The sequence below is a fragment of the Myotis nattereri genome (genome assembly GCF_964212035.1).
Source record: "Myotis nattereri genome assembly, chromosome: 7".
Taxonomy (NCBI): domain Eukaryota; kingdom Metazoa; phylum Chordata; class Mammalia; order Chiroptera; family Vespertilionidae; genus Myotis; species Myotis nattereri.
The window spans coordinates 39,920,581-40,998,899 of record NC_138082.1 but is presented as its reverse complement, the minus strand read 5'-3'; the positions used below and the strand labels follow the sequence as shown (position 1 = coordinate 40,998,899).

Below are 1,078,319 nucleotides of genomic sequence, written 5' to 3'. Positions count from 1 at the left end.
TTTCATCATCTCAGCTTTCCTCATACTATCTCCTTTCAACTCCTAGATCAGAAGTCTTAAAACTCCAAAATAAGGCTTTCTTGCTCCTCCCTGCAATGGTCAAAGCCACCAAGTCCATCTATTTGTCAGGGTTGTATAAATCTGAACTGTAACTATGAATATAAGTTAAATTTAAGTTCCTTCTCACAGAGGTCTATCTCAATTAAATTAGAATATAAGGTATGTCACCTAATTCTACCTCCTTGCAAACCCTACTCAGCTCTGAGACTGGCAACACCTCTAATACATTCTTGAAGTCCTTACAGCTACCTCTGCCCTCATCAAAGAATTTCTCCAGGGAGAGAAGAAAAAGCTCAGCTTTGACTGAACTTTCCTTGCCCCCCCCCCCCACCACCACTCCTCCCCCCCCACACACACACACACACATACACACACCAAGGCACACACTCCTATTCATTACTGATGTCACCAGGCTCCATGAGTAGTATATTCTCTCCTACTTGCCAGGAGCCCTAAAATTGAGCTTGGCTCTTAAATGATTTAATAGAAACCTTCTGGAAGCCATAGCTTTTTCAACCATGTTCCCCTCACTTCGGGAACTTTCTCTTAGGATATCTTCTCAGTAGTGGCACCCACTAATAAGTTAACTAGCAACATATGATCTCTATGATATGATGAACAGTCACCAGGAGTTACAGTAGATACAAGTTGGTTTGGGCACATGATTTCTCTAAGTGTCAATGTAGACAATAAAATCCTCCTTACATGGGTGTTGATTGTAAAATGGAGATGAAGTAATGGAGGCCCCATCCTCACTTATAACCCCTGTCTTTACTAAGGAAAAAGCTTCTCCTTCTTGCATTGGCCCTAATCTCTTGGGTGACAGGGTACTTGCCGGAAGAGTGCATGGACACTGCAAGGGCTGCTTCAGATCACACAGGCCCAGGTGTGGACTTGCTCCACCAGGCCTCACTCCCAATTACTGTGAGGTGGGAGGTCTTTCCATGCTAATGGTTGAGAGGTTGTCTCCTCTCTCCAGGTCTCTGCTATCCCTCCCTGCAGTCCGGCTTTACATTACTCGGGATCACAAAGGTATAAAAAGATGAATGCACAAAGATTGTTATGTGATATAAATATTAACAGGAAACATACTTTCTCCTTTTCTCTAGGTTTTATTTTCTGTCAACCATGGTCAATAATTTGCTCTGTTTTTTTCCAGTAATATTCCTAAGGTGAGATCAAATATTTGACTTTCTTTTCCCTACATTTTTAACTATCATTTATTATAAAAGGCAAACACAGCATAATAAAAATTAAAGCTTATGTCTGCTATATTTATTCAAATTACAGAGAAATGAGTATGCTATCTCCATCATCAACAGCAGTTGCTAGGCTTGTAAAGTATTTTGCACATGTAGGGACTACTGACGCACAGTAGATTTCAGTTTCCTTCCCTTTCCTCCTCTATCCTGGCCTTATTTACATCCTTAGTGAGCAGACAAAAGTAAATTCAGATTCTGAAGGGTATTTGATCAGATTACACACAACAAAAAATATCAAACTTTATTTTAAAATGTAAACTTACTACAGGTTGATCAAGAAAGAGCAAATGTGACTTCTTTAAACATGCACTGTTTGAAATTGGAAAATTTAGCTTATAACTAATATAGTTTTTATGTTATAAGAATATTTCATGAAGATGTTGCCTGTTTCAAATATTGAATAAGATCTTCTCTCTCACTTTTCTTTTTAAAAACAGCAAAGACCATTTTAGTTTCGGGGTTATATTTCTTTGGGTTTTCCAAATATTCCATCAGAGTTTCCTCTTCCCAGATAACATCTATGAAGGTGAAAATAAGTTTTAAGTTTGTGTTGCTACATTTGTAAAGCTTACTTTCTGATGTGACCCACATATGTGAACAAAAAAGTACTCTTGGATTCAATAGGAAGGCTATTTCTTATAAATAAGAATATTTACAGTTTCTGATCTACAAGAAAATTCCAAAATTAGGCTTTTTGCCGCTCTATTCATTGGCTTCCCTGTAGAAATCCAACAGTCACATGCTGTTTAGGATTATCCAAGGTACACCAATAAACGATCAACCCAAACATGTTGTGCCTAAGCAGTACTCCATCCTCCTATAATCACAGACAGTTCCTTCTAGAAAAGATCTTACAGATCAACCCCTCATTTTGCAGGTGAGTAAATGAGGACCCAAAGAGAGAGGAATAACTTGCCCTAAGATGACAAGTCTACACTGAGTCAAGAATCTGTGACTACAAGGGCGGGGGGAAAAAAGGAGACATATGTAATACTCTTTGTAATACTTTAAGCAATAAAAAAAAAATTAAAAAAAATAAAATAAATTTTAAAAAAAAGAATCTGTGACTACCAACTCATAGTTTCATGTTTTTTTCTGACAATCACACCAAGCTGTCTCTGTCCAGGTCTGCAAAAACCTATGATATCAGGAATCAAGCTTCATGATGAGAGAGAAAGGTTGCCTCTACCATTTTTCTTTTTTAAAATCAGTCAAAAAGAACATGGACAAAGAGAAACAGAAATGTTAACTCCACTGTTGATAAAATTTTTGAGGAAGAACCTATAACCCCAAAAGTAATATAATTAGAACACTACCAAGGACATAAAACTTGAACCAGAGTGAGAGGATACCAATCATTAATAATCTTGAAAAAGAAAAGTCTTCCAAAGTAAATGACAAATCCTGAGGGGCAAAGTCATAATTCTCTGGCCCAGAAAGCCAAGTGTACATCGACTAGCTGGAAAGTCTCCCTAAATTTTAGACACCAGGAGGGCCAGAAGGGCCAGGATTAAAGAATAAAACACAGACTTGCCATCTTTAAAGGAAGAATTCTACCTTACTATAGAAGAGAAAATGAAGATGCTGAATAACCCTAGAACTATCAGTCTTTGTCAGCTGAAGTTAAAAGCCAAATAACAACCCACCAAACTTACACACATACACACCCAGATGCATACACATCTCTAATACATAACTGTGGATAAGGAAAACCTCATAACTAATGGAACACTCAGATCCTCACTTTCACTGTCCTGCAAATAACCAGTCCAAGAAGAATGAATAATAATCAAAAAGAAATCATCATAATAGATCACTAAACACACACACAGAGACACATAACATACATACACATGTAGCACAAGGTAATATAAAATAATTAAATGAAAATACACATAAAAAATATATTTATGACACCTTCCCTCAGCCCAGCCTGCAGCCTGGGAGCCCTGGGTGGGGGAAGGTGTCCCAGAGCCCTCGGGGGAGGTCGTTCCACTGTTCAGTCGATTTGCATATTAGCCTTTTATTATATAGGATAATTCAAGAAGAGTTTCAAAATTAAAGTCCCACATCTACCAATTGTAAAAGCACATGTCCCACAAGAATCTGAAACAGATCAATCAAGACTTACACACAGCCTATTAAAGTTACTAAATTTCAATAAGAATTTCACTGAAACTTAAAAGGGAAAAAAAAACCCAAACTAACAATAAAACCAAGTAAATTATAATTGCAAACAATCAGGCTAGCTTCAGCTTTCTCCAAAGAATAATTCAACACGAAGCATACAAAATCCTGAAGAATTAAAGTGTCACCCAATAATTTTATGTCTAGCTAGATTATCATTCAAGTGTAATGGGAATTCCCTGATGGTTTTAAACACCCAAGAGCTAGGGTAATATAGTTCTAGTAATCCTTTCTTGGCATAACTACTGATAAATAACCTTCTATCAACCAAAAGAGAAATGCAGACACTATGGTAACAGTAGGGAATAAGCACAAATACCATTTAAATGTAGGACAGATGTTAAAACAATTGTGGTAAATATGGTTAAATAGGATTGTAAATGACATATATCATGCCAGAGTCAAAATAACCTAAGTAGCAAGAGTTAGGAGACGGTGAAAAAAAAAAGGAAGGGGGGGGGGTGCATAACCACTTTTGACTTTCTCATCCTTCACAGTATAAGATAAACAGATATTACTTAAAGTACCTAAATCAAATAACAGGTGTATATGGATATCATTTAAAGTATAAATATGGCCCTAGCCAGTTTTCTAATGGTTAGAGCATCAGCCTGTGAACCAAAGGGTCCCAGGTTCAATTCCGGTCAAGAGCACATACCTTGGTTGCAGGCTCCTCCCTGACTGGGCCCTGGTCAGGGCTCATGCAGGAGGCAACCAATTGATGTGTTTCTCTCACATTGATGTTTCTCTCTGTCTTTCCCTCTCTCTTCCACTCTCCCTAAAAAAATCAATGAAAAAATATCCTTGGATGAGAATTAACAAAAAAAACTTTAAAAATTTAAATATGGCCACTAAAATTAAAAAGAATTACCAAATAAAATTAGCTGGTAAAGAGAAAGAAATAGAGGAAGATGGGAAGAAATGAACATACATAATTTCCTTATTGCTCATATTGACAAGTATCCTTTGGAACTATATGAATTTTCATATATTGTACATGGATTTCAAAATATTTTTTAAATTATTAACACATTTATGATTTGGTGTGTTCCATTGCCTCTTTTTTACAGCAGTTTTTTTATTATTTGGGAGAGAGAAAGAAAGGGAGGGAGAGAGAGAGGAAAAAAGAGAAAGAGGGAGACATCGATTTGTTGTTCCACTTATTTATGCATTCATTTGTTGATTCTTGTATATGCTTTGACCAGTGATTGAACCCACAACCTTGGTATATCATGATGACACTCTAACTAACTAAACTACTGGCCAAATAAGTTAGTGTAGCTAATATGCTAACCCCATGATATGATTTCTTTAAAGGCTCAAGAAGGCCTGAGTCTGAATCCCAGTTCTATTACTTCTTAACACAGAATCCTGGGCAACTTGCCGGAAGCCGGTCCATCCTTGCTGCTTGACACAGTCGCTGCAGGAAAGAAACATCTGCACAGCATATGTTTCAAGGGACCTGGCGTATATAGCATACTGTTCTTAATATGTTTGCTCCCCTTAGCGCTGTGTGTTTTAACCAAGGTCACTTCTCCGAGAAAGGTTGTTTCCCCAGGTAGGGATTTTTCCCTGAAGTTAGGGAGGGGATGAAACTCCTTAACTAAGTGCCAGGCGGGTAGTTAATCACTTTAACTACAAACAATCATGCTTAAGCTACATAATCTTTACTCCCTGGAATGGAGATAAGAAACGCCCTAACCTTTGTAATAGAAATTGACAGGATTAAAATCAACTGGTATAAATACGGATATAACAAGACAATAAACAGCAGAACCTCTCTGGAGATCCAGACCAGAACTTGGCTGGAGATCCTGGCTAGAGATCCTGGCTAGGCTGCTGATCAACTGAATGCTGTCTCCGTGTCATTCCTTCTTCGCCGACTCCGTCTACACCTTTGGGGACCCCTGGAACTGCTGGGGTTGGACCCCGGCAGCAACTCATGAATTAAATCAAACAATTAGTCAATAAAACCTGCTTCAATTATCATTGTCCCAAAAATGCAAATGGCATATAGGTATTCAATAATACCTATAAATGTATTATTCACAAAAGAAAAATTTGGGTCCACTTATCAATATTTTTAATAACACAGCATAGATATTCAAAATTACTAATCATTAAGAAAATGCGAATCAAAACCATGATGAGATATCACTCCACACCAAATAAGATGGCTACTATAAAAACAAAAACAGAAAATAACAAGCGTTGTCAAGGAGGCAGAGAAATTGGGACCCTTGTATATTGCAGTGGGAACATAAAATGGTGCAGCTACTGTGGAAAATGATACAGCTGTTTATCAAAAAAATTAAACACAGAATAATCATATGCAGCAATTCCACTTCTGGGTACATACCAAAAGGAAGTGGAAGCAAGGACATGCATAGATATTTATAAACCCATGTTCATAGATATTCACAGTAGCCAAAAGGTGTCCACTGGCATGTGACTATATAAACAAAATGTGATATATACATACAATGGAATATTATTCAGCCTTAAAATGGATGAAAATTATGACACATGGTACAACATGAATGCTAAGTGAAATAATTCAGTCACAAAAAGACAAACACTGTATGAATCCACTTATATGAGGCACCTAGAATAGTCAAATTCATTAGAGACATAAAGTAGAATGGTGGTTGCTAGGGCTTGTGTAATAGGTATAGAATTTCATTTTGGGAAGATAAAAAAGTTCTAGAGATAAATGGGGATACGGTTGCAGAACAATGTGAATGTGCTTACCACTACAGAACTGTACACTTAAAAATAGTTAAAAGGATAAATTTTATGTTATATATATTTTGCCACAATTTTTTTAAAATCACACAATATAAGATTATTATTACAATCATGAATTTTTTAAAATTATACTCTAAGCAAGTCATATAGTCTTCTTTAAAATGAGAATTTCCTTATTATTTTGAAAACTAAAATAGTGTAATTATTTTCAATTACTTTCATACATAGAAAATTAAAAAATGATTGACAGTTTTTCACAATTTGTATTAAAATTGAACTATTTAATCCTGGTTCTTCTTAATTATTCAAGTCTGATTTTGGACAAGCTGTACTAAAGTATTTTTTAAATACTTATTTAATTTCTAAGTAACCTAATTTAAAACCCTATCTCTATTAGCATATCAAGCTGCTTACACTATTCTTTTTTATCTAGTTTTGAGATATAATTGATATTAACACTGTATAAGTTTAAGGTGTACATGTTGATTTAATACACTTATGTACTGAAAAATGATTACCAACTTAGAATTAGCCAAAACCTACTGTTATGCCCAGAGCTCGGGGTCCCCAATAATCCACCACCAGGGAGCCTCCTCCGATGCAAAAGCAACGAGTCTTTATTGATCAATTCTAGAATTGGCTCCCAGCCTCTATCCGGCACAGCGGTGAGGCGAGAGAACATGTCCCAGGAGAACAAAGGTTATATAGGGCTAGCTATTTGGGGTGGGCTTTAGGGGTGGCGTGAGTTACAGAGATTGGTCAGGGTTTTACAGCATAAGGGTCAGGAAGTGACCATCACATTCTGAAGGTTGGAGCTGTCCTCCACTATAGCCTTATTAGGACCTTAGCTACATTTCTGGAGCTTCATTGGTCTACTCAGGTGGGTGGTTCGAAGAGTTAGGACAATACCAGCATTCTTGTGGTCACTCTCGGGGGGGGGCGGCTTGGGCTGAGGGCCCAGCCTTGCAAGGCAAGATAGAGGAGAGGGAGAAGAGTATGTCCCTGCTGCGTCCTTGAAGAGGGAGGAGGGTGTATTTCTGCTTAGTTCTGCTTAGTTCTTTCAAGTTCCGTTCTGTCCCTTCACCTACACCTAATCACATAATTACTATTTCTTTTTTTTTGTATTGAGAACATTTACGATGTACTCTTAGAAACTTTTAAGTATATAATATAGTATTATCCTATATAATAAAAGCCCAGAGACTGAACAGTGGGACGACCAGAATGACCGGGCAACCAGTCACTATGACGTGCACTGACTACCAGGGGACAGACGCTCAGTGCAGGAGCTGCACTCTGGTGGTCAGTGCACTCCCACAATGGGAGTGCAACTCAGCTGACCGGAATGAGTGGCATTCCCACAGCAGGAGCAGCTGCTCAGAGGGCAGGTCCACAGCCGCCAGGATAAGCCACGCTCCCAAGCAGGCCAATCCCTGCCAGCCACACACCCCCCACCAGTGCACGAATCCGTGCACCAGGCCTCTAGTTACCTATAATCACCATGCTGTACATTAAATCCCTAGAACTTGTTAATCTGGTAACTGAAAGTTTGTCTCCTTTGACCAATATCTCTCCATTACACCACCCTCAGGCCCTGGTATCTCTACTCTGTTTTTTAGTTTGGCTTTTTTATATTTCACATATAAGTATTATACAGTATTTGTCTTTCTCTGTTAGACTTATTTCACTCAGCATATTACCCTCAAGATTTATCCAATGTGTTGCAAATGGTAAGATTTCCTTCTTCTTCATGGCTGAATATTTATATCTACATGTATACAGATATATGTATATACACACACAGGTATGAGGTAATATCTCATTGTGGTTTTGATTTGCATTTCCTTGATGATTAATTATGTGAAAACCTTTTCATCTACTGTTGGCCATTTGTGTGTCTTTGGGGAAATGTCTATTAAATTCCTCTGCCCATTTTTATTTATTTTATTTAATTTTTTATCCTTGAATATGCTTCATTTTATTAAAAAATGAATTCTCAAACATATACTTATTGTGGTAAGATATATATAAAATGTATCATCCTATTTTTTTCTTTTTATTAAAAATTTTTAATGTTGACATAATTGCAGGTGTTCCCCTTTTCCCCACCCTTTGCCCACCTCCACCCACCCCCACCTACCCCTTCCTTGGCCTTCACCAAACTATTATTTGTGTCCATGGAGCATGTATATATGTTCTTTAGCTAATCCCTTCACCTTCTTTATCCAGTCACCCCACTTCCCTCCCCTCAGGCACCAGCCAGTCTGTTCCATGTGTCCATGCTTCCAGTTCCATTTTGTTTGTCAGTTTATTTGTTCACTAGATTCCACATATTAGTGAGATCATATGGCACTTGTCTTTTTCTGACTGACTTATTTCACTTAGCATAATACTGTCCAGGTCCATCCATAAAAGTTCCTTGTTTTTTATAGCCACATAGTATTCCATTGTATAAATGTTCCAAGCTTTTTTATCCATTTATCTGCTGATGGGCACTTGGGCTGTTTCCGTATCTTGGCTATCCTATATAATAAAAGCCTAGGTGGTGTCAAGTGCGACATCATCACAAGATGGCCACCCTCATGTCATCAAAAGATGGCCACCACAAGATGGCTGGCAGGGGAGGGCAGTTGTGGGAAATCAGGCCGACAGGGGAGGGCAGTTGGGGGCGAACAGGTCAGCAGAGAGGGCAGTTGTGGGTGATCAGGCCAGCAAGGGAAGGCAGTTGGGGGTGACCAGGCCAGCAGGGAAGGGCAGTTGGGGGGAACCAGGCTTGCAGGGAAAGGCAGTTGGGGGTGACCGGTCCTGCAGGAGAGGGCAGCTGGGGGTGATCGGGCTGATAGGGGAGCAGTTAGGCATCCATCAGGCCGGCAGGGGAGTGGTTAGGGGGCAATCAGGCTGCCAGGCAGAAGCGATTAGATGCAATCAGGCAGGCAGGCAGGCAGGCGAGCGGTTAGGAGCCAGCAGTCCCAGATTGTGACTGCAGGCCGGGCTGAGGGACACCCCCCTCCCATGCATGAATTTCATGCACTGGGCCTCTAGTTGTAAATAATGCTGCTATAAACATAGGAGTGCATTTATTCTTCCTGACTGGTGTTTTGGGATTCTTAGGACATATTTCCAGAAGTGGGATCACTGGATCAAAAGATAGCTCCCATACAGTAGGTTCTCTTTTCATTTTATTGATGGTTTCTTTTGCTGTGCAGAAGCTTTTTAGCTTGATGTAGTCCCATTTGTTTATCTTTTCTTGAGTTTCCCTTGTTCTCAGAGACATATTGGCAAAAATATTGCTGTGAGAGATGTCTAAGATTTTACTGCCTATGTTTTCTTCTAGTAGTTTTATGGTTTTGTGTTTTACATTTAAGTTTTTTACCCATTTTGAGTTCATTCTTGTGTATGGTGTAAGCCGGTGGTCTAGTTTCATATTTTTTGCATGTGCCTGTCCAATTTTCCCAACCCCATTTATTAAAGAACCTCTGCCCATTTTTAATCAGGTTGTTTGTTTTTTCACTAATCCATTGTAGGTCTTTATATACTTTGGATATTACCCTCTTACAGATATAGGACTTGCAAATATTTCCCTCCCATTCTTTAGGCTACCTTTTCATTTTGTTGACTGTTTCTTTTGCTGTACAGAAGCTTTTTAGTCTGATGTAGTCCCACTGCATCAGTTTTGCTCTTATGGCTTATATTTTTGGTGTCATGTCCAGAAATCATTGCTGAGACCAATGTCAAAGAGTTTTTCCCCTGTGCTTTCTTCTAAGAGCTTTAGTTTCGGGTCTTAGATTTAAGTGTCGAATTCATTTCAATTACTGTGAGTGGTATAAGATAGGGGCCCAATTTCATTCTGCTACATATCATTCTTCTTTCATCAGTGGAACTAACAAATAATAACATCATCTTCCCAAATAAGTCACAAATGTTACTTAAATTATCTGACTTAGGGAAGTTTTATTTCTAATTCTTAAATAATATTAAAAGCCAAGCCTTCTACGCCGCTTTTAATCTTGACAACCACCTATAATGGAATATATAGCTGAAATAAGTTTTAATATGATTTCAAATCAATGCTAATAAAGCAATAAAATTCCTTAAAATATTGGCTGCTAGAGAAACAAATACTAGGTTTTACCTAGTCTACAAATTAGGACTTCAAAAGTTGACTGCTCTCGTAATAAGACAATAAAATAACAAAATGACACTACAGAGAAAATATTACTTTAAAGATTAAAGAGCCATATAAATGCAAACAATAAATGCATTTATTCAACTGAAAATCCTATCGCAATAAATGCAATTCAATTCTGACACTAACTGCCTGCCTGAAACTAGCACAGACTTCATTGTTCCCAATAATATTGGCCTCATTTCAGACACCAGCTGCATGTTCAGGGTCCCCAAGTCACCAAAACATCTGGCTATAAATTTGAAGTATCCCAGGATCCCTTCAAATTTGATAATATGCTAAAAAAAAAAAAAAAAATTCATAGAACGCAGAAAAGCACTATAATACCATTACAATTTTATTATAAAGACCAGTCAGATGAAGATCTCTTCATAGATGTGATTGATTGAATCATTAGCCATGTGACTAAACTCACTCCTATCCCCTATCCCTGGATATCTGACAGATATACCCAGCCCGAAGTCCCCATTCTCTAATCACATGGTTAGTCTTTCCATCTTGACCAGGCCCAATCTTGAAACTATCTAAGAGCCTAACATAAATCACCTCAGTAGCACAATCACAGGCCCTGATCCCAGGGCCCAACCTCGAATAACAAAGACAGTCTTATGACTCAGGAAGTCCCAAGGTTTTGTAGATTCCTTCCCAGGAACCTGGAAAAAGACCAGATGAATTCAGTATTATAGAATGCCTATTAACCAGCATTTTGCCCATACAAAATACAATGATTTTATGTTAATAACAACTATGTTGATGTTTAAAAGATGCTAAATCACCTTTGACTGGACAAAGATTAGAAGATTAGATTTCATTCTATTTTGTTTTAATATAAGTATTTTCTAATTTATCTATGTATTCATTTTATATGTAAATATGGTCCTTCATTAGGGGTTCCCCTGAATAAAGATATGCTAAGGACCTAACCCCTAATAACTCAGAACGTGGACTTGTTTGGAAAGAAAATCACTGCAGATATGATTAAGTAAGTTGAAATGAGATCGTGTTGGGAGTTGGATGGGCCCCCAATCCGATATGACTAGTATCCTTATGAGACAGCTCTGTGAGGACAGAAACACACAGGGACCATGTGATGACAAAGACTGGAAAAATGCAAGGACAACTGGAAAACCACATGCAAGAGAATAAAGTTGGACCACTACTAAGAGTCAAAATGATAAAACTATTGGAAGAAAACACAGGGGTAAATCTTCATGGCCTCAGATTTGGATACGGATTCTTAAATTTGATGCAAAAGCACAGTGACATCAACAACAACAACAAATAAGTAGACTTCATAGAAATTTAAATTTTCTGTGCATTAAAGGGCATTATAAATAAAATGAAGTAATCTACAGAATAAGATAAAATATTTGCAAGTCATAATTTGATAAAGGTTTAATGTCCAGAATATATAAAGAAGTCTAATAGCCTTAACCAGTTTGGCTCAGTGGATAGAGCGTCAGCCTGCGAACTCAAGGGCCCCAGGTTCAATTCCAGTCACGGGCATGTACCTTGGTTGTGGGCACATACCCAGTAGGGAGTGTGGAGGAGGCAGCTGATCAATGTTTCTCTCTCAATGTTTCTAACTATCCCTCTCCCTTCCTCTCTGTAAAAAATCAATAAAATATATTTTTTTAAAAAGAAGTCTTATAACTCAATAACAAAAAGACTAACAATCCAAACAAAAAAAAAAAGGGCAGTGGACATTAATAGTCAGTTTTCCAAAGAAAATATATAAATGGCTAACAACCACAAGAAAAGATGTTCAAACCTGGCCAGAATGCCCCAGTGGTCAAGCGCTGACCTATGAACCAGGTCACAGTCCTGGTCAGGGCACATGTCCAGGTTGAGGGCTCAATCCCAGTAGGGAGTGTGCAGGAGGCAACTGATCAATGATTTTCTCTCATCATTGAAGTTTCTATCTCTCCCTCTCCCTTCCTCTCTGAAATCAATAAAAATATATTTTTTTAACAGAAAAGAATGAGGCCACAGAAAACTATACATAACAATAATTTCTCATTTATCTACATTCTCAGCTATAAACAAATCTGCCAGATTAGATCAAGCATTATCTAAAACAATCAAATAACATTGCTGAGTTCAGTCAACATCAGTACCCATTTAATACTATTACAGTGGACAATATATGGTTCTAAATAGAGAAGATTTTATTATATGGTGATAGTTATACACAATAAATTTTGTACAAAGATATTTTGGTTAAGACTGCCAAAAATTCTGTTACATAACTAAGTAAATGCCTCCTCCATTTAAATTCATGTAAAAATTAAAATAATCTCAATTTATTGAAAAAATGTAGTTTGAAATGCTAATGAATGCAGTACTTGGGTTTTGTTTTCTGCTCTTTGTATTCTTTGAAGAATGGGTGCATGGGAGGGGTGGGGATGGATTTCCAACACAAGCTATTATTATAGAAATTATGAAAATACTGAAAGAACAAAGCAAAACTGACTATCCCCATACTTGTAGAGCTGGGTCTTCAGCCTGACCCCCCTCCCCTCCCCACCAGGGAGTGACCACAGGAATGCCAGAAATGTCCTAACTCCCCCAACCACCGCCTGAGTGGACCAATGAAGCTCAAGGAACGCAGATAAGGTCCTAACAAAGCTATACCATAAATTGTTCCCTATGCGTTGCTGTTGACCAATCAGGACGTAGTGAGGGATGGCTCAAACCTTAGAACGTGTTGGTCACTTCCTGACCACTGTGCTGTAAGACCCTGCTGAAAGACCCTGACCAAAGTGACCAGTCTCTGTCGGAGGAGGTACAGTTCTGAGCATATTTTTACCTTCATTATTTCCAGGAACAGAAAATGTTTATGTTATTCTGACAATATTGAAAAATACGATACTGGTTAACTCAAGTTAGCTATTAGTCAGAGAGAGGCTAGTACTTCATGTACAGTAACCTGCAAAATTAATATCTTACCAATTTCTTTAAATCTATGTAGAAACCCAAAACGGTGTTGATAACACACCTAAAGGGAAGATAGGAATTTTCTCTGGGCAGTATACAAAATAACTAAAATGTTAATCAATATTTTAGATCTGATAAAAAAAAAAAGCACTGTACGAAAACTCACTTTATCAGAGAAGCTTACTTAAAAATTCCAAACTTCACCCAAAACACTGCATTCAATTTCTACTTATATGAGTTCTATCAATTCTCTATCTAGATACAGAATTCATTGAGTCTTTGAACAAGAGCCAGAAGGAGAAAGACTAGTCACAAAAACAAATTTCTGTCTTTTAGCAAAATACATTAATTATAACCAAGAAGCTTGTATCATATAAAATCTAAATGTTATCTCAATACTACCTAAAGAATCTTTATTTCAAATTTTTATATAAAGCAGGAATATTAAATTAAACATTATTGGTACCAATTCCAGAAACTAGACATTTTTTAAAATATTTTTTTATTGATTTCAGAGAGGACGGGATAGGGAGACAGAAAAATCAATGATGAGAGAGAACCATTGATCCCCTGACTCTTGCATGTCCCATACTGAGGATCGAGCCCACAACCTGGGCATGTGCCCTGACAGAGAATTGAACCATGACCTCCTTGTTCATAGGTTCATGCTCAACCACTGACTTGTGCTGGCTGGGTGCTAGACATTTTTTAAAAAGAAAAAAAAATAAAGTTTTCTTTACTCATATAGATGTCACATGCAGGTCACTTATGAGAAAATTTCCACTATTAACTGTTCAAATTACCAGTGTTGATAATAATTAAAACATTCACTACTGCCATCTTTAACCACTACTGTGCAAGTACCAATGGCCCTTGCATCAAAATGCATTAAAACCAATAGATTCAGCAATGGCAGAAAGGAAGGAAGGAAGACTAGGAATGATACTAAGGGAATTAATTTTGTCCTATAATTATTTGGCACTCCACTAGTATTTAGAAATTAAGAAGAAATATCTCACTGAAATATGTGACATGTGGAATGAGAATGTTAACTCATCCAGGAATGAAGTAATTCTAATGCTAAATAGGATAAGATAGCAAACACAGAAGAGGTGGTGAGGGTAATCAACCAAAGAACTTGTATGCATATATTCCCAACCCAAGGACACAAACAATAGGGCGGTGAAGGCCTGGGGCAGAGGGGTGGGGTGGGCTAGAGGGGATCAATGGGGGTGGGGAGAGGGAAGGGAGTATATGTAATACTTTCAACAATAAAGATTTTTTAAAAGAATAGCAAACACTTATATATGCTTATAGTGTGTTAGGCATAGTCTAAGCTCCCTACTGGGAATTCAGTCCCCAATACCTCCCTCCCCTCCCATGGCAACCTCTTGGTGCATGGGTCCACACTAAACCACTTAACCACACCAGCGGGGCAGTGAAATACTTTTTAACATTGGTGCATACCATGTCATTTCTCACTTTCCCTGTAAACAGAGGAATGTAGCAAGAACAACCAAGGCACCAATAAAGCTTTCCAAATTTACAAAACCCACAAAACTGAAGTGATGAAAGAGGGAGGGGAAGCTCACTGGAATATTTTAAGTGGGATTCTGCATACTGTAGTGCAAAAAAGTACTGAAGTGGGGTGCATCACAACGATGTGATTCTGCGTGAATCACTTCACGCCTATGAACACACCCTAACCCCACACTCCACAGGAGTCTACCGCCTTGCCCAGTTCCTATGGGCAGGAACTGTACCAAGCAACATCAAACCACAGCCCCAATTCTCCATGAGTTACAATTAAGCTGGGGTAGGACTTAAATGCTACATTAAAAGTTAAACCATTATAAATGAGCTACACAAAAACATGGTAATACAAGGATTGACAGCAAGTTGGCAACCTGACGGCTAATTGCCTAAAGAATGGAATGGAGTATGAATGGAACAGGGAGTGAATCCCGAAGGAACAGGGGAAAAGGATATGGAAGGAAGGACTGAGAAAGCTACAAGAAGACGAGTGTATTGAAAGCAGACAGGTGAGAAAGTCAATTTGAGTTTAGGAAAACATGAGAGAGGAAAGTAGCTTACCTGTGGTTACATCATTACTCAGTGAGACGTGTGTGGTAAACGTGTGACAGAGAAATAAGAATATTAAAATATTTGTAACTGTTCAGCAATCAAGGAATTTGAGAAAGTGACTGAAAATTTGGTGAATTAGGTAAGTGGAAGGTTTACCCAATATTCTTTTTTTCTAGAGCTCAATCCAAAATACTTTCCTGCCATGAAGAAAATGTTCTTTTTGTGCACTATCTACTAGCCACAAGTAGCTTTTGAGCACTTAAAATGTGGTTAATGTGACTAACGGAATTTTTAATTATTTTAATTATAGTTAACCTTAATTACTTTAAATGTAATTGAAATAACCACAATAGCCAAAGATTTAATGAAACTATTCTAAAGTGTGAGTTTTGTCCTGTGATCTACATATTTAAAAGATGTCTTCAAATTGATTCTAAAGGACCAGGTCTACTGGAGGGAAAAAAATCAAAAGTTAAATATTCGCAAACTCAAGTGAAGACATGCAAACTCAAGAAAACAGAAACTACCATTTTCTAAGTGCTGACCATAGGCCAGGGTAGGTGCTTGCATATATTACCAGTAGGCTTTAGCCTTACAGATGGAAAATGAAAACTTTGGACTATATGAAAGTTTCTAATTCACCACCAATAAATATCAGTGGCAAAATCTACTAAATACTGGCAAATAAGGCAAAAACAGTTTTACTTAATTAAATATATGAAGACTAATATTGATAACCAGTAAGCTTCATTGCAATTACATCATAATTCAAGAAAATCTGAAAAAACAATGACAAGAATTTACTATAATAAGTCACCTCTCATTTCAATATTACCTCTTATTTTTTTTAAAAAAATCAATAAAGTTTTGCAAGAAAATTTTCAAGGGAAATCTGAATTTCATGTGAAATAAATATGTGTTTATCATTCTAATAATTGTGAATTATATGCTACATGTTTTAAAGACTTGAAACAATTTAACCTGCAATTATCCAGCAGATTTTTTCTCTAATATTAGACGAATTAATAATCATTCTTTCAAACCTCAGAATTTCATCTGTTTTAATTACATGTAAATCATGTTCAAATATGATTTCATATTCTTTGAAACATAACTGTCATTACTGAGTGATGGAAACATTCTAAAATTGATTGTGGTAATGGTTGTGAACACATTAAAAACTATTTAAGTGGGTGAATTGTATGACATATGAATTACAGCCAATAGACCTGTATTTAAAATAAATTGATGCCAATGAAGAAAGTATTTACTGTATTTTAGTAATTTATAAGTACAAATCTTATTTTCGTTGACTATGCGGTATTTCACATGATTGAGTGGCAAAGAAATTTTGCGTTCTTAGCATTTCCAAATATATCTGTTCCTGGTTTTGCTTTATGCAATCTTTAATCATTTCTTTAAGAAAGAAAAAAGTAACTTCTCTGAATATCAGCCCTATATTTTCAGGATACCAACAAATGTTTTACAGAGCAGAAATTGTCCAGTAAGTGGTTGAAGAAAATTATATAGTTTCCACCAGATGGCACTGGTGTGCAAATAGTATTGCTAGACTCTTTACACTTCTCACATTAGTAAAACTGTTACATTACCACATTGTTTTTATTCGCTTTGGTTGGTCTGGATAAGATAAAAAGAAGTGGAAGGTTAAGATAAAATATGTCCTTGACTTGGGGGGGAAAGGATACATATGTAATACTTTAATCAATAAAGAATAAATAAATTTTTAAAAAATACCTCCTTGACTTGCTAAGCTCCAGTGTAAATGGAGCGCCCCTTTTAAAAATGTGGAATGGAAAAAAACCAAGATGGCGGCATAGGTAAACACCGGAGTTTGCTGCCCCGAACAACAACTTCAAAAATACAACTAAAAGACGGAACGGATATCATCCAGAACCACAGAAAGGCTGGCTGAGGAGAGATTCTTCAACTAGAAGGAAAGAGAACAGCATACCGAGGCTCAGAGGAGGCGCAGTGTGGAAAATACAAAGGTACCGAGGTGCGCGTGAGCGGGCTGGTGGCTGAGGGTGCGGTTGTCAATCGGGAGGGAGTCCCAGGCTCTGAGCTCCAGATCCGGGCGAGTCTCTAGGGACCCAGACTCAAACGGGAGAAGCGGGACTGTCTGGCATCAGTCGGAACGTGAGGGCAGCTTTCTCTCCGAGGTTTACAGTGGTTGCTGGGACTCTGAGAAGCAGAGCCTCTGGGGACGGGACTGAGAGCAGCCATAACTGCTCCCTCTGCCCGCCCTGTTGATCTCATGCAACCCGCCCCACCCAAGCCCTGCGCAGAGCCATTTGCCGGATAGCCTCAGGCAAAGGCTAGATTAGCACCTCTCCAGAGGACAGAAGTTTTCCCACTGCAGACACAGCTGATTCTCACAGCCAGTCGGCCTGGAGGTCAAATCCCTCTAGTATTAACTACAACAATCAAGACTTAACTACAACAAGACTGCGCACAAAGACCTCTAGGGGGTGCACCAAGAAAGCAAAAAAAAAATGCGGAGACAAAGAAACAGGACAAAACTATCAAGGGAGGATATTGAGTTCAGAACCAACTTTTAAGGTCTCTCAAGAACTGTCTAGAAGCCACCGATAAAGTTATTGAGATTTACAAGAAATCTAATGAGACCCTCAATGTTGTGATAAAGAACCAACTAGAAATTAAGCATACACGGACTGAAATAAAGAATATTATACAGACTCCCAACAGCAGACCAGAGGAGCGCAAGAATCAAGTCAAAGATTTGAAATGCGAAGAAGCAGAAAACACCCAACTGGAAAAGCAAAATGAAAAAAGAATCCGAAAATACGAAGATAGTGTAAGGAGCCTATGGGACAGCTTCAAGCGTACCAACATCAGAATTATAGAGGTGCCAGAAGATGAGAGAGAGCAAGATATTGAAAACCTATTTGAAGAAATAATGACAGAAAACTTCCCCTTCCTGGGGAAAGAAATAGACTTACAACTCCAGGAAGCACAGAGAACCCCAAACAAAAGGAATCCAAAGAAGACCACACCAAGACACATCATAATTAAAATGCCAAGAGCAAAAGACAAAGAGAGAATCTTAAAAGCAGCAAGAGAAAGAAACTCAGTTACCTACAAGGGAGTACCCATACGACTGTCAGCTGATTTCTCAACAGAAACTTTGCAGGCCAGAAGGGAGTGGCAAGAAATATTCAAAGTGATGAATGCCAAGAACCTACAACCAAGATTACTTTATCCAGCAAAGCTATCATTCAGAATTGAAGGTCAGGTAAAGAGCTTCACAGATAAGGAAAAGCTAAAGGAGTTCATCACCACCAAACCAGGATTATATGAAATGCTGAAAGGTATCCTTTAAGAAGAGGAAGAAGAAGAAAAAGGTAAAGATACAAATTATGAACAACAAATATGCATCTATCAACAAGTGAATCTAAGAATCAAGTGAATAAATCATCTGATGAACAGAATGAACTGGTGATTATAATAGAATCAGGGACATAGAAAGGGAATGGACTGACTATTCTTGGGGGGGAAAGGGGTGTGGGGGATGCGGGAAGAGACTGGACAAAAATCGTGCACCTATGGATGAGGACAGTGGGTGGGGAGTGAGGGCGGAGGGTGGGGTGGGAACTGGAAGGAGGGGAGTTATGGGGGAAGAAAGAGGAACAAATGTAATAATCTGAACAATAAAGATTTAATTTAAAAAAATAAAATAAAAAATAAAAATGTGGAATGAAATGCAAGGAGAAACTGTCAGAATCTTGTGCTAAATTCAGGGGAAGAACCCAGAATGCCTGACTGTTAGTTGTTATCACACAATTATACAATATCCAGAGTTGGGGAGCGAACGCCATAGTCAAAGAGAGCAAGAAAATAAATCCCCATTGTGCCATTGTACATATATTATCTCATTTGATCTCTAAGCTATTAGTTTCATATATATTTTCTCATATACTCCTAACCATGTAAGCTTAAACTATTAACTTCATGAGCTCCTAACTTTTATTTAATACTGTTCATATACTGTCCTTTCTTCAAGAGCATAACTTCATGAGGGAAGCAGAGTCACCATTTTGTTTTATACTATATCACTTCGGTATAGCTCAGTACCTAACACATCAAAAACATTTGCAAACAATCAAAAACATTTGTTTTAGATGAATGGATGGATGAATTAATTAAGCCGGAAAACTACCCCAGGGCTCTGTTACCTGTATCTCTGTTGCCATGCGCTATTCCACGAGCCTCAGTTTCCTATTACCATTTAATAGGTAATATTATTTCTACTTTACAATTTAAAAAACTGAAGTTGGAAATGTGAGGTAACTTGTCCAAGCTCACACAGTTCAGGCAAAACCGTTGAACACAATCTGACATTACTTTGTATTATATATTTTCATGTAAGATTTCCATAATACAATAAAAGTTCTCTGAGGGCAGGAATCATGTCCTTGCTATTCCAGATTGTATGTCTAGCTCCTTGACCAGAGCCTGGAACATACTTGGCACACAATATTTCCCTAAGATCATAGCAACCCAGATCTTAGCAGTCAAGGACCAATCAAAGAGCTCGGCTCCAGGACCACTTTCCGGTTTATTTCTTTCCCTTCATTCCACTGCCAATGCTATATCCAGGCCTGGTTTCTAGGTTTTTGCTAGTTTTCTGAAAACCTCTCCTCGAGGCCCATTAACACGAATCCTTAGAAGTTATTATGCACGTTGCCTACACCTTACCATTTCTCCTAGATTCACAGTTGAATAGTCTACCCTTTCTGCTCTCAAACGCCCAGCGGTGCTTGTGGGAGTTGAGCAGATTAGCAGAGGCATCGGTTCCGGTTTGGGCTCTGTTACCTGGATCTCTGTTACCATGGGCTATTCCACGAGCCTCAGTTTCCTCATCCCAATTTTCTCAATAAATGAGGCTGGAATTGGATGAGCTCAAAGGTTCCTTTCAGCATTAAGGTTTTTCCATGTTAATTCTATGGTTCTCTTTTGAGCTGATGACCAAGATGGCAAGTTTGGGGAAAGAATCCTCTGAGGGTGGTGTAAAGCCAGAGTTGGAAAAGCCCGTGCGACAGACGACGCTGTTCTGGCCGCAAGGATACAGGTTTGCACACCTGATGTTTGGACTTCAGCTCCACAGGATTCAAGCCCAGGACTGAGTTAGGCTCCTCCGGGTCGCCAGGGGGCGCTGCAGGCCACTCGCCAGAAGCCGGCGGGACAGCGCCAGACTCTTACGACTTCCGGAAGCGGAGCGCCGGATCCGCAACGGCCAGGTGTGCGACGGCGGCGGTGGCGGGCCCGGCGGAAGCCAGGAGCGGCGAAGGCGACCGGGCCTGGCTCCCGCGTCCGGTGGGGCACCATGGACGAAGCAGGCAGCTGTGCGAGCGGGGGAGGCTTCCGCCCGGGCGTGGACAGCCTGGACGAGCCGCCCAACAGCCGCATCTTCCTGGTGATCAGCAAGTACACGCCCGAGTCGGTCCTGCGGGAGCGCTTCTCCCCCTTCGGCGAGATCCAGGATATCTGGGTGGTGCGGGACAAGCACACGAAGGAGTCAAAGGGCATCGCCTTCATCAAGTTCGCACGCAGCTCGCAGGCCTGTAGGGCCATGGAGGAGATGCATGGCCGGTGCCTCGGCCCCTATGATACCAAGCCCATCAAGGTGCGGGTGCCGGGTCCGAATACCCGCGGGGACGGTGTTCGGGGGTGGGGATGGGTCTCGGGCCTCCCTAACCCCCCGCAGCTGGGTCGGGGTCGGGCAGTGGGAGCCTGTCTGCTCCCGGGAGCGGACTAGGGGCACCTGGCACTCTGGGGACGAGGAGCGGGGAGGACGGCCTTGGGAAGAGGGTTTTTCAGGACCGCTCGCGCGCCTGCGTCGGGGTGCAGGGATACGGGGATGGGGGGGAGGTGCGGGTCCGGCCACGCCCCCCTCACCCCCCACGCCCACGGTCCCCAGCTCTGGCCCTGGCCTACTTCGAGGGCTCCTCTGACTCTCCTCTCTCAGAACGAACCCCCCCCCCCCCCCAGTTGACCATTGTAAACACAGATGACTCTGCTTTTCCACAGTTAGGTAGGGGGGTTAACAACTTGATAAGAGTGCATTCAACTGTGGCTCTCTGGTGTTGGGCATTTTCCCACTGCCTGACAAATGTATATAATGTTTAAGTGCAGGTGATTAAAATGGCTCATATTACATATTTATCCCTTTTGTGATTTTCAAAACCATTTTAAATAAGCCCTATCGGTGAAGGTATGAATAGCCTGTGTTCTGTTACTGCCGCTTTTCTTGGAAAGCAAACCCAAGTGAACTGCCTTAAGAAGAGCCGAATCACTGTGATGGATGGTAGTGTAGTTGTATTACGTGATGCTTTGTGTACTTAGTTCACCCTGGGGGTATTTATATTAAGTTTCTTCACTTGTCTGTAAAATTAAGGTAAATGACACATGGCAGGAAAGGTAGTTTTGAGGGTTATATGACAGGCTCTGCTTTTAGCACGGTGCCTGGTACAAGGTAAGCCCTCCTATATCCTTGTTGCCGAGATGTCATTCCTTACTTGCTGTGAATGGAGAATCGAGCAGTTGCTTTACAGTGTACCCTTCACCTGTCCTGCAGAACTAGGTAGCTTTCCACAGAATTCTGCTTTCTCAAAGTTTTTTCCATTTACTACAGAAAATGAGAAGAATATTACAAGTATGGACTTACATAAATGAAACAGAGATATTTCCATTTCTGGAGGTCTTTTCTTTACCCCCTTGTGCAAAAGAGGAGGTGCCTGGGACTGCACCAACAACAGTAGACACTCCCACGTCTCCAACCCTTTGACATGGGTGACAACAGATCATCAACAAAACTAATTGTAAGGCCACAGCATATTCTAGATCGGGGGTTTGCAAACTTGTTTTCTAAAGGTTCAGATAGTAAATATTTAGGCCTTGTGAGCCACATACAGTCTGTCAAATACTCTATTTTCAACGGCCCTTTAAAAATATAAAAACAACGCTTAGGTTCTAGGCTGTAGAAAAACAAGGCTGTAGTTTGTTGACTCCTGCATTAGATTGATCATTTTTTTTTAATTGATTTTTTACAGAGAGGAAGGGAGAGAGACAGAGAGTTAGAAACATCGATGAGAGAGAAACATCGATCAGCCGCCTCCTGCACATCCCCCACTGGGGATATGCCCACAACCCAGGCACACGCCCCCGACCGGAATCGAACCTGGGACCCTTCAGTCCGCAGGCCGACGCTCCATCCACTGAGCCAAACCAGTTTCGGCTAGATTGATCATTTTTATCTCCTTCCAATTATGATCTTGGGGAAGAGGGTTTTTATACTTTTGAGTAACATAACCACAGAGATTATAACTGAAAACATGCTCCAAATTTGAAACCCATAGATCTCCTTTCCGTCATTAAATTACTATAAGAGAAGTAAAATTCCCAACACTGAAATGCGCCTTCCCTTTTAGCCACAGAGAAATTAAATTACTCCCAAAGTTTAAATTCTGTTTTTCACATTTTTGTTCACTCATTTTCAGCCAGAGGGTTGTTTCACTGCTGTGCCCAGCTAAACAGTCTTAAGTTCATCCTTCAGCAGCTGCAGTTGGAGCTATCTTCCACGAGAATGTAATTTTTTTTTTTCAGTATTCCCAGTTAAATTAATTCAGCTTTAATTTTTTTCATGTACTTTGCTTTTGCAAAATTCCAAAGGATCTACCTACAAGACAAATTACAAAATTACAGCACCAGGCCTACAGCCAGTAGATGTCCAAGTAAAAGTCATTTTGTTACCAGCTACATTATCTAAAGGAAAACAGTAAACCTAGGAAATACAAGAGAAAAATAATTGGTTTTTAGCTTTGCAAGAATGTCTCTTAGAGCCCATAGTCTGTGAACATAAAATCTCAGGAGTCATCCATTAGGAGATTAATGATATATGTTGTCTACTTACATACTGTCTCCTTTATCAGATATATGAAACATTCCAGTCTGCTAATATTTAGAAATTTGTGATCTGATGGCACTTCCATCTCAAATCTTACTACCTGAGACTCCTTTTCCCTCCATGGTATCCTCCCATATACTTAAAGGTTCCCTATTGTCCACTAGACTAACTTTATAGAGGGCCATTTCCCCATTAGTCAGTGTTAATAATATTTCATAATATAGTGGACATACAGTGGAGATAAACTGGAAGTAGACTCTACCTGGGGATATATAGATATATAGATATCTGTGTCTTGTAAGCAAGTTCCACATCTCTGTGACAGCTGTTTTCCAAGCAAACATAACAACCTTTTTTTTTTTTTTTTTTTTTTAAAATATATTCTATTGATCTTTTACAGAGAGGAAGGGAGAGAGATAGAGAGCCAGAAACATCGATGAGAGAGAAACATCGATCAGCTGCCTCCTGCACACTTCCCACCGGGGATGTGCCCGCAACCCAGGTACATGCCCTTGACCGGAATCGAACCTGGGACCCCTCAGTCCGCAGGCCGACGCTCCATCCACTGAGCCAAACCGGTTTCGGCCATAACAACCTTTTTAAAAAAATAATCCTTTATTGTTGAAAGTATTACCTATGTCCCCCTTTTCCCCCCCTTTGACCCCCTCCAGCCCACCCCCATCCCTCACTCCCCACCCCAGGCCCTCACTTACCCATTATCTGTCCATGGGCCATGCACAACCTTCTTTTTCAATATTCCTAAAATCTCATGGCTTTATAAGCTCTGAGTTTTTTACTTGCTGCCTCTTACTCTATAATACCATAGGTCCAGATTTTGTCATTCTTAAATGACATAGAGCCCCCCCCCTTTAAAAGAAGAAAAAAGCGTTTGTGTAGCAATTTATATTAATTTTATTACTTTTCCTCAAGTTATAAAAATAAAACTAGCCATTAAAATTTTTGTATATAGCTCTATATACAAATCCACAATCCTATTTAGAGATTTTAATATTACTCTGGAATAATATAAAACGGGTGGGGAGCTTTTTTTTTTGGATATTTATAACATCATTCCCGAGCCATACAAAATTATCAACTTAAAAATTAGCCTGCCCTATTTGGTCAAACATTTAATTAACTTATCCCTAATGCCTTGGCAGGGCCAGACCAAATGATTTCGCACGCCTTATACGACCTGTGGGCTGCATGTTCCCCACCCCTGATATAAAACCAAGACAATTTTACAAATTAGAGCAATATAAAATTAAATTCCAAGTAATAATCTAATGCCATAGATGATGTTTCAATAAAACTAAATTATCAATAGTAGAGAAATGGAGCCTCAAATCATTCTGTATATTTTCTTACTCAGTGCATCATTTGCATTGTCACTGAGATGATCCAGAGTATGGTAATATTTTTTTTTTTTTTAAATCCTCACCCAAGGATTAAAAAACCTAGATATGTGCCCTGACCAGGAATCGAACCCACAACCTTTTGGTGTACTGGATGTTGCTCCAGCTAATTGAGCCACCTGGCCAGAGCTATCTTTTTTTTTAAAGAAGATTGATGATAGAAAAAAATTAAGAATATGACCATCTAGAATTAAAGCCAACTATGTCAAATATTACATTAAACAGATATACTAAACATTCCAATGAAAAGGCAGTGATTGTCACTTTGGCTGGTGTGGCTCAATTGGTTGGGTGTCTTCCCATGCACTAGGTCTTACCATGAAAAGGTTGCCAGTTCAGTTTCCCATTAGGGCACATGCCCTGGTTGTGGGCTGGATTCCCAGTAGTGGGGTGCAGAAGGCAGTCGATCAGTGTTTTTCTTGCTTAAATATCAAGAAAAAAATCCTTTAAAAAAAAGTAAATTGTCAGGATTTAAAAAAAAGAATGAACTAAATGCTATTTACAAGAGACACTTTGGGTATAAAAAAATACAAAGTGGTTGAAAGTAAAAGAATAGAAACAGCTGGTGTGGTATCAGACAAAATTGTCTTGAACAGGAGAGGAGTATTAACAGATACAAAAAAATATCAGTCAAAAAGTACATAACAATCCATATTGTTTATGTAGCCATTAATAGAGTTTCAAAATACATTATACATTATTGATGGAACTAAGGAGACATTCACAATCAGATTTTTATACATTCCTCTCAGTATCTGATGGAACTAGTAGACAAAATCAATAGATATGTAACATTTTAATAACACTAACCTATATAATAAAAGCCTAATACACTAAGTGTCTGGTCGGCCATTCAACCAATCAAAGCGTAATATACTAATGATATGCTAAGGCCACTCAGCCACTCGCTATGACATGCACTGACCCACCAGGGAGCAGATGCTCTGACAGTAGGTTAGCTTGCTGCTGGGGTTCGGCTGATCGGGACTGAGCGAGATGGGCTGGACACTCCCTGGAGCCCTCCCACGGTCCCTCCCCGGCTGGCCAATCTCCTGCATCCCTCCCTGGCCCCAATCATGCACTGGTGGGGTCCCTCGGCCTGGCCTGCATCTGCTCGCAATCTGGGATGAGAGACTCCCCACCTCCCCCGAATGCACAAATTTAGTTCACCGGGCCTCTAGTTAACTATAAATTGGCATTTAGTGAACACTACCCAATAACTGCAGAGTACACATTCTTTTTCAGTGCATTCACTATTTTTGGTAAACCAGAATCCAGACATAAAAATACGTTTGGAAAAAATAGTGCAGAGATTGGTAATCCTATATAATAAAAGGCTAATAAGCAAATAGACTGAATGGTGGAATGACCAATCGCTATGACACGCACTGGCCACCAGGGGGCAGACGCTCAACACAGGAGCTGTCCCCTGGGGGTCAGTGCACTCCCACAGGAGGAGCACCACATAGCCAGAAGCGGGGCTCATGGCTGGCAAGCACAGCGGCAGTGGCAGGAGCCTCTCTTGCCTCTGTGGTAGCACTAAGGATGTCCAACTGACGGCTTAGGCCGGCTCCCCAAGGGCTCTTGGACTGCAAGAGGGTGCAGGCCAGGCTGAGGAATCCCCCCAGGAGGGCAGGCGAATTTCGTGCCACAGGCCTTTAGTAGCTCATATAGGAAGTCACTGCAGCCCAGCCAGGTGCCTCAGTTGGTTAGAGCATCTTCCCATACACCAAAAAGGTTTCCGGTTCGATCTCCAGTCTGGGTGCATATGGGAACAACCAATAGATGTTTCTCCCTTTCTCTCTCTAAAATCAAACATATCCTTGGGTGAGGATTTTTTTTAAGTCATTGCAATAAAGATTGCTTAAAATTTTTTCATTTGACCTTATTACATTAACCTACCATGAACTTCATACTAATAATGAATTAAGTATATTTAAGGAATAAGGCCCTAGCTGATTTGGCTCAGTGAACAGTGTCGGCCTCCAGAGGTCCCAGGTTCGATTCCAGAAAGGGCACATGCCTGGGTTGTGGTCTCAATCCCCAGTAGGGGGTGTGCAGGAGGCAGCCAATCAATGATTCTCATCATTGATGTTTCTTTCCCTTCCTCTCTGAAATCAATAAAAATATTTTTTAAAATGAGAATAGGAAAACAACTGATTATTTTCACATTGTTTTGTGGAATTTATTTGTTTCTTAGGTTTTAATTGCTCAGTCCAGATCATCTGGAAATCACCGAGATGTAGAAGATGAAGAACTTACAAGAATATTTGTTATGATACCAAAGTCCTACACAGAAGAAGATCTACGGGAAAAATTTAAGGTACTTAGATTTTCTAATCGTCTAGCATTTGATAATTCATAATCCTAAATTGGTTGCACGGTTACTAAATCTAAAGTGTGATGTGAGTTAGATCATTAGATTGGTGGTGGGGAATTAAATAACTATTTTTAAGCTATCTTTTTCAATCTGTTTTTTAACTATTAAACCTAGAATAAAGTAACTTTAAAAATTATAGACTATATGAAAACTGGAAAATACATATGAGCATCTTGGTGTATTAGTTCACATAACCTTTAAATTAACTCTGTGAGGTAGGTAGAGCTATTAGCACCAATTAACAGGTACGGAGACAGCCACAGAGAAGATAACTAAACCACTTAGTTAATAAGTGGCTGGGCCAACATTTGAACCAGAAGGTTCAATTCCAGAGCCTCTGCTCTTAACCACTAATGAGCAAGACTTTGCAGCTCTCAGACTGTTCAAATTCTTACTCTCCCTTTATAACTTGGGCAAGTTATTTGATTTCTCTAAGGCCCAGCTTCCTTTTCTGTGAAATAAGCAGTAAAATAAATATATAGGGTGACCCCCCAAAATATATACACATTTTAACAGCTGATGGCTCAGTTTGAAAATCAAATGTATTTTAATAGATACTGCTTTTATAATTATTCAAAGTGTGTGTATACATTTAGGGGACATCCTATATATATCTTTGAAGGACTGTTGTAACAATAAGATATTATATATAAAGCAAATGCTCACTAAATAAACATTTTTATTATTTTGGTTATTATTTGGTTATATCATTATTATGGTTATTTTTCTAGTGCTTCATTAGTTTGTGGCATTGTAAGTCCATTATTAAAAATGACTTTAAATTCTAACTCTAATTTCTTTTTTGGCAAATAAGAGGTATAAATAAATTTTAAAATAGTTCTGAGATAATCCCTGTTCAGTTATTAATTTTGACTCTTCTAAGATCTCTTTTTTTTTTTTTTAACTCTCATAGGTGTATGGAGATATCGAGTATTGCAGCATTATTAAGAATAAAATGACTGGAGAAAGTAAAGGTTTGGGCTATGTTCGATACTTAAAACCATCACAAGCTGCCCAAGCAATAGAAAACTGTGATCGAAGTAAGTATGTGTTTATTTAACATTGTTAAAAACTTTTTTAAAATTACAATTATTCTCAATAACTGAATCTAATACTGGTTTTTTTAATAATCATATCTACTAATTTAATCTTAGCATTGGGAGTTTAAATATATATAGCCCTCAGATGAAAATTATTTTGGGCTCTATGATTAAGCTTTCATTGAGGCACCATCTTGAAAAGAAATAGCAACTATATTAGTGAAAATGTTGTTGCCATATTTTGGTTATTATTTCTATAGGTTTGGATTGGTTTTTTTGTTGTTTTTTCATTTTTAATATATTTCTTTATTGATTTCAGAGAGGAAGGAAGAGGGAAAGAGAGATAGAAACATCAATGATGAGAGAGAATGATTGGCTGCCTCCTGCACGCCCCCGACTGTGGATCAAACCCGCAACCCAGGCATGTGCCATTGGCCAGAATCAAACCTGGGACCCTTCAGTCCGCAGGCCGATGCTCTATCCACTGAGCCAAACTGGCTAGGGCTGGATTGTTTTTCTGTGGTTTTTTTAAAGTGCATATTTTACAATATTAAGTATTTAAGAAATTGATCTACCCTTTCAGGTGTTTTTTAAAAATATTCATATTAAAATAAACTCAATAAGTTTTAATATTTATTCATATTTGACCTAAACTCTAAATAGAATTTAGTATACTAACAAACCTAGGGTAAGGATAGCATTTATAAGTTTGCTAATATAGGTAAGTAAATATACATTGAGTTAATTTCAAGCTAGAGTGACATTGATTAGATCTGCTGTTGCCTGGTACACATCATGGAGAATAAGAATTATAAAGAAGAGCCTTGACTGGTGTTGCTCAGTTAGAGCATCAGCCGGGGCACTGAAAGGTCACAGGTTCGATTTCAGGTTAAGGGCACGTACCTGGGTTGCAGGTTCATTCCCCACCCAGGTCCTGGCGCTTGTGGGAGGTAACCAATCAATATGTCTCTCTAACATTGATGTTTCTCTCTCTCTCTCCCTCCCTCCCATCCACTCTGAGAACAATAGAAAAAATCCTCAGGTGAGGATTAATTAAAAAAAAAAAAAGCAGCAGCAGCCAAGGAGAATTTTCCTTATTGTGATACTTCTAGATATATTGACCTTTAGAAATGCAATATGCAGTAATTAAATTAGTGTGTTTCAGGATATAAAAATTTATACATACTGCAAATAATTATTGTTAATTAGGTAACCCTAAGGTACACACCAAAATTTGCTCTCAGACCTTTCTAAATTTCTCACTCAGCGTTAATTGAATACCTATGGTATACTCATCAATAGGTTAAGAAGAGGCTTACAAATTAAATATAAAATAATCTTGTCATTTAAGGAATTTATAGCTATATTGCATAGCCAAGATCTAAAGGGCAAAATATAAAGAATAAAAGAATTTTTAAAAGCTCTTTGAAAGCAAAGTGTATGTCTTATTTGTCTATTTCTGTCATCCCAAGTATCTAGTATAGTAATAAACCCTTAATAAACATTTATTGAGAACTTAAAGATACTGAAAATAATCTAACAGGTGAAAAACAGGTACACTGAATGAACATGGGAATACATTGGAAGTTGGATTTGCATGTGGTGGAGAGTAGGCGGGACAGAAGGTGAGAGCTACTTTGGATTGCCTTGTAGATTGTTTTAAAAGGAGAAAAATAAAAACTATTTCAGTACAGTTGATCTAACCACAATATCAAGGATGGATTTCCAGGGAAAGAATTCAAACCGGCTACTTTCATCCTTTTTGAAGCCATTGAATAATACAGTGGGAACTATGAACCTTCTTCTTTGAAACATGTCCATATGCATAAGCATTTTGTTTCAAGTTTCAGAAGGTTCATGAAGGAACCTTCCCGCCTTTTGAAGCTCATTCTTGCATCCTTATTTAAAATCCTGGATCCATAGGCAAAGAGACCAGTTGAAGGGTTGTTGTAATTAATTGAAGAGAATCTAAATTAAAAACAGGCAGGGAAGTTAGAGTGAAATATAACACCATCTTAGTGTATTTCAAAGGAATAATCTTGGTGACAGGTTGAATGTTAAGAAGCCTATAGGATTTGATGTTGAGGAGCCTGGGACAGTGAATGATGATGTCATCTGTAGTTAGGGGAAATGAGAAAGAATAGCATAGAATTGCTGATCCTTCATGTCTTACATTGACCCATAATTTGGAATTCTTGCTGTTTTTTATTTGACCTTTTTTATATTCCTAAAAGCAAAGAAGTAGGGTCTGGGAGATGGCAATTATATATATTTTGTTTTATACAATTATACAGGGTATCCCCCAGAAATGTATACACATACATTTTTTTTGATAACTCAATTGATGTTTCTTTTCAGATTTAACCCATTAGAATGAATAATTATTCAAAGTGTGTATACATTTTTGGGGGGACACCCTGTATTTATAAAGCTGAGTCAATCACTAGCAATCAAGTATATTTACAGGTATGTTAAATTGCTATGAAGCTTGAAATTCATGGATTCTCTTTTCAGGTTTTAGGGCAATCTTGGCTGAACCCAAAAATAAAGCATCCGAATCCTCAGAACAAGATTATTATAGTAATATGAGGCAGGAGACTTTGGGACATGAACCTAGAATAAATATGTTTCCATTTGGTAAGTGGGCTACCTTTACCTTATAGTGGAAGTAGTACATACAATCTCAACTGACTTTTTAAAAGTATTATTAGCAGTCTGTAATATATCACTTAGTGAATAAAAGTCATACTGTAGTGGTGCTTTTGTTTTGTTTTGTTTTTAGTTTGTCATGACTTCTCATGTCCTTAATATTTAACACTTATTTTAACTTTCTATTATAGTTTTCTATGGTTAGTTATGCATTTTCTCAACATTAAATTGTCACTTTTTGGGTGAGCTGCTATCTCTACGCAGCTGGCCAAAAAAGTATGAAAGACATAGACAGATATTTCCTCAGTATTGAATCCTAAAATTGTGTCCCTAAGCCACTGTTGCTTTAAAATTAAAGCTAGAGAAAGGAGAGGAATAACAAAAATAGGAAGCTAGGAAAAGGGGGAAATGAGTGGTGAAAGTAAAGACTGTGAATGTCATTTGGCACAAATGTTCTTTTAGAAGAAACACATCATATTTTGCAGTTTCGCATACTAAACATAATCCTGTGAAATTAGACTACACATTCTGCTTATGTTTCTGTGTGGAAGGCGGGGCAGTGGGCAGAAGTTTTCAGTTTTCTTGTCATTGGTTCCTTTTGTTGGTACTGATTACCAAGAGCATTCTACAAAATACAGTGCCTTTGTTCAGTGGAATGGACACAGCGAAAGTTCATTTTCTTTTCTAGTACCTAAAGTGTTAAATGCATTCTTGAATGTATAGAAATTTAAAGATTTACTTTTTTCTGTATTATTGGAGAGCAACAACCTGAATTTTCAAATTTTGACAAGAATGACAACAGAGGCCAAGAAGCTATCTCCAAACGCCTGTCGGTTGTATCAAGAGTTCCTTTCACTGAAGAGCAGCTTTTCAGCATTTTTGATATAGTACCAGGATTGGAATATTGTGAAGTTCAACGAGATCCTTATTCAAGCTATGGTAAAATAATGTCTACATTATTTTTTAGTGTGTATTTTGTTAAAATGGCTTTTCTCCAATGAGACTTCATATGTTAGATACTGTTTGTGTGACAGTTTTTCTTTTTATCTGCTTTAAACTTTAAATACAGTGATTCCTTAATAAATAAACCCCTGGGAATATGCCTTCTTTCTACTAAGTATTTTTTTTTTAATATTTTAACTCCCACAAAATAGAGCATTTTGTATTTCTGGTTGTAAAACAAAAACACCTCAAGATAGGGTCTCTCTCTGTACTCTTTTTTTTTTCTTCTTCTTCTTGCCACCCGCCCTCCCTCGCCTTCCCTCTGAGCTTCCTCACTCCATACTCTTGTTTAATGCTAGGCAAATTTATAAACCCTTAAATATCCTCCTCAGCCCTACATCTCTTTTTCTTAAACTTTATACCTTGAATTGAAACTTCTTTCCTTCACTTCAAGTACCTACTTTATACTTCCCACTCTTAATAGAAGCAAGGCTGTAATATCAGCCATTTGAACTTTTAACTAATTAATTGATTAAGCCTATTATCTAGTGTTAGCTTAATCCATCTTGTATTTTTAAAGCCTTTTGACTTGGAAAGGCTTTTTTCAAGGGAGGCATTTAAAGGGAGGTATTATCCTTAAAATATCATGTTCATATTTTTACCAAAATCTGGCTTATACTTTGCTTTGTAGGAACACAACTATTACACAGGTTTGTAAGCGAACTTTGTTTTCTGACACACTTGATTCTGTATTTACTATCTGTATGATATTAGGGTATTTCTACATTGTTTCATTTTTGTGGCAGTACCACAAATGTATTCAATCTTTTTTCTCTTTAACTCCTCTATATTATCTATCTTTGTTTTAGGTCATGGAGTGGTTCAGTATTTCAATGTAGCATCAGCTATTTATGCAAAATACAAGTTACATGGATTTCAGTACCCTCCTGGAAATCGGATAGGTGTTTCTTTCATTGATGATGGGAATAATGCCACAGAGTAAGTACCATTCCAGGAATGTCTAAAGCCAAGCTTTGGGTATATGTGATTATGATTTGAAAAATAAAAATATAAAACAATATCTCAGGTGAGGAGGTCATACAAAACAAGTTACAATTAAGAGACAGTATTTCTAGTTTTCTATAAATTATCAGTTGTTATCTTCAGTCTCCTTAGAAAAATGGCAACACAGATGGTAGCTGCACAGCTTGCATCAATGGTGTGGAATAACCCAAGTCAGCAGCAATTTCTGGTAAGTAGGTAAGAATTTAACCTTCCATAGGGTATAAAATAACTGTGGCCTTGATTTATTAGCTATGTAAGAACATTTTCAGAGCTATATAAAAGACCACATAGGTGCCATGATACTCATCTCTTTAGCACTTGACTTAAGATCCCTAAAGTGTAGTTTTTCTTTTTCTCGTTTTGTACCCACCTCTTCAGCAGCAATTTGGAGGAAGTTCTGGATCACAGTTGCCTCAAATCCAGACAGATGTTGTACTTCCGTCATGCAAAAAAAAAGCCCCTCCTGAAACTTCTGTGAAAGAAAGACTGTTTATCGTATTTAACCCTCATCCTTTACCTTTAGATGTATTAGAGGATATATTCTGGTAAGATATCAGTTCTACAAAGTTACATTTTATAATATAATTTGTTTAAACCAGTCCTTTAAGCACTCACAATCTTGAAACTTAAATCCAGTACCTATTAGATAGAGATGATTTGTTCTGTGCTTTAAAAAACTATTGATATCACCTTTTAAAATATATGATCATTTCCTTATCTATCATTCACACATCCTATGTTTCCACACAGAATTAATTTCCTGTTTTTTTTTTTTTAAGGCATAAACCCATAGGATTGTTTTGAAAAGCATACGTAGAATGGACAAGTCATCTGTTCATATAAGATACATCTGCATACACCTGTCCTCTAGAATTCTTTCCACATAGCCTTCTCATTGTAGTTGTAATTTAAATGAACAAAGTTTATTAAGTATCTTCTGTTTTGTTCATACTCTGTTGTATCCTTAAGGATTTTATAAAAACTTCATTGAGTAAACAATTACTTGATTGTATGGAAGAACATATAGTTAGTGTAAAAAGGGGGAAGGCTCTTGTTTATTTCTGTTTTTAATATAACTCCTACCTTAACTTTTTCTTTTTCCCATGTGCCTTACAACAATGTTAGTGAATTAAAAAGATAGATAGGAAACTTACCAAAGAGCTGCACAAAATGTCAGGTATGTGGTTCAAACTCAAGTATTTTGACTCTCCTTTAGCTGACTCATTTAGTTTATTTCTTGAACCTGTCCTCTGGTCCAGGCAGGCACTATGTTAAATGCTAGAGACATTATATAAACAAAACATTATAATAGGTAAACAAGATAAAATAGTTATTGTCTTAGAGATTACCTTATTTAGGAGACATATAAGTAAATAGGGAATTTCAACCTGGTAAGATTAGTGCTATGAAAAGAGTGGATGGGCTATGAACTTAGAAGACTCCCTGAAAGAAGTAAGGTATAGTGGAAACCTGAAGGATAAAAATAATTTAACCCAGAAAGAAAGCTGGGACTGTGGGTGGTTATTGCTGCCAGAGAGAATGTGAAAGAGGTTATTAGAATATGGAATTTGAGACTGAGGGGAGATAAAGCTGGAGAGGACAAGAAACTGTCAAGAAAGGCTCACAAAGTATCTTAAGGAGTTTGTCTTACTCTGGAGGCAATGAGGAGCTGCTGAAGGGACTTTTAGGGAGGAAATGATATTTATGTTTCAGAAAGATCACTCAGAAGACAGGGTGGGAATGGATTGGAGAGGGACAGGGAAACTAGTAAAGAAGATATTAGAGTAACCTAAGGAAAAGGTAATGATGGTCTTCATGAAAAATAAAACCTGAGTGAGAATGAAGAGAAACTGACAGAGAAATATTTAAGAAGTGAGATTGAATAGGAGATACGATATGGGGAAAGAGGTGAAAAGGGAGTCCAGAATGGACCCAAACTTTCAGACCCGAGCAGCAGTATTTAGTAATGTCAGTTGATTTTTTTTTTATTTATTTTTTTATTTTATTTTATTTTTTTTACTTTCAGTCGTTTTGGTAACCTGATCGAAGTTTACCTTGTGTCAGGAAAAAATGTGGGGTATGCGAAGTATGCAGATAGAATAAGTGCTAATGATGCGATTAGTACTTTACATGGAAAGATCCTGAATGGAGTCAGACTTAAAGTTATGCTGGCAGATTCCCCACGTGAAGAATCTAATAAACGACAAAGAACTTACTGATTCTTGAGGTAAGCCTTTTTAAATCTGAATTTTAAAACACACTGGCTAAATAGTGTAGTAAGAGGAATATGTATAATATGTACTTTAGGAATTTCTTTTTAGAAGTTGTCAGTTGAAAGCACTGTGGCTTACAACTTTGCTGATAAAACCAGTTCAGGTTAATTTTATAAAATTTTTTTTTTAACTTGAACTTTTTAAAACTTAAATGGTTTCAGTGTTTGCTGGAAGAATGTTTTTGCCCTTCTATAAAATAAAATCATTTCAAATTGGAAAATTAATTACTTTTTGGTTTGTGAATGTCATAGATATTAAGAGTTGAACTTTTTTACTATATGCTTTCATAAACATTAAAGTTGAAGTACTTATAAAGATTTTTAACTTGAAGACTTAATGACTTGCATTATGAAATGAAGTAATTTATAAGTCTTTATAAAGAATGTTTTCAGTTCTCATTAATAAAATGCCTAAGCACAATATCAAATAATAGAACTTTGAACCTAAAGTTGGTGTTTTCCTGGACTTCCTGGACTTATATATATAAGCTTGTGCTTTAAAACTACACATTCAGAAAAATATTCTTTTGTGCATATATACGTTAAAAAACAATCCTGACAATTTACCAAAAACCCTTTTGTTTATCATAAATATTGATACATGCAGCCATATAAATTCCTTTTATTAGTTTCCAGAAATCGAACTTAAATTTTTGTTTTCTGTAACAGTCAATTTATATCTTCATGGATTGGGGAAACATTCTTGTAAATTTAGAAATGTTCAACTATTTCACATTTTTATTCTATAAATGAATTCTGAGTTTCAGGAGGAGGAATGAGCGTTTTCTCTTCTCACACATACTAGCTTCCCAAGTCCACTGCTAGTCAAATGGTAGCAGTTGGCAAGCCCTTTGGAAGCACATTTTTCACTTGAGGTTTTCTTTCTGATCAAGAGAATTATCAATATCAGGATGAATTGCCCCAAGCCTTCCTGCTGATGGCCCTTCCCTAATAGAGCAAGTAAAGTGGTTAGTTCCTCCTTCCTAGAAGGCGGTGGACAATAAGAAGTGTTCATTGAGCCCATTGTGAGTAATCCTAATTTAGAAATGTTTTCAAATGTTTTATTTGATTACAAAACCACACCCATTACTCCATACAATGTAGAAATTCTAAATTGCCAGTGAAAAAGAATTAGCAATTCTTTTTTAAAACAAAGCAGTTATTTGTGTTTACAAATAAAATGTTAAGAACTGACTTGTTTAGACAAGCTATCTTCTAAAATAGCATGAAAGTGTATTTATTCATGTCTGTGAATATTTCAACATATAAGTAACAGTTTTTTTATTCAAAGAATGTTTTTCTTTAAAAACTTCTTAGTATCAGAAAAATATTTAAATTAATCTTGTAGTTGAATCTTTCCTAATGGTTATGATATAATATGGAGAATATTAGACTTAAAATGAGAAGAGCGGAGTTTGAATTCCAACTGACACTTAACTGACTATGATTGAGCAGATCTCTTCACCTTTCTGAAGCTTTTTTTCATGGTGTTATTGAAAGAACAATATTAATTATATAAAATGTTTTTAAAAATTTTGTAAAACTCTTATATTGGTGACTTAAGTGAAACCTTTGAGATATCGTCTCCAAATGATCATAAACTAAAAGTTTAATGGTACAAAACTACCTTGAGGTTCTCTGGTACAGAACTTTATAATACCCTGTAATAGTGATGTACATTCATCCAATTCCCTACATTTGAGGAAGTGCCTATTTTTCAGCATGACTAGTCATGAAATATACATCTACCATTTTCCCTTATTGAACTATTTATTATACATATTTAGAGCAAAGATGAGGAGGGTCAGATTAGTGAAATTCACGAGGACATGACACCACTCAAGAAGGCTCGTTCCTTTCATCTCTGAGGAATAAGCCCAAGTTTCAGTGAGCCACACCTAGGAAATAAGAGAAGAAACTGGTCTAAGAATATAACTTTGAGAGTAGTTGACTGATGTTTTGAGATGAAGCTGATATACAAAATATGCCTCTATTTGAGGAAAAGAGAAATTCTAGTATTTCATAGCATTCTGATTTTGTATTAATTTACAGCATTTTCCCTCCAGAAATTCAGTATGTGCTTGCATCATCCTTCCAGGTAACTTTGGTTTTGCTTATTTGGGGGCATCTATGAATAAGTAAGCAGATAACATTGGTTATACTGAAATAAAGGAACAATTCCTAACATTTTAGGAATACTATATACAACAGCTGTTTCCTTCCAGGTTATGATTTTCATACTTGTGTTGTGTTCTTTCTACAGAACAAAGACTAAATAATGACATAATCCTCAGCTGACTGACTGAAAATGTGACTGGACGCACTCCCTGTGGACAGTTGACAGCTTTTTTTTCATGTTTGATAGTCTGTGCACAACATTGTTTTGTCTGGGGAGCAGGGATTGTTGACATGTGTTTCTTAATCCACACGTTAATGCTAAAACTAATATAGTAGTTGTTTCTTAGAGCAATATGTTGTTATGTGTAGTAGAAATAAAGTTTTCTTTGCTTAACTAAATCATGCCTTATTTATGTGAAAGTTGAGAATGAAAGACTTAATAGATAGTGTTTAGAATATGACTAAATGACATATTTCATTGATTTTGAGATGCACGTTTTTCCACTTCTGCAATTGGAAATGTCTCAATTATTGATTGTGTATCATAGTGTAATTGACAGCCTTTTTTTCTTTCGTAGTGGAACTTAAAGATGCTTCTTTCAGTCAGTTGCATCTTAGATTCAATAAAATATGGTAATTGTTACTCAGTCTACACATGAAGATTGACTACTTACATTTACTCTAAGGCAAAAGCCAAACACACATCATTAGAAATATTTTTATACAGTATTTCTATAGTTAACCCAAAATTTGTTGGTAATTTTGTGAATATCTTTTAAGATCATAGAGAAATTGTGATAAAGAAAAAAAATTAAATTGTTGATAATTTTTTTTTATAGTAAGTTGAAATAAATGTCACTGGTGTTGGAGGGTGGACACTTTCCCTTTACAAATACAGAAATGTAATGGCCACCCCAAAAATATGACATGTAAGCAATTTTCAGAACAGACTGTGATAGGAAGAATAGTCATTTCAGAAAATTAAAAATTAGGAACCTACTCTGCTTATATTTTGAAAATCCAAGAAAAATTTTTATCAGCTGTTGCCATGAATACTATATATCAGAAAGGATATATCTAAGTCAAGAACTTGACACCTTAAAAAAAGACATTATAATTGGTACACAGTTGTTAAAGCATCACTTAATTACGTCTTCATTATGCCTCTAATATCCTCAAACTAAAACTAGTAAAAGATTAAATTCACTGAGCATAATAGAGTGTTTCATGCTTGGACATCCATTGAAAAATCAAAATTCTTTTTTGAATCAGTAATTTTAGTAAATATAGATAAAATTTTCAGTCTTATCTTCCCAGGCAAGACTTATTGTATGAGAACTGAACCAAGTATCTGAGTCAAAGGACATATTTTAAAATGTTCTCTTTATAAATGAAAAATCTAAGTGAGGAGAGTTGAGGATTAATTACCAGCACATCAATTTAGTCATCCCAAACTCATTCACTACATACATAGTTCCATTCTTACATATTAAAATTAAATTGTGCCCTACAGGTTATCTGGCCTTACCACTAAGTGTTGCTTGAATTCCACCCATCCCCACCCTCAAACATGTCTGTCAGGTGGTTAACCTAAATGGTGTTTAGGGAGTTTAATACTTCCTATCTGAGACCACTTTTAACATAAAATTTGACTATCATTTTTGCTTCTTAATATTTTAAGTTTTTCACTAAGCCAACGTTGAGAATCTTTTTCATGGTTAACTATCATATACCCTTTACCCTCCATATTTTCTATTCAGATTAAATAATCCCAATTTCTCCATCCTGCATTTAAATTCAGGTAGCCAGTTCCAGAAAATAGTTTTGTTTTCCATGAGGTTTATTTCCTTGCGTCTTTTGTATAAATTCTAAAAAGACTTGTATAATAGCTCTCTGCCCACAAAATACTTCTTTGCTCTCATGATGTAATTTTCTGTTGAGTTTTCTCTCCCAGTAGTTGCATGTCTCAGTAATCAGTGGGGTCTTTGGCTTTGGTGTGCATTTAATTTGAATCCTCTCAATCATTTAGCCTTCCTCCTGCTTTCCTTGCAGTTGATCCCTAAAACTTCGTTTTTAAAATCCAGAATAGTCATTTTTCTTAAAATGAGGAAATTCTAGAATCTAAAATAGCATTTAATAATCTAGTGTTTATGTCATTAGCTAAATATTTACTTCTCAAATGCACTTTGGATATCTATCTATATATATAAAAGCCACGTGACTGAAATGACCAGAACGATTGGAATGACCAGTTGCTATGATACACACTGTGGCCGGTCAACCAGCCCAATCGGCTGGGCAGGCCAGCCAACCTCCCGCGATCCCCCACCCCCATCTGCCTGGCCTCAATCGGGGGCAGGGGTGGGGCCGGCGGCCAACCTCCCATGGCTCCTCACTCCTGCTGGCCCGGCCCTGATTGGCCCCGATAGGGATGGGCCAGTCAGACCCCACTCGTGCACGAATTCATGCACCAGACCTCTAGTAAGGATATAATATTTAGATGCTCTGTATATGTCAGTTACTAAATTGTTAACATAGGGTTTTTATTAGGTAAGTCTTTAATATAGAAAAAAAAGCTAAACAAAACGGTAATTTTTCTTTTTTAAATACAGTTTTTACTGATTTCAGAGAGGGAGGGAGGGAGGGAGAGAGAGAGAGAGAACAGTGTTGCGAGAGAATCATTGATTAGCTACCTCCCATATGCCCCCCTATTAGGGATCGAGCCTACAATGTGCCCTGACCAGGAATTCAACCTGAAACTCTTGTCCATGCTCAACCACTGAGCCACACCAGTCAGGCAATTTTTCTTTTAAATATGTGGTTCAAATAATAAATCTGATCAAACTCTCCTGCAAGTTCATTAAGTTGAGTATTTTATGGTAGTTTACAGAAGCCGAAAGCAGCTATCAAATTTGCTGCTTTTAGAACATCATGTCCCAAACTATGTTTCTTGAAGTAAATACTAGTGTCTTGAGAGAAGTCAGTGTGTTGTTTAGGAAATAAATTTTCATAGTCAAACATATTGAGAAAATGTTCCACCAGTATTTTACCATAAAACTTCTCAGAGCCTTTCGTATGTGCTTGAACACCATCATTGTTATCTTCAAAAGAGAACCATAGTTTGCACTTTCATAGTTTGCTTTATGCACTGTGAAATGTGTTTTTAGAGGCACACTATTCCAAGGCACTGGTATTCCAAGAAATATATATTTTAGGAAAGATTCTTCTAGAATATATAGTTTTTATTCATATGGTATGGTGCGATCTTGTTTACAAGTTCATTTTTTAAACTTTTTCCCACTCCAGAAAAAAGGTTAGTGCAAAATACTAAGGAAATTATTACTCTAAATTTTTAGCTTTCTCTGATCTTCGCTCTTTTTTCATTGGGAACCTACTAACCATTAATTAACCAAAAGAAAATAGAGATTTATACCAGTTGTGATAAACATTGCCACTCCAAAACTGAAGTGCAGTGGTTCTTAAACTTTGATGTCCACAAGGGTCATCTCAGGTGTTTGTTTAAAACACAGGTACACTGATTCTGCAGGTTTGAGGTGCATTTTTCATCAAGCTCCCTAGGTAATTCTGGTGGCGTCAATGGCATGACTTTGCAGTATGCTGGCCTAAAGGGATTCCATATATTGGAACTTAGGTTAGACTCATTGTAACGGTAAGACATTGAGACGCTTCCAAGTCTTTTTACCTTTGGCATTTTTTGGAATTAAGTATCTGTTTCCCCTAAATTTAATATCAGTAAATATGAATTGCAATGAGAAATTCAAAAACACAGTCAGTCTCACAAATAGCAAAATATCAGGCCAGCTTTTTCTTGTTAGCAATGTCATTTGGTATTTGTAAAGGATGGTTACTATTTGCTTTATACCATTCAAAACTTCTACCTAATTTCATTTTTTATTTACACTTATTCTGAATTGCATTGTGTTAATAAATTACCAAAGATTTTGGCTCTAAAGAAGTACATAAGCATATGTCATTCTTTTTAAATGACAAAGGAGCATGACGTGATATAATTATTATCAGTGTCTAAAAAACTGAAATAGAATAATCACAAGGGTACAGAAATACATGTATATGTATGTGGGTATTCTTGCAATTAAAGTGAATCCTCTTATAAAATTAATGTTTTTTTGGTACACCCAAAAACCTGTTGGTTATAGATGCACTTTAACTTTTAGTAACTTCTTTATAAGTGTATAAAACTAAAAATTAATGAAAGCAAGAATAAATAAAATGCATATATATCCTTTTTACACAGCTATAACTGATTGCTAGTTTTATTTCTATCCATATATGGATGATAAGCTGTATTAAAGAATCATAGCAATTATTTTTATGTATGATTTTAGTAAAGAGAAAATATATAGGTCTAAAGAGAAAACAAAGTTCATCCTTATTAGATAAGTTCCATTTTAATATCTGAATTTTAATTAATGGATTGCATTATTTCCTTTTCTAGAAACAGTAACTCAAGAACACATGGATCCTGGGAACTGAAGGTATGGTACTGCTAGGTGATCAGATAGAAATATTTAGTTAAAATATGAAGTTGGCAGTTCATTCATTACAATGACCATGCTTTGACTTTAAGATAAAAATGACTTGTCCTCAGGGGAATATGCAGGTTTCACTATACTTTGAGAAAGTTACCAGGCACTTTGAAAGTCCATTTGTGTGATTATTACAGGAACAGGAAGTCCTGTGACTGTTATACAAGAACTGCAGCCAATATCTGGACATCAAGGTCCATGAGAGTAGCTAACGTGCCAAGTGACCAAGGCCGCGACTACTGTGGCAGCCTAGAGACTGCCTTTCTGACCATAATGCTGCAGAAGTGGTGGAAGGAAGCTGCTATTTTAGAGACTATCTTAGGAAAATTATTTGTATTTGAGATACAAAAATCAGAAACTGAAAAGGCAAGTACTGTTTTCCACAGAAACTGGGAAAAATATTGAGCACAGTAGGATAACCAAAGTTTTTACTCCGAGATACTCTTATGAATCTACACTCTGAATTTTCCTGCCTCTATTTCCATTTCTGATTTTGGAGGTAAATGATGAAAGGATGTTGCTACTGATTTTCTTACTCATACACTATTATCATTTTCTAGAGTTAATAATACATAGGTCACAGCCTTCTTTAGCACAGAGTTCTTATGGATTTTGTTTGTTCTGATATTTTTTTGTTTGTTTTTTAATGCTAAAAGAAGAATTAAAGTCATCTACTTTAAAGTCATCTAATTTACTGGAAGGTCTATGAAAATACATAATTTAATTTTTATTGGGTTCTGAAGATACTTTTTGCATCCTTATGTTATTGCTCCATTGGCACAGAAGACTTTCTCTCTCTCACTAGTATATCCGTAACTTAGGAAATGTGTCGTCGGGACATGGCAGAAGGGAGAGGAGGAGACCACAGTAGGATTGGCTTAGGAAGACTCTGCAGTAGTTGCCGAGAGCACCAGGACCGGCTGGCCTGCTTTGGCAATGTCAATATTGGACAAACAGTGTCAAAAAAAAATTATTTTTAAGAGTATACTTGGAAGGATAGCATCCATCTTTGCTTTATCATCACAAATTCTTACCAAGGGACCATCTCGTCTCAATCCTTTCACTAGAAACTCTTAACAGGGTTTATTTCCTACCACTTTAACTCTAAGTCTGTGATTTGTAGGCACTGTAGTGTTGTCCCATCTTCAACCCAGCCCAGTCTTATTTCCTTGCAGTAACTAAAAGTAATTTGACAACAGCAACAACAAAGAAGATGAAGTACATCTCCTTTATATCATCCCAAAAGATTAGCAATGTCCCTGGAACACCCAGTTTCTACTTAATGACTTCAGTTACTTATAATATAGGAAAGTGTCATGCCTTCTATATCTTGTTGATAAGATTAGCCTTCAGTTTCTCCAAGAGCAGGTTTTATATATAATACCAACATTACCTTTTTGGAAAGTAAAAGAGATAATAAAGGCAGTGTAAATACAACATCTGCAATCCTCCTTTCCCAATTTTCTGTAAAAATACTCGTGAAAACATTCAAATAAGAAAAAAAATCATTCATAGGAACTTAGGTAAGAATACTGGAAACTAGAAGGAATTTTTACTAAATAAAGCAGTAAAGGGTAGATTTTTTTCTTTTTAATGGCTGAGTCAAATTTCACATTGAAAGAACTTGTCAGTAAAACTTGCTTTTCATCTGACTCCTGAGACAGTCATTGAGAGTCCCATCAGAAGAGGCTTCATTCTGCATTTCTTAACTGTGGTGCTGAAGCTGCCCTGTCTTGGAGATTTTCCTTAACCAAGAGAACCACAGTTGGCGTTAACCTGGGCAGAGGGGTCATAAAAGAGATCCCACCTCTGACCAGAATAATAATGCTGAACGGCAAAGACAGAACAAGTGACCTGAACAGATCTTAGTTCTGCCCCTTGGCAGATTTAGGATACTAAAAACAGAAATTTTTTTGAAAAATGTTAAGTGTTTTTTTTTTTCAGCCACTGTTCTAAGAACTTTGTTCTTATTATCAGGAAATTCCTTACACTCCTAGCCTAAGCCTAGATCTGAAGGACTTCTTTGGGTTTCCTGGAGGAATAAAATGAGTCTTAACATTTCTGACCATCTGCTAAGTAATACATCAGTACTTGAGTGGACTGCTAAAGAGCTAAAAGGATTCCTCAGAGTCTGCCAATTCTGTAGTTGGCCCAGCTAAATCAATTTTCATTGAGAAATGAGTAACTAAACGGACAAGAGATTTGATCAGCACTTCTCAAAGAAAGCCAAGAAGGAATCACAGGGGAGGGGCTCGAAGGGAGGATTGGGTAAATTCTTTATTTTTTTATAAAGAAATTAAAATCTGTTTGTTACTTTAGCAGTTAATGTAAGTTTTAGAGTCTTTTTTAAATCTTTAATCATATTGGTCATCAAGAAAATGCACATTACAACTACAGTAAGATACCCTTACACTGGTAAGAACAACAAACATTAAAGTGTTGACAATACCAAGAGTTGGTGAAATTGTGGAACTACAGGAACTCATTAACTACTGGTGGAAGTCTCAACCACTTTGGGAATGTTTGACAAATATCTGCTAACATTGAAACATATGTACTCTCAACTTAGTGATTTCACTTCTAAGCATATATCAACAGAGATAAGAACATATGTGTACCCAAAAAATACATACAAGAATGTTCTTAGCATTACTCATAATAGCCTCAGAGTGAAAACAGCCTTGGTGTCCATCAACAGAATACATACGAGATATTGCAAATATCTATATAACAAGGAAATGAGTTAACTCATGCTACATATAACAATTTGGATGAATCTCATAAATGTGATGTTGACCGAAAAGAAAGAAAGAAAAACAGCCAACAGAAGAAAATATACCTTTAGGCCCAATGGAGTAGGGGGAGATCACAAAAGGGGCATGTGGTGTGTTAGTAATCTCTCTGACCAGCATGGTGATAATAACTGAGCTGTACTTTTTGTGGTTTATGCGTTTTTGTTGTAGTTATCTTATAGTACTTCAGTTAATGTTTTTATTTCCTAGTGAGTTAAGCAAAATCAGCACAAGGTGGGACAGACTTCTGCAGTGAGAAAAGAGCAGTGTCCTGAGGCATTTAAGGAAGAAGGGCTTTCAGGAACCAGATCCGAGCTACCTTTGTCAGTGTTGTATATTGTCCTTAACAATCTTCCCTTTAAGGGATTCTGCGGCTTAAATTACAATAAACCAAAAATGCCACAGTAAAAGTTAAGCAGCACCCGCAGATGAATAGAGTTTAAGAGGAAAGGTACAGGTTTAAAAGGCTGATTATAAAGATTTTCCTTTGAATAATAGATGTTTCCAAACAAGACAGCAAAAAATTAAACAGTAAATAGTTTTAACAGAAGAAACCTCAGTCTATGAAAAGGCTCATGTCAGAAGATCCTCTTCACATTGGATGTGGGCTGGAATGGAGCAGTGTCCACAGCATTGTTTAGTCAGGATTTCTCTACTCATCCAAACGTGAAAGTAACAAACATTCTGTGATATGCAATGCACTGCTCATTTGCTCTATAGAAAGGAGTTACTTGAATATAATCACTACACTACCAAAATGAATCAAAATTAAGAATAAAAGGAAAGAAAGGCCAGTCGGTGAGTATTGAAATCTGTGAAGTTCCAAGAAGGAATGGCAGTTTCTTTATGGAGGGGGATGCAATGTGTTTTTGTGAAGAAAAACTAAAACTTATTTTTTTACTTTGCAAATTAAATGTAAGTTTAAGAATCTTGAAATCTGTTAATATGATTAATAATAAAAATTAATAACACTGTCTCCTGTCCAAATCTTTGGAAAAGCAAATGAAGTACTTTGACAAAAGAAAACACTTAGATCAAAACTGTTTAAATTCTAAAAACAAAATATAATGATTTGCTTCTTCCAAGAGATCTTTAATCAAATTATATCATGCCATAAAAGGTATCTCAGAATATGATTTGAGAAAGTATATGCACAATCTCTAATAAAATTACAATCAGGGCCCTGGCTGGGTAGCTCAGTTGGCTGGAGTATCTGCCAAGGTTGTGGGTTTGATCCTCGGTCAGGGCACATACAGTATCAACCAATGAACGCATAAGTGGAACAACAAAACAACAAATTGATGTTTCTCCCCCCGCCCTTCTAAAATCAAAAATATAAAATTGTAAACAGTAGTGACAACAACAAGCCCTAACAATATATATCTAGGATAATATAGGATTAAAATGCAGAAATACAATGGCTTTTAAAATCATGTAGAGATGATGGTGGGACCTTAACAGATGTTCTGTGGACTATCAAACACAAAGCAGCCGAAACCGGTTTGGCTCAGTGGATAGAGCGTCGGCCTGCGGACTGAAGGTGCCCAGGTTCGATTCCGGTCAAGGGCATGTACCTGGGTTGCGGGCACATCCCCAGTAGGAGATGTGCAGGAGGCAGCTGATTGATGTTTCTCTCTCATCGATGTTTCTAACTATCTCCCTTCCTCTCTGTAAAAAATCAATAAAATATATTTTAAAAAAACAAACTCAAAGCAAATAGAAAGGAGAGATTACCCTAAAAATGGGAAAAATAAGGCAAAAAGAAAATATAGCTTTTTCTCAAGTGGAATAGTTTACAAATCTATCAGATGGCAATATTGAATGACAAAGGCAGCATAGAGGACCCAGCTGATTTAGAATATTTGCAGCAGTCTACAGCCATATCACCCTGAATATGCCCAATCTCATCTGATCTGGGAAGCTAAGAGAGTCAGACCTGGTTAGTATTTGGATGGGAGAATATTTGCAGTAGTATTCAAAACAAAACCTCTCAACTTGTTCTTTCCAAACTCTGTTCTAAAAACAAATTGTAAGGAAATCACTTATCTTCTATCCCAAGCCTAAATCCTTTGACCTTGTTGGGTTTATTCCCCAGAGGAATGAAGTGGGTCTGCATTTGGTACCCACATGCTGAACATCCATCAGCATCTGAGGAGTATAAAAGCTGAAGGCAATTCTTGGAACCGGGTAAGCCCCTGTAGTGCATTTTAAAGGGCAGAGGTTGCACAGTTTCTATTCTTTGACCACAAGGTACTAAAACTAGAAAATAAAAGCACAATCACCTGAAAAATAATTTAAAAGCTCTCTTCTGAACAGCTGTTTCATCAACAAAAATATAGAAGATGATATGTTTATGCTGAAAGGAAATTGATAGCCATTATTACATAGAGGAAAAAGTGAGTTAAATATGCAGCAATACTAGAAACAAAAGTAACAGATAAGATTAATCCTATATAATAAAAGTCTAATATGCTATGTGTCTGACCATTCGTTCAACTAGTCGCTATGATATGCATTGACCACCAGAGGGCAGATTCTCTGACCAGTAGATTAGCTTGCTGCTGGTGTTGGGCCAATGGGTACTGGGCGAAATGGGCCCCAAATGGGCTGATCAGGACTGAACAAGATAGGCCCAGACATGCCCTGGTCAAATCCATGCACCAGGCCAGTTTTGGCCTGGTCCCCGCAGGCCAGGCAAGGGACCCCACTGGTGCATGAATCTGTGCACTGGGTCTCTAGTAGTCAATAATCCCATATAATAAAAGCCTAATATGCTAAGTGTCTGGTCGTCCGTTCAACCAATCAAAGCATAATATGCTAATGATATGCTAAGGCAGCTCAACTGCTTGCTATGACATGCACTGACCACCATGGGGAAGACAGTCTGACGGGTAGGTTAGTTTGCTGCTGGGGTCCAGCTGGTTGGGACTGAGCCAGACCGGCCGAACATGCCCTGGAGCCCTCCCATGGTCACCGTCCCCACCCCCCACCCCCACCCCCCTTCAGCCTGGCCTGCGCCCTCTTATAATCCAAGAGCCTGTTTTGGCCCAATCCTATTCAACGCAGGAACCGCACTCTGGTGGTCAGTGCACTCCCACAGGGGGAGCGCTGCTTAGCCAGAAGCCGGCTCACAGCTGGCGAGTGCTAAGGATACCCAGGGAGCAGCCCTAAGCCATCAGTTGGACATACCCTAAGGGCTCCCGGCCTGTCCCCTGCAGGCCGGACTGAGGGACCACCCCCCCTCGGGTGCACGAAATTTTGAACACTTAGAAATAAGTTAGAAAAAGGTAAAAAGGCAACCTCTTGGAAAATGCATTTTCTAAAAAATCAAAGTTAGAAATAATGAAGGTCATGAGAAAACAGGAGTCTTTTAAAAGTAAATATTTTCCATTATATTCTAAACATTTGGTAAATGGCCAAACAAGTTAAGAAAATCCACTAAACAAGAATTAGAAAACCTGAGCAGGTTAACAACCAAAGAAAATATTCAGGTAGTTATCAGTGAATTATATCTCCTCAGAAGATCCCTGGTTGACTTTATGCATTATAGCAGACTTTTGAGAAGTACATTATTCCTGTGGTATATAATTTTTTCCTATAGGCAGGAAAAGGTGAATGTACACATTCATTTTGGATAATTAACATTACCCTGACACCAAAACTGAAAGGCAAAAATGAAGGCTATAGATTTTTAGTTCTCCCATGAATGTGGTTGCAAACAAATCTGAATAAAATATTAGAAAGTACAAAGAATATGTCCAAAGAACATCATTGCCAAGTAGGGTTTACCCTTTTATGTAAGAGCAGTTAAGAAAAAATCCCACTCTAGCCAGTTTGGCTCAGTAGATAGAGCCTTGGACTGAAGGGTCCCAAGGTTCGATTCTGGTCAAGGGCATATGCTTTGGTTACAGGCTTGATCCTCAGCCCTGGTTAGGGCATGTATAGGAGGCAACCAATCAATATGTCTCTCACATCAATATTTCTCTCTGTCTCTCCCCTCCCTTTCACTCTCTAAAAATCATTGGAAAAATATCCTCAGGTGAGGATTTAAAAAAAAAAAGAAAAACCGTATCCCCTAATACATATCTTGTTTTTTTTAAGTGTAGTTTTATTGATTTCAGAAAGGAAAAGGGAGAGAAACATCAATGATGAGAGAGAATCATTGGTTGGCTGCCTCCTGCATGCCCCACAGTGGGGATCGAGCCTGCAACCTAGGCATTGTGGCCTGACCAGGAATCAACTGTGACCTGGTTCATAGATCGACACCCACCCACTGAACCACACCGGCTGCCCCGCCCCCTTCCCCCCCACCCCCCCATACATATGTTAATAGGATTGTAATGAGATCTCCTTGTCCAATTGGTACTAGTCCATTCTTGTAATCATGCGAATGTTGTGGACTATTCAGGTTATGCATGGTTTAATTGAAACATTAGCTGGAGGGGTGGGATTAGCTTGATTTATTTATGAATATACATGACTGCTATATAATGGGAGAAGCATGGAATAGATTGGTGAGGCAACTAAAATGCCTAAAACTGTCTCTTAGAAAATAATTAAATTTGTTGAGTCCTTGTTATTTGCCAGGAACTGGCTTAAATGCTTTACATACATCTCAAAACCTATGTACTATTATTCCTGTTTTATAGAAAGGAAACTAAAGTACATTCAGAGAGAGGAAGTAACTTTCATTACATCTATTAACATCCCACTGGTCAAAACAAGTCCCATGGCTGAACCCAAAGTCAAAGGTTCAAAAGTTGACTGTCTTTTGTGGAAAGAACTTCAAAGTTACAATGGTATAGGATAGTACAGAGAGGGGAGAAGAATTTAGGCCAGTAATTTATTACATCCTCACATGATTTTTTTTACTTTTTATTATATAAAGTTTATTATGGACATTTGCAATATATAATATATACAGAATAGAGTAATGACCTCCTCCATGGCAGTATGTGGGATACTGGTTGCCAGGCTGAGCTTCTGTCCTGCTTCAGGAAGCATGAAGCTTCCCATAAAGCTGTAGTGCCAGAGTCAGCAGCAGCTTTTTAAATCTTCCTTGTGAGGTGGGGGGTAAGCAAGGATCACCAGCCAGCTCTTGGTTTTAGTGAACCTGTCTCTGATCTCCAACTCATCTAGGGCACTTTTATTCCCCAAAGGGATATGGACTCTCCATTGCTTCTACCTGCTTGACCCAGTGTCCAGCAGGGCCTTGGCTCCAGCTCCTACTTTCTTCATTGTATTTGTTTTCTGTCCTTGACTCAGAAAAATGTATCTTATTGAACAAAGTTCTTTTTTTAAAAACCTGTCTCTCTCTCTCTCTCTCTCTCTCTCTCTCTCTCTCTCTCTCTCTCTCTCTCTCTCTCCCTCTCTCTCCCTCCCTCGTTTCTTTCTTTTTTTTCATATATTACTAGAGTCTCAGTACACAAAATTTGTACACAAGGGGGGGGTGTGTGTGTCCCTCAGCCTGGCCTGACCTTCTTCAATCCAGGACCCCTTGGGGGATGTCTAACTGCCGGTTTCAGCCCAATCCTGCAGGGACATCCCTCTCACAACCCGGGACTGCTGGCTCCTAACCGCTTGCCTGCCTGCCTGCCTGCCTGATTGCCCCTAACCACCTCTGCCTGCTGACCCAATTGCCCCTAACTGCCTTTGCCTGCTGGCCCGATCGCCCCCTAACTGCCCTCCCCGCCAGCCCAATCGCCCCCTAACTGCACCCCCCTGCAAGCCTGATTGCCCCCTAGCTGTTCCCCCCTGCTGGCCTGATCTTCCCCTAACTGCTCCCCCCTGCTGGCCTGATCTCCCCCTAACTGCTCCCCACTGCTGGCCTGATCGCCTATTCTAAAAGATAAGGACTCTAAAAAATAATACTACACTTACATACACACACACAAAAAGCACAGATTTATTTGTTTTGTCTCTCCTACTGAATAGCAAGTGGGAATTCTTTAATTCATCTTTTTCTTTCTAACTCGTTGTTCAGGTCCACCCATAGTCTAGCAAACCATTTTCTTACCTTTGAAAGAGCTGCAGACCTTTCTTTCTTTTCATTGGTATTTCCTTCTCAGTAATTTTAACAGCTTAGCACTTTACCTGTGAATGACCCCAAATAATAAATAGTCTGAACTTAACAAAGTATGTGAGAGCGTTAATAAGCAATAATAGCACAATCAAAGATTTTAGCAAAATTGCAATTTAAGTATATTAAAGGTCCTATGGAAAAATATGGCATATATAACCAATCTTGCATTTCTAAAAGGCTACTAGTGTTAAACATTTTTTGCCACACTGGTTTTATTCTTTTCTTGAGAAAACCAAGTTTAGCCCTAGCCGATTTGGCTCCGGTGGATAGAGCGTCGGCCTTTGGACCAAAGGGTCCGTGTTCAATTCCAGTCAAGGGCACATACATAGTTTGCAGGCTCCTCCCTGGCCCAGGCCCTGGTTGGGGCTTGTGCAGGAGGCAACCAATCAATGTGTTTCTCTCACATCCATATTTTCCTGTCCTTCCCTCTCTCTTACAGTCTCCCTAAACAAAAGCAAAAAAATCAATGGAAAAAATATCCTCAGGTGAGGATTCAAAACAAAACCAAAAAACAACAGAAAAAACCAAGGAGTTCATTGTTAGAGGTTTTAACAGTTAAGTGATTCTTAAGGTTTCTAAATAACACTTGATATTAAAATGTCTCTTTATAGTTTACATAACGATTTTATGGGAGCTATCTCATTCAACATTTACAGCAATCTAATGAGATAGAGATTAGTTCATACTAATGGTATGATCTATAAATGGTTCCACTGATACAGAAGCCCATGTTATCTGCTTAAAGTCCACCAATCATGCTGCTGAACTGGCAGTTACAAACAACCACAGGGCAGTTTTATCACCTTGGACAGGCCTTGGTTACATAAATGTAAACTATGTTATGCAAAGTATTATTAACTACATTACTTCCACGATAGCCTAAGGATCCACATCTATGCAGTGGAGATATTGGAATAAACTTAGGACATCTGTACCTTTGGAGGTAGGATTTCACGCACAGTTGTACCTTTAGAATTCAAAGAGCAAGAAACAATCCATTATATAACGTTCATGAACTCTTTGGCCTTAAACAGAGGTTCAGAGAAACGCTGATTCCAGCGTTCGGGCAGAGGAAGTACAAACTAAACCTGGAACCTCTTCCTGTGTGATGAAGTAATAACAGAAGTTCTTTGTACCCTTTTGGCAAGCTTTCTGTGCATTTGACACTGATTCAAAATGAAAAGGCTTTTTACAAAATGCTGCACATCAAGTTACAGCAGAGTCTCACAGATATCTGTCACATAATGCCATTTTTCTAGGCCGCAGGTATAGCTTCATTACACAGATTTCTTGCCAGTCTTTCTGCCAGTCTTTTTATGAAAAAAAGAAAAAGATAGTTTAAAAAGACAATTGTCTGTAAATGCTTTAATAATAATCACATTTATTTTTCTGTTGGGAAGGGTGAGCCGTTTAAAAGATAAAACAAGAATATTCATCTATTCAACAAATGTTTGTTGAATGACTACACATATCAAGCTCTGTGGTAGGTGTTACCTTTCCATGATACGCTCTCCAAGTTCCCCTTCAGGACCGAAGACCTTATTCCCCCAGCTGCTAGCAGTGCTATGGGCGAGATAGTCCTCAGCTGTCAGTCTCTTTCAGGGATTGCCTCAGTTGAAGAGTTCCTTGCCTAAGGAGACACTCCCTTCTCAGGTAGCTCTGCATCCAATCCCAGGTCAATGTGGACGTATAAAAGCTTGGCCCTCTTGCCCCAATTTAAGGCCTTCCAAAGGGTCATCCCATCTTCAGAGCATTCCAAGGGGAAAGGCTTTCACTGAGAATCCATCACATCTCAACTTTTTCCTCTGCCAGTTCCCTCCCTTTCTTTCCCTTTCATAGATGATCATGAGGACATTCTTCATGAACCTCCTGCCAGCTAACCCCTGACTCTGACTCAGAGTCTACTTCTCAGGGAAGCCAAACTGTGCCATCCTCTTTCATTGATTTCTCTCTGAATTTTTTGACTATTGAACATGGTTATAATTTGTAACATGAAGATTGCATGACCTTCCCTCTTGCCTACTCCACTTTCTGTTTGTTTTTTTTTTACCAGCTAGCATGAAATATAGAGACTAAGAGACTAGAAACAGAACATAGGCAGAACCCAGCATCTGTCTTGGGAAGGCAAGATTGAGGCATATAGGTTTGTCTTTGCCTCCACCTCCCTTTTCTTTGCTGTCTCTCTTTCAAATGCTCTCCCAGTGATCCCCTGTGTCCACTGTAGTCATATTGTATGCCTCCTCCTTTCTCAAAAGACTAACGTATTTTCATTGAGGTGTGAGGACTTAATGTGTCATTCTCCTTAAAGAGTTTGCAGTAGAAAGAATCTGTTGTTGTTGTTGTTGTTAGGGTTTTTTTTGTTTTGTTTTGTTTTTGTTTTTCAGGCTTGGCTATAGCTCAGAGCACTCCCACAGAATGGTAGAAGGAAAGTAATGAATCTGTTGTCATTAGTAAGGTGGATGTTTTTGGTACCCCACTGAACCATCCATGTGGGCAACTCTCTTCCCATTTACACATCAATTGAAGTTCCCTTATAATAAGCCTTGGGAAATATCTTAGGAAAAACTAGTTTTGGGAACCACTTCTACTTGAAAAATTGCTATAAATCGTTTACTCTAAGTATTAACAGATTAAATCACTTTTTGAAGGAACAGTGAGATTTGATTCTCAGTGACATAAATTAGCTCTATTTCATTTGTTAACATCTATTTTTAGCACACCTGGGTAATACAAATCAATGTTTAGGTTAAGGACTGTGAAATTTAAAATTCTGACAAATTAGGTAGTCTTGGATATCACTAAATGTATACACACTTTGAATGATTATAAAGTCAGTGTTTATTAACATACAGTTCATGGGCTGCTTTCAGATCTTGGCTATTGTAAATAACAGTGCATATATTTTTCACCTCAGTCCTGTCAGAATGGCTATCACCAACAAATCCACAAACAACAGGTGTTGGCCAGGATATAAAGAAACCCTTGTGCACTGTTCCTAGAAATGCAGCCACTATGGAAAACAGTATGGAGGGTCCTCAAAAAAAATAAGAACTGCCTTAAGACCCAGTGATTCCGTGTCTGGGTATAAATCCAAAGAAACCCAAAACACTAATTCAAAAGAATATGTGCACCCCTTTGTTCATTGCAGTGTTATTTACAATAGCCGAGATATGGAAACAACCCAAGTACCTATCAATATACAAGTGGATAAAAAAGTGGCGGTACATATATACAATGGAATATTACCTGTCATAAAAAAAGAATAAAATCTTACCATTTGCAACAGCATGTATGGACGTAAAGGATATTATGCTTATTTAAGTAAAATAAGTCAGTCAAAGAAAGACAAAAACCATATGATTTCACTTATATGTGTAATCTAAAAAACAAAATAAGTGGCCAAAACCGGTTTGGCTCAGTGGATAGAGCATCGGCCTACGGACTGAAAGGTCCCAGGTTCGATTCCGGTCAAGGGTTGCGGGCACATCCCCAGTAGGAGATGTGCAGGAGGCAGCTGATCGATGTTTCTCTCTCATCGATGTTTCTAACTCTCTCTCTCCCTTCCTCTCTGTAAAAAATCAATAAAATATATTAAAAAAAGAATAAGTGAACAAACAAAAAAATTGATATAGACTCATAGACACAGAGAACAGACATGGTTTCCAGAGAAGAGGGAGGTTAGGGGACTGGGTGAAAAAGGTGACAGGATTAAGAAGTACAAATTGGTAGTTACAAAATAGTCACAGGGATGTAAAGTACAGCATTGGAAATATAGTCAACAATCTATATATATAAAAGGCTAATATGCAAAGTGTCCCTTCGAGAGTTCGACTGGGACAACGGGAGTTCAATTGCTTGCTATGACATGCACTGACCACTGGGGGCAGCGTAGAACATGGCAGGCAACCAGTGGTGGCAGGACACTGAGGGAGCGAGGGAAGGTGGTGTTGGGAAGGTGGGAAGGGAGGGAGGGAACCACCTGGGTGGCAAGGGAAGGAGGAGGCGGGGAGGCAGGGAACCTGATCAGCCTTGATCACCAGCCAGGCCTAGGGACCCTACCTGTGCACAAATTTTGTGAACCAGGCCTCTAGTCTATATATATAAAACCCAAATATGCAAATAGACTAAATGGCGGAACATCTGAACAACCAGTCGCTATGACGTGCACTGACCACCAGGGGGCGCATGTGGAACATGGCGGGCATTGGAAGTAGGCGGCAGAGCACGGAACATGGTGGGCATAGGCCACAGCAGGATGGTGAAGCAGGTGAGTGGGGGCACCAGACAAAGGCGGGGCACTGGTTGCTGTCATCAGGACAAGCCTCTGGTGGTTACTCAAAATTCTTTGCTCCCCCACGCCGCAGTCCCACCTGGTGCTCACACCTGCTGCCGGCGCTGTCCCCGCTTGCACCCACTGCCAGCGCCCAGCACCTGAGGGCTTCTCCACCTTCCCTACTCCTGTGGGATGATCAAAGCAGCAGCTGCCACTTGCACCCACTGCTGGCGCGGGCCCTAATCACTACATGCCATCAGTGGGTGCAAGTGGGGCTGGCGCCGTCGGCACATGAGAGCTGAGGTGTCGGGAGCTGGGCTGCCAGCAGACAGGGGACTGGGGGCTGTGGCGGGAGGGGTTGGGCGGGGGTATGGAGGATGGGCCAAGACCTGCCCCTGAGCCCACTGCAGCCTCACGGCCTTCAGTTCCTTTCAAGGTGCATGAATTTGTGCACTGGGCCCCTAGTAGTATAATAACTATGGTGCTAGATAGTTACTGGAAATACTGGGGGAACACTTTGTAAAGTATATGATTGTCTAACCACTATGCTGTACACCTGAAACAAATACGAAATAATATTGAATTTAAACTGTAATTGAGAAATAAAAATTTAAAGAGTGCCTATTTCCATCTTTCACCAACATTGAATTTCAAATTTTTTTACAACCTTTGGTGAATGACAGAATGAAGGGGAAAAACAAGTACTTATCTCATTTTCCTAATTAAAAACTACTTATTAGATTTTCTAATTATGCAAATCAATAATGTTCATTACAGGAAAATAGTTTCTTAAAGATGATGAAAGTAGCCATAACACCAAGAGCAACAGGTAATCAGCATCAACGCATTCTTTTTATATGTAAACATTTTCTGTTATGGCTTTTATTTTGTGTGTGTGTGTGTGTGTGTGTGTGTGTGTGTGTGTGGCAGTGGTGAGATTACTCTTACTTTTTTTTTTTTAACATATTTTATTGATTTCTTACAGAGAGGAAGGGAGAGGGATAGAGAGCCAGAAACATCCATGAGAGAGAAACATGGATCAGCTGCCTCCTGCACGCCCCCCACTGGGGATGTGCCCGCAACCAAGGTACATGCCCCTGACCGGAATCGAACCCGGGACCCTTGAGTCCGCAGGCCGAAGCCCCATCCACTGAGCCAAACCGGTACTGGCAGTCTTACTTTTGATGTTCTGCATATATTAGATTTTTATGTATATTTTCTTCCAATTATTTTAAGAATGTGCTTAATTCTTAAATTTATAATTGTGATAAAATATACTTAGATAAAATTTACATCTTACCCATTTTTAAGTTTACAGTTCAGCATGTGTAAGTATATTCACATCACCGTGCATACAATCTCCAGAACTTTTCTGTTTTATCAAACTGAAACTATAGCCATTAAACAATTCCCCATTTCCCCTTCCCCCAGCCCCTTGCAACCACCATTCTACTTTGTGTTTCTACAAATTTGACTACTCTACACACTTCATATATGTGGAATAATATAGTATTTGTTTTTTGTGCCTAGCTTATTTAACTTAACCTAATGTCCTCTAGTTCAGCCATGTTTTACTATGTGTCAGAATTTTCATTCATTTTAAGGCTGTATAATATTCCATTGCATATACAGGGTATCCCCCCAAAAATGTATATACACTTTAACAGCTGATGGTTCAATTTTGAAAATGAAATGTATTTTAATAAATACTGCTTTTATAATTATTCAAAGTATGTGTATACATTTTAACACTATATAAGTATATATAGACAGATAGATATATAGATATTTATCACGTTTTGTCTATTAATTCATCTGTCAGTGGATGCTCCAGAAGTGGAATTGCTGAATCACATAGTAATTCTATTTTTTATTTATTCAGGATCTTTGTATATCACATTTTGTTAATTTATGCATCTGTCAGTGGATACTTGGGTTGCCTCCACCTTTTAGCTATTGTGAATAATGCTGCTGTGAACATGGATATATAAGTATCTGTTCATGTCCCACATTTTACTTCCTTGCATTATATACCCATAAGTGGGATTGCTGAATCATATGGTAGTTCTATTTTTAAATTTTTTTGAGAAACTGCCATGCTTTTTTCATAGTGGCCACACCATTTTACATTCCCACCAACAATGTATAAGTGTTCCAATTTATCCACATCCTCACATACACTTTTTGTGTGTGTGTGTGTGTGTGTGTGTTTTATATATAGTAGCATTCTCATGGGTGTGAGGTAATAATTTAAATTTTTTCTCCCTTTCTCTTGCTCTTTCTCTCTTCATATTTTTATATCTTGCACCTGGTTCTTTCTGGTTGTTAGCTTAAAATTTTGAACTAGAAACATGGCCTCTGATGGATCCAAGCTCATCCTCATAGCTTAGAACCAAATAGAAATAGAAATAGAAATACTTCCCTCTTAGCTTCAATTTGAAAAATCTCAGGGAAGGATGCTGATTGGAATAGATCAAACCATATACACATTCCTTGGACCAATCATAATAGCCAAAAGGGTGTAATATAATTAACTCTTCTTGAGTCATATGCATATCTTTTGGAGAGGTGGTGGTTACTCTGTAATAGAATGGCACCTCCCAGTTAGACCACAGAGAAAATGAACAATTCCCCCAAATTAATTATGGGCTGAATAGGACAAGTATGGCCATTTGGAGAATCATTGTGAGTTGGGTAGCCAACCCAATGTGTGTCTACTACACAAAGAAGTCTTAATATTTGTGTCTACTACACAGATGAAACCTTGATAGCTAGAGTTTGAGTTCTTCATTTCCTGCTATCTTATTTTTTTCCTGTTTTCCACAAGAGATGTAAAAGAGAAGCAGACTACTCTGATGAGGAATTTCCTTCATGCCAACCTGCCTATCTTTTTTTCAGACCCATTGTCTAAAGACAAGGCCTAGTATTTGATGAGAGGTGTACTCTATTTTAAAAGAGTTTTTAACTAGAAATTGTGTATTCACCTGTAACATTTTGAAATTCATATGTTTATACTCTTGTTCATGTACTTTTCAGTTATATCTTCTCTGAGAAGGTCAAATATTACATACCATCTGTTTCTGTGAACAGAAAGTACATGTTCTAATAAATAGAGCTTTTTGTAACTAAGAAAATAAAACTCTGTGTGTTTCAAGTATCATGATTTAAAAACCCCATAGTAGGAAACCAAATTATATAGTTTATTGTTAAGTGAAATGGTGGTTCATCTATTGCTATTGCCATATAAAACTTCATTTAAATGTAACATATTAATATAATATGTTTTACTTCCTTAAAAAAAGAATGAGCCCAAATTTAATTTTATGACAAGGAAATTTCCATTATCTTCTACACCACTAAAATAATTTTTAAAATAGTGTTAATATTCTTAATATTATTCTATGTATCAGAAATAAACTTCTTTAACATCCTTTCTTTTAAAATATATTAAAATATTTAACCCCTGATTCTGAGACCCTAGACCTTCAAAGCCATGAAACAGTGATAATGCTTAATCTAAATTAACTGATAGAAGAAGAGCTGCAGAAAAAAAATCTACTCCAGTGTTTCACAAAGTGCCCCTAATGGAACAGGAGAGTAAGCTCGGACTGTCTTGATGTCCCCATCTGTTCCAGATCACTTTGGTTACGGTATTATTAAGAATTGTATCATCCCTAAATATTAGGCAAAATTAGCATGAGATTTTTAGGTGAACAATGTATTAAAATACAGGATAATATAACAATATAGTAATGCTTTCCCAAATAAAGGATAACTAACCAATTTGGGGAGGGAGGGAAACAGTACAGTAGTCAACATTATTTATTTAATTATTAATACATTATACATGATCATTGAAATCATCAATTTTATAACTGTGTATGCTTTGCTTAAGATGTCATGTTAACCACTGATGAGACCTCTTTCTAGTGAAACTGGGTTGAAATATCTAAAATAATCTGTAATAAGAGTTTTTGAGTGATAGGGTAGGCAGCTTTGAGCACTTGTTGAAAATGTATTCATTGTGTAATGATTTATACATCTATATTTCAAATTATAAGCTTCTAAAACAAAATATTTCAGCAGCTGCAACAAAGCTAGAAATGAAAATAAATGGAGTTGAGAAATGATCGATTTGCACTTTTCCTTTTGCAACTGTCAGTTCCTCAGAGAACTATGACTTTGCATCTTATTCATCTCAGTAATTTCCTGGCTCAGGAAATGTGTGTTGAATAAAAGGAAGAATAAAATAAGGAAAAAGATAATGGGAGAGGAAAGGAAGAAAAGTGGGGAGAGAAGGAAGAAAGGAAGATCTTAACTTTTTTGTGTTTACTTTCATTGTGGGTCAAATATCACCTGAAAAGGCCCAGTGGGAGGAAAGGGGATTCTAGAGAATCAGAATGCCAGAAGACACCACATTTCTGTAACTACTAACAGGATAATATGAAGAATCTATATCTGTCTGCAACTTGGTCTTTCTTAGAATTGACCCCCTCATTGGTTTGATCTTTACCAGTCTTCAAAGCCAGAAAGGTGAGAGAATGGAGGGCATTCAATCACTATTTCTTCCCCCATCATCTCCAAATCTAATTATTTACTTTCCAAATGCCTATCAAACCTGTCCCCTCCTTCAATTTTAATCTTGGATCTTTGATGTTAAAACAGGGCAGCCCTGCTGGTTTGCTCAGTGGTTAGAGCTTTGGCCCAAGCACCTAAGGATCTCGGGTTCAATTCTAGTAAAGGGCACCTACCTGGGTTGCAGGTTCCCCAGCTCCAGTAGGGATGCATGCGGGAGGCAACCAATCTATGTGTCTTTCATATCAATGTTTCTCTCTCTCTCTCTCTTTCCCCCTCCTCCTTCCCTTCTACTCCCTAGAATCAATGGAAAAAATATCCTCCAGTGAGGATTAAAAAACAAACAAAACAAAACAAACCACAACAACAACAACAAAAAAAACAGGGCATAAATCCTGAGAACTTTGTTAAATATCCAGATTTATAAATACTCCTCAAGTAAGTATAACTGAAAAATTTAAGTGCCCCTATCAGACTCTTAGTAATAAATATAAGATGAAGGTTATTTCTAGCTTCTTAGCATTAATGCTAATACTAAAATAAATTGCATTCTGCATTCCATTCCATCATTATTGTGATGATATTGCCATGAGCACCCTGAATCTGTGTACCTGATGGGGAATACCATCCTTATGAAGATGCATAGAATGCCTTCTCACTAGTTACCCGACTAATATTACAACTAGCCAAATAGCAAAGATAAAAGAGTTCCTAGAACACTATGTTGGAAACAATTGGGGAAATTGACACTATCAACTTCTATGAGTATAAATTAGTACAGATACTTTAGAAGACAATTTGATAATATTTATCAAAATTTTAAAAGCATGCACCCACAGACCTAGCAATTTCACTTATGGGAATTTACTTTATAGATATACTTGCATGTCTGTGAAATGATTTATGTGTTAGGATACACATTATGTTAGCCAAATACTATAAACAAACTAAATAGCTATTGTTATGGAACTGCGGTAATTAATTTTATATGTCAACTTGGCTGGGCCACAGTGCCCAGATATTTGGTCAAACGTTATTCTGAATGTTTCCCTGAGGGTGTTTTTGGTTGAGGTTAACATTAAATCAGTGGACTTTGAGTAATTGAAGAACTGTATAGAACAAAGACTAACCTCTGGTGGCTTTTGGAGTCAATGCAAACATTGGCTCTTCCCTGGTCTCCAGCCTGAGAGCCTTTGAACTTGAACTACAGCATCAGTTCTTCCCTGGGTCTCTAGCCTTCCAGCCCACCCAGCAGATGTTGAATTTGCCAGCCTCTGTAACTCCATAATCATGGGAGCCTCCTTAAAATAAATCTATTTCTGAATATATATGCCCACCCTATTGGTTCTGTTTCTGTGGAGAACCCTAACACAGAAACTGATTAAATAAAATATGGTAAAAACATTCAATGGAATATTATGCAAATGTTAACAAGGAATACAGTACTTCTATAGGCATTAATATGGAATATTGTCCAAGAGGTGTTCTTCAATTAAAAAAACTTCAGTATAGAACATGTATGTAGTTATGTGTAGTTTCTACTCATATGTTAGCTTCTTTGCATATTGGAAAACTCTTGAAAGACACAAGAAACTGATACCAGTGGTTCCTCTGGGGAGGTGAGCTAGAATCTTGGCAGCAGGAAAAAGAAAGAAATTTCTTTTTTACTCTATATTCTTTTTTTACATTTTGGATACTATAAAGTGCATCAACTATTAAAAAAATAATTATTTAAAACTAGGGGCCTGGTGCACGAAATTCGTGCACTGGGTGTATGTGTGGGGGGGGAGTGTCCCTCAGCCCAGCCTGCCCCCTTTCACATACTAGGAGCCCTCAGGCGTTGACCCCCATCACCCTCCGATCGCCTGATCAGCCCCTTGCCCAGGCCTGACGCCTCCGCCAGAGGTGTCAGGCTTGGACAGGGGACCCTCATCTCCCCCCGATCACTGGCTCTGGCCCCTGCCCAGGCCTGAGGCCTCTGGCCCAGGAATCATGCCTGGGCAGGGGACCCCCATCTCCCTCTGATCGCTTGCTCCACCCCCCGCCCAAGCCTGACGCCTCTGACCCAGGCTTCAGGCCTGGGCAAGGGACCATCATATCCCCCCAATCCCCGGCTCCGCCCCCCACCCAGGCCTGATGCCTCATCCAGAGGAGTTGACCCTCATCACCCTCCGATCACCAATCACCGGATCGGCCGCTTGACCAGGCCTGAGGCCTCCGGCAGAGGTGTCAGGCCTGGGCAGGGGACCCCCAGCTCCCCGCGGTTGCAGGCTCCGCCCCTGCCCAGGCCTAACGCCTCTGGCCTAGGCGTCCGGTCCAGGCAGCGGGGACCTGCAGTGGCAGCGGGGGGCACCGTGATGTGGGCTTTGCTTTAGGCCCAGGCAAGGGACCCCTAGCTCCTGGGACTGCCAGCTTCAACCGTGCCCAGCGCCCATCGCTGGCTCCACCCCTACTTCCTACTATCACTGGCCAGGGCGGCAAAGGCGCCTGATTCTCCGATCATGGCTGGGGGGCAGGGTTTCCAATCAAGGTTGCCCCCCAGCTCTTAGCTCCCCCCTGGGTTTCCAATCACTGTCAGTGGCAGGGGGCTTCTTCCTGCTTTCCCTTTCGCCTCCCTGCATTGTGCCTACATATGCAAATTAGCTGCCATCTTGTTGGCAGTTAACTGCCAATCTTAGTTGGCAGTTAACTGCCAATCTTAGTTGGCAGTTAATTTGCATATAGCCCTGATTAGCCAATGAAAACGGTATCGCCATACGCCAATTACCATTTTTCTCTTTTATTAGTGTAGATATCCTTACTTTATTTTAAGCCAAATGTATTTTTATTATAAGTCTATCTTTGTTCTTTACTGTTTGAGAGAGTTAAGTGAGAAGAAACAGTATTCTAGATCACTTGAAAATAAAAATTTTAGCCCAGCTGACCTATGAATCAGGAGGTCACAGTTTGATTCCCAATCAGGGCACATGCCAGTTTTGCGGGCTTGATCTTCAGTGTGGGTCGTGCAGGAGGCAGTGATCAATAATTCTCTCTCATCATTGACATTTCTATCTCTCCCTTCCTATCTGAAATTAATTAAAATATTTAAATAAATAAATAAAATTTTTATTTAATCTGAGTCTAAGTCATTATGTGTTTTGGTGTACAATAATTTTTATATTTTGAACTTAAAACATAATAATTTTAATTTCAATTTATTACATTGGTCTATGCATTAGCTACATTATAAATATACAAAAGCATGTTTTCATGAAGCTTATATATCTGTAATTTAAAATTTGAGTCATTAAAGTTTAAGCAGCAATTACAGTGAATTTCAGAACTCAATGTTTACCTCATTCCTCAATTACTATAAATGCAAGATTTCTTTTAGTCCTTAAATCTTTAAAAATGCGTAATAGAACTTTTAAATGGTAGCTATAGTTAACAGACTGTATCATATATTTAGAAATTACTAAGAGAATAAATCTTAAAAGTTCTCTCTGTCTTATAAACACACACATGCAAACTAGGTAAAGTGATGGCTGTATTAACTAATCTTATTGTGATCATCATTTCACAACAGAAACATATCAAATAATCACATTGTACTTTGGCAATGTTATATGTCAATTATATTTCAATAAAGCTGGGGGATGGCAGAAGAACTTTTAATGTTCATCCCAACTCCAGTAATACTTCCTAGAGAGAGATGTCACAATGAAACCCATCAAAACATGCTTCCAAGTTCTTCCCACACACAAATGATACACCTGTCATCTCTCCCCGTTGTATTACTGTAATTCAGTCAAGTTGGTTTTGGATCATAGAAGTTCTATTTTTTTTTTAATCTAACTTAAACAGTTATTGAATTTTAACCTAGTGAAGAATAATCCATTCTAAAGAAGCAATTCCCAATATATCTCAGATGGTACTAAAAGTAACTTGTTTTTTTAAAAAAAATGCTTCTCCAAAGTATACTTCCATAGGCAGTTGTGAAAATTTTGCATTTAAAAGTCATGGATACGTAGGCAATACAACTATTGCTATTGTAAAAGCCATCTGGGGTAAAAGAGATAAGAGATAGCTTAGTTAGGCTTTTAAAAAATATTTTAAACCATTTGAGAAGAATGAGAGTAATGGAAATATATGCCTATCCGGTTAATGAGTAAGGCCTTTGGGATCCAATAATCTACAATAACCAAATAATGCACATAACAAAGTTACTGACCTCATGAAAAGACTTGAGCATACACATATTTAGCATTCCTTATGTAACAATATATACTAGAAGCCCTAAATACCTTCTCAGACAACTCATCTGGATAAATTTATGTGAAAAAAAAAAAATAGGAGAGGGAAGGCACAGCATTTTATGATTTATCAGGATTTGAGACACTATTACTTTATTACTAGAAAAAAAAATACCCAACACTATTCTACCTTTGTTAGCTTCTCTTTGAAAACCTTTGTTTAGTAGCCGCTTTCTATTTGTTATTGAATCATTTTGGGAGAGAAAATTAACAGCAGATACTAATACTAGGAACTAAAATATCTAATCCTGCTTTGGTTGGGTGGACATTTAGTTACTACCTACCCAAAACCCATTCCGTCTCTCTCTTTAAACAGCACCGAAATTTCTTTTGTGGAAACTACCCCATGCTGTTGAGTGGGATTTATCACACTCCTAACTGCAGGTGTGGGCCCCATTGGCCCATGACAATCATATAACTCCATTTCTTTGCTACTCTGAGTGGCTTAAGGACAGTGATATATATGTTCAATGCTATCTATTAATTTTGTAACAAGCAATTTTATTGTATTACTAGAGGCCTGGTGCACGAAATTCATGCATAGGGCAGGTGTGGGGGGGCATCCCTCAGCTTGGCCTGCACCCTCTCCAATCCGGGACCCCTCAGGGGATGTCTGAATGTTCCTTGCAATCGGGGAATCACTGGCTCCTAACCGCTCGCCTGCCTGCCTGCCTGATTGCCCCTAACACCTCTGCCTGCCTGCCTGATCGCCCCTAACACCTCTGCCTGCCTGCCTGATCGCCCCTAACACCTCTGCCTGCCTGCCTGCCTGATTGCCCCTAACACCTCTGCCTGCCTGCCTGATCGCCCCTAACACCTCTGCCTCCCTGCCTGATCGCCCCTAACACCTCTGCCTGCCTGCCTGATCACCCTTAACCACCTCTGCCTACCTGACCGCCCCTAACACCTCTGCCTGCCTGCCTGATCACCCCTAACCACCTCTGCCTGCCTGCCTGATCTCCCATAACTGCTCCCCTGCTGGCTTCATCACCCCTAACCACTCCCATGCTGGCCTGATCGCCCCTAACCACCTCTGCCTCGCCCCTCACCCAGAACCCAGGATGCTCTCCTCCGGCCGGTCGCAGGGACCCAGGACCCAGGATCCGGGCTTCTCTCCCTCTGGCCGGCTGCAGGCACTCAGGACTCGGGCCGGCTTCGCCTGGGCCGGCCACAGCCGCAGGGAACCGTGGGTGGGTGGCTTCACCTGGGCCGCAGCCACAGGTGCCCAGGACCGTGGGATGGGCAGCTTGTCCCTCTCCCGGGCCACAGCCACAGGCGCTGGCTCCAGGGACTGCAGGGCAGGCAGCTTGTCCCTCTCCCGGGCCGTAGAAGCAAGCGCAGCCACTGGCGTCTGGGACCACGGAGCAGGCAGCTTGTCCTTCTCCCGGGCCACAGCCTGGCTGGTCCCTATTCCTCTCTCACAAGCTCATTTGTGCCTGGCTGGTCCCCATTCCTCTCTCCCAGTGTTGAGTGTCTGAGCCATTACGGTGTGAGGGCATGATGACCATTTGCATATTAGTTCTTTATTATGTAGGATTTTATTGCTTGTAAAATTTTTTTTTTTGGATTTTCCAAATATACAATCATGTTATCTGCAAATTATGATCATTGTACCCCATCTTTTCTCTTTCTTTCTTTTTTTTTGATGGGGTCTGGTTGCAGGAGCATTTATTCCAATAATGCCGGCAGTATGGGAGAGCATTCGTGTTGGGGTCCAGCCCCAGAAGGTCCAGGGGTTCCCAAAGGTGTGGACGGAGTCAGCGAAGAAGGAATGACACGGAGGCAGCGTTCAGTTGATCAGCAGCCTAGCCAGGTTCTCTAGCCAGGTTCTAGCCAGGATCTCCAGCCAGGTTCTGTCTTTTCTCTTTATTTCTAATTGCATTAGCTGGTACCTCTAAAACAGTGTTTAAAAAGTGATCAGCATTAACCTCTAGGATATCCTTGACTTGTTCCTGACTTTAATGAGATGCTTCTAGTTTTTATCCATTTAGCATAATGCTAGCTTTAGGGTTTAGGTAACTATATCTTATGTCAAGAAAATTTTATTCTATTTCTACTTTGTTAAAAGGTTTATTCTTGAAATCAATAATTGATATTGAACATTACCAAATTCATATATTGGAATTATTTTACTATTTTCTTCTTAGATATATTAATGTAATGAATTACTCTATTTTGGATTTCATACTATTGAATTATCTTTGCATTTTTAAAATAAACCTTACTTGATCTGGTATACTATAATCTTCTGTGCTATTAAAATCTACTTGTAATTATTTTACAGGAATTTTGCACCCATAGTAATAACTGAGATTAGTTTGTGTGACTTTTTAAATGTAGTCATTGGGTTTCATTAAAATAATTTAGGGGGTTTTCCACTTTTAATATTCTCGGAGACACTTTAAATGCCCCTGGAATTATCTGTTCCCCTATGAATTCCCTGTGAAAACTCTAGGCTTAATGCATTTTGTGAAGAGGAGTTAGGTTTTTCATGACTTTATTTCTTCTATTTATACCAGAAGGTAATTGGTCCTTTTGGAGTTTCTGTTTGGCAAATTATATTTACCTGGTTATAGCACACTTACCACCTAAAAGTTCAGAGAGCTCCTGCTTTTCAAATTTCTGGGTAGTAGTGGTAGAAGCTTTGTGTAATCTGGTTATTCTATTAAATTACAGCACAGTATTTTTCAGGTGTGCTGTAATTTTACTTTTTGTTTTCCTGATCTGTTGTGGACTGAAGTGATTAATTTCCCACCACTGATGTGTTTCCATTTCTTTTTGCATCACCTTCTATTTTTGCTTTATCAATTCTATTTTATTTGATAATAGATATAAATTATTCATATTTTCCTAATGAATGGAACCCTTGAACATTATAAAGGGTCCATGTTATTTTACTGGATAGTTTTGGGCTAAATCTAATCTTGACTGGCATAAGACCACAATCTCTGCTTTTTTTTTTTAAATTAGCATTTGGTTAATTTACTTTGGCCCATTCTTTTATTTTTACTCTTATTGAATAAAATAAAACTTTTGTTTTAGGTATATCTCTTGAATTCAGTGCTGAATTTACTTTGTGATACAACTGAAATTAGTGAGTTTAGTCCATTTATATTCATTGGCTTACTGACATATTTGGTCTCAGTGTTTTCATGTTTTTGTAATTGTTTTATATTTTTTAAGGTATGTGACCATTTGCTGGAAGGACAGGGAAGGCCCTGGCTGATTTTGCTCAATGTATAAAGCCTTGGCCTGTGGACTGAAGGGTCCCGGTTCAATTCCGGTCAAGGGCACATACCAGGGTTGTGGGCTCAATCCCCAGTAGGGAGTGTACAGGAGGCAGCCAATTGATGATTCTCTCTCATCATTGATGTTTCTCTCTCTCTCCCTCTCCCTTCCTCTCTGAAATCAATAAAATATATTTTTAAAAATATGTGACTTTTATTTTTTTTCCTTGTGTATTTCTCCTACTAAATAGGAAGGCTTATATTGTTCTAGTTGTTATCTTTACAACCCCAACTTTATATAATGCCCCAATCCTCTACTACTTTCCTACCATATGCATTTACTTTCTTCTTCCCCAACTCCTACCCCTCACAACTCCTGTTAGCTTTTCACTTTTGCATTATCAGGCATACAAGGCACTTCAGTTATGTGATTGGCTTTCCTTTGCTTGCCTTTTATACCTATAATTGCTTTCTAAGTCTTTAAAATTTTTGTTATTTTCATTTCATTTTGCTCACTTCCTCATTTCCACCCAGCTTGTCCCTTCCTGTATTTTTGGCAGGACCTACTTGTCCATGTATTACTTCTCATTTTGCTTTCATTTCTATGATGATTACATTTTTTTCTTCCATGTGCACTCTCAGCTTATACCCTCATTCTTTCTATTGTGTTAGCATATGTTCTCTGCTTTATGGTTTTTTTCTCTCATAGAGCAGATTCGTTCATTCTGATTTTAAAATTTATGATGGAATGTTTGATCATGATTTTCAGCTGCTCTGTGGAAATATTTTTCTGGTCAATTTGTTTTGACGACCCTTTGTTTTGTTTCTTCTTCCTTTTCTCTGTGTATCAGCTTTATATGGATACTAGAGGCCCGATGCATGAAATATGTGCAAGGGGCTTGGCCCTTGTAGCCCCAGTTTTGTCCAGAAGGTTGTCTGGAAAGATGTCCAGAAGGTCGTTTGGCTGTCTGGTCTAATTAGCATATTATGCTTTTATTATTATAGATTGTGCACATTCCTTTTTGATTACTTATCTCTGAAGCAGCTGAGTTTTTCCTATACCTATACTTGCAAGGGGTTCATTGGCTGAAAGGACAAGGCCAGTTACTAATTTTTTTCTTATTTTTCTCAATTGTAGTTTGCATTCAACAGTGTTTTGTATTAGTTTTAGGTGTTGAATTTTTTATAACCTTGATTTTGTGTAATTTTGTTTAACCTTTACTTTTCTTCAGCCAATGGAGATAGACAGGGACTTTTCACAATGCATCTTTTCCTGCTCTGCCATAGAGATAGACTGTTCCTGTAAATAATGCTTGTCTATGTCCTCGTTTAGACCCTCCTCCATAGCTTCTCAGAACCAAATCAGATCCAGGGATGCTCTCATGGCCAGCATATGTACCTTGTTCCTCCTGTTATAAATAAGGGATTTTTATTTTGGAAATAAAGATGTACCTTTCCTCTTTAAGAAACATTCTTTGCTGTCTTCAATTTGGCTTATGTCCTACAGTCCACCAAATTTGCTCTTATTAAGTACCAAAGGTTGTTCTTAGTGACCTCCATGTGGTCAAATCCAATGCACACCTTCCTGTCTACAGGTAGCATTAAGATTTATATCCATAGACCCTCTCGCCACGTTCACTGGGTGCACTCCTGCATGATCTTCATTCTTTGAAGGAACCATTCCACTTGTTTTGTGGTTTGGGATTTTAGCTGTGTCCTTAGTTGAATAAAATATGTAACTTGTGAGTTTCCTTCTTTCCTTTTCTTTTCTCTCTTTTTTTCTTTCTTCCTATATTTCTTTCATACCTCTTATTGTTTTTGAATGACTTCCAGTGAGAGAAGAGAGAAATGGCAACTTCACACTTCATCTTAGAAATATTTTGAAGTTTAAAACAACAATCACATGTGAGAAGTGAGATTTATGACAAGCAGTTGAGTGGAATATTGTATCATTCATCAAGATAGGAAACCCTAGAGGTTTAATAAGATAAAAATCATTGAATTCAGTCTTATACATGTTAAGCTTGAAATGCCTGTGAAATATTTAAATGGAAATGTTAGGTAGGAAGTTGGGAAACAATACCTATAGCTCAAAGATGCGGTTTGGACTAGAGAGATTACCTAGGAAAGAGAAGCATCTGGCCCTGGATGAAAGCTTAGAGAACCCCAACATTTAGAAGTTGGTAGATGTGGGACCGTGAGAAGGTGAGTCAGAGAGATAGAAGGAAAATCATGAGAGTGTGATCTCCTAGAAATCAAGAAAAAGAATTGGCTGTTTCAAGGAAGAAGTAGTAAACTTGTCCAATGCAGCTAAAAGGTAAAGTAAGATGTAGATAGAAAGGTGTGCACTGGATTTGGCCACGTGGAAGTCACTAAGAACAACCTTTGGCACTTAATAAGAGCAGTTTTGGTGGACTGTAGGACAGAAGCCAGATTGAAGAGTCCTGTGGAGGGAAGAGAGGAGATAGAGATGTTTTGCTGTGAAAGCAAACTGAGAAATGTACAGTAGCTAGAGAGATGATGATAAGATCAAGGAAGGCTTGTTAGAATGGACAACACCAGAGCATGTTTGAATGTTATTGGAAATAATCCCAGAGAAAGGGCGTGGTTGATAACTCGGGAGAGAGTGGATAACTCAGGGAGCAAAGTCCTTGAGGTGGCTAGCGTCACTGGGATCCAGAGCACACATTGGGCACTGGCTTCTGAAAGGAGAATTCAGGTTTGTAGATGTGTACAGGTGCAATGCAAGAAGTTCCTGTTTCTATTTTCTCAACAAAGAATGAGGCAAGATCGTCAGCTGAGAGTTTTGAAGTGGTATGAAGTAACAGATTGAGGATGGAGAAGAAAGCATGAAACAGTGTTTTGAAAACCAGAAACAAAGCTACAGGAAAAGTAGCTTGGCTCAAGTAAACTCATAAAAATTCAAAAATAAAAAAGGAAAAGAAAAAATATGCCACCCTGCTGCTTACACTGAATCAAGTGCTGAGTCCTTCATCAAGAGCAATCTACATCTGGAGCAGACTTGTGCTTGATCATAATTCTGCAGCAACAGGCTTATAAAGTACACAGGAAAGAAATGGTTAACAGCAGCCAAAATATGACTAGTGATAGCCAGTCCTCAAAATTTCCCAGACAGAAGCCTTTGGAAGGATGAATTAATTCATGAAATCTTATATATATCTGAACTATACTAGTATAACTTAGAGGCTATATATTTAAAGGTAATGAAAGTTAAAATAAATAAAAGTTAGGGCCAAGTAGCATTAAAGTCTATCTGCTTTCTAAGATTTTTAAATTTTTTATTTGCTTTATTCATACCTTCAGTTTTCATAAATACTTTTCATGTTTTTGTTTTTGCCATCCTAGAACACTCTCTTATATCATATATAGTTATCTTCTATCAGGGTTAGGGGTGCCCACCCCTAAGCAAAAATCTGTGTACAGTTTTTGACTCCCCAAAAGCTTAGTTGTCCCTTGGTATTCATGGGGGATTGGTTTCAGGATCCCATACAGATATGGAAATCCATAGATGTTCAAGTCCCCTATGCAAAATGGCATAGATCAATGCTTACAGTCGGCCCTCCACATCCGAGGATTTCCAGCTGTGGTTGGAGCCTAGCTGTGTGGCTCAGTGGTTGACCATTGACCTATGAACCAGGAGGTCACGGTTCGATTCTGGTCAGGGCACATGCCTGGGTTGCAGGCTCAATCCCCAGAAGGGGGTGTGCAGGAGGCAGCCGATGGATGTTTCTTTCTTATCGATGTTTCTATCTCTCTATCTCTCTCCTTTCCTCTCTCTCTCCAAAATCAATAAAAACATATTTTTAAAAAGAAATGAAAGCAAGGCTACATTTAAATTAGTTGTATTTTTCTCTAATTCTGTCCACTTACTTTGACTTTACTGTTTAGTGAAGATACTTTGGAAATGTCAGAGTGTCAGTTCTGCTATATGGAACCAAAGAAAACCACTTTGTTTGGGCCTGGGGTCAGGTGTGGATAGGTTAGAGGAATCAAAATGAGAAAACCTAAGGAATTTGAAAAATAGGACGCTTTCCTATCTTGATGCTTACTTCTGGGTCTCTTCTATAATAAAAGCTTGGGAGGTAGGGCATATGGTTTTACTCATCTGCATTCATTTATTCTTCAGATGTCAAAGGCTCACCTCCTTAGACGGATATTATTAGTCTTTATCTGTTTAGCCTGTGAGTTAGATTTTGAAAAAATAAAATATTTATTTATGGATTACTTTTGGCAATTTCCTCTCTGTATCCCATGTTGAAGAATTTGACTATCACTGTTTATGGATATCTACAAATCAATTTAAAGCAATGGTTCTTTTGTTGTTTTAGAAGTTGAGATATATAGAGTGACTTCAATATTTTTGCAGTTCCATAATGATAGAAGGGAGTTTAATAGCAAAGCAGGAAGATTGTGAGGTTTTATACTTATGGAGCAACTGGTTTATGATTTTTCTTCCCAGGAAATGCTGATGTTAAAACATAAATGTAAGTACAGACCAGCACAGTTCTTGTGTCAGATGAGGGAGCCATTGCTTTAGAGGCCCTTTCTGCATTCCCCTCCGTTCCCCCAGACATACACCTAAATTCGGGCAAGATACGCATAGGACTCACCAGAACCTTTGCCCTCTACTGTACTTCATTCTGGATTATCAGGACCCTGGTGCCAAGGGACAACTGTTTCAGGGAGATGTAGATAGAGTTTAGATGTGGGGGCTGGATTGTCTCTCTGTGTGAGCACAAGACCCTCCTCAGATGGGTTAGAGCTGGAAGTGGGAAGAGAAGAGGTGCAGGACACAGGCAGGAACCAGTGCCCTAACTTCCTGCACTGCAAAGGCATCTGCTTAGAACTGTAAGGAGTTTGGAAATTCTGAATACTTGCCAGGGCATTACAAAGATACAGTTGTCAAGGTAGGAGAATAGGACATATTTTATTAAACTGTTTGACTTAGAACTTTTGAATATATATGCCTATGGTATGTGGGCCTTCATTCATATTTCTGCCCCGGTCTTTAGGGCAGGACCTTGTCCAGAGAACAGGGAAGTGTAGGTCGTGTTATATGTGAAACAGAGACTCTGTTTAGGGACAGTACTTTATATGTGTGTATATTCTCAGGCCATTCCACCAGGAGCCCAAGGCTGTGGTTGTCCGTGGACAGGTTGACTTAAGGTACATGTGCTGGGCACGAACTTATCACTGAATAAATGGTTAATTGAATCAAGCTAATACTAAATATGTATTAATCACCCACAGTATTTATGACTTTAGACAAAGAGTTGCTTTCATGGAGCTTATAATTAAGTAGAAGGAAGAAGGCAAGTCTAAAACTAGTGGAAAGAACAGAAAACTGTAGGAAGAATGTGGGAAGTAGTTCTGTGGTACAAGCAAACTTTTCGTAAAGATCATAAGATTTGTGCTTCATCTCCAAGGAAGGGTAGACTTTTGGAAGGCAGATATAACCCAACTAACATTTGCTCAGAGTACTACACAGGAGGTACTTCACATCCTATATAATAAAAGCCTAATATGCTAAGTGTCTGGTTGTCTAGTCGTCTATTCAACTAATCAAAGTGTAATATGCTAATGATATGCTAAGGCCACTCAACCGCTCGCTATGACAAGCACTGACCACCAGGGGGCAGACACTCCGACCAGTAGGTTAGCTTGCTGTTGGGATCCAACTGATCAGGACTGAGTGAGACAGGCTGGACATGCCCTGAAGCCCTCCCGCAGTCCCTCCCTGACTGGCCAAACTCCTGTGTCCCAAACTGAGGCTTCTTAAGGTCAACCAAAAAAAAAAGAGAGTGAGAGAGAGTTGAAAGGACTTTCTCACTCTGTAAGTCAATGTCTTTAAAATGCATGTCTGGGAACCACCTAAGTCATCTCAACAGACCTATGCTATATGCCTCATTCCTTATACTGTAGAAGTTGAGAGTCTAGAGACAAACACAGGTAAATGACCCTTCCATAAACTGGGAGGAAAATATAGAGTGCCTCAGGTTAGCAGCATCCACTCCTATGCTAGTTAGTCTTAGAAAACTTTCAATGCCCTTAGAATCCTTGTCCATCAAGAAGGTTGGGTTGTTGCTCCCTTAGCTCCTCTGGAAAGGAAGGAGAACTCAACTAATAGCAAGTACACTTTAAGAATCTAGTTCTGCAAGAGATTGGGCTAAATATGTTCTGGTTCTGAGTTTGCTTACATTGAAGTTTTGGTTTTCAAATTAGGCCCTGGGATATGAAGCAAAGCTAATTTTATTCAACAATATTGGGGGGAAACTTCATTTTGAATTTTTGTGCATGTAAGGTGTCTGTCATGTATATGCCCAAACATTCCACTTTTCCATGTGGCCTGATCTTGTGTTTGAGTATATGTGTTTCTGTGTGTTTTATAAATGCCCAAAGGCCCTGGCCGGTGTGGCTCAATTGGTTAGAGTGTCATCCCATGCACTGAGTAATCGTAGGTTTGATTCTTGGTCAGGTCACATACCCAGGTTGTGGGTTTGATCCTTGGTCAGGGCGCATACGGGAGGCAACCAATTGATGTTTCTCTCTCACATAGATGTTTCTCTTTCTCTTCCTCTTCCTTCCTCTCTCTTTAAAATCTATGAAAAAGATATCCTCCAGTGAGGATTAAAAAAAAAAATGCCCAAAGAATGGATCACTGTTCTGTTGCTGGGCTGATAATGGTATTAACCCTGGTAACAGTCTCTCTCAGGCATTAGGATCTTTACCAGTGACCAGCATTCCCCAATATCTGGAGGCAGCAGGGCCCTATGTTTCCTCCCTAAAATCTTACCACCAAGTGAATAGTACAATGAAAATAAGTCTTATTCATAACTCTTACCACTCTACCACCTGGCCAAAACCACCTTTATCACTCGTCAGAATGATGGCACAGCTTCCTCCCTGCTTCTACCCCTTTTCCCTGGAGCCTACTCTTGAGACACACACAAACACACACCAAGGAGCTTTTTTAAAACCTAAGTCAAATCATTTCACTCCACTGCATGGACCTGTGATAGCTGCCCATTTTATGCAGAACAAATTTCAGTTCTTCAAGGCTTCTGGGCCCTACATGATCAGGCTCCCCACTACTTTTTTCTCCTCACACTCTTTTCTATGCCCATTGTGTTACAGGCACTCTGGACTCTTGTCCTGCTTGGAACATACCAGGCATGTCTTTCTATGGGCTTTATAGTGCCTGGTCTCTGTGACAGGATGGGAACCTCACATTTCCATATGTCTGCTTGACTAATTTCCTCATCTCTTTCAAGTCATTGCTCAAGTCTTCTCAGTAAAGCCCAGATTGCCCACTTTATTTAATACTAGAGATCCGGTGCACGGGATTCATGCACTGGTGGGGAGCATGGCCTGTGGGGATCGGCCCACTGTGAGAGCGCTGCTCATCCCGGTCAGCGGGTCAGCGGAGTGGCTGTGGACCTGCCCTCTGAACAACTGCTCCCGCTGTGGGAGTGCCACTCCCACTGTGGGAGCGCACTGACCACCAGGGGGCAGCCCCTGTGTTGAGCATCAGTGCACGTCATAGCAACTGGTCTACCGGTAATTCTGGTGGTTCTGCCATTTGGTCACTGGGCTTTTATTATATAGGATTTCAACTTGGCAGCCCACCTCCATTTCTTCATGTGCTTAGCTTTTATTTGTTTATTTTTAAAAATATGTTTTTATTGATTTCAGAGAGGAAAGAGAGATAGAAACATCAATAATGAGAGAGAATCATCAATTGGCTGACTTCTGCATGCCTCCCCTCCCCCGCCCTCAACACTGGAGATTGAGCCCACAACCATGACTTCCTGGTTCATAGTTTGATGCTCAACCACTGAGCCACACTGGCTGGGCTAATGTGCTCAACTTTATATGATTTTTGTACCACTTATGACTTTCTAAAACATGATGTAATTTACTTACCTGTTAGGACTATTTGTTTATTGTCTGTCTCCCGTGCTGGAATGTCAACTCTACGAGGGCAGGCTCTATATTTTGCTCATTTATATTTCAAGCACCCAGAATAATGTCTAACACATAGCAGAAACTCAATAAATGTTTATTGAATTAAATTAATGAAATGGATCAAAATCCAACCCTCTACCCTAACAACCTATAAACTCAACAAAATCCCAGTTCTAGATCCTTTTAGGTAGTATGATGGGCACTCTGAATGAAAGGTGCATTCTGAAGTGGATATAACAATATCCTCTGAGATCCATTATCTGGGCAGATCATGAGAGTGTGGGAATGAAGGATTTTGGACTAAATGGAGTTTGGGACCTGAAGATAGGCTTCTGAGCTTGCCAGATGCCTACCAGGTGTTCTTGATGGCAATATTCTTGGTAAGAAAAATTTTGGTAGTACATGTGGTGATCAAGGCCCTTCACCTTAGCCCTAGCTAATATTATACCCCTCCTGCAGGACTTGCTATTTCAAAGAGTTTGTCTTTTGAGTTTCTATTTGGAATGTAAAAATGGTAAATTTGAAAAAACAATAAAAAAACCCAACCACCACAAAGCAAAACCACACTCCCAAAAAACACACACCCAACAAACAAAACACAAAAATAACCAACTATTTTACAAAGAGTACATTACAAAAGGAATGTCCATCTTTATGTTCAAGTTCAAATTTGTAGCAAAATGAGAAACGCAGGATGCTTTCATAGATAGAGGAGGATACTAGTCAGAATGGCCAACTGAGATTTGATTTGTTTTCTATTCAAGGAGCCAAAAAGATGTCTTAACAAAGATAAAATACTCCATTGTGATGATATAGGAGTGATTGAGCAAAGTAGGTTAGTTTAGTAATAATACTAGTAAATTAGTTTCAAGGCTGAACACTCCCAATGAACAAGTACAAAGCAAAGCATGGATATTGGTGTTGCATGTTCATGACACAGCTAGAGAACTTCCTCAGATGCTCTCGGCCTCTCCAGGTCTCTGAGCTACTTGCCCTGCCTTAACTGTTCCCAGGTGACGGAACCAGCACAGGCCTCCAGAACAGATCAGCCACAAGCTTAAGCCCTGGCAGAAAACTCAATCAGGGAAGCAGAACCACGATGGGTATGTTGAAAAAGGAATTTATTACAGAAATTAGACCTCTACATGTGTGGGAAGTAAGAATCTGAAAAGAGGTTGTTGAAGGATCAGAGATCAGCCCTGACACAAAGGAGTCCAAGCTGGTGGGGAAATCTGGAAGCTAAGCCCATCCAGCTGGTGGAGAATCCAACTGGTGGAGAAGGCCTGGTGTCAAAGTCTACGCAAGTTTGAGGACTCTTTATGACTACCACCCCTGTGAGGCTGTGAAGTCTGTTAGCCCAAATGTGGTTGCAGTTATTCAGCAGACAGAACAGAAGAAATAAGAGCCCTCCTGGGTCTGGACATTTTTCTCTTGCCACATCTAACCCATGATGACTTTTAGAGTTTAATGGCTTCTACTTTTGTTAAAATGAAACTCAAATCTCAGGTAATTTCAGTTTTGTCTATCTGAACAAATATAGACCTATAAGTCTATAGGGAAGGGGATTCTGGGAAACAGTTTTCAGCATAACCAAGTTTCCTATAGAACAAACCAGCACAATTACCATACAATGGCTGCAGAGCATGGGGTTTGTCTCTCTAGTTGCCAAAGGGATCAGATCACTCAACCTGGTTTTGAGTGTACAATTCTGTAACACATCATCTGTATATTATATTGTGTGTTCACCACTCCATGTCAAGTCTCCTTCCATCACCATTTATCCCCCCTCTTCCCTCTTCTACCTCCTCCCATCCCCTTTCCCTCTGATTTATACTGTGCTACTGTCTGTGTCTTTTTGTTTGCTTAATCTCTTCACCTTTTTCACCCAACTCCCCTCTCCTCCGACAGCTGTCAGTCTGTTCTTTTATCTATGAGTCTGTTTTTATTTTGTTAGTTTTGTTCATTAGATTCCACATATAAATGAAATCATATGGTATGGCACATTTACACAATGGAATATTACTCGGCTGTAAAAAGATAGGAAATCTTTTTTTTTAAAGTATATTTTATTGATTTTTTACAGAGAGGAAGGGAGAGAGATAGAGAGTTAGAAACATCGATCAGCTGCCTCCTGCACATCTCCTACTGGGGATGTGCCAGCAACCCAGGTACATGCCCTTGACCGGAATCAAACCTGGGACCTTTCAGTCCGCAGGCTGACACTCTATCCACTGAGCCAAACTGGTTTCGGTAAGATAGGAAATCTTAACTTTTGTGACTGCATGGATGAACTAGGAGAGCATTATGCTAAATGAAATAAGCCAGTCAAAGATAGACAAGTACCATGGCATCTTTCGATGAAGCACTAGCATTTCAGCCTTCCTGAGAAACCTCAGCTAAAATTGTACCCATAGAAAAACTGCAAATAAAAAGAAGTGTGAGCCTTAGCTGGTTTGGCTCAGTGGATAGAGCGTCAGCCCACGGACTGAAGGGTCCCAGGTTCAATTCTGGTCAAGGGCATGTACCTTGGCTGCAAGCTTGATATCTGGCTTTGGTCAGGGCTCATGCGGGAGGCAACCAATGGATGTATCTCTCTCACATTGATGTTTCTCTCTCTCTGTCTCTCCCCCTCCCTTTCCACTCTCTCTAATAAAAAAACCAAAAAAAAAAAAAAAAAAAAAGTAAGTGTGAGAGTTGTACAAAAAGCATTGATGGTGGGGACTATGATTTGTGTGAGGCTCAGTTCATTTGCTTGTTATGAAATTATAGCATTAATAGTATTTTAAGAATATCATTATCTTCCTTCACTGGAAAAGTCCATGGACAAGTATTTCTCTGAGACAAATAAAAGGAATGGATTGGGGAGCAGAGATCCTTTTAGTCAGCGTATGACTTGTGACCCAAACTCTCAGCAAGAATATATACTTAATGAAAACATTGCTCTCTGGCAACTTCTGAGCAATAACACTGCCATAGCTCAAAAAGCAGTGAAAAGCTTGTTATTTGTATTTATGTATCCATGCCAGTCTGGGTTTTCAAAAGATTGTGATGGACAGAGTGCAGAAGCTGCCTTGATACGCAGTGTCAGCTCTCTTTAATCCATTCCCCCAAATGCCATCACATCTTATTGGATTGTTAACCAATGAGTCAGGTAGTAGACTTTTTCCCTTGATAATTAAACCTATTTTTAAAAATAATAAAACACACATCTAATATGGAATAGAGTAAACGTGTGGAGGCATTCTTGTGATAACATATGAGATTTAGGTCTTTTTAAAAAATGTGTTTTTGGAGCTCCCGTGGCGCAATCGGTTAGCGCGCGGTACTTATAAAAAATGTGTTTTTATTTATCTCAGAGAGGGAGAGAGATAGAAACATCAATGATAGGAGAATCATTGATCGGGTGCTTCCTGCATACCCGCTACTGGGGATAGAGTCTGCAACCCCAAGCATGTGCCCTTGACCAAAATCAAACCGAGGACCCTTCAGTCCACAGGTGGACGCTCTATCCACTGAGCTAAACCAGCTAGGGCAAGATTTAGGTCTTGATGGTTACTCTCCCTTCCTCAATAGTTTATGGTTGATTGCCATGAGAGGGTCAGTGAAAAAAATGTGAAAATTTCTGAAGTTCTTTAGGTTAAAGACTCTGTACATCTCTTTTCACACTTTTGTATTTTCTTCTATATGGGTTTTGGCTTTTCTTTTTAGAGAGAGAGCAGTTTCAGTAGTTTCTATCCATGGAACCCAGATGGAAGGAATAAAAAGGTGGGGATGATCAAATGAAGGTCAGCGGAGGTGGGGGAGGGGGTTAGCTTGAGAACACTGTCTTCACTGGGAGGGAGTTAAGGTGAAACTGTGATGGGTCACAGGCCCCAGCATCTATTATTTTATGACAAGACAATATGACAACATTGCTAGTTAAAGTGGGAGAAGCTAATTCAAAAGGTGGGATTGGAGATTCAAAAGAGATTGTATGTGAGAAAAAGTGCATACAATTAATTGACTATGTTTCATAGCAAATCAGGATTTTATCAGCACAGAAAACAGTGAAATGCTATCACAGCTGCCTCGGTGGGTAGCATTATCTTCAATTTCTGAAGCCTCCCCCCACCTCATCTCATCCAGTCGGACCCCTAGACGGCCCACGAAGCACTCCCAGCGCAGTGTCAGTAACAATTCCTGTTACAATCAGTGTTCTCTGGATTTTTATCCCCCTGAAGATGGTGATGGCAGAAAAGCCTTGAGATTCTTCTGAGATTTCATCATCCTTTTAACAGAAAAAACCGTCTGTGCAAATATTTAAATTACCCCATTCTTTCCCAGAAACTTTGCCTTCCAAGTAACCTGCCCTCCGGCATAGGCTGGGAACGGTTTAAGGGTGGGAGAGTTAAAGGGGGTGGGAAGGTTTGTCAAGCGAGAACGATCCTTTCAAGGAGCCCAAGTGTATCTCGGCCTGAGAAGTTTTTGCTTCAGAGTGTCAGGGATGGCGGGGAGCAGACACACAGTCTTGTAGGTTCACAGACCAGTTTGAGACAGGGGGTCGGCCGCCAGGCTGCTGTTCCTTTCTGAATCTGCTCTCTTTCGGTGCTCAGCGACCCCGCTCCAGCCGCGAGTGCTCCGGCCATCCGAGCCACCCCTTGCGAACCCGGGCCGGCCCACCAGCGCTGGCCTGGGAGGGTGGGGACGCTTCCAGGGCGCTTAGGCCCCGGGATGCCCGGTCAGGGTCTCCACGGCGGTGATCTCTGGAACCAGAGGTTCCCACGGGTACCGGGCCGGGGATGAGCCCAGGAAGAGCAACCCAGCGCGTCGGAGGTTTGGAGCGCCGGGCCCGCGGCTCTCCGGGGGTGCGCAGGGAGGGGTGCCCAGCGGGGCGGGAGCGCAGCCGGAGTGCCGGCCGCCGGCGGATCCACTCCCGCCAGGATGGCCAGCCAGGGGCGGGGAGCCCAGAGCGCCGCCCCGCCAGTGCGCCCCGCCCGTGGGAGAGGAGGGGCTGCGGCGCGGCGGACCACTGGAGGCGCAGCTCCTCCGCCGTCACCGCTGTCGGAGCTGGAGACCGCGGCTCCGCTCCCCAGCCAGCCGCGCGCCTGTCTGCCCGCCGGGGCCGCCTCCCGCCTCCCGCCTCCCGCCGCTGCCGCCGCAGAATCGGCGGCGCGGCCCCTTGCCTTCCAGGTAGGTGTCCTAGCTGCACCGGGTACCCCTGGAGCGGATATGACGGTGCCCGTACCGGTGCCCGGGGGCATTGTGCGCGTCCGGAGGGCCGAGGACCCTTAGGGGCGCGCGGATGGGCAGCTTCGCTTTGGGCCCCTGAAGCATCATAGTCCTTGGGGGTCTCCCCTGACCGCATAACCTCTGCGACCGCGAGTCGGGGTTGGCGGTGCTAGTCCAGCCTGGCGGCCGAGGTGGGAGGGGGCGTCTGGGTCATGGTCCCCACGCGCCGTCCTCCCCTCCCGTCCTCCTCGTGCCGGGGAATTCCGGCCGCCTGGCTCTCGTGCCCGCAGCCCCCGCGCGGGCTCCCCCAGGCTGCTGGGGAATGAAGCTCGGGCCGGCGGAGGGACTGATGTAATTGTCAGCAGAGAACGGAACCCGCGCGGGTGAGAGCGCCCGCGCCCGCGCCCGTTCCAGCTGACGCCTACGCCGCACCTTCCACGGAATCCGGGGAGTCGGGAGGAGCGGCCGGGGAAGTTGTGCATTTGGTTTGATTGTGCGCGTGCACTGCGGACTGCCCTCGCGGGGCACCCCTGCCCACTCGGCTGCTGGCGCCCCTGCAGCCTTCCCTGCAGCCTTCGTCCACACCCCGGCCAGGGCCGAATCTGCCCCCCCTGGTTCAGACCGGGACAGCTTTAGCATTGCAGTCAAGACGTGCTTCCCCTGCACCCAGCCGGCTACTGCCCGCAGCTCGCGTCGCCCGGGCATTTGGGGGAGGAGGGGATGGGAGACCTGGGGAGGAAGCCGGGAAGAAGTAATGACAGCAGCAGATTTTGAAAAAAGCCTCGACTGAATGAATATGAGACACATCTGCATGACCTATACTGATTTGGTGGCAATCTGTGATATACCTGAACGGTAGCTTCAACAGACCTAAAGCTGGGGAAAGCATTACATAATGGATATGAAGCAATTGACATGAAACTAAGTGAACTCTCAGGAGTGCTAGATTATTTCTTCCCTCCACCCCTAGGATCCAAAAGTCCTATAGGCTCTTTCTCTATTAGAATTTCCATTTTTCAATTGCTGGACTAGTTTTAGCAAATTGTATGTCGTATTCAGTTGTGATATTTTCCCAAATAAAATAATTTCTCTTGAATGTCTTTTCTTAAATTTAAAAACTGCATGCAAATGGATGGTAATGTATTACACAGCTAATTAAATGTGTTATTTCTTCAAAAGTAAAATGAGAAAATATCCCATCTTAATATCCTTAACTTTGTTTTCCTCTTGGCTATAATCCACCCACACCCCACTTTGCTTTTGGAAGCATTTCTACAGTTTTAGGTACGGCAAGCTCACAATGTTGATATTCCTTTCGAATGCTACAGCATTGCAGATACAAAGACTATTAATAAATGAAACAGAAGACCTCGCAGTAACTCAGAGTGAGCGGAGTTCCCAAGGTCGAAGGGAAGCTGCAGTGTAATTCCGCTCTAATCGCCTACAGAGAATATGCACAGCTCTCATTGGGTTATAAGGAAGGCCCTGATTGGTGGAATATTATTCATATTATTCTTTTAACCCAAATCTCATGTTTTCCCCTAAAAATATTTTTTTTCTCAAAGTAGGAACAAAATATTTTGAAATTAAATCTTAGCTTTTAGAAAGTCTAAAAACCCTGTTTTTGATCATGTTTTCAGTTTTGATGAGATAACTCAATTATACATTCAGTGGATGTATTCCTTTTGGGATATCTCAGTTTCAGATTATGACGGGTTATCAGTTGTGATTTGGTTGGACTTTTACAGGATATGTTTTCTTGTCCCTAGATTGCTTTGACTGTATGTTAGCTTTACTTGAAGAAGAAAGGTAAAGTACTTCCAGGATGAAGTGTTTGTGGTTGGATATCTGGACTACCATTGCAGAAATAGATCTAGGTTAATGTATAAGTAAATAAAAGTTTTATGCAACTTTATTCATGACACGGATGAGGGAAAAGATTTAAATTTTAAATCATTCAGTAATCATTAAGTGGATAATTACTTATTGAGCACCATCTGTTCAAGACACTGGTCTAGGCATGTAGGAGATACAAATAAGAATAAAAAAGTCCCTGCCCTCAAGAGTTTGTCATCTCGTTTGGGAGGACAATGCATGAATTCACAAAATAAGGATTTTTTTCTTTTACTGCAATGTTTAAGTAATAATAATACCCCCCCCCCTTTTTTTAGTCTGTTTTTAATCTCGGGAAAAAGGTCTTATACTCTCTGTTGACGTCTGTGACATTCCCCCCCCCCCCCCGCAACATTGTGTCATTAAGATTAATACATTATGTGTCTTTAACAAATATTTCCCTGTTCTGCCAATTGCCTTTTTTTTTGCATTAAAAAATATTGCAGAGTGCTGCTCGGATCATTCATGTTTCTGGGGCACTTGTGCAAGTGTTTTTCTTGGCCATATAACTAGGTATAGAATTTTTGATTTGTAGGGTGTGTGAATATTTAACTTACTAAATATTAACAAATTACTAGTATTTCCCACAATTGTATTAATTTACATGAGCCAGGGAAACAAGCAAACACAAATCATCCAATACAATCAAGCATTTATATGTGTGTTGAAATATACTTCTTTTTAAAGGAAGAGAATGATGAGCTTTAAACTTAGGGTAACAGTTATCTTTTGGGGGAAACCAAAAGGATATGATGGAGAAGAACACAGGTGCGTGGAAGTTATTGGTAATGATGTAGTTCTCAGGTGTGGTGGTAAGTTCATAGGTAATCATATTTTTTAAAAAGAGGGTCAGTCCAGCCAGTGTAGCTCGGTGATTCAGCATTGACCGATGAACCAGGAGATCATGGTTAGATTCCCAGTCAGGGCACATGCCCAGGTTGTGGGCTCGGTCCTTGGTGGGGGGCATGCAGAAGGAAGCTGATCAATGATGCTCATCATTGATGTTTCTATCTCTCTCTTCCTTCTTCTCTGAAATCAATAAAAATAAAGACATTAATGCTTTTTTTTTTTTTAAAGGGGGCCATGCATGGATCAATGATAATTTTAAAGTTCTAAGGAAAAAGAAAATAAGGATAATACAGAGTTTTCATAAGGCAGAATAGGCTACTGCACCAAAAGACCCACACGGTGACAGTTGAGGGCTGAGGAAGCAGTCCCTGTGTACAGGATGAGTTGCCAAGAGCTCATGGTGGAGACCTGCAGGAAGGATGAGCAGGCCTTGCTGAAAAGAGGAAGGCCATCTCAGAGGAAATGATATGAACAGAAGTGGAGGAAGCCATATGAAATTGTCCAACAGTGAACCACTCAGAGGGTTCATAAAAACATCTAGGAAGCCCTAGCTGGTTTGGCTCAGTGGATAGAGCGTCGGCCTGTGGACTGAGGGGTTCCAGGTTCGATTACGGCCAAGGGTACATGCCCAGGTTACGGGCTCGATCTCCAGTAAGGGGGTGTGCAGGAGGCAGCCGACCAATGATTCTCATCATTGGTGTTTCTATCTCTTCCTCTCTGAGATCAGTCCTATATAATAAAGAGGTAATATGCGAATTGATCATCACACCCTCATACAAGGTGGCTGCCCCCATGTGGACACAAGATAGTCACCACAAGATGGCAGGGGAGAGCAGTTGGGGGCGACCAGGCCTGCAGGGGAGGGCAGTTGGGGGGAACCAGGCCTGCAGGGGAGGGCAGTTGGGGGCAACCAGGTCGGCAGGGAGGGCAGTTGGGGGTGACCAGGCCTGCAGGGGAGCAGTTAGGCATTGATCAGGCTGGCAGGGGAGTGGTTAGGGGCAATCAGGCAGGCAGGTGGGTGAGAGGTTGGGAGCCAGCAGTCCCGGATTGTGAGAGGGATCCCAGATTGGAGAGGGTGCAGGCTGGGCTGAGGGACAACCCCGCTCCAGCGCATGAATTTCATGTACCGGGCCTCTAGTAATAATAATAATAAAAAACATCTAGGAAACAGGTGGATATGGGGGGTCAGGAGTGAGGAGAGAGATCAGGGGAGGGCCCCTAGTTAGGTTGATGATGGAGATGAGAGTCTCCATTTGAAGACAACTAAGAAGGGAATTCCTTCTGATAGGGCCAGTATCACAAAACCTATATAGTAAACTGACAAAAGGCAGAGCTAGGGAGGATAACCCAAATAGCTTAATATCCAGGACTATCTAACATTTTTTGGTGTTTGCTATTTTGATACCCATAGCTTTGACTTTAACTCACTGGAAAGAAAAGGAAAGAATAGATAAAAATTAAATGACCTTATGCTCTATATTTTTCTATCTTTTTCTTTGTTATTCTTTTTCCATATACTAATATGAGAGAAAATCAGTGTAGAAGGAATTGAGTCAGAAATAGAACATCAACTCTTATTTTTTTTATCTTGCATCTTATCAAGGCAATTCTCACTGTAGCTCTTAAGACAGACCTATGTATCTACCTTTTGAAAAGAGTGTGGAAAGAGAATGGAGAACAACAGCACTATATTTTTAGAATCTTTTTTTTTTCTTTCAAAAATCAAACCTAAAATAAACCTGGCCTCAATTTCTAGCTGTGGCTTTACTTCATATCTTTTAAACCAGTGCTTAAGTTTTATCATAAATTTGAAGAAGTTACCTTGATATTTTTTATACATAATACAGTGTTGCTACAAGTAACAAACTGTTATCAACTACGAAAGTCTGAAGAATAAAGTATCTAAAAGAACATTAAAATAAAAGGTTTTGTTAAAACACCATTTCTGGAGATAAAGTCTAAAGTCTGATTTCATTTTAAATTAAGATACCATTTTTGTTTTTTGTTTATCTGGAGCAGCTAGACAAGTTTTCGTATATTCTCGCACCATAGGCGACAATCTGCACAATTTCTGTTGTATGATTTCCTTGGAATAGAAAAAATAGCACAGTTTGAATGGCATGTTATGAAAAGACATTAATGAAATTCTTTTTGACTTCAGTAAACTTCAAATTGAAGAACCACAAAAAGAGTGTCATCTCCAAGGTAGGCCAACCAAACGAGGGTTCACGTGAAACTCCAGGAGGAAAGCAAGGGAGAAGGAGAGAGCAAAATCCACAAGAAACCAGGATAAAGGAATAGGAAGGTCAGGACAGGAAGTTGGTGGATATTATATCCCAGCTTGTCTTCCAGCCTCATTTCAAAAAGTGCCAACAGCCCTGGCTGGTGTGGCTCCATGGTTAGAGCATTGGCTCTGACACTGAAGGGTCAAGGGCACATACCTGGGTTCCAGGTTCAGTCCCCAGCCCCAGTTGGGGCATGTGCAGGAGGCAGCCAGTCAATCTGTCTTTCCCAAAAAAGTGCCAATGGAGGAAATAAATCTGAAGGCTTATGGAGATCAGATATTAGAGAAGAGGTATCTCTCTACATTTTAAATAAAAAGCTTTGAAAAATCTTAAAGAATACAGAACGCATAAGATAAGAGTGATAAATTAAACTCCATTAAAGAAAAGATAGTATGTATAACAGTCAGAAGATAAAATATCTCCACACCAGCAAAAAAACATAACATGTGTCAGAGACAAGGAATAACTCTTTAATATCCAAAGAGTTCCTGTGTATCAATAAGAAAAATGACTGGCCATCTAATAGAAAAAGGGGCAAAGGCAATGAATAAACAGTTCACAGAAAAGGAACTACAAATGCTCAACTCAGGATAAATTAATTTTAAATTCTTTAGTCCAGTGATTTTCATACCTATTTTTTGTCGTATCGGCAAAAAATGTATTTTTTTGGTGTGCCACAGAAATTTAGTAATTAGCTTATGTGTGCCATGAAACAAAAAGGTTGAAAATATCTGATGTCGTCTATTAAATTGGCAAAGATCTTGATGTTCATTACTACTTTATGGTGAAAAGGTTTTGGGGGAAACTGACAAGCTCAAACATTGTTGGTAGGGATGTGAAATGGTCCAGCATCTGTGTAGCAATTTGGAAATATTGCCAAAATTAAAAATTTACCTACCTTCTCATCTCAGGAAACCTAAGAAGTTGTTCTACAGATATACTTGTACATCACAAAATGAATTTGCACAAAGACATCCATTGCAGCATTGTCTGTAAACAAAAGATTTAGAGAGAGCTAAATATCCATCAATATGAGATCACTTAAATAAATTATGAGCAGAAACAAAGCTAGGTAGCTGTTGAAAGGAATGAGGTCATTCTGTATTTGCTGATATGGAATGATCTCTAAGATACAAGGAAACAAGTCAAGTTGCAGGGTGGTGTATAGCCCTTGGGGTTTAATAGGAGTTTGTAGATATGTGCTTATGCTTGTAACTGTTAAGACTGTCTCTGGAAAGTGATCCAAGAAACTGGTAATAGTGATTGCCTCTGGGGAAGAGGACTGGGTGGTTGGGGTGGGGATGGGAAGGACACTCATTTCGTACACCCTTTATCATTGTTTGAATTTTTAAATATGTCAACTTATCTATTCAAATCAAGGTAGCTTTTAAACTTCTTGAGGCTCACTTGTGCTGTTCAAGAATGTTGAGTCGTTGTAGCCCACAGCATCCCTTTGCAACGTCAGATCCATGGTAGTTGCCATAAAGACTCACCCTCCCTGTCCAGTGGTGTGGCTTAGTGCTTGAGCATTGACCCTTGAACCAGGCGGTCACAGTTTGATTCTGGGTTGCAGGCTTGATCCCTGGTAGGGGGCAAGCAGGAGGCAGCGGATTGATGATTCTCTCACATCTCTGATGTTTCTAACTCTCTCTCCCTCTCCCTTCCTCTCTGAAATCAATTTAAAAAAAAAGAAAAACACTCACCCTCACTACCACCCTGACAGGCTGAAGTTCCAGGCGGAGGGAAAGTGGAAGCGGTTGCCCTTTGGGACAGGTTGGCAGACCTTGGTTCCCTGTAATTGCCCTGCCCTTGCCACTGTGACCCCACCTAGCTGATTTTACTGGGAGGGAGACCCAAGGGACATTGATTAGGACCTACCTGGGTGGTGATGAGCGTTCATGGAGAACAGACTTCGAAGAAGGTGGTGGCAGAAGCCTAGGCTGGGAGAACACAGAAATGGAGATGGTATTGATTGCTACTCCAACTCCATCAGATGCAGCTTACAGTGATAAAATAAAGAAAACTTATTTTATGGGCCACGGCCTTGAGATTCTCTGCTACCCCTGGGTTTTGGTACGATGTCTAGGAATCTGCATTTTTAAAAGGTGGCCTTGGACCCTCGCTGGTTTGGCTCAGTGGATAGAGGGCCAGCCTGTGGACTGAAGGGTCCTGGTTCGATTCTGGTCAAGGGCATGTACCTTGCTTGTGGTTAGAGCATGTGGAGAGGCAACAATCTCACATGGAAAAATATCCTCGGGTGAGGATTAACAACAACAAAAAATGTGGCCTTGGTTTTGGGAGCCCATTCTGGGAATCATTGATCTCTTCTGCCTTTCTTCGTTTATTGATGAGAGTATCCCCATTCATCCCTTAAAGTAATCATTTCCTGGAATAACTTTTTTTTAAAAAAAAATATATTTTATTGATTTTTTACAGAGAAGAAGGGAGAGAGATAGAGAGTTAGAAACATCGATGAGAGAGAAACATCGATCAGCTGCCTCCTGCACATCTCCTACTGGGGATGTGCCCGCAACCCAGGCACATGCCCCTGACTGGAATCGAACCTGGGACTTTTCAGTCCGCAGGCCGACGCTCTATCCACTGAGCCAAACCGGTTTCGGCCCTGGAATAACTTTTTATGGTATTATACTCTTAAACACATGCTTTCATAAGAGTGATTGTTTCATTGTGCCTTTGTCCTCCTAGAGCCCACAAAATGGTACCGAATATTAAGGTATAGAATAGTGAGACAACTCTGGCCAGGTAACTCAGTTGGTTAGGTTAGATATGCCAAGGTTATTGGTTCAATCTCTGAGTCAGGGCACATACACGAAGCAACCCATGAATGCATAAAGAAGTGAAAAAACAAATCAGTGTTTCTCTTCCTCTTTCTTTATAAAATAAATTTCTAAAAAAAAAGGAATAGTAAAACAGAGAAAGCCAAGGTAGCAGCTTAATGGTTGGTAGGTGATATCTTTGGGAAAAAGAAGTATTTGCTGATATAAATTTATATATAAATTTAATAAGCCTGAGTTACATGAATTATACTGAAGAAAAGGAAAAACTTGGTGACAGTCGGAGGTATCATGCTGCAAAATAATTTTCCTAAAAGGAAATAAAAATAGTTTATCAGTAATACACATTTATGCAAAGTTAACAGACATAGCCCTTTATTAGGAATTGGCAATTTTAAATAAAAAACAGCAAAGTATACAGGAGCAAATGTTAGATCAGTCTCTTTTTATTAACTTCTAGGCATGAAGTCAGGGTTAACTGTGTATCCTAATAAATGAATCACGTAAATACTATGCATTCCTGTCCTTTGTGGAAGTTCTGATAATTTAGTGGCTGTTGTCTTTTTCAAACCATTTCATTTGGAAATTAGGAGGGATAGGCAGCAGCCTGGTAGTGGCATTCCACCGGAGCGTCAGGTGCCAGAGCAGGGTGATGTGGAGAGCGAAGGTTGATAGATGGGGAAAGGTCAGAGAGGCTCACTGTCACAGGGGAGGAAGCACTGGATGACCTTTGGGAGCTTGGCATTGTGCAGGACCTGTGGAAGTGTCTAGAAAACCCTTCCCATAACTTTCCGGGGCTATTAAAATTTCAGGCTGCATTTGATCCTTAACTAGTATATCTAGTGTGTCTGATTTCTATGGAATTTAGGAGGAATTTAACTGCATTTCTTTAAGAGATTTAGTAGCACATGTTAAATACATTGGGGTAACAGTATTGTGCCCAACTGCTTCTTCTTGCCACACATTTAACGTCTTTCCCCCCATACATCCCTCTGTGACAATAGCTACTATCTCATGGCACTTTGTATCGCAGTACACGGTGTTCCAGAGAAGCAGTATATATTTGACAGGAAGAGCCCTGGATAGGGACCATGGCTGCGCAAATTCTGTCCCAGCTTCACTTATTGAGCAGCCACCCTGTACACTCGGGAAGCCTCATCTGCTAAATGAGGGTAAAATGGTGGTTGTTGAAGTGAGTTTTCTAACTTAGTACTTAGAGACAAAGTGCAATTATCAATCATTAATGAAACTTCTATTTACCTAGAAAACAAATGACCAGTAAACCAAAATGACTACATTTAGCTTTCGACTTGTTCAGCCCTAGCTGATTTCTTGCTCACCTGCCTTGTGGTGCTATCAAATTTGGAAGTGCCTTGGACATGAAAAGCAAATGTACAATTTTGTTACAGTTAGTTGTTTTTAATAGTCAATGGTTGAGCATCCACCTATGAAGCAGGAGGTCACGGTTCCATTCCCCGTCAGGGCACATGCCTGGGTGTTGGGCTCTATCCCCTGTGTGGGGCATGCGGGAGGCAACTGATCAATGATTCTCAGCATTGATGTTTCTATCTCTCTCTCCCTCTCCCTTCCTCTCTGAAATCAATAAAGATATATTTTTTTAAAAAACGGAAATCTCTCTAGAATGTTTTATGTATTTCACTTTAAAAATTGCTCATAGAGACCCCAACACCAGAAAGCCCCCTAATGTGTTGCCAGTGACTCCGGCTAAGAGTGCTCATGCCTTCCATAAAGATGGCTTTGGCGGTGGGGCAACACTAACTGCTCCTTTACCAAATAACCTCAGAATTCTTTTCTTTTCACTTGTTTTCCTTGAAGATCTTTTGCTTTCTCCTTTCATTAGTCATCAGGCTTCTACTGCATTTCCATGAGATGAGCCCTCTCCCGACACATAGAAAATATTAGTTCAAAAAGTAATGTTATTTCAGCCACATCTTGGAAGTAGTGAGTAAGGAATGCATTTTGCTGAAGCTGTTTTTCTTTATCTCCGAGGTTTGTTTTCCAGACAGTTAAGATGGTGCGAAGTCTCGCTCAGTGTTAGATAAATCTGGTACTAGACTTTGTTATTAGATTATAGGAGGGTTTATAGCTGTTCCAGTTATTGGAAATGAATTATCATTCTGATATTCTTTTATCTGATTATCATTCTCAGGATCATTCATTTATTGCACAGAATATTTCTTGAGCATGTACTACATATTGCAGGCTCTGCTTTGAAGTCGGAAAAGGACCTGCTCTCTGAGAACTGACATTCTAATGAATGGAGACAACCAGTAAAAAGCACATTGCTGTTTCAGGTACTAGTAAAAACGATGGCAGCAGGAAAGGTGACCGATGGGGCAAGGGCAGTTATTGTTGTTGGTGGGTATGTTGGTGTCCTGGGGCTGCTGTAACAAAGTACCATGAACGGTGTGGCGCAAAATGGTAGAAATGTATTCTCACACAGTGCTGGAGGCTAGAAATCCAAAATCAAGATGGATCTTTCCTTGCCTCTTCTACCTTCTGCAGTCGCAGGAATTCCTTGGCGTGTGGTAGCATAAATCCAATCTCTGCCTCCTTCACCTGTTCATCCTTCGAGCCGCTGTCTCTGTGTATTCTCTTCATGTAAAGACACCAGTCACAATGGATTAAGGGCTGACCTCTTAACTAATTACCTTGCAACAACATTCTGAGATTTGGGGGGTTAAGACTTCACATCTTTTTGAGGGACACAATTCAACCCCTAACAGTGGGTTTCTTTGGGCGGGCTGGCCAGGCAACGCCTTGCTAGGTGGAGACATCGAGTTGAGCCTGAATGATGGAAAGGGGCAGGTTGTGGAAAAAAATCTGGGTGTAGATTCTTTTCTAGCTACGCGAACAGCAAGTGCAAGAACCTGGGGAATGAGCCTGTTGGCATCTAAGATATGTACATGAACTTTATACTCTTAAAGAGGGCAAACAAATGTCTCATTTGAGAAGTTTACTTTTATAGTTCAAGTTGATAGGATTTTAGTTTTGAACATTCTTGGATTTTTTTAAAAAAATAAATTTTATTGATTTTTCTACAGAGAGGAAGGGAGAAGGATAGAGAGTTAGAAACATCGATGAGAGAGAAACATCGATCAGCTGCCTCCTGCACACCTCCTACTGGGGATGTGCCCGCAACCAAGGTACATGCCCTTGACCAGAATCCAACCTGGGACCTTTCAGTCTGCAGGCCGACGCTCTATCCACTGAGCCAAACCGGTTAGGGCTCTTGGATGTTTTTTACTTCTGGTCAGGCAAAGACTGAAATAATTTTTCTTCAAAAATTAATTATTGCCCTAGATGGTTTAGCTCAATGGATAGAGCGTTGGCCTGCAGACTGAAGGGTCCCTGGTTCCATTCCAGTCAAGGGAACATGTCCAGGTTGCACGCTCGATCCCCAGTAGGGAGTGTGCAGGAAGCAGCCAGTCAATGATTCTCTCTCATCATTGATGTTTCTGTTTCTCTCTCCCTCTCTCTTCCTCTCTGAAATCCATAAAATAATAACAATAATTTAAAAAATTAATTACTGAGGAGCCAGGTCTTTAAGTATTAGCTATCTGTGACTCTGGGCATGGGACCATCTGCTTAATAAATCCTTACTTTCTTGGCTGCAAGAAAACAACACAACAAAAAACAAAAATACTCCAAGACAAAACAAAACAAAAACTGCTTAGAAATCAGGCCTACTGACAGTGGCTAATCACATTTTAAGAATTTTGTTGATTAAAATTTCACTTTGCATTTTTTTAAAAATGTATTTTATTGATTTTTTACAGAGAGGAAGGGAGAGGGATAGAGAGTTAGAAACATCAATGAGAGAGAAACATTGATCAGCTGCCTCCTGCATACTCCCTACTGGGGATGTGCCCGCAACCCAGGTACATGCCCTTAACCGGAATCGAACCTGGGACCCTAGAGTCTGCAGGCTGACGCTCTATCCGCTGAGCCAAACCGGTTAGGGCTCACTTTGCATTTTAATAGTAGAATTTTCCATCACCATGTTTGGGTTATTAAACTAAAAGCTTAAAGTATAACAACATCTGAAAATTGCGTAGACTTTGTAATAGTAGAGATTATTCTCTAGTGATAAGAAATTAAGGTTAAATATAGTCCTTAAAAACCTATCATCATATATTAAATTGTCATTTTCAACAGGATTATAACATTATTGTGGTTGTTCTCTGTGCCACCTAGAGCTAAGTAGCCTTAGTATGATTTATCTTACATACTTATGAATATTTTTAGTTTCTCTCTCTTTCCCTCTCCCTTCCTCTCTCTCTAAAAATCCTTGAAAAGTCTTTAAAAAATCAATACAGAATACAAAAAATCTATATGGAAATGCAAATTGCACAAGATAGTCAAGAAGATTTCATGTAAGATGGTAACACCTTTTAAGTATCCAGAAGTAGGATAAAATAGCCTAAAATATTGTAATATTTAATGCAAAAGTGACATTATGAAATATGCATTAGTAAATTATATATGTGTACTTTAGTCATACCTTTGATGTAGTTAATACAGGTATATTTGTTTATATTACTTATAAATAACAAGTTTCCATAAAAAGTTCTAAATAAGTTCAAAAATACTTATGTAGATTTAGATTTTTATAGTGAATGGCTATTTAAGTAAGATTTGGAATTACAAACACAGACTGAGACTAAAGCTGCCTGGGTTCAAATCTTAGCTTTGCCTTGTCCAGCTCTGTGACCTTGACTAAGTCCTTTAACTGTTTGCCTTATTGCCTCATTCATGAAATGAAAAATATAAAGATAGTACCTAAAACAAAGGGTTGATGGGAGGATAGAGTGAATTAGTGCATATACACTTCTTAGAATGGGCACATAGTAAGTGCTGTTATAATTTTTAGCATGTCAATTGAAAATTGATATATTAATATTCATAATAGGAAAACTTAAGTAAAATGTACATATAGTATCTCTTGTTCCTTGTTACAAATCATAAGCTAATTTGAGAGAGAGAGGAAAATTTCCCACAGTGTTTGTACGGGTCTGTTTTAATGTTAAAAATCTGTTAAAAGTATTTTATATGCTATCCACTTAGTTACTTATAGCAGTGACTGTGTTCAAGAGATTTTGTTAGGTCTTAAGGGAGAAAGAAAGATGATTAAGCTGTCAATCCTGCTCTCAAGAATTTACCCATCCAATAGGGGAGATAAGACATAATTTACTATAATACATAGTATAATGAGGTAAGTGTCACATCAAGAATCTGATTTAGCGCTGTGAGTACCTCTGGAAGCAGGGAAGCATCCGAGGAGGTACTGTGGGTAAGAGGGGCATGGCTAAACATTTAGGAACTGCTGACATTTTTAGAAGATCGGAAGAATAGGAGGTATCCGAGGTAGAGAAGGAACAGTTAGATAAATGGGAAAAGGACAGAGAATCGTGTCCTCAAGTCAAGAGAGGAAAGAATTTCTAGGAGGAGATTTGGACTGTCATCCCAAATATTATAGAAAAGTCAAGGAGAGAACATGAAAAGCAATTCCCTCATCTTTTCTGGGGGCCAGAAAGATTGAGCTGGGGATTCATTGGCTTTTCTTGACAAAGTAACACTGTAATAGAATTTCTGTACTTATATATCTGAAAAAGCATCAGATCAGCTGGGATATAGTTTATTTATATTGATGTGATTCAAACAAAGTGGAGGTTATTTATTTATTTATTTATTTTTAGTCTCTTAAAGATCACTTTCAAGACCACCTACCATTCATTTAGCATTTTTTTTGTCTGCCATACATCCTCCTAACCATTTGAGATGATCATCCTCTCCTTTAAAGCCTTGTGGCTGCTCTTGCAGTAGATACTGTCACTTCCATTTTACAGATGAGGAGGCCACGTCCACAGAAGAGATAGCCAACTCACAATCCATCTTTCGGAAGTGACCAAGCTGAATTCCAGCTCAGCCTCTCAGGTCCCAAAGCCTGGATTCTTAACCAGTTATTTCAGGGATAAAGTTGTTTAATAACCTCAAGGCATTTTAGATGCAGAGGTGAATACCCAGCTTCCGAGGCCAGCCTCACTGGCCTGCTTGCTGTTCTTTAAATAAACCCGGTTGTTCCCGTTGCAGGGCTGTGGCGCTTGTTCTTTTTCTTTCTTTAGAATACTCTTCCTGCTGCTTTGCCTTATGGGCGCCTCCTCACCTTTCCTGTGTCATCTGGAATGTCAGTGAGGCCTTTTCCAGCCCTCCACTAAAGTGCGTCCACCCCCACCCCCACCCCAGGGCATCCCATCTGAGAGCATCTCCTTCCTGATGTGTTCCTTTGTTGTGATTGGTCTAATTCTCAGTGTGTGCCTTAGGTACTGATGATTCCCAGGATCTAGGATAGGTGATCTAAACTGTTTGTGGAATAAATGCATGTGAAAACATAGACACAACGATAGCTCATGCATGTGCAGTTTATTGTGTATCAGCCATTGTTTTAAGCACTTTATTTGAACTAACTCATTTAGTTCTCACAATAATGGTGTTGGTTAGTACTATTATTAGCTCCATTTTAGAGATGAGAAACTGAGGCACACAGAGGTTAAATAACTTGCCAAAGTGATTTCTTTAGCGATAACATGGGGATGTATTAGGACCTAACTTTCAAATTGTGTCTAGTTCTGTACTCTTCTGGCTCATAATAAAAACTAACCGGTCCGCAGTGGTATTGGGAATCATCACTGCTGTAGAGGTAGCAGCATCAAACACATGGCAACTATAATAGCCATAGAGAATGGAATTGGCTCTTAGTTTTTAAGTTAATGGGTAAATATTTAAATAAAATACTTTTTTCAAATTTAACTTTGACTCACCCGGCATTTAGTACATCGCTGGTATTTAGTGACTATTACTTAATGATAATTTATGATTTTTCTTTATTTTCTGAGAGAAAATTGGATGTAGCATGTGTCCTTTAGATTCTGGATTGGATGCTATGGCTTTTCTATCTTCAGTGTATAAATACTGTCTGACAGATAGTAAATAAGACCAAATTGTTAATCCTGGTTGGTGACGAAAAGAAATAAATGTAAAACCCAGCTTCCTAAAATCAAATGACAGCTTCCATGGGTCATTTTGTAAAGGCAGCCTTTTGATTTTTGGTTTTATGCAGAAGTTCTGCTTTAAATAAATAAAAATAAACATCCTTTTCCCTCCTCTCTGCTCTTCTTCCCCAAGCCCCAACCATTACCCCTTCCACGCACTTGTTATTTCTGTTGATTTGCTCCTGAGGATGCTTGTGTGTTTGCTGCTCAGTGTTTTTCTTGGTCTTTTTAGAAGAAGACACACTGGTTTTCCTGCCTGGGTGGGGTTTGGGGCTATAGTCTATGGTTCTCGGCTCGCTGAGATATTGAGTTTTCAGCCTTTAGCTGCCCTTGGGTGACTGCTCAGACGTCATGGGGAGACTCAGTGGGACTGATAACCATTAAGGGTTGTTTTTTATTTTCACTTGTTAAATCCCCAAAACTAATGCTATTAAAGGGCTTTTCATAGCAGTGAAAGCTCTATCTATTCATCTTTTTAACTCCCACGGCACATAGCCTTGTACATAGTGGCCTTTCAGTAAATGTTGAATGTATAATTTTTGTTAATTGACTCATATTAAATCGCACTGTACATTGTTTGCTATTATAAATGCTAATTATAGCTTTCTTTAGTTTGTATTTACACTCTAATCTTTGGGAGCACAGAAGAAAAAAAACTTGTTGAGTTTTTCCCTTAAGCTACAAAGGAAAACATTTGGGAAAGCAGTGCTATACTTCTCCTAGTCTCAAATGCCCATTATAAGGTAGCTAATGGACAATTATTTGTTTCTCTGTGTAAGAAATATTTTTAAAAACTCTGAGAAGAATGACTAATTATTCTTTTCGAGAAGGCTATGCAATGTAAGATGACCAGGTTTTAAGAATTAGATTTTTCAAAGCCAGGAACAAAGTAAACAAAGATTAAAATTCATTTCTTTATGTTGGAGATGCTGGAGCTTTATAGTTGCTCTTTTTAAAAATTTAAAACAGGCCGTTTGACATTTCTTTGCAAAGCAATAACTTATGAGTTAAATGCAAGCAATGATCTGTCTTTTCAGATACTTTCAAAACTATCCACATATCATGAAAACTGTCTTCCTTTCTCCTCGGCCGGCATAGGCATGATGACTGTATGTAAAACAGGAAATTAGTAATCTCTTTTTGAAGGTGGTGCTGGATTGTTGTTCCTGATGAATTAGCTCATACATCTTCCCCCGAGTTTTGGCTTAAATATGCAACTCAGATGATAATACTGAATCTAAAGGTGCTTTGTGCCAGAATGTATTACTATGTGGAAGGAGGGTGTTACTTGGCAATTTTATGCTATTTTTGATAATTTCTTGGAATTACTTTTTTAAAATAGATAGATTTTCTTTAGGAATTCCAGAAAGCCTTTAGAGAAATAGTCTTAAAATTGTATGTTCTTTTATTTTTTAAGTTATTTTATATATATATATATATATATATATATATATATATATATATATACATACACACTAGAGGCCCGGTGCACAAAAATTTGTGCACTCGGCGGGGAGGGGGGCCCTCAGCTCGGCCTGTGCCCTCTCGCAGTCTGGGACCCCTCGGGAGATAACGACCTGCTGGCTTAGGCCTGCTCATGGGTGGCAGAGGGCAGGCCCAATCCCTAGGTGCAGCCCCTGGTCGGGCTCAGAGCAGGGCCGATTGGGGCGTTGGGGCACCACCCCCTGTCATGCACAGAGCAGGGCGGATTGGGAGGTTGCGATGCCACCCTCAGTCACACTCAGGGTAGGGCTGATTTGGGGGGTTGGGGCACCGTCCCCTGTCACACTCAAGGCAGGGTCGATGGGGAGGTTGCGGCGCCACCCCCTGTCACGCACAGAGCAGGGCAATCAGGGGGTTGGGGCGCTGCTCCCTGTCATGCACAGAGCAGGGTCAATCAGGGGGTTGGGGAGCTCCCCCCTGTCACGCACAGAGCAGGGCCCATCAGGGGTTTGGGGAGCTCCCCCCTGTCACGCACAGAGCAGGGCCCATCAGGGGGGTTGGGGCTCCGTACCCTGTCACGCACAGAGCAGGGCCCATCAGGGGGTTGAGGAGCTCCCCCCATCACTCACAGAGTAGGGCTGTTAGGGGAGTTGGCGCACCGCCCCCTGTCACACACAGAGCAGGGAAGATCAGGGGGTTGGGGCACCATCCTCTATCACCTACAGAGCAGGGCCAATCAGGGGGTTGGGGCGCTGCCACTCTCACACTCAGGGCAGGGCCGATGGGGAGGTTATGGCTCTACCCCGTCACACACAGAGCAGGGCCTGTGGGGTGGGGGGGTTGGGGCGCCGCACCCTGTCACACACAGAGCAGGGCTGATCAGGTGGTTGGGGAGCTCCCCCCTATCAGGCACAGAGCAGGGCTGATCAGGGGGTTGGGGCGCCTTCCCCTGTCACGAACAGAGCAGGGTGGATAGGGAGGTTGTGGCCCCGCCCCCTGTCACACACAGAGCCGCAGGGTGATCAGGGGGTTTGGGCGCTGCCCCCTGTCACACTGATCCTGGTGCCGGGAGGCCTCTCAGCTCCGCTGAACCCGGTGCTGGGAGGCATATTACCCTTTTACTATATAGAATAGAGACCTGGTGCATGGGTGGGGGCTGGCTGGTTTGCCCTGAAGGGTGTCCTGGATCAGGGTGGGGGTCCCCAGTGGGGTGCCTGGCCAGCCTGGATGAGGGGATGATGGCTGTTTGCAGCTGGTCACACACCCTTCAGGATGGGGGTCCCCACTGGGGTGCCTGGCCAGCCTGGATGAGGGGATGATGGCTGTTTGTAGCTGGTCACACACCCTTCAGGGTGGGGGTCCCCACTGGGGTGCCTGGCCAGTATGGGTGAGGAGCTGAGGGCTGTTTTCAGGTTGGGACTGAAGCTCCCAACTGCTCCTTTTTTTCTTTTTTCTTTTTTTATTCTGGGCCAGCTTTAGCTCTGAGGCTTGACTCTAGCTCTGAGGGCTCAGCTGCTGAAAGCAGGTATCTGGTTTGTTTAGGTTCTATAATCGAAACTCTGTATCAACTCCAGCTCTGAGATCCCAGCCGGCTGAAATCTGGTTTCTGGGGTTTTGTTTAGATTCTGTATTTGTTACAATGTTTCTTAAATTGCAAGCTCAGAGGCCGGCAAGGCAGGCAGGGAACGTTGCAGTCCTCTGTCACTGAAGCAAGCAAGCCTCATGTTCAGTTTAAGCTGCCTGGCTGCCAGCCGCCATCTTGGCTGGCAGTTAATTTGCATATCTTGCTGATTAGCCAATGGGAAGGGTAGCGGTCGTACTCTAATTACCATGTTTCTCTTTTATTAGATAGGATATATATATATTTCAGAGAGGAAGGGAAGAGGGAGAGAGAGAAAAACGTCAATGATGAGAGTGATTGGCTGCCTCCTGCATGTCCCCTACTGGGGATCAAGCCCACAACTCGAACATGTGCCCTTGACCAGAATCAAACCCGGACCCTTCAGTCTGCAGGCTGATGCTCTAGCCACTGAGCCAAACCAGCTAGGACTGTATGTTATTATTTTATTGAGAATTAAGATTAAAATCATCTTTCTGATTTTAAGGTAGTTAATTATGATTAGTACTCTGTTTAAAGAAAATAATGGGGATGGGGGAAGGGTGAAATGGGTAGTGTGGGGTCAATTGTATGGTGACAGATGACTTTTGTTGGTGAGCATGCTGTAATGTGTACAGATATTGAATATGTTGTACCCCTGAAACTTACATAATATTATAAACCAGTGTTACCTCAATTAAAAAATATATATTGGTAGGCAATGTTAAGAGTTCAAAGTTGATAGTCAGCTGATTTTCATAAAATCAGAATGATAATGAGAGGGAAAGAATGGCCACTCTTCACAATAATGATTCAGATTACTTTGAGAATATTTTGTGACAAACAGATGCCTGAGTATCTGCCATTATATATTCTTAGTGTCTCAATACCCGAAGGCTTAACTAGCACCTTAGCCTTTTCAACATTGCTGAGTCACAATAAAGATCTTAAAAAATCATCTAGTCACCTCTCATTTTGTAGATGAGGAAACTGAGGTGCTGAGAGGTTGAGTGAGGTGTCCAAGCCAAGCCAGACTTTACTGACCATCCCATTCCTGACTACTAAGCTATCCTGGCCTGGTACATAGTACACATTAGGGTTGATTTGCAAACATTTGTACAGATATAGGGAAAAAGGTGATGGGACCAGTGGTATTCCTATTCCTTTTTTAAAAAACAATTTTATGAGTTTACTTGAGACAAATTAACAATTACCCTGAAGCAAAATCTCAATGGAGCAGTTTTGCAGCTTATTTGATACATTAGAATCAAAGGAGGAGATGTAAGGAGGGTTACATGAATCGCATTGGTGGTAGATTAAGTGGGTAGGAGAAAGCAAAGCAGGGAAATCTTTAGGATTGGATAAAAGATGAAATGGAGAAACACCACTTTTACATTGGTGGATACAGAATAGTGAATAATTAACATTTATAGCACATAGCGTTGGTATTCGGGGAACACAATAACAATGAGGGGTCCTGTGGTTTGTGTTCTGGTTCCTGAGGTTGTGCCTTTGAGGGTGGGAAAAGGAAATTACTCTGACACTCCAAAGGTATGTTATCCTAGATGTATAAGAACAATAGACAGAGCTCACTTAAGGTAAAGACTGACCTTTGCTAAGGAAGCTATCTATAGTCCTGGGACCTGATTATCCTCCATGACCTGCCCAGTTGTGAGTTTGTGATCAGACCATCCTGGTTGGTTACTTTTGGTCACTGAGCTTCTCAGGCCTGTCTTGCACAGTTCCTTTTTCATTCATAGCCCCTAGCTGTTCTCTGGGCTAGCGAGCCCAGGTATGTGTGAGGCACCCAGATGCACTGTGCCCAGTTCAGAACTGCTGTGCTATGGGCTCTTTTGACACGAGGGCCAACATTTCTTGTGTCTAATGATGATGGATTCTTTCAGCATTTGTGTGCCTGAAAATATCTTTGCTTTGCCTCAGTTGTTGTGTTTTTTTTTAAATTTTTATTTATTTCAGAGAGAGGAAGGGAGAGACAGAGAGAGATAGAAACATCAATAATGAGAGAGAATCACTGATCGGTTGCCTCCTGCATGCCCCCCTCCTGGGGATCGAGCCCACAACCGAGTATGTGCCCTGACCGGGAATCAAACTGTGACCTCCTGGCTCATTGGTAAACACTCAGTCACCTTCCCCCTCCTCCCCAGACTACCGCCTAACCTCTAAGGAACACCAAGAGACTTGCAGCCAGGGGAGCAGTGGGCAGTGGCACCTCGTCCTGGGTTAACCTCCTGAACCTGTCTCCAAGGCCCCCTATTCTCTGACTTTCTAGTGAACCATAGCAGCCCAGCCTAGGCTCTCCTGTTCATCTTCTATGCGCTTCCTTGTGTATTTTTGCTGCAGTCAATAAATCTTGCTTGCTTTAAAAAAAAAAAAAGTTTTACATAGTCTATGTGGTGAATGTGAAAGCCTGGCTATGGTGTAAGAGTTTCTCCAGTGATGTTCAGAGCAACTCAATGAGTTGACTAGAGCGTAACTGATTCGTTGTTGTTTTTTAGCTATTCCTTGTTTGTTTAGTGCCTGCTCTGTGCTGGGTTTTGTCATAATCACTTCTTATCCTCACAATAAGTTCAAAAGGTGTTGTTATTGATAATCCTTCTCAAACTCCACCCCACTTCCCCCTCACCCTCAGCCCCAGCCCTTCTCAATAGCACAGATGAGAAAATAGAAATGTCAAGTGACTGCCAGAATCCTATAGCTTGTAAATTGTATAATCAGATTATCAACCTAGTTCCCAGTAGCTTCAAAACCAACTGGTCCATACTACTTTCTTGCCACTATTGACATTTGTGTTGAGCAAGTGACTGGGGAATTGAATGCTAAAAAGGAAGAGGTTGCCATGACAGCTCATGGTTAACTAGATCAGGAAAGGACAGCTGATGAATGGGAAGAAAACACGTTTCAGAGGCCTCAAGGTCTCTGTGGTGCTGACAATGGTGGTAATGGCCTTAAAAGAAACAAGGGAGCATGGAGTTAGCCCTGGGTGATGACGATGAAAGATGTGGGAGACAGAGGTCCCCAGATTTTACCTGGTCTTCAAATTAGTCCCAGGTCTCTCATGACAGTCCCAGATTGATTGTAGATCTGAAAAAAGTAAAACAAAATAAGCAAAGATTTTTATTTATTTTTTGTTTTTTTTTTATTGCTTAAAGTATTACAAAAAGTATTACATATGTCTCCTTTTTTTCCCCCCGCCCATGACAATCCCCTGGCCTCCCCTACCCCCCAGTGTCTTATGTCCATTGGTTAATAAGCAAAGATTTTTAAACAAGACATAGAATACTCATCTGAAAGGAAAACATTGATACAATAGACACTAAGTTTTCAACAGAAACACTGGCAGAGAACAACAAAGCAAGCAGCAGAGCAAGGAGAAGTTACTTCCAATACATAGATCCAAGTCATTTTTAACTCACTCACTGAACAAACAAGAAATTACATGTAGTCACTTATTTAAACACCAAAGTGTTGTATTCTTTCTATCTGAAATTCATTAACAAGCACGATGGCTCTGTGTATGTCTAGAATTGTTTGTCTAATCCTCTTAAGGGCATTATACCACTAAGCAGCACAGCGAAGTGATCAGTTTTAATTAGAACAGTCATTTACCACACTTGAGAAGCATTTGACTCTTGGCTATAGAACTATCAAAAGTTGGGCAAAGAAGTATTAATTCTCCCATCTTTTAAAGTTATATTTCAAACTGTTAATAACAGTCACAACTGAGTCAGTATGTAACCTTCAACTACTCAAGCCTGTTCAAAATCCTTGTTGATCAGATTATGCATCTAATTTTTCCACAGTTCTTTAATATGCTATCAGGGTTTACCTTATTTTGAGAAATTGTCACATATGAAGGATTACAGTGTTTTCTAATAGGTAGAAAGAGACAGGAAAGGACACTCCTTGGATTATTGTATGGGTGAAAAGCTTTCGTGTATTACGTGAACACAAAGGAAAGCGAAGATCTCAAATTATGTATTCCCGTGTGGTCAGGGGTCATGAAGTAAAAAATAGCAATGAGACTGAGGCCACAGCAGCGTGTGAAAATCAGGGTCACCACTCGGTAGGTTTCCTCTCTATCTAGTAGACCAATGGGACAAGAAGTCAGAGCACAAGACTATGAAGTCACAGTAGTGTAACCTACATACTTGGTGATGTTGTTATTCTCCCTTTGGTTTTCAGGGTGAGGAGAGAGTTAGAAAATTCATTCATGTTGAACCACTTATAAGAGGATTTAATTCAGTTATCAAAGGTTTTAGTAACCTCTGTACTGACTCTGTCGTATAAGAGTTGGGTTTTTCTTTAAATGAGAAAGTGATATAACTGGCGCACTATAGGTGGGCCTGTGCTTGTGCTCTGCGTGTGTGCTGACATGGCGGAGTGGTATTTCCTATGGCTGCTCGAACAAATTACCACAAGCTTAGTGGCTTAAAACAGCACATTTAGCACTGGCTGATGTGGCTCATTTGGTTGGGCATCATCCCATGCACCAAAAGATTGCTGGTTCGATTACCAGTCAGGGCACATGGCTGGGTTGTGTTCGATGCCTGGTAGAAGGCGTGCAGGAGGCAGCCTACGGATGTTCTGCTCTCACAGATTGTTTACTTCTGTTAAGAGCCCCATGGAGCTGATTTGAAAGCTTACACCACTCAAGTGGGGCTCTTACACGGAGGGCTTGACAGACAGAGCCAGTTCCATGAGGAAGCCTGCCCTCACACCTCCCTGTTATCGTCAGGGTTTTCCTGTTGCTCAGGGCAGATCTTACAGAGAATCATCTCCCAAGCTTCCGCCTGAAGGCTGTAGGCCCAGCTGCCATTTTTCTTACCTTCTAAATAACTTAAAGGCTTTTTAACACATAAAAAGCCTTTTTCCTCTTTTGTCCCTTTTCATATTATTATTGTATGTATTCTGAAAAATAAAACTGTATTAAAAATAAAAGCTATAATTTAAAAATAAAAAAGTTGACAAGAACTTGTAAACTTTGAATTTAGTGCAAACCAGTCAGTGTTTTACTGTTAGGTGATTCAACCTAAGGGCATTGTTTGACGGCCATGTTTTAAATCTTGTGACCTGATGTCTTGTCAAGTTTGAATATCAATTTTGGAAAACTGATGTAGACACAATACACCTCATGTACACTGGATGTATAAACAACAGCTCTTTCTCTCCTGGGATGGAGCAGAGGGTAGAGCCAGAACTGGGGTCAAGATGGTCATCTGCAGCCATATGGCCAAGTCCATACGGTGTGTGACTTCATGGATAGACCGAGATGCACAGTCAGGGAGGTGACCCTCCTAGTCAATCCTGAGAAGGTTGGACCTGCCTGTGTACAAATAGAGTAGCTGTATAGCTTTTGATACAGTTTCAGAGACTTTGGATAACAGTGTGTCCTGAAGGCACTAGGACCTTAGTCATCCGTTAATATTTTGCCTTGCCTAGGACTCACCTTTCAGGCTGTCTCTGGTCCCAGAACCACCTTTCCCTTCAGGGCTCCCAGCAGAACATGGGTGATTTCAGCTCTTGCTTCTTACTTCCTGACTCCAGCCTGATGTCATTTTGGTAGGGAATCCCTAACCCTCCTCTATCTCAATAGTCCTGCCAGGCCTGAGTCTTGGCCTTACCCCACTCTGAAATACTCCCCACATCCTCATCTTTGGATTTGGGTCTGTCATGTGGCAGCCTGTGGCCCCGCCTCCCAACTGCTGCCTCTCTGTTACCCCTTTGCCCAGATTCCTGGCTTGGAGCAAGATGAGTCGAAGGAGTGGCATCTTTGTCCATTCTAGGACTGCTGCTGAGGAGCGATATCCTTAGGATACTTAGCTGTGTCCAGTGTATTTTTTTCACAAAAGTATTGTTATAGGTGGTTAGGAACTTTAGTTTAACTCTGTGATGGCTTAGCACATAGCTCCATCATTTCCAACACAATTTTTAAGGAAAAAGTATGTTCTTATTTTCAAGTAGTAGACTTGAAAAACCACCTTTTGGACACAAATCCCATTGGTAAGTTGGGGGCTGCCTCGTAACAACATGCAAAGGAGGAAAAATGTCATCATCAAATATTCATTAGGCTCCTACTTGTGCAACATGCTGAGGTGACTGCCCGATCCGTGGGCCTCCCCTCCGCTGGGCCTGTTTTTATAAGCTGTAATAAGGCCACCTTACAAATTGCCCTCTACACCTCAGCACACTGTAGAGCTTTCTCTGAATATCTTGTGTTGTACTAATGGGGAGGATTAAGGCAAGAAGCATTCCTAGTCTGAGAAAGTGCAATTTTAATTTAAATATGTCCTTTCCTGGACCTAAACTCTTTTAGTCACTGAGCCTGCACTAATTTCTGTGATTCTTTGGGGGCTGGGGCACTCTTCTTACAGCTTTTTAAATTAGTGCTTCCTATCGGTTCAGTGTTTTCTTTCAAGTGAGGCACTCTTAGAATAATGTGACACACGGCGATTTTCAAAAGATTAAAGCAGTGTGTTCAATTGTGAGCCTTACAACTAATTGCCTGAACTAATTATACATGAAGGGCCAAGCCATTAGTGTTAATAAGAAGTGACTTTAGTAAGTACAGTTTGACCCAGAGATTGAATAACTATTGCAAACAATAACCAGTGAGGCGGGTAGCCATTGTATAAAACACCCTAGCTGGAAATTATTCATGTCTATTCAGATTGGGTTTTCCCTAAATTGTTACCCTTACACTTAGCTATTTCCTTTTCAGTGAAAATGTGCACCCTTTTGAGCTTGGAGGCTGGATCAGCTCATGGAAAAGTATTTTGAATAAATGAATGTGCACTCTATGAACATAGTCCTCTTCAGGTTCAGTTGCACCCACATAAAATGGCAGTGCTCACAGGACTCCCACCTAGGTCTTCTTCCTCTACAATATGTCTCTGTTTCACCTCATCAAGTTCTGAGTCAGCTAGCAAATCCCACATTGATTTATCTGGGCCAGGTGTCTTCTGAATTCCAGATGCCCATTTCCACGTGGCTATCTTACAGGAATTGCAAACATGTGCTTCTCCCAACAGAACCTTGATCTCTCCCGAATCTGCCCTCTCTCACCTGCCCTAGCTCCTGACCTTGGCAAATAGTCCAAAGCAACTCCATGTACTGTTGACTCCTTTCCAACCATTTATCTCCATCCCCATCACACTGCTCTTGTCCCTGCCCCCATTGTCTCCTTTCTGTATGATAGCTTCATAACTGTGCTCCTAAATCCGGTTTGCTTTCTTTCAAGTTATACACAGCTGCTAGAAAAGACTGAAAGCATTAATCCAATCACCCCACTATCTGCTGCAAAGTATGTAATGATAACCCACTGCTGAGGGTCAATGTCTTTCATTAGTGTGGCCATTTGATCGTGTATGCTCTTCATCTCTAATTCACAACAGCCCAGACTCACTGGCCATCTTTCAGGTGCTTGAATTCATCTAGATCCTTCCCTCCATAAAGCCATTGTATAGTTGGTTTCCTGGGCCTGAAATGCTCTTCCTCTTGTGCTCTGCCTGGCTACTGCCTCCTTACCCTTCTAGTCTTTGCTTTAGTATCATTCCACAGTGACATTTCCAAAAGCCCTCCCCAGTTGGTTAGATTCCCCTACTAAATATGCCAACAGCATCCTGTACTTTGAAGCCATCATCATAATTGTAATTAAATCAGTATTTGTATAATTACTGTTTTGATGCCCGAGTCTCCTCCTAGCCTGTATAGTTCCTGAGAGCAGGGACCATGCCTATCTGGTTCACTGTTCTTTCCCCAGTGCGTTTCATAACAAATATTTGCCAAATGAATGTATAATGAATGCAGGTGGACAGAAGCTGTGCCATATGTTATGTGTATTTGTACTTATGCTTGAATGTGGGGTTGATGTTCTAGGATTGAATGCTTCCCACTCCACAATGAAGCAATACTGTGAAAGCCTTATATAGATCTTGTTGACTGTTCAACAAGATCTGGAAGTAGATTGTACTAGTCAGGGTTCTACCGGAGAAACAGAACCAGTAGGAGAGAAAAGATTTATTGCAGGAATCAGTTTACATGATTGAAAGGGTTGTCTAGACAAGTAGGACAGGAGGTCAGGAAGGACAGGCAGGTTGGAATTCTTGGGCAGGGGGCAAAGCTGCTATACAAAGGTGGGATTTCTTCAAGGGAAGCTCCAGCCTCACTCTTCAGGCATTTCAACTGATTGAATCATGCCTGTCCAGATTAGGGTCATCTCAACTGATTATGGACTTTAATCACATCTATAAAATACCTTTATAGCAACACCTAGATTAGTGTTTGAATTATTGGAGAATGTAGCCTGTAGCTAAGTCAACACATAAAGTTGACCATCAAATAAACAGTTAACAAGCAAAATTAACCATTAACCCCCCCCCCCCCCAAACTTGGCATATCTTGGATTGAGAATGATTAAATATTTTATTCAGTGGGTTTCTTGTTAACTATAGAAAGAATGTCTAGTTTAAAGAGATTTTTACCTATTCTACTTTGTAAAAAGGCTAAGTAACCTAATTTCTCTACTATCCAAAACAAATGTGTGACTGACTATAAATCAGTAATAAAATTTTAGGAAAATTGGTTCTTTTTACTGTACATGCGCTGCTTCTAACAAGTGGATAACCGTGTTGTCCAGTTTTATTTATGAGAACAGCAAACATTTGCTGAGCACAGGGCTGGGCAATGGAGATACAAGATATACCCCTATGTTTTAAGGCCTTGCAGTAGATTAAGTAGACAAATAAGTAAACAGATAATTGCAGGCCTGGAGTTCAGTGAAGTTGCAGTATGAAATACGAGGGAGGCATTCTTTGATGCCAGAATGTGAAGTGTCCTGCGCGCTAGGCTTGGGGACACAGCTTTACTCTTCAGAGAGAGAAGAGGTCCTCCTCTCTGTTGGGGAGTGCCATGTTCCTATCATTTAGAAAGAGGAATCTGGTGTGGAGGGTGACACAAGAGAAGGAGAGAGAGTCAATGGCAGGAGTCTGAACTAGAGGCTGGATTCTAGCACTAGCAGAGTGTATCAGTTGAATGAGGGAGAGGGAAAATTTGAAGATGACTTGAGGTTTGTTGTTTGAAAGATGGAACTATGACAAGATTAGTAATGGAAGAGGGATGGATGTTTAGTGCAGGGGCAGGTGAAAGGACAAAAGCTAACAGTTGTCGCTTACTGAGCATCTATACTGGGTCTGGTGTTTTACACACATTATCTCATGTTGGTCGAGATGCAGGTGTGACATCTAGCCTGAATGAGATTTAAGGAGTGTCTTGAGCCAAAGAAGTTTGAGCAATAGGCTTAGTGTTAAAGACCTTTTTTAGGTCTTCCATCTTTTGTAAAGGTTAATATAGGTATTCCATTTTGGTTCTGAGAGGAAGTCTACTTATAATTAAAGATGAATGTCAGCTAGAAGATATTTGTAAAGAGAAAAAAGCAAACATTCATGCTGATTTCTGTGTGTTATCTCACAACTCACAAACCAAATTGAAAAAACAGTTTTTTGGCCTTGAACATTCTTCTTGGTACATGAAATTGTATCCATTAAATCTACTTTGTAAAAAGGAAAGTACTAGGGCTCTCACCAATCAAATCTGGGGAAAGTGGAGGATCAAAATCAATAATATAGAGCCCAGGCCTGAGGATTTAGCGTGATGGCGATTGAATCCCCATCACCTGGCAAAACATGAAGGCTTTCATCCCAGCTTTCATCTGCTGGCACCCCTCCCCATTTTGAGTAAGATTTTGATTTTATTCAAACAAAACAAAACACACTGATTTCCTTTATTAGTACACTGACTACTTAAACGGTATTAATAAAATATGTGAAACAGGTTAAATGAAGGATTAATCTCCCCATTTTTAATCCAAAATAAATAAATCCAAGTCAAAAACCAACAAATAACTTAATTGAAAAGAGTACGTCTTGAAAAAAATGATAGTAATCTATTTATAAGCCGTGAAGTGAAATAAGATTCAATCAATCTACATTGCTAAATAAATAATTGGGAATGGGCAGGGAAAGCTCTTTCTTGCAAGAGAGTGCCAACTAATAAATGTGGAAGGATGTGGGAAACAGAAAAATCACCATTTGGCAAATAGCACATTGATGGTTGATGAAGGCAGGAGCTGTCAGTGGGTGGGTGGAGGTTTGATGAAAACAGGATATTGCCATAGTCTCATAGTATTTTTCCACAAAATACTAATTACAAAGAAGGAAATGGTGACTTTACGGTGAAGATCGGCTGTTACAACTTTGTACAGATGATTGAGGTTAACACCTAGGCGATCCAATATCCTGTGCCTCCTGCCGTGACACCCTGAGAGAAGCACACCACCATTTTTGGGGTCTTCTTCTTTAAAAAAAAATGTTTTCATTGATTTTTAGAGAGGAAGAGAGATGGGGAGAGAGAGAAACTTCGATCAGCTGCCTTCCACATGCACGCGGACTTGGGATGGAGCCCGCAACCTGGGCAAGTGTCTGACTGGGAATTGAACTGGCACCCTTTCAGTTCATGGGATGCTCAACCACCTGAGCCACACTGGCCAGGGCTTGGGGTCTTCTTGTCGGGAACACATGGACTGAGTCTGGTCATGAGGAAACTTCAGATGGACCTAAATTGAGGGTAACCCAGGTTATCCTGGAGAATCAAAAGTTTTGACTCTTTAAAACTGTCAAGGATGAGAGAGACAGGGAAAGACAGAAGAACTGTTCTGGATTGAAGGAGAATTATGGTTGTTATGTAAGGGAGTGGCCTTGCTTTGGGAAATACACTCTGGAATATACAGGAGTGAAGGGGTCTCATGTCCACAATTTACTCTCAAAGGTTCAGAAAAATACCGAAGACTAAACAATAAGGCAAAGTGGAAATAGGAAGTTCTTTGTGCTGTTCCTGCAGTGTCTTTGTGAGCTTGTAATTATTTAAAAATTGACTATTTTTAAAAGTTCTGAAACTCAAGGAAGGACCTAGGGACTGTTTTGGACTGAAGGAGACTGAGAGACATGGCAAATGCAATGAATGATCTGGATTGGACCTTTTTGCTCTAAAAGAAATCATTGCGATATTTGGCAAAATTTAGGAAGGTTTTTGGGTGAACGAGATATATATATCTTTGTACTGTTCTGGCAGTTTATAAGTTTGAAATTGTTTCAAAATAAAGTGTTCTTTTTTAAGAGCAAGTGCTTTTCTGAAATCCAGACTAACTTTAATTTCCTTTTGGTTTGGATACAATAGGATAGACTTTGTTCCTGCTGGGAGAGGCCAGCCAGTCTTTGCCTTTAAAGAAGAGGCCTGCATCATATTAAAGCTTTAGGACATAGCTAAGTGATGCTTCTATAGATAAGTCGATCTCTTGATTCTTTGCCCTCAAATGTAAATTCAGGGTAACTACATCTGCCTGGTCTGCCTTATAGGGTCCTTCTTAGGGCAAAATGAGAAATATGGAAACATTAATTTTTAAAAAGAGAGAATGCTAATGAAATGCAAGCTGTTACTGACCAAGTGGTGCCTAGGGATGTGTGATTTTATTTCCAGTATGTTAATGGAAGTATTCTGGTTTGGTAATGGAATGCCTTTTCCCTTCTCTTTTTCCCTCTTGTTTCCTGAGTATGTCCACACCTACCTGGTATCTCCTTTTGCTGACTCTTGTTTTCTCTGTTATTTCCCGCTTCTTTTATCAGACCTTATTTTTTCCCTCTTGTACAGTCCTTGCTTGTGTCTTTCTATCTCCTCTGCCTCTGACTCTGCTCTCCCCCTTCTGCAGGCTGGTTCCCGGCCCACTTCCTTGACTTCCTTCCCTTTTTGTTGTAGCTTCAAGGATTCTAGATATCATATTACTTTCCCAATTCACCTTTATTCAAGAGAGAGGTCAATCTGAATTAGAGTCTTAGCAAGTAGACAAGACTGTTGGTAAAAATGAAGTTTTATTAATAGCTACTGGTTATTGAATGCTTACTATGGGTTGAGAATTGTATTGGGTGCCTTATCTATATTCACATTTAATCCTCACAGCAGCATATTAGAGTAGGTGTTTTTACCCCCGGTTTATAGAATTGGAAAGTGAAGTACAGATGTTGAACAATATACCCAAAATCAAAATTGATAGGTGGGGAAGCCAAGTGTCAAAATCCAAGGTGAATTTCAAAACTTGAGGTGTTTCAAACCTACTATATAGCACAAGAGCATTAGTCCCATAACAATTGTGCCTTAGGGGCCAAGGGTGACGTTTAGATGAATATTAGTAAGAAGCCAGGCACAGTAAGTCTTTTATTGTTTATTACACTGGTGGTGGAGAGGGGGCACCTGAATCATATGTCAGCATTTGAATGGCTGGTTCTTGGCAAGTAATTATTTATGATCAGCCCACATTGCCGCTGAAAGCCATCCCATCGGACTCCTTTCTGGAAAGATTCTCCTTTTGGAGTGTAACAGGAACTAATTACGTGCTATTAAATCTGAGACCCAGTTCCTATTCAGAGGTTCCAGTGGTAAACCTCTTGTGTCAGGAGCAATTAGTGACACTGACATGTCACCGTCAGTATGCTCAACTGTGGACAGTAAGTCCTAGGAGGATGGGTAGTTTTAAATAGCCACCTTCACCATCACCCCAATGCTACCTGAGCAATCAATGCCATTTCAAGGCAACAGATTCAGGACATTTTCCTACTAGTATTCTGGAGGTTTCAGAAATATGAGAACAAAGTTAATTTTGTAATTTTTCAGATTTTGAGTGCTTAGGAAAAGGGCTAGTGATATTGGGCAAATCCTGCAAAACGGTCTACAAGCTGATCATGGGGCCTCTGCTCCCACACAGCCCCCATGGAGTGACTGGCATGTGCCAAGGGCACCTGGGCATACGCTTAACCAAAAGCAGGGATTTGAAAACATGTTTGGCTGAGGCTTGAGAAACCCAGTTCTAGTGCATTAATGGGCTACCTTGGATTAGTGGGGAGTGGATCTTCCACCATTTTTTTAAAGTTGAAAAATGAGCGAACTTCTCATTGGAATTTGAAACCTTTGTTAATAAACCATACCCTATAGCTACATGTCCTTTCTCTATTTTACAGAGAAAAAGTACAGGAGGAAAATGTAGTTTTCTTTTGGAAGTAGAATGTGTTACAGAAGCATCATTGGCTGAGATGTGTGCACAGCCTACTCTATCGCTGGTGGTTGTGTTGCTGACATTAGGATTGCCTCCTGAAGTGGGATTTTCCTTTCAGGAAGTTCTTCTGATTTTTAGCATGTTACGGAGACACTGCATGGGAAAATACAGTCACAGGATGTTTCTAGAGTGTGGCTGAGCAGTGAAAGCATGTCAAAAAAACTGCCCTCATGGGATAACTGGACTGTGTCCATTAAGCCAGGCTCTGCCTGGGATGCCGGCTCTGAGGTAGGCATAACTTGGAGGTAATTGACTCTTCAGTCCACTGAGGCCACTCAAGGATTCTCTCTGTGGCAAAGAACCTCTTTGTTTTCCCTTCCATTCTGAGGCATAGCTATTTCAACTAGACTATTTATGTCGACAGTGAATTCCAACCACCACTAACAGTCTCTGGAAGTCTCGAATGTGTACAACTTAGAGATGGCCACTTAGAATATGCCTTAAAAAGAGAGAGTGAAATGTAAGAAAAGAAAGAAGAAATATATACTTGATTAAAAACAATTTGGGGGCATTGGTGAAATTTGGGTGGGCAAGGGTTGTCAGTTATTTTAGTACAGGGTGGAAACATCCCCAGGAAACACCTGAGAAGCATGCAATCCCAGTTGGGAGAATACATCTTAAACACACAACCTTTAATAAATGAGTGTGTCAGTAGTGAGTGAAACTGAAGGGAAGCTCCCTGCAAGTGTAAATGAAGCTATGAGTGTGATTTTGGGGGAAGTATAAATTAAATTACAGATTATTTGGCCCTAAATCTGTGTGTTGGGTGTGTGTGTGTGTGTTATAAAATTTTCACTCATCTTTCCCAAGTAATGCACTTCTAAATATCCTTGCATTGATATTAGCTGATCCTCAGTTTTAAGATAAAAGTCAGCACTGTCCATCAGTCAATGCAGTCTATTTTTAGAGAGATGTGGATTGAATTAGCAGAGGTGTGGCTTTGCTTAGTGAGTGATAGTCACAGGATGATTAAGTTAGTCACGTTTTTGGTGTCGGAAGGCGTAGGGGCTGGTCTCACAATCTATGATACACAAAGTAGTGAGCTATGGGTACTTTTACTTGCCAGGAAAGGTGTAAGTGCATGGTTTTGCTGTTCTGAGCCCAGATCAGAGCTGTTAGGTGACCCACCACTTAAATCGTCCCTCCGGAGTAACCACTGTGGAGCTCTGTGTACCCTCTCAGACACCATGTTCTCTGTGGCACTGTGGCTTTTCTCTCTTTTTCTATGGTACATGATGGGAATGGAGGGAAGAGAGGGAAGGCATCTGCTAAACCCTTATGGAGACCATAATGGCTTGTAGCATGTTCTGTCCAACTCCAGGAAGTTCTTCTGACTCTGTGTTATGCCAGGGAGCAACCCTAGGCTGCAGTTTCCCAGGTAACGGGCTTGCTTCCAGGAACTGATGCTGGTGATGTCATTTTAATCTCTCATCTATTTATGTACCTAAAATCCATAGATGTTCAAGGACTTGTTATACTCTAATTCATAGAGATTCAGATTTTTGCAAAGAGATTTAATAATCTTGGCCTAAAGCAAAAGTTTGCTGAAAAAAATTAAAACAATCTTGGAATGTATGAAAGCTAATTACAATTTTTATTAACATTTCAAAACTAAATGTTATGGGAAGTAGTATTTGTTCATGGCACACACACAAAAATAAGGTAAAATCTCCCCTCATCCCCCAAATAAAAATAACCCATAATTTCACTATCCAAAAAAAAATAACATTTGGTGTTCCTCTACCCAGATTTTCTTCCATAGGATTTATATTTTTAAGTTGAAAAATGAGAAAACTTCTAATTGGAATTTGAAACCTTTCTTAATAAACTGTATCTATTTTTCACATAAATGGACACATGCTACTTTATAAACCTGAATCTCTCCTTACCCCTTGATCCAACCAGAGAAAATATTTGAACCACTTTTCCATATTGGTGACTATATATTTAGTATATTATCCTTTAGAATGGCTGCAGAGATTTGCTGGACAATATTGTGATGAACATGTTTGGGCACTTGCTTGATTATATACTAAGATAAACTCTTAAATGTAGAATTTATTAGATCAAAGCAGAACATATGTTGATGGCATGGGAGACTTGTTCTGAGATTACTTTCCCAGAAGTTCATTCTGATTCTTTATCAATCTGTTATGTGAAAAATGGTTTCTCATTGTCTTAAGTTGTATCTTTGTATTCCAGGCTGAGCATCTCTCTGTATTGTGTTGCCCATTTGAATTTTGTGGTAAATTGGCTAGTTTTGTATTCTTTTCCCATTTCTCTGTAGACTTATTCATCTCTGGGCTTATTGTTTTGTGAGAGCACTTCATGCCTGAAGGACATGGGTTTCTTCTCTGCATTAAAGGTGTTTTTCCCCCTAGATTGGAATTTCTATTGAGATTTAGTCAAAGGTAACATTAATTTAGTAGGTATGGGTGAGCATGTTTTTCAATATTGGGTCTTGCTATTTGAGAATAATGTTTTCAACCCCTCTGATCTAAGAAAATTATGGAAAGCAAAGGGGCATGGAGTGACTTTTTCCAGACCCTTCTGTTTATTGCCTTGCCTTAGGGTAGAGCTGTTTCTAAATCATCTGAGAAAATTGAGTAGCTAAAGTGTGTTCGTCAACCAGCTAAGTGATTGGGTTCCGTTAAGTGTTCTTTTTAATGAATTTAGTACACTTGCCTATTGATATTCTTTTTCAAAGCTAGTATCTTTGGCTCTCTGAAATAATCTGTTCACATGGGTCCTTATGGCTTTGGGAGTCTGACAATTTTATGGTTATGCAAATGTTATTGAGCTCAACTTGATGGATGTTCTCCGAGCCCTTGGTTGTGCAGAGACTGCGCCTTTAACTGTCACGGGGTTGGCTAGTGTGACCTTCACATCAGGCTGCGTAGAAACGCTTGCCAGGCATCCTAGGACAATTTGAAACGGTTGCCTGGGCAACCTCACTTGCTTCTAATCAAATGCCCCAAGGATAACCCAAGTCCCTGTGGGAATACCACAGCTGAAGGGAGGATCTCTGTTAGAGGTGCACTGGAAATATATTTGTCGGTTTAGGACACTATTAATGTTGAGGGAAGTGGAGATTACGCCTGATTTGAACTCATAGAAGGGAGAGAATGAAGGAAAAGGGAATCAAGAGAATGGGGATAGGCGAGGTGGGAAGGAAAAAGGTTGCTCTGAAGTTAATGATAGGTATCAGAATAATAAATATGAGCATTAGAAAACAAAACACTGTAGCACAGCCCTAGCCAGTGTGGCTCAGTTGGTTGAGCATTATCCTGTGTATTGAAAGGTCACAGATTTGATTTCTGGCCAGGGCACATGCCCAGGTTGTGGGTTCAGTCCTCAGTTAGGTGCATACAGGAGACAACCGATTGATGTTTCTCTCACATCAATGTCTCTCTCTCTCTCTCTCCTTCCTTGCTCTCTAAAGTCAATAAAAACGTATTTAAAAAACACACATAAACACATACAACAACACATAGTATAGAATAAGCAGAAATGCATCATGAATGAAAACTGAAAAGTCATGTTTAGGAAAAAGTCCATAGCCAATAAATGAATATCTGCAAAAAGAATGGTGGAGATTTCTGAGAAGAATACAATAAAAAAAATTTTTTTTCACTGAAACAGACTTGTCCATGGGATTTGTTTCATCAACTCTGCTTTAAGGAACTAATACTGCTTTTTCCTTGAACTCTCCATTGTAATCTGAGTAAATTATGAGTGATTTTCCCAGAATCAGAATGATGCTACTCAGAATTGTAGGACATGCTTTCACTTATTATTTCCATGAATTAGAACTGTTACAGGTTTGAAACTAATGTAGTTAAAGTCATTTGTTGTTGTTTGAAAACAAAATGCTCCATAGCAGGATGGTTATTGTGACAGGTGGTGGTGTTTTAGCTGCTCAAATAAGCAGATTGCAGACTGGGGCAAAAGGCATCATGTAGCCCTGGGGATTTCGGTGAGCTGACCATTCTCTGCCCTCAGAGCCCTCAGTGCCCTCAGTCAGGTACTTACCTTGTTCTTTTAAATGAAAAAAAAAAAAAGTATATGACTTACTCCTGAAATAAGACCCCTCTTTGCAGATCTCAAACCAGGTACCGGAGAGAGGCAGATTTTACTGCAGTTGGAACTGGCACCTCCAGCAATGATAAAGTGGGCTGTCCAAGGTAGTCGCATAATAAAGGCTGGGCAATGATGATGCTGTCCATACATCAGGGCCATTGAAAATATTAGCTTTGCTCAGATATTTTCTAGAGATTGGATTTTGTAGTTCCAGAAAACCATGGTTTCAATCAATCCTGGCAAGTAAGGAATGGCACATCCTAAAGGTGTAGCTGAGGAGCGTTTAATGAGAGAATGATTTAAAGAGGAAAGAGCAGAGTTCAGGGAACCCCCAGTTAATAGCAAAGCACCTCATAACTAGCAACATTGGGAACCATGATCTCTGGGTCAGAAGGAACATAGGCGGAGGCAGTGTTCCTGGGACCCAGGGAATGCGCTGGCCATGGTGCTGTAAGTGTAGATACAGCTGGAGCCTGGACAGGGGCAGGCAGGGAGATGGGGGTGATTATAGATACCTTGACTCTCCTCTCTCCTCTGCTCTCCAGTCTCCTGCTGGTGTCCTCTGTTAGCCAAATACATCTGGAAGCTAGAGTAAAGGATCCTGAGTGATAGTCTGTGGAGGTCAGCTTCCTGGAGCCCAGGCAAGGTCAGAGAAGGTTGTATAATGGGTCTGGGGTGGGGAGGGCCATGTAGAAAATAACCAGCACAATGTGCACATGTTCCCCTGTTCTTTAAGGCTCTCCTTGCCCTCTGGAAGCATTTGGAAGAGAAGGTATTTATAAAAGAATGCCTATTACAGGAGCTGAGCAGGGACACCAAGCAGTCCTATGGTTTTCCCAGTTGATTACTCCCATGTGTGTCCTCCACTGAGTCTAGTGCATATTCTGTAATTACTGTTATTTCTTTACACGTGTGTCTCCCCCTTTAGACTTCAGGTCCTTCCAGGGATGAACTTCCTTTTATTTGTCTTGATTTCTCCAGCATCTAGCCTGGTGCCTGGCATGTAGTAAAACTTCTGTCTTGAGTAAATGATGGAATGACTGTTTCCTAGCTCTTTCAGGGTAAATGTTTTACCTCCATAGTGCATTTTCATAATGAAACAGTTAATCCTCTTTCTCCAGTGCTGGGTACTCTGCCCTGTTATTTTAAAGTGGAAGGAAAGGAGGAGTCACGAATCTCAGCTCCCTACTTGCTATAGCTCAGGCACTGGGAGTGGCCACTTCTGCCCTCATTAGAAGCCACAAAGTAACAGTTTCATTATTTCCTCTGCGACCAACATGTTTACTGGTCCTTATACTAAGTATGAAACCAATGCCCATGGAACGTGTATGGGGAATAATCTAAAACTGGATAGCATGGTAGTGCCAATAAAATGCAACAGTAATACAGAGAACAGGTGAGAGATGTTCTATTATAGAATAAATTAAATCTGAGTACTACCTTAAGAATATTTATAGGGTCAGAGTAAGGAGGAGGGACTTGCCCTACTATATATCAAGGCCTGTTATGAAGTTAGAGAAATTTAGTGTGGTACTGGCATTGGGACAGATAAATTGACCAATGGAATATAAATAAAAGCCCAGAAACATGCCATGTTAGTTTGCCCAGGGCTGTCATAGTAGAATACCACAGACTGGGTGGCTTCAAAAAATGTATTTTCTCATAACTCTGGAGGTTGGAAGTCTAAGATGAAAGCAATGTCAGGGTTAGTTTCCGGGGAGGACTCTCCCCTTGGCTAGCAGATGTGAGCACAGTGCTCACCTTCTCTCTGAGTCCTCCTGTGGCCTTTTCTGTTATCTCCAGTGTTTCCTCTAATCCAGTCCCGTGGGATTAGGGCCATACCTTTATGGCCTCATTTAACTTTAGTTACCTCCTTAAAGGCCCTATATCTAAGTAAAGCTACTTGGGGGTTAGGGCTTCAATATATGAAATTAGGGAGAACATTCCTAACATTCCTATACACACAGAACTGTGATATGTCAGATCAGTAGGAAAAGAAAGGGCTATTCAGTGAATGGAGCTGAGAATAAATGGTTATCAGTAGGGGAAAAGATGAAAACATCCTTACTTCATACCACATTTTTAAAAATCAGAAGGATGAAAGTCTTAAATGTCAGAAAGAAAACTTTAATACTTTCAGGATAAAAGTCTTAGGTTTTTCTAAGGTGTTTTTTTTTTTTTTTTGTCTTCAGAGGAGATTTCTTAAGATACAAAAAGATAATATAAAAAAAGATGAACTAACTGGACTATATTAAAATTAAGAATTTTGTTTATCTAAAGAAGCTGTATTGAAATTATATGACACCTGAGATTTTCTTCAATATAATTTGTGGGAATAGAGGGGAAAGAGGGATATAGATGAAACAAGATTGGTCATGAATTGATCATTTTTCAAGCTTGGTGTTGGGTACTTGAGGTTCATTATATGAGGCACACAAAATATGAAAGGATTAATGGTTTATACAAAAAAGTATGACCAATCAAGAAGAAAAGCATGAACAACCAACCCACTAGAAAGATGGGTGTTTTATAGATACAGACAAGGAACCACACATGGCCTAGAAATGTATCAGAAACATTCAACATCATTTGTGATGGGGAGGGAAATACAGCTCGGGGCCACAATGAGATGCTATTTTATATCCGTTCAGTTGGAAAAACTAACAAGTCTAATAATATCAAGTGCGAAGGCAGATGGAGGTCCAGAGGGTCTCATACCTCCTATTAAATTGGCATAGCTACCTTGGGAAATAGTTCCCACAGTACCTCATGGTTAACCAGTCACATTTCCCTCTTTTTACTCCTAAGTATACATGTAAAAGAAATTCTTGCACATATGTGCCAGAATTTTTGTTGCTTTCTTCTCTAAGGAGATCAAGGCCATCAGATATGCGTTCTTTCAGCTTTCTTCTTTTTGATCTCCAATTCTCTGCATTTTTTATTGTCTCCACTTTCATTTCTCCAGTTTTAAAAAACTTGAAAATGTCTTTTCTTTTCCAGCACTCACTCATCTACTTCTGCCCCTAATCATATGTCTTCCCATTCCTGTGAGACCCTGATTTGTCATTATATCCCTCCCTTTTGTAATTTAATTTGGTAATTCTCACTGTATGAAAATGCTCAGATCTCTCTGATCCTTTAGAATAGGATTTCTCAACTATTGACTATTGATGGTTGGGGCATTGTCATCAAGGGGCACTAGATAATTCTTTGTTGTAGGGACTGTGCTGTATATTGCAAGATGTTTAGCAGCAACTGTAGCCTTTACTCACTAGACGACAGTGGCACTCTGGAGTCATGACGACCATTTATCGTTCCCAGAATTGCCTTTCACGGGGCAGAATTGCCCCCAGTTGAGAACAAACTACCTCAGAAATTCTTCTTTCAACCAAGCCATTCCATCCATCACCTTCCTACTTCTCTTTTCATTCCCATCATAACTAGGTTTCCCTGTGGACCACTCACTCCTTATCTCCACTTCCTCTCTGTTCCATCAGTGCTGAGTTAGGCCTCTGACACTACCCATGACCAGACAACGATCAGGGGACCAAGATGACTTACTGGCAGCCAAATCCAACAAGTGGTCTTTTCTCAGTTCCTTAATTTTCTGCAGCTTTTTGACACCATGGCCTCATTTTATGTTATCCATTTTCTGTATTCTTTTGGGTTTCTTCCTATCTCTCTGTCTGGCTCCTTTAGGTCTTCTTTCTCCTGTCCTCAGATGTAGGGACTCCCCTCTGTGTGGGCCTCTGCTGTGTGCTTTTTTATGGTTTCATCCTTTCTCATGTCTCTTCTGGTCACCTTTCTGTACACGACTTCTAAATATAGATTCCGAGTCTCAGCTGAACTCCAGGATTAAACGTCCTTTCGCCTTTGGGATATCTCCACTTGATCTTCTGTACTGCACTCGATCTATTTTAACATATTTAGAAACAAACTCCTCATTTTCCTTCCTTCACTGATGCCCATTCATGTATTTTCCTAACCTTTTTATACCATTTCAGTAAAAAGCTTTGGGGCATGTTATATCCAAAATAGGATATTTATTAATACATTTTATACTCATACAATAGTATTATAGTACATAGTTGTGCAAAGTTAACATGATTGCATTGGACGGAGTGGCTTTAAGATGATTTTAAAGTATATCTGTGAAAGTGTGATTGAGAAGCTATGTTTTTAAGGGGTTAGATGTGGAAAATATACACTCAGAGAAAGAAAAGGGAACATGTGGTCTCAATCTTTCAAACCTAAAATTGCCTTTTACTTGCTGGCTTAACCAATATTATGTGACTCTTCTGATCACGTTCACAAAGTAACTACCGTTTATGTCTTTACTGGCTACAGCAACCTTTTGAGCAGTTAGTTGTCTAGCTCAGCAGCCACTTTCCAGTAAAATGTAGTCACAATTCCCACATCTCTCTTGGCTTCGCTGTCTCCTCCTCCTATTTGCCCCCTTTCCTTGTGAATCAGCAGACGTGGGTGACGTCATCTCTTTATTTGGCAGTCTTGCTGGTGTTAAATGTCGCCCTGCCAGAAATCAAGCCTGGTGAGTCTGCTTCTGCAGTTTTTGCTCTTATTCATACCAGTGGAAGTTTTGAATGAACTAAGAATTTTGAATCATGGCAATTTGGTTAGAAAAAACAAAATTTAACCCAGATATAGATTAGGAATCCCTTTCAACCTGAAACCATGAATCAGTAGTTGATTTGGTCAGTGATTTCTTACCATCTTATGGTGCTTCTCAAAAATACTACCAGTTGGCCCTAATGTGATAGCATTGATGCCTTAAGTTTTTATCAAAGAAATGGTAGATGAACCTGCTTAATAATCATCTAAGCCCTGTTTTAAACATTAGAAAGTTATAATTTTAAGACTTTTTACAAGACAGCTATGAAGCAATATACACAATATATGTATGCATAAAACCTTCAAAAATGTACTTGTATTTTTATATAAAAGTTATTTATAAAACCATTGCAATTATATTCATATATAATATATTTTACTAATATATTTTATATAAGTATATCATTTGTAAAGATACCTAAAATTGATAACATAAAAACGTATAAACTCTATAAGCCTGTGTAGTTGGTTTATTACAAAGACTTCTCTGCTTTCTCAGAATGGAATCGCCGTACTCGAGGGTGAGCACTATTCACAGTTCTAGGCCCTGAATCCCCATCTCATTGGCCTGCTCCTTAGCGTGGGAATAGGCTGTGGAGGTGAGTGAGAGGGTGGGAACAATTCCTTCAAGGAACACTGAACAACCTTTACTGGGTTGAGCTACTACTCTAGACCCTAAGAGTGCAATGGCACATGTGCTACATTTGTTTTATTTGATCTTACCACTTATTTGACACCTCCATCTGAAGGTCTCAGAGGCCCTCTTTTGATCCGCTATTTCAGTGAGGTCTTGTGCCTCCTTTTGTGTTTTGTCTTTGCATGAGACATCGCCCTCCATTTAGTGGCTCCAGCTAGAAACCCAGATTACCTTTGATTCCTTTCTCCCTCTCTCACACACCCTCATACTGAACAGTGCTATCCATTCATCTCCAAAATATATCCCAAACTCATCCCCTTCTCCCATTTCCATTGCCATAGCTTTTCTATTTCTTCTGCTCCTCCATCAGTTCTTTCAAAATACAAATCTGATCCTGTCACTGCTCTACTTAAAGTCTCTCACCCTCCCATTGTACTTGGGAAATGAAAACAAAACCCAAATCCTTTATTTGGCTCTGGATTATCTGGCTCCTGCCTACAACTACCACCTCATTCCATGCCTTCCTTTCCCTTGTACACTCCACTCAAAAGCTGCCAGTCTTTTTTCAGGTCCTTGGAATGCCCAGCTCTTTCTAGTCTCAGGCCCTTTGCACATGCTTTTCCCTCTTTCTAGAGTGTCCCTTCCCCCTTGGGCCGCAGTCTTGGCTTAACCTAGTTCCTCTGAGGAGCTTTCTCTTCCTCTCAAGTTAAGTTAGGTCTCTGTCTTGTTTGTTTGTTTTTATACCATGTTCCTTTCCTTCTAGCATTTAATATTTGTAGTCATATGCTTAACTGTTGATTTAATTTTTTGTCTCTCATTAGACCGTAAGGCCATGAAAGCAAGGACAAGTCTGCTTGGTTTAACACCATACCCCCAATTCCTAGCACTGTATCTGACACATAATAGGAGCTCAATATATTGCACGGATGAGTAAATGAATGTCTTTTTATAAAATGAGAATATTAATAATATCACATTTCTGCCATTTTCCCCTTGAGTGTTAAAGGTAGTGAATAGCTTTCTTGAAGACGTTCAGTAGTTGGTGCTACTACTGTATACTTTGGGAGGCCCATGTGATTCTGCATATCCTGGTGTTTGTGTTCAGAGAGAGATTACCACTTATGCTTATTTCATGGTTCCTGACACTTGCTTAACAATTTAATTTTAAATCACTACTGAGACTTGCCTCAGATGGAAAAAAGAACTTATCTAGGTTCTTTAAAATGTATGAGCTTTGCAATACTGTGTAGAAGAGCAAAAATAATTTGTTGCTTTGGGAGCGAAGAAAAATGTATTTTCTCCACATGTGTTATTTTTCCCCACAAAGTGCTAAGATACAGATGCCATATTATCGCTGTAATAAAAAGGTTTTGATTGAGTGGTGAGTAGGGTGGTGGCAGCCACATTAAAGTGTATTTTGCAGAGAGTGTGCTCCCTTTCAGGGGTAACAGGGGTGCATCTGTGAAGTGACAGGATGGATTTGACTGTAGCAACTTCTTGCGTGTCTTCCACTGCTAGTGGGTGTTGACCTGAGGGAGCTCTATGGGGAGTGCGTGCCTCCTTGCTCAGTCAGGATGTGGTGGTCGATTTTTTCTAGATGCCATTTCTAGATCCAATGGCTCAGTGCACTTGCAACATAATTTTTTACTGTTTTCTTCTTAATTTTAAAAAAAAATCATTGACTCAAACATATGGCAGCCTTTTCATAATTGCACTTCTGCTCATTTGAAAATGCTGTTACAAAGTGTTGGACTCTGTTGTTTGCTAGGAGTCTTACTAAAATCAGGCTGGGAACCCAGTGCAGGTTTAAGTATGATGGTTTCACTGTGTCCTGGCATGGGACATATAAACAATTCAGACACATGCCTTTCATGAAGAGGAGGCTGGTGCTTAGTCCAAGTCCATATGTGGTAGCACCTGTGCAAAATACTATGTTAGACCGCGTGTGGGATGCATGGAACAGATACTACCACTAGTGGAAACAAGGCCCAGTGGGATAGTTGAATCCAGCAATGTATGCATAGGGCTGTTTGGTCTTCAAGGTGCATCCATATACATACTATGTTTTGGGGCCTCACAACAACCCTATGAGGTAAGTAGATGGAGATTGAAAGGGTTAAAGAAAATAAAACGAGGCAGAGAAAAACTTATTGTGCTAGGCAAATATCTTTCAGAAAGCTTGCAGCCTTGAGCACTGCATAGCCCAAATAACCACTAGCCATCTGACGCTGGGAGGAACCAGGGACAGACTGGACTCTTACATCAGCAGAGCGGCTTACAGCCCACAAAAATTAATAAAAACCTATCTCTCCCTGCTCTCTTTGCTGATGGCTTTCTCGGTTTCAGCCCACCTGCACCCAGATGCCTGGAATAACATCTCTTTTGATAATACATTATGGCCTCATGTCATAGGTGCGCAATCCCAGCTCACTCCGAACCTTTCAGAGATGTGTGTGACCAATTTACTGATGACAAAACTGAACTTCATGTGAGTTATGATGTGTTCAAAGAGATATAGGTGATAAGTGGCAGGCCTGGCACACGAAGCCTGGTCTTAGACTCTAAGCCCCCAGCCTAAGAGTACACCCTATAGGAATTCAGAGGAAGGAGAGACGTTCAGATGCCACTGGGATGCTGATCTGTGGCGCCCTGCAGAGAGCCTGCACATTCCTCAGTCACAGTTTTAGAAGAGACCCTGAAAGCTGACTTTGTAGCCTCCGTCCAGACCCTGGCCCTTTCCTCTCCCATTCCATCAGTAATACCCTCTTTGCCACGTTTCTGTGGTTCTGATTCTCACCTGTCTCTCCACTCCCAGTTTGTCCCATGATCCAGCTTCCCTTCTGTGTCACATGTCACCTATTGTCTTTCTCTACCTCCTTTCTTCTTTTCCCCGTGGGAGTGTTTCCAAATCTCCTATATGAATGCCATTCAATCCTCAACCTGAAACTGTGTGTCAGTGAGATCGTCAGAGGCTCAGTTCCTGTTTTCAGTCCTTTCTCTCCGGGGTCCCCAGGCAGTCCGCCTCTGTGGACCAGCCACATTTCCAGAACGTCCCTCTGCAGCTTCTGGGTGCCTTCTCTTTTGGCTGAATTCCTACTGCTGCTCTTCCTCCTCTCTGCCCCTTAAATGTGGAAACCCCGAGTTGTTCATGGCACTCGGAGGCACAAGAACTGAATCATCCGGGGGCTGTTTCTCATGTCCAGCAGCTGCTCCTACCCCCAGAAAGACGACCACCTCCAAGATCTCCAGGGCCCACACTCCTGAGGCTCCAATCTCTATATATCACATCACACCGCCCCACACGGAGCAGAAATTCTTTCCGTCTGTGATGGAGTCATTCTCCAGTTTCCCAAAATAGAAGCCTTGGTGTCGTCTTCATATGGGGCCATCAGGAAACCTTGATGCTTTTATCTCAGAATGATTTATTATGACCTCCTAATTAGCCTCCCTTTCAGTCTTGACTCACTCCAGAAAGTCTTTAATTTCGCCTCTAGAGTTACCTTCCTCTCAATTTAATCTGATTGTATCACTCTCCTGGTTAAAGGTCCCGACTCCCATTTGTCTTCCCTGCAGGGCAAGAGCCAGTTCTGCTCACAGTCACTGGCACCAGTGCCCTGCATGCAGGAGACACTCAGAAACATTTGTGGGATGAATAAATCTGGTTCCGTTCTTGCTTGTCAACGTTATCTCCCTGTGACCTGCCCCCATGCTATCTTGTACTCAACTCTCACCATTTCCCAAACACCTCCAGCTCTTTCCTGTTTCCTGCTTTTTGTATTTCCTCTATGCCCCATATTAAGTTTCAACTTAAATCTTTCTTTTCTTGGGCATCTCATAACTTATTCTTCAGTTTGCAAGAAGAAATACTTGTGTATTCTTAATTTTCTTTGTTGAATTCAGTCAGCTCTCACTGCATTTCTTCCTCTTCTGTTCTTGTCCATTTCTTATGTTACTTTTTTCTAGTCCTGATTCTAGATGTGTTTTAATTTCCCAGTTGCTTGTGTGAGGATGTTTAATTAGCTTGGGGTGCTGTGTTATAGTTTTCTTTTGCTTCGTGGTGTTTTGGTGGAAGAATTTTCAGCAGTTGTTCAGTTTTGTTCTGATTTTTTAATTTCTAGGCATTTCGTGGGCATTCTTCTTAGTTCAGGGGCTGTCATTTCTGTCGAAACAGTGAGGCGTGGTTTCCTTAGTGGATGATGGTGGTGGGGATATTTGGTAAGGATCTGGTGTGTCTTGTTTCTCTTTCTTATCCTTAGTTTGTGCCTTATCCTTAGTTTGTCCCTCTTCCTTCAATGCCATGCACCTTTCCTTCTCTTTATAGTTTTCTCTTCCAGAAGCAGCTCTGAGGCCTCTGGTCTCTCACCGTCAAGCCCTTCCCTTTACACGTAGCTTGTGCCGAGAACTACCAGCGTGGTCTCCGACGTGCGGGCGATATGCGGGCATTAGTGCAGGACGTTCCCTCCTTGGGTGGTTTTGTCTGTGCCTCATGGAAGTCCTCTCCGAGCCCCTGTCCTCCTGCTCATTGGAGTTCCCCCTCTTCACACCCACTAATGGTTTGCAGCAGCAGGAGCACTTTTGGAAATCGGTGTTTATTTCTCCACTCAGAGGGAGCTTGAAATTTAGGGTATTCTCTGTCCCTAAGGATGCTAAATGGCTCAGGGCTTGTGATATTTGCCTTCCTGTTGATTTTTGTGGTCTTTTGGGGGAGGATGAATAGAGAGACTTGGACCCATGCAGCCACCATTGTCCTCCTGAAAGCTTCTGCAAGGAGAGTTATATTCTCCCCACTTTTATTTATTTATTTTTTAAAATTATATTTTTATTGATTTCAGAGAGGAAGGAAGAGGGAGAGAGAGATAGAAACATTAATGATGAGAGAGAATCGTTGATTGGCTGCCTCCTGCAAGCCCCACACTGGGGATCAAGCCCGTCATCTGGGCATGTGCCCTGACTGGGAATTGAACCCTAACGTCCTGGTTCACAGATCAATGCTCAACCACTGAGCTACACCGGCCGGTCTGTTCTCCCCACTGTTAGGTGAGAAAACCAAGACTCAGAAAGGACTTGGTAGGGATGGCAGATGCTACGTACCAGAATATAAGGAGACCCTGTTTTTTTGCTTATCTCAGAGAAAGTTTAATCCCTTATCATGGAGCTTGTTTATGGTTTAGCACAGGGGTGATGTAAATTTTCATGATAATATTTAAAAGTCTGTGTCGGGAAATGAAGGTCCTCTGAAAATGCTGAATGTTTCTTTGAAAGTTTCAGGGCCAGTTGTGGTGTGACAGTATATAAATATTTCCAAACTGAAAGATTGCATGGCTTTATCTTTTTACAATGAAATGAATTTTTTTTTTTTTGTGATACTCTGTTGATGCATATTGTTGAAGATCAACAAAGAATATAATCTGATTTGTAACCCTGATGTTAGTCGTTTTAAGGTTAGTAAAGGACAGTCACTGGTAGGGAACAGGATTGTGCTTCATTGAAGAAGGACCAGGACATGTCACTCTGTCTACAGCAGTGTCAGGTTCCTCCTACTGTGATGGAGACCTTTGCATCAAGTCTTCAGTCTCTGTCTTTCTCTTGAGTTTTGTGTTTGGAAATTTGAGTCTCCAACGTATGAAAAACAAAAAAGTACAAGAAAGAAAAAAAAAATCACCTGAAATGATATTATCCAGAATTAACTATTGTCAATTTTCTGGTATTGTTTGCCATGATGGTTTTTTCCTATTCTCTCTCTCTCTCTGTTTAAATTTATTGTTGAAAGTATTACAGATGTTCTGTTTTTATCCCCTATTGACCCCCTCTGCTCCCCACCACGCCTACTGCACTGTTGTCTGTGTCCATGTGAAGTGGGGAGGGCGGGTGGGAAGAGACTAATCAACTCTAAACAGAATATCATATTGTGTGCTAGTTTGTAGCCTAGGTTTTGGACATACCAAGAAAATGTGAACATTTTTCTACTAAATCTTTTGTGACATGATATTTAACAGCTATAAATTCATTTCTTTAAATAAATGTGCCATACTTAGGTAATCAGTCTTTTATTGTTGATTTAGGTTGATTTAGGTCATTTTTACTAGTATAGCATTATAGTGAATATTCTTGCAAATATATCTTTTATACACTTCTGATATAAAAGGAGTTACTAACTCTTCTTTTAAGATTGATTGCCACATTTTTCTGTTTGTAGAAATATAATAAACTATACAAAACCTTTCTCTGTCTATTTAGTTTTTCTTTGACTTTTCATCTTTGTTTTGTGTTTGAATTTAAGGACCTCTCTTTAGGCTCATTCGTTGACCTCTCCATTTTTCTTCTTCAGGGCTCAGTTTGCATCAAATTGTTTTATTTTCCACAATTTCAGGTGCCTTTTATATGCTGTTGACACATAATTATAAGTAAATCTTCAGTTGCTATTATAAAACCTCTAACTAGATGTTTGATTCATAATCTCATAGCAGCATACTCAGACCCTGAACATTTCTCCTCCTCCCTCTCTCTCCAGCAGGAGAGAGCCAAGGAGCCCAGTTACTTAACTGCCTACTGGACATCTTTACCACAGTCGCCAGTAGACATTTCAAACTTCAACTACAAAATAGTAACCATAGCTGCTGGCATTTTATTGAGATTCTTACGTGTAGTAATCATGCCAAGTGTTTTACATGCTTCAGCTTATTTGATCACAACAGCACATAGGTTCTTCCATAATTCCCAAGTTACTGATGATGAAAACAGGGGCACAGAAGCTTACATAGCAGCAGTAACCTCACTCTACCCATTACAGATACGCTGTGTGTTTATAAAATGGAACGTTTGGTACTTTACCCTACAGCAGCGGTTCTCAACCTGTGGGTCGCGACCCCTTTGGCGGTCAAACAACCCTTTCACAGGGGTTGCCTAAGACCATCCTGCATATCAGATATTTACATTACGATTCATAACAGTAGCAACATTACAGTTAAGAAGTAGCAACGAAAATAATTTTATGGTTGGGTCACAACATGAGGAACTGTATTTAAAGGGCCAGAAGGTTGAGAACCACTGCCCTACAGCGTCTTCCCAAAGTATTTTTTTTTTAATATTTTTTATTGATTAAGATATTACATATGTGTACCCTCTACCCCCCCTCTCCCCGCTCACCCCCTCACCCCCCCCCCCCCCCCCGTTGTCCGTGTCCATTGGTTAGGCCTATATGCTTGCATATAAGTCCTTTGGTTGATCTTTCCCCCTTGCCCCCACCCTCCCCTACCTTCCCTCCAAGGCCCGACAGTCCAATCAATGCCTCTCCGTCTCTGGATCAGTCCTTGTTCATCAGTTTATGTTGTTCATTATATTCCACAAATAAGTGAGATCTTGTGGTATTTATCCGCTCTCCAGTTCCATCCATGCTGTGGCAAATGGTAAGAGTTCCTTTTTCTTCTTCCTCTTCTTAAAGAATACCTTTCAGCATTTCATATAATGCTGGTTTGGTGGTGATGAACTCCTTTAGCTTTTTCTTATCCGTGAAGCTCTTTATCTGACCTTCCATTCTGAATGATAGCTTTGCTGGATAAAGTAATCTTGGTTGCAGGTTCTTGCTATTCATCTCTTTGAATATTTCTTGCCACTCTCTTCTGGCCTGCATGGTTTCTGTTGAGAAATCAGCTGACAGTCGGATGGGTACTCCCTTGTAGGTAACTGACTGTCTTTCTCTTGCTGCTTTTAAGATTCTCTCTTTATCTTTTGCTCTTGGCATTTTAATTATGATGTGTCTTGGTGTGGTCCTCTTTGGATTCCTTTTGTTTGGGGTTCTCTGCGCTTCCTGGACTTGTAAGTCCATTTCTTTCACCAGGTGGGGGAAGTTTTCTGTCATTATTTCTTCAAAAAGGTTTTCAATATCTTGCCCTCTCTCTCCTTCTGGTACCCCTATAATTCTGATGTTGGTACGCTTGAAGTTGTCCCAGAGGTTCCTTACACTATCTTCATATTTTTTGAATCTCTTTTCTTTTTCGGTTGGGTATTTTTTGTTTCTTTGCATTTCAAATCTTTGACTTGATTCTTGGGATCCTCTTGTCTGCTGTTGGATCTCTGTAAAGTATTCTTTATTTCAGTCAGTGTATGCATAATTTCTAATTGGTCCTTTTTCATGACCTCCATGGTCTCACCATACTCCTTGAGGGATTCATTAAATTTATCGGCGGTTTCCATAAAATTCTTGACAAACCTTATAAACGTGGCCTTGAACTCTAAATCCAGTCGTCTGGCCTCCTCCGTTTCTGCCAATTGTGACCTGTTTCTTTGTCTCCGCATTTTGGCTGCTTCCCTGTGTTGATAGAGTGGCCTGCGCGCCAGGTGTCCTGTAGGGCCCAGTGGCTCAGCCTCCCCAGTTACCTGGGGTGGACACTCTTGGTGCACTCTTGGTGCCTCGCTAGTTGTAGGATCACTGGGAGGAATTGACCTCCAGGCCAATTGGCTGTGGGAAGCAGCTGTGTCTGAAGTGGGAGAATGGACCCCCTCTGACCACTGGGTACAGTGGCTCCTGGATCTAAGGAGGTGCTAATTCAGCCCCTGCCTGAAGCCACACAGCAGGAACTACGAAGAGGCTCAGCTGTGAAGCAATGCAAGCCGCTGAGGGGCCTTGGGCCTTCTCTTGGAAGTTCCGGGTCTGGCTGGCCCGGCTGCAGTTAGGTAATTATCAGGTTGCAAAGTTCTGGGGCATTCACATGCAAAAGCCTCTGCTGCAGCCCGGGTGGGGCGTGGTCTCAGGTAGTCAAAGGGCATAGAAAGAAGCAATGGCTGATTCTCCGCGCCCGGAGTCGCGCGTCTCAGTGTCCCGGTAACGGCTGCAAGCACCTCTGAGGGAAAGCGGCCCTCAAGTTCGCCCACTGCCGCCTGAGAGAGCCGCCTCTCCCCGTATGAGACCTGGGTCCCCAGAGACTTCCCGGAACCGGAGTTCAGAGCAGTCGGGAGCTTGTGATTCAAAAAGACAGCCGCGTCCTCAGGTGCCACCCCCTTAACGCGCGCGCGCGCGCGCGCGCGCGAGCCGCAGCCGTACCTCTGCACTCAGCCTCCGCAGCTCCTCTGGCTCTCAGCGTGCTTTTCTTTTCTTCTAGTTGTAGAAATTACACTCAGCCAGCCTTCCTGTTGTTTTGGACGATGTTTGCTCCGTCCTTTAGGCTAATTTTCAATTGTTGTGGGAGGCGACTATTTCCCGGTGTTTATCTATGCCGCCATCTTAGTTTCTCCCCCAAAGTATTTCTTACCTTGGTAAACCGTGCGCCATCTACCAACAACTCAGACCAGAAAATTGAGAGACATCCTTGGTACCTCCTTCTCCCTCATTTGTCATATCTCCTGGGGATGCTGCCTTCCAAATACATCTTGAATAATGCCAGTGTTCTGTACTCCTACTGCACCCTTTTCCCCCAAAACCTTCGTTTCCTGCCTCAACAACTCCTAACCCATGCATGCTTCTGTTCTTGACCCTCACATGGAGTCCTCCCAATAGTCTTTTAGAAATGCCGATATAACCCTTCACGCCTGTTGTTCACAGCCTCCCATTGTAGTCAGAGGGAATAAAAATCCCTGCTCTGATTTAGAAGGCTCTGCTTCCCCTCCCAGCCTCACCTCACCTCCCTGGACTAGGCCACCCTTTCTCTTCCTCAGAGCTTCTGCACCTGCTATTCCTTCTGCCTGAAATACGCCTCAGCTCTGGCCTGCACCTGAATAACTCCTGCTCCTCTTTACGGTTTCATTCTATTTTATTTTAAATTACAGCTTATATTCAATGTTATGCTGTATTAGTTTCAGATATACACAGAGTGGTTAGACAATCATATCCCCCTGATATTTCATAACCACCTGGCCCCATACATAGTTACTATGATATTATTAATTATATTCCCTATGCTGTAATTTACATTTCTGTTCTGTAATAGTTACTTCTTACCTCCTTCACCTTTTCCACCTAACCCCACCTCCCCTCTGGCAACCACCAGACTATTCTCTGTTCTATGTTTCAATTTTGTTTGTTTTGTTCGTGAAATTCCACATACAAGTGGTTTTGCCTTTCTCTGTCTGACTTACTTCACTTAGTACAATTCCCTCTAGGTCTGTCCTGTCACTTTCGCAGAGCAGAAGCCCTCTCAGATCCTGATAGAAATGAGGATTCCTCCTTACATCTCCAACTCCTGCTCTTCACCTTCACAGCACTGAACACAATCTATAGACGTATAGCCTTAGACTTGGACTCTCTCTCTTTTTTTAAAAATATATTTTATTGATTTTTTACAGAGAGGAAGGGAGAGGGATAGAGAGTTAGGAACATGGATGAGAGAGAAACATCGATCAGCTGCCTCCTGAACACCCCCTACTGGGGATGTGCCTGCAACCAAGGTACATGCCCTTGACTGGAATTGAACCTGGCACCCTTCAGTCCACAGGCCAACGCTCTATCCACTGAGCCAAACCAGTTAGGGCTAGACTTGGACTCTCTTATAATATAACCTTAGACTGGGATTATCTATCTGATATCTACCCCCATCCCAGCCTCAGTGCCCTGAGAAAACTGTGGCTGTAGCAGTTTTGTTCACCTTGAACCTCTGACTTAAGCATAATTCCTGGCACATAGTAAACATTCATCAAATAGTTAAATTAAAAAAAATGAAAACACAGCCCAGCCGGTGTGGTTCAGTGGTTGAGCACTGACCTATGAACCAGGAGGTTGCCATTCGATTCCCAGTCAGTGCACTTGCCTGAGTTGCAGGCTTGATCCCCAGTGTGGGATGTGCAGAGGTGGCCAATCAGTGACACTCTCTCATCATTGATGTTTCTGTTTCTCCCTCTCCCTTCCTCTCTGAAATCAATAAAAATATAATAGTAAAAAATAAAAGAAAACACAAACATACTGAGCTCTGGCTGCACCGGGATGTGAGATGAGCTGAAATGATTTTTCTCCTATCCAGGGGTATGGATGTGTATTTGATTCTCCGTTTGTCCAGTGGGAGCTAAGGACTTCAGGCAAGGGCCCCACCTTCAAACAAACAGGGAGTGGAGGGCACAGGGCGTGGAAGACGATACATAATGGAGGAGTAAGAATCAGTGGAGGGTAGAAAGAGCCACAGCTCTCCTTCTGTCTTAGTGGGAGACCCCACTGGTCCCTAATAGGGGTTGAAGTGTTGAATTAGACCCAGTTCTTACAGTTTTGGTAAGCCATCTACACAGTCAATATTATAAAGTTAAACTTAGCAACAGTTACTATGGGTTTTCTTCCTCCTCCTTTCAACTAGAGTAATACCTGCGTTTAATTTCCTAGGGCATACAATTTCATTAACGGCTAGTTTGCCATTTCTGCTTACAAGGGCTTTCCATGGGAGCAGGAAGGCCCTTCATGCTTGATCACTGCGGAGGAGGCAGTACAGTATTCAGCAAGCGCCTCTTAGAAACCGCAATATGTCATTCTGGCAAGCCAATCTGTCCTCCAAGGCACCTATGTTGGGATCTTTTAAGGCTCACATTAGTTTCGGTTTTGAAGATGGTTGTTCTTTCTGATCACGCACTCTTCCTGCCTAAAGCAGTGGGGCGACAGAAGAACTGTGTTTTAAATTCAGAATTCACATACCAGCGACAGTGCCCTCAGAGGCACTGGTGCCAAATGGAGACAGTTTCTGTATTCTTGCTCTACTGCATTTTCCTGGTCAGACCACAAATAATGGTGGTGGCAACCGTCCTGTGAGTGTGCTTGTTATTGTGTAATTTCCCCTTTTGAAATGCAGGACTCTGAGCAGAAAAATATGGGATTTCTCATGTGTTCATGCTCGTGTGTTTGTCCTTTGGATTCTTAAGAATATCTGAGGCTGAAGAGCAGTGTTCTGTTGAAACTGCACTTGTCCATATGAGCCCCTGCACCACAAATTCTCCTGGGCTCTTGGAGGTCAGAGGGCTGAGTGGTTGGTTGCTAGTTACTGGATTGGAAAGCCACCATCCATTTTTAAAATTGTTGCCAAAAAGATGTAGAGTCTTGAAAGTTATCAGTTCATTTCTTCTTTTTAAATATAGTGTTAATGTTATTAATTTCTAGTAGGGATTGACAAACTTTCTCTCTAAAGGACCAGATAATAAATATTTAGGGGCTCATGAGCCATACGGTCTGTCACCAACTACTTACCTCTGCTGTGGTGGTGTGAAAGCAGCCACAGGCAGTACATAAATAAGTAGGCACAGCTGTAGTCCCATAAAACTTCTATTATAAAGTAAGCAGAGGGCAAGATTTGAACCATAGCCTTAGTGTGCTGATGGAATTAGCATAATTGCTGAAATAAACACATTTAAAGCAGGGAAGATGATTTGGATGAAACAAACCAAAAAAGGGAGACATTTGTTCTCATGTGGTCAATGCCTAATCTCAGATTTTAGAGGGGAACTCAGTGGTCTTTGTTCAACACATGGATCTGAGTTAGATGCCATCTATATCACAGATAGTTGCATCATGAAGCCATTTGAATTGAACCACATTTAGCTATGCAGAGAGACATAAATCCTACCCCCTTTCTTATAATTAATGCTAATACTTCCGGACTGTCTTTGGTCAGCATGGATTAGATGTCTGCTGTTCCCTCATTCTTGGCTTGATGAGGTTATGGCACAACTCTGTCTTAGAATAATTTGGGGTCTTCCACTAAAATAATATGAGTGTTAGCTAGACAGTACATTAGGGGTCACCTCATGTGATCATGGCCCCTGATGTGATCAGTATGAAGCCACTAGTTTCTCCACAATCCTTGAATGTCTTTGAGAGAATGGACTGTGTTCAGAATCCAGGTGGCAAGTATTGGAGAACGTTCAAACCACTGCAAGTACAAGTTGTCACTGTTGATGAATTGTGAGACCATAGGTTTCAGGAATTGCTTCTGAAGTAGAAATGGATGGCAAATTGAGTTGGTTGATCATTTTCTTTTGTGAGGAAACTTCTTCCAGGAAACATGAAAATTTCAGACATTCAGGATTACATTTGATGTGGGTATAGGCTTGTTAACAATTCAGTGATTTATTGGAATTTTAGATCCTGTGCAACATTTTTCATTTCATAGTTGGGAAAATCGAGGTTTTCCCAGTAATATCATCATACTCATTTTCCTATTTTGCTGCGTTATCTATATCTTATGCACCCCAAAGTGTGTTCAATTTGGAACTAGTGAATCAAAAGTGGATATGATGGTATGTTCTTTTCGTTGTTGTTTTTTTGTTAACCCCCATCTGAGGATATTTTCCCATTGACTTTTTTTTAGGGCGAGTGTAATAGAGAGGGAAAGACAGAGAGAAACAAATCTATTGGTTACCTCTTGCGTGAGCCCTGACCAGAGCCGGGGCCAGGAGGAGTCTGCAACCAAGGTACGTGCCCTTGACCAGAGTTGAACCTGGGACCCTTTGGTCTGCAGGCCATTGCTCTATCCACTGAGTCAAACCGGCTAGGGCATAAAGGCCCAGCTGCACTATGAGTTTTCATATTTAGTAAATAAAATACAAGATGCCAAGTTAAATTTGGATTTCAGATTTTAACAAATCATTACATACTTATACTGAAAGATTCCTCGTGTATTTGACATTCAGATTTAACTAGATGTCCTGTATTTTATTTGACAACCCAATGTGAGCACACTAGTTGAAAATTGAGAAAGACAAGCTATGGTGCCAACAAGAATATGCTTGTTTACAAATCCTAGCACCCACCTGGGAAGCTTATTAAAAATTGTAATTTCCAGGCCCCTGCCAGAGTGTCTGGACCAGTAGTCCTGGGATGGGCTTCAGGTTATCAGTATTTCTAAACACTGCCCTCAGGTGACTGTGAAACGCTCTTGGGCCTGCTCTGGTATTCTGCACTCTCGGGGGCTCTCTGGAACAGATGTTCAGGGAGGTAGCTGACACCATTGCCCTCCACTGGCTGACACTCTATAAAGGCTTCGCTCCATTGAGTGGGTGGTGGGATAGTGCAGAGGTTGTCTTGAGGCTTACTTACCAATTACCCAGCCCCTTACTTCCATCTCCTTCATATCACAGTGTGATATCAGGGCCTGGGTTTAGAGGAAACGGGGAACAGGCTTGATGAGGTGAACTGATTTGGGGGAGGGGGTGACAGAGAAATGGTTCAATCTAAAATCCTGTAGAGCTTCCTTTCAAGCGCCGGGTTCTCATCAAACTCCTCTGTTCTCCCACTTCTTAGTATTTCCTTCTGAATGATGGGACTTTAGAGTTAAAAACGACCTTGGCAGATCATCTGGTCCAAAATCCTTGGAATCCATTCAAGCCTGGGTGTTTCTGTGGTTTGACCTTGATGCCTGTCTCTGCCACGAGAAGGGGCAACCAGAGTCTGGGATAAGCAGTTGAAATGCACAGCTCCCTGACTCAGTGGGCCACATGGGCAGTGATGTGGCTCCATGGGAATAGGGGAGCTTTCCTCTTTGATGGCAAAAAGGCTATACAGCTCTGTGATGTATTAGAGGGAAAAAGCAAAGAGTTGGTGTTTAGAGAAAGCAGCACAGCCTCTCAGAGAAAAGACCTATTTTATTGATAGGAAATGTCAGACTATACGGGCAAATGTAAACTTAGACTATAACTTAACTAAATTGTGAAGGTTTTACTACCAGAGTGATAGCTGGAAGGGGGGTTTTAGCTTGAAGCCTTGTGATTTTTCTTGAAGTCACCAGCCCTTTTGCTGCAGTGTTGTGTAATGGGCTCTACCATAACAAAGGAATAAGAAATGAGCAGTTTCAATCTTGTTTTTGTTTAGTAATTTCATAAATGGCAGTTCAGATCGTCTTCTCGGGCCATCCTGAGACCCAGCAGTGGGCAGGGTTGGCTGGTACTCTTTAGGGAAGGCATGCGGAACAAAACGGACTGGCATTTGAAGTTCCCCAGGGAGGAGTGTACCAGGAGTTCACCCGTCATTCCATGCAGAGCTAATGGGCCGGGATGGAGCTGAATGGAACGAATGTGTTCCCCTAAACTGGGTTTTACAAGAAGCTGGAATGTTGCAAGTAGGCACTTAGATACACCTATTATTTGAAGATAAGTATGATTAATGCCAAAGAATATCCAAGTGATTTTTTTCCTGTTCCCCCTTTTGATGTTTATTTTAAAAAATGTTAATTTTCAGTTACAGTTGACATTCAATATTATTTTACATTAGTTTCAGGTGTACAGCATAGTGGTTAGGCAATTATATAATTTACAAAGTGATCCCCCTGATAATGGAGGTACTCACTTGGTACCATACATAGTTATACCGTATTATTGACTATGTTCCCTGTGACTGTTTTGTAACTACCAATTTATAGTTTTTTTGTTTGTTTTTTTAATATATTTTATTGATTTTTTACAGAGAGGAAGGGAGAGAGATAGAGAGTTAGAAACATCGATGAGAGAGAAACATCGACCAGCTGCCTCCTGCACATCCCCCACCGGGGATATGCCCGCAACCCAGGTACATGCCCTTGACCGGAATCGAACCCGGGACCCCTCAGTCCGCAGGTCGACGCTCTTATCCACTGAGCCAAACCGGTCTCGGCCAATTTATAGTTTTTAATCCCTTCACTTTTTTCACAGCCTCCCAATCCCCCTCCCCTCTGGCAACCATCAGTTTGTTCTCTGTAACAAATGATTGTCTTACAATGTATTTTTGAACTAGAAATGTGCTCATTTAAAACATCCCTCTGGCATGCTTATTTACTTTGACACTTGGGCCAGCAACAGCACACCAGGCCACCTCATTTGTCTTTTTAGGGTACACCCTGATTGTGGGGGTTTAGACTTGGACATTAGAGTAGAATTACACCTGAATCTCTCTCTCTGTGTCTCTCTGTCTCGTTCTCTCCATCCTTCTTTTCCTCCCTCCCTCTTCTTCTGTCTCTCAGTATGAGTTGTACTTTGTGATAGTTGTAACTGATTAGAGTTAGTCTAACAGACAAGTTTAAAAAAATAAAATAAAGATTCATATGTCCACTAGGCTTCCTTGAGTTGAATATATATGAGCCATAACATTAGAGAGTCAAATGCTTAGAAATCTAGCTTTCTAATTTCTAAGGATAATCAATTTTCATTAAGAATTTAAATGGTTCTTATCTGTAATACTGTGATTATATGTGAACTCGTGAACATTATTTTGGATGGTCAGACTTCCAAAAGTGGATTTTTATAGTAGTTGATTCTTAATTTTGAACATGTGATATGTCTACATTATTTAAACTCTTAAGCCAGTTTCCTTTCGGAGTGTGCTCTCAGGCATCTTTTCTCAGCCATCAAGTTGGTGTATACACAAGGCACTCAAATTTTCTCTAAAGGCTTATGTTTTTGCATTATTAGGAAATTATGCAAAATAATCATATAGTATACTTTGTAACCAAATATAAATAATATTTGTATTATCCATACTTTTGACTTATCAGTTCTATTGCTATTTTTTCAGGTAGGAATGATTGAAAAATGAATAGGTACCCTTCTTATTTTTGTTGAAAGAACTATATGAATGATGTCTTCAAACATTCATAGTATGGAATGTGGTCTAATAGTAATTACAAATCTTTATTATTATTATTATTATTAACATGCTATATTTATATACTAGAGGCTCGGTGCACGAATTCATGCACAGGTGGGGTCTGGCCGGCCCACCCCAATCAAGGTGGGAAGGCCAATTTGGGGGAGGGGGCGCAGGTGGTTGGCTGGGTGGCCCTGCCCCCTGGTCAAACTCCCAGTCAAACTCCAGGTTGAGGGGGAAATTTGCATATTAGTCTTTTATTATATAGGATTACTTCACAGCTCAGAAGTTACTTTTGTATTCATTGCTTCACTTGATATTTACTAACAAACCATGGCTGTTTTGGGTGACAGATTTAGGGATGATTATTTCCTATTTACAAATGAATAAAATAAGATTAGGAGAGGTTGAGATTGCCCAGAGGCCTAATAGCTATTAAGTAGTGGAGAGAGGATTAAAGGTCTAGGCTTTTATAAAGACCTTTAGCATGGAAAATTACGAACATATACAAAGTAAACAGGGTAGTGTGGTGACCCCCACCCCATACACCCACCACTGAACCTGAACAATTACCAATATTCTGCCATCTTACATCATCCATACCTTTACCAGCTCTTAACCCCCACATAATGATGATGATGGTTTTTATTGTGTGTTTTTTTTTAATTCTATATACACTTAAAAGCATGAGTCTTACTATAAAGTTTTGACAAGTGGATATACCTATGTAACACCCCATTATGATAATTCCGTCTCCCAGAAAATCTCGTCATTCATCCTCCCTAGGTAACTTTTCTGATTTTTTTCACCTGAGATTAGTACTAGAATAGACTAGATTAGTACTCTTCATAGGAATGGAATCTCTCAGTGTGGCTTCCTTTGTTCAGTGTTATGGCCATGAAGCTAGAGTCTTGTGACCCAAAGTTCAGTGCTGTTTGTTGAAACCAGAGCTGTATCACCATTTCATAGTTTCAGAAAGATGATTCCCTGAATGATACCAGGAAAACCCAGACTCAGGCCTCATCTCATCATTGCTAGAGCTCACGTGGAGAGGTGAGCAGTTTTTCTTTATGTAAGCAGGCTCCATCTCCTCAGTGACAGAGCTGTTTCTCTTTGGACAGTTGGTGGTTGGAAGAGGTGCAGCACCATGAAATAATTTTCCTGTAGCTGGCTGAGCATTTACTTGTTAGGGATGCATCCTCACCCCTCAGGTCCTCTACTGATTTCTGCTATATGTTTTTGGAGTCCTCTTGATCAAACTCCATTTGAGGTTGTGCTAATTTTTTAAAGTCAAGTATCGATAATTTTAAGATTCAGAAAGCCATTTGCCCGTCTCGTCATTGTTAATGATATTACTTAATGGCTCAGTTTTGCTAATTAAGTAGAAGAGAAATGATCAAAATGGTGATTAAATTACTGTACCCAGCGCTTGCATTTAATTTCATTTCATTTAATTTCAAAGAAATCAGTGAGGACTCAACAGAATTAGATCCAAATGTGTTTTTCTTCTGTAGGAAATTTTCTTGGAATCCTTTAACTCAATAATCTCTATTTTAGGTTAGGGAAGGACAACACAGACCCAAAAAAGGGAAGAATTATCCTTACTTTTAATTTTAGGGAAGAAATGTGAAAGAATGTCATTAGGAAAGGCTCATCAGTAGAGCAGTGAACCCAAGGATGGACTAATTTGTAGGTGCCTCTGGCTCCTTTGACAAGCAGCAATTTCTTTCCTAAAGAAGTTTAGACACTGATGTTGCTGAATTACTTATTTAACTTACTGGAAAGCAGGGAGCCCCAAAGGCAAAATTAGCTTTGACTTTATTCCCTTTGATGTTAATGGTAAGTTTGAGTAAATATTGGGTTATTCATTTTCTCATATGGAACTTTTGAAGGATGTGACTGGCTTCTGGTAATCTACCCATTGATGATCATTGGCAGATTCCATTCATTCATTAGGAGATACAGAATGGTAGTCTTCTATTTCTAACATTCTTTAATTATTAGCTGGAATGCTTCTACAAAGGGAAATGGCTGAATCAAGGCCTCAGTCACCCTGAGGTATAGCATGACATAGAAAAGTGGGATAAAGGCTGAATCTGTCTTTTTTTTTTTTTTTTTTTTTTTTTACCAGTTTAAGAATGAGATGGTTAGCTAGCCTTCTCCAAAGATTGACAATTTTTTTTTCAAAGGTAGTCATGAACTTAAGGATTTAAACATATTTGATGTGTTTTAATTCATCTGCATTCATTATGCTATTTCGGCAATTTTCAACTTTTTCCATCTCATGACACACATAAACTAATGACTAAAATTTTGCAGCTCATCAAAAAACATATTACATTTTTTGCCAATTTGACAAAAAATAGGTAGAATTTTGATTCATTCACATCAGACGGTTATTGTGTTGGCCGTTGTCATTTTTTTAATTTGACAATCTAAGGGAAAAGAGATCAGTGCCCCTGACTAAATAGACAGGTATTTCATGCTTTAAAAATTCTTGCAGCATACCGGTTGAAAATTACTATTCTAGTTAATGATCAAATTATATGATTTTTGGCTGGGGAAGCCTCTTCTCATTGGCTTCTGAACAGTACGTAAAGTGTGCATGTATGTATCATGTGTGCATGCATGTGTCAATCAGTCATCTATTTATCTATCTTTCCATTTATTTATAACATGGTCCTACTAGTCTTTGTTCCCTGCTCATCATATTTTTTGTTTTTGGACCTGGAATCAGCCATTTCTTCAAGGAGCTGTGATTCCTTTAAATGCAAATAGTATTTCAAGACCCACTATGAACGCTGAAGGTGGTGACTCCAGTGTGACTAGTCGTTATTTCTAGGCCTTTTCAGAGGCTAACGTTAGGAAATTTTACCTTTAAGTAAAATACTTCATGAGTTCATACTGAATCTTCCATTCAAATAGAAGATTACTAAAAAATTATAGTTGAAGAAATATGGGGTGAATAACCAAGGATTGGAAGATATTGTAGGAGGAGCTAAGGGAATAACTATACAATCATAGAAAATAGAACTGTAAAGGGATCTTGAGATATATGGTGTGTTTTTTTGCCTACTGCTTTCTCCTTCACAAAAGCTACTTTTGAATGTGTCTGAGAAGATATTCAAGAAGGTGCAGCTTAAGTATTAGTCACTGGTCTCAGCAGCAAGGCAGTGGCTGGGGGCCTTGATGAGAAGTGACTTATGTAAAGTGAGGAGATCAAATAGATAACAGCAGTTCAAACGGAGAATGTTGTATTTTGCAAATTGCAACTTTGGTTGACACATCTTCAGCTCTTATCTCACGTGGGAGTTGTTCTTGGAAAAAAACAACTTTTATATCTAGAGGAGAGAAATGTGGCGTGTGAAAAGGACAAAACTGACTACCTCCAACGGTAGCTCTGGTATCCCTTTTTGGTCAAGCAAGCTCTTTGTCATCATATTGTCACATTTCTACTACTGATGTTAACTTTAATGTTGTTGTTGTTATTATTTAATGAGAGGCAGCGTGTAAGACACTTTGGAGTTTAGTATTATACAGGGTGGTAGCAAAAGGCCCTGGTTTCCATGTCCCCTGGTTAGTCTGGAAGGCATATGTGTTCCCACATGCAGTTTATACCTAAGGCAAAACATACATGCATGCATATTATCGTAATTAGAGATGCAGACTCGAATTATTTTACTTACTCCACAGGGAGACCCTGTTTTAAATGATAATTTCTTTTGCTTTTGCTTTGCAGGAACTGTTCCCATACAGAGTTAAAATGCTAGTCTCAGAAGTATGTCCCTTTTCAAATCAAATATTTGTAATAAATGAAGTAAATATCTTAAATGTTCTCAAATGTTTGAATATTAAATTTTCTTTAATGCATATTGCAAAAGAGAACGTTTTTTTTGATGGAGAAAATGCAAATTTCCCAGCATTTAAGATTAGTATTAATATGTTAGCAAAATTCTATTTCATTATTATTTAGAATCTGTCTTCAAGGGGAGCATTTTATGATATATAAATGAAGTATCATTGTGTTTGTTTAGCTCAATGTTCATTTTCAAAGACGAAATGTTAATATTTTGAAGTAGTGAAATGCAGTATTAGGACAGGCTTTGTTTTGAAATATCAAAAGGAAACAGAAAATAGTTTAATAGACCCTCTCTCCAGGACTGTGGCTCCACTACATTAGAGGCAGAAGAGACGGCCTTCATTAAGATTAAAAACTTCTGCTCTGTGAAAGACAATGCCAAGAGAATGAGAGGACAAGCCACAGACTGGGAAAATATTTGAAAAAGACACACCTGATTAAGAACTGTTATTCAAAATACACAAAGAATTCTTAAAATTCAACAATAGAAAACAACCCAATTAAAAAAATGGGCCAAAGACCTTAACAGACACCTCACTAAAGAAGAGGTGCAGATGGCAAGTATGCCCATGAAAAGAGGCTCACCTCATGTGGCATCAGGGAAATGCAAAGTAAGACAGCAGGGAGACAGCCCTGTACTCTTAGAATGCCGCAGGCCCAGAACACTCACAGGTGCTGTGAGGATGTGGCACTACAGGAGCTCTCTCGTGTGTGGGGATGTAAAATGGTGCAGCACTTTGGAAGTTTCTTTCTGCACTATCCAGCAGTCATACTCCTTAGTATTCACACAAAGGAATCAAAATCTTATGCCCACACAAACACCTGCTATAAAGCAGCTTCACTTTTAATTGCCCAAACATGAAAACAATCAAAATCTCCGACACTGTAGGCTTTTGGCGGGTTCTTTTGCTCCTTTCGCTGGCCAGAGCCACATTAAGCCCACATTTAGGGTAGAGAAGAGGACTGTGGCATGTTCAGCTGATGCTCGGGGAGCTGTCCAAGGGGCCCCCTTTCATGATGACCCATGAATGTGCTGTGCTAACCCTGTTCTAATGGTTCCCCCTGGTGAATGCCAGTTGTTTTGTTCAATAATATCTTTTAGTTATTCTTGAATTCTGGAAATTATTTAAGCAGGAACAACTAAAATCCATAGATGTGCAGAAAAGAATATGAACTCCCTTGAAATTACTTGATCTGAAGCATCATTTTATCATATCCTATCTAATAATAGACAAACATGGTAATTAACCATACCTCCGCTACGCTTCCCATTGGCTAATCAGGGTGATATGCAAATTAACTGCCAACCAAGATGGCGGCCGGCAGCCAGGCAGCTGAAGCGAACATGAGGCTTGGTTGCCCTGGTGATGGAGGAAGCCAAGGTTCCCCGCCTGCCGCAGCCCAGCTCTGAGCTCCAGTCTAAGCAACAATGTTGCAATTATAGAAGCTAAATAAACCCAGATACCTGCTTTCAGCCAGCCGGCCTTGGAGCTAGAGCCACAACAAAGTTTCAATTACAGAAAGTAAATAAATTCCAGAATAAAAAAAGAAAAAGAAAAAAAGGAGCGACTGGGAGCTTCAGTTGCAGGCTTGGCTCGCCTGAAAACAGCCCTCATCCAGACTGGCCAGGCACCCCAGTGGGGGCCCACACCCTGAAGGGGGTGCGGGCAGCCTGAAAACAGCCCTCAGCCCCTCATCCAGGCTGGCCAGGCACCCCAGTGGGGATCCCCACCCTAAAGGGGGTGCAGGCAGCCTGAAAACGGCCATCAGCCCCTCACCCAGGCTGGCCAGGCACCCAAGTGGGACCCCCACCCTGATCCGGGGCACCATTCAGGGCAAACCAGCCGGCCCCCACCCGTGCACCAGACCTCTATCCTATATAGTAAAAGGGTACTATGCAAACTGACCCTAACAACAGAAAGACTGGGAATGACTGGTCACTATGACACACACTGACCACCAGGGGGCAGACGCTCAATGAAGGAGCTGCCCTCTGGTGGTCAGTGTGCTCCCACAGGGGGGAGCTCTGCTCAGCCACAAGCCAGGCTGATGGCTGCCAGTACAGCAATGGTGGTGGGAGCTTCTCCTGCCTCCTCAGCAGCGCCAAGGATGTCCGACTGCAGCTTAGGCCTGCTCCCCGCTGGCAAGTGGACATCCTCCGAGGGCTGCCGGGCTGCCAGAGGGATGTCTGATTGCCAGCTTAGGCCCAATCCTCTGGGGAGCAGGCCTAAGCCAGCAAGTGGTCATCCCCCGAGGGGTCCCAGACTGCAAGAGGGCACAGGCCGGGCTGAGGGACCTCCTCCCTCCCCCTCCCCAGTGCACAAATTTTTGTGCACCGGGCCTCTAGTATATATATAAGTGTCCAAATTGATCAACACACCAACACTGGGTTTATATGGTACCACTTCCTTTAAAGATGAGAGCAGTTCACAAATGCTGGTTAAAGAACAGGGACCACATTCCTCCAAGCGCCAGATCCATCCCTGTAGCACCTCCATGTCCTGTGAGTTCCCTAAGGAGCTTGGAAACAGCTTTGGCTCAGACAGAGGAGTTGGGGCCCATTTCACAGGCGAATCTTTTCTGTCAGATCCATGGAAAACAGGACCGATTATAACTAATTTCTAAACTGTGTGACTAAGCAGGAGGAAACCAGAAATATATAGCACGCAATATGAACAAAATGCTGCCTCCCAGCTTTGCTTGCCTCCACTCATTGCCATGATCTACCATCTTGGACGATGAGAGGTTGAGTTAAGTCATCAGGGAGAGAGGACCAGCTTGTTCTCCTCACCCTGTGCCTTTTTGGGCCGTCTCTTGCCTCCCTTGCCTTTTATGCCCTCCTGGAATTTCCACCCTGTGCTTCAGCTGGAAGAGCCCCCTTGGAGCCACTAGGGTCACAGCCAGCAGCTGAATAAAGGCCGGGAGCTGGGCCTGCAGTAGGATAAGACACTGAGTCAGCAGCTTCCCTCCAGTATTATTCCCTTTGAGCATTTTTATGTGAGGAAAAGAACCCTGTGCTAGGTTAAGCCATTAGAAATATGAGGACCCCTTTCAACACAACATTTCATTGTTTCGTGGTGATAATTGGGCTTTAATGCATTCAGTCTGTAGACAATACTTGCTCTGTAGGTGCACTTGTGAGCCCCTTGCAGTAACTGCACAATCTCCCAGGGGTCCTTGGGCCATAGGTTGAGATCACTGCTAAGGACTTCCAGGAGAGTGTGAAAACTCAAAGAAGAATATTATCAGTGGGCACAGTGGGAGTTTTAAAATATTTTATTTTTTAGATTTTCGTACTGATTATTTGTTTCCATTAAAAAAGTGTTTGTGTATGTGTATAAATTGACTAGATACAGCCCCCAAAGTTTGCATAGGACACCAGTTTAATTCATGCTGTTTTCAAGCTCCAGGGTTGAATAATTGTCCCCTAGCTGTGTTAGAGGTCACTGAGTCTTTGACTTAGACCAGCTCTTGGAAGCGTGGTATTTTGGTGGTGAATATGAGCTGTATCAGCATGCTTCCCCTACCACTGGCCTAAGTCTGACAAGACTGAAGCATGTATGTTATAGGCTGAATGTTTGCATCCTTCCTAAATTCATATGTTGTAATCCTGACCCCCAAGGTGATGGTATTAGGAGGCGGGGCCTTTGGGAGGTGATTAGGAGCCTTCATGAATGGAATTTGTGTTCCTCCAAAAGAGGCCCCAGAGAGCTCACTTGTCTTTCCATCTTGGGAGGGCATAGCTAGAAGACAGTCATCTGTGAACCAGGAAGTGAGTTCTCACCAGATACCCAATTTGCTTGCACCTTGATCTTGGACTTGAGAGGCTCCAGACTGTGATAGACAAATGTTTGTTGTTTAAGCCAACCAATCTGTGGTATTTTGTTATAGTAGTCCAAATGAGATAAGACAATGTATTAGATTCTTTAATATATATTTTAATCCTCACCTGAGGATATTTTTCCCCCATTGATTTTTAAATTGTGGAACGGTGGGAGGAGGAAAAAAATGGAGAAGGAGAGAGAAATATTGATGTGAGAGAAACACATTGATTGATTGCCTCCTGCATATGGCCCTACTGGGGCTCTGGGGCTGGGGATCGAACCTGCAACCAGCTATGGCTGTACTGGATTCTTAAACCTTTCTCTTTAGTTTTCATTATCTCTGATCCCCTTCTCTCCTCTCTCCCCTACTCTCCCTTTCTTCCTTCCTTCCTTCCTTCCCTGCTTTGTTCTACAGATATCTGAGCACCATGTAGCTTAGGGAAGTTTATAGACTAATAATAAAACATGTGACTAAAAAGAAATCACAGAAATCTCTTAATTGCAAACTGTGATAAACGCTGAAGCAAAAATGCTGGTGCTGTGAGATTGTGTGACAGAGAGACACAAGCCCCTTGCAGGATCAGAGAACCTTCCCGGGGAACTGACAGTTGGACTGAATTGGGATTAACTAGATGATAAAGAGAGGAGTGTTTTCCAGGCAGAGGAAACAGGATGTGCTTAAAGGAAGAGCAACTATGCTGTGAGATGAAGCAAGAGCAAATCACACTGAGATTTGTAGGGCCTTTCTGTTTGGGATTCTGGCCTCAGTCTTATAAGTGGGCCTTCATACGTGAAATGCTTTCTTATGTCCAGATGAACACTGAGCCTAATGAACTATTGTATATGTGTTCTCTGATTTTCATGGGTTAATACTAACCACACAGCTCTTTACTGACTGTACTTGTCAAGTTGGGCTTCCATAACAGAATGCCACAGACTGGGTGGCTTAAACAACAAAAGCTTGGAAGACTACAAGTTCAAGATCAAGGCACCATCCAGGTTAATTTGTGATGAGGCCTCTTTTCATGGTTTGCAGACAGCCACCTTCTCACTGTGTCTTCATATGGCCTTTTCCATGTTTGCAGAGAGAGAGAGAGAGGTGAGGGAGAGGGAGAGAGAAGGACACAAGTTCTATCAGATTAGGGTTCACCCTTGTGACTTCTTTTAAACTTAATTACCTCCTTGAAGGTAATAGCTCCAAATACAGTGACATGGTTGGGGGAGTCTGGTTGGGGGGGGTAGGTCTTCAGCATATGAAATCAGCACTTAACACTGACCTATATAACCTGGAGCATGACTTTGGATGATTGTCCCCAAGGCAATACCTCATGTGGGCAGGTATCCTGGGAATGGACCGGAAGTGAAGCCCTGCAGTGTTTGGGTTTGCTCATCTCTAAAGTGGTCATGGCTCTTGTGAGGGGGCAGGTGGCACCTCACTGGGGTGCTGCAGGTCAGCAGGACAGTGAACTTGAAGCCTTAACACATGGAGGGAGGCTAGAGACTTCAAGATACAATTTCCTGTCTTCAGGTGGTAACTGGTAGCTTCAAGAATCACTTGAGACCTGCTATCTATAAGAAGACCACAGAGCAGAAAATTATGAAGCTAAAGCAATTCAGAGTTCTTGCCCTTTTTGTGAGAACAATGATAACTGGTGTTAACTACATTTGATTGTGGAGCTCATGCTTCTTTCTGGCACTTTTAAATTAGTGATGCTTAGAAAAGTCACATTTGAAAAAAGGATACTGGGGAGATGAACATGCAAGGCATCCTATGTGTCATTCTTAAGGTTATTTCCTGGGCATGTTGATACGTATGGCATTAGCAGGGTCTTGAGCTCTATTGGAAGGGGAAGCCAGGGAGGTGTGGCTATTTTTGTTTTTGTCAATGCATCACAAGCTGTCAAAGAAAAGTTTATTTTCCCCTCAATGACATGCATCTCTCGATTATCTCTTTTCTTTCCCAAATTTAACTCTTCCATATTCTTAAGCTCTATTATTGGATGGAAAGGTTAATGAAAGAGAACTTAGAATAACATAAGGTATCTCCTGTACTCCTTTGCCAAATACATTATATGTAAGTATAGCTGTGTACTGTCTTGTAATTTATAGATTTGCAGACTTCATAGGTGGCAGAGAAAAGTGAAAACCTGGAGAAAAGAACATTGGACAAGAAACATGAGGCCAAGAGAAGTACTGTGGAATGATAGACTAATAAACAGGAAGTTATCAAGGATATTGGTACTGATAATCGTACTTGCTGTGTATAAGACAGTGCTAAGCATTTAAGTACACAGGAAGACTTGGAACAAGCAAATGTTAAAATTTACATTTTAACTTAGACCAGCTGTAAATTTAAGCAAAATATAAAAGTAATTGAAGAAAAGTACCTATGAGTTGTCGAGGGTGGTATGGGATTGATTCATTGCCAAATGAATAGTGCTACCAATGAAGTGACTGTCCCCAAAGCAATACATCATGTGGGCGCGTATCCTGGGAGAGGACCGGATTTTCTCCACTAGCATCCAATCTCCTTAACAATGAAGACCTTGTATGCCCTGTTTGCAATGATTAACATAGCATAGTGTTAGGCATTCATTGGAATGAATGAATGAATGGTTCAAGGCTAGGAAACTAATTGTTTTAAAGTAATGGGTTTTTTGCTTGTTTATTAAGAAGGTAAAACACAGAGAGGTACACAATTCTTGAATGTAGGCTCAGTTAATTTTTTGTATTTCTTTTTTTTTAAAAAAAAATATATTTTATTGATTTTTTACAGAGAGGAAGGGAGAGAGATAGAGTTAGAAACATCGATGAGAGAGAAACATCGATCAGCTGCCTCCTGCACATCCCCCACTGGGGAAGTGCCTGCAACCCAGGTACATGCCCTTGACTGGAATCGAACCCAGGACCCTTCAGTCCGCAGGCCGACGCTCTATCCGCTGAGCCAAACCGGCTTTGGCAATTTTTTGTATTTCTATGTACCAAACCACGTTCATATGAAGTCATGGTGCATTTCCAGCACACTGGAAGGTTCTCCAGGCCTTCCAGTTTGTACCACCCAGCAGTAACCACCCTTCTGACTGCTGCTGCCGGACTCTACTTCGTCCTGTTTTTTAACTTTTGTATAATTACAGTTACACAATGGTCCCTCTGTTGAGATTCAGCCATGTCGCTGTTGCTCTTACAGGCATCAGCCGTTAATTCTTCTTCATTTCTGTGTATTGTTCTTTATGGACATTTGTGTTATTTCAAGTTTGAGGCTATTTTCTTTGTGTGGGGCTATTATGAATAAAGCTGCTATGAACATTCTAAGATTTGTCTTTTGATGGACATAAGCACTCACTGCTCTTGGGCATATCCAGGAGTGGAGTTAGTGGATCACAGAGTATTATTACCTTTAGCAGATATTACTTGGTTTAGCAGACATTTTTTCAAAGTAGTTATACCAATTGATTTTCCCACTGGCAATGTATGAGAATTTAAATATGGATCCTAAATTGTTTTATAGGTTTCAGTAAAGTTTATTCAAAATGTATAAAGACCCATTAAAACCAAGGGAAGGAGGGAAGAGTGTTTTTCAAGTTAGTATTGCTCATTCTTCTAGACTCTGAACCCTCAGGGCCAGACACAACATAGGCATTCAGGTGGTATTTGAGTGGATCCTGAGATAGGCCTATAGTTTAGGAAGGAAGTCAACTATGAGAGCAGAGCATAGTGGCAGCTGATTATGGAATTCTGACCTTCACAGATATCAAGGCTCCCATCGTTATCCCTTGCCAGTGTCATGATGTCATTAATTTAATAATCCAGAGAGACTGCTCTGTGCTGAGAACTCGTGTCCTACTATAGCTGCTAAATAAAATTGAGGGTGTTAGGCAAGACCGTAATAACACAGTGGCTGTTCCAGGGATGGGTTAGTGACCAGAGCTTAGCTCCGCTCCCTGAGCAGGGCAGGTTTGTGGACTGCCCGTAAGGGAAACTGTGATAGGGCCCTGCAGCAGGGCTGGGGGTAGGCTTAGGTCAGGTCTACACTAAGTAGGACAGAAAGCAGGCAGTGAATACTTTCAAAGAAATTCTTCATTTTGGCTCTCTTATCAAGGAAAATCTTCTATTTTCTTTGTGTGGGGAAGAGGATGAACAGGGAGAATCACAAGCATGACTGTGAATAATTTGAACTGGAAATATAAGCAGTGTGACTGTTGGGTAAAGCTACTTTAACAATAATAAAAGCGAACTTTGGGGACCTCCTGAGTACCAGCTATTCTTGTTCAGTTCTTATAACCCTGTGAAATGGGTCCTCTTAGTAGTCCCATTTCTCAGATATGGAAACTGAGAGACACAGAGAGAAAACGTAACTCTCCCGAGGTTGGTCACACAGCTAGAGCATGACAGAGTAGGAATTTCCAGACACCAGGCTCTTAGCCACTCACGGCACAACAGCTGCCTATTAGTTTTGGTGCTTTCAAAAAGAAGTATTTTTCAATGACAATTTACATTTAGTATTATTTTGTACTAGTTTTGGGTGTATAGTTTTGATGCTCTGAAATTTTAAATTTATGGTCTTTATACGGGCCTCAAAAATTTGACTATGTGACTTGAACACTTCAACAACTTTTGTATGTAATTTCTCCCTGTGACAGTAGATTTGTAGTTTGAAGAAAGCATGATGTGTAGAGGTATTAGACTAACCCATAAATCTCAGTTTTTAAAAAGAAAAATTTTAACCTAATATTAATTGATCTGTATCAGAAAACCTGTGCGTTGGCAGCCAAACATTACAGTAATGTCTGTAAATTTACATATACTATGTGTGTATGCTCGAGAACTAAAGAATACTTCTCAAAAGCTGTGAGTTACAAAACCTTTTCACATAATTACCATCTGGGCACCTGTCTTGTGGTATGTGCTGTACAAGATAATCTTCAAAGCATCTTGAACTAGGTTTTTTAGCCAAATCCCCATTTTTCAGATGAGGGAATTGAGGATTAGATAGGCTGAGTAAACTGTCCAGCATTTCATAGCTAGGAAACCTCAGTGCTGGGATTTGAACTAAGCCTGTTTAATTTTAAGGGCCAAGCTCTTTCTATGATACCGCAGGCTTCCATTTGTGCAAAGGAAACACTCAATTTCAAAGAAATTGCCCTTGTGTGATAATATCTCCTGCCCGTCTCCTCCATCCATTTTTTAATCAGTGTATGACATCAAATTAAGTTTCCAGGAGAACAATTTTGAATTGTAATGGATGGCATTGTTCACTGTGTCAACATTTTAAAATTTATTCCGATTTTACTGCCAATACCATCTAAATACCGGAAGCTTTAGTCAGAAGAATGCTAATAAGCCTGATTTAGTTGTCAAAATTTCTGGGGAGGGGAGGGGGGAATCTAATGAGCAAACAAGTAAGTCACTGTGAGCACCAAGTAGAAATCTAGCTGAATTGATACAGCAGAGGCCTAAGAAATGGGGCCGTTTGGAATAATTTCATCCAAGTAGCATAGGAGGTAAAAGAGACTGACCAAGAGAAATTAGGTCAGTTATTCAGTTAATCCATATATGAAAAAATACATATTATACCAATCTTATACTTGCTTTGGGTTGATTTTTACCATTTCAAAACACTGTAATTTATGACAGTGCCACTAACAATATTTCCCCAATTTAAGAAGTTGTTAACATTATTTTGACCTCCATTTGCATTTGGGAGGTATATTTGCACTTTACAAGAACATAAGTGGTTACTTTAAATATGGGTAAGTTAAAACATTTAGCGTCTCCTGCTCCCCGCCCCAAGGATTCATACCAGTAATCCAAGAGACACCAGCAATGTGATATTGGAGACTGGATGTTCCAGTTGTCATCGATATAAAAGGTAGAGCACTCACCGGAAAATTTCCTGTTAGCAGGGCACTGAGTTAAGACATCCTTATAAGAGTGTTCTTTCATCTGGGTTTGGGATTTTGGTCATCTATTCTTTCAAGATTTAGGGCTTAAGAAAATCACTTGTGTTTAGGAGTGCATATTAAAACACATTTATCAACAGTTAGTGAACTGAGTAGGCAGAGAAATGCTATCTGTGAACATAGGACTACAAACTGTGGGCAGCTGCACAGAGGTCTGGGCAGAACATGCTGATCAGCACAGCCCTGGAGCTTCACCCTGAGTGAAGTCAGCCTCTCCATTGTGATCTAGTAAACACTTCCATTCGTGCCATCCAAGTGACCCATTAGGAGGAGCAAACTTCTGCAAAGCAGGATCAGGATGCAAGGGTTTAGGAGGGGTTTTTTTGTTCATCTTTCCCTTTCCTGGCTTTTGTGGGCTCTGGTATAAACCAGATTCTCTGATTTTTACTTTTTTGTGTTTTTTTGTTTTATTAATCCCCACTGGAGGATGTTTCTTCCATTGATTTTAGAGAGACTGGAAGGTAGTGGGGAGGAGGAGAGAGGAGAGAGAGAAACATTGATGTGAGAGAGCCACATCAATCAGTTGCCGCCTGCATACGCCAAAACGGGGGGAGGGAGGATACTTCAACCCAGGTACATGCCCTTGACCAGACTCGAACCTGAGACCCTTTGGTTTGAGGGCCGGTGCTCTAACCACTGAGCAGCACTGGTCAGTGCTAATTTTTGCATTTTGGTCCTTGGATATTTAGAGTTTAAGGCATAGTAGACATTGTGATGGAAATTATTATACACACAGGTCTTGGGAATTCTTTATCAAATCCCAGAGGTAAGCAGTGTTTTGAGACTGTAATAGGGGAAGCACAGGACCAATTATCTTATGATTTCTCTAACTTGGAAGTGTATTATCAGTTCTGTAAGTGGGAGGGAAGCTTTTAATACGCCGCTGTCAGGGGTTGTTGGCAAATCAATGGATGGTAAATGTAAGCAGTGGTTGCCTTGCCCTGAGAGTAGCATGAAAATTCTCATTTCTCAACTTGCTTTACAAGAAAACAAGTCTTGTTGCGTGTCGTTTTTACTGAAGCCTTTCATCAGCAAAGCTTGTCTGAGTGCATACTCCTGTCCATTTGGTTTCAGTGATCAGTCACAATGAGCTTTAGCACACTTCAGCATACGTCTTGCATACGTCAGTGAAGTGTGAGGCCTGCCAAGTGCAGATATGCCTGTGGTGCAGCCGGGCTTGCAAAGGTGGAGCTGGTGGAGCCCTCAAAGAGTCAGGTCTTAGGAAGAAAAGACACACATGTCAAAATCTCTGATCAAAATGGACTAAGGAAAGTCCAAGAGGTGCTTAGTGAAGACTATGGAAGTTAACCTGGAGAATTACTTCTCACTGAGCCATAGATAGGAAAGGACTCCATGTCATCCACATGGGGTCTTAAAGGAAGACGGGATTCCGGCTTTGGAGATGTAACGGCAAAAGTTTTGTAGCTGCAGGAAACCCACAGAGTAGGCAGAGTGGGTTTGTTAGGGATAATTGCAAGAAGTTCTCTTTGGTTGAAGATTTCAAACAGTCTTGCGTGAAAGATAAAGTTGGAAAGTTAATTGGGGTTAGATTATGGAGGCCCTTTAATACTAGGATAAGGAATTCTGGCTTTATTCTCTTTCCTTCCTTTTAAATATGAACTCAAGTGTTTTAACTTAAGATCTGATTATTATGTATGTTTATTAATAAAGACTAAAGTGACCCTTTTGGCAGTTTGTTGCAAAACAAAGAATAATACTGTTACACCACTGCAGTGTTTGTGGTATGGGTCAAAATGGCTGTTTTTTGGTTCCAAACCTTCCACAGAGCCACTGCCAAAAATATCACATAACCCTAACACTCAGATGAAAGTCAGCCGCATCACTACATCATGTACTTCTTAGGTTCAGTGATGTTAGGATCTACGTTTCACAGCTTCTTTTTTTGACTGGGTGGGTGGTGCTAAATGCCCAATATCCCATTTCCCTGGCAAACAAGCTGGTTTGAAAGCTGAGTCATTAAGCATCTTTATCTGTCTTCCCAGATTTAGCATTTTCCCTCCATATTGGGCACTTGGTAGGCAGTGAGGTGGCTCATTGATTTTCCTCCCAAGCATTTCCAATTTCTTTCTATTCAAAGGAACTTTTTGAATGTACCCTGTGGTGTGCCTTGGAAATATTCTGAGCTGATATTTTTAGCTATTGGAGGCTAATAGGAGAATTTTATCAGATAGGCTTGAACCACTTTTAAATGGATAAAAACATTAGTGAAAAGGGCCACCTTTGTTAGTATTCTCTGGCTAATGAACTCAGTTAACTAAAACTTGAAGTTTATGTGGCAGGGTCTGATGGTTTTGCTTTGTGATTATCTCTTGGAGCCTCTAGTCCTGGCCATTGATTTCAATAAATAATTATAATAGCAAGCACTTACATAGTTTTATGTGTTTTAAACTCATTTAATCCTCAGAATAATCCTAAAAGGCAGTACTGTAACTATCTCCATCTAAATAGATCATGAAGCAGGTAGAAGCTATGTAACTTGTTCAGAGTCCCATTATTGGTACTTGGCTGAGCCAGGATTCAAACGTAGGTATTTAGGCTCCAGGGCCTTTATTCTTGACTTCATGAAAAATTCAGGGACAGCAATAAGGATGCCCCCAGAACTTAAGTAAACACTATATGTGTCTAAATACTTAAGGCTATTTATTTTGTGCAGTGTGAAGTTTTTAATCTAAGAAATTTCAGGCCAGTGTTATGATATACAGACAACAGAAATCTATTTAGCATCTTTTGTTGTCCACACACACTTGGGTACGGCTTCCCAAAGGTGGCGTGTGAGACCTGATCCAGGATTTAAAGGACTCCCCAGGCAGAAAAGAGCATTCCAGCTAGAAGGAACCGCACAAGCATAGGCTCAGAGAGATGAAATAGCATTCAGTGTGCTCGTTTGGAGGAAAATACCACGTTCACTGTATCTGAAATGGTGGAAGACAAGAGTGATTGAGATGCAATTCAAGAGTGCAGATCGTACCCTTCTGTGCAGTTTTAAGATTGTCCTCTCGGTGTTCCTTCACTGAATCTTAAGGACATACGCAATTTTTTATATAAAAGTTCAGAGGGTTCCTGGGGCTCTGAAGCTCACCAATAGGCCTATAGTCCCCTTTCCTTCAGGCAGTAGAGAATAATTGAGAATAGAGAATAACACAATCAAATATATGTTTTAAGAAAGACGATTCTTGCCCTAACCGCTTTGGCTCAGTGGATAGAGTGTCAGCCTGTAGACTCAGGGGTCCCAGCTTCGATTCCGGCTAAGGGCATGTACCTTGGTTGCGGGCACATCCCCAGAAGGGGGTGTGCAAGAGGCAGCTGATCGATGTTTCTAACTCTCTATCCCTCTCCCTTCCTCTCTGTAAAAAATCAATAAAATGTATTTTAAAAAAAGAAAGAAAGAAAGACAATTCTGATGATAAGGAAAGATGGCCTGGACAAGAGAATGATCAGAAGCAGAGAAGCCGGGGCCTGTTGTCAGTAATCTAAGCCAGGGATAGCTGAGATGCAAAAAGTAAGCCATATCTAAGAAATATATTTGGGAGAAACAAGTGGAGAGGACTTGGGGTGAGTGGAATGGGATGGTTACAAATAGAATGCTTAAAAATAATAGTTGTTTCTAGCTTGGTTTAAGGATAAATAGGGTGTCATGAACTCAAACAGGAGACAAGGAGAGGAAAGAGGCAAGGGTAAAGGTAATGGGCTTGATTTGTAGACTGACTGAGTTTCAGGTGTCCGTGCGATATTCCAATAGAAATGTCCAGTAAACAAAAATATAGTCTGAAAAAGAAGTCAGGATTGGAGAGAGAGATTTAGCAATCTTTAGCAAATGGTAGGTTAAACATTGAGAGTGAGACAGGGCCACCCTGGGGAAACCTAGAAGGAGAAAAGCTTAAAAGGGCAAAGGAGGAGTATTCAATAAAGCTGGCTGGGAGGAAAGACTCGGGGGAACAGCAGCAATATGGCACATTTGAGAACTTCCTGTGTGCTGGGACCATTCTGCACACTTTACATGTATTAATTTGTTTAATCGTCAGACACCTCGTGAAAGAGTTGCATTTTACTCATGTGGAACCCAAGGCACAGAGAGGTAAAGTAACTCGCACAGGGCCACTGAACCCGTGAATCGCTTTCAGCGGTGACTTAGTGGTAGCGTTATTAAGCTGATGTCACTGAATATAGTTTTTGTCATAACTCTTTTACAGATTTAAATATAGATTGGTCAGCTTTGATGATTATAGTACTTACTTTCCCCCCTGCTCTATCAAGTATATAAGGTGTGATCATCAGAATTCATGAAGAAAGTATGATTTGAGACTTCCACAAATTTCCAAATTCCCTGGCTTTCTCTCACATGAATATTCTGTCAAGATGCCTGCATTTCTTAAATATATTTTTATTTAATAAGTTCAGCTTTCCTTGAAGTTTTCCCCCAACTATTGAGCCTTTTGGGCATTAGTCAGAGTACTTCCTGAAATGGTTTTTTGAGTCACATTTCCATATTTCCACTGAGAATATATGTTGGATTCTCTTAGCAGTGATGTAAGACATCACAACCTCTACATTCTCATTTTAATTTACCCCGAACTTCTCTTGTCTCCTTGAATTCATCACTTCCTTCAGACGTCTTCATTTGGTTTCCCCTTTTATCACTCCACTAGCAGTGGAGATTTCCATTGTCACCCATTTTCTCAGAGTAATTTTCCCCCCTCACTTCATCAGAGTTTTGCACATTAAGGAGTGAAGAGCAACGAAACCACACCAAGTTGCCACAGCTGGGCTATCTGCTAGGACAGGGTCAAGAAAGTAAAGTCCAAGGGCCAATTGTGGCCACCACTCTTTTGTAAATAAAGTTTTATTGGAGAACAGCCATACTCATTCATTTACTTATTGACTATGGCTACTTTCCTGCACAGTAGCAGAACTGAGCAGTTGTATCACTTGGTAGACTGCATGGCCCACAAAACCTAAAATATTTACCCAACTGGACCTTCACAAGAAAAGGTTGCTGACTCTTGCTCTATAGCATCCTACTTAGAGAAGATTAAGGTATGTCCTAGGCGTGTTTCTAGTGCTCTATCTAGAGCTAATGGTGTTTTTCTTTTAATAAAATTTTGTTCAACTGAATAATAAATGGAGGGGTTCCTGTAATATTTGTTCTTTGGATATAAAACAAAGTTGTCAAGGGAATAATAAAATTGTAGACTCCTTTAAGAAATCTGTAATCAGAATTCTTACCTGTATAATCAGTCATCTGAATTTTTGTCAGTATCAACAAAACTGTTTATTTGGAAAAAAATTTTCTTTGGATTCTTAATAGGTGTCATGTCCTTTTTTTGTGCTCAGCTTTTGGGATTTAGAGAAATAAAATATTTTCCCTACCTGCAGAGAAAAACAGGTCAAGTTGAACCAAGTCAAATATAAACAAACAAACAAACAAAATCAGGAAAAATTGGCCTGGATCATAGAAATATAACAGATTGAGAAAACTATGTTTTGTATTGAGTAAATTATTTTAGTTTATTAGCATGTTGACCATACTTTATATTACTTCAGCTATGTTTCTGAATAATGGATGTGCTTTATTTCCCATTATTTTGGTAAGATAAGAAATATTCGAGACCAGATAGGATCACAGTCTGCCCTGTCAAATGGAAGATCCTCACTTGCCCCTCTTGGGTGCCCACTCTCCCAGGCAGCTGCTCTGCCCTCCGTTTGGAGCTGCTTCTGTCTTCTGAGGTCTTCTCTCGCCTCCAGGTTCTTTTCCTTCCAATTTGTTCTAGATCTGCCTTCCTGAAACATAACCACATGACTTTACAGCCCAACCAATGAAATCTGGTCTCTCACCAGCACGTAAGATCTTCTACACTGTTCCAAACCTCATCTCTGTCTTTCTTTCCCCCGCTCTCCTTTTTTGTATCCTGAACTCTGGATACTGGCACTACAGTCTACACACCAAGCATGTTGGACTCATGGCCGGCGGGCCACGTGCCTCGTTTATTTAACTTTCCTATCTCTTGATTTTCATATATTTTTCCTCACTGTTTGAAATCTCCTCGATCCATTTCTGCCTTTCTAGTTCTTACTTGAATCTACTCATTTCTCAAATGCCTATTCTTTTGAGCAACTTCCTCTGATCTGCTTCCTACCCACTTCACAGATTTTAAGCTAGAATTATTTTCATGTCATGAACATCCATAGCACATTTTCTGCTTTTGTAGCTTAAACTGGTTATTCGTGTATTTTTACTAGTATCTGTGGCTAAATTCTAAATGTAACAATCAACAAAAACAAAAGGAAGAGCATTGTTTTTGTTGATTGTTACATCTCTGTGTCTTTCTAGTGTCTGGCTTTAATGTTTGTATATAATAACTGACTTATTGTGGAGTGGACAAATCAATACTTAATGGCAGATATATGAAAACTCTATGTTACTTTACCTAGTGAATTTTAACTTGTTTGATGTATGGTAGCACTAATGAGATTAGATAAATTTCCAAGTTAAAGTCTGCTCTTCAGTTATTGACAAGAAAAGCACAGTAGTTGCCAGGTGAAAGTGCCTGGAGTTTGTGTTTTTCATCTTCAGTACGTTACCCCAGCATAACCTGTTTCCGTAACTGTTGGGTTATAGCACTAAAACTATTCTCCAACAACTTAGACACTGTAGAAACTCTCAGAGTACTTGGCAATATCACAGGTAGAAAGAGAAAAAGCAATTGTTTGTCTAAACATTGCTGCCAGTAAAAAAAAAAAAAAAAAAAAAAGCAAAATAATGATCTTTTCACCAAGGTATTTGGTGGATATAGTGGGCAAAGTAAACAAGATGATGAAGAAAGGTCTTATAGCATGTCTTGTGTTATGGTTTTCTGGGAAAGCAATTTAGGATGTTTAACCCTAAATTAAGACCAGTCCTTCATGGAAATGAAATAAGCATTGAGTCCAAGTCATCGGCCACATAATGAATAGAAAAGAGCCAAAAGTGTCTGGTCTCTTGTTTGTATTGTGAAATGGACTTTGCTATGTGCACTGCCAACTTTGTAAAACTGCTCTCTGGTTATCCTGGCTGTCTTTACTGACTTCACCATTTTAAGAATCTTTCTTTAGTGTTTTACAGAATGAGGAAGTTTGTTTTATCTTGTCTCCTTTTTATATTCTATGCACTAACTTAGTAGCTACGCAGGACACATACATCTTGTGTTCTGAGGGGCTTGAATAAGAAATGAGTGGAATGTGTGGGGAGTATGCTGGACAAGAATCTGGTGTTTAATGGGCAAAATTCAGGCTGTGGGAGGGTGAGTCACAGGACTTACAGGAAAAATTCTATTGCAAAGATAATGGATTATTTGCTTCCTGAATGAGCCATTCAGAAGGAGCCCTTGCCAGATCTCTAAACTTTCTAGTGAGATTTTACAGATATTCCTATCGGAGTACTTGTTGGCATAGAAGACTTTGTTCGAATCAACCTTTCCAACTTTCAGTCTATTAATAGCTTAGAAGGAGGATGCCGGGGGCCTTTTTGATCTGTAAAAGATATTGTTAAATTAGAACATGATTCTTTTTGTGTGTGTTGATAAAAACCAGGTATAATTTTTGTTTGAATATCAATTTTGGCTATAGTTTAAAAAGGAAACAACCTCTTCCCTTCTCTGAGTTTATTTCCTAGTGAGAGCTTTAAGAATTTATCTTCAGTGTGTGTTGTCACAATGTGTAATCAAACTTGAACTTTATAAGCTTAGTACCTTTGGACTTCTGCCCACACGCAGTTTATGTGCACGGTAAAACAAGACCCTGTATAGTTTCTTAATTGAAATAAAGGTTATTTGCCATTTGGTTAATGTCCTGTTTTTTAAATAAAACAATATATTAGTCACCTGGAAATTTGGAATTCAAATGTGATAATATAAATGTTTCTGCCCTATTCAAGTGTTTCAAGCTGAATTAAAACAAATACTCCTAGTATTTCTGCCTTCAGTAACTATCAGGGATGATTGATTATATCTGAACTGTATATTGATGGACTGGTAATTTTTTATACAGAGTAGTCAGCCTCCCTGAAGGCTATCGAAGGCACTCCACTTTATCGTGGTTGTCTTTCTGAAAGTTGCACAGAAGGTCCATATGAATGTTAATTATAGTTTCAGAACAAGCCAAAGCCCTTATTCCTTGGCATTGCATACACAGTGTGAAAATGCACACTTTTGGCAAAATGGACAATAATAGATTCATTTCTTGCAAAGTGGGCATAAGTCAAAGCCTTGTAAATTTCACATTTTAACTCTCACACTTACTCTGTGCAGGGAAGTTAAGGTCTGGTTCCCAGAGTCCACACAGCCCGGTAGGGGAGACAAGAAGTATAGGCAACATGTACAACCAGGATCACCTTACACCAGTAGAATTGGCCAAAGTGCCAGATGCCATGAGAAGATGTCCCTTTCTAGCTGGGAAGATGAAGGGAGGAGCTGAGAGTTGTGGATTTGATCTGGATTTTGAGGGATGTGTAGGCAAAGACTACGGGAAAGGATGACTGAAGTGGGGAACTGCTTCTTGGGCCAATGTCTGGTTTACAGAGGCTGGAGACAGGACTCGCAGAGTGTGTGATGGGGAGAAGGGGGAATTCCTTAGGTATGGCTGGCTATATTCATCCTGCCTTCTCCCTCAGCTCTGCTCCTGGACTGGGGGAAATACAGGTGGAAAGGTAGCCTTCATCTTACCCTGTAGTTTTCTATTCTCTTTACCTTCTCACTTGTCAATGTACGATGGTAAGAAGTCATGGAGAATAAGACTAGGAAAGAGGAATGGGGTGGAGGTAGGAAAACTGAAATGCAGTTTAGCACAGGGGGCTCTTTACCTCATTTTTCTTTTATTTTCCTGTTTTAGTATTCTCTCCTTTTCCAAAACCTGGCAGAATGCATTATAGGAAAGAGCAAGGAAAAAGATGGATAGGGGAGTTTTAGTAGTTGACCACTCATATTTGTTCTGCCTATAATTACATGGGATTAAAGAGCATAGATTGAATAGCGTTTGCAGAAAATAAACAGATCTAATGCTGAGCATACAAAAATAATCTTGATGGACCCTAACCTTAGTTCTTCTATGTCATCATCATAGTCATCAGTTAAATTTTATTTAGGACCCACAAGACACATGGACTTGTCTTACAACATAGTAGAGATTAAAAATTTATTTATTTTTTGTAGAGGTGGAGGGGGTTTAGATCAAACATTTTCTTTCTTTTTTGGCAGAAAAATGGTGCTTAAAGGAACATTCACAGCAGAGGATGTTGGGTGGACATGAATCTTGCACTTTTATTGAGTCATAATCTTTCAGGATATGTGTGTATAGTTACTTTTTCCTTCTCCATAAGTAAAAAGAGAAAAAATCAGACAGTTAGAGTAAGCTAGAAAAATAATCAGACTGAGGTTGTTATTTTTAAAGCTGCCTTGTGAAGAAATGCACCTGCTAGAGAGGCTCGAAGGAAAAACTGCGGTCACATTTCAGGACCAGAGAGTAACCGAGTTAGCTTCCACTCTGGATTGCTTGTCAGGTTTTTCTTCTCCTTTTTAAAAATCTTTATTGTTGAAAGTATTACATATGTATCCTTCCCTCCCCCTCCCACATTGTCCCTTTCTAGCCCCACCCCAGCCACCGCCCCAGGCCTTCATCACCCTATTGTCTGTGTCCATGGGTCATGCATGTAAGCATACAAGGTCTTTGGTTATCTCTTCCCACCCATTTCCTTTTTTTCCTTGAAGTGAGCCTATTTGATCTTTTCATAAAATATTGTTTCCTTGCCTTCTGAGAAACTATGTGAAGTTGAAAGCTGTTCTTTGATAGTATAATTAGCTTTCTGCTACAGGACTGTTCTAGGAGTTTGGTGACAGTTCTACTCTGTTAGGACTCATTGGCTATTCGTGGGTCTTTGTCAAGGCACTGGTATTGAACATGGATGTGCATGTGTGATGAAACCACTTCATACTTCTTGTTTTAAAAAACAGGTTTATATTGAATTGGAGGGTTAAGTATATTTCTGGAAGAGATACTTGGCCCTGCTTAGAATGCATTGGTATATAAATCGAGCATTTTCTTACTCCAAACTCTGAGTAAGATGTAAATGATGTATGTTGCTTATTGCTGAGGAATGCAATGGGTAGCAGTGGGTATGTCTTTGAAATTACATAAGATTGAGCAAAGGAGGCAAAAAGCTGAGATACCCTCCTTCCTCAGGAGATAAATTGTAAGGAAGTTTCTGATTGGCCATAGGCAAGTCCCCCTGAGAGACCCATGAAAGTTCTGTGGAGATGCACTACGTGACTGTATTCTCTCTTTTTCAGCTCTTGCCCCTCACTGCAGTACAACAGAGAAGGAAATGAAGGAGCCACTCCTGCAATTTACCAGATAAGCCCAACAGGGTCAATAGAGTTCCCAGGAGAAGGCTGCAGGCATCTGAGGATAAGCCACTTGGAGCAGCTTTGACCTGGAAGCCAACCTAGAAGACGGATCCCATTTACAAGGTGAGTTAGGAGGGTGCCAGCTTAAAATCAAAAGCGGGTTTAGACTAGGCATTGTTTAATAACAGCAAGAGATTAGCAAAACATTACCTAATCACAGGTAGATCAGAACTAAAAAACATAGTAATCCTGGTTAGGCTTAGCCATCTTATTAAAAAATTCTGCTGTAATTTTTTCAAGGCTAGGAAGTAGAAAAACACACCCAAGGATTTGTCAACCATTTTCTACCTGCATTGTGACAGCATGTGGAAATAAGACACTCTCCTCCCCTTCTTGAAGAATGAACCTACACACCTAAGAATGCTTTAGTTATACACGTAGATGCACACAAGCCCACGGCATGCATACACGGATGCTTAAAATGCGTCTATTTTTATAATCTTCCACAGTGAACAGGTAGGCAGTTGCTTGTTTTCTTTTTGCCCGTGAGGCTGAAAGAACGAATTTGATACCAGCAGCACTGACTATGGGTACTCTAGGCTCCTTTGATATTAGCAGTTACTATTTTCAGAGCCACGTCCCGTATGCTGTTTAACATCTTAGGCTCAGTGACTTCAGTCGCTACAGTTGGGATGCATCCCTCCCAGTTGTACAAAGCTTTCTGGGAGCGTGCGCCCCCACAGCTCCTGAGGAGCTTTTGGAAGCTGTGTATCCGCTACTCAGACTCTTGTTTTTTCTGGGCTGCAGGGCTGATGGTGGTGGTGGAGACAGTTTAGACGTCTGTACTTTGGGAAATGCTCCCCAGGTATTCCCCCACTCCTACCCTCCCCTTGCATGGACTGGTCCCTCGTCATAGGGCAGAAACCAAGGCTCGGTGATTTAGTGTGATTATTATTATGTGAGAAGCTTTCTGTTTATTACTGCGTTATTTAAAATTACATTTAGAGCAGAGCTTGCAAATTAGTGGCCCATAGGATACATTTTAGACTATAATTTTTTTAACCTGTAAACATTTTCTTTTCGAAAATTGAATTAATCGCCAACATTGCTGAACAGTCTGGAAACTTCACAGAGAATCAGATACCTGGCTTCTTTTGGAAAATTAAACATCTTGTCTTGTTACAATTGAAGTTTGCTAATCTTTATCATTCCTTAAGTATCTAACCCAACCAACCTTATAGATTTATGTTACCTTCCTGGCATCTGCATTCCTTTGTGGTCAAGATTCCTGCTTTAGGGTGGAGGGAGGCAAAGGAAGAGAAAAGGAGGGACATCTGTAATACTGTCAACAACAACAACAAAATGATTCCTGCTTTAAGCATCAATTTCTTCTCTCTTAATGTGAAGTCACTCCCATGTACTTCACACATAATGCTGTTAGTCTTTATTCTCTTTTGGTATTTTATTATTTTATGTGAAATGGATATACTTTAAGAATGCTGGCTTTCTGAAGGTAAGCTGACACCTGCCAGATTTGCCTGTGAAGAAGGAAGACTCTTCCAAAAGCAGATGGTCCATTGTTCTTAGTTGGGAAATCTGATTTGATAATAACAGTATGGATCATTCTTTCCAGACCTTGAGATTGTCATCTCAGAGTCTGAAATGTCATGACTAAGGCTTCCATTGCCTGACATGATTATTTTAGTCCTAGGAAGGTGAGGAAGATTCATTGAGTTGGCTTCTTTGTGAATGACACTTGTAGGGATTTAGAGTTCATTTCCTAACCCTTTACTCATTCTGACACCAGAGTGAGTCAGCAAGCAATCCACTGTGTCATTTACATATGCAGACTTTTGACATTGAGAAGTCTCTCCATCAGAATCAGATGTATCTTCTCCTTCCCATTTTGATCACAGTATATTATTGGGAACTGAACTACTTACAGTGATGTTTCTGTCAATTTAGTACTGAATCAAACTTTTATATAGTAATAAAGAGCATTAGAGATGAGAGCATTTCAAATTACAGGGTCCTTATGAGGCAAAGCATTTCTGTCTGCATTAGCTAAACTCAAACATTAACTATTTGATCATTGTTCACAAATGGGGGGAAACGGACTCCATCTCAGAACAGCAGTTCTTCTTCTTCTTTTTTTTTTATTGCTTAAAGTATTACAAAGAGTATTACATATGCCTCCTTTTTTTTTCCCCCTGCCCTTGACAATCCCCTGGCCTCCCCTACCCCTCAGTGTCTTGTGTCCATTGGTTATGTTTATATGCATGCATACAAGTCCTTCGGTTGATCTCTTACCCCCGCCCTGTCCCCCCACCCTCCCCGGCCTTCCTGCTGTAGTTTGACAGTCTGTTCGAGGCAGCTCTGCCTCTGTATCTATTTTTGTTCATAAGTTTATAATGGTCTTTATTATCCAGAAATGAGTGAGATCATGTGGTATTTTTCCTTCATTGACTGGCTTATTTCACTTAGCATAATGCTCTCCAGTTCCATCCATGCTGTTGCAAATGGTAAGAGTTCCTTCTTTTTTACAGCAGTTTAGTATTCCATCGTGTAGATGTACCACAGTTTTCTAATCCATTCATCTACAGATGGGCACTTAGGCTGTTTCCAGATCATAGCTATGGTGAATTGTGCTGCTATGAACATAGGGGTGCATATATCCTTTCTAAATTGGTGTTTCTGGTTTCTTTGGATATATTCCTAGAAGTGGGATCACAGGGTCAAATGGTAGTTCCATTTGTAGTTTTTTGAGGAAACTCCATACTGTCTTCCATAGTGGCTGCACCAGTCTGCATTCCCACCAGCAGTGCACAAGTGTTCCTTTTTCTCCACATCCTCTCCAGCACTTGTCGTTTGTTGATTTGTTGATGACACCATTCTGACAGGTGTGAGATGGTACCTCATTGTTGTTTTGATTTGCATCTCTCGGATGATTAGCGACTTTGAGCATGTTTTCATATGTCTCTTGGCTTTCTGAATGTCCTCTTTTAAAAGGTGTCTATTTAGGTCCTTTGCCCATTTTTTGATTGGATTGTTTATCTTCCTTTTGTTGAGTTGTATGAGTTCCCTATAAATTTTGGAGGTTAAACCCTTATCAGTGATAGCATTGGCAAATATTTTCTCCCATGTAGTGGGCTTTCTTGTTGTTTTGTTGATGGTTTCTTTTGCTGTGCAGAAACTTTTTATTTTTATGTAGTCCCATTTGTTTATTTTCTTTTTAGTTTCCAATGCCCTAGGATCTGTATCGGTGAAGAAATTGCTTCGGCATATGTCTGAGATTTTGTTGCCTTTGGATTCTTCTAGTATTTTTATGGTTTTTCCGTCGTATATTTAAGTCCTTTATCCATTTTGAGTTTATTTTTGTGTATGGTGTAAGTTGGTGGTCTAGTTTCATTTTCTTGCATGTATCTGTCCAATTTTCCCAACACCATTTATTGAAGAGACTATCTTGACTCCATTGTATGTTCTTGCCTCCTTTGTCAAATATTAATTGAGTGTATTGGTTGGGGCTGATTTCTGGGCTCTCTATTCTATTCCATTGATCTATATGTCTGTTCTTGTGCCAATACCAGGCAGTTTTGAGAACAGTGGCTTTGTAATACAGCTTGATATCTGGTATTGAGATCCCACCTACTTTGTTCTTTCTCAGGATCGCTGCAGCTATTCGGGGTCGTCTTTTATTCCAGATGAATTTTTGGAGAGTTCGTTCTAGGTCTGTGAAATATGCCATTGGTATTTTAATGGGAAGTGCGTTGAATTTATAGATTGCTTTGGGCAGTATGGACATTTTAATGATGTTGATTCTACCAATCCAAGAACATGGTATGTTCTTCCATCTGTTTATGTCTTCCTCTATCTCTTTTTTTCAACGTCCTGTAGTTTTCTGAGTAGAGGTCTTTTACCTCTTTAGTTAAGTTTATTCCTAGGTAGCTTAATTTTTTTGGTGCGATGGTAAATGGGATTGCTTTTTTAGTCTCTCTTTCTGCACATTCACTATTGATGTATAGAAATGCCATAGGTTTCTTGGCATTAATTTTGTATCCTGCTACATTGCCGAATTCTTTTATTAAGTCTAATAGTTTTTTGATGGAGTCTTTAGGGTTTTTTAAGTATAATATCATGTCATCTGCAAATAAGGACAGTTTTACTTCTTCTTTTCCAATTTGGATGCCTTTTATTTCTTCTTCTTGTCTAATTGCAATGGCTAACACTTCCAGTACTATGTCGAACAGGAGTGGTGAGAGTGGGCATCCCTGTCTTGTTCCTGTTCTTAGGGGAAATAGTGTAGTTGTTGTCCATTAAGTATGATGTTGGCTGTGGATTTGTCATATATGGCTTTTATTATGTTGAGGTATGATCCTTCAATTCCCACCTTGCTGAGAGTTTTTATCAAAAATGGGTGTTGAATTTTGTCAAACGCTTTTTCTGCATCAATTGATATGACTATGTGATTTTTTTCTTTCGATTTTTTTATGTGATGTATCACGTTTATTGATTTGCGGATATTGTACCATCCTTGCATCCCTGGGATAAATCCTACTTGGTCGTGGTGTATGATCTTTCTGATGTACTGCTGGAACCTATTTGCTAAGATTGTGCAAAGAGAGAGGACCGAAATAAACAAAATCAGAAATGATAGAGGTGAAATAACAACAGATCCCACAGAAATACAAATGATTGTTAAAAAATACTATGGACAACTCTACTCCAACAAACTAGACAACCTGGAGGAAATGGACATATTCCTAGAAAAATACAACATTCTAAAACTCAATCAGGAAGAATCTAAAAATCTCAACAGGCCAATAAGTATGGAAGAAATTGAAGCAGTCATCAAAAACCTTCCGGCAAACAAAAGCCCAGGGCCAGACGGCTTCACAGGGGAATTTTACCAAACATTCAAGGAAGAACTAAAACCTATCCTCCTCAGACTACTACAAAAAATCTAAGAGGAAGGAACACTTCCAAGCTCATTCTATGAAGCCAGCATCACCCTAATACCAAAACCAGGTAAAGACAACACAATGAAAGAGAATTACAAGCCAATATCCCTCATGAACATAGATGCCAAAATCCTCAGAACAGCAGTTCTTATCCCAACAACCCATCAACTTCAAACAGGTAGTGGCTGTTACGTAAGCAGATTTCAGGCCTCAGGATATCCGTTTTTAATGTTGAAGCAAACAAGAAAACAGGCCGACAGGGTTGGATGCTTATTTCAGTTTACTGTCCTTCTGGCTGCATTCCTTTGCCCTATCTCATGGAATCTCTTAGGTCAGTATTGCCTAGGATCCCTTGATACTTGACCACAAGCAAAGATGAAATGTACGTGAGTCCTTTGACTATCAGGTTTAAGTTCATGGAAATAAAGTAACTGGAAATTTGTTTCCACACATTTGCTGGGTTGTGACTTGACTGAGAAATGAAACTCTTCTTTAAAAGGAAAAAGCAGGTGATTGGTATCTCATTTCCTTGACGAAATGTGTTTATTTTTATTATTCTTTCGTCGTAGGAATTAGTTTGTTGTATGTATACTCAGAGATGCTTTCAGAAAGCCTCTTTATCTTTTTTCCTCGGAGTGCCTGTTATCAGCATCACATTCCATTTCGCTTAACTGCCTGAGAAAGGTTAGACAGGACTGCAAAAATGGAACCAAAGTAGGGAGCCTGTTGACACATTAAGACAGAAATGTGGTGAGAAAGGAAAATTCAGAAAAATCATCTCACTAGTCTGCAAGGGTAACATGGTTCCACAAAAACTGAAGAGGAGAAAGAATATTGGACCCCAGCATGGCAAAGAGGCGGATCATGAGACATCTCCCCCAGGTGGTGGAGATGGGGAGAATATCCAAGGAGAACTAGCAATGCAGAAGCCATTTTACTTGCCCCTGCCTTCCTCCCTGGCCGCCCCTCCTGCTCTGTCTCTCAGGTGTCGCTCTTCTGTTTAAGAGACACCCAGTTCTCACAGCTGAAGGGCTGAGAGGGAGGTAGCAGGCCCAAAGCCGGCTCTTCTCTCCAGGAAAGAAGAGTGAGGAGGCACTGAAGTTTCCTTCTCGCTCAGTTGAAAAGAATGGGAATAAGGGACCAGGAAAGAGTGTCCAGAGGTAAAGACTGAGCACTGGATTGTCTTTCTCAATCTGGTGAGTAGGATTTTAGAAAAATGAGTCACCTAAACCTCAGAAAATTTAGATTTGAAAAATAAATTTAGACTAGATTTGAGAAATAAGTACATATATAGTAAAAGTAGAAATGAAGAAGTAATTAAGTGAAAAAAGGAGAATATTGTTAATATCAAGGGTTTCATATATAAGTAGTAGGGGAAAGGGAAATGTTTTTTCTTTTTTGCTTACAAACAATTTTATTTTTATATTGAATTTATTGGAAGGATTTGGTTAATAAAATTATATAGGTTTTAGGTGTATAATACTTCATCACCACACCAAGTTATGCCTCCTTCCATCACCATTTATCCCCCCTTTACTCTCTTCTACCTCCCACTTACCCCCCTTTCTCTCTGGTAATCACCATACTGTTGTCTGTGTCTATGAGTTATTGTTTTTTAATCCCTTCGCCTTTTTCACCTAGCCCTCCAACCCCCCTCCCCTCTGACAGCTATTAGTCTGTTCTCTGTATATATGAGTCTGTTTCTATTTTGTTAGTTACTTTATTTAGTTCATAATATTCCACATATAAGTGAAATCATATGGTACCTGTCTTTCTCTGACTAGCTTTATTCACTTAGCATAATACTCTCCAGGTCCATCCTACTTTTTTATGGTTGAATAATATTCCATTGTGTAAATGTACCACAATTTTTTTTATCCACTCATCTAATGATGGGCACTTAGGTTGCTTCCAAATCTTGGCTATCATAAATAACACTGCAAGAGTTTTGTTTTTAATTTTTTTTTCATTTTTCAATGTTTTTGCTTTTCTTCCTATTTAAAAATTTAGAAAAATTTCAAATTTAGAAAAATTTCAAATTTATACACGAGTAAAGAGAATAGTATGGTGAGCTCCCATATGCACACACCCAGATTCATTTATCCCTTTCCTCTTTTATTCTGAAGTCCCTAGACATAGACATGTTATATCCAACATACATGCTTCAGTATGCATTGTTAATATGAACATTTTTCTACAAAACTATAATGGCCATTGTCACACCAAACAATTGAATGCTAATTCTTTGATATCACTTACTACCTATTACATATTTCTCAAAATTGTCTTTTTATAGTTGGTTTAGTTTCATCAGATCCAAAGTACATACATTTCACTTGGCTATTGAGCCTCTTAAGCCTCTTAAGTCTCTTTTATCTGGTATGTTCCACCCTTTCCCAAGTCATTTACTTAAAGAAATCAAGCCAATGTGCAATAGAACGATCCACGTGCTGCATTTGTCTGATTGTTACTTAACCTTTTTCTCTGTCACCCAGATTATTAGAAACTGGAAGTTAGATTTAAAAGCTTGATTAGATTCAGATTCTACTTTCTGACAAGAATTCTGCTTCCATGGTGGAGTGTACTTCATTTAATATCACCCCAGGAGGCCTATATGGTCTGGTTGCCCCACTTTTAGTGATTCTAAGATTCAACAACAGAATAGCTTCAGGGAATAATATCCTGATCTATTGTGAAGTTTCCCCCATCAATTTTTTTCAACTAATGATTTTGTTCTTTAATAATCATTGTCTGAATACATTATTTCATTAGGGATTATAAAACTGGTGATTTCTCCAGCCCCCACCTCACCCCATCCTATCAGTCTTTCTACATTTATTAGCTGGAATTCTTTTGTAAGGCACATTGCCTTATCAACTAGCATTTGGTGACCTGAAATACAGTTCGTGTAGGAAAGGCAGGGCAAGTGTTTACTACTTTGCTTTGAGTAGACAGTTTCAGAGATGGTTCTTCAGTTTCGTCAAAAGGTGATCAAAGATTTTTTTTTTTTGGCTGTTTTAGGGGGACAGTTCCTCTTTTTCTTGAGTATTATTGTAAATTCATAAATTTTAAAAATATTTATTATGTTTTAATCAGTTGAAGTGATTTTGTTTTTCTGAATGCTATAAATAAAACCTTCTTTGTTCATTGGGAGCCCTTTCAAATTGGCTCCTGTATATACATGCAGAAAAGAGAAACTATCATAAGTGAATCACAGTGAATTTTCACAGACTGAACATTCCTATGTAATCAGCACCCAGATCAAGATACAAAACATTCCAAAGCACTCCTGTCCCCTTCGTTTCTCTAACCTGCTTCTTGGTACGACAGGCTGCCCCAAGCTCCTCTTGCTCATTTAATGTGAAGTCTAAGAGTCAACCATTCTAGGAGCTCCGATGCCTTTTAGTAGAAAATGGAATTTAGATACTACAATCTGGGCATTAGTGGTGCACAGTCTTATCGGTTGTTTTTCAAGGGACATGGTAGTAAGTGTATATACTGTATATATATATATATACACTTTTAGAAATGAGGAGTTTATATTGATTTTTCCAAGTTAACTTTATGGAGTGTTAATATTACTGGATTTGATATTTGTGTCTCTTCTCTTATACACTGAAAATCTTGGCTTAAAATAACATTACAGAACTTATTTGCTTATCTTTTAAGTACATCAAATGGTTTCAAATGAATAGCTTAGCATTAATCCTACTTATGGTTTTATTTTTATGTAGAGAAGAAATATAGAGTTTTATATACCGTTTATTATCATTATTTTTGGTTTTTCAAAATTTATGCATATGGTCAGAAGATGAATTTTTCCCTCAGTCCATTTTTTTTTATTAATGTGGATATGTTTATTGGCAGTGAGATTCAGTCCATTAAGTCTTTAGTTCACTAGATAATTTGAGTTATTGGCAACTCATTACAGCATAAGCAGGAGATGTTCCAGAAGTGACAATGCGATTATTGTGCTCTTTAGATGGTGGATCAATATGTGCTGAATTGAATGCATGTATTAGTGTTTACTCCTCATCACAGTGCAGGCCCAGACACAGAAGAAAGGTAGACACTCTGAATGAAGCAGAGAGTGTCCCAGCACTTTTGTTTTCTTGCTTTCTTCTATTTTGACAACTGGATATTTTAGGATTGCTTATTTTGGACTGATTGCCCCCAAACCCTACCAATCCTTACCTGAGGATATGTTTTTATTGATTTTAGAGAATATGGGGGAGAGATAAACACCGATGTGAAAAAAAAACACAAAAACAAACATTGATCAGTTGCCTCCTGTACATGCCCCAGTGGGGGATTGAACCACAGCCCAGGTATGTGCCTAGGAATTGAACCAGCAACCTTTTGGTGTATGGGATGATGCTCCAACCAACTGAGCCACCCTGCCAGGGCTGGTCAAGTACTTTGATTTTGGGATATATTTTATAACATTTTATCTTAGGAGAAATGTAAGAGTTCACTGAGAATATGGAAATAGGTAGTCTCCCTTTCTTCCCTCCCTCTTTGCCATCTAACTATCCTTCCTTTCTTTTTCCTAGGATCAGGCAGTTCTTTGAATGTGAAGCTGAGTGCTGGCAATGGGTAGGAAAAAAAAGGGCTGCTTCATTCCTCCTTTAGTCTTTTAAATTTTTTTACCTATCTTCCTAACATGTCCCATTCCCAAACTACAATAAGATTGGAATCTAATATTTGTGAATTTTTTAAAAATGTTTTTTCATATGCAAGGATGCTTAATACTTGAATTAGTCTAACTTTGAGGGTGATTTAAAATGTTACTGACTTTTTTTATTGACTTTTTATGTTATTCACTTTTCACACTAAGTGAATAATGCTGGGAAATCCTGTATGCAGTGACTCAATAGTCACTTTGAAAGGCATGGACACAGACAATAGTGTGGCAAAGGATTGGGAGGGGCTGGTGAAAAAACAAACAACAACAAAAAACAAAGCAGATATCTGTAATACTTTCAACAATAAAGATACATTTTTTTAAAAAAGAAAGGTTTGGCTTTTGAAGAACAAGAGTATATCAGGAGTAATAATTCTAATCTTTGCCCCAATAAGAAGTGATTTCAGAGATGTTGGACTAGCAGATAGGCTTCCAAAATGCCAACTGTATAAGGCTGGTGGTAGACTTTAAAGGTTTGAAATTTCAGAAACAATAATAATATAAATAGGTGTGTTTTTTTTTATCATGTATTTTATATCACAGTTGCTATATTTAAAGTGTTCCTCATTCATTCATCTGTTCATTTATCCAGCAAAGTCTTTTGAGTACCTATTCAGTATGTACCAGGCACTGATCTGGGCCCTGGGGTTAAAACAAGGACAGCATGAAACATAATGGGTAAAGTCTCTAGGGATAGACAATAAGCCAATAAATAAATCATGTAACTACTGAGTAAGGTAAGTGCTGTGAGGAAAATGAAAAGAATATTGTGCTAGAAAATGACAGCATATGCCGAGGTGACACAAGCTGAGGGGTGATTGCTGACTAAACTTTCGTGTTTAGAATACTAAATTTGAAAGTACTGCACAGTTTATTTAAATAATAACTGCAAATTTGGCACTTGAATTTATTTCCAAATGTGTAATTTTTTTTCAACTGGCACTATACATAGTTAAACACTGAGATTAAAATTTCTTTTGTCAGCTTCTGAAAACTAGAGGAAGTCTTGGGTGAAGAGTATACAGAAACTCCCTATAGTATATTTGTAACTTTTCTGTAAACCTAAAATTATTTCAAAATAAAACATTTAAAGAAAAAAAATAAAACATGGGTGAAAAAATACCAAAAAACCCCCCAAAATTAACATATAGAGTTAATTTACATTTTTCCTTTTTATTCTTAAATTCATTCATTTTCTTTTTTAAAAATATATTTTATTGATTTTTTTACCGAGCGGAAGGGAGGGGGATAGAGAGTTAGAAACTTGAGAGAAACATCGATCAGCTGCCTCCTGCACACCCCGTACTGGGGATGTGCCCGAAATCGAGGTACATGCCCTTGACCGGAATCGAACCCGGGACACTTCGGTCCGCAGGCCGACGCTCTATCCACTGAGCCAAACCGGTCAGGGCAAATTCATTCATTTTCTTAAAATTTTCTTGGACTATTTAGAATGTCATCCTTCAGGTGGGAATTAGAAAATCTTTTTCACCTGGGGCTTTTAGTGAAACGGGCACCATAGAGAAAAGAACAGGGCCCATTTGGCCATCCTTTACACCTACTAATGCCCAGTGTCAGGCTTGTTTTAACCGAGAGCAGGGCCCCACCCTCCGGGTTGTTGGTTCATTAGTGTGGATGATGAGCTCAATAGTTTCCATTTGGGATAAGTTCCCAGCTCTCATGTTGATCCAGGGACCACCTTTCAGAACTTCTGTAGCAAACAATTAACACTATTTTTTCCCCCAAGCTTGGGATTTGGGGAAAAGAAGCTTTTTTCATCCCAATTCAGTATCAAGTGACATTTTAAACCATCCTTTGAATTTCTTAAACTTCCAATTAATTGTCTTTTGACAGGAGTGGATTCACTTATGACCCAAATGTCTTTTTACTGCTGGTTTTCAGTCCAATTTCTGTTGCTGTTGTCCCTTGTTCTCACCGCTCTTGGGGAGTTTTACTTAAAAAAAAAAAAAAAATCCCTTTTCTGTTGAATTTAGTGGTGTTTCAGAGTGAAATAGATCCTGTATTCTCTCTTCAAGCTTTATTCCTTTTTGTGTGTCTTTTAAAGTAAGGTTTTCTTTCTTGATTTCCACAAAATCCCATGAGGTGAGTTGGGCACAGAAGTATCTTCCCTGCATTGAGGAAGTGAAGACCTGACACACAAAATCATGTGATCTGCTGAAAAAGAAGGCTGGAGCTCCAGCTTTCTGACACTCATTTCTTTGTTAATTCTAATGTACCATGAATATGACACTCTTTCTGGACCTCAAATATGGTTTGTTAAGCCAGCAGGACTCCTATTCCTCCACTTTGTATCATATCTGAAAGATATTTGAGAGTAAAATAATCTCAATAATTGTGTTATTTGATGACGCTCCTATATTTATTTGTAGGCTATATTTTTAATAAGGCTAGGCCATCCAATCTATTTAAAGACATAAATTAGGCCCTAGTCAGTTTGGCTCAGTGGATAGAGTGTCAGCCTGTGGGCTGAAGGGTCCCCAGTTTGATTCTGGTCAAGGGTACATGCCCAGGTTGTTGGCTCAATCCCCAGGAGGGGGTGTGCAGGAGGCAGCTGATCAATGATTCTCTCTCATCATTGATGTTTCTCTCTCCCTTCTTCTCTGAAATCAATAACAATATATTAAAAACAAACAAACAAACAAAAACACCACAGGGTATATGTAGTGGTGTACTGTTAAGTGTTTAAAAATAGGGTCTCAAAAATAAAGTGCTAATTTACATAGCTAATTTCAGGTTCCCAAGGGGACGTCTCTGAAGGCTGAGCTAGGGAGAGATGCCCATGGTGGTCTCCTGAGCTGCACTCACCCTGAGAGTGCGCAGATGACCACATTTAATCAAATGCTGAAGAACCGGGGGCCTGCCGAGGCCGGTTTGGCTCAGTGGATGGAGCGTCGGCCTGCGGACTGAAGGGTCCCAGGTTCGGTTCCGGTCAAGGGCATGTACCTGGGTTGCGGGCATATCCCCAGTGGGGGATGTGCAGGAGGCGGCTGATCGATGTTTCTCTCTCATCGATGTTTCTGGCTCTCTCTCTCTCTCCCTTCCTCTCTGTAAAAAATCAATAAAATATATTTTAAAAAAAAAGAACCTGGGGCCTGGCAGTAGATCCTCAGTTACTGTCAGCTGTTCCTTCCTCCTGTGACAATGAATGAGCATAATTGAAACCAATACTTATTGTGGATGCCCAAAGCAAGTTGAATTCTGGGCACCCTGATATGTAAAGGTCTGCATAAACATTGCCATTCTGGAGGGATGACATTTTTAAAAAATTCTGCTTAAGGTTCCTGACCATGAAATATCTGTGATTAAGTAGATAATGGCTAGTAAATTAGGTAGGTGGCAGGTGCAGTAATTCTGTGCAACCAGGCTAGCCCATTAGTGGTGTTTTGAAAGAATTATGCTGCTGCCTGCTGCCTCTATTCCTAATCCTAATGTACGACTTGGCACCAGGAGAACAGAACCTAATAATGGCCCAGGCCTCTAGAGTACCATTAGCAGCCTGGGGATGGGTGTGTGTGTGTCTTTATTTGAGGACAAGTAAGAGGTTTTCTTTTGGGAATGTTGAACTTTGTACAGTCTTTCTCTTCAGCTGGCTACTGAACAGATAGGGAACTCCAGTCTGCAAATCATTTGGGTTATTTTGGGTTGTCTTTGAGAAAATATAGTAAAACCAAAGAACTGACATGAGGGTGGTTATGTACAGGCAGCTTGTGAGCACAATCATCTGTTCCTGATGGATATGACAGAAAACTCAAGTCTTAACTAAAATGATAAGCCCAGTAAACAATATGAGTGGTTTTTGTGGCCCATGTCATTAGACTACAGTAATGAAAGTGATAGAGTCCCCACCTTCAAAAATTATACAGAATCAATACAAAAAAGCATAGTATAATGCTTATTCAATAATATATGTATGCATAAGTATAGAAGTAATACATATTAAAGTGACAATTCTGTCTAATAGAATAGGGAAGATTTTATAAAGAAGATGAAACCTAAGCACAAAGTAGCATAGTATTAATGCCTGCATGTTATAATAGCTGATAATACAGGAACTTTCTTGTTGTAAAATATACATAAAATTTACCATTTTTTAAAACATTTATTCATTTATAGAGAAAGATAGGAAGAGAGAGGGAAACATTGATTTGTAGTTCCACTTATTTATGCATTCACTAGAGGCCTGGTGCACAACATTCATGCACTGGGTGAGGCGGGTGAGTTATCCCTCAGCCCAGCCTGCACCCTCTCACAGTCCAGGACCCCTCAGGGGATGTCCAACTGCCAGCTTAGGGAGAGGCTCCTGCCACCACCACTGCACTCGCCAGCTGTAAGCCTGGCTTCTGGTTGATCAGTAATCCCCCTGTGAGAGGGCAAGACCACCAGAGGGCAGCTCCTGCATTGAGGGTCTGCCCTCTGGTGGTCAGTGCGCATCATAGCGACTAGTCGTTCAGCCGTTTGGTCGATTTGCATATTAGGGTTTTATTATATACTAGAGGCCCGGTGCACAAAAATTGTGCACTCGGCAGGGAGGGAGGGTCCCTCAACCCGGCCTGTGCCCTCTCGCAGTCTGGGGCCCCTCGGGAGATAACGACCTGCTGGCTTAGGCCTGCTCCCGGGTGGCAGAGGGCAGGCCCAATCCCTAGGTGCATTCCCTGGTCAGGCTCAGAGAAGGGCGGATCGGGAGGTTGTGATGCCACCCTCAGTCACGCTCAGGGTAGGGCCGATTGGGGGGTTGGGGCACCGCCCCCTGTCACACTCAAGGCAGGGTCGATGGGGAGGTTGCGGCGCCACCCACTGTCACGCACAGAGGAGGGCCAATCAGGGGGTTGGGGCACTGCCCCCTGTCATGCACAGAGCAGGGCCCATCAGGGAAGTTGGGGCTCCATACCCTGTCACACACAGAGCAGGGCCGATAAGGGGGTTGGGGAGCTCCCCCCTGTCATGCACAGAGCAGGGCCCATCAGGGGGTTGGGGCGCCGACCTCTATCACCCACAGAGCAGGGCCGATCAGTGGGTTGGGGCGCCGCCACTGTCACACTCAGGGCAGGGCCGATGGGGAGGTTATGGCTCTACCCCATCACACACAGAGCAGGGCCCGTGGAGGGGGTGTTGGGGCACCACCCTCTATCACCCACAGAGCAGGGCCGATCAGAGGGTTGGGGCGCCGCCACTGTCACACTCCGGGCAGGGCCGATGGGGAGGTTATGGCTCTACCCCGTCACACACAGAGCGGGGCCCGTGGGGTGAGGGGGTTGGGGCGCCGCACCCTGTCACACACAGAGCAGGGCCGATCAGGGGGTTGGGGCGCCGCACCCTGTCACACACAGAGCCACGGGGTGATCAGGTGGTTGGGGAGTTCCCCCCTATCAAGCACAGAGCAGGGCTGATCAGGGGGTTGGGGTGCCTTCCCCTGTCACGAACAGAGCAGGGTGGATAGGGAGGTTGTGGCCCCGCCCCCTGTCACACACAGAGCCGCAGGGCGATCAGGGGGTTTGGGCGCTGCCCCCTGTCACACTGATCTTGGTGCCGGGAGGCCTCTCAGCTCCGCTAATCCCAGTGCTGGGAGGCCTCACGGCTCCGCTGATCCTGGTGCTGGGAGGCATATTACCCTTTTACTATATAGGATAGAGGCCTGGTGCACGGGTGGGGGCCAGCTGGTTTTCCCTGAAGGGTGTCCTGGATCAGGGTGGGGGTCCCCACTGGGGTGCCTGGCCAGCCTGGGTGAGGGGCTGATGGCTGTTTTCAGTCTGGTGGGTGACTGAAGCTCCCAACTGCTCCTTTTTTTCTTTTCTTTTTTATTCTGGGCCAGCTTTAGCTCTGGCTCCAGCTCTGAGGCCTCGGCTGCTGAAAGCAGGTATCTGGTTTGTTTGGGTTCTATAATCGAAACACTGTATCAACTCCAGCTCTGAGATCCCGGCTCGCTGAAAGCAGGTTTCTGGGGTTTTGTTTAGCTTCTATATTTGTTACAATGTTTCAAACTGCAAGCTCAGAGGCCGGCAGCGGAAGGCGGGGAACATTGGTTTCCTCTGTCACTGAAGCAAGCAAGCCTCATGTTAGTTTCAAGCTGCCTGGCTGCCGGCCGCCATCTTGGCTGGCAGTTAATTTGCATATCGCCCTGATTAGCCAGTGGGAAGGGTAGCGGACGTATGCTAATTACCATGTTTCTCTTTTATTAGATAGGATGATGATTTTTTTTTCTTGTTCTCTATGCATTCATTGATTGATTCTTATATGTGCTTGCTCTGGGGGAATCGAACCTGCAACCTTAGCATATTGGGACGACTCTCTAACCAGCTGAGCTCATTTTAACCATTTTGAAGTGTATAGTTTAACAGCATTAAATATATTCACTTTGTTCTGTAGCCATCACCACTATGGTCTGAATGTCTGTTTCCTTCCAAAATTCATATGTTGAAATCCTAACTCCCAAGGAGATTCTATTAAGAGGTGGGGGCCTTTGGGAAGGGATTAGGTCATGAAGGTGGAGCTCTCATGAATGGAATTAGTGCCCTTATAAAAGATACTTCAAAGATATCCCTGTTGCCTTCCACCATGTGAGGACACAGCAACCAGATGGCCATTTATGAGCCAGGAAGCAGGTTCTTACCAGACACTGAATCTGCTGGTGCCATGGTCCTGGACTTGCCAGCCCCTAGAACTGTGAGAAATAAATATTTGTTTATAAAGCCCCAGTCTGTGGTAATTAGTTACGGCAGCTGAATGGACTGAGAAAGCCGCCTTCCACCTCCAAAACTTTTTCATCTTCCAAACTGAAACTCTGTATGCATTAAACATGAACTCTCCATGCCCTCCTCCTCACGGACCCTGGCAACCACCCTTCTACTTCTGTCTCTATGAATTTGACTACTCTAGGTACTTCAGATAAATCGAAGCATACAGTATTTGTCCTTTTGTGCCTGGCTTATTTCATCTAGCATAATGTCTTCATGATTCATCCATGTTGTACTACGTGTCAGAATTTTCATACTTTTTAAGGCTGAGTAATATTCCATTGCATGAATATCCCACATTTTGTTTATCCATTTATCTGGGTTGCTTTCACCTTTTGGATATTATAAACAATGTGTATACAGATATCTGTTCAAATCCATGCAATAAATTCCCTTGGATAAATACCCAGAATTGGAATTACGGGATCACATGGTAATTCTATTTTTAATTTCTTGAGAAACTTCCATACCATTTTCAATAGCAGTGACACCATTTTACATTCCCACCAGCAATCTAATAGGGTAGTTCAGGAACATTTTTAGCCTAAGCCAGTCTGCCTCCTTTGGCCAATTCTTCAGCATAACTCAAATCAGCACAGAAGCTATTATTTTGATAGGAAATTGCTGTTGAGGACATGTGCTGTTATTTAAGTCACTGGTACCCCAGTAAGAGTTTACACACTCAACATGGATTTATGAATTGTTACTTAATGTCACAAAGCAGAGACATTTTTTTTTTTGATATTTCTTATTGTTGTTAAAAACTCTTTGCTCTCTGCTGACAACCAGTACCTATTATCAGTCATGGGAACCGTATTTCCAAATATTATTTTTTCCTGTTAAAATATGAATTATGATAGTACCAAAGCTTCCTTTCAAAACATGTTAGCAAGGGTCAGAAACAAAGTGATGAATAAAACAGTGGCTGGAAAATCTTAGAAAATTAGCACTGGTAAAATTACTGAGTGATGGTATCCAAATGGCCTTGTCAAGAATCCATGGCACATGCTCCCATCAAAATCAAATGTCATGTGATCTCTTTATATTAAATATGTTGTACAGCTTTTATACCCATGGATATTTTTTAACCTGTGCTGGTAACAATCATTTTAGAAATATAAACTCACAAGGATACCTTTTGATAATGTGATGAAAGCTATTGAATATTTCCCTAGGAAAATATAATGCATGTATATCCACCACTTTTCATATTTCTGGGGTTTTAAAGAATATGCTAAAGCTGTTCATGAATTCCAGATTAAGAACCTGTATAAGTTAGTGCCATAAGTTATGTACCAAACCCTAAAAAACTTGATATGTTGCTTAGTTTATTCATTGGTTTATTAGTAAATCAAGGGTAAAGTGCAGTGAAAAAATGTGTCAAATAGATTTAATAAGCCATCTAAGCCCTATTTTCCCTGCCTGTATACTGAATAGCAGGAGAGTTACTGAGAGTGGATGAAAAGTACTCGGCATCCAGGACTGGCACATAGAAAGAGCCTGTTATTTTTATTGGTACTTTTTCTCTGGCATGACAGAGATAGCTGGGAAGGAGGTGGCACTTTCTTCTTAGGACTTTGACCTCAAATGACGTTTTTACTGTGCTGTCTGATTACTCTGTAATTCTTTGTAAGGCCACTTATGCTTTGTTCAGTATAAAATGAGAGGCCCAGAGAAGAAGGATTACTTGGGGAAACAGTACAAGTGGTAGTTTGATTGTTCAGGACAAGAAGTATTCCCTGATATCTTCTAACAATAATTTTCTGAAGATTCAGTTCTGAGAACAATTCAATGCATAATGCCCAAGCGCCAGCAAACCCTAAAACAGGAGGTAAGAGTTGGACCATATTCCTGGAATCTAAAGTGCAAAATCATACTAAGTACAAAGTTAAAACTAGATTGGGAAGAGTATATAATTATTAAATCTAGGGACCAATGTCCTAATTAGAAAATATATCAGCTCAAATTATAGTTTTCTAATAAAGACATTATCACATTCTAACTTAACAGAGATTAGTGTGGTATTTGAAAATGGCCGATTTAAGCTGACTTTCAGGGAAACTTCCATATGAAAAGTTATAACTAAATAAGTAGAACAGTGAATTCTTAAATTACTGGAGGAAACTAGAAGCAATGTGACCTAAGGGAAGGGAAAACCTTTGCTGTACAAGGCTTTTACTTATATCTGAAATGGCAATGCCCCAGGTATAGTGAGGAACCATTTTCCCTCTTAAGTCAAGTCACATTTTGGCATAGTTTTATGTAATTTGTATAGCAAGTGCTTTCCCTGTGTATCATTTGAATTGTAGGCATACATAATTAACATTGTCTCTTTATAGTAATTTTAAAAACTTGGTTGTTACTTAATGGTTTATGAAACCGATATCTTTTTTATGTTTTCTTTTTAAAAATATGTACATTAGCACCCCCCCCCCCCCATGGTTTTGCTTTCCATGGTTTCAGTTACCCAGGGTTAACAGCAGTCCGAAAATATTAAATATTAAATATTAAATAGAAACTCCAAAAATAAATAATTGCATGCCATTTTATGAGTAGATGATGACCCTTGAACTTAAAGTATGAAGGTTTACTTTTTCCTGCCTTTTTTCTGTTTGCAAGATAATTTCCTCAGTTTCATCTTTCTAATCTATGTATGACTAGATTTTTCTGCAGAATCATTCTGTGCTTCATTAATATCATTTTAATTACTGCATTTAAATGTGGTGTCATTATTTGTTTCCTCAGTTTCTTACCTATGCCAGTTTCAATTGCATCTGAGTCTGTCTTATCATATTCAAAGACTCCATTTTTTTAAAAATATATTTTATTGATTTTTTTACAGAGAGGAAAGGAGAGAGATAGAGAGTTAGAAACATCGATGAGAGAGAAACATCGATCAGCTACCTCCTGCACATCCCCTACTGGGGATGTGCCCGCAACCCAGGCACATGCCCTTGACTGGAACCAAACCTGGGACCCCCCAGTCCGCAACCCGACGCTCTATCCACTGAGCCAAACCGGTTTCGGCAAAGACTCCATTTTTTATAAAAATTTTGTGAATGTGTAAAGCATTTGTACTCTAAGGCTCTCTGTCTTTTGCTAGAATTAATATTCCAAATAAGCCCTCATCAATAAAAGTACCATCTTTTGGACATAAAAATTTTCTCTCCTTTTAGGGGAATAATTTTCCATAGAGCTTTATTCACACACATTTTTTTAAAACATTTTTTTTTTGAGATCTGCTCTTTGTCAAAAGATTATTTGTGCCAGTTATCCTTGGCTCCCTTCATGTTACTTGGTTAACATTCAAATCCTCCTTTTACAATTCATCCTGGAGGTAGAATGTAGGTTTGTGGAATGTACGTTTGCCTATTTCATTATTTAGTAAAGCGCCTTAAGAGAGTGGGGAAGAATCTTGGTCATTCACAATCAGAAAACTTGTCTCTTTGTATACTTTTTCCTTTTTAGTTTTATAAATGACTGCACCAGAAGGCAGCCTGGAAAAGGGAGACTGTACTTTGGGGGTGCGTTGAGACATGTCCACGGTGCTCTTCCGAAGCCAAGACTGAAGAAGGCAGCAAAGGGCAAGAGAGGGCCATTTACTTGCTCTGCCTCCATGGTCTCAGAAAACACTTAAGATGTGGGGAGCCTTTTCCTTATGCCTCTCCTCTTTGGGGGAAATTGGTGGAGTTGCCAGATTTTCTCCCTATCACATCACTTCACTGTCTTGAAATGGGGAGTCCTATGTGGTTTCATATATCCTCACTTGATCCCTGAATGAAGTGAGTCCTTAGATTTTATGACATGTGGTGGCCACCATTCCCTAGTGTAAGTATTAATGCTCTTTTTAATTTGTTTAATCCTTTTAGTCATTTTGTTGTAGGAAAATGTTTATCAGATTTTACACTTCCATCTCATGCTTATCTTCTTGAAATTAGTCCTTGATTTCCTTTTTCTTACCCATGAGTTAATTAATGACCTGAAAAATACAAAAGATTGCCCACCCTCTCTTAGAAAAAAGAACTTTAATATATAATTACAATAGACATTCTTTGTTCTAATGATGATCTTGATGGAAAACTAATTTATTTTGCCCAGCAGTGCAGTGACATTTGCATTGATAAAATCAATTGATAGGAATGCCCTGCCCCAGGTGACTTGAAAAAGACAAACCATTCATAACCCAAACACTACTTAAAACAGAATCTAATATTAAAGATTAATATTAGAATTAATCTATGGAGAATTATACCCTAATTTTATGAAGCTGATATTCCAAATTGAGGAAAATCTTGATTGAGCCAGGTCTTATGACAAACCTCAGCTGTACTTGCAGAAAAGGAGGCCTTTGAGAAAGGGACGGAAAAGACTTTGCTTTTCTTACAGTTTATTCTCACTTTGAGATCCTAGTGCCCCAACCAAAAAAGTGGGATCTTTTGCTGTAGAATCCCAAGAGTAATTCTGTAGAACTCCAGATTAAGTCATTAAGGCTGCGATGAAGATGGAAGGAGAATATTTTGATTTTGGGAAGGTGGCGATGGGGCGGGTTAGTAGGTGGGGGAAGACTCATAAGATACCATTTTACTCTTGACTTAGACACTTACCGACTGATGGTTCCATTATGACTTAGAAAAGCTTAAAGGAAAACAAATAGAACTTTAAAAGAGAAATTGTATCTTTCAAACTAATGGCAAATATAAAGGTTGATTAGAACCATATTAAATTAATATTATAAGGAAAGGCAGATTATTTAAAAAGATATCCAGCTTTAAAGGAAACAGAGAAGAACCCAAAAGTAAGAAGTATAAAATGATATCCAGGGGTCAACTATTAGTTATGACATTAAATGGAAATGGGAAAAACTTCACTAAAATTAGATTTTTAAAAAAGTAATCCCAACATGATCATTACTAGAAGAACAGAATGATATAGAAAGTTTAAATATAAAAGGATGGACACATTTCATTTATCACTTGAAAACAGAGCAGATAATACCAAATAAAGCAAAAAAGTATTGAAATCAACAAAGAAGGTCATTTTTACAATAATCAAAAAGTGAATATGGAATTAGTACAAACTCTTTCATGATAAATCTCATTGTTTCAAAATATACTGAATACAACCTAAATGTCCCAGTACAAGAAAGGTTAAATGTATTGTGGTATATCTGAGTGGTGGCCTAATATGTAGTGATTAAGAGTGGTGATATTGAAGTTTCTTTGTTCATAAGGAAGACTGTTACCGATATATTGTTGATAAAAAAAAGCATATTATAGGTAATATGCACATTATTCTCCTACTTTGGTTAAAGCAGAATCAAAATGTTAACCATTGTTAATTACTATGTGATAAAACGAGTCAATTTAAATATTTTCATCCATACTTTTAATCTTTCTATGGTAAATATAGTAGATTATATTTTTGTTCACTACTATTCACTGCCTCTCCCTTTGGGGGAATTATACTTTTATGCATCATTGACCTCAGTTTGGCCACATGACTTGCTTTGGCCAATAAAATGTGAGTGAGAGTAATATGTGCCACTGCAAGCAAAGGCATTCAGAACTATCTCATGGTTCTGCCATGGCTCCTTCCCCCTTCACGTGGGGCAGGGGTCCTCAAACTTTTAAACAGGAAGCCAGTTCACTGTCCCTCAGACCGTTGGAGGGCCAGACTATACTTTTTAAAAAAAACTATGAACAAATTCCTATGCACACTGCACATATCTTATTTTGAAGTAAAAAAACAAAACGGGAACAAATACAATATTTGTATTTGCATGTGGCCTGTGGGCCGTAGTTTGAGGACCCCTGACATGGGGGTTGCTCCTTCAGCCTGGATGAAGAGGATACAGAGCATGGCTACAGCTGACCTATAAAGGATTGTAAATGAGTAAGAAATAACCTTTCTTGTAAAGACTTGAGATTTTGCAGTTGTGCTACCACATCACAACTTAGCTCAGGCTAACTAGTCCCCAGTCTCAAATGTGTTTCTGAACACATACAAGTTATGGTGCCTATGAAGAGCAAGTTCTAGAAGTCTTTTCTGCCACCCTTTGGTTTAGTTAGGTCCCTGGGTCATAAATCTGATTTTTTTTAATCCTCATCTGAGGATATACTTATTGATTTTTAAGAAAAGAGAGAGAGAGAGAGAGAGAGAGAGAGAGAGAGAGGGAGAGAGAGAGAGAGAAACATCATTGTGAGAGGGAACATTAACTTGTTGCCTTCCATATGTGCCCCGACCTGGGACTGAAACTGCAACCTAAGTATGTGCCTAAGTGGTAATCGAGCCCACAACCCTTCAATATATGGGACAATGTTCCAACCAACTGAGCCACACTGGCCAGGGCCCTAAATCAGAACTTTATGTTACTCAGTGTAAATGTAAATGGTACACTACCTAGAAACCATTATAACGATCCCATTGATAAGAAGGAGTGATAAGACAGAAAAATTAGATATTCATCTTTCATAATGATGTTATTTCCAGCTACAATACTTTTCTCATTGAGTATAAAAATTATGTTGGTGTTGACTTTAAATCCATGGGCTCTTTTTGGTGTAGAATAGGCAATTCCTGAAAATGTGCTTTGGTAGAGATGAAATAAGTATTTTTTTAAATGTCACAGCCATTCTTACACTCTAAGAATAAAGAATAAGTAGATGCAACCTGATAACAGAGTTCATACTTCCTCTTGTAATGCATTTTGATCCCATTCAACCTTTTATTAGGTACTTGGAATCTTTTTAAAAAAATAAAAATTAATAGAAAAAACAACAATCTCAAAAACGATTCTTGGAATGGATTAAATTCTTTCACCTTTTCTTCATTCTTGATATTATTATAGATATTCATACCTATGATTCAACCGAAATGTTGCTCTTTCATCATAGACAACTTACCCTGAAAATGTCATTTTTAGTTAAAACAGAAACCAAGATGTTAGCATTATTGTTCATCAGAAAGTGAAGTCGGATGTGGTTAAGAAAAAACAACAGTGCCACAGAGGAAATGTTGGCCCTTGATGTAGCTTAGATTGAATTTACTTCCAAATGGATAACAATTTAATGAGTTTGGTTGTCTCAACCTCATCCCTTGGGGGCACTTGAGCACATCACAGAACCTCCATACTTTCAGCTCAAGTGTCAGCGTTTACTTGTAAAACATCTTGGACCAGAAAGTGAAGTGCTTAAAATTAAGGATCTGAGCAGTGTTCTTGCTTTCTGGTTGCTGGCAGCAGAGCTTGGCTTGAGAAATTTTAGTCACACTTATTAGACTGCTTTCATTCAAAAAAGGATTAGATGATTATTTAAGTGTCAGTTTATGACTGCCTTTTGCCAATACCAAATGAAACTTATCCTGAGCCAAGAGTAAGCTCTTTGCATTTCTGTTAGCTCCAAAACTAGGGAAGCGCTCTGCAGCTCTTTGCATTTCTGTTGGCTCCAAAAGACTTGGCTGAGTACTTTCAAGGAGTATAAGCATTAAGATGGGGGCTAGAACTTGGCCTTTCATCTTCTTAGAAGAGGATGAAGTTCATTTTAGTGGCCAATGTTTTGAGTCACAGATGGGTGTGTTAGTGTTTCATCTCACACTGTCATGATTACCTTTAAAATGACTTCTTTTAGCAACCTCTGTTGCCAATTGAACCGTTTTTAGCCCTAGTCCTACAATGCAGATTTTCCTTATATGAATCTAAATGAGAAATGAAGTGGTCCTTGGCTGTGGATAAGTGAAGCAACTCCTAGCACTACCCCAGTTCTGGGACCTGCCTGTCAACCTGTGGATGCTTTCAATCCTGTTGATTGTTGTGTTGAGAAAGTCATATATAGGTGTGCTGTAGACTTGAGGCACAAATAACCATGGATATATGTATTACTTCATCCTTTCTAATGGCTGGATCACATGATACACAAAAAACAGGAGCCCTTTTGCCTTTTGTGACAGACTGTTTTATGTTGGATTTAATCATCACATACATGAAATAACTGAACTGGACACAAGCATGGAATGAGCTCTTATTATAATCCATTGGGCAGGGGAAATTAAATTTCAGAGGGAAAAAAACTGATGTACTTGGACATGAGGGCCCAGAGCATAGCTCTGCTTTAAAACAAAGAGATTACAGCCCGGCTTTCATGGCCCAGTGATTGAGCATTGACCTATGAATCAGGAAGTCATGGTTCAATTCCCTGTCAGGGCATATGTCCAGGTTGTGGGCTAGATTCCCATGTGCAGGAGGTGGCTAATCGATAATTCTCTCTCACCATTGATGTTTCTCTCTCTCCTTCCCTGTTCCTGTCTGAAATCAATAAAAATATATTTTAAATAAATAAATAAAGCAAAGACTACAAGAGAAAAGTGTGACTTTAGCATATAGTTTCTTCCCCTTTCCTTTTGGACAGACTTTTGTTACATATTAACACTTTTAGTCTCCACCTTAAAAATCTAGAGGAAGAAATATTTCCTAATGTGTCAGAATTCTTCCTCTCACTGACATTTTAGTATTTTTCCTAAATATAAATTTACATGAGTTATAATTTGTTTGTTTTGCTTTCAGATGTTTTGGACACCCTCAATATTTACCTTCTCTTTCCTAGTCCAACCTGATTCGTAAAATGGACTGAAGCTAGAAATTCACCTACTTCTTTGTCTGAATTTGAGACACAATTGGGATGACCTTAAGTGCACGCAACTAGACTCCAACCGCAGCTATGAGTTCAGATGAGAAGGGCATATCTCCAGCTCATAAAACATCTACTCCAACCCATAGAAGTGCCTCCTCTTCAACGTCCTCCCAAAGAGAGAGTAGACAGGTAAGAGAAGAATATAAAGTGCATTTTGTTATTTTATGCAAACACAGTACCATTAGGATATGATGGGGTTGCTAATTCATTCTGAAATTTTGTTGTGAAGATTTTTATTCCACAGGAAAACTCACTGATTTCTGTAGATCTATCTGGAATAGAGGATCCTGCTCTTGCTTTTCTGTTATTTAGGATCCTTTCCTAGAGTGCAGAGCACAGGCAGGGTAGCTAAAAGCCCTGGAGAATTTTCCCACTCTGTACCTGGAGGCAGGAAGGAGCCAGCTATTGGACCTTAAATGTTGTGCTCTCCCTCTCTTCATCTGTGGAGATAGAAAAACAAGGGTCTCCTTCCAATAACTCTCACTGGTCGCAAAGCACTAACTTCTGTTTGGTGTTTCATGGAATCTGATAAAAAATTCAAGAATTAGATTATAAATAAAATTGTAGTATCATGATATTAAGGGCAGTAAAAACTCAGAAAATGTTTAAAGTCAATAGAGAAAGTGAATTATTGTTGCTTAATTATCCCAGTGAGCCAACTCTGTAAGTTATTTTTGTTTGCGGAGTTAATTCGTTGCTACCTCAGTGGCTATTCCACAGTCAGAGTGTGGGGATTAGTCATATGAATTGTCTTCATTGTCAAACAGGTGATTGTTTTGTCCAGTCCGTCTCTGTATTACGAGTTACCATTATAATATTATCTGTGATGGAATTTTTGTTGTGTAACTGGAAGTTCCCAGTAAGCCACTGTTGTTAAGTTTTTATAGAATCTTTTCTTTAGGAGGACATTCAGTTAGTAAACATTCTTACAAGGGTTTTTCCCTCCTATTTTATGTGTTCAAAATATATTGCCTGACACTAGTCAGGAAGGATACATGCACCCTTATGCTCATAGCAGCACAATTTACGATAGCTGAGATTTGGAAACAGCCTAAGTGCCCATCAGCAGATGAGTGGATTAAGAAATGGTGGTACATCTACACAATGGAATCCTACGCTGCTATTAAAAAAAAAAAAAGACTCTTAACCTTTGCAACAGCATGGATGAACCTGGAGAGCGTTATGCTGAGTGAAATAAGCCAGTCAGAGAAAGATGAATATCACACGATCTCACTCATTTGTGGAATATAATGAACAACATAAACTGATGAACAAAAATAGATCCAGAAACAGAGAAGCATCGAAGAGACCGTCCAACCTTAGAGGGAAGTCAGGGGAGGGTTGGTTGGGGGGTGGTTAAGAGATCAACCAAAGGACTTGTATGCATGCATATAAGCATAACCAATGGACACAGACAGTAGGGGTGTGAGGGCATGTGCTGTGGGGTGGGAGCAGCTGGGGAGAGGTCCATAGGGGAAAAAAGAGGCATATGTAATACTTTAAGCAATGAATAATTTAAATTAAAATATATATATATATATATATATATATATATATATATATATATACTGGTTTCTGGAAGTATAAACATCACTTATTCAGTTGCCCATATATAGACCTGAGCCTGAGCCAGTTCCAGATGTGATTTCATTCTTTTATTTATTTAAAATATATTTTTATTGATTTCTGAGAGGAAGGGAGAGGGAGAGAGAGAGAGAAACATCAATGATGGGAGAGAATTATTGGTCAGCTGCCTCCTGCATGTCCCCTACTGGGGATCGAGCCCACAACCCGAGCATGTGCCCTTGATCAGAATGGAACCTGGGACCCTTCAGTCCACAGGCCTACGCTCTATCCACTGAGCCAAACTGGCTAGTGCTGAATTCACTTCTGGGCTTGTTCCTTGGAGAACATTCAGTCTACAAACCCTCCCAGCTCTCCCTCTCCCACTTCAGCAAGAGATTCCAGGAAAATCTATAAGAATCAGGGATTCCTTATGTTTATATCTTTTGCAGATTCTAAACAGATACTTCTACTATGGGTTTTAGGGAATTTTGACATTGCTGTCCTTTGTTATAGAGTTCAAAGAGGAGATCTACATTCTATTTATTAGAAGCAGTTATACTATTAAGTAAATCTGTGATTACACACAGTTATACTGTTTATTGCATTGCATTTGTAAAGCAAAGTAAGAGTACCATGAATGAAAACATATTTATATTAAATAACCACTGCATGCTGAGAAGATGTTTTCTATGTTTATCCATTTTAGTCTACCTGTCACCTGCTCCTCCATCCTTTCTTGTTATGGCTTCTCCATTTTCCTCATGCCTTGGGCATTTAAATGGAGGACATTTTTAGCAGCATGGCCTTTCTGGCAGCTGGAGGAAAGAAGGGATAGACCCAGCTCACCCTGGAGCATTGTGGTAAATGGAAAACTGATGACTGCCATAGAAACATCTGTCATCATTGTTGATCTGCCTGTTGCACCTGAGCTCCAGGACTAGCTTGCAAAACAAAGAAAAACTGAGACTGGTCTGCCAGAGCGAGTTTGAAGGTGGAATGTATGATTCCAGCTGGCCTGTGCATGAAAAGGTGTATGATGGGAATAAAATAATCCTATCTAATAAAGAGGGAATATACTAATTGACCCTCACACTGTCACAAAAGATGGCAGCGCCCACAGCCAATAAGGAGGGAATATGCTAATTGACTGCCCTGCCCTCAAAGATGGCAGCACTCACAGCCAATAAAGAGGGAATATGTTATTTGACTTCCATGCCCTTAAAGATTGTGGTGCCCACAGCCAATAAGGAGGGAATATGCTAATTGACTGCCATGCCCTCAAAGATGGCAGCTCCCAGTCCCCTCAGCCCCACCAGGGCGCCTACCTCCAGAGTCCCTCAGGCCCCTCAGCTGCGCAGGGCTGGTCTGAGGCGCAGGCAAGCCTCAGATGGAGGATGCCCTGCCGTCCAGGGCCACCCGAGGCTCAGGTAACCAGGGCCAGCCGGGGCTTGCGCTGCCGGCAGTGGCAGCAGCAAAGGTGTGATGAGGGCATCACCTTCCCCTGATTGCCAGGTCGCCTCCCGCCCTTGAGGGCTCCCGGACTGTGAGAAGGGGGCAGGCCGGACTGAGGGTCGCTCCCTACAGTGCATGAATTTTCATGCACCAGGCCTCTAGGCTATTCATAAATGGATAATGAATTCTAGGAAACTAGGAGACAGTGCTCAGATGTTTATTATTGTATAAGGAAAGAGTTTGCTTTCATTCCTGTTTACCTCAGCAAGTGGGAACTCTCCCAGATACTTTCTCCTCTGGTTCCTTCCTGCCTCCTGTTTTGTGTCTTTTCATCTTTCTCAAGGGAAAGAAGGAAAGAAAGAACAATTACAGTTCTGTTTTTTCCCTCCTATCTCAATTACTTCCTAGAATGCAGTATTGACTTGTGGAAATCAGGATTTTCAGTGATCTTGTGATATGATATGATATGATATGATAGTGTTTTTATAGGCATTTGTTTTTGTGTGATGACTGTTTTCATAGTGAAGGGACATAGGGAAATTGTGATGAATTAGTCTTCTTTGAATGTTACCATTCTCCTGATTTGACTGGCAATTTGGCAGATGGTGCCAAATTGCAAAGTACATCCCTATTTCTCTCCTAAATTGAACATACAGGTAAAGGATCTAGCACGTAGCTGAGAATACAGCGATGCCTTAGTGTACTTTATTTGTCTTTCCTTCCCATGTTCTAGCCCTAAATTACTAATTAATCAGTTGGGCATTTCTACTTAAATGTACCACTGCCACCTTAAATCAATATGTGTGAACAGTTTGCTATTGGGATAATCATTCTGTTATTGACCTAAGGTCAAAGCCAGTCCTTTCCACTTTACCTCTCTCTCATTCAAAAGGTTAAAAAGTTCTATTGATTATTTTCTCCAAATATCATAATTTCTTTCTATTCTTACTGTTCACCCCTTAGCCTGGACTCTCATCACCTCAACCCAGGGTCCTGCAGAGTACTCTTGTCTCACCTTCTCCCCAGGGCCTCAGAAGATCAAATTCCCTGAATATGGCAGATTCATGCTCAGAATCCTTCAAAGACTCTTAGCTACCTACACAATTAAGGCCATATTTTCTTACTTGGTATTCAGTAACCACCATGAACGAATCCAGCCTCATGTCCCATTTTCCTCCCTACCTGTACAGTCTTATCTGCTCACGGTTCCTAAAAGTGCCGTAGCTCTTTCTCTGGCCTTGTCTTTCCTGCATGGAATTCCTACCATCCACTCTCAACCTGATACCTACCTATGCTTCAAGGACCGGCTCATGGGACACTTCCACTGGCCCCTCAAACCCACATTGCCCTTTCCCTCCTTTAAACTTTTATGGAACTTTTTGACAATATGTGAGATATATAGATATAGATAGATATAGATATAGATATAGATATAGATATAGATATATAGATATAGATAAATGTACTGTACTATGAGCTCTTTTATAGACTACACACTCTAATTCTTCAGAGATGAGCCTTGCACCTCAAATGTTTTAGTATATCCTAGAGAATATTTTTAAAGACCTGCAACAATATTAGTCTTGTCTTTTTATTACAAAACTTCCATTCCAGATTTATTTGTCTTCTCCCAGCTTCCTTCCTCATAGATAAGGAAAACAAAGAACGTTTGCCAAATATGTAGTAGGAACTGGCTGTCCTTCCTGTCTCTAAATTCTGTAGCCCAACAGGTGAAGAAGGGAGAGGAGTTGGGAAATAACGTTATTAAGTGTTCCTGTGATTTCACTCAATGTTTCTTCATCAACGAGAAGGTCAAGACTCCAGTCAGTATTTAACCAGTTGGAAGACTAATAAATGCTACATTTATGTTTTGGCCATTAGATGTTAGACATTAGATGTTAGAACATCTAACAAAATTAGCTCTGTGTGTGTGTGTGTGTGTGTGTGTGTGTGTGTGATCAACTATGATTCATAAGCTGCAAGTAATATACGTACTAAAATTTTCAAAAAGGAAATAAAGGAGTTGATTAGACATGTATGACTTATGCATAAATAAGCATTTCCCATGTATGCACCAAGGAAAACTTGTCCCTTGAGCTATTGCATGAAGAAAGGATTCAGTTGTCAAGTAAGTTAGAGAAATGCTAATCACAATCTTTCTTTGCAATGTATATTAATAAATTAAGGACACCAATAAAGTCTGTGGTTAGAACTTTATTTAACTGAGTACTTCTAGAATTTTGTACATTGTGAAATTTATTCTATTTCCCCAAGTCATGGATGTAAAAAATTCAGATTCTTTCTTCTATCAAGAAATTGGAAGGTCTAGGAACACTAGGCCCAGGTTCCAAATGGCAACACTGGAAATGGTAATGTTCCTCCTTAGATGGGACATTACTCTCTGATCAGCTCTTGTCTCTACCTCTCCTTATTATTTTCTTTTTGTAAATATCCATATTTTATTTTTAATTATAATTGACATGCAATATTCTATTAGTTTCAGGTGTACTACATAGTGATTCAACATTTATATACTTTGTCAACTGATTACCCCAGTAAGTCTAGTAACCATCTGTCACTGTACATAGTTATTACAATATCATTGATTATATACGATATTATTGTCTATAGCAACAGCCCCACCTCTCCTTATTGTACTTCAGTACTTATTTGTGTTTCCTGCCTGGCCCCTGAAAACACTTGAATTTGCCAACAGTGATCTTGGATATCAAGTCAACCACAGTAATATTTAAGCGACTAAGGGTGATTTCCACTTGGATGTTAAAAAGGCATTTCAAATTTAGCATGTTCCAAACTGAACTTCTAATTTTTCTCTCAAAGCTACTTCCTCAAATTCTTCATTTCAGTAAACAGAACTCTGTTCTTTCATTTGGTCAGGCCAAAAACCTTGCCAGGAGTCACCCTTGACTCCTCTCTTCTTCTCACATGCCACTTCCACACCCTCAGTGAATCCTGTTGGTTCTACCTTCAGGATGTACCTATAATTTGACCACTGCTGACCACCTCCTCCCCCTTCACCTGGTCTGCTCTTACCAAATACATTTTTAGGTGTTTCATTAGGACTATATAAACATCATCTGGAATGACTATACGTCTACAAAACTGCTTTGTATAAGCTTTAAAAGTTAATGAATATAAAGAATATCTCACATGGGAAACTTAGAACAAATTTTTAAAACTATCTTTGAGGCTCTGAGGCGGATGTCTGTGGCAATAAGACCACTGTTTGTCCTCTAAAGTATCTATATTTATCTCATGATAATTTAAGCATGTTCGTGGGAAAGTGGGAACTTAGACACTGAATATATTACAACACATACTTATTCACTTTTTCATTCAGCAAATATTTGTGAGAGCATATGGGCAAATCATAAATATATCTGCTCTGAGTTTATAAGGGTGATCAAAACTAACCAACTCTACCTCAAATATACATACGTAAATGTTAAGTAGACGTGTATAGGATTATTAGGGGAGGTATTTTGCTAGTGTTGTTTGTTGTTATCAAAGTTATGTTATTGGTTATCATATTGAAAATGTTTGTTTTGGGTCATTTTAATAGCCTTGTACAAAATCACAAATTAACTTGACTTCAGTGATCATTTTAAGTCCTCTGGAATTGTTCTCTTGCCTTTTAAATTAACCCTACATGTTCTGGAGCCTTGGCTCTTAAAGTGGCTTGATATTTGTCCCCATTATTGGTCATGCATTTATAATTGCTATAAAGAAGTGTGATGGTAGTTGCTGGGGTTTCCTGTGATCTCCTTATATGTCTGTGAGTGTTGACAGTACAGGTGAGGAGCACATTCCCAGTAAGATCTGGTTCTAGTTCTTAAAGGCAACCATGCACTTTAAAAGCTGTTTATCCACATGCCTTTTACCACTTCATAGTCACACAAGTACTTTTGGCCTCTAAATGGACCATTTGATGGGTCTGCATGGCATTTCTTACAGTGCAAAGTTTCCAACAACAGGCCAGTCCAATGTGGGGCCATTGCTGTTGGTTCTTAATGAGTTTCATGTTTCTGTGCAGGAAAAGTCAAGACTGTGATGACTTCCCCCCCCCCCACCCCCCTTCAGGGATTTCCAGGTGCACTGTATGGAATTTTTTCCAGCAACTATTTCTAAAACTCTCTACTTCCATTCATTTTAGTAGTGCTTTATGTGGAGATCTATTATTAATGCAATTCTGCCATCTTTGCATTAAGGCAAGATAATTGTTACTGTAGAGAAAGTAGAATTTCTGCTTCTTCAGTCGTGGCCTTCTGGCTTTGGTAATATAAATATTTGATACTATTAAAAATATATTAATTCCTTGAAGGAAATTATTAAGAAGACAGCAGGCAAGTCTGTGCATGTGGTTTGCTACAGGAATGCAGAAGGATGCAGAGTCTGCATTGCCACCCGCTGCTGATGCTGTTCCCCTGGCGAGGATCTAGGGCATCTGTCTCCACTCCCTGCGTCAGCTTTCTCAGCACATCCTGATGTGCTGGTCACAGGGTGCTGACTGCGGTTAGTGGTTTGACCAGGTAACACGATGGCCATGTTGTTATGCATTCCAAAAAGGACACCCAGGTGTCATATACCTGCAGGATGTCTGGACATATTTTTCTGTGGCAATAAGGATGCACAAGATCCCTACACATTTATTCTTAGAGCAGTTATAACCGAGATGTTAACTACCATTTATTGAGTGCCTGCTGTGTGCCAGCACCTGGGCAGCACTATGCATACACTGGATGCCAACTTCGTGACTTGCCGTGTCTTCTGAGGTAGATACTGCCATCCCCAAATTACAGCTGGAGAACACTGATGCTGAGAGAGTTGCATGGTTTGCCAAGTCATGTGGTAAATGGCAGCATGAGGGTTGGTGTGCTTGTTTGTATGATGTAAAACGTAACCTCCTTTTCACTGTATCCCTGAAGTAAGAGCTAACTGGCTTACTCTTAATTCTTTCTTAAAATATTCTTTATTGTTTAAAGTATTACATATGTCTCCTTTTTCCCTCATTGATCTCTCCCCAGCCGCTCCCACCCCCCAGCACATGCCCTCACCCCCCTACTGTCTGTGTCCATGGGTTATGCTCATATGCATGCATACAAGTCCTTTGGTTGCTTCTCCCCCTCCCCCACCACCACCCACCTTCCCTCTGAGGGTGGATGTTCTGGGCATTTATTCGAAGTAATTAAAAAAGATAAAGCACCCCTATGTTCATTGCAGCATTATTTACAATAGCCAAGACGTGGATGCAGCTTAGGTGTCCATCAACAGATGAATGATGAAGAAGGTGTGGTACATATAGGAGGGGAGGGGGAAGAAGTAGGTTTACAGTTGTTTGTATGGAAAATAATACAATAATTGATAATAATACAAAAATAAACTCTGTGCTTCGCATACTCACAGCTGTAAACCCACTTTTACCCCACTCTGTATATATAATGCAATATAATTCAGCAATAAGAAAAGAATGAAATCTTGCCAATTGTGATAGCATGTATAGATCTAGAAAGTATTATGCTAATGAAGTAAGTCTGACAGAGAAAGACAAATACTATATGATTTCACTTATATGTAGAATTTAGACATAAAACAAGTGAATAAGCAACACTAAACAGAAACAGAGTCATGTATGCAGAGAATAAACTGATGGTTGCCAGAGGAGAGAAAGATGGGGGGATGTGTGCAAACAGTAAAGGGGAATAAGAGGTACAAACTTTCATATAATAAAGCATAATATGCAAATTGACCGAACAGCAGAACTACCGGCAAGCAGGTGTTGCCAGGCCAACCAAGGCGCATGCCAGTGGGCAGAGGGAGGGGACGGTGATGAGGGGGCATGGTGGTGACCAGCAGTGGCAGAGGGGCGAAGGGGGGGCGGTGGGGCCATCAATCATACATCCCTTGAGGGCTCCTGGACTGCAAGAGGGTGCAGGCCAGGCTGAGGGACCCCTCTGAGTGCACAAATTTTCATGCACCAGGCCTCTAGTTATAAAATAAGTCATGGGGATGTAATATACAACATAAGTAATATAGTCAATAATAGAATAACTTCACAGTTCCAGATGGTTACTAGACGTATTGTGGTGATCACAACGTTAGGTATATAAATGTAATTAACTATTCTGCACACCTGCAATCAATATAATATTGTATGTCAGCTATATATACTCTAATTTTAAAAAGTACTTTAGAAGTTTCTAAATTATTTTGGATATTCTAAAAAACATTTTATATAATTCATAAATATAGAAATAGATTAGATAAAATAATCAGATGAATTGTTTTAATGGAGTTAACTTTCAGAGAGCAATGGTCCAATTCCCCATATTACTATCCTAAATTTGTATGAAAAGTGAGTCTAAACAGAAATTTGTTACCACAGCCTAAAATATTTCCAGCAGTTCCTTTATGTCTTTGAATTAAAGTAAAATTAAATTAAATGACAAGCTCAGCAAACCAAGAGACTTGTTCGGCAGATCATGTGGACTCCCAATTTGAGACTCATGTTCCTGTCTGCGGGAGTTCCAATAAGCCATTCAGCTATTATTAAACGTCTCATTGTCTGTATGTTTACCCACATCTTTGATACAGAGTAAACCAGACTGTAGTCATGTTGGCAGCTTTCCACTTGCTGCCCAGGAGATATTCAGATTAGATAATACTAACTGGGAACAAACTTTTACCGAATTGATGAGCTGCAGTGAAATTATGTGTTCTAGACTCCTGGTTCGATGCTAAATATGCATCAAGTCTATCTGAGCAGGGGGCACAAAGGGCGGGTAAGTACTTCCACCTTCTCTGTGTGTTCCAGGTTCCTTAAAAAACCGAACTGGAACGAACCTACATTCATCACTTGTCACAAATGTACCGCTCTGGTGAGGGATACTGATGCTGGGGAGGCTTTGCATGTGTGAGGGCAGAAGGTATATGGAATCGCTGTACCTCCCCATTAATTTTGCTGTGATATTAAAACTACTCTAAAAATAAGTCATTAAAAAAAAGCAAAAGGTTGACCTGGAAATTAAGTTGTAATTTTAGTATTTGAAGAAAAACTTGGTTTTAAAAGATGAATTAACACTTTTATGTAACCATTTATTTAACCTGCTTACATAATACATATAGCACCTTGAAGGTATGTGGCATCTGTTTCCAAGTCATTAGGAAAGAATCTGAAAATAGCAGCTGGTGGAGAAAAAGTACAAAAAATTATAGCACAAATTATTATCTTAAAGGTAACCTTATGAAAAATTTCTGTTACTGAAGATGTTGCCAAATTAAATTTGACGTGTTTGCCACTGACCAGTCATAGCTTTAAAACTAGTAACCAAGAGCTCCAGGATTAATCCACTCGATGTTTCTGTTTTAAAATTTGTGTCCTTTATTTTCATTTTATTCTTTTTACTTTAATGCAAAAAAAGTTGACTCCTTTAAATATTTTCGAAAGTTTTATCCTGTTGGCGTTGTGGTTTTTATAATTCAGAGATGAAGCTAAAGAAGTTTAATGCCTAATCATGTGTTAATGATTACTGAAGGACTGTGCCCTAAAATTAATCAGAGAGCACTGAAAAATTCCAGAACATTTTGACTGGCTGCACTGTTCAGTGTCTTGTGCTAGGATGGGGTGGGCTGGGGGGGTAAAAGGGGTGGGATACCAAGATGAAGATGAGCTAGTCCCTACCTCCAAGGAGCACCCTAAATTACTAGAGTCCAAGATTGGGTATGGTAACTTTGACAACTGTCTTCTTAATATCTGTCGATATTAAAAATTTAGCATTTAAGTACTTAGATATTTCATTAAAGTAGTGAATGGTTTTCTGTGTGGTTCTGTAACTTCAGACATTTGCTTTTGGATTTAAAACCATGAGTTTGAAGACAGTCATTAAAGTAGTAGATTAATTTTCTGTTATTAAATAGGCAATGATACTTAGGTTCTAGCGATATACAAATAGAGGGTGGACCAAAAGTAAATTTACAGTTGTTTGTATGGAAAATAATACAATAAATAATAAACAAGAATAAACACTGTTTTGTGTACTCACAGCTGTAAACCTACATTTGCCTACCTTGTATAAGACTGCTCAAGTTTGTATAAGATCATTTGGCTTCTTTGTTATCATTCTGGAGGTTAAATGAAATAGCTTATTTTTTTTAAGCTAGTTACATTAATAATGGGTAGTTTTATAAATTATGCTTTAATTTTTCAGTAAAATATGTAGTCATTTGTGGTAATAAAAATATTCATTTACTTGCTATTTTTTAGTAACTTTTTATTATTTTCTGTATCTTGGCAAATCAGCAAAATTTAGGGTATTTTTCACTCAGCTTGAATGTGTACTGTATTGTACTATGTTTGAAATGAATGAGCCTCTTTGCTCCCATAATAGAAACTATTTTGTAGAATCAGGTGGAGAAGAACCTAGTATGTTCTTTGTGTCAGGTATTGGGATAATTTATAGATTCTGTCTTGGTTTGTTTGGTCTCTAACACTTCTTATCCACAAAATCCTAGCAACATTTTAAGTATCCCTGGGCAACTACTATAGAAGCAAAACTCTTTTGATCACACTTTAAATATCCTAAATTGATTCCTATGTCTGTGGCTTTGTTCGGAAATTGGGGGATTTAGTTTGCTTCCAAAGTCTAAATTCCTGAATTAATCCTTTATTTGCTGCTTACATAGTTGCTAAGGTCGAGTTTCTTTCCAAGTTCTGCTTTTCTTACCATGTTTATTTGTTGGGGGTTGGGGGTGGGGAGGGTGAGGAGGCAATGTATGTGTATTTTATTGCCCAGCAACCTACAAGTATAAGGATAGGGTAGGGTCTTTAAAGAGAAATTCAAACCAAAAATATTTCACTGGAAAAAATAAAGTAAGTTAAAGCCGTAGCCACATGGAACAAGATTAATGCTTGTGTTTACAACAATTTTTTGTTCAGCCTTATTTGGTCATTTGTATAATAAGGCCTCTCTCTAGAATATAAGCATCATAGGAGGAATTCTCTTGTCTCTTTTGTTCTCTGACATGCTCTAATCTGCACTTGACACGGTACAGATGTCTAACAATGATTTGTTGATTAATTCAACCAACACACAGTGAATGGATGTATGAATGACACGTATCACTGGCATTCTCTGCTTTTCTACTTTATTATATTTACTTTACTGAACCTTTTGGTTGATTCTATTAAATAGTGAGGGAAGAACTGTGTAGTTTCTAAAAGATTCTATTTCTTGATTTTTAAAATGCAATATTGAAAACTTTTTCCTCCCTGTAGGAATTTATCTCAAATTATGAAGTTCTTTATATTTCTGTAGTAGAGTGACACCTATATATCTTTACTGCTTGTGGTTCTTTTTTAGAAAAATCAACTTAATACATTTGAAAAATAAGGTCATGTTTTTTTAGTTTTGTAGAATATACATTTAGAGAAGTTTTGCTCAGATGTATTTGAAGAGTATATGACACAAAGTTTCTTTCCCTCTACTAGTTTGTGTAATGTCTCAGGATAGTTTGGGGTTATTAATGAAAAGATGTATATAATTTAGCTTACCTAGTGTTAAAGAAATTTTAAAATGCATTAGTTTTTAAACAGTGCTTTTCCTCAAAAGAAGCATTATGAGAAACAGAATAACTTACATGCAAATCAGAATTCTCCATTTTAATAATAAACACAACATTTTTAAAAGTAGTTCTTCTAGAACAGTGGTCCTCAAATTTTTGGTTTCAGGAACCCTTTACACTCTTAAAAATTATTGAAGGCTTCAAAGAGCTTTTGCTTATGTAGGTTATATCTATCTATATTTATTGTGTTAGGAATTAAAATGGATAGAATTTTAAAATATTCCTAAATTTATTTAAAAATAGCAATTGACCATCACATGTTAGCCTAGGTTCCTATCCAAAATATCAGTATGGACAAACAAATAATGCCATTCCCGGGTGGTTTGTTCCCATTTTTTCTGTTGAAGATCTGAACACACACCTCCAGTCTTTCACTCCATCGTATATCTTGGCTTTTGACTCTCCATCAAAAGGCGCTGGCACAGGTATGGGTACTCAGCCACATTTATCATTTTTCTCTGCTAATTCAAGTAGGTCTGGGAATGGAAAAAGCAGTCCCAGTTAATGCTTAAATTGTCCTTCGACACTGTAGCTGTCAGATTAGGAATTCTTGCTAACCCCTGCCCCATTATATTTGGCACCAAAGTATCTGTTCTTATCTCTTCTGTTTTCTCGCAAATTGAAAGAATGAGAACAATTCATAAATCCTTTCCTTCAGTTGTTTTCTTTCTAATAAATGGCTCAAAATGCATTCAGGTAGGATTTTTAAAATTTGTAATCAGACTCCTTGTGTTCAAGGTGATAGAAATAACCAAAAGCTTTAAACTTACAAAGAAATTAGAATAATTGGCTCAGATCAAAGTGTAATTTTCTTTATGAAAGAGCAAATATTAATCTAATAGTTTTCCAGTGATGTATCAAAAATAGAGGGCTCAATAAGTAAATAAAATACCAACCTGTCTATTGAAAAAGTGAAATAACTAGAGTAAAAACATTATATTTCATTTTCAGCCTATATCTGAAAATTAACTACACTGAGTTCTTTGATGTCTTTCAAAATTGTTCTCCCATAGAAAGTTCTTCATTTTTTTTCATATGTACAAGTAATATCCACTTATTGCATTAAAAAATTAGAAAAAGATTAAGAAGCAATTAAAAATTATCTATAATCCTTCCACCTTTGGATAGCTATAGTTCAATTCAAACATTCTGAAATATATTTTGATTATATTATAACATCATTATATTCTATATATTTTTTATAGCCTGATTTTTTCAGTTGACAGAACATTATGTGTATTTTTACATATCAGTTGACATGGATCCATATTGTCATCTTTAATCACTCCATGCTATTTTCTCATGTTTGTATTATTCTCATATATATATATATATATATAGATAGATAGATAGATATATAGATATATAGATATATGATATTTTCTACTACAACAAATAATGCTTTAGTAAACATATCTGTTCTTACATATTTGCATAAGTATCTGATTATTTCCTAATGGTGAAAATTTATCTGTGGGATTGCTGGGTAAATGAGGCATCTACTTTTTTCCCAAAAAAAGTTTTTAATAAAATTGCAAAATTCCCCTTTAGATAGATCATACGCAATTTATGTTCCCTTTCCTCCAACCCTAATCCATTCTCTAATCTAATGGTTTAAAAAATCATTTTTATTTTGGTTTTCATTTCTTTGAATACTTCTGAGGCTGAGGTGAACATCTTTTCAAATGTTCTGTGTGAGTTCCCTGTTCATGTGCTTTGCCTATTTTTCTGTTGGAATGTTATCCAACTGATCAATGAATATTCAGATCAATGAAGACTCTTTTTAATCTTTGTAAAGGACATCTACTGTTTATTATATTTAATGAGTTGTTTTCTGTGCACTTAAGGATTATTATAAGACTAGAGGCCCAGTGCACAAAATTCATGCACGGGGGAGGAGGGGTCCACTCAACCTAGCCTGCACCCTCTCCATTCCGGGATCCCTCTCATAATCCGGGAGCACTGGCTCCTAACTGCTCACCTGCCTGCCTGCCTGATCACCCCTAACTGTCTCCCTCTGCGGGCTTGGTCGCCCCACACAGCCTGCTGCTCAGTCGTTTGGTCGCCCCTCACCAACCCCCCTGCCGGCCTAGTCACCCCACGCAGCCTGTTCGGTCATTCGTTCAGTTGCAATGGACACTTAGGTTTTTATAAATATATAGATACTATAATATAATAATTATAATATTATAATATAATTATCTCATAGGGATTATAAGAAACTCTAAAGACTAAATGGCATTAAAGCTCTGGACTTTTTGACTTAAAATTTTCTCTTTGTATAGTGCCATTGGAGAGGTAAGCAGATATTCTTATGTAAGGCTAATTGTGTATGTAGTAAATGTACCGATCTTTTAAAAAAATTGTGTGGCCCCTTGACTCCTTCTTTAAGATTGAATCCAACATTGCAGGACCAACCAGTTCAGCAGATAAGAAGGGACAACAGGCCCTAACCGGTTTGGCTCAGTGGATAGAGCGTCGGCCTGCAGACTGAAGGGTCCCAGGTTCGAGTCCAGTCAAGGGCATGTACCTTGGTTGCAGGCACATCCCCAGTAGGGGGTGTGCAGGAGGCAGCTGATCAATGTTTCTGTCTCATCGATGTTTCTACCTCTCTATCCCTTTCCCTTCCTCTCTGTAAAAAATCAATAAAATATATATTTTTAAAAAGGGACAACAGAATCCTGGCTGAGATTTTTCTGACTGTTGCTACTGCCCTTGTTCTCCTCAGAACCCCACAGTTTCTAACACAGCTCACTGTCTTTACTGTGATCTGTGAACTCACCCCCATGCCCGTCCACACGAGAAATGGCTTATCTAACCCTGGGTTGTATTTCCCTTTATTCAGAGTCCCCACGTACTGGAGAGGACTGCATCCTCCAGCACCGAGCCCTCCATCAGTCGGCAGTTGCTGGAACCGGAGCCAGTCCCCGTCTCCAAGGTCAGTGGTGGACTGTGGTGCTCTCTCAGATGGCCTGCTGCCTGCCCTGGGCCAGCTGCACTGTACATAACTCACACCCGACTCCCCTGGGGCAGCTGAGGCGCCCCCTGCAGGGCTGCTCTTGCACTTCTTTCTGCATGCAGTGTGTAGGGTTTCTTTGCCTGCGTGAGGAGGGAAGACATGAAAGTATATTTTGCTGGGATTTTCAGGATTACATATAGAAGTCCAGCATTCTCTATGTTTTGGGAAAAGGACAAGAGAAACTATTGTTATTCTCCATTGGAGAGATGAGAAAAGATTTCTGGACCAAACTAATAGAAAAAAAAATAACTGGGTCCAGTAATAATCTACCATATTGCCCATGTACTGCACACCAGGAAATGTACTAAATGCTGAAATATATTATCCCACTTAATAGAACCCTATGAACAGCCTTATACAGTGTAGGTGTTTATTACATTTTTTAAATATGGAAACTGAGAATTTGTCACTTGCTCAAAGACGAAAAAAAAAAAAACTGCTAAGGGCAGAGCAGGGATTCAGACTGAGCCTTCGTTAAGGCTACTAGTGGTAAACTCGTGGCCGCCCAGCAGGGCTGTTACACTCCGAGTCCCCGGCTCCTCCTTACATCTGGCCTTCCCAGCAGTGAGCTGAGGAGAACCTGCAGATTATTAAGACCTTTTCCGTCTCATGGAAGCCAGTGTTCCCACCCCTTCAGCCTTCTCTTCCTATGACTAGCTAAATATCTGAATTCATTTTTGTCTAAAATGCAAAAATCATAAAGTCGAGGAGACGTCATCCTACTCATCCGCAGCCCACCCGGCTCCCTGAGATTTTCAGTGGGCTGGCTCCCCTGTCAAGAAACCCAGAAAACAGGATGCCTGGGGCTTTTGAAATCAAATATAAAAATAGCACTTGACTTCCAAAGCATTTCAACTTCCAAATATATAGAACTGATCCATCCACTTCCCTTGTCCTTTATTAAATAGAATCCTTGAAGAAAGAACACTCTACTACCCTAGTGTTGTGGACTGTGTACACTGTATCTCGTTACATTTTGAAGCTATTACAAGCTGAGACGTTTATTCAATCAGACAGAAGTAGATTGCTAAACTAAGGAAAGGGGGAGTTATTAAACCACAAAAAAATTAAAATGATATGATTTCTATTGGAATAGCAAATAGAGAATATTTACTTGGTAAATACAAGTAGTAATCTCTCTGAAACATCAGTGTTTTCTTATAGGCAGCTAAAGGAGAGAGAACAGATAAATAAGTAAATGCAGAGGCAACGGGAAGGGCAGCTCACATTTATTAAGCACCCACCTTGAGCCAGGCCCTGGATTAGTACATATATTTCCTCCCTTGGTCAGCCCTCAACTCCACAAAGTGAGTACTGGTAACATTCTCATTTATGGAGACAGAGAGTAGTTGTCCAGCGTCAGATAGCTGGGAAGTATGTGGCAGAGCAGAGAGGAACAGAGACATGGTAATGAGAGATCCTCAGAGAAAGGAAGACTTGGAGACATACAGAAACAGGAAGGAGCGGTGCTGGTGTTAAAGCAACTAGGGAGCAGCAGGCACACAAGACGTTCTCCGGCCCTGCCCCTCCCACCAGCTGCATCTGTAGCCTCTTTGGCATCTCACTTTATAGTCCAGCTACCTCCACCTGCACACAGTTCCCCACAGTAGCCATGCTCTCTCCTCCCCAGCTGGGGGGTCTACCCCTTGTACCCAGCCTGCCTGGGGTGCTCCCTGCTCCCCTCCCCTTCCTTGACCTGGTTAAAGAAACTCTGAAAACAGAATGCTTTTTTCAAATGCTGATCACCTTTCTACCCAATCCACCCTCAGCCCCAGACCACTTGGTGTAGCCAGTCCCATCACTACCACATTCATTTCATTATTTCACATTCTTTCTTAAGTCAGGTTCCCTAGAGGGACATCCTGACACTGGGTGCTTGTAATTTGCTGGGGAGAGCCCTCTGGGGAGAGGGGTGAGGGAGGGGTCAGGGCAGGTGTGGAGCTAAGCAAGAAGGGCTTTGAGCTGGAGTCCAGAGCTCCAGGCCATGAATTGGAGCACAGTGTTGGTTTCACCCTGAGGCAAGGAGGACTTTTTGTTTCCTCAGCCCTTTGTACCTTGGTTCCTTCAGTCCTTGAGAGCCAAGGAGGGAGAGATGCTGCAGCATAATTTCCGAGGCCCCAGTTTGATGAAAACAGCTCTTCCCCCTTAGCCTTAGCAGTTCGCAGTGCTCACAGCAGCTGGGGCCTGGGCCCACCGGCCTGAATCAGGATCTGGGCTGGGCACCAGCAGCATCCACTTCCCATTACTCCACCATGCTATTGTCCGCTTGGCTCTTGCTGTCGGATTAATACTTGTGTTTTTGTGTTAATAGATACCATATCTTTGGGGGCCCCATGAAATCAGAGGGTCCAGATAGAATCTCTCAGCCCCTTTGAGAGAAGATGGGCTTCCTGGGCTCTGGTGGTGGTAGAAGAACATTGTTTGAAGTACACATTGTCCTGTCTCAGGATGTGTTCAAATTCTTTGGTACTTTCGCCTCCTAAAGCATTCTCTCACCCACCCACCCACACATGCATGCACAAAGAGTATGCCCTTAAGAAAAGAAATGTCTCTGATTGTTTTTTGGGGGGTTTTTTTCCCCCCCAAATGAACAGACTAGGGCTGTTATTAGGTTACTTCCTGTGTTTAGTTATTATTATTAGATAAAAAATATTACTAAAACCTCTATAATAGCAAAAATGTTTATGTATCTAACTAGAGTCCAGTACTGACATGATCACATTAGGGCTTTGGGCTCTGTTCCTATTATAAGTAAACCTATGAAAATTGAAGACTTTTAATATCAATTGAAATTATGAAAAAAAAATGTCTTCAATTTTCAAAGAGTAATTTTAGCTTTCTTAAGATCGACCTAGTCTACTAAGCAGAGATGGGTGGCACTAAATACTGAGCTGGGATGTTTCATATATTACACACCTTGTTTATATCATTATCATCAGCATTTCTAGTTAAATAGGGAGAATGTTGTTCACTCTGGCTTTATCTTTGCCTCTCTGTCAGATTGACAGTTTATTTAACTGTAGAACTACACTAGGATTCTTCTCAATTACTTTTGCTGGGTTTAGTTATCCTGCATCAGAGTGAATGGAATTATTTGTTCAGAGCTGCCTCATTTATAATGAAGAAATGCATTTTAACTTTTCATCTGTTCTTTCTTACCCCTTTTTGTTTCCTCTCCAGTTAAACTCCCAAAGAAGAAAAAAATGAGTGTGTTAGAAATCAATAGCCATAGCCCCATAGGGACAAGTTGTTATTACATTCTGGGTTTCATTAGGACAAAAATTAAAAACATCTATACTTATTAAATGTTTCCATTTTCACGAGTAATTTGGAGTGTTCATCATACACACCCACACACACTCACGGAATAAATCAAAGATGAACACTAGCCTTAAAATAAGGTAAGATCTAGCCAATAATAGCAGTGCTATTCTTTTAGAGATTCTATCCATGGATGGCGCTACCAAAAATAAAAATGTCATTAAGCACAGTTGATATCGCTCTAAGAACAGAAAGAGTGCTAATGGATATATTCGTTTCGTGAGTATACCAAACTTTAAAAAAGAAATCAGTAGAAATCCATCATTTTTATGAAATCAAAATCCATCATTTTTATCTACTTTTTTAGTAAGAATAGAAAGCCAAAAATACTGTACTTTGTATAAGAACCTACTTTCTTCTTCTGTTATTCTAACACTAGAGGCCCGATGCATGAAATTCGTGCAAGGGGCTCGGCCCTCGCAGCCCTGGCTTCGTCCTGAAAGTTGTCCAGAAGGATGTCCAGTCTAATTAGCATATTATGCTTTTATTATTATAGATTACTCATAAACTGTATTCTCCTGTTGAATTGCAGTTCACTATTAAAAAATGAGAATGCAAAGGACCCCCTTTGTTTTCTGGATGACAAGAAACATCGTATACAGCCTGAAATTCTCATTTGGAACCTTTTTAAAATTACTTTGTCTAATTAACAACTTTGACCAGATCTATCCCAGTTTCTGACAGTATTATCTTCAAGTAGAAAATCACTTTTGGGGGTTTCTTACAGGTCTTTTTTCTTAAAAAACAAACACATTTTAGTGATGCATAATTTTACAGATCCTTTAAAGGGTCCTTAATGTTGCCAAATAAAAACTGGTGGGTGTGCTTCTGTAAGGTCTGTAGTTCATTCACTAGACACCCCTCAGATGACAAAGAAGATGAAAACTGACATTAGTTTTCCTGGGGTTTTGTTGGAGTGTGTGTGTTGTAGGGTTGGGCTTGGAGAGAATAGAAGCATGATGCTGGTTTTAGAGGGCTTTTCAGAAGTCAGGAATATCTCCTAGCCTTCATGATGTTAGAATGAAGCAATGTTCAGTGACATGTCCTAGAAACATCACTTTCTGTGAAAAGTCCACCCTATTCACATATATTTGGATTTGAACATAAATTTGATGTGGCCATAGAGCAAGCAGTTTCTGGGATGAAAGGAGAACAAAGGAAAAAGAGACATGGATAGTAAACAGGCAGCCCTTTCCCTTCTTGTCCCCATGGCCGATATTAGTAACTGATTGTGGCACCGTAGCCTCTGGGCCTTGTCAGTGCCTCACAGTCCTTTAGCGGGTCTGGGCAGCCACCAAGCAGACATTTGTGCCAGTAAGTTTATGTGCCCTGGATGGGGGCCATTGGCTGTTCCTGTTGAAGCCTTTGTTCTGGGATCTGCGGAAGACTCCTGATGAAATGTATCTTTTCGGAAGGCACCGTCCTGAGTCATTCTGGGATGGGGCGCTCTGAGAGGGGTTGCCCTGATACCTGGAGCTGCATCCAGCTTTGTGACGCTGGGGGTTTTTGCTTCCCTGCACTGTGGGCAGGACTGTAGCAGTTGTGCATGGGATGTGACCTTGTAGTTCCTGCCCCTAAATTATACCACATTTGAATTTATTGATAGCCATTCTGACAGGTGTGAGATAATATCTCATTGTGAGGATGTGGAGAAAGGGGAGCCCTCATGCACTGTTGGTGGAATTTCAGACTGGTGCAACCACTATGGAAAACAGTATGGGGGGCCCTCAAAAAATTAAAACTGGAACTACCTTATGACCTGGTGATTCCATTTCTGGTATATATCTGAAGAAACCCAAAACACTAATTCAAAAGAATATACCCACCCCTATGTTCATTGCAGTGTTATTGACAATAGCCAAGATATGGAAGCAACCCAGGTCAATAGACAAGTGGATAGCACTGGTGGTACATATATACTTAGCCATAAAAAGGGATAAAATCTTACCATTTGTGACATCATGGATGAACCTAGAAGATATTATACTAAATAAACAAGTCAGACAGAAAAAGACATATACCATATGATTTCACTTATATGTGGAATCTAAAGAACAAAATAAATGACCAGACAAAATTGAAACAGAATCATGGACAAAGAGAACAGACTGATGGTTGCCAGAGGGGCTGGGGGTTGGGCGGCTGAGTGAAATAGGTAAAAGGATTAAGAGGTACAAATTGGCAGTTACAAAATAGTCGCTTGGATGTAAAGTACAGCAGAGAGAATATAGTCAATAAGTTGTAATAACTGTAATGGTGCTAGGTGGGTATGGGAAATATTTGGGGAACATTTTGTAAAGTATATGATTGTCTAACCACTATGCTGTGCACCTGAAACTGATCCAAAATAATATTGAATGTCAAAAAAAGGAAAAATATCTTTTTGGAAATGTGCTACACATGATTACTTTGATGCTATAATTTTATCAAGATTATCAAATAAACAAGAACTATTTTTTATTTACAAAATATAAGTAAAATTGCAGAATGTTGGCTGGAAAAAAAATCATGCCACCTGCATGAGATCTTGAATATGCGCGTTTGCCAGGCCAGCAGGTACTTTAGTGCTGGGCCCTCACAAATCCCTTGGTCCGACCCGTCCGGTGTGGTTCAGTGGTTAAGTGTCAACCTATGAACCAGGAGGTCATGGTTCGATTCCCGATCAGGTCATAAGCCCGGGCTCGATCCCCAGTAGGGAAGGTGCAGGAGGCAGCTGTTCAATGATTCTCTCTCATTATTGATGTTTCTATCTCTCCCTCTCCTTTCCTCTCTGAAATCAATTTTAAAAAAATTTGTTTTTAAGAAATCACCTGTTCCAGAGATTTTAAAACCCAGGATGTTGCTAAGGGCCAGTCGGCGGCCATGGAAGCAGGCCCCCAGGGGGGTGTGGGGGGAACTGGGACAGCCTAAGAATGGGCATTCTTCTCTCAGGCCATGCGCACTGTTGCCAGATCTTACAGGCTTTCACAAAACACCAGAAATTTGGACTTTTGAAATCTGAAATCTTCTGATTTTTAAGTGTTGACAACTCATTAAAAATTATAAAAACCATAGATGAACAAAATATGTCTTATGGCAGAGGAAACTGTGATTTAGTTCCTTTTCACCAGAGGAGGACGCTTGTGTCGACTTGAGCATCCCAGATACCTGGGCTCGCAGTGTGGTGCTTTTTCCAAGAACGCTCAAGGGTGTGTGTGTCTCAGGTTGCGTGCCTTCGAAAAGCATGGACCTCTTGGTGTGTTTGGCGAGCAGGAGGTTTTATGTGCACACGGCTTCACTGAGGAGAAACAGGTCCCCACAGCGCTGCTCTTCAGCTTAAGGTCATGAGCCACTTAGACCCGTGCCGCCTTTCCATTTCTGCACAAAGAGCTAGGTCCACGCACTAATTGAACATTTGCCATCAAAACAGTCTTATTTCAAAAGGTTAAAGTGCCTCTGTGCCCACAGATGCACTGTCTGGAAAAATGCATTTTAAACCTTCTGAGTACATGCCCTAGCCCCGTGGTTGGCAAACTGCGGCTCGCGAGCCACATGCGGCTCTTTGGCCCCTTGAGTGTGGCTCTTCCTAAGCCTTAGGAGTACCCTAATTAAGTTAATAACAGTGTACCTACCTATATAGTTTAAGTTTAAAAAATTTGGCTCTCAAAAGGAATTTCAATCATTGTACTGTTGATATTTGGCTCTGTTGACTAATGAGTTTGCAGACCACTGCCTTAGCCGATTTGGCTCAGTGGAAAGAGCGTGAGCCTGCAGCCGGGGTCAATTATGGTCAAGGGCATGTACCTTGGTTGCAGGCTCAATCCTAGGCCCTGGTCTGGGCACGTGCAAAGGTAACCAATTGATGTTTCTCTCTCTCTCTATCTCTCTACCTCTCTCTCTCCCCCCCCCCCCGCCCCCCACTTCCACTCTCTCCAAAAATCAATGGAAAAATATCATCAGGTGAGGATTAACAAAAAACAAAACAAAAAAAAACCCTTCTGTACAAGCCATTGAAATTTCATGCTACCCCAACCTCCAACTCCATCTGTGTCTGATGGACCCAGACTTGCAAGTCTACCTAGAAGCTCATTTTAACTTCAGCTCTAAATGCTTAGCTGGATCTGATGTTGGAATTTGCTCCAGAATGTTGCTCATACTTCCAGTGGGTCCGACACTGCTTCAAAAGCAACTTCTACTTAGAATCTGTTGTAAGTGTGTCATCAAGCACCAAGAAACCTGTGATTTGCCTTTCTCCTTTTCTCTCAGGAAGCTGACAGCTGGGAAATTATAGAAGGGCTGAAAATAGGCCAAACCAATGTCCAGAGACCAGACAAACATGAAGGCTTTATGCTGAAGAAAAGAAAATGGCCTTTAAAAGGCTGGCACAAGGTAACATTTTCATCATATTCATCTTCAGCTCATCTTTCTAAATAGAGGATCTGATTTGGTGTTATTAGGTGGGAAGCCAAGAGTATGGCTGTATGTGCAAACTAATTCTCTAGGCCTTGTTTCAGCCATTTGGGCTGCATGCAACCTGTTGTACCTGTTTAAGTCTGAGATCTGTAATATCTGTCTGCAGGGGGAAAATTATTTTAAAAATATTTTAAAATAACTTATTTTTGTATTTTAAATTCAGTTTGTACATATTATTATCTACTCTGGGGGTTTTTTCCACTTAAATTAATATGTTCTTATTAAATATTCTTCTAAATGGAAGGTTTTAAAAAAAAAAACATGCATATATTCCACTGGATGAACTTATTGAACCAATTTTCCACGATTATGGAACCAATTCCCTTTTGCTGGATATGTACGCTATTTGTGTCTAATTTTTTACTGTCATGATGTTGTGATGACCATCCAATGAATTTCTATTTACTTCATTGGGGTAACTACCTAGAATTATTGTTACCAGTGCAAATTAAAGGTGGAAATTCACTGACCTGGGAAGTTTGCTTATTACTCTTTAAACTCTATGGTTTATTCTTCTCTTCCCGACCCCACATGCTTTTTCCATCCTCCAGTTTTAATTACAGAGAAAATATTTCGCACTTCATCGTTGCAGTGACCTAGTAGCAAGACTTGTGTGATGCTGAGGAGGAATTTGTCCTCCATTTTCAGTGTCAGCCCTTTGGCAGACCACCAGCATCTCAAATCACTGGAAGAACAGGCTCATCTACTTGCCACATCTGCCCATGGATTTCACCTCAGGGCAGACAGATTTATTGGCTGGTGGTAGCTGCCCATCGGCCCCTAGCAGGGAGGTTATGGATTAGAAAATCCTTGAAGAAATATACTTTTTCCACTTTAAGGGAAAGACTTGGCCTGGCTGGTGTGGCTCAGTGGTTGAGCATCGACCAGGAGGTCACGGTTCAATTCCCAATCAGGGCACATATCTGGGCTCAATCCCCAGCAGGAGGCAGCTGATCAAAGATTCTTTCTCATCATTGATGTTTCTATCCCTCTCTCCCTCTCCCCTCCTCTCTCTGAAATCAAAAGCATATTTTTTAAAAAAGGAAGACTTAAAAAATTAACCAATGGGAATGTTGCTCAATCCTCTATCTCTGAGGGTGAAGTAAAAGCAGGCCAAAGAGGCTCCCACAACTATTCCTTCTCACTTGACAGTCTCCCCTGAAACCCTAGTATTCTCCCAATGCCAGGATTTCTCTCCACCCTGTTCTTCCTTGGATTTTGATCAGCTTTTTGCCTTTTGTTCTGACCTTACCACTTCACAGTTCCTCAAATCAGTGGCCCTGCTACTCTCTTTTTCGGTGACCATCATATAGGTTATCCCTGCTAAAATTCTTTAATAGATAGAAATGAAAAAATGGGTGGTGGGGAGGGGGAGGTCAAATAAACCAATTTGATTTGAATTGCAAACTTATTTAGCACTCTCAGTTCCTGTTTCAGCAAAACTGGCTGTGGTTCAACTGCAGCTCTTCTGGACCATGCCTTTGAACATTTTGTTACATAAATAGTGGGAGGTTCTCCCTCGCATAACCTTTTCTCCTGGTCTCTCGTGCCATCAGATATTTATTCAAGTATCAGCCCATTTGACTGCCCACGTTATGGGAATCGAGTAATCAAGTGGTTTTCAGCTGTAGAGATTCTTTCTTCCGGTGCTTACTTGTTGCCACCCCTAACCTATAACAAAGGGGTCCCATGTGAGTTCCATGCAGGGTGTCCCTAGCCTGACTTCCTGCTACCTCAGCAGCTAAGAGTTCCTGAATCACATAAAAACTTCCCAGCAGAGTAATTTTCCAGCAACAGAAAGACTCCCTGCATCTGTAGAGACTTGAAGAGGGCACTGGACTCATTGTTTGATTGGGTCCTGGGAGCTGTTTGTTCTTTTGTCAAGTGCCCTTGGAAAGGAAATCAACAACAGAGAGTTCCTGAGTGTTTGTGGAGCAAAAATGGCTGCATGCATTTGAATTGGATCAGGAGTACCTTAAAGGTGATGAAAATTGCCCAAAAGATTCCTTTCCCCCCACCCCCCTCAGATTTTAAACCCTTAATGTAGTTAAGAAATACTTATCTCTTTTAATAATAGTACACTGCAGGAATTTTGCAAATTAGAGATGCAAACATATTGCTAAGGCAACTTTCCAGATCACTCATTAATCATAGACCCAGTCCACTGGCTTCTGTGACAGACATGAGCATTTTCAGGAATTACCCATGATACCCAGGGAAATACAGGACTGAGAAATTCCCAAGCTCCTTACAAAATCTCTGTGACCTAACTCAGGTTATTCTTCTTTCTCACTTTCAAAAAAAAAAAAAAAATCCCAATATGATTCATTCAGAAAGTCTTAGCTACAGGTCCTGAGATTCACATCCTCCACCCAGCATAGCCACTCCTGTTAAAGAAAAACCATGGTGAAAAGATTCAGCTCCATTGCATTGTGTGTAAAAGAAACCAAGTAGGTTAACAGTACACAACTTATATATTAAAATGATAAACACATTGTTTACTAAATGCCAGGCAGCATTAACCCACACTTGTGAATGTCTTATATAATCTAAAGTACAATAACTGGGGGTTGTTTGGTTCTTGCAGCGTTTTTTTGTCCTGGATAATGGAATGTTAAAGTATTCAAAGGCACCACTTGATGTAAGTAGCACACAAGGCATGTGTCAGAGATTGATGTAGAATTTGCTTGAAGTGTGTACACACCACAGCTGTGCCAGCCTTGTGCCATAGTTACCAGCTTTGTTCCTTTTTGTGCCTGTAATATTTAACAAGCTACCAGACTTCCATGCTGCATGGAAGGTGTGTTTTAGGCTTCAGCTCAAGCTAACATAAAATCTCAAACTGGTGCATGAAGATTTAATTTCACTATTGTGCTGTCTGTTGTTCCAAGCAAGCTTAAACCTAAAAGTAACACACTAACAAAAATCAACTTTTCTGTCTTGGAGAGAAAAACCCAAATAGGCTTTTTTTTTTGGCATTTTAATAAACTATGCTTTATGTGCTGTTTGAGATTTAAAGCAACCTTTGTTCTTGTCGATGTCCTTTTAATACCTATCTTACGAACTTCATTTCTATTTCACATCATACATTCTCTTATCTTGGGAATCCCAAGTTACTAAAATTAATCCTATTTATTTTTCTTTACTGTAGAAAGTAGTTGTTTGCATGCAAAACTGGAAAATGCCCTCCTTATCGTTGTGGTGTGGGGAAATCAGAGAGTTCTGTTTTGTTCTCATCTCTTCCGTTGAATCGCTGTGTGTCCTTGGTCAGACGAGGGCAGCCGGAAGGAAGAGCGGCTGCTCTGTGCTCTCTGGTCCCAGCTGCCCAGTTCTGTCCCAGCAGCTGTCTGCTAGCAGATTACTTGGGGATGGTTCTGGGCTGTAGGTCAAAGATGGACCACAGTTATTTTAAGAACCATTCACGATACATTTTTGGGGATATAAGTTATACAACTTAGAATTATAAAAAAGGGACATTATATGTTATGCCAGAAACAGGAGTAAGAGCTGGATAGTCTTACTTACTGAAATTGGTGTGGAGTCATGGCAACTTCAACTGTCCTCAGGTTAAGGACCTTCACCTCAGAACCCAAACCTTTTTCCCTTTCTAAAGAGAAGTTAAAGATGTCATTAAGCTCACTTCCGTGCAGAAACACATCGTCTATCCTTCCAGACTCTTTACTAGTGTTTTAAATATTTCAGATTCAAAAAGGGAAGGTCCATGGAAGCATCGATGTCGGACTCTCGGTCATGTCTATTAAAAAGAAAGCTCGGAGGATAGACCTGGACACAGAAGAGCACATCTATCATTTGAAGGTGAAGTTGCTTTTCAACGGTTTCTCTGCCATTACCTGAGGAAATAAATCACTTGCCTATATCAGTGGTAAACAGAGTATCGGTTTCACCATTACCTTCTCCTCTTGTTCATTGTTTTAGGTGAAATCCCAGGACTGGTTTGATGCGTGGGTCTCCAAACTGCGCCACCATCGCCTGTACCGGCAGAATGAGATTGTGAGGTCGCCAAGAGATGCTAGCTTTCACATATTTCCTTCAACCTCCACAGCTGAATCCTCACCAGCTGCTAATGTTTCCGTCATAGATGGAAAGGTGTGTCTTAGAAATGTAAAAGTCAGCCCAGAAATTGCTCGGAAAGTTATGTAGGCCCATAACAGAGTCTCATTTGACCAATCCAAAAGAGATGATTTTCTTTGTAAAGTAGCTCTCAGAAGACAGTAGTGACATTTGGCATCAAAGTTAATAACAAGTACGGATCAGGTGGATATGTAGATCACTGAGAGAATTAACAGTTGCTTTTCCTTTTTACGAATGGACTACAACCTAATTTTCTATAGCTTTTTAAGAATATTTGGAAGTGGGGTGAACATTTGATTAATTAGCACCTAGAAATTGATGTCTTCCAGGGTGGTAATAGGAAGACTACAAAGTTTTGAAAATGAAACTTGCTTTTTTGCCTTGCGATGTAATACATACATGACCCAGGGAGAGACGAGTAAATTTCCCCCTGAGGTTAATGCAAGTGGGCTAGAGAATTTGCCGACAATCTGAGCAGTAGCCCACTAAGTCAGGCAGTGTTAGGCATTTGACATATATTCATCTCTAATCTTTAATATAGCGAAAGCTCAGAGACAGAACAGAATTTTTCCAGGTGTTACATGGCCATTGAACAGCCGATCCAGGATCTGAATCCTCATCTCTCAGTTTCCTTTCCGTTATTCTGGGTCCCAGATTGCGGAAGACTGAAGTTGTTCTTTGGACTGTAGTAAGAGTTCATTTTCTGTGTTGCTGAAAAACTAGAGGTGTTGCCTATTAAAAATCAAGGTTAAGACCACAGGCAGGGAGACAGCTGTTTGTGCCTTTGACTCGATAATTAAGTTTTCTGAACCAGAGCCACATGGCCCTGCCCAGGGGTGTTCCAGCTTCCCACTTGGCACCTGATATTGAGAACAGGGACATCTGCCACAAGGAGCTGGATTTGAGAATGTTTCCGTGAAAATCCCCCTTTCTCTATTTTCTCATATAAGGGTGTATAGAGTACATATATCTAAGTTTTCTTTGCAAAACATTGAAAAACATCATGGAGTAACTGTAAGACTAATCAAATCAGAGTAAATAAAACACTTCTGTGTTCAGTTTTTATTATCTCAGTGGAAATTACTCAAGTATTTCGTAGGCTCTGAAACCTTTCGGGTTGTAGCCTTGGCAAGGCTATTTAATCAGTCCTAGGAAGGAGGTGTTGGGCGAACCAGGAGATCAGAGGGTTAGAAAACAGGGCACTTACTGAATGACCCAACACAAGATGCTCAACGTAACCCCCAAGTTTCTCTGAGCCTCCTGCCTTCCTCCTGCCTTCTCCCCACAGGATAGAATGAATCCCAGAGTTATTCCAAATTAAACAAGAAATGTATCCCTGCTGGATATTTTTAAAATATAAATGTTTAATCCTTTGATGGTTCCAGCTTCTGCCTGCATCTTTGGCACAGAGTGTTGATAAAAGATACATTATTTTCATCCCTTTTGTTATTTATTAAATCACTTGGGTTATATCCAAGAACAGAGAGCTGAAACTAAATCCTCCCCACTGTTTGCCTTGAAATAAGAAAGCTCTTTAGCTCTGGTTTTCATAGGAGATCTATTGCCCTAGTTATGAATGACATTCTCTTAGATCTAACTCAGTGAAAAATTCCCAATACATTTATCAAAATGCAATAAAGTCTGAGTGAGGAGAGCTCTTAACACTGCTTGCATTCTGAGTATCAAGTTGTGAGACTTCTGAATGTTAATTGCTTTGTGGCCCAGTGTGGGTAACAAATAAGTCTGTGTTGGCTATGTATGTGCAGCCTTCACTTCAGAATAAATTAGAAGAGACACAGCCACTTGTAATCGAAAATTAAAAAGCAAAATTAAATATGGAGTTTTAAAGTTGTTTCAGCTTTTGGGAAAATAACTTTCTGCTTCCCCCCCCCCCCCACTGAACATTTACTGTACTCACTTTAGTATCTACATAGTTCATACAATTTTATTTCCCATAAAATACCTTCCATGGGAAGTATATCAGCTTTAAGTAATAAACTTGGCAAGACTGCCTTTTTATATACTAGACTTTTCAGTATGCATTCAAAGCATTTGCAAGGTTACTTGCTGATGGATAATGTACAGTATTTAGGAATCACAGGTGACTACCTCGACCTTGAGCTGATCATGAGCAGCACACAGAGCTTTTGTAAGGGGAAAGGCCTTCCATCATGAGTTGAGCCTGCAGTAAGGACACTGGATCCAATACGACTGATGGAGTAATTTAACATTATTGGGAATTTGAGTTGGCAGGTCCCTGAGAGTATGAGATATAACCTACTTGAGTGTTGTCCCATTCAGTGTCCTGGTATAACAGAGAAAGCAACTGATGAAAGTGTTATTAGTGTTTGTGAATTTTGGCTTCACTGAGCATGTACCACATGTAACCAAGTGGCTTTCTCCATATTTTGATTGTGCCCTTTCTTCCTTTCTTTATAAATGGTCTTTTGAGAGTACTTGTATTTTTTAAAATCACTTCAATGTACTGTTTCTGCTTAACTTCATTTTTTGTTGTTGTTTATTTTAGGTGCAACCAAACAGCTGTTCATGGCAGTCCCCCTTGCCATGCAGCAACAGCCTCCCTGTCACCTGCACCACTGGCCAGAGTAAAGTGGCAGCCTGGTTACAGGACTCGGAAGAAATGGACAGGTGTGCAGAAGGTTAGTTCTTACCCAGTGTGGGCTGTGAGCATAAGCCAAGCAACAGAAACAAAGGAGGCGAATCGTGGGTGCTGCGCCTTTCACTTCCTCCACCTCCCTGAGGCCTCGACTTTTTTTTTTCTTCTTATTTTTATACACCAGGTCCTTCTTCCCATGACTTGGGCTTCTTACCTGTTAGTTCTGCACCCTCACAAGTACTGAACCTGGTTTCATCCTTACCCTGACCTCCACCCTCTTCAGCCTTCTCACCTCATCTCATTACCCTTTCCCTTCTGCCTTCCTTAGCCTCCCAGTCCCTGACCCCTGGGGCCACCATGGGAGAAGTGCTGCCCAGGACTGCCCTCCACCCTCACTCCTTGACTCTCTGCCCCATCACTCCATCACACCTGTGCATTGCCTTGCTTGCAATAAATAGCTAAATTATATTGTGTCTTGTATCTACAGTTACCTGTTAGAGGTGTTCCACTGTGGATCAGTTATGAAATACTCTGAACTAACACGTGATTCCCTCACTCTGCCTTCTCTGAGCCTCTTAGTCTCCAGAAACCTTCTCCATCTGTAGGGTAATCACAATTATTAAGAAATATGAATCTATTATTAACTGGATAGAAGACTCCATAGATAGGCAATGTTAGATAATCACCTCACCAGCACCTTGCTTGTGATATAATTTTGTTTTTAAAAGGCAAGTTGAAGTGTAGGTTCCTTTTAGCGATTTTTTTTTTCTCTCCTTCCCTCTCACCCCTTCCTTCTTTGCACCGCGTTTCTCCCTCATTTCCCCCTTTTATCTTCTGTTTCCTGCCCTTCAGAGCCACTTTCCCTTGTTTTCTATAAAGGGAAGGAGATGGGGCATACACAGGTGCTGCCTCCCCTGAAAGTGGGGAAGGGGCTGGAGCAGTGGAAGGCCACTGGCCTTTCCATTATTCGCTTCCTCCCACCTTCATTGGGTGCTTCCCTCTCTGAAGAAATGTAAGGCCATTGATAGCCAAGAGCTCCCTGGAGGGATAATAGCAGCACTTGAGCAGCCAACCTGGGCTCCATCCTGAGGCAGATGCTGCTAAAAGGAGGGACTAAGGTGTGGCCTGGCCTGCAGATGAATTGCTCTCCACAAACTGTGCAGAGATTCTCAGTCCTCTATAGAGAGTCTTAGTATTTACCTCTATTTTATTTTATAGTGACAAAAAAAAACACAACCTTTTTTAAAAATCCACCAAAATGTCAAAAACCTCCCAAACACAACTATCTTTGTCATTTGACCCAGCTAATCTTTAGCCATATTTCACAGTAATATTTTGTTGCCTATACCAAATTTGTAACAATTCAGATCGTTGAGATTTAATGAGAAACAAAGATAATATAAGTGAAATTTTCACCAACTGCCACAAAAATAAGAGCGATCACTTTATAATTTTACAGATTTATACACATGCCTCTTCATAAACAGTACACATGCAGAAGTTATCGCATAACTGGGAGCCATGTTCTTAATATCACTAATTGAGTAAATAATACTAATAACTCAATATCCTTGACGGTATTGAATTTCACATACTAAAGGTCCTTTTTTGTGTGATATTTCAATGTGCAGATCTTTAAACATTCATTTTTAAAATATACAAAAAAAATTAAAAATAAAGTTAAAAGTTATTTCTTCATTCTAAGCCATTCAAACAGAATGGGCTTCATGCCCCGATGATGCTGCTCCTGCTGGGCCCGGCAACACACTCTGAGAATCTTTCGTTTTGTTGGGTGTAACATCTCCACTAGATGTTAAGGAAATCATGCATGGCCACACTGTTGTGAGCTAAATTAAAGATAAATACATTCACCTCACTCTGTGTTCCATCTTATTTTCCTGAACTTGACTTTGCCTCCACCCATATTCCAAGTAGTCACCTTGTAAGCTATTTGAGGAACAGGTAGACAGGTCCTTTTTAAAAAAATTTATCTTTATTGTGGAAAGTATTACAGATGTCCCCCTCTTTTTCCCCGCATTGGCCCTCCAGGTAGACAGGTTTTTAACAGTAAAACCATACAACTGCTGAAGTTCCCTGGAGTGTGTTTTTGTGAGACAAGGGCACCTGAGCAGGAAAGGGAGCATACACAATTGGTCTGGCTCTCTACAATTTAATGGCTCTCTACACTAATAGCTGCTAATTTGCAGGAGTGCACTTTGAAGTCATCTCTTGATAATCAGTGGTTTTATGGTTCTAAGCCAGAGAAGGGTCTGTGTGGGTTTTTTTCTCTTTCATTTGCCAGTATCACCATTATATATAAACACGGGTCTGCCTAATCATATTTGCCACTGTTTGGATAGATTTATTACCACCACCACCACTCCCTGCCCAGGGCTAACATACTTTTATTTCTGGTTTTTGTTAGACCTTGCACACTGCCAGTCAAACCTTGTGGAGCTTAGCAAACTCCTGCAAAATTTGGAAATACTTCAGAGAACTCAGTCAGCACCCAACTTTACTGACATGCAGGTAAACATATTACTGCTGGTAAAAGGACCTTAAGATATTAGCTCGGAATTTTTACTAGATTGTTCCATGAATGTTTAAGGTAACATTAAAGGGAAATAACTGCAATGTAGATTAGTTTCTATTCTGGAATCATTCTTAGTATTTTGGAATCTTGGTGCCATTGTGGTTAGATGTCTAATTTGAAATGTCTTACATTTCAATACAAACTAGAAAAAATAAAAATCTGAATCATTCTTCTATATTTGTGTTACATTAAAAATGATAGCTTTGAAGGTATAACTTAGATGCTCTGCTCGCAGCATTATTACCATCTTTTCACGTAGGAAAAAAAAAAATGCTACAGATCTCTAATCCTGCTTTCATTTTGGATAGCAAAAAAATATATTTAAGTTCTCGTCTTTGCTTTTGAATGCCCACTGTGCATCAGATAATGCCTTCTCTTGGCTGGTTGCTTTAGGTGTCTAACAGTGAGTCTTGACTAACTTGCTCTGCTCTCTTTGTCTAGGCCTGTTTTGTATATGTGTGAACTTAACAATACTTTGTTGCTTTTAACTGTTTGTATAATGTAGGCTAACTGTGTAGATATTTCAAAGAAAGACAAGCGGGTCACAAGAAGATGGAGAACAAAAAGTGTCAGCAAAGATACAAAAATACAACTGCAGGTACAGACTTTACTTTTCCTCCATTCATATTTTTGCTTACTTTTATAGTCTTTACAGTTCATGGAAATTAAAAGGTTTACAGCAGCTTAACTGCTTTAAATCTAGTGCTTTTCAGACTGTTATATTATCCAAAATAGAGGTAAATCTATTCTTTGTACTCTGATCTAAGTAAAAAGAATTTAAAATAAAGATAAAAATTATTTAATATGGATGTAAAGTGGCATTTTTATTCTGTTATGGCCTTAGAACCATTACAATATATCTTTAAAAAAGTCGTTTTAAAAATCTCAACTGACTCTTCAGTGGGTTGTAATGAACACTCATTTTTATATAATCTTAAAAGAGCCAAATTTGTACCTATCAATAAAAGAGTGAGAGCTGCAATAGATTGGAAATCAATAAACCTGAGATCTAGCCTGATTACTGTGATTTCCTAGCAATATAATTTTATGCATTTCTCTGAAATTTTCTGGGCTTCTATTTGTTCCTGGGTAAAGTAAAAGAGTTAATGTAATGATTTCTGAATTCCCTTTCAACTCTAAAGTTTCATAATTCTATAAAATAGATATTATTTGGCCATCATCAATCACATTTAAAATCTGAACTGGAGTCTTAATTGTTCATAATAAACTTAATTTAAATTTATTTTCAATGTTATTTATTTAATATGAATAATTTTAAAATAAGATCCTATTTTGTTATTTTATTGCAATGATACTGAATATGGTAAATGCCTAAAACCTCTTATGCCATAAATCATATTATTTTTAGATCTATAAACTAGAATCTCTAATACTCTGATCCTAGCTGTATATTATAAAGGACTCTTGCCTGGCACAATCAAAATTCAACTTATGACTTTGCTTTGCTTTCTATTGCACTATAAATCAATTTATATTCTAATACAAAGGTAAAGGGAACTGCTTTGCGGAATTCGTCAATGTCTTCTGAATAAATAACTAATTCTTCTTTAATTCTGACTTTATTGATAACATTTTTGTGTCATAATTCTGAATGTGTAAATAACAAACTCTTTGTTGCTTTGCTTGCTAATCTGATGTTTTTGAAAATAAGTTTTCATAAGCACTAAAAATTTATGGTTTATTTAGAATGTCCACATTCTCTGAACACAATTTCTTGTGTTCCTTTGTTCAGTATGTTTTCCCCTCTATTCAGAAAATTAGTACTGTAGAGACAAATGTGCCAAATGACTTCACAAGAAAATTACCTAAAATTGCTTTTGGCAGTTCCATTTGTTTTGAGCACATGATTGTCTAGTTTTGTGGCTGGTTGGTTTTTTTTGTTTGTTTGTTTGTTTTTTTTAAATCCTGGTGTCTATGGTTATTATAACCAGGTAAAGGAACCATTATAAAAATTGTTGATTATAATTAGCAATTATTTTAATCTTGTTTTTATTAAGGTTTGCCATTGAACAGATCTCCATTCACAGCTGTTGTCTTGATTGGTTCTCAGTGAGTCTGAGTGCAGTGCCCCTAGCCACCCTGTGTGGCCACGAGGCCACCGTAGTCCCCATATTGCTCAGTTGTCCTGAAGGAAATGGGATGAACTCTGAATACCCACCGTTACAGGCTGTGCAATGTGCAGGAAGTTTATGAAGATTTTTTTAAAGTCATTAGAAGAAGTTATTCAAAAAAGCAGGCAAATATGCTTTATTCATACCCCTGCAACATTTTGGGGGGCTTTTTTGTTTTTAAGTTTTTATTTATGCTGTTTTGCTTTGCTTTTGTTTTGCCAAAAGTATAACAAAATGGCCCTCTGATTCTGGATTAATTATTTTTGAGGGAAATTGGAATCAGCTCATCCCCCCACTCAAAGAAAACTTTAAACTTACAAAAGTAGATTTAATTGTATCTCCAACTGGAAATAAACAGACTTGGGGCTAGCAGTAAGCTATTAATCATTCCCAGAGAGAACCTATTTCCACATGGGCTGACTGGTGAAACGAAAGGCGTGGTAGGGGAAGGCTGCAGAATTTGGTACCATCTCTGGACCTTTTCTGCTCACTCAAACCAACAGGCCGTCCAGGATCCCTTAGGCTGGGGAAACCATAAAATCAACCAGGAGTGACTATGATCAATATAAATGCCATTACTCATCAGCGTTTTACCTATACGAAGACATAACATTTATTTTTTACTGTCGTGGGTTACCACCTACTCCCACTCTAAGATACAGGATTTCCCTCCTGTTTTAAGTGTTTCTTGACCATGGGAATTCCATCTGATGGTGCCACGTTCTTGTTTGCGCCCATGGTCATCTCACTCCTTGAACCCCTCGCTCTGACAGTCACTGTTGCAGCCAACTTGAGCGGCTTTGTGAGTGGCTCATTTTCCATCCCGTTTGTAACGTTTAGAACACCAGCCATTTGTGAATGAACCTAGACTGTTGGTGGTAGCGGTTATTGTTATTGCTATTGTTGTTATTGGTGCTTTCAGCATTCTGTAGCAGTTTTCATTTTGAAATAATTATAAAACAGATCATTTGAAAAATGGACCCCAGGAGAGTAAAAATGAACATGTTATACTGGTTGTTTAATTGATCATTCTTACATAGGTTGTTAGATTGTGCTATTGATTTGAATGTGAAGGTTATGACCGTATTTCCACGAGAAGCCATTGGGAAACTAGCCTCAGAAGTCCATTGTGTAACTCACTGAAGGCAGCATTTGTCCTAGAAGGCTCTGTGGAGATTACCTTTTAGAAAAAGGACTTCCTGTCTCCCCAACTTCAAGTTTTCTGGTTCTAATAAAAATTCCAATATCATCCTTGTACAGTAACAGTTGGACTGTGTTTTAACTGAAAGAACAGAATGATTTTTAAAGGGTTGCTGTACAAAAGAGAGCTGCCAGTTTCCTGTGTTGCTAATAGCATGAATTACATGCTAGATCCCTAGTTGTTGGAGAGGAGGAGTAATAGGAGGTATGAGTAGGAGATAAATGACTGGATGTCGTTCATGTGTAGCCATCTTAGATCTCACAGATGCTCAGATTACACTGTAGGCTCAAAATAAGTTCTTTTTTACTACAGTAAACATACAGGGATTTTGTACAGAAAATTTTTTGGTGGAAAACAAATGACATATGTACATATCATATACGTACGCAGATTTAAGAACTTGGAAGAGAAATGTGATTGTAATTTGGCAATATAAAGAGAATTGGAGATAAAGGGATTTAAAATATTTTTCTATTGTTAACGACTAAAGCAGTCCTGCTCTTTTTCTCTATCTGGGCTGTTTGGTGACTCTTAAGTGCCTTTCAGTTAACTGGCATCAAAAATATCGCTCACAGCCCTGAAGAGCCAGGATCTGGCCAATGGAGGCAGAGTTGAGTGGTTAGAAGGAAATGTCACTATTCCTTAATCCCACCCAAGAAGAGAAAGAGAGAAAGAAAGAAAGCTCAGGGATTCTTCCACCAGTTTATGCACAGGTGCACATCACTGAATGAAACCTACGCTTTCAGGTTTTCATGGCTGATTTTTGTAGGCACTGTCCCCACACACTGAGAAAACTGAAGATTTTTTTTTCTTATGCTATGGGGATCCGCTTGAAAATTCTTCAACCTGAAAATCCCAACGCCATCCCTAATGTGGAATTTCAGAGAGCTTCAAAGGAAGGGTTTACATGGGGAGTTGAAGATTTCTGCTATCCCCGCCCCTTAATTTTTCCTCCCATCAGGAAACAAAAACATTCTGCCTGGCCAACAGAGAGCTCCCATGAGAACCTGTTCATTTTAATTTTTGCACATTATTTTTTTAATTACTTTTTCCTGAACTTTTTTTTTTTTTGCTTCCATTTAGTGAATGCCTTTGACTTCATATAACATGACATTGCATGAATAAAACAGTGTGCAAATGTATTTTTACCTTGAAAGCACAAGCTATTTGTCAGTGTATGCCTTTCCATCTCTTTCTGGGGTGGGGCGATATTAGCTAATAGACTTATGTGTTTGTTTATTCTGTGGTGAGAAGGATGAACTTTTCTCACAGCCTGAATGCCCCTTAGAGCTCTTTTTAATGCTAAGATTTAGGAAAAGTTGACTTCAGTTAAAAACTCTCCCTCGCCCGTGTCTGATGATCTCCCGTCCTCCCATACCCTGCCCTCTCTCTGCCTCACCCCGTGTTTTTTCCTCCCTCCTCTTCTCTCATTCACTGTCAGGAAGGGCCATCTGTGAAGAGCCAGTTCGGCTCAACCTGGCGCCGGCAGAGGCTAGCAGCAGCCGTGGCTACAACAGTGAGTGGATCTCAATCTCAAGTGGACATTTAATAACATTGAGAAGCTGTGTGCGTGTGCCACCTCCCCTGTCCTGATGTTGCCACTTGCGTGTGGCAGCATCAAACGTGGCTCATTCCTGCGTTGGTATAGCTTTCGCATGCTCTCTGGGTGCCTTTGCATGGCAGGAGTGGACACGGACATTGGTGTGTGAGTTGGTAAACTGTTCCACAATCCAGTTCTCTATTTCTGCTGTCCATGTAAGAAATAATTTCAGTGCAAGGTTGCAAAACTTGTGGTGTGGGATTTCCTTAAACAATATTGTTTGTTTGTTTGTTTGCCATACTGACATTGGAGCCTTCGCTGAGTTCTGTTTTTCTCAGAAAAGTCATGTTACTACAGACATAAATTGTGCTTTTTTTGGTAGCAGTGTGACTATTTGAACAGGATGTGAGAATATAGACATGAGAGGGCAAGAAAAGGTGAATTTTTATGTCATCTCCAAATGGCTACATGAGTTACGCTTAGCAAGGGAAAATTGTTTATAAGCTGAAAATCAGAAAATATAATAAAAGCAGAACAACCACAAAGTTAGATGATGTTTAATTCATATGTAGAGGTTGGTTTGGCTTTTCTTTTTTAAATGGAAGGATATTAGGAGGACAGAGGAAGTACTGAAGCAGATAAGGCAAATAACAAATTTAAAAAGGAAAAGTGTGCAGAATAGTCAACTGTCCATATGGAGCATAAAGTAGAACTTGCAAATACAAGAACCTTTTGCTGGATAAAAGTAAATCATAATATTTGCTTAAAGCATGACATCCTATCCACTTTTTAAAATAGAGTACAAGCTCATAACAATATGTATGTTAGTTTTTTTGGGTATTAGATAGTGTCTTAAGTTAATAACAGTTTTACTCTTGCTAGTGGTGGAGTATAATTTAAGATTAGAATTTCTGATAAATATGGAAAGGTTTTTGTTGTATTAATAGGAGAATGGGTACTGGTGCAAAGATTGGTTTTCTACTCTATGATTGGCAACTGACTTGCATTTTATTGAGGTACGTAGCTGGATTGTTCAAGAAAACAGAATTGCTTTGATTATGAAATGAACCAGTGACTTGGAATTTATTAGGGGACTGGCTCTTAAACTCACATTTTTTGAATTTTAGAACAAACAAATTATTGAAATCAGTTTCATGTTAATGTATATCTTATGCATATACTCAAATGCAGATGAATAAAGTACATGCCACCTACATGGTAAAGAGATGTATAATCTGTTAAATAATTCTTAAATGTAATATTTCATTTATAAATAAAGAAATCAGGTGATTATTAGGGAACAGAATCTCAGCATAGAATGGAAAATACTAATGTTTCCTTAAATAATGTACTTCTAAGATGGCATGTAGGGAAGTGAATGTTTCCACTGTGTTCATTTTTTAATGGCAGATACATACAGTGAATATAATAAAGCTGGAAATAGAACCTATTTGAATAGAATGGGTTTATATTTTTTTAAAGTTGAGAATAGAAGAGAAAAAGCTTTTAAAAGATAAAAGTATTCATGCATACCTCTCAGGGTAGCCGTGACCATAGAAGTTAAGAATAACCTAGATGCATCTAATGAGAAAAGTTACTGGCAATATTTAGCAATGAATTCAGGAATAGCTTGGGGAGTTATTCTAGACCCTCTGAAATTTATAACTTCATGCACACCCGAGCATAGCAACATCTAGCAGGACCCTCAGCGGGCCCCCTTGGCCCCTCACCCATAACTCAGTGACCTGACACTGGTGACTCACCCTATTTCTTTTATTCCAGTGGCTCTCTTTCCTCTTCCCAACACTAAAGTTATCCCACCTATTTTGAGCCCATCCTAACCTGCCAGTACTTTTCCTTATAATTCTTCCAAATGACTACTGGTCACTCGTTTTTCTTGCCCACTTGGATGTCTGGGGCAGCTAAGATTGGCTGCCAATGAAAAGTGCACCCAAGAAGATGTTTCAGAGATTTATTCTTGTTCCCTAGCACTAATGCCCAAATGGTCCACTTGCAACATCAGCCAGACCCAACAGAATAGGGGTGGAAAAGGAGAAACACTGGCCCCTCTGCATGGATGGACTCTGAGCGTCCCAGGCAGTCAGCACTCCCCATGGGGTCCCTGTACACACAACGCAGAATGACAGCAGCAGACCTTTCTACTGGCTCTGAGTCATCTGCACTTAGACCTGCTGTTGTGTTTTCTCTTACTCATACATATTCGTCATTGCTAAATTTCAGTGCCAGTAGCTCCCTGTCAACCCATTTGTCTTTTAATTTCTTCACGGACATGTGTTAAAAGCATCTCCTAACATCTCCATTCCAAGCTGTGGTCATTGGTACCAGAACATTCCAGGATCAGGCTTCCTCCCTGTCTCAGGATTTCAAGGAAAGCCCTATATTTCTTTCCTGAGCAGGCTGCAGAGGCCACATTCAGTGCTGAGGGTTCTGGGTACAAACATTGAGAGCTGCAGACAGCTCCCATTCCAGCCATCACTGACGGAGAACCTAGTTGCCACTTGAACTTTGTAATCCCATAATAACTAGATGGATGAGTAAAATACTAAGTCCCCAGACGGAAGAGATACTCAGTTAGAGTTAGATTAATACATTCCACTTTGTATTCTCAACTTCGTTTCATGAATTCTATCAGATGGCTCATTCCATGTACTTCTTTTAACAACAACAAAGAAATATCAATATAAACATTTTCAGTAGGAAACATATAAAAATTAGTTTTCATTACCCCAGGGGCCTGAATGCAGTTGGAATGCAGCATTCCAGATGTCTTTCCCTGGGAGTTATATACAAACCCACTTTGACTGGTTTAATTGCCATTTTAAACTTCCACTATGTTCAAAATATAAATTTGTAGTTTATGTTTTTCTTCTGAGAATCTGATTCCAAATTTTAGTAGAGAGGCTGTGATCTCAGGGACAAGCTGGGTCCTTACTGTGCTCCCTGGGCCTCCACTGTACCCTGTCTCCCACTGAAGCCTCTCACCAGCTCTCACAGCCACCCCCCTACCCACCTCTCTCCAATGCCAGGGATGACACCCCTCTTCAATGCCAGGCCAGTCCTTGGAGTATTGAGGACACCGAGTGTAGCTAAAACCCCTTTCCTTGATCATCAACGCATTACATTCCCCATCACCAAACGCCCACATTCCTGTTTCTCAGTGCTCTTCTAGTTCTTTGTATTGGGAAACCATATCCTTAAATCTGGAACTTTGTGACTTACCCATTTCCTCAAGATACAGCCTCTCCCTAGGACCTCCTGATCTCCACTACCCTTCCCATGGTTTTTCTTTGTCCCTCCTAGAGGGCTATGGACTGACTGCTCTTTCTAGATTTAGCATCACTACAGTGAAGGTCAAAAATTTCCTTTATCTTTAAATACTCATCCATATAAACCCCATTCCTTTATAAGCATCCCCAAAGACTTCAGTTATTGTTCTCACAAGTGACCTGGACAGGATTCCAGCAAAGTATGAAGCCTAAGGACTCCATTTTTTCAAATAGCTTCTCTGCCATGGTGTGTATGCCCGTGCGTGTGTGCGTCTCTTCTGTGGCCAGTCAGAAACTGAGCTTGTTGAGATGAAGGAACTTTGCACATCTCCCAGCCCAGTGCAGCCAAGGTCCCCATGGAGGACGAGATAGTTACTTTGATAAACCCAGATACCAAATGATTCAGATAATGCGTTCACATGGTTAGGGTAGCTGAATTTAGGGGGAAAGCTTCATGCTCACTTCCTTCCCCAGGAAGCCTTGGTATCTTTTGAGATATATAACTTCCTACCAAGGCAAAGTTACATCCAGAGGACCCTCTGTCCAGTCTCAACTGCCCTTACCCTAGGTCCACAAACTACAGCTTGATCAGATTTTTTGGTTCTCTCCAACTCCTTTGTCTGGCCTCTGTATCCGCCATGCACGTGCACTCGTTTATGTTCATTCTCTCTTTTTTTCTGTCAGGAAGTTTAAAGCAAATATTAAAAAATGGGGGGAAAGGACAAGGTTCTGAGATACATAAACACCAGACAAGATATTGGTTTCTTCCTCCCACAGCATATTTTCCGTTAGATAGAGGATATGAGTAATGCTATCATTTATATAAAATTCAGCTTGCAAAGGAGTCTAAGAGTCTGGTTCTTAAAGATAATTGAATGAACATCTGTGCAATAAGAGCTAGGGGAGGTTACTAGTCTTATTTACAAGAGGAATTGGTATTTTTCCAAGAATGTTTGGCTGACAGCATTTGTAATGGTCAGGTAGAATGTTCTAGAAGGAGAGGGCAAGGTGCTTTGCCTTCACCCATCACAAATCTAGTCCAGATCCAGCCTGGACAGGGAGGTATCTCTAGCCATTTGGAAAAATCTATAGTAATATGACTTTTTTTACTTAATGCTTTTCCATATTGGCCAGTTAATAAGCCATGCTCATACATGTAACAGCATTGTGTTAAGATACAAAGGTAAACTACAGTAAATTATGCAATATATATGTCATTTGCAAACATTTTGATAAATCAATTTCAAACTTAATTGTGAGTCTCTCTAAGCCATTATATTTACTACTAAACTTATTTATGTTTTATCTAATGGCTGTGGGACAAGTAAATTTTCCTGTATATGCACCTCTTGAATTTTTACCTGGTGGGTGAGCTCAGAAAGCAGTGAGCATAAAAAGTCCTCTGCCACGAGTACCCAGACCTTGTAAGACAAGGACAGCCACGTCACAGTTTGGCGTTTTCTGCCATTGGTTTTTTAGATACAGCTGTGGGTTCAGAGCTGAAACTTATCTGGAATTGTGCCTTTTCTTGCTGTCATTCTGAAGTCACCTCACCCTGTACCAGTGAAAAGCCAGTGAGTCAGTCGCAGTCCTAAATCCACTATGGGAAATGAGACTTCCTCCCACCCCCACCACCTGCAAAGTAAATGAGTACCGGGTGTCTCCGTGTGTGTCACCAGAGAGGAATCTGTTATTCGGAAGACGGGAAGAGATCTTTTCTGTGTGTGAGAATGCACAGTGCACTGTTGCTCATTAATGATTCGTATCTTCCCCTTTCAGGTTCCTTTCAGTGCCACCATGTCACCGGTTCGCTTGCACTCCTCCAACCCCAACCTTTGTGCAGACATTGAATTTCAGACTCCCCCTAGCCACCTCACTGACCCTCTGGAAAGTTCAACAGATTATACAAAACTTCAAGAAGAATTCTGTCTAATTGCACAGAAAGGTAACACCAACTCTAACGTGCCCTTTCAAGAAGTACTCTTCTTTGACGAGAGATTGCCATTTACTCCTTTATCCTTGTCTAGGTGGTCATGGGGAAAGATGAAATGGTTTATGTACTGGTTGGAATTCTATATACAGAATGCAGTAGGATACGACGCCTACATCTTGGGACAACACAAATCATAGGTTTACTGTTTTGACTGAGTAAAGAAAGTGTCATTGGTGGTGGGGCAGCGAGGAAGGAAGAAAGACAAAAAGAGTTATCCTGGACAGGCCAGGTTATAAATTATTCTTGAAAGTGTGTGTTAAATGGAGCATCTCAGCCAATACTCAAGAGTCAGGTGGTGCAGGAAACCAGAGGGAGCACATGGAGGGCACCTCTCGGAATGCTTTTGTTTTAACTATATTTTTATTGATTTCAGAGAGGAAGGGAGAGGGAGATAGGAGAGATAGAAACATTGATGAAAGAGAGACATGAATCGGCTGCTTCCTGCTTGCCCCACGATGGGGATGGAGCCCGCAGCCCAGGCATGTGCCCTGACTGGGAATTGCTTGGTTCATAGGTTGATGCTCAACCACTGAGCCAGGCCAGCCCAGCTGGGAATGTTGAAGTCAACAAAAATTTGTATTCTCGAACCATCAGCACAGATATACCATCAGATATTTCTTTAATTCTATTATCCTACAACAACAAAGCTAAAACATCTTCCCCCCTTTTCCTCTATAGGTTTCTCTGTTGGAATGCCAACCCTCTTTCACCTGCTCTTTTACTCCTAGTACATCTTTATTACATTTTTTAGCTGGATGCTAATTATGTCACTAGTCTAGAGTAATATTATTTTGCTTATAAAATAGCATTGATTACAGTCAGTAGAGCCAGTAACTTTTACTCGTATTGGGAGAGGGAGTGTAGGAGTAGGTAGAACGAGACAATGTGAGTAGCTGCTTAAGGGAGATGAGTACATTTGAAGGTAGTCCCAGGAAAGCTTTGTGAATATAGTTGCAATCCTGAGGCTTTCAGGAAATCCAAGTTTCAACAGAATTTTAAAGCCTTTTGAAACAACGTATTTTCTTTTCAACTGTGCTAGGAAAAAGAAAGGGCTTCTCTATGACTGTTGAGTGAACCCTTTAGAAAGAATTATGGATTTTGAAATGACTGAGTCTGCTTTTACAGCTGCCAGTGGGATTGATGTGTTCCAGCTATCAAGTTATTACCTTTAAATTGATGATGGAGAGAATGTAGCAATAAATCATTAGGTTGTGAGTCCCTTGTTATCCCACCATTTTTCCTCTTTAATATGGGCCAGTCTTTATGCTAAAATTTTCCACTTCTAAAAAATAACCTTTCTCAAATAAGGAAATTCCTCTTTTTAGTAGATCTTGAATATTATAGCAATTCTGTTATGGTAACGATGAGAGTTGTAAATTCAACCTTTTGTAATTTAAAATTAAAGACTGCTGCAGATTACACCAATGTATGTTGTTAGGTATGCAGGAGTTGGGAAGGGAACTAGAGTTTTTATTGTTACTTTTAAATCAAAATACTTCTAACATCAAGATATTCCTGGCTAAGAAAGGATTGCAGGTACTGTTCTTAAGACCAAATCAGTTCCTAACTCAAAGAGAACTAGTAAGCACTTTCTAGATCAGCTGCCTGTTTTTTTGTTGGCAGTGATAAGGTATGGCTGGTGATTCGGGGTGTGAAGGAATTCACAATGAAAAGAAGAGATGTAGAGAGGAAGTTTATTTTACTTTCCCTCAAGGGAAAAGACCAAGTATTGCTAATCAATACAGGGCAAGAAGTAAATGGCAGCCTGCTCTTCTAAGCAGAGGCTGTAGCTAAGCAACAAGGAAGGGAGGGGAATTTTGGGCTGAAGTTGAGTAGATATCAGGGAGGTTGTCTTGAAAAAATTATTGTTGGTTTGTTTTTCAGGAGACAGTCCAGGCAGGTGTCCTAGGGAGGTGTCTTATCAGTATTTTTCCTAAGCCTGTAAAACATGTTTAGAATAAAAGTTATTAAAACTTCAAAAGAGGCGTGTTTGAAGAGGATGGGGGAAGGGAACTTTTTACTAACTAGAGACCCCTTGGTGCGAATTATCCCTGAGTTGTAAAAACAGCAGGGAGGAGGGGTATGCAAGAATGTAGCCTTGAGAGTAGCTTATCTTGTCTCACAGTTTGAGTAGAGGAGCTCTTTGAATCAGAGGAGCTAACACTCTTAGGGTTTAATTGCCAGGTGCTTCTCATAAACTGTAGAAGGCTACAGCAAAGAAAAAGAAAGCCTTTTTTTCTGTCCTTACAGGCAGGACTTATAAAATGCTCTCTTTGGGATGTACACTTTTGGGAAATAATTTTTGGATAGTTCTAAATAATGTGCATGTGTCTTCATGGTACACAGAACTGCTCAGATGCTCTCATCAATTATGGCACAGTAAAACTTGTTCCCTTTTCCTTCTAGGAATTGTGAATTAATGTATAAATATTGATATTAGAATTGGTATGCTGCTCCCAAGTCTTTGTTGGCTTATCTGGTATGAAATGCTATTCATCCTGAATAATTACCATTACCATATTTGTTTTTTGTATAAGTATTATGATAGATTCAGTATTAAAGCTGACTTTTAATTAGGCTGTAATATAACCTTTCCAGAAAACATCTATGCACGAGTTAAAATGCAAAAAAAGTTTATAATTTTGGACATTCTTTCTGGACCGATTTGATCTCTGTTTTTCGCTTTTCTCCCCACCCAGTTCATTCCCTTTTGAAGTCTGCATTTAATAGCATAGCTATAGAGAAGGAGAAGCTTAAGCAGATGGTTTCTGAGCAGGATCACAATAAAGGCCACAGCACACAGATGGCACGACTCCGACAGTCACTGTCTCAGGTAAACGAGAATGTGTGTTTCAAGCTCATAACATATTCCAATCCCTGTATGGCACAAATGGGGGTGGAGGCAGTCATGAGACTGTAAGTCTCCTCAGACATTGAGTATCAGTATTAAATATTATTACTTTTTTTCCATAAAATGTCAAGGTAAGAGTGAAATCAACCAAACTTACTTGCAAATATATAATGATTTTGGCTGATTGAATACTTTTAATGCCTCTTCATGGTTATGTATAAGGCAGTCTCTGGTTTAAAGAAAAAGAATCATGCATTTATATACATGGTTTACACGCCTAAAATATGGTCAGGAATATATTCAATCCAATGTTAGAACAAAATCTACTAGGGCCCTAGCCAGTTTGTCTCAATGTACAGAGCTTTGGCCTGGGGACTGAACAGTCCTGGGTTTGATTCACATGCCTGGGTTGTGGACTTGATCCCTAATAGGGGGCATGCAGGAGGCAGCTGATCAATGATTCTCTCATCATTGATGTTTCTGTCTTTCTCTCCCTTTCCTTTCTGAAATCAATAAAAATATACATATTTTTTAAATCTACTAGGTATTCCATACTTAATATTTTTTCCACTTAAAATACATTTCAATCTGTTGAAAATTACTGATTACTGTTATACCTCTTTTTTCCTGATTTGTACTCTTAGGGTTTTCTTCCTATTTAAGTTATGTTCTCTGAAGTTATACTTTCATATTTCAATATATATATTATATAGTAGATATTACTCAATACCTATTTATTATGTAGTATTCAATATATATTAAATTTATCTTATGAATATTAATTCAATCCCATGTATTTCAAAGTTGAAATTTCTGATTAAAAGCCTTTAATGCTATACTTCTGCTTTTTTTACACTGAGTACTTGCTCTGAAATTAATATTTTCTTTAGTTTATAAATGCACTTTTAAAAATTACGAGAATTCAATGCTGTTATGTGATTTTGCGTGAGAACTCAGTGTTTATATAAAATATTGTTCACTTCCTGGTGCCTTGGATCAGAGTGAAGGAGCAAGCAAATCCTGGGTAAGTGGTTTTCCATGTGGGTCAGCTCCTGCTTGAACACTTTCCCTCAGGCCCTAAGAATTAGACTGAAACCATCTCGCTATGTTTTATGTACCTGAACTGTCAGTTTCTTTTCAATGTGAAGTTTCATGTTATTGAGTGCTGTTATCTGGACCATGTTTTCTGTGTTCAGTTAAGGTGAAACACTGCCAGTTAAGGTGCATATCCTGCTTCCAGTGCAAAACTAGGGACTTGGGAGCATGAGCATCAAAAGCAGCAACTATGTGCCAGTCTGCAGAGGGTTTTGCTCATAAGCACATTAATGGTTTTCCCTGGACAACTCTCATGGCATGTATTTGTTACAAATACATGCTATGAGTCCATGTTAATTGACCTTCTAAATAATGATTCTAAAAGTATCATGAATCAGAAGATCAAAATAATGGTGAAGTAAACATGTAAATGTCGTCTTATAAACGTAAAATGCACTCTTGCCCCTACATGCTGCAATGTTTCCTTAAGATGTATCTGTTTGTGGAGGCTTAGTAATAAGAAAACAAGAAAATGTGTTTGATTTTTGCTTGCTTGCTTGCTTTTATTTACTTGTTGGTAAGACAGAGAATGGCAAATAGAGGTCTGGGTTGGGGTATCCAGTGAGATTAGAAATGATGAGAAAGAGAAATTTTTAAAGTTACTCAGTTGTTTATTCTTTTATTCATTTCACTCAACTGACCATATATGAAACACGATGCAAGGTGTGGAATAGCAACATCGAAGTAGCCCTGGCCATGTTCCCAGGAAGCTCATGATCTGACTCATGAGATGAACAGTGTTTATCAGGAAACAGTTAAGCAGACCATGCTGTAGTCCATTCACATTGGAACGTGGATGGTGCAGATTCCCAGGGCTTTGGTTATTCAGAGGAATGGAGGAGCTCTGAGCTGTGAGCAGAGTCACAGCTCAGAAGGAACTGAGCCTTGAATTAGGCCTGAATATATAGCAGAAGCTCACAGGGAAGGACCTGATGTTAACATGTCAAAAGTAAAATACAGCAAAATTATATCAACTTTGCATCCTTTGGGTTAAATATTTCCTTCCCTCATCAAAACATATTTACTTACATCTAGACCTAGAGCCTCAATAGATTTTTGTTGTTCTTATATTTTTTTAACCAAAATGCTCAATTTTATCCTCAAAAGATGTAAAAAATAATTTGGTACTATAAAGATGGTTAGTTATACCCTATTCACAACAATTCAGTTCTTCTAATTATGTATTATCACAGCATTTTGGCTATGTTCACACTCTAGTGTCAATCTCTACCTTCCCATTGAACCAATCCTATTCCCATCACCTCTGAGGCTGGTCTTTCTTTTGAAACTCACTGTAGCCTTGGCTTAAACATTTAAGTTTACTGTCAGTTCACTCTTTGAAGAATCATTCTCCATGGTTAGACCACTGGAGAGCTATCTGGAGGATGGCAAAAACATGAGTGAACAGGAAGCATTAGTCTAGGAAGAGGAGTTAAGCAGGTAGGGATCAGTTCATTAAGGACCACACAAAGGAATTGAGATTTATCTTGTCAGTGTTAGGGAGGCCTTAATTTTAACTAATGAGTGAAATAAGAATTTCAGAAATTGGAAATATTGCTACATGTTTTTGCATATTAGAAAGATTATTGGTACAGTACGGAAGATAGATAAAATTAAGGCAAAATCAGTTGGGCAGACTCTAAGATGTTTAAGATAGTGCAGGCCTGAACTAGGGAGGTGACAGGGTGTGTAGAAGGAAGGGATTAATTTCAAAAACACTGAGAGGGAAGAATCAGCATGGATCAGAGATCAACTGAATATTATTAGAAAGGGACAAGGAGATAGAGTCAAAACTAATTTTTAGGTTGTTTACTTGCATAGATGATAGTTCTTTCCCCAAGAGAGGGACTACAAGAGGAACTGATTTGGCAAGGGTAAATAATGAGTGGTTTTTGTGGAGACTGATGTGACTGTGGGAAATCTAACAAGTAATTAGGTATGTAGATCTTGAGCTCAGGGGAGAGGTCTGGGCTGGAGAGAAAAATAGATACTCCAGTATGTCACTGAAGTTATAGATGTTGATAAATTGTGTTTTCAGTGCTGCAGCAATGGTGCTGCAGCAGAGAACATAAATAGAGGACAGGCTGGAAAGAAAAAAAAAAAAAAAAAAGAGGATCCTTAGATGGAAACCCAGGGAGGCAGCTGAAGAATCTAGATAGCGATGACCATTGATATCAAGGTTAAAGAGTTTTGATAAAGTCAATAAGGAAATGGTTAGCAGAATCTGATTTAGCAGCAAATAACATATAGACTGAAAGCAAATAAGGAGACATTGAAGGTGGGAAACAATTAACTGATAGAGCCATCATTTGGTTGGCCAACTCTAATTTTATTGTCCCTCTTTTAATATAGCACTTAAAATTGAAGCAGATGTTAAATAACTTTAGAACATTGAGGCAGTTGTTCTGAATGTTTCTATATTAATATAACTTCACATTGCAGTGTGAATTTAGATAGCCTAAAGACATCTTTGATCCACATTCAAATGTCATCAGTTAAATCCCCAGATATTTATTTTATGACCCGTTAGCAAGTCAAATCTCCCCACAGGGAAGAAGTAGATAGACTGTATTTAAATAACTTCTTAAACTAGTCTAACATCTTTAAAGCATATTTTTTATTTGACATAAGTCCTATTTGATATGCATCTTCTGATTAAAATGCTGTTTTTCAATAAAGTTTTAAAATATACCAACTTGGCAAATTCCATCCTTTTAGAAGGCACAAAGTATATAATATACATGAAATTAGCATTCTTCACTACAGGCTCAGCCTAAATTGTTGCCTGCCTTGGGCATGTAATAATTTGCAAGACTCAATAGTATAATGAATCCCTCTTCTAAAGTGATGTTTCTCCCCTGATCTGTGTGTACACAAAGGCATACATAATTCTGTTGTTTTACCGCCATGAAACTTTAAAAGTAACTTTCACACCTGAGAGACAGTACAGATGCTGGATTCAAACCTGTAGGACAGACCATTATATGTGACATCTAGCCCTTTATAAATGACTTTATTTCACAACAGCTGTAGTTTTGTGTTTCAATGAATGTAAAATCCTGGAAACCAAATTGAAGTCGTATCAATAAGACTAAGGTAACCTCAGCACTCCAGATTACTATAATAATAAAAGATTCAACTTAACTTGAGTCTGTCTTTAATACATTATACTTTATTACTGTTATTAATGTGATTTCTGGACCCAGAATTTGTGCACAGCTTATGCTAAATGCAATGGGTGTTGTGCCTATACAAATGTGAGCATCAGAATATGATCCTTCTATTCCATCTAGAATTACTGTACTTCATTAAACCAAAATGCCACCAACTGTTAGATGGACCATCATTTTGTGCACTACTAAGAAACAAAAACTGCTGTCAGTTAAAGTGACTCGGTGCTTCAGAGGTGTTAAATGTGGGGGGAAATGTGCATCTTAGAATTAATGAACTGTGGTGTGTATGGAAATGTAAGCAAAAATTTGGCTTAAGCATTGCCCGGCCTCGGTGGCTCAGTAGTTGAACGTTGACCTATGAACCAGGAGGTCAACGGTTCAATTCCTGGTCAGGGCACATGCCCAGGTTGTGGGCTGGATCCCTCGTGGGGCATGTGCAGAAGGCAGCCGGTCAATGATTCTCTCTCATCATTGATGTTTCTATCTCTCCCTCTCTCCCTTACTCTCCGAAATCAATTAAAAAAATTTAAAAAAAATTTGGCTTAAGGCACTGAGTAGCATAATTAAAATTCCAATCATAGAATTTACCATCCTTTCTATCTATAGCATTCACATATCCCAAATAAATATTAAATGTTGAGATAAAAGTTCCATATATATTTGTTTGTTTCTGAATTCAAGAGTTTCCTGAGACTTGGCTAAATTTTTTCTGTTCAACGATATTCTTCATGGAATCTTTTAAATCTTTTTGTTTGTTTAGCTATACAGTAGCTTCAAATTAATATAATTATCAACATAGTTGGCAATATTAACTAAGGCCTTAACCCTTTGGTCCATGGCTGATATCTGTAGTCTAAGAGGTAAAACTGAATGCAGAAATCATTATGCTCTTGACCATTCATGGCAGCTTTATTTAGTCTAGTAAAATTCAGTAACAGCCTAAGTGCCAATAATAGGAAATAATCACTTATTATGCAACTATTAAAATCATGTTTATGAATATTTTGCACCATAAAATAAATGTTTATATGCAGAGAATAAGTGGCATGTATAACGTGAAGTATGCACCATTGCATAAACTAAAAAATACATAGGAAAAAATATACCAAGCTGTCAATGGTTGGTTGATTGAGTATTAAGGTATGAGTTTTTAAAAATAGATTGCTACTTTTTGCATTTTCAAAATATAGCATAGTATAAACTATACTATAAATATACTACATTTTCCAAGTATATGTATTTTTTCATTGAAAAAACAAGGTTATTTTAAAGAGATATCCAGAATTTGATTCTTGGTAGCTCTAACTGGGACAGTTTCCACTCTCATTTTCTCATTCGTTTTGAACCAGTTTTGCTTTGACCCAAAGAGTTTAAGTCTCTGATTATTCCATCTTGCCCTCTGTTTTATATCCTTCTCCAGCCATCAGGCCTTCCCAGAACCCACAATTCCACTCAGTAAAGAGTATGTATGCCAAATTCTCACCCAGCCTATGGCAAATTCTCACCCATTACTTGGTTGGGTGGATGAATGGTAGTTCATAGCCAGAGAGATGGAGATTGGGGCAGTTGACTCTGGCTCACATCTTCAAGGTGATAACTTCTTTTATAGCTTGGGAAGGAGTTGTGTATTTCTTGGATATACTAGACTTGAGTGTGTATGAGATGTTGGGGAAATGCACATACCATGTGGAGAGTTTTAGTGAAGTCCAAGTTCATTAACAAAGGCAAAGTAGTGAGAATAAGTACAGAACCTGCCCAGTGAAGAATCTAGGCAGAGTTCCTGAGCCTCCCTGTTAGGCCTACATGCCGCTAGTAGACCAATGTTACTACTGACGAGTCCCCATAGCTTTTCTTGCTCGTTGGCTGATGGGAGTGGCTGGGGATCTGCCTCCTTTTTCCTTGCTTCGTCCAGGCTCCTTGGGTGCATTCCATACATTGTTTCTGCCATAACCTGGCATCTTCCATAACCTGGCATCTTCCATATTAATTATCACTAACAGCATCATTTCACTGAACATACCTGTATTCCTCAATGTTCCCAAGGCCTCCAAGATATAATTGCAGAGAAAATAGTTGAGTTTTAGGGAAGGAAATAATAAATATGGTCCTGAGCACTGCCTGACAGCTCTACACCACAAAGCTCATTAGTTGTAGCAAACATCAGAAACAGTCCTTAGGGGAGGCCGGGGGAATGTCAAGTGGGGGGGGGGGGGGGGGAGGAGACATATGTAATACTCTTTGTAATACTTTAAGCAATAAAAACATAATAATAATAATTAAAAAAAAAAACAGTCCATACAATCGAGGCAAAAGGAGGAGCTTCCGGGGAAGATGCACAGAAGTGGGCTGTTGCATGCTCAGTTGTATGCTCGCACTTTCTGCCACTGGGGTTGTCAGAGTTGGGACAGTATATTTATTTGGAACAGTACATGCATTTTTGTGCTGTGTAAAACTTTTTTCTACCACTGCATATATATTATTAATAAAATATTCCTTTAAAAATATTAGCTCATTCCTTATGGGTATTAATGGCTAGAGGTTATCTTGTGTGCCTTCATGCGTATCTGTAGGCAGAATCACATTCAGTGAATATTGGACAAGATGAGAGCTTAAATGAGAATTTCACTTTTTTAAATATCCAGAGCAAACAATTCTACAAAATGTTTCTTATAAATGGCAGACCTGTGTTTAAAACTCCCACCCTAAGGAAAACCATTACTTAACCTTGCCCTTGAGTTTTTGTGGGGTTGTTTCATGAACTCTGTTCCACTGGTAACAGAAAGTACAGTCACTTTGGAGGAACTATTAGTTGAGGTTTGTATGAAACCCTGAAATCAAGACTGTGATTCTGCAAATAAAACCATCAAACAACCTACCACAAGGCCTTCAACGTCCAAAACAGCAAAATACATCTGGTTCCAATTATTTCAGTAATTAAGACAACTTTCAATATATACTTTGAACAGAGTACTAATGAAAGAACAAATAAGCATGTGTGTAGTAGTGGCAGTGGATAGGAATAATGCAGTATTTTCTCTTTAAATGCTAAGTGAGATTTTGTTCCAAGAAAAATGACCCTGCCCTAGCTGGTTTGGCTCAGTGGATAGAACGTGGGCCTGTGGACTGAAAGGTCCCAGATTCGATTCCAGTCAAGGGCACATGTCTGGGTTGCGGGTTCAATCCCCAGTTGGGGGCATGCAGGAGGCAGCCAATCAATGATTCTCTCTCATCATTGATGTTTTTATCTCTCTCTTCTCCCTTCCTCTCTGAAATTAATAAAAACATTTTTTTAAAAGAAAAATGATCCTGAGCACCTTTGCAGAATGTAGACATTAGAATTCTTCCCTTGGAGCATGTGGTTTATTTATTAAAACTGGACACATATTTCCTCCTACCTGCAAATGTAATGACTATATCCATCTTTAATCCATCAATACTTGACTGTCCACCAAACCAAATGTGTTGTATTTTACTGGCCAGTTCTAAAGACTTTATACAAAAGCCAAAAGCTGTGAGTGAACAAATTTCTTCTCAATAAACAGAAGCTGGATTGAAGGGAGAGAACAGAGACCATTCTGTGCTCCATGCTCAAGGACTATGCACTGCACCACGCAGATGTGACATTAGCCACTATACTTTATCCTGGGTGTTTTAATAGGCACCGTCTTATGATTATATGACATTTGTATATTGGTTTGTTGTGTTCACTGGGCCTTGTCCTGGAAACTCGATGTGACTCTGGCTAGCTACATCTCTCGTGTATATGGAGGATGCTCCCCTGCATCGATCGGATGCATGCACCTTTGTCCACGGGCTCCTGTAGGCAGCCGTGCTGTGTGGAGCTGCTCTCTAGGCCGTGTTTTACTGGTGCTGAAAGCAACGTGATGCAGATAACGTGCAGTTAGTTTCCTCTCTGTGTTCTGTTCTTCATTACGCTTGTCCGTGTCTCTGCTGTTCAGTGAAGGCACCTTTTGGTTCTGCTGCATTGTCATATGTACTAATTACGTGCTCCTGGAAAATGAAAATACAGCTATTTTCTTTCACCAAACTGAAAAATAATTCTCTAAACTATAAAGCCAATTCATTGTTCATTTCATTTCCAAATAATTTTTACGGTAACAATCTGGCTTTCAAACTTTAGAGACTAGAACAAAAAAATTTGAAAGAATTAATAGCTTTAATCCCCAGGTCTAAAATGTAATATATATGTGGTGGTAGATGGGCTTGGGTGTAACGGGCCTGACCTAAGGGAGAGAAAATTCCATGAATCATTTTTATGAAATCCATGACCTCTTTCAACCCTCTAACCTACTGAGTAGTAGTCTTATATGACACAAAATGAATCTCTTAATTCTGAGCCATTTGTTTCCTTTTTACCAGTAGGATCAGGCTTATGATGACTCCAAAAGTTACAGCTAAGGACATCATCGTCTTTGTTGTCTGAAATGTACCTGTGTGCTTGTTCTGTATTATGCTTGCTTATTAACTTGAAATTACATGTGCGGTTTTTGTTGTTTTAAGGCACTCAACCAGAATGCTGAACTAAGGAGTCGGTTGAGCAGAATACACTCAGAATCTATTATTTGTGATCAGGTTGTCAGTGTAAATATTATTCCTAGCCCTGATGAGGTAAGGCTCAATTTTAATAGATGTGGAGTACTTATTTTATAGCATCTAAATCTACTGCATATTTTGTTTATTTTTATACAGTTCTTTCACTATTAACATCATTCCCTGCATAAATATTTGTGTTGCTGGCAGTTCAGTATTCTTTGGAGGGAAAGGGTGTACATGAGCTTGACATTCTTGGTGATCAGGGTCTATTTTTATCTATTCCTACGTTCACCGGATGCCACCGAATATTTAGTTTATGTCTACTCCATCTGGTGAATTTTCTGTATCTGTCTCAGTCTTCATTTGAAATGTTCATATTATGAAATGGCTCATGCAATGTTTGTTTTTTTTTAATGTTTAGCTGAGAAATTGCTAAATGAATATTTTCTTAAGGTTTATTTTTAAAGTCCTATCTTAGTAGTCGTCTGACCTTTCTAAGATAATTCGAATGGTGCTGCTATTGCTGCTGCTGCTGATACTTAATAGCTAATGTGTGTTGAGTGAATGCTTATTATGTGCTGGGCGTTGTGCTAACCCCTTTACATGTGTTATCTCATTTGACACTCCCAATAACCCTCTGAGGTAGGTGCCCTTATTCCATTTTTTCAGAAGAATTTTTGAAGAAATGGTAAGAGGTAGGAGAACATTCAGTATTTGGGCTAAACTTAAGTGTGTACTTATTTTTTAACACTTTTTAAAATTATTGTTTTATCGCATGAGAATTAACACTTTGCAGCAGTGATATTAGACCTTTAGATATAGTCCTACATACAACAAGGTGAGAGATTTACCTAATATGAAGGTCATATTTGTGCCAAAAATATGTTTACTAGAAATCTACAAGTGCAGCAGTTCTCCCATCTAACTCCTTGAGAAATGTCATCTCAACGCAGCTTCTCTGAAGTTGCCCACCTGCCTGGTACCCATGATCTCTGATGACACTAATGCTCACTCAGCTGCCCAGAAATAATCTAGAAGTATTTCTAAAACTCTATCATTTAAACATTGGTTAGCAGTCTCAGTTTGAATCTTTTTAAACCTAAAATGTTTACTAGAATGTACATATGTAGAATGTATATATTACAGTTCTCTTACACATATTTTAATGGAAACTTAAATATCTTCATTGAGAATTATATTTATCACTGACGGAATGAAAAATACAGTTTGAAATAAGGTTTAATAGTCTAGTCATGTTTCCTTGCAAAATGACTTTTGTATATTCTGTTTTAAAAATTAGTCTTGTAGATTGTTTTCTTAGAATATTTATAGTGTTTCTTCAAATACTTTTTGAGGTTTAGTATCCTAGTTGGACTAAAGCTAGTAATGAAAGACATAAGTATATGAGAATGAACTCATTACTATAGTCAGTTTGGGGTATTGATAGGGACCCAGTTTGTTAAATTCCACTTAATATTAGGCATAAATTTGAAATCAAGTCATGGTATCAGCACCTTTCAACTATGCCTTTTAGATTCTTTAGACATATTGGAAGAACATTTATGCAGTCATTTCTGAGTTGCAAGTGAAAATTACTTGTGGTCATCACTCTTTTAACATATGGTGTGAAATTCTCTAGAAATCTGGGTAGCACATCATGGTCTAATTTGAACAAATAGCTATTCTTTGTACCAATAATGATTGCACCATATGCTTCTCTCTTCTGTAGCCTGGCGAGCAAATCCATGTCAGTCTCCCTCTGTCACAGCAAGTAGCAAACGAGAGCCGCCTCTCCATGTCAGAATCTGTCTCTGAGTTCTTTGATGCCCAAGAGGTGCTCCTCTCTGCAAGCTCATCAGAGAATGAGGTAACGTTCTTTGGGCTGTCAGCCCCAACTATGAGTTTGTGTTAAAGAAAGTGAGATTCTGAGACTTTTTTAACATCATTGTAAGATATCCAAGTTGTAACAAAGGCAAAAGCATGAAAACTATGTTGGTTCCTATTTACTGAGCACTTAATGCTTCTGAACATCAACTTATGACTCTTAAATTTGATGCATAAAGGGAAAGAATCAAGCACTTATTCTAATTTTCTTGTATGATTTATATTTTAGAGTAACCAAATAGTTGATTATATAGAGTATTATATAGAAGGAGACTAGCTAATCATTGTAGAAAGAATGAAAGAATTTGAGTCATCATTCATGCTTGCACATGTATTATATAACACTAGAGCCCAGTGCACAGATTCGTGCACTGGTGGGGTCCTTCATCTTGGCCTGCAGTGCCGGGAGCCGGTCCATCCTTGCTGTTTCAAAGGACCTGGCATATATGGCATACTGTTCTTAAAATGTTTGCTCACCTTCTTGGCACTATGTGTTTTAACCAAGGTCTCCTCTCTGAGAAAGATTGTTTCCCCAGGTAGGGATTTTCCCCTGAAGTTAGGGAGGGAATTAACCCCCTCAACTAAGTGCCAGGCGGGTAATTAATCACTTTAAATACGAACAATCATGCTTAAGCTACATAATCTTTACTCCCTGGAATGGAGATAAGAAACGCCCTAACCTTTGTAATAGAGATTGATAGGATTGAATCAACTGGTATAAATACAGATGTAACAAGACAGCAGCAGACAGAACTAAGAAGACAGGACGGGGAGAGACAGAAATTGGCACAGAACCTACACAGAACGGTCTCTAGAGACAGAAGAACTTCGCTGGAGAGAACATGGCAAAAGATCCTGGAGAGAAACTGGCCTCAGAACCTAGAGACAGAACCTAGCAAGAGAACATGGCAAAAGATCCTGGACTGAACCTGACTACAGAAATTGGCAAGAGAACCTGACTAGAACCTGGTGACTGAACCTGGCTGGAGAACCTGGACAGAACCTGGCTGGAGAACCTAGCGAGGGAACATGGCTACTGAACCTGGCTGGAGAACCTAGACAGAACCTGGCTGGAGATCCTAAGCAGAACTTCGCTGGAGATCCAGACCAGAAGTTGGCTGGAGATCCTGGCTAGGCTGCTGATCAACTGAACGCTGTCTCCGTGTCATTCCTTCTTCGCCGACTCCGTCCACACCTTTGGGGACCCCTGGACCCGCTGGGGTCAGACCCCGGCACTGCAGGATCAGGCCGAAACCAACATTCCGACATCCCCCTAGGGGTCCTGGATTGTGAGAGGGTGCAGGCCAGGCTGAGGGACCCCACTGGTGCATAATCAGGGCCGGGGAGGGACCGCAGGAGGGCTCCAGGGCGTGTCCAGCCCATCTTGCCCAGTCCCAATCGGCTGGACCCCAGCAGCAAGCTAACCTACCAGTCACACGTCTGCCCCCTGGTGGTCAGTGCACATCATAGTTACTGGTCAAACGGTCGAATGAATGGTCGGACACTTAGCATATGAGGCTTTTATTATATAGGATATTATGTATAAAGATATCTTAACCAGAGATGTGAATTTGAACTGAGAAGGATAATGTCTAGCATATTTAGTTGGGTAATTATGGTCTGGGGAGGTTACCACTGACTATCATAAAAGCTTTATTGGATTGTTTTCATGCCCATGAGTCTTGGCAAGGTTGTGGCAACAAGGAATCTCTTATTTAGTCAGGTTTCAGAAATGTATCCTTTTACTGAAATTTAGTCCAGTAGGCTTTATTATTATTATTATTATTATTATTATTATTATTTTGGCATGGGAGAAGCAGCCAAAAGTTTTCCCACACAGTTGATTAGCAATATTATCATTTGAGATCGCAAATCTGTACTGCATTTTGACAAAAAAAAAAAAAAGAAACAAAATAGTTGCTAAATGCTATTTTTATATGTATAGATTATAGTTTGGAAGAAAACATTCTGACAATTAGTAGTAGTTGTTTTTGGATATTTGTAATTACCAGTGATTTTAGAAATATAAATGAGTTGAAAAGAGAAAGAAATAATGAGCACATATATCACTTTTATAATGGAGGAAAGGTAAAATAGAAATGTTATGTCAGACACTAAATTTGATATGCACCTGCCTCCCAGGTCCCTAATCATGCATTACCAGATTCACAGACTCCCATTCACAACTGAGTACTTGTTTAATTATTCATAGTGATAATTGATGCTATCAGATAGACAAAATAATCAGGCTTGCTGATTAGCATCTCTTTCCCTGTAGGCACATCTTCATGGGAAGCCTAATTGTAGTCAGGAGGTTGTTTGGTGAGCAAGGAAAGACTGGAAGCAGGAGAAGTGAGTTGAGTGAACTTGAGGACAGGAGGGCCAGGAAATAATAGCTTTAACCTTTCATCTCCTTAATAAGGAGGGATACGCTGCCACATGGATGGGTTATTTGTGTCTGTGATCCAGTCTCTATGCCCCCATTCTGGAGACATGCTACCAGCATTTTCTTTTCTGACTCTTCTTTTTCTGAGCTCCCATTGCTGACCAGTTCTTCATCCTTCTTCAATCAAATTACAGTCAAACTGGACCCTACATTATCTGGGCTCTGACCCATCATCTGATGATTACAGCTTATCTCTTAGAAAGAGACCTTATTTCCATTTCATAGTTCTGGAAGGCCGATTGCCCCTTGGATAGACACTGGTAATGCAGAAATGAAGAAGATATGAAACAGGTTATTGCACAAGTCCAAGCAAGGTGGTGGTATCACCTTGGCCGAGTTACTCAGTGGGTTGGAGCATTGTCCCATACACCAAAAGGTTGGGGTTCGATTCCCAGTCAGGGCAGAAGCCTGAGTTGTGAATTCGATTCCCTGGTCAAGGCATGTATGGGAGACAACCAATTGATGTTTCTCACATCAATGTTTCTCTCTCTCTCTCTCTCTCTCTCTCTCTCCCCCCTCTCTCTCTCTTCCTCTTCCTTTCTCTCTAAAAATCACTGGCTCATAGACTTGAGGGAGAGTCATAGGGCCTCCTTTTTGTATATTCTTGTTGCATTGTACTGAAATATTTCTGGCTGTGTACTAGCCTCCCACCCCAGCTAAGACAGGGAGCTACTTATTTTGAGCCATTCTATATTCATGAAAGACCCTCAAGTGTTCACTGCACATATGTCAAATGCATTTCCCATTATGACCTCTGCTTTTAATTTGAGCAACATCTTTTGTTTAATTGTTTGATTTTCTGAACTTTCAATACTGAACAAGAATCCTGATCCTTTCTATATTTTTTCCTTCTCTAGGCTTCAGATGATGAGTCTTACATCAGTGATGTGAGTGATAATATATCGGAAGACAACACCAGTGTTGCGGACAACATTTCTCGGCAAAGTATGCATCCTTTGAGCTTGCAGGTTCTTCTCTCTTCATGCCAAGTTACAAGGCTGGTGTTTCAGTGAACAATCACTCCCTCCCAAATTAATTGTTCCTTTCGTAGTTGATAGTTTGATAGATTTTGTATTTGTATAATCTGTTGAGGTAAATGGTTCTAAAATCTGTTAGGTAAATGATTGTGAAAAGGTTTTATTTCTTGCTTAAACCAAAAATTGAGTCCTTCTTACTAAATATATTTAACTTTTAAAATTTTGACTTTTTTTCTTGAATATTTTAGTATAGTTAACACCCTGTTTGAAAAACTGTACACTAATATTTTTTGCTTTTATTAGCAACCTTGTATTGAAATAATTCCATTTGTTCTTGAGGGAGTATAAAAAAGGCTTGAGAAATGTATCCCAGTCAGAATTATTTGAAAGGGTTATTTCCCTCCCGGGTTTTATGAAAAGCAAAGTATCTTTCATCATGATTCTCATCTCCCGATTTCAGTCTTGAATGGGGAGCTTACAGGAGGGGCCTTCCGGAATGGACGCCGAACGTGCCTGCCAGCTCCCTGTCCTGACACCAGTAACATTAACCTGTGGAATATCTTGAGGAACAACATTGGTAAAGACCTATCTAAAGTGTCTATGCCTGTGGAGCTAAACGAGCCGCTCAACACCCTGCAGCATCTCTGCGAGGAGATGGAGTACAGCGAGCTTCTGGACAAGGCTTCGGAAACCGACGACCCCTATGAGCGCATGGTAATAAATAGCAGAGCCGTGCTCTGCGGGCATTTGTCAACCCCGGGCCTGGGCTAAAGCAGGATTCATTGTGATGGCACAGTTGGTTTCTGCATAACATTCTCACTGCATAGGTAAGAGAGGAATTGGTCCATTTGCAGAAGTCCACTAGAAGATGCACACTCTGACTTACGCTTGGCTCCGAGTGTTTCTAACGTTAGGATGTAAAAATCACTCTTCCTCCGGGTTGAAGGCATGCCGAGCCTCGCTTTGTTAACTTTTCCCGAATGCCAAGAGAGGCCCTTTGTTCTGGAACTTGGGTCTGAGTTTGGAACCTCCTGTTTGTGCTTTGCCCTGGCCTCTGTTCCGCATGACTGTCGAACACTTGACCTGCCCTCAGAAAAGCACCAACAGCCACAACCCTTGTGCACATGGCACTAAGATTGTGCGGACAGCATCACCTGTAAACGGGGTTTCAGAAACTTGGGGCTTGTGATACTCGGGAAATTGGGTGGACAGATGAATGAAAAATACTTGGGCCTAATTGCCTGCTGGTTCCCATGAGAGGCGTTTAACCTCATTTCCCCCCATGAGTGTATGAAGAGTCTGCGTAAATAATAGAAAATGCAAATGCCGTGCAGTCAGCACCCAGTGACGGGGGGATGCAAAATCTAGAGGAATAAGGGACAAACAGACCTGGAAGTAGTCTCTCCTATATTATTTTCCTTTCTTAAATGTTTTAACAGGTTCTTATTGCTGCATTTGCAGTTTCAGGATATTGCTCTACCTATTTCAGAGCAGGAAGCAAGCCATTCAACCCTGTCCTTGGGGAGACTTATGAATGCATTAGAGAAGACAAGGGATTCCGCTTTTTCTCAGAACAGGTAAGTCCCACTGCGTCCGGGAGGCTTCTGTGTAGGTTGCTGGGCAGTCTGATGGTGAAAATATTTTGTAAACGGCTGTTTGGGGTGGGTTACGATACTAATGGACAACTCAATCTATTTATATAATTGCCCCCTATAAATATATGTAAGTTCTCTGTGTTTAAACACAGAAGTCTTAAAAGTTCAAGATTCAATAATTTGCTTGTATATTTTGAGAAAAATTCATTAGTAGAGGAGGATGAGCTGAGTACTTTTTATTTGGCAGAAGCCAATATACGTTGTTAAAAAAAAAAAAGTTGTTGTTTATTGAAGTTTTAACGCTGATGTTAAAACTTTCTGTTTTGTTTTTAATTACCAGGTTAGCCATCATCCACCCATTTCTGCCTGTCACTGTGAATCCAAGAATTTTGTGTTTTGGCAAGGTTTGTTTTTCAATTACAACTTAAAAACCCAACTGATTGTCCTATGGGACAGTTTCTGGTCTCCAAAACTGGAACTCAGCTTACATTGCTACCTTTGGAACTTGGAGAATGTTCGTAATTGATGCAGAGTTCCGTTCAAGAAATTAGATTTCCTGTTTGAAATATTAAACCATGTTATCTAGGAGATGAGGTTGTTTAGGAAGCAAGCCCTATGGGTCAGCAGAGCTCCAAGCTGACTGTGCCAGCTCGGGGCTAGCACTTTACCTCCTTGTGCCTCATTGTCTCTACTTTGTATGGAGATTTTATCCGCTATCTTCTTGCTTCCTGAGGGTGTACAAATACATCTTAGTCCTAAAGGAAGGCTCTGTGGCACATCATCTGTGGTGGCAGTCTACTAAGTATGTAAATATTGCACTGATTTCTGGTCTTTAAGTCATTGAGGTGTTTGGATTGGAGTCTATTGAACCAATGCCTGTTGTCCAATCAGAATGTCACAAACTTGCCTAAAATAAAATGTCTCAAAATCCCTTTAGCAAGAATACATAATATTAAGTATAAATAGTTTATGTTCAGAAGGATGCTTCATTTGCTTCTCATACATCCACACTTCCTCAACCTGAAGACATGCAGAGTGACAGAGCACTGTAACTGCGCTTTATTGCAAAATAAGAACAGAAATCATTTCTTGGTCATAACATAGAGTCAGAAATTTGGTGGGGCAGCTCTAAGCTCCCTTAGTTCATCAGAGTGGGACCAGGTGGTTATTATGGATGCACAGGTAAACCGCAGTTTCCACAAGTCAAACATAAAGCTTCACGTGAGATAAAATGCTGGGCCCTGGAGTCATATCTCACCCAGTGTAGAAACATATTCATTAAGTTAATCTCACTTTCTCATAACCTTATCTATCTGTATTTAGAGATTTTATTTTTGTACTGGTCTCCCAGATCATATAACTCTTCAAATAAATGTGTATGTAAATCCATACTACCATTAATTTTGCTATAAACTCACTTGTCTCTATATAAACTATTTCCACTATCTAGTTAAAACTTATAACAACATTTACCCAGACAGTAAGGTGTAGTAAAGTACACATACGTATGTGTATGTGAATGTGCACCCATACACACATGTATTATCCCAGGCTTTCCCCAGTTTTGTTGGTTGTAAACAAATATGAAACGTGTTATGAAGAAATATAAATAGTAGGTTTTTTTGGTTCACAGTTAATTTTTTTTTCACTTTGGGCCATCTTTGGGCATTTGTTATGTTCAATCAACAATATAGAATCAATTGTAATTACAAAAGCTCTTTGTGAACTGTAAAGTGTAATACAAACTTTAGTTTTTATAGACTAAATCATTAGACATAGAGTGTATATTTCTTGTCCTCTGCCTGTGTCATAGATATCAGGTGGAAGAACAAGTTCTGGGGGAAGTCGATGGAAATCCTGCCTGTGGGAACGCTGAATGTCATGCTTCCAAAGTAGGTTTCTCTCGTCGTCTTTTTGGTCTCTTACCTGCCTTTCAAAATCAGAAATGGGTGTTTGTGTCCCTGTATGGCCAAAGCATCTGTTAGTTTTACCAAAGTGCTGAGAATGTTCTCCCACAAAAGCAAGCAAGAACTTTAGCATGTGCATTAAGCTTCCTGTTTATCTCTTCACGTCCCCCAGTCATCAGTCAATACCAGGTACCTACCTGTCCCAGACACCGTGTTTGCATTTTATATGAAAGAGTCTCATTTTGACCCATTTCTTCTTAAACAACTTACGATTTCATTTTGAGTTAATCTTAGATTCAGGGACTATTTTTAATTTCTAAGTTATTTTATTAAGGAAGAGTGATAAAATTCTTATATGGCTTTTTTCCAAAGAATATAGCCTTTAAATCTTTTCAAATTAATTGAAGTTTTCATTGAAGCCAAAAGCTTAATTAGTTTTGTTTCTGTCTTCAGTTTGTTGGTTTGGTTTGGTTTTTGTCTATTTGAAGATGGACTGGATATGGAGGAAGGTAGAGAAAGAGGAATTCCCAGGACCACAAAATAAACTTTCAATATTTGCAAACTCATGAGGAAGAAAGAATTTTCCCAGTGGTATATAGTTCCTACATCATACCAATTCATATTTTTTTAAAAAACTTAAAGCATTTTTTAATTTTGAAGTAACATTTTATTAATAAATATACATAACATGCAAATGTGACTTGAAGCTTTGTCACCTTGTTCCTTAGCATAAAATCTGTAACCTTACTCCCTGGGGTTTTCATTACATTCATGCTGCCTTAGTTATTATGCACATCAGTCTTTTCCCGAAGAATCATTCGCAACTTTGGTGTTAACTTAGAAAAGAAAACAATGTCCTCAGAGTAGTCTTTCTTAAATGCATGCCCTGTCTGCCTCTCTGTTCCCTGGAATCCTTCCACAGTGGCCCATTGCCTGCAGGGTAAATCAGATGCATGGGTGGGTCTTGAGGGCTTCCCTGCTCTGCCCACTACACCTTTCTACCTGGCCTCCCACCTCACACGCTCACTGTAGCACACCACTCCCAGTCCCCAGGTGTGCCGTGCTCTTCTGACTTCTGAGGCTTTTTCCCAGCCTCCTCTAACAAGTCTCTCTTGACACTCAGCCCACATTACAGGCAGATATAAGGACTACGGTCTCCCCCTTCTGTGCTCTCATGTTACTTCCTCATCATACCTTATTGTAAGTATTTGTTGGCACATCCATCTACCCCATTATACTGTTGGCTCCAGGAGAGCAAGAAACTGGCCCTATTCACCTTCGTAGTTAGCACCTGGCCCATAAAAAGCACTGACTTGTTCCTTAAATGAATGAATCATGTCGTAAATGTCCTTGAACACATAGCAACTTTCAACAAAGAAATGAAAAGAAAATGAGGGAAAAGGGAGCTTTGGCCAAAGAATATTCTCATTAGTAAAAATAGTAATATATATGTGTGGCTTTCATTGTTTTTTAATCCTTGTTGTATTCTTTGCTAGGTATGGAGATTGCTATGTGTGGAATAAAGTCACCACGTGCATACACAACATTCTCAGTGGGAGGAGGTGGATAGAGCATTATGGAGAAGTGACCATCAGAAATACCAAAAGCAGTGTTTGCATTTGCAAACTCACATTTGTCAAGGTAAATAATGACTTTAACAGTAAAGAAAAAATAACATGATATTCTTCCTCTAAGGAGGAAATAAACCAATTACCTTCAGCAGCCTCAAGTCTGCCCCGTATCATTGATACTTAAGAACATTTCAGGTAGGAAAGCAGAACCAAAACCAACTGACGGCATTCCTCAAGGCGTGCAGACTTCGGAGTGTGTGGAGGCCCAAAAAGGCACCATCTAAAACAGGAAAAAAAAAATTCTTCTTAAAGAATTTCTTTCTTAGCAACCCATCAGCAGTTCATTCAGTAAAATTCCAGAAAACACTTCTTGCCTTTAATAAGTCTCTGGTTTCTATTTCTATTCCTATTTTTGCCTATAACAAGTTCTCTGGCTTATATTCCTATTTTTATTCCTGCTTGATTACAACATGTTCAAGTGATCTATTTTAGGGACCTAATTATACTGCAGTTGTCTTTTTCTGAGAATGCATATAGATGATAGCTTCCAGTCACTATAAGCTTACCCAACTCTGCCCCAATTATAATACAGATAAGTTCACGAAAAAACATTACCTTTACTAACAAGAGAAGATGTCTGGGCCCTAACTGGTTTGGCTCAGTAGATAGACAGAAGGGTCCTGGGTTCAACCCCGGTCAAGGGCACGTACCTCAGTTGCAGGCTTAATCCCAGGCCCTGGTCAGGGCGTGCACAGGTGGCAACCAATCGATATGTTTCTCTCACATTGATGTTTCTCTCTCCCTGTCTCTCTACCTCCCTTCCACTCTCTCTAAAAATCAGTGGGAAAGCCCTAACTGGTTTGGCTCAGTGGATAGAGCATCAGCCTGTGGACTCAAGGGTCCCGGGTTTGATTCCAGTCAAGGGCATGTACCCAGTAGGGAGTGTGCAGTAAGCAGCTGATCGATGTTTCTCATCGATGTTTTTAACTCTCTATCCCTCTCCCTTCCTCTCTGTAAAAAAATCAATAAAATACATATTTTGTAAAAATCAGTGGGAAAATATCCTCCAGTCCAGCCAGTGTTACTCAGTGGTTGAGCATCAACCTATGAACCAGGAGATCACAGTTTGATTCCCAGTCAGGGCACATGCCCAAGTTGTGGGCTCAATTCCCAGTACGGGGTATGCAGGAGGCAGCCGATCAATGTTTCTCTCTTTCTCTCATCATTGATGTTTCTATCTCTCTCTTCCTTTCCCTTCCTCCCTAAAACCCATAAAAATATTTTTATAAAGAAAAATATCCTCAAGTTAGGATTAACAAACGAAAAAGGATGTCTGGGATGGAGGTTCCTACAGAGCACCATTTTCCCTGGTCTCTGCTCAGACGTGGAACATGGGGTCATCACTGTGTTGTTTAGGGGTGCTACCGAGTCCGTCAGGGTCCAGAAACTCCACCCACCCTCTTCATCTCGTCTAGTTCCAATCTCATTCTAGACACAGGTAACATAATTGGAGCCTTAATACTCAAAAATTTCTCTTCTGGCCGTGTTCATTTTAATGGAATACATTTATTTTAGTTTAACATGTTTTTCTTTTTCCCCCTCTTTTTAAATAGGTTTATTAGGTGGCTCAGAACTGAAGAGCCAGGATGGTTATTTGCTCTGAATGAGTGATGACAGTAAATGTATGCATTCAGTTTGGTCGGCTATGAGAAACTTTGGTTTAGATCTGCCCTGATATATGCAAAGCTCAGGGCAAGAATCCAAATGAAATCCCTATGCCATATGAGTAAATATTTGAAATATGTAAATCAAACCTACAACCTGTCAAATAAAACATCTTCTATTTTTTTATCCTGACAAATATATACCTTTCACAGCAAAGCCTGCCAGGCCAGGTCCGATGCTTCGGAACTCGAGCTAGAGGCCTGGCAGTACAGAGAGCCAGTCCTGGCCCAGGCTCCTCCCCACTTGGCCCCACCGGCAGCTCCATCCTGCACTGCAGGCCTCACGCACACATAGGTGATCCAGCCCCACATCTTCGCTCTGTCCCCACCCCCTCAAACAGCCACCTCAGGCCTACAGATTCACACACTGGAGGTTGGTCTGCCCTTCTGTGGGTGACTCCCAAGCAAAGGCTTGTGCAGGCTGTGGATAGGCTTGGAGCCAGGCGGACAGCAAAGTGTGGGGCTCTCCATACTTGGGGCCTGATCTAGAGCGAAGGCCATGGGATCTGGCGGGGTAAATCCCACTGACTTCACACCTTTTGGGGAGGAGCTTGGCTGGGAGAAAGCCAGAGCAGGGTCCTTATAGTAAAATGTAGCCATTTACAGAGACGTGAAAAATATTCCACAAACTACTTTCCTAGCATTACCAGTTGAAAATCATTCAAATCCATGAGCAAAGGACGATTCAAGACAGGAGGATCTGAGGGAGAAATTACTAGCCTATGAATTAGTGTGTGGTTGAGAGAGAAGTTGAGCCTCTCTGTGTCATGCTGCCGAGCGATAGCGTGGAGTGGAGACTTAGAAATGAAGAAAGCCACCCTCCTTACAAAACATCTGGAGCTGGAGTTCTGGGAGTGGTTTGAATAAGACACTTCAAGGTTAAGAAAATCTTCCGCGTGGGAATTACGGGGATTGGTGGTGTTGAGGAAGTCCCGTGTTTTCATTGGGTTTGGTTTTTCCAGGTGAATTACTGGAATTCTAATGTGAATGAAGTCCAGGGGGTTGTGATGGACCAGGAGGGGAAGGTGGTGCACCGGCTGTTTGGGAAATGGCATGAGGGGCTCTACTGCGGTGTGGCCCCGTCTGCAAAGTGCGTCTGGAGACCAGGTGAGACCGCAGGAGTGTCCAGCCTCAGGAGGCCCCCGAGAGAAGTGACAGAGGGAGGGAAAGTCCATCATTCCGTGGGGTCCACCTTATGTTTTCTTTAATAATGAGGTTAAAAACCTAGATGCCACGGCAAATGTAGTTCTATTTATATTTAACATGTAAATCATATAAGTCCCAATATTTGATAATGAGTTATAAAATGTAGGCACATCTGACAAGTGGGCTTCCCGGGTGTAAAATCACGCTAAATGCCTCCATTTCAAATGCTAAGTATGTTTAGTCAAGAGTTTAGTTAAATGAAATACACAAACTCAAATCCTTATTCCTAGTATTTATTCTGTTTTCATAAAGCAAAGGATAGCCTGTAAACGTCTATAATTCACAAATTTAATAACTTACTAGAATAAGTGATCTTTTTACTTGAGCTGCAAAAAGCTGCAATATGTTGACATTTAATGAAACACATCAAGTTCTGATAATACACTAGCACGTCATTGAATATCAAGTATAAATGGAACAAGTCCCATCTGACAAACATTTTCGTCGCAATGTTGTCAGTTAAGCCCTAACTTTAATGTTAGTTGTTAGTTTCCTAAGTGACCTCCATGCGTACATCAATTTCCTGCGTGTGGAGTGGCCAGTTCGTTCTGCAGTGATTTATTGAGTACTGACTGTGCATCAGGCTTTGCTCCGGACGCGTGGAATCCATCAACGAGCAACACATACAAAGATTCTGCCTTTGAGTTTAGTTTAAAAGTGTCAATAAATATTAATTTAGATGTGCATTTTTTTCTTTTCTAAAAGGAAGTAAAGTGTTTCTGGTGAAATCTCAATGTTCATAGCTAATCATCCTGGCATTTAGTTACCTAGCTGAATATTTGAGAGAAAAATTATGGTGTAGTTTAGCCAGTGAAGACTACTATATATGTGCAAAGTTTTAGTCTAAAGGCAAAGTCTATTAAGTATATGAACCTATCAGTTCTGATCATCAACGTAAAGTTTCCCATCTGACAAAATATAACCTGAAAAAATTTATCATCTACTATTTATGACTGCGAATTTGCTGATGGCCTGGGTATTAGTTAAACACCAGGATTAAGTGCTTTTGCAAGCGTCTTGAACCTCTTTGCCTCTCAAAATGGTTCATTGGCCTCATTCCAGGTTCCTTGCCAACCAACTATGAGCTCTACTACGGCTTCACAAGGTTTGCTATTGAGCTCAATGAGTTAGATCCTGTCCTGAAAGACCTCCTCCCACCGACAGATGCCCGATTCCGGCCAGATCAGAGGTGAGCGTAGCAGTGGCATTTAAAATGGACACTAGATCATGGCAGGTGCTACACGTGTCATCAAGACTTACTTGCACCACCATCACTTATTTCTTTATTGAATCGTCTGCGTCTGTCCATTCCCTTATTTACTCAGAAATGGTTGAGTTTCCCACCCTGGGGAAAACAGCCTTCATAGGGTGGTCAGAAGATTAGCTCAACAAAAGTTTCCCCTCTCACCCCCAAATTTACTAGAAGCCTGCAAAGTCATGAATTTTTTCTCTCCACTAAATACAGAATCACTCCTCACCCAGTGTTTGTACCTTTTCACTTCTATTGCTCTGAAGCAAGGAGTATCTTTTATACTGAAGAATGAGATAATAAGTTACAGAGACACCTACAAATGCTTTTAGTCAAAGTCTGGAGTTTGCCCAATATGGTTTGGATTTCACAGGGTGTGAGATGTACTCAAAACACAGTACCTTTAATACCTTCTGATTCATATGTTTTATTATTTATACACTAGAGGCCCAGTGCATGAAATTTGTGCTTTGGGACGGGGGTCCCTCAGCCCGGCCTGCACCCTCTCCAATCCGGGACCCCTCGGGGGATGTCTGACAGCTGTGATTGGGCCTAAACTGGCTGTCAGACATCCCTCTCACAATCCGGGACCACTGGCTCCTAACCACTCACCTGCCTGCCTGCCTGATCACCCCTAACCACTCTGCCTACTTGCCTGATCACCCCTAACCACTCTCCTGCCTACCAATGGCCCTAACTGCTCCCCTGCCTGCCTGATCACCCCTAATCGCCTCTGCCTGCCTGCCTGATCGCCCCTGACCACCTCTGCTTGCCAGCCTGATCATTCCTAACTGCTCTCCCCTGCTGGCCTGATCCCCCTAACTGCTCTCCCCTGCTGGCCTGATCCCTTAACTGCTCTCCCCTGCTGGCCTGATTGCGCCTGATTGCCCCTGATCGCCTCTGCCTCGGCCCCACCACTGTGGCTTTGTCCAGAAGGACATCCAGAAGACGTCCAGTCTAATTAGCATTATTACCCTTTTATTAGTATAGATAGTTCTGTACTCGTGTTGCCCGTTCTTACAGAATTAATTTTACTTTTTTCCAAAACCTTGTCATACAAATTTGACCCAAGATTGTTTTCTATTTTCAGTGTATTTGTGGTCTTACTTGTCTTCTGCCAAAATGTTCCCAGTATTGAAATGTTTTGCTACTCAATTCTCTTGTATTCCTCCTCCCGCTCCAGAGCACACAGCCTCACTGTTTGACATTCACATATAAGCATCTTCTATGATGTGTATCATACTGTGTCCCTGGTCTTTTCTCTCATTTTGGAATTTAAATATTTGCAAATCACCATGGGCTCTGCTTTTTCTTTATCAGTTCTATTTCCGTATTTCCTTTCTGAATTTCACTTACAATGCATTTCCTTTCTGTGGCCTTTTGTCATTTTCCCCAACTGTTCCCTTTTCTTTTTTCATCAGTTTTACTCTCTCCCATAAAACAGGAAAAACTCCTTCCTTCTCAGTCTGTTCTAAAAGTAGATGGAGAACAGCCAGTTTCCACCCGCCATCCTGTGGCCTTTAACAAGTGCTTTTTGATAACATGGAAACGGAGCCCCCCCCCTGGGACTCCACACTGTTCTAACTCGTGGAGACCTCTCGCCTTGGAACCCTAGACAGCACAGAGAAGTCTTCACGCCCGAACCGTTCCCCTCTCCCTCCTCCCCGTGTGCTGCCCCTGCTAATTCCATCCACACACACAGGAAGTGTGCTCACTGATGGCAGGCAGGGGCGGTGTGGGCTGGAGCAGGGCGAAGGGATGCTCTGTCCCAGTGTCACTGTTCACAGGAACCAGAATGTAATTTCATGCAAATGAGATCATTTTTTATCAGAAGAGAGGATGATATATTAAAGGATGAACTCTCTCTGCTTAGATTTTTGGAAGAAGGAAATCTGGAAGCTGCAGCAGCCGAGAAGCAAAGGGTGGAGGAACTGCAGAGATCGCGAAGGCGCTACATGGAAGAAAACAACCTTGAACATATACCAAAATTCTTTAAGTAAGTCAGTTCCTGCGCCTAACAAGTTCGTGTTGTGCAAATGGTTTCCACAAGCAATGGAAAACTCCAGCTAAAGAGACAACGAAGGATAGTCTAATGTCCAGGGAACCGAAAGGTGGAAAAATTAAACCGATTTTAGTAAATGGCCTTGGCAGAGAAAATACTGGATCAGGATCAGATTTTGCACTTGGGAAAACCTTTTGTAAGCATATAAGTAATTTGTTTGCCCAGCCAGTGTGGCTCAGCAGCTGAACATCGACCCAGGAACCAAGAGGTCACTGGTTCGATTCCCTGTCAGGGCACATGCCCAGGTTGTGGGCCCAGCCAGTGTGGGGTGTGTAGGAGGCAGCCAATCAATGATTCTCTCTCCGAAAGTAATTTTTTCTCCACAGCTCTTTTCTTTTCATGAGCAGCCAAAAGGAGTGAGGGTCTCCCCCAGCCCAGAGCGTCCTTGTCTTTCAGCTCCAGCCTTTCAGATGGTGGAAACTTGTTCCCACTCCCTCACGCAGAGACAGGAGGGGACCCCTCTGCCCACAGGCCATCCTGGCTGCATATATCTTTCATTTTATCTCGGGCACGGGGGGCTTATGTCCATTCAGATTTGGTCCCTCTGTGGCGTGATCGTGGGTGATTATTACAGGATTATTTGCAGGACTATGTCTACATCACAGAGTAAACTGTAGTTTCCAGGCCCATCTGCTGCCCTCTGGAGCCAGGGCAGATCAGCTCCGAATAACCTCATCTCCCTTAGAGCAGCTGCTCCTGGCTGCCCTGGGGAGGAACGCAGCCTCGCCCTTAGGTGTCAGGCCCTGCAGAGACCTTAGCTGCTGAGGTTGGTGCTTTCCCGTGAGTGAGGCACAGACTGTCTTGTGGGTCTGAGGCCTGAAGCTCTTAGTTACCTATTGTACATACTTTGCTTGGGGCACTTCACTTTCTAGCTCTGCCTGGAGGGGATTTTTTCCTGCCCTCAGCCCCGCTCCCAATGACCCTACCCACCTCCATTTCAAATCTTTAACAACAGAAATAATTCATTTCTGGTCCAAAATAGTCAAGTCATCCGGCAGCAGATAGGACACTAACTGGCTTACCAAGAACTGCGAATGGTTACCAAGGACTGCTTATGCGTCTTATCTGCAGGGCAGGGGCCGACAATCTGGTCCCCTTGTGTGCCTTGTGTCTAATGTTGATTTTTCTGTTTTCACAGGAAAGTGATTGATGCCAATCAAAGAGAAGCCTGGGTTTCTAACGACACCTACTGGGAGCTGCGAAAGGACCCTGGGTTTAGCAAAGTAGACAGCCCTGTTCTCTGGTAACCTGGGCATGTAGAGCTAGCCAACATATCACGCTCTGAATGAATTACTAACTATGCACAATTATGTTTCTTAGAGCTCCGCGTGGTTTCTGGGTCGACCGAACGCCGGCCATTTGCTTTTCTATTCATCTTTATAACGGACTTTCAGAAGTGCATTAGACAAGGCCCCTAACCACGTTTGGATCCTTTCTGTTTTGCTGCAACCATATTCCTTAAAAAATAAAATTAAAAAAAAAAATCCACACCCTCCTCGGAAAGAAGAATTAAAGGAGCAGAATGTAAAAATCCAAAGTCTGATGAGTTTATAAAGACAAACACACTGTAACCGGTGCTTAACGCCGATCCGGAGAGTTTAAAGCTACGTGACATAAACCACGCGTTTGGAAGCGCCATCCCCTCATCAGCGGAGCTCCTGGGCTCAGACTGGAGTGTGTTGTCTGAAGTGGTGTACCCGTGCTGGCCTTGTCCATGAAGACGTGATGCTTCTCAGAACCTGTCCCATCTGTACGCCATTGTTCATGCCTTAAGAAATGCAAAGATGTACAATAAATCATTTTTTTAACGTGTGCTCATAGGTTTATGTGGAGGACAGACCTTTTGAATCATGGCATGATTCACTTTCTGGGACCAGAACAATTATGAGTGTAACTTCAGTGGATGAAAAAACAAGTAAACAACATGTGCTTTACTTTGATGTGTCGGTTACTGTATCTTATGTCTGCAGGGCAAGAAGGAAACGGTGTGCCAGGTCGATTTCTGTAGTCACATTGCTTGTCAAGCTCCTGTCCTGCGTCCAGATAATAAACCATCCCCCTTGTACCTAACCTCACAGTGTGCCCTGTTTTGGCAATATCTGTGTTTGATTTGAACACTTGGCATCCGTGTTAAAGCCGTGGAAAGAAATAACAATAAGCAGATGGCATTTCTGGTTGGGCTTAGGAGCACTGTAAGTGTTGAGTGAAGCACAATGTAATAATACGCATTACTATCCTAAGCCCAGCCCAGTGGCACCAGTGGAAATCCCACTGGGTACAGAAGCAAGAATGCTAGCAGCTTATTTGCATTGTTTAAATGAGTTCTATGCAAATTATATTTTATATTTTCATTAAGTGAGTCTGTATGATACATGGCTATATATTAAGCATTTCCCTTGCTATTGGCAGAGATATAAAACTTAAGCTAAGGAGTTTAAGGGAGAGGGACAGAAATGTGTTTTGCATACTTCAGTATTTGTTCTTCCCTCCAGTATACAAAGGGTTTTGTAGGAAACTTGCATCCATATTCCTGAGTTTCTGCACGTAGATGACTATATAAATGCTCGTATGTTTTTTTAAAAAGTCTCCCTAGAGATTAGTTATAAAATGACATATATTTAATTCCTAGTTAGGTTTTTTATTCTAGATTCTGACCATGAGGTTTTAAGTGTTATTTTAAACTCTGGTAACGAGGTTACTGGCATTTTGCATTTTGTTAAAAGGTGTTGATTTTAGTATTATTTCTCAGCAAAGCTTTTCTAATAACAGCTAATCCACTCTCAAATCTGAACTGCTTATGAGAGCATAAGGCAAACTCTGAAGTTTCTAAGTGAAGCAAAATTTAAAACATCCCTCCTTTGACCTGGGCCCTGCACTGTGCCTACAGTACGCATTGCTCTAGAATGAAACTTCACTCTCAAGTAAATCCCACTGCCAGGTCTAAGTGTTCCACTTAAGCCACGCCCTCCCTAGGTTTCTCAATGCTGTCGAGTCCCATTTTAAATCTATGGGTGGCTTGCTTAGTGGTAGTAAAATGTCCCCTTGTTATCGATTGCTTTTCTTGACTCCCTTTTATCTGCATTCTGAGATACATGCCTATAATTTTCATTAGAATTTAATCAGAATTCTATAACTTCCTCATAAAGTCTGCTGTCCCCCGTTGGTAAAGCTTTAAATACCATCGGAAGTGGTTCCGGTCTGTGCTCACTAGCGTTTCCATGAACCGTCTCAAACTGTTTCACCTAAAGATAAGGACAGAATTTTACCAAGTAGAGGTGTTCCAAGTAGGTAAGTCAGAAGGTGGGGGTATAAAGATTCATTGAGTCCTCCTCTCCCCATCAGTTACCAAGGGATTGATCAGCCAGACAGCTGGGAGAGGACCCAGCACACTCAGGAAGCAACTACTGTTTGGGTTGTAATTGAGAAAAAGAATAACTAGCAGGGAGGACCTGTACTAGTCAGTAAGCTCCAGCCACAAATCAGGTAAGCGAGTGTTGGTCAGAGCTCACCTGAAACTGATGAGGATTTTAAACTGAGAATGAGAAGAATGTCAAGTTCATTAAAATCATATTTTATAATATCCCCGATTTAGAATCTCTCGAGATTCAGGCTTCTTGATTAGACTTCCAATACAAGTGGTCCATTGAAGTTTAGGTAATACTCCTGTAATACCAGCTTCACAAACCTCCCCCTCAAATACTCAGAATGGAATGGCTTTATCCCCCACTTCATTTTTCCTTCTGATGGATAGAGTGGCTTATAGAATTGGGAGACAGTCTAGTTGGAATTTTCAGCTGCAAAAATTGGGGGCTTTTGAGACTAAGCAGAAAAAGGATAGACTAAGTATTAGATGAAACCTGATTTATTTTTTAGAATTTTACATAAGTCTTTTTATGTCCAGGGTACTTATTTGTTTCTCCCTAAAGCAACAGAGGATAGAGGAGGACTCAGTATGCCTTTACGCCTCCCTGTGAGGTATTCATCCGCTCCTTCATGTCTGAGCCGGTCATTAAGGAAAGCAGGACCCGACTGGACTGCACAGAGCAGCGGCACACACCAGCACAGACAGGCACTGATTATTGTGCTCCTGTATGCTGCCACCGGGGTACAATTTATCCTCAGAGTTTGCTGTCATTTTATTGTTTTTTTAAGTCATTGTATTCTATGGGTTACTCTAAAATCCCCCCGTCGATGTGTCTCTCGCATCGCTGTTTCTCTCTCTCTGTCTCTCCCCCTCCTTTCCACTTTCTCTAAAAAAATCAATGGAAAAATATCCTCGGGTAAGGATTAACAAAAAAATTTAAAAATGAAAAATAAATAAAATACTCCATGCTTTCCAGGCAATTGCAAAAATAAACCTCACGTAAGATACCTTTTAATAATACATATCAATTTTATGTAACAAATTATATCAATAATATGTGACCAAAAAAAAAAAAACCTACCAAATGTATTTTCGGGGTAAGATAAACCAATGGGATTTGTTTCAATACGAGAGATGCCAAGTTGTCATTTTCCAAACCTTTGCTCTTCATTAATCTGACCCCATGCCTTCCAGACACTCATTAGATCCCGCCCTAAGGAGCACTGGGGGGCAGGGTCAACCGGGAAACTGATCAAACTTCTTTTGCTTAGTTCTGGTTACGCTGTGGCTGGAGAAGTGTTTATCGTCAACATCTAATGTGCATTTTTGTTATTACCTTATGGACTTTAATTACCCATCTTGTCTAATCTTGTTATCTGTCATCCTAGATAATGAAGTGTCAATGGGAGCAGAGCTCCGAACACGCCAGAGGGTGTAAACATGTTTGCACTCGGCTCAAGTGGTCCATGATGGATGTGGCACAGTAAATACAGAGTCTGTGTACGAAATCTTGGTTTATTTCTATGGCAGCCATTATGTCAGGATGTATAAAATGTATCTAATTAAACAATTACGAATCTATTTTGTGCTCTGGGAATGTTCTTTGGGGGAAAAGATGGAAAAAATGTCATGGGAGCTAAGACTAAAGTGCTTTCCTCTGGATTTCTTTTGGTATTTATTTCAAAAGGCTTCCATTCATTTAGAATAATCAAAGCAGGATTAGATCCTGTAAATTTTAATTTAATTTCTTTTGTAAAATTGATACATTTAAACTGTACATTGTATTAATCTCTGTGTTAAGCCTGACTTTAATACGCAATTGTACTAATATACCTTTGTGACGGAATTTTAAGGCCGTGTCTCAGCCTTTCCTATTACAGAAAACGGCAAATTGTTTAAGAAAGAGTTAGTTTTAATTTTTCCAAAGTGAGGTCTGAAGAAGAATTAATTCTTTAAAAATTGTTGTGATAACCAGAATGCCCAACATCTTAAGCCAATGAAGCCCCATGATTAAGACAGTTTACAGGTGGCAGTTACCTGTGAGTCAAACGCATCCTTTTGTTTTCCAAACAACTATGAATTGGTGGATTTTCTCCTTTCTTCTGGACCTAACTTAGTGAGGGGCAGGGACACATAGGCCCATTCTCTGCACTGTGCCATTGCGTGATTGTAACATTCAGCTACTGTGTCCAGTGTCAGGGTGAAATATCAGTATCAGAACCACTGCACGTAGCCTCCTGTGGGACACTGTTAAATGCTCATGGATTGAAAATTACTCCATAATTACATGTTATTAATGTCCTCAGTATCTCCAGATGGGTAGGAAAAGACATAAAACAAAAATGTCCATTTTCTGCAAAATCTCTATTTCCTATCATGCTTTCCTTCTACATACAATACATTAGGGCAATTGCAGAGGGAAGAATATGGAGTTTTCAGAAAACAGACATAATGCTATTTGCGTTACGTCTGTTTCTTTAGTTAATAGAGCAAGCAGCAACTTAAAACTGTGAAAGAGAGAATAATGGCAAAATTGCTACTTTTTTTAACTTAGGCACCAACTCCCCTTAATTATCCTCAGTTATTTCTTTGGGAAATAATGTAGTTGCTAGAAACCTTTTAAGTCATTTCAGGCTTATTTTCAAAGCTTTATTGAGGTGTGACTAACATACAGGAAGCTTTACGTATCTGAGCTATTCAATTTGATAGCATGAGACACTGTCACCATAATCACAACAGTGAACTATCATCACCAGCAAACACTCCCCCCTCCATCATCCTCTCTCCTGCCCCTCTCCAATCTCCAGCCCAGGCCATCACGGACCTGCTTTTTTCACTTATTAAAATCTTTTTTTTTTTTGGTATTTACTGCATACGGGTTTTTTTCTAGAAGGTGTGGGCATGTGGGTAGATGTATGCCTCCAAATTCCTCCCTGCCACTACCCCGATACCCACCATCACATGGGAACACGTTACAAGAGAAAGAGGATGTTAAGTTCTAGTTCTGAGAGCCCGCTGACTACTATAGGTTTGAAATACTCAGGAAACAATGACCGTTTTCATACCGAAATGGCCACGTAAGTTAAGGAATTCACTCCCCTCTGTCCGAGGCCCAACAGGACGGTGGGCCTGACTGACCCGCTGGCAGCACTGAAGGAGCCTGGGAAGTGTTCTCCTCTTGTTTGTGATGAACCAGAATGACTGCCTGGGAAACGATGCCATTTTGTGACGCTGATGAGGGGAGTAGTCTGTACTGAGTTATTTCTTATTTGCCTCCCAAGCCCCCCTTTGGTGTCACAAACACCTGAAAGTTCCGGTGCTCAGAAGGCTGCTGCCCCGTCTCTGCCCGGCCCTCACTTCCTACCTGGAAACAGAGCTCCTACCCCCAGTTTGGAAAAGAAGCGGAAAAGCCTGTTCCTCCAAAGTAGAAAACTGCCCCGGGACTGTCACATCCAGCACGACTGCCCCCGAGTGCCGACAGAGAGGAAAGGCAGGAGTGAGGGAAAGCGGCATGAACCACAGGGAAGGAAGTAGCTCCTCCACGCGGGGCCAGCAGAGGCGCCTGGGCTGCGCCGATGGGGCCCAGGGGCCCAGGTTATGATCTTTGAAGTTTGTTCCCAGGCAGGTTGATCCCTCAGCCTCCCCCCACCGATTCTGAGTCCTTAGATCTGGGGTGTGGGCCAAGAAGCTGCATTTTAATAAGCCCGGGGCCCCCAGACAATTGGAATGAACACTGGCCTAACCACCCACTCGCACCCTCCTCCCTGCTCCAACTTCAGTCTTCTTCTTTTATATATTTTTAAATATATTTGTATTGATTTCAGAGAGGAAGGGAGAGGGAGAGACAGAAACATCAGTGATGAGAATCATTCGTGGGCTGCCTCCTGCACGCCGCCTACTGGGGATGGAGCGCAACCCAGCTCGTGCCCTGACTGTGACCTCCTGGTTCATAGGTCGATGCTCAACCACTGAGCCACACCGGCTGGGCTAACCTCAGTCTTTTGTTTGGTTTTTTCTCATAGTGACATCCAGTCGTGGGAAAGAAAGTCTAGTTCAAGAAAACTAGAGCTCAGGGACTTTGCCCTGTGTGGCTTCCTGTCGCTTTTTGACTTCTGTCCGGATGCCAGTGCTGTAGATGGAGGGAAAGAGTAGGCGGACAGAACTTTGAAACCTCAATATGAGATTGTGTTGAGCCAGAGACTGTAGACGTGTGTTCCTGGAGGCACCCTAACCAGCCCAGATAACTGCAGTGTACGCTTCAAAGCCGGGGCCAACCTCCCCTGCCCCGCCTTCCAGCCCCTCTGACACCCGGTCTGTGACTCTGAGAAGATCTCTCAAATGAGCGGTTGGGGTCCTGGCTGGGGGTCGCAGGCAGGGAACTTCCAGACAAAGTGCGCTCCTGATCACCTGGCTGGCGACTTCATAACAAGCTGTAGCAGCAGCTTCTATGTGCAGGTCAGTTTCTTCCCTGAAAAAACATATTTTTAAATTTTCTATTTGAAAAACTTCCCTTGTGAAATTGCTCTGCTTATAATGGAAGGTATAAAGGCGAAGGCAGTAGTCATGCACTGTTCGTTTGCATATGGTCATTTTGAGATAGGAAAATTCAATTTTACCTTATATTATGAACAGCATTTCAAGCACCTTTCTACAGAAAAAATAGCTTGGAATTTCCTTCTACTAAAAGAGAAATTATTCGCAGAAAAAGATTGTGTAAATGTGCCACCTCAAAATAAGAATTGTGCCTCTTCGGTGAGTGTTGTGTACAAGAATGTTAAATGTGTAAGAGCACAGGACACTCAATAAATTTTAAATAAACTATATAAAGGTTTTGGTTTTGGTGTATAATGTGTCCTAATGACCTGTCCACAAAATTAATATTTTTATCTCTAGCAAGAGACTTCCAATAGGATATAAAGGAGAGTGAGTGCTTATTCTGACTACATTTCCAGCTCTCTTTTGTGTAATAATGATGTAGAAACTTTTCAAATCAAGTGCCAGAACCCAGGACGTTTTCCTGAATTTTGAACTTATTTATAGTAAAAGACTTAGAAAGTTGGCTTCAGTTTTCCATTTGTTTAAATTGTTTGAGTAAAGCTGTAGTTCATAAAGACAGCAGGAAACTCAATATTTTTCAGGAGGTATTTGCTGTCTGTCACTGGTGATGGCAGTGCCAATAAAACGGTGATAACGTGGCCTGCTGTCAGTCTTCAGGGGCGTTATAAGCGGCCGGCGTATCAGCCTTGGTCTCTAAGTCTCTGAAATATATATGCCTAAGCGACCATTAAGACGGAACGACCGGAACGACCAGTCAACCAGTCGCTATGAGTGCACTGACCACCAGGGGGCAGACACTCAATGCAGGAGCTGCCCCTGGTGGTCAATGTGCTCCCACAGCCATCCTCCTGCAGCCTCTCCCCCTGGCTGGCCAACCTCCCACAACCCCTTCTCTTCCCCCCACACCTCTTCTCCCCTGCCAAACTCCTGCAGCCCCTGCCTCCCCCGTCGGCCAACCTCCCATGGATCCTCCCCGCAGCCAGCCGGCCCCCACATCAGCCCTGATTGGGGAGCCAACCAACCTCCTGGGGTCCCACCCCCCACTGACTGGCCCCCCAATAAGCCTAGATCACCAGCCAGGCCGAAGGAACCCACCCATGCATGAATTCGTGCACTGGGCCTCTAGTTTCTTATAAACAGGTGGAGGAAGACATGTTTTGAGAGGCAGTTTCAAAGAAAGCAATATGCCAAACTTTGAGCCATTAGAATACCAAAATGCTAAAAACAACAACAACAACAAAAACCTTGACAATTGTCCTATTTCAATCCTGCTAGAATATGTTGGACACATAGTCCATTGGGCCTTTTAACGGCCTGGTCCACTGTGGTGTGTTTATGGGGTGTCACCGAGATGTGAGGATCTTGTGCCACCTCCCGGGGACGAGTTTCTAGGATAACACTGAGAAGCTTTGATGTGGGCGGCAGGGAGCGCTCAAGGATCTCTTTCTTCCTCGTGTCCTTTTCTGTGTATACACCAGGAGTGTTCAGCTCTAGAGGGAGGGAGGGAAGCAGAAAAAGAGAGGAAGAGAAAGATTGAGAAAATAGTAAGTTTGAGATGCCAGAGGAATCCTCCCTCCCCTTGCTGTATGTAATAAAGTAACTGAAAAGCAAATTGAAAATAAATAAGAGACACAGCAGATAAAATTTTCATTTGCACAGTCTGTGATTCTATACTCACTGTTACCATCAGTCGGTTCCCATTTACAAATTATATAAAATCATGCCAGAGAATTAACCTTCTATGTGTGCACCTACCTCCAGCTACATTACGCTCTTGCTGGCTTGTAGGTAGCAACTTCTTGGTTTAGCATTAGCTTCCTGGGTACCAAATTTGGATGGCACAATGAATAATCACAGTTGGGTTTGTGACAGCTCATCTCAGTTCATCGCCTTAGAGAAAGCCACCATGGGGCGAGGGCTGGCTCTCGAAGGCCTTGGGCTGGCCTGGCCGGGAACCCAGAGGCCTTTGGTCCCGCTTTTCAAATGTGAACGGCGGCTTGTCCGGGCGAGCCTGCTCATTCCACACAGGCTCAGCTGGCAGGGCTGCTCTCTCCTTAAGCAATGGGTTTGGTGGGCTTTCTAAGTTTGAGGGGAAAAAGTGAAAATTACAAGAACAAACTCCTACCAGGAAGTTCTCAAGTCCGTAAATAACAAGGTCATCCACATAACATGTCTCTAAGAACAAAAACTATGGCATTCAGCGTTCCCTAGTTACTCCTGAAATTGTCCACCGTTTTTAAAGTTCACTAAAAGTAAACTCCTCAGCTCGGCCAGTGTGACTCAGTGGTTGAGCATCGACTTATGAACCAGGAGGTCATGGTTTGATTCCTAGTCAGGGCACATGCCCAGGTTGTGGGCTCTGTCCCCAGTAGGGGGCATCAGGAGGCAGCCAATCAATGGTTCTCTCTCATCATTGGTGTTTCTATCTTTCTCTCCCTCTCCCTTCCTCTCTGAAATACACACACACACACATACACACACACGCACATTTATATATACTAGAGGCCCGGTGCATGGATTCATGCACCAGTGGGGTCCCTCGGCCTGGCCTGCTCCTTCTCACAATCTGGAACCCCTTGAGGGATGTCAGACTGCCAGTTTTGGCCTGATCCCCACAGGCCGAATATATATATATTTTTAAGTAAACTCCCAAAATGTTAACAGCTCAGTATTTTAAACCACCCTTCAAACTCAGGTCATTTTCCAGAGAATTTTAGGCAGAGAAATATGAGAATAAGAATTTTCTTTCAAGGAAAATGAAACCACTTCATATCCAACCTTTTTTCTGGAAGACTCTCCCTGCAAATGCTTTAGTCTCCACTGCATCTCCCAGAATTTTCTGTGTGCTGTCACAATATTTTTTTGGTTGTTAAGTTTTTAAGCTTCTCGTCTTCCTTACAATTGTATTTTAAATCCTCTCTTACAAAATCTTTTTCTATTCTGTTCCATTCTTACTTATGTAGAATAAAGTATATTTATGTTTATGTAAGTAATATACTCTCTTCAACATGTACCAGTCATTTTGCGATGTCTCAGAAGGATATTTCTCCAAAGTATCCCAAAGTCATTCTTCCTTTACCTCCAGAGTAAAGAAAACGACAGAGGGAGCCATTTCGTTCGCCTCGCCACAGTGCTGGGCGAATGGTGCGCAGTCAAGACTGGTTCTCAGCCATCCCTTTAAATGCCACTGCTGTGTCACCATCACAGGCCTACACCAGCCTTTACGTTTCGTTCATTTGCTCCTGAGTGGTACCTGGGTATGCGGGCACCTACCGGGCGCAGCCTCTGCCCGGACTTGCTTAGCAGGATGATGGCAGGGCAGGAGGGTCTCAGCGTGGCTTTTCCAATCAGCAATGTTCACATTTAAGTACCAGGCTGGGAGTTCAAGGTCATTTTCTAAATTCCTCCCAATTTTGCCAAACATAGTAATAGTTAATGGAACATTCCAAACTTTTTTATTTTGTTCAGTGAAAAAGATGTTTTTCCACAGTTCAGTTGAACTGGTGAAAATGCCTAAAGCTAGTATTGTATTAGAACCAAAACAATTAAAAATTAAATTACCGTATGACTCAGCAATTTCACCTCTGGATATATGCCTGTATACGTTTGCTAGGGCCGCCATAACAATATACCACAGGCCAGTGGTTCTCAACCTGTGGGTCGCAACCCCTTTGGGGGGTTGAACAACCCTTTCACAGAGGTCACCTCAGACCATTGGAAAACACATATATAATTACATATTGTTTTTGTAATGAATCACTATGCTTTAATTACGTCCAATTTGTAACAATGAAATTGGGGGTCACCACAAATGAGGAACTGTATTAAAGGGTCACGGCATTAGGAAAGTTGAGACACTGCCACAGACTGTGTCTGAAACAACAGAAAGTTATTTTCTCATAGGTCTTCGCCAGGAGGCCAGCATCGAGGTGTCGGTGGGCTCGGTTTATTCTGCGGCCTCTCTCCTTGGCTTGCAGATGGTCACCCTCTAGCTGCCTCTTCACCTGGTTGTGCCTGTGTGTGCTCTGTGCCTGCATGTACCCATGGTGTCCCTCAGTGTCCAGATTTCCTCTTTTTATAAGGAAACCAATCAGATTGGATTAGGGCCCACTCTAAAGACCTCATTTTAACGTAATCACCTTTTTAAAGACCTTATCTTCAAATAGAGTCACATTCTGAGATACTTGGAGTAAAAACTTCAACATATGAATTTTTTTTTTTGGGGGGGGGGGACACAATTCAGCTCCTAAAAATACCCAAAATAATTAAAATTAGGGTCTCAAAAAGATAGTAGAGCACCCATGTTCATAGCAGCCTTATTCACAATAACCAAAAGGCGGGAATAAACACTTCTATCCATTGACAGAAAACTGGATAAACAAAATGTGGCACATACTGGTATCTACAATGGAATATTATTCTGCCTTAAAAAGGAAAGATATTCTGATACATGTTACAAAATGGATGAGCCTTGAAGACATTGTGCTAAGTGAAACAAGCCAGTCACAAAAACACATATGCTGTATGACTCTGTTTATACCAGGTATCTAGAGTAGTCAAATTCATAAAAACAAAAAGTGCAAGGGTGGTTGCCAGGGGCTGGGGGAGCAGAAAACGGGGAGTTAGTGTTTAATGGGTAAAGAGGTTCAGATTTGCAAGAGAAAAAGAGTTCTGGCGACTGGTGAATGTACTTACAACTACTGAACTGTACACTTAAAAACGGTTACAGTGGTAAATATTACATGTATTTTACCACAATTGTAAAATTTTAAAATGAAAAAAGACATAGCTGTATGCACTTATACAACTTCATGTCCTTGTTTTGATATTATACTATAGTTATGTAAATTCTAACTGTACTATCTTTGCAACTTTCTGTGACTCTGTCATTGCTTCAAAGCCAACTGTTTCTTCAAATTGCATTCTTGCGTGAAAAAAGTCAGGGAATTATAGATGCCAATTCAATCTCTTGAGCCAGGATGACAGCTTCATGGAGACAGAGATTAAAGAGCCTGTTGAACCACAGGCCTGCCCATGAGGGTAACTTTGATCCGAGAGAAGTCCACAAGCTGGGACCCAGCAGGACAAGGTAACCCATGGAATGATTATTACAAGTTATTAGCTTTCAAGGGAACTTGAATGAACGAGTTTCCTTTTTGGCATTTGAGCCTTGGTAATGGCTTCCTATTGAGTAGAGTTCCCAGCGATAATTCCCCTGCATGTCAAATGCCTCATTCACCCAACAGTGCCCCACAAAAGGCATCCTGACACATCACTCTCCGAGCACATCACCCTCCAAGCACATCACTGTCCGAGCGCATCACTCAGCATCACACTGTGAGGGCAGACCTGGAAGAGTCGCCTCTGCCCCAAGCCGAACTGCAGACACAAGATTTATCCCTTCCTTTGGAAAAGTCCGTCTCCCCACCCCCATAAACATCATTGGGTCTAAAAACGTCTAAAAGTCTGTCTCAACTACCAACTCTCTGAATTTGAGTTGTCCCAACTTTTTTAAAGGGGTTGGAGGTGATGTCTAGCATTTTATCTACTTTCATCATGTAGGATTCAAATCCTAAATTTTCAACTGTGATGACAGCCTCTGGAAGAAATTCCTGGCTTCCTGGCTGTACATTCTCACGTAAGGCTAGTTACAGAGAAAACTAAGGGAAGGTTCTTCTTTCCAGGCCAAGTAACCAGGTTGTTTCATAAACATACAAAGTTCATCACCAAAAAAGTCCCTCTGAAGGGCCTGGTACTGGGCTCACACAGACAAGCAAATTCCCTGTCCGCAGTGGTGAAGACGGAATGTTTGTGTCCACCCACCCACGCCAAATTCGTGTGCTGAAACTTGATCCCCAGTGTGATGGTATTTGGAGGCGGGATTCTGGGAAATGAATAGGTCATGAGGTTGGAGCCCTCACGAATGAAATTAGTGCCCTGGTAAAAGAGACACTGGAGAGTTTCTTCTTTCGTACGAGGTTACAGTATGAAGAGGATCGTCAATGAGGACCGGCTCTTACCAGACATCAAATCTTCCAGCGCCTCCATCTTGAACTTCCCAGCCTCCAGAACTACGTGAAATAAATTGCTATTGTGTCTAAGCCTCCTAGTCTGTGGCACTTTATTCTAGCAGCCTTACCTGACTTAGAAATGTAGCGCACATCAAAAAATTAAGAAATAACATCTGGACTCTGATCATGAACTGAAAACTAATCTTGGATAAGTGGTAAAAAACAACAACAAAAAAACCATGAAAATTCTTCTAAACCCATTTCTGTGCCTGCCACAATCATGAGAAGCAAGCTTTCTTCTCTTTCCAGCTTCCAAACTGTGGTCTCCAATGAAGAGCATTCAATATTTATATGTTCAACATTAACAATAATTTGTAGAAACACAACAAGCTTCTCTATACCAGGTGCTCTAGCACATTATCTCAGGGTGCCTGTGGGTCCTGGAAATATCAGGGGGACCATTTGGTAAAGGATATGATTGTCTAACCACTGGGCTGTGCACCTGAAACGAACGCAAAATAATGTTGAATATGAACTAGAATCGCAATATTTTTTCAAATTTAAAAATGTAAGAGAAAATATTACCTCTAACACTACAACAACGTCAGCAGGTGTTATTATTAACCTCAAGTTATAGAAATCAAGGCTCCAAAGAATTAAGTAACTTGCTCAAGTTCACAGGCAGGAAATAAATTCATTAAAGGTTAAGTATTATGTATGGATAGGGCTGCAACAAAAAGAAGGAAAACTACAGATATAAAAAGAAAATAATTTAAAATGTAAGCAATGCCCATTAAGAAAAGTGTTCTAGATTTCTATTGCTGCTTATCAAATTATCACAGAGTTAGAGGCTTAAAACAACAGAGACATATTATGTTACAGCTCTGTACATCACAAATCCAGAAAGATCTCACTGTGCTAAGATCAAGGTGTCAGTACAGTGCCTTCCTTCCGGAAGCCTCCATTCCCAGATTCCAGAGGTGGCCCCCTCCCTCCACCTTCAAAGCCAAGAAGATGAAGCCCAGTCCTTTTTGCCCTGGCATCTCTTCTGTTCGCTCTCTTCTGCCTCCCTCCTCCTCATTTAAGGACCTCTGTGCTTACATTAGGCCCATCTGGATAATCCACGATATCTTTTTATTTTAAAGTTAGTGGACTACCACTCTGACCAGTTTGGTTCAATGGATAGAGCATCGGCCTGCAGACCAAAGGGTCCCGGGTTCGATTCCGGTCAAGGGCATGTACCTCGGTTGCAGGCTCCTCCCTGGCCTGGGCCCTGGTTGGGGCTCATGCAGGAGGCAACCAATCGATGTGTTTCTCTCACATCAATGTTTCTCCCTGTCTTTCCCTCTCTCTTCCACCCTCCCTAAGAAATAATGGGAAAATATCTTCGGGTGAAGATTAAAAAAAAAAAAATGAATGAATGAATAAAGTTAGCTGACTAGCAGCCTGAGCTGGCCTTTGCCATGTAATCTAACACGGTCGCAGGTTGGGGCCTATGGACTTCTTTGAAGAGCCGTTATTTTGCCCACCACGGAGAGGTTTAAAGGCTATTGTACCACTCTTTGTAATTTTTTAAGCAATAGAACAAAATAAAAAATAAAATAAAATACAAAACAAGTCTATTGAATACATTGATGCTAAACAGAAGAGTGGGCCTTGGGAATCTCTTTCCATTCCACCACCATGTGTGTTTACAAGGTTTCAAGGCCTGTTCTCGGCGCTGCACCTAACATAGCAAACGGGGAGCCAGGCTCTCGGGGGACCCGTCCTGCGCGAGTCTTCACTGGGTTTACAATAGTGACCATGAAGTTATAACGTATTTTTTAAATTCCTGTTAAAATGAAACAACAACACAGCAATATAGTTGACTTTTACTGAAAATCTTTCTCTCTACTGGGTTCACAAGAGAAATTCTCTGAACGGGTGGGGAGCCTTTTTTCTGCCCAGGGCCACTTGGATATTTGTAACATCCTTTGCGGACCATACACAGTCACCAACTTAAACATTAGCCTGCCGGGCCCTGGCGGGCTGGTTCCGTGGTTCTTGGATATTTGTAACATCCTTTGCGGACCATACACAGTCACCAACTTAAACATTAGCCTGCCGGGCCCTGGCGGGCTGGTCCCGTGGTTAGAGCAGCCTGTGGGCCGAGGGCTCCGGTGAGTCCCCGCCAAGGCCACACCGTGTTTGCAGGCCCCCAGCCCGGCAGGGGTGCATGCGAGAGGCACCCAAAGGTGCCAGTGCCACTTAAGAGAACGGGCCTCTCATCAGACGACACAGCGCAGGTTGTAACCACACAATAAAGATTCCGAGAAAGCATAAATGGCTTGGGGTCTGTCCTTGGGCCAATAGTTCTGCTCTTCACTCTGCTGATCCCATAAGCCTGTACCTCAAGGTTTGGCTGCAATGTTACAAAGGGACTTTCTATGGGAGTGAGTCACCCCCCTTTCCTAACTCTGTGAGGAGCATGCCTTCCGTGTGAGTGTCACCAAGGTTTCCGGCACATTCGTCACCTCATTTCGTCTCCCAGCCGCCTGGGAGGAAGGTGCGCAGCTGCCTCCCCTGCACAGGAGGGGAAATGGAGGCTGGAAGGGTCCATGTGATGTGACAGCAGTGGGGCCAGGGGCCGGGAACGGGGACCACACACCGTGGAGCCCTGGAAGGAAGGCTGGGCTCGGAGTCAGAAGTCCCAGTGCTTGCCTGGTTGGTGGCGTTAACAGGTGCTCTTACCTGTTCACCAAGTTTCCTTTACTCAGCCTCCCATGGGCTGGTCAGAGCCCCTAGCTCAGGAGGCTGACGTGTGGCAAAGGTGACATAGTGGAGCCATTTCAAAATGGAGTCGCAGCCGCCATTCCAGAGAAACGGTCTTCTGTGTCTTGAACCTTTGGGCTGTTAGGATAGGGCCAGACCTTTGGAAAGGGCCCAGCCAACATTGCCTTACAAACAGTTGTTTATTTTTAAATGTATATATTTGTTATTGATTTCAGAGAGGAAGGGAGAGAGATAGAAACATCAGTGATGAGAGAGAATTATTGATCCACTGCCTCCTGCACGCCCCCTACTGGGGATGGAGCCCGCAACCCCGGCATGTGCCCTTGACCGGACTCGAACCCAGGATCCTTCAGTCCGCAGGCCGATGCTCTATCCACTGAGCCAAACCAGCCAGGGCCCCCCTTCTATTCTTGATTTAAGGACCTAGAATTAGTGATAGTGGATTAAAAGTCTAACCTACAGACCTTTTTTTCTGGTAGAAGTACAAGTTTCTGTCTAGTTGAACAGATAATCCCAAATGTTATAATTTAACCAGTTTTGTATCTCACCCAGCAATCTTACTCCCTAAAAATAAACACCCCGCTCCACAAGTGCTCTTTGAACTGGGCAGGGCATCTTCCTGGCTCCTTGACTATTTAATGAGCTGAGTGAAACTCTGACAGGTGTTCATTTTATGTTTTCATGGGTTAAGGCTCCCTTTTGAACATTTCCCTTGGAGCACAGAGTGGTAAAGTGGGTGGCTGAGCAGGAAGCGTGGTGAGAAGGACACGGGCTTTGAGTTGGCACTGGCTTTGAGCCTGGCTTCAGGTAGCTAGCAGGCCTTACTTCTGGGTAAGTCACTTCACCTCCCTAGATTTCTCATTGCTCATTTATAAAAGGAAAATAACGTTACTTAGCTTGCACAGTGTCTATAAAGACTAAATAATACAGTCTTACAGGACATGGCACCTAGTATTTGATAAATGGTATTATTATTGTCCTCCTCATCATCATTATCACTATCAATCGTAGTTGATGGCAGAGACCTAAAAACCAGATTTTTGACCTCCAACCCAGTGTTCTTTCTAATGTCACAAAGGCACCTGTGTGATTGACAATTTCTATCGTGCGACGCTGTACCCAAAAGACAAACTTTAAAAAAAATATATTTGTATTGATTTCAGAGAGGAAGGAAGAGGGAGAGAGAGATATAAACATCAATGATGAGAGAGAATCATTGATTGGCTGCCTCCTGCATGCCCCCCACTGGGGATCGAGCCAGCAACCCGGGCATGTGCCCCCGACCAGAATCGAATCTGAGACCCTTCAGTCCGCAGGCCGACGCTCTATCCACTGAGCCAAACCAGCCAGGGCTCAAAAGACAAACTTTTAAGTGACTCCAGTTTTTGCTTTCATCCAAATAGCATGATATAAGCTATTGATGTCTAATGAACACCTCCATGAGAAAGGGACATATATACCAGTAATTACACAGTTTTAAAAAGTAATGATTCAATTAATGGGTGCTCATCAGCTATTTGTCCATGTAGAATGTAGTCACACTTTATACCAGTGGTTCTCAACCTTGGCTGCACATTAGAATCACCTGGAAATCTTTTTAAACTCCTGATTTCTGGGCCTCATCCTCCAGAAATTCTGTTTCTTTGTTATGGGGTGGGGCCACGACATTAGTAACAAAGAAGCAGACTTTCCGGAGGATGAGGCCCAGAAATCAGGATTTTAAAAAGATTCCCAGGTGATTCTAATGTGCAGCCAAGGTTGAGAACCACTGCCTTATATGAATTGGAGTTTATGTGGATGTTAAAGAGTACAGCAGAACTAATTTGCAACACTTGAAATAATGCAGGTGTGCACACTATTGAAAAATACTCGTCAAGAATTCATAGCTTCAACTACTCTGCGGTAAAAAAAAAAAAAAAAAGGAACTCTTGCCTTTTGCAACAGCATGGATGGAACTGGAGAGCATTATGCTAAGTGAAATAAGCCAGTCAGAGAAAGATAAATACCACATGATCTCACTCATTTGTGGATTATAGAGAACAACATAGACTGATGAACAGGGACAGATCCAAAGACAGAGAAACAGTGATCAGACTATCAATCCCCAGAGGGAAAGTAGGGGAGGGCGGGGGTAAGGGGAAGAGATCAACCAAAGGACTTGTATGCATGCATATAAGCCAAACCAATGGACATGGACAACGGGGGGGATGGGAGCATGAGTGTGCGGGGCGGGGGGGGGGGGGGATTGGGGGTTAATGGGGGGGGATGAGGACACATTTGTAATACCTTAACTAATAATAAAAAAAAAAGAATTCATAGCTTCAAAGCAGGCAGGCTTGGTGAATTGTAAATGTAAGGCAGCGGTGGGCTGATAAACCTAGAGGGCTCTCGCCCGCAGAGGCAGTGTTGCAGTAGTTCCCTCTTGTGGACATTCTGAGAACAGCACCCTAATAAGGAATATTGTCAGTTTGAAAAGAATATTCTATTGCTAGACCTACTAGAGGGCTCTCACCCTGCAGGGAGATGTTGCAGTAGTGCCCTCTTGTGGACATCTGAGAACAGCACACTTTTGAGAGATCTAGAGGGCTCTCGCCTTGCAGGGAAGTGTTACAATGGTGCCCTCTTGTGAAAATAGCACCGTACTAATGAATTCTGCCAATTTGAAAAGGAAACCCTTTTTTAAAAAATATTTTTTTATTGATTTCAGAGAGGAAGGGAGAGGGAGAAAAAGATAGAAACATCAATGATGAGATCAAATCATTGATTGGCTGCCTGCTTTACTTCCCCTACTGGGGATCAAGCCCACAACCTGGGGACCCTTCAGTCCACAGGCTGACTCTCTATCCACGGAGCCAAACTGGCTAGGGCAGAAGGCCCCATTGATAGACCTAGCGGGCTCTCACCCTGCAGGGCGGTGTTGCAATAGTGCCCTCTTGTGGACATTCTGAGAACAGCACCCTACTAAGGAATTCTGCCAATTTGAAAAAACCCGAGGGCTCTCACCATGCAGGGAGAGGTTGCAATAGTACCCTCTTGTGGACATTCTGAGAACAGCACCCTTTTGATCTTCTAGACTGGCTCTTGCCCTGCAGGGAAGTGTTGCAATAGTTAAACACACAAACAAAAAACCGCCTCTTTGGTCAGTGTCATCAGGGGATGCATTCTTTGTATAAAATGTACTAGTAGATACTCTGTTCAGAGAATCGCCCTACGTATTCCGTTCCTAGCTTTGTATCCAGTTTGCCATTCTGTGCTTACCCCTATGCCTACATGACAGAAAATATGGTTTCCCAATTTTTGACCATTCAAAACAAAACTTTAAGCTTCTGGATTGTCACTTCATGGGACCCCTCCGAGATCCTAGGAAAGGCCCTACCAAAGTGATCATATTGCCATCGGTTTTTGTAAAATTTGCAAAAGATATTTTAATAGAATTCATTAATGAAGAGTTCAGTACCCAGCTGATCACCTAGGTGTGGTTTTTTCAGGGCACGGCAGCCTCTAGGGGAGTTGCACTGAAGTTTGCAGAGGCCAGTTGTGCTCTTACACATAGCTGCTTTCTTTTCTTTTTGTTTTGTTTTGTTGATTTTTTTTAATTAAATCTTTATTGTTCAGATTATTACATTTGTTCCTCTTTTTTCCCCCCATAACTCCCCTCCTCCCAGTTCCCACCCCACCCTCCGCCCTCACTCCCCACCCACTGTCCTCGTCCATAGGTGCACGATTTTTGTCCAGTCTCTTCCCTCATCTCCCACACCCCTTTCCCCCCCAAGAATAGTCAGTCCATTCCCTTTCTATGTCCCTGATTCTATTATAATCACCAGTTCATTCTGTTCATCAGATTATTTATTCACTTGATTCTTAGATTCACTTGTTGATAGATGCATATTTGTTGTTCATAATTTGTATCTTTACCTTTTTCTTCCTCTTCCTCTTTTTAAAGGATACCTTTCAGCATTTCATATAATCCTGGTTTGGTGGTGATGAACTCCTTTAGCTTTTCCTTATCTGTGAAGCTCTTTATCTGACCTTCAATTCTGAATGATAGCTTTGCTGGATAAAGTAATCTTGGTTGTAGGTTCTTGGTATTCATCACTTTGAATATTTCTTGCCACTCCCTTCTGGCCTGCAAAGTTTCTGTTGAGAAATCAGCTGACAGTCGGATGGGTACTCCCTTGTAGGTAACTGACTGTCTTTCTCTTGCTGTTTTTTTTTTTTTTTTTTTTGAATTTGCCATATACCTCTCCCCCACCAATTTATTTATTTATTTATTTTTTTAATATTTTTTATTGATTAAGATATTACATATGTGTACCCTCTACCCCCCGCCCCCCGCTCATCCCCTCACCCCCCCGTTGTCCGTGTCCATTGGTTAGGCCTATATGCTTGCATATAAGTCCTTTGGTTGATCTTTCCCCCTTGCCCCCACCCTCCCCTACCTTCCCTCCAAGGCCCGACAGTCCAATCAATGCCTCTCCGTCTCTGGATCAGTCCTTGTTCATCAGTTTATGTTGTTCATTATATTCCACAAATAAGTGAGATCTTGTGGTATTTATCTGCTCTCCAGTTCCATCCATGCTGTGGCAAATGGTAAGAGTTCCTTTTTCTTCTTCCTCTTCTTAAAGAATACCTTTCAGCTTTTCATATAATGCTGGTTTGGTGGTGATGAACTCCTTTAGCTTATTCTTATCCGTGAAGCTCTTTATCTGACCTTCCATTCTGAATGATAGCTTTGCTGGATAAAGTAATCTTGGTTGCAGGTTCTTGCTATTCATCTCTTTGAATATTTCTTGCCACTCTCTTCTGGCCTGCATGGTTTCTGTTGAGAAATCAGCTGACAGTCGGATGGGTACTCCCTTGTAGGTAACTGACTGTCTTTCTCTTGCTGCTTTTAAGATTCTCTCTTTATCTTTTGCTCTTGGCATTTTAATTATGATGTGTCTTGGTGTGGTCCTCTTTGGATTCCTTTTGTTTGGGGTTCTCTGCGCTTCCTGGACTTGTAAGTCCATTTCTTTCACCAGGTGGGGGAAGTTTTCTGTCATTATTTCTTCAAAAAGGTTTTCAATATCTTGCCCTCTCTCTCCTTCTGGTACCCCTATAATTCTGATGTTGGTACGCTTGAAGTTGTCCCAGAGGTTCCTTACACTATCTTCATATTTTTTGAATCTCTTTTCTTTTTTCTTTTTCGGTTGGGTATTTTTTGTTTCTTTGCATTTCAAATCTTTGACTTGATTCTTGGGATCCTCTTGTCTGCTGTTGGAGCTCTGTAAAGTATTCTTTATTTCAGTCAGTGTATGCATAATTTCTAATTGGTCCTTTTTCATGACCTCCATGGTCTCACCATACTCCTTGAGGGATTCATTAAATTTATCGGCGGTTTCCATAAAATTCTTGACAAACCTTATAAACGTGGCCTTGAACTCTATATCCAGTCGTCTGGCCTCCTCCGTTTCTGCCAATTGTGACCTGTTTCTTTGTCTCCGCATTTTGGCTGCTTCCCTGTGTTGATAGAGTGGCCCTGCGCGCCAGGTGTCCTGTAGGGCCCAGTGGCTCAGCCTCCCCAGTTACCTGGGGTGGACACTCTTGGTGCACTCTTGGTGCCTTGGTTGATGTAGGATCACTGGGAGGAATTGACCTCCAGGCCAATTGGCTGTGGGAAGCAGCTGTGTCTGAAGTGGGAGAATGGACCCCCTCTGACCACTGGGTACAGTGGCTCCTGGATCTAAGGAGGTGCTAATTCAGCCCCTGCCTGAGGCCACACAGCAGGAACTACGAAGAGGCTCAGCTGTGAAGCAATGCAAGCCGCTGCGGGGCCTTGGGCCTTCTCTTGGAAGTTCCAGGTCTGGCTGGCCAGGCTGCAGTTAGGTAATTATCAGGTTGCAAAGGGCCGGGGCATTCACATGCAAAAGCCTCTGCCGCAGCCTGGGTGGGGCGGGGTCTCAGGGAGTCAAAGGGCGGAGAAAGAAGCTATGGCTGATTCTCCGCGCCCGGAGTCGCGTGTCTCAGTGTCCCGGTAACGGCTGCAAGCACCTCCGAGGGAAATCTGCCCCCAAGTTCGCCCGCTGCCGCCTGAGAGAGCAGCATCTACCCGTATGAGACCTGGGTCCCAAGAGACTTCCCGGAACCGGAGATCAGAGCAGTCGGGAGCTTGTGATTCAAAAAGACAGCCGCTTCCTCAGGTGCCACCCCCTTTCCGCGCGCGCGAGCCGCCGGGTACCTCTGCACTCAGCCTCCGCAGCTCCTCTGGCTCTCAGCGTGCTTTTCTTTTCTTCTAGTTGTAGAAATTACACTCAGCCAGCCTTCCTGTTGTTTTGGACGATGTTTGCTCCGTCCTTTGGGCTAATTTTCAATTGTTGTGGGAGGCGACTATTTCCCGGTGTTTATCTATGCCGCCATCTTAGTTTCTCCCTTTCTCTTGCTGTTTTTAAGATTCTCTCTTTATCTTTTGCTCTTGGCATTTTAATTATGATGTGTCTTGGTGTGGTCCTCTTTGGATTCCTTTTGTTTGGGGTTCTCCGCGCTTCTTGGACTTGTAAGTCCATTTCTTTCACCAGGTGGGGGAAGTTTTCTGTCATTATTTCTTCAAATAGGTTTTCAATATCTTGCTCTCTCTCATCTTCTGGCACCCCTATAATTCTGATGTTGGTACGCCTGAAGCTGTCCCAGAGGCTCCTTACACTATCCTTGCATTTTTGGATTCTTTTTTCATTTTGCTGTTCCGGTTGGGTGTTTTTTGCTTCCTCGCATTTCAAATCATTGACTTGATTCTTGCGCTCCTCTGTTCTGCTGTCGGGAGTCTGTATAATATTCTTTATTTCAGTCAGTGTATGCTTAATTTCTAGTTGGTTCCCCAATATAACATCGAGGGTCTCATTAGTTTTCTTGTAGATCTCATTAAGTTTATCGGCGGCTTCTAAACAGTTCTTGAGAGACCTTAAAAGTGTGGTTCTGAACTCTAGATCTTCCATTGACAATTTTGACCTGTTTCTTTGTCTCCGCATTTTGTTATGCTTCCTTGGTGCACCCCCTAGTGGTCTTTGTTCGTGGTCTTATAGTTAAATCTTGATTGTTGTAGCTAATTCCATGGAGGGTTTGACCTCCAGGCCAAGTGGCTATGAGAATCAGCTGTGTCAGCAGTGAGAAAACTTCTGTCCTCTAGGGAGGTGCTAATCTGGCGTTTGCCTGAGGCTATCCGGCAAATGCCTCTGTGCAGGGCTTGGGCGGGGCGGGTCGCACAGGATCAACAGGGTGGGCTGGAGAGAGCAGTTATGGCGGCTCTCAGTCCTGTCCCCAGGGGCTCTGCCTCTCTGAGTCCCAGCACCCGCTGCAAAGCTCTGAGAGAAAGCTGCACTCGCTCTGACCGAAGCCAGGCAGTCCCGCTTCTCCCGTTTGCGTCTGGGTCCCTAAAGACTCGCCTGTATCTGGAGCTCAGAGTCTGCGACTCCCTCCCGATTGAAAACGCCAACCGCGCCCTCCGCCGCCAGCCCGCTCTGCGTGCGCACTCCGCACCTCAGAATTTGACTTCAGCACTGCGCCTCCTCTGAGTGTCCGTATGCGTTTCTCTTTCCTCCTAGTTGTAGGACTTCCACTCAGCCAGCGTTCCAGTGGTTTTGGGTGATGTCCGTTCCGTCTTTTAGTTTCACTTTTGAAGTAGTTGTTCAAAGCAGCAAACTCCTGCGTTAACCTATGCCGCCATCTTGGTTCTCCTTGTTTTGTTGTTTTTTAAAGTGATTAGTACGCTCAAGTTTTTATTTTATTTTTTTAATATATTTTTATTAATGTCAGAGAAGAAGGAAGAGGGAGAGAGAGATAGAAACATCAATGATGAGAGATAATCATTGATCAGCTGCCTCCTGCACAGCCCCTACTGGGGATCGAGCCCACAACCCAGGCATGTGCCCTTGACCGGAATCCAACCGGGGACCCTCCAGTCCACAGGTTGACACTCGATCCACTGAGCCAAACCAGCTGCACATAGCTGCTTTCTTAGCGCTTCCATTCAGAAGCCTTTATGGGGAAGGGGAGCTTCCTCGGGTGCCTCTGTAATGAAACCTCCTCATGGGGAGGGGAGGAATCTTGAAGACACCTTTCCTCCTCTCTGACTCTGTACTCAGTATTTTTTCCACTTTTAGCCTTTTCTTCTCCTTGCCTCCATCTCACCAACTCCCTGGTCCATAAAACTGGAGGAGACTTTGGTTCCAGGCTTCCATAGGCAGCCAGAAAAAAGCTAAGCACTCATTAAAAGACAAATAAGTAAAAATAAAAGTCCAGATTCACAATGTAGAATAACCCATGTCCAGTGAGAACTGCAAAAACTCTCAACATGAAGGAATCCAACTGCCCTTCCCTCACACCCTTTTCCCCCCGCCCCACCCCAACACACACACATGTATATACTAAGACACTTGACCAAACATTAGAATGGCTTCTGGTAGCCCAAGGCCATGTGCCTAGGACAACCCAGCAGGTCTTGAGTTGGGAAAAGCTTAAAAAAAAACAAAGTTACTGTTTGTTCCAGCCAGTCCCTGATGGTAAGCCTCTGACCTCCCTTTTCTGAGAGCATTTATTACCATTGTGAATCCTTTCTGTGTCCCTTTGAGATGCATATGAATCTTCTACAATCCTTCCCAAGGGCCAGGGAGCCATTCTTATGACAGGTAAGCATCAAGGATAGGGCCCCAGTCTCCCAGATGCTGAGAGAGTGTAGGGGCCTCACTAAGCATGGATAGCGGACGCCAATGGTCTCATCACCCCTCTCCTCCCCTTCAGCACTTTCCCTTTAGCGGGCCCCAGTTTTAACAGGCCTCCTGCCTTTTGTTCTGGAGGAGTAGAGCTCAGGTTATACCAGGTCTCTCCTCTACAACAGTAGTACTGAATAAAACCTGTCTTATGGCCCAGCCAGGGTTGCTCAGTGGTTGAGCATCGATCTATGAACCAGGAGGTCACAGTTCGATTCCTGGTCAGGGCATGTGCCCTGGGTTGTAGGCTCAATCCCCAGTGGGGGACACGCAGGAGGCAGCCGATCCATGACTCTCTCTCATCATGGATGTTTCTGTCTCCCTCTCCCTCTCCCTTCCTCTCTGAAATCAATAAAAATATATATTTAAACAGTCTCTCTTGCAGCCTTTGCTGAGTGTCTAAGATACTAAACAACTAGCTTTATTTCTCTTTGACACCAGCATACTTTGTATCAAAAATGATGAGAGGCGAATAAAAGCAAGTCACTGTGATGTATCCTGAACATGTGTCAAACATGCAGGGCCAGGCGGATCACAGAGACCACGTTTCCCAATACTGGGGGGCCTCCAGCATCCCCGTTCCCACTGGGCCTCAGAGAACCTTACGCTGCACATGTAGGCCCTGGTTTTTGGGTAAAGACTTTCAGGGCTCCCTAGGCAGGATTCAGCAGCTCTTTCCTTCTCTATACAGCTCCCCTCTCTCCGGTACCCTGCCCACAAACTCACCAACTCACATCCTTTACATTTCGCTGGACTCCACCTCCCCACACCGCAGCCAGGAACGTGCCCTTGGGCAGGAGCCAGGGGAACGGTGGGCTACCTCATTCTTTCCCTGTGTCCGGTTAACAGCCTCAGCTGTTGTCCAGTGTCTGAACATAGCTGCCTGTGTCTTTGTCCAGATTTACTGTTGTTTATGAGAGGAGGGCTGGCTCAGAATGTGCTATTCCAGCACGCTGAAAGCCACGGGCAATTACTCTCACCTCTCACATTAGAGACGCGGACACTGAAGAATGAAAAGGTTAAGCAACCCGCCCCAAATCGCACAGCCGTTTAAGTGTTGGAGCTGGAACGCAACCCCAGGTGGTCTGACTCCAGAGCTGCTCACTTAATTACTGCGTGAAAAATGGCTCTGTACACGTACAGTGCTTTGTCCAGTGTTAGGACGCATGGTAAGTCCTTAAAAACGCCTCGTTAGTCCTAGCCGGTTTGGCTCAGTGGAGAGAGCATCGGCCTGGAACCAAAGGGTCAAGGACACGTACCTGGGCTGCTGGTTTCCCCCCGGCCCGGGCCCTGGTCGGGGCACCCAATCGATACTTTCTGTCTGTCTTTCCCTCTCTCTTCTACTCTCTCTAAAAATCAATGGAGAAATATCCTGTCTAGTTATATTATTTTGAAACTCTAAAGCTCCGTATGACTTTGTTCCTAGCTCAGTGCCTCAGACCAGGAGATGGCCCATAGGACGTAAACATCACCGCATCCTTGATGAACACGCCTTCATTAGTGTCCTACCATGAGCAAATGAAAACAGGGTCTTTACTTAAGTCCTTTACTGCTTATGTCCTCTTTATTTGCATAAACAAAATGTTAAATCCTTATTCTGCTACCTTTTGCCATTAAAATCTACCTTTATTCATTCGAGCTTTAAGACAGAACAATCCAAGCAATCGAGCACAGATGGGCGCTCCTAGCGATTTCTGAATTCCAATCAGTAAGTGCTGCGCAGTGACACCCCCACTGGCCACGGAGGAGAGGCCGCAGCCGAAAGAAGGCACGAGCTCAAGCACAGGAATGCAAACATCTGGACGGAGCCCAGCAGGTCATCTACCATGTGATTCTTGACCTACCAACCAAATGAGCTCTAAGTTTTCATGTTATATAAAAAAGGGTCATGAAGACATATGTAAGCCCACACATTTCCTTGCTTGCCTGTCTTCTGCCTCTTCTTTCCTGAGATACAGGGAAAGCTTTTCCATACCTCGGTTCTAGCTGCTGGCACAGAATTCGGTATACACTTTGCAGTTATGCACTCACTCTGATTAGTAAAGGAAGGAAAATTATCCTGTTCAGGTCTTTTTTTCCTCGCGACCCCACTCTTGCCCCAGGCCAAACAAACAGACTCCGCCCGTTCCACCGACTCTGGCCTCCTGACACTCAGACGGACTGCGCGGCAGCTGCTAGGTCTTCACTGCTCCGCGTTCTCTGTAGGTGGCCCTTCGATACGTTCTATAGAACAACCGCCAAGGGGAGTGAAGAAATCGGGTAACGGTCATTTAAATACAATAACAGTGAGGCTTGGTGCATTGCTACCGTCTCTCCAACAAGTCCAAACTCCATTTCGATATCCACTGTCTGGGGGAGAAAGCTCTGGTGATCTGTTTGTGAATAATTCGGAACCTGCTGAGAAACTAGTAAACTCTTCAGAGAGGAGCACATCTTCAATCATTTCCACAAATACACGGTTTTTCAGGTAAAGCTGTACTTTAATGAATCAAAACAAATTAATTTTTCCCCAATTTACTAAGAACTGCTGCTTAGTTCTAATACTCAGATGCTTTAAGGTTTGGAGTTTATACTTTTTAGAATTCATATGACAAAATGGGCTCTTTCATGATTTTTAGCTGCTCTTTGGGACGTTTCTATTTCGCTTCCTACATACCCTTCTAGAGGAATCTTTTCCAAATGCAAATATTCTGTCACAGGAGCCTATACACACCTCATCCACAGAGACCTGCAAAAGAAACACTGGCTATAAATTCACAACCAGTCCTTCCTCTATTATTTTAACAAAAGGCAAAAGATGAGTATTTGACATTGTAATTTTGTGTGATTTACCAACTCCGTAATTTATCTGATTTTTCTATTAATATCTTTTTGGACTTAACTATAGTTCCACAGCCCAGTCGGGCTCCCCAGGCAGCAGACTCTGAGGAGACCATGGGCAAGGGGCTCCTAGGGGAGAAAGTAGGATTGGGCAGCGGAGGAGTGGGGAGTGGCCCGAGGTTAGGATATACTTGGACAGTGGTAACTGGTTTTGCCAGCTGGTCAGGGGCCTGGAAAGAAACAGACTGGAAGATTGGGGCAGAATCTCTCCCTCCTTTGATCCAAATGTATTTCCCACCGACAACAGATTGCCACTTGACTCTGCCAACCTTGTGACGTGATGGGCTGAGGACCCAGCCCGCAGTCGGTGGTTTTGGCTGCATGGCCACTGAGCCTCCCATTGGCAGGTGCTGCGTCTCCACCGGGGCCCAGTGGCACATCGGAAGTCTTGCGCTGAAAGGTGTTTACTTCTTTGCTATGGATGGCATGACCTCAATCCAGAATCCCCGGAGTGATTTTCTCATGAAACTTGTCATAAACTCCACACGGCATCTTTTCCCACCCCTGGTGCATCTGACAGGCATGGTTGCCCAGGCAGCCAATTTAGGAAACCACAGGTGTAACCAGTTAAGCTGGTTAAGAGCTTTAACAAAACGCTGTGAAAGAGCACCTGATGGTGCAGCAACTCCTTAGAAAGTCTGGAGTCTGACCGAGGTGACAGTTGGACAGTGTCTTTAAGAATACCTGCTCCCCCCCCCCTCCCCCCCTAACTAAAGGGTAAGCTAGCTGGCTTAATTAGGAAGGTTTAGGGAATGAGGAGGGTCCACGGGAGAGGAGTACATAGATGGAGACTGGAAGATGCCAGGGTGCTTATCTTCCTGGTACAGAGATTAGAGAAATGCCATGGCAGATGGAAACACTTCTGGCCTCAGCAATGAAAACAGCCATAAGCCCAGGACAGACAGGGCTATCTCTGGCCTGAGCAATTACACTGACCATGTGTTAGACCAACAGTAGCCCTGCCCTGAGCAGCTGGGAGGCTGTAAGATAAGGCATCTCTGCCAGCACAACTGGGAGAAACCCACAAGATAAAATCAAAAGTGCCTCCAACCTAAACAGATCAGATGACCAAGTGAGGAAAAGTTTGGCGCCGGTCCTGGGAGCTGATGACAGGGCGAAGGTCCCACATAGCAAAGGAGGGTCTGCCGCCTATTTAATGCCTCAAGACAAAGAAAGCAGTGGTCACCCTTCCTAGGGCCCCTCTGTCCGTCCAGGAGGGACAGAGTCTTAGGAGTAGGAACTTAGAGGACACCTTCCTTCCTTCGGTGGCCCCTCCGGACCAAGACAGACAGAGTTGTGGGCTTTGCGGCTCTCAACCTGTGGGTCGCAAAGAATGAAAATACATCCTGCATATCAGATATTTACATGACGATGCATAACAGTAGCAACATTACAGTTATGAAGTAGCAACGAAAATAATTTTATGGTTGGGGGTCACCACAACATGAGGAACTGTATTAAAGGGTCGCGGCATTAGGAAGGTTGAGAACCCACTGGTTAGAATTTAGAATGAAGGTCTTAGAGGTAGTGTTTGCTTGCAATAAAGTTTCTGTACTTTTCACCTACCACCTTTTGTCCGTGGCTTCATTCTTCAAATCCATTTGGACGAGGACCCAGGAAAGACATCACCCTGCTCAAGAAAATAACCTGATAACCCACCCCCCCCCCCCCCCCCCACGCCAGAGCTGGGAAATCATGCACAGGAAGAACATGCCTTCTGGGCACCTTGCACTCAAGTCTCATTTTATCAACACATTTGAACTCCTTAGAACCAAATTAGATTGTCCTTTTCCCCTCTTTGACCTCATCCTTTTTTTCCTTATGGAATCCTCCCCCCTCCACACACACACTCCCAATTTTCCCTCTTCAGTTAGCATTTTACTATGCAGAAGTCTAATGTCATCTCTTAAAGCGACTTTATGTGCCTTCTCTATATTCTAGAGCATTCATAAAAACCTAAGATCAGCCCTGACCGGTTTAGCTCAGTGGATGGAGGGTTGGCCTGCGGACTCATGGGTCCCGGGTTTGATTCTGGTCAAGGGCATGTACCTTGGTTGCAGAGGATGAGTCCAGGACAAGCTGCTGCTGCCCACTGCTCCCCTCATTGCAAGTCTCCTGGGGACCCTTAGAGTTTAGGAGAAAAAAAATTAAAAGTCTGAAAACAGGCATGGGTGTGCTCCAGAGAGAGCCCAAGCTGGTCTGTCTTGAGGGTTTTATCTGTCTTCTGCAGGCAAGGATCTTAGAGGATCTTACTGAAGGCAAATAAATAAGGGAAGAGGTAGAAACACAGGAGTCATAATTTGTTTAAAGAGGTCATGATTAAATGTATTTCAGTTAGTCAACACAGAGGAAAATGTTTCAATAGAATATTCGTTAGCTTTCCAGGTGCGTTTTTAAAATGCTAGTGCAGCAAAACGATTGTATAAGGGTCTGGCCTGCATGGCTCAGTGGTGAGCATTGACCTATGAACCAGGAGGTCATAGTTTGATTCATGGTCAGTGCACATGCCCGGGTTGCAGGCTTGATCAGGAAGCAGCTGATCAATTATTCTCTCTCACTCTCCCTTCCTCTCTGAAATCAATAGAAAAAAAATATCTAGATAGATAGATAGAGATAGATAGATAGATAGATAGATAGATAGATAGATAGATAGATAGAATTAGAGGCCCAGTGCATGAATTTGTGCACCAGTGGGGTTCCTTGGCTTGGCCTGTGGGATCGGGCTGAAACCAGCTCTCTGACATCCCCTAAGCGGCCCTGGATTGTGAGAGAGTGCAGGCCAGGCTGAGGGACCCCACCAGTGCACGATTGGGGCTAGGGAGGGACGCAGGAGGTTGGTCAGCCGGGGAGCGACCATGGGAGGGCTCCAGGGCATGTCTGGCCTGTCTCCCTCAGCCCCAATCGGCCGGACCCCAGCAGCAAGCTAACCTACCTGTCAGAGCATCTGCTCCCTTGTGGTCAGTGCATGTCATAATGACTATTTGGCCAGTCGACTATCTGCCCCCTAGTGGTCAATGCATGTCACAGTGAGAGGTTGAGTGGCCTTAACATATCATTAGCATATTATGCTTTGATTGGTTGAACGGACAACCAGACACTTAGCATATAAGGCTTTTATTATATAGGATATATATCTTCTATAACAGTGGTTCTCAACCTTCTGGCCCTTTAAATACAGTTCCTCATGTTGTGACCCAACCATAAAATTATTTCCATTGCTACTTCATAACTATAATGTTGCTACTGTTATGAATCATAATGTAAATACAGTGGGGCCTTGACTTATGAGTTTAATTCGTTCCGTAATGGAGCTCGTAACTCAAATTACTCGTATGTCAAATCTTAAAGTGAACGAGTGAGACACGTGATGCTGGGCTGATGTTGTGGCGTTCACTGTGACATTCGCTGCTCAACTAGCGGTGGGGTATCTGAAGCTGGCTCGTAACCAGAATTTTAGATCGCAACTCAAAGCAAAAAATCGGCCAAGAGATGGCTCGTATCTTGAAAAACTCGTTAGTCGGGACATTCGTAAGTCAAGGCCCCACTGTATCTGATATGCAGGATGGTCTTAGGTGACCCTTGTGAAAGGGTCATTCGACCGCCAAAGGGGTTGCAACCCACAGGTTGAGAACCCCTGTTCTATAATAATAAAAGCATAATATGCTAATTAAACCAGACAGCCGAACAACCTTCCAGACGTCCTTCCGGATGAAGCCAGGGCTGCGAGGGCTGAGGCAAGCCGCTGAGGCTGCAAGGGCCGAGCCCCTTGCATAAATTTCATGCATCAGGCCTCTAATATATACACACTGAATGGCCAGATTATTATGATCACCTGACGTTTGTAGGCAAATTAGCCATATACTGCATCGTATGGAATATGGAAGCCGAAGGCCTGTTCGAACACCTTTGCTGTCTGCAGTTACCAAGATAAAACGTCTCCAATTTGCACAGGAACACAAGGATTGGACAGTCAAGCATTGGAAAAAAGTCATGTGGTCCGATGAATCACATTTCCAGTAGCATCATGCAGATGGCAGAGTGAGAATTTGGCAGAAACAGCATGAAAGCATGCACCCCACATGCATGAGTATAACCCTTCAAGCTGGTGGGGGCAGTGTCATGGTTTGGGGCATGTTTTCCTGGCATGATTTGGGCCCTTTAATTCGTGTGGAACAATGTCTGACTAGCACAACATACCTAAGTATCGTTGCTGATCAAGTTCATCCTATCATGTTGATGGCCTATCCCAATGGAGATGGCTTCTTCCAACAAGACAATGTGCCATGCCATGGTGCTTGTATTGTGCAGGAGTGCTTTCAAGAACATGAGGGAGACTTTACCTTGCTTAGGTGGCCCCCACAATCACCAGGTCTCAATCCAATTGAGCATTTGTGGGATGAAGTTAAAAGAGCCATCAGGCAGCTGGTTCCACAACCATCAAATCTCACAGAACTGGACAGTGCTATTCATCAGGCATGGTGTCAAATTCCTTGCATCACCTTTCAACATCTTGTGGAGTCAATGCCAAGAAGAATCGCCGCAGTATTGAAGGCAAAAAGTGGCCCAACAAAGTACTGATGGGCTGGTCATAATAATCTGACCACTCAGTATATATATGTAGATATATATATATAGTTTGCCATGTTCAAAGGCTGTTAAATCACATTGTTTACCCATATCTTCAGAAAAATATCACTAATCACTTCTACTGTCATAGTAAACAACTTGCTTCCCTATTTATAATGGTCTGGCCCTCTAGCAACTTCAGCACAAAATTATAGCTAATTTGCCTACAAGCATCAGGTGGTCATAATAATCTGGAATATATATATATATATATTTATATATATATATATACACACACACACACACACACACACACACTAATAAAAGACAAAGATGCTAATTGACTGTACCTTCGCTATGCCCTAAGCCATGCCCCACAGCCAATCAGAGCTGCTATATGCAAATTAAGCCAACCAAGATGGCGGCCAGCATCCACGGAGCTTGAGCAAGCAGGAGGTTTGGTTGCATGGGCAATAGAGGAAGCCAAGCTTCCTGCTGGCCCTGAGCTGGCTGTGGCCTTTGCTCATGGCAACAAAGTTTCAATTATAGAAGACTAATAAATCCCAGATACCTGCTTCCAGCCAGCATCCACTGGGAGCTTGGGTGGCTGGGGGTTGTGGCCATCCTGCAAACGGCCCTCAGCCCCTCACCCAGGATGGCCAGGCACCCCAGTGGGGACCCCCACACTGAAGGGGCTGTGGCCAGCCTGAAAACAGCCATCAGCCCCTCATCCAGGCTGGCCAGGCACCCCAGGGGGGACCCCCACCCTGAAGGGGCTGTGGCCAGCCTGCAAACAGCCATCAGCCCCTCACCCAGGCTGGCCAGGCATTCCTATATAAAAAAGGGTAATATGCAAATTGACTCTAACAGCAGAAGGACTGGGAATGACTGGTCACTATGACACACACTGACCACCAGGGGGCAGATGCTCAATGCAGGAGCTGCCCCCTGGTGGTCAGTGCGCTCCCACAGGGGGAGCTCTGCTCAGCCACAAGCCAGGCTGCCAGCTACCAGTACAGCGGTGGTGGTGGGAGTCTCTTCTGCCTCCTCAGCAGCGCTAAGGATGTCTGACTGCAGCTTAGACCTGCTCCCTGCTGGCAAGTGGACATCCCCCGAGGGCTCCCGGGCTGCCAGAGGGATGTCTGACTGCCAGCTTAGGCCCAATCCCCCCAGGGAGCAGGCCTAAGCCAACAGGTGGTCATCCCCCAAGGGGTCCCAGACTACGAGAGGGCACAGGCCGGGCTGAGGGACCCCCCACAAGTGCACAAATTTTTGTGCACGGGCCTCTAGTATGTATGTATATATATATATATATATAGAGAGAGAGAGAGAGAGAGAGAGAGAGAGAGAGTTTGAGATTATTCTTTAGTGTTTTACTTTTTGCTGTTGTTAATTTTCACCTGAGGATATTTTTCCATTGATTTTTAGGAAGAGTGGGAGAGAAAGGGAAAGACAGAGAGAAACATCGATGTGAGAGAAACACATCAGTTGGTTGTCTCCTGCATGAGCCCCGACCAGGGCCCGGGATTGAGCCTGCAACCAAGATATGTGCCCTTGACTGGAACTGAACCTGGCACCCTTTGGTTTGCAGGCCGATGCTTTATCCACTGAGCAAAACCAGCTAGGGCTTAGTGTTTTACTTTTTAAAAAATATATTTTTATTGATTTCAGAGAGGAAGAGGGAGAGATAGAATTATCAATGATGAAAGAGAATCATCAACCGGCTGCCTCCTGCACACCCCTTACTGGTGATAGAGCCCACAACCCAGGCATGTGCCCTGAGAATAGAAACAAGATCTCCTGGTGCATGGGTCGACACTCAACCACTACGCCACACCGGCCAGGTTAGTGTCTTACTTTTATCTTGGGCCTGTCTGGCTCTAATGGGTTTTTTATTTGTTCCCAACTTCATCCGTCCTTGGGTTTGGCTGGCACTAATGGCATTAACACGTTAAGCGCCAGCCTGTTTTGTCTTCCGGACGGAAAGTATAGTGTCAGTCACCGGTGACTGACAGGGCACTTAATGTGTTAATTGAGTCTCTGTCCTCTATCTCCCTAGCCAGGGTGATTTGAGGTACTCACTCTCTGGTCAGCGAGGAGAGGTATAAACCATTTGTTCTCAAGTCTCCTTGGTTGGGAAAGATAAGGTCTTGCAATTCACTATCTGGCTCTAAATTGGTCAAATTGTTTGCCCTTGTTTATCTTGCCTCAGTTTCCCCATTCCACTCGCCCAGGAATTTTCCCAGCTCACTATCCTGCCTCACTCAGAGCTTTCCCTGGGCTCTGAACAGGCAAGAGACATCCAATGGTCTACAAAGCACAGTCTCGGCCGGAGCTGACAGGGCAGACTTGGTGTCACAGGATGGTATATGGAAACATAAAAGGCAAAGTTAAAATCTGTGCATGACACTTATTTCCCCACCTTTTAATCACTCACTGCCTTGTTTGAAACCGTTTCTTGTAACTGAATTGAGTACACGAGGAAGTTTTGTTTTGGTACTACTAATCCTTTTTCAACTACAGTATTCATTCATTGATGAATCGTTATGTCAAAGAAAAAGACAACGTTGCATATGCTTTGAGAAAATATGGAAGTGAGTCGTGTATCAATTTATAAATTTTTGCTTAGGCCATAGGTTTTTTTAACCTTTGACTTTCAGAAGTAAACCATAAATAATAATAGAACAGCCACATTACAATGTTACTTACAAGAATGGCTGAGAAGGGAGCCACAGTCAAGTCATTAACACTTTCATAAAATGAGTAGAACCCATTAATACAACGGCTCTTTATCACTTGGATCCAAATACACAGTGGACCACCGTGTCCCCTGACATTTAACAGTCACATTCAATAAAAGCCTGTTAGTGCATCCTCAACCCTCTAAGTCTTAAGGGGCCACCTGCGAATTCCCTTTGAAAGCCCTGCACAAAGTGAGGTGAAGCACCAGTAAGAAAGACTGTTGTTAGCAGTTTTATTTCATCATCTTCATCATCATCAATACACATGCAGTTTCTTCCTATGTACATGGCATTGCCAAATGGGTGCTACACTCTGCCTGTGGTACAAAGTTTATAAATACAGTATACCAATACAAAGTTGAAGCCATTAAAAAGAGTTTAATAACAACTAGGAGATAATGAAATCTGTCATGTTGATGGAATCTATGAAAGAGATTTAGAAACAACACACAAACTCAAACATTACAGTAAATGTGTTACTTGGGAAGGGGTGAGAGAGGGACGTGTTATGTGCTGCCGCAGGGTTTCCTAGGTTGTCCCACGTTTACTTTCTTTCTGCTATTATCTTTAAGTACTGCAAAGCATTGTGGGCGGCATCACTCTGTGCATTGCTGCAGGAGATCCCAGAGCCGTGGCAGACTGTGATAGGGCTGGTGGACAGTTCCGCGAGGCACTGATACTGTCCGTTGGCACTCAATTCTTCTGTAATGACATATTCAAATGTGACAGTTAATAAGTGCATACAAAGTCGATCCTTTGTCTAAGCAATAGTTTTTATCATTGTTTTTCTCTGTAAGCATCCATGGTAGACTACTCCACTTATCATCTTTGTTATTCTTTCTTAAAAATTTTTACTTTAGAGAGGGAGGAAGGGAGAGGAAGAGAAGCAGAAACATCGATGTGAGACACGTCCATTGGTTGCCTCCCACATGTGCCCCAACTGGGGACTGAACCTGAAACCTAGGTATGCGCCCTGACCGAGAATCAAACCCGAGACCTTCCTGTCCATGGGATGATGCTCCAACCAACTGAGCCACATGGGCCAGGCATCTTTGTTATTCTTGTACAAACAAAAAACAAAACACAGCTGCTCAGCTACAGCAATTCTCAAACACAGATGTGCTTTATAATCATCAGAGGGAACTTAGCAATGCAGGTGTCCAGGCCTTGCTCCAGCCTGCTCAATCGGAAATGCAGGGTTAGGGTTAAAAATGCCAGATTCTTGCATTTAAAAAACAAACAAACAAAAAAGCTCCCAAGACAATTCTAATGTGTTTATTTGAACAGTGTTTACAAATTATTGAACATAGCAACTTTTTCAAAAGGGAAAAAACCATTGGCTAGAAGCCTGGAGAAGTTGCATTTTTCATTATGAAGTCTAAGTCTAGGGGTATTTTCAGTGGACACTGAACTAGGACACACATGGTTCAGGGCAAGACTTCCTTTGTGCCTTACTGTTCTTTGGTTATAAATCTGTGCACAGAGTCTAAGGGTTAGGGTGTTTTAAAGTAATACCTAACCCAGGAAACAAATGCTCTTCTCATCAATGATGAATCACTCTTACTGAAGACAACAAATAAGATCAGGGAAGAAGGAGAACACATGAGTCATAATTTGTTTAAAGAGGTCATGATTAAATGTTATTTCAGTTAGTCAACATAGAGGGAAGTATCCAGATACAATGGGATTATTTAATGCCTGAAAAGACTTTCTAGTTCTAGCATCTAGGTTCTTTTATTTTTTTAAGTGAGGTAAAATTCACACAACATAAAATTAATCATTTCTAAAGTGAACTATTGAGTGGCATTTAGTACATTCGCAATGTTGTGCAACCACCACCTCTATCTAGTCATAAAACATTTTCGTCATTTCATCATACCACGAGGAAACACCACACCCATTAAGCAGCTGCTTCCAACTTGCCTGCCCCATCAGCCGCCTTTTCTGACCATCTGTCCATACTAAATTCCCAGCACATTTGATCCTAAAGCAACAGAGAAAATCAGAAGTTCTTTCAGTCTCTAAACACCTTACTTTCCAGTGCTAGGACCTCTGAAAGCTAGGTCCCTACAGGTCACTGAAACTGGAATAGAGGTATCAAGTTCTTCACATATTATACTGATGTAAAATCAAGATGATAAACGCATGTACATGGTAGCCAGCTTTATAAACTGACTTAAAAGAAAATCCAAACTGACTTCCTCTCCAGTCATTCTGCATTTGTCTACCTAAATGATTAAGGGCTGGAGAAAATGACAGCTGGAACGGGAGAAAGCTATAAATTGACCTGACCCATGTGCCTCCCAGGACTGGCACACAGTGATGAAGTGGGGAGAGAGGTCTGGCGTGCGTTCTGTGAAGACACCACATTTATAGAACAAGGAGTGAGTTTGTGGGTTCTGTAATGACATACTCAAACGTGATGGTTGCTAAGTGTATATAAAGTAGATCCTCTGTCTAAGCAATAGTTTTTATCATTGTTTTTCTCTAGAAGCATCCACGGTAGACTACTCCACTTACCATCTTTGTTATTCTTTTTAAAACGTTTTTTTATTTTAGAGAGGGAGGAAGGGAGAGAAAGAGAAACAGAAACATCTATGTGAGACATGTTCATTGGTCATTACAGAACCCACAAACTCACTCCTTGTTCTAGAAATGTGGTGTCTTTTTATCTGTCAATCTTCCCATCAGGGCGAGATAAATGGACAATGTATCTACAGTTACTCTTCCCCTAACCTGGCTCTAGCACTGACTAGCTATGTGATCTTGGACAAATTTCTCAACTTTTCTGTGCCTTAGTTTCTTCATATGCATACAGAACCTACTTCATAGGGATAGTTTGAGGATTCAATTAGTTATTATGTAATGTCCTCAGAACAGTGCCTGGCACATAGTAAATAAAATTCTATAAGTCTTAGCTATTATTGTTTTTATTATTATAACTAGAGATGTTGGGTATTTTGAATATAATGTATGAGAATGGAACATATCATTTATATATTTTACTGCTGTGGTAATATATAGAGTTAGAATCCTTAATCAATGACATTAATTATAATAGAAGTTTTTGTTTCTCAAACGTATTTTTAAAAGAAATATGTTTTGGGATAAGCAAAAAAAAACACCTCATACCTATATCCAAATATGTTATATTAAAACCCTGTTCCTTGGCGATTTCACTGAGCAGCTGGATGTAATTCGTATTGGGAATACTGAGGAGGCTTCTTTTCAGTAAGTTGATCTTTTCACCAGGAGAATTCCTCAAGGAATGCCAAGTGCAACCTAAGGAATGTCCTACTACGTTTGTCTGAAAAACAGAGATGAAGGTTAAGACTCAGAACTGGGACCGGTTTCCAACTATAATTAATTTAGAAGGCACTCACACTTAATAGTTTATAATGCATGTTTAAATGGACACAATTTGGTTAACTTTCTAATTTAAACAAGACAACACAAACAAGTACACGCATTTAACAAATAGCATGATGTTAAAAAAGAAGCATGTGCAATAACATAATGGGAGTACTTATTTTTCTTTTTTCATTTTTTTTAATACTGAAGTATTTAAAAATACTTTTGTATAGCACAAATGTCTCTCAGTCAAATTTTCTGACAGTCACATTAAGACATAAGATATTTAAGAATACTATAAACAAATCTGCAAATAATTGCATCTGACTAGCAGAGCAATCTACAAATTAAAATATAAAGCAATTTTCATATCTTTATGATTTCTTGTATTAAATACCAATCACTGTAACCAAAAGCTATAAAGCAGAAAACAAAGAAACTGTAGAAAAGGTGAAAAGTATGTTGGGTTTGAGAAGAACAAATTATTTAAATGAATAGCAGGATGTCAAAGGGTTCTCAGACTTATATCGCAGAACCCAACTGAGCTTATGTTTTTGTTTTTTCTCCTTTTCCTTTTTTCTCCCCTATATCCTTCCTTTTTCACCCGTGTTCAGAATGTTTTACATTCCATGTTTATGTTTCTCAAATTATTTTTCTTTATTATGTCATTTAAAAAACCCACTACAACTACTCTTTGAACTAAGTAGGGCAACCTATCCTTACTCTTCCTTATTAATGAGCCCAGACATAGGTTAAGACATTTTCAAAAGATCATAGGAATGGCCCTGATACAGAATTGAGTAATTTGTACAATTTACTAAATAGAATTTTATATTTCTTGATTGAAACTTTAAACAAAATTGTTTTTTTTAATCATAATTAATTCACATGGTTTTAAAAAAACCTGCAATTAAAACAAACATCTAATGAATAATGGTCTTTTTTCCTTACCTCCCCTTCCCTAGATTTCTGTTCTACTCCCCAGAGGTACTTGCTGTTAAACTTTTCTTCAGTACCCTTCCATAAATGTTCTATGCACATTCAAGTACACACACACACACATAATCTTTGTAAACAAAAATGACAGCTTACTCTTCTACATCTTACTCATTCTTCTCATCTTTGCACATATATGTATTATATTTATTACCAGCCTCCAACTAAGAGTTTTAGGTTGTTTCTGGTTTCTTGCTTTTAATAACAATTTACAATAAAAACTCCTTCGCACTTAAATGACTTTCTGTGCAGAATAATTTTTAGAAGTAGAATTGCTGAGTCAAAAAACATGCATGCTTTTAATTTTGGTAAATACTTCCAAATTGATTTTGAACCACTTTATACTCCCATCAAAGTCTTAAAGGGTGCTTGCCTTCTCATATCCTCACCAACACCAGGTGTTATCAAACTTTGTAGGTTTTGTTGATCTAAAATATGAAATTAGTATATTGTTTAATTTGCACGAATGAAGTTGAACTTTTTTAAAAAAATAACTGTATTTCTTCTACTTGATTGTCTTTAAAACTCAATATATTCTACATTTAGCTCATTATCTGTTCCTCCTCAAATCTTACTCCTTTTCTATGGTCCCCATATGAATGAATGGTACCACTATCTACTCAGCTGCCAAACTAAAAATGTTTATTTCCTCCCTTTTCCTTACTTCCCATATCCAATCAATGACCATGCCCCCTTCACTTTAGTTTTCTAAATAATTTTTAAATCTACCATTTCTACTGCCACTCCCTTAATTTAGGCCACCAACATTTGTCCTCTGATTTCTATAACAGAGTTCCAACAGGTCTCTAATATTCATTAACTCTTCATAACACAGCCAAGTGAATTTTCTTTTACTGGATAAATTAAATTAGAGCCTGTGAATCCAGATTAAAATTTTTTAATGACTTTGTTCTCCCCTCAGAATAAAGTTCAATCTCCTTAATGGCCTCACCGTCTGACACTCCCTCCAACTCTCTGCTCTAACCATACGAAATTACTTAGGGTTCCTACACAGCATATGATGTTTCACTCCAGCTCTTTCTTCTCTCTGGAGTTCTTTTCCCCTACTCTCATCCTATAAGTCTCGATGTAGATATTACTTCCTCCAAAGAGCCTTCCCTAAACCCCCAGTCTTAGCTGGATGGCTTCTCCCATGTTCCTACAGCAGCCTCTGTAAGGACCAGTCTAGTCTGTAGGGTTCTTTTCCCTTTTAGTCTGCTATAAACACCTTAGGAGCAGAGACTGTCTTATCACTGTATGCCACTACCCAGCACAAAGCTTGGCACAGAGTATGAGCTCACTAAATGTTTCCTGAGTGGATAAATGAGTGAATGAAGAAAGGGATGGGAATGCACTGTTAATGTGAAGGCAAAAATAGCACGATTTCAGGGCCTATTATGTTTAGATCCTCATAGTATTCTCAATTTGTCTATGTCTCCCAAGCCCTCTGACCTGGTCACCCCTATGACCTTGGCTCACATAGAGCAAGCGGATTAAATTGGATTGGGGTAGTGTGTAACTAAACAATGAAGAGATTTTCTAAAACTGCAACTATGAAGTATCAATACAACAAGAAATCTAGGCAAGAGATGGGGGGGGGGGGGCAAAAGAGGGGAAAATGGGAAATATCTGTAATACTGTCAACAATAGATTAAAAAAAAGAGACGCTTAATCACATTAATATCATAGCTGCATGATCATTACTCACTAAAGAAATGTGGTTCTCTGGAGAAATGTTACTGAATTTGGCAAGAAATTTCTCTGCAGCATTTCTCTTGGCTTGTTTTTTTGATGCCCCTTTTCCTAAATAATTAAAAAGAAATGGTAGGTTTAGAAAAGAAATGTGTCCATAGAGAATGATCAAACGTATATTGCATTTAATCAGAGAACAACCTCATGGTTTTTATATACTAGTCTATTTTTTACTGACCTGACATCTTTGCTTGTTGTGATTCATATAGCTATTAATTCTTACATTTTTGAAGGCATTTCTTTTAACAGTTTATCTTTAGTAGTTATACTTTCTGTTTTTCATTAACAGCTATATTTCCCTATGTCTCGCTTTAATGAATTCTGATCAAATATTCAAATTTATTAAGGTATATTTGAATTACCACTTGTTTCTCATTGTTTTCCTGCTTACAATTTTCTATAAACTGACAATGATGTGGAATTTCTCTATCATGAATAAGAAAGGGGATACTGAAGTTGAAAGAGACCATATACTTCATCTCCTTCCATACTTCTGCCAGATTTAGAAACTAAGGCCCGGAGAGATTAGGTTGCCTACCCTGCAAACCAAAGACTGCTTCCAGAACAGAAGCTGAGGCACCTGCTTCTTGCTCAGTGCTTTCTGCACTGGCTCACACTCCCTTTTTTTTTAAAAGACAGTCTCATTTTATTTTTTTATTATTATTATTTTTAAATATACTTTTATTGATTTCAGAGAAGGGAGAGAAATAGAAACATCGATGAGAGAGAATCATTGATTGGCTGCCTCCTACACGCCCCCTACTGAGGACCGAGCCTGCAACCTGGGCATGTGCCCTTGACCAGAATTGAACCCGGGACCCTTCAGTCCGCAGGCGAACCCTCTATCCACTGAGCCAAACCAGCTGGGGCCCATGCTACCCCTTGAGGGCAAAAAGTAGCTTGTATGTTGAAACCAACATGTAGCCAAGGCAAAATTCCTTTTCAAGCCACTTTAAAAAATAATAGAAACATGTTAGAGAAGTTAAATAGGAATCCTCAATAGTACTTTATTAAGTAACTTTTTTTCCTCATTGTTTATGGCCTTTACAATATAAAAGTTGCTATCACTGCAATGTTTTGTCATCTAACCTCTTATTAATCATCTTATTTTCAAATGCAAACAAGATGTTTTCTAGTCCTATCTTCTAGAATAGCTGCCGAAATACCAAATGAGATTTCTTAAGATTTATTTAGTATATCACTGAGGATTATATAATGAGTCAATTAGTTATTTATCTTTCCATTAATAACTCTTGATTTTTAAAAATATCAAATTAAGAAGTGTAAGTATTCTTAAACCAAATATTTACTTAAATTCATCCTCAGAAAGTTAGAAACAGTAGAACAGGAGTGTATCAATTTTTTCTCAACAAAAAAATTTGAGAAGTTGCCACAACAGAAATTTCTATGGTCATTCATCATCTGAAAATACATCAAATGTCTCCAATTGTATGAGGGTAAAAAGAAATAAGTACCAGTTTCCATAAATGACTCTAGCTTGCAGATTGTGGTATATTCTCTCTTATGAGCGGGTCCTCCCTCCTGGGAAAGGGTATATTCAGGAAGTCTCCAGCCATGATGAATAGCCAATTCCTAGAAAATTGAGGTGAGGCTTTAGTAGTAATTTTTACTATGCAAAGGCTCAATCACATAAATGACATTCTTTCATGATTTTGATCTCATTTTTATTTATGTTTAAAGGAATAATGATATTCTGGAATAGGAAAATTAGGGAATACCCTTGTAAGCCCATAATACCAAAACTGAAGCAGTCCTGCTTATGAATGGCACTAGAGGCCCGGTACACGAAATTCAGTGTCCCTCAGCCCGGCCTGCACCCTCTCCAATCTGGGACCCCTCCGGGGATGTCCGACTGCCGGTTTAGGCCCCATCCCGGCAGTCAGACATCCCTCTCACAATCCAGGACCGCTGGTTCCTCACTGCTTGCCTGCCTACCTGCCTGATCACCCCTAACTGCCTCTGCCTGCCTGCCTGATCGACCCTAACCACCTCTGCCTGCCGGCCTGATCACCCCTAACTGCCTCTGCCTGCCTGCCTGCCTAATCGACCCTAACTGCCTCTGCCTGCCTGCCTGATCAACCCTAACCACCTCTGCCTGCTGGCCTGATCTCCCAACCACTCCCCTGCAGGCTTGATTGCCACCTGATCTTACCCCTAACTGCTTGCTCCCCTGCGCCAGCCTGATCGTGCCCCTAATTGCTTGCTCCCCTGCACTGGCCTGATCTTACCCCTAACTGCTTGCTCTCCCGCCGGTCTGATTGTCCCTCACTGCTTGCTCCCTTGCTGGCCTGATCGCCCCTAACAGCCTCTGCCTTGGCCCCCTCCACCATGGCTTTGTCCGGAAGGAAGTCGGACATCTGGAAGATTTCCAGTCGACCCGTTCTAATTAGCATATTACCCTTTTATTAGTATAGATTCTTCCATTAAGCTACAGTGAGCTGATATCAAAGAGTTCAAGTAGGAAGACAAACTGAGTAAAAACCTCAGAGGATATCCATAGGTTTTGCTGCCAACAGTTCCTAAAGCCTTTCCCCTCTGAGCTATAGACCCCTCTACCAACAGCTGGCTTATCACTGTAACTGATCAAGAGCAAAAGAGGAGCAGAGATAGCAAACAGGTTTGGAAAAGAAGGAGAAAACTACAGAATAACTCATGGAGCAGGAAAGAGACCAAAGGACTGGTTGGATAACGGGGAGGGGTGTTGTCCAAGAGAGCACACAGATAATCTGCAAAAGGCTATTCTGTATGCAGAAATTCAGATATGAATAAATATATTTGGTAGAATAAGCAAATGAAGACTTCTTCCCTATTCTTGAATTAGGCTACCTGATTTGAGTTCTTTAAATTTAGTCTTTTGTCTCAACAAAAGTAGAAAGAGGTTTGTCAAAAAAGTGGCAAGAAACATTCTTAAAGTATAAAACATATGCAGAGGTTCTGTTGATCTCAAATGAGAATTCCACAAGCCAAAGGCAGATACTGTATATGGAGGAAAATCCAAAAAATAAACAGGAAAATAATTTCAAGTTAGCACTGTAATATCTAATGACCATAACTTGGAAAACAAAATATTACAACCATCTTATCTTTAAAATATTAGTTCCTTGTTTAGCCCTTAATTGTATCAATTATGACACCTTTCTTCAGTAGACAAAATGTTAAATATGGAAAAACTGTACAACTTACCTGTAATGAGCCAATAGGATTAAGCTGGTTCTTTGGTTGCTTGGAAGGGTCAGGCATTAAGGGGTCAGGAACTGCAAAGCTAAACATTTTTTAAAGTGTTATAAACCCAAATGAGCTCCCCCAAGTTACCAAATACACGACAAGTATTTTCTCTCTCACCCTCTATGTCTTTGCTTTTGCTGTTCCTTCTACACAGAATGTCCTTATCTCCCACCTCTTTCACGAGAATCTGATCTACCCATCACCCAAGGTATATCTCAAATGCCACGTCCTGTAAAAAGCCTACCCTTTTACCCCAATGGAACATATTTTCTCACTCCTTTGAGCCATTATAACATTTGGTTTGACACTTTCTTAAGCAAACTATTTTACCCTAAGTTATACACTCTTACAAATACATGTAATTTGTCCATCCCTCACCACCTCTCGCCCCTGTTCAGATTGTAAACTCCTTGATGGTAGGGCCCATCTATTACTTACCTTCATAAGCCTTGTAGTACTTTGCATGTAACTAGTGCTCAATAAAATGTATTTAAGTAAAGCATACTATTGTTACAACTACACAAAAAGGGAAGACTAATAATTAGTCAGGAAATTTAGCCTGTGAATAATGTAAATCATAAATGCAGTTTTTTCATTCAGATAATTATAGGAGAAAAATCTGTTTGATATATCATCTGCTCTATGCTAGGATAACGCTAAGATTTACATGCATCCTAGATGGCCTGCATGAATCTGATTTCAGCATCTGACGATGGTTATTAGGAAAAAAGAAAACAATCTCTTCTAAGTAATTTGAAATACTAACTACTTGGGTGATGGTGCCTGACACTGAATAAGCTACATTCCCGGGTACTACCATTGAGGCAACTGAAAGTCATTTCTTCCCTGACAAATGAGACTTAGTTATTGCCACTTCCTCAAGTTTCTTTTCTACCAGAATTTCAAGCTTTACAGAGGCTGATGAGATATGAATATTCACTTACAATGCTGCATGTCTAAGCTACCCAAATAATTGGGATGAAGAAGTGAGAAAGTCTATATTAAATCAGGCCACTTTAGGTCTCATTATAGCTTAGTAATTCCCATTTTATCTGCCAAGAAGCACAAAAATACAGGGAGGGGCAAAAGTAGGTATATAGTTGTAAGTACACATAATAGTTTATTCCTGTATTATTTATTAATTATTCTATTATTTTCCATACGAACAACTGTAAGCCTACTTTTGCCCCATCCTGTAAAGTGCATGAGCCTTTTCTGCTGATAAAGTGAAGTGCTCATGTGCAGGAAGGACACAGCGTACACTCATTTCCCAAATACACTTAACATTTTGGGTTGATCCTGGGCTGCACAGAAATAGCATGGCCATCACAAGCAAGGGGGAGATCCAGTACCTGCCATTCCATTTGGCATGTCTAAAAAGGTAGCATAAATCAATTATAGAATCAAGCATCATTTTATAAAATCCAAGGCGTACACTGGCTAAACTATCCGAATGGTTAAAATAATTTAGAAAAAAGGGAGCAGCATTGCATGAGAGCCCAGATACATCCCTAAGTCAACAGTTTTGCTATGGGTGGGAAGCAAAAACCCCATGGGCCTATGCTATCAGCTACGAACAGATATGCAAACTGTCCTCCAAATATATTTGAGTGCATGCAAAGAAAAGCCTCTGAAGGCAACCATATTCCAGGCTGTGCCCATTAGACACCAAGGACACCACTTTAAGATACATGAGATCGCCAGGACCAACACTCTTTCCAAAAGGACCTAATGTGATAAAAAATTTATTTTGGAAAAATATGCCAAGAATTAACATCCCATTTAACATCGTTTTGTATTTGGCATACATTCTATAACAAAAGGAAATCTTTTTGTCTTCTTCCAAACAGAATTCCTGAGTGCTTTTAGCTGATCGTTTCCCACCTCACACCTTGCTTTCCTCAGTATAGAAACAATTAGTCTTAATACAGTGAGACACTGGTCAGAAAACCTCTGGTTTTCCACTGTTGCACCCCATCCGGAATACAAACAAAAAGAAGCCTAGTTCAAGAGGGCCTTCATTTAATTGTTAATTGCTGGATTTAATTTCTTAAGGATAAATTGTCTTTAAAGGATGATGGATTTTCACAATGAAATAATATCACAGAGCTAGATACTAAACACTGTTCACTCGGTTGCTTTTCCAAGCATGTTCAAACTTTTAATCTTACCTCCTCAGCCATATTTTTGAGCTGCAGAATACAAAGAAATTTAGCTCACCAAATACTTGCATTGGCTTTCAAAATGTTTATGGCAGCCTCTGCAGCTCTATGTTTCGCCAGCTTCTTACTTGTACCTTCACCTGAATTAAGGTTAACAACAACAACAAAAGTATATGCTGTGAAAATGTGAGGTCTGCATAGATGATTTCATAATGCAAAATAAAGTCAGGCTTTACATAGTTATGAAAACATATACTAATAAATATGCTATCATAAAATATTCACCACATGAAATACATTTAAAAAACCCAGTTGTCTGTGTGTGTGTGTGTGTGTGTGTGTGTATATTGATTTTAGAAAGGAAGGGAGAGGGAGAGATAGAAGCATCAATGGTGAGAGAGAAAATCATTGATTGGCTGCCTCCTGCAAGCCCCCTACTGGGGATCAAGGCCACACCCCGGGCATGTGCCCATGACCAGATTCAAACTCGGGACCCTTCAGTCCGTATACCAACACTCTACCCACTGAGAAAAACCAGGTAGGGCAGAAGTTCTATGTATTTAATTCTATGCATACCTGTATAAAAAATCCATATTATGTCTCCATTATATATTTATTACATAAAGTGGTAATAAACTAGCCCATAATACACCTTTTGAAGAAATACAACTTCGTATTTTACTCTTCCCCTATTCACAGAGAGAAATTCTTCTATAACAAGAAGTTTCCTTTAAGGGAGCCACTCACAGAAAATGTGCACAATTTTATTCTAAGGCCTGTCCTATCCTGGATTAACCCCTTGATCCGATAAGCAGTCATGCCTATATACTGGGTTCAACGTGGGAAGAATTACATGGGGAAGAAGGTGAGAGCTTATGTTATGTGTCTTTCTTACAATCTGTACCCTTTAGGGTAGCTGAGGGGCTAGAGGGGCCAGTCCTGACCGATCACTGACACTGGTGCCTAACTGTGGTAAGCAATCACCTCTGGTAAATCCAATCTTTTTCCTCTGTGTTCAGACTAGGTGTTGAGAACCCTTCGAAAGTGGTATTAGAATGCTGACGTCCATTCCTCTGGCGTGGAAGAAAGGAGGCGTGGAAGAAAGGAGACGTGGAATAAAGTTTGGAAGACACGCACACTGTACTCATCTATCCACCAATGTAGGTGTTAATAGAGAACTGAACAGAGTCCCTACCCGTAAAGAGTACAAACCCTAGTGCAGAATTTCTTCTGTAAAAGGCGTTTGAAATATGGAATGGTGCATGTGATGGCAGGCCTAAGTGCAGGTTGCAGGGGAGCACATTCAAGGGGCAGCTACCTACACTTAGTAAGGATTCAGAAAGGTTTCACAAAGAAAGGAAGAGTTTACTAAATGAAGACTTGAAAGATTAGTAAAAGCTAGTAACATGTAGAGAGCTAGGGGTTGAGAAGAACAATCTAGGCAGAGAAAAGAGCACCGGCAAAGGCTCAAAGATACAGAGCACGGTGTTCTCAAGAGCCCCATGTAGTTGGATACAGTAAGAGCTGGAAGGAAGAAACTTTGAGATAAAAGGCTAGAGAGTTGTAGGAATAGGAGGAGGGGGTCAGAGAATGGCCTCCTAAATGTGTGCTTCTCAATCTCTAATGCGCATTGAAGTGCCTGGGAATTTTCTTAAAAAACATACTCTGATCTAGTAGGTCTGGCATGGGTTCTGATATTCTGCATTTCCACTAAGTGCCCAGGTGATATCAATGCTGCTGTTCACAGCTTTAGCAGCAAGGTTCTAAGTCATATCAACAAATATATATTCACTCAGAGGGTAATGGGAAAACTACTGGATGAATTTGTTTTTTAAATATATTTTTATTTTATGTTTTTAAATATATTTTTATTGATCTCAGAGAGGAAGGGAGAGGGAGAGATAGAAACATCAATGATGAGAGAGAATCGTTGATTGGCTGCCTCCTGCATGTCCTCCAGTGGGGGTCTAGCCCTGGCAGGGAATCGAACAGTGACTTCCTGGTTCATGGATCAATGCTCAATCACTGAATCACACCGGCCGGGCACTGGATAGATTTTAAGACGAGGAAGTACATGAACACACTTGAATGTCAGAAAGAACACTCTGGTTGTCGTGTAGAGAATGGACATCACAAGACTAGAAGCTGAAAGTGCAGTTATAAGACAAGCCGTAATCCAAGGGGGAGATGACAGAGGCCAAAACAGTAGCAATGGGAAGAGAGCAATGGACAGATTCCAGAGATACTTAGGAAGATTTAGTGATAGCCTGGACAAGAGAGGAAGAAATCAAGGAGATCAGACACAAATTTCTATCGAGCCAATGGGTGATGGTGGTCCCTTTACTGAGCTAAAGAAAGCAGAGGGAATGGATTTGAGAGAGAAGCTGGATTCAGTCTGAGGCGATGAGAAACTGAGGTGTCTTTGGGTCCTCCAAGTAAAGATGTCTAGCAAACACAGACTGATACACTGTTCTGTAACTGGGCCTGGGCTGACGATAGAGGTTTTAGAATTATCAGCGTTTAGATAGTATTTGATGCCGTGGAGGCAGATAAGCTTGTATAGGAAGATAGGGCAGTGTAAGAAGAGTAGGGGGCCTAGGCAGAATGGTTGCTGTAGGTTATTAATCACTGGTCTATAACACATTGAGGGGGAAAAGGCTACTTTTTCTTGAATTTTCATTGAATATTTAAATACAGACCAGCTAAAGCAATAATGCATTGTTGATTCTATGGTTCACATGAAGACTATTAAAGCTGGCACCTCCAATCCACTTGCCTCACATAGACAAAAAAAAAAAAAAAAAAAAAAAATCCCCCCAAAAAACTTCAAAATTATCTTAAAGTGGCTTTAATGAAAATAGCAGACTCAAGATTTTCAGGGACACAAATAAATGATGCCTTTAGATTATAAAATGGCAGGACTTCAGCCTTCCTGCTTAATTTTTTTCTTGACATTCTTCCAAATTAAATTTACTATTCAATATACTTTTGTTTGCAATTAAACAGATACATAAGAAATAGAATGTCTAATTTACAAATGGGCAGCTTCAGTTATAATTTGCTCAAACTCACAGACCATAATAAGGTGAGTTTAAACTCTGAAACTTTACTGCTATGTAACCTTGGGCAGGTTATTTCTAATCTCCTTGAACCTATTTCCTCATGTATATATAAAAAAGGAGATAACAGCTCATTAAAATCCCTACACAGTGTCAGGAACTAGAAGCTGCTATGCAATCAATATAGAGTATTCAAGCCATTTGCCTTCCTCATTTTGCTTGGATCCAGAATCGAGTGTTGTACAATGAGTCCAAAGTGGCAAATGAGTCCATACAGAAAGGGGAGAGGTTCAGAAAATTCTGGGGTCATGGAATCAGCTATAATCTATGAAACTTTAAAACTTGATAGCACCTACTGATCCAGCTATGGCTGCTCCAAGAACCTTTCCTGCTTCTCCCTAATTCTTGGAAGAACCCTAGGAGGATCCTAGGATGTTTCTGAGCTTCTCTTGGTATCTGGGGAAGAGAAAATTAGGGAGAGAATCAGATGAAGTTGGAAAATCCCAATGGCCTGAGATGAGAGGTCTCATTTCAAGAGCCTGCCCCTCACAGCTATCTCCAGTAAAAAGGGCACTTGCCCAACTGATAAACAGTATCAAGTCTTGACTGTCAACCCGCAGGGTCGTCGGGGGTTAACTGTGCATACAGACCTGTGCAGGTTATGTCACCAACGGTTACTCTGAAGGTGAAAGTGGGCACGTGTATTTGCATATCGGATCTTTCACATTCATAAACCGGGATGTTCTTGGTCTTCATGCCGTATTCGTGCAATACCTGAATCGGTGTTTTCCCTGGTTTAGCTGTAATCATCTTCCCCAAACTGCAAAAACAAAACAAAACAAAAAAACGGAAAAAGGTGTGCTTCGCATGCCAAAGCAGGGAGGGAAGCAGAAGCTTTAGAGAGGCTAGTTCTCACTGCCACCAACCGTGACCCGCGAAGCACCAAAGCTCCCAGGGGCCGGAGCTGGAAGGTGCACGGACTGCCCGCCCCACTGCGGCGGGCGCAGGGCAGTGGCGGGCAGAGTGGGGGACGCTATTAGGAGAGGATCTGAATGAGGGTAGTGCGGCTTCGCCACCTCGCAGGACGAGGCTCACAAATCTCATTTCCCCGGGAGGCCGCGAACCACGGTCGCCTGCCCAGCCCCGACCCCAGAGGACGCAGAAGGGGCGGGGCCCAGCCGCAGACCCCGGCTCGCGCGCCACCGAGGGCGGGTCCGAGCGCCAGCGGGTCCGCCCGCAGCCGCGGGGGCGAGAGCGTCGGGAAGGGGCTTTACCCACAATGCCGCTGGGGAGCCAGGTTCCCCCGGCCCCGCCTCTCCCGCCCACCCCTCTCGGCCCTGCTAGGCGCGGCCCCGACCGCCCGCGCGCTGACCTGAAGGTCCCGCTGTCCTCGCGCTCCAGCGGCGGGGCCGCGGCTCGATGCCGGCTCTGGGACATGGCGAGAAGGGAGGAGGGCTCGGCGGCAAGAAGAGCGGCGCGGATCGACGTCCTCGCTCCCCGGGTCGGCCGGTCCCCGAGAGGAACGCTCCAGCGCCGCCGCCGCCGCCTCCTCCTTCTACCCAACTCCTCTCCTCTCCTCCTCCGACCCCCCACCCCCTCGGCTCCCCTCCTGCGTCCCTCCAGCGAGGAGGACGGGCGGGGGCGGGGGCGGGGGCGGGGCCTCGGTGCGGCAGCGCGGGTCCAGGTTCCCGGCCACGCCCCCTTGCTGTCCGGGGATCCCGGCCCACCTCCAAGCTCCGCCCCGCCCGCCGGCTCTTCGGCGTCTGGCCCCGCCCCCTGGTTACAGGCCCGCCCCGTCTCCCAGCCCTGGCTCTGCTTCCGCGCGTACCCACCCACCTGGGGCCTCGGGCTTCTCCGCACCCTGTGCCCCGGCCTCTGGAGGCCTCGGTTCTGTGTCCTAGAAGGAGGCCGTTTCCTGCCGGGAGAGGCTTGTGGGACTGGCAAGTCTCACGGTCTGTGGGCCTGAAGCTCAGCCTTATTTTGTTTTTTTCAGGCGGGGTGAAGGGTGAGGACTGCGTCACTTTAAGCCAAAGATTTCAAAATTCCAAAGGCAAAATTTAGAGAGAGCATCCCTGGGCCTGGCCCAAGCTGGAGACTCCCGAGGGCTGCGGCGGGCTCTCCCCTGGAGCCCTGCCCTAGGCGCTCGCGGGCACGTCCAGAGACCCCCCTCCCTCTCCCTCGCTCCGTGGGGCGTCATTGTCTCAGGCTTTTGTCGCGAGATAAATGCTGGGCCTGCGGATCCCAGCAAGGCCTGTTAGGTGTAAAGGAAGGCTTTTCTGTGGGCCGGATTCTCATTAAACATTGTTCCTGCACACCTGTGGTGCTGGTCGTAATGGCGTTTGCCTGGGATGCACCACCTTTGGCGTAGGGGTCAGACAGCGGCGTGAGATGCCCAGTCGCTTCTCTAGGGACCTGCTAGCCACTTGCAGAAACGACTCCCTGTGGTTTCTTGGTGTTTTGGAAGATTATTCACACAAGGGGACATTATTAAAAACTGTTCTTTGGGGGGTTTGCACGTGAGCCCTGGATATTTGAAAGTAAATGTTTTTTTTTAAAAAATGTCCAGAATCTAATCAAATTGATTTATATTATTGAGTCTTGAATTAACCTATTCTTCCTCCCCCTACCGCCTCTATATATGTATTGTGTCTGTTACTAGCCACCTAACTATGGCAATACAATATTTCAGCACTCAGATTTGTTTCTAAAGTGTATTTTTAGCCACAAAATTCCTTTAAAAAAACAAGCCAAATCCTTATGTAGCTCTCTTTAAAGGCTGAGTTACTGGAATAATGATGAAACAAAATAAAAACAAAGACAGTAGGATTCCCCTTTCAAAGAGATGTCCATGCGCCAGCTTCAGAGTAAGAAACCTACATGTTTATACAGTTATTTATATGTGATGTGGTTTTCATTCAGCATTTTATAAAGATCTGCATACATTTGTTTCCTTATAGTCTGTGACTCTTGATAATAATCACTTGCTGTAATCATACAAGGACAATGAATGAAATGCTGAAACAATAAACTGTATACCATACGGATTCAAAACAATACTTTTCTGTTGCCAGGGTTGGCATGATGGACTTGTGGCAGAATTCCCTTTGGACTAGGTACAGGGTAGCTGGTGTCCAGGCTAATGTTAGTGCCTAATTGCATTGTTCCCATAGGGCTGTTTCCCTCAAAACTGGCAAACGATTAACCTTGACCCTCATTAAGGACATTGCTAGCATTTTTAACTTATTAGTTTTCTGTGTATATTTTAGTGCTACCGACTGTAATTCCAAATTAGACTTACTTTTAGTATATCACTTTACACTGTTGATCTATAATTCATCACCTGAGCACACCAAGGGAGGCAGTGTTGTGAACTGTACACTGTAAACTACTTGGTGGAACCATGCTTTGTATTTTAAAGTGTATAATTATATTTAAAATCAAGTAAGGCTTAGATTTGTGCCTGATTTTCCTTGCAAATATGGATTTGTTATCAGAGGGTTGCAGTTGATGGATAATTGGATACTATATTAATATGTTTGCGGCTGCTACCAAGAGCTTTGTCAAGCAAGTTGGAGATGGAGGGAGATTAGTTCCTGTTCCAAGCCTCAGTGAAGCGGACAAATACCAACCTCTAAGTCTGGTGGTGAAAAAGAAGCGATGCTTTCTGTTTCCTAGATATAAATTTACCTCGACACCTTTTACACTGAAAGATATTCTTCTAGGAGACAGAGAAATTTCAGCTGGTAAGCAACTTTTATTACTATGATTAACTTAAGTGCCTGAAGTTTGTAATAGTATCAAATCTTTATTGATTGAATAACTTTCAAACCTATTTTATAAGATTATTGTATAATTTTATTTCAATTATTTTATAAATTGTTTTAACCAGATCAGCTTAGAAAATGGCATAGTAATAAATTTCTTCATCTATGAAATGGAGGTTTTATTTAATCTTACCTATCTCACATGGTCAAATGAGATGAAAATAATTTGTATTTATTTTTCTATGATTTACTTATTACAGTTGGCAAACTGAAATATATTACAGACTTGGTTAGAAAATAAATGGACATTGAGACAAATTATTTCTTAAAAGCATTTGTTTTTCTTTCAACTATCCAGTGGATCTTGATGCATAAGAAGTTCTGTTGAATTTGAGTTCATTTGAAGTACTCTAGCTATTTATTTCTTCTTGTTTTCTAATTAATTGAATGACTATTTTTAATCTTGGTTTGAAACTTTGCCTTTCTTAACAGGTGGGTAATGAAGTCTTAAATAGTAAGTTAATGTGTTACCATATGTAATCTACATTAGAATAATTAGTGACATTTGAAAAATATTAACTTCCTTTTTTAAAAAAGGTATTTCATCTTATCAGTTACTGAATTATGAAGATGAATCAGATGTTTCACTCTATGGAAGGCGAGGCAACCATATTGTGAATGATGTTGGGATTAACGTTACTGGATCAGATTCTGTTGCAGTAAAAGCTTCATTTGGTGTAGTAACTAAACATGAAGTGGAAGTTTCAACATTACTCAAGGAAATTAGTTCACGGTCAGTATAATAATTACTATACTGCAGTGTTTTCATTAAATTTTTTTAATTATATAAACTTCATTATAAATTATTAAAACATTCAGGTTCGTTTTAGTAATGTAATGTATTTGTTTGAAATAATGCAAATTAGTAATATACCCAAACTTTTGATAGGAGTAGATATCCAAAATCATTTGGTTTAAAGACAATTTTAAATTGTTCCACAAAATTGCTTTGGATATGAACACATTTGCTAAATTATTAGATTAAAAGAATACAGGAATCTGCTTGCAACAAATATGCTGAGCGAGTCTCTCCAATAGACTCCTATAATAAGATGTTTTAAGAAATTAGAACGGAGAGGCAGATTATTAAATTTCTTTTGAGCATACTTTCTGATTTGTTGTAAGCCTGCCTTGATTTACTTTTAGTTAAGGTAGACTGTGAATGAGTAATACATGACAGCAAAAAATGTGTCGGATGATACGTAATCAGATGCCATAGATTCTTGTGACTGTCTCTCTTGTTTATTTTAGAAAAATTAATTTTGACCACAGCTTGATACGTCAGTCAAGGAGCAGCAGGAAGGCAGTATTGTGTGTTGTCATGGAAAGCATTCGAACCACACGACAGTGCTCACTGTCTGTGCATGCTGGAATTCGTGGGGAGTCCATGCGGGTAAAGCCACACTCATGAGGCTTCTTTTATTAGAAGGCTGCAAGGGAATTTTTTAAAAAGTACTCAAATTCTAATGGGACTTGTGTATTTTGTCAAATGTTGAGATTAAAGAACTGCAAGGATATATAGGATTTCACACAGTAATGGTTTTGTATTAGAATGTGAAAAAAAACTAAGAAAATTTGGATTGTAAACACATATAATGAAAACAGAATACTAGTCCTCCTGAAATAATATGCATACTAGAGTCCCTCCTATTGCTATTTAAATACTGTATTAAGAATAAAAATTAAATACTTTTATTGAATTCTTTGATATTTTTAAGTGATATAGTTTATACTTAAATTTTAAAAGTTGAATTTATATTTTTATAATAATTTTTCTAAAATAATATTGTCAGTGACTAAACATACTTCAATGTTAAATCTTTTTAAAAGTCTTAAAAGTAATTGTGTTTATTACTTCAATTATTATGTTTGTCCTTGTCATTCACAAATAATGACTTGATTTCTAAATGTTAGAAAGACAGGGTTCAATGATAACCTTTTCAAGTCTTTGAAAATAAAGCCTCCATTTAGCTGCTCACCAAATTGTTTAACGTTGGATCATTTGGGCATGATCTTAATTGTTGGTGATTGCTTTGGAAAGCTGCTGAAAGTTTTGGGGGCTTTGGAACAGCAGACAGGGTAGGCTTAAAAAAAGCTCTAGTACTTAAACACAGTTGGTTTGCAGTTGAAAGACAAAGGCTTCTATGCCAGAGAGCTTAGCTATTGTGGTAGCACTAATCATTGGCTCCAATACCAAATAAGTGAGTGCTATTTCCTAATATAGATCGAGATCCCATTGGACCATGTGGAACTCTGCTATGAAGTTACTTCCAGTAGGATAATTCTTTACTTGGAGAAGTGTTTCGTTTTGTTTGTTTCCTTTTGATCGGATTGAAGGAAATGTTAAGTTCCTCCAAAAAGCTATCCTTACATGTTATGCTCCTTAATGATGTTATTTTTTTTTTAATATAGTTTCATTTTATGGATGAACAGAATCCCAGGGGAAGGGACAAAGCTATTGTTTTCCCAGCACACACAACCATAGCTTTCAGTGTTTTCGAACTCTTCATTTACTTGGATGGTGTATTTGGTGAGTGAGTGACTTGCATGAAACACGGACTTGATTACATTTTTAAGAATTTAATTCTCTCGCTTTGTCTCTCTCTTTAAGGTTAGAAGAGAGATGCTCTCACCACTGCCTCTTTAATTATAGAAGAGTGATGCTCTCAGCACTGTCAATCTTTTTTCTAAAATATATTTTTATTGATTTCAGAGAGGAAGGGAGGAGAGAGTCAGAAACATCAATGATGAGAATCATTGATTGGCTACCTCCTGCATGCTCCCCATTGGGGATCAAGCCCGCTACCCAACGGGGCATGTGCCCTGACCAGGAATCGAACCATGACCTCCTGGTTCATAGGTCAATGCTCAACCACTGAGCCACACCTCTGGGCAGCACTGTCAATATTATGCTTGGATGAAGTAGCTAGGAAATGCCCTCCACTCCCTACTTACCCAGTACCTTTCTTCTTCTTCTTGGTAAAGGCTACAGACTCCCACCACCCCACTTACAATTACAGATAAGAGCTAAAATGCAGTCCACTGACAAAAGTATTCCTTGACATATGGGGAGGTAATACATGGCCTTCTAATAGGTAGTTTTTTATTATGGCAAATAGAGGAGTAAGTAGACAGTAAGATGCCTGAAGATGTCAGGGCACCCAAACTAGTATACCCAAAGACAACTTTAATTTTATCTATCAGAGATCCGCCCCGCCCCAGCTCTCCCTAAAAATAACGTTAAAAGTACAAATACTGCCCCTAAAATTGTCACCTTATGTAATACCTCAGTGAGGCTCACTCTAGATTTCTATATTCTAGATTTCTATATTTTACAGACCTTTAAGGTTAGGAGGCCAGCCAGCTCAAGTCTAGGTGTAGGCCAAAGAACCAGGCAAGTGAGCCCTCTGGCCGTGGTAATTTATAAACATTTTTAGACCTGTTTATGTTTGTTTCTGCAGTTCTATTGGAAGAGGGACTCGGGATCCAGGAACAAAACAAAACATGCAAATTAAATTCTCTTTGGGACCCTTTGGGTGTAGGTTTTTTACAATTATGTATATTGATAGGAGTCTGAACTGATATCCATCAAAATTTAAAATGTCCATATACTTAGCTTTACTTACACTTTTATGAATTTAACATACATACTTACATGTGTGAAATGATATGGAGATAAGGATATTCAGTTCATAATAGTAGAAGATTGGAAATAACCTTAAGATCTTTTATCAGCAACTAGTTAAATAATGGTTCATCAGCCGCTGGCCGGTTAGCTCAGTTGGTTAGAGCGTGGTGCTCATAATGGTTCATCCATACAAAGGAATACTAAGAATGAGGAAGCACTACATATCCTGACATTGAATAATCTCTAAGAGCTATTTGAAAGAAATGTGTGTAATATATAACATTTTGAGCCTAAAGAATTTTATGTGTATGTGTGTGTATATATATATATTTTATGTATGTAAAATAGATGGAACATTTCTGGAAATATACACAAGAAAGTTAACACGGTGACCTATGGGGTGGAAAACTGAGGCAGGGGTCAGAGTAGTCTAGAGACTTGTCACTATACTGCCTTGTTGTGCTCTTTGAATTGTGTACCATGTGAATGTTACCTTTCCTAAAAATATGTAAAATTTAACTTAAACAAATACAGTGAAGTCACGTACCAGAACTCATCAACCACGAAATCTGAGTTCAACTTATAACATCTTCTAAATTTCTTTTATAGACCTTTGTGTCACTTCAGTGTCAAAAGGAGGATTTGAAAGGGAAGAGACAGCAACGTTTGCCGTGCTCTACAGATTGAGAAACATACTATTTGAAAGAAGTATGTCCATGTCCATTGAAGAGTATTTCAAATATATTCTTTTTCTTCTGGGATCAATACTTGAGGTTGTCTATTAGTAATCCTGTTAAGAATTTAAATTTAAAAGCCAAATTATTTCATGACTGATGGCTTAGATTCACATGGTTATAAATGCAGCTTGCTTCTATGTTGTTGTTTTTTATTTGACTTCTGACACATTTCTCTGTTTCTGTCTTTAGATAGAAGAGTGATGGACGTCATTTCTCGTTCCCAGCTTTACTTAGACGACCTTTTTACTGACTACTATGATAAACGTTTCAGCATGACTGATATTTCACTCAAAGAGGGGACTCACATCCGTGTTAACTTACTTAATCACAACATTCCAAAAGGACCTTGCATACTCTGTGGGATGGGGAACTTAAAAAGGGAGACGGTTTATGGGTGCTTTCAGTGCTCTGTCGATGGGCAGAAGTACGTGAGACTTCATGCAGTTCCTTGTTTTGATATTTGGCACAAGAGAATGAAATAAAATGAAAAATGAATGCACTTTGCTGGTGTTTAAGGTGCAACTGTGCCACATACCTTTCCAAAATGAATTGTGGCAAATTAAAGAGGGAAAGAAATTATCCTGTCTGGGCATCATTTTCTTCATGTATAAAGTGGAGGTGATAACAGTCTCCTCATAACTTGTATGAAGGTTAATATTTTTATATGGAAAGAAGGCTTAAATATAAAATTAAGAATGTAGATGCTTCTCCATAAAATCTGCCACTCACGTTAGAAGTATTTTAGGGATTTAGTTTATCATTTAGGTAACTTTTTACATAGAGATTTTTTGAAATACCAACTTTATTTTTAATTGGGTTTTAATTAACATTTAAAGATGAAAAGAGTGCAAAAGAGGCGACTTCATGGTGCTTTAACTATTGCCCTATTTCTGGTAAAATGAGAAAAATGTGTTAATAATTTAATGTAACCTAAGTGCTTAATTGCAGTATCAAGTTACAAGCACACTGAGCTCAGTGTGGGGCATTGTGTACAGTTACCAGGGTGACTGATAGTAGTAATGGGCTGCTATGGACATAAGCTCTCTAGTTGTGGCTTTATAAAACTCACTGCTGTCATTTTAAAGTTAAGACAGCTAGGAAATGTTTCTTTTCTCCCCTGAAGATGTTTAAAACATTTTAACATATTTAGTTCTAAGAAATCTTTTTCATCTACTCTGTAAGACATCTGAAATTTGTCATAAACCACCTAAATTTACTATATATACCCTTATGAAAATAACCGCAAAAATATGTTCAAATTCTAGAACTCACAGTGTATAATTACATCACTCATTACTAGGTATATGCCTATGAAGGCATAATGCAATCACATGAATACGAACTACTTGTGCACTAAAGCATGTAGAATGATTAAAATTTTATTTTTTAATTATTTAAGTGTGATTAGTTTCAGAAGCAATCTCCGTATTCATTTAACATCAACTATAATCTTTTAAAAGATAAGTTGAAAGGCACTTTGTTTAAAAACAATAGGACAAAAAGGTTAGAATTATAGTTTGTATTAACTGATAATTTCCATTTATATCTTTTGTCACTGTATTTTATTTTAGACAGAGTATATGATTCAAATGCAAATATGAGGATACAGACCAAACAAGGGTCTAGTGACTTTTTTATATAAAGAAAGTGGGTGCAGTTTCAAACCAAAGCATAATATTACCAACTTAGTTTACTCCACTGAGCAGGTTTTTCTGAAGAAAGTAAAGAGATTAATAATTGACTAAGCAAGTGAAAAAGTTATAAAATAGGGCAGAGGAATGATGCAATATTGGCAGGAAGAAAAACTAGTAAATGTTTTTGTTTTATGAAGTGTCAAACTCTGTGTTATGCTTATGTGACACCACTAATCTGGTGGGTTTTGTGTTATCCCTACCCTTTTAAGTAACAGAATTTCTGGCAGTATATAGAAAGAGGTTAAAAGATACACGGTTTGGAAAGAGCAAGTTTCAGAAAATGGAAAAGCTTTGTTTTGAACTCACCTGTTTTGAATAGAGCTATTTACAGCCTGACCATTCCTTCCTACACACGCAGTAGGCTAAACCTTACATGCTCCAATAAACGTGCCCTTTCTTTGGTACCAACTGCATCTACAGCATCTCTTACCTCTTTTTCTCCACAAGTTGTACCATGTCATGATGTGACCATGACACAAAATTGCCATGGTACATTTATTTCTTTTCTCCTTTGAAAATGTTTAAAACATTTATTTAACATATAGTTCCGAGAGATATTTATGTATCCTCATGTGTAAAATAAATTCTATACATTTATCAAAAATTTAATGGCATGTTTGTAATGTTCACTCAGGATTAATAACAAAATCATTGTGAAATGAAGTGACATAGGATGGAGATACTAGAGAGAAGGAACTGAAAACTAAGCAATACCAAGACATCAATTTCAAATCAAGACAAAAAGTTAGGGATGGTAGATAGAAAAGCCTATGAGAAGGAAGAGGAGCGGCACATTTATCATCATGTCTAAAGGAGAACCAGACTCAGAGCAGTCCAGACTGTACTATGTCTGCTATAAGAGGCACGATTTGATCAAACATCTTTAACAAGTCCCCATTGGAACAAATATATAAAGTCAGAAGCTTGCACCAGAAAGTACAGAGACTGTGTTGAGGCTCTCTGTGGGACAGGGTTTTATACAACTTATATTTTCCTGCATGCACACCAAAACTAGACTCTTCAGTTCTATGCTTTTTACATACTACTACCTACTCGTATGCTATGAGAGGTATAAACAGTGAAATGTTAATTCCTGGGTCCCTATTGAAAAATTTAAAAATATGGGCATTTAAACATTTAAAACATTAAAAAATGGTTACTTACAACATGTGCACATGTTGTTAGGTTAGAGTTGGGGAGAGTTTTGTAGATTTTGCCATAGATGTCCTCCTATCTCTTGATGGTGCTGCAACTCATGTTCACAGAATTAAATTTGCAAAATAACCTCACATTTATTCCAAAGTTACATGTATTGAGATCAGAATATGTTCTCATGGGGTAAAGTAGAAAATACAACTTGGAAAAAGTGACTTTGTTTTATACATAAAGTAGAGTAAGCAGCTAAGAAAATTGAGAAATAAAAATATGCTATAGTTCATCATGTTGATATACATTGTATTCCTTGGGAGAAATGAAGCCATCACCATCATGGTCATTCTTCTTAAAAATATCTTCTAAAACTGCATTCTGATATGACTTGTCACGTGGCTTATCATCTTTTTCAAAGTCCTTTTTCAGGTACTGATCTATCTAAAGGGCCAAAATAACATTTCATTAATAAGAATTCACAATACATTTCTAGTAACTTTGAAGAAATGTTTCACAAAGAAACTCATAAGGAAGAATGCTTATAATAAGTGAAATAAAATTTTAAAAAGCTGTTTGAGGTCTTATTTTTTTAACCTTTGAAGCAATTCTCTGGAGAGAAACCAATCTTCCCCTGAGGTTATAGATGGTTAGTTGTATATGTTCAAAGATTAATATGAATTGAATTTTGTTGAGACTAAATGCTTTCCAATAATCTACACTGTCCACATTATCAAAGAAAACTCTCAAGGATTTTCATTAATGAATAAAATACAAATTGGTGTTTCTATGATCTCTAAAATTAATAAATATGTTGCATAATCAATAAAACCAACCACAGGTTTTAAATTATAATTTTCTTAATTGTTCTATGCTTCTATAGTTCTTCCAAATCTACAAACTACAACAATCTCTCTAATAATATGTCAAATAAAGAACAGGTATTCTGAAGTATTTCTTTTTCTCTATGTAATACGATATTTCCCTAAGCAAAGACATTATTATAAGCACTGCCTAACATAGCAGCTACTAGCCACAGACGACTACTAAGCACTTGAAATATGATTAAATAAATGAGGGTAAAATACACAACAAATTTTAAAGGTAATAAAAATAACTTGGTAATTTTTATATTGATTTAATGTAAAATGGTAATATTTTAGATATACTGAATTAAACAAAACATATCATTACAATAATTTCATCTGTTTTTTTTTTTAAAGATGTGGTGGGACTCAATTATATTTCCATTAGAAAGCATTAATATATAATAAAGAAATAAATGCACAATGATCTAGAAATAACGTTCAGCTGGGCATTGTAGAGGCAATAGTATATGTAAAGGCTAAAGTTGAACCCTGAGAGGTTTTTAGCATCCATATCCCAAACGCAATCCTTAGCTAGTAGACTTTAATTAGAATGACTAATGGATCTATCAACTGTTCTCAAATGGGACCTTGGTCCTATATGATGAAGATACATTTTCTTCTAAGTGAGCCTTAGAAATCCTATGTAGATATAAAAAATTTTAAATAGCATAAAATATTCCTCAGTTTCTAAATAAATAAAATATATTTTCCTCATCAATATTGTCAACTATCCAAATGTACTTTTCTAATACATTGCAGTGAAGAGGTACAAAAAGGTAGTGCATAATTTTGCTGGCAATGGGGTCCATACTATTTCCACTTCGTAATTTATTAAAAACGCTGGATTCCCCTACTCCCCCACCTGACTTAAACTGAAGAAATAACTAAATCTCTCTGATGATGAAGAAAGTAGTTTATTTTAGCTCATGTTTGAAATCTAGGCTTTGCCATGTACAGGTTGTGTGGTCTTGGATAAATAACCTCTCTGAACCTCAGTTTTGTCATCTGTTAAAGGAAGGAATCAATAAAAATGTATTTGAAAAAAAGGAAGGAAATAGAATCTACACTGTAGAATTGACGTGAACATTAGAGTCATGTTTACAGGGGTCAAGGAAAGATAGCGATTGTTATGAAAATCGAGCATGTTAAAATCACTCTTACCTATCTAGTGATAATGCAGCTAATCCCTGATACCCAAGAATGTAGGCAAATCTGCGCAAAATGTAGGTAAGCAGATCTCTATTTTGGACTTTCTCTACTTCTATTTTTCAGAAAAGAACTGAAGATCCCTTACCGTCTACTGAGGAGTATTCATACTCAAGAACGTGTCTGTTGGTGTACAGGTGATATTGAGTGGCCTGTGTGCACAGGCTGAACTCTTGAGTACTATGTGAATTCATCTGCAGCTGCTGTTTGTTCTAAAAAGGGTGATGAGTCGACAGTATTGTACGGGGAACAGTTTGCCATGCCTCTAATCGCTACTCTTAGGGAGAGGGGCATGTTCCCCTTCTCTTATCCTTCTTCTGTTATTGATCAATCAAAGAGCTTCCGGAAGAAGTCCTTACTAAGATCTTGGAGGAGGAAGTAGAATTAGGGTGGGCAAACGATTGGAGAAGCAAGAGAAAAAGAAACAGAAAAGGGTCTTACTGTTTTTATCACTTGAATCAATGACACAGTTGCCTATTTTTTTTTTTAAGTGATTGCTGCTTCTTTATTTTTTAAAATATATTTTTATTGACTTCAGAGAGCAAGGAAGAGGACGAGAGAGAGAAACATCAATGATGAGAGAGAATCAGCAATAGGCTGCCTCCTATTAGGGATTGAGCTGGCAACCCAGACATATTCCCTGACAGGGAATCAAACTCATGACCTATGCTCAAGTGCTGAGCCACACCCGGCTGGACCCCACTTGCCTTTTATTATTTAAGTGATATCACTCGTATGCATGTTAAACTGCCTCCAAATGGGAGCGGAGACAAGGCACCAGACTTAATGAAATAAACATTAGCCTTGAAACATTCATGATGTCAAGTCCCTGAAAAAGGCAGGGTGGACTCATGATGACGAACACAGTAGTGGAGTCAGATTGCTGGGTTTGCAGTCTGGTTTTGCCACTTACAGCTGTGGCCTTAAGCTAGTTACTTAGCAACCTGTCTGGGTGTCATTTGCACCTTCTATAAAATGGAGATGATGCCAATAGTGTCTACCTCATATATTGTCAAGGTCACACACTACTGGGTTTATAACTATACCTGGTACTGAGAAAGTATGAAAAAATATTATTACAAGATCTTTATTAATTCCTCAATTCATATATAAGACTAACTGGGATGCAGAAACTAGGTAGCTGAACTCCTGGGTCCTGTTTACTAACTTTCCAATCACACAATTTAAATTCTTTTTTTTTTTTTTTTTTAGGTTTTTTTTTATTAAGAACTTAAAGAAAAATTGGTTTGTTTGATATCTTACTGCATCTCAAGCAGTAAACAACTTTGTAAGCATTTCTTTTATTTGAGAGTAATACCACTACTTATTGAATTGATTTTTTTTTTAATATTTTTTATTGATTAAGATATTACATATGTGTACCCTCTACCCCCCCTCTCCCCGCTCACCCCCTCACCCCCCCGTTGTCCGTGTCCATTGGTTAGGCCTATATGCTTGCATATAAGTCCTTTGGTTGATCTTTCCCCCTTGCCCCCACCCTCCCCTACCTTCCCTCCAAGGCCCGACAGTCCAATCAATGCCTCTCCGTCTCTGGATCAGTCCTTGTTCATCAGTTTATGTTGTTCATTATATTCCACAAATAAGTGAGATCTTGTGGTATTTATCTGCTCTCCAGTTCCATCCATGCTGTGGCAAATGGTAAGAGTTCCTTTTTCTTCTTCCTCTTCTTAAAGAATACCTTTCAGCATTTCATATAATGCTGGTTTGGTGGTGATGAACTCCTTTAGCTTTTTCTTATCCGTGAAGCTCTTTATCTGACCTTCCATTCTGAATGATAGCTTTGCTGGATAAAGTAATCTTGGTTGCAGGTTCTTGCTATTCATCTCTTTGAATATTTCTTGCCACTCTCTTCTGGCCTGCATGGTTTCTGTTGAGAAATCGGCTGACAGTCGGATGGGTACTCCCTTGTAGGTAACTGACTGTCTTTCTCTTGCTGCTTTTAAGATTCTCTCTTTATCTTTTGCTCTTGGCATTTTAATTATGATGTGTCTTGGTGTGGTCCTCTTTGGATTCCTTTTGTTTGGGGTTCTCTGCGCTTCCTGGACTTGTAAGTCCATTTCTTTCACCAGGTGGGGGAAGTTTTCTGTCATTATTTCTTCAAAAAGGTTTTCAATATCTTGCCCTCTCTCTCCTTCTGGTACCCCTATAATTCTGATGTTGGTACGCTTGAAGTTGTCCCAGAGGTTCCTTACACTATCTTCATATTTTTTGAATCTCTTTTCTTTTTTCTTTTTCGGTTGGGTATTTTTTGTTTCTTTGCATTTCAAATCTTTGACTTGATTCTTGGGATCCTCTTGTCTGCTGTTGGATCTCTGTAAAGTATTCTTTATTTCAGTCAGTGTATGCATAATTTCTAATTGGTCCTTTTTCATGACCTCCATGGTCTCACCATACTCCTTGAGGGATTCATTAAATTTATCGGCGGTTTCCATAAAATTCTTGACAAACCTTATAAACGTGGCCTTGAACTCTATATCCAGTCATCTGGCCTCCTCCGTTTCTGCCAATTGTGACCTGTTTCTTTGTCTCCGCATTTTGGCTGCTTCCCTGTGTTGATAGAGTGGCCCTGCGCGCCAGGTGTCCTGTAGGGCCCAGTGGCTCAGCCTCCCCAGTTACCTGGGGTGGACACTCTTGGTGCACTCTTGGTGCCTCGCTTGTTGTAGGATCACTGGGAGGAATTGACCTCCAGGCCAATTGGCTGTGGGAAGCAGCTGTGTCTGAAGTGGGAGAATGGTACCCCTCTGACCACTGGGTACAGTGGCTCCTGGATCTAAGGAGGTGCTAATTCAGCCCCTGCCTGAGGCCACACAGCAGGAACTACGAAGAGGCTCAGCTGTGAAGCAATGCAAGCCGCTGCGGGGCCTTGGGCCTTCTCTTGGAAGTTCCGGGTCTGGCTGGCCTGGCTGCAGTTAGGTAATTATCAGGTTGCAAAGTTCTGGGGCATTCACATGCAAAAGCCTCTGCCGCAGCCCGGGTGGGGCGTGGTCTCAGGGAGTCAAAGGGCATAGAAAGAAGCAATGGCTGATTCTCCGCGCCCGGAGTCGCGCGTCTCAGTGTCCCGGTAACGGCTGCAAGCACCTCTGAGGGAAAGCGGCCCTCAAGTTCGCCCGCTGCCGCCTGAGAGAGCCGCCTCTCCCCGTATGAGTCCTAAGTCCCCAGAGACTTCCCAGAACCGGAGATCAGAGCAGTCGGGAGCTTGTGATTCAAAAAGACAGCCACGTCCTCAGGTGCCACCCCCTTTCTGCGCGCCCGCGCCGCCGCCGTACCTCTGCACTCAGCCTCCGCAGCTCCTCTGGCTCTCAGCGTGCTTTTCTTTTCTTCTAGTTGTAGAAATTACACTCAGCCAGCCTTCCTGTTGTTTTGGACGATGTTTGCTCCGTCCTTTGGGCTAATTTTCAATTGTTGTGGGAGGCGACTATTTCCCGGTGTTTATCTATGCCGCCATCTTAGTTTTTCCACAATTTAAATTCTTGCTAGCTTTTTTCATAACCTCATGTATTTAATCCTCACAGTCCTAGGAGGTGGGAATTATTTGCCCTGTTAGACATTCCTACAGTGCTGCTTAAAAGAGATCTGCTCCTATAGTCTAGAGCAGCCGTGGGCAAACTACAGCCCGTGGGCCGGATCCGACCCGTTTGAAATGAATAAAACTAAAAAAAAAAAAAAGACCGTACCCTTTTATGTAATGATGTTTACTTTGAATTTATATTAGTTCACACAAACACTCCATCCATGCTTTTGTTCCGGCCCTCCGGTCCAGTTTAAGAACCCATTGTGGCCCTCGAGTCAAAAAGTTTGCCCACCCCTGGTCTAGAGGCTGGAAATGCCTCCTAGAGATTAGTATGGTATTGTAATGGCCCTCTTGTAGGGAGAAAACAAATTGAACAGAATGACTAAGTTTTGTTTTGAAAAAGCATATTTTCTTCTTGGAGCTCCGACTTTTTTTGTAACCAGCTCTTCTATTAAAAGCTAAGTAATCAGTCCATACTAAGTAGAAGTAAAAAAATAAGAGTTGTAACAAAAATGTACTTAAAATGTGATAAAAAATTAGACTGTACACATGAAATCTGTTTAAATTACCTCGGTCTTGGAGAGTTGCCTGTCATTGTCTGTATCTATCTGCTTAAACGTTTCAATACTTCGTGGTCCTTTGGTCACAGCATAAAGTTCAATCTCAAAAATCAATGTTGCATCAGGTGGAATCTTGCCTTCTGCTAAAAAGTATACATTTTAACAGTTTAACTTACATGAAGATAATGTTCAAATATTTATTCATAAGTAGCCATTACAGCATTATGATTATATTATTTTATATCTATAAAAATTGTGTTCTAAATACTTTTTAGAATTTTTTTCCATATGTTTTTAAATCAAGTCAGTTCTAAGAACTTAGAGGACTATTATTCCCTAATTAAATGAAAATAAATATAAATCATATAATTTTTATTAATATACCCATCATTTTAAAGGAGAGAGCTGGTACAGAGAAGAAATACCTGGGTAGAAAAATCTCAAAGCATAGATCAGTAATCTTTTAGAAAATGATTTTGTATAGTTATTTGGGAGCATAAATAAAAAATATATATCAATGTGTTTATCTTTCAAATTCTTTATAGATATTAAATATAAAGTGTAATGACAAAATAAACCAGTAACAATTTTATGAAGAAATTTCTAAACAATAAAAAATTTTAAGTATTAAGTTAAACAAATCTCCTTAATAAAGTTAATCTATTAACTGATATCACAGATGATTTCAGTAGTAGGCTTTGGCTATTTCAGATGTTCTTTCATTAAAATAACCTGTAGAAATGACTTGCAAGAGGCAGTGAGTGGGTGATGTGTGTCACTGGTAGATTCCTAGAGTCTTTCAGAATGCCTGATTCTTATCACTCAAATATTTGTTGAATGAATGACAACTATCCTTTATTTTTAAAATGCTAATTTTGTTCTTTTAAGAAAATAGTAATTTCTATCATAAAAAAAAACACACAGAATTCTTGCTAGTGTGCTTATATATTCCAAAGAATTTTAAAGTTACAGCCAAAAGGAGAGACCATCATCAGTCATCTCAAAGCCAGGACATAGAAGAATCTTCCTGTGCATCACATGACTAATGTGACCATCCCAACCAAAGTAGCACCTATTACCTGATTTTATAGTAAAAGAGCTAGAGATTGACTCAATGATCACTTTTTAAAACCCATTCCTATTCTGTCCAGTTACGATCTTCTTATAATAAAACAATAATTAAAAACAAATTCCAAATACAAATTCAAATTTCTTAAGAAAAAATATTACAGGTTGAAGTTTCTGAACAATTCTACTATAAACAAAGAAAACATTGCCAATTCTTCTTTTTTCTTGAAAAAAACTAAAGTATAAAGAAGAGAAATGTGCATTTGCTATAGAATTATTTGTATTTAGAGAAGTAGATCAAAGACATAGGAGTTAATGTGAAGAATCTATACATACCACATGTACTGTTAATTAAAGCACAAACAAGTCACATGCATTTCAAGACATGCAGGGGTGTTCTGCGACATGAGGCAAGGATATTGTGCAGAAGAAAGACCTCTTCAAGTACTACCTAAAACAAAGTTATAACTTATGTTAGTTCTTAATAACTTATTTTTAAAAGCTTATTTGATCAAGAAGTTTTGTTAAGCACTTACTTATGGTCTACACTGCAACTTTTTAAATAATCTAATCCAAGCTATTATAGTGCAGGTAAACTTGCAGTTAATTACATTCTAAACAACACACTTTTGTTTGGGCCTCAGTTCCTCTATGTGTAAAATGAAAGTGTTGGTGGTGTTACTAGTGAAATTCATTATTTTTATATTTTTTGGAGACACTTCAAATTGAATATGAACCAACTTCAAGTCAAATTTCCACATCTCCACAGCAAGGGTTTTTGGTTTAATAATAGATTAGGCAGCTTGTGTAGTCATTCAAGCATAAATTAGTTTACAAAAAGGATAAACTAAGTAGTCATTTGCCTTAAGGTAATAGGACTCTAGATGAGCATCTATTGATGAGGGATGTGGGTGTAGGCTGATAGGGAAGCAGGTGCTCTGGTAGTAGGCAGAATGTGGAGGCATCTGATGGGACAACACAAGAAAGGGAAACTCTGAAAATGAGATTAAAGAGACTGAAAGGTAAACGTCGCCTGTTATCATGTTGCCTAGAATTGGCTTCAACCTATGACAACATTTTTAGGACAAGTATTGCATTCAATTTTATTTACCTTCAATTTTTATTTCTCTTCTCACTTCCTCTTCAATTAAAAATAGAATATACAAATTACGGTTCAGGGGGAGCTATTTTGTTGGGATCAAATGATTGGTAAAAAAGCATTGAAAACGAAGCTGTATTTATCTGAAACTGTCTCTTGAGAAATTTTAAGTCTGACTGGGTCTGACTTGCACACTAACCTCCCTCCAATCCAGTTTTAAGCAGTGATCCCTTGTTCTTGCTGGGAAGAAGAGGCGAGGGAATCATTACTCTTAAAGAGTAAACCAACAGCCTCAAAGAGGGCATGACATTTCAATGAAATATTTGGGAGTTAATGACAATATTTTATTGGAGAAAATTAACCTTTAATTACTTTAATTATATACTCAATATTTCAAAGAGGTGGAGTTACCAAGGACTCTAAATAGAATGAAGAGGTGTTAAAGATTCTTTAGCATCCTTACACGGCAATAGGAAGCAAGGACTTAATTGAGAATGAAATATCAAAACTTTCCCTCTGACAGATTGCCCATTTCTAAAATTCATCTATTTGCTCCACTTTTAATTTGGTGTCTTTTAAAATTTTAATTTTGGAAAAATTAATAGATGCACACGGTGAAAAATTTAAACAGTACAATATATTACAGAATGAGAAGAAATCTCCTCATCCTTGACCCTCAGGCCACCTTCCCAGGACCACTTCATGTCATTGGATGACTGTGTATCTTTCCAGATAGAGTCTACCTAGAAGCATGATGCATATGAGAGATTCTCCCTCGTACATATAAGCTCATTGAGGATAGGAAATCATTTCTGCATTGTACACAGCTTCTTTTTACTGGCTGAACAATAATCCATTTTATAGATATACCATGATTTATTTAACTGATTTCCTACTGATGGATACTAAGGTAGTTTCCAGTCTTTTGCTACCAAAAAAGGCTGCAATGAATATTCTTTTATATATACTTTTGTGCACACTCATGGTAATGGAACTACTGGGTCAGAGAAAATATGCATTTTAAATTTTGATAGAAATTGCCAGAGAGTTAGAATGATTTACATTCCCGGCAATAATGCATGAGCCTACTGTTTTTTCCAAACCTTTGCTAACTTTTATGTCTTTGCAGATTAGGAAAGACATAATTGGTGTCTCACTTTTGTTTTAATTTCACCTTCGTTAATTATGTATAAAATTTAGTATTCTCAAAAGCTTAAAGGTTATTTGTATTTTTTGTTGTTATTAGTGGGCCACTTGTTTATATACTTGTGTATTCCTAAGGGTAGGTCATTTTTATTATTTGTTATCAGGAATTCTCATATGTATTGCAAACATTTTCCCTATTTTACTGCCTTACCTAGCTTTTCAGATCTCACTCCAGGCTTTAAATATAGGTGAGATATTGAAAGACACAGTTCAGTTCTTTCACATTTCAAGGCTTCTCCTAAGTTTGGGTAATGGTGACTAACAGTTATTTCAGATGTTCTTTTTACCATGTTCCAGTGCTATCCTTTTACTCCAAAGTCATATGTTTCAGCTTCCCAAGTTTTATGATTTGACTTTGGTAATGCTTATCCAAAGGTATGTGCTATTTATATTTACATTTATGTTAAAAAACAAATAAACATTATGCTAAAAACAAATATGACAAATGTGGAGCTTATAAAATATACATGATCATTATGAGAGCTAACACTGTGTGGGAAGAACAACATTGGCCAGAGATCTATATTTGAACAATGTCGTTATTTTCTTTATATGTAAAAACAGGAGGCTGGCTAGACTGGAATAGATACAGCTAAAGTTTACTGTACCCTATAGTTCTGTAATTATTTCCTCTATGATTTTTAAATTTTATTTGAACTTTTTGAGAGATTGAAAATTTTTTAATTAGAAGAAAATACATGTAACATAAAACTTACCAGTATAACCATTTTAAGGGTACACTCCAGTAGTGTTAACTATACTCACATTGTTGTGCAACCAATCTCCAGAACTACTTCATCTTGCAAAATTGAAACTCTATACCCATTAAATAACAATTCCCTATTCCACCCTTTTCCCAGGCTCTGACACAACTCTCTCTTTTTGTCTCAATGAATGTGACTACTCTTGGTACCTAGTTAAAGTGGAATCATATAGCATTAGTTTTTTGATGATTAGCTTATTTCACTTAGCATAATGTACTCAAGGTTCATCCATGTTATAGCATGTGCCAGAATTCCCTTTCCTTTTTAAGGATGTATAATATTCCACTGTATGTAAATACCCATTTTGTTTCTCCATTCATCTGTTAAAGAACACGAGTTATTTCTATTTTTTGGTTTTTGTGAATAGTGCTGCTATGAACATGGGTGTAGAAATATTTCTTTGAGACTGAGGAATAAATATTAAAACATCTTACCATAGCCTTCTTTTCCATATGCAAATGAAGGGGGTATTATCACTTTTCGCTTCTCTCCAGGGCACATATCCATCATAGCAATGTCTAGGCCTTTTATGACTTGCCCAACACCAAGAACAAACCATTTGGGGTGGCCTTCATTTTGTGTCCGGCTATAATAAAAAGCAACATTTAGGTAAGCTGATTTCAAGAAAAATGAAATCAAACTAAAAAACAACTGGGCACCCTGGCTGGGTGGCTCAGTTGGCTAGAGCATTGTTCCGTTGTACACCAAAAAGGTTGCAAGTTCAATACTGGTTGGGGTGATAAGGGAGGCAACCGATTCATATTTCTCTCCCACATCGATGTTTCTCTCTTCCTCTCGATCTAAAAATTAATAAACATATCCTTGGATGAGGATTAAAAAAATACTGCTGGGCATTTAGTTATATTACAATTGGAGTCCTCTTTAACCATCTCTCTTCCCATACTATATCTCATTCTGAACCCCCCCTGGTGGGGTGTTTGGCTCAAACTTACCTCATAATAGCCAGAATGAGGTACGATTTGTCATCTCATTTTCTTTTCTTTTTTTTTTAAATTTAATATATTTTATTGATTCTTTACAGAGAGGAAGGGAGAGAGACAGAGAGTTAGAAACATCGATGAGAAACATCGATCAGCTGCCTCCTGCACATCTCCCACTGGGGATGTGCCCGCAACCCAGGCACATACCCCTGACCGGAATCGAACCTGGGATCCTTCAGTCCGCAAGCCGACGCTCTATCCACTGAGCCAAACCGGTTTTGGCTCATTTTCTTTTTGTTGTTTTCACAAAAACTACTCAACAGTTAACTTTTTTAATGGGCCTTCTGCCCCTACCTAACTGCATGGCTTGTCCAAATAATACATTTAACCTGTTTGGATTTGTTCTAAAAAATGATGGTGCAGTTTTAGCCACATAAGTATTTTAAAGTTATTTAAAATTTGTACCCTTTCTTCTTAAATTTCTCTGTTTTCCTCTCAGTAGAAAGAACTCACTTTCCCCAGGTTCTATCTTTATAGGTAATAGCACAGATGAAGAAAAGACATTCTCCCTCTGAGTAGTAAGCCTTTAATTAAATCAGAGTAGGCAGTCATGGGATGAGGGGTCAGGTGGAGGACACAGGGCCCAGAAGTCATCAGGGAAAGTTGCTGTGTGTCTTCTTGACAGTTGGAAAGTGGCCCCTAGTCTGTAAATACGGAGCTTCTGAAGGCCAGACAAAATCCCTTAAACTACCCTATCCAACCCTCTGTAAAGACACTCCAACTGGCAAAGGAAAAGTGTGAACATCCTTACACACTGTGCCTTGACTTACTTCCGTAAGTCCCAAGGGAATGGTCGGCTGTGTGTGTGTGTGGACATCGTGTATTTTTTTAAAAACATTGATTCAGAGAGAGGAAGGGAGAGGGAGATAGAAATATCAATGATGAGACTCATTGATCAGCGGCCTCCTACATGCCCCCTACTGAGGATCAAGCCTGCAACCTGCAACAGGGGCTTTTGCCCCTCCACCCCAGGGGAATTGAACCTTGACCTCCTAGTTCATGGGTCGAGGCTTAACTACTGAGTCACACCAGCAGGGCCACAGTCTCTTTTTTGATAATTTCTTGGTCAACATTTTCAATAACTTAGAAAGTAATATTTAGCTTCATAGAGAACTATTGCATCTAATCTGATTTCCCCCTTAGGAATAAAAGCCTCAACTCTTACTGTTAAAAAACAAGAACCAACCAACCAACCAACGAACCAACCAACCAATTAAGCTCCTGTATGCTGGAGGGAGGCTAGATTCTGCGCATCAACTGGACGTGACAGCGGTCCGCGGCATTTCCTACCTGCAGTAGAATTTCGTGCCATCTTTAGCCAGGTAGCCGTCATAATGGGCATTTAGCAGGTCTCCCTTCTTGCTAGTCTTAGAACAGTTTTCTGGACGATGCACAACTTCTATTTTCACTTCCTCTGTGCGCTCCTCTCCCTTTTGTCCCTGAGCAGTAAAAATGCCCCACACGTAAAAGAAAACGATTAATCTGAGCAACAAATGCATGATTCCTGGAGTTGGCCCCGGAGGACCGCTGCGTTCCCTCCCGCGTGTCACTCGCGCCCTGTGCTCCTCCAGGCAGCGGAGTTCCGACGCGTGGCAGCATTGTCTTACGTCACAAAGGGTCGGGGTTGGGGCGGGGCAGCGCGGCGCGGGGGTCCCGCCTCCCCACACTCGCCCCTCCCCCGCCCCCCCCCCCTCGCCCCCCGCGCGGCAGGCTCAGCTGGGGAATCTTGCCAGTCAGAGGCGGGCGGTGTCCCTCTGGCACCGGGCGCTTTGGCTGGCGGGCATCAGTCTCTAAGGCAACACTGATCGCTTACTTGCACCCCTTCTCGCTGGCTCCGCTGATTTTACAGCCGTTTCCTCAGGGTTCGTGTAGCAAAGCTGGCGTTTCCTAAAATGAAACTGGCAAAAGACGAAATCCAACAGCCCCGGGTCGGGTGTAGTCAGTGGATATGGTTGTCGTTTCTGGGCATAACAGGCTTCTCTGCAGGCCCCCAGAGAACTGGCGGGCATCGGGGAGGTGTCCGGGGTGTCCTGGAAGGCCCCGGGCTAAGCCACACACGGCCCGGAGGCCGCCTGGTGGCGAGGAAACAGGCGCACTGCTCCCCCCCTTCGTTTCCCACCGCGGAGCGCACCCCCCGCGGGTCCTACCTGCTGCGTTGGCGTTACTGTCCCCCACCCCTGGGGCCGCCCTGGATGTCAGGGCTCGGAGAGGTGCGCAGTGTCGCTCTTCTTACCAACTCTGCCAGTCGGTAATCATTCACATCGCACGAGGAGAAACGAGGCTCCGTGGTCCCCTCGTATCCTCATACCCCATTATCCTGGGGGGATATGTTCCAAGACCCCGTGGATGTCTGAAAGCAGGCTAGGGTTGAACCCTATATATATTTTTCCTATCCAAACCTATGATAAAGCTTAATAAATTGAGCACATTAAGAGATTAATAACTAATAAGACAACAATTAAAACAACAGACTATAATAAAAGTTATGTGAATGTGATCTCTCTCTTTCTCTTTGGAAATATCCTGTACCACAGCATGGATGTGCTGGACAAAGGGATGGCTCCTGTTCTGGCAGGAGGGAGCAGGACAGCAGATTTCATCCGGCTACTGGGAACAGGCACAACTGAAAACGTATGATTTGTTCATTTCTGGGATTTTTCCATGTAATATTTTCAGACCGTGGTTGGCCTCTGATGACTGAAACCACAGGAAGTGGAAATCCAATGACTGAAAGGGGAGGGCTTCCTGTCCCGTCAGTATTGGGCGTCTTGTTCCAATCTCACAGCCAGTATGCATGAGGGATTCAGTGAAGCCTGGCACAGAGCCAGCTTTACCTCTCAACGCTGTAGAATGGAAAACCTTCGAACATACAGAAAAAGCTGAATTTTACTATCACCGTGGGCTTACACCTACCGCTCAGATTGTATCAACATCTAACTATAGTTGATTTATGACCTCTCCAACTACCCATCTCTGTATCAACTCATCAGTTCACCTTATTGCCAAGTGAATATCCAAAGAGTTTTTACCAGAAAGGCTGAGGCCTTGATTAGGTTCTGGAAGGGGAGATGTCATTCTAGCTCCCTCAGGGATGCTAAGAAAAGCCACAACACTGAGCATGTCACATCTGCTTTGCCGAAACCCTGCAAAATTCCATAAATCTGAAAATTACTGTCAATCCTGTAAGATGATCAGTTCCAAATAGGATTTTTAAAAATCATAAAAGCTAGGAGAAAGCCCCCATTTTTAGTAAAACAAACTCCAAACTGATTCCACGTTTTATCTTCTAACTCAGTGGTTCTCAACCTTCCTAATGCCGCGACCCTTTAATACCGTTCCTCATGTTGTGGTGACCCCCCCAACCATAAAATTATTTTCGTTGCTCCTTCATAACTGTAATTTTGCTACTGTTATGAGTCGTAAATATCTGAAATGCAGGATTTACTTTCATTGTTACAAATTGAACATAAAGCGTAGTGATTAATCACAAAAACAATATGTAATTATATGTGTTTTCCGATGGTTTTAGGCGACCCCTGTGAAAGGATCGTTGGCCCCCCAAAGGGGTCGCGACCCACAGGTTGAGAACCGATGTTAACTGAAGCTGTGCTGATGACCGCTCCTTGGGGCCCCTGGCTCTTCCTGGCGGAGGACTCTCAGTACCCCCGGCCCCCCGGGGACAGTTTGTGGGACCCCTGAATGTGAGGACACGAAGAAACATAAATAGGATCTTTTATTTTCTTGGACTCCCCTCCCCCCCCCCCAACAACAACTACCAGAAAGGACCTGAGGCTCAGTTATGTAAAACCTGAGAGTCCTGGGGGGCTCATCCTGGGGCGGGCCGGAGCCTGAGGCCCCGGGGCGGGCGGTCGGGAGCCAGCCGAGGGCCGAGGGGGATGGAGAGGAGCCGGCGGCCGGGCACCAGTCCCCGGGTGAGGAGTGGGGCAGAGCGGCCGCGCCGCCGGGGAGGGGTTTCCCGGGCCGCGCCGGCCCCTTTCAACCAGGAAGTGAAAGAGACGTCGGGGTCAATGAAACCAGCGGGGAGCCTGGGGGCCAGGAAGGCGGGCGCGGCGGAGGGAGTGCCCGGCGCGGAGGGCGCAGCCGGGGCGCGGGACGCGAGCGGGAGTCGGGCCGCGGTTCCGATCGTCGCCGCCGCCACGAGGCAGGCTCCCCGGGGATGTCTGAGCCCGCGCCAGGCGGGGCCCGAGCTCCACGCGGCGGCCGTCGCCCCGGCCTCTGAGGGCCGCCACGTACCGGCGCGCGCGGGCTGAGGGGCTCGGTGCCGCCGGGCCGCCCGCGAGGGGCCGGGGCTGGGAGCGGCGGTCCGGGCTGCGCGCCTACCCCATCGCCGCGGCCGGCGGGCCAGGAGGATGCGCGGCGCCGGGCTCTGAAGCATGGAGGGCGTTCTGTACAAGTGGACCAACTATCTCACAGGTCTGGGCTCGGGCGCCCGGGGCGGCGGGCGGGGGTGGGGGAGGCAGGCCGGGGGGCTCCGGCGCCGCCCGCCCGCCCGTGGGGACCCTCCGCGAATGGGCTCCTTAGATTCTCGGGCTTAATCCCGTCCGGTGCCCCTGTTCGAGCTCATCCGGCCGCTGCCAGGAGACGGTCCCCGATGGCGCACCTTCCGGACGGTGGGAGGTGCACCTGCCCCCCGCTTCTTTGCGCGCGTGCTAATGCTGTTTCCTCCTGTGGCTTCCTGGACAGTTTCGGCCGCTCCAGGGGCTGTTGCAATCTCTGTCCTCACTCACACGCCGTTCAGCATATTGCTAATTGGGTTGTCAGGGTGTAAGACTAGAATGGGCCCTTTAAGATCAAGATTTAATTTTAAGAAATGTTCTCTGTATATAATGTTCATTTCCTAGCAACACTGTTGATTTGAACAGTTCCCCGGTTGAGGTTTGGACGTAGAAGCATTATTTTGGAAGCTGCCCCTGGGTAATATTCTCTTAGGGGTTGGCTGTCAGTGAGGTAGCCTTATTCTTTGGATTTCAGGTAAGTGTGAGAAATAGTGGAAGAAAGTGCAACATGCAGAAGTGGAGGAGGCAAGTCAGTTTCACCCATGAAAAGGGTTGCAAGGAAGAACTCCAAAGAGTTAGGTGTTTTTTTTGTAGAAAGGAGGCCTCAGGGAGGGCTCCTTTCCATGACACCAACAACCTGGCTTATTAAGAGTCTTAAGTCTGAATTCCAGTCCCATTTCTGCCATCAACCAAGAGTAAGGACAAGTTACTTATTCTCTCAAGAGCTCAATCCAAGGCCAGGGTGATCAAATGGTTTACCCTGAGGGTGCCTTCCAGTCCAGAATTCTATGATCTCACCAAATTAGAAGGGGAATGGGTTTAAAATAAGATTAAATAGCAACCATTTCTTGGTCTATTGTAATAGGCAAATCTTGACTTTTTGCCCACTTATTCACTCTGCCAACAGTATCAAACCGTTAGTAATTGTATGGTACACTTGTGTCCACCTGACTTTGCTCACAGTCTGCCCATAAACATTTTGAGGCATAAGCACTGAGCTACAGTTGCCCATCTTTTTTTTTTTATTATTAATTACAATGCTAATGCCAGATTTATAGCACCAAATGCTTTATCATTTATGATAGATGGATGTTTTGTCCACACTAAAATGTCAGTTTGTTTCTATAAATATTTTAATAGGAAACATTTAAAAAAGACATTTTTATTAAGCATTTTCATACTGTTTAGATGAGATACTAACTTTAAGACAGTAGTTTCTGTGGTTTGATATGCAAATGATCATCTCATTGCAGATGTTTATAAGCACAGTGTCTTGGGAGGTCTTTTGGAGAAACTACTTAATGCATAGCCCAGAGCAATGGCCGATGATTCCGGAGATGAGTCATAATTTATTCTTGTGTCAAAATGTGGTCTTAGTGGCTGGCTGTCTTCCCATCTTCTATAGCACTGAGCACCAGCTGGTTGAGGTTTCAACCACTTGTGCTTAAGGTTTCAGTCATTGCAGAGCATTTAAATTAACTGCTAGTATGCACTTGTAGAAGCTTGATAAAATTAAATCTTTTGGAAGAATTCCATTTTTAGCATTTAAATTTGGCCCAATGGCATGCTGATTATTAATTTTAGTTCATCTTAGGTCAGAAGGATGAATAGCTGTTTCTACTGAGTGATCTTTAAAGAACCTTCCAGTTCCGTGACAGTGTTGTTTGAGAATCCTTTGTAGAGGAGAAGGATTTCAGTAACATTTGGTAGTTTGAGATAAAAAGAATATGTTTTTTTAAAAAAAGAAAAAAGAGAATACCGATGAGTCTTTTTCACAGATGTAGCCCTATATTTCATAAATGTGTGAATCAATTAGAGATGTTTTATTATTATTTTTTAAAATATATTTTATTGACTTTTTACAGAGAGGAAGGGAGAGGAATAGAGAGTTAGAAAAATCGATGAGAGAGAAACATCGATCAGCTGCCTCCTGCACACCCCCCACTGGGGATGTGCCCGCAACCAAGGTACATGCCCTTGACCAGAATCGAACCTGGGACCCTTCAGTCCACAGGCCAACGCTCTATCCACTGAGCCAAACAGATTGGGGCTTGAGATGTTTTATTAAGTATTTCTTCAAAGAGGTGTGAAGAGAAAGAGGAGTCTTCGATTAATTAACCATGACTACCTTTCAAGTTGCTATTAATTCTAAGTGAATCCTTTTTCTCAATATTTGTTTTAAAGACATTGAATCACAATATTGCAAGCTTACGGAATCACACAGGGCCCGGGGTGGAGTGTTTTTTCACACTGCTTATAATTTGTTTGCCAAGGTGAATTAGTGTTTGGAAAGATAATGTTTTTATTATTTCTATGTATGCTCAATACAACATACTCATGAATATACTCCTTACCTATACTCATGGATAACATGCACTGTCTCACTTTTCTGGTATTTAATCATTCATTCCATCAGTCACTTGAGCAATACAGTTTTTTGGTAGTACCTGTCTGTACCAGGCACCATTCTAGGAAGGTGCTGGGAATGCAGTGATGAATAAGATAAAGTTCATGTACCAAAAGAACTTACTTTCTAGTTTGCTAGGCCTCATTAGGGAATATAGTGTTTCATAAAAAGAATTTTCCAAGCATTTAAAACTTTTTTGGTGGATATCCATCGCTCTGAACTGTATTTTGACATTCCCTGCTGTGAAATTTAACTTTTTATGATGACTCAGCATTGTCATTTCAAAAGTGTTACAGGTAAAAGTTTTTGGCCAGGTATATCCTGGGTCTGTGTAGGATGAAGAACAACTTCCCCCATCTGTCATTATCTTAGTACTATTTGGCCCTGGAAAAATGGAATTGAGTAATTATATAGCAGGCTTTGTCCAAAATGAGCAGGCTGAAGTGTGGTTTAATAGTCACAGAAAGAACAGGGACAGTCACACTGCCTCCTACATGGTCACCATGCTACTGATCAGTGAACTGTTAAAAATTAGTAGCATGCTTAATAAGATTTCAAGGAATCCCGAGTTTGGCTTGCAAGAGTGGGAGCTGAGCTCTGAGGAAGGCCATCATCCTCATCCCCAACTTCTTGTTAGTGATAGTTGTGTGCTCTAGTCTCTGAATAAATACTAATTAAATGAATGATTGTAGTTTCTAGCATTTGTGCCAGAGCTGTGCAGCAGCAGAGCAAGGAGAGAGGGGTGGTTGGGAATCCATGCTCAGCACAGGGTATGCAGCTTCTGTGTTAAGAGACTGGAATTCATCCAGCAGCTCTCACTGAATGCAAAGCGCTTGCTTAGGAAACATATTTTATAAGAGAGGGGAAGGTCACATTGTAGAATTAGAGAGCTAGGTGGCACCTGAGGGGTCTTCTTGTTCAGTCCACTCTCGAGATTTGGCGTTTTTGATATTTATTGAAATGAAAAGATTTGACCCAGGCTATCTAACTAAAGAATTGTAGTAGAGCTGGGTCTCTAATCCAGGTCTTCTGTTCTCCCCCTCTCCCCACCCCCTGTTATATCATAGCCCAACTCTGTTCCCTTTTAGAAGGGGGCATTTATATTGCACCCAGGGTAGGGCTGTATTTGAGGATGGGACTTATGGGTTGTTAATGAGAAAGTAGTAAGCCAGAATAAAGATATTTCTCCCCATATTTATGCCGATCTAGGCATTTCCTCAGAAATCTCTCCCAACAAAGTAGAGATTGATGCCAGAACATTTTGGTCAGGGCTTGTCATTAAAAAAATTCATTGTCAGAATGTTATTTTTGAGCCAATACATAACATGGATGGTAAGTTTTGAAATCATAGTTTTCTATGTGATGAAAGTAATTTTTGATTAACTTTTCATTATTTATGATTTTGTAGGTTGGCAGCCTCGTTGGTTTGTTTTAGATAATGGAATATTGTCCTACTATGATTCACAAGATGATGTTTGCAAAGGCAGCAAAGGAAGTATAAAGATGGCAGTTTGTGAAATTAAAGGTAAGTGAATATATGGAATTAGAGGAAGTTAGGTAAAGGTAAGTAAAGGGTTCTGCAGCATACTCCAAAAATGGGAAAAAAGCATTTCTAACTAAGTAGGGATCTTCTAATACCATTTATTTCCTTAGCATTCAGGAGTGGCACTTAGCATTGTTAAGCATAGTTTTTGTTATTTCTGTCTCTATGAACATACTTTGAAATTGAATTTTTAAGTACTAGTACACATCTTCCAACATGGACTTTAAAAATAGTTTCTTGTGGATGCCACTTAAGTGTCCATGCTAATTCTACAAGTGTTCTCTTCATTCTTGTAGAAAGGCATTGTAAAGATTGAAAGCTGAATTCTAAAGAAGCTCTGTAGGTTTTTTTTTGTTTTTTTTTTTTAAATATATTTTATTGATTTTTTACATAGAGGAAGAGAGAGAGATAGAGAGTCAGAAACATCGATGAGAGAGAAACATCGACCAGCCGCCTCCTGCACATCCCCCACTGGGGATGTGCCCGCAACCCAGGTACATGCCCCTGACCGGAATCGAACCTGGGACCCTTCAGTCCGCAGGCCGACGCTCTATCCACTGAGCCAAACCGGTTTCGGCGCTCTGTAGGTTTTTGATAAAGTATGAAGTCAGAGTCATAAAATGGTTCTTGGCTGAATCGAAGATAAGCTCTTCTGAGTAATAGAGATGCTTTTCTTTTCTTTCTTTTTTGGTGATCTTTACAATTTTAAGGAATACTGGTCAGGAATATTTTAGGAAGCCCCTCTATTGGAATTTGATGTTTTTCTTAGGAATAGGCTGGGGTTATGGGTTTTAGGAGGAAAATCACAGAGGTACAGTGCCATTCTCATCATATCAAGAGTGGGTACTATCAACATGACATGTCACTCTTAATGTTAACCTGACCACCTGGCAGAGGCAGAGTTTGTCAGGTTTCTCTACTGACAGTTACCCTTCCCCCTTCCATATTGTGTTTTTCTGAAATGGGAGAAATAAAGCAGTAAGTCATGTTGTAATTTTCATGAAGGAACATTTTATGAACCATTGATTCTTTTGTATGTGTGTTTGGGGTGTGTAGGATGGAGGTAGGTAGGTAGGTAGGAGAGATCAAGCAAAATGATAGTGAAAAGTATTGAATTCTTTTAGGACAGTGGTCAGCAAACTCATTAGTCAACAGAGCCAAATATCAACAGTACAACGATTAAAATTTCTTTTTGAGAGCCAAATTTTTTAAGCTTAAACTATACATGTAGGTACATTGTTATTAACTTAATTAGGGTACTCCTAAGCTGGCCTTTGCTAAAAACATCCTCAATCTGATTGAGGTATGTTCGCTGAGGTTGACCCCTTCCAACTCTCCCATCCACACTCGCCTTGTATACTTGTTTCGTCTATCTCCTTTCATTCATCCTCTCTGTATGTCCACCCCCCACTTCTCCTAACGCCACTTCTTCAAAATAGACTCGCCCAGGCCGAAAACCAACTTCTGCGCATGGGCCACGAGCCCGCACGTGGTATTTTGTGGAAGAGCCACACTCCAGGGGCCAAAGAGCCGCATGTGGCTCGCGAGCTGTGGTTTGCCGACCACTGTTTTAAGAGAATTGAAGGAAAAACTAGAGCTCTAGAAGCGTGAATGTTAAACTCCTTCAGGGAGTCATGACTATATAAAATATAGAATCACCAGTCTGGTGTACTGTTACTTGCATATTCCCTGAAATATGTGGGATTAATTTTGCTTTTTATTTTTTATTTTTATAAATCACACAAGAAAAGCATATGTTCAAAGCGTAAGTTTTTATCTTTTTAAAGAGTGATGGTTTTATCTCATCTTATTCCCCAGATTCAATTCCAAATGAGATTTGATGAGAATCAGAAATCAAACTACCTTCAAATTTTAAAAATTTGCCAACTTTGAGGATTTTAAAAGACTATTAGTGGCAGAATTCTAAGGCAATTCCCAATGTTTTTAAGTCCTGGCAGCATTTTTGTTGTTTTCTGTTTAAAGTAATCATTTTATTAAAGAATAATATACTCATAGAAAAGGGCACAACTCTTACTCAATTTGAAGAATGTTTACCAAGTGAACATGCTTGTGTAACCACCACCCAGGTCAAGAATTAGAATATTATCCTCATCCCAGATGCTGGGAAATTATTGTGTCCCCTCAGCCCCTAATTCCTATAAAAGGTAACTATTAATCTGACTTTATCAACCATAAATAAATATTTAGAACATTTATAAATCAGTATTTTTTTCTGTGTCTGGCTTCTTTTTTTCAAACATTTTTATTGATTTTTTTTTTTTTTTGAGAGAGAGAAGAAGGGAAAGGGAGAGAAACATTGATGAGAAAGAACATTGATTGGTTGCCTCCTACAGGTTTCTTCAATAAATAATGATGTTGAGTATTTTTTCAGATATAATTAGCCATTTGAACATCTTCGTTTGAAGTCCCTTTTCAATTCTTTGGCCCAATTTCTAAAATGGGCTATTTTTCATGTTGATCTGTAAGAGTTCTTTATATAGTCTGATGATTTTTTATATTGCAAAGGTATTCTTTCACTCTGTAGTTTGCATGTTTATTCTGTTAATGGTATCTTTAGATGAACACACGTTCTTAATTTCAATAAAATCCGGTTTATTAGTTTTGTTATTAGACATTTTTATATCCCACTAAAGAAATCCTGTTACCTTCTTGAAGCTTTATTGTTTTACTGTTTATATTTAGGTTTATATTAGGTCTGTGACTGGCTTAAAATTTATTTTAACATATGGTCTCAGGTAGGTGTCAAGATGCATTGTTTTTTATCCCTATATGGCTGAGTACAATTCTTGATGAGCTAGCTCTCTTTTGTCCCAGCCTCAATGGGTTGTGTAGGAGAGGAGGAAGAGGATGGAGGGGGAAAAAATCTTCAAAATACTCTTGCTTTCCAAGTGATTATGATGTGCCCGTTACTTGAGGACAACATGGCCATAGTTACCATTTGTTGTGCTTCATCTATATGCCAGGCACTATCCTAGGTGTGGGGGATACCAAAACACAGACTCTGCTTTCAAATTCAGTAAAAACTGAGTGATAAGTATAATGGTTCTTGCATATTCATGTATTATTCATGTGTATTTAGGGTAGTACAGTTGGCCCCAAGGGAAGGAGTTCTTAGTTCTCACTTCTCAGTACATATTATATTTAGTAGTTAATTTTTGGTGTTTTCTCTTGCCTGGCACCACTGCCAGCTGGGGTAGATGTGAGAATGGAAGTTTGGAGTGTAGCCCCTTAGGGAGCAGCACTGCCTGCATCTTAAGTCATAGTTTGTTCATTTAAGTGTCTGAAACATCTAATACTGTGTAAGAGTGATGATGCTTTGATTCTTCCCAACTTAATTCCATGACTGTATTTCTCCTTTGTTTATCATCATAGTCCATTCAGCAGACAACACAAGAATGGAATTAATCATTCCAGGAGAGCAGCATTTCTACATGAAGGCGGTCAATGCAGCTGAAAGACAGAGGTGGCTGGTTGCTCTGGGGAGCTCCAAAGCCTGTTTGACTGACACTAGGACTAAAAAAGAAAAAGGTAACTGTGCCGTGCCAGCACAGCCAAGGGATCGGTGAGCCTAAGGGGGCGGGGGGGAGGGAGGGCGGCGGCGAAGGATGTAGAAAAGACAGACAGAGAATAAGCTGGGTCTAGGTCAGCTGTGGGCAAACTACGGCCCGTTTGAAATGAATAAAACTAAAAAAAAAAAAGACCGTACCTTTTTATGTAATGATGTTTACTTTGAATTTATATTAGTTCACACAAACACTCCATCCATGCTTTTGTTCCGCCCTCTGGTCCAGTTTAAGAACCCATTGTGGCCCTCGAGTCAAAAAGTTTGCCCACCCCTGGTCTAGGTGGATCTTCCTGTGCCTGGCTGAGGCCACAGAGAGAGATCCAGACAGCAAGCTGAGCCTTTATTTTATAGCCAGAGGTAAACAAGGTAGTGGTCACCATAGTTACAATGTTCTTGTGAGTTTCACTTGTTTTGGCCGCACTTGCTACATTTCCCTCAGGCCATTAGCTACCCAGATAAGATATAGGGACTTCATAAGGTCAAGCCTAATTATGCTAAGAGGGCTGTGTCCTCTAAGCTGGGACTTGTTTGTGGCTTTGCCAACAGGTCAGTCCCAGGCTTAACCCTATAGCTGCTCCCTACAAGTAACTTCCCTTGCAGAAAGAATATTTTCTTAAACACAAATATAAATTGTCATGTTCACTTATAGTAAGTAATCTATCCCAAACACATAATCAGAAATGTAGATTTATGTACATAGATGTTCATCAAAGTAAAAAAAAATTTAAACAATGCAAAGGTTTGAATTCAGGGGAATGGCTCAGTAAACTGTATAGTGCTTACATAGGCTGATATATATATATAGGCAGTAAAATGTTTATAAGGAATTTTAATGATGTGAGGAAATGTCCAAGGTTAACTGATAATTGAAAAAAAGCAGGATTCAACATTTTATATCCATTCATTGGACAGCTCAGCAAAGATAGATAAGAACTGATAAAGTTGTTACCTTTGGAAAGGGAATTTGTGGGAAGAAGACTCACTTTTCACTGTATACCTTTTGACTTTATTGTGTACATACATTGTCAATTTAAAAGGACTAAATAAAAATCAAAAGAAAGCAAATAATGTATGGTATTCAATTATATGCAGATATAATGTGAAAATAACAATAGTATTTATATCTTGGTAGTGAGATTGTAGTAGTTCAATTTTTCTTTTCTGTATTTTTGGTTTTCCAAAATTCTTCATTGACCTTATATTACTTTTATAGTTAAAAACAATAGAAGTTACCTAAATTAGTGAAAGCAACTAAATTATGGATATATGAAAAGAACATCATGGAAAGAGTATGGCTAAGGGTAGGGTAAGAAGGAATGAAAGGTGGGAACAACCCAAACGTTCATAGACAGATGAGTGGATAAACACAGTATGGCATATACACACAATGGAGTATTGTTCAACCTTAAAAAGGAAGAGGAAATTTTGACACACGCTACAACATGGATGAATCTTTAAGATATGCTAAGTAGCCGAAGCCGGTTTGGCTCAGTGGATAGAGCGTCGGCCTGCGGGCTGAAGGGTCCCAGGTTCGATTCCGGTCAAGGGCATGTACCTGGGTTGCGGGCACATCCCCAGTGGGAGATGTGCAGGAGGCAGCTGATCAATGTTTCACTCTCATCGATGTTTCTAACTCTCTATCCCTCTCCCTTCCTCTCTGTAAAAAATCAATAAAATATATTAAAAAAAAAAGATATGCTAAGTGAAGTAAACTAGTCACAAAAGGACAAATATTGTATGACTGCTCTTAATATGAAGTATCTAGAGTAGTCAAATTCATAGAAACAGAAAGTACAGTGGTGTTTTCTAGGGGTCAGGGGAGGGGAGAATGGGGAGTTAGTGTTTAACGTGTACAGAGTTGGCTGGAGAAGATGAAAAAGTTTTGGAGGCGGATGTGAGTAATGGTTATGTGGTAACATGAATATAATTAATGCTAGCACACTGTGCATTTAAAAATGATTAAAATAGTAACATATTTTACTACAATTAAAAAGAAGGGATGAGCTTAAATTTGAGTAGGAGGTTAAGTTAAGTGGGCTAGAGCTCTTTGGTCTACTCTAGCTGGAGTGGCTCTGTGGCTAGTACCACAACGCAGTGCCACTGACTCAGGGACGCAGAAGCACCAGGATCTGCTATGTGTATTTTTTCTCCTTCCTCTGCTGCTTACTCCTCTAGTTTAGAAGGTATTGGTAAGTGAGTGGCTGAGATTATGGCTGAATGTTTAGTCTGTCCAGATCTATTAAACAAAAGAAAGTGAGCTCTTAATTAAAAAATTCTGAAAATAATGTAATATGAAAATAAAGCTATGAAAAGAACAAAAAAAAATGAATGTTTATGTAAAATAGTTTTAACTACATAAAAACTAAAAATATTTGTATGCCAAAATATACAATAAAACAGAACTGACAGATCTTGAAATGTATTTTAGAGTATAAAGGACAGGTGAAAGATGGCTACATTTAGTGTATAAAAAATTTTATAAATGACCAATTTATTTATTATTAAGAGAAAACCCAAACACCAGAACTGGAAAAATGAGTTAAGGACAAGAAAAGTCAATTCACAAAAGAAAAATGTAAGCACTTTTCAGTGAAAGATGAGTGATGGAATGGAAGTATCTTGTATAAGACATTCAGTGGTCATCACCCTGTCTCTGGGAATTAATCTACCCAAACTTCATGTTAGACATACAACTGCCAATTTTTTCCCATTAATCTAAAGAGAAGGTGTTTTCTTAGAGTATTTGTATCCTATTTCCAAGGTCTCACACTATAGATATTATATTTATTGTCTTACTTTTAAAAAAAACCCTGCTTAGGAGAAAGAGGGAGAAAGATCGGTGCCATGAGAGAGGAAAGAGGGAGGTGTGGGCTTGCTCCAGAAAAGAGAGAGGGTGCACAGAAAAGAGAGGGAGCAGAAAAGAGAGGGAAGGGAGGTGGAGAAAGGCTGGAAGGATGTCTGCTTGGAGAAGTAAGGCACAAGCATATTTTTGAGGGCAACATACCCAGAATGGCAGGAAAGGGCCATCAGATGCAGGCTAGCGGCGGAAAAATGGCACTAGGCCTGAGAGGTGAGTTGAGCTGGACTTGAGTTCAGCTTAAAAGAATTCAGAGCCAAGGAACTGAAATTATAAGGGCAAGTTTATTTAGAAAGTTACTGAGGTAGTAGAAGGGCCCTTGGAGTTTAGAAGAAAGAGGGAGTTAGATAAGAGCCTTGAAAGATGAAAGAGGGAGGGGAGGCTGGGGTATGCTCCTGAAAAGAACCTGCTGGGAAAGCAGAGGGTGGGGAAAGGCACGGCATGCTCCGCACAGAGAGCTGCTGTCATGCTTTTTAAATGATTCCATTTTATTGCTTTTCCCCCAAAGTGTGAAAATGATCTAATTGAATGTTTATGTATGTTCCTTTTAGAAATAAGTGAAACCAGTGAATCTCTAAAAACCAAAATGTCTGAACTTCGCCTCTACTGTGACCTTTTAATGCAGCAAGTTCATACGATTCAAGAATTTGTTCACCATGATGAGAATCATTCATCTCCCAGCATAGAGGTATAACAGGGATATTCTTTTATATCTAATTACGCTTTACAGTACTTTGCTGTCTTCAAAAAAAATGGGAGTTTTTATTCTACCAAGGAAGAAATGGGAGAATGGGCCCGGGACAGACATGAATGGTATCTGCCACTCAGTAATTCTCCAGAATTTCTACTGCTGTGATCACCTTTGGAATTCAGATAATTATACAATTACCATTTAGGTTAGGTTTATCTAAGATAAATTCTGTACATGGTTTTTCAATATAAAAAACTTATTTTTTCTTGAAATCTAATTTCATACATTGTTTGCCTGAGAGATAGGTAATTATTATTCATGTATGGCTTTAATTTTTTAATGTAGCATATTTTAAATAGATTTGACCATAACCTAGTCAGATGTCCTAGTCAGTACTTGATTTTAAGGTAGTGTATGAGTCTACATAGTCATGTATGAGTCTGTTCAACTCTGTGTGTAATTTTTCAGAACATGAACGAAGCCTCTTCCCTACTTAGTGCCACATGTAATACGTTCATCACAACGCTTGAGGAATGTGTGAAGATAGCAAATGCCAAGTTTAAACCTGAGATGTTTCAGCTGTCCCATCCGGATCCCTTAGTTTCTCCTGTGTCACCTTCTCCTGTTCAAATGGTTGGAACTTACAGTTTTTGTTCTAGTAATATTGCATGTAGTTCTGTTTTTGTTTTTATTTTTAAGGGTGGAATCTGACGGTGGGTGGGAAATAGTCAACAGGTTAATTTTTTAAAAATTGTATTCGTATTCTCTATTGGAGCCTTTCATCTGGTGAGCTCAGCATGTGCCAAGGTCCTGAGCCCCTCCCCCCAGAGGGGCTGTACCATTTACCCCATTGTGCCAGGAAAACACTACAGTGTTCTCTGGGTGCTGTGACATGAAAACGGTTGGGGAAAACTGATCTGTTTGGTAAAAACATACAATGGGGTGATGTTCACCCACAATGGGATAAAATTAAGCAAATCTTTACAGAAGTTATAAGGAATTTGAACAGCTTGTTGCAGGGGAAACAGTATCTTGTAGTCTGCATTTGGATTTGAACCCTCTGAGTAGTCAAGTTTCTTAATCTCTCTGGACCTCAAGCATTTGTAAAATCAAGTGTCTTCTATATCAGAGGCTCTTTGCAAAACACCTGACCTGTTTATATTAGGGGATGTTGTTGGGTGAGTAATCCTAAAGGACGTGATTTCTGTTAAAGGAGGTATTAATGTAATGTGATTTTCTTTTATTTAAAAATTTTTTTAAATATATTTTTTTATTGATTTCAGAGAGGAAGGGAGAGGGAGAGAGAGATAGAAACTTCAGTGATGAGAGAGAATCATTGATCAGCTGCCTCCTGCACACCCACTACTGGAGACCAGCCCACAACCTGGGCATGTGCCCTTGACTGGAATTGAACCTGGGACCCTCCAGTCCGCAGGCTGACTCTCTATCCACTGAGCCAAACTGGCTATGGCTAATGTGATTTTCTTACATCTGATCATTAGACAAGTACTCTTTTTGTGAGGAGCAGCATATTTGTTGTCCTTTTCAAGCTACTAAACTTGCTCTAGCATGCTGTGGGGAACTCTCAGGTGAGAGAAGGTTTGATGAGACTTTACAGTTTTTTCATGAAACTGTTTTCAGGAGCCCCTTTTTAGAAGGAAAAATACCACCTGGCTACTATTCTAGCAATTACCTGAAGACTTATTTATTGGAAAAAAGAATAGGTACAACTTATTCCTAGGTTCTGTTACCTACCCCAGCAAATTTAGCCATAAGAAATTTAGTAAAGATTATTATCTAAATTTACTTAGATCATTATTTTTTAATCAATGTATGTCTTCTCAGATAGGTGTACCATGAAAATGAGCTTTATTGCCAGATTAGTCTGGGAAGTGCTAGGTTAACTTAAAACAAATTGGGTTTCTCTGTCATCTCCGTCATATGTCTTCTATGCTCAAGTGTATTATGACCTCTGAGAATTGGTGTGCAGTGTTTCTGAAATTTGTTTGGCAATTATACCCTTTTTGTTTATTTTTGAATAACATCTCAGGACGGTAGCATTCAGTAGAACACAGTTTGGCAGTTTTGCTTTTAGAATAATTATAGACATACTGTGAAATGTGAAATAACACATATAGCTCAACAAAAACATGATCTTTTGAGACGGATATTTGGTGCTGTGTTCCTGAGATTGATGGACAAGAGGTCCACTTTTTTTTTTAAGGTGTACTTTATAGAGCTAAATATAGTAAGTAAACCTCAAACCTGCCTTGTTTGTATTGAACTTCTGAGGACAATGCCTTCTGTTTCAAATGCGCTATAGTTCTGAGAGGTCATATTTGTACTGATGTATAAGAAACTCTAATAACTCTTGCTCCTCTAAACCAAAACCTTTTATCAATAGAAACATTAAACCCAAACTTTTTACCAACAACAACATTATAGGAAATCCAGTCAGAGGCTGCTTATTTTTCCTTGCCGTGCCATTTTCTTGCCCACATAAAGCACAGATTGTGGCTTATGGCAATTAGTCCTGGAGATAGGGAAAGTAAGGCCAGACAGTCTTCATGAGAAAACGCCCTTTTTAAAAAATAACACAAGTAAATGAAAAACAAAACATTTGAGAATTCCAAAATTAACCCGATAGTTATAACCATTTTATGTAGTTACTTTCATTATGTCCCTCTTAAAATTAACTTGCATTCAATTATATTTCAAGTCATCATGGAAGTTCAAACAGTGGCCTTTTTGATGCACAGATTGATGATAATTGTAGTGGGGATGTTGTTGGGTGAATAATCCTAAAGGAAGTGGTTTCTGTTAAAGGAGGTATTAATATACAGTTGCATCTTAATGCCAACCAGATATCCCTGGACTCATGGATGGGTCATAACTGCTATTTCAACTGGGATTTCTCAGAGCAGCTGGTGGCTCATGTTACAAATGTAGAAGATGTTTATTTCCATAACACAAATGTTAGACACAGATTGGACCTGTAAGACTCTTGAGCCTGTATATAAAAACAACCATTCTTAGCCTTTAATATAAATTTCATTATTTTGTTATCTTGTTAAATAGTGAGACAACTGTTTGGTTGCCTCTATTTTTTTCATTTGTTGGATTTAGTATTTGTCATATTTATGAATGTTCTGCTTAATCAAATTTTATTTATTTTCATTTTCAATATATGTTTTTAGAAACCTATTTAAGCCTTAGGGTTCTTCTGAGTTCTTTAAAGACTTGAATTGTTAATGCCGTCTTCCATGAAAACCATACTTTAGAACATCTGTGTGACAGCAACCTGAATAATGAATGGTAAAGAGAAGCTTTGCTCCTAGACTCTATTCCTGTCCTTTAAAAAATATATAGAGAGATTTATTAGAATATTTTCTTTTTTTTAAATATATTTTATTGATTTTTTACAGAGAGGAAGGGAGAGAGATAGAGAGTCAGAAACATCGATGAGAGAGAAACATCGACCAGCTGCCTCCTGCACATCCCCCACTGGGGATATGCCCGCAACACAGGCACATGCCCTTGACCGGAATGGAACCCGGGACCCCTCAGTCCGCAGGCCGATGCTCTATCCACTGAGCCAAACCGGTCTCGGCTAGAATATTTTCTGACTTACTAGATACACCTTTTTATAAAAAACATTATGATTTTTGGGGGACTAGGTAAGTATACTCTTTTTTATTTATTTTTTTTATTTTTTATTTTTTTAAGTATACTCTTTTTTTTTTTAATTTTTTAATTAAATCTTTATTGTTCAGATTATTACATTTGTTCCTCTTTTTTCCCCCCATAACTCCCCTCCTCCCAGTTCCCGCCCCACCATCCGCCCTCACTCCCCACCCACTGTCCTCATCCATAGGTGCACGATTTTTGTCCAGTCTCTTCCCGCATCTCCCACACCCCTTTCCCCCTCAAGAATAGTCAGTCCATTCCCTTTCGATGTCCCTGATTCTATTATAATCACCAGTTCATTCTGTTCATCGGATTATTTATTCACTTGATTCTTAGATTCACTTGTTGATAGATGCATATTTGTTGTTCATAATTTGTATCTTTACCTTTTTCTTCCTCTTCCTCTTCTTAAAGGATACCTTTCAGCATTTCATATAATCCTGGTTTGGTGGTGATGAACTCCTTTAGCTTTTCCTTATCTGTGAAGCTCTTTATCTGACCTTCAATTCTGAATGATAGCTTTGCTGGATAAAGTAATCTTGGTTGTAGGTTCTTGGTATTCATCACTTTGAATATTTCTTGCCACTCCCTTCTGGCCTGCAAAGTTTCTGTTGAGAAATCAGCTGACAGTCGTATGGGTATTCTCTTGTAGGTAACTGAGTTTCTTTCTCTTGCTGTTTTTAAGATTCTCTCTTTATCTTTTGCTCTTGGCATTTTAATGATGATGTGTCTTGGTGTGGTCCTCTTTGGATTCCTTTTGTTTGGGGTTCTCCGCGCTTCTTGGACCTGTAAGTCCATTTCTTTCACCAGGTGAGGGAAGTTTTCTGTCATTATTTCTTCAAATAGGTTTTCAATATCTTGCTCTCTCTCATCTTCTGGCACCCCTATAATTCTGATGTTGGTACGCTTGAAGCTGTCCCAGAGGCTCCTTACACTATCCTCGCATTTTTGGATTCTTTTTTCATTTTGCTTTTCCGGTTGGGTGTTTTTTGCTTCCTCGCATTTCAAATCATTGACTTGATTCTTGCGCTCCTCTGTTCTGCTGTCGGGAGTCTGTATAATATTCTTTATTTCAGTCAGTGTATGCTTAATTTCTAGTTGGTTCCCCAATATAACATCGAGGGTCTCATTAGTTTTCTTGTAGATCTCATTAAGTTTATCGGCGGCTTCTAAACAGTTCTTGAGAGACCTTAAAAGTGTGGTTCTGAACTCTAGATCTTCCATTGACAATTTTGTCCTGTTTCTTTGTCTCCGCATTTTGTTATGCTTCCTTGGTGCACCCCCTAGTGGTCTTTGTTTGTGGTTTTATAGTTAAATCTTGATTGTTGTAGCTAATTCCAGGGAGGGTTTGACCTCCAGGCCAAGTGGCTATGAGAATCAGCTGTGTCAGCAGTGAGAGAACTTCTGTCCTCTAGGGAGGTGCTAATCTGGCGTTTGCCTGAGGCTATCCGGCAAATGCCTCTGTGCAGGGCTTGGGCGGGGCGGGTCGCACAGGATCAACAGGGTGGGCCTGAGAGAGCAGTTATGGCGGCTCTCAGTCCTGTCCCCAGGGGCTCTGCCTCTCTGAGTCCCAGCACCCGCTGCAAAGCTCGGAGAGAAAGCTGCACTCGCTCTGACCGAAGCCAGACAGTCCCGCTTCTCCCGTTTGAGTCTGGGTCCCTAAAGACTCGCCCGGATCTGGAGCTCAGAGTCTGCGACTCCCTCCCGATTGAAAACGCCAACCGCGCCCTCCGCCACCAGCCCGCTCCGCACACTCCGCACCTCAGAATTTGACTTCAGCACTGCGCCTCCTCTGAGTGTCTGTATGCGTTTCTCTTTCCTCCTAGTTGTAGGACTTCCACTCAGCCAGCGTTCCAGTGGTTTTGGGTGATGTCCGTTCTGTCTTTTAGTTTCACTTTTGAAGTAGTTGTTCAAAGCAGCAAACTCCAGCGTTAACCTATGCCGCCATCTTGGTTCTCAATCAAGTATACTCTTTTTTATATTTATGTATATACACACACAAACACACATATGATACAAAATTTAAAATTTGGTTTTTAGTATTGAGAAAAGAATCCAACGTGTTTTTGATATGTGTTGAGAAAGATTCCCATTAATGGTTATTAGGGAGAAAGCTTGAAATTGTGCTAATAATGTTACTTGAGTATGTAAACATAATTTTTTGGCCAGCCATTTTTTTTTATCTGAATAAGAATGATAATATATTAGAGCTGCTTTATTTTACTTGACTAATGGATTATGCTCACTTTTTAAAAAATTTTCTAGATGAAGCGTTCTGTCAGCCACCCTGGTCCTTGCAGTTCAGAGAGGTAAAGTAACCTTCTTCTGACCAAGTTCTCCCAAATTTATAGCTACTTAGGGAAATTCTTTGAACATTTAACATAAAGTGGTGTGGAATGTAAATTCTATATGGGCAGAGTCTGGTTCTGATTTGCTCAGCATTTCTATCTCTTAGTGCTTAGTATAGGGCCTGGCCACAGTAGGTAGTCAGTAAAGAAAAAAATGAGTGAATAAATTAACCAGCAAGGTAAGCCAGCTATTATACCTCTTTGAGATGTTTAAAATTATATTAAATGATATAATTTGATGGTTTATAAATCAAGTTTTGATATAACAAGGCTCCAAAGCTTAGGCTCATTTTGCTACTGCTTTTAGTGCATCATATATTCATACTGAGCTGTTTTTCTTTTAAAAAAATATTTTTATTGATTTAAAAAAATACTTTTATTGATTTCAGAGAGGAAGGGAGAGGGAGAGAGAGATAGGAACATCAATGAGAGAGAATCATTAATTGGCTGCCTCCTGCATGCCCCCCACTGGGGATTGAGTCTACAACCCCCGGCATATACCTTGACCGGGAATTGAATCATGACCTGGTTTATAGGTCAGTGCTCAACCACTGAGCCACGCTGGCTGGCTGAGCTGTTGTTTTATTAGATTCTAAAGATCTTACTGAAAAGAGAGAAAAATCAGTTGGTATTTCAAAGTATACACACAAATGTATACACACACTTTGAATAATCATAAAGGCAGTGTTTATTAAAATACATTTCATTTTCAAAATTGAGCTATCAGCTGTTAAAGTGTGCATAAAATTTTTGGGGGACACCCTGTGTATTCATTCAACACATTTAAAAATTTTATGTGCTAGATAAATCTTGCCAATATCCCAGGCTAATAGAGTATTTATCTTGGTAGGTGATGTTCTTGTACATTGCTATGGTTGTCTTATTTGGTTCATTGGAAAGTGATGAAATTATAATGACATTAGCATTTATTTCTTTACATTAAGAATAAGTGCTGAGCCCCTATTATTGCTTTGTCACCTTTTTTTCCTCTCTGATGATTAAATAATCCTTGATTGAACTATCATGTGCTCAGAGGTGTTAAGTGATGTATGTGCCCCATGTATCCAGTCCTATCGGAATGAAGAGTTTTACCAGAATTTTCCAGAAAAGTAGCAGCTTGATCCCTTTGACAAAATTTTACATTTATAAGAGAAAGTTTTCTGAACTGTATTTTATCCTTTGTACCTTGGTAAATAAGATATAAACTTTTTTTTCTTCTTGATGAATCAAGGTTGTCATTAAGAACAGTAATGTTGGGCTTTAATACATTGATAGCCAAGATGCTATTGAGTGGCAGTGATTTGTTTCTACATTGAATTTTTTTTATTGATTTTTCCAATTTTTGTATTTTTTAGATTGTTTTTTTTAAATAGTTTTTTTAGCCTCCATTTGCCATCTTTGTCTTGCCGCTGTCAGTGAGCTGACCTTTAATATGCTTCCACACTACCTGCCCATCACCCTTCACCCTGCTGTTTATAATCAGATATGGATTGACACTAGATCTGTGCATTTGTGAAATCCATAATTTTTAGTTTTTAAACATTTGTTAACCATCTGATATGTCTTCTGTCTAGCTGGATTTTCCTTTATTAAAAAAAAAATCATTTTACCCCTTTTCCATTTAGTTTGGCTCAAAGGTCATATTCTCCAGGTTATCAGCTGGATTCTAAATGATTTGACTTACTTGTGGCCTGACCTCTGAACAAGTAGAACTTAACTAAAATAGAACTTTGGGCATAAAGATAGCTCCTCTTTCATTAAAAGAAAAGTCATTTAAAACTCCAGATAAGTTGAGGGTGTTTTCATTTGTTTTAAAACTACAGTTTAATGCTTTTTATTTAATTTGCAGGAGTAGCCACTCTATAAAAGAACCAGCGTCTACACTTCACCGGCTCTCCCAGCGACGCCGGAGAACCTACTCAGATACAGACTCTTGTAATGATATCCCTCTTGAAGACCCAGATAGTAAGTTAGATGGGTCTGTCTCTTTCTTTGGTGTATTCAGCAAAATTATTTTGGGGCTTTGTAATTGTTGAAATGAATACTGACAAGTGAACACCATACTTGGGCCCTTAGATTAATTCCTTAATACAGAGCTAAGCAGACAATACATAATCAACAGAAGCTCATATATCCTCTTATAAACATCTTTGTTATTAACTGAGAAGTGCTGAGTATCTTTTGGTAAATACCTTATCTTAGACTTATATAGAATACCGAAGTCTTTTACTCCCACTACATTTTAGTAATTACTTAATAATTTTCTACTCCCAATACATGCATTTAAAGAGCATTTTAGAAGAAAAAGAATAAATTGTGGGATTTAGGGCAAGTTCAAAGTACTAAGAAAATAAGAAAAAAATACAGACAAGTTCTAAGGTCAAAGAAAAAGTCAGCATTGTTATTTAAATAATTTGAAATGTCCAGGGAAAATAATTTTTTTCCTGGTGTTGGTAGTGAATTATAGTAGCATTTATTCCTATACCTTTTTTTCCCTTACTATTTAAAGAGGCAGCATACTGTGATTGAATACTTTAGGAAAGGTTTTGTGATTTAATAATTTTTCTTTGCAGAGAAAAAGCTTTAAAAGTGTGTCAGACGATCTATTTAGACAGTAATGTATATGATTTCTACTGAACACAAATATGGTCGTATTAACATTAATAGGCTTTTGCTTTACAAAGTCTTTACTATTGCCTATGAAGTCTGTGGGCTAGAAACTACATACAGTTCCCAATTCCGTAACAGATTGTGTTCTAAGAGTTCATTTGTAAGCCAGTTGTGTAGAACACAGGTCTTATTTCCCTTATGGAAATGATGGAAAATGGCAGTTTGATTGTTTAAAAAATATATATATATACACACATACACACACACACACACACACACACACATTGATTTCAGAGAGGAAGGGAGAGGGAGAGAGAGAAAAAGAAACATCAATGATGAGAGCGAATCATTGATCGGCTGCCTCCTGCACACCCCCCACTGGGGATCGAGCCCACAACCCAAGCATGTGCCCTTGACAAGAATCGAACTTAGGACCCTTCAGTCTGCAAGCTGATGCTCTAGCCACTGAGCCAAACCAGCTAGGGCAGTTTGATTCTTTGGTTGCCTAGAAGAGCCCAGCTAATTCACAGGCTGGCTAAAATGGGACAAAACAAATGGTGTTGGATTTCTAGTATTCGAATATATTGAAAACATTAAGATAGAATTGGTTTACTCACCAGGATAAACAGGTTTAGTTAGAGGAGAATGTGGAGTTCGTGAAGATGGTGGAGATTCTAAAAGGGACTGCTGGCAACTTTCAGATCCTTAGAAGTTGATGGTATTTTTTTATGCCTATTTTTATTACAGAACTAATACTCTATTTATTAATATAGAGCACCGATCTGTGCTCATTATCATTTTGAATTTAAGTTGGGACAATGGGTAAAGAAATGAAGAGAGGAGCCCTCGCTGGTTTACTCAGTGGATAGAGTGTTGGACTGTGGACTAAAGGGCCCCCGGGTTCGATGCCAGTCAAGGGCACATGCCTGGGTTGCAGGCTCTATCCCCATCAGGGGGCGTGCAGTAGGTAGCTGATCAGTGATTCTCTCTAATCATTGATGTTTCTATCTCTCTCTCCCTCTCCTTTCCTCTCTGAAATCAATAAAAACATATTTAAAAAAATTTAAAAAAAAAAGAAATGAAGAGAGGAAAAGGATGAGGGTGATAGGGGAAGGAAGAAAAAATTTCCTGGGCCAGTTTAGTACAAGTTGGAGGAGGTAAGGAAGAGAGAAAGAGAGGTTAGGAATGGGGGGAAATGTTACCTGAGGCAAGTGTTATGTATTCTGATTAACCTGTTCTTCCTGCCTTCTACACATGACCCTTTAATCCAGAGCTCATGAAAAAGCTCTATATGCTGCCTTTTACTTTTCTCTGGATGTCAGTTCTTCTCTTCTTTAAGGGAAACATTTTTATTTGTGATAGCTAAATTAATTTTTTTAAAGCTAGCCATTTTCCTTAGCTCTCCTGTTTTAGGCACTGTGGTCTTGACTTTCTGAAGACTGTTTTCATATAATACTTAAGCATAAAGCCTATTCCATTTAGCATTCCCCAATTTAATTGTAAAGAAGTGTAACAAAACTAGTCCCACATGCAGGCTCACACACTTGCGTACATATTCATGTGCATACATGTATCTTAGTCCTCCAGGACTTTTTAAAATTGGCAACTGTAGGCGAGGTTAGAAGTTTTATCCTTAGATTTCCTTCTGTATGTCCTCAACTTTAGTGTCCCAGTTAGTTGACAAAGCAGAAACTGAATTAGCGCTTTCTTAGAAATATGGTTTGCAATTGGAAGTCTTAGTTGAAAGGCTTTATTCCCAATGTTATTTTCTTTAAGAGACCCAGCTGCTTCTATTTTTTATTAACTATATTAAAAAAATAAAAGCAATAAAAATTTATGTTAAGTTCAAGCAGTATGTACCTATAAAAGTGCAATTGCCTTGGAACCGGACCAAGACCCAAATTAGTCTAGTTCTGTTACCAATTGTGTCATCTTGCCTTAGGCATGTAACCCTTTTGGGGTCTTGGTTTCTTTGCCTAAGAGCAAGGAGGTTACTAACGGTATTAAAACCATCAGGCTGAAAAAGCCATAGTTAATTAGGAAAGATTAATTCAATTCAACAAATATTTATTGAGTGCCCATTATGTGCCAATCATGGTCTTAGCAATGAACAAAATAAATATCTCTATTTTCAGGTAGTTTCATAATTTATCTCATGAACTCTGAAATTTCTTTCAATGACTGCCAATAGTAGAAAAGTTAGATTTTTCTTTATTACAAATAATCAGAAAAATTAGCAGAAAGCTAAAGGAATTCATATCCCTGAATAGAAAAATTAAAATGTTCTTCACAAAGGATATTGGAGTTAATATTGATAGGATATTTAACCTTTTAATCAATTTGTTAATAGGGCCTGTTCATTGTTCAAGAAATACACTTAATGGAGATTTGGCATCAGCAACCATTCCTGAAGAAAGCAGACTTATGGCCAAAAAAAAATCTGAATTGGAAGATCCTCTTTCATCCTTTTCTTCCTGAGGAAACAGAAATGTCCAACTTCCTCTAAGTATTGCTATGCAAAAGCTGCTGTAATTAAACTATGTCATAGGGAGTAGTTTTTCCCTTAGGATTTCTCTGCACTTTATAGAATATTGTAAAACAAACAAAAAACCCACATACCTTTGAAGTGTATTTTATCTTTATATAGTTTATTTGCAAGAGTATTTTCCTAATAACTTCACAGTATGAATGTGCATCTTTTTTTCTTTTTAAACAAATGATGGTGTAACATTTTGACATCCGTAAGGACAAATGTAGATATTTTTCTAAAAAACTGTGAGTGACTGACAGCTTAGTCAGTGTATTGTAGCTTATAAATATGAAATCTTATAAACATAAGGTTTCAGTTGGACAGAAGTGTGACATATGTAACTTGTGCCATGGACCAAATGGTCACTTTATCCCAGCTGAAAACGAGTTACCATAGCAGCTTGATGGTGATTGTACTGTATTCCTTTAAGCAAAAGGAAACATTTAATATTCTTACATATTTTTAGCCCAAATACCATGACATTGAGGATTTTTTTTTACAAACCAGACTTGTGCTGTCCTTCATGTGTGAAGTTGACACTACTGATTTGTCAAAACCAAATGTTGAGTTAAAGTATTTAATTTTTATTTATTTATTTTTCTGTTGCATCAAAAATGACCTACCAAATTTAAGACGTGTATACATTGTTATTTACACTGTTCTGGGAAAGAGGCTAATGTTGTAGTGGCCTTGCTCACTTCTATCAGAGAAATAAACGGCTTTCAATGGAAAAGGATTTTAGTGCTTTTTTCCTAAAATAGACATTAAGCTGCTCTTTTAAGGTATTAATGTTTGCAGCTCTTCAGACTATCTAGAGACATTTTTAAATTTATGAATGTTTATACAAAAAAGGAATTCTGTTAAGGCAGCTGCTCTACATCACTTGAAAATGGCATTATTTAATTAAAGAACAAATAGCATTTTTTGGTAGTTCCTGTCCATATCTACTGTCAGTGTTTGCCTTGTAAACTGTTTTTCTAAATTCACTTTGGAGTGATGGTTTTGTCCAAGGTCTTGGATGAGGAGCACTTTAAAACAAACTGGTTTGGTGTTTTTAAGTTAATCATGTGTTTAATAAATACGTGGTTTTTGCATTCAAACTCATCACATAATACATTGTATTTTTTTACCTTTGTTGATATTCTGCCTAATTTTTATCAAGTTTTAATAGTATTTGTTATGGTTTTGATTTTGTGTATTCAGACCTCATAATGAAAACACAAATGATGCATAATTTTAATTTTGTTGCCTATGAGTTTAGAATAGTGTGACCTATTTTACTTTAAAATTCTCTTATAAGTTTGTGTGAGAATTTTTTTTTAAGAGTCGATGTTTGGTATTTACTTTATTAAAATAAATCTGTAATTATAGGCTTTCTCCCTTAAGTTAAAAATGGACATATGGAATCTATAGTCATTAATATACATTTAGATAAACTGTGTGCTCTTAAAGTATTTTATTATTATTTTTTATATTTATTTTTTAAATTTTATATTTTATTGATTTTTTACAGAGAGGAAGGGAGAGGGATAGAGAGTTAGAAACATCAATGAGAGAGAAACATCGATCAGCTGCCTCCTGCACATCCCCAGTAGGTTGCTCTTGACCGGAATCGAACCTGGGACCCTTCATCCCGCAGGCCGACGCTCTATCCACTGAGCCAAACCAATTAGGGCGAAAGTATTTTATTTTAAATAGCACTCAGATCATTAGACTGTATTAAATGGAATCTTTTTCTGGTCTTACGCTGTACTTCATATGTCTAATTTGAGAAAAACTTTGATAATGTAGTAAGTTTTCATGTTGAGCAGATAATCAGATATTTTGTTTTTGTTTTTTTTTTTTAGTAAGAACTTGCATAGTGACAAGACTATGAAGTTCAAGGTGCTACTGATAGGGAGTTTTCCTGGTAGTTTTATTTTTTATAATGAAAACACTACAACAAGGTTTTGAACTCCTAGAAAATAAATTCACTTTCTATTGTTTTATCCAAAAAACTGAGTTCCTGAACAGTTTTTTGTAAATATTTTTTTAAATAAAATGCAGTCATTTCTGGAACATATCAAATTTTCTTTCTTGAAACAGGTGCTTTGAAAGATTTGCTCTGTTCCTAAGTATGGCTTTTATTGTGAAATGGAGACACTTTTTTTCTCTTAGGAGCCAATATATATGTGAAATCACTTTTTGAGGGGATGTAAGTATATTTTGCATTACATCTAAGTTTTGAACAGTGAATAGGTAGCATGAAGCAACCTATAACGCTTCAGGGAACCTGCATTTTGAGCATCCCTGTATATTTTTAAGTGTGCTCAGCTTTTCTGAATTTTAAGGAAAAGATGAAGCGAAGCAATAAGAACAATTCTGTAAGGATTTTAGCTTGTCAGTATTTTTTTTAAAAAGTGTAACTATTGGTTGTTCCTATTTTGCTTTGTCTAAGCCATGGGATTATTGAGAAATTTGGATACTGTTGGTATATAGGTGATCTAAGCAAAACCAGTACTTGCTTTTCTTTTCAGGTACCTGGTTTCTGTTGTGTGGGAATTGCAGACCTCTGTGATTAAAGCAACTTTCATGAGAATTACTCTGTAAATGGACCAAATTTAAACTTCGTTATATTACATTGAACTTTTGTAGTCCATTTCGAGTCCAGAAATGGATGCTATTGCTTAAACTTAAATTCCGAGGCAAGAGGTTATGGAAACTTTGACCCGGAATTGTAGTTTTTCTTTTTTTTTTTTTTTTTTAATTAAATCTTTATTGTTCAGATTATTACATTTGTTCCTCTTTTTTCCCCCCCATAACTCCCCTCCTCCCAGTTCCCGCCCCACCCTCCGCCCTCACTCCCCACCCACTGTCCTCATCCATAGGTGCACGATTTTTGTCCAGTCTCTTCCCGCATCTCCCACACCACTTTCCCCCCCAAGAATAGTCAGTCCATTCCCTTTCGATGTCCCTGATTCTATTATAATCAACAGTTCATTCTGTTCATCAGATTATTTATTCACTTGATTCTTAGATTCACTTGTTGATAGATGCATATTTGTTGTTCATAATTTGTATCTTTACCTTTTTCTTCCTCTTCCTCTTCTTAAAGGATACCTTTCAGCATTTCATATAATCCTGGTTTGGTGGTGATGAACTCCTTTAGCTTTTCCTTATCTGTGAAGCTCTTTATCTGACCTTCAATTCTGAATGATAGCTTTGCTGGATAAAGTAATCTTGGTTGTAGGTTCTTGGTATTCATCACTTTGAATATTTCTTGCCACTCCCTTCTGGCCTGCAAAGTTTCTGTTGAGAAATCAGCTGACATTCGTATGGGTATTCCCTTGTAGGTAACTGAGTTTCTTTCTCTTGCTGTTTTTAAGATTCTCTCTTTATCTTTTGCTCTTGGCATTTTAATGATGATGTGTCTTGGTGTGGTCCTCTTTGGATTCCTTTTGTTTGGGGTTCTCCGCGCTTCTTGGACCTGTAAGTCCATTTCTTTCACCAGGTGGGGGAAGTTTTCTGTCATTATTTCTTCAAATAGGTTTTCAATATCTTGCTCTCTCTCATCTTCTGGCACCCCTATAATTCTGATGTTGGTACGCTTGAAGCTGTCCCAGAGGCTCCTTACACTATCCTCGCATTTTTGGATTCTTTTTTCATTTTGCTTTTCCGGTTGGGTGTTTTTTGCTTCCTCGCATTTCAAATCATTGACTTGATTCTTGTGCTCCTCTGGTCTGCTGTCGGGAGTCTGTATATTATTCTTTATTTCAGTCAGTGTATGCTTAATTTCTAGTTGGTTCTCCAATATAACATCGAGGGTCTCATTAGTTTTCTTGTAGATCTCATTAAGTTTATTGGCGGCTTCTAAACAGTTCTTGAGAGACCTTAAAAGTGTGGTTCTGAACTCTATATCTTCCATTGACAATTTTGTCCTGTTTCTTTGTCTCCGCATTTTGTTATGCTTCCTTGGTGCACCCCCTAGTGGTTTTTGTGCACAGTCTTATAGTTAAATTTTGATTGTTGTAGCTAATTCCAGGGAGGGTTTGACCTCCAGGCCAAGTGGCTATGAGAATCAGCTGTGTCAGCAGTGAGAGAACTTCTGTCCTCTAGGGAGGTGCTAATCTGGCGTTTGCCTGAGGCTATCCGGCAAATGCCTCTGTGCAGGGCTTGGGCGGGGCGGGTCGCACAGGATCAACAGGGTGGGCCTGAGAGAGCAGTTATGGCGGCTCTCAGTCCTGTCCCCAGGGGCTCTGCCTCTCTGAGTCCCAGCAACGGCTGCAAAGTTCGGAGAGAAAGCTGCACTCGCTCTGACCGAAGCCAGACAGTCCCGCTTCTCCCGTTTGAGTCTGGGTCCCTAAAGACTCGCCTGTATCGGGAGCTCAGAGTCTGTGACTCCCTCCTGATTGAAAACGCCAACCGCGCCCTCCGCCGCCAGCCCACTCCGCACACTCCGCACCTCAGAATTTGACTTCAGCACTGCGCCTCCTCTGAGTGTCCGTATGTGTTTCTCTTTCCTCCTAGTTGTAGGACTTCCACTCAGCCAGCGTTCCTGTGGTTCTGGGTGATGTCCCTTCCGTTTTTTGGTTTCACTTTTGAAGTAGTTGTTCAAAGCAGCAAACTCTGGCGTTAACCTATGCCGCCATCTTGGTTCCTATGTCTCTGTAGTTTTTCTTTATGCATTACTACATTTAGTGTTAGCAATCATCACGAGATCTCAGGAAGTATATCCTTAATATGTTGCTATTATTCTACTGTTTATATATACTAATTCCATATACATTATAATATTACTTTGGATTCTACCAATTCTTTACTTTTATTAAATGAAGTGCCTCTGGGTTTGTCCTTTTTTCCTTGTTGTTGTTAATCCTCACCTGAGGATATTTTTTCAAATAATTTTTTTAGAGAGAGTGGAAGGAAGGAGGAAAGAAGAGGAAGATTAATTGATGTGCGAGAGACACATCAATTGGTTGCTTCCCGCACGCACCCCAACCAGGGCCGGGGATCGAATCTGCAACCCAGGTACATGCCCTTGACTGGGAATCGAACCCGTGACCTTTCGGTCCCAGGGCTGACACTCTAATCACTGAGCCAGATAAGCCAGGGCTGGGTCTGTCCTTTGAGCCTTGCTATTGCCACTTGGTGCAGAGGCAGTGTACTGGCCCCAAAGGAAGGCTGTTTAGGCTGCAGGAGTTCCTTTGGGAAGGTCTCTTTTAATAGCTCTGGTGGGAAGTAGCTGGTAGATAGGGCTCCTTTTCATGTCTTTCCAATTCCTTTCTTTGAGTTCATACCGAATTTGTAAGTTTAAATTCTTTTCTTTTAAATTTAGTTTTCTTTTTTTCTAAAGTAATTTATGCATATAGTTTTAAAAAAATCAAATAGAACTAGGAAATAGTTCTATTTGATTATAGTGAAAAGGAGTAGCTTCCTTTCCCCAGTTTAGCACCCCTGAGACAAGCACCTTACTGGTGTGTTCTACATTTATCTTCCTATTTGAGAATAGTAATATTACTTTTTCTTGATTTATCAATTTCAGAAATGATTCTTAAATTCCTTTTTTGGCAGGCGGGATTTACTTTTTGCCCCCATGCCTCTCAATATAGATTACTCACAACTTGTTAAATTAATAGGTAATAAATGTTGTTCACTGATGAACCCAATGTGGTTAATGATAGAAAGGAAATCAATAAAAATATATTAAAATATCATTATTTCCTTTCTATCAGTATTTCCTTTCTACTGGAATCATTATTTCCTTTCTACTGGATTCATATTTTTCTCAGAATTAATATTTGCCTGATTTTAAAATTTGCTTAGTTGTTTATATACCCATTACAATGATTATCCAAAGACTTACATGTTCAAAACATAAGATAATCTATCAGTTCCCTCCCTTTTTTTGTCCTTTGGGGACATTTCTTCTACAGCCAGTCCTTCATCTTCCACCATCTCGACCAGGGGTGGGCAAACTTTTTGACTCGAGGGCCACAATGGGTTCTTAAACTGGACGGGAGGGCCGGAACAAAAGCATGGATGGCCGAAACCGGTTTGGCTCAGTGGATAGAGCGTCGGCCTGCGGACTGAAAGGTCCCAGGTTCGATTCCGGTCAAGGGCATGTACCTGGGTTTCGGGCACATCCCCAGTGGGAGATGTGCAGGAGGCAGCTGATCGATGTTTCTCTCTCATCGATGTTTCTGACTCTCTGTCTCTCTCCCTTCCTCTCTGTGAAAAATCAATAAAAAATATATTTAAAAAAAAAAAAAAGCATGGATGGAGTGTTTGTGTGAACTAATATAAATTCAAAGTAAACATCATTACGTAAAAGGGTGCGGTCTTTTTTTTTTTTTAGTTTTATTCATTTCAAAGGGGCCGGATCCGGCCCGCGGGCCGTAGTTTGCCCACGGCTGATCTGGACCATCCCTCTCTAGGCCTGTGCACTGCTCGGTGGTCATTCTGGGATCCCTCTTTTTTAGTCCGTGTTGGATGTGTTTATTGGGTCCTATGACTTCCTCTTTCTTGATTTATTGCCCCTCCCCTTTGTTTTTGCCAAAGTGCATCCACCACCAAAAACTTTCTAGGAAAGGTGCTTGAGAAGTAAACATTTTGAGACTTTATAGTTCTGAAATGTCTCTACTCTTGAATGATTGATAGTTTGGAGTCTTTGTTGAAAGTAATTTTCCCTAAGAATTCTGTTTTCTTACAGCATTCATTATTCCTTTGAACATTCTGATACCATTCTTTTACATGGGGCCTGCTTTTACACTCTGGAAGCTTTTAGGAGCTTCTTTATACCCCTGACATTTCATGATGATGTGTGGGCCTACATTTGTTCATTCATTCATTCATTCATTCATGTTGATGGTACTTGACTTGGTGGAATCTATTAATTTGTAGACTTGTCTTTATTTCTGGGAAATTTTTTGTGTTTTTATTTTTTTTTTTGCTGTGTGTGTGTGTGTTTGATAAATTTTCTCTCCTTCATTTTCTATATTCTGTTTTTCTAGAATTCCTGTTATTTGAATGTTGGACCTCTTAGATTAATCCTCTAATTTTAAAAATCTTTCCTCTCCATTTGCTCCTGAAGTTGTATTTTTGTTGTTATCCTCAGGCACTTTTGTTAAATTTTTTTAAACTATAGGTTTAATTTCTAAGATACAGTTTTTCTCTATTCTCTTTCATAAGAGCCTCTCATTTTATAGATTCAATGTCTTCTCGTTATCCCTGAGGATAATTATGTTGTTTTTTTCTCTTATGTCTTTCCTGTTTGTTGCACTGTTTCTGTTTCTTCCATGTTTCTGTTTTCTGTTTATGTGTTGTGCTATGTCTTTCATTCTGAAGGCGTCCATAGAAAATTGGAGAGGTCATCCATTCTATTTGGGATCAGGTATTTAAAAAGCTAATTTTGTAAGTCCTTATGTGTAGGCTGGGCTTATCAGTTATCTGAAGGGCCATCATGCAGAGTTGGCATTTTTGTTGGAATCCCCTAATTCCCAGTGGAAGTCTTTTCTTTGGAGACATTAAGTTTCTCTAGAAAGAACACCTGGATTCTGGCAGTAGGGTAGGAGAAGAGGGCTGAGGACCCCGCAGTATGTGTGGTGACTTTTAATCCCTCTACTTCAGCCTTACCATGACTTGCCCCAGTCTTCCTCTATGGTTGGTGATTCTCAGGTTGTTCCTCTTGTGTGGAGGTTGGGACTGTTGGGCTGTCTGCCCATGGAGGATGGGAGAGGACCTGGTATCCAGTTGCTCTTTATTCAGACTTCAAGCCCTAATTTCAGTTGTGTACCTCACTCCCTTTTTTTCACAATACCTGGTGCTTCCCAATCCTGAGCTTGTGAGGGGTTTGGTAGAGTGTGTTTTGGGCATTAGGCTTTAACTTCCTCTACTCTGCTAGGTTAGTTATTATACCTCCTCCTGGTTTTTATTTGTATAAACTGTTGAATTCTTATGGTTATGTAGTCTGTTCTCTTTGCTTTTCTGGTTCATGACCATTTATATTGCTTTAATGTCTTTTGGTGGGGTTTTGGAAGTAGAGAAAATAAATATATGTGGTCAGTCTATCATTTTTAACTGGAAGCCTAGATTTAATTTCTAATAGTGTATGGAAAATAAAATGTCTTCAGTATTCCATAATTCATTCTTTCCACTCTAATCCTTTTTATTTAACATGGTTTTATTGTACTACCTACCTTATCAACACACATAAAACACTTAGAACAGTAAGTACCAGGCACATGATATGTGTCAATTAAGTGTTTACTGCTATTAATATTGTTACCATTATTATTACTATTATCACTCTTTTTTTTAAAAAAAAATTTTTTTTTTATATATTTTATTGATTTTTTTACAGAGAGGAAGGGAGAGAGATAGAGAGATAGAAACATTGATGGGAGAGAAACATCGATCAGCCGCCTCCTGCACATCTCCCACTGGGGATGTGCCCGCAACCCAGGTACATGCCCTTGACCGGAATCGAACCTGGGACCCCTCAGTCCGCAGGCCGACGCTCTATCCACTGAGCCAAACCGGTTTCGGCTACTATTATCACTCTTAGTTCAGTAAGCCACCTAGACTTAAATGATGTTTTCACCATAGGAAGAGTTATTGATGCATGGGAAAACATTGACTCTACACTTAACTAGATGTTTCAGCATGCCTTAAGGTTTGGCAGTTCCAGAAGATTGTCTGAAGCCCCTTTCCATGGTGCCTCATCTTGGGTGAGACCTTAGGGTACAAGTCATAAACAGCTTCTATTTCTGTTTGTCTTTATTCTTTTTTTGGTTTGTTTTCTTGTTTTGCAGTGGTTGATCAGAGAGAAATATGTGGCAATAAATACTTGTCTTTTAGCATAGTTTTTTGTTTTTTTCCCTCTGTACCAACTCTGATCAAGTAGTGTGGCTTCCAAGGATTCTGAGTTTGAGGCTAGATGAGCAGAGAGTGCCCTAACTACTTGGTTAATGATGTCTGCTATGGGCCGGGCAGGAGGGTGTGGGGAATGGTGGCAAGGATAGTCTGCCATCCAGAATATGAGGCCATGATCATGGTCTGACTGCATAACTTTGCTAGATTATATTTTTTAAGCACTCACAATAAACAAAGTATTACAATTCATAGTTGATTCCCAGTTTTCAGGTTCCACCATCACACTAGGATGAACGTAATCATTTGTATATTTTTAAAATGCAAAAATAGCCCATCATCTCTATTCAGGCAAAGTGTGTACGTAACACACACCATTCACTTACTAGCAGTACCTTTGTGAATTCGAAGACTTTGCCATGCTGACATGGTACTCAGAACAAAACCATTGACATACTTTTAAAACACTTTAAAAACGAGTTTAGCAAGTGTTATTCAATAGCGTACTAGTGCTTGACATGTCACCGTTTGTGTGTAGATCACCCTTAGTCATCACTTGAGAGTTTTAGTTTATTTCAGTTTTGCATAAGTAGCAAACTCCCTTAGAAAGACTAGTTGCTCTTCTTTTTCTTTGCTGTGTTTTTAAAAATATAGTCCATGATTTTTGGGGGGAATTTGCATATTGCAATATTTCTTTATTGATTTTGTGAATTGGGCCACCTTAGCCACACAATGCCCTATCTTGTTTACATATGTCACTTTTGGATTTAACTCCTGCAGCTGTTTCCCCCGCCACCCCCTTTGGGGGAGTAACAGAGTGATTATAATTTTAGATTATTACAATAGTTAAGGTTCATTACTGGCTTGATCTAGAGAACATTAAAGACTCACTGTGGTAGGTTTTTCCCCCCTCTGTTTTTCAAATGCTGTATATTATTTCGATATTTCCTTTTTTCTAGCCCTGAAGAAGTCATGCTTGTATGTTATACAAATCATGGTTAAAAGTAAATTTCTAAGAGCTTTCCAATTTATCCATAATTAGCCAAAGAGAAAGTCATATGAACTTTCCCATTCTTTCTGTATTTACTTTTTTCTTATAACTTTGTTATTTTATCTTTTCTCCATTTTTGATTAATTATAGTGTCTCCCCCTCCCCCAAACAGCCTATTCAATTTCTCTATATTTGGTGGACTGTTTTGGAAAAGAAAAAGAATCACTTGGGAAGGATGGTGAGTTCAAGGGGGCATTTAATTTAGGGCTATATGTTTATTCACCTTTGTAAAAAATCTTTGGTCAGTTAATATTCATTGCCTACTTACTAAGTGCTGTGTTGCTAGTATTCACCTTTGCTTTCTAATTCCTTTTTTTAAATATATATTTTATTGATTTTTTACAGAGAAGAGGGGAGAGGGAGAGAGAGCCAGAAACATCGATGAGAGAGATCGATCAGCTGCCTCCTGCACGCCCCCCACTGGGGATGTGCCCGCAACCAGGGTACATGCCCTCGACTGGAATCGAACCCAGGACCCTTCAATTCTTAGGCTGACGCTCTATCCACTGAGCCAAACCAGTTCGGCTGCTTTCTAATTCTTGAGTGCACTCAGCACTTACCGCTTCATCTTTAATAGTTTAGATAAGTTGAATATCTTTTTTTTTTTTTTTTAATATACTTTATTGATTTTTTACAGAGAGGAAGGGAGAGGCATAGAGAGTCAGAAACATGGATGAGAGAGAAACATCAATGAGTCGCCTCCTGCACATCCCCTGCTGGGGATGTGCCCGCAACCAAGGTACATGCCCTTGACTGGAATCGAACCTGGGACCCTTCAGTCCGCAGGCCAACGCTCTAGCCACTGAGCCAAACCGGTTAGGGCGATAAGTTGAATATCTTAATTGTAATTGGCTTCCCTAAATTTTTACCATTTAGTTGAATAGTATTTATAGTATTTATTATTCACATTTGCATACCAACTATTATTTTAACTTAAACATAAATGAGCAAGCATTAGAAGATACCATGGATGTTTTAAAATAGCTTTATCTTTGTATATACAAATATTATTGAAAAAATAAGCACATTATATTTTTTTGCCTTTTAAATGTTTTTATTTTTGGTTAGTCATAACTAATATATATATACAGGGTCTCCCCACAAAATGGATACACACTTTGAATAATTATTAATTCCAGTGGGTTAAATCTGAAAAGAAAGAAACATCAATTGAGCTATCAGCTATTCAAGTGTGTATACATTTTTTGGGGGGACACCCTATATTTATAATGGTTCTTGCAACAAGAGTTTGTGGGTCTTTAAATGAACAATTTGTAACTTTAGAAAAATAAATTGGAAATACTGAAATTGAGGGAAAAGCTAGTCTCTAAATATGCTTAGTAACCTAATAGCAAATGTGGCTTAAATTAATATAACTAAGCATTTTTAATTTTGAAACATTTTCAGAATAGGATTTTTATTTCCAGGGGAAAATAAATTTCATTCAAAAATATATGTATACTTTTGTTAGTATTCTTTTTTTCTCTTCAAATGCCAAAAGGTGTACTTTATATTTTTGTTATGAAAATTCTGCTTGTTTAAAGTATTGTAGCAATTTTATCAATCAATAAAACTGAGCCATGTCAACTGTGTGGGGGGAAATGTTTAATACATTTGCCATGTCAGAGAAAAATTTACAGCATGTTTTGAAAGTTTAAGGAAGGGTAATCCGAGCTTTTAAAAAAGAAGACAACTGGTTTGCTGCACACTTAAAAGTAAAATCGGGTTGGCTAAATTAAAGTTAATGCTATTATGTGAGAAAAGATAGAAGTAATATTGAACCTGTAGGTGAGGACATGAAGTGGATCATATTTGGCTGGATCAGGGGCTCCCCACTCTCTGGAATGTCTGCCCAGCACCCACTCTCAGAAACCCCCCTTCTCCTGGCGGCGGTCCCTACCTTGGACATCCTGGAGCTCTCAGCTGGCTTCCCTCGTCCCAGCACCACCAGGATCAAGCAGTGTTTCCTCAGACACCTTCCTGGAACGTGGGGAAGGTCCTTTTCTATCATTTCTTTAGCGCCCCTAACATGGTTTGCAGGAAGCTCTGGCTCCCCCTCCGCTGTCTGTCCACATGACATGCCGGGGCAGATAACACCCCATTTCCTGGCCTTGGCTTTTTGAGAAGAACTGGAGGCCTTTTCACGGGGAGTGACTGAGGGCTGCTGCTGTGTACCCTGCCCGGAGCTCCAATGACCCTGGAAATGGGCCAGAGCCCTCTCGTCCCTGCGCAGGTGCATCCTGCACTTATCCTCCAGCAGGTTTCAGTTCTGGTGTGACCACACTGGTCCGTGGAGACCGGGCTTCTGGTTCCAGCTGCTACTCCCCGTGTGACTTTGGGCCTGTTACTCAAAGACCCTGGATCCCAGGGTGTCCACTCCCAGCTTTCCTTCCGGTCGGCTGTCCACAAGAGGCCCCCTTCTCTTCCCCTTAGTGGTCCTGCCTTTTATCAAAACAGGGCAGCTCAGTCTCCCGTTTGCTCTCGGGCTGGTGGGCCAGGTGGTGTCTCTTCTCCAGCTTTTTTGAGTTGTTCTGGGCAGGAGAGGGAGAGTAGAGGCGGGATGGCTGCCTCCCTTACTTAGGTGGGCCAGGTTCCCAGCAGGTTGGGGAATGAGGGACACCTGTATGCCTCACCTGACTACAATCTACAACCATTACCGTCTCAGGTGGAGCTGCTTGTCAACAAAAAGCTGACTTCATTCGTAAGTTGCAATTACAGAGAAGACTTCTGTCCCCATGTTCCCCTCTGAGGCTGAAACTGGTATCAGGCAGGGTTCCCTCCACACCCCTAGTGACTTCCTCTATAACCCAGGGAATGCACCTATTACATCTTAAGCAAGAAGCATTTGTGCTGGAGTCTTCTGCTTGTTGGGAAGGAGCTGTAGAGAAGCACACACCGGCTGCACAAGGCTCATGATCAGCGGCCTCTGCTGGATGCCGAAGGAAAGGAATCCTGATCCCCAGGGCCCTAGAACTTCCCAACGTGCAGCTTGTTTTTATGGGGAGACGTGCAGGTGTTTCTCAGATGGCTTAGGCATCTGTCCATCGGCTCCCTCTCTGAAACATGCAGGACAGTATTCCTTAACTTTTAAAATCATTTGCATCTTTGAAGTGTTTTAAGGAATCAGGTCCTTAAAAAATATACGTAGGCATAATTTCAGGGAGCTCAGACACCTAAAGACCTGAGGATAAGCACGAACTCCAGATTTGGAATCCTGACTTTTAGGACATGCCATCTTTTTCAGGGAATTCCTGACAAGTTGGAAAGCATCAGTACATCTGTCCACTCCTCTTACCTGCTTTCTACCTTTTCTTAAAATGGAGCAGGAGTGAATGGGAGTCGTCCCCAGGAGCCACACTCCTGACTCCACATCCTCAGGGGAACATGGTTTGCTGGGTCAGACTCTGCTTCTCCGCTGTCAGTTCCACAGACAAGGACTTGTCACTGAGAAGGCTGTGGGCAGGAGGGGGCCTCCCGTCTCCATGAGTCACCCCACCCCCACCCTCATCCTGTGCCTGGAGAGTATCAGGTTGGCTTTATTACATGTATCCTGAGATCCCCAGGCAATCTTAAGACCTTTCCGCGTGTGGTTATAAGGCCCTGAGCTAACATTACAGGGCCACTAAGGGCTAGAAATTTGGTGGTAGGTAAAGGTCTTTCTTCCTGTGAGTGGATTCCCCCGGGAGGAAATATGTAAGCTCATTGATGTAGCATGACAAATAAATGTCATAGCTTTCTCAGAATAGCTCAAGACATTGTAAAACTAAAATTTGATCAAGTAACTAGTTTGCTTCAATCTCTTTCATGCTCCCCTTACCTCCTTCGGCGAAGCCCAAACTCTGTACTATGTATATGAAACCTTTGGCAACCTTGTCCTGCCTCTCTCCCAGCCCTTGAGAGGTTCTCGCACCAGCCTTACTAACGTGTTTATTTTTCTAATTTTCTGACTGTATTGTGCTTTCCCTGGTCCCCAGACTTCTGCGGTTGCAAAGGTCCTCTGCCCGAAAGCCCTGCCCCACTCCTGCTTACCCCATACTTCAGGCCACAGCGCTTACATGGAGTTTCCTCTAACTGGCTGTTCTGCATTTCTCCTTCTGCATCAGAAGCCCCAGCCACCTGCTCTCAAATACCTTACCCTTTTTTTTTTTTTTAAATCATAGCACTTACTTTCATTTCTTAGGTGATACCCAGTTCCTCCTTCTACTGAGATCTAGTCTTCTTCACACCTTTGATGTTTCACCCTCTGTCCCCTGTCTCAGCCTGCATCATGTGCAGCACTAACAAAAACAGTTCCATCATCAAATAACATCGGGGAGCACTGGATTACCTCTTGGAGAATCAACACATACTAACCCATCAAAGGCTCTGAGAAGTCCTGCATAAAGAAGCATAATTACCCTACCCAGTCCTGATTCATGTTTGTCAGAGGGGAGGGAGGTTGGGGTGAAAAAAGGTTAAGGGGTTAAGAAGTCCAAATTGGCAGTCACAAAATAGTCATGGGATGTAAAGTACAGCATAGGGAATATAGTCAATAATGTTGTAATACCTATGTATGTTGGGTGCCAGGTGGGTGCTGGAAATACCACGGGAACACATTTTAAAGTATGATTGTCTAACCACTATGCTGTACACCTGAAACTAATACAAAATGATATAGAATGTAAACTGCAATAAAATTAAAATGAAATAAAAGGGAAAAAAAGGAAGTACAGTTACCCAAGTCCTAAGTTGATTTGGTTGTGGAACACTTTTTTTCACAGCATTTCCCAACTTCCCTAGGAAGCATTTGGGAAATATTGACCCAGACATACCATAAGCATAAACCTAAGTGTTCACTTTTTATAACCTTAGAATAAAAATTGATGGGCCAACCTATTTTCAAAAGTCCTTCCATCTATCTAGCAGACAATATTTTCTCTCATCACAAGGCAACTGGACTTTCTCTGCCTGGATTTCTCAAAATGACATTTGGGGCAGACTAAACAAATACAAATTACTTTCTCTTCCTGGAGCACAACCATAAAACATTATTCTTGAACCAGTCACCATGGAGACCACCATTTTTACCTGTTATTTTACTGTCTGCTTCCCTCCCTACCTCTACATGGTTCATCTATATAATCAGCTACTACTGGATAGAGATGATAAATGCATCTTTTGAGACAATCCATCAAAACTTCTTGTAAAAATGTGTTGTCCCATGTGCATCATGTCTAGAGGTTGAACTGTGTCTCCCCAAAAAGATGTTGACGTCCCCAGTACCTTAGGATATGACTTTTTTGGAGATAGGTCTTGGCATGGATAATAAAGTGAAAATGAGGTAAAATTAGAGTTACCCTAATATGCTGGTATCCAACTAAACAGGGGAAATTGGGAGGGACCCACACATACAGAGAGAATGCTATGGAGCACGAAGGTGGCCATCTACAAGTCAGAGTAGCGTGGAACAGATCTTCCCTAACAGCGCCCAGAAGGAACAGACCCTGCGGACACGTTCGTTTTGGATTTCTAGCCTTTCTGTGAATAAGCCCCCACAGCTTGGGGTACTTTATTCCAGCAGCCCTGGCAAGATAATGCATCTGGTGAATATGGGAGTGGCCTGTTCCCTGCTCCCTCTAAAATGCTGCTTCCCTGGTCCCTAACTGTGATGTTTTGTACGGTGGTCCCTAATACAGTAATGATTGCTGGTACTTAACTGGTGCTGTGCCAGGCATTGCTCTAAAAGTTTCATATGAAGTACCTTGTTGAATCCTCACAACAACCCAGTGAGGTCGATGCTGTTGTTAGACCCATTTTATGGATGAGATTATCAAGGAACGAAGAAGTTCAATAACCTGTCCCAGGTCACACAAGTTAGCAGATCCCAGATTTCAGCTTCTCACTCTGGGTTTTGAGCGAGGATGTGTAATTCCTACATTATGCTATCATGTAGCCTGGGTGTGGGGTTTATAAAATAGACAGGAAAGATTCAGCAGAAGGAGGGAAAGGATGACTGAAGGTTTCTCATGGGATGGATTGAAACCAGGAAGCTCGGCTTGCTACTCTCTGTTGCCCCCTGCCGACACGGGGAGAGAAAAGGTGGTCTAAATTGGAAATGCAATGATGCGGAGAAACATATGGAAGGTTGCTGAAGGTGTGGAGCACGAATCTCCTCCACCCCGCGCCCGGGAGCATTATTCTTGGGGGAGTGAGGGGAAGGAGGCTGGCTGGTGAGTCCGGGAAGGGTTCTTGTCGCTCCCGCTGGAGTGCCCCTGACGGACTTCTAGGACCCTCCCTATCCAACCCTCTCACCTGCGCCCACGTGGCCACACGGAGCTGTTTTTCCCAGGCCCCTAATTCATAAAAAGAAGTCAGGCCTTGCCTGAAGCGACTATCTCTTTTGCTGGATAGATCGCTGCCCCTGCCCTTTCTCCCAGGCCCTGTGCTTGGGAGCTTCAACTGCGAAAAGCTTTAAAATTCTCATTAGCTCTGACCGTATCCCAGCATCGGGCGGCATAGGCCTTGTTTAAATATTAGCATGTCGGTGCTGGGAATCATCCTCAGGAGCCACCCAGTAAGTCCTGCCTCTCTCATTTAGGTTAAGAATAGGCATTTCAAGTTGTAGTGGGTGGTGTGGGTGCGGTGGTACCGCTCAGATTCCCCAGCTTATGTGTGTGCACCCGACCCTGTTTCTGGAGAACTGTCTGTTCAGTGCCCCAGCCTGCAGAGATCGCTCTGGCCAAAGCCCCCTTCAGCTGGAAGGTTATCACCCCACCCCACCCCCCACCCCAGCACACAGCCTGTAGCCACCACCTGGCAGATAAGGGGGTCCAATGAGGCTACTCCCCCTCCCCGGTTCCCAAACAGAACTAGCTCTGGTATCATCTAGGCTCCCTGCGGGATGGGCTGAGGCTGCTGCTGAGACGTCCGGTCTCCTCTGCCCCGCCTCCTTCACTCCCCTTTTCCTGGTAGCAGCGCCTCAAACATTCCTTATACAAGAGTCCCTGCTCTGGGCTCTGCTTTTGGGGACTCTGACTTAAGACAGTACTCGCTGAGTAAATTAATGAAGACCCAAGATCTTCTTTTGGAGAATAAAAATTGACAGCATGTTTGCTTCAGGCTTCAGCTTTGGCCAATTACTTAAGTTTATAAGTAATTGTGCTTGTATCTACATTTGTAACTTGTGCTGATTAGGTAATTTGGGCAAGGAATCAACTTCAAAGGTTTACAATGACAATGATCTAATTGAAGTGGATAAATACAGATATTTTGGGCACTAGATACTTTATTACCAAGTATAGATCAATTGTTTTAAAAAGCATGGTACTATAGCATTTAAAACCAGTTCTTTAGCTTTGAGGGCTTTCATTTGTTTTATCTCAATTCAGAGCTGCAATAGTCAGTGTCAGGTGCACAATTAATCATTTTCCTTGAAGTTGTCATTTTCTCTTCACTACACTCCTTGAGGGACAAGGTTAGTATCATCTTATCTGTGTGTTGTTCGCTGTGGTGTCTAGCACAAAATATGGTAGCTGTTTAATATCTGTGATAGTTTTAGTTGATTCAGTTCCCATAAAAATAATTTTCTTGATAAGTTTAGAAGATTTCATCTATTATTTTGTGTGTGAAGCCGCCTATTGTCTTCTCTAGCAGAGAGGTGTGGACAAGGAGCCCCGGAATGCTGGTGACCCTTGAAGCCCTGGCAAAGATCAGAGCTATGCACCCACTGGTAGCTGAAGCAACTTCCCCACCAGATAGTCATGTAAATCCTTATTGATAAGATAGTCTGTTACTGTAACTTGCCTGCCTAAGGGCTATGGGTGTATCCCAAACTAAATAAAAGGATGGTGAGGCCTGAGCACAAGCGGAGTCCATCCTCTTAAGATGGGCTCTCGCCTGGCCCCCCAATTTCCAAATTATTATCTCTTGTCTCATCTCTTTCATTTGCGCGCGGCCCCTCTTCCAGATCCTGAACCCTGAACCACGCGGGACGTGGGGGGAACATACACAATTTTTCAGGGAGTTTTGTTAATTTTTGAGGATAAAATTATCCATGAAAATCATATCTATGCTTTAAAAATTATTGAATATATTCAGCACGATAATTTAAATATTTGCTTTAACGAACTTATGAACCTGGGGCTATTTTGAACTTGAGTTGCTTTATTTGATAAAAGGCACTTACCTCCTCCAACCCCAGAATTTCACAGAAAACAACCAACCACACGTTTTGAGGTGCAGATAGCTTGCTTTTATTTTGTTGTTACTATCTCCAGGAGGTCCAACAATTATAACTAACAATCGAATTTATACGTGCATGAAAAGAACTACATCAGATCGACATTTGGGGCAATTAGTAGTGTTGTTTTTAGTTTAACGACAGCTTTGTTTTTGTTCTTGTTGTTATCTTGGTGCTGTGGCTCATTGCTTAGTTGCCCCAGTTTCTCAGGGTAATTTAAATTTAGAGCTACCACACGAAGGCATTGGCTGCACCCTGGGACCTCCAAGAGTTGGCACTGCTCCGGCATAGGAATACCTGAATAGCTTGGTTAAATGAGGGGATGGCCAGGCGATGTTACTTTTCCAAGCTACCCAGGCACTCTCTATGGTCAGAGACAGTGTAAAATGAGCGAACAAAGTGCTGGCCGTTGCACTTTGCTCTGGTAATATTTAGGTCATGATAATTCTGAGTGTGACATCATCAGAGAAAATGTAAGACGTTAAAGTGTTGCTTACAGGAGGGTAAATGCAAACATCACCAATGCCTTACATTTCTGATTCAGTAGGTATTGGTGCACATGCCAGGTGATGTGCACAGCATTATCTTTTAGGTGGATAAGACATCTTCAATGGGGAATTTCTCAACCCACTGAGGCATACTTAGACATCAACGTTATGTTGAGGCACAAAGATTAAGTGTTGAGCAGGGTATTCGTTCCATAAGAAACTTTCTCCTACCAACGGTTAGTTTCAGAAATTACATTGTAAAATGTCATAAAATAATGGTACAAAACTTTATAACCGTGAATCCGGCTATATACAGTATGTACATGTCACTAGAAAATGCATAATATTCTTAGGTCAACAATTAGAAAAGGTTGAAATGCATATTTTGAACTTGGACTCATTTAGGTTGATACAAAACTACTTTTTTTTCTTAATATTTACAGATCAGAAAGATTAGTCCATGTGAATCATTTGTGAAAGGTTAAGGAGGATGAGAGCGCAGGCCCTCTTAAATGGATCGAATATTTATATTCACAGTAGCGGAGTCACATCCAAATTCATTCCCTAAGCTCAGGGTATAAAGTCCACCGTCTTGTTTCTGTACGTCCATGATGATCAGAGTGGTCAGGTCCTCTGTGTTTTCGATGTGGAATCTCCCCTGGTCTTCATTTTGGATTTCTCTTCCACCACACGACCATGTTATTTCTGGGGTAGGCTCACCAGTAAAAGCACAGGCTACTGTTAGAACTTTGCCCTCATCAATGCTGATGTCAGAGGGAAGAGCTTCAATTTTAGGTGGAATTCCTTTAAGGAACAGCAACAACAAAAACATGTTAGAATCACAGAAAAAAAATTTCCATGTGCTTTCTACTGAATTGTATGAACTAAAGACGATATAGGGCTACTAGGCTTGTCAACCTCTACCAGTAAATTTTATTGCTCACCTCTTATGCCTGCTTTAAGCATTTTACTACTCGAGCTCGCCAGTTGTGTCATACTAGATTGTCCCATAAAACTGCTGGAACTCATTCCTACAAAGGACTCTTGCATGGAGGACATGCTTTGGGCAGACATGCTTGCAAATTTCATTTCAGTCATGCTGCTAGCGCTGCTGCTGCTGAAACTGCTGAAGGAGGCCTCCTGCTTAGATGCGGACATTTGGACGGACTGAGACGAGAAGCTTCCTTGCAAGCTCGTGTCATCACTTGTCTTCAATACTACCTCTCTGGGAGGTTCTTCCACTAGAGCTGTGGACCATAGCAGAGACGGTGAACATCAGTGACATCTGGGTCAGTTGTGACATCTGACACTGACTTACAGAAACGGCAGACTTAAACACCATACACAGAAACGTAACCCAAACAATTTGCTGTGGAAGCTTAAGCAAATACATACATACATACATACATACATTTGTCAAAAAGCTAGCCCCGTGTCTCCAAGAAATGAATCCTCATGTTTCTATCACCACATTCCATGCAGGGACTAGAATCACTAGGAGAAAAATGATTAGTCATATAGAAAATAATTTATAGATTGCGCATTCTGAAAAGAAATGGAACAGGGCAGCCAGTAGCTTTGCCTTGGAAGTTTCTGTTGAGCTGTAAAGAAACTGATCGTAAGAACGAATCCACACAGGAGGCCTGCGCCTCTTACCTACGCAATTTAATGAGGCTCCCGAGTCTGCTGTGATCAGAAAACAAAGGCAAAAGAATTTTTTCTTAAAACACATAAAGGCCTTAAACAGATAAAGCAAATGGCAAAGAGATACTTACGAAGGACCGTTAAGGAAGCAGTAGCTGAGCATTGGCCACGGAAATTTTTGGCCTTAATGGTGTACTTGCCACTGTCACTCACTGACGCATTTCGGATTTCGAGAGAATAGACATTTCTGGAGCGACGTACGCTGATATTTGAAGAAACAGAAACCTAAAGAGAAGAAAAAAAAAGTGTTCCTTTGCCCTCTTCAGGAGTACATGTAGTGTTTACAATTTTCTTCACTGATACATTCATAATTAAACTTACCGGCAGGTTGTTTTTAAACCATTCGATTTCAGGAGAGGGCTCACCACTGATTTCACAAGAAAAGAGAACGTTTTGTCCTTCGTTAACATTTTGAGATCTGGGCTGTGAGATGAAGGCCGGAGCATCTGAGAGCTCTTCGCTCAGGCTCAAGTCGTACTGGCACTTGACGATTCCTTGACTGGTTTTGCCAATGCAGGTGAGGATTCCTTGGTGTTTGTGACTGGCCTGCTTGATGGTTAGGGTCTGATCACTGCCCGAGACGCCGTATCTGTACTCCTCGGAGTTAGTGAGCTCTACTCCATTTAGCACCCATTTCACGTCAGTGGCACCAGCAATGTTGGCTTTTAAAGTCACTTTCTGACCATCAGTTATGCTCATCTGACTAGAAAAGGCTTTAATTTCAACTTGAGTGCTGATTTCTTCCATTGCCTGGGATGCTTTGGTGACTTCTTCATGGACAATGGATTTTTCCAGGGAGGCGGCTTCTGACTTCTTGACTTTTTCAGAAATTGTAACCTTTGAAGCTTCCTCCGTGAGGGCTAACTTTTCTTGAGATTTCACCTCTGACTTCTTGATTTCTTCAGAGATTAAGGCTTTCTGGGAAATTTCCTCTTGGACAACAGCCTTCTGGGATGTAATTTCGGAAGTCTTTTGTGTAGATACTTTCTGTGTCTCAGTGTCTTTTACAGCTAAAAAAGAAACCTCTGTAAGGCAAACTTAATTGGAAAGAGGCCCCACCCTTTACTCCTGTACATTCTGCAAGTGAAGGATCACAAAGGAAACAGAGGCTGACTTTTGTGTGCAGTGTAGGTAATGCCTAATTCTCTCTCAGTGCCAGTCATGGAAAACTGCCGTGCTTGACTTCTGAAATCAGTGTAATGATTCTTTAAACTAAGCTGAAGATGATTTTTATGACTTAAGGGGGAAAACGTCTTGCAAAGAATAGCCAAAGAATTTGGGAGATGTGTGTGTTTGGATGAATAAAAAAATGAATTATGTTTTAGATGACTGAGATGACACCAAACTAATTTTAATGAGGAAAACTGATGTAGCTCTTTCATTAACTTAGCAAAAGTGAAGGTTTAGGGAAGAAGTACCATTTTGTATATTCACTTGACTTCCTTCCTAAACATGTCTGGGAGCAGGGGCTGGCCCTATGGAATCTTATATAATACCACACACAGTTAGTTACTTCATATGTACTTTTATAAATTAATATTTTTATTGATTTTGAGAGAGAGAGGAAGGCAGAGGGAGAGAAAGAGAAAAAACATCAAATTGAGAGCAAAACATCAATCAGCTGCCTCCTGCACGTCCCCTACCGGGAATTGAGCCCCCAACCCGGGCCTGTGCCTCAACTGGGAATCAAACCAGCAACATTTTGGTGCATGGCACGACCAACACCCAACTGTGCCACATTGGCCAGGGCTTAATATGTACTTTTTGTGTGAATATAAAGGTATATGCTAACTTCAAATATGTGTATTTCTACATTTGTGTACAAATGGTATTCTGGAATTGGAAAACAGTTTCAATACTTTCTCATGGGTGTGTGTGTGTGTATAAGGAAGTGTTTAGAAATGTTACTTTAATATTGTTTTCTGGGAAATGTTGGTAAGAACAAAAGCCAACCTACCTTTTATGGTTAATTTGCAGCTCGAGGACACAGATCCAGCTGAGTTCGTTACTGTACAAGTGTAAAGCCCGCTGTCAGAAGTGTCAGTCTTAAGAATTTCTAAGAAGAATCCTCCTTTGTCTTCAGAGAGTTTATATTTACCTCCCTGTGTAATAGCCTGTAGAATGCAAGTGGTTTGAGTTTTAAAAAGTGATTTAATTTTCAACTTTATCTGGGGGATGGGGAAAAGGTTAGTTATTTAGAAGATAAAATTAAGAACAGTTAAGAACTGGTTACCTTTCCATCCTTTGTCCAGATGACAGTCGGCTGGGGTTCTCCAGTAACTTTAATGGAAAATTTAGCGATGCTGTCTGAAGAGACAGTTGTATCCTGCAGCCCAGTAACAATTACTGGCTTTGAGGATATTGGCTCAGGAGCTTTTGTTTCTGTTTTCTTGGCTTCTGTTGACTCAGCAGTTTTCTGAACTGATACTTTGGCTTCTGTTGACTCAGCAGTTTTCTGGGCTGATACCTTGGTTTCTGCTGACTCAGCGGTTTTCTGGGCTGATACCTTGGCTTCTGTTGACTCAGCAGTTTTCTGGGCTGATACCTTGGTTTCTGTTGACTCAGCAGTTTTCTGAGCTGATACCTTGGTTTCTGTTGACTCGGCAGTTTTGTGAGCTGATACCTTGGTTTCTGTTGACTCGGCAGTTTTGTGAGCTGATTTCTTAGTTTCCAATACTCTCGACACCTGCTCATGGATGCTCTTAAAGGCTTGTCCCATGAATTGTAAGTTAGTTTTGGAAGTTCCACCTTCCCCAGAAATTTCACAAACGTATTCTCCGCAATCAGATTCAGTGAGGTTATGGATTTTGAGCTCATAGGTACCATCTGCTGAATAATGAAACTGGAAATGCCCATTTTCCTTCAGTTTCTTGCCATCTTTATACCAGGCGACCTCTTTTGCACATAATACACTACTTTCAACTGCACAGGTCAGCTTTGCGATGTCTTTAACAGCTTCTGCTTTCAGGGACTGAGATATCTTGGGTGGGGCAGAGACTGGTAGCTGCCCAACTTTCTCTGTTGCTGTGGGTTTTTTCTCTGTGGGTGATACGGCTTTTGGGGGAGAAGTTACCAGTTCTGGGGATTTCACTCGTTTTGGAGACTTCACTCCTTCTGGGGATTTCACCTGAGGCTCTGGGGATTTGACCTTCGGTGGTGAAGTCACAGCCCTTTCAGTAACTCTGGACTTCTGAATAGTCAGAGTGAACTGTGCTTCTTGCCTCCCTTCACTGTTTTCTACCACCACGCTGTAGTTGCCCTCGTCAGAAGCCTGGACTGAAGAGATCTCAAAGGTGGACTTGTATTTTGTGGTGGTCACTTGGTGGCGGGTGGAAGTACTGATCGCTTGTCCTCCACGCAGCCAGGTCACAGTTGGTACCGGCTCACCATCGGTGTCGCAAGAAAACCTTGCAGACTCTCCCTCAGAGACAGTTATGGACCTTGGCTTGGTTAGGATTCTTGCTTCCAGAGTGGACTTGATCTTTCTGTGTGTGGACTTTTCTTCCAGCGACTTTTCTTCTACCGCAGCCCTTTTCATTTCTGCAGATGCGTGGTGTTCATATGATGAGAGGCTTTCCCTTGTCTCTGTCATCTGCGACTTCATTTCCCTGACTGAAGAAGAGGCTTCCATCTCAGATGTTCTCTTGAACGATGAAACCGCATATGCCTCTGTTTTGGTCAGGTCAGGGAAAAGGGACCGGGGGACGTCCTCATCCCTGCGCCGGGAAGCGGAGGTGGTATAATCCCCTCCTGTTACATCCAAGGTCGCGTAGTCAGAAGCTTCACCTTTGTAGTTGGTGCACACGGCGCGATACGTTCCGCTGTCATCAATATGACAGTCTAGAATTTCCAGGGTCAGGACCCCACTCATGTTGGTGTAATGAATCTTACTGCTCTCTTGGAGTTCTACACCATTATGGTACCATTTAACCTCAGCAGTTGGCTTAGACTGAACGTTCAGGATAAACCGGGTATTCTGGCCGCAGGGTACCCTGTGGGAGCGCATTCTCAGCGTGATCCGAGGGGCATGGTCCAGGGTAAAAGGCTGCTGACTCAAAACTTCATACTTCCTTTCTGATGTCTTCTGAGTCTTTAAAGCTGCCTTCATGGACTCATACCTGGAAAAGATATCAAATCTTGCCGACCTCTCAAATCTTGAGAGTGATCTCTCACTAGAGACGGGGCTGGGGGAACGTGGGCGAGTTCTCTCTGGAGTGGGAGACCTTCTCTCTGTGTCATCTTCGTATTCCTCAGCTGGTTGTGGATGTGATCGGATCAGTTCAGACACCGGCCTCATTAACTCAATATAAGTTGGAGACAGGGAGCGCCGTCGTCTCAGAAGTCTAGACACAGAAGAGGATGACTCTCTTTGAGCACGTTTTGTGATTTCGTATTCTTCCTCAATTTCTGTGATTTCTGTCACTCTTCTCTGTTGCTTTGATTTCTTTCTAGACTTTTGTTCCTTTGACATGTGGTCAAGCTCGCTTTTGTATTCTGAGAGACGATGGGTGGTTGTAACCGGACGAAGCAACTCTTCGTCCTCCTTCTCAGCCATGATTCGCTGCCGTTGTTTGGGCTGCCTGTAGGAGGCCTGGGCGTGCCGTTCCCGCAGTTCTGCATAACTTGTACTAGTGTCAGCCTTGGTTGGGATGTGATAGGTTGAGTATCTCAAGTCTTTTCTTGTTTCCTCCACCTTGATATGAGCCTGTGGGGAAGAGTAACGCAGACTAGAAAGCTCAAAACGTGGAGGGCTCCGGCTTGGGGGTGAAGCTGAAAAACCTAATTCAAGCTCCTCTTCAAGACGCAGCCTCTCTTCCTCCGTTCTTTTCATCGCCAAGTAGTCATCAATGGGAAGGAGTAATTCTTCATCTGAGATGTCACCAAGGGAACGTCTTCTAGGTCTGTAGTAGAAGGCGTAGTCAGGAGAAGGTGTACGCCGGCGGGCTGGCCTCACTATTTCAAGGTCATCTTGGGTCAATTTGGGAATGCGCCATCTGGGTTTGTATTGATCCGTAAAGCGTGGAAGAGGTGTCACATAGAACTGTTCCCATCTTGAAAGGCGGATGCGCTTTTGTCTTTTCTGTACAATTCTGTCAATTTTCCCTGGCATTTCAAACTGATCACGTATCTTTTTGTACCATTTCATGTCAGACATAGGCACAAACTGTTTAATGCGTTGATCTTCTTCTATGACGGTCCGCTTGTGCTTGCGTGGCTCTGGTACTTCATAGGGCATACGGAGTTTTCTCTCCTCTTTCTTTTCTTCGGTCTCAAGTCGGAATTCCCCCTTTACGGTCTTGGTGCTTACAGCTGGTTTGTAGAGGATGGCAGCTTCTCTCAGAGCCTCTTGGGCTACCTGTGTCAGTGGCACAGATTCCGTTCCAGAAAGAATTTCAGCCATTCTTATCGTCTTGTCGATTTGCTTCTGTACGTGTCTTTCACGCTCCTCTTTACTCTTGAATTCTTGTTTGACGTACCTCAAGCGCTCCACTTGTAAGTGAGCCTGGCAGCTGGTGGATCCAGCTGTGTTTGTGGCTGTGACCCTATAATAACCGGTGTCTTCAGGCAAAGTATCCCGGATGTGCAAAGCATAATAATCCAAGCCTTCGTGGATAATTTCAATGGTGGGCCCAAGGGACAGTGGCTGACCATCTTTCTCCCATTTTAATGTTGGCGGGGGGATGCCAGAAACTCTGATCTCAAAGCTGACACTCTGGCCTTCTTGGCATTCTGCGTTTGCCAGTAGCCTTTTGAACATGGGTCTTAAGGTTGTATCTGCTGGAGGTGGGTGTGGGGTTACAGTCAGTTTTGCTTTACAGCTGTCCTCACCGTATTTGTTTCTTGCCACAATAGCATATTCAGCATCATCATCTGTTGTTACACTGTTGATTGTTAATTGGTAAAGACCCTTGTCAGACTCGAATGTGTATTTCTTGTCATCATCACCTGGTTTGATTTTCTGACCTGATTTATACCATGTTACACGAGGCTCTGGGTGGACAGTAATAGTTACTCCAAATCGGACGTTTTCACCCACATAAGCTGTCTTGTTAAAGAGAGGCAGGGTAAACTCTGGTGGCCTTTCCAGGAGTCTCATGGTATCTGTTCTGCGCTTCATTTTCTTCATGGTTCTACGGAAGTAATAGTCATAAACTTCTCTCACACCTTTAACAAACAGCTCTGCATAAGAACTGTCTTCACCATAGTCATTGACTACTTTGCATCTGTAGGTGCCGTCGTCGAACTTGGTAATGTCTTTGATGTACATGGTAGCCACTCCATCTTCATAGGTGATTTCGTATTTCTCACTGTTCTCCAGCTGTCTGACACCAAAGTACCAGGTCACTTGGGTAGACTGGTCATAATTTTCAATTTTGCAGACATACTTGACATATCCTCCTTCTTCGCCAACTGCATGCATTATCTGCCCAGAAATCGGGCCAATTTCAATGGATGCCACTTTAACTTTAGCAACGCTCACTCCCTTCTGAGATCGAATTGCACCACCACAGGAGATTCGGGCTGCTGACACAACCATGTTGAGGTCTTTCTTGATCAGAGTATGGTAGTACCGCCGGTGTTTTAATGTCCTGATAACTTTAGTACTGACTCTTTCTATCTTCTGCTTCAGCCATGGGTGCTGGAGCGCTTCAGATGCTGTCATGCGAGATTTTCTCTCTTTCACTAACAGCCGGTCAACAAAATCCATGGCTTCGAGGCTGATCTCTTTGAATGCTTCCTCATCAAAAGTATACTCGGCATTCCTGATGTTCTCAATCATCTGTTGGTTAGTTTCAGCCAGGAATGGATTGATACCACTCAACAGCACATATACCAGTGTTCCAAGTGACCACATGTCTGTGGCGGTGCTGACAACGTCATGCTGGTGGACTTCAGGTGCATAGTACTCAGGGGCAGTGAACAGAAGCCTGAAGTTGTCCCCTGGCTTCAGCTGACGGGCTTGACCAAATTCTATGATTTTAATGACGGAGCTTCGTCTTGTTTGGTAAATGATATTTTCGGGTCTAATGTCAAAGTGTCCAATACTCTGACTATGTAAGAACTCAAGAGCTTCGCAGACCTGGCGAACATAACTTACAATTTCTCTTTCAGTAAGTTCAAAAGCACTGGTGTTAATGCGTTCAAATATGTCAAGTCCTGATATGAACTCAAAGATCATAACTAATTCTTCCATGCTTTCAAATGACTCATGGAGGTACAAGATGTTTCTGTGCCTAGCAATATTTAGAATGGAAATTTCCTTCTTTACCAAAACCTGATCGGTCCCTTTGACCTTCACAAATTTAGCCATGTATGTCTTTTTTGAGGATGTTTCAACACAACGGTGGACGATTCCAAACTGACCACGCCCAAGATCTTCAGCAATCATATATTTCTCATAGAGTTCCTTGGTTGAAGAATGAGATGCTTTAGTCATGGAAACTTCCATGGTTTCATCTACCTCTTCATCATAGTTCATGGCTCTGGTCTTATCTTCTTTGGTTACGGTTGGTTCTGAAGGCTCAGAAGGCTTGCTCAGGCCAAATTTATTTTCAGCTATTACACGGAACTGGTAACTTGTTTTTCCAAATAAGTTGATCACTGTATAACGTGTTTCTCGGGCCTGTCCTACACGGAGCCATCTTTCTGCAGTCGTTGCACATTTTTCAATAATGTAGTTGGTGATTTTGCTGCCACCGTCAGTAGCTGGCTCAGTCCAGGTTAAGTTGACAGAATCTCGTGAGACCTCACTAACTTTGACTCCTCTGGGTGGGTCAGGAACATCAGCCACATCCAGTTCAACTGTCTTCTGATCAATTCCAAACCTGTTTTTAGCACAGACCACATAGAAACCAGCATCTTTTCTCTCCACTCCATTGGGGAAAACCAGTGATGTGAAAGATCTTGTGACAATAACTTGGTAGTGGCCATTATTGTCGATGAGATCTTGTCCTTTCTGCCAGGTGATCACGGGATCTGGTTTGCCGCTGAAAGGGATCTTGATGCTGATCACCTCACCTCGGAGAGCATGAACAGCTCCCATGCCCTCAAGAGTTTTAGGCAAGTGTATCTTAGCCGGGACTGTATCAGAATAAAAGGAAAAAGAATATAATTTAGAAACACCTAACACTATGTAAGTGCAACAACCCCCCTCCAATTAATAGTGTCATCCAGCACCAATCTTATGTTTACGAATTTGCTTTTACCTTCCACTTCCAAGGAGGCAGTGCCAGACACAGATCCCCCTTGGTTGGTAGCTCTGACTTGGTAAACTGTGGCATCGTCATCCGTGACACTTGCAATAATGAGCTGATGGTAGCCACCCTTAAACTCTTGAATCCTGTACTTTAATCCATCTGCAATGATTTCTTTGCCTTGTCTGTACCATTTCACAATAGGTTTTGGATGGCCAGTCACTTTGCAGACCAAAGTAGCATTGCTCTGATATCTGACGTTTAGATTTCTTAGTTCCTCTTTAAAGTGTGGTGCCTGAATCGGGACATCAGATTTGGGAGTGACAGGTTCTGATATTTCACTCCATTCGCTTTCCCCACCTAGGTTTTCACACTTCACACGGAACTCATATTCAAGACCTTCAATAAGGTTTTGCACTGAGAAGACAGTTTCTCGAATTTCTTCTGTTGTCACCGCAATCCATTTATTCTGCTTCTTCTCACGCTTCTCAAGGTAGTAATTTCTGATCTTTGCACCGCCATCACTGGCAGGTGGCTTCCAAGCCACAACACAAGACTCTTTCGTGACAGCAGAAATAGTTGGCTTTCCAGGAGCACTTGGCTTTTCTATTTAAAGCAAATAGACAAAAAGGATTTGAGTCATGAGGTGAAACAAGCAGCTTTATTAAAAGCTGATTAAAAAAATAAAATGTGATAAATTCAAAGTTCTATTAAGAATAGCTATTACAGAAAAATGAATGGATTAGTTTGTGCTAAGGAACTAACAAAATACAAAGTTCCTTTTTAAAGAAGGGATAGGGTATATACATGGGTGGGCAAAAGTAAGTTTATAGTTGTGAGTATGCAGAGTTTATTCTTATAATTTATTAATTACTATGCTATTTTCCATAGAAACAACTGTAAACCTACTTTTGCCAAGCCTGTATTTGTCCTTTTAAATATGCAAAAGTTCAAGTGAGATAAAAGGTTCTTGTGCTTTACCTGAATTTTTGCTATTTCCTTCCAAAATTTATTTCTGTTACAAAGACTTTTATGTGAAGATATTTTTATGTAAAGAATTTTGCCATGTGAAGATTGTAGTGGTTGTACAAGAGGCTGTACTCACCAAATGGACTCTTAATGATCACAACTGAGGGGACCTCTAGAGGGTTACTGATGCCAAAAGTGTTCTGAGCCGAAACCCGGAAGTAGTAGCCAGCATTTTCTGTGAGGTTCACAATTCTACAGGTTGTCACTGAGATGGCTGAAGACACCAATTGCCATTCAGCCCCTTCCTTGGCCTCACATTTCTCCACCACGTAATTGGTGATCCAGGAGCCTCCGTCATCTTCTGGTGGCTTCCAGCTGATCACTACCGAGTTCTTTAATAGAGCTTCAATCACAATGGGTCCTGTAGGTTTGTCTGGTTTATCTGTTGGGGGAAAATACAATAGTAGTGGTTTTTGTGGAGTGTCTCCCAAGAGCTTTTCCCCTTTAAAAATAAAAAACCAAAAACACAACACACTGAAAATGAAAATAAAATACCTTGTATGTCCACATCAAGGGTGGCATCAACTGTTCCGAAAACATTGCTGAGCTGAACTTTGTATTTCCCAGCATGAGTCTTCCGCTGGACATTCTTCATGACGAGATGAGTGTAGTGCTCAGTGTTTTCAATAGCAGTGTTTTCTGAGTTTTGCAGAAGTTTCTGGCCATGGAACCAAGTGATGGCAGGTACTGGACGACCAATGTACATAACATGAAGTCGAAGTGTTGAGCCCACCGCACCATAGTATTTCTCTTTCAGTGGGTAACCAGGATGGAACTGTGGTGTTGCTTGCAGGAGAAGCTTGCTACTGGTTTCTGTCTCTCCAACCTCATTAGTAGCTATGCAGGTATAAACGCCTTCATCTTCTTGTTCATCTGTCATCACTGTCAGAGTATGTGTGCGTCCATCTGAAGACATTTTGTACTTTCGGCTTTGCACGAGCTCCTTACCAAATCGGTACCATTTAATGTCAGGAAGAGGCCTTCCAAGGATCTGGCATGAGAGTTGAGCAGCTTCACCCAATTTGGTGGTAACATCCTCCATTTCTTTGCGTACTCCTGGGGCCTCTCCAGCTGAAGGATATGAAAGATAATATTAATGCATATTGTCACTACTAATTCTATAATCCTTTGTCCTTGTATATCAGGAATTTAAAGTGTTGTTATTGACTAACACTTTATTAGACACCAGGATTTACATGCATCTAATGCTTAAAAACTCTTTGCAGTGATTTTCCTGGGGTCATATGGAAAATAGGGATCCAGTGAGGACATTATTATGCAGAGTGATTTTTCTCTTTATAATTGAGAGGCATTAACGACGTATAGAGTTTTGGGGAAATAGGAATTCTCTCTATAAATCTGTAGTATCTTTGCCCTTACATAGGTTGACTGAAGTTGGGTACATTTGTTGATCCTTCAGGTCTTGTTAGGAACTATAAAAAAACACAACCCATTGCATTCAAGGGCGATCCTGTTCTAGTTCACTGCACCTTACATCTACTGGGGTTATGTACAGTGGGGCCTTGGCTTACGAGTTTAATTCGTTCTGAGACCGAGCTCGTTAAGGAGCTCGTTAAGGAGCTCATTAACTCAAATTGCTCTGTCAACTCAAAGCAAAAAATCAGCCGAGAGACAGCTGGTATCTCAAAAAACTCGTTAGTTGGGACACTCGTAAGTCAAGGCCCCACTGTACTTGGAATGGCTTCCCATAGAACCTACCCACTACTCCCTGTGTGTGCATATGCCAAAGTGAGTGATTCTTTCCATACATTTGCTCCCCAATAAAGCTTTCTGGAGATCTACTTAGTTTAGAGGAAGAATTAGCCTTAACATGTTACTTAGTTTGTAAATCACAGGCAGAGAACTAATGGCTACTTACATGTTAGTTTCGTCTTTACAGACATAGCAGTTCTTCGAGGTCTGCTAAGCCCAGTCTCATTCTCAGCAAAAACCCTGAATTCATATTCAGTAGCTTCCAGCAAACCCCCTATTGTGAATTGCCTGTCCTTGATGCGGTCCTTATTGCTCTTCTTCCAGGCACTGTCTCCAGATTGTCGGTATTCAACCCAGTATCCAAGGATGTCTTTGCCACCATCACATTCAGGTTTCTCCCACTGCAGAGTGACACTGTCTCTGGAGATTGAAAGAATCTCAAGTTCTCCAGGTTGGCTTGGCTTATCTGAAATAGTTTAAAACAATTGAAAAGAGAATCAACTATACTGCTGAAATAAAAGAAAAAACCCAAAGATGGCTTGCCCCTTTGATGTTAACCCCTTCAAAAAAACCTCTCCTTACCAAATGGATCTTTGCAAATAATTGGTTCAGAAGCAGGGCTGGTCTCACTTAGGCCAACATCATTCTGTGCTATGACTCGGAACTGATATTCAGCATCAGGAACGAGCCCCGTCAGGGTGTACATTGTGGTCGTTATCTGAGTCTTATTGTGCCTGACCCACTTGTCGGTTGATGTCTCCTTGCGTTCGATGTAGTAGCCTGTAACTCGAGAACCACCATCGTCTTTGGGCCGGGACCAGGACAGGCTGACAGAACTCTTGGTCACATCGAGTACTTCTGGAGGATTGCTTGGAGGCTCTGGAGGATCTAAGGATATAAGTAGAAAACACATATGTGTTAGAGTATAGTGCCAAATCTCGTCAGCTGATGGCTTCATTTCAAAACAAGAGTACCGAAAGAATTTTCACAAGGTTGTGGTTGGAAGAGCACTTACTTAGTGGTGTTTTTGGTATGACTGGTTCCTCAGATTTTAAGGGTTTGCTGATACCAAACTGGTTTTCTGCTGAAACACGGAAATGGTATTCCACATTTTCTTTGAGGCCTTTTACCACCAGAGATGTACCTCGGACTCTGGAATCAATGGTATACCAGGCGGCTTTAGGCACTTCTCGTCTCTCAAGGATGTAGCCTAAGATGTCGGCACCACCATCATCGGCAGGGGGTCTCCAGCTGACCCTTACAGAGCGAGCTTGTATGTCATCATATTCAAGTGGCCCTTCTGGAGTGTTAGGAATTCCTATCACCTTGACCTTGATGTAAACAGCCTTCTTGCCACATTTGTTTTCCAGAACCAGGTCGTACGAGCCAGAATCATCCCTGACTGCTTCTTTGATGACGAGCTCAGTGTGTGTTTCAGAGGTTGCAATCATGGCACGCTTACTAATATCTTGGCCTTCTTTGGTCCATTTACATATTGGGTATGGTTTTCCTTTGATTGGAATGGTAAGTCTGATGACTCCACCTTGTCTTACAAAGAGACCCTCCTGGTATCTTTCATCAAGTTCAACATCAGGATGTTCTGGAAAAAAAGGTAGGTTGCAATTATCATTTGTGTGTAGGAGTGGGGAGGGGAGGGGAAATAAGTCTTAAGGCAATTATAGAAGAAAGTAAGTGATTGTGTGTCTTACCAAGCATTTCGGTGATTTTGACTGTTCCTGGTACCTCAGCAGGCTCTCCAGGTCCACCAGCGTTACAAGCGAGGATACGGAATCTGTATTCAGCGCCCTGAGGTAGGTGTGTTAGAGTATATTCCCGAATCTTGGTTGGGGTGGTATTACATTTGGTCCATTCATGTTGATCTACTTTCTGCATTTCAATCAAGTAGCCTGTGACTTTAGATCCGCCTTCATCTTCTGGAGGGCTCCAGGCCAGGGAAACGGACGTCCTGGTTGTATCAGTAACTCTCGGGTTTTGTGGCTTTCCTGGAGGAGCTGGGAATAAGAATGAGATCACAACAACAAACTTGTTAAAGTTGCTGAAAGTTGAAAATCAACTGTGCCACCTAACAAATCCACTGAGTGTGGAAACATGGACTATTAGCATTATAATATTTTTTGTTTTGTAAAAATTTCATTCATTTTATAAGGTAAAAAATACTAAAAGCACTTGTTTTTTCCTTTGTCTTAAATATGCTTTATTTACAATTACTATTCCTATCTCAAATTTATCATCAGTTTTTTAAAGTGCTTTCAGAAATATTAACTTGCTTAAAATTTTTACCTGGAGTCCCATTTTAAAGAGGGGAAAATAGGCTCAAGAGAAGACTATAAAAGTTATTTGACAAAAGCTCCTAGGGGCGAGAGTAGGGAGGGGATTGACGACAAAGGGATGCAAGCAAGTTTTTTGAGCTGATGGTAATGTTCTGCATTTTGATTGTGATGGTGGTCCTACAACAGTATAGTTTTCAAAACTTAACAGACTTATACATTTCAGAAGGGTGAATTTTACTACACCAATTATACCACAGTAAACGTGAATTATACAAAATGTATTACCAATTGGATCCATGGCAACGATGGGTTTAGAAGGACGACCCGGTTTTCCAGTCCCTCTCACATTAATGGCCGTGACACGGTGTTCATATTCCAAGCCTTCAATAAGGCCAGTGGAACGGTACCGCGTCATCGTCACTGGTACTTTATTTACACGGACCCATCGTTCTGCTCTCACTTCTTTGCGCTCCACAATGTATCCGGTCACTTGGGAGCCACCATCGTCTTCTGGTGGGTACCAAGTGAGTGTCATGCCGTCACGGGAGACATCAAATATCTCTAATGTTTCTGGAGGTCCAGGAATACCTGTAGCAAGAATAGGTGACACGATATTGGCAATATGAATAAATTAAAGACTCATATATTTGTACCAGTGTGTTACCTTTTTAAATGGTGTATAAGACTCCTGTGGCTCTTTTTCCAATCTTTTCTTTTTCTTTTCTTTTTTTTTTTTTTTTTACTTTTCTTGCTGTTCCTCATTTTCTTATATTTTATAAACATTTATTGAGCATGCATTCTTTCTCCCACTTTACCAGAACCAGCCTGTCCTTCCTTTCTTCCCTCCCTCTCTTCCACTTATCCCTCTTTCCTCCTTTCTTTCATTAAAACAAAAATCTAACCACGTTGAAAACCTCCAAGAAAAGGGGGGTTAGAAACCTTAGGACGACCCTGGGTTAATTTTGTGACCTAATTTTACTCACATTAGGACACATTAAAAACAGATTCCTTTTTGTTAACATTCAGAATCAGAGGAGGGGAGAATGGAGGAAGGGTCCAAGGACTTACTGATGCTGCTGCGACATTCTATGATCTCCGACTGCAAGTAAGAGCCAATCCCGAAGCGGTTGGTTGCGGCCACACGGAACACATACTCGTTTCCTTCAGTGAGTCTGGTGAACTTAAATGTCGTTCTAGTCACTGATTCAGACACTGGCAGCCATCCTGGACGGTGGGCATCACGTTGTTCTACCACATAACCACTCAATGGAGCACCGCCATCCAATTCAGGTGCTTCCCAGGAAATGGTAACTGAAGTATCCTCAATTTCATCAACCTTGATAGGCCCAGTTGGTGGACCAGGCTTGTCTATGAAAGAAAAAGAAATCCAGGGAATTAATTTTCACTTCAAATCAAAACTGGGTGACTGAATGTCAGCAACAGTTTGCATGTGTCTTTGTTACATGTCCTTACCAAGGATGATAACTTTAATGGTCTCTGAAGTAGTTCCAGTTACATTTTTCAATTCAAGTGTATATTCTCCCGTATCTCTGATAGTGGTCTCACGGATGGTTAATTTTGCTACTCTTGTCTGAGTTTCAACTGTGATACGCTCTGATTCTTTTAGTTTAGAACCAGCGAAGAACCATGAAGCAGCAGGAGGTGGACGACCAGCGATAGGTATCACCAGCTCTACTGGTCTGCCAGCTGGGACATGGATGGTCTTTTGAGGCATCGTAGAGAGATCAATTGTTGGCAACACTATGAGAAAGAAATGAGGCATTTATTCTTAAGCATTCTTTCTAAGGACACAGTGTCATGATTTCTGAATGTTTTCTTTGTTTTACTTTACTATTATTGCTATTTTTGGCAAGTGGGTACATACCTCTGAGGTCTTGTATAGTCACGGGTGTGATGATCTCTCTTGGTTCTGACACACCTTTCTCATTTTGGGCCCTTACTCTAAATAAGAACTGTTCACCTTCATTTAGGGAAACAACAGTGTGCTCTAGGACTGTGGGTTTTAATGTAACAACCTTCATCCATCTGTCAGTGCCAGCTTTGGAGGCCTCAAGAACATATCCAGTGAGTCGGCTACCACCATCATAGAGTGGTTTTTCCCAGGCAAGGGTAACAGTTGACTTGGTGACATCGACCACTTCCAGTTTTGTAGGCACCAAAGGCACTTCTGAGACCAGCACTGCATCAGATGTTTCACAAGGCTCTCCAATGCCATAAATATTTTCTGGCAACACTCTGAAATAGTACATGATTCCTTCTATAAGTCCAGAAATTCGGTAAGCTGTCTTGCTGCATTTGGTAGTTACTGTTTTGAATGCTCTCATGGCAGCTTCACGCTTCTCGATAATGTAGTTGTTGACTGGAGCTCCACCATCAATTGTGGGGATTTCCCAAGTAATGGTCACAGAATCTCTTGATACTTCCTTCACTGTCACTGAAGGACAGGGACCGGGAGTATCTAAAAAGTAGAATGAAAGATCCATAATTCTTATTTGCCCGATTGGTTGATAGATTTTCTTTTTTTGCCAGAAAATATACTTAACATAGTTTCTCTCTAGAGAGGTGACCAATCATAGGTCAAGATGTATCTTTTTAGAGACTCTACTCACAACATCATCAATTTTCAGACAAATACTTACCATATACTTTAACAAGGACAGTTGCTGATTTTTTGCCAGATTGATTTTCGGCTTCAATGGTGTATTTTCCAGCATCATACCGGTTAACTTTATCCACGATAAGTAAAGAGTAGCTGTCAGTGGTGTCAATAATTGCCCGGTTTGCAAGGTCAATGCCCTTCTTGCTCCATGTTATGACAGGAGGTGGTCTTCCAGATACAGACACCATCAGGCGTAATGAGGCCCCAGCTCTGATGGTCACAGTCTTCTTTAAATCGTCTGCAAGCTCAAGATCTGGTATTTCTGGAAAATAAAAGTCAAAACTTAATTATGTCATGAACAGATGTGATGAGAAAATAATGCAGCTAAAGTTTATGATAAATACCTAGTCTTTCCACAGGCTCAATTTCGGCAATTGACTCGCTGTATTCACTCATACCCTTCACATTCACAGCAGCAACTCTGAAGGAGTATTTCTGGCCCATTTTAAGGTCCACCACCGTGAATTCAGTATTTCTTATTGTGGCATTGGTATGCACACGGTACCACTGCTCTGTGTCTTTCTCTTGCATCTCAAGGACGTATCCTATGATGTCAGCGCCGCCATTGTACATGGGCTTGGTCCATGCCAAACTAATGCTGTGCTTGGTGGTATCTACAACTCTTGGAGCAGAAGGTGGTCCAGGGGTATCTATAGGATTTTAAAAGAGGGATGCAGATGTTATATAAATAAGAAAGCTTTGAGATTTGTATTTTTGGTTTTCAAGAGTCACAAAGGCATTATTTTTTGTTGTCCACACCCACCAAGATAATTTTTGTAACTGGCCTTTTCTGATATTATAGGAAAGCACTGCCAGCTATATTATCACTATTATTATTATTATTTTTAATAATTGACTTCTTTGGAAAGGTAGATGTTTCTTTCCTGCTACTTTGGCTTGCTATGCTGTGTTCTAGCTAGGCTCACTGTTTAGAGTATCCATTCTCAGGGACTTCCTTTTAGTTGCTCAGCTTTCACAGGGTTAATATCATTTGTCTCCTCTACAGGTGACAATGAATACAGGAATCAGTTTCTTCTACATCCCCCATTCAGCCCCAATGATTTATTCCTTAGTTCTTGGGCTCTAACTCTACACAGGGATTTGCTACTTCCTTTTGAAGTTCTTGTGACAATGATTTTGTTGGGCACTTATTAAAGTACCTGAAACCATGTTGTGCTAAGCCTCTGCTTAAAAGAGACGTTGTCTTCTTTCTTGTCAGTAGCTGTTATCACTACAATGCATTTTCTCAATTCGTTAGAAGATTTATAAAATACATCCTTGTAATATACTTTTTTTCATAGACTGGAAAACACTGCAACAATTTTCAACTATTGCTAACTTAACAGAAGTAATAATTAATTTGTTTTCTGATTTAGACTATATTTAAAACCCTTCTAATAAGCATATGCTTTTGTAGACCATTCACAAATTCTGCAAGTTCTTGGAAGTGGCATTTTGGAAAATTATTTATAATACGGTTTTGGTAGGCATTAGGTTTATGTAGTATGATTCTTGGAACTCACATGATGGCTCTCTGCAGGAGATGAAGTTGGAAGCCTCGCTGGGTTCACTGTTGCCAGCAGCATTCACTGCCGTCACCCGGAACTGGTAAGCACAACCTTCCATCAGGCCGGTCACCTTCAGTCTGGTATCATACACCACATAGTCTTTGTTGACACGTGTCCAGCGCAAGCTCTTCTTCTCACGTTTGTCCACTAGGTAGTTGCTGATCTCATTGCCACCATCAGATTCAGGTTTTAGCCACTGAATAATGATATGCTCTTTGCCAGCCCCAACTTCTTCAGGCATGCCAGGTTGCGATGGAATAGCTGTTTACATTTTTATGAAAATAGGATAATCAGAATTGCAGTAAGTCACCATTGATAAGACTGTTCTCCTTTCCCCATGAGCCCATTACATTTCAACTACCAAGTTGCTGAAAAGTGTTAATACTCACTGAATGAGTTTCTGGCTACAATTGGCTGTGTTTCAGCAGGCACACCAGGGCCGTATTTGTTTACTGCCCGCACTCGGAATATGTATTCATTGTTCTTGATGAGTCTGGTAACCACATAGGATAGGGTTGGGCATTCGCCCTCAACAATCACCCAGTTGAGCCTGCTGGTCTCGCGCCTTTCCACAATGTAGTGAGTTATTGCTGCTCCTCCATCCTCCTGAGGAAGGCTCCAGGCTAACGTGCACTTCTCCTCCGTCACTCTGCTGACGGTGAGATTTCCACATGGGCCAGGGGTATCTGAAACAGGTGTAATGACAAACAGTGGTGAAGATCTTTCCTTCTGCTCACCGTTGAAAATGCTATAAAAATAAAAGAACATCTGACACGCTTACCAAGAACTTTGACCAAGACAGACACCGCCTTGGTCCCACCAGCATTCTTCACTGTTAAGGTGTATTTTCCACTGTCACTTCTGTCACAGAACTTGATTACAGCAGTTGCTCGTTTGCCAGTATACTGCAAAGAGACTTTTTCACAGAGATCTAGTTCCTTGTCCCCTTTGGTCCAGATGATTTTGGGTTCAGGTTTGCCACCAACTGCAGCATCAAGAACAAGATCTGAGCCTGCTCTGATGGTAACCAGATCACCCTGTAACCTGGCATCCAGTTCAGCCTTGGGTGGAGCTGTCATGGACAAAGCAGATGTAAATGAATATATGACAGTTTATTTACACATACATTGTGATAATTTAAAAGGAGAACATTGAGTATTTTTTACCATATTCATCTCGGCAAGTGACGGGGCCTGTAGATTCTGATCCTTTGCTAATGACGCCTGCTGCATTCTTGGCCAACACACGGAATTCATAAGTGTCTCCTTCACTGAGAGCGGTCACAGTGAAGAAATTATCAGAGACAATGGTATAGTTGCACTTCAGCCAGCGACCATCTCCAACTTCACTGACTGGCTTACGCTCTATGATGTAGCCCACAACCTTGCTGCCTCCGTCATATATTGGGGCTGACCAAATCAGTGACACTGTTGATCTTGTGACATCTGTCACTTCTGGTCTTCCTGGTGCATCTGGAAGGGATACAGAAATAAAGTTTAAAAATGCAGTCCTGAATCCTACTAGTACCACTGATCATAATGATAATAAACATAAACAAATGTACCCTTAAATTGTGACACATACCAACTGGGTTCTGAGCCATTACAGGTCTTGAAGCTTCGCTGGCTTTGCTCACACCTGCAGCATTGAGTGCATATGTTCTGAACTGATATTCCAGTCCTTCTACCAAACTGGTCACTTTGTAGTTGCACTCTAAGCATGGCACTTTGTTTTCTTTCACCCACAGAATGGTGTTACGCTCTTTCTTCTCAACCCAGTAGCCAATGATTTTACTGCCACCATCATGATAGGGTTCTTCCCAACGAATAGACATGGCATTGGCTGACACGTGGTAGACTTCAGGTCTGGTAGGAGCGCTTGGTGGAACTAAATATAAGCAAAGGTATTAAATATGAATACAATTTTATAAAATTCAGGGGAAATATTTAATACTAAAGATGGTGAAATATGATTTTTGTTTTTCTTACCGAATGGATGCTCAGCAATTATTGGTGCTGATTCTAGAGGCTTGCTGACACCAAATCGGTTCTCTGAACTGACACGGAATGAATATTCCATGTATTTTGTGAGATGAGTGACTTTAATCTGAGTGCGCTTGACACTGGAATTGATAAGCTGCCAAGCTGTTGTACCTGACTCACGCTTCTCAACTATGTAATTAGTAATCTCGCTGCCTCCATCATCTTTAGGTTCAGCCCATGAAAGGACACATGATTCGGATGAGATAGATGAGACTTCGATGGGGCCGGTTACTGGACCTGGCCTTCCAATGACCACAACTGTGATGGTAAATGTTTTAACACCAGCTGTATTTTCCAGGGTCAAGAAGTATCTTCCAGAGTCACCTCTCATGCTTTCTTTTACAGATAAGGTGGTTCTGTCTTTTGTTGTTGTTATACTCATCCGCTCTGTCTCCTTAAGTCTCATCTCTTCCAGCTTCCATGTTACTTTGGGGGTGGGACGACCACTGATTGGCACATCAATGGTAAATGTGCTTCCTGCTTTGCAAGTTATGAGCTGATTGGTAATTCCAGTAAGGTCTGCAGTGGGCTCAATTTGAGGCTCTTTGATAATGACCGAAGAGAAGGCTTCCCTGGGTTCACTGTAGCCAGCGTCATTCTTGGCCTTCACACGGAATTCATATTCAGTGTTCTCAACCAGTTGTTCAACGGTGAAGGTCAGCAGCTTGGTGTGACCAGCTTCAACCCAGAAGTCAGAGCCCTTTTGTCTCATTTCGAGCAGGTAGCCAGTGATTCGGCTGCCTCCATCATGGTCTGGTTTCAGCCAAGCTAAGACGGCAGAGGATTTGCTTGTGTCAACGATATCAAGTCTCTTAGGTGGAGCAGGCTGTTCTGTGGCCATAATTGGTTCTGGCATTTCATAGGGTTCACCAATGCCATACTCATTTTCTGCAGAAACACGGAAATAGTAGGGAACGCCTTCTGCCAGGTCATTAACCTTGAGGATTTGACGAGTGCATTTTTCACTGATAATCTGCCAGCTACGGCGACTTGCTTCTCGTTTCTCTACCACGTAGTGATGGATTCGGGCACCACCATCAAGGAGAGGGGCATCCCACATCAGTGTAACAGACCCCCGGGTCACATCCTTGAAGGTAATCGGGCCAGGTGGCCCTGGAGTGTCTAGCACCTTGACGGTGAATGTGACTGATTTACTACCACTGCTGTTTTCCACGGTAAGGGTGTATTTCCCTGCGTCATTTCTGTTGCAGTTTTCCACGGTGAGGGTGGTGAAGGAGTCTGTTATATGGATATCAGCCCGAATGCTAAGGTTAGAGTCGGGTTTGCTCCACACAGCTGTAGGAGCTGGTCTACCCTGGTAGGCAATGAAGAGGCGGATACTGGCCCCAGCTCTAACAACATGAGTCTGCTTGAAGTTTGCGTCAATATCTAACTCAGGAGCGGTTAACCGATCAACGGCTTTAATTGTGCCAGTCACTTCACAGCTGTCTCCTCTTCCAGCACCATTGATAGCACTAACCCGGAATTTGTATTCTTCACCTGCTTCTAGATCTGTGACTGTGTATCTTGTTTTCACACATGCCTCTACATTTACCTTGTGCCAGTCTTCTAAGCCAGCTTTGCACATTTCAATAATATACCCAATTATTTCCATGCCTCCATCAAACACTGGCTTAGACCATTCTAAGCTCACAGTTGTCTTTGATGTGTCTGTCACTTTGACCACAGTGGGAGCACCTGGTGGGCTGACTGGTTCTCTACATTTGATTAGTCTTGAGATATCACTGGCAGGTCCTATTCCTGCAGCATTTTCAGCCATGACACGGAATTCATACTCATTGCCTTCTACTAGACCAGTGACTTTGAATCTTGTCTCAGAGATTGGTCGTTTGCTGATCACTTTTACCCATCTTGTGCTTTTCTTCTCTCTCCTTTCAAGGATATACTGTTGAATTTCATTGCCACCATCTGATTCTGGCCTTGCCCATGTCATGGTAATGCTATTGCCTGTTACGTTACTTGGTTCTGGAGTGCCCGGGGCATCAGGAACAGCTATAAAAGGAGAACAGAGAAATGAATGAATGAGTAAATAAACCAGTTAGGCATGTTTGCGTGGAAGCTAATCTTATGATACATTACCACTTCATAAAAATGGACACTTACTGTATTGTATTTGAGCAACCACTGGGTCAGAATCAAGTGGTCTGCCAACACCAAACTTGTTAACTGCAGAAACACGGAATTGGTATTCATTGCCATTTATTAGTTTAATGGCGGTATAGCTGTGGGCTTCACATTTATCTTCAATCAGTGCCCAAGCAAGTCTGCTGGTTTCCCGTTTTTCAACGATGTAGTGAGTTACAGGAGCACAGCCATCATTGAGAGGAGCATCCCACCACAGGGTCATCTTCTCGCCAGTAATATTGGTGAATCGTATTGGCCCAACTACTTTTCCTGGTGTATCTGTAAGAAAAAGGTTCCACAGTTAGTTCCTTTTTCCTTGTCCATTCAAATGCAATCAGGCCTGCCTCTAATCCAAGTCCTGAAAATGTTAAGATTAAGAAGCTATTTTAGAAGTACCTTGTACTTTCACTGTAATTTCTGCTTTTGCAGAGCCAGATACATTTTTGGCTTCCACTTTATATACACCACGATGGTCGCGAGTAGCATCTCTAACAAAGAGGCTGGTGGATCCAAGGACATCGGTTATTTCCATATTCATCCTCTTTTCAATTTCTACTTCATCTTTGAACCAAGTTACTCGAGGTACTGGTCGTCCTTGCACCAAAGCTTTAATTCTAAGACTCTCTCCAGCTTTAATAACGAGACCATCAAAGTACTCAGGGCCAAACTCTACCGTTGGTGGAACTAAAAAAGAAATAGAAATAATATGTATTAATTTGGCTTAATAATGATATAAATTAACATTGTTTTTCTTAAAAAAATTTTTAAAAAATTTTTCTCTTTTTCTTTATTGATTAAGGTATTACATATATGTCCTTTTCCCCCCATTGCCCCCGGCCTCCCCACTCATGCCCTCACCCCCTTGGTGTCTGTGTCCACTGGTTAGGCTTATATGCGTGCATACAAGTCCTTTGGTTGATCTCTCCCCCTCACTTCCACCCTCCCCTACCTTTCCTCTGAGGTTTGACTGTCTGATCAATGCAACATTGTTTTTCATTAGCATCATATCATAAAGCCTGGAAGGGTTACTAGTAATACTCATTCTGTATTACCAAAGGCTATTCTGAAAGTAGGATTGATAATTGAGAATGTAGACTATGGAGTTAGACGTTTGCATGGTTATTTCCTTTGTTATGTTTGTCATGTTATTAATCTCACATTGAGACTTATAAAAAGAGAAGCAAAACATTTACAGATCATTTACTTCCTAGTACTGCTGCATATTCAAATGAGTTCCTGTACGAGGCTGTTGGCTGCACTCAGGCAAGCTGATGACTGTGCTACTGATGTATGCTGTATTCTAGTAACTTCAGTAAAGATGGCCAGTTATTCTTGAGAGCTTTTTAAATTTATTATAAAAGACTGAAATTACAAAGCTAAAAATGCAGTTCCACTTGTATGCTATTTATATGGGAATGGAGTGAAATAATAGACATGGTAAAAAGAATAGATACCAATTACATTTTTTTTTCTTTTCTTCATTTGAAAGGTAGACAATCTAATTCATCACATAACAACCTTGGATAATCTGTATGAAATGATGTTCCTGTTCCCATTTTATAGACCAAGGAACAAAAAGTATTTTTTAAAAATGTGAATGCTCTTAGCCTTATTGGAAATCAGTTGTAAATGCTTACCATTTTCATCTCTTGTCATGATAAAGCCAGAAGACTGTGAAGGAGGACTTATAGTTCCAACGGCATTTCTTGCAATTATTCTGAATTCATATCGATCCCCAGGACTCAGTCCTGTGACTGTGTACTGACATTCGCAGACATCAGTAAAGTTGCATCTAACCCAACGATCACTCCCTTGCCGTCTCTCAATGCTGTAGGCCACAATCTTACTGCCTCCATCACGCAACGGTGGGTTCCATTTAAGTGTGATGGTTTCTCGGGTGACGTCAATGTAGTCAGGAGTGCCAGGTGGGTCTAAAATATTATATGGAAATTAAATGCATCATTATTTCTGTAATCAACTCTTAATCATCAATGGAGGAACAATAAAATGAACAAATCTCACAAGCTCATTTTAGCCATTAATTTCAATTTTTTGTATTGTAATCTTTAAAAAGAACTTTAAAGTACTTTATCAGACTGATTTGATATTATCCCTCTTTCTTTACTTGACCAGTTCTTTAGTGATAATATACATATATCTATCTATATAGATATATCTATATATCTATATAGATATATATGAGAGAAGGTGAGGTGATACGTGGAAGAAAAGCAGTGTTTGATTTATTTGTTACCAACACATTCAGTTGCCGAATTAAATATATTTGAATAAAATTCAATCACTTACCTACTGGGGAAACAGCTAAGGTAAATTTGCTTGGGTCACTAGGTGAGCTTAAGCCGGCAGAATTTTCAGCAAATACACGGAACTGGTAATCCAGGCCTTCTATTAGTCCTGTAGCTCTATACTCTCTTCCAGATATTGGTGATGTATTCACTCTTTGCCAGAGGATGCTATTTCTTTCTTTCTTTTCAACATGGAATCCAGTAACTTCTGAACCACCATTATAAACTGGAGCATCCCAAGTTAGTGACATGCCATCAGAAGTCACATTGTATATAACTGGCTTTCCTGGGGGGCCAGGAATCCTGAACTGGTGTTTTGCCACAATAATGGTAGAGACAAGTGGCTGGCTGACTCCGTACCTGTTTTCTGCCCTCACTCTAAATTGGTATTCAGAATCTTTGACTAAATTAGGAACTTTGAAAGTCGTCCTGGCAACACTTGAGCACACCATCTTCCAATTAGTTTGTGAAGCTTCTCGCTTCTCAATGCTGTAACAAGTAATTTCTCCTCCTCCATCATCTTCGGGCACATCCCATGACATGATGACACTGTCAGCTTTGATTTCATCAAATTTAATGGGCCCTTTTGGCTTTGATGGTGGGCCAAGTGTGATGACAGTGATGGGAAATGAGTTTCTACAAACCGCGTTATCAAGAATAATTGTGTATTTCCCTCCATTCTCCTTTTTGGCATTCTTAATATTGAAAGTAATTTTGTTTTCAGTTTTACTGAAACGGACATTTTCACTTTCTTTCAATGGCAAACCGTCTTTCATCCAACTGATAGATGGTTTGGGTTTTCCTTTATAAGGTAATTCGAGGTGCACGTTATGCCCAATTCTCACAGTGACTTGTGCTCCAGGGATATCTGACAGGTCAACTTCAGGTGTAATTACAAGTTCTTTCACTGTAATCGGCCCAATACTGACAGAATCACTCAGTCCTTTCTCATTTCTGGCAGACACTCTGAATTCCAGGACTGAATGTTCCTTAAGTTGGCCAACCTCAATTTCACATGTCTTACTAATGCCAGCATGTGACCATGTTTGTTCTGTACTACTTTTCCTTTCCACAACATAGTCTGTGATGACACTACCACCATCAAAGTCAGGCTTGGTCCAGCTCAGGGTAACAGATGTCTTTGATGAATCTTTCACTGAGAGATCACGTATAGGAGCTGGTACTTCAGCAGCCTTCACTGGCTCTGTGGTTTCACAGGGTTCCCCAATTCCAATTTCATTTTCCGCAAGAACTCTGAAGAAGAATGGTGTTTTCTCCGACAAATCTGTTACCTTTAAGGATGTACTAGAACATTTGTTTGTTACTGCAGACCATGTTCTCTTGGTGGCGTCTCTCTTTTGAATGACATAATTAATTATGGGCGATCCTCCATCAATGAGAGGAGGATCCCAGAACAGAGTGACTGTGCCTTGAGAAACATGTTTAATATGTAGTTTCTGGCAGGCGGCTGGTGTATCAAGCACTTTGACACTCACAGTTGAAGACTTGGGTTCACCAACTCCATTTTCTATTGTGAGAATATATTTTCCTGTATCATTGCGAGTCACTTGAGGAATAATGAGTAATGAAGATGAATCAGTGTTTTGAATGCTGTATCTGACATCACTGCCAAGATTCTTCTCATCTTTTCTCCATGTTACAGTAGGTGGAGGTCTGCCTTTAAAGGGAATAAATACTTGTACATCTTCACCCGCTTTGGCGATGATAGAGGTTCTGAAAGCCACATCTAGGTTGATCTCTGGTTCCTCTGTAGACATAAAATGGACATATACAATGAATTTTAAAGCAAGAAAATGATTTACTGAAGATACTCTAATAAAAAAAATAAAAATGCAATGATACCAGTAGGAACATACCAAGTATATCTTTAGCTTGTGCAGGTTCAGTCATTACTATAGGTTCTCCTTGCCCAGCACAGTTTACAGCAGACACCTGGAAGTAGTAATTGACTCCAGGTTTCAGGTTAGATACCACATATTCTGTAGTTCTGACTTCTTCTTTGGTAGAGACAATAGTCCATTCCTCTTCCTCTCCTTGTCTCATCTCGACAACATAGCCAGTAACAGCACTGCCCCCATCATAGACAGGTTTACTCCAGGCAAGAGTGATGGATGATTTAGTTGTATCTGAAATTCTTATCTTAGCTGGTGGGCCTGGAGGATCTGGAATTGCCATTCACATAGTAGTTACATAATCATGTACAATTCAGTGACATCAAAAAAGACATGGATGAAGATGCTGCATTTATGAGCACTTACCGACAGGATCAGCAGCTTTGTAGAAGTCAGATGGTTCCGAAAATGGACCCTGTCCAGCAGCGTTTACAGCACAAACTCGGTATTGATAGTCACTGTTTTCCGTGAGTCCTGTCACTTTCTGTCTGGTGTCACGGATAGTCTCCTTTAGGACTTTGAACCATCCTAGACTCTTCTTGTCTCGTTTCTCAAGGAAATAGCCACTTATTTCATTCCCGCCATCTGCAACTGGTCTGTTCCAGACAACAGTCATTGCATTCTTGGTTATCTTTGTCACCTCTGGTATGCTTGGAGGCCCTGGTGTAACTATTTAGAAAGGAAAAGGAAAATGAGCTCAAAGGATTGACATTAATGACAAATTCTACTTTTCAATCTTCAAATCTTATCCAAGAATATTAGCTTCATTTGTTATATTTTCCACCTTGTGAAGAGGATGATTATAAGAAGAGATATAATACAAAAGAAAATCAAAGTCATTCTAAGAAAGCATTTACAAGCTAGCAGATTAGCTTATATTTAGTTTTAGAATACTTTTAAGTATTGGATTTCAGTTTTCTAATGAAATCATGTCTCACCAAATGCATTCTTTGCTACCACTGGATCAGATTCCAGTGGATCACCAATTCCGTATTTGTTCACGGCTCGAACCCGGAAGATGTATTCATTTCCTTTGATAATTTTGGTGGTTGTAATGATGCACTCTTCGAGATTTTCAGACACCATAGACCACACAACGCGGCTTGTTTCACGCTTTTCCACGATGTAGTGAGTGATTTTGGCACCACCGTCATCCTCTGGAGGCCGCCAGAGAAGGGTCATCTTTTCAGCAGTGACAGTCTTAAATTCAATTGGTCCACCTGGTGGTCCTGGTTTGTCTGTCAATGGAAGAACAAAACAGTACGTTAGTCATTTTAAAAGGCTATTACTTAAAATTACTAAGTTTCAGGCCAACAAAATATGATGTTGGCCTTTATTCAGTACCTACCAAGGATCTGTACTCTGATGGTGGCTGAGGCTGAGCCCATGGCATTCCTTAGTTTTAATTCATAGCTTCCACTATTAAGGCGACTTGCATCTTTGATGAGTATAGACGCAAGGTCAGTGGTATTTTCGACACACACCAGTGCATTGGTTTGTAATTCTTTATCATCTTTATACCACTCAATTGTCGGCTCAGGTTTGCCAGAAATGCCAGCTCTGAGCTTCACAGATGTACCTGCTCTGTATTTGACAACTTCTGTATATTCTAGAGGTAAATCAATTACAGGTCCACCTGCAGGAAAAACAGATGATAAATATTTAAAAGGTCAAAAAGATGAAAAAAATAATTGTAATAACTTTAAAGTGAGCCATTGGCCTTTATTTAAAAATATATGGACACACATAGTAGTTCTAATCCTAGTTAGCCATTATTTTAAACATTCAAATGTTACAAGCTCCTCTTCTATCCCAAGTGGGTAAGAAAGATTGAGAGTAAGTTCTGTACCCCAATGACACTACATTAATTGCACAGGGACTTAAATGCCTTTGAAATATATTTAAAAATCTATTAGGTGTTTGATTCCAGTGTTGAAATGAGATATGCTAGTGAGAACATCATTGAAGGATAAGCATTATCCATTTTCTTTCATGCTAGGTTCTCTTTTCTCTTTCTTTAACTACCTCCTATCCTTTTTATTTTCCCTTTTCAGTTTATTGGTGTGGGTGGTTCATGTCAGACCCTTGAAGTCTGAATTCTCTACTCAAAGAGCTACATGCTTCACTGGATAGATTTTCTGCTATGCTTCTTAGAATTTTTCCATCCACCTTTATTATTTTTTAAATTGATTTTAGAAGCAGGAGGGAAGTGGGAGGGAGGGAGCAGAGGGAGAGAGAGAGAAATATTGATGTGAGAGAGAAACATTGATTGGATCAATTGGTTACCTTGCCTTCAATACCTTGTCAGGGATTGAACCTGAAACAAGGGTATGTGCCCTGACCAGGAAGCTAACCTACAACCTTTTGGTGTACAGGAGGACATTCCAAACAACTGAATCACACAAGCTAGTGCAATACTAACCAGGCCCGACCCTGCTTAGCTTCCGACGTCAGATGAGTTTGGACACGTTCAGGGTGGTATGGCCATAGACAGAAGTTTAGAGAAATAGAACTAAATCTGACCTGCTTCTTGGTCTCACAAGTACTGATTCAGTGTCCACAAAGCCTGACTCATAAAGAGCAGCTCTGGGATTCTCAGCATGAGGATGAGAGTGGACACTATAGATGCTCCTCCTTGAAAATGGGAAACTTAGAAAAACTATCACAGGATGCCTAACTCTAATGAAATTTTCAGTTTTAAACCACTGTTGAGTTGAACATACTACTTATTTTCCAGAATGGTCATGTATGTATATTTTGGACTGACAACAATGTACAGAGAGTTCAGGAGTTTGTTTGAATTCCCACTCTATCACTAATGAGCTGTTTGATTTTGGAGAAGTTACATAAGCACTTGAAACCTCAGTTTCTTTTCTGTAAATTGGGCTAATCTTAGGGCTGTTAGAACTAAGGGGGAGCATTCATGGAAAGTAGCCAAATATTAGTTGCTGCTAATACTACCGTGAACACCTCTGTTTAGTTTTTCACTTATTTAAGAAGAATATTTTCTGGGTACTCAGCCATGGTCTTCATTATTGAGTCTGATGTTTTTAAAAAGAAGAGTGAAAGCACCAACTCATACAGCCAAAGAATCATAAAAGGTTGAAGTTGGAAAGGCCTTTAGATATTCTGTAGTCCAAATCTCCTGTTTTACAATTAAGTCAAGAGGCCTGGGGAGCTTAAGGAATTTTCCTTAGACTCCCAGCCGGTTCTTCCTAAGACTGCCAGCTAATGTCTTCTAAAAATCAAACTAAAGTGTATACTAAAAATTATTCTATAGATTAAGACCAAATGGATTAAGGGTAACTATTGAGTTAACTGCTGTTGGGATTCAAAGTGCTGAAAATGCTTACCATAAGTATCGATGCATGTAACGGGGCCCACCACCTCGGACGGATTGCTGATGGAACCAACAGCATTTCTAGCAAAGACACGGAATTCATACTGCGAATTCTGAGTCAAGCCAGAGACAGTGAATTGAGTCTCAATGACATTGGTGAAGCTGGCTTTGGTCCACCTGCCATCCGGAAGATCTCGTCTTTCAACAATATAGCCTGTAATCTTGCTTCCTCCATCGAAAGCTGGTGGTTGCCATGAAAGGTTGACAGAATTCTTTGAAATATCAGTGATACGGATATTTCTTGGTGGTTCTGTGGTAACAAGAGAAAGCAGATCAGCAGCAAGCACTATGCCAACATTATTTTGCTTTGCAGAAACAAGATTTGCATTTTTAGTTATCAGAAGCATCTTTCTTATCAAATAACATACCACAGGCATCTATGGCTAGGACTGGCTCAGACGGGTGGCTTGGTTTTCCAATACCAGCAGCGTTTTCTGCATACACTCTGAATTCATAAATAAGTCCAGCACTGATCGTTGTGACTTTGAAGTGAGTTGTGCGGATGACCATTTTGTTGACTTTTTGCCATAAAATACTGTTTCTGTCTTTCATTTCCAGGTGATAGCCTATAACTGCATTGCCTCCATTGGACACTGGTTCATGCCAGCCCACGGTGATGCTTTCTCGAGTAACATTATTGATCCATGGTGTAGATGGTGGTCCAGGTGTTGCTACAAAAGAGATACATGCCGTAAGTTAATATAGGAATTTAAAACATTTATGTAAGCGAAAACCTGGGATCTTTGCCAAAATTGACAACTTACTGTAGGGTAGTTTGACAACCACATAAGCTGAATCTATATGATCACTGATTCCAAAGCGGTTTTCTGCCTTGATGCGGAATTGGTATTCTTCTCCTTTGGTCAATTTCATGACTTTAATCATGGTTCTTGCAACTGTGGCAGACACTTCAGTCCATACTGCTGTACTTGTCTCTCTCTTAAGTACAATGTAATTGGTGACATTACTTCCGCCATCATACTTAGGTGGCTCCCATTTGAGAGTCACACTTTCTTCAGTTATATCACTAATAACAACAGGGCCAGTTGGGGGACCAGGCCTGTCTAGCACAATGATGTTAATAAAAGCTTTGGTTGTTCCACTGGAGTTGGCAGCTGTGATCTCGTATCTTCCAGCATCAGCAGCAGCGCTTTCTTTCAGATTAATGGTTAGGTTCTCAGCAGTAACTTCAGTATTAAATCTCATGGTTGCCTTCAGGGGTACACCATCTCTTGATAAGGTCACTTTGGGCAATGGTTTTCCAGAAATTGGAATGTCAACTTTAAGGTTTGAACCAGCTCTAACATATACAGTCTGACTTGGGAAATTCTTCATATCAATTTCAGGTGGTTCTAAAAAAGAAGAGTATGGCAGATGAAGATGAAAACACATTTCTAACGATGAACTCAGATCCATGCACATAATTTCAAATTTTTCTTCTACATAAAACTAGACATACCTAGTTGCTCCTTAACAAGAACAGGAAGAAGCAGCTCTCTCGGGTCACTCAAACCAGCTTGGTTTTCAGCAAACACCCGGAAAAAGTATTCAGAGTTTTCCCTCAGACTAGAAACAACGTGATGAGTTGACTTTACCACGGCACATTTCACCCAATTTTTCTGTCCTTTTTCTAGTGCTTCAACAAGATAGTGTACAATTCTGCTTCCACCATCGTGTTCTGGCTTCAACCAGGCCAGGGAAACACTATCTTTGGATACACTTGTTACTCCAAGTTTTTCAGGTGGGCTTGGTTTTTCTAAGAAAGCAAAATATCAAAGGAAAGGGAAGATTATTATAACATTTTAATCCATGTATATTCTTCCTGCATTGTCAAGAGAAAAAATTTTAAATGAAGGCCATATATCTACTCTGATTAGAGCCTTTCTTACTTTTTATATGACCAGTTTGGCTTCTGAGCTTTTGCCATTCATTACATGTCATAGCATTCAAATTCAAATTAAGTGTCATATGACAGATGAAAGCTAAAATTTATCATAGGTTAATCATGAGTATAACATTGAAAAATATGAACAATCTTGTAAGAAACTTCATCATGTAATTTCTGCGCACCTATGCTATATACATAGTCAAATTCAATTGTGCTTAAATTTAACATACATTATCCAGTTCTAGCTATATTACTTTCTACTTATATTTTTATCAATACAATTTTTCTCTATTAGAGATTTCATTTTGTGCCATCGTATGAATTGTTTGAGGTGTGAACCAAAAACATTTAACATTAAATAGCAATTAGAATGATTCACACTATTCTAGGAAAATTAATATGAATTTGCAGATTTTCTTTGTTCGTAAAACATACCTGTTATTTTTACTCCTTCCTGTGTTTCAGCTGGTGCACCAACACCAAACTCATTTTCTCCAAAGACTCGGAAGTAGTAGATCGCCCCTTCTTGCAGGTTGGTAACTTTGTAGGAGAGGCGGTTACAATTGTTGGTTACAGAGACCCATGCTTTCTTACTGGCCTCACGTTTTTCTATGTGGTAATTCTTCACCGGTGCTCCACCATCATTTTCAGGCACATCCCAGGATAACACAGCAGATTCTTTGGTGACATCATGTACAGAAATATTGGCTGGAGGACCAGGAGAATCTAAAACTTTGACAACTAAGGTCAGTGAAGCAGCATTCAAATGATTCTGAATTGTTAATGTGTATTTTCCAGAATCATTTCGGTTGGCATTTTCGATAGTAAGTGAGGTACGAGAGTCTGTGGAATCAATGTAAGCTCGAATGCGGAGGTCAGTGTCTGGTTTACTCCAGGAGACATTGGGTACTGGTCTTCCTCGGAAAGGCACAGTCATGGTGAATGAGGCACCAGCCTTGACAATCAAGGTCTTCTTCATTTCACTGTCAAGATCAAATACAGGTTCTTCTTCTCTTTCTTTTGCTATCTGGGGATCAGAACTATCACTGGGATCACTAGCACCCACCTTATTGACAGATCTTACTCTGAAAATATATTCGGCTCCTGTTGTTAGTCCATTTATTGTATATTCGGTGCCTCTTAAGCTCTGAATGGCAACTGTCCAGTCAGTTTCATCGGATGTTTTGTATTCTACAGTGTATCCAGTTATTGGGGCCCCACCATCAAATAAAGGCTTAACCCAGCTAATAGTTATATTTGTCTTGCCAGAGTCTACAACTTTCGGTTTGGATGGAGGAGATGGTAAGAACACTGGATCTTCTGCCCGAATTAAGGGAGAGGCTTCACTTGGAAGGCTTAGGCCAGCAGCGTTTTCTGCAAAAACCCTATACTCATATTCACATCCTTCCCGGAGTCCTGTTGCTTTCACTCTCAAATCATAAACTGGTTTTTTGTTTACACGCACCCATCGTAGACCACTTTTCTCTCGCCTTTCAATGATATATCCAGAGATCTCACTCCCGCCATCACTCTCAGGTCTCGACCAGCAAAGTGTCATGAACTCTTTGGTCACAGATGTAATTTCCAAAGATGTGGGAGGACTTGGGACTGTAAATGGGTCTAGGGCCTTTACAGCCACGCTCTCTAGGGGCTCACCAACACCATATTTATTAACACCTGTTACTCTAAAGATGTATTCATTGCCTTTGAGTAATTTGGTTATTTTACAGGATGTTGTCTTTAACTCTCCTTCACAAATTGTCCATGCAAGGCGGCTTGTTTCACGTTTTTCTACAATGTAATGGTCGATACTTGCACCGCCATCTTCTTGAGGAGGTCCCCAGGAAAGAGAGCATTTTTCAGAGGTGAGGCCATTTATCTCAATCGGTCCTGCTGGTGGGCCGGGCTTATCAAGTACTTTGCAATTAACTGCCATGGACCGAGTTCCTGCAACATTCTTCAGTGTTAGTACATACTGCCCAGTGTCTCGTCTGACACAGTCTTTCACTGTTAACAAAGTATTATAGTCCGTTGAGACAATTTCTATTCTTGCTCTTTCTTCAATTTCTATACCATCCTTGGTCCAGGAAACTACTGGCAGAGGTCGCCCTGCAATGTCAGCATTTATCTTAAGGACTTCTCCAGCTTTGACAACAATAACATCTCGGAACTTGACATCCATCATAATTCTTGGAGCCTCAACATCATCTTTAACTGTAATAGGTCCAGTGGATTCAGAGGGTTCACTAACTGAGTCAGCAGCATTCCTTGCAAAAACCCGGAATTCATAACGCTGATCTTCAGTAAGTTCAGTGACTTCAAAGTATGTTTCTTGTACGTTAGTAAAATTGCACTTCAGCCACCGGCCATCTGGTAGTTCTCTACGTTCAATAATGTATCCTGTGATCTTAGCGCCACCATCATAACGTGGTTTAGACCATTTAAGTGACACGGATTTTCTTGTGATATTTGTGACTTCAGGTTGTCCAGGAGGGTCACAGGGATCTCGTGCAGGAACTGGTTCACAAGCTTTACTGCATTTACCGATTCCAGCAATATTCACAGCATATACACGGTACTCATACATCAGTCCTTCATCAAGGCCAGAGACTTTCATTTGAGTATTGGGGATGAGAATTTTATTTGCTTTTGACCAAAGAATGCTGCTTCTTTCTTTATACTCAAGGTGATATCCAATTACTTGACTTCCTCCATCATTAACTGGTACTTGCCAGCTGACCATCATGGTAGATTTTGTGGCATGCACAACTTTAGGCGTACCAGGAGGCCCTGGGGGACTGAATGGATACTCTGCAACAACAACTGAAGATTCACTGTAGGAGCTCTTTCCATAGCGGTTTTCTGCACAAACACGGAACTGATACTCACTTCCTGTTGTCAGACGCACTATTTTAATGGATGTTCTTACAACTGTTTGTGAAACTACATGCCATGTTGTGGAAGTAGTTTCTCTCTTTTCAACAATATAATTGCTAATTTGGCAGCCACCATCATATTCTGGAGGACTCCAAGAAATAGTTATATTGTCACAGCTAACCTCATCAATGTGTATAGGTCCTGGAGGTCCTGGTTTGTCAAGGACAATTACTGTAATAGGAACTGTGATGGATCCAGCACTGTTTGAAACACATAATTCGTAAGTTCCAACATCTTCCCTTGAAGCTTCCTTAATAGACAGTGATGTTACAGTCTTTGAAGAAGTAACATTGACTCTGGTTGTCTCCTTAAGAATCTGGTCATCTTTTTTCCAGCTTATAGTAGGTTGGGGTCTTCCTTTGAATGGAATATCAATCTTAAGTTGGTCTCTAGCCTTTACATTGAAAGTATTGAAAGGAAGCTCAACTGAAGGCTCTATTTCAATATCCCTTGCAATTACTGGCACTCCAAGTTGTCTTGAATCACTTCTTCCTTTTTCATTAACTGCAGCTACCCTGAAGACATACTCTTCTCCTGTAGTTAGGCCAGATATAGTTGCTTCTAGAGTCTTCACTTGTGTGCAAGTGCTCCATTTCTCACTCCCTTTAGTCTGCATTTCAACTACATAACCAGTAATTTTGCTGCCACCGTCACTTTCTGGTTTTTCCCACTTAATGGTAGCTGTGTTACGAGTCACATCAACAAGAGTTACTCTTCCAGGTGGGAGGGGTGGTTCAGAAGCTTTGATGGGTTCAGTTGTTTCAGCTGGCAAACCAATCCCATATTCATTGGATGCCAAGACTCGGAAGTAGTAAGAACATCCTTCTTGTAGATTTTCAATTTTAAAAGTGTTCTTAGTGCAATTGTTTGTCATGGTAGCATATGCTTTCCTTGTAGCTTCTCGTTTTTCGACGATGTAGTTTGTAATCTTAGCTCCTCCATCAATAAGTGGTGGTTCCCAAGACAACGTCACTGAGTCTTTCTTCACTTCTCTGACAGTCAGATTCACCGGGGCACTTGGTGAGTCAAGAACTCTGACATTAACAAAAGCTGTTTTGGAGCCACTGTTATTTTCTAGTGTCAGATTATACCGGCCACTGTCAAATCTGGTAACATTATCAATGACCAACATTGTATATGAACTGGTCACCTCAATCTGGGCCCTCTCAGTGAGGACGGCATCAGCCTTTTCCCATTTAACTTCAGGTTCCGGTCGACCTTTGATAGTGACAAATAAGCGTAAAGTAGTGCTTGCCCGGAGAATGACCACCTTCCTGAGATCAGCATCAAGTTCTATTTCTGGTGGCTCTAGCCGATCTTGAGCAACAACTGAACCAGGTATAGTTGCAGGTTCACCTACACCTTCAGAATTGATGGCACAAATACGGAAATTATATTCAGTATTTTCTTTAAGCTCAGTCACAGTGAACTGCTTTCCTTGTAATCCTGTTGGTGGAGTGCAAGTGGTCCATTCATCAGCAGTGGCTTCTTTGACTTCAATAACATAGCCCTTAACAGGTGCACCACCATCGTAAATTGGCTTATTCCATGCGAGGGAGACAGAGGACCTGGAAGTGTCTGTCACTTTTGGGTTACTTGGTGGACCTGGTGGGTACAAAGCATCACATGCACGATAGAAAACAGATGGCTCACTAGGTTCACCCACACCAGCTGCATTTTCAGCTGCAACTCTGAATTCATAGGAATGACCTTGGGTGAGGCCAGTTACCCTCATTCGGAGGTCTGTTAGTGTTTTCTTGTTACACTTGATCCATCTGATGCCTTCCTTATCTCGTTTTTCAAGAATATAACCCTCAATTTCAGCACCTCCATCATCCACTGGGCGTGTCCATGTTACCACCATAGAATCTTTGGTGATTGCTGAGACTTCAGGTGGTGAAGGAGGACCTGGTGGTTTGTAAGGATTACAGGCTATGACAGGCTCAGATTCCAAGGGCTCTCCTATGCCATACTTATTAACAGCCATGACCCGGAAAATGTACTCATTACCAGGAAGAAGTTTGGTGACTTTGTAGTTAAGAGCCTGTACCTCAGTTGAAACCTGGGTCCAGGAAAGTCTGCTTGTCTCTCTCTTTTCAATGATGTAATGTGAAATATTAGCACCGCCGTCTTGTAAAGGTGGGTTCCATGCCAGGTAGCATTTTTCAGCAGTAACCCCAGAAACTTTGAGAGGCCCTTCAGGAGGCCCTGGCCTGTCAAGTACCTTTACAGTGATTGGTATAGACTTTGTACCACCTACATTGCTCAGTTTCAGAATGTATTGTCCTCCATCAGTACGTATGCAGTCTTTGACAATGAGAGTTGTTTTCTGAAGAGTAGATTTGATTTCCATCCTAGCCGCTGTTTCTTCAAGCTCTTTTCCATCTTTTAACCAAACAATATCAGGTATAGGTTTGCCGCGGATATCAGCTTCAAGGACAAAAGTCTCTCCTGCGTGAACAATGATGACATCTCTATATTTTGGATCCAATGAGGCATTTGGTGCATCAATTTCATCTCTTGCAGTGATGGCACCCGTGCTTTCAGATGGTTCACTAAAGTTGCCAGCTGCATTTCTTGCAATTACTCTAAATTCATATCTTTGGTCTTCTACAAGTCCACTCACTGTAAATTCAGTTTCTAATACATTGGTAAAGCTGGCTTTCATCCAACGGCCATCAGGTAGGTCTTTCTTCTCTACAATGTAACCTGTTATTTTGCTACCACCATCATAGGCAGGTTTCTTCCATGTTAGTGTGACACTGTTTCTTGTAATAACAATGGCTTCAGGGCGACCAGGTGGGTCACATGGATCACGAGCAACAAAACATTCGGACACTTTGCTAGGCTTACCGATGCCAACAATATTTTCAGCAGAAACTTTGAACTCATACTCAAGGCCTTCATCAAGCCCAGTTGTTTTGAATTTGGTATCTTGAATGGGACTCTTATTTAATTTGATCCATAAAATGCTGTTCTTCTCTTTCTGTTCAAGATGGTAGCCAATAACTTTGCTACCTCCATCATTAACTGGCTCATGCCACCGAACAAGCATTTGATCTTTTGAGATGGATGTCACAAAAGGAGTTCCAGGTGGTCCAGGTACTTTAAATGGATATTGTACAACAACTGGTTTAGAATCCAGAGGGGTACTTTTTCCATACCTGTTTTCAGCAAAAATTCTAAACTGGTATTCTGTGCCTGTTCTCAGTTTGCTTATTTTAATTGTTGTTCTTGCAACTGTTGCTGATACCATTTGCCAAGTGGTAGTGGTTGTATCGCGCTTTTCTACAATGTAGTTGCTTATTTGGCAGCCACCAGTATAGGCTGGAGGTTCCCAAGATATGACCACAAAGTCTGCACTAACTTCATCAAACCGAACAGGTCCAACTGGAGGTCCAGGCTTTTCCAAGACGATAACGCTGAGATTTTCTGTTGCCTCACCTGCACTGTTTGTTGCTGTTATGGTGTATTTTCCAAAGTCATCTTTGTTACTTTCTTTAATGTGCAAAATAGTTGAAGTAGCTGTTTCCTCAATATTTACTCTTGTTGTCTGTTTAAGAGTCTCCCCATCTTTGATCCATGAAATTTTAGGTCTTGGTCGGCCAATAACTGGAATTTCGATTTTAAGATCTTCTCCAGCTTGGACAGTATATGTGTTGAATGGCAACCTAAGACTAGGCTGTATAGTCAAGTCCTTGGCTATGACTGGAACACCAAGCACTCTTGGATCACTTTTTCCTTTCTCATTGTAAGCCTTGACACGGAACTGATACTCTTGTCCAGAACTCAAACCAGTAACAACTGCATTACAGACTTTGGATTCAGCCACAACACTCCATTTTTCAGTTCCCTTGGGCTGCATTTCAACAACATACCCCAGGATTCTGCTACCACCATCATGTTCAGGTTTCTCCCACATAAGTGACGCACTGGTCTGAGACACATCAGTGAGTGTAACCTTTCCTGGTGGGGAAGGAGGTTCAGCAGCTTTCACAGCATCGACAGTTTCTACTGGAACACCAACTCCAAATTCATTTTCAGCCATAACTCTAAAGTAATAAATGGATCCTTCTGTAAGATTCTCGACTTTAAAGCTTGTTTTGCTGCATTTATTGCTCACATTAGCATACGCTTTTCTGGTTGACTCACGTTTGTCAATAACATAGTTCTTGATCTTTGCACCTCCATCAATGATGGGTGGTTCCCACACCAAGATGACAGAGTCTTTTTTCACTTCTTTGACTGTCAAGTTCTGTGGTGGTCCTGGGGTATCCAGAACTTTCACAGTCACAAAAGCAGATTTAGATCCACTGCTGTTTTCCAGCTTGAGAATATATTTTCCAGCATCATTTCTATCACAGTTATCTATTGATAGATGGGTATAGTTTACACCCTTTTCAATTTGAACCTTATCTGTGAATTCTCCTTCCTCTCGAGACCAAGTGATCTCAGGTGTTGGACGGCCTTTGAATGGAATGTGAATTCTGGCAGACCCACCAGCTCTTACAACAATCCCTTTCCTTAATTCAGAATCAAGGTCAAGTTCAGGTGCTTCAAGTTTATCTTCTGGTTTCACAGTACCAGGAACAGATGTAGCCTCACCTAAGCCGACTTTATTGAGGGCACAGACTCGTATTTTATACTCTTGGTGTTCAATGAGTTTTGAAATTTCAAATCGAGTGGCTTTCAGGCCAGTTGGTGGAGTAATTATTTGCCATTCTTCTTCGTCTGCTTTACAGATTTCTACTACATATCCCAGGATCTCACTGCCACCATCATAGATGGGTTTACCCCAGGCAACTGTAATTGAATTTTTAGTGGTGTCTACAGTGTGTGCATTGGTGGGTGGGCCAGGTTTAAACACAGGATCACAAGCCTTATAATAAACTGTCGCTGGACTTGGTTCTCCAACTCCAGCAGCATTTTCTGCAGAGACTCGGAATTCATACTCATGATCTTCTGTTAATCCTGTTACTCTTAGACGCAAATCTGTAATGCGGCGTTTATTACATTTTATCCACCTAATGCCACTTCTGTCTCTTTTCTCTACGATGTAACCAATAATCTCACTTCCACCATCACTATCTGGACGGTTCCAACAGACAGTCATGGAGTCCTTGGCAATGTTCGTGACTTCCAGGCTTTTTGGTGGTCCAGGGAGCACAAATGGATTTTTCATCAGTACTGGTGCAGATTCCAAAGGCTCTCCAACACCATATTTGTTGACAGCCATTATACGGAAAATATATTCATTTCCTTCTAAGAGTTTGGTTACTTTCAGAGAGTTGGTCACAACTTGGGAAGCAACAACAGTCCAGGCAAGCCGACTGGTTTCTCTCTTTTCAACAACATAGTGAGAAATGTCACTGCCACCATCTTGTAGCGGTGGAGACCATGTTAAAGTGCATTTTTCAGCAGTGACTCCAGTAACCTGAACTGGTCCTTCTGGAGGTCCCGGCCTATCTAACACTTTCACATTTACCGGGAATGACTTAGAACCTGCAACATTGGAAGCTCTTAAAATATACTGTCCACCATCAATTCTAATGGCATCTTTTATAATAAGTAAAGCCTTGAAATCTGTGTTTTTTATTTCACATCTAGCAGATTCTTCAACTTCTTTATCTCCTCTTAACCACTCAATGGTAGGCAGGGGCTTTCCACGGACATCAGCCTCAAGCCTGAATGTTTCTCCGGCATTTACCACAATTGTGTCTCTGAATTTTGGATCCATTGAAATTCGTGGGAGTTCAACCTCATCCTTGGCAGTTATTGGTCCAGTACTGTCAGAGGGTTTACTTACTGTACCAGCTGCATTCTTTGCAATGACTCTGAATTCATATCTTTGATCTTCAGTAAGGCCTGACACAGTAAATTGAGTTTCAATGACATTTGTGAAACTAGCTTTCATCCAACGACCCTCAGGCAAATCACGTTTTTCTACAATGTAACCTGTAATCATACTTCCACCATCATATACGGGTTTGGTCCATTGTAAAGTGATCTCATTTCTTTTAACAATTATTGCTTCTGGGGTTCCTGGTGGGTCACAGGGATCTCTGGCTACATAGCATTCAGAATTCTTGCTTGCTTTGCCTACACCAACAATATTTTCAGCATAAACTCTGAATTCATATTCAATGCCTTCTTCAAGATTGACTGCTTTAAACTGGGTGTCATGAATAATAGTTTTGTTGACTTTTGTCCACAAAATACTATTTCTTTCCTTTCTTTCAAGGTGGTAACCTATAACTGGGCTTCCACCATTATTGATTGGCTCATGCCACTGTACAACCATGGACTCTTTGGAAATGGCTGTGACAAATGGTGTGCCTGGAGGGCCAGGTTCTTTGTAGGGATATTGAGCTACAATTGGACTAGAATCCAAGCCAAAGCTTTGTCCATATCTGTTTTCAGCAAATATTCTGAATTGGTATTCCGTACCAGTTTTCAGTTTGGTTACTTTGAGTGTAGTTCTGGCAACAGTAGCAGAAACAACATCCCATACCGTGGTGGTTGTATCTCTTTTCTGAACAATGTAGTTGGTGATCTGGCAACCCCCGGTATATAATGGAGGGTTCCAAGATAATGTAATACTTTCGGCACTGACTTCATCAAATTTAACAGGTCCTTGTGGAGGATCAGGTTTATCTAGAGTTATAATTTCAATGGATGCTGTTTTCTGACCAACAATATTAGCAACTGTGATTCCATAATGTCCACCATCATCCTTATGAGTTTCTTTAATACTGAGTACAGTGAGGTCAAGTGAATCTGTAACATTGATTCTTGTAGTCTGCTTCAGTGGAGCACCATCTTTAGTCCATGTAATGGTTGGCTTAGGACGTCCAGAAATTGGCACTTCTATTTTCAAATCTTGTCCAACCTGTACACTATAATTATTGAATGCAGGTCTTACATCTGGCTCAATGACCAGATCTTTGGCAACTATTGGAACTGCAAGGGACCTAGGATCACTTCTTCCCTTTTCATTTACAGCAACAACTCTAAAAAGATATTCTTCTCCCTGAGTTAGGTTGGAAACTACTGCTTCAAGGGACTTGACTCGTGCACACTCTGACCATTTCTCACTGTGTTTAGCTTGCATTTCCACAATATACTGAATTATTTTACTGCCACCATCATGTTCAGGCTTTGTCCAACTCAAGGAGACACTGTTTCTGGTGACATCATCCACAGTTATTTTTCCTGGAGGTTGTGGGACTTCTGCAACCTTAATTGGATCAGCAGTGCGGGCAGGAAGGCCAATACCATACTCATTTTCAGCTGTGACTCTAAAGTAATAACTGCAACCTTCTTGGAGTTGATCAATTTTCCAAGAATTCTTATGGCAATTTGTTACAACTGCAGCATATGATTTTCTTGTGGCTTCGCGTTTCTCAACAATGTAATTTTTTATTTTGGAGCCACCATCCAGCAGAGGAGGTTCCCATGTAATTGATACTGAGTCCTTGGTGATATCTGTGACTTTCAGGTTTACAGGTGGACTTGGTGTGTCTAGGACTCTCACAGTAACAAAGGCAGACTTTGTTCCACTGCTGTTTTCTAAGGTGAGTGTATATTTTCCACTATCATATCGGTTGACATTGTCAAGAACAAGAGAGGTGAAACTGCTAGTGACATCAATTATAGCAGCATCTCGGATTTCACCATCCATTTTCCCCCATTTCACTTCTGGTGTAGGACGACCTTTAATAGGAACAAATAACCTTAAGGAGCCACCTGCCCTTATATTTATAATTTTCCTTAGTTCTAGGTCAAGATCAATGTCTGGTGCTTCCAATTTTTCTTCGACTAGAATAGGTCCAGGGACATCAGCATGTTCTCCAACTCCAGCTTTATTAACAGCACAGATGCGGAAGTTGTACTCATGCTTTTCCAACAGCTTCTCTACTTCTAAGTTTGTCTTATTGATTCCAGTTGGCGGAGTGCACATTGTCCATTCACCGTCACTCACATCACACTGTTCCACAATGTATCCTTGAATTTCACAGCCACCATCGTATATTGGTTTGCTCCAAGAAAGGAAGACAGAAGACCTGGTAATATCTGTGACTTTTGGATTGTTTGGAGGCCCTGGTTTATAAATAGGATCACAAGCCTTTTGGTAAGCGGAAGGTGGGCTTGGTTCACTAAGTCCAGCAGCATTCTCAGCTGACACTCTGAATTCATAACTGTGATTTTCTATGAGTCCAGTTACCCTCAAGCGCAATTCCCCGATCAAGCGTTTGTGGCATCTTGTCCACCGGATGCCCTCTTTATCTCGTTTTTCAAGAACATATCCAAGAATTTCACTGCCACCATCAGATGCTGGCCTTTCCCATACAACAATCATTGAGTCCTTGGTCACTGCCGTGATTTCTGGAGCCTTTGGTGCATCTGGTACTACAAATGGATTCTTAGCAATTACTGGCTCAGATTCAAGAGGTTCGCCAACACCGTATTTGTTTACAGCCATTATACGGAACATATATTCATTGCCTTCAAGAAGCTTAGTCACCTTGCAGCTGAGAGTTTGCACATTGGCATCAACCACAGTCCAAACTAAGCGGCTGGTTTCTCTCCTTTCCACAATATAATTTATGATATCACTCCCACCATCCTGTAGTGGGGGTTTCCAAGCCAGTGTGCATTTTTCTGCTGTCACTCCTGTTATAACAACAGGTCCTTCAGGTGGCCCTGGTTTATCAAGAACTTTGACATTTACAGTAACTGATCTCTCGCCTGCAACATTTTTGGCCTTCAGTATGTAATTTCCACTGTCAACGCGTACTGCATCCTTTACACTGAGACTGGTGGCAAAGTCAGTGCTCTTTATTTCTAGTCGAGCTGTATTTGATAGCTCCTGATCACCTTTTAGCCACTGAGTAGTTGGTATTGGTTTGCCATGAACATCTGCATCAATCTTGAAGAATTCACCAGCATGGACCACAATTGTTTCTTTGTATTTGGGATCCATACTTATTCGTGGTGGGTCTACCTCATCTCTTGCTGTTATTGCTCCTGTGCTTTCTGATGGCTCGCTCAACACTCCCGCAGCATTTCGGGCTATAACCCGGAACTCATACCTATGATCTTCCACCAGGCCAGTTACTTCAAACTGAGTGTCAATGACATTTGTAAAACTGGCTTTCATCCAACGGCCCTCAGGTAGTTCTTTCTTCTCAACAATATAACCAGTGATCTTGCTTCCACCATCATAGGTGGGTTTCTTCCACTGAAGAGTCACAGAATTCCGTGTGACAATGATTGCCTCTGGCCGCCCTGGTGGATCACATGGGTCACGAGCTACGTAGCATTCTGACACTTTGCTTGGCTTGCCAATGCCCACGATGTTCTCTGCAGAGACTCTAAATTCATATTCAATGCCTTCCTCGAGGCCAGTTGTTTTAAACTTGGTTTGAGGAATAGGCGTTTTATTCAACTTAACCCAGAGGATGCTATTTCTTTCCTTGCGTTCTAGATGATAGCCAATGACTTTGCTACCTCCATCATTGACTGGCTCGTTCCATCGTACTTCCATGCTGTCCTTGGAGGAGAGTGTTACAAATGGTGTGCCAGGAGGACCAGGAACTTTGAATGGATACTGGGCTACAATAGGCTCTGAATTGAGGTAGGTGCTCTTTCCATATCTGTTTTCAGCTGCAATCCTAAACTGATATTCACATCCAGTCTTTAATCTGCAAGCTTTTATTGTTGTCCTTGCAACAGTAGCTGACACAATTTGCCAGGTGGTGGTGGAAGTGTCCCGTTTTTCTACAATGTAATTATTGATAGAACTTCCACCATCATATTTAGGTGGGCCCCAGGAAAGAGTAATACTATCAGCCGTCACTTCATCTATTTTAACTGGTCCAGTCGGAGGCCCTGGTTTGTCAAGAACAACAACATTAAGAATTTCAGTAGCTTCACCAGCTGAGTTTGTCAGTTTAACCGTGTAATGTCCAACATCTTCGCGGCAGGCTTCCTTTATTGTCAATAATGAATTATTTTCTGTGCTCTCTGCATTTACTCTAGTTGTCTGCTTCAGTGGCACCTCATCTTTAAGCCAGGTTACAGCTGGTGGAGGGCGTCCAATGAATGGAACATCAACTTTTAGGTCTTCACCTGCCAGTACAGTGAAAGTATTGAAGAGGAGTTTGAAGGCTGGTGGAATGACAAGATCTTTGGCAATTACTGGCACACTCAGTTGTCTAGGATCACTGATGCCCTTTTCATTCTGAGCTGAAACACGGAAAGAGTATTCTTCACCCTGAATTAATCCAGTTATAGTGGCTTCAGTGACTTTGACTGTGGCACACGTGACCCATTTGTCACTACCTTTGCTCTGCATCTCTACAATATAGCCTAGAATTCGGCTGCCTCCATCATGCTCTGGTTTCTCCCAAGAAAGCGACACGCTGTTTCTTGTGACATCCACCAAAGTTATTTTTCCTGGAGGAAGAGGTCGTTCTGATGCTTTCACAGATTCTGCAGTTTCAGCAGGCAGCCCGATGCCATATTCATTTTCAGCAAGAACCCTGAAATAGTAACTACAGCCTTCTTGAAGCTGGTCTACCTTCCAGGAAGTCTTGTGGCAATTTGTTGCAACAGTTGAATATGCTTTTCTTGTTGACTCCCGCTTTTCAACAATGTAGTTCTTTATTTTGGAACCTCCATCAAGGAGAGGAGGCTCCCATGTCAGTGTGACAGATGTCTTAGTGACCTCCTTTACCTTCAGATCCTGTGGAGGGCCTGGTGTATCCAGCACTCTAACATTGACAAATGCAGATTTGCTGCCTGAGCTGTTTTCTATAGTTAGTATGTATTTGCCGCTGTCGAATCTGTTAACATTTCCAACAACAAGCAGGGTGTAAGAGCTGGTGGAATCAATGCTAGCTTTATCCAGTGATTCTCCATGTTCCCGGCTCCACTTCACCTCAGGCGCAGGCCTGCCTTTGATTGGAACAAAAAGTCTCAGGGTACAACAAGCTCTTATAGTAACAACTTTGCGCAGGTCAGCATCCAGTTCAATCTCTGGAGGCAGCAACCTGTCTTCAGCCTTTGGAGTTCCGGGAACAAGTGCAGGTTCTCCAATTCCTTCAGAATTCATGGCATAGATCCGGATTTTATACTCCTGATTCTCTATGAGATTGGTGATGGTGTAAGAAGTTGCCTTGAGACCAGCTGGCGGAGTGACAATCTGCCATTCATCTTCCTCTGGAAGGGCAATCTCAACCATATACCCGGTGATTTCGGAGCCGCCATCATAGATGGGTTTATTCCAAGCAATTGAGATGGATGATCTGCTTGAATCTAGGACACGTGGGTTACCTGGTGGGCCAGGTTTAAACACAGCATCACAAGCCTTATAAAATGGACTGGTAGAGCTTGGTGCACTAATTCCAGCAGCATTCTCAGCCATAATCCTGAACTCATATTCATGTCCTTCGGTCAGTCCAGACACTTTAAATCTTAAATCGGTAACAGTTTTTTTGTTGCATTTCACCCAGCGTTGCCCAGCTTTATCACGCCGTTCCACAATATAGTTTATGATTTCGCTTCCACCATCAGAGTCAGGATGTCCCCAGCAGACAACCATTGAATCTTTAGTAATAGTTGTGACTTCAGGGTTTTTGGGTGGATCAGGGGGTCCATAAGGATCCACTGCAAGCACAGGCTCTGATTCCAGTGGCTCTCCGACTCCATATTTATTTACTGCCATAACGCGGAAGATGTATTCATTGCCTTTCAAAAGTTTAGTAACCTTTAGTTTTGTTACTTGGACTTCTGCGGCTACATTTGTCCATGCCAATCTGCTGGTTTCACGTTTCTGAACCACATAATGATCAATTTTGGCACCTCCATCATCCCGTGGAGGCAACCAGGACAATACACATTTTTCTGATGTCACATCAGATACAACTAAGGGTCCTTCCGGTGGGCCTGGTCTATCAAGAACTTTGACATTGAAAATATGTTTGGCAAAACCCCCAGGATTAGTTGCTGTAAGGGTATAGGCACCACCATCCCTTCTTAATGAATCCTTGTTTACCAGATTAGTAGAGAAATCTAAAATTTTTATTTCTAATTTCCCTGTGCCTTCCAGCTCCTTTCCATCTTTGGTCCATTCCATTGTTGGAGGAGGGCGACCTGAAACATCAGCTTCCAGCTTGAATGCTTCACCTGCTTTTAGTATAATTGTGTCCTTAAATTTAATATCCACCATGATCCTTGGTGCTTCAATGTCATCCCTGCACGTGATAGCATCTGATGGCTCAGATGGTGGACTAATAGCACCAGCAGCATTTTTGGCAATCACGCGGAATTCATATGCAGCATCTTCTGTTAGGCCACTGACTGTAAATTCATTCTCCAAAATGTTGCTGAAGTTGGCCTTCAGCCACCGTCCATTAGGGAGGTCTCTCTTTTCAACTATATAACTAGTAATTTTAAAGCCTCCAGTATATTCTGGCTTAGCCCATTTAAGTGTCACGGTGTGTCTAGTAATATTCAGAGGAACTGGTTTCCCAGGTGGGTCGATGGGATCCAAAGCAAGCATGGGCTCAGATGGCTTGCTTGGCTTGCTTTTGCCTGCCATGTTTTCTGCAATCACTCGGAACTCATAAGCAATACCATCTGTAAGTCCAGTTGATTTGAAAATGTTGCCTGGTACTAATGCTTTGCTCACATTCTGCCAGAGTATACCATTTCGTTCTTTTCTTTCAATGTGATATCCTAAAATGGGGCTTCCACCATCAGAGAGAGGTTCATGCCAGCTAATTGTCATTGAGTCCTTGGTAACTGCAGTTACCTGAGGGGTACCAGGAGGCCCAGGAACCTTAAATGGATAATTGGCAACTACTGATGCTGATGTGATGCCTGGTCCAACTCCGTATCTATTCTGAGCTCTTACCCGGAATTGATATTCCACTCCGGTAGTAAGGCGGGTGGCTTTATAGGTAGTGCGAATAACAGTGCTTGCTAGTTCAGTCCATGTAGTACTGTCAGTCTGTCGCATTTCTATTACATAGTTGCTTATTGGTACCCCTCCATCGTTCTCAGGTGGGTCCCAAGAGAAGGTTACAAAATCAGATGAAACTTCATCGAATTTGATTGGGCCAGTAGGTGGTCCTGGAATATCATGGACTTGAATGGTGATGACATCACCAACCTCTCCTACAATGTTCTTTGCAGTTAATGGGTAGGGTCCACTATCACTTCTTACACACTCGTTGATATTTAAGATGGTTGAAGTTGCTGTATTTTCAAAATTAACTCTCTGTGTCTGTTTAAGAATCTGGTCTCCTTTTTTCCATGTCACGGTGGGCTTTGGTCGACCAAGCACTGGAATTTCTACTTTGATGTTGTCACCAGCTCTGGCAATGACTAATTTCTGATAAATGCCACGGAGATCCAATTCTGGGAGCATTGTCTGCTCCTTGACAATGACAGGTCTGCTTTCTCTAGGGGCACTTCGCCCTGCACTGTTCACTGCCATCACTTGGAAGGTGTATTCTTCGCCTTCAGTGAGATTCCTCACCACACATTCTAACCCTTTCACGGTTGTAATGTGGGTCCACTGGTCCGAGCCTTTCCTCTGGGCCTCAATCACATAGCCAGTGATCTTACTGCCCCCATCGTGTTTTGGTTTGGGCCATGCCAGGCTGACTGTGCTCTTGGTTATGTCCATGATGTTCAGACTTTCTGGAGGTAAAGGTGCTTCGGAGGCTTTCACAGGTTCTGTTGTTTCTGTGGGGACACCAATTCCGTATTCATTCTCAGCCATCACTCTGAAGAAGTATTCACATCCTTCGGTCAAGCCGGTAACTTTATATGTGCACTTATGGCACTTAGTGGTGACCGTGGTGTAAGATTTCCGTGTTGCTTCTCGTTTCTCCACAATATAGTTTGTTATACGTGAGCCCCCATCCACCAGAGGGAGGTCCCAGTGCAGGGTGACACTGTCCTTTGTGATGTCAGTAGGCCTCAGGTTAAGGACGGGTCCTGGTGTATCCAAGACTCTGACGTTGACAAAGCCACTTTTCTTCCCGGCGGGGTTTTCGATAGTCATCACAAATTTACCGGTGTCATATCTGTTGCACTCTGGGATAATCAGAAGAGTGAATGACTCTGTGTTTTCAATGTTTGCTCGGGTTTTCAGGTTGATATCATCTTTGGTCCATGTCACTTCAGGAGCAGGACGACCTTTGATTGGCACAAATATTCTAATACTGAGTCCTGCTCTAACAACAAGTGTTCTTCGAAGCTCAGCATCTAGTTCGAAATCAGGAACCATTTCCCTTTCTACAATTTCAACATCTGGAACCACTGCTGGCTCCCCAACACCTGCATCATTGATGGCACTGATTCTAAAATTGTATTTTTCTTTAGTCTGAAGATCAGGGACAACAAACTGAGTGATTCTGAGGGCAGTTCCTGTGGTATCTTTTATCCAGGCCTCCTCTCCTACTTTTTGATGCTCTACGATATAGCCAGTGATTTCAAGTCCACCATCATAATGAGGCTTGCCCCATGCTAAAGAGGCAGATTTCTTCGTAGTATCAGTGACACGTGCATTTGTAGGTGGTCCTGGAGGATCTGAAAGGAAACCAAGACACCAAAATATGTATTAGGAGTTTGACTTTTAGCTAAATTATATAAAATATTTGCACCCTCAAATGAGCTGGGTTGAAAAGGTAAATACTAACATGCTGCATCTTTCATTAAAACAAGATTTGAAGCCTCACTAGGAGGACCAATTCCTGCTCTGTTTTCTGCACTGACGCGGAACTCGTAGGTGTTTCCTTCCTGGAGTCCTGTGACTTTGCATCTGAGGTCGGAGACTGGTGTCTTTGTTGCCCTCACCCATCGCAAGCTTTTCTTTTCTCGCCTTTCCACATGATATCCTGTGATCTCACTACCACCATCGTCAGCTGGTCTTTTCCAACTGACAGTGGCAGTGTTTTTAGTGACATTTGATACCTCTGGTTTTTCAGGAGGGCCAGGGGGACCTGAAAAGGAAGCAGATTTATGAGAAATCCTGTTTCCTAAACTCTGCCGTTAAGTATTTACCCATCACTTCCCTCACATGCTGTACCTACCAAATCTGTCTACCATTTTGACAGGTTCAGACTCCACCGGTTCTCCTTTGCCATACTGGTTTACAGCCGAGACCCGGAAGAGGTACTCATTTCCTTGGATGAGTTTGGTGGCCACGTGCCTGCAAGACTGAATATCTTCAGCAACCACTGTCCACAAGAGTCGGCTGGTTTCCCTCTTTTCCAGAACATAGGACTTAATTGGTGAGCCGCCGTCTTCCAAGGGAGGTGTCCATGTGAGTGTTGCTTTTTCAGCAGAAACATTACTGATTTCAATGGGACCTGGGGGACCAGGTACGTCAAGAACTGTTACCTTCACATGTTCCTCCTTCGTGCCAAAAGGATTGGTAGCAGTGATGGTGTATTCACCCGCATCTTTTCTAGTGGCATACTTGACAGCAAGCATGGAAGATGTTGGGGTGGAAGTGATCTGAACGACATCTGATAGTCTAATGTCTTTTCCTGCCTTGGACCAGTTTGACTTTGGAAGGGGTTTGCCAAGAATGCTAATGGCGCTCAAAACAATGGTCTCTCCTGCTTTCACTGTTAGCCCATCTTTTATTGTAGGATCAAGGACAATGGTTGGTGCCTCTGCAAAGAAAAAAAAAATTACATTTTCATCAGAAAAGGAAGGAGGCGTAAGTTGATGTTTTTAATGTGCACAAAAAGTAAAACAGACCTACCATATTCATCCTTGCAAATAATGGTTCCCGTACTTTCTGATGGGGCACTGATAGCACCTGCTGTATTCTTTGCTCTAATTCTGAATTCATATTTTCCACCTTCCACAAGGTCAGTTACAGTAAAGACACAATCGGGGACATTAACATGGTTCGCTTTCATCCAAGATTTGGAAGGTAGGTCCCGCTTCTCCACTATGTATCCAGTCAGCTTATGACCACCATCGTATTTGGGCTCAGTCCAAATGAGAGTCACTGAGTTCCTTGTTACACTGATAACCTCAGGCTTGCCAGGAGGATCTAAAACATGGGGGGAAAACAGTCAAATACCAACGTGGTTTATTTCATGCAAAGAAATGCACCTGGGTTTTCCTTCATATAATGACTTACCAATGGGATCAAGTGCCACGACAGGCTCTGATGGCAGGCTTGGCTTGCCTACTCCTGCTAAATTGATTGCCATCACTCGGAACTCATATTCCAGACCTTCAGTTAATCCTGTCACTCTGAAGTCTTTCATCCTAATAGGAGTCTTGTTCGCTCTCTTCCACAAAAGGCTGTTTCTTTCCTTGAACTCGATATGATACCCTACAAGAGACCCAGTGCTGTGTCAATTCAGATAGAACTTACAAATGTAGCCTGATTTTGAAACACTATATGTGTTTTTGCTCAAATAACTTATATATGGATATGTGAGATAATCATTCTTGTTAACATCTATACTTTTGTTTTTTACTATTTTTTTAAATTTAAATTCTTTATTGTTTAAAGCAGCCGTGGGCAAACTACGGCCCGCGGGCCGGATCCGGCCCGTTTGAAATGAATAAAACTAAAAAAGAAAAAAAAAGACCGTACACTTTTATGTAATGATGTTTACTTTGAATTTATATTAGTTCACACAAACACTCCATCCATGCTTTTGTTCCGGCCCTCCGGTCCAGTTTAAGAACCCATTGTGGCCCTTGAGTCAAAAAGTTTGCCCACCCCTGGTTTAAAGTATTACATATGTCTCCTAACATATACACTTTTATTATGTAGGCATAATGCCATTTTTTTTTCTCTTGGAATATGCATATTTATTTATTGTACCTTTTGTTGAAAAATTTTAACTTACAAAAAATGATATTATCACTAAGAAAGCCTTTCTTTATAAACTATTATATTAGGAGGGTTCCAATGAAGTTAAGCATTAGCTTAATGAATTCATTTAATTAATGCTTAATGTATTGAATGATGATGTACTGAAAGGAAAGTGCACAAAGGCAGACAGTGCTATATAAACACATTCAACTTGTTTTCAGGGAGGAAGGTTTGGAGGAAACATTAATGTGAAAGCTGGAGGATAAGAGCAAAATAAACACCTGTAATTGGAGAGCCACCGGTTTTCCTGGGGTCCGTCCAGGTTAGAGCTACCGAGTCATGTCTGACATCCACAATATTGGGAGGTGGGGGAGCATCGGGCACATCTAGGAAAATATATGGCAATGGAAGATTTATAATAAGAAACTTCTTCAAAACCACATTTTGCTTTATATTTCCTGACACTGAGACACTCACCGAAAGGATGTTTAGCGACAATTGGTTCCGACTTCAGGCCCTCTCCTACACCGTATTTGTTTTCGGCACTGACCCTGAAGGTGTACTCCATACCCTCATGAAGCCTGGTGACTCTGAAGGTGGTTTTCTGGACAGCCGAGGCACAGGTCACCCACTTGTTGTTTACAGAGTCTCTCTTCTCCAGGATATAGTTGGTGATTTCAGAGCCTCCGTCGTCTTTGGGAGGACCCCACTTTAAGGTTATGGCTTCTGCTGTGACCTCATCAAATTTGATTGGCCCAGTGGGGATGCCAGGTTTGCCAACAACTTTTATAGAGAGAGTTCCTTCCTTCGTGCCAGCGACATTTTTCAGTGTGATCGTGTATTTTCCGGCATCAGATTTTTGGCAGTCGCGTACGACAAGGGTGGTGTTAACTGCAGATGACTCCACACTGACTCTTGTGTCAGTTGCTAGAGGGTCTTCCCCTTTCTTCCAGGACACCGATGGGGTTGGCTTGCCTTTTATGGGGATCTTAAGACGGAAGTTGCTGTTTTCTTTGGCCAAGTAGCACAAATCAGGTAGATCCTTTAAGTCAAGGTCAGGAGCCACTGGGAAACAGCAGAGATAAATTTTTATTTTTAAGACCAGCAGTTAACTTTTTATATTGCTATGGTTTGTAAAGAACTTATATAGAAGTCAGTTGAGTAAGGCTCAAGAGTGTATTTTTGCTGACAATAAAGAGAAAATGAAGGTGCAGGGCAAAAGGCTTACCAACATCATCCTTTGCCACGACAACGATTTCACTCGGGGTTCCTTCTCCATTTTCATTCTCAGCACTCACCCTGAAGGTATATTCCTTCCCTTCAATCAAATCTTTTGCAAAGTACTGTAAGTTTAATGCTTGCATAACTCGTTGCCACTTATTTTCGTCAGTTAGGAAATCGACTACATATCCGGTAATCCTACTTCCACCATCGCTGCGAGGCTTTTTCCAGCCGATGGTACAAGATGACTTATTTACAGATCTCACTTTCAGATCCACAACTGGTCCCGGGGTTTCTAAAGCGAAGGAGAAACGGTAAGCCTAAGCCCCAGATAACCAAGGTAAGATGTCACTCAAAGTGACAGGGTAGCATCTCATCTGCTCACCGGAAGCTTTGACGGCATCGCGTGTTTCACCGGGATCACCAATGCCGTACTCATTTTCAGCAAACACCCTGAAGAAGTAGGACTTTCCCTCCTCCAAGTTAGATACCCTGAAGCTTGTTTTGGGGCACTCCGTTGCCACTGTAGACCAGGACTTCCTCTCTGCGTCACGCTTTTCTACCACATAGTTTATGATGGGGCTTCCACCATCAATAATGGGAGGATCCCAAGTAATATAAGCAGAATCTTTGGATATTTCCTTAACAGTCACATTGACAGGTGGCCCGGGAGTATCTGGTAAATGGTAAGTAAGAAGTAAATATGTAAAAAAGGTATAGAATTGCATTTTAAACATGTATGATTTTGTTTCAAACAAACGTACCCAGCACTTTCACCACAATGGTATATTCCTTTTTACCACAGCTGTTCTCCAGAGTCAAGATATATTTTCCTGCATCATATTTGTTCACATTTTCACAGCGCAAGAAAGTGTCAAAGTCAGTTGACTTTATGTCCAGTCCAATCCTTTCTCTTAGATTGGCATCCGGTTTAGACCAAGTGATCTTTGGAGGTGGACGTCCTTTTACTGGTACATATAGTCTCAATGTAACGCCAGCACGTAATATAATTGTCTTCCTCAAATCAGCATCCAGTTCTCCCTCAGGTGGAACTGTTTAATTTTGGAGTGAAGAAAGTTAAATAATTTAATGGGTCAAACATATTTCCAAAGACTAGACTTAACCACTCCTAAAATATGTTTCTTTTCTAGAACTGATTTCTTGTTCTTAAAAAAAAAAAAATCCTTAATTTAATCCTCAAAACTTTTGTCAACAGTTTCAATACTCAGTAGCAATTGTTGATCTTACTATTTTCCAATATCCTACAGGCTAATCCAAGTTTTCCCTGGAGGATCTTCTCATACACCTTCCATACTCTCACACTCTGCATATTAAAGGTAAATGGCTGGTTTTCAGCTCTTGTCTACTCTTACTTTTCTTATCTATATTCACTGAAAGCACTCTGTTATAGACTCTAACTCTCTTTATTTCATTGTAGGAATAAAAGTACATAGGGGATGAGAAGTAAGTAATCAAAAATAAAGGAAGAATTGGTTATGGACCAGAAGTGAATAGAAAAATTAAGACAGACAGCCTTCCAATCTATATTTATGGAAAAGGGTAGGTTAGAAGAGAAAGTAAAAAACTGTAAGAATAATAGCTCACTACTTAGTTAAAAAATCTCCTTATGCTCAGAATAAAATTCCTATATTCCACACTCTTTTGAAGACATGTCATTCTCATGTAAGTATGAAAAGCTTTTCAAAACCACAAATCACTTTGCATTCCATTTGGCCTGTTACACAATACCACAAATTACCAACCCAGCTCTCCAAAAATGTATTCCTAGAATTACCAACTCCAAAGCCTATAAACAAATAAATGTACACAAGGGAGTTTACACATGTCCCCTGCCCCCTTACAATATGACCGATGAGAAAGCTCGATGTATTCTTCCTGGTAGTACTTACTTAGGATGTCCTTTGGACAGTGGTTGTCTGGCACATCACTGGGGTCACTGTAGCCAACCTTATTAACGGCGTACACGCGGAACTGATACTCTACGTTTTCCATCAGGCCGGTGACCTCAAAGCGGGTTTTCTGCAGCTTATCTGGTAAATTGCACCTCACCCAGTTAACAGAGTCCGCTCGTTTTGCTTCAACGAGGTAACCAATGATAGGGCTACCACCATCATAGGCTGGCTTGCCCCAAGAAAGACTCACAGAGCTACGGGTTGTATCATACACTTTAGGAAAAGCTGGTGGGCCAGGAGGATCTGAAGATAAATAATAATAATAAAAATTTTTCATTAAAACCTCACTCCTGGTTGTTTAAAGTTGATTGCAACACAGGATAAGAGACTTTTTCATGAACACTTACACAGAGGGTCCCGAGCATAAACAGCTTTGGATGCATCACTGGGCTTGCCTGGGCCAGCCTTATTTATGGCTGTAACTCGAAACTCGTATTCGGTGCCTTCTTGGAGACCTGTTGCTTTGATAGTTCTTTCTATAACAGGCTTCCTGTTGACCTTAGTCCAATTAACTGCCTGGGTTTCTCGCTTCTCAACCAAATAGCCGGTGATGGATGAGCCGCCATCATCGGCTGGTGGTTTCCAGCTTACAGTCATGTGATCTTTGGTTATGTTGCTAATGACAGGAGGATCACAGCGTCCTGGTGGGTCTGCAGAGAGTGGTGGAAAAGTTAATATCCCCTCTAAAAGGTAATACTTAAAAAGTTAAATGAAAAGCCACAGGAAAATGTTCCTACCATATGGGTTTTTAGCAATTGCTGGTTCAGTTAAGATTGGATCGCCCACTCCATATTTATTTTCGGCACAGATTCGGAACTGGTACTCGTGGCCCTCTATCAGTTTCTCCACACTGCAGCTGGTGATGGGCACAGTCGCAGAGACCTGGGCCCAGTTGGGTCTGCTTGTTTCACGTTTGTCAACAATATAGTTGGTGATTTCTGAGCCTCCATCTTCAAGAGGAGGTTCCCAAGAAAGCATTGCACGGTCTGAATACATTTTATTGATTTTAACAGATGCTGGAGGACCTGGTTTATCTGAAAGAACAAGAGAGAAAAGTGAAGTCTTTCACTAACACACATGAAATGGGGAATGGGTAGAATGGAGGTCTGGAAACCTGGCTGCAGTCTTTGCATTGTCACTAACCTCCCATATGACCTTGGAAGTCACTTAATTTTTCAAAACCATAATTTCCTCACATGGGAAATTATGTAACTGAAATATGTAATCTCGAATGCTCTTTTCAGCCCTAAAATGCTGTTGTTCCGTGATGAGAATAATTCTATGACTACAAAATACACATCAGGATATGCATCTTCCCTCATTATTATTTTGTAAATTCTGTTGCATCACATTAGCCAAAATAAAACATGCGATTCCAGTTAAGCGCTTTAGTTACCTAACACTTTAAGCTTAATGGTGGCTGATTTGGAACCACTTGGATTTTCGGCAGTAATGGTATAGTCTCCTGAGTCCTTCCGGTTCACGCTGAACAGCTCCAAGGTGCACAGGTTCCGCTTCCGGGCCATTTTGATGCCTTCTGCTGGTTTTAGCAGTGTGTCATCCTTCTTCCAAGACACTGTTGGTATTGGTTTTCCAAAAACAGTAGCATCCAGGCAGACATTAGTTCCAGCTTTGACAGTAAGCAAAGATTTCATAGCCACACCCAGTTCTATCCTGGGAGGAACTGGAAAAAAAGAAAAGAAAATGATTTAATACATGCAAAGCTCTATGTCATTAATAAAAGTGGGAAATTCATATACTCTGTGTCTTTCAAGACAGAGTTTTTAGAATTAACATATTTATTACAAAAGAAATGCAGGTTTAAAGTAGAAATTCGATCATGTGAAAATATAAAGAAAAAAATAAAGATCACTTACAATGCCAACATCCTGAAATTTTCACTATCATCATTTTTTGCGGGTCATATTTCTGTGAAAGTTTTTGGTTAAAAGGATATGGTCCTTTAGTTTAACTGCTTTTTTTAGTTTAATATGTGATTAGGATTCTCGATAATATAATTTTCATGTCTGTATACAAAGTACCTATCATTTTTATTCTTTTCTCCACAGATGTAGATTTCCTTTTTTATTAGGAGAGATAGACATTATGAGTTCTGTCCTCCTTTGCCTCTGATACTCAACAGAATCTTACCATTTTCTGCGAGGATGGTCACTGGGTCAGAAGGTTCAGAAGGCTGGCTGATGTTTACTGCTGTCTTGGCGATTGCTCTGAATTGATACTGAGCATTCTCTTCTAAGCCAGTAGCTGTGTACTCTTCCTGGGGAATCTGGTGTGGTGTAGTATTGCACCGTACCCACTTATCACCAGGAAGTTTGCAAGCTTCTACGAAATAGCCAATAATTTTGCTGCCTCCGTCATGTTTTGGACGAGCCCAGATGAGGGATACAGTACTCTTGGAAACATCGATAACTTCAGGCTTTCCTGGAGGATCTAAAACCAAAAGAGGTATTCTCAGCATTTTTCTTAATGGCAAAAGTTTTAAAGTTCCATATTTCACATTATCCCCCAGAACACATTCCTGAGTGGAAATAGTAGTCTTCAGAGATTCTAAGATTTAAATGTGCTCCTGTAATACTTAGAAAAAAACCCAAAAACTCACCAACTGGCATTCTTGCAGTCACATATTCTGTTGGTTTGCTGGGTGGGCTGGATCCAGCTTTGTTCAGGGCATAGATTCTGAATGAATACTCAAGACCTTCTATAAGGCCAACACAGGGGTATTCAGTTGACCGGACAGGAGTATCATTAGCTTTCACCCACAGCAAACTGTTTCTTTCTTTGCGTTCAATCAGGTAACCAGTGATGGGGCTCCCTCCATCACTGTCTGGCCTGTCCCAGGCCACAAATATGCAGTCTTTGTTGACTTTCGTGACTCGTGCATTCTTTGGTTCACTAGGAACATCTGGAGATGAAAACAAGGGACATGTCAGTTTCTCCCTTAAGAAACAGACTAGAAAGAAGACATAATTTTTTTCTTCCCGAAAGAAACATACCAAATGGGAACTTAGCCAACATCTTTGGAGATGTGAGAGGCTCTGAAATGCCAAATCGATTTTCAGCACGGACCCGGAAGACATACTCCTGTCCTGGGATCAGTTTTCCAATTCTGCAGGAAGTTTTTGTCACCGAAGCTAGCGCTGTCACCCAATCACCTCGGCTGACATCACACTTCTCTACTATGTAATTGGTGATGTTACTGCCTCCATCCTCCAGCGGGATATGCCATGACAGGGAGCAAGCATCGGCGTCTATGTCAGAAATGTCAAATGGAGGCTGAGGGGGCCCAGGAGCATCTGCATGAACCAAGAGGAAAGAAACATAAGAACAGGAATTTGATAGGAGAAATATTTTTGATCTTCATATTTCGACGTCCGTTTGGCTAACACTTAACTTACCCATGACGATAACTTTGATTTTCTGAGTGTCTGTCCCAGAGCTGTTCTCTGCAGTGAGGCTATAATAACCACTGTCTTTCCTAGTAACATCTTTTATGATCAGAATAGAAGAAGTCTCTGTTTTATGCACAACCAGGTGGCTGGATGTGACGACATCATCTTCTCCTTTTTTCCATTTACAGGTTGGATGAGGCTTTCCATACACATGGGCCTCAATTCGAAGTTTCTTCCCCGCTTTGATAGTAATTTGCTCCGGCATAAGGATCTTTGGTGGCACTAAGAGGAAAATAAAAATATGTTAATTTTGTGGGGAGGTTAGTTTCCTCTGGTGGGCAATTATACTAGTGTGTTTCAAATTGTGGGTTTCAACTCATGAGTGGGTTCAATTAAATTTAGCATGACAGCTAATATTTTTCTTAAAAGAATGAGATTGAATTGAATAGAAAATATGAGCCCAGCATACAGAAGAAAGATAGGTGTTGCTTCAAGAAACTTCTTTTGTTTGTGTGTGTGTGTGTGTGTGTGTGTGTATACCATGTTCTATATACATACATACATACATATGTACTGTGTCATGAATTATAGTTTATTTACAATGTATATGGGCTCAAATGCTTCAAAACCACTGTTTTCTACTATTAGTGAAGTATTTCTGGAACTATATTCCTCAGGGAAAGATGTCTACATGTGAAAAGAAAATTCTAATACATTTTCTCACAGGATAAAGATGAGACAATGACTACTTACACAGCTGTTCTTTGGCTTCATACACGCCTTCTGCTTCTCTTGGCAAACTGACTCCAACAGAATTTCTGGCCACTACTCTAAATTTGTACTTCTTTCCTTCCTTGAGGCCAGTGACGACAAGGCTGAGATCTTTAACCACTGAGTATTCTGTCCAGCGATCTGCAGGCTGCTCTTCCTCTCTGTAACTTATGATATAGCCATCGATTTTAGCTCCTCCATCCCGCAGGGGAGGTAACCAAGCTAACGTAGCGCTGTTCTTGGTCATTTCAGTAACTTCCAGTTTCCTTGGTGGATCCGGCTCACCTAGGAGAAAAACGTGATTTAGAAGCTGTCCAGGTAACCTAATCAAATCCGTTTGTTTATATACTTAAGTGTTTAGTATGACACTTGCTTCAAAGTACATGGAAACTGGTGGGTATGTTGAAAATAAATAGTACAAGATGAGTTAAGGAGTGAGTTGGATATTTATTTGTATTGTTTGGGTTTCTACAAATTAATGCTCTTTCAGTAGTAGATCAAAATGTTTCAGTATCTTGACCTTGCTAACGTAGGGGACTGGAGTTAAAAAGAGGAAGAAAGGATATTGCTTACTTAGGGGATCTGATGCAAGCACTGGTTTGGGGACATCTGTAGGAACGCCGGGGCCATACTCATTGACAGCAGTTACTCTGAAGAAATATTCATTTCCAGGGACAAGATTGGTAACTTGGAAGCTCAGTTTCTTAACTTCAGGGGTAACTGTTGACCACGTCTTTCTCTCTGCATCACGTTTCTCCACAATATAATGTGTCACCTGGCTCCCACCATCATTCTCAGGAGGGGCCCAGGAAATGTGACATGATGTTTTGGTGACATCCGAAACTTTCAAATCAGACACAGGTCCGGGAGTATCTGTAAAGAACCAGAGCATCACATATACATGTCTCCCCAGCCTCTCCACTGACAGATGCCTTTTTGAAGAGGAGGAAGAAGCTTGTTAGTAACCCACCTAATACTCTGACGTTCACGAACACGGCCTTTTCTCCTGCTGAGTTCACAACTGTCAAGGAATATTTTCCTGAGTCATCACGAGTAGAATTGGGGATGACAAGGAAGGCCATCGTATCGACAAGATCAACTTGTCCTTTTCTGACCACGTTATCAATACCCACTTTTCTCCAAGTGACTTTAGGGGCTGGTCGCCCTCTCACTATGGCAAACAGGCGAATCGGGCATCCTGCTCTCACTGTGACCAGTTTCCTCATGCTGGCATCCAAATCAATCTCCGGAGATTCTGCAAATGACATGAAAGCCATTAGCAAAATTCACAGAATGTGGGGAAATGGTGTGAGAAGTGAAGATGAATGAATGAAATGAAAATATAGGACCTCACCTAAGATTTCTTTAGGTTTAATGGCATCCTTTAGTTCTGCAGGGCGCCCAATGCCAACTTGGTTTTGGGCACACACCCTGAACTCATATTCCTGGTTTTCGTCTAAACTGGTAGCAGTGAATTCCATGCGAATAAGCTGAGCTGCAGCATTGCACCTTTTCCATCCTTCATCGGGTGATGCATCTTCTTTCTTTGGTCTCATTTCCACAACATAGCCAATTATTGGTGCACCACCATCATACACTGGTTTTCCCCATCCAAGAGTTATGGAATTTTTGGTTGTATCAACAACTTTGAGATTGGTTGGTGGACCAGGTGGTTCTGAAAATAAATTATGTAAGAATAAATTTATGCATGGTTAACTACTACTAGGATATTTTAATCCATAATTTTATATAGTCTATTCTCAAAAATAGGCTTTTCAATATCTCAAGTACTGAGTCCTTATTTTTTTTTCATAAAATTAGGATCTACCATTGTTCGTATACTTCAGGTGATTTGGTAAGAGATCTACTTTGAAAAATGTTGGATAAAATAAAGTTTTGAAGTTACAGATTTAATTTATTTTTCTAACCACTCTGTACTTGAGATTAAGAGCTGGTATAGTATCAGAAAAAGAAAAAATATCATACCTATGGGGTCTTTTGCCACCACTGGTTTTGATGGCAAAGATGGTTCTCCAATTCCAATTTCATTTTCTGCCTTGACACGGAACTGATATTCATGTCCTGGGAAGAGATTCTGTACTTTCAAACGTCTCTCAGGGATTGCACTCTTGTTAACAGGGACCCAACGTATTGAATGTTTTTCCTTTTTCTCCAAAAAGTATCCTGTGATGGACTTTCCACCATCATATTCAGGTGGACTCCAAACCACAGTCATTTCTTCTTTGCTTACTTTAGTGACATCTGGGGGATCAGGGCGACCAGGTCTATCAAATTTGGTTTTTGCAATGACTGGTTTACTTTCTGTTGGAGGCCCTGTGCCTATTTTATTTTCTGCACGGACTCTGAAAATATATTCATTTCCTTCTATGAGACGTGTTACTGTAGCACTGGGTGTTAAGACAGCAGCAGAATAGGTAGACCAAACCATGCGTTTGCTCTCACATTTTTCTAGAATATAATTTTGGATTTCACAGCCACCATCATCCTCTGGTGGATCCCAGCGAATAGTACACCTATCACTGGACACATCAGAAATTTTCAGATTTCTTACAGGACCAGGCTTATCTAAAACATTGACAGTGGCGTAGGCCACAAAACTGCCAGCTGTGTTAGTTGCTGTAATTACATATTTACCACCATCACTTCGCTTTGCTTTAGTAAGAGAAAATTTAGATGAATCAGCACTGGTATCAATCTTGACCCTTGGTGATCTTGTTAAGTCTGTAGCATCTTTGTCCTTGGTCCACGAAACTTCTGGAAATGGTTTGCCTCTAACACCCGCCTCAAGTCTAATGGTATCCCCTGCTTTAACAGTTAATACACCACTTAACTTCAGATCAAGTACTGGTTTCTGTAAATCTTCCTTCACAACAACTTCCTCTGTCTTTACCCAGTCACTTTCTCCACCTTCATTTTTTGTTTGTACTCTGAACTCATAAATCTGGTTTTCAACACATTTGTCAACCATGAAGTGGGTTTCTTTTATGCTTCCTTTGTGTACTCTTTCCCAGTCAGCAGAACCCTTCAGTCTCCTCTCAACATGATATGATAGATTTGGGCTGCCACCATCATAATCAGGCCGCCGCCACTTTAGATAGACAAATGTCTTTCCTTTATCTGCAATGTGGAGGTTTTCAGGCTCACCTGGTCTATCAATAGGGTTAATAGCCAGAATTGGAGTTTTTGTTTCAATGGTTGGCCCAACACCTACTTTATTCTCTGCGCAAACTCGGAAGTAGTATTCATTGTTGGCTAAAAGGTTCGCCTTGATTAATCGCTTAGTGACATCTGAAGCAACGATTGACCAGCCTTTCTGGTTTGGTTTGCGAGATTCCACTATGAAATTGGTTATCTCTGAGCCACCATTATCTAGTGGGTTTTCCCAAGAAACTGTACAGTTCTCTTTGTTTACATGGCTAACCCTTAAATTCTGGCAAGGTCCGGGTCTGTCAAGGACATTAACAATAGCGGAACCTTGGGCATGTCCGCTGCTGTTCTTAGCGGAGATGATATATTTGCCGTGATCAGCTCTAACAGCTTCTTTAATTTGTAATTCAACACGAGGTAGATCTTGAATGATGTCAACCCGCTTTTCACGGACCAGTACTTTGCCTTCCTTGGACCAAGTTATGTCTGGTTCAGGTCTGCCTTTGACTCGAGCAAGAATATGGATAGTTTGGCCCACTCTAACGGTAATAACATCACGACAAGTAACATCAAGTTCTACTTCTGGAGGATGAAGGATGTCTTTTGCAATCACAGATTCTGCCAGTTCTCTTGGCTCTCCCTCTCCCACAATATTAGCTGCCTTTATACGGAATCTGTACTCAGTTCCTTCAATTAGTCCTGGTACTGTAAAGGCACATTGCCTAATGAGTTCATCTTTATTAATCCTGTTCCACTGGGTCGTCCCAGCCTTCTGACATTCCACTACATAGCCTAGAATGGGGCTACCACCATCACTGAGAGGCTTTGTCCACACCAAGTCAGCTGTTTCTTTCGTCTTGTCTTTCAGTTTAGGATTAATAGGTGGTCCAGGTGGTTTGATGGGCCGGCAAGCTTTTATTGGGTCAGAACTTGGGGATGGATTGCTTAGTCCTGCAAGATTTTCAGCAAAAACTCTAAACTCATATGTATTTCCCTCATAGAGTCCTGTCACTCTAAACTTCAAGTCCGCTATGGGTGTTTTGTTGACCCTCACCCATTTGCCAGTTATTTCTCGACGTTCTACATAATAACCAGTTATTGGGCTGCCACCATCAGATTTTGGCAGAGTCCAGGACAACATTGCGGAGTTTTCAGTAATGTCAGTAACCACTGGTTTACCTGGAGGCGATGGAGGATTAAACTTATGTTTAGCAACAGTAGGTGTGGAGTCAAGGGGAGGACCAACACCCATCTTATTCTCTGCACTAACTCGGAAAACATATTCAGAGCCCTTTTGCAGATGTGGGACTTTCAGCTTTGTCTTACTGCTTCCTGAAGAGACAACACCCCACGTATCTTTTCTTGTATCTTTTTTCTCAACGATATAATTTATCACAGGGCTTCCTCCATCATCCCTGGGTGGCTTCCAGGAGATAGTCATATGCTCAGGGCTAATATCCAGAATATCAATAGGACCTGTTGGTGGACCAGGAACATCAAGGACAGTAAGATGTACAGCTACTGTTTTGGTGCCAGCTGCATTGGAAACTGTGATTTGATATTCCCCAGTGTCTCTCCTTAAGCAGTTCTTAATGGTAAGTACAGATGAGAAATTGTCAGTTTCAACTGTGTAATGTTCATCGGTTTTAATCTCACTCCCATCACTTGTCCACTTTGCAGTAGGAAAGGGTACACCTCTTATAATGGCTGGGAATCTGACTGTCGTTCCAGCTTTTACCACAAGGCCTTCAATTAATTTCACATCCAGCTCCACAGATGGAGGCACTAAAAAGTAAACACAAAGAAATTAGATTTTTTAAAAGAAATAGGCATAATTTTAAAAAGAAACAAAATAATAATGCCAATCCAAAAATTACCTAATTTTTCCTGACATTCTATTGGAATAGTTGTGTCAGGGAGACTAAGACCCACGATATTTTCAGCTTTTACACGGAATTTGTAGATCTTTCCTTGTTGTAGTCCAGTAACAACACACTCTAAATCTGGCACAGTCTTGAACTTAATCCAGTCTTTGGTTCCTTCTTCTTGATATTCCACCAAATATCCAGTGATTGGAGAACCACCATCACGATCTGGCTTATTCCAAACCAGGGAGACTTCAGTCTTGTCAACATCTACATGGTGTAGGTCCTTGGGTGGCCCGGGGGGATCTTTTCAAAAGAAGAAGTTATGATGAATAAAGAATATTCTCAAAGATGGTCACATAATATTTTGTATTTTGAGAAAGCAACTTACGTAGAGGATCCACAGCCTTGATGGGTTTAGGTGTTTCAACAAAAGGACCACGTCCATACTGGTTCTCAGCAGCTACTCGGAAGAGATACTGATTGCCTTCATTAAGGTGTTTAGCCCAGTGGCTCTTTTTCTTTGACGTAGTTGAGAGAGGTGACCACTGGGCGCCTGCAACATCTCTCCTCTCAACCACATAATTTGTAACAACAGAACCACCATCATCCAGCGGTTCCTTCCAAGTAAGGTAGCAAGAATCTTTCCTGATTTCACTGACTTCCAGATCTCGAGGTGGCCCAGGCTTATCTGAAAAGTGTTAGGCCATGCAGTTATAGGTGATTTAATACAGATAAGAGCTCAAAATATATCACAATTTACTTTTAACTTGTTTTTACATAAAAAACATCCTAAGTATTAAAATTCTTACCTAATACAAGCACTTTTACGGAGACAGTTTTTGAACCAGCTGGATTCTCCACTGTTAAGGAATAAATTCCACCATCCTCATGGGCAGCGTTACGAATTTCAAGCTTGCTACCAACTGGAGTAACATCAATTCTTGCTTTAGTTGGAGCCTCTCTGTCTTCTTTTTTCCAAGTTACTTTTGGGAATGGCACTCCTTTGATGATGGCACTAAGTCTTAGAGTATCACCAACCTTTATATGTTGTTCTCTCGCCATGTTGGCATCAAGAATCAACTCAGGGGGTTCTTGAATAAAGAAAATAGTACTTTCAGGTTTGATTTGTTAATGAATTTTACAAATAAGTGTATACATTGACACACCTATCTTCCTTGCAAAGAAAGCTGAGAACATTTTACTCACCAAGTCTATCTTTTACTAGTACAGGCTCAGGAACATGAGCTGGATCTGATTCACCAGCTTCATTGACTGCTAGTACTCTGAACTTGTACGTTTGACCATCTCGAAGACCAGTGACTTTATATGTAGTTTCAGGACATGACTCAGGAGTATGATTGGCTCTTCTCCACTCTTCATCTCCAACTTTCTGGTACTCAACGATATAACCCAGAATCTTGCTCCCACCATCGCGACGTGGTGGCTGCCAAGTTAGGTCAACTGAATTACATGTTGTATCTATTGCTTCAGGATTAACAGGTGGACTTGGTTTAGCTATATAATAGAAGGAAAAAAAAAGAATAATAATATACCTGAAAACAACATTGGATAATATGAAAACTAAATGAATGCTTTAATACTATACCAATTGGATCTTTGGCAAAGACTGGTTTGGATGGTGGGCTTGGGTCTCCAATACCAATTTCATTTTCTGCAGCAACCCGGAATTCATACTGACACCCTTCTAGAAGATCAGGAACCCTGAATTTAGTGTATGGATGGATCGGCTCTTTGGTAACTCTAGCCCATCGTTTAGACATAGTTTCCCTCTTTTCCAGGATGTAGTTTGTTATGGGCTTTCCTCCATCATTTGGCTTGTTCCAGGTTACTAATGCAGAGTCTTTGGTAACTTCTGTAACAATTGGCTGGTCAGGTGCATAAGGAACCCCTATCATAAACATTAGAAACATGTGTTAGAAATTTAATTTTTCCTATTAACAATATCAAACATTGAATCACTAAAATGAAATGTAGTACATACTGAAACGATCTTTCGCTTTCATTGAATCAGACACCAGAGGATCACTTATTCCATACAGATTTTCAGCGCGTATCCGGAAAATATAATCTTTTCCTTCAAGCAGTTTAGAAACTTTGCATGTTGGTTTAGCACTTGCAGATGTCACAGGCATCCAAATATCCTTGCCCACCTCATTCTTCTCGATAATATAATTGGTAATTTCACTGCCTCCATCATCTAATGGTGGCTTCCAAGAGATAACCATGTACTCTTTGGTCACCTCATCAAAAATAACCGGTCCTACTGGTGGTCCAGGGCGGTCTGCAGAAAAAAAAAAATCACAGCACAAAGTATTTCTACTTCTGCTTTAGAAAGAACAGAATATCTATTCGTCTTGCTAAATAATACTTACCAACCACGTTAACTTGACAGAAACCTTTCCTAGAGCCTGTACTGTTCTCCACAACCACACAGTATTTGCCAGTGTCTGAACGTTTGCTCTTGGTCTTCTCTAGGGCAAGTGTTGTTGGCGTGGTCTTTATATGTATGCGATCATCTTCTACCACATCAGCATCATCTTTGAACCAAGTAACCTTAGGCTTTGGCTTGCCTGAGTAATGGCCAGTGAGGGCAAAAGCTTCGCCAACTCGAACTGTGATCTTATCTCTGAAGTCAAGTTCAAGTGTTGGAGGAGCTAAAATGTACAATTACAAAATCAAGTCAGTATTACTGATGTTTTATGATAAATCTATAAAGGTACATGTTTTCAAACTATAAAGCTGCATTAGACACATACCCAGCTCATCCTTGCAAGTGATTGGCTTGGTGCAAAATGATGGCTTGCCTTGTCCAACAATATTGACAGCACTGACACGGTACTCATACGTATCACCTTCTTTTAAGCCTTTAACAGTGTATTTTCTGCTAAGCAAGTTGTCCTGTGTAACTTTGTGGAATTTATCAGTTCCAATGAGACGGCTTTCTAGGACATAGTTAATAATTTCGGATCCACCATCATACTTTGGAGGATTCCAAGTCAAAGAAACAGAATTTTTAGTGACTTCTTTAACTTCCAGGTTTTCAGGACGCTCTGGTACAGCTGTAAGTGTAAGGATGGCATTACAGTGAAAAAGCTGTCATGTTAAGAATGTAGTAAAGAATACTTTCTGAGGATTGCATTTAAACCTTAAACTATCTGCTTTGATAAGTAACAAAAGAGATCTCATCATAGAATCATTAGCGCCAAAAAGGACCTAATACAATCTAATTTCCTCTGACAGATGAGGAAATAGAAGTTCCCAGACTTGGTAGTTTTAGAATTAGGAAAACACTTCATATTTATGCCACTAAGTGGCGACTTAAAAACAACCAGTGTAGTAAACATGGAAGGATTTGAAGAATCAGATATATTCCCATAATCTTTTTCACAACCACATTCAAATACTACCAGGGTCTGATATTGCGTATTAACTTAATGAATGCTTGCCAAATGAATAAAATGTTTGGCATTTATATGCATATTTTGTCACTGTAGTTTTTTTTTAAATTAGTAATTGAGTGAAGAAGTAATTAAGAATGAAATTGTTTGAAACTGTACGTACTTATTGGATCTCTGATGACAATTTCATGTGGTGTTTCAACAAAAGGGCCTATGCCAATGCTATTTTCAGCTGCAATTCGGAAAAAGTAGGCTTTTCCTTGAATGAGACCCTGGACAGTAGCATTTTGTCGGGTGACTGTGTATGTCACCGGGGTCCATGCTCTGCGGTCAGCTTCCCGTTTCTGAATGACATAATTGGTGATTGGAGAGCCTCCATCGTCTTCTGGAGAAAACCACGTCAGTTTGCAGGAGTCATTGGTCAGGTTGTCAGGCAGGAATGGGGTTCCAACAGGACCTGGCACATCTGGAAATAAGAGGAAAAGCATTCTAGTTGTTTGCTTTCAATGAACTATACGGCTCAATATTTGTTACCCTCTGTTTTCAAAAAGGGGACACAAATGTTGTTATGAAGAAAATAAGATTTTGTGTTTATTAATTGAGTTGTTTTTCCTCCCCTGGTACCTATTTTCAACCATATTTTTAGACAAAGTAGGTTTACAACAGTTATGGCTTGTCCTGGTTTCAGCAGAAGCTGAAGGAACAGTTACTGTAGGAAGGGGCTGTTGGGAGGACACCCAGAGGGAGACGGGATAAGAAAGGAGTAACAGCATAGCTACTGTTTTGTGTCCAATTTTCAAAGGGGAGTGAGGTTTTTTTTGGGTCACCAGTGAATCGATGAGGAGCACAGGAGGTCCCAAATCTCAGAATGACCTTTGAGAGGGTTGAAATTTAACCTGGGAGTGTACCAGTTGGTCAAGGTAAAATAATAGCCATTAGGTAAAAGAGTGTTTAGTAGCTTGAAACTAATCTAAAATCTTGTAGGATTATTGCCCAATAAGATATTTTTCCTTATACCATTTTCATTAATGAAACCATAATGTTTTTATAACATTAATTATGTTCAATAGAGAACTAGTTATTTTCACACAAAAAGTGAAAATAACTGTTTGGAGTGTGATTGTTCCTGGAGACATGCTGAGAGAGAGATCTGAGTGGGAGGGCTTTATTTTCTGAACAAATCACTGGAATGAAGCAGCCAGCAAGAGGCATGACAAAGCATTGGGGAGTTCAACTCTATATTCAATGTCTAGAAATTCAATATTGATAATTAAATATGATGCTTCTCTTCAATAATACAGAAACCCTTCAAAGGGATTTTGCAGTATTATGATAATTAGAAAATAAAGAAACAGTCCCATAATGTGAAAATGGCCAACCTTTGCAAACTGTTGCTTTTATGAAAACTATATAATAGCATAGAAAATGCTTATGGTAGCATGTTATATAAAAAGTCAACACATAAAACTTTACAGTAGGAGTACAACCATATAAAATATGTATAGGATAAAGAAACAAGGAGGAATTAAAAAAATGCTAATACTGTAGTGGTCAATGAGATGCTGGATGATTTTTCTTGCTTTCCAAAATATTTGTAACATAATTTTATTTTAACATAGCCCTTTTAAAAAAATTATATTTTTATTTATTTCAGAGAGTAAGGAAGAGGGAGAGAGAGAGAAACATCAATGATGAGATAGGATCATTGATTGGCTGACTCCTGCATGCCCCCTACTGGGGATCGAGCCTGCAACCTGGGCATGTGCCATTGACCAGAATCGAACCTGGGACCCTTCAGTCTGCAGGACAACGCTCTATCCACTGAGCAAAATTGGCTAGGGCAACGTAACTTTGTTGTTGATAAAATAAATGTGATCTTTAAGTTGCATGTACAGATTGAAAGTATTTACCTAATACATCCACGATAATTGTCTTCTTCCTTTCTCCCCCTGCGTTTTTGGCAAGAAGAGAATAGACACCTTGGTGGCTCCTCTGGCAATTCTTAATGACCATGGATGAGCTAATGGCTGTGCTCTCAATGGTGGCTTCTTGAGGTAATGCTCTTTCATTCATGCTCCATGTGATGGTTGGAGGAGGTTTTCCAGACACATAGGCGATGATCCGGATCACCCCTCCAGCATGGACCACAATTCTGTCTTTGACGCTGGCATCTAGCTGAAGATCAGGTGAGACTGGAAAAACAAATGTGATTTTACAAATGTGATGTTCATTCTCAATCCAAAACAGAAATACATATAAAAATAATAGAAGTATTAATTACCAATTCGGTCCTTCATTTCAATGGCATCTGTGACTTCTCCAGGCTCTCCAATGCCGGCAATGTTGACTGCTCTAACTCTAAATCTGTAGAACGCTCCTTCTTTTAATCCTGTCACAACAAGTTTTGTTCCTCTCACTTCTTTATCTTTAGCCTAGGGAAAAATCACAAACATTTTATAATTACAATAGTATTTGGTAGCTACTTGTTTTAATAGCTTTCTAAAGCATAACCAAGGACATATTTAACTGCCTTTGGAAAAATTGTTCCCAGTTTAGGTTTTAGGGATCAGATATTACAGGTAAGCACTGAATGGAATATCTTATCAGAAATCAGCTTCACAGATAAGGAAAAGCTAAAGGAGTTCATCACCACCAAACCAGGATTATATGAAATGCTGAAAGGTATCCTTTAAGAAGAGGAAGAGGAAGAAAAAGGTAAAGATACAAATTATGAACAACAAATATGCATCTATCAACAAGTGAATCTAAGAATCAAGTGAATAAATAATTTGATGAACAGAATGAACTGGTGATTATAATAGAATCAGGGACATAGAAAGGGAATGGACTGATTATTCTTGGGGGGGAAAGGGGTGTGGGAGATGCGGGAAGAGACTGGACAAAAATCGTGCACCTATGGATGAGGACAGTGGGTGGGGAGTGAGGGCGGAGGGTGGGGTGGGAACTGGGAGGAGGGGAGTTATGGGGGGGAAAAAAGAGGAACAAATGTAATAATCTGAACAATAAAGATTTAATTAAAAAAAATAAAAAAATAAAAAAAAGAACAGTAAAAAAAGAAAGAAAAAAAAGAAATCATGTTTTAAAATTATTGTCAAATGATTGGAAAAAAAACCTGTACTATGCATTTATTTCACTTTCTCAGGGTTTATAACCAAGAGATAAGTTAACAATAACATGACTTAACTTTCATTAGATTTTTGATATAACAGATATTTGGATTATAATATGATTTCTTAATTCAAAAGATACAGATAGAAGTTAATGCGATTCAGAATAACCACTACATTTTCAGTTTATTCATAGTACATCTCCGTAATACCAAGCGTTAGTTACCTTTTCCCATTCTTCTTTTCCTTCTTCCTTAAATTCAACGATGTATCCAGTTACTTTGGATCCACCATCTTTTAGTGGGGGAGACCACTCCAAATCTGCAGATGATTTAGTCCAGTCTGTGACTTGGGGAAATGGAGGACCAGGAGGGGCTGGAAAGAACCAGTATACATTAGTATTCGTGACAATACCATGGCACTTTGGAAAAAAAAGAAAAAGAAAACAAATGGTGTCAAGGCTTACCAATTGGATCTCTAGCAGTCACTGGGTCTGATGGTGGACTTGCTGGACCCACACCAGCAGCATTGATCGCATACACCCGGAATTGATAATCAGAACCTTCAATAAGGCCAGTCACTTTATAAGAAACACCCAAAGTCATGGCTTTGATAGGATCTCGGTTTACTCTCTTCCATCTCTTTGAAGTGGTGTCTTTCATTTCTAGCCAGTATCCGGTCACAGGGGAGCCTCCATCATATTCTGGCTCCTCCCAGTTGACAGTCATGGAGTTACGAGTCACACTGCTAACTGTTGGCTTATCTGGTGCTCCAGGGACAGCTGTGAAAAGAATAATCACATTGATTTATAGGAACTTATGAAAAACACACATAAGAATGACTTTGTATGTGAAACCTGTGCTACTTACAGAAGAGGTTTCTTGCTGTTTCAGGTTCACTGTCAAGAGGCTCCCCAATGCCATACTTATTCTGGGCCATGATCCGGAATACATAATCGTGGCCTTCTAGTAATTTGGGAACTGTGAACATGCACTCTTTGGGTTCACTGGAGACACGCACCCATGTCTTCCTATTAGGTTCTCTTTTTTCAATGACATAGTTTGTGATCTTAGACCCACCGTCATCTTTAGGTGGGAGCCAAGACAAAGTCATTTGGTCTGCTGAAATAGATTCAAACTTTATTGGTCCCACTGGAGGGCCAGGGCGACCTAAAATGGTTTAAAAAGAAAAACTTTATTAGTAGAATAATTTTGAAGCCAAACATTACATTTATGAACAGAAAACACACACAGTTCTCATAAAACCAGGCAATCCTTACCAAGGACATTCAACCTCATCTCCTTTGATGCTGTTCCCAGGTTATTCACAGCTGTAATGGTATACAAGGCAGTGTCACTCCTGCGAGACTGTGGAATAACTAAGGTGCAAGTATCATCCACCACGAGTTTATTGACATGGGTGTCATAGATCACAGGTTCTTTATTATCAGGCTTCTTTGGAGGAGCTTTAAACCAGGTTAGTGTTGGGAATGGTACACCTTTAATTTTGGCCACGATGCTAACATCAGTTCCTTCTTCAACCTCCATGAATTCTTTTAGATCAATTGATGGTGGGCCTAGATTATTAAAAACAAATATTGTCATTAGGAACAAAAAGCACTAAAGGATAGAAAATAGAATTCACAGTGACCATAAAGCTATTTATAGACAGACTTTGTAGCCAAGCCCAATATAAAGAATAGATCTCTCTTCAATTACTTTACACCAACTTGGGGAACAGGTACATGTGGCCATCATCCTTTATCTACATGTGGCTCTATACAACTAATGACTATCACTTACTTGGCATCATTATGCATGTAGATATTGCGGAGGGGCAGAGAGAAGTGAAAATTGTAGTTGCATAGGCATGGGAGTTCTTATATGATATTCCCCTTAGTATTTATGTAGTTATGAGGGACCTATTGTGTTAATTCTGAGATGAATTCTCCTTTGAAGAAATATAACTGATAGTAGAGGCAAAGCAAATGTCTATTTTCCATAAATTTAGTATAAGAATGTGCAAAGACTGTTGTGACTATTGCCCTCCTAAATTTAGAAGAATTGAACAAATACACAGCAGTAGTGATAGTAACAATAATTAGAGGAAAAATTCTTACCATATTTGTGTATATATTTTATCTATTAAAATGGATATGACTTTTTCTCAAACAGATGAAAAAATAAGTGGGCTTGGCAGTTGCTGAGCAAATAAATGGCTATTTTTTGCCCCTTTTGAGGAGCATGTGGAAAAAGTGCTTTGACTTCTGATAAGTAAAATAGCATGCATGGAGAAAAATTATCTTAAGGAAGTTCCAAGCATCATCTTATTTAATGAAGGAAAAGTTAATATCTAAGGGAATATGATAATTCTGTAGCAGTGAGGGAATGAGTGATTGAGTAATGTGCCCATGTCCACACTCAACCCATGGTGGCTTCCCGATGTATAGACATATCTCTTTTTATTTTGGACTATTATTAAATGTCTAGAAAGACATTCACGAAAGGATGTTCTCTATTACTACGTTGGTGCTTACATGTCTGGTCTTTGATAATCACAGGACCCACAGTGGCTGAAGGTTTGCTGACTCCTGCCTCATTGACAGCTTTGACTCTGAATTCATATTCCCCACCCTCTACGAGGTCTTCCACAGTAAATTCCAGTTCTTCCACATCACGCCGATTGCACTGTTTCCATGCTTCTTTCTTTTTCCCAGTAGGGTCCCACGCAAGGCATTCAACAATATAGTGGGTGACAGGGGAGCCTCCATCATTCTTTGGGGGTTTCCACGATAGGTGTACTGTGTTCTTTGTTATGAGGCCAATCTTGAGTTTAATAGGAGGATCAGGAGGATCTTTAAAAATAGTTAAAGAAAGTATTAAGCATTGTTTATAGCTACATATTTTTCAATTTAGAGAAAGTATTTTAATCATAGCTTTTAAAACTTACATATTGGGTCCCTGGCAGTGGTCCTCTGAATGGTTTCCACGGGTGGGCCAATGCCAAAACGGTTTTCTGCACGTACGCGGAAGAAATATTGCTGTTCAGAGATGAGATCAGGAACTAAAAATGTGGTGCTTCCACAGTTTGGATTGACTTTAGTCCACGCTTTTCCATCAATAGTCTTCTTCTCGATGACATAGCCTTTGATCCTGTCTCCTCCATCATCATCTGGCATCTTCCATGTAAGTCGGCAACTACCCCTTGTGATGTCACTGACTTTCAGATCTTTGGGTGGCCCTGGTACATCTGTTGAATGCATATCACAATATAAGCAACGTTGTTTCTTAAAACAAATAATTTGTTCTTATTCCAAGCTGACTTTTAAAGTCTTCCTTACCCATGACTTTAACTCTGCAACTTGCAGTCTTTTGTCCTGCTTTATTCTTGGCTGTGATGCTGTATTTGCCTGAATGAGATCGTTTACACTCCGGAATAATAATGACTGATGAGTTTTCAGCAGTCTCCACCTGTACAAAACCCCCCAAACAAACAGTAGTTATACCTTGAATGAAATAATAGAAGTATTGAAGTCAACTAGATTCTGAATCTTTCCATTTTATCTTACCTGTGCATCTTCAGGTATATCATGAACTCCATCCTATTAGAAAAGAAGATGGTCAGTTGTTGTATAAATATTCCTTAGAATGATTCAATGGGAGACACAAAGAATTATAATTTTCTCACCTTCATTGCCTTCTTTGCCTTTCCATCAAATTCCCAAGAGGATTTTGGTGTTGGGCGCCCCTTGATGACAGCAGGAATCCTAATCTGTGTGCCAGCTTGACAAGTCAGACTGTCCTGTGCTCCAATGTCAATGTAAACTTCTGGTGCCTCTGTAACACCACGAATAATAGAACAGGATTTAGCTCGCCTTATTCAATAAAGTAACTGACATATCTTCAGTAAACTAACCCATTTAATAATAATATCCAAAGGTGAATGCACAGGTGGAATAAGGACCAGTACCTTGAATATCAGTTGCAGGGATCTCTCCAGTTGTATCACTTGGTTCGGATTCGCCAGCTTCATTGACAGCTTTCACTCTGAACCTGTACTTTCTGAGTTCTTTCAAATTCGGCACCACACATTCACAGGTAGTTAGAAGTTTATCTGGCTCATTTACTCTTTTCCAGTCAGTGGTTCCTTCTTCTTGCATTTCTACGATGTATCCTTTGATGGGACTGCCACCATCTTTGGCTGGAGGTTTCCATGCCAGCGAGATGCTGGACTTTGTTTTATCTTTTACCTCTGGGCAAGAAGGTGGCCCAGGTGGATCTAGGAAGAGAAAAACCCCAAACATATAAAGTTTTGAAGCTGATGGAATGCTAGATTTATATAGATGTTGTACTGGACATGATCATTTTTTATTTTTACTCGATTAGAATAGTAAAATAGGAATGCCAAAAGAATAAATTACTTTCTAGAATAGAGAAATATAGAAAATAGTCTATTTTCAGTTAGCATTAGTGCAAAAACAAAGAAAGCAAACAACTAACTGGGATTAGAAAGACTACTTTGATCTCTAGATAGATCTGTATTCTATTTACACATGATTAGTGAAAAGCTATTTTATTTTTGAGATCCCTTTGAAGAGATACTGCAATATTTTCTACTAGAAACATTTTAATTAATTCACCATAAAATTAAAATTAAAAATGATTTTATCATTAGCTGGTAAATTTTTGAACACAAACTAATCTTAAGACCCTACACAGTCACTGTCTACAATAATCACATAACAATCCTTTACATTCTTGACAGTGATTTATAATTACAGAAATTCTTTTACTCTATTGATCTTTTTAACCACAGCTCTTCCCTCTTCAGTACCTAGCATAGTTCCTTGCACATAGCAACATGTTCAGTACTACCTTACTGAGTGAATGAGTGGCTATTACTTCATTTTACACATTATGATCCATATAGAACTTTTTAACAAATAGCAAAAAGTTTTTCTAGAGAATCTAATCAGATACATTTTACAATAAATGCAATTAATCATTAAGTCCATGGAATTTTTGAACTGATCTGCTCATAGATATTTTAGAAGTATTTTTCCTTTTAGTTGACCCCACAGACTGTGCTTGAGAATCTTATACGTTTTTTAAATAAATATTACTGAATATTTAACAACATTTTGATTTTTGTTAAATTCCTACTGGAGGTTCTGACTATTTAGTGAAGGAGATAACTTTCCATAGTATCTAATGAGATTGGGATTTATTAAAGTACAGGAGCAGAGAGGAGCTTATGTCAAGGGTCATTGTTATGTGATTTCTCATAAAAGTACTAGGTTTAGCCAAAACCGGTTTGGCTCAGTGGATAGAGCCTCGGCCTGAGGACTGAAAGGTCCCGGGTTCGATTCCGGTCAGGGGCATGTACCTTGGTTGAGGGCGCATCCCCAGTGGAGGGGGGTGTGCAGGAGGCAACTGATCGATGTTTCTGACTCTCTGTCCCTCTCCCTTCCTCTCTGTCAAAAATCAATAAAATATATTTAAAAAAAAAAAAAAAGTACTAGGTTTAATCCAAGAGTTTAAAAACTATATGGTTTATGTTTGTGTTTGTATGTATATGTACATACATAGAGATAGTTGTGCATAGTGTGTGTGTATGTATATAAATAAATATATATACACATATAAATACCTACTTTTGATAGTCTATATAAGTATGAAATTTCTAACTTTAAAAAAATAAAATAATTTGGCATAGAAAAATAGAAGAAATTTAAAAGCAAAATTATCCAGTTAGTGGCTTTGCCCTTTGCAAATTCCAGAAATGGAAGCATACTTACATATGGGATCTCCTGCAACCTCTGGATCTGACGGTTCACTGGGAGGGCCAATTCCTGCAGCGTTTATTGCCATTGCTCTGAACTGGTATTTAACACCTTCAATCAAACGAGGAACATTAAATTCCACGCCTTTTGATCCCACTTTGGTTATTGGTGCTCGGCTAACACGTGACCAGTAGGCACTTCCCTCTTCTCTCTTCTCCAGCCAGTAGCCAGTAATTGGAGAGCCGCCATTGTCCAAAGGAGGAGTCCAGCTCACTAGCATCGACCCTTTGGTGCGCTCTAAAACTTTTGGTTTTCCTGGAGCTCCAGGAAGGCGATAAGGATCTTGAATGGTCACTTTATCCGATTTGCACTCATCACTGATTCCGTATTTATTCACTGCTCTAACTCGGAACTCATACTGGCCATTGGGGATAAGTTTCCAGAGCTGGAAATTAGATGAATAGTAATTTTTTTAAAAAGAATATACTTATGTTGATTTTCACTTATTTTAAAATTAGTTATTTTGGTAGAGAAGACTATAAAAAATAAATCTATAAACTCTAATATATATATATATAGTTTAAAAATATGGAGGCTCTAACATGGAGAAAGCTTTTAAAATGAAAATATCTAAATTTATTTTTTATTTTAATAAAAAAAATTATTAGTGAAAGTATTACATATGTCTGCTTTTTTCTACCATTAACCTCTTATAGCCTGCCCCAGCCCCCACCCCAGGCCTCCACCACCTTATTGTCTATGTCCATGGGTTATGCATATATGCATACAAGTTCTTTGGTTGATCACTTCCCATACCTAATAGTGTATCTCTCAAGTAAAAGAGAATTTGTATATCAAATATTGTATTTATCAAGTGGCCTTATGTGCATGGTGCTACAAACTTAATGAGATTTTTTTTGGTTTTGAATTTAATCATTAAGTTCCAAGGTTATGCCAGACTGGTGTTTAATCAAGGTCTTGCCCTTTTCATGTGTATAAGAAAATATTTAAAAGAGTTTACCCCATATCTCTTCTCTACAGCAGTGTTGGTGACTTCTTCCCATTCAGATTTCTTCCTACTTGCATCACGTTTGTCAATGATATAATGGGTGATTTCACTGCCACCATTGTCTAGAGGGGCATCCCATGTCAAATAACAAGATTCAGCTTTAATGTCTGTAACAGCAAGGTTTCTTGGTGGAGATGGACGATCTGGAAAGGAACCAAAAGAGGAGACTGAGAAGGCAATTCTTTTTTTTTTTTTTTTTTTGCTTAAAGTATTACAAAGGGTGTTACATATGTGTCTTTTTTTTTTTTTACCCCCACCCTTGACTATCCCCTGGCCTCCCCCACCCCCCAGTGTCCCATGTCCATTGGTTATGCATATATGCATGCATACAAGTCTAGAAGGCAATTCTTTTTTTTTGTTAATTTATTGCTTAAAGTATTACAAAGGGTATTACATATGTGTCCATTTTATCCCCCCGCCCTAGACAGTCCCCTAGCCTCCCCTATCCCCCAATGTCTTATGTCCACTGGTTATGCTTATATGCATGCATACAAGTCCTTTAGTTGATCTCTTACCCCCCTACCTCCTGCCCCCCAACCCTCCCCAGCTTAGAAGGCAATTCTTAAACAGACACTGAATTTCGTTTTGACATAAGAAAGCATGTTGCTTACCATATACTTCAACATGGACATTTCGGAAGACTGAGCCAAGACGATTGGAAGCTGTAATTGTGTAAGTGCCTTTGTCCTGCCGGACTGCTTTGGGAATGATAACCTCAGTCTTTGCCTCACTTCGGGATACTTCTTCCTTGGTTATCTTCAGTGCATCAGTGGGTTTTTCAATCACAGTTTCATTCTTGGACCACTCAATCTTAGGCATTGGAAGGCCTGTCACATCTGCAGGAATGTTAACAGGCTCTCCTGCCATAACCTTGATAGTGTCTCCTCGAACAGACAGGCGCAATTTAATAGTTGGAGGCACTGTGAAAAAGAAGGACAAGAGAAAATTAGCGGAGTCATAAGGATATTTGCTCAACCTATGAGATAAAGGCAATGCTGTAAATTACATTAAAATTATATTATGTTCAGATCCCACACCTTCATCGTCTTGTATGACCACGTTAAGAGGCAGGGATGGTTCACTTTCACCAACTGCATTGACAGCTTTGACACGGAACTCATACATTTGGTGTTCATCAAGGTTTTCAACCAGAAAAGATGTGGTTGGGCAGAGTCGCTTGTTAACTCTTTCAAAGTCAGGTTTGTCGTGACGCCGTTTTTCGATGATATAGCCTTGGATGGGGCTGCCACCATCACTGCGGGGCTCTTTCCAGTCAAGGGTGATAGTGGACTTTGTTCTTTCTGTATATGTGAGCCTCTCAGGAGACGTTGGAGGACCTTTAACCAGAAGCAAGTTGAAATGACAAACATGAAATAAATGTTCTTATAAGAAATATTTCACTTCAAATTAATTGTGTGAAAAATATGTTCCTGTGTGGCCTAATCTTAATAATACCTGTCTTTAAAATCCTTCTCCAAACATCTCCATTCCCTACTTACAGGCATTCATATATGACAGAATTTTTCTTAGTAAACTTTGGCATTGAGATTGATTAAAAGTAAATTGAGGGGCATGTCTGCTTTTTTAATATTTAGCATTTTAGATATTTTTACTTCTGTCACTGGGGAAGCTTCCAATCTTAATGAACTAGGAGAGTGGGTCTGTGAATATTTGTTTTGGATGACCAACTGAGAGTAAAGTTTTATTGACAGACAGTGGATATGTCTACTGAACACGCTTTGAGTCATGTTGCCTCAAGTGTGGGCTTAAAATGGGGTGGAAAGAGAATTTATGTAATGATGCTTTAGTTTGGTTTCCCAAAGGACAAAAACCAAAAGAATAAGCTTTGAATGGTGAAACTAGACCCCATGCACTCTTATTGACTATTAGAGGCCTGGTGCATGAATTTGTGCACAGTGAAAGGAAATTAATTAGAAGATATATTTTAGAAGCCGGGGAGGGACCACAGGAGGTTGGCTCCAGGTCATGTCCAGCCCATCTCGCCAAGTCCCCATTGGGGTCGATCAGGGCCAGTAGGACAGCTGGGAAGAGACTACAGGAGGGCTCCAGGGCGTGTTTGGCCCTTCTCGCCCAGTCCCAATCGGCCGAACCCCAGCAGCAAGCTAACCAATAGGTTGGAGCATCTGCCACCTGGTGGTCAGTGCATGTCATAGCAACTGGTTGAGCAGCTGACCTATTGGTTGGACACTTAGAATATTAGGCTTTTATATATATAGATTACTGAAACCAAAGCAGAGGTCTGTAGTGAGTGGTATAGGAGGTAACTTTGTTTTTTTTGGGTGGTGGTGGAGAAATAATACCATCTGTCTCTTGGGGAATGGGTCCCATGACTTTGTTTCTTGGATGACATATAAATGTGCATTACCAGTGTGTGCAATTTTAGGGTTTCATATTTGTTCATATTGGTCAAGGAGATTTCCTATGGTTGGTTTTTATTCCTTGATAGCTCTTCCTGGTTTGGGGCCTTCCAGGGTGGGGACTACTTGAGATCTAAAGGAAGACTAAGACATTTATCCTAAGGCAATATCTGTCCTGTAACCTTTCAAAAACAATGAACTCTCTTTAACTACAAGGCTATTAAATTAATTACTTCAGTATATTCTATTGTAAATATATAATATTTCTAAATTATTTTTAGGTTCTTGCTAAACTCCAGTAAACTCAGGTTTTTTAGTACATATAACCATGGTTGGTTTTGTATAAAAAATTACAGTGAGCCAAAAATTATATTAAAATTATAGTAAATATGATATTCTTAAAGGTGCTAGTAGTTATTTGATTTACCTTTCTTATTACTCCCTAGCTATAGATCTTGATACTATTGGGAGTTTGAAGCCTTAAATAGAAACAAACATTATTTACTTTATAAACACAATGAAAACCTTCTCTTTTACCTAGTGGATCAACTGCAAGAATTGGTCCTATTTCAACAGGCGGGCCACAGCCAAACTTGTTCTTGGCAATCACACGGAACTTATATTCTTGTCCCTCAAGAAGACCTGTGATATCACATTTAGATCTCTCAGTCTCTATGGGTTGTCTCCAAGTATGCATCTTGGCATCTTTTCTTTCAATAATAAAGCCTGTGATTTCACTTCCTCCATCATCTGCTGGATCAGACCAGTTCAGCAGACACATCTTTCTGTTTGTTACAACAGGTTTTAAGTCAAGAACTGGGCCAGGGACATCTGCAAAATAAAACAATGAAAAAAGTCAATGCAATAAGATAGTAGAACTTGAAAATCCTCTAAAAATCCATGTAACATTCCTTACCAAAAACCTCTACCCTGACTGCTGCAAATTTGGAACCACAGCTATTGGTAGCTGTGATCACATATCTGCCATGATCTTTTCTCAATGCTTCCTTGATAATTAGTTCAGATTTGGTTCCAACGTTCTCTATTACAACACGGTCTTTATCCAGTTCTCCTTCTTCTATGGTCCACACTTTGGTAGGCACTGGACGGCCAGTTACCACAGCTGGAATTCTGAGAGTCTTCCCAGCCATTATTTGTATTCCACCCTTAACAGAAACATCTAGTTCCACAGATGGAGGCTCTGTTGATAAAGAACAGTCAAACATTAGCCCAAGGAAGATGGTGGGGAGGGGGGACCCATACCAGAAAAGTAGCCATAATCTTTATCATATAACTTTTAAGTACCTTGAGGTTCAGCCACAGTAACAGGTCCCGTTTCTCCAGGTGGTCCTTCACCCGCAGCATTGACGGCACTCACTCGGAGTTTGTAATCAGCACCCTCTCGGATTTCTTTGACAGTGTACTTACGGACCTTGATCATCTTCTCTGTGCAGCGTGACCATTCATTTGTCCCAACCAGTTGCTTATCGACAAAGTAGCCAATAATTTCCCCACCGCCATTGAAAGCTGGGGGTTCCCATTCTAGTTCAATAGTTGTGGAGCTTGTGTCAGCGACTCTTGGGACAGGTGGTCCAGGTGGAGCTAGAATGAATACAAATATATATATATATATATCAAAATTCACTGATGGTTTTAAAATGTACAGTAGCTTACCTATCCCACTTGTTTTTCATAGTGCATTGCATGTAACATGGGTAAGTACTGTTTTGTGAAACTTTTAAGTTATATATACAGATGTTTAAAACTTTACATTGTAACCTCCATATAGTGTCCATAGTCACTGCTATATTTTGTTTGATTTTCCAGTTTTATTGGAATATTAGTAACATATATGTAGGTTTAAGGTATATAGCATGATTTGATACATGCATATATTGTGAAATGATTACCATAACTTATTAACATCTCTATCCCCTCACATAATGACCATTTTTTGTAGTGATAATATTTAAGATTTGCTGTCTTAACAACTTTCAAGTATATAATCACCATGCTGTACCCCACTTTCTTCTGAAGATGTTACTTACAGATTGGATCATGCGCTGTTTTGGGATCTGAAGGGGGACTGAACTTTCCAGGTCCAGCGGCATTTTCGGCACATACTCTGAAGACATAGGTGAGTCCTTCTAATAGGCCTTCTACATTGGTCTTCAAAGCATTCAGAAGGTTTCTGTTGACACGAGACCAATGTGTACTATTAACCTCACGTTTTTCAAGCCAGTAACCCAAGATGGGGCTTCCATTGTCCTTTGGTTCATTCCATTTCACTAGCATACTGTTGCTGGTAACATCTTCCACAATGGGCTTATCAGGGGCATCAGGTGGTTCTGATTAAAGAAAAAATAACATATTTGAATTAATTCCCTAGTATGACATAAACATTCAAATTCAAAAGCTGTGACAATGTATATAGCAGTGCATATGATCAAAAGGCAAATTTTAGATGCTAATGGAACCTTACCAAATGGATCTTTAGCTGTAAGTGGCTTTGAAACACAAGGTGGTCCAGGGCCAAACCTATTTTCAGCTCTTACACGGAAGAGGTACTCTTTTCCTTCAATCAATTTTGTCACTGAATATTTGCAATGTCTGAGTGTTGAAGTGATAATAATCCATTCTGAGTCAGGTTTTGTCTTATCTTTCTTTTCCAAGGTGTAGTTTATAATTTCACTGCCACCATCATCAAGGGGTGGTTCCCATTTGCAGAGGACTGAGTTCTTTCTAATATCTTCAAATACAAAGTTGATTGGTGGTCCTGGTGTATCTAATATTTCAAAAGAGAATGGTGATTAAAAATTTGTGTAGAAATGGTTTCAGCAGAAAATTTAAATGTTAGCATGTTTCCTTTGACATAAACTTTTGATTTTCCTATATCTGTCTATCTTTGTATCACATTAGCTAATGAATAACAAGGTTGGTTGATTTCTTTTACATAGCCAGCAGGAAAAAAAATGGGACTAAGGATTCCTTGCTGAAGCCTTTTCCCACTTCTTTTAACTGCCCCCGAACAAACTTTTTATTTGAGTTTTACTAAAACACTTATTTTGACTGTCTTCCAGTGGGAAGGGTAGTTTTAACTACTTACCCAGCACAGTGACAGTACAAGGAGCTTTTGCGATACCATGGTCATTTTCAGCTTTGATCATATACTGGCCATGGTCTGGTCGAAGAGAATCTCGGACACGTAGCTGAGATTCTCCTTTTTTACTACTGTCAATACTCAAGCGCTCCACCAGTGGCAGGACAAATGGTTCTTCTTCTTGAACTTCACCCTTCTTTCTCCTAACTGGGGGTGCTACTCGTTTTTTCATTTCTTCTGGTGTAAGCACATTTTCATCCTTTAGCCATGTAATAGTTGGGTAAGGTGACCCAGAAATTGTTGCATCAAGTGCTATTTCATCACCTCGTCTTACTTCTAGACTTGTTCTCATAATGATTTTTGGGGCATCTGTAATGATGAAAAAACAATAATTGTTTTCAATTCTGATTAAAATATCTGGAAAAAAATTATTCTCATTTATTTGATAATGGGAAAACACCAACCCAATTAAACAAAACTTACCAATAGGATCTACAGCTTTGGTTGGAGGAGTGGCCCGAGAAGGTTCACCAATACCAGCAGCATTTTCTGCTCGCACACGGAACTGGTATTCCTTTCCTTCTTCAAGTCCTTTTGCTGTATAGGTCAGGACTGGTACCAGGTGTTCATTGCATCTCTTCCACCTTTCTTCACCCTTAGCAATCTTCTCTATGATGTAACCCATTATCTTGCTCCCTCCATCGTACAAAGGTGGCTTCCATGTAATAGTCATTGCCTCAGCTGTAGGATTATGAACCTCAACATCTATAGGTGGATCAGGGGGCTCTGAAGAGCAAGAGAAAAACTGTTAATATAGGAAAGTCCATCTTCTTAAAATAAATTGCATGTTAATTCCTAACTATATTACATTCATGCCAAAACTTACGCTTTGGATCTTGAGCAATGACTGGATTTTTTAGTTCAATATATTCGCCTCCACCAATCTTGTTGACAGCTTTAACACGGAAGAAGTATTCACCATTCGGTATGAGGTCTTTTACAGACCAAGATAGTTTATTCTCACCAGACATGACTGGTATATATGTCCTCCTTCCAGCTTCTCTGCGCTCCAGGACATAATGTAGAATTGGGCTTCCACCATCATATTCTGGTGGTTCCCAGGTTAATTTACAAGAACTCTTGGTCACATCACTTGCTTTAATATCTTTGCATGGTCCAGGTAGGCCTATTGAAAATAAAACTTACAATTACTATTGTAATCTGAAAAGTCATGTTACTAGTATACTCTTTCTCTAAGTGGGACTATTCGCATTTTGGGTGGGACAATCTTTGAGATACAGGAGTGTCCCTTACACTGCAAGTCATGTAGTATCCCTGGGCCCCAACTACTAAATGTCAGTAGCTCTCCCTGAATCTTTGTTCTCAGAAAAAAAATGGCCTCCAAGTTTCCAAACACCATTTGTGTGTTTGGGAGGAGGGGGCAGAAAATGTTACTACCCCTAGTTGAGAAGACTATGGAACAATGCAAAGACAACTAATAGGAATATTGGTTATTTTAACATTCTTTGGGTATTCTATATCTTTTGCTTAAATTAGTACTAAACATACAGAAGTAATTTAGTCTAATCAGAGTTTAACTACCTATTATGTCTCTTTACAATTGTTTTGCTTCTCATATTGGAAGAAACAATCTGAAAGGACATTTAGCTTACAAATGGCCAATTCATGAAGAAATTTATACTAACATGACAAACTTAACTATTTTCCCAATACATGAGGAATGACTGGTATTTTATCAAAGAATGCTTACCTATGACTTTGACATTGATTGAGGCAGTTGCTGAGCCAAGCTTATTTTCCAGTGTAATAGTGTAAACTCCTGCATCTGCATGGACACTCTTGGGAACTTCAAGGTTTGCTGAGAAGTGATCGCTCTTCATTGTTAGTCTATCACTTGCTTTAACTTCTTTGCCATCTTTATGCCAACTAACGGTTGGAACTGGGACAGCTCTGAAGGGAACAGGAATGCTTAATTTTTCACCTTCAATAACAACAATGTCATGAGTCTCCAGATCAATTGTTGGCTGGCCTGTAAGATATAAACCAAAAGAGGATAAAAGAGTATGTCAAAATGCAATGCAGGAGTAAAGTCTGTTTTATTCATTATAAAAGGAACTGTGTTCTTACAGTCTGGGTCTTTGGCAACCACATTTTCGGAGATTTCAGATGGCTCACTGACACCAACAGCATTGACAGCTCTCACTCTCAGAACGTACTCCTTATCAGGAACAATACCTTCTTCAACCTTGAATTTTAAGTCTTTTATGGGGCGAGAATTAACTCGCATCCATTTCTCAGTGCCTACTGGACACATTTCAACATGGTATCCTATAATAGGACTGCCACCATTTTTCTCTGGAGGCTTCCAAGCAATGTCAATGTGTTTTCTTCCAGCATCGGTTACATGTAGGTCAAGGGGAGGTGAAGGAGGACCTGAAAAAAGAGCAAACCATTCATATCCACAATCTCATCATTAAGCTCTAGACAATATTCTTTGTATAGTCAGCACTACTTACTTCTTGGATCTTCAATTGACAGAATTTCTGTGGGTTCACTTGGGTGACCAACTCCAGCTTCATTTTCTGCCCGAACCTGAAACTGGACTTCTGTGCCTTCAATGACATCAGTTACTCTGAAATTACAGTCCGGTCCTGCAGTCCTTCCAGCTTTTACCCAACGGGTACCTAACTTTTCTTTCTTCTCAATGATGTATCTATCAAAATAACAAAGCATTTCATTAGCATCAATAGAAAAAACAAAGTTAAGAATTTTCAGCCATTTGTAAATTATTCTTTACGCATTAATTAAAATTCTACCTCTGTATTGGTCTTCCACCATCATTTTTAGGTGGTTCCCACTTCAGGTCGACATGTCGTTTTGTCACATCCACAACTGTGAGAGCATAGGGTGGTCCAGGGGTGGCTGAAAACAAAACAGTCAATGGTTAGAAAAACCAGAGGGAACAGTGATAATCCACAACAAATGGTGTCATAGAGATTAAGTTAAAGAGCATACTGAAGGTGTCTTTGGCCAGGACAGAGTCCTCAATTTCACAATAGTCACTTTGTCCTATGGCATTTTCTGCAGCAACTCGGAACACATATAAAGCGCCCTCTGTCAGTGGGGTTACTGTGCACTTGGTGTCCTTGACAGTAGTGTCTACTGTTTGCCAGCCTTTTCGCCTCACGTCTCTCTTTTCCACAATGTAGTTGGTGATGGGGGATCCCCCATCTTTCTCAGGGACTGTCCACTTCAGGTCTGCTGTATTTTTGGTGATATTAATAACTTCAAGCCAGCGAGGTGGTGATGGAGGATCTGAAGAAGAATAAAAGAAAAACAAATGTAATTTTTTATTGTCCAATAATCAGTTTTCACTAAATTATCTAGGAAGTGTATGGCAAGGATGAAATAATATAGTAATGAGTTTTTTATATTTTCTCATATTGTAGTTCTGAGATATACTTTAGGAGAATTCATATACCGTAAACATCAAGAATGACTTACATAGCTTCTCCCGACAAAGCACAGGGTCGCTGGGTTCACTGGGTTCACTTTCCCCAGCCTTGTTCACAGCTCTAACTCGGAATGAGTATTCCTGCCCTTCCATGAGCCCTGGGAGCAAATGCTGAGTGGTGGGAACTCCTTCAGCCACTCGGACCCAGTCATCTGTTCCAGTCTTCAGCATTTCAATGACATAAGACTCAATCTTTGCCCCTCCATCGTGTTCTGGCTTTGTCCAACTCAATACCAGTGATGTTTTGCCTACATCTTTCACGGTTGGTTTTCCAGGGGGCCATGGAGGATCTGCAAGCCAATGAAAGGAAATCAACATTTAGATTTGTCAAAAAGGAGATAGTATAAGCTTCAAAAGAATCACATAAAATATATAAATAGTACCTATGGGATCCTTTATTAAGATTGGTTCAGTTGATCTGCTTGGTTTTCCAGGCCCAGCAAGATTTTCAGCCAGCACACGGAATCTGTATTTTTTCTTATTGGTGAGACCTTTCACTCTGGATTTGGAACAAAATGCCAGTTGAATGCCATGATAAGAAGCAGAAACCTCTGTTTATTTTACATAGAAGAGGCTAATTTGTTTAAATTGTGAAAAACTGATTTGGAAATTTAACTGAAAGCATTCAAATATAAATTTAAAATTGCTTTTTAACTATCACACACTTTAGATTTGGCTAAGTTTACCAACCTAATTATAATACTATAACAATGATCATTATCATAATATCCTGGAAGACTAAACACTTTGAAACTTCCAGAAAGTTAATATTTTTTACTAACTTAAATGTGTCCTTGGTTGGAACTCAAATCAATTTTCAAATTATGTACTAATAAAAAAAATATAAGTAAAAATAATTAAAAAAATTACAGTAATATATATAACCAGGTATAATCAAAAGGAATACTAAAGAATAAATATTTGTATGCACTATAATAGTTTTAACATCTTGATAGAGATTGTGGGCATACCTGTATGTTGTGTCCTTTATTGGCATCTTATTGCATTTAACCCATTTATCGGTATCAGGATCTAATCTTTCAACCCAGTACCCAGTGATTGGGCTGCCGCCATCATCGTCTGGCTCACACCATGTGAGAGTCACTGCATCTTTAGTGATATCAGAGGGTTCCAGGCGAGTTGGAGGTCCAGGTGGATCTATAGACAAGATAATGATATGTGTTATATGTCCTATATATAAATACAACGCCTAAGTCCAAGTTTGATGCAAGCATCTTTTTTCTCCCCCCAACTGATTGAGAAACTTACCAAACTGAAATTTGGCTGTTATAGGAGCGGCCTGAACTGGCTCGCCAACACCGTACATGTTTTCTGCAGCAACTCTGAAGAGGTATTCTTTATTGGGTGTTAATTTGGTTGCCTTGAAATTCGTATCCTTGACAGTTGATGAGAGCTTGTGCCACATATCACTGTCTGTTGCTTTTCTCTCCACAACATAGTTTGTGACTTTAGATCCACCATCATCTCGTGGGGGGTTCCATGTTAGAAGACATGACTCGTTGGTCACTTCTGTGATGTCAAAAGCAGCTGGTGGTCCGGGTTTATCTATGGATGACATTACACATGCAGATAAGAAATCATTTAAAATGTTTTATTTGAAAAGGTAGCTGCTATGAGTTTGCCTATTTTTAAAACAAGAGCCTCCCTTACCGAGGACATTCACTTCTACCACAGCCGTGGCCCGACCACAGGCGTTCACAGCCTCAATGATGTATGTGCCAGTATCACTTCTCTTACTATCGACGATGGTCACTGTAGATTTGTTAGGAACATTTTCAATGGTGATTCTATTGTCATGCTTCAGAAGCTTATCAGCCTTCGTCCAAGTGATTTTAGGTTCAGGTTTCCCGGTTACAGTGGCAGGAAGTTCAATCTTAGTTCCTGCTTTCACAGTGAGACCGGCAAGGAGCTTCACGTCAAGGAAAATTTCTGGAGCCTCTGAATTGGAAAGAGATTATTTACAATGTTAACAAGTTCAAGCAGAAGTAAAGTCAGAGGCCTGGCTGATAAAACAAACAAACAAACAAACAACAACAAAAATAAATACCCTGAGTGTCCACAGCCTGGATTTCATCTGTGGGTTTGCTTGGTTTGCTAGCACCTAGCCTGTTCAAGGCCTTCACGCGGTAGGAGTACCACTGGCCTTCTTCAAGACCTGTTACTTGCATCCTGTCAGAAAGCAAAATAGGTTATTTTACTATAATGCATACAATCTGTTCCACCGGGTAGTATTCATAATATTTCCAAAATTCATATCCCCCCAAACAATAGTATTCTTTAAATCAATTCTGGGTTGCTTCAATATTGTAACTAATGAAAACCCTGTGTAGGGGATTAGTTCAACAGCAGCACTTTTTAACAGTAGACAGGCACAACAAGGGAATCCTCAACGAAAAGGACCTAACATTTAGATTTTTTCCAAAAGAAAGCTCATTTTAGTAACAGTAAACATTTACTCTTGTGCCAAGATTGTTTTAACCATGACCAGGGATACAAATAGAAGTTGTTTTGAATGCTGAGGGTTATTCATTTCATAGTAGGGAAAACTGTTTCGTAGTTTGTACACACTAAGAAGGTGGCAAGTAAGTTGTTGACTTTTTCTAGCAGCTTAGTTATTAGAAATATGATTTTAAAAACATACTTTGTTTCTGCAACTGGCTCTCCACAGGCGACCCATCGATCAGAACCACGTGGACATTTTTCAACTAAATATCCTTTGATACGTGAACCACCATCATATTTAGGTGGATCCCATGTTAGGAAGATGCTCTTGGCTGTTCGATCTCTCCATTTAACATTTTCTGGTGGATCAGGTACCGCTGTAAGATTTTAAAGAGAGAGTCAGTCTTATTTAGGCCATCTATGCAATCTTCATATTGTCACCCTATGTATTTTCCTCATAATTTCAACTCCAGGTCTAAAGCAAAAACAGGTAACAAGAGGCTAGGTAAGAAATCATTAAGGAAGTACTCACTTGCAGGAGCTGACATATTTACAGGTTCATCAACATATGCAGGTTCTCCAGGGCCACACTTGTTCCGAGCACAGACTTTAAATAAATATTCTTTTCCTTGAACAAGATCAGGAACTGTGAATTCCAAGTCAGTCACAAAGTCCATAACCTGGGACAGATAAATACAGTTAATTAGTTGTTTCCCAAAACCCTTTGCCCAAGTCAGAAGATTTTTTTTTTTTACCATGAGCAGGGATACAAATGGAAGTTGTTTTGAATGCTCAGGGTTATTCATTTTCATTTTAGGGAAAAACTGTATAGTAATATATAAAATATTTGACCCTTAATATAAGGTGAATCTGTTTCATGGTTCATATACACTAAGAAGGGGCAAATAAGGTGTTGACTTTTTCTATCAGCATAGTTATTAGAAATATGATTTTAAATCAAGATAAAAATACTAATGAGTATAAACTGAGGGGAAAAAATGGACAGATTACACCAACTAAGGTAAGCTAGTGGAATGAGAAGAAGTATGACCACCAGAAAGAATTAAATACTTAATGTCCTTAGAATGGCTTATAGCTTAATAGGGGCATATTGGTTACTAATCAGGTACCTAGTAAGTGGTTATGTTTTTGTTGTTGTTGCTGTTGCTTTTATAAAACAAACCTAGTTGAAAATTTGGTAAGGCTCACAAAATAAGGCAATTATATCAAATCTTGGCTGAGCCACCTCAGAAAGCATTAGCATTAATGCATTTAAAAAAGCATTACAGCAAGGTAAAAGTAAAAACATAAACTTTTCATGGCATCCCAGAATTGTGAGATTTCCCTACAAAAAAACTCACTTTAGTCCATGTTTTCCGGCTGACTTCTCGCTTTTCAACGAGATAGCCAGTTAATGGACTTCCTCCATCATCATCTGGTGGCTCCCAAGTCAAATGTACTGAGTCCTTGGTGATGTCACCAAATTTCAGTTCTTTGGGTGCACTTGGGCGAGCTGAATAAACACAGTCAGAAGTCAATGTCATTAACAGCTTGAACCAAGATTTATGAATACTGTCAAATCACTTTAGATAACAGAAGGCTAAGTAACTTACCAATCACGTTGACATCAATTTCCCCAGAAATTGCCTTCACAGGATTTTCCAGTTTCAGTGTATAAATCCCCTTGTCTGGACGTTCACTTGGAGAAATGACCAGCTCAGCATAGGCAGATAAGGTTTTCATTTTCACACGATCCCCTTCTTCTAATACTTGATCTCCTAGAGACCAGGTTGCAGTTGGCCTTGGATAGCCTGTACTTGGAACCAGGATCTTGATAGGATTTGGGACAATAATTTCCAGACCATCTTTAAACGCACTTAAGTCCATTGTTGGTTCAACTACCAAGAAGAAAAATGAATGAGTTCCCAGTATTATACCTAAGTCCCTGTACCCTGAAGTAGCTATGTGCTGTTCCCAAATCGAAAAACAAAATATACGCTTACCAAAAGCATCATCAGCAGTTAGAGGACCAAGAATTTCAGATGGATCTGAAACACCAGCTTCATTTTCTGCAGATACTCTATATAAATATTTATTTCCTTTTTGTAATCCAGTAACCTAAAATGATGAATCAAACATTTGTAAAAAACATATACATTTAAATGCATGATCATACACTGAATATGGTTTTTAGATACAAATGCCCTACCTTGTAGGTCAGTTCAGGGACCAGTTTCATATTGCAACGGATCCATTTATCCTTCCCTTCTTCACATCGTTCTATTATGTAGCCCAGGATTGGGCTTCCTCCATCTTTCAGAGGAGGTTCCCATGTGAGCTGAACTGATGACTGAGTCTGATCTGAGGAATTTAGGTTCACAGGAGGACTTGGTCTCTCTGGAGTGAAAGAGTTGGAGCATACCATTTAAATCAGTGACAATGTATTAAGGCAGTGCTGGGACCATTTCTATCATCCCCATTAAAATATCAGGTTTACTGAATTCATTAAATAGAAGCAGTAGGAAGTCTACATTTCTATGATTTTCAATTTTTCCTGATGTTCTACCTTTGCATTAACTTTAACTTGATTTATTTTAATTGATAGGCTTAATTTCTGGATTTCATGAAGGTGTTACTCCCCCCAACCCCCCCTTTTTTTTGATGGGCTTACCAATTGGATCAGCAACTTTGACGAAGGGTGTGGCTGCACTTGGTTTCCCAACTCCAATTCGGTTTTGGGCTCTGACCCGGAAACTATACTCCTGTCCTTCCACCACATCAGTGACTGTTGCCGAAAGGTCTTCAGCTCTTACTGTCATGGCAGTGTCCCACCTGATAGAAGTCTTGTCCCTTAGTTCAATGACATAGTTTGTGATCTCAGCACCTCCATCATACTCCGGTGGTTCCCATGTCAATGAGACACCAAATCTATTCACATCAGTGATGGTTACATTCAGAGGAGGGCCTGGAACATCTGGATTTCATCACAGAAAAAAAAATACAGCCTTTGGTTATATCAGGGATAAAAACAGAGATAAGCTAATCTGCGATTTATTTTAAAAATTCTTACCATATTTGCTCCTTGCTTCTACTGGATTGTCAGTCTCTACTGGTTCACCAGTGCCAACTCTGTTTCTTGCACTCACACGGAAGAGATACTCGACTCCTCCTTTTTGTAGCCCAGTGACAGTAAACTCACAACTGTCTGCCCGGTCAGTGGCCAGAACCCAGGTCTTTCTCTTGATGTCACGTCTTTCAACAACATAACCTATGATTTTGCTCCCACCATCAGTTAATGGTTCTTCCCAAGCGAGGCCCACTTCACCATCAAATGTTTCTGTCACTTCTAAGTTACGCACTGGTCCAGGAACATCTGAAATGCACATGTAAATTTTTTTTTTTTAGTGTGTTACCATGCTTTTAATTGTGCTTTGCCAATTAAGTCCAATTGACTCAGGGCTTACCAATAACTTGTAAATTGATGAATGCTTCTGCTTTTCCATGTTTGTTCTGAAGCACAATTTTATATCTCCCTTTGTCTCCTTTCTTGGCTTCTAAAATTCTGAAGGAAGTTTGTTCAGCTGTAGTATCTACCGTTTTTGATGACAGAGCTTCATTTTCTTTAAACCACTCAGCTTCTGCTTTGGGGTAGGCATCATAGGGCACCACCATTGTCAGAGGCTGGCCGACATCAACCACAAGGTCTTGATCAGCTGTCTTGATTTTAGGTGCCGCTAGTGAGAAAAATAACATGTCAATGCCTTTGAGTTATTTCTTGTAGTCCAGCTACACCACTTCTTTACTATGCATTTGTTAGAAAATATTGGCTACATAACCTTAGGTGTATATGACAGTAACGTTTCAGCAGAGCACACTCACTCAGTTTAGAGTTCTCATATTGCAAATTATCAGACTGGAGAAGAGAGAATTAAGGATAATATAAAACCATCATAGCTCTATTCTTTGCCAAAAGTAGTAACAGAGGACTAGATATAGTGCAAAACAAGTTTCCAATTAAAAGTAAATAAATTAGGCACCTCACACTTAGTTCAAAATAGGCCAGACACATTTTTTTCTTAGGTATAAGACAGACACTAATGGCTTTTTCATAATAACAACCTATAAGGATGTCTTAGAAGCTTAGGTCAAGATGAGAACAGACCTAAGAGGCCCGGCAGGGGTTTGGAAAACAGAAGAGAACTGGGTTATTGCAAGGTCTGGGTTTGTGGGGAAGACTCTCAAGGTGCTAGGTTAATCCTAGAAAGAAGTGAACAGCTGTCATGTGACAAAGATTGTTCAAGATTCTGGCGTGTAGAGAGGAACGCTATCAGTGTCCCTTTACTCAGGACACTTTGTTGTAAGAGAAATTAGCATAGTTAACATGAGGATAAGGCTTAACAGAAATAAAGGGCATTCACAAGCATTATCTCATTAATTAACTGTGAAACCTGAAACTTACACAGTATCTATGACATTGTGGGGATGTTTGAAAATAAAAGAAAGGGACTTACCTGCCAGTTCAAGCTTAGCTCTGGCTTCTTTGTCTTTGGCAATAAATCTGTATTCACCCTGGTCACGGGGCTTAATATCACAAATCTGTAGCCTGTGTATCTTTCCTTCACTCATCATCTGGTGTTTGTCACCCTGGACAATAATCATGTTATTTCTGAGCCACTGAACTTCCACCTTATCTTTGTTGAGCTCAGCCAAAAAGATAACATCAGCCCCAGGGGCTTCGAGAATATCTTGGGGAGGCCTGATGATCTCAACAGGGATTTCTGAAAAGAAAATGTGAAACCATAATCCAAATATGTTTGTATTTGGAGTAACAACTTTCATAAACTGATACTAATACTAAAATTGTCCTTTCACTTAATACATACCTTCCACAAAGAGCCTAGCTCGTGACTTCCTGTCTTCTACTCCACAAGCATATTCACATTCATCATCCAGTCTGCAATCTTTGATAATAAGTCTATGTATGCTCCCATCTTTTTCAAATTTGTATCTAAAAAGAGAGGTTGACTTACTGGTTAGCTTGCACAATGACCACTAAATTGCCAAAAGTGTGTGTGTGTGTGTGTGTGTGTGTGTGTGTGTGTGAAATACAGAAATAGAGATTAAGAAGCTTTTGCTTACTTTTTGCCTTCTTTGATTTCTCTCCCATTTCTGTACCATTTTACATTTGCTTTCTCTCTGGACAGCTGGCAGGAGAAGACAGCATCATCAAACTCGGTGACTGTCTGGTCTTCCAAGTTTTCCACAAATTCTGTAGGAGCTTCTATGATGAGAAGCTCAGCGACAGATTTATCTTGTCCAGCAGTGACAATGTATTCACCCTCATCTGGGAAGCCACAGTCTTTAATAATTAGAGAGTGCTTATATTTATCAATTCTGTATACAATGCGGTTGTCAAAAGCCACTTCTTCTCCATTTTTGGTCCATTTCAGTGTTACATTGAGACGATTCACCTTGCACCAGAATGTGACAGATTTCTTTTCCATTGTTTCAATATCTCTAAGAGGCTCAACAATCCTAAGGTCTTCCTCTGTTGTAAAGAAGAATAATGTTGATTTTGTTTTCATAATAAAAATTGATTGCAAAAATCACTCATGCCATAGAAGTGACTTACCTTCCACTATCAGATTAGCTGCACTCTTAACATTTTCACCTCTATGATTGGTCAGAGACACATTATAGTTGGCTTGATCATCTAATCGTGCATCTCTAATTCTGAGGGTGTAGACCAGGTCTTTTTGGAGAATGATGTATTTTGAACTATCAAATATGGCTTCCTCATTTCTGAACCATTTAGCTTTTGCACCTTCAGTATTGACTTCGCAGTTGAAGACAACTTCTTGTTGTTCTTTCACACGGGTGTCCTTAAGAGGAACTATGATCTTGAGTTTTTCTGAAAGCAACCAACAAGACCTTATAGTATGAAGAAAGACCAAAGATACAAATATGAGTAAACTGTAGAAGCAAAAACAAACTTACCAATTACTGTCAAGTGAGCTGCTGCTCTGGCAGCCCCAACCATGACGACATAAGTGCCCATATCTTGCAGTGTGGCATCTTTCACAACTAGGACCCTCTTCTTGCCATCAGCGATAATGTCATATTTATCTCCAGATTCAAGTGGCTTATCATCCCTCTTCCACTGGACTTCAAAGCTTTCCTTTGATATAGTACAGACAAATTCAGCCTTTTCTCCTTCAAGTATTTCAAGGTTTTGAGGCTTTGAGATAAATTCAGCAGCAAGTTCTGGGAAGAAAAGAGTTGCAAGATATTGAAAACTTAAGCATTTGAAACTTGAATACAACAAATATAAATTTCTTAAAATATTATTCACAGTAATTGTCATACCGTGTACTTTGACTTTGCCATCAGTTCGAGAACTTGGGAGTCGGCAGTTATAGCTGCCTGTATCCTCAAGTTGGGCATTCTGAATGACCAGGATTCTCTTTCGCCCATCAGTGAGTATTTCATATCGTCCTGTTTCAATGATCTCTTCATCCCCTTTGTACCAAATCACTTCTGCTCCAGGCTTGGAGACTTCACAGACCAGTTTTATAGTGTCTGTTTCACTAACTTCAATATTGGCAAGATTTTTTGTAAAGACAGCTTCTTCTTCTGCAAGAATAATTTTTTAAAAATTGAGTTACAGTAGATATTATTATTTTTTCCCCCAACACATAAACTTCTGCAAAGAAAGACTTTACTCTTACCCAGTACTGTCAGCATGCCAGCAGTTCGTGCTGTCCTTACTTCACAGGAATATTCTGCTTCATCATCCAGCAGACATTTGTTGATAACAAGGATACGCACTGCTCCTTTAGATATGATGTCATATTTTTTGCCCTTCTTAATTTCAGCACCATCTTTAAACCACTGGACCTATATTTAAGATAAATAAATACCTTTATTCATTTTCTTGTTGTCCCTTCAGATAAGTATCAAGAGAAATATGATCCTTAGTTGTTTTTTTTTTTAAAAAGCAACCAATAGGCTTTATAGTATGAAGAACCAAAGTGGCAAATACAACTCAGCCCCCCAAAATATGTCAACTGCAATTGTAAAATAAATTTTGATAAAATCAAGAACAAACTTCTTCAATTATTACTAAGTGAGCTGCTGTGATACTATTATCACTTATTAAACATGATGGGATTGTGTAAGTTGAGAGCCATAGAGGGCTTCAGGCATCATGTAGACCAATTTGTTTGTTTCCTGGATGTGTAAACTGAGATTCAAATGGTGATTAATGTTAAGCAAACAGGAGTACTCAGTTGAGACATATGAAGTTGCTGATATGTGATTATTTTTAACCTAAGAAAACAGCAATTTCATATGGTTCAGACTAATAATGTCTAAATCTCCTGATTGTGAGTCCAGTATTTTTCAAGCAATAGTACATAAATGATACTAAAAAGAGAACAATTAAATCAAGTATGTATTTCATACTAAAGTAATAATCTTTAAGCTAAAAGGAGAATGATTATCAGAGATAGGTGCAATTAATTTTTTTATTCCATTTGGCTAAACCAAAAGTAAACATAAAGTTGACAATACAAGATAGTAACTATATAATCACAGACCTTTGCATTTTCTCGGGAAATTTCACACTCAAACCGAGCCATTTCTTTTTCTTTAACTTGAAGGTCAGTAAGTGGTCTTAAGAATTCCACATGAGGAGCTGTAAGAGAAAGTCATCAGATTTCAAAATGTTTTCTAGAAATTTACTCTGACACACTGTGGTACAAATTAAGACATTGTGAGTATTTTGCAGGCCCTATTAATCTTAATAAGCTATATTGATTTTGAAATCACTTAGAGCTGCCCTTTAGGTATGAAATTTTGCTTTTTACATATCTGTAATTTTCATAAAATAATGTGGCATATTCTAGGTCCAACTAATTATATCTATTTATCTATCATCTATCTATCTATCTATCTATCTATCTATCTATCTATCTATCTACCATCTCTCTATCAGCAGCTCATTTCTCCAGAATAATAGCTGGAAGAAAATTCCCACTGATACTCTCCGGAGTTGAAAGTTGATATTGTCAAAGGAAACACCAGTAGCAAAGAAACAGCATCTTGTTTAGTGCAACAAGCATAATCTTTGAGAAGTTAGCAGAATTCACAATAATGCAGCTTAAAGCACTATGACCAGTCTTGTCTATGGCAGAAAGGCATGAATCTGCAATTGAAATCACATACATTCAGCTTTTTTAAAAAAAGCTTCAAAGATGTCACATATATGTCAGCCATAAAAATCTATTAGTGTGACAAAGCAGTGTCTTTAGTGGAAGATAATGTTTTTGTATATCTCTTGTGTCATTTATGTCCAGAATTAAGTCAGCAGAAGTACAGGATTGAAGAGCTAACCCCTTGCCCTTCTTTCAGGGCTCCTTGTGAGTGTCTCCCAAGATAGCTTTCTTTGATCAATGAGACTCTGGGACATAAATACTAACTAATAAGCTTAAAGACATTGTAGGCTCATTGTAACTGAGCCTTCGTGGAGTGGAGACAAAAATAGATGACGAAAAGAAGAAGGAGACGCAAGAAGCTACTCTGTCATGGCTAAAGCAGTGCAACCAAAAGTACAAAGAATACACCTGTACACGACGCATGGAAGGAAGCACATTCACAGCCATTATTTTGTAGCTGTTGACAGAAGAGAAGCAACTAAATCAAATGGCAAGTACAGCACAAAATACACACAGAAAAATGTTATCACTGGACCAAAGGATGAATGAAAAAAATGGGCTAGCTTGTGGCATTTGTAACAGGACATTATATTTTTCACCAGAGGAAGAAGTAATGCTAAAAACACTGGAGCTCTCTTCATTCACAGCACTCAAAGAATCCAGGCTTCTTTCCATCTTCTTATCCATTCTTATTCTCAGAGAAAGCATTATGCAAAGGGGCTTTATCATATTACAGCAGGCCTCTAGCATGCTCCTATTCAAACGGAAACTTCATGCTCATTTTCTAGTTGTTCCCCACGCCCGAGGATTCATTTCCTCCCAAGTGGAAATTTCTTTCCTTTTCTCTTTCTTTTTTTAAAAAATCATAGCTCCCCCTTCTTGTCTTTTGCATTCAGTTTGTTCTCATGTGTATGAGGACATTCCTACAGTAGGCTTACCCCATGTTGACAAAGAGCACATCTGCTGACTACTATGAGAAGCGTAGTGAAAAGTGAGCAATCTGTCCGTTATCACACCAGATGCATCAGAAGGATTTTTTTTTTTTAGAGGACCAGGTTATGTCAATATCAATATTATAAGTTGCCAAGAAATGCAGTTAGGCCAAGAAGGGCATGCAAAAAGTTGTGTGGGTTTTTTTTGTTGGTTTTGTTATCAAAGAGTTGCAAATGAAAAGACCTGTGTAAGAAGAATACTTACGCACGACATTCAGGTTACAGGAAGTCTTAAAATCCTTAGCATCACAAGTGTATGTTTTAATATCTTCGGGGGTACAGCCATGTATAATAAGTTTTCTGACCCTGCCATCAGCAACAATTTCGTACTTCTTGCTTTTGAGAATTTCTGTGCCATTTTTGAACCATTTCACCTTAGCATTCTCTCTGGATACTTCACACTCCAATACTGCAGTGGCTTCCTCTTCGACCGTCTGGTCCTCAAGAGGCTTAGTGAATTCAACTGGGGGTTCTGAAAGAATCATACTAATTAGCCAAGGCATCTCTCCTTTCTTCTGGAAGAGTTGCAGGACCTCCTCAACTTTCCTCTTGTATCTCCTGGGCTTTTTCTATTTTTATGTTTCATTTGTAAGATTTAATTACACACAAATGCTTTTCTCTAATAATGATGTTTCATCATTATTTGCACAGAGGAAGAGCATTTCTAAAAAAATGTGAAACATCAAGGAAATAATAGCCAACTCTTGATGAATAAAGTGATAGAAACCTAGTTTGATAATAATTCTTCCTCCAGCTGTTTATTGAATGCAGTAAAAACAGTGGGGACCAGAAGAGGAAGGAAACCTTATGCTAGTCAATTTTGACTTAAAAAAAAAATAGTCTGTTTTAGGCCAAAAAGTAAAAATAGACCTTTGAATATTTGGTGAATTATAATGATCTATGTTACTCAAAGATTAAAGATAATTAAGAGTTGGCATTTATGAAGCTTAGTATTATACATGTTTAAAAAAACAAGCCTATAATTACCTTTCACGAAGAGATTGGCTTGAGTTTTGAAATCTTTTGCTGTTAGTTGGACTTCTCCAGCATCTTCTAACTTTACATCCCTCAGAGTAAGTGTATGAACTCTTCCTTCTGAACGTGTGACCACCTATTTTTTTTAGAAAAAAAAAGTGCAATTTAAGAATATTCAAAACAGCAATCCAATATATATAGGTGCATTTAATTCATTTAGATAAACAGTTTGAAATAGTGCTTTCCAAGTCCTTCCATAATCATAACTATAACACATATGTATTTAAAAATGATTTTAACCAATAGCTTAGAATCCTTAAGAAAATTTTAGGTTTTTATAAGTACCCTTAATTATTACTAAGTGGCTTTTTATCTTGAAATACTGGGCAAATTTTTGTTTATACTCTGGTGTGTGTGTGTATTACATTTGCCTCCATTCTGTCACTGGGCTTATATATAAAGAAAGAACATAGAAATCATGAAAGGAAGGAAAAAATGAATTGCATATTATAAGCGGAAAGTAAACCTTATAGTCTACATGCAAGGTGTTTGCCATGCAACAAGCTAGAATTCTTCTTCCCATTCATTTTAGCAATTGAAATTATTTTTGCAAACCAAGTAAAACTGTGATTAAAATAATTTGTACAATTTTTAAATTTTGTTCAAAATTACAAATGAAGATGCTGACTCTTGTGCACCTCAAGATTGGGAAAATCCAGTATCAGAGAGGGCTATAATTGTTCACACAACAATGGATAAAATAACTTTAGAAATAGTTAAATCAGGAGACCACTGTGATAGTAGAATATCAAGACAAATTCTGCCATTAATGTTATTATTTGAATAATAAATTCTTGTTGTAAATGCAACCTTGGGCAATTTGAAGGGGTAGTCTGTAGGACAATGAATTGTGAAAAAGAATACCCCGCCTTTTTATAGACTCTCACTAGGTCCCATAATTGTAGTTTGCATAATTGAACATAAGGCTACCAGACAGGGTCATCCTGATAGGAAGGATACGACAGTTATAGGTTCTTCTAGTCCTATCATCTAAAATTCCAGAAGATGCTCTGTCCTGTGTTTGAGATAGATTCTGCTAAGACTTCATTCAGAGTTCAGAATAACTTAAAAGTTTTTACCAATAGAACTATTTCTTATGTTGGTGTAAAGGAAAGAGTCATGAATAAAGTTTCATATAAAGGTTTTTTCCTTAATAGTTGGGCATGGTTATTAATATAACTACCTTCATAATCGAGAAAGGCCAAAAACAAATAGGAGGAGGAAATTAAGATAAGTCCTAAGAACACAACTGCTTATTCAAGGGCCTGGTGCTTAAAAGGAAAAAAAAGTTTTAGTAATATATTTCAATATAAATTTCGGACTGTGATTTAGGACTATTTTAAAAAGTATCTCAGGTTTCAATCTGCCCACAGATATATCTTATTTATTAACTTGTTGTTTTATCCAAATTCCTCTGCAGCTACTCTAAAAAATTGGAACTTGGCTCAGAACACAGTGATTCTCAATTAATTGGTCTTATGTGGCAAGCATGTCAAACTCAAAGGCTAACACCAGCCAAATAAAGAAGATATGCAGCCCATGGCCCATGGGCCACGAGTTTGACCTGCTTGTTATACAGTGTACCTTGATTATGTTTTTTAAAAAGGAAAAACTAATTGGTACCTTATAAAAATAAATAAATAAGTAAAATGAATGCTGAAGATTTGGTGGTGGATTATGAAAGGTTAATGTTAGATATTATCCTTTTAAAATATGGTTATTCTGTAATTCAAGCATGTTGCTATAATACAATAGGTACTATGACTGTGACCAAGCTATTAAAGTTTAAATATAAAGTTATCTAAGGCCATTTAGGACTTAGCAGTGCTTTTAGATTGACAGCCAAACACACACACACACACACACAACACAAGAACACAAAAAAACCACCTCCCACAAAAAACCCCCAAAAGCAAAAAACACACAACTCATTTCTAAATTTTTCTTTTAACTTTCTTATTCCAATAACTTGTTTTTGTTTGTTTAGTACAGTATTTGGAGGCTAACCATTTTGTAGAGTGCAGATGAAAGGCCTGAATTAAACTAATAGTGGCAACTTTGTTCTGAAAGACTTAATTCAAAACAAACCTGGAAAATGTAATAAAGTGACTTTATTGCTTCATAGTTTATATTGCTTTTTAAAAAGAGACATTTAAGTAACATAAGAGCAAGTTCATAAAAGGCTGAAGTATTTTGGGTGACTAAGTAAGGGATTAAAATTCCTGTGCTAAAAGAGGCACAAAGAGGCCCTATAAAATTATAGTAAGATGATCCTTTCTAACCCAAGAAAAAAGTTTAGTACCAAGAATATATATATATATGTATATGTATACATTTATATACATATACATATATATATACATACATATATATACATATATATACATATATATATTTGTAAAAGAAATGTGAATAAGATTTTTATGAGTCTACATTTTAATTAAAATAATATACTTTTTACATTAAAATGAATGAGACTGATCATTCAATAGAAAGCTCTTAATTTGTCCAAAAGATATTTAGTAGCAAAAATTTAGTAGCAAAATAATAATATCATTTGTCCTTAAGCAGTGTTCTTACATTAAAAAAATCACAAATTTACAAATCTAGAAAGGTATTGAAAAGTCAACCAAATCTCTGCCTTTAGATGTGAAAGCAATTAAACTACAGTTCATAGGAAAAATATATTAAGAAAGCAAACTCAAAGCTAGAGATGCCTTCATCATTCAGTTCAATATTTAAAAGATCTCACTATAACTTAATTCTCATGCTGAAATTTGAACATATACCTGCTTTTTCTGTCCTCAGTAAAAGAGTAGATAAATTAGTGATTATTGTCTGTATAGTAGGCAAACTGCATTTCCCAGATGAACTGTTACTGAAGTAGTCTTTAATCACTTAGATAGAATATAAGCTTTATGTTTGTTTTAGAACAGGTCAAAGGCATTTGCCTTCTAATAATTCAACCAACTTTGTGGTTCCTTGTTAAACTGAATTCCTTGTTAATTATATTCTGTTAAGTCTTAAAAATTGGATTTATATTGAAACCTTGATGGCACATTTGATATTATTCCTACAATATTGAAAAAAAATTACTATGGTATAATGAACTGTCCAATGCGTTCTTTTCATGGACATTTTAGATACATTTTATTTCAAGAATTAAAAATCAATGATGAATTATCAAGCTAATTTAAACACACACTTTGTTTTGGGAGTAAAATATATAACTCACTTTAGGTAAATTATATTGTAGGCCTATCTGAAAAACCACCTTGGTTTTTCTTATAAACCAAGGCATAGAATATTCTCCACAATAAAGATAAATAAAAAATAAATTAAAAAACACACAAAAAAACTTAGGCATAGAAAAGCTAACACTAGGAGCTGGTTATTTCCTAAAATTTCTTAAAGTATATTTGTTCATATGTGTGGATAGCCACAGAGCCCTTCTTTCTTGTCAGCAGCAACAGTTGCACTTTAAATAGTCTGCTTGCATTCCAGAATTTGCAAAGCTCAAAGCACTTGAGGGTTAAAAATAGCTTTGGAGAAATGCTTAAAGAGCAAATCTGCCCTGAAGTTATCTCAACCACTTGATCAACTGCCTGAAATGGAATTTCAATCCTCCCCTATATGCAGAACTCTAGATAGCTTGAGAATTTATCGTAAAACTTAATATGCACTGTTGTTGCAGTGCATTCAATCAGAAAACATTTTTCTTTAAATCTTTTTACTCCTTCCTATCACTGATAACCAATGAGTGTTTGACTGTTCTTCAAAAAAAAAAAAATAAGATTTTATTTCCATTCCAATGAAAATATCATCAGGTTAAACCCAGCAAAAATGTGAAGAATCGGTTTGACAATTTCAGCAGAAATTAGGCAAGAGTAGGCTGGGATAGGAAAGAGAAAGGGAAAGGGAGAAGGCAGCGACATAAAAAAGAGCAAAGAACAAGGAACATACAAGTGAAAATGGAAGAACCTGAAAGAGTGAGAGCAAGACAAGCAACCACACTCCTGCTTTTTACCGTATCGCTGGGCTCCAGTTTCTTCCCTTTGAGATACCATTCCACTGGGATATCCTCATAAGAGAGCTCGCAGTCGAAGGTGGCGGTTTCCCCTGCGGTCACTGTGACGTCCTTCAGAGGCCTCAGGAGACCGATGACTCGCGCTTTGCGAGAGGAAGGAAGCAGTGTTGGGTTACTCATTTCGTAATTCCAAGTGAATAAATACAGATTCGGTTAGTAATCTTTGTGGTGGCTTTCTTTGAGAAGGAAAGAGCCACAGGACTGGCCACTACTTTAGCTCCCATGTGAATGGGGCCCTGTGGTGCTGGGAAGGGGAGAGCAGGCGGCCGGAGAGTGGGTATTCATAGGGGCCCTTTCGTGCTGCTCTACAAGGTCAGCAAGAAATCTGTGCTGCATCTGTCTCTCTGCCAGGCGTCAAGTTCCTCTGGCTACATAAGGTATGTGACTTCCAAAATAACTGAGACTCTGATTGGGAGAGGACAAGGGCCCCTCAATCACATAGCCTGTCCATGTCCATCAAACACTTTGCACCTCCCAAAAATGTTAGCCAAATCCTCTCCCGTCCTCCCTTCTCGAATCTGAAATGGCCTCACAGCCAAGTTTTTCTCTATAGTGCTACAGGCACTTGAAGGACGTGTCTTTAAGGGCTGCATGTCTGAGTTAGATTCTTCTTATAGGTATAGCTACTTCGAATGAAAGGATTACAAAATAGGAAAATCTGACTTGCTTAGTTTTTTTTTTTTGTTCAAATGACAAGTTCAATGACGTGTGTGTTGAGATGTCAAAGAAGTAAATACAAGAAAGCCTGTTTCTATACTTTTAATAGTTTTTTTCTAATGAATTAAATAATTCCAATTAGTTTCTCTCCCATTTTATGCAAAGCTGTACACTGAATTTTCAGCAGAAACACATGATACTTACGTTTTACTCGGAGGTGGGCACTAGATTTAACATTGGCGGCTTGGAAATCCACCCCACCCGTCTGGTCCAGGCGGCAGTTGTGCAAAATAAGGAAATGCACTTTGCCTTCTTCCTTGATCTCACAATCCTGTACCAAAAAAGAATAAAGCTTTCATAGGAAATATTTTTCCTTGGGTTTTTCCCCCTGAGGATATCATATCTAATTAAAGGGATAAGATTAATAATGGGTGAAGAGATAGTACACATTTGACCTTTCCTTTTGTGGGAAATGAAGCTTAAAAATACCATCATGAAAGCAGTGCATATGTTAGCTATATAATTCTGAACCAACGGGCCACATCATATAATACCTATACCCTTATATTCACTCTGCTGGAACACAAATAATGCAAATGTGCCTGTCAGAGCCCATCCATAGACCCTAATATCTCTCTGTGGCTTAAGGTCTGACAGAGAACATGATACTACATTTTAGATGCCTTGCATGCACTCTGACTTTTTGCCTGTCCTTTTCTGTTTCACACAGCTCCTCTGGGTGCTGACAAGTTCAGAAATAGCCTTACAGGTGTTTGGAGCAGTGCCTCTCCCTTGAGTTTCCAGTTGGCATGGATGTCATCTTCAGAGATTTCAGTTTCAAAGCGGGCTGTCTCGGTCTCCATCACCTCCACACTGTACAGGGGGCGCAGCAGTTTTATTTCCCGATCTAGGAAAGTGAAGGGTCAGCATGTGTCATTAGCCTCTGGCAGAAAGAACCCCAACAGCTTCAAGAGTAGGCTCATGGAAATGTCCTTACCCTCAATGTCAAGCTTTCCTGAGGTCTTATCTGTCCCACAGTCACAGGTGTACTGCCCGATATCTGATTTCAAGGCTTTCTTTAGGATTAGCATGCGCTTCTTGCCATCTGCTTTAATAACAACATTTTTCGATGGCTTTATTTCCTCTCCATCCTTAAACCATTTGACTGGTGCATCTGCTTTGCTAATTTCACACTGTAGAATCACTTCATCTTTCTCTACAGCGGTATAATCTTGAAGCTTTCCTGTGAAGTATGGATCTCCCTCTGCAAGTAGAATATCAGTGAAAAAAATGTCATTTAGCATCGAGGGAAATGACAATCTCTTGAAAAGTTTAAGAGGCAGCTCACAGAGTTCTGTGCATATGTTAAAATTGAACCAAATGCTCACTTGTTTATTATGTTCAAAAGTTCTCCAAGTGGTACAAAGGGAACATGCATGAGTTTTACCAAAACCTAACCCATCTGTATTTTATTTTGAAGTATTTTATTAACTGTATCTTAAAAGACACTATGAAATTTACCTTATATATAATTATGTGTTCCTTTATTATTTGGCTGAATTTCTTAGCAAATCTAGTATGTCTACTTTACCTTTATGCTTTTAGATTCACAAAATTAGTTTTTCTTAATATCAATTAATAGTTTGCCTTTAATAGTTTCTATATACGTTGGACTTCATATGTAATCTGCTTGATATTAAGGGGCTAAAGAAACGGTTTAGCCATGTAAATTCTGTGTTCTCTCTCTTAGAAGAAACTTGAAAAAAACATTTTTATGAAATAATTTTGAGCAAGGAGACAGGAAGTATACATATTGCTCTTTTAAACATAACAGGGCTCAATAATTAATTGAGAGTTTGAATTTTGACTTTAACTGCCTATTTTGTAGGCCTGGGTCTTTACTCTTTAAATCCTCATATTTTTAGAAAAGATATATTGGAAATAAGCCTGATAACATACATGACAGTTTCTTAAAGACAGGGGCTAACTTCATGCAATGTAACACTTGGATGACTATTTTAAATAATAGCTACTCCACAGATTTCTGCTGAATTTAGTGCAATAAGATTAAATGGAAAAGGGCACCTACCAAGCACCGTGAGTTTAGCTTCTGAACTTATTCCCATAGCTTCTACTTTAATTTGAGAGGTATCATCAAGAGAGAGGTCTTTGAATGTGATTGAATGAGTTTTCCCCTCACTGTGCATTGAGACCCGCTTGCTGGTATGCAGGCGCTGGTCGTTCTTGAACCACTTCACGGGGATGTTGTCATGGGACAGCTCCACCGTAAACACGGCATTCTCCCTCTCTTTGGCTGTCACATCCTTGAGGGGAGTGAGGAATTTGAGCCGGATTCCTATCCAGAAAAAACCCCAAGCTCATCAATTCCAGCTTTGTAAGGAGGACATATAAAAATAAAAGCAAAAAAACAAAACAAAACAGTGAAGATGGTCCATTCTAACTGATAAAACATTTACCTTCAATGATCAGTTTGGCACTGGTGTGCTTGTCTTCAGCTTCAAATATGTATTTTGCTTCATCTTCAAAAGCAGCTGATTTGATCACCATCGAATGCTTAGTGCCATCCTTTATAAGCTCCAATCTGTCATCACCTGTGATTTCCTGGGTTCCTTTCAGCCAACGGAAGGTTTTGGGCTCCCTGGATACCTCACACTCAAACTTCGCCTCATCTTTCTCAAAGACTTTGACGTCGCTGAGAGGGGTGATGAAGATCAGTGGCAGTTCTGAAAGGGAAGGATGGTGTGGATGAAGCTAGAATATGCTTCTGTTCATGACTCTGGTCAATTCAGGATATCAGAGGAAGTCTTAAAAAAATACAAAAGTGTAGCTGACAGGTGGGGCATACCTTTCACTTTCAGATTGGCTGCAGATTTAGCGTTGGCAGCCTGGAAGGACACCTCTCCTGTCATATCCAGCTGGCAGTTATAAAGGACCAGAATATGCTTCTTCCCATCCTCGATGATTTCACAGTCCTGTTTGGATCAGGGTTAGAAGGAAAGAAAAAAGAAAAAAATCATTTTCGTAACTGGTTATTTCTCCAAATCACTGAGAGTTTGCATACCAGAAATGTGTCTTTTTCACCCTAAACAAGCAAACAAGCCCCCTCCTATGTGTGAGCAGATAATCCTGACTTACAGGGGATGCAGTCAAAGGCTCTCCTTTTAGCTTCCACTGGCCATGGACATCTGGCTCTGAAAGTTCAATTTCAAAGCGAGCTGTTTCACCAACAAACAATTCTACTCCATAAAGAGGTTTTTCCACTTTTATTAGTCGAGCTGAAATTATACCAAGTTTTGTTAGATTGACTGAATAAGTAAACTGAAGGTTTCAAATAGGGTAAATTTAAATGTTTTCAGCGACTTACCCTCCACAGTAACGTTTGCGTTCGTCTTGTCTGTACCACAGTCACACACATATTCGCCTTTATCACTAAATTCTGCCTTTTTGATTTTTAAGATGCGGCGCAGGCCATCTGACTTGATGGAGTGTTTGGGTGAAGGTACAATCTCTTCGCCATCTTTGAACCATTTCACTGGCACATCTTTGCTCACTTCACACTTGAGAATAATCTCATCCTTCTCGACTCCAGTTTTGTCATGTAATTTCACAGTGAAGTAGGGATCGGCTTCTGTAAAAGATATTCAGCAGATAATAAGAAGAATGTGCAAATAAAAGCTTATTAAAGAGATGCAATTTAACTACCACCCGACCCTTACATCTAAAAACAGGCTATTTATTTCTAGTTGGTTACATTTACCTAAGACCTTTAGGTGTGCTGTAGACTTCAGGTCCTTAACCTGAACTCGTATCTGGGATATATCATCCAATGTCACTTCTCTTATTTCCAATTTGTGAGTCTTGCCCTCGGATGAGATGAGTACAGTTCTGCTTGTGTGGAGTTTGGCATCGTTTTTGAACCAGACGACATGCATTTTTTCATGGGAAAGTTCACAAACAAAAGTTGCTGTTTGACCTTCTTTCACTGTTTGATCTTCAAGAGGCGAAATGAATTGCAATCTTACACCTGCAATGCAAGCACGGATAATATGCTCAGGAAAACAATTTACCTTCAGAAGTATTCCACTCTAATCTGCCTGGGTGAAAGGATTTCACATGGCATTTATTTATTCATCTTTTCAAATGGAGCCACCCTTTGTTTAAAAAAAAATCGGGGGGTTGTTTAAGTGGTAATGTGAAGATAAAGGGGTGCCGATCACCACCTATAACTATGAGAACTTAGTGCTCTATTTTTAAAGTCATATATTTGTGTGTCTAAATATGGGATGTTATAGTCAGATCTCATCAACTCTTACCTGTAACAAATAATTGTGCCGAGGTCTTCTTGCCCTCCACCTCAGCAGTATAGACTCCTTCATCATCAAATTGAGAATCATTGATAACAAGAATGTGTTTCTTTCCATCAACAATGATATCAAACTTGTCAGAAGACTTGATTATATCAGGTCCCTTAGACCATATGACATTTGCCTCTCGAGTTAGGACACATTCAAATCGAGCCTGTCGCTTTTCTGGAACAGTGACATCCTTCAGGGGCACCGCAAAGTCAAGCTCAATTTCTGAAAAGCAAACAATAAGAATGAGGTTTTTCACAACGCTGAGGGACATGAAATGAAGTTGAGCCCACTCCTGAGTTCTAAAAGCCCATACCTTTCACTGTCAGAATGGCAGTTGTAACGGCATTAAGTGCTTGGTAAAGGACTTCACCAGCTTGGTCCAGCTTGACTTTGTGCAAAGTTAAGAAGCGTTTCCCACCTTCTGCTTTGATTTCACAAGTCTGAGAAACAATAGTTTTAGTTAGCATTTCAGTGAGATAAATTCCCTAGAGGAGAAATGTTTCTATAGTATAGACAAAGATTTCTATAGAGTTTAAAAGTTTACTACTAATAACATAACTAAAAATGTCTTATCATAAAAATTTTTTTAAATGTCCGAGTGGTCTACAAAGAGTGCATCAAATGTCTTCCCCTTTTTGAGATTTAAGAAGCCTGAAGTAACTCTATCATTATTGCACCAAATTTGAATGTTAAACCTGAATTTAGAAAGTAGTTATCATGTACGACTAACCACTGCAAGAGGAAATTACTCACAGGTGAGGGCCTTAGAAGTTCTCCCTTCAGTTTCCATTGTCCAGGAACGTCTTCTTCTGAGATTTCCGCATCAAAGCTTGCACTTTCCTTCTCATAAATGGTAACATCCTCTATTGGTTTAAGCAGTTCAACTTCACGATCTGTATGGGTCAGGGATGAAATACCACAATGCTTTAAACAGTCTCACAATGCTTTGCTTTCATGTCTTTTGGGTTGTGTTATTTTGCCTTATGCACACATAAAACCTGTCCTTTAGAATGAAAGATGTAAGATTATTATACCTCCAAGTGTCAGCTTTGCAGGGTATCTTTTCCCTTCAATTTCCACTGCATATTCATCAATATCTTCTGGCACCGCATTCTTAATTTTGAGATGCACATAGTTTCCCTCTTTCACTATCTCAGTCTTGTCATTTGGTTCCCAGGGGATTTCATCATAGCCTTTGAACCACTTGATGTTCGGAGTATCCCTTGCTATATGACAGGTGAAAACAGCTGTCCCCTTGGGTTTCACATGTTGATCTCGTATGGGTTTCACCAGCCAGTCTCTAATGACTTCTGTACGAAAATGAGGTCAGAAAAAGAATGATCTAAGTAACTTCCCTAGTCAATTTCAGAAATAGAAACATTATTCTCAAAACTTGACCTAATTAATCTATTCTGAGGTATTGATACCCCCCATCCCCCTCTTAGATATGGTACAAGACAGCTATTTTCTGATCCTGGAAACTAATATTCTCTCTTCCACTTTCTTAGTATAATAATCAGATGAACAAAATTTCCCAGCAAAGTACTCACCTACTACTTTCACACAGGATGAACACTCCAGGTTGTTGGCATTTTCCACAGTAACTGTGTATGTCCCAGCATCGAAGTCATCTGCGTCGTTGATGGTCAGGGCCCTCATCAAGCCAATGACGCCCGGCACAATTTTGCCAGGTTTCTCCACCACAATCTTCCCATCCTTCCTCCAGACCACATCGCGTTCTTTGTTTAACTCGCAGCTCAAGTACAATGGCTGTGTTTTGACCACTGTGACTTCCTCTTCAAGCGTTTTCACAAAACGCACAGGAAGTTCTGGGAAGAATTTCAGCAAAGACTTTTCAATACATACAATCCTTTCAATGAAAGAAAACTTAGAAATAAGAGGTTTTGCCTAAAATTACAATAAGAGCTGCTCCAGAGTTTTACTGTATTAAACTGGAATATGGACCATATGCAGAAGACAGGAAATTACCTTCTACAATCAGTTTAGCTGTGGAGGTCTTCTCTTTATTTCCCAAACGTAAAACACAGGTGTATTCACCAGCATCAGAAAGTTGAACATCAGCGATATGCAGCTTTCTGTCTTTACCATCTGCGGTGAATCGGTGCTTTGGGCTCTCCCGGATGCTGCTACCATCTTTCATCCAGGTTGTAATTGCAGTGGAGGGGGAGACTAAACACTCAAAGACTGCAGAAGAGCCAACGGACTCTGCTTCGGTCAAGACGATGTCTTTGATTTCTTTTACAAACTTGAGTGGTACAGCCTTTAGCTGGTAGGTGAATGGGGCTTCATCAGGAGGTTTCTCCCCACCACTTCCTGGTCTTAACTTTTTCCTTTCAGCTTCTACTGGTGAAGGAGTCTTTTTGGCTACACCTACTTCAAAATAAAATTTAAAAGTTGATTTGGCATTTCCACAAGGGTCAGAAAGTGCACACTTGGCTGCCTGCCAGATAAAACTAATGCTAGAGCAACTAGAGAATAACAGAAAATTAAAGACTAGGGCATTGGAAGGTCCATTGTATTTATGCTGCCTTCTTCTCGACAGGAGTATGAGATGACATAAGGAGTCCATGAAAATAAATGCTCTTCATTTTCTCAAGTTTTAAACCCAAATGTAAAATATCTAGATTAATGTCTATTTTATGTCATGTGTAAATATCATGTATATGAAGAATGAAGCTAAGAACACATAGAATTTATTATGCTAAAATATAGCTGGTTATACAGTACCCGCTTGAATAATATTAGAGGTATATTGCTTAAAGTATCAGAAGACATACTAGCTTTAGCAGAATCTATTAGGAATAGCATGGATTGTTACAAATTTTGAAAAATTTCCCCCCTCGAATGTAAAGTGTTTTGTTTTGTTTTTCCCCAGAGTGAAAGATTACAATTCAGGTATAAGGAAATTAATCTTACCTTTGATGGGACCTTTGGGCTTGGCAGCCTCCTCTTTAGGTTTGGCTTCTGAAATAAAGAAGAAAACTTAGCATTTAAACAATTTTCAGACTTATTTCATACTTAGTAAACCATGTGAGGTGAATCATACTCTTTATTATAAGTATTAATGCAAAAAAAGAGAATTGATTTTCTATGATCTCTATGGAGAATGGACATTTCTAACAGATATTTTTGATATATCCAAGAAGTCATATTCTGAAAATAATGTGACTAAGCTAAACTGCCACCAATATAGTTAGCATTAAAACATTATTTTCAGCAAGTGCCTTTATTCTTCTTCCATTTCTGGAAGGCTTACTCTTGCCTTGTAAGGAGGAGTTTCATTCTTATTTAGCAACACAAAGTATTTTATATAGTTACTTATGTGTTGGTTATGTGTACCAAGGATATGTTTCTGTTAACAAGGAATCAGTGTAGAAAAAGGGAATGGCCCAGAAGTTACCTATAACTTCCTTTTTAAAGTGGGCAACAAATCTAGGCAAGGTTAAGGAAAAACAAAGGGTTTATGTGCTATACATATATGAATTCCTTTGTAAGTTTCCCTTAGTTAGACAATGAACTAAAGCAGAAGCAATGAACTAAGGAAGTTCCTACATTTAGAGTTTAATTCAATTATTAATGCAGGGGCTAATAAAATGTAGAACCAGTTTCCTAGCTTCAGCCCCTGGGAATGCAAGAAAAGCTTTATTTTTACACATAATTAATTGGCTCAATAGCAGCTACCATCTTTTTCTGAACTAATGAAAGGTATCACATTGCAATTGTAAAAGTTTAAAAATAAGAATAATGCCCAAATCATAAATATCAGTGACAAACTATTATATCTTAAATATTAAAATTTTGCTATAGCTAAAGAACATAACATTGTCTCATGTCATTAAACACAATAATAACCAAAATATTTCTATAGGGCTTATTATGTACCAGGCAGTGTGCTAAGTGCTTCACACATATTTAGTGCTCTCAGTAATCTGACAGGGCAGATGTAATTATTATTCTGATTTCACATACTAGGACATGAAAATTTAAAGACAGTAAGTAACCAGCCAAAGTTCAAACAATGAGAATGTGTATTTATCAATCATAAAAACACATCAAATCATTTTTGGTTTTGAGATTAACACCTACGTAAAGAATTAGTAATAGCACTTGAAGTTTGTAGCTGAGATGATTTTACCACTTAGCACATTTAAGGAAATTATTATTGATCTACATTCTTATATAGATTTAAAGGCTGAACTATCCTGTTGTTTTTTATTTTATTTACCATTTTAAGTGTGCAATTCAGTTGCATTAAGCCCATTCACAATGTTATGCAATCATCAAGTCATCAACACCGTGTATATCTGGAACTTTTTCATTGTTCCAAAATACATCTTTTTTTTTTTTTAAGAGAAATGATCCCTACAGGGCACAAGAAAAAGCTGAAACTCCTTGGGATTCCTGTGTGCATGTCCTTAGGGAGTGTCTGACTGTCTCCTTAGTTTTCATTAGCCTGGAACATATTCATTCCTTCATCCGAAGAGCATATAAGGAAATGGTGCAGCATAGGAATGTACATTCCAATTAAAACAATACGCACCCATTAGGTGAGAGCTTAGGTGGGTAAAGGACATTAATCAGATGAAGAAAATTTAATTAAGAATTTACAACCCCCACAGTTGAAATAATGCCTAGTTTCAATATAATGAGGGCTTAAATTTAATTCAAGTATGAATATTTTTATTAAGCCATTAAAACAATCAGCCCAGTTGATGTGGCTCAATAGTTGAGTGTCGACCCATGAATCAGGAGGTCAGGGTTTGATTCTGGTCAGGGCACATGCCTGGGTTATGGGCTCAATCCCTGGTGGGGGGCATGCAGGAGGCAGCCAATTAATGATTCTCTATCATCATTGATGTTTCTATCTCTTCCTCTCCCTTTCTCTCTGAAATCAATAAAAACATATTTGAAAAACAATCAACAAGAAAACTACAGAATAAATACCTGCTTTCTTTCCCACGACTGGTGCTGTCACTGGGGCAGTGATGGGGGCTGGAGCAGGCTCCATGGGAGGTGGTTTGATTGTTTTCACTTCTGTAGAGAGATGTCCATTGCATTAATGTATATATTTGCCATTTCGTAAAACCTGTTTTGGTGGCCTATTTGTCTCTTCTGATGTAACTTCAAAATCTTTCAATGACTAGTTCATTGGAGAATAATATATTCTAACTATAATACAATCTACATATAATATGATATATTCTATATATTCTAATATATTTAATATATCATATTAAATGAAATATAATATATTGCCACATTAGAAACTATTTGCTACATACTGACTTTTTCTTCTAAACTACACTTTGTGTAAAGCATGAAGGAGTATACTGTTGACATTGGGGATCAGCTGGCTTACCTGGTTCAGGCTTTGGTTTTGGTTCAAGTCCAGGGAGAGGTATTGCTGGCTTTATTTCAGGCACTAAAAGAATCCATGATAATAAACAGGTTATCACAGTATTTTTTAAGTTTTCACAAAGTCAAACCAAAATTAGGCAGACATGTCTTGGAAGATATTAGAATTAATACACATAGTCATCAAATCAAGTATTTGATCTACAAAATATTTGGAAAATACAGTAAGGCAATTTTATTGGTTCTAATGTTGTTATTCATCTCACTGCCCCAAGACATATTTTTCTTAGTGTTTAAAACTTAGTAAATTATTTAACAATAGGGGGATCATTAGCCCACTGCACATGAGAGGGAAATGGTAAACACAATTAAGCTGACCAGATTAAGGTCACGTGTTCAAATCTTTTTAAAGAATATATTATTTTCACGTTATGCATGCATATGTGCATGTTCAAATCTTTATGCCAGTGTAATTATATTTTAAATGATGCATATTTGTATTTTTAGAAACAACTAAAAAATTGCAAGTTTGTACCTTTTGCTGGTTCAGGAATTTTCTTTTCCACTTTCGCAACAGTAGTTGGAGGTGCTTCAACCTCAACAGCTTTTGGAGGTGGTTCTGGTACTTTAAGATAATAAGGTTATTTTTAGTGATATTTAAATATTTTAATGCTTAGAAATCAATTATTACTTAGAAATCAGTAATTAGATCAAACTGGTTTTCAAAAGTTCAATTGATGGCTTTTAAAAAAATCTATACTCTATCAATTAATTTTTTATTCTCTTTTTGACTCTGATTTAATTTTTCTTTTCCTTATTCCATCCACCTCTCCCCCAACCCCATTATCTCTCCCTTTCCAAATCACTTTCATAACAGTTACCAATAAATAACCCTTTGATAATAGGCTAAGGATAGAAAGAAACCTAGCCCATTTGAAAGCCCCCAAATGTTATGAAACATTTGCTGACACCCTCCCATGAAGTTATTCTCAGCCAACCTGATTATTTCACAATCATTTCTACTGAAAGAACTTATGTGGCAAGTAATCAAAATAATGACGTATAGGCAAGTACATGAGTGGATTTGAGAATTACTATGTAAATATTTCAACAGAAAGCAGACAATGGAAAACACAGATGAAATATGAAGCTATGCTTATAGTTAACTCCACTTATGTTTACAAGATAAACCTTTTGTTAAATGCTCATTTTGTTAAAAGATAATTTCACAAATTGTTACTGAGATTCCTACCTGTAGGTTTTTTAACTTTTTCTACTTTTTTAGGTTCTACTTTAGGTTCTTCTTCTTCAGATCGCTTTCTTAGAACTTAAAAGACAAAAAGGTTTATATGTAAACCAAGACGAACAAATGTAGATGTTGAATGAACTTGACAAATACAAATAATGTACAAAGCAAGGAAAATGAAAAGCATGCAACCTGACCTAGTACACTGGGAAATTTGTATTTATACTAAAAATTATTTTTAAACCAAAGTTTGTGTTAATTTAGAATAGCATTTAGAGTTGTTTTACATCTATATCAATAGCTATACAGAGATAAGTCTGTGCCAGTAATGACCCAAACACAAAATGAATAATTTGCATAAAAACAATTCTAACCATAATTTATTTTGTAATTTAATGAGAAGAGGAATATTTAAATAAGTATAAAGTTTACTGAAATGGAGACATGTAAAGAAATGTAGGTTAGAGAAGAGTAATTTTTTGTGAAGACAAAGTTAGAAATTGATTTTTCATCTGAATATCTTGCTTCTGATTCTTTAATATCTTATTTGTATAAAATACTAGAAGATAAAATACTAAAAAGAAATGTTCACTTTTTAAAAAATGTGGGTTTTTTTCTTCATTGTGGTGATCTTGTGTCATATTTTAAAACTGAATACTCACTCAATTTAGTCTTAAATAGTTTGGTGTAATTTAGAGTATTTAATAGGTTTAGTATATTTTACTACATAATTTGATCATGAAAATGACAGCTATGGTCATTGTTATTAGATTAGAATATTATCAATTTAGTTATGTCTATTAAGTGAATTTCAGAATACTGTGAACACTCACAAAATTTCTGTCTTCTTGTAAAAAAGTTATAAAAATTATAGCCTTAACATTTAATGCTACTACAAATAAACTTTGATAAATAGGGAATCTAATTAAAAGAAAACCAAGAGACAGAAAAATTTTGTAAGCTTTGAAGTATATCTTTTGTATACTCAAAGCTGATGTAACGGTTGAAAAATACTATACCGCTTTTGAGAACAACTTCTTCCTTTGGTTGAGGTTTAGGTTCGGGAAGTAATTTGCGAACTTTCTTTTCACCTCCAGGCACTTAAAAGAATATGATTTCAAATTTTGAAGTGAATTCATATAAAAACTAAATGTCAACAATAAAATGTCTCTTTCAAAACTAGTTAACTATGTACAGTGCATAAGCAATAATTTTTGTCACATGTAAATATCACAGAATTTAAATGCAAATAATATACATCAAGTTATTTTCTCTACAAACATCTATATAACCTTGTGATGAAATTCAATTGCATTAACTACAGGCAAATATACTCAACTTGAATGTATAGAAGATGCTGTTCTATATTAACTTTATAAATTTTCCATCAAATACACAGATTTTGACAGCATCTCTGTCTCAATCTGCAATTGTAGATTGTCCAAATCTACACTGGTATCTCCTCAATATGATTATAAAGTAGAATATAATCATATTGGCAGGTGAAAGTGTCCTTATTCAATCTTCTCCACTTGGGAGAGAAGAAAGCCAACGGATCTGGTTTATGACCTTGATGTTGGGAAAGGGCCATTATCTCATTTTCTTAACAGCAAAGAAGTAACCTTTCTTAAATTCTCTGTTTTGAAATAATACTAACTTAAAATTATGGACCTATAGAATTTGGAAGCTGGTGTTGGCATTATTTTTTTATTTTTTAAAATATATTTTATTGATTTTTTAAAAAAATATATTTTATTGATTTTTCACAGAGAGGAAGGGAGAGGGATAGAGAGTTAGAAACATCAATGAGAGAGGAACATCGATCAGCTGCCTCCTACTGGGGATGTACCCGCAACCAAGGTACATGCCCCTGACTGGAATCAAACCTGGGACCCTTCGGTCCACAGGCCGATGCTCTATCCACTGAGCCAAACCAGTCAGGGCTTTATTGATTTTTTATAGAGAGGAAGGGAGAGGGATAGAGAATTTTGAAACATCAATGAGAGAGAAACACTGATCAGCTGCCTCCTGCACACTCCCTACCGGGGATGTGCCCACAACCAAGGTACATGCCCTTGACCGGAATCGAACCTGGGACCCTTGAGTCTGCAGGCTGATGCTCTATCCACTGAGCCAAACCGGTTAGGGCAGCATTATTTTTTATGAATAAGAAAATGTTCTTGAATTTAGACTAAAAGGGACTCAAGGTATTCTAAATTAATTCACTCTGTGTGTTTAGTGAATATCAGGCATGGAGTATGCTATTAGTATATAGAGCAACCTCCTGAAATTACTATAGTCCTTATAGATTTGAATGGAAGAAAAAAAGAGAAACGCTTGGTGATCATTAAACTTTTTCCCTTCACTATTGATGTTCTATTAAAATTTAAGACATTATTTATTTGTATCATGTAATATTATATTTGTTTACTCATATGCAATCTGAATTTCTTAGATATTTCTATAAAATTTCCCATTTAGTGCTTTAAACAAGACATTTGCTACTCAATAAACAGTTTTTTTTTTAAAAAATGTGATAATGATAACCTTGCCTAACTCTTCAAAATTTAAACATTTAAAAGGCAAATGTAATTATTTTATTTTTAAATATTTTTTTTCCTATATTTTAGGTAGAATTTTACAAACATTCATTTTTTTTTAAACAATTATAAATTGTGCTGGCCTTCAATACTAATTTGGAGTTACCAATATTCTTAATGTAAAACTATTTTTATTGATTGAACTTGGAGAAGCCACCGAGTAAGTTGGGATAGCATAATATCCTTTACTTCCATAATGGACATAGTGAAAATATATCAGTGCATTTGTTTTTCCATATTATTTTATTTTTAAGAACAATGACATTTGAGACTCAGGTGCAGAACACACCATAATAGCTATTATTTTTAAAGCCAATATATGTTACTTCATGTCATTTTAATGTTTATAAGTGACTTTGTAATAATACTTTACTAGCTAGTATTCATAGTAACATTATTTTGTAATCTTCATTTTATTTTTGAAATATTTATTAATGAAAAGTCCCATGAAAAGATTATTCTGACCAAGTTGTTTCAAAAGTAAATTCTACTAAACTTACAGAATCAAAAGGACTTACTGCCATTTACATAGTTCCAGGACAAAGAAAAATGAAAGAAAACTTTCTGTTTTTGTAGTAATTATTTCTTTTTTATTTAATTTATTGGGGTGACTTTGGTTAATAAAATTATGTAGGTTTCAGGTGTTATAATTCTATAATATATTATCTGTATACTGTTTTGTATGTTTACCACCTCAAGTCAAATCTCCTTCCATCACCATTTATTTCCCCCCTTTACCCTCTTCTACCTCCCTCTGCCCTATAACCTTCATTTTATGTCAAGAAATGCATATTCAGATTGGTGATTTTCCCAAATTCCAGAGTGAATCAGGAGCAGATTCAATTTCTGGGTCTGGATGTGTTAATTACTTAAATAGAAAATAGCTCCCCACTATACTTACTAGAAAAATTAAGAACTCTATTTTAAATAGATGCCTTCTAGACTTGTATTATTAATTTATTTTTCTTTAGGGTCTAGGCTTAGATAGGGAATATATATTCAAAGAGAAATTTTGAAAAATGATGTGCAGTGATAATAAAATTTCGCTAAAACATGAGATCTGTACACTGGAAAAAAAATGTCTTGGAGTCACAGAGAAGAAAGTGACAGGAGAGCCATGAAAAAATCTATGTGAATAATCTTAATGCGGAGAAGGAAGACATGGCTTATTTTTAGTGCTTATAACACTGGCTAACATACTGTTGTTCTGGTGTAATTCCAAAGCTTTCCAGCACTTTAACCTAAGGTGTATCCCAATATTAATTTCAGCTAAGCACCAAAATCTTATAGGTAATTGCAAGAAGACATATGTAGATTAGACAAAGATAAGCAATATCTACCCATATAATGGATGAAAATGATGAGACAAAGGAGGCAACACTCATGAGCCAGGACCATAAGAGGTACAAAAATACAAGAAATGAATGAGACTACTGTGATTATGTAAGAAATGTTGGAAAGAGAACATTCTAGAAGACAGAAAGAGCAAGGAGTCAGATGCAGGAAGACCGCATATGAGTGAGTTTTCCAGACTGAAATACCTTTCAGAGGCTTAAGCTCCACCTTCTCTGGGACCTCAGGTTTTTCAGGAACTTTCTTCGAAACAGCTTTAAAAAATAGGATCTTGCTTTTATTATTTGTATATTTAGACTAGGTTGAAGCACATTATTAAACACCTGCTCCAAGAATCAAAACCAAGCTTTGGTCATAACCAAGAAGCATTAATAACAGCCAAGAACAGCCACCACCAAGCATATCAAAAGCATTCAAACCATGAACACAGACTGCAGTTTTACTCCAAAGTGCAATCGTCAAGTCTGGCTGAAAAGGAAGATAATTTTGTTTTTTGCAGAAAAATGAAAATTTTATTTGAGTTTAAATTTTACATTAAGAGAAATGTATTTAAGTGTGTGTTGTCATGAAGTATCAATCAACACTTGGGTAGTCTTTTAAGAAGTGCCCACTTTTTTCCTCTTATTGGCCAGGAGAGTTGTTGAAGGGCAAGAATCACTGGAAGTAAAATCTTATCCTGGAAGATTCTGGGTTTGTACATGTGTATGGAGAAAGTATTCATCTAAGATTATGTGTAGATAATTTCAATTGGGACATTGCATGACACCACAAATAAGACAACATTTTATTAAAATAAAAAGAATAATATGCTTTTGGCAGTTTATTTCAGCTTTTAAAGAACATATATTAAAGAAGTTACTAAAAATTAAGTAATATTGCATTAATTCAAAGACAAGTTTAAATGCAAAAAGAATGAAGGGAAGTTTAACACTGGGAGGAGATGCTGGCTCAGATGTACCCATCATCTCTCTGGCCATGTTGAAGATGACCACAGAACACAATTCTGTTTTTATCAAGTTACAAAAGAAAAAAAGTGGGGGAGCATGACAGGCCACTTATATGTGTTCCTTTCTTGGTATATGAGCACATATCAGCTATTCAATGCCATAACTATATTACTTATAGAATACTTGGAAGCACACGACATTCCTTAAGAACAAAGTTTTGCCTTTTGTATAAATTTGTTACTGCAATATTAAAAATATTTTGCAAACATTTCTTATACATTTCACATGCATAAGATTCCAAAGATATGCCTAGCAACGAGGCTTTGAAATCAGAAAACTGTTTCTCCGCACTCCGCATAAAAAATGTTAGTTGGGCAGATGTCCAGGATGAAGCTCACAAAAATGCAGTTCCTGGCATTTGGGGCAGCAGGCGTGGCCTGACAAGGCACCTGGAGCAGCACGAAACATAGGTCTCTATGCAAGGCCCACAGCTTGATCATGTCTGAAAGCACACACTTGTAAACATTCTTGCAAGCGCCACTTCAGATGACTGGGTAGCAGGTTAATAAAACTTTAGAAGTAGCATTTATACCTTTAAGTTGGAATACTTTCTCCTTCACGTCTTCCTTAGGTGGAGCCGGTGGAGGAGCTGGCGGCTTTGGTTTGAATTTTGGTTTCTCAATAACCTTCTTTTCAGGTTCAGGTTCAGGTTCTTAAAAGAGTATTTCAGGAAAGTTAACGTATGTATATATTAATTAGTAGGTGGATATATAGTATCTCCAGTAGAAATTTATATATATATATATATATATATATATATATATATATATTTGCTTTTTTGGGTACATAATATTAGTGTCCAACATAAAACATAAAACAGTGTCCAACATAAAACATGAAAATATCAACATGATACACAGATGATGAAAAATATAGCAAAGACATTACTAAAAACAACAAATGAAGCATCCATGTAAGCCACATTGACGAGATAAATAGTACAAATTACATGAATATATAAGAATCAGATGCACATTTAAAACAATGAATCTTACATACAAACACAGAGACCTACTCTACATGTAAAACAACATAAAATATATATAAAGATGAAGATATGATGATGAAGATTTAAGTCCAATTAATTGAATACCTTGAACTGGTATTTCTTCTGGCTGTGGTTCAGGTTCAGGTTCTTCAGGCTCAATATACTTTTCAATTTCACGTTCTTTAAAGAATGTTGACAAAGGATGTGAGATTGTAATGGAAAGTGCTTCACAAAGACCCATACAAATTTCACAAAGATGTAAAGATTACCGTCACAAAGATGAAAATATACACTTAATACTAGTTCACTTATATATTAAAAAGAGACAAGATTTCTATTTTCTTATGGTTGAACTTTCTATTAACCACTTTTCTATGTATAATGATAGCAAGTGAGAGGAAAGGAGGGAAGAGGAGACTGGATGAAAGAAGGTGAAGGGATTAGCCAAAGAACATATATGCATAACCCATAGACACAGACAACAGTGTAGTGCTGGCCAGAGGGAAGGGAGTGTGGGGGCTGAGTGCAAGTGGGTAAAAGGCGGGGAGGGAATGGGGATATCTGTAATAGTGTCAACAATAAAAATAAGTAACAAAACATTAAGCAAAGGCTAAGACACTCTAAATAAGTATGGACTTTTAGTTAATAATAAAATATTAATATAGGTTCATTAATTATAATAATTGTACCATACTAATATAAGATATTAATAATAGGAGAAACTGATTGTGGGGATATATGAGAATCCTCTGTAGTATCTTCACAATTTCTTTGTAAATAATTGTTCTAAAAAAAGTTTATTTTTTAAAGAAAATTATATATTGGGTTACCATTTGAGGAGCCAATGTAATTAATTCTTTCAGTTTTGCCTCAGTAAACTATGTTTTGGAATTATAATTACCACCAAGAATAATCAAATTAAGGACTCAAAATTTCCTTTAAAAGAAGCATAAGTATTTGAAAAATGAAACATGTACTGAAGTGCTTTTGAATGGAATGGTAAGAAGGAATTTCACCCTATAAAATATTTTTGTATTTCTAACAGGAGTTCTTAAGGATTAAAGAATTTATATTTTAATATATATACCTTCAACAGGGGGAGTCACTTTTCTACCAATTGTTATGAATGTTTTTTCTTCATATATTACTTCCTCGGAAGACTCTTCAACTTAAAAAAACACAGTATTTTATTTTAGATTGCATTCAGAATAGAATACTGCAACTGCTAAATTGTAAGACATCAACTTTGTTATACTCTATAATATATTCTTCAAATTACCCCAAGATATCAATAACTTCCCTACTTAAGACAGACAACAGATATATACATAAGACCTATCAACAACCAAAGCGAGATGATAAAGACAATTGCCATCTTCCCAAGATTCATAGAGAAGACATATACCTTGGACAGGTGGAGCTTCTGGCTCTTCAGGGGGAGGAACTGACACTTTCTTTTCCGGGATGACTTCCTTTGGCACTTCAAGCACTTTAAAGACATTGATATTGTTTACGACAAAGAATTTAGAAGAATTTGCAAGATTCTGCAAAGAGTTCAGGGGCAAGAACTTTATCTTATAAGACTTAATGGGGCAAATAGCTTTGGAGCATGGGATCCTTTTGGAGATCCAAATTTTATAAATGAGACTTCTCAGTCTTCTTTATTTGCTTCTTTTCTTCTGTGTACCCTTAAATGTAGGTGCTCTCCACTGGTTTAACTTAGATGCTTTAAAAATTGGCTCTCCATTCTTTGAACAATCACTCCTGCACTCTCAACTCTTATTTCCATGTGGATGACTTTGAGATCTACATCTCTAGCCTCGATCTCTTTCCTAAGCTCCAGATGCACATTCCCAACATCCATACTTGAAAAGTGAGAAATATATTCACTATCTTATTTCTAATATCAATCAGGAATCCAATGAGCCATCCTCATGGCCATCTAGCTTCAACCTTACAATCATCTTGGGCTCAATTTCCCTAATTGCTTTGATAATAGACACTAACTCAATCTCCATCTCCCTCACATTCAATCTCCTTTTTTCATTTCTACCAATACTGATCTTGTCCAGCTTTTAATGACCTTAAATAACTGTAATGACTATGTACTATTGTCACCATCTTCCAATAGCTTGAACTGATGCCAGTTATCTTTTTGAAGCCCAATTCCTATTAATTTATACATCACTTCAAAACCCTTGAAACTTCCTATTGCTTACATAATAAAGTATACACCTTATGGTGACATTCAAAGAACTCCAACAGTGATCCGACCCTCATCTTTATATCCATCTTTATCTTTCAGTATACCTCACAACCAATCCATACTCAAATCACACATGCTTATTTGGCAGACCTTGACCTTCCCAGACTTTTCTACCTCAGTGCCTTTTGGTATAATATTCCCTTTGCCTAGAATACCATTTCCTCCATTGCTACATGTAAAAATCCGTCAAAATTTAAAATTATACTTTTTTTTTTCCACAAAGCTTTCCCTGATGCCTCTGCCTGAAATTGATCTTTCCTTGCTCTGTGTTTCTGTAGCCTTTTATTCTCACTTTATAGGTGCGCTCACTTCCTGTCTTGTGTTAGAGTTGTGCTGTACTTTCTTCTCATCAGGTTGAAATTGCTTGAAGACAGGACCAGATCTTATCTTTTCCAATACCCTGTCTTGTTAGTGGTAAAAATGTAACAAAATGTGTTGAATTGAGCTGTTCTACATTGACTGAGAGGAGAGCCTTTTCTACCACATGTCACTGTGTCATGGCACAACAGAAGCTCATTCATTTTCTTTTTCCTGCTTACTTGACTTATTTTCTCTCTTTGCCCTCATTATTTTCCTCTTCTTACTGTAAAATGTGATTTGGTATAAACTTATGCTATTGTTTTTCCCTGAGAATCATTATTAAAATGCTCAGATAGTGTTCAGATAAATAGATATTTTCTTCATGCTAGGTACCTTTTTCTGGAAGGACTTCTCGTTTTTTGGTAACAGGCACTGGTTCTTTCTTTACTGGAACAAGTTTCTTGGGCACCTCGGGCACTTTGAAGATATTAGTTTTATTTTAAAAAGAGTATTTAAAAGTGTTAAGAATAAAGAATCTATAGTTAATGGAACAGCATTAAATTAATGAAAACAAAATAAAGACATTTCTTGTCCCTATTTATGCAATAATGAGGACAATTTATTTGATTCCAATTTAAGATATCAGAATACTATTTAAGAAAACGATGATGACAATGATGACACAAATACCTTTAGCTTCTGGTGTTTCTGGCTTCTTAACAGTTGGGACTTTCTTCGGTGGGACAACTTTCTTTGCCATCTCAGGTACTTTAAAGATATTAGTAGCATTTAATAATATAACATTGCAAGATACAATACCTACACATTAATTTGACAAGTCTGTTCAACACTATAACATATGGGTAACAGATAAACACATAACAGAGCACACACAGAATAAGGACAGTGTCAAATTTCAGACAGCAAACGAAAAAGAAGTATGGATTGATTTTACTGTAAGTACCTTTAGGAGGAGCTTCTGGTTTTTTGATGATAGGGACTTTCTTCTCTGGAACAATCTTCTTGGGCTCTTCAGGCACTTGAAAGATAGGAATTTCTTTTAGAGTCAGATGATTATAACGAAAAGTTTAATACTAATGAATGAATTAAAACCACATCTATTTCTTTGTTATACACATTGTAAAATTCTGTTGGACCGAAGTTTTATGTGCAAATGATGTTTGTTCTTGCCAATGAAGTCAAATTTCAAGTAAGGAGATTAAAGACTGACATTTTACCTTAAAGATTAGATGTAATGACATAAAAATTAAATGATCAAATGATGTGTTTTCCCACAGAGTGGGTCTGCCTTATACCTGCCGGAGGTGGGGCTTCTGGCTCCTCTTCTTCCACAGCAGGAACGGGTGCTTCCTCTTCAGGAGCAATTTCCTCCGGTTCTTCATATACTTCAAAGATATAGTTAATTTTAATTCAATGTGTGAAACAATGTTCTAAAATGCACAAACTGAGCACAATCAATGATTTCTCTCCTTGTTTCAATTAATATCTTCTCTCATTTTTGTTAGGGTGAAACCTATCTTATTTTCACTGACATCTGTTTCTGTCGATTTGAATGCTGGAAAGCCTTTTGATGTTTAATCTCTTTCATAGTCATTAGTTCTCCTCTCCTGTGTACATTAGAGAGCTTTGTTTAATACAGGTTACAAAATCCTACTTAGATGCCGCAGACTGGTAACTCAAAATAGATCTGAGATGGGAGCTAATTAAGAATGAGGAAGTAAGACAAATAAAGGACAGAAAATGATGAAAAGATACTAAATTTAAAAAAAGAGGAACAAGGCTTACATTAGAAATAGCACAAGTGGCAAGCTCACTCATGGTCTTACGTGTACCTTCTGGAGGAGGAGACTCCACTTTCTTGGGAACAGGAATGGCTGGTTTCTCTTCTAAGACAGGTTTCTTTGGCACTTCTGGCACTTTAAAGATATTAGTTAGTTTTACCTCTATGTAGTTGAAAGGACATGAAATTTATACCTCATCTAGTTCACATGTAGTTCAAATAACACAGGGACAGAGGCAAGAAAAATTCACCATAAGGTCAATGACCTAATCTTGGAACTAGAGAAAGAAAGAAAATATGGCCTATAAATATTAACCAAACCACATTAGTAAACTCTTCCAATGCTCATAATAGAAGTGTTAGTTTTTTTTAAAAAAATGATGTTATTTACAAAATTTAAGCCCCAACCATCCAGAATACCAGGTTTGTAGTTGTAGTTGTGAACATAAGAGATTTGACAAACAAAAGGGTTTCCAATAAGCAAATGACCAAGATTGAGCACTTTTTGCAGAACTTCAGTCGGGACATGTACCTTTAGCTGGTGGGAATTCGGGCATTTTGGGAATGACTATTTTCTTTTCTGGAACAACTTCTTTGGGAACTTCAGGCACTTTAAAGATATTAGTATTTTATCATTAGGAAGAATAGCTGGTAAACATTTATCACATTTACACAGAACAAAACATGTTTTAAGGGCTGGAGGGTGGATCCACCTCCATCAGATGGTGGCCCGAGACATGTACCTTTGACAGGTGGGACTTTTGGTCTCTTGAGAACCACGGGAGGCTCTTTCTTTTCAGGAACAACTTCCTTAGGCACTTTGGGCACTTTGGGCACTTTAAAAGATATTAGTACTTTTTAGTGCATAGTTTCAATGACACGTGGGAACCATTAAGTGGAGCAGTAAAACATTTTAAAGACAGACATTTTTCTGTAAAATATACCTTTCATGGGTGGTGGCTCAGGTTTTTTGGCAACGACAGCAGGTGGTTTCTTTTCTGGGACAGGTTTCTTAGGTGGTGCAGTCACTAAAGATGTTAGAATTTATTATTTTAGAATAAGTGGAAATGAGTAAGAAACAAGACAAAAGCTCATATTGCCTAGAATTCTCCAGGCAAGAAGGGTGAAGGATTGGCTGAGGCAACCTGGCAGCTGGTCCAGTACCTTTTGGAGGAGCCACGGGCTCCGGCTCTTCCACAAGTTCAGCGGGAGGCTCTTCAGAGACAATTTCTTCAGGCTCTTCATGCACTTTAAAGACACAAGCTCATTTTACCACTAGAACTGTTTAAAGTATATGAAGTATTTTGCAAAAAAAAAAAAGATGTTTATAACACTAAGAAGAGAGTTTTTCTTTTTCAAAAATGCTAGTTTGGATAATTTCATTATTACCTTCAGGAGGAGGACTCTCCGGTTTGGGAGGAATAACTTCGGGCACCTTCTTTTCTGGGACAGCTGCCTTTGGCACCTCAGGTGCTTTAAAGATATTAGTATGTTGATGATTAGACAGAGTGAAGACAAACAGACAGTGTCAAACACAGGGACAAGAGGGTGACTACCTTTGGCTGGTGGAACTTCTGGCTTTTTAGGAGGTGCCAAAGGTACTTTCTTTTCAGGGACAACTTCTTTGGGAGCCTCGGGCACTTAAAAGATATTAGTAAGACCACATTTAGTAGTTATATGACTGCAAGAACAAAAGAAGTTCAAGAGTAGCAGAGTTTATCTTCTTAAGTCTAAGGTGAACGGTAAGTACCTGTAACAGGTGGGACTTCTGGCTTTTTAGGAGGTACCACTGGTGCTTTCTTTTCAGGGACAACTTCTTTGGGAGCCTCAGGCACTTAAAAGATATTAGTACATTTACATTTAGTAGTTATGAGACGGCCAGAACAAAAAATGTTTTCAGGAGCACATGAGTTGTGTCTTCTTAAACCTAAGATCATTGACAAATACCTTTCACAGGTGGGATTTCTGGCTTTTTAGGAGGCATCACAGACACTTTCTTTTCAGGGACAACTTCTTTGGGAGCTTCAGGCACTTAAAAGATATTAGTAAAATTACAATCAGGAGTTCCGAGGCCAGCGGGAGAAAATGTGTTCAAGAACAGAAGCGTTATGTCTTTTTCAGCCTAAGATCAGTGACAAATACCTTTCACAGGTGGAATTTCTGGCTTCTTAGGAGGCGCCACAGGTACTTTCTTTTCAGGGACAACTTCTTTGGGAGCCTCAGGCACTTAAAAGATATTAGTACATTTACATTTAGTAGTTATGAGGCTGCTGGGAGAAAATGTTTTCAAGATTGGAAGAGTTTTATCTTCTTAAGTCTAAGGTGAGTAACAAGTACCTGTAACCGGTGAGATTTCTGGCAAGTTCACAGGCACCACTGGTGCCTCCTTTTCAGGGACAAGTTCTTGAGGAACTTCAGGCACTTAAAAGATATTAGTAGTTTTACACTTAGGTTAATGAGATCAATGGGCTACAATTATTTCCAAGAGCAAAGAGGTCTATTTTTTTCTGTAGAATAAGGATGTGGTGGAAAATACCTGAAACTGGTGGGGCTTCTGGTTTTTTGGGTGGTGCCCTGGGGATTTTCTTTTCTGGGACGACTTCTTGAGGAACTTCAGGCACTTGAAAGATATTAGTAGTTTTACACAGAAGTTAATGAAGAGCAATGGCCTAAAACTGTTTTCAACAGCAGAAGAGCCACTTCTGTGGCAGAATGAGGTCGGGGCAAACGCATACCTGTGACAGGCGGAGCTTCTGGTTTTTGGGGTGGTGCCTTGGGAACTTTCTTTTCTGGGACAACTTCTTGGGGAGCTTCAGGCACTTGAAAGATATTAGTCGTTTTACACTTCAGTTAAGGAAGAGCAATGGCCTAAAACTATTCTCAAGAATGGAAGAGAGATTTCTTCTGCGAAATGAGGTCAGGACTAACATATACCTGTGACAGGTGGGGCTTCCGGCTTTTTGAATGGTGCCTTGGGAATGATCTTTTCTGGGATGACTTCTTGAGCAGCTTCAGGGACTTGAAAGATATTAGTATTTTTAGAATTTGTGAATAGTGAAGGCATATACTGTAATAATTGTGACGCGAACAAGACAACAGCTTCCCCTCTTAACAGAGCAGTGGGAAGAAATACCTATAGCAGGCGGGGCTTCTGGTTTTTTGGGCACAGCCACAGGCACTTTCTTTTCAGGTACAACTTCTTTAGGAGCTTCAGGAACTTTGAAGATATTAGTACGTTTTAGTTCGAGACTATAACTAGGCGAGAGTGACAACATATTTACCCCAAGCGATACAATTTGTGAGGCTGGAGGACACTTCCACACATGCGCTCAGACCCGTCCCCGGAAAAGCATGACCAACAACACAAGGATAAATACCTTTAGCAGGTGGAGCTTCCGGCTTCTTAGGAGGAGCCACAGGCACTTTCTTCTCAGGGATGGCTTCCTTCGGTGGAGGCACCTCTGGCACTTAAAAGACATTGGTAATTTGTGTTTAGAAAACGTGACAACCATTAATGACTATACCGTGTAATCGTTAAACCCAGACATTTTGGAAAACTTCTGATTTGTTTCTCTTTAGAATTATATCACCTTCATGCAGTGGTATTTGCATATAGAATTTTCTAGCTAAAATAGTTACTTTTCTTCCTGGTATATAGATAATTTGGACATTACCTTCAGGGGGAGGACTCTCCGGTTTGGGAGGAATAACTTCGGGCACCTTCTTTTCTGGGACAGCTGCCTTTGGCACCTCAGGTGCTTTAAAGATATTAGTATGTTGATGATTAGACAGAGTGAAGACAAACAGACAGTGTCAAACACAGGGACAAGAGGGTGACTACCTTTGGCTGGTGGAACTTCTGGCTTTTTAGGAGGCGCCAAAGGTACTTTCTTTTCAGGGACAACTTCTTTGGGAGCCTCGGGCACTTAAAAGATATTAGTAAAATTGCAATCAGGAGTTATGGTCTCATAACTGGGAGAAAATATTAGCAAGAGCAGACGCCTTATGCCTCGTTCAAACCTAAGATCAGTGACAAATACCTTTAAGAGGAGGGACGTCTGGCTTTTTAGGAGGCACCACCTGTGTTTTCTTTTCAGGGACAACTTCTTTGGGAGCCTCAGGCACTTAAAAGATATTAGTAACATTACAGTCAGGAGTTATGAGGTCACCGGAACAAAATATTTTTAGGAGCAGATAACATATTCTTAAACCCGAATCCAGGGGAAATACCTGTAACAGGTGGGATTTCTGGCTTTTTAGGAGGCACCAAAGGCACTTTCTTTTCAGGGACAACCTCTTTGGGTGCTTCAAGCACTTTGAAGATATTAGTAAATTTACATTTGAGTTACACAGATCAACACAGACAGAAATCACATTGACACATCAACAGAACTTCCCAGGCTAGCAAGGTGGTTCTTTCCATTGCCCTCCCTACCCCATCGTGAAGGGAGTTCAGGGATGTACCTTCCACAAGTACAACTTCAGGCTTTGGGGGAGGATGCACTTTCCTTTCTGGGACTTCTTTGGGAGCCTCAGGCACTTTAAAGATATTAATATTTTTACACTTAGGAGTTACAGGAACCAGTACAAACAGGAAACACATTTCTACAGGAAAAGAGATTTTTCCAAATCTCTAAGCTTCCAGCAACATATACCTTCATCAGAAGGGCCTTTAGGCTTTTTATGAGGAACCACAGATGCTTTCTTTTCAGGGAGAATTTCGTGAGGTGCTCCGGGCGCTTGAAGAAATTAGTAGTGTAACATTTAGTGTTATGAAGATCAGGAGGTACAAGCAAGTATTGTCAAGACTACAAGAGGTATTCCTTCTACAGCTTGAAGGCATGGTAACTTGTACCTTTAACTGATGGAGGCTCCCTTTTCTTGGAAGGAACTCTCTTCACGGGAACCACTTCTTGAGGCGCTTCAGTCACTTTAAAGATATTAGTATTTCACGTTTAAGAGTTAAAGTGATTACTAAAAGCAGTAACCGCAATGAGTTAGCAAATACAGTTTTCTGGAAGTCCCTTCTCTCCCTCTCCATTATCTGCTCGCCCCATGAACCAACTAAGTCTAATGGGGTGGTAGGGTCCTTGAGAAGAGGATTCACCCTTCCCCAGCACCCAGCGGAATTTCTGTCACCGCAGACCTTCCTTACTAAGTATTTGTTGAATGAATACGTTTAATGGGAGGGTTTTCTGTTTTGATAAATATGGCCACACATATTTTCTTTTGAGAGGCTGCTTGAAAGAGATTAGTATGTTTAGGGGTTATGGAGAACATTAGAAAACATAATTTTAAGAGCAGAGAGCAGATCATCTCTTCTTCAATATTTGTGTAGACATGATATATACCTTCCACAGGCAGAGGTTCTGGCTCTTCAGGAACATCCTCAGATAATTGCATATCGGGAGCAACTTCTTTCATAGCTTCTGGTGCTTTAAAGATATTAGTATCACACTTAGAGATTAAGGATCAGTGGAGACATGAGTCATATTAACGGAATAAAAGCTATTTTTATGGCTACAAGGGCACTTCTTTCAAGAACTGAATGAGGTTTAATGCATTAAGGAAAGGAATCCAGTCTATCTGTCTTTGCTTATTACTCCCCAACTCACTAGCACCATGTACATAATAGGCATTCATTGAATAAATGAAGGAAGGAATGATAGAATGAATGATACCTTTAGTAGAAGGTGTTTTAATTTCAATTTCAGTCATGGGTATTTCCTTGACAGGGACAACTTCTTGAGGTGATTCAGGCACTTTAAAGATATTAATTCATTGTACTTCAGAGTGATGAAGAGCAATGAAGGATTTTAATCATAACTCCACCTACAGGAATACCTCAGACTGGGAGACCTCCCTGCTCCTCAAATCTGATTTTTTAGTAATAGTATGAATATTTGATTATCAGGAGCTGTTTTCTTGGTCACCTCAGGCACTATCAATATTAGTAATTTTGCTCAGCCGGTGTGGCTCAGTGGTTGAGTGTCGACCTATGAACCAGGAGGACACGGCTCGATTCCCGGTCAAGGTACATGCTGGGTTGCGGACTCAATCCCTAATGTGGGGGTGTGCAGGAGGCAGCTGACCAATGATTGTCTCTCATTATTGATGTTTCTCTCTCTCCCACTCCCTTCCTCTCTGAAATCAATAAAGACATATTAAAAATTACTAATTTTATTTCTTGAAATGGCAGATGTATAGAAAATTAGGTCATAGAAAATTAGCTTCAAGAGAAAAGTTTTGTTTTTAAAAAATAATTAACAACATACTTTTCTTTAGTTATTAATTTGAGGAGAGCAAAACAGCTCCTTTCTTATCTGGTTTGGCTTCATTTTGTGCCCTCACTTGAAGCACTTTAGAAAAGTGCTTGTTTTTCAGGTATAGCAGAGAGGACAACCCAGAGATTCTAGACTGAGAAAACAATGTCAAAATGTTTAGTTTTTAAATTACAGAAGTTATTATTCTGGATGTTAAAAAACTTCTCAACTTTTAATTTACCTAAAAATATTCAAAATGGAAAAACGTAGGACTCTTCAAAAAATAAAAGACAATGAGAGGGGCTAAGTATTCAGGGCAGAATTCCAACTTTAACTGGTTTTGTTTTAACTGCTTTGGTTATAGAAGACTCTCAGCTAGAGGTGACATAGAACAGCTTCATATTAAATTTGATATTTTTTTCTTTAAGTAATGGTTTTATGAAAATATTTCTATAATATTTAAGTCTTGTGGGAAATAAGTTATTTCTAATATATATGCTTATTTTTGGTAGTAAACTTATTTTAATAGAAAAATAATTACAATAGGCAGTTATATTCTGGGATTTCAACCCTATGGAGAGTTGAATTATAGACTTATAATCTATAACCAAACACCTCTGTAGTATTTGATGACACTGATTTCTACATTATAGAGAGTGTGTTGAGCCAATTCAATCTAATTTGGGAGATATAAATGCTATAAGGAGTCTCCTATTATTTTTTTTTCTAGCCATTCTGATTTTAATTTTTTTATGGACACAGTAACAGTTATTTTCTATTGAAGAATCTATCTGGCTTACACCTGCACATTATATGTATACATATTTTTCCCTAGAGGCCTCATAGATGAACTTTGTAGACCAACCATCACCCATATATATAAATAAAAAAAAAATTTCCCCTCTGTTATCTCTTAAACCACTCATGGGGATATGTATATACCAAATCAAACTTCTGCTTTGGGGGAGCCACTTCTCCAAAATGACTTTCTTGGTAGCATCTGGGGCTTTCAAGATATTAGTATTTTTTACATGTGTTAAGTACAACTATAATCATGAGATAAGAAAGTAGACTTTCTTCTGGCTTGTACCTTTTGGTGATATTATCTTTCTTCTTCTAGCAGCAGAAGCTGGCCCCTCTGGAATACCTTCCTCGGAGACTTCCATCTCTTTAAAGATATTAGTAGGTTTTAGTTGAATAAAGGCAAAGACATGAAGACATGGCATATTAAGAAAGTTAGGTATATTTTAAAGTTAGAGATTCTAATTTTAAATTCAGTTTTTAATTTTTGTTCTAACCGTTTTTCTCTGTACATCGTATGAGTGGGACGTTTTTGGTGGGGCATGTCATAATTCCTTGTCTTGGGTACATTAGGTGCTCTAAAGATATTAGTATTTTAGCATTAGAGGTTGTGAGAATCTACACACAACATTAAACTTATTTTATAGACCAAAGAAGAATTTTCTTATTTAGATTTTCATAACTAAGAATTATGCCTTCAGTAGGAGGATGCCCTGAAATGTTGGGAAGAGCTTCAGGAAACTCTACTCCGGAAAAACTTTTCTGGTTGTATCAAGTTCTTTAAAGATATTAGTAGATTTATACTAGAACTCATAAAAGCAGTGAATTATATAACATACAACTTTTGTGTCTTGAAATCAAAGATAATCAACGAAGTTTGATGTTGTTCAAATATACCTTTAGTTGCTGGCGTTTCTCTCTTTTTAGGAATAGTCACATATTTTTTATCCTCTGGAACAACTTTCTTGGGTGGTTCAGGCACTTAAAAGATAGAAGTATAGTCATAAACGGTGAAGTAAATATTGAGCTTTTAAAAAAAGCCACAAATAAATGTTCTTCATACTGTGTCATCAGTGTTATGTACCTTGTGCTAGTTTGGGTTTTGTCTTTTGAGGATGAGTCATAAATACTTTTTCTTCTGTGGTTGATTCTTCGGATACTTCATACACTTTAAAGATATTAGTATGTATACAATTAGCTTCATTTCAAAGTGGATGAAGAACAGTATTAATAAAAACATAATACATAGTTATCACTCAAATTACCAGTTGTACATAGACAAATATTAGTGACAATAACACATTGGCTAGGAAAAAGTCTCCTTCCCAGTTTTATGATATAAGACTCAGCATTTCTTTATTAACATGATGATAAAATTGAGGAATTCACTGGAAAGGGACTATATAATTATTCTACTTTTTCTGTAGACATTTACTGGACAAATTTTCCTATTGCTCTAATTTTTTATGGGTTTGTTAAAAAAGGACAGGATCAATGTTGAGTTGTACATCAAGAATTCTTTGATATTTGACCTATTGGAAATTCATATAAGCCTTTTGCTTTTCCAAAACCTAGTTATCTATATTTTAAAACCACATCTAATTTTTTGCTTTATTGTTTAATATTAATGTTAAAATAATTTAGGGATTAAAATCAGGAAATAAAAATAAAAATAACTAAATATTTGGAAAATAAGGCAAATGAAGGAAAAAGATTCCTCCAGCTTTTAGAAAGGAAGCCTGGATGATGAAAATAACCAAACTCAAGTATAGAAAAGGTATTCAAAGGAAGGAATCAGGCCCTAGCTGTTTTGGCTCAGTGGATAGACTAGAGTGTTGGTCTGTGGACTAAAAGGTCTCGGGTTAGATTCTGGTCAAGGGCACATGCCTGGGTTGGGGGTTAGATTCCCAGTAGTGGGTGTGCAGGAGACAGCCAATCAATGATTCTCTCTCATCATTGATGTTTCTATCTCTCTCCCTCTCCATTCCTCTATGAAGTCAATAAAAATATATTTAAAAACAGACACATACAAAAACAAAACAAAACAAAAAAAGAAGGAGGGAGTCAGCATATATTTTTATCCCAGCCTGAATTATAGTGACAAAAATTGGCTTAAAACAGGGAATTTTTTAGATGAAAATAAATGTAAGACTATCTAGATTACTGGCATTTTCACTACTTAGGTTACTGAAAGTATTCTATTCAGAATATTTTATTATTCAAATAATAAAAATGATATTTATTATTTAATTTTACTTCTCAAATTATTTAATTAAAAATTTACATGAGAGCCAATTTAAAAAATGGCTTCAGAATTCTTTTGAGATTCTAATTGCTATGTAAATTTATGGTCATTTGCAGCATTGCCAAAATGTTTCCAGAGATTGTGTTGAAGAGTAAAAAATAATAATGGTTGAGCATTTTGATTCTATAAAAATCAATTAAAATATTATTATGAAGTTAGTTATTTCATAGTCTGAGAAAATAAATTGCTTCAAAGCAAAAGACATTTGCGCACATGACAGATTAATAAGACAGGACAACAAATTGAACAAGACAAATGACTTTTCTAAACTTCAGCAATGTTTTAAGGTCAAGACTATTTTTTAAATTGTTGAAGAAATAATTTTGAGGCTAATAGTATTCAAATTATTTACTCTTAGCTAGGTATTTTTGGTGAGTTAAGGCTTTTACAAGATATTAGTGTATTTACTTTTAAAAGCTATGAAGACAAACACAAATGAAACCAAAGGGAACCACCAAGTTTTCTACACTCACTGTATATCGTTGTGTCTTCAGAAAGAACTATAGTTGATATTTCTTCTTGAATACTTTTCTTAGGCACCTCAGGAACTTTAAAGATATTAGTATATTAATTGTTATGTATGACAATGTAAGATATTAAGAATATAAAGTAACAAACTACACAGATTTAACCTCACACACATTCACTTTAAACCATGAATAACTAAATAAAGAGTTCCTTCACGTTGTGATTAGCATCAGTGTGTACCTTTAACTGGTGGAACTTCAGGCTTCTTAGGAACAGCTTCATGAACCTTTTCTTCTGGAACAATTTTCTTGGGTACTTCAGGTGCTTTAAAGATATTTGATTGTTTTATTTTTAAGAATTTCATAATTGATTATAAAATATCAAGACAAGGGGCATCTAACAAGAAGAATGTCAAAAATTCCAAAATAAGTCAACGAAACACAGTCAATGTACCTCTCTAGATCGCCTTGTGACTGAGTTCTTGATTTGTCAGTTTAGAAACACTCTGCCCTTTGGGGATAGCATCATTGTCTATTGTAATTTGGAACATGTTAATTTGTTTTCAGAGCTATTTGACAATAGCTTCCAAAATAAATTATTTTTGAAAAAGAAGTTGAGTGGTCATATTGTTTAATTATTGCTTAAGAAGAGGATGAGCCCCAACAATAAACTTATAGGCATACAGGAAGATTATGTTATAGAACATAAATTGAAGTGTACATCAATCAGTTATATTGTGTTATTAAGGGGAGAATGATCTCTCTCTTCTCCATAGTAAGTAAATAAAAGAGGGTTTTACATTAGAGGTAAATCAGCAAAGGCAGTACCTTTAGCTGGTGGAAATTTGGGCTCTTCAGGAACATGTACTTTTTCTTCTACTACAATTTTCTTGGGCGCTTCAGGTACTTTAAAGATATTAGTAACATGTTTTACTTTTAAAAATTCATAAAAATTTTCAACAAACAGAACATAAGAGAAATGTCAATCAACAGAGAACATAACAATATCAAGTACAGATATCACTTTATCAAATACATTACAGTATTTGATGAGAATTGAATTTCAGTAAGAAACACAACAAATCCAGGGGAGTTTTTCATGTTAGAATTTAACAAGAAAAAGTAACAAGACAGTGTCAGTTGGTGCTATTGCTACTTGTCTTGGTGGAATAATTGGTACTTTCTTTTCAGTGATGACGTTCTTAAATGCTTCACAGATTTTAAAGATGTAAGTATATGCTCTGTATTAGATTTTTTTTCATTTCTATTGTGGAATTCAAGAGGTTTATAAAAATGAACAAAGCAGGAATATTAAAAATATAGTTACTATGTAGTTACATTTACTAGGTTATGAAAATTAATAATAGGAAAACATGGATTTTTCTATAAGCACATTAGTGAATATATAATGAAATAGTACCAAAGAAGGAAATGTGAGTTCACTATTTGGTTAAGAGACATTTGCTTTGGGTATTTTAGGTATAACAACAGTGACTTTCTTTTTTGGTAAACTCTCCTTTGGACCCTCAGCCACTCCAAAGATATTAGTTTGCTTTAAAAATTACCAAAACACAAAACACGGAAGAAAAACATCAAGTAGAATGCACACTTGTAAAACAGCCACCGTGCTACGGTACATACAATTCGGTAAGTAATTTTTTGCCAATGAAATACCTTTAGCTGGTGGCTCTTTTCGAGGAACAACTCTAGTGGGTGGTTTTTTTGGAGGGATGACTTTCTCGGATATCTCAGGCCCTTCAAAGATATTAGTGTTTTGCTTTAGAATGAACTCTTCAAGTATTATGAAACATTACTATTAAAGTTAGTACAACGAGGGCTGATAAAATGCTTTATTTGTATTTTTAAATTTATACCACACCTACTTCAAAAAAAGACTTGGTTTTGCTAAATTTCACCTATATTGTTTATTAACTGAGTATACTAAGCACACATACACACACACATTCCTTCGTATCACACACATATTATTAATTTGTGCAACATCTGGAGTGCTATTGCAAAGAATTATTTGTATTATGGGTTATCTTCAGAATATACTAGAATTCAGGTGCTGTTACTAACATCCATTTACCTCCTAATGTTATTTTCCTAATGACAAATGGTGGAAGCTTTTGAAAGGAATTTATCAGCTTATGAACAATTGACTGGGTGTTAACAATGCAATGGTTGTTTGGCCGGAACATGTAAGTTCCCCAGTGAACTGAGGAGCGTCTTTTTCACTCAGCAATGACACTGGTCTATTATTTTGATTTCTGTAACAGCCATGTAACATTCTTAGTTGGATTTTAAAAAGAATCCAGAAATTCATGTAGTGACCTCCTTAGCTAAGTAGATTTCAAATGTTATCTTGTTTGCTAAAATTATATTGTGTATATCACTCTATATCAATCTTTGTATCAAATAGTGTAAGTATTTGATACAAGGGTAAAGTGTGTAATGATTTTAACTAGGGAAATAAGTGGATTTCTAGTGTTACAAACCGAACACGAAAGGTGCTTAAAACACAAAGTTAGTTAGAAAAACATATGATAACTTGCAATATCTACAGAATTCCCCTCTACCTTTGGGTGGAGCTTTGGGTTTTTCATATACTTCCACTTCTTCAGCTTCTAAAAATTCTATCACCCTATGAATTTCTTCAACTTTGTGTACTTCTTCAAATCTCTGTTTTTCTACTTTGATAAATTCTTCTACTTCATGGAACTCTTCTTCTTCAAAATATTCTTCAACTTCATGGAACTCGTCTTCTTCAAGAGCTTCTTCCACGTGTGCTTCCACTACTTCTAGTTCTGTTCTTTCTCTTACTACTTCCTCCTTATGGAAGGCAACTGATATTTTTTCTTCAAGGACAGTTCTCCCTGAAAGAGCATCTTTTTTAAGAGATTTATTTTTTTTAAACACAGAAGAAATGATGATGTAAATTCAAAATATAAAATAAAAACAACATGAAGAAAGGTTTTCATGCAACAGTATGTGAAAATCAAAGATTTCCCCCAAAATACCTTTAGCTGGGGGAACAGCTTCTTTTTTAGGCACAAGGACTTTCTTTTCTGGGATTTTCTTTTCTGGAACTTTCTTTTGTACTTCGGGCACTTTAAAGATATAGTTTTAACATTTAGGACTATTAAGAGCAAGCTTTCATAGACAAAGACATCAAAAACAATCAAGACACAGAGACATAAAACAAGTCTTAATGAAAAAAGATGAAAAAGAAGACCAGGTTTAAAAGAGAAGATATACCTTTGGCTGGAGGTGCTTCTTTTTTCTGAACAGGAACAGGTACTTTTTCCTCAGGAACCTTCTTTGGCACTTTAAAGATATTAGATGTTTCAGTTAGCTGACAATACTCAATAATAAACATGAAATAGAAACATCAGAACGACACCAACAATAATCAAAGTCTAAGAAGTCCCTCTGTACTATTAGATGACATTATGACAGGAAATAAAGATATTTTTCCAGATCACTCATTTGTGCTAACCATACCTTTAGAAAAAGCTATGTCCCCCCAAAAACTGTGCTGGTTCTATTTTTTTTTAAACCAAGAATTACCAATACTGATATTGGGCTTACTGCTACTATTTCTAATTTGATGAAGACTTTTTTTTTTTTGCTTTTTAAAAGATAGGTGTCATATTCTATTGGGCATTATTATATCTGTTGAGAAGGTCTACTGTGATGGGGACAGCATAATCTTATCTATTAAAGGCACCACTAAAGCATCAACTTAATTAGGAAGCAATGAAAAAATGGACATTTTGTAATAACCTTGAGTGCTTAGGCCAAATATTACTGAAGGGACCTACAGCTTATAGAAATAGCTATTATACAAACATTGGAAGACATTTTCCCTATAAGACCATATAATAGACATATTATAATAATTACACGAGAAAACCTTTGTTGTGTAATGGAATAAAATCAGTGAATGGAATGTGGGGAAGAGGGACTCATTGCTATGTATCTAAGTATAGAGAGCTATACTATTAACATTAAAATGCTCAGCTATTTAAAATAAGAAACTTCTAGAATAATAATTCATACACATATAATCATCCATTAACATCCTGAAAAAGGTTAAAGAAATGGAAAGGGTTTATTTTTACTAGTTCTTACTCAATTTTATAAGTTTGTTACTTAAATGACTCTAAGAAACAGTGAAAGAAGACACTGTTTTAAAAAGAAAACAAATGGGAATTTAAAGATATTAGTCATTGGGATTTGCTATACCTTTAGCTGGTGGTGCCTCCACTTTTTTAGGAACAGGAGTAGGTGCTTCAGGTACTGCTTTCTTAACCACTTTAGGCACTTAAAAGATATTTTATGGACATTTTGAAAAATGACATGCTGAGCACAGAACAACTCCCACGTACCAACCCCCCAAAACATTGATTTTTGTTAAAAAGATATTAGGAGCCTAAATGTTAATTTTAAATATGGAGTGATGACTCTAAAGGTGGATATTACCTTGAAATCTTATATGCAAACATAATATCAATTATACAAAAGACTGTCATAGTCTTCAGAAATCATAGGCTAAGAATCATTCTAAAAAGTGAACACCACAGAAATATTTACCCCATCTTAATATTAAAAAATATTAAGGATTTAAAACTACAAGAAAGTATTACAATAGGAGCTGGCTAGAAAAAAGTTAAAGTGCCAATAACAGAAATGCGATCACTCTAATTGCATTGCAGCTTTAGTAGAAAAAGTGGGCAGGAGTAGTGAGGGGAGGAAGGGAAACAAAACTTGTGGTGCCAGTAATAATTAATCTTCAATTTATTATTGATATAAAAAAAGTGTACTGATGAATATTGGATAAATACAAATTCTGAGAAAGATTTGGAACACTGTATCTTTTAAATGTCCAACCCATAAAAGCAGCTGTACCTCTAGGTGGCACCACTTCCTCAACCTCCTCTATGCTAGGTGGTTCTTCTGGGATCTCTTCTTCTGGTATAGGTTCTTCAGGTTCCTCATACACTTCAAAAAGATTATTATTTTGTAAATTATTTTTAGAATTTTTTTTGAATGTTAGACTAAAACGATATATCTGAAAACTGAAGTTGCCTGATCAGTGTAAGTAATTCATAGCTCAGCCTTCCTAAAGTGTGTGAAAACTCACTAGTTCTTGAAAAAAAGCCACTGGATCTTCAAAATATGTGAGGCTCTTCCCAGAATTTTAGAGTTGGAAAGGGCCTCGGAGAGAATTTAGCTAAAATTATTATTATTTATTTTTAATGGAAGTGGGCTTTTCAAGTTAAATATTCACTTTGGGGTAGAAATTAGATTTGTCTGAACCTGTTTCTCAGGCTTAACTGGAATATCTGTTGGACAAGTTTATCCCTCAATTGCTAACCAAGGAATTTGATGAAAAATTTACCATGGCAAATAGTTTACCTTCAAAGATTCTTATTAAAATGAAACAAACAAACAAACAAACAGACAAACAGAAAAACAAAGAGGCTAAGTATGTAAGACAGGAGATTCAATTGGTTTCAGTTTTCCTGAATCATTTCTATTAGGTAAGTAATAATTACTTTTAGAGTCTGCATATGTTTATTTTCTGGAGTGAAGTGTGTATTTATCGCCTTCAAATATTAGACAATGATAAGACAATGATGACTTTTAAAATGCTCTTTTCTCAGAAAGTCATCTACCTTCGACTGGTGGAACTTCCTCTTCTTTAGGGGGAACAATTCTTCTTTCTTCCACTTTCTTAGGTACCTCAGGAACTTAAAAGATATTAATTGTTTTAGGCACTTAAAATGCAAGAATAAAGAAGAGTACATAAAAGCCAAGTTTTCTGTTTTTTTAAAACACAAGAGAGCAAATAGAACACACATGCACAAGATGAAACACTGACATATTGCAGAATCAGAGACAAAAATAAAGAGGTTGTGGTTTAAGATTAAAGGTCCATTAAAGAGATATTCTATCTTTTACCATTGGAGCCTCTACTTTTTAGGGAGAGACAATGGTACTTTTGGGACTGATTTTTTTAGTTACTTCTAGTTTTTAAAAGATATATGAGTTTAATACTTTTGTTTTTTAGAAACAGCATATATAGAGGATCAAGATAAAATACATTAAACACAAAGTGGAAAATTTGACATAGTACAAACATGGGTACAACTGAGTCACAAATGATGAATGCAAAGAACAGACCACACAATGCAAACATTTATGTTGAACATCCTATGTGGATAGCATCAGAGTTCAACACTGGCGCAGCAAACATGTCCCTGTTTTGGGTGATGTACCTTTGGCAGGAGGAGCCACTGCTTTCTTAAGACCAGGAGGAGGCACCTTCTTTTCTGGTTCAGGTTTCTTAGGCACCACAGGCACTTTAAAGATATTATTTTATTTTATAATTTCAGTTTCACAAACACCGAGGCAATGGACGCAGCAGGGGTATGAGTTATGTTAGCAAACACTGAAACACAACATTTTGACATTTACAGGTGATGGAAAGAAATGACTGTGTCTGATTTGCTTGGGAGCAGCAGTACCTGTGGTAGGGGGAGCCTCCTCTTTCTTAGGAATGATCACTTTCTTCTCTGGCACTTTCTTCTTAACCTCGGGTACTTTAAAGACATCATTTCATGATAAGAATATTGCGAGGGACAAAAAAGAGAGAACACAAGAAGTCCACACACAGAAGGACCAACATGCAACACTCACTCAGGATAGGATGCAATGCAAGTTGGGAGTCCAAATGTTATGATATAATTAGATTTTATGGAGCCAAAACAGCATCCTATTTTAATATCTGATATGTGGTCACTTCATCAATTTAAATTTCACTAGTAACTTATTAAATCATCATCTATAAAACACTTCTGAATCCTTGAAATCCAATAAAGGGTCAGCTTTACCATTTCATTGATTACATGACTATTTAGCCTGATGGGGGAGTTATGCTTATTTCAAGTAGTGGTACCATGATCTTTCACAGGAAATGTAACTGAAGTCGAAGGCACACATATATTTATTTTGACCAGTACCAGGAGCTGATTGAACATGTTAAATTTGGATACTGTTCATTCAGTGATAGAATACTTGTACATACTGTACTATATTTTATCCTCACGATAACATGTGAGTCCACTAGGACTAATATTGGTATCCTCATTTCATACAAATGGAACTTGAGGATCAGATTCGTTAAAGAGTTTTCTCAGGCTAAAACAGCAAGGCACAAATCTAAAAGACAAGGCCAAAATAAAAAACTGCTGGTCTACATTTATATGTATATATCAGAAGACGTAAATCATCATTCAGTATTCTGATAAATATATAATCTTCCTTTTTTCTTTTCATCCTAATTTTAAAAGGCACTTAATATAAATGGTTGAAGGAGAAATTTATGAAGATTTATTTACTGTATTTTTAGAGTAGTTAATTTTTCATTGCAAAACATCTATATGAAAATTATGATTTCTAATAAAATTATAATCAGGCACAAATTTTATGGCAACTTTGGGTCATATCCTTTCATCTTTGTTCTACATATTGCTTTGAATCCAATGAAAAATGTATATCAGTGTTCCTACACATTTTTAGAAGTGAAAATGTGAGTGTCTACTTTATAAATATAAGTTTTTCCTACAACCCAGTTCCACCATAATTTTTCTGGTGACTCTATGAAGACTGTGTATTCCCGTTTGGCAGGTGTACCTTTGGCTGGTGGAGGTTCCACATGCTTAGGAGCGGGAACTGGGACTTTCTTCTCTGGTGCAGGTTTCGTGGGCACTTCGGGCACTTAAAAACATTCGTTTTCAGACATTAAAAATCACATGCACATTACTGTGTACATAACAGAAAAGACAGGTGAGCAAAAGACCATGGACAACTAAACGACAGTTTGCATCATGAAATTTGAAAAGACACTCACATAATTTACAACAGACAAACACAAAAGACAGACACATTAATAAGAGCACACATACATGGAATGTTTTCTAAGATTTAGATGGTGGACAACATAGAGGGTCAAGCATTATAGGTAAAATTGGAGATGAGTAAAAAGATGGAAAGGCGGAATTCAACAGAAAAGAGGCCTTGGTGATTCCAAGAAGAGCTGCTATACCTCTTGCAGGTACTGGCACCTGGGGTTTAATTTCTGGAAGAGCTTCTTCTTCTTCAGGGACAACTTCGTCCTCAGGTACGAATTCTTCCTCCTCAGGAGGGACTTCCTCTTCTTCTGGAAGAATTTCCTCTTCCTCTGGTAAAACTTCCTCCTCAGGAGGAATTTCTTCTTCGAATGGAACTTCCTCTTCCCGAGGTAGAGTTACAGGAACTGGAGCGGGCTCCCGTTTCTTTGGCACTTTAAAGATATTGATTCAACCATCAAGCATCACGTGTATGCACAACATTAATAACAACACGAAAAGCAAATCATCTGTGATCGTAGAGCACCACATGTCAGCAACGGAAAGGTCATCAAGCATTAATTAGGGTTAGTGAGGCTGTGCAATACCCACTAGTTTTCCCTTTGGCCCTGGTTCTATTAGAGGTGAAAGTACCTTTGGGGGGTGGAGCCTCTACTTTTTTCAGAACAGGTGTTGGTTTCTTTTCTTCTGGAATGAGCTTCTTGGGCACCTCTGGCACTTTAAAGATATTATTTGTCTTTAATCACGTGTTCTTTTACATGTTTGAGTACAATAGGCATGAAAAAGAATCACGAAACACCTGATTTTTATATTTCTAAGAAGACAATTTTAAAGAACATGTAATATTGTGGGAGCATTTATATGTGAACATACATAAACTTTTTTTTTAAAAAGGTTTGTTTTTTCTCAGGCACTTTAAAAGGTGAAGTGATGTACCTTTCACAGGTGGAGCCTCTACTTTCTTAGGAGCAGGAACTGGCACCTTCTTCTCAGGCACAGGCTTCTTGGGCACTTTAAAGAGATGGTTTAGAAAAAAATTTTATACAACATAAAATTTTGAGTCGAAGCATAGCCTCAAAAAGATTAAGATAAGGTAGTAAAACTACAACCAAGGTATCTCAAGAAGGATTTTATCCTTAAAATAAATATTTTCTTTCCCATACAGGAATAGGAAAGAGTTGCATCCCCAAAGATTAATTTTTACTCACATGCAAATGTGGAACAAAAATGATTTGCAACATTGCAAGTTTATGTACCTTCTGCGGGTGGAGCCTCCACCTTTTTAGGAACCGGTACAGGCACTTTCTCCTCCGGCACAGGTTTCTTGGGTACTTCAGGAACTTTAAAGATATCAGATAGGGTTAGTGTCACATTTTCCACCCACTGAGAAGAATCCAGCAATCTCAGGGCTTAATTGAAGCATCATAGATCTTCTAACAGTTTCACTTTAAGATTGAAAACAACAGCCACAAACAAAGGAATTCACAAAAATAAAAATTAAAAAAACAATAACAACACTGTAAAAACATAGATTGGTGACGAAGACAGCATACAATGCCTGGTAAATAGTGGTTTTGTCCATTTTGCTGTTATGATAAGTATCTATTTTACACTAAGAGATTTCCACTAAGGAGGAGGAGCCAAGCATGAAGCATCAGCATGCTACAATAGCAAAATTCAGAGATGGCTGCACGGTAAACTGCTCCTATAACCAGTTGGGCAGGTCCTTGCCTTGTCATTAATATTGTTAATATCATTATGGGGAAAGAACTGATATGATTCATCAAGTTATACTATGTGAGTAGATTACTATACTATCCCCTTGATGGACTACAAAGAGAGGTACCTTTAGCTGGTGGAGCCTTCTCTTTTTTAGGAATGGGCACAGGAACTTTCTCCTCTGGCTTCTTAGGAATCTCAGGCACTTTAAAGATATTGTTTATTGGTAAGTTCTAACTACTAGTGACAACACATCCATACAAAGTACAGTTAACATTTCTAACAACAGATACAACACATACAAGGTTTTGAACTCAGAAGATAGTTAACTATTTATCTGCAGATAAAGGCTTTCCTCTGGCCATGATATGAATGATGGTATACCTTTTGCTGGTGGGGCTTCCTTCTTTTTGGGAACAGGAACAGGTTTCTTCTCTTCCGGAACAGGTTTCTTAGGTATCTCAGGCACTTTAAAGATATTATTAAGAATTTTGGAAAGGTTGCAAAAAGATATAGAATGTAAAAAACAACTGCAGAAATCATACTTCAGCATCTAAAAGTGTCTATTTCTAAAATAAGCAGAATTGGTCATCTGTACTAATACACCCCAGAATCTGATCAAATTAGACACTCAGACTCCAAAGATGCTGCTCTGTATCCCTTTGTAGGAGATGAAATCTACCTTTGACTGGAACTACTGGTACCACTTCTTCAGTTATGACTTCCTCTTCTTCATGAAGGTACTCTTCTTCTTCATGAAGGTACTCTTCTTCATGAACATACTCTTCTTCTTCTTCTTCAAGATATTCCTCTACTCGGGTTACAACTTCCTCTTCAAAGGCAATCTCTTCTGGTTCTGGTCTTTTAGGTACTTCTGGCACTTTAAAGATATTATCTTTACGTTGGACATTTTCCAATATCTCAACAAAATTTAAACATGTTAGGAACACAACCATTTGTAACAGAAGAACAGGCTTTGCCTTGCACACAGAAGAACTTCACACATAGAACTGAACATGAATTTCATATCAAAGAAGACGAACAAAACATTAAAAAGAGTGGCATTAAGTACCTTTAACAGGTGCTGCTACTTCTTTTTTAGGAATAAGCACCTTTTCTTCTGTGACAACCCTCTTGGGCTTCATGGGCACTTGAAATATTAAGTATAAGGACATTTTAATGTAAGAAACGGGCCACCCAGACAACTCTTGATTGTTGTTCTTTAAGCAGACAGAATAATTTTCAAGTGCTTCTTATGTGATAGATATGCAATAGTTCATCCGTAAGAAACTTTACATGTTCCATGGAAATAATTCTGAACCGCATTGGGATAAAAACATACAGAAGTACTCAAGTAAACCTGAGGGAGCAGAGCCCAAATGTGAAATCATGTTTAGTGTGTAGGCGTCTCTGCCTATAGGAAATATCCCTTACTGGAAATGAAAGGCTAAATTCTAGGTAACTAAGCTTTCTGAAATTATGGAGAAGTTACTTTATACTTAGTAAAAAGCAGAAGAAAAATTACTAGACACTGAGTTAGCTTTTTCTTAATCTTCAGAATGGCTTTAGAAGGAATATGGTTATATCATTACATCAATTTAGATAAGCCAGGAATGGGCCAAATGGTCACTGACTTGACATCCAAACACTCTATTCCCTATATATTGTAGCCATGTGACAGGATGCAGCCAGTGTATAAAAGGCTCTGGATATATTTTGAAATAACTTTGCCTTTTAAAGGTAACATTAACTTCTTATCCTGTATCTACAGATTTTTACATCCAATATTTTCCAAACGATTAATTTAAAAGACACACACAACAATGAAATGAAGTGAAGCATAGCTGCCTGGATTTTATAAAAGACACTGAAAAAGACCCGGTCTAAGAAGGAAATTATTATACCTTTAGCAGCTGGTTCAGTCACCTGCTCTTTTTCGCGTTTGGTAATTGAAATGCGTACTTTTTCCTCAACAACTTTCTTTGATTCTTCAGTCACTTAAAGATATTAATTATTGAAGAGCATTAAAACCAACCACATGGATACAGTGTAAATAAAAATATACGAAAAACTGACATGGAAGCATCAGGACTACAACAATACGTTTTGTAAAAACAAAGAATGGCAGACAAGGTGGTAAGACACGTTTCTAGAACACAAGTAACAAAGACGTTTGGGGAGTTATCACTCTGAAAAGTACCTTTGGGTGGTAGAGGTTTGAGTTTCTTAGGAATGGGCACTGGTACTTTTTCTTCAGGGACAGCTTTCTTCACAACTTGAAAATATCAACATTAACAGATTTACAAACCTGAACCTGATTGCTCAAGAGTAGTAAGAATAAAAAGTTAAGAAATACGACATACAACACAACATCCCCAAACACACACATGAATAGTATACTGCCACTACAACAGGTATTTGTAGTATGACTGACGGGAAGACAGGTCTCAGTACTGATAAAGTTTTTCTCACTCTACCTTTAGTGGGTGGGGCCTTTGGTTTTGTGGGAACCGGTTCTTCTTGTACAGGCTTTACTGGGATAGGCTTCTTGGGTTCTTTAAAAGTACATACAGGGTATTTAATGTTAGATGTGAGAACATAAATAAAAAATAGTATTTCTTAAATACACTCAAATAATTAAAATATTATCTTTCATCTACGGTGTAGTCATAGCCTCTAGAGGTGAGTGAGAATCAGAGATCCCAGAAGGATAAGGTCTAAAAAAACCTAAACAAGCCTAGAGTGCCCTCTCCTCCTTGCTATTTATTTCTATTAGGTAATTTCAGCTGTCTCTTACATAGTAAAATCCTCACTTCGCTTCTGGTAGACAAAATGGTGGTTACATCGCCTGTCTATATAAGTTTGACTTTTAATGTTATCTTCAAAACTACACAGAATGACCCCAAAGTTAGACTCAGAAACATCAGAAATTAAGGGACATAATACTGATTCATTTCAAAGTTCCAATTTTTTGAGTAAAATAAATTCTTTGGAACTGAAATTATAAGCCTAAAAATATGATCTTAATGAGATAAAACACAACTGCTTGCTAGCCTTCGTCTCTGCCTTTACCTTGGAAAGAGTCTTTGTCAAGTTTGATGATGGGACCCCTCAGGCTAGAGAATGTTCTCAATAGCCTATCATGCTTGATCACAACAAGCCTCATAATGAGAGATGCTCAGAAGTTTTTGATCATGTATTAGAATGATCATAGGCATTTGCAGATAAATTCCTAACTTTTTGGAGAAAGAAATGCAGTGACATTGCTATTTTGCATAAAAGCAAAAATAAGGAGTAAATAGGTTATTCCCCAAACCCAATCTAACAGTAAGGTTATTATAGAGATATTTTTCTAGAAGTTATCCAAGAAAACAAACATTTTGAAGTTGCCAAAGGAAACAAAGTTCTTTCCAAATTTCTCTGGGCACCCAAAATTGTATCCTGTTCTAATGGAATTTGCATATACTTAATGTGGTTCAAGTTTGCAGTTTTGTTCATACCTGTGATATATTCTTTAGACTCTTCATAATGTTCAAGTTCACGTTCCTCATAATCTTCATATTGGTCATATTCTTCTGCTGGTTCATACTCCTCAACTTCTTTATAATCGTATTCTTCGTATTCTTCATATTCCTCTTCCCGATGCACTGAAACAGTTTCTTCTTCTCGGGTGTAAGACCATTCTTTCTCTTCTGTTACAGTTACTTCTAGAATAATATTGACAACAGGCAACATTATACTTGAAGCCCATTTAGGGATAAGAATGACAATGTGCTTTGATTTCATTCCCTTTGTGATGGTCTCATGCACTAATTATGGGAGATCTGACTGTCCTTTCTTGGTTGGGGTACTACAGAGTGTACATTTGCTATTCATGATTTCAAATGTTAGATTCCCCACCTTTAGTCAGCAATAAGCCAGTAAAGAATGGGAGTCAATTTAGGAGCTAGCAGGCAAAGAGCTGCGTAGTTTCATGCTTCATTTTATTATTTAGTCAAAGCACAATATACCTTTAGTGGGACGAGGTTCTCTTTTCGGAACTTCAATGGATATCTTTTCTTCTTTAACAGCTCTTTTCCTGACTTCAGTCACTTTAAAAAGAGTAATTATTAAAAGTGAATTGCAAGATTTTAAATATATATGTATTAAGAGAATTTGTGTATGAACAATCCAAGGACAAAGATGACCATAACTGTGCTTGTTGTTCAAATTTTTCATTTAAATGGCAAGAAAAGTCAATAGAATTGGAAATAAACATGACAATATACATATACTGTTTTCTAAGCTACTTAATGCTTTAAAGACACAGTAATTTCAGAAGATCAAGTAGTATTTATAAACGTTTCAAAAGGCAACTAGACAACATAATGACTATGAAACAAGCACAAGACAGAAACTTGTGTTACATAGTTTCTTCACCTTAATCCTACAATATTTTTATAATCTAATAGCAAAATATAAAAAATTACATTAAAAACTTAAAAAAATTAAGGATTAAATAAAAGGATTAAAAAAATTTTAATTTTCATCAAAGATTGCCACATAAAACAAGCATTTTGGCAGACAAGTTTAACATATAGACAAATAAAGACATCATAGATGACAAGCACATTTTAAGGAAAAGCATCTACATGTTTGGGGGGAGCTTCAGATTTTTTAAGAAAAGAAAGAAGCCCAGTGGGCGTGGCTCTGGTTGAGTGTTGACCTATGAATCAGGAGGTCAGGGTTCGATTTCAGTCAAGGGCACATGCCCTGGTTGCGGGCTTGATCTCAGTAGGGGTGTGCAGGAGGCAGCCGATCACTGATTCTCTCTCATCATTGATGTTTCTCTCTCTCTCTCTCTTTCTCTCTTCCTCTCTGAAATCAATAAAAAATAATTTAAAAAAAGAAAAGAAAGAGGAGCGAATACTTTCTGGTATCTGAAATGTTTAGTTTTGAAGTGATATAAAATAACATATGCATTTTGTATTAAAATATATTTAAATTATGTTCCCCAAGAACCTAAACGCCACTAGATTAGTTTCAATACCTATATGCTTATTTCAATTTCTGAAAGAGTTGGTGTACCTGTGGCCGGTGGCGCCTCCTCTTTTTTAGGTTTGAGTTTGAGAACCTTTTCTTCTGGAACAGCTCTCTTGGGTTCCTCGGGCACTTTAAAGACAGATTTCACTTTAAAGACTTGTTCCCTCATGCAAACCACCAAAAGGTAGTCGTTTCATAGCAACTCAAACATAAAAGACCTGACATTGTCATCATTTCCAACATAAAACAACGCGTGTAATAATGACAACAGCCAGCACCCGTAACCAGTGTGCACGGTAAAGAGAACAGGGTCAGGACAGCGTTCTGTGTATGCAAAGGCTCCAAGTACCTCTGGCTCTAGGAGGCTCCTCTCTTTTAGTTACAGCAACAGGAGCTTTTTCTTCCTGGGTAATTTGCATGTGCCTCTCAGTCACTTAAAAGATAATTGTAGGATTAGGGAGTGATATTACTTAAAGTGGAATTTAAAAATATATTAGCCCGAAAGTACTGTGATTTTTTAGCATGTAACAGTTTACAAGGTACACACAGATAAACTTCACGTCAAGTAAGTAATACTCCACCCATAGACAAGGCGAGAATACACCACTGCCACTAACACACACCAATAACCTCCACGTAAAAGGTGTGACCCAAAGACAGCAGCGAGAGGACGCAAGACGGGACACGTGTCTAGCTTTCCTGTTGGGGGGGTCTCATTTACCTTTGGTGGGGGGAGGCTCTTCTAGTTTAGCCGCTTTGGGAGGAACCCTTTTTTCAGGAATTGGTTTCTTTGGTTCTTCTGGCGCTTAAAAGACATCAGGCAACACAGTCAAACATACAATAGGCACATTTATCTTCTTGTTAATGTTATAAAAATTTGAAGAATGTATGAATTTAAGGTTAAAAAAGACAGGCATTCTATGAGAATAAAGTAAACCCCAATATACCTTTAGCTGGAGGCACCTTTTCCTTTTTAGGAACTGCGGCCGGAATTTTCTTTTCTAGCACAGTTTTCTTAGGTGCTTCAGGAACTTCAGAAAGATTATGTTCAAGAATATTAGTTTGACTTACAGAAGAAGCGACCTCATTTGGCGGCAAAGAACTCACATTTTGAAAAGATTACACATTTACACAAACATTAATGGCTATATTCAGCAAAAATGTTTGTACACACACACTGACAGAAGTTTAGGCAGTTATATTAAAGACATCATAATAGCTATTAAGACAAGTGGTATCATTTCTTTGCAAGAACTGTACCTTTAGCTGGTAGAGGTTCCTCTATTTTAGCAGGGATTTTTGGTTTTGGTACAATTTTCTTCTCATGCTTCTCAGGCACTTGAAAAAGATTATAAAATACATTTGTAGAAATGTCCATATTTCTTTTTAATAAAAATGTAAGGAATCTTTTTACTTAGACATGATACTTATCAACATCTGTGATATAGACAATAGCTACAAGAGAACATAGAGAATGTGACACAAAGGGCTAGAACTAATTCAAGAGCTGATGTACCTTCGGCTGGTTCAGCTTCCACTCTCTTGGAGATAATGTGCAGTTTTTCTTCTACAACATACTCCTCAGGTTCTTCCAGCACTTTAAAGATATCAATTTTAAAGAAGGTAAGTTGTAGTGCTTTTCATGTTAAACTTGAGTTGTAATTTATTGCTCCAAGAGTAATTACAATGGCAAAAGTTTAACTCTTGCCAAATCCCTGGTTGTTACTATTTAAAATAGTGACAAAGAACATTTTAATCAAAGTATGTACCTTAATAAAGAGTATGGGAAGTAAGCTTCATTAACTTAACATTTCAGTATATCATAAAGATATAATAATGCTTGTATTTACAGGAAGAACAGGACAAATACAAGACAAAAACAATTCCAGTGGCTTTTAAGTATTTGAAGATAAGTTAAAAAAAAAAAAGAAACTCTAAATTCAAAGGCTACAAGACATAAACATACTTGAGAAGCATAAACATTTATAAGAAAGACCAGACCTGTATCACATAAGAAAAACCTACTGAGGATTTGGAAACAAGTCCCCCCCCCCCAGTTTTGTGGGGCAAAAGAGCCTATGTGTATAAAGTTAATTATAGACTAGAAAACTCTAGTTATAGACATATATATTTACATTAGAAGTAAATTTAATAGGCTACCCAGCTTTCTCCTAAACCTTTTGGGCTTAATAAAAACATAAGACTATCATAGAATGTTTTCCATTCAACTAGAGTCTAGTACCAAAGGCAATTATATGCATAATGTCAAAAACTCAAATCAGATTCATACAATGAGAACTTTCTTTGCATTCATGTTATGTTTGGTTTCCCAAACATTTCTGGAAGGCACAGTGGCCTTTTTGAATCCATTAGATTCCTGACTTATGCCCCGTATCTTGGCCATTCCCAGGAAACAAAAGAACCTGTAGGTTTCCTCTTGGGAGTCATGTCTCATCTTGTTATTCCAAGCCATTCCATTAAGACTATACCTCTGGATTTCACATGGACTTTTCTTCCAAGCAGAGAAGGGGTGGGGCATCATTTATAAGCCAGAGATGCACTGAGGGCATCTAAATATACAGTTCTACTCATCTTTTTCATTGGGAAGAGAGTTAATTTGTTAAAACTTATTGATTTATCTTAAGAGCCACATTAGAACTTTCTTAAGAACATTCTTTCAGATGTTGGACTTGATCAGTATACCTAGTGGTATCTTCATTTATTGAAAAGGTATCACAACACTGAAATACAGCTTCCTGTTCAAGCCTTAAGAAACTATAGAGAACTCTCATTACAGGTATGGGAACATCTGAATAAGAAGTTAATCTAACCAAAGATGTTACACGATTGTTTCTTCCAAACATGAAATATAGGAAAGCCCTATGTGCTCAGTGTTTCACTCTCAAACATGGCCTTGACTTCTGGAATGTAACAATTCTTTCTTAATTTTAGAACTGTGAATCAGGACATATTAGTGAGTTGTGCTATCAAACTGCTTTATGTTACACCTGTTTTAGACATTAGACCACCAAGGTGTAGATTATGCCAATCCACCCCGCTGAAACCAAATCCTACCTAATGGAAGGATAAATGAGTACAGAGATACCTGCCCCATTAGTTACCTATAAATATGAAGTCTTTCGTCCCCTCACCCTCTCCACTCCCTACTTTTGCCAAATAAGAGAGGATGGACAAGAATACATTAGATGTTTATTCTAAGTAATGTCCCTGAATCTCATGTTTTGATCAAAAGATATATCTGATGAGGCCAGTAGATAGTCACTAAATTTGTGTCACTTTTTGTTAATTGACAAATTATCTATGAAAGAAAATAACTTATCAAGACTCCAGATCATGTCTAGCTTATTTGAATCATTTACCTTCATATTCTGTAACCTCCACCTCCTCCTCCTCCTCCTCTCTTTCTTCTTCTCTATAAACTGAAATGGACACTCTTTCCTCTTGTTCTGAATAACTCCATTCCTCCTCTGCAGATACTTTAAAAGATAAAATTTAATTTACATTCAGTCTCCTGAAATACTAATAATAGTCACGTGTTCCCTAAAGATGGATAATGGTTCTTCTGTCTGCTTAGGGTGTGGCTCCACAGTGGTTCCTCATTACAAGAGGGAGAGGGCTGATTTAAGATGAGGGGACAGCCCAGCTCAAGACGGAGAGGAACATTCAAATTACGTTCAAGAGTGGCCACTGTCCCAGTGGTCACATTTTCAGCACCCCAGTCACTTCCTAAGACTGATCCAGGACCAATGAAGACACAAAGACTCAGGCTCAGGAGGCTACAACAAGTAGACAGTGATAAGGACAACTGCTACGGTCAACAATCACGTCTGAGAAGAAGAGAAGACTTCGAGGAAACACGCACAAACTCATTTCTCCCTTTCTCTCTTCTGCTCATGTACCTTCGTGCCGCGTGACTTCCACTTTGTGAGGAACTGCAACGGATAGCGTTTCTTCAGCAACAAATCTTTTTTCTTCTAGGACAGTTTTCTTAGAAACTTCAGCTTTAAGAAAGCATTAAGGTTGAAGTTGAAAAACCAAGAATCTTAACAATTCTCTCAAGAGTTTGGGGAAGATTTGCACAGTACCACACTTTCACTAGCAAAATGGGAAAACAAGTTACATACCATACCATGAGTATACGCACACACACACACACACACACACATTTTATTGGAGGACAGACAAGGCGTCAGGACAAGAAACACACAAACAGGAAACAGCAAGAATTCACAGGCTAAGGATTTTTGTCAGAGGCGTGGGACAAACCCTACCTCGGGGAGGAGGAGCTTTCTTAGCAACAGGAACTGGTACCGAAACTTTCTCCTCTGGGACAGGTTTCTTGGGCAGAGCTGGCACTTTAAAAACATGTACTTTTCAGAACCTGAATGTTATCTCTCCGAAGCCCAACACAAAACACAGATATACACCCACAACGTACTCACAGCACAAAACTAACAAAATCGGCGCTGGCCTGGGAACATACTATTCGAAAGATGGTTCTTGGAAAGACGGAGACACAATACCTTTTGGTGGTGGGGCTTCTTCCACTTTCCGAGGAGGAATAGGTCTTTTTCCTTCGGGAACTTTCTTCTTTGGTATTTCTGGCACTTAAAGGATAGTATTGGGTTTTAAAATTCTCAGGAAGGCAAAATAAATGAGCAACATTGAACGGGCAGGCCCATTAACGAAGACATGCAATTACAGAAGCTTGAAGGAAAGACAGTTATGTCATGGAGCGAGGACTGAGTACCTGCTGGTGGTGGTGATTCCTCTCTCTGAGTAACAATGGTTATTTTTTCTTCTGTGACAACCCTCTTCTGTACTTCGGGAACTTGAAAAGACATTAATTTTGAGAAGTGACTTTATATTTTCCAAAGCAGCTAATGTACAGTTATTTTTTTTTTTAAGAAAGTAGGCAGGTGGACAGACACACTTGTTGAATTCTCACTCACACCATAAACCATTCATTTTGAATTTAACTAACTAAATTAAGAGGTAATTAAACACCAAAATGTTTTGTACTCAAGATGTATAAACAGGGCTTTTTTTTTTTCTTTTTAAACTTCTTTTCTAAGTAAGTCACTGTACCTTCGGCTGGGGGGGCTTCCTTTTCCTTTGCAACAGGAACAGGAATCTTTTCTTCAGGAACAGGTTTCTTGGGCACTCCTGGGACTTAAAGTGTTTAAAACAGAATGTTAGTTCAGGGACGTATCACTTTGTGAATGGACATAGGCACATACAAAGATCTTTATGTAGTTCATTAGCATTGTTATAGATTTTCTGTGCTTTGGCAAAATAATGCATACAAGTAAACGACAGTGTTATAAAGGTCACAACCTGATAAATGTCCCAGGTGATGCTACAGAGGCATTTAGGCAATTAAAAATAAGATATACACACAGAAGGATGTGTACAGAATCCGTTCTCTCTTTAGACACTGATATGTTTTTGATTAAAAACAAATGCGCCAGCAATTAGGGAGTGTGCATATAGTATATAAAATCTCTTTATGCTTGAGAAATGGAATCCACAGGACAATGTTTTAAGTTATCGAAGACTATCTTAGACTCAGACTAAGAGCTCTTTAGAATAGTTGTAACTATATTTTACATTTGCCCCCCTTCCCCTTCTGGTATTTTTTTGGTGTCCTTGAAGTGTATACAAAACTCAGGAAAAGCCTCTCAATCTGACGTGCACGTGTCAACGGCTTTGGAGAGTTCTGTGTACAAAATTTCGAGGGTATGTGCATACGTGATTTTCTTTAAGAGGCTCAATAGCTTTTAATAGGATCCCTGACCCAGCATACGCTGACGATGGGTTTAGTTTATTTGTGCTAGTGTTGATGATGTTGCACTTTTAATTAACAGATTTATTTTAACAGTCTGCATTATTGGCAATAAATATTTCCACTTTAAATAAGATATTGGCAGTTTTTGTGAACCCCTGCACCTCTATACCTTCACTTATAAATTTTGATGTCATTATACAGATATACACTCATGTGTGTATGAGTTATGTTACATACATGGGATGTTCACACATGTACACATGTCAGTATGTGTATTTGTTTATTTAGAAACAGACATGCCTCCTTCAGGAGTGGTCAGTGGCTTTGATATTAGTATTGATTTTAGTAATATCACTTTTTCATTATAATCATTATATTTTATTTTCATATACTCATATTTTAATGATTAGATGGTCAGAAATCATTCTTTAAAAGTCACTTGATTAAAGAAAAAGTCCCAGAATTCTGAAAGAGCCACGAGTTTGAGAAAGTGAAAAGCAGGTTTGATTTAGGAAGAAATTGGAAACACTATGTAAGTTCCTTTCAGTAAGCCTGGTTTCTCCTAAATTAAATGATGTTGTATTCTTACTGAATCTCTCTATAATTGACCAGTTTGTAGCTTTGTGGCCTCCATGAGGTAGTATCTTTTATCACCCCAAACCAAACCAAACCAAACCAAGCAAACCAAAACAAAACAACAAAATAAACAAACACTAAATCCAGAACACCAAAGCAAGGGACTGGCACATTTGAATCTAAATGTGAAAGATCCCCTGGCTAGCTAAGTAGATAACTGTAACGTTTAGGACAAATATTATTGTTCTATTAATGTCTCAAGAAATATGGTGAAAGTCAATGTCACAAATCAATATATTTCCAACTATTGAGGACTCGGCATCACTGATGACTCGGATGAGTGGCAGCTGCGAGCAGTGCTGGGTGCCTTTTTACCTAGTTAACATTCTGTTCTGCCAACACCCTGCAGTTGTCAGTCTTTGGATTTTATCAAGACTCATGAAAGCATTTTTTAAATTAAGACAAAGTCACATCTATGAAGAGAAAAACTTTTTCCCTAGAAACATGCCTGAAGAAATTGAGTTTCAAAAAAAAAAAAGAAAGAAAAAAAAGAAATTGAGTTTCACAAATATTTCTTCTTTCTCTAAGAGAGGGAAGATGGTAAAATTCAAGATAGCTGTCTGAGGTAGTTGCTTTTCTTAGTAACATTTTTTGGTGGTACCTTTGGAATGTTCAATATCATAAATAATGGATGTCAAGAGCACGACCCCTGAAGCTGACAGACAAGTGAAAAATGCACGGGGCGTGTAAAAGACATAAAATAGAAAGACAGCGCAGTGCATATAAAGACCATGGAAAGCAAGGGACTCCCATTCGGGGCACAGGGTTACCCATGACCAGTGTGAAGTACCTTTTGGGGGAGCGGCAGGTTCCTTCTTGGGTACAGGAACGGGCTTTTTCTCCTCTGGCACAGGTTTCTTGGGAACTTCAGGAACTTTAAAGATACCATTTTTGAAAAAATGTTGAGAATGTCTAGTCTTCTTCTGAGACACTTAAGATTACATTAAAGCATAAATACTCAGTAAGAGCACATGACTTTAGGAAGCATTTTATATGCTCTACTTGTGACGACAATGTATGCAAGTACATCAATACCGTAGAGACATCACATACATTACATGAAGCTGACAAAGACCCCATTAGCATAGTCTGGAGTCTACAAATGGTACTGGTACTTGTATAACACATTACCACACATTAAGGAGGTCAACGTACACAGAATTAAACATATTACAAATGTTTTGAAGATGCTCCCTTGTTAAAATACAGATCTCATGGCAAAAGATACAAGAGGACAGACACTAAGAAAAATTTAAAAAATATATTATTCTACCTTTGGCTGGTGGGGGCTCCACCTTTTTAGGAGTGGGAACAGGAACCACTTCTGGGGCAGCTTTCTTAGGTGGCTCAGGGACTTTAAAAACAAATGCACTGTTTTTTAGAAAGCGTGCATTTTGACAAAGCATACATTGTTGCAAAACTTAGAATTAAAATAAAGAACAGACATTCCCGTTTTACACCAACTGAATGCAAGGGAGTAATGTGTTAGAAACAAGAGCAAAGGGAAATGGACGAATAATTGGCTGGAACATGCTGTGGCTGTTATTCGCCTGTAACCACAGGAACCTCCGCATCCCCAGGAAAGGTAGGAGCACCCTTTCCTCAGACACTAGTTTTAGAAACGTAACTTTTATAAAGCAGCTACATTAGAACAGCTGCATTAGATGATCTCAAGTATCTTCCGAACTCTAAATATTTAACAATGTGACAGGGGCAGGGTGGGACGGGGCGGGGCAGGGCGGGGCTGAGGGAGTGGCCGAGCCCTCATTTGTAGCTGCCGCCAATTTCTGAGTTCCAGTGTCCGTCCAGGTGCAAATACTCCCATATTGGTCAGCAACCATGATGTCATCATTGTGGATTAGGAAGAGATGTGCAACAGCACACCATTTATCTAGTATTTCCCCCACACAGATACAATCAACGTAAACAACCTTTGTAATAGTAAAGGGCAGTAAAATAGAGAGTGATGAGTGTTTATTAGCATAGTTTTTTTTAAATGTAATTTATTTAACTGTAAGCTTAAATAATTTAACTTTCAATCATGGAGGTATTAAACACTGGGTAGCAAAGTTCCTGAAAATTTAACCATCAGCTCTGGTGAGCTGGTATTTCCAAACAGCTGTTCGCTAGATTGTAAGCTCCCTAAAGTGTGGATAGAGCCTCCAGTATCTTGTTTTTCTCTCCTGTACCCTCTTTCTGGGTTTTCCCATCCCTCTCCTGTGATGCCCTTTGTACATAGTGACTGTGGGTCTACTGACCATGTGACTAAATCTATTATTTAATACTAGGGGCCTGGTGCACGAAATTCGTGCAAGGGGCTCAGTCCTCGCAGCCCCGACTTCATCTGGAAGGTCATCTGGAAGGTCGTTTGGCTGTGCAGTCTAATCAGCATATTATGCTTTTATTATTATAGATTAACGTACTCAGATATTTACTATGGAAATTTTAAAAGTTATTAGAAACAGATTGCATAAATACCTTTTGGTGGAGGTTCAATCTTTTTGGAAACAGCAACATGAATTTTCTCTTCGGTAACAGTTTTCTTTTGTACCTCAGGAACTTGAAAAAATGTACATTTTCATTACTGGTATGCCACATTGTGGGTGGTAATTGTAATTTACAGAGAATATTGAAATACAAATTAAAATGGAGACACATGAGAAATGAAAAGATGACAGGGAACTACAAGGAGACAGAGATGCCTACATAATCACAAATTAGATAAGAAAAGGAAAATCCATCTAAAGCTCTTCTATTGAGCCCCCCAAATTCAAATTTGCCTTATACCTGTTACTGACACCTCCTCCTCTGTGTGAGAAGCAAAGAACATCTTTTCTTCTGAAATAACCATCTTCTTTGTATGCACAGCTGGTACTGGAAAGAGAGTATTTCATGTTAGTGCTTATTTTTCTACAGCAACACAGCAGATCAAATACATAGGCCATACACTGTATTTGTGTTTAGACACAGAATGAGTGGGTTAATGTGATAGCTTGAGGACAAATTCATTGTTCACAAGAAAACAAATCATGTTTGATCTACAGGGACAAACGACCCATGCAGCCTTTATCAAACATTATTAAATGGGAATCAAATAGACACAACTTCTTCACATGTAATGTGATGCATTTCCCAATCTGTTAGGGTCTATCCATGTAAATGAGAGGATGGGAAATATTCTATGCATGGACTGCATTGCGTAGTAAAGTTAGAAGACTATTCATTCAACACAAAGCCTTCCTTTAAAAAATAACGTAATTATAAAGTAAAACTAGAAGCAAAGATAATATTATTTCGTTAAATTATGCATATGTGCAACTCAACATAAAATGAGTATTATATAAGAATGTTTTTATTTTGGTGGTTCCAGATTTGTAAATTATTTAGTAATATATGTACACATATCCGTATCCATTGAAAAGGGATTAAAACTTCTAGCTGGAAGACAAAGATATATACCTTTCACTTCAACAACTTCTTCCTGCACTGGAGTCCGAGGGGGTTTTTGTGGAACAATCTTCTTGGAAACTTCGGGTACTTAAAAAATATGTACAAATATATTTGTATTGTAAAGAAGAATGCTTTGCATACAATTTTAAAATACCTTAGTTTAGATACTACAAATAACTAACGTGTATATATAGGTAAACAGGTTAGTTGTGCACAGAAGACTAGACATGTTTTCAATGGTAATACCTTTTGTGACTTGAACGGTTTCTTCCTCTATTCTTCGAGAAGTCTTTTCAACTTTTTCAACTACTGGCTTCTTTACAACTGCAAGTATTTTAAAGAAATTGCAGGACTTTTAGACCTTCTATTCACATAGTTTTGCTCTCTCTATATATAGGTATATATGTGCATAATTTTTTGTAGAAAGAGACAAATTTAGTACAAGTTTCTGTACTTCAACTAGTTTGGTTATATTTTATTTTATATTTACCATAGTAATCTTTTTATCATTTAAATTTTTTTCCCTCTAAATGAATTAGATATTCTTAGAAAAAGATTCATGGATACAATAAAACTTAGAGAAGAAGTTGTGCCTATTGGATTGAACTAGTGATTTGCCAAATAAGCCATGATAATGATGGTGATGCTCTGATCTGTTTAAATAATTCCAATTACATACCTTTAGGAGGTGGTGCTTTTTTCTTTTCAGGCACTTTTTCTGGAATTTTTCTCTCATGTGATTCTTTAACAAAAACAGAGGATGAGAAGGGGTGCTTAAATAGGTCAATTCATGAAATCAGTTAAGAATAACATGTAATTGTGTATTGTATTTGGGTTCTTCCTTGCTAACGTGATTCCTCACGACGTATTGATCAAGCAGAGGTGCAGCAAGGCAGTGAGTATAAAACTTGAACTTCTGCTTCAGAAAATAGCATTTGAAATTTAATCTTACTAATGGGGCTAAATAATTCAACTTACAACGTCAAAACATGAAAGTAACTGAAGAAAACGATTCTTAAAAATTAAGTTTCTAAAGGTTTCTAACCTTAAAAAAATGAAAATAATCATTTTATCTGTAGCCATTGCTAATCAGGTTAATAACACTGAAAATATAATAAACTGAGCAAAAATAAAGAAAAGAGAAAAATCACCTGATTGATGCCTACCTTCATAAACCTCCTTTTGAACTTGAATTACTTCTCTTTCTCTGTAAGTCTCCTCCCACTCTTCCTCCCCTTCGTCATAACCTTCTTCCCTTACATAGTATTCTTGCCCTTCTTCAAAGTCTTCTTCCCATTCCTCGTGAACCTCCCTTTTAGCTTCTTCCCTGGTCTCTTCGTAGTCTTCCTCTGGTTCTTCATAATAAGGTTCTTCAAAAGGCTCTGTGTACGGTTCCACCTCCAGCTCGTCATAAGGTTCTTCCAAAGGTTCGATGTAAACTTTCTTCTCCTCGTAGACTGCTTGCTTTTTCTCATACACGGCTTCTTTTTTCTCCCGAACCTCTTTCTGTCTGGTTATGGTTGTTATTTTCACTTCTTCAGCCTTGGAGGATACGTCAATAACTTCAGGAGCTAAAATAAATACGTAAGTAAGTAAGTAAGTAAGTAAGTAAATAAATGAATAAATACATGATGATATTAGAATGTCAAATATGTCCATACAATTACTTCACTAAGTGAAAGTCAAGTTTTACATCAGTGTCATATTGATAATTTATGTTTTCTTTGTGTTGGTTTCATTTAAATTTTTGTTGACTATGGAATTTTATCAGGACTATCAAGATACATTCTACTCTTAATTTGAGGATTATTTCCAGGGTGAGCAAATGGCATTCAGTAAGTATTATCAAGTGGATATACCTCCCATTGTTTTATAGGCGCTCCAGTTTGTAAAATATGTACCATCATTTTTGGCATTAATAATTAACATTTGTGCAGCTCACCTCTATTTAAATTCCTAACTTTCAAACACATTTCTAATTTTAAAGCTACATTTTTTACTATCGAATATGACTCTTTAGTCAGTTTGATAAAGATAATATTTAAAATTGTGTAGCCAAATCAGTTCATTGCTTTTACACAACTTTTAAAAATTCTTAAAGGCTAATATTATTTATATGATCCTAAACATTTGTGTTAGCTACAATTAAAATAACCAGGGATGAACCCCTCCCCACCCTAGCCCTCACCACTTCTCTCCCCCTATGTTGACTGCACTGGGGCTGCATAAACATCTGCCTGGGTTTCCTTCCTGGGATTAGAGCAGTATGAAATAGCCATCATTTCTAATGTTAGTTTTAACATAGCGGAGGGAACTCCACGACTTTACAATAAGCTGGAAGCCCAATATGTCAAAATAAGAATACACAGCAGAGATGTGAATCTCAGAAGTAAATAGAATGCAAATATTTAATAATTTTTTTACTTACCTTTTGCTGGAATTAAAGCAGTAGGAGGTGGGGGCTTCTTAACCTCTGGGACTTTAAAAACATAAAATACATGTTTTTAATGCTTACTAATCCTATGCACCCTTGTTAGCCATTTGTATAGTAAAATTTATAACTACTACTAATATAACAAACGCTTTCATAATATCCAAATGTAGCTCACCAGAAATGCTATGCAATGCCATATTATGTATATTTTTTAGAGAGAGAGAAAGAGAGAGAGAAACTTTGATTTGTTGTTCCACTTATTTACACATTCATTGGTTGAAGGATGGGCCCTACAACCTTGGCGTATTGGGATGGTGCTCCAGTCCAGCGGTCGCCAACCTTTCGGACCTCACAGACCACCAGTGGTCCGCGGACCACCGGTTGGCGACCGCTGCACCGGCCAGGGCCTGCAATACGATATTCATGAAAAAATACAGGAAATCTGAAGTTTTATTCTAGTTTAGGTTGATTTAAAATAATTTAAATTAACACAGAACATGAGAATATTCAATAGGCTTAATGTTAAAAGTCAGTGCATGTTTACTTTTTTCAATGATTAACTACAAAGTTCAGGAAATATACATGCTTTTTGAGCTTTCTTTTATTCCATAATATTTCACAAGTGACCACTCAGAAAAAAAGTCTCAGTGAGTGGCCCTGTGCTCCTGGATTCTCCTTCTCTTAGGAAGTTGCTGTACTCTAATTTTAGTCAACACCTTGACTAAATACCCAAAGGGGCAGATAAATTTGCCTATTTAAATTTAGTTCTCCTTTTTTTCTAAAAACATTCCAGGATATAAAAAAAATTCAAGTAATTGAATTGAATTTTTTTAAAAAAGGTTTTGTGTATTTTTATCTGCACATATTGACATTTATGAACCAGGAAGGATGCTAAGTTGGGCTGGAGCAGCCAGCTGGAATTCCCATCGGCCCCTGACCTTTCACTGTGTGACTTGGTCAAGACCAGCTGTTGGATAGAGGGTTGTGCCTTCTTTATATCACCATCTAGGGATAACAAGGATCTCTTGTTGCCATTGGGTGTCAGGGGCAGGCACAGGCACAGGAGAGAAAAAAAGAATGTTGAGGAAGAGAAAGTGAGGACTGACTCCAAGAAGATGGTGAGAGCAAGTGAAGGAAGAGGTACCATTTCCTTAATTCAAACTCTTATCTTCCTCTACCCTCCACTATTTGGGATTCAAAATTTGTAACCAAGAGAAAAGCAGTAAGCTCCTACTTTGACTATTTAATTATAATACCTTTAGGTGGTGGTTCCTCTTCTTTGGGCTTTGCGACAACTTTTTTGGTATCTTTCTTCACAGCTTTTTTGGTCACTAAAAAATAAGATGTCAGATGTAAATAACCAAAATGTTTTCAGGAAACGAGGAGGTATTAAAATAGTTTTTCATATGTTTTGATGGTTAAAAAGAGACTGCACATTATTGCAAGATATCTGGTTCAGAGAGATCTTGGACTAGAATGCAGAAACATTTTTTTTAGAGGGAATTAGAATATGTAGGATGACCTTACATCTTCAATGATTTTATGCCTGCTTCAAATTAACATTTTCAACACATTAAGAATGAACCTAAGTGATATCATAAATAGAAAAGGTGCATATTTTCATCTTTATTTCACTTACGTAAGAACACTTGATTGTCAGGAGAAAGAAAAACACGTGAGTCAGTAAAATTAAAGTCCTATCTATGATATATTGTGGACATTTTCTTTTGTTGTTGCTGATGTTATAGCTTGATTGTGGCCCTAATCCATAACTTGATTATGGCTCCCAGTATTCATGAATAAATAACACTGTTTTCAATTCTTAAAATATGATTTAATTTCTCAAGTTTCCTTGTGGGCAGTTGAACTTAGCCATGTTGACAATAACACTCAAATATTTAATCATTTATTAAGATGAATTATTATTCCTGACAATAAATATAAATGGAAATCTAATTTATGATTTTTGACTTTTGTTCCTCTCTGCTTTCAGAAGTGGATGAAACATATTTGACTATGTTCATATAAATGATAAAAAATGATTTTCTTTGTTATTGAGATTGTATTAGTCACAAAGCTAGAAGTTGTGTGTGTGTATATGTGTGTATGTGTGTGTGTGTGTGTGTGTGTGTGTGTGTGTTTTAACTGAATTTCTCCTGGGCCTGGCTGAAAAATAGCTCAACCTGTTAACACCAACTATAGTGGGTTGTATGGGACTAGCATGTCAAACCCAGGAAACTGCTATAGTAGCGGTGGCTTAGCTATGAAAAAATGTGACTTAGACATGTAGAATCTTCCTGGTGATGCTGGGAAAATTCTGAAAGCAATTCTGAACTCCTCCAAACCCTAGCAAGTCCTAGACAGTCTACTGACTAATTTAGTTCAGCAACTTGGCGGCATAACCAGTACTTATTGAAATGTTTGAGAGGAGCAACTCCCTGGCACATGCAAGAGCTCCTTATTGGTGAGCTCACTCCTTAGCTTTAAAAAACAAAAATCAAATGTAGTAAAGTTAGCTTAAATCATATATTTTAAACAAAATATTAAAGTTTAGAGTATTTAACATTGTAATTTAGAAAAACAACACAAACTATAATTTTAATTTGACTATAAAACGAATGTGATTTAAAAATATGAAACATGAAATCAGTTTGACATTAATGTTTAAGCAATTCCATTAAAATAGAATATTTTAATATTAAGCATTGTTGTTGGTTTGTCTGACGATTTTCAGCCTGTAGGTCCATGTCTTATGCATTTGGTTAGTTAATATAATTTACATTTTGAAAGGCAATTCCACCTGTTGACCACTAGAGGGAGAATGTGTTGCATTAAATAACATTTTCCAGGTCTGCATTTTGACATTTAGGTAAAGAACACATACTACCTTCAATACGTTTTGCTGGTGGTTTCTTTTCTTCAGGTGATGGTAGCAACACAGGGATAGGAGGAACAGCTGTAGGAGGGATTTCTGTAAAACACACACCCATCATCAGTTAGTTACATGGTTTGGATTCCTCATTATGTGAAGCATAACAAAAAATCTCATGAATTTCTTTCAGTTCATCAAAGGTATTATAGTACCTATTCATCTATCAGATGAAATAAAAATAGCATATATTTATAACTGTCACTACTCTTTTGCTCTGCTTTTTAATTACACAGTGAAGAACATAACATGAAAATGTGTTCTGGCTCTCTGCTATGGTCTGGCATTGGTAATTTCCTAGCGGTAGAATATTATTGCCCCAAACCCAGGAGTTTTGGTCCCAAATCTCACCTTCTGGCGGTATTGCTCTGATAGGCATGGTAGGGATTGGAACTCTGGAGTCAGGAATATCTGAAAAGGGACATTTAATGATCAGCACAGAGGGACTGAGAACACAGGTGTTTATTAGACAACTCAGATGTGTTTGATTGTTAGGCATTTCCAGCAGCAGAACCTACCATATCGACAAGAACCATACAGGCACACTTTATATGCAGCCAGGCAGGCAAGTTTATTCCCTGTGAAAGTTTTTGTTTTATGGCCATACCAGTTGGCATGATCCTAGATATGGGACATTATTTCAAATTCCCCCCACTCTCAAAGCCCAGTGTTTGTATTATTTATGAAAAGCATTATGTATTAATGTTTATATTATTAATGGAAAATATTTCACGGAAAAAAGATAACATTATTAGTGATTTTTTTGTTTGGCTTCTTCATTTACAAAATTATACTGAATGTATTGTACGCAAGGATTGATTTTCTTAAACTCACCGGGAGGCTTCATCTCAAGTTTGATTTCTGCAAAAGAAAAAAAAAATAGCATGTTTATGTTTAGAATTGTCTCGACAGGCTACTTTGTTTCAAAGACTGCAGGGTGGTTTGAATGTGGTGCTTTCTGACCTTTGGTTGTTAGGTACAGCTCTGCTGTGCTTCTCGCTTCTCCTCTTGGCTCCAGTCGAGCAATTACTGAATAGACACCTAAGGAAAAGGATCATCGAACTTTTGTTTTCTGCTATATTTGTAAATACCTTGTCTTTCTTTTAGATATAGTTTGTATTATTTTTACTTCTCTTTCCTAAAAAAAATTCTATATAGAATTATAGAGTGTAAGTGTAAAGGAGGGTAGAACTACACAAAACAGACAAGCTTTACATTATATATTCACGGGGACACTGCCAATCAAATTACCTTCGTCGTCGGGGGTCACGTTGTGGATGGTCATATAGTGGCAGCGCCCGTCATTCCGGAAGTTGTATTTCTGGCTCTCGATCAGTTCTGTGGGTCCTTTGTACCAGGTTACAATGGCATCATCAAAGGACACTTCGCACTCGAAGGTGGCGGACTGATGCTCGCTCACCACGATGTTCTGGATGCGCTTTGTAAACTGAATCGGCTCAGCTGTTTAAGTACAAAGAGAGTCACAGGTAGGGGGTATAGGAAGAAGTTTCTCTCACTGTGCTTTCCCCTCAGATATTTAAAGTCTCCATCTTTTTACCCAAATGGAAAAATAGCAGAAAAATATTGAAAATATAAAACAAGGAGATAATGCACTTCTTTCCATCAGAAACCAAAAAACAAAGCAATATTATCCCAATACTTAAATGTATTCTTATAGAATCAATGTAAAAAGAAGTATAATGTAGTTCCTGTAAGTCCTTAAAATATCTGTTAATTCTATCTATGAAATTTCATACAGATGGAGTCAAATTAATTCTTATAAACCAAATATAAACTCCTAGCCAAGATCTTTTAGATATACAGCCATGAAATCAGCTCCTTTCCAAGATTTTTTTTTTTTGCATCAGAATCACAGATGTGAGAATTACAGAATTTAGCAGAATTGTAAAGATTCATTAAATTTAACAGAATTATGGAATTTAACAGAAATAATCATTAAAAAGTCACACCTTAGTTTAGATGAAATTTGCTTCTAGTCAAAAAGAGCTATGCAAAGGAATTGCTATTTATGTGAATCTCTCCCTTTCGATTTTGTATGCACTTTGAGATATGAGTGAATGCTTTGAGTGTGTGTGTTGGGAATGAGGACACAGCAGCACTCTGGGATATGCCTGATGGTGGAGCCATAGGGTCCTGCACACCTATGGCCATTGGCTAAGGTTGTGCCAACTCCAGCCAGTTTCACCCACCTTCAATCCGGAGCTCTGCTGAAGTTTCCAGGTCTCCATGTTTGCAGGTGTACTGGCCCTGGTCTTCTGCGCGCACATCCGCAATGGTCAGTTTATGGACTTTGTGTTCCACTTCTGTCTTATGTCGACCTTGGGGTTTCAGGATTCTGCCATTTCTGAACCATTCGGATTTTACATTTGGCACAGAAAACTGGCACGTCATGGTGCAAGTCTGGCCTTCCTTCAAAGTGACATCCTGCAGGTGCCGTTCCCACGCAGGCTCTGTTGGTGTGACACAGCACACACTGTGTTTAATATCACAGGCAGATATGCTCAACAGTCAGTCTCTCAGGGCTGTTGTTTTTTAACTCTTTACTTACCAATTACTGTCAGTTTAGCACTAGCAATGTGTGGGCCACACACCAATCTATAATTTCCCTGATCTTTAAGTTGACAGTTTTTGACTCTAAGTGTATGTCGATCACCATCGATGCTTATTTCAAATTTATCACTGGGTTCCAGTTTTACAGTCCCTTTGTACCATGAAAGCTTGATTTCTGGATAATTAATCTTAATGTCGATTTCAAAGACAGCATCATTATCTTTCAAAACTGTCTGATTTTCAATATCCTTGATCAGAGTGACAGGCTAGGAGAATAAAGAATTAAAATGCATTATAATCCTTCCCTTATAATTCCCGATAATAATATGTTCACTTCATTATCAGCATCCTTAAGTTTACCTCTGTCTGTGACAGCCTTTGCTGAATAAATGATACAAGTTCTTCAAATTCCTTTTCTTCTTTCTCTGACTTCTCTATTTCCTCAATTTCCTGAGAAGAAAAAAAAAGGGATAGGTATTTCATATGAAATAAAATCTGAATTAGAGGATACATGATTATATTTAGCTACCATTCTTTCTTTAGATCTTCAGAAATTATTAATTATTTTTATGGAAAGCGAAGTCATTTATTCCAGATATAGCTCATTCCTGGTAGGTCTCAGCAATGGCATTTCCTCCTTATACTGTTTTTTTTTTTTTTATTGTCTAAAATTTTACATATGTATCCTTTTTCCCTGCTTGACCGCCCCTCCCCACCCCTCAGCCATTCCCCCCGGACAAGCCCCCACCACCCCATTATCTGTGTCCATTGGTTATGCTAATATGCATGCTTATAAGTCCTTTGGTTGCTCTCTAACCCTTCCCTCCCCCCCCCCCCCGCCGCCCACCATTTGTCTCTGGATATATTCTTGTTCATCAAATTATGTTGATCATTATATCTCACATATGAGTGAGATCATATGATATTTATCTTTCTCCGACTAGCTTATTTCGCTTATTAGCTTCCATTCTTAATGCTGCTTAGGTTCTATTAACCATCTTATACAATTATAGGATTCTGGAAACCCAAAGGCCATATGTTAGAGGATTCAAATGTGAATTTCTAAAGATGATGCTATCTGCAAAAGATCATACCAATCTATGTGTCTCTTCTTCTTGACTTTGCTTTAGCAGTTCAAATGCTTGAAGAAGACCGCGGAAGTCAGTGATGCCGTACATGCGGGCATATTTTTCATATTCTTTAGGATCAACATTTTTGAGAAGTTCCATGATATCAATTTCTTCTTCTTCCCCAGAGCCCCTCTTTAAGGTGGGAGCCCTAAGTAAAATAAGAAATAAACATAAATCGCCTGTCTTCTACTTATTTTGAATGGTCTATCATCATTCCAAGTTTATAAATGCCTTTACAAGATTTTTTTCTCACAAAGGAACAATTCTATGGCCTTTATTTAAGAAATATTAATATCATGCTAACTGTGAAATAATAAAATGTGAGTGTGGAGATGGAGTGGAGTAAGATTGGATCATTGTTATAAAATACATAACTTTTAAAAATATATTTTATTGATTTTTTACAGAGAGGAAGAGAGAGGGATAGAGAGTTAGAAACATCAGTGAGAGAGAAACACTGATCAACTGCCTCCTGCACATGCTCTACTGGGGATGTGCCCGCAACCAAGGTACATGCCCTTGACCAGAATCGAACCTGGGACCCTTCAGTCCATAGGCCGACACTCTATCCTCTGAGCCAAACCAGTTAGGGCCATAAATTTGATCAGAGTTTTTAAAAAGAAAAAAATAGTGAAAACATCTTTGTAAACTTTAGAGCCTAATGAAAGAACTACAAGGAAAAATAATAAGAGCAATGGAAAGCATTAATAAGGGATAAATATATGTCATGGAAAAGATGTATGGAAATTAAATGCTGATTAATTTAATAATCCAATAATTATGTTGAAACTTAAATTGTGTTGAAATTATTGGTAATTATAAACAATGTTTAAAATAGTTGATCTAGAAAATAATTCAGAGCATGGGATATCATACATAGAAACAAAAATTTCATATCTAGTCACATAAACACATTTCTATATAGGCCATTTCCTTTGTTTAAAATTTTAATAAAAATTTATCTCTTTCTCAAAACTTTCTCATGATTATTCAGAAATCAATCTTAATGAACCACTAACTTCCGCCCAATTATTTTGTATTTTCTTATCTTTTTCTGTTAAAATGTCTGTGTGCTTATGTTCTTTCAAGTCTGAATCTTGGAGGAGATACTCCAGTGATGGCAAACCTATGACACGCGTGTCAGAGGTGACACGTGAACTCATTTTTTTGGTTGATTTTTCTTTGTTAAATGGCATTTAAATATATAAAATAAATATCAAAAATATAAGACTTTGTTTTAATATGGTTGCAAATATCAAAAAATTTCTATATGTGACACGGCACCAGAGGTAAGTTAGGGTTTTTCAAAATGCTGACACGCCGAGCTCAAAAGGTTCGCCATCACTGGGATAGTCCATGCCTCTTGAGAGATCTCTTTGGTGAGTGGAAAATTATATCTTTTAAAATTAAACTTACTTTTTCAGCATTGCTCTAAGATCTCCTTCAATTTTCTCTTGTTTCTTCCTTTCGTCCACCTGCAGGTTAACATTACTTTCAATTTCGCCATGTTTATTAAATGCGACACATCGGTACAAGCCGGAATCGGTTTTCGTGGTGTCCCTGATCTCCAGCTTGGCCTCATCGCCTTTCTGCAGGATGGAAACACGGCCTCCTGGGTTCAGCTGTCTCCATTTCCCTTTTGTCCATTTCACATTAGGGATCGGATCGCCGCCAACTTTTGCAATGAATGTTGCAGTGGTTTCTAAGGAGTAATGAAGACAAATAAAAAGCTTAATTTTCCAAAATCAGTTTTTCCAAAATTAAATCAGAAGCAAAATGTACAGAGTAAATGGAGCGGTACTTTTCAGGAAGTACTTACTTTCCACCACTCTGATACTTTGAGGTTCTGATACGAAGAAGAGTTTCCCGTCTACTGCTGCTTTCTTAGCTGTGGGGACGGCGGTTGGCTTGTCTAGAAAACACATTTACATGCTTTGTTATCACGATTACCTTAAGATGGTAAGGAATAATTGTCTTCGTAAAATAAGTTTTAGGAGTTTGGCAGAGTCAAAAACGTCATGCATTCTAGGACTCATTATATATGAGTGGATTACAGAAGATAAAGCAATTCCATATACACTTATAACTAGTTGTAGCTGTGGCATACAGGCTGAACTACAATCATATTAGTAGTATCAAATCTTATATTTCTAGACTTGGCTTTATTATACAGACTTCTGCCAGGGCTATGACACCAGGGTACCTCATGTCACATCATTATCATTTTGGAACTTTACTTAATTTTACCCTCTTATATGGTGAAAAGAGGTTCAAGAAATACGATGTTGAACTTGGGGTAATTTCAGACAGATTTTATTGAAATTAGTTTCCATTAAATTATCTAATACTTCAGTTATAATAAGGGGGCTATAAATTGCAAATAAGCAATAACTGATGTTTCTAAAAATCTAATTACGTTCTTACTTAAACTGCAAAAAGCAAATAAATGTAAGTAGCTGTTGGTTTAATCTGAATAATACTTTTGAGGCATCTGTACCTTTAATGGTCACTTTTGATTTGGAAGTGACACTGCCAGCCGCATTGGAAGCTTTGCACACATAATCGCCCGCATCTGCTTTGGCCGCATCCTTGAGTTCCAGCACAGCAGTCCCACTAGCAAAGCTGAAGCTGCATCTGTCTGAAGACTTGATTTCCTTGCCAGCCTTCAGCCACTGGATCCTGATTGGCTCCGAACCCTGGACGTGGCAGCTGAGCTGCACGAATTCTCCTTCACTCACTGTTACGGGACTAAGGTGCTGATCAAACACAGGTGGCTTCTTAGGCTCTGGAATTAAAAAGGCATTTTAAACATAAAATAAAAAGGACCACAAAAGGGACATAAAGGCAAGCAAGTATTAAATTTCAGACAAGCAACAAGTTCTGCCTCTAACAGGTAGCACTGGTTGCTGAGGTAGAACTGAATCACGTTCCTGATTGATTTCTCTTTGAAGTCAGTAGTTACATTTGTTGAATAAAAAAAAAAATATAAAGGTTTAAAAACAAGCAAAAACAGATACCATAGAGCAGGCCGTAATCACCCAAGCACTTGTGACCCCGTTAAGCCCGCAGACGTCGCACTGGTGGTTATCGTAACTGCTGTATACACGACTGATTCCCTCCAACCTGGGTACAGCTGCATTTTCGCTGAACTCTAAAATCCTAGGGCTTATTGAGGAATTCTTTTAATCTAGACCAGTAATTATTTATTTAATTTTATTTATATTTTGTAAATCCTCACCTGAGGATATTTTTCCACTGATTTCTTTTAGAGGGGACAGACAGAGAAACATTGATGCGAGAGACACACATCGATTGGTTGTCTCCTGCACGTGCCCCAACGGGGGCTAGAGATTGAGCCTGCAACAGAGGTACATGCCCTTGACCAGAATCCAACCTGGGACCCTTCAGTCCATAGGCCAACACTCTATTCCCTGAGCCAAACCAGCTAGAGCTAGTAATTCTTGCTACCCTCTGGGAAAGAAAGCCAACATTGAGTAACCCATGAGCCCCACATCTTAATATGTGATTTTCTCCGATGTTCATCTTTAGCTATTAAATGCAGAAAATCCAAACTTTGTCCAAAGGATTTAGGAGTTGAAGCAAATGAAAACCAATGAAGAAAATGCGTAACATGATATGAAGTCCATGTAGAACTCAGTGTTATGCAATGATTTTATTCAGTGGCTCTGAGATCTACATATATGAATAAGGCAAAATTCACAACTGCAAAGATTAAAACTTCTGGTGTCTACTCTTTTTTTTTTTTAAACTGTATAGATAAATACCTTCAGAATTCTACATAAAGTCTTATCTACTTAATGGCAAAAGCATCAGGAATGTAAATCATGAATAAAAGCCACTGTCAATTACATATTTTACTAATGATGTCTTAAAACTAAACAAACGTAAATCCTATTAAATGAGTGATAAAATTTGAATTTTAAGACAACTCAAAACACACACCAAACAACTCAATTATATTAACCTACTAGTGATATTAACCTATTATCTGTGAACCATTATGTGGCCAATTACATCACCAGAGTCATTAGTCAATTCCAAGCTGCTTTTAGGAGGTTAATTGGTAAAATGATTTTGATGAATCTGTATCATAATCATCTGGGTGAATCCATTATGGGCAGAGGATCAGATCGAGATGATACTCTTAAACACATAGTCTATCTTTGCCTCAAGCTATGACTATGTAATTAAATATGTTTTCCAGAATGAGATGCAGTAATATCATTCCACTCATCTATTTTTTCTTTGTAAGCAAATTTACTCTTTTATCTGGGATTAATGTTCATTTACAGGCTAAAAGCTTTTGGCAATATATGTCAAACAATAATCCTTTAGAAATATGTTTAGAAAAGAGAATTCTCCAGAATGTGATATAATTTATAATAAGCAAAGCTAATGCAGTATTCAATGATAAAAATATAAGAATATATCAAAATAAATGTGCTTCATAAAAATTTATATGTCATTTATGCATGAACTTCAAAGTAGACTTAGATTTCTTACTGCATGAGAGAATTTTTAGGATGGGATTTACTAGCTAAGATTTTTAGTCCAGCTACTATATGACCTCTTCTTAGGTCAGCCAAGCAATTAAATTACAAACAATATATATTTTAAGTAAGCATCTGGAATTTTGGTAAGTCAATTAAATAATATATATTTATATTCATTACAACTGACTTGGTCGACAGAGTTGAAGAAGAAAGCACATGTCAGAGGCATGCGCACAACTATCTCATAGGCGGTGAAGAAAAACACAGCAGTCTGGGGCCGTGCAGATAACTAACCTTTGATGACAACGGAAGATGTACACAAAGCAGAGCCTGCATCATTTGACACTTTGCACGTGTACAAACCAGCATCGCCCATGCCCGCCTTCTTGACTTGCAGCAGCAGTATGTTGTTCTTGAATGTGATTTCACAGTTAGAAGTTGGATGTATCTCTACATTATTCTTGTACCAAGCCGCAGTGATAGGCTGGGAACCGGCCACACGGCCCTCAAGTTTGAAAGAATTCCCTTCTGTTTCTTCTACTGTCTCTGAGAGCTTTTTAGTGAAACTTGGTGGGGTTAGCCGCTCTGTCAGAAATTGAAAGCACATATGAAGTGGAATCCAGACATAGTTATTACCATGAGGTTTTTCAAAAAAAAAAAAGAAATCATCTTTTTTCATTAGAATTTAATGCTGACCAACTAAATAGACAATATCAGTGTGTGTTCCTAAACATGTTAACCTCCTCCCAAAGCTTATTCTAAATTGTTAGCTAATTTAAGGGAAAGAAAATAAAATGGCCATTAACAGAACCAGATAGATGTAAAAATATAAAAGGAAGGTTGGTGTTAGGATTATGCAGAATATGTAAAATTTTAGAGAAATACAGATTTAAAGAGATCACTTGTCCTCTAGAGAAACCTATATCCTTTTAATCATTTTATGCCATTTGTTTAAAAATGCGTCCTTAATTGCATTTGTCCTAAAAACTGCACACTTAGCATAGAATGTATGATGATGACGTTTTGTCGGACCACATGCAAAATAAACCATACCTTTTATATTAAGCTGAGCTGTGCAGGAGTCCTTTCCCACCTCATTCACAGCATGGCAGGTGTACTGTCCAGAATCTCCCTTGTCTACTTTCAGAATTGTCAGGTGGGCAGTGTTTTCCAGGTAACTAATCTGGTAGTTGCCACCACTTCGTATCTCTCGGTTGTCCTTGGCCCAGCTGACCTTTATCGGCTGCGTCCCAGTAACGTGGCACTCAAAGTCTGCGCTGTCTCCCGCCACAGCATCCACCGGGGCGATGTGGATGTCAAAGAAGGGTGGGTTCTTCCCCTCTGAGGAGAGCAGAAAGACAAGGTTTCAGGCTCCCCGTCCGGACCATCCCAGTTTACAGAAATCATGATGTTTTCTCCCTAATTTTGTACTTGATTATAAAACTTTTCATTTCAGAATTAGAAAGAGGTTTAAGAATCCACAAACCTGTGAGAATGAGTCTGGCACTAGAAGAGGCAGACCCTATAGGATTTGTAGCTGTGCAGGAATACTGGCCGGCCAGGCTCCGGTCTGTTTTAAAAATGTTGAGGGTGGCTACCTTATCTAAAAAGGATGTTTGTACATTTGGGCCATCTTTCAATGGCTTGCCATCCTTATACCAAGACACGGAGAGAGGCTCTGACCCAGTTACGGCACATTCAAAAACAACCGGCAGCCCAACTGTTTCTTGAACATCTCGCAATTGTCGAGAAAACGACGGTGGAAGTTTTTGCTCTGGAAGAACAGAATTAAAGTATTAAACACTTCTGGACATTTTACTGGATGTTCTCACAAATATTGTTAGATAGATAATGCCGTTTCTCCATTTCTACAAATGCATCAGGAGGTGTTAACATTTCTATAATAAACTTGGACCCAAAGGAAAACATGCAAACTTTTGGAGCAAAAGTGTGTCACTCTCGAGGCCAGCCTAATGCACGGTAGGTGCAAAGCCAATAGGGAACTTGACCGGCTTAGGTACATCTCCAGGTATGCAGCAAGTCCTCCTACTTTTCAAGACTACCTTCTAGCATTTTGAATAACAAACTCAGAAGGTGGGATTTTAAAAATATGGTCCCTCATGTTTCTTAAAGATTTAATTATAGAGCCAATGGACTACATGATCCTTCCAACCGAAGATTTAGTCATCTTATCTCTCTGGGAAGGCCATTAATTATAGGTGGAATGATATAAGCAGAAAATTTTGCATTTGGAAAGAATTTCCTAAAAAGAATGCTCTCATGAGATATTTTAAACCTAGTTCAAAAGAAATACAAATTCGTTCACTTCTGAAATAGTTCAGTCACCTTGAACAGTAAGGAAAGTTGATGAAGAGACTTCTCCCACACTGTTTTCAGCTCTGCAGATATATTCTCCGCTGTCGTGACTGCCAACCTGGTTGAAAACCAGTGTAGCAACATTGTTCCTGAAATGCATCTTGTAGGTGGCAGTGGGTCTCAGCTTCGTATCTCCTTTGTACCAGGACACCACAATTTCAGGGGTTCCAGCAACTTGGCATTGTAAGGAGGCAGAATCTCCAACAGTCACCTTCACAGGCTCTAACTGCCTGACAAAATACGGTGGTTCTACAGGCAAGAGAGATAATGAGGCATGAAGGAGACAGGCCAGCATGCTTATTTACATATAAAGGTAGGAGTGTACGGTCATAACAAACCTAGGATCTGTATTTGTGCTGAACAGGAGTCTTTTCCCGAAGCATTTTCAATGTAGCAGTTGTACTGCCCCGAGTCCTCCACTGCGGTGCTGGGGATTTCCAGGATTGAGGATTTTTCCGTTGTGGTTATGTTACACCTCTGGGACGGAGCGATATTTATGCCATTTTTCTTCCATGTAACTGAAATGGCGGGAGTTCCAGTGTACGTGCCTTCCAGGATCAGGGCTTTTCCTTTCTCTATGCTGTAATCGTTGAGCCTCTTTACAAATTTAGCTGGGGCTATAAACAAATTGGAGATGCGAAATCAGACACACATACATACAGATGTCGGCTTGTCTATTAAGTCATGGATGTTGACCGTGAAGGTGCGGGGCATCAGACAAACCTTTGACATGGAGACGTGTTGTGCAAGAAGCTTTGCCAGCTTCATTAGTGACTATGCAGGTGTATTCTCCACTTTGTGAGGTGTCCACATCAAACAGCTCCAGTTCAGCAACGGACTCTTCCAAAGACACATTGCACCTGTCCCCTGGCACTAGTTCACTGCTGCCCTTGAACCAGCTGACACTGAAAGGAGGTGTTCCCTTTATGATGCTCGTGAAAGTTACATTGGCTCCAGTCAAAACATCCATGGCATCAGGTTTCTGAACAAAAGACGGTGGTTCTAAACAAAAAAAGCACACAGCAGAAAAACTTAGTATTTTGATTAGCGATGACCAAATGCTTATAAATTATGAAATGCAGTTCTGTTTTTACTGCATTCTTAACACACCTCTCACAGTCAAAGGAGCACTGCATTCATCAGAACCAGCCACATTCGTAGCTACACAGGTGTAGTCACCAGCATCTGATTCTTCCAGCATGTTCACAGTTAAAGCACACGTGTTATCTGTAAGGGTGGTCTGGTATTTCCTTCCACTGCTGATCTCATTTCCCTCATGGAACCATGAGACAGAGATTGGAGGCGATCCATAGACTTTGCACTCCATTACAACTGAAGAACCAGATAGACCATTCGTTTCTTTCAATTTTCTTGTGAATGAAGGAGGAATAGTTCGGTCTAAATGTGATAAAAGTCAAACAAACAAGGGACATCAGTTATAAAATGATCTGAAAAGAGATTTCCTGTCTTTTTGATTGGATAGACCTAGATCTCTTTGGCTCTTTTGCAAGGGTATCAAATAATTCCGGATAGCCGTGGTCAGCAAACTGTGGCTCGAGAGCCACATGTGGCTTTTTGGCCCCTTGAGTGTGGCTCTTCTTAAGCCTTAGGAGTACCCTAATTAAGTTAATAACAATGTACCTGCCTATCTAGTTTAAGTTTAAAAAATTTGGCTCTCAAAAGAAATTTCAATCGTTGTACTGTTGATATTTGGCTCTGTTGACTAATGAGTTTGCCGACCACTGCCCTATAGGGTCACACGATTGAAAGCCTTGAGGATCAGTGGGAAGGATGTGCTAGTTGATTTATTAGGGATGTTGGTTCTCTTTGCTGTGACACATTATATGGTGAATTATTTAAGTGTAAGTGATAGTAGAAGACCACTTTATCCTTTTTCAGGAATTCAGTTTCACTCCTATAATTCTGAATTGTGAAATTTCTCAATGAGAAAGAAATATAACTTTTGAACTTGGTCTTCTAACTCTAGGTATGTTACCTCTGATTTTACTGATTCAGAGGATGTCAGACCATGTAATGCTGTAGAAGATGGATCTTCCCCTACATATATATGTAAATCAGGAACTACATTATAATAATACTGCAACAAAAGCCTGACCAACCAACCTGACACTTGAACTGAGACTGTGCAGCTGTCTTTGCCAACAGGGTTTTGCACCTCAAAGCTGTATACCCCACTGTCCCTGGGGGCTACGTTGATAATCTTAAGACCAGATACTTTGTTGAAGAAGCTTATTTTGTATTTGCTGTCACTTGTCAGTTCTTTTCCATCCTTAAACCACTTAGTACTGAGTTCAGGTGTGCCAGTGACTATGCATTCCAATGTACAGGTGTCTCCTGTGGTAACTTTTATGGATTCTGGTTTTTCCACAATTGCTGCAGGTTCTAAAACAAGATAAAATTGCATCCAAATTTTAAAATCAAATAGAAAAACGAAAGAAAATGTGGACACTGGTAAGTGTACACCATGTGTTCATCATAACATCCTATTTGTACTGACCGAGAACGGACAGTGTAGCGAAGCACTCTTGCATTCCAGCATCATTTTTGATCTGACAGGTGTACTTTCCAGCATTGGCTATTTCTGCTCTTGAAAAATGTAGGGTTGCAGTATTTTCCGAATAAGAAATCCATATGTTGTCACTTTCTCTAACAATTTCCCCCTTATCTTTGAACCACACCACTGAAATTGGCTCGGCACCTTCAATGGTGGTCTGCAGCTGGACTTCTTCACCAACGACGGTAGAAATGTCACTGAGCTTTTTCACAAATCTTGGTGGTGCTGATGAACAAAGAGGCATATTATTGATTTAAAATGTGTGGGATTAATAGCATTTCCCTTAATCATGAATGCTAGTAATCAAAGAAGTGATAACGTGTTGTTTCCATATCTTAAATAAGAGGCATTCTTGGTAATTGTGAGCAGGGACACATTAGAGTTTGCAGTAAGAAGGAGAAGTTGAACGTTTTGTACTCTCCAGACTTATAAATCAAATCAAAACCTATTGGAAAAATTGTTGAAGAGGATACTTGGTTCAATTTAGAAATGGGATGCACCCTAAACAAAAAGATTTGGAAAGGAAAAAAAAGGGAAAAGTAGAAGAGATAACTAGTGATAAAGAACTGGACAACAGCTAAGGGGCCAACAAAGCATGAATATTTGAAGAGATAGAGTAAGTATAAGAGAATGAAGTCACCCTAACCTTTCAAAGTGATAGAACCAACGCAAGTGTCACTCCCCACATCATTCGTGGCTTTGCACTGATATTCCCCAATGTCTGCAGTGTCGACATTCAGGATGTGAATACTTGTAAGGAAGTTCTCAGACATTATCTTGTACTTCTTGCCACTCCTAAGTTCTCTCTTGTCTTTATGCCAAGAAACTTGAAATGGGGGAGTACCCTGAAGCTCACATTCAAGATGAACATCAGTTCCTTTCAGTGTCTCCATGGGATGAGGCTTTTTGCGGAAAATGGGTGGTTCTAAAATTGGAAGGTAATTCAGTTAGGAAAAAGGAAAGAAAAATTAGGATATATTCTGCACGTATATAGTTACAAGTAAGATTCAGTTTTCTATTGTATTCTTTAAAAATTTTAAGACATCGATGGAAAGTCAAACAGGGTATTAAGAGGACAGCTAGAGAGGAGGGAAGGCTACTGTGAAAAACACAAAAGAAGGGTAAGATCTGACCTTTAACTTTTAAGGAAGTGCTGCTGCTTGCACTGCCCGCTGCATTGCGGGCCTCACACGAGTAGTCGCCACTGTCTTCAACACTGAGATGGTGCATTTCCAACACTGCCACTGAGTCAATGAATGACATTCTGAATTTACTGCTCTCTTGAATTTCAGTTTCATCTTTGTACCACGAAACTCTGATTTCTGGAGACCCTCCTATTTTACATTCGTATCTTGTGGATTCATCCTGCTTCACGATTCTTGAAGGTTCTAGCTTTTTAATGAACCTGGGTGGTTCTATGGAACCAAGAGGGAAAACATAAGGTAAGGAATGGAAAAGGTACATATAACTCAAGATGAAGTAAAAAGAGGAATCTCTGCCAATCAGAGAAGTTTATAAATACATTTATTTTTACAAGCACCCACATCAAATATTTTTGCAAAAGGAAGAAGGAAACACATTGATTCCTATTGTATAACCCTCTTCCCAATAAAAGAATCACTTGTCTAGTACACGATCAGAGGCAGCGTGTGTATCTGCTGGCAGAAGCCCTATGAGGCTCATGGGAAATAAGAGAGTTTGATTACTTTCTGTGTGTAAATCAGTGGAGGACTGTCTATTTCCTATGGTTGAAAAGACATCATTTATGCACCATAATAAGTCAGAATAGCAAATTGGGGTCAGCTATGCTAATATTTTTAAAGTGCCCCTTTCTCTTATAGGCTTTAGATATTTCTTCAACTTTCATAATTTCCCTTTGAAGTGGGGAGGGCAATACTTTCTTCATTAACTGAAGCAAAAAATTCAAGCTTAGGGAGATAAAGATGGTTAGTTAAATGCCATAGAGCAAGTAGGCTGCTAACTCTAATTCTATTTTATTTAAAGATATTTATAAACCACCACCATCACAAAACTCCTTAATAATGCTCTATGGGTTGACCAGCAGTCCACTGAGTGAAGTATTTAACTTCTGACAACAACAGCCATGAATATACTATAGAAGGAAATGGCTGTCTTCCAAAATGAGAGATATTAATGTACTCCCCACCTCCCTGGTTTCCATTATTATTATTATTATTATTATTATTATTATTATTATTATTATATTTTTATTGGTTTCAGTGAAGAAGGGAGAGGGAGAGATAGATAGAAAATCAATGATGACAGAGAATCATTGATTGGCTGCCTCCTGCATGCCTCACAATTTTGATTGAGCCTGAAACCTGGGCATGTGCCCTGTTGGGGAATTGAACCAAAACCTCCCAGTTCATAGGTTGACACTCAACTGCATGCCAGCTGGGCCTTCCATGATTATTTAAGTGGGGTCAATGGAGGACAAGCTATTGACATAATTAATCTGGACTCTCCTTGAAGAGCTTGGAAATCTGGGGCTCTGCTGTCCCTTACTGGGACAAAATCCATCCATTTAATAACTATTGGGGAAAATAAGTCATTTGAGATAACTTCCTTCAAATTTTGATTTTCTTACAATTATGTGAAATTTTTTTGTTCACTCTCTATTTTTAGCTTTTGAAAATGGATTTTTAGTCCACTTTAATAAAAAAAATTGATCCACATGATCACTTTAAATTACTTGACAATGATCCTAAACATAACTTTCAAGCACATTCTTCCTCTTATATTTTAAGATATTGAAAATGGTAGAGACCATGCTACTTTACTCAAGCGAGTACCTTGTACACCCAGATGAGCAGAACAAGAGTCTTTTCCAGCTGCGTTGCTTGCGTAGCAGGTATACTGCCCAGCATCACCTTTGCCTACTTTGAGAACTGTCAGAGTGGCAGTATTTTCAACCAAAGTCATCTTGTAGTTGCCTCCAGGGCGAATCTCTCGGTTATCTTTGGCCCAAGTGATTTTGATTGGCGCAGTTCCAGTTACATGGCATTTAAAAGACCCACTTTCTCCAAGAGCAAGATCTACTGACACAGGCTTTAGATCAAAGAAAGGAGGCACTTCATGCTCTAAAAAGAATGAAGACCAACATGGTGACTTCAGTTTTCCTGCTCCCTGACACAGAGCAGAAACAAAGTGGCGCCAGAGTTTGGTGGCCCGGAGCAGTGAAGCTCCTTAACAGTGCGGAGGGTAATGTGACGAGCGACTCACCTGAGAGAATGAGCTTGGCACTGGATGAAGCAGTCCCCAGAGGATTGGAAGCTGAGCAATTGTACTGACCAACGTGGCTCTGGTCAGTTTGTAAAATCTGAAGAGTTGCTACATTATGAACAAAAGATGTTTGCAAATTAGAATCATCTTTCAAAAGCACCCCATCTTTGTACCAGGACACTTGAAGAGGTTCTGAGCCATTGATGCGACATTCAAAGGCAACTGGGAAGCCAAGAGTCTCATGGACGTCCTTCAGTTTTCTTGCAAAAGTAGGTGGAAGTTTGCGGTCTGCAAAGAAAGCACAGATAGACCTTATTTACAAGACAGAGTATATCTACAACATATTTCAGTCCATTCAAATGTTGATGTTTAAGAAAATGGATTTGTCAGCGCACAGCAAGACTTGTTAAGCAAAACCATCATCACCTTTGATAACAAGCACGGCTGAAGAAGCAACTGCCCCCACACTGTTTTCTGCCTTGCATGTGTACTCTCCCACGTCACTGTGGTCCACCTTGTTGATTACTAAGGAGGCAATGTTATTTTTGAATTGCATTTTGTATGCAGGAGCAGATCGCAGCTTTGTGTGTTCTTTATACCAAGAAATTCTAATTTCTGGGGTTCCATCCACTTTACACTGCAAAGTTGTAGGTTCTCCAATGGCTGCTTCCACGTGTTCCAGAGGTTCAATAAAATAAGGTGGTTCTAAGGTACAAAGAGTGGTAGTCAATCACTCATGCTAACTAACAGAGGATTTTTAAGAGCAAGAAAAGAGAGCAATTAAAAAGAGGTAACTGTCAACACACCTAAGACAGACACCAGAGCTTCACAAATATCTTGACCGGCCTCATTTTCTATCAGGCAACTGTATTGTGCATAATCCTCTACCGTGCTGTCGAGAATTTCCAGTATGGTAGATTTTTCTGTCATAGTAACACTGCAGTTCGGAGACTGTGCAAGAGGAGACTCATTCTTCATCCAGCTCACTGAGATGGGAGGCGTGCCGGTATATGTGGCCTCAAGAACTATGGGACTTCCTGTCTCAACACTGAAATCAGCCAATCTCTTCACAAAGGTGGCTGGCTCTATAAGGAGAAAATATGAGGGTAAAATTGACGTCTTCAAATGAAGACTTAGGAAAAATTTAAAAGATACACGAATTGGAGTGCAGAGCAAACCTTTCACAAAAAGATGTGTGGTACAGGAAGCACTGCCGGCATCATTAGTAACAAGGCAAGAATAGTCCCCACTCTGCAATGGCTCCACCTCAAACAACTCCAGTTCCGTGACAGAATCTTCCAGAGAGATGGTGCAGGATTCCCCTGATACTAGTTCCCTGCTGCCTTTAAACCATTTGACCTTGAAAGGAGGGGTGCCTCTAATGACACTGGTGAATGTGACACTCATTCCAGGTAAAACTTCCACGGAATCCGGGGTTTGTTCAAAAGATGGTGGTTCTAGATACCCCAGAGGGAGGGGAAGATCAAGAGGAAAAGAGAAATCCAAGTGTGAGAGGTGCTTTTGCTATTTGAAGAAAAGGGAGCCAATTGGCGTTTTGGGGAATTTATCCAAAGAAACCCAAAATACTAATTCAAAAGAAAATATGCATCCTATGTTCACTGCAACATTATTTACAATAGCCAAGATTTGGAAGCAGCCCAAGTGTCCATCAGCAGATGAGTGGATAAAAAAGCTGTGGCACATTTACACAATGGAATACTACTCTATCATAAAAAGGAAGACAATTTTACACTTTGTAACAGCATGGATACAATGCATGGATACAAAGCATGGATACAAAGCATGGATGGACCTGGAGAACATTTTGCTAAAATGTTTCAGAGAGAGACAGGTACAATATGATTTCACTCATATATGGAATTTAATGAAATACCAAGCAAAATGGAGACAGACTCATAGAGGGAAGACAGACAGCTATGGTGGTGGTGGTGGTGGTGGTGGTGAGATGGTCAGGGGGAATGAGCAAAAAAGAAAGCAAAAAGAGAAAAAACTCAGGGACTCAGACAACAGTGTGGTGACTGTAGGGGGAGGGGATGGATGGAGGTGCAAGAGGGAATAGAGGGGATAAATGGTGATGCAAAACATAAAATAAAATAATAATTTTAAGAAAAGAGAGCCAAGACTAATAAACGAAGATGAAATAAAGAAATCCCATGCAAGGCAGGCACCGAGTCACGTGGAAGAGACTTGAGAGGCGGCAGCCTGATCCTTGCACACTGACCTTGCACAGTCAGGACTGCCGAGCACTCCTCAGAACCAGCCACGTTGGCAGCCACACACGTGTATGTGCCTGCGTCGGAAGGCTCCAGCAAGCTCAGATTCAAAGTACAGACATTTTCCGAAAAGCTGGGCTGGCATTTAGGCCCACTAACGATCTCATTTCCATCCTGAAACCAGCCAACAGAGATTGGGGCCGAGCCAGAGACTCGGCACTCCAAAACCACGGAGGCCCCCAGGGTGGCGTTCGTGTCTTTCAGCTTGCGGATGAAGGAAGGAGGCACGACTCGATCTATGTGGAGAAGGGCAGTTTTCTGTTTAAAGAGAAGCTTTATTTTCCAGGAAAATCTATATAACCAAAAATACCTCCTATGACTTACCGGAAATGTGAACAGATACAGTGCAGTTACTTTTACCAACACTGTTTTTCACTTCAAAGCTGTATAACCCCCTGTCACTCATTTCTGCACAGGGGATCTTAAGTGAAGCCACTTTGTTGATGAACGTAATGTGATGTTTGCTGTCTGCAGATAATTCTCTTCCATCTTTGAACCACTTGGCTGAAAGTTCTGGTGATCCAGCCACTACACACTCTAGTGCAAAAGGATTTCCTGTAGTGACTGTCATGGGTTCTGGCTTCTCTACGATTCTGGCTGGTTCTAAAAGATGAAGTATAATTACATTGAAAATAAACTCACCGTACAAACTACACATAGAATCAATATTGGGGAAGAGTAATATTTGTAGAAAATGATCATGGGTCAATTAACCTGATTTTCCCCTTCTCAGGCTATACTTTGTTACTAACCTAGTACAGTCAAGACGGCGGAACATTCTTTCATTCCAGCATCATTTTTGATTTGGCACACATATTTTCCGGCATGAGAGGCTTCTGGACTACTAAGTTGTAGGGTTGCGATGTTATCAACGAATGAAATCCTCGTGTTTTCACTCTCTCTGATGACTTCACCTCTATCTTTCAGCCAGACAACAGAAATGGGCTGGAAGCCTTCCACTACAGCCCGTAACTCGACAGCATCCCCAACAAGGGTTGAGGTGTCACTCAGCTTTTTCACAAATCGTGGAGGTTCTAAAGAAAGAAATTTGTGGTTTAGGGGGGAAAAAAATGAGAATCACACCCATATAAATTATTGGTCAAGCAAGAAAAGATGAAAGGAGGAGACATACATGTTTGTGTCCATATATACAAACCTCTGAACTTGACAGTGCAGGCGCACGTGTCACTTCCCACCTCGTTAGTAGCTTTGCAGTGATATTCTCCTACATCAGAGGCTTCAAGATTAAGGATATGGAGACTTGTGTCAAAATTTTTTGAAGTAATTTTAAATTTCTTGCTGCTTCGAACTTGCTTCCGGTCTTTAACCCATATCACTTCAAATGGGGGTGTTCCCGAAATTTCACATTGTAAGATGACATCAGAACCTTTAAGGGCTCCTACTGGAGCAGGCTTCTGGGTGAAAACAGGAGGTGCTACCGGGGGAAAAAAAGATAAACAATAAAAACATTTGCATACTAAAAAAGGAAAAACAAATTAGACTCTACAATCATTAAGAATGACTGGTGTGACCATATAACAGTATGCTAACTTAAGAAATGACAATTCATTAAAAACTAGTTTAAGAACTGCAAGCAAATACTCGTAACTAGCCTTGCTACTTTGGAGTTCATAACATTCCTGAGCAGGAATGGAAATCAGATGGGAATGAGGAAAGAAGTTCAGTGTGTCTAACCTTTCACGGTCAGCGCTGTGCTGCAGCTGGCGTCTCCCACACCGTTATGAGCTTCACAGATATAGTCTCCGCTGTCCTCAGCACTGGCCTCATTGATGGTGAGCAACGCCACGGAATTAACGAAGGACATGCTGTATTTCCAACTCTCGTGAAGCTCACTGTCATTTCGGAACCACAGAACTTTGATTTCTGGGGAACCACTTATTTTACATTCCAGTTGGATGGATTCTCCCTGCTTTGCAACTTTTGAAGCTTCTAATTTCTTAACAAACTTTGGAGGTTCTAGTAAATCAAAGGAAAAAAAATAACAGGTTTGTAGTTGAAGACCCTGTAAGTGTGTATTTAAACTGGTTTAGTAAGAATATCCTTCCTGAGAATTCTGTGGTGAAATAAGTTGCATTTTCTATATTTTTAAAGAGAATTAAATTGGTAAGTTTATTTTGTAGTTTGAATTTATAAGTTAAAACATACAAGTTAACGTATTATAGAAATGATTGACTAAAGTTTAGTAATGATAAATCAGAATGCTATGGAACAGGAAAGAACGGAAAAAGAGAATGGATGGTTGAAACAACATTTAACAAATATCAATTAAACAACACTTATTGGTAGGGTTACACTTACCAATACACTAACTTAAAGAACAATATAAAGAGAAAACAGAAATTTGATTAATGTTACCTCCAACACAAATATACAAATTGTGACATGATCCAGTTTATCCCCAAAATTTAAAAACTAAAGAAACTTTTACACAAACAGGGGAAAGAACAAACATTGGTAAATGCCACATAATGAGTGATACCTTTTACACTGAGTTGAGCTGAGCACATGTCTTTGCCAACATCATTGGTTGCTTGGCAAGTATACTGACCGGAATCGCCTTTTCCTACTTTAAGAATTCTCAAATGGGGAGTGTTTCCCACACATGTGATCGTATAATTTCCTCCAGGACGGATCTCCTTGTTGTCTTTTGACCAAGTGATTCGCATTGGTTGAGCGCCAGTAACATGACACTCAAAGTCAGCACTTTCCCCAGCAATAACATCTATAGATACAGGCTTGATGTCAAAGAAGGGAGATTTCTTAGGTTCTAGAAGATGAGGAGAAAAGGCAAAATGTGTTTGTTTGTTTTTTGCTTTTGTCATTGGCCATTTCTACTTTGACAATGAGCAAAGGGTAACGGTTTGCAAAGAGAAAGATTGACATAAGAACAAACCTCTTGCTGTCAGTCTAGCACTAGAAGATGCTGTTCCAAGTGGATTGGAAGCTGAGCAAGAGTACTGGCCAGAGTGACTCAAGTCAGTCTGCAAAATCTTCAAAGTTGCCACATTATCTACAAAGGATGTCTGTAGATTTTCATCGTCTCGCAAAAGTACCCCATCTCTATACCAGCTCACTTGGATGGGTGCAGAGCCATTTAATCGACAAGTGAGTGTAACTGGTAACCCAACAGTTTGTTCAATGTCCTTTAATTGCCTTGCAAAGGAAGGTGGGAGTTGACGCTCTGTAGGAAGACAAGTGATACTTGAGGCATTAGTTGATGAAATGAAAATTCCCTTATAAAGATAAAAGAGTTAAGATAAGGAAAAAAGACATTTGTTAATTTCTAAAATAACATCATCACCTTGAATTCTGAAGACAGTCTGAGAAGAAGCAGTTCCTATGCTATTTTCTGCCTTACATGTGTACTCTCCACTGTCATTGAGATTCACTTTATTAAAAACAAGTGTGGCCACATTGTTTGTAAAGTAGGTCCTATATTCAGGAGTTGGCCGTAACTTGGTGTCTCCCTTATACCAAGACACTGTAATTTCTGGTGTCCCAGCAACTTGGCACTGTAAAGAAACCGAATCTCCAACGGATGCCTCCAGAGGTTCCAGCTCCGTAACAAAATAAGGTGGTTCTAAAGAAGAAAGGCTCACATTAGCAACTGGAATGAAAGAAAACCAAACAAACCATGCTTCCTGTTAGATGAATGCTGATCAGTGACAACAGAATAAGACAACACACCTAATGTAGACACCAGAGCTTTGCAAACATCCCTTCCTGCCTCATTTTCAATCTCGCAGGAATACTCTCCTGCGTCTCCTTTTGTGCTATTCAGAATTTCCAGGATGCAAGTTTTCTCTGTTGTGACTACGTTGCATTTTTCAGATGGGGTTATGGGAACACCACCCTTTTTCCATGTAACTGAAATGGGAAGTGTTCCAGTGTAGGTGCTCTCCAAAATGATGGACTTTCCTGGTTCTACAGAGTGATCGCTTAATTTCTTCACAAATGCAGCAGGTTCTGGTGAGTGACAAAGCACAGCAGTTAAACACAGTAAAAATACAAAGATATCAGTGTACAGAAAACAGGAAGAACAAATGCACTTGAGCAAACCTTTAACAAAAAGACGAGTGGTGCAGGATGTTTGGCCAGCACCGTTAGAAACCACACAGGTGTATTCCCCACTCTGAGATAGGTCGACATTAAATAATTCCAGTTCCGCTACAGTGTCTTCAAAATAGATGTTGCACCTGTCTCCTTTCACCAGTTCTCTGGCACCTCTGAACCAGCCAACCTTGAATGGAGGGGTTCCTCTGATAACACTTGTAAAGGTGACATTTTTGCCTGGTAGTACTTCCAAAGGTTCAGGTTCCTTCACAAAAGAGGGTGATTCTACATAGACATGGAGGACAATGAAAAGATCCTGTAAGCTTCTAACTTAAGTGCAATTCTGAATTAAAAAAAGAAGAGCACTTTCAAATGTGTGTCAACCTATATGTGCACCCAAAGAGGAATTTGTAAGAAAGGGTTTGAGTGTCTAACACTGACCTTGTACAGTCAACACTGCACGACATTCGTCAGACCCAGCGACATTAGCAGCCACACATGTGTAATTGCCCATATCTGACATGTCCAGAGAATTCAGCTGCAATGTGCAGACATTATCTGAAAATGTGGTTTGGTACTTCGCTCCACTGACAATCTTAGTTTTCTCATGGAACCAGGCAACAGAGATAGGCGATGATCCGGCTACTTTGCATTCCAAGATGCAAGAAGTCCCCAGCACCCCACCAGTATCTTTCAGTCTCCGTGTGAAAGAGGGAGGAACCATTCGGTCTGTGTGAGGAAAGGCAAGAGATGCGTCATGATTTGGAAGAATAGAAGACTCTTGAGAGAAGAAAATTTGAAAGGAATTTGCATGAGCAATGGGAGGAGTACATCGGCACTAACCTGAGACATCTACCACAGCTGTGCAGCTGCTTTTTCCAACATTATTTTGAACCTGGAAAGTATATGTGCCTGCATCTTGCCTTTCAACGGAGAGAATCTTTAAGGAAGAGACTTTGTTGTAGAAGCTAAATTTGTGTTTTTGGCTGCTGGTCAACAGCTTTCCATCCTTGTACCATTCCACTGAGAGTTCAGGAGTGCCAGCCACCTTACACTCCAGAGTGCATGTTTCCCCTACAGTCACTGTCATGGGTCCTGCCTTCTCAACAATGACTGCAGGCTCTGAAATAAAATTCAACAGTCATCTGTCAAGGTCTGGTAGAGGTATCTCTACTATCTTGATGTCTACTTTCAGATTCACTACGACTGTTTATTTCAATGAGATGCTTATGTGAGGGCTGTCTCTCTAGATTCAAAATGTAATTTCACACTGTCATGAGTCATTATTGTAGGAGGTATTATTAAGAAATACGTTTGTGCACTAGTTGATTTCCAAAACAATTCAGATAATGTAGATTAGAATATGTACATTGATTTGCACTTGACATTGAAAGCAAAGGCTACATGTTATTTTTGATTACTTGGTATTTTTGCTTTACTTTCAGGTACAAAAGACAGATTTTTGGAAGTTGTTATTCAAACAATTAAAAATTGAAATTTAACATGCCCAGTGATGGAAGTGGCAGGTTTTTCTATCACTTTGATCTTTGCTGTTCTTGCCAGCTTTAACAACTAGTACTTGGGAAACAAAATGTCATGCTGGGCTTATAATTTTTTTTACAGGTAACTAAAGATAGTCATGATTACATCTGCTAATCCAGCAAGAAATGTAGTACGTAAACACTAAAACAGATGGCTACATTTTGTTAGAATCACAGAGTTTGGGAAGATTTATTAGATTCCCTAAACCTTTCAAATAGATGAGGGTGGATAATATAGCTCTAGGAGAAATTCTGAGAAGGAGATTCTACCAGTAACTCTTAGTAACTCTCTCAGCATTTGACACCCCTTTCTATCAGGGGATTATTGTACCATATTGTACCAACCTAGAACAGTTAGTGTGGCCATGTTCTCCCTCATTCCACCATCATTCTTGATTTGGCAGATATACTTCCCAGCATTAGCTGGTTCTGCTTTTGCAAACTGTAGAGTTGCAACATTTTCCACAAATGTAATTCTGATGTTTTCACTTTCTCTAATCACTTCTTCCTTCTCTTTAAGCCACTGGACAGAAATAGGCTGGATGCCTTCTATAGATGCTTGTAACTCAGCAGGCTCCCCAGCTACAACGGTGAGGCTGTTCAGTTTGGAAACAAATCTTGGTGGTTCTGAACATGGAAAGATGGATGGAGATTGTTCAAAAGGTCGTCCAGATAATGGAACAGAGAAAAGAAAAATAAGCATTTTGCACATTCCTGCCATTTCTGCCACAAGCAGGAAATATGCTTACCTTTTAATTTTACAGTGCAAATGCAAGTGTCGTTTCCCACTTCGTTCTGTGCTTTGCAGTGGTATTCACCAATGTCTGAAGTTTCGACATTGAGAATGTGAATACTTGCATGGAAGTTTTTGGATGCAATCTTGTATTTCTTGCTACTTCGGAGTTGCCGCTTGTCTTTGTACCACACCACCTCAAATGGTGGTGTTCCTGAGAGTTCACACTCAAGACTAACTTCAGTATTTTTAAGGGTTTCTACTACAGGAGGGAAGCTGCTAAAGACAGGTGGTTCTGTAAAAAATAAGAGTTTCTTATGAATTGGGCTATTTAATTTCATAGAATATTTTTATTTCTTTGTTTTTAAATTGCAAGAGTCAAGATACTATAATGGGGAAGTGGTGTCAAGTGCTACTGCTTGTAGTGAGGATAACAGCTTCAGAGTGGCCATTAGCCTTTATAAAATCACTCAACTTCATTGGCAGAGAACCTAACTGTCCTTACTAAGCAGTTCAACACTGTCTACTCCATCTTACTTATTTATCTTGGACTATAAAGGTTGATGTGCAAGTTGTAAAAATCTAATCAAAAGGGAAAAACACAACCAAACGAAGCCAAAATCCCAATTATATTCATTAATATGATTTGCGTGAAGCGTGGAATCCTGACTTCAGGAATAAGCTTTTGTATACGATCTACTACTGAGAGACTCGGAAGTCATCACAACATCTGCGATCTGAGTCTTTTCCTTCAAAAAACGGTTACTGTGTTAACCATAACATAAAAAATGTGGACTTTGTGACAAAAATATTGGAAAATGGCAGTAGAAAATACTAGTATTATTTGCACCAACGTATAGTGATATAATTTTATAAAAATATGAACTGATTCTTGAGAGAAAAGAATATATAATTGTTCTGTTTTAAATATAAGGTTAAAACCTATATTGCTTGCATCTTGTATGCCAGTAGTAAATATTCCTTGTTATTAATGATAAATATTATGCTGAGGATAATATATTTACAAATTGATTAAAGGCAAAATTAATTTTAAAATGCCTACTTTGGTGTTTTTGCATGTTTTTGAAACATCAAATTTGAACTCCTTGGCTAATGTGTTGCGATTATCAGAATTATGGCATTGAAATAACCAAAAAATATCTCAGAATGATTGGCTGCATGTAAGTAAATCTTAAGAAGAAATAACATTTAAAAAGGGAAATAATACCAGTTTGGGAAAATATTCTATGAGCTCAAATGGAAGCTAAAGTGACGGTAAAGGAATAAAGAGCTATGATACCCAGGGGTGAAGAAGGTAAGTTTCAGGTAATGAACAGAAGGAAGAGACTCTACCTTTTACTATAACCTTGGTACTGCAGCTTGTGCTGCCAGCAGGATTTTGAGCCTCACAAATGAAATCCCCACCATCCTCAGTACCAAGATTGTTCATCTGTATGACGGCCACTGAGTCAATGAAAGTCATCCTGTATTTATCACTGGCTGGGAGTTCATGTTCATTTCTGTACCACACAACTCTGATTTCTGGGGATCCAGTGATCTTGCATTCAAGTCGTGCTGAGTCACCTGCTTTCACTATTTTGGATGCTTCTAATTTTTTTACAAACTTTGGTGGTTCTAGAGAGTGAAAGAAAGAGGAGATTATGAGGGAACAGATACAAATAACAAAAGTTCAACCAGGTAGTATGTTGAAAAGAGCAAAACACATGACCAATGCCTGGCAGATACAGTGTACTGTGTTAGAAAGAAAGGTACTCTCTTGAATGGGTAGATGCACTGTGACAGATCACAGAAAGGACCACAGGTTAGACAGAAACATAAAACAATCAAACCTGCACACCTGTCACAAGCAACATTGTAGTACAAGAGTCGCTACCAACATCATTGGTAACTTGGCAAGTATATTGTCCTGTCTTGGAAGCCTCCACTGAGTAGAGATTTAAGAAGCTAGTTGACCCTTCTAAGCCAATGAAGCATTTAGGTCCAGGGGCAAGTTCCACATCATCCTTAAACCACTTTATTTTGAATGGTGGTGTTCCTTTTAGAACTGCTTTAAATTCCACTGCAGAATCAGGTATGGCTTGTTGGCGCCCAGGTTTCACTAGGAAGCTTGGTGGTTCTACAGGTTATTAAGAGAAACATATTAAATTAAACCCCTTTAGTTCAATTATTTTGACAGTTTTATGGACATATAAGAAAACCTTATTGAAAAGAGGTAATGACTGAATATTTCTTGAACTCAATACATACATATCTAAAGAAACAGAATTATTGAGACTCTTAGCTCTAAAGGACACAAGGTAAGAGTGATACACTTTGAAAGCAATTACAAAGAAGAATCAAGAAGAGGTAAAGAATTCCCAACCTTTCACAGTTAAGATGCCACTGCATGCATCATCCCCTGCGACATTTGAGACCTTGCACGTGTAATTCGCAGTGTCTTCTAATTCCAGGTTGTAAACTTCCAGGGCCACGGTGTTCTCGTGACAGACAAGTCTGTATTTTGCACTTGTAGATATTTCTTTTCCATCCTTAAACCACTGAGCACTAATGGGAAGTGAGCCAGAAACCTTGCACTCCATATGAATAGAAGAGCCCAGAACTTTATCCATTTTGGTTAATTTTTTGGTGAACGATGGAGGGATATTTTGATCTGTCCAATGCAAACAGCAAAAACACATTCATTAATATGCTGCCAGTTGTTTACAAAGGACATGATATAAATAACAGAAGCCGGCTGGGGCCAAGGTACCAACCTAGCACATTCAGGTAGGCATCACAGCTACTGCTTCCAAAGTCATTTTCCACCTTGAAAGTATACTGACCACTGTCTTGCTTCATTACCGACTGAATCCTAAAACTGGCCACGTTATTTTCAAAACTCATCGTAAAATATCTACTGGGCACAATTTGCTTCCCATCTTTAAGCCATTTCACTTTGAGTTCTGGTGTTCCAGCCACAACACACTCCAAGGTCACTGGGTCTTTCTCAGTGACATCAACGGATTTAGCCTTCTCTAGGATTTGAGCAGGCTCTGTAGCAAGAATTAAAACGTGGATGAGTTGCACTGACAATTCCACCAGAGATAGGGCATGATTATGAAAGGGTCTCCACAGACTAACTCCCAAAGGGAATAGCTTACAAACCTTGTACTAAAAGGAAAGCATAACACCTCTCAACTCCTGACTCATTCTTGGCTTGACACGTGTACCTCCCGCTGTGCCCGTTATCCACAGCTCTGATCTGAAGCGTGGCCACATTATTCACAAAGGAAATATGAACGTTATCATCTTCGTCAAGGATCTGATCATCCTTCAGCCAGGTTATGGAAATGGGAGGAGAGCCTGCCACGGTGCTCTGAAAAGTGGCAGAACTTTTCAAAACAGTAGTGATGCTTTCTATCTTCTTCGTGAACGATGGTGGTTCTGTGAGTAGACAGTGTGAAAAGAAGAGGCATATTTGAACTCCTACCCATCATCACAAAATTAAAGAGCCCTGCAGAATTCGTCTTGGGCAGCCTGCTCCTTGTGAGTGTAACTGACCTTTGAGGGAGACTCTAGCATTGCCAGAGCAGCTGCCGCCTTCATTGGACACAATGCACTGGTATTCCCCAGTGTCTGAGGGGTCGCACTTGGTTATGTGCAGATTAAACACCGACACTCTGTCAGTCAGGGTATACTTTTTGCTGCTTCGAATTTCCTTATTATTCTTCAGCCAAGTGACTTCAAACGGTGGTGTTCCCATAACTTCACACTCCAGCTCCACGTCACTATCTTTCACTACTTCCACGGGCCTCAACTCCCTGATAAAGGTGGGAGGTTCTAAAAGTTCAAAAGGAAGACAGAGACTAGCTTACTCAAGGGAAGACCCACGGCCTGGCCAGCAGCACAGCCAACATGGGAAACAGAGCCAGTAACGAACCTTTCACTTTTAATTCGATGCTGCAGCTTGCTGTGCCCGCATCGTTACGAGCTTCACAGACATAGGTCCCACTATTTTCTACCCTGGCTCCGGAAATTTGGAAAGTGGCCAAACCATCGATGAAGGAAATGCCATGTCTCTCAACGGCTGTTATTTCATTCCCATCCAGATACCAAGAAACTCTGATTTCAGGAGTGCCTGTTATTTGGCATTCAAATGTTGCAGACTGTCCATTCCTCAGTGCTAATACTGGGCTGGGCTTCTTAATGAATTGAGGAGGTTCTAAAGACGGAGGGTGGGGAAGGAAAGTGTGATGTTGAACATTTTTAAAAACAAAGGCCAATACACACAATTGATCTCTAAAGCCTCTTCCCCCACCCCCTCCCCAACAAGAAAATCTAGACAAGCAAGAAAGTGAGAAGGTGGAGAGACCAGACCTTTTACAAAGAGAGTGGCTTTACTGGTTGCTATGCCAACATCGTTGCTCAGTTGACAAATGTAGGTCCCAGAGTGAGCGGCTTTGGCTGAAAAGAGCTCTAGCACGGTGGAGGTGTCATCCTTCCAGACCGAGCGAGCTGCTCCCGAGTGCAGCTCTTTGTTATCTTTAAACCACTTAATTGTCATGGGCGCAGTGCCACCCACAAGAGCCTTTAACTGAACCCTTGTGTTGGGATTGACATCTTGCGACTGTGGTTCTTCCACAAAGTAAGGGGGTTCTGAGGTGAAAGAAAGAGAAGCAAAAGAAGAAAGGAATATTTGTTTTAGAGCAGGGCAATACAGGTGAGAATCGAGAGATGAGACAGCAATAAGTTCCTGAAAGGTGGAGGTAAAGTTGCCAACCTTTGACTGTCAGATGGCCGCTGCACTGGTTGTGTCCTGCCTTGTTGGTGGCAGAACAAGTGTATGTCCCAGTATCAGTACTTTCCAGATGCCTGATTTCCAAGAAGGCAGTATTGTCATGAAAAGAGAATTTGTATTTTTCACTAGCTGAAATTTCCTGGTCATCTTTGAACCACTGGATACTTATGGGATGTGACCCAGACACTATACATTCTAAGTCAATAAAAGACCCTTTAATGCTGTCCATTTTCTTCAGCTTTTTAGTGAATGAGGGAGGTATGATAAGATCTATGTAATAAAAAAGCAAAAACATAAAAAAATTGTTAGGTCAATCCACCAATTTATATCTTCTCTAAAAATTGTCAGAGATGAAGGAGCATAGAAATGCCCAGTTCCTCCCCATAAAAAAGCAATACCAACCTAACACATTAATGCGAGCCTTGCAGCTGCTTCTCCCAACATCATTTTGAACCTCAAAAGTATATTCTCCGCTATCTGTCTTTTCTGTAGAAATAATCTTCAGTATAGAGACTGTGTCAGTGACACTGATTTTATATTTTTGGCCCAGGGTCAGTTCTTGGCCGTCTTTAAACCATTTGGCTGTAATCTCCTTAGTCCCTGAAAATTTAACCTGCAAAGTGGCTGGGTCTCCTTGGGTGACATCTATAGACACAGCCTCCTCGGTGATTGTTGCAGGTTCTGTAGAAAACAAAGGGATAGGCATGGGCTGTGAATCGCTCTGCTGAAAGGCGCATATCTGCACTTTTCCCTAAAACCCATGGTTGACTCTCTGAACCAACCTTTTACTGAGAGTAATGCAGAACATCTTTGTATGCCTGCATCATTTTTGGCCTGACAGACATATTTCCCATCATGCTTGACTTCGATGCCACTGAGGTACAGGCTGGCCACATTGTTCTCCAAGGTCATTCTTATATTATTGTCTTCGGTGATTTCATCGTTGTCTTTTAACCACGTCACTGCGATTGGCAGGGAGCCTTTCAGCGTGGCCTGGAAGGCAGCGGTGCCTCCCCGGAGGGAGCTGGTGCTCTCGATCTTCTTTACAAAGGTTGGTGGTTCTATTAGAAGAATGAATCCTCAATCAATACTAGGTCTATAGAAAAAACTGGCTTAAAAATGAGTTGACTCTGCAGAAGAGCTAGTCTGTCATTTGAACCAACACTAACCTCTGAGCGTCACCCTGGCACTGCAGGTGCTGCTGCCCACATCATTGCTCGCCCGACACTGGTATTCACCAGCATCCGCAGCTACAAACTTGAGGATCTGCAGGCTAACCATTTGATCCTGAAGAAAGGTTTTATACTTTCTGCCACTCCGCAGAGTTGTGTTATCTTTGAACCAAGTGATCTCAAAGGGAGGGGTGCCTGCCACCTCGGCCAGCAACATGACATCATACTCCTTCAACACTTCAACTGGCTTAAATTCTTTGGTAAAGTAAGGTGACTCTATAGTGGGAAAGGAATTATTTTGAGTTAATGGCGGAGGAATCTGTGCTATGGACCACAATTTTGGTAACATAAGGGTCAAGGTGAACACAAACCTTTGACTATTAAAATGCTACCACAGTGGTCATTGCCAGCCTCGTTTTGAGCCTCACACATATATTCACCGCTGTCTTCGACGGCAACATCTGTAAGTCTTAGAACTGCAGTGGACTCCACAAAAGACATTTTGTGTCTGCTGCTGTCCTTAATTTCTCTATCGTTTACAAACCATGTTATTTTAATCGGAGGGGTACCAGTGACTTTGCAGACTAGCTGGGTGGCATCTCCTTTCTTTAAGAGCTGTGATGGCTCTAATTTTTCAACAAATGTGGCAGGTTCTACGGAAGGAAAGAAGTTATTAAGAAACGTGAGAAAGAGGTAGCAACTTATAACAATGGCAGCACAAAGATGTCCAGAAAACACTGCAAACCTTTTACAAATAAGTTTGCACTGCATTCCACGCCTCCGGCGACGTTGCTGACTTTACAGGTATATGTGCCTGAATCAGAGGTTTTTACTGAATAGAGTTCCAGGGAACTTTCTAAAGCTTCTTTGGTAATATAGCAGCTTCCACCAGAAACCAGCTCTTTGTCACCCTTAAACCATCTGATGGTGAGAGGAACAGACCCTTGGAAGGTGCTCTTCAGGCAGACTGCTGAGCCAGGCAGAACATCCTTGGATGCGGGTTTAGTTACAAAACTGGGTGGTTCTAAAGAAGGGGTATAAGAAAGAATTTCAAAGAGTTAAGAGGCGCGATCTAAGGGAGATGTCTTAATTTGAACATCGTCTATAGTTAAGAATGAAACGCAGTCTCTATCCAACCTTGCACAATCAGGGCTCCGCTGCTGTCTTTGCTTCCCACGGAATTCGTGGCTCGACAGGTGAAATTCCCTGCGTCATTCATGTCTATTCTGCTTATCTCCAAAGAGGCGGTGCCTTCCACAAACGCTATTCTGTATCTGTCAGAAGAAGCTATTTCTTTGCCATCCTTAAACCAGGACACCCTCATGGGGAGGGAGCCAGCGATTTTGCAGTCCAGCCTGCAGGTACCGCTAACAACACTATCCACGTTGCGTAGGGGTTTGGTAAAAAATGGCGCAATGTCTCGATCTGTTCATGGCACAAGAAGGGAAGAAGGGTCAATGTGGAAAAGTGTTGGTGATTTTTATTTTTGGTTGTTTGTTGGTTTTCAAAGGAATATGAGGCACAGGTTTGTAGCGATACTAACCTAGGACAGTGAAAGTCGTCTCACAGGAGCTGCTGCCCACCTCGTTGGAAATTTCAAACGTGTATTGGCCACTATCGTGCAGCTCAGCTGAATAAAATTTGAGTTGGGCAACGTTGTTTTTAAAACTTATTCGATACTTTTTACTAGCCACCAAAGGTCTCCCGTCTTTGTACCATTTGGGCTTGAGTTCTGGGGTGCCTGTGACCGTATACTCCAGCGTGGCTGGGTCTCCTGCTGTCACCTGGATCAGTTCTGCTCGCTCAACAATTTTGGCAGGTTCTACAATGGCATTAAATAGTTAAAATTCCAAGATGTGTGTGAGGGTTTTATTTTTAAGTGGAAATAGTGATTCAAAGTTAAAATGTTCCTACACGCACCTTTAACTATTAATTCCCCAACAGATGTTTGGCTTCCGGCTTCATTCTCAGCCAGGCATGTGTATTTGCCACCCAGACTAATCTGAACATCAGGGATTATCAAGACCGCGACACCTTTGGAAAAGCTCATTTTGATTTTCCCATCTTCTTTGATGATCTCTTGTCCTTTCATCCATGAGACAGAAATGGGTTCTGACCCTCTCACAGCAGCTTGTAAGGTAACAGTTTGTCCTGCTAGTGCGGTAAAGTCATCTACTTTCTTTACAAAGGTTGGTGGTTCTAGTCAAAGAAAGAGAGTATATACAAAACGTATCATTCCCAAACACTTTCCACCCCATATATATTTAAATGTTTTATCTAGATTACACTTATCTTGTCCAATATGCTATTCCATACTGTTGGTTAATTAGAAGAAGAAATAAAATTTAAGAAGAATTACAATTTTATCCAAGAGAAAGAAGCATAGAAGATAGATGGTTATCAGTCAACAAAACAGCCTTTGATGTAATTCACTTTTGTTATCAGAGATTAAATATTTACACCCATCTCCGGATTAACACTGGATAAAGATCACTGATTTTTGTCCCCAAGGTCCCAGGTCAAACCAAAGGCAAAACGTATTATGAAGCTTAAGATAAGATGGGAAACAACCAGTTTTCTTTCCACGGTTAAGAAAGCTATTTGGACAATTTTTTAAAGAGGCATCAGTTTTTCCAACACTGACCTTTCAGTAAGTGTGTTGCGCTGCAGCCACACTTGCCGACTTCATTAGCAACAACACACTCATATTCACCAACGTCCGCACTATTAAAAGAAAAGATCTCCAGAGACACAACAGACTTCTGAGAAAACAACCTGTACTTTTTACTACTTCGAATTTGCTTCTTGTCTTTGAACCAGCTAATTTCAAACGGTCCCGTGCCCGAGATTTCACACTGAAGGAGGGCATTGGTTCCTCTCACTATATCTGCAGGCTCAAGAGTTTTGATGAAAGAAGGAGGTTCTACAAAAGCACGAGGAAAGCATTGTGTAAGTCACGTGTCACCCGCAATTAGGAAGGAAATTTTTTCTCAGAAAAGCAATGGGCTGTAACTGAGCACACAAACCTTTGATAACTATTTCAGCACTGCAGCTGTCACTACCAACGTCATTCACTGCTTCGCAGGAGTAACTCCCACTGTCTTCAACTTTTACATCGGTGATATTGAGTACAGCCTCCGAATTGACAAAAGACATTCGGATTGTGTTACTCTCATTAAGTTCTTTGTTATTTTTAAACCAAGTGACCTGGATCACAGGGGAGCCTTTCAGCTTGCAATGGAGGCGTGCTGATTCACCGGGGAGCATTAAGTAAGAGGGGTCCACCTTCTTCACAAAGGATGGTGGCTCTACGTGAAGTTAACAAGAAGAGGAAAAGGAAATGAGGTCTGCGGCATGAATTCCACAAACGATAAGTAGACGTATACAACAAAAACACAACAAACACAAAACATCTGCATGAAATGTTTGAAAAGGTTGTGGTGCTTACAATGCCTTTCCATGTTTCCATGATTCTAAAACACATTTCCAGTCTCTTGGTTAAAAAACAAATGCACACACACACACAAACCAACCCAAGCCAACTCTACTTACACAAAGAGCAATTTCATAAAAGATTAGTTAAGGATTGCCTAGACACTTGAAGTTCTTAGAAGAAATTTTAAGCAAGTGTTGTTAATGGCAGATAGTTTGAAAACTAAGTGAATTCTGAAGAAGATAGAAAAAATAAAATCAAACAATGCCAGGATTTCCTCAAACCAGAAGGTTTGTCTGGATGAAATCATTTCAGTAACGCGATGTACTGAAATGTTTATCAACAGTTTTTCATCCTTTCAGGGAAGGATGAAAAAATACCATCCACACATTTCTTACCTCTGATCGTTACTGTCGCAGAAGAGGAGCTGCTCCCAGCCTCATTTGAGGCTGTGCAAACATAGGTTCCTGAATCTTTTAGTTTGGCAAGAGGGATCTCAAGGGATGCTATTTTATCTTCAAAATAGATCTTATAATCTTTCCCAGCTGGGAGTTTTTGCCCATCTTTATTCCATGTCACTGTGACTTTTCTGTCTTCATCTACTTGGCATTCAAGGTGGATCTTCTTATTGATAGCTGATTGCACAGGCTCTAACTCTTTAATGATATGTGGTTTGTCAATTATGATTAACTCAGCTTGGCAGATGTCGGCTCCAAACTTGTTAGAAGCCATACAAGAGTAAACGCCTCTATCTTGAACTGTAAGGTTTGAGAGTTCTAAAATGTGCTTGTTTTCTGCATCTGAAATCTTGCGGTTAGGGGAAGGTGGCAGAGCAACACCATCTTTCTGCCAAATGGTTTCAATCACGGGAGTCCCTGTCACTGTGCAGAGGAACTTGGCTGTCTTACCCACAAAGGTTGTAACGGACTTAGGTCTGGAGAAAAAGGTTGGTGGATATGCCTCTGCAAAAAAAATGTTTTCAACATTATATTTTGTCCCCACCAAAGCTCTTGCTATAATTACATATTCCAAGTAAAAAAAAAAAGATGAGTTATATCTTTAGATAAACATGAGACATTATTTAAAATAAGGTACACATTGAGACAGCATGGAGGGACCTGGAGAGTATTATGCTAAACAAAATAAGCCAGTCAGAGAGAGACAAGTGTCACATGATTTCACTTATATATGGAATCTAATGAACAAAACAAACTGACAAACAAAATAGATCCAGAAATATGGAAGCATGGAATACACTGACAGATATCAGAAAGAGGGGTGGGAGGTGGAGGGGAGATTAACCAAAGAACTTATATGCATTTATGCATAACCCATGGACACAGACAATAGTGCAGTGAAGGCCTGGGGTGGGGGGCATTGAGGGAGGAGAGGATTAAGAGGGGGAAAAGGGGGACATCTATAAGACTTTCAACAATAGAGACAAATTAAAAATAAAATAAAATAAGGTAGTGTATTAATAAAATAAAAAGATTTGTCAAAGAAAAGGGATAAGAGTATTCTTTATAGTGGAGCAAGACAGCATTTTAAATGTCTCTATCAAAGGAAAGAACAAATGTTCCTTTATTTATCAACATTAACTTACTATTGCTAAAGATTTGTTCATTTTAGGAGTTGATTAGTTGTTTGAATTATTTGATAAGCAATTCAGCTGATACTTTAATGCTGGCTCATTAGAAGACTGTATGAGGAAGATAAAAACCAAACAACTTTTCGGAATAGTAGAGATATTCAGTGGTAAAAAGCTTGGTAGTTTTGTAAGACTCTCTAACCCTCATGTCAGCCACCAGTAAATCCCTAAATGACTCAACTTTGAAAGCAACCCCTAAGGCATTTCAAACTTGTAAAAATATTTATAGCTGTAATTCTCCTTTCCAGCCTGAATTTTGAAGCAAGTTTTTAGGAACCTCCCTTTCCAATACTTAGAAACCATCCTCCTTTCTCTCTTCTCATATTTGAAGCTTGAGTACTAGTCCCATTACTGAATTGGCTTAATTTGGGTAAAGAAATTTCCAAAAGTGTCATTACAATTAAAGCCATGTACATGGTCACATGGAGATTCTTTGAAGGCAAAGTGAAAACCACTGGTTGGGTCCCCATGGGCCTGAGTTTCAGATTTTCTGATCTGTAAAGAGGTTATAGAAGAATGGAAGTTACAAGGAACTCTGCCTTTTTCAAGTCAAACAGATGCGCTGCTTTTGCCTTCCCCCTTCCTGTTCTCATTGAAAAAGCAGACCAAGGGACAGCCCACAGTTCTGCCCAGACATTAGTGCATGGCCTCTCTTAACACGACCCTAAATCGTAGTTCAAACTTTGCCTTGAAGGGGTCGGGGGAGAGAAAGATAGAAAGAGAGAGAGAAGGAAAGAGCTACTGATTTTTTTCTAATGAGGGAATTCAAACACTTGGTGAGTGTTAAGTACTCTAATGTCATCCTGTGTGTCAATTAAGATATTGGAAACAGAATATTTGTGTAGTTGCTCTTATTTTTAAATAAAAAATAAAGCCTAGGGTGAGAATCCCAGTTTACAGTCCTGTACTAGTTCCCCGTCTCACATTAGAATTTGTTTCACTTTAGTCTTATGCTCTGGCTTTTCTTAGTTTGTAATTCTGTTCTTAAGTAATTAACTGGTTCCAAATTATTAAATTACTGGGATATCATATATATATATTTTTAGTGGCACCAAAAATTTTGGTGGTCCTAAAATTTTTATATTAAGGGCCAAGCCATTTGTAGTTATTCAAGATACTAGTATATCCACCAAGATGGTCCTTAAAAAAGAGAAAGAGATAAAAACAAAACAAAATCTCTCAAAACCAATTTTCAGGAGCCACTGCTCATTTGATTCCTTAACATTTTCCTCAAAATAATAAATTATTTTTATTTAGCTACTGTTAGAACCATGACTAAATAATGACTTCTTGTCCCGCACAGGTTCTGCAGCACCTCACCACCATGTTACCATGTTACCGTCTTGGCTACTGGTCTCTCCAATTGGTAGAACACACACTCCGGCACCTGGATGAAAAGCAAATCAGGCAACAATATGAAACGAGAGGACAACCTCAGATTCAGTGTTTGGCATTTACCTGTCACAGTGAGTGTGGCTGTACAGCTGACACTGCCATACTCATTAGAGGCTTTGCAGGTGTACTCGCCGCAGTCCACAACCTGGGTTCTCAGAATTTCCAGGCTGGAGACATAATTTGAAGATCGAATCGAACACTTGTCACTCTCGTAAATTTCTCGGCCAGCTTTAAACCACTGGAATCGGACATTAGGGGCACTCTGGATCTCACAGGTGAACTTGGCGAGGTGCCCCAGAGCTACTTCAAGGGGCTCGATTCTCCTCTTGATCACGGGGGCAGCTGCAAAGGGAAGCAGAGTCCATTAGCAGGCCTCCTTATCAGGCAGAGTGCATTTTTCTTTTCCTTCTAACTTTTGTTTCTGTTAATGAAGTAAAACAGTTGAAATTGGTGAGACGGATTGCAGCAGTACGACAAGTGACTGGAAAATGAGAAAGCATTGAAGGCAGAAGACAGTAAGCAGCTTTCAACATAGTCAATCATTACTTTGCAGTGAATTGTGAAAAAATTATTTAAATGTGATGCTACTGGCTTACATGCATAACAACATGACATATTCTTTAAATATACCATGCTGACTAGAAACACTGAGAATAATGTGAAAAAACGTGATCTACTATATAAAGTAAAAAGTGAAATAACAGCAAAAATGAAATAGAAATAAGAAACTTAAACAGACAATTAATCATGGTTATTTTGAATTTGGGGATGAGGCTGGCCATTTTAGAGTGTCTAGGCATTCACTGACAGCTTTATATCACATTATTAAAGTCTTTTCATATAAAAAAGAAACTTAAAAGCATATGTACTGGTATTATGAAACATAGAAAAGCATGTCTTATTTTAAAAATGAATAATGGGGTAGATACAGCATTAGCCAGCAAGGCAGCGAGGAAAAAGATAGGAGTGAATAACCATGATTATGTCTGTGACTTCAATCTTACTTTAACTCGACTACGTTCTGGCAGTGGCAGATAAGTGAAAATTTTGTGATGAAACCTAAATCATTACAGTCCAGTGAATGTTAGAGCTTGATCTACTTAATCCTTAAAAATCCAACCTCTTTTGACTACAGTGAGTTTTGCCGAAGTTGCTGTTTTTCCGTGGTCATTCAAGGCCTCACAGGTATACTCTCCTTGATGCTCTTCTGTGTTTACTTTGTCAATTTCTAGCGTATATGTATTTTGATCTTGGAAACACTTGAACTTTTCATCTGAAGACACCAGTCTACCCTCAAAATACCAATTCACCTCTTTGGCATTTGTTATGGATGACGTGAGTTTAACAAGGTCACCTTCCTCAGCAATAGTGTCCACCAAGGGTGTATGTATAACAGGACCACCCCCGGCTTCCTGTATCTCTACTAGCCCAGCCTTCTGTAAACCACTCTCAGAGGACTTGTCTTGCTCCTCGGATGGTTTTGGTATCTCATCCTGTTTTTCGTCAGAGATAGTAGGGGTGACAACCCCGTCAGTGAGAGTCGCGTCCACAACGTTGACCTGACTTTCCACTTTAAAATAACTGACCTCTTCTGTTGGGACAAAATATTTAGATTCAATTTCTGGTTCAGTGATTGCTTCAATCTTCTGTGAATCTGAAAAAGAATCCATTTCTCCCTGCAAGCTTTTTTGGGCTCCTTCCTGAAGCCTGGGGTCCTCGGCTGTTAAGACATTTATTTCCTCACATATAATAGCACACAGAGCATTCTTAAACTCAGTTTTCAAGTTAGCCATTTGAGGATCAATGCCTTCAATCGCGATGGTTACTTCTTCTGTTAGAGACTTCACTGTGGTAATAAGGTAGGTGCACATAATGCGTTTGGGCTCTTGGGTGAAGTTTATGGACTTGACCTCCACCTTCTCAATGTTTCTCAACCACTCAGAGAAAAGACTCGTTTGCTCACTGGCCACTGCTGCTTGCAAAGCCCTGCGGACCTGCGTTTTCAGGTTTAATCTCTGCTCTTCTGGAATACCAGAAAGCAAACTTTCCTTGGCGAGAATGTCACGGCCTTGCACTTCCTGCACGCCCTTTATCGCCACCGGCTCTTTCTTATACTCGATGGTTTGGTTAGGGGGCATTGTCAAGTGGTCTGAATGCTCTTCCTTGAGCAGTACCTGCCTTTCCTCACATGCTAGTGGGAAACTTAAGGATTTGCTCTCCTCAGTCCTGGCCACAGAATCGTGAGCTGTACTTTCTAGTTGATCCGCGCTTTCCATCAAAATTACACCTTCTTCTGTGCATGTGTGTTCTGAAGGGAACTGGGGCTCTCGGTTTACCTCAGAGACCACAATGTCAGGACCCTCGAAACTTTCCACGTGTCCCTCAGCTAAGCTCTGACTCAGGACCAGAGCGCTGTGTGCCTCTTGCTTGTGAGGGGTCCCTATTTGTTCTTTGTCCACACCAGGTACTGTCTTGTCTTTTGGCAAAAGTAATTCCTCAGCCACAGAAGTTGGATATGAATAAGCTGGGGGTTCTTCTATCAATGACTGTGGATAAGTCCCTTCAGGCTCAGCTAATAAAGTTCTCAGAGGCTCGGCTGTTAATGAACTAATTTCTTCTATGGAAATGGCACTTGGGAAAATTTTTTCAGTATCTGATAGAACCGCCTGTGATGCAGGCATTAGAATATCTTCTTTGGGGAGGGTTTTCTGGGACTGGACAATCTGCAGGTGTGAACTGGGAGGTGGCTCCTTGGTAGGCTGAACATGGAGAGTGCCATCGAGGGGAAGAAGTCCCCTGGTGCTCTCAGAAGTTGGCATCTCCTGCTCCAATAAGACTGTGGATTGCAATTGCTCAGCTGCCATCTTCAGCTCTGAGTCAAGTGTTTCAAAGGCCGGGCCCTTTAACGACGTCTGTGGAAAATCTTGGGGAGCCACTGGGGTGGGCTTGGCTCTGCAGGGCGCATCAGTCGTGTCTGTGTCTTCCAGAAGCACCAGCAGCTCTGCAGCACAGGTGGACTCACCCCACACGTTCTCTGCTTTACAGACATAGAGGCCACTATCTTCCTTCTGAGGGTCATTGACAATAAATGTCCCAGAACCATCAGAATTATGAATGATAGTGTAATAAACATTGGTGCAGAGCTGTTTGTTTTCTTTGAACCACAAAACAGTGGGTGCAGGCTCTCCAAGTACCATATACTCAAAGATGGCAGGGAGCCCCTGAACACAGTGGATTGGTTTTAATTCCTTAAGGAAGTAAGGAGGACAAGGACCTTCAAGCTTTTCCAGAGATTTCTCCACTGCTGATTCTAGTTCAGTCTCCTTGCGTCCCTCTCCTTTGGAATTTATTTTTAGATAGGCACTACATATTGTCTGTCCATATTCATTACTGGCAATACATGTATACTCTCCCTCATCTTCAAATTTTGTGAACAGAATGATCAAGCTATGATCATTACCGTCAAAAACAAATTTGTAGTCAGTAGAAGGCTTTAACATTATTCCATTGAAGAACCACTGAATTTTAGGTTTGGGGATGCCAGTGACCGTAACAGATAATTTAGCCACATCCCCTATGCTTATTTCAGCATTTGACACTTCTTTGATAAAAACCGGGACACTGCCTTCCTTTTTGGAATAGAATTTAGTTGAATGAACTGGAGGTTCAGATAAAAGTTCAAGTGTTTCATTTCCTTTAGATAGCTGAAGGTCAGAGCTATAGGTTTGGAGTCCTTCTTCCTCAGCAGACAGAAGACCACTAGAAAACTCTGTATGGGCGAAAATGATTATTATTTTACCATCAATTTTATTTAGCAACAAAAAAATGAAAGTCAAAGAATTATGTATCACGTGATGGGTCTTCTTCTGTCTTGTTCCTGGAATCATTAGATGTCTTGAGATTAACTTATTACAAAGCACATTTCTAAGGGTTTAATCTTAGTTTATGATATCATATTATATGATTATGAAGTGTGTACTAATGCAACTTTCAGTCACTTCATTTGTGTTAGAGTTTATAAATGTTAAAGATGTTCTTAGGAATTTTTCTTTGTGCTATAATATCAATACTCAAGTTTGAAAAACTGCTGGCTAACTATTTGTACTAAAAGAATCCATGGTTATTTAAATCAATTTTTAAAAGGTTCAGAATTATTATTTATACATAAAATTTTAATATGCAAAAATATCCTTATTATCAAATTGAAGACTGATGATTTCCAAAATAAATCATCTATATTCTAGTTACTGTTTATAAACTGAAGCCATTGTTGAAAACAATGTTTAATCTGAATTTATGAGAGAACTGTTTACAGTTACTAGGAATGCAAGCCATCTTTTGCCCATGTAAACTGCCATAGTACTGTACCAAAGCTTTGATAATAAGACCTATGTTAACTCAAGTTAGTCAATAAAATGGGAGAATCAGAAATGAGAGAAAACCATTCCAAATTAAAATTTTGACTGGGGCTCCTGACTCCCATGCACTCCCTCCACAGATCTCCTTAGTTCCACCCTTGGTGTGTGGTCCACCTCCCACTCAAATGGCCTTTTGGGGAGGACTGTGGAGCATGTGGCAGAGGTGCAGTGTGGTGTGAGATGCTTTCACCACTGTGCTTTCTGTGCTGTGTATGGTTTGCAGGAACTCTCAGATAGCACCATAGCGAAGAGGTCTACTGCAAATCCTCTTATTGCAAGAAGTATGGGCCCAAAGATTATGAGTAAGGCCAGGGTCTCAACATAAAGTGGGCAAGAGACTGTCTATCAAGCCAGTGAGTGCTCAGCCCCACAGGCTTGCAACAAATTCAACTACTTCTACATTTGCTCAGAAATACGGAGATGCTAAGAAATGTGTCAGATGCGGGAATTCTCTTAATGCTGCTGAGAAGAGAATTGGAGCTGGAAATCCTGTCACAAAAACTGTTTCCAATGTGCCAAGTATGGAAAGAAATCAACAACTCTGAGTGATTAAGAGGGCACATCTATTGTAAAGGAAGCCATGCAAAGAACTTGGGCCCAGTGGATTTGGCTATGGTCAAGGAGCAATGGTCCTATTCACCTTCAGTAAAGGTGTGAACCAAGAACCAAGATCACACACTGAGAATCTCTACATAATCTACACACAGACAATCTAACACTAAATACTAAATTACTGAATATCACCCTGTCCTTGGATAGGCTGGCTGACTCCTAGGTAGAGAGCACTGTATCCTTTTGCTTTACTCATACAAATTTTTAAGAACCAATTCTTTTACATTTTAAACAAAACATCAGCTTGAAAAACAACCTTGATTGTATTCTATTATGCAAGAAATACCTATACAACAATTATTGAACAGAAAAACAAAACAGTGAATAACAAATACTCATTAAACAGTATTATGGACAACAGAATGAAAGATGTGTAATTTGATAACAAGGAATTAGGATTTTCATTAAAGCTGTTATGTAAGTACAACAGCCCCATAAATAGTAGTTTTATTGCCTTACTCAAAAGCAGTTATATTATTTTATTAGTTCACTCCAATTGCATTACATGAACTAGTCTTATAACTTAATACCTTTCTGTTCTAGTGTATAAGCATTAGAAGGCAGGACTCCAGTGTCAGCTAGCTATAAAGGTACTGGTAAAACTTATCTATAACATGTAGAATACATACTCAATTATTTATTATTTCAATTAGTTGCCATAAAATCATTGATTAATTTCATATACTAATGGTGACCACTTAACTTTACATTTAATCTGTAATGTATTACTCATGTCAGCTTTCCCTTTACTTGAAGTGACAAAATATCTGTAAAAGGGAATGAATGTGAATATAGTTCATATACCCCTACGCACTAATATCTTCAAATATTCTCCCTTACTTCTAAATACCATGTATTAACCATAAAAATATAGTAAATAAAATTCAAATGCCCTGAAACATGAAACATGTGGTTTAAAATACATGTAGTAGTAGCAGCTAATAATTATGTCTAACTTCGACTATGTAATAAATGAATTCTTTATCCAGAATCAGAGAAATTAATATTCTAGGCTTTTAAGTTATGTGCCATTGAGTCAGAAAATTAAAAATATTTCAACAATTAATAAATAAGCCAAGTGTGACCAAAGCTTACTTTTCTTTATACAATCACTATTATTCTGCATATCCTCAAGTTTAATGCATTTGAGACTAACAGAATTCTAATGAGCAAAACAAAGCCCTCCTTGTTATGTGAATAAAAGTATATTTTTCAACATCTCCTGCAAATCCACATTTTTTGGTCTTTTTTATTTATTTATTTATTTATTTATTTATTTATTTATTTATTTAAAGAAACAGGCTTTGCATTGTTGCAATCTATGCTCTACTATAACAGTTGGGTAAAATGTGCTTGTCAAGTTTATCATGACCTGAATTTCTAATTTATTTAAACCTCCTTTAGATGATGAAAAGTAGGATAAATCCTTAAGTCCCTAAACTATAGAATTAGTTTTATTTCAGGGAGTTAAGATGGATATATTTCATTATATCTATAATGATGATCACAGATATTGTATGCACACTGGTTGAAACAGATTGCTCTACAAGAGTGTATCTATCTTGATGAGTTATGGTGACTTAAAACAAGTAGAACAAATATTTTTGGGGGGCATGGAGGTGAGGGTATGAGCCTTACTGCTCTGTCTACATTCTGCACATATTCCCAATTGCTTATTTAATTTGGAAGGGCTTTTAGGGAATTTCCATTGTGGGAATAAAAAGGTAATACAATGAAAGAAACATGGCAAACATAATTGGTTATATGAATCCTTCTGAAAATTAAATTTGCATTACATTTTAAATTTTTTAGAATTAAAATTAATATGTTTAATACATTCATGGTACTTAAAAATTGCTCAATGTAGAGAACAAATATAGTCATTGGGCTATATTTAAGAGTTGAGGGTAGGAATGATTCATAATTTCATTACTATATTTTATTATTTCTTTCATCATCTGCTGTATAACTAAAATTTATTCTAAATTATTTTTAAAAAGTTACCACTGGGATGACACAGAGAGTTGAATGATCACCTCTTAGGATCTCTGGTAAAATCCCTCATTTTCAGATTAAAAAAACCCCACCTGAATTTCTCTATATTTATTACAACGTATATGAGAAGATTTAGGTTCACATTGGTACATAGGTACAATGCTAAGGATTTTGTGAATTTATTATCATTTTAATTTTGAAAAACAAAAAAATGTCAATTTAGAAACATATATAAATCTTGAATTTGAATGCTTATTAATTTTGAGTTAGTTTAAACAATGAAATTCAATGAAAATGACAGGAAAGCCTATTATCTTATATACAAATACAAATTACCATACTGTCTCAATTCTAAAAACATTCCACTTTCCTTTTCCTAATTTTAAAGATTCTGAAATTGGACTGCAGTTTAAAATCTTATGTAAAAATGTAATATGGTAGTTTCTTTTCTCCTAAGAAAAATATTAATGTTGCATTTTACACTTGATGCCATCTTGAACTGAGAAAATGAGGTATTTCCCAAAGTAAAAAGATCTGTGTTTGCATATTCTGCAAATGTCCAGATGATATCTATCTGAGCAGCACCATTGGTCCCTTCAAAACCAGCAAGAGTTAAAAGACTTAAGAAAAGGAATATTAATAATTAAAACATTTTTAAAAGAGCCAAACATATACTGAGGTTGTAATGTCAAACAGATTACAGTCAAACCTTGGTTCTCAAATGTCTCCCATCTCAAACAATTTGGTTCTCAGCCAAATTGTGGAACAAAACTTCTGTTTTCTACTTGACAACCCTTTCACGCTGATACCTCAGCATGACAAAAAGCATCTCTCAGGCAACAAATGCCATTGTTGCTGGCAGAATCTAGCTATTAGTACAATTTTAAATCATAAAGAGGCTATCAAGAGTGCTAATGCTGCTCAGGGTGTGATAGTGCTCAAACAACAACAATCACAGGCAATCGAAAAGATAGAAAAATTGTTGATTTGTATAAAGGGAAAGCAGTTTGCCAGTGATAGCATTTCGGAGGCAATGATATATGAAAAAGTAAAGATGCTGCATACGGACCCCTGAAAGACTCCTGAGAGGAGTGCTGAAAGTGACTCATTTAAGGCTAGTAAGGGGTGGTTGGGTAAATTTAAGAAAAGAAGTGTTTGTTTATTGGTTAAACAGTACATTAGACATGAACTGTATATAAGAAAGATTAAAACAGGGAGTCATTAATGGGTCTGGAAGGTAGTAATTCAATTTACATTACTTCTAATGGGAAAAAATGATTCAGTTTTTTATTTTTTTTATTTTTTTAACAAATCACTTCTTAAACACCCTTCTGGAATGAATTAAGTTTGAGAACCAAGATTCCTCTGTAGATAGTTAGTTACCAACTAAGCAAAGCTGGTTTCTATTCTTTATTTTATCTCTTCTAAGTCTGAGTAAATAAGCATTAATTTGGCTGTAAAAGGGTTATAATTTAAAAAATTACTTATATTCAGAGCAGAGAGGAGATTCTCACTAATCTGTCTGTGTGGTCATCTGACAGGATCTTCCCTTTTACATTTTACTTTACTGATATAGTTTACCTCTAAGAGAGAGTACATTCTGCTGAAACACTCGGAGAAGGAGAAATGAAGGTAAAGTAGAAATACAATTAGGTAGCCATAGAGATATTTAATTGTGCTTGATTTTTCACAGTATAATGGACACAAGTGATGATTCCACAGTTTAGATATTTAGATAACAGCGTATTTACATGTATTACAAATACGAGACGTCCACGTGGAGAAACTGTGTTCCCAGGGGTCTTCAATGTAATGCATTCAAACAGAGTTGACATATTTGGAAATTTATTAAATCTATATAATTTGGAAAATATGAAAGCACTCAAATCAAGTGTAATAATTACGAAGGCACTAAAACATCGTACAAGAACTTTTACATTAGGGTGAGTGCTGCACAGGTCTCGGCCATTCCTCTGTTGTTGGTAGCTACACACCTGTACTCACCTGCGTCATCTTTTACTAAGCCTGTTATGAATAAGTTGTGGAACCCTATGCCTCTTTCCTCAGCACTGAACCTTGCTCCTTGCAACAATTTCCCGTCTTTGTACCAGTGAACTGTGGGTCTTGGAGAGCCACGCACTAAACACTGGAAATAAGCTGCTGTGCCGACCAGAGCACAGCAGTCAGAAATGCCTCTAATGAACCTGGGAGGCCCTTCCACCACCTGAAATTCAAAAAAGCTGTCTGCATACTTGCTCTTTAAGACTAACTCTTCCTTCAAACTGCTTAAAGTCACTCGACTTTTCCTTGTTATCATAGCAGATACTTCGGAATCTCCCATGGTGAGAAATCCCCGACAGAGAGCCTCTCCCACACTGTTCACAGCTCTGCACCTGTATGTCGCACTATCAGAAAGACAGACGTTTCGAATTTTAAGGGTGTGACTTCCGTTCTCCTCACTAATCACATATTTAACATTATCTGGCTCAATACACATATATTCTTTATACCATTTAACTTCGGGACTAGGGACACCTATGACTGAACATTTGAACACAGCATCGGAACTTTCTGGAACTTTAAAATCACAAATAGGCATTATAAAACGAGGAGGCATCTCAAATACTTCTAAGTCAATTTTTAGATCTTTGTCTTCTTCTCCTCTTGAAGCCATATTTGGATCAGCTAAATTCAATGGAAGAACATCTAGGCTCACGATCATGCTTTTATGATCAGGAGTAAATTCCGGAACTGTAACTATTTTCACTTGCTTCTCAAATTCTTTGACATCTTTTTCACTTAACTCAACTTCCAAGACAATCTCTTGAGGAGAAGGTGTTCTTGATGATGAGTTGTTTTCCAAATCAAACTCCATGACATGCTGATGTGTTATTGGAGGTGGGAGTGCCACTGCTCTTTCTTGTTGAGGTACTATGTCTACATCTGCAAAGCTCTTTGCTTCCCCTATGATATTTACAGCATGGCACATGTACGCTCCCCCCTCTCCTTTCTGAATGTTAGGAATTACCAAAGAACATACATTACCCACCCTTTCTATCTTGATTCTTTCATCTGGTTCTAGCAAAGATTTATTTCTATACCATTTCACACCAGGAACTGGAATGCCCTCAACTTCAACAATGAAGCCTAATGTTGTATTTTCATATATCTTCCTTTTGGTCAGAGGTTCAATAAAAGATGGAGGCATTTCATTGTCTTTGGGTTCGATGGCTTCATTGGGTGTGCCAAATGAGTCCGAGCGCCATACTTCATAGGCTGAGCTTCTCTCTCCTGTAGGTGTATGGAAATGTTCATTTGGCGTACTGTCCTCCCTTTCTATTTTTGATGGGTGCCTTTTAAAGTTTTCAGTGGGGTTTGGTCCTCCAGTAGGAATATAATATCTTTCAACTGTTTCTCCTCCTAAAGGTGTAGAATATCGTTCTAAAGTCTCCCCTGGGGGTGTGGAATATCTCTCTAGAGATTCCCCTGGGGGTGTGGAATATCTCTCTAGACTTTCCCCTGGGGGTGTGGAATATCTCTCTAGAGTCTCCCCTGAAGGTGTGGAATATCTTTCTAGAGTCTCCCCTGGGGGTGTGGAATATCTCTCTAAAGTCTCCCCTGCAGGCGTGGAATATCTTTCTGCTATCTCCCCTTCCGAAGGTGTTGAGTACCTTTCAGCAACTTCCTCTAAAGGCGTGGTTCTTTGAATAGTCTTACCTCCTGCGTTTGTTGAGGATTGCTTAGTTGTATCTAATGGAGCAAAATATAAATCAGGAGACTTTGGAGTTTCAAAATGTTCAACAGAGGATGGTGGGGTATAAAACTGATCTAACTCAGAGATTTCCTCACTGCTTATACTTCCCACATCAATGGAAATATCAGATTCAGGAGAAAATGGGCGACCTAATGAGTCCTGTTGTTGGTTGTAATATTCATACACAGTGTTGAAAGTTACTTCTTCAACCTCCATGGACGTGGTTGATTCGCTTTGGACAAGTTTTGCCGTGTCTCTGGTGTCTTTAGTTTCAGGAACTTCATGTTTTCCAGCAGCAAGTAAATACTGTGTTAGTGAGGACTCGGAGTCCTTTACCTCCATTGTATGTGCCTCGTCCAGTTTAGGAAAACAAGTTTCAATCTTTTCTTCTTCAGTAGTGAAGAAAGAAGTTTCATTTTCAGCTTGAACTTGGTAAATGTTTTCTTCTTCAGAGACATCATTTCTTTCACTTCTTTGTTCATTTGGATTCCGTTGTTCCTCAGTCATCAAGAATGAAAGGCACTGGCTCAGGGAGGGTTTTCTGTGGAGTGAGTCTGCTCCCTGAACATCACCTCTGTGGTCTCCAGTGGCATATTCCTGTATCCCTCCATCCTGCTTTTGAAATGATGCCGACTCGTGTTCCAAAGTGTGTTCTTCCTTCATTTCACTAACCTCTAAAAGCTTTTCCTCACTTGCTGCTTTTTTCAAAAGTGAAATGAAACTTGGATCTCCATTTTCGAAAGAACGTCTTTTCCCAGAAATATCAGTTTCTCCTACATCTGCAGATGAGGTTTGAAGTAGGCCACCTGCCTGACTATGGATTTCATCAGAAAAGATTTTAAGAGAAGTATCCGTGTCTAAAATTTCTACCTTTTGTTCCTGTATCTGTTGGACTTCTTTCCCAAAATAATAGGTCTTTTCATCAATACAGCTTTCTTTCATCCAGTCTTGACTGGAAGAAATGTCTTGATTTGTAAGTATGTCATTTTGCATTCTTTTAGACATATCCTGTGTATCAAATAGTAGTATTTCAGGGCCAGAAATTTCTTCTTTATAAGGTGTTTCCCATTGTGGCCTAGATTCCTGGAAATCCTTAGCTGAATCTCCTATATGAGAATACATTTGTTTTAGATCAAATACAATGTTCTCAGCATCAGTTGTTTCAGAAGCAGGATGTTGGATTTTAAAATAAGCTTCTTCTGGTTGACCACTATCTAATTCTTGGGATTTTAAATCTGGATTTTCTATTTGAGAGTGAAACTGCTTTAGGTCAAATGTAATAGGAGTTTCATATTCAGACCTTTCAGAAACTGCAGACTGCTCTATAAGACCTATTTCTTTTTGTTGCTCCCTCTCTTGTACTTTAAATTCCCCATGAGTTTGAGAAGAAAGCAGCTTTAAATTCATTATGATGTTAGATGAATCTGTTTCAGTGTTTGGAGACAGTTTATCTGCCTGATGCATATTTGCCTTTAGGTCACTGGATTTTGATTCTCTTTGATTTAATGGAAAGTCAATGTCATCAGGCTTCTTTTGAGGAGGATTAACAAATGATTTCTTGGTAGCTCTTTTCTCCAGAACTCCTTTCTCTGCATGTTGTAACTTTTCAAATGCAATGATTCTATGCTTCACTTTTCTTCTTGGGTAGTATCTCTCCTCACCAAGGGGTTCTTCATATACAATGGTAGATGAGTCTTTTGTATCGTAACTCTCAGAAGTTTTCATTGAGTGGATATTTGAGAAATGGTCACTTTGGGCATATTCTTGCACATGTACCCTTTCTGGTTCACCAAGTTTTCCAAAATCATGCCTAACCTCTCTCCTAATTTTAACTTCACTGAAATCATCAGCAAATGGGTATGGGTAAACAGTACCCTCTGCTTGGTGCAGCTTTGATTTTTCACTTACACGCCCCTCTTTCCATTCATCCTGACATTGTATGAGTTCAGCTCTGATAGGTCTGTTGGTTTGTATGGACCTAGAAGCAACCTGCACAAATCTGGGGACTTTTTCTCTAGAAGATGTGCAATGAGCATGGCTTTTCTGGTCTATCTGCTTAGTTGTCTCAAGGTTTTGAAAAACCTCCCTTACAGAATATTCTTTTACATTACATTGGGAAGTAAAAGGACCAGCTGGATAATCATACAAATGTGCCCTTATAGATTCTCCCTGAATTTGTTGACCTCTGGGATTTTTTTCATAAATTCCACCAATATTTTCTAATTGGCTATATTCCCAGTGAATGACAGGTTCCACTGTGAGATCGGAAACACTCTCAATGGTTCCTGAACTGTTTTCAGCAACACATTTATATTTTCCCGAATCTTGAACATCAATATCATGAATATACAACCTGTAGCTATAATCAAACTCTTCAAACTGAAACTTTTGATCCTGCTTTACAAGGACTCCATTTTGAAACCATGTTACCACTGGCTTAGGCTCCCCAGATAATAAACATTCAAGTACTATGAAATCCCCTTCTCTACACCTGGCATACCTTGGCATTTCTCGTAACATTTTTGGTGGCTCATTAGTAATATCAGATGAAAATATAAATTTGTGTTTTGGTGACTGAGTAGCCTTATCTCGAGGTGCTGCTTTAGGTTCCAACTCTTCAAACTGAAACAATTCCCTTGACTCTTTGTCCTGTTCTGGAGTAGGAGTTGCTGCTGTTATCTGAATTTCCACAGGAAAGGAAAGCAATTCTATGTCTGCAGAGGAAGGACCTGGTGGGGTAGTTTGTAACATATGGAGATTTGTTTGGCCCTCTAGTCTCAAAGATGGAGGAACGTCTTCTGCTTGGTCAAACACCAATGCCAGCTCTTCTTCCTCATCAGTGTAGTCATGCAATATTGGGATTTTATGTGCTTTGACACTGGGCTTTTGTTTTGCTTTCACTTTTAGTATACCTGTTGTCTTTACTGTTCCATATTGGTTAAACAGCACACAGGTGATAGAACCGTCATTTTGAGGAAGAACAGAAGTAAAAGTTAATGTTGAATAGTTTTCCAAGGTATGAATGATAAAGCCTCGATTACATGGAATTGGTATATCATTGTTATACCATGTCACTATGGGTGGAGGATATCCTTGAAAATGACACATGAATTGACAACTGTCACCTTCATAAACCTCTTGAGATTCAATTTCTTGAAGAAATGAAGGTGGACAACGTTGCAGATGTTTTTGGAAGGAATTTTCAAAAAATCTTGTGGTTTTTTCTTCCTGTTCAATTTTGAATTCTTCAGCTCTTGTGAAAGTGGAGTGTTGTAATTCTCTCAAATCGTCCTTTTTTATTCTTTTACTATCTATTTCTTCATGTTCTTTAATATTTGTAAGTGTACCAAAATCACTTGTATGTGATATAACAGCTTGAGACACCTTTTCAGAAGTCTCATCTATGTCCTTACTTTTATACACATTAGTAATATATTGAGATGACTCTCCAATTTTAGTTTTGGTCATAATTTCTTCAACTTGTCTTTTTGCTTGGGTCTTCTCGTTTACTTGACTTCTACCATGTAAATGGTCTTTTGGTCGACTCTCTTTTAGAAATGCCTCTTGGCTCATTCTTATTTCAGTCTGGAGAATTTCTTGATCATCAACAGTAGTTGGAAAACTTGTGAGCGATTCTCCAGATTCTATATTTTGATCCATTTGATTAGAATATTCAGTTGAATATTCAACCTTTTCCCTATTTTCAGCTAGATCAGATACTGACCTGCTTTCCATTCCCTCTCTAAAGAACATAGTATCTTTATTACTACCTTCCCTTCTCAAAGTTCTTGAGCTTAGTTTAGATGGCATATCTAAAAGAGATAACTTCTTTTTCTCCAGTAACGTTTTTCTAGCCTCCCGTAAACGTTGCAACTTCCCTTTGGTCTCCTCATCCAGGAAATTTTCACCTACGTTAAGCCATCCTCTGACATCAGATTTACTTTCTAGATATTCTTCATCATACATAAAATCTGTTTTCTTGCTAGGACTCACTGTCTCAAAGTGTATAGTTCGCATCATTCCCTTTTGTTCCACATCTTGTTTTTTGTTAAAGGGAGAGCCAGTAAACCTCAGGTCAACCTTCATCCTGCCCTCTTTCCTCTCAGCTAATGTCTCTATATTTTCATGTGTCTGTTCTGCCCTTTTCAGAAAGTCTAAATATTTCTCATCTTGCCCTTTTTGAATAACAAGCAGTGATGCAGTTGATTCAGCATACCCTTCACTATTAATTGCTAACAATCTGTAAGTTCCAGAGTCTCTGGCTTGGACCCTTTTAATCTCTAAGCTGGAAAAGTGATCGTGTAGATCACTCTCGGTTTTTATAACCCGCCGGAGACCTGTTGGGATTGGCCGATTGTTATAGAACCAAGTCATTTCAGGAGTTGGACAGCCAATTAATCTACATGTAAAAACAGCAGGCTCACCCTCTAAAACATACTTAAACGTAAGTTTTTGGGTAAAAGAAGGCTTGAAATATTCAGGCCAGGAGCTTGTAGATAATATTCTACTTGCATATCTTTTAGCAGCCATAGAGCTCTGGTCTACATCTTCAGAATCTGAAAAGGCATCACGTGTATCTCTTTCTGAAAGTTCAGATTCTTCCTCGGAGAGTAATTCTGAAAAGAAATTAAATTATAAAGCATTTTACTATTTTCCATAGTATTTGAAAAAGTTGAAAATAAATGAAATTGCAAAATAGAAATGAAATAAAATGCATGCTACAGATTCTCACAAATCCATAGAAAAATTCACTCACCATATTTGTTCGAATAAACGCAACACCATGCTCTGTTTAAAAGATTCTGACACGAAAATCGTTCGTTGTCTGGTCTTTTCTTCAAACTGCTGAAATTTCTTCTTGAACAAGCAAAAATGCATTTGAAAATAACATGTTCCTGTGCATATTTGTTTTGAGAGCAGGAAAACTTTGTTCCTTTAATGGCTAAGAGGAAAATCTTACCTGACTTGCAGAGAGTGAAATAAACGCCCTTTCTGATCCTTTTGATTGTAGATTAAATTTTTAATAATTAACTATTTTAAATATATATATATATACAAGAACCATAACCATAAATAGCTAAAATAAAATAAGAAGGCGTTTATTCGAACTAATACAGCCATATAGTCACAACGTTATACAAAGAAAAGCAGGCAATAAGGATCACATAAGGCAGCTATCTGCAAGCCAGTGTAAGAGACATATCAATGTTAAAATGATGTATGAGCATGAGGTGTAAACCAGATGGGAATGTAACATTTTCACACACCCTAAATCAAGTAGCATTTCAATCATCATTCATTCATGACATTGCATTCTGAGAACGACACCTAGGTTATTGTCTACTGTTCAATTTAATTCACTGTGATTTCGAAAACAAACTTCTATTTCATGATTTCATGCATTAAGATTCCAACTTTTTCTAATACACGCTTTCGAAAATGGCTGCAAACATGAAAATGATACGGCTGGTAAATTTTAAATTCGAGAATTTAAATTACTGTAAAACAAAATACTATGAAATGCATGTAACCATCAGCATACTAAACCAGGCATGCGACATAGTAATATATTCTCTAAGAGATATATTTATACATCTATGTCATTTTTCTCAATGATAGTAAATGAAAGAAGGCAGTTAAGAATTCTATTAATCCTTCAGAATTTCTACTTAAATCTCATATTCAATGTAATAATACCTTTCATCTCCACCTCAATCTGCTCTTCAATCCTCTCGTGTAAAATTGATTCATAGGCTAAAATGGAAAAAAACATAAAAAAATTTAATGGTTAATTCCATATACTTTCTGCCTTAATATATGGTTTATGCAATTATAACTTTATCTTTATTATAATAGAAAACTATATCCACCAAATGCATCAAACAATTCATGCCAAACAAATCAATGAACTGATAAAGTACATGACAATGTTGGCAGAAAGATTTAAAAGCATTTTTATTTTTTGTTTTCTATGAAATTTCCACATTTAGTTCTATAATTCTTCATGCTTTTACATGCATTCGGAAAAGCAATCCACAAGCTAAAGGAAAATTCTTTTTAAAAAATGTCTTATCGACTGAACACTTGGTAAGATATGAAGTCACATTTATAGGGGACATGCATTTTTAACATGCCACATTTAGTTGATGGCTATTCTCAGTTTTTCCTGCAGAATTAAGCATTTTCAGCTAGTAATAAATACCCCTTTGGTTTAAACCACCTTTAAAATGTCAAACTACCTGAAGTTCAATTACATAGTAAGAAGCAAAACAAAGAGTCATCCACTCTAAATAGCTTTTATTACATAAGGAAAAGGAACAGTCTTTAGTTAGACACAATCATCTCTGGGGTGGCTTCTTCAGAGAGGCAGGTGCCCTGGTACCACTCTCATCTCTCAGTTCGTGTGGCATTATGTCAGTGGGCTTCTGAGTTCCTTGTTGTCTTTGGCATGAAGTGAATGACAAACTTGATGTTTTCTTTGACGATGCTCTCTTTACTTCACAGGTTGTTTTAATTTGTGACTCTGAATGTTTTAAAACTTTTAGTGTTTGAACCAAGGGTGATTTTTGTAACTGCTCTGGTTTGCGATTTCTTTGCTAGGTAAGAATAAAGTTAGGAAAAGGAATCAATTAGCTGTGTTTGTACGAGGAAAACACATGCTGAATTTAGAGAAGATGGAATGTCATTAGGATGAGAAGGAAAGCGGCACATTAGTCCCAAAACTAATATATGAAATAGCTATGCTTGCTATGCACATAAGAACTCAACACAAACTGACTTCTGGGGTTTTTCATTCTTACTCGGCCTTTGTGGATGACTGGGTAGCCTATGTAAAGTTATCAGGCCGGAATAAAAGAGGGGTGTATAAAAACTGCCTTCTTTTAGATCATTGGACAACTGTGCCTGATCCTTCACCCCTCAAACACTTAAAAATGTTTTAACTTTTTAAAGTACAAGTAAGGCCGTCTGGAATTTCCAAGAAAAAAAAAAGTGTTCATTCTCCAAGAACACTTTAATAATATTTAATTGGAACTGGAATTCCTGGGGCAGAAATGTCTAAGCAAATGCCCTCTGGGAACTTGACTTTCAAGTACTGTACTATGACACTAGGTTCTTTAGGAAACAAGTTGAAAGACCTACATTTCTCCTACCTCCACAGCACAGCTGATTCCCAATTATATTGCTGCTGAAACTGTCACAGTTGTCACCTACAAGACGTGTAGATAACAACTCCGGATAAATAGTAGCTGTGATTACTGTGCTTGCCAGCAGCTGTGGTCAAGTCTCCGGATGGTGGAATTTTCCACCTCATTTGCATAACTAGATCTCAGTCATGGACGTTAGAAATACAACCAGAAATAGCTATAGAATAAAATGCCAGCATAAGAAAGAAAAAAAGGCCTTTCTTGGTGTGTGTGAGTGAATATTGTAGATGCATTAAGTGAACTAATGAGCCAATTTCGAAATTTAGGGTAGAGAGGGCTGTGCACATAGCACTGTATCTTTGCCCCTGCTAATGTCTAACAACTAAAAAATAGTATGGTCAGATCCGGAAGAACCTGAGGCCACAGTTCTCAATAGACCCCTGCCGATGCCCAAACTTCACCCAGCTTCCTTCCATGGATTCAGTGAAGCTCCTTTGTTGGCAAATAGACAGCACGGGCTTCTAGTACCTGAAGAATTTTTTCTTATATCATTAGCATCTAAAGGGAAAGCCCACAGATAAGAGGAAGAAGCTATCATTAGCCCAAATTTATTCAGGCCTTTCCAGACACAGGGGAGAATCAAGCATAATAATAACAAAATAATGATTTTCCCCATGAGATAACTCTACAATTCCCAGAAGATCTGAGGCTACAAAAGCAGCATGATTTATTGAGAAATATCTAGAGATGACTAATTTGATCCAGACCTATTATTTTAAGTGCCCATTTTGACATTTTCATGGCCTCCTTATAATAGCTAGAACCTCCAGATCTGAACCCAAAGGGCAAATGAGAAATTTTGAGCCTCCTATTACTAAAACAATTCCATTTAAGTGTAGCATACTGTCAGGCACAAAAATAAATACTCAATAAATACTGGAACCATAACATCTTAACCTTCTTTGGTACACTCCCTAGGTGGCACATTTGGTCAAGATTAGAAAAGGCAGCCCATGTGAAATGAACCTTAACTTCCTGAACCTGGATCTGCTAGTTGTACTTCCTAAATCTAGACTGGAAAGTTAAATGTTCTTAATAAGTTTGGCCAATGACTTGGCCAACTTTCATAAGCCATTGATGAATAAACGTACTAATTTAGAGATACTCTAATTAATATACTCAATTTGCATGGCAGAAAAGCTGCATAAAGCGATGAGGATGAAATGAATGAAGCAAGTCATAGCTAGAAATCAAATAACCACCTTCTATGCTTAGTACTGCTGAAGATGTCTTCTCTCCATACTCATTGTGTACTGTGCAGCTGTACAATCCTTGGTCTACCAGCTGAACATTACATATGGTAAGGAAATAAGTATCTCCATTTTGTGTCTGCTTCACTCTCTCAGATTCCTCTATCTTTACACCTTCATGAGTCCAGGTTACACCAACAGAAGATTCATCCTCTAAAACACAGAGGAACTGAGCAGTGTCGCCGCACTTTACAGAGAGGTCTTGAAGATGCAGAAGAATCTTTGGCGCCTCATCCATCGTCTCTTCAGAGTATTTATCAGATAACTCAGTGCTTTCTGCAATTTGTGAAAGGGATGCGGGATGGTGCGACCCTACAGCTTGCACAAATGCAGCTGTGTGGGTGGAACTTTGAGATATACTTTCAAAAACCTGCACTTCACATTCATATGATGATCCTTGAAATGACTTAACTTCGCTTTGGGATATTTTGCTCTCTTGCTTTGTGAAAGAGGAATCTGCCACTGCCTGGGACGTGGTGGACTCTCTTACATCTTTCCCAGAACTTTGCCTAGCTAGGGCTTGCACTGTATAATCAAGTGACAAGAAAAAAAGAAAAGAATATTAAGATCGAAGCTTTGTCACTTGGCAAGGTTAGTAACACAAAATGGCATGGAGATGAAGATGAAAGACATCATTGTCGCTTGGAAGCAACATGCCAGATGCAGTAGGCCCTAAGGATCTTCACACAAAGGAAAACTCATTCCCAGCAATCCCATGATGAATGGATGATGAAGGCTCATGCAGATGCCATACAGTGTCTAGCTTCTTTCTTCTGTTGTTACTGCAGTTATCCAGAATCAATCAATCTCAATCTCTCTTCCTCTCTCCCTCACACTCCCCCCCCCCCCAAGAACTTTGTCCGCTCTTCACGATATGCTTTGTAAAAACATATATGGTAAGTAGATCACTAACGATGCAATGATGAGATGCTGTTAAATGTTAAGCAGCACTGACGTCTAACAAAATGATTACTAATGTAATGCACAGAACGCATAATTACTAATGTCAGACTTAAGATACATAGGTTAGCCCGTAACTGAGACCTTGGTGGTGGGGCTTGTTGGGTGTTACTTTATTAGTAAAGTAGGTACTGCCATAATATGCAATGAGACAAACAGCTGAGACTCTCATTAGTAACAGAGGGAGTAGGAGGTAGGCAGCAAATCAAAGTCTTTGAAGCACGTTGGGCTTTACCTTTCGGAGTCACTGTGAGTGTAGCTGCACAAGTGGCTTCCCCAGCGCTATTGGCTGCTTTGCAAGAGTACTGCCCAGCATGCTCTGAGTAAGCGTCAACTATAAGCATTAAAGCCATGCCTGTGGATTCCTCAAAATGGAAAACTACATCTTTTGTTGGTAGAATTGGCTGCTGGTTATGAAACCACTGGATTCCTGGTTTGGGAATGCCAGAAACCCTTGCATGAAATCTGACTGTCTCCCCGCTGTGCACCCTGAGGCTTGATAGAGGCTGGATGAAGATGGGCTTTTGGCCAAGGGACTCCTTCTTAAGTGAAAATGATGAAGAGACATGCCATTGGGAGTTGGATGTAACTTCTTCAAGTTTGCTAAATCCTGAAAAGAAGCATGCCAACCTTTAATGTTGTGCCCTGCATGGAAACCGGACCTCATGTGGAACTGTCTGCAGATCAGGGGCAAATTTCCACAGTGGACTGGAATCCAGTCCAGTCCTGATGCCTGGTCACTGTATGCACTGTGGATTCAGTCATACAAGTTCACTTGCATTTTCCAGACAAACAAGCTGAGACATCAACAGTCTAAAGAACGTCACCATATTGTTCAAGAAGGCAGTAGTGGAGTACGCGATTTGATATAGGTATTCTTGTTTCCTGGTTTTATTTTTTCCTCTCTGGTTGTAAAACCAGCATTTCTACTTTGAAAACCACTTTAAACTGATTATTAGGAAACATCTGGTTATTATAATAGGTGTTAACAATTGAAGAAAAAAAATCAAAATTTGCCCTAAATCCTTATATATTTGTATATACTCAATACTATGTAGAATAAATTAGCTCAGGAAAAGGACTCTGTAAAAATATATTGTTATCTCCTGGTGAGTCAAAATGCACCCCCCCCCAAACCCCCACTCCTCTCCTGTCATCAAAGAAGTGCTTCTGATTGCAATTTAAGAGACTCAAGTAACAGAAATGTTTAACCTTCCTAGGACTGTGCCTCTCAACTCTCAGGCATTCTTTGAATGATGGTGAGTACAGTTGACTGGTGTACAGACCTGAAATTGCCCACTGTCACTTCTGTGAAACCAGGATTATGTGAACACAATGCGGGATGGTTACACTCTTAGATTTTAAAAAATAAATTTAAATTTTTATCCTAGCCAAATGAGAAACAAATGTACCCATTTTTATAAAGTACATTTATCCCCATTCTGATACATGCTTATCAGGAAGCATGAAAGCTGATGATGAGAGCAACACATCACAAAACACCATGGAGACAAAGCAGGCAAAATAACAAAGGAATGGGATGTGACTCAGAATGAGAAGGAGGAGATGAAAAGTGAGACTATCACATATGACATGAACACAATTAGTTGCATTAAGAGAGGATGATAGGACCAACCATGATTTACATGAAATCTTTAGTAATTGTTAACTGACATGAGCTTAGATCTATATTGAAATGTGATTCTTAAAGTTGTTTTACGCTACCTTCCAGTCTCAAGTTGGCTGTGCTTGATACTTGACCTACGGCATTATTAGCAACAAAAGTATAAATCCCTTCATCTTCTGGATAAGCTTCAGCAATTTCCAGTTGGTAAGTGTCTTCAAATTGAGTCATTCTGAAGAACCTAGATGGCTTAATTTTCTTGTCCTTGCTGTACCAGGACACTGTTAGATCTGTAGTACAGAAGAAAATGTATATTTAAATCACAAAAACAGGTGGATATTTTCAATTTACCTGCAAACATATTGCATTGATTATACTGGTGACTACATTTCACATTTATCTTCATAACATTAAACTTTTCTTTTAGGCATACCAAATCTGCCCTTATATGATTTCTTTTCATATTTACCAAGGAAACACAATTGTAGAAAAATTCAGCTTATAAACTGGTTGACATATTTGAAAACTTATAATTTTAGTTATATTCTTTTAATAACCATTTGCATGTCATGCCGTGGAAGCAGGGAAAGATGTTGACATGCTTAGTGACCTTGAAAACAAGAGAGCTCTGAGAAACAGTCATTATAAAGAATTTGATCTGGGCTGTGGCTGCCTACTGGGACAGGAAGTGAAGAAAACGTGCACTTCTGGTGTGCAGAAAAATCAATCAAAAAGAGCTGAAAAGATCAACATCCCACAAAGTCTAAAATAGGCTGAATGAAAACACATACCTTCATTTTCTTAATTACCAAGGAACAAGCATCGAAAGTTCTCAGCACCACAGAAAATATTTTTTAAATTGAAAATAATTTTTAAGTTGAAAGAGTCATGGAATTTTGTTGTCCTGGTTATATTTGGCTTTTGCCAAGGTAGTAGCAATAGTGATTACTAATAAAACTAGCTATTTTTACACAAAGAATTAAACTATCTTAAAATGATAGAAAATAAAAACATGAAAGCAGAGATAAAGTAACATTATTATGTTGTTAACATGACAGCCACTTTAAAAATATTATACTGACATTAAAACAATAACCCTATAAATCAAGAGTGGATTTAAATTTAGTTATTTCTTTTAAAAGCCAAAATCAAAGCCATCTTATTTTTGGAGTATGGTCACTATATAACTTCCTTATCTTAATACCAACCATATGGATCTTCTAATAGCCAGACCATCTCGCATTTGTTTGTGGTTATTGCTAATGTTGGTTTATGAAGGTTCCCCTCCTTCCCATGATGGTATTGAGTTGCTTATAAACTACAGGGTCTCCTTTTAAATAAACAAATCTTTTCATTTAGATAACAACAAAAGGCAGAAAATGGAATCCTGACACTATAATTTACCATCTGTGTGATCTTAGACATGTCATATAATCCCTCTGGACCAGTCTTCTCATTTGTAAAATGAGATGCATAATAATTCATTGCATAAGATTGATATGTAAATTAAATGGCTTACACCTCTGAAAATGCTTTATAAACCAGTGGCACAAGTCAGTCAGTAAAATAAGAATGTCTAACATCATGGAAGGGGTCAGCGGTGCCTTAAATAACATGTCAAAAGACAGAGCCACACCCAATCATCCTACAACTATTTAGTTAGTTTGTTTAATTGTCAATTGAAATAGAAGGATTGAAGAGTTTGGTTCACACCCTGTGAAGTTCTCTGCTCATTTTTACAACTCCTTCCTTTGGTGAACTGAAAGAAGCAGTAGGGCCGATATGAATTGCCAATCATCAATGAGCTAAAAGGTGAGACCTCTCTTGGCAATGGACTTGGCACTTCTGACTGGGATGCCACTCTCTGTGTTGGTCATTGGCCTCTTGTTGCTTTGATGAGATCATCCCACTGCCCTTGCTCCTCAACCTCTCCACATCGTTGTCTTTGGTTCCTAATCTTGTCACTCTACCTCCTGAATTCTACAACTTACTCCCTTCTTTCTCCCGACTCCCCTAGTTGAGGGCCTTGTCAACACTCTCTACACCTTGTGATGGCCTCTCCCCTGGTCCCTTAACTCCAGTCTCACCCCCAACTCTGAAATCCTAAGCAGAGAATACCAAACACTTTAGTATCTGACCCTAGCCTTCTTGCTCACTCATAACATCACTTTCCAACCATACTTAAACCACTTGTCATTTCCAGCACCTGAAGTGACTGTCAATATGTTTCTCTGCTTGGAACGCCATTGTATTCAATGACCCTATTGATTCTTCGATGCTCAGTCCATGCATCTTTCTCTGTCTCCCAGACACAGAGCACTAAGTACATGGGATGTTACAACACTTACAACCCTGGGATGTAGTTGTGCACCTCCTCACTTTCACACTGAGCTCTATGAAGGCATAAGCCAGGTGTTGGTATCCCCGAGACCTAGGGCAATGTCTCAATAGCAGGAACACAAATGTTGGCAGACTAAAGCTGAATAGATGCTTAAGTGGAAAATGGGCATTCATCATTACTACAAAAATTACTGATCACTTCACTTAGCTAGCTGTCACTATGTAAGCCTCCAAATGATTCTGACTCACCTGTAAAATAAACACTGATAAACACGTTTTAAAACTCTACTTTTCCCACTAGCTCTTCTACCAGTAGGTGGCACCAGAGACCTTCAGTAGACAATATTTTTCTGTTGGGAAAGCACCACCAGATTGCTCAGGACTATGTTCCCCAATTAGCAAGTTTTGAGTTCCCCCAAACGTGCAAGTGAGGCTTCTGAAGCCTCATAATTTTTTCCAATTTCTAGAAGGCAGGGCTGCGCTTCATTTCCTGAGGCAATAAATCCTTGGTCAGAGAAAGTTGTCTAAATATTTTCAATCCTGAGGACATGAAACTATGTACTTTTGGTAAGCTTTTCGATGGGCATTTTTTTTAATGAATTTTTGTCATATAGAAAATACGTTTTCAAGAGGGTGTTAAAATTTATATGTTTTGCCACATATAGATAGTTAATAGTTTCATGAATTGATGAGCTATTCAAACAATTAAAGACGTCAATCTTATAGAAAAGAGATTTTTTTTCTTTTTCTACTTCAGAGTCTCATAAAGGATGTCAAATGTATTTTTGCAACACCTTAAAGCAGCGGTTCTCAACCTGGGGGTCGCGACCCCTTTGGGGGTCGAATGACCCTTTTACAGGGGTCGCCTAAATACATCCTGCATATCAGATACTTACATTACGATTCATAACAGTAGCAAAATTTCAGTTATGAAGTAGCAATGAAAATAATTTTATGGTTGGGGGTCACCACAACATGAGGAACTGTATTAAAGGGTTGCGGCATTAGGAAGGTTGAGAACCACTGCCTTAAAGGCAAACTATAATATTATTTATTAAGTACAAAGCACTATACAAATATTGTTAAGACTTTATACTATTTTGGACAATCCACATATATGTATATTTATTTGAAAATTTTCTCCCAAAAATTCAATGAATGAATAAATTAATTAGTGTAGCTTTAGTGAATTTGATACTAAAATGTATTTTTATTTAATGTGTAAATAGAATATTATCAAATTAGTCCACATTTCTTGATACCTAATATTTTTCAAATACTATGCTTTGAAATGACAAAGGCTATGTTGGTCACACAATACCAGAATTTTATGTTTCTATAAGTCTTCTCTATGTCCATAATAAAATTAATGTATTGAGCACAAGTCACTTGCCAGTCATGCCTATAGGTGCTTTGCATACATTATATCCTTTAATTATGCTCATAAAATCAAACAACTCCATTTAGTTTCTAGATCAGCATCTCCATGCCAGAGAAGGAAATCACCAGGACATAGCAGCCAATTGAAATACTAACTTGTTTAGGAAAATAGCTTTCAGCGATGTAATGCTGGGTCATAAAGTAATGGGAGAAACATAATAAACAAAACAATAAAACTTATTAGGAGTGCTATGAGATGTCCACGCTTTGAGAATTCTCCTCTGGTGGTGGTATAGAAAAGCCAAGTAAATACGAGAGTGATTTTCATTTTGGATGAAGTTGGTTTATGTTGCCCCTTTCTGAGGCCAGTCTACAATAATAATTGGTTTGAAATGGCTCCAAGCATTTTGTCTCGTTCTACCAATGTCAAACTCCTGGGGTAAGGGTAAGGGTTGGTGGTAGTTGAGTAGTATGCCCCAATTAAAAATCCGAACTGATTGGCCCTCCCTGAAGCACACCCTTGCCTTTCCCTTCCTCTCATTCTTCCACCACAGGTGTACCTCTCCTAAACTCTAAGGGACCCAATAGGCTTGCGACCAGGGCAGCAAAGGGCAGTGGCAGTTTGTCCCGGGCACATCCCCTGAACCTGTCTTCAAGGCCCCCTTTTCTCTGACCTCTTAGTGAGCCAAAGCAGCCCAGCCTAGGTTCATTTCCCCACCTAGTCCCTCTCCTGTTATCCTAGGCCCTTCCTCCTTTTACTGTCCTGGCTGTAATAAACGTCTTCTAAAATAAAATTGGAAAATCCTAACAGATTGAGGAATTACTATATGATGGATACTGTGCTAAGTGCTGAGTTGGGTTATCTAACGTAATCCTGATAATAGTCTTAAGTGATTAGTATTAATCACTCAACAACCGTTAATTTGTCCAATCAATAATTACTTATTGAGTATCTACTACATACGGAGCTATTTTAGAACAAAAGTCACCCCCTTGTTCTCATGGAATTTCTCTTCAAGTAGCTACTGCTTTTCAGGCACCAGGTTCTAGGTACTAAGACAGAATCCCTGGCCTCATGAAATGTACATTCTAAGATTGAATGCAATATTATATTCATTTTATTCCCAAGGGAAAGAGAACCAGAGAAAATCATATTTTTGCCTAGGGTCACACAGTGGAGCCAAGATTCAAATCCAACCTCTCTGACCATAAAACCCTTCCTTTAACCACTACAGGATAATACATCATTCCACACAAACACCGAAAGACTTAATAATGTCTTCCATATAAATAGACCCTTCTTTTGAATCCTTTATAAATGCTATTATAATTAATATCACAATAACTATAGTTTCTATTATCTACACTAATAAAAGAGAAAAATGGTAATTGGCGTACGGCGATACCGTTTTCATTGGATAATCAGAGCTATATGCAAATTAACTGCCAACTAAGATTGGCAGTTAACTGCCAACTAAGATTGGCAGTTAACTGCCAACTAAGATTGGCAGTTAACTGCCAACAAGATGGCGGCTAATTTGCATATGTAGGCACAATGCAGGGAGGCGAAAGGGAAAGCAGGAAGAAGCCCCCTGCCACTGACAGTGATCGGAAACCCAGGGGGGAGCTAAGAGCTGGGGGGCAGGGCAAAGGCGGCCCTGGGGCCGCCTTTGCCCTGCCCCCCAGCCATGATCGGAGAATCAGGCACCTTTGCCGCCCTGGCCAGTGATAGCAGGAAGTAGGGGTGGAGCCAGCGATGGGAGCTGGGCACGGTCGAAGCTGGCAGTCCCGGGAGCTAGGGGTCCCTTGCCTGGGCCTAAAGCAAAGCCCACGATCGCGGCGCCCCCCGCTGCCACTGCAGGTCCCCGCTGCCCGGGCTGGATGCCTAGGCCAGAGGCGTTAGGCCTGGGCAGGGGCGGAGCCTGCAACCGCGGGGAGCTGGGGGTCCCCTGCCCAGGCCTGACACCTCTGCCGGAGGCCTCAGGCCTGGTCAAGGGGCCGATCCGGTGATTGGTGATCGGAGGGTGATGAGGGTCAACTCCTCTGGCTGAGGCATCAGGCCTGGGTGGGGAGCGGAGCCGGGGATTGGGGGGATATGATGGTCCCCTTGCCCAGGCCTGAAGCCTGGGTCAGAGGCGTCAGGCTTGGGCGGGGGTTGGAGCAAGCGATCAGAGGGAGGTGGGGGTCCCCTGCCCAGGCATGATTCCTGGGCCAGAGGCCTCAGGCCTGGGCGGAGGCCAGAGCCAGTGATCGGGGGGAGATGGGGGTTCCCTGTCCAAGCCTGACACCTCTGGCGGAGGCATCAGGCCTGGGCAAGGGGCCAATCAGGCGATCAGAGGGTGATGGGGGTCAACGCCTGAGGGCTCCCAGTATGTGAGAGGGGGCAGGCTGGGCTGAGGGACACTCTCCCCCCCCCGCCCCACACACACCCAGTGCACGAATTTAGTGCACCGGGCCCTTAGTATTTAATAAATAACAAAAGTGCAACTATAATCATAAAGAAACATGAAATTTTTTTGAAGTTTAAAACAGTGGAAAATACTGATCTCATTCTTTTCTTATTGTATTTAAAAATAACAAAATTGACCACTTTAATTATTTATTAATAGGTGTGTAGTCCAATATCGAAGAACACTGATTTAATTTTTAATTCAATAATTCAAATAAGTCTTCTGCAAATGAGCCCCATTAAACCTTAAATTATGCATGAGAGATGTTTGTGATGAAGGAAAAGGTGACAACCACCACCCCTACCCGCCCCCCCCCTCCCCCCCCCCCCCACACACACATCATTATTTGTGAATATTAGCAAGGACACTGTTGCCTGTAAACCTACCAGTTCCAGAAACCCTGCACTGAAATCGAGCGGGCTGTCCCTCAGAAGTGACAGTGTCCTGAAGTGGGGTGATGATGGCAGGAGGATAAACGGGCATTTCCTGGTCAGGAGACACGACCTCTGGAACTAAAGAAAGGGACCACAAGGTTTATCATGATTGAGTCACCTGACAGGCCTCACAGAACAGAGCATGCCGATTTATCATAATTTATCTCACAGTGCAACACTTTCAGGGTTCCCAATTGGGTAGCAATCTACTTCCATGAGCTCCAAATTGTATTTTTAAATGCACCGGGAGAATGCAAAATCCAGTTTCTTCGGTTTTATTGTAAGCTGAGAAGCAGCAAGACATTCCTACCTTCCACGGAGAGCGAAGCTGAGGTTGTGGCAACTCCATAGTCATTCTTGGCTTCACACGTGTACACGGCTGCGTCCTCTGGGAAGGCCTCAATGAGCAGAAGGGTGTACTCTTGCCCATCGTGGAGAAATTTGCACTTGAAGCCAGTGGAAAGCAGCTGCTCTTCCTTGTACCAGGAAATTTTGGGCTGTGGTCTGCCAGAGATCACGGCACAGAAGCGAGCAGGCTTGCCAGACTGCACAGTAACCGGCTGGAGCTCCTGCAGAATTTGCGGTGGTTCTGGAGCTGAGAGTAAATGAAAACAAATAGCTCGTGAAAAAGTGCAAAAACACGGGAGAGCCCATGAAACTCTACATTAATTTGTTGCCAGGTGGTTACCCGCCTGGAAATAAAACTTCGGAATTGTTACATCTTTGCTTGCCTCAGGATATTAGGACATTGGTGATGCTAAGAGGGGGCAGGGATGGGGGGGGGGGGGGACACATTTGGAATGCTGTCCTCAAGTAGAGGGAATAGCTTTAGAAAGATACTTTGAACATTTTGTATGGCGGCAGAGGGTGCTGAAAGTGTCAACATAACATGATTACCCCTGTTTCTGGTTAGGGTCTGGGTTGGGGTGTAGTGATGGCCAGTACCCTAAAGAATTCTAGAACAACTTCCACATGCTATTTATTTTTAAAAGTAATTTGGGCACATCACAGAGTAAAATGGCTCATCTCATTCAGTTTTGTTTGTTTTATAAATATTTGTGTATATGTCATAGTCATCTCTTTATATACAGGTGCCAGTGAAGTGTGTTTATACGTATAAAAGAATGAGTGAATATTATTTCAGATGTAGTTAAACGTTTATGTATATTTTAAATTCAGCTTTCCTGTTATGCTAATAAAAACACATTCTTAGTGTTGTGATGAGTGAAGGGAACTGGGTAATCTACAGAACACAGGGATAAAGAGAAATGACTTCTGTGAAGCTGGTTACTGATTTTCTTCTCTGTGCCTCATTTTCCCCACTACTAATCTATGTATATAAAAGCCTAAGCGACTGAACCACTGAACGACCAAACGACTGGTCAACCAGTTGCTATGATGCACACTGACCACCAGGGGGCAGATACTGCGGGGATCGGGCTGAAACTGGCTATCTGACATCCCCTGAGGGGTCCTGAACTGAGAGAGGGCACAGGCCAGGTCGAGGAAACCCACCGGTGCACGAATCCATACACCGGGCCTCTAGTATAGAAATAACAACTGGACACCAGGACCATTTGGTCTCTTAGGGACCAAGGGAATGTTGGCAATATGATTCAATTGAAACGAGATTACTTTTAGTGTCCCTCTATTTCCCTCACTGGTATTTGTTCAGACAGTTATGGCCCAAGATAAGGAAGGATGTAGGTAGGATAGGGAAGGAGGTTCCATTTTTTTCTGTGTTTCTAGCTTAGTCTCAGATCTAGGCCAGCCTGAAATTCAGCTCTAAGGTTTCTAATGAGCAAAGTGTGTGGTTTAGTGGTATTCCTCCTAGGAGCTGGTAGCATGGGAAATTCCCCTCTGAAGTAAGAGTCCCTTGCCCTAGAGCTTGGGGCAGAGAGAACCCCGTTCCACGTGGCCTGTGGCTCCCTAGGCTCTCTGCGGTATCACAGGGGAGGACCTCTGGGTTGTCCCAGGCACTGCAGACTAGAAGCTGGAAAGGCTTCTACACTTGGTAGTGCTGCCAGTACGTAAGCAGTTAGGATCTAGGGCAGACAACTGGCTGAATCCATATCTAGAAACCCATTTGGGGTATAATTGACATGCAGTGGGTGTTCAATAGTGTTGACCAATCAATATAAATCTAGCTGTCAGGTGCTTTTCAGGAATGACTTCTTAGCTCTCTTTTTAACAGCTGCCATTCCTTACCACAGGTGTAATGTAAAAAAAAAAAATAGATGTAACCACATGAGTACTATAGGTTCTTTAGAATTACACAGAAACTACCAGAACTTTAGTAACTTAAAGGGGAGGGTTATTCCAGACGGATCCACAAAACATGTTAATATCTCTACTTACCATTGACATAGAGGGTAACAGAACTCCTGTTCCTTCCTGCCACGAAGGTATATTCACCGGCATCGCTGTGCCTGGTCTCAGAGATAAACATCCTGTGGATTCTTCGCTCTACAACATACTGGTGTCGTTCTTGAATTTGGAAATTGATTTCAATGCCATCTTTATACCAGTGGGCATCAACATCATCTTCGTTGACCTCAAACTCAACAACAGCACGTTGTTTCTCAATAACCTTTAGATGAAGCAACATAAAAAAGAATATTGAAGCCCTGGTATCCTTTCAGTTAACCTGTTCTTAAAAGTGCTCATTTTTAACCATGCAAAACTTATACAATATGATATAATAACTTGATTGGTTAAAGCACATTCTAATTTTTCCTGTCATCCCTGGGAAAATGGTACCCAGACTTCTTTTGTGGAGAATCATGCTTACACCTACACTGAAGAGGTTGCCCAAAGAGGCAATGATTTTATCCTTAAACTAGAGGTCCAGTGCATGAATTCATGCATGGATCCAGGCTGGGCCTGTTGGAAGACGGCTGGAGGTTGGTTGGTAGCCCCCCCCGCCCCCATTGGGTGGGAGGCCAATCAGGAGCAGAGCCATCTGGGGGGAGGGGCCACAGGCAGTTGGCCCACCTGCCCTACCCTTTATTGGGGTGGTGGGGGCCATCAGGGCAGGGTAGGGGCTTCAGGAGGTTGGTCAGCCAGCCCCACCCCCTGATCCAGCTGTTTGTTGGCTACAGTGGGCAATATAGCTACCAGTTGTCCTGGTCTTTATCTCATTCCGGTGGCTGGCTATATATATATATATATATATATATATATATATATATATATATATTTGCTTGTTAATTAATAATAACAGAAATAATACTTTGCATCTGTGGACTTTTTATTACTTATAAAGCTCTTAAAAGTTACTGTACTATTCAATTTGATTTCACGTGATTTAAACCAGCAGTTTCCAACCTTTCAGACCTCACAGACCACCAGTGGTCTGCAGACCACCAGTTGGCGACCACTGATTTTAAACAATAACCTTGTGGACTAGGTAGAAACTATTTTAAAAGTGAGGCTATCAAGATTCAGAGATGGACAATACAGGGTGGGGACATATCCAGATTGTCTGAGCCCTTGCCGAATGAAGCTTTTTCACTCTGCCTAAGGCCTGTGACACCCAGTTCTTTTTGGATGAGCAATATGATGAAGCTAAATGAAAATGGTATTTCTCTTAACATGTTTCCTCCATTATATCACTTGGGAAGACTGGCGTCCATGAGGGCCAGCTCTGTATAGGTAGTAGACAGCAAAGGTGTTCGATCAGCATTCTTACTGGGAATACAGCTTTGCTCAAACTGGTATTCCTCTTGGACCTCAGAGTACGTGCTCCCAGCCAAGTTCCTACATCCCGCCTCTCCCTAGCAGGCGGCCTCCGAGAAAATGCTACCTTGTTCTAAATTCTCTTAATTCCAGTTGATGTGTGAACATCACAGTTTAAACTTTAGCTTTTTATCTGGTCGGTGCTGTTTGGAAAGTAGTCAATTATTGCATTAGACAGTGAAGTTTCTACAGCTGAGTTAATTAAACAACTTTGAAAGCTGCTAAGAACTCACTTATTCCCTGAGGGGAAACTGCCTAAATTGATGTCAGCATAAGCATCTAAACCAGGAAGGATAAGCTGACTTAATTCTTCAGAAGACTGTAGTTAGACAATTTAAGTCAATAATTAAAATAGGAAACATGGATTATGGACTATTGATGATTTCTCAAAAAATGTGGCATGCATACAATACCTGGACCTCCTTTTTAATACTTCGGATGCGAACATCTCTGCCCTCTACAAAGAGGTTGGCAGTGGACATGTTGCCTCCTGCCACCACGGTGTACTGTCCGGCATCAGACATCCGGGTGGATGGAATCAGAAGGCGGTGGACATATTTCTCCTTCTGTATCTTGATTCTATGGATGAAATGGAAATTGAAGTTTAACGTATGCCAACTCAGAGGAAATTGGGAATTGGAAAGTAGTAAGATAAAACAACTGACCTGTCCTCAATCTGCAGCTCTTGGCCATCTTTCATCCACTGTACAGTGATGTCAGGCTCAGAAACTTCACATTCAAACATGGCTCGCTTCTTCTCGAGCACCTTAATGTCCTTAATGTGTTTCCTAAATTCGATATGACGAGCTAGAAAACAGCATGTATAAAATTAACCTTTTCAATAGCTTTATGAAGACATAATTCACATACTATAAAATTCACCCATTTCAGTTTATGATTCATTGGCTTTAAGTACATTCAGAGTTGTGCAACCATCACCACAATCAATTTTAGAACATTCTAGTTAACCTCGAAAGAAACTATGGGCCCCTCATCCATAACCTCTCACACTCCTATTACTGTTTCTCCTCCGATGTAGGCCAATTTATATCTCTAAAGATGTGTGTATCCTGAAATTTCATGTAAATGGAATCATACAAAATGTAATCCTTTGTGATTGACCTTTTCACGCAGGGTTCATTCATGCTGTAGCATGTATCAGTAATTCCTTTTTATTGCTGGATAATATTCCATAGCATGGATATACCACATTTCAATTATCCATTCACCAATTTATGCACTAACATTTTCTACAGTGTGTTTGACATTATTTTTACGGACAGGACACCTATGAAGTCATACCTTCCACATAAAGGGTGGCTGTTGATGTAGCCTTTCCAGCCACAAAGGTGTAATCAGCAGCATCTCCAAAGTGAACGTTCCTGATATTCAGGGAGTGGGTGAGTTTTTTGGTTCTCATCTGGCACCTGTCCGTTGATTTGATTTCCACGCCATTCTTTAACCATTTGTAGGAGATGCCCTCGTGGTTCACTGTCACCTCAAAGGTAATGGTGTCTTTTTCTTCAGCATTGATGTCCTTCAGCATGGACGTAATCATGATTGCTGCAAAATGGGGAAGGAGCGACACCAAGGAGACTTTGTATCAATAGAGTGTGGGTCATAACAGGTGCAGAATGAAAACCTGGCATGTATTTAGTATGTCTGGCAAGGCAACAACAGTTCAGAGAGATGAGCTATGATACCTTCCAGGTATCCCTCTCTCTACAGAACAATGGCAGTGATAGGGGAACAGAAATCGCAAGTGACAGACACTGGGGCATCAGTATAGGCAGCCTTTCATTGTTACTCTAATTGGGAAATTTTATCTAGGTGGAGATGCTAGTGCTTAACTCAGTGCGATCTCTCAGGAGACCTTTGAATCAAAGATTTTTCAGTGGACCAAATGATCAGGAAGAAAACATCTAGCATATGGAATAACAATGAATCTACTAGATCAGGGATGGCGAACCTATGACATGCGTGTCAGAGGTGACACGCAAACTCATTTTTTTGGTTGATTTTTCTTTGTTAAATGGCATTTAAATATATAAAATAAATATCAAAAATATAAATCTTTGTTTTACTATGGTTGCAAATATCAAAAAATTTCTATATGTGACACGGCACCAGAGTTAAGTTCGGGTTTTTCAAAATGCTGACACGCCGAGCTCCAAAAGGTTCGCCATCACTGCCCTAGATATTCCTTAGATTTTTTTTCTTTTAACTTACGGGTCACTTTCAGGGTGGCGCTGACTTGGTCATTGCCACAGACAAATGTATATTCTGCCGAGTCCTCCGTGCTGGTGTTCATGATCATCAGCTGGTGGAGCTTTCCCTGCACCACTATCTTGAACTTTTCACTCATCTCAATCTCCACGCCATTCTTCAGCCACATGGCAGGGACATTGAAGTGGGACACCTCGCACTCAAAGGAGGCAGTTTTGGTCTCGGGCACCTCGATGCTCTTCATGGTTCTTGTTATATGCAATGCTTGGGAAAATCAGAAAGTACTTCAGTCAATACATTTTCTTTTAAAAGCAGATGAATCAAACAGACAAATGAATACATGGTAATCATCCAGGGAAATGCCACGGGGCTGCCTAATACTTACTCTCCACAAAGAGTTTAGCTTTGCATTCCAGTTGTCCCACCACAGCGGTATATTCCCCAGCATCCGAGGGGGCAATATGCTGTAGCATCAGTTTGTGGACCTTCCTTTCTGAGACCAGCCTGTGTTTGTCGCTCGGCTTAATCTCCACATTCTTGTGGAACCATTTTACTGGAACCGTGTCGTGGGAAACACTAACTTCAAAGGCAACGGTGGCATTTTCCAAGGCGGTCACATCCTTTGGCTTTTTAATGATCTTGACGGCTAATAAGGAAAGTTGAAGCAATTCAGTGAAATGGTTAATGTCGCGGTAACCGTGAGTTGGCAACTTGTACAGTGTTTCTAAGTCAACTTACTCTCAACGTGCAGCCTGGCACTGGCTCCCAGCCTTCCGAGCTTGAAGCCATAAACAGACTCATCCATCATGGTACAGTTTTTAATTCTCAGAGAGTACACTGTTCCTTTGACTGAGATATCGTACTTGTCATTGGATTCCAGCACAACCCCATTTTTGATCCACTGGAGACCTTTCACATTAGGGTGCGTTAGCTCCACTGTGAAAACAGCGTCCTGCGTCTCTGTCACTGTGAGGTTCTTCAACGTCTTCTTAACTTTGACAGCTGCAGGCAAATGTATGGTTGGTTTAGAAAATAAGAATATCTTTAAATAAAAGAAGTCCTGAGTAAGAGCATTACCTGGTCATCTTGTAAGTGAATGGTTACCAAAAACTTTACAGAGATGTAGCATCTCTGTTTTAAAAGACCCCTGAGCTTGTTTAGGAAAACATGGGATCCAGTTTGAAATACACATTGGCAATAATTTTTCTACACTTGAATGGGAGGAAATTTGCAGAACCACACCCTAACAGCTTAATAGATTCATTGGAGGAGAGTGAAATTGAGAACATCTAATTTAGCTATTCCTTAGAGCTGGACCCTGAGAAATGCTTCTTCACATAAACACATCTCATAAACAATTTGTACCTTGTGGTACACGGCTCAGAAAGAAGGCTCAGAGGGTTTTTAATGGTTTTATGAAATGAAGACTGATGGCATCCAAAATGGTTATGCCATTTGACATTTAAAACGGTAATTGACAAGAATGTTTCGCGATTTGAAATGATGATTCTGTTATTGTATCACTGACCTTCAACTTTGAGATTCGCAGATGTTTTCGAGGTGGCCACTTTGTAGGTGTACTCTCCAATGTCATCCAATTTGCTGGCAGCAATGATAAGCCTCCTCTTGCGGCCATCAGATTCACTTTTGATGTTGTTACTTAGCGGCAGGTGTTTGCCATCCCTCAGCCATTCGCCTTCGGAATCAGGGTTGGCAACTTCACATTCAAACACTGCTTCTTGAGATTCAGCTACTGTCTGGTCTGTGAGTGGCTTGGAGATGGCCCCACCTTTGGAACAAAAAAAAGTACAAGTGTGAGTCCTTTAAAAATATTTATACCATAAAGAAATCTTTGGCCTTACCTAGTTTAAAAATATCAAATTTTAAAACATGAATTTAAACATCATGAAATGTCTAATGCAATTATTTTAACCTATATTAAAAAGGTATCACAGAAACCCCTATTCTAAGGATGCAGGACTGATAGCAAGGGAAAATGCTGGTGTCAGAAAGGTTTTGTGAAGGAAAAGCAACTGTCAAGTTAATACGGAATTCTGAGAACCCTAATGTGCAGCATACCACAGCAATTGCTCCTTCCTCAGAAGCATTCTACTTAGTCTTCTTAAGCACTTTTTCCTGGGAATATATCTGATATATGATTGGGAAAAAACTGCTACACAAAATGGCCAAGTCATCTATGTTTCTATAAGATTAGGGATTCCTATATACTAAAAATTACTGTTTTGACAAATGTCATTTCTCCTATGAAGTTCTCCCCATTTGCCCCCAATGCCATCATGCACTGGCAGAAATAATTACTCCTTCAGCAAGTTAGTTGCTGATGCATCTGTCCCTCTCTAAATTGTGAATTCCTCGAGAAAAAGTATCATGCCTTATTCATTTCTGTGTTCTGAGTTTCTAGCAATGTCTGGCTATAGTAAGTAGTTTTAAAATTTTGGGTGAAATCACATAAGGTCTCATAGTGCTTTTTTTGTGTTGTTTTCACACATTTAAAAAGATGTCATTTATAATAAATATATCAAAGTTCAGGACATAAAATTTTGTTTCAAAAGTTTTTTTCATAATCAAATCTTTGGGAAAATCTGACAATGTAATAAAATGTAAACCATGCAACTTTCTTTCCACATAAGAAACAGTGCTCTCATATAACTTGCTTATATACGAGATGTCCTGGATAGCACAATTTAATCTCAATGTAATATCCCAATTCTTCAATACTTAAATTATAAAGAACCAAACAAATTAATGATGACTTTAGTTTTTTCCTGACATCTGAATTATGCTTCTGATTCTTCATTTTAAAGCAAAGAATTTCTGCTGAATGAAAATAGTGTACTTCATAAGAGATACACAGATACACTGAATGATGGTTTTAAAATATTCACTGGGTTCATAAAAAGTATGAAAGAAAATACATCTTTAGAGTAGGAAAATTTAAATAAAGCTCAATTCAACAAACTTTTATTGATCCTCTCTCATACTGGAGTACCCAAGGAAGAAAAAGAAGCAATTTCAGATTTGGGGAGCTTATACTCTGGCGCAAGAAGAAGAAATTAGGGTAAGACAAGTCTATGGTAAGGACTATGGGAGATGCACTCATAAAGGAATCCTGAGTTTGGAGGACTAAGATCTTCTACAAATGGGGAGATTAAGGAAGGTTTCACAGAGGGGAAAGCATGTGAGGTAGGTCTGCCTGGAGGAACATTTGGAATCCAGGGAGATCGTGCCCGTGTTGAGCATAATACTACAGGCTTTGAGAAGAGCATAAGCAGAGGCACGGGAGTGAGAAACTGATGGGAATTTGGCAGGAAGTGAGCAACCACTTCTTTGTGTTTAAACAACTGTCCCACAAATGAACTTAGGTTAAATGATAAATGGACCAACCTGCCACAGTAAGTTTTCCAGATGTCATATTTTCTCCGGCATAAAATGTATATTCTCCTTCATCATCTTTCATCATATTTTGAACTGTCAACTTATATATTTTTCCATGAGCTTCAATTTTATATTTAGAACTGGGTTTGATTTCTTTGTCCTTAAAATTCCACAAGACATCAATTCCTGAGTGGGACAGCTCAACCTCAAGGACCACATTTTGGGTTTCTGTACAGGTAAGGTCACGAAGCCCTCTTATAATTTTAATTTCTGGGGAAAAGGTAAAATAATCACTTGGTTATTATTACACTGGGAACACAGAATGCTCAGAATAATGCTAGGTTAAATGGGAGAATCCTTACTTTCGACAGAGAGATTACAGCTGGTTTCAACTCTGCCAACCATCAGCGTGTAAGGTCCTTCATCTGAAGCATGGGTCCGGTTAATCACCAGTCGCTGCTTAGTGCCTTTGACAATGGCTTGTACGCGATCGTCAGGCTTGATTTGTTCATCATTTAAATACCATTTAACAGAAGTCACATCCGGGACGGAGACCTTACATTCGAGAACAGCCTTTGTACCCTCAAGCACGTTGACATCCTTTAGAGGTGTTATCACATCAACACCTGGAAAACCACAAACACACAGACACAATATTTATGAATACAGATTCTGTTTTTAAAGCCTGTTTATTAAAGCTCCTACCTCACTTGACAATGTACACAGAACACCATGTAAGTTGCACTCACTATAGACAGAGACGCGCCCACTGGTTGACATTCCCAGGGCTGGAATGGTGAAGGAGTAATTTCCAGCATCCTCCTTCGTCATGTCTTCAATGAGCAGCATGTGTGACTGTTTGTCGATCACAATATGAACCCTGTCACTGGGCTGCACTTCTTGGCCATCTTTCATCCAGACACCTTCCACATTTTCCAAGGAGACTTTAACTTCAAGCTGAACAATGTCACCTTCACAGACTTTTTGATCACTGAGTCCTTGTAGGATAGCAATGGGGCGGGCTGTAAAAGATGGGGAGAAAATGAATTTTATAATCATTGTTTGTCAATAAACCATATGATGCTCCCTGCAAACCAAAAGGAACGGGAAGACTTACGTTTCATCTTGAGTTTACAAGTGGTCTTTTTCCCGTCAACAACAAAGCTGTATTCTCCTTGGTCCTCTTTGGTCACATCCTTGACTGTGAGGTTCTGACGTCCACGGCGAGATGTAATTGAGTATTTGCCATTGGATTTAAGCTCCACATCATTGTGATACCACTTGCCTTCTATGTTTTCTGGGGATATAATGCACTCCAACTCTCCTGAAAATGATTCTGGAACTTCTATGTCCTCAAGTTCTTTTACAAATTCAATAACTGCACCTGAGGTATCAGATAGAAAGAAGTTAATTTCTCTGGAGAGTTATTCATATAGACTTAGCATAGGGAGCATTCCTTGTATATCTCTTATCTCTTCCATACTAATCAGGAATATTCTTAATGTCTACCTGCTGATAGTCTGGGAAATAAATATTCAATAACAAGGAATTACTTTAACTTTTAAATTATTTTTAAAGCACAGACTCATATTTCAGTGAGAACATTAAAATATAAGGTATAAAATCTTGCTTATTAAAAATCCAAATTGTCAATATTCTTAATTAATAGTATAAGTTCATGATTCTTTCTACAGAGCTTATATCCAACTAGAGGCCCGGTGCATGACATTCATGCACTGGGGTGGGGGGAGGGCGGTCCCACAGTCCGGCCTGCACCCTCTAGTAGTCCAGGAGCCTTCTGAGCATATCAGTCGGACATCCTTAGTGCTGCTGCGGAGGCAGGAGAGGCTCCCTCCACTGCAGCTGCACTCACCAGCCGTGAACCTGGCTTCTGGCTGAGTGATGCTCCCCATATGGGAGCGCACTGACCACCAGGGGGAAGCTTCTGCGTTGAGCATCTGCCCCCTGGTGGTCAGTGTGTGTCATAGTGACTGGTCATTCTGTAGTTTGGTCAATTTGCATATTACCCTTTTATTATATAGGATTCCCAATTAATTCTTTATATGAAGGAAAAATTGCCTAGGTAATTTTTTTTCAGATATTAAGGCTAACTTTATAACTTAAGCACAAAAAGAATAAATCATTTATTACCTTCAACAATAAGTTTGGCAGTTGTCTTTACATTTTCATCTTCCACAAGCGCACAGCTGTAGTCTTCAGCATCAGCTGCATCAATGGTCAGAATGGAGAGGAAGTGAACCTTCCTGTCAGAGTGCATCCTGTATTTATCTCCCGACTGAATCTCCACTCCGTCTTTATACCATTTCACTTTGACAAATGGCTCTGAAGTTTCACATTCAAAGGTTGCCATGGTGTCTTTTTCCTTAGCAACAACATCTTGTAATTCCTGGGTGAAAGTGATCAATTGCTTGGCTATAAGAAAAGGAGAAAAACACACACACACATATTGCATTAAATTTGAAGTTAGAATAATGGAAAAACAAAATAAAAAGAAATACACTAGTGAATATTCATAGATAAATAGAGAGCTCCATCAAATGAACGAAATTTGAATTACCTTGGACAAGTAAGAATGCGTGGCTTGAGGTTTCCCCAGCTATGTTGATGGCTTTTACCATGATGCTGGCAGAGTCCTCAGAAGTCACATCTCTTATGACCAGTTCACAAACATTGTCTTCGGGCCAGTACCAGTAGACTCGGTCAGAGCGTTCAATCTTGACACCATTTTTGTACCATTCACATTCAGGATCTGGTTTTCCCACGACTCTGACCCGGAAGTGTGCATCAGATCCTTGACCCACTGTTTGGCTTTGGATTCTTTCAAAGATTTTGGGGGCTTCCATGCTAGGACTTAGTTCAATTCTCTCGGGTTTAAAAGTTGGAATAGTGATTTTGCCTTCTTCAACAAGGGCTTTCTTCTCCTCTTCAGTTAGCTCTTTGGTCCAATGGAGAAGTTCATCTTTTGTCTTCTTAAGGAGTTCTTCATAGGATTCATCCTTTTTGCGAGACTTGAGCTCCACAGCAGTAATGGCTTCATAATATCCTTCCTCTGTTCTGCGCTTGAATTTACTGCGCAGCTCTTCTGATTCTTCGGACACTTTTTCATGGGTAATTCGCTCGGCCCTTTTCAACTTCACAATTTCCTTGGCTTCGGTGGTGTCAACAGGTCTATCTACTTTTTGTACCTCAAACTGAAGTTTCCCAGTTTCGTGTACGTGAAACTCGGGCTTTGGTTCAGGAGCTCGCCTAAGGACAGACCTAAAATCTTCCCTCTGTTCGATCTCAAGTTTCACTTTATGCTCTGTCACACCTTCAGGATTTTCTGCGGTGACTTTGACTTCACCTGTATCATATGATTTGCAGTCCACAATGTCCAGGTAATGAATGCCATCATAGCGAACTCGGAACCTTTTGCTTTTGCGGATGAGCTGTCCGTTGAGGTACCAGTTGACTTTGGGATGAGGGTAACCTGTCACTCGGCAGCGGAATCTAGCAGTCTCCCCTTCAAGTACTCTTACTGGCTCTGGGAACAAGACGATGTCTGGCTTTTGCTTCTCTTTTTGATCTGTCGTTACACCTGTAAGAGCACCTTCATGAGCCATCCTCTCTAATTCTTCAATTCTCTGTAAGCCTTTCCTGCCCTCAGGCAACTGAGTTTCTTCCACAAGACTTTTCTCATCTTTAACAATAAGGGTAGCAGATGTGTGATCTGTTCCGTATTTGTTAGTGGCTCTGCAAGTAATGATGCCGCTGTCTCTAGAATATGCAACTCCGTAATCAAGGCTGCAATACCCAAATTCATTGATCATACGAAGCCTGTTGGCTGCTTCAAGTGGCTTCCCATCATGGAGCCATTCCACCACCATCGTTGGATCACCAATTGGTGTTAGCCTGCATTCAAAGTGGGCAGGCCCAAAGCGCTTGAGTCTTAAGGAAGTGAGTTTTTTCTTAAAAAATGGTTTCTGTTGTTTCTCTTTGTCGTAGAGGTCACCCTCCTCCCATTGCTCTTGACCATATCGCAAATGCAAGGGCTCCAGTTCTGGGGCTGCAATTTCCTTTGCTCTATATGTCCCTCGTGGGATTATTAATCTTCTCTCTGGTTCAGGCTCTGCAAACTCAACTTCCACATTTACTTTGCATCTTGTAGTATCTCGGCCAGCCTTATTAATAGCAGTTGCAGTATACCAGGCAGAATCTTGGCTGACAGTGGAATCAATTTTAAGGGCAGCTTCTCCCTTGGTTCCTTCAATTCTAAAAAACAAACAAACAAAAAACAAAAACAAAAACCATCACTCATACAGAAGTAGTAGTTGCTTCCTTGGTTATTGGATTTGCAGAATGGACTTAGTTATATTATTCCCAAGCAAACTTACCTGATTTTTGGATATTTATGAGGTACAATGATTTCACTGTTTTTCAACCATACGATGTCAGGGTTAGGGTTACCCGTAGCTCTGACTTTCATTTCAAGTCGGGCACCCTCCTTTATATTGACATTTCTCAGTTTTTCCACAAACACTGGTTTCACCTGATGTTCCACAGCTGAAAGAGAGAGGGGTCATGATTTAGAGTGAACAGGGCTGAAACACCTGGGTTTAAAACCCAAGTGATAAGGCGATTTCTTTTTTTATTTTAAAAGCAAATACCTTCCACAGTTAAAGTCACTGAAATTGAAGATTTGCCTGCCCTGTTTTGGGCAACCACGGTCCACTCCCCAGAATCACTGGGTGCTGTCGGGACAATAATCAGTGACTGGGTACCATCTTCTTTAATGACCACTTTGTGGGTATAGTCATTGATGACTTGCTCGCCTGGCAAAAAATAAATGAAAAAGAAAACAGATGGTTAAAATTGTTTTTTAAATTGTTGGGCAACACATCTAAGCTTATTTTTGGGGGGGTTAAGAATTTGTGAGCAGAAACTTATCATACTCACCATTATGAAACCAGAAGGTCTCTGGCATAGGTCTACCCACAACCTTTAAGTCGAACCTGGCAGTCTGCCCTTGTAAACATTTGAAAGAAGCCGGCTTTAACACAAAGACTGGCTTATACAATCTCTCGAGTTGTGCCTCATCTGTTTCCTCCAGCCTACGTCCAGGGGACATCCTGGCAGGGGACATCCGTGCAGGAGACATCCGGGCAGGAGACATGCGTATAGGAGACCTGCTCACCGAACGCGGAGAGACAGATCTGGAAAACAAAGGAAAACAATATTTTCATGAATCATAGAGAAAATTCAGCAAAATAAACAAACCTCTTTATGTTTTGTTCACCAATGTCATTTTATAATTTACTTCTGTATGTTACAGAAGGCACCTCCAAACCACTGGGATCTAAAATGGAATATTTTAGCATAGCCCCCCAAACTATATTTTTTTCAGAGATCCTCAATCCAGTCAGTAGTCATTTAGCACAGCCAGATATTTTGGGGACTCAGAATCTCAGAATGATCCTTAATACTGTCTTTCTCTCACCACCTTGACTTAATTAGTCACCAACCCATTTTGATTCCACTTCCAAAACATCTCAATAAAGATTGGTTGGTTAAATAAACCAATGCATAAGAAAAAAAGATTAACATATGTTCTTACCCAACAGGAGGAAAAACATGAAAATTATATTTGAAAATAAAATCCTATCTTTACATTGTAGCTAGAATGGCTTGGATTCGATAACCCTACAGGCTGGGTAAACTGAGGCAGTTTTCATAGGATTGCAGAGATTCAGCGTTCCCACATTCAAACTAGAAATAAAAATCCCTATATTGCAGCATTATTGCATAAATTAGGGCTAACATGTAAAATAAGATGTTAGATAAACCTTATCGTCTTCATTATATTAGTTATAACACTGACAAAATGAATAGTGTGCTACAGTAATGAAAATGCTCATCTTACATAGGGGCAAGAAATAAAATCTCTTGGCAATTATTGGCAGTTTTCTGTCTGTCTCACTCAGCATTCACCCCAAACCTCCTTCCTACCCCCCCCCCCCACACATATAATAGCAATTTGCCACTGGGATATTTAGTATTTTAAATAATTTAAATACTAAACAACCCAGATTATTATGAGTCTTACCTGATTCTGCTCATTGGCTCAGGTGTGGGTATGTACATCGGAGCACTGAATGGAGCAGCAGGCTCCACATACAATTTCCCGGAGCAGATTGCATTTCCTTTAATATTGCTGGCAAATGCAGTATAGATGCCCTCATCTTCTGGAAGAACAACAGGTATGCGCAGACTAGCTCTGCCATCTTGTAGAAAGTCCATTTGGTATCTCTCTCCATGCTTAATGCGCTTGCCATCTTTGTACCACGCAATCTGCAAGTAATAGGTACATGTGAATTAAATGTAGATAAAATAGTTACAGTGTAACCTAGTTGTATCTTTATTGTGGCATGGAGGTATGGTAAATGGTTATACTTTACCTTGGGCAATGGATAGCCAGACATCTTGCAATGAAAGGTAACACCCATCCCCTCAAGAATCCTATAATTCTTGACTCTTAAATCAAATCCTGCTTCAACAGCTTCAGATTCAGAAATGTCAACTGCCATCTTTTCTTCTCCATCTTCTTCAAGAAGTTCTTCTAATGTAGTCTTTATTATCCTGTATTCAATTTCTTTAATAAGCCTCTCTTCAAAGGAAGAAATATGGAATTCCTATGTAGCAAAAAAGATGATAGTTTGTTAAAAAGACATATCCTCACTGATAGAAATTCTTTTAAGTATATTAGTTTCAGAGATAAGGATTGATGAAAGTTTCTAATTAGGAGAAAATCTTAGAAAGCTCTTTGTTTTGCTTTTAATCTGCATTACAATCAACTTTGCTAGTTCATGTTGCAGTGTCTTGGGTAAATGATAGTCTAAGAGTGTGGCTTACAAAAGTTTAGATGTTTATTATACAAACAAAGGGATCTTGGCAGCAATGAACATGGTCATGCTAGTGTTTGCCTTTTTCTGCATATATATAAAAATTCCCATTTCTAAAGTCATATTTTGTTGCATATATGAAATCTGTTTCTAAAGTCATAGGTGCAACATGTCATGAAGATGAAGGAAGCTTGTCAGCAGTGAATCTGAGCCAATTAATAACAGTCTAATATGACCCCATCAGTTGACAATGAAATCATTTTTAAAAAAGGTGGGGATTATGGGAAGAAAGTATAATTTATAAAAGGCTTTACATGGTCATTATTTTTATACTCACTTGGTCTTCTACAAAAGTTCTGACCATTACAGTATCTTTGGCCATTTTCTTCCTAATTAAGGCCTGTTCTTTTTCATACTCTTTTTCATAGTCAGCATATCCAAATCCAGGTGCTGTTTCTCCAACTTTAGGTTCTTGTACAAAGGCAGTCATTTGTGTCTGATAAAACATTTCTTGCTGGGACTTCATCAGTGAGTCAAAATCAGCTAGGAGTTAAGAGCATAAGTTACTTTTTAATGCTCTTATGTTAAAGCCTTCATCCCATTGTTCACTCAAGGCAAGCCCCACACTAGGAAAAGTTGATAACCAAAAGACTGATTTTCCAAATTTTACTATCAAAGTACTCAATAAATATTAATTAGATTGAATTTTCGAAACCAAACAAGCCAAACCAGCTATTACTATTGTAGAAACAATTTCATATAAGCAGTCAATCCTTTGGGATGTACCCTGGAGGTCTTTCTACTTTCCTGTGTGGCTTTTGGCAATTAGTTTACCTTCCTGGGTCTTGAGTGCTTTATCTGCTAAGTGGGGATAACATCCTAACCTTCTTTTAAGGGGTGTTGTGCAGATCAAATGAGACAGAGCATGGGATGGTCCACTGTAAACGTGAACAGCTAAACAAAGATAATGGTGATCCACACATACATTTTGTTTGGCCTGAATGCTATTACATTTATTTTTTTCAAATTACTTACAAGTTTTGAAAATCATGATTTCCAGCTTTTCTATAAAATATCAGAAACTCTAGCAACATGGAGCCTGGTACAAGTGTGCCTGGCAATAACACAGTAGAGCAGTGGTTCTCAACCTTCCTAATGCCGCGACCCTTTCATACAGTTCCTCATGTTGTGGTGACCCCCAACCATAAAATTATTTTCGTTGCTACTTCATAACTGTAATGTTGCTACTGTTAGGAATTGTAATTTAAATATCTGATATGCAGGATCTATTTTCAGTGTTACAAATTGAACATAATTAAAGCATAGTGATTAATCACAAAAACAGTATGTAATTATATATGTGTTTTCCGATGGTCTTAGGCGACCCCTGTGAAAGAGTTGTTTGACCCCCCCAAAGGGGTCTCGACCCACAGGTTGAGAACCGCTGCACTAGAGACAGGACACTACTGCCCCCTTGAGACAGGGCATATATTCTCCAGCTTGCCATTGTCTTCCTTGTGCTCACTGATATGATCTATCTGCCTGGGTCTGGGAGTCAACTGTATTTAGAATCCCTTCATCGTCAAAGGCATGATATGCAACAAATGAATGCCACCAAATAGAAAATATTACTAGAAAAGTTCAACACCAGTATGGTTTTTGAGGCCTGGAAAGTATTACGCTAAGTGGAATAAGCCAGTCAGAGAAAGATAAGTATCACATGATCTCACTCAGATGTGGAATCTAATGAACAACATAAACTGATGAACAAAATAGATCCAGAGACATAGAAGCATGGAATAGGCCAGTGATGGCGAACCTATGACACGCGTGTCAGAGGTGACACGCGAACTCATTTTTTTGGTTGATTTTTCTTTGTTAAATGGCATTTAAATATATAAAATAAATATCAAAAATATGTCTTTGTTTTAGTATGGTTGCAAATATCAAAAAATTTCTATATGTGACACGGCACCAGAGTTAAGTTAGGGTTTTTCAAAATGCTGACACGCCGAGCTCAAAAGGTTCGCCATCACTGGAATAGACCGTCAAATCTCAGAGGGAAGGCGGGGATGGGTGGGTGGGAAGAGATCATCCAAAGAACTTGTATGCATATATGCATAACCCATGGACACAGATGATAGTGTGGTGACGGCCTGGGGCAGGAGGCAGTGGTGGGCTAGAAGGGGTGATTGGGGGGAAACAGGGGACATATGTAATACTTTCAACAACAAAGATTTAGAAAGCTAAAAAATAAAAAATATTTCCTATTATGGCTGAGGCAAAGAAGGGGAGTGATTGAGACAGAACCAGTATCAGAACCAGGGTACTGCAACAGGCCTTTCCACAAACACACAGCCCTGCTACCTCCATGTGTTTGTGTTCTTATCATGCACATAGGTACTCGTTAGAGTTGCACTGACCTTCTCCAAGCAAGGAGGCAGATGCAGAAGTTTCTCCATGCTTATTACGAATAACAATAGTGTATTCTCCAGCATCATCGGCAAAAGTCATTGAAATCACCAGTTTGCACTCACCAGTTTGTTTGTTGTAAATCACTTTGTGCCTTTATGGAAATAAACAAACAAAAACTTCAGTCATATAATAATCCTTATGTTACTAAAATAACCCTTATGTGGATCTGTGCTATAAAATTCAATGATCCTAAGCATGTAACAAAGCCCTACCATAGAAAACAACTATCAGATAGCTGAAAATTGTGGAAAATACATGGACATGAGTAATGAGGGTCATGAACACTCTTTAAAACAGCGGTTCTCAACCTCGGCTGCACATTAGAATCACCTGGGAATTTTTTAAAAATCCTGATTTCTGGGCCTCATCCTCAGGAAATTCTGTTTCTTTGTTACTAATGTTGTGGCCTCACTCCATAACAAAGAAACAGAATTTCCGGAGGATGAGGCCCAGAAATCAGGATTTTAAAAAGATTCCCAGGTGATTCTAATGTGCAGCCAAGGTTGAGAACCACTGCTTTAAAATAAATAATATAATACCACTAGAATCAGATATATGGAAATAAGTGTCTGCAAATATGTCTAATTGTAGCAAATTTATTAGCATTACTTTTCATGTATAACTATCTTTCTTCTTCATCACATGACCCTTATTCTCTTACCGTTTAGTGAGTTAATTATGTGTTTTTGGTAAAAAATATTGTCTCAGATTCTTTCAGGAAAAGTGTGTGTATGTGTAAAAATACCTGTCAAAATATACATTTTCTTTATTTCCTCAGTCCTATAAATGAATCAAACTAGAATATAAAGAAATATATCTTCTATCCACTTTGTCACATGGCTTTGTTTCTCAATAAGATTTTGTACAAATGTGAAAATACACAATGAAGGCTCCATAGTGAAGAGCCTACCTTCAGGGAATGGTGCTATAAGTATATTTACTTCTCTCTAGGCTCCATATACATATCATGCAAACCACAGAGAACTCTGTACCATTCAGCCATTAACATACCTATATCCAGAGGTTAGAGGAACCCCAGATTTTTTCCAGTAGACATGGGGCTTTGGGTTGCCGCCAACCTGGCATTCAAATACCACACTCCCTCCTTCTACCAGTTTCTGGACCCCTGGTTTTGAAATGAAGAGAGGAGCAGCAGGTTCTCCAGGCTCTGCTCGGTCTTCCATGATGCTAGTGTCAGTCATTACCACATCTCTTGACTCCATAAAGCTGGGAATAGAATTTCCTCACATTAGCTTCTGGACTGTAATTTTCTAATACTAAAGGGACTGAAAAAAATCAAGACTATATATTGACTCTTGAACAAAGTGGGGCTCAGGGGCCACCGTGCAATTCATGTGTAACTTTTAAAACACACACACATATATTCTATTGATTTCAAAGAGGAAGGGAGAAGAAGGGAGAGAGATAGAAACATCAATGATGAGAGAGAATCATTGATTGGCTGCCTACTTGGGATAGAGCCCACAGCCTGGGCATGTGCCCTTGACTGGAATGGAACTTGGGACCGTTCCGTCTGCAGGCCCACGCTCTAGCCACTGAGCCAAACCGGCTAGGGCCATGTATATCTTTTGACCCTAAATTCAGCTTTTCCTATCCACAGGTTTCAAATTCATAGATGCAACCAACCAGATTGAAAATAGCATTTTCAATTCACCATTGGGAATCTGTGGTTGGGAATGTGAAAATACTGTTTTTGATTCCAAGTTGGTTGAATCTGCAGATGTGAAACCTAACGGACACAAGGACTGATTATATTTATTGAAAAACACCCATGTGTAAGTGAACCCATACATTCAAATCCCTGATGTTCAAAGGTTGACTAGAACAAAAGGTCATTAACAAAAGAATGTTTTACCGTTTCTCTTCTGTGGTAAATTTCTCAGTCACGGTTGTGGTTTCTTTTTCAAACTCTTCTGACACTGGAAAAAGATAGAAGTTTCTCGTTAAAGTCAGGCACTTAAGTCCATTTTGTTGGTGACCCCTGCTTAGCATAACAATTTAAGTTGACTCCATAACCTACCCCCCGCCCCGCCAGTTCCAAAAGGGGACACCACTGGGAAGTGTACAGAGACCCTATTGTGCAAGGAAGTGTCCGCTGGGAGTGATGAGTGAGTGACAGCATGTGTGCAAGGACACGGGAATATGGCCACTCACCCTGCACAGCGAGGTAGCAGGATGTGCTGACGGTCCCAGCCTCGTTCACAGCACTGCAAGTAAATCGCCCGCTGTCTTCTGCAAAGGCTTCCCGAATCATAAGACGAGCGATTCCACTCTGGAAGGTTATCTGGAAATCAATGGAACTTTCTATTTGGTAGTCTTCCCTGTACCATGTCACTTTCGGGGATGGGTATCCAGAGATGTGGCACTCCAAGGTGACGGATTCACCTTCTATAACAGTCACATTTTTTAAGCCCTGAAGAGAGAAAAAAAGAATATAATATTGATAAGTGTGCATTTTCATTAATCATCTGTATATGTTATGGCCTATGTGGGGGTTTGAAGTACATTCTAATTGCCATAAATGTTTTTTTAAGATTGGGACTCTAGAAATGTTAGCAGAGATTCCTTTGGAAATGGGAATATCCCCAAGTTGAAATAAATGCAAGGTGTTTCTTAATTAGTAAGGTGGAATTGTATTAATGCCACACAGCAGGGTAACTCCATTCCCTGTGTGATTCTCACATGCTCAGATCTTAACAAAGCCAGAAGGCTGCCTCTTCAACAAAGCTTTCTAAGCTCTCCCCAGTTCTAAGTAATTGATCCTTCCTTGTGATCCTCCCTCTGTCAAGGTGCTTATCACTGCCTGTATTTTATCTTGCTTGTTTTGGGCATTTTCCCTGACAGTCAGGCAAAGGTTCCAGAAGGCTACATCTCTCTTTATATATCTCCATACTTTTCTCTAATGTCTTACACATAATAGAAATTCACTAAATCTTTGGACAATATGACCCATGGTTGCCACACAGAATCTCCCTTTCTCTCTCCAAATAGTGTATGGTCTTAAACTTAGCATTTGTAAACTCACTAATGCCATTTCCCAGTTTGAGAAACTGATCTTTGCACATTTTAAAATGGTGTGCCAAGATATGCACATGTTCCAACACAATCAGCTTCTTTACTCACCGAGACCAAAGTTGGTGGAGTGACGGGGATTTCAGCAGGTGCAGGTACTCTTGCTGTTTCTGTTACCTATGATTTTTACAAAGGATATTTACAAAATGCCCATGAAATCAGGGAAATCTCACAAACACTTAGCTCATGCAAAATTATAAAAATAAGTTGAGAAAAAGAACTCTGTCCCACTAAAATTAAGTTTGAATATAGTAAAGGAGGAAGGCAAGACACCCGGCTGACTTCTGTAGTGCAAACTGCTGAGTGTCTGGCTGTGATTCATAGGGATGTGTGAGAAACAGCATGCAATCCGGGGACCAACCTTGGCCTCACGCCCATGAAGTACTTCGAAGCGCTCTTCGCGGACTGTGCTACCAGTGATGCTCACCCCTACTTCCTTTTTCACTTCAATGCCAGCTTGACTCTTGTAAGTCTCTGGTGTGTCAGTGAAGGGGAACTGGGGTGAGGGGGTGGGCTCTGCTCTCACTCTGGTCTCACCAGGCTTCACAGTGGGTGCCTTCACGGATTTGGTAATCTTCTGAGAAGAAGATGTGGCTGACAACTCTTTTTGTAAAGTAGCAATAGCGCTACCGGCTATTGATGCCTTAAATGGAAATGGAAGTCAGAAAATAAAGTCACTTAACTGTCATCCAAGTCATCATTTAGAAATGCTTTGCCACTAGGATTTCTGTTGTGAGTCTCAGTCTATTATTTCATTTTTCTTTTGGTCCATTTTTTTAATGTTCCCATTATCACTTTAGAATGAGTGAAAAGTCAGTTAGAGATAAGCCAGTTATAAAGTTCATTGTCATTCCTGCCACTTTGTGAAATATATTGAAAATATCTTTCTTAAAGAGTTGTACTAAGAACTACCTATTTTACATTCTTATCATAAAGGAACTGAGGGTCTTCTAAAGCTCAGTCAAAAATTTCCACTCAATCATCCCAATGCTGCATTTGAAAATACCACAGTGAGCTATTCAAAATCAAGAAATTATTAAAATACTTGGTAAATTCCTAAGAACTACTTTACAACAGCACATTTATGTTTCAGCCACAAATCTATGTGAAAGGTGAAAATGTAGACAACCAGAGAAGTAATTTAAGGCTTCCTTACTGTTTTTATTCTGTTGCTTTCTATGATTATTCGATTTCAATAGTAATTTGGGACTATCCCAAATATAGGTATCAAATGCACCTTACAATCCTCTGAAAGCATACAGGATTCTATGTCTTGGATGTGTATAATAAGAACAAGAGTTTACAAATGTTGAGGGTTAGCATGTACTGTCCCCTTGTGAAGGGTTTTCCATGTATTAAGTTGTCCCGATAACAGAGCTTAGAAGGGGCAGAGCCAGGACTCTAAATTCAGGGCTGTTTGACTCCACAATCCAATTCAACCACCCCACAATACCACCTCTTCATATTGTTATACTGAGGATACAACTATATCATTTCTCAATATCTGTTTTTAGTATTTATATACATTCTCAGTTACGTTACTCTGGAAAGTCTCATAACATAAGGAAAAGTAAATAGTATAATTACAGAATGTGAAACAAAGAGAAGCCTGCATGAATTTTTGTCTCTTCAGAGTGGTGAGATAACCACTTGCTACTCCAGGCTCACCCTGCAGGGCAAGTGTCAGAAACCAAACTGGGTCTCTGAGTCCACTCTGAATGCAAATGGACACTAACAAAAAGAGGCCACATTGGCCTATACCTGTGGTCGGCAAACTCATTAGTCAACAGAGCCAAATATCAACAGTACAACGATTGAAATTTCTTTTGAGAGCCAAATTTTTTAAACTTAAACTATATAGGTAGGTACATTGTTATTAACTTAATTAGGGTACTCCTAAGCTGGCCTTTGCTAAAAACGTCCTCAATCTATTGAGGTACGTTCACTGAGGTCGACCCCTTCCAACTCTCCCATCCACACTCGTCTTGTATACTTGTTTCAGATAGATGAAAGTGGATGGGAGAGTTGGAAGGGGTCGACCTCAGCGAACGTACCTCAAAACAATGTACCTCCCCCACGCTGCGTATCCCACCGCCCGCCTGCGCCACGTCTCGCCCGCCCGACCGACCGACACCCCCACTTCTTCTAACGCCACTTCTTCAAAATAGACTTGCCCAGGCCGAAAACTGACTTCTGCGCATGGGCCACAAAGTTTCAATCACACTGTACGTGCGCGCCCGCACGTGGTATTTTGTGGAAGAGCCACACTCAAGGGGCCAAAGAGCCGCATGTGGCTCGCGAGCCACGGTTTGCTGACCACTGGCCTATACCAAAGATAACTCTATATCACACATTAGATACTTAGTTCCTTTGAGCCAAACATTTCTTCCTCATGCTTGTTAACTTCTTACCTCATATCCATGTTCTGTTTTAGGAACAGAAATCTTTGAAACGGTAAAGTGAGGGCTTGCGGTGCGGGGGCGTTTATCCACATGGACTAATCTTTCAGTTGTTACATCTGTAGTTTTCTTGATCTGCAGTGAAATGAAACTCAGTGATACCACTGTTCGCCAGATGATCACAGAGGTGACACTTGCTTTCCCACGGTATTAAAAAAGCAGCAAGTTCAGACTCACCTGTGATGATATATGCATTCCCATTTGATCAGTAGTTGTGATATGAGTCTCAGAAGGAGCTTGGATCACTCTAGGCTTGACTGCTTTAGAGACAACCTGGGGTTCTGAGGCTGGACGCTGGGGTTGCTCAGCTATCTTTGTGGCAGAAACATGCTCCTTATAGCCATACTCTAATGTAGTCTGCTGAGCATACGATTCTTCAAGATGCCCAGGCTCTCTGGGCTCTCTGGGCTCTCTGACACGGGCCTGGTCGACTGCAGCAACAACTGTTGCTACAGCTTCTGCCCTTTTCCCAGCGTCCACCTGGAAACAAGGTTTCCACAATTAATACACAGTCATGTCAAAGTCAGGCTGGGCCTTCTCCTCCTAGGAGAGCAGATGAATGCCTAATGGCATGATAGTCAGAGGGCACCCATGTTATATGGCTATGTTAATGTCTCTAGAAATATAACTCATAAATGCACTTAAGAACTTAGTATTCACTGATTATTATAATGTATGGACATCTAGTTAGATATACACTGTATGCAACTGCTTATTTAGACTAGACATTACATCACACACAACATAGGACAACACAACATGTACATAAAATAGTAAGAAGATTTTGAGTTTGTCAAGCATTATGTCTGAGGCAGTCAATTAGCCCTTGAGAAATCAGAACTTTGGGGCTGGTTATCTTCTTTGATTCTTTTTGTTATCTTCTCAACCATTTAGTCTTGTGTTGTTGACACAATGACAGTGATGACAAAAGTGTACTCCAATGCCACCCAGAGAAATCAGTTGCTGCAAAGTTGTACAGTGCATGCAGATCTGAGATAACATGAAAGCTCACGAACACACAGAGAAGCACATTAATTTACTTATGATTCTGCAGGGATGAGAATTTTTTAATCTATAAGAAAATATCTCTCTTAAAACACACAAAGATATTGTGATAAACATGAAGAAGTGTTATATTTGTATTCAAGAGAACAAATTTTCCTATAGAAGTTCAATTTACTTTCATTATTTCTGGGAATTAACAGGAAGAAGGAAACAAATGATGTTTTCTCATTTCCATGGATGTGATTAACATAAATGGGACCACAGTTTGCAAAGGAGTTTCTCTTTTTTAAAAAGATTTTTGTATTGATTTTTAAAGAGAGAGCAAGGGAGAGGGAGAGAGAGAAAAACATCAATGTGATTGCGAAATGTTGATCAGCTGCCTCTTGCATGCCCCCTATTGGGGATCCAGCCTGGCAACCCAGGCAAGTGTCCTAACCAGGAATTGAACTGGCAACCTTTTGGTGTAGGGGAAGATGCTCAACCAACTAAGCCACACCGGCCAGGACAGGGGCTTCTCTTTTAAAGATGGATTCTATGCAAAACTTGGAAAAAGCATATTGTAAAAATCACATTGCCATGTCCATCAGTGCTCTTTCGAAGGAATGCTGGAATATTTTATTCATGGCCAGTTTTCTTTTCTACTGCTGTGAATAGAATCTAGATCGCATCTGAAATGTTTTCCAAGGATGCTACCTGTATAACTGTTAAAATTGTTATCTGAGCCATTTAAGATAAAAATGAGGGATTCTTTGAGATGGAATTGAGCTGTTTGTGATCTAGTGCTTTATCTAGTGCTTCCTCCTAGGAAGATACACTCTAATTAACCTGCCTTGAAGAATTACAAATACTATCTTCAATCTAGATTGCATTTTAGAAGAAACTGTAAAATATATGTGAGATTTAGGTGAAGTCTGTTCATCTGCTTATTTCTTTTTTCTTTGAACCTTATAGACCATTAGTTGACCTTGATTTTGCAGATGTTTGAAATGTTAACATCTTCAACAGATAATATATAATGTTTATATTATCTTATATCTATAACTTTGCTCATAGAGTGATTGCATTTACATTATATCTCATTTGAACCTTTCAACCAATCTACAAAGTGATCAGGTTGCGTTTTAGTTTTAAAAAATGAGAAAGTAGACTCAAAGAAATGATCTTTTGCCAACTGAAATATACAGATCTTGTTATAAAACTTACACACATATAAAAGGAATCTTAATTATAGTATTATATCTTAAATTAGGGAAGCACCTACGTATTTTTTTCTAGAGTTAATGTACACCAAGTCCTTATACATATGCCATTGGTGGACAACTAAAAATGCATACTCTATGCTTGTAGCTGATTTTGTTTCTTAGTGGATCCTAACATCTCTCATTGAACCAAAGACACCAAATACCAGTTAAATAGTGAGAATTAATTTAGGAGACACAAAGAGAAGTGTTATTTAATCTGGCTTTTCACAAATGGAAAGGCTAACTGTTCCACTGGAGGAACTGCACCTGATCTCATCTCTAATGTTTTGTTTATCAGTTAAGTGATTAAATGGAACACCAGGACCACAATGACTCATGACAGATGAAAGGTTATGAGAGCTGATGATGAAATGGGATGAAACAATGCTTTTCACCTCCACAGCATCAGTTTTCATCTCTTCACGAAAAAGATGTATTTGTTCTTGCTTAGTAGCAAATCCTTCTCTAGTCCTTGGCAATGTGGCTGGTTCAGTAGGTTTTGCAGTGGTAATAATTACTTTGGGTCTAGACACTTTTTCAGCTTCCATTATTAGCTAATTTTTAACAACAAAAGTAAGATAGTCAAATTTATGTGACTCAGAAATAACAAAAATTCAAATATCGTCACTCATGAAGTATGTTACCTATTGGAATTTCTATCATCTATGAGGCTTCTGAAAGGCTGATATGGCATATAATATTAGTCTTGGATAAATGTTTAAAAAGCTAATTTTAAGTCACGTCTTAGAAAAAAACACACACCAAATATGTAGAGATAGAAAACAAAACTGAGGGAAATACAGATAGGACTCAACCATGATGCTAAAGGAATTGAAAAACTTTAGTTGCTGATTTCTAAACACTGTATTAACAATAAAGAATAAAATTAAGTAAATAGCTCATGTGGAGTAAATGAGTCATGGGAAATAAGTTAATTCACAGAAATTTCATAGCTACAAATAACATTTTCATGGCTTATGTGCATTTATTCTGGTTGGATAATTTCTTCTCTAGATTTTAATATTACATCTTATTTAGCTTTAGTGGGAACTACTACAGCAGGCACTATCATTTTCTCAGCTTCTTTTCTCAGCTGATATTTACAGAGGGAAAAAAGATAATGTTTCACATGAAGAAAACGACGGGTAATTTTCTGAAATAAGTCCACACTCTACAAAGTAATATACTGAATTTATGACTCCTTCAAAACATACATCTTCTTGACAGCCAGTAAGATTCATCATATATATATATATATATATATATATATATATATATACACACACACACACATATATATGTGTGTGTATGTGTGTGTGTGTGTGTGTGTGTATATATATATATATATATATATATATATATATATATATGGTTTTATGTTCATGGAGTATATTAAAATTAGCCTGCATGCAATTTCAATCATCAACTTCTGGAGAATTTCTAGATGTTAATAATAAAAAATGGAAAATAATAGTGAAGAGATCAGTGGGAAAATAATAATGTAGTGTAGTAATATTAACAATAATAAATAATTTGGCTTTTTAGTTTCTAATAGTTTAATCATCTAAAAATAAATTAGGTTAATAGTGTCTCATACATAAGAAATTCTGAGATTTGATATTAATGTATTATAATAGGGGATTTCACACTTGGAATAGTCACCTTTCCATGAGTAACTTGGATTTGTTCTTGTCTAGTAGCCATTCCTTCTCTAGTTCTCAGTATTGTTTCTTGTTCTTTGGCTTTAGCAGTAGCAACTGCTATTGTAGACAAGGCGGTTTTCTCAGCTTCCTTTCTCATCTGATTATTACAGTAAAATCAAGGTTTAAATTGTACAGAAGTTCAGACACACATGGTATGACCCGTCCACCCCTCCTAGTTATTCAGGGTTAAGAGAAGTTAGCTTTCACTTGGCAATATTTGCAAGCACTGAGTGGGAATCACAAAATTTAGAAATATTAACTATAAAAACACTCCAGGTGACTCTATATATTGCTTCTTCATGCAAAGAATAGTGGTGAATAAAATGAATTGTAAATGTTACAGATAGATGAAAATCAAATGTGCAAATAAAATTAATGGTAAGCCATCGCACAGTTACTATTTCATTTTTAATTTGGGATCCAAAAAGGAAAATAAAGATTAATAATTCATATCACATCATAGTTATTATTTACTAGAAATCAGTCTAAAGATAAACCTTTCCCGTTCCAAATATCTATATTCACCTTTTCCTGAGTTATTTGAATTTGCTCTCTCTTGGTAGTGATGCCTTCTCTACTTCTTGACACTAAATCTTGTTCTTTGACTTTGGGTGTGGCAACTATAACTTTAGGTACCACTGTTTTCCTAGTTTCTTTCATTATCTGGTCATATGATAAAAAAATGAGAAAATGGTCATTAAATTTCATACATCCTCTAATAATAGAAACTGAAGTCAAAACTGAGAAAGGAAGCAAAATTTCTTCCTAGTCAAGGACATTTTAATCATATTTAAATACATCATTTGAGGTGCTTTGATCATTCAAACTGCATTATTGATAAAAATATTAACAACAAAAGAGTTCAGTCTAAAAGAAAAAAAATGTGATTAGCAACAAAAGAATAAGGGATTCATTTCTCTTTCTCACATTATTCTTATTATAATCTATGGAAAATTTCAGCAGACTCATCCATGAATAACACATACTTTTGCATGTTATCAACAAACGTGTAGTCTACTTCAATGGGAAGATATTAAAGTGAATTATAATATCATGTTAGTAACAATCCAAAGAAAGTGTGAAGGTTAGGAATGAAAAGTGGCAGTGAATGCTAGATAGATGGCACAGAGATTGTGAAGTTTTTCTACTTGAGTTGTAAGACAACGACAAGGTGAAAAAGTGGTGATTACGATCCATGATGAAAATGCAGGTGGCTTGCAAAAGATGATACAAGAGTGAATTTAACACAGGCAGGAAGTCATCACCTTTTCATGAGTTACATGCATTTGATCTTGCTGTGTGGCAATTTCTTCTTGAGCTGCCAAAACTGTTTCTAGTTTTGTGGCCTTTGCAGTGGCAAGTACCACCATGGATGCAGCGGTTGTCTCAGCTGTCTGTCTTATCTGATTTTCAGAGTAAAATAAAGATTTGAGTTTCGAAAGGCGCTAAAGAAACGGCAAGATAACTTGCAACAATTCGGGGCAGAAAATATCAAGTTTCCATTTCAAAGGTCCTCACTTGTATTTAAAACACAGACTTTTGTTTTTCTGAGGAATGGGCTCCTTTATTTCCTACTTGCCCTCTAGCAAACTGTCCTGTTACTGAAAAGATCTGGTCTTTGAGAAGGGCTGACATGTTATGGACTGCAGTGAGAGGCCCATGGCAAATGCCAGGAAAACTATAGGCAGCTGAACCTGCCAGTCACCAGCATTGTGATAGCAACGGAATTTCTGTGCCCTTAATATGCATTCAAAGTCCCTCAGGTTCTATATATACAAGGAGAGAGAAAGCAATCCCACAGCTGGTAGCCAGCGTTTTAAGTATTAAAACACATTAAAAAGGTTCTCAGCTGGACTTTTTTCAAAAAAGTAGTTCTGGGATCAGCAAAGAGCTTGAGATCAAGAAAGGTGAGCCCAGGCAATCCCCAGAACATGAAAGAATTCACAGTAGATGCCTCTTTTCTGGCACTTTAAGGTTTGATTTCACACGTGGGCGAGAAGTGCATCTTGGTGACACTGAGGTTGTTGCCACATGGTAGAATGACACAAAAGCAGAGACAGAGTACTTCTAGGTCACTGGTAATCAGTCCATGGTGAGAGCTCTTTCTTGAAGCAGCACTGGTCTTGATGTCCAGCATTTGCTCACTTTCTTGTGATATTCAGTTGGAGTGTTCATGATTGGTGTGTGTGTGTGTGTGTGTACAAGCATGTGTCCTACAACTATGAAGTTTTTGTGTTATAATCAAAGTGACTGAGGGATCAGGCTGTGCATGAAAAAACTGAGTGTACAACTGGGTAACTGATCTGGGGTGATAGCTATCTTCTAAGGACTCTCTAGAAATGCTGTAGATGTGCCCCAAAATGTTCTAATAAATAATCTCCCCAAACAAGATCAATTGAGTGGAAAACTATGCAATGAGAACAGAATTCCCATCATGAAAGAGTTTCAATACTAGACATAGAGAAATGGACAAAAAGAAAATACACGCAGAAGACGCCTTCTTTTAGAGGTTTTGGTTATAGAGTTCATGTAGTTGACTGAAATGTATTTGTCAATGAACTCCAGGTATTTAGAAAATCATACTTACTGTTTCTTGAGTTATTTGTTCTTGTTTTGTAGTAATTTCTCCAGAAATTCTAGTTTCTTGTTCTTTGGCTGTTGTTGTGGAAATTACTACTTTTGGTACAAATGCTTTTTCAGTTTCTTTTCTTATCTGAAATCAATAATAAAAACAAAACCTTATTGTCTCCTGATCTCTAATGGAAGTGACATAATTTTTATTAAATATAACAAAATAGAAATTTGAAAAGAGAAGTGAAATCATTTTTCTGGAGATACTACTAAATTAAATAAATCACCTCATTTTCATTAATATGACCATACTCTTTTTCTGTCTGAACCATAGTTATACTGCTTAGAGAAAAAAAAAGTTGGATTCAACACTGTTTGCTTTCTTTGAAAAGACTTCCAGTTTTTATAAATGGATACACGGCCATATTATTCCATACTACTCCTTTCATCTAAAGATGATCTTAGAGCATAAGATAACAGAGTGAGGGCTTTACAAGTAATGTTGTGTGACCCTGTTATTTTATATATGGGAAATCAAGTGTGAACAATGTACAATCTGCATTTGTACAATATTTTTGCCTTGAAAATTTTCCTAAATACTACAATGGTTTTAAATATCTAGATTTTTTTTTTAATTGAGACATTATGGGGAGAAAAGTTTTGCAAAATGTTTTCCAAATTCTTAATCCCCTCAAGGATGCCATGTTGGCTCTGGATTCTGAAGGTGTGTGTATTGGGGTAGGGGTAAGGGAAAGTTTTCCCCAATTGTCTCTTTGCCAGTCTCAGACATCATCACTAAAATTCAGTATCTTGGGGTTAAAATAAACTTAAAAATTCATTTTCTCAAACCACCTAGCTGACAATTGGCTCCACGGGACAATAGCTCTACCAGTTGGCCTTATCTCATCTGTCCCTGGATGCCTCCAATCATTGGCCTGTCTTTTTTACTTTTTTCTGGCCATTTGACCCATGAGGCCATGCTGTTCATCTCACTTCAAATCTACATTCAAATGTTCTCCTAAAGAGTAAGGGAGCAGATATTAACTTATTTCCAAAGTAATGTGTGTTCACTGTTCTTTTCCACCTTTCCCTGTCCCTACTTTTCTTCTTCCTGGTTTCACCTCCCTCAGTCGCATATGTAGTTAGTGCAGTGGTTCTCAATCTTGGCTGCACATTAGAATCACCTGGGAATCTTTTTAAAATCCTGATTTCTGGGCCTCATCCTCTGGAAATTCTGTTTCTTTGTTACTAATGTTGTGGCCCCACCCCATAACAAAGAAACAGAATTTCTAGAGAATGAGGCCCAGAAATCTGGATTTTAAAAAGATTCCCAGGTGATTCTAATGTGCAGCCAAGGTTGAGAACCACTGAGTTAGTGTATCCCCAAACCCCCTGTTCCTACTTCCAGTGTGTGTTCACAGAGATCCTTTTGTCTGCATGAGGGGAGCATTTGGTGACATACAGTACCCAGGAATACACAGATACAAGGGGATTTTATTAGTGTGATAAGAACCAGGTTGCCCAAGAAACACCACCCTCCACAGTAGACATTATTATGTGTGTTGACACAGGTAATAACAACAATAATTTTACATCAAAAACCATTCTCACCTGTTCGTGAGTTACATGCACCTGCTCTTGTTTTGTCGTAATTATTTCTCTGGTTCTTGATTTTAATTCTTGTTCCTTGGCTTTGTCGGCAGCCATTACTGCCTTAGTTACAGCAGACGTCTCTGCTTCCTTTCTCATCTGATTTCACAGGGGAGAGAAGGGAACATACTCTCATACACCTTGTATAAAACGTTAAAACAATAAATCAGGATCAAGAGCTAAACGTCATGCAGGAGAGGATAAGGAGGAAAGCCAGTGCGATTTTAAAAGATCGCAGAAAATCTATTCAAAAATGAGGTAGGAAATTATCCTGGATTTATAACACTTTTCAGCCATGAATCAAGTGTCACGTTTATTTTGCGGAAAGTAAAAGCAAAGGTCTTTGGGGGAAGCTTAGAGAAAAGAAATGTCTGCCCTGAAATAATAGTTTCCATGCCTGGCTCTTAGAGCATCTGGACTCCTGATTGACTGGCCTGGTACCGCCGCACTGAATGGGCGCATCCCCACCTGCCTTGTTTAGCTGACATTCCAGGCCACCCTGTGCCCACCTTGCCCCAGGAGCACAGTGATACTTCAAATACATGTCTGACCTCCGTGTTGACTTTCTGATAATTAACTCTTGACTGCCTACCTGCGGGACAAAGACCAGGTACTTGTGGGTTTTATATCTTGCACACCTTCGGTATCTCAGACAACCTTTTGCTAAGCAAGTCCTGAAAGTCGGGGCCACGTTGGGCTCAGTGTTACTCTCAGGGAGAGTTGGGCATTGACTCATCCCGGATCTCTGCCAGCAAAGCCACGCCCAGTCTGGCCCCTCGCTTACCTGATCTTGAGCAGGTGGGATGTGCATAGCAGTCGTGGTTGTCCTCTGAGCAGTCTGCTCTACAGCACTGATACCTGGTTCTCGCACTCTGGCCATGTCAACCGCAGCAACGACAGTCGCAACAGCTGCACTTTTGTCAGTTTCTTGTTTCACCTGGATTGGGAGTGACCAAGCATGTTACTTTTTAAAATGATATGCCCCGCAGAAAACACAAAAGTGTCCTGGAAACTGAGCTACCTAGAATAAAATGCACGTGTGCGTAAGCACTTCTCCTTGCCAAGAGAAACAGGATGTAGGTTGTTAAAAATCTGTTTTATGTCAACCTCACAGATGAGAGCCTTTGTCCCAATTAAAAATACCTTTACAAAGCAAGAGCCAAATTTGGCCTTCAGTTTCTATATATTCTTATGTTCCTATGCACGATCTACACAGATGTGACTTTCCTGGCGGATTCTGGTTGGAGAAACGAAAACGCGAGAGGAAACAAGCCGGCTCCCACGGTACCTCTTTAGCTGCAGCAGCGGCAGCGCCCGCAGCTCCGCTGATGGTGGTTTGCTCCTGGACGCCGTATCTCCCCTCCCATCTCTCCTCTGTCCGGATCTGAGTAGCACTGGTCACCATCGTTTCTCTCATCTCAGACTCCGACGAGGCCACGTAGCCCTCTTGCTTCCACGGGGGAGGCACCTCGGGGCCTTGGCCCATGGCCGGTGTCTGAGTCTTACGCACGGGTGATGGGGACTTCACAGATCTGATGGGGGACGTGGAGATGGGCGCGGAGATCCTCCCGGCCGGGGACACGGACCTGAGAACCAAGCGGCAGAAGTAAAACACCCAAGACAAGGAGCTCCTCTCTGCTCATTATATTTGAATAATGGCAGGAAAACGTGGACATGTTTAATTTAATGCAGAGTATAAAACTGTGTGCTTCCATCTTCTAGTCCGAGGCAAATAATGTCCTTGAATGTAATCTGTCTTAAGTCTCCCCAAGCCTTACTCTTGCTGTAACTTGAGAACCAGATTTAATTCGAAGCTAAAGAGTTTTGTGCCCAGCTTCACTCTCTCACATTTTAATAAGTGACAACAGCAGAAGGTGCTTCCTTGAACTACAGCCAAAGAAAGGCCCTGGTGAATATGGCACTCACAACTCTGTCTCTCGGTACTCCTGATTCAGGGGGGGGTTAGGGGGGGGGGTGAGCAAACACAGTGCATGTTGAACAAAGAAATGTTTCTGCAGTCAAATGCATTAATACACCTTATATAAAAAGTTACAATAACAAACCAGGATGAAGATGCAAACATCACCCAAGAGAGGATATGGAAGAAAGCTAGAGCGATTTTAAACTATGACAGAATGAGGTGGGAAATTATCCTGGATTTATAGTACTTCTCAGCCATCATTCAAGTGTCACATTTATTTTGAGCTAAGCAAAAGCAAAGGTGTTTCAGGGAAGCTAGGCTAAACAAGTTAGACCTTTTGTATTTTCCTGTGGCACTTCCCACAGCCTGCACCATGCCCTTCTGCCTTGTAAATCTTCTGGTAGGAGGTGCTTTTTCAGAACTTTCTGGGGTGTAGGCTGTGCGATGCGCTTTGGAAATTGCTGCTCTAGTCAAAGTGTGCGGCTTCCTCTTTTAAATTGTCTCGGTATTTGCTGCCCTCGGCCTCATTGTATTGTGCTCTGGACTTCTTTTAAATATCCTTGTAGTTATGGTGGCAACTGGCTAATTTGAAACCCAAGGATTCTATGATTTTTCTTTTATTAAATTGATAAAGTGGCTTCTTCCAAAATAGCTTGCATTGCTTTTTGTGTGTGTCCAAAGTGCAATAGCATTTGTTGAAGAATCTGGGTGCTAAATCCTGGCATTTATAGACAAAAAAGGGGTGGTTTCTGATCGATGTCAACACTTCTAGGGGTTGGTTAGTTAACTATTTTAAGATAAAGTTTTCATGATTTAATTCTTACTCAGTAAGGTGTATTCACTTTCCCCTCTAGGTGGTAGTATTGTCTCATCATTGCATTTAACTAGTACTTCATATGGGAAAATGTTTATAAAAGTATTCTAGAGGTGGGAGGAGACAAGGGTCCAAATATATGGTAACGGGAGAAGATCTGACTTTGGGTGGTGGGCTCAAGGTGCAATATACAGATCTTGTAACATAGAAGTCCACACCTGAAACTCATGTGTTCAGAGTGACCAATGTCACCCCAGTAAATTTAATTAAAAAAAATATTCTGGCATCTGTATGGTATTTAACTTTTACTGATAATGAGCGGAACAATTATTCTAATTAAGGCTGAAGGTACAGTTGATACCCGCTCTAAATTACAGAGTAACTTAACAGAACATTACAATATTAACCAATTTAATGAAGAAATGTCAATCACTTTCTTGAAGAAGGCTTTTTTGTTGTTGTTGTTGTTGAAAACAACTTACATTTTATAAACAAAGTTGCAATCAACTAAAGGGAGATCTAGGGGAACGTGTCTCTATTTTGAAAGTGACTGCCTTAGAAATATAACAAAGACCGGTTTAAAATCACTTGGGTCTACACTAATTGAAGAAAAGCAGAATGACATGTACTTCTTAGTTTCAACCTGTGCCTTCTTCTTGCTGTACCCAGGAAATTGGGTTTAATTCAAAAGAGTGAAAGACATGATTAGCATGATGTGAGTGCTTAGCAGTAGGTTTCAGGTAAGCCCATAACTGTGAAAATCTATGTAAGTGGAGTCATTATAGGAAAGTGCTATTTCTACTCTTACAATAAAAAATACTCACCTGGTCACAGCTAGATACAGTGCACCTTATTCAATGAAATATGTTTTAGGAAGCAATCTATCTTGGATAATCATTATTTTCTCTATAAAAACCGATATTTTTATTTCTTAATTATTCTAAAGCAAATTATGGGGGCTAAGTAGTTGGGATTGTTATTAATGAACTTTCAGAACTCAAAGTGCTCCATGGAATCAGGGAAGCTCTGTGAGTCTCAGTGACCCTTAGGCTTAGATCTAAAATATGGTGAGGTCGTTCTATGTCCCCAAAATCACATGTGGCCTGTCCTGTGAGTTCATGTTGTGCAAACTTGGAGTTAAGCCTGGGACAGAACACTTTTTCTATTTGTTAGCTAGGTATGATTTTTTTTAAAACTGAGCTTTTTGTTCAAGGCTTCATATTAGTGTTCGCCAATATCTTTATAATAAACACTGGAAAATATCTAGAATTTTGTTCATATATTTATTGGACATTTAAATTGCCTCTTGTGTGAAATGCTTGTCTTCTGTCATTTTTTTTCATTTGTGTTGCTTCTTTTTCCTTTTAAAATTAATTTGTACAAGTTTTTTTTAATACACTTGGTACATTAGTTCTTTGTCCTCAGTGTCGCAAACATTTTCCCCACATCTACTGTTTGCATTTTGCTTCTTTATGGGGTTTTACCCAGCCTCAGCTTGCACAGTTATGCAAGTTATGTACTGCTTCTAGGCTTGTACGTTCACATTGCAGACACTATCTGTTTTAACACTTTTTAACATTTTAAACTTTAAAATGTATTCACAAATGCCTGTTTGGCTTAGCCATGACCTTGCTTTGGCCAGACATAAATTTTATTGTTAGATTGTTGAATCTGTAGATATATTTTTAAAGGCTCTCCTTCACAAAAGCCTTTAAAGGCCTTTCTTGTCATTGTTTTGGTTTTTATTTTTTAATTTAGCTCTTTAGTCAAGCTGAGATTTATTTTATAAATGGTGTGAGGCAGAGGTTAATATTTGTTTTCTTCCAAAAGGGCAACTAATCAGGCCTTTATTCTTTATCAAGTAAAATATCCTTTCCCTGCTGAACTGAAAGGTCACTTGGATTGAAAATTGAGTTTCCTGAATATCTGAATCTATTTCTGGACTCTGTTCTGCTCCCCTGGTGTATTTTCTATTTACTTACCAATAGCATACTGTTTTTGATTACAGTAACCTCACAGTAAGTTTGACTATTTTTAGGTCAATTATCTGCTTATTATACTTCTTTTACAATTGTTCTTGCATGGAAACTTTCTCTACATTTAAAACATTCATTCAAATTGATCAAGAAACACTTTTTTGTTTCCTCCAAACTTGGCACAATTTTTAGTTCATCATATTAAAAATCTCAGCATGTTAAGCCAAATTCCAAAGTTTTTAATCTGCTGTCTACACTTTATACTAAATTATATAATTTTTGAGCCCTGATACATGCTCACTTTCTAAAATACCTCCATATTAACTAAATCTAGAAACCATTTTATTTTTTAGATAAAATAACTTAAGCATATGCAAAATATTTACAAGGTTTTAGTTATCAAAGCATAAGAACATTTGTATAATTATTTTCTATTTACAATCTACCTTCACCTAATTATCTCAAATCCTCACAACATACCTTGAGATCATCCTTATTGTGATTCTCTTTTAAGTTACAAATGACATGACCGAAACCTTAAGCAAATTATTTAAGTTCTCTAGCTTCAGTCATCTATCTATAAAATTAGGGGTAAAAATTCTTAGAGGTTGCTTCAAATATTTAATGAGATAATGTACATAGCATGCCAATCAAATGTCTAACACAGACTATTTAATTATTAAAAATATTTCCTAAATCACATTGGTAGAGTGATCAGGTTGATTCAACATTGAGCATCCAACCAATTCTGTGCTGTTCTCATTTCGCTGTGCTTTTTTTTCATCCCCACAAAGCAGATGTTTGTTAAATGGTATATATATAAGAATTTGGAATTACAGCTTAAAAAGTTCTCCAATTTACCTATAGACAGTAGGGATTTGTGAAAATCATATTTAGCACCCTTTCTGTTTACCTCCATGATTACATACTACATTTAAAAAACATATGTTTTATTGATTTTTGGAGAGAGAGGAACTGAGAGGGACAGAGAGAGAGAGAGAAACATCAATGTGAGAGAGAAACTGGTTGGTTGCCTCCTGCACACCCCCTACTGGGCATAGAGCAGCAACCCGGGCATGTGCCTGACTGGCGACCTTCAGGTGCAGGGGACGATGCTTAACCAACTGCACCACACCAGCCAGGGCTACACATGCCACATTTTTTTTATTGCTTCCTTCTATTTTTCTTCTTATTGGGTGAAACCTAATTCAAAAATACATAGTGACCTGATCGCTTTTAAATGGTTTTACCTGACAGGAGATGGGGTTGGTGCCCGGACATGTCTGACCGGGGAAGGGGAGTGTCTTATTGGCGATGGGGACTGCTGTCGAGCCAACTGTGCTTTAGCAGGAATGGATGGTGGGGTGGGAGACCTCGACTTTGGCTTAGGAGGTATCCTGGGAGGTGTTTTATGTGGCAGCTGTTGCCCGGTGGCACCATCTATGACCATCTCAACTGTTGCAATTGATCTGGCATCAAAGTGGGCTTCGATCTTCTGCAAAAGACAAAAACAACGCCCATGATGAGAAGGAAGTTGGTGAAAACAGTCTGAAAGGGCTTGCACCCTGACCTTATAGAAAAATACCTTTTCTATTCGGGTTTGTCTTGTTTCTGAAATCTGAGCAGTCGAAATAATTGTCTTTGTCTTTTTAGCGGGTACTACTTCTTCACCTGTAGGGAGCGAAAGATAAATATTTAGGAGGGGGCACCATATCTCATTTTGTTAGTTCTGACCACAAAGTCAGGAAGGTTTTCTAGATGTCCCAATAGAGGAAAATGAAGAAAACTGTAGATTTTGTATGAACATCAATTATGTTTAAAAATAGAAAAATGTTCATTATTAGATAAGAATTTACTTAGAATAGTTAGGGGGTGGGATGGGCCGGGGAGAGGTCAATGGGGGAAAAATGAGACATATGTAATACTTTAAACAATAAAGAATTAGAGAAAGAGAGAGGGAGAGAGAGAGAGAGAGAGAGAGAGAGAGAGAGAGAGAGAGAGGAAGGACTTAGAGCCATTTAAAAATTCTTTTTTCATTATTTGCCAGTAACTTGAAATTGTAGATGACAACTAAAAGACTTCTCCTGGGGTTAATAACTACAGATTGCTTCAGTCATTCTGAGCTCCTGCTGAGAATCTCAAAGACTTTTCAAGGGTATTGAAAAGCTAGCTTTGATTTCAGCTCATAGCATTGCCAGACCTGAGAGGGGAGGCAGATGGACCTCGGCCCAACTTTGTCCTAAAGCATCCCTCCCCCTTCTCCCTGTTCCTCGGCCTCCAGCAAGTACCTTGAACCAGCAATTCAGCAGTGGAAGTAGCTCTTCCAACGCTATTGGTGGCATTTACTGAATAGGTCCCAGAGTCTTCAGGGTACGCTTCCGCAATCAGTAAGCTGTAGAGGTCGCCTTCTTGTGAAATTTGAAAATCAAGGGAGCTCTGGATTTCGGCTCCATCCCGATAGAACTTCACCACAGGTGTAGGGATTCCAGTCACTTTCACTTGGAGTCGCACTTGGCTTCCTTGTCTCACGGTCATGCTCTGCAGTCGTTGAACAAAGTTGGGTGGCGCTGTTTCTGCTGCAAGGGGAAGAGAAGAAAATCAGGACTGCAGCCAAGGTGCTCCCAAAGGGCTATTTTTAAACAATCACAGCTCTGATGCCAAAACCAGGCAATGATTTGCTGAACCAAACATCCTTGACTGTCCTTGAACCCAGCTCATCCAGCAGATGACAGCAAGAATGGAGCCAGCAGATGACAGAAGGCACACCTGCCACCATATTTTATTTTATTTGCTTTGTTTTGTTTAGCAGTTTTAGGCCATCATGTTTAAAAATTTTATTTTATATTTTTAAAAATAAAAAGCCTCAATCTTTTTATAACATTTCTACAGAATCTTTCTGGCACCTCCTCCCAACCTTACCTCTAGCACTAGATTAACATGTTAAGGTAACTTTTCATATTTCAGTAAGTTGCATTCAAATGAATTCCAATAGTTGGTTTGAAGGGTGTACCTGTGACTTACAGGATCATTACATTTTAATTTAATTTTTACGAACCTAAATCATCTCCAACTTGATCACTATTCAAATAACCCAAACATGTACTTGCATTTAAAATGTTCGTCTAAATAACAACATGATTTAATGTTACTTATGCTATGGAAAGGGGATTTCTTTTTGTTAATGACGTCAAAAGAAATATTTTATAAAATAAACGTGAAGAGTTAATGGGATTAATTTCGATATGTTATGGAATAATAAACAACAGCAGATGCTGTCAACCCTGTGCATTTTCCATTTCTGAATTTTCTGGATATATGTTCACGTTCACACCTGATGTTCCCTGGTGCGCCTTCTGCTTAGTCAGTGATAGCCCTATACTTGAACAGTGCTACAGGCATAGTTTATTGGGTAAACACATATGACATTATGCAGCTCGTGAACGATATTGTTTTATAATGTGTAAAGTAATGCAATGTTCTGGATATTAATGTCTTATCAGGAAGGAAAGGATGGAGGCAAAAAGGACCGCGGCCCTGAGGACTGGTTACCAACTTTCTGGAGACACTGTCATGCATCTGAACAATAAACAATCACTGGCCCTTTTCTGTGCGTGTTTACTGTGTCATAGTCTTAGAAATTAAAAATAAATGAAGATGATTAAACTTTATAGCCCAGAACAGAGTTTCTTAAATGGGTGGTTTGTGGACTGTTTGCATCAGAATCTTCTAGGTCAGTGGTTCTCAACCTTGGCTGCACATTAGAATCACCTGGGAATCTGTTTAAAATCCTGATTTCTGGGCCTCATCCTCCGGAAATTCTCTTTCTTTGTTACTAATGTTGTGGCCCCACCCCATAACAAAGAAACAGAATTTCCAGAGGATGAGGCCCAGAAATCAGGATTTTAAACAGATTCCCAGGTGATTCTAATGTGCAGCCAAGGTTGAGAACCACTGATCTAGGTGCTTGTTAAAAGTGTGAATTCCTGGAGAGGTGCATACTTCTTTATCAGGCTTATAAACAAGGCCCCAAGCCTTTCTACTCGCTCAGAAACATGATTTTAACCTTTCCTTAATATACTTGTGTTTGATATAGTATGTGCATAGAAATACAGGAACTGATTCTCGGCCACGTTTGTGCTGTATTTTGAGAGGAAAAGGAACATTCCACAAGGCAAACAACTTTGCTCTCGATGCAGCCCCCAGCGGGCCCTTCTCAGGCCTGGAGCTGCTGGTACTTGCGCTCAGTGGCTCTTCGTGGACCCATGTCCCGAAGGTGCCCTCTGGGGTGCAGGGGCCGGGGCCAGGCAGCGCGCCCAGCGTACCTGTCACGAGAAGCTCAGCAGTACTAGTCGCTTGTCCAGATCCATTGGTGGCTCTCAGGGAGAATCGTCCACTGTTGGCTTTCGTCACGGCGGGGATCGTCAGTTTAGCGCGGCCATCGCTAAAGGAGATCTGCACGCCGGGCAGCGTGGACGTGGAAATTGCCTGGCCATCCCGAAACCAGCTCACCTCAGGAACTGGGAAACCTGGAGCAAAGACAGTTCACCGTCAAGTTGGGGTGGGCACGCCAAGTCCTCTGCGCGTCCCGCCACGGGCACTGCCGTGTCCTAACCGCTAAAGGCTACCCAGGGTGCAGGGCTCCTTGGCGACGGCGAAACCGCAGCTGCACGAGCGAAGTGTAAGCCTGCAGACCAGGAAGAAAGCCTGTGCTCATGTGGAGGCAGCGCCTTTGTCTTACGGGGAAGAAACTGAGGCCAAAGAGGCGCAATGACTTTTCCGAGGTCCTTGGCGCTCTGTGGCACACAGAGCACGAGAATGCCATCTCCTGCCCTCCTGCCGGGGCATTTTAAAGACACCATTAAAATCATGAGAGGGGCCCTAGCCGGTTTGGCTCAGTGGATAGAGCGTCGGCCTGTGGACGAAGGGTCCCAGGTTCCATTCCGGTCAAGGGCACATGCCCAGGTTGTGGGCTCGATCCCCAGTGAGGGGCGTGCAGGACGGAGCCTATCCATGATTCTCCCTCATCATTGATGTTTCTCTCTCTCTCTCCCTCTTCCTTCCTCTCTGAAATCAATAAAAATATATTTTAAAAAATACCCTTCCAAAAAAAATCATGAGAGGGGTTTATAAAAGAGACGAGCTAAGGAAACTCTGAAATAAAAGGCAACTACTGTCCTTTTTGAAAATAAGTGAAGAGCAAAAGCAACAAAGGGGTCTGAAAGCTCTGCCTTGTGGCAGGTTCTCACATAGCAAGAGAGGAGGCCAAACCTAGTCTTTCGGAGCAACACGGAGGGCTGGAGTGCAGGTAGAAAAGCCAGGTTTTCTCCCACGCCCCAAACTGTGGAGCTGAGAAGGCAGGCACTCGGACTGATGGTTTAAGTGGATTACACCTGCGCAGTCAGGCAAGGCGGTAAATTCAGAGGCAGGTTATTTGCATTAGCACAAAGGCTAGTGACCCATCCTTCAGTGAGGAGATGAGGACAACCAAGAGGAAGTTTACAGTGGGGCCTTGACTGACGAGTGTCCCGACTAACGAGTTTTTTGAGATACCAGCTATCTCTCGGCCAATTTTTTGCATTGAGTTGATAGAGTAATTTGAGTTAACAAGCTCCTTAATGAGCTCCTTAACGAGCTCGGTGTCGGAAGGAATTAAACTCTTAAGTCAAGGCCCCACTGTATTTTGTTATCCTTATGTTAGCCAGCCTCCCACTGTAGACAAGGGAATCGTTTCTTTGACTGATTCATGGGGATCAAGTATTTTCAGTGGCACTTTTCTAAGAACTTATTAGTGCACAGTGTGAAGGAATAAGAAGCTATGAAGAAGCTAGATTCCACTACTTCACTACCAGGCAAAGTTCCCAATGAAGCCATATGTGTTCTGCTCCGTTCAGAAGTTGCTGAGCCTCACATGATAAATAAGTGGATTTTTGGAAGTCTGTCAGCGTTTATCATGCATGAGAAGGATTGAACTGGTGTATATATACATATACAATAGAAAATGAAGAGTGATTACATATTTGTGCACTGTAAAATTTAAGTGTTACTCAGTTATGAATAAGATTGGCACATAAGATAGAAAACAAAAGGAAAGAGGAAGGAAAAGGCAATCTCATTTTATATCTTTATTATTAGACATAAAATTAAAAACAAAAGGGGGGGCAATGTACTTAGGGAGGTACATCAAGCATGATTTTCAATTAATCCATTTGATTTATATGGCTGGTTATGATAGTGCAGTAGGCAGTACTGATTAAATAATTTTGAAATTATTTACAATACAGTTTGTAGATTATCACCATTTTTTTCCCAAGATGCTCTCATAAGTCATGCATTTCATGATATTATTCCTACACTGAGCTATGAAGAAAATGAAGGGGAAAAAAAAAAAAAACCAGAGAACTTTCTTTTAAATAAAATTCCAGGGTCATTGTTTTTCTCTCTTTACTCTATACACTACAGTGGCATATATTATTTTTTGTTGTCATTTCAAAATGATTGGATAATCTTCTCATTCACTAGAATCAATGAAGATTGAAAATAAAAAAATAAAATAATTCGGAGTTAGCTCATCACTGAAAGTTCTGAGAAGAGTCAGCTGTATTGTAATTTTTCCACATAAAACCACCAGGCTCAGGCACACAGGCTGGTCAGCCCAGGCTGCCGGTCCAGTGGCTTTGTGGCCGGCCCCTATTGGGCCTGAGTTCTTGGCTTCCAGCCTGGCTCTGCAGCTGAACCCAGAAATAGAATGACCAAATCTGGTCCTACTTAACAGCTGGATTCTGACAGCAATTTTAATCCAATGCTAATTATTTTGCTTTGTAAAATTAGAAATACGAATAAAACACTTTCAAGCCATTATAATGTAAGATATTATCAGTACTCTGTGAATGGTATATCCTGCCTTATAATAATCCTTCCATAGCGTAGGACCAGTTTTACAAAGTGAAAGCAGGCCTACACTTGACATCGAGTCCTTACAGCAAAGTTTACTTATTGGGCAGGAGGCAAAGGAAAGGAAGGAAAGCGGTAAGGTGTGAACTTACCACTAATGTGAGCCTCAAAGGTTGCAGTACTACCCTCCAGTACCACAACACTTTGTAACGGCTGCTTAAACGTCGGTGCTTGAGCTTCCATCTTCTCAGGCACTCTGAAAAGGAAGAGCAAATAAATTAGAATGTCACAGTGAAGGGCAGCTCTGGAGCTATTTTGTAGATGACAGAGATACACATTTTCAAACAGGTTGCTCCATAGACATTCTGTGGGTCTGGCCTGATGGGCTTCCACCTTTGTGGCTTGAATTTGAACAGTCAGCCTCCGAGCTTACTTAAAGCCTAACAGAATAGGGAGTGTAAGGGGATATGGAAACAAAAAATTTAGGTACTCAGAGCAAGGAATGTACCCTAGAGGTCAGAGAGGGAAATTCAGGTTTACCGAGGGTGGGAAATCTGGGTTAGAGTAGGATAAAAGGAAGCTGGAGTAAGAGTGCGGAGTGGGTGGGTTGAGGGTAGGGAAGAATAATAAAAGAGATGTATGGAAGTGTGAAATGAATCTTTGCATCAGTTCAAAAAAAGAGAGGCAATTGTCCAAAAAATTTTCTTTCCTCCCATTTTTTTCACTCACTGTATATGTATTTATGAAGTTGACATAAATTGATGATTACTTAAATCATCAACAAAACTAATAATTTAAACCTTGACATTTTTTTTCTTACTTGAAAAGTTTTGGCAAGCCTCATCAAAATTGCAAACCATTTGTGGAAAGTATACAGTGTTTTCTATGTCTTAATATTTCTTCATATTGTAACTGCTCGATAAATGTTGCTACTGCTGAAGTAAATATTCAGGAAAACTTAAATTTAAGCGAGGAGGCCAAATATTATTACAGATCTGAAAGAAAAATACGGATCAATGTGCACACTTTATAAAATGGAAGGCTGGTGTGAAATGTAGATGAAAAGACCTGTGTTTATAATATAAATATTCAAAATAAATGCGTACAAAATTTGCAGTTAGTGTATTTGTTAAGTGGAAGAAAGTACTTTGCCTATGAGTTTCAGAGAGACTGAAGGATTTTCTGATGCACAAATTCCTTATTATCTAATGTGACTGTTCCATTATTCTGATACAAAAGCAGATTCTCAGTAGTCAATTGCTTCATTACTCTTTTCCATAATATTTTCTGTTCACTATAAGGTTATGGAGCAATAATCTTTCCAGTAATAATTCTGTACCTTATTGTAACTTTTTATTTAGTTAAAGCGTTCTCTGAGACAGTAACATTTATATTTAAAAAATTCAGATAATATCCAAAAGTTTTTTGTGAAACTTTTGTCAATAACTCTTTATTATAGTATATGACCTTTAGGGAGGGGGAATAACTTTCTTTGTCTAACTTTTCTTGTTTACAAACTAGTGCATCTTCTTAAAAGAGCTGTATTATTTTACACTATTTATATGTTTATAGTCATTTGCAATTACTAATTTAATTCCAGGAAGATGGGAAATCAAAGTCTACTTAGAAAAAAGAATCTCTAAAACATTATTTCTTATCCTTCTTAGCATCAACATTTATCTCCTATCCTATACTTTGATAGTGAGTTGAATTAAAATACATAATGAGATTCTGAGTAGTTCAGAAAACAATTATATAACTTTCCCCCCAAAATTTCTAACTATACTGCAATTAGCTGGCCTAAGTGGGTCTTTTATTCCTATTGTCTAGGTAAAGTTTGTTGCTTTAGCACTTGCTCCTCAGAGGCCTTTGTCTAATGAGGGCAGAAGGTATGCGTCTAAAATGTCAGGCTCCCAAAATAAACTCTCCCAAGTTGACTGACAGCAGGCAAGTGTTCTGTCACTGTCCTGGGACTGATAGCTCAGCAGTTGATTCCCTTAAAAAGCCATCAGGGTGTAGCTGATACCACTCGCATTTTATCAGAGCTATTCTTGGGTGTCTCACTCTATCCCTGAGTAATATAACCTTGAACATTTTCAACAGACAAAGAGTCTATAAAAGAAGCAAACATTTCTATCACCGTTTTGGACCTCAACTTTAACACTTTCAGAATATTAGGTGCATTTACGCAATGTGAGTCATTGATTGCTGAAACGCCAAAGCATTCAATGTCCGAAAGAAAAAAAAACCATTCACCTGTTTTAAAACAGAATTTAACAATCAGATTCAAATCATGGATCCTCACCAGTCCCCAAGTAATGATATTAACATCTCTACCTACGCATTAGCATACAAAGACAACTGGGAACTGGAAATCAATTAGAAAGGGGCTTTACAGTTAAAAAAAGAAAAGATACCGCTCACCTGATTTCTCAAGAGTGCCCAAAAAGAGTGGGACTAAGCCCAAGGTTGCTTCTGAAACGACGTCCTATCTAGAGTTGGTTTGTTTGACCATCTCCAACATGAATCGGTGAGCCTCTAAACTTAAAAACAAAACTACACAGTTGTGACTGTGTAGTTTTGCTTTTCTATGCAATCCCTACACCCGAGGCGAGGCTGGGAATGCACGACTGCTCAAGAGCCAGGGTCTGGCCCTGCCCTTATATCTGCCAGATCTGCTGACAGCCCCACATGCTCAGGGCAGGGCCGTGGGTGATTGGCTCTCCTGGTGGAGCCTGATGGGAGAGGGACCTATTTGGTTGTCACATACCACCTGTCCTTCTGATTGGCAGTGCTAAATTTAGCACCTCAGAAGAGGCTTTACCGAGGAAATGGAACCGTATTTAAAGAAGAACTGTGGTGAGGCTCAGAGAAGCATTTGTTAAAATCTGAAAACCTGGTCTGAGGAGGATTTGTAACAATAGAAGACTTATGGGCGGCCATAAAAGAGCCCCAAACCCAAGGGCTCTGCCCTGTGAGTCAGGCCCCATTTCTGTTCCCTACCCCCATAAAAGCAACCAAATGGACCTGTCAATCATGACACCAGATGAGGGACTTCATCTCATGCATCAGACTTCACCTTCTTTGAAGACTCAGTGGCTGTAAACCTTACCATTGAAGAGAGCTTCTTTGTACTACCTAGGTTCTCCAGAACCTATTTGCACTTTGGGGAGAGTTATGCTAATGTTAATGAGCTAAGTGTTTACACAGCCCTGCAAGAATTAATGCTAAGAGGACAAACCTGAACCCTGCTTAGATTTAGACTAGAGTGTAATGACTTCACTTTTGTAGATTTCATTTTTTTCTGGCACTAATATTTACAAATATGCATGCACTGCTTCTTAATGAATAGCCAAATCCTACATTGAAATCATCCATTGGGGTGTTTGTTTTTTTCTGCATACATGAAGGCTGCTTCACTAATCTCTGGAGTTTGCTGTTACTAATAGAAAGTGGTTAGGAGATGATATAGTTGCTATTTTAGGACTGAATTCAATTTCAAGCAAGAGATATTTCAAATACAAAAGAACATACTAAAAGTTTTTTATAATAGTTTAGCTGGAAAATTTGTAAAACTTCACTAAAAGGGAAGAAACTTATCTTGATAATGAAAAGAGATTTTTCTTCATAAAATTGAATAAAATTTTAAAATATAAGTTCAATTTATTTATGTCAGTAATAAAAATGTTCCCTATTGTGGAAAAACTTGGTCATACACTAGATTTTTCAACTTCCTGAATATTTCATACTTTCCAATTATTGATATAATGATTAATTTATTAACACATAACAGAGCTAAAATATACTGGACAACTGAGGTAGTACAATTATATAGACAAGATGATATCATGTATTTATTTAAACATTTTTCTTCTTTATTTAAGTAATCATATCTGCATTGGTGGCATTATCCCCCATCACCCCCACCCCAGGTTCTATCTGCCATAAACCCATTTGATTGCTTTATTAAAAAACAACTATTTTCATATTATATATCTTGAAATTAAATTCCCAATTAGAGACTCATGTTACAGGCAACCTGTGAGTCATAAGACAAAGCAAGACTAGAAATTTTGTGTGATCTTTTGAATTTGGGATGTTCATCAATGGGGTAGTTATTTAAGTTTGTGCGTGTGTGTGTGTGTGTGTGTGTGTGTGTGTGTATGAATATGTATGCATATTTTTATATTCATTTGACCTAATGAGAAGCATATTAATGTCTTATTACAGTTCTTGGAACCAAAGTCAATCACTTTAATTCTTATGGCAACCAGAGGGAACGAGCAAATAGAATCTTGAAGCTGTGTCATTGTGACCCGGTGCAATACGGAGAGCTCAAGACCAATATAAGATGATAGACCAAATGTCTGTCCTCCAATGCTGCTTGTCTATTCACTGTTCTTAGACATTTCTAGACTTTGCAGTATTGTCAAGATCCTTGCCTTTTGGCATTTATATCCTTATATGACATTCAGAGCTAAGACAAAGAAGGGAGGGAGGGAGGGAGGAAGGAAGGAAGGAAGGAAGGAAGGAAGGAAGGAAGGAAGGAAGGAAGGAAGGGAAAGGGGCAGCTAGTAAATAACTAATATGGCCTTTGGAAAGGCCATATTATTGGATTAGTAAACAGTAATGGACAGTAAGTGCTATCATGGTAAACATCAGTTTAAAATGCAATGTATCATAGATGGAATATAGTAAGCTAGCCCCGTGGAAACCAAATGCTACTCAGATTTGGGGCATGTGCTGATGCAGTAAGATCTTAATTTATCATCCTAACAGTGGGAGGAGTCCCATAGATAATCCCAAGCAGCTGATAATTCAAATATAATGCCTACTTAGCTGTGGAATGCATGAAGTGATTCTCTGTTTGAGCATCACAGTCAAGGCAATTCAATGACTATTAAGTACATGCTCAGTATTGAACACTGTGCTAAATGATGGCTCTGGATTCCGTCATCACTTATTGATGCAACAAATATCTGAGTGGTGAATTTTTACCAGGCATAGTGCTGGATGATGTTTAGACAGTGGTGACCAAGAAGGCAGTTATGGTTCCCTCACTTTTAGATATTGTGGTCCACATCAGTTTCTTATAAACTCTCAGTAGCCTATGACTGAGACCTAGACTCAGGCAGTAACGTCATCTGCACGGTTGTTATGGTGTCGGACTTTGTTTATACTACACAGAACCATCTACCAAAGGGATGACGTACTGGGGGCTATTTGAGAAATGGGTACAGTTTTTAAGGATAACGTAAAAGTCTTTTCTGAGAGAGAAGAGTAAAATTTATGTCTTTTAATTTATGAAAATTTTTGTGTGCATTTTTGTGTTAAACACAGTTCAGACACTGGGATTGTAGCAATGCATACACAAGACAGAAACCGTGGCCCTGGGCTGGGGTGGGGGCTGGGGGGGGGGCGGCTTGCATTTTAGTAAGCACAGCAATATCTAGTCATGTAATACCTACAAAGTCCTGTCTACTTATAAAGTATTTTAAGGCTGGAATATAGACTTATCATTGAGCTATTTTTACAGAAAGAAGTAGAAGAACAAATTCAGGAAATACACAGGGAAAACATGCTGACCCCAACAATCCATTCTAATGCATTTTCTTCTGTGTTCCTTGAATTATAAAGGCATGCAACGCTACACTGGGGACATGGGAGGCAAGAAAGTGCTGCTTAAAATTCAAGGGAGATGTTCATTTATCCCATTTTTACTACTTCCAGTTACAATCGGGTAGTAAGATCAAATTAATTGATTTCTACAATAAATTACAGGTGTATCAATAGTTACTAGCATATTTAATGCAATTAAATAGGGGGAAAAACTTTTAGATATGTATGATGCCAACATAACACAGATCATAAAGTCTTGAATTTCTCAGTAGCAGTGACTCCAAGAAAGAGAACATGAAATGTTGCTCCTTCCCTATATGGGCTTAGGCAACTCACTAGACTCTGAGTCTCAGTTGTCAGGGGTAAACTGGGGATTATAATATCCATGTCAAAGGGTTATTGGGATGATCAAATGACAGAATGGACATGACAGTGCCCAGGACAGGGAGCCCTGACACATGGTGGGCATTTAGTTTGTTTGCTGTTACCAAGCATGACACAAAATAATTTCTGTGCTTAGAAATATGGATTTGATTAATTACTTAACTGCCATGCTGAATATCCAGATAGTGTTTTCTAAGAAATTTTTGAAAAATCCAAAAGTGAGCTCATAAAAACGTTATATCCTTCTGAAGGACATCAAAAGGTGAATGATATTTATACGTGGAATTAAAGCAAAGTCCAAGAATTACTGCAATCTTAAAGAAGAAATAAGCTGGCTTATGGGCGCTTGGTATAGGAAACCACAAACCAGATCAGATCCAACCACTAGCAGACGCTGCCTGGAGGTGATATTATTGTCAAAGAATAAGCTTCACACACACTGAAGGGAGCCAGTCGGGCTCATTTTATCCAGTAACCACTGCAGGCACAGGGCCTAGGGATTAAGGGCTCTTTCAGGGCCAAAAAAGAGTTTGGGAGCTGAAAAATAGCTTTTGCTCTGAAATATAAAACAGAATCTGCAAAAATGGAAAATAGATGTTTATTGAAAGTCTACAAAAGAAGACATGTCAACGAGCTAATGCATTTTTGATGGGTATATTTTAATATGTTTGATGTGTTAAGGATTGGACCCTCCAAAAGTGAGAGAGCCTGTGTGGAATAAAAATCTAAAAAGTGACCCTGAAGGCAGCTCTACTGTTCAAAAAAAACAAAGGTAAGCTCTGAAATATTTGTAAGATCCATTGAGACTTAAATCATGATTTATGTTCATTTGGAATTCTGAATATTTTGTGTCCGTTGAAGAGACTTGTCATTTTTATCTCTGTTTCACCCCATTTATTTCACATTTCTAGCCAAATACTGCACCCCCTCCCCCGCACCTCCTCACCTAATTATAAATATAAAATCCTTTAGAAGAAAGCCCTCACTGAGAAAGCAAATTGTGGGGGTGGTGCTGGATCTTCTCTGGTGGCCTTCCACCCACTATTTACTCCTTTCCATCCCACTCCCTACCCCTGGAGGCTGATCCCTCCAGAGGGGCCTCCTAGCCCTCTGGCTTTTGATAAGGCTCAGCTAAGGGAAGTGCTGGCAGGAAAACACTTGGGATATTTATTCCTTTGGCTTCTGCCTTGCCTGGCTCTGGTTTGGCATTGTCTTTCCTCTACTATGGCCATGCTCCCTTCAGGGACCCCTTTCCTACAGGTTCTCTCTTTGGATTTGGTAACTGTTTGTAGCTAGAACTTTGTACTGCTATTCTCAGGGCTCTATGCCATCTCCTGTTAAGTTTCATGAACCTGCCCCCTCCTTGGAGTAGTTAGTCCCTTCACTAAACTTTTCAGTGAGGCTTTTGAGCGGCATGTGCTCCCTGCCCCGACTATGAACTGATTTATTTGTATGGAGACCCTACTAAAACTCTCAGGTTCAACCAACTTAAGCATTTGCCTTCATTGCTAGGTAATGGTTTCAACTTCCAATAGACTTCTTCCTTACAGGCCTCACGTTATTTTTAACAGAAATTCAGACTTCTTTTTCTTTCCAACTCCCGCCCCTTTTCTTATCTCTTACCTTTCTTTGCTTCTCAAGTGATTTATGAGTGTCTTCCATGTACCAAGAACTTTGGGGGATATGGAAAATGTAACATCCTTCACTTAGATGTTGGAAAGACAAGAGACCTATGTAACAGTGCAAGGAGAGCAATGAAAGGTAAGAGCCAGAATGGTTGATAGAGACACCAAGTGCTCAGGAAACCAGAGATGGACAAGATGGACAAGCAGTGGAGCAAAAGCAGGACTCCTCGTGGAGGATGACCTGGGCTGGTGTTTTCATTTCATTCCACAGAAGAATTGAGGCAATGAGATCTGCATCTTCTAAGCAGTGCTCACTCCTGAGATGAGTGTATTTGGAAATATTTCAGTGGAAATCATTATGGGGAATAATTTCTGGGCCTTGTCCATTTTAGTTAATAAATATTATTATAAATTTGATTTTAAATTTCTTTTTAATGTTATTAAAACTCCTCCCAGTATGAAAAAAAAAAGGAATCGAGGCATTTCAGTGAAAGTACATAAAATATAAGAGAAATGAAAATAAAGAATGTGCCAGAGGAAATAGAGACAAAGTAGTAAACTCAAACCATGTTAAAGAGTAGCCTCAGTTCACAAACCTAGAGGAACACTATATCTGCTATTGTTGATTTTTAGTTTGGTGATGAGCTACCTAGACGTGAAAGAAAAAAGTGAGGCATGATTTCCAATATACATAGGAAAGTAGACCAATTCCTCAGGGAAGTGCAATTTTTCTAACACTGAATTTTAATAAGGTATCATGTAGTACTTTATAGAAGGGGCACTGAGTGATATACAGAACATAAAGTGTTTTTAAAATATACCTATAGCAGTGGCCTAATTTATAGGTTGATATTTTGGGTGGAAGTTTCTAACAAAAGTCAAGGGCATAACACTAAAAGGCAACTCGCTGAATGCACCTGAATGAGGGGCGAAGGAAATACAGTCCACGTTTAAAAAGACTTGGAATGGGAGCGGGACCCCAGCCCCTGATCCATCTGTAGAATTTGTGATGTCCAAAAGGCCTTCGGTAGCCATCACTGCTCTCAGGTGTTCCTTTGACAGGAATTGAACCTGAAAACCCGGAGTACTCTGGCTAAGCGCCTGGTGTTCCGTGCGATTGACTGAGAAGTGATTAACAGTTTCTTCAAGAGTCTTAAACAAAGTTCCCATTCCCTGTTGTAATGTAAAGGTTTCCACATTTTCTCACTGGCATTAACAACAACAATCACGACCTTACAAGTGATTTATATTTTTGTACATAAATCCACTTCCAGTTTGGTAATTATGCTCTTGCATTGTACAATATTGATGCAGAATAGTCCTCAGAGACATTGAATGGATTTTTCCATTGTAAATGCCTAATAGGCAAACAAGCACCCTGGGGTGGGTCAGCATGAAATGCAAACATTTCTCAGTGTCAGAAACTACTGCTACAGGAGGAGGCTGAGGCATTAGCTACGCATTGTTTTTCTTGAGTCCATGACACTAATGGGCTTTTGAAGATGAAGCCACGGAACAATACAGAAACGAACGGTGAAGAGTGATAGCCTGTAAAAGGTTGGGACTACCTGTCTCAAGGCAAGGATGAAAAACTTAATTTTTACCTTATACCTGTCTGAAGAGTTTGAATTTTCACCATGAACACATATCACTATTTTTTTTAAATGAATTATTATAGTACTATATCCAAAACTAGCTGTGAAATTTAAAAACATTTTTTAATTTATAAAATCTAGTTAATAAAATACAAAACAAAGAACAACAACAAAAAACTTGCTCCATGAAAGACACTCCCTTAAACTGCTATTCTGTGGATGAAAGTGACCAAATGCCAAAAAGATCTAAACAAAGGAAATCATACCCAGGCAAGAAAAGCAGGATTGGAAAGAGGCCCAGGATACTGAAGTGATTAGTTATGTTATTTGAGTGCAACAAGCATGTATTATTTTCATAAAAATCAAAATATCCAAACCCTAACAAAAAAGTTACAACCATCATCCACATAAAGAAGACAGCTGGGGAAGGAAATGAGCCTTTTGGAAAAATCTTTCTTTGTTGTTGGTGCTGTATGTGCCTTCCTTGCACTTGACTTTACATTCTCCAAGCCCTCTGGGACCCCCATTCTGCTGTACACAGACATTCCACATATTGGTCTTCTCACAGCGCTTCTGCCACCTTCCTGCCTTCGCTGAAATGTGGTCCCTCTAGTCTGGAGGATGGTGTTTCCCAAGCAGCCTCAGCTGGTGGAAGCTGCTCAGTGTCCACACAGGCATGTCTTTCCCTGGCTTCCCTTGACCACCTGTAGACATTCACCTTTTTACTCATGAAAAATGTCTACTCTTATTTTGAAGCTAAGGTTCTTGGCTACCACTTTCTGCTCCTCTGAAGGCTTTCAGGGCATCATGCTTCAACATACACTGAAGATATCAGCATCAGCCCCACTTCAGTAAGCCCTGCTGTCGCCCTGAGGGACCCCAACATCCGAGTGTAACAAAGTAGAGGAAAATGATGGACAGCACAGCTTCTGAATCAGACAGACTTTGGATCAAATCCCAGATGTGCTGGTTGGTTATTAGCAGAAGGGCCCTGGACTAATCATTGAAGCTTAATTTCTTCTTTGTGAAATAGAAATACTCACTTACTCATCGTGAATATTCTCATTTTCTTTATTTTGCTTTTATTAACTAGATTTTCTAAATGTTTGTTTTATTTTTTAATTTTACAACTGGTTTTAGATATAGTACCATGTTTTAGATACATTATCATAATATGTAGCCTTGTTTCACAGCACAGTATGTAGTGCATGCTCAGTGTGGAAGCTGTAGCTGGAGGTTGTTGGTATTTGCATGGTCTTCCCCGTCTCAGCCACACAGCTCCTGTCTTGCAGTTCTTGCATGACATTCATTTCTTCTTTCCCACCTCACAGGACATGATACATAGACACGTGAATAAATAAGGATATGCTTCCAAAGACATGTCTCTTTATACTTGCTACTGATTCTGTAATTAGGCTTTAAAATGCTGAATGAGAAATGACTGAATAAAGACCTCCATCCTCTCTGAGTGGGGTGGGGGTAGGGGTAGCAATCTGCTTAAGAGGTAACCCGGAGGCCAACCCTGAACAATGAAAGAAAAAGGGTTGCTCTCTGAGGATTAGACAGCTTCTGGATGGTAGGCAGAGTTTCAAAGTTACTTTAATGAGACAGAATGGCTTTCAGGCCAGTGTAGAATTCAAGGAAAAGAAAAATGGTTTGAATAAGTCGTGAGCATGCTTTTCAGCTAGGAGTGCGGAAAGGGAGTTACCAAGGCAAGTGTGGCCCTGATCCCTTCCTGCACCATCTGAGAGGTGCAGGCAGCGACCTGAGAGGCCCACACGTTCACTGCACCTTCACCACATCGTGAGGAATAAGCACATTTGAGCCTAATGGTCATGAACTCAAACTTATCCTTCTAACTCCATGTCACTGAGCAGCCTTTGGAAGGATGATTTGGCTTCCCTTCTAGCCTGCTATAAGACATATTCACATTTTAAGCAGTGATTAGTCTTAGCAACATACTGTCATATTAGTGAATGATGACAAAAATAATTTTATTGGTTTTGTTTTATCTTTGATTTGCAGCTTTTCCCCCTAGTATAATAAACATAAATAAGTTATATTTAGTTTAATGTTTGTACAAATTTAAGTAATAATGTATTAAAAATAATGTAACCAAAATTCTTTGGCTCTGCAACAATATTTTTCTTTTAAAATACATGTTTTATTGTTATAGTTTTAAGAAACAGTGGCACTACTTGTATGCATGCATATAAGCCTAACCAATAGACACAGACAACAGGGGGGTGAGGGCATGAGTGTGTGGGAGTAATGGGGGGATAAGGACACATATGTAATACCTTAATCAATAAAGAAGTTAAAAGTAAAAAAAAAAAAGAAACAGTGGCACTGAAAAATCTAAGTGATGTCTAAAACTTAATCATTCCATTTTATGCCTAAGAACCATAGTTTGATTAAATTTCACTTTTTTATCATTTAAGAAATTAGTGGTTTCCTTTTCAGAAACATCTTTAAAAATCAATAGACTTTACTTTTTAGAGTAGGTTTAGTCTTACAGAATATTGAGCATAAAGTACTAAGATTTCCCATAAGCCTTCCCCTTTACATGTTTCCCCTATTATTAACATCTTGCATCAGTGTAGTAAATTTACCACAATTGATAACCCAATATTGATACATTATTATTAACTGAAGTCCATACTTTACACGGGGGTTCGTTCTTTGCATGTAGAATCTATGGGCTTTGAGAAGTGTATGATGACATGTATCCACAATCACAGTATCCACAATAGTTTCACTGCCTTAAAAATCCTCCATGTGCCCTAGCTGGTGTGGCTCAGTGAATAGAGTGTTGGCCTGCAGACTGAAGGATTCTGGGTTTGATTCTGACCAAGGGCACATGCCCAGGTTGCAGGTTTGATCCCCAGTAGGGGGCGTGCAGGAGGCAGCCAATTAATGATTCTCATTGTTGATGTTTCTATCTCTCTCTCCCTTTCCCTTCCTCTCTGAAATCAATAAAAATATATTTTAAAAAAGTCCCAGTGCTCTTGTATACATGCATATTAGCATAACCGATGGACACAGGCACTAGGGGAGCAAGGGCATGTGCTGCAGTGTGGTCAGGGGAAAGTTTGAGGGGGGGTGGGGTGGGGAATGAGACATATGTAATACTATATGTAATAGTTTAAACAATAAAGAATTAAAAAAAAAAAATCCCCAATGTTCCACCTAAGTCAACTCTTCCTCCCCTCCCCCAAACTCCTGGCTTTAATGTTTGTTTGTTTTTTAATTGTTTCCATACAATTAAGTTCTGCCTTTTCCAGAACTTCATATAGTTGTAGTCATACAAAGATTAGCTTTGCTCACTTAGCAATATGCATTTGTTTTCTCTGTGACTTTTTGTGGCTTGATAGCTCATTTTCATTTTTTTTTGTTACTGAAAAATATTTCATTGTCTGGATGTGCCTCAGTTTGTTTATCCATTCACCTATTGAAGGACAGCTTGGTTCAAGTTTTAGCAGCTGTAAATAAGGGGGTGAAAATATCTTTGTGGATATAAGTTTTCAACTCCTCACCCAAAGGTCTGTTAGGTAAAGAGTCTTTATGCCTTGACTGTATATTTAGTTTTATAAAGAACCGGAACCGTCAAACTATTTTCCAAAGTGTTGCAATCCCACAAGCAGTGAATAAGAGTGCATGTTGCTCCACATCTTTGTCAGCATTTGATGTTGTCAGTATTTTAGATTTTAGCCTTTTGCATAGGTGTGAATTCCTTGCCATTTTTGACCAGAATAAAATAAGTACTTTGGTACTTAGAGTGTATACCATAATGAGAGAATGATGGAAAACAACTTTGGACATGGTTCCTAGGTAATGGATGGGCTCACTCTCTAGGTAACTGGACAGTTTTCATATACTGGCCTCCTCAGATGAGATTAAAACCTGGTTTAAGAGAAATCCCAAATGAGAACTTTAGGTTCCTCATGAATGTTATATAGTATGCGGATTAGAGATGCCTAATATAGTTATTACTAGAGGCCTAGTGCACAGATTCGTGCACCAGTGAGTTCCCTCAGCCTGGCCTGCGGGGATTGAGCTGAAACCTGCTCTCTGACATCCACCGAAGGGTCCTGGATTGCGAGAGGGTGCAGGCCAGGCCGAGGGCCTCTAGTATGCATATAAGATCTTTGGTTAATCTCTTCCCGCCCTCCCCTTCCCCCTTTCCCTCTGAGATTCATCAGTCTGTTCCATGTTTCCATGCCTGTGGTTTCCACTCCTGCATTGAGTGTCTGCCCCCAGGTGGTCAGTGTGCTTCATAGCTACTGGTAGGTGGGCCGGTCACCCAGTCACTTAGGCTTTTATGTATATAGATTGTGATGCAATAGCTCTAGAAGTTAAGAAGATAAAAAAGCATACAATATTCATATGGGCTGTGGATAGTTTTACATTTGAAGATTTATACTTGGAAATATGGTTACCTCCACAAGACACTTAGGAAATATAAGAGTTAAGAAAAACAATAGATTCTTCTGAAAATAAAGGCAAAAACCACATAATGTTCTTTAACTTGGAAGTCTTCTTTGAACCAAGTAACACATGGTCACTTCCTGGAGGTAGGCAGGTCCAACACTGTCCAGGAATGTTGGAATTTTGTCTGGTACTACAAAGAAAAAATATTAAATTGCTGATACAAGCCACACATATGGAATATTGAAATGTGTTCATTTTCGGAAGTATTTATAAATGATGCCAATTTTCTTTTTACTGCAATATCTCTAACTCCTAACATCTAGCAGCCACCAATAGTTTCCCTTAAAAGAAAGTAAAAGCAAAAATAAAAACAAAACCTAAAACGGTGGCTTTAATTCAAGACTCCTGAATATAGTCATCTTGTTCAATTCTACTTTCCTCACATGTAAGGGGAGAGAACTTGCTCTTAAGCTACCAAATGATGCCATGCGCTATGGGGACTTGTCAGAGTAAGGGCTTCCAGAGTGAAAGCCACATTCTCGGAGACTGTCCTATGGCATAGCATTAGACAGAATCGGTATTGATGACATTTAGAACTACGCATGTAGCCTTGGGTTACAAATGTAGCTAGCCTCTTTACCAAAAAATTATATCCTCCACATTCTTTTCGATCAAAACCCAGGAGAATACATACTTCAATCTGATGAATTTGTGGGCTTCTATTTGATATATTTGCTTGCACATAATCATTATTATCACACTGTTAAACTATAACTATTTGGTAATCTACCCACGATAGAAGTAATCCACGTAAGAAAAAAAAACAGGTAAAGGAAAAGGTTAAATAATATTTCTTTGTGAAGGCTATGTTAACTGCAGGATTTTCTTTTTTTAATTTTTAAATCTTTACTGTTGAAAGTATTATATACATACCTCCATACCCCCTCCATTGACCCATGATTTTATTTTCTAAAGTTTGCTGAACAAAACACCAGTGTTTGATTCTGAACAAGCCTGTGCTAACTTGTATCTTTACAGCAGTGCTATCTACAGGGATGGCTTTCTGCCAGGGGGTATTTGGTAATATCTGGAGATTATTTTTGGTTGCCACAACTGAGGGTGGGGGTGCAGATGATGTCTAATGGGTAGAGGCCAGGAACACTGCTGAACATCCTACAGTGCACAGAACAGCCCCCGCAATAAACATTTATCTGGCCCCAGTGTTAATAGTGCCAGGGTTAGAAACCCTGCCTTAGAGGAATATACCATGAAAACTACATCTTCCTCCTCTTTAAAAACTTTAATAAGTCCTCTATGTAGATAACCTACAGAATGCTCTCCTCAAAACCTGAGCAAATTCAGTTTCCATATAGAATGGTTTCAATGTACATACCTATTGAATATTTATTTTAAAATCATTCCATTACATTAGAGAACAAAAGTGGAATATTTATTGCACACGGTTATTAAGCATGTGCATAAGCATATTCACCAAGTAAACCACACAAAAAAATACTTCCCCTCTCTGAGGCATAATAGAACATGAAGTCATGGTTTACTACAATTTAAGTTCTATCTCATTTTAGCTGATTAGAAAGATGTAGTTATTTTTATTTGAAGATATAGCTGCTGCTCTGCCCTCTGGCTCACTTTGAAAATTGATGGTTCTGAAAGCTTAAGATACTATTTTTACTCTTTATATTTGGCCCTGACTTGGATGACTATGTTCCTGCTTCTCATTTTCCGTGTTTTGATCACACTAGTAGAGAATGGACGTGTGTGTGTGTGTGTGTGTGTGTGTGTGTGTGTGTGTGTTTAGGATTGGGGGGCAGGGTTCTGGCCTCTCAGACAAAACTCATATAATTTCTCTTTTGAGTTTATCTTCACCCTGAAAACCAAAATTTACTATTTTACACAATCAGATTTTCCTTTTGGGTATGTATTCTTAATTAAACATACCATCTCTTCCTAAGAAAAATTTAAAGCAAGGAAAAGGATATCTGAATATTTTGGGCACTAAAAATATTTTTATTCAGGGCTTAAATTTAATTTAGAAGACAATTATGAACTATTATCTATTTGTAATTGCACTGAATGCAATAAGATATTTTAAAAAGTGACTTAAAAACTATTGCTTCTCCCTTAGAATGAGAACTAAAGTAGATCAAAGTAAAATCAAAGAATATTTTTAAAAAACATTAATTTATGTGAATCACCTCGAAGAAAGCATTAGAAATATGTAAATGCTTATTTCAAAAGAGTCATCATAGAAAAATAATTTTACTTTATTTCAATAAAACGAAAGATAAATTTTTTTTTTCTTTTTTTTTTTTTTTAAAAATATATTTTATTGATTTTTTACAGAGAGGAAGGGAGAGAGGTAGAGAGTTAGAAACATCGATGGGAGAGAAACATCGATCAGCCGCCTCCTGCACATCTCCCACTGGGGATGTGCCCGCAACCCAGGTACATGCCCTTGACCGGAATCGAACCTGGGACCTTTCAGTCCGCAGGCCGACGCTCTATCCACTGAGCCAAACCGGTTTCGGCAGACCCGATAAAATTTTTAAATTGCCTGAAACTGGTACTGAGCTTTCTTCTTCAAGGCCGGTATTGTGTGGATGAACAGGTTGATAGCCCTGGTTAGGGCACTACAGTCTTATGAGGTTGCCTGTCTATTTATTTCTTTAAGATTCCACATGCTAAACTTGGCAGAATAACTTCCTATGTTCCAACACCATGCATTTTTTACACTTATTCTACACAAAGAGAATGAGCTGCATTTCTCTAGAGACTAACTTTCACCTTTCTAACAGAGGGATACATTTTCATCAACTACTATGTGCTGTATCCTTAGTTATTTTATCATATGAGTCATACATAGATTGCCAGCAGCATTTCTGCATTGAAGAGCTACGAGGCTGGGACTGCTGGGGGTTGAGTAAGAGCCTGACTGTGCTTGGGTATACCAGGCTTTTAGATGACTCTGTTTGGAGATCTCAGGTTTTTTTTTTCTTCTCGGTTGAATACAGAGAACAAGGAGTGTACTATTATCAGCAAAGAAAGTTCTTATTTGCCTTCTGCTTCCCAGGAAGTTGTCTTTAAATTTTATTCTAAAACTTGGCAGGCCTGTTGATCATTTGGCCCCCAAATATTAAGTCCTTGGTAATATTATCACCCTATTGTAATGAGAAAACCAAGAATGCACTGTGTAGTTAATATCCCTCAGAGATCAGCGAAGCTGGAAGTACTTCTAGAGATAGTTTAATTTACACCTTCATTCACAGTCAAGGAACATGAGGTCAGAGAATTTAATTCCCTAAATCCTTAGAGCTCTTCTGTAGCAGACCTAGAATTAGAATTTACGTTTTTAGTTCTTCAAAATAGTGACACTTACCAGGAGTAATACAGAATAGCCCATATTTTTAAAACAAATGCTCATTTCTCTATGAATGCAAAATTAAAATAGGCTCAAATGCATGATATATTTTATAAAATCAGTGTCCTACTATGTTTATCCAATTTACAAGAGGTTCAGATACCTCTAGGTTCTCAGAGCAGCATCAATAAAGGGGCTGAGTTTTATCTCATCTTATCTCCAAACGGTAATTCTAAATTAGACATGTAAAGTCATATCCATCATTAAAAAATAAAATGAAAGTGAACCTTGGTTATAATTCATTCCTTATAATGTATAGAGCCAGTTTTATATAATTTCACTATCAGTGATACTCATTTAAAATGTCAATGTTATTAAAATAGCCATGTGAACTTTGTACTGTATATGGAGTCAAAAATACACTTTAATGATAACATGAACAGCAAAGCTTCCATGGTAATCTCTTTTACAGCAATGGCAGCAGTAGATGCTAATGATCTTCTAAAAATTAGATGTTACTTTGACTGAAAAATGTTTAAGTAAGCGCATCATAACTCAAGTTTGTAGGTCATTTGAAATAGTATGCTCTGGGAACTCATATAGCGAAACTTTCCAAAGGGCATTTAATGTTGGCATTGACTTGTTAGCTATTTATACTCACTGGAGGGGCAAATAACTATGAGTGTAACTGCAAGTGGTTTGTGATTTTCCCCCCTCCCCAACGGAATTTTAAATACAGAGAATGTCTTTCCCATTCTGAATTAATCTTTGGCACATTTTCAGACAGGCGTTCTAGCCCTTATAACCGGCCTGATCTGCCATGGCCTTAAGAGGCTTAGTTGGGCAGCACTGTGGGTTTGGAACATACAAGTTTGTTCTTTTTTTCTGGTATCTATTTTGCAAATTTCTTAGTGGCATTACCTACACACCACATTATGTCAAAACTATCTGATTAAACATGTGATGTCTAAACCTGAGTTCATTCCCAAACAGGACTCTACAGATCTCAGAGTGGTCCACAGCACACTAACTTCCTTTACTGTTTCCACTGCAGAAATCTGTCAGTCTATCTCAGTGTTTCCATGTTGAATTCTTCCACTGTGAATCTTATACATTGGAGCACAGATGTCACCAACATGAAATTACCTATAATAATAAAAGTATAATATGCTAATTAGACCGGAAGTCCTTCTGGATGACCTTCTGGACAATGCCACAGCGGCGAGCGCTGAGCCCCTTGCACTCATTTCATGCATCAGGCCTCTAGTTGTATATAAGGCTTGAACTCTTTAAAATTCAAGGTATTCTTGAAAACAATGTCTCTCAAACTTTAGTATGCACAAACAGGACGCTGCTAGGTGATGCTGATGCTCTGGTCCGCTGTAGGAAGGCTGTAAAAGACACACTAAACCAAATAAGCAGCTGACTGCTAGCAACGTGTTCTTTAGGATATGCCAGTGGTTCTCAACCTTTTGGCCCTTTAAATACAGTTACTCATGTTGTGACCCAACCATGAAATTATTTTCATTGCTACTTCATAACTGTAATGTTGCTACTGTTATGAATCGTAATGTAAATATCTGATATGCAGGATGGTCTTAGGCGGCCCCTGTGAAAGGGTCGTTCATTCGACCGCCAAAGGGATCGCGACCCACAGGTTGAGAACCGCTGGGATATGCAGTTCCATAGCAGTTGTAAAAAACACTTTCTTCCTCCTTTACATTAATTCTTCATTTAAAGAAAACCAGGTCTGTAAGCAGGGGGCTGCCAAGTGTGGACACACGATGAAGAAATGTTTCTCTTTCCTACCAATCGAAAACTTTGCAGGTTGTCTCAGTGAGTGGTTTACACGACAGTCTACATTCCAACCTGGAGGAAACTTTTCTGAAGCCAGCTTAAAGAGTCCCAGGTGGGATGGTCATGTGGAGACAGATGAGGATGCCTGGGATGATTTTCTAAAGCAAGTCATCGTGGTTTTTCAGAAGACACCATAAGGATACAGATATAGTTGGATGCATTCATATGCAAGTTTGCCAATATAAATGGAGGTGTATGTATATGTCTGTGTTTTTATTCCAAAGCAGAACAGTGAAAGGAGGACACAATATTTTTAAAATGAGCACCACAGAGAAGAAAATTAGTACACAATCATAACTGGGTTTGCATTTTCTCTTCAGCACTGATAGTGGTTTCTGTCCTCCATATCATTTATCATTTCTTCATGTGGTTACGGCTATTGTTTGCCATCTCAACTTCATCAACTTTCACCTTGTTGCCTTAGATAACATTTTCCCCATTAATTCAGCTATGTGGGAATCCTGTTTGAATTCCCTTTCTGTAAATTTCACCAGCACAGCTCCACAAACCTGAAAAATGTTTAATATGACCATTGGGTTAAATTATCTATGCAGTATATGATTAGATACTTAGTGCCAGACAAAACAAATTGTTTATCATTTCATCTTTCCTAAACGTTTTCCCAGTAAAACTAAAGGCATGGTGAGAAAGTATAGGGGAAATGAATTCAGTAGTCAGTGCCACATCGAGAAACCAGCACCTTTGGTTTTAGAAAACTGGCTTCACTTGCTTTGATTACTATCCTGTTACAAAACAGATCTCTATTCTGCAATGGGTGTGAAGTAGAAGTATGCTCTCTATCAAACATTAACTACCACCATGATTTTTCCTCTTGAATTGGAATAATTTATTTAGAGAATTTATTAAGATAATTCATATAAGAAAAAATATACCTTATCTGCAAAATGTTGAATGAGATAATCAGATTGAATTTATTGTCTTTACAGGAGTTTAATGTTAAATTACATTTTAAAGGACTCCCAGTAGAGCTAAAAAAAAAAAAAAAAAGACAAGTAAACTCTAATGTTTACATAATATACATTTAATTATTAGCATATATAAACCATTAATTAAAAAGGAATGAGTATACAAAACAGTTATTCCTGCAGCAATCATATAATGTCTAATGACCTTTGAGAAATGAAGTCTGTCTTTAAGGATCCATGCTCAGTACTTCATATGAACAATTCAAATACAATAGCCATTGAATTAAAAAACTATCAGCTGCTTCTTGAGCATGACTTATACTATTATTACATTTAATAAAAGCAACCTCTAGTTCTATTTATAAATAACTGTTTTGGGATTGCTATATATGGGGGATTTAAATGAATTTCTATTTGGAGTTGATATAGGTATATGCTAATGTATGTTTATCTCTGAATAGCATTTTCCCCCTTAATTCAGCTATGTGGGAATCCTGTTTGAAATAGACTGGTTTCTAATTATACATTTAAAAACTGGATTCTTGCTGAATGTTTTATCTTGTAGCATGCACATAAAATATATATGTATTATATAACTGTTAAACTAAGAAAAACTTGTTTCTTCATTAACTCTTGGCCATCAGCTGCTCATGACACTGGTGCCACTAAAATGAGGTGTTTTCTAACCTCATTATATCATGTGTCACCTGGGCATTTTATATATTACCTAACTCATATAGATGTGAACTCATTCTGAGTAGGCACGCGCGCACGCGCGCGCGCGCACACACACACACACACACACACGTATCACCAAGATAAAAAACTCTTGCACTGATTTTTATTAATTCAAAATGATTCTAATGACATGTAACATGCAGTGAGACAAAATTGTGATTCAGCCAACCACCCGCAATTTTTCATACTTAAAGAAACCATATAAATTTTTTGTAATTCTGAGGTTGTCTGTGTGATGGCGTCATCACCCTGATGGAATTTTTACCTTAGAGTTAGAGCGCAGAAGAATGAGAGTCATGCCAAGAAAACCAGCTAGTACCTTAGAGTTGGTCATGATTCATATATGCATATTCTGCGAAGCCTTGGTCACCCTTCACAGTGTTCATGGTCTATTTTTAATTGTAGTAGAAAATGAATATTTGTGTAATTATATAATATGCATACATAGGTTTGAACAAAATCTACGATGAGTATTTTGCTTGCACATCCATTAATAAGACCTGGATGGGTCTTACCAGTGCTTCACTGTTTCGGTGATTATATTTGCAAATACTTTTATAAAACACAAATACTTGGCTTTTGTGGTGCATCAATTTCCCTTTAAGTGATAAAGTACATCATCATTCTATTTTAGACAAATGACATATGTGAGCAAAAATGACCTTTTAGAACATGGAGCTGAAGAAAACAGCTATAATTAAAGTTTACAAAATTAAAACTATTAGTTTCATTGAAAAGTTTCCAGTTAAATGTAGGTACCAAAGTAGCCACTTGTATTCGCTTTTAACTAATTAATAGTACAAGATAATGCTTTATGAAACTGATTACTTTTTAAAGTAGAACACAATGGCTGACATATTCTAGTTCTGGGTTCTACCAAGAAATCATGGAAATATATGGGCAGCATGAGCCCATCTTGCAGATATTGAAGAACTTAATCTTGATAGTTATTCATTCTTGCAGTGCAACAGGGTGCCAACTGATACATCACCTGGGATTTGATGTCAGAGACCAAAGGACTCCTTTTCTTCTGTTATTATGGGAGAAGCTCAGCTCTACGATGCTATTGTTACAATGTCTTTCTAATTTTTCTCCTGGGCTATTGATGACAATGGCCAGCAAATGATCACATTTGACTTACGTTGCACATGGCCAGCGAATGTAGGTACCAAAGGACATTGGTGAGAATTGTCTCCTTCAGATAATTCACCTCTTTCCAACCGCCCCCCGCCCCCCGTCCGCAAGAATCACAGGAAGCTGGAGGAAAAATCAGTGTTAGATGTTGCAACGAGATTAGAAATATCTGTGATGTCTGTAACCCGTTTCCAGAAAAGGGACAAATCCGTGTTCGCTGGCCTGTGGAGACGGCTGATTCACTGGGATTTATTTTCGCCATCTCCCTGCCTTTCTCCTGGATGCAATTGTTGCAGGCTTCCTGCTTTTGATGAACTTGTTATATTCACTTAGTACTTCCAAGAGTTTTTTTTAGTAGATTTGGGGGATTTTCTAAGTAGAAAATCACCTTACCTACAAATAAAGACGGTTTTATTTCTTCTTTTCCAATCGGTGTGACTTCCCTTTCCCTTGCTTGTCTTACTCACTAGCTAGGACTTCCAGCACGGTGCTGCAGGAGAGGCTCTGCTGTCTCCAGGGAAGAATCCTCATGCCTCTCCTTGGTTCCGGTGGCTGCAGTCTCCCACGCCGGGTGGCTCACAGCAGCTACTTGTCACCCACCTCTGCGTCCATGGCCCCATGGCCCTTCCCTGTGTGTCTCCTGTCTCCATGTCTGTCACGCCTTCTTGTAAGAATACCAGTCACTGAATTTAGGGACTACCAGACAACCTGTTCTACCCAGTATAGTCCTCCAATTGGGCAACAAAAATGTCATGTAGACACGTCATACCTCTGCCTTCCTCTCAGGGGCTCCCCACATACATTTACATTTACTCCCCACATACACATGTGTTTCCTGAATCTGTAGGAAATTCACACTGAGAAAGAGGATGAAGCCCAAATTCGACAGTTTCTTCACCCTGATGTTTGGTTATTTTTCGCTTCCTGCCTACATTTCCCAGCACTTCGGGGTACACAGCATGCAGTCCAACGCCTTCCCGTTCCCACAGATGCCATTTCCTCACAAGAATCATCATTAGTTTCTCGTTTTTAAGGGGGGGGGGAAGACATTTTTATTTAATCTGATAACCTTGACCAGGATTTGATAAGTAATTCCACTACTCCCTTAAGAGTGATAGAAATGAATAAAAGGGCATTTAAAAAGGCATTGCCTGGAGCTGCACCAACTTCAATCAAAGGCAGGCCTCTGAGGGCCGGCATGGTGATGGCTGCTAGAGAAGGCTGTGGACCAGGTGGGCATTTTAGCCTTTTTCATTCTGCCAGGTAACTGCTGTCCTACTGTGTGTCCAACTGTTCGGTTTGCCTGTCTGTGTGTGGGTTTGCATAATACTTATTACACAGAAAGGGGGCTTTCTAGCATCACTAGCATAATATGGGCTAGAGACTATTTGCCATGAGTAAAGTATGTTTCTTTTTTTTTAAAGTATGCTTCTTTATAGTTTCATCTTTTGAATTCTTATCTCTGAAAGATTTTATTAAATGATTTTTAGTGCCAGTGTAAGATAAAAATGTCATTTTGAAGTTTGAATCAATAACATTCTTGGAAGAGAACAGCTGTTGAATGACAAAGGGAAAGGTATATTTCATTAGCTATCTCCGGAGCTGGATTTCACAAGTATTGACTTATGTGGGTTCTAAATGGGAAAAAAAAAGCCATAGCAGGGAGCCATCCAAATACAGATGGAAAACTTCAAGTTATGTAACTATTATTGTTCTGGTTTAAAGAAAAATCAGGTTGGATCAATGTTTTCCAGCTACTCCCATGGTTAAAATATGTTTCAACTTCACCTATTTTTTTTTTTTATTGTGCTACAGGGAAGTATACGCACTCAAACATTCTTGTCTATACAATTCTTTCTGTTCCCTGTCCTTTAAGGAGGAGAGAAAGTTAATTTTATGGTGTAATAAGAAGGATTTTTGAATCCTCCATTATAAAAGGAGGAAAAATAAATCTTCCTAGTTTAAGGAGTAAATAAAATAAAATAAAAATCTCTCATTTTATACAAAGGAGGAAATATCCTTTGAACAAAAGGAAGAGCTACTTGGCCAATCAGACTCAAGAATCAAAGACTGTTCATCTGGAGGCATGTCATGCATCCAACCTTCACCACCAATGCTTGGGCGATTCCTGATGTGACGCACACTCTCACCACACCAGGAGCGGTGGTGTGGGGATTCATGGGTAAAGGCCAAATCAGTAGCTTTTTACTTTCCATTTGAGATTGAACTTAAACAAACATGATAACATCCAAATCTCATCTCGTGATAAAAGCAGAGAAACTGAATTGTTGCTTTAAGCAGGACACTTTCACTCGTGAATGCAAATCTTTTGGCTTTCCGATGTAGCTCAAGAGTCTGCTTATTATTAATGGAAAACGGTGTGTTATGCTTTGGCATTTGCTTTGACAAACACAATATCAGAGCATACTAGGAGGGAATATTTTATTTTGTTTCAACTAACCTATTTCATGGACACATTTAAAATATTGTAGATACAACAGGAATGTCAAAAAACGTCCAATAGTGCCCTGGCCTGTGGGGCTCTGGTAAACTGAAAGGTTGTGGGTTCAATTCCTGGTCAGGCCACATACCCAGATTGTGGGTTTGATCTCAGGTTGGGCATGTATGGGAGCCAATCCATCCAATCCATCTCTCTCTCTCTCTCTCTCTCTCTCTCTCTCTCTCTCTCTCTCTCTATAGAATCAATAAAAACATGTCCTCAGGTGAGGATTTGGGATAAGAAAGCTTCATATAGCAATTTCTAGTAAGGAATGGTCATAAATAAAAACAAAGTGGAACAAGGTGCCATATTATTTCCTTCCTTCATTTGGAATTCAAGTACACATATGAATGAAATGCTGGTTTCAAATAAAATCTGTTCACAACCAGATTACTGAGCCCCCACTGCAATAAAACATTGATAATATGTTGAGTGTTGTAAAGAAGTTCATAACTTCTGGTTTGGGCAGGTAGGACATAGTCTCTGAGCGTGGAGACACCCACTTCTGCACTGATACCTGAAGATGGCTGTGCCTGATTTATCTGCTCTAACATGTTGGAACAATGGCCCTGGATTTCGCCTCTTCTCTCTGCAGTATTATTTTGACCACTAGAGCCAGCATCTCTCTGGGTCTAACTCAGAGAATTGGGAGGGTTCTTCTTTATGTTTTGTAGGTTAGGTGTTTTATACATTCTTCCTGGCTAGAAGCTGATCATGACTGGGCAATGTTCACAATAAGGAAGAATAACTGAGGAACAAATATATTGTTCTCTTTTTATATCCCCCAACCCCTCTCTCCAAGAAGAAAAAAATAAGCGAAGTTTATCTTGTTTACCTCTGATAACAATTCAAAACATATAATATTAGGTGCGGGAAATATAATGATGAACAGGGATGTTAAGATCCTGCTGATAAAGATCTCGCCAGAGGAGACAGATGGAGACAGAGGAGACAGATGCTCGAACATGCAATTCTGATGCTGTGCATTGACGGACATGAGGATGGGCAGCTCTGGTGCTGACAGTGCACATAGCAGGAACATCTGCATCCACGCAAAGGGTCAGAAGGCTTCCTGGGGGAAGTGTCTCAAATGGAACTGAAAATGTAAGCAGCCGTTAAGCTACATGTAGATAGGGTAGAAGATAGTACGGGAGTTCGGGAGAGAAAGGAGTAGGGAGAGAAAGAGGATGAAGTTAAATATTGCTTTGTGGGGAGGAGAGGTCAGAAGGGATAGAAACAGAGGCTGGGAAGGGGAGGCCAGGTATGCAAGGGTCTCATATACTATGTGAAGGAATTTAAACTTAAGTGAAGCAGTTAGAAGGTTTCACAGTAATCTATTTTAAGCCCGTGTCTTAACTATATGTTAACATTATTGAATGAAATAGCTAACATTTTTTTCTGATTTCCCCCCCAACTATTTTAGGTATTATAAAATATACAGAGGTTCAAATGTAAGGATTTGTACAGTACATTTCCCCTGGAATTCAGTGTGAGAAAAACTTTACAACCAAATGTTTATACATACTTTTATTAGAAAAAGAACTGGAAACGCTGTGATTTTGCTTATAGGAAGCTTAACACACACTTTGTGCTGCACTCCTTTAAGTTGTTAAGTATATATTCTCTTTAATCTTTCATTTTCATTTTCTTGTTGAAAAACTGTCCTGATATTACTGTCTAGAATTTTTTCCAGAAGTAAATGGGTGAAAATCATAATTATATCTTAAAATACAGTCATCATTTGAAGTTCCTATGTTTTCCATTTTAACCAATAATTTTAGTTCGTATTTTCATAAGGAGAATTCTTTGATCAAGACAGAAATCCTAGCAAAAAGGAAAATCATGCTGAAATCTTTGAAATTTAAATATAATCAATTGCCCTGGCCAGCATGGCTCAGTAGTTGAGTGTGGACCTATGAACCAGGAGGACACAGTTCAACTCCCAATGAGGGCACATCCTTGCGTTGCGGGCCCCACCCTCAGTGAGGGCCATGCAGGAGGCAGCCAATCAATGATTCTCCCTCTCCCTTCTTCCCTGAAATCAATGAAAATATATTAAAAATAAATATAACCAATATATAAAATTAATATTTTAATATTAAAATATTAAATCTCATAATTTTCTTTCAGTTTTTGACATAAACCTATTAAAAGCTTATATACACAGCATCTCAGGAAATACATGGTCTTTTAACTCTCCTATCCTTTTGGTCCAGCTCCAAGTATTTTGCATATCTCCCCTAACTGCTATTCCCATATTGAATTCCCATCTTGACTGCTGTGAGAATTAACTAGTCAATTGAGAGCCCAGAAAAATAGGTAGGTAGGTACACAGACACAGAGATATACAGAGAGCTATCTGAAATATATCATGAATATCAGCACTGTTTTTTTCCAACATTTGAACTGTATGTATGTGTATGTATGTGTATGCATATATGTACAATCTTATATTTATACATACATCAAATATAGCAGGGGCTTTACACACCTTATTTGTTCATACACCATGAATAAATGTATGTCCCACCCTGCTCCTGAAGGATTAATATTAACTAGCATACAACAGGTGAAGCAAATCGGCAAGTCCCCATCCCCTAAATACCACAGATCCAAACAAGCTGACAAAATGAAAAAGGAGATCCCACTAAATTATCAAGACGAGACAGAGGGTGGGGCAAGAATTTGTTACCTGGTCCTGCCTATCTGCTTTGGACATGAGTAGATTTTACTCTTTAGTTTCAATATGGGAATAGCAGTTAGGGGAGATATGCAAAATACTTGGAGCTGGACCAAAAGGATAGGAGAGTTAAAAGACCATGTATTTCCTGAGATGCTGTGTATATAAGCTTTTAATAGGTTTATGTCAAAAACTGAAAGAAAATTATGAGATTTAATATTTTAATTAAATTAAATATGGAGCACAAGAAAACAAATGCAACTTTTTACTCAACCACACACTTCATATCTTCAGGTAAATTCAGTAACTTTTAAATATCAACTTGAATATATTACATTTAAATATTTTATTATTTGTAGACAGTGTTATAGCAACATGATTAATTCCTTCCCTTCTCCAAAAAACTATAATGAATTATTCTTTCAACTCAAGATTTTACTCTAGCATGACATAACTATTTTTAAAATCTAAAAAAAAGAAAAATGCATCTCTTATTTACGTCTATTTTTTAAAGGAGCTAAAACGATGATCCTCTTTTCTAAGTAATATATTTCATAAAGCCATAAAACATTCTTCAATATCACAGTGATACTTATAAGAAAGAATAGAATTCATCTTATGTAATTTACTACACACTGTCCTTCCACCCCCAGAACATACTAAATGCATCCTCCTGAATTTAATTTCAAGTCTCTGCAAAGGACATAGTCTTAAGAAATCAGAAAGGAATTTAAGCTCCAATTCATAGAATGTCATTTTCTCATATGTGAAGAGTTGGAGATCACATACGAACATCACTCCCTTAATTTAATATTCTGAAGAAACAACATCTGAAAGAGAACTAGTAGACAGGAGGCAGTGTGATAAATTACATTAAACAATACAATTACCGTTAGTCTTCATAGCATGCTTTTTTAAATTGTATAGATTTTTATAAGATATGAAATGAAAACTCTCAATTGTCCAAGAGGTAGATGATGACCCCATTTTCCAAATGGGAAACTGAGACACTGATATGTCTTACCATAGGCTGCAAACATGGTCAGCAGCAGAATCAAAACTAGAAGCAGGCGAAACATGGCTGCCTCACACCTGCCAATGGAATGACAGGAATAATGTTGGTCCCCCCGCGTTGCCTGTGTTCCATCTTATTCTATGACAAGCATAGCTCTGGAGCTTTGAAACTCCATTTAAAGTTGGAGTTGCACATCTATTCTCCAATGGCAAGCTTGTGAGATCAACATGAGGAGCGGTTATTTATGGCAGCATCCTCAGACTCAGGAATGTGGACTATGTTGAAACCACATAGGATATATTTCAATAAATGAGATCAAGACATGAAAAACAAAATTAAAGGACACGTAATGCAATAACAAAAATTACAACTTCAGTTCAATATTTCTACTGTGATTCCACAAAGAGATGTATATGTGTACAATTAAAAATCATTTTTCAAACCATTGGATTTGAAATTTGACTCACATCTCTATGCTATGAGCCTTGATCTGCATGCTCCTAAATTAGGAAGGAACAAACAGCATAATTTTACTGTTTTATATTGAACACATCTCTCTCTAGAATACAAAAATGTACCCTTATCCAAGGCAAGTAATTTTCTAAGCTCCTCAAATAGATGAAAGCACTAAAGAAAATTGGATTATTTCACTGAACAGTGGTATTAGCCAAACAAGCAATATGGCCGGAAGAGAGATACAGTTGGTGGGGTGCTTTGTGGGAAATGCAGGAAAATAAACAACAGTATTGTCCTTGAGGCTTGTGAGAATGATGTCCATGGGTGCCAACCCCACAGTTACTGTATGAGTAGCCAGTACACGAGCGATACACTAACATAGATGACACACAGCATGATCCAGTTTATCCTTGTGATTGGCGGCCTGCGGTTACCTGTCACATGGAGGATGACATTGGAAGAGAGAATGCCACTAGAGTTTTGGGCCCGAGCCACATAGAGGCCTGCGTCTGCCCCGCATACCTTCGGAATGAACACCGCATGTCTTGTCTCCTTGTGTAAAACCTGTAAGTGTCCATCTGCAGGCAATTTCTGGCCCTTCTTGTACCTGAAGCAGAGAGTCAGTTTTTAAAATCAGGATCACTGTTTATTCACATTATATCCAATTTCTAAAAACCATTGCAGAGGCCCATCACCCCGGCAATATTCTCTTGCAGGGGCAGGGACTTTGCAGCTACCACAGATTCCAAAGGGGCTGTTTATCCTTCAAGCAGAGGTTGGCAGCTGGTGGCCAGAGAAGTGCCTGATCGGCTCAGACCATGCTTTTAAAAAGCACATTTTTTTGACAGCAGTTAACAATTGGAATGTTGCATATGAGAATTCAGATATCCAACTACTCTCAAAAAAGCAGACCATCTGGTCACACGGGGGCTCCATTTGCTCATAGCAATTATCTAGAATGGGAAATAGTACCCTCGTATTTGGCCCCCCTCATTCTTTCAGCTGTGATGGAACAGTAGTTTGTGGCGTCTGGAATCTGCATTGGAGTGACCCTCATCTGCCCCATTATATTCATCCCATACGATCCGCATGAAAATACCAATGTGCTGTGTTAGAAGAAGGTACTTATACAGCATTTCCTGGAGAAATGAGTTCATTTAATTAATGGATTAATCTCATTAGAAGAAAATTGTTTTTAATTATAAAAGGCATTTATGCAATTGGATTATTACTATTAATGACATGTTTCTAAAAGTTTCCTATGAGCATGAGCACTTAGCTGCATATTTTTAGAAAGCAAATAATTTATTTTGTATATTCTAGGTTCTTTACTTATCAAGACCCACATTCTTCTACACAAGAAGTGATGACAAATCTGAATCGTTTTCTGTTCTCATGGCCTAAGCGATAATTTCGCATTTTTCCAAGTATCCTAAGAATGTGGGATAGCTTGCCAGTTATTAATGGAGTAAAATTGCAAATCTGAGGGTAAGATGTTTTCTCACAATAGTCCTTCAGTATTATAGTTGCAATCGTTCTTCAAGAATATGTACTAACCAAGTTATTTGTTATGTGGACAAAAATAAGAAACACTTCAGACAACATTTTTCTTTGGGGTAAACTGATATTTAATGATGAATTAAATATCTTTTAAGTTCATAAATATGAAATTCCTGATCTGTAAAAAACCATGCAATTGTAAAAACAACAAAATAAAACAAAAAGCATAAATGCTGCACTGTAACACAAGTGCAATTTCTTTTAATAATCTGAGAAACCAAAGTTTTCTCATAAATTCTTTAGATAACTGACTCACACTTCAAGTACCACAATTACTGAAACTGATCACTTAATATCAACTTAAACATGATGATAAATAAATGCTATTTTACTTATCAGAGTTTAGAAACATGAACTCGTTCCCACAAATTTATAACTTTGTCCTTAAATAAATATGCTTAAGGTTGAAAATTTTCTAAAATGTTTAAAAGTAACCCAAGTATTGAGAAAGCTAGAACTGCTTTCATAACAACAGTATGTGATTCAAAACCTGTATTCTGCAGTTTACTCTTATTAAAACAAATAGGCTAAGAAATAATAATGTCTCCAGAGTAAAATCATATTGTTTACAGCTCAGTTATTGAACCACCTTTCAAAAATGGGTTTATTACCTGTCACTGCAAGTAGCTGTGAAAGAAATATTTTTATTCCACCTCTCACATTGAAGAAATGTATAAAAAGAAATCTTAGTGAAACAAACAAGGACTGCAAAAGTGACATGAGTGACTGCTGGGAAGAGAAAGAAGTTGAGAGAGGCAAATGAAAGAAAAGGGGAAAACCACCTTCTTATAGGTTTGTTTTTTTTTAATTGAGTAAGGGATGTTAAACCAAGAAAATGTCGCGCTTATGCAAAGCATCTCAACTCACCATCTTTAGAAATGTGGAATGTTAAATGGATACAAAAAGAGCACACCGAAGTAAGTCGCAGTGCTTTTGGAGTTTGTTAAGTTATTTTATATGGTTACTTTTTTTTGCTTCAGGGAGTAGCCATGCTGCTCCTAAGCTGAGAGTTGGGGGCTGGTGAGAGGTTGCATCATGCAGAGTTGCAGTGCTGCCGAATATTAATCAGCGGTCCCTGCCCCTGTCCGTTAGAGCCCATGAATGACTCCCTCAGTGGTTCAATTTGTTTCTGGTTAAGGCTCGTCATTGTAGGCTACCCACCATGTCAGTGTAGGCTCTGGAAATCCTGTTACTTCAACTTCCAAAGTCACTGGAGAACCTTCCACGACAGTGACATTAGACTGGAGCCTGGAGAAACTGGGTGCCTGGCCAGCTAGGCTGACCACGCTGTTCTTTGCGGATGTACTTTTAATCTCTTCCTGGGAAACCACTTGCCTCTGATAGACCCGGCTGGGGCCTAATGGAAACCCGAGGCCCGAGAGCGCGTCGGGGGAAGCATGCAGCCTGTCTCGGGTTTTAGTGCCGTTATTAGCAGCATGCATTTCCTCCCGGGTTTCTAGCACACTCTCCCGAGCCCGCGGGCGCTGCTGGCAAGCTCGCTCATGCACTCCACTCGGCATGCTCCCAGGATGGTCAGCGTGGCTTTTGCTGCTGGCTGTGCTCTGTTCCAGAAACCCTCTGGAGGTGAACGGGGGCTCAGCTTTGAACTGGGGGGAAGGCTTCTCAAAATGACTTGAAAATGTTTCTCTCTCATCATTGCAAGGATCGGCAAAAGCTGCAGGCGGAGGAAGGCCACACTCCTGGGCCTCCCCTGGACCACTGGCCCCCATCTGCATCCTGTCGCTGCTCCTGTGAAGGCTGCGGGAGGGGCTGGCATGTTCTTCTACCTCCATGTCGGACGGTGCGAGCGGGGAATCGGGGCTCCCTGGCAGTGGAGGCAAGGAGATCTCATCGGGAGAGACACACTCAGGTTCTTCTGCAGAAAGCGTGTCCGCAGGCAGGGGCAGGCCTTGGACACCGCGCTCTTGGCCAGAGGAGAGCCGTGGCTGGTCCTGGGGTAGCTGAGCCTCACCGGCTCCATCCACGGGCAAAATGCCTGCCCCCTGCCCCTGCTCCTTCAAAAGAGAGAAGCCAAAGCTTTCGGTTAGTCATTGGATTTCTTTTTCCAGGCCTCAAACTCAACTTCAGAGAGACGATTTGAGAAAACCCACAGCGAGGTAAAGCGGGCCCTGGCTCAAGCATTAGAGAACTTGAAACCACTTGTCTATTTAAACTGGGCACAGACCCATCCCATGACAGGAATCAGTAAACTGACCTCCCATCTCAGAGTGAAACTTGATAGACCGACCTTGTGAAGAGAGAACAGCCTAGTTATCATCTCTAATGAAGCGCTTGGACTGGATAAATGTCTTTTCAAATCATAACCTGAGGAGCCTCCTTTCACCAGCAAATTCTGCGTCAGTTTATCTGTCTACACTCCCCGTGAACCCCGCTCCTACATATCAGAGGCTCCCCTGCTAGGTGAGCTCTGAGACTCCGCTAGAATAGCCCCCCTCCTTCCTCAGGAAAGTCATTATTTTCGTTTTATTTTTTATTGTGGCAGAATACACATAACATAAAATTTACCATTTTAACTATTTTTAAGTGTACAGTTAAGTGGCAGTAAATGCATTCATATTATTGTGCAACCATCACACCAATCAACTCCAGTACTTTTTCATCTTTCCAAAGTGAAACTCTGAACCCTTTAAACACAGGTTCTCCATTCTCTCTCCCGCCAGCCCCTTCCACTTTCTGTCTCTATGAATTTGACAACGCTAGAGACTTAGTCATTTTTAATGGCTGGTTTTATTTCCTTAGAGCCCCTGAGTTCTATTCTCACATTGAGAAACATCTACGGAGAGCCTGTGGTATACTAGGTACTGTGCTAGGCATCGGAGAGATGAAATGGTGAGTAAAAGTCAATACAGCCTCTGCCCTCATGGAGATGATAGCCTAGTGGGGAATGTAGATATTAATGGAACCGTCGCACATTATGACCTTTCACAATGAAGAACACCAAGATACAATAGAGGAACACCTGCCACTCATCTTTCTGTCCCAGGTGGGAACGTAAGTTGTGCCAGTCAGCACCTACTGCTCACATGGTTCTATTACTTCTCCCCACTTAATCCACGTCTATCTCTGTTTTAAGAAGAGGCTCAAATATACCCTTTGGCACAGACTCAAAAGAACAGTGAAGCTGAAAGGGACCCCATCTATCCCAACCAGCGTGTTTTACACAGACTCCTTTCTTTGCCTTTCCTCAGCATTTTGGATGCATGTTTTACTTAATTAACAATGACTGGTTTTGTTCCAATGCTACGGCTTGCACATAAGAAACTTATATCATGTCTTGACCTTGAGTTCTTCATTTGGGCACATAGTCCTGCTCCTGACATACTTTATAAGTGAGTTTTGAGAAACAAATGTGTTTTTAGGTTGAAGGTTAGAAGTAAAAATAAGACAATGCTTCTTCTACTAGCCTACAGACATGACTTGTTTTCAGAGAAATCATAAACCCAGCTTAGAGAAAGTGGTTTTCTTCAGCCATTTAAGAGAAGTTTGCATTTTGCATCTAACTGAGTTCTAAAAGTCCCTCAATTAAAAAAATAAATAAATAAACACATACCCAGTAGGTAATGCCTCTCCCTTTTTTTTGGTTTTCCCACTACACCTTACCTCTGCCTCTTTTTATCTTTTCCTGAAAGTAGGATGTTTTTCTTCCTTTTCTTACGGACATTGATCCAACTTCCCATTCAGTCTAAAAATCTCTATGCCATCTGGCAGCCTCTGTTTGCACACTTTTCCTGAAGGTGCTTTCTTTGGAGATAATTCTATGCTTTACTTGTCTTAAGAATCTCTTTCTATATTTAGCAAAGAGCTGCCATCTCTCAGTACCCACCAATGGATACTGGCCTCCTGGAGTAGCAGAGATGTCCGTCTGCTCTCCTCTTAAAACAGCCCTTTACCATTGGGAGAACTGGTCCCACAGCCCCTCTGTCTCTGTCTTTGAACTTTCATCATCCTGACCACCTTCTGGAGGTCCTGGTCCAACTGCTATGACCTGCTTCACAGGGAAGCAGAGACATTTGTTGATCTAAGGATTACCCAGGGGCAGGCAACTCTTTAATGACTTCTTTGAGTAACCTATGGCTCTCCAGAAAGAATAATGTTTTTAAAATGTGTGAAAATTTTCAAAAAATTTAGGAGGGAAACTTGAATAAAAGTCCAGGCCAGTCTTCCGACTCCTCAATCCCTCCTGGAGAGGAACTGACTTACCTAATTGCAGGTTTAGTAGAAGAGACCCAACAATCGCGGCTCTCTCTTTGATGTTCTTGGTTTCAGATCTGCCTTCCACCAAATGGGTGCGTTTACATTGGCTATAAGGCATGAAAAACCCCTGGACAGGAAGCCTGTGGTTGTCTAGCTATGCACCCAAGTGGCTGGGTAGACAAAAATGTCTAAATCGGAGATGAAGTTTTGGGAAACCCTCTACATAAGTCCCAGTCGTGTCCTCCAATCCAGCTTTTACTGGTTACTGATTCCTGACTGCTGAGTCTCCCTCTCAGACTGTGCCAAACTCAAAAAGGCAATCCAAGAGTATTATTTTTCACTCCCTACAACTCCTAAAGCATAAAAATTACTTTCTGCAGAAAATAACACTACCTGATAACTTCTGGCAATAATAGAAAGAGATTTTTCTCAAATCTTTTTTTTGAAACTTTTCAAGTTATTAATATTCCCTCTAAATATGTTTATTTCCAGGATTCATTTACTTTCCAGAATGGGAGGCAACCAAATTATCTCTTTGATCTATGTATGCTTTTATTAAAGTGATTGTACTATTTTTTTGTTTTTGTAAGAACCACATGGGACTATGAATTTATACCGAGTTTTTAAACAACTAAAATCTCGTACTTTCTCTGACCATTAATATCATTGATAAAAATGTTGAACCCTGCATAGGTTAGGACAAGGCTAGATGTCTACCCCAGGCAAGGAAAGCTGTCTTCCAGGGTGACGTTGATGAACTACTTGACACTTGGGTACAATTATCAACAGACCAAACTCTCATTCAACTCACATTTTCCCACTTAAAAGAGATAACATGAGTGTGTTTATCAAATGACTTCCTGAAACCATAATAAATTTTGTCTATGGCACTAGTCTAGAACTGCCCAGTAAATAATCATCTCAAAAAGAAAAATAAGATGAGTTTAATACAAGTTTTTCTGAGCAAAGCATGTTGGCTTTTGGCATTTCTGCCTTAATTTCAAATGCAAATAAGCTTTCAGTCTCTAAATCATTATGAATTTTATAAACATTCCTTCTAAATCTGAGTTATACATTCCTGGATCTACTAGTTTTCCTTTATGATAATGGTTCCCCAACATTCACATATACCAACTTTTTTTTCATATTTCCCCACCATGAAACTGTTTTTTTTCTGACAGTAGAAACAGTGTGAGAGTGTGTGTACATGTGTGTATTTCTACAAAAAGGTAGTTAATCTATATATTTCAGCACAGGTAGGGCATATTTGCATCAACCTGATTAATTCTGGCAAAAAGGCTGGGCAATTGATCTAATTCACTATAACACATCCCATTCTCAATGTGTTTCTCTTACAGCCTTGGTTGCTCTTTGTCTTTTTTGTTGATTTCTTTCTCTTTTCCCAACTTCTAAATATATGAATAACAAATGATCTTGTCTTTACATTCTGTAATATTCTCTATATATTTTCCCCTCAAAGATCTCACCCACTTTCACATCTAATGACCAGTTAAATTTTATTTAATAACCCTAAATCTATAGCCTCAGATATTTTGTCAGGATTTCTGAACTTTCATTTCCATTGATAAACATAATCACTTGGATTTCTAATCATTGCCAAACAAAATGAATACAGAATACAATGATATTCTACATCTACCAAAGAGTATAACACCAATCCTCAAAGTATATAGAGTGGGAAGCCATCTCTGTGGTAAATTTAAGGAAACACCACAAGACTTTACCTTCCAAAATATCTCAATCTTATCTTGGGCTAAGTACAATTAAATGAAGCTAAGTAAGAAGTGGTAGGAAAAAAAGACATTAAACATAGGGCTTGGTCTATGAAAGGCATTTCTGGGACTTTGGAAGGGTCTTTGGGCAGCCAAGGAGTTGACTTGGCACCTTTGGGCACTTGGAGTGAACAAGATAAAAGAGAACTGAAGGTGGTGAACAACACTTTGTCTTCTTCCCAAATTTTTTCCAAAGCAAGTGTCTCAAGATCATCTCCCCCTGCCTACTGAGGGATCAGGATTAGAGGAGGAGGGTCCAGGGAGTGTCCTCACCCAGGCTGATAAGAGCACTCCACTGAACTGTTTGCTATAAAAGTAATTCCATGCTGCTGCTTTATTAACCATCATGCAAACAGATGAATGCAAAGAGGGGAAAGGTTTGGCATAGGAATCTACAGTATCATTACAAAACAGCTTACTTATATGCAACAGTTCCTTGGAGCTCCCTCTGGTCTTGTGGAAAGAGTTACATGGCTGAAATTCAGAAGAACTGGGCTGCCTGCCCAGTTCTGACACTACTTTGCTGTGATTTTTGGAGGGCAAAATATATCAACTCTTTTGGCCTCAGTTTCCTCAACTGTAAAATGAGATTTGATCAGATGATTGTTAAATCCCTTCTAGCACTAGAATTCTATAACTCTAATTGCTGGCATGGCAAGCCTTCATCTTCTACTGAACAGTTCTGTGACTTTAGGCGAGTCTCTTAATACTCTGCATCTCCATTTAATCTTAGGAGTTTTCACATATTATTGTGGATTTAGCTTCGGTCTTCACCTTGAGGTTAAAATACCATCACTAATCTGTTAGCAGTGCAATGAGCATTGCATTTACTGAATTGCCCAATTCCACCTGCTGCATTTTTGGGTCAGAAAAATGAGAAGCACTTTTACTATCTCCAGGAGAAAATCTTGTGATTAATGTATTCTTGTGATATGTTGGTGGAATTGTTCTGACTTCTATCATTTCCCAAGGAAGATCAACACAATTTTCAGGTATTAGAATTGAACTTAGTGATACCTCAACAACCTTTTAATGTGTTGCTTCTTATTATCTGCCCACATGGTGCTTTGGGGAGTCATTACATCTGACCTATAATATAAGTGATAGAGACAGTCAGAGGGTAAATGTGATTGTGATATTTAAAAGTGAAGATTGCTACTGCCTTTAATTTTGCTTTCTGTACCAATTGTACTGAATGTTATACATGAAATCATGCCAATGAGGGTTCTTGACAGCTGTAATTGTGGGCCTTCACTTTTATCCTAAATAACTAATGATCGTATCTTTTACTTTATATGCAAATAAAAATGACTTTTGAATGAAGGTAAATCTCTTTTTTCTATTGAAAGGAATTTATTTCTTTAACTCTTCTTCCAAGCAAAATAATAGCAGGAAAAATCATTTTTTACTATGTCTTGGTTTGGTAGCAATAACTTTCATTTCTAATCTTCGTAAATGTGTGTGGTTGACAATGTAGAAAAATGTGCAGAATTACAAAAGTATGGTGTTGGATTTAGTATGTTTTAGAAACTCAATTAAGAAAATGTGATACATTTAATGTTATTTTTTATTACTTTAACTAATAGAGTTCAATCAAGAGTGATGTTGCTCCCCAGAAGATGTTTGGCAATTTCTATAGGCACTTTTGGTTGTCACAACTGGTGGGGTGGGGGAGACTACTACTGGCATTCAGAATAGAAGCCAGGACTGCTGCCAAACAGCCTATAAAGCAGAATGCTTTGGGCCAAAATGTCTTTAGTACTAAGGTTGAATAACCCTGATTTAGACCAATCAGAGTAACCAAAGGCTAAGATATAAGATTAGGATCCAACAAGTTGTCCAAGGTTTGCCTCAGAGAAGAACCAGGGTCACCCCATCAAAAAAGGCAGCTTGCTTAATGGTTCGTATTGTCTGGTGGCTATATAATGAAACTAGATCTTTTTTTTTTTATTGCTTAAAGTATTACAAAGGGTATTACATATGTGTCCATTTTATCCCCCCCGCCCTAGACAGTCCCCTAGCCTCCCCTATCCCCCAATGTCTTATGTCCACTGGTTATGCTTATATGCATGCATACAAGTCCTTTAGTTGATCTCTTACCCCCCTACCTCCTGCCCCCCAACCCTCCCCGGCCTTCCCGCTGCAGTGAAACTAGATCTTCACGTACATTTAACCCATGGAAAAGGACATATAAACAAGCTCTGAGAACTGTATTAATTCCGAGGAAACAACTGTTTTGTTTTGTTTTGTTTTGTTTTCATGAAATGTGCACAACAATTAGGGAGATTTTTCTTTTTTTTAAGTCTCAGGTCACAAGAAATATTATTTATTAATTTGGGGTAGTTGAGAATAGTGTTGATTCTGCTTGTTAGTTGAGTTTCTTGGGAGGGGGAGAACAGAGGGAGCAAGCAACTTGGCAAAGCAAAGAGTCCGGAGGTAATTATAGTCCAGCAGCTATGAATAGAGAGTGAGCAACTTATGCCGAAACCCATAATGATGTGATTTAAATAATACATTTGATATCATGACACATTTGCATTCTGTGGGTATTTGCAGTTTTTGCTACATGCTTAATTTATCTGTAATGCATAGGACTTAAAGTAATCTAAACATTTCCCTAAATAGTTTAGTTTTCATACTTCAGTTGGATTCTATATTTTAGTGCCTGGAAATATATTAAAGGCAGATTCTCTGGGAACAAGATACTATCTGATTTCATATATTAAGGTTTTCTAATGGTACTATAAACAATAAAATCATAGCTTGGTGGCATCATAAAGTGGGAGAAATAAAATCTGACGTTGGGATTGAAAAGACAATTAAAGAGGCAGCTAAAGATGAGAGAAATAGAAATGGTTTGGGGTGACAGTATGGTGTTTAAATGGCTACCTCAATGTCAATGTAAAATGCTATGGTTCTAGTATTCATTAGGAGGGACTCAAGGAAAGAGCATTGAGCAAAAGGACTAACTAGGGGGTAGAAAGGCAGTAAGGGATGAGGGTACTCGCATTGCATTTACATCGGGAGACTTGATCCATATAGATAAGAAGGCTTCAATACACTTTTCTTTTTTTTTTGCAATGCACAATGCCTTGAACATCAAAACAGAAATAATGAGTAGCCAAGGCTACACAATTTTCTTTACCTTATTCATTTCTTCATTGAAAACTGTCTGCTTACTTCTCACTGGTTCTTTCAGAAGGTCAATGCAATCATCATGGAAGTCTTCCAAACTCAGATTCATCTTTAAAGCATCTCCCTGCTGTACAAAGTGATAGTTAGTGAGCGCCTGGGCCAGAAAAGTTGGAGGGACAGTGCCATATAATAATCACTTCAAAGACAAAAGGCCACTTGCAACCTTTTAGTGAATATACTCCACACCAGACTGATGTCCTCCCATAAGATTGATGAAATTACCCCTCCAAGTTCACAGTTCCCCTCCTCATTCCTTTGATAAAGTTCATTGCCAATAAAAATTGGTTGTTCAAAGGCCCAGAAGGAAAAAAAAAAAACAGTCATTGTTACAACAGAATGCACCTGCAGGAGCATTCCTGAGAGAAAGGTGTGATTGCATGCTGCAATTTAAACCATTAGGAGAGTCTGGGGGAGCAGCCATGAGGCAGAAATGATTAAGGATTTCTGGTGTAGCAAAAAGCAGGATATCCAGAGAACTTAAGCAAAATGCTTGCGAGACTCATGAAAAGAGGGAGGAAATATCACTGAATGTTAAAAAATACACACAATTGAGAACAAAGGACAATATCTTGCTCCTGCATTTCATGGGGTTCTGCCTTAGTCATGGAGGTTGAGGGGGTTTGCAAACTGCTATGGAGCCAGTGTGAGGGCTGAGAGGACTTGGTGAAGGTGGGAAAAGACACGGGTACACAAGTGACAACACCAGTTTAGAATGATGATTCTACTGCAACAGAAGGTTCTCTGTTCCACCTGGAACATGGTCATTGCATGAGCCTTCAAGAAATAGGCATGCCCATCAAAGCACACATTCTACACTGAGGATTCGGGGGGACACATTTTGGGGGATATTCAGCTTTAGCCTCAATTCTAAAATCTAAACTAGTTTGTATTACAGGTCACTCTGCATTAGTACACACTTGATACCTAATTCCAAATGGCAGCTGTTGTAGAAAGAACATTAGATCTTAATCATATCTAAGTTCAAATTCCAGGTCCACCACTACTGACTGGGAGCCCAGGAAAGCACTTTCAACCTCTCTGAGCTTCCCTCTGAAACAAACAAACAAATAAACAAACAAACAAACAAACACATTTGCCCTAGCTCCATTGCAAGGTTATTTGGAAATCACTGATGTAATTATGTATGAAAATTCTTTGTAAATCTGAAATTGCTATACAAATAGAAAGGATTATTATCACTAGTTCAGCCCTGACAGGGATGCCTGGGCCTACTTTTTAATAGCTCCTAAAATGAGCCATAGTATCAAGCATAAAAACGAGTCATTGAGGCTTCTCATGCAAACATCTGTAAGTGCTAGGAAGCGTTCTCTGACAAGCTTTTATTCAGGCTCCAACTCCTGAGGGCAATACTGATGCCGGTTTCTCTTGCCAGAAAGGCCCCTCCTCATTTTTACCACCTGATCCAACCTTTCTGAGCTATAGAATGATTCTTCTCTGTACTAATCTTTGAGTTTTTACTATAAATATCAAAACCCTTTCTGGAGAAGCTGCTTTAGGCAAAATATAGTGCAAATGTGTGGGTGCTATACTGAAGAGAGCCATAGCATTTCCTCAGATATAACAGGCAGGTGAGTTAGGGATGGTAATGGTAGTTATATTAGTGATTGTGCCAGGAAAAAACACAATGCTAGGAGAGACCAGAGGAAGTGACACCTAAGGAAGGTGATGTGGAGGAGGCAGTGTTTGGCTTTGCCTATGAGAGATGGTAAGATTCGGAGAAACAGAGATAGAAGGTCATGTGTTTGAAGTAAAAGTTTAGAAGCAGGAGACCTGGGAATGTGGGGGTAGCAGACCAGTGAGATAGGAACTTATAATGACTATAGAAGCACAGGTAATTCCATACTGCTTTCCACAGTGGCTGCACCAATCTGCATTATCAGCTGCATTTTTATACACCAATAATGAACTATCAGAAAGGGAAACTAAGAAAACAATCCCATTTACTATTGCATCAAAAAATAAAATAAAATATCTAGGAATAAATTTAACCAAGGATGTAGAAGACCTGTACTCAGAAAATTATAAGACACTGAAGAAAGAAATTGAAGAAGATACAAATAAGTGGAAGCATATACTGTGTTCACGGGTAGGAAGAATTAACATCATTAAAAAGTCCATACTACCCAAAGCAATCTATAGATTCAATGCAATTCCTATCAAGACACCAATAGCACATTTCCCAGAACTAGAACAAATATTCCAAAAATTTATATGGAACTACAAAAGACCTTGTTTAGTCACATCAATCTGGAGAAAAAAGAACATAGTTGAAGGAATTACGCTACCTGATACCAAACTATACTACAAGGCCATAGTAATCAAAATAGCAGTGATTTTCTTATCTATGAATAATGCTAATGATTAGTTTAATATTTTTGTGAAGTTAATAGTTCAATGAACATAATACCTAAAACATAGTTTTATTTTTATTTTCTCTTGCGCCACAATCTGGAGAGAAAATAAAAACTTACGTTCATTATTTATGAATAAAAACATAAGGTTACTTAATGCAGACTTTAGTTTGATTTTAATGGGGCACATTTACCCTTTAGGATATGATCCATGAAAATGTAAACGAGACACCTTAATTGTGCTTAGCCCTCATTCTCAACAATGTGTTTTCTCTGCAGTGATGAAAAAGAAACAGAATTATCAGAAACACCCAAATAATTGTTAGAAAAGGGTGAAACAAATGCGTACACTATGTCCCTTGAGAATTTCCCTTAGAACACCTTTGCACCAGAAGACACCTGATGAACACATTTTTATTTATACCACTTGAACATACATATTCTGAGAAGACATTACCTTCAGCTTTTCTTCAAGCTCTGTGAGAGAGCTGCATAATTCAGTAATAGATTCAAGAACCTCTTTATGTTTTGCCACAATTTTTTCAGTACATTTCTGCCCTTCTTCAAAACCTGGAAAGGAGAAGGAATAAAACTATCTTTAAAAGTCAAATCCTTGGCAGAAAAACAAAACAGGTTTTAATTCATCTCCCCAGTGTCTGGTGTAAGGTCTGGTAGATAGTAACTGCTTAATAAAATATGTGCTAAACAGATAAATAAATAAAGGCATTTTTGAGAACCAGGTATTCTAGAAAAATGCTTACATTTACTGTATCATGTCTCTTTTATGTAACCTAAATAATGTTGCTATATTAATATTCTTAAAGCAGAATTCCAATCAGTTTTACCCAATTCAGAAGGTTCAGTGGTTCTTCAGTACCTAGAGAGTATGCATTCAAGGCCCTCAATAATATGGGTTTAACTTGCCTCTCTCAAATGTTTATCACCTTAATTCTCTCACATATTTCATCTCTGGCCAAACTGAACAAGAAACTCTTTCCTCACAGCCACTGGGCATTCTTTCCTGTACTGGGAATGCCATTCCCCCATTCCATTTCCACTGTCAAAACCCTACCTACCTTTCAAGCTCTACCTTAAGTGGCAACATCTTTGTGAAAATGTTTTTTATCTTTCCCAAATGCATTTAATCTCTCCCGATTGGAATAATGAACATGTCTACCACATAGTGAGTGCATAGGCACTTCATATGCATTATCTAATGTAATCCCCCTCAAGTAGGTTCTCTTGTATTTTATAAATGAAGAGTCTGAGACTCAAAAGAGCCTCTTCTGGTAACCCAGACAATAACTGGAGGACCAGGGATTCAATCCTGCTCTACTAGAATCCAAAGTTTAGGCTGAACTGTACTGCACATCATTATGGGCTGAAATGTGTTCCTCCCCAAATTCACATGCTGTAGTCCCAATCCCCAGTATCTCAGAATGTAACCCTATTTGAAGATAAGGTTTTCAAAGTGGTAATTAAGTTAAAAAGAGGCCATTAAGGGTCCTAAACCAATATGACTAGTGTCCTTATAAGAACAGGAAGAGACAATAGGGGTGTGTGTGCACAGAGGAGTGTCCATGTGAAGAGGCAGCAAGGGGTGGCCATCTGCAAGCCAAGGAAAGAAGCCTGAGGAGAGACCAACCCTGTCAGGACCTTGATCTTACACCCCCAGCCACCAGAACTGGGGGAAATAAATTCCTGTTGTTTAAGCCACCCAGTCTGTGGCATGTTGCTATGGCAGCCTGAACTAATAGACACACTTTATACCTCCCTTACTGTATTTACCTTATCATGATTTCTAAGCTGACCATGGATTCTTGAATGAAGGAGCTAGGTTTTATTTGTCTTTATATTGGTTAGAACTCCTAGTACTTAATAGGTACTCAAAAATCTTTGGATAAATTTACTTGCATTAAAATTCTGGGTTCAGTAATGTTTGGGCGACCTGCAAGAGTAAATGATTTAGCCTTATCTGGTTTGGCTCAGTGGATAGAGCGTCGGCCTGGGGACTGAGGGGTCCCAGGTTTGATTCCAGTCAAGGGCATGTACCTTGGTTGCAGGCACATCCCCAGTGGGAGGTGTGCAGGAGGCAGCTTATCGATGTTTCTCTCTCATCGATGTTTCTAACTATCCCTCCCCTTGCTCTCTGTATCCCAGTGGGGGTGGGGGGGTGGGTTGCAGGAAGGCAGCTGATCGATGTTTCTCTCTCATCGATGTTTCTAACTCTCTATCCTCTCCCTTCCTCCCTGTAAAAAATCAATAAAATATTTTTTTAAAAAGAGTAGATGATTTAATAGTCCTAAAGTATCTAACTTGATGCAAATTTTTAAAAATGCATAACTTCCAAATTTAACAGGAAAAGACTCATGCTGTTCTTTCAATGATTCATTTATTCATCACATATTTGTTAAGCACTTAGTATGTACCATGAAGCAGTGAACTAACAGGCAAAATCCCTTCTCTCAAAGAGTTTACAGTCTGGTAAGGAAAGGCAGAAAACAGATAAATAACTATATAAAAGTGAGTTGGTAATAAGGGGCAGGAATATAAAACAAAGCAGGATACAGAATCATGCATGCTGGGAGGGGTGGGTCTTTATGAGTACTCACTGTGTACTAAAACTGAATGGGCACTGAAATACAGTGATAAAATATACTTCCCATGCCCTCAATGAGCTTGTGGTCAGTAGAAAAGACAAATAAAAAGGAAATTATGCTGCAGTGTAAAAAATATAATACTAGAAGAAAACATATACAATGCTATGAGGACAGAGTGCCTCCAAAATTTTTGGTGCAACTCATAGAATAACAACAGTAAGAATGTGACATCATATTAGTTTTCATTAATTTTTCAATCTGTATTTAATTATTTTGATGTTTCTATTCTTTTCCTTTGGAAAATCATTAACAATTCATTCACAACAATTTAATATTAGTTAGTGCAGTATCTATTGTTCTACAAATCTTTAGGTCAGTCCATGGACAGTGAGTGTGCTTCATGTAATAAGAGAAAATCCCCATCTGGCAGCAGCTGTGGGCATCCAAACGAAGCATGTTGTACCACCTGTTGCGATCTTCTTTGGGGGATGAATTTGCCTGGTCACTGGGAGTAAGTCTTGGTCTCAGTTAATAATGTCTGGGAATTGATGAAACATTCCTCTCTGCTCTCATGGACTGTCATTATCCAGGGGACATCTTAAATGGGAGCCTCATTTGGCTAGAAGGACTTCTCAGAGAGTAGAGCTAACAACTTACCTCTCCTAGTCATGGAGAAGAGGAAAGAAGAACCCATGAGATGATCATTTTAGTTTTCCCATTTACTCCACGAGTGAGAGGAAGGCAAGAGAAAATTTTCCATCTTTCTTATGTCCACAAACCATAACTGTCATAGAAATGAGAAGGCTGTAGACTCTAGTCTTAGCTTGATACTTAGTTAAAGTATCATGGGAAATTTGTATGTTTTTCAAGGAATCACACTAGTGGAAATTAGATTTTTTTTTTGGTCTACAAAAGCTGAGTATTGTCCAGTTTTATTACTCTGGAATTACCCTGGAGATGGGCAGCAAGGATGGGGAGAGAGGAGGACGGAGAAGGAGGTTTACATGAGGTAGTTAAAAATCTCAAGCTTCATCTGCAGAAAGAAGTTCCATCCTCTCTTCCCCAGTGTTTACTTTTGATGGTTGTGAGCTCTTATCCTGAGCCTTTTCCCTGAATAGGTTGGTGTAGAGAGGACCATGAGGACTTGTGACCCTCTGCTTTCTGCTAGATTAGGTTCAGCATAGGTTTGTTTCATGGGAAGTCATGGCATATTTTAAAAGAGATCTCACCAATTAACCAAGGAACTGGTTTGCATATATGCACAACCCATGGACATAGACAATAGTGTGGTGAAAGGCCTGGGGCTGGGGGAGGGTGCAGGCTAGAAGGACTCACTGGGGAAAAGAAGGAGACATCTGTAACACTTTCAACAATAAAGAAAAAATATTTCATGTAAAACCACGTGAAATACATTAGAAAAATATTCACACTTATGCCTTTAGGTAGTCATGGCCTCAAATAAGTTTTCTCTTTCATATATGAGGGGGGAAAGCTTTATGGAATTATTAAAACACTTTTGAAATCCTTAAAAAAAGAGGGAGAGAGAGAACCCACCATATAATCGCTGAGCGAGGTCACTGATTTCCTGAATCTTTTCTTCTTGCTGAGGCACTGAAGGCGTGATAAACTTATTGAATTGCTGGTGGAGGATTTCCACAGCCTCCCTTGTCTGGCATTCTGTGGAATATTTTCCAACTCTTACAACTGTGGCACTTGCATCTTCACACCAAAAATGACACTACATTAAAATGGAACAAAGCATAGATTAAGGAGACACCATCATTCTAATGTTCTTTGCTTTGGTCACTGAAGTATCAAATTTAAATTTTTTCAAACTTTATATTCACATTAGTTTGAATTATCTAAGTCTTAATAAAAAATATCAAAGCATGATCATATACTTTGTACCTGGATATTAGAGTCAGACAAGAAAAAGTATGAAAATTCATACTTGCAAGAACAGGCAATATAAGAAGTGTATGGCACTAAAAATCCAAATATAAGCTAAAAGGAAACTAAAAAGCCCAAACACAAAGTCCAGCCTAATTTATTGAAACCATTAACAATACATGGATAAAGTATTGCCTGATTATCACTCAAACGACTTCTCTTTTAAGAATGAGATGTAGTCTATGGATTAAGGAAATATCACCTAAGGAATAGCATTTGACCTTTTTTGTAATAGAAGACAGTCATATTTTCAAAGTACACTGGAGAACTGAGTTTCTTCACTAAAATAAATAACCATGATGGAAGGAACATGTCTGACCAAGGCCACAAGCTCTTACGCTGAGTGGGAAATAGGAACACATGATTTTGTTAGGAGCCAGCTTTGAATAAGTGCCGCAGAGCTACAGCAAACCTGTGTGTTATAGAAGAGTGATCATCTGGATCCTTCTTAATATGGTGTTAAATCTAAAAACTCTACTGCATCAATGGTAAATAGAGGTGTTTGTTTCTTGGTTGTTGTTTTAAAATCTCAGAAAAAATGGGCTACAAAGAACACTCAAGAACTTCGAGTGCAAAGTTTCTTCAATATAAGTGTGCAGCTCCACTAGTGTGGCTCAGTATTTGAGCATCGGCCTATGAACGATTCCTGGTCAGGGCACATGCCTGGTTGTATGCTTGATCCCCAGTAGAGGGTGTGCAGGGGGCAGCCCATCAATGATTCTTGCCATTGATGTTTCTTTCTCTCTCTCCCTCCCTCTCCCTTCCTCTCTGAAATCAATAAAAATATATTTAAATATGTGTGTGAAAATAACTTTAACTTGTCAATTTTATATATTTTATGTATACTTTTCCATTTTATCCTTTTGAGAAAATAAAAATAACACCAATAACAATATTTATACCTGAAAAATCCAAGTATCACCCTTTCTTTCTAAAAACTTCCATATTCTGTGAACTAAATAAGTCATTTTGGGTATTTTAAACAGATACCCAGCAGTGAACATAATTTCATGATTGTTAAACATCTTGAGTTGACAAGGTTATGGAGAAATGAGACTCTCATATGTTGCTAGTAAAAGAAAGTTAGTCAAGTCTTTCTGAAGGGCAATTGGACAATACAATCAAAATGTTGTAACATTCATCCCCTTTGGTTCAGCAATTCTAATTTAGGTAATTGTCCTAAACAAATAATCATGGAAAGGAGAATGATACATGGGCTTAATGACAATAATAGCTACTACAGCGTTGTTTTAAAGTCTCAGAGTGATTTTCTAGGACAGCATTACAGTATGGACACCATGCCAGGAAGCAGATACCTCTTCTATCATCTCATGGAGGTGCTCGGTCAGGTCCAAATTCTTCTTGTAATCTGTTACAACTTTATCAAACTCATCCACATGTTTTTGCAAATCCTTCATGGCTTCCAAAAGGACATTTACTTTACTATTTGGGTAATTTAAGAAAGATTCAGGAGTCTTGTTCTCAAGTTTTTCCATTTTCCTTTTCAAAACCTGTGCCAAACAATAAATTTTTTAAAATAAAATTCAATTTTTATTTAAGAGGCTAGCTGGTGATTAAATATTGGAGAAACACTTTGGAAAACTATTTGAAGCTTTCTCCATTATAATATATTAAAATTATAATTATTACAAATGAATTTTGGAAAGAATGGGCTTTCTTCTAGAGAGTATATTAATTCAGCATTCAGCAAACATATAGAAAATTAACTGTAGACCAGGGTCTATTCCACATTTTGAGAATGATACTATGATTAAAAATAAGACTATGATCATAAAATCAGATATTTTATTGTCTTCAGTAAGTTCACTGTCTCCTGGAAAAGGCATTCAAATAATCTAGTCTGTAGATGTGATAATCAAGGTAGGTGGTGTACAGAACTATAGAAGTAGTGGAGAAAGGTCCTTATACAAGCAGGTGCAAGGGGAAAAAAGAGGATGTACAAAAGGTATATGCATGTATGCATATGTGTATATGTGTGTATGTGTGTGCATGTGTGTGAGTGTGTATGTTTCTGTGTGTTGGGGGCAAGAATGGAAGCAGAGAGGCTAGGTAGGTTTGGTAGAAACCATTCTGGAGCTGCTTTCAAAGATAAATCAATTTATTATGTATTTTACATAAAAATTTAATTGCTATAAAAATGGATAACTCCCTTTTCAGTCCCAATGCTGAAAAAAAAAAGCCCAAGGATTAGGCATCTAGAATTGAAATGCAAAATGATTTTGCAATAACTGTAGTAGTGCATGCAAACACACATACACACACTTTTTCATTACCTGTATTTTCTCAGCATACATATCAACTTGTTGAATTTGATATTTCAGAGACTTCAGATTCTTAGCTTTTTCATTTTTCTTAGTGTAATTAAACTTCAAATTGTTAAATTTCTTTTTGATATCCTTGAATGACTCTCTGAGCTGCAGGTCAATAAAAAGAAAGAGGTGATTTCCTTAAAATGAGAACAGTAATATTCACTTCTAATAAATGAAAACATCTAAACACTTCAAAATATTCATAATCTTTAAGATGTGTTCACTGATTTTCAATAGAAAAACATGTCTGCTAAGTGAACATATAATGTGAATTTAAACATATCCCCAAAATATAAGTAATTATGAATTTGTCTTGGTACTTTTAGAGTTTAATTTATAATTAGCCTTACTGTTATAGAATATCTTTTGGCCTCCACCAATAAAGTTTTTAAGATATCATGAACTTTAGACAACTCTAATTTTCCTATTTGTACTTATTTGGTATCATTTTTCCACTCATTCCATTCCCTGTGTGTTTAGATGGGAAAGATCAACATCTATTTGAAAATATGTGATGAATAGAGAAAGGCTGAATCTTAACCTTTTAATTCTAAGCCATGAAATTTTAAGTCTATTCCGAATGAAGAAATTGAAGACAGATAAACAATGAGTGCAATTTCATTTCCATTGGTTTCAGAATGTAAGCACTTCCACTGAAAATGACCTAAAGGCCTAAGAATGTTCATGGCACTATGGGTATGTGACATGGGATCGGCTTCTCTCTGACACATGAGCTCCTCTGACAAAGTTGCTGGCACTTTTCTCTTTGGGTCCCACTGGAAATCCATCTTAAATGTTGTGCCTTTCCCAGCTGGGATTCAGGACCGCTGCAGATACAAGTGGGAGGCAGCATGCACGAACCACCTTCAGCAAAAAGAAATCTAGTCATGCTTACTTTTCTTATCTGCACCTTTTAATATGAAAACTTAACTTCCCATCTAATCTCCACATAACCTGTGGTCATATTTTTAAAGGAATTGAGTGCCATGGTCGCTTGACTGTGGTATCATTGTTCATGCAGCTGTTTCTAACTTTAGCTAGCTTGTCAACAATGGGGAATGGTGGCGATGGCTAAGACAACTGCTCAACTGGAGCACATAAACGACCAAAAACACCAAAGCTTGGGGCAAGATGAAATTTACCCAGAAATATTTAAACGTTGTTATAATTCATATTCATAAAAATTGATGAAAGTCTTACATAATTCAGAGGGAGTTTTTTTCCCTAGTGAATAGTATGATTTCCCTACCTTCTCACTTGCTCCTCTTTGCTATGAAATAAGCAGACTAAGTTAATATAGCTATAATTAGGAGGGAAATAGGAAGACTTTAAAACTGTAGGTCTTTTGACACTAGCAGAATGAGCATCCTCACCAAATGTCCCAGGGAGCAGTAAGCCCCTCTCAGGGTTCGGAATGAACAAAGCTTCGTTGAGAAGAAACAGAAGGGAAAGAGGCTGACGACAAGGAGACTGGCTTGCTATTCTTAGTGCTGGTTGAGGCAGTGTTGGCACAAGAATGTATTATTAGTGAGTCTGTTGCTGACAAGGCCAATTTATGTAGGGAACGTGGGACATTTTAAAACTAAGGAAGTACATTTCACACAAAAGCCTTTCATTAGAACTATGGCACATGTTTGGCCAGAACTAAAAACACAGAACAAGTAGTCCATTTCTTTTAATGGCCATTTCATGAGTTTCATTTCTTGCCCACCATTGCGCCCAATCCAGACAAAAGCTTTCTGATTGATGCTCATTTTAGGAAGAGAAAGCTGCAATGTTGTCATCTCCCAGGGGTGCTTGCATTTGAAATGAAGGGACCCAAAGACTCACAATTTAACCAGAATAATTTGTTATACAATTAGTAACGGCAGACTATTAAGCCTTAGCCCTGGAGAGATTTCGGGATAAGACTTTCTTGCCCTCCTTCCATAAAGCAACTACACCACTGTCTTGCTGTGCTTAAGGCCAGTCTTGTACCGGCAGAAAGTAGGGTCTTGGAAAGAGAAGACAGTTGCCCCGTTTTAAATTATAGGTGGCAGCATGCCTCAGTAGTGCCCATTTTATCCACCCTGCAAGTTTTGTGTCCATAATGTATTTAAGTTTATTTTCTGAATATAACTATGAAGTTACAATTTAGCTCTCTATATCCTTTAGGAAGAAGAGGCATTTTGTAGATGTAAAACAACAAACTTTTAACAGATTTTAACCATATGAGATGGACGTTTACAGAACAAATCACAATAGTTCCTATTCTCTTACACATGTCATCGAATGGACCCAGGGTGGGCCTGACGACGGGTGGCTGTGACTGAAGTCCCAGGGGCTTTAACCTGCCCTGGGTTCTGATTCCTGAGGACTTCTGCATTCTTATGACCCTCCTGTCACCACAGGTAGCCATGCTGATATTTGCTGAATGACAATAATTTAGTTTTTTCTCTTAAAATGATGAACAAAAGTTATCAATCTACAGAAAAAAAATAATTTTCTGTGCTGCCCCGATCAAGTCTTTTACTCATCTATACACACATTTTCTGCTTCTTTTCTTTCTAGGGGGTGAATGTCCATGGTCATTTTGTCAATGGCAAACCACCATGCAATGTCAGGAGGGTTAATAATTGTATATGTGTCTATAGCTGCACCACTCCCTTATTCTAATTTATCATTTCTAATCTGCCTTGCATTCATGGAACAAAAACTCTGACATATGATAGGTAGATAGGCAGATATATATATATATATATATATATATATATATATATATATGTACACACACACATATATCGTCATTTTCTGTTTCCTTCCTGATGTTTAGATGTTGCTACAGTGCAAAAAAATTCAGGCTAAGTAATATAATTATATGAAAGCTTCTGATTGCAAATTTGAGAAAATGGATAGCAACCCAATTCTGTCATTACTATTCTTTTCAGTAAAGTAATTGTTTGTGGTCTATAATGAGACTCTAGCTACAAATTTCCATTAACGTCATGTAAATGTAGAGGTAATTTTTTATCAGATTGCAAGAAGAAAATATGCTCAATATTAACTTACTACATTTCTAAATGAAGATGGTAAAGAAAGAGTAATGATGTTCTGTCATATAATATGGCAGAGAATGTCTATAGTGCTTTGTGTATTAATAGCTTATTTATATTGTCAGGCGACAAAACATAATGAAATTCAACATTCATGCATACAAACATATCTTTGTGGGAAATGGGTGAGAAAAAAATCACAAAATATGTCAGTCTGAAGGCTGTGTTTTCTAGTAGGAAGACATGGAGAAAATGAATTTTCATAATTTCCTATGTCATTTAGTATATGAAATTTAAAAAACTAATATTTTAACCAAAGATGATCAAGGCCCCCATGGCTCTTTGTCTTTAAGAAATTATCACATTTTAAAAAATCACATTTAGAACATCTCACTTCATTTTGCCTTGAGGTACCACGTCCTTTTCTAAGGGCCTTTCATGTAGTGAAAACCATGTATGTTAGTTACGGCAACATCAAGAAAGTGATTTTGGTTGAAATGACCAAATTAACTGTTATTGTATCAGATCATACAAACAGCCTATGACATATACACCACAGAGTAAAGATAGGCGAGAAAAGTATAGAAAAGAAGTACGTTTGACGTCAGTTGTGCAATGATTGAATGAACTAAAACATTCACTGAAAGGTGAAGTCTGAGTTTAGCAAATGACAGGTGTGTTGGTGGCCAGTAAATGAGTCCCTGGCCCAAAGCTGACTCCTGACATTCTCTGAGCTGAAACTCTGCAGTCCTATGGCACAATAGGTGAAAACTTCGTATACATCTCATCTGAGGAATAAAGATGTTAAACCAGATATCCTTCAAAATTCATTTCAACTCAGAATCTGTGAACTTGCAAAAAGCCCTTTAAGAAAACAATGAAATATTAGAAGAAAAACGTGTTTTCAAATCAACATATAAGCCAAACCAATGGACACGGACAACAGGGGGATGAGAGCATGAGTCGGGGGTGGGGGAGGGGGAGGGAGGTTGGGAGTTAATGGGAAATGAGGACACATTTGTAATACCTTAACCAATAAAGAAATTAAAAAAAAAAAATCAAATGCTGTGCATGGTCTAGTTCCCTGGTAAGGTACCCGACTTTATTTATTTTTTAAAAATATATTCATGCTCTATCCACTGAGCCAACCCGGTTAGGGCCTGACTTTATTTTATTTTTTATTTTATTTTTATCTTTTAAAAATATATTTTATTGATTTTTTTACAGAGGAAGGGAGAGGGATAGAGAGCTAGAAGCGTTGATGAGAGAGAAACATCGATCAGCTGCCTCCTGCACACCCCCCACTGGGGATGTGCCCGCAACCGAGGTACATGCCCTTGACCGGAATCGAACCTGGGACCCTTCAGTCCACAGGCTGACCCTCTATCCACTGAGCCAAACCGGTTAGGGCCCGACTTTATTTTTTATACAAAAAAAGTAGTGGAACATGTTGCTTTTAGTTTTACAAAATGTTTGAATTATCTATACCAAAATTTTAATGATGACAAAAATAATAAAACTGTCTAGGTGTCAAATATTCACTTGGAATCAGTCATCTGTTTGTACTCTGATATTCATAATACAAGCCAGAACACACATATCTTTATTTTACTAAAGGGCACTGAAAATATTCCTTGTAATTACTTTCCCTTTTAGGCTCATGATTGGAAAGGCCAAGGTGTAGACACTACACGGTGACATGCCTAACATATCTCTACAAGAAAGGAAAGGGAGAAAGGACCAACGATGTTCAAAGACCCTTTACATGTGAAAGTATAACCTACATCAAAGATTAGTTGGGTTTGAAGTAGAAGCAAAGGGGAAGAACAGGTCTCTTAATATTTAAGATCATGTTAGAGTGACATCTGATTCCTAATTCAAGCTTGCACGTATCTGGTTGCTCATTCCTGGTAAGGTACAGACAATCCTGGGGCATCCCTACTATGGCTGGAAGAGTGATCTCTTGTCCTTGCCAGCTGGCTCCCAGCACGGGCTCATCACAAGGCAGCCCTGTAAGCAGAACCCAGTGTGGGAAGGGCCTGAACAGGGAGACCCAGCACCACAAATGCCACAGCGCTTCATGGAGGTGGAAACTGAGCAGTAAGGGGCTGGGAATAAGCCTTAGCCAGCTCCACTTGTGGTTTCCGTAGAGGCTGAATATCACAGCAGGGAGAGCAATTTTCAGCAAGACAAAAACGTTGCCACGAAGAAGAAGAAGAACAGGAGGAGAAGGAGGAGGGAGGAAAAGAAAGATGGGGAGAAGGAAGACGAGGAAAGAAGATAACTTTGGGGAAAGATAGTAAACACATTGTTTTCATGACTGAAAATCTAAATTTTATAGCTTTGGGGAGAATAATGCTCTCCTAGGATTGCTTTCCTTATTAACTGCAGTACAGGAAGCAGAAGAGGCAATTCTACTACCTAGTGGGCGGGATACACTCTGAGTTTAACCCTGAATGAATCACTAGCCCCAAATGACTGCCTGGAACAGCATCTGAGTGGAAACTACAGTCCTGCAGCACATTGCTAAAATGAACATCATTATTGATTTAGTTGTTGCTTCCCTCCCATTGAATGGGATCCAAGTGGCCTCTCCTTCTCTGTTCCCTCTTACTTTCCCTCTAGCAGTGCTTGCCTGGCCCTTACTTGTTTTTTATGAAAGTGTGGCCTGCAGGGAAGGGCTCTTCAAGTTCAGTTACAAATACTTTAGTCCATGCTCTAATGTTGTTTGATAATGTTTGATATGTTTTGGGCCTGCATCGTAAAACTGGTCATAAACAGAAACTTCAAGTAGGTTTACTTCCTTCTCCCCCACCCTGTTTCCTAATAGATTTGTGATGAATGGACTCAGAGACATTTTGCTCTAAATGGGGATAGATCTGAAATCATGGAACCTGTGTTCTGTCAACCCCCAGTTGAGAGTTGGGACCCTTGCTATCCTGAACAGGTAGAGCTTTGAATGGAAAGTTTAATTAGGGAAGGGTAGTGGTTGTGGTCCAGTATGTATCTGGGGATTGTGGGTCAAGCAGAATTGAGGGAGAGGAAGTTGAATTCTGTGATAGGGGAGTGCGCTGATGTGAAGGACACTTTTCATCTGTTCATTATTTTTCTATAGGAGTTGTTTTGCCAGAAAAGCTACTCTGAATAAATAAAAAATCAGATACTTGACTTTGGTGATAAGACTTTGTAGCCTCTGAGGCGAAGAGCCCACTCTCCCATGAGTCAGTGGCACTTAAATAGAACCTCAGCAGGCGGAGCTGACTGCAAAGGGACAGTGTCACCCTTCCTGCCCCGACAGGCTGCATGCACCCAACAGATACGTGCTATAAGGGTGTGAGTGGGGGAGAAAAAAAGCATATAGTAAATTCTAGGTTTTTCAATGCATTGACAATGTACTGATTTCAACAAGTTTGGGAGCTTGAAGTTTACTCAAACATTGAGTTCTGAGACCATTGCTCTGTGGATTAAAAGTCAAGAGTGTGCCCTGGCTGGTGTTAGAATGTCGGCCCATGCACCTAAAGGTTGAGGGTTCAATTCCCAGTCAAAGAACATGTACCTAGGTTGCAGGTGCCCAGTTAGGGCACGTGCAGGAGGCAACCAGTTAATGTTTCTCTTTCAGCAATGTCTCTCTCTCTCTCTCTCTCTCTCTCTCTCTCTCTCTCTCTCTCTCTCTCTCTTTCTCTCTCTCTCTTCAACTCTCTCTGAAAAGCAATGGAAAAAATATCCTCTGGTGATAGGAAAAAAACTTTTAAATGTCAGGAGTGAAAAAAAAGTCTCCTGATTCTGTGTGTGTGCATACGTGCAAACAAACATTGAGACAAGTGTTGGCTCAGAGAGGCTTTTGGTAGTGTGTCAGTCTGACCCCTGCCACTCACCTCACTTATCTCATCCCTCGTGGCGCAGTACTGCAAGCTGCCGGCCAGGGTCCGCCCATACTCCTGGGCTCGGGCTCGCCAGTTCACGCTCTCCCCCTCAAGGATGTCCAGCTGCCGCTGCAGGTTCTTTGCAGACACATTAGTGCAGCTCTGAAAGCGAAAGAGAAATGGCAATGACAAAGGGAACAGGCAAAGCAGCAGGGAGACAAGTAGGCTATTTACCTGCATTATGAAACTCATGAGTGACATTTTAAAAAACAGGCTCCTGAAATACCTTCAGCATATTTGAATATAAGGAATTCAGAAAGAAGCCAGATACCCAACATGGTAGGAAAGGTGAACCATTAAACTTCCAGTCTTGAAACTTCAGTTTTGAAGTCTGCTCATCATACCAGCTCCTCAGAGACACCACTCATTACAAGGTGTAATTTTTACCTCAAAAGGCAGAAAGCAAGCATTAGAAACATTTGGCTTCTGCGCAGTAATTTTCCTGTCAACTGGAGCTTCAACTCTAGTTCATTATGCAAGTGCTCCCTCCAATCTCCACTCAGCAGAGAGCTGCCAGGGCCAAGGCCAGATGTGACTGGAGAACAATTTGCATTATTTGTGCAAAGTGAGGAGTCTTACTTCTTTCTTTTTAAAGTAAATTTACTAATAAAATAAAACTCTTTATTTTTTTTTTAAAAAAGCCCCTTCTTAGTAAAAATAGATTCCATTAACAGATATTTTTATTCCTAGATCTTTCAGTTAAAAAATACTTTAGGTTCAGTGCATTCCATAGAGTTTAGTGGATACTTAAATTAACTTTAAAATAAGATTGGCCATTATTTTGATTAATATTCTACAGAATAAACATAACCTTCTTTTCCTTAAATTGGGAGTTAAAATTATATATATAATTTTAAGTTTAAATATACATATATTTTGCATCAGAGCCCAATGTGCTGTTTATGAAAATTTGGTCTGGAATGATTTCCTTGTACCTCAGTAAGGTACACGCATCCTGTGGAATCAAGCAGTTCAACGGTAATGCCCAGAGCCCTTGGTCTCCACCAGGGGGCTCTTTCATGATGGGCTTTTATGGCTAAAGCTGCTTCTCTGAGCTTCAGGTTCTTCACCTATAAAGTGAGTGTCCCAGGCCAGGTGATCTCTAGGATACCTTCCAGATCTGCAATGCTAAGGCAGCATATTGCCCAAGAAGTAAAACAGGAGCCACATGAATAATTTTAAATTTTCTAGTAGTCATATTAAAAAGTAAAAAAAAAAATAAGGTGAAATTAATATTCATAATAGAGTTTAATCAACTAAATCCAAATGTTAACATTTTACCACACAACCAAATATAAATATATTAATAAGGTTTGTTGATACTAAGTGCTTGAAATCTGGTATGCATTTCACACTCACAGTACATCTCAATTTTTGCTACATTTCTATCAGAAATACTTTATCTGTAATTAAATTTCATAGTTTCTAGTTTAAAATGGGAATATCCAAGTTGTTCCCAAGATATTTAAAAGTCTTCCAATAACTACATTGTAAACTTCTAAAATAAAATTAAAAGTTTAGTTCCTTAGTTGCACTGAGCACATTTCAAATGCAAAAAAATTAACTGCTGTATTAGAAAACACATTTTTAATTAGCATGAGAATAGATGTATTAAACAAGACTTTTATAATCAGATTTTTCTTCTTAAAATGTTTTTCTTTTGTTATAGATGCTAGAAACTCACCACCGATAATTGCCCCGTGCTTTAATGCATTTTTAAATGTAGCATACACCAGGCAGTCTGCCTAGCTTCCCCCCTGTGATACCCCAGCTACCATTAGCGATGAGCGATGGTGTTCGAAGTGGCTTACAGGCCGCTGCGCTGATGAGATGATGTCCACTCCCAGGCAAAGGGCCAATTTGTGGAGCTGGTCTATATGTGCCTGCTTTTCCTGAGAGCGACGGAGGCGAACCTGGGCATCGCGAGCATTATCCAGTTCCGTTGGCTGCTCTAGAAGCTCCAATTCTCTTGATTTGAGGAGATGTTCAAGCTGGAATACAGAGCATTTACAATTAACTTGTGTTTCATTTTTATGGAGACAGATTTTTTTAAAGCCTATTTCCTATTACATATTTTCCTAGCTGGTCAAATGCTGCCAAGTCCATCTATAATTATTAGTGCTATAACCAAATAAGAGTTACAATGCTGCAAATCTATGAGGTAAAGCTGAGGGGCTAATGTAATTCCTATTAAATAAGAAAACACTCTTTTAGTCTAAAACCTTAGGAACATCTAGGTCTATGATCTGAGTAAATTCAGAGGCTGTTTCAAAGAGATATCAATATATCTCTATTTTCTGTTAATAAAGGCTATTAACACTTTGCAGACCAGTAGTTTTATTGCTAGCTTTACCCAGTGGCCAGATAAGTTTCTACTGAGTGGTACAAAAAATGTTTTGCATAATGTTAAAGACACGCTTTACAATTAAATACCCATTGCATTTTGAAGTTATTTATTATTTGTTCTTACAAGCTAATATCTTTTTAAAGTATGATGCTTTGTAAAACACTGTGTACTATGAAGCGAGAATTCTTGTGATCCGTCTGCGATGATTTTACTGCATACTACATGATGTCAGGTGCCTGAGATACATAAAATAAAAAATAAAAAATAAATCGAATTTGTTTTCTTCCCTCAAAGAGCTTACACTTGAGTTTGGGTTAAAAAATTATTAAAAATCAAGATGCTACAATGACAGACAAGTGGAGTAACTAATGAGAGTTCTAGAAATTTAGAAGAGAGGAAAGTCAGTCCAAGTGAGGTAAGATCATTGGAAGGAGGGGCAGGGTTTAGAGAGTCAAGGAGAGAAAAAGCGCCTGTCAGATAATGGCAGTCCGGGAGTCAAAGAGTTGGAGACGTGTCCACTGTCTTTGAGGGACAGAGAGGAGCTGTTTGGCTGAAACATAAGGGAGGACAGAGGTACAGTGAGAGAAACCTGGGAGGCCCGATGTGGAAAGCTGCTAATATCAGAGTAAGCAATGTAGCTTTTACTTATATAATAATTTATATTTCCTTTTAGAATGGAGGGTCTTGCAGACATCTATGACAAGTCTCACCTCTTCCTTGACTTGGTGGAACTGGACTGTCTTGTACAGGATGTCCTCATAGTCCTGGATCCTCTCTTTCTGTTTTTGATGGAGTTGAATGAGGTCCTTCAGCTGTTGGTACTTCTCTTTCACAGGGGCTCCTTTGCCATTTAACTCCTCTGATTCTTTTATAATGTATTGAACCTCATCATTCAGTTGCTAAAATGTTGACAGCCATAAAAGAAATCCAGCTTTCAGAGAGCTCTTTACTTAATAATGGACTATATGAAGATCTAAATAACCAACAATTCTCTCATTTGTTAACAAAAACTTATCGTGAGCCTCACCCCCACCCCTGCAAATTCAGGTATTGTGTTTGATGCTAGAGGTATATTATTCCATCCCTATCTTCTCCGAATTTTTTTTAATTATGAGCAATGAAAAAAAAAAGTATATCAAAGTTAGGTGATGAAATGAAAAGTCATGTGTTTCTATAGCTCACCAAATATTCTAGTTATCTGCTAAGTAAATGTGTTTCAGATATATTTTTAAACATTTTATTGATTTCAGAGTGGAATTAAGAGAGAGAGACAGAAACATCAATGATGACAGAGAATCATTGATCGGCTGCCTCTTTCATGCCCCAATTGGGGATTGAGCCTGCAACCCGGGCATGTGCCCTTGACCAGAATCGAACCTGGGACCCCTCTGTCCACAAGCCAACACTCTATCCATTGAGACAAACCATCCAGGGCCAGATATTTTATGAATTCATGAGCATCTCTGATATTTAGAATCAAGTGGTTTGGTAAGAACACCAAAAGAAGAGAAGTATAAAAATATTTTAGGGGAATTGCTTATCCTCGTGATAAAAGCATGATCAGAATGAACCACAGCTGAGTAGCACAGTAGATATGCTGCTTCAAAAGTGGCCGCCCCTGAATCCACAAATAGCCACCTCGATTAGGGAGGGGTAAACTGCCTCCCCTTTAACCCAGCATTACTCATACATCCCTCATAGAGTTGCACATCCTGGGGTAGAATTTGCAAAGCATGGACAACTCTGAGAGGAAACTACTATAATTTTGGATCTTATAGCAAAAATAAAAATAATGGAAATTATTTAGGCTAAGGAAATACTTTGCAGAAGAGTGACCTAATAAGGGTCTTCAAGTTTAAATCAAGCAGGTGGGCATCAAATAATATGCATATCACAGAGACAGAGCTAAAGAAGCTAGACATTGCTAATGTAGAGGAGTTTGCACACATACACACACTCTTGCATGTGTAGGGCATGTGCACACAAGCACACACAAATAAGCATACAACACAGGGCACATCAATAAACCTCACATATAGGCTAATTGGATTTTCTAAGAGTTCACTGTGGGCAACAATGTTGTGTGTGTGTGTGTGTGTGGGCGGGGGGTTGATTATATACTATATAGGTTTGTTGGAAATGAATGTAAATTAGATATTTTGTAAAAAGAATCTTCAATCTTCTAAATCTGGGATTCTTTATAGCCAACACAAAGTTGTGACAAACAGAAACACGGGTATCTTAAGTTTGCAGCAAAGAACAGGAACCCAGTCATGAGGATTACATGACTGGTGACCATTTTTGGCAGTTGTGTTGAGTTTAGGAGTGGCAGCAGGTGGGGGTATGGAATGCATCAGCAGTCAGGGTCTGGGAACATGGCTCGTGGTTTTATCTCTCACATCCTGAGGGCTCTCTGAGAGGGAAAATAGGTGAGCGCAGCAAAATTCCTGGGAAGGTGGTAGGAGCCTGGGGTGCCAGAGAGTGGAAACAGTGACATCACTTTGGACATTTCAGGGGCAGAGGGCAGCTTAGCCTCTGTGTCAGAGGTGCTCATCCTTGTTCTGAGATGACTCGATCTAAAACATGGCTATCCCCCTTAGAAAATGACTACAGTGCCTATATGTATGATCAATACATTAATAAGAAAATAATTTAATGTAAATTATAATAATCTAAGATAATTACCCTTAGGACATTTTACAGCCCAAATATTTGTGTATCATCAGATATAGAATAGTGAGAAAAGAAAACATAGTAAAAAAAAAGTGTGTTTTTAAGTGGATTTTTAAACAAGTAATGCTTTAAAAAAAAAGTCACTCATCAGTCTGTTAAAATTAATTAGGTAAACTGCAATCAAATGGCTAAAAAAATGTTTTCCATTCACCCAAATCTATCAGTTGGTTGCTTTACCTGGAACTGAGGCTTCATTGCCTTCCAGTTTTTCCTTAGACCTAAAATGGTCTGGAGGCTCCCTCCAAGGTCAAGTGCAGACACAGGCATGAGTGCTTCCTGAAGAAGTTTTAAGTTGTGAGTAGTCTGAAATAAACATGGGATGGTTAAGCATATGTTTTCTTTGCCACCATCAGCAAATACATTACGATCATTCTGGTGATGATATGGTGTGTCATCAAACTTTTCAATCCCATGAAAACACTCATGACCTCGAGTGAGCTCCTGGTTCTAAACCACATCAATGAAGCAAAGCATAGGCCCTCGGTTTCCCTTTCCTCTTTTGGTTTTATTGTGGTAAAATATACATAACGCAGTTGAACATTTTAACCATTTCTAAGTGTGCAGTTCAGTGGCATTAACATTCACATGGGTGTGCAACCATCACTACCGTCCATCTCCAGAACTTCATCATCCCTAATGCAGCTCTGTACCCATTAAACACTAACTCCCATTCCCACCCTCATCTCAGCCCCTGGTGACTTCTCGTCTGAATTTGACTACTCCAGGTACTTCACATAAGAGGAATCATATCATATTCATCCCTTTGTATCTGACTTATTTCACTTAACATAATGTTTTCAAGGTTCCTCCATGCTGTACCATGTGCCAGGATTTCATTTCTTTTTAAGACTGAATGCCCCCCACTGCGTGCTCCTCACCTTTCTCAGTTGCTCTTTGAACGCTCCCCACTGCTGTTTCACAGGCTGGCTGGCAGCGGCTGTAAGTCGCCATGCCATTCGAAGGCGGCCGAGCTCTTCCCTTTCTGCCTTCAGACTTTCCAGAGTGTTCTCCATAATGTGCACTTTATTTTTCACATTTAATATTTCATTCTCTTTTGCCTGTTAAATTAATAATCCATATAATGGCTTTTCTTTCCCAAGTAATACAACATTTTTCATATACCTACTCTAGGAGGCAAACATGATCACAACCAAAGCAGAGCATGGACGGTTCTAATAGGAAGACAAGACAGGAGCACGCCTGCTCAGGGGCATGGCTAGGCTCTCAGAACCCATGGTCCCTGCTTGCGCACCAGGTACTGAGTTCTCCAAGCACCCAGTGATGCTGGAGTCACCTGCTAGAGTCTATTTCCTGGGGCTCAAGAGGGTGACTGAATGAGCTCCTAGATACAGAAATATTAAAGTGAAGATTACTTTAATGCATACTTTTTAAAGTGTATTCTACCTTTCATTTTAACACACTCAATAGCAGATGTCACAACCTCAGTATTCAGGAATAGGAGGGGGCAAATTGCTCTAGGCCATCTTTTCTTAAACTACTCCACTGTATATATTACAAGGATTTTAAGTTGCCCAGTTCCTAAAGTTACTCCCTTTTGTAAGAACTGAAATGTGCATCTGTATCTTCATTTTTGTATGTCTATTGTGCAACCAGAAGCACAGTATCTAAGTTTAAAGATTCCCTTCCCAGCTTCTAGATGTTCTGGCTGACTGATTTGAAATCCTTTAAACAATGGTTTTAAACAAGGGGGAATTTAATTGGAGGAAGAAAGATAAGAGAGGCAAAGAGTAAGATCATGTGCTATTTTACGCACAAACATCGAAAAATGCGGAAGAATAATTGTTTGGCACAACCATGATTTTTACTTTGATGACCAGCTGTTCTCAATAAATTCTTGACTTTCTAAGGAGCAAATGTACATGGATTTCTACAATGACAATGACAAGTAAGTATCTAAAAGTCAAGGGACCTCCTAGATTGTAGTCAGAAGATGGTGTCATAAAACTATAACGGGATATTTTAAAATAATAAACCATCTTATTTTTAAATTAATTTAAACAGAATTAATATTGCATATTTATATTCCTATATTAATTTAGACATTATAAAAAGCCAATTAATTGCAAAAAAAGAGATAATTGCAGGTCCTAAAGAGATTTTTGCCAATGAATTTGGGGATCTAGGAATCAAATGATACATTCTTTAATTATGGTTAACAAGATGCTAAATATTATGAAAGATATTTGATAACTTCAGCTGGATCCAGCCCAAATCATAATTTTAATCTATGCTATAAGTAAAGTTAGGGTATCTTTCACCTACTATTAAGAAACTACTAATCAAAATGTAATGTAATACACAGTTTAATGTAAATGTGGACCTTGCAGCATGCCAATGACAGCTATCCCGCAGCAGGGAGTGATGGTCTGAGTGAGGTCTGGAAAAGGGAGAGCTATAGCAGCATTTGTTGATGTCTGGCTGGCAGGATCCAAAAACAGTGATTATGTACTTGGCAGACTTAAGTGTTTTGACCTCTCAGGAAGATTAATCTACCGGAGGTCTAGTTAGTAAACACACTATTCATTCTACTTCTGTGGAAGGGCATGGAAAACTTGCCATAACCTAGCCCAACAGGGCACTCAATTCTCAATTTTTCATTTACATGCAGGCACAATAAATGGTCTTCTGATATCTTGCTTTTTAGATACCTTGATAACAGGAAGGCGGTACCCCAAATAACATCTTGGTGTTCACCATTATGAATCTGTAAATTGGCACTTTTATCAAGATGTCTGCCAGATTTCTCACATAAATCGGTTTCTCTAATCTTGATGATTTTTAGATGAACTGAAAATTTTTCAATTTCAAGCTTGAAAATATGAGCCACGGCAACCCAATCAAGAGCGCAACACTCGGCGGAAAATGCCAGCTGGCATCCTCCCCTCTTAACAGCCAAACTGGTTACCACATTTCAATAATAATGTTTGTTTAAAAGCCTAATGCTCCAAAAGACATGAGAATAAAAAAATGTGTTTCATTTGCTTTACCAGCAATTCCCTACCTCAGAATGATGCTGAACTATTATGTGGACCATAATGAAGTTAACTATTATGTAGACCATAATTCTTATCAATAAGGAGGAACTTATTTATCATATGACAGTGGTAAGGAGCTTAGGGTGAAGGATTCATTTTTTTACATAACACCTGACATTTGATACATTTTCACTGGTCCTACCAAGACAGGACTACATAACTGCAAAGCAAGAGAAAAAGTAGACAACTCCAGATCCAGATATAGTAATTAGCTGACACACTTTAAATGCCCATGATTAATATAGTTAAAAAAGTGTCCAACTGGTGTTGCTCAGTGGTTGAGCATCAACCTATGAATCAGGGGATCACTGTTCAATTCCAGGTCAGGGTACATGGCCCCAGGTTTCATGCTCAATCCCCACTAGGTGGTGTGCAGGAGGAGCTGATCAATGATTATCTCTTATCATTGAAGTTTCTGTCTCTCTCTCCCTCTCCCTTCCCCTCTGAAATCAATTTACCAAATCAGTATACCAAAGTTGGAGCATAAGAATGAGAAGATGGGAAAGATAATTTAATCAGCAATTGAAATCTAACAGAGAAAGAGAGAGAGAGAGAAAGAGAGAGAGAGAGAGAGAGAGAGAGAGAGAGGAGAAAGACGAAAGACTCATGAACACAGACAACAGTATAGTGATTGCAAGAGGGAAGTTGGGGAGGTAGAAGAAGGTAATGGGGGATAAATGGTGATGGAAGGAGACTTGACTTGAGGTGGTAAACATAATACAATATAAAGATGATGTATTGTAGAATTGAATACCTGAAACCTGTATAATTTTATTAACGAATGTCACCCAATAAATTCAATTTAAAACAAATCAAATGGAAACTACAGAACTAAGAAGTAAAATTTCTGAAATGAAGTTAGTAATAATTAAGCAAAAAATACAATTTGCAAATATTTGAATTCTCTTAAGAGTGCAAATTAGAGAAGTACACAATCAAGAGATGGAAGAATATATACTGAACAAAGTAAAAATGTAAAAGATAAATAAATGGTAGGTAGGTGGATAGATAATAGATGTTCTAAATATTCCAAATGAAAAATAGCAATTATTTTTACAAAAAGCACCTGTATAACCTAAGAACATGGGCAAATTGCTTAGTAAGTTTCCTCTGATGTTTAAAGATAGTATAAGATATGTTAGAACTGTTTCAATATTTGTTTCCACACAAATTGAATAAGAATGGCTTTCAAACAACAAAGGTTGAAACAAAGATAATGTCATTCTCACATGATTTTTAAATTAAGGAACTCAAGCCTTAGGTCTTGAACTAAAAAACAAAGAAGAGAAAGAGAACATTGCAGTTGAAAGTAGATGAGGGTAGTTAGATAAAACCTAACTCTTCCAAATGAATTCAGGCTCCAGACTGAGATTAATCACATCCCAGAGTACTGAGAAAATTGTAGATGTCAGTTATCTTTGCAAGTCTACAGAAAATAGGAGAAGGGCCAGACAATTAGGGGGGAAAAATGCCTCGATTTTCAAAGGGGGAAAGACTGGGTTACATAGTTTACAGGTTGGAAAGCTTTACAGTGAAAACCATGCAATAAGTTCATCATTGATCAAGCAGTTTGTGAGCACTTTGGAAAGAATCGCTTGGTCACTATGAGCCAACCTGATTTCTGCCAAATTATTTTCATGCAATTGATAGGATGTTAGGTAGATATAGAATTAAACCCAGGAAAGTTGGCTAATGTAGTAGATAGCAGATGCAAAATTAGTTTGGCAAGATGGAATCATGGGTAAAGATGAACAAGATGACATTGAATAGAAATAAATATAAAGACCCACATTTGTATGTAAAAGATAAATACCTGCCACAGATATAAAACAGGAGAGACCTAGCTTGGCAGGAATTGTAATAAAAATTCCTGCAACTTTTATTCAATCACAGGCTTAATATGAACCAGCAAAGTGAAATCATGGCTAAAAATGAATGCATAACCTTAAGTCTCATTAGTAAAGAATGATGTACACTTTGTTGTACTCTGTGTTAAAGTTGTACTTTACTTTTGGGTTATATTTTATGAATGACTTTAACAAATCATAAAAATTTTGGGGAGGGAGGATCAGGATGGAGAGAGAAATGAAGCTGCCTCATAAATGACAGAAAGGATTTGCATGTGGTTTGCTGCAGAAAGGACTCAGATTAGATATAGCAATTATTTTCAATGTTTGAAGGACTTTCACATGTAAGAGAAATCAAATATGCCTAGTCTCTCCCTACCTCGTGTAACTACAGAGGGTTAGAACCAGGTATGAAGTCAGGTTTGACTTAACATTTTAAAAAATGTTTTCTAGCAGCTCTTATTTTCTAACAATGCAATGAGCAGTTTCATTAGGAAGATACTTGAAGGAGAAGTGGCTTAACCATCTTTTAAGAATTCTGTAGAGAACTTTATATGGGTCAGCGATTGATAAATGGATTCTAGAGTATTTTGCAGACATAAGTGGACAACTAAAATTTAGGATACATTTGTAAATATGATGGAGCTTCACTATAGAAAGATATGCTATAGTAAGAAATTCTCCAAAATGAAGATTCAGCCTAGATGCTAACGTGAGCCACTGGAAATTTTGTCAGGACTTTGTTGCAGGCTCTCAACATCACTTAGAACTCTAGGGTACACTTCTATGTAAATAATAAAAATGTTGCATTTGGATTATAGTCCATCTTTCTTCTAGATAGTTAAAACTTGTGAGAAGTGTAGGACTAAATAAACACAGACATGCTAGGCTTTGGCACTGCTCTAGGTTGAATGAAGCGAAGAACTTTCTAAACCCACACTGCTGATGGATAGTTGAAGTTTTGAACTTAAGATTTTGACTTTGACAAGTAATCCTTGCAAAAGGTGTGACTCGCATAATGTTATTCTCACCATATTTATCAAATGAAGGAACTCAAGCCCTAGGTCTTGAACTAAAAAACTCCGTTTTAAAAAGAGCTGCCACTGCTTCTCTGCTGAGTCAGGCCAGTGCTTGGCTTCCGCGGTATCCTCTTCCTTCCTCGGGCTTTCCGTTCGGTAAAACTCCTTCAGGCTCTCACACTGCTCCGCTACCTAAGAGAGAGAGAAAGAGAGAATATAAATGCAAGATAAGAACACTTGCGCACATTTTAAAGAAAATGACACAGATTTCGATAAAAGCCTATGTAAAAATTAAATGGAAACTACATTTCAGATTTTTTTTTTTTCAGAGAAAGGAAGGGAGAGAGAAAGGGATGGTGGGAGAGAGAGAAAAACATCAATGTGAGAGAAACATCAGCCAGTTGCCAATCTTCCATGCCCCAGCTGATAACTGAATCTCTAACTAAGGTATGTCCCTTGACTGGGAATCAAACCCACGTGACCTTTTGGTGTACAGGATGACGCTCCACCCAACTGAGCCACAGTGGCCAGGGCCAGGATTCTTTAAATAACTTAAGTATTGTCAATTTATTAAAACAATATGAAAATCTATCCAAGTTGTTTACAGACTGGACTACTACTGGGTAGTAAATTGAACTAACAAGTTTATTATCTATCAGACCTACTTACTGTGACCCAAATCATATTTATGTATTTTGTATAATGTATGTTTTGCAATTGGGGACAATTTATGTCAAATACTGGTGTGATAATATTTAAAGCTGAGTTTTATAATTCAGAAGAAAGCCAGACAAGAAATGAATAAGAAAATAAATATAAGTCAGTGAAATATTAGTAACTCACTATTTGCTTTGAATAAGTGATAAACTTGAATGAGAATACAATTACTAATTTTCGGTACAAATATTAATATTCAACTGCTTTCATGAGCTAATCTTATCAAGTATATTGCTTGATCTCCTTAGAATTACACTTTTTTTCCTTTGCTAACCAATGTATGCAGTACTGGATTATTTTCAATCACTCTCTTTGAAGAGAGCTTATATAAAATCAAATGTGCCTATAGAATTAAAGATGAACATGTAATTGGCTGATATAGAAATAGTGGAAAAGTTTGACACACGTTTTTAATGCATTTTGAACAATACTTAATGGTCAATAGGACAAGACTCAAAGAGCTTGTAACTACCAAAATCAATCTAAACAGGGTGAGAAACTTCAGGTGATGGTTAGTCACTGTATTTTAAAAATTTTAACAGCATTCTTAATTTAAATGAACTTAATAAGAGAGCCTGCAAATGGCCTCACAAACTGAAGTGCTCTGCACATTTCCCATGTTCTATTTATTCATGACCCTGTTTTGCTGATGCCTGTCTCCTCAGCCCAGAATGATCTTTTCTCAGTTTTGTGCTCCTACACATCCTTCATGAGCTAGTTGAATTGCTACCTCCCCCAAGGAGTCTGTCCAACTAAGAATTAGCATTTATTTCCTTGGATTCCCAAAGATAGTTCTGGAAGAAAGATAACCAAAAGCAAGTTATTACAACACAAGGACAATATACACGCAATATTATGGGCATAGTAAGAAGGGGCCATTTTTGAATTATTGGTGAACTGAAACCATAGGTGGGTGGGGGTGTAATTTTCATAGGAAAAGAATGTTCAAGAGAGAGCACAGGCAAGGACTCTGCAACCCTCCATACTTCAGGAACAGGGAACCAAATTAGGAAAAAGAAGAAGGAACAGATAAAGAAGCAGGCAGAGTGATTCCACTTATGTGAAGTATCCAAATAAGGCAAGTCTATAGAGATAGAAAGCAGATCAGTCCTTGCCCGAGGCTGGGAGTGGAAATAAAGATTGACTAAAAAGTGCACTGGGGCTACTTTTGGGGTGATAGAACTATACTAAAACTAGAATGCAGTGACTGTTGCACAACTCAATAAATATAATAAAAATCATTGTACTCCAAAATAGATGAATTGTATGCTATGTAAATTATACTTAAATAAATCTGGGGGAGGGAGTTTAAGCCAAAGGAGGTAAGAATAACAGGATTAAATAAATGTGGCAGAGAGATTAAGCAGGATGAAGACCGAAAATAGAGATTTCATTTATCAGTCAGTAAGTAACTTACAAAGACATTTTCAGTGGAGTGAAGATGTAGCAGATGGCTGGGTTAAATTGGTGTGGGATGAGAACTGGGGAGGATGAGCAAGTAGAGACAAGAAATGTCATCTTCCCATTGTCAAGTTCAGATGTAAAGGGAAGGAAAGTATAGAGTGGTTGCCTTCATGACCATTGGGCATGACTGTAGACCAAAAGGCAAGGAAGTAATGGAAAAAGCCAATTTCAAACATTAGAGGAGGTTAGTAGAGCTAGATTCTGAAGGATGTGGGAACGTACAGGGAGGGATTAATTTTTTCTCAGTGCTGGAGAGAAGTAGGGACTTGACTTTATTGGCCACAGTGGAAAAGGGGTGAATAAAATTGGTTTGGAAGTCCAAGGAAGTCGAGGCAGTTAAGCTCAATGGACTCTTTATTATTATTATTATTATTATTATTTGTTATATATGAAGTAAGGGCGCCAGCTGAGATTTAAGTATGGAAACTAGGGTAAGATGTTTGAAAATTGTTACTGAATGGGTGCCAATAGGGAGCATATGGAAGACCCAGCTGAGGCAGAGACCCATACCTTTGTAACAGTGCCAATCAGCACAATTATATGATTTTCTGCAGGAGTGTCTGGAAGCTTGGAAAGAAAAGTTGAGTAAACAGAGTGTTGGATTGATCTAGTATTGGGAATTGGCAGGGTTCGTCAGGGTGGAAGGCAGGAAGTTGAGGACATGGAGACCGGAATGCAAATGAGTAACCATGAGCTGGTGAGGAAAGAAGGAAGCCTGAGGGGGAAGGAGAGTGACAGAGTCAGAGCACTGCCCAGATTAGGACAGAAGGCTCTGCCAGCTAGGAAAATCAATGAAGTGAGAGCTGGGAAGAGGAAAGAACATAGGTTCTTCTGAGAAGGTGGTGTTTGCGAAGCTAAGGTTTCAGCCCTAAACCTACAGATCCAGGGGCCAGAGTAGGTCATGGGAGGAGAAACTGAACCAGAAATCAAGGAGGTATGTTTTTGGCAATAAAGATTCAGAAAACAAACACTTCTCTGTACCTTTCCCACCATGGGTTAGAAGATGACTTATTTTTAAATAATTTTGTGCTATATTTAGGATAGTGTAAATGTGTATGGGCCAAAGTAAAAAGTATTCTAACACAACCACTTTGCTTATTTGTATGTGTATCTACACAAACATACTTGTATTGTGTTTTAGTAAAACGACTTACTGCTTTAGTTTTATATGGTGCCTTGGTGAACCAAGGGCCTATCAGTGAGTACATGCACTGGGGTGGACTATATGGAACAACCCACCAGGGCTCCCATCCCCATAGGACATAGGAAGATGGCAGGGGCCACCTTGTTGATAACGGAGAGCACACAGGTAACTGTACCTCCTCTGATGACTTTAGAAATGCCACATAGGTTTGTAGGACTTGGGACTTGGACCCGATGCTTTGGCCAAGTATGTTTAATTCTTCCTCTAGCCATTTAGCTTTAGAAGAAAGTGATGCCACTTCATCAGGTTCAAATTCATTTTTCTCTGTCAGAAGTTTTGTGGCTGCTTCTAATTCATGTGATGCTTCCTATGAAAGCAATGCACAGGGGGTCAGAAGCTGACAGGGGAATCATGAACATTCACATTTCATTACCTTCTGCACATCCATCTATAACGGTTATTAATTGAACTTGTAACCAAGATGCTCCTCAATAAAAGGAAGGCACAACTTTCCAAAATTAAAAAAAAAGGTGTCTTAAAATAAAAACCACCTCAAAGTATTCTTTCAGTCTATCAGCTACACTTCTTATTTAGAGCATTCTAAATTCTGTTACAACTAGAAGAAAAGTTGTTAGGTATGAAAAGTGGTAAAACAAAATGGCAAAAACGTTTTAAATAATTTAAATAAAATAAGTATAGACCAGAATTGTTTTTGAAATTAACAATAAGCTCTAGCAAATTCTTAAATTAATTTTGTTATATACAAAATAGCAAGTTTATAGAAATTGTTTACTCATTTTTAAATTTATAAAAATGAAATCAATTATACAGTCTTGTTTGAATTGCTATCTAGGAGGATTTTTAAACAAGTGTAGGGAAATATTAGATATGGGGTCTAAAAGGCCTAAAGAATCAGTGAATTTGACTTGCTGAGGGTCACTCTTCTGTGTTTTATTTTGAGTGCAATTTGTGGCATGTGGGCTCTAACCAATGATGAAATGAGTGAGTAAGTATTGGAGGCATTACAGATACAGTTGCCATAGAAAGCCATATAAGATCTCATGTGATACCACGCTAGGAATCAAGCAAAAATGACAGAAAAAGCTTCATCCTCATTTGCAGCAAGAAGGGTGGCTTCCCTACTTGTGTTTAATATGCTTCCCAAGTACTCCACTGAACAATGGTAATTTTAATACATGAGTGCTGCTTCTAGAAGGCACTCGGGGAAGGAAGGAGCAGGGGGAGTTTCTTCCATGCGGTTTCTTTCTTAATTCTAACAATTTTGGAATATAAATATGAATTCAGACATACATTTTATTTTAAACATTCTAAATGATGAATTAGAAACACTTCATGTAACAAATGGGCGTGTCTGTGAGTGTTGGGGGCGGGGGCCTCTGTGAAGGAGCCTACGCTGCCAGGACTGATGGGGAGGCACAGCCACCCCTGCTGACTTGGCGAGCCAGGGGCACACGTGACTCGCTTTCCTAAACACCTGGGGCAGGTCTGGAGCTACTAGCAGGAATATTTGAACCTAAGTCCCACCGGAAAGGGGTGAAGGGGATCAGAGAAGGTGCTAGGAAGAGGAGGGCAATTTCTGTCTCCTAAGGCTTAGTGTGCAAACAAGATTTGCCTCCTGGAATCTTGTATTAACACATGTCGCTTCTGGTAATTTTCTTTTGTAACTTACTCTAGTAGAAAATCACAAATAGTCTTATAGATGCACTCTCCCTGCCTCCTCTGGATCCCCAAAGGGAGTTTCTAACATCTTTCAGGCCAGGAAAAGGGGTTAAATGAGTGTTTAATACCAGGCTAGAATGCTGAGCTTCAGTGAGCTCAAACTCCCTAGTAAGTGCATGTTTAAATAAGATAATTCAGATACACTTCAGAGTAGGAGCTTTTAAGTCATTATTTACCACAATATTAATTTAGAATTGCAGCCCTCCTGAGAACTAGGAGTAAGTTTTATAACTACCAGATATAAGAAGTCATCTTTACAAAATCATAACCATGATACTGATTCTCATTGTATGTACCTTAGCTTGGATATCTAGTTCCAAATATTTACGCAAAATCTTCTCTGACTCAGAAAGGCTGGAACCGACATCCATGGCATTGGAAAGTACTAGACTGATTTCCTGAATTGACATTTCCACCTATAGGAAAAAAAGAACACATTGTAGCCTTCGTAACATGTATTTGCATATGCATAGAGAAGGTAAATATTACTCTATACATTCCCATTATACTTTAATGTAAATCAACATTAAGCTAAAAATTTCATATTTAAATTAGTAATGCTGCTCTTCATATGAGGTAATACTGCTGACCCACCAATAGAAGGTGTGTGTTTTAAAATATTTCATTATACTAGTAGCAATTAGATAAAAAGCAATCATCCACGCCCTCCAAGAATTTGTTATCTGTATTATCTAGACAGGATAATGTATTTGCCAACACATATGCAGAGATGAATGTATCTGGTTAATTAATTCACAAGCACCCACTATAAGTTGAATGGGGCCCAATTTACTGGCATATTTTGAGATAGAGGTTTAGAACGTGGGTATTAGATCATCTTACGGGTTACTATTTTTAGGGCTGGGGGATCCTGAGGCAGCACCAAACCCTGTAAACGTGATAATAAAACAGGAACACACTTAGGTGATTTAATTGATGAATGTAAAGACTATACACATGAATAAATGAATAAAGTGACCTTTAAAGGTTCTATTCCATTCAAGTCACTGCCTTCATCCGAATTCTCACTAGAGCCCATACTTCCCAGATCAAATGGGTTCTGAACTGGCAGTAAGACAATAGCAACAGCTGTGTGAACTCCTTGTGTTTTCCACCACCACCAAATTAGCTTGACTCTCAAGCTCTAGGGAATGTGGCTCCACAGCTGCTGCCGTATTTGGAATCTCCCTGGAACCCCAGCCTCAGAACCAGGCTCAAATTCCCAAGTTTCTGGACCAATAACAGGTGGGGAGACAATTTAAATAGAGACATGCTTAACTAATAACCTCTCCTGTGAAGTCTCCTAATTCTACTTGTTTAAGTCGGGCATATAAAGTCATTGTATTACATGAAAATGTCATAAAAAAATTGAGACATTAATGTCATTGAGATATTACTAGTTTTTGCTATATATTCCACCTACAGGTAAGTAACTTTTTGTTTAGTCAAATAGTAGCTGCCTGGTTTCATTCCTCTTTGAAAATAGAAAATAAAATTCTCCCATACCAAGACATCCTATTCACTCTGCAGAAAGGATTTCCAAGTGTGTGCTTGTATTCAGAATGACCATGTCCATTGCACTGGCCTAGTTCAATAAAATATGATAATGGAAATTTATTCCTGGAACCCCTACAACGCATCATGTTTGTTATGTATCGAATGTCCTCATGTTCTATGGTTCCATGTTAATTAAAACTTGAGCATATTGGAACCATGCAGAAAGTCATGTAAATCATGGACACCATCAAAATATGCACATGGTTAGAACTGCTTTTGTGTATACGTGTTCATGGCTGGGTGGCAACTAGGGTTACATATATAGTTTTGGCACCCTGGGGCAGGGATGGATGATGAGCAGTGGTAAATTGCAACTCTATTCTGTTCAATTGTAAAACCTAACATGGCTCATGAGAGAAGCCTAAGGAGACATCCCCCTATTCTCCCTCAGGCCCACATGTGCAATTACCAAACCATTTATTATCATCAAACAAGGGGTTCATCTAAATAGTATTTTAAGGAGGACATATTTTATGAAACTACCTTCCTCAGGTAGCCCTCCACTGAGGCTGCTAATTGTTGTTTCTTGAGAGCAAATTCCTTGTGCGCTGAACACTGTCCGGTCAGATGATCCACTCGTCTCTGGATGCATCCCATCATCTCATGGACGCCAGTCACCTGGGAGCTGAGTGGAACAGGCAGCTGTTAGTTCATTCTACCCCCATCTAGAAGCCCCAGGGTCAGGGAACATTTGAAAGTAGATTTGCTCTTTCAGGAGAGGTACAAGTTGGTAAAAGTTATCAAGCTTCAGGCTTTAGGATAATCGAAGTTTAAGTAGTGATGGTCCTAGTACAGAAAAGAGCAAAACCAAATTATGTTCCTTTGTTTAAGTCAGTCAGTCCTGAGGGAAAAGATGAGTTATGGGTTTTACAGCCAGGTCTAATCTTCTCTAAAGGGTTTACTTTTAATGTTTCTCTGAGAGATTGTATAAGGACCTTATGGCAAAAAGCACTGTGTGCTTGCCAAGACTTTTCCTGGGGGTGTTATTTTAAAGCTTCATTTATCTAAAGGAGCTCTTTGAATAGAAATGCAGATCAGCCAGTTAACAAAACATCTGCTAATCCAATAAGGTAAAATATTGATGTAACACTAAGGACCTTGTTCTGCATGATTATGAATGCCCAAGGCTGCGTTCATTAGAAGAAAACCAAGTTATCACCAACCATTAGGAATCTAATGTGCTGTTCACATAAAAGAAACCCAGCCTCATGTCATTTCTCACCTGTGCTGGCCTCATGAGGAATAGGAAAGTGACATGAGCGCTCATAACATGAAAATGCCTTTAAAACACCACATGAACTTAGAGTTGGTCCCCCATTTGCTGGGTCTAAAGATAGATCAGCAAGTTTCCTCATCATTTCCAACACTGGCCGGCCAGCAATGCAGGACAAGGAAAGAACGCGGCTGACGGAATGAGCACTCTGTACCTTTTCAACCTATTCCGAAGACAGAGCCTCTCCTACTATGCAAGAAGTTGAAGTCTTTAATTTCCTGTCAGTCATTTCCTTCAAATACTAATAATGATGAACATGATACCTCCTAAATTCAATTACCCAGAGTTAAAAAGATCTTGGAATGAGGTACAGATTTCAGAAGTTTTACCTCAAATAATTAATTTATGACTCCGTAAAAATGAATTTAATTAGTAATGGAATGAGGGCAAGAACTGAGAGGTAAAGCAGCGTCGCAGGAATGGCAATGAGGCTGCTGAAGAGGTGAGAGAATCCAACCCAATGAATAGGAGAGTCAAGTGCATAATGTGGGTGTCACTGAGTCCCAGAGAAGTTTAATTGGGGGATCTTATTCCTGACACATAATGTTCCACAAATATTGCACTTAAAACAATCAGTTGGTATGTTAATAACTCAAAGATAGTGAAGAGTATAATCAAGGAATCAGGAGAGTTTTAGGAATAATTCTTATGATATGTAAGTCCACAAAATCTGTAAAAGCAGGGTACTGGTAATGCTAATCATATTTTAACTAGGTTTTAGACTTTGGGACATTATATGCCAAAAAAAAAGCACTTAAAAGTCCAATTGTCCTCTATCTTACAGGTTCCAAGTTTTCTATAGTATATTCAAATCTGGAATGAGAAAGATAAACAAAAAAGAAAAAGTGGCCGTAACCAGTTTGGCTCAGTGGATAGAGCGTTGGCCTGGGGACTGAAGGGTCCCGGGTTCGATTCCGGTCAAGGGCATGTACCTTGGTTGCGGGCACATCCCCAGTAGGGGGTGTGCAGGAGGCAGCTGATCGATGTTTCTCTCTCATCGATGTTTCTAGCTTTCTATCCCTCTTTCTTCCTCTCTGTAAAAAATCAATAAAATATATTTTTTAAAAAAGAAAAAGTGAATAAGCGCTATGAAAAGATTATACAGAGAATAAAGTTTGTGAAATAAATGGGTAAACATTGGCAAGTCACCATTTTTAATGTTTTGAGCCATCTCTTTTCTAATTCTCATAACTACCCTCTGATCTGGGTACAACTGTCATCTCCGTTTTGCAGATGAGCAAACGGAGGAACAGAAAAGCTTGGTAGCTTTCCCAGGTCATAATTAAGTGGCCAAAATGGGATTCGAACCTGCTTATCTGATTTCAGAGTCCACTCCCTTTACCACTTCACAGTACCTTTTCGGGGGCTGTCACCCATGATAGGAGGGTGAGGCTTTTCTTCCTTTCAAAGTTCACTTTCCCTGACGTTGAGTGTTGATGGAAAGAGCCTGGCATGTATTCTAGCTTCTCTTAGACTGTCTGTAGTTTTCAAAGCAGCCACTAGAGGGGCACAGTACCAACACAGAGAAAGGAAATAGGGAAACAAAACCAAACCAAGAATTCCTTCCCTAAAAATAAAGCTCTTTAGCAACTTACAATTTGAATTTTGATAAGTCAAATAGGGTATATCTCCCTCTATCTTTGGAAGAACTATCCATTCTTGATTTTTCAATGACCTAGAGATTCGGTCTCATTATGTGGTGATTTGTGCCTTAATGGCTATATCAATCGCATTGTAAATTCTTTGCAGGAAAGGGGCATTCTTTTTCATTCACATATCTCTGCAGCCCTGAGCACCTAGCCTTGTAAGTAGTAGGTTAATAAATGTTTTGAAATGAAATAAAATACACTTTGATCAATATTTGAGGGAAGAGAAAACAGATTTAAGGAATAAGAACACATGCATAGTCACTGTATAAAAATGTCACTAATAACCATTTCCAAACAATGACGACTTTGCCCTTTGCCCACTTACAGAAGCTTTAGGCTATCCGAAGACTGCCCAACTTCTTCCTTGACGGTTTAGCATTTATAGTTATGTGGACTGATACTTCCTTTCTCGATTTCAGGAATGAAGAAACTTTTTCTGCCAAGGGCCATTTGGATATTTATAACATCATTTACGGGCCATACAAAATTATCAACTTAAAAAATTAGCCTTCGGTATTTGGTCAAGCATTTAACTAATCCACCCGCAATGCCTTGTCAGGGCCAGACCAAATGATTTCGTGGGCCTTATACAGCTCGTGGGCCGGACAGCCCCCACCCCTGTTATTGGAAGCCTTAGGGTCAGACTGAATTACCTTGGTTCCCTGTGCATTACTGGCTGTCCACTGTGTGCGCTACTCTTACCTGGGGCTTAGACCTCTCCCTCAGTATGAGAAATTCCCCATTATCTTGCTTACCCTGGCCAGCTCCTGTTTTCTTCTTTATGTCCTCAGCTAGATCATCTCCATCTCTTCTGGCATCTCTTCCCTCTCCCTGAGTCCCAGCTGGAATATACTAGTATCTGTCACACTCCTAACCCCAGGGCCACCCCCGCCCTATGCCTACTTAGTGAAAACCTAATCTGCAGGTTACAACCTGCCCCAATTCCATCATGTTTAATTAGAAACTTTATACACTGATCCCACACTTTTCCTTTGAACATTCCAAACACTTTAAAACATGTATAGCGGGCACATCGGTGATGTTCTTAGAGCCTGTGAAGCAGATGGTTTTATCAAAGGGCAAATACGACTTCACTCTGCCAGCAATTCTTACATGAGGTGAAAATAAATGAATAGATTTCCACCAGTCACCAAGGAACAATCCTGTGAAATAAATGATGGGATCAGAACTAATAGCAAGTGACAGGAACTGTCACTTTGTTCTGATTTGGGAGCCACACTGCTCCTGTGCTGCCTCATTGGGTGGGAGAGGGGCTGACAGGGGAGTAGACATCTAGGTCTAAGGATCTATGGCTCTGTGATTTCACTGGAAATACTGGCTGATGTTTGAGCTTTCTCTATAAGAATGGAGTAGATTGCCCCTAACCGGTTTGGCTCAGTGGATAGAGCGTCGGCCTGTGAACTCAAGGGTCCCAGGTTCAATTCCGGTCAAAGGCATGTACCTTGGTTGCAGGCACATACCCAGTAGGGAGTGTGTAGGAGACAGCTGATCGATGTTTCTCGCTCATCGATGTTTCTAACTCTCTATCCCTCTCCCTTCCTCTCTGTAAAAAAATCAATAAAATATATATTTTTTAAAAAAAAATATATATAAAAAAAGAATGGAGTAGATGGTACCTGCCTATAAGAGTGTTAGGTTCATCAGATTATTCCTGATGTTGATTTTGACTTCTTCAAGCATCACAGATACTCAGAAATAACATACTGAGGCTTTAGCAGACATTTGTTAGAAACTCCATCATGGGAACTTTTTCTACCTTGTTCATTGAGGCAGTAGAGGAGAGGGGAAAGGGAAGAAAAATGATTGATTTTTCCCACTAAAGAACAGAGACATATTGACTTCTGGCTCAAAAAGACTATTCTATTTGCTGTATGGAAGCAGTTGCCCTGTCTTTGCATCTGTCACAAATAGGGACTGGGGGAGGGGAGCAAATCCCAATGTTAATGTGTTCTAATGACTCTTTCCAGAGGACAGCACGTTGCTTCTAAACCTTTCATAAATTACCATTGGCAGCCCATCTGGATGAGGAGCTGAACCAGATGGTAAGCGCTTGACAGCTCACTCTCTCTCATCAGAAGGAATCAGCTGATCACATTTTTCTTCTTGTACATGGACAAATTACACTTTGAAAATGGAAAAAATATATATATATCTTCCTTAGCTTTTAGCTCCCTGCTTCTCTTGGCAGGGACCCAAACAGTGTCCCTTCATGTTTATAATTTTCTGTATTTTGGAGGAAACAACAGTCATTCTCTAGTTCTCTTATCTACTTTGAAAAAGTGCCATTTGTTCTGTAGAAGTGAAATGTCTGTTTTCCCTTTTTTTCTGACTTAAGTTATACGTATTGAGAATCCCTCCCTACCAAACAAATCTCTCTCTCTCTCTCTCTCTCTCTCTCTCTCTCTCTCTCTCTCTCTCTCTTTCACACACACACACACACACACACACACACACACACACACACACACCTATTTAAAATACACATAATGCCAAAGAAACCGAAAGCAGTGATGGGGCTGAAGCTACAGCATGTCTGGTTCTGGCACAGATGCCTGCAGAGATGTCCACAAGAGGCCACGGACACCTACAGGAAGGCTACCATAGCTTGGATTCTACCTGAAATAAGTAGTAGGGATGGGATTCTCCTCCTTGTGAAAGGAGGTTGAAAAATGTTGTAGTTGAGTGAGCAAAGAAATCAGATACAGAGGGGCAGTCAGGAACCACCTCTTGATCTCCACGTAGTTTTTGGAACACATCTCTGAGAGCCAGTGTGTCTCAGTGGGAGCTAATGGGATGCTAATCAAACAACAGAAGGCTGAGTCTAGACTGGGGACCCTATGAGTTCAAGTGGAAGTCACTGCAAAGCTGTTAAGGATGAAAGAACCAAGAGGAGAGAACAAAACCAAGGAAAATAAAGCCAAACAAACAAACAAACACTTTAGATGAGAGTACAATCTAAAATTTCAGGACATACAAGAAAAAGACATCCTAAGAAAAGCCACTAGCCAATTGAGAGATAAATGTACTCTGTCTGAGATGAAAATAAGTAAAATAACCTGAAAATGACATTACCACAAATACAACTGAGATCATCAGAGAGATAAAGGAAACCCCAAAACCCATAATAACAGAACGAGAAACTCTGAAACAAAAACAGTCAGAAATAAACACAATATTGGATATGAAACAAATGAGTTAGAAATCCTGAAAATGAAAAAAAAAAATGTAATTATGAAAACTAAAAGAATCACTGAATGAAAACAAAGGGGAAATTATAACAAAAGAGAAAATTAGTCTGAGGGATTCACAGAATAAAGCACGAAGAGCTAAAGGAAAGAAAAACATGAAGGCATTCGGAGACCTGAGTGACAGACTGGGGTGTTTCAACACTGCCTGGAGCTCCAGGAGAAGGGAAGGCACTGCAGAAAGTCAATATTCTAAGACATAAGGGCTAACATGTTCCATGCTTGATGACATAAAACCTCAGATAAAAGGGCACAGCAAGAACTAAACAGGCAAATATTCTCATTTGAGATAATTGGGAAAATATAAAAATAGATTTGAATGTAGTGCCTTCCAAACAGTTCTCTTTTTGCCATCGGTCCCTGCCTCTCCCCTCTGGAGTCAGTGTGATGCCAGATGCATAACTTGGATCTGACTTTCACTCACTTCACATTATGTTGTGAGGATTCTCTGTGTCATTGAATATTCCTCAAAAAACACTGTTTTGATATGAATATTTCATGATGTGCTTGCCCTTAATATGTTAAAACATTTCCCTATTTTCTGAAAATATTTAGGTGGTTTTTTGTCCACACTATTGGAAAGAAAATGGTAATGAACATTATATTCATAAACATGTCACTCATCTCTCTCTCTTTCTCTCCCTCACTCTCTCTCTCTCATATTATTTTCTCCTCGAACCCTCTAGTCCAGAGGTTCTCAACCTGTGGGTCGCGACCCCTTTGGGGGTTGCCTAAAACGATCAGAAAACACATATATAATTACATATTGTTTTTGTGATTAATCACTATGCTTTAATTATGTTCAATTTGTAACAATGAAATTGGGGGTCACCAAACATGAGGAACTGTATTAAAGGGTCGCGGCATCAGGAAGATTGAGAACCACTGCTCTAGTCTAAGACAACTCCTCTGTAGAGACCCAAGGCAGATATTTCTGTCCTGCCCCGTTAGCCAGGCCTCCTCTGCCGGCACCATAGTTCCAGACCTTCTTACTTTGGGGTCCTGGCTACTTCACATCACATCATCACCTTCATAAATGAATAAGTTCATTTTGCAATGAGGGGCTCCTAGATATTTTACAAGAACCTAATCTAGTTACTACTAGATTTAATGGAAAAGGTGAACTTTGGGTGCCTTTCACACTGAGAGTTGCAGAATTCTGGACAATGTTACCAGGCCCAGATTGCAGTGATGACATTTACTCAACCTCTGAAAAGAATAACTTAATATAGACATGAAAATATTTGGAAAGTGGCTGAGTTAACACTGTCATAAGAACTTTGTAATTTCCTAAATTTCAGTATGTGACATTTACCATCTAAATGCATCATCATCAAACTTTTTTAAAAAACAACTATTTTAAGTTCTTAAATGCTCAACGGGATTCCTATAAAATGCAACTATAAATGACTCTATTACGCAAAGGAAATTTCTGTTTTTGTTTCTTTGTTTAGTTTTTTAGAGGATGGGGAATGTCTTTGTTTTCCACGTAAGATATTTAAAAATATTTTTACTGAGATAGAGGCTTTCCTTTGATGCCATACCAAGTCCCTTGATATTTCAAATCAAGTCACCTAATATGTAAATGCTAAGATGAGGAACATAAGTGAAGTTTCCCGCATGTTTTCAGCCCTACAAAGTGGTTCATGGCCTGGAGAAGGAAAGGGTACCATCACAAGTCAAACAACTAAGGAATGATTCAAACACCGCAGAATGAACAGTGAAGCCATGAGACAGCTGACCAACACAAAGGAACTAAAAAAGCATTGTGTGGCCGAAACCGGTTTGGCTCAGTGGATAGAGCGTCGGCCTGTGGACTGAAGGGTCCCAGGTTCGATTCCGGTCAAGGGCATGTACCTGGGTTGCGGGCACATCCCCAGTGGGAGATGTGCAGGAGGCAACTGATCGATGTTTCTCTCTCATCGATGTTTCTAGCTCTCTATCTCTCTCCCTTCCTCTCTGTAAAAAATCAATAAAATATATTTAAAAAAGCATTGTGTGGTATGCGATTGTGCTCATCTTGGCTGGAGGATGTAGACCCTCTGCCCATCTTAGACAATGAAACTCAACAATGGCCCTCAAATCTCACTCCTTCACTTATCCTGTCCTGATCAGGAGTGTGGGAATGTGTTTCCTTCTCTAAAAAAGGCATCCCCAGCACCCAGTGTCCCCATGGCTTCCTCACACCCCCTCAATGCAGCTCTTATTCCCTGACTGGCTGTTAGTAAGGTTCTGGAGACTCCGCTCCAGGTTTGTTTATATATTTGACTGCCCTTGAAGCCTGGTGCCGGTATGTCATATTCGATACTTACACACACACTCGAAGAATGTTTAAATAAACTGAAAGAAAGAAAACCTTTGGAAGGTGAAACATAACTTGAAACTGGAAGAGAAGATAGATGGAGTGCATTTCAATCACACTAGGATGAAAAAAGAATCCCTTCACTAAGTGGCCAGGATCCCTGAGAGGAGTAAACAGAGAACTAGCAGCCTAATTAGCATAGCGATTCAGACCTGCAGTCACGGCCTCTACCTCTTCCTGCCAGGTGACAAGTAGTAGGGCAAGTTCCCGCACCTCTCTGTGGCCTGGAGCCCTTATCGGCAAAGCAGGGACAATAATCACAGTGGTGCTGATACCAAGCATGGTTTTGAGGATTTAATTTGTTAATGTCTAAAAAGTACTCGAGTGTTTGCCATGCTTGCTAATCGTCATTTGAACAGTCTCACTTCCACCTAACTCTCTGACCCTGCCTTATGCCCCACCCCTTTGTCCCCACTCCTCCAGCCACATGGTCCTTTCTGTTACACCTTGGCTGTTGCTCTGCCAGGTGTGCTCGCCCCCAGCTATCTGTGCGGTAGCTCCTCTAAAGAATCCTTCCCTGACCAGTGTCCAAGTGGTCCCCTCCCGCAGGCCCTCTCTGGCCCAGTTCACGTCTATATTTTTTCATAGTACTGGCTGTGTAAAAGCGTCTTATTTATTGATTTACTTGTTAGCTGGCTGCTTCTTCCTACCAGAATATAAGCAGCAAGAGGACAGACACTTCGCCTGTCATACGTCATACATGGGAGCACTGATTTACAAAAAATGCTCAATAATATTTTTGGAATAAACAAATAGATCATGCTGTGTCTAGGTTCATAATCATCCACACTATCAACCAAGGGAAGTAGTGGGAACCAATATAGTTGATAACTGTGGAAAGAGAAAGCAAAATCCCAATTACTAGTAAGTCCTGTTTTTATTTCTCTGTAAAATATGAAAGTATGAAGACCTAATATTAAAAAAGTAACACTAAATGCTAGATCAAAACAGATGAAATTTAAAGTTATACCAAAACAAAATATTCCACAAGGATGAGGTATGTTATACACTTTGTAGACAAAATCAAGTGGTTCTATGAAAAGTAACCTCACAGGGTCAGCTGATTGTAAATTCCTAACTGGGCAGGTTGTGGTGGGTAGTCACACCCAGGCATCTAACTTCTTTAGTAAAAGGTTATGTTTGCCTTAAGCAAGCCTTGTCATTGTTTCTGTACATCTAGGTTAACACACCTTTGAGATGCCTCTTTTCAGACCCCTCCTTCTAATTTGTGAGCCACCCTTTCAGACCCCTTGTTCTAAGACATTACCCTCAAGAGAGCACATAATCTTAACCAGTCTATAATCCAACACCTGCCTTGTTCTCTCCCACCTTCGAGCAATCTTCTTTAAGTTCCCTCCTTAATTTCAAGTGCATATAGAGAGATCTTTGAGACCCAGCATATGTCACCAGTTTAGCCCAAATAAACTCTTATAAAAATTTTCTACAGCAAGCATGTCAAACTCGTGGCCCAGGGGCCGCATGTCTTGTTTATTTGGCCCGTGTTAGCCTTTGAGTTTGACATGCTTGCCCTACATGTTTGGATGTTCTTATGTTGACAGCTTAAATTCACCACAACAAGGCAGGATGAAAAATGGTACAGTCTTTTCTGCAGGGATAGAAACTGAGTCGATACTGAAGCAAGTTTACTTGTAAATCTTCAGTTAACTTTAGTACACAGAAAAAGGCAAGTGAATACTTCACCAGGTGGCCTGGTCTTGCTGGGTGTTTGCATTTCTTGAGTTCTGAGGTGGAAGTTACACTAACAAAAAGGTTCCTCATTTTGTTCAATCATGGAAAACTTCACCCTCACACAAGGTCTCTGAACCAGCACTTCCAATTGCTATAGTTTCCTGTGGCTTAATAAATGCAGAATTCCTGTGGTCTATCTTTAGATTCAGTGCTCAAAGGTGATACCAAATGAGGCCTAGGAAGAGATGAGGAGGGCCAGAAGCCAGGAGCTTTCAACTCCACTGACAATCTAAGTTTAACCATTACCACCTATTATTATAGGTAACTTGCATCCTAACTAAGAGCAAAGGAATGCACAAAAATGCCTTTCAAAGAAAAGGTTATTTGGATTGGGACAGATATACCCTGTAAAGATTACAAACTATTTAAGGACTCAGAATTATCACCAAACTAGTGACTCTGTGCATGGATTAGTGCACATTGAAAGGGAAATTAGTTAGAAGGTGGCCAGTGGGACAGGACTGGGCAAGACGGGCCGGACACACCCTGGAGCCAACCTCCCACGGTCTCTCCCCAGCATCTGTGGAGTGAGTGGGGTCTCTCTGGTAGGTGGGGGTCCCACTACCTGGCCTGTGGGGATTGGGCTGAAACCGGCTCTCCGACATCCCCCGAGGGGTCCCCAAGTGCAACAGGACACTCTGCAAAGTTGCTGTCATACAGGGTGTGGAATGCAAATGCAAGTGTGCAGTAAACCAGAATGGGGCCAACAGTGCCCCAGCAACAACATAACCCACAGCCGAAGGTGGAATTGCGCAGCCCCGCGAGGAATCGGGCTCCCTCCTCTCTGGTTTTGGGGTGCATCACCCGAGAACCACTGCTGCCAAGTCACTGCAGCTTGGCAACTCCTGGGTTGAATGTCTGCCCTCTGGTGGTCAGTGTGCATCATAGCGATGGTCGGATGGTCAGACACAGCATATTAGCCTTTTATATATATAGATTATAGTGAAGAAATAGAAAAGGTAAAGAAATATTTAAATAACCATTATTTCCCTGTGAGGTTGCTCCAACTTCAAAGGTGTTTGATTCTAGGATAGGAAAACAGTGTGGACCTGTTCTAAATAAGATAGTAATTACAGAGCAAAAATGGCAAAGGTCTCGGATGTACTGGAAGGCTTAATCTCAGATAAATGTGAACTCAGAAAAATGAGCCTGTTTTTTTGTGTTTTTTTTTATTAAAAGGAAAAAAAAATCAGATCTAAGGGCCTCTGAAATTCCTTTCTGTCCCAATGCTAAATTCTGCCTTTTATTACATTAAGATAAATGTTTATCTGTCCTATTTCAAAAATAACCTTCCCCAGCTACAAAAATGAATATGATGTGGTGAAGCTGACTCTATTGTAATCATTTAAAACAACCATGTGACTCAGTATTTATTAGCTTTTAAAGCTCTTTGTATAGAAAGTAAAATAAAAAAAAAATAAGTGAACCAATTATTAATTGGGCACTCTTTATGTGCCAAGAGTGGTGTTAGCTCATTTGATTTTAAAACACAATGCCCTGGCCAGGTGGCTCCCTTGGTTGGAGAGTTGTCCCTACACCAAAAGGTTGCAGGTTTGAGTCCCAGTCAGGGCACCTATCTAGGTTGTGGGTTCAATCCCTGTTTGGGGCACATACGGAAGGCAACCGATCAATGTTTCTCTTCACATTGATGCTTTTCTCTCTCTTCTCCTCTTTCCTTTCCTCTCTCTCTAAAATCAATAAACATATCCTCAGGTGAAGATAAAAACAAAACACCCAACCCTCTATGAAATGTATAGCTCCATTTTACAGATGAGGAAACTGGGGTTCACAGAAGATAAGTTTAAAAGTCATGACATTGTTTGGGCCCTCAAAATGCATGAAATAGAACTCTTTTGACAGTAGCTCTTAAGTGTCTTATCCACAACAGTTTTCAAACATCTGGTAGTAGGAACCTCTGTGTTTTGTGTCCTAGCAGTGTGGCTGTCATTCAAAAGCCTAGGAAGCCATTGTGATGTTCAATAACATGGACTTAGCACTGTTGAAATTGACATTTATCTCCATTGCCACCAATCAATACTCCACTTCCTTCCAGCAGTGGCTGCAACTTGAAAACTCCTTCATAGGTTCTGCTTCTTTCCTGTGATGGTGACTCAGGTCATTGAACAGATAAATCATCAGATGAGGAAGGGAAGCAAGTCCCAAACGGAATGCATGGGGTCGAGGTGAGGAGCTGCATATGGCTCTGGTTTGCAACTGAGATTCTAATGCATTTCAATTCGATTTTCAATGGCTTTCTATTCTACATCTACCTTCTGAATAAAAAATGTCCTTTGCCAAGTAACAATTTTACTTTACCTTCAGTTCCTCCTGCAACAATGAAAATAGTATTTTTTAATAAAATATAGTGAACTCTCAGGGCAACCAAGCACTTTGGAACAACTATAGAAGCTCATATATCTAGGACATTGACAGAAACCATACTATGAATTATTTTTTAAATCTAGTTACCTAACCATTAATTAGAGTTTCGTGAAATGGTCCCTAACTATTGCTTTTTCTATTAAGGCTCAGTCAGCAGCCTGAAGAATAGAACTATAGATGCCTCTTTAAAAAATATATAAATAAATTTAGACTAGAGCAAAGAGGAAAAGAATGAGACCAGCTAAGTAAATAAACATGGCCCAAAACAGTCACTAATACCCTAAAGATAGAATATAATATAAAAATATAAAATAAGAGTATTTCGCTTATGTCTAAGTATTAAAAATAAAGCATTACTGAGTAGAGCAAACAGGATCAAGTTTAGCAAACAGGGTCATAACAAATTATGACCAGCTTTCCAATGTCAGGAGTTAAGCATCAAATTGAATAGGGAATTTCAGTTTCTAGCCAAGAAAAGCAGTGACTGGGTTTACCCTCACGCCTTAAGTGACTAGAAAATAAACAAAATATGTGAACCCATGGTTCTCAGACATTGTACAACAGATAGCACAGGACAGTGATCCCTGAGAGAAGGGAAATGAATGAGGTGGGCTTGTACATGCATCAGTTTATTGGCTGGAAGGTAATTTCCAGATCAAAGCTTGGGGAAGTAGAACCCAAATGGAGCCCAGAGGTCTTGCTGAGTTGAGGGGACAGAGATCAGACCTCAGGGAGGCCAAGGCACCTAGAATATCTGGGATACCACACTACAGACAGATCTCCAGAGATCTGGGGAAGAGGCTTTGGCTACCTCCTGACCTACCTGTTGTGAAAAGAGACTGCCCACACCCAGGGAAAGCACTATAAGCAAAGAGTAGCCTGGATGGAGAAATAACATCATCGGTCTGTGCTTCAGACTCACCTGCTGAACTGACATGGGACCATTCCCCAGTCATAACTGGAGACCCCACTGCTTAATACAGTCACACATGACTCAGGACTCACATCATGTCCAACATGTACCCTGAGTCCAGGCACAAGTGTCTGTGTCACCTCATAGGGTATCTTCTCATTTATACATTCTGGGAGACTTCACCATTACCAGGGGAGGGGAGGAAATCAGCTCTTGTATCACATTTTTGGGCCAGACATGGGCACACTGGGGCTCCTAGGACCAAGTGTACACTTCACTTGATGCATATGGCACGGAGCTAAAGAAAAGAAGCTTTACCGTCGTAAAACGCCTGCAGTAGCTGTAACTGTTGTTAGCTTTCCAAAGGAGAGAACCATTTGCCCTTCTCATAGCCTCAGCTCTTGGCTACGCCTGGAAAGCCTTGGATCATGTCTGATCTTGGCTTTGTATGGTCCCATAGCAACCACCACAAACCCCGGTTAAATATCTGTCTGGCTTCACATTGTCTTCTGGAAGGAAAATTCCCTGAACCCAAACTTACCCAATCAATACAGAGCAAGACAAAGAAATAGAATAACTTTTCTATATTCCACCTGTCTCATTGTTCCTCAAATTGAATTTTTTTAGTTTCAGAGATTGTGGACATGGAAGATAAAAAACTGGACGTAACCCACTGGCACAGACCTCTTTGTCTCTCTGTCAAAATATAAGCCCTGCCTTCGTTTCATCCTAGCCAATATTTCCACCCTTCTCTCTTTTGTCAGCCGGTGCCTCTTCTTCCTCATCCTTTCCCATTTCCTTCTCTTTGTTTCTCACATTCCTTTTCTCTCCTCATTACCACTCAACTCTAGACTCACACTGATACCCTCACCAAATGTGCTCATAAAGAATGATCATTCCACGCATACTGGTGAAGAGCATGTGGTCTAGGACCCATTAACATGGATTTGAATTCTGGATCTGCCACTAACTGGCTGTGTGACCTTTTCCAATTTTTTAACTTCTCTGTATCTCTGTTACTTGTAAATGTCGAACATTAATAGTATGTGCCTTGTAGAGTGCTATGAGGATTCATGAGGCTCTTGGCACAGTGCCCGGCACATGGTGGGCTCTCGGTAAATGTGAGCCATTGTTACTGTTAACAATGTCTCCATTTATTTGGCGTTTTTGCTTAGTGAGCTACAGAGTCATTGATGAAAGGGAATTCTGGTGCTTTAGTTTTTTTTCCGGAGAGGAAAAAAGAAACAGGGTAGATTTCAGGCTCGTGAATTAAAAGGGAAGAAACCCACCACGGAGGAAAGAAAAAGCATTGAGACCTGATGCTCTGTTTTTTCTATTGCACTTTTGTTCTCCTCTCCTCAGAAACTCATAGAGGGAAAGCTTTAGCATCTTCAGGTCCTCAGGCTCAGAATATGGCCTCACTTCTGGCTGAGCAATACTGTGTTCAGAATCACTGTTGACCAAAATCCAGTAGCTCCTTCTAAGCCATGTCATAATGTAGCAAAGCATCAGAAGCAGAAAAAAAAATCATGCAACTTATTTTTTAACAAGTTGTGGAAACTGTGAAAAGGCTCGTTGCGCAGAGGGAGAAGCAGCCTTTACTCACCTGCAGGAGTCCACTTGGCTGATTAAGGCTTGTCCCTTTTGCAAAGCATCAGCAGTGCAGCCTTTAATTTCTCCGTGTAATTCCTCATGCCTCGCTGCCAAGACAGGCAGACTTAAACCCTCTGACTTAAGGAGCTTAAGGTAAGCTTCGACTCTTCCAAGTACATCAAACGCCTGCCAAAGAAAGCAAACTTTCATTTTCTGCTTTTCTAGTTTAAAATCTACATTGATGTGTACATGAAATACCAGCAAGTAAGACAGTCTGTTTAATTTATTAGTTTAATCAAAACCCAAAACAACAAGTTTAGTCTTGGAAAAGAGCTGTATAGTTTTAAGGCTCCGTTTAGAGAAACTGATCACAGCTTAGTTCAGCATACATAAGTGACAACACCTTAAAATCACCAAAATAGTTTACATTGAGAAGGTACCTAGACAACAGTTATAACTGAGTAGAATATAGAAGGCCAGGTTTATTGTTGGCACATTCTGAACTGCATACAAATAATGGATGAAATGTTTTAAAAATATTATGCAGACTTTCATAACCTGAATGTCTCTGTAATATTCTTAAAAGAAAATGTCCCAATAAATTGCACTTTCAAACTGAAACACTGCAGGGAAATAGCCAAAAACTTACTAATGTGCTTGTGCCCTTGGCTATCCAAGTAGAAGACCTTCTGCCTACTCCATCCATAGACATTCATCTCTCTACAGAGAAGATTAGAATTTGGATCTGAAGCAGTAAAAAGATTAAAAGCAAGGTAATATTTAGCTTCCAGCATACAAATAGATTATGCAGAAAAAACCACATATTTTTTGCAAACTAAGATATTGTCTTGAGAGAAGATTTTTGAATTCTTTGATTTTCTTCCTTTATTAGCAGGTCAACAAATAAGCATGGGGGATTTGGTTTATAGAATTAACATAGAGTAATGTTTTGGGGCATTATGAAAGAGGAGTATATGATAACAAGAAAATAAAAGAGTACTGTGGTAACATGAGAGAAAGAGAGCAGAGTACAGTGGTCTTCATGGGTCTCCTCATAGCCCATCTCTGAACTTGAGCCTGGCAAGCAGGATGAGTTAGGTAAGGTGAAGAAAAGCTGAATATCAAAGGGAGCTCTTGCCATGTTGCCCTCTGGCACTACTGGAGGAAGCCACCATTCAGGATGCTTCATACCAGTCTGGAGAACCTACCCCAGTAAGCTTGACAGTGCCACTGACAGCTGGGGCCCTGAAGTCCACCCTCCCTGACTGCTGAGCTGGAAGCCAGTGAGCTCAGCAGGGGCCTACCAGGTGGAGTAGGAGGACCCCACAGGAGCAATGAGAGCAGATGGCCTTGTGAGTCGAGCACCATGGAGAGCTGAGAGAGACCAGGGGAGCCAGCTGGGCTGATGGGGAAGGACACAGTTTACGCCAAATGTAGGAGATACAGCTGTGGAGCTGTGTGAGCGCACCCATGCCTGCCCTGGCCACGGCCTTAGGAGTGAGTTTCAATGGCAGAATTGGAACTGGAAAAAATTGAATTTACAAATGAAATCTCTCAAGTACTGTCGTATTACATATATGTTGATATTCTGTTCTCTCACCAATGTGCTCCTGTCTCATGAATCTGCTCTTTCTGTTTATTACTTAGAATGCTTAAAAATGAAATAATTTCTGCCAGCCAGTGTTTCTCAGTGGTTAAGCACCAACCCATGAACAGGAGGTCAGGGTTCGTACTGGTCAGGGCACATGCCCTGGTTGCAGGCTCCAGCTCCAGCTGGGGACATGCAGGAGGCAGCCAATCAATGATTCTCTCTCATCACTGATGTTTTTCTCTCTCCCCCTCTCTGAAATCAATAGAAATATATTTTTAAAACAAAAAAATCATTCCCATTTAATAGCTGATAGCAAGTAATAATAATAATTACAGTCTAATGCGAATTATGTGTTCCTTTTATACTGTTTGTTTCATAATTATTTTCCATCACTTGACAAATATTTTTTAAAGTCTGCTGAGTTTCAAGCACGTTGTCCTTCACAGCCAGGGAGGGAGCTAGAAATTCTCCCCATTATACGACTGGGGAAACTCAGTCCAGAGAGGTTATATAAATCGCACAAAGTGACACCTCTACTGAGTGGCAGATTGCTATTTGCACTCAATTTGTCTGGCCCCCAGGGCCAGCTCTAAAACCAAGGGCGATGGCAGCATGTGGCAAAGACTTACTATGGGAGGCTAAGAAAGAAGGGACATTTCCAAGAAGCCTGTTAATCTTAGGTTTAAAAGGTAGGATTTAAAAAGCTTACTTCTTATAAATAAGTGTCTACCTTTCCTTCTTACCTGTGAGGGAAGATACAGAGAAAGGTTGAGTGATGTCTCTTAGCTACATAGAACTTTATCTAAAAGAGAAATTGCTTTACTAAAGCAACTTTGAACCTGAAGAACTCTTCCTCAACTAATCCATTTTCCCCCTGCAGGTGGCAACAGAGCCAAGACGCTATTAGAAAAGATGATGTGAATTACTCTCTTGATCGTTCCCTAACACATGGAAACACCACCTGGCAAAAACCACTGTTTCTGGAATTTTGTTTTATATTTTAAATTCTTAATGCTTAGTATGAATAAAGCAGAGTCTCTTGTTAATCAAGGGTTAGTTTTAAAGTTAGTGCCTAAAGCAAAAATCTGTTGGATTCACAATGACCATGAATTCCCTTAAATCACACTTAAAGTTGAGTATATGTAAACAGTAATACATAGTCACATTTAGGACCGAGGGCCACTGAGCTACACAAGCGGAAGGAATAAAGGGAAAGTCCGTTGTATGCATTTGTCACAGCATTCCCTTTTGTCTTCCTTAAGATAATTCTCAACTTCCTAGGGTGAATGAAAAAGGACAGAGAATCTCCTTGCCTGCAAGTTTAACTCCACTGTGTTTTAATATTAAGCTGTTATGAAAGTAATTAGTGTGTGATGGCGCATGCGTAGTAAGTACTCAGAAAATATTTACTGGCTGTTCCTCTAAATCTTGAGTGATGGCTCACATCTTTCAAAAACCACCGAGAAGTGCATGGCCACCCACGTGGGTCTCTCCTCTGTGGCCCACTGAACAGCTGCTACTCTCACTCCAGTGGATTAGGCATTGGCCTCACCTTCACAGGAGTTAGATTCTGAAGCCACGTGCACATTAAATGTATGTGTCCTGTGACCCCATTGCATTTCTGAATACTATCGTGAAAGTACTGCTTCCTAATAGCATGGAAAGAACTGGAATGGCTGCACATTCACTGGAAGGAGAAGGTACTGTATCAGATGCCAAGACAGTCCATAACTTAGAAAGAAAATAGCCAAATTTCCTTCCAGAGTTTTTCTCTCCGAAAGACCAAGTGTCAAAAGCATTTACTTATGAATTGCTCTATATATCACACTTACTGGAATGATGGCAGTAGAAAGGAAGTGAGGGATTTCATTCCTTCTTCAGCTCAACAAATATACAAATTTGCAAAATACTTTCTATTGGTCACATAGGCTACATCGGGGGTGGGCAACCCTTGGCACGCGTGCCAAAGATGGCATGCCAGTAACTTTTGCTGGCACGTGAAACCCTCTCTTATAATCTTCCATTTATAATTTTTTCTTAATATCGACTTTTTTATTTTTCAGATAAATTCAGTGTAGGTGCATCTTAGATAAAGAAATAATTTTACATAACAAGTTATCTTAAAGACCATAGACATGGATTGACGAGAGAGGGGAAGAGCAATTTCTATGCCTCTGCCTTAACTCTCCCTGCCTTCCTAGATCCGACCAGTGTTTTGGTTTCATCCACATACGCTTGTGAATCTTTGCTCTCAGTGATGAATTTTGTCAAGTCTCATAATAGGAGTAGCCTGATGGATGAAAGTAGTAGCTCGTGCATATCTCTGAAGGTCACGAAATATAAACCTGATGTAAAATCTCTGTCATCAGTGATGCAGCAGCAAAAGTCCCACTGATAATATCAAACGGAGTCATACAGTTTTCTGTCGGACTATCAGTGTACATGTATACATTAAAAACTAAATGTATTTTTTATCATCATATACTGTGCTTTTGTCACTTGAATGAATTTTATTATTTCTTCAAGGTTCTTCACATATGTACACCTTAAGAGATATCAAGCAGGCATAACATGTTCTCAAAAAATTAGGGTTGGCACGCAGAAGAATTTTGAGTCAGAGACTTTGCTGGTTTTGGCACACACTCACAAAAAGGTTGCCCCTCCCCCCCCCGCCCCCCGGCTAGATTCTACAAGAGAGCTGATTCCTTATCCTTAATCCTCACCTAAACCTAACAGGAATATTCTATGAACACGGAATTAAACTTCTTCATTTTAAGAGGAGGCCTCCTTCAAGAAGGTTATACTCTCTGTGATTGTCACATGCAGAGCTTGCTTCTCATATTCCCATGTAGAATTTGATGAGGAATCCATGTGCCAATTTCAGAAATGATCTAAGTATCATTGCTCTCACTTAATCTGCTCCCAAAATAGAACTCAGTGCTTTTCTGTCCACCGTACCCGTAAGGAACCTGATACACTGGATCCAGCCTGCAAAGAATCTCTTTGTTGCACACATGCTACAGAACAGCTTCTTTCTGGTAAGAACACTGTGACCCCCCACGTAAACTTCTTTGCCATTAATGTTTCACCTTTAGTTTTTCTCTTCACATCCCCCTCTTTCTTCAAACCTAGTATGTGTTGGTCAAATAAAGGTTTTATGACTGGTTTAGAAAAGAAAGGATACATGCACAAGTATAACATTTCCTCTCTCTGGGCCTACCTCTTCTTGACTATTTTCTATGGCACCAGTCAGTTCTTAGGCAGATAAGAAGCAGATAAACAAGCTCTTTTGGCACTGGTTTAGGAAAAAAAACACACTAAGAAGTTGATTGATTTCTGTTCCTTAAGATGCTAATAAAGATCTTTCTATTTTCCCTTGTTAATATCCAAAGCAGGCTGCCCCAAATAAAATAGAGATGGTATCATGACATGGCACATTTGTGTGTGTTTTTAAAAATCTATGAGATTAGTAAATTAAGCAAGTCATTTAGCATATTTCTTATACCATGCTGTTGCACAAAGGTGTTTAATAAGTAATACTATTTGCTTCTTGACTAATTTGAAGAGAATGAATATAGAAACATACACACACAAAAAACAAACAAACATTGCTGAACCTTGAAAATTTCTTTCCATGAGTCCACAGGCCAGAAAATGAGTTTGGTTGGAACCTTTATAATTACTAAGGATACAAATTCAACTCAGCTTTTAATTAGAGCACAGGTTCAGTTTTTTTAAAGACAAAAAGGTTCAGTGTTTCTCCTCAAGATCACCTGGGGTAACTTATGATGGCTCCCACTATGGCAAGCTGATTCCTATTTCAGGCCTGTCCAAATCCACCCAAGCTTTTCAATGCCATGATGGTCAAGGGCAAAGCGGGATATGATTTTCAGCTCCCCATTTTTTCTGCCCATTACTGGGGCTCCAGCTCCTTCCTTGCCTCCCCAAGGTTGCTGCTGCTGGGCCCAAGAATCCCTTCTGTGTTCTCAGTATAACAAGGTGGATTAGAAATGCTAATGGCAGCTGAAACCGGTTTGGCTCAGTGGATAGAGCATCAGCCTGCGGACTAAAAGGTCCCAGGTTTGATTCCGGTCAAGGGCATGAACCTGGGTTGCAGGCACATCCCCAGAAGGAGGTGTGCAGGAAGCAGCTGATCGATGTTTCTAACTCTCTATCTCTCTCCCTTCCTCTCTGTAAAAAATCAATTAAATATATTTTTTTTAAAAAAGAAAGAAATGCTAATGGCAGGTGTCCAAATTAAGAGTACCTAAGCAGCTTTTGGCCTCACAATCTGAAAAGCTGAAAAAACATTGGAAGAGAGAGTCTGGGATTGAAGGTAGCATGTACCTGAAGCATTTTATTAATAAGGAATGTAGGAAGTTTATGTACGGACCACCCCTTACTTTCTCTGAGATAAATCCGTCTTAGAAATGGATAAATTCAACCCATAAGTAGAACTTTAGCTGGCCAGTCCCTATTTATAATTTTTTAATTCTTTTATCTAAAACGACCTAAATGGTTTTAGGATGAACTTGGGAATATTAACATGGAAAAATGTCCATTCACAATATGCAAAGCATTTTTTTCATTTATTCAGCAAATATGTATTGAAATCTATGGGGCATATACTCTGCTGTGTGCTGGGGATATGAAAATGAACAAGAGCATTTAAGTCATATTAGAGGAGCTAGTGCAGTATTAAATGAAAACATAATGACAAAATAATGTCTACCCCTTAGTGAGGGCTTAGCTGTTCTATGCACTAGTCCTGTATTAATTCATTCAGACGACACAATGACTCTGTGAGGTACATGTAATTATTATTTCTATTTTACAGATGAAGAAGCCAGATGCACAGGGAAGTTAAATAACTGCCCGAGGCCAGAGAGCTAATCAATGTCTGAGACCAGATTCATACCCAGGCAGCCTGGCTCCACACTCCACTCTGTTATTTCAGAAAAGTGTCACACTAGCAAACATTTCTGAGTTTTCACTTACTACTCCTCGATTCCATTTATTTATACTTCAGTGCTACTCTGAAAAGACTATGTACATGTATCACCAATTATAAGAACTTTTATTTCTGAATGGTATTCCCTGAATGAGATAAGGATTGTTAAACCTATTTTAGAAAAGAGGAAATTCAAGCTCAACGTGTAAATTGATTTGTCACATAGTCATGCATTCAACAAGTCTTTGAACACTAGGTGGCCTACAAAAGTAATTAAGACATAATCTCTTTGTAAAGAGCACAGAAAAATACTGAGGGAATCGTAAGAAATAAGCAATTAATGCTGCATGGAGATTCTCAGAGGAAGCGATTTGTGTGATGATGAGTCTCCTTGAAATCTGAGTTCCTCGGGTACTGATTAAGCTCCCCTTTTTCAAAGTGCTCTCATTCCAATTTCCTTGGATCAATATAATCTCTTATGATCAATGTAAGGTACTTGGCCTTGACACTCCATAGTTGCTAATACTTCACTGTTTTAATCATTCAAATAATTATTGAGCATCACTACCTGCAAGGCACTGCTCTAGGTCTTTTGGTGAAAAAGAAGTGAAATGGACATGTTTCTCACCCTTGAGGAATTTTACTTTAGCAAAGGAAAATAAATCTACCTAAAATGCCTTTCATACAAGGGAGAAAATTGCCATGGAAGGGAAACGAATTAATACACTCAAGACTTAGAAGTGAATTGATAACTTTATTGTGAAAGATACTCATGAATGAGTGATAATAAAATCGAGTGTCTTGCCCCCCAGTGTGGCTCTGTTGGTTGGAGCATCATCCTCTACACCAGTGGTTCTCAACCTTGGCTGCACATTAGAATCACCTGGGAATCTTTTTAAAATGCTGATTTCTGGGCCTCATTCTCCAGAAATTCTGTTTCTTTGTTACGGGGTGGGGCCACCACATTAGTAACAAAGAAACAGAATTTCTGGAGGACGGGCCCAGAAATCAGGATTTTAAAAAGATTCCCAGGTGATTCTAATGTGCAGCCAAGGTTGAGAACCACTGCTTTACACCAAAAGGTGGTGGGTTTGATTCCTAGTCAGTACACATACCCAGGTTTGTAGGTTCAATCCCCAGTCAAGTTACATGTGGGAGGCAATCAATCAATGTTTCTCTCTCACATCGATGTTTCTCTCTCTCTCTCTTCCTTCCTCTCTCTAAAGTCAATAAAAAATAAAATTTTAAAAAATTGAGTGTCTTTATTATAAGACTATTAAATATGGACTGAGTTGTGGGCTCTCATGAGAAATGTAAGATATTAAAAGTATTCCTTGATTTTTATAATTGTTTCTATTAGATATGCTTTAATAATTCTATGCTAATAATTTAGCCATACTTATCAAATATTTACTATGGTTTAAAAAACTTGTCCCTGAGCTGTAAAACCAAAGGTTTCTAAACCAGTCTCTCAGAGGGAGGTAGAAGGGAGAGTAACTCAAGATATCACTTGCTTCTACAGGAGGAGGTTTGCCTCATCACTACTTTTTCAAAATCTTACTATCTCTGCCTATTTAAGGACATGCTCAGCATGAGACAGAAACTTCTTAGCATGCTATTCAAGACCCTTCCCAACAGACGCCTGCCTGCATCTACCACTTTGGTCTCCTATCACTCTGGGCTTACACCATATACTCTTGGCAAAATGAATTACCTGAGATTCCCCATACATGGCATGACTTTGTACCATGCAGTCCTCCCCCAGTGCCTTTCTGCCCCAGCCTTCCAAGTTTAACTCAGTGGTCACCTCCTTGACACTGTTTCCCCTGGGCCAGGTCAAGGCCCTGTCTCTGTGTTGCCTAATGCGCTGGGCTTACTCCATTGAAGCTTTTCCCACAGCACACGGCACTCTGTCCCTTGCCTCTCCTCTAAACTAAGCACAGAGCGTCTTGAAGGCAAAGATTGTATTTCTGTTACTTTAGCTCAACTACCCATACAATGCATGAGGACAGCTGATACACAACATATTATCTGAATGCAAATGTGGAAGAAGGGAGGGAGTGATGTCTAGTGACAATTAGCTTAATTTCTTGAATTCATGTATATCACTTCAAATTCCTTCTGGATAATATTTTGTGGGTCCTTTATTTGGACAAGTTTCTTTTTTCACTCCACACAACAACTGGTCAATTTTAATTAATAGTTTCCTACATCTGGGCTAAAGGGTATCTATTCTGGAAAAAGGTAGACTAGTGTATACATAAGTGAAAATAAATGTACTAAATTCCATGCTTAATTATTTTGTTTTCATCTGTAACTATAATGTTGCTGCAGACATTACTGTTTTGCATCACTGTAAATATCTTGAAAAAGTAACATCATCTTTTTTAAAAGACATTAACTTTTCAGTGGTGACTGTAGAAGCAGTAGAATCCCGACAGTCGTGACATTTCAAACTGCTTTTGTTGTGTTCCTCGGGCTGCCACAACTTTTGCTGCACCTTTGCTTTTAGGCTGGCCACCCAAGGATCAGACCGTGTGGTTTTGGCCTCTCTCCTCTGATTGATTTCCCCAGTGAAATCATGTGCCTGGGAATGGAAAATGTGGAATATAAAACTTTATGACTAATCAGCCATGTTTTACAGCTTTGGGTTCAATCATCGTTGTTATATAAATAGAGACTCACACTGTTCTGCTCTTGAAACCTATTATGCATTTTTATCTCTGTTTGATTCAAACCACATTCCCTAAAGAATGATAAATACATTTGGGCAACCACCACATATTAACCAGCACTTCCTTCTTGTGAACATGCTAGAAATATAATAAATAACATATAATCATGAAAGATGAAAATATGGGGGGATCAAGATGAGTTATCATAGGTGCTATGTTACTATTTCATGACCATGTCCTCATAACTCTTAGCAAGATCTAGTAATTAGAGCCCTAGCTGGTTTGGCTCAATGGATAGAGTGTTTCATTGTGGACTGAAGGGTCCTGGGTTTGATTTTGATCAAGGTCACATGGCTGGGGTTGTGGGCTCGATCCCCAGTACGGGGAATGCAGGAGGCAGCCGATCAGTGATTCTTTCTCATCACTGATGTTTCTATATCTCTCTCCCTCTCCCTCTCTGAAATCAATAAAAATTTAAAGAAAATTTTAGTAATTAGAAAAACTCTCCTCCAATCAGTTATCATCCAATGTTGACAACCAACCCCTACTTTTATTTGTTGGTTGATTTAGCAAATAGGTCCAGCAAATACAGCAGATAAAAGGATAAGGAAGTATCTCAGGTTCTTGAGCCCTATGGCCCAATCTCCCAGCAGCTGGTTTATGGAAAACATGATTAGCAATAATCCCAAGATCCTGTGTGCTTACATTGCCACCTACTGTTCACTCCAGGTACACCTCAAGCCAAAGGCAGTGGACGCTCTGGGTAAGAAACAGACTTGGTCTTGAGCCTTGGGTAATCAATCCCTAGCAGGATTAAGAAATCGTCAAAGGCAGTGAGTGGGTACTGCTGTCAATGTGGACAATTAGCGATAATCATTTTATTGAATTTCACAAATTGTTAATATGTTACTTATAGATTTTTTAAGATGAGTGTTATACCAAAAACTAGATGAAGTAGTGAGAATTTTGTAAAATTTGGAGATTCCATAATACAAATCAGAAATATAAAAATACCATTTACAAATTTTGAGAAGAGTTTCCTTCTTTAATTTAAATGGATTTATCCACTGCTAGTTCATCATTTATTACTTCCTAATAATATAATAAGTAATTAATTTCAAGAGTCATAATTAAGCATCCCCGTTCCAAACTGCAGCTTCTATTTTTTGTTGAAATAGAAGTGCCCATCACCTTTCACACTGAATTCTTAGCTTTGGAGCTGGAAATTATTTCCTTGATGCTTAGAAAAGGGAGAAAGAATTCTACACCTTTATAAGTGCTCTCAACCATAAAGAATGACACAGTATGGATAACTCCCACCTGAACTTGTAATTTGAATGCCGTGGCATTCAAATGATGAAATAGGGGATCTACAAACCAAGTTTTTAGGGTTGAGAAATATGAGCTTTCGGGATCTGACCTAAATTACTATACGAGTTGGAAAAAGTAACCACTTAGTTCTTCATTTTAAAAAATTACTATTTCGAACAACAACAACAAAATATATACATATCATTCTTTCTTCCTCAAGACCATGAATACTATCAGGGGGGAAAAATCTCCCTGGAAAGGTAACAAATAAAAGAGCAGAGAAACCAAGAGCCAGAAAGAGAGAGAATGAAAGAGAGAGAAGAAAAAGAACTCTCCATTTTGCAAGCCTATAAACTACTAGAGTCCAGTGCATGAAATTCGTGCACTCGGGATGGGGGATCCCTCAGTCAGGCCTGCGCCCTCTTGTAGTCTGGGAGCCCTCGGGGGATGTCAGACTGCTGCGGAGGCAGGAGAGGCTCCTGCCACCGCTGCGCTCGCCAGCAGTGAGCTCGGCTTCTGGCTGAGCGGCACTCCCCCTGTGAGAGGGCACTGATTACCAGGGGGCAGCTCCTGCATTGAGCGTCTGCCCCCTGGTGGTCAGCGTGCATCATAGCGACTGGTCATTCTGCAATTGGGTTAATTTGCATATTAGCCTTTTATTATATAGGATAGATCCAAACTAGGAGCATTGTTTTCCGATAGCAACAGGTTCTTTAACTGTTTTCCTTAGAGACAGCATTAATTGATTGGCAGATGATCCCCTTATTTTGTAGAATGAGGGTGTAATGCAAGTTAAGAAGTCTTTTCTTCAGCCCAAACCCATTAGTCTAATTGGTTAGGGCACTAATCAGGGGATTAAAGGTTTGTGGGTTCGATTCTGGTCAAGAGCATTTACCTCGGTTGCAGGCTCAATCACTGGCCCTGGTCGGGAGGCAACCAAACTATTTGACTCTCCTATATTGATGTTTCTCTCTCTGTCTCTCCCTTCCACTCTAAAAAAGAAACAACGGAAAAATATCCTCAAGTGAGGATTAACAACAACACACAAAAAAAGTCTCTTCTTCAGAAACAGGGCTGCTGAACAGAAACTTAGCACCTACTATCTGTCTAGTTAGCTCAATGGCTCTAATAATATGCCGTTTGTTTCTGCTCTTACAACAAACACATCCCAAGCCCACACGACAAATAATTTGTCAATAAATATCTCTTTAAGTGTAACTCCAGCACCTCCATTTTGGAATTTTATTATTCAACCTTTTCAAAATGTTTCCTATTAGTAAAAGAGTTCACCATTAAGTAACTAAGTTGATATATACCTGGATATTGTATTCAGAGCATTGATGTTGTGACTTTAAATTACACTGTACTGAGCTTCTAGGGGCTCCCCATTCTTTTCCTGCCACATTGTCCAGTTTTTAAAAATTCAGTGATACTTAAGGTATCAAAAAATTCCAATAAGGCAGCTTGAAGGGGTATATTCAATTAGGACTGGTAGGAAAAAAAGTTTCAAACAAGGTCACTAGCCTCAGACACTGAGCCCTATGCAAGTGATGTGAACAAGTAGACATCACCATAGAGCAGGAGCCACCTACCATAATCAACATGAAATGAATCAGCCAGGAGAAGCAGAGCATTCTACACCTCAAGAAGACCTGGAGACACCCAACGAAAAGCTCTCTCTTCAGCTGACTTCAAAGGCCAAGACCTAGGCAGGCAGGTCAAGTCAAGTGTCTGTTTCTAGACTTAAGGTTTGCATGCAGAAGGCTTGCACTACTCATATTTTTTTACCAGATAATGAAAGAAGATTTAAGAGAGAGAGAGAGAGAGAAGAGAGAAGAGAGAAGAGAGAAGAGAGAAGAGAGAAGAGAGAAGAGAGAAGAGAGAGAGAGAGAGAGAGAGAGAGAGAGAGAGAGAGAGACCTTTGGGTAAAAGCTTCAAGATACATTTTTTTTTTAACGTTGGTATATTTTATAATTCCCTTCCTCCATGAGAAACACTATAGCGGTGGGCACAATTATTCCCCCTATTCCCAAACAGACCAACAACAGCTCTATAAAGTCCTATGAATAATTTTTTTAAAGTGACTTTTTACATGTCAAAGCATTGAGTCTCTTAGTTTTGAGAACCAGATAATGGCCATAATAAGACAATAATTTCAAAGCTCTTCTTTGCTGCCATCAATTTTGCAACTCTTCATGAAATCTCCCTTTCTGTGATGTGCTCCAGCCTGTTGAAGTAATGGGTCTCTTAGTGAACTGCCCCATTTGCCTAAAATGACCAACTTGATTGCGCACTGACCTTGTTGGCGCTGTTAAAGAAATCATTCGCCTTTTTTAACCAGGTTTTCCTCTCCGCGATGAGCTGACCAAATTCTTCTTGAAGCCGATTCAGTTTCTGGTTAGACAGCTGTAGGTGCTCTTTCTCCACGTGGTCCTTGGACAGCAGAATCTCAAGTGCCTCGCTCTTCAGCTTCTCAACAGCGGCATTCCATTCCTACGAGAAATCATTGTCTTTAGTCCATTTTACACTTCCTACTCTTTCATCATCTCCGGTACGAGTCAGAGAGCATTTAGATGTGTTGAACATATCATAAATCTGTCATTATTCTTTCAAATCAAGAAGGAGTAAATGCTACATTCCAGCTTTGAGTACCAACATGTAGATTTTAAAAAGAGGCTAAAAAGGGAGAGGAAATGATGTAGAAGGGGCAGGTCATTGGTGATGTGTGACTGATGGAGTGTCTGGTTGCCCTTAACACGGGTCACTTCCATTCCCCATTAATGTGACCAGAAAACACACCGAAATGGAGTCAACAGCATTTCTCAATTTCTAACTCATTTTGACCTTTTACTCATTTAAATATAAAAAAGTCTCTCACGGTTCAGTCTCACTGCCAATGTGGGCAAAAATGCACAAGAAAGGAAGGGAAATCTCATTTTTTATGGCTGTTGTTTTTTCTGCCTACACTTAAAACTGACATTAACAGCTGTTATTCTCCACAAAAGTAATCGTTGAAATTGTGCAGTACTCCCTCCTTCCTGGCCTGTTTCACCTCTCAATGCTTCACTCTTAATGATGTATAAACATTTCAGAAAATGAAAAGAGGCAGCTTTTTAGGTTCTGTTGCATGAGGATGAAAAACAGTAAGGAGAGAAGAAAGAAAATAGGAGTTGGTGTCAACCGAACATATTAACAGTCAATTTATTTAAAGGGAAATTCAAATTTCTTGCCAAGAACAGAAGCCAGATCCATTCTCATCTGTGAATTTTCTACCTTCCATCTTAGCTGAGATCCAGTGCTAACATAGGTTGTTTGTAAAGCATCAGAAATTTAGCACCAAATTTCAAAATGGCAGTCTGACTCAACCTGGCTTGTTTCCTAGTGCAAAATGTTCTATTATTAAGTCACATTAATTATATTATATTGGATGAAATAAGTATAATTTTACTGCAATTTACCACTACTATTTCCATTCATTCATTTCACAAGACATACCAAATACTATGTACCTAGCACTAGGCTAGAATAGATGTCTTGGGGAATATAAATAAAGAATAAAATGTAGCTCTTTCCTTTAACAATAAATACATAAATTGCTATTTTATATGATTTTTATATATACTTACATTGTTAAATATATATATATGTTGGTCCTACAAACATATACACAGAGACAATCTGGTAATAATTAAATGACAATTAGTGGTTATTGAAGGTAGAAAGAGTACATATGATTTTATGGACTCCAAAGAACCTGTTCTAGTATTTGTGTAAGAGAATGACACTTTGATCAATGGATACAAAAGTAAGGACAGTAGAACCCAGCCAGTGGGGCTCAGTGGTTGAGCATGGACCCATGCACCAAGAGATCGCCAGTTTGATTCCCAGTTAGGGCACATGCTGGGTTGTGGGCTTGATCCCCGGGGGGGGGGGGGGGCGGGCAGCTGATCAATGTTTCTCTTTCATCATTGATGTTTCTATCCCTGCCTCTCCCTTCCTTTTTCTGAAATCCATAAAAATAAGTTAAAAACATTAAAAAAATAATCAATTGACATAAAAAAATGGTAAGAACAGTAGATTAAGGGATTGGCATTTTTTAGCAGCTGTTATAAACCTGTGCCTTGTATGTATAAACCTCACAACTTCAGTTAGATGACATCATTTTTCCAGTATTTACATAGGCTCAGAGGAGTATGTTGCTCAAGGTTACATATACAATAAAAAGCAGAATTAGGACAAGTTCACAGGTGTGTATATAATGCTACATTCCAGGGAAGTGAGGATAGAGAAACTCCAAAATCTCCCAGCTTCTCAGTGAGTGCAAAAGCAATACTCTTAGGCATGAAGAGAGGCTGTGTGAGTTCTCAAGATCCTTCCTTATTTAAAGAGTTATTTTGTCCCCGCTTAAGGACAGCTAGCATGTGCCATGACGTTCTTTCATAAAACACTTTGCAAATATCCCTCCCACTTAAAACCATTACCTTAACTTTTCTGAGAAAGAGCAAGTATTTCCCGAGCAGGTAGCACACTCCTGGCACACATAATAGGCGCTCATTAAATGCTGGTTAGTCCCACTTTTCTTCTCATCAGTGTTATTTTGGTTCATGAGCACCCTGACATTTGTCCGTTACTTATGGGTGTTCTTGTTTCCCAGGTGTAAAATGACAACAATGGGAAGAGTCTCCAAATATATTAATCAGTATTAATCAAAATAAACAAACTAAAGCAGGTTTCTTTACTGCAGTACTTCTCAGAACTTTGACATGTTCATGTCCACTGAGACTCCTGGAGGGAAACGTGGTATGAAACACTCTGAACACACTTTTTTGACCAAGAAACCATGTATTTGCTAATCATCTCAGGGACCAGTGCTGCAGCTGGGACAATATTGGGAAACACATTGTTATTGTGGCGAAGAGCCGCTGGATCGCCTACGTGCTCACCTGCTTTCACAAGTCTTTCTGTTTCCTTTTTTGTTTTGTTTTGTTTTGTTTTGTTTTGTTTTGTTTTGTCCCTATTCCTCCAGCTCCTCAACCAGTCCATTTCCTGTCTTTTGTGCCCATTCCCTCCTTTACTGTCAGTTCAGATTTGTGGGCATTAATCCTCAGTGAACTCAGGTGAAGAGGTGCTTAATGTGTTAAAGCAGGTAATTCTTTTTAAAAAGTTTGACATTGACCAGAACCTTTAGTGCTCTTTAGAGGACTACCACACTACCACATAAGAAATACAGAAACCCTGGGGAGGTGGGGAAGCTAAGGGGAAGGAGAATGGAGACAAAATTAGTATGTGGAGAAATCCACTCAGCCTGGACAACACTAAGCTCTAGGGCAGTGATGGCGAACCTATGACACGCGTGTCAGAGGTGACACACGAATTCATTTTTTGGGTTGATTTTTCTTTGTTAAATGGCATGTAAATATATAAAATAAATATCAAAAATATAAGTCTTTGTTTTACTATGGTTGCAAATATCAAAACATTTCTATATGTGACACGGCACCAGAGTTAAGTTAGGGTTTTTCAAAATGCTGACACGCTGAGCTCAAAAGGTTTGCCATCACTGGTCTAGGATGTTGGCTTAACTGTCTGCCAAACAGTAAGGGTTGATTTTCCTTTCTAAATGCCAGCACTGTGCCACATGATTTACATGCGTTATCTCATGTAATCTTCACCACACCCTTACAAGGTAGGATCTAGTATTATCTTCATTTTACTGATGGGGTAACTGAGGTGGAACTTGCCCAAGGTCTCCATGATAGTAACTGACAGAGTCACAATTCAAACTCAGGAGGTTTGACCCCAGAATCTGCTCTCCCAACCAGTATCCTGCCTTAGCTCTTTATAACGGTTATATACAGTGTTTTTTTAAAACCACAGGAAAATTAAACATATTAGCTTAAAATGATAGAGATGAAACTTCCAGAAGGCCTGGATAAGGCCATGAAAACAATCAAAGTTGTATATGGCCTTGGCATTTTCAGACTTGAAATCAGAAACCTCATTGTTTCTAAATAAATGCAATGCTATTATAGATATAATTGAGAATTAACAGCTCAAATTCAAGCTTAATTTTGCTTAGCAACTGTACCAAAATAATAAAACTCTTTGCTATGAATAAGAAGAGAATATCTGTTCTCTAACAGTGTGCATAAACCTGCCTGTAGTACACATTTTGCAAACAATGTTAAAGAGAGACTTCTGGAGGAGAGCCACGTCTGAAACCCCACTGAAACCCCACGTTGTGCTGTAAGAAGTGGGCTGTGACCTTCCAGGGACACAGTGAAGGACCATTTTGTGCTCCTTATCTTTTCTTATTCACCATGCCCAGCCTTCTTAATTCCATTCTCACATGAACGCTGTGGGTATTAAATGAAGCTGGGTCTACTCAATATTTCTCTTCAATCTTCTAAGAAAAATTGGTTCTGTTTTCTTTGGGCAATCTATAGGCAGTTTCTGATGCATTTCTATACCATTCTGATGATGTATTTCTCCCGTTGTTTTTCTTAGGGGACACTTTTTAAGATAAAACTTTCCAGAGTCATCTGAATTCATCAACCTATTTTAAAACTGTCGTCGTTGTTGTCAAGGCTGGAGGAACCCACTGGTGATAATCTTGGTCCGTTTTCTCCAAGCCCTGGCTGCCTGCCTGCTAAGTGTTCAACCTCTGACTGAGTTTCAGTCACTTTGCAATAAAAATATTTCCAGTACTTGTCCCCACCAAACACCTGCCATGTCCGTGGCTTTTCAGTTGGCCAGGGCTGCATTCATATCTCTGGCCCAATACAGACGTGTGGCACAGTGTGTTCCTGGCCCGGGTGTATCCGTGGGTCATGCCATTATTTCCCTTTTTCACTCACAGTAGTAACCCTTTTAAACTGCACATTTCAGTATTCTATTTGCTGAGAAAATTGAGCTTCTCTTGGACCGCTTGATTGAAAGGGCACTTTTAAGAGGATTAGTGCTGATAGAGGAGAAGGTGAAAATAATTTCTTCTTTCCTTTTTTTTTTTTAAACAGTCCCAGGTTAGCTCTTCAAATGAAGTTATGGATTGGCATAAAAATATCCAGCAAGTAGATTTTAAAAAGTAAAAAAAATATTAGTTACACCATTAGAAAAGAAACAGTGGAATCACAGTATGTTTTCTTGAGTTGTTTTTTTTTTTTTTTTCCACATGAGAACTTCTTTGTATATGGGGAGATTTAATTAATGATTCAACCCCGTGTGGTGAATTATTTGCACTATACAGTTGACTTTAGAATGTAACTTTTAAGTGGGAGAAAATGGACACAAAGCAATAGAGAATATATTTGTAAACTACTAAGAAAATTTCAGTGGTGAAGAATACCAGCCAAAATCACATCTGGCAGAAGCACGTGTCAAGTTCACTGGCAGTTTCTGTTGGTGGGGCTCTGCCCTAGGCCTTCACATTAGGTAGAGCCCATTTCTTGTTGGCTCTCTAAATATACAGTCCCATGTGGCTCAGCACCCAGGAGAATTAACTCACTGACACAAAAATCCTAGAATTTTACATGACTGCCTTAACAGATGGTACACACAATTTAACCTGGCAATTTTCATCAGAGAACATCTGAAAGTGTGTTTTGAGCAGGGATTCTTTTAGAAGGACTGTGGATGCTTTTGAAGGTTGGCAGCGAGCCCCAGAAAAGCTGAAACTGATGGTGTTGAGTGGGATTGCAAACTGGACCACCGTTTCCTCTCAAGCTCCCTTTTCTGGGCATTTCTACTTCGACTTACACAGATCAAGGGCCATACAAGAGAGGTGGGTCTCACCCCACGGGCCACTTGAACTTTGCCCTCACCGTGCTACATTTCAGCAAAGGCTCAGATTGCAAACAGGAAGAACTGTGGCACGGAGCATCCCCTAGAGATGAAAGCAGCGTGGTGTTTCGCCTCCTGGCCACAGGCAGAGAAGCACAGCTAGCACTTAGGGTAGAGCTTGCGGGTAAGAGCAGAGAACTGCAGCTAGAAGTGCACTTTTCATGGCAAACTTCCTGAGTGGTCTCACGCGGGGCACTTTGCTTTTCTAAGCCTTACCTCCCTGCCGTGCCTGGCAGCCACCACCACTTTACCCAGGCTTCTGCTTCTAGTGAATCATCTGTAAATTCAATGTTGAAATTGGCTGTGTTTCAGATTCCTGGATTGTAGGCCCCACCAAAATTTTAGTTTTTAGCTGTATTTTCCACAAATTAACCCTATCAGGATTGGGACTGACAGTGTATAATAGAAATGACAGATATCACCAAAGTAATTTTTGAGTAATAGTTACTATTTTCTTTTTTTTCTCAGTCCATTCAACTATTCCTAAAGCCGCAATGTGGGGGCAGAAACAGCTTGGAAGTTTTTTGTTTCCCTTATTCTATTCCGTGCTTGGCCACTTTGGCTACACAAAGCAGGGTGCTTGCTGCTAATACTGAAGCAAGTGGATGTGTGGCAGAATAAATTTTAAAATCCTAACAAATTGCACTCATGAGCAAGTCTTCGAAACGATTAGGCCAGCAATACATTTATTTTTTCCTTTCACACATAGTTCAACATAGTTTTTAGATAAAAATGTAATTACATAGGAGAAAGTTTCTCTAGATTTGTGTTTTCCAAGAATCATTCATTTTTCTTTAGCATCTGGTCCTTGTTTTTATTAAATTTCTTGTTTCTCTTCATCACATCTTTTCTGAGGTGATTAAGTAAGAAGCAGAGCCATATTGGGTGGGTTTGCATTTCCATTTTTAATCAAAATTAGTAAAAGTCTAGCTGACCAAATTATTTTTATCTAACAGAGTTTATCTACAATCAGATGGTGCCACTGGTTGACTACATGGTCCCAGTTTATACTGATGTTCTCAAAAGATTTACTTTCTCATTTTCTAGAGAATCTGTTGGAGACATCTTCAGGACCCCAACATGTAATTTAGGGGAAATTAATAGGTTTAGATGTTCACTTCTTGTGAATATTTCCCTAAATGAAATAGACTAAGTTGAGAAGGGAGGTAGAATCCACGTATATTTTACCCACATGAACATCAGATACAGACTAGAACAACAGCTCTGAAATCTGGCTATCAGTATCTCCTAGGAAATTTTAAAAACACATTATTTCCACACTCACCCCATAACCCACTGAGTCACAACTATTATTGGTACGGTGGGAGAGTATGTATTTTTTAAAATTGAAGCATTTTATTTGAATTTAGGGAAAAAAACCCAGTAATACCTATAACCAGTCAAATTTTGAAACCACTATACTAGAATAAGTAGTGATAGGCCTAGAATAGTTTCTGAGTGATCATACCAATAAGTGGAGGGGCTATGTTATATAATAATAGTCTTAACCTTAAATTTTTAACTAATTTGATCCTGTGAAAATTACATTATTGTATTAATGACTCCCAAATCTAAAATTTAATTTCAGTTTTACAAAACACTTCATTTGTTTAAAAAGTATTGTGTTGTGTTAAGCTGTGGCAAATAAACTTCTTTACCCTTATATTCCTTAAATGATTGATACACCAATCCATCATGAGTTTAAAATAGCCCTGGTGTGTCTACAGCATACTACCCTGAACACACCTGATCTCGTCTAAAACAGCCTTGGTGCAATGTCGAAAATCATAGCCTTAATTCATAAAGAAACAGAATTTCTACTTTGTACTTTCTTCACATTATTGTGTCAAAGAAACTGCTGATTTAAAAAGGAAGCAGAAAGCTGTTGTTTTTTTTAAAGGCAGGTAGAAGGTTCAAAACTGGTTAGATTTTGCTTTCCCAAACTTTTCTATATACCTATGTGGTTATCACTAACTTTCTCTGCAAACATTTTATAACCACATGTATAATATTTGTGCTCTATACCTTTATTATAGGAAAAATCCGACTTCTAATGGTTTGGAAGAAATTGTCTTCTAACAAAATCCAGTCAAGGCTAGAATTTCTTCAACTCATCTCCCTTTGTATAGGCTCTGGTTTTCACATGCATAGGCCTCTTACTCCGCGCTCGATAATCTGTGAACCAGCTGCAAATGACTGCGGGATGGGCACTCTGTAACTCTTCTACACTGAATGTGACACAACCTAAAAAGCATTATTAGATTATCAAAGTAATACAAAGGAGACAATTGTAAGTTCAAATAGAAAACACAACAAATATTTACTGGAAAGAAAAATCAGTCCTGATATGCGGAATCTTATAAGTCCTCTTATTGAATTAAGGGTGGGCAGGAGTTTCAACAGGTGAGTCTAGAGTAGGGCTGGGGAGAAGGCAAGGTGAGAATAGAGATGAAAAAGAAAATTTTTATTACAGGCCTTATGCACTTTTAATTTTTTTGAACCATAAAATACATGGTCAAAAGGTAAATTAAATATATTGAGAAAGAAAGAAATGTAATTCACCAAATAAAATAGAAGAGAAAAACCATATGACCATTTCAGTAGATGCAGAAATAGTCATTAATAGAATTCAGTGTCAATCATGGTTTCTCTTAATCCAAAATGAGAGAAAAAAAATAGTCAAAAAACAAAACAATACAAAAAAAGAAAACTCGAGAAACATCATATTTAATGATGAAGCATTTGACACATTCTATTTAAAGTCAGCAACAAGGCAGAGTGGTCACTGTCACCACTGCTAGTCTTCATTTTACTGTAGAGCAAATAAATAAATGTATTATGAATTGCAACAATGAAACATTATTGCCATTATGTGTAGATGTATGATTTTCTACATATACAAACCAAGAGAATCTAGAAAAATAATTTAAGTCAATAATAGAATTCATCAAAGTTGCTATACATGGGATCAATATAAGAAAATCTGTAACATTCATATATAGCAGCAATTTTCAACCTTTTTCATCCTATGGCCCACATAAACTAGTTACTAAAATTCTGATCTAAAAAAAAGGTATAATTTTAATGATTTGCAAAAAATAATAATAATAGTAATTACCTACCTACCTCTTTTGCTCCAAAGTGAGTTTTTAAGATTAAACACTCTTTATTTGGTGCTTTTGCATGCACAGCACTACAAGGCCTTGTCCTACCCCATTCCTAGAGAAGCTCCGGGGGTGGGCTCAGCAGGCCACCTTCTCCCCAGCCTCCTTTCTGAAACCACTCCTTATAGGCCCCTGCGTAGTTGTGAGCCCCTCTGTACCCAAGCCCCAGAGCCAGTTGTGTGGCCTGCAAGCCCTGCTTGCCCATCTGAGAGAAGAAAATGAGGTTTGCATCTCCCAGCCTCAGCGTCTCAAAGGAGTACAGAGCCTGGGATGTTGAGCACCTCCGGATGGCCTGGCCCTGGGCCAGCAGCGAGGGAGCTCGGGGGGGGGGGGGGGGGGGCCAGGAGCGAGCAGAGATCCAGGAGCCAGGTGGTGGGCACTGCGGCCATGGTGCGCGCCCATGCAGCCAGGCCCCAAAGTGACTTTTAAAATAGCCAGTTGCCTATACTTATATATAAGGATTTCTGGTACCAAGAATTAACCAATCAGATGCAACCTTATTATAAGACGTTACTAATAAGGCGTAACTCTATTGCATTACCTATATATTTATGGTTCAAAACAAGGCATTCACACTAAAGGGTTATTGTGTTGGCTATTGTCATTTTCTTATTTGACAATCTAAGGGAAAAGAATTAGTGCCCTTGACTAAATAGTCATATATTGCATGTTTTAAAATTTTTTGCTGCACACAGGTTGAAAATTGCTGCTATAGAGCAGCAATAGCCAATCACATTTCCTAAAAAAAAAAAAAAAGATCCTATTTATAAGAGCAACAAAAACTATGAGATAGTAATTTGTTCGTTTAATCAACAACTATTTATAGGGCAGGCCTACTCTATACCTAACATTCTTCTAAACAGGTCAATTAGTATGGTAGTGGGGTGAGGAGGAACTCCAATGTTAGTGATAGTGGTAGTGTATCATGTATTTTATTCTGTTTATCACCAATAGACAATAAATCGGCACATAATCTGGTTTGTTAGAAGGTGATAAAGCTGTCAAATAAAGACAAGTAGAGAAGGTTCAGGGACTTATGGGTTTCATGCAGGGCACGAGTCCATGTGCACTATTGAATGTGGTCTGGGTAGGCCTCCATGAGTATGAGATTTGAGCCAAGATGAGGAAGTGAGGGGATGAGCCACTGGGCTCTCTGGAGAAGGTGCTTTCTCGGCAGAGGACAGCTAGACTGAAAGCCCTCAGATGGGCGTTTCCTTGCCTGGTTGGGGGACACCGGGGAGCCCAGCGCTGCAGGGGGAGAACCTCGGGGAGGGCGGCAGGAGGGCCATGTCAGCAGGGGCTTGTAAACACTGAAGTGTTTTATTCTGAGAGAAGTGGGAAGCTGCTGGGGTGACATGATGGTATTTAACTTTAAAATAAATAAAATAAAGCCGCTGGCTGTCGTATGAGAACACAGTGTGGGAGAGGGGTGCAGAGATGCAAGCACCATGATTCATGAAGGGGCTGTAGCAATTGGCCAGGCCTGGCTGGAGGTGGCTCATCCCCCAGGGTAGTAGTGAGATCATGAGAAACAACAGGATTCCGGATTTATTTAGAAGAGACAGCCCAGGTGATTTCCTGTAAAACGAAAAGGAGCCAAGACTCTTCGACCTGAGTAACTGGAAAGACTGAGCTGCCCTGAACTGAGATGAGAAAAACTAGGAGGAGAGATTCTGAGTGGGATGATGAGGGGTTCGGTTCATGACATCCTGTCCACACTGTCTGTGCTTAAGTTCCTGAAGTCAATATGCACCACCTGCATTCACACACACACACACTCCATTAGCAAATGCTCCCATGGATTCCTCCCAAATACTCCCCAAGCCTCTTTAATGAGAACAGCCTATTCAAAAGGACTATGAACGAAAGAGGCTTCAAGTTGCCTACAAGGAAAATAAGATCACAAATCTAAAATAATGACAACAAACAAAATACCCAGCTGTTTTCAGATACATTTGAAAACATGCAGACGTGTGTGTAACAAAAACAACCAGTGGTTCCTCTTATTCCAGGAACAGAACGCAAAAGCCAGCTACCTTTTAGGGTGAGGTGATGTTGCCCCAGGATCCCATGTAGTGTGGCGAGCCGGCACGGCCATGGCATACTCAGCCCCAGGGCACCTTATGTGCCTCGCCAGCTCAGCCAGGTTCAGTAACCCTGAGAGGGGGCGGTGAAGGATTGAGAAAAGACAGACAAGAGAAGAAGCTGAGTCTGGGTAGGACGCTGCTCCCGGATGGAGAGACAGCGCCACGGACTACAAGCCGTGTCTTTATTTTATAGCCAGATTCCACAAGGCAATGTAAGGGTGTGGTCAAGATGTTTACCACATTCTCATGGATTTTGATCCTACTCAATTACATGCACCTGAACTCTATCAAGCCCACATTACTCAGACACGTGGGACCATGTGTTTGGACCATAGGGTCAAGCTCACAACTATAGCCTTTGGCTATAATTGTGCTGGGAGGGCTCTGCCCTCCAAGCTGGAACTTGCACATGGCCATGAGGGGACTGTGCCCTCTCATTAGTCCGAGGCTTGAACCTGTCCAATCCCTGTAGCCACTCTCCACAACGTAGCAGGAATGCCTCAAGGAAATGGGTTGCAGCCCTTAACATGTTTAACGCACTCAGTTTTCAAAAGTACTGCATAGTCATAGATAAGAAGTGACTACTTTTCAAGATGGGCAGGCTTGGGTAGAAATACATCCATACCAGTGGTATCAGTGGTATCACATTAACACAACTTTCCTTTACTGTTTCTTGTGACAATTCATTTCGTTAGTCATCATGATTAATGATGTTCCCCCCATATAACTCACCCCCTGGAAGCCATAGGGAGCCAGGTCTTTGAGCATTAGCTCACCTGTGACTGCAGACAGACGTGGACCACTTCCTAAAAATAAGCCCTTAATTTCTTTACTGCAAACTCCTGTTTGTCTTATTGGGTCTTGATGCTTGCAAGCAAATAGACCCCCTGAGTCTGGTAATAGTTGGCAGACATTCACACATTAGTGTGAATCAGACTGTTTTCCTCCAAACACTTGAGAACTGCAGCACTGCATCCATCTTTCATGAAGTTGTGCCCATCATTTCTCTGTTGCCTCAGAACCAGGAATCTTCCCATAGAATTTTATTGGCTCTGTTATCTTGAAGATGATCATGCAGTAGAGAGTGACTCATGACTTCCCAGCCAATCTGCAAGTCACTTATAAACAGCAGCAATTTAGAAGTCCAGCAAGGGCTGACACAGGGTAACATTTTGCTGCCACCTTTCATTTAGTGGAGTCATCCATTGACCCAACAAACACTAGCTGCATTGAATTTCATTTTTCCCAAACCCCTCTACTGTTTGCTGCAGGAAATCCAGAAATGAATATTCCATGGCCCCTGTCTTTGAGAAGTTCACAGCTGTGGGGAAATCAGACTTGTAGAGAAGTCTGACATGTGAATGACTGAAATGCCAGGAAGGATGGAGAATATTCTTTAATTGAGCAATAAGCAATGCTCCACGAGAAAAGGAGAGAAAGGTAAGTGCTAAAGGGATCAAACAGCTCCCTAGAGAAGGAATCTGTACTGATGCTGACTCTCAAGACTGTCAACTAAGATCTGCACAGGTTTGCCCTCTAGGCTAGAATGGAGACAGAGAGCTTTAGATAGATCCTCTCTGCCCAATGTACTGACCTCTGCTGAAAATAAGACAAAAGGCCTCAAAATAGAGTCATTTATGCTAAGTCTCATGTCACCAAACCAAGACTAATCACAGTTTCAACCTCTCCTAGAAAGGGAATCTTAACAGGAAGCACTTGGTCAGCACTAGTGAGGCAATCTGCCCAATAGACCCCTCCATCCCCTAAAACATAGTGACCTTGCCATGAGCACCCTGCTTTTGCCATATAACTTCCTTGTTCCCACTTCCTTTTGCCTATGTAAGTCTTTCATTTTGTATAGATCAGCAGAGCTCCTTTCTATCTATTAAGGGAAGGTTCCTGATTCATGAATTGTTGAATAAAGCCCATAAGGTATTCAATATATACTTAGTTGAATTTTGTGTGTGTGTGTGTGTGTGTTTTTACCACTAAAAATATTATCCAAACATCCTGATTATGGGTGCTTTGTCTTGCTTCTTGGCCAATTTCTGTTGGGCCCAATATCGAATTATATGCCAAACTCTGTTTACAATTTCTGTTTCTGCTTAGCTTTGCTGACTCACTTCCTGATACTTTGCCCCTGGTTTCACTTTGCTAGCACACTCTACTTCCTTTTGAGTCCTCCTCCTTTTAGGTAACCAAAGTGTGACTTCAGGCTATTCTTGACTTTTGGCTTTATCTTTCCATGTCAACTCTAACACTATAATTTATGATTAACGTTGAACAAGAAGAAAAAGAAAATAAGGAAAGAGAAATTCAATGCTGAAGGATCAGACTAAGCAGAGACTCAGAGGTAAGAAAGTATGTGGTAGGCATCCTATATAATAAAGAGCTAATATGCTAATTAGACCTAACAGCAGAACAACCATCCTGACAACCTTCTGGTCGAAGCTGGGGCTGCGAATGCAAGAGGCTGCAAGGGCTGAGCCCCTTGCATGAATTTCATGCATCAGGCCTCTAGTGGGAATAATAAGCATCCAAGCTTGGAATCAGGGAGACTTACAGGTTGGGGAGCAGGCAAAGGGCAGATCAAGGTGGGATTTAAATGCTTTGAGAACAGGTGAGGAGTGTATTTTTATTTTAGCCAACCCATGAAAGACCTGTCAATCATAACATCTCGAGCTCAGAGTTTGGATATGGGGTTAGGGAAGAGGAGAAATGGCTTCTGATCAGACTGAAGATCCAGCCAGGATATGAAGGTCCAAAAAGGCTGAAATTCTATTAGACAAAAAGTAAAGAAAGGAATGTTGATTTAAACAAAGAGATAAAGCCTACCCGCCCTAGCTGGCCTCCTCACAGCTATCAGGGGTGGTTTTGTGCTTGCGTGGACCCGGAAGGCAATGACTTTCCGCAGGGTTCCAGTGAGATTTAGTGAAACCACAAAATTAGGGAGCAATCAAGCCAGCTCTAAGAGCCTTAATTATGAGAGTAAGTCTGGGTGACCCCAGTGGCAGACAATGAACCCATGATCCTCTGCTCTTTTAAACCACTTCTCTTCTTGTTTATAATTAACTTTGCTCTTCTGTTAACAAAGGTGGATATCCTAGCCACGCAAAAAGAATGAGGTTTGGGAAAACTCTTGATTGGAATGTCTTTCTCTTGAGAGGATATTCTGCTTTCCATTCTCACCATTAAATCCTAACAGTGTGGGGGGGAAAAATGCCATGAGAGTTTGTAGTGGAGATGCTTGAGAGAAAAATGGCTTAGTCTCAGCTTGCCCAAAGGCAACTTTGATGACATCATAAAGAATTAATTGCAGAGCATCAGCCTGCGGACTAAAGGGTCCCAGGTTTGATTCTGGTCAAGGGCACGTACCTCGGTTGCAGGCTCCTCCTCAACCTCGTGCTGGAGGCAGCCAATCGATGTGTTTCTCTCACACTAATATTTCTGTCTTTTCCTCTCTCTTCACTCTCTCTAAAATTCAATGGAAAAATACCCTCAGGGGAGGATTAAAAAATTAATTAATTAATTAATTAAAAAAGAATTAATTGCAAAATGGAAAGACCAGAGGCTCAGAAGCCAGTTAAGCATATGACAGGATAATTACTGTGTTTTTCCTATATTGTGCTATCTGCCCTGTTTCAAGAAGGCAGTCAATTTTGTTTTCTTTTTTTAAAATTCTTTATTGTTGAAAGTTTTACATTTGTCTCCCTTTTCCCCCATTGACCTCTCCCCAATCGCTCCTGCCCCTCAGCACATGGCCTCACCCCCCTATTGTCTGTGTCCATTGGCTATGCTTATATGCAGGGATACAAGTCCTTTGGTTGATCTCTTACCTTGCCCCCTCCCCTGCCTTCCCTCTGAGGTTTGACAGTCTGTTCGATGCTTCTCTGTCTCTATTTTTGTTCATCACTTTATGTTATTCATTATATTCCACAAATGAGTTTCTTTTGCCTTGGTGAAGTTTATATTAAGGTCAAAGGCAGAAGTTACTGTAAGTCATTTCCCCTCCTGTCTTTTGTAAAAGACCAAGTCAAATGAAGACATATGATAGCTGTGGTGAAGGAGAAAAAGGTAAGTGTGAGGGCCATTGAAAAACAGGGGGCCTGGCTAGCACGGGAGAGAAGGCTGGATGCAGGATGAGGTGTGTAGAGATGTATGGTCTTCTCGGAGCAGTGCCATGAGGCTTCCACGGGCTTGGCTGTGTTCCCCCTAGGGAGACTGGAATTTGGGCCAGCCTGGGACCCCAAACAGGTACCAAAGCAGCAGAGCTGCTGAAGCTGCAGTATCCATACAGGCTGGCACAATGATCGTTTAAAAGGGAATCAGAGTAGACTGATGACTACAGTGCTATGGTGTTGTATGGGCCCAGGAACCCCTGCAAACCCTGGGGAAAGGGGACTCCAATAACAACAGATATTGAATGTCCCACCAGTCAGAGGATGGGAGCTCAGAATAAGGCTTATGTTGAATAAAAATTAAAAAATAAAATAAAAGACAAGTGACATTTCATGCAATTATTATAGTTTATAGGCTCAGATTCATACTACCACACAACGTAAGTGTAATAGTCTCTGTTAAGGATTCTGAGAGTCCAAACTAAAGTGGTGGTCCTGGGGTGAGAAGATGAGGAGGAGGTAAAGAGGTAAGAATTGACTAAAACAGAGATGAGCAAAGTGAGGGGAGAAAAAGAATGAGGATCCTAATGTGACCCTGAAGTCTCTCTAACCTGGGTGGCCGAAGGACTGAAATGTCTTTGGCCAACAAGGAAAACAGGAGAAGGGCTGAAGGGGAAAAGAACTGTTTCAGTTGAATTAGAAGTATCAGTAAGAAACTGATGTGTAAATCTTCAACGGGAATTTCTAAAAAGAAGACTGGAGTTGAGAAAAGATATATGACTTGGAAATTTTTTTAAATACCTAGAAATTATCAAGCTAAAAGTGATATTCCCGCCATGGGATTAGATAACTCCACGTGAAGAAATGAGATGAGAAAGGAGCCAAAGATTAGACATTCCATGCAAAACAAGAATGGGGGAAGAAATGGCATGGAAAGATTGGAAAGGAGCCATCCCAAAGATGCGAGAGCTAGAGAAAGTAGTGCCTCAGAGGGCAAATGCTTCAAGAGCTTCAAGTCATCAGTTATTGAGAAAGAACAGCTTCTCATAATGCAGTAAGCATTTGAGGGCGGCCAAGGAGGCAGAAAATGGAGCAATCGTAGTCGTGTCTTAGGGCTGTTGTAACGAAGCACCACACGTCTGGGGGCCTGAACAACAGAAATTCTCTCTCTCACAGTTCTGGAGGCTGGAAGTTTGAAATCTGGGTGCCCACAGGATTGGTTCCTTCTGAGGCTGTGAGGGAAGGACCTGTTCCAGGCCTCTCCCCTGGCCTGGCGGGTGGCCAACTGCTCCCTGTGTCTCCACACCTTCTCCCTCTACGCGGGCCTGCCTCTGTGTTCAAATTTCTCCCTTTTAAAGGTATATTTAATTAGAGTCCACCCTAAAACCTCATCTTAGCTAATTACATCTGCAATAACTCCATTTCCAAATAAGATCACATTCCAAGATATGTGAATGTTGGGGGACACATTTCAACCCATTACAATAGTTTTTTTAAAAGATGGATTAGTGTTTTAAGGGTTGAGCAGCAACATTTTTGTTTCCAATTTAGTGAGAGATCAAAATATAATTGAAGGAAGAAGAGGGTAACCGGAAATTGAGGTATTAAGAATGAAAAGAGACAAAATATAGAGATAGGAAAGGAGGAATTTAGAAAAGTGGATCAAGGCTTAAATTTGGAAAAAGAGGAGAATTAAAGTAAACAAGACGAGTGGAAAAAAGAGGAAAAAGGGCAGAGGGGAAAAAAAAGTCAAGTAATTTCATTCTGTATGACTAAATGACTCTGTGGTTAAGTAAAGTCTGGGGAATTTTTAAAAAGCACGAAAGTTTTGGACTGGTTGTTACGGGGAAAGGAGCGGAGAATTAACAGATGACAAAGAAAGGAATTTGTAAGGCTAACTGATAATGGATCATTTACTTTTTAAACAGATATAATTGGAAAAATTATTCTAATTGACGCATCTTCTTTCAGATGTAGGAAGAAACAGAGAAAATGGGTGACTGAGTTACCTCACAAACAGCCTTGGTCCATGCTGAATAGGGATAAGGAGGGACCAGGAAATGATGAAAGGAAAGGGAGGTGAAGAGAGCAGGTTTGGCTGGTGCCATGGAACCAAGTGTAGCCACGTGGCTGAGAAGCTGAAGTGAAGGCCTTTGGAGTAAAGAACAGCAAGGAACTCTAAGGCCACAGAATGTCTCGGGGTGGACACTGACGTAGCACAGGAAGGCTGTAGGGATTTAGCTGGTGTCCATGTTAAGCCATAAGAAAGTGCCTTCTCAGGTGCCCACATCAAGTAGAGTCAGTTTCACTAGCACTATTATGATAGCAATATTACCTTGAGTTATGATAATAGTAACTATAAAGAGACAGGCTTTGTGGGAATTTTTCTTTCAGGGCTGTCAAATAATTGGAGGAGGAGGAGAAGGAGAAGAAATAATATATACAAAGAATTTAAAAAAAAAAGTAATGAAGAGAAAAAAATTTTCTAAGCATTTATACTTTTTAAAAAAACTTCAGGTAGTTTTTTAAAAAAATTTATCTTTAGTGTTAAAAGTATTACAGATGTCTGTCCCTTTTTTTTCCCATTGACCTCCTCTTCCCCACACCTGCCCCTTCCAGACCTTCACCACAATATTGTCGGTGACCATGGGCTATGCATAAATGCATATAAGTTCCCTGGTTAATTTCTTCCCAACCACCCCACCCTCATCTTCCCTCTGAGATTTTTATGCTTCTATGTCACTGGATCTATTTTGTTCATCAGTTTATTTTGTTCATTAGATTCCACATCTGAGTAAAATCATGTGATACTTATCTTTCTCTGACTGGCTTATTTTGCTTAGCATAATACTCTCCAGATTCCTCTGTGTTGTCTCAAATAGTAAGAGATCCTTCTTTTTTTACAGCTGCATAGTATTCCATGATATAAATGTACCATAGCCTTTTTATCCATTCATCTACTGATGGGCATTTAGGCTGTTTCCAGATCTTAGCTATTGTAAATTGCACCACTATGAGCATAGGGGTTCATATATTCTTTCTGACTGGTGTTTCGGGTTTCTTAGGATATATCTCCTAGGGCAAAGGAAACTAAGGAGAAAATAAACAAATGGGACTACATCAAAATAAAAAGCTTCTGCACAGCAAAAGAAACCATCAACAAAACAACAAGAAAGCCCACTGCATGGGAGAACATATTTGCCAATGATACATCTGATAAGAGGTTAATTTCCAAAATACATAAGAAACTCATACAACTTAACAAAAGGAAGACAATCCAATTATAAAATGGGCAAAGGCTAAAGCTCCAAAGTGGACATACAGAAGGCCAAGAGACATACAGAGGCCTTTGAGAAAATGCTCAAAGTCACTAATCATCTGAGAGCTGCAAATTAAAATGACAATGAGGTATCACCTGTCAGAATGGCTAACATCAACACATCAACAAAGGACAAGTGCTGGCAATGATATGGAGAAAAGGGAACACTAGTACACTGCTGGTGGGAATGCAGAATGGAGCAGCCACTGTAGAAAGCAGTATGGTGTTCCCTCAAAAAATTAAAAATGGAACTCCCATTTGACCCAGTGACCCCACTTCTACACATTTAAACTTAAAAGCTGTTGAGGATTCCATAAGCTAAGTGACAGCAGGTAGTTTTAAACCTAGTGATCATAAAATACAATACTCTTTATTTGCTCTCTTTGAAGTATGGCAGCAACCATCTCAGGTAGAAACTGTAGTTTAACTCTAATCCTGTTGTTTGGCTTAACAATAGAAAAGTTATTTTGATTTTTCTGAATTGTATAAATCATCCCATTCGATTGAATGACTATCCCATTGATTGTTATCTTACTGGTTTTAGAAAGCACATTCTTCTGTACGTGGGAAACAGGACAGCACAATTATCCTAAATTGTCTTAGTGGCCACAGATAATGTGTTCCAGTTGACTCAGTGGTCCCAAGACCAGGACAGCACAATTACTCTAAATTGCCTGATGGCTTTAGATAATGAATTCCTGGCAACTCAGTGGTCTCGAGACCCGAGGGCTCTAGATAATGTGTTTCTGTCAATTCAGTGATCCAGAGACCCAAAACTGTAATTTAGATAACATGCTGCTTCTGCTTCTGTAAACTGCTTTTTTGCAAACCAGGTTCCTCATTCCAAACCTTGAGATGTAATCAATACCTTTGTGATCTTTGCCTATATAAGTCTGGTTTTGCCACCATCTTATCACTATGAGATTTGGGGAATGGCCCCTCATAGTCCTGGATTACAATAAATGTGACTCTTTAATTCGACTTCTTGAGGCGTCCTTCTGTGATTTGCAGGGTACATTACAACATCTTAACTCATTCTCTTCTTAGATGGGCTTAAGTATTTCCGAAGGACTTTCTAAATCAAAATTTCCTGCCCTAGCCAGTTTTGCTCAGTGAATAGAGCATCAGCCTGCGGACTGAAGGGTCCCAGGTTCGATTCTGGTCAAAGGCATATGACTGGGTTGGGGGGCTCGATCCCTAGTGTGGAGCGGGCAGGAGGAGGCAGCCAATCAATGATTCTCTCTCATCATTAATGTTTCTCTCTCTCCCTTTCTCTCTGAAATCAATAAAAATAAAGAGAAAAGTTGATCAATCAATCAAAATTTCCTTGTAAATGAAAGCATATGGTTCACTAAGCTTTACATTAACTCACAAGTTAAGGCTACAGTAGTTACCAATGTAAAATTCCCACTGTTTTGTAGATTTTCCCAATGCTTGCAGACAAATTCAATACTATATATACATATTTTACCTGTTAGTAATAAAATTATTTCTAATTTATGTTCTATGAAAAAAACGACACCTGCTCTTAATTGGGAAGTTCATTAAAAAATCAGACAAGGAAAACAAATTATTCACTAAAATGAAAACAGAGGAATTGAAATGCACTAATGCAGATGTCTTTACCGTTTGGACATTCTATTCATTTCTGCCTTTGGACACTGCAGATTCAGACCCCACTTTACTTTTTAAATTAGATAAAACATTATAAAGAAACATACTCTGCTTCATTTTATAGGAAAGAGTGGTGAGGACAAGTAGGCATTCTCTGGTGAGGGTCTTACCTCATGTGGCAGATTTAACAGAAATGGAGATTAACTCTATATGCAACTCTCTTGTGCCTTTCTTAAAATGAGACATTGACACTCCTGCATTGAGAAGTGGAGTCTATGAACCTGGGCAGGACTTTGTAATAGGACTTTGCAACTAGTAGCTTATGCAGCTGAGGCTGGGTCATAAAAGGCAATGAGGTTTCATGCCTTCCTCACCTCTCTCTCTCTCTCTCTCTCTCTCTCTCTCTCTCTCTCTCTCTCACACACACACACACACACACACACACACACACACACACACACACGTCCTGGGAGCCCTAAGCCAACAGGTAAGAGTTCTGGAGAGATCACATGGAGAGAGCGGAGAGAGAGATGCCTGAGGAGGTCCAGCCATTCAAGCCCATAGACTTTGACTCTTCTAGCTGAGAACCTGCACATCACAAGTCGGAGACAAGCCTCTAGACTCTGTCCTGACCTATAGAATCCATGAGCGGACAAGGTCATTTTATGCCACTCACTAAGTTCTGGGATAGTTTGAACCAAAGCCATAGCACCTGCCAGACCCCATCTCTTTATTAAAAACCCACTAAGCACACCTTGTCCTTCTACAGGCCCCATTCCGTCAGTCAGCGGGTTTTCTTTCTATAAAGAACCAGAGAGTAGCCAGTTTAGGCTTTGCACATACTCTGCCTGAGATAATACCCAAATAAACCTGACTGTGTTCCAGTAAAACTTAATGTATGAAAACAGGCATCAGGCTGAATTTGACCTGGGGGCCTAGCTTGATGACCCCGCCCCCGCCTCCAAATCCTCTCCTTAGGGTCATCAGCAATAGGTCTCATGATCATAGTAGTCCAAAGTTGGTCCTACTTTTTATAGGTTTTCCTTATAACCACTGGAGACTTGAGCAGATTTACTGAAGCAATATGTTTTAAAGCAGTTTTACCATTTTTTCACATCCCTTCACTGAAGGAATTTGGAGAATCTAACAGAAGCTCAAATAGCAGAATAGTCAGCTTCCGTACACAGGTTATTATGTGCTTCAATGAGAAAAAATAGCTCAACAATGTTTATAAAGCACTTGGAAAATATTTGGATAACCCAGAAACTATTATAAGAACTCTAGATAATGCTGTGCACTCCCTGAACCACTCTAAAACACTTTAAGTAGCTCCTTTTGTACGAAATAGTTCATGTAAGTGCTATTTCTGAGGAAATATTTCTATTCTTAAAAAAAAGAATATTTGAAAATTTTATTATATTTTTTAAATGGCTGCTTAAAATTTTTTTCATTGATCTTATTTTTAATGGCTGCTTTTCTAAAGTTTTTAAAAATTAATTTTAGAAAGAGGAGGGGGAAGAGAGAGAGGGAGAAGGAGAGAGAAGCATCAGTTTGTTGTTTCACTTATTTTTGCATTCATTGGTTGCTTCTTTTTTTATTTTACTTTTATTTTATTGCTTACGGTATTACAAATGTGTCCTTATCCCCCCATTGTCAGCCCATCCCCCAGTCCTACCCTCACCCTTACCGCCTGTTGTCTGCATCCATCACTTATGCTTATATGCATACAAATCCTTTGCTTGATCTCTCCCCCTTACCCCTATCCTCCCCAATCCCTCTGAGGTTTGAGCATCTAATCAATGCTTCTCTGTCTCTAGATGTTTTCGTTCATCGGTTTATGTTGTTCATTATAATCCACAAATGAGTGAGATCATGTGATATTTATCTTTCTCTGACTTATTTTGCTTATCATAATGCTCTCCAGCTCCATCCATGCTGTTTTAAATGGTAGGAGTTCCTTACTTTTTATAGCAGCATAGTATTCCATTGCATAGATGTACCACAGTTTTTTAATCCACTCATCTGCTGATGGGCACTTAGGCTGATTCCAAATCTTAGCTCTGGTGAATTGTGCTGCTATTAACATAGGGGTGCATATATCCTTTTTAATTGGTGTTTCTAGTTTCTTGGGATACATTTCTAGAAATGTGATCACTGGGTCAAATGGGAGTTCCATTTTTAGTTTTTTGAGGAAACTTCATACTGTTCTCCACATTAGCTGCACCAGTCTGCATTCCCACCAGCAGTGCATGAGAGTTCCCTTTTCTCTTCATCCTCGCCAGCATTTGTCATTTGTTGATGATAGCCATTCTGACAGATGTGAGATGGTACCTAATTGTCATTTTGATTTGCATCTCTCAGGTGATTAGTGACTTTGAGCATGTTTTCATATGTCTCTTGGGCTTTCTTCTGTCTTCTTTTGATAAGTATCTATTTAGGTCCATTGCCCATTTTTTGATTGGGTTGTTTGTCTTCCTTTTGTTAAGTTGTATGAGTTCCCTGTCAATGTTGGAGATTAAACCCTTATTGGAGATATCGTTGGCAAATATGTTCTCCCACACAGTGGGCTTTCTTGTTGTTTTATTGACGGTTTCTTTTGCTGTGCAGAAACTTTTTATTTTGATGTAGTCCCATTTGCTTATTTTCTCTTTAGTTTCCATTGCCCTAGGAGCTTCTTGTATGTGCCATGACCAAAGATCAAACCCATTGGCCTATTCCCTGCAGATCCAACAAAGGGGAGATGGGTACATGCGCAGTAAAGTCAGGGTGATATAGGGCGGGTGTCAGTCAATTGCACCTGAGAACAGAAATGACTGGCCAGAATGGGCATGAGCACTGAAACCTATTTGGGAAAACATAATCCCCTAAAAAAAAAAAAGAGTTTGCTCTCTCGTTAGTTTTGGGGCTCTCTTGTCCCTGCTTCCTTGCATTCGCCTGTATGGCCCTTGCAATGGATTGATGAACTGCAGTGGGAAACAACCTCAGCTGATGAGGTTGCTCCTACATGGAACAGAAACTCTGGACACTGGCTCTAATTCTAGCCTTATTAAAGCCACAGTTGCACTTCTTTTAGGGCAGGACTGAAGGAGGGGACCTTGGAAACTCGGGGACTTAATTCCATGCAAATGAAAATCACTCCTTCTCCCATGTGAGTCTCAGAAAATTCTTTTTTTCGGGGATATTGCAAGAATTCCACTCCCATTAGCAACCGGTGGGGACAAGGACCTCTCCCCACCAGTAACAAGAGAAGCCAGACACAAAAGGCCACTTACTATATGACTCCATTTTTTATGACATATTCAGAAAAGGCAAATCCATAGAGCCAGAGGGCAGATTATTGGTTGGGAGGAGAGAGGAAGGGATAAACTGTTTGATGAGTATGATCTTCTTTTTGAGGGGGTCATAAAAATGTCCTAAAACTAGATAGTGGTGATAGTTATACAACATTGTGAATACACTAAAAGTCACTAAATGTAAAATTATTGTTTGTTTTACCACCATTAAAAAAAAAAAGCCCATATTATGTTGTGGATGTATTGTGCAAGGCATTGTGCTAAGTACTGTCATATGAGAACATAATTAATCCTCACAACAACTATATCAATTAGACACAATTATTACCCTCTTTTACAAAAGACAGAGCCCAGGTTCAAATATCCAAGAAATTTGCCCAAGAGTACATCAGATATAAGTAGAGGCCGGGACTTAACTTGAGGCCTTGGGAGTGTACCATTCACTCCACTGTCATAATCTGAAATACTATGCTGCAGCCTCAAATACTGTATGCTATAGATACATGGTTTAATAGCACCCAATCATTAAAAAATATTTTAAATATGCATTTGAATAGAGAAATGCTTATGACATAATGATAACTGGAAAAATCACACTGCAAAAGTCCTGCTCCATAGGGGTGTCTCCTGCACAGCTCTCCCTCTGGAGTCACAGCTGGTCCTCACAGCCAATTGGCCTGGAGGTCAATTCCTCCTAGAGATGCCAATAGCAATCAAGGCTCAACTACAAGACTGTGCACACAGCCCACACAGGGGTGCACCTAGAGTGCCCAGCTCAGGTGACTGGGGAGGATACTGAGTCCTCCTACAGGACACCTATTGCATAAAGCCACTCTACCAACTCCAGGAAACATAGCAGCTCTATCTGATATAAAAAAACAAACACAGGGAAGCAGCCAAAATTGTGGGGGTGGGGGGGGGGGGGAAGAAACATGTAATAAATTAAAGAAATGAAACCAAGCAAACTACTGGACACAGAATTCAAAACCGTGGTTATAAGGTTACTCAAGGATCTTCATGAGACCTTTGGGGGACTTAGTGAGACTTTCAAGAATCTTAGTGAGAATGTCAAAGACATGGCAAAGGACCAGTCTGAAATTAAGCATACATAAATGGAAATGAAGAATAATTTACAGGGATTCAACCATAGAGTAGAGGATTCTGAAAATCATACCAACAATTTGGAATATAAGGAAGCAAAAAAACACCCAATCAGAAGAGCAAAAAGAAAAAAGAGTCCAAAAATATGAAGATAGTGTAAAGAGCCTTTGGGGAAATTTCAAGGTACCAACATTCATATTTTGGGGGTGCCAAAAGGAGAAGGGAGATAATAAGATACTGAAAATCTATTTGAAGGAATAATGACAGGAAACTTCCCCTATCTGGTGAAAGAAATGGACTTAAAAGACCAGGAAGTGTAGAGTCCCAAACAAGAGGAACCCAAAGAGGCCCACACCAAGTCACATCATAATTAAAATGCCAAGGGTTAAAGATAGAGAGAATCATAAAAGCAGTAAGAGAAAAGCTGTTACCTACAAGGGAGCACCAATACACCTGTCAGCTGATTTCTGAAAAAAAAACTTTGCAGGCCAGAAGGGAGTAGTAAGAAATAGTCAAAGTGATGAATAGCAAGAACCTACAATCAAGATTACTCTACCCAGCAAAGCTCTCATTTAGAATTGAGGGTCAGATAAAGAGTTGCACAGATAAGAAAATGCTAAAGGAATTCATCATCACCAAACCAGTATTACATAAAATGTTGCAGCATTTTCCTTAAGAAGAGGAAGAAGAAAATGGTGATGATGATGATGATCATGATGATGATGAAGAAGAAAAAGAGATTTTATAAAATGGCAATAAATACATATCTATCAATAGTTGAATCTAAAAATCAAAATAAATGAATGAGAAATCTAATGAACAAAATAAACTGGTGAATAAAATCAAATCAGAGAAATAGAAACATGGGACAGACTGACAAATCTCAGAGGGGAAGGGAGATTAACCAAAGATGTTACCTGTGGACACAGACAGAAGGATGGTGAAGGCCTGGAGTGGGATGGGAACTGAATGGAGGGGGGCAATGAGGTGGAAAATTTGGTACAGCTGTAATACTTGCAACAATAAAGATTTTTTTAAATGAGAAAAAAAGAGCCACTTTCTTACAGTGTTTCTATGATGATAATTATGCATTTAAATTATCCAAATAAGCTTGCAAGAGATTTTGCTTTACTTTATTATCTCATAGTTATATAAATATTTTGTAACTTTAAACTTGACTTTTTTCTCTAATAAGGATTCCATGGGACCTAAGCATTGGTATTTTTTAAAGATCTCTAAATAATATTTTTGAAGAAACTAGAGGCCAAGATCACAAATCCAATTTATGAAATCACCCAGCAACAACTGGAAAATATTTTCAATGACTTGGAAAATTGGATTAGTTGATGAATCATGGAAGATGGTTTTAATCTTGAATCTGAGGAATATTTCTACTATAATTAAAACATTGAAGATGATGTTTCTATACACAATTTTCAGTTTTATTCTCCCCCAGAACTTAAAATATTGTTTTTACTCAAGGACTTTCTAAACAATACATATTCATCTATGAAAAGCAATATGAACCTACATGAAATACTAGTATATAGTACAAACTTCTAAGTCAGTTCCTCTTAAACTTTAGTGTCCATTCAAATTCTCTGGGTTAAAATGCAGATTCTGACCTAATAGGTTTGCTGGGTCGAGTCTGAGAGTCTGCAGTGCTAAGATGTCCAGATGTTGCTGCTGTTGCTTCTGGAAGCCACACTTGAATAACAGGGCTATGTCTCTTTAAGCCTTTAAAATGGGGATTAATGACCTCCATCTCAAAAAAGACATCCTGCCCCACCTAAAGCCACTCTCATTTAAACAACAGTTTTCTAAGTGACTGTCCTGATTTCAATACCACTCCCTTTCTTTGTTATCATTCACATTATTTCCAAAGTAATCTTCTAAAATGCAAACCAGTTAGCCCAGCCAGCTTGGCTCAGTGGTTGAGTGTGGACCTATGAACCAGGAGGTGACTAGTTGGGACATGCCTGGGTTGGGGGCTTGATTCCCAGTGTGGGGGGTGCAGGAGGCAGCTGATCAATGATTCTTTCTCATCATTGATGTTTCCTTCTCTCCCTCTCCCTTTCTCTCTGAAATCAATAAAAAAAATTTTTTCAAATAAAATAAAATGCCAACCAGTTTAAGTTACTACTCAACTTGGATGGTACCTTATTGCCCATCATAAGTCAAATCCAAATGCTTACAGGGCCAGGCACATAACGTGAAAACATAAAGCAATTGTGGGAGGGAAGGTAGGTAAAGAGAGATGTTGAGGCCTTGGCAAACTGGAGTGCACATGCCTTTTCTAAAGAAAATAACTACACAAGAGCTGCAGTGTCTATACGTAAAGGTATATCAGGCTTTTTTATAAGGAGTAGGAAAGCAACTTTTTTGATGAAAGCTTCATCAGTTTAAGATTGGCAATGAAGTTTTTAAAAATTCTAATGCCACAAACTACATAAAATCTCTGAACACAAGATCCAGACTTCAGCATTTTCCAAAGCCCCCAGGTGACTCTAGTGTGCAACCACTGCAAAGGGCCTGAACTCAACCAAGGGCTGAAGCTATAGAAGTGAGGAGACAAAAATTACTTTAAACTGAAAATGTCTGAACAATTCACAGCCACAGAAAGAAATATTCCCTAGACTTAAGCAGTCTCCTGAAAATACAGCTGCCATTGACACCCTTCCCAGGGAGTTTCCTGACTTGAAAGAAGGCTGACCCTTAGTACCAGGAGGTGCAGATTCAGCTGCCATACATTCTCCCACTGGGAAACTCCAACCAGAAGATAGACTGCCCATCCCATTAGCATCAAAAAGCCCAACCAGGACCTTCCATACTCTCCCCCTGATGCCCTAAATTGAAATATATATCTTTACTTTGGACTACTGCACAAGTTTTCCATTATTGGGAGCTCCCCTGTGCATGTGTGAAAATAAAGCTCTTTTATTCCTGTCCATCTGTCTATTGTCAGTTACTCTGCAGGCCTCTAATCGCTGGACCCAAATTGGAAGAGGAAAAGTTTCCCTCCCAACAGAAGTACAGGTTGGTTCCTGAAGGCCATTTTTGTATGAACATTATTTCTGATGTGTGGTAAGAAGGAGTGATTATGCTTCCTCAAAGGAGATAATAAGAAAGTATTTGTTTACATATTATTTTAATACATCCTACAACTAACTCTGAGCTCCAAAGGTTGAATTCAAGCCTTGGGGCGTTAAAGTGATACATGATAAAATCTAAGAGTATTTAAGTCCTTAACCAAAGGGTGATTTATAATTATCCATATCTGCTATTTCTTTACCTGTTACATATGTAAAAGGAGAATATTTTTTCATACTTAAGAAAATATAATTTAATACAATTACTCATAGTTAAAGGTTGTGTTAATAAGCCTTTAGTTTAATTATTTCAGCACATTCTGAATAAGGTATCACATTTAGTAAGAGATATGAATGTTGCTCTATTTCTTATTTGGGTGCATTCCAGCAAGATAGAGTTTTCGAAAGAACTAATAAGCAATACAGAACAGTTCCTGCTGTGTGTGTTAGCTGTGGGAAGCAGAAGCACCTACTTTCCCTGGATTCCCAGATTATTTACGTGAGTTTCACTAATGAATCCCCAGCTTGAGGCCTTATTTCTATGTTAAATCTCCTTTGAAAGGAACATTTCCCCTTCTCCTCATACTCACACCCAAATAAAAGTCCAAAATGTAATATGCTTCCTCCTGTTTAAGGACACATAAAATTGGAATCCTTCTCTAAGAACAAGGAATGAGACTGTTGAAAAACCACAGATGAAAACTATTTGTACATTTACGTCATGGGTGGCAAAGTAAACAACATTTTTGGAGCCACTACTGAAATGTGGATGTTTTCAAAAATAGTTTCTCGTTGAGTTTTCATGGCTAGGCTCCTCCTTACTCAGAAAGGTCAAATGTACCCAAGATTACATAGTGCAGTGGTTCTCAACCTTCCTAATGCAGCGACCCTTTAATACAGTTCCTCATGCTGTGGTGACCCCCAACCATAAAATTATTTTCGTTGCTACTTCATAACTGTAATTTTGCTACTGTTATGAATCGTAATGTAAATATCTGATATGCAGAATGTATTTTCATTGTTACAAATTGAATATAATTAAAGCATAGTGATTAATCACAAAAACAATATGTAATTATATATGTGTTTTCTGATGGTCTTAGGCGATCCCTGTGAAAGGGTCATTCGACCACCAAAGGGGTCGCGACCCGCAGGTTGAGAACTGCTGGCATAGCGAGTGACATAGCCAGAATTTCAACCTGTTTTTTTCCATGTAGACACAACCTGCTATAACATTATAATCTCTATTTTTGGTTAACCATCTAAGGTTGTTAGGTCTTTCCAGAGATCTTAACATTGTCAATAGGACCAGCTTCATTTTCCAGTGACCTATATCACCACACAGGACCCTATACTCAGAAGGATCTTGTGCTTAGGTTAATGTTGTGCTGTTGGTGCATTAAAATTCCAATAATACTTGCTCTGACCAGTGTTGCTAAGTGATTAGAGCGTTGGCCCTTATAATGAAAGGTCTTGGGTTTGATTTCTGGTCAAGGGCAAGTATCTGGGTTGCAGGTCCAATTCTGGGCTCCCTGGGGCCCATGACGGGGGGGGGGGGTGTGGGGGAGGGAAGGGAGAGCAAAGGGGGAGGCAACCAATTGATATCTCTCTCCACTTCCCCCCTCCCTTACACTCTCTCTAGGAATTAATGGAAAAAATATCCTTGAGTGAGGATTAACAAAAATAAAAATAAATAAAATCTCAATTTTTAAAGGAAATCTCTATATTTTCATTTTGTACTGAGCTCTATAAATAATACAGCTGGTCCTTCCTGTGAAGGACAACAAGTGAGAATAAAGCTTATAGATAAGAGAAGCTTCCTTGAGGAGCCAAAAGGTGGCGAGTCTCAGTGTCAGGGTCACTGGCCATCTGGAATAGAATAAGGTTGAGTGCCATAGGCAGGAGATAAAGCCTGGCCCAGTACTAGCAAGCAGTGTTATGGGAAGAAACAATGAGATCTATGCCGTAGGCCCATTTTTGCAAATTGGAAACATGTATATATTTTAGGAATGGGAATATGTCTACAGACGCATATTGAACCCATTAGAGCGCCTGTGACAATGGAAATGTGATGGGGATAGTAAATGAAGGAGCAATAATAAAATAAAGCAAGAGAATGGCCAAGCAGGAGATTTATAATGAATTTAAGAGTCTGTGTAACTCCACTCTGGGGGGACAATTTTTTTTTTTTAATAAATAAATAAAGAAAGAAAGCCGTAGCTGGTTTGGCTCAGTGAATAGAGTGTCGGCCCTCTGACTGAAGGGTCCTAGGTTCGATTCCAGTCAAGGGCAAATACCTCAGTTGCAGTCTCAATCCCTGGCCCTGATAAGGGTGAGTGTGGGAAGTAGCCAATAGATGTGTCTCTCTCACATTGTCCCTTCCACTCTCTATAAAAATCAAAATCAATGGGAAAATATCCTCGGGTAAGGATAAATTAATTAATTAATTAATTAATTAATTAATTAAAGATAATGAGTAGATAGATAGGTAAAAGGAAATTGAGTGGTTACCTAAAGTCACCAGAGAATCATAGAAAGGAATTAAAAGAATGTTTCTTTCGTCTTCACAGTTAAAAGGGCTGAATAAACATGAATCAAGCATACCAGGAAGGGTTCTAATGCTGGGAATACCCAGGTGAGTGAGACACTGTCTCCACTTTCCAGAAATGTCATTATTTCCTCTTTTGGTCAGTTCCACTCCTTTTGGCCAGCTCTGAAAAGGTGTTTTTTACATTCATGTTGTTTTAAATATAACAAGCACAACCGATATTATAAGCTGAATCCTGTCTTCTTTATGGAACCTGAAAGTTAAAGGGAGTTTTGAGGTCACCTAGGCCCACTTTCCACAGCCTCAGGAAGCTCTTTTATTTCTCAACTTATGGAAGTTTCCTTCCCTGTAATGACCATGTTTGGTTAGCATTTCTTTCTTACGCAATCACTGTGGATACATATAATCTCTGGAACAACTCCCCTTAGTCTCTCTCCTCTGGATTCCACTTTGCTAGGACCTTTAACTCTTGTCATAGACAGACTGGTCTTATCATTATTTTACCTTATTCTGGAACAACCACCCTCTCCTAACCAACTGCTCAGATCCCATCCATCTGCTCAAGCCCCATTCTTCTGGAAAGCCATGGTGGATCACTCCAGAACAGAGGGCCACTCCATCCTCTGCATTTACAATGATTCAGGGGCCCCTGCTGCCTTGAATAATCAGTTATCTTGCCATTGGATTATCTAGTGTCCCGAATGATGGCAAGTATCTCAAACCCTTTTAATCAACAAGTCATGTTTGAGTACTCATCTCTATTGGGTTGGCCCAATCTAAATAGCTATTCAATATTTTGGTAATTTTTTAAGATGGTATTGCTATTGGGGGCTCCATTGGCTAAACCACAGTTTGGATGGAAAATCTTATCCCATAAAGAATGTTTCAAGTTAAGCAATAAAAAGGACTCCCAGCAAAGCAAATGTATACATTTTTTTTTTTGAAAATAAATTTATTCTCAAGGAAGACAGAAATAGTTTTCTCTCTCTAAGTTTCTAAAATCAGTTCAGCTAAAAAAAACCTACTTATTTGATTATGCTTTAATACTCAGCTGATCCATGAGATTTGTAACTGATTTCTGAGAGGCTCAGGACCCTGAAAGGAAGCAGTTGATTTGTCTGAAACATAATGATGTTTATCAGGAATTTGTACCTTTTAAAAATAATATTTGCTTAGATATTCACATGGTTTAGCTTCTATATGTAATCAAAAGGTGTAATCCTATAATATGAATTCAGGATTCATATAATAAAGTATTTTTCAGCTAAAGGGTATTAGGTTATGATAAAGTTAAAAATAAAAAAGCATAACTCTGATGTCATATGTTTCTAGGTTTGTGCAGGGAAAAATTGAAAGGAAATGTACAAAACAGGAGGAATGCTTATCTTAACAATGGCTATCTTTGGTTTGAATGATTCACTTTTATTTTCCTTATAGTTTAGAAATTTTCTATGGTGTACTTTATATAATAAAATATTTATGAATAAAAATTTAATTCTTAAACCCCTTATGTCTGCAACATTGGGATAATGGTGAAAAGAATATCTGTGTTTTTCTATTTATGGATATCAGCACTACAAATATGGAATGTAGAGAATGATAAAAACTGTGTCCTACTGGAACTGAGATTATATGCTAACAAATATTCTACTCCAACTATCCTCAAGGCTGTATGAAACCATAGTCCACAGTTAACAGTGAATATAACCCTAAAGGAGGTCCACAGTACGTGAGCATGCCATTTTAGTTTATTTGTTTTAAAGGAAGCAACTCCTGTATACAATTGAGGTTGTTTCTTGTGCTTACTAGTTAGGGATTTTGATAGAATTTTCACTGATAAAACTTGTTTGACACACACAGAATAAATTCTTGTACAATTTTTAAAAATTCGTAAGTAGAGACATTTTTAAAGTACTTAGAAAATCATCAGTCATAAGTCTTTGTAACTGCATCTTTTATCAGTTAAGCAAATATTCAAAGCAAACACTTTGAATGCCTATGCATGCTGCAGTGTTCAAAGAGAAGCAAAAACAAACAAAGGCATCATGATTCCCATAAGGAAGCTTCAGTGAAGATCAATGCAACCTACTGCCTTTCCTGCCCCACCCAAATCCCATCCTCCCAAACATGCAATATTTATTTGGTTTGTTTTCCTTATTCTCAACCATTGTCTAGAAGTGTTGGCCCATTGTTTTCCAGAGCTTCTTGACTGAGCTGTACCTATAACTACCAGGCACCCAACATACTGATAATAGAAAGTTCCCTATGCCTGATATTGATTCAAGTATTCACCGTTCCCACTCAATCTACTACAGATAGACTTTTGTTTTCTTGCAGATCAAAATGGAGCACCTGGAAAGAACTCTGGAAAGTATTTATAAACCCCACATATACACAGGAGTCCATTTCCAAACAAGACAATGCAGAGGGAGCACTGTTATGTGGCTGTTCTGCCCCTCTTGCCTCAGCACTTCATGGTTCCATTTTGCACATTCGAACACCTGCAAGTGGTTGCCCAGCTGGTAGCCATTAATTTGTGCAAAACCAAAAAATGTGCAGCAAATTAAGGGATTGGGGAAATATAAATGGAAACAGCAAGTAAACTATATCTGGAAATCATACTGAGACCTCAGTGTAGAAAAACATTTTTTTTAGAAAGCTGGCAAAGTAGAGTGGAGTTAGGTAAGACCTGCAATCAAATTCCAACTCTGCTACTGACAAGATATATTACACTAGTAAAGTTACCTTGCTTCTGTAAGCGTCTGCATTTAGTTTATTTTGATCTGTAAAATGAGAAAAAATAATACCTACTCCTTAGGGGGTTGGCGATAATTTAGATAATGCATCTCTTACACTTAATGCAGTGTCTGACACAGTGATTATTTTAAAAAGAGAGTTTTGCTGTAGAAGCTGTTGTTTTGTTCATTATTATTCCAGAAGAACAGGCAGTGGGCAGTGGTATTCGCTAATGCTATCAGAATCTTTCCTACGTAAACAGTGGGTTATTCAAAGACAGTGTTTGGTGCCTCTCTAAATAACCTGCATGTTTCAATTATTTTTTAATGTGTCTCTTACCTTTGCTTTTATTTTTAGTTCCTCGTGCTTACGGATTAGCTCCTCATTATCTGAAAGTGATGAACCGAGACTCTGTTCCCGTAAATCTCTTATGGTTTTCTGAAACCAACAAGTAACCTAAGTAAAAAGCAACAGCGATAAATTTTCAAATGATTAGAATACTGAGTAAAAACTAAGAAATATTTCCTTAACCTTTCAAAACATAAGCTACGTCAATTTCTCTTTGGATAAACTCATCTCATATATTAAATAATTATGGTGGAGTTTTTATGTTTTCTTCACTCAACCTCTACATGCTTCAGAGAAAAAATAAAGTAATCCCTGAAAAGCAGGAAAATAATATATCAGTTCAGATTACATAGCATGAAGACAAGTATTCAAAATCTCCTAACAAAGAAGAACCAAAATAGATTTCCCACTCAGTCTCTGAATCATGCATGGTTCCAGAATATAAATCCCTTTCCTGGATAAGCATGTGAATCTGAATACAGTTACATAGACCCACACGAAGGTAATTAACAGCATATGTAGAATTATATTTCTACTATAAAAAAACAATGCAAAAATATTGTTTGGTGCAGTTGCTGGAAATTTGTGTTCCGAAAATAAATGAAGAAACTTTTAAAATTCTGTTGACATTATAAATGGGGCATGACTCAGATTCATTTAGATTTGATTTACAATACATACCTTACACTGTTAAAACAACAAATAGCAAAGGACTTGAAAGAAGTAGTACATTTTTAAATGATGACTTAAGTTGACATTGAACTGATGACATGAAGTATCTGGCTGCAGATTCTTTATCCAAATGAAAGGAAAGAGACTTGGATTTTTACTCTTAAATCCTATACAGTGTGGTTGCATGATCACATCATTGCTACTAATTCCTAAGAGCCCACTACATGCTAGAGAGTTTGGTAGTTGCTTTTTGGGCATTACCTCTATTTCCCTCAACAACTCTATAACAAGTATGATATCATCATTTTAGAGATGAGGAGAGCTTAAGCAGCTTATCCAGGGCCACATAGTAAGTGACAGAACCAGGATTCCTCCCCAAGCTTTCATTATTTCAAAGTCCATGCTCTCTCCACCATGCCCTGCTGCTATCCTTGGCTACACTAAAGTCTTATAACCATGGGTATGAGGGGGAATTACTTCAAATCTGAAAAATTAATCCTGACAGTCTATTCAAAATGGTGGACACTACACTATACTTTCATCTAGCCTAGGCTGTCTTGTCTATAATAGCCTCAGGATTTATTTGACCTCCTATAATATGGACAAATGTTTGAAGCAGGTGGCCAAGGAGAAAACTAGGTTAGTCATGGAGCTCCACACATTATGTACACACACACACACACACACACACCACAGAAGTTGAGTTAGTGGTTACCTAGAATAGGAGATTCCATTACCATTACAGGGCTGATACCACAAAGCTGGTTATGAAATCAAAGGGTCTATACTAATGCCTGGCATTTCTCAGCATGGAATAGGCAGTAAAATATGGGGTAAGAGGGCTTCTCTGGCTTCCTTCTAATTGGAAATCTTTGTTAGCCATCATTTTAGGCTGCCATCAATGCAAAGAAAAGAATAATGGTGATACTGTAACAGTTTTCATGTGAAATGCACCTCATTTTCTTCATAATATTTGGTAAGCTGTTTATAATACAAACATTAGTCAGTTCCCATATCTAAATGTAATGTTTATGTATTACAACTATCTGAAGATAGTCTATCTTTCTGGTATCCCAGTTAGAAATAGATAGTATGCATAGTGTGCACATTAGAACACACAGAGTACTTTATCGAGCTATAACATTTATTCATTTATTTAATTTTATACAAATAATTTCTCACAAAAGATGCAGTGAGCCCATATAAAAACACAGCTAAAACAATGATTTAAGGGTTTCATCAAAGAAAAATGAATCATGACTATATTACCAGCTTTCAGAGATCATTTAATTTATTAAGTATTGGGAGTAAGTTTTATTTATTCTTAGCTCAGGGGAGAGGAACTCTGAAATCTCAAGAATGCTTCAATAGAGAAAGTTAATATAGAATGTGAGTGAATAAAAGTGAGTACAAACAGGTGTTCGTTAATCTCTAAAAACAGGTGAGAAGCCTGAACCCTCAGTAAACCTATTTAATTTTGTGAGTCAAAGACTTGTCATCTAGCACATGCCGGTGGCGATGAAAGCAGGAAAGGAATGGGTTGTTTGAGTTTTAAAAGGTATCTACTGACCTCATCCCTACATTTGGCAAATACTATTTCAATCCCCAAAGCATACTATTCCTGTATGGCAATATTGTTCCCTACAAGAGAATGCAGTTAAAGGTCTATGGTGATATTCCATATATTCTGATCACATGCCTGCCTGATGAAGCAAACTGACTCTCTAGATCTACACATTTTTACTACTGAACGCACTCTGGGGAGAGACGTATAAAAACAAGTTGGCATAAAACTCAGAATTAAGTAGTTCGCTGTGTGGGTATTACAGCTCAGTGAGGCATTCACACACATGTTCAGCCTCTTAGATTAGATTTACTATGTGTGCCACGGGACGCATGCAGAACAGGCTCTCAGAGTCCTTCTTGTAAAAGCACAACACCCCAAATAACGAAGAGCTTATCAACATAATATTCTGCCACCCCGTAAATCAGTCATTGTGCCCTGCGCATACCTATTACAGACAGCTGCACAGATATTCCAAGAGCACTTTTTCTAAGGGTGTAAATTATATCAGCTGCTGAGTGGTAAGTACAGTAAGTGATGCATCAGGACATTCTATAGAACATGGTCCCTGCAAAGGATAAAAACATGAGCCAAGGGTTGGTGGAAAGAAAAGAACAAAAAGCATCCAGAGTATGCACTGCAAATCAGTTCAAGGGAATGATAGTGTAAGGGGGAAGTAAGAATATTTTTCCTCTCTCTCTAGTTCCCACCTTTCAGCTTGATGTAAGTGTTGTGTTCATGGTCATTGCACTGATTTGACATGACATTCTAGATCCTCAGTGCCCAGAGCATGTAGAACTAAGGTAGAGAAGGAGTTGGGCAGATCTTTTTTACAGGGGAAGGGGACCACCTATCTAAGGATGAAGAAGACGGAGAGAAAGGAAAGGAAAATCAGCAAAGATGCAAAGAAGAAGCAACCAGAGGTGTTCAATGAAAACCAAGAGCTATCTTGGATATTAAAGAGGGTGCCAGAAAAACTCAGTCAAATGGTGTAGACCTGCACTATCCTATGTGGTAGCCAGTAAGCACATATGGCTATTGAGTGCTTGGAATGTGACAAGTCCAAATTGAAATGTACTCTAAGTATAAAATACACAGCAGATTTCACAGTCATAGTTTTAAAAATTAATAAACATACCTCATTAAGAATATTCATATTGATTAAATGTTGAAATACTATTTTGGATATGTTGGATTAAACACAATATATTATTACTTTTCACTTTTTTATGAGGCTTTTAAACTTTTTTATGTTTCTTTTTCACTTTTTTAATGTGGCCACTACAACTTTTTTTGTTGTTGTTGTTAATCCTTACCTGAGGATATTTTCCCATTGATTTTTAGAGAGAGTGGCAGGGAGAGAGAGAAACATCTATGTGAGAGAGATACATCAGTTGGTTGCCTCCTGCATGAGCCCCGACTGGGGCCAGGGATGGAGCCTGCAACCGAAGTATGTGCCCTTAACTGGAATTGAACCTGTTACCCTTCAGTCTGCAGGCTGATGCTCCCTCCACTGAGCCAAACTTGCTAGGGCCTGGCTACTACAACTTTTAAAATCACTTATGTGGCCCTGGCCAGGTGGCTCAGTTGGTTGGAGCATCGTCCTGTACACCAAAAGAATGCAGGTTATATTCCCAGTAAGGGCACATACGTAGGTTGAGGGTTTGATCTCTGGTTGGGCACGTATAAGAGGCAGCTGATGTTTCTCTTTCACATCAATGTTTCTTTCTTTCTTCCTTTCTTTCTTTCTTTCTTTCTTTCTTTCTTTCTTTCTTTCTTTCTCTCTCTCTCTCTCTCTCTCTCTCTCTCTCTCTCTCTCTCTCTCTCTCTTTTCTCTTCCTCTCACTATAAAAAAATCAATTTAAAAAAAACCCATATCCTCAGGTGAGGATTTAAAGATAAATTGATATATAGATAAATAACTAAATAAAATCACATACATGGCTTGCATTATATTTTTATCAAATGGTTCTACAACTCAAGGATTTTGAGAATATCCTTATTTGTAGATCTAATGACTGAGTTTTAATTAGAGGCTATTTAAAACAGTGAAATCAGGAAAATAGTGGGATGAAGCATTGGTTGGTAAGTATGTGTGGACCACTGGGTAGGGGTACTGAAGTTCAGCTAATGACTCTTCCAAAGAAGTTTATTGGCTAAGTAAAAGAAGGATCAGGTGATAGCTTTAAGGAAAGCAGGGGTACCAAAGAGGCTTCTCCCACCTTTTTAAAAAATTTTTATTAGATGAGACATTAGCATTTTTTGCAAGAACTGAAGATTCATGAAGGAGGATTGATGTAGGAATGTACCAGAATGTGAAGGTTGGAAGTGAGCACTACTGAAGGTAGCTTTGGGCCAGAAAGACTAGACTTTGCTTGTTGAATAACCCATCCCCATGCTGACCCCGTAGCTGGGAGATAAGAATAAATAAAGTAAAATAAATGGACCCTACTTTCACAGAGAGATGTCAGGTCCTACTCTAGGCAGGTTACAAGTGACCCTATCCAACCTTTGTAACCCTCCTATGATGAAGATACTTACTTTTGCAATAGATGAGGAAACTGAGACACATACAGGCAATTCAGTTAAGGTTACACAACTAATAAGAAGAAAGTCCCACGGTTGAAGACAGAAATGCCACAGTCAGAATGTATGGAGAACCAAAGGGTTCCAGAGAAGAGAAATGGTTCTTATTAGGCTAGTTTATGAATGTTCCTAAGACAAAAACCAAAATGCAACAATATATTTATAAACTCTAATTCTAACATGGAAGTAGGTCCTGTGCACGGGGCTCAATGGACACAGTGCATTAGAGAGAAGGGGTGCCTCAGAGGAAGACGCCAGCTGTAAGCAAAGGAGACAACAAGCACAAACTGAGAATTCCTGTTCCAAAATGATATGTGTTAAAGACAGAACTAAAACATGGAGAACACATGAAACACATAGAAAGTATTGTCTGATGATCTAGGATAAATGACTCAAGTGGCAAGAAGGTAACCATCTGCTGCAACCCAAAGCGATGCGTCAGACTGAATAACGCATCATAGTCCCTTTCTCTGCCATTTGTTCTACAATCTGAGATCAGACCTTATTTTTGATCGTTAAAACTGTGCTGCAGGAGGTAAGCTAACAATAAACAATTCAGAAATGCTTAAGGGAAGATGAAAATCTCTTTCAAATTAGTTTCATTTTCTTTTCCATGTGCAGGACAGTTCCAACAGTTCCTGCCAAAGAATCAGTTACTATTAGAGACACAAAACAAACAAAAAACTGATAATGAGGGCAAGGGGATCAGTTACTTATCTTCTTTAACCCAAGACTTTTTGATAGTCTCTCTTCCAATTACCCAAAATGCACACATAGACAGAGGTGTTTTCAACTATAGTTGAAGGCCTCAGGTGACAGGTCTAATGTCTACTTTGATTTTGAAGGCATGTTAGCATTAAAACAACAATATTAGTTCCCATCACTGTTTTTCTTATTTACTGTAGGGAAAGCAATTTCCATTATTTTGCATCAGACGATCTAGTCAAATGCACTCTGTATTTAACTAGGCAATAACCAGACTTCAGACATTCATTTGCATCATTAGGTGGTAAAGTTATATGAAGCATTAAAGCCATGTCACTGATGTTTGTACCTGAGGATTTGGAAGCAGAGGAGAAAAGAATCACTGCCAAAATGTGGATTGGGTTTTTTTCGATGCATTCTGAGACTGATCTCATTATTGGCTTGTTATTTTGGACTCTATCTCAGAGATTCCAGGAGCACAATTTTCTCCTGTGGAATTTGGAAGCCTTCCATGAATTACTGACGTCAACGGGAAGATAATAGTGTATTCCTTAGCAAATTATCGAATCCCAGTATTCTCTGTTGATGGGTATCAGGGAAGCTAATATATTATATTATTTGTCATAGGCAAAATTCGTTATTTTGTAAACAGCTTTACAGATCATCTATCTCCCTGTCTGGAATCATAATTTCATGTATTTAATTATTCTGACTTGTGTTAATATATCATTCCTCTTCCAACATTCATATTATAAGAAACTTGGCACTAAGAACTTTCCTTCCCAAGATTGCTTTCAACTCTTGTTTGTGTTTAGGTAGGCTCTTTACTTCCAACTATTCGATGGTGGAAAGTTGTTTAGTTCCATGAATAAAATCAGTACAGTGGACATCTATGGACCTAAATTTTATTTCTAGCATTACCTTTGACTCATTGCTGGGAATCCTCCCAGCAGTGGGGAAAAAGTCTTCTTTTTTTTTCAAGAAAAGAAACAGGCCAGTCTAGTGGCCACATGCATCTCTGCCAAAGATATGTAAGGCATGGTTTTCCCAGTATAACTTTGGGATGTACCTTGGGTGATGGGCAGCCATTATATTCAGAGGGAGAGAGAGAAGAGAGAGAGACTAACTTACAGGATACTTAGAAGTCGGACCAAAGCTTGACATTTGAACATAACCTCCCCAATTCCTTGTTTATGTAGCCTAATACATTGCATACTGAAGCTTTGACCTAAACTTTGGTTGTTGGGAGAAAATGAGAGTTAGAAACTATCATATGGATAGGATAAATAACTGCTGAATTATAAAGGATGTTTTAATCCTTCCGAAGTGTGCCATTTACTGTATTTGCTTATGAGTCTCCCTACAAAAAGCATTAAAATTAATAGGGCCCCTTTGCTTGTCTTTGGGGACTGAAGGATGGGGGTAGAGGAAGGAATGAGTCCCTCTCCCCGGCCAGTTTGCAATGGTAGCAGTATTGAAGAAAAAATAAAAGCCAACAACCTCCAGCACCAGGGGCAGGAAAGGAAAGGAGCTCAGGGTGTGGAAGAAGATACACAGGCAGCCCCAGGGCGGAGCAGACAGCTGGAGTAGCAGCAACTGACTGTCATACAGTGGAAGGATGTGAGGTCAAAGTAAGGCAGAGCCTTTCCCAGAGAGCACACAGCTTTGTTATCAGTCCTATCACTGCTGAGAATGTAATTTAGTTATGGTGTGTATCGCCCAGCCCTCTTACCAACTGATGTGGGGGCTTAAATAATTGTGCTTAATTAAAGTGCTATTAAGCCATCAATCCAATTGAACAATACTGTATATAGAAGTGACAAACTAAGCTTAAGGAAAACGTAATCAACTATAATAAGAATAAATTAGGTAAAGAAATAGCTAAAGAGTGGAGAAAGTTAGGGAGAGGAAAACAAATTTTTAACTTTATCATACAGATAAAGTTGACCTTTTTTTGAATAAACTCAGCTGGATACCAAGCCATGAAATAGCATTTATTTACCATTCACATGATAACATTTTAGAAAGATTATCTAGTAATTTAGAGAATCGGTGTGGGATCCAGTGAATATGTAGGGTTTTATGTGCTGGTGATTATCTGGTAAAGCTCAGAGTGACCACCGACATGGAGTGAGATGGTGAACCTTTGAACACTTACTGAGTGCTTGCTGTATGCTAAGCTGTGCTTTAAGCACTTTTACATATATAATGTTGTTTATATTCACAACAAATCTATAGATAGCTATTATTATTATTTCCAGTTTACAGAAAAGGAACATGAGGCACAGAGGCCAACTAACTTGCCCAAATCACATAGCCAGTAAATGTAAAAGCTGGGATTGCTAGCCATGCCATCTTCACCAGACTCCCTCCTTTAGGACCTATGATATGTAGTGTCATTGAAATAAATGGTGGTTAGCATGCATTTGACTTAGGAGGTGTTTCTATTGTTTTCAAAATCACGATGTTTCTCCTACAAACACCTCAAGAGACTTTGCATTTACTCTAATGTGCCTTAGAGTGAATTCTAGAGACAGCTTAGGTGCTAAAATAAAATTTTGTGATAAATTTTAACCTATAAGCGTTTGGAAGTCATGTATGTTATTGGGCTGAACTATTGAATACCAGTATCACCAGGATAATTCATTATTTGATATGCCAGCCAATATTAGAAAGCTACATTCAAAGAAAGATTTTGTTTTAAACTCTTACTATGTGCTAGTCACTACATTAGGCACTTTTATATTACTTCATATCAATTGAAGCTGGTCAATCATCCAAGCTCTAACTCCTAGTTAGAAGGTAGTATCATATAAAGTGTGTGTGTGAGCAAAGTTATATAGCAGCCCACCAGGTACCAGACTGGCACCCTGAGCCTGATATCATTTTAATTGCCTAGTAAAAACGAATATGGCCCTGGCTGGTTTTGGCTCAGTGGATAGAGCATTGGCCTGGGGACTGAAGGGTCCTGGGTTCAATTCCAGTCAAGGGCACATGCCTGGGTTGTGGGCTCGATCCCCCCCAGTAGGGGGTGTGCAGGAGGCAGCCAATCAATGTATGTGGTATAAAACCTTGCAAATGTTAATTCTATTTCTCTCTTTCCTCTACAAAGATGTGTATCTTATAAGTATATGTGATCTGAGGGTAAAAACAGATGATCTGCCCTGTCTTACTTGCTATTCCTCAATGTCCTTGACATTGTCTTATACAAAGAGATTATGAATAACTTAGTTTTAATTTATCTGTTTGTCTCACTTATGCCTGATTGGAGCAATTGAAAAAAATTACATTCATAAATCTTCTTGCCAAGGTAATTAATTATGCACAAAATACTCCAAGCTGCTTCTGATTTTCATTAATGAAACAGCAGATTATGTGCAAAATAAGATGCTGCTGGAATTGGAAAAAAAATGGTCAGCTACTCATCTCTCAAAGTAAAAAATGCACATTTTTACATCTGAAAAACAATGATACAGAAAGAGCATTCTGTGATCATATTTATCAGACTATCATATTTCAATTAAGATAGAAAAATATGTGGTTTTCATTTGTTTGTTTGTTTTTTCCTTTGATTGACATAAATCTTAAATTGTCATTGTTCTGGCCATTCAATTTTCTCCCAAAGTTAAATTAGCTAAACTATTATAGTTCAAAAGCATTAGGCCATAATAACTTAGACACAGAGCAGCATTAAATGCGTCTTTTAAATGGCCCTTATGAGAGGCAATACATCAGACATTTAGACAACCACATTATTACTCATCAGTCATCTTTGCTCTAATTTTCTACTTACTTTCCCTTTTTCTTAAGTGGTTAAAATGATTGACAAAATGAGTACTTTATTCATGCAAAGTTTGACAGCTCCTATATTCCCTTAAAATAAGTACAGAACCAACAAAAAATATTTGCCCTTTGATGAAGTATGTGCCTTTGTATCAACTCAGGTTCCACAATGTTCTATCAGGTAGATCATCCAGGAATATGATTATCAGAGAAGCCAAATTACTAACAGAGTCACACCCAATTTGGTGAACCTGCTACTATTCTTCACCATTGCATCATCAATTAAATTTCAGAATAGAGCATTCAGAAAAGCTAAAAATTAGGAAAGATAATTATGCTTGTATCTACCTGGATTTTAAATTATTTCTTTGTTCACATAATTATAAGACAGTAAGCATTAATACTTGTTTATAATATTAAGAAACTAAAGAGACTCTACTTCCTCAACAATAAGATAGTCTTTAAATTGCCCTAATTCAAGCAGTGAAATATTATGCCCATTAAAATTACCTATTGTACTTTTGACACAAGAATGTGTCTATGATTTTTTCAATTTAATAAAAATAGGTAATAATACAGTATGCTTAGGTTAATTCCATTAGTGTTTGCTTGCTTATTTATCCATTTCTTTAATGAATATGTGTATGCTCCTATGACAGTGCTCATCCTATATAATAAAACCCTAATATGCAAATCAACCAAACAGCAGAACAACTGGTCACTATGATGCGCACTGACCACCAGGGGGCAGACTCTCAACGCAGGAGCTGCCCCTTGGTGGTCAGTGCACTCCCACAACAGGAGCGCCACTCAGCCAGAAGCCAGGCTCACCGCTGACGAGTGCAGCGGTGGTGGCAGGGGCCTCTCCCGCCTCTGCAGCAGCTCCAAGGAATCTTTGGGGGTCCCAGACTGTGAAAGGGTGCAGGCCGGGCTGAGGGACCCCCCCTACCCCCGCTCCCCACCCCCCCCCCCCCCGTGCATGAATGTAATTCACCAGGCCTCTAGTACTGTATAAAGGTCTAAAAGGTGGCAGTATGTCAAATGCTCATAGCAGTTACCTATATGGAAGTGATCTCACCTACATTTTAAACAAATGGACATTAAGTCACAAGCAGAAAAAATATATCTTTCTGTTTTGAACTATTCATTGAGTACCCATTAAACAAGTATGGCTAAGATTACAAAAGTGACTTTTATTTGATCCATCAAACTCAAAATAAATAACAAATTGCCCTTTAATGCAAGACCAGTCTTGACCAGCTTGGTGGTAGATGGAGGTACAAGGGGGAGGAGAGTGATATGTGTTGGGCTTTCACTATCCTTTTCAGGCATGCTGCCCTAAATTACTAATTATAATATAGCAGTTAATATGAGCCAAGTAACATTCTAACTACTTGACAGAGAATAACTCACTTGATAATCTTAACAACACTTTGAGGAAAATACTACTATAGCTACATTTTACAGAAAACTGAGCCTCTGGGAATTTAAATAATTGCTCAGTTACTCATCTGGTAAGTGACAGAACCAGGATTTGAACCCAGCCAATAGTCTGGCCCCAGGATCTGTGTTCTCATCAGCCCACAGAGACGGCAGTTACCTTTACTGATGACTCCAACTGCTGTCACTGGTGTTAGCAAGAGATAAATGTAACATGGGCGTTTTAAGATTAAGAACCTAAATTTTATATTTAAAGAAATGAATAATTTATCTATTGACCAATTTTATTAAAATTTAATATTTATCCTTATCATTATTGTTGAATTGATTTTGGCTCAAGATTGTCAGGAATGGAGTCCAAATGAAAGCCTAGTTCTTTTAACCACAAGTTCATTCTGAAAGCTTTAATATACCTATAGCAGCCTCTGACAATGAGACAATAGGAAGAGGCCTTGGCCCAGGAGAGGAAGGACAAGAAAACTTGTCCTGAGGCTGTTGTAATCCTTGATATTTACACAAATGAATTAAAAACTTACATCCAGACAAAAATTTGCACATGGATTCCTATAGCAGTTTTATCCCTAACTGCCAAAACTTGGAAGCTACCAAGATGTCCTTCAGTAGGTGACAGGATAAATAAACTATGGCACATTCACACAGTGGGATAGTATTCAATGCTAAAAAGAAATAAGCAATCAAGCCATGCAAAAGCATGAAGGAATCTTAAGTGCATATTTCTAAGCAAATAACCCAATCTGAAAATGCTACACGTTAGATTATTTCAATTATATGACATTCTGGAAAACACAAAACTATGGAGTTAGTAAAACGATCAGTAGTTGCCAAGGATTAGGGGGAGAGAGGGATGACTAGGCAGAGCACAGAGGATTCTCAGGGCAGTGGAATTATTTTGCATACTACAATGGTAGATATATGTCATTACACATTTTTCAAATCCACAGAATGTACAGAGATGAGCAAAAGTAGGATTATAATTGTTCATATAGAAACTAATATAATAATTAATAAATAAGACTACAAAAATAAATACTGTGTTTCACATACTCACAACTATAAACCTACTTTTGCCCACCAAGAGCGTACCCTAATGTGAACTATAGGCTTTGGGTGACGATGCGTCACTGTAGGTTCATCGATTATAGCAAATGTACCACTCTAGTGCAGAATGTTGATAATGAGGGAGATTGTGCATGTGTGGAGACAGGGGGTACGCTGTGCCTAAAGTCTGGGTAATGTGTTCTAATAAGCCTGCAAACTCATCATCCTCCAACCCCAAAGCCCTCTAACCACTGAGCATCCAGCCATAGACAAAGGTCATATTTCTTAATTGGTACCAGACCATTCTTCTAAGAACAATATTTCCATTTTGCACTGATAGACTTTTTCACTGACATTAATAGCAATCTAGAACAATTTAACACTATCATGCCCCTCCCCAACTTTGAAGAAAATTGCAGTTAACATTTCAGAATTTCAAAGAAATGTATCTAAAAGTAGTGACCTGGAAGGAAGTCAGAAAGAGAATCCAACAATAGTCATTTCAAAACTGGCCAGTGGTACTCTCCCATTTATGAAATCAATATTTTAAAGAGAGGAAATAAAGATATTTGTTGTTATATTACCTGCTTGGAAAAAAACAACATAGTAGTTTGGACCAAAGATCAAATAATTTAACCATGACAACTGAGAAACTGTCCCAGGAATAGCTAGCCCACATAACAACCAAACTTCATTAGCTGAGGGAAGGCATCATCAGTGCCCCTTTGGATTACCTGATTTTCTTGTTGGTCCCACTGACATATCTGCAGAACCTGACTCAATTCCTGCCGCTGTTGCCTCAGGTACTTGTCTAGTTGCCGTCTCCTGTCTTGTAGAAGTTCAAGAAGACTGTCGATCTTTAGGCAGCTACTACGAGCTCCCTGAATCAACTCAGGATTTACATTAGGTCCATCACACTTGAATTTTTCTATGAAGTCAGTGAGTTGTTGACTTTTGTTTAAAAGCGCTAGAGATCGTTCTAAGAGTTCTAGAAGAAAGTTAGAAAGAAAACAGAACAATGATATGAGCAAGCTTTTAGATAGTAATATTTTTGACTCTTCATATAATTTAAAATATATATAACCTTTATACTAAAATAAGGAATTCAAATGTATAAACATGAAATGCCTAATATGCAAATAGACCGAACGGCGGAACAACCAAACAACCGAAAAACCGAACAACCAGTCGCTATGACATGCGTTGACCACCAGGGGCACACACAGAACATGGCAGGCGTGGCAGCCATGGCAGGAAGGTGGAGCAGGTGAGCGGGGGTGCCAGACCAAGGTGGGGTGCTGGTCGTTGTCATCGAGGTGAGCCTGAATATTCTTTGCTCCAGCGCACCATGGTCTCACCTGGCACTTGCACCTGCTGCTGGCGCCCGCCCTGCTCTCACCCACTGCAGACACCAGAGCCACCACTTGCACCCGCTGCCAGCACCCAGCGCCAGTACTGATTGCTCAGCGCCATCAGTGGGTGTGAGCAGCGGCTGCCTGCTCCGATCGCCCCTGAGGGCTTCTCCACCTCAACCTGTTCCTGAAGGGTGATCAGGGCATCAGCTGCTGTTTGCACCTGCTGATGTTTGCACCCACTGCTGGCACCAGGCCCCAATCACTCCACACTGTTCCCAATCGCTCTGTACCATCAGCAGTGCAAGCGATAGGGGACTGGGGGCCACGGCAGTAGGAACTGGGTGGAGGCACGGAGGATGGGCCAAGACCCACCCCTGTGCTCACCGCAGCCTCATGGCCCACAGTTCCTTACAAGGTGCACGAATTTTTGCACCAGGCCCCTAGTCTGCCAGAACAGGTTCTTCTGTGGAAGGAAAAGAAACAACTGCAGAAACAAGGTGAAGACAGGTTACAGAGACTGTGCCCATTGAACAGAAGGGTTTTAATTTGTATAACCTGAACATAATAACCAGTATGATTAATTATAATGCTATATATATTACACACACACACACACGCGTGCGCGCACACACACACACACACACACACACACAAAGCATGGGCAGGTGGCAGGGTTTCCATAGGGTATTTCTTTTCTTTCTTTCCATAACTAGCTCTTACACACTAGACTTTTCAAATGAGAAAGGAAAGTAGGTGCTTGCATACTGACAGTGGAATAAACCAACCTGCTCTGGTCCCTACAAAATAAATATAATTAGCCAAAATTTCCATTTGCAATCTTTTTCTGGTTTCTGTTTCAACTCCTGTCAAAATAGTATAACCACTACCACAGTATCACCGGGAATGAAGCCTCCTGGGCCCAAATTAACTTGTAAAATGTACCCAGGCTAAAATCGGTCTGTTACTGCTACCAAGATGATCATTAAAGTGGGTAAATTGTTCCCTCTGTCAGTTCCTTCAATTCTTCCTCTGTCAGTTTCTGACATTTTACTTTTATGCTGTTTGTTTTTCTGACTATTTATTCCTTCAGTTGATCATACAAAGTGCTGCATTTTTTCTCAGGCTACACTATCTATTCTAGATATACCATGACCTTCAGGAAATACAAAATCTCTATAGTGCATTTATTTTAAAGATTGTATTTTTTTTTGCATTTACAAAACCTTATTTTCTGACATAATACCTTGTAATGTGAGGCTCTTAGATACTTAATAAATTTCAATTGTTTGTTTTGATTGTCATACTAAAAAAAGTAACATTAAAGTATATTTGCCATAATTATTAAGTATAAATAGCAAATTCAAGATAGATAAATGGGGAACGTACACAAGTTAAGTGAATTTATAGCTTTATACTCATCTTTCCAAATGAATATTTTCTAAAACATATCAAGGTCACAGTGTTAGCATTGAGGTCATGGGTGATGTTTCTTCCTAATACCTTTTTAAATTTTCCAAATATTTCTCCGTGGAGTTGTGTTTCTTAAACTCATCCAATGAGCATTTTCAAATATATACAAAAGTAGAGAGAATAGTATAATGAACCTATACCTGAAAAATTTAAGATATATAAAAAATCTCAGAATAAGAAAGTAATATGATTGTTCCTTTGAGGAAGCTTCTTCAGAATTATGTTTATTTTAAGAAGACAGTTGGAAAACTAAAGGGTGCATCATTTGCAAGCCACCTAGTCTGTGGTATTTTGTTATAACAGTCTGAACAGACTAATTTAGATATGAAGTCCTTAACTTAAAATCAGAATTTTGTCCTTAAATATGCATTTTAAATCAGCTAATCTTAATCATATCCCACTGAATTAGCTGTTTGGCAAATCTCATCTACCCCCATTATATGAAGCCACCACTGAGCATATGAATTGGGAGCCTAATCAGAGTCCCCTGTAATCCTTATGCTTCAGTTATTATACAGAGGAACACACAAATGCCACGAGAAACATGTCATCAGGGTGGCAGAATATTTTTTCATCACAAAAATAAACTACGTTCCCTGTCCTCAGCATGCATTTTCATCCATCTCCTCAGGTTAAGAGGAGGCCAGTGGACACCTGCAGACTGTATCAGCGAAAGGCAGGACACGGGTCCTGCTGTCAGCCGGATGCCAGGGCACTGCAGTCCAAGGCCTGCACGCCAAGCTCCCTGTGCCACAGACCCAGGTGCCTCTGAAGGAGCCAACAACAACAACAAAACAGCATTAAAGCTACTCTCCCCTTCCAGCTCCAACCCAGCGTATTTATGGAAAATCCCACTTCCTCCACCCCTCTGGATTGCCTCAGTACTGAACCTCCTCAGCAAAAGCAACCATCACTGTCCGGTTTCCAGAGGTCAGATTGCTATGTGATGATCATGTTGGTCGCATGAAGACTGAATGGAGACCACAGACTGAATCTCAGCGACCTGGACTCAGACTCACTTTCCAGTATCCAAAGAGGAATTGTTTGTGATTCTGTCGGCCCCCTTTGGACCCAGTGAGATTGCTGTTCCTGTACAACAAAAGTGAGCAGGCCGCTGCTTTAGGGATGTTCTTTTTGATGCTGTTTATAATCCCTACTAGTGATAGGTCCTAATGAACAATAATCAGTTAAAATTACATGTCTATGTGTGGTAGCATCTCATCAAAATTTACACAGGAAAGACTGAGTTGTTTAATTTTTGAGTTTTAGAAAAGTAATGATCTAGTATCTAGAGTCCCTTTGGCGGGTGATAGAAACAAAAAATCTATTTGTGGCTTTAAAAATACCTTTTGTCCCTGTCCAGCATGATCAAGCTGGTCAAGCTAGAAGCTGAGTTAGAATTGTGACAAATGAGTTCAGGAAACCATCCACTCCCACCCAGTTCTATTTGGCAGCAATAATTAGAAAAACGCATTAGGAAGGAAAGAAGTGTTGTTCCTCTCTAACCTGCTTCTACAGAAAGATTCTAGTAAACAGCTACTGTTCCACAAATGGCTTCCATATTAGAATTCTGTCCACCCCAAATTCTGGTAGAAAAGGGCTAGCACACAAATTGTTGGTTAACCATTAGACTATAGTTGTTCAGAGGGAATTGAAAGTCTGTTTTATTAAATTGTTTTAATCTGGGAAATTTTCACTACTCTTCTTTTTCCTGTTTTTATTGCAACAGTGAAAGAGGGATTTTCCTTATTCAGAGCTGTTATTTAAAGTTGACCTCAATTTACTGTCCCTGAGAAGAAACATGCACTGAATTCAACCATTTATTTGACCAAGAAATATTTCTCGAGGATCCACCAGGAACCATCACCTTGCCAGAAGCTGAGGATACACAGATGAACCCAGTAAAAATGGCCCCTGTCCTCAGGAACCACATCCAGAAGACTGAGAACTCCCAGAGTTAGCAGGATCCTTCAGAGGCTGGCCCTCTACCATCTCCTTAGAACCATTTACAACTACTTCTTTCTTGCAGAAGATGACCAAGAAAAGAGCTTTCATTTACCTTTCTTGGAATGAGCTAAAGTATACACAAACAGATAAATTAAAAATATATTGTCCTGTCCAGCCAGTGTGGCTCAGTGACTGAGCATCGACCTATGAACCAGGAAGTCATGATTCCATTCCCAGTCAGGGCACATGCCCGGGTTGCAGGCTCGATCCTTTATAGGGGGCGTGCAGGAGGCAGCCAATCAACGATTCTCTTTCATCATTGATGTTTCTCTCTCTCTCTCCCTCTCCTTTCCTTTCTGAAATCAATAAAAATATGTCCGACATGAGCATTCTCACATTAACGTCTCTATTTTAAAAGCTCATGTGAGGAACAAACATAAATCTTGCCTTTGGTGTGATGTTCATGAAGCTGAAGAAGCGACCTTAAGGACTCGGCAGTCTCGAACTCCTGGGTGTTCTGGAGGAACTCTTCAGCTTGGTCAATTTTAATAGCAAACTGCAACAGAAACACAGGGGAAAGACATTTGAAAAGCCAAAAATCAATATGCCACTTTAATTATATGAATTAATGGCCTGGATGACTCTGTATGTGTTTGTGTGAGGATGTGTGTTTATGAGGCACGTGCTGGCTTAGGGTGCTTGTGTGCGAGTGTGCATTCACATGTAGTCAACTTACAAAATACCAAGGCAAGAACTTTTTTCTCATTCTTTTGCATTCCTCTTATACCTGGAAATATACCATGTATGCTGAAATAAGCCAACTTGCTTACTTTTCAGATGTATGTTAAAATTTTCAACTAAAAGTTTTGTGTCCTATGTAATGAATATAGCCACTTCTAATATTATAAGGCACTTTGTACATGAATTACCACAAAGTTTGCTAGGAGAAACCAACAGAAGTTTGGCTAACCAGTGGCGACATAATTATAAGTAAATTTAACCTAAGAAGCCATTTAGAGGGAAGGTTGCAAAAACAGGGTTTTTTTCCTCTATAATTAGACCTAGAACTGAAAAAAGCAAGTTTCAAAATAATACATAGTCTAATCCTATTTCTAAACTTGATCTTAGCCAAAAGGCCAAGAAGCAATGTCTAATCCTGTTTTATACAAAGCAAACATATATATATATATATATATATATATATATATATATATATATACTTGTACACAAAGTGGTCTGAGAAGATATACACCAAATGGTTACATTTATGAGAAGGAATGGGATTAGGTATAGGTTAAGGAACATAAAAGTTTAGTTTTTACATCTATAATTTGTAATTTTGTTTGAATTTTTATAAATAATTTTATGCATTATTTATATAAATAAAATAAGATTTGATGCAGCAAGGATGAAAATTTTCTCCTCCATTTCAAAAAATAATGAATAGCAATTTGACACCCTCAATGGTGAGGAATATGACTGATATCTTCTTCTGTGTTTCTCCATGGAGGAAAGAGAAAGGGCAGATGCTTGAAGTAATATTAAAATCCTCAGGAGGCTCATCTTAGAAACAAGCTTTAGAAAAGGACAAAACATCCTTGGTTATGCTATTATAGCATTTCATAGTAGCAGACAAAGAGCTGGTTTGTTTTAACACTAAGATTCAAAGGTAATTATTATACTTTATTAGAGCATTTAATCAACATGTTCACCTTTGGACCAAGTGTAGAATAAACCCGTAAAGGCTAAGTATCATGTAGAAAGACAAAAGCCTATCACAGTGCTGGTCTTCCTTTTCAAGATTTTTCCGAACTGTCACTTTAAATTTAGAGATTTTCGATATTTTTATACAATTATTTGATTAACAAGATTTGTGGTATGCCTGGCCAGCATGGCTCAGTGATTGAGTATCGACCCATGAACCCAGGAAGTCCCGGTTCAATTCCTGGTCAGGGCACATGCCTGGGTTGCAAGCAAGATCCCTAGTGTGGGGCATGCAGGAGGCAGCCGATCAATCATGCTCTCTCATCATTGATGTTTCTATCTCTCTCTCCCTCTCCCTTCCTCTCTGAAATCAATAAAAATATATATATTTTAAAAATATGTGTTATGATCATTACGATAGCCCTATGAGACCCAGTTATAAACGGCATGGAAAGATGAGAGACTAATGAGCATGTCTCCTTTGGAAATACAGGGCAAGCCGCCGCCACCCTATCAGAACCTGACGGGCACCTGCCATTGTCACTGAGGGACAATGTCTCTAAATTGAAGCATTATGTTTGAGAAGAGAAAAACCTTTCTGATGGTTAAGGCTAGGAGCCAGAAACTGTCCTTTACGATTATCAACCATGCAATAAGAAATCACGTGTAGTTCTAAAGAACTCTTGAATGCATACAGTTCAATGAGGGAATCCACCCACACATCATTTACATCTCTAATGCATTCCATTTCTAATAACTGATTTTAAAGGCATTCTTTGGGCAGAAACTTCAAAGAAAAATTAAAAAAAAAATAAAAACCCTATAGGTGATTTCTTTTTATTCCCTGTAGAACATTACAAAAAGTTTTGGAGTGACTATATTTCAGAGCTTGTTACGTTAAATTTTAAAAATAAACAATTTTACTCAGAAATAAAACTTCCCGAATGTACTGTTAAGTGTTATCTCATGTATATTTTATTTTCTTCACTTTTCTCCTGACTGTGGCTTGTACAGGATAGAAATGGTGATGGGGGAAATTTTTTTGAAAACCCTATTCTTAATGTCACTCTCTCTTTTTTTAATCACTAATGAAAATTGCCTTGGCATTCACAGGGAGCAGGGAAGATCATGTAGGAGTTTGCCTTAAGCTAAGTATGAAGGTGTCCACAAAATTGGAAGCGAAAAATACAAAAAAAACAATTAGCCATTTCACTAGGAATCAGAGTGTGTGGTTGAATTACAGGTTAACTTATTACTTCTTTTTATTTCATGAGTATGTAAGAGTCATCTCTCATCATGGAGAAAATCAGGAAAAACAAATGCTACTACACAGTGAGAAACAAATCTTCCACCTCGTGTTTAAAAAATATATTTTCTTGTTCTAAATGAGCTGGATGTAAAGGGCAGTTGGCACCGATACCCACTTACTTAGATGGAATAAATCAAATGTATCTATAATTTGACCTCTGTGGGTATATTTCACCTGGTTATTTCTTTTCAGAAAAGAAAACGGTGCATAGAACTTTTTCCCAAGATGATCTGTAAAATGAATTGTGAGTTGGGCTTCCGAGTGCAAATTGTGGAAAACAAACTTTGAGAGTTAGAGGTTTTTGTTCCTCCTTCTAACTTTTAACCGAGTTCGTGATGCATGAGATTGTCTACCCCAATTTTCATGTTCTATTACTAATCTCCTTCCTTCATTATTTTGAATTTAAGCCCTGAATTTCCAGCTTGGAAATGTCATATTTTTCAAAGCTCATGCTTTATCATAATGAAGCAGAGCTCTCACATCAAAATGAATGTACTGCCACTTGACAGAGAAGTTAAAAGTGAAATTTCCAATAACTGTCTCATACCAAACATAACATGTCTTTTGATGTTCTTTGAGCCTCACATTTTGAAATTGGGAACCTCAAAAAAATTGCAGAATTTAAGAAAAAAATCATAGGGGGGAATGACCTTCTTAGGTCCAGGACTTTTCCCTTCCCTTGCGTTTTAATGAGTTCAAGCTATAGGAACTCAAAGATATGCCTTTAAAAGTACTTTATGAAATGCTATGCTTACAAGTCAGACATTCTGTGGAATATTTTGCAATTCCCTTTGCATAAGCAGAAGTTTTAATCAACAAATTTTAGTCAATAAGAACACTTTCCACCACCATTTCCTATAATCAGGGGAAATCATTTGATTTAGTAATTATATTAGTGTTTTCTACACAAGGAAATATATCATAATGATTTATAAGTAAGAGTTCCCATTTTCACCTAATACTTTACTTAATTTTAATGGACTATACTTAGTTTTTAAAGGTTTGAAGGCCTACATTTAAAATATTTATCTTCTGACAAACAAAAAATTAGATGATATATATGTACATATATATACACATATATACACATATATATATAATATCTTGGTTATTCTGCTGTTTTTTGCAATGTCTATTTGCAGAAATAAAATATTTTCAGGAGTGCTATTCATTTGCTCTGTTATAGAGAAGGGAGACTTTAAAAAAAAGAATACAAACCTCCAAGGCACTTTCAAAAAATTCAGAGGTCAACCTGAGAAGCTCCCTTCTTCTTTCAAGCATGGAGACCAGGGCTGCCCATGCTTCGCCCAGGGTGCTGGCCATGGCATCGTACACCTGACTCTGATCCTTATTCTCTTCAGCTGTCCTGTCCGCTTCCTGCAGGAGCTCCCATACCCGATCTTCCAAAGCCTAAGTCCAAGGGAAAAACAAGGTATAAGGCAGAGGACCAGTCAATGTAAAAATACAGCATCACATTTTAAACACTTGGATATTTGAAACTGTATGTGGTCTAGGACGGTCTAGAAGAGAATTTATAAACTCCAGCTGCTATGCAGGCAGGCACATCAAGCAGGCAGGATGGAGCAGTGGAAATTATGGTAAACCAGGGAGCATGCCAGGCTAAAGGCATTCACGTCAATTGTTCAAACACTAACAATTTATCAAAGGTGCACATCTACATTCCCAGGGGTACAGAATATTGTGTTAACCTCACATTAAAAAAAAAAAAAAAGCTGCCCAGCCTGTGTTGCTCAGTGGTTGAGCGTCAACTCATAAGCCAGAAGGTCACATGACAGTTTTAAACATGTTGGTGCTTAACAACAGAGCATTAAAATATGTAAGTAAAAACTGACATAACTATGAGGAGAAATAGACAAATCTACCATTAGAGTTGGAGACTTCAACATTTCTCCATCAATAACTAAAATACCCAGCAAGCAGAAAATTATTGAGGATATAGAAATAAACAACATCCCCAGTCAACTGAATATAATTGACATGTATAGACTACTATGTCCAACAACAGAGAAATATACATTGTTCTCCAGCTCACGTGAAACATTTACTAAGATAGACTATCTGCTGATTTTTACCTAGGCTTTTTCAAATGAATTTTACTTTTTTTATTTATATCTTCCTATATGTTTTGAATTTTTTATGAAAATATATTATTTTTATCATTGGAGGAAATATGATGTTCAATTTTTGCAACTATGTAAAAGAGACCTATTCAGAAAAACAAAAAGAAAACATGCCATTGCTATACTGAAATAGTGAACCCGAGTTATTTCCAATTAAAGTTCTAGAACAGTTTTTTTCCTTCCTTACACTTTTAAATTATATCCTAAAACATAAACACTTCAACTGTATTATTATTCCCAGCTATTTGCTGTTTCTTTCTGTAAAAGGATTGTACCCTCATGCCTTCTAACATCAGACTTGTCCATGTGACTTGCTTAGACTAATGAAATGTAAACAGTTTTGTGTGCGACTTCTTAGCAGAAGTTTTAAGAACTGATGAAGATCCTATCATGAAGATATGCAAAACTGAATTGTAATTGCCATGAAGCAAACATGTAATGTAAGAAATAAAATCTGTGACTATGAGCCACTGCTGTTGGGGGATTATTTGTTACCCTACGACTGCCAGATAGATTGACAAATGTAAAATCATTTGTTAGACATTATACATTCAAGGTTCTCTTGTGCTTAATACAGAAGGAAAATAATTCACAATGCAACAAACCAAAATATCTAGACCAGAGTCTGACAATTTCATAGCTAACTCAAAAAAGTCTCCGGCAGATTGTGTTGGACATGCCAACGAGTTCTTCAGAGACATCCACTGAATATGTGCCATCTCTGTTCTCTTTGGTCTTTAGGCTAAAACAAACTAATGATTGTCTAAATTGCCAATAGAGATCACCAAATGCATATACTTTCTGTTTTTTAAAAAATATCTTTGTATTGATTTCAGAGAGGAAGGGAGAGGGAGAGAGAGATAGAAATATCAATAATGAGAGAGAATCATTGATCAGCTGCCTCCTGTACACCCCACTGGAGATCAAGCCCGCAACCTGGGCATGTGTCCTGACCTGGAATCGAACCTGGTTCATAGGTCAGCGCTCAACCACTGAGTCATGCCTGCCAGGTGCATTTTCTTTCTTATACTGCTATTTGAGAGCATGATATCTAGGCATTTCCTTCCTCTGTGACAAGCTTTAGGTTATCTTAAGGGCTGATTAACTTTGTATTGTGCATGTGTTTCATTTCATACTTTTTGTCAATGGAATAACTTAGCCTCAGTTTCCACATATACTAGCCAAAAATATGTAAGGAGAAGAAAAAGATTATATTAGGAGTTTTAATTTTAAGATATGTTATTTGTATGACAAAGACTGTAGTAAGAAATAAAATTAGGAGAACTTGATAATTCCATGCTGGAGATGCAGAAGAGAATAATAAATAATAGGCAATGAATTCATTCTCGAGCAAAAAGCAAGTGAACACTTAACCTTTTAGTGATATTTTTCAGATTTGACATGAAGGTGATAAAATAAATCTGAAGTTGACTATTTCCATGGCTAATAAGGTTGTTTCTGGAATTATTTTTTACATAGAATTCTTTCAGCCCTCTTAAACACATATGACTTAGTTCTTCTTAATACTGTTCTTTTACCACTTAAGTGACACTTTATAAATCAGTGATGCAGAGGTTTTGGGGGCAAGCAGCTTGGAGGACTACAATACTGGCTTCCAGTATTTCCCATGACCTCCAATATGAACTGCAAAATGTTCTATTCTCTGGAATTCCAAGGCCAGAACATAATTGCAGAACCCTCTGGGTTTAATTTGGTACAAGTTGCACTTTCTTGGAGATTTTCTTCAAGAAAACCAGCAGACATTTTGCTTTAAGGATTGGCAGAGAACAGCTCTAACTTCTCTTGGAATTTAGATTACTCTTGGGGTGCTGGGACCAGAGGCCAAGTGCAGTTCAATGTTCCCCAGGGCCAATCCAACACCATCTGAAAATACTGGAGGAGAGAGGGATTCAAACAGAGTGAACTAGTCAGGACTCATAGAGCAGGAATATTTTTCAGCCAATCCAAAATCTCAGCATAATGATCAATTGAAGTATATTTCTGTGAGATTCCTGAAATGGAGCATGATCTGAACCCAAAGCCAAAATACAGCATCTGGGTGTTCTATATACAACACGTGGGTCTCTGTGATATGTCTTCAGCTTTGATAAAGGTGTTAGGAATCTGGTGTCCTACATATGCTGCCTGCACTGAGGAAATACTGTTCTATTTTATTGCCCATTGCTGAGTCCCCAATGAGATTAGCTCTTTCTCCCCACCACCACCACAAGTAATAAGATATCATCATTTAGATAGCCTGAAACACAAATGCAAGTCATGTACTAATGAGAGGGCTAGAGGGCATAACACCCCATACATGCTCAAAAAGATGATTTCAAGTCTGTAAAGGAAACACAAAAACATAAATTCTGTCTTGCTCAGATTTATGGCTCCAACACCTATCATTGGTTTTCAACAATAAATGCCCCGAAACGAGTGTTTGAAAACATGTTGAGGCATTTTTAGTTGTGTCAATGTGTTTGTGTGGCTTGTGGGGGAGGGGCCTGATGAAGGACTGTCCCACCAAACAGCAACCCTACTGAGAAACACAGACTGCACTGCACATAGTAGGGGCTCAATAAATGTTTGTGGTCGAACATGGGAAGAGGTCTAAGAGGTTTCTTTCTCTTGAAAATCATTTAGTTTTATTTCACAGGCTGATAGAGGAGAGTTGAAAGGCCAATTGTTTCCATCTGACATCATCTTCAGGAAGCCTCTCTAACAAACCACAACGCAGCACCATCCCGGAGCAGCAGCACTCCGTTCCTTTTGAAACAAACCTTTCCATAGTTATTAGAAAAAGCTTTCTGGGACTGGACCAAAATTTGCCTCCTCATTCTCCAGATTGCAACACATCCCAGCGTTCTAATTGTGAAAAACTCCCTGACAACATCCTACACGTCTTCTATCTCTCTTACTTCTTATTTAAGAGTCCTGAAGAGTTTCTTTAAAAGTGCATGGGATTTAAATACTATAGAAATTAAAAGCAGCAAGCCGGAGGATATGATTTTGAACAGTTGAAGCGAGCCTGGTGCTTCACTCCATCTCTCCCAACTGCCTCTCTCAGTTGCTGTCAGCTATAGTTGGAGTTATTGTCTAAATGGAGGGAAGAAGCTCTTCCAGCTTAAAGACTATAAAAAATCATTAGGCCAAAAGGTGAATTAATATCTGAAAACACTTCTAAAAAAGGAGAAATCTCCTTTTGGCATGTCTTATTTATCACTGCAGTCATAATACTTCAATACAAGTAGTATTTGTTTAGTGCTTTACAATTAAAATTTTTTATTATCACCAGCGTATTTATAACATCCTCAATCAACAGGCACCTGTAGAAACTATTTCACTTAAATGGAAAGGGTGCTTTCTGTCCTCCATTGAAGCTAAAACCAAACTACCACTTGTTCAAATACAATAATAACCTCAATGACTCTGATGGTTCAGAGAAGGTAACATCTAATGGAATCGGAAGTTATTCAAGAAGGTAGTCATTCATCCATGCTCTCATTCATTCAGCAAGAATTGTTCAATCATCTCTTAAATGGTACAAATTGTGTTAATATATATAAGACATTGAGAAGGGGTACATCTAGTTATGATTGTGTTGTTTTCCTTTCTTTCTTAACACTCATCCACTTCTCATACCTGAATGGCTTCCATCCCCAACATCCTACTGAAATACATATTCTTGTATTCGTCACAATGACCTCATATTTGTCAAGGCCAACAATCCTCATTTAATCACTTCTTTGTGATTAATACTGTTATGTGCTCCTTAAATTTTTCCTCTTTCATTTGCTTTTAGTACACTCTGCTTTTCCTCCTGTGTTTCGGCTCTTTCACAGATGCACTTTCTCTGCCTATTTTTAAATGTCTAGTTGTTCCAGGAGACAATTGTCTTTGCTCTTTTCTTCTTACTTAACAAGTGAGTGTCAGGGGAGGGGCTGAGGAAACTATATCAAAACCAACTGTGTGACTTTTTCAAACTATACTTAATTTCTTCCACAAGTTCTGATGTGACAGAGGGCAAGGGACCCCAACGTTTGAATGGACTATCACAATGAGCCACTACTACTGATTAGATTGTCTCCATATAATACATGGGAGGGTGGGGTGCAGAAGAAAGAGTAAGTATCATAGTTCCACACCTCTTTCCAAGTGAATGCATAATTTTTTCAATGGCTTCCCATGGATTTTAAGATAAAATCTTATCTTACTTTTCTCTGCTCATTCCCTCACACTGCTCTCCAGCCTTCTGAAATTCTTGTGGTTCCCTGACACTCACACAGTCTAACCTTTCTGCTACAACCCAGAATGCTCTTCTTTCTTGCCTCACACTCTTCCCACTCCCTCCTGTGCCTCACCTATACCCAAATAATTCCTATCATCCTTCAAGACACTGTTCAGGGGTTAACTCTTTCAACAAGCCTTCCCTTACCCTCATCCTCTATGGGTCTTGGGTATTTGTCCCTCTAAAATGCCTTTCACTATCATAGCAATTGTTTTATGATTATTAAAATAATGTCAGTCCATTATTTCATATTTAAAATGCAGGAAATTTTTAAAAATAAAAATTACCTACAATTCCAATGGCCAGAGATAACCACCATTATTATTCACATGGTTTTACATAAACACACACACTCAGAGAATCACATGGCAGTGATTTTCAACCTTTTTCATCTCATGGCACACATAAACTAATTACTAAAATGTTGTGCCATGTTGGAGAGATTTTGGAAAATGAAGATTCCTGGGTCCCACTTCAAAGGATTCTGATTCAATATATGTGAAGTAAAATAACTGGAAATCTCTGTTTCTTTAAAAAAAAATCTCACTTGATTCTGATGTATAACCACCTTCCCACACATCATTCTTCTAGGGGATGGAAAACAAGACATCTATCCATGGGTGAGTATTAGGGCTTTTAAAAGCCGTTCTATTGCTACCTATAGGCTTATCAGGGTGTCTGAAAATTTCTCCCTATGGTAATTCTTCTAATGTAGGCATTTTCACTATAAAGTTCTGATAACAGTGCATAAAAAAAGGTCACTCCTTGCCTAACACTTGTCAGTGACTATTCATCAGACATAAGATAAAAAGAAACGTCCTTTCTGTTGCATACTTGGCCCTCCAGGACCTAGTCACTGCCTACCTGTCCATCCTGTCTTTCTCATGACCCTTTTCCCAAACCCCTCTCCCTAGCCCATGGTCCAACCATACAAAACTACTTACTGCTCTCTCAATGCTCCACACTGGGTCATTCCTGGGGACTTGGTATGTGCTTTTCCTACTGCTCAGGCTATCTACCTATCCTTATATCCCTGGAAAATAATCTTAGAAAGAATTCCCTGATTCCTTCCTATACTGTCCTTTTCTCTAAAACTATATTTTATGTTTTTCTGCTGAAGCCCCTCCAAATATATGGGGCTTCCTTGTTTAAATACCCATCCTGTGTAATGATTTATATGTAAATAATTTAATACTGGAAAGAGAAAGCAAATACAGAACAATGTTAACAATTAGTAAATCTAGGTAAAAGATTTCTGTATATTTGAAATATTTCAAAATGCAAAATTCCCCCAAACTGGTCCACCTTCATAGAAGATTCTTGCATGCAGGAACCATGCCATATGCATCTCTGCATTGCCCGCATTTAATTCAGTACCTGCTTCATTAACTATTGAGTGAATCAGTGAGAGGGAAGCTTTTACCTAGTGGAAAACAGGTTGAATTTCAGCTGAGGTTGGAAGGTGGGGGTTGGCATCATGGTGAAGGGTAAGGACTAGAATAAGCTGGGCTTTATAAATGGCTGACAGAAACTGTGTTTTTAAAAGGTAGCAAGTGTTAGACATGGTGAGTTGGGGTGAACTGGCTCCAAAGCAAATCTTGAGTATAACTTATACCTCTATGTCAGCACCAGCACTTCAAGAATTATTTTTGATTGGGGGTTGGGGAGGTTTTCCACATAGATAAAAATGTATCAGTCTATTCATTTGGAATTTCAATTTTCATACAGCAGAAATACATGTAAGTTGTAATTATCAAACTTTCAATGTTATCCAGATATTTTTAACTTTTAAATAATGACATCAAACTAAATGCCTGCCAGTGGCCTATTAGTCCAACTCTCCCACATCTTACTTGATTTGCAGCTAAATAGTTGGCCTTTGCAAAAAATAATCATCACTCTGGTCCTATCTTTTGACAGTGTTAACCTTGCTAAGGAGCCACATCATTCTACTGTAAACTGGAGAAACCCATCTTACCAATGAGCTTCCACTTCCTATTTATGACTTTCTGTGTGAGGTGGTCACCCCCCTTTCTGTCACTTCCTATTTATGACTTTCTGTGTGAGGTGGCCACCCCCCTTCCTGTCCCTTAAGAGTTAAACACACTGGGTTCCCACCTCTCTGGTCTTCTCTAAACCCTTTAGACCTTCAATCCCCGCCACCTGCTCTGAAATATAATACAGCCCTCCCTTCACCTGGGTGCCATCCTTAAATGTGAAGAAAGTGGCAGCTGGGTTACACAAAATATCACAAAGAGAAGTTAGACACTGTCTGAGGTGCAAAAAAATCATTCAATATATTTTCAAAGTCTAAAGAAAAAAAATAGATTTCTTATCCCTTGGGGGGAAAAAAGGACATTTTCAGACTTAAAAAAAAAAAAATCTGTTCTCAGATTGAAGAAACCTCAGGGCAGTCACCAAATAAAACACTGAGATTAATTGACAGAAACGGTAATAATGCGGGGGTTTTTTAAGCTTGTTGCTAAACAGAGCAAAATGGAATGCCCAGTTTACAGGGTAAGCAGACTTCATGTTGACAATGAGATATGGAGCTTCTAAGATGAGCCATCCATAAAAAATGGCTTGCCTCAGGACTCGGTCAAGGCCAGCTTAATTTAAGTTTTCCTCTCCCACTTGGTTAGTTATTAAACTCAGGAAAGTATTTTGGAATTGGATCTGAGAAAAAGACACCCTGGCAAACATCATAAAGTTGGTTATTTAAAGAGATGCTAAAAGGCACTCCTTTGCCTTTGGGCCCCAAAAGAATAGGAGACCAAAGATATTTTGTGATACTTGAAAAATGCACTCTGTCTTTTTAAGTGTCGCTTTGAAATCGCTGGTTTTAAGTATAGCATATTTTATGGACATTACACCACCTCGACTGCCATGCAGAGCACAAAAGGGATTATGGATTTTCTCTTCAGTGGAGCATTAAATGGTCCCCTGAATAGCAATTTTCCAAAAGAGCAAATATCTGTGGTATAGGCTGCATATGTTTTCCCAACACTGCAGAGTCTACCTGTAACACAGACTGTGAGATACAGGTAGAGTCTCCAGTTCATAGAAATAATCTCAGGTTTACCACTAAACTGAAGACAATTTAGGATACTTGAAAGCAATGAATGAAAAATTTAGAAGCTTTTGAAAATAGTAGTTAAGTTATATTATTTTGTTAATTCTCTTCCACATAACACCACAGATTTGTTTTGGGTTTTGCTGCTCTTTTTAACTGGAATACTTTGCACTTTCTCCCCACCCCCCCCCGCCCCCCCGCCTTTTTTTTTTTTTTTTTTTTTTGCCTATCCCAAACCTGCTCGCCTTCATGTCCAATTCCATTGCCACCATCTCCATGAAACCCTTCTATTCACTGCAGCCAAAAAGCAGTTTCTCCTTCCTCTGTATTTCTTTCTCACTTTATTTCCACCTTTCTAATGTGGATGTTATATTTCACTGTATAACACAATTGTGAATGAGCAAGTTTTAAATTAGGTGGATGATTAGCGAGACGAGAGCAAGGACTAGCTTACCCAGTTTTGTATGCCCTTCAGGGCAGTATGATATTTATTTTTTAAAGTTATTTGAAATAAGTTAACTGAAAAAAGCAAAAGAAGTAAAATCAAGTGCTTTAAAATCCATATTTGGAGAAGATGGGTCATTAAATTATTTTCCTAATAATTCCTTAAGAGCAAATATCCAGTTTCCATAGATCATAAGGTCCCAAAAGCAAAAGATCATAAGTTTCCATAGATCTTAAGATCATACCCTTCTTGGAGGATAGGGGGTAACGTGGGGATAAGGACACATATGTAATATCTTAATCAATAAAAAATATATTAAAAAAAAAAGATCATACCCTTCTTGCCTTTGGCCTCTCATGGCTCTAAGTTCAGGTCTTTGTGCTTTCTCCATGTTTTGGGTGATTTAAAAATATAACTGTGTCCTCTGAGCCAATGTTACAAGTCTACATGGCTCTGTCTACTTATCGTTAGAAAACAAAAGTCTATTTGGATCATAACACTTAATACTCCCAAATATTTCTCTTATCTTATGGGTCTCCCTAGAGACTCCAGGAATCATTAAAATATATTCACAGTCTATATTACTAATAAATAAAGCACTTTATATATATTTTAAAATACTACAATAACTTTTACTTCATATATGCAGAACATTAATGATGAGAGAGAATCACTCATTAGAAAGACCTATTAATACCAGGGCATCACTACTGTACTCTTAGATTGCTCATTACCACACTTTGTTCAGGGATTGTGTGGGGAGGGGCATACTTACTAATATAAAGGGGTAGCAGAAGGAGATCTTTGTGGTGAAGGAATCTTCCGTATGTTGACAGCAGAGGTGGTTACATTAATCTACACATTATAAAATGACACAGCTGTGCACATAATTTGTACCAATATCAGATTCCTGGTTTTCATATTACATCATAATTGTATAGGTTATAACCATTGGAAGAAACTAAGCAAAAGGTACACAGATCCTTTGTGAAAAAACTTTGCAGTCTCCTATGAATCTAAACTTATTTCTAAACATATTTTAAAAATTAAAAATATATAAAAATAAAATCTTGTAACTAAGTTAAACTGAATGGAACGCAATGACAAGAAGCATATACTGGGACCCTTCTGGGCATCTGGGATTATGTTTTTGCCCCATATTTACTTGTTATGCTACTTTGCATGTTATCTGTCTTCCTCTGTAGATTATAAGTTTCAAGAAGGCAATGACTTTTCTCTGTTTTCTTCACTGTTGAATCCCAAGAGTTTAGATAAATGCTTGCATATAGAATGTATTCAATAAAAATCTGGTGAATGAGACAAGATAGCAGATCACTGCTTTGCCATGTACAGGCAATAATTTATTATAATACATAAATTATACTCAGTCTCAGATTCTGATTATGAGAATTTTAAAAATCATACCAAAACACCTTTTTCTCTATCTTAATCTTGAGTTTCATTTATCCAAGTAATTGTAAGCACAAAGTTACTCTACCTGCTGCTTTTGTAAGTTCTAAGTAAACAAACAAAAATATGCCTTATTAGCCTTGAAGTATTCAACTTGACTCTGTAAAACACAAAAATGATTTTTAAAATATAAAGTTCTATTGTATTTTTAAAATAATAATATTGACTTTAAAAAGTTGAAAACTATAGTTCAAATTCATCAATATAGCTCTTAGTATACTTCACAATAATAGGAAGATCATGTATAAAAATAAGACAAGAGAAAATAATTTTGTGATCATTTATACTAATACTAGAGGCCCGGTGCACAAAAATTTGTGCACTCGGGGGTAGGGGACTCCTCAGCCCGGCCTGTGCCCTCTCGCAGTCTAGAACCCCTCAGGGGTGACCACTTGCTGGCTTAAGCCTGCTCCCCGGGGGATTGGGCCTAAGATGGCAATCAGACATCCCTCTGGCAGCCCGGCAGCCCTTGGGGGATGTCCATTTGCCAGTGGGGAGCAGACCTAAGCTGCAGTCAGACATCCTTAGTGCTGCTGAGGAGGCAGGAGAGGCTCCCGCCACCACCGCTGTACTGGCAGCCATCAGCCTGGCTTGTGGCTAAGCAGAGCTCCTCCCATGTGAGAGCGCCCTGACCACCAGAGGGCAGCTCCTGCATTGAGCATCTGCCTCCTGGTGGTCAGTGTGTGTCATAGTGACCAGTCATTCCCAGTCCTTCTGCTGTTAGGGTCAGTTTGCATATTACCCTTTTACTATATAGGATAGAGGCCTGGTGCACAGGTGGGGGCAGGCTGGTTTGCCCTGAAGGGTGTCCCGGATCAGGGTGGGGGTCCTGCTTGGGTGCCTGGACAGCCTGGATGAGGGGATGATGGCTGTTTGCAGCTGGTCACACCCCCTTCAGGGTGGGGGTCCCCACTGGGGTGCCTGGCCAGTCTGGGTGAGGGGCTGAGAGCCGTTTTCAGGCTGGTGGGTGACTGAAGCTCCCAACCTCTCCTTTTTCCTTTTTTTTTTTATTCTGGGATTTATTTACCTTCTATGGCTGTCACTGGAACTGAGAGCCAGCTTTAGCTCTGAGGCTCAGCTCCAGCTCTGAGACCTTGGCTGCTGAAAGCAGGTATCTGGGTTTGTTTGGCTTCTATAATTGAAACACTGTTGCAGCTCCAGCTCTGAGGCCTGGCTGGCTGAAAGCAGGTTTCTAGTGTTTGTTTAGCTTCTATAATTGCAACATTGTTGCTTCTGGAGCTCAGAGCTGGGCCGTGGCAGGCAGGGAACCTTGGCTTCCTCCATCACTAGAGCAAGCAAGCCTCATGTTTGCTTCAGCTGCGTGGCTGCCGGCCGCCATCTTTATTGGCAGTTAATTTGCATATCCTGCTGATTAGCCAATGGGAAGCGTAGCAGAGGTATGGTTAATTACCATGTTTGTCTATTATTAGGAAAAGGGTAATATGCTAATTAGGGCAGACGTCTTCCGGACATCCATCCCAACGTTCATCCAGACAAAGCCACAGCAGCTGCGAGGCCCAGCTCAGGCAGCTGTGGGCTCAGGAAGCCATGAGCCCTGGTGGCTGCGAGGCCCGGGGCTCAGGCCTCAAAGCCACTGCAGCCAGCAGTGGCAGCAACAGCAGGGTGATGAGGGCAGCACCTTCCCCTGATCAGCCCAGTCGCCTCCCGCAAAGGGAGAGATCCCCTGAGGGCTCCCAGACTGTGAGAGGGGGCAGGCCGGGCTGAGGGACCCCCCACTCCAGTGCATGAATTTTTGTGCACCAGGCCTCTAGTTAGTAATAAAGACTTTCTCACTATCACTATCACTTAGAATTCAGAGAGTTCCATTGAAAACATTTGTGTGTTTTAGTACAAGGATGCATTTTGTTCTGCCACTCAACATATAAGGAACTTCAGAGCCAAAATCCAAAAGTACAGTTCTACCAAATTTTGTCCTTAGCACTCTATATCAGCTATGTGACATCCCCCACAAGGTGCCACAGTACTCCTCTGGCCAAGAGCACTGCCATCACCAGAGGACCTAAGGGTCTTACTCCAGAATTATCCCTGCTGGAATGTGACTAGATCCAGGTCTCATATCCCCATCAGGGACCAGAGCATCCCCATTGCTGGCTGTGCTGTGGCAGCACTTTTTGTGGAATAAGGTGTACACTGCTTGATAGGATGAGGCTTGAGTGCCCAGCTTATGCCAGGAAGCCACAGGAGACAGCATAGTGGAAAGATCACAACAAACTAAATTTTAATCAGAGTGGGTGTCCCAGCTCAGCCAGTTACCAGCTCTGAGCAAGACATCAAACCTTTCTGAGTATCTATTATTGGTTGTCAGAGGTGGGAGTGGAGGTAATGGGTCAGAAGGTACAAATTTTCAGTTATAAAATAAATAAGTCAGGAAACTTAAAAACAAACCAAAAAAAACCAACTCTTTAAGACTCAATTTCCATACCTATAAAGAGGAGTCTAGACCTGGCCAGATGGCTCAATTAGTTAGAGTGTCATCCCCTATACAAAAAGATTGAGGGTTTGATTCCTGGTCAGGGCTCATACCTAGGTTGCATGTTCAATCCCCAGACGGGGAGCGTGCAGGAGGTGGCCAATCAATGTTTCTCTCTCTCCTTTCCTCTCTCTCTCCTTTCCCCTCTCTAAAATGAATAAAAATATCCTCAGATGAGGATTAAAAAAAAAGAGGAGTCCATAGCATACTGGTCCTTATTTATTATGTAAGCAAAAAATGAGACAGTGTATATGAAAGTAGTCTCTAAAATAAATATGTAGGTAGGCTACATAATTATTCTAACCTAGTTGTTGCATTTGGTGTTTTATGTAAATATTTCAGAAGTATAGCCCAGTTACATGCAATGCTTGTTATAGTTCTACAGGTTGCCATGTTTCCTGATGGCAGCTAGAGTTAGCCATAAATGTTGATGGAATGAATTAGCTAATATGTGGTGTGATTCCAGGAATGTGAGGAAAACCCTAATATTTATGATAAATCCTTCTCCACATGTTGGCTAATACTAACTCTATTAGCAGAGAATATTTATTTTAACGCAAAGCTTTATTTTTATAAAAATATTCATATTATTACCTGCCCCCATTCTACACTTTTATTTATTTATTTTATTTTTATTTTTTTTAAATATATTTTATTGATTTTTTACAGAGAGGAAGAGAGAGAGATAGAGAGTCAGGAACACTGATGAGAGAGAAACATCGACCAGCCGCCTCCTGCACATCCCCCACCGGGGATGTGCCCGCAACCCAGGTACATGCCCTTGACCGGAATCGAACCCGGGACCTTTCAGTCCGCAGGCCGATGCTCTATCCACTGAGCCAAACCGGTTTCGGCTATTCTACACTTTTAAAAAGCATGTAGCTTAGGTGTCAATCAAGGATGAGAAAGTTTTTAGGGCCAAAAGAATCCCAAGCAGATCCCATGAGTCAAATGTAGCAGGATGGAAAGATTCCTGCTTCACTATTTGTATTTGAATGAAGAACACTTTATTGATAATTTGAAAGAATGATTCTCTAATGGTGGAATTGGGGGCATAGAAACTGCCTGGATGGAAAGGTCATGGACACATGAGGGCAAGAGCACACTCCAAGTGTCACCCAAATCAGAGCAGCAGTGGGCCCTGCCACTTACTAACTGTGTGAACTCTGAGTCTCATTTTTCACGTCTAGAAAATGGGCATATTAAGAGTTTGTCTTTATAAGGATGAAGTGAGAAGATGTAAAGTGCTGAGTACGTTGCCTGGCCCCTATTCCATTTTCTGTAAATGTTAGCAACTATTAGCACTGTCATCATCAGTAATGATAACCAAAACATCCTATATAATAAAACGGTAATATGCAAATTGACCCTAACAGTGGAACAACTGGTTGCTATGTCGCATACTGACCACCAGGGGGCAGACGCTCAACGCAGGAGCTGCCCTCAGTGGTCAGTGTGCTCCCACAGGGGGAGCTCCACTCAGCCACAAGCTGGCCTGGTGCCTGCAAGCACAGTGGTGGCGGCAGAAGCCTCTCCCGCCTCCTTGGCAGCACTAAGGATATCTAACTGTGGCTTAGCGGACCCAAGCCATCAGTCGGACATCCCCTGAGGGCTCCCAGGCTGCCAGAGGGATGTCTGACTGCCAGCTTAGGCCCAATCCCCTGGGGAACGGGCCTAAGCTAGCAGACGGACATCCCCTGAGGCATCCCAGACTGCGAGAGGGCGCAGGCCGGGCTGTGGGAAACCGCCCCCACACACACCCAAGTGCACAAATTTTCATGCACTGGGTCTCTAGTAAGATAATGAATACTTAAGACATTACATACTTCCTTTTTCAGGCATTTTATGTCTTTATTTCCCTATCAACATAGGTTATACTCTCTTGTGTAAACAATACCTATTTTATTTAATTTTTAGTTCAGGCATACAGTAAGGAAGCAAAATGACTCTCTGGTTTAAAATCTTTTTCTGATGCAAGAGAAACAAACACCCATGACCCAATTCTGGCTATGAAAAACGAACTGCACTTGCCTGTTTGATGGCGTTATTACCCTGCCCTGTTTGTATGGGCTGCCCCTAACCCTAACTCACACACAAACAACAGAACGAGATTTCTGGTTGGCTTGCAGTTTGAAATACAAGCTGCAGCTAATGGGCTGCTGGAGACTGGGGGGTCACAGCTGTCCTGAGTGGAAATAGCCTCTCACTGAAAGCTAGACCACAGCCCTCACCTGATGAAGAATTTTTGTGTCAACTCTAACATTCAGGGGTTCAGTGCTGAAACCAAGTTAGTAAACTATCAGATGGTTCTCTTGTCGCTAGGGAATGGCATTAACATAAGCAATGATAGAAAAGGACAAAATTTAAAAAAACCAACTTGAAAAACTCTGACATTATATTGATTCAATTTTGATTAAAACAAAAATAAGCATTTGGAGGGTTAATTTTCAAATCAGAGCCATTTACTAATGGGCCAGAAAATCCATTCATCATGGAACTACCTTTACCTTTCATACAACTTAGTCCTTTATGATTAAATGTAAATAAAATCAGATATTTTCTTTTCCTCAATTTACTGCAAAACAATGGTTGTTCAAAAAAAAAATTTCTTTTATATGGATCCAATAAATGATAGTATTTTAAAACAGAATTTAAATGCACCCATAAAGCTCTAAAAAACTTATTTTTTATAAATGTACTTTCTTAATTTTTCCTTCTTGGGTATTTGAATATAAATGACCCTTCCATGTCTGCTCTGTGAAATGAAGTAAATAATGCAATTAGAAATAGTCCACAGGTACATGGGATTATATTATTCTTGGTGCTTTCTGTTGTTTGAGAGAGTTGTCTGTACCCTGGGATTTGTTTAGACTTCACTACCTCTCCCTCAATGTCAGTGGCCTTTTATGTGACTGAAAAAACAGAGTCCTGGAGGCCTATCAAAAATGCTATTGTGTTTTACTGGAGAACTTGAACTCTACTATGCTTCCGGGGGATGGGGGTGGCAACAACAAAGAAAATGACACATTCCCTAAGACTTGATAAAAGCAAGAACCCGGGGAATTTTGTACCAAACAGAAGTATAAATAAATGTGAGTATTAAACTAACATTTGCTCATAGGATGAAGCCAGCAACTTCTTGACTTGAAGAGTTTGCGCGCTTCCTGACGCCAGAGACTTCCCACACTGCTCACTTCCACAGCCCCTATTCAAGGTTGACCTTAAATGCCACCTTCTCCAGCTAATTAATCTTGTCCCCTGAACTTGTGTATAGTACTTTCACTATCAATGTCTTTCATCTGGGAACTTAATTAATCATCTAGGGCTTAATATTGTGGTTTCACTGTTATTTACTTACTTCATGGGTCTACCATGGCATTTTCCCCCTATGTTGTTATACATTATAAATTTCTGGAGGCGAAAAATGTCTCTTACATTTGCTTTGTGTCTTCCCACTCCCCAATGCCAAGCACAGAGCCAGGAACACAGCAGGCAGAGGATCCAGCCTAGGAGAGTAGAGCTACCCTGAAGCTATCGCGACTTGGTTCCTGCAAATCCTGTAAGATCCATGCTATGATCAGGAATTACTGAGTGATCCTTCTCATCAGATAAGGAGTGGGTTTTACCTTCTTGTGACTCTCCCGAATAAGTGGGATGTTACAGTACAGCTAATAGTTGAAGGGCATTTCAGTGTGCTGAGTGCAGGCATGGCACAGAGACACACTGCTGGAGGTGGGGTCTCAGCTCCTCTGCTTCCCAGCTCTGTGGCACATGACTGTGTGCGCTTTAATCCTCATTTGTTAAATGGGAATTTAAAGTAATAGTAGCTAACTATCATTCAGCACTTTGTGGGAAACCCTGTTCTAAATTTTTTAAATATTCTAACTCATTGACTCCTCACACCCCATTTTATTTTTATTATTACCCATTTATTATTATCCCATTTTACAGTTGAAATGGAGGCAGAGGGAGGAGTGCCTTTTCTAGAATTGTACACCTAAACAGCAACACTGGGATTCACATCCAGGCAGGCAGAACTTACTGGCTCAACGTCCACAGTACATTGTCTCTTATAAAATTTACCTGACATGGTTATTTTCAGGATTAAACAAATTCATACATTTAAATTTTAAAAAGTGGTTGATATATAGCAATCACTCAATGAAAGTCCATTGTATTATGTTTATACGTATGTCATGATGTAGGCTCCAAAACTCTTACAACTAAAATTTATTCAGGTAATAACTTAAAATGTGCCAGCACAATCTCTGCCCAGAGGGAAGCTTACACTCTTAGGAGAACTATGTACAGAAATAAAAATATTATGTAAGTCAATGTTAAAAGCAACACTAACTGATGACTAAGAGCCCATTAGAGCTGCAGGGGGCAAGTATGGATTGTCCTGGACCCACCCAGAGTCTTATCTCTTAGGGGTCTAGAAAACTTCTTTGAATCCACACGCTAAACACATTATATAGGCTGCACTTGATTAAGCACCAAATCAGAGTGTGACTGTGTTTATATAATGAGGTGCTGATTGAGAACCCCAGTGGAGACAAATGGAGAGAGATGGGGCCAAAGCGCAGGGGACGTTTCCCGGAAGAGGGGGACTCAGCATTCCAAAACTCGGATATCAATAATTCACTCAGAAACGTATCCTCCAGCTCAGTTAAAAGAAGAATAATGACATAAATCAGAAAAACTAATAGTATGAATAATTTATCAGTTCCACCATGTTCTCTTAGGAGCCCAAGTTCTGTACATTAATAATTAAGTCTTCTTAAAACCCTGAGAACTGTTGTGAGCAAGAAGAGTGAGGTATGTTAATACCATTAAATCATCGCTAGTTCATTTTTTTACCCATTTTTATTTTGCATGTTTATTTTGTTACTACACCAGCATGAAAGATTCCTGCCATTAAGTAATGGATGTATGTGTTAATTCATTAACTTATTCTACAAACATTTATTGAACAGATAATCCAAGCACAGTGCTAGGCCATAGGTATAGAAACATAATTCTTATGCCAGCCAGGATGAGAACTACCCTCACAATCTAATGCAGAAGATGAGAATGAAACATATATGGGTTTTCTGAGAGACAGATACTATAGTAGATATAGATAGGCTACTCATTACAGAGGCAACTCAGAGGAGGACTGGTCAGTAGTATATATGGGGAGCATCGAGAAGATGCAGAGAGTAATAGTAACTTCTTCACTGTCAAATCTAAAGGCAGATTCCTCAAACACCTGCTGCTTCAGCACTATTCAATACTCTGTCTTGACATTTCCTTTTCTATAAACTTTGTGATGAAACCCTGAATATTTTTTCCTCTAACTTCCCATGTCCCTTTCTTTCTCAAATCCATGATGATCCTTCTGTTCAAGTCTCTTAATGTGTTTTTGTTGTTGTTGTTAATCTTCACCCAAGGATATGTTTTTCCCCTTGATTTTTAGAGAGAGTGGAAGGGAGGGGGAGAGACAGAGAGAGAGAAACATGTGAGAGAAACACATTGGTTGGTTGCCTCCCACACATGACCCAACTGGGGCTGGGGATCGAGCCTGTGACTAAAGTACATGTGCATGCCCTTGACTGGAATTGAACTGAGCCCCTTCAGTCTGCAGGCTGACATTCTAACCACTGAGCAAACCGGCTAGGGCTTAAGGAGGTTCTTTAATGGTAATTGGTTTTTTTGGTTTGGGCCAGAGCTTCTTATTTCTTACTGTGCATCAAAATTACTGCAAAGTCCTTTAAAAAAATGTACACATGTCCCAGCCTTCCCCTGACTCTTTGGTTTAGGGTCTGGATATATGAGTCCTGTGTTTTCTTTTCAAGCTCCCAGGGGATGCTTAGGCCAGCTAGGAGAACTACCTTCTTTCCTCTGAGTGTTCTAAGTGGAGAGCGTTCATTTTTACATTATTCCCTCTCATTGGGTCCCTGAACTGGCTATAGTTCTGGGCCTGGAAACAGCATCAGCCCGAGAACCCTGGAGCAGGAAGTCAGCATCCCAGACCTCTCTACCCATTATCAGTGAGGTCAGTTCTACTGCAGCCACTTGATCTCAAAGCTGCATCACACTCCTCCTGTCCTTGGTCACTTGTGTAGGACCGTCAGGTCTTCTATCTTTTTTTAAATCCTCTCACTGCACCCCTTCCAACCAAACTTCACAACTGTATTTTTTTTATTTTTTTTTAAATATATTTTTTATTGATTTTTTACAGAGAGGAAGGGTGAGGGATAGAGAGTTAGAAACATTGATGAGAGAGAAACATCGATCAGCTGCCTCCTGCACACCCTCTACTGGGGATGTACCTGCAACCTAGGTACATGCCCTTGACCGGAATCGAACCTGGGACTCTTCAGTCCACAGGCCAATGCTCTATCCACTGAGCCAAACGGTTAGAGCCACAACTGTATTTTATGAAAATACAGATTCATAGTAAATAAACTCTTTACTAATTCTCACACTCCACTACTTAAATGAAGGTTGCTCACTTTCCCTAACCCATCCTAACAAAAGCTTCTTTCTCAATCAGCATCACTCTTGCTTCAGTCAAATTTATTAGAGGAAAGGATGATCAATGAACAACAAATTAATTATATATAAAGTTATTAATGAAACAATACTTCCAGAATTCACAACCAGACAACTCACCATTTAATTGCTACGTTCTGCTGCTAGCTTTTCAAATTATATTAATACAAAGTCTTCTTTTCATTATTATAAATGTTTATGTAATTCATTTGTTTTAAATAAATTACTTTTTCAAGTAACATTAATTGCAATAATACCAAACACATGCACAAATATATTTACACAAATATTTTTTATAAATATTACACTAGGAAAAATATTTCCACTCCTGGGACAGTATCTAATATCACCACTTTACATATTAATTGCCTTCAAAATTTTGCTATTAAAAATATTTTGGCTTAGTTTCTTTCATTTCTTATTCCTCCCAAAAATTCTCATCTCACAATTGTCCTCTTCAGGTCCTACATAAATTAGCTTGGTTATAAGCAGACTTCTGAGCTAAAAGAAAAATAAATAAACTATTTTCATTCCCTGAAGATTTAGTCTTCTTTAGTCTTTAAATCTGCTGCTGTTCAATATGGTAGCCAGTAGCCATTTGAAATGTGGCCAGTTCAAACTGCAATATGCTATAAAGTACATACTGGATTTTAAAGAGTTAGTACAAAAATTTAAAATATCTCAATATTTTTTATAATGATTACAGGTTAAATGATATATTTTAGATATATTGGGATAAATTGAGCATATTTTTAATTAATTTATTTTTATTTTTAATCTTCCTATTGGATGAGTTTTGGTAATTTGTTGCTTTCAAAGAATTGGCTCATTTCATCTAAGTTGTTCAATTTATGTGTACAGAGTTATTCATAGTTTCCCATATTCAATTTTTAATGAGGTTTATATAATATTTTTAATAGGATATATAGTGATGCCCCATCTTCCATACCTAATACTACCAATTTTTGTCTTCTCTCATTTTTCCTTTCTCAGTTTGACTAGAGGCTTATCAATTTTATTGATATTTTCATTTTTCTATTGTCAATTTTATTGATTTCTGCTTTTCTCTGTTTTTTTCCCCCTTCATTCTGCTTGCTTTGGTTTTAATATTCTCTTATTTTTCTAGTTTCTTAGGGTTGAAACTAAGATTGTTGACTTGAGGCAGTTATGCTTTTCTAATGTAAGTACTTAATGCTCTGAAATTTATATGGGGCTATTAGAAAATTTAAAATTACATGTGACTTGCATTTGTGGTTTGCATATATTTCTATTTATTGTTGCTTTGAGAAGTATAATACATTAGCAAAGTGTCTTCTTTCCAACACATTAATAAATGTTTAATAGGAAATGGGATCAGTGAATCAAAGAATGTCAGGCTCTCAGGAAGCTGTCAGCACTAGCCTTGGGTGGTTTGGGTTTCTCTAGTCCTAATTATAAAAAAGTTGGGACATGTTTTGAGCTGAAACTTTTTTTTGAAAAAGGCGGGGCCACATGGGGCCAGTTTATTGCAGTTAACTACATAGCTCTCTATATTTTTTGTCTATTTTTTCATAAAGAAAATTAAAATACACAAACCCAATGGGGAGCATTTAAATTTTAAAAAGATCACATCTTGCCCTCGCTGGTTTGGCCCAGTGGATGGAGCGTCAGCCTGCAGATGGAGAGGTCCCAGGTTCGATTCCGGTCAAGGGCACATGCCCAGGTTGTGGGCTCGAACCCCAGTGGGGGGCATGCAGGAGGCAGCCAATCAATGATTCTCTCATCATTGATGTTTCTATCTCTCTCTCCTTCTCCCTTCCTCTCTGAAATAAAAAAATAAAAAGATCACATCTTATGAAATAAAATTTGAGAGCTTGTGGTTCTTGAGTTCCCAGAATACTGAGTAATTAAGATTTTTTTTTAAAGAAAATTAGATCCACATCTGTATAATCTAAGTTAAGAAGCTGAAGGGTGAGACAGCTCTCACCTTCTCTGTCTTCTCATTTCCCTGGCTTGACTCAATATAATTTGTACCATGGATCAGGGTCCTGGGGTTTTAGTTCCTCACTCTGCTGTGCACTTCCCACCATGGTGTCTGTGGGACCAAGCAGTGGGGAGAAGAGAGGGGAGAAAAGAGCAATGTGAATTCCTCACAAGCTCTGAGATTATCGTTCCTCTGGTCAGAGAGAGGTTTCCCTCTGTCAGGTTTAGGCACCTGCTTAGCTGCCTCCACATCACCATCACGGCTACCCTCAGCGGACTGCCTGGGCTGAGGCAGAGAGAATAGAAAAACAAAAAGCAAAGCCAGAGGCAGGGTATCTATTCCCTTTCTGGCCCATGGAATTCCTCTTTCTATTGCTCAGACCGGAAGAGAAGACTTCAGTGGAGCTTTTTCTGCCCACATCTGGTAGGTTCCTCAGGGGGTCAACCTGCCATTGAATCCAAGTTGGGCAACATTGGACAGAGAGAAAACAACACTTCCGGCCGGCTGGTATTTGGAATTCTGATCTCTGTCCCTAATCTGCCTGCTAGGCTCTACTACTTCAGAGTGTCCTCAGCAAACACATTCTGTCAGGGTTTATATTAGCATTTTAAATTTTAGTGTGTGTTTTTTTCCTTTCTTTCTTTTATTTTTTTTCTTTTGTCTTTGTTTGTTCCTACATCTTTGCATTTAATGGAGACTCGGTGGAAGGTGTTTAATCCATCTTGCCTAGAACTGGAACCAGTATTCAATTTTTTAAGACAATTTTTTTAAAGACAAAAATTCTAATCTCCCTCAGTATGTGGTAGGAGGGAGATGGAGGAGTTAGGTGATTTGGAGGACAGAGCTAACCACGAACCCAAATAAGTTTGCCTTATTCTCCCGAGGACCGATAATTAGATGAATTTGTCATGAGAATGATACAGCCATGTCACTTGAAAATCTCTTGAGACTGACACATTAATCCATTAAAAGATATCTAAGACAAAGTCTACAGTTTGGAAAAGATGAGTTCTGCTCAAGCTAATTAGGTAGGTGTCACAGCATACTTCAAACAAACAAAATAAAACCAAAAAATCGCCTCTTTCTCATTTAAGTGCAATACACACTTACTAAGTGCAATGACACATAGACACAGATAACAGTATGGTGACAGCCAGAGGGGAAGGGGGTGAGGGGGAGGTGGAAGCGGATAAAGGGGGGATAAATGGGCATAGAAACAGACTTGACCTTGGGTGGTGAACACACAATGCAGTTTGCAGATGATGTTTTATTGAGTTGTACTCTTGAAACCTGTATATTTTTATTAAGAAATGTCACACCAATAAATTCAATTTAAAAAAAGAATGGGAGTGAAGGTGAGTGGGTCCTGTGCAACCTTCTTCCCCCAGCCACCCCTCATTTATATTTCTTGAACTGTCAGTCCAATCTCAGACCAAGACCTTTTGTCATAACTAATAAGATCTATGGGTTCTACTTTCAGTAAAAAATGTTTGTTCATGGATTTATACTTTAAAGAAGAATTATTTTCTAAATAAACAATTAATATCTTGGAGGCTATAGGCCTATGATCTCAAAAATGTTAATTGGGATCCTAGCTTTTGACCCAGGTTTCAAATAGGAATGTGTTTGGTAACAAATAACATAAAGCCCAACCAACTTGCTTAAACACCTAAGAATTGGTCTATGTCACAACAAGAAGCAGGGGACTCAGCATAATCATAAACAATCATAAACCATCAGCTTATAAATGTATCCCCCTATTGTTGGACATTGTTTTGTTTCCAGTTAGGTTATTCTATTTAAAACAAAACAAAACATGTGGGCCCAGGCTGGTTTGACTCAGTGGATAGAGCATCAACCTGTAGACCAAAGGGTCCCGGGTTTGATTCCGGTCAAGGTTACAGGCTCACCCCTGGCCCTGGCCCTGGTTAGGGCTCGTGCAGGAGGCAACAAATCAACACAATCGACGTGTTTCTCTCACATCAATGTTTTTCTCTGTCTTTTCCTCTCTCTACCACTCTCCCTAATAATCAATGGAAAAAAATATCCTTGGATGAGGATTAACAACAACAACAAAAAACATGTGAAAATATGCTCAATATCATAGCAAAGCATCTTCATATCTATATCCTCACAGTAATGTTTGATGCTGTGGAAGATTATACTAAGCCTCAGGCTTCTTGTTGCGACATAGACAAACTCTTGGGTGGTTAAGCCAGTATTGGTTGGGCTTTATGTTATTTGTCACCAAATAAACACCAAGTAAACAGCCATCATAGCTGTTGTCTTCTGTTCCAATTATCTGTTGCTGTGTAATAAGGTGTTGCATATTCTAATGACCTAAAACAACAATTATGCATTTTGCTCATGATTCTAGATTTGGGAAGAGCTCAGTGGGGAAGAACTGTCTCTGCCTCACACAGGTCAGCTGGGAAACTCAATCAGGCCTGGAGAATCCACTTCCAAGATGGGTCAATAGCAAACTCACATGACCAGCAGGTTGGATGGCTGTCAGCCAGGATCTCAGGCAGTGCCGTTGTTGGGAGTTTTTTCCACATGGGTCTCTGTACAGAGGTTCTGCTGTTTCATAGTTGTGAAAAGATTATTTTTGTTTTTTAATGGAAAAAGCTCTCCATTTTAAAAAGACTAAAAGGGCTCTAGCTGGTTTGGTTCAGTGGATAGAGCGTCGGCCTGCGGACTGAAGGGTCCCAGGTTCGATTCTGGTCGAGGGTTATGGGTTCAATCCACAGTAGGGGGAATGCAGGAGGCAGCCAATCAATGATTCTCTCTCATCATTGATTTCTTTCTCTCTTCCTCTTCCTTCCTCTCTGGAATCAATAAAAAAAAATATTTTTTTAAAAATAAAAAGAGTAAAAGGGAAATTAAATTGCCCACTAGTTTCCACTCTCTCAAGAGCCCTGTATAGTTCGTATCTTATCTCAGTGACCTTCTTCAAAATGATCAGTGAAAAATACGGCAGGCACTTTACATGTTTAGGACACTAAGGCGCAGAGCCCTTTGAGCCACACACAGATCAATTATGTGTTGCAATCTGGAAGGTGCCAATTAATCTCTCCTCTTTCCCCTCAAGATTCTGTAAAATAGATACCAAGGTCAGATAGGGACCAAAATATCTGTTCCTATTACTACTAAGGCTGGACTGGAGGATGGGGTTGATTTTGACTTTCTACTTCTTCCTCCCTAAAATCTAGTGCTTGGGACCTGCCTGTGGAAAGTGTTAGGTCGGAGGTGCCCTGGGTGAGTGGAATTGTGGACTCCTTCTGCAGAAGCAGAGAGAGTAGAAAACTGTAGCCCATGGGTAGTCAGGGTCTGCTTGAGCCTGTAACACAGCCCCCTCACTCCTTCAGGGAAGAGAAAGGGAGGAGAAGAGATGGGTGAAAGCATCTTCCCCAACAGTTCTGAGAGAGCAGGATTTTCTAACTTGTGGGTCTATAGGAAAACAGGGATAGAGAAAAAATGGATCTCCTATATGAAGCAAACATTTAGGGTAAACACCACTATGACACAGATCATGTAAAATGGGTTATTCCTCTTCTAATACTGTCCTCAGGGGCTCTATCACATTCACAATACCCATACCATAAAATTTTCTCTAATATATAAGTTCAAGTCATATAGTTTTACTTTATTAAAAGACATTATCAAGAAAGTGAAAAGACAACTTACAGAATGGGAGAAAATATTGGTTAATCTACATCTGATAAGAGAATAATATCCAAAAGTTATAAAGAACTCTTACAACTCAACAACACAAAAAAACAAACAACCCGATTAAAAACTGTGCAAAGGACTTGAATAGACATTTCTTCAAAGAAGCTATACAATTGTCCAGTAAGCACAGGATATGCTTAACATCATTAGTCATTAGGGAAATACAAATCAAACCACCCTAAAATACTACTTCACACCTAGAAGGGTGGCTATAATAAAAACAAAAAAAACAAACCCCAGAATATAATAAGTTTTGGGAAGGATATGAATAAATTGAAACACTTATATATTGCTGGTAGGAATGTAATATGATATAGCTGCTGTGGAAAACATTTTGGTGTTTCCCCAAATAGGTAAGCAGAGAAATGCCATATCACTCTGCAATTCCATTCATAGGTATATAACCCAAAGAATTAAAAACAGACACACAAACAGGTACTTGTATGCCCATGTTCACTGTAGCATTTTACAATAGCTGAAAAGTGGAAACAACCCAGGTGTCCATCAGCATAAGATGGATAACCAAATGTGGTATATGCCCACACTGTGGAATGTTATTCATTCATTAAAAAGGAATGAAGTTCTGAAATATGCTACAACATGGATGAACCTTGTAGACATCATAGACTAAGTGAAATAAGCCAGACACACACAAAAAAACAAGTATTATATGATTCCATTTAGCTGAAGTACTTAAAATAGACAAATTCATAGAGGCAGAAAGTACATTAGAGATTACTAGGGAAGGGAAGAATGGGAGTCATTGCTTATTAGGTTCAAAGTGTTTGAGGTAATGAAAAAGTTTGGGTAATAGATAGTAATGATTTTTGCACACAATTGTGAATGTAATTAATGCCACTGCATTGTATACTTAAAAAATGGTTGAAATGGAAAATTTTATATTATATATACAGGGTATCCCAAAAACATGTATACACACTTTAACAGCTGATAGCAGACTAAGCTTTGAACAAAGGAAATTCATCCTAAAATACTACCAGAAGTTTAAAAATGCAGTTGATATACAAACACTGCCTTTATAATTATTCAAAGTGTGTATACATTTTTCAGGGAACACAGTGTGTCCCAAAAATGAATACACACTTTAACAGCTGATAACTCACTTAATTTTCACCCCTTTTCGGGTTTAACTGATTTCAAATAATAGGTGAAGCCAGACTAAGCTTTAAACAAAGAAAATTGATCTACTAGACTTTTATTATGGGGATATATAAAAGACAAAGTTTACGGTACAAAACCAGCAACAGTCTATGAATTGAGGGCACACAAATATATATATATAAAAAAAAATGATTCTTGTTATTTGCAATTCAATTGCTTTGCGTTATCAGCAGTGCCTGGACCAGAATGGCCATCAGTTTGAAAACAGGTGTTGACCAAAAAAATTATTCATTTCTGTAGATTCTTTTAAAGTTTGAAAAGGAACTGTATGTTAATAAACAATGACTTTATAATCATTTAAAGTGTGTATACATTTCTAGGGACACCCTATAATTTAGCACAATAAAAATTTTAAACAATGAATTCTTAGTAAAAACTCCAGTTTATAACAGGAAACCACACTATTCCTTATTTAAGGCAAGTTTTAATAAGACTTTTATCTTTACTACCATATAGTTTGACTATTCATTTCTAGCTACATAACCAGAAATAGGACAAAAATAAGCATTCATTAGGTCAGAGATTTTGTCAGAATCAGAGAACCAAGAGATGTGTTAGTCAAGTCAGGGGTGAAATATTTTAGTGTTTTATATTCTAAAGGGTCATTTTTCACTGAAAGTCACATTATCTACAAATATACATAACTGTGTATATACATATTCATATATCTACAAATACAGAGCCAGTGCCAGAGGCTTTCTTAGTTCTTATCGTTGTAATTCCTCTGGAGAGGAAGAACTTTCTCAACAACATCCCTGAGGTATTTCCAACTCCTCTTTCCCTCCTTGAATCGCCTGAGGATGCAATGTCATAGTGGCTACAGGCAGATCTTCTTTACCTGGCTTACATCCCTCTTCTCTTTCCCAAATTCCTTCTTTCTCATTGTAAATAATTCAAGTGTGGTCTGGGAATCTAGGTGCCCTTGGGAGTTAATGCTTTTTGCACATTATTACATTTTCCCCACTGAATATTTTTTCTCTGGATCCTCTATTGGAGTTAAGTACACCACTGTAAAGGAAATAAAACCTCTGGGGGATTGATAGACATTATCAACATTAGAAACACTCATAAAAATTCAGTGTTTCCAGAATTTTTCCCTTTAGTCTAAATTACTAGGGTTTGAGATGACTTTTCAATGGAAAGGAGAAAATAGCTTTTCTATCAAATTAAACATGCAAATTATACCAATATATTAATTATTAACAGAACAATTATACCACCTTTTTAAAGGCAACAGGCACTTTCATACATCATTGCATTTCTCCACAAAATTTCCTTTTCAATTGTTTGAAGATAACTATTAATACGGTAATTTTTCAAATAAAAAACCTGAACCCAGAGAGGCTAACTACTTTGCTTAAATCCGAGTGGACTCAGCACTGAATTCCTACACCCTCCCAATACTCGTAACCTTGCACTTCTTTATAATTAGAACAAAATGCAGGAAGAAACAGACTGGAATGAACATTAAACATTAAATATTATTGGCTTATTGAACTACTAATGCCCCATCATTTAAAAAGCTCATATTAAAACTAAGTTGGGTCCAACAACTTTCTGTTATAGGTTAAGGTTGTGCCTACCCTGGCAGCATAATAACTAGTAAATTGGTTGATCTGTTCATTTTCAAAAGTGAATTCACATTCACATTTTTTTTCTTTAAAAAAATCTTTTGTCATCAAATCTGGAACAGATTCCAGACCCTTTAACTTTGTCAAAACCAGTAACATTGGAAAATGATGCTACTATTTAAAATTTCTTTGGGATGGAGGGTTGGGTTGACAGTGGTGTGTGGGGTAGGCAACGGTATGCGAGATGAACATTAAGAGGTCATTGGCTAAAGGCCCATGTGAAGTAAAAAATCCTTTTCACTTGAGATCTTGTGATCCTAAACCCACATGCAAAGAGGGAGTATGTTCTCACAGTCCCATGATACGTTATGGTAAGATATACAATCACTATGAAGCTTCCCTCATCTCACAGATAAAAAGCCTAGAGTCCAGAAGGCTAGTCCATTGCCAGAAGACTGGTTTAAAAGGACACAACTCTAGAATCTAGAACAATAAGCACTTTTTGACGATGGGTCCTATTAAATGAAAAACCATTTCCCAGCTGAGTTCCTGGATCTAAGTATGCAAATTTGAGAAGAGTTTTGGGGATAGCTGAATTACTGCACCTAAGAAAGCATTCTCCCTGGAATTGTGGGCCTGGACAGGAATGGAGCAGGTGCGGAAAGAATGGCCTGAGAGACCCAGACTGCCATGAGCTTCACCACCACCCCGTCCTCCAGAGAACCTGAAAATGATGGCTGGGTACCAACTGTCGGTGGGACCTGGAGAAAAGATGTAGTTTCAAGTCCAGATTAATTTCAGAAACAGGTGCATAATGCTGTTTTGATTCCTGGGTCAGTGCTCTTTCACGTTATAATGTGGTTTTGTAGATATTCAAAGGACTTGCTAGTGGCCAGAGATTTCTACCTTGAAGGACAGCACCGAGCCCAGAGCCCAGAGCTAGGAGCTGTCTAAACAAGAGAATCAGTTCTGGAATCCACTGGCCCCTGCTTCAGCACTAATTCTTTCTTCAACTTCTCAGTCTGATTTACTCAGTTACTTTTACTACCATCCAATCAGAAAACCACTATGAGTGTTATTCAAATGCAGATCAGATCTGCCTCTAAATCTAGGAAGTGAGTATAAATTCCAGCCAACATGTTCAAAGAAGCCAGTAACATTAAAATACTAAAAACACAGAACGTCTAGTCCTCCTGGGCCTCTGAATCAAACCTCTTTGATCTTGGATTGGCATTCACTTGCCTATGATGGTTATTACTCAGAGGGCTGGCTGCATCCCAGAGCCCCATCCTCAGAAGGAGAAACCACTTGGGGCTTAATGGTTTACCTGTCACTGTCTTAAAACTCTTAATAATCTTAGCTTTGAATTTGTGTTTTATGAGAGAAGTCCACTGGGACAACGGGGGAGGAAATGGAGGAGCGGAGCCTCGGGGCACATGTGGTCCTGCCTCCTGGGCATAGTCTCTATGCTACCCTGCCTGCTTCCCTGCCCCTGCTTAGTGACCTCTGCCATCTACCTGGCCTGGGTCAGGATGCAGCTCCGGAAGAGCCGGGGTCAAGCCCACACCCTGTGCACTGAGCCAGGGCCTAGGCCCCGTGCCTGGGAGTCTGTACTCACCCCGCACATATCCTCATGCCTGAAGGAGCTAGACATTAATTAGCAAATATATATATATGATCAAACAAAACAAAAAAGCATCATGACTAGTCAAGAAAAAGCTTTATCCTGCTTTTTGAACAGAGAGCCCAAATTTTCATTTTGCACTGGCCTTCTAGATGATAAAGCTGGCCCTGATTAGATAGATACCTTATCTGGACATCACGAGCCAATATTATTTTTAGATTCTTAACTAAATAACCACAATACATGTGGAATAATAACTCTGATTTTACTAAAAGCATTATTTGGTATCAAGAACTCTTCATATTAAACACAAAATCAGATATTTTCACTAGTTCAACAGAAGGAAAACAAGCTGTATTATTCTTGCTGGCAGGTGTCATTAACAATAGAAAGTCTGGACCTGTTGATGTGACCTGATAGTTTGATGTATGAAATGGAAAAGTGATAGATTTTTATTTTCACTGAGGCAGCCAGGAAAAAAAAATTACTTATTTCTCCACAATAAAAATATTATTACTCCATATTTTCTATCACATTGGGGAAGTTTTAAAAAATCTTGTTACTTCTTTCCTCTGTTGGTGTTTGCTCATAAGTAACTACAGTGTTTTCCAGGACCTACCTGGCACTCTGTTAAAGCAGCCGGTGACGGCAGAGGGATCAAGAGGGCGTGTAAGATGTGGGTTTTTATTTCTGTGCAGAGTGTATCTGCGTCGCAGCTTAGTATCTTTCTTACCTTGAGCTTGGCCAAAAGAAGTTCATGATCATGAAGGAGTTTCTTGGTTTCATCTTGACTGCTACCAATTTCTAAAATATTGGGCTGTGACTCAGCAAGCTGAAGTTGTACCCATTTGCCACACTAAAAATAAAAACGAAATGAAAAGCACTTTTAGTTCCTCTTGTTCTTTCCCCTTCACCCTTCTCCTTTTTCTTTTTTCTTTTTTTTAAGTTTCCAGTTATACTATGAACACTTTATTCTTTCCATAGAGATGGGCCTTAATAAATTAAAATATAGCAGGTCTAATATAAATCCATGCCTTTTCTTTTCTTTTTTTAATTCTTAAGATAAGTGATTTTCTCTTGGCACCCTGTATTTAAACTTAACATTCCCAACTGAGGAACACATACAATAGATTATATATTATTGAATATTACAAAATTACAAAACAATTCACAAACTGTATATTCTCTCACTCACAAAAGTACTTTCCAAAGAAATAGTGATATTCCACTCAGGCAGGTAGAATGCAAACTTCACCACAAGGGGAAGGTTTTGTAGATGCAATGTTGGCTGATCAGTGTCCTTACATTGACCTTACTTGTTTAACCAGAAAGACTGAGCCGCAGGCGAAACAACTGATTTGCATCTTATTTCAAAGTGAAAACATAATATTTTCCAACTTTTGGTGTTGGGTACTCAGTAAAGTAAGTAGGAAAATGTCAATAAAATCAGACACCTGTGACAGCTGCCATTTGAAAGCAGCCGACTTGTTTTCCACACTTAGGACTCCCTCAATGCTCTAGGCACAACTGCTCATTGCCATTCCTGAGGAATTGTTTCTCTGAGAAGCAACAACTGATGAAGCAACAGGTACCATGAGCAGGCACATACCCGTGGCTAGGTGAACTGCTAAAGAGAAATGAGAAAAATGCATGTCTATTCTAGGTAATTAGTGCCCTGAGACCCTGTAGAAACAAGAGGCCCATATAGATCAGAGGTAGGCACGTCTTTCCTTTAAGATGGACTTTGCACTTTGAATAAGTTGGGGTTCGTTTTATATGGGATGGCAGTGAGCTTAAGGAGCTGCGGAAGGGAGACAAACGAATGTTCTTAGAAACACAGTTTGGTTAAATTAAGAATTTCCAGTGTGATTTTAGAGATTTTTTTTCTTTCTGTCAATCTAGTTCTGATTCTCCTATAATTTATTCCATGTGCATTATTCCTTATCCTGCTCTAAGAAATAGTTCATATTGGAGGGAATGTTAACTTTCTTTTACACAGTGAGTTTGCCTCTTTTCCTTCATTGCTGAAATTTGCAGATACTCAAAGCATCACAAAATCACATGCAAGTGATCGATTTCTGCTACTTTTGCTTCAGGCTTTTTTCCACGTCCACTCATTGCCTTTGAAGAGACAAGAGGGCAAGGGAACAGGCAGAGGTCCTGCGTATGTGGGGCCAAGTCTCCACAGCCCAGGAAACAGCCCCGCCAGGACACGCGGCCTTCGGTGCCCCAGAGCCCATCCTTCTGCTCAATGTCAAGTGCTGCTTTCCTGCTATCACTTCCACATGAACATAAAATTCACAGAATTCAGTGAAATTAACCAGGCCTTGCCATGCATCCATGCACTAACAAAAGGCCAGAAAGTCACTCGATGAAGCCTGACGGCTTCTGGAAAGTAACCAGCTGGTAAGCGCCAGCTTGTCTGCCCGGTTCCCTTCATTAAACACTGAATTCCTTAGGGCAGTGGTCGGCAAACTCATAAGTCAACAGAGCCAACTATCAACAGTACGACGATTGAAATTTCTTTTGAGAGCCAAATTTTTTCAACTTAAACTATATAGGTATGTACATTGTTATTAACTTAATTAGGGTACTCCTAACCTGGCCTTTGCTAAAAACGTCCTCAGTCTGATTGAGGTACGTTCGCTGAGATCGACCCCTTCTAACTCTCCCAGCCACGCTCGTCTTGTACACTTGTTTCATCTATCTCCTTTCGTCCATCCTCTCTGTATGTCCAAACCATCTCAACATACCTTTCTCAATCCTCAACACTACATCTTCTTTCACTCCACTATGAAAACTGACTTCTGCACATGGGCCACGAGGTTTCAATAGCACTGTATGTGTGCGCCCACACGTGGTATTTTGTGGAAGAGCCACACTCAAGGAGCCAAAGAGCCGCATGTGGCTCTTGAGCCATGGTTTGCCAACCACTGCCTTAGGTGGTGAATTGTCTAGATCCATACATAATGCTTCATAGGGTTCTGCAGGTCATTTTCATAGGAAAGCAGATCACAGTTACCGTCTTCAACCTAAAGATGTGCTATCATCTTTGCAAATGGACAAATTGCTTAGCATAAAACATGGCATAAAACATTAGCCTGAAGTGGCTTCAACTTCCTGCTGTCAAGAGCCAATCTGACACATGCCCTTCGTGCCTTCCCTGGCAGGGTCTCCATGCCCTCAGCAATGTGACAAGGATTTGCCCGTGCCTATACCTTGTCACCAGCAGAGCTAAGGAGGGCATGAGTCAGAGCCCCTTGTCAGGTGTTCTCTGGGTCCCATCCTGCCCGAAACAATGCCACCCCCTATCTGCTAGGCTCTCCCCTTCCCTCTTCCAGCACACCCCACCCCCCCTCAAAAACCACTCGTGTTTCATAGGTCCGCTTGCCTCTTCAGCCTGGCAAGCATAAATTTGTAATCACCCATGCCTTGCCTTAAAAAAAACCCACAAAAAACAGATTGAAAATAGACGGTTTGTTTTGTTTTTCACCAAGCTGCTGTACATGTTTCCTCACTAACTGAAAGAGAAACTATAGTAACTGGCTGACGCTTAATAAAGGTTTCTCTTTGCTGCCGCTTTAAGAAAAGCAGTAAGATGTGCTTGCTGGGTTAGCTCCTATATGCCGTGTACTGCTGCTTGTGTGGAATGTTCTTCGGGATTATCAGCCCACAGCCAGACGCCCACAGCTACACGGAAAAAAGAAAGTTGTCAGCTTACCTTTATGACAGCGATAACGATTTTAGAGTCCCCAGCCTGCACAGCCACTGAGCTGACTGTGGTGGTAGAAAACTCCACTTCAGGGCTTCCTGGGCTGGACATGGTCCCTTAGGTGCCGCTTACACTCTGGGCAGCCTTTGTACAGATGTGCGTCTGCTGGTCATTTCAGAAGGCAACCACCGGGGTTACTTGGATTCATTCAGGGGAAGAGCTGAGCTCCCACTGATTGCTCTGCCAGAAGCAAAGAACAGGAGGTTAAAAATAGACAACCCCATTGAGTTTATCGAGAGAGAGAGAGAGAGAGAGAGAGAGAGAGAGAGAGAGGAAAACGGGAGAGAATCGCCACACCCCTAGTATGGTAACAGTGAGCGCCTGTTATTTTTGCCATTATCTTAAATGTAGAGGGCAGTTTCTAGCTCCCTTCCTATCAGCTGATGTTTGATAGCAAATGGAAAAAAAAAAAAGTTACATCCTGACAACCCAAGTTAGTTTTGCCATTGAATCTGTCTCGTTATAGTGGACTTTGAAACCAGTCAGTTATTGACTGGAATATCAACTTTTCAGGACTTTTGAAGACTTTTTTAGGCAAAAAAAAAAAAAAAAAAAAAAGCTTTCAAAATGTATTTTAAAAATAAGTTCTGGTATTTGTTTTGGTATTAAGCAAGCCATAAAACTGTTTGAAATATACCTTTTTAGAGTAATCTACTCTTCTAAAACTTACTGCCTTTTGTCAAATAAAGTTTATATGGGATAGTTACATTTTCTCATAGCTTCAGATGTGTTCGGGGCATTTAAAAAATATTTCAACAAGCATTTATCAGTAGATACCTACCATCTCAGGATTTATTTGTGACTACTGTGCTCCATTGAACAGCATTTTAAAACGCAGTTATCACAAATACGAAGAAGTAATACACTTTGCTGTTACTTTTTAATTGCAGTAAGAATGTTTTTGTTTAATTAAAGTTTAACACTATGTGTATTTTTCTACAATGAAATAAAAGATAACACTGTACTTCAGGTTTTATTTTTATTCTCCCTCCACTGCCTGTGCAGGAAAATTATAGACAGCTTCGCATCAGAGCCCAAGACTGGCAGATTAATCCTCTTGCTAGAAACTCAGAGTGTGTCACAAGTTGTCTGTGGTATTAAACAGCAGCTGTTGGACCCCTTGTCAAAGAACAGCTGAAAATAACACTGACGTGTGGGTTAGAGGTCAGTTGCAAACACATCAGAGATACTGACTCCACTGGAGCCATCGGAAATCTCTGGGACAAAGCCAGAACGAAGGAGATAGCTATAATCAGAGTTACATGAGTCCACTCGCCATTTCAACCCTTAACTCAGTTTAAAAGCACATTCAGGTTCCGGTTCAGGGCCAATGCTCAGAAGACTGAGTCAGCACCACTGCTTGTTTTGCTAAAGTTCACAATAATATTATTGAGTTAAGGGGGGAAAGTGTTCTTACATATGTTTCTGGATTCAGCAATCATTTTTGTTTCCCAGAGCAGGTCAAGGCTGTTCCAGTCATGTAGCCATGACCGAGGGCCCTGCTCTCAGCATCTGCCTGCTGCTCCAGCGAGAGGAAATCAGTCCTTGGACTCCCTGAACGTTCCCTGTTGCCACGAAGGGAGCATTTGGAGCAAGCTGAGACCAGATGCCAGGACACCACGGTGTAGAAAAGATTGTCAATGGTATCCTATATAATAAAAGCCCAGCGACCGAACGGCGGAACGACTAGAACGACCTGTCGACCAGTCGCTATGACACGCACTGACCACCAGGGGGCAGACACTGGATGCAGGAGCTGCCCCCTGGTGGTCAGTGTGCTACCACAGCAGGAGCACCACTCTGCTGACCGGGATGAGCGCTGCTCACACTGCAAGCCCTGGGCCCATGGGCAGGAACCCGGGCTGCGATCGCCTCCTCACCCCAGGCTCCTCCTCCTTGCTCCCTGCCGCCTCCAGATGCCCACAGGCCGTGCAGTGCCGCCACCGGGCTTGCATAGCTGACCCCAGAGGCTGGGAGGCGGGTTTGTGGCCACTGTGGGACTGAGGCCTACTCCGCCCCCTCTCAGTGCTATTGTCCCTGGGCCCAGCCCTGACTGGGTCCCCTGGAGGGGCCAGTGCTCTGGCTCCATGGAAGATGCTGGACTAGGGAACAGCCACTCAGAGGACGGGTCCACAGCCGCTCGGCAGACCGGGATGAGGAGTGCTCCCACAGCAGGCTGATCCCTGCAGGCCATGCCCCCCACCGGTGCACGAATCCCATGCACCGGGCCTCTAGTCATTTTATAGGAGAACCTGCAGAGAAACAACCTCTCTGTTGAGGTTGTGTCCATGTCGCTGGCAAGCACCTTCTGCTTGAGCAAATCATTGGTCCAAACAAACCAAAGCCAGCTGAATGAAACCAGTTTTCAGCTAATTGCCCTCAAGAAAAATCAAGAGTTGACGACTGTGCCACACCCTAAACTAAAATGCCCAAAGTGGCATTGCTTAAGTCACTGTGTACATTGCCAATCAGAACAGCAAACAGTGACCCACACCCAAAATACACAGTGTTCTTTCACCCAAAGTTAATCCTATTGTTAGAAACTCAGTATGTATCTAAGTTGTATAAAGGCACTCAGGAGGCAAAAGGAACGTTGGCAGAGAGCTGCAAAGAGCATGGCTAGGAAAAGAGTGGTTATGTCCACAAAGCCCCACTTAAGGTGGATGATTGTGTAAAAGGCGTGGAGGGCAGTGAGGAATGTGTGGACTTGCAGGTGTGTTTTTTTAAATCCTCATCCTAGGACATGTTCACTGATTTTTAGAGAGTGGGGAAGAGAGAGAGAAACATCAACCAGGACCATGAAGGGGAATTGAACCTGTAAACTTTGGGTGTACAGAACAACACTCCAACCAGTTGAGCCACACAGGCGCCAGGGCTTGAATCACTTTTTTTCTCCCCTTCCCTTGCTTTTTATTTTTATCCTCTTCAGCATTTTAGTCACCCCACCACCCCCCTTCCTGGAGTTCTGTTGATCAAACCTCTCCAGCCACATCTAACTCACGTAGAACTTGGACCTATGTTCTTCACCTGGCATAATACTTAACTATAAATTACATTATTAACTCTGGTAACTGATTTGGAGAATAGGTAGTATAAAATATATTATACTAGAGAAATCAGAACATAATAAATAGATTTTCTTTAAAGCTTTTTAAGTTGGTTTGTTTATATTCTGCCTCCTCCCCCATCATCATTAAAAAAAAAAAAAAAAAAAAAAAAAAAAAAAAAAAAAAAAGCTCCAGAAAACAAAACAAAACAGAAAACCTTCTAGGCATTCTCATATCCTTTGAAGTTTGCAGAGGATATTATGCCTTCTCTGATTATCCCTCTGGGAAATGCCTGCTTTTATACCAACTGAATGTTAGTGAAATATCCTCCATGGGGAATCAAAAAGCTATAAATGGATTCTGTTGAGTTGCAAATAGCACTTTTTCCCCTCATTTCTTTATTGTGGCAAAATACACAAAACAAAAAATTTACCATCTTAACTATTTTTAAGTGTATGGCTCAGTGATGTTAAAAACATTCATAACGTTGTGCAATCATCACCAACATCCATCTCCATAAATCTTAATCTTGTAAAACTGAAACTTTATACTACAAAACAATAATTCTCTATTGCTTCCTCTCCCAAATTCCTGTCAACCACCATTTGACTTCCTATCCCTATGATTTTAACCACTCTATGTATTTCATATAAGTGGAATCATGCAGTATTTATCTTTTTGCAACTGGCTTATTTCACTCACTATAATGTCCTCATGTTTAATCCATGTTGTAACATATGTCCAAATTTCTTTCCTTTTCAAAGCTGAATAACATTCCATTGTATGTATGTACATATATATATGTACATGTATGTATATATGTGTGCTTTTTAATCCTTTCAGACCACCTCACAGGGTTATTATAGAGATTAAAAGAGTTTCTTCCTTCACATAAAGTGCTTAGAGGAGGACCCTGCATTTAGCAAGGGCTGTATTTGGAGTATGGTACTAGGCGCAGAATTTGTGCTCATAAATATTGGGTGGCTGATTGAATCATATTAGTCATACAGAAAAAAATACAGTTTTAGTACAACTCATCCATTCAGTATTTATTTGTGCAACTAATAGTTATTGAACATTTGCTACATCCTGGGCACTTACACATGAGTACAGCAGTGAGGACAACAGGTCCCTACCCTTGAAAGGTGGCCATTCTAGTGAGAAAAGACACACCATAAACAATGAAATAAATAACCAAGATAAAAATCCACTGTAATAACAGCTAAGGGAAAAACAACTCGTAGTGGTTTAACTAGATGGAATCACAAAAGGTTACATTCAGAATTTTCCAGAGAAATCAGGGAGTGCTTTTAGGGTGTCTATTGGAATACAGAGACTAACAGGCATAATAAACTAAGGATGATTATAAAACAATAACCACAAATAAATTACACAATATGGCAAAGGCAGTGGGGCTCTGAAGTTAGACTGACTTAACCTTCTTGTGCCTCAGTTTCTTTATTGCAAATTGTGGATAATGGGAATACCAAGATCACATAGCATTGCTGGGAGGATTAAGTAAGATAGTATTTGTAAAACACTTAAAGTAATACCTGGCATATAAGTGATGTTCTGATAGTTAAATATTATTATTTATAAGATAACAAATCTATTAAGGGATTTTCTAAAACTAATACTATCAAAAAATTGAAAAGCAATTTTAAAATTAAGTTGACCTAAAGCATGGTAGGCTACTTAAATGGATTAAATATATTAGAAAGACATAAAATATGCATTACCAGAGAGGAAATGATCTCACTATAATCAGATGGTAAAAACATCTCTGGGAGTCATCATTTTCTTCTAGAGTATCATCTTTACCATTCGCTTTAGCCAAAATGTTCCCTAACTCATTCTTTATATCTTGTAACATTCCTCCTGGCACCTCTCTGGTCTTAGTAAAGACATTCATTTGCCCGTGAGGGTCATTACCCTTGTGGAATACAAGCATTCTCAGTTGCCATCTGTCAGTAAACTGAAGCTGCTCTTTCCTCTTAAAACAGCCCATTCTAGCCAACAACTTATTTCCATTGCAGGTATTCGTTTGTTCATTCATCAAGTATGATTAAATACCTACTAAGTGTTGGACACTGTTCTAGATGCCAGGCACACATCAATAAACAAAACAAAGTTTACCCACTGATGGGGCTTGTTTTATCATAGCAGAAACATAACCAACTAGAAAACAAAAATTGTATATATATATATATATATATATATATATATATATATATATACTGTCAGGATGCAATAAGTGTTATGAAGAAAAATAATGCAGGGCAAGAGAGTAAGTAAATGAGGGAAGAAGGATACTACTTTAGGAAGGAGTCAGGAAAGGTCTTCAGAATAGATGAGATTTGAGTAAAGACCAGGATTAAGCTGAAAAGAGCAAGATACACAGATATCTCAGAGAAGAACATTCCGAGTGGCTGGGGCATGCTGTTATATTTGAAAAGTATTCAGGAGGTCAATGAGGCTGGAGCTAAGTGAGGACTGAGAGAAGAGAGGACACTGATAGAACATGAGCCTGAGGCAATCCTGGCTAGGGCCTTCTAGCTGCCTCTATGTCCTGAATTGCTTGGGATAACCATGGTTTACACCTGTTGTCCTGGTGTAATTACTCTTAAGGCCTCTTTCACTAGCAAAATAGTCCAATTTGAATGATAAATTAGGTGGTAACCCTGTTCTTAAGCCAAAGTAAGGACTCTGGATTTCATTTTGAGTTAGATAGGTCATCATTGCATCATAGTCATCATACAAGGAATGACATCATTTGACTTACCATTACTAAAGAAACTCTTTGTGGAGAAGAGACTGTAGGAGTCAAGAATGAAAGCAAAAGGTAGGATGAATGGCATCGCACCCAAACCACAAATGCCAACACAATGCTTCGTTGGAATGTTTCTTTATGGACACTTAGACTTTACTTAAGAAGAATAACATATCCAAAATACCATGACCTCTTATAACAGTTTTCATCTCATAGATTTCCTTATAAACATGTTTAATGACATAAATCCTTAGCTTCTCCATAAAATGTGGGAGAATAATTAAAAAAACAATTTATATACCCAGCAAACTTCCCTTCTATAAGTGGTAAAGAAAATAAAAACAAAACTTGGGCAAGTTCAAAGAATACTTAGCTTGGCCAAAGATCAAAGATGGCTGGATTTATTATAATTTTAAGCAGTGGTTTACCAAAAATGATGTGTGAAATTACATCAATATTTGTTCAATTATTACCAACATATTTTCTTGAAAGTTCTCTATTTAGAGCAATGTATGATCTGGAAAACGTAAAATATATGTGTAGACTTTAGTTAAAATAAATAGCAAACATGGCAATTACTGATTTGGGAAAAGTTCTTTCTGAATGGGAGAAGTACATACAATACTTGGAGCTAGAATATATTTTTTTAAAAATCACTGAAAAGCTTTCATGTACAAAGGTTATTTTTAAAATTTTAATTCTCAAGACTTCGTACCTGTGTTGAGCTTAAGGCTCCAACATAGCAGGGTTCTTTGCTGGTATAACTCCTCTCAACATTATGAAGTGTCCTGAGAGTTACCCTTAAGAAGACAGGGCCATTCTATGAGAAGTTGACTTTGGAAAATTACATTTTCTTTCTTTTTCCTTAGTGTTGCTCTACTCCAGTTGAGGCTGAGAATTTCCATCCCAGAGTAGTCCCCAGGGAGGCCTCTGGAGCAGCAGTAGTTTCAGCAGCCTGGGAAGCCAGCAGTGACACTGAGGGTGAGCTGTCACTTCTCCAAGCAGCTACAATTAGTATAAAACTCAAGGACATAAAAATTGGATACCCTAAACATGAATTCTAAGTTAAATAAAGGTGTTTTTTTTTTAATGATGTTCTATTAAGAAACACAAAGACATAAAGAAATTAATATCTCTATAACAAAAGCGTAATATGATAATTAGACTAGACAGCTGAACGACCTTCCAGATGACCTTCCAGACAAAGTCAGGGCTGTGAGGGCCTAGGCTGTGAGGGCTGAGCTCCTTGCACGAATCCCGTGCATCGGGCCTCTAGTATGTATATATTTGTATAATAACATACATATGCATGCAGATTCATGTTATATATAATAAGGCTCTTTTAAGTAGTGCTATCAGGCACTTTCTCAGTTGTTTGAGGGTGATGTTTCATTATTTACTGACAGTTTATTGGCATCAGTTTAACAACGAAGTTATGTTTTAACAGAATTCAACTGTAGATTATAGTTTTTAAAACTTAACTGAGCTTCTAAAAATTTACTGTCTAGATTTTTAAATCCATGTCATCATTTCAAGTAAGAATGCCTCATACTAGTGCCCACACAGAAGTCCCTTGCTTTGGAAATCTTCCTTTTTGTTAATATATCACTCACCCAAGTCATAGAAGCCACATGGAAGACAATGATTGCTGGGAATGTCCGGAAGGATAAAAGAAGTTACTAACACCTGCAGGAAAAAAGATATTCATATACTAGGGCTTTCAGGAAAAACAGGAAACAAGATGAGAGAAACTCACAGAAACCTGGAAATAAAAAATGGAAACAAAAGTAGCAGGTCATTTGTGCCACACCCTACACAGCTCACACCACCATAAGCAAACTGGTTTCCTATCACAAACCCACCCTCATAAAGGAAGGGCTTCAAAAGCAGTCCATTTGTTTTGTTTAGATTCCGCTCTGGCATGTCCCTGCCCTAAGCTATGGCTATCCCAGTGAGCTGATAGACTCACTCCAAATGTTTGCTCAACTCCCTCTGAGCACAGGCCCTGATTTTATCAGCACCATCCTCACCAAATCCCTTCAGATTTATAAAACGTGTAACCACTTAATCTGGTTGGGCTCTCGGCAGCTTTGTACTGTAGTCAGGGGAGGACTGTTATTTCTGTCATCTGAGTTGGAGAACTGGGACAACAGAAATTAAGTGGCTTATTCAAGTTCATGAAGCAAGTGAGTCAAGAACTCAGCCACTTCCCTCTTGGACTCTTGCTCCAGTGCCACAGGGAGTAAGTTCTTCTAGCCTAATGTTAGATCCAAATTTATACAGATGTCTGGACACACCTGTCACGCAGCTAGTCCTCAGGGCTGAGCACTTCCTGGGCCAGGCTCGCCGAATCAGAACACTACACCAAGCACCCTTAGTGAGGCCACCGCAGAAGTACAAAACTCATTGTTGTTCTCAGTTTTCCCCACTAGAAAACTGAGGGAAAATACACGTGAAGCACTCTGACCAGAAAATTTATGACATAGGAAATATACCCAGCTAAAATGTCCTGGAGATGGGAAGAACCCTCCTAAAGAATTTCCCAAATCAATGTCAGCAATCATAATACAGAAATTTTATATATGGATATAAATCAACATTACAATAAAACTGCTTTGGGTTGTCATCACTCTTCTTCCTATTTCTTGTTTTGATTAAAATAAAATCACATTATTAAGGATTTATCACATAAAAGAATGGCAATCAGTCCTTCTAGTAACAATCCCTATAGGGGTGTTTAGTGATTTGGATGGCCATTTGTATGAATTATGCATTGATACTTGTTTTTCCTACACGTTAAACAAAAATGAAAGCATCTGCTATTCAAATAACTTTAAAATCTATTTTATGTAATTTTAACTTCTCAGATTTCTAATTCTATTTTCATAATTTCCCCATCCTTTACACAGGTTAGTTTAAATATAAATAATTAAAATAAGATTCGTGGTTTCCTTGAATTTTCAATATCCATGTATCTCACTGGTAAATTTAAGAAAAAAAATTCTATGGGGAAAGGAAATAGTTATATTTAACATTCATTTTGAAATCTCACAGTATGTTGAAATTTAATCTGTGTTTTCCATTTCATTAAATTGCCAAAAGTATATCATGGACTGAATTGCATTGTACTATTAAACAGGTTTTTGAAAGTATTTTGGAAAAATATTTAAATTTCTATGGAGATGTTTGAGGATACTTTGAGGTAGCAAAACTTTAGACTTAATATATTAGTATTCCTAATTTTTGTCAACCTTATCTATATATATTAAAGGCTCAGTGACCCACTGTATGTCTGACTGACTGTCGACCGACTGACCAACTGGTGCATATGACGCACACTGGCAATTTAAAAGTAAATGTTGACTCGTGCATGCATGATACATATGAAGCTCTCACTGGCACCAATCGCAAGCATGTTTTAATCTTATAATACTATATTGTATATACTATTTTGACATGTAATTTTTTGCAGTAATGTAATTACCACACAAATCTTTCTTCTAATTAATTTCCTTTCAATGTGCATGAATCCGTGCACCACACCACTAGTTGAGATATAATTGACATATACCGCTATGTAAGTTTAAGGTGTGTGTGTTGATTTGATACACTCAGATATTGTAAAATGATGACCACTGTAGCATTAGCTGGCACCTCTATTACATCACACAATGACCATTTATTTTTTTCAGTGAGAATATTTAAAATCTACTTTTAGAAACTTTCAAGTATATAATAAAGTATTGTTAACTATTATTACTGAAAGGGTTAAAGAGAATAAAATGGGGGCAGAGGAAACTTATTGTGCTTAGCAGATACCTTGCAGAAAGCTTGCAGCCTTGAGCTCGGCATAGCCTAGATAACTACTAGACATCTGACACCGGGAGGAACCAAGGAAAGATGGGATCCGTCAGTCAAGCTCTGTACATCAGCAGAACTGCTTAGAGCCAGCAGAAGCTAATAAAAACCTGCCTCTCCCTTCAGTCACCGCTGATTCTTTTTTTGGACTCAGTCCACCTGCACCCAGGTGCCTGAAATAAAAGTTATTTTGATACATTATGGCCTCATGTCATAGGTGCGTGACCCCGCCCACTCTAAGCCTTTTAATTACTATGTTGTGCATTAGATCCCCAGATCCCCAGAATTTATATTCTAACAGGAAATTTGTATGCTTTGAGCAACCAACATATCCCCATTGCCCCCAATCTCCCAGCCCCTGGTAACCACCATTCTATTCTCTGTTTCTATAAGTTTGGCTTTTTGCAGATTCCACATATAAGAGATATCATATTTGTCTTTCTTGATTTATTTCACTTAGCAATAAATATGGGAGTGCAGATATGCCTTGCAGATCTGTTTTCTTTTCCTTTGGATATATACCTAAAATGTGAAGGCTGGATCATTTGGTAGCTCTATTTTTAATTTTTTGAGGAACCACCATATTGTTTTCCATAGTGGCTACATCAATTTACATTCCCAGCCACAGTGTACAAGGATTCCCTTTTCTCTACATCCTTGCCAACATTTATCTTTTGTCTTTCTGATGGTAGCCAATCTGGAAGGTATGAGGTTACATCTCATTGTGGTTTTGATTTGCACTTCCCTGATGATTAGTGATGTTGAACATCTTTTCATGTACCTGTTAATCATTTGTACGTCTTTGGAAAAAATGTCTATCCATTTGTTCTTCTTCCTATTTTTTAATTGGATTTTTTAATGAGTTGTATGAGTTTTTATATATTTAGATATTAACTGCTTACCAGATATGTGTTGCAAATATTTTCTCATTGCCTTTTCATTTGTTATTTCTTTTGCTAGACAGAAGCATTTTGTTTGATGTAGTCCTACCTTTTGGTTTTTGCTTTTACTGCTTGTGCTTTTGGTGCCATATTAAAAAAACGTTGCCAAAACCAACATCAAAGAGCTTTTCCTCTAAATTTCTTCTAGTTTTACAGTTTCAGATCTTCTGTTTAAGTTTTTAGTTCATGATGAGTTACTTTTTTGTGAGTAGTGTAAGATAGGGATCCAGTTTCATTTTTCTGCCTATGGTTATCCAGTTTTCCCAGCACCATTTATTAAAGAGACCACCCTTTTCCCAATGAGTCTTCTTAGCTTCCTTGACATGTTTTACTTGACCATACATTTGGCTGTTTATTTCTGGGATTTCAATTACATTCCATTGTTCTATGTGTCTGTTTTTATGACAGTACCATACTGTTCTGCTTACTATAGTTTTGTATTATAGTTTTATGTCAGGAAGTATGATGCTCAGTCTTTGTCCTTTCTCAGGAATGCTTTGGCTATTTGGGGTCTTTGGGGGTTATACAAATTTTAGGATTTTTAAAGTATTTTTGTGAAAAATGCCATTGGGATTTTGATAGGGATTACATTGAATCTAGAGATGATTTAGGGTTGTATGAACATTTTAACAATATTATTTCTTCTGTTCTATGAACTCAGGATATCTTTCCATTTGTTTGTGTCTTCTTCAATGTCTTTCAGCAAAGTCTTATAGTCTAATTGTACTGATCTTTCACCTCCTTGGTTAAATTTATTCCCGTTTTATTATTGTTGATATTGTGAAATTGTTTTACTTACTTTTCAGTTATTTTGTTGGTGTATAAAAACACACTTATTTCTGCATGCTGATTTAATATCCTGCAACTTTACTAAATTTGTTGATTAGTTATAACAGTTTTTTGGTTGTTAGGATTTTCTCTATATAAGATCATATAATCTATAATGATAGACAATTTTACTTCTTTCTTTCTGATTTGGATACCTTTTTTTAATATATTTTTTATTAAGATATTACATGTGTCCTTATCCCCACATTATTCCCACCCCCCACTCATGCCCTCACCCCCCCAATTGTCCGTGTCCATTGGTTAGGCCTATATGCTTGCATGTAAGTCCTTTGGTTGATCTCTCCCCCTTACCCCCACCCTCCCCTACCTTCCCTCCAAGGCCCGACAGTCCAACCAATTCTTCTCTGTCTCTGGATCAGTCCTTGTTCATCAGTGTGTGTTGATCATTATATTCCACAAATGAGTGAGATCATGTGGTATTTATCCTTCATTGACTGGCTTATTTCACTTATGGATACCTTTTATTTCTTTATCTTGAAAGAATGAAGTGATTGCTCTGGTTAGGACTTCCAGTATGATGTTGAGTAAGAGTGATTTGAGTACTGGTAGACATCCTTGTCATGTTCCTCATCTAAGACTTGGAGGAAGAGCTTTAAATCTTTCACCATTGAGTATGATGTTAGCTGTGGGCTTATCATATATGGCCTTTATTGTGTTGAGGTGTATTCCTTCTATACTAAATTTGTTTTTATCATGAACAGATGTTGTATTTTGTCAAATAACTTTTCTGCACCTGTTAAGATTATCATGATTTTACCTATAACTCTATTAATATGGTGTATATGGTGTATCCCATTTATTGATTGGCATGTGTTGAACCATCCTTGCATCTGAGAGATAAATCCTGCTTGATTATGATGTATGAACCTTTTAATGTGTTACTGAATTTCATTTGCTAACATTTTGTTGAGAATTTTTGCCTCTATATTCATCAAGGACATTGGTCTGTAAGTTTCTTTTCTTACAGTGTTCTTATCTGGCTGTGCTATCAAAGTAATGCTAGCCTTGTAAAATGAATTTGGAAATGCTCTCTCCTCTTTAATTTTTTGGAAGAGTTTGAGAAGGATTGGTATTAATTCTTCTTAAATGTTTAGCAGTATTTACCAGTGACATCTGGTCCTGTATTTTTCCTTGTTGGGAGGTTTTTGATTACTGATTCAGTCTCCTTGTTATTGAACTGTTTGAATTTTCTATTTCTTCATCATTCAGCCTTGGTAGGTTGTCTCTAGGCATTTATCTATTTACTAGAGGCCTGTTGCATGAAGAGATTCGTGCAATAGGCCCTCCCTTCCCCTGGCTGCCGGCACCGGTTTTCCTCCAGCACCTGGGACCCAGGCCTTCACTCTGGCCGGAGTTTTCAGTCCTCATGGCTCCGGATGGAGCCTTCAGTCCTTGTGGCTCCGGACGGAGCCTTCCGTCTTCGCTTCGCCCCTACATATGCAAATTAACTGCCATCTTTGTTGGGTTAATTTGCATACTCTCCTGATTGGCTGGTGAGCATAGTGGAGATGGTTAATTTACATGTTTGTCTATTATCAGGTAAGATTCTAGATTATCCAGTTTGTTGGCATGTAATTGTTCATAATGGTCTTTATAATCCTTTCTACTTCTGTGGTATCGGTTGTAATGTATCCTTTCATTTCTGATTTTAAGCCTGTATTTTTTTCTTAATCAAGCTAAAGGCTTGTCTGTTTTATCATTTTGAGAAAAACTCTGTTTTATTGACCTTTTCTATTGTTTTTCTGGTCTCTCATTTATTTCTGCTCTGATCTTCACTATTTTCGTTCTTTTCTTAACTTTGGCATAGTTTGTTTGCCTTTTTCTAGTTCCTTGAGGTATAAAATTAGTTTGAGATCATTTTTCTTAATCTACCAGTAGGAATTTATCACTATAAATGTCTTTCTTAAAACTGCTTTTGCAGCTCAGCGGGTGTGGTTCAGTGGTTGAGTGCAATCCAGGTCACAGTTTGATTCCCAGTCAGGGCTCATGGCCGGGTTGTGGGCTCAATCCCAAGTAGGGGGCTTGCAGGAGGCAGCCAATCAATGATTCTTTCTCATCATTATCTCTATCCCTCTCCCCACTCTGAAATCAATAAAAATATATATATATTTTAAACTGCTCTTGAAGCATCCTATAGATTTTGGTATGTTGTGTTTCCATTGCCATTAGTTTTACGGTTTTTTAATTATTATTTCCCTTTGACTTCTTTTACTCATTGGTTGTTCAATTCAAGAGATTCTTCTTCCTACTTTTGGAATCACATTTGCCCACCACTGTTGGTAGGTACATGGCCAGAATGGGAGGTTAATTTGGCTATACCATCAATCACCATAGATCACAGATAGATTTGGCTAAGTGGGGCCAAACAGGCCAGGTCAAACAGGTGGCAGAACATATAAACAAATAATATGGTTAAACAAATTTGAGTTACTACTGCAATGTGAAACTCCCTCACCATTGGCATTCACAGACTGATTAGGCGTGGGTAACATGATGGAAGCAAAGGGACATTTCAATCAAACCCAATGATAGAATCAAACTCATTTCTTTAAAAAACAAAAACAAAACCTAGACATCAAGGAACTAGAAGGGAGCTCTTTGGTTCAGAATGTACATTCAGGATATAAATAGTATTTTATTTAAAACCAGTCCTCAGAATTACATCTCCTAACTACTTTTGGATTTGCAAATTTTGTAGATGAAAACAGTCAGACCAACTCATGGAGAATTGCAAGGTAGAAGTCTCTTTCTGTGCCTCTCTGTTCCCTCCTGCTCTCCTCTGTCAGGATGTTCACCATCTGTGCTAATTGACAGCGAGTTGAAGTATGACCCCTTCTAGATGGGGAGTCTTTACAAGAGGAAAGATTTTACATTTGGAATGTGGGCCCTCAAAACACAAACTTGTAGTCTTGTCTACTCTCTCTTTTCTTATCATTATGCTTATAGCCCTTAAGGAAAAACCCCCTAAAAGGTATAAGGCTTGCTAATTTCCAAATTCTGGAAATTCTAAATTCATTGTAGCCATTCTGGAGCTGCTATTATTTACAGCATAATATGACTAATTCTGCTATTTTAAACATAGCTAGTTTTGTTCTAATATGCTTTCCCAGCCCCAAATACACATTGACTTTCTAGGTCTTAAAAATGAACTTTTTGGTAAGAACAAACAAAATTTACCCACTATCCATTAATTGAGAAACTAATAATTTCTGACAATGTAGGACTTAGTGAAAGCCCTGGATTTCTGTGCCAAGCCTGATGGAGGTTGTTGGAAACAAAAAGAGCATAAAAGAGAGGGTATTTAATCTGTCTACTAAGACTCCAGATTATCTCAAAATAAAGGAGTTACATTTTAGTTTTAATCAAAGATTTGAGAAAATGTTGGTAAAAATTTAGTTTTACAAAAAAGTAATGTGGATAGATGCAGAATTCATTAGGTATTGTTAAAGAAACCAGTATGACTTAATTCTCCCTAGACTTTATGAACAATCTTTATTAACAAAAAACAAACTTATTATCCAAAGTGATAACACTATCAAATAAATACATATAAAAATCTGCTGCCATTAACTATAATTTTAACATTTTATTGCATTTACAATGTATAGAACATTATAAGGATTTACAGTAGAGGCAAAATATCCCAGCCCTTAAAAGTTGAATAGGAAAGACTGGATGAACCATACATAAATATCTTTGAACATGAGCAATGGAAACATAAATATGATTTTATAGGCATATACAAGTAACTGTTTTATGTAATAGAACAGGAGAGGGTAAAACACAGTGGATAAGTCACTAGGGTGTAAGTAACTGTAGCTGGGTGGTACAGAATAAAAAGACAACGCTAAAATAGGATTTGTAAATGCTAAAACACCCTGCAAAAAACATAGCTATCCTCTATGCACAACCGTGAGGTAGAATTCTTCCCAGCCAGTTTTCGGATTTCTTGACTGCCATTTGGGGGTCTAGATGGTTCTCTCTCACATTGCGGTACCTGGGACTGATGATATATGTTTTTTTTATTATCCACTCTGCTCCCATTAAACAGAAATAATCTTTTCTGTTCTATTATCAATTTTATTTTACCTACGGAAGATGGGTGGCAAAAGTTAGTAGCATAAACAAATCAGTACTGTTTCTTTTTTTCTTTTTCTTTTTTTAAATATATTTTATTGATTTTTTACAGAGAGGAAAGGAGAGGGATAGAGTGTTAGAAACATCGATGAGAGAGAAACATCAATCAGCTGCCTCTTGCACACCCCCTACTGGTGTTGTGCCCGCAACCAAGGTACATGCCCTTGACCGGAATCGAACCTGGGACCCTTCAGTCCACAGGCCAACGCTCTCTCCAGTGAGCCAAACCAGTTAGGGCAGTACTGTTTCTTCTAGCTAACGTATCACCATACTTGGGTACATGCTTTAATCTTTCAAAGAGTGAAAGTGATGCTAAAATTTCAGGTACACGAACCCCTTGGGGACTGTTTTGGGCAGACAGGTCTTTGCTTCCCTCAAAAACACTAACTACAAAACCATGAACAATGTCAATTCTATCTGAAAACAACTTCTAGTATTTCAAATATGGATCATAAAAAAAAGTTTACACCTTTCTACACATCCAAAAATGTAGTGAAAATCCAACACACAGTATAAACACATTGGGGAAAGTTATGGCCATTTCTTTTTAAACTACCCAATGACACAGAAATTCTAATCCTAGGTAAGCACCCAAGAGAAATGAAAGCTTGTGTTCATATTAGACTTATGTTAACAACGTCATAGCAGCTTTATTTATAGCTGCCACTATTGGAGACAGCCCTGGTAATCATAATCAGGAAAATGGATAAACTGCACTGTAGTCATACAATGGAATACTACTCAGCAATAAAACTGAAATGAACTACCAATACACCAAACAACATGGATAAATCTCTCAAACATGGTACTTCTAGAAAGAGTACATGCTGTGTGACTCTATTTACACAAAGATCTAAAACAAATTTGGTTTGTGATAGAAAAAGAATAGTGGTGCTTTTGTGGAGTGGGGTGGAAAGGGCCATGTGTAAATTTTCTGATAATGCTTTATATTTTGATAGCACTATATTACATTTGCCAAAACTCAGTGGATGCACACTTAAGATTTATGCATTTCGTCGTGTCCTAATTTTACATAAGAAAGCGTAAGCAAATGTTGAATTCCAGTTAATGATGTGGTATGTGGAAGTAGTATGAAGTGTATAGATGTCTGAAATTTATAATGTATCAAAATGTGATCTGATGAATTGGATGGACAGATATGTGACAATACAAGCATAATTAATGTGAACTAGTACCTGAATGGTGAGTACACTATAAAATTTTAACTATTTTATGTTTGAAAATTTTTTACAATAAAACTGTTGGGGGAAAAATCCAGGGTACAAGCTTACCAAAAAATGCTGCTGAAAATTTTCATTATTGATCCCATGTTAATATAACCATCAAATTCTTCCAATCAGTGTCAATTTAGAAACTTAACAGCTTGTGAAAGGACATTCCAGAGTGTGAGGTGAGTAATGAGTTCTCAAATCTATGCTGGTTCAAAAACAATATATATATATATTTTCATACATTCTAAGCAAATTTGTTCACTGTGTAGACTAACATAAGAACTAAGATGAAGAAACATTCTCAAGAGAAAAGTCAAGCTTAGAAATTGTTTTTACCACGATTTCTGAACTAAAAAAGAACCAGAGTAATTATCAGAAAAGACATGTAGACCCAAAACATGATGTGAGGCTTGGTCTTAGTGAACAGGACTCCGTGTTCTGAGGGAAAGGACATCCGAATCATCCTCCTGTCTCTCTGAGGGACTATTGGGGGACACCCTAGAGAGATGGCATTTTACTTGTAAATACTTCTAAGGTGCCTCTTTCAGATTCACTAAGAATGGATTCAGACTTCAATAGCCCTTTTTCAGAAATAGTTTTTCACAGCCCTGACTAAAAATCCACTAACAACACTATTCTTACCTCGAAGTTGGTAACTTTTTAGTTATCTGCTAAAAATTCCTGTATCATTATATACAGGTATCATATGTACTGCTCCATAAGAGTCCTCTAACAAAACTCATCTTGATTATGTAATATTAGTCAGTTACAGTATCGCATCTGTGAACTTTCTTCATTCTTAATCATTCCCCTATTATGCTCTCACAGAGGATCCTTAGTTCTATCAATCTCTGTTACAGCCTTTTTCTATTCTTATCACTGCTAAAGCTTATCAAGCTTTCTCTTCTCTAACCCTAACTGAACTAAGGGTGGTCTCAAGTCATGTTTTTTACCTCATTATTGGGATACTTTATAAATATAAATATATTAACAGGTCTGTGCTCTGGTTGTTTCTATAGATTGGTGCTGGGTCAGTAGGATCCACTCCAGGTAGGATTTTCCTTATTTATTAATGGAATTGTGTCATGTCCTGTCAACCTCAAAGCAAGTGATACTCTTCACTTGTCTTGCTTCTTGCTGCTCTACCACACTGCCATAGAGAGTTAATCTGTCAGATTTAAAAGTCTTGTTATTTAACCATGAGCTCATCCACCCTTAGTATTTTCAGTAAGCAATTCTGAATGTCAGGGAAACAGAGCTTAGGGAAGTGAGCATAAACAATGTGCTATTTCCACATGACCCCATGCTTGTCATCTGAGGCAAAAGCAGAATTAAAGAATGCCCTATTTTCTATTCTGAAAAGATGATTATATTAATAATAATTTCCATTTTGGATAACATTTTAGCTTTCAAAATATTTTTTAAACATGACTGTATTTCACTCTTGATATTATTTGATATGATGTCTGTAATTTACAGATACAGGGAAGAAGTTTAGTGGTTTTTACCAAGGTCAGTAAATGGCAAAGCCAGATTTTTAAGTCAAGTAGTCAACTCAACTCTTTGCATTATATTCACTCTATTACTTAGCGTTTATGATCTTGCCATCATTTATACTTATTAGCAAAAACTACTTTCCAGTAGTACATACTGAAGTCAAATAATGTCATGTTAAATCTGTATTTCATTTTGCCTTATCAAGGTATTGGTTACCCTACAGAAGAGTACTTCCACTCCCAACTGAAGCTTTTTATTTTTAGAACTGAAAGTTAACACTGGTAAGCTTGTTAATTAGGGTAACTGTATTCAGCTATGTTTTAGCCCATCTTTTTAATCCTAGAGAAATTTCCCTTTGGGGGAGGGTTTAAGCCAGCGGTTCTCAACCTGTGGGTTACGACCCCTTTGGGGGTGGAACGACCCTTTCACAGGGGTCGCCTAAGACCATCCTGCATATCAGGTATTTACATTATGATTCATAACAGCAGCAGTATGCCACTAACTAAATAATAAACTAAATAGCACTCCATATGTCAACTGATCAGGTGATGAGACAAACAACAAACACATTAATCCTAGGTAATACTTGCAAACACTGGCCAATTTAAATGCCTATAAAGTGAGAGATGTATCTAGTCTTCTCCACAACAATGAATTGTTACAGTTATGAAGTAGCAACGAAAATAATTTTATGGTTGGGTCAAACATGAGGAACTGTATTTAAAGGGCCAGAAGGTTGAGAACCACTGGTTTAAGCAAAGGTATCCCAATCATGTTAATATTGTCATTGATGATATTTACTGATGTTAATCTCCTGTACCATTTTTTGTTTTTAATCCTCACCTGAGGATATTTTTCCACTGATGTCTAGAGAGTGGAGAAGGAGAGAAAGAAAAGAAAAACATTGGTGTGAGAGAGACACATCGATTGGTTGCCTCCGGAGCCAGGGATCCAGCTTGCAACCGTATATGCCCTTGACCCGGAATTGAATCCAAGACCCTTCTGTCCGATGGCCAACACTCTACCCACGGAGAAAACTGGCTAGGGTTGTACCATTTTTAATACCTTCAAGATATGGAGGAGTTTAACAACCATAGTACATAGTAATATCTATCCAATCTCTCTGGCAAGGAACTTACTAAAATGTAGTCAAGAACTCTGACTTTTCTCCAAAAGTAGACTGTATAGTGAGATAGGTTCGGCTAATCTCACAATCATGCCATTGGTTACAATGCGCTTATATCAGAAAGTATGGTTTGCTCAGCACTACCATAAAACTGTCATGTTCATATTAAGCAGTATGCCACTAACTAAATAATAAACTAAATAGCACTCCATATGTCAACTGATCAGGTGATGAGACAAACAACAAACACATTAATCCTAGGTAATACTTGCAAACACTGGCCAATTTAAATGCCTATAAAGTGAGAGATGTATCTAGTCTTCTCCACAACAATGAATCCTAGACCTAAAATCAACATCCTAGCTGGCAGGCTGAACAGTTTCATCCCGTGTCACCAATGTCACCCTAGCAGAATAAGGTCATCAACAATGAGGCCTGGGAACAAAACCAGTTTTATCTGAGATGAAATTAGTCATCTTTGCATTACAGCACTGCTAGGCTAGACATGTGTAAATAAATGCCCAAACTACCAATAATGAATTTACACAGGAGCAAATAAATACATGGTAAGAAGGAAAAACAAATCCCCCAAATCAAACCAAACCAAACTAAAACTAGCCCAATTAACACTTCAATAAGTCCCTGAGATGGGCTAAAGTAATGGAAAGTCGTGGCATATACCAATTAGAAACGATGGTTCTTTCTCCATTTGCCAGCTAATGCTAATTTATTACATACAAAAAGCTTGCGATTTCAAAGACTGCAGTTACTTCCTTCACATGTACCCTAAATGAACTAAGAAAAAAATCACATTAGGGCATTGTTGGGTTTTCATTCAGAACGGTATGTGTATATACAGATGGACATATAGAAAGCAGCAAATTTACAAATGAAGAGCAACAATATTTATTATGTTACAAGTGCATTCAGCTTCATCTAAAATGCTCAAATTACAAATAACATTTCTAGATACTGCCTTACTTTACTTTTGTTGTAGTCAGGATAGCTTAAGGCATATAAAAATTAACTCATTTGATAAGCAGGTGAGTTGATGGTAGAAGTGAAAGTCTCATTACTTACAATCCAATCCTTTTCTAGCAGTCTTAATAAAAACACTCAAACTACTCCAAAATTCAGAAGAAATAGATATTAGGTGTAACCGAATATCTAAATTAGCTAATATCAACATATCTAAAATACCAAATGACTTCCTTATGAATAGATCCACTCACAACTCAGTCCTAATGTTAGAAAATATGTTTGAAACACACCTCAAACTACAACATGAGGGATTATTACTAATGCCTATAAAAAATATTTACATTCAGGGAAACTGAGCAACTATTATGCATGAGCAAGATTCCTTCTCTCAAAAGAGCTTATAATGTCGCAAGTAGATGTAACAATTGTAGCATGTGGTTAGCACCATCATGAAGACTACAGTGAAAAATTGTCACAAAAGTTTATGCTCATAGAAGTCAAGCCCTAAAAGACTGAGAGGATCATCAAATATAGAAAGAACTTCCTGGATGTTCTCAGAAGCAGTGACAGCACAAGACAGGAGGGGGCATTCGAATGTTGCCCCCAGATTTTCTGGCATGTTTGACTAGAAAAAAAGGTGGCACCTTTAACCAAAATTGCTCCAAGAAGGGAAAGGTAAAAAATATTATAACTAACTTCATCTAGGGCAAAATGTCAAGTAGGTAGTTGAAAGATTTAGAATTTTGGGCCAGATGTATAACAGGACATTGAGATAAAATAGAAACCCTAGGGATGAGGATTATGAAGCATTCTGAAGACAAAACCTGAGAGAGCACATTTGTACATATATTTCAAATACTGGTAAGAGTGATGTGACTGCATTCACAGTTATGGCAGAGGATACTATCTTCAAGGTGTACGTGGGGGCACTGTCCAGGAAAGGATGCTCAATGGTGTAAATGTTGCAGAGGAGGATAAGAATGCAGGCTGAAAAAAAATCATTTAATTCACTAATTGGGGGCCCACTGAGAACAGTTTCGGTGCAGTTCTGCGTAAAGCAGACTGCAAGGTGCCGAGCACTGAGCAGTGAGGATGTGGGGTAATGGATAAGGATCTCTCCAAGAAGTCTGGCAGTGTGAAAAAGGCTAGAGAAGCCAGCAGGCTCAGAGAGAACTTTTTACACTGGAGGATACATGAGCACTTTGAAGACAAAAAGGAACCAGCATACAACTGTTTGCATAATTTTATGTTATGCACTAAAAATTATTTTTAATCTTTTCAAAAAACATTTTCTTCAACAAAAATTAAATTATATGCATTTACCATATAAACTTAAAAGCACTAGCATTTTATAAATCTTATATCTAAAAGAGCTGCACAGTTTTTTATTAGACTTCAGAATTTTGCTTCTAGCCTAGCATAAGAAATTAAACTTAACAACTGCTACTTTAGTTCCAGAAAGATAACTCTGATATAAAGGATTACACTTAAGTAATTGTGTATGCCTTCTTCCCCAGCCTCCTCCTCCAAAGAGAAAGTATCTGCAGGGTAGTTAATAATTTGAATAACATTTTTTCAAGTTGAAACAGAGAAAAATTAGAAACAGTATTCCCATTACTTGTAAGTTCTTAAAGACCTAAACTGTTCTTTACAATTAATTTTTCATGATAAAACATGCTTATTTATTATATACACATGCTTACATATGAATCTTCAGGCTAAAACACATGCAACCAACTTGAAAAAACAAGTATTAAACCATCCTCACAATCCTAAGAATGCCCTTTTTAATAAGGCACTCATGTTTGGAAATAGGATATAACCACCAAATTAAATACGATGTTTAAAAGAAGCCTTTTATTAAGCACAAACAACTTTTAATACATTATCGTTACAAATAGGAAAATGTCTTTCAATGACTATGATATATCAAAGATCTGAATGTTTTCTTCATACTGACACAATAAAAATAATCAATTTTGAAGAAAAATTAAAAAGTAAAATTTTGAGGACACCACTGTTTACTAATAACCATTTTACTATAGTCTAAACTTACTACATCACCTGGGGAGGAAGGGCAATTATTTTTATATAGAGAATTCCTAAACTCTTATTAGCACCACTCAAAGCTTATTATCAGTTGTTCATCTACAAACTGACTGGTCAGGTAAAGCTTTAAAGCAGGTTTTCAGTGCAATGTTTATAGTTCCTTCTTTTAAGATACTTGGAGTCTATGGTCTCAAAGCATGTTAAATAATTATGCCTTGGTAGTTGCAAGGTGTTAACATGTAGAGAGAAATGTGTAATGGAAAGAAATGAGGCTTATCTTGGCTGTGAAATGTATCTTAATGTATTGTGGCTAATGCTGCAGTATGCCGATGACATGCAGGATTATTGTGAACGCAGATCTGTGGGAAGCTGGTTGCCATTAGCTCTCTGTGGTCATCATTTCAGGATGTCTCAGCTGCTGTCTTTTGAGACTAACAAGTTTCATCCTGTCTCTGATGTGTTCTGCAGTAGAAGCCATGTCACTTGGACTCCCAAAATATTGTTCAGTTCTAAAAATCAAAACAAAGAGAAAAACCCCATTCACATTAATACAGATCCACTGACCACAGCAAATACAAAAGGAAGCAAAAAATTAGCATAAAAATTACCTCTGTGATAAGCCATTAGTTCATTTGTAGATCATACTGTTTATCTTTGAGTAGTAATTCAGTAGGAGGAACATTTTTTAGACGGCATAAAATATATTAAAAAATGTCAAGACAAATATATTAGTGGTATAAATGTCATATGAAGTATACTTAGAATAATCTCAATAATGTAACCAAGCTATGCAAATATCAATGAAACACTGATATTTTTGTTTTTTAACTTGGGGTCCATAGCACACATAAATCCAAAGTTTGTGTACTTCAGTGCTAAGGACTATTTACACTCACTGCTAATATAGTTACCAAATGAATATCCATTTAATGTTAAGGTATCATTTGGGACATAGAAAAATCATTTAATTTTATCCTATCTGCAAAGATTCTGTTTTCAGAGTCACAGAATCTTTGAGAGGTAGAAGAATTGTTGAAAATTATGTTTAAGCTCTTCATTTTTTAGATCAGAAAAGGGAAGTGTAGAAAATTAAGTGGCTTAACTAAGATCACACAGTGGAAAAACTAAGATCTGAACCTGGGTCTTTAAGCAATGACTCCAGAAAAAACATTTTTTAAATATTTTCCCAAGAGAATGTTACAAAAGATAAATCTGAATAATTTTCCCATCAAACAGATTTTATATGACACAAATTATTGTATGAAATGGAATAAAAATTCTAATTATTAAAGGTGTGGTTATCAAATTTGAATAATACAGAATTAACTTATCTTAAAAGGATGAGGAAATGACACACAAACTATTTGTAGAACAGGAGGAGAAGCTCAAGCAAAAAACACCAGGGAAAGATATTCCCAGGCTGACCTGAGGAAAAGGGAGACTGGCAGACAATTGGCTGTGAAATGCAATCATAGGGGCTGGGGAGGGCTGGGTGTTCTGGCCTGGAACAACCAGAAGCAGCACACTACTACTGTTACTAGCTCAACTTACAATTTTAAGATTTATTCTCTGTATACATTGCAGATGTATAACATGACTGTAGGCTCTGACTGTTCAAGTTTAGGTACGACTAGTAATTATCTCTATATTAGACTATGAATAATATTCATTCAAGAGAATAAAATATATCTTTTCAATATCAATTCCAAATAAGCATTTGATATGCATGACACAGCAATAATTGCACTATGTGTCAGATTTGTTTTAAATAGTTTATATACATTTACCTCATATGATTCCCCTGCACCTATAATCTGAGGAGGTATGAATCCTATTTCTAGATGAGAAAATTGAGGCACAGGAAAGGTTAAGTGGCTAGCCCCAAAGTATCACAGCAACTAAGTGGTGGTGCTGATATTTAAATCCAAGACAACTGGTTAGAATCCACAATCCTAACCATTATACTATACTAAAATGTAAGGATAGATGTATTCAATGGTCTGGTTTCCCTATCGTTTGAATGAAATATTCTCTCGATTACCTCTAAATCATCTTCACTGAGAAGGTCTAAATGCTCAGGGTAAAACTCTTTCTGATTCATTTACTGGCCCATTTATTTGTATGAGATTATTTCATATCTTTATCATCGACTGTTTGAAATGAAAAGAAACATGGAATCAGGTACTGCACACAGCACAGTGAAAAGAGGATGGGTTTGGAGCCAGAAAGATCCGACTTTGTATCCTAATTCCACTTAGAAGCAGTGAAATCCTGAACGCCTTATTCCATTTTTCCGAGCCTCAGTTTCTTCATCTGTAAATCAGAAATAATCACACTAGCCTGGCACTGTTTGGCCAAAGTAATGAAGGTGAAGTGTTTAACTTGGTGCCGGGCATATACTGAGCTCACTAAACATTAGTCCCTACCCCTTCCCTGAATGATGCCCAAGGTCACCTAGTCCCTAACATCATAGTCAAGGCTAGAACCCAGGATGTCAACCTAGACAATGATCCTTCTTCTACAACAAGCTGTGAAGAAGCAACACATTTGATGGCAGCAAGTATCAAGTGCTACTGCTGCTAAGAGCCGAGTTCAGATTTCGTTTCATTTTAAACCAGTTTATTGTAGGAAATGAAAATGTGGACCAAAGCTAATTGACTTGGCTTTTAAAACAAACAGGTTTTCCTCTTAATGAATTCACTGATAAAAAGACCTCACAGATTAAAAGATCCTATATAATAAAAGCCTAATATGCTAAGTGTCCAGTAGTCCATTCACCAAAGCATAATATGCTAATGATATGCTAAGGTCGCTCAACCGCTCAGTATGACATGCACTGATCACCAGGGAGCAGAAACTCCGACTGGTAGGTTAGCTTGCTGGTGGGGTCCGGATGATAGGGACTGAGCAAGACGGGATGGACATGCCCTGGAGCCCTCCTGCGGTCCCTCCTCGACTGGCCAACCTCCTGTATCCCTTCCCGGCCACGATCGTGCACCGGCAGGGTCCCTCAGCTTGACCTGCGCCCTCTTGCAATCCGGGCTGAGCCCCCCCAGTCCCGCCACCCCACCCCCAGCGAGTGCAGGAATTTCGTGCACCGGGCCTCTAGTAAAATTATAAGAACATGCACCATACCCATCAGGATAAACTACAGGAACAGTTAATCTATCCAAAAGTGATTTCCCAACTGCTTCAATTTCATCAAATTGCTCCTCATCATTAATAGCTTCAGGCTCTTCTGGACAGTCTTGCAAAATCTGCAACAAGTAAAAGGGCAACATCAGGAGAGAAAAAGGAAATAAATCTCAAACAAATTTAGCAGATTGAAGGTGTTTATATTTTGTTTTATTTTAGCATCTTCATGTACACCATTGTAAAAAATGTATCTATTTTTGACAAAACTGCCTCAAAAAATTCAAACAAAATGAGATACATAATCCCTACTAACATAACTGGAATATGAAAAAGATCAACAGTGATTCCTGGGGGGGAAAAATACTAGAAAACTATTTGGAAAGTAAGTTCGAATTGTACTTAAGAAGTATTATTTCATTCAATAAGTAACAATTTATTGAACACTTATTATATGTTTACTTAGTGCTTGGGATGTAAATGAGATATAGATTTTGACTTCCAGATTTTACAGACTTCAAAAATGAAAAATTATATAAATGCAAAACAACATATACTCCAAGTACAAGCACATAACTGATTTGATGGCCTAATTACACAATTTATAGTTATTTTAAAAGCTCATCTGCTGACTTAACTGATATCAACTGCTATGGTTATAATTCAAATATAGGGAAGTTCTACAGCCCTTGTAAAGATTTTATTTGTTTCTCCTTAACTATTACCATTTAAATTTAACTCCCCCCCCCAAAAAAAAACCTCGAAAAATTTGAGGAAGGAAAAAGAAAAAGTACTTATTTTTGCAACATACTTCACTTAATCCAATTATGTTTATTTCATTGTAGCTCATAACCATATTTATCATCTAAAATTCTAGACTTAATTTAAATATTTTCTCAATCATACTGTACAATTTGCTTATAGTTATTATATTTACGCTTACTGGTATAAAACAGAACACAGTCAAAAGGAAAAGGTTTCACCATATGTTTGCACAGCAAAATAACCTTAAGTCAAGTTTATATAAGTATGATAAAGGCCATGAAGTAGAAAAAGTAGAAATGTTAATTTTCTATTATAGCCAATGAAAAATAAACAGTTGGTTATTTAATATGAATATATATATATATTCTTATACGACTTCTTAAAATGGTCTAGATTTTAAAATGCCTTTGCTGATTCCTTTAAAAACAGCATCCTAAAAAGCTTTCAGTGGTGTTAGAATAGGGCCTGTGGTCACCTTGGAGAGGGGGAGGGGCAGCAAAAGCAGCGTGGCTAAAAAGGAATGGGAGCCTCTGAGGAGCTGGTAGCATTCTGTTGTTTGAACAGTGCACTGATTGGACAGGTGTGCTCATCTTGTTAAAATTAATGACTTATGATCTGTATATTATGTTAATATTATACTCGAATACAAAGTTTTCATTAAAATAATCAATAGATAAGCAAGTAAAGGCATTTTGCATACTTTCATTCATTATCATTAGGCCCCTAAAACACTGCCCTGTGTGTGGAGTTCAGTGACCAGGTCTGAAAGAGTTTACTATGAACATCTCCCAACAAATGTACTTCATAACACAGACAGAAACTGCTTAGTTCCTGAGGTTTCTGGAAACATTTCTTTTGTTTGATAGACAAGGCTATCACATTTAAAACTTTGATTTCTCCTATTTTAAATTGTACTAAACATCCCCTATATATAAACTTTCATTGTAAGAGATCAAAACAAAGCTAACTACATAATAAAGTTCCTCTTCAGAATGGAAATCCAAAGCTCAGGTAATACACATTTTCATTGTGCTGAGTTAAGAAAAAAGTTCTATGAAAACCTGCCCAATAACACTGCATATTCACTTCTGGTTTCTGAGACTAATTCAGTAAATAATAAATTCTAGAATTACTTTTTAAAAAGTAACACATAAAAATATATTCTGCCTGGCCAGTGTGGCTAAGTGGTTGAGTTTTGATCTATGAACCAGGAGGTCACAGTTCCATTCCCAGTCAGAGCACATTCCTGGGTTGCAGGCTTGGTCCCCAGTGGGGGGTGTGCATGAGGCAGCTGATCAATGATTCTCTTTCATCACTGATGCTTCTCTCTCTCTCTCTCTCTCTCTCTCTCTCTCTCTCTCTCTCTCTCTCTCTCTTCTTCTCTTCTCTTCTCTTCCTCTCTGAAATCAATAAAAATGTTTTTCTAAAATGTTTTAATTTTTATCTTTATTCTCATTTTAGTTGGACAGACTCTAAACATTAAAAAATTAAAAAGTACCCTTTTGAATAATTTATAGCAGGTACCAAAACAAAGTTTCCTTTCTTGGCATATGAATGAGATGGGAGTCATGACCTCCTAAAGAATGGACAGCATATTATGGGAAGTAGGTACAGTGAGAAGAGTAACACTGTAGACAGAAGACCACTGAATGGTTTTGAATTTCTCCAACCATGATACTCCACCACTGGTACCAATTACTAAGAGAATTTGATTTCAACTCTCTGAGATAATATATCTAAACAAACTTTAAATAACAGAATATCAATTTTTTTAAAACCAGACTAAGCACATATTACATTAAGATTAACATATTTTAAACATACACAATAAATACTATTGTGACCACATTTTTAAAAAAGCAAACCTTTTCGGTATTTGAGTGAAATGCAATAGCCATTTCCAGCCTATGTACTCTCTCTTCAGATGCTATCGTAAATTGCTTCCATACTCTGTTCAGTCGAGGAAGTGTATCCCCAGATGACCGAGAAGTGCAGCGCAAAGATTGGCACAACACAACGGTGGCCTGTAGCAACTGTCTTCCATAGTCATAAGTGCTCTAAAAAAAAGTAAACATGGAATTATAATAAAAGAATTCTGCAAAGAGGGATGGGAAAGCATGCCGGAGGACTGTGGTGGCCATGAAGTGACACTCCTGGAAATCAGTACTGAATGACTCCACTGGCACTTACTACAAATTATCGGCATGCATAAATAATGCAGTGGAAGCAATACTTTTAGTTCATTTTCAGTAAGTTTCTTTCTTATTCTGTTTTCCCCATCTCAGTTGGCTCAATTCCAAAGGCCAAAAAGAATGTCTGTTCAGTCTTTAATCCAGACAAGTGGGTAAAAACAGGCACTTTGTATTCCACAGAGGAAACCACAACTGTTACACGGTAAACTCAATTATTAGGGAAATTAATTAAAACACATTTGACAACAACAACAAAAAAATCTGTGTTGTAATGTTAATGCTGGTGAGATACAGCATTAACATATATTTTGTATTAACTTTCATGAAGGAACGGTTGGATTGCCTAAAAAATCCTATAATATATAACATAAATCACAGAAGGCAAACAGAACCTGTATTCAGGGAAACATAAACCCTCACAAATTTGCGCAGGCTAGTTGGATGCACCAGCTGCCTTTTTCTTAGTTCTGTGATATTTCTGGAATAACATAACTAACCTTCTGGGACTTGGAGGGTTAAGTTACATTATAATCATGCAGAAAGCTATTCAAACACTGAGCTTGTAGGAAAGGAAGATAACCAGTTCTGCACCTGTGCGACATCAACAAATTTTCTATGCTTTTCCAGTAAAACTTTCGTTTCCTGGGCATCATCGCCCAATCTGATGTGGGTCTTAAGCAGAGCATCCAGAAGTTCACTTAGCCATTCTACTGCCTAAATGAAAAGAAAGAAGAGTGAAGCTGGATTCATAAGTCTTTACTTATTATATCAAAATATCATATTTGTAAGAAAAATCATATCATGTGATTGACTAATCTATCAGTTATAACCTAAGTTCCTAATAGCTTAGTTCATTCAATGACAAACTACATGAATTAATGACCTTGCCTCCTACTCAATATTTTTAAAAACCTAAAGACAATGCCTATTAAAGGGAAGCACTCTTTTAAAATTATCACATGATTTGTAATAGATTACATACATATAGATCTTTTTGAAATCTCTTTATAATTTTATGTTACCATTTAAAATCACAAATTTCCTCTACGCCAAGCTGAAATGATGTACTCTGATGATAAATACGAAAAGAAAGCAAACTGTTTACCTAGTTGAAAAACCCTCTTGTAGTTAAAAGCAGTGTGTTATCTAGCCTTTATCCTGGGATATACTGATAACAGATGAATAATAAATAATACCTAGTCCCAATTTCTAGCTCAATAGAGGATTTCATTAAGAAGGTAAATCAAATGAGACCAAGTAAGATAACTGGGAATACAAAACTTTATTATTTCAACAGTTTAAACTAGAATCTGACCTCATGTTACCTTCTTAGGACCATAAAAAAGTTGTCTATAATTGGATGAAATCAATCTTTTAAAAAAAACAAACAACTAAATAATGTGCCAATTGATCCTTACCTGGGCAGCATCTTCTTCACATTTAAACAACTGCACCATTTGAAGCATCTTTAACCTTCGCACATCTACCATGTCTTCACATCTAATAAACCCAAACATAAATTTAGAACATTTTGGTTTTGTTGATAACTATTATAGCACACACATATTATAGTATACTAAAATACCTAATCCAACACTATGGAGATTGTAACTATCTACACTAATAAAAGAGAAAAATGGTAACTGGCGTACGGCGATAGCGTTTTCATTGGCTAATCAGGGCTATATGCAAATTAACTGCCAACTAAGATTGGCAGTTAACTGCCAACTAAGATTGGCAGTTAACTGCCAACTAAGATTGGCAGTTAACTGCCAACTAAGATTGGCAGTTAACTGCCAACTAAGATTGGCAGTTAACTGCCAACAAGATGGCTGCTAATTTGCATATGTAGGCACAATGCAGGGAGGCGAAAGGGAAAGCAGGAAGAAGCCCCCTACCACTGACAGTGATCGGAAACCCAGGGGGGACCTAAGAGCTGGGGGGCAGGGCCCTGCCCCCCAGCCATGATTGGAGAATCAGGCGCCTTTGCCCCCCTGGCCAGTGATAGCAGGAAGTAGGGGTGGAGCCAGCGATGGGAGCTGGGCAAGGTCGAAGCTGGCAGTCCCAGGAGCTAGGGGTCCCTTGCCTGGGCCTAAAGCGAAGCCCACGATCGCGGCGCCCCCCGCTGCCACTGCAGGTCCCCGCTGCCCGGGCCGGACACCTAGGCCAGAGGCGTTAGGCCTGGGCAGGGGCGGAGCCTGCAACCGCGGGGAGCTGGGGGTCCCCTGCCCAGGCCTGACACCTCTGCCGGAGGCCTCAGGCCTGGTCAAGGGGCCGATCCGGTGATTGGTGATCGGAGGGTGATGAGGGTCAACTCCTCTGGCCGAGACATCAGGCCTGGGTGGGGGGCGGAGCCGGGGATTGGGGGGATATGATGGTCCCCTTGCCCAGGCCTGAAGCCTGGGTCAGAGGCGTCAGGCTTGGGTGGGGGGTGGAGCAAGCGATCAGAGGGAGATGGGGGTCCCCTCCCCAGGCATGATTCCTGGGCCAGAGGCCTCAGGCCTGGGCGGGGGCCAGAGCCAGTGATCGAGGGGAGATAGGGGTCCCCTGACCAAGCCTGACACCTCTGGCGGAGGCGTCAGGTCTGGGAAAGGGGCCGATCAGGCAATCGGAGGGTGATGGGGGTCAACGCCTGAGGGCTCCCAGTATGTGAGAGGGGGCAGGCTGGGCTGAGGGACACTCTCCTCCCCCCCCCCCCCACACCCAGTGCACAAATTTCGTGCACCGGGCCCCTAGTTTTGTATTAATTTATAAGAACTTTAAGGATAACTATATGTATATCACATCAAAACCTCAAAATACCTGAATGATACTGAATCACAAACCCTCATGAGAATAGCATGGGTTCTGCAGAGTACTGAAGCAAAGCATAAATGCAGTAGCACACTAAAACCCAAAGAAATCTCCATTGCCAATTATCATTAAACTAGCTTCAAAGATAAAAATGCAGTTTCTCAAATACTAATTTAAAAGATATGTTCAAGGAAATAAAAAAGTAACACTTTTCATTGTGTTACATTACTCAGAGTAATATCTAATTTTGAATAAAAGAAACACAAAAACTCTACCTATATTCTTAAGAAGAAAAAAAACGCTAAAGCTCTCTGGGTGCAGAGAAACACAACACAGTGTATTTTTAAATTTACTCAGGTCTGGATAATATACAGCCTAAACTTTTAAGGTGACTTGACCTAACTCAGCTTTGATCCATTCCCTTCAGTCCCATGCAATTTTATGTACTTTAGGTGGGAAGGAGAAATTTCATTGCAATACCAAATACCAATAACTAGTTAACTAGGAGACCCTGGGCTCCACTACAGTTGATGTTCTTAAAGAAGGCTTAATAACAATACAGACGTCATTGTCACAAGGCCATTTTTATAAAGATGCCTTCAAAAATCGCACAGCAAGCTGTTAAAATGCAACTTGGTTAAAGTAAAATTCTACAAAGGATTGAAGGAAAGTGATGCTAATTATTTCTAAAATCTGAAGTTACATTACAATGTAAGACACTTTATTTATTTTTTAATATATTTTATTGATTTTTTACAGAGAGGAAGGGAGAGAGATAGTTAGAAACATCGATGAGAGAGAAACATCGATCAGCTGCCTCCTGCACATCTCCTAGTGGGGATGTGCCCGCAACCTAGGTACATGCCCTTGACTGGAATCGAACCCGGGACCTTTCAGTCCGCAGGCCGACGCTCTAGCCACTGAGCCAAACTGGTTTCGGCACAATGTAAGACACTTTAAAGATGAAGATGATGACATACATGTATTCAACACATTGTCAGGAATTGAGTAATGTGCTTGAAAAAATCAAGACGTGGTCTCTTGTATTAAATGGGCCCATTTGAGGGGTTGGATGTTTACATAAACAATGTGCTAAATGTTAGTGTAGAGCCATGTAAAGGATTCATGAGAGTATGGAGGAACAAGTGATTAACTTGTCTTAGAAATCTAAAACGGATTGCAAGGATAAGCACCTTAAAAAAAGGAGGGAATCCAGTAGGCAGAAAATGAGTCACGGATGCATGAAACAGCATGAGGTATTCAGGCAATAAAAACAACCATGTGATTTTGGGGAAAGTTACAGGAGATGAGACTATGCAAGACTGGATTATGACCTCCTACACAATTCGAAGGAGATAGAACTTCATCTGAGAAAGCAGGAAGTCACTTAGAGAGATTTTATATAAGGAAATTGTGTAATTAGAAGTGCACTTTACAAACATTACTCTGTAAAGAACAGAAATCTTGAACAAAGAAATGTTTAGGATAACAAAACAGCAAAACATTGACATTTGATGAGGCTGTAGGGATGAGGAAGAGTAAAAATTTTAGAATACACCCGAAGTTTGGTAGCCACTGGTAACTTTAACCTAGATAGGAAATTAAAGGAGAGGAGCAATTTGGGCGGGGAGAATAATTCCAACCTGGACACATTGGTTTGACCAGTGTATGGGGCATCCAGGTGGAGATCCTCAGCAGGCAAGTGGAATTATGGGTCTAAAGCAGAGGAGAGTGGTTTGTGTCAGAGCAATAACCACTCAATCATGATACGAAAGAAGGTCGTTCAAGTAGTGAGACTGTCCAGGGAGAACACAGACTGAAAGGAAAATCTGGCTTCAGAACAAACCCTGGAAGCAGTGACATTAGCAGGAGGACAAAGAAACAGTGAAAACTGAGAAGAAACAGAGTGCCAGGAGGAGAACCAACAGGGTGTTTTCAAAGAAGACAAGGTTGTCCGGGGGTTTCAAGAAGAAAGAAAAATTCAGCTGTGTCTAAGGCTACTCAGAGTGGGGAAGCAAGGTCAGGACTAAAAGTATTCCTGCATTTTGAGCAAGATCAAGCATTTATTATAGACTAGAGGCCCGATGCACAAAATTCATGCAAGAGCAGGCCTTTGCAGTCGCAGTGGCTGCCTCGATCCTGGTTGTCCGAAAGGACGTCTGGTCTAATTAGCATATTATGCTTTTATTATTATAGATGGTAATTAAAAAGTCATTGGAGACATTAATAAGAGCAGATTTAGTGAAATGGTAAGAGAAGCCAGGCTGCAGAGGGTTGAAAAGTAAATTGGAGAAAGTGAGACAGTAAAATGAGTGTAGATTAGATCTTCAAATGACTTCACTTTCAGGAAGGAGTGCTCCAGAGCTAGAAGACAAAGAAAGAGTTGAAGAGGAAGGTGTGTAATTCTTTACCTTTTTTAAAATAGGAGATATTTAAGCAAATAAATGAGGGACAGGGATCAGAGTAGAAAACGGGAGTTGATGGAATGAGGAGACATGAGGGTACAAGGAAGGATCGGCTTTGATAAGAGCAGGGCTGTCATCCTTTGGGAGGAGAATGAATAGTGAAACGGATAAATTTGCAGATATGAGGGTAGAAAGAATTTCTGCCTGGTGAATGTTTTCTCTAAGATGTAAGGGGAGAGTTTCTGTAGGTTTTCTTGACTTTAAAATTTCTAGGTGTACAAAAGTTTCTAGATGGATTAATCTATGTTTATATGCATAGATTAATCTAATCTATTAGTTCGAAACACAGTTGGCTCTCCATTATCTGTGGGTTCTGCATCCATGGATTCACCAATCATGGATTGAAAATATTCAGAAAAGTTATGTAGTTGCTTACGTGACTATGTAGTGAAAATTATGGTGATTTATTAGGGATGAAGAACCTATTTTAGTGCCCTTACTCATTGGTTTTCATGAAGTGCTCTGTAAATGGAAAAGCATTTGTCATTTTTTGACAGGTTCAGAAAAAATAGAGAACAAGTGTAAGATGCAGAGTTTAACATGAAAATATTCACACAAAAATATCTTACGTTGCTGCTGATTTGTGCTATGGAGTAAGATCTACGACAGTTGCATCCGTACTGAACATGTACAGACTTTTTTTTCTGGTTATTATTCCCTAAATAATAAAGTATAACAACTATTTACCTACCATTTACATTGTATTAGGTATTATAATATAGCGATGCTTTAAAGTATACAGGAGGATGTGCTTAGGTTATACGCAAATACAACACCACTTTATATAAAGGATCTGAGCACCGGTGAGTTTTCCTATCTGTGGGGGACCTGGAACCAATGCCCCTGGATGCACAGGGACAACTATAATTTGCAGTTGCTACTGCAGATTGAGTTTTCAAAGAAGGCTTTAAATTCCTAATTCTGTATCAAATGAAACTAAACATCATCTTACCCTCACCCATCATCTTACTTTAACAAACGTTAATCTATAGTCTAATCCTTTTACAGCAAATATGAGAACAATGGACGTATGATAATTTGTTAGTAAGTTTAGATGAAGAAACAGATCAGTTTAGATGACACTTAATATCAACTAAACCAAATGAAAACTGAAAAGCAAAATTTTACAAAAAGGGTTTTCTTAAAAGACAGAAGAGTCAGAAGCTACACTGGAAATAGGAATAAAAAGTATTTGAGTGTAATCGAAATTTTTACTACTGAGTAAAAGGAAAAGGTACCCATTCGTTAATTGAACAAATTGCCATTATGTGTTAGTATAATTACATACAATAATTGTTACAGTCACAAAAAACTTACTACATGCCTACTATATAAACAGGTAAAAACTTTTAGTTTGAATAAAAAATATAAATTATATCATTTGTCATTTTAATTAATAATGTTGTCTTAGCAAAAATTAACATTAGTAGTCAAACTTTGCCTTTGTTTCCTAAGCTGCATATCTTCCATCACTCCTTGTATGTGGTCCACATTTTCTTTATTTTCAATGGTTACATCCTTTCCATATGCCCAGGATGCCTGATTGGAGATCTGATCCAGAAGACCTTGACCTTTTTCACGCAAACCTTGCAATCCTACATCTAAAACAAAAGTTGCTAGATTTAATTTATTAAACAAAGGAAGTGCTTTCCCTCCCTCAAGTAAACCCTTGCAGCAGATACTGCACATGAGTTCCAAGTATAACACTTTGTATATTAAACTATCCTTGGGTGGAGTACTCTGAACATTTCGAGCAATAAAACCCCTTTAAATGTGACTCAGACTGAAATTCTCCCTCCACCCTCCTAATGCAAATCATCCTTAAAGAAAATTTCCAAAGGGCTAATTTCCATAGATAATAATTAATTTTTAAAGCAGAAAGCAGTAAATGTGAGAATTACTGTTTTAATCAGTAAGGGTTTTCAATTTTTTCCTTTCTGCTTTTACATAGTCCAATTTTTTTTAGAATAAGGCAAATGTTTTGTTCAAAAACAGGTATGAGTTGCAAGGCTTCAAATCACTGAAGCAATGTTAAAGGATGCTAAACATTCTGAGTACAGGTACTACCTAGTTTATACCCAACAAGAAGCAACACTTATGATGTTTGCAATACTCCAAAGTATACAGGAATTTCTTTTCTTTTTTTTTAAAAAAAGTGTGGCTCAAGAAATTTTCTGACATTTTTAAATAAATTTCATTTGGCATATCAAATACTACATGTGTATTATGCATATCATTTGCTAAAATAACAAGGGCTCAAACAAGTAAAATGCCATTCAAATCCATTCCTTCAAATCCTTTTCAAAAAGTAATTAATTTGGTCTAATCACATGTTACCATTTTCTATTAAATCTCTGCCCTTGGTTTCTGCTGCTTCTCCTATATCACCTTTGTCCCCCTGTCCTCCTCAACCCATCCCCACTTTCCATTTTTGCATCTACTGTCTACCTCTTCATTCATGACCTAGGGAAAGTCACTGTATTTATCTCTACTAGATTTTTAAAGGCCTTGTTGACAAGTGAGAGAACTAGCTTAATGAGATTGGATCTCATTAAGGCTTAGAGAGTATGTAATCTTGGCAATATTGCCAGTTTGGAGAAACAAGTTCACAGAACCAAACCAAGTATGTTTTTACAGGTTAGGATATAGCAACAACAAAAATCATTGCATAAAACAACAGTTTGGGGCATACAGGGTTTACCACAGAACACTTCACAGCTAATTACAGTTTATGCATGCACTACAAATAACTGTTCATAGGATATGCAAGACATAGCACCTGTAGATATAGCTGGGTAAATAAGAAAGGCTAACGTCCAATGAAGGAAGTGATTGACCAACAATGAAAAAAATAAAAATTTTAGCATAAATTACATCCTTCAAGAGAACATAAAACCTTTTTTATAGAAATTTTTCCTGTAAATAATTATTAATTCAGTATATGCTGACTTGTGTAACCATGGTAATATTTTTTTTAAAAGAACCCTTATGTTTCAGCATTTTTAAAATCTGCTTACCAACACTTTTCAGCTTCTCTTCAAGCAGTTTTAAAGTTTGCTGAATCGATGCTCCATCAGCTGGTGCTACATCTACGCACAACATCCCTAATAAGCCATCCAACTGCTGAGACAACTAAAGCAGAGGGACACCAAAGAGATAACCCTGATGTAATCAGCATCTAAAGTGTTTAATGGTTAATGAGGTTTACATCTAATGAGGTTATCACAATTATACTTGAAAAAAGACTATGCTGTTAAAAGACAAGAACGCATAATTAGAATACATGTTATCTGGAAGACAGAACGCACAGATGCATGCACCAGGAAGACAAAGAAATATATCCAGGTCAGCAGAATGTACAAAAGTAATGAAACTTCCATTTCATTCTATGTTATAAAGCATAAACATTGAGAAACAATAAAAACAAAATATATCTACTAGTTGGGACACTCTATGTAGACAAAAGAAGTTTAGGTGCATGCAGATTGACTTAAAAAAAATCAAAGATTTTATCTCATTTCCCCCACCAGTACATTATTTTACTGTTCCAGGAAAATAATTAGGAGACATGCAAACCTGCAAAAATTATGTGCAGATATGTATTCAGATCGTTTGAAGAGAAGAAAAGCACTAAGAGTAGATACTTACATCTTGGGCAACACCATGAAATTCAAGGGCTGCTTGTAAGAGATTTTGCCTAAATTCCAGCTGACTGGCCTGTCGATAGCAAACATCACTAAGTTGTTGCTGCAGGGACTTCAGCTCCACAAGATCTTCCTCATCCCCAGCATTTAAGAGTGCTGCAATTTGCTGATTAAGCTCCACATACACTGCGAACCATTCCTATAATAGAGACATTGTAAAGTAAATTAAGGATAAAATTAGTTTATGGAGACCTACATGACATTTAATAATTTCTCCATATACACTAATAAACAAAAGAATTTTCTTAGGCAAAATCATTTAAATTAAGAAGAAAAGTCCCCAATCCCCAGATCCTTCACGGCAATCCCTAGAACACACTCCAGCCAAGAACAAAATCTCCTCCAGCCTCATCCTGGCCTCTGTTTCCTTCTCTCTCTTGCTTTACATGACACCTGTCCACCGTCAGAAAAGGCAGTGGGCCCTGTAGCCCTCCTAACTAACTGCTGTTTTCGTTTTCACAGCTGACGTCCCACAATCCTAGAGGTGGAGTAGAGAGATGGCTGCCTCAGGCCCCATTACTATTTCCAGACCATTTCTTCTCCCTCTTCTCTTTTTGCTTCTAAATCAATATTCACTGGGTTTGGATGATTTCATATAGTCCCATGCCTTTAAATAACACCAATAGGCTTACAACTCCCAACGCCTGACCCCACTCCTGAATTATACACATTGATAGGCAACCGTCTTAATGATCTTCATTCAGGTGACTTTTAGATATCCAAAATTTAACTTGTCCCCAAAGATACTGATTTCCAGCCTCCCAACCTGCTTCTCTCCCAGTCTTCCCCACTTAATAGTTGCTAATCCAAACATATAATTCTACTTCCAAGAGCAAGTCTTGCTATCTTAACCTATGAATCTGACAATTTCTCATTACTTATACTGCCTCCATTCTGTTAGCCTCCTGCCTTCCTATTTCATTTTTTGTCTCTACTCCCTGTTCTCCATACAACAGCCAGTGATCTTTTAAAAAAATATAAATAAATTCTCAGCTAATAAATTTATGTTTAGCTTTATTTGTGAATTATGCTTTTAGGAAGAATCTAAAACTTAATACTTGACAAAGTGTTTTAATACAAAAATGGTATGTTAAAAGTTTCTCCAAATTCTACTATTAACTAATCAATATACTAGAAATTTGACTTTCATGAGACCTGAACAATTCCAATACATGTTTTAAAGTGTTCACTTTTATTTACAAAGAGACAAGAAAGCTTTTAATAAAATGTTAGACTATCTTAAACATCATAGTATGTTCATCCGGCATCAACCTATTCTCAAGGTGAAACGCAGTGCCATCTATTGGTTAAAATGGTGCAATTCTCTTTTGCAAACCTTTTAGAATGAAAAATTTCAAATCTATTCAAAAGTAGAAAGTAGTTGGTCCTTCAACAACACAGGATTTGAATTGCATGGGTCCACTTATACATGCATTTTTTTTTCAATAAATACTCTAAGTTTATTTTCTCTTATGATTTTCTTAAAAAACATTTTCTTTTCTCTAGCTCAGTGGTCGGCAAACTGCGGCCCCTTGAGTGTGGCTCTTCCACAAAATACCACGTGCGGGCGCACATGTACAGTGCGATTGAAACTTCGTGGCCACACTCAAGGGGCCAAAGAGTCGCATGTGGCTTGCGAGCCGCGGTTTGCCAACCACGGCTCTAGCTTACTTTATTGTAATACAATATATAAAACATATATAAAATATGTGTTAATCAACTATTTATGTTATTGGTAAGGCTTCCAGCCAACAGTAGAATATTAGTAAATTTTGGTGGGGTTAAAGTTACATGCAGATTTTCAACAGTAAAAGAGGGGAAGAAAGAAGGGGGCGGTCCATGCTCCTAAGCCCCTTGCTGTTCAAGGGTAAACTCTACAATGAAACCCCATGTACCATGCAGCTTCAATAATTATCAACTCATGACCTTAAGAATCACAGTTTCTATCTCAGGGACTATAAATGAAAGTCCTGTTTTTGTATTATCATTCTTTCTTCTGTCACATGAATTGTGTCTCTATAAAAATATGTTATTAAACTGTACTGGAGATAAAAACCACAGCCAAACTTTAAATGAATATGTACCAAATGGTCAAAATGTCCTTTATGGCCTCTAAACAGTAAACATATTGTATGTTTATGCTCCTATACCAAAGTATATAGCAACTTATCACTTAGCATCACACATGCTAATTAATTAGCACATTAAGAATAGCATTGTAACGTGCAGAGGTAAAAAAGTCTCTCACACTGTGCTGGCTCTCGATCTCTTCGTGCTTCTGTTGTAGGGCCTGCGAAGCCCGGATGGAATCTCCAATCCCCCACTGGGCTCTAAGTTGTTCTGATCCAGGTCCTTCAAGCCAGTTCACGACCTATAAAAGGGAGTTGAGATGAAATTTTAAAGTAATTAAAAGCTCTTCAAGCTTTCATTCTAATTGGTTTTCCCTTCCCAAAGTTCCTCCAGTATTTTTCATCTAAATCAGCGGTTCTCAACCTGTGGGTCGCGACCCCTTTGGTGGTCGAATGACCCTTTCACAGGGGTCGCCTAAGACCATCCTGCATATCAGATATTTACATTACGATTCATAACAGTAGCAAGATTACAGTTATGAAGTAGCAACAAAAATAATTTTATGGTTGGGTCACAACATGAGGAACTGTATTGAAAGGGCCAAAAGGTTGAGAACCACTGCTCTAAATTCTTTAAATTTTAATGCATAGGCAGTTCATATTTGTTCTGATCATCTGCCAGGATCAAAGAAATCTAGAAGACTCTGACAAAAATAAGAGGATTAAAAATTAACTTATAATAAGGACATCAGAGAACTATAGGATTTAGAGTTAGTTGGAAGGGAAATCAGATATGATATTGGTCACATTATCTAACACTTTAAGAAAACTATGTTTCAGAGAGACTAAGTGACTTGTCCAAGGCAACATAATCCATTATTGAAAAACTAGGACTAAAAGTTATGTGTCTGTCCTAATTTTCTTCCCAAGGCAATGATAAAACTGAATGAATTAACTAATATAAAGTTAAAATGCTATTTTTCTTACTTTGAAAAGAAAGTTAAAAACTGTAGAGCCTAGCCATGCCGGTCAGGTCATCCGTCTGGGTTGTAGGCTCGGTCCCCAGTGTGGGGCATGCAGGAGGCAGCCTCCCAATGATTCTCTCTCATCACTGATGTTTTCCTCTCTCTCCCTCTCCCTCTCTGAAATCAATAAAAATGTATATTTTTTAAAAAACTAACTGTAGAATTATACCTCTACACTAGTGGCCCGGTGCACGAAATTTGTGCACATTAAAAGGGGATTAATTAGAGGAAATATTTTAATATTGCTATTTGCCCTTTCTCTATAATAGAAGTGTCAGAGAAGAAAGAAAATTAGTAAAATGTGTATGAAAATCTTCCTTCTGTCAGAATCTGGGGCACATCACGGGACCCAGAGTCAAGTCCCCGCCCACCCACATGCACCTCAAAATTGCGAGAGACACAGACCTGGCCGGCCCCATCCCCATTGGGTTAGATCCAGACCCACCCGGCCCCACCCTTGTCAAGCCCCGCCAGGCTGGGTTGCAGCCTCCCCTGGCCTGGCGCTGGGCGGAGGGGCATAGCCTGAGGTCCCCTGTTAAGCACCACTGGGCAGGGGAGCATGGTCTGAGGTCCCCCAGCCTGGGCCAGGGTGGGGGTTGCACCTTGAGGTCCCCTGTCAAGCCCCGCCACTGGGTAGCGGGGCGCGGCCTGAGGTCCCCCGTCAAACCTTACCAGATGGGAGGCACACCTTGAGATTCCCCTGTCAAGCCCTGCCGGGTAGGGAGCACAGCCTCAGGTCCCCTGGCCCGGTGCCACGGTGGGGGGCGTGTCCTGAGGTCCCCCGTTAAGCCCAGCCAGGTGGGGGGGGGGGGCGCAGCTTGAGGTCCCCTGTCAAACCCCACAGGGAGGGGTGTTGGGTGGGGCGCAGCCTCAGGTCCCTGCTGATTGTTTGTTAAGGCTCATTACAGAAACTCGGCCTCCACTGTGGGTGCAGCCATTTTGTGGCAGAGTGATGGTCAATTTGCATATTCCCTCTTTATTATATAGGATTACCCACTAGGGATTTTCTTAGGATCAACAAAACATTCAGACATACAAGGTTATTTTAAGTTCCAATGACACCGAGCTACTCAGAAGGACGTAGGGTGGGGACTAGTTTGCTAAAACAGCAGGATTGGGCAATTCTCTTCGGCTGAGTCCCTGAAGCAGTCCCAGAGTTCAGGTGTAAGAAGATGAGATACATATGGGGCAGATATAGAAGAAAAACTTCATACCCCCAGGGTCATGCCTGTTATAGAAGTCAATGAACTAAGGGATGCCCAAAGTTAAGTGTTCCATAAAGTATTGGTAGTTTTCCCAATCCAGATCCAGAAATTTTAAAAAAATTTTAATTACTGATTTGAGGAAGAGGGAGAGAGGGAGGGAGAGAAAGAAACATTGATTTGTTGTTCCACTTATTCATTCATTCATTGGTTGATTCTTATATGTGCCCTCACAGGGGATCAAACCCACAACCTTGGAGTATCAGGACAACACTCTAATCAACTGAGCTACTGCGCCAGAGCCATCCAGAATATTTTTTATTATAAGCAATATTGTCTAGTAACATACTTGACATTTCAAGTCTTTATCAGGTTTTCAGGGTACCAGAGCTAGATAGTTAAGCAGAGATCAAATTTTCATGTAGAAGAAAAAAGGGTTCTGTGAACTCTTTACCCACAAACATAAATACTCTGAATCTACATAGATACAGTAAAGTAATTTTAACAGAAAAAAATATTATTATCAAGATTTATCTGTTACTAAATTAGAATAAGGAATTCAACAATAGATGTATGGTTATGCCCTAAATCTAAACTTAGGACAGCTCCCAAGAAGTGAATAAGAGTGTCTCTGAAGCATGATATTATAGATGCAATGGATGGATAGGTTTACCTTAGAACTTTATAACAAAGTATCACAGACCCATAGTGCATTTCTGTTACTACTAGTTTAAAACACATTCATTTTAAAATCTAACAGCTCGTGTAATTTTTTAATAAACTTTCATCCTTCTGATTTTTAAAAATGTGCCACATTACAGGAAAAATATCATGTATATTTCCTTCCAATCATTTTTTATATGCACAGTGTTTTCATATGATGCTCCAGACTTAAATCCCATAGCCAATTCTCAAAGTAATTTCTATTCTGTTTTTCACTTAACATTATACTATAATGATTTTTCATGTGGCTACAGTTATAATTTTCAAAACTTTTTTAAGAAGGATAACTTCCCTGCCTGCCTCCCTCCCTCTGTCCCTCCCTCTCATACTTCTGTCCAAGCAAGCAACCAACCAATCAACCTACCCATCCTTATGAAGAGCAATATAAGTAATGTACTGCCTCAAATAACTGATTTCAAGACTCCATTTTTCTATTGCTAAGCATGTAGAATATTTCCAATTTCCACCAATTCTAAGTAATTCCATGATGAACATTACATATATAACATTTTTAGATTTAGCATCTTATATATATACTAGAGGCCTGGTGTACGAAATTCATACACTGGAGCAGGGGCGGGGGGGGGGGGCATTCCCACAGCCCGTCCTGCACCCTCTAGCAGTTCGGGAGCCCTCAGGGGATGTCCGACTGCCAGCAGACGGACAGCCTTAGCACTGCCGCGGAGGCAGAAGAGGCTCCTGCCACCGCCGCTGCGCTCGCCAGCAGTGAGCCCGGCTTCTGGCTGAGTGGCACTCCCCCTGTGGGAGTGCACTGACCACCAGGGGGAAGCTCCTGCGTTGAGTGTGATCAGGCCGAAACCGGCTCTCCGACATCCCCTGAGGGGTCCCGGATTGCGAGAGGGCACAGGCCAGGCCAAGGGACCCCACCGGTGCACAATCGGGGCCGAGGAGGGATATGGGAGGTTGGCCAGCTTGGGATGGACTGCATGAGGACTCCAGGGCATGTCTGGCCCATCTTGTTCAGTCCCAATCAGCTGGACCCCAGCAGCAAGCTAGCTTACTGGTTGGAGTGTCTGCTCCCTGGTGGTCTGTGCCCGTCATAGTGACTGGTCGACCGGTCGACTGTCTGCCCCCGGTGGTCAGTGCATGTCATTGCGAGTGGCTGAGTGACCTTAGCATATCATTAGCATATTACACTTTGATTGGCTGAATGGACGACCAGACACTTAGCATATTAGGCTTTTATTATATAGGATATATGCAGCATTTTATAGTTATATGTCATTTTTTTTCTAAAGCTGTGTTGTTCTCATTTATTACTATATAACACAAATATGGGATATTGCAACAGACATAAAATAGCTTTCAGCAATAAATATAATCAATTATTTCACTAGAAATGTCTAAATTCTAAAAATAAAGATGGAATAAAGGCACTTCAAAAACATTTAATGAATTAATAATGTATTATACATTACTTTTAAAAATTGAAGATATTATTTAGACATTTAAACTTTGCTTTTAGAATATGCTAGAAACAAAAGAAGCAGGTTACCATACATAAATCATAAGTAGGGGAAAACAATTCACTGACATGGAACTTTCAAAGAGCAAAGGTATCTTGTCAAAAAAAGAAAGAAAGAAAGAAAACCCACCGGAAGCCAGTTACTCGTTTTAATGTATACTAAAATTTCCCTTAGAATGCAACATCAGTAACTGTATGACTATTTCTAATAAAAATGATACAAACTGAGGTTGATGCCCCAGTAAACAAATTTATTTAAATGCAATAAGGATGATGCTTTACCAAATTAGGTTATAAAATAAGTTCAATCAGGGCATCTAGCTCAGTCAATCTGAATATTAACTTACTGCAAAAGCAGTTCATGCCCAATCTATATTAGTGTGACTTCTCAAATGGTTATATGTATATGTAAAATAATAACCTTGGATTGCAGATGTGTTCTTAAAATCTACCATGACAAATATCTGCAAAGGTCAAAACTGCATATGAGTATCCACCATTCTTTCATGACCAGGCTAATTTCTAAAGAATGTATGAGAGAGTATCTGGAAGTATGTGAGGTCACATCATACAGAAGGGTATGTCAAGCAAATGTCAAGCAACTGACCCGGAGAAAGAATACGAGGAACTGGGTGCATAGCAACTCAGAATGTATACTACTTTGCCCCTATGGTTCCTTTCTACAAACAGGAAAAAGCACATGTATGACTCTAGAAATAACATTTGCAATGCTGGCAGTAATTACTGCTGCAATAAATAATGAGAATCATCTACACTAATAAAAGAGAAAAATGGTAATTGGCGTACGGCTAATTCATTGGCTAATCAGGGCTATATGCAAATTAACTGCCAACTAAGATTGGCAGTTAACTGCCAACAAGATGGCTGCTAATTTGCATATGGCGGCTAATTTGCATATGTAGGCACAATGCAGGGAGGCGAAAGGGAAAGCAGGAAGAAGCCCCCTGCCACTGACAGTGATCGGAAACCCAGGGGGGACCTAAGAGCTGGGGGGCAGGGCAAAGGCGGCCTGGGGCCACCTTTGCCCTGCCCCCCAGCCATGATCGGAGAATCAGGTGCCTTTTCCGCCCTGGCCAGTGATAGCAGGAAGTAGGGGTGGAGCCAGCGATGGGAGCTGGGCACGGTCGAAGTTGGCAGTCCCGGGAGCTAGGAGTCCCTTGCCTGGGCCTAAAGCGAAGCCCACGATTGCGGGGCCGCTGCACCTGCGGGTCCCCGTTGCCCGGGCCGGACGCCTAGGCCAGAGGTGTTAGGCCTGGGCAGGGGCGGAGCCTGCAACCGCGGGGAGCTGGGGGTCCCCTGCCCAGGCCTGACACCTCTGCCGGAGGTCTCAGGCCTGGTCAAGGGGCCGATCCGGTGACTGGTGATCGGAGGGTGATGAGAGTCAACTCCTCTGGCCGAGGCATCAGGTGGGGGGCAGAGCCAGGGATTGGGGAGATATGATGGTCCCCTTGCCCAGGCCTGAAGCCTGGGTCAGAGGCGTCAGGCTTGGGTGGGGGGTGGAGCAAGCAATCAGAGGGAGATGGGTGTCCCCTGCCCAGGCATGATTCCTGGGCCAGAGGCCTCAGGCCTGGGCAGGGGCCAGAGCCAGTGATCGGGGGGAGATGGGGGTCCCCTGTCCAAGCCTGACACCTCTGGCGGAGGAGTTAGGCCTGGGCAAGGGGCCGATCAGGTGATCGGAGGGTGTGGGGGTCTACGCCTCTAGCCGAGGCATCAGGCCTGGGCAAGGGGCAGAGCCAGCAATCGGAGGGGTCTGGGGGCAGAACCAGTGATGGGGGGAAATGAGGGTCCCCTGCCCAGGCCTGACGCCTCTGTCAGAGGCGTCAGGCCTGGGCAAGGGGCCGATCCTGCGATTGGAGGGTGATGGGGGTCAACGCCTGAGGGCTCCCAGTATGTGAGAGGGGGCAGGCTGGGCTGAGGGACAACCCCCACCCCCCCACACACACACACCCAGTGCACGAATTTCATGCACCAGGCCCCTACAGGCCCCTAGTGATAGTATATTTCTGTGAAGTGGTATTGTCTCCTACCTAGAAGTATGTGAAGTCTAGTTTTTATATGTAGCAGCAGCATGGAGGGCCTCGGCATAACACATGAAGTCTGATGCTACCAAGATGAATGGTGGGGAATAAGTGACTGGTAACTGTAATGGTTATTACTATCAGGCAGTTTATTTATTAGAGCTATTGATTACTATTTCATTATGTTTTCAGGGATAAGTCAACAAGGAAATTTGGAAAATTTCAATTTTCACCAATTTAACATAAAAGCAGATAGTCAACTTTATGATTATCTTCATATAACAAAAAAAAATTCATTTTCCTCAAATTTGCAAGACTGAAGACATTATGCTTATGCTCTGTGTGTGCTGACATGACCAATATATGTTACTATGTAGTTTAATTTAAGTAATCATTTTGACAAGGGAAATAGATCTTTCCCTAAAATGTGACCTGTGAAAAACTGTAGGACCATTAGAGGATGAATATTAATGTTCTAACCAATCTACATGTAAAGTTCATAAAACTGAATTGTAATGAAGTTTGTTTTTAACAATAATCTTATTACCATCATCACCATCATTATGAATATTATCATCATCACCCTTTAGTTTCTTTTTTACCCACTTGAGCTGGTCCAATATTTCAAAAATGCATTTGGCAATACATTAACTCCTTTGCCCCTCTGTCTTTTTATCCTATCCACTCATCTGCCACGTAGCAAAGCACAAATGCTGGGTGAATCCTATCTCTGTGCTCTACCTCAATAGCCAGCCACAAATAGGTAGAGTCATACAACAGGCCAGAAAGGTTCCCCCATAAATTCAGTATTAACGCTATCTGAAAATAGAACCACACTTGTGGAGTAATTTTACTCTTCCAATCCCCACAAAAAAATATTCTGAATCATCTTCACTTAATTTAAACCTCTATTCCTCTTCAACACCCCCACTACCCTGCCTCCAACTTACACCACTAAGCAGATGATCTTTGTCTCTTACTTTACAAAAAAAGAGAACACATCACACAGGAACTCCATCTTCCTGATGCCTCTTATACATGAAAGCATCTCCAGATTCATCCCACTCATCCTCCCTCCTGTTACAATGGGGGAGTTCTCCCTCTTGATTCTAAAGCTAATCTCTTCAACTGTTTTCGAGTTCATTCACTTCCACCTTGTCAGGAACTTGATAGTATTACCTATTTTTTCTCTTTTGTATATTCAATTCCTCTCTCCAAATTGATAAATCCTACTAGGCTTTAAACCTCTTACAGTTGTCTATAGTATCAATTTAAAAAAACAAAACACTACACTTGACCCCTATGAAGCTGAATTGTGGCCCCCCTTACCCCAAATCTGTATGTTCTAACCTTCAGTACTTCAGAATGTAACCATATTTATTTAAAGATAGGGCCTTTAAAGAAACATTTAAATTAAAATGAGGTTATTAGGATGGGTCCTAATCTAATGACAGGTGTCCTTAAAAGGAGAGGAAATGTGGACACAGATAAAGAGGAAAATGATATGAAGACGCAGGGAGGAGATGGTCATCATCGACAAGACAATTAGAGACCTAGAAGAGACCCTTCCCTCACTGTCCTCAGAAGGAACCTTGCTAACACCTGGATCTTGGACTTTTAGCCTCCAGAACTGTGAGAAAATATATCTGTTGTGTAAGCGCCCAGTATGCAGCACTTCACTGCAGCAGCCCTCGTAAACTAATGTAACCCTATTCTACCACTTTCAGGGACTGGTCTATTGCTCATCTTTCCTTCAAAGACAAAATTCTCAGTCATCTGTACTCAGTGTCCTCCATCACACCTTGCTCATTCCTGAATTCATGTCAATGTGCTTCTGGTCGTGCCACTCATGCCCTGGGTTCACCAATTATCTCAATCTTGTACATTCTAACCAACATGTTAAGTCTCACTCTTTTTCAGTCTTTCAGCAGCATCTGACAGGGTTCCCAAATCCTTTCCTGAAGTGCTTTCTTCACACTTCTCTTCTTCATCTCTGGCCATCATTCATTGCCTTCTCACTGCATGCTGGAGTTTCTCTTAGCTTAGTTAACAAGTCCACATCTCACATTCTCTCAGCTCTTTACTTGGGCAATTCTCATCCATATCAATGCCTTTGATTATCATTCATATACAATTAACAAACAAATATGTCACCAGCCCAGACTTCTCTGATTTCTGGACCTGTTCAGGAATACCTTTCAACATTTTTCTTAGATGTCTCAAAGTCACCTCAAATTCGACATATCTAAACCCAACATCATGATTCTCTACAGCCTTTTCCACCCACACTTAAATCCAAACATAATTGGACACCACTACCATACATTAAGTCTTGCAAGCCATAAAAATGATTCATCTCTGAAATGTTCTTTCTTACCCTTACTCCCACCACTCTCCTTCATGGTTACAATTTTACAACTATTTGTGTTATTATCTAACTAGAGGCCTGTTGCATGAGATTCGTGCACTGGGGTGGAGAGGGTCCTTCAGCCAGGCCTGCGCCCTCTCGCAGTCCAGGACCCCTCAGGGGATGTCCACCTGCCAGCTTAGGCCTGATCCCTCTCTCAGTCTGGGACTCTCACATTCCAGGAACCCTGGCTCCTTACCGCTTACTGCCCACCTGCAGCAGAGGCGGGAGAGGCTCCCGCCACTGCCACTGCCACTGCGTTCACCAGTAGTGAGCCCGGCTTCTGGCTGAGCAGCACTCCCCCTGGGGGAGCACACCAATCACCAGGTGGCAGCTCCTGCATTGAGTGTCTGTCTCCTGGTGGTCAGTGCATGTCATAACAACCAGGTGGTCGATTTACCTATTACGCTTTTATTATATAGGATTATGCTCCGTAAAGGTGGGAACTTTGTCTATTTTACTCACCATTGTATTCCACCACCACAGTGTCACACTAATATACACATTCATATTTGAATGAGTGAGAAATAATTGATATTAATAGAAAACTCATTATGTGCCAAACACTACACATTTTATTATTACAAGTATCTTCTTTAACCCTTGTGACACCGTATTAAGTGGGTCATATTATTACTGTTTATTTTTATGCTCAGTTTACTAAGAAGGAAGCTACAGCACTGAGTGGTTACAGTTCATTCCCAACTTGAAAGTGGTAGAAGAGGGTGAACCCAGATTACCTGGGTGACTTGTATAACACTGTTATTCCATCATTACAGTTTTCCAAGATACCCCTTTATTATAGTTCCATCATTAAAATGAAAAAAATTTCAGAAACAAAACAATTCATAAGTTTAAAATGCATGCTGTTCTGAGTAGTGTGATAAAATCTTGCACTGTCCCAGCCAGGAAGTGAATCATTCCTCTATCCAACATATCCATACTAGATATGCTATCAACTCACTAATCACTTAGCCTTCTTCTCAGTTATCAGGCTGACTATCACGGTATCACAGTGCTGTGTCCAAATAAGCCTTATTTTACTTAACAGTGGCCACAAAGTGCAAGAGTAGTGATGCTGGCTATTTGGACAGGTGAAAAAAAAAGCCATAAAGTGTTTGCTTTAAGTGAAAATGTATGTACATATAGAGAAAAAACATAGTATATACAGACTTAGGTATTCTTCGTGATTTCAGGCATCCACTGGGGGGTCTTGATATGCACCTCGCAGACATAGGGGACTATAGTACTCTCAAGCTACATGGCTAACCTTACCTGGATTTAATACAAGCTATCTTTAACTTACAAATATATTACATAGAAAAAGTTACATATAATGAATTTATGTCCAGCTATCTTTGGTTTGGTTACCATGAGATAAAACCTAAATCCTTTTGCCTGGAATTCAAGATCTTCCATGATCCAGCTCCTTCCTTCATTTCAAGCTTTTGTACCCATGACATCCTCATGATCTATCTGGTCAGAGGTCAACAACTACAGGCCAATTGTGGCTTACCACTGTTTTTGTAAATAAAATTTTACTGGAGCACAGACATACAGATTCATTTACATAATGTGCATGGATTATAAGGACAGTTTAAATAGCCATAACTGCAAGAAAAACTGACCCACAAAGCCTAAACATCCACTACTTGGCCTTTTACAGAAAAAGTATGCCAAGAACTAAAGTATACTTCTAGACCAGAGTCTAATTCAATGGAAACAAATATAAAAGCTGCCACTAATCGAGTACTGGCAGCTTTTCAAAAGTGGACTTATTATTCCTGTTTCAGTAATGAAAAAACTATGGGAGAAAAAGAGAGAAAGGGAAAAAAGAAAGTTAGATAAAGTTTCAGGTGGCTAAATAATGCAGCCATGATCACACACCAAATAAATGGAAGAATTGGGATTCAGAACATGCTCTCTGAACTATTTTGCTCTATGACTCAAAAGCCAAAAAACTTCCCACAGTGCATTCCTGCTTCCTTTTTCTTCAATGGAGCTTGGACTTTCATGCTGCTATTATTTATTCATGCTGTTCTTTATCCTTCACAAAATACCAAATTCTTGAAACCAAAAGGAGATGACTGGTTTAAAAGATGTCCCACACATTCTTGGAGGACAAGTTCAAATTCCACCTACTCCACTAAATTTTCCTAGATTACCTGCAACCAGAGGAATAATCCCTCCTATAAATACCCATAGCACTTCAGTCATGCCCTTGTGACACTTAACATTCTCTCCCCTTAAGTTTAATGACAGCAAAAGGCAAGTGTACCTTTATATCCTATATAATAAGCACTGCATAAATAATTACCTAATAAATCTAATAAAAACATTTCTAATCTGAATTTTTTAAGTAAAATATTTTAAGATTTATCTCTTAATAATTCAACATGAAAATTCAGAATGTAGTTTAAATAACAGAAATGTCTTCCTTAGCATTAATTTTTTAAATATTAAAGGAACTAAAAAGTTATAAATATTAAATACACTTAAAAATTTCTCAGTTTCATACAGTAATAAAATATAATATAATTACTTATATTACATTTTATTTCTTCTCTTGGATAGAAAAACTAAATGCTCAAATTAACAAAACACTAACAAATTATTTAATACAAGCTATCTTTAACTTACAAATATATTACATAGAAAAAGTTACATATAATTAATTTATGTCGTTACATATAATGAATTATTAAAAAGAAATCAGATCTCACTAACGAAATGTTATTTATTATAAGAATGCAGAGACCACAGATGTTTCCATCCAGTTATTTTTGAAGTTCATTCTGATAGCGTGAGCTGAATGCTCAATGTCATCATTGTAGAAAAAAAATATATTCTTAATACAAATACTATTTGTAAAAATGTACATAATTTAAAATTTAAGTTTGATTTGGTGCCTAAGGTTCTCCATACAGTATAAATAAGGTCTGGCATAAAATCAGTCACAGAGTAGAAATTATTTTTTAAAAACACAACATTGATAAATAAAGAGTTAAATATATTCAAATCAGACACCTACCTGCATCACCTTCTGTTGAATCTCTTCTAGTTGTGTACGCTTACTACGTTGTCTACAAACTTCCTGGTAACGAGTATATTGCTCTCTCAGTGAATCTAATAATTTCATAACCTGTGGCTGTGCAAGCAGTTCATCATCCATAGGAGACCATGATACTCCTCCATCTGAGCCATTAAATCGACGCTGCTGTAATTCGGATAACAATTCATGCCCTTTATGGATAAAAGATACTTATAATTAATATCCATAAAGAAATACAATTCTTCTCAATTCTAGCCCCTTATTTTTAGAGCCTATCTACCTTATGTCTACCTACGTACCTGGTCTTAAGTACTCATATGTAATTTTAAAATTTATATAGAAATAGAAAACTGCATAAATGTGCACATATACAACATAGTATATTTATATGCTATTTTAAATATCATGAATACATATTCTAAATATGCAATACCGTATAGTAAATTTATGGTATTTTTATATTTTTTATCTATAACTATCATATTCTTCTTATTGGTGGACTCATTGCTCAGAATACTGTGCCAACCAATCCTCTTTTCCTGTGAGTACAATTACACGCTGGAATTTCTGTCTGATGGTACTAATCAATACTAAGCAATATATTGTATGATTTCAGTATTAATTCATACCCTTAATTATAGCTCCTAAAAGAAAAGTTGACGGTGTAACAAATGTACGATTTCAGTAAAGGTAGCAAGTCTTTATTATTGGTACAAAATAATATACAAACAACCTTTATTTATAGGACTCCCCACAATATACATATTAGTGGGAATCATGAGAGGCCAAAGAATATCCAATGTTATTCAATTACTGTAATCTAATAAAAAAATCTGCTCATTCCTGAGAAATGAGAAATGCAGAATGTGCAACATCTAAAGCTGTAAGTATCCTAACAATTTTAAAAGTAAATAAATTAACAAATTGTTTTTCTGGGATACTACTATTCCAATTATTATTTAGTGGTCAAAAATTGCAGATATTTAAATTCTTTTGTTTTTACCATTATTCAGGAACATGTCCTAAATTTAAATGGCTTTTAATATATAGAAACAAAACTTCTAATTTGATTTGGAGGTATTCCCAATTTTTAAAAAATATCCAAGATTGTTCTAAACTTCTCTATTTTATACTCTCCCTGTTTTAAGAGTATATAGCGCTCTAACCGGTTTAGCTCAGTGGATAGAGCATTGGCCTGAGGACTCAAAGGTCCCAGGTTCGATTCCGGTCAAGGGCATGTACCTTGGTTGCGGGCACATCCCCAGTAGGAGGTGTGCAGGAGGCAGCTGATCGATATTTCTCTCATCGATGTTCTAACTCTCTATCCCTCTCCCTTCCTCTCTGTATAAAATCAATAAAATATATTTTTAAAAAAAGAGTAAACGGCATATAATAAAGGACTTAGTGGCACATAAACAAGGAATTAAGTTTCAAATCTAGAGCAATATTGTATTCCAGCCCAAATATGTCTAGTAGTTGTTTCACAGATTCTAGAACACATTGAAGTTCTTTTAAATAATAATACCTTAATTTTATTTCTAATGTATTTTCTAATAATAGCTCATAATTCTAATTCTGCTGTGTACCAGGCACTGTTCTCATAGCACTCACTTTACATGTTAACTCACTTATCCTTTACCACAACCCAGTGAGAAGTGTAGGTACTGTTATCCCAATTTTAAGATGGGAAACGGAGGCATGAAAAAGTTAAGTACGTAACTTATTATGTAGGTTATACAACTAGTAATATTGGAGTTGGGACTTGAGCAGTTTGGTTTCAAAGTATTGCCTTTGAAATCATTATGTGGTGCTGCTTCTCTAACAGAAATGGTATCCACAAGGAAAACATTAAGGGAATTGTCAAAGTAAAAAGATAAATGTATTCTGATCATAACGGCTTTTATGAATTTTTAAATATAGTACATACCATGCAGCAATGAACACACACTATGTTCAAGACAATTGCAGGTGCTAAGTGCTTTTACGTAGATGACTGTAAAGCAGTATAGCCCGTGGCTTTGGAGTTAGTCCTATTTTTACTGCTATGGTAATAAAGCTTAACAGTTACTTGATCTTGAGCAAGTTTTTTAATATCTCTAAGCCTTGGCTTCCTTAAGTACAAAATAGAGAAAATAATCCTAATTATCTCAAGGGGTTGTTAGAAGAATGAAATAGAAAATACAAAAACCTCCACAAAAATTACAATGTTAGAATAAGTTTTCAATAATCCTCATAGCAACCTTATATAATAGAAATTTTTATCTCCACTTTATAGATAAGAAAATAAACCCAAGTATTTCAAGGGAGAGATAAGTTATTGATTTATCATTATTAATATTTTCAATATTGTAGAGTATATTAACAGCTCTGTTAAATAAAAATCAGTTCGAAAAATTTCCCTGTAAGTTTCTACCACATAATATAGAGTATTATTGTCAATAGTAAATACAGAGTAAATCGTCAATAGTTCTCCACCTTTAAGCAAAACACTATATAACAGAACCAATTTTACCATAGGCTAATTGACATAAGTAAGAGTTAAGTTCCTACAAAACCTCATAACATTATAACAAAATGACTTTGAACAAAATTATGTTATTCAAGGACTAGCTGTACATGCTCAACTGATGTCTATTTCATGACTCAATCAATATGTTTTTTCATCTTACCTGTCTGAAGAACTGTTTCAGGATCAACTGATGGAAGGAAGTTTAAATCCACAGACCTGGCAAGCACCGAGAGAGTAATTTTTAAAAGCTGTATTTCTACCCATATAATTTAAGAAAATCTTTTATGTATACATATTAAAACAGGTACAACCAAAGTATGAAAACCTGAGGAATACTGTTCTACCATAATTTCTCTAAAGCATTAGGAACGCTATTAGAGTTAACTAAATACTCACACCCACAAAAATATCTATGTGATAAATCACAAAATATACTACTGAGAAAAACAGTTTATTATTATTAACTAGAGACCCAGTGCACAAAATTCGTGCCCTCTCGCAGTCCAGGAGCCCTTGGGGGATGTCCAACTACTGGCTTGAGGGAGCAGGCCTAAGCTGTCAGTCAGACATCCTTAGCACTGCAGCTTAGGCAGGAGAGGTTCCGCCACTGCCGCTGCGCTCGCCAGTCATGAGCCCAGCTTCTGGCTGAGCAGCGCTCCCCCTGTGGGAGTGCACTGCACCAGGGAGCAGCTCCTGCGTTGAGCGTCTGCCCCCTGATGGTTAGTGCATGTCATAGCAACCTGTCAATCTGCCATTCAGTTGATTTGCATATTAGCCTTTTATTATATAGGATTATGATATTATTTCAAATATATCAAAGAATCCATTTTAGTAGTTTTCACTGGATATTTGTTTCAAAATGAAATTGCTAACTATGTAATAACCCAGAAATGTTAACATTAAGAAACACAAGTAATCAACTGCCAACAATCAAAAAGTTACTTACCCACAGCAACCTTTGAGAACCGCAAATATTCTCATATGTGTGTGTGTGTGTGTGTGTGTGTGTGTGTGTCCCTTGCCATTGTACTCTATCCCTGTACTAATTCTGTTTCATGTGAGTTGGACTATGAACTTATTAAACACATTTGGGAAGTAGAAGATAAGTGAAAGATCATGTACATGGCAAATCAAAGCCTAGGACCCTGCTGCTGTAACCGGGAAGTCTTGCTCTAAATCTCTCACTTTTGTCAATTGATCTAGGCATTCAGCCCTTATTTAGCCTCAATACTTCCTGAGGGCTGACATAAAGGTGACAAAAATTTGCAAGGGGAGGAATTTACTATCTGGGATTTTAGAGACTAAGCAATACACTTTGAGTTCTTTTAGGAGTGACTGACAAACATAACATCCTATATAATAAAACCCTAATATGCAAATTGACCAAATGACCAGTTGCTACGACATGCACTGAGCACCAGGGGGCAGATGCTCAACGCAGGAGCTGCCCCCTGATGCTTAGTGCGCTACCACAGGGGGAGCACTGCTCAGCCAGAAGCTGGGCTCACAGCTGGCGAGCACAGTGGCAGTGGAGGGAGCCTCTCCTGCCTCCGCTGCAGTGCTAAGGACCCCTCGGGGGATGTCTGCCTAAGCAAGCAGACGGACATCCCCCGAGAGTTCACGGACTGTGAAAGGGAAAAGGCCAGGCTGAAGGATCCCCCCCACCCCCCCCACATGACGAATGTCATGCACTGGGCCTCTAGTTTTATATAATACTTCATATATTCATGCGAACCAATATTTCCCAAAATAATTTCCAAAACACTGAATAAGATATTATTAGATGGAAAAAAAAGGGTGACACTGGACCATAAACACAAGGAGTTCTAGGGACAAACACTTTGTTTTTGTTTTTACTGCAATGCTTTCTCAGCATTAAACCCTCTGACCATAAACTCATTTTCTATAGGCACCCTTTTAGCTTGCCTTTCCTAAGACACAGGACTTTAAGAAACATCAAACTTACTCTGCTAGACTATTGAAAAATAGAAGTCTGACTAATTTTTATCAAGTTACTTGTGTGAGATTTTCAATTCCTGAGCCATAGCATGCATGCATACACACACACACACATATTTACATATTTTTACATTTTACATTTCTATAATGCACCAATAGAATAGTAATGTTCCTAAATGTTTAACTTCAATGACATTTACATTCAAACCATTTGTTTTCACATTTTTACTTTGTTTTAATCAAGAATTGGTGTTATACAATAACCCTCTCATATCCCTCTTATCATCTCAGCTAATTGGAATATGACTATATTTGGATTCACAGAGTATCAAGATGAATTTTTTATAGGTTCTATTATATATGTAAGGCCAGATTCAAGAGACAGACAAGAGTACTGATTCTTTCAAATTTCCTAATGAAAAATTACTGTTCTAGTGACCACTTTGTTATTGAGACCAGAAAGAGTTAATTTGCATCCTGAAATGCTTTTTACCTTGGGAGAGTGACTTGGTGTACCAACAGAAAAATGAAAACTGTGAAGGTTACAAAGTTCAATGGAAACCCATTAAAATGATTTATCTAAGTAGTTACATTTAGATAATACAACTGAACAATTACTTTATCTAGTGTCATAAAACACTAAATTCTCCAAGTTGAACTCATGAATATCACATACTTTATAAGGTTACAGTTCTATAAGCCAGGCATGTAAGTGCTAATGTATTTAAATAAGGTCACATTACATTTATTTCAAGCTGCCACCTTTTCCATATTCTTTATAAGCAAAGTAGAATTCTAAAAAGGTAAAAAATTGTTTCATTTCAAATATTCCTTGCCAATGAATATTTTACAGTGTCAGAAAAAAAGTAGAGCTATTACTAGTCATCAAATAAAGTCTTTTGTAAAGAAACTTTTATTCAAATCAGTAAACTTTACATATAAAGCAAATTCTCAAAAATTAAAAAAATAAATTTAATTCAACTTTTGTATGCAATTTTTATTGAATGGAGATTTGCTTACCGTAGTCCTTTTAGCTTGCATTAACAATAGAGGTTTCTTTTATCAGGTTAATCATAGCTTTGCAAGGGTATAATTGCATGACTCTGGACACCTACCTTTCTTTCTCTTGATTTCCTTTATCACTTCCATTGTTAATCAAAGCAAGTTCATCTAATAATGATGTAGATTCCTTTGTAAACTTCTCAAAAACCTACAATGTGAAATGTTATTAACATATTAAGAATAATCTTAAAAGTTAAAATGTACTAAAGGATTTTCAGTTAAGAGCAATAGAATTAGCCAGTAAGGTTTCCCCTTCCCCCTCTGGATGTCACTTAGTATAATTCAACCATCAGAGTACAACAGTGTACAGGAGAGAAGACTTAACCATTCCTTAAAATAATGAATAGTTTCAATGGATAAGAAATTCTTAAAATTTAAATACATTAGAAATTATTTTTATTCCTCAATCAGCAAGTTTATTTTTATTCCTACGTTTCCTTGAGAAACATCTGCATCCATAATAGTTTTAACTGCATGAACATTATTTAGAAAAGTTGTAATTCTCTACTTCCAGTTATGGAACATTTCTTTATGTTATTCTATTATCAATCCATACTGGTTGCATGTTAATGGTTAAAGAATTTTACACACAAGCATACACCATAAAAATAAATTAGTTACAATTTTAACAGGAGTTCTTAAAGTATTTCTAAAAAGGGATTTGGGCAAATCTGGTTAAAATAAAGTGGACATTCATTTGTCTGAAAACATTGTTTAAATATGATGGAAACAGAATTGGTTTTCCATTCTGAATATCCAAAAGTTCATTGTTCTTCAATAAAATTAGCATATAATCTAAACAGAGTTAATATATTTATTATTTTAGTCCCCAGCAGTTTGGTTACATAATGCTGTATTATACAGAGTACCAGATTTCACAAGTGTGACAAAGAAGATACATTTTCAGAATCATAAACCACAACCTGCCAAACTGCTCTCCAATTCAAATTGATGTTTATATATTTTCTCTGAGAATAGTATATAACTAGATTACCTCCCAAGAAATTATGCTACTCTGTTCTACCTGGAAGATTTACAACTTTAACCAGTAATACTGCTACTAATGACAACAGTAATAGCTAACATTTGTGAATCTGATTTCAAAGTATTTGCCTTCAAATATTATTCTAACATGTGATATACATTATATTTCTTCACTTTTATAAAAAGGAAAACAATCTACATTTTAGTTAATTATACTTTAGTTGATTAAAACAATGAAGTTATCAAAATATATCTTATTTACATGTAATAACATTTTATCTCATTGTAATATACCAACCAGCCTCTTATTTAACCAGTCCATGTGATCATAAGAGAGACTTCCACCAAAATCTTCTGTTAACTGACATGGTTCTATATAACGAGTCAATTTATTGGCAGACACTAAAATAACCTATAAAGGTAAAAAGAAAAGAAACATTTAGTAAGCCACTTTTTATGGCCATGAAAGTAATGAGGAGGTAAAATTAGGGTAAACTATGCAATATTGTTTCTAACATGATATATCAATTATTTAATACAACATTTAAAATCAATTCAATAAATTGTGGACATTACTAAGAAACATGTGATCGTTAACTGTTTATAGTATCACATTTTAAGAAAACAAGGGACACTAGAGCAGCTTGGTTTAAATATTTTCAAATTTTATCAATATTAGTAATATTTTGGTAATAAAAATCAGCTCCTTTAATACAGTAATATTTTCAGCAAAGAATTTTCATATGGCCTTAAAATTAGCTAAGTACACTAAAATAATAAACACAAATGAATAATAAATCTGGCAATCAAAAAATTACACTTTATTGTACTCTTGGATTATACTCTGTAATAAAGAATTAACAAGTCTATCATTTTATTATAATTTGTGAAAAGCTAATAAGAAAAATCAAATTGATGAATATAAAAAATTATATAAAGTTTCTCTAACATTCCTTTGATTATATATTAACAAAACATGTCCCTGTAATGGTAGAGTAAAACTTGGGATATACTAATATTTAGTTTGAAAATCAGAACTAAAATGTAGAGCAATCAGAGAATTCAAGAACTTGAAAATTGTGTTCAAATGATAATCTTTTAATGCTAAACTTTAAAAGATTTCAAATACAAATTATAGAATCATCTAAGAGACCACTGTATAGCTAAATAAACTTTCAATGAAGATACACATGGATATAAAAAAATACGTGGGAGAAAGGTATTCAAATGGTAGTACTGAAGCAAAAATAAGACATTAAGACATAAATCTTAATTTACACACAAAAAAAGACTTGATAAGAAGAAAATAAAAACATGTCAAGCTGGAAGGAACACTATTCTCATCCTAAAGAACAAAGGCCAGATAATATATAAAATTATAACTTTTCTATAACTCCTCAGAGGGCAAAGGACACAGAGACACCAACTAGTCTAAAAAAGAACAGGGACCACAGATCCCCGATGTCCTCGACAAAATGGAATTCTTGGGAAGGAAGATGTGAAAGGGAAAAAGTTGCCCTTATGGTCTTCAATTTGAATTGGAAGCATCAGTTTAAACTCATGACATATTTGATCTTACATACATAAATTTTCTAATTCTGTCCACTGACAGGTTTAGAAATGATGACCAATTTTGTAAACATACACACTCCTAGCATCAAAATGTTGCCTCCAAATACCATTTCCCACTTTAAGGAATCAAGGCTCCTTGGAAAAATGCCAGATCTGGAAATACACATGATGAGCTTCGGACATCTCATCCAGATATCGAGGTTATCAAAAACTACTAGGGTTGTGCCAAAAGGTCCTGAAAAGGTTTCCACTGGCCAAAGATGTAATAATTTGCATATCAATAAGAATAATAAATGTGGTGTTTTAAAATATCAGTATGTTTAATTCAATGAGCTCATTCTTATAAAATCAGGATATAAAGGGAAAAAAATTATCTAACCTTTTATATAACAACAATACCATTGGGTAAATAATGTGAGTAAGTTTCTCATTATAGAAGTATTCTAGCTAGTAAATGAAGAAAGAAAAATAGAACTAGAACATCATCATTTTAAATCTTTAATAAATTAAAGGATTTAGGCACTGAACATCAATGGCTGCTAACATCACAAAAAAGAAAACAACTATTATGAGACTCATGATCAATGAACAGCCTTGGAAAAAGGAAATGAATTCTGAATCTAATCAATTGTCTAAATCTAACTATCAATTTATGGAAATACAGAGATTTGAGAAGGCAGAAGACTATGTTAACCACACCACAGAGATACCCCTGGCAATGAAAAACTCCACAGGACAAACAACCGGGTCTCTTCAAGGAAAAAAAAAAAATGGATAAGAAAAGAGAAAGAGAAAGACAGAATCCCACAACAAGTAATAAGAGAATTACATATTCTTTTAAAGCAATCATAAAATATTTTTAAATGACTATATATCACACCATAAAGAAAGCCTAGGTACATTTCAAAGAAAAACTGCAATGAAATTAAGGTAGGAGTTAATAATCAATCAAATCACAAATTATTAACAAAATTAAAAAACCCTATCTACTTGGAAAGGTATCTCAACCAATCACAAAGTATGGACATTGTTTAATTCCTGATACAAATAAATAAACCAATGTGTGCCTTAATTTACATATAAATTAATGATAAATTTCAAAATATAGTATTTATAAATAATATTCTATATAGAACCAAATATTTTTATAACATTTATCAAATAATGACAAATTTGAAACCAACTGGCTCTAAGATATTAAAGGATTTTTTAAGGCATGATAATGGGTATTGGGTTATAGTTTTTATAGTCTATGTTTTAGAGACTCACAATGAAAAATTTATTTACAGATAAATTGAAATATCTTTAATTTCTTTCACTATAATATCCTCAGTTTTCCCTGAGCAAAGTGGCTGAGGGTAAGGATGAGGCCGGAGGGACCATGCATTGATCATTGTTGGAACTAGATGTAGGGATACAGGGAGTTCATTATTTATTTAAAAACTAAAATAAATAACTATGCATTTTTCTTTTAAAACAATCTTCCCAGAAAGAAAATACCAGGCCCAGCCAGTTTACAAGTGAGTTTTAAAAACCAAATCAATTTTCAGTAGCTAAAAAGTATTTTATTAACTAACTATGTTGTGAAAGTTTGTGTGTGATGCTACAAAGCACAGCAGGCCTCAAACCAGCTTCAATTCTGGCCCTGCTCCTTACTAGGTGACCCAGCTCCTTACTAGCCCTGAGATTTCTAGCAAGTTGTGTGAAGCCCGAAAGCCTCAGTGGTCTCCTCTTGTAAAATCAGTACATTTTTCCTGATGACCTATAAGCTACTTGCTTAGCTTCACAGTCTAAGAAGCTTCATTTAAATGTTTTAGAAAAATCAAAGAACAGACCATTTCTTAAATGCTTTCAGATAATAAAAAGAAAGGAAACACCCTCAACTTATTTTGAGACTAAACTAACAGATATCCAAGGATAACTTGAGAAAAGACCATAATGATTTAAATATTTTCGTTAGCCAATATCAAGTGGTAGCAAGGCTTAGAGCAGCAGAAACTCTGATACACAAGTGGATATTCAAATTAAAATGCCTCTTTGGAAAACAATTGGGCGTTATCTTGAAATTGTAAACATTTCTATAACCTATGCCTAGATATTCTGCAAACAAACAAACAAACAAAAACCGTATACATGTTTATCAGGGGACATATACCTGTATATGTTTATAGAGCATCATTTATAATGGTGAAAGAATGGAAACAACCCAAATACCCATCAACAGAATAAGTATATTGTTTTTATTCATACAATGGAATAACATTCAGCAGTGAGCATGCAGCAACTGCATCTACTGCGAGAATATGCATGACTCTTAGGTAATGAAGAGTGAGAAAAAGCAAGTCAGTGAAGACTAAAATCATGATACCATGTTTATAAAACTCAAAAAACAAATAAAACCAAATATATTATTTTAGAATAAATATCCCTAAATCTACCCTAATAGGACAAAGATGCTAATTGACCATACCTTTGCTATGCTCATCAGCCAATCAGAAGAGTATGCAAATTAACCCAACAAAGATGGCTGTTAAATATGCATACTGCAGGCAGATCCCGCTGCGCTGCCCTGCGCAGGCGGCGGCTGGATCCCGAGCCGCAGCCTGACCCAGCGCGGGATCCAGGCGTGCGTAGTGTGGCCCAGAGTGGGGGAGGAGGACGGGTGGCAGCAAGATCCCCAGCTGCCGCCTGCCCCAGCGCAGGATCCGGGCCTGCCGTGTGTGACCGGGGGAGACAGGGCAGGCACCGCGGGATCAGGCGTGCCATCTGCCACCACGGGAGCGGGCCTAAACCAGCAGGTGGTTATCTCCCGAGGGGTCCCAGACTGTGAGAGGGCACAGGTTGGGCGGAGAGACACCCCTGCCTCCTGCCAGTGCACAAATTTTTGTGCACCGGGCTTCTAGTATAAATATAAAAGATAAACATTCACTATTTCCCATTTAAGTTTTTAATACACACATACAGAAAGAAAACATAAACAGATGAATAAACACAAATAATTTAAGTGTTCAGGGATGGGTGAATAGGATCAGAGAGGGGCACTCAGATTTATTTTAAGTTCCAGATATTTGAGTTCTTAGGTTATGTGGTAGGTACTTAAGTGTTTGTTTTATTATTAAGCTTCTTGTATACATATACTTTTTAAATAGTATGTACCAAATGCCATATTTAAAAAACTAAAAACAGAAAAGAATCATTAGAAGAAGGAAATGACTAATAGAAGAAACAAGATGAGATCTCAATCTCAGACTGGGGAAACAGTACCTCTTCTGAGGTAGCAAGCAAGGAGGTTAGAGGTAGAACAAGGAAAATTGGGAGGTGGTAATGACAGGGAAGTTAAGAGTTCATATGATTCTTTTTCCATTAAAAAAATAAAAAAGATACAGAACATTAGATTACATTTTTGGTTAGTTTAATAACTTCAAACTGTATAATACCCATCTACTTTAAATGGCAATTTAATGTTATCTCTAGGATAAGGAGCTTAGCATATTTTACTATTTAGGTACCAATGGGAGCTAATTTAAAATAAACAATAAAAGAAACAGAAAATGGTTTTCTCTTAGTGAAGAACTTGTCACAGAGGGCTTTATTTTATCCTCTAGTTCCAATGCAGCTTCTTTAGACTAGTTCTTAGAGACAGACATGATGCTAAACATTCAACAACAAGAGAAGTTAAGTCATAGAAACCATATACGCTGCCACCAACTCCTTTTGGGATCCAGGCAGACACTTCCACTCTAGAAAGATTAAACACAATCAGATCCCAGGGAGGGGCTTCTCCTTTCTCTAAAAATGTCTAGCTATTTATTAACTAAGTATATACTAACAATGTATTTATTCGATGAGGAAATAAACTACTTGCTAAAATGACCATCAATTCACATCTGAAAAGTTGACATTTCCAAAACACTCTCTCCTGAAAAAAAATAACTGGACAGAAAATACAATGAATGGAAAACATAATAAATGATCTTTCTGCTCTTTAATTGAGCCTTATTTGGCACAATATTCTATTTAAAACGCTGAAATATATTTTTAAAAAATCCCTCCATCATTTCCCTCATATTATAACAACTTTTAATGATGTGCTGTTTATTTTCTAAATAATCATTATTTAATGGAAATTAAATTTATTTATTAAAAGTATTATTCATTGGATTTTATGTATTCTAATGTTGGAAATATAAAAATAAATAAGGTTCTCTAAAGGAAATAGCTTTTTTAGTTTCTGCAATAATCCAGAGACAGCTGTACAATACTTTCATAAAGTGGATTAACAATTTCTGGTTTGTTTCTAAAGTCTTTGTTGACAATACTCTAAATAAATCTACATGTTGTTGCTCCTCTGGTCATAATAGTGCAGAGGGCCAAAGGCTTTACTATAATACCCCCAAGAGATTTCCAAATTCCTTTCTTAAGTTAAACACCATTAAATAACTAGAAGGATCCTAAGCTAGGAGCCAATCATTCCAGGTTTATACCCTAGCTCTGACACAAACTCACTCACCTTGTAGACGTCAACATAAAGGAATTCACTCCTGGCTTATTTCCCCAATCTGCCAAAGAAGCTACATTAAATTATTAATGATGTCTCTTTAAGCTCTAAGAGGACATAATTCTGATCAGCAGTCATCCCATACATTTAACTTGGGCCATTGTTTCTAATATACGACCTGTTCTTGCCCAATGAAGAGCACTTGTCACTTTCCATCCACTCTGGTTAATCTCACTAAACACACACACACCTTTTTATATTCTGCAGTTCCTAAATCCATAAAATCATTGGCAACAGATTTCAAGTTTAATAAGCCAAAGAAAAAATCTGCAGTTACTCAGTTATATGTGGCAAAGGTTTATTTGCATCTGAATATTTCTTTTAAAGCTTTTTCCTAAAATTAACTTAAATGTAAATAGTACAGATTCACTTTCTTTTATGACATAGAATATATTTAAGGATATACTACAAAAAGGAAGAAAAAAAGATCACTTTGCCAAATCCTTTCAAAGAAAATGAACACTATGAAATTGTTTTACTAGTAAAGTCCTACATAAAACATTACTTTTTTCTTTATTTTAAGTTGAGAGGTTAAGACAAATTAAATGAATAAGCATAATATTTTGTTAAATAGCACATGCAATTGTTCAATAAGTTTGAAGAGAAAAATATTTAACATGTTGTCTTTAACGAAAACTTTTGTGAAGGTTTTCTTTAATCTGAAATCGAATTTATAGAAAAGGCTTAAAACTTGTCTCTCCCTTACTCCCATTCTTTTGTTTGTAACTAGAACACGTATCCTTTCCTAATACAATATTCTTAAAGAACATAACACTGAACTTGTCACTCTCCAGGCACTGAGATATTTTACTTTTTAGTTTACTTATGCTAAGAATGTGTGTGCAAGATTTGGAATAAAATGTGTCTTGGTAAGTCTTTGCGTGCTTAGTACATACTCGTGTGTATATATGTTTATACACATACTATCTCAATGTGTATGTCTGATTGCATGTTTGCTGTAGAATATTTTTCTAAGGGAAAATAACTTTCTACAAAAACTGGAAAGAATAGATAGAGGAACATGAAGGCAGTCTTTGGTCCCAGATCTAACATTAGTATGACCTCAGAAAAAGAACAAGATCAGATGCAGTGATAAAAAGAGATGAGAAGAAAACAATTTAGAATGGTGGCTGGTTATCATACCAGTAAATAACACTTTTACTCTCATGAATGACAATAAAGAATGAGAAGGTAGAGAGCCCTTTGATTATTAGTCTCCCAATTTGAGGAAAAGACTACTGCCAGGACTACTTCAACTTTATCTCATCATTTGATAGACAATAGCAAATTATATCAAAATCCATCAACACCATGAGGTAAAATGTTGGCAAAGGACAGAAAGTACCTGAATATCTGAGTTGCTAAAGAAGAAACTGAACAGATAGGCAACTATTTCAGACACAGGAAGGATGGCTGAAGAAACATTTAGGTGAGCAATGAAAGATGAATATTCAATAGCTGATGAAAAACGTTAGAGAAATTAACAGGAAGAACTTCATCTAGAGGGAAAAAAGTAGGAAGAATGATAGGCAAGAAAATGTGAAATCATCTGGGAATAAGGTGTCATTAAAATAACTACTGGGTGTTAATTTGATGAACATGTGGACAGCTGGTAATAAATCCTTGTTATGGATAATTCCATGAGGTAAAACATACTGATGCTTACAGGAATACAAGTACTCATAACAAAGTTATAATGTACTTTCAATAGCCCAAATGATCCAAAATAACACCATGGAAAGTAGTTTTTAATTAAACAAGTATCTACACTGAATTCAATTTTACATATAGCTATAAGTATTATTTAATGGCTGGTACTGAACTGCCCGGTACAGTTGAGTATGTTTGGTGGTATGTGAGGCAGCATTTGAAACTCCTCTCACCTCATTAGGACATTAGGCTTTTACTTGGGAAAATGTGCTAGCTGAACCTCTTCAATGCCTAACAGAAAATATGCTAAAATAAGAAGCTTTAATGCTTGAGTTTTAAAAAATCAATCTATGACATCAAATCAAGGCAGACAGGAATTCTCTGTCTTACATTTTATCCTCCAAGATGCATGGTATTACATTACAATTAATTCATAAAGCATGAGACCCAACTGACACAGCATTTCTGAGCAGATGCTTATGCTTATGCCGGCTATGACAGGCTCCTCACAAAGGGGTCTTCTCCCTCACTCAGTGTCCGTGGCTTTCGTTTCTGAACTAGTGGCTCATGATCACTTTGCATCCTCCTGGAGCAACATTTCCTGGCAGGAACAGCGGTCCTCCCTGACTGTCTTAAGTACTCACTCACCATGGCAACACCAGGCCTCCTGCTTTCAGCCTTCACTTCCTTCCCTCACTACACTTGTTTCTCTTCCCTAGGATGCATTTCTCATTCAATTATCAGGATAACACCTTTCTTAATGTACATGCTGGCATATACCCTTCTACTATGTCTAGATCACAGTCAGGTCAATAACGACAAAAGCTGAAACATAAAAGTGAAAAACAAAACATCTGACTTCTGCTTAGCATGTAAAAAGGCGGAAAGAGCCCTAGCCGGTTTGACTCAGTGGTTAGAGTGTGGTCCCACAGACTGAAAGGTCCTGGGATCGATTCTGGTCAGGGCATGTACCTCAGTTGCAGAATCAATCCCTGGCCCTGGTTGGAGCACGTGTGGGAGGAAACCAATTGATGTGTCTCTCTCACATCAATGTCCTTCTCTTCTCTCTAAAATCAATGGAAAAAATATCCTTGGGTGAGGATTAAATAGAGATGGAAAGAGCATTGCTCCAACCCTTACAAGAACAACAACAAAACAGTACAAGTTTATCTGAAAAATCACAACTTTTCTTGAATCCATGAAAGTTAAGTTCACAGGGAAACCAATTAACCTGAAATCTAAGGAAAGACTTGCACCTTCAAGGACGGATGGAGCCGGAACACTTGTTTATCTGGAGAAAATGCTAGACTCCACACAGGCTGGGAAAGAATTCAGCTAACATTTGAAATGAAATGCTCAAGGTCAAAAGTGGGCTAGTATCAAAGTTGCAGAGCCCTGGGAGGTGCTGCCACAAGAATGCAAACTCATTTGCAGGCTCCTCTCCACAGACTTGCAAGGGACTCCAGAGGAAGATTGGGAGTAGTTAAGAAACTTCAGCCACAGCCTCTCTCAGAATACAGGCCTTAGAGAAGGCAGCAGCAGCCACTATGGGAAAGGCAAGAAGCTGATGCACAGCCTAGATTCTTCAACTCTTATCTCTCCAAAAGAACAAAAACCTTCAGCCATAACCGGTTTGGCTCAGTGGATAGAGCGTCAGCCTGCGGACTCAAGGGTCCCGGGTTCGATTCCGGTCAAGGGCATGTACCTTGTTTGCGGGCACATCCCCAGTAGGGGGTGTGCAGGAGGCAGCTGATCGATGTTTCTCTCTCATCAATATTTCTGACTCTCCATTCCCTCTCCCTTCCTCTCTGTAAAAAATCAATAAAATATATTAAAAAAAAAAAAACCTTCAGGTGCTCAGATAAGGATGATAGACTGGCTTTAGGGCACAAGTACTAGTAAAGCCCCACTGCAGCTGGAGGAAGGGAAAAGAACCTTCTATCCTATGTGGGCAGGAAGATATTATGAGCCCAGATTACAGAGGCTCCCTGAAGTTGGGGAAAGGGGGAAAGGGCAACACCACTAAGGGGGCCCTAACCACTGGACTCACCATTACAGAGCTTGCCTAAGACCGAAGTTATATCAGAACAGAGACTGTCCCTCTGATAAACACTGAGTAACAAGTAACAGCAGTCTACTGCTGAGGGGAAGTCAGCAGTGCAAAGAGAAACCTTCTCTGAGACACACAGGTGCAAAGGAAAAACCAAGAGCTGAGGGTGGAATACTAACGGGGTGGGGCAACAATAGGTTCACAAATGTTATGGAAAATAACACAATAACTAATAAATAATAATACAAGAATAAACTCTGGGTTTTGCAAACTCATAACTATAAACCTACTTTTGTACCACCCTGTATTATAAAAAGAAACCGCTCTGGCAAACCAGCCCACATCTGCAACATAAAGCAGCCAGAGGGACTTGAAGCCTGTGGTACACTGAGGAAAATAATAGCAACAACAAAAGCCAACTTAACTCAGCTCAACCCACCAACCCTTCCTGTACTCCACTAAAAGGCCTTGTAAAAGACAAGATGAGCCCACATGCAAGCACAAATACCATTGGCCTCAATTGCTACTGTCCTAAACAAGATGTCCAAAATCCAACAAAAAATAACAAGGCACACAAAAGGCAAGAAAGAAAACAACCCACTGCCAATAAACAAGCAAACAACATAACCGGAATGAGACAGAACCAGACATAAAAAATGTCAGGTAGGGAATTTAAAATTATTATAATATACTAGAGGCCCGGTGCATGAAACTCATGCACTCGGGTAGAGGGGGCGCCCTCAGCCTGGATTGCAAGAGGGAGCAGGCCAGGCTGAGGGACCCCACTGGTGCACAATCAGGGCTGGGGAGAGACGCAGGAGGTTGGCCAGCCGGGGAGGGACCGTGGGAGGGCTCCAGGGTGTGTCCAGCATGTCTCGCTCAGTTCTGATCAGCCAGACCCCAGCAGCAAGCTAATCTACTGGTCGGAGTGCCTGCCTCCTGGTGGTCAGTGCACATCATAGCAAGCAGTTAACTGGCCTTAACATATCATTAGCATATTACGCTTTGATTGGTTGAATGGCCAAACGGACGACTGGACACTTAGCATATTAGGCTTTTATTATATAGGATGCTAAAGTTTCTCATGGACAAACTGCAGAACAAATGGGGAATCTCAGCAAAGAGTAGACACTACAAGAAAGGGTCAAACATAAATTACAGAAAACAAAAACATGGCAACAGAGATTTAGTAAGTTTGCTTCATTAACAAACTCAACACAGCCAAGAAACAATGACCTTGAAAATGGATCAATAGAAAATACCCAAAATGAAACGCACACACACACACACACACACACACACAAAATAAACAGAACACCAATTTGAAATCACATTATGAGCCATCTTGACAGTCATGGATCACTCCAACACAATGGCAAACACACATTCTTGTCACATACACAAGGAAATCAAGATAGACCATATACTGAGTCAAAAAATAACTTGCACAAATTAACAATAACCAAAGTCATGAAACATATATTATCAGATAATAACTTGACACAACTGTTAACACAAATGGATCATAGATCTAAATATAAAACCTAAAATATACGAGACATTTTTTTAAAATATATTTTTATTGATTTCAGAGAGAAAAGGGAGACAGACAGAGAGAGAGAGAGAGAATCATTGATCGGCTGCTTCCTACACGCCCCCTACTGGGGATCAAACCCACAACCCAGGCATGTACCCTTGACGGCAATCAAACCTAGGACCCTTTAGTCAGAAGGCTAACGTTCTATCCACTGAGCCAAACCAGCTAGGGCTAAGAGAAATCTTTGTGACCTTAGGTTAGGCAAAAATTTCTCAGCTACAGTACAAAAAGCCTTGTTCATAAAAAAAAAAAAAAAAAAAATTTAAAGCTGCACTTCAGCCCTAGACGGTTTGGCTCAGTGGATAGAGCGTCGGCCTGCGGACTGAAGGGTCCCAGGTTTGATTCCGGTCAAGGGCATGTACCTTGTTTGCGGGCACATCCCCAGTAGGGGGTGTGCAGGAGGCAGCTGATCGATGTTTCTCTCTCATCGATGTTTCTAACTCTCTCTCTCCCTTCCTCTCTGAAAAATCAATAAGATATATTAAAAAAAAAAAAAAAGCTGCACTTCATCCAAGTTAAAAACTTCTTGAAACATGCTGTTAAGATCTTGAAAGGCAAATAACAGACTGAGACGTAACATTTGCAAATTACATAGCTCATAAAAGACCTTTATCCAAATACGTATAGAAATCTAATATTTTAATAGCAAGAAAACAAAGACCTTATTTTTTTTTAAATGGGCAAAAATGTTTACCACCAAAGAAGGTAAATAATGATATGTAAACATTTGAAAATATACTTGTATCATTAGTCATTACAGAGATACAAGTTAAAACCAAAATGATACACCTCTACATACCCATTAGAATAACTATAATCTCAACAAACAAACAAAAACTGACAATAATACCAAGTGCTAACAAGAATGGGAATTTCATACTTTGCTGGTGGGAATGCACAATTATATAGCCGCTTTGAAATTCTACTTTGGAAGTGTTTTATAAAGTTAAATATATACTTACCATATGGCCCACCAATCCCATTCCTAAGTATTTTACCCCTCAAGATAAAAAATTCATATAAAAGCCTATATATGAATGTTTATAGTACTTTGTTTGTAATCACTAAAAACTGAACACAACCTGGGGAATGGATACACAAACTGTGGTACACCTTCACAATGGAATACTATAACTAAATAATAAGAACTATCAATACAACATGGATGAATCTCAAGTGCAAATGCGTATGTGAAAAAAGACAGATTAAAAATGTTACATACTGTATCATTCCACTTCTATGACATTCTAGAAAAGGCAAAACTATAGAGGCAGAAAACAGTTCAGTAGTTGTCAGGGACTAGAGATGGAAGAAGGATTTGACTACAAAGAAGCGTGATGGAAATTTTTGGAGTGATGAGATATTTCCTGATTGTGATGTGGTTACATACCTGTTTATGTTTGTCAAAACTCTCAAAACTGTACACTAAAATAGATAAGTTTTATTGCTTGTAAATCATAACCTAATATTTTCTTTAAGTGAAGAAAAAAAAAAATCACTCATTTTAAGACATTCCAAGCTACCTCATTTAAGAATTAACCAGGCTTTCTTAAATCTTTTTCAGACACCTTAGCGACTTTTCCTCCAGACCAAACATCCACTGACACTGACTTTATTGAAAATAAACATGTGTTATAGTATAGCAAGGTCCAAATGAGTCTTAATTGTTTGACTTGTACAAGCACTGAAGGCTCTATATTCTATAGGGTAAGGGTTGGGCTTTGTACACACCTTGCAAAGCTTCCATATTTTATTTAACCAATATAAAGTCTAGTATCTATCAACTCTCCTACTAGGAAGCTGGGATTAACAGGTTGTGGAAGGAAAAATATGACAGAATTGTTTAAAGTTCTATTTCATCTTTGGACTTCTTCCTGATCTACAATAAGATGTACTAACATGCAAAGAAAGTGAGAGGGAGAGAGAAATGTCAATAGGAAAGGATGGGTAATGGTGTTCATGTATCAAAACCAAACCAGATACTAAAAAAATAAAATAAAATAAAATAAAATAAATTGGCATATCATATAAAATATGCTCTGACCTCAATTACAAAATGTCTACAATTTCCTAGTATGACTTAAATGTCCTGTAGTAATTCATAAAAACTTTTTGACTAAAAGTTTCTACTTATTCAAAGGAGTTAACAAAAAGTGATATCAATGAAAATAAGAAAGCATTTGTGGTCTTTGACAAAGCATCATAATTCATTCAACAAGTATCTGAATGCTGACTATATCCTTACTGATCATTGCTTAGGCACTGAGGAAGCATTACTTACACACTGCATAGTATCCGAAGTTGCACAAACAAAACAATACCAGCAAATGCTATTTTAAAGATATAACACACTCCTATATTTACCTCAAAGCCAAGTCTATCCTTTTCTTTCCAAAAGCAAAAATGTGTTACTTTCTTATCCCAGAATTCATCTGGCTTTACCACACAAACAAGGGACACCTCAGCTGGAACAACATTCTGTAAAATATAAAAAAATAATTATAAATTATACATGTAAAATGAATAGTTTATTAAAGTTATAAATTATTAGATATTCATGATTAGGCTGAGTAGTTAAGAGACCTTTGGAAAATAATTAAAATAATAAAGTAGAAGAAATACTCCAAACTTCAAAACATATATGGCAATAAAGAAATACTTGAGAGACCAGCTGACTCAGAAGAGATTACAGAATTCCATTGTGAAGGTAAACAGCAACACACACAGTGCATGTTAATTATTTCTGTTTTACTGAATCTCTCAAACAGGAATATGTATAGATTAAACTGCAGGACAATTTTTAGTTGGAAAATTATAAAATTTCTTTTTTCTAACCCAATTTTCTTGGAGAAATTCTTCAAATAATGTAAAATCAATTTTCTCACAAAAAAGTTTCTTACAGGTCACTATACAAAAAAGATTCTGCATGGTTATTAACTTAACAAGGACAAAGCTAATCTTTGACAAATACAATTTCACATTTAATAGATATGGTTATTCATATTACCTAAAAATGGAAATTAACATTTATCCATGTATAAATATCCCATGTATATTTTATCAGCAAGCTCCTTATACATATCTTAAATTTGCCCGTTTCTATGACCTACATTGCTAATATCCCAAACTAGTCAGCCTTTGAAATATTCTCTACCTCTTACCAAGGTCTAGAAGGCCCTCCAGGGCAGTGACCTCTCAGACCTCATCTCATACCTTTCTCCTCAGCTCACTCCCCCCCACAGCTATGCTGGCCTTGCTGCTCCTGGAATGTAAGAAGTCTATTCCCACCTCAGGACTTTTGCCTTGATGTTTCCTGTCTGGAATGTTCTTTGTCCCATATTGGAATGCTCCCTCAGTTCATTTAGGATTCTACTCTAGTATTCCCTCTTCACTAACTACCCTACCTAACATAGCACCACTGGCTCAGCCTCCTTTTACCACTGCATTTTTCTTCCTAGTATTTACCACTATCTGATGTTTCATTATTTAGTAATTTTCCTGCTTATTGTCTAACTCTTCCAGTAGAACATAAGCTGCCCAACGGCAGGTACCTTATCTATCATGTCACTCCTATGTGCCTGGCATATACAGGATACTCCATATATATATATTTATTGAATAAATGAATTTGCATTAATAAGTGGCTTTCATCCTCCCGACTTTACAGAAGAATAAATTGAGCTTCAGAGAACTAAAGTAACTTATCCATAATAAGAGTTAAGTAATGGCGCTGTAATAGAAACCAGGCCTGTCTGACTCTAAAAAAGTTCTACCACACCATTTCAAATCTTCTAGACCAGGGGTCAGTAAATTCTTTCTGAAGGGCCAGATAATAAAGATTTTAGGCTTTGCATGCAATACAGTCTATGTTGCAACTATTTAAAATTCTGTCCCTGTAGTATAAAAGAAGACATAAGCAATATGTAAACAAATGAGTGTGGTTAAGTTCCAATAAAACTTTATTTACAAACTCCAGGAACCAACAACCACAAATTTATATTCTACACCATAAATGGCATAACTGAATAATGATAATATAATAATAATAATAATGTTATTATTAATTAGGGAACAAAGACCTTCCTACTTAAAACATGGCACTGGACACATCACAAATCTAGTGTTCCCTGCAATGACTGGGCTGTGAATAAACTAAGTAAAATATTTTATTAATTTCCATTTTATTAAAAATAAAAATCAAAACATTTATCAGAGGGACAAGAAGTTTAAGGTAGATTAAAGTTTATTCATATACTGACTAGTGAAAGATTATTATTTCAAAATCATTAAGTATTAAAGCTGTGAGAAACAAGAGAAACCAAGCCACCCCTTTGAGAGAATATTACCCCTCGGGAGAGCCAGCACTAAGTTCTGGGCTCCCAAACAACTGCTACCAGTACCTTCTGAAATAAAAGCAATGAGAGACTTTGTATGTAGAAAATGTTTGACTAAGAGCAAACAACAGGCCATTGCAATTTCTGAAAATGTTAACTATTAATAAATCCAAAAGTTGTTAAAATACCTATCAGAAAAGAAATAAGAAGGGATTAAATCAGCCATTGATTGTTCTTCAAAACTGCCACGGATCAAAGTCCAGTTCACACAGCAAGCCCCAGTGCATCTGTGACACAGTTGAATAACAGGATGAAAGGAAGAACACAGGTCATAATTAATGGATTTCTCGCCTAATAGTTATTTTAACAACTTTGACAGAGAAGAGTTAATCTTCAGTGTTTGGAATTTAACAGTTCTGGGAACATTATTTGACAGAAAAAGTAATGGTAGGGCACTAATCTGTGCTCTGTTAAAAACTGATTCTCAGGAGGCTATGTTTTTTTCAATACAATGGAGTGATTCTTTTTTATTTTTCCAAATTGTTATTTATTAATTTTAGAGAAAAAGGGAGAAAGTAAGAGTAAAACCAATTTTTGTTGTTCTGCTTACTTATGCACTCATTGTTTGATTCTTGAATGTGCCCTGACTGGGGACAGAACCCACAACTTTGGCCTATCAGGACAATGCTCTATCCAACTGAGCTACCTTGCCAGGGCCAAAGGAGTGATTCTAATGGTGAAGGTTTAGACCAAACAGTTAATAATAAGGAAATGGGTCGATAATTTGGGGACCATCTCAGATATATCACCTGGAAAATATAAACTTTGTAAGGGATAAAGCTAAGACCATGCTTAGAACCTGATAAGTTCCAATCGTGGCTCTTTCCATTTTCACTACAAGAACCTCGCTAAGTTATTTAAAATCCTTGAACCTCAGTTCACTTTTGGGGATAATAGAACCTGCTTTCCAAGGCTCTAAGAATAAAGTTCAATGAGATAATTTATATAGCAAGCTTAGTACGGTACTCGAAATCTAGTAAGCACTAAAACTGAAAAATAAATTACCAGTTTCCACACCTTGAATTCCTTTTCTTAATTATCCCAAATAAAAGCTATAACATTGAGTCATTCTCCTTGTTAATTAATTTTTTAAATTATACTCCTTTCTACAAAATCCTGAAGCAGCTACCAATTATTTCCTAGTTCATTTAAAAGTCTTGATCTTGCTTTAAATATCACTGATATTTACCTAACTGAATGTTCACTATCCCATGTAACTGCCAACTTTTCTTTCCCCCACACTGGCCTGCCATCAACTCCCTTCAGTGTGTTTGCTTTGTTTTTGAGCTGTCTCTAAAGTCAGTGTGCTGCCAAAAATGCTCTTTTCACTTTCTTTCATTTAAATTATACAATCTCTTATATCTCACTCACTTAATTTTTACCTTCTCTAGAAGCCCTTCTGAGGAAACCCAGGTAAGAGCAATCCAGCCCTTTCAATTATTCAAATATTTTATTTTTCCATTTCTGATCACAGTATCCTCAACATGCTTTTAATACATCAACAAATGTTTACTAAGTTCCTACTATATGCAAGGGACCATGTATGTATTCTGTGAGGAGCACAAGACAATATAAAACACAATACTAGAATCAGATCATGGCCTGTATAATTGCAACTGTTTAACAAATGCTAATTTGTGAGCTGCTAGAGTCCTTGGGGACACAGCCGTTAAGTACAGTTCTGGATTAGAAAGAAATAGACCAGTGGTCGGCAAACTGCGGCCCCTTGAGTGTGGCTCTTCCACAAAATACCATGTGTAAGCTTGTACGTACAGTGCGATTGAAACTTCGTGGCCATACTCAAGGGGCCAAAGAGCTGCATGTGGCTCGCGAGCCACAGTTTGCCGACCACTGAAATAGACCATCTTGATTCCTGGTGCATTGTGGAGGAAAGGGGGGCAGGGAGGATCAGAAGGGAGACATTTATCAAAACCACCTAAGAAGCTTTTGCAGAATAGAATTAATTGCCCACTCCTACTCCCTACCTGTAGTATCAGAATGGGGTGGAGTAGGGATGACACAGATATTACAGCCTGCAAAAGCTCCCAGGTGAATCTGATAATGTCTCCCCTCACACTTTTACCCTGACTGGCCTACTTGCTTAAATTATTTAAACACGATATTATTTTTAATCATTTACAAACCTTCAGAATAGGGTTGACATTTATTTTACTCCTCAAAGTCAAACCTACAAGAACTGAATTGCATGTATCAAACCAACAGTTAGCTGTGCATTTCGGAGCTCAGTCGCTGCTGAGAAGCCTGGGCACAGTCCTATAAATAAAATGCATTGGCCATTATCACCTTATCTGTTGTTGTACGATAAAACCATTTTCTGATAGTCAAAAATAAAATTACCTGTAGCATTAAGACTACTGTTTTCACCACATTCCACTGTGATTTTCTGCCATCCACAATCACGGTAAATCCTCTAGCCTTACACTTTTCACTGAAATGAAACAAAACTACAAAATATTAAAATAAACTTCATATTTTATTCTTCACAATTCTAAATAAAGTTCACATCTTAATTGTATATGGAGCAGCATTAATCTCACTTGGTTTGGTTTACATTGTCAACAAGACTATATTATTTGAGTTTTCTCAAGTAATTTATTTTTCTCGTTTCAGGAAATAATGAGTATTTACAAGCTAATCTGGCAAGAAAATTACTTTAAAAGCATGGAAAGTCACTTTCTTAAAGAAAGAAGAAATCAAAGTAATCTTCAAATAGTCTCACAGGTCTCTTAATTTCTTCATCTATAAAATGGGATCACAATGAAGTAGGTGACTAATGACTACCAAGTGCACACGTAATCCTCGTCTCTTCTTTCTGTCTGAAGTATAAGGTTTGTAAAGTGATACTGTAAAACAGGTAGAAAACGAAGTAAGCTATTACTGAACCATTGGAAATGGGTCTCTGTGTTCTTTTGGAGAAAACTAATGAGATGAGGTAGCATTCAGTGTGCACAGTAATTCAAAGCTTGAATACAGCATCTCTAACCCACCTTTGCTCTCATTTTGCACTCTCCGTCACGTGACCAGCAAAATATTATGCTGTGTGTTGGAAAGTGTTATTGCTATATATTACCTATTACTCAAGAACTTACTAACACTTTCTAGAAGCCTACCCTAGTAAAATGCAACTATATGAAAAAGACTCCATTCTAAAACCAAGCCACATAGCTCTATTATTATTGTTGTTGTTGTTTTACTTATAAAATCAATTGGATGCAGGGATCTCAATTACCCTTCCTCCAATACAGTGGAAGAAACTACCTCTTTGCTTAGCAGAGCAAGGATTTATAGTGAAACCTCTTCCCACTCAAAGTTTTCCCAATTGTGTACATTATAGGAAAGGTAAACAGCAGACCCTTTCCTGAGATTTAAATCCAACAGTTGAGGGAATTTTGCTAATCCTCCCTTAATCCCTCTAAGAATTCACAATAGCCTCAAGGCAGTGGTTCTCAACCTTCCTAACACCTCGACCCTTTAATACATTTCCTCATGTTGTGGTGACCCCCAACCATAAAATTATTTTCGTTGCTACTTCATAACTGTAATTTTGCTACTATTATGAATCGTAATGTAAATATCTGATATGCAGGATGTATTTTCATTGTTCGCGGCCCACAGGTTGAGAGCCGCTACTCAAGAGGGTTCTTGGAGAAGTGATGTCCAATTCTAATGAAAAACAGTAAGATCATAAGAATGATATTGCTAAAGGCAGGAACAGAACCTGAGTTTCCAAAATAAGAGCAAGAAGTATGCAACAGGTGAACAAATTGAATCATATGATCATATAAAAAACGGGCACACAAATGTTCATAGCAGCATAATTCAAAATAGCTAAAAGCAGAAATGTCCATCAATTGATAAATGGAAAAACAAAATGTGATAATCCAGACAATGAAATATTATTCAACCAGAAAAAAATAAAGTACTGACACATGATATATAGCACAGATAAACCTAGAAAAGAAGACAGACACAAAAGTCCATGTATTATATGGTTCCATTTATATAAAATATCCAAAATGGGCAAACCCACAGAGACAGAAGAAAGAAGATTAGTGGTTACCACAGGCTGGAAGGAGGGGAGGAAGGGGAGTTCCTGCTAATGGGTATAGGGTTTCTTTTTAGGCTGATGAAAATGTTCTGTAATTACAGTGTGATGGTCACACGACCTTGTGAATATACTGAAACCTGCTAAATGGTACCCTTTTAAAGGGTAAGTGAATTTCATGGTATCTGAATTATATCTCAGTAATTATGTACCTCGAATGCTGAAATGTTCTATTTTTAGATTTTGTATTACAAAATATAGGACCTACTAGTATTGTTGGGGGGGAGGGGGTAGCAGGAAGCTGAGGCAATATAACAGTCACTTCTGGATTAGCAACAATACATAAAGACTTGCTGGGGAAAGCAAATCTGACATCTAATTGCTGGTTGTGGGATCAGGTAAGGAGAAAATTCCTGGAGTTCCCTACCAACAAGACATCTAGGAAGACTACTATGACCCAGGGAGGACAAAAGCCCAAGAGAGACCAGCTGGAGAGGGTAGCTGGCTGTTGAGAGTGGTTTTCACAGAAGTGGCAGCAAGTCAGGGACTTCCAATGCATTGTGGAAATTTGCAGGAGAGCTAAGACACAGACTGCTTAGTAGAGGGCCTTTCCTGGTTGGGACTAGAGCCAAGAGAAGTGAGCCAACCCATAATTTGGTATTTTCTTCTCACTGGCATCTGCATGTCTCAGACACAGGTTACACAACCCATTTTGTTAAAGAAGTTTTACATAAGCCTTTTATATTTCAAAGCACACTCTAAATTAATCTGTATATTAAGACAAAGAAAGTAATGAAGCTTGCAAATACCATCTGCAGTGATCTTAAGGGCATGAAATATTCCAAATTTATCTTTTGAGGTACTTAAAAACACCCTTAATCATAATTTTCTCTCATTTTACTGAAATAGATAATGAAAACACACACAATCCAAAGACACTATTTCAACTACTTCAAGGGAGAAGGTGTTTTGTTGTTGTTTTTTAACTTCATTCCTACAAATGGAGTGACAGTTTAAACTGTTTTTAACAACATACATAATTTAGAAGCATGTTATGTTCTTTATAAATGGCGTGTTGAAGGAGCTGCAGTGCTATACTAATAAATCCCTATACTACCATTAACATGCTTATATTTTAAGAATAATAACAACAACAACAAACTATTAAAATCCTGCCTCCTTGTTCCTACTCTGTTAAGAGCCTTTCGGGGGCGAGGTGACTCCGTTAAACAGGCAGTAAAAGAGAAGAGACTCCTCAACAAGCTCACTCACTCTATTTGCCAAAGGATTTCCTGAGCTCAGTGTTCTGTTGCTCTTAAAAATTTCTCTGATTACTATGAAGGGCTCCTTCTCCTCCACTCACAAAGCTCTGCTTATACTTTCATAATGGCACTAATTTCACTCGTGCTTTTATTATAATTATTATTTATAATTTATCTTCATTAGATAATATGCTCCCAAAAAAGCAAGAATATTATCTTACTGATATCTTGGCAGCTTCCAGCACAGTGCTTTAAATACAGAGGCCCTTTAAAAATGTAACATGATTCAATCAAATCACTCCTCAGTCAGAATGCAGCAATGGCTTTCCTTCTCATTCAGAATTTAATGGCCTGCAAGGTCCTCTATGACCTGACTGATTCCAGCCTCTCTCTCTAATCACTCTTCTAGAACTCTATCCCTCTGAAACTGCTCCAGCCACCTTACTGGTCTCACATGCTGAGCCTGCTTCTGTCTCAGGGCCTTTGCACTTCCTGTTCACTCTGTCTTCAATGTTCTTTCTTAATGCTCTTTCATCAAACATCTATAGATCCTTTTCCTCAATTCAATCATATCTGATAAAATCTTACCATTTTGTGAAATATTGACTTACCTACCCTTTCCAAGCCATCTCTCTCTTAACTCTAGTGTTCATAGCCTTCATGAACATCTAATATACTGTGTATTTATTTGTAATATTAGTTTGCCCATTAAGGAATAAGGCTGGTAAGGGCAGGGACTGGGTCTGCTCTGTTCACGCATTTCCTCAGTACCTAGAACAATGAGGAGTTCATTGTAGGACCTCATGCATTTACTGAGTGACTAAAGACTTACGACCTTAATGTCTGTGTAATTTTTGGCAAGTCATTAAACCTCTGTGCTCTGATGTTTCTTCTGTAACATAAATGAGTTTTCTACAACTAGGAAGAACCAATTTGAAATCTAAATTTGAATTTTTAAAAAATTCAAAATTTGAGAAAAATGGAAAGGTAACTTCTGTACATGTTGGAGCTCTACAGAATCAGGAATAACCTGGAGACATTTTTCAAAATTCTGATGCCTGGGAGTTGACCTCTAGAGATTCTGATCCAATTGTTTTGGGGAGGCATACTCAAGAGACTTCAGCCCCCAAATATCACCGATGGGAGGAAAAGTTGAGAGTTGAGGAGAGGACTTTTTTTGTTTTCCTTGTTGTTGAAATGAAGGATAGGCTCAAGCAAATAGAAAAGTGTAAGTTTTGTCTTCACCCAAAAAAATATAAAAATTAAAAATCCAAAGACCTTTGGATTAAAATATAAATATTTTTTGCATTTTTTAAAACAAGAATGTTTTAAACTCTAAACAGCCTTCACTCAATAAATTAAAATCTGCAGATGTACTTATATCTATATAGTGAGATAACTAAATAAAAGATACTTTCTATTCAACACAGTTCTCTAAGTTTTCTCAAGTTGCATGATATCTAAATACTCAATCTTCATGTTCCTTAAAAGTTGACAGTACATATATTTTGGAAATCTGTATATTATTCAGTGCCTGAAGAGCATAAAAAGAATATTTTATCTGTTGTGGTTTCATAAATTACTGATTCTAGTGTTTATAACTTCACTGCTAATAAAAGCAGATAAGATAGCAAAGTATATTTTAACAATAGCAAGAATCATTAGTAAGTGAATGAAGACATATTGAGATTTAAGAAAAGACACCTTAAGAGTCACCTTGGAATGCTGAGTAGATAGTCTAAGGTGACACTCAGCTCATCCATATTTGTCTGTTCCAAGCATAATGGAATTGTCAGAATGAGGCCACTTCGTCTGTCCTTTCCTCCTATTAAAGAAAAAAAAGGTAAATTTAACATGTAATAGATATTAAAGCACTAAACAAATAATATATATTTGGATTCAATGCTACTAAAATGATTACAAGTTTAAGACATCAGTAAAAAAAACAAAAAAACTACCTAATGGCTATTTATTTTATACACTGTAAATGTCTATATAGTATAGCAAAATTATATAAAATTTAGAAAAAAATTCACCCATGAAATTTTCCCTTACGCATAGCAATTATCAGTTTAAATTTCTTCTTTCTAGTCTGCTTCTTAATTTAATCAACTCATCAAACACCTATTTGTGAGCCCAGCACAATAAGCATTTATAAATAAAATTAAATCAACCTAAGAAAAGCTTTAAGCCATAAGAAATAACAGTATGAAATATGAGTTTATTTATTAGGCTGTGTTATAAAAAGGATTAAAGAAATGGAGAAAATTATAGGAGCTGTGATAAATGTGGAATGTTTCCTAGGACAGACTTAAGAAAATGATAGAATTTATAAACCAAGCCAAAAGAGCATTCTGTGATGAAGACTAATATGAGTTAATGCACAAAGGTCAGCTAGACATTCTTTGTTCATGAGGCAATAAAGAGAAAGTCCCTGCCCAGCTGAGAAGAGTGTATGGGATCCGGATATAGAAGCCTGAAAGCCAGGTAATGAAACTTACATTTCATGTATGTTCAACTCCCTATTCAATTTTCCATTAGCATTAAAATGTAACTAATACTTTTATACACACAGAGCTTCTTTGAAAGTTCCCCATATGACTAACTTCTCACTCTGAAGCCCATCTTCTGATGCAACTGACACTTGTGGCCATTTTAGAAGCCTAAAAACCAGCAGATTTTACTGGAAACTACTCTATATGATCTAAAACAGGGGTGGGAACCTTTTTTCTGTCATTTGTATATTTATAACATCATTACAGGTCATAAAAAATTATCAACTTAAAAATTGCCTGCTATATTTAGTCAAACATTTAATTAACTCCCCCAATGCCATGATGGGGCCAAACCAAATGATTTCACGGGCCTTATATGGCCCGCCAGCTGGACGTTTCCCACCCCTGATCTAAAAGGTGTGAACAAGATGGCTGCTGTGAGTGGCATAAGTGCAATTCTTGATGTACCGAACCATAGAGGATCCTTTTATTAGGTTAGCCATATAAATTACTGATATTCAACCATTTTATTTAACCTCAATAAATGATAATTTCAAGTGATTCAACTTAATAATCAATTGAGACTTTCAATTGCACATTTTTTTGTCTAGAATGTAAGTTTAAAAAAAACAGATTGCATCCATGGTTTTCTAACTCTATTCCCTGAATGATTTTGGTTTTAAAAGTTTTTCTCTATTTTTAAACAAGTTTGAAAATCAAGTGTTAGTTTAATGGTTAAAATAATTAATGGTCAATAGAGAAAATCAAGAGGGGTGGGCTAAGAGATGTTTCATTTTCTCCTCAAAAAATGTTAATCTTTATCCCTACATTAATAAGATGGAAGGCAAGCTAGGATGCAGGGTATTAAAAAAAAAAGGTTATCATATTTGGACTGCAGCATGCTGACCCACTGTGGAATAGTCTTCAGAGACAGATCTAACATTCAGAACTATATTTAACCTTACGCCCTCAAGCTTTCACTATCAAACAATAAAGCGATCACTGGTACAAACACAAAAGAGGGCAGAGCTGACAGGAAAAGGACTCTCAAGATAGGTAAGGTCAACCGTCAAATGTCGCACAGAGACCAGTGTCATAAGGAAGCAAAATATCAGTGATAAAGATTATAAAAGAATAATAATACCCATTCTTGGCAACGGTGTGGAGCAACGGGCATTTTGAAACAATATTGTTAGAGGGCGATCTGACAAAACCTCACACAAATTTAAATGTAAATTCTCTTTAACAGGTCCATTTATAGAAATACACACTACTGAACTTGTATAAAATGCACAAACTATGAATAAAAATGTTTCCTACAACACCTTTTGTATCAGAAAAGAATGGAAATTTGTAAATGTCAACTGGTAAGGGAAGAGGATTCTTCATAAAAAGGAAATGAATGTTAAAAAATAAGGAAACAATAATACTAATAGACAATATCTTATTTGTCCATTATACTACCCTAGAAAAACATGTCTATTTACAGAGAGCTGCAATATGCTTTGAAATAAAAAGACATTAGTAGCCTAAATATCAAGAAAATTCTGATAGGATCTAAAGAGTACGAAAGAAAAAGAGAGATAACAAAATACAAATAACCCTGAACAGGCTGGCCACAGTATCTGTTCTAAAGCATGTGCTAATTTACTCAGTGATCCAGAATTCCAGAAAAATCACTACACCCAATGTACCCACCACTGCTCTCACACTGATAAAATATCTCGCAGTTTCTCTCTGACTCTTCTTAGCTGATACAGACATTGTGCTAATAACTGAAGGTAAACCAAGCCTGTATAACCAAGTTCAAACAGCAAGAACTGAAAGCTGTGTAACTGGTATTTCATAATTCCCTCAGCACACTGAAACCTTCTCATAGAAAGATGGAAGACAAGCTAGGATGCAGGGTATCATAAAAACTAATTACTCTGTCTTAGAAACAATTATTTAGATGCTATTTAGTCAATTATTCTTAGACTGTATCAATTATTTCATTTTCATGTAAGAAGTGAGACATCATGACATCTACCCTGTGGAGATCATTTTACCAAATTACACAACAGATAAAAATTGGCCTGCCAAGTAACAACAGTGACAGATTTGGCTTGCATAGCTATCCATTCTGATTAAAAGATGCCTCAGAAATACCTCTGAAACAAAAATCTCAGAAAAATGAAGTGCATTTCTGTCAAACTTATTTAAAAAAAAAAGTTTAAACAAGTTTATACATCAAACACTTCCAATTTTAAAGAAGAAAACATACCTGAAAGGAAGGCTAGTTTTTTCTTCAGAATGGGTAATATTACCGAGGCCTCCATTTTACTCCAGTAAACTTCCTCACGTCTGAAAACACAGAAAGTTAAATATCAACCACAAGATGGTAATTACTCCATAAAATATATACTTATGATGGCTTATACCAGGATTTCCAAATCTCAACATGACATATACTTTGAGTCGGATCATTTATTTATTTTTTGTAAGAAGCTGTCCTGTGCATTGTATTTCATTTGGCAGCATTCTCTATTCACTAAAATACCAAGAGCACTGCTCGTTTTAGATTGTGACAACCAAAATGTCTCTAAAACACTGTCGAACATTCTCTGGCAGGCAACGTTACAGCCAGTTGAGAATCACTGTCTTCTCTGTTTTTCAGAGCAATACTCTCGGACTAGAATAGTGTCTGGTACATTGTAGTAACTCAATAAACTAATCTGCTGAAATTAAAAAAAATGAATCAATTAATCAAACAGGTAGTCATCTTTCTACTGGTCTCCTTATTAATTATATAACTTAATTCCAAATACCCAATTCTTTCAGTTTCACTATTAAATGGCTTTCTCAGATTTCTCATATTTTTTATTTCTCCATAATACATGGTAACACATCTTTCCCTCATGTTTATTACCTCGAGATATTCCTTAATGCACTGTTTCAATTTTTGCCCCCCACTGTAAACTATCTCCAGCTCTCCACATTTTGTATTTTTAAATTATCCAGGGGAAACTACGATTAGCCCAGTAGATCTCTTTGTACCAAGTCATAAGTCAATGTTCTTGGTTTGGTCTTCTAGTGTCCACTTGGCCACAGCCAGGGGTTATGGCTAAATACAAAGAGTCACCATCCATCCAGCAAGGACTAAGGAACAAGATAGTTTCCCTTAAAAGGGAGCTTTAGCATGGCAGGCATCTGAAGGCTTGGCCAGCTCTGTTTACTACCAAAAAAGGATTTCAAGGCGAGTGGGACATTTAAAACAAGACAAAATAAGAAAATCAAACATTCAACTATATTATCCACCTATATTTAATTTCATGTCTGAGGGAGTATTCTCTATCATATTTTACCCCTCCTTTCCCATTCCCAACTCACACCCACCCACCATTATAACATATAGTAACAGTTCCTTGGAGTACACCATGAAATTGCATTATATTTAGTGAGAGTATACTCTCTCTCTTTTTAAAATATTTAGCCCCCTTTTTAACTGAGATATAATTGACATATAACATTATATTAGTTTTAGGTGTACAGCATATTGATTTAATATTTGTATATAATGCAAAGTGATCACTTCAATAAGTCTACTTAACATCTGTCACATACAAAGCTACAAAAATTTATTTTCCTGCGATGAGAACATTTAAGATTTACTCTCTTAGCAACTTTCAAATGTGCAATAGAGTATTATTAATTACTAGAGGCCTGGTGCACGAATTCATGCACCATCAGGCCAAAACCGGCTCTCCGACATCCCCTAAGGGGTCCTGGATTGCAAGAGGGTGCAGGCCAGGCCGAGGGACCCCACTGGTGCACAATTGGGGCCAGGGAGGGACGCAGGAGGTTGGCCAGCCAGGGAGGGACCACGGGAGGGCTTCAAGGTGTGTCTGGCCCATCTCACTCAGTCCTCATCAGCCAGACCCAGCAGCAAGCTAACCTACCAGAGCATCTGCCCCCTGGTGGTCAGTGCACGCCACAGTGACTGGTCGACCAGTTGAATGTCTGACCCCTGGTGGTTAGTGTACATCATAGCGAACAGTTGAGCAGCCTTAGCATATAATTAGCATATTACACTTTGATGGTTGACCGGATGACCGAACACTTAGCATATTAGACTTTTATTATATAGGTTAGTCACCAGAAAGCATACCCTGTTAAGAATAATTTTCTAGCAGAGTAGAAAATATGACTCTTCTATATGAAAGCATATTACTTATTCAGCAAATACCTGCCATGAACCTATGCCATTTTAGGCACTGTGCTATCAACTGGAGCTAAAAACTAGTCACAGACCTGTCCTGAAAAAAAAATCCCACATATTAAGGGAAACAACGTAATGAATATCTGTCAGATAATGACAAATAAGGTTATTAAACAAGTATATTATTTTTTAGCTTTTGTGTACACAACAAAAAAGACCATTATTTGCACTTATATACAAAAAAAATATACTATCAAATTAAATACAATATATTCTTATCAAGTTTTATCCTTGAATATTTGTTTGCAATTTATTCATTCGTTTTGTTCTACATCAGCCCAGGCTAACATAAAATTAGTAGAAAGTATAAGGGAAGAGCTTACATTTTACATTAATCTAAAACCAGTAACATTTCATGCTTCCAGATCAGAATCTTGACCTGATGAGTTTGTAATCCAGCTCTACAAGAACCAGACAGTTCAGATTTACATCTACTGGCCCTTCTCCTGTGACCAACTTGTCAGAGACCAAATATGAAAAGTTTATAATGATAATAATGATTATGAAGATTAACACTTATTAACTGTTTACAAAAAGGCATGCATTATCCTAAGTGATTTATTTGTATTAACTTATTGAATCCTCACATTTCTATAAGGTAAGTGCTCTTACTATTCCCATTTTACAAAAGAGTTAACTGGAGCTTAGAGAAGTTAAACGCTGCCTAACAACTCACAGCTAGTAGGTGGGGAAGTTAGGATTCACAACCAAGCAATCTGGTTCCCGTAACAATGTTCTCACATCATGCTATCAGCCTACCAATAAAACAGCTCAGAAAATATCCAGTGACTTCTGGCCAAGTGAACAAATGGAGCTCTAGACTATTTGCAAAATTAAAATATTTAGAGAATGCATGTGTGTGTATGTGGCACTGCCTTAATTCATGGTAAGGCACCAGCACTTTTGCCCACCATTTCTTTTATATCACCAAGTGCAAATGCCAACACAGTGGAAAGGGCAAATAATACCTAAGAATTCTTAAAAAAGTAGTTTGAACTCACAGACCCGTGAAAGCTAGAAACAAGAGAACTGCTTATCTAGGCTGTCAATGGGATACTCCCACAAAGAAATTTTAACTTTGAGGCAGTAATGCAGACACAGGAACAACTTAGTCATAGAAATAGAACTGGCTTCCTAACCAGACTTTTCCTATGATATGAACACAGTCAAATTTTGGTTCCTTCTTATTTTCTGAACCTACTTCTCCATCTTTCTCATCAATCCTGAGTTATACAACATCCTTCAAATAAATCCCTTTTCTGCTTAAGTTAGCGATAATTAGGTTCTCTTTTAGTCAATGGAGAAACTTGATTAGCATAGGGAACAAAACTACAATTTAGAGTTCAGTAGATAATGAATGCAGTCATTTTAATACTTTTTAAAACATATTTTTATTGATTTCAGAGAGAAAAGGAAGAGGGAGAGATATAGAAACATCAATGAAGAGAGTGAATCATTGATCAGCTGCCTCCTGCATGCCCCCTACTGGGGATCGAGCCCACAACCCAGGCTTGAGCCCTGAGCAGGAATCAAACCACGACCTCCAGGTTCATAGGTCGATGCTCAATCACTGAGCCACATCAGCCAAGATGAATGCTTCTTTTAAAAAAAAAAAAATCTGTTCCCATTTATTCTGAATGAAATGTTCATCAATACATTGAGGATTTAAGCCTTGCCACATAAAACCCAATTAATCAGCACCCAAGAGAAAAGAACATCTGGAATTCCTATGATCCCACAAAGCATAAGAATTGAGAAATGCAGGTGACCCTTGGAATCTGTGTTATCTAAGCTTTGCAAGTCAGGTTATGATTTTATGCCAACAAGTGAACAAATTTTTCACCATTATGTTCCCCACATACTTAGAGCAAAAAGGGAAATGGTTTCAGTCTTCATTACAGACTTACCCTGATAAATTATGATATCCAGAAAATATCTTACATTTTACCTCTGTCATCTGCAATAGATACTTTATCCAAACTCTTCATTACTTTACAGAACCACCTCCAAATGGCAAAATACTAAATTGGTGTGGTTTTAATAGCTTTTTAAGGAACATCCTGAAAGTGATGAAAAAGTAATCTAATCTAATAAAAGGGGAGCATGAAAATTGACCATACCTCCGCTACCTCCACAAGCCAATCAGGAGCGAATATGCAAATTAACCTAACTTAGATGGCAGCGGCCACGGAGCTGGAGCAAGCAGGAGGCTTGGGTTGCCCCCGGCAATGGAGGAAGCCAAGCTTCCCGCTGCCCTGAGCTCCGCTCAAGGCTACAAAGTTTCAATTATAGAAGAAAAATAAATCCAAGATACCTGCTTCCAGCTTCCATGGCCTCTGCTCAAGGAGGGGCTGGGAGCCTAGGTTGCCCCCAACCTAGGCTTCCAGCCAGACCAAGGCTACAAAGTTTCAATTATTGAAGATCAATAAATCCCAGATACCTGCTTCCAGCCCGCAGCCGTGGCCAGCCTGAAAATGGCCCTCAGCCCCTCACCCAGGCTGGCCAGGCACTCCAGTGGGAACCCCCACCCTGATCCGGGACACCCTTCAAGGCAAACCATCCAGCCCCCACCCGTGCACCAGGCCTCTATCCTATAATAAAAGGGTAATATGCAAATTGACCCAAACAGCAGAACGACTGGGAATGACTGGTCACTATGACACACACTGACCACCAGGGGGCAGATGCTCAATGCAGGAGGTGCCCCCTGGTGGTCAGTGCGCTCCCACAGGGGGAGCTCTGCTCAGCCACAAGCCAGGCTGATAGCTGCCAGCACAGCGGTGGTGGCGGGAGCCTCTCCTGCCTCCTCAGCAGCACTAGGGATGTCCGACTGCAGCCTAGACCTGCTCCCTGCTGGCAAGTGGACATCCCCCTAGGGCTCGCGGGCTGCCAGAGGGATGTCTGACTGCCATCTTAGGCCCGATCTCCCGGGGAGCGGGCCTAAGCCAGCAGGTGGCATCCCCTGAGGGGTCGCAGACTGGAGAGGGCACAGGCCAGGCTGAGGGACCCCCCACCCCCCGAGTGCACAAATTTTTGTGCACCAGGCCTCTAGTTTGAAATAATGAGATATATAGGTTTTTTGGGAGGTGTGCCAAGATCAAATGAACTGATGGATAAAATGTGAAACAGTCACGAGATGAAAGCTATAATGATTACTCTTTATACTCCTCGCTTCTAGAGTCTCTATTCCATCGATTTCTTTCACTGTTATTATAAAAGAGATGGTAATGAAAAATGATTACCTGCAACACTAGTTCCAATTAAATTTAGTTTTTCAAAAGTTATTTGTTTCAGATTTTTTCCCAAACATTTAACATAGCCATAAAAAAATAATTTGCCTATCTTTGGTGATATTATATATCTGATAGTAGTTAAGTAATGTACAAAGCACACACAAAAAGAAAAATCTTGCAAAATATAACCATCCACTAACATCACCAAAATACAATGTTAACAGGATGGTACCAGGTCATTATTTTTCACAAGAAGAAGCTTATTCAACCTTAAATATATTTGAGTTGAATATATTCTCAAACCAGAAGTGAAGCCAATGACAGACATTTTCTTGATATTAATAAACAGTGGCAAGAAAAACACTTTTTTTTTCAAACCTGCCAGGTGAAGCAGGCCAAGAAATGGAAAAATTAAACAATTCACAACATGCTTACCAAAAACATGTCTATTTCATATATGGTCATTTAAAATGATTTATGTCACATTTATTAAATAAGAAGAGGCAGAAAGTCAGTGTATAGTAGATGATGCTTTAGAGACTGGTGACTATAAAGAAAAAATGCAACCATAACTGCACGTTACCTTCAACTGAAAACAAAAACACCAAAGCAAATTAGTATTATTCCTAGGTGCAAAGTAAATCCTACCTAAAACAGAGCCCTTTTACTAAAGTTAGGGATAATGAATTCTAAGAACTAGAAATATAGGGAGACTAAGTTTCAACTGATATTTGTATCCATTTTCTTTAAGCATCTTTCCAAGATCTTGCAGAGTTAAAAAGAGGAAAATTGGGGCAATCAAGTAGTTAAATTTGTATCTTGTCTCCCCAAGAGCAGAGACCAAGTCTTAAGTTATCTTTTTACTGGAGGCCCAGTCTGTGCCCTCTGACAATCCGGGACCCCTTGGAGGATGTCCGATAGCCAGTTTCGGCCCGATCACTAGAGGCCTGATCTAGACAGGAGGGAGCTTGATCCCCACAGGCCTGACCCCCAATGCCAGATCCAAACATGAGGGAGCCCAATCCTGTGCATTGAGCATCTGTCCCCTGGTGGTCAGTGTGTCATAGCGACTGGTTGACTAGTCGCTTAGGCTTTTATATATATAGATTTATTCACCCGTTCACCCATTTAACAAATCTATAATAAATACCATCTAGACCGAGGCAAGGTTAGGTAAGGCATTAAAAAGATATCTGATAAATGGATAGATAAATGAACAAATATATTAAACAAACAGTAAAGCAAAACACTTACCCTATGAATCCTAACATTATCACAACTACCTGGATGTCAACACCTGTGGTGCAATCACAGGATCGCATATACATGATTTTCCTTAAAAGCAGCTCCTCCCAGCTTCTTTCTACTTTGACAGCCTCCCACAGATCCAACAGCTAATTAACTGCTGGATGCTGGCAAAAGGGAGGTCCATGGATGGTGGTAAGATGGACATCAATGGGTGCTATCAATGGGCAGCCAGTAGAGGGTAGCAGAGGATATGTTGAGCAGCAGAGGAAGTGTTGAGCAGCAGGAAGAGAGAATTGCAGGCCTTTTAATAAGACTGGGCAAATTACAATTCATAAGAGACTGTAATTGATGATATGAATGGGTGCACTGGAACTCCTCTCTCAGCAAGTATAAATCAACCAGTTTATTTGGAAAATTTAGTTAGGTTCTTCAAAGAGCATTTATAACAAACAGTGAAAACCCATTAGGATAGCCTAAGGCTAACTAAATCATCTCTAAATCTATATCATGTAAACACATAATAGCAATAACAAAATCAGACTGTGGGCTCCTTAACCTTGTATTTCCAGAAGAAATACTGTCCTTAAATTTCAATTGTTCTTATAAAGAGCAATCTCAGAGATTAAAACAAACATATGAGCACACACACTCAATGTTAATCACTAGTTGTTAAGTAGGTTCTTCACTCTACATATCTATATATATAAAATCACACAGTAATGGATAAAAGGATTCTTTTTGGGGGTGATGGAAATGTGAGATAAAACTGTGATGATGCTATAAATCTAAAAATCACTGAACTGTACAATTAAAACGGGTGAATCTTATAGCATATTAGAGGCCCAGCGCATGAAATCGCACAAGACCCAGAGTTCTGCCCGCCTCCGCCGCAGGACCCATCAATGCACCTCCTGGTGACCGGATGTTTGGTCGTTCCCACGTTCCAGCCACTGGCTTTTTATAATATAGATAAATTTTACTGCAATAAAGCTGTCAAAAAAATAATTTTAAAAATAAACAGAATTGCCAATTTTGTAAATCAGGAAAATCTGGATAAAAATGTTGTGTACTTTAAGTATTAAAAACTAAAAACTGAAAATATGTAAGCAATATGTTCCATAAAGTCTGTTAAATGAATTGCATATGCTGAGCAATTTATCCCCCTGACTTCCACTATAATTAGAATGCATTGCTATGAAAGAACTTCAGCTTCAAGGACAAATTTCTTTCGACACTGTGCATTCTGGATGGGGTAAAACAATAATTTTTTTTAAAAAAAGATTAAATAGAGGGAAAGAAAAGAGAATATAAGCAATAATGTTAATATTTTTATGTTCATAAATGCCCAAACACTATCACTAAATAAATTGGTACTACAAAGGCAACTTAGAGTTGCTTTTTGTTTTTAACCCATAGAGAGGTCTATAAATAAATATCTTAGGGTATCACAAAGTTTTCACACCAACACATAAAGATATCCAAAATTTTATTATACATTAAATGTTTTTTCTTTTCAATAGTATCATGTTTAAGACAAATCATTTGCTTTTGAACAATGTAAAAAATGTGCCTTAGAATTAAAAGAATTCTTAAGATTGTTCTGCATTCCCTAAAAATCAAAGGCTTAGGCAGGGATGGGGAATGTCCAGCCTGCGGGACGCATAAAGCCTGCAAAATCATTTGGTCTGGCCCTGCCAAGGCATTAGGGGTGAGTTAATTAAATGTTTGACCAAATAGAGCAGGCTGATTTTTAAGTTGATAATTTTGTATGGCCCTCACATGATTATATGGTCCTTGGCATATAAAAGGTTCCCTACCTCTGGCTTGGAGGATCACTGTATGTAAATCACTTTGGAAACATTACCTATACTAGAATAAAAGGTGGAATCTCAAATTAGTTATCTGTTCATTTACTTGAACCTCCAAATAAAAGTAACAGCAATAACTCTATTATTGAGAATGTTCTGGGTATCATCACTTCATGTGCATTGTTTCATTTATAACACATGGGGTTAGAATTATTGTTGTTACCAATTACCAGCTGAGGAAACAGGTTCGTGAACTGAGGAGAGGTTAACCTGCCCGAGGTCATACAGCTCCTAAGTAGCAAAACTGGCATAGTCCTAAGGCAGAGTCCGAGACTTAAATTATATTACTCCGCATGCTCTTGTTTAATAAAGTAACCTATTTATTATAACATGAATAATAAAGGTCTTTAAAAACTCTCAAACAGAATTGTTTGTTTTTTAGATATAATAACATTAAGGCTGTTTGTTTAAAAGAGTACCTAATCTTATAGTGACATATACTTTAATATTTTCAAATGAAGTATGTCTGGTATTTATATCATTAAAGGGGATGAGAGGTATACTACATGGAATTGAATTGGCCACATGCTGATAACTGTTGAAAGTTATGACAGGTAAACAGTGCTTCATTTTACTGTTCTCTCTGCTTTTGCAGGCTTGAAAACAACCATGGTAAAACTAAGACTACTAGATCTTTAAACAGACCAATACTCTAAAAGAGGAAGCTATAATCCTTTTATTTTCATACTTAGCAATATTTTATTTCAAAATCAAGGAGAGGGAATAGACTACACATAATTTTTAAAAATTCACATATTCACCATCATATTCAAAAATTCTTTATGAAGAGAGATCTGAGTATTTGGTCCCCATGTAAGACTGCAGAGAAGGGGAGGACAATTCTGACAAATGCAATAATCAGATGATAAAAAGACACTTTTACTCCTTGTCTCCTGAGGACTTTTCACTTTGTGACTGGAGTCATTTTCTCAGCAGTCACCCTCGCACTCTCTATCACTATCACCATATTTCACTCTTGAAATGATGAAATTACTATGGCAAGCAAAAATTTGTAAAGTTTATGTCCACCATACTCATTCACTGTAATGTAGTGGTTTGTCAGAAAACCAGGCAGATCTCTTAGGTAAAGAATAAATTAAGTATCATACTATTTGACCCAAAGAACAGAGTCCAAAGGTCTGCCTGTAACACATATAACATTTAAGAGGCTATTCCAAATTTTGAAACTATTTTACCTATAATGTCAATAGAGCCAAAAAAAGTTATTTCTGAAATTAATGTAGGTGTTGGCTCAGTCCTCTGAATGTCTATTTGTTTCACTAGGACAATACCTGACACATGACCAATGCACAATATATATTCATTGAATAAATTCTCTCATTATGATCCTGCCAGCTCTCTCATTTAGGTGCCACTGGGCAGAATAATTATGAAGCAAAAGAAAAAGGAAAAAGAAAACTTAGATAATTTTAAACTTGACAAAGCACTATGAATAAAGCATGTATTACTCTGAACAGAATATTAAATTACATGGTTCAAGGACCTTTACTGAAATATCTTGGGACCTGGCCCATCAGGATCATGAATGGAGAGGCACTTTATAAAGCCTTCTTTATACCGAGCCAACTCTAACTTTTGGCTTTTACAATGGTTTATTTAACCTTACTACATTTACAGTCTAAATGAGTTTTCATTATCTATATTTCAACACTTGGAAAAAGTCACTATTTAGCACGAACATTTTTCCATTTTCTGAAATTTCAACTTTACTTTTATTACAGTATTCACCATCATCCTCTCCTCCACCTCACTTTCTCACTTTAATATCTACAAATACTTTCCTGCAGTATTTAGATGGCTCCTGACTCTAGCATCCACATCTCTCTTGGCAGAATATTTGATTTGTAGAACCCACAAAAGAACCACAGAGGAAACTCGGATTCTTCTGGGCAGTTGAAAATCAGTTTTTGCTAGCAAGTATTTCTAATAATTGAGCCAATATCATTTCTGTTACCAACTAATACTATATTCTAGAAGTGAGACTATGGCAACAGCAATTAGAAAAAAAAAATATTTTTGAAGGTACACACAAATACAAAGTAAATTTTTAAATGAAAACCTACGGTGATTGTTTACACAAAAATAATTTAAGTTTAAAAAAGCTTTCCTGAAGTGGCCACTGCCTCTAGAAAAAAGCATACTGTTAGCTAGGAGGCACCAAAACTGCACTTCCTTTTTTTAATGACTTCTGTGCTGTTTGTGAAGCCCCTGAAAATCTTGACAAGTTGCTTTACTTCTTACCCTAGTTTCAGTGCCTTCAGAGGACCCAGGTGCCATTCTGGGTGGGGTGATATGCCAGCATTGTTTCATTAGTTCCCCCTTTTAGTTTAAATTATTACATTGGCCTTAATGCTTAAAGGGACCAGACCTAAGATAATCACCCCTTCATTATAATCCCTCTACCTCCCAGGAATCTATCTTGATTTCTATCAACCCCTGAAACAAATTGAGAGGCAACAAAATCCTTTCCCCCACAAGAGAAAATAAAGACACCCAACAAACTAGACTTTGCTACAGGGACACAGGAGGGAACTCTTAAATTAGTATTCTCATAAGACTCCCTAATACATCAGCCCTGCTCACAGAATTGCAAAGGCATAAGCAATCTTCATCTATGTAAAAATATAAAAGAGAAATCAGAACAATGAAAAATGAAAAGTACACCCTAAAAAACAACAAAGCAAAAAACTTAAGGTAACATTCAAACTTAATTTTATCTTTTTAAACAAATATTTGGGATATTAAAAAAAAAAACACATTGGTTGGAGCATCATCCCATTCACCAAAAAATTGTGGGTTCGATTCACGCCAAGGCATATTCCTAGGTAGTGGCTCAGTCCCTGATGAGGGGTAGGGGGGTACAGGAGGCAACCAATGGATGTTTCTCTCTCCCTCACCCTCTTCCTCTCTAAAAATTCAATTAACAGGTGAGGATTAAAACAAACAAACAAACAAACAAAAAAAAAAAACCACCCTGGATCAGAATTTAAAACCTAAAAACAGAATTGACAAAAGCAAAGAGAAATGAAAGAAGAGGTGACTTAACTCAGGAAAAAAATAGAAAAGACAAAATCATATCAAAATTGAAGACTAAATTACAAGGTGGTCAAGAATTCAAGTAAAAAATAAAAGGCACTGAAGGAAACATAAAAGAACCAAGAGAATGAAAATGACATAATGAAGTAAAAATAGTTAGAAAGTTTCTGTAATCAATGATAAACAAAGATATAATTATGCATAACTGGCATGCCTATAAAAAAACAAAACTGGAAAATAAACTAGTATTTAAAACTATAATTAAAAAAAGATCCAATTCTATATATTAAAAGGATCTACTAGGTAGCAGGGAAAATTGACCTGCTACAATAAACTCTAAGTAAAATTATTAGACTTTAAAAATAAAGGGGGAAATAAAATAAAAATTTCTAAGCAAAAGGATCAAATAACTTACAAAGGCAAGAAAATAAACACTGGTATCAGACTTTTCAAAAACAACATATAAAGCAAGGCCACATTATAAACTAGGAAAAAAGTGTGAACCAAGGATTTCATTTCTGGCCAAGCTGTCTTTCCAGTAATATGGCTATAGAAAAACAACCTTAAATATGCAAGAACTTGGAAAGTTGTGGCCATGAGCTCTTCTTAAGAAATGTTTAATAAACTGAGCTATAGCTAACTAGTAGATGACTGGGAAACTTCAGCAAAGAACTGATCAAAAGGATTCAGTATACTCAGCTGTAGAACTAAAAGCAAGACAAAGTTGCAGTTCAAGTTTGAAGACTATCTATAAAAGCCTACGCGACCAGAATGCCAGAATGACCAGAATGACCAGTAGCTATGACATGAACTGACCACCAGGGGGCAGACGCTCAATGAAGGAGCTGCCCCCTCGTGGTCAGTGCACTCCCACAGCCAACCTCCTGCGCCCAGCCAACCTCCCCTGGTCCCTCCCCACGCCGGCCAACCTCCTGTGATCCCTCCCCCCATCTGGCTGGCCCTGGCCAGCAGCCAACAGCCAGCAGGAAGGCCCAGGTCGGCAGCCAGAAGGCCCTGATTGTCCCTGATGGCCAGCCAGGCCCTAGGGACCCCACTCATGCACAAATTTGTGCACTGGGCCTCTAGTGTGTGTGTGTGTGTGTGTGTAATGCAACTAAAACTGGGAGAAGAGAGAAAAAAAAAGAATAAACTCATTGATAGTTGAAATAGCAATAGGAAAGAATCAAGCACACCATTAAAACTAACATAAAGGAAAGGAAAGAGTTAAATAAGAAAACAAGGAAATGAGGCTATTTTGAAAAGGCTTACGTATACAAGTAGCTACTAAACCAATAACAAAAAAACAACAAATCTAAAATATCCAAAGAAATTATTTTAAATGAAAACACATCAAAAACAAAAGAAAATATAACTTTATTCACATAATATTTATAACATAAAAATATGAAATTGAGATCAAATTCAAGTCATTAAACAAAAATGATTTTCAATATGGCTCATAAGAAATAATCTAACTAAATGCTATATACAAGGGATAACCTACAACAAAGTAAATCAGAAAGGCTAAAAAACAAAGGGATAAGCAAAGGCATATCAAGCAAATAGAAATAAAGGGAAGCAAGGATAGTCATGCTGGTACTAAAGAATCACAGTCAAAAAGCACTGAAAGTGGCAAAGAGAAACACTGTTTAATGTTAAAAGCTACAATACACAATGAAGATAACAGGAATACCGACTTATCAAATAACACAACTACCTTTAAAAAGCAGAAACTACAAGGAATGCAAAAAGACACAGAAAAACAACTTTATACATACCAGGTGTACTGGTTAACAATGCGGATTTTTTCAATAGATGGAGTTACACATATGTTGATATATATGCGACTTGGTATGTATGCTATTTTGTTGTATTGACAACAAAACTTCATATGTCAAATTTTCTGAAGGTGTTGACATCATAGATATTTTTACATTTTGCTTAAAAATGTCAAATTTTGTGCCAAAAAAGCATTTGTGGGAAGTTTTAATTCATTACTTTATTTTGAAGAAAAGTGCTGCTGAAAGTTATCGTATACTTCGGGAAGCTTATGGTGAACATGCTCCATCTCAAGATAGTTGTGAACGCTGGTTTAAACGCTTTAAAAGTGATAATTTCTATGTGAAAGACAAAGAACGTCCAGGCCAACCGAGAAGTTTGCAGACCAACGACAAGCATTATTGGATGAAGATGCATGTCAAACTCAAAAACAACTTGCAGAAAGATTAAACATTGCTCAGCAAACAACTTCCGATTGTTTACAAGCAATGGGAAAGATTTTAAGGAAGGAAAATGGGTGCCACATCAACTGAACGAAAGACAAATGGAAAACCAAAAAGTCATCAGTAAAATGTTGCTTCAACGGCACGAAAAAAAGTCTTTTTCGCACTGAATTGTGACTGGCGATGAAAAGTGCGGTTTATTTTGAGAATCCCAAATGCACAAAATCATGGGTTGATCCAGGTCAACCATCAACATCGACTGCAAGGCCAAATCGCTTCGGAAAGAAGACTATGCTCTGCATTTGGTGGGATCAGGAAGGTGTGGTGTATTATGAGCTTCTACTATAAGACTAACAGACACAAATATAATTAAGGTAGATCTTATAGATTATATCAAACTTTATACCGATAATTAAAACCATACCTTCTTCTAAAGTAGATTTGAATACTAACCAAAAGTAGATTTGAGCCAAAACCGGTTTGGCTCAGTGGATAGAGCGTCGGCCTGCAGACTGAAAGGTCCCAGGTTCGATTCCGGTCAAGGGCATGTACCTGGGTTGCGGGCACATCCCCAGTGGGAGATGTGCAGGAGGCAGCTGATCGATGTTTCTCGCTCATCGATGTTTCTAACTCTCTATCTCTCTCACTTCCTCTCTGTAAAAAATCAATAAAATATATTAAAAAAAAAAAAAAAGTAGATTTGAATACTAACCAAAAAAAAGTGATCGTATGTAGTTCTTAAAGAAAACAACAGTAAATTTCATGAAGCAGAAATAAAACAAACACTGATCATAATTCTAATAAAAATAAACATTACAAACAAAATAAAAAATAAAGCACTCTTCCTCAAAATTTTAAAACATCTATTAAACTCCAGTAAAAGGGAAAAAAAACACAAAATTACATTTTCTAAAACAAATGATATTAAGATAACATTTAATGCACTGAAAAGGGAAAAACCTGTAATAGTTATGTAAGTAATAAAAGTAAGTTTCTAATTCAAAAAGAACAAAGTAAACCAAAGAAAACAGAAGGATGGAAAAATAGATCTAAAAAAATTAATGAGGTGGAGAATTAAAGTAAAACAAAACAGTATATCTAATTCATAAACATCTGATTTTTTTAATTAAGAAAACAGACATGGTTAGTGAAGAAAAAACAAAAGGAGAAAGCACAAATATACAGAATAAGAAGAAAGATATACTTTCAACAATATATAAATCCTTGTTACACAAGATTATTTATGGTGGTATAACAGGAATTGGAAATAACCTGCATGTCCATAGATAAGAGTAGCTGAATAAAGAATTGGTGTATCCACCCAATGGAGTACCATGCAGCTATAAAAATTAATGAAGATCTCTATGAGATAATATGATTTGTTAAGTGAAAAAAGCAAACTGCAAAAGAACGCTTGCAGTGGTCTACTTTCTATGCAGTAAAGAGGAAAAAAAATTATATATATATATATATATATATATAGAGAGAGAGAGAGAGAGAGAGAGAGAGAGAGAGAGAGAGACATTCATCTGCTCATTCTGTGCAGAGAAACAAAAGATAGATAAATCAGAAACTAGACTAACTGCCTAGAGGAAGTATGGGAAAATGGTGAAAAGCATCGGGGATTGGAAAAGGAGTAGAAGAGATGGAGGGATGACTAACACTTCTCTGAGTATAGCTTTCTGTGTAGTTCTCACTTTTGTAACCATGATAATGTTTCACATACTCAAAGATTTATAACAAGGATGAAAGGGTAAAAAAACCTAAAACAGAAATCAAACAGAAAGAAATGTCTCTAATGGAATTTCAAATGACAACCATAACTACACTAAAGGATGAGGTAGGAAGAGAGAACAAACCCAAGTGGCTTTTGAGCACAGTATTTTTAGTTCGTACTCTCAGGCTGTAAGCAAAAAGTAAAAAGCATAAGTAAATACAGAATTCCAATAAATGGGTTTGTGTTTTTTAATAGTGTTAAGGGATTAGCGCTTCTGAATTACAGTGCTTTCTGTGTATTCTGATATTCAGCAAGTAAGTAAATAAAGTGAATCATGGGAGCCAGACTTCTGTAAAGAAGGGAGTTACTAATACAGGATGAGACAAATGTAGGTTACAGTTGCTCATATGGAAAATAATACAATAACTAAATAATAATACAAGAATAAACTGTTTTGCATACTCACAACTGTAAATCTACTTTTGCCCTACTTGCCCCACCCTGTATAAGGAGAGGCTAGAATGAACGCATAATGATAGTTGAAAGAGAAAAAATTAATATGTACTCATAGTTTTTAGTACATATAGATATGGATATGTTTGTGTGTCCCCTATCTCTGTCCTCTAAGAAGGTGCTGATGGTTAATTTTATATGTCAATAGGCCAGAATGCCAGATATTTTATTAAAATTATTCTGAAGGTTTCTTCAAGGGTGTTTTTGAATGAGATTAATATTTTAATCAGTAGAGTAAAGCAGATTACTCTCCATACTGTGCACGAGCCTCATCCAATCAGTTGAAGAACAAAAACATTGACCCTCCCCTGGTAAGAGAGTTCTCTAGTAGACTGCCCTCAAGCTCATCCTGTCTGATATTCTAAGAGCTGGACCACGTTACCCCCAGGGTCTACTGCCTCCGGCCCACCCTACAGACTATACTTGCCAGCCTCCACAACCACATGAGCCAATTCCTTATGATAAATCTCCTTAATATAGCCGATTGGTTCTACTTCTCTGAAGAACCCTGACTAATAAAATGGCTTAAATTCAATGACCTCTTAGCAGCAATGAGCATATGTGCCTTGATCTATATTTCTAAATACTATTCCCATTAAAAAGAATGAGGGCTGCTTGAAAAACTGGTATTCCAAGTTGGGTGGGGAAAGCAGAAGATGACTCTTGACCATCTTTTGCCAGAATATAAGGCAGTGCTGAAAAATGTATAAGTACATGTCAAAAGGACACAGAATAATATAAGATCATATGTTAAAACTAATGGATAAAGAAATTATGAAAAATAGGATATCAAGAGTCTCAAAGTATCTTCCGAAAAGATACTTCTTACCTAATAACAAACATGTAAATTGACCGTCCCTCCAATACGCTCACCAGACAATCAGGAGAGCATGTAAATTAACCCAACAAAGATGGCGGTTAATTTGCATACGTACGCCAAAGTGGCAGAGCAAACGACTGAAGGCTCCAGCTGGAGCAGCGACAACTGAAGGCTGCGGCCAGAGCAAAGGCCTGGGTCCCGGGTGCCGGAGGAAAACAGCCGGCAGCCAGGGGAAGGGAAGGCCTATTGCATGAATCTCTTCATGCAACGGGCCTCTAGTATTAATTATAAAAGAAAAGTAAGTAATTTTACAGTAGGGAGACCTGGAGGACACCATCATTACCAAGTGATAAAAATTTACATCACTAGTATTGCAACAACAATAGCATGAACCTCCAGACATGACTCACTGATACATTGCTGTAGTATTCCAGCCAAAAATGCATGATCTGAATCTAATCAGGAGGAAACATCAGACAAACTCAAATGGTGCAATACTTCTAAAAAACAGCTCACCTGCATTCTCCAAAAATGTCATATCATGAAACATAAAGAAAGACAAAGGACATGTTCCAGATTAAAGAAGAATAAAGAAGTAGGACAAATAAAAGTAATGCATGGTCCTAGACTAGATACTATCCCAGGCAAGAAGATTCTCATTTAATCAAACGGCATCAGAAAATTTAGAAAATTTGGATAAAGGTGATACAGTATTGCATCAATGTTAATATCCTAACTTTGATGATTATACTTTGACTATATAAGAAAATATGCTTGATTTGGGAGAAATGCACAATGAAGTATTTAGGGACAAAGGGACATAATGTCTACAAATTACTCTCAAATGGTTCAGAAATAAAATAATATTTATTACTTCATGAAAAGCAAATGTGGTAAAAAGTTAACATTTGGCTAAAATGAGATGAAAGTATTAAGAATTCTTTGAATTATTTTAATAACTTTTTCATAAGTCTGCAATTATTTCAACTTAAAATTTGGTAAAATGATAGTATTTGATAAGCTTTGCTACATTAATCCCCAGCATGACATGTACCCACACACATTATAAAAACCAAAGCGAAAAACCTAAGAGAGACGTTGAAGTTATCCTTTTCCTATACCCTCTGTATCAGTATAAATGCCACAGAATGCCGACTCTATCCTTTTCTCTTCCACAGCACTATTGCCTCCATTACTGTATAACAAGTATGTCAAACTCGCGGGTTGTGGGCCACATGTGGCCCCACAATGAATATTTTTGCATCCCAGCAAATATAACAGTATGTAAGAAACGTTTTAATAAAAATTTCATAACTTAATTTTTATAATATCCTGTTATACACAATTATTAATAACAAACTACAATGTTCACTAATGACTGATTACTATAATCGTGTTGCATTCATTTCCCTTACGCGCAGGCGCACCATTTCTCTCCACTAATACTAGCAGGGACTATTTTAGTAGCCAATTGCCACATCATTAGTCTTGGACTGACTTGTTTGGTGTGCGCAACAGGAAATATTTCGCTTTCAGAGAACAAAAAAAAAAAAAGGTTTATTTGCATTACGCTTATTAATTTGTGCAGTTATTCAGTGTCTGGTAAGTTCATGTTCAAGAAAAAATATTAATTTTTATTAAAATATTCTATTATTTTAGGTTAACAATTACTCATTTATTTCAGCCCTTTGAATTCAGCATGTCTCAATCAAAATAAACCTATGTTTCTATGAAAATTGAAGCTCTTGTTTTTTTGCAGCCCACATAAACTTTTGCGGCCCAAATAAACTTATTTGGCCCGTGTTAGCCTTTGAGTTTGACATGCTTGCTGTAAAACCTCTAAAAGTTTTCCCTATTCCAGACACCCCTCTTTCACATACTTGCAAAATTAACTACCTCACTAGTCTAAAATCCTGAATGGTCCTCCATGGCCACCTGTTCTGCAAGAGTTGTCTATTTCATGTCCTTCTCATCAAAAAAAAACCAAAAAAAAACAAAAAAAAACAAAAACAAAAAACAAAAAACAAAAACAAAAACAAGTGCAGTTCTCTCAACCTACAATGCTTTGCATTGTTTGTGTTCTAGCATATCCTGCTATCTCTGGTTAGCTAGTCAAAGAAATTCCTTAGTCTTTGAACTGTAGCTTAGCTTCACCTTCTCTGTGAAACCTTCCCTGACACAACACTCTTTGTCTCTTCCTTCTTAGTCCTCCTATTTTATCTTACACTATCTCTATTACACTTACCACTCAGTATATAACTTAGCTGAGCGGGGATTCATTGATAGAATGAGCCAAGTCATATTTACTTGTGTTATTTTTACATATTTGTTAATTACTTTTTTTTTTCAAGTATAGCTTACTTTCAATATTATTTTGTATTGGTCTCAGGTGTACACACAGTAGTTAAGCAACATATACTTTACAAAGTATTCCCCCTGATATTTCCAGTACCCACTGGCACCATACATAATTATTCCAATATAACTGACTATATTCCCTATGCTGTATTTACACTCCCATGACTATCTTATAACTACCAATTTGTATTTCTTAATCCCTTCAACTCTTTCACCCAGTCCCCCAAATCCCCTCCCCTTCTCTGGCAACCACCACTGGGCTCGCTGTGTCTGAGTATGTTTCAATTTTGATTATTATAGACTATATTTCTAAGCATAAACTTTAGCATATGTTAAAAGTATATGCTATGGCCCTGACCGGTTTGGCTCAGTGGATAGAGCGTCAGCCTGCGGACTCAAGGGTCCCGGGTTCGATTCCAGTCAAGGGCATGTACCTTGTTGCGGGCACATCCCCAGTGGGGAGTGTGCAGGAGGCAGCTGATCGATGTTTCTCTCTCATCGATGTTTCTAGCTCTCTGTCCCTCTCCCTTCCTCTCTGTAAAAAATCAATAAAATATATTTTTTTAAAAAGTATATGCTATGGAAGGTCAGGGACTGAGTCAATTTTACTTTCTATTGTATGTCTGTCCCTTTCCTACAAGTGCCAAGTACGACTGCCTGAGTTCGTTTGGAGGTATTTTAAGTGGTAAATTTTATACAAATTTATTTTCTTTAGGAATAGGAAAGTAATTATTTTCCGGAATAAGTAGTGATAATCAGACATGTGTGCTATACACTTGCTTTCATGTCTGGGGGGGTACAGAAACTTCCTCCTAAGCCCTGCTCCCCAGAGACAAGAGTCCCTGGGAGTTGACACTTTTACTCTCTAGCCAGAAGGACAGGGATACAACCATGCATACAAATTTTAAAATTATTCCAGCCCTAGCTGGTTTGGCTCAGTGGATAGAGCCTTGGCCTGCAGACTGAAGGGTCCCAGGTTCGATTCTGGTCAAGGGCACATGCCTGGGTTGTGGGCTGGATCCCCAGCAGGGGGCGTGCAGGAGGCAGCTGATCAATGATTCTCTCTCATCATTGATGTTTCTATATCTCTCTCCCTCTCCCTTCTTCACTGAAATCAATATAAATATATATATTTTTAAAATATTCCCTAAGTATAATGATACTAATAAGTCCCTAGAAAACTATTGGCATGATGAAAAAGAATGCTTTATCTTGATCTTCCCTTAAAACTTTTATGACCATTAATTAAATTCCTTCAAAATTCTTAGATTCCTTAAAAATATATATTAAATAAAGCATTATACTTACAGTATATGCTACATTTAGGAAAATCTGACAAGCAATTTGATAATAATCCACTAACTCTCCCCATCATTCATTAAAATTAACTTAAAAGTATCAGCTCTTTTGATAGTTTCAGTCATGGCAGTTTCTATAGAAACTGGAAACTTATCACTTAGTAAATGACTAACTGCAAGAAAAAAAAAGTCAGTGTCATTTTATAATTCTTAGTGTATTTTGCTTATAGAAGTCACATATAACAAACCAAACTGAAGAAGTGTTCCTAAAATAAAGAAGGAACTAGAACACCTTATTTCTTCTTCCTCAGAGGAAAGACTTTGTTCTCACAAAAGTTAATTGAATTCTTGTCTTTGATCCCTTTTTTCTCTGTTCTCTATCAACTGACCTCTTTTCTCTTGCCTCGTCCTCTAACATGCCCTTCTTTCCTTAGCCCTAACAACTTTTATTATTGAAACTAAGAGTCCTGTCAAGCTCTTAAGTTGAATACACTACCTACTTGATGCCAAATGTCTACCAATCTATCTACACTAATAAAAGAGAAAAATGGTAATTGGCGTACGACGATACCCTTTTCATTGGCTAATCAGGGCTATATGCAAATTAACTGCCAACTATGATTGGCAGTTAACTGCCAACAAGATGGCGGCTAATTTGCATATGTAGGCACAATGCAGGGAGGCGAAAGGGAAAGCAGGAAGAAGCCCCCTGCCACTGACAGTAATCGGAAACCCAGGGGGGAGCTAAGAGCTGGGGGGCAGGGCAAAGGTGGCCCTGGGGACACATTTGCCCTGCCCCCCAGCCATGATCGGAGAATCAGGCGCCTTTGCCGCCCTGGCCAGTGATAGCAGGAAGTAGGGGTGGAGCCAGCGATGGGAGCTGGGCACGGTCAAAGCTGGCAGTCCCGGGAGCTAGGGGTCCCTTGCCTGGGCCTAAAGCGGAGCCCACGATCGCGGGGCCGCTGCAGCTGCGGGTCCCCGCTGCCCGAGCCGGACGCCTAGGCCAGAGGCGTTAGGCCTGGGCAGGGGCGGAGCCTGCAACCGCGGGGAGCTGGGGGTCCCCTGCCCAGGCCTGACACCTCTGCCGGAGGCCTCAGGCCTGGTCAAGAGGCCGATCCGGTGATTGGTGATCGGAGGGTGATGAGGGTCAACTCCTCTGGCCGAGGCATCAGGCCTGGGCGGGGGGCTGAGCCAGGGATTGGGGGGATATGATGGTCCCCTTGCCCAGGCCTGAAGCCTGGGTCAGAGGCGTCAGGCTTGGGCGGGGGGGTGGAGCAAGTGATCAGAGGGAGATGGGGGTCCCCTGCCCAGGCATGATTCCTGGGCCAGAGGCTTCAGGCCTGGGCTGGGGGCAGAACCAGTGATGGGGGGAAATGAGGGTCCCCTGCCCAGGCCTGACACCTCTGTCAGAGGCGTCAGGCCTGGGCAAGGGGCCGATCCTGCGATTGGAGGGTGATGGGGGTCAACGCCTGAGGGCTCCCAGTATGTGAGAGGGGGCAGGCTGGGCTGAGGGACACTCCCCCCAACACACACACACACACACACACACACACACACACACACCCAGTGCACGAATTTCATGCACCGGGCCCCTAGTATATATATAAAAGGCTAAGCAACCATCAGACCGGTAGCTATGATGCGCACTGACCACCAAGGGGCAGATGCTCAACGCAGGAGCCACCAAGGTGCAGTGACTTGGCAGCGGCAGTTGTCAGGTGATGCACCGCAGAACCAGAGAGGAGGGAGCCCAATTCCGGGTGTGTCACCTGAGAACCATCCTCTCACAATCTGGGAACCCTCGGGGGATGTCAGCTGGTTTCAGCCCGATCCCCACAGGCCAGGCTAAGTGTCCCCACATGCCAGAGGGACCCCGCACACTCTGCAGATGTCCTTCAAGCCAAGGCACTGCCCCAGGTGCGGCCAGGTGGGGAGGTTAGCTCCAGGGCATGTCCGGCCCATCTCCCCCAATCCTGCCCTCTGGCCACCTTCTAATTAATTTCCTTTCAATGTGCATGAATCTGTGCACCGGGGCACTAGTTTTATAAAACATTCCAGAGCACTGTGTTTACTAATCACTACCAATGTCTGATTTCTCTGCTATAGTAGCAAAGTCTTTTTTCACAAGTAGTTAGTATACTGTATCCTTACTCTGTATCTCAGTGCTTGACAAAATGCAAATGTTCAGTCAAACAGCATTAATTTAATTTTTAAAAACTCTACGTGGACTGTATAATAAAATGCTATATTATCTGCACTGTTCCTGCAACCATCTTATTTAAAAAATTGATAATTAAAATAAATCTTTAAAAGAATATTCTTCGACTCAGTAATTTTAAGTGGCCTAAAGAAATATTATTTTCATAAAACGTCTTCTCGCCCTCGCTGGCTTGGCTCAGTGGATAGAGTGTCAGCCTGCAGACTGAAGAGTTGCCGGTTCAATTCCAGCCGGGGGCACATGCCCAGGTTGCAGGCCCAATCCCCGATTGAGGGTGTGCGATCCCCCAGAAGGGGGTGTGCAGGAGGCAGCTGATCAATGGTTCTCTCTCATCACTGGTGTTTCTATCTCTCTCTCCCTCTCCCTTCCTCTCTGAAATCAATAAAAATATATTTTTAAAAAAAGACAAAAAAAGTCTTCTCTTTGCAAACCAGATTCAATTTTTAATTGTCACCTAAAGTTAACCATGGTGTCCAGTATGAGCCTGCACAACAGATGTAAATTATAAAACTACCTCTCTTCTACCAACATTCTTATTTCCTTACTATCTGATCTCAGCCAAGTAGTAAGGAGAAAAGGAATAACTATCTACTTAAATGATTCACATTTAAGGTGTAGGTAACTGATAGGCTTAAATATTTTCAACAATGTACAAAAGCAGGTTAACAAAAATGGCATTTTAACAGAAATAATATGTTTAAAATAGAATTAAACTGCAATCCAAGTGTTGTTACGATACTAGTATCAGCTCCATCTCACCACAACTCAAGATATGTGTCTGGTTAGCTGCCTATTCTATTTGAAATATTTGAAATAGAGCTTTTATTTGTGAGTAAAGATAATCCATGATCTGGTAATAATTGTAAAAACCTGTATTTGTCATTTTAGCTGCCTCTAAGCTTCCCTTTCTCCCGCCTTCTAAGTTCTCTACCACCCCAGGTTACCTTTCATACCTCCTGCCCCCAAGAGGCCACAGTCTTCCAGTTTCCCCTATCAAAACAGAAAAGAACTTAAACAAGAACTGCACTCAGTCTTTTAACAGACTTGCTTTGTGGTTGAAGGCACCTAGAAGAAATGTTCACCTTTTGTTTTGACTTGGTTTAACTGAGGGTGTACGAGCTTTGTTTTTATTTTGCTGAGTCCACTAGGAAATTGTTTTAGTAATGATAAGACTAGGAGAGCTGGGTCAAAAGAGTTGACTAATAGGTAGGTTACTTGAGCTCTCCTTTGCCTTCTCCTCTCTTAACTTTATTGTTAGGAAGCTAAGAATCTCATATTCCACTGATCCAGATTCCATGTTCATGGTGTCTACTTCCTTTTCCTGGTTTAATATCCCCTTCCTTCTTTCAGAATGGGGACATTGTGTATCTCCTCCTCCCCTCCAACCCCCAGCAGGCTATTCTCATGCCCCGGAGTTCTTGAAGCCTCTGGCATGTGAGGGAACAGGGTGCATATAATTCATGAGTGGCTAGGCTGAGCTCATGGACTCCTCCAAAGTGAAATCCAAACAAAAGACCATCATGCCCACTACACCCCAACCAGCTAATGTAAAAGTAAGATTCAGCATTTTTGTTTTTTACAGTGTGGCTGAGAAGAGGGTTGGAAGGGGGTAGTTTAATGGTAACAGACATTAAACAGTATCCTGTATAATAAAAGGCTAATATGCAAACAGCAGAACGACCGGTCGCTATGATGCACACGGACCACCAGAGGGCAGATGCTCAACGCAGGAGCTGCCCCTGGTGGTCAGTGCGCTCCCAGAGCCAACCTCCTATGGTCCCTCCCTCCACACAACCTCCTACAGCCCTGATCCACCCTGATTGCTGGCCAGGCCAAGGGACCCCACCAGGCCTCTAGTAATATATACAAAGTTATTCATTGCAGTATCATAGTAAAGTCAAAATCATCCTATATAATAAAGAGGTAATATGCAAATTGCCCATCACTCCAACACACAATATGGCCGCCCCCATGTGGACACAAGATGGCCGGCAGGGGAGGGCAGTTGTGGGCGATCAGGCCAGCAGGGGAGGGCATTTGGGAGGGACCAGGCCTGAAAGGGAGGGCAGTTGGGGACAATCAGGCCTGTAGAGAAAGCAGTTAGGAGTGACCAGCCTGGCAAGGGAGGGAAGTTAGGGGTGACCAAGCCGGCAGAGGAGGACAGTTGGGGGGGACGCAGGCCAGCAGAGGAGGGCAGTTGGGGGCAATCGGGCTGGCAGGGGAGCAGTTAGGCAATGGTCAGGCTGGCAGGGGAGTGGTTAGGGGGTGATCAGGCTGGCAGGCAGAAGCGGTTAGGGGCAATCAGGCAGGCAGGCAGGCAAGCGGTTGGGAGCCAGCAGTCCTGGATTGTGAGAGGGTAAACCGGCAGTTGGACATCTCCCGAGGGGTCCCAGACTGGAGAGGGTACAGACTGGGCTGAGGCACACACACATAACCCCCCCCCCCTTGCACGAATTTCATGCACCGGGCCTCTAGTCATAATAATAATAACAAACACCTACTTAGCACTTAGTATAGTGACACTGTTCTAAACACTTTACACATACATTTTCTCATTTGATCCTCCCAACAAACAATCCTAGGAGGTAGTTACTATCAACAGCCCTGTTGTACAGATTGAGAAACTAAGAGGTCAAGTGAGTGTAGCCCAAGATCACAGAACTAGTGTGGAGCCAGGATGTGAATCTAGGTACTGTAGTTCCAGAGCCTATTTCCTTACCTGTTAGGATGTACTAAACCATCTAAATACATATCAACTAAAGGCCCAGTGCATGAAAATTCATGCACTGGAGGGGGGGGGGGGTCCCTCAACCTGGCCTGCCCCCTCTCACAGTCCGGGAGCCCTCAGGGGCGGGAGGCAACCCGGCAATCAGGGGAAGGCAACACCTCTGCAGACCTCTGCAGCTGCCACTGCCAGCAGCACAAGCCTCAGCTGGCCCTGGTTACCTGAGCTTTGGGCGGCCCTAGGCGGCTGGGCAGCCAACATGCGCCTCAGGCCGGCCCTGTGCGGCTGGGGGGCTGAGGGCGGGTCTGGCCACACCATGCGATGCCGCCCCCCTGGCTGGGCTGATAGGACTATGGGACTCCAGCAGCAGGTGCAAGGAGCGGCCTGACCTGCCTGAGGATGGGTCCAGCCACACCACGCGCCTACCACCCCCCTGGTGGGACTGAAAGGACTGGGGGACTCCAGCAGGGCTGAGGGGACTGGGCGCCGCCATCTTGTGGCTATGGGCACCACCATCTTTGTGATGGTGTGATGGTCAATTTGCATATTCCTTCTTTATTACATACGATAAGAGAGTGCTTGAATAAAATAAATAGTACACCCATCTAAAGGAATATTACATTTTTTAAAAAGAAAGTTCCTTTAATTCCCCCTTCCACTTTGAGGATAGGATGAACTTAGTAAATCACTTCACAAAATAAAGTATGTAAAAGGAAAAATAGTAACCTTACAGTGGAGAAACCTCACAAACACGACCTTGACCAAGTGATCTAAGTTAACATCACCAGTAATGTCATTAATATATCCGGCACTCCCTCACATGACATGATGAGAAGGGCAATTCAACTTACTTCCAAAAATCCATAGCCCCATTCTAATCATCAGACAAACCCAAGTTCAGAGATGTCCTACAGAATATCTGACCAGGACTTCTCAAAACTGTCAAGGTCATAAAAATAATCTGAACAGATTGGGAAACTATCAGAGGGGACTAAGGAGACAGGACAACTAAACACAAATGTGGTATTCTGGATGGGATTGTGGAGGAAGGCTGCCCACACCTCCTTCTTCACTTTTCCCACCGACTTCATTTCTGCTTAACACACTGCAGACATTTCACTGCAGCTGAACCAATCTGACTGCCAACCCCCCGAAATAACCAGCTTGTTTCCCAAATCCACATCTCACCTGGCAAAACCTAACTCTAAACTTAAAAAGTCACTCACCCATTGTACTATCCAGTATCCTGTATATTTTATCTGTAATTGGGATGGCAAACACTGGCCATCAATATTCCTACACCCATGACAACAACATTGCTCAATGATCACACTAGCCCTTCCCACTAAATCCACACGGTGCCTCTAACTACTTCTTAAGACAGTGTTCCATTCAGCCATCATTATCAATCAAAGCTGGCCCATGAAATAAACCCATTGCCATATATGGTCTCTCCTATATTAATCTGTTTGCCTTGATATGTTCCTCCATGAATTTCATGTATAATTATTTATATATACCCCTATCTTGTCCTGAAAAGGATTAATGAGACTTGTAAGATTACATGAACCATAAAAGTTAATAAATTAAACAATAAAAGCAAAAGAATAAAGAAGACCCCAACAATGATGCCAAGCCAAGGATAAGCAAAATGCAAAGCATAAAGCCTGTATGCCCACTCTGGGGTGTTCCACAAGCCTGGCTCTGGCTTTCTAACAGCCATCACAAAAAGAAGAACCCAGTCCATAATCCAGGAGATAAACAGCAAAGTACAGAAAAGAGGAACTATTCTTGGTATTTATTCCAAACAGTCCTTTTTTGTACAGCAAAGAGAACACTATAGAATGAACAAGATATACAAGACACACAACTGCCAGTTTTCAAAGGGCTGGGTTACTCTGACAGTATCCATCAGGAGAGACCTATGGTATTTAACAAAGCCCAATGCAGTTAAAGTGATTGTACAAAGAGCAAGTGCAAGTTTTAAAAATCTCTGTGTCCTTTCACTTGTGTTCTCCTTCATTGCCTCCCAAACTAAAAATATACTCTTTGAAGACAAGAATCATGTTTTCTACCTCTTACATATAACTCACCACACTTTGTATTCTGTAAAAAAAAAAAAAAAAGTAGTCTTCAATACCAGTGAGAATTTCCACAGTGCAATTCCAGTCACTCTGGTAAAAATTCTCTATCCTAAACATAGGAATTCCCACTTCTAATCAACAGAATAAAAATGATAACTGAAGCCTTAACAGAACTACTAAACCTTCTATACTATTACTGAATCACAATTTATTTTGCAATATCCCAAGGCATTTTTTTTTGGGGGGGGGGGGTTGCATATCTCTAGCACAAGGCTTGCAGAAAATGCAAAATCAATATCACAGAATCTGATCAAATAAAATAAAACCCATAGTAATAGCTTTGGCAACCCCTATCAAAGGAAAGACAATATCACTATCTTTCAAGAATATAATCAATCAATAGCTCTTTACAAACCAGCTGACAAAGGCAGGTTCATTTTTTTAAACAACTCTGCAAGTCTGCTAGTGGATAATGAATTATAATGTAGATTTTCCCCTACTTCTTTCCAAGAGTCTATAGTTTCAGTAAATGCCAAACTGCCATAGAACTGTACTTCTCACCTCTTCCATACACACATTCTCTCTCTCTCTCTCTCTCTCTCTCTCTCTCTCTCTCTCTCTCACACACACACACACACACACACACACACCCATCAAACAAGCTCGTATTTCCCTTTATGACAACTACCTACTCCCTCTCCTTCACCTGGTCAAAGCAGAAATGCAATGAAGACTCATAAATTATTTAAGTAAAGTGGTTATAAGAAACATACATATTAAAAAACTTAAATTACTACTCTTAAGCACAGGCATTAGGACACATTAACAATCCTCTATTTGTATTTGATTAATGGAAATCATTAATAAATTAGTAGCCTAATCATACATTGGTTTAGCTCTTTTATACACTTAGTGTTTCAGTTTGCAGTGTTCTCTCCATTTGGTATTCGCTGTATGTAGACACATCCTATCATCCCAGGAGGGGAGTGCTATAATGAATAAAAGAACATGGACGGGACTGGGGGGCAGGAGAAGAGGGTGGACACCCAGTGGACTTCAGAAAATCGAATTCCTGCACCTGTTTCTTCATCTATTAAAATGGGAAATGACAAATTATCTGTACGTGGGAGGATTATTGGGAAGATTAAATGAAGATTTGTTAAATCTTTTATATGCCTAATAAATGCATATAAAATAGATTCTCAATAAGCGGTGGTTCTCTTACTCTCTTTTTACAGGTAAGGAAATAGAAGAAGGTGAGCAGGCATCTTGTCCAAGGCCAATGGCAAGTAAGTGCAATACACAGGCTAAATGTCTGATTTAGGGCCTAATGTCCTTTCTACTACACCATGCAGTCTTGAAATAGCAGAACCCAACACCTCATGCTCATCAATGTTAGGCACTCAACACATGCAAAAAAAATGTTTTTTAACAATCTGAATACCTATTAAATACCAGGCATTATACTAATATCTTTCCTCATACTTACCCTATAAAGTAAGTGCATTTATCCAATTTTACAGAGAGAGATTAACTTGTCCAAAGTCACAAGGCTAACAAGTGATAATCCAAGATTAATCCAGGTCTGTTTACTCCAGTACTTTTCCCCACTATCCTGCCCCAAAAACATGCAGGTATTTAGAAATCACTGTTTTCCAAAATTAAGTTTTAAATAGCCTGGAAATGTTTATAGATTCTTCCAACTTATTAGTAGAATCATCCCTATAGCTCCACCATTCTTTCTCCTTAAATTTGTTCTTGGTAGATGAAACAATTTATAGTAATTAAGGTGACAAATTTACATTTATAGTTTAGTGTTATTTTTTCACTTTTATTAGATGCAACTTCATATATTGTCTCACATCTCTAATATTTCCAAGATTCCTGTGAGGTTGGAACCATTACCATTTTACAGAATAGAAAACAGACGTTTGAAGAGGGTAATTTGCCAAAAGTATACAACTAGTAAGTGTAGGACTTTACTCTGGATCTCTCTAAGAGAAAAGTGCACATACTTCTGCATCCATTGGCTCATTTAATCATTTGCATTTGTCACCTTATCAGAGCTGAGAGAAGTGTGTATGGAAGGATTCCTTCACCAAATATGTAATAGAAAATAAGGTCTAAAACATGATATAACAATAAAAACAGGAAAAATGAGAAACGTTGTCATGGATTTCTTCCTTCACCAAGGTTTTCAGATGATTTCTAAAAGATGTTTACAGGGCAGATATTTTCAACTACTCCAGACAACAGAGAAAATGGGGATAGTTTACCAATTCATTCTTAATAGCTGGCTTAATTTTGACACCAAAACCAGGCAAGAATAGCAAACTAAAAAGCAAACAAATATTATGCTTATCTTTTCTGATTATAGATGCAAAAGTCTTAATATATTTGAGTGAAAAACAAAGGATATATGTAGAATGACCCCATCTGTAAAAGAAAAACTATTGTGTATACACACACATGTATGTGGGTATGGCTGGATATATAAATGTATATTTGTACTTATGTACACATAAATGCAAAGATATAGGTTTGTAATATAAATCTCAAACTGTTAATAATGATTACCTTGGAGTGAAAGAAATAAAGAGGACAAGTAAATGGGAGATTTTCAACTTTAACTCTACATACCGATACATTATTTGAATTTTTATAACTAACATATATGTTTGACAATTAAAATACATAAATGAGTAACAGGGCCTAAATATTAACTTGCTGTTATCTCCTCTACTTGTTATAGCAAAAATTAATTCTTTTACCCACTCATTGGGCATTCCTTTATTTAACAAATACTCAGAGTACAACTCTTGTTTGGACATTGAGCTTAGAGTAAGTGCTTGTGCCAGCAGGTACTTAGAACCTATTTTTGTTGTTGTTGTTGTTGTTCATCCTCACCCGAGGATATTTTTCCACTGATTTTTAGAGAGAGTGGAAGGGAGGGGATGAGACAGAGAGAAAACATTGACATGAGAGAGACACATCCACTGCTGCCTCCCGAATGAGCCCCGACCAGCACCAGGGATCGAGCCTGCAAGCTAGGTACATGCCCTTGACCGGAATCGAACCCGGGAACCTTCAGTCCACGGGCCCACGCTCCAACCACTGAGTCAAACTGGCTAGGAACCTACTTTTTTAAACCCAGGATGGAACAACACTTACTTCCTTCCATAACATACAGTGTTGAGTTTTAAATCAAGTTCTAATTTTTAACATATTAGTTTTTAGGTCATATGCCAGGGTTAAGAAATACTTTCTTTTTCTGGAATTTAGACTACCTTTATTCTAAAAGAGTGTAACAGATAATTTGTATTGTTTTGTGTATTTTTTTTCCAATAAAAAAAATGTATTTGTATTTATTCATTAAACAAAGGTTAGAGTCCCTGGTATGTGACAGGCACTATGTTGGACAATGAACATGCAAAGATGAATACATAACTTGTGGACTCTACCCTCTGGGAGTTGAGAATTCTGCATATGTCTGATCCAAACTAGTACACAAAAACTGAAGCATATACCCTAGTGATCCTGCACTTCAAAGTGAAACTGGCAAGACACTTAGTTCAAAAATAAAAGCTAATTTCAGTTTAATCCAGAAAAACGTTAATGTTTATGAAAAATGTGAACCTGTCCAATCACTTTAATATTAAAGGGAGAAAACAGAGAACATGAAGCTGCCGGAGAAGAGAAAGAAAGCCCCATGTCCCAGTGATTAGTGGGTTCTAGGATTAGCTATGACACTAAGAAGCTGGGACTAGGTTTAACTGCTCTGTTTCCCCACAGGAAATATGCAAATCATATCCACCTTATTAGGACAGAGAGAAAAAATTTAGTTGAGAAAGCATAACAAAATCTGGTGAATATGAGGCACTGTGGCCGTTAACACCTGCTTTTTGTTGTTGATTTATTTATTTATTATGCCCCCACTTTGGCAATGATTAGCCAAGCAAATCTGCAAAGACAATTTGAGTTCTGTATGTGCCCCACAAAGTGGAAAGAATGCAGGAAGTGGAGTCAGAAGACCTAAGTTTATATTCACACCATTATTCTTACTAACTTTATAAGGTTTTCAAGAAGGAGCAAATTACTTAACCTCTTTGCACCTTACTTTCCTAGCAGTAAAACAGAAACAAATCTATCTTACAGTATTATTTCGAAGACTAAATAAGAAAATACATGTGAAAACAAGCAGAAATTATTATAAATCAAATAGACATTTTTCCAAAGAAGATACACAAATGGCCAATGAGAACAGGAACAGATGTTCAACATCATTAACCATTAGGGCATTAGGGCAATGCAAATGAAAACCAGATACCCCCTCCCAGTAGAATGACTATTCTAGACAACGTTTAACAAGTGTTGGAGAAAATGGAACCCTCAAACTTCGTTGGTGAGATTGCAAAACGGTACGGCAGCTATGAAAAAGCTTAGCAGTTCCTCAAGAGGTTAAACAGAGCTACCATGACTCAGTAATACCACATCGAAGTATTCACCCAACAGAACAGAAAACCTATGTCCACACACACTTATAAATAAGTGTTCATAGAAGCATTACTCATAATAGTAAAAAAGTGGAAATGTGGTATATCCATATAATGGAATATTATTCATCCATGAAAAGGAATGACGTATTGATATATGCGTAATACAGAGAGCCACATACTTTATGATTCCGTTTATATGAAATGTCCAGAAAAGGCAAATCCACAGATACTGAAGTAGATAAGTGATTGCCAAATGCAGGAGAGAGAGAATAGGAATAATAGCCAATTGGTTTGGGGGTGTCTTTTCGGGATCATGAAAATATTCTTGAATTAGAGATGTTTGTCCTACTTTATGAATATAATAACGCCACTGAACACTAAGTGGAGTCTAAAGTATATGAGTTTTATCTCGATAAAAGAAAATGATTTCGCCCTAACCGGTTTGGCTCAGTGGATAGAGCGTTGGCCAGGTTCAATTCTGGTCAAGGCCATGTACCTTGGTTGCCAGCACATCCCCAGTAGGGGGTGTGCAGGAGGCAGCTGATCAATGTTTCTCTGTCATCAATGTTTCTAACTCTCTATCCCTCTCCCTTCCTCTCTAAAAAATCAATAAAATACATTTTTTTTAAAAAAGAAAATGATTTCATAAATTTAAGTTTCTGTTACTTTTCATTAGTAAATATCCTACTTTTCTCAAGAGACTGTTCCTATTGCTAATAACAGCTAGGAAAGCTCTTTGAAGTTCAATGTTACACGGATAAATGGTATCCTTAGTGAAGTCAAACTACTAATTATGCCAGAGAAACTTTCTCCAGATCATATTAATTTGGTATAATTTTATTTCTTCAAAAGAAAAGTCCTTATTAATATCAAGTGTGTTTTTAGGAAGTAGAAAAGAGCTTCAAGGAGTCTTTATTAAGCACATGAAAAACAGGACAAAATGTAATCTTTTCTGCTTTTTAAATTAGTAGACATTTAGTTTTCAGATATGCCTGTCAAACAAAAACCCAAATAAATGAATTTGCAACCTCTACCACTTCACATGTTCTGCATTTTGCTGTCAGACTTCTAGGTCCATCCATCATCAGCTCCTAATCTCATCCACCAATGATTCCTTCCAGCTATTATTCACAGGGGTGCTTGGCAAACTCTTTAAATCCAATCAATGCACCCCCTAATGTGTGGGTATTTACAGAGCAGGCCCACTTTTCAAGGTTAGATTGTTTGAATAAACATACAGCAAAATTATTTCCTGGAATTTTGGATGCACAAACAATCTACAGAGTTGTGTAATGCTTTCTTAAGTCCTTTGGGAATATTTTAATGTATTTGGTCATGGGGTGAAAAGCAAGTCACCAACTTCTGTCCACATAAAGCTTCCTGGTTCTAGAACAAAGAAGTATTTTATTGCTCACAGCAAAAGGAAGATACCTTCCTTCTATTTAGTATTGTGATACCAAAATAGCACACCAGTGAAACCAGATAGGTGAGAGCATGACCCAAGGTGCGTAAACAAAGATAAACCTCCTTTATTATGTATTCTACCTTGGGGAGGCTGAAAAAAGTTTCTCGCACCTAAGAAAATAAGGTTCGTTAAGCCAAAGAAAACCATATGGATTCATATTTTCCAACACAGGGGGTATTCTGAGTGGCGATTTTAACGGAAGGTTTGCCAACCTTTGCTAGAATGCGTGGTGGGTATGGTTGGCACAGACAGAATGTGAAGGGAGAGGTGACCTGTCAAATCGCCGCTATCAAGTTACTCCCTCGCCAGCACTTCCAACTTGCAGGGTGAGGTCTGTGTACCAGAGAGATGTCAAAGCGCCAAGGGAACCGGGGGCTGTCCAAGCCGTGCATCCCAGGGCGGGATCCCTCCCGCACCCTCAGGGGCCGCCCGACCACACCGCGGGTCCAGCATGCGCCCACCTGACACACAGAAAACAAACACATAACAGGAGGTCCTGGCTGGAGAGCCTGGCCCCCTCCCTTTGTGGCTCCCCCAAAGGCTGAGGGATGTCAGCCTGCTGCAGGCCGGCGGAAGCCGAGCCGCTCTCCGCGAGGGAGGCGTCCGGAGCCTCGCGCAGCCCGGGGACCCGGAGCCGGCGTCCCCCACCCACCGGGCGGGCCGGTCGCCGGCCACACAAAGGAGCCAGCGGCGGGCGCTGGGCGCGGGGACTCGCCCCGGAGCGGGCGCCACCTCGGGCCCCGCACACCGGAAAATACGGATGGACGCCTAGACCTGTTGCACGATTCGGGTCCCTGACACCCAGACACGAAGAAGGGCGCTCAGCAGGGGAGGCGCCGGCGGCCGGGGCTTGGCGGGCCGCAGCCGCACCCCGCAGGCGGCGCGGAGGCGGTGGCGGGGACCGCCCGCCCGGCTGCCCACCTCGGGCGCTTTGTCTGCGGCAGCGGCGGCGGCGGGGGCTGCGGGCGGGGGCGCCCTTCCCTGCGCCGCGCGGCCCGCGGGGGGAGAAAGCCGGGCCCGCCGCCGCCTCCACCCGCCCGCGCCCGCCGCCGCCGCCGCCGCCGCCGCAGGGCCTGCACCCTCCCCCCGCCCGGGCCGCCCGGGCCACACGGCGGCCACACTCACCTGGCCGGCGCTGGCGCTGCGGACCGGCTCTCCCCGGCGGCGGGAGAGGACGCGGGGACGCCGACGGGACACCGGAGGGAGGAGGGCGAGGCGGGAGGAGGCGGGCTGGGGGCGGGGCGGGCGCGGGCGGCGGCGGCGCGCAGGGCTCCAGCCGCTCGTGGCAAAGCGTGTCCAGCCCCTGCGTGCGTCAGGCGAGGGGCGGCGGCGCAGGCGGCCCGGCGACCTCCGAGACCCGCGGTCCGACCCGCGTCCGCCCGACCCCGCACGCGCCGGGGTAGCGGCTGCGCGGAGACCCCGCCCAGCTGGGCAGGGGGCGGGGCCGGGAGCGCCTGGGCGGGTGGGGGTTGGGGGCGGCGCGAGGAGGGGGCCGCTGTGCACCCCAGGACCGTGCGTCCAGGTGGGAGCGGCCGAGCCGGCAATGCGGGTCCTGGGAGGAGCACTGGACTCAGAGTCAGGAAGGACCCGTCTACTTGACCCCTTGGCATGTGTTTTCTCTCCTCATCCTGCAATGTGCAGTCGGCTCAAGTATGTGGGGTGCAGTTTTTCAAAATTCTAACATTGACATTCTCCTTTTTTGGGGGGTTGGGGGGGAATTCCTTTTCTCCCAAGTACCTACCGCCAGGAAATGCCTGGAGAGGGTCCCCCCCACCTAACCCTGCCTGTGATGTGCTGAAGGGTGAAGGCACCTGGCAAGGTGGGCACAGAATGGGTTGAGGCCTTTGTTTTTCCTTGAGGATCCTCCCACTGGACAGTCCAAAATGGCCCTCTGACACGGGCTACTTCCCCATCTCCACCAACTCCGGTTATTTTTTTCTCCAAGGTACTGTTGAAAGGCGCGCCGCCCGCCTCTCCGGGCGGTGCGGGAGGAAGAGTCTGGCTGCTGGCTCTGGGATCCCTCCGCGCCCGCCATGGGGCCTGGCCTCCCCGGAGCGGATCCGGGTGTCCGGACCGGCTGCGTGGTGGCCGGCGGCGGGCCGAGGGGTGGGGGCCGGGCAGCGACCGACCACGGGGGAGGTCATGGGAGCGGTCATGGTCAAGCCTCACCGCTTGGCTCTTTCCTCCCTCCCCCCGTGGTCGGCTCCCCGCTTGCCCATGCTGGGGCTGAGGGTCCATGCGGCCCTCGGGGCCCGGTCAGGGGGACCAGGGCCTGCGTGGGCCGGCCACCGGGCCCCATGGGGGGGGGGGGGGGCGTTGGCTCCCCGGCCCACGGCGGGAGCCCGGCGCAGGCTGCCACCTGCCCGCTGCCCCCCGGACCGGGCCGGTGCAGCGGCGGTAGCGGAGTGGGGCGCGTGCCCTAGCTCCGGGAGGCCGCCATGCTGCAGTGCACCGGCCCCATGGCCGGGCCTGCTCCGGGCGGATGCCGCTCCTCCCGGGCTGGGCCGCCCAGACGCGCTGGAGTCCCAGTCTGCCCGCGGGCCAGCTGCAGGTGCTATGCGGGAGGGCCATCCTGCCTTGTGGCGCGTTCGAGCGGCAGCAGCAGGAGCCGGGCAAGGACTGCGCCCTCCATCTTGCCTTGGGTCCTCCATCTTGGGACAGAGCCACGTGTGCCCTCCGTCTTGCCTTGGGTCCTCCATTTTGGGACGGTGCCATGTGCTTCTTCCCGGAAGACACCGCTGCTAGCCACACCCAGGATTTCTCTGGACTGACCAATAATAATCAAGGGAAGTACACGCCATCACTATGACTGACTCGCACCTGGCCAATCGGCGGGACCCATAGTCCCCTCTCCTGCCCTCACTCCACCCCCCTTTAAAACCCCCTGTCCCATCAGGTCTCGCTCTCTCTCGGCCACTGGAGCTTACCGTTGCATCGGTGAGTGTGGCAGGGGAGCCAAACCTAGGTTTGAAAATAAATGACTCTTTGCTTTTGCATCGGATTGACTGGCTCCCTGAAGGTCTTGGGAACTTTGAAATCTGGGCACAACACTGTCTTCATGGTCTCTATTCTTCTAATTTTATTGCGCAAGTCATTTTTATGTCATTTCCTGAATTCGGTTCAAAAGAGTCATCAACTAATACAAACTCAGGGCAGCCCTGTGTTCCCAATTCCGGGCATTCCATATTACTCACTCTGCTACTCACTTCACTGTCACCTAATTCCATGACGGAAATCTCGCCATTCCAACAACCAGGCCACGAAATTTATCTCTACTAAAGTTCTCTAATTTAAAATATCATGGATGGATTCTTCCTCTTGTAATTCTGTGACTAATAAGCTGTCTCCACTACTTCAGCCTCTTTGCCAGTCTTCAGTTGGTCAAGCCTTTCTAATTTCACTTCTGCTTCTGTCGCATATCACTGGGAGAGAATGCTCCAAAAACAGAGGCTGCCTCTTGAACATCTTTCGGAGGCTCTCCACCCGGACAACTAGAATCAAGTTAATTACTACGATGTACAGGTCCTTTTGTGATCCGATCCCTAGACCTCTTGAGCTCCAGCTCTCACTCCCACCACATGTCACACACCAAGTGCACAGGCTCTGTCTCTGCGCCTGAGTATATTTTCCCCATCTGAAATCCATCCCTCATTTAACCAGGTGAACCTCCTCCTACCATCATTCAAAAGATAGCGCAGCATTTCCTCTTTGGAATCTTCCCTGACTTCCCCTCCTTTCACCACACCCACATCCTCACCCTATACACTTAGGCTGAATTACATATGCTTTCCTTTCTGTTTTCAGAGAGCTTTGTATCTATTCTCTGTGACAATCATTAGCACTCCCTTTTGGCCCATTGTTTTGCCTGGTGGTCTTTTCTTACTAGACTGTGAGTTCCTTAAAAGGATAGAGATTTTTGAATACTTCATGTTTGGCTCCCAGACTGTGCACACAGCTCAGCTCTAAGAAGGTTCTTTTTAAATATTTGTTGAAGTGTTGATGTCGTTATTCATTTCAACACATACATGTTGGGCATCTACTCAGCAAGAGGGAAATACAGCACAAGCCATAGTCCCTGCCCTCCTTAGCCTTCCACAGCATTCTGTTCTCTTTTGCTAGATAGCTTTCTCTGCTTATCATTTTAAACCCTCTCCTACTGCCACTCACATTCTTTGCTTGTTTTAATAAAGCAAGAGCATGCCAAATAACTCATATTAGGAATTCACAAAACATCCCTGCCCTTCCTCTTTCCATACCCTCTAGTTCCACACTTTATTACCCAGATATTAGATAAGGGTAACTGCTGCAGCAGAAAAAAATGTTAGATTGTAAGTGCAGAGAATGAACTTTGGGTGCTGTAGTTATCTTCTAATAACCACAGAGAATGCCCATAGTTCAGTCACTTAAATGCACTTGGCCTCACTTCTGGAGGTCCTTTGGCTCTATGGTTAGCATTCGTTTTTAATATTTTGTTTAGTAAGATAAGCATATCATTCTATATGTGTAAATTGAAGGGACTACCAGATCCTGGCAAAACAGCTGTCCAGCATATGCTTGAACTCTGAGTGCAGGGAACCACTCACGACCTCACAATAGTATTCATCTTTGAACAGTCCTGCTAGTTGCTACATTGAACTGAAATGTGTCTCACTATACATTTAGTAGGTAGCTATGGTATTGGTAGAAACACCATTGAACTTAAACACAAAATGGTATGGTTTATGTCTACCTAGCTGTATGACCTTGAACAATTGCAAAACAGCTCCAGGTATGAGTTTGCTCAACTCTAAAAGGGGGGAAAGAAATAAGACTTTAAATCATTATTATAAATATGAATACAATGTGTATTAAGATGTCCAGTGAATCTGAAGCTAGTACTAATGAGTACTGAGTCCCGAACAGCCCATTTCCCCTTCTGTACATAGCCTTTGAACATTTGAAGTCAGCAACCATAGCATGTGCCTTCTCAAACCACCCTTCACTTAAATACCCCATTTATCTCCTCCAAACACTCATCTAACGAGACCCTAAATAGCTCCTCAAATGTGGCATATGGAACTGGCTCCAACATTCCAGCTATAAAGGGAGGAGTAGAGAAGTACAATTTTCTGCATTCTTTGAATGATATTTCAAAATTCAGTTTGATTAATATTTTTCTACCATCCCATGCTATTTTTATAAACATTGTTTTTGCCAACTAAAAACAAACAAAGATATCCCCAAAATATTTGTTCAGTCTTTAGCATGCAAACAGCTAGAAAACTCTATCCCCTCCCATCTGTACTTGTGCAGTTTAGTTTTGGAGACTGCGTGCAGATCTTTGCATTTACTCTTCTTAAATACTGTTTTGGAAGTTTATGTACCAGGAGCCCCTATCAAATAGAAAGCAGTGAAATGAGAATAACATTTAAAAAATATTCAGGGGTGGGAGGAAGAATTCCAAAGTTTCTTGAAGCAACAAGTTCCTCAATTCCTAATTTCTCCCCTACAACTTCTCTTAGGCTTTTTATTAAGTACTACATTTAAATATCATCTAAAATCGTGTCGCTTCTCACACACAGTTTGCTTTATAGTGTACATTGCTCCCTGGAACTTCTGAAAAACTCACTAAGCTACGACAAACAGGTACTGCAATGCCATTTTCCTGAACTCAGCAGGGTTAGGTAATTTACTGAACACTCACTCTGCACCAAAACCTACTTCTTGGAGAAACTGCCTCCACACAGCCCCTGCTGAACTGGTGGCCCCAGGCAGTACTCTTCAGCTCTGGGAGGGCACCTGACCTATAAATAGTCAAGTCATATCTATTCAGAAATGACCTGGGGGAAAAACTCAATTCCAAAAGCTGGTCCCATCAGACAATCAACTGGGGAAGCTGAAAACAAAAGGAGGCACAGAGGGTGGTGGCCATGGGTGACCTCACCAGTGAGCAGATGTTAATACCAGCCAATGATGAGCAGAAAACATCCCTTCACACATCCATTCACTCACCCATTCAATAGATATTTATTAAGCATCTTCTCTGGTTTAGGGGCTGAGAATGCAATATGAGCAAAATCCACTAAATTCTGCCACATGGAACTTGCATTCTGGTGGATGAGAAAGGCAATAAACAATAAATAAGGCAAACAAAATCTTAGAAGGTGATACGTGTTGGATAAAAATAATGCAGGGAAGAGGACTAGAACTGCCAAGCCGGGGGGGGGGGGGGGGGGGGGGGCGTGTTGTGGAGTATAATAGGAACAGAGAAGGCCTCACTGAGAAGGTGTCATCTGAGCTAAGGCTTGAAGAAGGTGAGGTAGTGAGTCCGTAGTCCAGAAAAGACACATAATAGTAAAAGCTGAGGGAGCCAAAGGGTGGGTAGTGGGCTAATCGCAAAGCAGACATCAAGAGAAAAAGCAAAATCAGGCCACACAGAAAGCGGGGTATTCAAAATCTAACTGGGAGATTTTAAAAACAAAGTGACCCCAGTACTTCCCCAGACTCACTGCATAAAAATCTTTGCTAATGGGGCATCAAAATCTGTATTTTTAAAACATTCCCCAAATGATTGGGATGAGAACCCCGATCTAAAGAAAAGATCCACCAATTCCTTCTGATACCTAGGGATCTGCACATCCATCAGATTCTGTGTTCCAGAAAGCCAAACTCAATTCGCATTTCTCTCCTCCTAGGACCTAGGAGGCTTGATTGTTCAACTTTTCTGTTATTCCTGGGAAGCCTATTATCATGGCTGAGATCTCAGTTTTTCTAATTTGCACATGTATACTTCTAAACTGAACAAACAGGAACCAAACTCCAACACCCTATTCCCTGAGGACACATGTTTGAGTTTCTTGCAACCAAATTTGCCTAACATACCACACTCACTACGCGATGAGATGCCAGCTCCAGAACTGCAACACTAGGCTGGTGTTCATTCTGCACTTGTTGCCTTTAGGGACAAAACAAAAAAGACAATCTGTGGTTCTTTCTTTAGCCTTTCAAAATCAATTTCTGAAAAGTTGTTCAAGTTTTGTATTTTAAAATCTAAAGGTGTATAACATTCATTTCATAATGTACATTTAATACATGATCAGCTTCTTAAGAAAATACTTAATAATTTTATTTAAAAATTACTTTGGCCCTAACCGGTTTGGCTCAGTGGATAGAGCGTCGGCCTGCAAACTGAAGGGTCCCAGGTTTGATTCCAGTCAAGGGCATGTACCTTGGTTGTAGGCACATCCCCAGTAGGGAGTGTACAGGAGGCAGCCGATCGATGTTTCTCTCTCATCGATGTTTCTAACTCTATTCCTCTCCCTTCCTCTCTGTAAAAAATCAATAAAATATATTTTTTAAAAAATTTAAAAAAATAAAAATTACTTTGAATAGTCAGTGTGTCAGTTTTTCCATTTGACATTTTAATTCTAAGATCAAAATTTTTCTCTTTCACTGAAGCGGTTAAAAATATCTAATATATTTTAAAAATATACTTTTATGGTGTGTGTTTTTGTTTTAGTTCTCCTCCCTCTCCTCCACCTCACCCCCACCTTCAATCACTTTTACAAGTTTGTTTTTTTTTTTTTGTAAACAGGCCAAAGAGTAAAAAGCTGTGTTTGAATTTTTTTGTAAAATCAGCAAAACCTTTTTCTAACAAAACTAACTTCTAGTTGTGGAACCATAGGATTTTAAAGCTGGAACATATCCTATCTATTTCAACATCCTCATTTTCCTGTGACCCTGAGATATCAAGCAACACACCCAACTCTAGAGTTAGTTAACAAAACATCAAAGATGATATCCAGGTCTCCTGACTGCTCATTAATATAAGCTGAAAGAATTTGAATATTTGCAATACCAACTGTATGTATATAAGTAGATGTTACATAATTTAGGCAGTAGTACAAATTTATCTCTTAAACATCAATAGTATTTTTAAAGTATTCTGAATAGCCCTAGCTGGTTTGGCTCAGTGGATAGAGTGTTGGCCTGCAGACTGAGGGGTCCCAGGTTCAGTGCTTGTCGAGGGCACATGCCAGGGTTGTGGGCTTGATCCCCAGTAGGGGGTGTGCAGGCAGGAGGCAGACAATCAATGATTCTCTCTCATCATTGATGTTTCTATCTCTCCTCCTGTCCTCTCTGAAATCAATAAAAATACATTTTTAAAAAGTATCCTACCTAATAAAGATAAAATATGCAAATTGACCATGGCACCATCACAAAGATGGCAGCGCCCATAGCCACAAGATGGAAGCACCCAGTCTCCTCAGCCCCTCTGGAGTTCCCCAGTCCTTTCAGCCCTACTGGGGGTGGCAGACCCATGGTGCGGCCGGACCCACCCTCAGTCCCCCAGCTGCCCAGTGCTGGCCCAAGGCACAGGCAAGCCTCAGATGGCAGTTGCCCAGCAGCCCAGGGCTGCCCGAGGCTCAGGTAACCAGGGCCAGCCAAGGCTTGTGCTGCTGGCAGTGGCAGCAGCAGAGGTGTGATGGGGGCGTCGCCTTCCCCTAATGGCCAGGTTGTCTCCTGCCCCTGTAGGCTCCCAGACTGTGAGCAGGCAAGGCTGAGGGACCCCCCATCCAGTGCATGAATTTTCATGCACTGGGCCTCTAGTTCTGAATAATAGAAAAATGAAACAACATTTCAGACTAAGGAAAGGTTCCTAATTTCAGCATTAATTTACTGTCACTCTTATTAGTATAAGCTTTGTAATAGAGTTTAACACATGCCAAGTTAAAAGCAAATTGTCCAGGAAAATTGTTTTAAATACTTCTGGCAATGTATAATACATTACATAATAGAGTAAAGCATTGCCAATTTTCATAGTTCTCACCAATAAATTTTATTTCAGAAAATACCATTATATGTCAATACTATATATGTTCAAATAGGTATTGTTGAGTCAGAACTCTTTGGTTGCAAGAACCAAAGCCAATTTGAACTGGATTGGAGTAAAGGGATGATAGATTTTTCTGGAACAATGCTCTGGATTTCCTGGAATAATACTGAAGTAGCTCAAGAGCATTGAAGAAAGAACTGCATTTGGGGGGACTTCAGAGACCCAAGTAAAGTCAGCATCTTTCTCAGTACCTTCTTGTTCCTCTCTGACTCATCTTCAATCTGTCCAACAGCAGCAAACCCGTCTGTTTTACTACAAGAAGACAAGTCCTGGGTGGCACTGGGTGTACATCCTCTAGCTTATGGATAGCTCATGTAGAAAAGTATCAGGGGTGGCTGGTATGTTGGGTCACATGAATGTTCAAACACCTGGGCCAGCAGAACAAGATTGGCCAGGGGTATGGGGGGAAGGGGAGGGGAAGGAGAGTTCCGTATCATAACCAGAAGCTTCCATCATGGAAGGAAGTTCCCTTTGAAGGAGTTAGGGGAACATCAGGAAAAGGGGGAAAAGGATCATCAGGCCGACAAAAAACACTACTCATCAGATATGTGCAAGATAGGTTTAGAAAACCAAACCTCACACTAAAAGGAAATTTTTGTGAATTTTGTTTTACCCACTCAGATATGAACATTAGAATGTAAATTATTTCTAGTCTCATTTTATATTCAAACCCTACACTCAAGTACCTTTTTTTCTAGTTTGTTAACGCATCTTTAAAACCCTACCCTAGAGCCCTAACCGGTTTGGCTCAGTGGATAGAGCGTCGGCCTGCGGACTAAAGGGTCCCAGGTTCGATTCAGGTCAGGGGCATGTACCTTGGTTGTGGGCACATCCCCAGTGGAGGGTGTGCAGGAGGCAGCTGATCGATGTTTCTCTCTCGTTGATGCTTCTAGCTCTCTATCCCTCTCCCTTCCTCTGTAAAAAGATCAATAAAATATATTTTTAAAAAAAAACAAAAACAAAAAAACAAACAAACAAAAAAAAAAAACCCTACCCTAGAAAAGTCCTTCGATTTATTTATGATTATGGCAGAAAAATACAATTTTGCTTGACCAGAGCATTTTTACTTATTACATGCATCATAGTTTTGAAAATTTAGATCTAAAAATATTTTATTCAAAGTTTAAGATACAAAAGCACTTAACTGTCCAATTCCACCTGCCTAGTGAAATATTCAGGTCTCATTGAGAACGTATTAGTTGTGGAGGAAGTTCCTCAGTCTCTGCTGCACGGTATTTTAGTGCAGGGCTAGGTCCCAGTCATTAGTAAGACAGAAAAGAATGTGAAAAACAAGCTTGGTCCAAGTCACAAGTTGCCTTTTGTTTTTCTAACATGCTCCAGCCACAGCCTGAACACGAAGGTCAAGAACAGTTACCTCCGAGATCAAGCGATACGTCCTGCTCTAGGCTCAAAATCGGGGCCAGAGGCTGAAATGTTTCTTGCTAGCTTCAATTCTCTCATGGTCAGAAACGGCGCTCTTGTTGATCTACATGTGAGGAAAACAACAGCTCTGTGTTCTTGAACAAAATAGAGACAAACCGCATTTAAAAATAATATCCACCCATTGCCAGGTCCCTTCCGCTCTGTCACTCTCTCCAGCTGCTTGGAGATGTGTGTGAAACTCAGCTGTGACTCCAGCCGCCGAACAGCAGGCCACTCAGGAGAAATCCCATTGCATGAACTCGGGGGAGGCACCAGCAACACAAAAGTAAAGAATTGATTTGGTTGTGGGATAAAGTAGAAAAAGGCAAGAATTGGCCTTTTGTATCAGTCTAACTTTTCCTCTCCTTCTGAATAAAACATTATTATGCAACAAAGAGCCTTTAAACAATTGCTTTCTTATTTCAACTGGAGATTTGACAAATACAGATTGTGTCATCCTGGCCTAGAGCCACTTCTCAGGGTGTGGAGTTACTTGATTCCGGCCCTGTGGATCAGTGTACTCAAAACATGTGACACAAGCTAGGTCCCGGCCTCACTGATACTATCTTAGATGTGGGGAAGGGGGAGGGAATGAAGAGCATGTCTCTGTTTGGGGACTTGAAGAAAGGCAACCACAGAGTGGGCCCGAGTTGACCATTTTATTCCAAAAGTTTTTGTACAGATATTATGCAAATAAACCAAGAAACATATTCTATCAGCATTCCTGACAAAGAGAAAAATTACAGCCTAGAGACGTTTCCATTTAAATGATGGCAGCAAATCTGGGACAAGAACTGTTGCAGCTGCTCAGCTTACCTTCTCGAGAAACAATCCTGAAAGTCGTGTCTTTACAAAAATTATGTCTACAGTCTTCCAAGGAAGAATATCTTGCTCTGGAACAGTTTTTGGAGATGCTGTGTTCCTGGGTGTGTGCAGGAAGGTGTGTCATTTTCATGTCATATGACCAACTTTGGAGCGTTTTACTTGGAAAAGGTGAGAGAGAACACAAACATGGGAAAAGATGTTCAATGACTTATTTGTTTGTGCAACCAAAAATGTAGTGTTGGTGCTGCATTAGAGGCCTGGACAGTGAAGAGGATATTATGTTTGCTCTCAGTCTAATTGGGAGACAGGAATCCAACCAAACTCTCCAATGGAGCATGGAACCCACTGCTAGGGTTGTCATTAAATTCTACACAAAATGCTATTGAGACCCTGAGAAGAGTCACTGCCGAGTTGTCTAGTGAAGGCTTCCTGGAGGCTTTGCCACTAAAACTGAGTCCAGAAGAAAGAGTCAGGATTATATAGGTTAGAAAAGGGGAGCAAAAAACACACTAAAGATTGTATACAGTGGTTGAGAGGCACTAAAAAACATGCTACTTGGAGGATAATTTTGAGTACTCTTGCTGTGGGTACATGAGCATAGAGGGGGCCATTTTAAGTGAGGATCCAAAAGAGAAGAACCTGTGGGCCAGAAAATTCAACATCCTGCAGAGGGAAGGCAGGTAATGTGCATGAGTGAAACTGAGCAGGTCTAAGTGCAAATGCATTCGCCGTGAGAAGGAGCAAGAACCTCTAACTATATTGCACCTAATTATGCTTACCTCCCAAATGGTAGAGCTGGATTCTTTTCCCACACCCTTGTCAAGAATAGGTACTGTCAGTAATATTGTTCATTCATTAAATAAATATGTATTGAGTGCCTTCTATTGTGAGATATTTGCATTAGGAATTGAGGATATAGCAGTGGATAAAACAAAAATCCCTACCCTTCTGGAACTTGCATTCCAGTGAGGGAGACAGACAAAATAGATAAAGACGGAAGATGTTGTCAGATAAATGCTATGGAAAAAAATAAAGGACAACCAATGGAGAAGGGGAGACAGGTTGGATTTTAGATAATCAGGAAGGCCTCACCAAGGTAACCGTGGAACAAAGGCAGGGGGTGTGAACAAGGGAGCTGTGAGACACCAGTTGTGGGGGAGCACAGGAGACTTGGTTGGAAAGTTTGTAAGGAAGACATTCCGAAAAAAGGAGTGGGCTGAAGGCAGCCTGCCCTGTTTATCAAAATTCTGATTTAGGGGAGTTTGGCTAAAGGTGGCTGCCCCTAATTGTTCCTTGACCTTTCCAAACAAGTCTGTGCATGTGCAGACCCTTGGGTGTTTACTAGAATCTTAATGCTTAATCTTTAGGTGTCCTTGCTTAAAGGACATTACAGACACTTGTGTCCTCCCAAGATTACTTACCCTACAGATTGTGTCTAAAAGATAAATTTTATCTCAAACTGCTAAGGCAGGCGATCTAGGATGTCTGGCTCCTTTAGACAGGCAGTCCCTTAGCCCTCTATTTCACAGCAATCCTGTGTCAGAGTAATCATTCATCCTTCACTCAGGGTCTGCTGGTCAGCCCTGGCAACCAGTGGGATGAGCATTTTAAGCAGAGGAATCAACAAATCAAAGGCCCTGAGGTGAAATCCTACCTGTCAGGGCAGAGAGGTTAAGGGGAAGGGGATGAAGGAGAAAGAAATTGTGTAAGGTCTTTTAGGGAATTATAAAGACTCAGGCTTTTGCTCTGAGCAAACTGAAAAAGCTTTAAATGGTTTGGAGCAGAGGAGTGATAGGTGGGTTTGTATTTGTAAAGACTCACTGTGACTGCTCTGAATGCCTGGCAGGATGGTGGGTGGAGGGTAGAAGCACAGAGACCCACTGAGAGATGAGAGCTACTATTTAGGACAGACACGATGGTGGCTTGGACCAACATGGGGGCAATGGGGGTGGTAGGAAGTGCTTAGATTCTGATTGTATGTTAAAGATAAAGCACCATCATTTCCAGACAGATTAGATGTGGGTATCAGGAAAAAAAGAGGAATGCAGGGATAACTCTGGGTTTTTGGTCTGAGCTATTAGAACAGTAATATTCCATTTACTATGGGGAAAATTGTGTGGGAGAAGAGGGACGGGGCATATACAAGAATAAACTGAAAATGGATTAAAGTCTTAAATGTAAGACTCGAAACCATAAAACTTCTAGAAAAAAAAATAGGCGGTAAACTCTCTGACATTGCTTTTAGAGAAATATTTTTGTTTATATATCTCCTCAGACAAGGTAAATAAAAGAAAAAATAAACAAATGGGACTACATCAAACTAAAAATTTTTGAACAGCAAAGGAAACCATCAATAAAACTAAAAGACAACCTCTGAATGGGAGATTTTCATCAAAATTCATAAAGAATTTATACAACCAAAAACAAACACAAAAATACAATCCAATTAAAAAGTGGGCAGAGGCCCTGAATAGGTACTTCTCCAAAGAGGACATACAGATGGCCAATCTATATATATAAAAGCCTAAGCACTGAACCACCAGTCGACTGGTCACTATGATGTTCACTGACCACCAGGGGGCAGACACTCAATGCGCTCCCACAGCGGGAGTGCCGCTTGGCTGACCAACCCATCCAGGCAGACCACCAGCCTGGCGGCAGCCACTCACTGCCTCAATAGTCCTGCAGGTCCAATCTCCAAAGAATGGGCCAAGCACTGATGGACCAGTGCCACCAGCACAATCCCAACAGTGCTGCCGGCCTCCTGGAAGTCAGTCTCAGGACTGACTTCCCCTTCCTAGCTACTCCACAAGGAAGAAATGATATAAAAGTGGCCACCAGGTGGCTCCCGACAACCAGCGTGAATGTCAGCAGTTGGATCTGGATCCTGGGGTGGCAAGGGCATCCCCCTGCCCACCTGGGAAGCTGATTGCTTCCTGGACCCCACTCCCAACCCCTCAGGATGGGTGCCAGATGCAAGGCTTACAGCTGGCGGGCACTGCTACGGCAGCATGAGCCTCTCCTGAACAGAACTGACTGGGTGTGAGCCCACAGCAGGTGCAGTAGGGCTGGGATGAGCAGGGGTGGCAGGCAGGAGAGGCGGGCTGCGCTGGACTGCTGGTTTTGACACAATCCCCACAGGCCATGCCAAGGGACCCCACTGGTGCACAAATTCATGCACTGGGCCTTTAGTAGATTATAAAAAGATGCTCAACATCACTGAACATCAAAGAAATGCAATTTAAAACTGAAATGATATATCACTTTACACCTGTCAGAATGGCTATCATAAAAAAATCAACAAACAACAAGTGTTGGCCAGGATTTGTCGTAAAGGGAACCCCAGTGTTGTTTTGGTGGGATTGCAAATGGGTTCAGCCACTGAGAAAAACAATATGGAGGTTTCTCAAAAAATTAAAAATAGAACTATCATATGACCCAGCATTCCACTTCTGGGTATTTATCAGAATTAATCCAAAACAGTATTTATTGCAGTGTTATTTACAATAGCCCAGATATGGAAGCAACCTAAGGGCCCAATTGATATACATTGGATTAAGAAGAAGTGGTATATATACAGGGGTGGGCAAAAGTAGGTTTACAGTTGTGAATAAATTATTATTTATTAACTAGGGGCCCGGTGCACGAAATTCGTGCACTGGGTGGGGGGTGGGGGGGAGAGTGTCCCTCAGCCCAGCCTGCCCCCTCTCACATACTGGGAGCCCTCAGGCGTTGACCCCCATCACCCTCCGATCGCCTGATCGGCCCCTTGCCCAGGCCTGATGCCTCCGCCAGAGGTGTCAGGCTTGGACAGGGGATCCCCATCTCCCCCTGATCGCTGGCTCTGGCCCCCGCCGAGGCCTGAGGCCTCTGGCCCAGGAATCATGCCTGGGCAGGGGACCCCCGTCTCCCTCTGATCGCTTGCTCCACCCCCCGCCCAAGCCTGACCCCTCTGACCCAGGCTTCAGGCCTGGGCAAGGGGACCATCATATCCCCCCAAACCCCGGCTCCGCCCCCCACCCAGGCCTGATGTCTCGGCCAGAGGAGTTGACCCTCATCACCCTCTGATCACCAATCACCGGATCGGCCCCTTGACCAGGCCTGAGGCCTCCGGCAGAGGTGTCAGGCCTGGGCAGGGGACCCCCAGCTCCCCGTGGTTGCAGGCTCCGCTCCTGCCCAGCTCTAACGCCTCTAGCCTAGGCGTCCGGCCGGGGCAGCGGGGACCTGCAGTGGCAGCGGGGGGCGCCGCGATCGTGGGCTCCGCTTTAGGCCCAGGCAAGGGACCCCTAGCTCCCGGGACTGCCAGCTTCGACCGTGCCCAGCTCCCATCGCTGGCTCCACCCCTACTTCCTGCTATCACTGGCCAGGGCGGCAAAGGCGCCTGATTCTCCAATCATGGCTGGGGGGCAGGGCAAAGGCGGCCCCAGGGCCGCCTTTGCCCTGCCCCCTGGCTCTTAGCTCCCCCCTGGGTTTCCGATCACTGTCAGTGGCAGGGGGCTTCTTCCTGCTTTCCCTTTCGCCTCCCTGCATTGTGCCTACATATGCAAATTAGCCGCCATCTTGTTGGCAGTTAACTGCCAATCTTAGTTGGCAGTTAATTTGCATATAGCCCTGATTAGCCAATGAAAACGGTATCGCCGTACGCCAATTACCATTTTTCTCTTTTATTAGTGTAGATTTTTTGTATTACTTTCCATATGAACAACTGTAAACCCACTTTTGCCTATGACTGTATACAATAGAATATTACTTTGCCATAAACAGAATGAAATCTTACCTTTGTGACAACATGGATGGACCGAGAAGATACTATGCTAAGTGAAATAAGTCAGAAAAAGACAACTATCAGATGATTTCACTTATATGTGCAATATAAGGAATAAAATAAGTGAACAAAGAAAACAGAAACAGACTGATAGATACAGCAAGCAAACTGATGATTGCCAGAAGAGAGGGTTGTGGAGGGGCTGGGTGAAAAAGGGAAAGGGATTGAGAAGTACAGATGGATAGTTATAAAATAGTCACAAGGATGTAAAGAACAGCATAGGGAATCCTATATAATAAAAGCCTAATATGCTATGTGTCCGGTAGTCTAGTGACCAGTTGACTGTTCAACCAATCAACACGTAATCCTATTTAATAATAGAGAAACATGGTAATTAACCGTAACTTTGCTACCCTTCCCATTGGCTAATCAGTGAGATATGCAAATTAACTGCCAACCAAGATGGCGGCCGGCAGCCAGGCAGTTGAAGCGAAACAGGAGGCTTGCTTGCTCCAGTGATATAGGAAGCCAAGGTTCCCCGCCTGCCGCTGCCAGCCTCTGAGCTTGCACTCTAAGCAACTGTGTTGCAATTATAGAAGTTAAACAATCCCCAGAAACCTGCTTTCAGCTGTCAGAGCTGGAGCGAGCAGGACTGCAACAGTGTTACAATTATAGAACCCAAACAAACCCAGATACCTGCTTCCAGCAGCCGAGGTCTCAGAGCTGGAGCTGAGCCTCAGAGCTAAAGCCGGCTCTCAGCTCCAGTGACAGCCATAGAAGGTAAATAAATCCCAGAATAAAACAAAAGAAAAAAGAAAAAAAGGAGAGGCTGGGAGCTTCAGTCGATGGGCAGCCTGAAAACGGCCCTCAGCCCCTCACCCAGGCTGGCCAGGCACCCCAATGGGGACCCTCACCCTGAAGGGGGTGTGACTAGCTGCAAATAGCCATCAGCCCCTCATCCAGACTGGCCAGGCACCCCAGTGGGACCCCCACCCTGATCCGGGACACCCTTCAGGGCAAACCAGCTGGCCCCCACCTGTGCACCAAGCCTCTATCTTATATAGTAAAAGGGTAATATGAAAACTGACCTTAACAGCAGAAAGACTGGGAATGACTGGTCACTATGACATACACTGACCACCAGGGGGCAGACGCTCAATGCAGGAGCTGCCCTCTGGTGGTCAGTGCGCTCCCACATGGGGAAGCTCTGCTCAGCCACAAGCCAGGCTGATGGCTGCCAGTAGAGCAGTGGTGATGGGAGCGTCTTCTGCCACCTCAGTAGCGCTAAGGATGTCCAACTGCAGCTTAGGTCTGCTCCCCGCTGGCAAGTGGACATCCCCCGAGGGCTGCCGAGCTGCCAGAGGGATGTCTGATTGCCATCTTAGGCCCAATCCCTCGGGGAGCAGGCCTAAGCCAGCAGGTGATCATCCTCTGAGGGGTCCCAGACTGTGAGAGGGCACAGGCTGGGCTGAGGGACCCCCCATCCCTCCGAGTGCACAAATTTTTGTGCACCGGGCCTCTAGTTCTATATAATAAAAGCCTAATATGCTATGTGCCCGGATGACCAGTCGTCTGTTCAACCAATCAAAATGTAATATACTAATGATATGCTAAGGGTGCTCAACTGCTTGGTATGACGAGCACTGACTACCAAGGGGCAAAGTCAACCAGTTGTTATGACATGCCCTGACCACCAGGGGGTAGATGCTCAATGCAGGAGCTGTCTCTGGTGGTCAGTGCGCTCCCACAGGGGGAGTGTCGCTCATCCAGAAGCCAGCCTTATGGATGGCAACTGCAGCGGCAGTGGTGGGAGCCTCTCTGGCCTCTGCAGCAGTTGGACATCCCTTGAGGGCTCCGGGATTGCGAGAGGGCACAGGCCGGGCTGAGGGACGCCCCCCCCCCCAAAGTGCACAAATTTTGTGCACCGGGCCTCTAGTATAAAATAATATTGAATGTCAACTATAATTTAAAAAAATAAAATTAAAAATGCATGAGCTATGCATATGTGCATATTTTTGGAAATTTTTTTTATACCCTATATAGAATGTTATTTATATCCTGCTTTTTTTTTTAGAGAAATAGTGGAAGGGAGAAAAACAGAGAGAAACATCAATGTGAGAGAGACACATTGATTGGTTGCCTCCTGCATGCACCCCAACCAGGGCCGGGATAACCTGCAACCAACGTACGTGCCCTTGACCGGAACTGAACCCAGGACCCTTCAGTCTGTGGGCCGACGCTCTATCCACTGAGCCAAACAAGCTAGGGCAGTGGTCGGCAAACTCATTAGTCAACAGAGCCAAATATCAACAGTACAACGATTGAAATTTCTTTTGAGAGCCAAATTCTTTAAACTTAAATTATATAGGTAGGTACATTGTTATTAACTTAATTAGGGTACTCCTAAGGCTTAGGAAGAGCCACACTCAAGGGGCCAAAGAGCTGCATGTGGCTCGAGAGCCCCAGTTTGCCAACCATGGCCTAGGGCTTTATATCCTGCTTTTCACAATTAACTGTGAGCACAGTTCTTCATAATGAAATAAACTTTGAATATATAATTTTAATGACTACATAGTGTTTGATACTATGAATGAACTATACTTACTTTAATTACCCAATGATGAACGCTGAGATTGACTTTTGTTTTGCTATCATATGTTGTAATGAACATCCTCTCATATATAACATTACATCACTCTGATTAGTTCCTTAATAGAAATTCCTGGAAGTGGAAATTATGCTGTCAAATATATGAACATTTATAAAGTTTCTTGATACATATTGACAAACTGCTTTCTAAATATACTGTCATAATTGATGGTCCCATTAGCACTGAGGATTGCATTAAAATGTTTTTATTTTCTAAGTGTATGGGCAAAAATGTCTTCTTTTAATTTGAATATTCTGAATTACAAGTTAATACATATATTAAAAAATTGAAGTTCTTTCTTTTATGAATGCCCCTTTGTGTTTTTGATCATTTTCTATTAGCATATTTTAAAGTTTGTATTCTTCCTTTATACAGTATTAAGTATATTGATCTTTTTTGTCTGCCATGTTTTTTTTTACAAAGATAGATATACAAAGATTTACAATTATTTTATAAATGTATTTATCTTTTCCTTTAGAAAACTTGATTTCCTTATTAAACACTTCTCTTTCAATGTCTGTGATGCTGTTTTATCCTATTTACTATTTCTCAATTAATTTCTCCATGGTGTCTAACTGACACTTCTTTCTCCTTCAAATAGAGACATTTGTCATGGTCATTGGCCTTTTTATGCCAATGTCCTTACACTCAGAGATCTAATCTATTCCAAATATTTCAATGCCATTAAAGACTGATCCTCTTAATCTAAAAATACTTTTTCTGAGTAATGTAGTTACACAGTATCAAATTTAAAAGTACAGATTATATACATGGAAAAATAAGTCTCTTTTCCTACTGACACCCAGCCATCCAGCTTCTCTCCAGGAAGGCACTCACTATCACAGGCTCCTGCAGAGTCTTCTAAGAATATTCTATGCATTTACAAATATATGAGTTCATACGATAATATATAAATATAAATTATATATATAATATTCCCCAAAATATTAGCATGCTGTGTATGCTATTCTACACATTACTTTTTCACTTGAATAACAGATTATGGCGATTTCTTCCTACCAGTACACATGAGACAACATTGTATTTCATTATTTGAATATATCATAACTTTTTAAAGTAGTCTTCTAACGCTAAACATTTCCTTTAAGTCTATTACAATCTATTATAAACATCATTTTGTACTAGTAAGATAAGTACTTAGGACTAGAATTGCTAGGTAAGAAAGTATGTGCACTTGTTATTTGGAATGATTATTGTGAAATTGCCTTTCATTGAGGTTGTACCAATTTATACCCCTCCAGCACACTTGGTATAAAATGCTTGTTAAAAATTTCTTTGGGCCTGGCTGGTGTGGCTGTGATTGAGCATCAACCTATGAAGTAGGAGGTCATGTTTTTTTTGTTTGTTTGTTTTTGTTTTTTACTGTTTTATTGCTGAAAGTATTACAAAGAGTATTACATATGTCTCCTTTTTTTCCCCACCCTTGACAGTCCCCTGGCCTCCCCTACCCCCCAGTGTCTTATGTCCATTGGTTATGCTTATATGCATGCTAGGAGGTCATGTTTTGATTCCTGGTCAGGGTACATGCCTGGGTTGCAGGCTTGATTCCCCAGAGGGGGACATGTAGGAGGCAGCCGATCAATGATTCTCTCTCATCATTGATGTTTCTCTCTCTCTCTCATTCTCTCTCCCTTCCTCTCTGAAATCAGTATCTATCTATCTATCTATCTATCTATCTATCTATCTATCTATCTATCATCTATCTAATCTATCTATCTATCATCTATCTATCTATCTATCTATCTATCTATCTATCTAAATTGTTTTGGCTTTTACCAGTCTGGGAAGTGAAAGATAGTATTGTAATATATAATTGGGTGAGGACTGGCATCTTTTTTACTGGTTCAAAAGCAATCTATTCCTTTTTACTATTTTTTATATCAATTTCTGTCCTCACTTTGATATTATATTGAATAATTGGTCTTTTCTCTTGTTAATTTATTGGAATTTGATTCTGATATATGTTGTATAAATTAGTTCTCAATTTTTTAGTTTACATAGTATGGTTTTGTTTCCTTCAGAATTTCTGTGATTATTATCTCTATATATATAAAAGCCTAAGTGACCATTATGACTGGTTGACTGATCGTTATGATGCACAATGACCACCAGGGGGCAGACACTCAATGCAGGAGCTGCCCCCTGGTGGTCAGTGTGCTCCCATAGCCAACCTCCTGAGGCCAGCCAACCTCCTGCAATCCCTGCTCCCCGCTGGCCGGCCCTGATTGGGACTGGGTGAGATGGCCCTGATTCGCCAGATCGCCGGACAGGCCGAGGAACCCCACCCGTGCACGAATTCGTACACCAGGCCTCTAGCATAAACATATTTACATATCACTTCCCTATGGTGTCTGAGCTTTATGTTATACTTTGAAAACCCTGGCCATGCTGATATTATTTAAAACAACATTTTTCCATTTTTATTCTTGTACTTTTATGGGTTTGTTTTTATGCCTAGATCTTCGATCTATCTGAAATTCACTTACATGCAAAGTGTAAAGTCAGAACCCTATTTTTTTTCTAATTGTTATCCACTTGCTACAACACTATTTGTTGAATAATTTTACTTTCCTGTTCATTTTTAAGTGCCATTTTTTTTTTAATATATTTTATTGATTTTTCACAGAGAGGAAGGGAGAGAGATAGAGCTAGAAACATCAATGAGAGAGAAACATGGATCAGCTGCCTCCTGCACATCCCCCACTGGGGATGTGCCCGCAACCCAGGCACATGCCCTCGACCGGAATCGAACCCGGGACCCCTCAGTCCGCAGGCTGACGCTCTATCCACTGAGCCAAACCGGTCTCGGCTTAAGTGCCATTTTTATCAACTCTTGTGTTCTATTTCAAGATGCTTCTGTTATGTTTTTTAAAATTTATTTTTTAAAATTTTGTTTTATTGCTTAAAGTATTACAAAGAGTATTACATATGTCTCCTTTTATCCCCCCTTGACCTTCCCCCAGTCTCCCCTACCCCCCAGTGTCTTGTGTCCATTGGTTATGCTTATATGCATGCATACAAGTCCTTCGGTTGATCTCTTACCTCCCCGCCCCCCTCCCCTCTCCCAACCCTCCCTGGCCTTCCCACTGTAGTTTGACAGTCTGTTCGATGCTGCTCTGCCTCTGTATCTATTTTTGTTAATCACTTTATAATGGTCTTTATTATCCATAAATGAGTGAGATCATGTGGTGTTTTTCCTTCATTGACTGGCTTATTTCACTTAGCATAATGCTCTCCAGTTCCATCCATGCTGTTGCAAATGGTAAGAATTCCTTCTTTTTTTACAGCAGCATAGTATTCCATCGTGTAGATGTACCACAGTAGTCTAATCTATTCATCTGCTGATGGGCACGTAGGCTGTTTTGAAATCTTAGCTATGGCAAATTATGCTGCTATGAACATAGGGATGCATATATCCTTTCTGATTGTGTTTCTGGTTTCTTGGGCTATATTCTTAGAAGTGGGATCACTGGGTCAAATGGGAGTTCCATTTTTAACTTTTTGAGGAAACTCCATACTGTCTTTCATAGTGGCTGCACCAGTCTGCATTCTCCACATTCTCTCCAGCACTTGTCATTTGTTGATTTGTTGATGATAGCCATTCTGACAGGTGTGAGATGGTACCTCGTTGTTTTGATTTGCATTTCTAAGATGATTAGTGACTTTGAGCATGTTTTCATATGTCTCTTGGCTTTCTGAATGTCCTCTTTTGAAAGGTATCTATTTAGGTCCTTTGCCCATTTTTTGATTGGATTGTTTATCTTCCTTTTGTTAAGTTGTATGAGTTCCCTATAAATGTTGGAGATTAAACCCTTATTGGTGATAACATTGGCAAATATGTTCTCCCATGCAGTGGGCTTTCTTGTTGTTTTGTTGATGGTTTCTTTTGCTGTGCAGAAACTTTTTATTTTGATGTAGTCCCATTTGTTTATTTTCTCTTTAGTTTCCAATGCCCTAGGAGCTGTATCGGTGAAGAAATTGCTTCTGCATATGTCTGAAATTTTGTTGCCTTTGAATTCCTCTAGTATTTTTATGGTTTCCCGTCTTACATTTAAGTCCTTTATCCATTTTGAGTTTATTTTTGTGTGTGGTGTTTTATTGATGAACATGCTCAAGCCTATTTTAACTACCATATTATATTTTATATAGTAGAAAGTCTCTTCTCATTTTTCTTTTTTTTCTGAAATTTTCCAAGATATTCTTGCATATGAAATTTTACACATAAATTTAGAATCATCATGTCCAGTTCTAAATTTTAAAAGTTCTTATTGTTATATTGATTGGGATCAGGTTAAACTTACAGATTAATTTGAGAACTGATATATTTATGGTGCTGAGTCTTCCAATCCAAGAACATAATGTGTTTTTGATTTGTTTGCGTCTTCTGTTCCAGTGTCCTTCAGTAGTGCTTTTGGTTTTGCTTTGTATAAATGATACATATTTATAGTTTAGTCTTACATAGTTCATTTTTGTGTTGCTATGATAACATCTATTACTCTATGCAAATTACTTTCAAATTGATATTTCCAACTTAATGTTTTTTAGTTGCACAACACAAAATAAGCTGTTTTTTTTAGATATTTTTACTTGAAAGTTCTGCTGTTATTTTAAACTCAACAAGTTTTAGATATGACTCACCATTCTCTGCTAGCCAAAGTGCACTCTGTCTTCAGATTGGTATCCAGGCCTAGTACAGGGCTGTGTGCCTGGCACACACATAATCAGTTTATATTTATCTCCTGAGTTGAAACACTTGGATGTGTGCCTTCTCTCTCTTTTCTTATCCACCTCTCCCTCTCACACAAATACTGAGGGCCGAATACTTAATTTATGGGGCCTGGTACAATATAAATAGGAAGAGCCCTTGTTGAAAAAGCAGGAAAATAGTGCTATTAAAGGTACTAAAATGTAAAGCTTTTTCCTTCCTTCTGTGGTCTCTCTTCAACTTGTCATGGTGTTTTTACTTGATATTTAATGCCATCCTATGTAAAGAAAAAGTACAAAAAAATTAATGATTAGCTTGGATTTTACCATATGTATAATTAACCATATTAGTCTCTAGAAATGGTTAATTACATGGAAATTTCATAAATGCTTAGAAAAAACTCATATGTAGGGAGACTTTTCCACTGAAACCATACAAGCAACATTTTGAACTGAGGGACAAAAGACCTCCTCATGCACATAATAAGATGAGCTTACTTAACATTTTCCTATTTACTATTTTCTTAGGTCATATGAATTTGGAGTCCACTATTTGCCTAGAAACTCTACAGTGAAGACTGGGTAGCTGGATATTTGAGTTGGTGTGTGTAACTGGAAAGAAGGAGATAGTTGTTTTTCCATCTGAGGTTTCATCATCTCTTTTACCATTACTTACAAACACTGGTCCCACAGGAAATTAAGGTCCTGAGATAGGCTGGAATAAGCCATTTATCATTGAACATTTTTAATGCAATGGCTCATAGAAGAATAAAATAAAATCCTTGAGGGCACTTACTTCCCTTTTACTTGTTGCATTTTGATGTACCTACTTTACTTAAAACAACTACTGGAGTCCCAACAACACAATGGAATTCAATGTAAGATGTAATCTATCCAGGAACAAATGAACTTCTCTGCATATGTTTAAAAGTTGGTCTACCCATTCCTCATATTTTGAGACACGAAGGGAAATGCCAACTATTCAATAGATTTAAAATTTCCAATTGGGTTATGGCCCAATTCTTTCATCATATGCAATAATCTCAGTGAAGTTAAGAAAAATAAACAGAAATAGACAATTAAGAAAGTTTTGTATATTTTTCTGGAGAGAGAGAGAGAGAGAGAGAGAGAGAGAGAGAGAGAGGGAGAAATTATCTCAGGTTTCAGTTTCTTTCAAAAGTCTTCAAAGGCTTCACATCTCTCATAATCACTTTCAAGGCCTGTCTTAGCTTGGGTTCTCTAAACACAGATGCATCTGGAAAGTTTATTGGGGAATGCACTTAGAAAATAGATCTGTAAAAAAGTGAGGCAAAGGGAAAAAGCTGAACTGCAGTTGGTTACAAAGGAGGCCTCAGCCAATTTTAAGGGGACATCTAAGCTCCTTTTAGGTTTTTTTTTGTTTTTCTTTTCATTTTTATTCTGAAAACCCTATGATGGGACAATCCGCAATGAAACATGAGCTAGTGCTGAAAGATGAGACTCCCAGGTCAGCAGGCTCCCGGTTACTAGGCAAGAGCAGAGAGTGTGAATAGCATTATTGCTAGTGACACAACTTGTCCGAAGTGGCCGATGTGCACAAAGGCGAAAGGCAAGTATAATACTGCACAACGCATACAATCAGAACACAGAACGTATGAAGCATGAGCCAAGGTAAACTGGAAAGTGTAATGCAAGAAATGGAATGTCTAAATAATGCAGTGCTTGGTGTTTGTGAACAAAAATGTACTGAAATGGGACATTTTCAGAAACCTCTGCAAAGTGTTTTACTCTTGAAATGACAAACTCAGAGGAAACAGAGTGACTTGACTGCTGAAGCAAAACACAGACAGCCAGGGGCTACAATGCAAGGTCTGACCAAATAATGTCAGTCAGACTTCTAGGAAAACCTAGTAACATAGCCACCATTCAAGTCTATGTGCCAACTGCAGAAGCTGAAGAAGATGAAATTGAAAGCTTTTATGCAAGTATCCAAGAAGAAATTAATCACGCACCAAAACAAGACACGCTGACAAATACAGATGAGTGGAACACAAAAGTAGGGAATAAAACAGAATCATTGGAAATTTTAGACTAGCGGTCAGAAATTAAGCAGAAGATTGGCTCATGGATCTCTTTGAAGCCAGCAACTTGTCCATCAAAATCACATGCTTTGAACAAAATGATTGTATACAAGGACATCACCAGATGGCCAATATAGAAATCAAGTAGACTATGTCATTGGAAGCAGGAGATGAAGAGGCTGTATTCTCTTTGCCAAAACAAGACCTGGAGCAGACTGTGCTAACCATGAACTGCTGATATCAAACATTCGAGTAATTCTGAGGAAGAGCTCTGCAAGAATTGTAGAAACAAAATAGAACATATATTACATTCCTGGTGGATTTGAAGTCCTCGTAAAATATAGATTTGAATTGTTAAACTTAATTGAACAAGAACCAGAACTATAGCCTGCAACTAGAAATATTATTAGGGAAGAATGTAAAAAGATAATGCCAGAAGTAAGAAGGAAAGAAAAATCGAGATGGATGACCAAAGAAACATGAAAAGTTATTAAAGATAGGCAAAAGATAAAGGTGTCAAAAGTGGGTTAGAATCCTTAACACAGTTTTTCAACGACTATCATGTATAGGTAAAGAGAACTATTTACAATAGTCAGTATAAGGATAGAAGAGAACAACAAAAAAAGAAAAAACATTTTTATCAGAAGATTCAAGAAAAAAAGGGAAATTTAAATCTAGACAGGAATGTTGAATGACCAACAAAAATGCTCATTATCTGATGAGGAGAATATGAACGGAAGATGCAGACAGTATATTGAAAATCTATACTGCAGAGACAAAAGGATGACAGATACCTTTGAAGATGATTCTTAAGAAGAAGAACCCGTAGTTCTAGAAAATGAAGTAAAAGCTGAGACCTAAAAGTACTGGAAATAAATAAATTACCAGAGGGAGATGGGACAGCAATAGAATTATTTCAAGCCACAGAGACCAAATCTGTCAAAATCCTAACAAGAATATGTTAACAAAAATGGAAAATAAAACAAAAGCTTACAGATTGGAAACACTCAGTAAATGTCCCGCTCTTCAAGAAAGGAGATGCCACGGAGTATAGTAACCATAGGACCATCCCTTAATTTCCCACACGAGTAAAGTGCTCAAGGTGATGCAAATTCAGCCTGAAACATCGTTGGAAGTAAAAATGACAACACTGGGACTGCCCTACTTTCAGCATATCAGGAGAAGGCAGAGTTCTTTGGAAAAGACAATAATGCTGGGACAAATAGAAGGCAGCAGGAAATGAGAAAGACTAAAGATGAGATGGACTGATGCCATAAAAGTCGGCATGAGTGGCTGAGCAGGGCTGCCGAGGACCGGACATGGACATCACTCATTCATAGAGCCACCAGGAGTCAGAGTTGACTCAATGGCACATAACACATACAAAGGTGGACCGAATTGAGAGAAGGAGGCTAGGCCATTTCATCCCACATTAGCTCTTCATTAGTCATGGGCTGCTCCCTGAAAGGCACACAACTTTTTGGGAGGCAGTTCTCTGCAGCCAAGGGCAAGGACCATGGAAAGACACACCGTGAACCCACAGGCAGCTGCTAGGGCTGGGTGCATCAACCCTGGGGAGAGGATTGGGGTGGAGTGCCCATCCACAACAAGGTCCTAATTGATATGACCTTTCATTTTACTGACCTCATCCCCTCTTTCACTGCTTGGCCTTATTAGTTCCTTGAACTGCCAGGCATGCTCCCAACTCAAAGCCTTTGTTCTGCCTCTTTCCTGTATCTGGAACATTGCTGAGGTGATCCGCTATCTGGTTTGCCTGGGCTGGGACTGCCTTGGTTTTAGCAGCAGGATGCATCCTGGGAACCTCTTAGTCTCGGACAAGCTAGGATGGTTGGTCACCTTGACCTCCTCCTGATAGCTACATGCTTCACTCCCTTCCTCACCTCCTTTGCATAGATGGCACCTTCTCTGACCATCCTATTTAAAATTGCACTCTTACCCTCACACACACATATTCTCAATTCCTTTTCCCTGCTTTTATTTTTTTCCCCTTAGCCCTTAATACCTTCTAATATACTACATCACTTATTTGTTTTATTTAGCTTAGGAACATAAACTTCATGATGGCAGTTTCTGGCACATAGTAGGCACTTGCTAAGTATATGTTGAATAGATGAAAAAAATATTTCTAATATTTTATACAAAATATATACTTCCTGGTTCATATGAAGTGTATGCATTCAATGATTAGATATAATATTTCAGATGATAGTCATTTATCACTGGTAATTATTTGGCAATTATGCTGATAAAAGGTCAAATTTATCACAGAATCATTTCTTCAGTAAGTGAATGGAGAAAGGATTTAAAATTAAATCATTCTACTTGGTAGTTGATGGTAATGACATGCTATTTTAGAATTTGCAACTTGAAAAAATAGGCTGGAAAAAATGGGACAATCTAATTGACTGACAGTATTGCCCGCTGTGAAATTAATACATGGTAGCAGACATTTCCTAAATGCATCTTTATAAGCAAAATAGAGGCCCAGTGCACAAAAATATGTGCACTAGTGGGGGAGGGTGGTCCCTCAGCCCGGCCTGTGCCCTCTCGCAGTCTGGGACCCCTCGGGAGATAACGACCTGCTGGCTTAGGCCTGCTCCCGGGTGGCAGAGGGCAGGCCCAATCCCTAGGTGCAGCCCCTGGTCGGGCTCAGAGCAGGGCCAACTGGGGAGTTGGGGCGCTGCCCCCTGTCATGCACAGAGCAGGGCGGATTGGGAGGTTGCGATGCCACCCTCAGTCACGCTCAGGGTAGGGCCGATTGGGGGGTTGGGGCACCATCCCCTGTCACACTCAAGGCAGGGTCGATGGGGAGGTTGCGGCGCCACCCCCTGTTATGCACAGAGCAGGGCCCATCAGGGGGTTGGGGCACCGCCCTCGATCACCCACAGAGCAGGGCCGATCATGGGGTTGGGGCGCCGCCACTGTCACACTCAGGGCAGGGCCGATGGGGAGGTTATGGCTCTACCACGTCACACACAGAGCAGGGCCTGTGGGGAGGGGGGGTTGGGGCGCCGCACCCTGTCACACACAGAGCAGGGCCGATCAGGGGGTTGGGGAGCTGCCCCCTATCAGGCACAGAGCAGGGCTGATCAGGGGGTTGGGGCGCCTTCCCCTGTCAGAACAGAGCAGGGCGGATAGGGAGGTTGTGGCCCCGCCCCCTGTCACACACAGAGCTGCAGGGCAATCAGGGGGTTTGGGTGCTGCCCCCGTCACACTGATCTCGGTGCCGGGAGGCCTCACAGCTCCGCTGATCCCGGTGCTGGGAGGTATATTACCCTTTTACTATATAGGATAGAAGCCTGGTGCATGGGTGGGGCTGGCTGGTTTGCCCTGAAGGGTGTCCTGGATCAGGGTGGGCGTCCCCACTGGGGTCCCTGGCCAGCCTGGGTGAGGGGATGATGGCTGTTTACAGCTGGTCACACACCCTTCAGGGTGGGGGTCCCCACTGGGGTGCCTGGCCAGTCTGGATGAGGGGCTGAGGGCTGTTTTCGGGCTGGCGGGTGATGGAAGCTCCCAACCGCTCCTTTTTTACTTTTTTTTTTTTTTTTTTATTCTGGGCCAGCTTTAGCTTTGAGGCTTGGCTCCAGCTCTTAGGCCTCCACTGCTGAAAGTGGTTTCTGGCCTTTGTTTACAATGTTGCGATCCTGCTGGCTGAAGCCTGGTGGACTAAAGTAGGTTTCTGGGGTTTTGTTTAGCTTCTGTATTTGTTACATAGTTGCTTAGAGTTGCAGGTTAGAGGCCTGCAGCGGCAGGCAGGGAACGTTTGTTTCCTCTGTCACTGAAGCAAGCAAGCCTCATGTTAGTTTCAAGCTGCCTGGCTGCCGGCCACCATCTTGGCTGGCAGTTAATTTGCATATCGCCCTGATTAGCCAATGGGAAGGGTAGCGGTTGTATGCTAATTACCATGTTTATCTTTTATTAGATAAGATATTTAAACAGGAGCACAGGACAGCTCTGAGACTGAAATTTTACCAGCCATAAAGTCAAATCATTTGGTTTTGCTTTATCTTACGTGATCTGTATTTTCTTTAAAAAATGGGGGTGGGGCAGAGGAAGAGGACAAGTATTATTTGGAGAGATAAATATTAATTTGTACTTGAGAAATATTTTTAGAAAACATAACAGATATTCAAACACACATTCCAATTTTTATAAAATGTACTAAATGCTTAAGAAGTTAGCCCAAACTATAGTTTCCTTTGCTCCACAAAATGTGAAATACAATAAGAAACATGGGCCTAGTTGGTTTGGTTCAGTGGATAGAGCCTCGGCCTGTGGACTCAAGGGTCCCAGGTTCAGTTCCAGTCAAGGGCACATGCCCGGGTTGCAGCTGGCGGGCATGCAGGAGGCAGCCAACCAAAGATTCTCTCTCATCACTGATGTTTCTAACTCTCCCTCTCTCTTCCTCTCTGAAGTCAATAAAAATATAATTAAAAAAAATAAGAAATATGAAGTACTCTTTCATGATATTTTAAATGAATTTTTTTGCTTTGGGTTTTAGTAGAGAATTAAAATTCCTCCAAACCCATTCATCATCTGACCTTTATTACAGACAAATAATTATCATTCTCAAGCCAAAAATAGAAACCTATCCTTTAATCTTATATCTGAAATATGTTATCCTAACAAAATGTAATAAGTGAAACCAAACTGAATATATTTATACCATGAATAGGAATCATATATTTTGCTCCCCATGATTTATACATAGATTCATACACAATATAATGGAGTTAAAATAGATCCTGTATCTTTGTTCTATTTACAGAACAATAGAAGGAGCTAATTAACCTAAGTGCTTTATCTGAAAAGGCCTGTGGTTGCAACACAGGGCTCAAAGGCTCTCTTTGCTAATCAAACTTTTGTTTTCTAATATTGAAAAGGCAGCAACTTCAAATAATGTTTATTGTAGCTTTGTTACAATTCTACTAAAGACAAATATATTTTACTTTATGTCCCATTAGTAGGTTTGCATTCTCTTTAAAGTTATACATTAAACTCCAACATGGACTCAAGGAATATGTGAAGAACTTTTTAAAAAATAAATTTAAATTGGGCTAAATTGTGTCCAATGTTATGGGCTAAATTGTGTCCTTATAAAAAGAGGAAATTTGGACACAGAAGCACAGAGGAAAGACCCTGTGAGGACACTATGAAGGTGTCCATTTGCAAGGGGGACTTCTGTATTGCCTAATCCAGACACTGGAGAAAATAAATATTCAAAGGTCATGATAGCATTTATTGAGCACTTACAAATTAGGAGGTGTAAGTATATCAACATATATTCATAGGTAGTTTATACAAATACATAATAAACTACAGATTTTTATTTTGATGGGAATACAATTGAAAAATTCCTTTTATTTAGCTCAAATTTATCTTTGAAATGCACTTTCTCACTCTTAATTACGTACTCCCCACTCCATGTTATGCCTAATAACATTATCACTCTCTTTGATGTCTCCACTTTATATTTTGGAGTACAGTTCACCTAAAAAACAAAGAGAAACTTGACTATCAGAAAAGAATTTTTGTATGAGTAAATTTTAGGTTTACAGTGTTCAACAAGGAAGGTAAACATATCAATCATCTATTGTGATAAAGTCACAAGGCAATGAAATCTATACTATTGAGACTATGACCCTTGAGTAGGTTTTGTTTTTTTGTTTGTTTTGTTTTGGCTTTTGAGGACAATTGAGACCTACATCATAAAACTTTAAGTCATCAACTTTAGGATGGTTTTGTGATTGGCAATGAGGTCAGGACAGAGCAGGGGAATGAGGTCATGGGCAGTAGGACTACTGCTCAGTGGCCTCTGGTTGCCCAGTGAGTGTCTGAAGGGTCCCGAGCATTTTCTGCTCAGTTGTACTGAGTTTGTTCAAATATCCATCCAGCCATATAGTGCCTACAAAAGGCCCACTCTGTACAGGTACTGGAGAGAACAGAAAAGGAACTCACATCCTGGGTCTAGTCACGTCTGTCATGTGTTTATGACACAGGTGACATGACTGCAGTGGGGAAAGGTAGTCTTTTCCATAAACTATGCTGTTTCAGGTGGATTGCTGATGTGGAAAAACATGAATCCTGACTCTCTGACCTCCATCATACACAGAACTCAACTCCAAATGCATTAAAGATCTAATCCTTCTACAAGTTTTATAAGAAAACTTAGGACAGTATCTCCTTAAGCTTGGGATAGGCAAAAATTTCCTTAAAGAAGTGTAAAAAATGGTAACCATAAAGAAACAAGTTATAAATAGGATAACATTAAAGTGATAAACTTTTCTTTATCAAATGTTATTAAGAATAAAAAGACAAGCCACATAGATCTCACATCTAAAATTTATAGACTTCTGGTTTCTGCTCACACATGTAAGAAGCTGGGAAGTCACCACTCTACCCTAACAAAAGCAAAACGCTGGACATTCAAATCATCAACTCTTTTTGGATCCACGAGAGGGGAGGTCACAGACCCTTGGGTAATTTTGATCTTCAGGTTCATAGGATTACAATGCTGATTTCCTTCTCTGCACACAAACTGCAGTCCAGGTACCAGCAGTACCAGGTGAACAGTGTTGTTTTGAGTTATGATTGCTTATCTCTACTTCAGAGGTCTACCTGAGATATGCGTCATTAACCAAAAGGAAGACAAGCCTAGATGCTCATCAGTTCCCTATAACAATTAGCTCAGTCTACACACCACAGTTTCCCTTGTATACATTTATAAAGAATGGACCAGTGCCCTCTCAGCATCTTGAAGTCCCATTTTAGCTGGGCCTTCAATGGTGCTCAACAATCATTCTATGAGTCCACTGTTGATAACTCCCTCATTCTTTACCCACAACGCTTATTTATTTATCTTCACAAGTCTAGTTAAACCTCCTGAATTACACTACCTCTCTCTTTGTCTCAGAAGACAATCTTGCTTCTATTTTAAAGAGAAAAGAAGAGTTTCAGGGGAACAAAAATCCTTCAATTTCCTGCCCTTCCATGTCAAGTTTGTGACCCTACCCACCTCCAATCTTTCCTTATTTCCTTGCCAATGCACAGTTCCACCTTTTTCTCTTCTATTTCCTAAATCTTATTTTTTTTTCTTCTTCTGTTCATTCCTCTAACCCTGAGCTCCTAGTTCATAAGTCTGATAGACATTTCAGGTCCTATCTTACTTTACTCCCACCTCTTGGACCATTCTTGGGTCTTCTGGTTTGGCACTCTCTTCTCTTCCTGACCTTGATAGTCTGTGCCTTGAGCCTGCTCTTCTTTCTGCACATGTTCTCCAGAGAGAATACCATCTATTTCATGACTTTAAACATAGAATCTGTGTTATATGCTGAGGATTTCCAGATTAACATCTGTAGTCCAAACCTCTCTTCTGCACTCAACTCTTGTGTATCTAATTGTTAACTTGCCATTCTCTTGAATGTCTCACTTAACATGTCCAAACATGTTTTCTCCTAATATAGCTTGTCTCTTAGCTCTGTAGCTCAACGGGGCACCTTCATGTACCTAGATGTTTACGCCAGAAATCTGGAAGTTATCTTTAGTTACTTTCTCTCCTTAATGTCTACACCTATACTGTCTAGTCTAATAGCAAGTCCTGTGATATTATTACCTCTAAAAGAAATACCAAACCAATCCACTCTCTGTCTTCACTTTACCTCCTACTTCTAGGCCACATTTGTCTCTCTTCAGGGAAGAGATTCCCTGCTTCCATTCTTGCTCTCATGTCATATTTCAGGCCCTCATCACTTTTCCCTTGGACCACTGCCATAGCCTCTTGCCTTCCTTCACTCTAATTCCTTCTCCACATTGCTGTCTTTGGACCTTTTCATGTGCGATCCAGAATCTCTAGCATTGCATACAAAGCCTTTATGATCCGGTGTTTCTCTATGTCTCCAAACTTATTTGCCTGCCTTGCTCCCTGTCACCTCTCATACATGCTAAATACTTTGGCCACTTTTATGCTTTGTGCTGTTGTCATGACAACCGCACATTATACGTTTGCCTTACTCTTATTTGCCCCTTAAGAGACTCAGTTAAGATTTTTCACCCTTCTAGAAAACCACTCTTGATTTCTCACAATCAAGAAATATGCCTCACCAGTGTGGCTCAGGGGTTGAGTGTCAACCTATGAGACCTATGAACCAGGAGGTCACAGTTGGAATCCTGATTGGGACACATGCCCGAGTTGCGGGCTGGATCCCCAGTGTGGGGCTTGCAGGAGGCAGCCTATCAATGATTCTCTCTCATCAGTGATACTTCTATCTCTCCCTTTCTCTTCCCTTTCTCTTCCTCTCTGAAATAATAAAAATATATTTAAAAAAATACGGCCCTTGAGTTCCCTAACTTCTGTCATGGCACTTGTCACAGAATCTTCTTTCTCTCCCTCCGGACTGAGCAATGTGAGAGCAGAGACTCACATTGTGTATGACAGACACAGAGGCAGTGCTCATTTAACATTGATAGAATAAATTAACAGATGAAGAATTCAGTTTTGAATAAAATTAGAGAAGTACAGATGTCTGGACATGAAATAAAAAGATAACAAACTATTCATTCTGGAGGGAGTTGTGAGGTGAAGCACTGAGTAAATTAATTTTCATTTTTCTCTTTATGTGCTTAATTTTCTAAAAAAAAAAAATAACTGGCTTGCTGTATGGGACTTATGAGACTAAGAGAGGGTGGTATGAGAGTTAGCGGAACCGGGGGCTTGCCTTACATTAGACTCCTAACTAACTGAGTAATCCTGGACAGACCACTTAACTGATCTGGGCTTCAGTTTCCCCATCTGTAAAATCAGAGGGTTGGCTAAACGTATTTTTCTTTTAAGATCTTTCCCAAGTCTAAAATTCTACTGTTTTACAAAAGGAACAAATATACAACTCTGCAATGGAACGCTTCTCTTTTAAAAAGACAATTTAATTTAAAGGAGTTCAATTTAAACTTCTGTTTTGAGACAATTTTCATGTACTCTCTGAATGTTAAAAAGCAATTCCACAGTTCCCGAGGACCAGTTTAATAACTAAGGGTGGCACCACAGCAGTGTTGAGTTTTCTCTCTGCAAGATATCAAAGAAAGTGTTAATTTGCTCGCTTGGCAAGCCTGACTCTTAGCAAAATATGTCTGAATGACTGCATGTTTCTTTTGAGTGGTATTTTCCAAGCCAGTGTTCCAGGAGATGGAAATAGCTCACCTCAGTCGAGGTCAAGTAAGTTTGGGAAATTGCTGTGTCCTAAAGCCCTTTTTGGAGGTGCAGAATCTATTTTGGTCTACTGAAGGCTCAGGAAGCCCTGTCGTGTAGAAATGTGCTTAATCCAGCATCTCCCTAACCGACGTGAGCACGGAACACTTTCTTCATGGCACATGTATTCCTATCCTGTGGCAATTTGTTCAGATGGCACCAACTTGGGAAACTGATTTAGAGCAACCTTCTACTCTTCCCTTTCATTTTCTTGTTCATAAAATCCCTTGTATTTGCAGATTGACTTATGCTAGGACTATTTTTTTGGCTTGATAAGTGCCCTTGACCATTCCTTTCCAACTGATCGTTATCTCTACCTAATGCATCTTTAGACTGCCTGAATGTAAAATGTAATTTCTTAAATTCCACCTTATAAACTTCCATTTTACTTTCATTCTACTGATGACAGTGGCTATGACCTTTTCTTTATAACATCTAAAAACTTTTTAGAGATATGTAGGTATAGAGCGTTTCCAGCAAATCTATTGGGCACTTAAGGTTTTCTAAGAAGTACATTATCTTAAAAATTGCTTGAATTTCTTTTTTCTCATGCTTGAACCACATCTTATTGGTAGCTAAAGCGCTTAAAGCACAGAAGAATATATTCCTTCCATATCCCTTTGCACATAATAGATGCTATTCTGAGAAGTGGGTTGAATGAACTCTGACTATGGTATATTATCCTGCTGTCAGCAGTACAAACTGAAAATCTGTAAAATGTCTCTCTCATGTTTTATTATTCAAACAACAGCTTCTCACCTCTTTTCTAAGCACATCTACTAATGCTTCATCAATTTAAGATCAGAGTGGAGGCCCCGAGCTGAAACATTACAAAGCTTCAATCACTTGTCCTACTTTATAGGGATTTATTTTTAAAGCAGGTGGAGAGCAGTAGGTGGATGGCTGTGTGGCTGGACCTCACATGCTCAGCGTGACTGCAGACAGCTGCAACCAAAGTTAGCAAGAGGCTAACAGGCTCTGACCCTACTGTGGAACCATCAATAATCTGCAGTGAGCACTGCGGGCTGTAGCCAAGAGAGTTGACAGCTGTCTCCTTAGGAGCATTTCAGAACAATTTCAGCGAGCCTGCCTGTAACCTCCTTTTAAAATCCTTTGGTTTCAAATTTTGGAAGATTGAGTGGTTAAATGTGGCTAATCTGAGTAATGTCATAACAACTCCATTTAGAATTCAAATGAAACAATACACTTGAAGGAGCTGTGAAGTAAATACTGTTTAGAGAGAAAACAAGGTATAATTATTATTAGCGTGTTTTAAAAAGTAACAGACGCAGCTCTAAAAAAGGAAAGTGTGGTTATAAGATATATGGGAAACATAGACTGACCCAAGCCCTCCAAAAAAGTTATAAGTATTTTAACATATTATTTGTAGATAGGCCATTTTATAGGTGTAATATTTAAAATAAGATATTGGCCTAATAATAGCTAGATTAATGGATTAATGGAATAGAATAAACAAACCAGAAAACAATAGTATAAGAATTTAATATCAGAGAGCAGCACAAATCAAAAGGAGATAAGAATGTTTCTGAGTAAATAGTCATGGTAACTGGATAGCCACAAAGATAATGATCCCCGTCTTGTACTAGTGCTTCTAATAGAGATGGGTATATTAAAACTAGAAAGCTTTTAGAGCTAAATAAATAAATGCCAACTTAAACATTCAATAATAGGAATTGCTTATGCAAATTGTGGCATGTTTATGAGATGAAATTGCAAAGAGCCATTAAAAATTATGATTACTGTCTTAATTCATTCAGGCTGCTATAACAGCATACCAGAGATTGGGTGGTTTATAAACAACAGAAATTATTCTCATAATTCCAGATGCTGCCAAGATCAAGGCACCAGCAGTGTCTCTGTGTCTGGCGCCTGCTTCCTAGTTCATAGATGGCTGTCTTCTCACCGTGTCCTCACATGGTGTAAGGGGTGAGAGAGCTTGCTAGAGTCTCTTTTAGAAAGGTACTAATTCCATTCATGGGGGCTCCTCATGACTTACCTCCCAAGGCCCTATCTCTTAATACCATCATATTAGGGGTTAGGATTTCAACCTATGAATCTTGGAAAACACAAACATTCAGTTACAAGAAATATTTGGCAAGCCTAGCCAGTGTGGCTCAATGGTTGAGCATCAACCTATGAACAAGGAAGGAGGTCACGGTTCAACTCCTGGTCAGGGCACATGCCCAGGCTGGGGGCTCTATCCCCAGCAGGGGTTTTGCAGGAGGCAGCTGATCAATGATTCTTTCTCAATGTTTCTATCACTCTTTTACTCTCCCTTCCTCTCTGAAATAAAAAAAAATGAGAGAGAAAGAGAGAGAGAGAGAGAGAGAGAGAGAGAGAGAGAGAGAGAGAGAGGATATTTGGCAATAAAAATGTGCTATATAGTATTAAGCAAAAAGGGTGGATTATAGCAAAATTCATGCACCTATATTACTCAAGATTAACTACAAATATGTGTGAAGAAAATCTCATAGCAGTGGGTTAAGGTAGACAGAAGTTTATTTCTCTGTTAAATGAAAGTCCATTTGGCTGTCCAGGGCTGGGATGCTGATAGCACACAGACATTAATCTTGTTGTTCTACTCTACATGGACTCAGCCTCAAAGCTGAAGATGGAGGTGCCTGTGTTTCAGGCAGTCGGATGGAGGAAGAGATTAACAAAAAATGTCAATGAGCACTGGTACTGTCTATGAAGGACAAGTCTCAGAAATTGCCACATGACCCTCTTGCATAGATACCTCTGGTCTCACTCAGTCAAGAGGCCACTCCTAACTGCAAGAATGCTGGGAAATGTAATTTCCAGTCTGGATGGCCCTGCGTATGGAAAAGTCAGGAGCTCTTATCCGCATAGAAGAAGGGAGTAGTAGGTAGACATTTTGGAGGAGACCCAAAAGACTGTTTTAACATCATTTTATAACTTTGTAAAAAAAGCAAAGAGGGAAAAGAATGGAAAAAATAAACCAAAGGAAGAGAATATGTCACTGGAAGGAAAGACACACAATTCCTACTTTCATGTTTCTTCTGTTGATTTAAAGTCCCTTCCTTGGTTGTGCTTCCAACAGGAGTTCTTTTTTCCTGGCCTCTTCTCTTAACATTGTCCTCACCTTCCCTGGCCCTGTTTTCTGGGTTTCCCTCCCCAAATACCCAAATTCTATATGCCTTCCCCTCTCTTTGATATGCAGAGCAGTCTGGCTCTACCTGGGTTTTAGTCTTCAGTATGTATACAGGTGCTGAGCAACAAAAAACCCTAGAGGGTTAGGGGATCCACTGCACAAGGCAATGATATTTTGTTAGATCAGTTCACAGATATTTTCCCCCAGCGGAAGCTGTAGTGAGTACTACACCACGGTGCCCAGCTTGCCCACAAACTGAGCAAAAGTTGCCCTACTCTTAAATTAGCGCTGAGGCAGCAGGCTACAGGCTTGACCTCATTTTCTCTAAGCCACAGCTGTTTGGACCAGAGATAAGCATCTGAACCAAGAAGAGCCTGGAGATTCTCTTCAGGTTCTCAACCTTCCTAATGCCGCGACCCTTTAATACAGTTCCTCATGTTGTGGTGACCCCCAACCATAAAATTATTTTCGTTGCTACTTCATACCTGTAATTTTTCTACTGCTATGAATAGTAATGTAAATATCTGATATGCAGGATGTATTTAGGCGACCCCTGTGAAAGGGTCATTCGACCCCCAAAGGGGTCTCGACCCACAGGTTGAGAACCGCTATAAAGTGACAATGGAGGTGAGCTGGGCCAATTAGAGAACACAGTATTTTGAAGATAAACAGAAAAGATAAGCAGAAAGCTGTAGTAAGAAGTATTGGGGGGGGGGGGTGAAGGGGGAAGGGGGGGAGGATTGGTTGATCATAGCATTTCCATGTGGAAATTTCTTCCCAGCATTTTCTCAGGAAATTTGTGCTTTTTTATGAATTCTGAATCCATAGAAAAATCAGTTGAGAAACTGAGAAAACAGGGACAATTTGCCAAAATTCTCCTGTGAGAATTAAAGCCCAACAATCAACTGGAGACATCACGGGATTCATGGAAGCTCCTGATGTCGAGTCAAAAGCAAGTGTAGGAAATGCTAACAGATAGAGTCAAATATTAAGGCTGACGTTTCTGGGAACAGGTCAGGAACACGTAGAATCGAGTGGTCACAATCCAACCATGTGCTTGTGGCTATGGTCATGTTATAAGTGTATTTCTGTGGCCCCCAACTTTTGTTAATAATAAGTTATTCTTGAAAATTGAAATAAATTAGTAAGTTTATAGGAAGAGTACATGTCATACAAATCCTATGAGTCGTGTTCTAAGACATATGTTTTGGAAGGAAAATGAGTCCTTAATTGGTAATTTTCATGCATGATTCTATAAAACTTGCTAACTTGCTGGGGGATCAGAATGTTAGATAATTTCAATACTTCCTAATAATGATTACTGGTATTTTCAGTGTTTGAATGTTCACTATAGGCTACAGATCTTTGTAAATACTATAACAGAAAAACACAGAGAGAAAAAGATATGTATGCTGTAGAATATTACTATATGAAGTCAGAAAAATATCCAAGATCTGAATTATCAAAAGAAGATTGATTTCAACAGCAAAACCAAAATCAAGGCAACCAGACATAATATTTTCTCATTAAACAAAGACATGAACTTTATTAAATAACATGTGCCCTAATGTTCAACTTGAGTATGCTTTTGGACACACTTTTAGCAATTTGACCAACATAAATGCAAAATAAAAAAAAATTTATATGTTGAACAAGCAATTAATTCTAGGTGCATTTTGAAGTTTTACTTTAACAATGATAATTTTAAATATTAAATATTTATTTGGAAGACAGTATGGTGTTTCCTCAAAAAATTAAAAATGGAACTCCCATTTGACCCAGTAGTCCCACTTCTAGGAATATATCCCAAGAAATCAGAAACACCAATCAGAAAGGATAGACAGGATATATGCACTCCTATGTTCATAGCAGCACAATTTACCATAGCTAAGAATTGGAAACAGCCTAAGTGCCCATCAGCAGATGAGTGGATTAGAAAACTGTGGTACATCTACATAATGAAATACTACATTGTTGTAAAAAAGATAGAAGTCTTACCATTTGCAACAGCATGGATGGACCTGGAGAGCATTATGCTAAGTGAAATAAGCCAGTTGGCAAAAGATAAATATCACATGATCTCACTCATTTGTGGAATATAACGAAGAACATAAACTGATCAACAAAAATAGAGCCAGAGACATAGAAGCATTGAACAGACCGTACAACTTCAGAGGGAAGGCAGGGGAGGGGGCCTGGTTAAGAGATCAACCAAAGGACTTGTATGCATGCACATAATCATAACCTATGGACACAGACAATAGGGGGGTAACCGCATGTGCTGAGGGGGTGGGAACAGCTGGGGAGAGGTCAATGGGGGGGGGAAAAGGACACATATGTAATACTTTAAAAAATAAAGACTTTAAAACACACACACACATACACACACACACATCCCAAAACAAAACACAAAATCAAAACAAATATAAACTTGACTTAAAAAAATCCACATATAACTTTTGACTCTCCAATAGCTTTACTAATAGCCTACTGTTAACCAAAACTGATAACATAAACAGCCAATGAACACATTTTACACGTTATATGTATTATATACTATATTCTTACAATAAAATAAGCTAGAGTGAAAAATGTTAAGAAAAAATATATTAAATATTTATGGCATGCTACTATAATTTTTGAAACTGTTTTTATTTGACATTTATTTTGTGTTATCCTTCCCTTCTTTTAGTGTTTTATAATGATCAGGTAGGGATTATTTTTACTTGTTATATATGTTTACATGTTTATTTATATATTTATAACATATTTATATACTTACATGTTAATATATTGTTTATGCATATTTATATTATAAAAGTGATATTTACATGTTTTTATATATTTACACATTATATATATTTATATATTAATACATTAGGACTATAATAATAATAACTATGATTTATTATTATATTACTTTTGTAGAAAAGCCTCCAAAAATGTTGTATAATTCATAGAAAAATGAATTATGATAGATTATTATGATAATTTATTATTATTGAATAACAAATAAATACTGTTGTGGAAAATATAGAAAACTTGAGATTTCAGGAATATGTAGGAATTTTCAGGAATTCTGATTTCTTACTTTTGCATCCTAATGATTAAGGACTAAGAAGGTCATGGAAGAGCCATAGAAACAGTGACAGAAGGAGATACGCCACAATCAAGGTGAGAGGCAAAGAGACTACTACTGCACACGCATGAATCTTGCCTTATCCCTGGAGTTGCTGTGAGTGTTCTAGTTAGTCAAGCCTCTTTCCTGCATATAATACACTTCTTCTCCTTCAATGAGAATCCTGTTCTCTTTATTGCCACATGTCACATTACTATAAATTACTGAAGGTAATCTGAGCATATCAAAAGACCCTAACATGCACAGAAATTTAGAAAAAGTGACAATTTTCAACTGGTGTGCCACAAGAATTTTTAAAATATGCAGTACCTGACTATTTAGTCAGGGGCACTAACCTCTTTTCCCTTAGATTTTCAAATAAAAAATGACAACAGCTGACACAACAATAGCCATCCCGTGTAAATGAATCAAAATGATACCTATTTTTTGTCAGATCGGTAAAAAAATTATTTTTGATGTGCTGCAGAATGTTAGTGATTAGTTTATGGGTGCTATGAGATGAAAAAGGTTGAAAAATGCTGAATTAAATTGTCAATCAGGGTGTGATTGAAGAGCATTAGTATTTACTTTCAAGTAGGTATAATCCATGAACAAGGAATGATTTTATTTCCCCTCTTGATTGAATGGCTTTATTTACATTAAAATACTGTATAATCCTAGGCTTACTATCTCAGAATATTCCACTACCTCATAAGCCTAGGTCTGGCCTCCGCCTGATGTAAGAATTGTTAAACAGGCTAAGGAATCATGCTGATTTTCCAGGTAGCACTATAAAATGCCCACTACACTTAGAATATAAAATTATATTTGGTCTGAAGTCATTATCAGAAAGAAAGCCAACATTCCTAAAACAGAACTAAACACTGAAAAGTGTGCAGTTGTACGGAATTCAGGAAACATTTAACAACTTCTATTATAAGTTATTCAAATGTGTTACTAATTGTGTTATCATTTCTCTCTCCATAATTTGAATAGTTATTTCTTTACTCAATTTTTCTGTTCCTTGTTTTGTCAAGTTACAGCCAAGAGAAATTTTGTATCATAGACCAAAGTGCCCTAAAATGAAAATGATGTGTAAATTCATTTCTACCTCTATTTATAATTTTTTTTTCTTTTATTGAAAGGGCAATTAACTTCACTTTAAAATCACCCTTGTATCCACTATCTCAACATGACTATTTTCCTTTTGGAATGTTAGTGTTTATATGTCCACATAACTTATACATATTTCAACCTCAGGCAACTTTATTATATTTTAGCATTTCATTTTAATCATAAATGCAATTCTTCATTGTTAGACTATTTACTGTTGCGATGCAAATGATCTCATACACTGTACGTAAGATTTCATCACACTTCTGTAAAGGGTCAGCTAGTAAATAGTTTAAGCTTGGTGGGTCATACAGTTTTTGTCTAAATTATTCAACTCTTCTTTGTCACATAAAAATGGCTGTAGATAATATACAAATGAAGGAGAATGGCCATATTTCAATAAAACTCTATTCATGAAAGCTGAAATTTAAATTCATATACTTTTTATGTATCACAAAAATATTATTCTTCTGTTGAATTTTTTCAAGCATTTAGAAATGCAAGACCCACATTTTTGGGCCACACAAAAACAAATAGTGGGCTGGATTTGACCAATAGGTCATAGTTTGACAACCCATGTACTGTACCAGATCCATATGTGTTATAATATTTTTCACATGATGTTTCTCTCCACTTTTACTGGTTAGGCATGAACATTACAATATTAGTTAGTAGTAGCCAGAAATCCAGTTTTATAGGTAAACTCTGACAGCTCTGTATTCATTTAAATATTCCAGTACTGTGTTATCAAGATGATAGGGAGAAAATAACTAGCTTTCATTTCAGTCAAAGTGGTTTAATCATATATAGAAATAAAATTAGATTAATAATGCTTCCTTCTCATCCTCAAAGGAGAATTAGAAGAAGTAATTAGTAATTTTTACATCATATAAGAAGTAAAATTGCTATATAAATGTGGGATTTAATAAGGTATGTGGACCTGGTTTTAATCAAACCTAATTATGAATGTCTAGGTTTACACAAAGGAGAGTACAGGCTTATTGCTGACTTTACTGGCGAGCACATGCTTGTATCTCTATTCAGCAAGCTCACTGAGTACATTTGAAATATAATTTGGTTTGCACACAGCTTTTCCATAATTTATCTATCGTATAAAATGAAGAATTGTAAAATATCACAAAAATATCTACAAAATTTTCACCCACCCACTTTCTACCATGCACATGAAAAGCACAAATTGAAATTTAAAAGGATATATTATCTGGTTCTTACTTGAGGGTGATCAGCAGAGGCCTGAAGGCCTGTAGCTGTTACCCTACAAAGATGTTTCTCCATGCTTCAAAGAAGACTTTTGGTATACACAGAGCAGAGAATTGTTACATTTAGGAAATTCCAAATGGCTAGAAATAATCCTTTTAGCTCCATCACTTCCTAAGTCTGCCTTCCTGATCCGCCTTTCCTATTGTCTGTACTCTGCTTCAGTCCCTCTCAAGGCTTTTGAGTAAGGCTTAAAATACAAGCCAGGGACTGCACTGGCCATGGACAATTTGCTACCTTTGCCTTTGGAAACGTGAGGCTTGCAGCCGCTTCTAGATACCATATGTGGGTGCTTGCTATGAACTAGATGCTTTCTCATGGGTGGCAAAACCTTTGCTCTTCTCTTATATTTTAACATAAATTGCAAAGTGGAAAATCCTACACATATCAAATGTGAGTATAAAGTGACTCATCTGAATTTGGGCTGGATTCCACTTGTTGCTATGTGGTGGAGGAGTCTTCAGGTGTGACTTGGTGGTTTTGGAGTCAAACCTGGCCACATATTGTAAGAGTTTAATTCTGGTGGAAAAATCTCAAGCTTCATAAATCTCCTTCCATGCTTCCATTAAATATTTTTTATTTGCTCTGTTGACCTTCAATTCTCTTCACTTCTGGCTTAACTATAACTAGATCATGCCAACATAAAACTGACCTAGTCTCAAGTGGAATATTAATTTACTTTCTAAAAGAAAATTAGATTTTAAAATTCCAGATTTACATAGTTTTCCACAAAGTACTTTGTCTGACATTAAAGCTTACCGTTATTAAAGTCCTTATTGGCAAATGATTTTACAGATGTGGAAAGTACCACAAGCAAATAGAGTAACTTTTCTAAAAGTTGTCAGGGAATCCTGGATTCCTTGAATTTGAATATTTTGCTTATCCTTTTGAATTACTGCCCATCATAGATTTTTAAAATCACCTTAAAGTGGTGTTAAGTTAAATAGATTTTCCTTAAGGCTGAGTCAAATTTCTTTGGACATTACAGAACATTAAAAACACACATAAATATAGCTCAACTTTTTTCTCTTGAAATTTCGATACCGAATTTCTGCTTTTATTTTAAAACATAAAATAGCCTCTTAAATATGCTTCCCTGATTGGAATTTGAGGCCTTTCCCCCCTATATTCTATTTAAAATGGTATTTCAGATGGTTTTGGAAAGGTTCACTATGACATCAACTATTCAACAGGACTCACTTTTCATTTTCCAGATGAAATCACTTCTATAGAGTGAACTTCAGAAACAGACATAAAAGTCAGTTCTTATATTCAAGGCTTAGATCACTGAACCGTACACTCTCTGTAAAGCATATAAGAAATGATGTACATAGTAATATTATTTCCTTTAGGTAAATACTTTTGTATGCTTCTCTAGTGCCAGTAAGAAAGACTAGGTTCTCAATTTTTAATTCATAAGTTAACACTAGTATTAACATCCTACATAGACCTCTAGATTTATAAAATGATTAAATATTGAGACTTTTACTAGATCAAGAACTAGAAAAGATAATACACAGATATTTAGCTGTACAATTTTTTCAAAAATATATATTTTTATTGATTTCAGAGAGAAAGAGAGAGAAAGAAAGAAACATCAATGATGAGAGAGAATCATGGCCGCCTCCTGCACGCCCCCTACTGGGGATCGAGCCTGCAACCCAGGCATGTGCCCTTCACTGGAATCGAACCTGGGACCCTTCAGTCCACAGGCTGGTACTCTATTCACCGAGCCAAACCAGCTAGGGCGCTTTACAAATGTTTAAGGAAGAATGGAAACTGGCTATACAGCAGTGCCTGAAAAAACATGAAGACGCACAACACTATCTAGAATATGAAGGTTATTGTTAATCAGAAAACTAAACCAAAGAAAGGCAGGCCAAAACCAGAATTGTGAGTCCTCATTAGTAGACTAAGAAGCAACTACAGTATTTCATTCATTCTTTCTAACAATAAATAAGGATTTCTTGGACATTCACTATGATCAAGGCATTGAATCACACACTAGAAATTCGGTCAGGCTCCTGCCCTCTGCGAACTCAGGATTTCACTGTAGAGCTCCTCATCTGTAAGAACAAAGCACCTCTTACCATTTGTAATGAATTACTCCCCGTTGCCCAATTCAAAATTCAAAGGATGTCTTAACTACATTAGCAAAGGTATACAAATGCCATAGAAATTGCTTTGACTGTGGTATGAAATGGCTTAACTTTCAGGTTCCAGTGATTAAAGGTAAGATGCTTTATTGCATTCAGATGTGCAGGCTGCTGGATCTGAGATTAGAAAAGTGTTCAGACATATTGAGATAAACTCGAGGAAGAGAAATGTGTATCTTGTCATACAGTAAAAATATTGACTTTATTTTTGGATTTATCACTGAAGCATTCTACTTGTCCTCTTGGCGCTTCAGTTTTCTCATCTATAAAATAAGACACTTGGATTAAATCTCTAAAACCCCTTTCTAGGTTTAATTCAATATACAGGGTGGGGTAAAAGTAGGCTTACAGTTGTTCACATGGAAAATAACACCATAGCTAATAAGTAGTAATACAAAAATAACCTCTGCTTCGAATTCTCACAATTATAAACCTACTTTTGCCCCACCCTGTATTCCAAGAATTTAAAAATGAGAAGTTGGTTTATTCACCAGATACCAAGGCTGATATAAATTGAGCAATTGCAGGTTCTATAGCTAAAATGACCAGGAAACTATGATAACTAGGAAGAAAGGGAACAGCACAGAAAGGAAGAATGTTTGTTCCCGAGGCTTAGGAGCCAGACAGCAAACATTCATAGCAATCCCTAACTGGAGCATGCTTGAGTTGAATTTGTAGGACATGCTTCATAACAAAACAAAACTCTTTTGACTCCGTATCCTCTCCTGTCCCAACCCCATTTCCTTGCCTCCTATTCACAGCAAATGTACTGAAAAGAGTGGTCTTGATTCACTAGCTCTATAATGTCATTGGGTTTTTGACCTTTTACTCCACTAAAAGGCTCTTTTAAAGTCAACTGCGCTTCCTATTTACCAAACCCAGGGATCAATTCTTTGTCCTCCTCTTCTCACCAGGAGTGACAGTCAACAACTCCCCCTGTCCTCTTCTGGTCCCCTTGAGCCCGACTTTCCTGATTTCTGCCTGCCTCACCATTAACCCTTTGCAGTTCCCATCTATAGCTACTTCTCCTCTGCTGGTTCTCTAAAAGTTGGAGTGTGATAGAATTCAAGATTCTCTAACTATACAACTCTCTAGGTTCCTACATGATCTTATTTGCCCCATGGCTTTATAAAGCATTTATGTTCTAATGACTTCCCAATATTTATCTTTATACCTTGACCTCCCCCAAATTCCATATTTGTAATGTTCACTGCACACCTACTATTTCCTCTTGGATGTCAATAAGTTTATTAGACTCAACATGTCTAAAGAAAATGATGGAAATGATCATCTATCACCATTTCTAGGAAAGTTGTTCCTCACTCAGGCTTCCCTATATTAGCAAATGATACCCATAAACCTCTTATTGCTAAGCTCAAAACTCAAGCACAATTGTTATTTTTCTTTCTCTTATCCTCCGTCCTCACTTTTACCCTACCATCCAATCTTTTGACTAGTCCTGCCAACCTAACCTCCAAAATGTATCCTAAATCCATTGACTTCCTTTCCACCACATCCACTCTGAAGCCACCACATAGTTTGCACAGGTAATTGAATAATCTAAATGGTCTTCTTTGCTTCTACTCTTATGAATCCACATTATTTTTTTTACTGAAAAGGTTAAATTTGTATTTGTTTTTTGATTTGCAATTTATACTCAATTATATTTTAATTCCTCCATGCCTTATTATCAAGAAATAAGTTACAAGTCATCTTTTAAAAACATATTTTGAAGTAATTTTTGATTTACAGATGAGCTGCAAAGAGAGTACAGAGTTCCCATATACCCTTCACTCAGCTTCCCTAAAAGTTAGCATCTTATATACAACCTCAGTACATTTGCCAAAACTAAGAAATTAACGCTGGTGCAAGACTATTAACTGAAGTAGAGACTTTATTCAGGTTTTGCCACTAATGTCTTTTTTCTGTCTCCGGATCGCATCTAGAATAAATACCACATTGGAGTCTTCATGTCTTTGTAGTCTCCTCAAATCTCTCACAGTTTCTCAGTCTTGCCTTAGTTTCCATGACTTTGACACTCTGAGGAGTAATGATCAAGCATTTGGTCGAATGTCCCAAGCCCCTCAATTTTAGTTTGTCTCATGTTTCCTCATGATTAGACTAGAATTATGGATTTGGGGTAAGAAATACCACAGCGGTGTACTGCCCTTCTTCTTTTATCTTTATTATTGAAAGTATTATAGATGTCCTCCTTTTACCCCCTTTGACCCCCTCCACTCCACTCCCACACCCTCTCCAGGCCTTCACTGCACTATTATCTGTGTTGAAGTGCCCTTCTCATTGCACTGTAAATTATCTTTTAAAACTATGAATAAGGCATGATTTTTGCTTTATAATGATGCCTATAATGGCTCCCTACCACACATAAAATAAAATTCAAACTTCTTACCATGGTGTACAAGGCTCTGCACTCAGGACTTGGCTCCTACTTACTTTGTCAACTGCTTCTTGCTGTACTCTCCCTCTTAATCATTGTGATCCAGCTATACTCGTCTTTCTGTTCTTCAAACATACCATGCTCAGTTCTACCTCAAGGCTTTTGTACTAGCTGTTTCTTCAGCCTGGTGTATTTATTCCCTTAAATATTTGCATGACTTGCTCTTGCTTGTCATTCACATAACAGCTCAAATGTCATCTCCTAAGAGAATTCTTTTCTGTTTAAGATTACCTCCCTTTTAGTCCTTCTCTATTACATTATCTTTTTCTTTTACCATACCTATTACTATTTGAAATTATATATAAATTATCTATATATATAAAAAGCCAGTGTCTGTGATGACTGTGACAACCAAATGACCGGTCACCATGAGGGCAGGTTGACGGGGCAGTGAATGCGATGAGCAGCAGTGGGTGGGTGGGTGGGGCTGTGAGCAGCAGCGGGCAAAAGTATGTGTGAGTGTAACCATGTGCAATTTTGAGTGCTGGGCCTCTAGTATATATATAATCTTGTTTATTGTCAGTTTTTCTCTCTAGAATGTAGGAAAGTAACTCATCTTATTTATTCATTACTATAACTTATATTTTAAATAGTTCTTGGCACATATTGATAATCAATAAACACTTGTCTAGTAAATAAATGAATATTGCAAGGAAACAATCATAGACTTCAGATTGTAGAGCTTTATGAGTCATTAAGATTAACTATTTCTTCTTTCTCATTGTATAGATGGGCTACGTTCCAGAAAGGTAAAGGACAGATAAGCTAGCTGCTAATTAACCTAGTTAATGGCAGAGCCAATGGTAGAATTCAGATCATTTGAGTCCCAGCTCCAGTTTTAAAATATACTCTATACTTCTTCAGTATGTTTGCATAAGATTTCAGGTATAACTTTGGCTACCAGTGGTTTCTAATCCATCTTTGAAGTCATGTTATAGGTAATAATGGATTCATTCTTATCTTCCCCTGCTGTCTTATACACCTGGGCTCCCAGAGGAACTTTATATATAGTGACATAAATTGGTGTCATTATAATTCATATCTTCCAGCCTCACCTGGGTTCTGTAAAATATTCTTGCTTATTCTTACTTGCCTTTCTTTTCCACCTGTATATCAGCTGTACCAAACTTTTATAATTCACTCATTTATATTGATTAAATGACTCTATCTTCAACTTCTCATGAAAACTGAAGTGACCTGATTAATAGTTTCTCAACTTCTCACAAGCCTAATCATAAACCTCCCTTTACTTTCTTTGATTCTTCTCCTATTTTTCTGAGCCTGATATAAATTAAAAATTCTATTAAAAATGCTTTGATGAGGTAAGTCCCCTTTCTCCTTCTTGGAACTCTTTCCCCTTGAGGTCTCTGTCACCATTACCTTCTGCTTTTCTTATTACCTCTCAGACCACATCTCAGACTTCTTCACTGAGCTTATCTACCCCTTACAGTGTTTCACTCTGGGGTTTCATTCCAGTATTTTTCTAATGTTTAAATCTCTCTCCCTAGGAAACCTCATCCATTTCATATCTTTGCATAACACCTGTAGGTAGGATCCATATTTCGTATAGTGATGTGAAGGTGATAATGGCTATATTTTCAGCTCCCACATTTCATCTGAACTTCACATTTGTATTTCTAACCAGACATGGTTATAGGAGAGATCTGCTTACCATGTGATGAGGTTCCCAAAGCACTATTTGCATACCACATCTGAGATTTGCCTGGAGATACCAGTTTCAATCACTGCCATCAAACTAATCAGCAGATGCTTATTAAGAATCCACAACAGTCACAGTGTTGTGCTGGGTCCTTTATCTTCTGCCTCTAACACCTCCATCAGGGCCTGCTTGATTCTGCCAACATTATTTAAATCAGTGAGAATTTTGATGAAATTAATCTAGAAGAAAAGAACATATAGGGACATAGCTCCAAATTAAGTGTTAGAAATATCTGTCCTTTTTCCAACAAAATTTATTGTTTATGAAAATTGATGTGCTCTGCATTGTTGCTAAACAAACTCTTCAAGACATTTCTATATTCCAACCTGAAGCAAATGAGCACGTTAGAAAAAAAATTTCAAAGGGCTGCTGCTGTGCTATTGTAAGAACCCAAAATTCACATTCTGCCTCTGGAAGCTGATCACTTCTGACTGGCTGATTTCTTTTTTAAGCAACACGAGAAAGGATATTTTCTGGACATCAAAGATAACAAATACTAAATTGATTGATTTAAAAATGTTCTAAGAATGCATGAAGCAGGTGCACACAAAAGACAGAAAGAGCCAATGTGATATGGGCATTGGATTTCAAGTTTAAGTTCAGGCTAAACAGGAAAGATCGATGAGTGATATTTGCCTTGGTTGTGTAGGTGGGGAATGATGGCCCCACACAATGTGTGTGCCGACCTGAGTGTCAGGATAGTCATGTCATGCCAAAACAGACTCTGGAGTGCAGCCTGGAGTGGAATATGTAAACGTGATTTCTGAAAATGGAAAGAAAAACCCATCATCCAGCACCTATAAAATCTGTGAAACATTGGTTAAAGAAAAGGCAAGGTCTATTATGGGAAGAGATAATTACTAGTTCTTGAAGGAAATTTTTCACCCTAGAGCAGCCATAACTGCTCCCTCCACCCGCCCTGTTGATCCCGTGCGACCGCCCAGCCCTGCACAGAGCCATTTGCCCGATAGCCTCAGGCAAAGGCTAGATTAGCACCTCCCTAGAGGACAGAAGTTTTCCCACTGCAGACACAGCTGATTCTCACAGCCAGTTGGCCTGGAGGTCAAATCCCCCTAGTATTAACTATAACAATCAAGGCTTAACTACAACAAGGCTGCGCACAAAGACCACTAGGGGGTGCACCAAGAAAGCATAAAAAATGCGGAGACAAAGAAACAGGACAAAACTGTCAATGGAGGATATTGAGTTCAGAACCACACTTTTAAGGTCTCTCAAGAACTGTCTAGAAGCCGCCGATAAAGTTACTGAGATCCTCAAGAAAACTAATGAGACCCTCGATGTTATGATAAAGAACCAACTAGAAATTAAGCATACACGGACTGAAATAAGGAATATTATGCAGACTCCCAACAGCAGACCAGAGGAGCGCAAGAATCAAGGCAAAGATTTGAAGTGCGAAGAAGCAAAACACATCCAACCAGAAAAGCAAAATGAAAAAAGAATCCGAAAATACGAAGATAGTGTAAGGAGCCTCTGGGACAGCTTCAAGCGTATCAACATCAGAATTATAGGGGTGCCAGAAGATGAGAGAGACCAAGATATTGAAAACCTATTTGAAGAAATAATGACAGAAAACTTCCCCTACTTGGTGAAAGAAATAGACTTACAGGTCCAGGGAGTGCGGAGAACCCCAAACAAAAGGAATCCTAAGAGGACCACACCAAGACACAACATAATTAAAATGCTAAGAGCAAAAGACAAAGAGAGAATCTTAAAAGCAGCAAGAGAAAGACAGTCAGTTACCTACAAGGGAGTACCCATCCGACTGTCAGCTGATTTCTCAACAGAAACTTTGGAATCTGTAAACTTTGATATAGTTCAAATAGCATGCTATACGAGGCTAATTATCAAATAAGTAGTGGGATACCTGTAAATCAAAACAGGGAACGTGCGCACTCCTATTATCCAGAGATGTGCAGCCCAAACATCACTGATTAGTTCCACTAAATCCAAGATTCACAACCTTGGATGCAAACATGATATAAACCCGAAGTTTAAACGGCTCTCTAATGCCCAGGCTCTTTTTCTACTTTGTTTTTATGCTGATTCCAAGTACAGCTTTTGTTTTCATAACTTGCCAATCAGGGTATTTCTCTCCCTTTCACTTTCAGTTTAATTTCTTTTATAAAACAATTCTGAGATGAGATATTATAGGAAACAAAGAAAAGACAAAGGAAATGAAATGACTAATCACTAATTAAATTAGAGGTTTATCTCCTTTCTTCCTTTCTTCTAGTTGGCTAACATCTATGCATTTATGAAGAGTTCAGCATGCTTGGCAAAACCAAAGTGCCCCAATGAAGCTTCATCTGTTTCACAGCAAGCTAAATAAAAGCATTTAGAAAACAGATGCCTCTTACCACATTTTCTGGCTTAATTTATGCACTTGTTTCTTAAGAGGGGTAGATTATAAAAGTACATGCACATTATGCCATGTATGATGAAAAAAAAAATCAAATCATCTCTAGGATTCAGACAAAATTTGTTCTATTCATCTCGTGAAATTTTTTTTAAAGTCCATTTACTAAAGATTAGGAGCTCTTTAAGCTTAGTAAAATTACCTCTGTGCTCAGTCTTCTCCCTACATCATTCATCATTCATCTTCTCCCTCGAAGAAGGGAGACACAAATAACTTTTGAGAAGTTACAGTTTTGTTGGGCAAAGTATGACAGAATATAAGCCTTGAAACAAAGCCTCAAGGAGCAAATGAAAGCTCAACTCTGAGATGTTTCTCAGAGGTCTCCCCGAATTACTTGATTAGTTCTTGTCATGTGAGCACACTGTACCTAAACATATAGGAAAAGGTGTATTAAATGTGATTTAAAATACTGATTGAACATTTACCTCAGTATGTGCAAGGTTCCAGGCTAAGTACTGTAGAGAATTACTAGGATAAGGTAAATTCATTTTGCATCAGGAAGTTCCTGAATCCCTGAAATGTTTCCAATTATTTCAGGTTACAAGACTATCTAATATGATATCTTGATACTTATCTATATATATAAAAGCCTAAGCGAACATCACAACCAAACGGACGACCAAACAGGCTGTGTGGGTTAGTGAGGGACAACCGAACAGACGACCAAACAGGGGGGTTAGTGAGGGACAACCAAACGACTGAACACCAGGCTGCGTGGGGCAACCAGGCTGGCAGGGGGATTAGTGAAGGATGGCCAAATGACTGAGCAGCAGACTGCAAAGATGGCAGTGCCCACAGCCAATAAGGAGGGAATATGCTAATTGCTGCCACACCCTCAAAGATGGCAGTGCCCACAGCCAATAAGGAGGGAATATGCTAATTGCTGCCACACCCTCAAAGATGGCAGCGCCCACAGCCAATAAGGAGGGAATATGCTAATTGACTGCCATGCCCTCAAAGATGGCAGTGCCCACAGCCACAAGATGGCCGACAGGGGAGGGCAGTTGTGGGCAATCAGGCCAGCAGGGGAGGGCAGTTGGGAGCGACTGGGCCAACAGCGGAGCAGTTAGGCATCGATCAGGCTGGCAGGGGAGTGTTTAGGGGGTGATCAGGCTGGCAGGCAGAAGTGGTTAGGGGCAATCAGGCAGACAGGTAGGCAGGCAGGCGAGTGGTTGGGAACCAGCAGTCCTGGATTGTGAGAAGGATGTCCGATTGCCTGTTTAACCTAAACTGGCAGTCGGACATCTCCCGAGGGGTCCCAGGTTGGAGAGGGTGCAGGCTGGGCTGAGGGACATCACCCCCACCCCACCCCCGTGCACGAATTTCATGCACCAGGCCTCTAGTTTAAAAAGAAAAAACAAAGTACATCCTCCAGAACATATTTCACTAATATCACAATAGCCCTTTCCTTTCTCACTTCTCACTCATGCATGTAGTATTAATACATAGTGAGGTCCTATTGCAAAAGGCATCACATTTTAAACCTAATATTTAAAATTGCATCTGTTATTTTCAGTGGTACATGGTCCTCTTTTTTTCCAGTTCACTTAGGTGTGCAACAGAATTGCATCACTAGGATTCCTAAGGTCAAAATCACAGCCGAGTAAAATTTAAAGTTGAAGGTTTCTCATAGGCAAATGTATTCTTGACTGAATGTGTGTATTGACAAGTTTCAAGATAGCAAACTAAAATGGAATTATTATTTACTCTTTCAACAATCTGGAATTTTAGTTCTTGGTTTAATTATTTAATAAAATCCACTATATACAATATCAACCCCTCCCTCTTGATCACCTGAGAATTACCAGGATAAACAAAAGACAGATTTTGTCATCAAAGAAGTCACAGGAGAGTGGGGGCTTGGACATTTATATAAATCTGTCTCTACATAAAAAATGTAATAAAGGTAAACAAAATATAAGCAGAATAGTGGGGTCAGAGGATCATCTTGCTCAATATGACTTATGGGGCAGGTGGCAAGTGGTTTTCTCATGTCTTCACAAACCACAAAATACTCATTAGGCATGTATTGGAAAGAGTCCCATTACATAGGAGAGGGGAGATGGGAGTTAGGGTGTGGAAGAGGGAAACAATGGAATTAGAAGACATTGCTCCAGTTACCTTATTTACTTAGAGTGATGATTAGGGAATGTTTACAATTTGTAAGCCAAAAATGGCAGTAGGCATATACTGGTACATATACTATTTTCTTGCTTCTAAGGTGCATATTTGTTTATAGTTTAATATTTCTGAATTCAAGAGTCATCTTACAATAAACATTTACACTTAATATAGAAGCTGTTATTAAACTGAAGTTATTTCTTATAATCAATGACATCTTAGATAAAGAAACCTGGTTCTGTTACCCACTGACTATTGAATCTGGGCTCTCTGAGTCTCAACTCAGCTTCCTCATCTATAAAATGGGAATGACAGTACCTCATAGAATTATTAACATTAAACGAGGTAGTGTATGTAAATTATTAGCAGTACCTGGCACACAGTAGGCCCACAGCTAAATGTAGTCATAGTCATTTGTGTTGCTTCTGATGTTTACCAGTTCACAGGCTGAGCATCCTTCATGATGAATCAGCTACAAAATACTTTCTATCAGAATTTTATCATTATACACAAAATACGACCATATTTCAGTCATAAGCCTAATTTGAGAGAAAGGGGTTATGATAGGGGTATAACAGAATGAGACAAATTAAGGGAGTGGGGTTGCCAAATGTTGCAAATCTTCTTTGGGAATGTAACCTTGAAGAGAGGAACTATTTCTCCAAAAGCACACTATTTCTCTAGTGCATCGTAAGAACGCATCAATTTTCTATTGTGTGGAAGGATGAACAAATTGTGGCTTCTCATCAAAGAATTCAATAGTGACGATAATATGATGACAGTTATCCAATGACAATGGCAACCATGAATGGGGAGAAAGTCTTCAGAAGAATAAAAATTATAATTAGTCTACAAGAAGGAAGATAGAAGAATGCAGAAAGCAGTGGGTTACTTACAATACTGCTGAGGTTACCTGGCAACAGGATAACTTTTTTTGTTGTTGTTAGAAAATGACAAAATAGAATAGCAAGAATAGGATGCAATACTGAGCTCAGGAGGCCTAAAATGCATGACTATTATCAATTGCATTCATAGCAATGTCAATATAAAATGGGGATTTGTGGTACATGTTTCAGGGGATTGGTTGCACAAATAGGTCTGTGTGTGTATGTATTATAATTTTATAACCACATCTATAGGAAAAGGAATAACTAAAATATAAAGAATTTAGATTGTATTGTAGGGAGGGTGGAGAAAACCATAGGTACCACCCTCAACTAGACTGTGCAAGACAAAAAATTAAACTCAAGGAGAGTTTCTATATAAACCAGATGTGAGCTGGCTAAATATAAGGCTTTCTTTTCCCAGTAATATTTACATTTTAGGAGGCGACTCCTTGAGATAAATTCTTCTAAGCTGTAAGGTACGGGGAGGAGTAGAAATTCCAGCACCTGCAAGGTAGATAATTTTGAAGCAGAGAATCTTTGCAACAGCTGAGACGAGTTTATATCACACACAGTCTGTTCTCCTGTCCAGGGTCAGTGTGGCCACATGAAAACTGCCCTCCGTTAGCAAAGGCTAATATCTGTAGCAGCAGCTACAGAACAGCATATGCTGTCAATCCAAACCAGCACGATGAAAATTATTCAAATCAATCAATTAAAAACAAACACATACATAATGCATTCGTCACCCAACTTTGTTGTTTTCCTGGCAGGGTTCATAATCAAGGGAGTTCATAATGTTCTTTAAAATGCAAATCTACCTGCTTTTAATCTTTGAAGACCTTGCTAAATAAAAAAAATAATAAAGTTCTACCAGGTGCAGTTCATGAAAGGTTTTAGATGGAAAGCTTCTGACTGACAAATTTCAGCGTCAGTCAAAAGGAGATCATAAAGAGAACGACTCCTACGTCTCCATAGGTACTCCAAGATCTTTGAACGTGCTAACCCAATGTTCACTGGTGTGGTCCTTCATCTCCTGCATGCAGGCAAAGCAGAAATAAGCAAATGGCCAAATCGTTCAGGAAAAGTGACAGGTACTCTCAATTTCAGTCTGTAGCTGAACCCCAGGATCTCTTAAGTTCTAAAACCTTCACCTTCATTATTCTCTAGGTCTGCCTTCATTGTGCTAAAAACAATACAATTGAATTCTCTTACTTCCTGTCTAGTAGGGCACCAGCCACAAGCCCTCTTCAGGCAGCAGGGACGAACAGGTACCTCGCACTCCAGAAGTAGATCTATCTCCCAGCAAACTGAGTCTCTACATCTGGAGAGTATTTGCTACTTAAAGCATCACTCCAACTGTGCGCCGTTGGCAGGAATTCCTGCTGCTCAGACCTCTGGTATTTATTGGGAGAGCCCCGCATGCTGGTGCAGGGATGCCCGGGGGCGGGGGGGGGGCGGGGGGTGGTCCTGGAAAATCCTTTGAGCTTCCCAGCTGGGCTCTCTTTTCAGGCTGCACAGCTGGCATCCTGTGTGGGCAGCGTGCCCTAGCTTCCGTCCGTCCGTCCGTGCCGATGGAGAGCCCCGCCCCCCCCTCCCCGTGCTGTCTGAACACCTTCAATTTCTCCCACTCGCCAGCTGTTGCCTTTAGGAGAAGAAATCTTGAGTTGATTGGTTCTGAAAAGCTTTCACATTGCTAGCAATTCATTAATGCTCAGTCCTCAATTTGGTAGGTTTTCACTAAAAAATACGGTGGATTAAACGGGTAGTGTCTAACTCAGAAAATGGCATTAAATTTAAAATAATGTTATTACGTAGCAACTATGAAAAGATAATTACAGTTGGATTTTCTTGAGCATTCCACTGAAATTTTAGTGGACTTTAAACTCATTCCTAAAACTTTTCCTGATGTCAAAGTTCAGGAAGTTAGATTTTATAAAGGACATCAAAATTGTCTTCCAGCCCGGCCAGCATAGCTCAGTGGTTGAGCATCACCCTGTGAACCAGGAGATCATTCTGGGTCAGGGCACATGCCCAGGTTGTGGGCTCAATCCCAGTGTGCAGGAGGCAGCCGATCAATGATACCTTCTCAACATTGATGTTTCTATTTCTCTCTCGCTTCCCCTTCCTCCCTGAAATCAATAAAAATATTTTAAAAAATTGTCTTCCAAACATCCTCTCTAAACCCCTCACACTATTCTGTCTGAGTAGTCTTGACTTCATTCCAGGTCCAGGATTTAGCCATGATATATGGGAGCCAATCAGGGTAATCCTATACTCTTGACACTTTTATCAGGTGACTTCAGCCAAAATAATTAGCACATGAAACTCTCCTTGTTAAGTGGTTGGAGGAAGCCTGTCTCTTCTCTCATTTGGATGTGAATAAGGAGTGAGTGGCCCCAGGTGATGTTGGCAACCATGGTGCGGAACCAACCTGAGGGCAGAGCTGATGTACAGAGGAATGTAGACTCAAGAACCATTTCCTACAGAGCCTGTACCTGGCTGAATCTCGTCTCCACCCCCACACAGTTGGTGGAAATATGAACCCCAAATTCCCATGTATTGTTTAATTCAGTTTGGGTTAAGTTTTTTGCTTCTTGCTTCCAAAAGAATTTCAGCTGACATAAATTAAGGTGCAACCTGTATCCACACATTTCTCAGGCCTTCTGTGGTAATTCTTTATTTTAATGCTATAATTCCGGCCCTCATCCTGGGAGACTGCTAGAAGTACCTGGAGCTTTCCAAGTTCTCTCAAATGGCCAGGGTTGTTCTCTAGTTCTCTTGTCACCTTTTCTATTGTGACTGGACCTACTCTTAATCAGTTCTCTTCTTCTTTCTCTCTTTGGTTTCAGGATGACAACTCTGCTCTTTCAAATCAGTTACTATAACAATCTCTACATTTGGGGAAGGCAGCCTTTTTATTTAGTTATGGAGAGAATTCTGGTCTCTCTGTAACACCTCATTGCCTGAATACTGCACTCCCACTCCCACCCCCAAACACTACTTTAGTACCAAGTCTTGGGCTTTATTCTGACTAACCAAAAATTCGTTAAAATATTTTTTCCAAGAAATGGTTAATTTTCCCTAAAGAAGTGCAGCCATCTCCATTAATACAGAACACACTTCAGTTTTTTTATGCTGCTGCTTATGTAAATACTAGGCAAGAAACTGTGATTATGGCTGACCTTTTTCTAATGCCTAACATTGATTTCTGCATTTTGAATAATAATGAGTAAAATTTGAGAAAATGAATAGAGGGTATGAACTGTCTTGTTGACTAACATAGCACAGTACAATGAATACTCAGAAGTTCAATAAATATTACTTAATGCTCAGGTATAAAATCAGTAAAACAAATTTTTTATTTTATTGGCATCCTCTTTTGGATGTAATTTAGCAGATACAATCCTTTCTATACTTTCTATTACATTATTTTTTCATTAAGAAAGGCTTTGCTTAAATCTCCTTACTCATCAAAAGTGCTTTCATCTGATTTATTGTTGCATTTCATCAGGGAAGGTCTAGGCAAGTAAACATCATTGGGGAAGTATTTGAGTCTGGAAGAGAGCATTATGATTAATATTATGCTTTAATTAAGTTACATTGACATTCATAATACATCTCTATCTGGCTAATAAGAACGAGTATTTTCTTGGATAAAGAACAATGCAAATTACAGGCAGACAGTGATCAACTACTAGTGCTTGGTTTTAGTACTTCAGATAAAATGGATCACATTCTATGGGGAAATTATAGAACTAATTATAAAGAGTAATGATGCTCTGAAAAATAGATTCTAAGCTGGAGATAATTATAACAGTTACTGGTAAGTCTAAAATTTTTAATATCTAAAACTTTTCACGAGTGGGTCAGATTTTAACATTGTCATTTTCTCTTCAAGAGCCACCATGACTGGGCAGCTTCCAAGATAACTCAATGTGCAACATGCAACATAAAGTGATAGTTTCAGATACCATTTCTGCTCATGGTGAAGATCATGCCAATAGGTCCACTTGGGAGCATCAACAGAACTCAAGTCAACCCAGCCCAATACGCAAAGAACCTTCCTTTCCTTACAACCATAGGCTGTGAAAACAAATGGAATTACTCCAGAGCTTGGGGCTTCCAGGCTAATTACAGTGTGCTCTCACGTCATCTCCACCTTTCCCACACCCTCCACCACACAGACATATATCCATTCATTGAATCTTTGCCAAATACTTTTATTCACACTACTCTCTATCTTGCTCAGTTTGTTACAGACACTGATATTCTTTTTGTTCCTCCCCTGAGGGCTTCTGGTGACTGTCCTCTCCTGGCAGACTCTTCCTGCAAGGCTTGTATAGTTAACTCCCGTTCAGGTCTCAGAGCAAATGTCACATTCTCAGAGCCTTTGCCCGATGAGTCATGGTAAGGTTGCTCATGTTTCCCACTCACAATCACATTATCCTGTTTTTTCTTTTTCTATAACCAGCCAAGATAATCTTTATTTGTCTAATTATTGTCTTCTTGTTCACATTCTAGAGCAAAGCCAATTTTCCCAGAGCAGAGACCTTGTTTCTCTTTTTCCTTTTATATCCCTAGCTTTTAAAATGTACTTGAAAATATTTGTTGAATGAATGAAAAAGAATGAGTGAATGAATGAAGGTAAAAAGAAAATTAAGAAGATAAAAATCACAAAAGTGCATCTTTAGAAAGGAGGAAGGGGCGTCCCCACAAAAGGCTTCGTGAACTGTTTTTATGGGGAGGGTTATAAGAACCCCCTTCTCTCCCAACGCTGCCTTCTTGAGTTATTGGCCAGTGCCCTTTTTTGAGGATGGAGCCTGAAAGATTCACCTCAGCCGAGGAATAACCCCATCAAATAGATTTCTCTTTCCCTCAATATATTCTGGCACCAGAACTGATGGAGGGACCACTCAACCATAAATCGATTTGTAGTGAGTGAATGATCAGAAAACACACAAAGCCTACAGAGGCAGGAGGCCTTCTATTTCAGACTTTTGAGAGCATTATGCTGCTTTTTCAATCTCCTGCACTTGTACCTATTAAAAGGGAAAACACTGAAGTGTTCTTTTGGGTGTTAGGTGTTAGCACTACTCCTTGAAGTGTACATTCATTTTTAACAATTGTCTGGAATAATCTATTGATTTTTAGGGAACAAAACAGAAGTGTGTTTTGTTCTTTTGCCTCGATTTCCCTAAGTCTTAGATTTTCTGAAACCAATGACAGGATCAGAATGTGAACCCTTTCTTTCTCAAACTCTACTTCTCCCTGCCTGCACATGCTTTGCACACCCAGGAACTTATGTTAGTAGGAACAGACACCAGACTATGGAGGAAGACCCTGGGAAAGCTCACCTGGATGTGGCAGGAATTCTTGAATGTGTATGTGTGAAAATATTTATCCCCTGTCTTAATACAAAAAGATTTAGAGCAGTTGATAATAACAGGGATAAATAGCTCTCACATTCCATTCAACCAACCAAATAAAGGATGGTGAGAACATAGAAATATTGTCAAGGCATATGATTTCTCTGTATCTGAATAATTCATTTAGTCATCCATTTATTGATCATCTATTTATCAAAGTAATGTTCTAAGAGTTAGAAATGCAGTTTTTTTGCCTAAGTCATACTGTTAGAGGATGAACTGAGGAAACTAGTGTGACTGTAGAATCTCTGAGCAAATATACTTCTTCAAATGTATAATATGTCAGCCCTGCTCCCCAAAAGGGAAAGTAGCCAAAGAGGACCCCAAAGTTATGGAGCCAGTGCTTCTCAAACTTTAATGTGCATAAGAAGTAACTTACGGAATTCTGTTAGAATGTAAATTCCGATTCAGAAGGTCAGGGTGAGGCCAGAGCCGCTGCTTTTCTAACACACTCTTAGGTGCTAATGCTACTGCTGGTCTGTGGATCATGTTTTGAGGAACTATGGTTTAGGTAAGGAAGATCCTCGCTGACCAAATTGGCTTTATAGTCCCTGATACGCTGCCCTCGTGTGGCTCCTGAAGTAATTGCCCCCTGTGCTAGCATTTTTATTCTTGAATTAAACATCTGCAATCATTCTCAAATTACCCCAGGTAACTGCTTTTCAAACTTTAGTCTCCTCATACCACTTTCATATTTTTCCATATCCACATATCACTACATATGTCTTCATCATTTCTAACATACCTGTATCTAATTTCTTCTCTAAACTAATTATTTTAATTAGCTTTCTTTTCCTTAAATAGATTTGTTTTCCAAAGGAAACTTTATATCATTACTTCAAATGAAAAGAGCAATATCATTTTTCAGAGTTACAAGGTAACTGTAAAAATAACTGAAAGGACAACAGAACAATGCTCACAAGTCCACGTGGATGTCCTCCAAAGCTCCCCGCCTAAATCTTTGTTACAGGGAGATTACTAAGTGGCAGAGAGAGTTAAAGACTCAGATCACTAAACTGGCTTTAGCTTTGATGATATCAGGAGGATTGAAAGGAGCTGAATACAGATTAAGTGTTGTCATGCAACTCAGTGTTATTTAATGCAGTGGATATGCACCTCCTAATCATCTCTTGGGAAACGTGCTGTAGATAACGGGTTAAGGTTCTCATTGTTCTGCATATTCATGTATTTGCACTTGAAGTGTACTTATATATCAAACTTAATCACTATCACAACAGTATTGATCTAAAGCAAAAGTATGTGTGAGTGTAACCAATGGCTTGGAGGCACTGTGGGTTCTTTATGAGGCAAACATGGTTTATTTCTGTACCAATTCACCGTCAGCTTTCTGAATGTTACAAGAATTTCTACCTGGAGTCATAAATAAGCTTGTTCTCATTCATTCAAAAGGTAGTAATGGAACTCAAAAGTACAAAGCTCTGAGGAGGGTAGTAGATGAACTCCACTTCCCTTCAGATGATTAATCAGATCAATCCTGAAAATACATTTCCCTTTACTAGTGAATGGTTCAGGGTGGGCCAATGAGGTGCACAGAGACTAGCTGGCTGTAGGACACAAGCTTTTGTTGTCTTTGATAGAACTACTGGGAGATGGCTTTCCTCTCCTTTCAGACACCAATGAAGTGTGATGCTGCAGGTTACTGCAGATCACATAGCCCTCCTCCACCAGTAAGGGCATTAAGCCTTTGAGTGAAGCAGATCCTGTGGATGGTGGATCAGACAGAAAGAATCCAGGTCCTTACTGACATTGTGGATTGCAGAATCAACCACCTCTCGGGCCTGGCCAGGCCATCCTCCTGTGTGAGGTAGTTGATTTCTTGTGTGCTCAGCCCAGCATAAATTTGGCTTCCAGAGCATGTAATCAATAACATTCTAACTGACAAGAAAGATACAAACGAAGTAGGAGTCATAGGGTTTTTAATTTAGCTGGGGAAACGATAACAGAAAAAAAAGTGAAATAGCATGCATTTCAGTATAAATCAAGAATTGTATGGTCATAGTCTGATACATATTTAAGCACCTAGTAAGAGCCAAGCACTGTGCCCCATGTTTTACATACATTTTCTCATCTAATGATTTTAACACAGTAGGTAGACATTGTTATCCCAGTTTCATTGCTGAGGAAATAAAGGCTCAGACAACTGTGTACTGTGACCAGTTACACAGTTAGTGAGGTGAGAATGTGATTGCGAATTTTGTGCCTTTCTGTGGGATGGCTGAGAGTAGAAAGTTGGGTAGAAGTCAGTAGCAGATGAGCTGGCCAAACAGTGGAAATAAGAGTGGCTTTGAGGTTAGTAGACTAGGCCTCTGCTTCTTATGTAGTATAATCTCAGAGAGATGACCTAATTTCGCTGAGTCTCAGGTTTTTTTTGTTTAAAGTATGCAATAATTATACCTACTTCATATGGTTTTTGCAAGAACAGGTAAGATGATATAGTTATGAGACCATGCTACCCAAATGGTAGCTGATGTTTGTATGATTGACATTATGGGAAGGGTTTGAAGAGGGTTTTATGGGAAGTGTCTCTGTGTTTGGGTAGAACCAATGTCCATTTTTAAAGAAATATTGTTGAACCCTGGCCAGTGTGGTCCAGCTGGTGGGAGCATCATTTTGTACACCAAAAGGTGGCAGGTTCGATTTCCGTTCAGGTCACCCACCTGGGTTGAGGGTTTGATCCCTAGTTGGGGCAATCGGTCAATGTTTCTCTCTCACATTGATGTTTCTCTTTCTTTCTCTCTCTCCCTTCCTTTCTCTAAAATAATAAAAGTAAAAAATATTTTTAAAAGAGAGCAGAAAAACTTTAAGAAATATTGTTGATTCACAAGAAGTTGCCACCGGTACCCATTTTTAAGGTGTCAAGCTTTACTTGTATATCCTGTTACACATCATTTTTTTGCTTAAAAAGCTTACTTTCAATTCAGTGTCCTTTGAGAAATAGAAAATGGAAAATTCAAATGTACCTAGATTTTGATTTTGAAGCAGTAGATATTTAGAGATCAGTGGCTAAATCAAGGCGTCCAAAAGCTCAGAACTCTTTCCCATTCATCTTCTGGGAACTCTGCTGTAACAGGAGCAGAAGTCATCTGCCTGTTTCACAGGTGAAAAGCCCTAACTAAGGCTGAGGCCAGTAGAAAAGATGAGAACTCAACAGAACTCTCTGCAGTCCCAGCCCAGGGCTGAGACACTACCTTCCTGCTGCTAAATGAAGGAATTTTCCACTCATGCCATTTTTTTCATTTATGAAATATGATCTTCCACAAACTGTGTGAAATGGACTATGAGCCTTTTACCCTGCATGAACTTCTCTCCCAGGTTCCTGATCCTCCTGAATTTGCTCACTCTTGAAAGTGAACTTTTAAGTCCTGGGAAATGATTGTTTTCTCAATTGACTGCTGCTGCCCACAGAGTCTCTAGCTCCCTTCAGTGACTCAGCACCTTAGAGAGAAAAATTGTTGTGGAGGGAATGTTCAGACAGGCCACACTGCTGTTACAGGAGAGAAAGCGATCAAATGCCGCCTTCAGGGAAAGCGGAAACACCAGACATAAAGATTAGGGAAAAACAACAGATGATGGAAATCCGGTAAGGACAGGTGAAGGAGAACGAAACCGCGGGACATCCTCTGAGGGATGAACAGGGCAGGCACTGTGAACCAAGGGGCCCAGGTCACTGCCCTCCCTGTTGTGGGGGGTATGCAGAGCCTTCTTTGTTCGGGTTCCTGGCTTTGCTTTCCTTTTGCTGAAGTTGAAAGTTTGTAGGTAGAGGAGTGTGTGTCATGAGTGGATTCAACGTAGAATTTAAACTTGGAAAATTGCAAAGAAACAGAAAAAGTCACTCTTACCTGCCTGCCTGATTCAGCCACTCAAAACCAAAGCAGCTGGCCTATGCCCTGAAAAATTGTCCATTTCCGGTTGTCTCTTGTCACAGTGGATTTTGTCAGAGCTGTCCCTGTACCTGGAACTCAAACTCTGTTATTCTTCTTGAAGACAAGTAGTGGGGGAAAGTCTTCCATTTGTGGGGGAAGTCATGTTTTCATCAAGTCAGCAACCTTTGAATCACTGTAGATTGTTCTGGTAAAACAGAATGAAGCAATAAACCTCTCCTCTTCACTGTGTTCACTTGAAATTATAGTCATAACTTCCCATCACAACTTTGCTTTTATTTATTTATTCATTCATTCACTTCCCCCTCCCCTTTCCTTCCATGCTTTGAAGGAGTATATAAAAATAAAAAAGGAGGAAATAAATGCCTGAATAAAATCAGAGATCAGTACACTGAACATACATTCATACACTTGCTGGAGGAACACCATATATTTGGCCCAGAAATTTACAGCAGCTAAGACAGAGGGGTGTGTGTGGCCTGTAGTTTTAAATTGATAATATAAATTACAGTGTCCAGAAGATTACAACAAACTCCTTGCATAGAAAGATCATGGTGATTTTTGATCTGAGAAAAAGATGTTTCCTATATTGTAACAGTGTGGTGAACAACTGTTTCAGCAGCACTTCTATATAGAATGCAATGATAAGTTTCATAGGAGCTTTACTTATAATTCCCCTCAATGCAAGCTAGTGCTCTCATGGCCAAATTCAGCTCAGTAATTCTGTAAGGAGCTCAACAATGCGGTTCTAGGACACAGCAGTAAGATTTGGTGGTAAAACATCAAGTCCCAGAGAAATGATAAGACTGTATGGCCATCTGCGAGTTTTATCTCAAAAATAAACTTTTTTTTTTTTTTACAGTCAAGGTTTTTAACTGGTTTGGACAGCGGAGTTCAAGGTTATGCTCTGTGGAGAGATGCTCAAGTATAGATAATCTATGACGACAATGAAGGGCACATCTATCAGAGTCAGTTGAGCTGGTAGAAGAATTGGCATTTTCTTATGAAAGCTAAGGAGTCTAATCCAGAGAAAGGGCCGGAGTGGAGACCCCTGCCTCTGGGTAGAGGTGCCTCTGATTGTTTCAGACAGAAACAAAACAGGCGCCTTTTGCTTCAGTGCTGGAGATTAGGAGAAGTTTATTTTAGGAATTTTTAAAAATATATATTTTATTGATTTTTTACAGAGAGGAAGGAGAGGGATAGAGAGTTAGAAACATCGATGAGAGAGAAACATCGATCAGCCGCCTCCTGCACACCCTCCCCCCGCCCTCCCCCCCTACCCCGGGGATGTGCCCACAACCAAGGTACATGCCCCCGACCAGAATCAAACCCGGGACCCTTCAGTCCGCAGGCCAACACTCTATCCACTGAGCCAAACCCATTAGGGCTATTTTAGGAATTTTTATGCTTTACTTTGCCCTAATTTTTGGAATTCAAAGGTACTAACTGGCTATTACAAAAATTTAGAAAATACAGAGAAACATAAAGACAAAAAACATAAAATGTTCTTTCATCCAACCACTGGAGAGCATCAGCATTGACATTTTATTTTCTATATATTTTTTAAAAGTACAAAATTTGGATTTTACTGTGTAGCATTTTTTCATCTCATATTACATTTCCCATATCATTAAGTATTTAAAAATCGTTATTATGTTTTATTATTACTTGCTATTTCATTGCATGGGCTAACCATAACTTAGTCATTTCACTATTTTGGGCATATTGCTTTTTTATTTGTTTGTTTTTTTAAACAAACATTCTGGTCAGGGGACCTACCCCTCACTTGGCTTCTGCAAAGATACAATCTCTACAGTCAGACTGCTTGGGTTCAAATCTCAGTTTAACCACTGTGTGACCTTGGGAAAGTTACTTAACCTCTCTGATTCTCAGTGTTTCATCTGCATAGTGGGAATAATACTGGAGCCTGTCTCCTAAGTTTTTATTGCAGATGTTGTCTGTAAAAGAGCTATCACATAGGATGGTGAACCAAGTGATAGCTATTATTATGATTACCTTCTAGGGAGCCTATCCAGAGTTGTGACATCAAAAATCCAAGTTCTGGTCTTAGGTGTCAGATCCCAAGTGTTGCAGGCTGCTTCTAAGAGAACTGGAAGCTTCAGGAGGAAGGGAAGAAGGTAGCCATTGCAATGAACATTTCTATTTAAAATAAAGGTAAAGAGGAAAGCAATGAAATACATTGAAGTCCTACTAGTATATTAGTTTGTTAGGGGTGCCATACAAAACACCACAAACTGAATAATTGTATCCCAGCTTTTTGAAATGTATCATCTCACAGTTCTGCAGGCTGGAAGTCCAAAAATCAAGGTGCCAGCAGGATTGGTTTCTTCTGAGGGCCGTGAGGAAAGGATCTGTTTGGTCCTCTCTCTTTGGCTTGTAGATGACCAACTTCTCCCTGTGTCTCCTCACATCACCTTCCCTCTGTGTGTGTCTCTGTGTAGAAATTTTCCTTTTTTTAAAAATATTTTATTGATATTTTACAGAGAGGAAGGGAGAGAGATAGAGAGTTAGAAACATCGATGAGAGAGAAACATCAATCAGCCGCCTCCTGCACACCTCTTACTGGGGATGTGCCTGCAACCCAGGTACATGCCCTTGACCGGAATCGAACCCGGGACCTTCCAGTCCGCAGGCCGATGCCCTATCCACTGAGCCAAACCAGTTTCGGCCAAATTTTCCTTTTTATACAGACACCAGTCATAGTGGGTGAAGACCCACTTTAGTGACCTCCTTTTAACTTGATTACCTCTATAAAGACCCTACCTACTAATAAGGTCACATTCTGAGGTCCTGGAGGCGGGGGACTTCAACATAGGAGTTTAGGAGGGACACACACTCTTAATAGGCTCCAAAGTGAGCTCCATGTTACTATCCTCTTTGGAAGAAAATCACTTCATCAAGAAAGACAGGAACCATACCTGTTCTAACTTTTTAAATGGCCCACAGTAGCATCAAAAGCATGTGCGTGCACTATAAGCTCTCTCTGACAGCCGTGGCAGCTGGTGAAGGGGAGGATGTGGGGAAAAGACCTGGACTAGATAATAGAGAGGTCTGCAGGGCCATTTTGTCAAATTCTACCACTCAAATGGTCTGTCTCTTCATCAAGCAATTCTTCAATTCTTGCTGAAGCATTATATTCTTAAGTTAGCACCTGAACATTTTACAAGACGTGCATTATACCGTAGCATGCAACTTAATACTGTTTCAAGTCTAAAGGGACCTCACATCCTTGATAAAAATCAGAGAACAAAATTGAACTTCTAATGTGACCAAACAATGGCTTAAGCAGATAGTAGAAAATCATGGAGAAAATGATTTATTTCCTACAATTCAAAACTCAAACAATAAGCTGATAGGTAACTATACATTTAATTGGCTGAAGGAAATAAGCATTGTAGAAATAGATCATATGTAGGGCTCAATATATTGAACTGAATGTTCAAGGCAATGGAAACCTAATGGATCAGCAATAACTGAGAGCAAATATCCTTGGGAGGGGAGATGGAGATTCAATAGAGCCTATTCTATCCATGGTCATTTTTCTTACAACCAAGTAATAGAATCATGATTCAAGTTAATCATTCATAGATTTACTGAGATGCAGGACTTGAAGAGGCATTAACTGTGAAAGTGGCAAGCAAAGAACTACTGACAAAATTATAACTCAAAGTCTTGTGTCTTTGAAGATTGTTCTAAATTTCAAAACCTTATACAAGGCAGGGACTCAAGCTCTGGTGTGCTTGCTCTAAGGTCCAATCAAAAGGCTGAAAACTGATCCTGTGGCACCCTGGAGCCTCACAGATTCAAAGGCCCCTCCTTCAGATTTGACTTTTGACTTCCCTCGGAGCAACTGCTCACAGGATTGCCTAGGATCTCCCTGGTTTGTGCAGGAGTTCGGCATGAAGCCTTACTCAGGGGCCATTTTACCTCCAGTGCTGGCCAGCATTCCTCCAGAAGTGGGGCTGAGACTAAAGAATGTTCAGAAAGGAGAGGAAACTGAAAGTAGGACAGCACTTAGAAGCACGTTCGTCCCAGTGGCTTTGTGTATGTTATCAGATGTTGTGGAAACTTCCACTTTGAGGAGTTTTAATGTTTCCTAGCCTTTCTAGTTGAAATATGGTTTCCTCCTTTTTAAAACATCAAACAATGATGCCACAGGTAATTTAGGAGCAAGACAGAGCAGGCTTTTGGTAATATTTCACCAGAGTTAGATAGAATTGGACAGCAGGAAATCGTACTGCTTTCTGAGAAATGTTTGCTTCTGTAGCTTGCTTCCAAATTGCCATCAGTTCTGACGTGTGCAAACAGCGAGGCTGTTTAGGAATCTTCCTCTTGGTTTAGTAAGAAGTTAAATGCAGAGGCATTATTCCCTGGCCTTTGAAACGTTGATATTTGTAATTAATTCATGATTTCTTTCAAATGCTCTCTAGTGAATGGGTAATTTACACCTCCTTACCGGAAAACTTAAATGCAGAGGGATCTGCCCAAATTTTAGCTTTACAGTTGTGATAGAAATGCACAAAGAAGGGTATATAAATAAAAGGTCACGAGTAACTCCATGTCATAAATATTTTATTCTCAAGTTTATACTTCTCTCTCCATCACAAAGACTTGTGACATATGGCTGAAATATGTGTCTGTAACAACCTTCCTAACAGATACTTGGTATGGGTAAGGAAAATGGCTTAGGGATTTAATTTAATTATACTGTTGTTGTTTTTGGTAAGGTAGCAAGGACTTTGATTCCTGAAAAATTGGTCACCGAATTCTTAATATACTTAAGAATAAAAATGAGTTAGCTATTGCCTCCTGTTTGAAAATGAAAATTAGGATGTCTTTCCCCCAGTCATTTATACCATGCTATAAATAATATTTGCTTACATTAACAAGAAACTGACCTACTTCTTCTTTTTAACCAAGAGATAAAAGGTAACTGACTTTCCAATTACTGAGTACTGCTCTTGCTATCAACTTGTCTCATTTTATAAACATATTGAAATAATTTAAATTCCAAACCTAGGGGGGGAAACTGGTAGAATTAGAATTCCCTGGCTTTCTTATCGGGAGAAACAGGAAAGTATGCCCAACCACATCCCTGGTTCCTTGGCTTTATAGTTCCAGTTGAAATATTTGGAAATATTTTTAATTAAAACCCAACAAAAGATAAATTGCAGAGTGAATGACAGAGAAAAATCAAATTCCAACTTTATTAGAAGGAACCCATTAGAGAGCTCCATTAAAACTAAGACTTCATGGCAACTTGCGGTTCTGGGAGACAGAAAGTGGGTCTACTGCCACTCAGAAAATGTTTCACAGAAATATAAAATAAACTCAACAATCACAGATAATTCAGTTAGACATTTGAGTTCTTTGGATGGTCAGGGACAAGCCATATGGACCAACCCTATCCCTCTGGAGTTGGCACCTGGGTGTGTACTGAGCTCCCCAAGAGCCGGGCATACATCTACTCACTTTCGAAGTCCCAAGGGAAAAAAACGGTATATGCTTATGGTAAAAATTCAAGTGTCACTGGAAATATCCAATGAAGGAAATGAAAGTAATCTATGGTTATTTCCTTAGAGATAATTTATTGTGTTTTTTTAAAATATATATTTTTAATATTTTTATTGATTTCAGAGAGGAAGGAGGAGGGAAAGAGAGAAACATCAATGATGAGAGAGAATCATTGATCAGCTGCCTCTTGCACACCGCCTACTGGGGATTGAGCCCGCAACGCAAGCACGTGCCCTTGACTGGAATAAAACCTGGGACCCTTCAGTCCGCAGGCTGAGGCTCTATCCACTGAGCCAAACCAGCTAGGGCAAAGATAATTTATTGTTGACAGTTCGGTAGTTTGTTTTGTAATCTTTTCAGGGGCTAGCTATATCTATGATTTACCTTTCTATTTTAGAAAACAAGGTAGAAATATTTTTATCTTAATTGCTGACCTGAAAAGTCATCATACAATGAGGCTAGTAAAATACCTTAATAAATAATTGATTAAAAGGTGAGGCCTAAGCCTGGCTGGTGTGGCTAAGTGGTTGAGTTTTGATCCAGAAACCAGTTAGATTCCTGGTCAGGGCACATGCCCGGGTTTCAGGCTTTATCCCCAGTAGGGGGCGTGCAGGAGGCAGCCAATTAATGATGTTTCTCATCAATGTTTCTATCTATCTCTCCCTTCCTCTCTCTAAAAATCAATAAAAAATATTTTTTAAAAAAGGTGAGGTCTTAGAGATGCTGGCCAGGGTGTAGGTTGATAACTAAATTTCAGAAAATAGGGCCGAATTGCTTTGTGTGAGACAGGGAGAGGAGTTTTTTTTTTTTCTTTTTTCTTTTTTCTTCCAAAAATGGGAAGAGGGCAGAGCTGAGAATAAATAACCAGAAGAAATAAATGAGAATTGTGTGAGACAGGACACTGCATGGAGGAGGAGTAACAAGAATTCATGCTTCTGGGGTGTTAAGAAGTGTGTGGACACCAGCATTGTCTCATGGAGGCTTCGTGCCATTTGGTTAATTTCCAGGCCCTCAGTGGTTTAGTAAAGACTGTTATAGCCACAACATTTTGGGTGTGAGTGAGCTTTTCTTGAAGCTATATGAACAGAGACCACACCAGAGGAGACTGTGAGACATAAATTCCTTCCTTTGCTCCCAGAACTCCTTGAATTCACAGAACACTGGGGGAGGCTTTAGAATCTATAAGAATTGAAATTGGAATCTGGTGTTTAACCGCCTTTGCCTTTGAGAGTTATATTACTCTAATCCAGCGGTTCTCAACCTGTGGGTCGCGACCCCTTTGGCGGTCGAACGACCCTTTCACAGAGGTTGCCTAAGACCATCCTGCATATCAGATATTTACATTACGATTCATAACAGTAGCAACATTACAGTTATGAAGTAGCAACAAAAATAATTTTATGGTTGGGTCACAACATGAGGAACTGTATTTAAAGGGCCAGAAGGTTGAGAACCACTGCAGTCCAAACCATAATGGAGAGGCCTTTCACCAATCTTCTTTATGAACTAAGATGAACTTCCCTACAAAGAATGTCTTTTAGATATTTCTCATGGTTTTGCTCAGGAACATGCCCCTGAGATTCTTCCCTCTGGTCCCCTCTTTCTATCAAAGTGATTCCCTTGACCATCTTTAGTCTATAGAACATGACAGCTTTTGACAGTGACAGCTGCCCACCAACATGGAAACAGGCTCTCCAGTAATTTCCCCTCAACACACCTAAGAGCTTACAAAAGGACAGGAACCAATGGAAGGGAAGTTCAACATGGAAAATAAATTTCCGCTGCAGCTCAAGTCCAGCCTGCTTTGGATCCTCTATGGGCCGAGCCATCTTCCTGACGTGTCATTGGTTTGTCTCCTTGTGGTCGGACACAGACCAGGGCTCCTGGCCTCTCACAATCTCTAAGTCTGAAATCCAGAGAAAGAAGGAAAAGTTTTTTCTTACCTCAGTCTAGTTCCTGCTCACTAAATCCTCACTTTGTATCCTAGAATGAATCTAATATCTTCCTAGTGTGACTGGCAGTGGAGAACATCCATCTCTTATATCAAAACCCGACTCATATTTACAAGTGAGATCTGACTTTGTGTCCCTAAGAAGAAAATCACAGAGATGATGCTTTTCCGTCATCTGGGTCAGATGGCCTTACTCTTGGTTAATGGTGTAATATTATTTTTATAAGGGACTATATGTAAAAGAACTGTAATACAATATTCTATTTCCATTTCCTCATTTCACTTGACAATGTATCTTATTTATCAATCCACGTAAGTACATATTCACAGCATTCTGTTTAATAGCTGCATATGCTACTCCATTAAGTGATTGTGCAATAGTTTATTGATGGACATTTTGGTAATTTTTAACATATTGCAAGCATTTATTTTAAAATACTTTAATAAATAATGTAAGTGGAATGTATACCCTACCATTTACTATCCAATACTTTTAAAGTTGTGGTCAAATATTCATAACATAAAATTTACATTTTGACCATTGTTAAGTATACAGTTTTCATTAAGGACATTCACATTGTCCAGGAACCACCACCACCACCACCCATCTTCAGAACTTTTTCATCTTCCCCAATTGAAACACTGTATCCATTAAACATTAACTCTCCATCCCCCTTTCTCTCAGCTACTGGAAACCATCATTCTTCTTTCTGTTTCTATGAATTTGACTATTCCAGGAACTCATATAAGTGGATTCATATATTTATTTTTTTGTGACCAGCTCATTTCTCTTAGCATAATATTTTCAAAGCTCATCCACGATGTAGCATGTATTAGAATTTCCTTCTTTTTAAGGCTGAATAATATTCAATTGTATGTTTATACATTTTGCTTATCCTTTCATCTGTCAATAGACACTGATTGCTTCCACATTTAACCAATGTGAATAATGCTGCAATGAACATGGATGCACAAAATCTGGTCAAGTCCCTGATTTCAGTTATTCTGGGTCTATATCCAGATGTGAAATTGCTGGGTCATATAGAATTACCATGTTTTGTTGAATGTCATGAGAAACTCCCACATATTTTTTTTTTACAGTGGACATTTGAATCACTTTTAATAATATAAAAATAGCCCTATGCATATATCTCTGCACATTCATGCAAAGTACTTATGTAGGATTAGGTCCTAAGAGTGCAGAAGTAAAATTACTGAGTCAAAACATTTAAATAAATATTGCCAAACTTCCCAAAAGATTGTATTAATTGACATTCTTACCTGAATACTGAAACACTCTATTTCATCATACTTTCAAAAATTTCACATGATAAATTTTTAATATTTGCCAAGATAATGAGTGAAATTATTAGCTTGTTTAAATTTGTGTTTCTGTAATCATTAGTGATGTTGAGCATGTTTTCATCGCTTTCGGCCCATGTGCGTTTGCTCATCTGTGGTTTACCGATTTACGTGCTTTGCCAATTTTCATTGGGTTATCTTTTTCTTAGTGACTGCAGACAGCTCTTTGCAAATTAGAAACTTAGTACTTTGTCCTCACAAATACTATGCATATCTTTTGAGGTTCTGCCTTTCTACCATAATTGTGTAAGACTTTTATAAATAATTTCAAAGTTTAAATCTGTGTAGTATTGCATTAATAGTTATTTTTCTTTATGGTCTCTGGGTTTCATTTTATGCTCATAAATACTTAGGATATATTAAAATCCTAATTATGATTTATTTTCAGTATTTTACTGTCTTTTAAAATTTAATTCATGGATCTTACTGGAATATATTTTGGTTTGAGAAGGGAAGTAGGACTTTGTGTATTTTCTCCAAAAGGTTAATTAGTTGTTTAGATCCCTTTTTCTTCACTAATTCAAATATCAACATTGGCATTTGCTAAAATCCCACATATTACTGCTTGTTTGTTTTTCCATTCTATTGATGTACCTCTTTTTTACTGTGCTGAAAACATACAGTTTTATTCATTATGGCTTCATAGCACCTTTAAACATTTATTAAATCTATTCCTTCCTCTATTGCCCTTATTTTAATTTTGTTGTTGTTAGCTATTTTCACTTACATCCTTTCAGATAAATTTTAGAAACATTTGGTTAAGTTTATTAAAATTCCATCAGATGTCACTGAATTTCTGGGTTAATTTAGGAAATTGATATCTTATAATACTGAGTCTTTTTATTTAGGAACAAGACATTTTTACCTATTTATTAAAGTCATTTTAATTTATGGTTATCTCTTGATTACTGCCTGTGACAATAAGTCCTAATTTCAAGTTTTGTTGAGAACCACCTGTTCTGTTTGATTAACTCCTTTGTTTTTCTTAACTGCTTTTATTCTCATCATCTATATTGAAACTGTAACTCATTAGGAATTTGAAAGCAAAAACTTTAGAATACACATATCTAATTAAATTTGTACCTGAGAAGAATGTAGACAGAGATAGCAATACCCTTGGCAGCAGCTCTCCCAGACGGCATGCTTGCCTTTAGTTTAAAGATGTGCCAAGCCCTCTCTTGAGGTGGGGAGAGAGAGTGGAGAGAGAGAGGCACAGTAAGAAAGGAAGGAATAGTGGATAAATTCCTACTTCCTACAGAATCAGGATTTTCAAGTGCAGCTTCTTTATTTTATTTCAAATGTTGTAAATTCTAGAAAATAAGATGTACTGATGACCCAAAATGAATAAAAAGTGCCTCTAAAGACAAATATAGATATTTTGGGATATTCAGAGTGCTGTATATACTTCCTCCAGTAGCGTGAATAACTACCTCCTGGCAATATTCCAAAATTTATTTTATTTTGGAAAGAAAAATTAAAACATTTCAAAAAAGTGGAATGCAATTTCGGTTAATAAAATGTGAGGGAAATAAGTCAAGCTCCCATAAGAATATTTTTGATGCCTTCCTTTATAAACACCGTAGTGTAATATAAATGATTTTCATTATTTACATCTCTAGAAAGATTGATAAAATTCCTTTGTACTGTGCACTTTACAGTACAAGTCCAAAGAATGAAATAAATACATTTTAAAGTAAACATACAGTGAGTTTACAGTAAAAGGCCAAAGAATGGAATGAAAATATTTTTTCAAAGACTGTCACAATCACCACTAGAGGGTACAATAAGCAACCTTTCTTCCAGCTATCTGAGAAGAAGAATATGACTGAGAAATAAAAGGCAATTTAGAATCACAGTACTTGCAACAACCTCCACAGGTCATCTGGAAGAGAAATGGTTTTTGGGAAACGTTCATCAGACTTGACATCTAACCAAGGGCAGAGGGTATCAAATGATTTTCAAGGGCAGAGTTTGACTTCGATAAAAGGAAAGTGAGTTTATCAAGGCATACCAAAATGTTTCTAAAGTTATTAAAACAGAAATAAATAAGCCTGTTAAACTTAACACGGAACTGCCCATCCACCTAGCTCAGCAAGCCTGTTGTTTAAAGCTCCTGAAATGTTTTTTTCTCTGGAAAGATAAATTCCATGAGGGCTTAGAAAACACAATGATGACGTAGGCTTTCAGAACTTCAGCAAGAGCCATGTTGGCAGTAAAAGAGAGACAACATTCTCAAACCAGCTAGTGACGACTGGCGTGAGAGAGAGGCAGAGGGTATGAATTCCTCATTTCAGATATTTTACCCGACTAGTGGAGCCCGTGCTGTGAAAATAAACACATTCCTCATTAGAATTCTAAGAGCAGTTTTTTGTTTGCTTAAGTTGGACCATCTCACCTAACGCATCACCTAATCTTTTGTAATGGTCCCTGAAAATAAAAGTCCTTTCCTTAATACATGATTTCCACTATCTCCCATTATAAACATGCTTCCAACCTTCACATTTAGTCTGTGTTCCAGAATAATTGTATTTAAAAGAAACACACTGAACTTCACAATATAAGAGATAATAAGGTAAGAAAACCTCATTATAAGAAGGAAAAATTTAAGCCTTCCTTTATTAACTACTTTTTAAAGCATAATGTTGCTTAACAGGTACATAGAGATTTACAGTATGTAAGGTAACTTTATAATAACCTTTTGATCTAGCCAGGTCTGTATTTTTATCCACAGTTTCTAAGTGACAAAACAGAGACCTGCAGCAGTGAGAGGCCTTCCCCAAAGTCTCTCAGTTAGTAGAGGATGGAGGTGGAAAGAAGGAATTTTGGATTCCTTTATCTAGTCCTATTGCTACTATACTGTGGTGCCCATGCAGCTACAGTGAATCAGAGTCAGAAATCCTTCTAATGGCACATTTAAATCTCTCTGAAAGTACTTTAGTCTTACTAAGAGAAGAATTTTCTATTTGTCTGTGAATGTTCTTGTGTTTGTGTCTAGAATGCCTAGTTACTAACCATTTCGATTTCTCAGTCATTTTAGTTTCCCAGGTCCATTTCATCATCTGGGTATGAGAGCCCAGACAATATATCACCAAAGGATTACTATATTTCTCCAGTGGTTGAAGTACTTTGGCCTTCCTTATAACATTGCCCTGTCTTATTTTATTGATTACCTGGAAAACATTCTCAAAATGTACAAAGTTGTTGAGTATATGCCAAAATCTCCTTAGCATTTGTTAAAGCATTTAGAATAGGTTACAGTGTTTATATACATATACATACACACTATAAGCTATTATGTACTCATCAATTTTAATGCATATATATTGAATGTTAAAAAATACTTATCCTATATAATAAAAGCCTAATATGCAAATTGACCAAACGGCAGAATGACCTGTGGAATAACCGGTCACTATGACATGCACTGACCACTAAGGGGCAGACACTCCGTGCTGGAGCTGCCCCCAGCCTACAGGCCCCAGGCCAGCCAAGGTGGGTGCCAGCAGGGGCCTCCCCAATCGACTCACTAGTTGCCCACAGATTGGCCCTGATCACTGGCCAGGCCTATGGACCTTTCCCATGCATGAATTGTGTGCACTTGGCCTCTAGTATTTTATATTTTAATATCTTGAACAGAAATAGCACTAGATGAGGATTACAAAACAATAAAAAATGCAGTAATGTCTTCAACACCCTAATCATTTTAAATGATATGGAGATAGACTACTATAGACATATTTTTTCCTAAAAATATTTAATTTAAATCCCAACCTTGAATTCCCACTGGACCACTTTTCAAAGAATTTCCAAGATGTTGATTATAATTTTACATGAACTAGAAGTGGGCAGGGTTTCAAACCTCTATCATTTATCTTCAATATTTTTGCCATATCTATATGTCATCTGTTCTATTATTTACTATATACATGTATATGTATACATTCATAAAAAAAACTTGTTTCTTATTATTTTTCAAGAATATATTAAAATAAATTTGTAACTTTAAACTTTTAAAATATCTTTTAATCATCCATTTAAAGTCATCATGGAAATCATAAATGCTATGTGCACCATATTTTGTGAGATACTGTCTAGTAGAAAGAGTTCTGAGCTAAGAGGTAGAGGCCTGGATTATGGTCTGAACATGACCATTTTCAAGCTTTGATCACTGAGCAAGTCAGTTGACTTCCCTGAGCATGAACCCTATAATGCTGTGAGGATTAAAGAGACAATGACGGAAAGGTCTTTGCACCTGCAATGTCCTGAAATGTTAGGTTCCATCCCTTAAAGGGAATTCAACTGATTAAAGACTATGTTTACTCAACTTAGGACAGTATGATTTGATTCCCAATACTTTCTTCTCTGTGAAATTCTTATCCACATGACATGCAACAAAATTCTGATAACAGACACAGAAGCCATTTCAGAGGCCAGGCTATTTTATTGATGAAACCAAGTGAGGAGGCAGATCTCCATTGTAAATGCTTTGTATGGAAGGTCACACAATTACTTATCACACTCTCTTGGGAACCCTATTGTCCTTTTCAAGGCTGTGAACAAAGGCCCACGCCAAAGGGGAGTTGGGGTATCGTAGGTACTCAGAGATCACATGGAATGAATAGAAGGACACCTAATGGCATTCAGCTAGGTCTCATGTCAACTAGAATTGGAAAACCAACCTGTCTTCCAGAGGCAACCTGGTCTCTGCTCTGTCTTTGTCGTGTTTCTGCTCGTTTGGGGCCGTTTCTCATCACAGTTTTTTTTGCTCATTCATCTTTCTCATGACTCCAAAACGGCAGTTAGAGAAATCTGGTCCAGCTTGTACATTTCCATGAAGCCAGATGTCCCTGGCTAACCAATGGATGGCCTCCTTAGGGAATCCACTTCAGGAACAATGAGCTGTGAAGGGAGGGGAGATGCACTTCATTTACTCAGCTATGAATATATAAATTTTTTCCGCTACCCATCCCTTCCTCCCAAGGTATTAATAACATTTTGTTAGGTTTTGTGAGGCAAACTGAAGATCAATAGAAACACATGATTTTAAGGTTGTTTTACTTTTTTATGATACGTCATATGTCTGAAAAATATCCTGTCTGTACAACATACTTTATTCTTTTAACATTGTTATTACTGTGGTTTTGGCTCTCAAGTTAAATCTACAATCCTTTCTTGGGTTAGACCACATTCATACTTTTAATTTAAACACACACACACACACACACACACACACACACACACACACACACACACATAACCTTTTCAGAGAAATTAGATTCAGGAATCTGACTCCTATGTCTGGAGGAACATAGCTTCACCAAACCCTTCTAAAGTGGAAACTAAAGAAACAGTATTAACACTTATGTGATAGCTCACTAGCTATGACAATGTTGTGATAAAATATTTTGTTTCTTAAGCAGAGAATCAGTAGTTATTTCCCCTGAAATGTTGATACCCCATCATGCAGACATAGACTAAATATGCTCAATACCACTCATTAAAGAGGTGAAATTTTATATTTTCAGTATAATTTCAAATACTGGGTGAATTCAGCACAAAATAAGTAACTTATGCAAAATTTTGCTGGACTCTCAAAATAAGACATGTACGTTAAACTCCTCTGGGGGTGATCTGGTTTCTGCTTTCTGAAAAGGGGTCATCACGTCATGTACTTTACATTTGGGAGACTCATGCTCTAGATATACCAGCGTAAGTCCCAATTACCTCCTTTGAAATCATTATATAATAACTGCTCTTTGGAAACAGGATTTCGCTGTGCCGAGGGAGAGAGCCAGGACTCTACCTAGTTAAGCCTAAGTCGGCCGACCTGGTGCAGGGGGATTCTGGTGTTGGTTTTGTGTTAGACCACAATCCTTTAACATACATCACTATGCTGATATTCTGTGCTTTCAGAGGACGCTATGAAGTAAGAAGCTTTGTTCCACTTTGAAACAGGTTTTTTTCCCAAGAGAAATGTGTCTTTTGAAATCAGGTATATTTTCTTGGGTGTTAGAATATATCATTGTAGCAAATGATTACAGAAATGTTATGATGGTCTTTGGGGCTATTTTAAAAAGTCCTACCATATGATTGTTTTCAATCATAAAAACTTACAAGTAATATCAGCTCAAACTGAATATTGTATGACTAAAGAACTTCAGATATCCTAGAGCCCACAAGGTGTTTTTTTTCCTGTCCCTAAAGGGAAAATGTAGGAAAATTGAAGGCATGTGAGACTTTAGGTGATCTATCATAACGATCTCCTGGGTTTTCAATGGAATTTCAAAATATGATTGTACCAATCTGAAAAGGAATTTAGAAAACAAAATTATAAAATGCATGTTCCAAAGTTTAATCTGTGTTTTTACAGCTAATACTTCCTGCATGCTGTTTATAACCCCCTTTGTTCTTTAACCTTAGGTTTGATGCTGGCCGTGGGTCCTAAAAAAGCTTTTTTTTTTCTGTTTTAAGTCTCTTCTTAGCTGTGGCTGAACTTGTCTTTAATCTCTGGACCATGAAGAAAGTTAGATTCTGGAAACTGGTTTATTTTTTCTGATTTTCTCCTTGGGGATTTATTTTATCAGCCATTACACTTTTCCAATCAAATTTTCAAAAGCCTCCAATGATTTTAGCTCTGATTTAACTCCTAATTGCTCCTTATACTATTAAAGCAAAGCACATTTTCTAAACTAATTAGACTTGTACACCAGGTGTGCTTTTTCATGGTGTCCCTGATATAAAGCTGTTTCTTTTCCAGCCTCCAGTCTGAAATATTTCTACTTATTTACATAGTCTCAGCCCAGAGCTCCTTCCTTTGAAAGCTTTTCCTGAGGATCTTCTGCTTATTTTGGTGTTCTTTGTCCTGTTTTCCAATGCCTGGTCCTAAATTATCCTATGGTAATATGACTGTTAACCTATCTCCTTGTTAGATGCTCATGGCAGGCAGGGAACTTATTTTGAAATCCAGAGTGGCTAGTGCATTGTCTACTGCAAATAAACATGTGAGGAACTGTATATATCTTAGACTCAAAACCATATGCTGTGATTTACATAAACATTTAAATTTTTATTTTGGACAAGGAAATGTGAACAAGAAAAACTTCTCTTCAAATGTGTTTTTTTAAATCCTCACCCAAGGACATTCTTAGAGAGTGGAAGTGGGGGGGGGGGGGGAAGAGAGAGAGAGAGAGAGAGAGAGAGAGAGAGACCAGTTGTCTTCCATAAGCTCCCTGATTGGAGATTGAATCCACAACTCAGGTATGTTCCATGACCAGGAATTCAACCAGCAACCTCTGGGTGCACAGGAGGATGCTCAACCAACTGAACTACTCCGGCTGGGCAGAAGTCTTTAATTTACTGGAGAAATGTGTTATCAAACCTTTTACTAGCATTTAAATACAGTTGTCTCTGGAATCCTAAAACGTGGTCTCTCAACCTTGGCACTATTGACAATTTCGACTGGATAATTCTGTGTTGTGAGGAGTCTGACCTGTTCATCATCAGGGTCTTTGGCGTCCACCCATGAGATGCTAGTAGCACCCCTAACCCCAGTTTTGACAACCAACCATGACTCTAGACATTGCCAAATATACTCTGGAGGGAAAAATTGTGCCTGATTGAGATATCCAACCCTAGAAAGAAATTTCAAAGATCATTAGAAATCTAATCCTATTAACTGCAAAAAACTCATTTAAATGTTTTAATTGCCCTTTTAGACTTTCAGTTAGCTCACAATATAAACATAATTTCTCTTTAGTATTTACCCTAAATTTTATATTTTTTAACCAGCTTTTCAACATGTATTTCAATTATACCTATTGTTGCAGTTATCTATTGCTTCTTAACAAAACACCTCTAAACATTATAGTATAAAACAAAAACCATTTTGTTATCTGCATGATTATGTGAGTGAGAAATTTGAGTGGAGTATAGTAGTGGTAGCTGGAGATGCCTAAGACAGCTTACCTGGGCCAATTGTGAGACCTTGGTTCTGCTGGTCGGTTAAATTTCTCTGTTTTTTTGTTTGTTTTTTGTTTTTTCCATGTTGCATCTGCTGGGACTAGAATGATCAGGACAGTTCTTTAGGTTATGTGACATCTCATTTGGGGGGATGTATCTAAGCTCATTAATAAAGATTTGTTTTAGTTTTTCTGGGATATTTTTTAGAAAATACGATTTGTTATTCTTGGGGGCACAGTAAGCTAAGAGAAAGTTTTTCCCTAGAAGGGTCCAGTCATGATTTTTGGCTTGTCATAAAGATAAACCGTAAACACACATGGGTCTTGGGAACGGTTTAGTGAGGAGAGGGTATGGAAGGAGACAGGCTGGGTGTAAATCTCATTGGGGTTTTAGTGTAAGTGCCTTAATCCTCTGACCCTCATTTCTCTTCTCTGCAAAGTGAATGAAATATGCTTAAGGTGCTCTTAAGGTTTTTATCAGGCATTGACTGTTGGGACACAGTCCTCTTCGGGTCTCATCATTTCACACATCTTGGAGACACTGACTACCTTTCCTCCAGACTATCTTTTCAAGGTTGAATGTATAGCGAGCAGCTTTGGAGGAAAGTGACTCCCTCTGCGACAGAAGGCAGATGTATTTCCTAATCATGATATTACGACAATATCTACTGATGGGGCAAAGTTCAGATAGGCTTCCTGTCCATTATCAAAGATTCAGGTTTCCTAAGCTCAGTTTCCTGTACTGCGATTAACTAGCATGCAGGAGTGAGGTGGCCTTCTTCCTGCAACCTGCGGACATTCAGGTTTCAGAAAAGGCTGCCACGCTGAGCACCGCTATTGCCATGATGAATAAGTCCTTTGTTTCTGATCAGGAGTCTGCGCTGTGAATTTGGTGCGGGAGGCAGGGAGGGTGTCAGCAGCCTCAATATTTCTCCCACTCACTCTGCTCCCTTCTACTCTGTCTACTGCCCTTCATAACCCACCAGGCCTAGAATAAGCTTGTGTTCCTAATTCCTCTACTGTGTTCATAGCAAATCCCTTAAGGAAAACATCATAATTAGGATCCCCAGTCTTGGCTCTCTTAAAGGAGAAGACAAAGGAGTTTAGAAAATTCTTTTGGTCTTTTCTCCATAAAAGTTTGCTGAATTTTGGTGTTAGAAGCTGAATATTAACCCTTTTTGGTCCAACGTGGAGGCTGACTCGACAGACCAGGCGCTAGGAGCAGGTCCAATGTCAAGCTGAGGTCTAGTGAGACAGATAACTCAACATTCAATCCCGTCAATTAATTTGGACCAGACTATTTGAATTCCAAAAATAAAATTGGACCGCAAAGCGTTAACACTATTTTTTCCTTTTTGCATTTCTGTTTTAAAAATTCTAAATCTCCCCTAAGCAAGTTTTATTCACAGAATAGAATCAAGATCAGAAAAATGCAAAACAGAAAATCTCATGAATATTTTTTAAAAGTACCCATTATTACTAGCTCTCAAGGACTACATGGAGTAACTCCTCTCTCTCACTAATCTGTAGAACTGATCAGTGCATAGTGGTTGGGTAGCACCCCTTTGTGTAGAAAGTTTCTTTGAGGTAGCTGGCTATTTCAAACCCTATATCCCTACCCCTTTAGAAATCTCAGTGTCCTTCATGCCAGATAAAGCAACGGAACACATGGAAACCTATTAAACAAAACCAAGACATTCCTGTATGTATTTCTACAAACATGCCTCTCTCCAGCCATTTCTGAGAGCTGAAATATATATCTTACTCAAATTCTCAATGTCATTGTCAGCTTCCCTAAGCACAACTTGGACTCGTTGAAAAGCAGCTGAAAGAGAAGACACTGTCTAGCAATGTCATAAAGTACATTTTATTTCTATTTTGAGAAGTGTGTCGCTTTAGTTTTTCACCAGGATGACCCTGGATTAATTCTTCCCAGTTATGTGCAGTATTCAAATTAGAACTCCTATCACCTGGGGGGGAACTTTATTTATGGACTCCAAACTACATTCTTTTCCTGGACCTAAAGCATCAATTCATCTTTTACAAGGTGGAGGCAGGGGAGGCCAGTCAGTATGTCCCCCAACAACATTGAATCACCTCTCTTCCTCTCTCAGGTGTACACGGAAAGTCATTGGAGTGCTTACTGTTTTCAATTTATCTCAATTCAACATATTGATCATTTACTAGGTAATTAGCATGGGTCTGAGCACTGAGTGGAATATTAAATAAGTCCCTGGAGCTTATAACCTTGTTGGGTCAACTTGACACCTGAATGGAAAATAATATAAAGCAAAATAAAAATTGTGCCAAAATATACAGTAAACCAGAAGAAATGGAAGCATATATCTATACAAAGGTTTGTAAACAAATGTTTATAACAGTTTTACTCACAATATCCCCAAACTGGAAGCAACCTATATTAATGTCCCATTGTTGTATAACACATTTCCTAAAAATTTAGTGACTTCAACCAACACACATTTATTATCTCACAGTTTCTGTGGATCAGGAGTTTGGGAGCAGTTCAGCTGGGTTATTCTGGCTCTGAAGTCTGGACTGAAATGGGAAGCTTTGCTTCCAACATGGCTCACTTGCATGGCTATGGGCAGTTTCTCATTGCACGGGCTTCTCCATAGGGCTCAATGCCATTGGGTTTCCTCACATCATGGTAATAACTTCCCCCACAGTGGGTGATCCAGAAGAGAGCAAGAAGGAAGTCCCAAATCCTATGGAACCTAGTCCCAAAAGTTGCATGCCATCATTTCTGTTGTATCCACTAGGAAAGAGTTTAGCCCACATTGCAAAGGAAAGGGGAATTAGGCTCCATTTCTTAAATGAAGTGGCATCAAAAACCTTGTGGACATATTTTAAAACCACCATACAACCTAACTGTCCATCAACAGAAGACTCCATAAAGAAATTGTTTGGATATCATACAATGAATACCACCTAGTAATAAAAACTAATACAATTTTGATACACACATGACATGGATAAATCTCAGAATAATCATGCTAAGTGAAAGCAGTCAGACAAACATACTGAAAGATTTTATTTATATAAAATTCTAAAAACTGCACACTAAGGTATATGCAGAGAAAGTAGATCGGTGGCTGTCTGGGGACTGGTGAAAGGAAGAGGGAGGGATTTCAAAGGAACACAAAGAAACTTTGGGAGGTGATGGATATACTCATTATCTTGTTGTGACAACTTTAGAGATATGCAAATATGTCAAACTCATCAAAGTGCAGGTTTTAAAAATGTGGAATTGACTGTATGTCAATTATACTTCAATAAGGCTGAAAACATTATGGTAAAGACAAGAATTTCCTAAGTTCATATGCTAATTATATTTTCTAGAACTTTATTTTTTAGCTCTGTCTCTTTAGTCCTTAATTATAATTAATAAGTCTGAGACTTATTCATTATAGGATAGTTTTCAGCATGGAAGGAATGTATTAACCTCTTTTAACATAAGGTAATACTTTTGGGATTATGGGTTCTTACTCAGTTAATCAATACATTTCAAGTTATTTTTATTTTTAAAAGACATCTTGAAGAGCTTTAATATATATAGCCAACAATGTCTGTTTTGCTTTGCGTATTCATCCAAAATGAAAACTATTTCTTCCTCTACAAATATGCTCCTTTATCTCAATTTACTAAATCACTCACCCAGAACCATGGTCTAGAAACATACTACTTTTTCATTGATATCTTCTTCCTCAACCCAACCTCAAAATTTGTTTATTACTTCAACAAATATTCACTGAGCAACTACTATATGTCAGACATTGTACTAGTTATTAAGTGCCAAGTGGTGGGAAAATGTACTTGATTCCTTCCCTTATATATTTTACATTTTAGTGGAGAATATGGTCTCCAAGTCTGGTCAATGAAATGCCTCATATCTTCTCAGTTCTCCATTCCCATTTTACTGATTCTGTTTAAAAATTTGTCATATCTTGCCCAAAGTAATTTTCTAATTGGTATCTCTCTTTTTTCTCTTCTCAGACTAGTTTGTTCTCCATAGAGCTTCCAAAATCTTCTAAAACATATATCTGATTATGGTATTCTCTTATTCAGATCATTTTGGTGGGCTCATATTCCCAGCTGAATGAAGTCCAAGTTCTCTTCATGACTTGACCGCTATCTGCGAACTCAACCTTAATTTCACTAACTCACTTCCCTCATTTATTCTAGCGTACTGTCCAACTCAAAGTTCCTCATCATGCTGTGTGCTCACATCTACTTATGTATACTTTGTTTCTGCTTGGAAATGACCTTTGAGCTCTCCTTCACCCAATACATTTCTGTGCATTCTTAAAGCTACCATTCACATGAAAATCCCTTCTAAAATCACCATTCATAGGTAGAATTGATCAGTTTATCAGTCTCTCAAACTCCCACAATATTTGTATATTCTTATAATTTAGCAATTGCCAGGGTATAGCGTAACTCAGTATTGAGGAAGAAAAAGCCACCCTAGCTCCCTGCTAGGCCATGGTGTTATCCTGCTGAAAATAACATTTTCACAGAATATCAAAATGATAAGAGGTTACTGTGTGACTTATGCACATAATGAATTATAACATAAACAAGAACCCTCCATAATCACATCTGAGCATAGACAAAAACAAGGATACTGTACTAATTACAAAGAATAGCCACACACAGCCCTTCCCCTGCTAACATAGAGGCTGCTGGTTCTTTACAATGACAAGTTTAACCCCATTCCATTCTTCCTTTCTCCTACAGAAAAACTGTTAAGATATCCAATCATAGAATTGTCCCCACTTTTTGACAATACCTAACCCAAAGCAAACCTCTGCTTCCTTGAACCTTCCCTAAAATTATCCAACATGAGCCCAAGTTCTGTAAGTCCCCCCAACAGGCTCTGAGATTCCCTTTTATTCCCCATGGTGTAAGGTCTCCTTCGCTGCAGTAAATAATAAAGCCACCTTTGAATGCAGGTATATTTCTGGTGGGTTTTTTTCTTTTTTTTTTCTGTTGGGCATCAAAGCATTTACATATTTGATCTTTTTACTAGACTATGAAGATTTTGAGACCTGGGCCATTTATTCATTCATTCATTTTGGCACTCCCTGTACCAAGCATAGTGCCTGACTATATAATGAGTATGTGTTTGTAGAACAACTGGATGAATGGGTATCTTGTGATTGAAGGCACATACTTCAATAGATAGAAGAAGCTGCTCTCAAAAAAAACCCATGTATTTTTCTCATCAGAGTGTTCTGCGAGTCTGCTACTGACTGAGTTTGCTTTTACATGTGAAGGTGCTCCTGTGGTTTGGATGTGATTGCCTTTGGCCAGTTCCCACCTTCAGCAGAGCTTATGTCTTTGTTTCTGAAGTGGCAATGTCTTGTATTGTACCTGTACAGTTCTTCATGATCCTTACCATTCCCAGCATGCATAGCTACACTGCTCACTAGGTGTGAAGATGCTGTTATGCCAACTATACATTCCCGGAAATAAGTCACAGTAGGAAAGCAGATTAGGACAGTTTAAAGTATGGGGAAAGAGAAGCTATAAAAAAGTAGAAAGAAAATTGGTTTCTAACTACAGTTAGACCTCATACTTGTTCTGACTTCATGGATGAGTCAAGGTGTAGTATAGTTATCCTCTCTCTCCAGAACTTATTTTATCTATAGATTTCCAGAGCCTCCTCAACTTTAATCTTTTGGATTTTCCTGTTTTGTGCTTTAGTAACATATTATTTAAAGTGGAATAAAAATGCTAGTTCTATTCAAGGCACTTATCCCATTTTTGTGCAGTAGAGCAGAGTTGTTAAAAACTAAGTTTTTGCATTAGAAAGACATGGATTGGAATCCAGGCTTATCAAATTCCTGAAGTCACTTAATCTTTCTCAATCTTAAATTTTTAATGTGTAAAATAGACATATCAATAATAAATACCTGATAGAATTATGGTAAGAGTGAAATGAAATAGCATATAAAAATCTCTTCCCCTGCACATAAATTGCTCAAAAGTTATAGCTGTTATTAATGTAATTAGATCATTATTTTTCATTAGCAGAAATGGCATTTCTCAATCTAGGATGAAAATAAAATATTATATAATATTATATTTATAACATACTATTTTATGCATTATTATGATTTATAATACATCGTGTATATTATAGTTTATAAACTAAAATATAATGGCTTATATTATTTAGTCAAACTTGCCATTTCAGTAATAAAAATTTTGCAAAACTGGTATAATATATCTTGCCTGAAATCAACTTCTAAATCTAGAAAAATAAATTATTCATAATACCTATCACAGCAGGAGTTTCAGTGATTGGACTGGATGACTTTCAAGATTCCCTGTTGTCAGAAAGAGAACAATGAATTTCATAAACAGCAGGACAGACTAAACCAAGTGGGAAAAGAAGCAGAATTTAGAGGGATGAGCATTTTTGTCATATCCACCTGCAGATGACAAAAGGAAGTTTAGTCAAACTGAAAATGTTAACAAGAACGATGATAGGTAATTGGTTAGACTAAGCAGACAGCAGCAGAGAAATCAAGAAAGAGTTGGAATACAGCAGAGCAACTGGGTTAAATATGTAAATAAGATATGTTAGTATTAGCAGTAGCTAATATTCATGAATTCTTTTTATATGCTAAGGGTTGTTCTGAGTTATACTTGTTAGTTCATTTAATCCTCATAACACTCCAATATAGTGGACACTATATTATTTGTATTTACAAATGAGGAAATGGAAATAAATGGAAAATGGTGAAACTTGATTCCAAACAAAAGTCTTTGTCAGGTCTCTTTGAGTTGGAGTTTCTTCAGGTATATGTAATCTCTGCCATTGTGTTATTCATGTTTAGAAGATCAGTTTGGATAATTTTAATACCTTTTTTGGAAATGTTTTCTTACATGGCAGCCTAGATTTCTGTTGGCACTATACGACTTACAACCTAGCAGTTAACATCCTAACAGTTAACTACCTCAAGACACATCTCTTATCAATTTAAAATGCCTCAAAGGAAAAAGATGTGTTTTCTGATAGCACTTATATAAAAATCCTCATGTAGGGTCAGATTAGCCAGTTCGGGATCACATGACCATTTTAGATATAATCACTCAGGCCCAGGGACTGATCATGTGCCCTCCTGAGTCAGATGGAATGGGGTATGCATGGGAAAGTAGGGTTCAATTATCAGAAGAAAGAAATACGTTTTTGTTCAAAACAAAATGTACATATTAGACATGGTGCATAAAATAGGATCTCAGTTTCAGAAGTGCAGGAACTCAGTAGCACATCTGATGCAGAAAATTAAGAAGACTTACCTCAAGTTGAATGTGTCTGATGAACTATTAAACAAAAGCCAAAATCTCTTGGACTGAGAACAGCTTGGTCAAAGAATTTTGGGTGTGATGAAGTCTACTAATTGAGATCGGGTAATTCCATCTATAAAAATAAGATACTGTGAGAGCAGGGATAACACATTGCATTTTAAATACCGAGAGTCTATGATTATATTACAATGTAATATAGAAAGAATGCTGTCATTAGCAAAATGGCCCTGGTACATACACTCTCAAGATGATTTTTTTTTTTTTTTACCAATTTTCAAATTAGAGGAACCATCACTCCTAGATGTCTTTTAAGATAAGCTTACTAATATCAAATTGTTTGGATCTCTGTATTAAAAAGTATTCCCAACATTCAAATGAAATAGAAATCTTGTTATTCTTGGTGAAAAAGCACTGGGATTAATAGTTATGTTTGTGTTATTCAACTAATAGGATTTTCTGATCAAAAACAGTTTGCTCCTTTAAACATTCCAAGAAATTGGTAGTGACTGTCTGATCTATTGTCGGTGGAAGAATTCTGAGACTGTGTTTGAACTAAGCTGAAAAGAATGACTTACCCAGTTGCTTTTTATTCCAGTATTACCTCAAGTATTAACATGGCTCATGTTCTGAATCAAGAAGAGGTAGCTACATCGGGCTCTGGTTCAGTGGGCTGCTTGGCCTTGGGTAAGTAATATAGAGTTACCTAAGTTCCTATTTCTACAAAGGAACATGGCTTATAACATATATTCCATAGAGATTTAGTAATGATGAAAATATATTGTTTAGTGATAAATACATATGTTATAAAACTATATTTTTTTTTTATTGAGGGAAAGTAAAATTTAGGTTAGTGATCATCCTTAGCGAGGGGGAGTCAGGAGGATGACAAAGAGAAAGATCTCATAGATACACTGGTATTAGTAATTATCTTGTTCTTAGACTAAATATCGGGCTCATAGTATTTCTTTTCTTCATAATTTATTATCCTTTATAACTTATGTATTATATATATCTTATGACTGTATCAAATATTACATAATAAAACATAAAATAATAAGATTAATTCCTTTGGGCTCGGCTGGTGTGACTCAGTGGTTGAATATTGACCTATGAACCAGGAGGTCATGGTTCGATTCCCAGTCAGGGTATATGCCAGGGTTGTGGGCTCGATCCCCTGTGTAGGGGGTGCAGGAGGCAGCTGGTCAATGTTTCTCTCTCATCATTGATGTTTCTATCTCTCTCTCCCTCTCCCTTCCTTTCTCTGAAATCAATAAAAATATATTTTAAAAAAATAATTCCTTCGGGAAAAACATGCCAGCACCTTGAGTAAAGGGTACTCAGAAGGGCAAAATGATTCAGTTCAATTCCCTAACCCTGCACATCTGTATTCTAAATCAGACTCCTTTCTAGTTTAACACATACTAAAGAGGTTGCACAGAGTATTTTGGGAGATGGTTGACACAAGCTTACTCTGACTTTCTTGTGGACACATAAAATATAATTTAACTCATACAAAAATTTTTTTTCTGTGCTTATGACATATCGGTCACTGTGCTCTATACTAAGGATTAAAATATGGAAAAAGTCTCTGCGCTTTAAAGTATTTCAAAAGTACTATTGGTCTTACAAGGTTGTAAAAGTGCATTTGAAATACAGGAGAAGTTGCATCCAAGTCAAAGGTGACAGGAGACACAAACTGGGATGACAACAGTTCCTGGTTCCCATAGTGGCCGACCTTGATCTATCGGCCATCTCATCTAGCCATGCTCTCTCTCCCTGGAATTTGATATGAATATAAAGCTATTGGTCATAAGTCACTTTTGGGTAGGACGTTGGAGGGAAAATCCAAAAGCTCTTCTGTACAGATCTTTGAGGTTGTCCTGGTTTCTGTTCACCTCAAGGTTGAGTTGTTTAGCTCTTCCTGAGGTTCTGGGAGTCATTCAGAATTTTCCCAATAATTCTTCTCTTTCCATTCTTTAGTCACAATCCATTTCTATCCTTTACAACCCATGAAATTTGCCAGGTGCTGGAGGTTTCAGAATGGAGGCAGCATTTGTGCTGAGACTTAAAAATAAATATGAATTTTCTAGCTAGACATCTAGGCAGAGAATATATATTTTTGATTTGCATGTTGGCTCGTTGTCAGTGCCAAATTATTTTCACCCAGGGTAGTCCTTTGAAATCTGACAGGTCAGGGTGAACAATCGGAACAAACACTACTGAGATTAACTTTTGAAGGATCTAGGAAAGATTGCATTAAAATATGTCTCTTTTCTTCAGCAATCCATGTAATTCAACTGTTTGAGGAGATACCAGGGATTTATGCTTTTGGTGTTAGTTTAAAACTAGATATTTCATGCCAAGAGAAGTTTATACACACAAATTATATAATTTAAAAAACTACGTTTTACATATCTAAAAGTGAGGAAATTTAAATTATGTAATTGGAATACTCAAAACTGATCATTTATTTGCAAACATGACCAGGAAACTAAATGTAACCATTATAGAATGCTTAGGCAAATATTTTGGCTCTAGTAAAGCTTATAAAATGTTAATTGAATTAAGGTCTCATTTGTTTGTTATAAAGATTAGGTAAGCAGGTAACCAAATCAATCAATTGATTTACTTGCCTTAATCAAATAAAAAGTCAATTAAGTTGAAGGGAAAAAGCCAATCATATAGATAAAACAAACAAACAAAAAAATCAGCGTTGGATTAAAGAAAAGTTCTGTTTTGAGAGCAATTGGGTTGGCATAGTAAGAAGGAACTGAAGAGTTGAAAGTAAAAACATGAAAAGTTTTGATTATAACAACTTTTTGATCATCTATTTTTGGTCTGATCATTCTACCCAGAGGGCAACTGGATATTTCTGCAGAGGCTTTGGGGATTGGGAGGACCGGGGTAGTTAAAAGGAATCAGCAGTTTTCCCAGGGACGTAATGTAGCAGGCACTGACTTGCTCTCCCTCAGTGTATAGCACCATGGCAGGAATTTGCCAAACTAATCTGATTTGCCACGTAATTAGCAGATTTGAACACATGACCTCTCTTCAGACCTCCAAAGATATCTAAAGGACTCACAGCTTTTTCTGTCTGAGGGATTTGGAGTGTTTTCTGACCAAATTCCTATTGGAGATTACTTTGACAATTTCTTAAACTTAGGATTTGTATGTCTAAAAATCCACAAGACTTCAAGGAGCTAACAAATTCTCAGAGCCTCTTAACTGTGAGATGGCCAAGTGCTTCTCTAACAGAGCCGGCAGCTGTACAAATCTTACATTAGAATCCGTCATAAAACGCAGAAATGGACCAGGTGAAATTAAGTGGGATGCTCAAATAATAGTAGATTACACTGATGGAATCAACAAAAGCGTTTTGTCCTTAAATATTTAGAATTTGTCTTGTAGATATAAACCAAAGGAGTCAGTCAACATGGCTTGTCTTCCGAGCTGTAATAAATAAATACAGCCCAGGTTAGTGAGCTAGGTATCCAAAGATTTGGATATCTCTTGATTTTTAAATGTTGTTGCTTTTAAAAGATATACTTGGGAAGTAAAAAAATCAATAATTATGCAACTGGTTGAAAAATTGAAGTCCCATTAAGCTTAAAAGGAAAAATAAGTCCCTGACCAACCTTCATGTCTTGCTACCCAAATAGAATCTCTTGACTTTCTAATCTGCCTTCTCTATTAAGTCCATATTTCTAAATAACGACCTGGTACTACTATTTCTTCAAGTTATTAATTTTAGGCATCTTGTTATGATGTTATACTATCTTATATTTTCTCCTATCCATCTCCTATTATATACAACTATTTTAAATCAATACTTAGTGTAAAATCATTACCGCCTTGTAAGTATTAGTCACAGTAGAGCTAAAGCACATGCTGTATGCTAGGATACACTCCTCCCTTTGCAGCAGTTGTTTACCTAGTCAATTTTTTTTCACGTGTAGTGCTTGCTATCTACATATCCTCTCCTCACCTGTGCCCAACCAAAATGCTCCATAAAATAAAGTGAACTTTTGAATAGTTTTCCTGAAGACATCTGATGATGGTCTTTCTGTTCTCTTACTCCAATATGGGCTGCACAGCCAGTTACCTTGGAGTCCTCTTTGTTGCTTTATTGGGCTGGTTCCATTTTCTCACATTTTAAATTTTTTCTTTTCATTTTACTCCCTGAGTTTGCTGGAGCCCATTCTTCTGTGGCTTCTCTTGAAATAATGAATGGAAGGAAAATATCTTATCCTTTGTATATCTGAATATGTCCTTATTCTTTGCTCATCTCTGAATAATTTGAGAATGAATGCTTCATCCTTTTGAAGGTATTGTTCCATTGCCTTTTAACTTACAATGCCATTTATTAAGTTATAGGGACTTCTCTTCCTGGCACTGGAACCTTGGGCTGGGGAGCTTGGTGTGGGTCTGAAACCCTTCCTTCTTAGGGGAGACCTCTGCAGCTGAGATATCCCACCTGGTTTTAAGCCACACATGGGTGTGGGACTAGCCTGTTTTGAGTCTCCATCCCCTCCTACCAGTATTGATGTGGCTTCTTCTTTATATCATTGGTTATAGGACTTCAGTTCCTTGATTTCAGGCATTTTGAATGATGGCTGTTATATAATTTATTGTAATTTTGATGTGGTTGTGGGAGGTTCCGAATACCACATATACCCATACTGCCATCTTGACTGAAAGCCCACATTACAAAAGCAGATTAAAAGGTTCTAAAAATGTGGGTCTAACTTTTGGCAAGTTTTATTATATTTGTTTGAGTAGAGATCTAGCCATTTGACTAGGGAACCTCAAAGTGCCAGGCCTCTTGATCTACATCAGCGGTTCTCAACCTGTGGGTCGCGAACAATGAAAATACATCCTGCATATCACATATTTACATTATGATTCATAACAGTAGCAAAATTATAGTTATGAAGTAGCAACGAAAATAATTTTATCGTTGGGGATCACCACACCATGAGGAACTGTATTAAAGAGTCATGGCATTAGAAAGGTTGAGAACCACTGATCAACATGGTTTCTCTCATAGAAGCCTCCATCTTGTTCTTGGGACCAGATATTCAAGTTGCCAGTGTTGTACACAAAGATGTAATGGGTGACCTAAGCACCTGTCAATTAATCCCCACCCTTTCTCTCTGCTCCAATTTTATGTGGTTCTACTGGGATCATCAATCATAAGAGACTTCCATCTGATCACAGAGGTGAGCTGTTACTCAGGGCTGGTTAGTTACAGACTCTCTACAATTGCCGTGTGATTTTTTTCTGCAGGTATAGATATGACCCAGGAAGGGACAATCAGATGACACAGAGCTGGAGGAATCATAGCCTTCCTTTGAATGATCATAGAAATGTGATCTGGATGCCATTCTGAACTGCTAGTGGTCACATTATCTCCACATGGAGAACACCTGTTTGAGGCAAGAGAAAATGATGTCCAACTGAAATGAGGGATTAATGGAGAATTAATGTGGTAAAGATAGTGTTTGAGTTCTGGGAACCAGTCAGGCCCAAGCTGGCTTCACCTCGGAAACTTTATAGAGATGAGCAAATAATGAGACAGTCCATTTAACTTATACAAAATTAAAATTGCTTTCAATTCCTCATAATCTAATGTGTCCTGACTAATGCAATGTTGTTCTATGGGGCATATTTAGGATTTTTGTAGTAATAACTTTATTTTTTTTTCCTGAATGGATATAAGACATTTTAAAGCAAGGCATTGGAGCTCTTATTTTTTTATAATACAAACATGGCTCAAACTGCTTTAAGCAAATCATTACTTTTATTGAAAAAAAAAGTTAAGGGATTGACCAGGCACAGCTGGATTTAGGTGTTCAAAAAATGTCTTTAGATGATCTCTCTTGCTCTGCTTTCTGTGGCTTCACTGTCCTCAGACAATCTCTTCCTGTGTGGTGCTAAGGTCCCATCAGCTCTAATCTTAAACCCTATCAGCCTAGAAAACCCTGAGAGAAATCTTTTTCCAGATTGACTCAGCCTGGATCTTGAACTTATCCCTGGACCAATCACTGTGACCAAAGTGGGGGTGGTGATGGTAGTGGAGTCAGGCCTGCCCAAACCTCATGGACACAATCAGATATGATTTTGAATGTAGTTAGAAAAAAAGCACAAGCCAAATCTGGCATAAAATGGTTAGACATGGAAAATAAAACTTAATAAGGATGAACTGAGGAGTGACTCTTGATAAAGTAGTAGAAAAAAACAAATGGCAAAAAAAAAAAAATACTGAGCTGAGACAATTCTCATGTTAAATTTATAAAGACAGCAAGAAGTATTTTTTTAAATAAAGAATATAGGTTTAGACCATATGTTGAATATAGACAATGTTTTTATTGAAGTTAATTTCTTCTATATGATACTTCTCTCATCTTCTCAGAAATGGCTAGGGAAGGAAATTTATAATTATATTTGCTGATCTATTCAAGTAGCATACATATGAATGATGGCCAACTGGGGAAATTGTGAACTAAATCACAATTTATTTGTAATAAAGTAGGAAAATATATTCATTGAAAGAAGAGTGGATATTTTCAGTGCTCTGGAAATAGAGTCCTAATTAATTTATAGATTTAAAAGGCCACTCTGACTCAGCCTCATAATTCGAGTAATAAAACTCTTCTAATGGCTTTATAACAGATTTATAAAATAAATGAGCAAAGTTAATCAAACCACAGTGCTTGGCCAATACAAACGTTACTGTTGTCAGCAATGTACTCTTTCATGTGAGAGATTTAGTTGTAAAAATGGGTGGCTACATCCTCATATTCCATGAATATATTAGCTGGATTTTCATAAATGCATTCTCTATGGGAGATTAAGAAAGGAATATTCTTAGCGATCAGCTGAAGAAATGATTTTCTTATTTTTTTATAGTTATGAACAATAATTTCTTTGAAGTCCCATAGAAATATACAGTAGATGAAGTTTTAAAAGAATTTCCAGGATATTATATTTAAAGGAGTTAAGTTTAACTGTTTATTATCACTTCAGTTGACTAGAACAAATATACAGAAGTGCCTACTTATTAGATGTTTTATATACATGGGGCTTCAACTTGAGAATACTTACATAGCCAGACAAGGTTTCTGATTTATAAGTTGTATTTTAAAATTATAGATCAGAAAGAAAAATAATTGTAGCCTATAGTTTGTAGTTGTTTCCTGGAATAAACAGACCATGCAAAGAGGCTGTCTGCAGTGAGAGGGAGGAGTCAAGGAACCCCTCCTTCCCATAAGGCTCTAGTGAGGCTGACCTCACCCATATGTACTGAAGTTAATTCCATAACAAAAGTTGATTATACATTATTATGGGGTCATAAACTTTTTTGAGAATATGATGGATGTCACAGACCTAACCCCTGGTAAAATTTCATACTCACATAGACACATTGTATATGTAATTTCTGAAGATCAGCTATAAAATCCAGATTCTTTGGACCAGACTAAGTTCTTTTATATAGAGAGAAATAGATATTTCCTCTAGGATATAAGAGTTGAAATGAACATGTAAAACAAGACAGATTAATGCATTGCTTTAATTTGGGAAGCCACTTGTGTGAAAATTTGAAGAATTTTATTCACAGGAGAATTTGCTTTACTAAAAGGAACTAGGAAAGGAGAAAAACTACACTCATTAGGTGAGGCATTTCTTACCGCCACTGAGTCAAGGGAAAACGGAAAGTGGTATAGCCAACCAAGTACTCTGCTGCCCTAGAGAAGCGGTTCTCAACCTGTGGGTCGCGACCCCTTTGGCGGTCGAAGGACCCTTTCACAGAGGTCGCCTAAGACCATCTTGCATATCAGATATTTACATTATGATTCATAACAGTAGCAACATTACAGTTATGAAGTAGCAACGAAAATGATTTTATGGTTGGGTCACAACATGAGGAACTGTATTTAAAGGGCCAGAAGGTTGAGAACCACTGCAGAGGGTTTCAGTCTGTGGGAGAAGATGACCTGGAGAAGGATAGTGATAAGATTGTGTGAAGGTTTGGTGGTTGGGACTTGAGAGCAGGAGATATTATTTGGTAAAAGTTATTTGCAATTTATGTGGAAGACATTGTGAGGAAATGAAGCAAATGGAAGAGAAAAATTGTAAGGTGTTTGCTGTGTATAAAGGAGGCAATACCTGAATATTTTATGTAACAACTTTGAATAAATTTGCTAATTTTCAATAAACCTAAAAATGCAAATGCTCTACTACTCAGCATATCTACTCCAATAGAACTCATACATATCTACAGAGAAATGTTTATAGCAGCATTGTAAATAGTAGCAAAAATTAGGAAATATGAAAATGATATTTATATGAGCATTAATATGAGAATAAATACATTGTGAAATGGTCACAAAGAGAAACACTACACACCAGTAAGAATTACTGAACCAGAGTTACATATATTAACATGATGCAATTAAAAATATGTTGAGTAAAAGTAAGCAATTTAATATATTATATATACAAACACACATAAAGTTTAAAAATGCATAACCAAACCATTAGAAATATTTAAGTATTCAGTAAGAGAACAAATAAATGCATGGAAACAATCAAAATCAAATTAATGAAAGGGGTTATGTCTGGGAGGGTGGGGAGAGTTTTCTATCAGAGATGAGTACACAGGTGGCTTCAACTCTATTAGCACTTTTTTTCTTAAGGTGAGTACTGGGTATATCTGTGTTTGTTGTATTAGTTTTTGTTCTTTTATGCCTGCATTAATTTTTTTTAAAAGAAAACTTAATGATTACCACAATCAAGGTAATTAACACATTTGTCAACTCAACTATTAGTTGTATGTGTGTGTGTGTGTGTGTGTGTGCGAGCGCGCAGTGAGGAAACTTAAGATCTACTAAAGTGGGTTTACTCTTTAATGACAAAAGGAATGTTTGACAAGAAGTTATAAGATGTCTAAGACAGTATGCACCTAAGAATGCCTCTCTACTTTTGTATCATTTTCACAGATTTAATGAAGATTTTTAGGATGTTTAATTACTTTTTATTTGTTGAATATTTATTTGAATGAGACATTGCATCATGGTTACTTTTCATTAGGCTTCTTGATTTATTTGTAATAAAAAGCTTCTGCACGACAACAACAACAACAAAAAAAATCAACAAAATGAAAAGGGAGCCCACTGTATGGGAGAACATATTTGCCTATGATACACCTGACAAGGGGTTAATTTCCAAAATATATAAAAACTTATATAACTTAATGAAAGGAAGACAAACCTTTCATTAAATTAAAAAATGGGCAAAGGACCTAAATAGATACTTCTCCAAAAAAGACATAGATATATAGATGGCCAAGAGACATATGAAAAAATGCTCAAAGTCACTAATTATCATATAGATGCAAATTAAAACAACAATGAGGTAACACTTCACACCAGCCAGAATGGCTACTATCAACAAATCAACAAATGACAAATGCTGGCAAGGATGTGGAGAAAAAGGAACACTAGTACACTGCTGGTGGGAATGCAGACTGGTGCAACCATTATGGAAAACAGTATGGAGTTTCCTCAAAAAATTGAAAATAGAACTGCCATTTGACCCAGTGATCCCACTTACAGGAATATATCCTAAGAATCTTGAAACACCGATCAGAAAGAACATATGCACCCCTATGTTTATAACAGCACTATTTATAATAACTAAGATCTGGAAACAGCCCAACTTCCCATCAGTAGTTGAGTGGATAGAAAAGCTGTGGTATATTTACACAATGGCATACTATGCAGCTGTAAGAAAGAAGGATCTCTTATGCTTTGAGACAGCATGGAGGGACCTGGAGAGTATTATGCTAAGTGAAATAAGCCAGTCAGAGAAAGATTGGTATCACATGATCTCACTCATATATACTAGAATCTAATGAGCAAAATAAACTGACAAACAAAATAGATCCAGAGACACTGAAGCATGCAACAGACTGATGAAGAGGGGGCAAGAAGAGATTAACCCAGAAACTTATATGCATTTATGCAGAACCCATGGACACACAACAGTGCGATGAAGGCCTGGGGAGGGGTGGAAGTGGAGTGGAAGAAGTCATTGGAAGGAAAAAAGGGGACATCTGTAATTCTTTCAACAATAAAGATAAATTTAAAAAAATTTTAAAACTCTCCTCTGAGATTTTGGATTTAGACTGCCCTTTGGATTAAAATCACTATCTAGTCCCAAACCAAGAATAAAATTTTACCATGTATATTTTAATTACCTTTCACATTCAAGTCTTTAATTCATTTTAATGGATTTTTGTGTGCTCTGTGAGGTAGAGATAAAATTTCTTTTACTTAAAAATGGGTATCTAGTCATCCCAGTATACGCATTGAATGGTTTATTCTTTCTGCAGTTGTCTACAATACTAATTCTGACACATCATTTCCAAATATGTTATAGCCGGTTTCTGAGCTCTCTTAGGTGTTACATTGTCAATGTGCCAGTCACTCTTTGCTTTTATTGTAAGTCTTAAAATAATTTTTTAAAATTACAGTTGACATGTAATATATGAGTTTCAGGTGTACAACATAGTGATTAGGCATTTATATAATTACCAAGTGATGACCCTGATCAGCCTAGTACCCGTCTGATACCATACACAGTTATTAGAGGATTACTCACGATGTTCCCTATGCTGTGCTCTACACCCCGTGACTGTTTTGATAATCGGCATTTTGTTATAATAAATCTCAATAGAACTTGTCTTCTACTCTCTCTCTCTCTCTCTCTCTCTCTCTCTCTCTCTCTCTCTCTTCTCATCCCCTCTCTGGGAAAATCTTGACAATTCTTGGTTGTGGCCTTTCTATAAGAATTTAAGCATTTGTCAAATTCCTAGAAAAGCCCTGAGGGAAATTTGATTGTAATGCATGGAATCTATGCATTAATTCAGAAAGAGTTAGGACTCAAGATTTGATTTTCCTATCCACTAAGGTATCTTCTTTATTTATTTAGATGTTCTTTCATGGCTTGCAACAAAATTTTATGATTTTCCCTATAAAAATTTTAAACATATTTTATTAGATTAATTTCTAGGTACCTAATGTTTTTATTGCTATAGAAATTAACCTCTTCTTAAAAAGTATGGTTTTCTTTTTCTTTTCTTTTTTTTTACTGGTGTACAGAAATACAATTGATTTTTGAATATTGATTTTTATATCCAGTCACTTTGCTACAATTTATTAATTTAATTACAAATGGTATTTTAATGTTTTCTATGAATAAATAGAATTCAATTTGTTCCTTTTCAATCCTTGTACCTTTTTACTTATTTTATTCTCTCATTGTGCTAACTTGGAGAGGAAAATATAGATGGACTAGGAAGAGGTATCTTAATGTGAGAAGTACCATCTTGAATACAAGTATTTATAGTAGTTATATTTCTCAATACTGATTTTTGAATGGAAAATTTCCAAAATTTCTCCATTAAGAATGATACTGCAGTAGTTTTTGGTAGATACCCTTATCAGATAAGGAAGTACACTTTTTTTTTTCATGACTTTTCTAGTACCTAGTTGTATTGTAGTGAGGGATGAGGAGCTTTAGCCAAAATGCTTGGACATTCATTTTTTATATCCAACATCACACTCACCCAGTTCTTAAGAAACGGGTGTCATTCCTGGAAGGGAAAAAGAAGTCAGTGATTGAACTGCTCTTATAATTTGAAGTTTCTGGCCAGTACCCCTGCTAGTGACCGGGTCCCCTAGATGCTTAGTAGCTGAGTAATGGCTATTCAGAATTTTTTGCAAGAAATAGTATGCCAGGGACTAGAGAAATGGACTTTAAGAACAATGAAGCTATCAATAAATAACATAGTGGTGAAAACCACTGATAATTGAGAGACACTGTCAGCTAAATGAGTGTCTAAACTTCCAAGTTTATGGAAAAATATTTCACTGCTCTAGAGAAGGCATATATGTTAAAATTGTCAGTTACTGGGATTCACACATCAAATTAATAACCAAGCTTGGAGAAATACTTCACCTAGGTGTTCAGGATGGACAAGCTATGACATCATGCCATCCACCAGGGGGCAATAATGTGATGCCTGGAGCCCTGAAGTTCCTAAATAGTAGTGCTGAAAATGAAGTTGGGATTCAAGCAATGGTGCCACCTTGAGCACAACTAAGACAGGTGTTCTTCCCTTCTGCTTGACATGGGGCTCCAGATGACCACCTCTGCCCCTGTTCAAGCTGACGGTGTGTCAGGATGTATCACAATAGGATCACAAATTTTTAACACTCATTACTGGGCATCGTTCAAACTCTTGTATGGGGTGGAATGATTAATGAATCACTCTCAGGCTGCACAGAAGTTTAGAGATGGGAAATATCTCCATTTGTTTCGATTGTGAAGAGATATATCGCCTCCAACGGTAAGGAAACAACCCAATCACTTTCTAAACAGGACCTGTAGGGCACTAGGATTGAATCCTCATGATTGCTTCCTGGGAAGTTCCCTTCCTCCCAACTCCAAAGTTTATGAGTAGGGTGGGCTGTGGATACCTGAGAAGAATTCTGCTCAAAGAAAGAAAAAGGAGAGAACAAACAGAGTGAACTTCCTTCTCTGAAAAGAACCAGGAAGATGTAATTGGGACACAGAGTATTTAATTCACTGGTAGAGGTTTAAGCTGGGAGTGAAGGTTGGTTCTCTGTTGATTTCTATACTAAGTCCTGAGGCAGGACAGGAAGATATTGATGGGGTGGGATGTTCATATCCTTGTTAGAATAATCCTAAAATGTAAATTTGAAAGTATTTAACCTACTCACTTTTAAAAAACAAATCAATTACTTTAGCATTGGAGCACTAATTTTTTGTTCTAAAGTAATGCTTACCCATGTCTCTTGGTTGCTTTTTCTTCTATCTTTTTCAATTCCTCATAACAAGGTGAAACTTGGTGGTTATGGAAGGATAAAAAGCTTTATGTTGGTAAATAAATAAGGAAAACTTTTATCACAGGATAGGAAGAAAACTACATGATTTGTGAGGCCTCGTACAACATGAAAATGTAGGTTCTTGGTTCAGAAAGCAAGAAAAAGTGTCATTAAAAAGAACGGCTGTATAAAGCTTCTCTTTAAAACTATTTTATTTCCTATAAGACGTAATAAAGATAATTATCATTTTAAGAAAATGGGGTGATCACTTGGTGAGATATGCAAATGTCTAATTATTCTGCTATGTAGCTGAAACTAATATAATATTGTATGCCAACTGTAACTGGAAAATTAATAAAATAAAATAAAGTTTCTCACAGTTTGGCTTTTGCTAATTGCAACTTCATGGTATATTATAATATTTTCTTCTGTTCTCTTTCTTTTGCAAGTTGATTGCTTTCTCAAGGCTTGATCAGGTGGAGATAAGAGATTTATATCAAAATTTTCTGGGTGCAGAACATTTCAAAGGTGGAATTTTCTGGTTCCTTTAGGAGGCAGATAATGACTGGTTGTCTCTCCCCATGCAGGTCCAATTATTTGTTTTTATATTATCTGGTGGCCAGTGATGTGATTCACCAGGACCTGCACCTGTTCTTTGCATTCCCTGTTAAGGATAAGACTCTTTCTGGGGTAGATATCATCCGTGCTCTGCCTCCTCTAGGCTTCTTTCCTCTACAATCTGTGCCTGTATTATGAGATGGGCTCTGGAGCTGACTTTGATAGTTTTGAATGTTTATTCCCTAATTACACATATATTAATGCCTGCAATATTCTTTGCCTCACAGTTATGCTGTAGGCATGGGTTATAGGTGATTTTTATTTCCTTTTCTGGTTGGTTTTTGGAGGATGTGAAGAGACATTTGGATTTAGGTGGCCCTTATAATACAACATTCTGTAGAATTAATCTAATGTACCCCTTCTTTCCCCTCTCCCCCCAGTTAGGTCCTTCTTGCATCTAATTCCTCCCTTTTTTATTCTACTTCTTCTTTACTGCAGTATATCAATGAAGGCTCATGTATCCGTTGGAGTAGACAAGGTTATGATGACGTAATTCCAACATGGATTTAGTACAACAAGGATTCATTTCTTGGTCAAAATCATGTTCAACAGAAGTTAGAGGAGAGTTCTACTTATGGTAGTCATTCAGAGATGAAGGCTGATGGGACTCCATCTCAACATGCTCTTCCATGATAATGAGGCAGGACAGTTGAACACAGGCTATAAAAATTCCCCCTGAAATGACATTTATCACTTTTCTTTTACATACTTTTTTTTTGTTCAGAGCAAGTCATATAGCCATAAGTAACCTCAAAAAGGACGGAGAAGTGAATCATCAGCTGTTGAATCATTACACTGGTTTTCAATTTCTTCTTCTCTTTAGGCCTCTAGGGATTTCAATACTTGTTGAGAGCTCAGATCTTCATTTAAAGACATGTTTATTATGACTTACTCTATATTTCTAGGTATTTATGGTAATTAGGAGGCTTTATTAAAAATGTTATTGTGGTACACAGCCTTCAAATACAGCAGCCAACAGTACCTCCCATTCTTTTATGCTCATGCTGCTCCTCTCGTCAAGAAAAGGAATCTAGCCCAGCTGGCGTGGCTCAGTGGTTGAGCATCGACAGATAAACCAGGAGGTCATTGTTTGATTCCTGGTCAGGGCATATGCCCAGGTTGCAGGCTCAATCTACAGTAGAGGGTGTGCAGGAGGCAGCCAATCAGATCCTCTCATCATTGATGTTTCCATTTCTCTTTCCCTCTCCCTTCCTCTCTGAAATCAATTTAAAATATATATATAGACTCTATTTTCTCTCCCCTTGAGTCTTATGAATAGAATGTGGTGGGAATAACATTCTGGGACTGATGAGCCACCGTCTAAAGAGTTCTGGCAACTTTTGCTTTTATCCCCTTGGCATCCAGCCACCATGCTATAAGGAAATTTAGGGTAGACTAATGAATTATTAGTGACCACAGGAAGAGAATTCCTGGCTTATGAGTGGGCATCTTTGAATGTTCCAAACCACAGCCCCACTTAGAGCTAAATGCAGGTATATTAGTAACTCTAACTGACATCATGTGAAGCAGGACAAATCAGCTAAGCCATGCCAAATTCTTGACTTGCAGAATCATGAGAAATAATAAATTTTGTTTTAACCCATTAAAATGTAAGGTAATTTGTTTTACAACAGATAATGAGATAGTGCTATTTGCCAAAAAACATGAAGGGTCTTCTTTACATGCAAATATAACATATTATGTTTTTGATGCATCTTATACCCACAGTATAATTGAAAAGACAAACGAACATATATAATTAAAATAAGATTTAGTAAATCTATAATAATAGAAGCGTAATATGCTAATTAGACCAGATGTCCTTCCGGACGAAGCCAAGGCTGCGAGGAAAGCCCGGGTCCTAGGTGCCAGAGGGAAGCTGGTGCCGGCAACCAGGGGAAAAAAGGCCTACTATTGCACGAATTTCGTGCATCGGGCCTCTAGTAGTATAAGAAAACCATGCACAATAATACTGTGAGACTCATCCAAGTTAATCCTGGTGGAGGGAAAAAAGTGTTAGCCACATATAGAGTTATTCATAATCTTGTTTTGAACTAACTTTCCTGTTCCTTTTGGACAAGGACTATGTCGCATCAATTTGAATGTACACTGCCCTGCGTGCTTTTGAGTACATTGTTGGCACATAATAGGTGTATGAACTTAATGTGGTCTATTTGCAAAAACCATGTAAAGCCCATTGTTTTTAATCTCAGTTTACTAAGGGTATACAATTGATGTAGCATTAAAATAAATTGTCCATGACTCAAGTCTTGACTACCCATACTGAATAGTAGCATGGTATGACTTCAAGTGTCTTATGAAATAAAACTCCTAGTTTCTTCCTTCTCCTCTGGCTAGAGTTTCAAATTTCAGTTGTAACTATGCTATTGCTAGGGCTTTGAGGCTATACCAAATATACCTCTTCCCAAGAGGAGCGTGCCACTTGAAGCTGTAATGAGTTATTTCACCCCAGTATAGATTGATTTCTTATCATTGCAGGGAGCTTGTTTGAATGGAAAAAGAAGCAGAGGAAGTCTTAGGATGTGAAGGAATCTGCTAAAGATGATCAATGCCTACCTACACTTCAGCTGAGGGACTGGTCCCAATCTTCTTGTTAAAAATGAAACAGAAAAAAGTAGAAGGAGAGTGCATATTGTCACACTCAGTATATGCCCACACATTTGCCCAAAGGACAGAATATTCATTTCTCCTAGATTTAAAATCTATTATTTTGTTAAAAAGTACTCTTTGAGAAAAAAAAATCTAGTTCTTTTTGGTATGCTTGTTTCATAAAAACTACTTCAAACTAATTTTTAGAAATTATGGTAAAATACATAACAAAATGACATTAAGTACATTCACATTGTTGTGCAACTGTCAATACTACCTATCACCAAAGTTTTTTTTTTATCTTGAAAAACTGAAACTCTATATCCATTATACAATAACTCCCCATTTTCCCTTCCCCATCCTCTCCAATCACCATTCTACTTTCTGTCTCTATGAATTTAACTACTCTAAGAACCACATATGAGTGGAATCATAGAGTATTTGTTCTTTGTGACTGACTTATTTCACTTTGCATAATGTCTAAAGAGTCATTCATGTTGTAAAGATTCATCCATGTTGTAAAGATTCATCCACGTGTTAGAATTTCATTATTTTTTAAGGCTGACTAATATTCCATCATATATATATATATATATGTATGTGTATATATATATATATATATATATATATATATATATATATATATATATATATTCTCACATTTTGTTTATCTATTTATTAGTGGATACTTGGATTGTTTTTACCTTTTGGCTATTGTAAATAATGCTGCTATAAACATGGGTACCCATTTATCTGCATAAGTTCCTGCTTTCAGTTCTTTGGGGGGCTACCCAGAAGTGTAATTGCTGGATCATATGGATTTAATTTTTTGAGGAAGAGTCAAACTATTTTCCATAGTGGCTGCACAAGTTTACATCCCACCAGCAATGCACAAGAGTTCCAGTTTCTCCTTATTCTTGTCAACACTTATTATTTTCTGTGTGTATGCTTTTTGTAAAATAATAGCCATCCTAACCCTGAGAAGTGGTATCTCATTGTGGTCTTGATTTGCATTTCCCTGATATGCTGGCTTTTATGACCTCTTTCAATGTTTATATTACTGCTTCTAAAAGAGTCATCTCTAGACATAGAAAGTTAATGAACATAGAAAGAAAAATAACCCCTCTATATCAGAAATTAAAAATGGATGTTAGTGCCTGATGGTGAAAACTTGAGGTTTAAGATATATCTATCTATCTATCTATCTATCTATAGATAGATAGATAGATAGATAGATAGATAGATATATCTTAAATGTGAAAAAGATTTCACATTTATAGATAGATAGATATATAGATTTCACATTTATAGATAGATAGATTCATATATATATATATATATATATATATATATATATATATATATATCTTAAACACACAAAAGAGTGAGGCTCCAAATTTCCCTTTATGCCCCTTTAGAGGCTGGAGTTCCTTGCATGAAGACCAGTTCTGGCAGCCTCCAGGGAGCACCAGAGGCTGTGGGTTTGCTGGCCTCAAGCCCTGGCCTGCTGACCTTGATAGCAGGTGTAGAAATAGCAGGCTACCTGGGTCCTGATTGCAGTCCCATTGATATGAATCACTGCATAGAATTCTGAGCTGGGGAATTTGAGGGAGGAAATAATTCCAGGGGTTGCTGTTAATTCTGGTAGGAGGCCTGGGGAGCAGTAAGCAAAATAACTGTTATATTCTGTTAACTCAGCTTAACCCTCAAGAGAATGACCTGAAAACCTGAGGGCTCTGAAGTCACACCAAGATGATAGAATTTTTCACCACCGGGCCACAGGAGAGGGAATATTTATTATGTGCTAGGCATTGGGTTAGGTACTTTTCACATAGTAGCTTAATAGTTACATATTACCTTGTTTAAAAAATAATAACAAAGTTAGTAATTTGTCAAAGTCACATAGCTAATAATTGTCAGAAACAGAATAAAAATCAGGTCCAATTTTAAACCATGCTGTCTCTGGAAATGTCTATTATGCAATGGACATAATTGTGGCTATTTTTATTATATTCCCTTTAAACACTGAAAGGAGATAATCTTTGCAACTCATAGAGCAGATGAGTTTGGTCATCTTGGAAGTATTATGGAATTTTGAAATACAATAAAAACAACCTGGTTGAGAAAAGATACTGATTCTGGCTTGCTGCTTATTTAAAAAATGAATAACTAGATGTCCTATGATTTATTCACAAATGCTTGAGTTTGTCCAAGTCAACAAAATAGACTTGACATGGCCTTGTTTATCAGAACTAGATTCCAGAAAGTGCAAACCCCAGAAAACTTAGGATTTTTTTAAAAAAATTTTCAAACTGTGCAGTGAGTTGAATATAGCAGGGGAGTGCAAATACCACTGTTTATGAATTTCTGTTCTAACAACACTTTATTTACCTCACCCCATGTATTGACTGAAAAAACATTTAAAATATATTAAAAATATAAAATCTTCCCTAAAATAACACCCAATCGCCTGTCGTATGATAACAATGCTCAGGGGCACCTTTTACCTAAGGATTTCACAGTGCTTTAACTCACAGCCCATCTGTTTTGCTCCATTTTACAGCAGAGAAATGGAGACGCCACGGAAATCACACAGTATGTCAGTACAGTAGCTTAATGGGGAATTCTTCAAATTCTAAGCACTCAGCCTGCTTTTTCCTCACTTGGTATGAATCCACCAGATACAGGGAGCAAGAAACATAATAACTAATATTACTGAGAGTTCATCAGATGCTCTGTACTAAATCCTTTATAGGTGTTAGGACATTTGCACCTTTAAGAATTCTATGGGTGCCGGCCTCAGCAGCACATATACTAAAAAACGAATCCTAGTCTGTAGTAGCTATTACTGTCAGATGGAACAGCTGAAGACCAGAGAGGTTATGTTACTTGATGTCAATTTACAGTAAGTGATAGAACCAGGATTCAAACTAGGCAGTGCCCATGTTCTTACTCATCACATGACACTGCCTTTCAACATAACAGGTCTTGTATTGTTAAATATATTGGAGCTTAGTGGTGGCAGAGAAACCAGTCATTTTGCTTTGAAATGTGTAGAACTGTTTAGAACCAATAGGATGTATATAAATGTGAGTGTGTGTGTGTGTATATATATATATATATGTATATATATATATATACACACTAGAGGCCCAGTGCACAAAAATTTGTGCACTCGGTTGGGTCCCTCAGCCGGGCCTGTGCCCTCTCGCAGTCTGGGGCCCCTCGGGGGCCCCTTCCCCTGGCTGCTGGCACTAGTTTTCCCCCTGCGCCTGGAACTGAGGCCTTCGCTCTTCGCCGGGAGGGGCCCGGACCCCGGGCCCCAGGGGCATGGCGGAGGCCAGCGTGGCTGGCGAGGGGCCCCGGGGGTGTGGCGGAGTGTCCCCATCAGGGGGGCTCTCCAACCCCACCAGCCACCCTGGTCTCTGACCAGCATTTGGTCTGAGAGGGTCCCTGCCACCGGCACCACTCATGTGCTCCACCAGGGGGCAGTGTGCTCCCCATGACCCTGAACTCTCAGAGCAGGGATTCCTGTTTTGCCCATCCCTGGCCCCAGGAGAGCCAGGAAACCAAACCACAGAATTAACTTCTCACCCAGATTCACTCGCCAAGTGCGGGCCCCGGAGGCTTGGCCAAGGCCAGCACGGCGGGCTTCCCTCTTTGCACTTCACTCATCACGCCGGCCTTCACTCGCTGCTCCTGCCCAGGGCCAGCCGGCTTCGCTCGTTGCTTGGTGCCTACATATGCAAATTAACTGCCATCTTTGTTGGTGGTTAACTGCCATCTTTCTTGGCATTAATTTGCATATCGCCCTGATTAGCCAATGGGAAGCGTAGTGAAGGTATGGTCAATTACCCTTTTTGTCTTTTATTAGATAGGGGGGATATATATATATATATATATATATATATATATATATATATATATCACACATAAATATATGTATTTATGGACTTGGCTTACATGATTGTAGAGGCTTTCAGTCATTGGGAAGTCCAGAATCTTTAGGGTAGGCTGAAGACCCAAGAAAGAGCTGCAGTCCAAGTTCAAAGGCAGTCTTTTGGCAAAATTCTTTCTTTCTCAGTAAGAGGTAGAGCCAGGAGTTGAACCTAGGCAGGCAGTCTCACTCTGGAGCTGTGCTCTTCACCAGTAGGCTAGATTAAATGAGAGAAAGTGGTCTGTGAATAGCAGAGATCCATACAAAATCAAGGTATGATGGCCATGATTATGATTAGAAGGTACATTAGAGGTCATCAGAACCCCTCATCTTGCCTCTAAGAGAACAGGATTGGTTAACCAACCTGCTCAAGTTTATAGGTGAGCTTCAGCAGAATCTAAATTTGCTGTATTTTAGGCATCAATATTTTTAGCACCTGGGTGCACCCGCCCCCATTATATTGAGAGCATAAATTCTAATAACAATTGTGTTGTGATTCTGTTTCCTGCCAATGCTATCATAGTTCAGTGCATTGAAAGAAAGAGCAGGTAAACTGGAGTGGGGAAGTAAATAAACGAATAAGACAACAATCTTTCAATTACTGAGCCTGCTTCTTGAAACAAATTTATTCCTGAGATTCAGCAAGTCTGTGTGGCTTCCTGACATGGTGGGCTGGGGTGAGCATATACGCACATTAAATGGCTGCCTCTACTTTCACCTCTATCACTGACTTATATGCCCAGCCCCTTGCAGAGCTCCCATATTGGAAAAACATCCACCCACCTGGCCACACACCTTTCTAAGAGCTGCTGTGTTCAGAGATATCGACTGCAAAGGCTTTATCTTAACCATGGAGAGGTGCTAAACTTTCTTTACTCCAGAAATGCCTCCATATCTTACTAACATTTCTAGTACCAAATAATGATTTGAAGAATGTACTTATTAGATGCAATTTGAATGTTCCTGGGCCTCACCAGCCTGTTGGAACAAATATCATTGAAGGGTTTACACCCAGTTTTCACTAGGTGCTGGTGCCCTTGCTTGGTCATGCCCCCAGCTCCCAAGGCCTTGATGGGCTCTGCCATGAGTATTGCACATGTGTGGCACTTCTGTGGCATCTGTGCTCTGCTGGGCACAGGTTCCCAGTGCTGCTGGCTGATCAAGTGCCTGGGGTGGAGTGATGAGACTATCTTTCCTCTTAAAATGAAATTCAGAAACAGGATGTCAAATCAGTGTCACTTGGTGGCCAGTGTGTTACAAAATCAAGCACAGTAGTCTCTTTACTGCTCAGTACCAGGCCTGCACTTAGGGGTGCCATGCTGTTCTTAGTCAATTCTCAAGGAGAAGGGACTTTAAGGGAAGTGCCTCCCCGGGCCCACATAATCCACGGGTGCGCTTCCAGAGTCTGAGAAAGCCCCTGAAATTGTGTAAAAAAAATGAGTATGGCAGGTACATATGTAAATTTTTCTATGGAAAGGGTTTGATACTTTTAGCAGATTCTGACAGGGGTCTTTGAGCCGTAAAGATTAAGAACTGTCTCCCTCTGAAGACATTGCTATCAGGGTAAGCTCCTCAACCCATAACTGTCTCCCCTCCCTGTGGGCTCTTCAGCCTCCTTCACTTGGGGCAGGTGACAGTGAGAGAAGTCTTTTCACTGTGTTTCAGCAAATAGATTTTCTCACCACCCTCCTTCCCCAAGCTCTCCAAATATGCTCCAAAATGCCCGAGCCCCAAGACGGTAGCTGCAAAAGACATCCTTGCAATGTGAGTTTAATTAAATTTAGAAAAGATAATTTCGCACATTTTATTGCCAGTCCTCCTGCTTTTGTAACAGAGGTTGTGTTACCATTTTTAAACAGCCTTTAGGGGGAAAATCCTCTTTTTTTTGAGAGAGAGGGACAATTTATTCTGGGGAAATAGGAGTGGTAATGGAGAGTGTTGATTTAATTAGTTTTACTGGCTGCCTGCATAGCCTGGGAACAGGTAAAATGACTAAATAAAATAACATTTCATCTTCATGATCCCCACTTTAAAGTCGGGAGGGCTTTACTGAGGAAGCCACTGTGCAAAGCACAGGTCAAAGAATAGGAATGAGATTTTGAGACCCTGGGATCACAGGCCCACCTACCATGGGCCCTCTGAATCTGAGCTCCAGCAATGGTGGAGGAACTGAAAAAACAAGGGGATGGTCCTTGCCTGGCAGAGGGCACCCCTATATTACCAGTGCTGGTGGGAGAGGGAGGGGGGCCAGTATAAACTTTGGATGGAGGCATTATCTTCATAGGAGCCTCATATTTCTTTAATATGTATTGTTTCATTCTTAACTCCATCCTCTTTCTTTTTCTTTTCCCCCAAATGGCTCCATTAATTAACACATGGCTTGTTTATCTTTTCCTGGAACATTCCATTTCCTTTCAAGTGTCTTTGGGGACAGCAGAAAACGGTCCCCACTTACCTGTGGGGGCAGCAAAACCACAGGCTTTCCTCCTCTTTGGGCAACGTTTGCTGTAAGGGTCCCCCGGGCTCCCCAGGAAGGAAATGAACGCTGCATTGCCTTCCACACGTGCTGGATCCAGGTTTCCCACGGCTGCTGTGAATAGAGCCAAGCGCATGCGCAATCGCTTCAGAGCCCTCCCTTTACCTCTGCAGCTCAAGCAGTGCCCCACTCATCGAAAATAATTCTGATCCTAAATGTCACATTGCTCCTGCCCCGAAGGATTTTGACTCATCCGATGTTGTCAAGTTTCAGCATTACCTGAGAGCTGAGCCCCACTACCTGCATTTGTTGGGAACAAACACGATTTTATCTGCTTTTGAGACAGCGAGAGTGGGCGAGCAGGGCTGGGAATCACGCCTTGAGTGGGCAGGCCTGCGGGTGATGGCCTCGGGGCGCAGTCCTGGAAGTGAGCCCCACAGCAGCGGCCCCGCCTGCCCTGGGACGCAGAGGCCTCTCCCTCCACCCGCTTCATTAGCCACGCAAACCTGCGCACCTCCTCCACACGCCTGCACGCACAGGGGATCCATCTTAGCCTCCCGGCCCACTACCTGTGGTTTCTCTCTTCAGCGTTTCACTGGGGCAGAGCTGCCGAAGGGGAGTCAGGCCTGAGAGTCCTTGGTGAACGTGATTGCTTTTCTGCCTGTAATGCGTGTTTTTCAGTTTTGCTTTAGTAAGCATTGGAACAGAGACAGAAAAGGGAGCCGCTCTACTTTTCTCTGAGATAGTCAGGGTCAGAGCACGAGATATTAGTTATCAGCGGCTCCCCTGGATGAGGAAGCCCTTAGCCTAAGGATTTGTATCTGGCTAGCAAAATGGGGCTGAATTCAAAAGATGGAAAGAGAAAGTAGGCCCCCTCTTCTCTTTCTGTCTCATCAAATATGATCTCTCTCGGTTGCAGAAAATATGATTCTGTTGTCTCCAGCGTTTGCAAGGATGGATGACTCTGTGTGAGGTCCCCCCTGTGGCTCATGTTATAGAAGCTGATGATGATGCCATGAGGTCTCAGAGGAGATGAGATGATATTATCACATGGAGGCTGGCAAAATTCACACTCAATGCAGATAAAGGTCATTGAACCAGCTTGGGACTGTTCAACATATGTCATGGTTCAGAAGCATTCAGGAATTTTTAGAACTAGTACCTCTACCCATCATTTATTATTATTATAATCTATTAAGTTGTGGGGTTATATTTATCTAACCTTATTATCATCATGATATAGCAAACATGTCTAATGCACCCAAATACTGCTATTTGATCTGAAAACCACCCTGATCTGAATTTAATACATGACAATTTCCTATGGTGATTTTTGGGGCCAACCATACAAGAATTTGTATAGATTATAGGCAGTTAAATGATTAAAATTATCTTGATCTAGCATTGGTGGTCTAACAGATTACTCTGTGATGTAGGAATTTCACATTTAGATGTGTAATTTTAGATCTTCTTCCAGACTTTATTCTTTTCCATCAGAATTTTAGTAATCAACGATAGCATTTTTCTCCTCTGCTCTCCATGAACAGTGTCAGATGATCGTTCAAATGGTTTGGAGGTCTACATATGGGAGGATTAGATGATGGTTTGAGAGAAGAAAGACTTCTTTTAACTAAAATGTCCTCCCTCTCCTACCAATCATCTCTGGAAAGCCAGTTTCTTTGTTTTGTTCCTTGGGCTGGGAGATGTACTTTGCCCTCAAGTAATAGTCATCAGAGGCACCATATTTTTCTTGCCTTCCTATCTGTGGTCTCTTTTCAGCTCTGAATGATTAGTGGACCTCAACCTGACTTTTCATTAAGATCACCTGGACAGTTCGTCTGTTTGTTTTCCTATCAATGCCAGGGGCTCACCACCTGAGACTCTGATTCAGTTCGTGGGATGTTAAGGCCACGGCTTTGATATTTTTTGAGAGCTCCTTAAGTGGTCCTCACTGAGTTTAAGTCCTCTGGATGTCATGGTTTGTAGAATGAACTAAGAAAGTGATTATTTACTTAACAGTGATTCATAATATAGGTCCAGAAGTCATTTGTATTACATCTTCAATTTGCAAACACTACGGAACACCTGAAGGTAAGAAAGGAAAAAATGCTGCATTCAAGCAGCTGAAATAAATGTCAAAAAGCCTAAGAATGATTCTAGTATGCTTTACTCCTGGAAGCATCCCTCAGGCTTCTCTGGGAGCTCTGTTCTTATTTTGCACACAGTTCTAACAGCCTTGCCTCTCTGGTTCTCTGTCCACAAAAACTTCCAGGGGAAGGAGTGACTGCTTTGCAATTGGACACAAAAGGAAAATGGCACATCAAGAAAGTAAATCGTGGTACTTAGAGATTATTATAGTCTGGGACTTTTTAGCATACGGGCAAACATTCTACACACCCAGCCACTCTGACTCTGTGCCTCATCATTCATTCACATCAGGATTCACTGGAGTAAGGCTCCATGCAGGATGTGTGGAGATTACAAAGATGGACCCTTTCAATGAGTATCAGTGAGCCTCTTATTCTTTTCTTGCTTTTGAGTTGTTTAAAGTGCTGCTGCTTAAATCATGCTGCTGCGGCTGCTTGGTTTTGTATTGTGGTTTCTGCTGTCCAAAGCATTTCATCGTTTTTATTACCATGGCCCCAGTTCAGTCATCCTTGTGACCTCATAACTATCTCTCTGGTCTACTTAACCGTCTATAATCCCTCCTTCTTATTTCTACAAAATAAGATCTTCCTCAATGCGAATCTGATCATACTATTCCAATTAAAATCCCCAATTGAGGATTCGTCCAGACTTCTCTGTGAGATTCTCCATGACTGAACCACTTCTACCTCTCAGCCTACTCCTACCCCTCCTGCTTCTCATTTTAAGCTTTATGAATTGTATGCGCCCCCTCCGTACACTGTAATTCACGCTTCTGTGCCTCTGCTCATGCCATTCCTTCTCTTTCGAATGCTTTTTTTTTCCTTGCCAGTTTAGCGATCCTGTTCTCCAGGAAGTTTTCCTTGGCATCTGCTCACTGCATCTGTGCCAGCCCCACCGATTGGCCTGGTTTGTTTTTTTCTTTGCTTATTAGAGATTGAAATATTCATATGTGTTGTCTTCACAGCCACTTGCTCCCTCCCCTCCCTCTTTCCAGCATTTTAAGCAACTAGAAGGCAGGAGCCATTCTTATCCATTTACTGTCTTTCCAGGGTCTGACGTCAGCAAGAAGTGGCTGTTGAAGGACTAAACTGATAGCTCTTTCCCATTCATTTGCCCGTTTTATTACTCAGATGTCATGTCTCAGCAGGAACCTCTGTGGTAGTTCTAACGCTCTATGTTTCCACAATGGCTTCCCCAGGATGTGGGCCTTGGACTCTTCTTTATGTAGTCCACCTTGCTCCTCTCTTTATGTTGAATCACTAGGTCTTCTTCCATATTACAAACTATTTCTGATTCGTTTGTTTGTTTTGTTTTTAAGTAAAGGTTATATGTAGGATTTTGTTTGTCGGGGGGGAAACTGGATTTATTCCTAGAGCACTTAAAAATCTTTATTGTTTGCCGAAAAGCATTTGGTTGTTTGGAGATAGCCTCCTTCAAGTCACAGTCTGTAGTTTGGTCTATTCAGGATCATCTTTGGAAGTGTTTATTGCTTTAATCTGGATTTGATATGCAGCACTGCCTAGACCCCGGAGTCTCACAAGCATTCTGGGGCCAATAAAACTTTCTTCAGTTTCATGAGCCAGACTATTCTTTGTCTTCTTCCTGTTAAACTGAGTGGGCGGAGAGGCAACTGGTAAGACAGATTTCTGGGCATTACTTCTTCCCTCCTGAATAATTAATAATCTCTGGGGGTGGGGCCCAGGAATATGAATTTTAAAAACCTTTCCAGATGATTCTTCTACACACTGCTCTTTGAGAATCTGTGCTCCAGATTGCACTTTGCACCTCGGTGAAGACGGAGTGGCCAGTTTGTGTTTTGCCTATAGACACAGCTAAGCAACCACTTATTAGAACGCCCTGCTTTATGGCTCGAGGCTAGTGGCACTTTTCTCCCTTTGCTTCGTGTTCCACTTCCAAATCAATTTCAGTGCTTGACTCTTTAGTGTATTATGTTGAGTAAAAGCTATATTTTGTCTCAACAAAGGCACGAACTACCAGTGATCATAAAGATACTGCATCTCCTACCAGGAGCTACAGGAAGAGCCTACTGATTTTTTTTTTTAATTTTTAAAAATTGATTTTAGAGAGAGAGGCAGGGAGAGGGAGAGAGAGAACGAGAAACATTGATCGGTTGCCCAAAGGTGCCCTGACCAGGGAATCAAAACCGCAACCTGGGTACATGGCCTGGTCGGAATCAAACCTGAGACCTTTCTGTATAGGGGACAATGCTCCAACCAACTGAGCCACACCGGCCAGGGCAAGCCTACTAATCTTTATCTTGGAGAGCCAGAAACCAAAGTGCAAAGTGTTTCTTCACTATAGAGTCTTCCTATTTATCATACAAACTTCCATTTTAATGTTCAGTCCCATACATGCCATGTTTATATTTAGTGGAAAGTGAAACAGTCGTTGTTATCCAAAATGAGTTCTCTTAGGGAGTGTTTGGATGGTATTCCGGACTCCTCAACAGGAAAGAGTTCTTGCATCACCCTTTTCTGATCTGAAACTTCTGGGCCTTGTAGGTTAAATGCTGTCAGCTGCTCCTCAAGGAAAGTTTACTAGCTATTTGTACTTAAACAGCCAGTGCTTTTTTCATGAAATCCTTCCCCACTGCCTAAATCGCAGAGAATAAAACATCAGCCGAATATGCCTAAGATGATGGTCATCTTATAGAGGCAAAAAGGAGGGCACCTTTTCTTTCAGTTGGTGGTCTAATCATCAAACTATATTTTATAGTATAAATGCACTTCCAACCAACAGTGAAAGACAGATGTATTTGATCCTATAATAATGTAATTTCTAGAATAAATAGGCACAATTTCTCAGTTTAAATAATGCAGCCATATGTCTCTATGCACTGGCAATGCAGTTCCCATAGAATTGGCGTTTAGTAGTAAGAGACACAGAACTGGTTGAACACTAGAAGAGTCCAGAATAGGGGAGAGAGGCGGACAGAACCCATGTGAGAAGCATTGAGAATCATAGCCATCAAGATGCTATTTACATTATTTAAGCAATTGTGTGTATCCTTTTTCAGAGTAAGCTTATTATAGTTTCTCAAAAATTCAGATGTTTTCAAAGCAGAAAATTTTTTTAATAAAACTAGAACTCCTTGCTTTTTATTTTAAAAATGAATTATCCTTATTTGATACTTATTATAAATTTATTACCCAATTATAATTTCATGGAGTCTTTTGAAACTGCCTGTCATTCTATAGTGGAGATAATCTGTTTTGGTTAGACAGTAATAGGGCCACTGATTATACAAGATTCTGAAACAGTGACATGTGTTTTGTAAAAAAGTCAAACTACACCAAATATTATAAATAAAATGTAAAGCCATATAAAAATCTACAACTCAGGAGTCACTTCTTTCATCAGTCCAGATGACAAGTTTTGTGAGCTGTCTCTCCATGTATATATACAAACATACAGATATGGTTTTAAAATTTAGTACGAATGTGATCATACTGAACATGTTCGGTAACCGTTATTTCCCCTCCTTGGACACATACCATGAACATCTTCGTATGTAAATAATTACAGCATTATGTCACATTTTAAATGGCTGTGCTGTTTCCCACTGCCTGCAGTGGTTCTCAACCTTCCTCATGCCGCGACCCTTTAATACAGTTCCTCATGTTGTGTGTGGTGACCCCCAACCATAAAATTATTTTCGTTGCTACTTCATAACTGTAATTTTGCTACTGTTATGAATCGTAATATAAATATCTGATACGCAGGATGTATTTTCATTGTTCGCGACCCACAGGTTGAGAACCGCTGGCTATGGGTTCCATAATTTATTTACTCATTCTTTATGCGTAAATATTTTTCACTATTTTGAAACATATTTGAGTGTAAATCACTTTATTTTTTAGTGTAAATCTTTTGAAATTTACAGCATTATATATTAGGATAAAGCATTGGACACAGAGTTCCAAGGCCAAAGGTTATGGATAATTGACATGATGATACATGGGACCAATCATTCTCCGGAAAGTCAAAGTAGTTTTCATTACTACCAACAGTGCATGAATGTGTATATTTCTCCACTCTCACTAATACAAAGTTCAGAAATTTTATAATTTTTTTGCTAATATGCTACATCAAAATTGTTTTTTTTTTAATTTTTATTATTTAGTGACGACAGACTTTTTTTCACATTTATTAAGCATTTGTATATACAGGGTGTTCCAGAAAAATGTATACATACTTTGTCTTTTTGTATTTTGTCTTTTCTGGATTGCCTTTTTAAAATATTGGATTGTCTTTCTTTTCTGAAAGAGTTCCCCCACCTTATTTTAAGAGTTTGTGGTATAATAAGAATATAAAACTACCTATGTCACATCACTTATAAATATTTTCCTTAGGTTGTCTGGTACCTTTATAATTAAGTTTTATATCAGAAAGAAGTTTTATTTTTTTATAACAGTATTTGTAATATTTTTACATCATAAAAAGTTTTGATATTTTCAATTTGAAATTCTGTTTTTGTTATATGGACTATAAGATATAAAATTCAAACATAATTATAATATGCAAACACTTTGCATTTACTTCGGCTCAATTATTTTAGTATTACTTCTATTTGAAGCATATCTTTGAAAACAGGAACATTACAACTAATGAATTTGCTATTTCTTCTTTACCTTACACACAGATGCATTTTTCTTTGACTCTAGGTTAAAAATTCAAAACTGACTAATTTGAGAAAATCTTACTTAAAATTTAGAAATTTAAATGAGAAAATTGAGTTTACTTTCCACTTGTGAAAATCTGTATAGCAAGCTATAATTTACAAAAGCTTTTTTACATGTTCAATTTTATTTGCTCTCAGAACCACCTTGTGTCTTGGATACTATTATATCTATTTTATACCATATATGTGAAGAACTGAGACTCTGGGAATATGACATAACATCCATTTTCTGACATAAAATCACAAAACTAGTAAGTATATAACATGGCCAGGATTTGAATTCTGATCTTTTGAGAGCAAATTATGTATTATTATCATTTATTTATTCTCTATCCTAATTTTATTTGTTCACTGTAATAAAAATGAAATGCAGGTGCTTAATAACAAACTTGTCTAATCATCTGTACATAAGTGACTTTTTATAGGAATAATTGACATGAAGATACTTTCATTCTACCTACAGAATGCATTCCATCTGACAGCCAGAAGTTTGATGCAGTTTGAGCACCTAGTGTGGAGTAGAATAATACATTTTATTGTCACTCTGGCTTTAGAAATTGTAGCCAAAGAAACCTGAGCAATTCCCTACAGTCACACTGCATAGCTACCGAGAACCTGTACCATGTCCCTGAATTTCCCCACGGAGCTAATTACTTGGAGGAAGGTAGGAGGCAAAGATGAGCATCCCCTATGGAATTTGTTCTTGGTCTACACACCTTCTCCTCAGCCCACCTGGGTACCAGACACTGGCATTTTCCCAAAGAGGTCATGTCACCTTTGATATTGAGGGACATCATATTAACAAAACAAGTATCTGATGGAAGTAACACTGTAAGAGAGGCCAGAATCCACACAGCAGACCTACAGAGGTGAAATGAATTTCTGCCACCTGTTATCTGAAGATGCTTGTGCTTATCAAGGGTGTATTCCTGGATGCTAACTTAATCTTTAACTAACAAATAGTCTCTGGCCATCTCTCCCTCCCACAATAATCCTCTCTCCCATGGCACCCCTGGGTGTGGGTTCTTATTTCTCAAAACATCCCCAAACTCAATCTCCTCACTGAGTCTCCTTAGACTCCTAAAGTGAGTCTTACTTAGCACAATATTTCCACCTGATGCTCTGTCAGCTCTTTCTCCTTTGTTCTGCCCCTTCCCCCTCAATGGGAATCCCTTGATTCTCTTCCTCAACTATATTACTGTAGGGTAGTTTTTCTTAGAGCAGTTTCTTAGAGAAAAATTCTGCAACACCACAACAATTTCTGTTCCAGAAAGTAAGAATTACCTTAGAGCAGAGAAGGAACAAATCAGGGGCTGATGTGTTTGGTGCATGATACGAATGAAAATTATGGCGGCGTTTTGCTCTTAGAATCCTCTTATATAATAAAAGGCTAATATGCAAATTGTCCCCTCAACCAGGAGTTTGACCAGGGGGTAGGGCCAGCTGGCCAAGCTCCTGCAGCCCCTCCCCCCAGTCAGCCCCACCTCCAATCCCACCCCCCAGATCGGGGGCGGGGCTGTCCTGCCAACCACCCACAGTCGGACCTCACCCGTGCATGAATTCATGCACTGGGCCTCTAGTAGTTTAATATTGTTAGATAGGTATCTGTACAGCTTTAAGTAATTTGCCTTTGTAGCTGCATTTCCCTGTTAATATATCATTGACTCATTTATTGCAGATCCCTTCCTCTTCCTATTTATGAGTGCATTTCACAATGTGCCTTTAAAATCTCATTATTTAGTTTTTAATACCCAAGAGGTTGTTTCTCTCCCAAAGAATAATGGTACTTGAGATGAACAGAAATGCTCCTGAGACAGGGTTGCCAGACTTAGAAAAATATGCAGTCTATCCATTTAAATTTGAATTTCAGATAGACAACAAATATTCTTTTTTTCAAAAATAGTTTTTATTGATTATATTTTTAGAGAGAGAGGAAGGGAGAGGGAGAGAAAGAGAAACATTGATTGATTGTGGACACATCCTGACTGGGGACTGAACCAGCAGGCTGGGCTTGTGCCCTGACTGAACCAGTGGCCTTTCAGTATATGGGGTGATGCTCAACCAACCGAGACACACTAGCCAGGGCAACAAATATTCTTTTAATATAAGTACGTCCCAAATATTGTATTCTTATTTATGGAACATACTTATACTATATGCAATATCATACTAAATGTTATTAGAATGCTATATTAAAAATTATCCATTGTATATCTGAAATTCAAGTTTAACTGGCTGTTTTTTAATTTTCTGGCTATCCCACAATAGAGCAATTTTCAGATTCTTCAGAGACCAGAGCTGGGCTATGTCAGAGTGAGCAGCACATTTTAAAACTTTCCAAATAAGTAGAGGGGGTAGAGTGGTGGTTCAGAAGGTTGCAGGTGATTTCTGGTCAGGGCACATAGCTAGATTGTGTTTGATCCCTGGTTGGGGAGTGTACAGGAGGCAAGCAATTAATGTTTCTCTCTCACAGTGATGTTTCTCTCTCTCCATGCCTCCCCTTTTTCTCTCTAAAAAAGATTAATAAATAAAAAAAACAAACTGACATAGGAAGGGGTATTAGTTCAGATATGTATAACCCCTTAGGATTGACCCACTCTGCTGCCTCAGAATCAGTGTGGATGATATGTCTGTTTAATAATGTTTACAAATGATTGTTTGAAGCTACTCCTGACTTATTTTTGGAAGTATTCATTTAAATGAATTGCTATTATTTTTTACTTCCTCCCTTAGGTGATTTAAAAAAAAATCTTAAACTCTATGAATCTAATCAGTACATTCCTGAGTCTATTTAAATATTGACATTAAAATTTTTCAGTATTGCAGTAATCTTTAATGGAATAGATGATGATACAAGAAAAATGAAATATAATTGCCATTGGAGTCCATAAAAACAACAAAAAACAAACAAACAAAAATTCTCCAAAGTGTTAAACAAACACAACTTTTTCATGTCTATAAGCCATGTCTGAAGGTCCAACCAAAGTTTAGTGTAATTGGTATTGGTTAGAGTTCAAATTAGTCATATTAAAAAAAAAAAAAAAAATCAACCAAATTCTGAATGCCAAACTGAAATCCTAATAGACTCTAAAAGTAACCTGATTGTAAGTCTAGAATATTAAAGGGAACACTTTTCAAATAGTTGGATAAACTCTTTGGTAGAGGAAGCCTGTTGCCATGTATCACAGCTGCACTGCCATCCATTCGCCTTAATTTTCAGAAATGAGAATTTAGGTCCTACTCCCACTCCAATTCTTCTCATTTTAAAAAACTTACACGGTTTGGGCTTATGGTAGGGGAAAAGGGAATTAATAATAACTTTGTTAGCACTTGCCTCAAAATTTTACAATGGAGTGGTAAAGATGACTACAAATTCTTTGCTCTTCTTCACATTGAAAAGTGAATAATTTCCTTTTTCTTGCACTTATTTGGCCTCAGCGACTTGCTTGATCAATAGAATGCACCGTAAGTTTTGAGACAGTTTTACAACAAGCCTTTTGACTTCCACTTAGGACCCTTGAAATCTTCGAGAGTCCAGAGTTACTAGGTAACTATCTGAGACCACATGGCTCTTGACAACTACTCCAGTAGAGGTCAGCCTTCCAGCCATCTTCATCCAGGCAGACATAGAAGTGAAGCCATGTTGAGCCTGTAGACCAGCCCACCAACCAGCTGACTATGACCAAGGGACCTCGTAGTTCCCCAAGGAAAGGAAGAACAGCCCAGCCTAGCTCTGTGGGAATTCCTGACTCCTGAAACTGTAACATAACAAAATGATTGTTATTTTAAGCCTTTAAATTTTGGTGTCGTTCTTTGAGCAGCGATAATCATAACAAAAGGGATGTATTAACCTTTACACTTGAGAACAAAACGAGGTGGAAGTAAAGAGG

General features: G+C 39.3%; 10 protein-coding genes across 27 annotated transcripts; 4 read left to right on the top strand and 6 right to left on the bottom strand.

Annotated features, from left to right (window-relative positions):
• Positions 1 to 20,710: 20,710 nt before the first annotated feature.
• On the top strand, positions 20,711 to 37,690 carry RBM45 (RNA binding motif protein 45). Of its 5 annotated transcripts, none has more exons than XR_013996211.1 (11): positions 20,711 to 21,130; positions 27,026 to 27,148; positions 28,119 to 28,245; positions 30,760 to 30,882; positions 31,654 to 31,833; positions 32,706 to 32,835; positions 33,004 to 33,088; positions 33,280 to 33,446; positions 34,928 to 35,128; positions 37,226 to 37,271; positions 37,437 to 37,690. XR_013996211.1 is itself a non-coding variant. In XM_081095266.1 (11 exons), the coding sequence occupies exons 2-10, from the start codon at positions 22,293 to 22,295 to the stop codon at positions 35,118 to 35,120; spliced, it is 1,161 nt and encodes a 386-aa protein (XP_080951392.1). In that variant the 5' UTR covers positions 20,736 to 21,130; positions 22,139 to 22,292; the 3' UTR covers positions 35,121 to 35,128; positions 37,437 to 37,690. The 5 variants fall into 5 exon arrangements, 3 of the variants coding, with proteins under 3 accessions (XP_080951390.1, XP_080951391.1, XP_080951392.1); XR_013996212.1 differs by having other exon boundaries at positions 20,713 to 21,130; positions 33,283 to 33,446; XM_081095266.1 differs by lacking the exon at positions 37,226 to 37,271 and adding an exon at positions 22,139 to 22,325 and having other exon boundaries at positions 20,736 to 21,130.
• Positions 37,691 to 80,072: 42,382 nt separating this feature from the next.
• OSBPL6 (oxysterol binding protein like 6) lies at positions 80,073 to 261,870 on the top strand. Of its 2 annotated transcripts, XM_081095262.1 has the most exons (27): positions 80,073 to 80,255; positions 161,249 to 161,428; positions 186,257 to 186,512; positions 201,886 to 201,978; positions 209,626 to 209,748; positions 212,420 to 212,473; positions 213,535 to 213,648; positions 213,769 to 213,939; positions 216,452 to 216,584; positions 218,967 to 219,070; positions 219,640 to 219,732; positions 223,909 to 223,983; positions 229,074 to 229,239; positions 231,987 to 232,120; positions 233,139 to 233,162; positions 240,928 to 241,035; positions 242,690 to 242,827; positions 246,148 to 246,235; positions 246,728 to 246,981; positions 247,707 to 247,844; positions 248,203 to 248,266; positions 249,676 to 249,754; positions 251,266 to 251,410; positions 254,027 to 254,171; positions 255,333 to 255,459; positions 257,393 to 257,515; positions 258,720 to 261,870. In XM_081095262.1, the coding sequence occupies exons 3-27, from the start codon at positions 186,411 to 186,413 to the stop codon at positions 258,826 to 258,828; spliced, it is 2,904 nt and encodes a 967-aa protein (XP_080951388.1). In that variant the 5' UTR covers positions 80,073 to 80,255; positions 161,249 to 161,428; positions 186,257 to 186,410; the 3' UTR covers positions 258,829 to 261,870. The 2 variants fall into 2 exon arrangements, with proteins under 2 accessions (XP_080951388.1, XP_080951389.1); XM_081095263.1 differs by lacking the exons at positions 233,139 to 233,162; positions 240,928 to 241,035 and having other exon boundaries at positions 80,089 to 80,255; positions 186,297 to 186,512.
• A 31,559-nt stretch (positions 261,871 to 293,429) lies between these two features.
• Positions 293,430 to 309,399, bottom strand: PRKRA (protein activator of interferon induced protein kinase EIF2AK2). 8 transcript variants are annotated; one of them, XR_013996204.1, is made up of 9 exons: positions 309,149 to 309,367; positions 308,427 to 308,596; positions 304,776 to 304,857; positions 302,514 to 302,592; positions 300,785 to 300,902; positions 299,266 to 299,360; positions 297,931 to 297,985; positions 296,343 to 296,517; positions 293,430 to 293,912 (listed from the first exon to the last, which is right to left on the bottom strand). XR_013996204.1 is itself a non-coding variant. In XM_081095160.1 (9 exons), exons 5-9 carry the CDS (start codon positions 302,568 to 302,570, stop codon positions 293,755 to 293,757), a joined length of 603 nt encoding a protein of 200 aa, XP_080951286.1. In that variant the 5' UTR covers positions 302,571 to 302,592; positions 304,776 to 304,857; positions 308,133 to 308,232; positions 308,427 to 308,596; positions 309,149 to 309,373; the 3' UTR covers positions 293,430 to 293,754. The 8 variants fall into 8 exon arrangements, 7 of the variants coding, with proteins under 7 accessions (XP_080951286.1, XP_080951287.1, XP_080951285.1 ...); XM_081095160.1 differs by lacking the exon at positions 297,931 to 297,985 and adding an exon at positions 308,133 to 308,232 and having other exon boundaries at positions 309,149 to 309,373; XM_081095161.1 differs by lacking the exon at positions 297,931 to 297,985 and adding an exon at positions 308,129 to 308,232 and having other exon boundaries at positions 309,149 to 309,365.
• Positions 309,400 to 310,569: 1,170 nt separating this feature from the next.
• On the top strand, positions 310,570 to 316,588 carry PJVK (pejvakin). 2 transcript variants are annotated; one of them, XM_081096405.1, is made up of 6 exons: positions 310,570 to 311,519; positions 312,155 to 312,333; positions 312,852 to 312,993; positions 314,013 to 314,130; positions 315,838 to 315,936; positions 316,155 to 316,588. In XM_081096405.1, exons 3-6 carry the CDS (start codon positions 312,922 to 312,924, stop codon positions 316,445 to 316,447), a joined length of 582 nt encoding a protein of 193 aa, XP_080952531.1. In that variant the 5' UTR covers positions 310,570 to 311,519; positions 312,155 to 312,333; positions 312,852 to 312,921; the 3' UTR covers positions 316,448 to 316,588. The 2 variants fall into 2 exon arrangements, with proteins under 2 accessions (XP_080952531.1, XP_080952530.1); XM_081096404.1 differs by having other exon boundaries at positions 311,263 to 311,519; positions 312,138 to 312,333.
• Positions 316,589 to 317,471: 883 nt separating this feature from the next.
• FKBP7 (FKBP prolyl isomerase 7) lies at positions 317,472 to 331,778 on the bottom strand. Of its 5 annotated transcripts, none has more exons than XR_013996260.1 (5): positions 331,401 to 331,778; positions 329,544 to 329,695; positions 326,377 to 326,491; positions 324,982 to 325,115; positions 318,586 to 319,249 (listed from the first exon to the last, which is right to left on the bottom strand). XR_013996260.1 is itself a non-coding variant. In XM_081096401.1 (4 exons), exons 1-4 carry the CDS (start codon positions 331,607 to 331,609, stop codon positions 319,088 to 319,090), a joined length of 657 nt encoding a protein of 218 aa, XP_080952527.1. In that variant the 5' UTR covers positions 331,610 to 331,714; the 3' UTR covers positions 317,472 to 319,087. The 5 variants fall into 5 exon arrangements, 3 of the variants coding, with proteins under 3 accessions (XP_080952527.1, XP_080952528.1, XP_080952529.1); XR_013996261.1 differs by having other exon boundaries at positions 318,936 to 319,249; positions 324,982 to 325,112; positions 331,401 to 331,714; XM_081096401.1 differs by lacking the exon at positions 326,377 to 326,491 and having other exon boundaries at positions 317,472 to 319,249; positions 331,401 to 331,714.
• A 2,344-nt stretch (positions 331,779 to 334,122) lies between these two features.
• Positions 334,123 to 358,189, top strand: PLEKHA3 (pleckstrin homology domain containing A3). Its single transcript, XM_081095261.1, has 8 exons — positions 334,123 to 334,544; positions 338,443 to 338,559; positions 341,971 to 342,126; positions 345,572 to 345,708; positions 346,180 to 346,344; positions 351,664 to 351,707; positions 353,596 to 353,711; positions 356,707 to 358,189. Exons 1-8 carry the CDS (start codon positions 334,505 to 334,507, stop codon positions 356,832 to 356,834), a joined length of 903 nt encoding a protein of 300 aa, XP_080951387.1. The 5' UTR covers positions 334,123 to 334,504; the 3' UTR covers positions 356,835 to 358,189.
• A 16,805-nt stretch (positions 358,190 to 374,994) lies between these two features.
• Positions 374,995 to 683,395, bottom strand: LOC308522075 (titin-like). The gene is given in 319 exon segments (XM_081095258.1): positions 374,995 to 376,294; positions 376,435 to 376,737; positions 377,266 to 377,419; positions 377,516 to 378,204; positions 379,152 to 379,308; positions 379,428 to 385,276; positions 385,402 to 385,995; positions 386,495 to 386,800; positions 386,914 to 387,489; positions 388,298 to 388,597; positions 388,714 to 389,019; positions 389,147 to 389,731; positions 389,841 to 390,143; positions 390,708 to 391,010; positions 391,491 to 391,790; positions 391,896 to 392,183; positions 392,308 to 392,901; positions 393,083 to 393,364; positions 393,447 to 393,752; positions 394,626 to 394,931; positions 395,060 to 395,356; positions 395,452 to 395,742; positions 395,837 to 396,142; positions 396,255 to 396,557; positions 396,659 to 398,725; positions 398,837 to 399,136; positions 399,254 to 399,541; positions 400,495 to 400,788; positions 401,165 to 402,931; positions 403,041 to 403,346; positions 403,443 to 403,745; positions 404,015 to 404,314; positions 404,425 to 404,712; positions 406,430 to 406,726; positions 406,845 to 407,147; positions 407,241 to 407,828; positions 407,936 to 408,232; positions 408,800 to 425,905; positions 426,016 to 426,318; positions 426,409 to 426,996; positions 427,089 to 427,385; positions 427,476 to 427,673; positions 428,447 to 428,551; positions 428,643 to 429,230; positions 429,394 to 429,681; positions 429,772 to 430,062; positions 430,151 to 430,438; positions 431,297 to 431,602; positions 431,707 to 432,009; positions 432,097 to 432,393; positions 432,756 to 433,043; positions 433,511 to 433,810; positions 433,980 to 434,282; positions 434,374 to 434,673; positions 434,776 to 435,051; positions 435,523 to 435,825; positions 436,114 to 436,413; positions 436,511 to 436,795; positions 436,895 to 437,215; positions 437,527 to 440,493; positions 440,586 to 440,879; positions 440,965 to 441,264; positions 441,386 to 441,667; positions 441,783 to 442,091; positions 442,183 to 442,485; positions 442,579 to 442,878; positions 442,970 to 443,251; positions 443,354 to 443,656; positions 444,159 to 444,461; positions 445,906 to 446,187; positions 446,277 to 446,427; positions 447,350 to 447,498; positions 447,590 to 447,904; positions 447,993 to 448,292; positions 448,403 to 448,699; positions 449,660 to 449,977; positions 450,073 to 450,372; positions 450,464 to 450,593; positions 450,692 to 450,724; positions 450,811 to 450,959; positions 451,093 to 451,401; positions 452,921 to 453,350; positions 453,927 to 454,117; positions 454,586 to 454,894; positions 455,012 to 455,311; positions 456,890 to 457,183; positions 457,269 to 457,553; positions 457,658 to 457,954; positions 458,401 to 458,700; positions 458,835 to 459,137; positions 459,459 to 459,821; positions 459,936 to 460,238; positions 460,339 to 460,638; positions 461,224 to 461,502; positions 461,601 to 461,906; positions 461,990 to 462,186; positions 462,290 to 462,395; positions 462,489 to 462,788; positions 462,978 to 463,277; positions 463,371 to 463,486; positions 463,959 to 464,145; positions 464,257 to 464,553; positions 464,659 to 464,946; positions 465,056 to 465,177; positions 465,650 to 465,827; positions 465,983 to 466,130; positions 466,812 to 466,963; positions 467,064 to 467,348; positions 467,454 to 467,568; positions 467,660 to 467,847; positions 468,122 to 468,424; positions 468,521 to 468,823; positions 468,915 to 469,184; positions 469,962 to 470,228; positions 470,334 to 470,458; positions 470,590 to 470,998; positions 471,083 to 471,361; positions 471,448 to 471,714; positions 471,817 to 472,083; positions 472,179 to 472,347; positions 473,049 to 473,146; positions 474,864 to 475,130; positions 475,646 to 475,769; positions 479,721 to 479,863; positions 480,642 to 480,768; positions 481,205 to 481,344; positions 481,435 to 481,701; positions 482,527 to 482,793; positions 482,915 to 483,181; positions 483,304 to 483,430; positions 483,594 to 483,733; positions 483,823 to 484,086; positions 484,216 to 484,482; positions 484,772 to 485,035; positions 485,127 to 485,253; positions 485,567 to 485,706; positions 485,848 to 486,123; positions 486,364 to 486,642; positions 486,803 to 487,204; positions 487,751 to 487,798; positions 489,779 to 489,868; positions 490,194 to 490,256; positions 490,725 to 490,814; positions 491,442 to 491,516; positions 492,455 to 492,535; positions 495,577 to 495,642; positions 496,928 to 497,047; positions 500,914 to 500,988; positions 501,266 to 501,355; positions 501,803 to 501,886; positions 505,128 to 505,217; positions 505,425 to 505,508; positions 505,592 to 505,675; positions 505,791 to 505,874; positions 506,215 to 506,289; positions 506,406 to 506,489; positions 506,606 to 506,680; positions 507,102 to 507,185; positions 507,432 to 507,512; positions 509,104 to 509,181; positions 509,712 to 509,795; positions 509,899 to 509,982; positions 511,593 to 511,667; positions 511,828 to 511,911; positions 512,415 to 512,492; positions 513,261 to 513,341; positions 514,169 to 514,477; positions 514,610 to 514,699; positions 514,848 to 514,916; positions 515,838 to 515,915; positions 516,501 to 516,593; positions 517,271 to 517,345; positions 517,874 to 517,957; positions 518,123 to 518,197; positions 519,291 to 519,374; positions 519,703 to 519,939; positions 520,139 to 520,222; positions 520,442 to 520,516; positions 520,762 to 520,845; positions 521,352 to 521,429; positions 521,609 to 521,692; positions 521,907 to 522,104; positions 522,297 to 522,374; positions 523,129 to 523,221; positions 523,425 to 523,499; positions 523,702 to 523,779; positions 524,725 to 524,931; positions 525,235 to 525,315; positions 526,292 to 526,375; positions 526,596 to 526,679; positions 526,968 to 527,051; positions 527,194 to 527,277; positions 527,507 to 527,584; positions 527,763 to 527,843; positions 529,627 to 529,743; positions 530,167 to 530,268; positions 530,539 to 530,622; positions 530,791 to 530,874; positions 531,018 to 531,098; positions 531,356 to 531,439; positions 533,482 to 533,565; positions 533,965 to 534,045; positions 535,170 to 535,250; positions 535,479 to 535,565; positions 536,151 to 536,228; positions 536,388 to 536,465; positions 536,821 to 536,883; positions 537,308 to 537,712; positions 538,570 to 538,620; positions 539,832 to 539,906; positions 541,463 to 541,546; positions 541,856 to 541,915; positions 542,339 to 542,365; positions 542,468 to 542,545; positions 542,756 to 542,965; positions 543,715 to 543,975; positions 544,074 to 544,341; positions 544,436 to 544,525; positions 545,170 to 545,353; positions 546,622 to 546,907; positions 547,025 to 547,117; positions 547,703 to 547,990; positions 550,014 to 550,304; positions 550,773 to 551,060; positions 551,206 to 551,493; positions 552,066 to 552,344; positions 552,434 to 552,712; positions 552,819 to 553,097; positions 553,206 to 553,493; positions 554,220 to 554,498; positions 554,614 to 554,895; positions 555,317 to 555,595; positions 555,804 to 556,085; positions 557,484 to 557,771; positions 557,914 to 558,201; positions 558,340 to 558,618; positions 558,720 to 558,998; positions 559,092 to 559,370; positions 560,156 to 560,443; positions 560,532 to 560,810; positions 560,960 to 561,241; positions 561,364 to 561,642; positions 561,903 to 562,184; positions 562,708 to 562,995; positions 563,122 to 563,475; positions 563,478 to 563,500; positions 563,502 to 563,808; positions 563,916 to 564,194; positions 564,288 to 564,566; positions 564,723 to 565,010; positions 565,125 to 565,403; positions 566,168 to 566,449; positions 566,572 to 566,850; positions 567,909 to 568,190; positions 568,414 to 568,692; positions 568,939 to 569,226; positions 569,330 to 569,608; positions 569,721 to 569,999; positions 570,117 to 570,395; positions 570,496 to 570,777; positions 570,933 to 571,211; positions 571,336 to 571,623; positions 571,756 to 572,034; positions 572,136 to 572,414; positions 572,523 to 572,801; positions 572,897 to 573,178; positions 573,271 to 573,549; positions 573,663 to 573,950; positions 574,069 to 574,347; positions 574,446 to 574,724; positions 575,170 to 575,448; positions 575,552 to 575,833; positions 576,357 to 576,920; positions 579,065 to 579,343; positions 595,478 to 595,534; positions 600,921 to 601,109; positions 607,376 to 607,501; positions 607,734 to 608,018; positions 609,782 to 610,013; positions 611,575 to 611,740; positions 611,827 to 611,968; positions 612,464 to 612,724; positions 613,391 to 613,651; positions 613,773 to 614,033; positions 614,126 to 614,389; positions 614,916 to 615,176; positions 616,793 to 617,053; positions 617,146 to 617,409; positions 617,533 to 617,805; positions 617,901 to 618,167; positions 618,935 to 619,216; positions 619,362 to 621,055; positions 621,178 to 621,346; positions 621,451 to 621,615; positions 621,740 to 621,996; positions 622,887 to 623,131; positions 623,239 to 623,472; positions 624,020 to 624,225; positions 626,106 to 626,248; positions 627,169 to 627,384; positions 628,034 to 628,097; positions 628,333 to 628,591; positions 629,302 to 629,367; positions 629,612 to 629,893; positions 631,662 to 631,784; positions 631,887 to 632,189; positions 635,618 to 635,755; positions 636,184 to 636,321; positions 638,246 to 638,371; positions 639,841 to 639,978; positions 640,664 to 640,816; positions 641,168 to 641,465; positions 645,841 to 646,085; positions 646,176 to 646,261; positions 646,879 to 647,166; positions 648,913 to 649,116; positions 651,634 to 651,737; positions 680,343 to 680,427; positions 682,542 to 683,395. Coding segments are annotated over 318 exon segments (100,971 nt in total). The 5' UTR covers positions 680,399 to 680,427; positions 682,542 to 683,395; the 3' UTR covers positions 374,995 to 375,998.
• LOC308522076 (uncharacterized protein) lies at positions 587,339 to 594,772 on the bottom strand. The gene has a single exon (XM_081095259.1). The coding sequence runs from the start codon at positions 594,308 to 594,310 to the stop codon at positions 587,960 to 587,962; it is 6,351 nt and encodes a 2,116-aa protein (XP_080951385.1). The 5' UTR covers positions 594,311 to 594,772; the 3' UTR covers positions 587,339 to 587,959.
• CCDC141 (coiled-coil domain containing 141) lies at positions 681,434 to 839,598 on the bottom strand. Its single transcript, XM_081095260.1, has 23 exons — positions 839,218 to 839,598; positions 836,230 to 836,352; positions 806,198 to 806,389; positions 802,414 to 802,522; positions 797,929 to 798,182; positions 785,377 to 785,493; positions 752,428 to 752,622; positions 739,615 to 739,787; positions 724,898 to 725,039; positions 723,154 to 723,273; positions 721,293 to 721,484; positions 717,805 to 717,984; positions 712,749 to 712,928; positions 712,048 to 712,173; positions 709,848 to 710,036; positions 708,602 to 708,781; positions 706,743 to 706,892; positions 699,800 to 699,940; positions 698,822 to 699,016; positions 697,110 to 697,293; positions 693,413 to 693,525; positions 690,534 to 690,650; positions 681,434 to 683,395 (listed from the first exon to the last, which is right to left on the bottom strand). The coding sequence occupies exons 1-23, from the start codon at positions 839,317 to 839,319 to the stop codon at positions 682,514 to 682,516; spliced, it is 4,356 nt and encodes a 1,451-aa protein (XP_080951386.1). The 5' UTR covers positions 839,320 to 839,598; the 3' UTR covers positions 681,434 to 682,513.
• Positions 839,599 to 860,942: 21,344 nt separating this feature from the next.
• On the bottom strand, positions 860,943 to 957,937 carry SESTD1 (SEC14 and spectrin domain containing 1). The gene is made up of 18 exons (XM_081095257.1): positions 957,673 to 957,937; positions 923,231 to 923,310; positions 920,189 to 920,297; positions 915,503 to 915,593; positions 911,115 to 911,228; positions 897,622 to 897,735; positions 896,393 to 896,487; positions 893,479 to 893,534; positions 890,789 to 891,000; positions 879,055 to 879,177; positions 876,751 to 876,945; positions 876,120 to 876,234; positions 874,544 to 874,703; positions 869,263 to 869,344; positions 868,436 to 868,558; positions 867,518 to 867,709; positions 864,891 to 865,012; positions 860,943 to 862,264 (listed from the first exon to the last, which is right to left on the bottom strand). Exons 2-18 carry the CDS (start codon positions 923,283 to 923,285, stop codon positions 862,135 to 862,137), a joined length of 2,088 nt encoding a protein of 695 aa, XP_080951383.1. The 5' UTR covers positions 923,286 to 923,310; positions 957,673 to 957,937; the 3' UTR covers positions 860,943 to 862,134.
• Positions 957,938 to 1,078,319: the final 120,382 nt, after the last annotated feature.

Excerpts from the sequence above, each read along its gene's own strand:
- RBM45 (XM_081095264.1), top strand. The coding sequence starts at position 20,831 with ATGGACGAAGCAGGCAGCTGTGCGAGCGGGGGAGGCTTCCGCCCGGGC. Across the intron at positions 32,836-33,003 it reads GATGGGAATAATGCCACAGA|TCTCCTTAGAAAAATGGCAA; the intron begins GTAAGTACCATT and ends TGTTATCTTCAG. Across the intron at positions 33,447-34,927 it reads GTATTAGAGGATATATTCTG|TCGTTTTGGTAACCTGATCG; the intron begins GTAAGATATCAG and ends TTTTACTTTCAG.
- OSBPL6 (XM_081095262.1), top strand. The coding sequence starts at position 186,411 with ATGAGTTCAGATGAGAAGGGCATATCTCCAGCTCATAAAACATCTACT. Across the intron at positions 246,236-246,727 it reads GGACAACATTTCTCGGCAAA|TCTTGAATGGGGAGCTTACA; the intron begins GTATGCATCCTT and ends TCCCGATTTCAG. Across the intron at positions 249,755-251,265 it reads CTGAATGTCATGCTTCCAAA|GTATGGAGATTGCTATGTGT; the intron begins GTAGGTTTCTCT and ends ATTCTTTGCTAG.
- PRKRA (XM_081095158.1), bottom strand. The coding sequence starts at position 309,213 with ATGTCCCAGAGCCGGCATCGAGCCGCGGCCCCGCCGCTGGAGCGCGAG. Across the intron at positions 304,858-308,426 it reads TGGTGACATAACCTGCACAG|GTGAAGGTACAAGTAAGAAG; the intron begins GTCTGTATGCAC and ends ACCTTAATTCAG. Across the intron at positions 296,518-299,265 it reads CAGAGAACCACATTTCTTTA|ACAAACGTAGTAGGACATTC; the intron begins GTGAGTAATGAT and ends TCTGTTTTTCAG.
- PJVK (XM_081096404.1), top strand. The coding sequence starts at position 311,309 with ATGTTTGCGGCTGCTACCAAGAGCTTTGTCAAGCAAGTTGGAGATGGA. Across the intron at positions 312,994-314,012 it reads TTCGTGGGGAGTCCATGCGG|TTTCATTTTATGGATGAACA; the intron begins GTAAAGCCACAC and ends TTTTTAATATAG. Across the intron at positions 314,131-315,837 it reads TTACTTGGATGGTGTATTTG|ACCTTTGTGTCACTTCAGTG; the intron begins GTGAGTGAGTGA and ends TTTCTTTTATAG.
- FKBP7 (XM_081096401.1), bottom strand. The coding sequence starts at position 331,609 with ATGCATTTGTTGCTCAGATTAATCGTTTTCTTTTACGTGTGGGGCATT. Across the intron at positions 329,696-331,400 it reads GGCACGAAATTCTACTGCAG|CCGGACACAAAATGAAGGCC; the intron begins GTAGGAAATGCC and ends TTTTTATTATAG. Across the intron at positions 325,116-329,543 it reads ATATGGAAAAGAAGGCTATG|CAGAAGGCAAGATTCCACCT; the intron begins GTAAGATGTTTT and ends TATACTTTTTAG.
- PLEKHA3 (XM_081095261.1), top strand. The coding sequence starts at position 334,505 with ATGGAGGGCGTTCTGTACAAGTGGACCAACTATCTCACAG. Across the intron at positions 345,709-346,179 it reads ATTCATCTCCCAGCATAGAG|AACATGAACGAAGCCTCTTC; the intron begins GTATAACAGGGA and ends GTAATTTTTCAG. Across the intron at positions 353,712-356,706 it reads CCCTCTTGAAGACCCAGATA|GGCCTGTTCATTGTTCAAGA; the intron begins GTAAGTTAGATG and ends ATTTGTTAATAG.
- LOC308522076 (XM_081095259.1), bottom strand. The coding sequence starts at position 594,310 with ATGGCTGCTAAAAGATATGCAAGTAGAATATTATCTACAAGCTCCTGG.
- CCDC141 (XM_081095260.1), bottom strand. The coding sequence starts at position 839,319 with ATGTCCAGCCCAGGAAGCCCTGAAGTGGAGTTTTCTACCACCACAGTC. Across the intron at positions 806,390-836,229 it reads TTCTTTTGGCCAAGCTCAAG|GCTTTGGAAGATCGGGTATG; the intron begins GTAAGAAAGATA and ends CCTTGGACTTAG. Across the intron at positions 712,929-717,804 it reads TCCTTCATTTGATAAATATG|GCAAAAGAGAATGAAATATT; the intron begins GTGAGAATAACA and ends TTAATTTAACAG.
- SESTD1 (XM_081095257.1), bottom strand. The coding sequence starts at position 923,285 with ATGGAGGCCTCGGTAATATTACCCATTCTGAAGAAAAAACTAGCCTTC. Across the intron at positions 915,594-920,188 it reads TATCTACTCAGCATTCCAAG|TGAAAAGTGTAAGGCTAGAG; the intron begins GTGACTCTTAAG and ends GTTTCATTTCAG. Across the intron at positions 867,710-868,435 it reads AATTTGTTGATGTCGCACAG|AGCACTTATGACTATGGAAG; the intron begins GTGCAGAACTGG and ends ACTTTTTTTTAG.